The 912,697-nt window shown below is 37.4% G+C and overlaps 3 protein-coding genes across 3 annotated transcripts; 2 read left to right on the top strand and 1 right to left on the bottom strand.

Moving 5' to 3' along the window:
- The first annotated feature begins 141,433 nt into the window (after window positions 1-141,433).
- Window positions 141,434-676,939, top strand: SLC2A13 (solute carrier family 2 member 13). Its single transcript, XM_070370616.1, has 10 exons — window positions 141,434-142,156; window positions 236,889-237,048; window positions 266,426-266,634; window positions 379,659-379,767; window positions 499,551-499,714; window positions 508,093-508,213; window positions 560,705-560,830; window positions 657,570-657,691; window positions 657,818-657,970; window positions 667,076-676,939. The coding sequence occupies exons 1-10, from the start codon at window positions 141,601-141,603 to the stop codon at window positions 667,300-667,302; spliced, it is 1,947 nt and encodes a 648-aa protein (XP_070226717.1). The 5' UTR covers window positions 141,434-141,600; the 3' UTR covers window positions 667,303-676,939.
- A 58,239-nt stretch (window positions 676,940-735,178) lies between these two features.
- REDIC1 (regulator of DNA class I crossover intermediates 1) lies at window positions 735,179-822,940 on the bottom strand. The gene is given in 15 exon segments (XM_005887732.2): window positions 735,179-735,634; window positions 742,609-742,694; window positions 751,401-751,461; window positions 761,658-761,718; window positions 763,404-763,473; window positions 763,678-764,201; window positions 783,395-783,510; window positions 786,234-786,422; window positions 791,397-791,445; window positions 791,920-791,998; window positions 792,001-792,051; window positions 797,277-797,415; window positions 800,128-800,167; window positions 818,256-818,510; window positions 822,834-822,940. Coding segments are annotated over 15 exon segments (2,283 nt in total).
- Window positions 822,941-822,961: 21 nt separating this feature from the next.
- On the top strand, window positions 822,962-908,669 carry ABCD2 (ATP binding cassette subfamily D member 2). Its single transcript, XM_005887731.2, has 10 exons — window positions 822,962-824,041; window positions 825,497-825,677; window positions 835,391-835,506; window positions 838,261-838,429; window positions 839,143-839,237; window positions 846,902-847,047; window positions 876,082-876,227; window positions 888,431-888,515; window positions 897,522-897,647; window positions 908,063-908,669. The coding sequence occupies exons 1-10, from the start codon at window positions 823,106-823,108 to the stop codon at window positions 908,280-908,282; spliced, it is 2,220 nt and encodes a 739-aa protein (XP_005887793.1). The 5' UTR covers window positions 822,962-823,105; the 3' UTR covers window positions 908,283-908,669.
- Window positions 908,670-912,697: the final 4,028 nt, after the last annotated feature.

Here is a 912,697-nt window from a genome sequence, read left to right as displayed (position 1 = left end):
TGCCCTTCTCCAGGAGATCTTCCTGACCCAGGATCAAACCTGCATCTCTTTTTTCCCTGCATTGGCAGGCGTGTTCTTCACCACTAGTGCCACCTGGGAAGCCCGGATCAACAGAACTTAACAGCAAAATATATATTTATATATATAACTGGGCTTTTTAAAAGTTGCAGTAGGACATATATCCTACTGGGATATCAATACTCTAATACTAAACATGCAAAGTTGCATAGTAAAAGTATAAAAATTATGCATGGGACTAATAAATTCTAGCCAGTGGTTACCTCTGGGGAGAGGAAAGTAGAAACGCATCCAGGGAGAATACATTGAAGGCTAGAATTGTATCTGTAACTTTTTTTCTTAAGCTTACTTTTGGATACATGAATGTTCATTATATTGTTATCTATGCTCTGTATTCCTAACTTATTTCATAATAAAAAAATTAAACGTATTTCAATTTCACTGGTGCTCAAAGTAATAAATTAAAAAATAGATTAATTCCTTTATTCACCAAATTGGCAAAGAAGTCCTTGAAATTTGTTTGGTAGTTTGTGTATGAGGAAATAATAAATTATTCATAATATATAAAAGTAAAACATAAAATAGCAGGATTTTGATCCAAATTTTGCAAAAATAACCAAAAAAGGTACATGTCTAATGAACTACTGAAAGTAGATAAGATAAACACATGTGTAACAAAAATTCTCATGAGGTCATAGAAGTAAAAGCTGTTTTTATGTGGTATGTATTTTTCTATATTTTTCCAATTTTTCACAGCAAATAATGTATTATAATAAAAAATGGCTTCCCAGGTGGAACAGTGATAAAGAATCTGCCTACTAATGCAGGTGACACAGGAGACATAGTTTTGATCCCTACGTGGGGAAGCTCCTTTGAGTAGAAAATGACAACCCACTCCAGTATTCTTGCCAGTAAAATCCCATGGACAGAGGAGCCTGGTGGGCTACAGTCCATAGAATCACAAAGAGTTGGACATGACTGAACGACTGAGCACACATCCACATTTATAAAATACAAACTTTATAAGTACAAAACTTATTTGGAGAATATAACTTACTACACTAATAAATATAAAATATTTTATATGGCACAAGCAAAATAGGAAAATTCAAATTGAATTCTAGGAGATTCACTGAATATATGCAATAATTAAGACTACATAGCCTACAAACAATAATCCAGTACTGTAAGCTTGTTTTCAGAAATATTTCACTGATGGCCATAAATTCCTTAAGAGCCTCTGGAGCCTTATTCTGTACCCACACGCCAAAATGGTGCCTGGCACAGAGTAGCCATTCCATGAATATCTGTCACTTGGATGAATGAGGAGTGTAAACGGAAGACCACAGGAGTAAAACAATCTTTCCAAGTCATCACTAAAAGGCAAAACTGAACTGTGTGACAGGGAGTTCTCAAACTCTCAGCCCAAACTTTTCCCAACATTTTGTTGTTCTTATGTGAGTTTCATTAAACTAGATTAGGGCTGTCTAATTACTGAAACTGTACTCCCTTTTACCATCTACGCCTTATATATACAGATTCTGCAAGTATTGTTTTTTCTGGTTTCTGAACTAGAGATAAAAATTTCAACTATGCTTGTGATGTAATATTATCCCTTATCAGTTGAAATAATCTCTCATCAAAATCAAATGCAAGTTACTCTGAGATTAGAATGACAGAGTATCCACAGTCTTCAAGCTTGGTTTGCTCAGGAAATTAGTCTCCAAATTTATATGCTAATATTATATTTTAGTTTAGAATTTTTAGACGTGCATACGTATATAAGAGTATTATGCAAAAATAAAAGCAATATCATAGAAAACCAATTCAACATCTATCCCACCCAAAATAGATCATTGCTTTTGTGTTATGGACATATTATAGGTGATCAAAAATATTTCTTGAATTGAAAAGAATAAATTACTATTCACAGTACCTCTGTTGATAAAATAATATTAAGAACAAGAAAATTAAATGATGCATCTTTTTATTACATTTCTTCATTAGAAAAAAGTAACTTGAAATTTCTTTTTAGGAAAAACATTATTTTTACAACTCAATAATTAAATGATATGTTTAAAACATAGTTTCATATCCCTTCAAAGGGTAGTTATAAAATAACGATACATACACACTTAAGTGCCAAATGAAAGGATATATATCAATGATATCTTTCACCACTAGTACCAGAGTTTCTAGAAAATTTAGATGACTATCGTAGGTGAATGATTTTACTTAAGTCTTTCATAAGCATACATCTTTCTAGACTATTTAAAATTTTAATTGTTTAATTAGTTTAGAGTGCTTTTTTGAGATTAATAAGAAGATAAATTTGAACTATAAAAATAAAAATATTCTAGGATATTCAATTATTAAGTCAATAGCTATTGTGTATCTACTGTGTTTGAACTCTGCTTTGTATGTTAGGGACCCAGAAGATAAAGTCTCTACCTAAAGTAGTTCACAGTCTAGTGAGACAGATATTCAAACAGTTAGGAAACAAAACAGCACAGTGAAAGTGGAAGAAGCCCAGGAGGTACAGGAAGCGGGTAAGAAGGAGGAAAGGGAAGAATGGAGGCAAGTGTGTAAAAGAGGAAGTGTTTACCAGTGAGGTAAGAGCAGGAAGCACTGAGAAGTGTGCTCTGGTTTGGGGCACTGAGAGACCCTACTGACCAGGGTTCTGAGCAGGACAAGCCCTGAGGCCTGAGTGCTCTATAAATGGAAATGAGTGCTTTACAAGCACAATTAGTCTTCAGGTATTTTTCAGATCTTAATGAGGTGTTATTTTTCCCATTTCGAGCATTGTGAATCTACTTCTTGTTCCTTACGTCAGTTTTCTGCAGCAAACAGTTGGAAAATGTTGTTTGTTTTATTGCAAACCAGAAAAAGCCAAGAGAGAAAAATCTTAATACAATCCTTGTTGTTATTGGCAGCCAAATCATGGGAATTATAGGAGTGAGTTACCAACCTCCACAAGAACTTGGGGGAAAAATGAAGCATAAAATCAACAAAAGCAGATGAGGCCAAAAATAATATATTAAAATCACTTCAAAGAGACACAACTGCACCCATGCTGGCAACACTATGTTTAACTAATTAAATACATTAACATGTCTAAAGAATAAATATATTTATGTGAAGGGGATTGGTAGACAACCAAAAAGACAGAAAAAGAACAAAAGAGGCAAACGAGTAATGCAAACCCAGGAGAGGTTCCTATTAAGATGAACTTTAGTAGAGTGGACCAAAAGCAGACTGCACTGTCGGAGAATGTGTCTTGGCCATTGGATTTTGGACCTTCTGATGAAGCTACCCTATTATGAATGAATGAATTTAACATTTGTTTGTTGAACCTCTGCCAAGCACTGGGGATATGAAAGTAAACATAAAGTTTATAGTCTGGGGATGTTATAGTGCTGAATGTTAAGTGCTATACTGAGGAATATGTAGGTTACTATGAGAATACATTGAAAAGGGAACTTTGGGGGATAAGGAAATAATGAGAGAAGCCTTTCTTCTACTCTGGAAAGCACCAGCCTGGAGGTAACAGGGAGCCAGACAAACATTTTAGAAATTAAACAATATTCAGTATAAACAGAGCCAGGAGTACAAAACAGAGTTGATGCACATTGGATTCCTCAGAAAGCAGATTCTGAGACTGAGATTAGTGTGGGGGAGGGCTATTAGAGAGCATTCTTTGCTAGGGAGTATGGAAGGTTAGGAAGGAAACAGGACTGAGCAGAGAGAAAAGTTGGGCTGTGATGCAGTGTCAGCAGAGGTCTCAGCTAAAGCCACAAGGGCTCTGAAGCTGAGATGGCCCTCAGAGAGTTCCAAGTTGAGATAATGGGACCAGGTCTTCATTTCTCCATGTGGACCAGTCATTGAATGAAAGTATTTTGGGGAATGGAGAATGACATGACTTTGTGTGAGAGAATTCTCTTTAGCTAAGGCAGTTCTGAAAAGGGATGACAGCTGAGGGCTATCTGCCAACAATAGTCCCAGGAGCTAGCAAAATAAAGCTACAGTCTTCAAGGTAGATCTGATAGCTGACTTACAGTACAATTACATGACAGGTGGAAGATAAAACAAGGAAGGTGAGCCAAGATCACATCATGAAGGGCATTGTAAGTCATTTTAGGGACTTTGGATTTTACATAAGGAAAACAAGGTGGCCAGTGTGGAGTTTTGCTTAAAATAGTGACATATGAAGATTTGTGCTTTCACCATGGCAGGAGTATTGTTCAGGGTAGGAAAAGAAATTGAAAGGACAAAATTGGAGGAAAATAAGATTGCATTTGGCAACTCTTGAAAGAATCCAGAAGAGAGATGGCAGTGACTTGATTGAGGAGGCTATGGCAGTAAAGATGGAGAACAGCAATGGATTTGAAATAAAGTTCAATCACAGAATAAAATGAACTAGCTTACTGATTTGATTGAAGGTGCAAAGGAAGAAGTACAAAACTTACCAATTAAGTGATGGTGGTGTCATTCATCAAGCCAAGAACCACCAGAGATGTTACATATCTGCGGTACATACAAGTGGTAAGTGGTTACATCTATAGGTCAGGAGGAAAGGGTAAATGTGGGCCTCCACATTTTTATTTTTGCCTCCAACTTAAAAATAATAAATCATCCAGAAGGAAAAGTGAAATCTCCTATAGGACAAAAAATACTTGAGACTATAAAGGAGGAGTCCAAAAAAAGGTGCCAAAGGAAGAGCAGCCAAAGATTCAGGAGAAAAACTGATGGAGAATGATGAGTAATACATAAGGGAGACAATGAGCTCAAGGGGAAAATTTGCCACCGTGTCTAAACATTCCTGGTGCAGAGAATGGGGGTTCCCTTGCCAAGAGCTATACCAGGAGAGTAACGTGGATTGAAGCCAGACCACAGGGGACAGGAGTCAGTGAGTTGAACTCAAAGTTCAACTCTAGTGAAGAAAGCATATACCCTGGAGGTGGTATTGAAGTGGCATCAAGAATGGGGTATTCTGTATTGTTTAATGACAGAAACAGAAAAGGCCAGGAGGAGATAATTTATTGAAGGAGCTCCAAGTGGAAACCTTGTGCTCATAGGATCTGGAGTATAAATAACAGGATTGGAATTAACCTCAGGGAGGTTTTGGAGTAACCTAAAGGAAGGAGGAAGAGTCATTATGGAGGCAGGTAAGTTTGTAGGTAGAATAACGAAATAAGAAGAGTTCCCATTGTAATGGTAGGACACCTGTGAGATTGTCTGTGAGGGTGAAGGATGGGAACATGTTGGGGTTGGGGAATAGAAGAAAGAAAGTTTTGAATTTGTATTGAATGGGAAAAGACCTTAATTGAGTAGCTTGTTGCTTCTAAACATTTAAATAATCTAGTCACCTGATTTCATGCTCAGCAAACCACTAGTGTTTATAAGATGATTTCCCTGTAGTTTTCTCAAAAAGTTTTAGTTATTAATGTGATTGTTGTGATGATTACTGAGAAGAACTGTACTATGCAGGATGGTACATGAATTCTGGTCCTCATGGCAGTTATATTTCTTATTGAAATCAGTACATTAACATTTTGCATTGTACTACTTGGAAGGATAAGTTTGGTTTGTGTGAATGCCCTTGAATAAGTTCAGTGTGAATGTGTTGTCCATATAGGCCAAGTATCTGTACCATCAAATTCAGGAGCACAGGGCAACATGCCAGCTTTGCCATGCACTCTGGGAGAAGGCCCCTTTGGAGGAGAGCCAACCAGATGCTTCTGTCTTCCACTGTCTTGAATTTCATATATTCTTTTAAGCTCTCCAGTATCAATTATGGGACACATCCAAAAGCAGAGCTAAACTAGGAGAAGTAAATTTGAAAGCATTGCAAAAAGATATAGAAAACAGTTTAAGTCAATTACAAAATAATAGAGTCAGGAAGGGAAAATTTTGACAAAAAGTAGAATAAAACTTCTAGTTTGTTGACAAAGTGACCATCTTCTTCTCTAAAGGCATACTAATTCATTCCTTCATTGACTCATTTAGTTTATAAGTATTGATTACCCATTGCCTTCTGGGAAGATGGTTATAAGCAACTGAGATTAGCTCCTTTCCCTACAGTATCGACTGCCAAATACTGCCAAGATGAACAGTGTGCAGAGGGAATAACAGGATGGAATAGAATAGAAAGTATACTTAGCTATGTGAATCTCTCGTGATAAATTTCTTTGTGATTCAATCCAATTATTCAAAATTGACAAAGATTAACCAAAAAAGCTTGGTTAATTTCATATTTCATAGAAAATAATATTAAGGTACTAAAACATCTTTTAAAAAGGAAAGAGTGTTGCTTGAAAAGAAAATCAGATAAGACATTAAGGGATCATCACCTTTATTTTTCTAATTTGAAGAATAAACAGAAGAGAATGATAGACAGCATTTCTATTCAAGTTAGTACAAATGTTTCAACTGAACGGTAAGTCTCAATAATAATAAATAATAAGTTAATATAAACATCCAGAGTAGATTTTGTCATTAAAATATATTACGTCCTTTAGGAATATAGCAAAGTCTTTAGCACAAGGTCTTTAGAATACTTAAAAAGCAAATCACAGGGGTTCCATACAATATAAAATACATACTTCACCATATTCTGTAACATAGACCTGACAAGGATAAGAGAAATAGAGAAGGTAGAATATTATTCAACCATAAAAAAGAATGAAATAATGCCATTTGCAGTAACATGGGTGGACCTAGAGATTATCATACTTTACTAAGTAAAGGAAGACAGAAAAAGACATATGCTGTGGTATGGTCCATAAAAAAAATATGATATAAAATAGAAATACACCCACAGACATAGAAAACAAAATTAGAGTTACCATAGGGGAAAGTTTGGGAGGGGGATCAATTAGGAGTTTGGAATTAATATATACATACTACTATACATTAAAAAAAAAAAAAAAAAACAGAATGGGAAAGACTAGAGATCTCTTCAAGAAAATTAGAGATACCAAGGGAACATTTCATGCAAAGATGGGCTCAATAAAGGACAGGAATGGTATGGACCTAACAGAAGCAGAAGAGATTAAGAAGAGGTGGCAAGTATACACAGAAGAACTGTACAAAAAAGAGCTTCACGACCCAGATAATCACGATGGTGTGATCACTCACCTAGAGCCAGACATCCTGGAATGTGAAGTCAAGTGGGCCTTAGAAAGCATTACTATGAACAAAACTAGTGGAGGTGATGGAATTCCAGTTGAGCTATTCCAAATCCTGAAACATGATGCTGTGAAATGCTGCACTCAATATGCCAGCAAATTTGGAAAACTCAGCAGTGGCCACAGGACTGGAAAATGTCAGTTTTCATTCCAATCCCAAAGAAAGGCAATGCCAAAGAATGCTCAAACTACCGCACAGTTGCACTCATCTCACATGCTAGTAAAGTAATGCTCAAAATTCTCCAAGCCAGGCTTCAGCAATACGTGAACCGTGAACTTCCAGATGTTCAAGCTGGTTTTAGAAAAGGCAGAGGAACCAGAGATCAAATTGCCAACATCTGCTGGATCATGGAAGAAGCAAGAGAGTTCCAGAAAAACATCTATTTCTTCTTTATTGACTATGCCAAAGCCTTTGACTGTGTGGATCACAATAAACTGTGGAAAATTCTGAAAGAGAAGGGAGTACCAGACCACCCGACCTGCCTCTTGAGAAACCAATATTCAGGTCAGGAAACAACAGTTAGAACTGGACATGGAACAACAGACTGGTTCCAAATAGGAAAAGGAGTACGTCAAGGCTATATATTGTCACCCTGCTTAGTTAACTTATATGCAGAATACATCATGAGAAATGCCGGGCTGGAAGAAGCACAAGCTGGAATCAAGATTGCTAGGAGAAATATCAGTAACCTTAGATATGCAGATGACACCACCCTTATGGCAGAAAGTGAAGAGGAATTAAAACGCTTCTTGATGAAAGTGAAAGTGGACAGTGAAAACATTGGCTTAAAGCTCAACATTCAGAAAACAAAGACCATGGCATCTGGTCCCATCACTTCATGGGAAATAGATGGGGAAACAGTGGAAACGGTGCCAGACTTTATTTTTCTGGGCTCCAAAATCACTGCAGATGGTGACTGCAGCCATGAAATTAAAAGGCACTTACTCCTTGGAAGGAAAGTTATGACCAACCTAAATAGCATATTCAAAAGCAGAGACATTACTTTGCCAACAAAGTTCTGTCTAGTCAACGCTATGGTTTTCCAGTGATCATGTATGGATGTGAGAGTTGGACAGTGAAGAAGCCGAGTGCCAAAGAATTGAAGCTTTTGAACTGTGGTGTTGGAGAAGACTCTTGAGAGTCCCATGGACTGCAAGGAGATCCAACCAGACCATCCTAAAGGAGATCAGTCCTGGGTGTTCATTGGAAGGACTGATGCTAAAGCTGAAACTCCAATACTTTGGCCACCTGATGTGAAGAGTTGACTCATTGGAAAAGACCCTGATGCTGGGAGGGATTGGGGGCAGGAGGAGAAGGGGATGACAGAGGATGAGATGGCTGGATGGCATCACGGACTCGATGGACATGAGTTTGAGTGAACTCCGGGAGTTGGTGATGGACAAGGAGGCCTGTCGTGCTGTGATTCATGGGGTTGCAAAGAGTCGGACACACCTGAGTAACTGAACTGAACTGATACATAAAACAGATAAACAGCAAGGACCTACTGTATACATAGGGAACTATACTCAATGTTTTTTAATAATCTATAAGAAATAATCTGAAAAAAACATAGATATATATGTGTATATATAACTGAATCAATTTGCTGTATATCTGAAAGTAACACATTTCAAATCAACTGTATTTTATACTTGGAGAAGGCAATGGCACCCAACTCCAGTACTCTTGCCTGGAAAATCCCATGGACAGAGGCGCCTGGTGGGCTGCCATCTATGGGGTCACACAGAGTCGGACACAGAAAAGGAACCTATAAGCAAGGTGAAAAGACAATCCTCAGAATGGGAGAAAATAATAACAAATGAGACAACGGACAAAGGATTAATTTCAAAATATACAAGCAGCTCATACAACTCAGTACCAGAAAAACAAACAACCCAATCAAAAAGTGGGGAAAATACCTAAACAGACTTTACTCCAAAGACGACATACAGATGGCTAACAAACCATACACAAAGATGTAAAGATGCTCAACATTGCTCATTATTAGAGAAATGCAAATCAAAACTACAATGAGATATCACCTCACACCAGTCAGAATTGCCATCATCAAAAAGTCTACAAATGATAAATGCTGGAGAGAATATGGAGAAAAAGGAACGCTCTTGCACTGTTGGTGGGAATGTAAATTGATACAGCCACTATGGAATACAGTAGGGAGATCCCTTTAAAAAACTAGGAATAAAACCATAATATGACCCAGCAATTCCACGCCTAGGCATATACCCTGGGGAAACCAAAACTGAAAAAGACAGATGTATCCCATTGTTCATTGCAGCACTATTTTCAATAGCTAGAACATGGAAGCAAGAATATAGATGTCCATTGATAGATGAATGGATAAATTGTGGTACACATCCACAATTTTCCAGTAAGTAATGGAATATTACTCAGCCATAAAAAGGAACACATTTGAGTTATTCCAAATGAGGTGGATGAACCTAGAACCTATTATACAGAGTGAAGTAAGTCAGAAATAGAAATATAAATGTCATATTCTAATACATATATTCAGAATCTAGAAAAGATGGTACTGAAGAATTTATTTACAGGGCAGCAATGGAGAAACAGACATAGAGGATAGACTTACAGTCATGGGGAGAGGAGAGGAGAGGGTAAGATGTATGGAAAGAGTAACATGGAAAATTACATTACCATATGTAAAATAGATAGCCAATGGGAATTTGCTATACGGCTCAGGAAACTCAAACAGGGGCTCTGTATCAATCTAGAGGGGTGGGATGTAGAGGGAGATGCGAGGGAGTTTCAAAAGGGAGGGGCTCTATGTATACCTATGGCTGATTCATGTTGAGTTTTGACAGAAAACAACAAAATTCTGTAAAGCAATTATCCTTCAATAAAATATAAACAAATTTAAAAAATAGTGTTAGAGAAGTTATAAATTCCTTAAGTAAGACATGGAGCTGGGGTTCAAATATATAACTGTGCAAAATGCTGGACTCAATGAAGCACAAGCTGGAATCAAAATTGAGGGTACAAATATCAATAACATCAGATATGCAGATGACACGACCTTTATGGCAGAACTTGAAGAAGACGTAAAGAGCCTCTTGATGAAGGTGGAAGAAGAGAGTGAAAAAGCTGGCTTAAAACTCAAACCATTCAAAAAACTAAGGACATGGCATTCAGTCTCATTAGTTCAATTCAGTTCAGTAATTCAGTCTTGTCCAACTCTTTGCGACCCCATGGACTGCAGCACATCAGGCTTCCCTGTCCATCACCAACTCCCAGAGCTTGGCCAAACTCATGTGCATTGAGTCTGTGATGCCATCCAATCATCTCATCCTCTGTTGTCCCCTTCTCCTCCCACCTTCAATCTTTCCCAGCATCAGGGTCTTTTCTAATGAGTCATTTCTTCACATCTGGTGGCCAAAGGATTGGAGCTTCAGCTTCAGATTCAGTCTTTCCAATTAATGTTCAGGATTGATTTCCTTTACGATTGATTGATTTGATCTCCTTGCAATCCAAGGGACTTTCAAGAGTCTTCTCCAATACCACAGTTCTAGAGCATCAGTTCTTTGGCACTCAGCTTTCTTTATGGTCCAACTCTCACATCCATACATGACTACTGGAAAAACCATAGCTTTAACTATATGGACCTTCAACAACAAACTGAGGTCTCTGTTTTTTAATATACTATCTAGGTTTGTCATAGCTTTTCTTCCAAGGGGAAAGTGTCTTTTAATTTTATGGCTGCAGTCACCATCTGCAGTGATTTTGGAGTCCAAGAAAATAAAGTCTGTCACTGTTTCCATTGTTCCCATCACTTCATGGCAAATAGATGGGGGGGGGAGGGAAATGGAAACAATGACAGTCTTTATTTTCTTGGGCTCCAAACCACAGTGGATGGGGACTGCAGCCATGAAATTAAGAGACGCTTGCTCCTTGGAAGAAATGACAAGGACCTATGACAAACCTAGACAACATATATAAAGCAGAAACATCACTTTGCCAACAACGGTTCGTCTAGCCAAACCAATGGTTTTTCCAGTAATCATATACAGATGTGAGAGTTGGACTATAAAGAAAGCTGAGCACTGAAGAACTGATGCTTTTGAAATGTGGTGTTGGAGAAGACTCTTATGAGTCCATTGGACTTCAAGGAGGTCAAACCAGTCAATCCTAAAGGAAATCAGTCCTGAATATTCATTGGAGGGACTGATGCTGAAGCTGAAGCTCCAGTCCTTTGGCCATCTGATGGGAAGAGCTGACTCATTAGAAAAGACAATGATGCTGGGAAAGATTGAGGGAAAAGGGTAAGGGGACAACATAGGATGAGGTGATTGGATGGCATCACTGATTCAATGGACATGAGTTTGGTCAAACTCTGGGAGATAGTGGAGGACAGGGAATCCTGGCATGCTGCAGTCCATGAGGTTCCAAAGAGTCAAACATGACTGAGTGACTGAACAACAGCAACAACTGGAAGCAATTTTCAGCAGGAAGGACTGGGCTGTATACAGTCATCACTCTGTATGGTCAAAAAGGGAGAAACCCTCAGTGATATGACAGATCTGGGGCCCAGATCATCATTGCTATCATTGTTAGCATTTGCTTTGGCTGAAAGCATATCAGAGTCTAAGAGTCTCTGTGACTTTGACTTCTGATTTAGAGTCCACAAAAGGAGAAGATTAGTTTCAAAAATTGAGAGATAAATTTGGGTTTCTACACAGTTAATTTACACATCATAAAATATAACCTGTATTTTATTGGCCACACCAGACTAGGGATCAACAGAGTCAAGCATCAGTTCTCTGGAGCTGTCATCCCCTGATTTGGGCCAATGTCAGTTCCTTCATTCTCTTCCAAATATGCCTGGAGCACCCAGGATGTATATCACATGTGTTCCCCAAAGTATTCTTTTGACTACCAAGTAGAAACTAACTTAATTTTTTTCTTTTCTTCCTTGGTTAGATTATATACTCCATGATACTCCATGAGTTGTTTTCACCCCTGTGCCCACAGAGTTTAGTCTTTTTTTTCCACAAGGGAAATTGTTTTCTTTATGGAAAAGCATTTTATTTTATATTTTATTTTATTTTTCAGCATTTTATTTTAAATTTAGTGGTGTGCACATGTCAATTCCAAACTCCCAATCTAACCCTTTTAATGGCTGAGTAATATTCCATTGTATATACGTACCACATCTTCTCTATCAATTCATATTTATATTTATATTTAGGTTGTTTCCATGACTTGGTTATTGTAAACAGTGCTGCAATGAACACTGGGATTCATGTCCTTTCAGACCAGGTTTTTCTCTGGATAAATGCCCAAGAGTGGGACTGCAGGATCATATGATAGCTCTATATTTAGTTTTTTAAGAAACATTCATGGGATTTCCTCCTAGGCGTCTCAGGTAAAGAATTTGCCTGCGATGGGCTATGCTTCCTGGGTCAGGAAGATTCCTGGAGAAGGAAATGGTAACCCACTTCAGTATTCTTGCTTGGGAAATCCCATGGACAGAGGAGCTTGGCAGGCTACAGTCCATGGGGTTGCAAAGAGATGGACATGACTGAGCAACTGAGCACAGAAGGAACCTCCATACTGTTCCCCACAGTGGGTGTACCAAGCTACACTGGCACCAGTAGAGTGTGTGTGGGGTGGGAGGAGGGTTCTCTTCTCCCCACACCCTCTCCAGCATTTATCATTTGCAGATTTTTCTGTGATGACCTTTCTGACCAGTGTGATGTGAGGTCGTTTTGATTTACAGTGTCACCTGGCCAATTCTACGTCTTCTTTAGAGAAATGTCTCATTAGATCTTCTGCCTATTTTTTGACTGGGTTGTTTTGTTTTTTTTATATTGAGCTGCATGGGCTGTTTATAAATTTTGGTGACTAATCTTTGTCCATTTCATTGTTTGCAAATATTTCCTTCCAGTCTATGGGTTGTCTTTTCCTTTATTTTTATTATATTTATTTATTTATCAAATAAATAATTATTTTTTAATTGAAGGATAATTGCTTTACAGAATTGTGTTGGTTTCTGCCAAAGATCAACATGAATCAGCCATAGGTATACATATGTCCCTTCTCTCTTGAACCTCCCGCCTACCTCCCTCCCTATCCCACCTCCTAGGATGTTACAGAGCCTATGGGTTGTCTTTTCATTTTGTTTATAGTTTCCCTTGCTGTGAAAAAGCTTTTAAGTTTTAATTAGGTCCCATTTGTTTATTTTTTGTTTTTATTTCAATTGCTCTGGGAGAGAGATCAAAAAAGATTTTGCTGTGATTTGTGTCAAAGGGTGTTCTGTCTATGTTTTCCAATGCTGTCTTGAGAAGGAGAGCTGGAAGAATCAGGCTCCCTGACTTCAGACTATAATTATGAAGCTACAGTCATCAAAAGAGCACGGTACTAGTGCAAAAATGAAACATAAATCAGTGGAACAGGATAAAAAGCCCAGAAATAAACGCATTTATGGCCAATTAATCCACAATAAAGGAGGCAAGCCTTTTGCAGGCTTGGACTAGGAGCAGGACCAGAAAACTGGAGCCCATTCAACCATTTCCTAGATCACATATAAAACTCTGTGAAAGTCGCTCAGTTGTGTCTGACTCTTTGCGATCCCATAGAGTATACAGCCCATGGAATTTTCTAGGCCAGAATACTGGAGTGGATAGCTGTTCCCTTCTCCAAGGGATCTTCCCAACCCAGGGATCAAACCCAAGTCTCCCGCATTGCTGGCGGATTCTTTACCAACTGAGCTACCAGGGAAGCCCTATAAAACTCTGATTCTGTGCAAAAAAAAAAACTGCAAAGAAGGATCCAGACCCTAAATGACAGAAATTTAATGCCCTGCCATCCAGTGGAACAAACCACTTATAGTTAGAATTCAGCTATGTTAAAAAAAATAAATAAAGATAGTGAAAATATTTATATGATTAAGTGTGCCATCTGAGATTTGATCCTGCTATTACAACTTCTAAAATTTTAAATGTAAAAATTCTTTAATGCTTCTGCAATGAACTCATTCATTTAGCATATACTTACTGAAGGACTCCTAAGTAAGTGCCAGGCATTTGGGATAAAATGATGAAGAGGAGTTATATACCAAATCTTTCAGCCTAGCAGCAGGATAATCTAATAAGTGAAATTAAATACAGTATGCTAAGAATAATGATAAAGTAAGAGAAACAGAAAACATAGAGGAGACCACCTGACTCAGAGATTCACACAAGAGAATGTTCCCCCAGGAACAGCCCTGAGAGAAAGAATACACTGAATACTGGAGAAAGTGAGATAAACATGGTGTTTAAGGTGGGGAGTGGTGAGAACGAATGAGCCCATAGAGGCCACCCAAGTCCAAGTCACTGAAGGTCTTGAAAACAAAATTAAAGAATTTGGGCATTTAATTTGTTGCTCCAGCTTTTCATATCTACAAATTTTTATCAAGTTTCTAAAGAAGTTTTCTTTCTCTAGTTGCCTTTCCATATATACCAGTTACAGCTATTTATTCAGAAGGAATAGCCTCTCCAATGTGTAAATTTTCTGGTTAGTATTTCCATTTGTGGAAGAGCTGTGCCATGCAGCAGGCAGTAAGAGAAATCTTGAGTCACAAATGTTTTTAACCAGAAAAGGGCCATTTCCAATCTGGCTATTACCTGAAGATGAGCCCTTGTTGCACAGGACTCATTTATCTCTGTTTCACTTCCTTTGTTGCAATATCAAACAGCCCCATGATTGCAGCAGCTCAGGTCCACTTCTGTTTAAAATAAGGAAGCGGAAATATACTTCTACTTTCATTTAGGTTTGTATCATCATCTTTTAATATTTCACTTCTGAAAATGAGGCTACCTTCCAAAACTAACCAGATTAACTGATTTACCAGGTTAGGCAGAAGTCTCACAAACCACCCAGAACTACACAGGGTCAGGCAATATGGAAATAGGCACTGGTGGGTGGTTTACTCAAGGGTAGGTACACTGAGCCTTCCTAAAGTGAAAATTTTATATGATCATATTTTTAAAAAATATTTCAACTATGTCGTTAATATTTGGAAAATTTAAAACAGTTTAAACATTAACTTTGTAGTTACTGGTTCAAATACAAGAGGCATTAGCTTAATAATAACTAAAAATTTCCATTTTCCAAAGGCTGGAAAGATTCCAATGGATATCCTACCTGTTCAGGGCAGTTGAATGAACAAATCATTGTTATTTAGCTGAATTTATATGCACAGTTTATAATGGAGATGTAGGTTACAATGTAATGAAAGTTACAAACATTATTAGACAAACAATGGATCCAAAAACATCTCAAACCTTTTTGTATACTCCTGAATGGTATAAAGCAAATTGAACAAAAGTCACCTCCACAATAACCTCATAGCCAACCAGAGACTGGGAGAGTAATAGGCAGAAAGGCTAGGGGCCCCCAAATGGAGGAAATAGGCTGTGTGTCAGATGTTTTTTATCTCTCTCTTAAGTGGCAGGAGGAAACAAACTACAAGTGTCAGATTTTTTTCCCCTTCTCTATACAAAATTTAAAGGAGGTTTCTTTTAAAATTCTGTGTTGCCGTGATGACACCTGGTTCCACCTGAACTTAACTTTTCTCAAAACTTGAGCTAACCAATGCGTTTTTCTTATGGAAATGTTTTTCTTAAGCTACGTTAATGAACTATGTATTTACCCTAGACTCTATCTTTCTTTGAGTTGGTTCTGCCTAAGACTCAGAACCAATAATGGATCAACAAACTAGCATGTTTTACTCATACAAATGTTCTCTTAAGCTATGTCAAGGAGACTATGTATTTGCTCGGAAATCCGCCTTTCTTCAAGATTCATGCCAATCATTTTATGGCCTGGGATGACTCACCTGGTGCCAATGTTATCTCAAAATGCATGTTGTGGGTGAGAGGCCTGGTGCCACTCTTTGAGTTTTGAGACATTTCCTTTCTCTAATTAGCAGCCTGCTAGGAGGTATATAACTTCCTGCTAAAGACTAGCAGGGGGGCAGTCTTTCTGCCCCCTTCCGATGTCTATGTCAGAAGCTTTCTCTATGTCTTTTATACTTTCATAAAACTTTATTACACAAAAGCTCTGAGGAATCAAGCCCCGGATCAAATTCCTCTCCTCCAGAGGCCAAGAATCCCGTTGTCGTTCATGGCTCAGCGACAACCTTTCAAGACTAAAATTAGTTTATAAAGTGATATGCTTTTGAGCTCACTTAGCTTGACAATTTACTACTTTGTTATATTGAACTTAGCTTGTGTGAATTCTACTTGGGATCCATGATATGGGATACTACAGAGTTTATGTAAATGCCATATTTTCCCTGCTCTGTAATGTACAATAGTGCTGTCCACCAGGTTCCCGTGACATAAGCTGATATTACACAGTGGTATCTAAAACTTAACCATGTAGTCTGGTCTTCTGTGAGTAAAATAGACAGCCTTTGTCAAGGGGCCTGCATGGCCATAGATGTTTTTATAAGTTTTAGTCCCTAGTCCTTGAAAGCCAGTAAATATGCAGTTTGGTTGGAGTCACTGACATAATTTACCAACTCTTTAATTTCAATTGTGTCTGTGAAGTGGGAGCCATCATACACTCTGGTCATCTTCCAGGGTAAGAGATGAGACCAAACATTTAATGATTCAGCATTGCTGTGTGACACAGGAGAAGCAGAGCTTTAATCCACAGTTACTCGGGATTTTATTGTGATTTTTTTAATGTCAGACACATTTAAAGCCAGAGTTTGAGCAAGTTGTGTCTTTGTGACCTCTTACATTAAATAAGCAAAGGGAAAAAAAAAATCTTTCATTCCAACAAGCTTGTAAGCTTTAGAACCTCTAGGCAAAATAACTGGAAGTTAGGGGTTATAGAAAAGTAAGCAAGGGAATTCCCTGGTGGTTGCACTTCCGCGTGTGCAGGTTCGATCTTTGATTGGGAAACTAACATCCCTCAAGCCCTGAAGTGGAGCCAAAACAAAAGAAAACAGCAAGTATAGCACCAGGAACTCTACTCAATATTATTGGTAACCTATATGGGAAAAGCATGAATTATACATATATGTGTATATTCACTTTGCTATGGACCCGAAACTAACACAACATCATACGTTAACTATGTGCTGTGTGTTGTGCTTAGTCGCTCAGTGGTGTCTGACTCTTTGCAATCCCATGGACCGTAGCCTGCCAGGCTCCTCTGTCCATGGGGGTTCTCCAGGCAAGAATACTGGAGTGGGTTCCCATGGCCTCCTCCAGGGAGTCTTCCCCTCCCAGGAATCGAACCCAGGTCTCCTGCATTGCAGATGATTCTTTACACTCTGAGCCACCTATATGCCAATAAAAACTAAATAAAAATTAATTAATTATTTTAAAGTAATCAATTAAATTGCTAGACTTATAGTAGAGATTAATGCTATAAGAAAACAAATTATAGTGTTGGAATATTATATTCATTTGAGTTTTATTGGAAAGGAGCATTCTTTCTAAAGTTAAAATATAAAGCTTTTGATTAAACCAAGCTCAACAAATGTCCTGAAATAAGATTGTAACAAGGGAGATCAATATAATATACTAGTCACAATGGTCTCTACCACAGCTGTCTAAAATATATACATTATTTTAGACTGAATACATCATAGCAAAGTATACTTGTGTGAATAAGCACCTAGTAGCTTTCTTTTTATTGGCATAAATTCCTACTGTAAAGTTTACCCTAAAAGGAACATGCAGATCATTCAAATTTTAGTGAAACTAATCCTATAGAAATATTTTACTATCATTGTTGACAATTTCTACTCTTGAAACTAGGGAAGATTTTAGTAAACATAACTTAAAAAATGAACATAAATTAATGAATAGAAAGATGCACTTTTAATGTGGTTTAGAATTAATGGGGAAAGCTTAGAGACATTCCAATTCACATAAATAAGTTTATTAATGAAATAAATATTTACAGTACACTTCTTTTATTCTAGGTATTGTGATAGGTGTTAAAGACTAAAATGAAAAAAAGCTTTTGGAAATTTTGGGTAGAGCATAAAATAAACAGAAACAACAAAAAAGTAACTATTTGAAAGAGATTCCTTATTTGCAAGTGATATATACATGAGTTTATAAAATCTGAGTGAGTGATTGCAAATCTTGTAAAATTAAACAGTTTACTACAATGACAAAACACAAGGCTTATGTTTAAAAAGTTCTTCTGTACATTCTTGTCACCTCTTCTTAATATCTTCTGCTTATGTTGGGTCCACACCATTTCTGTCCTTTATTGTACAAATCTTGGTGTGAAATGTTCCCTTGGTATCTCTGATTTTCTTGAAGAGATCTCTAGTCTTTCCCATTCTGTTGTTTTCCTCTATTTCTTTGCATTGATCCCTGAGGAAGGCTTTCTTATCTCTCCTTGTTTATCTTTGGAACTCTGCATTCAGATGGGTGTATCTTTCCTTTCTCCCTTGCTTTTGGCTTCTTTTCTTTCCTTAACTATTTATTAGGCCTCTTAGAACAACCATTTTGCCTTTTGGCATTTCTTTTTATTGGGGATGGTTTTGATCACCACCTCCTGTACAATGTTACAAACCTCGGTCCATACTTCTTCTGGCACTTTATCACATCTAATCTGTTGAATCTACTTGTCACTTCTACTATATAATCATAAGGGATTTGATTTAGGTCATACCTGAATGGTCTAGTGGTTTTCCCTCTTTCTGCAATATAAGTCTGAATTTGGCAATAAGAAGTTCATGATCTGAGCCACAGTCAACTCCAAGTCTGGTGTTTGCTGACTGTATAGAGCTTCTCTATCTTCAGGTTGCAAAGAATATAATAAATCTGATTTCGATGTTGACCATCTGGTGATGTTATGTGTATAGTCATCTCTTGTGTTGTTGGAAAAGGGACAATATTATATTCAATTGAATTTTTAAATGTTTAAATACTGTGCATACAAATACACTAAACTTTTACTTGGCAAAGAACAAACAGAGGGAATATATTTGCAAAATATATGGTGGATAAAAACTTAATATTCTTTCTTCTTTCCCATTCTTTCTTTCCTTCAACAAACATGTATTAAAATTCTGATTAGTCCTGTGTAAGAATTGAAGATGCAAAGGCAGAGAGCATAGATTCAGTCCCTGTGGCTGCTGCTACCCAAAAGTTACTGTGTATGGGAAGAACTGCAGAAAAATGTTCCCATGATTGTTGCAAACTGGGGAATGATCTCAGCTCCATGAATTCTCAGTTGATGCCTGTGGCAAGAAACATGTACAGCTCTGTTTGGGAACTCTCCAGTTCTCCTGCCAAAGCAGCAAAAATGTCAAGTGAACATTACTTGTAAGCAGACAAGGCAGAAGAGATTAGAGGGAACTTAAACCTGAGCTGAGGCTTTAGGGAAGATAGCTGGGAGATGTGGAAATTAAATTGTAGGAAAATGTGCATAATTTACACAGAGAAACACAACAGTGTAGGTGCAAAAATAAGATTCTCATTTTGTAAAGGGCTCTTCTAACCAATAAAGAAAAAAAAATGGCATCACAATATAAAATTAGGCAAAATACATTGTAATTCATAAAATATTACTCAAAGACCATGAAAAATTTCTTGTTCTCCCAAGTAATCAAGGATATGTAAGTTGAACCAGCAACTGAGATGTCAATTTTTCTATAAACTTGAGTTAAAAGCCCTGAAAGAACTTATACCCTTTATTAAAGTAATTCCACTTCTAAAATTCTTATATCAAATAAAACAAAAATGATAGAAACACAAAGACATGTGTAAGATTACTCATTGTTAAACTTTGTGTATGCTATTAAAATCAACTGATAAAAAGATAAACAAAAGGTAGTGTATCGAATCCGGTCAATTCCGACTCTTTGCAGAGTCATGTCAGACTGAACTGTAGCCGACCAGGCTCCTCTGTCCATGAAATTTTCCGGGCAAGAATACTGGATCAGGTTGCCACTCCCAACTCCAGAGGACCTTCAGGATTCAGGGATCAAACCTGCGTCTCTTGCATCTCCTGAATTTCCTGCATTGGCAGGCAGATTCTTTACCACTAGTGTCACCTGGGAAGCCCTGTGTATCCAATAGAATAAAGTTCTAACACATGCTGTACCATGGATGATCCTTGAAAACATATGCAAAATGAAAGACGCTAGTCACAAAAGACCAAGTAAAGGAGTGATGGGTGCTTAGAGTTAGGGGCTGGGGAAGAAATGGGATGGGTGGACATGGGAGTGGTAACTAAAAAGCGTATGGTTTCTTTCAAGATAATTAAAATGTTCTAAAATTGACAGTGGTGATAGTTACACACATTTGTAAATATATTAAAAATCATTGAATTGTATGCTTTATATGGATGAATTGTATGGCATGTGAATTATATCTCAATAAAGTTTTTTAAAATGGTATGTATGATAGCAAATAAGAAAAAAAGAAAGAAAAAAAATTCTAATGTCCAAAATATTTTAAAATAGTTAATCAGATCAGATCCTATCAGATCAGTCGCTCAGTCGTGTCCGACTCTTTGCGACCCCATGAATCGCAGCACGCCAGGCCTCCCTGTTCATCACCAACTCCCAGAGGTCACTCAGACTCACGTCCATCGAGTCGGTGATGCCATCCAGCCATCTCATCCTCTGTCGTCCCCTTCTCCTCCTGCCCCCAATCCCTCCCAGCATCAGAGTCTTTTCCAATGAGTCAACTCTTCGCATGAGGTGGCCAAAGTACTGGAGTTTCAGCTTTAGCATCATTCCTTCCAAAGAAATCCCAGGGCTGGTCTCCTTTAGAATGGACTGGTTGGATCTCCTTGCAGTCCAAGGGACTCTCAAGAGTCTTCTCCAACACCACAGTTCAAAAGCATCAAGTCTTCGGCACTCAGCCTTCTTCACAGTCCAACTCTCACATCCATATATGACCACAGGAAAAACCATAGCCTTGACTAGCCGAACCTTTGTTGGCAAAGTAATGTCTCTGCTTTTGAATATGCTATCTAGGTTGGTCATAACTTTCCTTCCCAGGAGTAAGCGTCTTTTAATTTCATGGCTGCAGTCACCATCTGCAGTGATTTTGGAGCCCAGAAAAATAGAGTCTGACACTGTTTCCACTGTTTCCCCATCTATTTCCCCTGAAGTGATGGGACCGGATGCCATGATCTTTGTTTTCTGAATGTTGAGCTTTAAGCCAACTTTTTCACTCTCCACTTTCACTTTCATCAAGAGGCTTTTTAGTTCCTCTTCACTTTCTGCCATAAGGGTGGTGTCATCTGCATATCTGAGGTTATTGATATTTCTCCCGGTTCTATCTAAATCTATCCATCTAATATTAACATTGGTCATTTAGCTTTTTCTGAATGTTGGTATTTTAGGGTGATTTTTATCTCTTTTTGTCTCACAAAAACTCTTCTGTAGATGAGAGTGAAAGTGAAAGTCATTCAGTCGTGTCCGACTCTTTGCAACCCCATGGACTGTAGCCTGCCAGGCTCCTCTGTCCATGGAATTCTCCAGGCAGGAATACTGAAGTTGGTAGCGGTTCCTTCTCCAGTAGGCATCTGACTATTTTTTACAATTGAAGGAAATGACACATTAAAGAAAAAAGATTAAAATGAACTTGTAAAATTTAAGAAAATGCTCAAAACAAAACTTCTGAAAGAAAAAAATAGGACCTAGAAGTTAGAAAATTAAAAGTAGTTCATTGGATTTCTTTTTCATTGGTTCTCTTTTTTTAAATTGTGGATAATATTTTACACAGTTAACTTTATGCCCTACACTTCCTGTGTGAGCCACAGCTATTTTAAACTTCATTTCTCTCATGTTAGTCATTCAGAAGAAAAAGCAAGCTGTTTGTAAACGATATACAGTTCTAAAAATTCTATGTTCTTCTTGAAATTTCAACATTTTAAAAGAGAATGATTCAGTAATAAGATTTCTAAGTTGATGATTGACTTAGAAATGAAAAAAACATAAATGACTACTAGCAAAATATTTAAAACTATAACATACATTCCTCTTGAAGTATACAGTTTAAACCACTTAGAAGCAATCTTTTCTAAAATCATCTTCACCATTTCAAAATGGAAAGAACATATTGTGGTTATGCAAGGAAATATATATAAATTTTAGAAATTTTTATGTTGGGGTGAAATAATACAATGTCTATCATTTGCTTTGAAATATTTCAGCAATACGAAAGAAAGGGGAAAAGTGATGGATTAAATATACGTGGCAAAACTTTGAGGATTCTTAATTTTGACATATTTATATATTTAAGCTTATTTTTTGTTTTGAAACTTTTCATAACAAAATATTTTTGAGTGGAAAGGACTTTTTAAAGTTCTTTAAAAGAATATAAATAGAATTTAAAAAAACAGAATAATAAAATATACTGCACATAGAGGAAGTTTATAAATCTTAGTTAATATAAATATGCTAAAGACACAGAAATTCATTTTCTGATTCCAAACATCATTTTTTCCAAATGGAAAAAAGTTTAATTCTCAGTTGAAATTAGAAGAGGTATGAGGCTTTCTGTATATTGTTTGTCCTAAGAGGTAAAATTCTGACCAAGGGATATAAACTAAAGGAGGAAAAATATTCCAGAGATGGACTAGATGGCCTTGGGAAGTTGTAATTTACTACCCCTGAAAATGCAACGAGGCTTTCCTTCTCTCAGAAAGTCAACTAGAGAAAGACTTGAACCATCAGATATGGGGTCGGACTAAAAGTTCTTTAACTTTGTTATTCAACCAGAGAGTCAGTGAGGCATAATAATAAGCTGGTTACAAGGTTTATAATTATCAGGCCAATCATGCTCAACCTCTGGGGACCTACGACAGAGTATCCATCTCAGGGTTGTTGTGAGGATTGAATGATAAAATATATGTAAATCTTTAGAACCCTGCCTGGTTTATGCACTATAAAATATTTTGCTTTTCTAACTCAAAAATATTAAACTTTATGACGATGATGATTAACATCATAAGCTTTGGAGTCAAATATCTGGTTTCTAACTACAGTTCCACCACTTACTATAATCTCCCTATCTCTCTTATTTAAACCTCAATTATTTTACTTTTCTTGGTTTACTATTTTCCTTTCTTTAAATCTTTCCATGCTAACCTCTAAATAACAAGTGTTAAAATTCAATACTAACTATTGAATTTTCCACTTTATTGTGATCCACACAGTCAAAGGTTTTGGCATAGTCAATAAAGCAGAAATAGATGTTTTTTCTTGACATCTCTTGCTTTTTCTATGATCCAGCAGATTTTGGCAATTTGATCTCTGGTTCCTCTGCCTTTTCTAAAACCAGCTTGAACATCTGGAAGTTCACGGTTCACATATTGCTGAAGCCTGGCTTGGAGAATTTTTTTTTTTTTTTAATTATTTATTTGGCTGTGCCAGGTCTCAGTTGTGGCATGCAGGACCTTCCATCTTCATTGCACCATGTGTGATCTAGTTGTGGCCTACGAACTCTTAGTTGTGGCACATGGTATCTAGTTCCCTATCCAGGGATGGGACCCCGGCACCCTGCATTGGGAGTACAAGAGTCCCAGCCACTGGACTACCCGGGAAGTCCCCAAACTTATTCTTTTGAAGTTCTGTGTTTTAGAAGTCCAAAATGGGTCTCACCGGGCTAAAATTAGTTGGTCAAGCCTGTATTCCTTTTGGGAAGTTTCTAGGAGAGAATCTGTTTCCTTGCCTCTCCCAACCACATTCCTTCGTTTGTGACCCTCTTCATCTTCAAAACCAGCCGTGTTGCATCATTCTGTTACGCAGTTGATCTGACCACAGCTGGGAAAGATTCTCCATTTTTAAGCATCTATGTGATTAGATCAGGTACATCTGGGTAATTCAGAGTAATTTCCCCCAACTCAAAGTCCTTAACTTAAGGATTCCTGCAAAGTCCCTTTTGCTATGTAAAACACCAGAAACACAGGTTCCAAAGATTAGGATGTGGACATCTTCGGGAATTGTTACTCTGCCTATCACAGTATGTTCGGGCATACTTTGTTAAGTGATTTTGTTTGCTGTTACAAATGCAGTGTATCATCTTTCACTTCGTAAGATAATGGGGTTAGTGGCTTGGAGAATTTTGAGCATTACTTCACTAGCGTGTGAGATGAGTGCAACTGTGTGGTAGTTTAAGAAATCTTTGGCATTGCCTTTCTTTGGGATTGGAATGGAACTTTCCAATCCTGTGGCCACTGCTGAGTTTTCCAAATTTGCTGGCATATTGAGTGCAGCATTTCACAGCATCATGTTTCAGGATTTGAAATAGCTCAACTGGAATTCCATCACCTCCACTAGCTTTGTTCACAGTGATGCTTCCTAAGGCCCACTTGACTTCACATTCCAGGATGTCTGGCTCTAGGTGCGTGATCACACCATTTTAATTAACTGGGTCATGAAGATCTTTTTTGTACAGTTCTTCTGTGTATTCTTGCCACCTCTTCTTAATGTCTTCTGCTTCTGTTAGGTCCATACCATTTCTGTCCTTTATTGAGCCCATCTTTGCACGAAATGTTTCCTTGGTATCTCTAATTTTCTTGAAGAGATCTCTAGTCCTTCCCATTCTATTGTTTTCCTCATTTCTTTGCATTGATCGCTGAGGAAGGCTTTCTTATCTCTCCTTGCTATTCTTTGGAATTCTGCATTCAAATGGATGTATCTTTCCTTTTCTTCTTTGCTTTTCACTTCTCATCTTTTCACAGCTATTTGTAAGGCCTCCTCAGACAGCCATTTTGCTTTTTCGCATTTCTTTTCCTTGGGGATGGTCTTGATCCCTTTCTCCTACACAATGTCACGAACCTCTGTCCATAGTTCATCAGGCACTCTGTCTATAAGATCTAGTCCCTTAAATCTATTTCTCACTTCCCCTGTATAATCATAAGGGATTTGACTTAGGTCATACCTGAATGGTCTAGTGGTTTTCCTTACTTTCTTCAACTTAAGTCTGAATTTGGCAATAAGGAGTTCATGATCTGAGCCATAGTCAGCTCCCAGTCTTGTTTTTGCTGACTGTATAGAGCATCTCCATCTCTGGCTGCAAAGAATATAATCAATCTGATTTCGGTGTTGACCATCTGGTGATGTCCATGTGTAGAGTCTTCTCTTGTGTTGTTGGAAGAGGGTGTTTGCCATGACCCGTGTGTTCTCTTGGCAAAACTCTATTAGCCTTTGCCCTGCTTAATTCTGTACTCCAAGGCCAAATTTGCCTGTTACTCCAGGTGTTTCTTGACTTCCTACTTTTGCATTCCAGTCCCCTATAATGAAAAGGACATCTTTTCTGGGTGTTAGTTCTAAAAGGTCTTGTAGGTCTTCTTAGAACCATTCAACTTCAGCTTCTTCAGCGTTACTGGTTGGGGCATAGACTTGGATTACCGTGATATTGAATGGTTTGCCTTGGAAACAAACAGAGATCATTCTGTCATTTTTGAGATTGCACCCAAATACTGCATTTTGGACTCTTGTTGACTATGATGGCTGTTCCGTTTCTTTTAAGGGATTTCTGCCCTCAGTAGATATAATGGTCACTGAGTTAATTTCACCCATTCCAGTCCATCTTAATTCACTGATCCCTAGAATGTCAACGTTCACTCTTGTCATTTCCTGTTTGGCCACTTCCAATTTGCCTTGGTTCATGGACCTAACATTCCAGGTTTCTATGCAATATTGCTCTTTACAGCATTGGACTTTACTTCCATCACCAGTTACATCCACAACTGGGTGTTGTTTTTGCTTTGGCTCCATCTCTTCATTCTTTCTGGAGTTATTTCTCCACTGATCTCCAGCAGCATATTGGGCACCTACCAACCTGGGGAGTTCATCTTTCAGTGTCTCATCTTTTTGTCTTTTTATACTTTTCATGGGGTTCTCAAGGCAAGAATACTGAAGTGGTTTGCCATTCCCTTCTCCAGTGGACCACATTCTGCAAGACCACTCCACCATGACCCATCTGTCTTGAGTGGCCCCACACAGCATGGCTTAGTTTCATTGAGTTAGACAAGGCTGTGGTCCATGTGATCAGATTGGCTAGTTGTCTGTGATTGTGGTTTCAGTCCTTCTGCCCTCTGATGCCCTCTCTCAGCACCTACCATCTTACTTCGGTTTCTCTTACCTTGGACGTAGGGTATCTCCTCACAGCCAAGGCTCCTGACTTTGAACATGGGGTATCTCCTCTCGCCTGCAGCTCCAGACCTTGTACATACGGTTGCTCCTCTTGGGCACCGCTCCTGACCTTGGACGTGTGGTAGCTCCTCTTGGCCGCCGCTCCTGACTTTCGACATAGGGTATCTCCTCTCCGCTTCTCTTGGGCCGTTCCCAAGAGATGGGGAGACCAAACCACCTGACCTGCCTCTTGAGAAACCTGTATGCAGGTCACGAAGCAACAGTTAGAACTGGACATGGGACAACAGACTGGTTCCAAATAAGAAAAGGCGTACGTCAAGGCTGTATATTGTCACCCTGCTTATTTAACTTATATGCAGAGTACATCTGAAGAAACGCTGGACTGGAAGAAGCAAGCTGGAGAGAAACAAGCTGGAAGAAAGATTGCCAGAAGAAATATCAATAACCTCAGATATGCAGATGACACCACACTTATGGCAGAAAGTGAAGAGGAACTAAAGAACCTCTTGATGAAAGTGAAAGAGGAGAGTGAAAAAGTTGGTTTAAAGCTCAACATTCAGAAAACGAAGATCATGGCATCCAGTCCCATCACTTCATGTCAAATTGACAGGGAAAGAGTGGAAACAGTGGCTGACTTTATTTTGGGGGGCTCCAAAATCACTGCAGATGGTGATTGCAGCCATGAAATTAAAAGACACTTACTCCTTGGAAGAAAAGTTATGACCAACCTAGACAGCATATTAAAAAGCAGAGACATTACTTTGTCAACAAAGGTCGTCTAGTCAAGGCTTTGATTTTTCCAGTAGTCATGTATGGATGTGAGAGTCAGACTATAAAGAAAGCTGAACGCAGAAGAGTTGATGCTTTTGAACTGTGGTGTTGAAGAAGACTCTTGAGAGTCCCTTGGACTGCAAGGAGATCCAACCAGTCCATCCTAAAGGAGATCAGTCCTGGGTGTTCATTGGAAGGACCGATGCTTAAGCTGAAACTTCAGTACTTTGGCCACCTGATGTGAAGAGCTGACTCATTTGAAAAGACCGTGATGCTGGGAAAGATTGAGGTCAGGAGAAGAAGGGGACGACAGAGGATGAGATGGTTGGATGGCATCACCAACTCAGTGAACATGAATTTGGGTAAACTCTGGGAGTTGGTGATGGACAGGGAGGCCTGGCATGCTGCAGTTCATGGATTTGCAGAGTCGGACACAACTGAGCGACTGAACTGAATTATTGAATGTATCCATGACACAGTATAGATACACAACAAATGATGCTCATCTTATTACAACAATGATGACATTCTTCCTCTCAAAAATTGTATAATCCCAAGATAAAGTAGATGATACTAATTATTTTAATATTTGATTTCCTATAATATATTTGTTAAAACTATTATATACTGTGCTTGAAATTTACTTTAAGAATACAAAACTTACTGCAGAGAAAATTTACTTAAAGACACATTGGTCATTAGCAAAGCTGAGGAACCCTTTGAATGTGCTGCCTCAAACTCCACCAGAGTTCATCCATTCACTGACTGGTACCAGTGTAATTACAGATAAATTATTCTCTCCAGAGTATCCATATCCTATCGGCGTATCCATATCCTATCGGCAGGAGACTCTTCCAAAAGTAAAATCTCTGTGGTGTTTATGACTTATTTCAAGATCTTTGGGATAAACGTTAAGAAACATAAAATATGAGCATTTAACATATTTAAATATGCTGTTACAATTTCATCAGTATCTAAGGGGAAAAAACTGTATTTATCATTCTGATTACTGACTGCCATTCAACAACAGTTTAAGATTTACTAATTTGTTGTTAAAGAGATATTTTTAAGTAAAATCTGTATAGTTCTCTCCATACCCCTGTAACTGAAGCAGAGTCCAAAACTGAGGGCACTTTGATTTAAAATAAGAAGCGTGCAATTGGGAATCAGCACCTAGCTTAATGTTCTTCCTATGGTTAGTGCAAAAAAAAAAAAGTGAAATATAACTGAAAAATGTCCAAAATATATGGCCTTTGCAATTTAGCAATATTAAAGATTTGTGTGTGTTAGTGCACAGGCAATTGTGTCTGACTCTTTGCGACCCTATGGACTGTAGCCCACCAGGCTCTCGTGTTCATGGAATTTTCCAGGTAAGAATACTGCAGCATGTTGCCGTTTCCATCTCCAGGGTATCTCCTGACCCAGAGATTGATCCCATGTCTCTTGCATCTCCTGTGTTGGCAGTCAAGTTCTTTACCAGCTGAGCCACCAAGAAAGCCCATATTAAAGATTTACTTTGGAAAAGTATGCATATAAGGCTGAACTCACTGTATCAAGTAGTTTTTTTTTTTTTTAACTCTGGTAGAATTTATATATATATATATATATAGAAAGAGAAAAAGAAGATTTTAAACATCTTACCCATTATAATATCAATACATATTAACTCAGCATTAAAGTAAAAGAGAATTATGACTTCCATATTTGAACTATATTATCCATCATGTTCTGTCTTTCTAGATTTTGTTCTTAGAGCAAACTATTTCAATTTTAGATGAACATTTTCTCTAAAAGTTTTTCTGACTGTAACAATTCTGGGTAAAAGAGATGAAAATTTATGGGCAATTTTCTTGAAGTAAAATAGAAAACCTACATCGAGATATTAAAATTAATTTTTTAGTGGGCACACTTTTAACTAATAGATTAAAATTTTCTGTTTAAACTGCAATCTATCATTACATATTGAAGTTTTAAGATTTAAATTCTCTGACACTCTGCAATATGTCAGCCTTTAGGTTACTAGTGAATGTCAAGAACCACTTAGAATTTGAATCCCATAATGGAAAGAGGCCAAATCCAAAAGTAATACCCAGTTAGGCCTTGGTGATGCCAAGAGCTGACCTCCTCTCACAACTAGGCTTTGCTGGTCTATGCAGCCTAAAATTGCATAGAACATTAACATCAGGCAAGGCCACTCTGTCACTGTGACAGATCAAGACAAAAACTAGGACACAATGCAATCATGTTTGAAAATACACAAAACCATGAACTTTGTCTATTCACAAAAATGACCAAATATTCCCTGTCCCAGCTGCTATAGACTGATTGAATTCATATATTGAAGCCAAATCCCCCATTGAATTAGAAGGTGTGGGCTTTGGAAGGTTTAGGTTATGAGGGTGGAGCCCTCATGAATGAGATTAATATCCTTACAAAAGAGACCCCAGAGATACCTCCCTTGCTCTCTCTGCCATGTGAAGATAAGCAAGAAGATCCTGTCTGAGAACCAGGTAACAGGCTTTCATTAGATACAGAATCTTGAACTTCCAAGCCTCCAGATCTCTAAGAAATAAATTTCTGTTGTTTAAGCCACTCAGAATAATGGTCTTCTACTAGAGTATCTTGAACAGACTGTTGGGGTCCAGCCCTGGTTGGATCCAGGGATTCCCTCGGGAGAACAGCGTCGGCGAAAGAATAGATAAAGAGATAAGGAAAGAATTTTGCAGTTAAGAAAATAGAGGAGAGAAAAGAGGCTGATATTCCTTGGTTTACGCAGAAAGCCAATAAAGCCCCAGCACGGGATTTGCTCTGTTCACGTAGGCCGCAGGCGCCCTCTCAAATAGCTGAAGGTGCCCCACCTTAGGCACCTTCTCGAGTGGGTCTTAGAAGCCCAGGCAGGAAAGTGAACGCAGAGGGCCCCTGCGCTCCAGGAAATCAGCCTGAAAGGGAAAAGGAAAGAGAAAGAACGACATGGGGAGACCAAGCCTGATGAGCAAGGCCCACACTTTATTTTCCAAAGTAGTTTTTATACCTTAAGTTGTGCATAGAGGATAATGGGGGAAGGGGTAGAGTCATGCAAGGTCAGCAGTTCTTGATCCTTATCGAAGCCAGGCTTTCTTTCTGCAAACTTATTATATGCAAAAGTTTTAGGTGATTTACATCATCTTCTGGCCAGGAGGCCTGTTAACATTTTATGACCCTTTCTTCAGAAAACTTATTTTTCTGTAAAGGTGATTATTCTAAAGTCAGGCGCCACCCTCTGGAAGCATTAGATAAAGTTGCATTCCTATAGGGCAAAAGTGTGGTGGGCTATAACAAGAAAAGAATTAACTCAAGGGTCCAAGGTTACAAACATTAAAGCTACTACTTACATTTCTCTACACCAACTATATTAATCAATACACTCCCAGGGACACAGTAGGTAAGGGATATGGAAACTTGGCAGCAAGCATTAGCTCAACAAAGAAATCCTCTACTAGTTCTATTTTAACAATTTTAACTCTCTGAGAAGCTCTGCATTGTTAGAATATCTTAAGCTTCCTGTGCCTCTCGTGGTTGGGAGGCTGTGAATCTGAACAAACCTGTCAGGCAAGCTAGAAAGTCATCAGAGGGGTTTGAATTGAAACACTCCTATTATGTCCAGGAGACTTTTTTTTTTTTTTAATTAATTTTATTTTATTTTTAAACTTTACATAATTGTATTAGTTTTGCCAAATATCAAAATGAATCCACCACGGGTATACATGTGTTCCCCATCCTGAACCCTCCTCCCTCCTCCCTCCCCATACCATCCCTCTGGGTCGTCCCAGTGCACCAGCCCCAAGCATCCAGTATCGTGCATTGAACCTGGACTGGCATCTTGTTTCATACATGATATTTTACATGTTTCTTATTAACTAGAGTTTTAAGTTGATTTTCTTACAGAGAAATGTGGTCGGGGATAGCACCCCATTAACGTCAGAAGAGTTGGTGAAAGTCGTAAAATAGTAAAACAGACAGATTTTGGTTTGGGGATAGATGCTCAGGCAGACCAGGGGGGTGCCCCTCGAGCTCTGACTCACCTTGCCCATCAGAGTTCTCCCGCATGACCTTGTCATGAGTGGGGACTCCCGTGCTGGCTCCCGGCAACAGACTAAGACACTGGTTAACAGGAGTGATTGCTAATTCTTTATCAATTCTATCTTTAGCTTGTGCTGTGCTAGGCTTAGTCACTCAGTCTTGTCTGACTCATTGCTACTCATTGCTACCATGGACTGTAGCCCGCCAAGCTCCTCTCTGTCCACGGGGATTCTCCAGGCAAGAATACTGGAATGGGTAGCCTATCCCTTCTCCAGGAGATCTTCTTGACCCAGAAATCGAACCAGGGTCTCATGCATTGCAAGCAGATTCCTTTACCAGTTGAGCTACCAGGGAAGCCCGTCTTTAGCTAAGATCTAGCCTTTTCTCCTAGAAGAAGCCAATGGCACCCCACTCCAGTACTCTTGCCTGGAAAATCCCATGGGCAGAGGAGCCTGGTAGGCTGCAGTCCATGGGGTCTTGCAGAGTCAGACGCGACTGAGCAACTTCACTTTCACTTTTCATTTTCATGCACTGGAGAAGGAAATGGCAACCCACTCCAGTGTTCTTGCTTGGAGAATCCCAGGGACGGGGGAGCCTGGCGGGCTGCCGTCTATGGGGTCGTGCAGAGTCAGACACGACTGAAGCGACTTAGCAACAGCAGCAGCGGCCTTTTCTCCTAGGGCTTCCCTGGTGGCTCAGGAGTGAAGAATTTGCCTGCAGTGAAGGAGACTCAGGTTTGATCCCTGGGTCAGGAAGATCTCCTGGAGGTGAGCAGGGCAACCCACTCCAGTATTCTTTACTGGAGGATCCCATAGATGGAGGAGCCTGTCAGGATTCATTTCAAAGGTCACAAAGTTGGACAGGACTGAAGTGATTGAGCATGCAACCTTTTCTCCTAGCTGAGATCTATTTCATACCATTCATGGGGTTCTCAAGGCAAGAATCCTGAAGTGGTTTGCCATTCCCTTCTCCAGTGGACTACATTCAGTCAGACCGCTCCACCATGACCCATCTGTCTTTGGTGGCCCTCCACAACATGGTTCATAGTTTCATTGAATTAAACAAGGCTCTGGTCCATGTGATTAGATTGGTTAGTTTTCTGTGATTGTGGTTTTCAGTCTGTCTGCCCTCTGATGGAGAAGGATAAGAGACTTATGGAAGCTTTCTGATGGGAGAGACTGACTGAGGGGAAAACTGGGTCTTCTGATGGGTGGGGCCATGCTCAATAAATCTTTAATCCAATTTTCTCTTGAAGGCAGGGCTGTGTTCCCTCCCTGTTATTTGACCTGAGGCCAAACTATGGTGGAGGTAATGAAGATAATGGCGACCTCCTTTAAAAGGTCCCATGCAGGCACTGCTATGCTCAGTGCCCCCAACCCTGCAGCAGACCACCATTGACCCACACCTCCACTGGAGATTCCTGGGCACTCATGGGCAAGTCTGAGTCAGTCTCTTCTGGGGTCACTGCTCCTTTCTCCTGGGCCCTGGTGCACACAAGGTTCTGTTTGTGCCCTCTAAGCTTCTGTTTCCCCAGTCTTGTGTAAGTTCTGGCGGCTCTATGGTAGAGTTAATAGTGACCTCCTCCAAGAGGGCTTATGCCATACCCAGGTCTGCTGCACCCAGAGCCCCTGCCCCTGCAGCAATCCACTGCTGACCAGTGCCTCCTCAGGAGACACTCAAACACAGTTCTGTCTCAGTCACTGCAGGCTCTCTGAGTCCTGGTGTGCACAAGATATGTTTAAGCCCTCTGGGCATCTCTGGTGGGTATAGGGTTTGATGCAAAACATGATGTCACCACTTCTACCATCTTTATGGGGCTTCTCCTTTGCCCTTGGAGGTGGGGTATCTCAAAGTAACTCCAGTGCCACACAGCCACTGCGCTAGCATTGTGCAGCCACTGCTCCATTCAATATCACAGTAATCAATATCACAGTAATACAAGTCCATGCCCCGACCAGTAACGCTAAAGAAGCTGAAGTTGAAAGGTTGTATAAAGACCTACAAGACCTTCTAGAACTCATACACACAAAAAATATGTCTTTTTCATTATGGGGACTAGAATGCAAAAGTAGGAAGTCAAGAATCACCTGGAGTAACAAGCAAATTTGGCCTTGGAGTACAGAATGAAGCATTGCAAAGGCTAATACAGTTTTGCCAAGAGAACACACGGGTCATAGCAAACACCCTCTTCCAACAACACAAGAGAAGACTCTTCACATGGACATCACCAGATGGTCAAAACTGAAATCAGATTGATTATATTCTTTGCAGCCAAAGATGGAGAAGCTCTATACCATCAACAAAAACAAGACCAGAAGCTGACTGTGGCTCAGATCATGGGCTCCTTATTGCCAAATTCAGACTTAAATTTGTTAGGTAGTTAGGTAGTTAAATTTGTTAGGTAGTTAGTTAGGCTCAGATCATGGGCTCCTTATTGCCAAATTCAGACTTAAATTTGTTAGGTAGAAATTTGTTAGGAAAAGGAGTCAAAAATGGCAGTGGCTAAAAGACAAGGAAGGGAAAAGACAGCGAAAATAGAACAAAGGAAGGTCAGAGAAAGGTCCGAGGACCAGAGTGAGGACTTCAGGTAGAACAGCACTCCTGCCTGAGCCCAATTTGCATACAGCAGGCCCAGGGGGAAGAAAACATAAAAGGAGGAGCCAAGCACTCTCTCTTTGTCTCTACCCCCTCCCCCTCCCCACCCACCCCACCCCCCCTGCCCCGGATGCACTAGCATGCTGCTCCACTCTCTTCTCTTCTTCGAGAATGGATTCTCCTGCTATCTTCTAAATAAAATAGAGTTGTAACACTGATTTGTCTAAGAGCTCTGACATGGTTTGTTCAAGACCTGAGAGTTGTGATGCACCAAGGGCTTTAATGTCCGTCACCCCAAATCATTATTGTGATGAGATAAGAATCGAGAAACATACACTCAACTGACAAATTGAAGAAAGTAGGGAAACCCACTAGACCATTCAGGTATGAACTAAATAAAATCCCTTTCAATTATACATTAGAAGTGACAAATAGATTCAAGGGATTACATCTGATAGAGTGCCTGAGAAACTATGGACAGAGGTTCGTGACACTGTACAAGGAGGCTGTGATCAAGACCATCCCCAAGAAAAAGAAATGGAAGAAGGCAAAATGGTTGTCTGAGTAGGCCTTACAAATAGCTGTGAAAAGAAGTGAAAGGCAAAGGAGAAAAGGAAAGATATACCCATTTGAATGCAGAGTAAGAAAGCCTTCCTCAGCGATCACTGCAAAGAAATAAAGGAAAACAATAGAATGGGAAAGACTAGAGATCTCTTCAAGAAAATTAGAGATAGCAAGGGAACATTTCATGCAAAGATGGGCACACTAAAGGACAGGAATTGTATGGGCCTAACAGAAGCAGAAGATATTAAGAAGAGGTGGCAAGAATACACAGAAGAACTGTACAAAAAAGATCTTCATGACCCAGATAATCATGATGGTGTGATCACTCACCTAGAGCCAGACATCCTGGAATGTGAAGTCAAGTGGGCCTTAAGCATCACTATGAACAAAGCTAGTGGAGGTGATGGAATTCCAGTTGAGCTATTTCACATCCTAAAAGATGATGCTGTGAAATGCTGCACTCAATAAGTCAGCAAATTTGGAAAACTCAGAAGTGGCCACAGGACTGGAAAAGGTCAGTTTTCATTCCAATCCCAAAGAAAGGCAATGCCAAAGAATGCTCAAACTACCACACAGTTGCACCCATCTCACACACTAGCAAAATAATGCTCAAAATTCTCCAAGCAAGGCTTCAGCAATATGTGAACCATGATCTTCCAGATGTTCAAGCTGGATTTACAAAAGGCAGAGGAACCAGGGATCAAATTGCCAATATCCGCTGGATCATCAAAAAAGCAAGAAAAACATCTACTTCCGTTTTATTGATAATGCCAAAGCCCTTGACTTGTGGATCACCACGAACTGTAGAAAATTCTTCAAGAGATGGGAATACCAGACCACCTGACCTGCCTCCTGAGAAATCTATATGCAGGTCAAGAAGCATATAGAATAGCAGACTGGTTCCAAATCAGGAAAGGAGCATGCCAAACCTGTATATTGTCACCCTGCTTATTTAACTTATGTGCAGAGTACATCATGAGAAATGCTGGACTGGATGAAGCACAAGCTGGAATGAAGATTGCCGGGAGAAATATCAATAACCTCAGATATGCAGATGACACCACACTTACAACAGAAAGCGAAGAACTAAAGAGCCTCTAGATGAAAGTGAAAGAGCAGAGTGAAAAAGTTGGCTTGAAACTCAACATTCAGAAAACTAAGATCATGGTATCTGGTCCGATCACTTCATGGCAAACAGATGGAGAAACAATAGAAACTGACAGATTTTATTTTCTTGGGCTCCAAGATCGCTGCAGATGATGACTTCAGCAATGAAATTAAAAGACACTCCTTGGAAGAAAAGTTATGACCAACTTAGACAGAATATTAGAAAGCAGAGATGTTACTTTGCCAACAAAGGTCCATCTGGTCAAAGTTATGGTTTTTCTTGCAGTCCTGTATGGATGTGAGAGTTGGACTATAAAGAAAGCTAAGCACTGAAGAATTGATGCTTTTGAACTGTGGTGTTGGAGAAGCTCTTGAGAGTCCTTTGGGCTGCAAGGAGATCCAACAAGTCAATCCTAAAGGAAATCAGTCCTGAATATTCATTGAAAGGGCTGATGCTGAAGTTGAAATTCCAATACTTTGGCCACCTGATGTGAAGAACTGACTCATATGAAAAGACCCTGATGCTGGGAAAGATTAAAGGCTGGAGGAGAAGGGGACGACAGAGGATGAGATGGTTGGATGACATCACTGACTCAAAGGACGGGAGTTTGAGTTAACTCAAGGAATTGATGATGGACAGGGAAGCCCGGCATGCTCAAGTCCATGGGGTCTCAAAGAGTCAGACACAACTGAGTGATGGAACTTAACTGAAGATCTATTTAGATATAGAATCACAGAATCTTTACCAATGCTATCCTCTTCATGTTCTCCTTTCTCTCAGCATATAAACTTTTGAAATAACACTTAGTAAGTACTTTCCACATATTAGCTTCCCTTTCGTCTTCACACATGTCGTCTGAGGTAAGCCCCCAGAGGCACTGTGAGATTGAGTAATACCTAGCTGATGAGCAGCCTAGAACTCCAATCACCCCAGTCTGGATGAAGAGCATGTGATCTTAATCACTACAGTAACTTGCATCTTATAAACAAAACAATGCATAAGCTGGACTCCATTTCTCCTTTCTGGTTCCATCTCTCATTCTTTGTCACAGTTGAGCTTTGGTGTCCTTGTTGCCTACCTTCTCTTATTCCCATAGGCAACATCATCAGAGTGCTGTCTCCCATGCCCCACATTTTATCAAAACCACCACCAACCTCAGAATGGCTTGAAGAGAGGACAGGCTTTGGAATCATACAGACTTGAATTTAAATCCAAGTAAATTATTTAATGCCTCTAGTTTTCATTTTTACTTCATGCAGTCCTTGAGAGATCAAAAAGGATAACACATACAAAATACCTGGTGCATTATTAGCAATAAAAATAATAATATATTAGTGTTTCTGACTAATCAGCAGCATTTGATGTTGTTAACTACTCCTTCTACCTTGAAACAATCTATGCTTTTGGCTTCTTGGAGTCCATCCTCTCTTGGAATTCTCCCAATTTTCTAGAAGATCCTTGGTCTATTTCAAAAGATTAATTTTATTTGCTTAAGTCACAAAAATATTGGTATGCTCTAGAGACTCATTGCATTCTTCCCTTCTTGCTTGGAATCTTGCTAAGTTCTCAATTTTTGTGTAGAGGGAGAGGGATGGAAGAGAACCTAAAGGACTTTTCAGAATTACTAGAGGAGTTTTCAAACTATACACCTTCCATCCTTGACCTAAGGGAGGTTCTGATATATTCCTTCAGGGGGATAATACACTGTGTTTTAGTTTTTTTGTGTGATAATTAGTCTACCTGGGTTTATGAATTTTTAGTATTTCTTCGTTTTGTGGCATACATAAAAGCACATCTAAAAATGTTAATGACATTGTAGAGGCAACTTGTCTCTTCTTTTCCTTACATTCCTTTCTTGGATTAGTCATAGAATAGGTACTATCACTAATAGTTCTAACCTTTCAGGGGGTGATAGAGATTTTCATTCCATACTTAACTGCCCTTGAGGATGTTCTGGGGAAGAAGCTGCCATCATTCTCTTACTCTTTTACTAGCTCCTTCCCAAGAGAAGAGGAGAGAGTTACTTGATTGAGAAAACTGATGAGACTGGAATACACTAGCTGATGTTTGTTTACTGGTCAAGTTAATGCATTAAAAGTTATTGCCCATAAGTCATCTTATTTCTTGGAGCTAATTTTTTTTCTGACTTTGTTCTTGAACCTTGCATACCTTGTGAGAAGTGTGTGTGTGTGTGTGTGTGTGTGTGTGTGTGTGTACCCTTGCAAGACTACAAGTGCTCTTTCCCACTTTGAGGTAGTTAATGCCACTTACAATACCCTACATGAGAAACCTGTAATTATCCCAATTCTCTTCCTGTATCTAGAAGGTTTGTTGTTGTTGTTTAGTCACTCAGTTGCACCCTCTTTTCTATCCTGTGAACTGTAGCCCACCAGGCTCCTCTGTCCTTGGGATTTTCCCAGTAAGAATACTGGAAGTGAAAGTCATTCAGCTGTGTCCATCTCTTTGTGATCCCACAGAGTATACAGTCCATGGAATTCTCCAGGCCAGAATACTGGAGTGGGTAGCTGTTTCCTTCTTCAGAGGACCTTCCCAACCCAGGAATTGAACACAGGTCTCCCACATTGCACGTGGATTCTTTACCAGCTAAGCCATGAGGGAAGCCCAAGAATACTGGATTGGTTACCATTTCCTCCTCCAGGGAATCCCCCTGACCCAGGGATCAAACCAGCATCTCCTGTGTCTCCTGCATTGTAGGTGAATTCTTTACCACTGAGCTACTGGGACAGCCTAGGAGGTTAAGTAAGTTCAAACCATGATGAGAGGTAGAGGACCCAGCAGCATTCACCCATGTAGGGACAGTGTCATGAGAAAACTGTTTGTTTTTTTCCAGGTATTTTTCCAGTAACTTGGCTCTTTATTCATTGTGCCTACTCTGTCAGGACACTAGAGGAGAGAACAGGTGAGCAATGGTCAGCAGAGCAAAAATAAAATTAATGCATCATATTCATTATTGCATGCATTTCTTTTCACTAAGGGAATGTGACTTCCTTCTTATGAGCTGTTTTTTAGGTAACTGAAGACTACAGAATCCCACAACTCTGAGCTAAGACCACTAATTGAGAAGATTTTCTACATTTGACCACAAAAGCTGCATGATGTACTGCTTTTCAAATGTGGCCCACAACTCATTAGTGTGTAAGAAAAAGTTTAACAAATTATTACCAGGATTTTTTGTTGTTACTGTTGTTAATGAAAAAGAAAATTTTAGAAATTATTGAGGTTTTCTTGGAGGGTGAGAGCAAAAGAGAGAAAGATAATTTCAGTGTAGTTAACAGTCTTAATATTACATAACTTGTAAGTAGCAAAGTAGAGATTTGAATTGAGACCCTCTGAATCCATGACATGTGCTTTTGGCTGCATGATGCATCTCAATTTTACTGATTTCCAACAACTTACCTAATTTACTCAGCTGATTGTCTTCTTAAACATGAACATGGTAATTAAATTCAGAGTTCTTGAGGTTCAAACCCCAGCAAGTTACTTTACTTCTCTGAGTCTCACTGTAGAGATAACACAGGGAGAAGGGTGTTAGGATTCCAACACAAGAATTTAGCCTGTAACAAAGTCTTTTCTAATGAGTCAGTTCTTCACATCAGGTGGCCAAAGTATTGGAGTGTCAGCTTCAGGATCAGTCCTTCCAATGAATATTCAGGACTCATTACCTTTAGGATTGACTGGTTGGATCTCCTTGCAGTCCAAGGGACTCTCAAGAGTCTCTCAAACGCAGTTCAAAAGCATCAATTCTTTAGCATTCGGCTTTCTTTATAGTCCAACTCTCACATCCATACATGACTTCTGGAAAAACCATAGCTTTGACTAGACAGATCTTTGTTGGCAAAGTAATGCCTCTGCTTTTTAACATGCTGTCTCATTAGGCCTTGAAAATACCAGTGTAGAGTACTCTTTGGTCAAAGGAATCCATAAAACACCAGTTACTTTTAGGAAGGAAGCAAATTGTGAAACAAGGAGCTTATCTTATTTAGTTACTTTAATATGTGTCTTGTCTCAAAGACATTGAAAAGAAGTTATGAGTCAAGAACCTTTAAAGATGACTTAACAAATCTGGAGAAGTTAGAGAAGTCTACATAATTAGAGTAATACAGGAAGTAAAGTGACTTCTGTATGAGAAAATACCTATGACGGTTTCTTCTGAAAAGATAAAATAAAGTGAATCAAAGTTCATAATATGATCATGGGTTTACACAGGGCACATGTAGATTCCCTCACCAATCACTGACTTTTAGAAAGGAAAGGACAGACTTGATAGAACATCAGGACTATATAGGAACTCAGAAGTCATTCTAATCCAACTCCCTTATTGAAAATCAGGAAACTGAGATCTTGAGAGTGCAGTGACACTCTGCTGGCAATAATAGAGCTAGAACTAGGCTTTTTTTCTCTCTCCAACCACCTCTCAACTCCATTCAGAGTCCTCTTACTGCACCCTGACTGGTAAATGATGCCTACAAAGGAATTCCTTTCAGGCCAGTTCAACTCATTCTTGCTTTGCAGTCCTGAAGTAGAAAACAGATAAATTTATTCTAAGATGAAAAGAACACAATCTGTATGCTCTACCTTCTCTATGGATTTATTTTTAACATATATATATATATAAATAGAAGTAAAGTGTATTTACAAGTTATCTTAGTTTCAGGTGTGTGTATAGATGTAAAAGTCTCTATATACACATATATATGTATATACATATAATATATACATAATGTATACATATGTATACATATATACATATATACATTTTTACATATATATTTTTTTTACATATATATATAAATTGAAGTAAAATTTATTTACAAGTTATCTTAGTTTCAGGTGTGTGTATATATGTAAAAGTCTATATATATGTATATATAATATATATACACACATGTATATATATATTATATATATATAATTTTCCAGATTCTTATAGGTTATTACAAAATATTGAGTATGTTTCCTGTGCTACAGCAGGTCCTTCTTGGTTATCTGTCTTATCTATAGTAGTGTGTGTATGGGACTGGACATCCCTGGTGGCTCAGCTGATAACGAATCAACCTGCAATGCAGGAGACACAGTTTGACTGCTGGGTCAGGAAGATTCGCTGGAGAAGGGATAGGCTACCCACTCCAGTATTCCTGGGCTTCTCTGGTGGCTCAGATGGTAAATAATTCACCTGCAATGTGGGAGGGCTGGGTTAAATCCCTGGGTTAGGAAGATCCCCTGGAGAAGGGAATGGCTACCCACTGCGGTATTTTGACCTGGAGAATTCCATGCACAGAGGAGCCTGGTAGGCTACAGTCCATGGGGTCACAAATCTCAGTATCCTAATTTATAATTCCCATAGCACTTTCCTCTTTGGTAAACCATCAATTTGTTTTCTATGTCTCAGGGTCTATTTCTGTTTAATAAATAAGTTCATTTGTATCATTTTTTTTTAGATTCCACATGTAAGCAATATCATATGATATTTGGCTTTCTCTGTTTGGCTTACTTCACTTAGTATAATAATCTCTAGGCCCATCAATGTTGTTTCAAATGTCATTATTTTATTCCTTTTATGGCTAAGTAATATTACATATGTATGTATACCACATCTTCTTCATCCATTCATCTACTGATGAACATTTAGGTTGCTTCCATGTCTTGGCTATTGCAGATAGTGCTGCAGTGAATACAGGGGTGCATGTGTCTTTTTGAATTATATTTTTGCCTGGATATATGTCCAGGAGTGGGATTGCAGAATCACATAGCAACCCTATTTTTAGATTTTTGAGGAACCTCATACTGTTTTACATAATGGCTGCATCAACTTACATTCCCACCAACAGTGTTGGTGGTGTTCCTTTTTCTCCACACCCTCTCACACATTTTTTATTTGTAGATTTTTTAAAAATTTATGGCCATTCTGACATCAGTGTATGGTGGCACTTCATTGTAGCTTTGATTTGCATTTCTGTAATAATAATTAGCAAGGTTGGGCATCTTTTCATGTGCCTATTGGTCATCTGTATGTTTTCTTCGGAAAAACATCTATTTTGGTCTTCTGCCCTTTTTTTTTTTTTTTAATTGGATTGTTTGTTTTTTTTGTTTGTTTGTTTGTTTAAGAGTTGTATGAGCTGTTTATATATTTTTGAAACTTATCCCTTTAGAAATTATTCAGTCACAACATTTGCAAATATTTTCTGTCAGTGCAGAAGTTGTCTTTTTATTTCATTTATGGTTTCCTTTGCTATGCAAACACTTAGAAATTTGATTAGGTTTCATTTGTTTATTTTTGATTTTATTTCTATTGCCTTAGTAGATTGACCTAAGAAAACATTTGTATGATTTATGTCAGAGAACGTTTTTGCCTGTGTTATCTTCTAGGAGTTTTACATCATCACTCTTTGATATATGAAATTACGTAACCTAGATACCAACCAGGTTCTGCTATAAACAAGACAGCAGGCTCAAAACAGAGTCAGATGGGAAAGCTCATGTCACCAAACTGAGACTGAACATAGTCACAGTTTTGGTTCTCCCAGAAACAGAATCTTAAGCTAATCAATCAGAACTCACCTAGTGAGTATTGGGTAAGTAATCTGCCAAATGCCAATGCCTATCAAAAGAGTAACCTTTGGATAACCAATCTTGCCTAGTAAAGCTTCCTTATTCCTGCTCCAAATCTCTTGGCTTATATAACTCATCATATTCCTTTCAGTCTGCTAGACTGGATGCTGCCTGATTAATGAATTACTGAATCTTCAAAAGCTATTCAGTTGAATTTTATTTTTTCAGTTTTGGTAGTAACAGCGGAATCCAAAGTTTCAGAGGCACTAAGAAATGCAGATGTTAGTACCCATTGAATACTTTGGGTTCTGTCTTTCTTGCTGTTTCAAACAGTCGTGGATAAGTTTCTCTCAGATTCTAATCCAGGCTCTCACTATTTTTGACTTTCCAGTCCCAGGTTAACAGATCAGTCTAGACTGACAGAAGGCTCTATCAGAACACCAGTCTTTAGAATTTGGTTAGTCTACAATTGCTGTCCAGGGATTAACAGGTTAGCTTGACCTGGCAGATCAGTCCACCTGGATCTAGCCCTTGGCCATTCCACAGTACTGTTTCTTTGGTTATTGCTGATGTCCATACTCCTGCTTCCTCAGTTACTGTTATTACTTTTAATGTGAACATGAGGTAAATGAATAATAGATCCACTGCTGACGGGAGTCTCAGAAGCCAAAGTTGCAAAATTGGTGGGTATAAATCAGGCATTTAGAAGCTATCAGAGCATTTGCCACTTAAACCTAAGACTCTGGTGCTAGGATAAATTGGTACCCTGGAAAACACCACAAAACTCTCAACCCAGGGACACATTCCTCTTAGGTATTAATTTAATTCTGACAGACCCAAGGCTTATCTAGAGAAATAGGATACTCAAGTCCCAAATAATTGAGTCCTTCACCTTCTAGAACACCTACTTATTTTTAAGAACTATGATCCTGGAAACTGTAGATATCTATAATGACAGAAAAATCTTACTAATGAGTACACTGGAAAGCAGTGGTTCCCAAATCAAATAAACAAAATGGGATATCTATTTTAATTGGCTATAGAAGCCTCCCAAAACTTTGAGATTCTAAAATAGCTTCATTGCAGTTTTCATTGCAAAAAGCTATTAAAAAATTAAAGACACACGAGGTACTCCCTCCAAAAGGCTATAAGATTAACATGACTCCTACTGCTTCACTCTGTGTTATCTGAGTCTACTAATCCTCTGTCTGAATTGCCTTTCTATTCTATTGTTGTTGTTTAGTCACTCTGTCATGTCCGACTCTTTGCAACCCCATGGGCTGCAGCATGCCAGGCTTTCCTGTCCTTCACCATTTCCCGCAACTTGCTCTAATTCATGTCCATTGAGTCAGTGATGCCACCCAACCATCTCATCTTCCGTCTCCTCCTGCCTCCAATCTTTCCCAGCATGGGGATTTTCTAATGAGTCAGCTCCTCACATCTGGCAGCAAAGTATTGGAGTTTCAGCTTCAGCATCAGTCCTTCCAATGAATATTCAGGATTGATTTCCTTTAGAATTGACTGGTTTGACCTCCTTTCAGTCCAAGGCACTCTCAAGAGTCTTCTCCAATACCACAGTTCAAAAGCATCAATTCTTAGGTGCTCCGTTTTCTTTATGGTCCAACTCTCACATCCATACATGACTACTGGAAAAACCATAACTTTGACTATACAGACCTATATTGACAAAATAATGTCTCTGCTTTTTAATATGCTATCTAGGTTTGTCATAGCTTTTCTTCCAAGAAGCAAACATCCTTTAATTTCATGACTACAGTCAAACCATCTGCAGTGATTTTGGAGCTCAAGAAAATAAAGTCTGTCACTGTTTTCCCATCTATTTGACATGAAGTGATGGGACTTAATGCCATGATCTTAGTTTTTTGAATGTTGAGCTTTAAGCCACTTTTCCACTCTCCTCGTTCACCTTCATCAAGAGGCTCTTTAGTTTCTCTTCACTCTTTGCCATAAGGGTGATGTCATCTGCATATCAGAGGTTATTGATATTTCTCCCAGCTATCTTGATTCAGTATCCAGGTTGTTCTTCATCCAGCCTGGCATTTCTCATGATGCACTCTGAATATAAGTTAAATAAGCAGGGTGACAATATACAGCCTTGATGTACTCCTTTCCCAGTTTTGAACCAGCCCATTGTTCCATGTCCAGTTCTAACTGTCGTTTCTTGACCTGCATACAGGTTTCTCAAGAGGCAGGTAGGTGGTCTGGTATTCCCATCTCTTTAAGAATTTTCTGCTCTATAGAAAGTGTTAAATAATTATGTTTTAAAATAAGACTATCTCTTGAATAACCACCTTCAAATATCTTTTACTTTTGGGTTAAAAACCAAGCTAAGGGCCTCAGTTAAAGAATTTCCTAAACCTAGAAAGGATTCCCAAAAGTTTTCTAAAGAATGTAATTTTCCTCAGGGCCTATGACTCCAGACTGGCAAATCTTAACTACCTTCTACACATGCTGGTAAGACCTGGTGAAGCCCCACAATAGGTGCAGGAAGCAGAATGGCATAACCCCAAGACTGATATTGAGATCAATATCCAACAGGGTCACCTTATGAACAAGAAAATATCATGAAATAGCAGCCAATATTTTATAAGCTATTCCTAGAGTTCCCTGCCCACACTGATTGGCCTATTATTCAAACCTGCAAACAAAAGAAAGATGAATCTGTGCCAGACTTTAAAGATAATCTGAAAAATTTTTTTCCTACAGCATGAAGGTAGGACAGGTATGCAGGGACATGCCCCAAGAAAAATATCCTATGTCCCAATTTTTGCTGAGTCTCTGGGATTCTCCTTATTCTCAGCAAAACCATTGGAACCTTGGAAACAAAAGCTGTCATTGCTCTGCCTTTTCCTAGAGTGAATGTTTGCTTTTAAATTTCCCTTCACAAGTTTACCTTCAAGAATGTTACTGTTTGAAATGCTCCCAGGGTGTATAGAAAAGAAAGGAATAAAGCCAGACTATCACCACTTAAAAGTAGTTTACAATTCATGCCCCAAAGAGGGGAAAAAATGGATTACTGCAAAGACAGAATGAGTCATATTCAGTCATTGAGACTAACTGTATGCTTAAAGGGGTAAGGATCTGTAGCAAAATGACCTCAACTTCTGAGCCTATTGTTAAAAAGAATCTTGGGAGCATCCATTCCATCAAACAGCGTTTGAGGAAATTAACTATTATAGACAATTTATTTACTTATTTTTTTTAATATGTATTTATTTGGCTGCACTGGGTCTTAGTTGTGGCACATGGGATCTTTGACCTTCATTGCATCATGTGAGATCTTAGTTGAAGCGTGTGGGATCTAGTTCCCTGAACAGGCATGGAACCCAGGCTCTCTGCATTGGGAATGTAGTCTTAGCTACTGGACAGCCAGGGAAGTTTCAAGTTTCTTTACTTAAATCATCATATACCTAAGCATTATTAGTAAAATTTCTAGCAAATACTCTTTTGTTCTTATACCCTTAAACAATTATCTTGTAGGGGAGCATAATTTGCCACCCCAAAATGTTTCTTTGGTATGTGAATCATTTTAAATTGAAACAATCAAGGGCCACAAAGGCTCAAGAAGAAGCTTGAACTTTCCTCTTTAATATCTAAAAGAATGTACAGGTAGAGGACCTTGTCCAGGAAGGGAGTTATTACTATGAATAACTATAGTATGAACCGAGTGCTTAGACAGGAAGGAACCAAGCAAAGTCTGTTTGTTGAAATTTCATGCTGTGTCTCATTGTCTCTGCACAACTAAGCACATAGCTGTTCACCAAACTTGTTTTTCCATAGTCATGTAAATTGCTTTCCTCTCCTTGAGTTCCAAATCAATTCCCCCAATATCCCTTTTTTTTTCTTTAGCTGAGAATTGTGGTTAAGTAAGGGTTTTGGTCCTTTTGGTGAGTTACTCAGTTTTTTTCTGGAACTGTCCAGTGTGTACTTGTTATTAAAAGTTAGTTTGATTTTCTACTTAAATCGTCTATTATTAACCTGTCTCCACATCAATTTAATTCTTAGGCCAGCCAGAAGAACCTAGAAGGGTAGAAGAAAAACACTTCTTCCTCCCTGACAATCTCTATACTCACTTTTATTCATCTAAGCATACATGTTAGAGATAATCCGAACAGATGATCTCATTTGTCCTCTCATATTGAAATCTTCCCAAAGTCAAGAAGAGTTCTTATTTTTAAATATTCAACTGGCTTTATCAAGAAGTTTGTGAATTTTCTTAAACTTTACACATAAACATTCTTACTTGCTTCATTTGGAGTTTATAAGTAAATTGTTATGTTAAAAATAGTTCACCAAAGAAAATCAAGATGATAGAGAAGGAAGATGTTGGGCTCATCTCCTCTCACAAACACATCAGAACTACAACCGCATAGATCAGGTCTCACTGAAATCAACCTGGGGACTAGTAGAAGAGCTTTTCTATAACCAAGCCTATAAAGAAAGATCCACACAGAGTCTGGTAGGAAGGAGAAAGAGGCCTGCATCTACTCAAGACCAACACCCCTTATAGAGTACACAGAAAAGGAGGGGGAAATCACAGGCTTGGGTATCTTCTCTGGAGATCAAGGAATTCAAGTTACTTATTAGGCACCCCAGCTCTGAGGTCTAACACCAGAATAATGAACACAATTGGCTAACTTAAAAACCAGTGGGGCCTACAGGAGGATTGTAGAAACGAGGACTCCGCTCTTAAGAAGCAAACACACAGACTTGCTTACTCCTAGTCACAATGTGTAGGCAGAAGATTGAAAACTACCTGAGGCTCTGGCCAGCTTGCCAGGATTACAACCCTTGTGCCCCCAGACCTACTCAGCCCATATGAAGATCCCACTCTAGATCTTCTTGCTTCAGTACTACTCCCTGCTAAGGCAGTGGCTACCATTGCCAATGAGAATGTGCATATGGAAGGAATAGAACCAGTTCTGACCTAAGTCCTGCTTCTGACCAAGGTAGAGGAAATCATTGCCAGCATGGAAGTTGAGGCACACACTCGGGGAGGGGGGAGGGGGGCAAGACTAACTCCAGGGAAGAGACTGCCAACAGGAGTGGCCATCAACATGCACCATCAAAAGGGAGCAAGACTAGCTCCAGGGTAGAGACTGCCATCGCCAGAGCACCTGTCGTTGCACACACTCAGAAGGAACAAGCCTAAGTGTAGGGTGAAGAATGCTTAGTACATGAAGAATGCATAATGATGCTGCACATAAGGAACCACTTTCAAGAACAAAATACTAACCATTTCACCCAATTTTACAAAGTTAAACAAATATGATTCAAATTAAAGAAAAAGGAAAAAAAAAAAAACCCATGAAAGACCATAATGATACAGAGAAAAGTAATTTACCTGATAAAATCTTTCAAATAAAAAACATAAAAAGCTAACTAACCAGGGAAAAGAATAGATGAACACTGAGAATTTTAACAAAGAATCAGAAAGTATAAAAAAGAACCAGTCAGAGCTGAGGCAAATAACTAAATTTTTAAAAAATGACACTAGAGAAAATTAAAAGCAGTCTAGATAATACAAAAGAACATATAAATGATCTGGAAGATAGAACAATGGAAATCACCCATTTAAAACAGCAAAAAGAAAAAAGTAATTTTTTAAAGATAGGAATAGCTTAAGGCATCTCAGAAACAATATCAAGCAATTAACATTTATATTATAGGAGTCTCAGAAGGAGAAGAGAGAGAGAAAGGGGTAGAAAATGTATATGATGAAATTATGGCTGAAAACTTCCTGAACCTGGAGAAGGACAGATATCCAGTTATAGGAAGCACAGAGACTCCCAAACAAAATGAATCCAATGAGTTCCAGACCATAACGTGATTAAAATAGTGAAAGTTAAATATAACAGGAAAATTGTAAAGACACCAAGAGAAAAACAAAGAGTCACATGCAAAATAACCTATATAAGGTTATCAGTTAATTTTTTAGCAGCAACTTTGCAGACCAGAAGGGAGTAGTATGATAACCTGATGCAAACAGTCAACTCATTGGAAAAGACCCTGATGCTGGGAAAGATTGAAGGCAGAAGGAAAAGAGGGTGACAGAGGATGGGATGGTTGGATGGTATCACTGAGCAATAGACATGAACTTGGAAAAACTCTGGGAGATGGTAAGGGACAGGGAAATCTGGCATCCTGTAGTCCATGGGGTCACAAAGAGTCAGACATGACTTGGTGACTGAACAACAATAATAATATCTCTCATGAGAACAATAATAATATCTCTCAAAGAGATATAAAAACTCTTCAAATATTAACAAGCAGAATCCCAAAATATATTAAAAGGATCATATATCATGATTAAGTGAGGTTTATTCCAAGGATGCAAGGATGGTTCACTGCTTATATATCAATGTTATACCACACTAAAAAATGAGGGATAAAAATTACATGATCACCACTGTAAGTTAGAAAAAGTGTTTGACCAAATTTGACCCTCATTCATGATGAAAACTCTCAACAAAGCTCATATAGTAGAAACATATCTCAACATAATAAAGGCCATTTGTGACAAACTCACATCTGATATTAGTCAGTGGTGAAAACTAAAAACTTTCCCTCTGAAATCAGAAGCAAGACAAGGATGCCTGCTCTCACCATTTCTACTTAACACAGTATTGGAAGTCCTATCCACAGCAATCAGACCAAAAAAAGAAAGAAAAGTCATCCAAATTGGAAGTGAAGAAATAAAACTCACTACTAACAGATAGCATAATACTATTGGGTTGGCCAAAAAGTTTGTTTGTTTTCTGTAAGATGGCTCTAGTAGTGCTTCAGATCAGATCAGATCAGATCAGTCACTCAGTTGTGTCCAACTTTTTGTGACCCCACGAATCGCAGCACACCGGACCTCCCTGTCCATCATCGTCTCCCGGAGTTCACTTAAACTCACGTCCATCGAGTTGGTGATGCCATGCAGCCATCTCATCCTCTGTCATCCGCTTTTCCTCCTGCCCCTAATCCCTCCCAGCATCAGAGTCTTTTCCAATGAGTCAACTCTTCGCATGAGGTGGCCAAAGTACTGGAGTTTCAGCTTTAGCATCATTCCTTCCAAAGAAATCCCAGGGCTGATCTCCTTCAGAATGGACTGGTTGGATCTCCTTGCAGGCCAAGGGACTCTCAAGAGTCTTCTCCAACACCACAGTTCAAAACCATCAAGTCTTCGGTGCTCAGCTTTCTTCACAGTCCAACTCTCACATCCATACATGACCACTGGAAAAACCATAGCCTTGACTAGATGGACCTTTGCTTAGTTCTCTTTAATTTCATTCAAAACAGTTTTGTTAGATTGTTTTGTGACAGCTGCCATATCAGCATGCAGTTTTAAAAAAGCTTATCAAAATTGTTGAATTTTTGTGTAGCCAATTTAATAATTAAGACGGAAGGGGGAAAGCAACATTTTTTGCATATTATGATTTATTATTTAAAGAAAGGTAAAAATGCCACTGAAAAACAAGAAGATTTGTTCTGTGTATGAAAAGGGTGTTGTGACTGATTAAATGAGTCAAAAAAGTGGTTTGAAAATGGGCTAAAGAACTAAACAGACATTTCTCCAAAGAAGACAAACAGATGGCTAACAAACACATGAAAAGATGTTCAACATCACTAATTATCAGAGAAATGCAAATTAAAACCACAATGAGGTATCATCTCACGCTGGTCAGAATGGCTGCTATCAAAAAGTCTACAAACAATAAACGTTGGAGAGGGTGCGGACAAAAGGGAACCCTCTTACACTGTTGGTGGGAATGCAAACTAGTACAGCCACTATGAAGAACAGTGTGGAGATTCCTTAAAAACTGGTAATAGAACTGCCTTATGACCCAGAAATACCACTCCTGAGCATATAATCTGAGGAAACCAGAACTGAAAGAGATACATGTACCCCAATGTTCATCACAGCACTGCTTACAATAGCTAGGACATGGAAGCAACCTAGATGTCTATTGGCAGAAAAATGGATAAGCAAGTTGTGGTACATATACACAATGGAATATTACTCAGCTATTAAAAAGAATGCATTTGAATCCATTCTAACGAGGTGGATAAAACTGGAGCCTATTATACAGAGTGAAGTAAGTCAGAAAGAAAAACAGCAATACAGTATATTAACATATACATATACATATATATATATATATATATATATATATATATATATAGAGAGAGAGAGAGAGAGAGAGAGAGAGATTTAGAAAGATGGTAACAAAGACCCTATATGCAAGACAGCAAAAGAGACACAGATGTAAAGAACAAACTTTTGGACTCAGTGGGAGAAGGCCAGGGTGGGATGATTTGAGAGAATAGCATTGAAACATGTATATTACCATACGTGAAATAGATCGCCAGTCCAGGTTTGATGCATGAGACAGGGCACTCAGGGTCAGTGCACTGAGATGACCCTGAGGAATGGGATGGGGAGGGAGGTAGGAGGGGGGTTCAGGATGGGGGACACGTGTACACCTGTGGCTGATTCATGTAAATCTATGGCAAAAACCACTACAGTATTGTGAAATAATTAGCCTCCAGTTAAAATAATTTTTTTTTAAAGCGGTTTGAGAAGTTTTGCACTGGAGATTTCTCACTGGACAGTGCTCTGTGGTCAGGTAGACCAGTTGAAGTTGATAGCAATCAAATCAAGGCATTAATAAAGAACAATCAACATTATGCCAAGTGGGAAATAGCTGACATACTCAAAATGATCAAATCAAGCATACAATGTCATTTGCACCACCTTGGTTATCTTAATCGCTTTGATGTTTGGGTTTCATAGACGTGAAAAAACCTTCTTGACCATATTTCTGCATGTGATTCTCTACTTAAGTGTAACAAAAAACATTCTAGATTTAAAACCAATTATGACAGTTATGAAAAGTGAACACTGCACAATAATGTGGAATGGAAGATACCATGGGGCAAGTGAAATGAACCACAACCAACCACACCAAGTCTGGTCTTTATCCAAAGAAGGGATTCTTGCCCACAGTTGTAGATATAATGGTCATTTGAATTAAATTCATCCATTCCTGTCCATTTTACCTCACAGAGTCCTAAAATGTTGATGTTCACTCTGGCCATCTCCTGTTTGACCACCTCCAATTTACCTGGATTCATGGACCTAACATTCCAGGTTCCTATGCAATATTATTCTTTACAGCATTAGCATTTACTTTCACCATCAGACACATTCACAACTAGGCATTTTTTCCATTTTTACTCAGCCTCTCCATTCCTTCTGGAGCTATTTCTCTGTTGTTCTACAGTAGCATATTAAGTAGCATGACATTACAGTAGCATGACACCACCCTTATGGCAGAAAGTGAAGAGGAACTAAAAAGCCTCTTGATGAAAGTGAAAGTGGAGAGTGAAAAAGTTGGCTTAAAGCTCAACATTCAGAAAACGAAGATCATGGCATCCGGTCCCACCACTTCATGGGAAATAGATGGGGAAACAGTGGAAACAGTGTCAGACTCTATTTTTCGGGGCTCCAAAATCACTGCAGATGGTGACTGCAGCCATGAAATTAAAAGACGCTTACTCCTGGGAAGGAAAGTTATGACCAACCTAGATAGCATATTCAAAAGCAGAGACATTACTTTGCCAACAAAGGTCCGTCTAGTCAAGGCTATGGTTTTTCCTGTGGTCATGTATGGATGTGAGAGTTGGACTGTGAAGAAGGCTGAGCACCGAAGACTTGATGCTTTTGAACTGTGGTGTTGGAGAAGACTCTTGAGAGTCCCTTGGACTGCAAGGAGATCCAACCAGTCCATTCTGAAGGAGACCAGCCCTGGGATTTCTTTGGAAGGAATGATGCTAAAGCTGAAACTCCAGTACTTTGGCCACCTCATGCGAAGAGTTGACTCATTGGAAAAGACTCTGATGCTGGGAGGGATTGGGGGCAGGAGGAGAAGGGGACGACAGAGGATGAGATGGCTGGATGGCATCACTGACTCAGTGGGTGTGAGTCTGAGTGAACTCCAGGTGTTGGTGATGGACAGGGAGGCCTGGCGTGCTGCGATTCATGGGATCCTAAAGAGTCAGACACAACTGAGCGACTGATCTGATCTGATCTGACCTCGGGGAGTTCATCTTTAAGTGTCATATCTTTTTGCCTTTCATTCGGGAATAACATGGAATATATTTTATAAAAATATTTAATCACTATGTTGTACATCTGAAACTAATATAATGTTATACATCAACTATAATTCAATTTTTGAAAGGAAAGATCTTTTCCATCAAATAACTATCCTATAATGTTTTTGATAATGTCAAAAGCTTTTAAATTAAGAGGCAAAAAGTCATGTACTGTTACTATCTTCAGCAGAAACAAAATGTGGTTACGTTTGCAATAGGATTTCCAGTAAAATGCATACATGATATGCTAAGCACTCATGAAGTGCTCAATAAATATTTGCTGATGACTGATGCTTTGCCTTACAGGCAGAAAGTGCCACTTGGTAATAAGAATATGAGTACTTTAAAATGGAAAATTTTAGGAACTTGAAGAGCCAAATGCCACTATTTGAAATAGCACTATCAAATATGTAGTTGATCCATTAACTCTTGCTTTAGTTCAGTTCAGTTCAGTTCAGTTGCTCAGTCGTGTCCGACTCTTCACGACCCCATGAATTGCAGCACGCCAGGCCTTCCTGTCCATCACCAACTCCTGGAGTTCACTCAGACTCATGTCCATCGAGTCAGTGATGCCAGCCATCTCATTCTCTGTGGTCCCCTTCTTCTCCTGCCCCCAATCCCGCCCAGCATCAGAGTCTTTTCCAATGAGTCAACTCTTCGCATGAGGTGGCCAAAGTACTGGAGTTTCAGCTTTAGCATCATTCCTTCCAAAGAAATCCCAGGGCTGGTCTCCTTCAGAATGGACTGATTGGATCTCCTTGCAGTCCAAGGGACTCTCAAGAGTCTTCTGCAACACCACAGTTCAAAAGCATCAAGTCTTCGGCGCTCAGCCTTTTTCACAGTCCAACTCTCACATCCATACATGACCACAGGAAAAACCATAGCCTTGACTAGACGGACCTTTGTTGGCAAAGTAATGTCTCTGCTTTTGAATATGCTATCTAGGCTGGTCATAACTTTCCTTCCCAGGAGTAAGCGTCTTTTAATTTCATGGCTGCAGTCACCATCTGCAGTGATTTTGGAGCCCCCCAAAAAATAGAGTCTGACACTGTTTCCACTGTTTCCCCATCTATTTGCCATGAAGTGATGGGACCGGATGCCATAATCTTTGTTTTCTGAATGTTGAGATTTAAGCCAACTTTTTCACTCTCCACTTTCACTTTCATCAAGAGGCTTTTTAGTTCCTCTTCACTTTCTGCCATAAGAGTGGTGTCATCTGCATATCTGAGGTTATTGACATTTCTCCAAGAAATCTTGATTACAGCTTGTGTTTCTTCCAGACCAGCGTTTCTCATGATGTACTCTGCATATAAGTTAACTAAGCAGGGTGACAATATACAGCCTTGACATACTCCTTTTCCTATTTGGAACCAGTCAGTTGTTCCATGTCCAGTTCTAACTGTTGCTTCCGGACCTGCATACAGATTTCTCAAGAGGCAGGTCAGGTACTCTGGTATTCCCATCTCTTTCAGAATTTTCCACAGTTTATTGTGATCCACACAGTCAAAGGCTTTGGCATAGTCAATAAAGCAGAAATAGATGTTTTTCTGGAACTCTCTTGCTTTTTCCATGATCCAGCAGACATCGGCAATTTGATCTCTGGTTCCTCTGCCTTTTCTAAAACCAGCTTGAACATCAGGAAGTTCATGGTTCACCTGTTGCTGAAGCCTCAGCTTGGAGAATTTTGAGCATTACTTTACTAGCATGTGAGATTAGTGCAATTGTGCAGTAGTTTGAGCATTCTTTGGCATTGCCTTTCATTGGGATTGGGGAAAAAACTGACCTTTTCCAGTCCTGTGGCCACTTCTGAGTTTTCCAAATTTGCTGGCATATTGAGTGCAGCATTTCACAGCATCATTTTCAGGATTTGAAACAGCTCAACTGGAATTCCATCACCTCCACTAGCTTTGTTTGTAGTGATGCTTTCTAAGGCCCACTTGACTTCACATTCCAGGATGTCTGGCTCTAGGTCAGTGATCACACCATCGTGATTATCTGGGTCGTGAAGATCTTTTTTGTACAGTTCTTCTGTGTATTCTTGCCACCTCTTCTTAATATCTTCTGCTTCAGTTAGGTCCATACAATTCCTGTCCTTTATCGAGCCCATCTTTGCAGGAAATGTTCCCTTGGTATCTCTAATTTTCTTGAAGAGATCTCTAGTCTTTCCCATTCTGTTGTTTTCCTCTATTTCTTTGCATTGATCACTGAGGAAGGCTTTCTTATCTCTCCTTGCTATTCTTTGGAACTCTGCATTCAGATGCTTATATCTTTCTTTTTCTCCTTTGCTTTTCACTTCTCTTCTTTTCACAGCTATTTGTAAGGCCTCCCCAGACAACCATTTTGCTTTTTTGCATTTCTTTTCCATGGGGATGGTCTTGATCCCTGTCTCCTGTACAGTGTCACGAACCTCATTCCATAGTTCATCATGCTCTGTATCTATCAGATCTAGTCCCTTAAATCTATTTCTCACTTCCACTGTATACGGGATTTGATTTAGGTCATACCTGAATGGTCTAGTGGTTTTCCCTACTTTCTTCAATTTCAGTCTGAATTTGGTGATAAGGAGTTCATGATCTGAGCCACAGTCAGCTCCTGGTCTTGTTTTTGTTGACTGTATAGAGCTTTCCATCTTTGGCTGCAAAGAATATAATCCATGTGATTTCGGTGTTGACCATCTGGTGATGTCCATGTGTAGAGTCTTCTCTTGTGTTTTTGGAAGAGAGTGTTTGCTATGACCAGTGCATTTTCTTGGCAAAACTCTGTTAGTTGTTGCCCTGCTTCATTCCGTATTTCAAGGCCAAAGTTGCCTATTACTCCAGGTGTTTCTTGACTTCCTACTTTTGCATTCCAGTCCCCTAAATGAAAAGGACATCTTTTTTGGGTGTTAGTTCTTATGATGAGTCAACTGAATAGGACAAAGAACCTGCATTTTGAAAGTTTTTGAAAAGGGGTTCATATTTTGTCAAGTTTGAGATTTAGATAAAGCAACAGAAGTCATGTTTCCCCTCATTTTGTGTAAGAATACCATTTTAATAGGTTTTGCTTTGTATAAATGGCTTTCCCCAGAGGAAAGTTGCTCAATCATCAACAAATGAATCTCTCCATTGGAAGCACGTGATAGAACAAAAGAGCATAGTTTGAATTATGGTACAATTGGGCAGAAATCACAGTACCAACATTTATAGTTGCATGTGACCAATGGCAAATAACATGTTTGAGCCTTTATTCTCCTTACGTGAAAAATGGAAAAAACAGCATTTATCTTTCAGGATTGTTATAGGGATAGTGATAATAAATGCATAATAAAATATGCATTACATTTTAAAATAACTATTACCAAAATTACAAAGAATATTCCAACTTGAGAAAATGCTTTAAAATAAGACAAAATTATGGAATAATCATTGATCTAAAAATAATAACATTCAAGACTACATTTCTGGATATAGAGCATAATACAGAACCTAAAGTAGAATTTCCTCTTCAATATGTAGTACTCTTGCCTGGAGAATCCCATGGACGGAGGAGCCTGTTGGGCTGCAGTCCATGGGGTCGTAAAGAGTCGGACACGAAGTGAGCACCTTCACTTTCACTTTTCACTTTCATGCATTGGAGAAGGAAATGGCAACCCACTCCAGTGTTCTTGCCTGGGGAATCCCAGGGATGGCAGAGCCTGGTGAGCTGCCGTCTATGGGGTTTCACAGAGTCGGACACGACTGAAGCGACTTAGCAGCAGCAGCAGCAACAGCAGCATACTGTTTTTTATTTTTCTATTTGTATAAAAAAAGTCAAGCTTACAGAAAAGTTGAAAAGTAACATACTGAATCCTGCATACCCTTTACTTAGTTTCAACTGTTGCAGGGCAAGAAATTTTCCTCTACTCTTCTAGGTTCTTCTAACTGGTCTAAGAGTTAAATTGACTTGAAACAGATTAACAGGAAAATATCTAACAAAAATTTAACAACATGTATACAGAGATGGCATCACCCACTCAATGGACATGAGTTTGAGCAAACTCTGGGAGATGGTGAAGGACAGGGATGACTGGTGTGCTGCAGTCCATGGGGTCACAAAGAGCCAGATACCACTGAGCGACTGAACAACAATAATAACACAGGGGACGGACACAGGAAAACTGAAGAACTTGCTAAAATGGCTGCAAACCTCACCTTAAATACCATCTTCAGCTCAACACAAAAGAGGATATTGGGAGTAGAGGTTTGGAACTTAAAGGGGAGAAAAACAATTTACAGAAAGATAGAAAAGCAAATGATTGGTAAACAAATATTTGCTGAGTCATCTAGAGACAATGGAACTCAGAGTGCATGCACTATGATCTCTAGTCCCTGTGAAGTTTCCCACCCACCATATTTAGCCCATATTAATCCCATATATCTCTGGTGATATTTCTATTCTGGCAACAGGACCTTACCTAAATTCTTTAGACAACTAAGGGAGAAGGAAAAAGACTTTTTTTTCTTTTTTAAATCTTCTCCTTTGCTCTGAGAGCTGTTCTGAAGAAGTAAGGGAGGAACCAGAATACACAGGAATTTTTGCAACAAGGATCGAGTAGTCAGAATATCAAAAAACTACTGTTAATTAAGGAAAACCAAGGATCTCAAGATGAAAAATTTAACACTTTTCAATATATGGGAAGGTGCAAGAGTCTGGGCTCCCTGGAACCATTCCTTTGATAAGAACCTCAGCTATCTGTGGCCAGTATCGTGTGTTTTCCCGTTCTGAGTCTCCTCAGGGTACATCTTTGGAGGTGGCTGCTGTGCCTGACCACTTGATGGTGGGCATCCTGTTTGCATCCTGTTTCCTCACCATGTTGGGGAGGGGAGGCTGTAATGTGATGGTTTGATGGCTACAACAACCTTTGTTTACTGATATGGCAAGCAACATTTTTTCATTGACGCTCGCTGCTGACTTTTGTCTAGTTTTTATTCTGCAATTTCTCCAGACAGTAACTCCACTGTGCCGGGTTAAGTTTGTTACACAATATCCATCAACCTCAGAGAACTGTCTAAGAGAAAGGCACTTTCGCAATATTGCTTTTTCCCCTCATCATTATTATTGACTGAAACCACTCACCCTGGTCGGGTACCATAGTAACCATTTGCACGAATTGTTTTACCACAGGAGCTCCTGGTAAGGAGCATGGAACTAACAAGCCACCACCAACTGGAAGAATTCAGAAAAGATCAAAAGGAGACACCACATGTCCTACCAACCTCCCAGAATCCTCCTCCCTGGTATCCATTTTGGCTGAGTAATGTATGCTCCACCAGGAGGGACCCAGAGTCAGACTGATTAGTCAAAGGCAATCGGAAAACTAACCCCATCACCATTAAACCCAAGACTGATGTCCTTTAGGATTGACTGGTTTGATCTCTTTGCAGTCCAAGGGACTCTCAAGGGACGTCTCCAACACCACAGTTCAAAATCATCAATTCTATGGCACTCAGCCTTCTTTATGGTCCAACTCTCACATCCGTACATGACTACTGGAAAAACCACTGCTTTGACTAAACAGACCTTTGTTAGCAAAGTAATGTCTCTGCTTTTTAATATGCTGTCTAGGTTTGCAAAGAGTCAGACACTATTGAATGACTAAGCACACACTAGGTTTATCATAGCTTTTCCTCCAAGGAGCAAGCATCTTTTAATTTCATGGCTGCAGTCATCATCCACAGTGATTTTGGAGCCCAAGAAAATAAGTCTTTCATTGTTTCCCTATCTACATGCCACAGTTATACAGTGGAAGTGACATAGAATGCTTACTATATGCTTAAATAAGTATAAGCATACTTATAAGTATAAGTATAAGCATTAGACCACTAAGATCTTTATAAATTTTATCACACTTAATCCTTTCAATAGTCATATGAGATCTTATGACTCCTGTTTCACAGATCAGAAAACTAAGGCACAGAAACAAAAAGTGAGAACAGCTGAGGTTCAAACTCTAGTATTGTGGCTCCAGAGGCCACAGTCTTAAACATTACACAATATTGCCTATACAAACCTTAGTTACTTTGGGGAGACCCAGTCATACTTTTTGATCTAGGCACAAATAACTTTACCTCCTCCTTTGAGTTTCATCCATTTAACAACCTGATATGTGCATCTCATTTTCTTTTTCTTTTCCTCCAGCTTGCCATCTAAACTATCAGTATTTCTCCTAAGGAATCTTGTATTTCTTTGAGCTCTGTCAGTAAGCCTTCATTCATTTTTGCTTCAAATTCTACTGTTTATAGAATGATGACTTGTCACTCATATGATCAACCTAGACAGCATATTAAAAAGCAGAGACATTGCTTTGCCAACAAAGGTCCATCTAGTGAAGGTTATGGTTTTTCCAGGAGTCATGTATGGATGTGAGAGTTGGGTTATAAAGAAAGCTGAGACCAAAGAATTGATGCTTTTGAACTGTGGTGTTGAGAAGATTCTTGAGAGTCCCTTGGACTGCAAGGAGATCTAACCAGTCCATCCTAAAGGAAATCAGTCCTGAATATTCATTGGGAGAACTGATGCCGAAGCTGAAGCTCCAATACTTTGGCCACCTGATGAAAAGAACTGACTCACTGGAAAAGACCCTGAACCTGGAAAAGATAGAAGACGGGAGGAGAAGGGGATGACAGAGGATGAGATGGTCGGATGGCATAACTAACTCAATGGACATGAGTTTGAGTAAGCTCCAGGAGTTGGTGATGGACAGGGAAGCCTGGCATGCTGCAGTCTGTGGGGTCAGAAAGAGTCAGATACGACTGGGCAACTGAACCGTCTTTCATATCTGACTTATCTTTGACATTGTGCCCATGAAATATACATATGCATATTTACATAAAACCATTTAAATTATCTAAAGGAATACGATAAAAATAAAATTTTCACAGTTATTAAGCAACATGGCTTTTTAAAAAAAATGTAGGTATTTCAACTAATTGTTCCTTTTATTTCATACTTTTCTTACAAGGGCTTTAACAATGTATCTAAAACCTCATCAAAAAATTCTTTTTTAATCTTTGTGGAAATCTTAAGTAAACAAGTATATTTGCTGTGCAGTCAGTCTGTTGAAAATATAACAATCACACACATAGATATGTACCATTTCTTAGATCAAAGAAATTCTTTCAGCCACTTTATTGTACAAATGTCACTTTAAAACAAAATTCTATATACTTTATTACAAAACTGAATCTGGTCTTTGTCCAAGTCCTTTAGAAAACCACCAAGTCCTGGCAATTGTCCATATTCTGATATTTCCTGTGCACTCATGTTGCAGTTTTTCTTAGTTGAGAAGAGGCGGGTTAGGAAGACTCTAATTTTGGAGTCAAACTTCTACTTCTACTTTTAAAGTTATTTGTAAGGAAACTTACACAAATTCTAATCATTCAAATAATTATATTTCATAGTTGGTGCATTGTACAAATGCAAATAAGGCTATCCACTGTGTAATAAATCAGAACTCTTTTATGGCAGTTGTTTTTTGAAGTACCTTTTAGTTAGCACCTTAATAAACATATAAGAGGGTAAATTAATGTAAACTAACAATGAAGTTGTGGGAAGGTGCTCAGAATAAATTATATAGTCCAGTTTTACCTAAAACCTATAAGAGAACCATGCTTTTCAAATGAAAATTGTATATCTTTTTCATTAACAGTTGAGTTTTTCCACAAGCAATATTGCACAAGAAAAAATAATGAAGGTATTAAGTTATGATGTAAAAAGTAACGAATATCACAAGCTTTTAGAATTTCCTGCCTGGGTACTAGAATTTGATTTTTATTTCTCTTTCAATTTCCGATTTCACAAACTTAATTTATATAAAGTTATTTATTGTATCACAGTAAAAGAGCTCCCAATCTAAGTAACTTAAAACAATAAATATTATTATCTTCACAGTTTCAGTGGGTGAGGAAATTTGGGAACAGATTAGCTGGGCAGTCGTGTCTGGGCTCTCTCACAAGGTTGCAATCAGAGTTGACAAGGGCCGCAGTCATCTGAAGGCTTGACTGGACTAGATGTTACACTTCCAGTCATAGGGTGCCAAGCTGTTGATGGTTTGGTGCAGGAGTCCTTGGTTTTTCTCCATGTGAGCCTCTCCACAGGCTGCCTGAGTGTCCCCAAGAAAGAGCAGGTGACTGGTTTCCTCTGGAACAAATTATATAAGAGAGAGAACAAAGTGATACTCCTTTCATAATCTAGACTCAGAAGTCACACACTGTCACTTCCACCACTTTCTAGCTGTTAGAAGTCAGTCAGAGTCTAGCTCACGTTCAGAAGGAGGGAAGTTAGGCTCCATCTTTTGAAGTGAGGTCTATCAAAATACAGTGTGGACATGTTTTTAAACCACAAAGAGTGTTTTCTACTTTCTTTTTTACTTATTATAAAGAAAGTTTAACAAAAACCTAAAATTATAGTAATAGAGAATTTATCTAATTCTCAAATATTTCCCCAAATTTTTTTCAACAAACTTACTTAACAGCCCTGTATATCCTGAAAACTTTTTCTCACAATTCTATTGCTGTTAAGCATATAAGCTTGTTCCTACGTTCACCATCAGTACAATGGTGGTTAAACATGAATACTTTGATGTACTAGACTGTGAGGTTCTTATCAGGCTTTGAGATTTGAAACTTTCTGTTGTTCATCTACCCTGAAGCCTCTGATTTTGCATTATGTATGTATCCTGGCTGGCATTCAAAAGTTTGGTAAATAAATAAATGAAGCATCTATATTCCTTAATTGTTGGTTTAGGATTCTTGGATCTAGCATTTCCCATCATATTCATAAAGTAAAATCAGAGATTTTATAAAAATATTGCATTTTGGACCCTGAAAATTTACGGCAAAATATGTGTCATGACTTATTTCATAAGAAAATGAAAAGTCATAGGGAGATAAAAGTATTGAGAAGAAACTGGTATATCCATCTGTTCCTCCCCCTACCCCACATGTGTGTGCACATATAACCTGAGAAGAAATGGAAGGGAAGTTTTCCAAAAAATAAAACCCAATTTTTAAAATACTAAAATCCATTAAAACCCTGAAAAATAGGAGGAAAGAGTCATCAGCATAGTCATCACCTGAAAGTGGGGCCAAAAATTTACAAAGGGAAACAAAGGAAAGAAAGAGTTATTTTGGAGAGTGGAAGTGTAGGGGGACATAACAGGGAAATTGTGGTTCAGATGGTAAAAAATATCTGCCTGAAATGCAGGAGGGCTGGGTTCCATCCCTGGGTTGGGAAAAACCCCTGGAGAAGGGAATGGCTCCCCATTTCAGTGTTCTTGGAGAATTCCATGGACAGAGGAGCCTGGTGGGCTACAATCCATGGGGTCACAAAGAGTCTGACAAGACTGACCCACTACCACTTTTCACTTTTGCAGGAGACGACAGTGCCACACAGAGGTCCTCTTAAAATTAGTAGTCATGAATTTAAAGTGATAATAATCAGAATGATGATGTGTTTTTTTCCAGCCACTTTCAGCAGCTTGGGTACAGGCAATGAACAGAAAGGGATTGCAGTTGACCTATAGTTGGAGTTTTGCCCTAACTGAAGGGAAAGCAAGACAAGAGATAAGTTATGGTACACCATGGAATCTAAAATGGGTAATAAGATGCAAGGACAAGACAGAAATGATGAACAGTAGAAAGATGGTAGAATCAACGGATTGGAGGTCCATTGGAATTTAGGAATTTGGGATACCGATTTTAGCTGCAAAGACAGGGAAAATGGGATATCTGAGATTACAGTGTCTAAGCCAAGACCTTGGAAGTGGGTGATTAGCATGATGTGAAGGACAGGATCACCAGAGAAGTAAAAGAATTAAGAAACCAGGAGATGTATACCTCAACAGAAAGGTTCTGAGAAAAACAACTGAAACTTAGAATGTTTCCAAAGTATCGATCCAATATGGGCAAAAATTGAAGAGTTTTTGCATGTAAAAACTTGTAGAAGATAACATCCGCATGCTATAAATGAAAACACTCTAGAGTGGAATACAGATAAAATCTATAACCCCCCCAAAAAACAAAGTGGTGCCTAAGAAATGCTAGCTCCTATATATAAAAGTGAAGAAAGCTGGAAAATACTAAAACAGGATCTGTTATATTCAGACACTTAGAGACTTTTCCTTCAAATGGAAAAATTTTAATGATATAAAATATATTAAATGACACAATATTATATTTTCTCTTTTCTTTTACTCTGATCACACCACATATCAGTGTTATAGCAAATTCATATCTCTCCAGTGTGCATATAGGTAAATTACATAAATAGAAATCTAATAGGCAATTCTTATAAAGTGAGTATATGAATAATAATTACAGTTATAATAAAATGTAATCACAATTTTTGACAGTGCAAAATAATAAAATGACTAAAAGATAATCAAAGAAGAGAACTGGAAGGAAAGGCAAGGTGGAGATTTAATTTCTTCATCTTTCATGTCAGAAAGTGGTAGATATTGCACAAATCAATATAAATAAGACATTCAAGTGTGTTATTTCAAGCAGAACTACTAGTGACACTATATATAACAATTTGGAGAGTGAAACTAAAATAAATTTCCCATACTTCCTAACAGAGAGATAAATGATTACAGTATATGGGTATAAATATAACCACAAAAGAACAAAAACAAAGTTTTGATTGCAGTTGTAAGGAAATGAAACAGCTTAGTATTTGGGAAGAGGAATTACTCATTTTCATTTTCTGCAATCTCAAGAATGACAGAATGATCTCTGTTCATTTCCAAGGCAAATCATTCAATATCACAGTAATCCAAGTGTATGCCCCAACCAGTAACACTGAAGAAGCTGAAGTTGAACGGTTCTATGAAGACCTACAAGACCTTTTAGAACTAACACCCAAGACAGATGTCCTTTTCATTATAGGGGACTGGAATGCAAAAGTAGGAAGTCAAGAAACACCTGGAATAACAGGCAAATTTGGCCTTGGAATACAGAATGAAGCAGGGCAAAGACTAATAGAGATTTGCCAAGAAAATGCACGGGTCATAGTAAACACCCTCTTTCAACAACACAAGATAAGACTCTACACATGGACATCACCAGATGGTCAACACCAAAATCAGATTGATTATATTCTTTGCAGCCAAAGATGGAGAAGCTCTATACAGTCAACAAAAGCAAGACCGGGAGCTGACTGTGGCTCAGATCATGAACTCCTTATTACCAAATTCAGACTTAAATTGAAGAAAGTAGGGGAAACCTCTAAACCATTCAGGTATGACCTAAATCAAATCCCTTATGATTATACAGTGGAAGTGAGAAATAGATTTAAGGGTCTAGATCTGATAGATAGAGTGCCTGATGAACTATGGAATGAGGTTCTTGACATTGTACAGGAGACAGGGATCAAGACCATCCCCAAGAAAAAGAAATGCAAAAAAGCAAAATGGCTGTCTGGGGAGGCCTTACAAATAGCTGTGAAAAGAAGAGAAGTGAAAAGCAAAGAAGAAAAGGAAAGATATAAGCATCTGAATGCAGAGTTCCAAAGAATAGCAAGAAGAGATAAGAAAGCCTTCCTCAGCAATCAATGTAAAGAAATAGAGGAAAACAACAGAATGGGAAAGACTAGAGATCTCTTCAAGAAAATTAGAGATACCAAGGGAACATTTCCTGCAAAGATGGGCTCGATAAAGGACAGAAATGGCATGGACCTAACAGAAGCAGAAGACATTAAGAAGAGGTGGCAAGAATACACAGAAGAACTGTACAAAAAAGATCTTCACGACCCAGATAATCACGATGGTGTGATCACTGACCTAGAGCCAGACATTCTGGAATGTGAAGTCAAATGGGCCTTAGAAAGCATCACTACAAACAAAGCTAGTGGAGGTGATGGAATTCCAGTTGAGCTATTTCAAATCCTGAAAGATGATGCTGTGAAAATGCACTCAATATGCCAGCAAATTTGGAAAACTCAGAAGTGGCCACAGGACTGGAAAAGGTCAGTTTTCATTCCACTCCCAAAGAAAGGCAGTGCCAAAGAATGCTCAAACTACAGTACAATTGCACTCATCTCACATGCTAGTAAAGTAATACTCAAAATTCTCCAAGCCAGGCTTCAGCAATACGTGAATCATGAACTTCCTGATGTTCAAGCTGGTTTTAGAAAAGGCAGAGGAACCAGAGATCAAATTGCCAACATCCGCTGGATCATTGAAAAAGCAAGAGAGTTCCAGAAAAACATCTATTTCTGCTTTATTGACTATGCCAAAGCCTTTGACTGTATGGATCACAGAAACTGTGGAAAATTCTGAAAGAGATGGGAATACCAGACCACCTGACCTGCCTCTTGAGAAATCTGTATGCAGGTCAGGAAGCAACAGTTAGAACTGGACATGGAACAACAGACTGGTTCCAAATAGGAAAAGGAGTACGTCAAGGCTGTATATTGTTACCCTGCTTAGTTAACTTATATGCAGAGTACATCATGAGAAACGCTGGACTGGAAGAAGCAGAAGCTGGAATCAAGATTGCTGGGAGAAATATCAATAACCTCAGATATGCCCATGACACCACCCTTATGGTAGAAAGTGTAGAGGAACTAAAAAGCCTCTTGATGAAAGTGAAAGTGGAGAGTGAAAAAGTTGACTTCAAGCTAAACATTCAGAAAACTAAGATCATGGCATCCGGTCCCATCAGTTCATGGGAAATAGATGGGGAAACAGTGGAAACAGTGTCAGACTTTATTTTTCTGGGCTCCAAAATCACTACAGATGGTGACTGCAGCCATGAAATTAAAAGATGCTTACTCTGGGAAGGAAAGTTATGACCAATCTAGATAGCACATTCGAAAGCAGAGACATTACTTTGCCAACAAAGGTCCATCTAGTCAAGGCTATGTTTTTTCCTGTGGTCATGTATGGATGTGAGAGTTGGACTGTGAAGAAGGCAGAGTGCCGAAGAATTGATGCTTTTGCACTGTGGTGTTGGAGAAGACTCTTGTGAGTCCCTTGGACTGCAAGGAGATCCAACCAGTCCATTCTGAAGGAGATCAGCCCTGGAATTTCTTTGGAAGAAATGATGCTAAAGCTGAAACTCCAGTTCTTTAGCCACCTCATGCGAAGAGTTGACTCATTGGAAATGACTCTGATGCTGGGAGGGATTGGGGGCAGGAAGAGAAGGAGATGATAGGATGAGATGGCTGGATGGCATCACTAACTCGATGGATGTGAGTCTGAGTGAACTCCGGGAGTTGGTGATGGACAGGGAGGCCTGGCGTCCTGGGATTCATGGGGTCACAAAGAGTTGGACTGAGCAACTGAAGTGAACTGAACTGAAGGCTCTATTAATAGATGAACAGATAAAAAAGATGTGGTGCATATATATATGTGTGTGCATATATATATGGGCTTCCCAGGTGGCTCAGTGGTAAAGAATCTGCCTGCAATGCAAGAGACACTGGTTCAATCCCTAGGTGGGGAAGAACCCCTGGAGAAGGAAATGGCCGCCCATTCCAGTCTTCTTGCTTGGGAAGTCCCATGGACAGAGAAGCCTGGCATGCTATAGTCCATGGGATCCCAAGACAGTTGGACATGACTGAGCAACTATATATATATATATATGCATATATATGTTTGTGTGCATGTGTGTATATATATATGTATATACACACAGTGTTACTCAGTCATAAAAGAAAGAATGAAATCTTGCCATTTGAGGTAGCATAAATGGACATAATGAAGTAAATCAGATAGCGATAGATAAATATCATATGATTTAATTTGTGTGTGGAATGTGAAAAATAAAACAAACATAAAAAGGAAACAGACTCATACATGGTGAGAATAAACTTGTGGTTGTCAGAGGAAAAGGGGCTGAAAGTTGAGTAAAATAGGTGAAGAATTATGAACCTCCCATTACAAATAATTAAGCCACAAGAATGTAATATACGGCATAAAGAATATATGCAATAATATTATAATAACTTTGTATTTTGTAACATATAAAAAGTTACACTATGTTGTAACCCTGAAACTAATATAATATTGCAAGTAATTATACTTCAATAAAAATGAATACACAAATAGAGAAAACCTCAGAAAGTTGAAGGATTGGGGATCTTATTTTATTTTACACTTATTTAAGTATATTATCGTGAATTTTTTGAAACCTCAATGGAACAATAGACAGAATAAAGGCTAAAAAGCAAAAAATAGAGTGTTCTTTTTTTCCCATAACTAATAAACCACTGACAATATTTTATTTATTTAATCTGCCACAGTACCTATTCTGTGATTTGCACACAAATTACCACTCAATATGTAGTAGTTTTTGAGCTCATTTGGACAATTGTAAGAATAACCATCAATACTTTGTAATTCCTCTCAGAAAATTCTTATCCAAAATTTTCTGAAAGGTGCATTAAAATATTTGAAATGGACTTAGAAGGCTATGTGTATTTTTATATTTTTCATTTAAAAAACATACCTACTTCACTTAATTTCAGGTAACTATAAATTTAATATCACTGGTCCAGGTTCTGAAAAGTAAAAAGAATTTCTGGGAGGGGTAAGTACGAGGCGAGGAATGAGAATGAAGATGGTTCTAACACCAGTGATTCTAACAGGAAAAGGACAGGGAGAAGTCAGAAGACAAAGCCAGTTATTGATTCATTCTCTTGAACCCATGGGACCTCAGGTAAGCCACCTAATGTCTATAAGCCTTATTCCTTTTGGTTGCTTGAATTTTCTGTAAAATGGGGGAACGTGGGAGACATGCTCCGCTTGCCTCATTGGATGATGATGAGAATGAACTCTGCTGGGGTGTGTGAAAGCCCTACAGACATCACACACTGTGATACACCATCATCCTCATTACCGTTGTGACACTAGGTAAGAGCACACTGTTCTGTGTACCCTTGTACTTATCTAGCTCTAACTCTGTGCAATTAAATAATCGCTTTCCTTCATTTTTTTCTAACTCCAGAGAACATAATACAACATATTCCAAAACAAATCTCACCTGCCCTCAGTCAGGCCATACACAGACACACCAAGAACTGCCTCAGTAGGGACCTTCAATCTTTGGGATCTTGGCCTTCAATCTTTGAGTCAGGAATTGAACTGGCTAAAGTGTAAAGACTTTAAGTAACTTGTAATTGCCTTTTTCCTTGACTATGCATGTGCGAGTGCTCAGTTATTTCAGTCATGTCTGACTCTTTGCAACTCTATGGACTGTAGCTCATCAGGCTCCTTTGTCCATGGGATTCTCCAGGCAAGAATACTGGAGTGGGATTCCAATCCAGGATCAAACCCACATCTCCTGCATTCTGGGCACATTCTTTACCCAATGAGCCACCTGAAAAGCCCCTGACTATGCACAATTTTCCTATTTAAACTAATGTGATACTTTGAGGATATTATTTATAAATGTGATATTCACAATCAAATCAGTATATACCCTGTTTTGGAATTTAGTAAGCTCATCAGAAAGGGTCAGAGTTAAATCCCTAATGTTTAGTAAAAAGTGCAAAGAAAATTCACAACAGAATAGTCTTCCCATGTGGAATTCATAAAAGAGAACACTATTAGTGTGCTATCTTTATATGAAAGAAACATAAATGTGAATGATCACTTGCCAAGCATACTATGAGAAAAATGCTAAAGCTACTAAACATCTCTTAAGTCTCTGTTTTCTTACTTATGCAATGAAATTAGTACCACCTGCCTTATCAAATTACTGTAAAAATTAAATTAGGAAAGGCTGATTAAATAAGAACATGGCTTCCCAGGTGGCACAGTGGTAAAGAATCCACCTGCCAATGCAGAAGATGCAAGAGATGCAGGTTCAATCCCTGGGTCAGGAAGTTTCCTGGAAGTAGGAAATGGCAACCTGCTCCAGTATTCTTGCCTGGAAAATTCCACGGACAGAGAAGCCTGGTGGGCTGTCCGTGAGGCTGCAGAGTTGGACATGACTGAGCACACATACAAAGTACATCATACTCTTAGTTTCCTTTTTTTTTCATCTTCGCTGAAATCTGGGTTAAAGCAAATCTTGCTTCAAAGGACCATGAGTGTGTTTCCCTCTCTTGAAGCTCATTTCTGGTGAGCTTCTGCTCATTCAACTGTGTAATTATACACCCCTATATTCTTGCTTTAAATAGAGGCCTCTGTAATTTGCAGCACTTCTTTCTTACCTATAGATTCTCTAATTCCAGATCTCAGACTCTGGCTCTTTCACATGAAAAGTATCTTCCATGTGCTCGCTGCTTATGTATACTTTATCACCCTCTACATATCACCTGTATAGGCAGAAACAGTAAGACTGCACAGTGACTTTATTATCAAGGATCCTCATTCTACCCCTTCTATCTTAAACCTCCAACCAAAGCATAGTGCATTTTCAACTAACAATAGAAAGAGAAGAGATATTATTTATCCAGAAAGAGAAATGTTATAATTTCAGGTTGCTGATACAGTTTTTTAAAATTTACTTTTGTTATTTACCTGGCTTATGCATAAAGCAAAAACTGAAATGCAAACAGATGAGACAGTGATCAGTATGTAAACATAACATATGCCATAGTAGAACTGTTGCTGCAGCTATCCAAAGTTATCTGGATTATCACTGACAAATATTAGTAGCTTCCCGCAGAACAGAAGAAATTGACAGCCACTTGCTCCTTCTTGCCTGGTGGAGTGAAACAAACTTTATCTTCTACTGACTCTGCTTAAACTGTGCATTACAGGTGATCCAAAGCCACTCTGCCAACTATTCAAAAAAAATGACTTCACTCAGCAGGAGGACTCTACCTTGCTAAAAGAAAGGAAAAGAGACCGGACAAAATGTTTAATCTAAGACCATCGTTGTATCGTTTGATCAGAATGCAGGTCAAATACTTTGCCAAAGTCATAAAAGTTAGTTAGTTGTAAATACAGAGTGAGTAAAAACCTTTCTGTTTAAATTAAAGATTCTTTAAGGAAGGCAGCATAACATACCATGGTTTTATATAAATATATATAAAATATACACATATGTAATATACATTAATATATATTATATACAATATTATATATAATATACATTAATATATATAATATGTATTTTAAAAGCACAGTACAGTACTGAGGGCTTCCCAGGTAGCGCTAGTGGTGAAGAACTGCCTGCCAATCCAGGAAAGGTAAGAGACACTGGTTCTGTCCTTGGGTCTGGAAGATCCCCGGGAGGATGGAATAGCAACTTATTCCAGTATTCTTGCCTGGAGAATCCCTTGGACAGAAGAGCCTGGCAGGCTACCGTCCATAGGGTCGCAAAGAGTCAGACACGACTAAAGTGACTTAGCACCCACACATGTACCAGTACTGAGGGAGACTGTTTTGGCTTGTATTATAATTCTTCAATTATATACAAGCTACCAAGTTAACCCGTAGGGACTTCGGTTTTCTTGAAATTGTCTTACAGGGTCATTGTGACGAGTACATGAGACAATCCACATAATACATAATTGTACAACATATAAATTAAACACATGATGGCAACTATTATTATTATTATTCAATGGGCCAGAAAATCTAAACCTGTTAGGGCCCAAAACAACTTAATATTTCAAAAGAAGGGATCATCTTACATTCAATAGAAATGTAAAGTCACATAAACTTCAAAATTTTAAAGTTATGTCTACATCACCAGTAATTCAGTCCCTTTAAAATTCTCTTTTATTTATATTTGGAATGACTATCCTACTAAGCTTTCAGTAAATTCATCTGGCCCAGAATCCACATACAATGTGGATTAAGAAATAAAGGTTTTTATTTTTGTCTAAAACTCATTTGAGCTCTTAAACCAGATTCTAGCTATTTTATATAATAAAAGATAAAGAAACAGAATTTTTAAATATATAAAGTATGAGGAACTCTGCCTAATTTGAGCCTTGGGCCACGGTTTAAATACTATTTTAAGGAAAAACCTCCTTACCCATTTATCTATTGATGGGCTTTACCTTGCTTCCATATCCTAGCTATTTTAAATAATACTGCAATAATATAGAGGTGCATATACTTTTTGAATTAATGTTTTTTTCTTTGAGTAAATAGCCAGGAATGGAATTGCTGGATTAGTTAGTTCTATTTTTAATTTTTTAAAAAAATGTCCATATTGTTTTCCATAGTTGTTTAGTCACTAAGTCACGTCCAACTCTTTTATGACCCCGTGGACTGTAGCCCACCAGGGTCCTCTGTCCATGGGATTTCCCAGGCAAGAATACTGAGAAGGGTGGCCATTTCCTTCTGCAGGGGAACTTTCCAACCCCGGGACTGAATCCACATCTCCTGCATTGCTAGTGGATTCTTTACCACTGAGCCACCTGGAGAGTCCCTTTTCCATAGTGGCTGCATCAATTTATACTCCCACCAATGGTGCACAAGCATTCTATCTCACAATTCTTGCAAATACTTGTTATTTGTTTTCTTTTTGATGCCAGCCATTCTGAAGCATGAGAAGTGCTACCTCATTGTGGTTTTGACTTGCATTTCCCTGACGATTAGTGACACCGAACATCTTTTCATGCGCCTGTTGGTCATCTGTATGTCTTCTTTGGAAAATTGTTTATTTGAGTTCTCTGCCTATTTTTCAATTTTGTTGCTTGTTTTTTGATGTTGAATTATACAAGTTCTCTGCATATTTCGGCTATTAACCTTTCTTTCTTTTTCTCTTTTTTTTGGGGGGTTATCACTCCACAGCTTGTGGGATCTTAGTTCCCCTACCAGAGATTGAATTTGGCCCTGGCTGTGAAAGCACCAAGTCCTAACCACTGGACCTCCAGGGAATTCCCTGGCCATTAATAGCTTATCAGGTATATCATTTGCAAGTATCTTCTCCCATTCAGTAGGCAGTCTTTTCATTCTGTTGACAGTTTTCATCACTGTGCAAAAGCTGTATAGTTTAATGTAATCCAATTTGTTTATTTTTAGTTTTGTTTCCCATGCCTAAGGAGACATATCCAAAAAATATTACTAAGAACAATGCCAAATTATATATTTCCAAGAAAAGGATCTAGATGAAAGAGTAGTGGTATGGGGGCTCACCTCTCATCATGAACATATCAGAACTACAACTGTATATACACTCTTGCTGAAATCAACCTGGGGACTAGCAGAATGCCTCTTCAACAACCAAGACTGTAGTCAAAGATCCACACAGAGTCTGGTAGGAAAGGATGAGAAGTGGGCTGGTTGGGATTGGTATCTGTTAGGGAACACAAAAGAGGATGGGGGTATATCACAGGCTCAGTGATCCTCCTTGGAGAGTGATGGGCTCAGTTCTCATAGCAGACACCCCAGCCCTGGGGTTTGGACACCAGGAAGACAAAATAGCTTTCTTGAAAACCAGTGGGGCTTACTGGAGGACTGTAAAGGAAACAAGACTGTGCGTTAAAGAGTGCAAGCACAGTTTTGCTTAATTCCAGTCACGGCACAGAGGTAGCAGATTGAAAACTTACCTGAGGTTCTGTCTGCCTTGCCAGAACTGACCTTGTATAAAAGTTGTCGCTATGTCCACCTGCAAATATAGGATGATAAGTCCTTTAGGTGAGAATTAAAGATCCAGGAAGGCATAGATTTCTATGAATTTAGTAAAGAAGGTTGTTCTGAATTTAACTCACCAAATAGTAAGTCCGTTGGGAAGTTGAGAGATACAGACCAATGAAGAAAAAAAAAAGATAACAGATTGATAAGATCTGGCACAAACACAGAAGTACCAATAACAAACCTCATTTAATGTAGTTTTTGGTAAAGCTTTGGGTACTTGGCAAAGTTGGAGAAAGAGCTTTTAAGAATCGTCAAAAAACATGTATGAATGTCAAAGAAATACGTGAGTCAGAAAGGGACAGATATTATTGTCCCCTTGTATGTGGGATACCTAGTGTGTGCATGCGTGTGTGCTAAGTCACTTCAGTCATGTCCGACTCGGTGCGACCCTATGGACTGCAGCTTTCCAGGTTCCTCTGTGCATAAGATTCTCCAGGCAAGAATCCTGGGGTGGGTTGCCATGCCCTCCTGCAGAGGATCTTCCCTACCCAGGAGTAGTCAAATATGTAAACAGAAAGTCTGGTAGTTACCAGGAGTAGGAGAGAAGGGGAAGTAGGCTTGTCTAATACGTACACAGTTTTAGTTTGAAAAGATGAAGAAGACATGGATATGGATGGTGATGATGGTTAAACAACAATGTAAATGTACTTAATGCTACTGAACTGTACACTTTAAAATGATTAAAATGGCAAATTTTAGTTATATGTATTTTACCACAGGTGAAAAAAAGAATCATCGGGAGAAAGATGGAGGAAACTGACTAGGATAATGCAATTGAAATGACCATGAGAAACTAAACGTGCATATCTACTTACTGATACCAAGTTTCCTTATCGTAAAATTTGTTTTTACCTTAAAATGTGTAGAAAATCTCAGCAAAAGAGTGCCCCCTTGTGGACCTCTGTGAGGAGGCAAAATGCGTAATGAATAAATTCTCTAAACACACATTTCTTCTCAATCATGCATTCCAGTTACTCCTACTGCTGCTGCTAAGTCACTTCAGTCGTGTCCGACTCTGTGTGACCCCATAGACGGAAGCCCACCAGGATCCACCATCCCTGGGATTCTCCAGGCAAGAACACTAGAGTGGGCTGCCATTTCCTTCTCCAATGCATGTAAGACTTATTCTTGCATTCCTTGATTTCAGAGAACTCAAACATCTCTCACAAGTTAATTCAGAGTTATAAACTAAAAAAATCATGCTGATATGTTTTGGAGAGATTCTTTTTCTTAATTTCTTAGTTAACAGTCAAAAGTATTCATTTCTTTTTTTTTTATTTTTTTAATATAAATTTCTTGAAAGTTTTAAAGGTTCAAGTTTAGTGGCTCTAATGCTAATTGTAACATAGGATATTTAAATTGGATTTTTGGAAGAAGTTTCTCTAATGGTAAAAAAAATATATTTTGTAGTGGATTTTTTGTAGGAAGAGAAATTAGAGATTAAGAGGCAGAAGAGATTAAGAAGAGGTGGCAAGAATACACAGAAGAACTATACAAAAAAGATCTTAATGTCCAAGATAACCACGATGGTGTGGTCACTCACCTAGAGACAGATATCCTGGAGTGTGAAGTCAAGTTGGCCCTAGGAAGCTTTACTGCAAAGCTAGTGGAGGTAATGGAATTCTAGATAAGCTATTTAAAATCCTAAAAGAGGATGCTCCTGAGGTGTTACACTCAATATGTCAGCAAATTTAGAAAACTCAGCAATAGTCACAGGACTGAAAAGGTCAATTTTTATTCCAATCCCAAAGAAGGGCAGTGCCAAAGAATGTTCAAACTATGAGATAATTGAGTTCATTTTGCATGCTAGTAAGGTTATGCTCAATATCCTTTAAGCTAAGCTTCAGCAGTACATGAACTGAGAAATTCCAGATGTGCAAGCTGAATTTAGAAGGGTTAGAAGAACCAGAGATCAAATTGCCAACATCCATTGGATCATAGAGAAAGCAAGGTAATTTCAGAAAAAACATTTACTTCTGCTTCAGTGACTACATGAACACCTTTGACTATGTGGATCACAACAAACTGTGGAAAATTCTCAAAAGATGGAAATACTAGACAACCTGTCTCCTGAGAAACTTGTATGCAGGTCAAGAAACAACAGTTAGAACCTTACATGGAACAAGTAACTGTTTCAAAATTGGGAAAAGAATACAACAAGGCTGTATACTATCACCCTGCTTATTTAACTTATATGCAAAGTACATCATGCAAAATGCTGGGCTGGATGAAGCACAACCTGAAATCAAGATTGCAGGGAGAAATATCAATAACTTCAGATATGTAGATGACACCACCCTTATGGCACAAAGTGAAGAGGAATTAAAGAGCCTTTTGATGAAGGTGAAAGAAGAGAGTGAAAAAACTGGGTTAAAACTCAACATTAAAAAACTAAGATCATGGCATCCACTCCCATCACTTTATGGCAAATAGATGGGGAAACAATGGAAACAGTGACAGACTATTTTCTTTGGTTCCTAAATCACTGTGGACGGTGACTGCAGCCATGAAATTAAAAGATGATTGCTCCTTGGAAGAAAGGCTATGACAAACCTAGAAAGCATATTACAAAGCAGCTACATCACTTTACTAACAAAGGTCCATACAGACAAAGCTATGGGTTTTCCAGTAGTCATGTATGAATGTAAGAGTTGGACCATAAAGAAAGCTGAACCCCGAAAAACTGATGCTTTCTGACTGTGGTGTGGGAGAAGATTCTGGAGAGTTTCTTGGACTGCAAGGAGATCAAACCAGTCAATCCTAAAGGAAATCAACCCTGAATATTCATTAAAAGGACTGATGCTGAAGCTGAAGTTCTAACACTTTGTCTACCTCATATGAAGAGCAGTCTCATTGGAAAAGACCCCGATGTTGAGAAAGATTGAAGGCAAAAGGAGAAGGGACGGCAGAGAATGAGATGGTTATATAGTATCACCCACTCAATGGACATGAATTTGGGCGAACTCTGGGAGATAGTGAAGGACAGTGAAGTCTGGCTTGCTGCAGTTCCTGGGGTTGCAGACTCAGACACGACTTAGAGACTGGATTAAAAAAAAAACAATTGGTACTTAACTAATAACTAAACTCCAAACCTTATTTCATTTATCCACTAATGTTTTTCTCTATCCCAGATTCTCATCCAGGATATCACGTTGCATGTAATAGTCATACCTTCTTAGTCTTCTCTCATCTATGACAGCTTCTCAGCCTTTGCCTGTTTTTCATGACCATGACCATTTTGAAAAATATGTACTTCGTAGATTGTCTTTAAATTTGATTTTGTCTGATGCTTTTCTCATGATTATAGTTAGGGTTTTTATGTGTGTGCTGCTGCTGCTGCTACGTTGCTCCAGTCGTGCCTGACTCTATGCGACCCCATAGACGGCAACCCACCAGGCTCCCCCGTCCCTGGGATTCTCCAGGAAAGAACACTGGAGTGGGTTGCCATTTCCCTATCCAATGCATGAAAGTGAAAACCGAAAGTGAAGTTGCTCAGTTGTGTCCGACTCCAGCAACCCCATGGACTGCAGCCTACCAGGCTCCTCCATCCATGGGATTTTCCAGGCAAAAGTACTGGGGTGGGATGCCATTGTGTATGTAGAACACTGAAAATGTGGCAGCGTCCTTCTCATAACATCAAGTCAGAGATGCTTGATATCAACATGACTTGTCATAAGATAACCTTGATGACTAGGTTAAGGTGCATGTGTGCTAAGTTGTGGAGAAGGCGATGGCACCCCACTCCAGTACTCTTGCCTGGAAACTCCCATGGACAGAGGAGCCTGGTGGGCTGCAGTCCATTGGGTCACGAAGAATCAGACACGACTGAGTGACTTCACATTCACTTTTCACTTTCATGCATTGGAGAAGGAAATGGCAACCCACTCCAGTGTTCTTGCCTGGAGAATCCCAGGGACGGCGGAGCCTGGTGGGCTGCCATCTATGGGGTTGCACAGTGTCTGACACAGCTGAAGCGACTTAGCAGCAGCAGCAGCAGCAGTGCTAAGTTGCTTCAGTCACATCCAACTATTTGAAATCCTATGGACTGTAGCCCACCAGGCTTCTTTGTCAATGGAATTCTCCAGGAAAGAATACTGAAGTGAATTGCTATGCCCTCCTCCAGGGGATCTTCCCAAGCCAGGGATCAAACCTGCATCTTCTGTGGCTCCTGTTTTGCAGGCAGATTCTGTACCACTGAGCCACCCTGGAAACCCTAGGTTAAAGTAGTGCTTGCCAAATGTTTCCATTATAACATTGCTGTATTCTCAATTTTTTCTTGTTGCTATTCTTTGGGAGGGATCACTATGTCCAACCCACGCTGAAGGGGAAGATAATTAAGCTCTACCTCCTCAAGGTGAGTGGGGTGGGGACAGTGTTTGCATATGTTATTTGGAATTTTCTTTGAGGAAGATTTGCCTCTTCTCTTTCATTTGTTTATTCAATTATTTCTTTATATCAATATGGATTCATGTGTCTTTTATACTTTGGGTTATTATCTAGTACTATTTATTTTCTTGCCCACATTTTCCAGCTTTGGCCATTGAGATCTCTTTCAGACATGTTCTGTGGCCTTTTGATATGCCCCCATTCTTTTGTTTTCTTAAGCACTTCTTTACTTTCCAACAATATAGATGCTCCAGGTTCATCTAGTATGTACTAATATTTTTATTGCCCCAGTCCTAGAGTCAGCTCTTTCCAAGGAGTTAAAATGCCTTTATGGCAAACAGTATTTGGAAACCAAGATCAGGGCATTCAGTGTGCTCATTGTTAAGTCATACCTTCTAGACCCTCTCAGCAAATATAACTAAGAAAGTATGTATGTATATTAACCTATGTATAAACACATGTATATAATTATTTCTGTATCTTTCCATTCATAGATAGATGATAGACGAATGGATACATAGATATAGAAATTCATATTAAGTCTCTGACATTAACCCAATACCACAGGGTTTATTCCTGCCTTTTGTGAGACTTGTTGAAAAATATTGAATCTTACTTCCTCTTACTAATCTAATCTTTTTTGGTAATACATCTTATATTACTAAATAATGTTTGCCTTTTAGGCTGCTGCCAGTGCACTTTGGTGACTAATGATATTGCAATATCATTTTCTATAAGTCAAGTAAAATTTTTGACCCATGCGGCAGACCCTGCTGTTATCTACCTAATCCACTCTTCTTTATTCCTCAAACTTTAGGGGTAGCAGAGTGTCCAGTTTAAAAATTTTCCTCCTCAGACTTTCTTTAAGCTAGGGTCACCTTCATGCAATCTAGTTTACCAGATGCACAAGGAAGCCTGCTGGGTACAGCTTATGCAAAGACTATTGTTTTCCCAATGAAACACATATTTTGTTCTTCATTCTGTTCTCATTCTTTCATCTTAGACACATGATATATGGAGGTGGAGCAGCTATCTTATGAACAAATAGATAATAGCCATATACTAAAGGTGCAGAGCAGGAAGAAACAAGGATCCTTGTTTAACGAGTCTCTAAGCAACTACATCTAAAGACTACCTACCTCCAGACTCCTTGTTACTTGGGGGAAGCTATGCAACTCATATTAAACTAAACTACTACAGCCTGTTATATGAAGTTGAACAGTCTTAACTGATACAACCCATTTGGAGTAAAGGAAGAATAACTTTTTTTTCTGTCTAACATGGATGATATGTTATTGCAATATGTGCCATGAAATACTAGCCAGAGCTGGTTTGTTGTATCACATTTATGTATTGAAAAGCATAGTCAAGTTTTAAGGGTTGATATGCAAAAAATTTAATGGTATTAGGCCAGCAAGTTTCAGGATAAGACAAAGGTTCCTCCATATATACTATGTAAGGGAAAAAAACTCTGAAAAAAAGGAAATTGTATAGGACCATGAGGTCATAAATTAGCTTCATAAGAGACTGATTTACAGGATGTGTGTCAATATCTTAAGAATACAATCCAAAGATTTTTGGTATGGCAGGAGGGGAATATGGTGAAGGAAGAAGGGGAAGCAGGGAAGTGTCAGAGTTCATGGGAGAGTGTGCAATTTGAAAATAATCATATTTGCATTATAATGACTTTGATCAATATATTTAATTTTCTTTGAAAATTAATAATAATACTATTAATCAGATCAGATCAGATCAGTCAGTTGTGTCCGACTCTTTGTGACCCCATGAATTGCAGCACGCCAGGCCTCCCTGTCCATCACCAACTCCCGGAGTTCACTGAGACTCACGTCCATCGAGTCAGTGATGCCATCCAGCCATCTCATCCTCTGTCGTCCCCTTCTCCTCCTGCCCCCAATCCCTCCCAGCATCAGAGTCTTTTCCAATGAGTCAACTCTTCGCATGAGGTGACCAAAGTACTGGAGTTTCAGCTTTAGCATCATTCTTTTGCCTCATAAAAGTATTATAACATTAACTTGTCACATTAATACTTCGCAGTTAGCTACTCTTAGTATAATTGCTTAAAAGATTAGGAAACAAGTGTAGAAGCGTAAACTCACATAACAAGTTCTGACATTTAAGACCAAATACGTCTGGTTCTAGGACCTATGTCCCTACTCACTCACTGAACTGTTTTCTTGTTTTTGTTATTGCTGTTTTTCAGTTGATCAGTCATGTCAGACTCTTTGTAATCTCATGGACTTCAGCATACCAGGTTTCCCTGTCCTTCACTATCTCTCAGAGTTTGCTCAAACTCATGTCCTTTGAGTTTATGGTGTTTCCTTGCTAAATAACATTAAAGGGAATTATAGGTCTCTTACTTTATCAAATAGTACTTTATAAAAAAGGTTTTTAAAAATTGAGTAATGCTGTTTTATTTCTAGTGAAAAATGAAAAGGTGTTTTTCCTAGAAGTACTGATAGGAGTAAATCACATTGCCAAATTAACATAAGTGACATATTCCTAGATGAATATAACAATTTAAACTGGTGGTTGATACACATGAATCTATGACCTTAGGTCATTACAGTGTCACTAAGAAATCTTTTCTCATTTAAAATATAAAAAATGAGGTATATGTGTTTCATATAAATTCGTTGTGAGAGGAATATGTATAGTTCTACTACATGCTCATAATTCAATTTTGTATAAGATATTTTAAATCATGCTAGAAATGACAGGCAGTTTTAATGTCATTCTGATTTAGGAAATGCTAGTTATTTGGGAGCTTAACTGAAATGCATAAATTATGACTTATGAAAGATTTTAGAAGGAATTTTTATCATTTTTTTCTATACATAGTAAATGTATGTGATTGAATTCTTAAAAATTATTGCTTAAGAAATTAGGAATTAGAAATTTTTACTGAAATAAGAAGAAATACGTCTTCCAACTTTCAAAGTATAGATTTTTAGTAGGCACACTGCTTTTTTGTAACACTACCTATAACAGATTTTCACACTACTTAGATTAGCTTGGCAACCACTGGATATTTCCTTATGAACATAAAAACATTTGTGAAGACCTTATGGCATTTTTTTTAAAATTTTTTATTGAAGGATAATTGCTTTACAGAATTTTGCTGTTTTCTGTCAAACCTCAACATGAATCAGCCATAGGCATACATATATCCCTTCCCTTTTGAAACTCTCTCCCATTTCCCTCCACATCCCATCCCTCTAGTTTGATACAGAGCCCCTGTTTGAGTTTTCTGAGCCATACAATAAATTCCTGTTGCTTATCATCTATTTTATGTATGGTGATGTAAGTTTCCATGTTACTCTTTCCATGCATCTCATCCCCTCCTCCTCTTTCCCCATGTCCATAAGTCTATTCTCTATGTCTGTTTCTCCATTGCTGCCTTGTAAATAAATTCTTCAGGACCATTTTTCTAGATTCTGTATATATGCATTAGACTATGATAATTACCTATCTCTTTCTGACTCACTTCACTCTGTATAACAGGTTCTAGGTTCATCCACCTCATTAGAACTGACTCAAAGGCGTCCCTTTTTATGGCTGAGTAATACTCTATTCTAGATATATACAACTTCTTCATCGATTCAATTGTCAGTGGACATCTAGGTTGTTTCCATGCCCTAGCTATTGCAAATAGTGCTGCAGTGAACAATGGGATACATGTGTCTCCTTCAGTTTTGGTTTGTTCAGGGTATATACCTAGGAGTGGGATTGCTGGGTCATGTGGTGGTTTTATTCCTAGTTTTTTAAGGAATCTCCATATCATCTTCCATAGTGACTGTATCAATTCAAATTCCCACCAACAGTGCAAGAGCATTCTCCTCTCTCTACACCCTCTCCAGCATTTATTGTTTGTGGAGCTTTTGATGAGGGCCATTCTGACTGGTGTAAGGTGATATCTCATTGTAGTTTTGATTTCCATTTCTCTAATAGTGAGGTAATAAGAACAATAAGAATTGATGCGTTTGAACTGCAATGTTGGAGAAAACTCCTGAGAGCCCCTTGGACTGCATGGAGATCCAACCAGTCCATCCTAAAGGAAATCAGTCGTGAATATTCATTGGAAGGACTGATATTGAAGCTGAAACTCCAATGCTTTGGCCACCTGATGCAAAGAACTGACTCATTGGAAAAGACCCTGATGCTGGGAAAGATTGAAGGCAGGAAGAGACAGGGATGACAGAGGATGAGATGGTTGGATGGCATCACCGACTCAATGGACATGAGTCTGAGTAAACTCTGGGAGTTGGTGATGCACAGGGAGGCCTGGCATGCTGCAGTCCATGGGGTCGCAAAGAGTCGAACACGACTGAGCAACTTAACTGAACTGAACTGAATAATGAGTGATATTGAGCATCTGTTCATGTGTTTGTTGGCCATCTGTATGTCATCTTTGGAGAAATGTCTGTTTAGATCTTTTTCCCACTCTTCGATTTGGTTGTTGGTTTTTCTGGTATTGAGTTGTATGAGCTGCTTGTATACTTTGGAAATTAATCCTTTGTTAGTTGTTTCATTTGCTATTATTTTTCTCCCATTGTGAGGGTTGTCTTTTCACCTTGCTTAGTGTTTCCTTTACTGTTCAAAAGCTTTTAAGTTTAATCAGGTCCCACTTGTTTACTTTTGTTTTTATTTCCTTTACTCTAGGTGGTGGGTCATAGAGGATCTTGCTTTGATTTATGTCATTAAGTGCTCTGCCTGTGTTTTCCTCTAAGAGTTTTATAGTTTCTGGTCTTACATTTAGGTCTTTAATCCATTTTGAGTTTATCTTTGGATATGGAATTAGGAGGTGTTCTAAGTTCATTCTTTTACATGTAGCTGTCTAGTTTTCCCAGCACCATTTATTGAAGAGGCTGTCTTTGTCCCATTGTATATCCTTGCCTCCTTTGTCAAAAATAAGGTACCCATAGGTGCATGGGTTTATTTCTGGGCTTCCTATCTTGCTCCATTGGTCTTTATTTCTGTTTTTGTGCCAGTACCATACAGTCTTGGTGACAGTAGCTTTATAGTACAATCTGAAGTCAGGAAGGTTGATTCCTCCAGTTTCATTCTTCTTTCTCAAGACTGCTTTGGCTATTCAGAGGCTTCTGTGTTTCCATATGAATTGTGAATTCTTTTGTTCTAGTTCTGTGAAAAATGCCATTGGTAATTTGATAGGGATAGCATTGAATCTGTAGATTGTGTTTGGTAGTATAGTCATTTTCACAATATTGATTCTTCCTACCCAAACACATGGAATATCTCTCCATCTGTTTATGTCATCTTTTATTTCTTTCATTAGTGTCTTATAGTTTTCTGTGTACAAGTCTTTTGTCTCCTTAGGTAAGTTTATTCCTAAATATGTGATTCTTTTTGTTGCAATGGTGTATGGGATTAATTCCTTAATTTCTCTTTCTGATTTTTCATTGTTAGTATACAGAAATGCAAGTGATTTGTGTGTATTGATTTTGTATCCTGCAACTTTGCTAAATTCACTAATTAGCTCTAGTAATTTTCTGATACTATCTTTAGGATTTTCTATGTACAGTATCATCATCTGAAAACAGTGAAAACTTTACTTCTTTTCTGATCTGGATTCCTTTTATTTCTTTTACTTCTCTGATTGCCGTAGGTAGGACTTTCAGAACTATGTTGAATAATAGTGGTGAAAGTGGATGCCATTGTCATGTTCCTTACCTTAGGGAAAATGTTTTCAGTTTTTCACCATTGAAAATAATGTTTGCTGTAGGCTTATAATATATGGCCTTTACTATATTGAGGCAGACTCCTCAACAATTATGATCCTGATTGGAAACTTTATACTTCTGCCAGCCATGTATAAGGATTTCCATAGCTCCATATCATCATAAGTTGATAAACTTATCATTTCTTAGTTTTTACAAATCAAATAGGCATGTTTTTACATGCCTATTTTTTTTTTACAAATAAAATTTTTTATAGTTTTTACAAATCAAATATCACTCTTTTCCTATAATTGTAGCTTCTTGATTACCAATGAAGCTGATTATATTCTTTTTCTGCAAGGAGTTTTTCAGATATTTTACTCATTTTGGGTTTTTTTTTTATCTTTTTAGTATTGGTTTGCAAGTTCTTTGTGTATTGTAAATATTAATATTTTAAATTAAATTTGTTTTAAATATCTTCTATTTTGATTTATTTTTTGCTTTTTTATGAATGTCTTAGTTTTAATGTAATTGCGTTTATCGACTTTTCCTTGATAACTTGTTTCTTGCTTGAGAATCTTTGTTCTGCAATATTAAAGATTCTCATAGATTGTCTTATAAAAGTATTATAAAATTTTCTAATTCACCTATAATGTATTTGTGTGTTTGTGGTTGCAGTTTTCCAAAATGGCCTCCAACAGTCCCTTCCTGTATTACTCTTACCCTTGTGTATTATCCCCTTACAATGAATAAAGCTAACCTGTGTAATAAATAGTATATGTGGAAATAATGATTTTTGATCTCTGAGTCTAGATAATAAAAGGCATTGCAGTTTTTGTTTTGCTCTCTCTTATATCACTAGCTATGGGAGAAAACAGCTGCCATGTTGTGAGGATGCTAAGCAGCCCTATGGAGTATTCCATGTAGATAGGGGCTGAACCCACTTAGCTAAGAGTCAGTAAGAAGCAGGTTAACAACAGCCATATAAGTCATCTTTGAAGTCGATTCTCCTGTCTCAGTCTTGCCTTCAAAAGACTGAAACATCTACTCCAAGACAGAATAGTCAAATAAGCTGCACTTGTACTTCTGATTTGCAGAAATTATATGAAATGCATATATACTGTTAGCCCTAAGTTTGGGGCCAATATATAGCACAGTATAGAAAATCAACACATTAGATACATAAGATAGCATTTAGATTTCATAATTTTTCACTTGCATAATCAGTTTTTCCAGCATAATTTATTTTAAATGTTCTTTTAACTACAGCTATCTGCAAGAGTAGCTCTGCCATAAATGAAGTTTCTATTTAAATGTGGATCTGACTCTGAATTTTACTGGTCAATTTGTTTATTCTTGAGTTAATTCTTCATTAGCTACTAAGCTACATAATTATTCATATTTTGATAGTGACTACAATCACCATTCACCAATACACATTAACTTTTTGTATATATTTAAAATTTTTTAATTGCAGGATAATTACTTTACAATGTTGTGTTCGTTTCTGCCATACAACAACATGAACCAGCAATAAATATATATATGTCCTCTCCCTCATGCCCTAATTTTTTATATTTGATAAAGTATGTTTCCAATATTCTATAAGAAAGTCTTACCTATTTTCAACTCTTTGATCTTTTATGTGTACAGTGAGAATCATCTTATCATTCCTATAAGAAAACCTATTGAGTCTTTTAGTATTTTGAATATTTTAGTCTGTATGTATCCTTTGGAGTTCTTTCAAGCAAGTATAATGTTCTTCACAAACAGCATATAATTTTTTAATTTGATTTATATCTAGGCATTTCAATTTTATAAACCAGCATGGAGTATTATAAAATGGAACATTAAAGATGATACCATTTAAAATAGCATAAAAAGCAACAAATTGCTCATACTATATGCCAGAAACTGGCATAGTATGCACTCCATAATATTTTAAAGAAGATTTATGAATGGATAAATGGTAAATATCTGAATGGACGACCATGTACCATTTATTTTTGAAGTGACAAGTGTGCCTACCTCTAGTTTATCTATTTCAAATACCATTTTACTTAGGTACTCAGTATTATTAGGGGATTTTCACCCACAATAAAAAAACTCTGATGCTTCTGGTTCTCACCTCAGTATGGCACCAATTCAGTGATACAGGATCTAAAGGAATAGCTTCATATGGGCATAAGACAGCATATAACATCAATTTGTCTTTTCTTTTTCCATGATTCCCTTTTCTTCTTTATAACTTTTGACTTGTGTTATTGAGCTCTTCTGCTCAGTATATTCAGTTCAACTTTTGTACTTTATTGAGGCCTTTACAGATTTTTTCATTTGTCAGGATAACAGTTATATATTTTTCTATACTTTACTTTGTTAAAGTAAATAAGTTAGTTTTTGTTGTTTTCTTTTGTTTACTATAAAAATTACTCTCTTATTCAATGAAACAGTTTTCAAAATTATATCATCATTATTATCTTTATTAGTTCCACTATATGTGAAATTTCTAAAAATTTCCAAATTTTCAACCCTGGACATCTTTCAGTGATATTTTTTAAGTCTCTTAGCTATTCAGCAATTTAATAACTCTTTTTTGTTATTTTTTTCAAAATCTGAAGAAAAAATTGCATATTGGACTTGAGCCAACAATATGTGTTTCTCTCTGTGGATAAGCAAAATTTCATAAGAACTAAGATGATTCGAGCAGATGTTCATGATGTAACTGCCAGAAAAAGCACTGGGAGTCACAAAGACAAATTTAAATTCAGTGCTTGGAAATTTCCCAACCGAATGCATTGAAACATGTATAATATCATGTATGAAATGAGTTGACAGTCCAGGTTCGATGCACAATACTGGATGCTTGGGGCTGGTGCACTGGGACGACCCAGAGGGATGGTATGGGGAGGGAGGAGGGAGGAGGGTTCAGGATGGGGAACACATGTATACCTGTGGCGGATTCATTTCAATATTTGGCAAAACTAATACAATATTGTAAAGTTTAAAAATAAAATAAAATTTTAAAAAATAGGTAAATAAAAATAGAAAACAAACAAACAAACAAAGAAACATCCTCTGACTTCCATTCATCTCTTACAGCAAATTAACCACTTTATCTTTTGTACTCTCTCTCTCTCCACTTTAGGCCTTTCTATCATGGTACCTATATTATTGTTTTGGCTTATTTGAACTTGTGGCTGTCCCTGGGCAACCATAAATTATTTGGAGGTGAACATTTTATTGTCCACTTTTGAATTACGGTGGCTCAGGCAATAAAGTATCGGCCTGCAATACAGGAGACCCGGGTTCAGCCCCTGGGTTGGGAAGATCCCCTAGAAGAGCGAATGGCAACCCACTCCAGTATTCTTGCCTGGAGAATCCCATGGACAGAGGAGCCTGGCTGACTACAACCCATGGGGTTGCAAAGAGTCAGACACAACTGGGCAGCTATGCACGCAGGAGTATCTGATTTGAAGTATGAATTCAATAAATTCACCTTAAAGAAATGAATGAATGAATGTCTCTACTTCCATCAGTGATTTAATACTTAACTAGTAAAGATTTTAAATTTTATTCTCCCACATTTAAAAATTCTGACTTGTATTTAATAAAATCACAGGCATTCATTAGACATTACTTTGTCCTTGTCATTTGTCCCTAGCACATAGTAGATAAATAATCTCCACAAATGTTGAGAGAACATATTGTAATGTGTTGTAGCATAGAAAAGGCATATATAAAACATCACAGTGCAGGCACTTTATTCCAATGTTTGACGGAATGCTGGACTAAAAAGAATCTTGAAAAGAAGGAATGCCTAAATAAGGATACCATTATAGTGTATATTTATATGCTTAGAACTGTAGCATATTCCTTTAATAAGTTGCTTCATTTAATGTGTACAACTAATCTATAAGATTTATGACTGCTTTCCTCATAGCAGATAAGGAAACTGAGTCTCAGAGATTAATTAAATCCCCCAAGGTCACACAAACTGACTTTGACTCTGGTATTTCTAAACTGAAAGCCCATGAATTTAGTTGTCTTTTTTTTTTTTTTCTTTTCTTTTTTATTGTGGTAAGAACACAACATGAGATCATCCCTCAATACATTTTTAAGTGTACAATACAGTATTATTACTAAAGACACAATGTTGTACAGCAAAACTTTGGAACTAAATCACCTTGAGTAACTGGAACTTTACACCAGTTGATTAGCAACTCTCCATTGCCACCTAGCCTCTCACAACACCTTCACACTCTCTACTTCTAATCATCTATTTTATTTATTTTTAATTGAAGTATAGCTGCTGTACAGGTGTACCCTATAGTGATTCACTATTTTTAAAAGTTATACTCCATTTTGGGCTTCCCAGGTAGCTCAGATGGTAAATAATCTTCCAACAGTGCAGGAGACCTAGGTTTGATCCCTGGGTCAGAAAGACCTCCTGGAGAAGGGAATGGCAACCCACTCCCATTCTTGCCTGGAGAATTCCATGGACAGAGGAGCCCGACTGGCTACAGTCCGTGGGTCACAAAGAGTCAGACACGACTGAGCGACTAACACACACATGTACTCCGTTTATAGTTATAATATTTGCTACATTCTCCATGTTGTACAATATATCTTTGTAAGTTATTTTATGCCTAATAGTCTGTATCTCTTAATCTTCTACCTCTATAGCCTCTCCCCATTTCCTCCCCCCACTGGTAATGTCTAGTTTCCTCTCTGTATCTATGAGTATGTTTATTTTTTTGTTATGTTCGCTGATTTGTTGTATTTTTCAAATTTCACATATAAGTGATATCATACAGTATTTGTCTTTCTCTGACTTATTTCACTTAGCATAATGCCTTCCATGTTCATCCATGTTGCTACAAATGGCAAAATTTTATTATTTCTTATGACTGAGTAGTATTCCATTCTGGAATGAAATATATATATTACATCTTCCTTATCCATTCATCTGTTGATGGATGCCAAGGTTGCTTCTATATCTGGCAATTATAATAATGTTGCTTTGAACAGAGGGGCGCATATATGTTTTAGTGAATTAGTGGTTTTGTTTTTTCTCTGAGGCATGTCTAGGAATGGAATTGCTGGGTCAAATAATAGTACTAATTTTAGGCTTTTGAGAAAACTATATGGTTTTCCACAGTGACTGTACCAACTTGCATTAATCCACCAACAGTGTACAAATGTTCCTTTTCCTCCATATACTCACCAATAATTTGTTGTTTGAGTTCTTTTAGTTGATAGCCATTCTGACAGGTGTGAGTTGATATTTCATTGTGGTTTTGACTTGCATTTCCCTGATGATTAGTGATATTGACCATCTTTTCATGTGCCTATTAGCCACCTGCATTTCATCTTTGGGAAAAAACTATACTGTTTCATGCCCATTTTTAAGTTAGGTTGTTTGTTTTCTTGATGTTCAGTTGTATGAGCTGTTTATATATGTTGCATGTTAAACTTTACCAGCCCTATCATTTGCAAATATCTTCTCTCTTTCAGTAGGTTGTCCTTTTGTTTTGTCCATGGTTTCCTTTGAGGTTAAACATCTTTTAATTTTAGTTATGTCCCATGTCTTTCTTTTGCTTTTGTTTCTTTTAATTAGAAGAGAGATCCAAAAAAATATTGCTGTGATTTATGTCAGCTTTCTGCCTATATTTTCCTCTATGAGTTATATAGTATCCAGGTCTTTAATCCATTTTGAATTTTTATATAGTGTTAGAGAATGTTCTAATTATTAGAGCTTATCAATGAATTCAGTAAATTTTCAGGATACAAAATTAATATACAGAAATCTGTTGCATTTATATACACTAAAAATGAAATATCAGGAAGAGAAATTAAGGAAACAACCCCATTTATCATTGCATCAAAAGGGACAAAATACCTGGAATAAATCTGCCTGAGGAGCGAAAAGACATGTACTCAGATATGTACTCAGAAAACTATAAAACAGTGAGGAAAGAAATGAAGATGACACAAACAGATGGAAAGAAACACTGAGTTCTTGGACTGAAAGAATTAATATTGTTAAAATAAACGTACTACTCAGGCCAATCTACATATTCAATGCAATCTCTATCAAAATACCAATTGCATTTTTTACAGAACTAAAACAAATAATTTTAAAATTTGTATACAAACAAAAAAGATCCCCAGTAGTTAAAATAATCATGAGAAAGAACAGAGCTTGAAGAATCATACTCCTTGACTTTAGATGATACAACAAAGCTACAGTAATTAAAAAAAAAAAAACTGGTATGATACTGGCACAAAAACAGACACATAGGTCAATGGAACAGTATAGAGAGCCCAGAAATAAACCTGCACAATTAGTCAATCAATTCAGAACAAGGGAAGCAAGAATATACAATGAGGAAAAGATAGTCTCTTCAAAAAGTGATTCTGGGAAAACAGGACAACTACATGTAAAGGAATAAAAGTATTTTTCTACTTTAGAGTCATCATATAAGTTAAATCATGCAGTATTTGTCTTTCTGAAAGTCTGTGTTTTAATTTATTAGTTATTGTATGTAACATGTTAACATTTATGAACAATGACTATATTTGTTATTGAAGTGTAACTGACTTATAATATTGTGTTAGTTTCTGGTGTAGAGAAAAGTGATTCCAATATCTATTTTTACATATTTTATATATTTTTCTGAATCTTTTCCATTATAGGAAAAAATATCACAAGATATTGAATCATGCAGTATTTGTCCTTCTGAAAGCCTATGTGCTATAAGTAGGACCTTGCTGTTAATTTTATATTTATTAGTGTGCCTCTGTTAATCCAAAGCTCCTAACTGATTCCCCCTCTCCCCTTTCCCCACTGGTAACTATAGGCTTCTTTTCTATGGGTATGAGTCTCTTTCTGTTTTGTAAATATTTAAGTATAGAGAAGGCTGAACAACAAAGAATTGTGGTATTGGAGAAGACTCTTGAGAGTCCCTTGGACTGCATGGATATAAAATCAGTTAACCCTAAAGGAAATCAACCCTGAATATTCATTGGAAGGACTGATGCTGAAGCTGAAGCTCCAATACTTTAGCCACCTGATGTGAAGAGCTGACTCATTGGAAAAGACCCTGATGCTGGGAAAAACTGAGGGCAAGAGAAGAAAGGAGGCAACAGAGGTTGAGATGGTTGGATGGCATTACTGACTCAATGGACATGAGTTTGAGCAGATTCAAGGAGATAGTGATGAACAGAGAAGCCTGGCATGCTGAAGTTCATGGGGTCGCAAAGAGTCAGACACAACTTAGTGACTGAACAACAAAAAAAGTTCATGTTTTTCATATTTTAAGTTCCATATGTAAGAGATATCATATGATATTTGTCTTTCTCTGATTTACTTTACTTCATATGATAATTTCTAAGACCATCCATGTTGCTTCAAATGACATTATTTTATTCTTTTTTATGGCTGAGTAAGATTCCATTTTACATATTAATGTAATACCACATCTTCTCTATCCAATTATCTGTTAATGGACGTTCATGCCATGTCTTGGCTATTGTAAATAGTGTTGCTATGAACATTAAAGTGAATATATCTTTTCAAATTACAATTTTTTCTGGATATATGTGCAGGTGTAGGATTGCTAGATCATAAGGTGATTCTATTTTCAGTCTTCTGAGGAACATATACACTGTTTTGCATAGTGGCTGCACCAACTTACATTTCCACCAACAGTGTAGGAAAGTTCCCTTTTCTCCACACCCTCTCCAGCATTTGTAGACTTCTAAATGATGGTCATTCTGACTCGTGTGAGGTGGTACCTCATCGTAGCTTTGGTTTGCATTTCTCTAATATTTACTGATGTTGAGCATCTTTTCATGTGCCTGCTAGCCAATTGTATGTGTTTTTGAAGAAATGTTTATTAAAGTCTTCTGTCCATTTTTATATTGAGTTGTTTGGTTTCTTGTTGCTGAGTTGTATTAGTTGTTTGTATATTTTGAAGGTTAAGTCCTTGTCTGTCCCATCATTTGAAAATATTTTCTTCCTTTTTTTTTTATGGTTTCCTTTCCTGTGCAAAAGTTTGTAAATTTGATTGGGTCCCATTTGTTTATTTTTGTTTTTATTTCTATTGCCTTCAGAGACTGACCTAAGAAAACACTTGTACAGTTTATGTCAGAGAATTCTTCACCTATGCTCTCTTCTGGGAGTTTTATGGTGTCATGTCTTATGTTTAAGACTTTAAGTCATTTTGAGTTTATTTTTGTGCATGGTGTGAGGATGTGTTCTAACTTCATTGATTCACATGCAAATGTCCAACTTTTCCAGCTCCATTTGCTGAAGAGACTGTCTTTTTCCCATTTTATATTCTTGCTTCTTTTGTCAAAGATTAATTGATCGTAGGTATATGGGTTTATTTCTGGGCTGTCTGCTCTGTTCCACTGATCCATATATCTGCTTTTATGCCAATACCACACTGTTTTGATTTCTATAGCTTTGTAGTCTTGTCTGAGGTCTGGGAGAGTTATAACTCCTGTTTTGTTTGTTTTCCCTCAGGATTGCTTTGACAATTATGAAGCTTTTATCATTCTATATAAATTTTAGGATAATTTATTCCACTTCTATGAAAAATATCTTGGGAATTTCAATAGGGATGACATTGAATCTATGGATTGCTTTGGGTAGTATTGCCACTTTAACAATATTAATTCTTCCAACCCAAGAGCATAGGATATCTTTCCATTTCTTTGAAACCTCTTTAATTTCCTTTATTAATGGTTTATAGTTTTCAGTGTAAAAATATATCATCTCCTTGGTCAGGACAATTCCCAAGAATTTTTTTGGTGTTATTTTAAAAGATATTGCTTTTTTATATTTACTTTCTCATATTTCATTGTTAGCATAAAGAAATGCAACCAATTTTTGAATGTTAATCTTCTTTCCCATTATTTGCTGAATTTATTAGATCTAGTTAGTTTCATTTGGAGTCCTTAGGGTTTTCTATATATAGTATTGTGCCATCTGCATATAATGGCAACTTTACCTTTTTCCCTGCCAAATCAAATTCTCTTTATTTCTTTTTTTTTTTTTTTTTTGATCTGATTGCTGTAACTAGGACTTCCAATATTATGTTGAGTAGAAGTGATGAGAGTGGGCATCCCTCTCTTGTTCAGATTTTAGCAAGAAGGCTTTTAGCTTTTTACCACAATTACATAGGCTGTGGATTTGTCACAAATGGCTTTTATTATGTTGAGATATGTCCCCTTTAATCCTACTTTGGCAAGACTTTTTATCATGAGTGAATGTTGAATTTTGTCAATGCCTTTTCTGTGTCTATTGAGATGATCATGTGGCTTTTGACTGTTCTTTCATTAAAGTGTTGTATTACACTGATTGATTTGCAAATGTTGAACCATCTTTGTGAACTTGGGATGAATCCCACTTGGTCATGGTATATAGGCTTTTATATGTATGTTATATTTGGTTTGCTATTAATAATATTTTGTTGAGAATTTTTGCATCTATATTTATCAGAGATATTGGCTTGTTATTTTCTTTCTTGGTGATGTCTTTGTCTAGTTTTGGTATCAGGGTGACTGTGGCTACATAGAATATCTTTGGAAGTGTTCTCTTCCATCTTTTGGAAGAGTTTGAGATGAATCAGTATAAGTTCTTTGTGTGTTTGGTAGAATTAATCTGTGAAGTCATCTGATCCTGGACTTTGTTTGCAGGGCGAGTTTTAAATTACAAATTTTATTCTACTTCTAGTGATTGGTCTGTTCAAATCATCTATTTCTTCTTGATTCAGTTTTGGTGGGCTGTGGAAATTTGTCCATTCCTTCTAGGTTGTCAAATTTGTTGGCATATAATTGCTCACAGTATTCTCTTATGATTTTTTGCATGTCTGTGGTATCAATTGAGATTTTCCCATTTTTATTTCTTATTTTGTTTATATGGGTTCTCTCTCTTTTCTCTTTGATGAGCCTGCCCAGATGCTTGTCAATTTTAGCCTTTCCAAAAAAAACTTATTGATATTTTATATTTGTTTTAATCTGTATTTTATTTATTTCCTCTCTGATCTTTATTATTTCCTTCCTTTTGTTGACTTTAGGTTTTGTTTGTTCTTATTCTAATTCTTTTAGATATTACACTAAATTGTTGGCTTGAAATTTTTCTTGTTTTTCGAGAAAGGCCTTTATGGTTATGAATTTCCCTCTAAGAACTGCTTTTGCTGCAATTCATGTATTTTTTTTTTCAACTGTTTCCTCATTGTCATTTATACCAAGGTACTTTTAATTTCCTTTTTGATTTCTTCATTGAGTTATTGATTTTTAGTAGCATGTTTTTTAGTCTCCACGTAGTCATGTTTTCCTCATTTCTTTCCCTGTGGTTCATTTCCAGTTTCATGCCACTGGAGTCAGAAAAGATACTTGAAATAATTTCTATCCTCTTAAATTTGTTAAAGTTTGTTTTGTGTCCTAGTGGGAAGAGTTGACTCATTGGAAAAGACTCTGATGCTGGGAGGGATTGAGGGCAGGAAGAGAAGGGGACGACAGAGGATGAGATGGCTGGATGGGATCACTGACTCAATGGATGTGAGTCTGAGTGAACTCCGGGAGTTGGTGATGGACAGGGAAGCCTGGCATGCTGCGATTCATAGGGTCGCAAAGAGTCGGACACGACTGAGTGACAACTGACTGAACTTACTGATGTGGTCTATTCTAGAAAATGCTCCCTATGACTTTGAAAAGAATCTGTATTCTGAATTTTTTTTGTCTGTAATGTCCTGAAAATATCAGTTAAATCAAACTGTTCTATTGTTTCATTTAGGATCTCTGCTGCTTTACTGATTTTCTGTCTGGAAGATCTGTCCATTGATGTAAGTGAGGGATTAATGTCTCCTACTATTATATTCTCATCAATTTGTACATTTATGTCTGTTAGTATTTGTTTTATGTATTTAAGTGCTCCTGTATTGGGTGCACATACGTTAATGAGTATAATATTCTCTTCTTGTATTGATCCTTATGTCATTATACCAGGGCTTTCCTGGTGGTTCAGACAGTAAAGAATCCACCTGCAATGCAGGAGACCTGGATTTGATCCCTAGGTTGGGAAGATACCTTGGAGGAGGGCATAGCAACCCACTCCAGTATTCTTACCTGAAAAATCCCCCTGGACAGAAGAACCTGGTGGGCTACAGTCTATGGGGTCACAAAGAATCAGACATGACTGAGCGACTAAGCACAGCACAGTGTCCTTCTACATCTTTCTTTATGGCCTTTATTTTAAAGTCTATTTCATCTCATATGAGCATTGCTACCATCATGTTCCTGCCATTTCTGTTTGTATGAAATATCTCCTGATTTGTAATCTGTGTGTCCCTCATTGTAAAGTGGACCTCTGGTAGGCAGCATGTTGTAGGCTGTTGTTTTATTATCCAATCTGCCATTATATGTCTTTTGACCAGAGTATTAAGTCCATTGATATTTAAGGTAATTTTTTATAAGTATGCATTTATTGCCATTTTAAACATTTTTTCCAGTTGCTTTTGTATTTCTTCTTTGTTCCTTTCTTTTTCTGCTTCTTTTCCCTTTTGTGGCTTATGGTTTTCTTTTAAGTCATGCTTGAGTTCTCTTCTTTTTGGTTTTTCTGAATCTGTTGCATGTATTTTATTTGTGGTCACCCTGATTTTTAACCATGTTAATCCATTACTCTATCTACTTGCTTTAAACAGAGAGTCAAAAAAACTCAAACACATTCCAAAAAAAAAAATTTCTACATTTTCTTCCTCCCTTCCCCAACATTTTATGATTTTGATGTCCTATTTTACATCTTTATAGTTATTCTTTGGCTATTTATTGTAGTTATAATTGCCTTCACAAATTTGGATTTTTTTTTCCTTATTCTGTGTACTGGCTTATTTAAGTGATCTACAATCCTTTCATATGTTTGCTTTTCCTATTGTGATTTTCTTTTCCCTATATATTCTTGCTTCTTTTCTATGTAAAGAAGACCTGTCAACATTTCTTTTATGATAGATTTAGTATTTCTATATTCTTTCAGTTTTTTCCTACCTGAAAATTTCTTTATTTCTCCTTCTATTCTAAATGATAATCTTTCTGGGTAGAGTATCCTAGTTGGCATTTTTTTTTTTTCCTTTCAGGATTTTGAATATATGTTGCAAAGTTTCTTTAGCAAAATCAGCTGATTGCCTTATGGGGGTTCCTTTATAACTAAGTCTTTGTTTTTCTCTTATTTCCTTTACAACCCTCTCTTTATTTTTAACAATTGCCACTGTAGTTATAATATGTCTTGGTATAAGTCAGTTTGCATTCTTCTTGTTTGGGACCTTCTGTGCTTCCTGTATCTAAATATAGATTTCCTTCTTTGGGTTTGGGCAGTTTTCAGCCATAATTTTTTCAAATACATATTTTATCCCCTTCTGTCTCTCTTCTCCTTATGGAACCCCTATTATGTGTAGATTGGCATTATTATATTATTTTATCCCACTGTTGTTAAGTCACCATCACATCCAACTCTTTGTGACCCTGTGGATTGCAGCACACCAGACTTCCCTATCCTTCATTATCTCCTTCATTTTTTTTTCATTTGTCTTTCTGCTTCTGTTCTGATCAAATAACTTCCGTTATCCTATCTTCTAGATCACTTGTTCTGCATTATTTAGTTTGTCATTTCCCACTTTTAGCTCAGTTTTCATCTCAACAATTGAGTTGTCTGATTTTGATTGGCTCTTCTTTATAGTTTCTAGTTCCTTGTTACAATGAATGATCTGCCTTTCTTAATTTCCCATCATTTTTATCATCCCCTTTTCGAACTAGGGGCCAAATAGACTGGAGAAGTTTGTTCTATTATTTGTTCTTTGAGGAGACTTTTCTTGTTCTTTCAACTTGGAGTGATTCCTCTGCTTCTTCATTTTACTTCTTTTTCTCTGTTTCTATGAATTTATGAGAAACAGTTATCCAGTGTGGCCTTAAAGAGCTGGTTTTATGTGGGAGCATCCCTGTGTAGCCTGTATGAGTCCATCAGTTTTGGTGTGAGGGTTGCTTTTAGTATGAATACCCTCCACATCTTTCCTCTGGATGTGCTGGACATTATCCCCTTTATTGAAGTTGTGATTGGTGTTGTGGTGGCCAGAGCCTATCTTGGATGTTGGTCAGCACCTCTTCTTTGCTCTGTGGCTGTTAGTCTTCTTAGGAGCAGAGTCTGCTCCCCAGTTGTTGCAGTAGAAACCCCTAGATCCAGTTATAAGCTGCAATGTGAAGTAGGCTGGACCAGACTGTTGTCTCAGGGAAAGAAGCCACCAAGTATTCTTCTGTAAGAACTGTCTGCTGGGAAGTGCACACTGTGATGTCACCTGTCACATGTTGTGTGAGCTCACAAAATACACTTGGTATTACCTTTGGCCCCATCTCATGGGAATGCTGGTAATTTTCTCAGATGTCCCTCAGGTACTGTGCTCACAGTGCTACTAGCAAAAATCTACTTAAGTCCAAGACTTGAACCTGCCATAGTTGTACCCCATACCCACTGTGTGGGTTCCAAGAATGAACCCAGAATCCAGCCCTACCTCCATGTGCCCACCCACAAAGCCCACCTCTGCTGATGCTGAACCCTCCCCCATGAGAGTGCCAGTAATCCTCCTAGATGTCTGGATGTTCTGTAGGTGCTGCACTCACAAAGCCATCAGGGGGGTAAACCTGCCATTATCACTCGACTGGCAGGAGTTGGCTCAGAATTTAGCTCCACCTCCACATGTTGGCAACCTGCCTGCTCTTATTTGCTCCCAGAGCTTGTAGCAGCAGATTCAGCTCACTGCAAGCACGCTGAGAATGAGAACCCAGGCTCCATTCTGAGGCCCCACTCTGAGTTGTGACCCAGAGCACACTGCGTGCCCTTTGGGCTGTCTCTGCACAGCCAAACTGAGTCCTCTCCTTGAGTCTGTCTCTGAAGCCTGAGTTTCAGCACCCAGCTGCTGCACACAAGAGTAGGTGTGCATCTGGAGCTGGGAGTGCAGCAAGGTAGCCAAGACCTTCTGTGCTGGTCTCTCTCTATTTTGCTGCTGCAAGTTGGCTGCTGCACTCTCCTTTGAGCCACTGAAGTGCCTTATCTGTCCTGGTTGATATCCCAGCTAGTAAAGGGAGTTCCCAGGGTGACGGAACCTTTATTCTTTCACGACTCCCTCTCAGGATTGCAGGTTTCATCCAAATTGCTTTTGTTGTTGTTGTTTGGTCCTACCTGGTTATGTGGTGATCTTTCTTGCAGCTTTGGTTGTATGATACCTGCCAGTGTTCAATAGGCACTTTGTGAAAATCTTTCCATGTATAGCTGTATTTTTAGTGTTTTTGTAGGAAGAGGTGGGTGCCATGTTTTTATGTTTCATCATCTTGATCTCCACTGAGTTGCTATATTTTTTTAAAAAAATTAGGAGAGCAACATAGTTTTACACATCACCACCAATCTCCTTAAAATGTTTGAACTATTGAGAAGCACTGACTTCATGTTGACAGCTACACATTTCCCAAAATTTAATACGTCCTTTAAAATTCAAAGTTTATCAGGCAACAAATACTGTCAGTTGTTCCCCTGAAGTAGCAAACTTGCTTTGTGCATTTTCAAAAAAAATTTTTTTTGCCCAATACTCAAGTCTGAATAGATATAGTTTGTCAGCATTCTTTTAATGATGTTCTGTTCAAATTTTTTTTAAAGCCTGTTTAACTTGCAACTCACTTGCACAAATGCTTTTCTTCAAGACAACTATTATACGTCACAAACAGCAGAAGAGCTTTATGTGTGCTTCTCATTTCATCACACAGATCTGTTTATTAACAAGACATGTTCTTAAAGGTTGAGATTTAATAACACTAATTTCTACTACTTCATCAGGGATACAAAACTTTTATTGATGGCAGAGTTGCAGTTGTAGAGAATACTATGACACTTAGTGGAGTTTGGTGCCACTATCTTGGTTCATGTTAAGGTGACAGCAGTGTTACTTATCATTACTTTTGCACCATCCGTGCATATGTCAACAAGTGAAAAAGGCAAATAACATCTTACTTATCATGAAAATAGGTTTGACTTCATGGATTTGTGAAAGGATCTCAGTATTTTCCTGGTGTTCCTTGGACCACACATTGAGAACTATGCAACAAGACAATTGTCACAGCTTCCTATTAGCCCTTCTTTATCTTTTCTCCCCCTAACATTTTAAACTAGATCATGTCACCCTTCTGTACAAAACTACATAAACTTCTCATTTCATGCAGAGTAATGTGGTGTGCTCCAATTTTTCCAATTTCATTTCTTACTACTCTCTCAGTAACTCACCTTCTCAAAAGTAGTGGCCTCCTTATTCTTGAACATTTACCTAAGCTCCTTCTCAGTAGGTCTTTACATTCTCTATTCTTTCTGCACAGAGCATTTTTTTTCTTAGAGACTTACATGAGTCATTTTCTCCTTTTATTCAGGTCTTTATTTCAATATCACCTGGTGGAAAGGATCTCCTTTGACCACAGTTTCAACTGTACCTCTGTCATTCTGTAGACCCTTGGCTTGCTTTACTTTCCTTTTTGCCACTTATGTCTTACTGTCTAACTTCCTCCATGATAGAATGTCAGCTCTATAAAATCAGAAATTTGATTCTGTTCACTGCAATGCAAAGTTTTCTTAATGAATTAATAAAAATCACATTCCAATAGGCTCATCAAAGTGAATTCACAGGAATATGTTTGCCTTATGGAAGCAGAACATAGTGTTTCTTAAGTGCAAGTTCACAAGTAGGCTGCACCAAATTAACTCAAGATATTTTTTAAAGTAAAGAATCTAGTCTCTTTCCCCCAAATTTTGATTCAGCCAGTAGAAAACAAAAAAGTCAATGTATATTAAAAAGTTCCCCAGGTATTTCTGAAGAACTGTCAGTTTGGGAAACTCTTTTCCTAATTCAACATGCTACTTTCCAATGTAAAGCGTTAGTAGATGTTGGATTTATATGAAAGTCAGTTGGGCAGCTTGCTAAATCATCATTCAGATTTCTAAGGATCATGATTATAAACATGATCATAAATCACTTAACTTTATAAAACGCCTCATAAAGTAAAGTAAATTTTCTATATTTTCTTAGTTACAGTATCAATAAACCAAAATCAATAGCATGTCTATAAGTTAGCAATAGTCAATCTGAAAATTAAATTAAGGAGGCAATTCCATTTGAAATGGTCTCAAAAAGAATAAAATGCTTAGAAATAAATTTAATGAAAGAAATGTAGGACTTGTACATACTCGAGACTGGAAAGCATAAATAAATGGGAGGACATCCCAAGTTCATGGTTCAGAAGACTTAATATTGCTAAGATGAAAGTAGTTTTCAAACTAATGTACAAATTCAACCCAATTCCTCTCAAAAATCCTATCTGGCTTTTTTGCAGAAATTGACAAGCTGATCCCAAAAATCATATAGAAATTTAAAGAACTCAGAAGAGACAAAATAATATTGAAAAGTAAGATCTATGCTTGAAAGAATAGTCTTTTCAATAAATGATACCAGGACAGTTGAGTATCTATATACAACAACAACTAAAAAAACACACACAAGAATAATTAAAAATAAAACATAGGCCTAGATTCATGAGCTAAAAGTATAAAACCCTTAGAAGAAAATATAAAAGCAAATTTTCACGACCTTGGGTTATGCAGAGTTTTCTGAAATGTGACAGAATTTATCTATCTATAAATAAAAAAATATTAAAATGCAATAATAAGACAACCCAGGGACTTACCTGGTTGTCCAGTGGTTAAGACTCCTTGCTTCCAATGTAGGGGGCCCAGATTTGACTCCTGGTCAGGAAACTAGATGGTGAAGGAGACGCTCTATACAGTCAGCAAAAACAAGACCTGGAGCTGACTGTGGCTCAGATCATGAAGTCCTCATTGCAAAATTCAAATTTAATTAAAAGAGGGAAAATCACTAGGCCATTCAGGTTAACTTAAACCAAATCCCTTATGATTATACAGTGTAAGTGACAAATAGATTCAAGAGATTAGATCTGATAGACAGAGTGCCTGAAGAACTATGGATGCAGGTTCATAACATTGCACAGGAGGCAGTGATCAAAAACCATCCCCAATGGAGAAAAAAAATGCAAAAAGGCAAAATGTTGTCTGAGGAGGCCTTAGAAATAGCTTAGGAAAAAAGAGAAGTGAAAGGCAAAGGAGAAAAGGAAAGATAAAAGCATCTGAATGCAGAGTTCCAAAGGATAGCAAGGAGAGATAAGAAAGCCTTCTTAAGTGAACAATGTGAAGAAATAGAGGAAAACAATAGAATAGGAAAGACCAGATCTCTCTTCAATAAAATTAGAGATACCAAGGGACATTTCATGCAAAGATGGGTGCATTCCAGAGTTCTTGCCTGGAGAATCCCAGGGACGGGGGAGCCTGGTGGGCTGCCATCTATGGGGTCGCACAGAGTCGGACACGACTGAAGTGACTTAGCAGTAGCAGCAGCAAGAAGTTCAAGACCTCACTCTACAACCTCAGTGATTTCTGGATGTCTGCCCACAGGGAAGAATGTTGGTAGTTTAGGTTGACTCTAATGATCTGTTACAAAATTTCTAATATCATGCAGCTCCTCTCATTCTGCTGTAAGTCTCCCTCAAAAACATGACATAAAGCACAAATAAAAGACACTTTTTGTGTCACTATCAAGGACCAGTCTCAGGTTCCTGGGACCTTTTTTTTTTTTTTCCCAAGGCTGGTTTTCTCCCCAGAATCTCTGGTAGCCAAGTGTTATAATACAGTAAATGTTTTATTAATTGTTCAACTGAGCAGGAATTAGCCTTAGCAAAATGAAGATATTATGTATTTCCCATGCTTAGTTTATTATGCTTAATTAATTTCCTTTGCTTGTTTATTTCTTTCCTTTGACTTCCAGTGATTTCTGACTTTGATACTTTGCATCTTAAATTTTGTTGGTTCACCTGGTAATTACAATATTTACACCTTTCTTCTTTTAATATTTTACAGCTTAACAATGTAACTTCTCATTCCATATTTGTCACTTTTAACCAGCAGCTGAATAAGCAGAAAATCATTAATTTGGATGATTTTATTTTTTAAAAGTATAAAAGCTTCAATTAAAAAAAAAACAGAAATATATGGACATAACAAAAGCGGAAGATATTAATAAGAGATGGCAAGATATACAGAACAGAAGAACTATACAAAAAAGATCTTAATGACCAAGATAACCACGATGGTGTAATCACTCACTGAGAGCCAGACATCCTGGAGTGCAAAGTCAAGTGGGCCTTAGGAAGCATCACTACAAACATAACTAGTTGAGGTGATAGAATTCAAGCTGAGCTATTTTGAATCCTAAAAGATGTTGCTGTGAAAGTGCTGCACTCAATATGCCAGCAAATTTGGAAAACTCAGCAGTGGCCACAGGACTGGAACATGTCAGTTTTCATTCCAATCCCAAAGAAGGGCAATGCCAAAGAATGTTCAAACTAGCATACAATTGCACTCATTTCACATGCTATCAAAGTAATGCTCAAAATTCTTTAAGCTAGGCTTCAACAGTGCATGAACCAAGAACTTCCAAATTTTCAAGCTGGATTTAGAAAAAACAGATGAACCAGAGATCAAGTTGCCAATATTTGGTGGATCATAAAAAAAGCAAGAGAATTCTAGAATTCTAGATGGGTTCAAAATTGGGAAAGGAGTATATTAAGGCTGTATATTGTCACCCTGTTTATTTAACTTATATGCAGAGTATATCATGAGAAATGGCAGGCTTGATGAAACACAAGCTGGAATCAAGATTGCTGGGAGAAATATCAATAATCTCACATATGCAGATGACACCACCCTTATGGCAGAAAGCAAAGAGGAACTAAAGAACCTCTTGATGAAGATGAAAGAGGAGAGTGAAAAAGTTGGCTTAAAACTCAACATTCAAAAAACGAAGATCATGGCTACCAGTCCCTCACTTCATGTTAAATAGATGGGGAAACAGTGACAGACTTTATTTTCTTGGGCTTAAGAATCACTGAAGATGGTGACAGCATCCATGAAATTAAAAGTTTCTTGCTCTTTGGAAGAAAAGATATGACAAACATAGATAGTGTATTAAAAATCAGAGACATTTACTTTACCAACAAAGGTCAAAACTATGGTTTTTCCAGTAGTCATATATAGACGTGAGACTTGGAATATGAAGAAGGCTGAGCAATGAAGAATTGATGCTTTTGAACTGTGGTGTTGGAGAAGATTCTTGAGAGTCCCTTGGACTGTAGGGAGATCAAACCAGTCAATCCTAAGGGAAATCAATCCTGAATATTCATTGGAAGGACTGATGCTGATGATGAAGCTCCAATACTTTCGCCACCCAATTCGAATAGCAGACTCATTAGAAAAGACCCTGATGCTGGGAAAGATTGAAGGCTGGAAGAGAATGGGATGACAGAGGGCGAGATGGTTGGATGGCATCACTGACTCAATGGACATGAGTTTGAGCAAGCTCCTGGAGATGGTGAAGGACCAGAAAGCCTGTAGTGCTGCAGTCCATTGGGTCACAAAGATCATACACCACTGATCAACAACTGATCACCTGAACAGCAACAAATTGAAGCAACCACTATATAGATGAAACTTGAAAACATTATACAAAGTGTAAGAAGCCAGTCTGAACATACATTATATGATAGCATTTGTAAAAAATGTCCAGAAGAGATCTATAAAAACAGAAAGTAAATCAATGATTATCCCTGCTGAGAGATGGAGCTTGTAGGAAATACAGTGAATGCTAATGAGTTTCTTAGGTTTGTTATATCAGCCATAATAAGACAAATCTCATAGCTCAAATATATGATTTTCAAATTCTAAGTATGTCAATGTGTATTCTTGCAACCCAGGTTACCTTCCAGGATGAACAAGGGCAGAAAATGTCCAAGAAAACTGATGGAGTGAGTCTCCTGTTAACTCCTGTGCTTCCTTTCATAACCTCCTTGATTAACTTATGAAAAACTACATTATTTTAAAGTTATAGTCCTTATTAGCTACAGGAGTTTTTAGCAAGATTTAAAAAATTATTTTCTTACAGTATGCCACCAGAGACTAATGGAAGTAGGTAGGGACATTTGGCTTCCCTGGTAGCGCAGAGGTTAAAGCGTCTGCCTGCAATGCAGGAGACCTGGGTTCGATCCCTGGGTCAGGAAGATCCCCCTGGAGAAGGAAATGGCAACCCACTCCAGTAGTCTTGATTGGAGAATCCCATGGACGGAGGAGCCTGGACCTTTCCTTTCTCTAATGCATTCAAATACTATTTAACGCTCAAATGCCCTTTCCTTTCAACATCAAAGTATCTAATTCACTGTTTATATTTTATTTTCACAATTAAAAAATTGTCCAACATAAAGAGTACTAAAATATATTTCACTTTTTTATTTACTGAAATATACATAGCATAAGTTTATCATTTTAACCAATTTTAAGTGTACCACACGGTGGGCAGTAAGTGTATTCACATCATTGTGAAACTATCGTGTGTGTGTGTGTGTGTGTGTGTCTGTGTCTGTGTCTTTGGGGGTGTGTGTGCGTGCATGTGTGCTCAGTCACTCAGTGGTGTCTGACTCTGCAACTCCATGGATTATAGCCTTCCAGGCTCCTCTGTCATGGAATTTCCCAGGCAAGAATACTGGACAGAGTTGCCATTTTCTCTGGGGAATCTTTCTGATGCAGGGATTGAATCCTCATTTCTTACATCTCCTGCATTAGCAGGGAGATTCTTTACAACTGTGCCACCTGGGAACACCCCCAACACCATCATAGCAAGTAACTTTTATATAAATAAATAACTCAATAGAAAATAAAATATATAATCAAACCTTCAAAGTACTATTTTGGAGTTGTTTTTATTAAAAAAATTTTTTTAATTTACAAATTGGAGGATAATTGCTTTACAATACTGCATTGGTTTCTGCTCTACATCAATGTACTAAATACTTTTCATTATTAAAAAGTAAAACCACAATTCTAATAAAGAATGCTATCATAAAACTTCAGATAAACAAGCAATTTTATTGATAAATTCATTATATTATTTATGGAATTATATTTAAAATACATTTACATTTGTAATCTTCTTTTTCAACCCAAAGATTTTCATCTAGATTTCATATTAAAAATAAACTCATTGATGTATCATGAGACAGATTGCATATTAAATATATTAAATGTCAAGCTTTTTATTCTAGCTTCACTTGAAAAATAAACTTCCATAAGGCATGGACAGATGTTGATAAGATAATAGCAGCTGTGGTGAGAATACATTTAAGGAAAGATGACAGGGTTTAATTGTTAAGATTATGAATAGCTCTTTCAAAGTATTAAACAGAACCTATTATAAGATATTTTAAAATAATCAATAACCCCTGCACTTGTTTTTCATTTTGGTACCAGCTGCTACTCTTTCTTCTCTCTTGACAAGACATCAAACTCCAAGGCCATGTCTCCCTTGCTGTATCAGACAGGCTCAAAGCATAGCTACCTACTTAACTAAGAGAATTATCCAATTAAGCTGAAATTTCCAGTTTTTCCTCTTTTTTCATGTTCTTCCTTCTTTATGCTTGAATCTTTTATCCATACCCTCTTCATTCTTAGGGACTTGCTATTATGCATTTTTTCTTCTTTGCCTTTATCTTCAAATTTTATAGGTTCTTTCCCCTATTCAGTTCAGTTCAGTTCAGTTCACTCAGTTGTGTCCGACTGTTTTCGACTTCATGAATCGCAGCACACCAGGCCTCCCTGTTCATCACCAACTCCCAAAGTTTACTCAAACTCATGTCCATTGAATCGGTGATGCCATCCAACCATCTCATCCTCTGTCGTCCCTTTCTCCTCTCACCCTCAATTTTTCCCAGCATCAGGGTCTTTTCAAATGAATCAATTCTTTGCATCAGGTGGCCAAAGTATTGGAGTTTCAGTTTCAACATCAGTCCTTCCAATGAACACCCAGGACTGATCTCCTTTAGGATGGACTGGTTTGATCTCCTTGCAGTCCAAGGGACTCTAAAGAGTCTTCTCCAACACCCAGTTCAAAAGCATCAATTCTTCTGCACTCAGCTTTCTTTATAGTCCAACTCTCACATCCATACATGACTACTGGTTCTTTCCCCTATAAGGAACTCCTATGGGTTATTTCTAGATTTCCCACACTTTGTAAAGAAAAAAATAAAAATCCTTTTTCTTATCCCTCTTATTCCCACTTACCTAGTATTTAAGATCTCCACTGCACTTTATAACCAAATTTCTTTATAAAGAAATTGACATCTCCTCTCTGATTTCTCACCATCATTCCCTCTTTAATCTACTGGAAACTTGCCTCTACTGAAATCGCCCATTCTAGGGCCACTAAGGCCATTGGATACATTTTTGTCTTCCTACTTGACCTCTCTGTGTATTTAACAGTTTCATGGATCTTTACTCTTGAAACTCTTTTGCATTGGCCTGTGTAACACTAACTCTCACAGTCAGACAGTTCAGTCACTCAGTCGTGTCCGACTCTGTGTGATCCCACGGACAGCAGCATGCCAGTGTCCATCACCAATTCCCAGAGCTTGCTCAAACTCATGTCCATCAAGTGGGTAATGCCATCAAACCATCTCATCTTCTGTCGTCCCCTTCTCCTCCTGCCTTCAATCTTTCCCAGCATCAAGGTCTTTTTCCAGTGAGTCAGTTCTTCACATCAGGTGGCCAAAGTGTTGGAGCTGAATTCAGCTGCAGCATCAGTTCTTCCAATGAATATTCAGGACATATTTCCTTTCACATGGACTGGTTGGATCTCCTTGCAGTCCAAGGGATTCTCAAGAGTCTTCTTCAATACCACAGTTCAAAAGCATCTATCCTTCAGCATTTAGCTTACTTTATGGTCCAATCTTACATCCATATATGACTACTGGAAAAACCATAGCTTTGACTAGATGAACCTTTGTTAGCAAAGTAATATCTCTGCTTTTTAATATGCTTTCTAGGTTTGTCATAACTTTCCTTCCAAGAAGCAAACATCTTTTAATTTCATGGCTATAGTCACCATCTACAGTAATTTTGGAGCCCAAGAAAATAAAGTCTGTCACTAGCTCTCACAGTTCTCCATATTTCTCACTCCTTCAAAGTTTCTTTTGTGGACTTTTCCTTCTCTGTCCTCTTAAATATTTATGTTTTCCACATATCTAACATGTAAACATTTATGATAGGACAGCACATTTCAAAGTCAATTACAAAATTCAGTTCTCAAAACAAGATGGCAGAGGAGTAGGTGGATGTGGAGTACACCTCTTTCCACAGATACATCAGGAATACACCTTCAGACACAGAAGTGCATGTAGAACACCAGCTGAGAATGGTCAGGAGTACCTGACCAGTGGAAAATAATATATAGAACCATGCAGAAGTTGGGATCAAGCCTTGAAAGTTTGGAGTGGGAGCACTGACCCCAAGACCCTAGACTACCAGAGAACTAACCCTAGGGAGTATCGAATACTGAGAACTCACACAAAGGAAACCACTTGAGTACAAGACCCTACATCACCCAACCACCAGTAGCACCCTGTGCAGAACATGTCATTTAAACACAAACAAACAAACAAACAAAAATACAAACCCAGTCATCAGCAGACAGGAATACCACCTCACTCAGCCTTGCCCATTAGAGGAAAAACAAAAAGTCAGCAGAAATCTCACCCTATATGAAGCTTACACAAACCACTGGACCAACCTTAGAAGGGCAGAAACCAAAAGGAAGAAAGAATTCAACCTTGAAGCCTGGGAAAAGGAGACCTCAAACACAATAACTAAAAAAAAAGAAAAGAAAAGAAAAGGCAGAGAACTACTACACAAATGAAGGAACAAGCTAGAAACACAGAAGTCTGGACAAATGAAGAGGAAATAGGCAAACTACTTGAAAAATAATTCAGAATAATGATAGTAAAGATGATCAAAAACCTTGAAATCAAAATGGAGAAAATGCAAGAATCAATTAACAAAGACCTAGAAAAATTAAAGAATAAACATGCAAACAAAACAATTACTGAAATTAAAAATATTCTGGAAGGAATCAACAGCAGAATATCTGAAGCAGAAGAACGAATTAGTGAGCTAGAAGATAAAATGATGCAAATAACTTCTGAAGAGCAGAATAAAGTAAAAAGAATGAAAAGATCTGAGGATAGTCTCAGAGACCTCTTGGACAGTATCAAATTCACCAAAATTCGAATTATAGGGGTTCTGTAAGCAGAAGAGAAAAAGAAAGGGCATGAGAAATTTTTGGAAGAGATTACAGCTGAAAATTTCCCTAACATGGAAAAGAAAATAGTCAATTAAGTCCAAGAGGAACAAGAGTCCCATATAGGATAAACCCAAGGAGAAACACACCAAGACACATACTAATCAAACTAACAAAGAATAAACACAAAGAATATTAAAAGCAGTGAAGGAAAAGCAACAAGTAACAAGTAAACCCCATATGTTTAACAGCTGATCTTTCAGCAGAAACTCTGCAGGCCAGAAGGGAATGGCAGGATATATTTAAAGTACTGAAAGGGGAAAATCTACAACCAAGATTACTGTATCCAGCAAGGATCTCATTCAAAATTGATGGAGAAATAAAAAGCTTTTCAGAAAAGCAAAAGTTAAGAGAATTCAGTACCACCAAGTCAGCTTTACAACAAATGTTAGACTTATACAGTCAAGAAATACAAGAGAAGGAAAAAGATCTATAAAATTAACCCCAAACAATTTAAAAAATGGCAATGGGAACATATATATCAATAATTACTTTAAATGTAAATGTATTAAATGCTCCAACCAAAAGACACAGACTGGCTGAATGGATACAAAAACAAGACCCATATATATGCTGTCTACAAGAAACCCACTTCAGACCTCAAGACACATATAGACTGAAAGTGAGAGGATGGAAAAATATATTCCATGCAAATGGGAAGCAAAAGAAAGCTGCACTAGCAATCCTCATATTAGACATAATAGACCTTAAAGTAAAAAAGATTACAAGAGATAAGGAAGGGCACTACGTAATGATCAAGGGATCAGTCCAAGAGGAAGAAATAACAATTGTAAATATCTATGTCCCCAACATAGGAGCACATCAATACATAAGACAAACACTAACAGACATAAAAGGAGAAATTGACAGTAACACAATAATAGTAGCAGACTTTAACATCCCACTCACATCAATGGACAGATCATCAAAACAAAAAATTAATGAGAAAACATTAGCTTTAAATGATACATTAGATGAGATGGATCTCATTGATATCTTCAGGACATTCCATCCAAAGCAGAAGAATACACCTTCTTCTCAAAGGCACATGGAATATACCATATCTTGGGTCACAAATCAAACCTCAGTAAATTTAAGAAAATTGAAATTGTAGCAGTTACCTTCTTCAGCCACAGTGCTATGAGACTAGATATCAATTACAAGAAAAAAAGTGTAAGAAACACAAACACATGGAGATTAAACAATACATTTCTAAATAACCAATAGGTTACTGAAGAAATCAAAAGGGAAATCAAAAAATTTCTAGAAACAAATGACAATGAAAACACGACAACTCAAAACCTATAGGATGCAGCAAAAGCAGTTCTAAGAGGGAAGTTTATAGCAATACAATCCGACCTCAAGAAACACGAAAAACATAAAATAGACTACCAAACTTTACACCTAAAACAACTGAAAAAAGAATAACAACAACAACAACAACAAATCCATAATTAGTAGAAGGAAAGAAATCATAAAGATCTGAGCAGAAATAAATGAAAAAGAAATGAAAGAAAAAATAGTAAAGATTAATAAAACTAAAAGCTGGTTTTTTGAGAAGATAAACAAAACTGACAAACCATTAGCCAGACTCATCATGAAAAAAAGAGAGAAGAATTAAATCAACAAAATTAGAAATGAAAAAGGAGAGGTTACAACAGACAGTGCAGAAATTCAAAGGATTGTAAGAGACTATTATGAACAAATGCATGGCAATAAAATGGATAACCTGGAAGAAATGGACAGATTCTTAGAAAAGTTCAATCTTCCAAGACTGGACCAAGAAGAAATAGAAATTATGAACAACCCAATTACAAGCACTGAAATTGAACCTTTGATAAAAAAAAAAATCTCCCAAAAAACAAAAGCTCAGGACCAGATGGCTTCACAAGAGAATTCTATCAAACATTTAGAGAAGAGCTAATGACTATCTTTCTAAAAACTGTCTCAAAAAATTGCAGAGGAACAAACATTCCAACTCATTCTACAGGCCACCATCACCCTGACACCAAAACCAAAGATAACACAAAAAGAGAAAATCACAGGCCAATATCACTGATGAACATAGATGCAAAAATCCTCAACAAAATTTTAGCAAACAGAATTCAGCAACACATAAAAAGACTCATGCACCATGATAAAGTTGGGTTTATGCCAGGGATACAAGGATTCTTCAATATATGCAAATCAATCATTGTGATACACCATATTAACAAATTGAAAGATAAAACCATATGATAATCTCAGTAGATGCAGAAAAAAAGGCTTTGACAAAATTCAGTACCCATTTATGAGTAAAACTCTTCAGAAAATGAGCATAGAAGGAACCTACTTCAACATAGTAAAGACCATATATTATAAACCAACAGCAAACATTATTCTCAATGATGAAAAACTGAAAGCATTTCCTCTAAGGTCAGGAACAAGACAAGGGTGTCTACTTTCACCACTATTATTCAACATAGTTCTGGAAGTCCTAGCTACAGCAAATGGGGGTGGGGTAGAAATAAAAGGAATTAGATTAGAAAAGAAGAACTAAGGCTCTCACTGCTTTCAGATGATGATACTGTACATAGAAAATCCTAAAGATAGTATCAGAAAATTACTAGAGCTAATCAGTGAATTTAGCAAAGTTGCAGGATACAAAATCAATACACACAAATCACTTGCATTTCTGTATACTAACAATGAAAAATCAGAAAGAGAAATTAAGGAATTAATCCCATACACCATTGCAACAAAAAGAATCACATATCTAGGAATAAACTTACCTAAGGAGATAAAAGACTTGTACACAGAAAACTATAAGACACTAATGAAAGAAATAAAAGATGACATAAACAGATGGAGAGATATTCCATGTTCCTGGGTAGGAAGAATCAATATTGTAAAAATGAATAACTACCAAACACAATCTACAGATTCAATGCTATCCCTATCAAATTACCAATGGCATTTTTTACAGAACTAGAACAAAACAATTTACAATTCATATGGAAACACAAAAGCCTCTGAATAGCCAAAGCAGTCTTGAGAAAGAAGAATGGAACTGGAGGAATCAACCTTCCTGACTTCAGATTGTACTATAAAGCTACTGTCACCAAGACTGTATGGTACTGGCACAAAAACAGAAATAAAGACCAATGGAGCAAGATAGGAAGCCCAGAAATAAACCCATGCACCTATGGGTACCTTATTTTTGACAACGGAGGCAAGGATATACAATGGGGCAAAGACAGCCTCTTCAATAAATGGTGCTGGGAAAACTGGACAGCTACATGTAAAAGAATGAAATTAGAACGCCTCCTAATTCCATATCCAAAGATAAACTCCAAATGGATTAAAGACCTAAATGTAAGATCAGAAACTATAAAACTCTTAGAGGAAAACATAGGCAGAGCACTTAATGACATAAATGAGAGCAAGATCCTGTATGACCCACCTCCTAAAGGAAATAAAAATAAAAGTAAACAAGTGGGACCTGATTAAACTTAAAGCTTTTGAACAGCAAAGGAAACACTAAGCAAGGTGAAAAGATGACCCTCAGAATGGAAGAAAAATAATAGCAAATGAAACTGACAAAGGATTAATTTCCAAAGTATACAGGCAGCTCATACAACTCAATACCAGAAAAACCAACAACCCAATCAAAAAGTGGGAAAAAGACCTAAACAGACATTTCTCCAAAATGACATACAGATGGCCAACAAACACATGAACAGATGTTCAACATCTCTCATTATTAAAGAAATGCATATCAAAACTACAATGAGATATCACCTCACACCAGTCAGATTGGCCATTATCAAAAATTCTACAAACAATAATGCTGGAGAGGGTGTGGAGAAAAGGGAACTCTCTTGCACTTTTGGTGAGAATTTGAACTGATACAGCCACTATGGAAGATGGTATGGAGATTCTTTAAAAAACTAGGAATAAAACCACCATATAACCCAGCAATTCCACTCCTAGGCATATACGCTGAGAAAACCAAAATTGTAAAAAACATATGTATCCCATTGTTCATTGCAGCACTATTTACAATAGCTAGAACACGGAAGCAACCTAGATGTCCATCAACAATTGAATGGATAAAGAAGTTGTGGTACATATCCACAATGGAATATTACTTAGCCTTAAAAAGGAATGCCTTTGAGTCAGTTCTAATGAGGTGGATGAACCTAGAACCTATTATACAGAGTGAAGCAAGTCAGAAAGAGAAAATAAGTATCATATTCTAATGCATATATATGAAATCTAGAAAAGTGGTACTGAAGAATTTACTTACAGGGCAGCAGTGGAGAAGTGGACATGGAGAGTAGACTTGGGGGACAGGGAAGAAGAGGGTGAGATGTATGAAAAGAGTAACATGGAAACTTATATTACCATGTGTAGAAAAGATGTCCAATGGTAATTTGCTGTATGGCTAAGGAAACTCATACAGGGGCTCTATGTCAACCTGGAGGGGTAGGATAGGGAGGGAGATGAAAGGGAAGTTCAGGAAGGAGGGGATGCATGTGTACTTATGGTTGATTCATGTTGAGGTTTGACAAAGAACAGCAAAATTCTGTAAAGAAATTATCTTTCAATAAAACATAAGTTTTTAAAAAATTCAGTTCTTTTTTTCCAATTTTTCCCTCTTTAGATGCTTTCTCTCTCAGTGAAGGGTGCCACCATTCACCCAGTTATTCAAGTCTAAGCATCACTCTTGGCTTCTTCTCCTTCCTCTTCCCCCATGGTCCCAGTTACCAGTTTCCGCCAAATTCTCTGCTACTCAGTTCATAACCATTCTCTCTCAGTATTCTGTACTTCACACTCAGATCTGGCTTCTGATCAGTTGCTTTATTATTCAGTTTGATTCTCCATGATGTTTCACAATTTGTTTCATGAAACAATACTCTTTCACATTTACAGTATTTAAATCTGATCATATCATTTCTTTACTTAAATATCCTTCAATGCTTCTACATGAGAAAATAAAGTTTAAACTTGCCTACAGTTTCTAACCACTACCTGCTTCCTCCCACTTTTCACTATATCCTCCCACTCCCATTGTTCCAAAGAATCAATCTTCACTTCAGCCAAAGGGAATTTATTAGATTTTTTTCCAATGTATAATGTAGTTTTCCTTTTCTTAAAATAATTTTCTCATTTTTCCCTTGGTCTTCCCAAGTGGCACTGTGGTAAAGAATCTGCCTGCCAATGCAGGAGACACAAGAGATGTGAATTCAATCCCTGAGTCAGGAAGATCCCCTGGAGATGGGAATGGCTCCCCACTCAAGTATTCTTGCCTGGAAAATTCCATGCACACAGGAGCCTGGAGGGCTACAGTCTGTGAGGTCACAAAGAGTCAGATATGACTGAGTGTGCGCACACACACACACACACACATGCACTTTTCCCTTATCCATTAAAGATCATCTAGAGTAGCACTATGTCCATGAGGTCCTCACCAACCTCCTCAGGCACAACCTCAGTTTAGTTCAGTTTAGTTGCTTGGTCGTGTCTGACTCTTTGTGACCCATGGACTGCAGCATGCCAGGCCTCCCTGTCCATCATTAACTCCTAGAGTTTACTCAAACTCATGTCCATTGAGTCACTGATGCCATCCAACCATCTCATCCTTTGTCATCCCCTTCTCCTCCTGCCTTCAATCTTTCCCAGCATCAGGGTTTTTTCAAATAAGTCAGTTCTTTGCATTAGGTGGCCAAAGTTTTGGAGTTTCAGCTTCAGCATCAGTCCTTCCAATAAATATTCAGGATTGATTTTCTTAAGAATGGACTGGTGGATCTCCTTGCAGTCCAAGCAACTCTCAAGAGTCTTCTCCAACACCACAGTTCAAAAGCATCAATTCTTTGGCATTCAGCTTTCTTTATAGTCCAACTCTCAAATCCATATGTGACTGCTGGAAAAATCATAGCTTTGACTAGACAGACCTTTGTTGGCAAAGTAATGTCTCTGCTTTTTAATATGCTATCTAGGTTAGTCATAATTTTTCTTCCAAGGAGCAAGCGTCTTTTAATTTCATGGCTGCAGTCACCATCTGCAGTGATTTTGGAGCCCAAAAAATAGTCTGTCACTGCTTCCACTGTTTCCCCATCTATTTGCCATGAATTGATGGGACTGGATGCCATGATCTTAGTTTTCTGAATGTTGAGTTTTAAGCCAACTTTTTCACTCTCCTCTTTCACTTTCATCAAGAGGCTTTTCAGTTCTTCTTCACTTTCTGCCATAAGGGTGGTGTCATCTGCATTTCTGAGGTTATTGATGTTTCTCCTGGCAATCTTGATTCCAGCTTGTGCTTCATCCAGCACAGCATTTCTCATGATGTACTCTGCATATAAGTTAAATAAGCAGAGTGACAATATACAGCCTTGACATACTCATTTCCCAGTTTAAAACCAGTCTGTTGTTCCATGTCCAGTTCTGTTACTTCCTGACCTGTATACATATTTCTTAAGAGGCAGGTCAGGTGGTCTGATATTCATATCTCTTGAAGAATTTTCCAGAGTTTGTTGTGATCCATGCAGTCAAAGGCTTTGGCATAGTCAATAAAGCAGAAGTAGATGTTTTTCTGGAACCCTCTTGCTTTTTTTGATGATCCAACAAATGCTGGCAATTTGATGTCTGGTTCCTCTGCCTTTTCTAAATCCAGCTTGAACATGTAGAAGTTCATGGTTCATGTACTGTTGAAGCCTAGCTTGGTGAATTTTGAGCATAACCTCAGGCTGACTGTAATACTACCACCACCACCACCACCACCACCAGCCTTGCTCACCTAAAGCTGCCTCTACAACTCTTTCTAACTTGGCTCATATTAGGAAAAATTGTAATCCTAGATTTCCTTTTATTTCCTCTACTAATCTGTTGTCTCTTGAGCAAAAGAATTTGCTTCACTTGCCTCTACAGTCCTAGAACTAAGTAAAGTGTTTGGCTATAGTAGTGAGCAATACAATTTTGTTGAATTAATAAATATCAGAATAAATTTAATCAACTAAACTGGTTTTGACTTAAATGTATGACCAATCATACTGTAACACAAGAACACAGAATTATTATCCTGCTAGTCAAAATGCTTTTAATTGAATCTACAAATAAATGGGTTTCAGTTTGGTTGATTCTTATATAAGAAGGCTTAGTATACTAAAGAAGTCATTTATTTAAATTTTATAGTTTATTTTTCTTCATTTTTGCAACTGTCACATATATATACTCTAGAGGATAAAATATTTGAGCTTGACTTAACTTTCAGTTGGTAGACATTTGTGTGGATGTGAATATAAAAAATCTCTGACTGCAGAATATTCTGATCCAAATAATGAAACAAAGGGACAGGAGACTTCCAAAAACATTGTTTACACTGTTATGATGACAGGAAGGTCCTGTCAGTGACTCTCAGGCAAGATCCGAAAGCTATGCTTCGTTTATCTGTTTGCTTATTTTTTCCTTGCCTGACAATGCTAAGGTGAAGGTGAAGTCGCTCAGTCGTGTCCGACTCTTTGTGACCCCATGGACTGTAGTCTACCAGGATCCTCTGTCCATGGGATTTTCCAGGCAAGAATACTGGAGTGGGTTGCCATTTCCTTCTCCAGGAGATCTTCCTGACCCAGGGATTGAATCCAGGTCTCCCGCATTGTAGGCAGACACTTTACCATCTGACAATGCTAAGTACACAGTAAAACTGAGTAATAATTTTAAATGGCACTTTACATTTTAAAGTAATTTCAAGTTAATTTTCTCCTGCCAAACATGTGTTGGGATGTCTATTTTATTCAATCCTCCTGAATTGTCAATGGTTCTAACAAGAAACAACTGTGTTTCTGCATTTTACTGTATCTAAAAATCAAAATCCTATTTTGTTTGAATATTTTAAAAATGTTTTAATTGTGTTTCAGTTTTGTTTTCAATTTTAAAAATGATCTGTCTTGGGCTTTATAATACATCCAAATGAGTTTTAAGTTAATGTTTTTTAAAATATATAGGTACTATTCAGGGAAATATATAGCTGTAATGTTTCAGATTAGAATATTAGATATGAAGCATTCCAATCACTTCTATGGATGATCTTCAGCTCTAAACTGCTTCTATGAAGTATTTTTCCTAATTGCTAAATGTCAAGTCACACTCTCTTTTGAAGTTACTCCTTATCCTTATACCATTGCAATGCTCTTAATCTTTTCTTTAATGGAAAAAAGCAGTAATTGTTATTTCTAGGCTTTAGAAATAACTGTCTATCCTGTCTGACCCTTGAATCTAAATCTTTGAAACCTACTGTACTTATTCTTACATGCTATCTACTTTCAATGTCCTCATATTTAATTCCCAGAAAGTATACCAAGAATTCATACAGAATTTATGTTTAGAATTGTCTATATGGCTTAAATAGCTTCAGGTGGTCACATATGGAGATTGTGTGATAAGCATAAATCATTAGATAGTTAGAAACTAGTTTTTTATTCGTCCTGTGGGTCAGGTACTGTTACGTGTGTTTATGTGTGCTCAGTCGTGTCCGACTCTCTGCAACCCCATGGATTCCTCTGGATTCCCACCAGGCTCCTCTGTCCATGGAAATTTTCCAGGCAAGAGTACTGGAGTGGGTTGCCGTTTCTTTCCCCACAGGTACTGTTATAAGCCTTGGTAAATAGGACTACCATCAATACATTACAATCATGCAGAATGACTAATTGTGTTTTACATGAAGCATCTTGGTTACCATCATTCTGTTCAGAGTGACACCTTAAATTTTATATATTTTCCTACCTTAGTATTCCTTTTACCCTAATTCTTTAATACATTATTTTTAAATTGTTGATCTCTATGTAGGTTTGTATAACACCTCAAATCATTATGGAATAAGGTATGATGTGAATAACCAAACACAACTCCATGTAGAAACATATTTTCAGCATAGACACAATAAAGAAGTCACTCCTCCAAGTGATTGGGAAATGAACTTTCTTTTGCCACAGCAGATTGGAGAATGCAAAGCACTCAAGTCAGAAATCAGAAAAGTCAGCACAAGGAAACAGAGATAGAAACCATTCCCAGATAATCAGTAACACATATTTTGCAGAGAAATTTTTTAGAAATGATACTTACGTTTTTAAATAAGGGGTGATAGTTAAAGTGAACCTTGAGGAAACAATCAGTCAAAACCAGAATGTGGGAAATTCTACAGAAGAAGTGACCCAATTTTTCCATAAATAAATAAATAGAAGAGATAAAAGAGAGAAAGAAAGGCAGGAAGGAAAGAAAGAAAAAGAACTGCTATAGATTGAGAGTTGTATGACCTTGTTATAATCCTGACTACAATAAACTGATTGTAAAAAGACATTTATTAGACAATTAAGGAAAAGTAAACACATACTAGGCATTAGATAATGTAAAGGAAATATTGTCAATTTTAGAAATGTGGTAATGGGATTCTAGCTACATTTTTAAAGACCTTATATATCAAAGATACGTGAAATATATTTATAGATGAAATAATGTCAGATATTTGATTTCAATAGTCTAAATTTATTCATTTTAATCTGCAATTTAAAAATTTATAGATTTAAAAGTAACAAAAATAAAGCATACCTGATTCATAGTAAATCTCTAATAGGGTTTAAGTAAATACAAATTATTGGGATGGCCAAAATATACAAACTTTTTGGCCATTCCAAAATATTCTTGTCTCAGTCCAGGTTTTTTCAAAAGTAGCAACTGAGATAAAGCATATTTAAGAGTATAGTCTGCCCTCCATATCCACAGTTTTTGCATCTGCAGATTTAGCCAACTGTGGATCAAAAATATTTTTTAGAATTCCAGGAAGTTCCAAAAAAGCAAAATTCGAACTTGCCATGCACTGGCAACTATTTACATAGCATTTACATTGTACTAAGCGTTAAAAGTAATCTAGAAATGGTTTAAAGTATAGGTGAGGATATAAGTAGATTGTATGTAAGTAGTACATCATTTTATATAAAGGACTTATCATTCATGGATCTTGTTATCCTCAAGAGTCCTTGAACCAATCCACAATGGATAACAAGGGACAACTGTAGTGTTTGGGGAATGTGATTCTAGGGAACAGCATTGAGAGTCAGAAAGAGTGAAAATGGAGAAGAGAAAGGCAACAGAGGAATGTACACTGAGCTGGCTATCACATGGATGACAAGGAGCTTAATCCTGGACAAGCCAAATGCATCTCAGAACCATTCACTGGGTAAAGTAAAGAGAAAACATTTTTCAGTTTCCCTGGTGGCTCAGTAAGTAAAGAATCTGCCTGCAATGTGAGAGACACAGGTTCAATCCTTGGGTCTGGAAGATCCCCTGGAGAAGGAAATGGCAACCCACTCCTGCATTCTTGCCTGGAGGATTTCATGGAGAGAGGAGCCTGGCGGGCTACAGTCATTGGGATCACAAAGTTGGACACAACTGAGCGACAAACACTTTCCCTTTCCCTTCTCCATTGATGAAGGCTAAGCCACAGGGTATTACCTCTAGATTTCTTAGTTACTCAAGCATGAATATTGAGAGAATTCTGTGATAGCTAATGACTTGCCCGATAGAAGCCTTCCAACAGAAAGTAAGAGGTGCTCAATGTTGGCCTGAGGCAATGTGCTTTCAGGTTACACTTGAAAGAATCTGGCTGAAGTCTTCAGGAGAACTAGTCTTCACAACTAAGATCAGAATAAAAGTATTAGAAGAGGCACACAACAGTTACAATAGTCTATTCTCTGTGCCCACAACTCCAGTTTCCTCCTATGAAGTCCAGTCAGTTACAGAATTCCTTTCAATATGGTGGCCAGCTGGCATCTCTGCCGAGACTGAATGTAAGAAAGTAGGTGAAACAAGCTGCCATCCCCAATGCTGCACCTGATTCCAAGGCCATAACAGACATTATTTATCTCCCCACCTCCATTACCAAATGTAACATTTTCTCAGCTTAGATATGCAACAGGGCTGATTTATATTGTTTTCCTTCTGGAGTGAGCCTGACTTCTACCAACAAAGAGTCTGTGCCCTTGATATCCTTATGCTTGGCAGTCTGGTTGCTATAATCTTCTATCCACAATTATCACTGGGCATGGTAGCACCAAGAGACATTCAGTGGGCATCTCCCAGACACTCTGAAGGTCCCTATTATGTATCTCCCTGACTTCATTTTGTAGCCAGAACCCTAGCTTCTCATAGTAAAAATCAGAATTAATTAACACTATCCACACAAATTGCCTTTCTTTGCCTTTTGTTATATTTCAGTACCACAAGTTTTCAAACATAACAATGTAAAAGTTACCAATGATACATTTGGAATATAACATTGAATATGGTAACAGAACATTTATCAAAGTGAAAAATAATATAATTAGCAGCAGTATGTGACATGATATACTTTGGTAAACCTGACGTCAAACCATCACCTTAAAATACAAAAAAACAAAACAGGTGGCTGAACAGGTCTCAAAATACAAGGTTATGCTGAATAAAAATTTCTGCCCATGAACCATTTTAGAAAACTCTAATTTCTGTGATTGCTTTTTATTCTATTTTAAATACTTTATATTTTTAAATTCAATACAAATTTGAAGGAAATACATAGGATTAATAATTTTTACCAAGTGTGGACAGAAATGTAAGAAGTCTTATTTAACAGAAAAGTGGAGTCTTGTCTATCGTGTCAGTTATGCCTATTCTGGATACATTTACTTATTCAATAATAACATAAAATGCCTCCATTTATTTTGTACATGTGTTGCAAACAGCTCTTATGTGAATTCACCTTAATCCCCACAATAATCCTGCAAGGTGGGAAACTGAAGGGTTATAGGAAGCATCTTACACAAAATCAGTTACTAAACATCTAAGCCAGAATTCCAGTGCTGTTACCTTCAAATCATCATCTGGAATAGCAAAAGAAATCATTCATTTTATAGATGTAAATATTGTTGGAAGTCTATTCAGATTTGAATCTATTGGATTGTCATTCTTTGATTCCAAGTCAAAAGCAGAGATGTTATGAAGAACTGAGAGATAATTCACAAACTGTTGTTTTCGAACAGCTAGTTTTTGTATTATTCCATCATAGGCAGAAGCAGAAATCCACTTTGTGAGCTGCAAATCAAGGTGCCCTGATTTATTATAGTCAAGGAGTCATCATTTGACTTGTCACATTTTCTCTCCTGAGATTTTGATAAGTGAGTGAAGTGACACAACATGAAAAAATAGATGAAGCATATTCACTCCAGGGACCACATTCTTACAACACAACCAAGCAATTCTGGCAGCTTAGTCTTTGGAATCTGTCATTTTGTGGGTAGTTCTTTAGTCTTTCTGTAGGTTTTATAATATCATGATATCTTTCCAATTTCCTTACATTAGGCAGTCAGTTTCTATAGCTAGCCATCAAAGAATGCTAAATTATATACAACTACAACCAAAAGTGATCATTTCTTTCTCTAAAAATCTATTGAGTTGACAGTTCACACCACACAATTCAGCATAAGTGTTCTCTAATTCCACCAGGAATGTTGCCTTCCTAGTTCAAGTGTGAACTACTTGGTCATTTCTATCATTATTATTTGGCTTCTGTCTTACAACCTAGCACAAAGCTATGTACTAATTGATGGATAGACTTCAAAAATATGCTTTAAAAACATGCTAAGATGGATACAGGCCTTCCAAGGTGGCTCAGTGGTAAAGAATCCACAGGCAATACAGGAGACGTGGGTTCAGTCTCTGGGTTGGGAAGATCCCCCAAAGAAGGAAATGGCAACCTACTCCAGGATTCTTGCCTGGGAAATCCTGACAGTGGAGCCTGGTGGGCTACAGTCCATGGGGTTGCAAAGGAGATAGACATGAGTTAGCAACTGAACAATAACAACAACAAGATGGATACAGTGGTAAGGGATAAGAAGTCAAATAAGTCAGGGGTGGGAAATGAACATAAAAATCAGTGAATGGGAAAACAGAAAGTCAAAGCCTTCTCCTTAGATCCTGGCTCAACCCACTCATCACTAGGACAAAACCACAGTTTTCTGCTAAGTCACTTCAGTCGTGTCCGACTCTGTGTGACCCCATAGACAGCAGCCCACCAGGCTCCCCAGTCCCTGGGATTCTCCAGGCAAGAACACTGGGGTGGGTTGCCATTTCCTTCTCCAATGCATGAAAGTGAAAAGTGAAAAAGAGGTCGTTCATCCGTGCCCGAGTCTTAGTGACCCCATGGACTGCAGCCTACCAGGCTCCTCCATCCATGGGATTTTCCAGGCAAGAGTACTGGACACAGTTATCTATCAGACAGCTATTCAGACTGATAACAAGTACATAAAAAACAATCATGCTGGTCATGTCAGCTTGTGTTAACTCAAATCCCCTCTTCTACATGAGGAAAAGATACAGGATTATTGGATTCCCATGACTCATGACTGAGTCATGAGCACAAATTTGCACAAATATTTTAAAAGTTACATACATTATTTTTACCAGCACTGATGATTATTGAAAATATTAAGAAAATTGACAGGAAGAAATTATAATCTCTTATTAGATACTGTAAATGTATTACTTTGAAGAGTTTAGTATAATGACCTATTTTCCTAGGTTTATGGAGTATAAACAATTTATTTAATACATACAAGGAAACATCAATGGGAAAAGGTGATTACTTTTAGTATATTGAATTGTTGAGGGAGTACTTATCAACCCACTAAGTTATTCTGAAATATGTATTAAGAGTATTTTTCGGTGGTTTACAAGGCATAGTTGTTATCAGCCTGAATGTTGAGAAAACAAAAAGGAAGAAAACCCTTTCAGGAAAAATGTTTAGATTTTTAGAAAATAGTTAACACTTCTGGTTGAATACTGTAAAGTCTAATATTTACTACTAGCTTTTAGTCATATAAATGCATGCCTTCTAACAATTGCAAAAGGTGATTTCACTTTAGATTGGTCTCATTTACCTTGAGGCAAATTAAATAAACATTACCTCTTTATGCCTACTGCTCACCTTCCTTCCCATAATTTTCTTTGAAATTCTTTTAAAAACATGTTATTATGATAAAGTATACACATGGAAAACTAAGTTAAATATGTCCTTGAAACTTTTGCATAAAGAGTATTTTCTGCAGCTAGTAATAGTCTGTGAAGTCATTCAATTTTGAAGGACATTCACAAACTCTATCCCCTACAAAACTAGATAAAAAATTATTTGAGGAGTTAATCCAGGCAGTGTGTAAACAAACACAAAAAAATGGGAAGCAGGAATATAAGAAACAGGTCAGCTAAGTCTTATCCAGAAGTTAAGAAAAAATTTGAAAAAAAAAGAATATCATAAGTCAAGATGCTTGGAAGATTTCCCTTAGAGTAGGAAATTTTAAAAATACAGGGTTTCATGTATTTCTGTAGGCATCCAAACATATTACTTGATTCAACACAAAATATAATTTATATAGTAATATTGTATTACTGTTGATTGGGTTTTGGAATAAATCTACAAAAGATTAGAGACATAATTTTAGTGACTGTCATAAACCTTACCTATCAGTAGGATAACAAAAAATACACTATAAAAACCAGAAGGTAAATGGGGGAAAGAAAAAGAAAAATTGATAGATAAGGTAAGTACACTAAATGTCCTTATGCTTCTGAGTAGGTAATTTAAACATACTGTATAATGCTCTTGGTAAATCTAAAAATGGCAACCAGGAACCTATTGGCCTTGAAACTAATGCAGCATGAGCTTAAGGAATGCTCACCTGCAAGGATTTTCTGAAACGCATTGAGGGAGCCCTAGCAATTTTGCAGTTTTGTATATGTATGTTCAGTCACTGAATCGTGTCAACTCTTTGCAACCCCATGGACTGCAGCATGCCAGGCTTCCCTGTCCTTCACAGTCTCCCGGAGTTTGCTCAAATTCATGTCCATTGACTTGGTGATGCCATCCAACCATCTCGTCCTCTGCCGACCCCTTCTCCTTCTGCCCTTTCAGTCTCTCCTGGCATCAGGATATCTTCCAGTGAGCCAGGCCTTCATTTCAGGTAGGCAAAGTATGGAGCTTCAGCTTCAGCATCAATCCTTCCAGCAAACATTCAGGGTTGATTGACTGGTTTGATCTCCTTGTCATTCAAGGGCCTCTCAAGTGTCTTCTCCAACATAGCAGTTTAAAAACATCAACTCTTAGATCTTCAGCCTTTTTATGGTCCAACTATCACATCTGTATACAACTACTGGAAAAACCATAGCTTTGACTACACAGATTTTTGTCAACAAAGTGATGTCTCAGCTTTTTAACACACTATCTATGCTTGTCATAGCTTTTCTTGCAAGGAGTAAGTGTCTTTGAATTTCATGACTGAAGCCACCATCCCAAGTGATTTTGGAATCCAAGAAAATAAAGTCTGTCACTGCTTCCATTTTTTCCCCATCTATTTGCCATGAAGTGATGGGACTCGATGCCATGATCTTAGTTTTTTGAATGCTGGGTTTAAGCCAGCATTTTCACTGTACTCTTTCACCTTCACCAAGAGGGTCTTTAGTTCCTCTCCGCTTTCTGCCATTAGGGTGGTGTCATCTGCATATCTGAGGTTATTGATATTTCTCCTTGGCAATCTTGATTCCAGCTTGAGCTTCATCTAGCCTGGCATTTTGCATGATGTACTCTGAATATAAGTTAAGTAAATAAACAGGGTGACAATAGAGAGGCTTGATGTATTCCTTTCCCAATTTTGAACCAGTCTATTGTTCCATGTCCACTAACTGTTGCTTCTTGACCTGCATACAGGTTTCTCAAGAGGCAGATAAGGTAGTCTGCTATCCAAATCTTTTAAAGAATTTCCACAGTTGTTAAGATCCAAACAGTCAAAGGCTTTAAAGTAGTCAATGAGGCAGACATATACGGCTTTCTCAGAATTCTCTTGCTTTTCCTATGATCCAACAGATGTTGGTAATTTGACCTCTGGTTCCTCTGCCTTTTCTAAATCCAGATTGTACATCTGGGAGTTCTTGGTTCATGTACTGTTGAAGCCTAGCTTGAAGGATTTTGAGTATGACCTTATTAGCATGTGAAATGAGTGCAACTGTATGGTAGTTTGAACATCTTTGGCATTGCCTTGCTTTGAGATTAGAATGAAAGCTGAAATTTTCCAGTCCTGTAGCCACTGCTGAGTTTTCCAAATTGGCATATTGAGTGCAGCACTTTTGCAGCATCATCTTTAGGATTTGAAATAGCTCAGCTGGAATTCCATCACTTTCATTAGCTTTGTTTATAGTAATTCTTCCTAAGGTCCACTTGACTTTACACTCCAGGATGTCTGGCTCTAGGTGACTGACCACACCACCATGATTATCCAGGTCATTCAAACCTTTTTTATATAGTTCTTTTGTGTATTCTTGGTATCTCTTCTTAATCTCTTTTGCTTCTGTTAGGTCTTTGCCATTTCTGTCCTTTATTGTGCTCATCTTTGCATGAAATGTTCCCTTGGTATCTCTAATTTTCTTGAAGAGATCTCTAATATTTCCCATTCTGTTGTTTTCCTCTATTTCTTTGCATTGTTCACTTAAGAAGGCTTTCTTATTTCTCCTTGCTATTCTTTGGAACTCTGCATTCAGATGGTTATATCTTTCCTTTATTCTTTGCCTTCCATTTCTCTTCTTTTCTCAGCTATTTGTAAGGCCTCCCCAGATAACCAGTTTGCCTTTTTGCATTTGTTTTCCTTGGGGATGGTTTTGAACACTGCCTTCTTACAATGTTACAAACCTCTGTCCATATTTCTTCTAACGCTATCAGATCTAATCCCTTGAATCTATTTGTCACTTCCACTGTATAATCATAAGGGATTTGATTTAGGATGTACCTGAATGGCCTAGTTCTTTTTCCTACTTATTTTCATTTAAATCTGAATGGAAGTACTTTGGTAATAAGGAGTTCATGATCTGAGCCACAGTTAGCTCTCTATCTTGTTTTTGCTGACTGTATAGATCTTCTCCATCCTTGGCTGCATAAATATAATCAATATGATTTTAGTATTGACCATTTGGTAATGTCCATGTGCAGAGTAATCTCTTGTGTTGTTGGGAAAGGGTGTTTGCTATGACCAGTGCATTCTCTTGGCAAAACTCTTTTAGTCTTTGTTGCTTCATTTTGTATTCCAAGACCAAACTTGCCTGTGGCTCCAGGTATCTCTTGACTACCTGCTTTTGCGTTCTAATCCCTTATGATGAAAAGAACATCTTTTTTGGTATTAGTTCTAGAAGGTCTTGTAGGTCCTCATAGAACTGTTCAACTTCAGCTTTCTTGGCATTAGTGGCTGGGGCATAAACCTGCATTAATGTGATATTGAATGGTTTGCCTTGGAAATGAACCGAGATCTTCCTGTCATTTTTGAGATTGCACCCAAGTACTTCATTTCTTCTGTTGACTCTTCTGTTGACTATAAGGGCCACTCCATTTCTTCTAAGGGATTCTTGCCCTCAGTAGTAGATACAATGGTCATAAATTCACCCATTCCAGTCCATTCTAGTTTGCTGCTGCTGCGAAGTCGCGTCATTCGTGTCCGACTCTGTGCGACCCCATAGACGGCAGCCCACCAGGCTCCCCCGTCCCTGGGATTCTCCAGACAAGAACACTGGAGTGGGTTGCCATTTCCTTCTCCAATCATTCTAGTTTGCTGATTCCTAAAATGTCAACGGTCACTCATGCCATCTCCTGTTTGACCACTTCCAATTTGCCTTGTTTCATGGACCTACCATTCCAGGTTCCTATGAAATATTGTTCTTTACAGCATCAGACTTCACTTTCACCACCAGATATATCCACAACTGGGGTTGTTTCCACTTTGGCTCATTCTCTTTGTTCTTTCTGGAGCTATTTCTTTGCTCTTCTCCAGTAGCATACTGGACTCCTACTGATCTTGGCATTCATCTTTCAGTGTCATATCTTTTTGCCTTTCATACTGTTCATCAGTTTCTCAAGCAAGAATGCTGAAGTGGTTTGCCATTCCCTCCTCCAGTAGATCATGTAATGTCAGGACTCTCTACCATGATCCTTCCATCTTGAGTGGCTCTACGTGGCTTGGCTCATAGTATGCATATGTAATTTTGTATGAACACCTTCTTAAAGATGTATCTTCCCAAATGTATGCATTTTAGGCTCCACATAATCTGGATCCACTTCTGGGCCACTCCCAGAATGCTGGGAGAGACATGCACCCAGAGGACCCTGAAAGTTAAAATTTCTTTAGCTGCAAAGTAAATTCAACCCTGACAGCAACCATACAAATAACTAAAAATAGAAATCATTGACACTCTTTCCATCTACAGGATGGCCTTGGTATAACTAGGAGTGGTGGGGGAGAAAGAAGAGAGACATTTATACTTCTTATTTTATAGCCACTGGTATGGTTTTATTTATTTACTTACCTGTAGATATATTTCTAAATAGTAATTTATTAATCAACATGCACTTTCCTCTTTCACATGTACAAAAACTGTATTGTAGCCACAATGTATATATGTATATTTTATCAACAATTATAGTAACAATCTTTATTTTCCCCTTACACACAGATTTAACTTGGGTTTGGTGCTATCTTTCAAGTTAATAAATTCCATTTGTGAAAGCAGCAGTGCCTAAGACAGTAAGAAATAAAAATATTTGGCATTAAGTTCTTGTTCTTAGGAAAAACAGCTGCAGAAAATATCAGAGAGGGTATTTTCTTACCAGATACATAGTGCTATTGACAGAACACTTAAAATACAGTATTTTATTCTTACAAAGAGTTTTCTCATGAATGAATGTTGTTCTTTCCCTAGATAGTTTAAAATAGAAACCATGATTTTCATCATAAAATCTTTGTAACATTACAACAAGAGTATTTTTCTCTTGTAAATAGTTTGTAATATTGTTTGAGGCAGAGAGATTTAGAACTTGTGGTAGAGTAAGAAAAACCTGATTTATGGAGATATTTCAAAGTCTAATGAACTACTTCGCCAAGAAAAAGTGTTGCTTTTTTCCAGATAATTAGGCTGTTCTTTAACTGCCATGAAGGAAGGCAGAAACTAACTCCATGGTAACATGCAGATCAGCATTTTCCTTTTTGATACCTGGGAAACTTCATTTCTCTGAACATCTGCTCAGACATTTCTTTTCCTTGGTAACAGATGAGACAACTTGTAGCAAAGAAAATGTTTAAACATTTTTAAACCTGAAAACATCATTTGGTCATTCAGCTACTTAAACAAATGAAAGGGAGCAAAAGAAAAAGATATATGTAGATTTCTTTCCAGCCTTGAGGTAAGGGAAATTTGCTTGGAGGATCCTCACTGCTTTCTTTTGCTTATCTCCTGGACAGCTTTGTGAAGAATGGCAGAGTATAAAACTAGAATCTAATTTAATTGTGCAGTGTAATTATTTGTCTTTTGATTTATTTTTCATATTGTTTACTTCCAGTTGAATGGTTAATTATATCTATAACATGTCTATTATTATATGAATATGAATGTAAAAACTGATATAAAAGACGTCCAAATGACAAATCTGTTTATCTGGGAATTTGGGGATAATTAATCCTGTGTGTTTAATGTTTTATAATGTGTGTTTAATATTTTGTTTTAACTTTTGCTAAGAAAGCCTACATGGACATTTCTGATACCAACTGACCTTTGTAAAGTATTGTGAAAAGTTAGGCTGTTTAAAACATAGAGATATTAAGGAATTAAAGATTTACATATGAAATTGTTAAGCATTGAATAATGAATGTTATACTTAAAAGAGATTATTGATAAAATAAAGATGGGAAACGAAAGAATCTCTGAAGTCTACTCAAGTCTGTATTTCTTTGAGTAACATGAAGAAAGTTAGAAGCAAAAATAAACCACTGAATTTTCAAAAATTCTTAAGTACTCTTGGGAAAAAACTTAACTGTGACGGAGTAGTTGGCTACTGTTGGCATGATAGATAATTGGTGAAAATAATGATCTGTTTGCAGGAGTGAGCAAAAAACATATGCCTTAGGGAAGTTGTGGAACAGAGAAAAAAATGTAAGAATGTGTAGGCAAAAATACCTATGTGTGAACTGTCATGAGAGGAATTATTTTAGAAGACATTTAAAAGCCCCAGAGAAGATGGTGACAGCAGAATTAACAATAAAAATTTAAGTTGCATGAGTTATTTTGGAGTAGAGAAAATGAATATTTGTAATTACTGTACAATAGCAAAGTACTATCAGGAGCAGAATACCATGCAAGAATATTAAGATTACATAAATGATCTGGAATCTTATTCTACAATTCAAAAAATCAGAGGGAGAGAGTAAAACACTAACAAAGAAGAGCAGAAAATTATTGAAAATTTATCAGTAGTGAATATTCATTCCACAAAACCCTATATTTCTTGTCCTTGTTATTTCTCCAAAATCATCTTATTCCCTATCACCTTCCCCCACCATTCCCTGTATTCTGGCTGTATGATCTTTATTTTATGTGAACATGACAAACTCTACTTAACCTCAGATCCCCTGTTCATGCTATTTCTTTTGCTATAAATGGTCTTCCTTCTGTCCTTCTTGACCAGTTCTTTCTCATCCTTTAGTCTTAGTTTGGCCCTTTATGATCCCTAGTAAATATCCTTATTAAATAAAGATCAAAGCAGCTTATGACCACTGATTGCTACTATCTCCCATGTCAGCTATCCTTACATTTGTTTTCTGCAAAGTGCATTTCAAAAATTACTAATATTTTATCTTAACACTAGAAATTCATTTCAAAAATAGAAATTAATCTAAATGAAGGAAAGGACTGTGTCTTTTCTTTTTACTGTTGTAGGCCTAAGACCTCGGATGGTACTTGGTATACAGTAGGCACAAAATAAAGTATGATTGAATGGATGATTTGTTTAATAAATTAATAAGCAACACATGCAAGTAATATGATTGGATAAATAATAATTAAAAATTGTAATTAATTACAATTATAAATAATACAATGGGATAGGTAAATAAATATCTGTTCTAAGGTTACCTTTGGCAAACATGCTGTGTTTTCCCAAACTGTTTGGAAATCCTATTTTAGCATAGACCACACAAGCCCATGGTATAGGTGTCAGCAGTCTGGCCTTTTTGGTTACTATAGTTAGACGCCTCCACCAAGACTAGTAGAGTAGCAGATTTTCCAAACATCAAAGGAAGAGTCAGATTCTAAGCAGCCAAAAGACTTTCAAGAAATGTTAACAGGAGTCAAGGGTCCTCATACTGGGATTGACTGAGTGAGTGAAAGTGGCTCAGTCATGTCTGACTGTAACTCTTTGTAACTCTTTGTAACTGTAGCCTGCCAGGCTCCTCTGTCCATGGTATTCTCAGGCAAGAATACTGGAGTGGGTTGCCATTTACTTCTCCAGGGTATTATCCCATCCCAGGAATCAAACCCAGGTATCCTGCATTATAGGCAGATTCTTTACCATCTGAGCCACCAGGAAAGCCCCATGCTGGGATTAATTGTGTACAAATACTGAGAAAGAGCTTTAGTAAAGAAAAACAAAAGAGTTTGTTCAACAGTTATTCGGTTCAGTTCAGTTGCTCAATGGTGTCCAAGTCTTTGTGACCCCAGGGACTGTAGTATGCCAGGCTTCCCTGTCCATCATCAACTCCTGGAGCTTGCTCAAACTCATGTCCATTGTGTCAGTGATGCCATCCAACCATCTCATCCTCTGTCATCCCCTTCTCCTGCCTTCAATCTTTCCCAGCATCAGGGTCTTTTCCAATGAGTCAGTGCTTTGCATCAGGAGGCCAAAGTATCAGAGCTTCAGCTTCAGCATCAGTCCTTCCAACAGTTATTACTGAACTCCTATTGAGTACCTATTAAGAATCAATTGAGTGCCAACCTTACTACTAATTCCACAGAAGACAAAGAATAAGAAGCAATTCTTGTTTTCACAAAATTCAGAATCTAGTAGAAGAAACAAATATATACATATAGGACGGTTTCCCACAATTTTGAGAATTATGTTCTTGAAAACTCTGCGACTAGATAATTTGTGAACTAAAAATCTAAGAATTTAAGAGGCAGTGGGAACATGGGACAAAATTTAGAAAAAAATACCAGGAATGTCTTATTAAGTACGAAGTTTGATACCTTTAAAAACAATTTTTTAGTGCAAAAGAGGTCATCTAAGAATTCCTTATGATATTAAAATTTGAAATTCAATTTAGCAACATTAGTCTTTAAAGTTTTATTAATAAGTTGAAAATACAAATGTACTTTTAAGTTTAGTTTAGCAGTTTCTGAATAAGGTTTGATCTGTCCCATTTAATATTTTAAAATATTTTAAACTACACTTATAAAGCAAAATATTCAATTCCCTCCTTAAGACCTTTATGACTTAAAATTTTCTGAAGTATAAAATTAATTCTTATAAAGATATTAAGCTTCTGCATAGTTTGTTCTTAAGTTCTTTTAAATGTTTCAATGTATGCATTTAATAGAGACTTAGTTTAAACCAAAAGTTTAAATCAATCAGTAAATTACTCATTTTAAGTTGAAATGAATAGTTGACACATGATGCTCTAAAAGTTCAACTCCTTTTTTTTCATTAGAAGGACATTCCCAATACTCTCAGATTCTGTAACATAAAGATGTTACTATGATGCTTTTGAGCATTACTTTACTAGCGTGTGAGATGAGTGCAATTTTGTGGTAGTTTGAGCATTCTTTGGCATTGCCTTTCTTTGGAATTGGAATGAAAACGGACCTTTTCCAGTCCTGTGGCCACTGCTGAGTTTTCCAAATTTGCTGGCATATTGAGTGCAGCACTTGCACAGCATCATCTTTCAGGATTTGAAATAGCTCTACTGGAATTCCATCACCTCCACTAGCTTTGTTCGTAGAGATGCTTTCTAACGCCCACTTGATTTCACATTCCAGGATGTCTGGCTCTAGGTGAGTGATCACATCATTGTGATTATCTGGGTCGTGAAGATCTTTTTTGTACAGTTCTTCTGTGTATTCTTGCCACCTCTTCTTAAGGTCTTCTGCTTCTGTTAGGTCCATACCATTTCTGTTCTTTATCAAGCCCATTTTGCATGAAATGTTCCCTTGGTATCTCTAATTTTCTTGAAGATCATGGCATCTGGTCCCATCACTTCATGGGAAATAGATGGGGAAACAGTGGAAACAGTGTCAGACTTTATCTTTTTGGGCTCCAAAATCACTGCAGATGGTGACTGCAACCATGAAATTAACAGATGGTTACTCCTTGGAAGAAAAGTTATGACCAATCTAGATAGCATATTCAAAAGCAGAGACATTACTTTGCCAACAAAGGTCCATTTAGTCAAGGCCATGGTTTTTCCAGTGGTCATGTATGGATGTGAGATTGTACTGTGAAGAAAGCTGAGCACCGAAGAATTGATGCCTTTGAACTGTGGTGCTGGAGAAGACTCTTAAGAGTCCCTTGGACTGCAAGGAGATCCAACCAGTCCATTCTAAAGAAGACCAGTCCTAGGTGTTCTTTGGAAGGAATGGTGCTAAGGCTGAAACTCCAGTACTTTGGCCACCTCATGTGAAATGTTGACTCATTGGAAAAGACTCTGATGCTGGGAGGGATTGGGGGCAGGAGGAGAAGGGGACGACAGAGGATGAGATGGCTTGATGGCATCACCGACTCGATGGATGTGAGTTTGAGTGAACTCCGGGAGTTGGTGATGGACAAGGAGGCCTGGTGTGCTGTGATTCATGGGGTCGCAAAAAGTCAGACACGACTGAGTGACTGAACTGAACTGATGATGCTTTTGATTCTTTTTAACTTTTCTATGCTTAGTTCTAAACATTTTAACATTTGAGAGATGCTTACTTGATAAGGAAATAATGATGCCATCCCAGTTCAATGTCTGCGTAACTTCTGCTTGGTTCCACAATCAGAGCTTTTGACTTTGGTGCTGACTGGATTGCTATTAGAGACTGATGGGACAGGTTTAGCACTACCTGTATCAATATGATTTATAGTAAATCATATCATTGGGTTCCATTTACAGATATCTGATTCTTTTGTCTACCGATTGAAGTGTCATAGCCCTACCTGGGTTATTTATATCACATGATTGGGCTTCATACTTTGTAAGCACTTAAAATCTACATGTGTTTTCTGGTGACCTTTGACCTGGAAGGAGTTCTACATTTAAAATATAGTCTTCTTAATTTTCAGGACGCACGACTCTAATTGATAATGATAAGGAATTCAATTTCTTAGAATTTGAATTAAACTGCCTATAACAATAAGAAAATTTTAAGATTGGTAGTTTTTAAAAATTTGTTGCTTTTAATTTTTTCATGTATGAGGAACACATGGCTAGAGAGAAAATAACTGATATGGCAGCTTTGTGATGGCATCTGACACCCAAGCCCTTTCCATCTTTCTCTTAATATATCCATTTTTAGATACAACATATTTAACATGCTTAAAAAATAATAATAAAGTTGGCATATAAAATAGAAAAATATTTTTAACAAGATATACATTTTAAAATATGTGTTTAAAAATAGATGTATTAAGATGTACAATAACTGCTCATATTTAAAGTGTAAAATTTGGTAAGTCTGACCTATGTATACACCTGAAAAACCATCACCACAGTCAAGGTAATGAACCATCCACTGCTTCTACCAGCTCCTGGGAAACCTCGACAGTTCTCCTATTCCCAATGCCATTCTCAGACAACCAATATTCACTTTCTTTTACTATGGATTAGTATGTATTTAATATAACTTTATACATATTTTACAGTGTATATTATTTTGTCTGGTGTGTTTCACTCAGCACAATTACTTTGAGATTCATCTATGCTGTTATATGTATCAATAGTTAATTACTTTTTATTTCTGATTACTTTTCCATGTATAGATATACCACAACTTGTCTAATCATCTGTGATGGAGATTATTGCTGGCGTGCTGCAGTCCATGGGGTCACAAAGAATTGGGCATGGCTGAGCAACTGAAGTGAACTAAAGAAGACAATTTTAAAAAGAAAAAAATTAAAAGATGTAAGTTTTTATTTGTTTATTGGCCATGCTGGGTCTTTGTTGCTGCATTCGGACTTTCTAGTTTCAGAGAGTGAGGGCTACTGTTCATTGGGATGTGTAGTCTTAGTGTGGTGGCTTCTCTTGTTTTGGGGCACAAGCTCTAGGCACCGGGCTTCAGTAGTTGTTGCACACAAGTTTAGTTGCTTTGTGGCATGTAGCATCTTCCTGGACTAGGGATTGAACCTATGTCCCCTGCTTTGGCAGGCAGATTCTTAACCACTGGACCACCAGGGGAGTTCACAAGTTTTTAGAAATAAGAGACACAAAGCAATTTTTATTTATACTAAGCAATAACAGATATCTGAAGCAGTTTTTAATGTCAACAAGGGCTTTAAAATTATGAGTATGTATAGTTGGCTGCTTTTTCCCCTTATTATTCACACTGTGAGTTTCTCATCCATTGGGGTGATAATTTAAAGCTGTCTTCACTTAGCTTGTAGGTCTATGAAAAATAGCTATGAATACCTCAGGGTTCCTGCATGAAAATTTCATGGCAATTTCACAAAACAAAGATCATATGGAAGAAATTGACTTTGCTTTTCTTGTCAGTGCACTATTGCATTCTTATTTTCTTACCAAATCACTCCCTGGTGAATATCTGTCATCATTAGCCAGTGGCAATAACAAATTTACTGAATATTTCTATACTCAACTAAACATTTCTTACAACAATTCAATGATTTAGAGAAAATAATGAAATTATCTTAGCTCCTCAGATGACAATTTTTCTTTTGTATTGCAAACTAAGGAATGCTTTTTCATACTTGGAAGGCTTATTTTTCTTTTTGATATTGGGAAGGGCTGCTAAAGTAGTTCCATCTCTTTCTTGTTCTCCACAGAGTTCAGAATAATTTTTCAAGATGATGATTGATAAGTATATTCACTTAGCTTTCAACTTGAAAATTGTCAAAATTTTCTTTTAAAAAATTTTCAAAGTATGTATTCCTGTTCTGTGTTTTGGAACTTATGCTATTTTTCTTCTATTTGACAAATTTTCATTTAAATAATATGCAAAACTACATAGTGATAAGCAGGGTGATCCTGTCTGGTTAGTTGCTAGATAAGATGTCTATTAATTAAGAAGTAGAACACAGAGATTGCGCTTTGCCACTTGTAACCTAGGGTTCCCCAAATTAATGATGAAACATACTATGATCACTCACAGGCCAGAAAAATGTAAAAACTGTGTAGATTGTAAAACCCAAGTAAATGGAGTTATTTACTCTGAAGTTTAATTCATCATTAAACTTTTCATCGACATTTCATCAACAATTTTGGTACCAATTAGGAATAAGAATTCCTAACAGTGAACTGAACTGTGGTGTTGGAGAAGACTCTTGAGAGTCTCTTGGACTGCAAGGAGATCAAACCAGTTGATCCTAAAGGAAATCAGTCCTGAATATTCACTGGAAGGACTGATGATGAAGCTGAAGCTCCAATATTTTGTCCACCTGATGCAAAGAATTGACTCATTGGAAAAGACCCTGATGCTGGGAAAGATTGAAGGAGGGAGGAGAAAGGGACGAAGAGGATTAAATGGTAGGATGGCATCACCAACTCGATGGACATGAGTTTGAGCAAGCTCCAGGAGTTGGTGATGGACAGAGAAGACTGGTGTGCTGCAGTCCATGCAGTTGCAAAGAGTTGGACATGACTGAGGGACTGAACTGACTGAGGAATAAGAATAATTTTATTGTAACAACTTTTTTGTTTTATGTTATGGCTTTGAACTGGAGAAAATAAATACCATTTTGTTTTTCAAAATTTTAATTTCAGTCCATTGATCTCTTTCCTCTTAACCTCTTCAGAAAGTTTTGACTCTTTCAATAATTTGGTACATAATAATTCATACAATCAGCTATTTTTGCATATGAGTCTGCAGTGTTTTCCTATTGGAAATGAGGGCAATTGAGAATGATGCAAAAAAAGTGCTTTTCATAAAGTTAAATGCCAAAGAAATAGTGCATTTATTTCTATTAACATCTATAGGCTATGTTATGTATTTCTTAAGAAAAAATATACTTGTTTGACCAGTTAAAATCTGACACTACTTGAGTTATATTTAGGATTGGGGTCAGGTGGCATCTTATACTTTGTATTATCTCAACTTGTTGTTATTTCACCACATTATGCACAGATATGGAAGGTGATGACTTATAGACCTGAGCCAAACAAATTCCATGTGCATTGATTTCCCTCATTAATTCATTCAATAAGTATTTATTGAGTCCCTATATGTGCCAACAATGTGTTAGACTCAGGGGATAGAGCGGTGAACAGAACAAATACAGGCCCTGCTCTCATTCACTAAGGACACTTTTCTTTAACTTTGGGCTTTTGTGCCTGTACGCTGAGTCATTTCAGTCATGTCTGACTCTGCGACCCTCTGAACTGTAGCCCTCTGGCCTCCTCTGTCCATGGGATTCTCCAGGCAAGAATAATGGAGTGGATAGCCATTTCCTTCTCCAGGGGATCTTCCTGACCCAAGGATCGAACTTGCATTTCTTATGTCTCCTGCACTGGTAGGCGGGTTCTTTACCACTACCACCACCCAGGAAGCTAGTAGTAAAGCACAGTCACCCTATTACCATGCTTACAACATCAGATAGAATCACTGTTGCAAATGAGTTTAGAAGTTTGTTTACAAACTGTAAACAAGCATATTGAATTTTTAAAAACAAAATGATTAGTGAGGAGCTCATCATGTTACAAGAAACATTTGAAAAGTATTTTCCATTACTAGTCAAACCACTGATACTGGCTGAAGACCCAGTGTCAGACCAAATTAATAATTTCTCAGTAGCAACTTCTTACTAGTTTCATTAGTGATTCCATTTTGAAACAAATACTTCCCACTGCTCTCATTTCAGATTTCTGCATCCTATTAATTAAGGGACTTCTTGCAACTTCAAGTCTTTAAAAAAAAATCTGTTTTTTAACTAGTTATTTGCAGCTACTTGTTTGTTTGAATAAAGACTATTTTGATACTCTTCTATCAAAGTTGAGCTCCACTAGGATTTTATTTCTAGCACCAATTTGGTACACTGTGTTTTGTATTATTGGGTGTATGCTCAGTTGCTCAGACATGTCTGACTTGTGGTGACCCTATGGACTGTAGCCTGTCAGGCTCCCCTGTCCATGGGATTTTCTAGGCAAGAATACTGGAGCAGGTTGCCGTTTCCCACTCGAGGGGATCTTTTCAATCTAGCAATCGAACCTGTGTCTCCAGTGTCCCCTGCATTGGCAGCAAATTCTTTGGCACTGAGCCACGTGGGAGGCTCTCTTTGTGTATGAAGTGTATGTAAACTGGTGGCTCAAATGGTAAAGAATCTGCCTGCAGTGCAGGAAACCCGGGTTTGATTCCTGGGTCGGGAAGATCCCCTGGAGGAAGGCAAGGCAACCTGTTTCAGTATTCTTGCCTGGAAAATTCCATGGATTTGAGGAGTCTGGTGGGCTACAATCCATAGGGTCACAAAGAGTCGGACACAACTAACAACTAACACTTTCACTTTCAAACACAGCCATGTTAGTCTTTTACTACTTGGGATATACTGCATTTGAGAATAGGAACTAGGTACTATACTTTTCTGTATCAATTAGAAAATTGATACCTGGAAATGTTAGAACTTCTTATACCACTTTGAAGAAGCCAGCAGAGGGCAAAACTAACACAATAAGAATAACAGAGTGGAGAATAGGATAGAATCTGGATCTCTGATACTGTTATTCCAAGACTAATCATACCATTTCTAATGCTGCCACCTCTGGACATTCAGACTTATGTAATAACACACTTCTGTAGTGTATAAGCAATTTGAGTACGGATTTCCTGTTACTCAGATTCAAGCCATCTAACTACCGATATACTATTATTATCCTCCTTTTACAGAAGAGAAATCTGAAGCTTAGAGAAAATAGGTAGGTGGTCACACAATCAAGTAAGAAGCAGATTGAAGATATGAACCCAGGTGATCCTGCTGGCAAAATCCAAGTTCACTCCACCTCCCCCCTCCCTATTATCCACTTCATGGAAAGCTTTTTTTTTTTTAATTTTTAAAATGTTTGTTAGCAATTATACCATTGCTTGTGTAATTAATAAGTAATTAATAATAACTAAATTAATTAATGAATGAATTAATAAAAGTCCTCAGGCCAACAACAGTGCCCAGAATTGAGTGCTATTAGTATAGACACTTGATATACTAATATCAAGAGAACTTGATAGTTCCTCAATAAAGAACCACAAAGGTTAATACTGTATTTTTGTTACTAATGCCATGTTCCTCTTTCCTGATACGTGTATACACACACACACATATATATCTATATCTCTCTCTATATATTTTTTGCTTGCCTTTTCTCTTAGAGGAAGACGTGTTCCTCCTCTTCCCTACGGCTAGGTTAGCCTCTCCTTTAGCCATCTTGCTCCTTCCCTCCCTGCCTTCTTTGAGACTGTTCTATCACTCACACAGGATCTTGAATTATTAATTTATTCTTTTCACATCAGTGTGTGTGTAGTCAGTCATGTCTGATTCTTTGTGACCCCCATGGACTGTAGCCCTCTAGGTTCCTCTGTCCATGGAATTTTCTAGGCAAGAGTACTGGAGTGGGTTGCCATTTCCTACTCCAAGGGATCTCCCTTACCCAGGGATGGAACCTGCATGCCCTGTGGCTCCTGCATTGGCAGGCAGATTCTTTATTACTAGTGCCACCTACTTCCGTATATGAATAAATTCAAATCATGCCTAGCCCCTCTACCCTTTCTCTTGGTCCTGATATCTCTTTATTCTCTCCTTCATCATGTTTACCAAGAGACTTCTAGAAAATGCAGCCAAGTTTGTTATTTCCACTAATTCCCTGTTAATTGAAATTTCTCTTCTAAATGTCTCTGAGGAGTAAGAGGTGTTATAACCCTCCCCACCCAAAAGAGGAGGAAGTGATAATATGTTGTGTTAAAAGTTCTATTCCTGTTTGGGCATGTTTACTGGTGAGTGAAGTCAACATGTATCAAAATATCATCCACGCTTCATGCTTTCTTGTATTTCCTGTTTCACATCTCCATGTAGTGAGCAAATCTAGATTGGGCATTTTTTGTTGGGCATGATGAGAATCCTTTTTTACCTTCCATTCCTGCCTCCCTTATTCCATCTCTTCTTTCTTAGAACAAGTCAAAGAATGCAAGACTTTGGGGAAAGTGCATCTATTATACCTCAAAATTAGCCTTGGGACCCACTTCTTTGTACCTATTAACAGTATATTTATTTTGATTAGATGTACAGGAAGAAAGAATGATCAGGATTCTAGGGCAGGATTCTGACATTACTACTGGGTTTCTGAACATATTACCAGCAAAATACTATCAAAACAATATTCTGATTCTCAGCAGTCACCATTGACTTTTTTCTCTCTTTCTCCCTACCCCCACAGCTTTGTTATAGTATAACTGACAAATAAAAAATGTGTATTGTTAGGGTACATTACACTATGTACATAGTGTAATGTTTTGATATATACATATACTGTGAAATGATTACCATAATCAAATCACATATTATTTTTTTCTGTGGTTAGAACATTTAAGATATATTCAACTAGCAAGTTTCAAGCATGTGTGTGGTAAGTTGCTTCAGTCGTGTCTGACTCTTTGTGATCCTAGGGACTATAGCCCACCAAGCTCCTCTTTCAATGGGATTCACCAGGCAAGAATACTGGAGTGGGTTGCCATGTCCTCCTCCAGGGGATCTTCCCAACCCAGGGGTTGAACCCATGTCTCTTAAATTTCCCTCATTGGCAGGCGAGTTCTTTACCACTAGTGCCACTAAGGAAACCCAAATTTCCAGTATACGATATATTACCTATAGTTATCATGGTGTATATTAGGTCTTCATCATTGACTTTCTAATAATTAACTTCAATGATTTCACAAGAGCTTTTATTCTTTTTGATCTCTGTGCAATACATTTGATACTATTAGCCAGACCCTCCTTCTTGAAACACTTTATTTGGCTTTTATGTCATGTTACTTTACTAGTTGCTTACCAGATGGCTCAGCAGTAAAGAATCTGCCTGCCAATACAGGAGCCACAGGAGCCACAGGAGATGTGGGTTTGATCCCTTGGTTGGGAAGATCCCTTGGTAAAGGAGATGGTACCCCACTTTACTGTTCTTGCCTAGAAAACTTCCATGGACAGAGGAGCCAGACAGGCCTACAGTCCATGGGGTCTCAAGAATCAGACACAACTGAGCGACTGAGCACTTTACTAGTTACTTTCACAACTCAAGTCTGTTGTTTTTATTGCCCAGGATTTGTCTGTCTTCTGGCAAAAAAAGACCCCAGATTTATTATGGGAGTATCATCCCCCCTCCAATCTAAGCCCATATGATTTATGATTTACTTCCATTAATAGCTCAAGCTGTGGGCACTAACTGGCCTTCAGATATGAGTAGAATAGGAGACAGATCTTGGAGCCTGCTGTAGCCACTTGGTTACCACATGAAATTTGAGAGTGGAGCCTACACAGAAGGAAGCAAAGTGATAAGATGGAGTTATTGGTGACATCGTGGTTTTTGAGTCCCATATTTAGTTATATTTGAAATCAGTCTATTATAAACTTTTCAGAGACAAGAGACTATAAATCCTCCCTCTCCATAATTTTGGCTTAAACCAGTTTGATGTGTGTTTTTCTTTGTGACATGAATAATATCAAAACTGTGTTTACCTTTGTATATAAAAATGCATACATATAAATGCATAGAGAATGTTCTGGAAAGATACATTTCAAACTGATAGGCATGGTTATCTCTGGGAAAAGGGGACTATTATGGTGGGAGAGATGAATGGAAAGGGATCTGTAGCAGTACAGCTAAAACCATTCTCTGACTTATTTCCCTTTTCTATCTGCTGCTGCTGCTGCTGCTAAGTCACTTAAGTCGTGTCCCACTCTGTGCGACCCCATAGACGGCAGCCCACCAGGCTCCCCCGTCCCTGGGATTCTCCAGGTAAGAACACTGGAGTGGGTTGCCATTTCCCTCTCCAATGCATGAAAGTGAAAAGTGAAAGTGAAGTCGCTCAGTTGTGTCCGACTCTAGTGACCCCATGGACTGCAGCCTACAAGGGTTCTCTGTCCATGGGATTTTCTAGGCAAAAGTACTGGAGTGGGGTGCCATTGCCTTCTCCCTTTTCTATCTGGTCCTTAGCATTTTTTGAAGTTGTAAAGCAAGTGTCCCTAAAATTTGGGTTTTTAAATTCACCTTGGAAACAATAATGATGCTTATAATTATTATTTACTCTGAAACAGAAATTAGGTATATTTTAAAATTCCTTTTCATTTCTAGTAAATAAGTCATTGCTGTACCATCATCTGTTCTGCAAATAAGAAAACAAGCACAGGCTAATTTAATTGCTTGTCAAAAGTGTACAGCAAAACAGTGATAGCGATGGGACCAATGTCTTTTGATTCTTGGCCAATGGGCTTTCCATTTCACCATAATCTGCAATTGTGGCAGGCTTCAGGAAACTATATTTTACTCATGCTGTGGTACTAAAATGAACTTGGCACTCTTCAAGGGCTGGGAAGAACTCTGTTTAAGTCTCTGATCCCTTTTTTCATGTCATATTTCATTTAGGATGTAACCTGTTTTTAGGTATTTAGGTGGCCTGATGATATTGAATGGAACCACTTTTAGTTTAGTGCTCTGTAACACAAAATGCATGGATGTGAGAGTTGGACTGTGAAGAAAGCTGAGCGCCGAAGAATTGATGCTTTTGAACTGTGGTGTTGGAGAAGACTCTTGAGAGTCCCTTGGACTGTAAGGAGATCCAACCAGTCCATTCTGAAGGAGATCAGCCCTGGGATTTCTTTGGAAGGAATGACGCTAAAGCTGAAACTCCAGTACTTTGGCCACCTCATGTGAAGAGTTGACTCATTGGAAAAGACTCTGATGTTGGGAGGGATTGGGGGCAGGAGAAGAGGACGACAGAGGATGAGATGGCTGGATGGCATCACCGACTCAATGGACATGAGTCTGAGTGAACTCTGGGAGTTGGTGATGGACAGGGAGGCCTGGAGTGCTGTGATTCATGGGGTTGCAAAGAGTCGGACACGACTGAGAGACTGAACTGAACTGAACTGAACACAAAATTTGAATTCCCAGCAAGGGATTGTCAGGAGACAAGGTGTCCCTGCTAGGAGTAAATGAAAGTTTGTTTCATCTCAGCAAGAGGGAACTGGCAACAGTATCAGTCGATTCTCCCCTGGTAGAGAAGCCCAGCTCTTCAAAAACGATGAAATGGCTCACCACCAGATGGCGCAGTTTTATACCAGCAGGCCTGGGAAAGGGCGTGCTGTTACCTGAATCTTTTACAGAAGCATGAGTATTATTAAAGAGTTATTGCTCTAGAGCTAAAAGCCCTCTCTGTTTAACCGATCCCTGGGAATTATGAGAGAACCTTACTTAAAAGTCACACAATAAGTTTAAGCCCTCTGAGTCCATTAAATCATTTTTCCTAGTTGCGGGAAAGGAAAGTGTTGTATTATGGAGATAATCATGGCTGATAATCCAAAGAAAAGCAACTTTGACAAATTCTAATGTAACTTTTTATTGAAACAAGACAACAAAATTCTTTTCTTTAAAAGGAAAAAGTTCTAGCCCGCAAGGAAAAACAGACCTCAAACTAAGAAGTCTTTTACTTAAATAAGGAAAATAAAGCTGGTGGCTCAGCAATAAAGATGGTAAAAGAAGCTGCTTACAATGCAGGAGGCCCAGGTTTGATCCCTTGGTTGGGAGGATCCCCTGGAGAAGGGAATGGGTACCCACTCTAGTATTCTTGCCTGGAGAATCCCATGGAGAGAGGAACCTGGCAGGCTACAGTCCATGGGGTCACAAAAGAGTCAGACACAACTTAGCAACTAACGCTAACACTGAAATCATAAAGAATAGAATTATATGATGCTTTCCCTCCTGCCCTGAGCCTGAAGAATGAAAGCAAATCAGAGGAACATAGTTTCTCTTCTAAAGTGAAGCTGTATAGAATGATTTACTAATGACAAGTCAAAGTGTGTGTGTGTGTGGGGGGGTACCCCCACAAACTAATAACTCGCAGTTAACAGTTTAAAAACACTGGTGGCAAGTAATATCATCTTTGCATTGTTTCAAGTTAATGAGGCAGGCTTACCCAGTGGCTCAGCAGTAAAGAATCCACCTGCAATGCAGGGGACACAGGAGACCAGAGTTGGATTCCTGGAGGAGGAAATGGCAACCCACTCCACTATTCTTGCCTGGAGAATCCCATGGACAAAGGAGTCTAGCGGGCTACATTCCATAGGGTTGCAAAGAGTCAGACACGACTGAAGGGACTGAGCACAACACATCACACAAACAAATGAGACAGTTAAAATTGCCCCCTGAGAATGGAGGACAACAGTGTAGATTTTTCCAGGGAGAAGACATCCTTCCTTTTAGTGAGTGGGTTGATGGAGGTTGTCTATTAAACCTCAAATCAGATGAAACCTTGGGTTTACTTTGTACCAGTGGGAGCTATTAATACTTGGTGACACGAGTGGAATGTATAAACGTGAATTTTCTTTTCAGGGATCCATGGAACAAGTTTTGTGATTCACCTGGGGAGATAGGTTAACTCTAACCTCAAAGAAATAAGATGTATCGTTCCTTTAAAAGAAGCATACATTGAGGAGGGACTGGCCATAAGAAGCTGAATTGCTCCGGAACAGATTCATTTATATCACAATATTATAAAAGGAAGGAGGGGTACTTGCGATATGCCATAACAGAATATTTTTTCCTAGGCCCTTCCAGCCTTGGCCATCCTCAGGCTTTTCTAAAGTGGTTCTCTCCTTGCCTTTCCAAACCGTGCGATCATCGTAAACCATTTCTCTGAGTCTCGAAGTCTAGTACCGGGCTGGCAAACACTGGCTTACTCCTCAACTGCAACCCTCAAACTATGGGACTTGGAGCAGTTAAGAAACAGAGAGCCACGTTAGAAGGACCCTAGGTCAGAGGTTGCGCTCGACCGGGAGGTGGGGTTTAGGGGTCCGGGGTGGGCTGAGGCTGGCACCGCCCGAGGAGGGGCGGGGCGTCTCGGGCCGGCCCCGCCGGCTGGGGCTGCACGTGACCTGCGGCCCCACCTCCCGCTTGCTCCGCAGCGCCAGCTCGGCAGGCGCGGGGCGTGAGTCTCGAGTGAGACCCGCCAGGCTCCAACTCCGCAGAGCCGGGGCCGGCGGGCAGCAACTTTCTCCCCGGAGTGGCTGCGGCGGCGGCTGCTACCGTGGCAGGCGGAGCAGGAGCCGGGAGGAGGAAGGCGGCGGTTCCTTGTGCCCGCTCGGGCTGTCCAGCCCTTCGAGACCGCCAGCCCGCGGAGCCTCGTTCCCCCGGGCAGCCCCGGGCCCCTGCCTTATGTCCCGCAAGGCGAGCGAGAATGTGGAGTACACGCTGCGGAGCTTGAGCAGCCTCATGGGCGAGCGCCGCAGGAAGCAGCAGGAGCCGGACGCGGCGAGCACGGCCGGGGAGCGCAGCCTTCTGGCGGCCGCGGAGTCGAGCGCCAGCCTGCAGGGCGCGGGCGCGGGCGGCGGCGGCGTCGGGGACCTGGAACGCGCGGCGCGGCGGCAGTTCCAGCAGGACGAGACCCCCGCCTTCGTGTACGTGGTGGCAGTCTTCTCCGCGCTGGGCGGCTTCCTGTTCGGCTATGACACCGGGGTGGTGTCGGGGGCCATGCTGCTGCTCAAGCGGCAGCTCAGCCTGGACGCGATGTGGCAGGAGCTGCTCGTGTCCAGCACGGTGGGGGCGGCCGCCGTCTCGGCGCTGGCCGGCGGGGCCCTCAACGGCGTCTTCGGCCGCCGCGCCGCCATCCTGCTGGCCAGTGCCCTCTTCACCGCCGGCTCCGCGGTGCTGGCCGCGGCGAACAACAAGGAGACGCTGCTCGCCGGCCGCCTGGTTGTGGGGCTCGGCATCGGTGAGTTCCGGCTTCGCGAAGAGCGCCTGCGGGGCCCCTGGCGACTCCGCCCTTGACCCTGGTCGCTGCGTTCTTTTCCCCCTTCAGGGTCCCCGTCGAGTGTGGCCAGCTCCCGAGGACACTTCGCATCTCTTGCTCCTGTTCTGAGAGCCCATCTGTTTGTTAGTCCGGCCTCTCAGTCTCCCTCCAGGGTGGGGGTGGGGGTGGGGGATCGCTGTTCTCTCCCCCGAGCCCACGTGGACTCTGTCGCCTACGGACAAGTGAATCCGCGTGATACTTGCCTCTCTAAGCCCTTCCTGGAACCCGGCTCCTCACCAGCGGTTTCCTTGATTCAGCCTTACCTGATGTCTAGCTAAGAGCTTAGGAGGGAAGATCTTTTTACTCTCCAACATTGTCTCACTTTTTCCTCCACTGCTAGACCTTTGCCTCTTCTAGGATTCCGAACTCCGAACCCAATAAGTCTTAAAAGATACAGTAAGAGAATTTTTAAAGTTCCTCAAGTCATCTGGACTCTACTCTTTGCTGCTCCTCATTTTCCTTCTCGAGTCATTTATCTTTAGGGTAGAGTAGTATTTTATTCTCTTCTTTTGAGTTTACTTTTTGTATTGCCTTTTGCTTTCCTTCCCCCCGCCCTCAAATAAATTCTTGACTTTTCTGTTTTCCTGACCTTTTCCTTTAAATCTGTATTCACCCATTCTCCTTTTTGTTTTGTCTCTCCTGTTTTCCCTTGGGTCTTGTTCACCTCCTAAATTCACTTTGAAACTATTCGCCCTGTGGGTAAATGCCCAGCAAGGTAGATGTTTGCAGTTTATTGCCACAATGAAGGGATGAAGGTTCCCTTGGGATTGGTTTTTCACCCTGGTTGCTGAGCAGGGGAGGTGCAGTTGGTAAGTTCTTGGCAGATGGAAGCTGTTTGGAATGTGCGCAGTATTATTAGAAAGCACTTTTGAGACAAAGTGGGGGGTGAGACTTAAATCTCACTAGTAATTTTTGTAAGGCATGCCGCTGATGCTTTTTTATTGTTTCCTTTCATGATTCAGTTTCTTGTTTCCTTTAGGGTGCTGTTGAAGTATTTCTTCCCTATGGCTGGGGATTGATGAAAGAGCCCTTTAAACTAGGGCTCCTGATGATCTGTCCATTCACCACTTGTTTGACGTTTATGCTTTTCACCTTTTCTCTGTAGACTCTACGGGGGAGAGAGCCCTATTTATACAACTCCACATGTAGGAACCATAACCTGAAACCCAGCTCACTGCACTTTATATCCAGAATTAGTTATTACTGATTTCCTTTTTGTTTGTTTATTGCACTGTTACTTAGTGAAGCAGGGCAAGGCTCTCAGTTACATGTTAAGTTGACTATTATTAAAGTCTAAAATGACCAAAAAGTACAACTGAAATGAAACCTCTCTGTAAGAAGTACCTAGTGCCTTCAGGATTCTCCTGTCAGCATTCTCTGCATGGGACAACAGATTACCTCTTTTGTTTCTTCTGACATTGAAATAGTGTAATTTTAGGTAGCAAGATTTGTTCAGTAAGACTGAGTCTTTTTTGTAATTTTGGAAATCAATACTGTTTTTCAGAGATCTCTCAGTGAAGTTTCCTAGTGTTTAGCTATGGCAAGTATTGGATATTTGGGTATTATATTTAGTCTTTTATCTGATAGGAAAAGCAAGCCCCTGTTGTGTGTTTAAGGGCCTTTTCCAGATGAGCAGAACAGTGAGGAACATTTATGCTTCAGTATGAGTGGCTGGGCAGGGTTAGAGCAAGGTAGAACTAGCAAAGCTCTGTAAGAAAGGCTCACAGACAGGGTTGTTAATTAAAAGAGGGTACAGTTACCCCAAGAGAGGAAAGCCTAGCTCTTGCAGATGGAAATGGTATGTTGATAAGTAGTATTTTGACAGTAGAGATAAGGAAAGGATTTTCTAGGCCAAACCTGGAAATGAGCAAAGAAAGGAAAGCATAGGCCATGCTTGAGGAACAAGGTGGATGCAGCAAAGAGGATGAAGCAAGAGGTAAGGTTGGAAAGGTTGGTGTGCAAGAGCAGCATTTGTGTCTCTGGCACCAGGGTTGCCTGCCTGATACTGCAGCTAGTTGATTTAGTCCTGGTATGGCCTGTCTTACTCATGGGGGAGTACCACTTAGACTGGAAGCCCTGATATAAAGTTGCATAAAAAGCTCTCCTCACTTACAAAATGAAGAATGTTTTAAGGTTTTAAACAGATTTTCAAAGAGGCCACATTACACATCACCACCTTTCAAATTAGGATCTATATGATGCGTATATTTGTAAAATTCTTAAAACTCAAAAGATTACTAACCATTCAAAAAAGAAATTACAAATACTTTTAGCTACAAGGAAATGAGTCATTAGGATGAGCATTTTTTTAGGGATACAAAATTAGTTTTGCTTGTTTACTACACTGACTCTGAATTTATATCATACTTTTTATAAAGTAGATTTTGTGTGTGGTCAGGAGGTTTTTGTTTTTTATTATCCTTTTGATATTTAGTAAATATTGAAGAATAACTTTGTGTCTTCTGGTATATTTTTCTGGCAAATTTGTAATGGCAATTTCTTTCTTCCACAAATTTACTTGTGGTAAATGTAAAGCCCATAAGGACAGGGGTTTTTGTTCATTTTGTTCACCAAGATACAGTACTCAGCCTGTAGGAGGCACTCGTACTTGATGAGTAAATGAGTGTACGGTAAGCACAAGCATTAAAAAGTTACATTGCTGATAGGGTATCAAAGTATGTAAGGACTTTTATTTTTTTAGAGTATTGTGAAATGCTTGAAAGACTATATAAGGGTTTTAGTTTGCTCAATTCAGTTCAGCCACTCAGTCGTTTCCTACTCTTTGCAACCCCATGGTCTGCAGCACATCAGGCTCCCCTGTCCATCACCAGCTCCTGGAGCTTACTTAAACTCATGTCCATCGAGTCAGTGATGCCATCCAACTGTCTCATCCTCTGTTATCCCCTTCTCCTCCCACCTTCAATCTTTTCCAGCATCAGGGTCTTTTCCAATGAGTCAGTTCTTTACATCAGGTGGCCAAAGTATTGGAGCTTCAGCTTCAGCATCAGTCCTTCCGATGAATATTCAGGACTGATTTCCTTTATGACTGACTAGTTGGATCTCCTTGCAGTCCAAGGGGCTCTCAAGAATCTTCTCCACCACCACAGTTCAAAAACATCAATTCTTCGACACTCAGCTTTCTTTATGGTCCAGCTCTCACATCCATACATGAATGACTATTGGAAAAACTATAGCTTTGACTAGACGGACCTTTGTTGGCAGAGCAATGTCTCTGGTTTTTAATATGCTGTCTATGTTGGTCATAGATTTTCTTCCAAGGAGCAAGCGTCCTTTAATTTCATGGCTGCAGTCACCATCTGCAGTGATTTTGGAGCCCAAGAAAATAACGTCTGTCATTGTTTCTCCATCTATTTGCCATGGAGTAATGACATATAGATGGAGAGCATCACTATGAACCAAGCTAGTGGAGGTGATGGAATTTAGTTTGTAATAGTGTAATTAAATCATTTACTTGTTTAATAAATGCTAATTAAGCTTCATTATTGATTCTTTAACTTTTGGAGTAGGCAGTAGTTAGATAAAAATCCCACCCTGAAGGTATTCATTCTCTAATGGAACACAAAGGCCATCAACAAGCATTTAAAGTACAGTAGAGGTTTCTGTAACTCCTATGGGAAACACAGAAGACTAAGCAATTGCATTTTTGGGGAGGAAGAAAATAGAACAAATAATTAAGGAGGTTTTATAGAAACAGATTTAAATCGGGGTTTGGAGGGTGAGTAGGAGTTCAACAGATTTACAGAGATCCATGAAAGAAGTTACTATTTTTTAGTGCTTTAGTATGGGATAGGTACCCTGCTGTTTTTACATATGTTATCTCATTTAATCCTTTTAGCTCTAGAAACAGGTTTCCTTTTTCTGGATGCCTACCTCATAGGTAGTGTGGGTTCTGGACCACTGAAATAAAGTGAATATTGCAATAAAATAAGTGACACAAGCTTCCAGTGCATATGAAGTTATTTTATACTATACTGTAGTCTATTGTATACAAATAGTATTATTTCTAAAAAAACTACGTATCTTAATTTAAAAAAACAAAAAACAAAAAACACCAGAAATAATGTGAGTCTTCAGCTAGTAATCTTTGCTGTTGGAGAGTCTTGCCTCCACATTGGAGGCTATTGATTGATCAAGGTGGTGGTTGCTGAAGGCTGGAGACTGGCAATTTCTTGAAATAAGATAACAGTGAAGTTTGCTGCATCAGTTGACTTCCTTTCACAAGTGATTTTTCTGTAACATTTGATGCTGTTAGATAGCATTTTACCCATAGTTATAACTTCTTTCAAAGTTGAAATCAGTCCCTCTCAAACACTGACACTGCTTTGTCAACTATATGTAATATTCTAAATCCATTGCTGCCATTTCAACAATGTTCATAGCATATTCACCAGCATATTCATTTCATCTTGAGAAACCACTTTCTTTGTTCACCCATAAGAAGCAACTCCTTATCTGTGAAAGTTTTACGTGAGAGTGTAGCAATTCAGTCACATTTTCAGGCTCCTCTTCTAACTCTGGTTCTCTTGCTGTTTCTACCACAGCTGGCAATTACTTCCTCCACTCAAGTTCCATCCCCTCAAAGTCATCATGGGGAGTTAGAATGAACTTCTGCCAAACTCTTATTAAAGTTGCTGTTTTGACTTCTTCCTATGAATCAGTTATGTTCTTAGCGGCATCTGGAATGGTGGATCGTTTTAGAAGGTTTTCAATTGACTTTGCCCAGATCCATCAGAGGAATCACTATGTATAGCAGCTATAAGCTTACACTGGTATTTCTTAAATAATAAGACTTGAAAGTCAAAATTGCTCCTTGGTCCATGGGCTGCAGAATGGATGTTATGTTCAGGTCAGTTCAGTTCAGTTCAGTCACTCAGTCATGTCCGACTCTTTGCGACCCCATGGACTGCAGTACACCAGGCTTTCCTGTCCATCACCAACTCCTGGAGTTCACTCAGACTCACATCCATCTAGTCAGTGATGCCATCCAGCCACCTCATCCTCTGTCATCCCCTTTTCCTCCTGCCCCCAATCCCTCCCAGCATCAGAGTCTTTTCCAATGAGTCAACTCTTCACATGAGGTGGCCAAAGTATGTAACAAAGGACATTATGTTAGCAGGCATTAAAGCAACATCAATCTTGTACATCTTCAGAACTCTTGGGTAACTAGGTGCATTGTCAGTGAGCAGTAATATTTTGCAGGGAATCTTTTCTGAGCAGTAGGTCTCGATAGAGGGCTTGAAATATTCAGGAAACCGTGTTGTAAACAGATGTGCTATCATCCAGGCTTTGTTGCATTTGTAGAGAATAGGCAGGGTAGATTTAGCCTAATTCTTAAGGGCCCTGGGAGTTTTAGAATAGTAAATGAGCATTGGCTTTGACTCAGAGTCACCAGCTGCATTAACCCCTGACAAGAGGGCCAGCCTGTCCTTTGAAACCCTGAAGCCAGGCATTGACTTCTCTTATAGAAGTCCTAGAAGGAATCTTCTTTTAATATAAGGCAGTTTCGTGTATGCTGAAAATCTGTTGTTTAGTGTAGCCACCTTCCTTACTTATCCTAACTGTGTCTTCTGGGTTACTTGCTGCAGCTTCTCTATCAGTTCTTGCTGCTTCACCCTGTGCTTTTATGTTATGGAGAGGGTTTCTTTCCTTAAGCTTAATGAATCAACCTCTGCTAGCTTCACACTTCTGCATCTTTCTCACTTCTCTTAACCTTCATATAATTGAAGAGAGGCCCTTCTTGGTCTTCCTTAGTGGCTCAAATGGTAAAGAATCTGCCTTCAATGTAGGAGTCCTAGGTCGATTCCTGCTTTGTGAAGATCCCCTGGACCCACTCCAGTATTCTTGCCTGGAGGGTTCCATGGACAAAGGAGCCTGGTGGGCTACAGCCCATGGGGTCACAAAGAGTTGGACATGACAGCGATTGAACACACACACAGGCCCTTCTCTGGATTAAGCTTTGGCTTAAGGAAATATTTTAGCTGGTTTGCTCATCTGTCAGACCACTACAGCTTTCTCTGAATTAGCAATAGAGCTGTTTTGCTTTCTTGTTCTTGTATTCACCAGAGTTCAGTTCAGTTCAGCTGTTCACTTGTGTCAGACTCTTTGTGACCCCATGGACTGCAGTACACCAGTCTTCCCTGTCTATCACCAGCTCCTGGAGTTTACTCAAACTCATGTCCATCAAGTCAGTGATGCCATCCAACTATCTCATCCTCTGTTATCCCCTTCTCCTCCCACCTTCAATCTTTCCCAGCATCAGTGTCTTTTCCATTGAGTCATTTCTTCACATCAGGTGGCCAAAGTATTGGAGCTTCAGCTTCAGCATCAGTCCTTACAGTGAATATTCAGGACTCATATCCTTTATGACTGACTGGTTGGATCTCCCTGTAGTCCAAGGGGCTCTCAAGAGTCTTTTCCACCACCACAGTTCAAAAACATCAATTCTTTGGCACTCAGCTTTCTTTATAGTCCAACTGTCACATCCATACATGACTACTGGCAAAACCATAGTTTTGACTAGATGGACCTATGTCAGCAGAGTAATGTCTCTGCTTTTTAAGATGCTGTTTAAGTTGGTCATAGCTTTTCTTCCAAGGAGCAAGCGTCTTTTAAAATTTCATGGCTGCAGTCACCATCTGCAGTGATTTTGGAGCCCAAGAAAATAAAGTCTGTCACTGTTTCCATTATTTCTCCATCTGTTTGCCATGGAGTGATGGGACCAGATGCCATGATCTTAGTTTTTGGAATGTTGAGTTTTAAACCAGCTTTTTCACTCACCTCTTTCACTTTCATCAAGAGGCTCTTTAGTTCCTTTTCACTTTCTCTGTAAAGGTGGTGTCATCTGCATATCTGAGGTTATTGATATGTCTCCTGGCAGTCTTGATTCCAGCTTGTGTTTCATACAGCCTGGCATTTTGCATGATGTACTCTGCATATAAGTTAAATAAGCAGGGTAATAATATACAGCCTTGATGTACTCCTTTCCCAATTTGGAACCAGTCTGTTTTTCCATGTCCAGTTCTAACTGTTGCTTCTTGACCTGTACAGATTTCTCAGGAGGCAGGTCAAGTGGTCTGGTATTCCCATCTCTAAGAATTTTCCACAGTTTGTTGTGATCTACACAGTCAAAGTCTTTGGCGTAATCAATAATTCAGTAGTAGATTTTTTTCTGGAATTCTTTTTGCTTTTTCTATGATCCAGTGCATGTTGGCAATGTGATCTCTGGTTCCTCCGCCTTTTCTAAATCCAGCTTGAACATCTGGAAGTTCATGGTTCATGTACTGTTGAAGCCTGGCTTGGAGAATTTTATTCACTGGAGTAGTACTTGTAATATCCTTCTGCTTTGCCTGTGCAGTTTGGCTAATGGGTGCAAGAGGCCTAGTTTGTGGCCTGTCTTGGCTTGAGTCATGCCTTCCTCACTGAGCTTAGTCAATTCTAGCTTTCATTTAAAATAAGAGACCTGTGATTCTTCTTTTCATTCTGACACTTAGAAACTGTTAAACACAAGGATGTTATTTTGACTAATTTAAATATTGTGTGTCTCTGGGAAACAGGGAGGCCTGGGAGATGGGGAGAGAGGCTGGGGAGCCAGTGGTTCCTGGAGCAATCAGAACAGACACAAAGTTCCCATCTTCTGTGGGTGTGATTTGTGGTGCCACAAAACAATTGCATTAATAACATCAAAGATAGCTGATTGTAGTGCATCATGACAATTATAATCATAATGAAAGAGTTGGAAATATTGTGAAAATTACCAGAATGTGACCCAGAGACTTGAAGTGAGCAAGTACTGCTGGAAAATGGTGCCAATAGACTTGTTCCATCAAGGGTTGCCACAGACCTTCATTTTGTAAAACATTTACTGTCTTTAAAGCCCAATAAACCAAGGTATGCAATAAAAAAGGTATAGCAGTTAAATGATGAGGACACTAATGCAAAATCAGAATTAAAAAACAGAACCTTGGAGTCTTTTGCTCTTTTCAACTAATGAGCGTTTAAGTTAGAGTTAACAGTGAGTGTAAAGGCACCAAAAAGTCAAAGCAGTATATGAAGCAAAAAGTGACTGAAGGGTGATGATGGGTCAGTCATGAAACTAGAATGATTTTTGTGGGAGGATTAGGCTAAATAGGGTTTAGTTGGTCTTGACTATGCAGGGACTGTCTTTGGGGATTTTCAGTTGTAAATAATGCCAGACTAATATCCATTGAATCTTTTTTAAATTTTAAACCATTATGCTTTTAAACTTTTACTTTCTTCTTCAAACTTCTGTCAAACCCCCCAAATGCAGGAGGCTGCAAATAAGAAGAAAAGTTTATTTAGGGTCTTAAGAACTGTGATTCAGTATATACAGAGTCCGGTAACCCTGAAAGAGTATTACAAGGAAGAGAAAGAGTTAAGTAAAGGCAAAAGATCATGAGGTTGCTAAAAGTTGCCTGGTAAGATTTGTGATTGTCCCCATTCAAGGTGGAAAATATCGATCCTTAAGGAATCAGAGTAGAATTAGAGTGCCTGCCTGATCAGTGGCTAATTTGTGCCTGATTCTTTCTGACCCCATGGACTGTAGTCCGTCAGGCTTCTCTGTCCATGGGATTTCTCAGACAGGGAATACTGGAGTGGGTTGCCATTCCTTCTCCAGGGCATCTTTCTGATCCAGGGATTGAACCCACATTTCCTGCATTGACAGGTGGGTTCTTTACCACTGAGGCACCAGGGAAGCCCTTAGAATTAGAGTAGAGGTCCATTAAGTATCTTGAGTTTCTGGCTGGTGTTCTTTGTGACTTTACCAGATCAAAGGTCAGATTCCGTCCAGGCTGAGAAATGCATTTTCTTAATGGCTACTAACTCTATTTAAGAGAGCTCTCTTAACAGTACTGACTCAATTTTGATTCTCCTTTGACACCTCTTGCTTCTTTGAATTTTGTAGTATTAGAAATCCTTTGCTGAGATAGTTACTACTGGGTGGCTAAAACATGTAGTCATGAATTACTGAAATAGGAAGAGTTGCAGGGCCCTTCAACAGAAATCTTTGAAAATCATAAAAGATACCAAGCTGTAGAGTATAATTGTTCGGTCTATAATTAGAATGTATAAATATATTGAGAATCAATGATTCATGTAAAAGAAGCATAAGAAATCAGAGGTTTCTGATTTATTTTATGGATTCATTTTCCTTGACTGGTTACACCAAAATTAGCTTATTGTGTACCCATTATGAAAATGGCATTATTTATGTTTTGGTTTCACCAGAGGTTCTTTTGGTTCCTCTGGTCTCATCCTTGACTTAAGTCCTGGGACCAGGCTTTTGTCAATGTTCCTGCTCTATTACTTCTGACACCAGACTTTTTAAACTTGAAGACTCAAATTTCAAATAGGACACAAATTTGAAAACTCAAGAGTTTATTGTATTTCTCCATTGTAATCTTATTTTTATATCCTTGTACAGTTATTGGTTTCTGTCCTTGGGTTAGGAAGATGCCATGGAGTAGGGAAAGGCTACCCACTCCAGTATTCTGGCCTGGAGAATTCCATGGACTGTATAGCCCGTGGGGTTGGGCTATACAGTTGGGCATGACTGAGTGATTTTCACTTTCATTTATACAGTTATATTTTTTATGAGTTTATTTAGCAAAGTTGTACCTATAATCAAAGTTTTCAGATGTGGATAGGTACAAAAGGATGGAAAGAGTGTGAGTTTGTGCATTTTGCTTCGTTTGATTGTTGTATGTGATCTTATATCTCTCATGCATAACACACAGGCAAGGTTGCTGTGAAGGAGCAGAGTATAAGAACATAGTACTCTTATCATTGTTAGCATGTCTATAGCCAAAAAGCACAGAATGTAATTTCGCCCTTTTCCCATTGGCATTGGCATTTACTGCTAATTATAGGTGATGATTTAATAATTGTGTGGGGCATATCAAAGAGTGTCTCAATTCAGACATTGATTGGTGTTCAAAACCTTTACTGAGAATGGACATGTTAATCTATACAGCACTGAGTTTGCTGAATTAATCTTAAATTTACACCAGTTGCTTATCTGTCACCCTCTGTTCCAGTACTCCCTCTACTGGACCACAGTTTGTAGCTGCTTTGCAGCTTTTAATTAGTATGTTATGGCCTATTGAGAAATACTTTTCAAAAATATCAATCTTTTTCAAAGAGTACTTTGAACTTTTGTCTTTTAATGCAAAGCAAATTTAAAATCTTGTTTGATTAAAAAGTCATGTAATGCTAATATCAATGAAAAATTTATTTAAGGTAAATAAAGTTAGAATCAGACAGATTTTTAGATTATCAGCTAATGCTATTTTTTTTTTTGCTAACCAACTTTGTTCCCTTCCCCAACTCTCACAATTTGTTTCAGTTTTATTTTCTTTTAAAGCAGAATTTCTGTGTTGGATTTATTCTCTCTACTGGTATGCAACTGACAGGTCAAGTAAAGCTTCATTTGACCTGTTTCCTTGTTGCATAAACATTAACAGTTTATGTGCAATGCCCCACCCCTCTTTAACTCCACACTTTTATATCTGCTGGAGTTGACATTATAGAGTTACAGTGAGAATTATGACCTAATTGTGTTTGCCTAGTAGTATTGCATGGCCCTCCTTGCATGAGCTGTCAGTGAGATGACCTGAGTGTTAATCTGAGTTCTGTAATGTTGTTCATGACTTCTGTCTTAAGCATTTTTCTTTTTCATCCATCCATACTTCTGTCTTCTGTATTTTAAGCTCAAAGTAAGAACATAGTCTGATTCACACTAATGTCTTTGGGTTTAACACCTTTGGTGATGTCGAATGCTGGTAGATCTCAAATAGCAAGCAGTCATGGCCATCATTACTCAAAAGCACATGATACTATTTTTCTTTTTTCTTCCTGATTGAACTTGGTTCCTTTATGCATCCTTCCTGTCTTCACCTCTTTTCATTTCCTTGCTTTTCTTTTTCTCTGACTTCATAGTGAAGATGAAGCAACACTTTTATAAAGGAAACTTTCATTGAAGGAAAACCCCAAAATAGTTTCCACATAGAAATTTAACTTCCCTGGATGTATAGAGAAACAAAATAGCCAAGTGTTACAGATAAGTCTAAACTCAAGTTGGGACTACAGCATGATTCACACTTAGGTCTTTTATTAAATATTGGCGCCATTGTTTAGAATGGTGTGTTCTGGAATATGTGTCTAAATCCACACAGCAGAAGGCTCGTTTCACAACAGGCTGAGCAGTGTGCTGGGGTCCCGAGCACCACAGTGCACACTGGCATCATGGTGGCACCAGCATCCTTCTCTACTGATTTTAGTATCTCCCTAGTCACTTCAAGCAGAACATGACTTGGAAATTGATTTAGCTGCCAATACCCTGGAAGTGATACCTAAACTTTCATTTAATGCTTACTCTGTGCCAAATATTCTTCTAAATATTTTACTTATATTCATATAATTTTCATAATAACTCAGTGAGATAATACTATTACAAGCACACTTCATGTGCTTTACAGATCATTGTGCTTTTTACAAAATGAAGTTTTGTGGCGATCCCACATTGGATTCATCAGTGCCATTTCACCAACATCGTTTGCTCACTTTGTGTCCCTGTGTCACATTTTGGTGATTGTTGCAATATTTCAAGCTTTTTCATTTTTACTATATTTGTTATAATGACTTGCAATCAGTGATATTTTGTTACCATTGGGAAAGATTAGAACTTGGTGGAGGCTCAGATAATGATTAATGTTTTTCAGCAGTAAAGTTTTGTTTTGTTTTTTTTTCTTTTAAATATATTGACTTACAGTGTTTCAGGTGCCCAGCAAGGTGATTCAGTTATACAAATACAAAAAACCATATGTTATTTTTGAAATTATTTTCCATTGGTTATAACAAGATGTTGACTATGGTTCCCTATGCTATACACTAAATCTTTGTTGCTTATTGCATATATATTTTTAAATCAGAAATCTAGCATTCTGTTCATACAGAAGTGGACAAACAAGTGGAATCAAAATGTCATTTTTTTAGGCAAAAAATCCTAAGTTTTCTAAAACATATGTATTATACATATTTATATTAATACACAAAAGCTTTTCTGCTACAGTTGATAAGGCTTGAGAAAGAACATCCAAAAAAAAAAAAAGGAGAAATTGGAGAACATAAACTAAATGAAATGGGAGCACGGAATATGAAAGAGAAAAAGTGGAACAAACTAGATAAAAGTAAAAATTATCATAGAGTCCAGTTGTTTTTAAATACGACTACTCATTAGAAACATCTGGAGCTCTGGAGAAGAAAATTAATACCTGAGCATTTGTAGTTTTCAAAAAATTTCAAGATAATCTTGGTATGCGTCAGGATTTTATTTATTTTAAATATAAATTTATTTATTTTAATTGGAGGTTAATTACTTTACAATATTGTATTGGTTTTGCCATACATCAACATAAATCTGGCACAGGTATACACGTGTTCCCCATCCTGAACCCCCCTCCCTCCACCCTTCCCGTATCATCCCTCTGGGTCGTTCCAGTGTACCAGCCCCAAGCATCCAGTATCATGCATCGAACCTGGACTGGCAATTCGTTTCATATATGATATTATACATGTTTCAATGCAATTCTCCCAAATGATCCCACCCTCTCCCTCTCCCACAGAGTCTGAAAGACTGTTCTATACATCTTGTTTCTTTTGCTGTCTCGCGTACAGGGTTATCATTACCATCTTTCTAAATTCCATATATATGTGTTAGTATACTGTATTGGTGATTTTCTTTCTGGCTTACTTCACTCTGTATAATAGGCTCCAGTTTCATCCACCTCATTAGAACTGATTCAAATGTATTCTTTTTAATGGCTGAGTAATACTCCATTGTGTATATGTACCACTGCTTTCTTATCCATTCATCTGCTGATGGACGTCTAGGTTGCTTCCATGTCCTGGCTATTATAAACAGTGCTGCAATGAACATCGGGGTACACGTGTCTCTTTCAATTCTGGTTTCCTCGGTGTGTATGCCCAGCAGTGGGATTGCTGGGTCCTAAGGCAATTCTATTTCCAGTTTTTTAAGGAATCTCCACACTGTTCTCCATAGTGGCTGTACTAGTTTGCATTCCCACCAACAGTGTAAGAGGGTTCTCTTTTCTCCACACCCTCTCCAGCATTTATTGCTTTGTAGACTTTTGGATCGCAGCCATTCTGACTGGCGTGAAATGGTACCTCATTGTGGTTTTGATTTGCATTTCTCTGATAATGAGTGATGTTGAGCATCTTTTCATTGATTTGTTAGCCATCTGTATGCCTTCTTTGGAGAAATGTCTATTTAGTTCTTTGGCCCATTTTTTGATTGGTTCATTTATTTTTCTGGAATTGAGCTGTAGGAGTTGCTTGTATATTTTTGAGATTAGTTGTTTATCAGTTGCTTCATTTGCTATTATTTTCTCCCATTCTGAAGGCTGTCTTTTCACCTTGTTTCCAGTTTCCTTTGTTGTGCAGAAGCTTTTAAGTTTAATTAGGTCCCATTTGTTTATTTTTGCTTTTATTTCCAATATTCTGGGAGGGGGTCATAGAGGATCCTGCTGTGATGTATGTCGGAGAGTGTTTTGCCAATGTTCTCCTCTAGGAGTTTTATAGTTTCTGGTCTTAACATTTAGATCTTTAATCCATTTTGAGTTTTTTTTTTTTTTCAGTTTATTTTTGTGTATGGTGTTAGAAAGTGTTCTAGTTTCATTCTTTTACAAGTGGTTGACCAGTTTTCCCAGCACTACTTGTTAAAGATATTGTCTTTAATCAATTGTATATTCTTGCCTCCTTTGTCAAAGATAAGGTGTCCATAGGTGCATGGATTTATCTCTGGACTTTGTATTTTGTTCCATTGATCTATATTTCTGTCTTTGTGCCAGTACCATACTGTCTTGATGACTGTGGCTTTGTAGTAGAGCCTAAAGTCAGGCAGGTTGATTCCTCCAGTTCCATTCTTCTTTCTCAAGATTGCTTTGGCTATTCAAGGTTTTTTGTATTTCCATACAAAAGGTGAAATTATTTGTTCTAGCTCTGTGAAAAATACAGTTGGTAGCTTGATAGGAATTGCATTGAATCTATAGATTGATTTGGGTAGTATACTCATTTTCACTATATTGATTCTTCTGACCCGTGAACACAGTATATTTCTCCATCTATTTGTGTCCTCTTTGATTTCTTTCACCGGTGCTTTATAGTTTTCTATATATAGGTCTTTAGTTTCTTTAGGTAGATATATTCTTAAGTATTTTATTCTTTTCGTTGCAATGCTGAATGGAATTGTTTCCTTAATTTCTCTTTCTATTTTCTTATTATTAGTGTATAGGAATGCAAGGGATTTCTGTGTGTTGATTTTATATGCTGCAAATTTAGTATATTCATTGATTAGCTCTAGTAATTTTCTGGTGGAGTCTTTAGGGTTTTCTATATAGAGGATCATGTCATCTGCAAACAGTGAGAGTTTTACTTCTTTTCCAATTTGGATTCCATTTATTTCTTTTTCTGCTCTGAGTGCTGTGGCCAAAACTTCCAAAACTATGTTGAATAGTAATGGTGAAAGTGGGCACCCTTGTCTTGTTCCTGACTTTAGGAGAAAGGCTTTCAATTTTTCACCATTGAGGATAATGTTTGCTGTGGGTTTGTCATATATAGCTTTTATTATGTTGAGGTATGTTCCTTCTATTCCTGCATTCTGGAGAGTTTTTATCATAAATGGCTGTTGAATTTTGTCAAAGGCTTTCTCTGCATCTATTGAGATAATCATATGTCTTTTATTTTCAATTTGTTAATGTGGTGTATTACATTGATTGATTTGTGGATACTGAAGAATCCTTGCATCCCTGGGATAAAGCCCACTTGGTCATGGGGTATGATCTTTTTCATGTGTTGTTGGATTCTGATTGCTAGAATTTTGTTAAGGATTTTTGCATCTATGTTCATTTGTGATATTGGCTTTTAGTTTTCTTTTTTTGTGGCATCTTTGTCAGGTTTTGGTATTAGGGTGATGGTGGCCTCATAGAATGAGTTTGGAAGTTTACCTTCCTCTGCAATTTTCTGGAAGAGTTTGAGTAGGATAGGTGTTAGCTCTTCTCTAAATTTTTGGTAGAATTCAGCATGAAGCCTGAATCTGGACCTGGGCTTTTGTTTGCTGGAAGATTTCTGGTTACAGTTTCAATTTCCGTGCTTGTGATGAGTCTGTTAAGATTTTCTAGTTCTTCCTGGTTCAGTTTTGGAAAGTTGTACTTTTCTAAGAACTTGTCCATTTCTTCCACGTTGTCCATTTTATTGGCATATAACTGCTGATAGTAGTCTCTTATGATCCTTTGTATTTGTGTGTTGTCTGTTGTGATCTGTCCATTTTCATTTCTAATTTTATTGATTTGATTTTTCTCCCTTTGTTTCTTGATGAGTCTGGCTAATGGTTTGTCAATTTTATTTATCTTTTCAAAGAACCAGCTTTTGGCTTTGTTGATTTTTGCTATGGTCTCTTTTGTTTCTTTTGCATTTATTTCTGCCCTAATTTTTAAGATTTCTTTCCTTCTACTAACCCTGGGGTTCTTCATTTCTTCCTTTTCTAGTTGCTTTAGGTGTACAGTTAGGTTATTTATTTGACTTTTTCCTTGTTTCTTGAGGTATGCCTGTATTGGTATGGACTTTCTCCTTAGCACTGCTTTTACAGTGTCCCACAGGTTTTGGGTTGTTGTGTTTTCATTTTCATTCATTTCTATGCATATTTTGATGTCTTTTTTGATTTCTTCTGTGATTTGTTGGTTATTCAGCACCGTGTTGTTCAGCCTCCATATGTTGGAATTTTAAATATTTTTTCTCCTGTAATTGAGATCTAATCTTACTGCATTGTGGTCAGAAAAGATGCTTGGAATGATTTCAGTTTTTTTTTGCATTTACCAAGGCTAGATTTATGGTCCAGGATGTGATCTATGTTGGAGAAGGTTCTGTGTGCGCTTGAGAAAAAGGTGAAATTCATTGTTTTGGGGTGAAATGTCCTATAGATATCAATTAGGTCTAACTGGTCTATTGTACCATTTAAAGTTTGTGTTTCCTTGTTAATTTTCTGTTTAGTTGATCTATCTATAGGTGTGAATGGGATATTAAAGTCTCCCACTATTATTGTGTTATTGTTAATTTTCCCTTTCATACTTGTTAGCATTTGTCTTACATATTGTGATGCTCCTATGTTGGGTGCATATATATTTATAATTGTTACATCTTCTTCTTGGATTGATCCTTTGATCATTATGTACTGTCCTTCTTTGTCTCTTTTCACAGCCTTTGTTTTAAAGTCTATTTTATCAGATGTGAGTATTGCTACTCCTGCTTTCTTTTAGTCTCTTTTTGCATGGAATATCTTTTTCCAGCCCTTCACTTTCAGTTTGTATGTGTCCCCTGTTTTGAGGTGGGTCTCTTGTAGACAACATATGTAGGGGTCTTGTTTTTGTATCCATTCAGCCAGTCTTTATCTTTTGGTTGGGGCATTCAACCCATTTACGTTTAAGGTAATTATTGATAAGTATGATTCCGTTGCCATTTACTTTATTGTTTTGGGTTCGAGTTTATACACCCTTTTTGTGTTTCCTGTCTAGAGAATATCCTTAGCATTTGTTGGAGAGCTGGTTTGGTGGTGCTGAATTCTCTCAGCTTTTGCTTGTCTGTAAAGCTTTTGATTTCTCCTTCATATCTGAATGAGATCCTTGCTGGGTACAGTAATCTGGGTTTTAGGTTATTTTCTTTCATCACTTTAAGTATGTCTTGCCATTCCGTCCTGACCTGAAGAGTTTCTGTTGAAAAATCAGCTGTTATCCTTATGGGAATTCCCTTGTGTGTTATTTGTTGTTTTTCCCTTGCTGCTTTTAATATTTGTTCTTTGTTAATTTGATTAATATGTGTCTTGGGGTGTTTCACCTTGGGTTTATCCTGTTTGGGACTCTCTGGATTTCTTGGACTTGGGTGATTATTTCCTTCCCCATTTTAGGGAAGTTTTCAACTATTATCTCCTCAAGTATTTTCTCATGGTCTTTCCTCTTGTCTTCTTCTTCTGGGACTCCTATGATTCAAATGTTGGGGCGTTTAACACTGTCCTGGAGGTCTCTGAGATTGTCCTCATTTCTTTTAATCCATTTTTCTTTTTTCCTCTCTGAATCATTTATTTCTACCATTGTATCTTCTACTTCACTAATCCTGTCTTCTGCCTCTGTTATTCTTCTATTTGTTGCCTCCAGAATATTTTTGATCTCTTTTTTTGCATTATTCATTATATTGATTCTGTTTTATTTCTTCTAGGTCCTTGTTAAACCTTTTTTGCATCTTTTCAATCCTTGTTTCCAGGCTGTTTATCTGTGATTCCATTTTGATTTTAAGATTTTGGATCATTTTCACTATCATTATTCAGAATTCTTTATCAGGTGGATTCCCTATGTTTTCCTCTTTTGTTTGGTTTGGTGGGCATTTATCCTGTTCCTTTACCTGCTAGGTATTCCTCTGTCTCTTCATCTTGTTTATATTGCTGAGTTTGGGGAGGCCTTTCTGTATTCTGGCAGTTTGTGGAGTTCTCTTTATTGTGGAGTTTCCTCGCTGTTGGTGGGGTTGTACAGGTGGCTTGTCAAGGTTTCTTGGTTAGGGCAGCTTGTGTCGGTGTTCTGGTGGGTGGAGCTGGATTTCTTCTCTCTGGAGTGCAATGAAGTGTCCAGTAATCAGTTATGTCAATGGTTTTGGAGTAACTTTGGGCAGCCTGTATGTTGGAGCTCAGGGCTGTGTTCCTGTGTTGCTGGAGAATTTGCATGATATGTCTTGCTCTGGAACTTGTTGGCCCTTGGGTGGTGCTTGGTTTCAGTGTAGTTATGGAGGCATTTTGTGAGCTCCTGTCAATTAATGTTCCCTGGAGTCAGGAGTTCTCTGGTGTTCTCAGGATTTGGACTTGAGCCTCCTGCTTCTGGTTTTCAGTCTTATTTTTACAGTAGTCTCAAGACTTCTCCTTCTATACAGCACCATTGATAAAACATCTAGGTTAAAAATGAAAAGTTTCTCCACAGTGAGGGACACCCAGAGAGGTTCACAGAGTTACATGGAGAAAAGAAGAGGGAGGAGGGAGTTAGAGGTGACCCGAATGAGATGAGGTGGAATCAGTAGAGGAGAGAGCAAGCTAGCCAGTAATCACTTCCTTATGTGCACTCCACAACTGGACTGCTCAAAGATGTTCATGGTGTTATACAGAGAAGAGGAGAGGGAGGAAGACAGAGGTGGCCAGGAGGATAAAAGGGGGAATCAAAAGGAGAGGGACAGATCCAGCCAGTAATCAGTTCCCTAAGTGTTCTCCACTGTCTGGAACACACAGAGATTCACAAAGTTGGGTAGAGAAGAGATGGGGTGGGGAGGAGACAGAGGTGACCTGGTGGAGAAAAAGGAGAGTCCAAAGAGGGAGAGAGCAGTCAAGCCAGTAATCTTGCTCCCAAGTAAAAATGGGTACTGAAAATTGGGTTCTTAAAGATACAAAATTGATAACAAATACCAAAAAGCAAACATTAAAAATCTAGAGTAGAGTTTGGAATTACAAAAATACAATATTAAAGAAAGGAAGAAAAAAAAAAAAGGAAAAAAAAACCAAAGTCACAAAAATTATTAAAAAAAAAAATATATATATATGAAGTTTGGTTTAAAAATAGGGTCTTTTTTTTTTTTTTTTTAAAAGTAATAGTAGGTTATAAAAGTGAAAATTAAAGGAGTAATAGAGACTTAAAAATTAAAAAAAAAGAAAAGAAAATATATCTTTTCTGGTGTTGTTTTGGGTATTGTGGGGTTAGTTCATTTTCGGATAATTCCTTGGTCCGGCTTAAATTTCTCAAGATCTATAGGCCCCTTCCTATGTAGTCGGTACTAATGACAGGGTTTTAATCTATTGTTCCTGTCACTTCCAAGGCGGTTCCCTCTGTTTTAGCTTCTATTTGCTGGTCTCTTCAATGTCTGATTTCTGCCCTGATACAAAGGGGGCGGTAGTGGACACTTTTTTAAGGCTCACTTGTTCAGTCGCACTGTGGGGAGGGAAGGACGCTGCAAACAAATAACACTGCCGTACTCACAGTGCCTCAGCCACACTGGGCCTGCCCCCGCTCACTGCGCGTGTAGCCTCCCTGCCCACACTGCTCAGGCTCTAGGTTGCTCCACGGGGACCATCCGAGGCCGCCCTTGGGCTGCTTGCACCTGCCAGGTCTAAGCCACTCAGGTTCAGGCACTCTGGTGGTCCTCAGAGGCGCACTCAGTTGGGCCTACGTTTTGTGCCCTTCCCAGGTCCGAGCAGCTCAGGTGATGAGGTGTTTGGCGAGCACGGTTGCTGCGACTTATCGCCTCCCCCTTCCCTGCCGCTTGGTTTTCTGGGTATACAACCGGCGCATCTTCTCAGGTTGATGTTGACTGTCCAGAACCCCAAGAAGTCTTAGTAAGCAAAGAAGCCTGCTTGCAGTTTGGTAGATAATGTCTCTCTGGGGCTGCGATTGCCCCCTTCTGGCTGTGGCTGCTGTCACCGGAGGGGGATGGTGTGCAGCAGGCTGGCTCTGTTCAGTCCTTTGTACTGTGAGCGGGCCTGGCAGTGTCTTAGGGCTTTTTGAGTGGTAGCTATCCCACAGTCTGGTTTGCTAACCCAAGTTAGTTCCCTCAGATTGCCCTCGGGGCATTCAGGCATTCCTTACTCTAAGCAATGCAGCCCTCACCTCCCTGCCCAGCCCCCGCTTGCTAGTGGCGGGTGCAGGCGTCTGCGCTGCTTCTCCGCTGGGGGAGTTACCGCTGGGCTCGTAATCTGTGGGGTTTAATTATTTATTTTTCCTCTCTGTTATGTTGCCCTCTGTGCTTCCAAGGCTCGCCACAGACTCGGCAGTGAGAGTGTTTCCTGGTGTTTGGAAACTTCTCTCTTTTTAAGACTCCCTCCCTGGGACGGAGCTCCGTTCCCTACCTCTTGTGTCTCGTTTTTTTGGTCTTTTATATTTTTTCCTATCTCCTTTCGAAGACAATGGGCTGCTTTTCTGGGTGCCTGATGTCCTCTGCCGGCATTCAGAAGTTGTTTTGTGGAATTTACTCAGCGTTTAAATGTTCTTTTGATGAATTTGTGGCGGAGAAAGTGGTCTTCCCGTCCTATTCCTCCGCCGTCTTCGAAAGTGACTGCATCTGGATTTTAAAAAGTCATTACAGGTTTTTCTATTAGTCCTAGTTCTGGTGATAGAGAGTTCTATTATTTTTCTGTTGCCCAATCATCATGCAGTGGTATTAAGTGAGTAATAGTTACATAATCACAGTAGTAAAGGATGTTCATCAGTTTTCAATAGCCAGACAAAAAATAAAAAATAATTATAATTGCAGGCCATAATGGGAACATGATTAACTTTAACAATATAAAATAAATACATACAATTTTTTGGGGGGGGTGGGTCAAGCAGAGTGATGTGGTAAATGGAAGTGCATACATGCACATGTTTTCATCAACCCAGCCAGAGTATGTCTTTTGATTGGTGCATTTAATCCATTTACATTTAGGATAATTATCAATATGTATGATCCTATTGTCGTTTTCTTAATTGTTTTGGGTTTATTTTCAGTAGGTCTTTTCCTTCTCTTGTGTTTGCTGCCTAGAGAAGTTCCTTTATCATTTGTTGTAAAGCTGGTTTGGTGGTAGTGAATTCTCTTTAACTTTTGCTTGTCTGTAAAGCTTTTGATTTCTCCATCAAATCTGAATAAAGTCTTGCTGAGTAGATTATTCTTGGTTGTAGGCCCTTTGTTTTCATCACTTTGAATATATCATGCCATTCCCTTCTGGCTTGTAGAGTTTCTGTTGTGAAATCAGCTGATAGGCTGATGGGAGTTCCCTTGTATGCTATTTGTCATTTTTCCCTTGTTGCTTTTAATAGTTTATCTCTGTCTTTAATTTTTGTCTGTATGATTATTGTGTGTCTTGATGTGTTCCTCCTTGGGTTTATCCTGCCTGGGACTCTCTGTGCTTCCTGGACTTGGTTGACTATTTCCTTTCCCATGTTAGAAAAGTTTTCAGCTATTATCTTTTCAAATATTTTCTCAGGTCCTTTCTCTCTCTCTTCTTCTGGACCCCTAAAATGAGAATGTTGGTGTGCTTAATGTCGTCCCAGGGATTTCTTAGGCTATCTTCATTTCTTTTCTTTTTTTCTTTATTCTGTTCTGTGGCAGTGATTTCCACCATTCTGTTCTCCAGGTTATTTATTTGTTCTTCTGCTTCCTTCTAGTGTATTATTCATTTCTGTTGTTTGTTCTTTAGTTTTTTTCTAGGTCTCTGGTAAACATTTCTTAAATCTTCTCAATCTTTGCCTCCATTCTTTTCCCAATATCCTAGATCATCTTCACTATCATTATTCTATATTCTTTTTTTCTGGAAGATTGCCTCTGTCCACTTCATTTAGTTGTTTCTCTGAGGCTTTATCTTGTTCCTTCATCTGGGACAAAACTTTATGCGTTTTCATTGTGATTAAGTTTTGTACTATGGTTTTTGTTTTAGGTGCTGTGACTGCTGCTTCTAGTTTCTTCTGTCTGCCCTCTGATGGATGAGGCTAAGAGGCTTGTGTAAGCTTCCTGATGGGAGGGACTGGCATGAGATAAACAGGGTCTTGCTCTGCTGGGCAGGGCTTTGCTCAGTTCAGTTCAGTTCAGTTGCTCAGTAGTGTTGACTTTACGACCCCATGACTGCAGCACACCAGGGCTTCCTGTCGATCAACAACAACCAGAGTTTACTCAAACTTATGTCCATTGAGTCGGTGATGCCATCAAGCCATCTCATCCTTTGTGGTCCCCTTCTCCTCCCGCCTTCAATCTTTCCCAGCATCCGGGTCTTTTCAAATGAGTCAGTTTTTTGCATCAGGTAGTCAAAGTATTGGAGCTTCAGCTTCAACATGAGTCCTTCCAATGAATATTCAGGACTTATTTCCTTTATGACTGACTGGTTTGATCTCCTTGCAGTCCAAGGGACTCTCAAGAGTCTACTCCAACACCACAGTTCAAAAGCATCAATTCTTCGGTGCTCAGCTTTCTTTATAGTCCAACTCTCACATCCATACATGACTACTGGAAAAACCATAGCTTTGACTAGATGGACCTTTGTTGGCAGAGTAATGTCTCTGCTTTTTAATATCCTGTCTATGTTGGCCATAGCTTTTCTTCTAAGGAGCAAGCGTCTTTTAAACTTTCGTGGCTGCAGTCACCATCTGCAGTGATTTTGGAGCACAGAAAAATGAAGTCTGTCATTGTTTCCACTGTTTCCCCATCTATTTGCCATGAAGCGATGGGACCAGATGATGTGATCTTAGTTTTCTGAAGGTTGAGCTTTAAGCCAACATTTCACTCTCCCCTTTCACTTTCATCAAGAGGCTCTTTAGTTCTTTGTTGTCTGCCATAAGGGTGGTGTCATCTGCATATCTGAGGCTATTGATGTTTCTCCTGGCAGTCTTGATTCCAGCTTGTGCTTTATCCAGCCCAGCATTTCTCATGATGTACTCTGCATATAAGTTAAATAAGCAGGGTGACAATATATAGCTTTGATGTACTCATTTCCTGATTTGGAATCAGTGTGTTGTTCCATGTCCAGTTCTAACTGTTGCTTCCTGACATACAGATTTCTCAAGAGGCAGGTCAGGTGGTCTGGTATTCCCATCTCTTTCAGAATTTTCCACAGTTTGTTGTGATCCACACCGTCAAAGGCTTTGGCATATTCAATAAAGCAGAAATGTTTTTCTGGAACTCTCTTGCCTTTCCAGTGATCCAACAGATGTTGGCAATGTGATCTCTGGTTCCTCTACCTTTTCTAAATCCAGCTTGAACATCTGGAAGTTCACAGTTCACATACTGTTGAAGCCTAGCCTGCAGAATTTTGAGTATTACTTTACTAGCATGTGAGATGAGTGCAATTGTGTGGTAGTTTGTGCATTCTTTGGCATTGCCTTTCTTTGGGATTGGAATGAAAACTGACCTTTTCCAGTCCTGTGGCCACTGCTGAGTTTTCCAAATTTGCTGGCATATTGAGTGCAGCACTTTCACAGCATCATCTTTCAGGATTTGAAATAGTTCAACTAGAATTCCATCACCTCCACTAGCTTTGTTCGTAGTGATGCTTTCTAAGGCCCACTTGACTCGGCATTCCAGGATGTCTGGCTCTAGGTGAATGATCACACCACTGAGATTATCTGTGTTGTGAAAATCTCTTTTGTGTAGTTTTTCTGTGTATTCTTGCTACCTCTTCTTAATATCTTCTGTTTGTGTTAGGTCCATACCATTTCTGTCCCTTATTGTGCCCATCTTTGCATGAAATCCTCCCTTGGTATCTCTAATTTTCTTGAAGAGATCTCTCGTCTTTTCCATTCTGTTGTTTTCCTCTATTTCTTTACACTGATCACTGAGGAAGGCTTTTGTTTCTCTCCTTTCTATTCTTTGGAACTCTGCATTCAGATTGGGTATGTCTTTCCTTTTCTTCTGTGCTTTCACTTCTCTTTTTTTCACAGCTATTTGTAAGGCCTCCTCAGACAACCATTTTGCTTTTTTTTGCATTTCTTTTTCTTGGGGATGATCTTGATCCCTGTCTCCTGTACAATGTCATGAACCTCTGTCCACAGTTCATCAGGCACTCGGTCTATCAGATCTAGTCCCTTAAATCTGTTTCTCACTTTCAGTGTATAATCATAAAATCATGGACAGCTACATGTCAAAGAATGAAATTAGAGCATTTTTTCACACAGTGTATGAAAATAAACTCAAAATGGATTAAAATCCTAAATATAAGACCAGAAACCATAAATCTAGAATAAAAATTAACTACTCTTTGACATAAATTGTACTAGTATTTTTTTAGATCTGTCTCCAAAGACAAAAGAAATAAAGCAAAAATAAATGTATTGGACCTAATTAAACTTAAAATATTTTGAACAGCAAAGGAAACCATCAACAAAGTCAAAAAAAAAAAAAAAAAAACAACAACTGTGGAATGGGAGAAATTATTTGCAGTTGATATGACTGATACAAGGTTAATGTTTCAAAATATATAAATAGCTCCTACAAGTCAATATTGGAAAAAAAAAATAGCCTAAAGACCTGAATAGACCTTTTCCAAAGAAGACAAAGATGAGCAACAGGAAGATGGAAAGATCTTCAGCACTGCTAATCATCAAGGAAATGCAAATCAAAACCACAATGAGATATCGCCCACATCTGTCAGAATAGCTATTGTTGAAAAGACCACAAATTACAAAATTTGATGAGAATATAGAAAAAAGGGAACCCTTGTATACTGTTGGTGTGAATATAAATCCATGCAGTCACTATGGAAAACAGTATGGAGATTCATTTGAAAATTAAAAATAGAACTTGCGTATGATCCAGCAGTTTCACTCATGGGTGGTTACCCCTTGGGGGAGAGAGGGAGGAGGGGCAAAATGGGATTAAGAGAGGTTCAAATTACTATGTGTATAAACTACAAGGATATATTGTACATTACAGGGAATGTAGCCAGTATTTCATAATAACTTTAAATGGAGTATAACGTATAATAACTTTGAATCACTAAATTGTACCCCTGAAAATAATAAATCTCAACTAAACCTCAGTAAAAATATAGTGTTAAATGTCATCAAAATAAAAAAAAAAGAAATGAAATGGAGTGATTTCTTTGCATTATAATTTTTAAAATCTTCATTCGATTTTAAAAGCAAAGACAGATTGGAGGAATATTGTGATGCATTTATTTACCTAAAGCTAAATATATTTATGCTCAAAGCACATGAAATAGATTGGTCACAGCAGGAGAGCATGCAATTAGTGAATAAACTCTTGGGAAAGTGTTAAACCTTGTTAAAAATTAGAAGTGAAAATTAAGGTAACTTTGTACTAAGTAAATTAGCAAATTAGAGAAAACTCGGGGTTATACTTTAGGAAGAGGTTTTTTGATTTGGGATATATTATATCCCAAATATATTGGGATACCAGCAGTTCAGGATTGTAGAGTAGAAGGACATGTGCTCATCTCCTCCTGCAAAAGCACCAAAATTGCAACTAGCTGTTGGACAACCATTGTCAGGAGGACATTAGAACCCACCAAAAAGAGATAGATACCCCATGTCCAAAGACAAGAAGCTTGCAATGAGATGGTAGGAGGGGTGCAAGCATGATAAAATCAAATCCAATACCCACCCAGTAGGTGACCCACAAACTGGAGAACAATAATACCAAAGAAATTCTCCCACTGTTGTGAAGGTTTTGAGACGCACATCAGGCTTCACAGCCTGTGTATCCAACAAAGGGACTAGGAATTCCCAGGGAATCTGACTTCAAAGACCAGCAGGATCTGATTACAAGACTTCCACAGGACTGGGGGAAACAGACGCCACTCTTGGAGGGCACAAACAAAATCTTGCACGCACCAGGACCCAGGGGAAAGGAGCAGTGACCAGACTTACCTGCTGTTGGTGGAGGGTCTCCTCTGTATATGTCAGTCAGCAATGGCTTGCCACAGGGATGGGGGCACTGGCAGCAGCAGTCTTGAAAGGGGCCCCTTGGCTTAAGTCTTCTTGCCGCTTAAGTTGCCACTAACTCTACCATTGAGCCCACAGACCCCAGGGCTGTGTTGCCTCAGGCTAAACAACTAACAGGGAGGGAGCACAACCCCAGCCATCAGCAAGCTTACACAAGCCTTAGCCTCCTCCATCAGAGCACAGACAGAAGAAGCAAGAAGAACCACAACCCGACAGTAGCTAGAAGAAAAACCATATTACAGAAAGTTAATCCGGATGAAAATGCAGTTATGTCCTGCATGAAGGAACAAGATAAATCCCTAGAAAAACAACTAAATGAAGTGGAGAGAGGCAATTTCCAGAAAAAGAATAAACAGAATAATGATAGTGAAGATAAACTATGATCTTGGGAAAACAATGGAGAAGATGCAAAATGTTTACCAAAGACCTAGATGAACTGAAGAACAAATAAACAGAGATGAACACTACACCAGAAGGAATTAATGGCAGAATAACTGAGGCAGAAAAATGGGTAAATGGCCTGGAGGATAGAATGGTGGAAATCACTGCTGAACAAAATATAGAAAAAGGAATGAAAAAAAAAAATGAAGAAAGCGTAAGAGACCTCTGGACAACATTAAACACACCAACGTTTGCATCATAGGGGTCCCAGAGGGAGGAGAGAGAGAGAAAGGACCTGAGAAAATATTTGAAAAGATAATAGCTGAAAACTTCTCTAACATGGGGAAAGGAAATAATCAACCAAGTCCAGGAAGCACAGAGAGTCCCAGGCAGGATAAACCCAAGGAGGAACACACTGAGACAGATGCACAGTAATAAACGTGACAAAAATTAAAGACAGAGATAAAATATTAAAAACAACAAGGGGAAAATGACAAATAGCATACAAGGGATAAGATTATCAGCTGATTTCTCAACAGAAACTCTACAAGCCAGAAGAGAATGGCATGATATATTCAAAGTGATAAAAGAGAAGAATCTACAACAAGAATTCTCTACTCAGCAAGATTCCCCTTCGGATTTGATGGAGAAATCAAGAGCTTTACATACAAGCAAAACTTAAGAAAATTTAGCACCACCAAACTGGCTTTACAGCAAATGCTAAAGGAACTTCTCTAGGTAGGAAACACAAGACAAGGCAAAGATCTACACAGAATAAACCCAATCAGGAAAATAGTAATAGGATCATACATATTGATAAATAAATGTAAATGGGTTAAATGCACCAACCAAAAAACAGACTGGCTGGGCAGATGAAAACATGTGCAAGTATGCACTTCCACTTTCCACATTCCTCTACTTAACCCCCTAAATAGTAAGTAATTACTTTATATTGTTAGATTAATCATATTCCCATTGTGGCTTGCAATTATAATGATGTTTTATTTTTTGTCTGGCTATTGATTGTGAATACTGATAAACATCTACTGTTGTGATTTTTGCTTAATACAATAATGGTATCATGATTGGTCAACAGAGAATAATAGACTTCTATATCACTAAAACTGCTATTTAATATAAAAACCAGTATCACATTTTAAAATCCTGATGCATATTAGGATTATCTCAGAATTTTTTGCAAAATGCAAATACCCAGGTGTTACTTTTTTTTTCTTCTACCAAACTTGGATATGTTTCTAATGAACAGCCATGTTTAAAAATAACTGGACTATATGAGATGATCTTTTACTTCTATCTAGTTTGTTTCACTTTTTCTATTTCATATTCAGTACTCCTATTTCATTTAGTTTGTTCTCCAATTTCTCTCTCTCTCTTTTTTTTTTGATGTTCTTTCTCAAGCCTTTACCAAGCATAGTGGAAAAGCTTTTGTATATGTATATATGTATAAATAGTGTGTATGATATATATCGGAGAAGGCAGTGGTACCCCACTCCAGTACTCTTGCCTGGAAAATCCTGTGGACCAAGGAGCCTGGTTGGCTGCAGTCCATGGGGTCGCTAAGAGTCAGACACGACTGAGTGACTTCACTTTCACTTTTCACTTCCATGCATTGGAGAAGGAAATGGCAACCCACTCCAGTGTTCTTGCCTGGAAAATCCCAGGATGGGAGAGCCTGGTGGGCTTCCGTCTATGGGGTCGCACAGAGTCAGACACAACTGAAATGACTTAGCAGCAGCAGCAGCAGCAGCATGATATATATATTTTAGAAAACATGAATTTTTACCCAGCTAAAAATTTTGTGACATTTTGATTCCACTTATTTGACTTAGTATGAATAGAATGCTAGATTTCTAATTTATATTCACTCAGAATTTTGATACAATTCCATGTGTTTTGGCATCTAGTATTACTGCTAAAAGTCTAGAAAATTTATTATCTTAGTGATTAAATAAAATTGTGAGACTTGAAACTTCGAATCCAATTCTGAGACTATAAAGAAATATTATGTTGTAAAAAAGAAATAGGAAATTAACATGATATGTGTTATTAACTAAAAGTACAGATTTTGTTCAAATCTCACAAAATTTTATGCTAGTGTTCATTATTTGTTTTCTTACCTTATTCAAGACTCCACATAGTATTTAATTGTATGGAGCAGCTCCAACTGCATGCCACAAATTCTGATAAATTCTTTTGTCATTTTTAGTCTAAATCTTTTCTAATTTTCTGTATTATGGTTTCTTATGTATACTCCTCAATTAAAAGTGGACACTTAATTTCCAAATACATGGGATTTTTAAAGTATCTTTGATGTTAATTTTCTTATCTGCAGTCACCCTCTGTTTTTTCAGTCTTCTATTCAGGCTTTCAATGGCTAAGTCAAAGATCTCTCTTGGTAAATGTCACACAGCACTTGAAAATATGTGGGTTATTTTCAAGTATCTTTTGATATTTATCTCAAACATAATTCCACAGTAATTAGAGAATAGACTGTGTATGATTTCAATACCTTTAGACCATGACATTTCTGCACCTGGTCTTATGTCTCTGGATATGTTTCAGTATCTCTTTGTAGTCTGTGGGAATTTGAATAAAATTTGAATCCTACTGTTTTGTGAAAGTTGTATAAATCTTAATTATGTCAATTTGGTTCATAATGCTTTTCAGGTGTACTATATTACTCTTCTCTGTACATTCATTCTATTAATTTCTGAGAGTTTGATATTGAAACTCCAACTAAAAATCTTAATTTATCTACTTAAATAATTGTAATAGATCATTTAACTATATGTACCTTTGTTCTGTATTTTCTAAGTCACCTGTAGATGTTTTATCATAGATTCATAGTTTTAAAAATAAAAATATATTGGAATAATTTTCTTTACAGAATATTCTAGACAATAGCCAGGCATATTTAACATGTTTCATGTATTAGTCCTTTGTTCATGAATTCAACAAACCTAGTTTGAATTACTCATATATTAGATACCAAAGTGAAGACTTGGAATGTGGAAGCTAATACAGTAAGGTCTATGTTCTTGGAGTTCACTTTGATCTGAAATTCTTTGATCTAGAAATTTTGCTTGAGGGATTTTAAAATTGATATAAAGAAAATAAAAACTCATTTTGCAAAAATGTATTGATAGATACTGTGTAATTTTTTAGAAATCTTGGAAGAAACCTCCAAGTGCCTAGCAATTGAGAATTGATTATATGGAGGAACATTATATTGGTGTTACAATGAATACATGGACCTGAGATACATATAAATCCACAAATAATAAATCCAAAGAATAGAACCTAGGTGTATGGATACACTGATTATAGTTATCTAAAAAGTTATGGCTGGACATAGAATTTGGAAGAAGGCATAAAGTTGTACATATATTTCAGTTCAGTTCAGTCACTCAGTCGTGTCCGACTCTTTGCGACCCCATGAATCGCAGCACACCAGGCCTCCCTGTCCATCACCAACTCCCGGAGTTCACTCAGACTCACGCCCACTGAGTCAGCGATGCCATCCAGCCATCTCATCCTCCGTCGTCCCCTTCTCCTCCTGCCCCAAATCCCTCCCAGCATCAGAGTCTTTTCCAGTAAGTCAACTCTTCGCATGAGGTGGCCAAAGTACTGGAGTTTCAGCTTTAGTATCATTCCTTCCAAAGAAATCCCAGGGCTGATCTCCTTCAGAATGGACTGGTTGGATCTCCTTGCAGTCCAAGGGACTCTCAAGAGTCTTCTCCAACATCACAGTTCAAAAGCATCAATTCTTCAGCGCTCAGCTTTCTTCACAGTCCAACTCTGACATCCATACATGACCACTGGAAAAACCATAGCCTTGACTAGACAGACCTTTGTTGGCAAAGTAATGTCTCTGCTTTTGAATATGATATCTAGGTTGGTCATAACTTTCCTTCCAAGGAGTAAGCGTCTTTTACTTTCATGGCTGCAGTCATCATCTGCAGTGATTTCGGAGCCCCAAAATATAAAATCTGACACTGTTCCCACTCTTTCCCCATCTATTTCCCATGAATTGATGGGACCAGATGCCATGATCTTCATTTTCTGAGTGTTGAGTTTTAAGCCAACTTTCTTCTTTCACCTTCCTCAAGAGGCTTTTTAGTTCCTCTTCACTTTGTGCCATAAGGGTGGTGTCATCTGCATATCTGAGGTTATTGATATTTCTCCCGGCAATCTGGATTCCAGCTTGTGCTTCTTCCAGTCTAGCGTTTCTCATGATGTACTCTGCATAGAAGTTAAATAAGCAGGGTGACAATATACAGCCTTGATGTACTCCTTTTCCTATTTGGAACCAGTCTGTTGTTCCATGTCCAGTTCTAACTGTTGCTTCCTGACCTGCATACAGATTTCTCAAGAGGCAGGTCAGGTGGTCGGGTATTCCCATGTCTTTCAGGATTTTCCACAGTTTATTGTGATCCACACAGTCAAAGGCTGTACATATATTTACACATCACAAAATGGACTTTATATTTCATTTTTTACTATTTCTTTTATATTCATCATTTTAACTTTACCTGGATTTCTGATTTTTGTTTTCAAATACACAGAGATGAACCAGCAGAATTGTTTCACAAATAAAATTTTCCCTCATATTTTGTGGAATGACCTTTTTAAGAAGTGATGACCAAAAAAAAAAAAAAAAAAAATGATGACCAAAACGTTATAAAGACTCTAATCATATGAGAGTTACATGGTTGTATTTCTTTCTCCCAAATTTTAAGTCATTGAATGTGTAGCAGCCCTTCATGATGTATCGTAAACATTTTTTTGATCTTTTTTTTTTTTTTTTAATGAATCCCAGGCAAGAATCTTGCTTGCTTAATCATGGAGAAAGATAGAAATAATCAGACTGATGGTGTCCATCTGCAAATTCCCTTATCTCCTTCGTGTTTCCTCAGATGTTGCTTCCTGCTCTGCCCAGAAGTGTGTCTTCCACTATATGTGCTCCTGGACAAGGCCAGCCCCTTCTCTTGTGTCTGAGAGCTCATCCCTTCTCTCCTATTTAGAGCTGTAGTTCCCCCATTTCCCCCATTCTTTTATAAATTTCTCTTTCTTCTGGATCATTCCCATAAGCATGTACACATCCTGTGATTTTTGCCATAAGGAAAAATCGAAAAAAATTTTGACTTCACTTTATCTTTCAGTTATTACCCCAGTTATCTTCTTCTTCTTTTTTTATTAACAACACAGTTGCCAATAGCATTCCTTCTCTTCAGTTTCTCTGTTTTCATTTTTTTCTGAGCCTCCCCTTCCAGATGGATTTTGCCTTTACCATTCCACCGCATTGCTCTTGTCAAGATTTTATATCCTCTGTCTTGCTTCATCCAAGGACAGTTTTCAGATTTCATCCAGTTTGACCTGTCAAAGGCATTTGATACAGGAAATCATGACTTTTTGAAGTACTTTCCCTAGCTTCTCTGACACCACACTGTGCTAGGTTTTCCTTAGTCTCTTCTTTCTCAATGGCCTTTGCAGATTTTTCTCTTCTCTAACACCTCTCTAACTTTGGCAGGCCCCAGGGATCACTCCTTGGAGCTCTCCTCCTCTGTGTTTTGAATTCATATTGTGTGTATGATTTCAGTGCTTCTTACTCTGTTGCCTTTTGTGTGCTGACAGCTCCCAGATCTAGACCTCTCTCCAGGCCTCCAGGCTTCTGTCCATGGATTCTCACGTAGCTTCCTGCTTTGCCTGCCATCTTCCACATACCAGGTAAGGGCATCCTTCCTGGTGTTTGGGGCCAAATATTTGGAGTCGCCTTTGACTTTTTCTTATGCCACACATTCAATCTGCCAGGAAATCCTCTGAATCTATATTCCTATAGATTCAGTTCGGTTCAGTTCAGTCGCTCAGTCATGTCCGACCCTATAGATTATATAATGCTAATTAGCTTCTATTACATCTATTTTTCATCACTTCGACTGTTATTCACTAACATTTCTGCTAATAGTTCACTTTGTCTTTTTCTTGATACTTTTGCTGCCTTTTCTCCACATTACAGCCAGAATGCTTCTTATGTAAATTAGATTATGCCAGTTACTACTATTCATAGTAGTGCCCTCATTGTAGAAGCCAGTTACTTGCACTGCTGTAGAAGTTTTGCCCTTCCCCTCCTCTCTTGTGATATTACTTCCTTCCACTTCTCCCTACTCCTGCTCCTGACCTCTAGGGACAAACAAGTCATCATTGCAGGTTTTTGCAAGGGCTGTTTCCTCTACTAAGAAACCACTCCTCAGAAATCCACTTCAGTGTTGGTGGTGGTTTAGTCTCTAAGTCGTACCGACTCTTGTGACCCCATGGACTCTAACCTGCCAGGCTCCTTTGTCCATGGGATTCTTCAGGCAAGAATACTGGAGTGGGTTGCCATTTACTTCTCTAAAGGATCTTCCTGACCCAGGAATCGAACCCAGGTCTCCTGCATTGCAGGCAGATTCTTTATCAATTGAACTACCAGGACCCCCTAAGACTTCGGTCTTAATCTTTACATTTCCTCACATGTGTCTTAGTGATTTCTTCCTTAATCTCTGTTTAATGGTAACACTGGCATTCTCTGTTCTCATTTTAAAAATTTTATTTTATACTCTTATTTTTTCTCCCTGTTTTACTTTTCTCTTTGATACTTTTCACTGTCTGATATTTATACTTTTTCCCTCCAAAATCTCCATGGTTTTTATTTTTCTGTTTTGTTTACTCCTGTTCCACGAGTGGGTAGGATAGTGTCTGGCTAACAGCAGACATTCAGTGAATACTTAATGAGTAGATAAAAACTAGAACTGTGTAGCCCTGGTGAGTAATATTTTAGCTGAGATCGGATTATCTATGCATCAGGGATATTGTAGGAAGAGTTTGCAGTGGGTGGATGTAATGTTCTCTAGGGTTGCTACTGACTCCAGTCTCTGTTTTCAGACTTTTTAAAGTAGTTGGGGAAAAAAACAGATTAAGTTCAACTAGAGATTTAAAAATTTCACATTGTTCTCAGTTCCTGGGACAAAAGCGGATCTCTTCCTCAGTCTTGCAAGTCCAAGAAAATAGAAATTGATATGTGTGTGAGAAGTTACATACTCTCTGGGATCTCTGGGATGAATTGGGCTTCCCAGGTGGTGATAGTGGTAAAGAACCCTCCTGCCAATGCAGAGACTTGGGTTTAATCCCTCAGTCAGGAAGATCCCCTGAAGGAGGAAATGGCAACCCACTCCAGTATTCTTGCCTGGAGAATCCCATGGGCAGAGGAGCCTGGAAGGCTACAGTCCATAGGGTTGCAAAGGGTCAGACCTGACTGAAGTCACTTAGCACCTAGCAAGGATGAATTTACAGGAACTGCTTTGACATACTGGCTTCTCCCTGTGCTGCAGGAAATGAGAGTTAGATCCCTGGGTTAGGAAGATCCCCTGGAGAAGGTAATGGCAACCCACTTAAGTATTCTTGCCTGGAGAATCCCATGGTGGGCTACAGTGCATAGTCACAAGGAGTTGAACACAGCTGAAGCAACTTAGCATGCACACTTTGACATACAGTGATGGAATCAATAAGCGTGCAAACTTACTACATGGTGCATGTCCTTTTCAGATGCTATTGATGCTCTATTGGCTCTGCTCTTTCCTCGCAGGGAGATTTGTGTGAAGAAGGATTATGATTCAAATAGCTGCATCTTTGTAGTTGAACCTGAAGTAAAATAAGATGGGAGAGGGTGTTGGAGAGTAATATTTCATTAAGACTATAAAAGAGACTTATTTTATATCTTCAGTCATCTTTGTGATGAGGTTCTACTTTTTAACCTTGTAAACCACTTAAACCCTTAATAACTGTGAAAATATCCTTGCATCCCAGACATACTTTCTTATGTCTTTCTCTATACCTCTTCTTTTAACATATTTGACACTCATATCTCATTGACCTCTATGGCCATAGTAGTGTAGTACACAGATAAAATCTACCTGGAGCAAACAAGTCAGGTTCACAAAGAATTTATTCCAGAAAGTTTCTGTGTTGGCCAGTTGATAAAGTACTTTCTGTTAAAAGCTTAGCATAGTTGCTAGCACTCAGTAAATTCTCAATAAAATTTAACTGATAATCTTGTTGTAATTGTGTTTTTACAAACCAATTTTTTTTCACCACATTTTAAATTTGAAAAGTGCAGAGACCATGTCTTTTGCTCACCTCCAAGCCATTTTTAAATCCCTGTGATCTAGCTGAGTGCTGGCATCTGTGCATAATTGATTGATCTGAATTTTTCCTGCCATTTTTTTTTTGTTGCAGACAGGCATCAATAACTATTGGATCAGTGAGCAGAACTAGATTATGCTGATTAAGTTTTCCTGGCATGTTACTAATGAAAACCTTTTGTAGAACTATAGTTTTCATATTAGTATGAGTACAAGTAGGCCATTTACCTAGTTTCACATCCATAATGTGTAGCAAAATGGGGAGAGAAAATTTGAAATTTTATTTGAATCAAACATTAGGACTGGATGAAAAGAAATGGGATGTACTGTATTAATATATGAAATGTCATTACTCTTTGTTGTGAGTAGTTGGCTTTTGTTGAAGTGTAGGCTATTATGGTATACAAAAACAAAACAAAAGATTCTAATAATGTGGGGCTTTTTTTAGATCCAGTTTTCTTCTTATCCTGTGAAATAAATGGGAATATATAAATGACACTTTAGTAACAGATGAATGAATTTATTGTCAATATTTAACTCACGGTGCAAAGTATGATACATAAAGTAGAATTTATAGACCTTATTTTATATAACAAAGTGTCTACATGTGTACATCTTTATCAAGAATCTCTTACTAAAGATTCTGTGGCAGTAACTTCATTTTCTTTTTCATAAGACAATACATCAATAAAGTAGCCACAAATAAAAAGGACATTATTGACTGTGAATGAGCAGATATTGAGATCTAGGAAGTAATAACTCGTTTTTAAAAAATGAGTTTCTTGATTAAAAAAATATGAAAACATGGATGTTGGAAAAGATGCACATGATTTTGTGATACTCAATCATTTATTTAATCTTCATCTGTGCAAGAGATTTTGTTTCAGAGCATTTTCAAAATTCAGTTCAGTTCAGTTCAGGCACTCAGTTGTGTCTGGCTCTTTGTGACCCCATGGACTGCAGCACACCAGGCTTCCCTGCCCATCACCAACTCCTGGAGCTTACTCAAACTCATGTTCATCGAGTCAGTGATGCCATCCAACCATCTCATCCTCTGTCATCTCCTTCTCCTTCTGCCTTCAGTCTTTCCCAGCATCAGGAAAGACTTTTCCATTGAGTCAGTTCTTCACATCAGGTGGCCAAAGTATTGGAGTTTCAGTTTCAGTGTCAGCATCAGTCCTTCCAATGAATATTCAAGACTGATTTCCTTTAGGATTGACTGGTTGGATCTCCTTGCAGTTCAGGCGACTCTAAGTATCTTCTCCAACACCACAGTTCAAAAGCATATTTTGAAAATTATATGTTTTTAAAATTTAACACCATTTTCAAATATAATTTATATTTATTAAGTTCAGAATTCTAGTTATTGATACACATTAAAGATTTGGATATAGATAGCCACTATTGTGGTTAATAGTTTATCTTTTATTTGGTCTAGGTGAACAACTACTGGACTTAATCCAACTTGGATTAAAAGAATTTGTAGATGTGAACTCCAAGCCACTGACAGTAAATTTTTGTTTGTTTTTATTTCCAAGCAGTCATGAAGATGAGGTATCCAGAGATAAGACATAGAGAGAGGCACATATAGTGCCTTACTGGTTCAAAAGGGAATGAGTTCTAGGAATTATAGATCAATAAACATGACATTAATTTCTAGAAAAATTATAAAATATTACAGTGAAGATTAGGAAGCATTTAGAAAACAGTCTGATGTATTGTTAAGCTAACGTTTTTTTCTTTGAAAGCATTGCTGGGTTGGTAGATTAGGGAAATTCTGTAGGTAAAGAATTTGACTTATTCCTCATTTAACAATTTTGTAGAACATTTACTTTGTACTGGGTCGTGAACAAAATAAACTTTATTAAACCTGTGGATGATAATGATAGCAAGTAATCTCTGAAATTTAGTAGTTAAAAAAGATGAGGCTTAGTTGGATCCTCTGTTAGAGTTGAAGAGAAGGCTCAGATTGAGGTCACTAACAGGGTACCCTAGTGGCTCAGACGGTAAAAGTGTCTATTTACAATGTGGAGACCTGGGTTCGAGCCTTGGGTTGGGAAGATCCCCTGGAGAAGGAAATGGCAATCCACTCCAGTACTATTGCCTGGAAAATCCCATGGACAGAAGACCCTGGTAGGTTACAATTTGTGGGATCACAAAGATCACGACTGAGCGACTACACTTCACTTTACTTTAACGGGGTACCACCCAAAGCTCCGTCCTTCATGCTTCATGCGGATAAAATCTAAGAAGCCCAGAGCAAGCTAAATCAATGTCATGGTGGTTTAGTTGCTAAGTTGTATGTGACTCTTGAGACCCCATGGACTATAGCCTGCCAGGCTCCTTTGTCCGTGAGATATCCTAGGCAAGAATACTGGAGTGGTTTGCCATTTCCTTCTTCAGGGGATCTTCCCAATCCAGGGATCTTCTGCATTGCAAGTAGTTTCTTTAACAATAACAGAGTTAATATTCAAAATATTTTTAAGACAATGGATGCTCTGAAAAATTAAGAAAAATTAAAAGTCACAGGTAATATATTTCTAATATCTTTATACTACCTTTTACATTTCAAATAGCAGTCCTTTTGACCGACACTTAGACGTGGTCATCAGTGAGACACACTCCTCCAGTGTATGTCCAGTAGGGAATTTATAGGAGCCCATACAAGTAGGCAGCCAGCTTTTGGGACAGAGAGACCTCTTTAAAAGGTGAAGGAGAAATCTACATTGTATTCATAGCCTGACTGGAGGACCTTTGTATTCCAACCTGATGATACAATTCTAAGGACTTCTTTGATGATTACAGTGGAGAAGCATGTGTGCTTAGTTGCTCAGTCGTGTCCACCTCTTTGTGACCCTATAGACTTAGCCTGCCAGGCTTCTCTGTTCATGGGGATTCTCCAGACAAGAATACTGGAGTGAGTTGCCGTGCCCTCCTCCACGGGATCTTCCCAACCCAGGGCTCAAATCTCGCATTGCAGGTGGATTCCTTACAGTCTGAACCACCGGAAGTGGTTTTTGTCAAATCTCCAAGGGAACTTGTTCTCTGAAATGGAATAAATCAGCTAAGTTTGCATGCTGCCTACAAAAGGAAACACTATCCCTTTTTTGTAACTTCCTATTGAGTTCAGTTCAGTCACTCAGTCGTGTCTGACTCTTTGCAACCCCATGGACTGTAGCTAGCCAGACTTCTCTGTCCACGGGGCTCTCCAGGCAAGAATACTGGAGTGTGTTGCCATCTCCGATCGTCCCAACCCAGGGACTGAACCTAGGTCTCCTGCATTGCAGGCATATTCTTTACCTTTTGAGCCACCAAGGAACCCCTTTGTTAGTGTTGATTTAGGCTAAAGGAAAAGAAGAAGAGGGCAGCAGAGGATGAGATTGTTGGATGACATCACTGACTTAATGGACATGAACTTGAACAAACTCTGGGAGGTAGTAGAGGACAGAGAAGCCTGGCATGCTGCAGTCCATGGGATATTAAAGAGTCAGACACAACTTAGCGACTGAATAACAACAACAATTAGTGCTTAGTACAATAAATGTGGTTTGACTCATTAACAACACCTGAGTCATTTAATTTCATCACTTTTGACTCTTGTCTTTTGACTTACCAAATTCCCTTTTCTTAAATATTGTTTGAGTCTGTTTTTATGAAACCAGGAACATTATTTCCTATTGTTCTTTTTATAAAGAGAGTTGGTAAAATATGAAGATGGCAACTCTGAAAGCCATATGTATGCCCTCTGTGGAACTCTCTTATTCTCTCTTGATTCTAAATGATTCATTCTACCACTTGATGATACCTGTCAAGAAAATCAATTATTTAGTGTTTTGGAGGTGATTGGCTTGCAGATAATCTTGTGATTTTAAGTGCGTTTTTGGTAAATTTACCAGTTTCTGAAAACTGTAAATTATTTCAACACTTGCTGGAGTTGTAATTGAGTTACTTAGAATAGATATTCAAAGATCAATAGACTATCAAAATTAGTAGATGTGGGCTCCGTACTACACATTCATCTTCAGTTTTGTTGTTAAAAAATATTTCACCAAAGAAATTCTTATCTTGTAAAAATGAAAGCCAATTGTTTTCTTATATGCCTTTCCTGGAGCTGAGGTCCCCACTGTTCCCTATCTCCTTATTTTCTTCTTGCCTCCCCCATAAACATTATACTTTGGTGATTTAACTCTTTGATGAAAAGTTGGGTGTTTCCTAGTCTTAGGTAGAATGTGAATAAAAGCATGTAAAGAATTGCTTTGTTTATTGATCTGTAATATGCCACATACATAGTATACTTGCAATATTTCAAGACAAGGCCCCTGGCTCTTTACCCTGATTAACATCCCCGCAAATCCCATCCATATAGAACTTAAAGATCTGTGATAGCTGTTCAGGTAATATTTGCCCGTCATTAAAAGGCAGCTACTGTTGATTACTGGGTTCAAAAGTATTTTGAAGAATCTATGATTTTACTCTATAAACAGTTTAATGGCTAGTCAGATACAGTTTCGTGTAACTTATAATTCCTTGTAATGTATGTTTGAGATCAGTTTGAAAGATAGCAGTTTTAAAATAAAGTGGTATAGTAAGTAAAATCAATGTTTAAATGTCCTCTTTTCCACTTTAGATATTGGTAAAATATTCAAGTTCTACCAAGAAGTTTTTTTTTTTTTTTTTAAGAACTGCCTGTACTATAGTACTTATTATCCTTAACTCTTCCTCTTTTGAGCTTCATGTCCTAAAAGAAATTTTATGCCACTGATTCCTTTTACTTAATTCCTAATACTTAATTACTTTTACTTTAAACACATTTTCATGCCATTAAAAAAATGAGGATCTCTCTTCCTCCCTCTCAACCTTCCTTCATAGAAAAATTTAGTAAAGTACAGTGGAAAGAAAAACATGGAAGATTCGGAAACTGTCTGTAGTTTTTAATTTTATTTTAAAAGATTTTATTCTGATAAAAGCAGTTAAGATATCTACTCTTAAATCTTTAAGTGTATGGTAAAAGTATTGATAACTATGGTACAATGTTGTACAGCCAAACTATAGAACTTATTCATTGTGCTTAACTGAAGCTTTATGCGCACTGGTTAGCAGCTCGTCATTTCCCCCTCCCCACAGCCCCTGGAAAACACTGTTTTGCTCTGTACCTCTATGTGTTCGACTGTTTTAGCTATCTGATTTTAAGTGGAATCATGTAGTTTTCCAGTTCATTCAGCCTGAGCTGTTTCCTCTTCCTGAAATTTATTTTTTTCCCCCTAGGCATTGTTCAAAGTATTCTAATGTATTAACTCATTTACTATTTACCCACACAATAATGTTATTTCTCATTTTATACAAATAGGACCTCAAGAATGTGAGAATGAATAACTTTATGAAGTACATGCATTTAGTAAGTTGTGGAGGTGATACTTGAACCCAGTAGTTTTGACCCAAAATTTGATCTCTTAACCACTGCACCATGCTTCTTTAAGCCAATGATAAGAATACCTGTCTACAGAGTTGGCATGAGAAGGAAATGGGACAACTGTACAAAGGTCTTAGGACAGTGCCTGGCATATAGTTAAATATATAGTAAGTGTTAGCTATTAGTATTACATTTTGATTTTAATAAGTCTAGCATATATCTTTCTCAGTGGCATAGTACAATATTTATAGATTGTAATGTAAGTTGTTCCACGAACTTGTATATTTTATCAACCCTTTCTGAGTCCTAGGTTTCTTAGCTTTAGTTATACTGTACCTATAGTATATGTACTTTAGCTATAGTATGCACTTCATAGTGGTTTTGTGAGTATTAAATTAGGTAGCATTATATAAGAGTAACTTGGTACATATAAATGCCTAGTAGTGTTGGCATTTACTCTGCTATGTGAATTCCTTAAAGACAAGATCAGTGTTTTATTATTTTTGCATTCAACTAAGGGTATATCACAGCTCCTGGTGCATAGTAGGTATTTTGTAAATGCTTGTAGAATAAATGAATGAATTCTTTGAAAGAAGAAAGAACAGAAGGAAGGATATATGTATGGACATTTTTCTCCTGGAGGTAATTTTCTTCTAGAGAAAAAAGATCATTTAAAGGCCACTTGGATTTGAAAACTTGGTTTTTTATTTTAAAATTAAAGGTTAAACTGTTCTGATATTTAATTCTGAAGTACTAGGCAGCCAAACTTGGCCACTTAAGGACTGAAGAATGGAAGAGAAAGTGGAGAGGCAAAGAAAGAATAAGAAACTTAGTAAGTACTATAGCTTCTTACTGAAAAGTTCAGGCTTAAACTAAAGAAAGCAGGAAAATCCACTAGGCCAGCCAGATGTGACTTAAACCAAATCCCCTATGGATATGCAGTGGAGGTAATGAATAGATTCAAGGGATATTGAATCTGGTAAACACTGTGCCTGAAGAATTATGGATGGAGGTCCATAATATTTTACTGTACAGGAACCAGTGAAGAAAACCATCCCACAGAAAAAGAAAAGCAGGAAGGCAAAGTGGTTATCTGAGGAGGCTTTACAGATAGCTGAAGAAAGAAGAGAAGCAAAAAGCAAGGGAGAAAAGGAAAGGTATATCCAACTAAATGCAGAGTTCCAAAGAATAGCAAGGAGAGGCAAGAAGGCCTTCTTCAATGAACAATGCATAAAACTAGAAGAAAACAACAGAAGGGGAAATACTAGAAATCTCTTCTGGAAAATTGGAAATAATCAAGGGATTATTTTGCACAAAGATGGGCACAATAAAGGACAGAAATGGTAGAGACCTAGTAGATGCTGAAGAGATCAAGAAAAAGTACATGGAAGAACTGTACAGAAAAGATCTTAATAAACTGGGTAACTAAAGTGGTGTGGTGAGCCACCCAGAGCCAGACATTCTAGAGTGTGAAGTCAAGTGGGCCTTAAGAAGCACTCCTTTTAATATAGCTAGTGGATGCGATGGAATTCCTACAAAGCTATTCAAAACCCTAAAGGATGATGCCGTCAAGGTGTTGCATTCAATATGTCAGCAGATCCGGAAGACCCAGCAGTGGCCACAGGGCTAGAAAATGTTGATCCTTATCCCAATTCCCAAGAAGGGTAGTACTAATGAATGTCCTAACCATTGGACAATTGCACTCCTCTCCCATGCTAGTAAGGTCATGCTTAAAATCTTGCATGCTAGGCTTTAGCATTATGTGAACCAAGAACTTCCAGATGTCCAAGCTGGGTATAGAAAAGGCAGTGGAACCAGAGATCAAATTGCCAGCATTTGCTGGATCATAGGGGAAGCAAGGGAATTCCAGAAAAAACATCTACTTCTATTTCAACTATGCCGAAGCCTTTGACCATGTGGATCTTAACAAACTGTGGAAAGCTCTTAAAGAGATGGGATTACCAGACTATCTTACCTTCTCATAAGAAACCTGAATGTGAGTGGAACAACTGATTGGTTCAGGATGGAGAAAGAAGTATGACAGGGCTGTCTGCTGTCACTGTTTGTTTAACCTCTACTCTGAGCACATCATGAGAAATACTGGGCTTGGTTGAGTTACAAGCTGGAATCAAGATAGGCAGGAGAAGCATCAACAACCTCAGGTATGTGGATGATACCACTCTAATGGCAGAAAGTGAAGAGGAACTAAGGAGCCTCTTGATGAGTGTGAAGGAGGTGAGTGAAAGTGAATTATTAAAAAACTAAGATTATGGCATCTGGCCCCATTACTTCATGGCAAATAGAGGGTGGGGGAAAGGTGGAAATAGTGACAGATTTCGTCTTCTTGGCCTCTAAAGTCTCTGTGGATGGTGACTGCAGCCATGAAATCAGAAGATGATTGCTTCTTGGCAGGAAAGCCATGACAAACCTAGACAGTGTGTTGAAAAGCGAGACATTACTGTGCCGACAAAGGTCCGTATATGGTGTTCCCAGTGGTCATGTATAGTTTTGAGAGCTGGACCATAAATAAAACAGACTACCAAAGAATTTATGCCTTCAAACTGCAGTGCTGGAGAAGACTCCTGCGAGTCCCTTAGACAGCAAGATCAAACTAGTCAATCTTAAGGGAAATCAACCCCGAATACTCATTGGGAGGATTGATGCTGAAACTGAAGCTCCAATATTCATCTGTTCATCTGATGTGAACAGTCTTCTCATTGAAAAAGACCCTGATGCTAGGAAAGATTGAGGGCAGAAGGAGGAGAGGGCATCTGAGGATGAGAGGTTTGGATGGCATCACTGATGTAATGGGCAGGAACTTGGGCAAACTTTGGGAGATGATGAGGGACAGGGGGGCTGGCGTGCTGCAGTCCATGGGATCGCAAAGAGTAGGACATGACTGGGTGACTGTACAAAGTACTATAGGCATGTTACACTCTAAAATCCTAGATAACAGTCTTTAGTGGTAGCTTCAGAGACAGTACCAGTGATCAGGGGCTTTTGGAAATAGAATTAGATGATTAGCCTTTATTTTCAAAAAAATTACTTGCACTTTGTGTGTGTGTCTGTGATAAATCCTTTTTGAATGGAACTGTAGCCCAAGGTGGTAGCGAGGGGTGTGGAACGTTGTTGATGGTGTGTGTGTGTGTGTGTGTGTGTGTGTGTGTGTGTGGTTGTATCACCAGTTGAGCAAACAACCTGGTATCTGATGAAATTAAACTGAGGACATATTCTCTGCATCCACCATCAGAGCTAAGGCAGCAGTTCGGAGGGAAGATAATGCATTTTTAGGGTTGTTGTGATGGTCTATCTCAAGGCCTCACAATATTTCCTGGGATGAGGTAGTGAAACTTATTTCCTGAGACTGACCTTTAGTAACTACATAAGAGAAGCCTAGCTTGACAGGCCAGTCCCTTAACTTGGAGATTTCTCCAGAAACATGGTGCAGTGTTAGGTCTACGGAACAAACGAGGATCTGTCCATGGCTTTAGAGGCACACCTAATCACACTGCCCATCACTTGTGTCTTGGCAGTTATGTGTTCCTTGATCTCCCTGCTTGTGGACAAAAGGCAGAAGTGCCTCCATTGTTTTTTTCCCCTTAGTTTCTGACTGTTTGGCTTTTGAGACTGAATTGTCTGGGATACCTTCTGCTGTTGGAGTAAGGAAAAGCGAGTGGTATTTTTCACCAGTGGGAAAAATGAAGTATTTCTTACCCATAGGAATGACACATGAGACTAGACATGTAACTTATTTGTGAGCCTCTCTTATTTCTCAGTTCAGGTTGTTTCCATCACGTTATTGATGAGCACAGGTTAAGAAAATATGTGGTATCAAAGGAGACCACACTTTCTTTTATCATGGAAACGTTACTTTTATTTATTTTTATGAATAGATAAAATCAGAAGTCTTCAAATTAAGCTGTTTTTCAGAAAGATGTTAGCAGTTAGGAACAGGGAGATTAAGGAAAATATCACCCTTCTAAGCCACTTGCCATCCCACTCCTGTGTTCTTGCCTGGAGAATCCCAGGGACGGGGGAGCCTGGTGGGCTGTCGTCCGTGGGGTCGCACAGAGTCGGACATGACTGAAGTGACTTAGCAGCAGCAGCAGCAGCAGCAGCAGCAGGCCACTTGCATTTTGACTGTCAATGTATCTGCTATTGGTGCCCGGATTAGCATCTTCTAGGTGCCATCAGTTCAGAAGTTTTCCAGTTTTTTGCCCTTGCTTGGAAGGCAGCAAAGGCAGTAAGGAGTGGTGGAGTGGAGGGAACTTGGCATGTGGAATTGGAAATCTTGTGCTATGGTCTTGCTTTTGTCTTTTGTTCAAATGTGGGATTTTAACCACTTTGGGCTTTCTTTCTCCTTTGTAAAGTAAGAGTTTCATCAGGTTCTGGGTGGTTTCTTTGAACATAGGCACTTCATTGACGAGATGAGAGGAAGGAAAAAGGAGTACTGAGATGATCTGCCACCTATTCAGGCCCCTTTCTCAGTGTGAAATGGACACAAAAACAGAGTGGTCAGGCCTTAGCAGGAGAGAGAGCTCAATCCTACTCGCATAAACTTACAAGCTGCCACATAGATAAATTCATTATGAAAATGAGGCTTTAAGTCCAACCCTGTCCTATGATACCTTTTTTTTTATGCATTCATCCTAAATCATTTTAATTTTTAACAAACTGCTGTTTCCCTTCACTGAGAATTGGTACTTGGTTCTGGATAGCTCTTCAATTGAATGAGCTCATTTATCTTGAGTTTTGCTATTTGAGTGAGCATTGTGAGAAACTTGCTTTGCTGGCTATTTGTGTATTTCTTATTAAGGCATCTTGTTGAAGCTGAAGAGTATGCTCTTTGAAAGTGTTTTTTCATGATTAACTGTTGCATTGAAAAGTGGCTTTGTGTTTTCATAGACCATACAAATCTAAGTCAACAGACATGGTTTCAAAGTAGTTATTGGTGGATAGAATGCACAGGTAAGTACTTGAGAGCCCAGTGCTTGTAGTTTGAAGTATTTTTAAGGATTAAAGATGGAGAAGAAAGCATGACCCAGGTCTGGAGTTTCCCATTTGATTATTTTGTACAGTATCAGTATAAACTGAAGTTTTGCCATTATCTTGCCAGATGTGAGCTTCTTCCTTAATTAGATACATTTATATATATCAGTTAAAAGCACTCGGTCTAATGTTCACTATTCTTTATACTTGTTACTGATATTGTTGGAATGCTTTTTACTGCCTTCCAAATCCATATTTGTATATACTTTAAAAGAAAACAGCTGCATTTTAAAATATGATGAGTGATATCTAGTGCTGGTTAAAATGGAACAGTAAATCCTCTACATCCTGTCACTCCACTGATTATAGCTAAAAAGTCTGGAAATGATGCAAAACACAGTTGAGGACTGAAAAGTAAATGATAGCAGGCAAATGGAGGGGCCGAGGGTACGGTCAAAATTTGAAGCCTAGCTGGCATGGCAGTGAATTTACTGTTTGTTTTTATCCTCCTTAATCTTGTGGCTTTAATCTGTGGGTGGGCTTTTTTTCCCCCTTTTCCTCTCCTGACCCTGCCTTCAGGCCAGCCAGTCACAAAGCTGTGTTGCTGCTGTGGTAGTGGCGATGGTGCAGGCACCAGATGCTGAGACAGAGCCCATGTTCTGCCTGGAGGAATCGGGAAAGGGGTCTTTGGACTCCAGAGTCTGTGAGGAAATTGCTGTTATGTTTCTCTCTAGTTTCTTTTGCTACTTTGCCCAAGGGCTGTTCTAAATACATGAAATGTTATGTTAGTATAAAAGATTAAACTTCTGAGAGAAATCTTGAACTTCTAGACTACAGATTGTGAAAAAGGGACCCTGGGAGCTAGAGAGTGTTAGGTAAATTTTGGAGAAGACAGAGCTGAAAAGGGGAGCTCGTACTTTGTGTGTAAATCAATATAAGTCCCAAGTTCACCTCTAAACTGCATATGCATGGATCAGTTATGCCTAAAGGGGCATGACAGAGGTTACTGAACTTTGGTGTAAACTACCATTCAAATCCCAGACTATTCACTAAATAATCCCAATAACATCAGCTGTTGAAAACTGATTTGACATTGAACCATTTCCTACAGAAGGCAGGGCAGAATTTGTATTGACTTCTCAAACAAACAAAGAAAGTAATCAGCATTTGCAAAAGGATTTTATCAGTATCCAGACTCACAACATACTATTCAGTATATCTGGAATATAATCCAAAATTACTGTCAAAGAACCTGGGAGCTCTGACCAATTCTCAAAGGAAAAATTAACAGATGCTGATTGCAAGATGATCCAGAAAATGGCTTTGATCAGGCAAAGAAATTAAAACAGCATTTATAACCATAATCCAAGAGATAAACATGAATACTCTTAAATGGAAAGATAGACATTCTCAGCAAAAACAAATGAAAACCCTAAAATGAGTATTTTATAACTGAAAGTTAACAATATCTGAAATTTAAAAAAGCAGAAAAAAAAAACAAAACCCTTTGCATAGGTGTTTTAGCAGAAGAGATAAAATAGATCAGTAGAAAGTATTCAAACAATAGAAATTATCCAAAAAAGAAAAAAAGTGGTTTAATTAACTAAATCCTAAGAGACATATGGGACAATATTAGAGGTTCTAAAATTTATGACATTAAAATCCCAGAAGGAGAGGAGAAAAAGTTGGGCTCAATAAAAAAAAGGAAGAGGTAATAGCTGAAAGCTTCTCAGATTTGATGAAAGGTATAAACTTCTAGCTCTTCATGGATCATTACCTTGTCATGGCAAAGGAGCTTGCATAACTCAGTGAAGCAGGGCCACCCAAGACAGACAGGGCATAGTGGAAAGTTCTGACAAAATGTGGTCTGATGGAAGAGAGAATGGCAAACTGCTCCAGTATTCTGGCTGTGATAACCCCATGAACTGTATGAAAAGCAAAAAGATATGACACCAAAGATGAGCCCCCCCCGCCCCACCCCCCCCCCCCCCCCCGCCCCAGGCTCCCCCTCCCTGGGATTCTCCAGGCAAGAACACTGGATGGGTTGCCATTTCCTTCTCCAATGCAGGAAAGTGAAAAGTGAAAGTGAAGTGGCTCAGTCGTGTCCGACCCTTAGCGACCCCATGGACTGCAGCCTACCAGGCTCCTTCGTCCATGGGACTTTTCAGGCAAGAGTACTGGAGTGGGGTGCCATTACCTTCTCCGCCAGGTCAGAAAGTGTCCAATATACTACTGGGGAAGAGCAGAAGACAGTTACTAATAGCTCCAGAAAGAATGAGGTGGCTGAGCCAAAGCTGAAAGAATGTTCAGTTGTGGATATGTCTGCTGATGAAAGTAAAATCTGATGCTGTGAAGAACAGTATTGCATAGGAACCTGGAATGTTAGGTCCATGAATCAAGGTAAATTAGATGTGGTCAAGCAGGAGATGGCAAGAGTAAACATCGACATCTTAGGAATCAATGAACTAAAATGGACGGGAATGGGCAAATTCAATTCAGATGACCATTATATCTACTACTGTGGACAAGAATCCCTTAGAAGAAATGGAGTACCCTTCATAATCAATAAAAGAGTCTGAAATGCAGTACTTGGGTACAATCTCAAAAATGACAGAATGATCTCTGTTCATTTCCAAGGCAAACCATTCAGTATCACAGTAATCCAAGTCCATGCCCCGAACACTAATGCCTAAGAAACTGAAGTTGAATGGTTCTGTGAAGACCTACAAGACCTTCTAGAACTAACACCAAAAAAAGATGTCCTATTCATCATAGGGGATTGGGATGCAAAAGTAGGAAGTCAAGAGATACCTGGAGTAACAGGCAAGTTTGGCCTTGGAGTACAAAATGAAGCAGGGCAAAGAGCACAGAATTCTGCCAAGAAAATGCAGTGGTCATAGCAAACACCCTTTTCTAACAACACGAGGGATGACTTTACACATGGATATTGACCATTTCACCAAATGGTCAATATTGAAATCAGATTGAAGTACTCAAATATGCATGACCATAACATGTTTGAATCTCAAGTCTATTAAGGGGATAAATCAGACTCAAAGACTATATATTGGATAATAACATTTATATGACATTGTGGAGAAGGTAAAATTATAGGGATGTCAAACCCTAAGTCACTAGGTGTGCGGCTGCTGTTCAACTGCAAATAGACAGCACAAAGGAAAGCTTTATGATGGTGGAAATCCTCATCTTAATTGTGGTAGTGGTTACATTACTATATATTTATCAAAATTCAAAGAACTGTATACTAAATGGGGCAAATGTTATATAAATTTAAAAGCAGTTTTTATTCTATTTTATACAAATGAGGGAATTGAAACTTGGAGATGTTAAAGAAAGTTTTAAACTAATAATAAGTGGTAGAGAGTGCCCTTATTTCTTTTCTCCTAACTGTGGGTTTTTTAGTCTTGGCAGTATGATTTATTAGACCGGATAGTTCTTTGTTGTAGGGAGCTATCTTGGGCATTGTTTGATATTTATCACTATCTGTGACTTATATCTATATGTAACTCGGAGGTGGTCTGTATTATAGTGAAAGTGAAGTGAAGTCGCTCAGTCGTGTCCGACTCTTAGCGACCCCATGGACTGCAGCCTACCAGGCTCCTCCCTCCATGGGATTCTCCAAGTAAGAGTACTGGAGTGGGTTGCCATTTCCTTCTCCAGGGGATCTTCCCAACCCAAGGATCAAACCTGGGTTTCCCACATTCCAGGCAGATGCTTTAACCTCTGAGCCACCAAGGAAACCACTAGTCTGTATTATAGTTGATGATATTTAAATATTCATTTTCCATTTATTTCCAGTCTGGAGGAAATCTACCAAGTCAAGTACTCTTTCACTTGGATACTTGATTGAGAAGATTAACATTTAAGGATACAGAATGGCTGTTCAAATAGGACCTCATTGGATGGTTTAACTTTACTGGGGTGACTAATATCCAGGTAAATGGCTCTCAATTTTCAAGTCTATAAGTTTGATTTTTGTCCCGGTTCTTATTGGGAGTTTGAAAGCATCAATTCTTCATTGCTTGGCCTTCTTTATGGTCCAACCCTCATGTCTCTACATAACCACTGGAAAAACCATGGCTTGAAAGTGATGTCTTTGCTTTTTAACGTGCTATCTAGGTTTCTTATAGCTTTCCCTCCAAGGAGCAAGCATCTTAATTTCATGGCTGCAATCACTGTCTGCAGAGATTTCAGAGCCCAAGAAAATAAAATATGTTACTGCTTCCACTTTTCCCCCTACTATTTGCCATGAATTGATGGGACCAGATGCCATGATCTTAGTTTTTTGGATGTTGAATTTTAAGCCAACTTTTTCACTCTCCTTTCATCCTCATCAAGAGGCTTTTTAGTTCCTCCTCACTTTCTGCCATTAGAGTGGGATCATCTGCATATCTGAGGTTGTTGATATTTCTCCTGCAGTCTTGATTCCAACTTGTGATTGATCCAGACTGGCATTTTGCATGATGTACTCTGAATATAAGTTAAATAAGCAGGGTGACAGTATACAGCCTTGATGGACTCCTTTTCCAATTTGGAACCAGTCTGTTGTTCCATGTCCAGTTCTAAGTGTTGCTTCTTGACCTGCATACAGGTTTTTTAGGCGAGAGGTAAGGTGGTCTGGTACTATAGTAGGTGATATTTAAATATTCATTTTCTGTTTACTTCCAATCTGGAGGGAGATCTACCAAATCAAGTACTCTTCCACTGCTCCCCCCCCCAGGGCATTCTTTAACCTTTCAATACCAGAAACATATGGACAAGTCTTCCACTTTGGCATCTTTTTCTCATCCTGTATTTCATGCAGACCAATTTGCATTCTGTTAACATTGTTGTTCAAACTAATAATAATATGACTGATTAGTTTACATCAGATTCCATTCATGCCTTTCTGAAGGCACCTTATCACCTTGATTTATAATAACTTTGGTGTTAGAGAACCTTCACTAAAGAATGTATTTATAAGCCTTGTCTTAGAGAAGGAAGCCATAATAATCATAACTCTTATATAATGATTACAAATGGCTCTCTTAAACTGATTACACTTAAGTAATAATGAGCTTTATAAAATTAGTGGTACACAATAATGATTTAACATGAAACTGTTGATGAAATTAAAAATTTAAAAAGTTATAGCAAGAACATGTGAGTGATGCCTTCTTTGAAAAAAAAAGTTTAAATGGAAAATGATTAGGAGATTTGAAAACATGAGCTGTTTGCTAAATGGTTAAGAAACTATTGAAAGAAACTACTTTCTGTGGAAGATGGGCACCATTCTTTCCTCTTCTCACCACAGTTCATATATAATTCATATATTCTACATTTCCATTGTAGCAAGATAGCATCTCTAGACACTGTTTTTTTTTAGAAAATTGAAGTATTGTTGATATGCAAGTGTTGTGTTTTAGGTGTATAGCAAAGTGATTCAGTTATTCATATATATATGTATGTATGTGTATATATTTATATATGTACATATATTCTTTTCCAGATTCTTTTCCCTTGTAGATTATTACAAATATTGAGTATAGTTCTCTGTGCTGTATAGTAGCTCCTTGTTGGTTATTTATTTCATATATAGTAGTGTGTATATGTTAATCTCTAAGTCCTAATTTATTCCTCCTCACCCCCTAACTTTCACCTTGGGTAAGCATAAGTTTGTGTTCTCTGTCTGTGGCTCTATTTCTGTTTTGTAAAGAAGCTCAATTGTATCATTTTTTAAAAAGATTCCACATATAAGTGCTATCATATGATATTTGTCTTTACCTGTCTGGCTTACTTCACTTAGTATGATAATCTCTAGATTAATCTGTATTGTGACAAATGGAATCATTTCATTGTTTTTATGGCCAAACAATATTCCATTGTTTATATATACACCATATCTTCTTTATCCATTCATCTGTAGATGACAATTTAGATTGCCTCCATGGCTTGGCTATTGAAAATAGTGCTACAGTGAACACTGGGGTGAATGTATCTTTTCAAATTGTAATTTTTTCCAGATGTATGCCCAGGAGTGGGATCCACAGATCATATGGTAACTCTATTTTTAGTTTTTTAAGGAGCCTCCATACTGTTCTCTAAAGTGGCTTTACCAATTTACATTTCTACCAATAGTGTAGGAGGGTTCCTTTTTCTCCATACCCTCGCCAACATTCACTGTTTGTAGATTGTTTGGTGATAGCCATTCTGATCATATGAGATGATATCTTGTAGTTTTGGCCTTTCTCTAATGATCAGAAATGTTGAGAATTTTTTGTGTGTGCTTGTTGGCCATCTGTATATCATTTTTGAATAAATTTCTATTTAGATCTTCTTTCCATTTTTTGTTTTAGTTTTTAAATATATTGAGCTGTATGACCTGTTTATATTTTAGAAATTAATTCATTGTTGATAGCATTTTTTGCAAATATTTTCTCCAAGTTTCTGGGTTGTCTTTTCGTTTTTTCTTTTTCTTTTTTTTCTTTTTAATGGTTTCCTTTGCTGTGCAAAAGCTTTTGAATTTAATTTGGTCCCATTTGTTTATTTTTCTTTTTATCTTCATTACTCTGGGAGGTGGTGCCCAAAAGGTAGTGCTGCTGTATAGGTCAGAGAATGTTCTTTAATCCATATTGAGTTTATTTTTGTATATGGTGTTAGAGAATATTCTACTTTCATTTTTTTATATGTAGCTCTCCTGTTTCCCCAGCATCACTTATTGAAGAGACTATCTTTTTTTCCCGTTATTTACTCTTGCCTCTTTTGTCATAGATTAATCGGCCATAGGTTTGTGGGTTTATTTCTGGGCTTTCTATCCTGTTCCATTGAACTGTATTTCTGTTTTTATGCCAGGGCCATGATATTTTGATTTCTGTAGCTTTGTAGTGTAGCCTGAAGTCAGGAAGCATGATTCCTCCAGCTTTATTTTTCTTCCTCGAGATTGCTTTTGCTATTTGGAGTCTTTTGTGTTTCCATACAGATTTTAAAATTATTTGTTCTAGTTCTGTGAAAAATGCTGTTGATAATTTAATAGAAATGGACATTGACTCTGTAGATTACCTTGGATAGTATAGTCACTTTAACAGTATCGATTCTTAAAGCTCAAGACCATAATATATCTTTACATCTGTTTGTGTCTTCTTCAGTTCCCGTGATCAGTATCTTAAAGTTTTTGGAGTATAGGTTTTTTGCCTTCTTCCGTTCAGTTCAGTCACTCAGTCGTGTCTGACTCTTTGCGACCCCATGAACTGTAGCACGCCAGGCCTCCCTGTCCATCACCAACTCCCAGAGTTTACCCTAACTCATGTACATTGAGTCGGTAATGCCATCCAACCATCTTATCCTCTGTCATCTCCTTCTCCTCCTGCCCTCAATCTTTCCCAGCATCAGGGTCTTTTCAATTGAGTCAGTACTTCACATCAGGTGGCCAAAGTATTGGAATTTCAGCTTCAGCATCAGTCCTTTCAGTGAACACCCAGGACTGATCTCCTTTAGGATGGACTGGCTGGATCTCCTTGCAGTTCAAGGGACTCTCAAGAGTCTTCTCCAACACCACAGTTCAAAAGCATCAATTCTTCGGCACTCAGCTTTCTTTATAGTCCAACTTTGACATCCATACATGACTACTGGAAAAACCATAGCCTTGACTAGACAGTCCTTTGTTGACAAAATAATGTCTCTGCTTTTTAATATGTTGTTTAGGTTTGTCATAACTTTCCTTCCAAGGAGTAAGTGTCTTTTAATTTCATGGCTGCAATCACCATCTGCAGTGATTTTGGATCCCCAGAAATAAAGCAGCCACTGTTTCCACTGTTTCTCCATCTATTTGCCATGAAGTGATGAGACTGTATGCCATGATCTTAGTTTTCTGAATGTTGAGCTTTAAGCCAACTTTTTCACTCTCCTCTTTCACTTTCATCAAGAGGCTCTTTAATTCTCCTTTGCCTCTTTAGGTAGGCTTTATTTGTAGGGATTAAAAAAATTTTTTTTGATACAGTGGTCAGTGGGATTGTTTCCTTAATTTTTCTTTCTGATCTTTTCTTATTAATGTATAGAAAAATTTCTGCATACTAATTTTGTATCCTGCAACTTTACTGAATTCCCTAATGAGTTCACTTTCTGGTAGCATCTTTAGGATTTTTTATGAATAGTATCATGTCACCTGCACACAGAATTTTGCATCTTCTTTTGCAATTTTGATTTCTTTTTTTTTGACTTGTTTCTTCATCTTGCTTGACATATATATATATATATATATATATATATGAAAAAATCTATATCATTGACAAAATTAATAGTTCATCTTATTGCAGGTTTATAAAAGAATTAACTTTATTACTAAATATCATAAAAGTTATTCAGAAACATTAATGAATAATATGTAATTTCTTTTATTAATTTGTATACACTTTTCTGAGTATAATATTTCTGTTAGTGGATACCATAAAGACGTTGAGATCATAGATAAATCTATTTTTCTCCGTTTCCTCTCTCTTTCTTCCTTTCAGCAGATGTGCTGTGCTGTGCTGTGCTCAGTCCTTCAGTCTTTTCTGACTCTTTGCGACCCCATGGACAGTAGCCTGCCAGGTTCCTCTGTCCATGGGAATTCTCCAGGCCACAATACTGGAGTGGGGTGCTATTTCCTACTCCAGGGGATCTTCCCAACCCAATGATCAAACCCGCATCTTTTGCATCTCCTGTATTGGCAAGTGAATTCTTTACCATTGTGCCACCTGGGAAGCCAGTGGTCACATGTGGATGAAGTTACCTCTTTTTTACTTCAAGCCTAGAACTTTGATGAAAGTGCCTGGCAAATCCAGTAATCTTCCCCTCCTATGAATTTAAGAGTGCTTCTTATTGTTAGTATTCATTTCACACATACTATTATGCATTATTATTAATTATATGTTTTGTGTCTCAAGCTATATTACAGATCCCTTTATTTAGGCATCTTATAATATGTATTTGATATTTTCTGAATGAGTGATTATTATTGCTCACTAATATCTTAGTTTTGTTTTGAAAACATGTTGGGTCATCTTCTCACAGCGAATGTTCATTAGGTAGAATTTGAAGGAGCTGAAAGCCTTTGCTATTTTGTCATTTCCTCAAAGAGTGCACATTATTTCCTTGACTAGATCTCATATAATATTCACTTTTCCATTACAGTAGTTATATTGTAGTTAAGCAAGATTGGAAGAAATGTCAGTGGGTTTGTTTTATGGCTGACTTTGGAGCCATTTCCTGAATATTATACTCAGTACAGCTTGTTTTTCCAGTCACTGCTTTAAATATTATGAGATACAGGCCTAAAACTCTCTGGCCAGACCTCTTTACCTGGAGGCTTATTCAAAGGACTGAAAGTTATTTAATAAATAATCTTAAATATCTGCATTTAGTTACATCCATTAGATGGATCCTTTTAATTTGTGTGTATGTGTATGTGTGTACATGTGTGTGCTATCTTAAATTGTTTTCCATGTGTAAATTTCTTAAAACTTTTTGAAAAGTATAAATATTTTTAGAGAGACTGTTGGGCTACATGAGCATGAATATTCAGATCAGATGGTCTTGCCATTTACTGGCTGTGTGACCGTGGGTATTTTTACTTCATTCAGGCTTCTGATTCTTTAGTCAGTTCTATTATAGGGCTAACAATGCTTATTCCAGAGTACAGCTGCAAGAATTAAAATGAAACATGTATATAAAACCAGGCTTGTAGTAGATGTTCAAGAAATCATTATTAATCATCTCCTTATTTATGTCACCTTCACTGTGGTTAAATTTTGTAATATACTATCACAATTAAATATTCCTATCCTCTTAAAATAATTTGGCTGTTTAGGTCATTTCAGATTGCAATGGAAAAGTTAGAAGGTGTCTATGCCATATAGAATTTTTATAGAATCCTAGTAGATAGTTAGCAGTATTTTTTAAATAATCAGATTTTGAGTGGTAGCAGAGAGATCTAACCGTGTTGATAAAATAGGCAGAAGAACCTATGATTACTGTATAACCTCAGCACTTTATTTTCATGATGATAATCCTGTTTATGTAGCCTACTATGGGCTGGAGTTTGTTTCATTTTTTCTTTCTGGTCTTACTTAAATATTACTCGTTTTTTTGGAGCTAGATTTTATACTTTTTAAGATTGAGTGTTATGACATCATGTTATCATCAGTGATGGTATACACAAAATAAACTGCTGAGGTTATACAATAATTATAGATTCTTCTGGGTATTTTATCAACATGGTTAGGTCTCTCAGCTGCTACTCAAAACCTGACTATTTAAAAAATGCTGTTAGATATCTACTAGGATTCTATAAAAATTCTATATGGCATAGACATCTTCTAACTTCGCCATTGCAACCTGAAGTGGCCTAAACAGCCAAACTATTTTAAAAGGATAGGAATTATACTATAAATAAAATGGGCTTCCCTTATAGCTCAGTTGGTAAAGAATCCACCTGCAATGCAGGAGACCTGGGTTCGATTCCTGGGTCAGGAAGTTCCCCTGGAGAAGAGAAAGGTTATCTACTCCAGTATTCTGGCCTGGAGTCACAAAGAGTCAGACATGACTGCGCGACTTTCACTCATAAATAAAATAATACTACATTGCACATAAAAAAGAGGGGATTGTTTTGTCATTTAATTGTAAACCTATCAGTGTTAAAGTTTTTAGGGAAAAAGTATTTTTCCTTGAAATAATTTTTACATTCAAGTTTCATGAATTTTGATTTACTAAATTAACCATCAAAGTACAGAGTTTTGAAGGGTTTCTAATAATATGATAATGATTCATCATGATTTCTCCTATTGCTTCTCACTACTAACACTTTAGTATTTTACAGTAGCATCAAATAGCATCTTAATAGAATATTAATAGTCTCGATTAAATATTCTTTTGTATTTGTTGTGATGCTTTTTGTGATTGTTGTGATGCTCAGTATACTGAGATGCTTTTATGAGATACAACAAACTTGTAATGGATTGCATTTTGGTAGTTTTAGTAAGCAGAAAGCTGTAGGACACTTAATTGGATTGAGATTCTCTTGATCATGAAAAGAAATTCTTTGTGCTGTGGGAGTCTGTTAGCTTTTTTAGAACCATTGTCATATTTATTCTTTCCTTCCTTCTTTCATCAATAAACAATTACTTCACCTTAGATATTTTCATTTAAGTTGAAATGGAAGAAAATAACATTTATTATTTGTTTTTGAAACTTGTTAAAAATTTAAGACCACTCAATTGTAAGAAATAGACTTGATGCTGAAGTATATTTATAACTGATACTGAGGATTTTTTTTTTTAAACAAAGACTACAAGAGTAAAATAACCCAGTGTTTGACATGGGTTGCATAAATACTCAACGCTTGGTTTTATCAAAAGGAATAAAAATAGTTCATGAAATTAGAGTCATTATTTTTATGAAGTAAATTGAATAAAACAAGATGAAGTTAAATCAATAACATTTTTGGAGTTGCACACCTTATTTAATCTATCCTCTTTTACTTTCTGATTGGAATCATTCTCCAGTTATAAATAGCCCAGGCTTAGTAGTCCAAATGAATGTGTGTGGCTATTGTCATTTCCTGGCTTTGGCATTTCTACAATTAGTGTGGAAGTTTCTGGCAAGCTCCTGGGTGAGTGTTTTGATGTACTGACTTAGAAGTGGAAGAATAAAACCCTTTTCACAGCTGGTGTGTGATTCTGAACAGAGACACAGAAGCTGGTTTTTTTTTTCAGTTTTATACTAATTTAGGTATATAGACATCATGCTTCAAATGAATTGTTGGCTGGGATAGCTCCTTTTTCTATTGTTTATCTAAGGGAGAACAAATTTGGATTTCAAGTAAATATTGGGACGGTTTGTTTGTGAAAGTTCCAGAGAGTAGTCCTGGAACTGAATTTTCTCTCTGTCTTTTGGCTTTCAAATTGAGATGTTACAACTTGTGGAACAATCTGCAATCTACAAAATTAACTGAGATTTTTTTTTTTTTTTTAGTGATTGAAGTGTATAGATTTATCTCATTCATTGGGATAAAATAAAAAGTAATCTAGAGAGATTGATGAAAGGAGGTCTATATAAAAATTGTTAGATACTGGAAAATGGTAATTTTATCTGCATTTTACTAGCTGGCTATTGACTTTTTCAGTAAATATCATTTTAAAAATGAGAAACAGTGAGTTATTACTCTTGCGTCAGTCACCAAGTTCTCATAAAGATAGGTAAAGCAAGATATGTATATAATTCAGGTTTTCAAAAGGAAGATTTTTGTCTAAATTTAGTGTCTAATTAGTGTAGTGTTGCACACAAAGATTTTAGAAAACTTTTCTTACTCAAAATGAATTTGAATGTTTATCTTAAACTCTTTAAATTTTTTTTCCTAAGCTTACTACTTTTTCAAAACATGGAACCCAAAGAAGATGTACAGATGGCTAACAAATACATGAAAAGATGCTCAACATCACTCATTATCAGAGAAATGCAAATCAAAACCACAATGAGGTACCATTTCACGCCAGTCAGAATGGCTGCGATCCAAAAGACTACAAACAATAAATGCTGGAGAGGGTGTGGAGAAAAGGGAACCCTCTTACACTGTTGGTGGGAATGAAAACTAATACAGCCACTATGGAGAACAGGATGGAGATTCCTTAAAAAACTGGAAATAGAACTGCCATATGACCCAGAAATCCCACTGCTGGGCATACACACCAAGGAAACCAGAATTGAAAGAGACACGTGTACCCCAATGTTCATCACAGCACTGTTTATAATAGCCAGGACATGGAAGCAACCTAGATGTCCATCAGCAGATGAATGGATAAGAAAGCTGGGGTACATATACACAATGGAGTATTACTCAGCCATTAAAAAGAATACATTTGAATCAGTTCTAATGAGGTGGATGAAACTGGAGCCTATTATACAGAGTGAAGTAAGCCAGAAAGAAAAACACCAATACAGTATACTAACACATATATATGGAATTAAAAAGATAGTAATGATAACCCTATATGTGAGACAGAAAGAGAGACACATATATAGAACAGTCTTTTGGACTCTGTGGGAGAAGAAGAGGGTGGAATGATTTGAGAGAATAGCATTGAAACATGTATATTATCATATGTGAAACAGATCGCCAGTCCAGGTTTGATGCATGAGACAGGGTGCTCAGGGCTGGTGCACTGGGATGACCCAGAGGGATGAGATGGGGAGGGACCTGGAGGAGGGGGCTTAGGATGGGGAACACATGTACACCCGTGGCTGATTCATGTCAGTGTATGGTAACCAATACAATATTGTAAAGTAGTTAGCCTCCAAATAAAATAAAATATATATATATATATAAAGCATGGACACCCAGTGTAATTTTTTCCTAGGAATATGAAAGATTACAGTGAACTTTAGGTTCAGTTTAGCCATTAGATTTTATTCTGAACTTACTCGCAAAGTAGTTTAGAGTTAACTTTTCAATTTTGTTTTTATTTACAAATACGTTTTTCTCATTTTTCCTGAAAATCTTCACATATGTAAAATAAAGTATGCTTTTTCCTTTCTACTTTTGTTACCAATATTCAGTATATTCTTCTTTATATCATCACTGTATTTATAAGCTGTGGATCTTTTGCTTTCTCTTTATGATGCTACAAAAGTAAGAAACCAAATTTAGTGTTTTGTTTGTGGATCTGGTGGATTTTTCATTTCATTTCAGTTCAGTTCAGTTGCTCAGTCGTGTCCGACTCTTTGCGACCCCATGAATCGCAGCATGCCAGGGCATCCTGTCCATCACCAACTCCTGGAGTTCACTCAAACTCATGTCCATCGAGTCGGTGATGCCATCCAGCCGTCTCATCCTCTGTTGTCCCCTTCTCCGCCTGCCCCCAATCCCTCCCAGCATCAGAGTATTTTCCAATGAGTCAACCCTTCGCATAAGGTGGCCAAAGTATTGGAGTTTCAGCTTCAGCATCAGTCCTTCCATGAACACCCAGGACTGATCTCCTTTAGGATGGACTGGCTGGATCTCCTTGCAGTCCAAGGGACTCTCAAGAGTCTTCTCCAACACCACAGTTCAAAAGCATCAATTCTTTGGTGCTCAGCCTTCTTCACAGTCCATTTCTCATATATGAGAAATATATATTCACAGTCCATATATGGCCACTGGAAAAACCATAGCCCTGACTAGATGGACCTTTGTTGGCAAAGTAATATCTCTGCTTTTTAGTATGCTATCTAGGTTGGTCATAACTTTCCTTCCAAGGAGTAAGCGTCTTTTAATTTCATGGCTGCAATCAACATCTGCAGTGATTCTGGAACCCAGAAAAACAAAGTCTGACACTGTTTCCACTGTGTCCCCATCTATTTCCCATGAAGTGATAGGACCAGATACCATGATCTTAGTTTTCTGAATGTTGAGCTTTAAGCCAACTTTTTCACTCTCCTCTTTCACTTTCATCAAGAGGCTTTTTAGTTCCTCTTCACTTTCTGCCATAAGGGTGGTGTCATCTACATATCTGAGGTTATTGATATTTCTCCCGGCAATCTTGATTCCAGTTTGTGTTTCTTCCAGTCCAGCATTTCTCATGATGTACTCTGCATATAAGTTAAATAAACAGGGTGACAATATACAGCCTTGACGAACTCCTTTTCCTATTTGGAACCAGTTTATTGTCCCATGTCCAGTTCTAACTGTTGCTTTCTGACCTGCATACAGGTTTCTCAAGAGGCAGGTCAGGTGGTCTGGTATTCCCATCTCTTTCAGAATTTTCCACAGTTTATTATGATCCACACAGTCAAAGGCTTTGGCACAGTCAATAAAGCAGAAATAGATGTTTTTCTGAAACTCTCTTCCTTTTTCCATGATCCAGCGGATGTTGGCAATTTGATCTCTGGTTCCTCTGCCTTTTCTAAAACCAGCTTAAACATCTGGAAGTTCACGGTTCACATATTGCTGAAGCCTGGCTTGGAGAATTTTGAGCATTACTTTACTAGCGTGTGAGATGAGTGCAATTGTGCAGTAGTTTGATTTGCAATTGTGCAGTTCTTTGGCATTGCCTTTCTTTGGGATTGTAATGAAAACTGACCTTTGCCAGTCCTGTGGCCACTGCTGAGTTTTCCAAATTTGCTGAAATATTGAATGCAGCACTTTCACAGCATCATCTTTCAGGATTTGAAATAGCTCAACTGGAATTCCATCACCTCCACTAGCTTTGTTTGTAGTGATGCTTTCTAAGTTCCACTTGACTTCACATTCCAGGATGTCTGGCTGTAGGTGAGTGATCACAGCATCGTAATTATGTGGGTCATGAAGCTCTTTTTTGTACAGTTCTTCTGTGTATTTTTGCCACCTTGTCTTAATATTCTCTGCTTGTGTTAGGTCGATATCATTTCTGTCCTTTATCGAGCTCATCTTTGCATGAAATGTTCCCTTGGCATCTCTAATTTTCTTGACAAAGTCTCTAGCCTTTCCCATTCTGTTGTTTTCCTCTATTTCTTTGCGTTGATCACTGAGGAAGACTTTCTTATCTCTCCTTGCTATTCTTTGGAACTCTGCATTCAGATGCTTATATCTTTCCTTTTCTCCTTTGCTTTTCACTTCTCTTCTTTTCACAGTTATTTGTAAGGCCTTCTCAGGCAGCCATTTTGCTTTTTTTGCATTTCGTTTCCATGGGGATCGTCTTGATCCGTGTCTCCTGTATAATGTCATGAACCTCTGTCCATAGTTCATCAGGCACTCTGTCTATCAGATCTAGTCCCTTAAATCTATTTCTCACTTCCACTGTATAATCATAAGGAATTTGCTTTAGGTCGTATCTGAATGGTCTAGTGGTTTTCTCCACTTGCTTCAATTTAAGTCTGAATTTGGCAATAAGGAGTTCATGATCTGAGCCACAGTCAGCTCCTGGTCTTGTTTTTGTTGACTGTATAGAGCTTCTCCATCTTTGGCTGCAAAGAATATAATGAATCTGATTTCGGTGTTGACCATTTAGTGATGTCCATGTGTAGAGTCTTCTCTTTTGTTGTTGGAAGAGGGTGTTTGCTATGACCAGTGTGTTCTCTAGGCAAAACTCTATTAGCTTTTGCCCTGCTTCATTCCGTATTCCAAGGCCAAATTTTCCTGTTACTCCAGGTGTTTCTTGACTTCCTACTTTTGCATTCCAGTCCCCTATAATGAAAAGGACATCTTTTTGGGGTATTAGTCTAAAAAGTCTTGTACATCTTCATAGAACCGTTCAACTTCAGCTTCCTCAGGGTTATTGGTTGGGACATAGGCTTGGACCTTTGTTGACACTGTGATGTCTCTGCTTTTTAATACTCTGTCTAGGTTTGCCATATCCTTTCAAGGGGCAAGTGTCTTTTAATTTCATGGCTGCAATCACCTTCTGTAGTGATATTGAAGCCCAAGAAAATAAAATCTGTCACTGTTTCCATTTTTTTCTGTTCTGTTTGCCATGAAGTGATGGGACCTGTTGCCATGATCTTCATTTCTTGAATGTTGAATTTTAAGCCAGCTTTTTCACTCTCCTCTTTTATCTTCATCGACAGGATATTTAGTTCGTCTTTGCTTTCTGCTGTTAGGGTGGTGTCACCTGCATATCTGAGGTTATTACTATTTCTGTCAGCAATCTTAGTTCCAGCTTGAGTTTCATCCAGTCCAGCATTTCGCATGATGTACTCTGCATATACGTTGAATAAACAGGATGATAGTATACAACCTTGACGTACTCCTTTCCCAGTTTTGAACATGTTTGTTGTTCTGTGTTCAGTTCTAACTGTTGGTTCTTGAGCTGCATACAATTTTCTTAGGAGGCAAGTAAGCCGATTGGGTGTTCTGATCTTTTTAATAATTTCCCACAGTTTGTTGTGGTCCACACAGTCAAAGGATTTAGTGTAGTCAGTGAAGCAGAAGTAGATGTTTTTCTGGAATCCCCCTTTTTTTTTCCACGATCCAAATCTATGACTGTAGATTTGTCAGTTCTCTATATATTTCTATCATCTTTTGTTGTCTGTATTTTGAAATCATATAAGATTATATACAGTTTAACAGGTGAAGCCTTTATCATTAGCAAGTGAGTGACCTGTTTGATCTTTAGTAATACTTTTTGCTTTAATGTTTTTTTGTCTGGATGAATATGGCTACTTCAGCTTTGTTTTGTTTTGTTTAGACTTTTCCTTGTTTATCTTCTGCTCTCAATCTTAATCTTAATCCTTTTAACGTTTTTTTAGCATAAAAATGAAGTATAAATTTTAAAATCAGACAGATTACTTTAAATCCAGGCTAATTGCTTTTCTTACCTGGTGCATTTGATAATTTTACACATATTATAATTATTGATATAATTGTATTTATATCTATGTTTGCACCCCCAACTTATTTGTGCTGTTTTCTCTCCTGTTTGAATTGCCCTGTATTTGTATTTTTTACTCATGCAACTATTTCTCAACTAGTTTGGAGGTCATATTTTATTTGCATATATTTTTAGTACTTGCCACTGAAATCCATATTTAACGTAATAAAGTCTGAAGTTGCACAATGTCTTTATCTTCCTCTTGCATAATATAAATAACTTAACCAGGTGGCACTAGTGGTAAACAACCTGCCTCCAATTTAGGAGACATAAGAGACCTGGGTTCCCTCCCTGGGTTGGGAAGAGGGCATGACAACCTACTCCAGTATTCTTGTCTGGAGAATCCCACCAACAGAGGAACTTGGCAGGCTACAGTCCATAGAGTCGCAAAGAGTCAGACATGACTGAAGTGACCTAGCATGCAACAGCACATTAACTCCCTTTAACCTCCTCCTAACTTTAATTCTATGTTTTCATGTATTTTGATTTTCATCCTGAGATTGAATTTATACACTGCAAAATACTGTTAATGGGTTTTTGTTTGTTTGTTTAATTCTTTAGATGTTCATGTGTATTTACCACTTTCTTTGCTCTTCATTCATAATTTTTCTTGAATCATCTATTTGAGATCACTTTCTGTCTGAATACTGTGATATTATAATTCATAGGAAATATATATTTGGTTATTCAGGTGACCAAGATATATTTCTCATATATATTTGGTCTTCATCCACAGTTCTTAGATCACAACTTGAAAACTGTTGGAATTTCCTAAGTATTAAGGGTAATAAGTGTGTCATTTTTTATGTTAAGGAGGTGACTTTTGGAAAGCACTTAAGGATGGGGCTGGTTGTCAATGGACCCAACCTTGTGATTAGAAGGTTGGAACTTTCAGTTCTACACCCTGACCTTTGAGGAGGGGATAATTCAGTCACCAATCAGCCATGCCTGTAGAATGAATCTTCCATTAAAACCCCAAAAGGGTAAGGTTCAGAGAGCTTCCAGGTTAGAGAATATGTGGAGGTTCTGGGAGAGTGGCTCCTGGAGACCATGGAAGCTTTGCATCCTTACCCCATTACTTGACCTGTGTATCTCCTTGATCTGGCTCTTCCTGTGTTATAACCTTTTATAATAAACTGGTTATATAATGACTAAAATTTTTCTCTGAGTTCTGTGTGCTTCTCCAGCAAATGAATCAAACCCAAGGAGAAAATCGTAGGAATCTCTGATTTATAGCTAGTTAGTCAGAGGTACAGTTGGCATTCTGAGTTGAAGGGAGTCACTGGAAATTCCAGTTTGTAGCCAGTTGATCAGAAACACAGCCTGGACTTACAACTGACATTTGAAACTGGGGGTGTGTGCAGGGGGCAGTCTTATAGGACTGAGCCCTCAACCTGTAGAAGCTGATGCTTGCTGTCTCTGAGCAGGTGGTTTTAGAATTGAGTTGAATTCTGAGACAACCTACTGATATACTGTTCAAGAATTGCTTTTTGTTGTGGAGAGCCCCCTCACTGAATTGGGTCCCCAAAGAAATACATTTCTAGAATTTTCTTACTTTGGATTTTTGCTTTTATTCTTTTAAAAGTTAACATAATAAACTTTTATTCTCAGTCAACATGTGTCAGACTGTTTCTCACAGACTGTCATGGATCCAGGCTGATGGAGGCTACACTGTCAGTGGTCCTATCTGAGATGCATGGGCTTCCTAGTAGGTGTTGTAGGGGAAGAGAATGCTGGAGGGTCTGTACTGGTAGTTAAATGAATGCATATTCCTTCAGCTCACAGCTTTCCAGTCTGTCATGCACAGGGTAGGGGAATCTTCCCTCATTCTTGGTTGGAGAGAAGTAGATACGAGTAATCACTATGAGACTCTCCTTAGGTAGTTTTTTGTTGTTGTTGTTGCTATAAAGTCATTATCACTTTTTCTTCTTCTAGTTTTCTTGAGCTATAATTGACACACATCTCTGTATAAGTTTAAGGTGTACAGCATAATGATTTGACATACATCATGAAATGATTACCACAATAAGTTTAATGAACATCTTGTATAGATACAGAATTAAATAAATAGAAAAAATAATTTCCTTGTAATGAAAAATCTTAGGATTTATTTTCTTAACAACTTTCATTTATAACTGTTAATTATATTTATTGTGTTGAATGCTCCATCCCTGGTACTTATAACTGGAAGTTTGAACCTTTTGACTACCTTCATCTAAGCCCCTCTCCCCTTTGTTTTTGAAAGTTAATTTTTGTCTGTTGGGGTAGAAACATAGATTAATTGTTGTATTCTCTCAGCACTCTGAAAATACCATTTTACTGTCTTTTAGCTTTCATTGTTGCTGGCAAGAAGTCAGCTGTCATTTAACAAAGAAGTTCTGATGTTAATTAGAAGATTGGAGATGGCCAAATACTGTCATATTTTTTCTTTCAACTTTGCATTTCCAAAGAAACTAGTTATACATGAGAATTTCCCTTCTCATGTGTCTGATCCCCTCCCATAAGTATGAAGAAAAACACAGGCTTAAAGTTGAGACCTAACTGAAGAAAAGAAACTTCAGGACTTGGGGGATCTTTTCCAACTTTTCCAAGACAAATGTTAATAAAAGGAAGTTTTTAATTCTTTTGCATTTAAAGTTACTTATATAAAAGTTTTCATCAAATAGAAATTAGTCATTTGAAACTGGATTTAAATGATATTTAGCTATATGTCTCTTTTTTGGTCATCTGCTCAGTCATCCTTCTACATCTGTCCCCTGTATCTGTCTATCATATGTCTTTCTACCTACTCTGCCTTCTCTTGAAGGGGGTTGACTTTAAATAAATATTAACCCATTGAAATATGGTATTGACATAGATTGACATACTATAGATAGGGATTTTGCAAAATGCAGTTCAAAAAGGCTAAGAATGAGCTAGGTATTTTTACTATTAAATTATTAAAGTAAAATGTGAGTAGCAGCAGGGGTAAAAGTCATCTTACCTTATCTTTTGATCTTTTGTCAAGGAATTGGAAATCACCACTTCTTTTCTGGCTGTGTCAGTGTCACACAGCTGCTGGAATAGAAATAAGACAATTTCAGAGTTAATGCCACATAACTTGTATCAAACTGTGTTTGCCTACTGAGTCAGGGCTGCCATTAGTTGTACAAGTAGAGTGAAAAGATGTTTATAAGCCATGGAAAGTAATACGGGGTTAATTTAAATGAACCTCTTTCTAAAGCTAGCTCTTTTCATAGTCTTATAGCTTGTCATTATTTGTCATATCACTTGGAGTCTAACAGTGTAAGTCTGGTGTCTTGCTTATTGCCTTTTATAAATGTTAAGGATTCATCTACTCTCTTTAGACTCTACAAGAAAAAAAAGCATTGCAAAACATTGATATATGTTTCACTGTGACTGGCTCCTACAATTTCAAAGAACCAGCCAAATGATACTAAAGTTATGTGTATATTCCTGATATACTAAAGAACAAAACATGAAGTTGGTTATATTTATTAAAATAATCTTGACTCTATGCCAGACAGAACATAAGGATCTTCCCTCTCCTTCACTCCATTTTCATTTATTGTTAGTGAGATTTAGCTTCCTTATAAAATGATACAGAACTTGAGCTCCCAAAAGTAGACTCTTTGTTTAATGTTGCTGCTAAGTTGCTGAATCACTTCAGTCGTGTCCGACTCTGTTTGACACCATAGACAGCAGCCACCAGGCTCCCCCATTCCTGGGATTCTCCAGGCAAGAACACTGGAGTGGGTTGCCATTTCCTTCTCCGATGCATGAAAGTGAAAAGTGAAAGTGAAGTCACTCAGTCATGTCCGACTCTTAGCGACCCCATGGACTGCCGCCTACCAGGCTCCTCCATCCATGGGGTTTTCCAGGCAAAGTACTGGAGTGGGATGCCATTGCCTTCTCCTAGTGTGGCTCTAATTCTTACCATTGCTCTTTTACAAACTTCCATTTTATATTTCTTGGACAGTAACTGCAAAAAATGTACATGTAGTAGATAATTCCCTATTTTATAGTACTGAAATAACAGGGGGTGAAAGCAAAGTTCGCTATGCTACCCATCAAAATTTAGAAATTTATAATAGAAACTCCCAGGATTACCATGGATTATCAATGAAGAGTCTGGGGAAGTAAGTGTATGTCATTGGAGAGCTTAAAAAAATGTGCTCCTTTCCTCTGCACTTTTATTTGGTTAAGATTTTACCACTTACATTAATTTTTGAGTATAAACAGCATAGGGATATACGTATGATCTAGATAGATAATATTAGAAGAGGTTGGGAAAGATAATATCTCTTGGTGGGTGGCTTATGTGATTTTTACTACTTTAAAAAACTCAAAAGTCAGGGTCATTCAGGCTACTTTTTGGAGACACAGGAAATCATTAATAGAGATCTTGGGTAATAAAGATGGACATTATGTTGCTCTATGAACCTATGCCTGGTCGAACATTTTTTTTTAAAGCAGAAATTTTAGTTTAATAATTATTCAAGCTTAGTGTTCTAACCAGATGAAATGTTTAGCAATTGTTACCATGTGTTAGCACAGGGAAAGGGCAGTTAATGCTTTGAAGTGGTTATCAGACAAACTCCATAATTCTTTCTATGTAGCTGAATAAATGTGTTGCTTAGAACTGGTGACAGGATGAGCCATAGAAAGAATGGTTAAGTGGGCACTCAGTGGCATACTTATTCAGGCATATTTCTGTGGTCCAAACTTAGTGAGGGTCAGATCTCCTGATCTGCCATTATTGTTGTTGTTCAGTTGCTAAGTTATGTCCGACTCTTTATGACCCCATGGACTGTAGCATGCCAGGCTTCCCTGTCCTTCACTGTCTGCCAGGGTTTGCTCAAATTCATGTCCATTGAGTTGGTGATGCTATCTAACCATCTCATCCTCTGCCTCCCTCTTCTCGTTTAGCCTTCAGTCTTCCCAGCATAAGAGTCTTTCCCAATGAGTTGGCACTTTGCATCAGGTGGCCAAAGGATTGGAGCTTCAGCTTCAGTCCTTCCAAGAAAATTAAAGTTGATTTCCTTTATAATTGACTAGTTTGATCTCCTTTGCAGTCCAAGGGACTCTCAAGGGACTTCTCCAGTACCACAATTCAAAAGCATCAGTTCTTTGGTGCTCAGCCTTATTTATGGTCCAACTCTCACATCCGTTCATGACTACTGGAAAAACTGTAGCTTTGACTATATGGGCCTTTGTTGGAAAAGTTTTATCTCTGCTTTTTAATATGCTGTTTAGGTTTGTCATAGGTTTCCTTTCAGGGAGCAAGCATCTTTGAATTTCTTGGTTTCAGTCACCATCAGCAGTGCTTTGGAAACTCAAGAAAATAAAATATGTCACTGTTTCCACTTTTCCCCCTGCTATTTGCCATAAAGTGATGGGACCAGATCTTAGTTTTCTGAATGTTGAGTTTTAAGCCAGCTTTTTCACTCTCCTCTTTCACCCTCATTGACGCTCTTATAGTACCTCTTCATTTTCTACCGTTAGAGTGATATCATCTTCATTTCTGAGGTTGTTGATATTTCTCCCCACAGTCTTGATTCCAGCCTATGATTCATTCAGCCCAGCATTTTGCATAATGTACTCTGCATATGTTAAATGAACAGAGTGACAATATACAGCCTTGTCTTACTCCTTTCCCAATTTTGAACCAGTCAGTTGTTCCATATAAGGTTCCAGTTGTCACTCCTTGACCTGCATACAAGTGTCTCAGGAGACAGGTAAAGTGGTCTGGTATTTGCACCTCTAAAGGTTTTGTTGTTGTTAATTTTGGAGTTAGTTTAGAAATTGTTTCAAAATTAGTAAATTGGTGATTTATTTTCTGAAATATTTCTTGTTTGACAATGTCTTTCACATGCTTACTCCTGAAAGACTAGCCAAAATATAGTTGGATCACAACATTTTCTCCTTAAATTTTGCAGTTGTTTCCATATGGTATTTTATATTTTATCATTTTGTCTGTAAGCTTTTTTTTTCTTTCTGCTTCTCCATAAGAAAGGACTTCCCTGGTGGCTCAACGGTAAAAGAATCCACATGCACTGTGGGAGACACAGGTTCAACCTTTGGGTTGGGAAGATAGCCTGGTGAAAGCAATGTCAACCTACTCCATTATTCTTGCCTGGGAAATCCCATGGATGGAGGAATCTGGCTGGCTACAGTCTGTGGGGTCATGAAAGAGTCAGGCGAGACTTAGTGACTATACACCAACAATAGATCCATAAGAAAAGTCATCAATTTTTGTAAATCTTGCAAATCAGAACATAGGTAGCTGTTACTACCTACCCCTGGGCCGATTTAGTTTTTTTATAATTGTTTCTTTTCCAGAAATATATTTTATCATTTTAATTTCCTTTTAAATGGAGTTATATAATTGACTGTATAACTCAGGTACAATTAATATCAAGAGTACAACATAATTATTTTATGTTTATAGGTACTGTGACATGATCACCACAATAAATTTAATTAACATCCATTACCATACATAGACACAAAATTATTTTCCCTTGTGATAAGAACTTTTAATATTTAGTATGTAAGCAACTTTCAATTATGTGATAAAATATTGTCTAGTCACCATGCTGTACATTATATTCCCCTGACTTATTTATTTTCTGTAAGTTCTAAAAGTTTCTACCTTTTGATTCCTTTTACCATTTCTCCCACTCCCAACAATTGACCCTGGTGATCACGAATCTATTCTCTGTATCTATGAGCTTGATTCTTTTTTTTAATTCCACATATAAGTGAGATTATATGGTATTTGTTTTAATCTGTTTTAGTATAATGCCATCAAAGTCCATTCATCTTGTCCATTTCATTTTTTTTATAGTTGAATAATATTTCATTGTATAAACATACCACATTTTCTTTTTCCAACTGTCCTTGAATACTTAACGTTGTTTCTGTTTCTTGCCTACTGTAAATAATCCTGCAGTAAACATGTGAAAATGAAAATTGCTCAGTTGTATCTGACTCTTTGCAACCCCATGGACTGTTGCCCACCAGGCTCCTTTCTTGGTGGAATTCTTCAGGACAGAATACTGGAGTGGGTAGCCATTCCCTTCTCCAGAGGATCTTCTCAACCCAGGGATCTAACCCAAGTCCCTGGCATTGCAGGCAGATTCTTTATCTTCTGAGTCGCTAGTGAACATGGGGATGCATGTGTCTTTTCCAGTTAGTGTTTTTGGATAAATACCCAGAAGTGGAATTGCCAGATTATACCGTAGTTTTATTTCAGTATTTTGAAGAACATTCATACTGTATTCCATAGTAACTGCACCAATTTACATTCTTACCAACAGTGCACAAGGGTTCCCTTTTGTCTATGTACTCACCTCCAGTTGTTTTCTCTTGTCTTTTTTATATTAATAATTTCACCATGCTAACTAGTTTGAGGTGATAGCTCACTGTAGTTTTGATTTGCATTTCCCTGATTCCTTTTCATATTCCTGTTGGCCTTTTGTATGTCTTATTTGGAAAATATTGCTATTCACGTCCTCTGCCCAGTTTTTAATTGGATTGTTTGCTTTTTTGCTATTGAGCTGTGTGAGTTCTTTATATATTTTGGATATTAAGCCGTCATATATATGATTTGCAAATTCCTTCTCCCATTCAGTAGGTTGCCTTTTCATTTTTGTGGATGGTTTCCTTTGCTATGCAAAGCTTTTTAGTTTGAAGAAGCTCCATTTATTAATTTTTGCTCTTGTTAATAATCTTTGCTTTTGGTGTCAAAATAAAAAAATTATTGCCAAGACCAGTGGCAAGGTGCATACCACCTATGATTTCTTCTAGTAGGTTTTTGGTTTCAGATCTTTCATTCAGGTGTCTAATCTGTTTTAAGTTTTGTGTATTGTAAGCTAGTGGTCTAGTTTCATTTTTTTTGCATGTTCCTGTCCAGTTTTCCAAACACCATTTATTGAGTGAATTTGTCTTTCCCCTATTGGATATTCTTGACTCCATTCTCATACATTAATTGACCATACATGAGTAGGTTTATTTCTGCATTTTATTCTAGTCAGTTGGTTTCCATGTGTTTCTTTTTTATGCCAATACCCTCTTTGATTATTGTAGCTCTGTAATAGAGTTTGAAATCAGGGAGCATGATTCTTCCAGCTTTGTTCTCCTTTCTTAAGATTTCTTTTGGTATTTGGAGTCTTTAGTGTTTTTATAGAAATATAAAGAGTTATTTGTTTTAATTCTGTGAAAAATGGAGGAGCTGGGCGGGCTACAGTCCATGGCGTCACCAAGTGTCAGACAGGACTGAGTGACTAACACACACACAAACCTAATTTAAAAGAAATATTTGAAAGGTCATCTTTAAATATAAAAAATGATTCTATAGGAAAGGGAAAATCACAATTGGAAAGGAAAATATATAAAAGGATTGAAGATCACTTAAATAAGCCAGTACATAGTTTGTATAGTACAAAAAACAAACTAAAAATTTTATAAAAGTGATTATAAATAAAATAAACAGCAAAAGGATAAACATGAAGATGTAAATAGGACATTGAAATCACAAAATGTGGGAGAGAGGAGTAAAAAATGTAAATTTTTTAGAATGTGTTTGAACTGTATGACTATAAGCCTAAAGCAAATAGATATAGTTTGGGTTAACAATTGAAAATCATGGTAACCACAAATCAGAAACAGAATAGTTATACAAAAAACAGAAAGGAACTCAACCATAATATAAAAGAAGACCTTCTAACCACAAAAGGAAAAACATAAAGAAGAAATTAATAAATAACTACAAAATCAACTGAAAACAAGGCTTAAGATGACAATAAATACATATCTGTCAATAATTACTTTCAGTGTTAATATACTAAATGTTCCTATCAAATGTCATAGAGTTGCAGGTTGAATAAGAAAACAAGAATCTATAATGCAAGATACAAGAGACTCAAGGGGTAATGACACAACGTGACTGAAAGTGAGGGGATGGAAAAACATGCAAATAGAAACGATAAGAAAATGAGGGGAGCAATACTCATATCACAGAAAATAGTCTTTCAAACCAAGTCTATAACAGAAGACAAGGGAATTATATAATGACAAAAGGATCAGTATTGAAAGAGGATATGATACTTGTTAAGATATATGCACCTAAATATATAAAACAAATAACTAAGAGACGCTAAGATAGGAATTGACTATTATTATAGATTAATAGTAGGAAACTTTTTACACCTCTCATTGATGGAAAGATCTTGCATACAGAAAATCAGAAAGGCAACCGCCATCCTAGATGACACAGTGGACCATTTGAACTTAATTGATATCTATAGGACAAATGAATAAAACAGAATACATTTTTCTTTCAAGCTCACATGGAAATTTTTCTAGGTTAGACTATATACTAGGTCACAAAAGAAGTCTCAACATATTTAAGAGGGTAGAACTTACATCAAGTATCTTTTCTAACCACAATATTATGAAACTAGAAATCAACCACAGAAAGAAAAATGAGAAATAAAGCTATCACATAGAAACTAAACAATCTGCTACTAAAAAAATACACAAAAGCCCAGTAGGTCAATGATGAAATCAAAGTGAAAATCAGAAAATGCCTTGAGACAAAAGGCAATAAAAGCATAACCTTACAAAAATCTGTGGGATGTAGCAAAAGTTAATCTAAAAGAGGGAAGTTTATAGCAATACAGGCCTTCCTTCAGAAAAAAAGAAAATTCTCAAATAAAAAACCTAACCTACCATCTAAAAGAATAGAAAAGAACAAAACCCCCAAAGTCAGTAGAAGGAAGGAAGAATAAAGATTAGAGAGGAAATAAGTAAAATAGAGATTAAAATAAATAGAAAAAGATCAATAAAACTGAGAACTGATTTTGAAAGGATAAACAAAACAGACAAACCTTTGGCCAGGCTCACCAAGAAGAAAAGAGAGAACACCAAAATAAGCAAAATAAGAAATGAAAGAGGAGAGATAACAACCAATACTGCAGAAATATAAGATACAAGAAGAAAATATTATGAACAGTTATGTCGACAAAATGGAAAACTTAGATGAAATGGGCAAGTTGTGGAAACATCTAGCCTGCCATAACTGAGTCAACAAGGAACAGATAATTTGAATAGGCCAATCACTAGAAGTGAAAGAGAGTCTGTAACAAAATCTCCCTGCCAACAAAATTCCAGGACTGGAAAACTTCAGTGGGAAATCCTATAAAAGATACAAGGAACTTATTTGTATCCTATTCAAACAATTCAAAAAGATTGAAGAGGAGAGAACACTCTCAAATTCACCTGGTGAAGCCATTAACCTGATACATTACAAAAAAGAAAAGACTGATATCTTTGATGTATATATATGCAAAAATCCTGAACAAAATATTGGAAAACCAAATCTAACAATTATACAAAGCCTTAGGTACCACAATCAAGTTGGGTTCATTCCTGTGCCAAAAGGATGGTTCAACAGATGGAAATAAATCCATGTGATACAGCACATGGATTGATTATATAATCATCTCAGTAGACACATAAAGAGCATTTGATGAAATTCAACATCCATTCCTGATAATTTTCACCAAAGTAGGTATAGCATGAATGTATCTCAACATAAAAAAAGCTATTTATGACAATCCCATAGGCAACATTAATACTTAGTGGTGAAAAGCTGAAAGCCTCCTGATAAATTTAGGAAAAGACAAAGATGCATACTTTCGACTTCTATTTATAGTAGAATTGGAAGTCCTAGCCACAGCAATCAGGCAAAAAAAAAAAAAAAGAAAAGAAATATAAGATATTCAGTTTGGATAGGAAGAGGTGAAACTCTGACCATTTCCAGATGATATGATGGTCTGCATGTAGAGAACCATAAAGACTCCATACAAAAACTGTTTGAAGTAACAAATTAATTAAGCAAGGTAGCAGGATACGATTCATACATAGAATTGTGTGCATTCTTTTATACTAGCAATACAATATCAGAATGACTGAGTAAATTAATCCTGTTTAAAATCCCAACAAAAAATATCTAGGAATATGCTTAACCAAGGAGCTGAAGATCTATATATGCTGAAAATTATAAAACATTCTTAAGGGAAATTGAAAATGATTCAAAGAAATAAAAAGATATTTTTGATTGGAAGAATTAATATTGTTAAAATGGCCATGCTGTCCAAAGCAATCTACAGTTTTAATGTGATCCCTCTGAAAATACACATAACATTTTTCTCAGAACTAAACAAATAATCCTAAAGTTTACATGTAACCACAAATATCCAGAATTGCCAAAACAGTCCTCAGGAAAAGCACAAAGCAGGAGGCACAACCAAAGCTACAGTAATCAAAACAGCATGGTATTGGCACAAAAACAGACATATAGATCAATGAAACAGTACAGATCACAGAAATAAACCCACACACATACGGTCAATCTACAACAAAGAAGGCAAGAATATACAATGGAGAGAAAACAGTGTCTTTAGCAAGTGGTATTGGGAAAGCTGGACAGCTGAGTGAATTAATGAAATTAGAATACTCACACTATATTCAAAAGTAAACTCAAAATTGTTCAAAAACCTAAGTATAAGACATGCACTTATGCTAAATCTTTTCAATTGTATCTGACTCATTGTGACCACATGGACTATAGCCTGCCAGGCTCCTCTGTCCATGGGATTCCCCAGGCAAGAATACTAGAGTGGGCCATGCCCGCCTCCAGGGGATCTTCCTGACCCAGGGATTGAACTGTGTCTCTTAACATCTCCTGTATTGGCGGGTGGGTTCTTTGCCACTAGCACCACCAGAGAAGCCTGTAAATATCATAGATGGCACCATAGAACTCCGAGAAGAAAACAGAGACAAAATGTTCTGGCACATAAATCGTAACAGTATTTTCTTGGGCCAATCTCTGAAAGCAAGAGAAATAAAAGCAAAATAAATGGCAACTAATTAAATGAAATGCTTTTTTTTTTTTTGCACAGTGAAGGAAATTGGAGAAAATATTTGCAAATGATGTGACTGACAAGTGGTTAATATCCAAAATAAACAGCTTCTACAACTCTATCAAAAAAGAAACAATCCAATGAAAAAATGCACAGAGGATCTCAATAATTTTTTCCAAAGAAGACGTACAAATGGCCAACAGGCACATGAAAAGATTGTCAGCATTGCTAATTATTAGAGAAAATAAAATCAAAACCACAGTGAGATATCACCTCACACTGGTCAGAAAGGCTACCATCAAAATGTCTACAAATAATAAATGCTGGAGATGATGCTGAAAAAAAAAAAAAGGAACCTTTCTACACAGTTGTTGGAATGTAATTTGATATAGCCATTATGGAGAGCAGTATGAAGTTTCCTTAAAAAAGTAAAAATAGAGTTACTATATTATCCTGTAATCCCCCTCCAGGGCATATATTTAAAGAAATCTATAGTTCAAAAAGATAGATGCACCCCAGTGTTCAAAGCAACATTATTTATAATAGTCGGTACAAGGAAACAACCCAAGTGGCAATCAACAGATGATTGATTTAAGGAGAAGTGATAAATGTCATTGTGTATATACCTGCACATACACACGTACACATATATGTAATGGAATACTACTCAGCCATGAAGAGTGTGATATTGCCATTTGCAGCAAGATGGATGGACCTAATGAATTTCATACTAATGAAGTAGTTAGAGAAAACAAACAGTATTATGATTATCACTTATGTGTACAATATGAACAAATATACAAATGAATTTATATAGAAAGCAAAAACTGTTATAGTTCAGTTGCTCAGTCATGTCTGATTCTTTGTGACCACATGGACTGCAGCAACCAGGCTTCCCTTTCCTTCCCCATCTCCTGGAGTTTGCTCAAACTCATGTCTATTGAGTCAATGATGCCATCCAACCATCTCATCCTCTGTCGCCCCCTTCTCCTCCTGCCCTCAGTCTTTCCCACTATCAGGGTCTTTTCCAGTGAGTCGGCTTTTCTTATAAGGTGGCCAAAATTTTGGAGCTTCAGCTTCAGCATCAATCCTTCCAATGAATATTCAGGACTGATTTCCTTTATGATTGACTAGTTTGATCTCCTTGCTGTCCAAGGGACACTCAAGAGTCTTCTACAGCACCACAATTTGAAAGCATCAATTTTTCAGTGCTCAGCCTTCTTTATGGTCCAGCTTTTACATCTGTACATAACTACCCGAAAAACTGTAGCTTTGATTATATGGACCTTTGTTGGCAAAGTGATGTTTCTGCTTTTAAATATGCTGTCTATATTTGTCATAGCTTTTCTCCAAGGAGCAAGCTTCTTTTAATTTCATGGCTGCAGTCACTGTCCACAGTGACTTTTGGAGACCAAGAAAATGAAGTCTGTCACTGTTTCCATTTTTTTCCCATCTATTTGCCATGAAGTGATGGGATTGGATGTCATGATCTTAGTTTTCTGAATGTTGAGTTTTAAACCAGCTTTTTCACTCTCCTTTTTCACCTTCATCAAGGGGCTCTTTATTTCCTCTTTGCTTTCTGCCATTAGGGTGGTGTCATCTGCGTATCTGAGGTAATTGATATTTCTCCTGGCAGTCTTGGTTCCAGAGGACTGGGGAAACAAAACTTCCACAGAACTGGGGAAACAAACTCTTGGAGGACACAAACAAAACATTGTGCACATCAGGACCCAGGAGAACGGAGCATTGACCCTACAAGAGACTGAGTCAGACTTGCCTGTGAGTGTCCAAGAGTCTCCAGCAGAGGCCTGGGTTGACAGTGGCCTGCCATGGGGTCAGGGCCGTTGGATACAACAGTCCTAGGAGCCGGGACATGTTGGCATAAGTCCTTTTGAAGGAGGTCACCATTACCAGCATTATCATTTGGCCTGAGGCAAACTACAGGGAGGGAACACAACCCCACTCATCAACAGAAAATTGGATTAAAGATTTACTGAGTATGGTCCTGTCTGTCAGAGCAAGACCCAGATTCCCCCACAGTCAGTCCCTCCCATTAGGAAGCTTTCACAAGACTCTTATCCTTATTCATCGGCAGGCAGACAGTATGAAAATCAAAATCACAGAAAACTAAGAAACCGATCACATGGATCACAGTCTTGTCTAATTCAAGGAAGCATGCTGTATAGGTTACCCAAGATGGACGGGTTATAGTGAAGCATTCTGACAAAATGTGGTCCAGTGGATAAGGGAATGGCAAACCACTTCAGTTTTCTTGCTTTGAGAACCCCATTAACAGTATGAAAAGGCAAAAAGATGACACTGAAAGATGACTCCATGTCGATAGGTGCCCAATATGCTACTGGAGAACAGTGGAGAAATAGCTCTAGAAAGAATGAAGAGGCTGAGCCAAGTGAAAACAAAGCCCAGTTGAGGATGTGACTGGTGATGGAAGTAATGTCCAATTCTGTAAAGAACATTATTGCATAGGAACCTGGAATGTTAGGTCCATGATTCAGGGTAAATTTGAAGTGGTCAAGCAGGAGATGGCAAGAGTGAATACTGATATCTTAGAAATCAGTGAACTAAAATGGACTGGAATGGGTGAATTCAGATGACCATTATATCTACTATTGTGAGAAAGAATCCCTTAGAAGAAATGGAGTAGCTCTCATAGTCAACAAAAGAGTCTGAAATACAGTACTTGGGTGCAGTCTCAAAAGTGACAGAATAATCTCTGTTCATTTCCAAGGCAAACCATCCAATATCACAGCAATCCAAGTCTGTGCCCCAACCACCAATGCCAAAGAAGCTGAAGTTGAATGGATCTATAAAGACCTACTTGACCTTCTAGAACTAAGAAGAACAACAACAACAAAATGCCCTTTTCATCATAGGGACTGGAATGCAAATGTATGAAGTCAAGAGAAACCTGGAGTAATAGGCAAGTTTGGCTTGGAGTACAAAATGAAGTAGGGCAAAGGCTAACAGAGTTTTGCCAAGAGAATGCACTGGTCATAGCAAACACCCTCTTCCAACAACACAAGAGACGACTCTACACGTGGACATTATGAGATGGTCAATACCAAAATCAGATTTATTATATTCTTTGCAGCTGAAGTTGGAGAATTTCTGTACAGTTAGCAAGAACAAGACCTGGATCTGACTGTGGCTCAGATCATGAGCTCCTTATTGCAAAATTCAGACTTAGATAGAAGTAGGGGAAACTAGACCATTCAGGTATGACCTAAATCAAATCCCTTATGATTATACAATGGAAATGACAAATAGTTTCAAGAGATTAGATCAGATAGAGTGCCCAAAGAACTTTGAATGGAGGTTGTAACATTGTACAGGAGGCGATGATCAAAACCATTCTCAAGAAAAATAAAAAGGTAACATGGTTGCCTGAGGAAGCCTCACAAATAGCTGAGAAAAGAAGAGAAGCAAAAGGCAAAAGAGAAAAAGAAAGGTATATTCGTGTGAATGCAGAGTTCCAAAGAATAGCAAGAAGAGATAAGAAAGCCTTCCTAGGTGATCAGTGCAAAGAAATAGAGGAAAATAATAGACTGAGAAAGACTAAAGATCTATTCAAGAAAATTACAGATACCAAGGGAACATTTCATGCAAAGATGGGCACAGTTAAAGACAGAAATGGTATGGAACTAACAGAAGCAGAAGATATTAAGAAGACGTTGCAAGAACACAGAGAAGAACTATACAAAAAAGATCTTAATGACCCAGATAACCACAGTGTTGTGATCACTCACCTAGAGCCAGACATCCTGGAGTGCACAGTCAAATGGGCCTTAGGAAGCACCACTACAAACAAGGCTAGTGGAGGTGATGGAATTCCAGCTGAGCTATTTCAAATCCTAAAAGGTGATGCTTTGAAAGTGCTATACTCAATATGACAGCAAATTTGGAAAACTCAGTAGTGGCCAGAGAACTGGTTCCTTTTTGGGAAAGGAATATGTAAAGGCTGTATATTGTCACCCTATTTAACTTATATGTAGAATAAATCATGCAAATAAATCATCCATCAGGCTGGATGAAGCACAGGCTGGAATTAAGATTGCCGGAATTAATATCAATAGCCTCAGATATGAAGATGACACCATCCTTATGGCAGAAAGTGAAGAAGAACTAAAGAGTCTCTTGATGAAAGTGAAAAATGAGAGTGAAAAGGCTGGCTTAAAGCTCAACATTCAGAAACCTAAGATCATGGCAACTGATCCCATCATTTCATGGCAAATAGATGGAGAAACAATGGAAACAGTGACAGATTTTATTTTCTTGGGCTTCAAATTCATGGCAGATGGTGACTCTAGTCATGAAATTAAAAGATACTTGCTCCTTGGAAGAAAAACTATGACCAACCTAGACAACATATTAAAAACCAGAGACATTACTTTGCCAACAAAGGTCCTTCTGGTCAAAACTATGGTTTTTCCAGTAGTCATGTATGGATGTGAAAGTTAGACCATAAAGAAGGCTGAGTGCTGAAGAATTGATGCTTTTGAACTGTGGTGTTGGAGAAGACTCTTGAGAGTCCCTTGGACTACAAGGAGATCCAAGCTGTCAATCCTAAAGGAAATCAGTCCTGAATATTCATTGGAAAGACTGATGCTGAAGCTGAAGCTCCAATACTTTGGCCAGCTGATGCAAAGACCTGAGTCATTAAAAAGACCCTGATGCTGGGAAAGACTGATGGCAGGAGGAGAAGGGGACGACTGAGGATGAGATGGTTGGATGGCATCACGGACTTGATCGACATGAGTTTGAACAAGCTCTGACAGTTGTTGATGGACAGGGAAACCTGGTGTGCTGCCATCCATGGGGTCTCAAAGAGTTGGGACCCCAACTCTAATAGTTGACTGAGGTACTGAACTGAGCTGAACTGAATCTTAGATCCAGCTGGTACTTCATCCAGAGTACAGTATGTACCTGCGCCTATGTTAAATAAGCAGGCTGACAATTTATTGCCTTGACATACTCTTTTCCCAGTTTTAAAACGGTCCCTTGTTTCATATCTATTTCTAACTGTTGCTTCTTGCCCTGTGTAGAGGTTCTCAGGGGGCAAGTATGGTGGGCTTGTATTCCTGTCTCTCAGAATTTTCCGCAGTTTTTTGTGATGTTGTGATACACACAGTCAAAGGCTTTTGTGCCCAAAATGAAGCAAAAATAGATGTTTTTCTGGAATACCCTTGCTTTTTCTGTGATTCAAGGGATATTGGCAATTTGATATCTGGTTCCTCTAACTTTTCTAAATCCAGCATGTACATCTGAAAGTTCTCGGTTCATGTGCTGTTGAAGTCTAGATTGAAGGATTTTGAGCATTGCCTTGCTAGCATGTGAAATAAGCGCAGTTGTGTGGTAGTTTGAGCATTGTTTGACATTGCCCTTCTTTGGGATTGAAGTAAAAACTGACCTTTTCCAGTCCTGTGGCCACTGCTGCTGAGGTTTCCTAATTTGCTGGCCTATTGAGTGCATCACTTTAACAGCATCATCTTTTAGGATTTTAAATAGCTCAGCTGGAATTGTGTCACCTCTACTAGCTTTTTTCCTAGTAATGTTTAATTTATGGTTACACAAGAACAAAGGGAGGTAGGCAGACAAATTAACAGCAAATTATCAGAGATAAACTAATTTATGTAAAATCGATGAGCAGCACGTATTTAGTGCATAGCATAGGGAACTATGTTCAGTTTTTTGTAATAATGTATAATTGTAAGTAATTGAAAAAATACATATATATCTGAATCACTCTGTTGTACACCTGAAACTTACACATATTATAACACAACTATACTTCACTAAAAACATATTCATTCTTCACTAAAAAGATATTCATGAGCATAGAGTATCTTTCCATTTATGTCTTCTTCATTTATTTCATCAGTATTTTATTTTTTATCACTGTAGAGCTTTTCATCTCCCTTATTCTTAAATGTTCTTTTTGATTTAATTTTAAATGAGATTGTTTTCTGATTCTCTTTGTAATAGTTTATTACTATGTGTAGAATTATTCTTAGATATTCTTTTTGATGCAATTTTAAATGAGATTGTTTTCTAAATTCTCTAATAGTTGATTACTATGTGTAGAAATGCAGCAGTTTTCTATATATTGATTTTGTATCCTCTAGTTTTACTGAATTCATTTATTAGTTCACAGTTTTTCTTTTTGGAGATTTTAAGGATTTTCTACGTGTAGCACTGTCATTTACAAATAGTGCCTGTTTTCCTTGTCTGTTTGCAATTTAAATGCTTTCTGTTTTTATTGTTTATTTATTTATTATGCCTGCCTAATTGCTGTGACTAGAAATCCCAATAATATTTTGAATGAAATTGGAGAGAGGAATCATGCTTGTGTTATTTGTGATCTTAGATTCCTTTACATTCAACAAGTTTTCTTTCTCTTGCTGCTTCTAAGATTTTCTCTGTCTTTAACTTTCAACATTTAAGTTATATTAGTAATATGCACTGTTTTGTGCTTGTTTGGATTTATCTTATTTGGTAGTCCCTGAGCTTTCTGAATCTGGCTTTTTTTTTTTTTTTTCCCACTGAAGTTAAGAAAGTTTTCAAGCATTATTTGCTCAAATAAGTTTTCTGCTTCTTTTTCTCTGTTTGGGACTTCTATAATGTGAATGTTAGTTCACTTGATGTTGTCTTTTACGTCCTTCAATTTCATTTAAAATTTTCTTCTCATTTCTTGCTCTGTCTGGGTGAGTCCCATTGCTTTATTTTCCGACTCACTGATCCATTCTTTTAACCTGTGCTGTTGAACCACTCTTATGTTTGTTACTTTTTTATGTTCTCTATCTTTGTTGAAGTTCTCACTGTGTTTATCCATTGTTCTCCCAAGTTAGGTGAGCAATTTTGTGATTATTGCGTTTTAAATTATTTTGTTGCTGTTGTTCAGTCACTCAGTCCTGTCCAACTCTTTGTGACCTCATGGACTGCAGTGCACAAGGCTTCCTTCACTATCTCCCAGAGTTTTTAACTATTTATCAGGTCAGTTACTTTTCTCTATTTCATTAAGTGGTTATCTGAGGAGGCCTTACAAATAGTAAAGAAAGAAGAGAAACAGAAAGCAAGGGAGAAAGGGAAAGGCATATCCAACTAAACACAGATTTCTAAAGAACATCACAGAGAGACAAGAAGGCCTTCTTCAGTGAACAGTGTATAATACTAGAAGAAAACAACAGAAGGGGAAAGACTAAGAGATATCTTCAGGAAAATTGGAGATACCAAGGGAACATTTTGCCCAAAGATGGGCACAATAAAGGACAAACAGTAGAGATGTATTTAGACACTGAGGAGATCAAAAAGAGATGGAAAGAATACATGGAAGAACTGTACAGAAAAGATCCAGATGAACCAGATTACTCTGATAGTGTGGTCAACCACCCAGAGCCAGACTTTCTGGAGAGCGAAGTTAAGTGGGCCTTAGGAAACACTGATATTAATAAAGCTAGTGGACATGATGGAATTCCAGAAGAACTATTCAAAACCCTAAAGGATGATGCAATCAATATGTTGCATTCAATATGTCAGCAAATCTGGAAGACCCAGCAGTGGCCATAGGTCTAGAAAAGGTCAGTCCTCATCCCACTTCCCAGAAAGGGTAGTACTAAAGAATACGCTAACCATCGGACAATTGCACGTAAGGTTATGCTTAAAATCTTGCATACTAGGCTTCAGCATTATGCGAACGAAGAACTTGCAGATGTCCAAGATGGGTTTAGAAAAGGAAGAGGAACTAGAGATCAAATTACCAACATTTGCTGGATCATAGAGAAAGCTAGGGAATTTCAGAAAAAAATCTACCTCTGTTTCATTGACTACACCATTGACTAAAAGCCTTTGACTTTGCAGATCATAATAAACTGTGGAAAGCTCTTAAAGAGGTGGGAATACCAGACTGTCTTACCTGTCTCCTGAGAAACCTGTATGCAGGTCAGGAAGCAATATTTAGAGCCCTGTTCGGAACCACTGATTGGCTCAAGATTGAGAAAGGAATATGACAGGGCTGTCTGTTGTCACCCTGTTCATTTAATCTATGTGCTGCATGCATCATGAGAAATGCTGGGTTGGATGAATTACAAACTGGAATCAAGATAGGTGGGAGAAGCATCAACAACCTCAGATATGTGGATGATACCACTCTCATGGGAGAAAGCAAAGAGGAACTAAAGAGTCTCTGGAAGAGTGTGAATGAGGAGAGTGAAAGAGCTGGCTTAAAACTAAACATTAAAAAAAATGAAGATCATGGCATCTGGCCCCATTACTTCATGGAAAACAGAGAGGGGAAAAGTAGAAGTAGTGACAGATTTCCTTCTTGGGCTCTAAAATCACTGCAGATGGTGACTACAGCCATGAAATCAGAAGATGTTTGCTCCTTCGCAGGAAAGCTATGACAAACCTAGACAGTGTGTTGAAAAGCAGAGACATTACTCTGTCAACAAAGGTCAGTGTAGTCAAGGCTGTGGTGTTCCCAGTGGTCACATGTGGTTGTGAGAACTGAACCATAAAGAGCACCTAAGAATTGATGCCTTTGAACTGTGGTGCTGGAGAAGACTCCTGAGAGTCCCTTGAACAGGACAGAGATCAAACCAGTCAATCTTTAGGGAAATCAACCCTGAATACTCATTGGAAGGACTGATGCTGAAGCTGTTGGTTCCTGCCATTCATCAACATAAATGCACCATATGTTTGTTCCTTCCCTCTTGAACCTCCCTTCCACTTCCCATGCCACCCATCCCTCTAGGTTGTCACAAAGCACCTGGTTTGAGCCCCCTGTATCATACAGCAAATTCCCACTGGCTCTCTATTCTTCACATGGTAATGTATGTTTTCATGCTATTTCCTCAATTCATCCCACCTTCTCCTACCACCCCCGCATCGCCTGTTCTCTATGTGTTACCAGTATCATGTTTCTAGATTCCATATATATGCATTAATATATGACATTTATTTTTCTCTTTCTGACTTCACTCTGTATATGCATGCATACTAAGTCACTTCAGTCATGTCTGACTCTTTGCAACCCCATGAACCATAGCCCACCAGGCTCCTCTGTCCATGAGATTCTCCAGGCAAGAATACTTCTGTGGGTTGCCATGCCCTCCTCCAGGGTATCTTCCTGAACCAGGGATCAAAGTGGCATTTCTTATATCTTTTGCATTGGCAGGCAGGTTTTTTACGAATAGCACCACCTGGGAAACACTCACTCTATGTAATAGGTTCTGAGTTCATTCACCTCATTAGAACTGACTCAAATGCATTCCTTTTTTATTGCTGAGTAATATTCCATTGTATATATGTACCACAACTTCTTTATCTATTTATGTGTTGAAGGACATCTAGGTTGCTTCCATATAGTAGCTATTGTAAATAGTGCTGCAGTGAATATTGGGGTACATGTGTCTTTTTCAATTATGATTTCCTCAGGGTGCATGCCCAGTAGTGGGATTGTTGGGGCATATGGTTGTTTTATTCCTGGTTTTTTAAGGAGTCTCCATATTGTTCTCCTTAGTGGCTATATCACTTTACCTTCCCACCAACAGGGCAAGAGGGTTTCTTTTCTTTTTTTTGATTCAATCACTGTTGTTTTCTGTGTATTAAGTGAAACAACCACGTCTCTCAGTCTTGCACACTGTCCTTGTGTAGGAGATGAACCTTACTAATCAACTCTGCCCTAGCTCTTGATTGGTTTTCAAACCATTGTGATTGTCCAGGCAGCATGTTTTATTTTAAGTAGTGCCTGGTAATTGAGGGATGTGAAGACCAGTTCTTGTTCCAAAGGGGAAGATATTAATCAGCATCTGGATTCAGGTTGGTTGGGAGGCAAATGCTCAGGCAATGGATTTTAAAGAATGCAAATATATAGTCACATGGGTGACTGAGGACTCTCTGAGATAGGAGTCTGACAGTGTCACCCAGGTAGCAGTCACAAAAATCAGGGCTTCCGACAAGTGTACTAGCTCCTTTCTGGGAGATACTGATGAGCTTAGTGAGACAGAGATGGGATGCAAAACTTTTGTTCCCCATTCTAGTAATCCTGAGCACACCTCCATAGCCTCTAGTTGTGTGCCAAGGCTGAAGCCTGCCCCTATGGCTGAACCTCCAGAACTAGGAAGGAGTCTTCTTTCACAGAAAGACTTGGAGTGTATTTCAATCTGCTATCTCTGTTGTGCTCTGGAAGTGGTAACATGCTAAGCACTGTCTTTTTTGATTGTTTCAGTCCTGTTGGACCTAAGAATATAAGCTTCCTGGCCACTAGAGCCAGGTGCTCAAGGGATATCTCAGGCAACAGTCATAGAAACTAGGGCACCAGTCATAAAAACAGGGCAGATTCTGGTGCTCTAGAGTGCTGTAGAGGGAGAATGTGAAGTTAATAACCTTCCTCCAAGGTCTCAGGATAGGTTTATCATCGGACCTTAGATGTGTGTTTTTATTATCCTGCCTCTCGTGTTGCTGCTATGATGGCACAGTAATAGGCCTTTTTCACAGACAGATTGAACTCCTGAGTCTATTGCTCTTCCTGTGCCCTGGGGGTGGTAGCTGTCTAAGGATTCTTTCTCTGCTGATCACAGTCCTATGGGACCTGTGATCAAAACCACACTGGCCATCAGAGCCAGGTGTCAATAAATGTGTTTGTTCCATGGCTGAAGCCACAAATATCAAGGTATTGGGCAAGGGCATGAGCTCCTTTCTGTAAGGTACCAGTTAGCTAGAGTGAGAGAGAGGGAGATTGAAAAGATTGCATCCACCTGCTTTTATTCACTGATAGCCCCTCTATAGGCCTTCCAAGTGCACCAAACCAGAATCCAGCCCCTCAGGCCAAAGCTCCTGGACAGGCAGATAGGCTAATTTCTAAGAAAGACTAGGATTTATTTTAGCCTGCTTTCTCTGCAGGGATCTGGGAGTGGTAGTCTGCCAAGAGCTGTCTTTCCAATTGTTCTCATAACAAGGGCACTCAAGGACCAAGCCTACTGGCCTCCAGAGTCAGGGACTTCAGGAAATCAAATGCATCCCTTGGGTGGTAGCTGCAAAAATCAAATCATGGGTAAAAGCCAGACTCCGGGTATGTGTAGAAGATACCTAGAAGGTATGTGTAGAAGATACCTAGAAGGTATGTGTAGAAGTATCTCTGGAAGATATTGGAGCTCTGAAGCATGGCAGAGGGGTTGTACAAAGATGCTGAGAAAGGGTAAAAAGAAAATAAAAACAACTAACAAAAAAAAGAAAAATAGGTGAAGAAAAAGAGATGGTACCCACTGGCTTTTGCAAGGCAGATGAGAGTGTGCAAAATGGCACCCATTAGTTGGAGCATAAAGATGACACTAGTGGGAAAGGGAAAATAAAAGAGTTGTGGTTGGGAGATGGTGCAGGTTTAGCAAGGCAGAGAGAGAGCAGGACAATGGCACCCACCAGCCTGCCTACCCACAGAATATCCCAGAAGGCTCCTGCCCCGAAGACCAATATTTTACATAAAAGTAGAAAGCGAGTCTGTTTCATATAAAGTCTGGTCACTTTTCAAAGTGCTGTTTCTCCACTGGGCCCTGGGGCAGATGAGTCTGTGCACTGGCCCTTTAAGAGCCATTCCTCAGTTCATTCCAGCCCCATTGGTCTACATGGATATGAGTCCTATAGGTCTTCAAAGCTAGATGTTTTGGGGGCTCATCTCTCAGATACCCTTCTTAAATGTTGAGGTGCCTGATGTTGTTTGCCTCTCATTTGCCTGATATGAAGGGGTTGCTCTCTCAGTTTTTAGTCTTTTTCCAGAGGAAATTATTCCATATATAGCTGTAGATTTGGTGTGTCTTTGGGAAAAAGTGAGTTCAGAATCTTCTTAGGTCACCATCTTGAACTGAACTTTTCATTCTTGTAGATCATCTCAAATTGATGTTTCACACTATTAAAAATTTCATACATATTCATCTTTGTTATATACTGTCTCCAATATGGTATTTGCTTCTGTAATTACTTATATATCTTGCTATTAAATTTTTGGTATTCTTGTGATCCTTCTGTACCCTACCCATTTCCCTGTTTAATTCTGTTCTATTGTATTTTAATTTAAACCAATTCCCTCCTCCTGGCTTTCTGTTCCTGATTTTTAGGTAAGGTCCAACCGTATATTGATGAACAACCTAAACAGTTTTTGGAGGCTGTTCATTTGTTATTATGCTATTTTAATATTTTCTTTAATAGTTCTTTCTATTTTATTCTTCAAACCTTTTTATTGATTGCATGACTATTTCTATAGCAACTTCTACCCCTGAGCTTATCTTTTTCTGTATGTATTTCTTAAGTATTTTATCTATACCTGTTAAATTAAAATCTATATTCAGGTGATTCACAGACTTTTAGCTCATGTTTAGGTCCATATTGTTGTCCTTAAAAAATTTACCTCTAGATGTCACATAGAGCTAAGGCAAAGCACTACTTTTGCTTCTGTCTGCTAAATTCACTGCCTTGAGGAAAATGTATTGATTTCTTATTAACCTTTGTGCATTCCATTTGTCAGATGTAAAAGCATACTGCTTCTGCTTTTGTAGCATTTGACACAGCTGTCTTTCTCTTATAAACTTGAAACTCTATTGTAAAAGTATTGGGCTGCTGCTACTGCTAAGTCGCTTCAGTCGTGTCCGACTCTGTGCGACCCCATAGATGGTAGCCCACCGGGCTACCCCATCCCTGGGATTCTCCAGGCAAGAATACTGGAGTGGGTTGGCATTTCCTTCTCCAAGTATCCAAAATACTCCAAAAATATCTTACACATCTAATAATTTCTATATTTGCTGTCTCTCCCCATAAAGAATTTTTTTCATTCTCTGTTCTTTTCCTACCTTACTATATCTGTGTGTTCCAGCAACACTTCTTTTTTCTCCATATCTGAATGCTGAAATGTTATACTGTTACTTAAAATGATTTTTTGCTATAAGGGTGCTAAACTAGTATCAAGATTATTGTCTATGGCTACATAGCAGTGTATTTTGTTTGACTGTTTTCTTTGATGTAAAGAATTTTTTGTACCTTAGTTGAGTAAGCAGCTTTATACATTATGTCTTATGCTCAGTCAGCTTCTATATTTATGGTACCTGCCTAACTTATGTAAGAAGTGTGAGACCCCTTCATGAACAATAATAATATTTGCAATATAATGAGGTAAAGCTGCTTTTAAAGACTTATGGAAAAAATACTGCAAGTTATAGCCAAATTTTAATAGTGGTTATCTATGGGTGGTATGATTAGAGAGGATTTTTAATTACCTTACTTCTTATATGTAGTTTTCAAAATTTCCCTCATGAATAGCATCTATTAACACAAGGTTAAAAGGATATGGTTTTGTGTATTCATCCCATAGTACTAAGGAACGATCATAAGCCCAGGTCTGTGCTTAACACATGGACAATGACAACATGAGATATGAACATTTCATTAAAGGGCTTGTAGTCCTGCTTTGAGAAGTAAAAATGTGATACAGGCTCTACTGAACTGTTACCAGTTTAAAAGGACATGAGCAGATCAATAGAATATTCTCAAGTAGTGTTAAGGAAGAGGCCATTTAGGCTGTGAGAGACTTAACTGAGTTGAAATAATGGTGATATGTTTGTAATGCTTTCTTAGGAGCTTTTTAATGCTGTAGAACGTAAACTCTGCTAGTTATCCTTATAGATAGAATCTTTCTCATTACCTGACTCTTCCATTTTAAGCACAATGTGTTGTATATATTTTCATCACTTTGGGGCTTATTGCTTTTTGAAGCTGCTCAGCAGGTTTTTTTTTTTTTTTTTTACTTAATAGGAATTTATTATCTCACTGCTCTGGAGGTCAGAAGTCCAAAATCAAGGTATCACATGTCTTATTATTCAGGAAAGAAACAAAAACTAAATTCTAAGGTGTTAATAACCTGGTACATGTAGATACTTGATATTTAGAAGAATACAGACATACCAGTTCTGGGCAGGACAGCAAAACTGAGACAGTTACAATGAGAGATACCGTTTGTTTGGACAAATTCTTGCTATTAAAATTTCTTTAGAGATCATAGAGCAATAATTTACAAAATGAAATTAGGATGCCATAATCATTCTTGTTCAAGAAGCATTATTATTAAAAGCTAGCTTCATGTGCTTCTAAGAAGCTAATTAGTTGCTGCTTGGCTTATTGTGCTGAGAGGCTGTTGTGATTCATGGGTATTTACCCATCACAACAGGATTTTCTGATGCTATTTGGTTATGAAATTATTTATACTTCTGACTCAAGGCTTTAAAAGGACTTCCAGCAGTGTTTGAAAGCCAACTTTTGAGCTCAAGAGCATTTTGTGCCATTTATGGTGAATCAGCTTGGCAGTATTAGAATGTGTGAATTGGGTTGTATTGCAGTGGCTGAGGTGCAGTTTTCTGGTGAGACTCCTCAAGCTAAACATGATAATGAGTTTTCTTTGATGTAGACCTTTTTATTTTGTAAGGGATAAAACTTTGAAAAAATATTCGAAGATAATACCAACACAGGTTTTTGTGGTTGTATTTACTCTGGTAAGCTATTAATAACACTTTGTACTACTATACTCTGTATGTTAATTTTAATTCATGAGTTTCTGTGCTCAGTCACTTCAGTTGTCTCCGACTCTTTGCAAATCTAAGGACCATAACCCACCAGGCTCCTCTGTCCATGAGATTCTCCAGGCAAAAATACTGGAGTGGGTTGCCATTTCCTCCTCCAGGGGATCCTCCTGACCCAGGGATCAAACCAGGGTTTATTATGTCTTCTGCATTGGCAGGCTGGTTCTTTACCACTAGCAGCACCTGGGAAGTCTGTTTAACGTGTATAATAAATAGTTTTTTCTTTATGAGATATTTATTTTGAAATAGGGAAGAAATCAAAAGCTCTTTCTAGAATACTCCTAAACTTTAAATATCATTAATTACATCCGTTTATGAAGCACTTTGGAGAAGGGAACGGCAGTCCACTCCAGTATTCTTGCCTGGAGAATCCCATGGACAGAGAAGCCTGGCGGGCTACAGTCTATGGGGTCGCAAAGAGTTGGACACAACTCAGCGACTAACGCACGCATGAAGCACTTAGACTGTCCTTCATAAGAATAGTGAACTTTATTGTTTCCTCAAAGTGGAAAGATTTTGAGGTGACATAGCCTTAATGTTAGAGGTTTTTCCAGAGTAGGTGTAATGTTTAAAAATCCACAAATATGGCTTCCCTGGGTGTGCTGCTGCTGCTGCTGCTAAGTCGCTTCAGTCATGTCCAACTCTGTGCGACCCCATAGACGGCAGCCCACCAGGCTCCCCCGTCCCTGGGATTCTCCAGGCAAGAACACTGGAGTGGGTTGCCATTTCCTTCTCCAATGCATGAAAGTGAAAAGTGAAAGTGAAGTCGCTCAGTCGTGTCCGACTCTTAGTGACCCCATGGACTGCAGCCCACCAGGCTCCTCCATCCATGGGATTTTCCAGGCAAAAGTACTGGAGTGGGGTGCCATTGCCTTCTCCCTGGGTGTGGCACAGTGGTAAAGAATCTGCCTGCCAATGCAGGAGACACAAGAGACGTGGGTTTGCTCCCTCAGTCGGGAAGATCCCCTGGAGAAGAAAATGGCAACCCACTCCGGTATTCTTGCCTGGGAAATTCTGTGGACAGAGGAACCTAATGGGCTACAGTTCTTGGGATCACAGAGTTGGACATGACTGAGCACGCCTCCATGTGTATTGTGTTATTAACAGCAAAGTGAATTAACAGGGCCCATGCTTAACATACGCATATTGGAGAGTTGTGAGTATAGTGAACCTGAAGTCTACTACTCTTCCTGATCATTGGCATTGTTTTATAGTTCTCCATTTTCATAAAGCATTTTATAAAAGGAGACTTTAAACTTGTCTAGCTTGAAATTATATAGTTAATCACATTCAGTTCTTATTTTTGTTACTTAACACGACACCTGCTGGCAGTAGGTCACATAGCAGGTAATAGGAGCAGAGAAGAGATCAGGCCCTCCTGTCCCTTGAAGTTCATGTGTGCCTGCTAAGGTCAGTTCAGTTCAGTCGCTGATTCGCGTCCGACTCTTTGTGACTCCATGGACCTCAGCACGCCAGGCCTCCCTGTCCATCACCAACTCCCAGAGTTTACCCAAAGTCACGTCCATTGAGTTGGTGATGCCATCCAACCATCTCATCCTGTGTTGTCCCCTTCTCCTCCTGCCTTCAATCTTTGCCAGCATCAGGGTCTTTTCAAATGAGTTAGCTCTTCGCATCAGGTGGCCAAAGTATTGGAGTTTCAGCTTCAACATCAGTCCTTCCAATGAATATTCAGGACTGATTTCTTTTAGGATGGACTGGTTGGATCTCCTTGCAGTTGAAGGGACTCTCAAGAGTTTTGTCCAACACCACAGTTCAAAAGCATCAATTCTTTGGCACTCAGCTTTCTTTATAGTCCAACTCTCACATCCATACATGACCACTGGAAAAACCATTGCCTTGACGAGACGGACCTTTGTTGGCAAAGTAATGCTAAAGTAGTAGGGCCAAAAATAAAATGTTCCTGACAAATTTCCAAAGGGCCGTATTTGAAACAGAGACACAGCAGTCAGTCTTCCAGTGACACATTATAAAGACTAGGGGACCTGAATCTGTTGGATCCACTTTAGCATTAACTTGGCTATGCAACTTTCTGAAAACCTCTTATTATCTCTGAGGCTGGGGTTCTTTATCTTTCCTGAGGGAGTAGTGAATGATACCTGTCCCACCTACTTTTTAAAGGATGACCTTACATGGAATGCAAAATGATAACATAAAAAGATTGTAGAAAGTAACATAGTATTCAGTTCAGTTCAGTTCAGTTGCTCAGTCCTGTCTGACTCTGCGACCCCATGAATCGCAGCATGCCAGGCCTCTCTGTCCATCACCAACTCCCAGAGTTCACTCAGACTCACGTCCATCGAGTCAGTGATGCCATCCAGCCATCTCATCCTCTGTCATCCCCTTCTCCTCCTGCCCCCAATCCCTCCCAGCATCAGAGTCTTTTCCAATGAGTCAACTCTTTGCATGAGGTGGCCAAAGTACTGGAGTTTCAGCTTTAGCATCATTCCTTTCAAAGCAGTCCCAGGGCTGATCTCCTTCAGAATGGACTGGTTGGATCTCCTTGCAGTCCAAGGGACTCTCAAGAGTCTTCTCCAACACCACAGTTCAAAAGCACATAGTATTCAAGGGTAGGGTAATTGCTTGCTGATCACTTTCTTTATTTCTTCTTTCTTAAATATTGGAATTTTTCAGGACTCAGTTCTAGGCATTCTTCTCGTGTTCCACTTTTAGGAAATCTCATACATTCCCATGGTTTCAGTTATATGTACCTTTCACACAGAACCATCTTTTGAGTTCCAAGTATTTGTATAGCTCCCAAACTCTACTGGGCCCAGTCTCAGTTTGACATTGCATTTAAAGAAATACTGTCCAGCAACTAAAAGTAATTAAATAGTAATACTATTTTTTACTCAAGTCTCCAAGAACATAATAGCTTGGAGGGTATAATTCAACAATATTTCAAAAAATCTTTTATCCACCGCCACCCCATCCCCAGTCAAACCTCAATTAGTCCCCGTGTTATGTGCTCCCAGTTTTCCAAACTGACCCTGAGACTCACAGCTCCCTGCAGACTTTTTCTCATTTGATCCTCTCAGAAACCATGTTTGGCCCATGTTTTCTTCTCTATCCCTTTTTGCCTGCCATGATAACAGCCCAAGAACTAGGCTGGCAAAGACCAAATTCTCCCTTGAAGATGAGAGAGAAAGGAAAGGAGTAGGCAAAAAGATGAGGCTGGGAACATTTACATGTAAATAACCTGTATTTCCAGCACACTTATAGAATGTTTTACTTGTTCTTTACTTGTTTATTTCACAGAACACCTCTGATTCGTCCTGTCTAAAACTTGACCTTACCATCCATACAAATTTGCTTCTCCTCTAATACCCTTATCTTCATATTAAGTGTCCATCATGCTCTTAGTTGCTTATTTTGAACATCTGAACATCATTCTCAAATTCTTCCTCTCCTCATCTTTCACAGTTCCATTCACATTCCCTTCATCCTAGATACTGAATATATCCTTCTAGAATCTCTCCATTTTACCCAGTCTCTACTTCTGCCACTGAACTCCTTGTTTCCCTGGAATCCGTCTTCCATCCGTCTTTCCAACCAGAAAGATCATGTTAAAACATGCATCTAGTTATGCCTTTTCCTCCTTTACACTGTTCAAAGGCTTTTGAGTACCAAGCCTTTAATATGGTCTCTGCTTCCTAGATGGCTCAGTGGTAAAGAAGCCACCTGTAATGCAGGAGACTCGGTTTGATTTCTGGGTTGGGAAGATCCCCTGGAGGAAGAGATGGCAGACCTCTCCAGTATTCTTGCCTGGGAACTCCCATTGACAGAGGAGCCTGGTGGACTACAGTCCATGGGGTTGCGAAAGACTTCACGACTAAACAACCTCTAAGGCCTCTAAGATCCTGTGTACTCTGGCTGGTTTCTGCTTATGTCTCTAAAAGTAGTCCGCTTCTTAACAGGATGCATCTCTGCCTCAAGGCCTTTGTCTAAGCTGGGTCTTGATGTCTAAAGTATCTTTCACCCTTCTCACCCTCTACCCCACCCACCAACCTCCTCATCCAAGATTTCTCTGACTCCTCAGGCAGGGCCCAATCCCTTTGCTATAGATTCTTGTTCCACTCAGGTTTGATCTCTGGATCTGGAAGAGCTTCTGGAATAGAAAATGGCAACCTATTCCAGTATTCTTGCCTGGAAAATTCCATGGACAGAGGAGCCCAGCTTGCTATAGTCCATGGTTGCAAAGGTTTGGACATGACTGAGCACACATACACACACTTGTTCCCCATATTTTTCCTGTGATGAGACCCATTGCACTTGAAATCTATTTACTTGTTCTAACACATTTGCCCAGTAAGCCTTAGCATGAAGTCAGAAGGCATGTCTCTCTCCTGTAGCACTTCTTCCACTGTGCTTACCACAGTACGCAGCTCAGATCGAGTATTCATTGTACACTTGTTGATTAAAGGATACTTCTTCCATGATTTGGGCTTTGTCTGCCTCTCATCTCTGTACATATTGTGTTTCACACTCTGTTTATCCCTGAGAAAACCTCATGTGGTTTCACATTTTTTAGGCTTATGCTCTTCTCTCTCGAATGTTTCCTCTAAGTCAGATGAAAGCCAATTTAGAGTAGTCTGTGCGATTAAATTGATTAGCAGTCAGATGGAAACTTTCAGCAGTTTAGGTGATGATTTAATTATAATAGCTATTCTTACTTTGTCTGCTAATATATACTTATTATTTTGTGGAACTCATAAAATCGTATGATTTTTTTTTTTTACTGTAGCTATATATTAACAAATACTCCAGAAGCAAATAACATTGGTTAAAACTACAGAGTATATAGTTCTGAGACTTAATGTTCTGACTTGTGTGCAAATTCAATAAATATTTACCAGTAGTTTTCAACAATACAGTGAATATATTCCAGAAGTAGATATATGTACTATTTAAGTCTTGTTAATATGTTTATTTATTCTACCTTTGAACAAAGCAAATAAATATATAGCAAAAAATATTTAAAATGGATAAGATTGGAGATGATTGTGGTGTCGGGAAGGGATTTAACTCACAAAATAAATAACCATGAAGTCCAAAACACTTGGTGAAGTGAGCCTCACTGACTTCCTACATGATAGGGGAGATAAAAGATGGCTATGTGATTTGTAATGCCCATAAGGAAACATAAATCACTTATTGAGAAGCATGACTGTTGCAACTACTGAAACTAGAGAGAAATTTCTCCTGTTGTCAGAATGTGGTAAACAGCACCTTTTCAGCCCTGGTACAGCAAGCATGTGCGTGTGTGCTCGGTCACTTAGTCGTGTCCAGCTCTTTACCACTCCATGGACTGTAGCCCAATAGTCTTCTTTGTCCCCAAAAAGCACAGCAACAGGCTTCTTAGTGCTGCTACTTTCAATTGCAGCAGGCTAGTTTTTGGCATTACAAAGATCAATTCATTAAAAACAATTCTACATGGATCTATTATGCAACCCATTGATATTATGGTGTCATCTGGTTATTGATTTATATTGTCTACAGTATAAAGAGATTAAATTATGTTAGATAATCCTGCTTAATTGTTTTCACTATGCTTTTGGTGAGTATTGATTAGATGTTAGATTTTGGTTAAATAACCAGGCATATCTGGAAATTGGAAGTGCCCCTGGGAAGCAAACTAGATATGGCCAGCAGGGCCATGTTTTTTAAAAACTACAGTTCTATGGCATACAACTTTAAACCAATCCCAAATTATTTCTTAAAATAAAATCTTGGGGATAATTTTTTATTCTCGCCATTGCCTGATTACATTTCCATATGGACTAACAATATTTCAATGATTATATTCTACCTAGAGAGCATTTTCCTATTTTTAGTCTTCATAAAGTTTTAAAGGATACTTAAACATGCTTTCTAAAGTTATCTGAGATCTCTAGGATTACTTTCATTTGTGGACTTTCAAGTGATAATATGAAAATGATTTTTATAGATTGGTATTTAACATGTCTTTACTTATATTCAGTAGTTACTAGTTATAAACAAAATCTTTAAATATGTGGTAAACCTTTGTTTAAAATAGAAAACTAAGCCCCCATACATGTGTGTGTGTATGTCTTAGTCTATCTTAACATCTACGACAGCAGAAATCTTGAATGATGTCTGATGTTTACTTTTCATTCTTGAATGATGTCTGATGTTTACTTTTCATTCTTTCTTTACAGGCATTGCTTCTATGACGGTGCCAGTGTACATTGCTGAGGTCTCACCCCCCAATTTAAGAGGTCGATTAGTCACCATTAATACCCTTTTCATCACAGGAGGGCAGTTCTTTGCAAGTGTTGTTGATGGAGCCTTCAGTTATCTTCAGAAAGATGGATGGAGGTCTGTAATCGTTCTTACATTTAATTTTCAAATAAATTATGACTTTAGGGGATAGAAGAAAAATTGAGAAATGATGGAAAAGAAAAAATATAACTAGGTATTTTGAATCATTACAGCTAATTCGTACATGATGATATTCAGCAAAATTAAGTGGACCAGAAGCTGATATTTATTTTAATAATAGACAAGGAACCTATCATTAAGAATTGATATTTACAGGATTTTTTAGCATTTAGGTGACATTTCTCACACTGTGTATGGTATTTTGCAATATTTGTTTAAAATGAATGTAACAATAAATATGCATGGAGTTTTTGAATTTTATCAGTGATTGACAAGCTATTTATGAACTGCAGATATAACTAATGTCCTTTTTGGATTTAGTAAGCTACATTCTGATCTGAAAGAGAATTCAGTCTTTTTTTGTAAAACAAACAATCTCATGTTAAAACTTAAGATATTATGGGCTTGAGATTTTGATATACTTCATGGTATTCAAAAAAACAGATTCATGTAACTCTTCCAGGGGTTTAATTTTTAATAAAATTTCCCTATACTCTGTATAGGTGCTGGAGATAGAATATTCCACAAAACAGAATCTGGTACATATTTTCATCATGCTTAAAGTATTGAAATTAATTCTTAACAGCTGAAGAAAAAGAGTTTACTGCTATGTGGATATAGGGAATTAAACTTACGTATATAAGTGGCACAATAAATTGGAGTCGTTAAAGACTTAGACTGATAAAGTTTTATTAAAAGTTATGTGAAGAAACTCACAGAAGTCAGTAAGGGCCTATGCTTGTCAGAAACAATTAAAGAGAGGACACATTTCTTTAAAGCATTAACTCTGTCTGCCAATGCTGAGAAACCACTTTCTACCTCTGAAGGAATGAATCTCTGACAAAGTGAAAGATTACTGAAAATTGAAGAAGCAAGAAATTCCTCTTTCTTTTCTTCCCTGTAGAAGAACAGAAAGAGGGAGATGATAAGTTGTTACCAGCATCAGTTCAATTCATTTCAGTTGCTCAGTCATGTCCAGCTCTTTGCGACCCCATGAACTACAGCACTCCAGGCTTCCCTGTCCTTCACCAATTCCCGGAGCTTGCTCAAACTTATGTCCATAGAATTGGTGATGCCATCCAATCATCTCATACTCTGTCATCCCCTTCTCCTCCTGCCTTCAATCTTTCCCAGTATCTGGGTCTTTTCTAATCAATGGACTTTTGCATCAGGTGGCCAAAGTATTGGAGCTTCAGCTTCAGCATTAGTCCTTCTGGTGAATATTCAGGACTGATTTCCTTTCGGATTGACTGGTTTGGTTTCCTTGCAGTCCAAGGGACTCTCAAGAATCTTCTCCAGCACCACAGTCTGAAAGCATCAATTCTTCAGCACTCAGCCTTCTTTATGGTCCAACTCGCACATCCATGTATGACTACTGGAAAAACCATAGCTATGACTACCTGGACTTTTCTTGGTAAAGTGATTTATCTGCATTTTAATACCTGTCTAGGTTTGTCATAACTTGCCTTCCAAGGAGCAAGTGACTTAATTTCTAGCTTGCAGTCAATGTCCTCTGTGGTTTTGGAGCCCAAGAAAAGAAAATCTGCCACTGCTTACACTTTTTTCTCTTTCTGTTTGTCACGAAGTGATGGTACTGGATGCCATGATGTGAAATTTTTTTAATGTTGATTTCAAGCCAGCATTTTCACTCTCCTTTTTCACCTTCATCAAGAGGCTCTTGAGTTCCTCTTCACTGTCTCCTATTAGAGTGGTATCATCTATATACCTGAGGCTGTTGATATTTCTCCCAGCAATCTTGATTCTAGCTCATATTTCATCCAGCCAAATCCAGTGAAATCCAGTGCATTGCACATGATGTGCTCTGCATAAAACTTAAATAAGCAGGGTGACTATACAGCCTTGTCATACTCCTTTTCCAATTTCAGACCAGTCTCTTGTTCCATGTCTGGTTCTGTTACTTCTTGATCTTCATCCAGGTTTCTCGGGAGACAGGTCAGGTGGTCTGGTACTTCTGTCTCTTTAAGAATTTTCCAGTTTGTTGTGATGCATACAGTGAAAGGTTTTAGTTTACTCAATGAAGCAGAAGTAGATGTTTTTCTGGAACTCCCTTGCATTCTCCATCATCCAACTAATGTTGCCAATTTCATGTCTGGTTCCTCTGCTTCTTGAAACCCAGCTTGTACATCTGGAAGTTCTCCTGTCACATACTGTTGAAGTCTAGCTTAAAGGATTTTGAGCATAACCTTGCTAGCATGTGAAATGAGCACGGTTTTTCAGTAGTTTGAACATTCTTTGGCATTGCCCTTCTTTGGGATTGGAATGAAAATTGACCTTTTTCAGTCCTGTGGCCATTGCTGAGTTTTCCCAAATTTGTTGGCCTGTTGAGTGCAGCCTTTTAAGAGCATCATCTTTTAGGATTTGAAATAGCTCAACTGAAATTCTATCACCTCCATTAGCTTTGTTTTTAATAATGCTTCCTAAGACCTGTTGAATTTATACTCCAAGATGTCTGACTCTAGATGAGTGACCACACCATTGTGGTTATCCAGCTCATTAAGACCTTTTTTTGTATAGTTCTTCTGTGAATTCTTGCTTCCTCTTCTTAATCTCTTCTGCTTCTGTTAGGTCGTTACCATTTCTGTCCTTTTTCATGCCCATCCTGCATGAAACGTTTCCTTGATAGCTTCAGTTTTCTTGAAAAAATCTCTAGTCTTACCAATTTTTTTGTTTTCCTGTTTTTTTTTTTTTGCATTGTTCAATTAAAAAGGCCTTCTTATGTCTCTTTGCTATTCTCTAGACCTCTAGCTTCAGTTGGGTGTATCTTTCCTTTCTCCCTTACCTTTTGCTTATATTCTTTCTTCAACTTATATGTATAACCTCCTTAGACATCCTCTTTGCCTTCTTGCATTTCTTTGTCTTTATTTGGGATGGTTCTGTTCACTGCCTCCTTGTGCAGTGTTTTGAACCTCTGCTCCTAGTTCTGCAAAATTTATCTCCCAGATCTAATCCCTTGAATCTATTTGTCACCTCTACTGTATAATCATAAGAAATTTGATTTAGGTCATGCCTGAATGGCCTAGTGGTTTTCCCTACTTTCTTTAACTTGAGCCTGAATTTTGCAGTAAGGAGCTGATGATTTGAAGCACAGTCAGCTCCAGGTCTTGTTTTTGCAGATTGCATAGAGCTTTTCCATCTTGGGCTTGCAAAGAACATAATCAATCTGATTTTGGTATTGACCATCCAAAATCAAAGTCCACGTGTAGAGTCCCATTTGGTGTTGACTCTACACATGGACATACATGGTGATGTCCATGTATAGAGTCATCTCTTGGTTTGTTGAAAAAGACTGTTTATTGTGACCAACGTGTTCTCTTGACAAAGCTCGCTTGTCCTTTTCACTGCTTCATTTTGTAGTCCATGGCAAAAATTGCGTGTTATTTTGGGTATCTCTTGACTTCATACTTTTGCATTCCAATCCCCTATGATGGAAAGGACGTCTTTTTCTTAGTTCTAGAAGGTGTTTTAGGTCATCATACAACTTGTCAGCTTCAGCTTCATCAGCATCAGTGCTTGGGGTATAGACTTGAATTACTGTAATGTTGCATGGTTTGCCTTGGAAATGACCCTTAATTATTCTGTCGTTTTCGAGATTGCAGTCTTTTAAAGGCCAAGAGGCTTGTGTAACTCAGTAAAATTGTGATCCATGCCATGCAAGGCCACCTAAGACAGATGGATCATAGGGAAGAGTTCTGACAAAACATGGTCCGCTGAAGAAGGAAATGGCAACTGATTTCAGTGTTTTTGCCTGAAGAACTCCATCGACAGTATGAAAAGCCAAAAAGATAAGATACTAGAAGATGAGCCCTCCAGGTTGGAAGGTGTCCAATGTGTAATTGGAGAAGGATCATTATTAATAGTAACAGCTCCATAAAAAATGAAGTGTTTGGGCCAACATGGAAACGATGCTCAGCTGTGGATGTTTCTGGTGGTGAAGGTAAAGTCTGATGCTGTAAAGAACAATATTCCATAGGAACCTGGAATGTTAAGTCTGTGGATCAAGGTAAATTGAACGTGTAAAGCAGGAGATGGTAGAAGTGGATACCAACATCTTATGAGTCAGTGAACTAAAATGGATGGGAATGAGCAAGTTTAATTCAGATGACCATTATATCTACTACTGTAGGCAGGTATCCCTTAGAAGAAATGGAGTAGCCCTCATAGTCAACAAAAGTGTCTGAAGTGCTGTACTTGGGTGTGGTCTTGAAAATGACAGAATGATCTCGGTTTGTTTCCAAGCAAACCATTCAACATGGTTATTAGATGTCATAAATTAAAGCCTGTTCTTTTCACTTGATATCTACCCACCTTTTCCCTCATTCAGCTTCTGAGAGTTTATTAGCTAAAATGTGATTACTGATCATTGTTACGATAACAATAGCATTAAGATATACAGAAGTTGAGACTGACTGAGAAGCTTCTCAGATGTTTTTGTTGAAAAGCTAAATCACCTTATTTTGCCTGATGGGTCGGTGCTTCTATTCTCTTATTGTTTAGATGTAAATTGTTTTCTGCTGAACTGCTGGAAGATGAACTTGTCTAGAATTGCCAGCAGAAGATTGACCAGTAGAAGACTGATATTTTTCTAGCCAGTAGAATATTTGGCAGTAGAAGACTGATATTTTTCTAACACTTTAGTGTTATCATACATTCTATACTGGGAAGAATATCATTGGGTCCCATGAGGAAAGGGGAAATAGGTTTTTGAAAGTATCAATCAAGATTCAGTCTTTTAAAATAGATTTATTGAAATATAATTGATAAACCATTCACTTCACCTGGAAAATCCCATGGACAGAGGAGTCTGGCGGGCTGCAGTCCATGGGTCTCAAAAGGTTGGACAGGACTTTGTGACTAAACAACAATAACAATGGGATAGATCACATATTAGGTAGCCATTCCTTTGTTGATGGATATTTGAGTGATTGCTACTTTTTGGCTATTAAAAATAATGCTGCTATGAATATCTGTGTACAGGTTTCATGATGGAGATATATTTTCAATTCTCTCAAGTGTATACCTAGGAGTAGACTTGCTAGGTCATATGGTAACTATGTTTACCTTTGGAGGAACTGTAAGACTATCCTCCACAGTGTCTACTCCATTTCACATTCCCATTTAGCAGTGTGTGAGAGTTCCAGTTTTTCCATATCCTAATAATTGTTTATTATCTCTCTCTTCCCATGGTACTCGTCTCAGTGTGTATGAGTGGCATCTTGTGATTTTGATTTGCATTTCCCTGAAGACTAGTAATTTTGTGAAAGATTTTTTATTTTTATCTGATATAGTACTTATAAAGATGACAGAGTTATTTTGGTAGTTAACGCCCATGATAGGAAGTTTTATCACTGTTTGCCCTTTCTGTGCTAATACTTTTAAATTGTGCTTATTGAGTATGGTGAGATTTAGTCACTACCCTCAGACAAAGAAAGGTTTTCTATTTTAATTGTTGAGTTAAAGTTTGGCACTCTATAAACATATAGTAAAGTGAACTTTGCCACCACCAAAATTGGTCTAAAATACTTATCTAGATGTGCCACTGCTTCAAAGATTCCCCATTTCCTACAGAAAGAAATCAGTCTGTTCATCACAGCTTGCAGTGTTTTTTGTTATCCAATCAATATCTGTTTTCCTAGATTTTTTAGGTGATTGTTATCTCCTTCCCTCCTTCTTTATACAATGTAGGTTTATGCCTATAAACTCTATACACCAGTCACATCTTGTTTTTCATGTTTGTTTTTTCCTTCTGCTTACTTTGCCTTGATTAGTCTTTCTACCCTGTCCTGCTTTACCGGTTCAATTCTTATTCCTCCTTTAAATCTTTGTTCGTATATCATGTGAATCTATTTTTGTCCCTTTGTCCTTTCATAATGCTTTGTATGTGGCTTTACTTTTATACCGATTGTACTATTTTGAACCATTTGCTTATTCTGTTTATTTCACTTTGAAGCTTTTTAATATCATTGACCTTGTACTCATTTTTAGGTCTAGAAAAGGGCCTGGAACATAGTAATTGCTCAGTAAGTGTTTATTGAACTAAGTTAAAATTGACTGGGCTCCAGGGAAGAGACTCTTAACCAAACTAAAGAGATATTGATTATAAAGCCAGTGCCAATTCATTAATTTCTGCTGGGGAATAGATACCCTTTGCAGATAGCTGGAAAGCAAGATTATTAATCATAAGCATTTCTTATTGAGCATAAAAATAAGAGAAAGAAAAGTGGTTTCTGAGCCTCTGAGACTTTACCTCCCTCAAAATAATATACCTGTCTGCATTCCAGAACATTGTTTGTTCTTCTCTCTTGGACAGAGCTGATTTTCAAATTAGTGTTCCTCTATTTACAAATACATAAATCATCATGTGATTTATATTAAAAATAATGGTATATCTAAAGAAGGGCTATATTCTTCTCCTTTATATTGGCTTTTACTAATTCTCCAGTTTATTTATTTTTATATTACAGTTATCTTATTTCATCTCAGTGGACCATATACAACTGTTTGCAAAGTATCCAGGTGTGCTGGGTATTTTTGTATGTTTCATCGTTCATATGATGTTCTTTTATTTTCCTTTTCTTTTTTCAGCCGTAGAAGGAAAATTTGAGTTAATAAAGGTGATGAATGAAAGCACAAGGTATTAGTGCTGCTGCTGCTGCTAAGTTGTTTCAGTCATGTCCGACTCTGTGTAACCCCATAGATGGCAGCCCACCAAGCTCCCGTCCCTGGGATTCTCCAGGCAAGAACACTGGAGTGGGTTGCCATTTCCTTCTCCAGTGCATCAAAGTGAAAAGTGAAAGTGAAGTCGCTCAGTCGTGTCTGACTCTTCGCGACCCCATGGACTGCAGCCTACCAGGCTCCTCTGTCCATGGGGCTAGTTACATCTATATTAGATTTTTTCCTGGAGAATGACAAGGCTGATTCATGGACAATGTGAGACTTATGCTGAGCTTTGAAGAACTGGTAGGATTCATGGGGACTGAAGAAAAGGAAATGGAGAAGGAAATGGCAACCCACTTCAGTACTCTTGCCTGGAAAATCCTGTGGATGAAGGAGCCTGGTAGGCTACAGTCCATGGGGTCACAAAGAGTCGGACACGACTGAGTGACTTCACTTTATGGGGACTGAGGTGAAAATGGTGGCAGAATTTAGGATGGATGAAGGTAGGATCAGGAGGCTTTAAATTGAAGTGATAATGTACACAGTAGATCGGTGCCAGATTGTAGAGGTCTGTGAATTCTGGGCTGGAGGTTTTGTGTTTGTGCGTGTGCTGTCATGTCTGACTCTTTGTGACCCCATGGACTGCTGCCCACCAGCTCCTCTGTCCATGGAATTTTCCAAGCAAGAATCCTGGAGGAAGTTGCCTCCCCTTACAAGCAAAGGGAAGCTAATACTTTTTAAGCAAATCATGACATAATGTGAGTCAATGACTAAGATAACAGTGATGTCCAGAATTTATGGAACTCTTGGCTCTTGGATGGGTTTAGGGAACCTGGTGAATACTGCCAGAATATTGATGTGAGGTATTGACATGATACTCTTGGAGACATTGGTTAGTATGGAAATCATTCAGTCTTTCAAAAAATTTTGGTTTTTTATATACCTATTATATACTTCTGTTGTACTTGGCACTAGAGATAGAAAGATCAATAAAAATGTACCTGTCCTAGTTAGGGAGTTTGGGATGGTCATGAACACAATCCTATATTTAAAATGAACAAGCAACAAGGACCTATTTTATAGCACATGGAATTCTGCTCAGTGTTATTTGGCAGCCTGGATGGGATGGAGTTTTGGGAGAGAATGAATATGTGTGTATGTATTTCTGAGTCCATTTGCTATTCCCCTGAAACTATCACAACATTGTTACCCAATACAAAATAAAAAGTTAAAAAAAAAACAAAACAAAACAGAAATGTACTTGCTCTTATTCAATCAAGCACCTCACATGCTAGTGAAGGAGAGACTTTTCATTGACATGTTAAGTAAATCATAGTGTTATGGGAACTCTCAAGGGGAAAGAATAACTTACCTTAACAGTAGAATGATATGTGAGCTGAGTCTTTTATGAATAGAAGAGTTCCAGACAGAATGAGGGAGAAGGAAACTCTGGGTAAAATCTAATTTCTAAAAGCCCTGTAGTATGAAAGAGCCAATCATGTTTGGGCATTTCAGAGTGGCTAGTGGGAGGGCCATGAGTATTATTTGGGTGTTTGAAAGTGAAGTGGGAAGGCTAGTTTTCCCACTTCTAAGTATGAATAGAACTTTGAATCCATTGTGTTCTCTTTAACAGTAGTGTTGTTTGAGTTCACTTTGATTATTGACAGTCTTAGAAAATAATTTTTTAAAAACCAACATTACTTTAGATGAAAAAAATTTATGAGGTTCTCTCCCTCATAATATTTTATAATTTAAAAACTATGTCCATAAGATGATTTTAAGAATCATATTTAAAAGAGGGTGATATTTTTCACCACATATATTTGGAGAGAGAACCCTTATAATTTATGGCATTGGCCATTTTAAGATAGATGAATTTGGTTAACAGCCTGTTTACAAGTGAATATCTTAATATTAAAGATATTTGTAATTATATTATTGACAGAATTCAGACCAAAGATGTATGACTGTTTATCATAAAAGTAGCGTAGTATAGACTTGAGACTTACTTTAACAGTAAATGGATTGCTTTATCTAAGCATTAACATCCTCATTTAGTAAATGCTTCAGCAATTGTTCAGTGTTATGAGAATCAAATGAGTTAATAGCTAAGAACATACTAACTCTTAAATGTTCTTAAGTTTTGTTTCCTGTTGTCTCCCCCAAAAATCTTAGACTGAGTCTTCTATCTTGCATAAAGCTAGCAGTAAAAATCACCTCACATTCAACTATCTGAAATTTCCAGGTAAAAAGTTAATATAGTTTGCTAATGAGACTAATTTGCATAACAAAGTTATGACCAACCTAGACAGCATATTAAAAAGCAGAGACATTACTTTGCCAATAAAGGTCCGTCTAGTCAAGGCTATGGTTTTTCCAGTGATCATGTATGGATGTGAGAGTTGGACTATAAAGAAAGGTGAGCACTGAAGAATTGATGCTTTTGAACTGTGGTGTTGGATAAGACTCTTGAAAGTCCTTTGGACTGCAAGGAGATCCAGCCAGTCCATCCTAGGGAGATCAGTCCTAGGTGTTCATTGGAAGGACTGATTTTGAAGCTGAAACTCCAATACTTTGGCCACCTGATGTGAAGAGCTGAATCATTTGAAAAGGCCCTGATGCCAGGAAAGATTGAGGGCAGGAGTAGAAGGGGACGACAGAAGATGAGATGGTTGGATGACATCACTGACTCAATGGACATGGGTTTGGGTGGACTTCGGGAGTTGGTGATGGACAGGGAGGCCTGGTGTGCTGTGGTTCACGGGGTCTTAAGGAGTTGGATACGACTGAGCGACTGACTGAACTAAACTGAACTGAACTTCCACTGAAGATAACCATTATAAGTCAGAGACAGAATTAAAAAAATATAGAAAACTATTTAAAACACTGGAGAGCTCTGAAGGGACATTTGATCCTTGTAGGGAACAGTTCATGGTGAGGCATACACCTGTGACTTTTTCTCTGAGTGAAAATGTTAGTTGCTAAGTCCTGTCTGACTGTTTGCAAGGCCATGGACTGTAGCCTACCAGGCTTCTCTGTCAATGGGATTCTCCAGGCAAGAATACTGGAGTTGGCTGCCATTTCTTTCTCCATGGGATCTTCCCAGCCCAGGGATGCAACCTGGGTCTTCCTCATTGCAGGTGGATTCTTTGCCGTTTGAGCTACCAACCCTCAATTCATGATACTGGGTAGTAAGAACTTAACTAGAAAGCAGCAGTTTTATTGTCCTGTCTTATCAGTGGCTAGAGTTGGGGGTGGCCAGAGCACGTGAAATTTGAGGGGAAAATCCAGGGAAAAATGACCCATATAGGAGGAAGCCTCTATATATGAATATTAATTTGCTACAAATATTTTATAGATCCCTGAACTATGAATATTACAAGGGAGATTCCATGGAGCCTGCAGAAAACAATAGTTAAAAGATGGTGAAAGATGAGAGAGATCTTATTTCCTGCACATAGGAGGGAAGACATATTTGGAATTTGAAACCTACCAGGTTAGAGGGGCCAACGCCTTGAGTTTTCCATTGAAATCCTAGAAGAACCATACCTTAGGCATAAAGCCTTGTTGTTTGCTTAAGGAATTCTCCTAAGAACAAGCCAAAACTAAAAGCAGATTTACACTAACCAAGTGTAAAACCAAGCTTCCACAGATACAAGGTGCCTGATAAAAAAAAGTCAGTATTCTTCAGAGAGAACAAGATCTAGAGTCTTCAGAGTTTATCCACAATTTTCAAAACACATTAAAAATTGTTAGGCATGCAGATAAACAGAAAGTGTGACCCATAATTGAAAAAAAAATTGGTCAGGGTAGACAAACACCAAGATTATGCTTATAAAACATTTTCAGATAATCTAAAATTAGGAAGGTCTTTTCACACTAGACCTCCTGCATTATAAGAAATGCTAAGGAAATTTTTCTGAGAAGGGAAATGACATTAGGTGAAACTCCCCTATAGGAGGGAGATAGAATAGTGGCTATCATAAGAGGCCAAAAACCTTGTTGTTTGCATCTCTCAAATTCTTTGAAAGATATGATTGTCTATATGTATTGTACATTTGTAATATATGTTAATTATAAAGTATATGGTGACAATAGCAAAATAATTGGGCCCAGTGAACAGAATTATGCACATTTGTGAAGAGTTACAATATTATCTCCAGGTAGAATGATAAGATGCATGTTTCATCCTGAAAAGAACCACTGGAATAGATTACAAAAAGTTACAGCTAAGGAGTCATTCTAAGCATTAAAATAAAATTATTTAAAATGTTTGTATAATCTGAACAAAGGCAAGAAAAGAATACATAGCTGATAGGACAAATAGAAAGCAGATAGCAAAATGGTGGACTTAAAATCCAGTTACAGCAACAGTTACATTAAGTGTAAAAAAATTATCATTTTGTATAAAAAGCATCACACAGGTTTATGTTGTCCAAAAGAGATACACTTTAAATAAAATGGCATAGAGAGGTTAAAAGTGAAAGGAGGACAAAAGACAGACTGTGCAAACTGTAAGTATAAGAAAGCTCGTGTGGCTATACTAATAAGCACACAAAGTAGACTTTGAGATGTGGTATTACCAGAGATGATTTAGATTTCATAATGCTAAAAGAGTCAATTCATCAGAATTAAAAATGATAAAGAATGTATAATTTGCTTCAAAATCCATAAACAAAAATTAGCAGATGATCGTACAACATTGTGAATGTACTCAATGCTGTAGATCTATATACTTAAATGTGATTAAAATGGGAAATTTTATTTTGTATATTGTATCACAGTTTAAGGGCTTCCCTAGTGACTCAGTGGTAAAGAATCTGCCTGCCAATGCAGGAGACACAGGTTTGATCCCTGGATCTGGAAGATCCCCTGGAGAAGGAAATGGCAACCCACTCCAGTGTTCTTGCCTGGGAAATCCCATGGACAAAGGAGTCTAGCGGGCTATGGCCCGTGGGGTCACAAAAGAGTCGGACACAACTGAGTGACAACAACAACAACAAACACAATTTTAAAATTATAGAACTAAAGGAAGAAGTAGACGAATTGAGGCTCATATTTGGAGAATTTTTAACTCTTTTAGCAACTGATAGGGCAACTAGACAAAAATTAAGTTTATAAAAACACTAGAAAACACTCTTAACTGCCTAACCATAGTTGACATTTGTAGGTAGCCATATCTGACAGCTGCAATGTACACATTCTTTTTCAAATTTATATCAGACATTCTCTGAAACTGACCATATGTTGAATCATAAACTAAAAGTTCAGTTCAATTCAGTCTCTCAGTCGTGTCCGATTCTTTGCGACCCCATGAATCGCAGCACGCCAGGCCTCCCTGTCCATCACCAACTCCCGGAGTTCACTCAGACTCATGTCCATCGAGTCAGTGATGCCATCCAGCCATCTCATCCTCCGTCGTCCCCTTCTCCTCCTGCCCCCAATCCCTCCCACCATCAGAGTCTTTTCCAGTGAGTCAACTCTTCACATGAGGTGGCCAAAGTACTGGAGTTTCAGCTTCAAAATCAGTCCTTCCAATGAACACCCAGGACTGATCTCCTTTAGAATGGACTGGGTGGACCTTCTTGCAGTCCAAGAGACTCTCAAGAATCTTCTCCAACACCACAGGTCAAAAGTATCAATTCTTCGGCGCTCAGCTTTCTTCACAGTCCAACTCTCACATCCATACATGACCACAGGAAGAACCATAGCCTTGACTAGACGAACCTTTGTTGGCAAAGTAATGTCTCTGGTTTTCAATATGCTATCTAGGTTGGTCATAACTTTCCTTCCAAGGAGTAAGCGTCTTTTAATTTCATGGTTGCAATCACCATCTGCAGTGATTTTGGAACCCCCAAAAATAAAGTCTGACACTGTTTCCCCATCTATTTCCCATGAAGTAATGGGGCCAGATGTCATGATCTTAGTTTGCTTAAAGCTCAACATTCAGAAAATAAAAGTTAATAAATTTTAAAAGTGACTCTTAGAGTGTGTTCTCTAACTGTAGTAGAATTAAATTAGACATCAATAAAATAGCCAGAAAAGCTTCAAATATTTGGAAATTAAAGCAACATTCTAAATAACTCAGAAACATAAGAAGAAAAATGAGAAAATAATTTTGAGTTCAAAGGAAATAAAATATATCAAAATTTGTTGAATACAGGTTCAACTGTGCTTACAGCATAATATATATAGCTAGAGTGATTTTATTAGAGAAGTGGAGAAGTCAAATGATCTAAGTTTCATATTAAGCTAGAAAAATATGAGCACATTAAAACTGAATAAAACAGAAAGGATTAAATAATAAATAATAGAAGCCAAGGTACAGAGCAGGTGAACAATAGAAAAAATAAATGGTGTTGGTTCTTTGAAATTATTAATAAAATTGGTAAACTGATTATGACTGATTTAAAAAGATAAAGTACAAGTTACCATTTTCAGGAGTAAAAGCACATCATTTCTACTGATATAAAGATAGTTGAGGGAACACTTTGAACAGTTTTGTGCCAGTAAGGATGGGATGGGCTTATTGCTTGAAAATCACAACTCTACTAAAAACCAACACAGGGTAAAATGGAAAATCTGAGTATTACTATGTTTATTAAGTTGAATCAGCAGTAGTAAGCTACCTGAAAAGCTAACTCCAGGCCCATATGGTTTCACTGGAGAATTCTATAAAACATTTAAGAAAGAAATATTCCAAGCTTAAACAAAAGTTTTAAGAAAACAGAAGTAGAAGGAATACTCTCCAGCTGGGTTTTGAGGCCAGCATGACTAATATTGTGGACTTTTTAAATGAAATTAGTCATGCCTCAGCTGTCCAGTTTTTTATTTTTAGTACATTCAACAGTGATTGGATACTCAATAGTTATACATACATGTTAAATATTAAAGTATATCATAGTAGGTGCCAATAAATTTTATGTTAAGAGATTATACATAAGGGCTGCCTATTACTGTAACATTGAACTTCTGGATGGGCTGCACTTTTGGTAGTAATGAAGATTCCAGTTCATTTGGAAAAACAGTGGTTCAAATTCATAACTTGTTAGTTCTGGAAGTGGCTTAAGTTACTACAAGGAGAGTAAATTCTAGTCACTGATTGAAAGTATACTTAAAATATTAGTAAAATAAAACATAATGATATATGAAAGAATAATAAATCCTTTATGTAAACTGACCGAGACGGTTTTCCCAGGAAAGTCAGGTTGTTTACCATATGAAAAGTAATTTGTAGAAGTCACCATGTTGAATTGTTTAAAGGAGGAAAACCTAAGTGATCCATCTCAGTATATGCAGTAAAACATTTGACAGAATAACATTTATTTATGATAAAACCTTTTCTGCAAACTATAAAGGAAGAGACTTCTTGAATTAAATAAAGGACATCTATGAAGAAATGTGTGGAGAAGGCAATGGCACACGACTCCAGTACTCTTGCTTGGAAAACCCCATGGACAGAGAAGCCTGGTAGGCTGCAGTCCATGGGGTCGCTAAGAGTCGGACACGACTGAGTGACTTCACTTTCACTTTTCACTTTCATGCATTGGAGAAGGAAATGGCAACCCACTCCGGTGTTCTTGCCTGGAGATTTCCAGGGATGGGGGAGCCTGGTGGGCTGCCGTCTATGGGGTCGCACAGAGTCGGACATGACTGAAGCAACTTAGCAGCAGCAGCAGCAGCAGCATGAAGAAATGTGCAGCCAACTTTATATTCAATGGGGAAAGCTTAAATGCTTTCCCTTATGATATAATTCAAGATTAAGATGTCTACCATCACCACTTACATTCATTTGAATTCATTGAAATGGATAATTGATTTTAAAATTTTTACAGAAAAGTAAAGGACCTAAAATTGCCAAAACTATCTTGAAGAACAAGGTGGAGAATTCAGTCTGATTTCAAGACTTAGTATAAAGTGAAAATAATCAATGAGAGACTGGTAAGAATTGATAAATCAGTAGATTAGAAAGGATGAATGTATCTCAAAAACATGATTGAAAGAAGCTAGACACAAAAGAGTATGGTTTCTATGATTCCATATAAATTTCATTAACATTCAAAATTAAATGTTGCCATACTCTCCTCCAGGGGATCTTCCCAACCTGGGATTGAACCCAGGTCTCCCACACTGCAGGCAGATTCTTTACTGACTGAACCACCAGCGAAGCCCCAAAATTAACTATGGGGACAGAAATTCGACCAGTGATGATCTAAGGCAATGGGGATTGACTGGAAGTGGGTAGGGTTTGAGGGAACCTACTTGGATGATGGAAATGTTGTGCTTCTTGACTAAGATGGTCAAGGAGACATGTATGGATATAGATACATTAACTCATAGAATGGTATATCTTGGATCATCTCATTATATTATATGCAAATTTTATCAAAAGTTAATTTGAATATTTTAATTTTACCTATTTATTTATTTATTTATTTTGGCTGCGCTGGGTCTTTGTTGTTTTGCAAGCTTTCCTTAGTTGTGGCGAGCTATGGATACTTTTGGTTGTGCTGAGTAGGCTTCTCCTTACAGTGGCCTCTCTTGTTACAGAGCATAGGCTCTAGGTACAGCGGCTTCAGTAGTTGCTGCAAGTGGGCTTGGTAGTTGTAGCTTGTAGGCTCTTAGAGCACAGGCTCAGTGGTTGTGGATTGTGGGCTTAGTTGCTCCGTGACATTTGGAATCTTCCTGGACCAGGGGTCGAACCCATATTCCTTGCTTTGTAGGCGGATTCTGATCCACTGGACTCTGCATTCAGATGTTTATATCTTTCCTTTTCTCCTTTGCTTTTCGCTTCTCTTCTTTTCACAGCTATTTGTAAGGCCTCCCCAGACAGCCATTTTGCTTTTTTGCCTTTCTTTTCCATGGGAATGGTCTTGATCCCTGTCTCCTGTACAATGTCATGAACCTCATTCCATAGTTCATCAGGCACTATCTATCAGATCTAGGCCCTTAAATCTATTTCTCACTTCCACTGTATAATCATAAAGGATTTGATTTAGGTCATACCTGAATGGTCTAGTGGTTTTCCCTACTTTCTTCAATTTAAGTCTGAATTTGGCAATAAGGAGTTCATGATCTGAGCCACAGTCAGCTCCTGGTCTTGTTTTTGCTGACTGTATAGAGCTTCTCCATCTTTGGCTGCAAAGAATATAATCAGTCTGATTTGGGTGTTGACCATCTGGTGATGTCCATGTGTAGAGTCTTCTCTTGTGTTGTTGGAAGAGGGTGTTTGCTATGACCAGTGTGTTCTCTTGGCAAAACTCTATTAGCCTTTGCCCTGCTTCATTCTGTATTCCAAGGCCAAATTTGCCTGTTACTCCAGGTGTTTCTTGACTTCCTACTTTTGCATTCCAGTCCCCTATAATGAAAAGGACATCTTTCTTGGGTGTTAGTTCTAAAAGGTCTTGTAGGTCTTCATAGAACTGTTCAACTTCAGCTTCTTCAGCATTACTCGTTGGGGCATAGACTTGGATTACTGTGATATTGAATGGTTTGCCTTGGAAATGAACAGAGATCATTCTGTCATTTTGAGATTGCATCCAAGTACTGCATTTCGGACTCTTTTGTTGATCATCATGGCCACTCCATTTCTTCTGAGGGATTCCTGCCCACAGTAGTAGATATAATGGTCATCTGAGTTAAATTCACCAATTCCAGTCCATTTCAGTTCACTGATTCCTAGAATGTTGACATTCACTCTTGCCATCTCTTGTTTGACCACTTCCAATTTGCCTTGATTCATGGACCTGACATTCCAGGTTCCTATGCAATATTGCTCTTTACAGCATTGGACTTTGCTTCTATCACCAGTCACATCCACAGCTGGGTATTGTTTTTGCTCTGGCTCCATTCCTTCATTCTTTCTGGAGTTATTTCTCCACTGATCTCCAGTAGCATATTGGGCACCTACTGACCTGGGGAGTTTCTCTTTCAGTATCCTATCATTTTGCCTTTTCATACTGTTCATGGGTTTCTCAAGGCAAGAATACTGAAGTGGTTTGCCATTCCCTTCTCCAGTGGACCACATTCTGTCAGATCTCTCCACCATGACCCGCCCGTCTTGGGTGGCCCCATGGGCATGGCTTAGTTTCACTGAGTTAGACAAGGCTGTGGTCCTAGTAGTGATTAGATTGACTAGTTTTCTGTGAGTATGGTTTCAGTGTGTCTGCCCTCTGATGCCCTCTTGCAACACCTACCATCTCACTTGGGTTTCTCTTACCTTGGGTGTGGGGTATCTCTTCACGGCTGCTCCAGCAAAGCGCAGCCATTGCTCCTTACCTTGGACGAGGGGTATCTCCTCACCGCCGCCCTTCCTGACCTTCAACGTGGGATAGCTCCTCTAGGCCCTCTTGCGCCAGCAGAACATCAGGACGTGAGGTTGGTCCTCCCGGCCACCGCCCCTGGCCTCAGGCATTGGGTAGCTCCTCCCGCCTTCTGCCCCTGGCCTCAGGGCTTAGGGGCGTGGAGTATCTCCTCCCAGCCGGAATAGGAGAAAAGGAAAAAAGGAGAAAAGGAAAGAAATAAACATTTGAATGCAGAGTTCCAAAGAATAGCAAGAAGAAATAAGAAAGCCTTCTTGGGTGATCAATGCAAAGAAATAGAGGAAAACAACAGAATGGGAAAGACTAGGGATCTCTTCAAGAAAATCAGAGATACCAAAGGAACATTTCATGCAAAGATGGGCTCGATAAAGGACATAAATGGTATGGACCTAACAGAAGCAGAAGATATTAAGAAGAGATGGCAAGAATACACAGAAGAACTGTACAAAAAAGATCTTCATGACCCAGATAATCACGATGGTGTGATCACTGACCTAGAACCAGACATCCTGGAGTGTGAAGTCAAGTGGGCCTTAGAAAGCATCACTACAAACAAAGCTAGTGGAGGTGATGGAATTCCAATTGAGCTATTCCAAATCCTGAAAGATGATGCTGTGAAAGTGCTGCACTCAATATGCCAGCAAGTTTGGAAAACTCAGCAGTGGCCACAGGACTGGAAAAGGTCAGTTTTCATTACAATCCCAAAGAAAGGCAATGCCAAAGAATGCTCAAACTACCACACAATTGCACTCATCTCACATGCTAGTAAAGTAATGCTCAAAATTCTCCAAGCCAGGCTTCAGCAATATGTGAACCATGAACTTCCTGATGTTCAAGTTGGTTTTAGAAAAGGCAGAGGAACCAGAGATCAAATTGCCAACATCAGCTGGATCATGGAAAAAGCAAGAGAGTTCCAGAAAAACATCTATTTCTGCTTTATTGACTATGCCAAAGCCTTTGACTGTGTGGATCACAATAAACTGTGGAAAATTCTGAAAGAGATGGGAATACCAGACCACCTGATCTGCCTCTTGAGAAATCTGTATGCAGGTCAGGAAGCAACAGTTAGAACTGGACATGGAACAACAGACTGGTTCCAAATAGGAAAAGGAGTACATCAAGGCTGTATATTGTCACCCTGCTTATTTAACTTATATGCGGAGTACATCATGAGAAACGCTGGACTGGAAGAAACACAAGCTGGAATCAAGATTGCCGAGAGAAATGTCAATAACCTCAGATATGCAGATGACACCACCTTTATGGCAGAAAGTGAAGAGGAACTCAAAAGCCTCTTGATGAAAGTGAAAGTGGAGAATAAAAAAGTTGGCTTAAAGCTCAACATTCAGAAAACGAAGATCATGGCATCCGGTCCCATCACTTCATGGGAAATAGATGGGGAAACAGTGGAAACAGTGTCAGACTTTCTTTTTTTGGGCTCCAAAATCACTGCAGATGTTGACTGCAGCCATGAAATTAAAAGACGCTTACTCCTTGGAAGGAAAGTTATGAACAACCTAGATAGAATATTCAAAAGCAGAGACATTACTTTGCCAACAAAGGTTCGTCTAATCAAGGCTATGGTTTTTCCAGTGGTCATGTATGGATGTGAGAGTTGGACTGTGAAGAAGGCTGAGCACTGAAGAATTGATGCTTTTGAACTGTGGTGTTGGAGAAGACTCTTGAGAGTCCCTTGGATTGCAAGGAGATCCAACCAGTCCATTCTGAAGGAGATCAGCCCTGGGATTTCTTTGGAAGGAATGATGCTAAAACTGAAACTCCAGTACTTTGGCCACCTCATGCGAAGAGTTGACTCATTGGAAAAGACTCTGATGCTGGGAAGGATTGGGGGCAAGAGGAGAAGGGGACGACAGAGGATGAGATGGCTGGATGGCATCACTGACTCGATGGACATGAGTCTCAGTGAACTCCGGGAGTTGGTGATGGACAGGGAGGCCTGGCATGCTGCGATTCATGGGGTCACAAAGAGTCGGACACGACTGAGCGACTGAACTGATCTGATCCACTGAGCCACCAGGGAAGTCTCAATTTGAATCTTATATTGGCTCCTTGCTTTATATTCCTTTTCTGCAATGGTCAGTCGTAATTTAAATGTTGTTTTTACCATGACACTTTTTCTAATATCCTCCGTTGAAATAATTTTTCTCCTTACTGTTACACTGTGACTAAATGTCAATCATAGCAATTATATAATACTATTCCATTCCACAATTACTAGGTATAAATTCCTTGAAGCAAGGACATGTCTCTTGATCATTTTTGTATCTCCATAATCTCAAATGTAGAGCTTTGCATATAGAAGATATTCAGAGTTTGAAAAAAGAGGGTATATATATATATAGGTATGGCTGTGTGCACATTATTTTCTGCACTGTTACTGTGAATTTTGTACAAGTCTTGATGCATATTGCCATGTTGTTTAAAACTATCTAATATCTCTGCCGAATACCACATTCATTTATTTAAATAGCATCTGATCTCATTCTATCAAAGCTAGTGTATCTTGCTGATCCTACTGTGACTACAACACTAAATATCCTCAGCCAAGCTAAGTGCCTTGAAAAATGCTGGGCTGGATGAAGGACAAGCTGGAATCAAGATTGCCAGGAGAAATGTCAGTAACCTCAGATATGCAGATGACACCACCCATATGGCAGAAAGTGAAGAGGAACTGAAGAGCCTCTTGATGAAAGTGAAAGAGGAGAGTAAAAAAGCTGGCTTAAAATTCAACATTCAAAGAACTAAGATCATGGCATCTGGTCCCATCACTTCATGCAAATAGATGGGGAAACAATGGAAACAGTGACAGAAAATAAAAGACTTTATTTTCTTGGGCTCCAAAATCACTGCAGATGGTGATTGCAGCCATGAAATTTTCTTCCTTGGAAGAAAAGCTATGACTGACCTAGACAGCATATTAAAAAGCAGAAATATTACTTTGCTGACAAAGGTCCATCTAGGTAAAGCTATGGTTTTTCCAGTAGTCATGTATGGATGTGAGAGTTGGACCATAAGGAAAGCTGAATGCTGAAGAATTGATGCTTTTGAACTGTGGTTTTGGAGAAGACTCTTGAGAGTCCCTTGGACAGCAAAGAGATCAAACCAGTCAATCCTAAAGGAAATCAGTCCTGAATATTCATTGGAAGGACTGATGCTGAAGCTCTAGTACTTTGGCCACCTAATGAGAAGAACTGACTCATTGGAAAAGACCCAGATGCTGGAAAAGATTGAAGGCAGGAGGAGAAGGGAACAACAGACCATGAGATGGTTGGGTGGTATCACTGACTCAATAGACATGAGTTTGAGAAAGCTCCAGGAGTTGGTGATGGACAGTGAGGCCTGGAGTGGTGCAGTCCATGGGGTCTCAAAGAGTTGTACACGACTGAGCAACTGCACTGAATTGAAGCCACTTGCCTTGTGTATTGACCTCAGATTTCTTTCAGAGTAGTTTTCCCTAAATTCTAGATAAAATTAATATTTGCTTTGGCTTATGTCTATGTTTATACCTATGGCTGATTTTTTTTAACATAGACTCATTTACTAAGTAACACAAAAATTGCTCATTTGCTGCTGATGTATCATTTTTTTTTTTTTTCTAGAGAGAATACAACTTGACCATTAATTTTTTGTATTATTTACCCCCAGCTGTGTGTCTCTTGTTGTTCTGTCTCCCATCAAATTTTCAAGTGTATTAGTCATTGATAATATGAATCATCATTGATGAATACAGAATATAGCCCTTAATGGCAGAAGAAAATTAACTTCTTAGCCTGAGGTCTTAATTAGGCAGTGTTTTATTTCTTTAAATAATTTTTTTATTGAGATATAGTAGATTTACAATGTTGTATTAGTTTCAGATAAACTTGAAAGTTAATCTTTTATACAAGTGCATGTATCTATTCTTTTTTAGATTCTTTTCCCATATAGACTGTTATAGAATATTGAATAGAGATCCCTGTCCTAGGTCCTTATTAGTTATCTATTTTATGTATGGTAGTGTATATGTGTAAATTTCAGTCTCCCAATTTATTCCTCCCCCCCTTACCTGCTGGAAGCCATAAATTTATTACCTATGTCTGTTACTCTATTTTAGTTTTGTAGATAAGTTCATTTGCAGCCTTTTTAAGGCAGTATAATTCTTATTTTAAGTTCTTCTGAGTGATGAACAAAACTTTAAAAATATATTATGAAGTAAGTTGTTATAACTGTAGCAGATAGTAAAATTCAGTACTGTGTTCTTGCATTTAAAACTTTTTCATTAAGTAAGACATATATAAATCATAACATGTTTGATGACTATTGAGTAAATATTTTATTATTAATATTTAAATGTGGCTGTTTCTTTTGTAAATCCAAGAATAGAGATTTTGGAGTAAATGTATTACTCATGTATTATTACTTAAAGAATATGAGAAATATATGAAAAAACTCAAAATCCATAGGACTCTTGAACATCAAGAGTAGCTCTAGATATAGGGCTGAAGGACTGTGTTTTTGGATGTGGTTTGAATGGATTGGCTTATGCCTTTTTAAGGGGAAATTCTTACCAGTCTGTATAGAGTATAACGATCAATATATTGGAAAGTTGCTGCTTGGGGAGATGTTTTTGGATTTACATAATACTGCCACTCTAATTATGGAGAAGGCAATGGCATCCCACTCCAGTACTCTTGCCTGGAAAATGCCATGGACAGAGGAGCCTGGTGGGCTGCAGTCCATGGGGTCACTAAGAGTTGGACACGACTGAGCGACTTCACTTTCACTTTTCACTTTCATGTATTGGAGAAAGAAATGGCAACCCACTCCAGTGTTCTTGCCTGGAGAATCCCAGGGACAGGGGAGCCTGGTGGGCTGCTGTCTCTGGGGTCGCACAGAGTTGGACACGACTGAAGTGACTTAGCAGCAGCAGCAGCAGCACTCTAATTAAGTTTGTTCATGATGCTCAACTTCTTAGAGTTTGGCACTTAACTTACATTCAAATGTTTGAAGTTCAGCCTTAGCATTCTAAGTAAGCATAAAGTAACATAAACCTTCATAAAGTAACATTTTCAAAGAATTTACTGATTCTAACTGCTGACTCGTTCTACGATATTCAGTGAAACGTTTCAGGAAAAAAAAAGATTTAAAGTTTAAATCATAATTACATGTGAAAGGATGCCAGTTTGAAATTGTAAAGTTTTAAAGAATAATGCACAGCATCTTAGTATTTATGATACAGTATTCCTCTAATATATTTGTGTTCTTAGAAATGGGTTAACATAATATTCTTATTTCTAAATGAATAGAAAATAGATATAAATGCAAACTAGAAGATAAAGAATGGAGATAAAACTGTTACAATAACAAATACATTTTTTCCCATTTATTATAAGACAGTATTCTATATTATTAGAGGATATTGCTAAAAACCCTCCCTGTACCCAAGACAGTTTCAGAGATTGTGTTTTGAAAAATATCAAGATTCTCTATGACTAGAAAAATATGTGATGATTTGGCTTAAAAAATGTAAATTTTTAACAACCTGAGGTCTAGAGACAGGTAAGGAAGTAATTATTGAGCTGCACCTTAATGCTCTCATGGCTCATTAGGAGGAGAATTGGTTAAATGACTGCAGTGTCCAAAAAAATCTTTACTGTGCTTTTCCACATGAAAATGTCTTCTGTTAGTAGAATCCAGCACCTCAAGAGCAAATAAAAATAATTTTATACAGTTTGTTTTATTTTTTTATTTTTTTTTTTTAATTTTATTTTTAAACTTAACAATATTGTATTAGTTTTGCCAAATATCGAAATGAATCTGCCACAGGTATACCTGTGTTCCCCATCCTGAACCCTCCTCCCTCCTCCCTCCCCATACCCTCCCTCTGGGTCATCCCATTTAAATGTAACACTTTATAATACAATTCCCCTAGCTGTGATAGTCTTTCTGTTATAGCTTGACTTACAATTAAAGCCATAAATCGTATGTCATATAAAGGGACTTCCCAGGTGGCGCTAGTGGTAAAGAACTTGTGTGCCCATTCAGGCAATGTAAGAGACGCAGGTTCGATTCCTGGGTCAGGAAGATCCCCTGGAGGAGAAAATGGCAATCCACTCCAGTATTCTTGCCTGGAAAATTCCATGAACATAGGAGCTTGGCAGGCTACAGTCCATGGGGTCAAAAAGAGTCAGACACAACTGAAACGACTTAGCACAGCCCAGCCCAGTTTGTCATATAAAACATTTTAAAAGGATCAACTCTCAAGTCAAAATTTTGTTGCTCCAATCATCTTTTAAATTATCTGTTGTCTTACTGTCTAGTTTTTCCTGTATGAAAAGTTTACCTGTATAGATTAAAGAAAAATGAAATCAAAATTCAGTTTGGCATAGTCAACAGTAGAAGTTTACCCTTACAAATTATATTTTAATAGTCAGCTGTTCTCATAGAAAGACTCTGGTGTTGAGAAGATAAAAGGATATTTGGTTTGCCACTAGTGGGTCAGTGTTGTTAAGTCCAGTTTGCAGATCCCTAGCCCACTGGGTGCCGAGCCCAATGCTGTGCTACGTTTGGCAAGACGGGGAGGACAGCACTCAGAGGCTCTTTCTGCATTTTGTTGCTGCAGGGCTTTACTGAGATGTGTTAACAACACTGAGAGATGTGTAAACAACAAACTTCTGAAGCGATCCTTCAAAGTATTTAAATATGAGACTAATATGAATGTATGCCCCCTTTTATGAATTTTATCAAGTAATTGTTAAACATTTATTGTAGCTTAACTTAAAAGAAACATTTATTATAGGGAGCCTAGGTTTTAATCCTAATTCTAGTGCATGCTAGTTCTATATCTTCTTTGTGCCTTGTTTCCGTGTCTTTAAAATGGTAATAATAATGATGCCTATGTCCTACGGTTGTTTTGAGATAAATAAGTTAAGATATGTTAATTCCTTTGAGCAGTGGTTGGCACACAGTAACTGGTGCTAGTGCTATGTGTCAGCTATTACTTTTGCTGTTACTGTGAAATGATCATATGTCCAAGCTGAGTTTATACCTTCAAGTAGATTTTCATGAATTTGGAACATAATTAACATCACTGTGGAACTACTAGAGATAAATAATAGGTTCATCTGTTAACTGTGTTATCAGATAACCATTTTGTCATCAGTTCAGAGAAGGGCAGTTATGAACTGCAAAATACTGTGTCTTAAATGTTCATCTGTTCGAGGATGCTTGTCTTTCATTTCATAGGTGAGAGCAATGTGATTCCTTTAAGACAAGATTGATTGTAAATGTTCAGTTCAGTGAAGGACTTGTTTGGTTCTGTGTGAGGAACAGGCCATCTGATAGCAGCAGCTTAGCAGGTCTGCTCAGCCTTAGTGTAGAAGGTTGACACCTAGGAATGAACGATGTTTGGTTTACAGTTTCAGTTCCTGACACTGGGAAGGCTTAATCTGAGATGAAACCAGGCTTGTCTCCCTTGTTGATAGTTGGTCCAAACACACAATTTGAAAGTATTGCTTAGTATTGGAGGTTCCTGTCTTAGTTGTCTATTGTGCAGGTCCTGGTACTGGTAGTTGTACCAGAAAATAGCTCATTTGTTAACTTAAGTTTAGAAAGTTTTAAAAGGTATCTTTCTATGAGTGATCTTGTTACTAAAGAGAATGCTAAAGATTTTAGGATTCATGAAGGCTTGGCACATTTTCTTGAGTCAACCTCCTTTCCCATTCTTTCAGCTTGATGTGCTGTCTGGCCTCTAGAATGTAAATGGCATTTGCTTAAAATGTGGACCTTGAGTGCTTATTGTTCACTTTCACCCTCTGGGTTTTTAAAACACTTAGATCAGTGGTTTTCGGCCATGAAGGCACATTAGTACCACCTTGGGAACTTTTAAGAAAATAGAATTCCCTGGTCTTAAAGCCCAGACCAATTAGTCTGAATCTCTGGGGTGGTTGGGACCTGGATGCTGGTATGTTTTAAAAGCCTCTTGGGTGATTCTAATGTGTAGCCAGGGTTTAGAACTCTTGATTTGACTTATAATAAGGAAATATCCCATGTCAGGGGGCTACTTGTTTGTTTGGGAATTGCCTGCCTGGTTTATCAGTGTACTCTTGTCATTCATCTGGTTTCCTTGGATTTAGAGGACTCTTGGTGAATCTATAGCAGTGCTTTAACTAGCCTAGATTGTATGCAGGTCAAGAAGCAACAGTTAGAACTGGGCATGGAACAATAGACTGGTTCCAAATTGGGAAAGGAATATGTCAAGGCTGTATATTGTCACCCTGTTTATTTAACTTATATGCAGAGTACATCGTGCGAAATGCTGGGCTGGATGAATCACAAGCTGGAATCAGATTGCTGGGAGAGATATCAATAACCTCAGATATGCAGATGATGCCGCTCTTAGGGTAGAACGTGAAGAACTAAAGAGCCTCTTGATGAAAGTGAAAGAAGAGAGTGAAAAAGCTGGCTTAAAACTCAACATTCAAAAAATGAAGATCATGGCATCTGGTCCCATCATGGATGCAAAGATGAGGAAATAGATGCAAATAGATGGGGAAACAATGGAAACAGTGACCGATTTTATGTTCTTGGGCTCCAAAATCACTGCAGATGGTGACTGCAGCCATGAAATTAAAAGACGCTTCCTCCTTGAAAGAAAAGCTATGACCAACCTGGACAGCATATTGAAAAGCAGAGACATTACTTTGCTGACAAAGGTCCAAAGTAATGGTTTTTCTAGTAGTCATGTATGGATGTGGGAGTTGGACCATAAAGAAAGCTGAGTGCTGAAGAATTAATGCTTTTGAAATGTGGTGTTGAAGAAGACTCTTGAGAGTTTCTTGGACTGCAAGGAGATAAAACCATTCAATGCTAAAGGAAATCAGTCCTGAATATTCATTGGAAAGACTGATGCTGAAGCTGAAGCTCCAATACTTTGGCCACCTGATGTGAAGAACTGAGTCATTGGGAAAGACCCTGAGGCTGCGAAAGAGTCAAGGCAGGAGGAGAAGGGGATGACAGAGGATGAGATGGGTTTTATGTCATCACCAACTTGATGGACATGAGTTTGAGCAAGCTCTGGGTGTTGGTGATGGACAGGGGAGCTCACTGTGCTGCATTCCATGGGATCACAAAGAGTTGGACATGACTGAGCAACTGAACTGAAAATAAGCTTTTTGTTTTACTTTTAAAAGAGAAATCTTAGGATGTAAATGTATAAAACGTGTTTATCTTGACCAGTCTCTGAAAATAGGCTTTAATTTCCTTAAAATTTGGCAGTAGAATGTGAGTTTCTTTTTCTTATCCTGGTATTAAGTCATTGAATTGTAAATGTCAGATCTAGACTCTTTGTATTTGGAAATTTCAGAAGACTGGAGGGCTAAAGTATTCTGTTTCCTACAGCTGGCTTAGAAAACAAGCTAATATGTATGTTTGTGTTTTTCTTTTCCCTTTTCTCCTCTTCTTTTTTCTTTTAATTTTTAAAAAAGTTTATGTTCTGGGATTAAATAGTGCATAATGAAGTGTACCAGGGAAGCCTACAATAGTGCAAAGTATTATGTGAGCATCTTTGGGTCTAAAAATGATTCAGTTTCTTTATTCATTTCAGTGCTTCTTTGAAGTATTTAGTGTATCCCTTTAATCTTCATTCATCACTAAAGGGGGTTTGGAGAACAGAATAAAAGATCGAGAAAGGTATAAAGAAAAGAACATAAAGGGTTTCATCTTTAGTACTTTTCTTATTTATTTCCTAATTCAATATATTTGGTTTCTACTTTATTTGTTGTTGTTCAGTTGCCAACTTGTGTCTGATTCTTTGTGACCCCATTAGCTGCAGCATGCCAGGCTTCCCTGTCCTTCACTCTCTCCTTGAGTTTGCTCAAACTCGTGTCCATTGAGTCAGTGATGCCGTCTGACCATCTCATCCTTTGTTGCCCTCTTCTCGTCTTGCCTTCAATCTTTCCCAGCATCAGGGTCTTCCAATCAGTAAGCTCTTGAAGTCATCTTTTTATTGCTTTTCTTTTAAGTAATTGGGAGTGTAGGATAATCTTTTCTCTTAAATTTTTAAAGAGAAAACACAACTGAATAGAAATTTCATTCATTTACAGTATTAAAACATACATTTAAGTAACAGATTGGGTTATACAAATTAACATCGTAAAGGAAAGAGGCCAGAAATATACATTTGTGTGAGCTAATCTTTTAAGTTCTCATCAAATGAGTCTTCTTCAGAAGAAAAGGTTTGGTTATATCTTGAATTACAAAAATGTAGTTTCTTGGAAAGAATTACTCTGTAAGTAACCTTGCAGACCTAAATGACCCAGTAGGGTTTTGCATAAAATGTTATTATAGAAATGTGAAACAGTTATTTTCTGTTTAGTTTTTATAGACTGTTTATATTGTATAGCTGCTTTGTATAATTTCACAAAACATTTACTAAATGCCCCCTGTGCAAGATAGTTTATAAGGTCCTTTGCTGAATACATGGTTAAATATGCAATCAAGTGAAATAGGTAAATGATTTATTATAATATAAGGTATAATGGCATAAATTGAGGTTAAAAATGTTTTGTAGGTGAGCTGAGGAAGGAATGATTCAGTATTGGTGTAATTTTCAAAATTAATGGATTAAAGTATGAAACATGTCTAATAAGATCTTTATTAAGTTATTTATTTAGTCAGTCTTTCACAAACACTTTACTTTCTATATCTTAGTTAATTTTTCTGAGTGTATTTGTTGCTACAATTTGTCATAAGAGATACTCTGAACACTCATGTAGCAGTTGTATTTTGCTTTTCTACTCTTTTTGGAATTAAAATGAAATTGCCTGGAAAATAATAGACTTGTGCACAAGATATGTGTTTGGAGTCTTCAGGATTGCTGTACTTTTGGTTTAGTATAGCTTAACACCCAGTGTGAAGAACTGACTCATTGGAAAAGACCCTGATGCTGGGAAAGACTGAAGGCAGGAGGAGAAGGGGATGACCAAGGTTGAGATGGTTGGATGGTATCACCAACTTGATGGACATGAGTTTGAGCAAGCTCCAGGAGTTGATGATGGACAGGGAAGCCTGGCACGCTGCAGTCCATGGGGTCACAAAGATTCAGACATGACTGAGCAATTGAACTGAACTGAAAAGTTAGAGTAGCTTTGAAAAGTGTATTGAGTCAGGTGGATTCTCATTAATTTATGGGTTATTATGTAATCAGGACTGGCCTTCTGAGCTCTGCCACCATATATCTACCATGGAAAATATTCTGGAAACCTGGATCAGTAGGAAACATCCAAGTGTCCTAGATTGTTTTTTTTTTTTTTTTTTTTTTGCTCAGTCGTGTCTAACTCTTCTAGATTCATAGAAGCCATCAGTTTAAAGAGGCCTTGAAGTTTATGTAGCATAACTCAGTTTAAAAGGATTGAGGCCTGGAGATGTTAGGACATTAGTCCAGTGGTCAGAACAATTTGAAGAGATCTTGATATTGATATATTCATATTTATATTTTTGTTATTTCTCTGGTGGATTTAAAGTGGTGTGCTTATTTGCTATTTAGAGTTTTGCCAGTCATTAAGAATAGACACTTATGTTGATGTATGGCAAAAACCACCACAATATTGTAATTATCCTACAATTAAAATAAGAACAGATGTCTGAAAAAAAGGACAAATGAAACAACATAAGTAGCTTTTTCACATTCCTAAACATTTTAATAATCATTATTTGCATCTGACTATATTTTTTCTGCTATCGGCTGCTATATGCTTTCCTAACTCTCTGTCCTTCCCCATCTCCTTGTCTTTTTGAAAAAACGAAGTGCTTTTTGCCTGAAAATATATGTTGCTTGATGGCAAAATGAAATCATAACTGGTTATTTACAGAAAAGAAATAACTGTAAAGAAATCTGAGCATATATTTTAATGAACAGTATATCTTTTAACCAGATATTAGAGAACTTTGTCTTAACCCCATGTTTATATTGTAAATTGCAAAATTATAGTAGTATTAGATAGGAATGGTGATTATGGTGTTTTGCATGTTGTGTTTGCTTCAGAATGCATAGCCTTAATGATATGACTTTTGTCCATTCCTTTTCATTGTAATTTGTGGGAGAGAGAAAGAATCAGATTTTCTCATTTTTCGATTTCCTGCTACAGTATAAGAATGTCATTATTTCTGATGACAGACATATATATATATGATGAAAAGAAAATCTTTCTAATTTTTACCATTATATGTTTTTCCAATGTGGTAAATGCAAACCTTTTATTCATACTCAGCATTTATAAGACCACATTTTACAGCAATATATTGATTTCTTATTGCAGGTACATGCTGGGACTTGCAGCAATTCCAGCAGTTATACAGTTTTTTGGCTTTCTCTTTTTACCTGAAAGCCCTCGATGGCTTATTCAGAAAGGACAGACTCAAAAGGCCCGTAGAATTTTATCTCAGATGCGTGGTAACCAAACCATTGATGAGGAGTATGATAGTATCAAAAACAACATTGAAGAAGAGGAAAAAGAGGTTGGCTCAGGTATGTGGATTATATATATATATTAATTTTAAGACTACATAATAATTTTACTTATAAATCATATTCTTTTAATTTTATTTATATATCTAAATGATGAAGTGGTTCTATATGTATAACTAAGCCAAAATAAATGTATTTGAATTTCAAAAGCAAATAATTGTGTTATAAAAGAATGAAAAAAATTCCCAGAATGCCACTGTCCTCACATAATTTTTATTTTTGTGATTTCTTTTAAATCAGATATACTTGATATAGGTGTCATTTTGTATGGGGGGACATTTTTTGAGTATATTTTACATGTAAATATATATAAAGATAAACCTGCATTATTGACGTGTCATAAATAAAAAGTCAGCATGAACTATTGTCAAAATAAAACACTTAAGTAAAATTAAATACCTTGTTTACATATGCTACATTAATTTCCATACTAATGTTTTCCATACTAATTAATTTCCACACTAAGACTAACCATATAGCTTCATATACTAGTTATGGAATAGTTTTGCATTTACCTGTTTTCATTAAAATGTTTGTGTAATCACAATTTCACTATGTCAGAAACCAAAAAAAAAAGCAAGTTTCTGGTTAATTTATGTTGATGAATATAATTTCAGAGAAGAAATCATATAGGGATTTAAAAATTCTCAGACAGGATCTATAATCTTGACAGCTTGATTTGGGTCAGCAATTTGCCAGAATTTTATGATGGGAATAAAACAGATATTTTACAATGCCTGTTGGATTCACATTCCCCAAAATTGTCTCATTTTCTCTCAACTTTCCTTCTGCCTCTACAGTAATTGGTTGTTCAATGGAGATGCTTAACTTATATTAAAATGGTTATTCATACATGAAAAAATACCAAACACAAACACACCCCTTTATTGATATGTCTTACACAAGTCTTGGGAGGTCTGCTCACTGACCTCTCTTACTATTCTTTGGATACTGAAGAAACAGTAGAATGAATGCTCTTCAGAAACTGGTCCCTCTGGTAGCCGTACATGTGTGCATGTGTGCTTAGTTGCTCATTCGTGTCCGACTCTTTGCGACCCCGTGGACTATAGCCTGTCAGGCTCCTCTGTTCGTGGGATTTCCCAGGCAAGAATACTGGAGTGGGTTGCCATGCCCTCCTCCAGGGGATCTTCCCAACCCAGAGACTGAACCCACATCTCTAATGACTCTTTATTGGCAAGCAGGTTCTTCACTCTAGTGCCAACCTGGGAAGCCCAAGTACTCTGCACATTAGTACATATATTAGAGAGAATTTTGCGTCAACAAAATAATTCATTTTTATGGGTTCAGGATTGTATTAGGTTTTAAAATATAATTTCAAATGTTAATTTAAATTACAAATAACTTATTTTATGCTTCTGACTAAATTCCTTTCATCAGTTACTTGAATTAAATATGAGGTTGCTTTTGTAGTAATCAGTACACTTGAAACCCATGTGCTAATAATGTGTGAGTGGAAATATTTGTTGAGTATTAGGTTATATTAAATACTACTTAGAACATAAGTTTTTATTAGTCTATGTGAGGGGTAGGACAACAATTCAATTAAAAAAAACAAACATGTTCTTGTTTTGGAGTGGGTATACCACAGAGTCTACTACACAGCTTTGAATATGCAGCTTCATTTTAACTACTTAAGAATTTGTCTGACTGGTCTAACCATGCAGTTGTTGACACTGCACATTGCCTCTCATGACTATTTGGAATGTATAGTCAAATGAGTTTTTATAGATACTTGAGGTACACAGGATTGCAATTATCTGCATCTGCTTTGGTGGTGGTTGTGGTGGTTTAGTTGCTAAGTCATATCCAGCTCTTGGGACCCCAAGAGTTGGGGCCTGCCAGACTCCTCTGTCCATGGGATTCTCCAGGCAAGAATACTGGAGTGGGTTGCCATTTCCTTCTCCAGAGATTGAACCCAGGTCTCCTGCATTGCAGGCAGATTCTTTACTAACTGAGCTATGAGAGAAGCCCCACTTTAATTTTTATCAGAAGTCTTTGGGAACTACTTACTGTGTTTAAGCTATTTAAATATTAGCTATTTAATCATTTCCATTTAGCTATTTAATCATTTCCTCATTAAACATTGCTTTATATGTACATTTGGCACAAATTTTCTTTTTAAATTATATACATAAATGTATTTGTTATACATTACACATTCATTGAAAATTTAAAGAAAAGGCAGCCATCATTTCAAAGACAAAGTTGCAGAAATCTTAATACTGTGTTATTCACTGAATCTCAATATGTCTTATGCTTGATTAAATATTATAAACTTTATAACTAATAGGATTAATAATTTATCCATTTCTGATTTGTATTTTTGAGTACTATCATCTTGCTTACTTTTAAAACTAATCCATTGTTCTTTTATAAAGGTAAAGAATTAATAGCATTATGGCATGAATGCACACAGTTTTGCCCATGTTACATGACACCAGAAACTTGGGGCTTTATTTTTGTTATTGAGGAATCTGACCACAATAAAACATGTTTTGCACAGTATCAATTTTATTGCATCATTTTCATGTCCATGAGCAAAACTGTGTCAGTTCAGTTGGAAAATAGAGAGCAGTGCTAGAATTTGCCTTAACAACCAGGATGTCTTGCCCTCAGTCACTTTACATTTGAAGATAGGCTACATGGACTATTACACATGAAGAAACAGCTAACTTTGAAATAAAAATGTTCTGGCTCAGAGAAGATTCAACCATTGTGTCGGAGGATTAGAGAGTGATGTATGTCAATCAGTCCATGGATTCTGTTGAGATGAATTTCAAGCCATGACTTGGAGCCCAGAAACTCTGGGTGGTGGAAGACAGTTGTTTGGAGGGAAGAACCTTGACCTAGGCACTGTGTATACCCTGATATTCCAGGAGGGTAGAAAGTAGTTGTTTAATAATAAATAATAAAACTTTTTCTTTTAGGCAGAAACATTTTATCATCAGACATGGTGGCTTAGTTTCCTGCTACCTGTGAGCGTGCTAAATCTGATTCCAGATCAGTAAACCACATCCTTCTCTCAGAGTTCCCGGTGGATTTGTGACTTGTGACTGTTGTACTACTTAGTGAAGTGAAAGTCACTCAGTCGTGTCCGACACTTTGTGACCCTGTGGAATTCTCCAGGCCAAAATACTGTAGTGGGTAGCCCTTCCCTTCTCTAGAGGATCTTCCCAACCCAGGGATTGAACCCAGGTCTCCCTCATTGCAGGTGTACCTTCTCTTTTTGTGAAATTTTTTTTTCCCTTGATCACTTGAATTTAAATTTGCCCTCTTTGAGGAAAATAGGGATAGTGGCTGAATTATGTATTAATTTTTTTTGATGTATGAAATGTCAGTGTATATGGGGCTTAATTACTACTGGGTTCAAAACACAGTTTATGACTTTAAGCAGTGAATATTGTGGCTTCTCTGACCAGGTCAGCAGCAGAGATGAGGCTCATAGGCCGTGCTTGGAATAGGATGGGGTTTATAAAATAAAATGGGGTTTCATCTCTTCTGCACGTGGCATGAAGGTTGACCTCAAATTAGGTCCTATTTGCCTTAGGCAACAGATACAAAAATATTGCTTTGATTTATGTCAAAGATTATTCTCTGTTTTCTTTTGGAAGTTTTATGGTTTCCAATTGTACATCTAGGTCTTTAATCCATTCTGAGTTTATTTTTAAATATGATGTGAGAAAACGTTCTAATTTTATTCTTTTATATGTAGTTATCCAGTTTTTCCAGCACCACTTACTAAAAAGACTGTATTTTCCTCATTGTGTATTCTTGCCTCCTTTTCATAGATTGACCAACCATAAATGTGTGAGTTTATTTCTGGGCTCTCTATTCTCTGTTCATTGTTCTGCCTGTCTATTTTGTGGTCAGTACCATACTGTTTTGATGATTTTGTAGGAAGTCAGGAAGAAAGATTCCTCCAACTGTTATTTTTTTCAATATTGTTTTGGCTTTTCAATGTCTTTTGTGTTTCCATAAAAATCTTAAAATTACTTATTTCTGTGAAGTGTACCACTGGTAGTTTGATAGGGATTGCATTGAATCTGTAGATTGTCTTGGGTAGTGTGGTCATTTTAACAATACTAATTCTTCCCATCCATCAACATGGTATATCTTTGCATCAGTTTGTATCATCTTCCATTTCTTTCACAGTGTTTTATAGTTTTCTGAGTACAGGTATTTTATCTCCATAGTTAAATTTATTCCCTAGGTATTTTTTTTAATGTGATGGCAAATGGGATTTAAAAAAAGTCTCATTTTTGATTTTATTGTTATGTGTTTCTATATATTAAATTTGTATCCTGTAACTTTATGAATTGATGAACTCTAGTGCTTTTTCCGGAGAAGGCAATGGCACCCCACTCCAGTACTCTTGCCTGGAAAATCTCACGGACAGAGGAGCCTGGTAGGCTGCAGTCCATGGGGTCACTAAGAGTCGGATAGACTGAGCATCTTCACTTTCACTTTTCACTTTCATGTATTGGAGAAGGAAATGGCAACCCACTCCAGTGTTCTTGCCTGGAGAATCCCAGGGACGGGGGAGCCTGGTGGGCTGCCGTCTATGGGGTCACACAGAGTCCGACACGACTGAAGCAACTTAGCAGCAGCAGCAGTGCTTTTTCAGGGGCATCTTTAGGATTTTCAGTGTATTCATCTGCAAACAGTGACCATTTTACTTCTTTCTTTCAGATTTGGATTCCTTTTATTTTTTCTTCTTCTTGACTGTGGCTGGGACATCTGAAAAAAGTGACGAGAGAAGGCTTTCTTACCTTCTTCCTGATCTTATAGAAAGTCCTTTCAATTTTCACTGTTGAGTATGCCATTAGCTGTGGGTTTGTCATAAATGGTTTTATTATGTTGAAGTATGTCCCCTGTATACCCACTTTGTGGAGAGTTTTTAATCACAAATGGATGCTGAATTATGTCAAAAGGTTTTTCTGCATCTGTTGAGATTATCATGATTTTTATTCTTCACTTTGTTAATGTGGTATATCACATTAATTGATTTGTGGATATTTAGCCATCTCTGGAATAAATTCCACTTGATCATGGTGTGTGATTCTTCTAATGTATTGTTATATTTGGTTTGCTATTATTTTGTTGAGGATTTTTGCATGTGTGTTCATCAGTGATAATGGCCTGTAATTTTTTTTTAATATATATATTTCTGTTTGGTTTTGGTATCAGAGTTATTCTTGTCTTGTAGAATGAGTTTGGAAGCATTCATTCCTCTGTAATTTTTGGCAATAGTTTGAGAATGACAGGTGCTAACTCTTTTATAAATGTTTGGTAGAATTCACCTGTGAAGCCAACTGGTCTAGATGTTTGTTAGTTGAGAGTTTTTGATTATTGATTCAATTTCATTTCTGGTAATCAGTCTGTTTCTATTTTCTATTTCATTCTGGTCAGTCTTGAGAGCTTGTACATTTCTAGGAACTTGTCCATTTGTTCTAGATTATTCATTTTATTGGCATATAATCATTCATACTGTCCTTTGTATTTCTGTGTTGTTGGTTGTAAGTATTCCTTTTTCATATCTGATATAATTTGATTGGGTCCTCTCTCCTTTTTTGTTGTTCAGTCTGACTTAAACTTATCAATTTTGTTTGTCTTTTTAAAGAGCTGGCTCTTCGTCTCATTGATCTCTTCTATTATTTTTTTAGTCTCTATTTTATTTATGTCTGTAATTCTCTGGTCTTTGATTTCTTTCCTTTGGCTAACTTTGGGTATTCTTTGTCTTTCTTTTTCCAGTTCCTTAGGTATAAGATTAGGTTGTTTATTTGAGATTTTTTTCATTTCCTGAGCTTTGTTTGTATCACCATAAATTTCCCTCATAGAACTGCTTTTGCTACATCCCATAGATTTTGAATCATTGTGTTTTGTTTTCACTTGTCTGAAGGTGTGTGTGTGTGTGTGTGTCTTTAGATCTGAAATTAGGCCATTCTAGATAGCATATATGGGCTTTCTTGGTAGCTCAGCTGGTAAAGAATCTGCCTGCAACTCAGGAGACCACATTTTGATTCCTGGGTCGGGAAGATACCCCTGGAGAAAGAATAGGCTGCCCACTCCAGTATTCTTGGGCTTCCCTGGTGGCTCAGGCAGTAAAGAATATGCCTGCAATTCAGAAGACCTGGGTTCGATCCCTGGGTTGGGAGAATCACCTGGAGGAGGGCATGGCAACCCTCTCTAGTATTTTTGCCTGGAGAATGTCCATGGACGGAAGAGCCTGGTGGGCTACAGTCCAAGGGGTCTCAAAGAGTCAGACAGGACTGAGCAAGTTAAGCACAGCACAGATAGCATATATATGGGTATGTTTTGTATCTGTGTCCTTTCATGGGAGCATGTAGTCTGTTTAAATTGAAAATAATTATTGGTAATTAGGTACCTACTGCCTTTTATTTTATTTTTTAACTTTACAATATTGTATTGGTTTTGCCATATATCAAAATGAATCCACCACAGGTACATGTGTTCCCCATCCTAAACCCTCCTCCCTCCTTCCTCCCCATACCATCCCTCTGGGTCATCCCAGTGTACCAGCCCCAAGCATCCAGTATCGTGCATCAAACCTGGACTGGTGACTCATTTCATATATGATATTATACATGTTTCAATGCCATTCTCCCAAATCATCCCACCCTCTCCCTCTCCCACAAGTCCAAAAGACTGTTCTATACATCAGTGTCTCTTTTGCTGTCTCGTATACAGGGTTATTGTTACCATCTTTCTAAATTTCACATATATGTGTTAGTATAGAGATACCAAAGGAATATTTCCTGCAAAGATGAACTCGATAAAGGACAGAAATGGAATGGACCTAACAGAAGCAGAAAATATTAAGAAGAGATGGCAAGAATACACAAAAGAACTGTACAAAAAAGATCTTCACGACCCAGATAATCACAATGGTGTGATCACTGACCTAGAGCCAGACATCCTGGAATGTGAAGTCAAGTGGGCCTTAGAAAGCATCACTACAAACAAAGCTAGTGGAGGTGATGGAATTCCAGTTGAGCTCTTTCAAATCCTGAAAGACGATGCTGTGAAAGTGCTGCACTCAATATGCCAGCAAGTTTGGAAAACTCAGCAGTGGCCACAGGACTGGAAAAGGTCAGTTTTCATTCCAATCCCAAAGAAAGTCAATGCCAAAGAATGCTCAAACTACCACACAATTGCACTCATCTCACACGCTAGTAAAGTAATGCTCAAAATTCTCCAAGCCAGACTTCAGCAATATGTGAACCGTGAACTTCCTGATGTTCAAGCTGGTTTTAGAAAAGGCAGAGGAACCAGAGATCAAATTGCTAACATCTGCTGGATCATGGAAAAAGCAAGAGAATTTCAGAAAGACATCTATTTCTTCTTTATTGACTATGCCAAAGCCTTTGACTGTGTGGATCACAATAAACTGTGGAAAATTCTAAAAGAGATGGGAATACCAGACCACCTGATCTGCCTCTTGAGAAATTTGTATGCAGGTCAGGAAGCAACAGTTAGAACTGGACATGGAACAACAGACTGGTTCCAAATAGGAAAAGGAGTACGTCAAGGCTGTATATTGTCACCCTGCTTATTTAACTTATATGCAGAGTACATCATGAGAAACACTAGACTGGAAGAAGCACAAGCTGGAATCCAGATTGCCAGGAGAAATATCAATAACCTCAGATATGCAGATGACACCACCCTTACGGCAGAAAGTGAAGAGGAACTCAAAAGCCTCTTGATGAAGGTGAAAGAAGAAAGTTGGCTTAAAACTCAACACTCAGAAAACAAAGATCATGGCATCTGGTCCCATCACTTCATGGGAAATAGATGGGGAAACAGTGGAAACAGTGTCAGACTTTATTTTTATGGGATCCAAAATCACTACAGATGGTGATTGCAGCCATGAAGTTAAAAGACGCTTACTCCTTGGAAGGAAAGTTATGACCAACCTAGATAGCATATTCAAAAGCAGAGACATTACTTTGCCAACAAAGGTTCGTCTAGTTAAGGCTATGGTTTTTCCTGTGGTCATGTATGGATGTGAGAGTTGGACTGTGAAGAAGGCTGAGCGCCGAAGAATTGATGCTTTTGAACTGTGGTGTTGGAGAAGACTCTTGAGAGTCCCTTAGACTGCAAGGAGATCCAACCAGTCCATTCTGAAGGAGATTAGCCCTGGGATTTCTTTGGAAGGAATGATGCTAAAGCTGAAACTCCAGTACTTTGACCACCTCATGGGAAAAGACTCTGATGCTGGGAGGGATTGAAGAGGAGAAGGGGATGACAGAGGATGAGATGGCTGGATGGCATCACTGACTCGATGGACGTGAGTCTGAGTGAACTCCGGGAGTTGGTGATGGACAGGGAGGCCTGGCGTGCTGCAGTTCATGGGGTCACAAAGAGTCGGACACGACTGAGCGACTGATCTGATCTGATCTGATCTGATACTGTATTGGTGTTTTTCTTTCTGGCTTACTTCACTCTGTATAATAGGCTCTAATTTCATCCACCTCATTAGAACTGATTCAAATGTATTCTTTTTAATGGCTGAGTAATACTCCATTGTGTATATGTACCATAGCTTTCTTATCCATTCATCTGCTGATGGACATCTAGGTTGCTTCCATGTCGAATAGCCAAAGCAATCTTGAGAAAGAAAAATGGAACTGGAGGAATCAACCTGCCTGACTTCAGGCTCTACTACAAAGCCACAGTCATCAAGACAGTGTGGTACTGGCACAAAGACAGAAATATTTGATCAGTGGAACAAATTAGAAAGCCCAGAGATAAATCCACACACATATGGACACCTTATCTTTGACAAAGGAGTCAAGAATGTACAATGGATTAAAGACAATCTTTATTTTATTTTTTTTAATATTTTATTTTATTTTTAAACTTTACACTATTGTATTGGTTTTGCCAAATATCAAAATGAATCTGCCACAGGTATACATGTGTTCCCCATCCTGAACCCTCCTCCCTCCTCCCTCCTTCCTCCCCATACCATCCCTCTGGGTTGTCCCAGTGCACAATCTCTTTAACAAGTGGTGCTGGGAAAACTGGTCAACCACTTGTAAAAGAATGAAACTAGAACACTTTCTAACACCATACACAAAAATAAACTCAAAATGGATTAAAGATCTCAACGTAAGACCAGAAACTATAAAACTCCTAGAAGAGAACATAGGCAAAACACTCTCTGACATACATCACAGCAGTATCCTCTATGATCCACCTGCCAGAATATTGGAAATAAAAACAAAAATAAACAAATGGGACCTAATTAAACTTAAAAGCTTCTGCACAACAAAGGAAACTATAAGCAAGGTGAAAAGACAGCCTTCAGAATGGGAGAAAATAATAGCAAATGATGCAACTGACAAACAACTAATCTCAAAAATATACAAGCAACTCCTACAGCTCAATTCCAGAAAAATAAATGACCCAATCAAAAAATGGGCCAAAGAACTAAATAGACATTTCTCCAAAGAAGACATACAGATGGCTAACAAACACATGATAAGATGCTCAACCTCACTCATTATCAGAGAAATGCAAATCAAAACCACTATGAGGTAGCATTTCACGCCAGTCAGAATGGCTGTGATCCAAAAGTCTACAAGCAATAAATGCTGGAGAGTGTGTGGAGAAAAGGGAACCCTCTTACACTGTTGGTGGGAATGCAAAGTAGTACAGCCACTATGGAGAACAGTGTGGAGATTCCTTAAAAAACTGGAAATAGAACTGCCTTATGATCCAGCAATCCCACTGCTGGGCCCACTGCCTTTTAAAAAAATGTTTTGGGGTAGTTTTGTAGTTAGTTTTTGCTCTTCTTTTGATTTATGCTCTTGTGATTTGATCTTTAGTGTTATGCTTTGATTCCTTTTTCTTTTTTGTACACATCTATTACAGGTTTCTGGTTTGTGGTTACCATGAGGTTTTTTTTTTAATAACTCTTACTCCTTGGAAGAAAAGTTATGACCAACCTAGACAACATATTAAAAAGCAGTGACATTACTTTGTCAACAAGGGTCCATCTAGTCAAGGCTATGGTTTTTCCAGTCATGTATCGATGTGAGAGTTGGACTATACAGAAAGCTGAGCACCGAAGAATTGATGCTTTTGAACTGTGGTGTTGGAAAAAACTCTTTAGAGTCCCTTGGACTTCAAGGAGATCCAACCAGTCCATCCTAAAGGAGATCAGTTCTGGATGTTCATTGAAAGGACTGATGTTGAAGCTGAAACTCCAATACTTTGGCCACCTGATGTGGAGAGCTAACTCTTTTGAAAAGACCCTGATGCTGGGAAAGATTGAAGGCAGGAGGAAAAGGGGACGACAGAGGATGAGATGTTGGATGGCATCATGGACTCAATGGACATGAGTGTGAGTAAACTCTGGGAGTTGGTGATGGACAGGGAGGCCTGGTGTGCTGTGGTTAATGGGGTCACAAAGAGTCAGACATGACTGAGCAACTGAATTGAACTGAGTGTGTGTATGTGTGTATGTGTGTGTATATATATATATATATATATCTATATATATCTTAAAATATATATATATGATTATTTTAAGTTGCTAATCTCTTCATTTCAAATGCAATTTAATAATCCTATATTTTCTTCAACCTTCCCCAGGATTACTTTTCTTGACATCATATTTTACATATCTTTTTTTTGTGTATTCCTCAACTACTTATAACAGATACAGATGACTTTATAGTGCTTTTGTCTTGTAACCTTTTACTAACTTTGTCCATGCTTGATTACTACCTTTACTATGTTTTTACCTTTATTGTATTTTTGCCTTAACCAGTGAGCTTTTTTCCTTTAGTACTTTTTATGTTTTTAGTTGTGGCTTCTTTTGTTGTTGTTGTTCACCTTTCACATTTATTGTAAAGGAGTTATTGTGGTGTTGAACTGAAAGAGTTCTTATCTATAAGCAAGAGTTCTTTTGCTTATCTATAAACTTTTTGATCTCATCATCAAATCTGAATGAATGCCTAGCTGGGTAGGTAATTTTTGATGTAGGTTTTTTGCTTTCACCACTTTAAGTATATCGTGACACTCTTCTGACCTCAGGGTTTGTGATGAAAAGTCAGCTGATAGACCTGGGAGTCCCAAGTCTAGTGCCTGTGCACTCGTGTGTGGTCCTGAGTCCTAGGCCCTCAGTGGATGTAGCCATCTCCAAGGATGGCTGTATGCTCAAGAGTTTTACAGCAGCCCTCCTACTTTTGGGGGGCTGTGTCCTCTCCAGGTTAGTTACTTGGCTTGAGACATCCCAGTACAGGTGCTTATAGCCTACTAGGCAAGGCCAGGTCCCTAGACTGATAAACTAGAGGGGGAGCTTGTTAGTACCACTGTCCACATGGTAGAACAAGTTCCCAAAATGGATAACGCCAGTATCTGTGTTTCCAGGGTAAGCTCCAATTGCTTCTGGCTTCTTCTGGAGATTCTTTAAGATTGGCCTGCATCTGACCCAGGATCCTTTAAAATTACTGCTTCTGCCCTGGGTCCCTGAGTGTGACATTTTGATTGCACTCTAAGAGTGGAGTCTCTATCTTCCACAGCTCTCCTGAATGTAAACACTACTGACCTTCAAAACCAGATATTCTAGGGGCTGGTCTTTCCAGTGCAGGACTCCCTGCATTTCTAATTTTCCTCTCACTGTGGGTCATCCACCTAGAGGCATGGGTCTTGACTACACCTTTGCTTCTCCTACCCATATCATTGTGGTTTCTTCTTTATGTCTTTAGTTATATAATACTTTTTTCTGGTAGATTCTGGTCTTTCTCATCAGTATTGCTCTGTAAATGGTTGTAATTGTTGTATGCCCATGAGAGGAGGGGAGCTGAGGGTCTTTCTACTCTACCATTATGGCCAAGCTTTCTTCATTTTCATATTTTTTAAATTAAGATATAATAATTGACATATAACTTTGTATTGGTTCCAGGTGTACAACATAATGATTTATGTTCATACTGTGAAGTGATTACCACACACAGTAAAAACATTTTTTTTCTTAACTTTTTCAATTTTTTGTCTTACACCAGAGAACAACAAACATATTCATCAGGTGGTGTCATAGGGAGAGTTGAAGGCTGTTACTGACATGCTTCTCAGAAGAAGCCTGTTAGACAGGACTCAAGGAAAGTGTGACATTAGGCACGCTTTCTGCCACTCCCTTCTAGGCTCTGCACTGAAGGATTAAAGCAGGATCATTGGAGGGAAAATGTGAACAAAGAAAGTTCTCTCTCCCTGGAGAAATAAACAGATGTTGATGCGTGAATCCTTATAAAAAGACCAGGGAAAGTCTTTTGGGATCATCAAGGCAACTTCGGTGTTCCAGCAGGTTGATAACGGGAGCCAGGCAAAGGGGAGACTGAATACAGACCTGAGGTGGCAGGGGCAGCCTCCTGCAAATATTTTCATCTGTTTATAGCACATGGGCAATCTGAGGAATTTGAAAATCTAAACAAACTTTTTTTTTTAACGAAGAACTTCTTTGTATGTCCTATCTTGTATATATATAAATATATATATATGAAAGTGAAGTCGCTCAGTCATGTACGACTCTTTGCAACCCCATGGACTGTAGCCTACCAGGCTTCTCTGTCCATGGGATTTTCCAGGCAAGAGTACTGGAATGGGTTGCCATTTCCTTCTCCAGAGGATCTTCCCAACTCAGGGATTGAACCTAGGTCTCCCTCATTGTAGGCAGATGCTTTGCCGTCTGAGCCACCAGGGAATATATGTAAATCTTTTTACAGTTAATATTGCCTCAGTACAGTTCATTTCAGTCGCTCAGTCATGTCCAACTCTTTGTGACCCCATGGACTGCAGCACTCCAAGCCTCCCTGTCCATCACCAGCTTCCGGAGTTTACTTAAACTCATGTCCATTGAGTCGGTGATGCCATCCAATCATTTCATCCTCGGTCGTCCCCTTCCCCTCCCGCCTTCAATCTTTCCCAGCATCAGGATCTTTTCAAATGAGTCAGCTCTTTGCATCAGGTGGCCAAACTACTGGAGTTTCAGCTTCAGCATCAGTCCTTCCAATGAATATTCAGGATTGATTTCCTTTAGGATGGACTGGCTGGATCTCCTTGCAGTCCAAGGGACTCTAAAGAGTTTTCTCCAACACCACAGTTTAAAAGCATCAATTCTTTGGTGCTCAGCTTTCTTTATAGTTCAACTCTCACATTCATACATGACTGCTGGAAAAACCATAGCCTTGATAGATGGACCTTTGTTGGCAAAGTAATGTCTCTTCTTTTTAATATTCTGTCAAGATTGGTCATAACTTCCTCCAAGGAGTAAGCATCTTTTAATTTCATGGCTGCAGTCACCATCTGCAGTGATTTTGTAGCCCCCAAAAGTAAAATCTGCTGCTGTTTCCACTTTTCCCCCATCTGTTTACCATGAAGTGATGGGACCAGATGCCATGATCTTCGTTTTCTGAATGTTGAGTTTTAAGCCAACTTTTTCACTCTCCTCTTTGACTTTTGTCAAGAGGTTCTTTAGTTTTTCTTCACTTTCTGCCATAAAGGTGGTATCATCTGCATATCTGAGGTTATTGATATTGCCTAGGTTTACCTAAAACACAGATACTTCCAAAATTGATTTATTTCATGTAAGAATGTCACCGAGAAATTGCCCTACCCTTTGGGCACAAAAATCTTAATATTGGACGTATGTGAGAATAGCAGCCCAGAGGTACTAGTTAATGCTTTAAACTGAAATTAGATCCAGGCCTACTGGTTGTTAGTCACTGTTGTGGTCAGGTTATCTATGCAGTGTATAATCTTTGCAGAAAGATTTATGTCAAGAAGATTTGCATTGTTTAATTGTATCAAGAAATCACCTCAGTAATCTGCAAGCATGTTGACTCTGTTTTGCCTTCATTGGGTAGTTTAATCTCCAGCCTGGAAAAAAAGAATGTTGTAGAATGGAACATTTATTCAAGACCTTCCTGTGAGTTCACTTTTTAAAGCCTGGTATGATTTACCTTAGCTGTTTGGAGGTCATACCTATGGTGTACAGGAAAGAATAGCTGCATCTCTCTCTCTTTTTTTTCTTCCAGTAATTTTACAGTTAGGTCATCAAGATTCATATCCTTGTAAGTCAGTTTCCTTTTTTATATGAGTTGATATTGTCTCTGGCCATTTCAACAAATCATATTCTGCAGAGAGGTCAAAAAGGGTAGATACATATCATCTGTTTTAATAGAAATCCTTCCAAAAGTTCTGTAGATATCTAATTCCAGCCTAATGACATTTCAGTGGAATGCTCGTTGCAGTTGACATCTATTGCCCTTAGCTCAAAGTGTCATTTTTCCAAATATTTCTGGTAGTTTTGCTTATATTTTCTTTGTGTGATAGTAGTGTTTCCTGACTGAAAGTAATGCATATGTGCTATTTACTGGATAATTTTGAAATAGATATTAACAAATTGTTTCTCAGCAAGATGGACAACCAATTTTCCATATGTAGGAAAAGAAAATGTTTCTATAGCTAATATTCTTGAAATTGTTGCAAAATTACCCAGATTTTCAACTGTGAGGCTGTTATATATCTATCTCCTATGGTAAACGGTAGATTAAAATAAAAGGTTAAGTGAAAAGCTACTTTAATTCTCTATCTTTGTGTTAACAAGCTGTAAGCTGAAGGATTGTTAAAAGAATATATAATTCTATTCAGTTTTTAGTTAAACTTATTTTCTTAGGCATCATGACTTATTCAAAAGAACTGCTATTTAGTTCAACATGTCTTTAAATAAAAGTTGCTTTGACCCCAGAGAACCTTTAAAATCATAAGCAAAATTGGAATAGTTCTTAGGTTTCACATTAAAATGTCACTGACTCTCCTCTTACAAAGAGATAAACAACAACATTGAGAATTTTTTCTACTCTGTAAATCACTGAAAAAGGAAGTACTTTTCAGATTACTTATAGCCTTTCAAGCCATTTTTACTGGTTAATATTGAAAATTCAGATTGTTTCAGAAAGTTGATAGTTGATGGTTCATCCTTCTGCTTTCTTGCTAGTTCAGTTTAGTTCAGTCGCTCAGTCGTGTCCAACTCTCTGCGACCCCATGAATTGCAGCACGCCAGGCCTCCCTGTCTATCACCACTCTCGCAGTTCACCCAGACTCTTGTCTATTGAGTCGGTGATGCCATCCAGCCATCTCATCCTCTGTCATCCCCTTCTCCTCCTGCCCCCAATCCTTCCCAGTATCAAAGTCTTTTCCAATGAGTCAACTCTTCGCATGAGGTGGCCAAAGTACTGGAGTTTCAGCTTTAGTACCATTCCTTCCAAAGAACACCCAGGACTGATCTCCTTTAGGATGGACTGGTTGGATCTCCTTGCAGTCCAAGGGACTCTCAAGAGTCTTCTTCAACACCGCAGTTCAAAAGCATCAATTCTTCGGCACTCAGCTTTCTTCACAGTTCAACTTTCACATCCATACATGACCACTGGAAAAACCATAGCCTTGACTAGATGAACCTTTGTTGGCAAAGTAATGTCTCTGCTTTTGAATATTGCCATCCAGGTTGGTCGTAACTTTCATTCCAAGGAGTAAGCGTCTTTTAATTTCATGGCTGCAGTCACCATCTGCAGTGATTTTGGAGCCCCCCAAAATAAAGTCTGACACTGTTTCCACTGTTTCCCCATCTATTTCCCATGAAGTGATGGGACCAGATGCCATGATCTTAGTTTTCTGAATCCATCTCATAGAAAAATCCAGGCTTAGGATGTTTTGCTTGTGTCAAAATTTTTTTTTTTATTCCAACACATTATAAAGTTTTTCTGTATTTAATACAGATAGGAGGAGAAAACCCAGCAAAGTACATTTCAAAAGGAATGTAGTTCTTGAGTTGCTGCTTCAGGGAAGTTCATTTCCAACTTAACACTAAATCCATCATTCAGCACAAATGATAGTCTGCTTTGTAAATAAAACCATGGTCTGGAGATTTCTTTCCTTGAGAAAAGACAAACTGTTGTGCCCTTTAAAGGTTACCTAGTGTTTGGAGAAGGTTAGAGGAATATCCTGAAGAAAATGCAGTTTTCTTCATCTGAAAAAGAAAGGCACTTGAGCTACTCTTGAATGTTGGGACTTTTTAGTGATAAAGGACAGTTCCACTGATGGGCTGTCAGATCCATCACAGTATTAATAACCATGTTGTGTACTATCTGAAGAAACTTGCCTATTTACAAATGTCAGAAGAGATCATCTCAAATGTTTCTCAAAGATCCAAGGAATTACTCTTAAATTTTTCTAATGTTTTAAATTTAGTTTGAAATGGCAGATAGAGTGGTCACACAACGTTAATTTTCTCCTTCTTTTACCACTTTACATCAAGCCTTATAAACACCCATGAGGGTGATTTTTAATCTGCTAAATTTAACTAATTTAAAATTTTTAATTTAACAAATTGTTTAATTTTTAGTCTTAGTGAACACTTACCATAGATACATACATTTCAGTTAACTTACCATCTGCATTTAAATTACTTGAAATGTATTCGATAAGGAGATATGTGTTTGGCAGGATAGACTGAGGAGAAAAATACTACATTTATGAAGCTATGCCAATAAAAAATTGTAGAATTGTCTTCACACTTTGAGTATAGTGTTTTCCTCCCCGATTTTTTTCAAGATAGTTCCTTGAAAATGATTCCACTGGATGTCTTAGAATAAAATAAATCTTCAAAATACCTTTTTAAAAAGGTAGAATCTAATAAATGCTCTTTCTAGGGGATGAAGGAGACCTAGAGACTTTTAAAACCAGGTTTATATAAAAGCAAAGATGATTTTTAGTGCTATCTTACTCATTATTCATATTTAAACAATAGTAATGTGAAAATGACAGTAGCGATAACTGTTTACTGAATGCTGGGTTCTGTAAATGTTTCATGCATGTGTGCGTGCACACACACACCATTCTCTGATTTTAAAACAGTCCTACAGTTTAGACATTATCATCCATATTGTATTGAGGAAATGGACCACTGTCACAGTCAAACAGCTGGGAAGTGAACGAGGCAGGATCTGAGCCCTACCTCACCACCTCTCAAGCCTCTCTTTAGTCCAGTGGGCTAATTGTTCATCTCATGCCGCCTCTGCACTATGCGGTTTGGATGTATATGCTGAAAAAAGAGATGAGGCCTTGTCCTTGCTCTTAAGAAGCTAAGTTTTATAACTTCCTTAAGTTTGTCTTCCTTTTCTGAAGGAAAAAAACAGAAACCAATCTCAAAAATATGAATGAGACAGCTCTCAGAATCAGTTGGCAAATAATTTACTTGAGTTGCTTTCACTTTGAGAGCATGTTTTTCTTCAGTTCCCTCATTTCCACTCTCGATGTCATTGCCTGAGTGGGTTTCTGCTGTTCATCTCTGGGTGTCAGGTACCAGTGGCTTCTGCTGGTCTTCTTGCTTCTGGCATTCACTTTCATTTACTTTCTCATTCACCCTCTTCATTCACTTTCTCAGAGGCCTCCAAGGGTTATCATCCCAACACATACACAACATCACATCCCTCTCCTCAGAAGCAAATTCCATGATATGTTAATAAACTTTCTTTAAAATCTGGGTTTAGTTTATCTTTCCAGCTTATTTCACTAGAGCCAAGACTTTGTCATCATTAAAAGGAAGATGGCACCTTGGAAGATGCCACCTTCATTGACTGAGTGGAGCCTCCTGACTCTCAGGGTGGAGAGTGATGACTAGAGGTGGGGAGACTGTCTGGGTGGAGTTCCTGAGCTTCACTATTTGATCCAACCAGTGCTTCCTGCAAAGAAATTGTAAATATTGCCCCACACTAAAAAGTATATTACATTTGAAAACTAGTAACATGGTGAAGATTTTCTATGCTAAGAAGGCCTTAACCTGATCCATCATCACTGACATTTGGAAAGTTGTTGAGAAAGACTGAAATAGAAGTACTTAGGTATTTCTTTCTGCGTAGTCTAGTAGATGCTGATATTGTTTTTATTGGGTTGTACAAGTGTAGGAAGTCTACAAATTTGATAAAATCATGTTTCATCTGAAAGAAATAAATTTTAAAAGGTAGTATAGGGATATCCCCTGGAGAAGGAAACGACAACCCACTCCAGTATTCTTGCCTGGAAAATCCCATGGACAGAGGAGCAGTCCATGAGGCTGCAAAGTTGGACATGACTGAGTGACTTCGCTTTCACTTATAGGGATATTTTAATGTGTTTAATATGATAGGTTTGGCACTGTTCTCATTGGTGGTAGAATAACTTTTATTTTGATGCCTTATTACAGAAGTCCTGAACTTTCTCTGTAAGGGCCAGATAGTAAATACTTGGCTTTGTGGCCACATCATTTCTGTCGAAACTACTCAACCTGCTATTGCAACATGAATGCAACCAGAGACAAACTGTGAAGGAATGAGTGTGGCTTGTGCAACAAAACACAAAAGTTTATTATTTTGTACCTCTTTTTTATTTTACTATTTATAAAAATAGGGAGCTGCCCAAATTTTGCCTATGGGTTATAGTTTATTGACACCTTCTTAATCAGTCATTAAAATTTTTTTATGATGATAAGAAAAGTGCTGTTTTCATGCTTTGAGATTTGCTTTTAAAAGTATTTGTTGTATTATAATTTTATATACAGAGTGTATTTGTTTTTAAAGAAACACAGGCTATTCAATTTCATTGAGTTTTTCTTGAACTGTAACATATTATCACACCATTTTAGTAGTTGGAACTGAACAAGATGAAACTCTTTTCTCTTAAAAGGAGTTCCCAAAGATAATTGTTCAAACTTTTTCTGATCATTTTTTTAAGGAAACAGTTGATTAACCTTTATTTATTGACTGTCAATTATAATAGAAGTGTTAGTTGCTCATTTCTATATGACTCTTTGCAATCCCATGGACTGTAGTCCACCAGGCTCTTCTGTCCATGAAATTCTCCAGGCAAGAATACTGGAGTGGGTTGTCATTTCCATCAGAAATAATAGAAGAGAGATAGTTAAAAAGTCGAGTTTGGGGCTTCCCTGGTGACTCAGTGGTTAAGAATCTGCCTTGCAGTGCAAGGGACACAGGTTTGATCCCTGGTCTGGGAACATCCCACCTGCCTCAGAGCACCTAAGCCCATGCACCACAACTACTGAGCCCACACTTTAGAGGCCTTAAGCCACAACTGCTGATGTTCTCACGTCTGAAGCCTGTGCTCCACAACCAGAGACGACACCACAGTGAGAAGCCCCGGAACTGCAATGAAGAGTGGACCCTGTTTGCCACAACTAGAGAAAGCTTGTGTGCAGTAGTGAAGGCCCACCACAACCAAAGAAAAAAGAAAGAAAAGAAGAACTGAGAGTTTTATAAGGCTAGAATAATTTGTTTATCCACAGGCATCCTTTGACTACTTATCATGTGTCAGGCTGTGCTAGGTGCCAGTTTACAGGCTTTTGTAATAATGATGGCTAATATTTCTTGAGCACTTTGTATGAGCCAATCATTATAAGTCCATTATGTATCTAACCAGTATAATTATCACAGCAACAGAGGTAAATGCCAGTGGGATCTGCATTTCACAGATGAAGAAACAGACTCAGTGGGGTTAAGTAATTTGCTGAAGATCACAGGAAAGCCAAGAATGTTCTAAGTAATTGTCTCTCTTAACAGCCATACTCTATAGCTTGTCATGCTGAATAAAATAGACTAGGTCCCTATTGTGATGGACCTTATTTAGAACTAAAAGAAACAGCCACTTACAAAATAAGTAAAGAAGAAACTGCCACCTATTGTCAATAATATTGAAATGTTCTGTAGAGGTAAGGGGGACTATTCCAAAGAGAGATCACAAAAATACTAATAGAGATGGGGGTGATGACTGTGGGATTGCTGTGAACACAGTAATACACAGGAGAATCAGGTAAAATTCTTTTAAATCATATAAAGCTTTCAGTAATCTCATCTGTTAATATTACACTTATGTAGCCCTTTGAAGAACACAAATGCATCGATTCAGAATGCAGTTTGCATGGTTTCAGTTATACCAGTGAGGGTAGTCTATTTTGTGATATATTTTTGTTTCTTTTAATGATCCTTTAAACAATGGAGAATGTTTAGTCAACAAATCAAAAGGCTTTAAGTAAGTAAGAAAGGATGGTTTCTTTATTACATTTCATTATCCCTTGAAAACTTGAGAGAGGGGAGTTTAGGACATACATTGATTTTCCAAAAGGAAGTAGTGGTCCACAAATAGACAACAATTATCTCACACAATCCAGTTTACTAAAATATATATGATGTTAAATTTCTGATGAATTTCTATAAAGAAGTGGTGAATCTTTCATACTTACTTTGCTTGTTGTTGTTATTTAGTCACTAAGCTGTGTCCAACTCTTGTGACCCCATGGACTTTGGCCCGCCAGGCTCATCTGTCCATGGGGATCTGACCATGCTCTTTCCTTCTCTAGGGGATCTTCCTAACCCAGGGATTGTACTGTGTCTCCTGCATTGGCAGGCAGATTATTTACTGTTGAGCCACCAGGGAAGCACACTTAACTTTGCTATTTCCTGTGTATTTTAAAGTTTGAAGATATGGTAAAATTAGAACAGGACCTATAGTAAGGGGCAAACTTGCATATCCATTGGCAGAAGAAGTTCATTACACTCATTAATGTGTACATTTAACAAGAATTGGGCACCTGCCAAATACCATACTCTGTTCTGACTGCTAAGATTATGGCAGTGACCACAGCACAGACTCTGCCTTCATGGATCAACATTCTGGTGAAGGAATGCAGACAATAAAGAAGTATATAGTACAGGGTTAGTAGAAGGAAAGAAATCTTAAAAATTAGGGCAGAAATAAATGCAAAAGAAACAAAAGAGACCATAGCGAAAATCAACAGAGCCAAAAGCTGGTTCTTTGAAAGGGTAAATAAAATTGACAAACCATTAGCCAGACTCATCAAGAAACAAAGGGAAAAAATCAAATCAATAAAATTAGAAATGAAAATGGAGAGATCACAACAGACAACACACAAATACAAACGATCAAAAGAGACTACTATCAACAATTATATGCCAATAAAATGGACAACGTGGAAGAAATGGACAAATTCTTAGAAAAGTACAACTTTCCAAAACTCGACCAGGAAGAAATAGAAAATCTTAACAGACCCATCACAAACACGGAAATTGAAACTGTAATCAAAAATCTTCCAGCAAGCAAAAGCCCAGATCCAGACGGCTTCACAGCTGAATTCTACCAAAAATTTAGAGAAGAGCTAACACCTATCCTGCTCAAACTCTTCCAGAACATTGCAGAGGAAGGTAAACTTCCAAACTCATTCTATGAGGCCACCATCACCCTAATACCAAAACCTGACAAAGATCCCACAAAAAAAGAAAACTACAGGCCAATATCACTGATGAACATAGATGCAAAAATCCTTAACAAAATTCTAGCAACCAGAATCCAACAAGACATTAAAAAGATCATACACCATGACCAAGTGGGCTTTATCCCAGGGATGCAAGGATTATTTAATATCCGCAAATCAATCAATGTTATACACCACATTAACAAATTGAAAAACAAAAACCATATGATTATCTCAATAGATGCAGAGAAAGCCTTTGACAAAATTCAACATCCATTTATGATAAGAACTCTCCAGAAAGCAGGAATAGAAGGAACATACCTCAACATAATAAAAGCTATATATGACAAACCCACAGCAAACATTATCCTCAATGGTGAAAAATTGAAAGCATTTCCTCTAAAGTCAGGAACAAGACAAGGGTGCCCACTTTCACCATTACTATTCAACATAGTTTTGGAAGTTTTGGCCACAGCAATCAGAGCAGAAAAAGAAATAAAAGGAATCCAAATTGGAAAAGAAGAAGTAAAACTCTCACTGTTTGCAGATGACATGATCCTATACATAGAAAACCCTAAAGACTCCACCAGAAAATTACCAGAACTAATCAATGATTATAGTAAAGTTTCAGGATATAAAATCAACACACAGAAATCCCTTGCATTCCTATACACTAATAATGAGAAAACAGAAAGAGAAATTAAGGAAACAATTCCATTCACCATTGCAATGGAAAGAATAAAATACTTAGGAATATATCTACCTAAATAAACTAAAGACCTATATATAGAAAACTATAAAACATTGGTGAAAGAAATCAAAGAGGACACTAATAGATGGAGAAATATACCATGTTCATGGATTGGAAGAGTCAATATAGTGAAAATGAGTATACTACCCAAAGCAGTTTATAGGTTCAATGCAATCCCTATCAAGTTACCAATGGTATTCTTTGCAGAGCTAGAACAAATAATTTCACAATTCGTATAGAAATACAAAAAACCTCGAATAGCCAAAGCAATCTTGAGAAAGAAGAATGGAACTGGAGGAATCAACCTACCTGACTTCAGGCTGTATTACAAAGCCACAGTTATCAAGACAATATGGTACTGGCACAAAGACAGAAATATTGATCAATGGAACAAAATAGAAAGCCCAGAGATAAATCCACACACATATGGACACCTTATCTTTGACAAAGGAGGCAAGAATATACAATGGATTAAAGACAATGTGTTTAACAAGTGGTGCTGGGAAAACTGGTCAACCACTTGTAAAAGAATGAAACTAGAACACTTTCTAACACCATACACAAAAATAAACTCAAAATGGATTAAAGATCTCAACGTAAGACCAGAAACTATAAAACTCCTAGAGGAGAACATTGGCAAAACACTCTCCGACATACATCACAGCAGGATCCTCTATGACCCAGCTCCCAGAATATTGGAAATAAAAGCAAAAATAAACAAATGGGACCTAATTAAACTTAAAAGCTTCTGCACAACAAAGGAAACTATTAGCAAGTGAAAAGGCAGCCTTCAGAATGGGAGAAAATGATAGCAAATGAAGCAGTGGACAAACAACTAATCTCAAAAATATACAAGCAACTCCTTACAGCTCAATTTCTGAAAAATAAATGACCCAATCAAAAAATGGGCCAAAGAACTAAATAGACATTTCTCCAAAGAAGACATACAGATGGCTAACAAACACATGGAAGATGCTCAACATCACTTATTATCAGAGAAATGCAAATCGAAACCACTATGAGGTACCATTTCACGCCAGTCAGAATGGCTGCAATCCATAAGTCTACAAGCAATAAATGCTGGACAGTGTGTGGAGAAAAGGGAAGCCTCTTACACTGTTGGTGGGAATGCAAACTAGTACAGCCACTATGGAGAACAGTGTGGAAATTCCTTAAAAAACTGAAAATAGAACTGCCTTATGATCCAGCAATCCCACTGCTGGGCATACACACTGAGGAACCAGAAGGGAAAGAGACACGTGTACCCCAATGTTCATCGCAGCACTGTTTATAATAGCCAGGACATGGAAGCAACCTAGATAGATGTCCATCAGCAGATGAATGGATAAGAAAGCTGTGGTACATATACACAATGGAGTATTACTCAGCCATTAAAAATAATACATTTGAATCAGTTCTAATGAGATGGATGAAACTGGAACCTATTATACAGAGTGAAGTAAGCCAGAAAGAAGAACACCAATACAGTATACTAACACATATATATGGAATTTAGAAAGATGCTAACAATAACCCTGTGTACGAGACAGCAAAAGAGAGACCAATGTATAGATCAGTGTTATGGACTCTGTGGGAGAGGGAGAGGGTGGGTTGAAACATGTATAATATCATGTATGAAACGAGTCGCCAGTCCAGGTTTGATGCACGGTACTGGATGCTTGGGGCTGGTGCACTGGGATGACCCAGAGGGAGGGTAGGGGAGGGAGGAGGGTGGAGGGTTCAGGATGGGGAACCCGGGTATACCTGTGGCGGATTCATTTCGATATTTGGCAAAACTAATACAATATTGTAAAGTTAAAAAAAAAAATATAGTATACTATGGAGGGGTGACTGTGTTATGGAAATGTAAATTCTATGGAGGAGACAGTGTTAGCAGCCTGTGGGTTAGAAAGGGGAAGAGTGGTCTTTTTGACAAGGTGACCTCTGAACAGTCCTGAAGGAGTGAGAGAGCCAGCCATACACTTGTCTCCAGGAAGAGTGGTCTGGGAGAGAGACCTACTGGTCATTGATCATTAAGAACATCCCTGGGGAGGGATCGAATTTGCTAAGTTTAAGGAAGTCAGTGCTTATGGTGTGGAGTGGGAGAATAGTAGGAAATGAGTTTTGAACGTGGTTGAGGGACAGATCATAGAAATGGTCTTAAATCATTATTCACCATATTATTTATAGAACTTAGGGAAAGTGCCTTCAGGTCAGTAATTATTTGAATGAGGCATTTAATTTTAGGAAGATACATTAATCAGGACACTTGGGTTATGTTTTGGAAACACAGCTCAAAGTAGCTTAAAGTTATAAAGGAGGAGTAATATAACTTAATGTAGCTTAGGTTTAAACTTCCCTCTTGTGTGTGTACATTAATAATACATTGGCTCTATTCCCAGCTGTGCTTTCCCCATATGCTGGCAAAAATGGCTATTACAGATTTTAGTTTTGACCTTAAATGTTACTACTTAGCAACACTAATGTTCTCCCCAGTGCCTCCCACAAAAATTTCAGAGATGGCTCTTATTGCCCTGTCCTCTTCACGTGTCCACCCCTGAACTAGTCACTGTGATTAGGATTTGTGGTGACTCATTAGACATACTCATTCCAAACAACATGGAATGAGAACCAGGGAGGAGTGATTCTCCAACTAGGCATTGAAAGGCAAAAATATGTGCCTGTAAAAGAATAAGAAATAGAATGCTAAATTATATGGAAACCAGAAATATGATTGCCATTAGTTTATTCTAAGGACAAAAGGTAATGAGCAGCTCTGCCTGTCAAGTGAAATAGTAAGCTGCCAAGGAACACTAGCCAGAGATCTCACTCATTATTAAGATCTTGGTGTTAATGACTTGCTCTGAGAAGGGACTCCATTAGATAGGAGCATCTATGCAATCTTAGCAGTGAAAATAGAGTTTGACATTTGGTAGGTACCCAATTTTGTTACATGAATGAGGATATAATTTTACAACAGAGCTAGAAACAACTTTTAGGAAGATGCAGTTTTAAACATCAGCATCACCTCTGTTACTGAGAAAAAAGAAAGCAAAGAATGTAAGCCACATGAGGACAGCTTTCTATCTTTCATTTTCTTCTAATAGCTTAGTGCTATAAACGAGGGTTCCAAGATTATTCAAGGGGGAAGGAACAGTCTTTTCAACAAATGGTACTGTTACAGTTGTGTATCTACAGACAGAAGAATGAAGTTGGACAGTTTACTTTATACCATGTACAAAAATGAGCTAAAAAAAAAGATCAAAGACCTTTACTTAGGAGCGAAATGTAATATTTTTAGAAGAAAACACAGAGGAAAATCTAATCTTCAAGATACGGTGTGGAGCAATGATGTCTTAAATATGATACCGCAAATACAGGTGGCAAAAAAAATAGATGAATTAAGCATCACCAAAATTTAAAACATTTATGTGTCAGAGGACACTATTTAAAAGATTAAAAAAGACAATCTACAGAATAGAGAAAACATTTGCAAATCATGTATCTGGTAAGGCTCTGGTATCTAGAATGCCTAATGAATTGTTATTCAGTTGCTAAGTCATGTCTGACTCTTTGCAACCACATACACTGTAGCATGCCAGGCCCCTCTTCCTCCAGTCATTCCCAGAGTTTGCTCAAATTCATGTCCATTGAGTCATTGATGGTATCTATCTATCTTATCCTCTGCCACCCCTTTCTCCTTTTGCCTTCAATCTTTTCCAGCATCAAGGCTTTTTCCAGTGAGTCGACTCTTTGCATCAAGGAGCTAAAGTACTGGAGCTTCAGCTTCAGCATCTGTAGTCCCAATGAATATTCAAGGTTGATTTCCTTTAGAATTGACTGGTTTGATCTCCTTGCAGTCCAAGGGACTCTCAAGAGTCTTCTCCAGCAGCACAATTTGAAAGGATCAGTTCTTCAGTGCTCAGCCTTCTTTATGGACCAACTCTTACATCTGTATGTGACTATTGGAAAAATTATAACTGACTATATGCACCTTTGTAGGCAAAGTGATACCTCTGCTTTTTAATAGGATGTCTAGGTTTGTCATAACTTTTTTTTTCTTTTTAAGGAGCAAGTGTCTTTTAATTTCATGGCTACAGTCATGGTCCACAGTAATTTTGGAGCCCAAGAAAATAAAATCTGTCACTCTTCCCACATTTCCACTTCTATTTGACATGAAGTGATGGGACTGGATGCCATGATCTTAGTTTTTTAATGTTGAGTTTCAAGCTAACTTTTTCACTCTCTTCTTTCACCCTAATCAAGAGATTCTTGAGTTGCTTTTCACTTTCTGCTATTAGAATGGTATCATCTGCATATCTGAGGTTGTAGATATTTCTCCTAGCAATCTTGATTCCAGCTTGTGATTGATCCAACCTGGCATTTCCCATGATGTACTCTGCATAGAAGTTAAATAAGGAGGGTGACACTATACAGCTTGTTGTACTCCTTTCCCAGTTTTCAACCAGTCAGTTGTTCCATGTCCAGTTCTAACTGTTGCTTCTTGACCCTTTATAGGTTTCTTAGGAGACAGATAAGATGATCTGGTACTCACATCTCTAAGAATTTCCCAGTTTGTTGTCATCCACACAGACAAAGGCTTTAGCATAGTCAATGAAACAGATGTTTTTCTGAAACTCCCTTGCTTTTTCCACGATCCAGCGAATGTTGGTAATTTGATCTCTGGTTCTTCTGCCTCTTTGAAACCCAGATTGTATATCTGGAAGTTCTTGGTTCGCATACTGCTGAAGCCTAGCTTGAAGGATTTTGAGCATAACCTTGCTGTCATGTAAAATGAACACAATTGTGCATAGTTTGAACATTCTTTGGCATTGCTTTTCTTTGGGATTGGAATGAAAACTTACTTTTTACAATCCTGTGGCCGCTGCTGAGTTTTCCAAATTTGCTGACATATTGAGTTCAGGACTTTAACAGTATCATCTTTTAGGGTATGAAATAGCTCAGCTGGAATTCCATTACCTCCACTAGCTTTGTTTGTAATAATGCTTCCTAAGGCTCACTTTACTTCACATTCCAGATGTCTGGCTTTAGGTGAATAACCATACCATCATGGTTATCTGGGTCATTAAGACCTTTTTTGTATAGTTCTTCTGTGTATTCTTGCCACCTCTTCTTAATCTCTTCTGCTTCGCTTAGGTCCTTACCTATTCTGTACTTTATTGTATGCATCCTTACATAAAATGTTCCCTTGATATCTCCAGTTTTCTTGAAGGGATCTGTAGTCTTTCCCATTCTATGATTTCCTTTACTTCTTTGCATTGTTTATTTAAGAAGGCTTTCTTATGTCTTCTTGCTATTCTCTGGAACTCTGCATTCAGTTGGGTATATCTTTCCCTTTGTCCCTTGGCTTTCACTTCTCTTCTTTCCTCAGCTATTTGTAAAGCCTCCTCAGACAACCACTTTGCCTTCTTGCATCTCTTTTTCTTGAGGATGGTTTTGTTCACCGCCTCCTGTACAATGTTATCCACCTCTGTCCATACTTCTTCAGACACTCTGCCTACCAGATCTAATCCCCTGAACCTCTGTCCATAGTTCTTCTACCATACCAGGCACTCTATCTACCGTATCTACAGCTCTACAATAAAATCAAAAGGGATTTGATTTAGGTCATACCTGAATGGCATAGTGGTTTTCCCTACTTTCTTCAGTTTAAGCCTGACTTTTGTAATAAGGAGCTGATAATCTGAGGTACAGTCAGCTCCATGTCTTGTTTTTGCTGATTATATAGAACTTTTCCATCTTTGACTGCAAAGAACATAATCAGTCTGATTTCAGTATTGACCATCTGGTGATGTCCATGTGTAGAATCACCTCTTGTGTTGTTGAAAAAGAATATTTACTATGGCCAGCGTGTTGTCTTGACAAAACTTGGCCCTGTGCTCTCCTTCTTTTTGAACTCCCAAGGCCAAACTTGCCCGTTTTCCCCTGTATCTCCAGTCCCCTGCGATGAAAAGGACATCTTTTTTGGTGTTAATTCTAGAAGGTGGTGTATGTCTTCATAGAACCAGTCAGTTTCAACTTCAGTCACTGGGACATAGAGTTGGATTACTGTGAAGTTGAATGATGTGCCTTGGAAATGAACCACAATCATTTTGGCATTTTTGAGACTCCACCTAAGTACTGCATTTCTAACTCTTTTGTTGACTATGGAAGCTACTCCATTTCTTCTAAGGGATTCTTGCCCACAGTAGTAGATACAGTGGTCATCCAAGTTAAATACACCCATTTCTGTCCATTTTAGTTTACTGATTCTTAAGATGTCAATATTCAATCAAAACCAGTGAGACATACTACTCTACACCACCAGGATAGCCATAATTTAAAAGATGAAGAATAGGAGTGTTGATGGGATGTGGGGAAAATGGAACCCCATACACTCCTGTGCTATGCTTAGTTGCTCAGTCATGTCCAACTCTTTGCAATCCCATGAACTGTAGCCTGCAAAACTCATCTGTCCATGGGGATTCTTCAGGCAAGAATACTGGAGTGGGTTGCCATGCCCTACTCCAGGGCATCTTCCCAACCCAGGGATCAAACCCAGGTCTCCCGCATTGCAGGCGGATTCTTTACCCTCCTTCCAAACTCCAGATATATACCCAAGAGAATTAAGAGCATGTGTTCATACAAAAACTTGTACACAAAATGTTCATAGCAGCATAGTACAAAAAATGAAAATAAGCCAAATGCCCATAAGCTGATGATTGGATAAATTAACTGTGGTATATCAATGCAGTCGACTATTTTTCAGTCCTGAAAAAGTTATGTGGTATGTGGTTCAACAGATCACATATGAACTGTGAAAAGGTTATATTTAGTGGAAAAAAGGCATATAACATCCGCATGTTGTATGATACCATTTAGATAAGAGTCCAGAATAAGTGAATCAGTAGATTTGTGATTGACCAGGGCTTTAATGGGGAGTGATAACTGTTGGGTATGGTATTTCTTTTATGGATAATGAAAATATTCTAGAATTAGTGCTGATTTTGCTGAATAGACTAAATCCACTGAACTGGATACTTTTTAATGGCAAAAATTATGATAATGTGAACTATATCTTAGTAATTTTACAAAGTACTCTAATTCACTTGGGTGGTCTAAGAGATAAAAAGATAAGCATATTGAGGTCTAAGAGACAAAATTTGACTAGGTCAATATAGCTTATGTTTTGTATAGGAAGGTGATAATTTAAGAATGTCTTTGTAAACTGAATGAGTGTAATTAACACTTTATCTCTGAGCCAGACATACATACTCATTCATTATTTGACACATGTTTATCGGTTTACTACCTGGAGCTTTTATAATCTACTAGATAAAATTAAACATCTAAACAAGGACACAGAAGTTATATAATATTTGAGTATAGATATCTTCTAGATATATATCAACATTTATGTCTCAATAGACTGTACTTCTTTATTTCTTCTGAAATTTTATGATTTTGTTTAAATATAAACTTGACCAATTGCTGTTTGTGTAAACATGTGCAAGATACTTAATTTCCTTTCTAAGTATTGAATCTCTTTGGGTTTAAAATCAGGTGACATCTGTACTACACCATTTTTGTGAGGCGTAACTAGACAGAGTATGTACAGTGCCTTCTGTTGCAGGGTTGCAGACAGAAGAGCTCGTTGGAAGCAGATTCCTCATTCTGTGTTTTATACATTAGTAAATGAATGTGAAAATCTCTCAGTAGTGTCCAACTCTTTGCAACCGCATGGACTATATAGTGCATGGAATTCTCCAGGCCAGAATACTGGAATGGGCAGCCTTTCCCTTCTCCAGAGGATCTTCCCAACCCAGGGATTGAACCCAGGTCTCTAGCATTGCAGGCGGATTCTTTACCAGCTGAGCCACAGGGAGCCCAGTACATTAGTGAAATAAACCCCAAAATAACATGCCCACAGTAAAATTATAATGTACTTATTCTCATCATACAAAATATATATGTAAAATGTATGAGTGGCTTATCTAGTATAATGAATTCTTATATAGTGGGATCAACTTTGTTAAAAGGCAGATTTGAGTACCTTCAAGGTCTAGATGTGATGTTTCTAACTTGGGTAGGTTACTTTACATCTCCAAACTTGATTTTCTTAACTTTAAAATGGAGATAATGCTACCAAAGGAGTAGCAAGATATAAAGATTTCAGACAGCTTTTTGAAATTATTCATTGTGGAATGAGCAGTTTTATCTATTGTAATCTTCTGGTCAGTCAGATCTGTACTTCGCCATAGTTTCATGAATCTATAAGTTTTCTAACATTGATATTTGTCATACATTCAGTGTTTTATGTATGGAGAGCTGCTTTCTTTGCAATCTCTGGAAATCAATAGTGGCTCTACAGGTAGCAGTTATAAAGAGATAAATGTGTGGAAGACATAGCTACTCACCGGTTTTCTTAATTTTATAAGGGTTAAGCATAAAAAATGAAGACATTTCCTTTAATCATATTCCCATATAGTATTCTCTTTTGTTCTGCATCCTGAACTTTTAAGCCTAGTTGGGCTGAGAGGGAGCACACACCAACTCGGAGGCCCTGCTGATCTCATCTGATGTACATCTTGGACAGTACCAGAGGCTTCTGGAGTTGCCTCAGTATTTGTTTAGTGGTTCCTTTCAGAGAGTAAACGGCAATTCACAAGGGCCTCTGGATTAGAACTGAGAATAAAATGTACATATTTGTGCTATACTTCATTTCGGAGAGTTTGGGAAAGTCTGTTTAAAAGATAGATTAAAAGAAGCAAAAGAAGTCATGCTGCTGCTGCTGCTAAGTCGCTTCAGTTGTGTCCGACTCTGTGCGACCCCATAGATGGCAGCTCATCAGGCTCCCCCATCCCTGGGATTCTCCAGGCAAGAATACTGGAGTGGGTTGCCATTTCCTTCTCCAATGCATGAAAGTGAAAAGTGAAAGTGAAGTCTCTCAGTCGTGTCCGACTCCCAGGGACCCCATGGACTGCAGCCCATCAGGCTCCTCCATCCATGGGATTTTCCAGGCAAGAGTACTGGAGTGGGGTGCCCATAGACCATAGTAAAAACAGAAACAAAAACAAAAACTTCAGCTCCACACCTACACTGAAAAAAAAAATTTGGCAACTTTTTATATTTGATTAGCAATATAAATGTTAATTTTCCCCTAACTTTGTAAAATAATGATATAGTTACTCTGAGTAAGATAGGAAAGTGATGCTTTTCATCAGACCGTTTTGTACTGTAGAATTCTCTATACTTCTGTAGTAAAAAGGTTAAGAATATGGACTCTAGAACACCTGGGTCTTAATTGCAACTATGCAACATTAGGCAATTTAGTTGACCTCTTTGTGCTTCAGTTTCTTGTTTTGTATTGTGTAGACAGTTATAATTATTTTGAATATTGATTGTTTAATATATAAGGCTATAATGATAGTGCTTGATATATTATAAATTCTGTAAAAGAATTATTATTATTGACGTTAGCATACCAACAAAGTAACCAGGGGTGTGCTAAAAAATAATTATGTTTGTACACCTCTTGCATTTCTAAAAGTAGGTTTCATATAGGGAATGAAAGTCAGAATCTAATCCAGTAAATGCCAATTTATTCTATTGTCTTTCTTGAAAAGCACCTGTCTTATTTCTGTCATCATTGGAGGGGACAACTGATTGATTTGGTAATTTTGTTTATTTTTTTGAGTGCCTACAGCATTCTAGGCATGGAGAAGAGGGTGATAAACAAGATTCTCTTCTCTTAACATTAATCTTTCCCTTTGCTACTCTGTTATTAATTTTAGAGCTCATTCAGCCTTTGTAGAAAATAGTTCATTTCTGCTCATTTTTTTCTCTCATCATTTAGAACTTAGTGATTTGTTCTACCCTCTGATGAAATAAAACTTCATATTTTGAGAAAAGACAAGAAAAACTTAAACATACATTTTTTTCTCTGTCCATTTTTGCCTCCTCCCTGCCTGTTAGAGTACATTGTGCATCTGCAGTATGCCTTAACCAGACATCCCCAACAGCAAAAATACTTGCTGAAACATAAAGGTCAGTATTTCTTCTTCTGGAGGCAGGTGTGTAACTCCCCAGAAGATAGCATTCCTTTCTCAATCATATAAAAGGTCATGATGACCCACCACTCACCTTGTACATGCAAAATCTTTGGTGAACTTTATGTCCAATGCCAATATGTAATTCCCTTAAAGATAGTGGTTAATGCAGAACAGATTGGTCAGATGGCTTGGAGAGATACTGTGCTGGACCTAATGGAAGTTCTTAGTTTTAATACTTGCTTATGACCTACTATTGTTCCTAGCTATATTATTTATATTCTGCTTATTTTGTAAGATTGTTGTTTCTTGTATTACTAAATGTATGACTGAGTCTCAGATAAAATTAGTGATGGTTGTGTATGCTAAGTCACTAAAGTTATGTCCAACTCTTTGTGACCCCATGGACTGTACCCTCCAGGCCCTCTGTTCATGGAATTTTCCAGGCAAGAATACTGAAATGGGTTGCCATGCCCTCCTCCAGGGGATCTTCCCAATCCAGGGATCAAACCTGTGTGTCTTACATCTCCTTCATTGATGGGCAGGTTCTTTATCACCAGCGCCACCTGGGAAGCTCTTAATGATGCTTAGGTGATTTGAAATGATTGATCAAATAAATAGTTCTATAAGATCAATAAATGTAATTGTGTAACTCTTGGAAAGGGAAGAAGAAATGAAAGGAAACCATTCCCTGGACCATAACAGATTAGTAAAGCAGGTGCTCCAGAGGCTTTTGGTTACAGTTAACAGAGGCTATTCCACTAATAGCATGGTGAGTGGCCTGTCAGTGTAACCCTGATCTAGGGATGAGAATTCCTAGCTGTGAGACAAGTTGGTCATAAAATGCCTCCCGAACCTTGGTCAAAATTAAGACCAAAAAAAAAAACATTAGGACAGTAAGGGAAGGGATTGTTGACTACCAACTGGATTGTTGACTGCCATCCAGTTCTACAAGAATCAAGTTATTCATCACTACGGTTGCTGACCTACAGTATAACCTGCAAGGAATTCCAGGCAAAGATCAGGATGAGGCAAAAGTGATAGAACTGCCCCTCAGATGTTTTCAGGAGCATTGTCATTCAGACTACGTCTGGTTTCGGAGGTGCACTGTCTCTGGCTGAAGTGTGACTTCCTATGTCACTTTCTGTTCCGGAATGGTAAAATTTGATTTCATTCACTTGTTTGAAAGACTATGATTTTTTGTTTTGAATGTTAGTGGACCAATGTACTAACGAGTTTCAGAAGCCACCTTATCTGTGGCAAAAGTACCTATGCCTTGTTTGCTTACATTAGGAAGAACATTTGACTGAACCCGATTCTTGTGTCACCCATAGCTATAAAAGCACCCAAACCATTAACTTAGATGTCTGTTCCTAGTGACTAGCAACGACCTTCTGCAGAGATGTGTGCTTGGTTGTAGCTCCTTCACCAAAATCACACGTACACTGCCCTCCCCCTTGCCTCTTCAAAACGGTTCTCAGAGTTCTTTGAGAGACTGTCTTTCAGGTTATAATTCTTAGTTTGGCTCAAATAAAAATTTCCATTTCTTGATTAGATTGTTGATTAATTTTTTCATTGACACATTTTTGAGAATAATTTCTTAATGTCATATGTATATGTATCTTTTGATTATACAAATTTTAAAAACTTTTTTTCTGTATCTACCACTAAATATATAATTTTAGTGTCTCCTTATGCCTGAAGGATCATAGAAATATCTTTAGAGAACATTTTTTTCCTAACATCCTTGAACTTAGAAACTGGAAAGCACAGATTTAGAAGTGATATGTTCTGTCAAACGTTCCCTAGCACTTGATTTTAACAGCATTGTCATTCAGTCCTGGTTTCAGAAGTGCACTATCTCTGGCAGCTGAAACGTGACTTTCTATGTCACTTTCTATTCAGGAATGGTAATATTTGATTTCATTCACATGTTCAAGAGATTATGATTTGTTGTTTTGAACATTAGGGAACCAATGTACTAACCTGTGTTTCAAAAGCCACCTTATCCGTGGCAGAAATACCTTTGCCTTGTTTGTTTACATTTGGAAGAATATTTAGAAAAAGACAAAGGAAAGAAAAAGGTAATGTCAAGTATGTCCTAAAGTAAGGCCAAACTGATGGTATTAAAGCTAGATTTTTAGGTTCATTGTGGTCATGCGTATGCAATAGAAAAACATAAGCATCACATCTTTCATTAACATGTATTCAGACATTTTATAGTAAGTGGTTATATCTCCCTTGATTATACTGGAAACAACCTTATTTCCACACTTGGAGTCAAAACACTAATCACTTAATTTAAAGAATGAATCTATTGCCAAAGATAAATTTTGAAGAAAGAGTGTCTGTTCCCAAATGGCAAAAGAACATCATTAATATTTTCTCTAGCTTTCAAAGACAGGAGACAGATGCTACTGATAAAATATTGTGAGCTCCTCATGGTTGTTTCCAATAAAACACAAATGGTTTCATGGTCCTATAATTTGAACTATCAATCTCATTTAGTATGTTTGTGTTAAAACATCTGATTCCTAAAAAAATTGAGACAAGAAGTGAATTTGCTATTATATTCAACGTATTTGTGAAATATGGGACATATTAATCACAAATGTGATAAAGGGAAATTAGAGACCTGCAATATCAAAACTCATTGAGATATAATAGATCTTAAAAGACTCTGATGCTGGGAGGGATTGGGGGCAGGAGGAGAAGGGGACGACAGAGGATGAGATGGCTGGATGGCATCACTGACTCGATGGATGTGAGTCTGAGTAAACTCTGGGAGTTGGTGATGGACAGGGAGGCCTGGCGTGCTGCGATTCATGGGGTCTCAAAGAGTCGGACACAACTGAGCGACTGAACTGAACTGAACTGAACATGACTCTGTTTAGTAAACAGAGCACCAGGAATCCCAGGTCATTATTCCTACCCTGCCTAGGACTAAGTGCCATCAGCAGGGCTAGCTTCCTGGATATGCTCCTTCTGCAGTTGCCTGGGGCCCTGCACTCAGATGGGCCCCGTGCTTCGATTAATGGTCTGCTTATTCATTCCTGCCTTGAAATTCTTAATCATTTTTGAATGAGGGACTCAGGTTTTCATTTTTCCTTTGACCTTACGAACGGCTGATCCTGGCCATTGACAAGTTACTTCTCTGAATTTCAGAAAAGGCAACAAAGATCCTCAGTGTGGAGTTCAGAGTCCCAACAAAGTTGACTAGAAACTGAAAGCTCCACATTCACCCTGACCTCAGTGATTCTCAACCAGGGCAAGTTTGCCCCCTAGTGGAGTTTAGCAATGTCTGAAGACAGTGTCATTTGTCTCAGCTGGGGAAGATGCTACTGGCATTACTCATAGTAGGATGTTTAGTCTTCCAAATGCATAGGACAGTCCCACAACAAAAAAATTGGGGACCCCAAAATGAGGTTGAAAAAGCCTGTGTAATTCATTATTTGTATCTCTAACAGTTGGTACTGCCCCAGGGAGGTTACTCAGTGGTTGCTGTCCAGTCACTAAGTTAGATCCGACTCTGCAACCCCTTGGACTGCAACACACCAGGCTTCCCAGTCTTTCACCATCTCCCAGAGTTTGTTCAAACTCATGTCATTTGAGCCAGTGATGCCATCCAACCATCTCATCCTCTGCTGCTCCCTTCTCCTTCTGCCCTCAATCTTTCTCAGCATCAGGTTCTTCTCTGAGTCTGTTGTTCATGTCAGGTGGCCAAAGTATTGGACCTTCAGCATCAGTCCTTCCAATAAATATTCAGGGTTGATTTCCTTTAGAATTGACTGGTTTGATCTCCTTGTAGTCCATGGGACTCTTAAGATTCTCCTCCAGCACTCTTGATCAAGTGAGAATAGCCTGGGTCATAGGGCTTCCCTAGTGACTCACATGGTAAAGAATCCATCTGCAATACAGAAGACACAGGTTCAGTCCCTGGGTTGAGAAGATCCCTTGGAGAAGGGAATGGTTACCCACTCCAGTATTCTTGTCTAGAGAATTCCTTGGACAGAAGAACCTGGCAGGCTAAATAGTCCACGGGGTCACAAAGAGATGGACATGACTGAGTGACTAACACACAACAGTAGGTTATTGTATTCCTTCCCATTACAGACTGAAGAGTGAATCTGGTGATTATTAAATGTAATCTAACATTTCCACAAGGTGTAGTAGGAGATTATCTCCTAAACCAGTTCTACTTCTCACACTTACCCAGTTAACTGGCAGGCTCCTGACCACTTTAGACCTCTGAATCACACTACACTGACAGTGAATGACTTTCTGGGATGCCTTTTATTTCTGCTGCCACCTGTTGGGCTGTCAGTTTACCAAGTCCTTGGGTTTGTTCCCAAACCGATTTATGCCATTGTGCTGATTGCTGTCATTATGCAATGTAATCAACTATTACATAAATTTCAGGAAAGAAAAATATTAAAAAAGGAGAGAGATTTCAGTGAGAATCTAAGTTGACGCTTTCCAACTGTGGTGCTGGATAAGCCTCTTGAGAGTTCCTTGGACTATATGGAAATCAAACTAGTCAATCCTAAAGGTAATCAACACTGAATATTCATTATAACTATTGATGTTGAAGCTGACACTGCAATACTTTGGCCACTTAATATGAAGAACCGACTTGTTGGAAAAGCACCTGATGCTGGGAAAGACTTAAGACAAAAGGAGAAGAGGGTAGCAAAGGATGAGATGGTTAGATAGCATCACCAGAGTTGCTATCTATGGATTGCAATGGACATGAATTGGAGCAAACTCTGGGAGACAGTAGAGGACAGAGGAGCCTGGCATGCTGCAGTCCATGGGATTGCAAAGAGTCAGACAAGACTTAGCCACTGAACAACAAGATGGATCTAAAAGATTTGGGAGAGAATCATTAAAATCAGATTCTATAACCAATTTAAGTTCCCACTGTTCTTTATGGAAACTGTAGACAACTACATCTGTGGTTTTGCAAGACTAGCTAACTGACACATGCTCAGAAAAAGGCTTGACCCACATCACAAGATTGCAGAATGACATTTATATGTTTTGTGATGATGTATTATTTAAGAATGTAATTTATGATGATTTTCCTAATAATCAGTGTATCAGACAGCATGGTTTCTACTATATTTCCTGGTAGAAATAAAGAATATAGTTAGGTACTCTACTTTTGTCACTTATAGTCACAAACTTCCCAGGTGACTCAGTGATAAAGAATCTGCCTGCAAAGTAGGAGACGCGGATTTGATCCCTGGGTCAGGAAGACCCCTGGAGAAGGAAATGGCAACCCACTCAGTATTCTTGCCTTGAGAAATTCCATGGACAGAGGAGCCGGGTGGGCTACATCCATGGAGTGTCAAAGAACTGGACATGACTTAGTGACTAAAAAGCAGCAGCAGCAGTAGACCCAAACAACTCTCAGCTCAGTGAAGTCTATGAATTATTTTCCTTACTTCTTGTTGTTCAGTCGCCCAGTCATGTGTGACCCCATGGACTGCAGCATGCCAGGCCTTGCTGTCCCTCACCATCTCCTGGAATTTGCCCAAGTTCATATTCATTGCATCGGTGATGCCATCCAGTCATCTCATCCTCTTATGCCTTCTTCCCCTTCTGCCCTCAATCTTTCCCAGCCTCATTTCCTTACTTTACCACCACCTTATATCTTAAGAAGATATTCCTTTAGTTTTTAATTCCATAAACACCAACGTAAGGTCTGTCTCTTGCCAGATTCAATATTGATGTGTTCAAGAACTTCTTCCTTCCTTTTTTAGTTCATGTATTCTATTTCTTGAACTTTCCACATGCCTGGATAGAGTGGAGGAAATGTATCACATTCTTTTAGTATTGAACAAGTATAAATAATATGAACAAAAGTGTAGTCAAATCAGTTAATTTCAAAATACTGTTTGAGGTAAGAGACCATTTATTTGTCAATGTGATTTTTTAGGATGCCTTTTAACTTGGTTTTATCTTGTTAGTACTCATGTCCCTAACTTGCAACAGAGTTCTGAGTTTCCTAATTCTAAACTTGTTGAAAGAAAATAGTGAACAACCTCTTAATAAGTCAATCCTTGGTACATTTTGTTATACCCCCTATGACACATTCTTGTTACACAACATAACATTTTATCTACCATCAGTTGTCACAATTTTGCAGATATTGTTCAACAGTTTAGTCATAAACATCTTATTTGGCTAGTGAAACAAAGGACTTAACAGTTATGCTCAAAGACACCACAAACTACTTTTTAAAAAAGGAGTTTAATTTAAGAAGTAATATACAAATATTGCCTCCTTTTAAAAGTTTAGAATTTTAGATACAAAGCTAAATTCCTCTTTGCCCATCTAATACATACTTGAAATGTATCCTTCCAGACAAGGACACAACTCCATGCTGTCATCTCCCCACACCCATACAGATTTTTTTTTTTTACAGTTGTGGTATCATACTGTATGTATTGATTAGTTACTTGACTGCTTTCTCGAGTCAAACTCAATTTGGTCAGATCTGATATAAATCTTGTTCATTCTTTTTGGGTGCTATATGATATCCCAAGTATGATTATACCTCATTTTATTTTTGTTTCTTTGTTACTGGACATTATATGTGTGATAATGAACCTCCTTTATATATTTTCTTTAGCACATGTATGTATATTTCCCTAAGGTAAATCCCAGAAAGTAGATCTGTGGACCATCTATATCAGAGCATATACAGTGTTGTCTTGATTCATTTGTTTCAGGGAAAGATTCTTTCTTAGCTTTATAGTATATAGGACTAAAGTCATAGAATGTAGTCTTTTAGAAATCGAACACATCTTGGGTATCACCATATGATGTAATGAATTAGTCAGTTATTTATCCCTACTCTTTATATTGTTTTTACCCTGGAGCTTCCTTCTATTCCCCCTGCTTTTGGTGCATTAGTAAAATCCTTTTGGCTCTTCTGTCCTTTCTACTTTTACTAACACAAGCTTCCATTGACAAAATACATCACTGTAAGGAATCATTTTAGCAGACGTTTGATTATATTCAGTCTAAAATTTTAAAAAACAGTGAAATACTTTCTTGAGATGTTTTGAGTGACTGATCCTTTCGGAATCATACCTACATTGGTTGAATGCTTGGGATCTTCAGATATTGTTGAGTCACCTCAGAAGTGGAAAATGCTTAGATTTAAAATCTAGTTTTTCCTTTAAAACACATTGTATGTTACAAATGTGCCATAAATAAGACACACAGGTATGATAACTTGGGGCTGCTTGCCTCCTATCTTATTTGAATAATGTTTCTTTACCTGAATGATTATACCACTACTCCGTGTTTCATGTCTTCTACATGTGAGGTGTTGTGCCTGTGTTTTTCCCTTTATTCTTACAGCAAGCCTAGAAACATGACATATTATTCTCATTTTATAGTTGTAAAAATTGAGAAAGAAGTTAAGTAACATTCCCAGATCAGATCAGATCAGTCGCTCAGTCGTGTCTGACTCTTTGCGACTCCATGAATCGCAGCACACCAGGCCTCCCTGTCCATCACCAACTCCTGGAGTTCACTGAGACTCACGTCCATCAAGTCAGTGATGCCATCCAGCCATCTCATCCTCTATCGTCCCCTTCTCCTCCTGCCCCCAATCCCTCCCAGCATCAGAGTCTTTTCCAATGAGTCAACTCTTTGCATGAGTTTCCCTATTAATAAATAGTGAACCTAAGAATTCAAAACAAAGCTCGTTTCACGAGAGCCATATTCACTTTTCGCTGTCTGTATGGGACTACTCCTTGTCCACCATCATTTAAAGTCATGAGAGTCTAGTTTTAGAGTTATGCTTAATTTTAAAATACTAATGATTAAAAATAAAAGCCTTTCAATGGCTTTCAAGGATCATTGTTGATAAAACAATCACAGTTAATTTTGTCTGCTTTTATTTTTTTTCAAGTTAAAAAAAAAAAAAACCAAGGTTTAGAACATTTATATTGTTACTTTCATTTATTTATAAACTATTTATTGACTTTCTGTTATAGATTAGGCCCTATGCTTAAATTTTTCATATGTTGAAAATAAGGCAGGCATATGGAAAATTTGAAAAAATTCTAAACCGTTAAAAAATTAAAATTATTGGCCATTCCATCAGCTCTAACAGCAAAAAGAACAAATGACTGTTACTTGCTGCAGCATGTGCCTGTGTGCTTACACATTAATTGCTTCTCAGGGACAGGGTGGGATGGGTGTGGTTCACTAATTTCAAGAAATTCTTATACTTGGTCAACTTTAGTGAATAAGAAAGAAAGTAAATGGATAATTGTACACATGTGTTTGCTGATTAGAATATCTGACCCATTTTTCTAATAAGGAAGAACTAATTAACGACTCACTTCTGCAAGCTGGAAAAATCAGCAGTAAATGTTCATTTACTGGCATTATAGATACTCAAATGGGATTTCCTTTTCATTATTAGTGGTTAACTTAATAAAGAAATTAAGGGTATCATCTTAGCATTCATGAGAATAAGAACTCGTTATCCACATTTGAACACTGTCTAGCACAACTGCAGGCATGCATTTTATAAGTCTTGTGAAGCGCTTTTATCCTAGAGAGATCTGAGTAAAGAGCTGGTTGATTCCATTGACAGGAGGTAAGGAAGTTGAGTAAAATGTCCACAGCTGTGCTTGCTGCCTCCACATAAGATAGGGAGAACTCCCCTATAGATTTAGTATTGTTGTTGTTCTAGTACATTTTTCTTAGCTTAGAATATCACAGAGGTGTTTTACCAGAGTCTTAGAATTTACTCGTTTTGTTGCTATAGTTTCACTTTAGTATGATTTTCTTCTTACTTGTAAGCCTGCACTTAGGGTAAATATGTGTATTATACTAAGTGCTTTATATGCTTTGTTTGTTCCTCACAACCTTGCTTTGATATATTGACTATTTTACAGTGGAAGAGAAATGGAATCATAGGAAAGAAAAATAAAATTAATCAAAATGTTACAAATGGATGACAGAGCCAAAAACTTTTGCCTGGCACTTAAAATAGTAGTCTTTAATGGTACCAAAACACAGTGTAGTTTAGAACAGTGGCTCTCAACTGTTGTACATCTGAATCACATGCAGATTGCCCAGCAATCGGAGTCAGTAGGTCTGCCCTGAGTTTTCGGGTGATGCTAATCACACCTTCTGGCTACATACCACACTGCCTTTGCAAGCTATCATTCAGAATTACGAGGTACTCCCATATGCCCTCTACCACCAGTAAAGTGCAATCATATAGCTACATGAGGGATTTAGTATCCACCTCAAATGGATTTAGTTTTTCCTTCCCCTTATTCTGTGACTTGTAAAGTTGTCAGGTTGCTTCAATTTAGAGATCTCTTCATACCATAGCTATAGCCTTTCTTTTTTTCTCTTTACTTCTTCAATGATTTTAAAAATCCCAAAAGGTGAACATTTTCCACCTTGATTTCCTTTTGCTAATTTGTTGAAAAATGCACATTTTTCCAGAAATGATGGTAAATGATTATGGATAAATTAGGGTGAATCAATATTTACCAAGGGCTTCTCAAGTGGTGCAGTGGTAAAGAATCTGCCTGCAATGTGGGAGATGCAGGAGACCACAGGTTTGATCCCTGGACTGGGAAGATGCCCTGGAGTAGGAAATGGAAACTCACTCCAGTATTCTTACCTGGAAAATTCTATGTATAGAGAAGCCTGGAAAATTTCAACCCATGGGGTCACAAAGAGTCAGACATGATTGATAATTAAGCACACACACACACACACACACACACATTATTAACTAAAGAATCATTTAACTTAGAAAGCTGGAATAAAATTTTTTTGTGGTTAAATGCACACAATATAGTATTTACCTTCTTATTAATTTTTAGGTTACATTTTAGTAGTTTTAGGTACATTCCTAGTACTGTGCTACTATCACCGTTGTTCATCTCCATAACTTTTCATGTTGTATGTCTGGGGGAAAAAGAGCAGTGACAGATTTTGCAAGGAAAGCTGTGACAAACCTAGACAAAATATTAAAAAGCAAAGACATCACTTTGCCAACAAAGGTCTGTATAGTCAAAGCTATTGTTCTCCAGTAGTCAGGTACTGATGTGAGAGCTGAACCATAAAGAAGGCTGAGCACCGGAGAATTGATGCTTTTGAATTGTGGTATTGAAGAAGACTTTTGAGAGTCCCTTGGACAGCAAGGAAATCAAATCAGTCAATTCTAAAGGAAATCAATCCTGAATATTCATTGGAAGGATTGATGCTGAAGCTGAAGCTCTAATACTTTGGCCACCTGATGCAAAGAGCCAACTCATTGAAAAAGACCCTGATGCTGGGAAAGATTGAAGGTCAAAGGAGAAGAGCCTGGCAGAGAATGAGATGGTTAGATAGCATTGCCAACTCAATGGACATGAATTTGAGCAAACTGGAAGAAAATAAAGGACAGGGAAGCCTGGTGTGCTGCAGCCCATGGGCTCACAAAGAGTTGGACACAACTTAGGAGCTAAACAACAAATGTCTTAAATCCTGTACCCATTAACTTCTCATTCCTTCCTTCCCACTCCTTGTCTCTGAATTTGACTACCTTGGGTACTTCATTTAAGTGGAATCAGGCAGTATTTATTGTTTTTGTATGGCTTATTTCACTTAGCAAATGTTCTTTAGGTTCATGCATGTGTAGCATGTGTTATGATTTACTTCCTTTTTAAGGTTGAATATTATTCCATTATATATATTTGGTAACATAATTATATATAATGTAACTAATGATATACTATTGTATATACATGTACACATAGACATACATAGACGCATACACTACATTTTGCTTATCCTTTCATCTGTTGATGGACACTTGGGTTGCTTCCACCTTTTGGCTATTGTGGATAATGCTACTTTGAACATGAGTGTACAAATATCTGTTTCAGTCCCTACTTTCAGTTCTATTGAATGTATACTCAGAAATGGAATTCTGGGTTATGTGATAAGTCTGTACTTAGTTTTTTGATGAATTGCTGGACTGTTTTCCATAGTAACTATCATTTTACATTGTGATGGACAGTGCATGACTGTTTCAAATTTTCCATTTTCTCACTAAACTCTGGGGTCTTTCTATCTTTATGATAATAGCCATCCTAATGGGTGTGACGTAGAAAAAAATGAGCATTTGCATAAAAATGGAGGAGAAAAGAAAAGATAAAACCTTGCTATTCATCTGTAAAGTTGCCAGTTATAAATTTGGGTGGAGAGAATTTACATTTGAAATTGAAATTATTAATTCCAAACTCAGTCTCTTGTTTAATAAAATTAGCTATTTAATATTTTCTTTGAGAGAAGGTAATTTAGAATACTCAAACTACTGCACAATTGCACTCATCTCACGCACTAGCAAAGTAATGCTCAAAATTCTCCAAGCCAGGCTTCAACAGTACATGAACCATGAACTTCCAGATGTTCAAGCTGGATTTAGAAAAGACAGAGGAACCAGAGATCAAATTGCAAACATCCGTGGATCATCAAAAAAGCAACAGAGTTCCAGAAAAACATCTACTTCTGCTTTATTGACTATGCCAAAGCCTTTGACTGTGTGGACCACAACAGACTCTGGAAAATTCTTAAAGAGATGGCTACCTTACCTGACTCTTGAGAAATCTGTATGGAGGTCAGGACTGGACACGGAACAATAGACAGGTTCCAAATCAGGAAAGGAGTACGTCAAAGCTGTATACTGTCACCCTGCTTATTTAACTTATATGCAGAGTACATCATGAGAAACACTGGGCTGGATGAAGCACAAGCTGGAAATCAAGATTGCCGGGAGAAGTATCAATAACCTCAGACATGCAGATGACACCACCCTTATCACAGAAAGTGAAGAACTAAAGAGCCTCTTGATGAAAGTGAAAGAGGAGAGTGAAAAAGTTGGCTTAAAGCTCAACAGTCAGAAAACGAACATCATGGCATCTGGTCCCATCCCTTCATGGCAGATAGATGGGGAAATAATGGAAACAGTGAGAGACTTTATTTTGGGGGCTCCAAAATCACTGCAAATGGTGATTGCAGTCATGAAATTAAAAGACATTTGCTCCTTGGAAGAAAAGTTATGACCAACCTAGACAGCATGTTAAAAAGCAAAGACATTACTTTACCGACAAAGGTCCATGTAGTCAAAGCTACAGTTTCTCCAGTAGTCATGTACTGATGTGAGAGTTGTACCATAAAGAAGGCTGAGCACTGGAGAATTGATGCTTTTGAACTGCGGTGTTGGAGAAGACTCTTGAGAGTCCCTTGGACTGCAAGGATATCCAACCAGTCCATCCTAAAGGAAATCAGTCCTGAATATTCATTGGAAGAACTGATGCTGAAGCTGAAACTGCAATACTTTGGTCACCAGATATGAAGAACCGACTCATTGGAAAAGACCCTGATGCTGGGAAAGATTGAACATGGAAGGAGAAGGGGACGAGAGAGGATGAGATGGTTGGATGGCATCACCAACTCAATGTACATGAGTTTGAGTACTCTCCAGGAGTTGGGTTTGGACAGGGAGGCCTGGTGTGCTGCAGTCCTTGGGGTCACAAATAGTCGGACACGACTGAGTGACTGAACTGAATTTAGAAACACACTATTTGATTACACATATTTCTGGAAGAATTGAAATGCATCTACAAAGGATGTCAAAAATATCACATTTGTGCCTTTTTGGATGGTCCTAGATATCAGTTTGGAGAAGGCAATGGCAACCCACTCCAGTACTCTTGTCTGGAAAATGCCATGGATGGAGGAGCCTGGTAGGCTGCAATCCACGGGGTTGCTGAGAGTCAGACATGACTGAGTGACTTCACTTTCACTTTTCACTTTCATGCATTGGAGAAAGAAATGGCAACCCACTCCAGTGTTCTTGCCTGGAGAATCCCAAGGATGGTGGAGCCTGGTGGGCTGCCGTCTATGGGGTCGCAGAGAGTTGGACACGACTGAAGTGACGCAGCAGCAGCAGCAGCAGCAGCAGCAGATATCAGTTACTTTATCAGTAAATTCTGTATGTTGAAGAAGGGAAAGTATGGGGGAAGTTTTGTTAAAAGTAACAGAGCTGTTTTGTAACAGATGTTTTCAGCAAGAAAATCTTTGATTTAAAAATTTTACAGTGGTATATAGTTAAACAGTACCTCTTTTCTATATCACAGTGATTCTATTCTATTTTAACCATATAGAAACATAAAGCATAAAGTGAAGCACATGGATTAAACTCATGCAGCCTAATTTCCAATTCTGATTCTCTACTTAAAAGCTAATAATTTGATCTCTTTGTATGGTATATCAATTATCTTAATCCATTATTTTAAAAGTTTATTCTTACTTTAAAAATATTGAAGCAATAGATACCCAAAGAGTTTTAGAAATCAAATTATCCTGAAGATTTATAATGCACAAAAAGCCCACAGTTTTCAGCCTGTGTTACCTCTCATCATCCTTCTCCACAGAATAAACTCTTTACTCTCTTAGAAGATGTTCACCTTCAAATGTAAATAAATATATTTATACTTTTATTTAACTCATCATTTGGGTAGTGTGGCCATTTTGACAGTGTCACTTCTTCCAGTCCAAGGATATCTTTTTATTTTTTGTATCATCTTCAGTTTTATTCATAAGTGTTTTAAAGTTTTCACAGTATAGGTGTTTTGCCTCCTTGGTTTAATTGATTCCTAGGTGTATTACTCTTTTAGGTGCAATTTTGAACGGGATTTTTTTTTAACTTTCTCTTTTTGCTTGTTCATTATTATTGTATAGAATGACAACTGATGTCTGAATATTAATCTTGTATCCTGTTGCCTTGATGAATTCATTTATTGGTTCTAATTTTTGAGTGGAGAATTCAGGGTTTTCTCTATATAAATGTCATCTGCAATAGTAACAGTCTTGTCTGTTTCCTTTCAATTTGATATCTTTTACATCTTTTTCTTGTCTGATTGCTGTGGCTAGGACTTCCAATACTGTGTTAAATAAAAGTGGAGAGAGTTGGTAATCTTGAGTTGTTCCTAAATTTAGCAGGAAGACTTTCAGCTTTTCACCATTGAGTATTATATTGACTGTGCATTTGTCATAAATTACCTAAATTATGTTGAGATATGTTTTCTCTGTACTCATTTTGATGAGTTTTTTTTTTAATATATCATGAGATGATGTTGAAATTTGTCAGATGCTTTTCCTGTGTCTGTTGAGGTGATCATGTGATTTTTTTATCCTTTGTTTTGTTAATTTGGTGTGTATCACATTGATTTGCATATGATGAACCATCCTTGTGACCCTTGATCACAACTAAATCCAACTTGATCATGGTATGTGATCCTTTTAATATATTGTTGAATTCAGTTTGCTAATATTTTGTTGAGGAATTTTGCATCTATATTCGTTAAAGATATTGGCCTATAATTTTGTTTTCTTGTAGTGTCTTTGGTTTTGATATCAGGTTAATCATGGCCTTGAAGAATGAATTTGGGAGTCTTATTTTCTTCAAGTTTTTGGAATAGTTTGAGAAGGATAAGTATTCGTTTGGTAGACTTCCCCTGTGAAGCTGTCTGGTCTTGGATTTCGTTTGCTGGGTGCTTTTATAGTTATTATTATTATGAATTAGTTTCACTTCTAGTGATCAGCCTGTTCAAATTATGTTTCTTCTTGACTCAGTCTTGGCAGGCTGTATGTTTCTAGAAATTTGTCCCTTCTGTGTTGTCCAATTTGTGTATAACAGTTCATAGTATTTTCTTAATGATTTTTTGTATATGTCTGGTATTTGTTGTTATTGCCCCTTTTTTATTTCTTATTTTGTTTATTAGGTCCTCTCTTTTTATACTTTCCATGTTTGGCTACCAGGTTTATCAATTTTCATTATCTTTTAAAAAATCAGATCTCGGTTTCATTGATCTTATTTTTTTTATCTCTTTTTTATTTATTCGTCTCTGATCTTTATTATTTTCTTCTTTCTGCTGACTTTTAGTTTGTTTTTCTTCTTTGTGATTCTTTTAGTTGGTAGATTAAATTGTTTATTTGAGATATTTCCTGTTTCTTGAGGAAGGCCTGTATCACTATGAACTTTCCTATTAGAACTGTTTTTGCTGAATCCCATAGATTTTGGAAAGTTATGTTTTCATTTTCATTTATATCAGAGTATTTTCTGATTTCCCCTGTAATTTCATCATCAGTAACATACTGTTTAGTGTACATGTGTTTTTTTCCTTTCCCTGTAGTTCTTTCTGTAATTGATTTATAGTTTCATACTGCTGTGGTAGGAAAAAAAATGAATGATGTAATTTCTCTCTGCATAAATATGTTGAGGCTTGTTTTATGGCCTCAATACAAGTACTTGATCTAATATAAGTATTGCTACCCCTGTTTTCTTGTTTCTACTTGCATGAAATGTCTTTTTCTGTCCCCTTCACTTTCACTCTGTTTGTCTTTACCCTGAAGTGAGTCTCCTGTAGGCAGCATTTTGAAGGGTTTTTTTTTTTTTTTCATTTTTAAATCAAATCAGCTGCCTTATGTCCTTTGATCAGACCATTTAGTCCATTGACAATTTAAAGTGATTGTTGATAGGTATGCGCTTTTTGCTGGGCTTTCCTGGTGGCTCAGATGGTAAAGAATCCTCCTGCATTTCAGGAGACCTGGGTTTGATCCCTGGGTTAAGAAGATCCCCTGGGGAAGGAATGGCTATGCACTCCAGTATTCTCACCTGGAGAATGCCATGAACAGAGGAGCCTGCTGCTGCTAAGTCGCTTCAGTCATGTCTGACTCTGTGCGACCCTACAGATGGCAGCCTACAGGCTCCTCTGTCCCTGGGATTCTACAGGCAAGAACACTGGAGTGGGTTGCCATTTCCTTCTCCAAAGCATGAGAGTGAAAAGTGAAAGTGAAGTCACTCAGTTCAGTTCAGTCAGTTCAGTCCCTCAGTCGTGTCTGACTCTTTGCGACCCCATGAATCGCAGGACACCAGGCTTCCCTGTTCATCACCAACTCCCGGAGTTCACTCAGACTCACGTCCATCGAGTCAGTGATGCCATCCAGCCATCTCATCCTCTATCGTCCCCTTCTCCTCCTGCCCCCAATCCCTCCCAGCATCAGAGTCTTTTCCAATGAGTCAACTCTTCGAATGAGGTGGTCAAAGTACTGGAGTTTCAGCTTTAGCATCATTCCTTCCAAAGAAATCCCAGGACTGATCCCCTTCAGAATGGACTGGTTGGATCTCTTTTCAGTCCAAGGGACTCTCAAGAGTCTTCTCCAACACCACAGTTCAAAGGCGTCAATTCTTCGGCACTCAGCCTTCTTCAGAGTCCAACTCTCACATCCATATATGACCACAGGAAAAACCATAGCCTTGACTAGATGAACCTTTGTTGGCAAAGTAATGTCTCTGCTTTTGAATATGCTATCTAGGTTGGTCATAACTTTCCTTCCAAGGAGTAAGCATCTTTTAATTTCATGGCTGCAGTCAACATCTGCAGTGATTTTGGAGCCCCAAAAAAGAAAGTCTGACACTGTTTCCACTGTTTCCCCATCTATTTCCCATGAAGTGATGTGACCAGATGCCATGATCTTCGTTTTCTGAATGTTGAGCTTTAAGCCAACTTTTTCACTCTCCTCTTTCACTTTCATCAAGAGGCTTTTGAGTTCCTCTTCACTTTCTGCCATAAGGGTGGTGTCATCTGCATATCTGAGGTTATTGCTATTTCTCCCAGCAATCTTGATTCCAGCTTGTGCTTTTTCCAGTCCAACGTTTCTCATGATGTACTCTGCATATAAGTTAAATAAGCAGGGTGACAATATACAGCCTTGACGTACTCCTTTTCCTATTTGGAACCAGTCTGTTGTTCCATGTCCAGTTCTAACTGTTGCTTCCTGACCTGCATACAAATTTCTCAAGAGGCAGATCGGGTGGTCTGGTATTCCCATCTCTTTCAGAATTTTCCGCAGTTTATTGTGATCCACACAGTCAAAGGCTTTGGCATAGTCAATAAAGCATAAATAGATGTTTTTCTGGAACTCTCTTGCTTTTTCCATGATCCAGCTGACGTTGGCAATTTGATCTCTGGTTCCTCTGCCTTTTCTAAAACCAGCTTGAACATCAGGACGTTCACGGTTCATGTATTGCTGAAGCCTGGCTTGGAGAATTTTGAGTATTACTAGTGTGTGAGATGAGTGCAATTGTGCGGTAGTTTGAGCATTCTTTGGAATTGCCTTACTTTGGGATTGGAATGAAAATGGACTTTTTCCAGTCCTGTGGCCACTGCTGAGCTTTCCAAATTTGCTGGTGTATTGAGTGCAGCACTTTCACAGCATCATCTTTCAGGATTTGAAAAGCTCAACCAGAATTCCATTACTTCCACTAGTGATGTTTTCTAAGGCCCACTTGACTTCACATTCCAGGATGTCTGGCTCTAGGTGAGTGATCATACCATCGTGATTATCTGGGTCGTGAAGATCTTTTTTGTACAGTTCTTCTGTGTATTCTTGCCACCTCTTCTTAATATTTTTTGCTTCTGTTAGGTCCATACCATTTCTGTCCTTTATGAAGCCCATCTTTGCATGAAATGTTCCCTTGGTATCTCTAATTTTCTTGAAGAGATCTCTAGTCTTTCCCATTCTGTTGTTTTCCTCTATTTCTTTGCATTGATCACTGAGGAAGGCTTTCTTATCTCTTCTTGCTATTCTCTGGAGCTCTGCATTCAGATGCTTATATCTTTCCTTTGCTCCTTTGCTTTTCACTTCTCTTCTTTTCACAGCTATTTGTAAGGCCTCCCCAGACAGCCATTTTGCTTTTTTGCATTTCTTTTCCACGGGGATCTTCTTGATACCTGTCTCCCGTACAATTCCACGAACCTCATTCCATAGTTCATCAGGCACTCTATCTATCAGATCTAGGCCCTTAAATCTATTTCTCACTTCCACTGTATAATCATAAAGGATTTGATTTAGGTCATACCTGAATGGTCTAGTGGTTTTCCCTACTTTCTTCAATTTAAGTCTGAATTTGGCAATAAGGAGTTCATGATCTGAGCCATAGTCAGCTCCTGGTCTTGTTTTTGCTGACTGTATGGAGCTTCTCCATCTTTGGCTGCCAAGAACATGATCAATCTGATTTCGGTGTTGACCATCTGGTGATGTCTATGTGTAGAGTCTTCTCTTGTGTTGTTGGAAGAGGGTGTTTGTTATGATCAGTGCATTTTTTGGCAAAACCCTATTAGTCTTTGCCCTGCTTCATTCCGTATTCCAAGGCCAAAGTTGCCTGTTACTCCAGGTGTTTCTTGACTTCCTACTTTTGCATTCCAGTCCCCTATACATGTCCAATTCTTTTCGACCCCATGGACTGCAGCCCACCAGGCTCCTCCATCCATGGGATTTTCCAGGCAAGAGTACTGGAGTGGCCTAGTGGACTACATACAGTCCATGGGGCCATAAAAAGTAGGACATGACTGAGTGACTGAGCAACTGAACAAAAATAACAATAATCCTTACTATATATTGACTTTCTTATTGCAATTACCCCTTTCCTATAGGTTCTTACCACTTTTCCATTTAGAGAAGACCCTTCAACATTTGTTTTATGGTTGTTTAGCTAAATGCTTTCAGTTTTTCATCATTGGATTGGCTCTTTATCTCCTTCTATTCTAAATGATAATCTTACTGTGTAGAATAGCCTAGGTTGCAGCTTTTTTCCTGTCATTACTTTGAATATATTATGCCACGCCCTTATGGTCTGAAAAGTATTTGCAGAGGAATCAGCTGATAACCTTTTGTGGATTCCATTATATATGACTCTTTGTTTTTTTCTTGCTTTCAGAGTTCTGTCTTTAACTTTCGACATTTTAATTATTATATGTCTTTGTGTGTGTTTGTTTGGGTTCACCTTGTTTTGGACCCTCTGTGTTTCCGTTACATGGGTAATTTTCGTCTTTAGGTTTGGAAAGTTTCCAGCCATAATTTCTTCAAATACATTCTTGATACCCTTCTTTCTTCTCCTTCTGGAACTCCTATCATGAGACAGTTCGCACAGTAGCTGTTATCCACCAGATCTCATACGTTGCACCTGTTTTTTTCCTTTGTCTTTCGGTCTGCTTTTCTGATTGGGTGATTTCCGTTATTCTGTCTTCCACATCAGTTGTGTATTCCTCTGTGTCATTTAGTCTGCTGTTGTTTGCTTTTTAGAGTTTTCCTATTTCAGATATTGAATTATCTATTTTTGATTGGATCTTTTTATATTTTTTAGTCATTTGTTGAAATGATCTGTGTTTAAAACAATTCAGTTCCCTAATTCATTTAGCATTTTTTATTACCAGTGTTTTTGAATTCTTCATGTGGTAACTTGTTTCTGTTTCATAACTTATGTTCTTAGGAATTTTCTCTTACCTTTTATTTGAGAGCAGTTTCTTTGTTAGTTTTTTTTTTTAATTTAAGTTTCTCTGTCTCTATGATTTTATTTGAAACAGTTACCTATTGTGGCCTTGAAGGGGTGTTCATTTGTGGGGGCATCCCTATCAGACTGTATGTACTCACTGACTTTGGTGAGGGACTGTATTTGATGTGGGCACAGTCATGCCTTTCCTCAGGGTATGCTGGCGGCTTTCACCTTGGTAGGTGGTGAGGCTGGAGATAGGGGAGCTAGATCTGATCAAGCATGAGGCAGGACTTCCTATCTGCTCAATGGCCATCACAGCCCTATCAGGGGTGAGATTTGTCCCTAAATTGCTGGAGCAGAAGCCCTGAATGTCAGACTCAAGCGGCTGTTTTCCCTGTAACTGTGTTTTTCTCCTTCTCCCTACCCTGGGACTTTTGCCTCAAAGAGAGGGAGTGCTGAAGCCAGTGGCACTTGTGTGCTTACAGAGGTCTGATTTCTGCCAGTGTAGAAGTCTGTGGTTTCATTCAGATGCAGCCCATGATTGTGTCTTTCCCCCCTGTTGTGGCTGCCCCAGATCTAGTGCTAGGCTACGGCCTGGAGTGGGTGGAGTTGCAGCATTCACTAGGCTCAGATGGGAGAGCATAGTGGGATGGCAGCAATTTGGACAGATGGGGGCTAGCCAGCACTCCTCACAAGTGGATTGTAGGCTTCCCCAGCTATCTGTAGACAGATAGCTTTTCTATCTGTCCTAGTAGTTTTCCAGGCTGTCAAGGGAGTTTTGAAAGCATGTCCCTAACTTCACCACTCTGGGAGCTGAGGAATTATAGGCTTGGTGAATTTCTTAATGTAAAATCCCAATATATATTGAAGATTTCTTCTCTTTTGGGAAGATTCACTTTTTTATATCAAGTGTTAAGGCATATCAAGGGTTTAGAATGTTGTTTAACCCCTTCAAAATTCATTTTAGTGGGAGTCTTAGAATTAGCTACCCTGCTGTGCAGTGTGCACAAGGCTTAGACTAATGATTCAATAACCCTTGTAAATATTTGCTTATAGGACAACTCTGACTTGCAAGTTTGGTTCTTGCTGCCAGCTCCCATTCATTATTTGGTTAAATGTTTTTATTTAAATTTTTTATCTCTTCCCTTCTTTGGTCCTAGAAGTTATCCATTACTTTCTTAGGAAGTTAGCACTGCACTGAAAATCATGTGTTAAAATTCATCTAATATTCTAGTTGTTAGAGTAATTCGTATACAAGTCTGCTTGAAGCAGAAATTAATTTATAAGCTCCCTCTTTAGTAGGTATTGCTTTTTAGAAACTCATTTTATTCCTAATTATATAACTTCTAATTTACAAATTTTTTATGATGAACTGTATGTAAGTTTCCATTTCTAGGTTAGTGGTTTTCACACATTTCTCTCTATTGCACACCCATTTTGAGTCCACCATTTTTTACTGGAGAAAAGGATGAAGGTGGGGCACGGAGCAGGGCACTGAGCCTGTGACTGATGTGCCTATTTAGCAAGTGTCCCTTTCTCACCTACAAATCTCAGATATAAATTATTGACCCATGGTTTGTATAATGAATAATCATATTTTACACTGAAGATTGGAATCTCATATGTTATATTTTTTGCTCTGCTGAATTCCAGTTCAGAGGAATGACTTTTTTCCTCTGTTAAATCTTTGTATGGGTTTATAAATGTTCAAATGGTATGTTACTGCAGTTCTAGTTGATCTGATTTATGTTGAGGCTTGCAGTTTCTGGAAAAAGAGTCTTTTTTTTTTTAAGGTTCTTTTTTATTTTATCCTTGATGACTACAGCCTTCAGAGTCTTAAGAATTGGGCAAATATTGATATGAGAAATTGAAGAATGAATGAAAATTGATTCTAACTTGTATCAAGTCAGTGACCATCCTTGAAGATCAATTTCCAAATGTCTGTAATATGAGATGTACAAGACAGAAATATCTATAACCACAATATCCACCTTACAGAAAGCCATTTCATCTGATGATGTAACAGTGATTTTTGTTTTGATAGCCTGAAATTGTTCATTATAAAGCAGTCTTCTGAGATGATTTTTAGGTACAGTTAATTGTGTTTTCACCAAGAGAAGAGTCTAAAAGATTGTCCTCTGGGAATTGTAATTCATTAGTAATGGCTCATTTTATGTTACTAATGGGTTGCTATTAGTAAATAATAACATAGCATTTTAATAAAATCTTATTAGAATTGTCTGTTAGACTGATAGAAAAAGGTATTATTAATAGTATTCAAAATTTAGAGTTCTTTGAACTAGTATCAGTGATTCACTCATTAAAAAAAGCAGTAGGATTACAGTTGACTTTTGAACAACATGAATTTAAACTAAGGAGGTGGACTTATATGAGGATATTTTTCAATGGTAAATATTATAGTACTGCATGATTCATGGTTCATCGAATCCATGTATACAAAGGAACTGAGGATACATTGAGTTTTCTATTAGTTTTATGCAGATTAACTCCAGTGTTGTTCAAGGATCAATTGTATTTATTCTTAAAATATAATGCCTCCTTTGGGCAATTTTCAGATAAAATACTCTGATATATAAAATGGTAAAAGAGCAAATACTTAATATTATTTGTAAGTCACAAATAAGTCCACTGAGTCAGTGATGCCATCCAAGCATTTCATCCTCTGTCTCTCCCTTCTTCTCTTGCCCTCAGTCTTTCCCAGCATCAGGGTCTTGTCCAGTGAATCAGCTGTGCACACCAGGTGGCTCAAGTATTGGAGCTTCAGCTTCAATAAGAGTCCTTCTGATGAATATTCAGGGTTGATTTCTTTTAGGATTGACTGGTTTGATCTCCTTGCTGTCCAAGGGACTCTCAAGAGTCTTCTCCAACACCACAGTTCAAAATCATCAGTTCTTCAGTGCTCAGTCTTCTTTATGGTCCAGCACTCACATGCATACATGACTACTGGAAAAACCATAGCTTTGACTATGTAGACCTTTGTTGGCAAAGGATGTCTCTGCTTTTTATTTGGCATAGTGAAATAAATTCTCAACAAAAATGCTGCTTCTAAAATCTAAGATGATTGATATCTTTAAAATGTTTTATTTGTTGAAGAAGTACTCAAAATTATTTTTATCTCAGACTGAATTCGTTTTGTGATTATGTGCAAAATCTCAGCAAATCTAATTTTATTTATAGACTTTTACAGCCTGGTGATGCTAAATAAAGTGAAATTTGCAAGACTGTAATTTCACTGCCCTGAATGTCATTAAGTCCCAAGAATAAAGGGTGCTAACTTAGAAGTCAGAAGACTAGCATTTTTCTTCTGATTCCTTTGGCTATTAGTTTGTGACCTTGGGCAAGTCATTTAATGTCACTCAGTTTCATTATCCTCATCTTTTCCTGTCTTCTTTCCTCACAGAGTCTTTATGAGAGTGAAATGATAAAACATTAGGGGATGGTAAAAACTATAGAAAGATGGGGTATTTATTGTATAAGGCCATCTTCTGTGATGTTAATTTTTAGACAAGATTAGTGCATAGGCTAAAACAGTGAAAATGTGTTTGTTATCTGACTTGTTATTCCAAAGAAATTTTCAAAATATTCATGAATTATTTTTAATGATTTTTTTTTATGGCTCCCTTTGAAAGAAAAGTTGCAGAGTCATCACATAATGGCTTGTCATTTGTGTTCCTTCCCCAGTGTTGACTGCCAGTTTGCATTTTAGCAGTGCTGTACTTTTGGATACTTTCAGTAGAAGGCCCAGCCTAAGTAAACGTGAAAGTCAGCAAATAGGGTTTAGGAAACTTTCTGCAAACAGTTGAACATACCAGTGTTTATCCATACAGTTTGTGAGCCTGAGAGACTTGTATTTCCTCAGCCTTGCTGACATTTATGTATGTTAACATACTTTCTCCTGAATGGCCATGCCCTCCTTGTTGTTTTCCTTCTTGATAAGGACCTGGAGCTTTGGGACAACAGGAAATGTTTTACAGCCTCTGTCTGGAGTTGGTCATCTGTTTAGTGTTTCTTAGTGCTTAGTGTTCCACTGAGATCAAGTAGAAAGTAGAAGTGGAATGTTACAGATTAAATTTGTGCCTCTCCAAAATTTATGACATCCTAACCCATAGTACCTTAGAAAGTGACTGTATTTTGGCAAAGGGCCTTTACAGAGATAAATAAGATTAAATGAGGTCACATTAATGGGTCTTAATTCATTGTGGTGTCCTTATAAGAAGAGAAAGAGACACATAAGGGAGGAAAGACCACATAAGGACACAGTGAAAAGGCAGCATCTACAGGCCAAGAAGAGAAGACTTCCAGAGAAACCAAACATGCTCAGGCCTTTATCTTGGATTTCCAGCCTCCAGAACTGTGAGGAAATACATTTCTCTTTTTAAAATTACTCAATCTCTGCTATTTTGTTGTGGCTGACTTGGCAAACTAATACAGAGTCTTGCAGATCCCAGGTGCTGAAATTCCCCATGTATCTCTTGACCATGGGATTATAAAAAACACCCTGAAAAGAGTACATAACCCACAAGTAAATTCAGTTTCAATTTGAATTTAGTAGAGGGTCACAAATTCTACAGCTTGTATGGTCATTGCCTTGAAGTTAGAAATGATGGCAAAGTTACTTTTAGCATGGAAAAGGCAAAGAGGATATTATTTTAGATAGTTAATTCATTTTAATGAAAATTTACTTTTATATCTTTCATAGTTTGATATACTTTTCTACTTTGAAATTATGGAGCAATTAATGCAAATGACGTAAAACCTTTTTAGAGACATGCATAAGGTAAATTCTTGTGTTTTATTTTATTTTGTTTTAAGTCATTGCTTTCCCATATTAGTGAAGTGAAGTGAAGTGAAGTCGCTCAGTCGTGTCCGACTCTATGCAGCCCCGTGGACCGTAGCCTCCCAGGCTTCTCTGTCCATGGGATTTTCCAGGGAAGAATACTGGAGTGGGTTGCCATTTCCTTGTAAATCACACCAATTGTTTTGATGTTAATATTCATGAAACAGTCTAATTTATGTGTGAAGTTTTGGAACATCAGCCATACTTCATCCATTCAGGTCAGGTCAGTTCAGTCACTCAGTTGTGTCCGACTCTTTGCAACCCCATGAACCACAGCACACCAGGCCTCCCTGTCCATCACCAACCCCCAGAGTCCACCCAAACTCATGGCCATTGATTCCGTGATGCCATCCAACCATCTCATCCTCTGTAGTCCGCTTCTCCTCCTGCCCTCAATCTTTCCCAGCATCAGAGTCCTTTCAAATGAGTCGGCTCTTCTCATCAGGTGGCCAAAATATTAGAGTTTCAGCTTCAACCTCAGTCCCTCCAATGAACACCCAGGACTGATCTCCTTAAGAATGGACTTGTTGGATCTCCTCACAGTCCAAGGGATCTCAAGAGTCTTCTCCAACACCACATAGTGATTTTTAATTGGCTTAATTTTGATTTTCAAATACTGAGTCCCATTCACATGCCTGTTTACTGAATTGGCTGTTTTATAAATAATAATACTGCCTTTTCATGTATGGTGCTGTACAATTTTAAAGTGCTTGCCAGTGCATCATTTCATCTCATCCTCCCTGAAACCTACTGAGACTGGCATTACTCTCTTAATTTTCTGGGAAATGATTCCCAGAGAAGTTAAGACACTTTTTCAGAGTTACATACTGAATTAATGGATCTCATTTCCCAACTCACCATTCAAAGCTCTTTTATTTTTCCTTAGACCCAGGTAAACCAAGGACTGAGAAATGCTTTTGATGTCTATATGTGAGCATGTATGTGAGGTATACACATGTGTTTTTCCTTTTAAGTTGTTTCTCCCTTTTCTCCTTGGGTATTTTGGACCAGGTATTTTATTGTGGGAGTGGTGATATATGTGCTTTTTTCCTTTTTCTTTTTCTTGTGTATTGTGTGTGCACACACAGTTGAATGTACATACACATATATACAGTGTATATATGTGTCAGTTTAACAGTACCAAAATACAGTGAAGCAGTGATTAGTTTTTATCATCTGTAAGTTTGGATAGCAGGATGGGGGCAACTTCTGGCTGAAGAAAGTATTTTAAGATATCTACAGCTGTTACTTCTTTTTTCAGTAGATACTAGAATCTGTTTAAAATAGTTAAAGGGTAGGCCTCAAAGTCTGTTTCTCTCTAAAAACATCACTTGTAATCTTTAGTTTCCTAAGGTTATGCCATAGTTAATGAAGGTTATATGTTAGTGTATGGATAACTGTTAAGCTAGGTCATTGTTCCCCAGACCTAATACTGAATCCCTCCTTGACGTTTCCTAGCAACTGACTCATGTGGAGGATGCAGAAGGAAAGACATCAGGGACTTGCTCTGCATTTCTCAAACAGCAACTGAGAAATGGTACCCAGATTATATTGTTTCTCTTCATTTCCTACTAAAAGCATGCCTTTCACACTGATTAGCTTCTAAAATGGATAGTCATAGAAGATGAGCATGAAAAATTAAGTAGTGATGATATTTGGCAAAACTAATACAATTATGTAAAGTTTAAAAATAAAAAAAAATAAATAAAAACATCAGAGTCAAGTCATTGAAAAGTTTCATCAGTAGTAATATGTTTTAATAGTCATTGCTATTTATATAATCATGAATTGATAGTTACTGGGATAAGGAGATAAAATCAATTCTGTTTTATACTTGAAAATTAGAATCTTTATTGTTATAAGGATATTCCTCTTAGATGCCTAATTAATTGTTTATATTTATAAAATAACATGTATTCATCAGTTTTTTTTCTTGAAAGAAAGAACGATGTACTGTAAATATACTTACATGTATATATATATATGTAACTGTTATATGCACATCTGTGGATTTTAAACCTTTAAGGTGGCAGTTTGAAAACTGCTTTTGTTTTCAAAAGCAGCTTGTTGTTATATCAGCTAAATGTTGTTGTATTACTCTTAAGCAAAGAAAAATAACACCTAGAAAATAGGCCCAGTTTCTATTTTTGAGAAACTGATAGAAATTTGATATTGTCAGCTTTCACACATGTTTAGAATAGAAACTATGAATTTGAACTTTTATATATTTTATTGTCTTTTAATCTTATTTAATTCCGGTGGTCTAAAATATGTTAATAATAAGACATCTCTATTAGAAAAGAATAGCTTTAAGATGAAAACAACTTGAATTAATGTGTCTTTTTAAACTGTCACTCTGCCGTTTGCTGTGGCTTCCCTGCTGGATCAGCAGTAAAGAATTCTTCAATGCAGGAGACACGGGTTTGATTCCTGGGTCGGCAAAATCCCTTGGATTAAGAAACAGCAACCTAAGTATTTTATTCTTTCCATTGTAATGGTGAATGGAATTGTTTCCTTAATGTCTCTTTCTGTTTTCTCATTATTAGTGTATAGGAACGCAAGGGATTTCTGTGTGTTGATTTTATATCCTGCAACTTTACTATAGTCATTGATTATTTCTAGTAATTTTCTGGTGGAGTCTTTAGGGTTTTCTATGTAGAGGATCATGTCATCTGCAAATAGTGAGAGTTTTACTTCTTCTTTTCCAATTTGGATTCCTTTTATTTCTTTTTCTGCTCTGATTGCTGTGGCCAAAACTTCCAAAACTATGTTGAATAGTAATGGTGAAAGTGGGCACCCTTGTCTTGTTCCTGACTTTAGAGGAAATGCTTTCAATTTTTCACCATTGAGGATAATGTTTGCTGTGGGTTTGTCATATATAGCTTTTATTATGTTGAAGTATGTTCCTTCTATTCCTGCTTTCTGGAGAGTTTTTATCATAAATGGGTGTTGAATTTTGTCAAAGGCTTTCTCTGCATCTATTGAGATAATCATATGGCTATTATTTTCAATTTGTTAATGTGGTGTATTACATTGATTGATTTGCGGATATTGAAGAATCCTTGCATCCCTGGGATAAAGCCCACTTGGTCATGGTGTATGATCTTTTTAATGTGTTGTTGGATTCTGGTTGCTAGAATTTTGTTAAGGATTTTTGCATCTATGTTCATCAGTGATATTGGCCTGTAGTTTTCTTTTTTTGTGGGATCTTTGTCAGGTTTTGGTATTAGGGTGATGGTGGCCTCATAGAATGAGTTTGGAAGTTTACCTTCCTCTGCAATGTTCTGGAAGAGTTTGAGCAGGATAGGTGTTAGCTCTTCTCTAAATTTTTGGTAGAATTCAGCTGTGAAGCCATCTGGACCTGGGCTTTTGTTTGCTGGAAGATTTTTGATTACAGTTTCAATTTCCGTGCTTGTGATGGGTCTGTTAAGATTTTCTATTTCTTCCTGGTCGAGTTTCGGAAAGTTGTACTTTTCTAAGAATTTGTCCATTTCTTCCACGTTGTCCATTTTATTGGCATATAATTGTTGATAGTAGTCTCTTATGATCCTTTGTATTTGTGTGTTGTCTGTTGTGATCTCTCCATTTTCATTTCTAATTTTATTGATTTGATTTTTCTTCCTTTGTTTCTTGATGAGTCTGGCTAATGGTTTGTCAATTTTATTTATCCTTTCAAAGAACCAGCTTTTGGTTTTGTTGATTTTTGCTATGGTCTCTTTTGTTTCTTTTGCATTTATTTCTGCTCTAATTTTTAAGGTTTCTTTCCTTCTACTAACCCTGGGGTTCTTCATTTCTTCCTTTCCTAGTTGCTTTAGGTGTAGAGTTAGGTTATTTATTTGACTTTTTTCTTGTTTCTTGAGGTGTGCCTGTATTGCTATGAACTTTCCTCTTAGGACTGCTTTTACCGTGTCCCACAGGTTTTGGGTTGTTGTGTTTTCATTTTCAATCTACCTAAAGAAACTAAAGACCTATATATAGAAAACTATAAAACACTGGTGAAAGAAATCAAAGAGGACACTAATAGATGGAGAAATATACCATGTTCATGGATTGGAAGAATCAATATAGTGAAAATGAGTATACTACCCAAAGCAATCTATAGATTCAATGCAATCCCTATCAAGCTACCAACAATATTCTTCACAGAGCTAGAACAAATAATTTCACAATTTGTATGGAAATACAAAAAACCTCGAATAGCCAAAGCGATCTTGAGAAAGAAGAATGGAACTGGAGGAATCAACCTACCTGACTTCAGGCTCTACTACAAAGCCACAGTTATCAAGACAGTATGGTACTGGCACAAAGACAGAAATATAGATAAATGGAACAAAATAGAAAGCCCAGAGATAAATCCATGCACATATGGACACCTTATCTTTGACAAAGGAGGCAAGAATATACAATGGATTAAAGACAATCTCTTTAACAAGTGGTGCTGGGAAAACTGGTCAACCACCTGTAAAAGAATGAAACTAGAACACTTTCTAACACCATACACAAAAATAAACTCAAAATGGATTAAAGATCTAAACATAAGACCAGAAACTATAAAACTCCTAGAGGAGAACATAGGCAAAACACTCTCTGACATACATCACAGCAGGATCCTCTATGACCCACCTCCCAGAATATCGGAAATAAAAACAAAAATAAACAAATGGGACCTAATTAACCTTAAAAGCTTCTGCACATCAAAGGAAACTATCAGCAAAGTGAAAAGACAGCCTTCAGAATGGGAGAAAATAATAGCAAATGAAGCAACTGACAAACAACTAATCTCAAAAATATACAAGCAACTCCTACAGCTCAACTCCAGAAAAATAAATGACCCAATCAAAAAATGGGCCAAAGAACTAAATAGACATTTCTCCAAAGAAGACATACAGATGGCTAACAAACACATGAAAAGATGCTCAACATCACTCATTATCAGAGAAATGCAAATCAAGACCACTATGAGGTACCATTTCACACCAGTCAGAATGGCTGCGATCCAAAAGTCTACAAATAATAAATGTTGGAGAGGATGTGGAGGAAAGGGAACCCTCTTACACTGTTGGTGGGAATGCAAACTAGTACAGCCACTATGGAGAACAGTGTGGAGATTCCTTAAAAAACTGGAAATAGAACTGCCTTATGATCCAGCAATCCCACTGCTGGGCATACACACTGACGAAACCAGAAGGGAAAGAGACACGTGTACCCCAATGTTCATCGCAGCACTGTTTATAATAGCCAGGACATGGAAGCAACCTAGATGTCCATCAGCAGATGAATGGATAAGAAAGCTGTGGTACATATACACAATGGAGTATTACTCAGCCATTAAAAAGAATACATTTGAATCAGTTCTAATGAGGTGGATGAAACTGGAGCCTATTATACAGAGTGAAGTAAGCCAGAAGGAAAAACACCAATACAGTATACTAACGCATATATATGGAATTTAGAAAGATGCTAACAATAACCCTGTGTACGAGACAGCAGAAGTGACGCTGATGTATGGAACAGTCTTATGGACTCTGTGGGAGAGGGAGAGGATGGGAAGATTTGGGAGAATGGCATTGAAACATGTAAAATATCATGTATGAAACGAGATGCCAGTCCAGGTTCAATGCACGATACTGGATGCTTGGGGCTAGTGCACTGGGACGACCCAGCGGTATGGTATGGGGAGGGAGGAGGGAGGAGGGTTCAGAATGGGGAGCACATGTATACCTGTGGTGGATTCATTTTGATATTTGGCAAAACTAATACAATTATGTAAAGTTTAAAAATAAAATAAAATTAAAAAAAATTCAGCATAAAAAAAAAAAAAAAAAAAAAAAAACAACCTACTCTAGTATTTCTGCCTGGGAAATCCCATGGACGGAGGAGCCTGATGGGCTACGGACCGTGGGCTTACAAAAGAGTCGGATGTGACTTAGTGACTAAACGGCAACTGCCGTTTGCTATAATTGACACTAACTAGAAAAGGAGATGAAAAGTGTGATGCTGAAGATGGGAAAAGACAGCAAGAGGAAAATGGAAGTAAAGCTAAAGCATGAGTAAAAAAAAAAAAAAAATGACTGCAGCCAACGAGAGATGATGAGGTGGAATTCACATCTTTTCCCCTACTGTCTGTAATAAAACAATATCCTATTATTATGGCACCCCACTCCAATACTCTCGCCTGGAAAATCCCATGGATGGAGGAGCCTGGTAGGCTGAAGTCCATGGGGTCACTAAGAGTCGGACACGACTGAGTGACTTCACTTTCACTTTCACTTTCATGCATTGGAGAAGGAAATGGCAACCCACTCCAGTGTTCTTGCCTGGAGAATCCCAGGGACGGGGGAGCCTGGTGGGCTGCCGTCTATGGGGTCGAACAGAGTTGGACACGACTGAAGCGACTTGGCGGCAGCAGCAGCATTCCCCTGCCCAGTGTTGAGTATGCTAAAACCAGCTAGCCCCTACCAGGAAGAACTGGTGTTATCCACAACATATTCAGAGTGAAGAAAGGTTAAATGTAGAAAGCATAGTCACCTGGGTCCTTAAATGTGAGCTGAGTGCCAGTTTTCCTCATTCTTAGATTAGAGCAAGTCTTGGTCAAACGTTACACTGTGGGTCTTGTTGATCCATAGATTTTCCTGCTTTGCGGCTAACTTAGAAAGCTAAGTATTTTGCATCAGGTTCATTATATAGTCTTAACTCCAGAGATTTCTAACATAAAAATATTTCATTTTTCTTTACTCACTGAGCCCAGCTGTGTTTTTCTAAAACTGCCTTTTCTCATAGGTAAGCAGAATTCTCAAATTCTTTTCACCATTTTTATGTCTATTTGATTTAAAAGTTCAATTTCATGTCTAAGTTAAAGCCTTGCCCTTTGTCTCAGATGGGCTCTAAATATCACTGTTGTTCTGTCAGATGATAGTTGCTCAGGCTGCTCCATTGTACTGCCCTCCTCCCTTTGCCCACTTACTACTCCTGTTGCCATTAATCTGCACATCTCCCTCCTTCTTTGCAAATAGACACAGGAGGCAGATCAGCAAAGATACCTCATAAACATATGTCCAGCTAGGCAGTGAGATACTCTCTCCCCCATCCATGCAGGTACTTCCTATCTTTATGGATGATTTTCTTGATCCCTTATCAGTTGGATTGGGAGACAAAGACAACCCATCTCTTCTCATATGGGAGTCCTTTTTAGAATATGGGTTACTTAATTGCTCTTGGTTTACCACAACTTTTGACACTATTCACACATCAGTTCAGGGCAATTAAAATATATCCCACTTACCATGCTATAATTTTTTCATGTGTCTTGGCATGGGGTTGCCTAAGGGTTCTTTCTTTGGAAGTATTTCAGTTCAGTTCAGTCACTCAGTCGTGTCCAATTCTTTGTGACCCCATGGACTGCAACACTCCAGGCTTCCCTGTCCATCACCAACTCCCAGAGCTTGCTCAAACACAGGTCCATCAAGTCGATGATACCATCCAACCATCTCATTCTCTGTTTTCCCATTCTCCTCCCACCTTCAATCTTTCTCAACATCAGAGTCTTTTCAAATGAGTCAGGAGGCCAAAGTATTGGAGTTTCAGCTTCAACATCAGTCCTTCCAATGAAATAGTCAGGACTTATCTCCTTTAGGATTGACTGGTTGGATCTCCTTGCAGTCCAAGGGAGTCTTCTCCAATACCACAGTTCAAAAGCATCAATTCTTTGGCGCTCAGTCCAACTGTCACATCCATACATGACTACTGGAAAAACCATATCTTTCAGTAGACAGACATTTGTTGGCAAACTCTTGTCTCTGCTTTTTAATATACTGTCTAGGTTGGTCATAGCTTTTCTTCCAAGGAACAAGTGTCTCTTAATTTCACCATCTGCAGTGATTTTGGAGCCCAGAAGAATAAAGTCTCTCACTGTTTCCATGGTTTCCCCATCTATCTGCCATGAAGTGATGAGACCAGATGCCATAATCTTAGTTTTCTGAATGTTGAGTTTTAAGCCAACTTTTTCACTCTCTTCTTTCACTGTCATCAAGAGGCTCTTTACTTCCTCTTTGCTTTCTGCCATAGGGTGGTATCATCTGCATATCTGAGATTACTGATATTTCTCCCAGCAATCTTGATTCCAGCTTGTGCTTCTTCCAGCCCAGCATTTCACATTATGTACACTGCATATAAGTTGAATAAGCAGGGTGAAAATATACAGCCTTGACATACTCCTTTCTTGATTTGGAACCAGTCTGTTGTTTCATGTCCAGTTCTAATTGTTGCTTCTTTACTTGCATACAGATTTCTCAGGAGGCAGGTCATGTGGTCTGGTATTCCCATCTCTTTAAGAAATTTCCACAGTTTTTTGTGATCTACACTGTCAAAGGCTTTGGCATATTCAATAAAGCAGAAGTAGATGTTTTTCTGGAACTCTCTTGCTTTTCAATGATCCAACAGATATTGGCAATTTGATCTCTGGTTTCTCTGCCTTTTCTAAATCCTTGTTGAACTTCTGGAAGTTTGGGGTTCACATATTATTGAATCCTGGCTTGGCGAATTTTCAGCAATCCTTTGCTAGTGTGTGAGATGAGTGCAATTGTGCAGTAGTTTGAGCATTCTTTGGCATTGCCTTTCTTAGGGATTGGAATGAAAACTGACCTTTTCCAGTCCTGTGGCCACTCTGAATTTTCCAAATTTGCAGGCATATTGAGTGCAGCACTTTCACAGCATCATCATTTAGGATTTGAAATAGCTCAACTTGAATACCATCACCTCCACTAGCTTTGTTCATAGTGATTGGAATGTATGCATAGCAATATATTGAAATGTCTCAAGCACAGCTTCCTCAAGAGGGCAACAGAAAACCTCAAGTGTCGCTTTTGTGAAACAGAGACACCTAGTTGCAACCCCGAAACCAGAGTTGCAAGAATCCCTTTTCCTTCTTTGGTCCTGTTTGTCTAAGCCGTGTATCATCAGAGCAAACATTTCCTAGACTACTCTTCTCTGATAGGTGCTGAGATAATATTCCCAGAGTTGGTTAAGCCAGAAATGCAAGTGTGGACACAATTCTACTTGTACTTTTGATAATGTCATTAGGGTTAGAACTCTTACTCAGGAGAAAATGTACTGCTAAAATACGTGGTGGCACTTTAAGTCTTAACTCCCTGTGTGAAATGTTGTTTATTTATTATTTGAATTTTATTTACTAATTCATTGGACATTTACTGATTGCTCTGTGTGCTCAGCTCTTATCAGACCCTAGGGTACTGGGGGAAAGATAAGACAAGTCCTTGCTCTGTTAGAAGGTGTTTACTTTCTAATGAGAAGGTAGGAAATAACTAAGAAAATAAATAAAAATGTGTAAGACAATTTCAGATAGTAAAGTGAGGTCATATTTGAGGTAATATTTGAGAAATATGATTCCAGAGGGCATGACCATAGGTGTCACTAGAATAGATTTTCCACAGAACCCTGAAGTTCTACATATTGGATATTTTTTTCTTCTCCTTTGGTTTCCTTTTTTAAAATCAAAGCTGTAGTACAATTATGTAGGGAAAATTCTCAGAGAATAAAATTGAAATTTTACAGCAAAAAAAAAAAAAAAGGGGGTGATTCAATAATAAACAGATTGCTGGGAGTATGTTTATATTATTCAGGAGCTTAATTTATTTTATAGTGATTTCTTATCTGTAAAATTTCATGAGAACTGTGGTAATTTTCTTATTGTTAATCTGTACCCTGATTCTTTTCTGGATCATGGGGATTAATTTCTTTCCTGGGAGTTTTCTTAGCTAGAAAGTCAATAGTCTTTCCTACAATATATTCTTAAGCTTCAAGATTTTGTAGAAAATGTTGTGCATATGATAATGATATTTTTAGCCCTCTCTGAATCAGGGAAGCTTGACTCTTTCAGGACTTAGTTTCAGGGTGATCTAGTTTGAATAAATGTGTCCCTGATATTTCCCATAAACAACTGGAGCAGGATATGCAACCTTGATGATTTAATGATTCAGAAAATATTTTTTGAATGACTGTTACATACCAGGTATAATCATGGACACTGAAGATTTAGCAATGAACAAAAGAAAGCTTTCTTAAAGTTTTCTTTCTAGTGGGGAGAGGTGACCAGTGAACATGTAGACATATGTATGACAGATGTTGAGCAATGGTGATAAAATTTAATGAGCAGATAAGGGCTGGTAAAGTGCTCAGTCATGTCCAACTCTTTTGTAACCTCATGGACTATACCCTGCCAGCATCCTCTGTCCATGGTATTTTCCAAGCAAGAATATTGGAGTGGGTTGTCATCCTTTCTCCAGGGGATCTTCCTGACCCAGGGATTGAACCTGGGTCTCCTGCATTGCAGGCAGACTCTACCATCTGAGCCACCAGGGAAGCCTAGTAAAGGCTGGTAGATATTGGGGCAGTGTGGTTGCACCTTTTTAACAGGTTGTTCCAGGAAGGTCGGAAAGGGCACATGTGTTCAAAAGACTAAAATAAGTGATCAGAGTGAGCCATTTAGATATCTGGGCCAGCATGGCTAAGGCAGAATGATCTGGAAAGTTTTAGGAGGTAAGGTCAGAAAGAAAAGCAGATTATGTAGGGAGTAAAGGGCTTTATGCTTTTTCCCCAATGAGAAGGGAACCCGCTGTAAGGTTATGAGCAGAGAATTAATGAAAATGACGGGTTTAGAAAGGTTCATCTGGCTCATGTGCTCAAAATAGACAGTGGTGAGACAATGGTTGAATCAGATGCCTTAAATTGGAGGCTACTGGAATAACCTGGATAAGCTGGACTCAAGATTGTGGGGAGAAATTAAAATAACTTCAGATATGCAGATGACACCACCCTTATGAAAGAAAGCAAAGAGAAACTAAAGAGCCTCTTTGAAGGTGAAAGAGGAGAGTGAAAAAGCTCAAAGTTAAAGCTCAACATTCAAAAAACAAAGATCATGATATCTGGTCCCATCACTTCATGGCAAATATATGGGGAAAGAATGGAAACAATGACAGATTTCATTTTTTGGGGCTCCAAAATCACCGCAGTTGGTGACTGCAGCCATGAAATTAAAAGATGCTTGCTCCTTGGAAGAAAAGCTATGGCCAACCTAGACAGCATATTAAAAAAGCAGACATTACTTTGCCAACAAAGGTCCATCTAGTCAACTATGGTTTTTCCAATAGTCATGGATGTGAGAGTTGGACCATAAAGAAGGCTGAGCACTGAAGAATTGATGCTTTTGAACTGTCATGTTGGAGAACATTCTTGAGAGTCCCTTGGGCTTCAGGAAGATCAAACCAATAAGTCCTGAATATTCATTGGAAGGACTGATGCTAAAGCTGAAGCTCCAATACTTTGGCCTCCTGATGCGAAGAGCCAACTCATTGGAAAAGACTCTGATGCTGGGAAAAATTGAAGGCAGGAGGAGAAGGGGATGACAGAGGATGACATGGTTGGGTGGCATCAGTGTCTCAATGGACGTTAGTTTGAGAAAGCTCTAGGAGATGGTGAAGGACAAGGAAGCCTGGCGTGCTGCAGTCCATGGGGTTGAAAAAAGTCGGACGGACTGAGTGAACGACAACAAAATTATCTAGAAACATGAGGCCTGGGTGATTGCTATGAGGGGTGAGAAGTGGTGGAGTGTAGAATTGACAGTATTTGCTGATGCACTGGAAATGGGTTATAAGAGAAACAGAAATTAAGATGACCTGAATTTTTTTGGCTTGAGCATTTTAAAAGATTGGGTACCCATTAATTAAGAGAGATGTGAAAGAAGCAGGTTATTATTATTATTATTATTTGGGAGAGGGGAATTAGGAATTTGTGTTGAACACACTTAGTTTGATATGCCTTTAGACATCCAAAGAAGAAATTTAGCAGACAGCTAGATGAGCAAATTTTTGGTTAAGGATATTGAGTAACTTTGGGGATATAAATTTGGGAATCATTGGTGTATAGCTAGTATTGAGACCATGATCTTTATAATGTCTCAGTTATAGCACTTATTTCATTATTTTGTCATTGTTTTTGACATATCTGTCTGTCTAGGTTAATATCCTTGTCTACGGAGGCTGCATACTTTTGACATTCAAGTATTTTTTTCATGGATGTCTGATGTGGTATGAAGCTGTAGGTTTCTGTAAGTGGCAGCTTTAACCAAGACCAGGGCCTTAGAAGCCCTGAAGGAAATAAACTTACTGTAAATCTAGCCCTGTAACATTTTGGCAAGCACCGTATATTTGCCTAAGGTTTATGCTCTTTGAAGTTGGTCAGATTGATGAGTGTAGCCTAAATTGAGCCCCATGAACTGTTGCCTGTCTTTAATTCCCCACCCTCTTTTTTAATCTATTATTGGTTACATATAGAAATTGAGAATAAGCATTTAGAAACTTTTATAGCATTAGAGTAATTTTATGTCTATTGAATCTAATAAAATTGTTTATATTTTGTGTGTCTTTTTAAAATTTCATTTTCCTAGTAATTCATTTTTTAATTTATTTAACAAATGTCAGTCTGCAGCAAATGGAAAAATTTTAAAAATTTGGTCCATCACAGATTGAGAAGGAATATTCATTATGTAGAAGGCACTTCATTAACTGAAGACTCAGCTAAATCAGTAGTTCTCACTGGAAAAAAGGTAGATGGAAATGTAACCAACAAGCATGGTCAGTATCTCTAGAGAATACATGTACATTGAAGAATTCTTTATATTTCATGCAGTGACACTGATGCGGGGAGATATGATACGGTAGCATGAAAAGTGGTAAAAGGACTACTCATCTGCAAGGAAACTAGAAGACTGAGGGATTTGTTTAATTTTTTTGTTAGTCAAGTTGCTTATAATCTTAAGTCTGACATTTTGGTGAGTGGATTATAGAACCACCGCTCGGTTTCTAAGCATTTCCTTTTAGCACCCAAACTTTGATATTTCTTCACATGTCAGTGGGTTGTTTTGTGGTTTCCTAACAGTAATCTTCTGGTCTACAACGCATTGTGCATCAACCTTGTTTCTTAGCTGCTGGAACATTTTAACCTTTTTCATTCATCTTTTTGACATTTTAAAGGGAAGTTATCAAAAGACACACGGTGAATTAATAATTTTGGTCAGATCTTTAATATCTTCCTTAATTAATATTCACCATTATTACTTCCCATTAATAATTTTATTTCATTTTTATTAATAAGCAATGTTAATATGCCTTGCAGAATGCAATTAACAACTAACTTGGTAATTTCAGAAAAAAGAAATAAGCAGATGTGATTTCAGGTGAGGCAGCAGTAAGCGGCAGCTTATGGCAAGCAGAAGTGAGCAGTAGCTGGAAGCAAGATCTTAGTTCCCAGACTGGGAGTCCTAGACACTGTACAACAGGGGCCAGCAGTTAGGGCTTGAGTCCCTAGTTCTTGCCTACCATTTCAAGAAAGAATTCAGGCAAGGAGGCAGAAGGTAAACAGAGTAAAAAATTCATTGCAAAATAAAAGAACATGTGGAAAGACACACAGGCAAACTCAGAGAGAGAATCACATCTTTGGGAAGTTTAAATCCTTTATAAGGGAACAGTCTTACAGGTGTTTGTCTTCTTTTTGGCCAGTTGTATTGTTTTGACCTCGTGGCTAATTTACACTCCACTGGGTGTGCACGCACCCCTCAATTAATATGGATCCCACTGCAAAGGCCTCTGGAAGGGGAGAGCCGGACTTACTGTTGTCTGCGATTTCTTGTCTTTTTGACCCCATGAAGGCTTTCATAGTGTGTCCCTTGCCCGAAGTATGGGAAGTGTGTGACTCTTGATCTTTTAACAGGGCTTAGTCCAACTCTGTCTCTATTGTTAAAATGCTAGTTCAGTTCAGTTCAGTTGCCCAGTCGTGTCCAACTCTTTGCAATCCCATGGACTGCAGCACGCCAGGCCTCCCTGTCCATCACCAACTCCCAGAGTTTACTGAAACACATGTTCATTGAGTCGGTGATGCCATCCAACCATCTCATCCTCTGTCATCCCCTTCTCTTCCTGCCTTCAATCTTTCCCAGCATCAGGGTCTTTTCAAATGAGTCAGCTCTTCGCATCAAGTGTCCAAAGTATTGCAGTTTTACCTTCAACATCAGTCCTTCCAATGAATATTCAGGACTGATCTCCTTTAGGATGGACTGGCTGGATCTCCTTGCTGTCCAAGGGATTCTCAAGAGTCTTCTCCAACACCACAGTTCAAAAGCATCAATTCTTCGGCACTCAGCTTTCCTTATAGTCCAGATTTCACATCCATACATGACTACTGGAAAAACCATAGCCTTAACTAGACAGATCTTTGTTGGCAAAGTAATGTCTCTGCTTTTTAATAAGCTGTCTAGGTTGGTCATAGCTTTTCTCACAAGGAGTAAGCGTCTTTTAATTTCATGGCTGCAGTCAACATCTGCAGTGATTTTGGAGCCCCCAAAATAAAGTCTATCACTGTTTCCACTGTCTCCCCATCTATTTGCACTGATTTTAGAGCCCAAAACAATAAAGTCTGCCACTGTTTCCACTCTAGTGATGGAACCAGATGACATGATCTTAGTTTTCTGAATGTTGAGCTTTAAACCAACTTTTTCACTCTCCTCTTTCACTTTCATCAAGAGGCTCTTTAGTTTTTCTTCACTTTCTGCTGTAAGTGTGGTGTCATCTACACATCTGAGGTTATTGATATTTCTCCTGGCAGTCTTGATTCCAGCTTGTGCTTCATCCAGCCCAGCATTTCTCATGATGTACTCTGCATACAAGTTAAATAAGCAGGGTGACAATATACAGCCTTGACGTACTCTTTTTCCTATTTGGAACCAGTCTGTTGTTCCATGTCCAGTTCTAACTGTTGCTTCCTGACCTGCATACAGATTTCTTGGGGCAGGTCAGGTGGTCTGGTATCCCTATCTCTTTCGGAATTTTCCAGAGTTTATTGTGATCTACACAGTCAAAGGCTTTGATATAGTCAATAAAGCAGAAATATATGTTTTTCTGGAACTCTCTTGCTTTTTCGATGATCCAACAGATGTTGGCAATTTGATCTCTGGTTCCTCTGCCTTTTCTGAACCCAGCTTGAACATATGGAAGTTCACAGTTCACGTATTCTTGAAGCTTGACTTGGAGAATTTTGAGCATTACATTACTAGCATGTGACAAAACAGTAGAAATGAGCACTATCCACAATACAGCAGAAGAGAAGCAAGACTATATAAGAGTGGTTTCTTCTAGATTATAATTCTAGAGATTGCCTCCCCAAATTTTGGGAATTTTCCATGTTATCGACCATAATTATATTATTATTATTATAAAATTATTTCCATACAGTCCTCTTCAAAACATATAAGTAACCTACCTTATATGTAGGTAGGTAACTTACATCTATATAGGTAGGTAGGTAAGTTACCTACACATGTAACCTACTTATATGTAGGTAGGCAACCTACCTTACCTGCCTCCTGAGAAACTCATATGCAGATCAAGAAGCAACAGAACCGACATGGAACAACAAACTGGTTCAAAATTGGGAAAGAAATACATCAAGGCTGTATCTTGTCACCCTGCTTATTTAACTTCTATGCAGAGTACATCATGAGAAATGCTGGGCTGGAAGAAGCACAAGCTGGAATCAAGATTGCCAGCAGAAATATCAGTAATCTCATATGTGCAGATGACATCACCCTTGTGGCAGAAAACAAAGAACTAAAGAGTCTCTTGATGAGGGTGAAAAAGGAGTGTGAAAAAGCTGGCTTAAAACTCAACATTCAAAAAACAAAGATCACGGCATCTGGTCCCATTACTTCATGACAAATTGATGGGGAAACAATGGAAACAGTGACAGGCTTTATTTTTGGGGGTTTCAAAAATCACTGCAGATGGTGATTGCAGCCATAAAATTAAAAGATGCTTGCTCCTTTGAAGAAAAGCTATGACACACCTAGACAGTGTATTAAAAAGCAGAGACATCATTTTGTCGACAAAGGTCCATATAGTCAAAGCTATGGTTTTTCCAGTAGTCATGTATGAATGTGAGGATTGGACCGTAAAGAAGGTGGATGATCGAAGAATTGATGCTTTTGAACTGTGTTGCTGGAGAAGACTCTTGAGAGTTCTTTGGACATCAAGGAGATCCAACCAGTTCATCCTAAAGGAAATAAGTCCTGAATATTCATTGGAAGAAGTTCCAATACTTTGGTCACCTGGTGTGAAGATCCAACTCACCGGAAAAGACCTGATGGTGGGAAAGATTGAGGGCAGGAGGAGAAGGGGATGAGAGAGGATGGCATGGTTGGATGGCATCAAGGACTCAATGACATGAGTTTGATCAATCTCCCTGAGATAGTGAAGGACAGGGAAGCCTGGCGTGCTGCAGTCCATGAGGTCTCAAATAGTCAGATGCAACTGAATGACTGAACAACAACTACTGTAAGCTGAAGAAGCAATTTGATGGATTTGGCATTCTTATTTTGATGTTCTTGTTTTGAAGATCTTAAAAATTATGTTACTATTTGTTATTTCCCGAGTTATTTTCTATAGATTACTTCTTCCATCTTTGTAAAGTTATATGACACCAAATTTCTGGCAGTTAATGAGCAGCTTGTGAAAAGCTATTTGTCTATGAGCTGTTTGTTTTGCAACTTTCAAAGCCATAAAGATGTTAAACATCATTAATCCATATAGAATACTCTTTAGTCAACAAGGACATTGTACACTTGAAAAATGATCTCAAAGAAACTATGGCTACCTTTTTCTTTTAATTTATTTTTGGAGGCTAATTACTGTACAATATTGTATTGGTTTGTCATACATTGACATGAGTCCACCATGGGTGTACATGTGTTCCCCATCCTGAATCCCACTCCCACCTCCCTCCCTATCCCATCCCTCTGGGTCATCCCAGTGCACCAGCCCTGAGCACCCTGTATCATGCATTGAACCTGGACTGGCGATCTGTTTCACATATGATAATACACATGTTTCAATGCCATTCTCCCAAACCATCCCACCCTCACCCTCTCCCACAGAGTCCAAAGGAGTGTTCTATACATCTGTGTCTCTTTTGCTGTCTTGCATACAGAGTTATCATTACCATCTTTCTAAATTCCATATATATGCATTAGTATACTGTATTGATGTTTTTCTTTCTGGTTTACTTCACTGTATAATAGGCTCCATTTGCACCCACCTCATTAGAACTGATTCAAATGTATTCTTTTTAATGACTGAGTAATATTCCATTGTGTATAGGTACCACAGCTTTCTTATCCATTCATCTGCTGATGGACATCTAGGTTGCTTCCATATACTGGCTATTATAAACAGTGCTGCAATGAACATTGGGGTACCCGTGTCTCTTTCAATTTTGGTTTCTTCAGTGTGTATGCCCAGCAGTGGGATTGTGGGGTCGTATGGCAGTTCTATTTCCAGTTTTTTAAGGAATCTCCAACTGTTCTCCATAGTGGCTGTACTAGTTTACATTCCCACCAACAGTGTAAGAGGGTTCCCTTTTCTCCACACCCTCTCCAGCATTTATTGTTTGTAGACTTTTGGACACCAGCCATTCTGACTGGCATGAGATGGTACCTCATTGTGGTTTTGATTTGCGTTTTTCTTAGAATGAGTGATTTTGAGCATCTTTTCATGTGTTTGTTAGCCATCTGTATGTCTTCCTTGGAGAAATGTCTGTTTAGTTCTTTAGCCCATTTTTTGATTGGGTCATTTATTTTTCTGGAATTGAGCTGCAGGAGTTGCTTGTATATTTTTGAGATTAATTCTTTGTCCGTTGATTCATTTGCTATTATTTTCTCCATTTTCTGAAGTCTGTCTTTTCACCTTGCATAGTTTCCTTCGTTGTGCAAAATCTTTTAAGTTTAATTGGGTCCCATTTGTTTATTTTTACTTTTATTTCCATTACTCTGGGAACTGGGTCATTGAGAATGTTGCTGTGATTTATGTCAGAGTGTTTTGCCTATGTTTTCCTCTAGGAGTTTTATAGTTTCTGGCCTTTCGTTTAGATCTTTAATCCATTTTGAGTTTATTTTTATGTATGGTGTTAGAAAGTGTTCTAGTTACATTTTTTTTTACAAGTCGTTGACCAGTTTTCCCAGCACCACTTGTTAAAAGATGGTCTTTTCTCCGTTATATATTCTTGCCTCCTTTGTCGAAGATAAGGTGTCCATAGGTGTGTGGATTTATCTCTGGGCTTTCTATTTTGTTCCATTGATCTATATTTCTTTGTACCATTACCATACTGTCTTGATGACTGTAGCTTTGTAGTATAGTCTGAAGTCAGGCATATTGATTCCTCTAGTTCCATTCTTCTTTCTCAAGATTGCTTTGGCTATTCGAGGTTTTCTGTATTTCCATACAAATTGTGAAATTATTTGTTCTAGTTCTGTGAAAAATACCGTTGGTAGCTTGATAGGGATTGCATTGAATCTATAGATTGCTTTGAGTAGTATACTCATTTTCACTATATTGATTCTTCCGATCCATGAACACTGTATATTTCTCCATCTGTTAGTGTCCTCTTTGATTTCTTTCACCAGTGTTTTATAGTTTTCTATATATAGGTCTTTAGTTTCTTTAGGTAGATATATTCCTATGTATTTTATTATTTTTGTTGCAATGGTGAGTGGAATTGTTTCCTTAATTTCTCTTTCTGTTTTCTCATTGTTAGGGTATAAGAATGCAAGGGATTTCTGTGTGTTGATTTTATATCCTGCAACTTTACTGTACTCATAATTAGCTCTAGTAATTTTCTGGTGGAGTCTTTAGGGTTTTCTATGTATAGGATCATGTCATCTGCAAACAGTGAGAGTTTTACTTCTTTTCCAATTTGGATTCCTTTTATTTCTTTTTCTGCTCTGATTACTGTGGCCAAAACTTCCAAAACGATGTTGAATAGTGGTGAGAGTGGGCACCCTTGTCTTGTTCCTGGCTTTAGGGGACATGCTTTCAATTTTTCACCATTGAGGATTTTTTTTGCTGTGGGTTTGTCATATATAGCTTTTATTATATTGAGGTATGTTCCTTCTATTCTTGCTTTCTGGAGGGTTTTTTTTTTTGTCATGAATGGATGTTGAATTTTGTCAAAGGCTTTCTCTTCATCTATTGAGATAATCATATGCTTTTTCTTTTTCAATTTTTTAATGTGGTGTATACATTGATTGATTTACGGATATTGAAGAATCCTTGCATCCCTGGAATAAAGCCCACTTGGTTATGATATATGATCTTTTTAATATGTTGTTAGATTCTGTTTGCTAGAATTTTCTTAAGTATTTTTGCATCTATGTTCATCAGTGATATTGGACTGTAGTTTTCTTTTTATGTAGCATCTTTGTCAGGTATTGGTATTACGATGATGGTGGCCTCATAGAATGAGTTTGGAAGTTTACCTTCCTCTGCAACTTTCTGGAAGAATTTAGGATAGGTGTTAGCTCTTCTCTAAATTTTTGGTAGAATTCAGCTGTGAAGCCATCTGGACCTGGGCTTTTGTTTGCTGGAAGATTTCTGATTACAGTTTCAATTTCCGTGCTTGTGATGGGTCTGTTAAGATTTTCCATTTCTTCCTGGTTCAGTTTTGGAAAGTTGTTCTTTTCTAAGATTTTGTCTGTTTCTTCCAAGTTGTCCATTTTATTGGCATATAGTTGCTGATAGTAGTCTCTTATGATCCTTTGTATTTCTGTGTTGTCTGTTGTGATCTCTCCATTTTCATTTCTAATTTTATTGATTTGATTTTTCTCCCTTTGTTTCTTGATGAGTCTGGCTAATGGTTTGTCAATTTTATTTTACTTCTCAAAGAACCAGCTTTTGGCTTTGTTGATTTTTGCTGTGGTCTCTTTTGTTTGTTTTGCATTTATTTCTGCCCTGAATTTTAAGATTTCTTTCCTTCTACTAACCCTGGGGTTCTTCATTTCTTCCTTTTCTAGTTGCTTTAGGTGTTCAGTTCAGTTCAGTCGCTCAGTCGTGTCCGACTCTTTGCATCCCCATGAATTGCAACACGCCAGACCCCCCTGTCCATCACCCACTCCAGGAGTTCACCCAGACTCATGTCCATCGAATCGGTGATTCCATCCGGCCATCTCATCCTCTGTCGTCCCCTTCTCCTCTTCGCCCCAATCCCTCCCAGCATCAGAGTCTTTTTGAATGAGTCAACTCTTCACATGAGGTGGCCAAAGTACTGGAGTTTCAGTTTTAGCATCAGTCCTTCCAAAGAATACCCAGGACTAATCTCCTTTAGAATGGACTGGTTGGATCTCCTTGCAGTCCAAGGGACTCTCAAATCTTCTCCAACACCACAGTTCAAAAGCATCAATTCTTTGGCGCTCAGCTTTCTTCACAGTCCAACTCACATCCATACATGCCTACTGGAAAAACCATAGCCTTGACTAGATGGACCTTTGTTGGCAAAGTAATGTCTCTGCTTTCGAATATGCTATCTAGGTTGGTCTTAACTTTCCTTCCAAGGAGTAAGCGTATTTTAATTTCATAGCTGCAGTCACCATCTGTAGTGATTTTGGAGCCCAAAAAAATAAAGTATGACACTGTTTCCACTATTTCCCCATCTAGAGTTAGGTTATTTATTTTACTTTTTTATTGTTTCTTGAGGTAAGCCTGTATTGCTGTGAACCTTCCCCTTAGCACTGCTTTTACAGTGTCCCATAGCTGTAGGCAGTGGCACCCCACTCCATTACTCTTGCCTGGAAAATCCCATGGACGGAGGAGCCTGGTGGGCTGCAGTCCATGGGGTCGTTGAGGGTCGGACACAACTCAGCGAATTCACTTTGACTTTTCACTTTCATGCATTGGAGAAGGAAATGGCAACCCACTCCAGTGTTCTTGCCTGGAGAATCCCAGGGATGGGGAGCCTGGTGGGCTGCCTTCTCTGGGGTTGCACAGAGTTGGACACGACTCAACTGACTTAGCAGCAGCATAGCTGTGGGGTTGTTGTGTTTTCATTTTCATTCATTTCTATGCATATTTTCATTTCTTCTTTTGATTTCTTCTGTGATATGTTCATTATTCAGCAGCGTGTTGTTCAGCCTCCATATGTTGGCATTTTTAATAGTTTTTCTCCTGTAATTGACATCTAATCTTACTGCATTGTAGTCAGAAAAGATGCTTAGAATGATTTCAGTTTTTTTGAATTTACCAAGGTTAGATTTATGGCACAGGATGTGATCTGTCCTGGAGAAGATTCCGTGTGCACTTGAGAAAAAGTTGAAATTCATTATTTTTGGGTGAAATGTCCTATAGTTATCAATTAGGTCTAACTGGTCTATTGTACCATTTAAAGTTTGTGTTTCCTTGTTATTTTTCTGTTTAGTTGATCTGTCCATAGGTGTGAGTGGGGTATTAAAGTCTCCCACTATTATTGTGTTATTGTTAATTTCCCCTTTCATACTTGTTAGCATTTGTCTTACATATTGCGGTGCTCCTATGTTGGGTGCATATATATTTATAATTGTTATATCTTCTTCTGGGATTTATCCTTTGATCATTATGTAGTGTCCTTCTTTGTCTGTTTTCACAGACTTTGTTTTAAAGTCTATTTTATCTGATATGAGTATTGCTACTCCTGCTTTCTTTTGGTCTCTATTGGCGTGGAATATCTTTTTCCAGCCCTTCACTTTCAGTCTGTATGTGTCGTTTGTTTTGGGGTGGGTCTCTTGTAGGCCACATATATAGGGGTTTTGTTTTTGTATTCATTCAGCCAGTCTTTGTCTTTTGGTTGGGGCATTCAACCCATTTACATTTAAGGTAATTATTAATAAGTATGATCCCATTGCCATTTACTTTATTGTTTTGGGTTCGAGTTTATACACCCTTTCTGTGTTTCCTGTCTAGAGAAGATCCTTTAGCATTTGCTGGAGAGCTTGTTTGGTGTGCTGAATTCTCTCAGCTTTTGCTTGTCTGTAAAGCTTTTGATTGGTCCTTCATATTTGAATGAGATTCTTGCTGGGTACAGTAATCTGGGCTGTAGGTTATTTTCTTTCATCACTTTAAGTATGTCTTGTCATTCCCTTCTGGCCTGAAGAGTTTCTACTGAAAGATCAGCTATTATCCTTATGGGAATCCCCTTGTGTGTTATTTGTTATTTTCCCCTTGCTGCTTTTAATATTTGTTCTTTGTGTTTGATCTTTGTTAATTTGATTAATATGTGTCTTGGGGTGTTTCTCCTTGGGTTTATCCTGTTTGGGACTCTCTGGGATTCTTGGACTCTGGTGACTATTTCCTTACCCATTATAGGGAAGTTTTCAACTATTATCTCCTCAAGTATTTTTTCATGGCCTTTCTTTTTGTCTTCTTCTTCTGGGACTCCTATGATTCAAGTGTTGGGGCTTTTAACATTGTCCCAGAGGTCTTTAAGGTTGTCCTCATTTCTTTTGATTCTTTTTTCTTTTTTTCTCTCTGTTTCATTTATTTCTGCCACTCTATCTTCTCCCTCACTAATCCTATCTTCTGCCTCCATTATTCTACTGTTGGTTGCCTTCAGAGTGTTTTTGATCTCATTTATTGCATTATTCATTATATATTGACTTTTTTTATTTCTTCTAGGTCATTGTTAAACATTTCTTGCATCTTCTCAATCCTTGTCTCCAGGCTATTTATCTGTAACTCCATTTTGTTTTCAAGATTTTGGATCATTTTCACTATCACTATTCTTTATCAGGTAGATTCCCTCTCTCCTCCTCTTTTGTTTGGTTTGGTGTGCATTTATCCTGTTCCTTTACCTGCTGGGTATTTCTCTGTCTTTTCATCTTGTTTATATTGCTGTGTTTGGGATGGCCTTTCTGTATTCTGGCAGTTTGTGGTTCCTCTTTATTGTGGAGGTTCCTGGCTGTGGGTGGGGTTGGACATGTGGCTTGTCAAGGTTTCCTGTTTAGGGAAGCTTGTGTTGGTGTTCTAGTGGGTGGAGCTGGATTTTTTCTCTCTGGAGTGTACTGAAGTGTCCAGTAATGAGTTTTGAAATGTCTATGGGTTTGGACCAACCTAGATAGCATATTCAAAAGCAGAGACATTACTTTGCCAACAAAGGTTCGTCTAGTCAAGGCTATGGTTTTTCCTGTGGTCATGTATGGATGTGAGAGTTGGACTGTGAAGAAGGCTGAGCACCGAAGAATTGATGATTTTGAACTGAGGTGTTGGAGAAGACTCTTGAGAGTCCCTCAGACTGCAAGGAGATCCAACCAGTCCATTCTGAAGGAGATCAGCCCTGGGATTTCTTTGGAAGGACTGATGCTAAAGCTGAAACTCCAGTACCTTGGCCACCTCATGCGAAGAGTTGACTCATTAGAAAAGACTCTGATGCTTGGAGGGATTGGGTGTAGGAGGAGAAGGGGACGACAGAGGATGAGATGGCTGGATGGCATCACTGACTCGATGGACGTGAGTCTGGGTGAACTCCGGGAGTTGGTGATGGACAGGGAGGCCTGGCGTGCTGCGATTCATGGGGTCACAAAGAGTCGGACATGACTGAGCGACTGAACTGAACTGAACTGAATGGGTTTGGTGTGACTTTTGGCAACCTGTGTATTGAAGCTCAGCTGTGTTCCTGTGTTGTTGGTGAATTTGCATGGTATGTCTTTCTCTGGAACTTGTTGGCCCTTGGCTGGTACTTGGTTTCAGTATAGATATGGAGGCGTTTGATGAGCTCTTATCGATTAATGTTCCTTGGAGTCAGGAGTTCTCTGATGTTCTCAGGATTTGGACTTGGCCTCCTGCCTCTGATTTTCAGTCTTATTCTTACAGTAGCCTCAAGACTTCTCCATCTATACAGCACCAATGATAAAACATCTAGGTTAAAGATGAAAAGTTTCTCCACACTGAGGGACACCCAGAGAGGTACACAGTGTTACATGGGGAAGAGAAGAGGGAGGAGGGAGATAGCATTGACCAGGAGGAGAGGAAGGGGAATCAAAAGGGGAGAGAGCAAGCTAGCCAGTAATCACTTCCCTATGTGCTCTCCAGAGTCTAGATCCCTTAGAGATGTTCACAGAGTTACACAGAGAAGAGAAGAGGGAGGAAGGAGACAGAGGTTGCCAAGAGGATAAAAGCGTGAATCAAAAGGAGAGAGACAGATACAGCCAGTAATCAGTTCCCTAGGTGTTCGTGGAACACACAAAGAGATTCACAGAGTTGGGTAGTGAAGAGAAGGGGGAGGGAGGAGATAAGGTGACCTGGTAGAGAAAAAGGAGAGTCCAAAGGGGGAGAGAGCAATCCAGCCAGTAATCTCGCTCCCAAGTAAAAATGGGTACTGAAGATTGGGTTCTTAAAGGTACAAAATTGATAACAAATACCAAAAAGCAAAGAGTAAAAATCTGGAGTAGAGGTTAGATTCTCAAAAGTACAATATTAAAGGAAAAAACAAAGTCACAATATATATGAAGTTTGTTTTTAAAATTGGGTCTTTTTTTTTTTTGCAATGTAATAGTAGGTTATAAAAATGAAAATCAAAGGAGTAATAGAGGACTTAAAAATAAAAAAAATTTTTTAATTAAAAAAGTAATAGTAAAAATATATCTAGGACTTTCTCTTGTGTTGTTGTGGACAGTGTGGGGTCAGTTCATTTTCAGATAGTACCTTGATCCGGCTTACACTTCTCAAGATCTATAGGCCCCTTCTTATGTAGTCGATGCTAACTTCAGGGTTTTAATCTATTGTACCTGTCACTTCCAAAGCCGTTCCCTCTGTTTATTTTAGCTTCTTCTGTTTGCTGGCCTCTTCAGTGTCTAATTTCCACCCTGACACAAGGGGACAGTGGTGGTCACTTTTCAAAAACAGAGACATTACTTTGCCAACAAAGGTCCGTCTAGTCAAGGCTATGGTTTTTCCAGTGGTCATGTATGGATGTTAGAGTTCGACTGTGAAGAAGGCTGAGCACGGAAGAATTGATGATTTTGAACTGTGGTGTTGGAGAAGACTCTTGAGAGTCTCTTGGACTCCAAGAAGGTCCAACCAGTCCATTCTAAAGGAGATCAGTCCTGGGTGTTCTTTGGAAGGACTGATGCTAAAGCTGAAACTCCAGTACTTTGGCCACCTCATGTGAAGAGTTGACTCATTGGAAAAGATTCTGATGCTGGGAGGGATTGGGGGCAGGAGAAGAGGATGACAGAGGATGAGATGGCTGGATGGCATCACCGACTCGATGGACATAAGTTTGAGTAAACTCCAGGAGTTGGTGATGGACAGGGAGGCCTGGCGTGCTGCAATTCATGGGGTCGCAAAGAGTCGGACACAACTGAGCAACTGAACTGAACTGAACTGTTCAGACATGCTGTGGGGAGGGAGGAACACTGCAGCCAGTAATCAGTTCCCTAGGTGTTCTCTACAACCTGGAACACGCAAAGAGATTCACAGAGTTGGGTAGTGAAGAGAAGGGGGAGGGAGGAGATAGAGGCGACCTGGTAGAGAAAAAGGAGAGTCAAAGGGAGAGAGAGCCAAATATCACTGGCGTCTGTGGGGAGTGCTCCCAGTGTCTCGGCCACACTGGGTTTGCCCTGGCTCACGATGTGTGTGCTTTCACAGTCTACACTGCTCAGGCTCTAGGTTGCTCTGCCAGGAACTGTTTGAGGCGGGCCCTGGGTTGAGTGCACTTCGCAGATCTAAGCCATTCAGGTTCAGGTTCTTGGGTATTCCACAAAGGCACAGACTTGAATGGGCCTGTGATTTGTGCCCTTCCCCATTCCGAGCAGCTTAGGTGACCAGGTGCTTGGCAAGCGGGGTCAGTGCGACTCATCGCCTTCCCCGTCCCTGCAGCTTGGTTTTCTGGGTGTACAAGCGGCACACGTTTTCAGGTGTGCTGTGTGTCTCTTCTGGGGAGCTGATCTCTGGCTGCGACCCCCAAGCGGATGTTGACTGTCCAGAATCCCAAGGAATCTTGGTTAGCAAGGAAGTCTGCTTGCAGTTTGGTATATGATGCCTCTCTGTGGCGCGATTGCCCCCTTCTGGCTCTGGCTGCCTTTGCCTGCTTGTCTCCGGCGGGGATGGGCTGGTCTGCAGCTGGCTAGCTCTGCTCAGTCCTTTGTTCTGTGAGTGGGCCTGGAGGTGTCTTAGGTTAAGGCTTTTCGGGGGATTGTTATCCCACAGTCTGGATTGCTATCTCAAGTTAGATCCCTCAGATTGCCCTCAGGGCATTCGGGCCCAGTCCTTACCCTAAGCAATGCAACCCACGCCTCCCTGTCCAGTCCCTGCTTGCTAGTGGCTGATGCAAGCGTCTGCACTGCTTCTCCACTGAGAGTTGTCTTTAGGCACATAATGTGTGGGTTTTAATTATTTATTTATTTTTCCTTCAGGTTATGTTGCCCTCTGAGGTTCCAAGGCTTGCCACAGACCCACCAGAGAGAGTGTTTCCTGGTGTTTGGAAATTTCTCTCTTTTTAAAGACTCCCTTCCCAGGACACATCTCCATCCCTACCTCTTTTGTCTTTCTTTTTATCTTTCATATTTTTTCCTACCTCCTTTTGAAGACAGTGGGCTGCTTATCTGGGTGCCTGGTGTCCTCTGCCAGCATTCAGAAGTTGTTTTGTGAAATTTGCTCAGCATTCAAATGTTCTTTTGATGAACTTGTGGGGGAGAAAGTGACTCCCTGTCCTCTTCCTCTGCCATCTTAGGACCTATCTATGGCTACTTTTTATTAAACATTATTAAAGAAATAAATAAACCAAACCAGCTCTCCAACAAATACTAAAGGATATTCTCTAGACAGGAAACACAAAAATGGTGTATAAACTCGAACCCAAAACAATAAAGTAAATGGCAACGGGATCATACTTATTAGTAATTACCTTAAACGTAAAAGGGTTGAATGCCCCAACCAAAAGACAAAGACTGGCTGAATGGATACAAAAACAAGACCCCTACATATGTTGTCTACAAGAGACCCACCTCAAAACAGGGGACACATACAGACTGAAAGTGAAGGGCTGGAAAAAGATTTTCCATGCAAATTGGGACCAAAAGAAAGCAGGAATCACAATACTGTGTATCAGATAAATTAGACTTTAAAACAAAGGCTGTGAAAAGAGACAAAGAAGGTCACTACATAATGATCAAAGGATCAATCCAAGAAGAAGATATAACAATTATAAATATATATCCACCCAACATGGGAGCACCGCAGTATGTAAGACAAATGCTAACAAGTATGAAAGGAGAAATTAACAATAACACAATAATAGTGGGAGACTTTAATACCCCACTCACACTTATGGATAGATCAACTAAACAGAAAATTAACAAGGAAAAAAAAAAAAACATGTATCTATAAAGTTCACTAAAGCAAAGCACAGTAAAATGAGGTATGGCAATAAAAGGCATTAAATTTATCAAATAAAAAAATAAATAAAGTGCTGAAAAATTAAAAAAAAAGAAATAAATGGTTTTGATTTTAAAATAAACACTTTAAAAATAGTAAGTGGGATTATTTACTGGATGTTAATTATCTAGAATTTCTGCCTTAAACCTTTATAATCAGTGGTAATAATGACTTTCTAATAATTTACTTTATGCATACATATATATAACATATTGATTCACATTTTCTGTACCAGAAATTTATATTTATATTGAATATAAACAAAAATTAATAAAAAAAACTATTCCTGTATCCTTTTTCTTCATTGAACCCCTTGTTTATCAAATATTACATTTATTATTGCTTTATTATGCAACTTTGTGAAGTTTATTCAAGACAGCCTGTGACTCTATTTCTTAATCAAGAAGAATTTACCTGCTCTCTCATTTTGAGGGAGAACTGTATTTTAGTGATACTTCCATTTGTTGCTCAGAAGACTTCTACTTTTATTAGAATTGTCTTGAAAGCCAGTTCTTGAATCACAAAACAGCATGTTCCATTCACTCACTCATCAAACATTTACTGTATTCTTACTTTATCAGTTCTCTTTAGGTTCCAGATATGGTGACAAAATCACATGGTTACTGAGCTCAAAAGCTTATAAGAGAGTAGGGGAGACAGCATTAATAAAAAATACACACATTAAATGCTTTTAAAAGTAGTACTGAGAACTATTAATATAAAGAAAAGAAACATGCCCATAAAGATAATTTAGATAGAAGGGACGTGGGTATTTAAAGCAGGCAAAGATTATGGAATAACTTGGCATAGCTCGTTAATTTATTGGCACTTCTTTTCCATCTCAAATGCTTTTTACTCAACTAAACAAGCCATCTTATCAATAAGGCCTGCCTTTGGATGACTCCACTCAAAAGCAAAATCCTTTTGCAAAGGATGAAACCTTGTGACCCTGAAGATATCCAAAGTGTACCACTGGTGCTGAAGATGATTCTAAAAGATTTTCAGAAATACTTTGAGCTGTGTCATCATCAGTGAAATAACTGTGTATCTTCCTTCCCAAGGTGACTTTGAAGGAAAAAAATTTGAAGTTCTAATATGTTTCTTGAAAAATCATGCACATTACTTCATAATCATTTTTAATGTAATACAAATAGAAAAAGGCTGTACTTCTTTTTGAGAGCCTAGTCCACTGCTTTTTCTTTTAGGGAAAATGAAGATTGAGGGGAAAAAAATCTCTCTAATCATAAATGGAAAATAAATATCTGTAATAATAAATGTTCTGTTTGGCTCAGTTGCTTCTTCAATGTCTGAAAGAAATTAGAGAAACAGTTTGACATGGAAAGATTATGGATTTTTTTTTGGACTGAAGTCAGATAGGCATTTGCTTTTGCATTTACTAGCTGTTTAATATTGAAAAAATTGTTTTGTCTCTCTAAGCCTTTATTTTCTAATCTGCCAAATGAGGTAATATCACAACTATCTTAGGTAGCAGTGCAAATTAATTTGCATGGAGCTTGAATCTAGTAGAAATCGAATAAATATTAGCTCACACCAACCTTCATCTCTCTTATCCCTTCAGCCCCCTCTTTTACTGTAGATATCAGAACTAACAAAATCAAGTCATTAGCTTAAAATACAGGTGTTCCTTCTGTGTTTTCCTTTCTGTTTTTTTTTTTTTTTTATTTAATTTTTTAGTAAAACATGTTAGTGTATTACGTAGATACCAATGATAGGATTAGGGAAAGAGAAAGACAACAGACTTCAGTTTTTCTAGAAGTAGATTTTATTCTTCATCTAATGATAACCCCAAAAAGCTTCAACAGATGTTAAGTGTCTAGAAACATGGGAGTTTGGGCTTTGGTAGATGAAAAATATATAATGAAAAGTTCTTATCTATAGTATTTGATAAGGTAAGTCAGTTTGGTCCTCTATACTCAAATGGTGTATTTCTGACTTAAAACACTGCTGTAAGTTGGAAACACCATAAATAACATTTATGAAAGTTACTGATTGTAACTTGAACCATGAAACTAATAAATAATCACTAGAAAATAATCAATGGGTTATACACATGTTCATTTATAGTCAACTTCAGTTAGAATAGCTCTCTTCTGTTCTCAACTCTCAGGTCATTCATTCACCTTCTGTGGCTCTTATCGCATCCCACTGTAATCAGTGCCACCTCAAGTGTAAGTTTCTTGAGGGCAAGGAACATATTTAATTTATCTTTGAGCCTAGCAGTTATTACAGTCCTGATGATGGTGATAAATTGCATTTGATGGTGACTAGAAAGAACTTACTTTGGTGTGGTTGTAATAGGTACCTGAAACTGTATTTTCAAGGGAGTGATTATTTCAATATCTGTTTTCTGTCCTGTTAGAAGACAGGAAGATGAACTCCTGAGCAAGTGACACCTGTGACAATTGTGTCTCCTGTGTGATTCACATTTCTGAATGGTGTCATTGTTCCAATGATGCGTGAGTTGTTATATTTGGACACTTAACCTAGAAGGGAGGATTCCTAGTCTGCTGTTAGTACATATAATTATTTAGAATGTTCAAATTTAAGAACATGGTTTGGTGTTTGCCTGGAAAATCCCATGGACGGAGGAGCCTGGTGGGCTGCAGTCCATGGGGTCGCTGAGGGTTGGACACGACTTCACTTTCACTTTCACTTTTCACTTTCATGCATTGGAGAAGGAAATGGCAACCCACTCCAGTGTTCTTGCCTGGAGAATCCCAGGGACGGGGGAGCCTGGTGGGCTGCCGTCTATGGGGTGGCACAGAGTTAGACACGACTGAAGCGACTTAGCAGCAGCAGCAGCAGCAGGATTTCTAAGAAATATACATTGTTGAAAATTTGTATACTTTGCCTCTTTTGTGTTGCTATATCCATTTGTGATGCTTGTTCATAGAAAATGAAATAAAAACAGTTGTGCTTAAACAGTTACATCTGTTCTGTGCATAGGTTGTTTGAAGTTTGGAAAGCTTCTCTGATCATATAAGTAAATCTTGAGACATATGGCTTACTTGAATACTTATAACTTATTTTCACATTCCTCCTGGGAAATCTTACATTTTGCTACAATCTCCAAACTGTTTTATCTGCCAAGGATAAGCAGGGAATGGGAAGCTTCAATTAAAATTAATGGAATCTTAAATGGAGAAATTTAGAAAAGATTTCACTACCTTTTAGTGGCACAGATACAGTAAAAATATAGGCACTCTCCAAGTAGTTACTTAAAGCTTATAACATGGACTTATTTTAGCATGGTAATTCAAAATGCAGACAGGATGTGTGTAGTTAAAATTAGTCTGTTGGTTTAATACTGTTGTGTTAAGTCATGTCCGCCTCTTTGCAACCCCATGGACTGTAGCCCACCAGGCTTCTCTGTCCATGGAATTTTCCAGGCAGGAATACTGGAGTAGGTTGCCATTTCCTTCTCAAGGGTATCTTCCTGACCCAGGAATCAAACCCAGGTCTCCTATATCACAGGCAGATTCTTTATCATCTGAGCCACCAAGGAAGGGAGTACAAAGATTTTTGGTCTGCTCCTTGGGGCATTATTTTCTTCCTATTCCATAGCAAATTAACAAAGTGTAAGCCAGGGCTTTCCCAGTGGCTCAGCAGTAAAGAATCCATCTGCAGTGCAGGGACTGCAGGAGATATGGGTTTGATCCCTGTGTCAGGAATATCCCCTGAAGTAGGGCGTGGCAGCCCACTCCAGTATTCTCACCTAGAGAATCCCATGGACAGAGGAGCCTGGTGGGCTACAATCTGTAGGGTCAGAAAGAGTCAGGCACGACTGAAGCAACTTAGTGCACACACACACACAAGCCAGGTGGAGGGAGTAATTGTATTTCTCCTCTAACTTAATTTTTAAACATTACTATTTAACAGAAAGTAAACAGTGTGCCTGGGGCTTTTCTGGTGGCTCAGATGGTAAAGAATCTGCCTGCAAAACAGGAGACCTGGGTTCGATCTCTGGGTCAGGAAGATCCCCTGGAGAGGGAGAATCCCCTAGAGAATTCTATGGACAGAGGAGCCTGGCCAGCTACACTCCATGGGTCACAAACAGTCAGACATGACTGAGCAACAAATACACACACATGCAGTGTGCCTAAGTGAAATTTACTCTCCAAATCTGTCTGTTAAATGTGTGCCTAAACTGGAGATAATTGTAAAAAGGATCACCATGGTGAGTGGCAATATAGCCCTTTTCAGGCATAGCAAAAGTATTTGGTCATGTGATATAGGAGAAAAATCTTGGAGAGAAAGGATGCATGCTTTTTGATGTTACTATGAACTTTATAATTAATAAATTTGTTTTCCAAACTTTTTATTTTGTATTGGGATATAGCTGATAAACAATGTTGTGATAGTTTCAGGTGAACAGCAAAGGAACTCAGCCATACATATACACATATCCATTCTCCCCCAAAGCCCCTGCCCATCCAAGTTGCCACATAACATTGAGCAGAGTTCCACTTGCTCTACAGTAAGGCCTTGTTGGTTATCCATTTTAAATGTAGCAGTATGTGCATGACCTCCCTTAAGTCCTTAACTATCCCTTCACTCAGGCAACCATGTTTGTTTTCTAAGTCTGTGAGTCTCTGAACTTTACAATTTTTTAATATCAGAATAAAATTGAGCTATAATTTGGTTATAACACATAAAACACTTGATCACTATAACATTTGAACACAAAACATTTGATTAATTTGAGATTTAGGAAACGTCAGCAACAGTAATGAATTTTGCCTTTAGGTTTTCTTTGAAAAATTATTTTAAAGTTCACAAATTTTCTAGTATAATTTATCAAAATTCATAATATGAAACTTCTCAGATGGTTTAAAGGAAATGATTTTCAGTGATAATTCATCCTTGTTCCATGCCATTTTTCTAAAATTGTACAAATTGCTTTATAAATATGGTGCTTTAATAAATTTGAACATATCTCATAAAATAATTCTGTAGCATTAACATTTAGATTCTCATTGAAGAAGTGTTTCAAAAATAATGGAAGTTTATACAGGGACTAAAGAAAACTTTTGAAAAATAATGTGAAGCTTTTGAAAATGCAGTCTGGAACTGCAGAACTCAGGACAGATGGCTAGTGACTGTTTAGTGCTTACTTTGTCCAGGCAATGTGAGTACATCATCTTGGTTTGTGTCATCATCACTCTGGTCTATAGATGAGGACACTGATTATAGCAGCATGGTTAGTGTTCAGGTCAGATATGGCCTGAGTCCTCTCCGTGTCATTCATAACTGTGTGGGAAGCCTTGGGCAATTTGTTAAACTGGGGTTGTAGGAGAATATATTGATTAAGAGAAGGAGCTTTGGAATCAGATCCTCAACTACATTCTGGGTATACCAGTTAGGATTTCTGTGATTCGGGAAGCAGAAATGAAAACACTTAACTCATATATTTGTTGTTAGAATTAAATGATGTGTATAAAGAAGTTAACATAGTTTGTGGAATATAGTAAGTGTTGAGTAAATGATGCCAGTAACAAAGGATAGTGATCCTAGTGGGGGTGGGGTAGTAGAGCAGAGCTCATAGAAACTCAGGCATATCTATAATTCCAGAACACATTCTTTTTTCTCACTGACTCTGATACTAGAAAGATCAGGCAGGATGGTACAGAAATGTGCCTTGAATAAAAAACAGTTTCAGTTTTTGAAGCAAAAGAATTCTCTCAACAAATATGCAAGGCATGAACTGTTTGGGGGATAGGCATTAGAGTTGAGGGCTCTACCCATGTAGAAACTTGTCTGGTGAGAGAGATAAACAGTGCACTAGAAAACAAATATGCTGTGATATGGAGCACACTGCCAGCTGTGAGAGATAGATGCCTCTAATTGTTTAAGAGGTTTTCTTTTGTGGAAAGGGGGATGCTGAAGAAGTGAATTGCTGGGAAATGAAGAGTACTATTTTGGCTAGTATCATTTGAGGTTATGATTATATATTCCAATGCAGATATGGAGTAAAAAGTTGTATGTGTGAGTCTGAAACAATGAAGTGAGGTTGGCGTGGCACTGTTAATTTGAGAGTTATCAGAGTGGAGGAGATCCATGGAGAATGCATACCCAGAGAGAAAATAAGGGATCTGGGCCAAAGTGTGGATCTAGTGATGGGGACTGAGTAGAGGCATCCAGGTGATGGAGGAATAAATTCAGAAGAAAGTGGTTTCTGGAAATTAGTGATGAAAGTGTTTCAGGAAGGAAGGAAAAACAACTGTTTTCTGTGTTCATAGTTTTAGGTTTGATCACTGAATTTACAAAGTGGAGGTAATAGGAGACCTTTATGAGAACAATTTCAGTGGATTGGTGAGCATGAAAGCCTATTGATAATGGGGTTGAGAAGAGAACAGGAGGTAAGGAAGTAGAAATATGACTCTTGAGATTTGCTGTAAGCTTGGACAGAAAAATTAGGTATGAAGTGAAGGATGATGTGGATTTTCTGAAAGTTGAATTTTCAGTTTTGTTTCACTATGGATGTTACTATATCAAGGTTATATTTCAGTGGAAAGGATCCAGTAGACAAGGAAAATTGATGTTTGGATAGAGGGAAGATAATTATTAAAGGAACAGCATTCTCTGTGGGCTCAGAGAGATAGGATTCAGATCTAAAGTAGTGAGGTTAGCCTTGTACTGAGGAGATGGCCCAATATACATATGGGTAAAGATACAGGAAGATTGCCTTTGTGGTGGTGAGAAGATGAATTAGTTCTCCTTTAATTGTTCCTCTTTTCTCAGTAAAATAACAGTCAAGGTCATTAGCAAGTGCAATAATTATAATGGATGAATCATGTTCATTAACCAATATCTGCGTAAACTGCATTCTTGGGTAGCAGGATCCTGGGAGACATGTTTCCCAACAGAAGGGATTTGGGCTTTATGGACTGTGTTCTCTGTCCTACTTTATCCATAAATGCTGTTTCTGTGTTTCTACCATGTGATTCTTACAGCTTTCAGTTGACCAGTGAAGTGTGAATGAAAGGTCATAATGAACAATATATTTTATACCTTAAGTTTTTCACTGTGTTTTTATGAGATGATTTCCTAAGAAGTACGGCATCACAAGAGAAGTCTCTATACATGGACATCACCGGATGGTCAACACCAAAATCAGATTAGTTATATTATTTGCAGCCAAAGATGGAGAAGCTCTATACAGTCAACAAAAACAAGACTGGGTGCTGACTGTGGCTCAGATCTTTATTGCCAAATTCAGACGTAAATTGAAGAAAGTAAGGAAGACCACTGGGCCATTCAGGTATGACCTAAATCAAATCCCTTATGAATCTACAGTGGAAGTGGCAAATAGATTCAAGGGATTAGATCTGATAGAGTGCCTGAAGAACTATGGACAGAGGTTCGTAACATTGTACAAGAGGCAGAGAGCAAGACCATCCCCAAGAAAAAGAAATGCAAAAAATCAAAATGGTTGTCTGAGGAGGCCCCACAAATAGCTGAGAAAAGAAGAGAAGCTAAAGGCAAAGGAGAAAAGGAAAGATTTAACCATGTGAACGCAGAGTTCCAAAGAATAGCAAGGAGAGATAAGAACACCTTCCTCAGTGATCAATGCAAGGAAATAGAGGGAAATAATAGAATAGGAAAGATTATAGATCTCTTCAAGAAAATTAGAGATACCAAGGGAACATTTCATGCAAAGATTGGCACAATAAAGGACAGAACTAGTATTGACCTAACAGAAGCAGAAGATATTGAGACGAGGTGGCATTAATTTGCAGAAGAACTATACAAAAACGATATTCATGACCCAGATAACCACAATGGTGTGATCACTCACATAGAGCCAGACATTCTGGAATGCAAAGTTAAGTGGGCCTTAGGAAGCATCACAATGAACAAAGCTAATGGAGGTGGTGGAATTCCAGTTGAGCTCTTTCAAATCCTAAAAGATGGTACTGTGAAAGTGCTGCAACTCAATATGCCAGCAAATTTGGAAAACTCAGCGGTGGCCACAAGACTGGAAAAGGTCAGTTTTCATTCCAATCCCAAGGAAAGGCAAAACCAAAGAATGCTCAAACTACCGCACAGTTGCACTCATCTCACATGTTAGCAAAGTAATGCTCAAAATTCTCCAAGCCAGGCTTCAACAGTACGTGAACTGTGAACTTCCAAATCTTCAAGCTGGATTTAGAAAAGGCAGAGGAACCAGAGATCAAATTGCTAACATCCATTGGTTCATTGAAAAAGCAAGAGAGTTCCAGAGAAAACATCTATCTCTGCTTTATTGACTATGCCAACGTATTTGACTGTGTGGATCACAACAAACTGGAAAATTCTAAAAGAGATGGGAATACCAGACCACCTGATCTGCCTCCTGAGAAATCTGTATACAGGTCAAGAAGCAACAGTTAGATCTGGACATGGAACAACAGACTGGTTCCAAATAGGAAAAGGAGTACGTCAAGGCTATATATTGTCACCCTGTTTATTTAACTTATATGCAGAGTACATCATGAGAAATGCTGGGCTGGATGAAGCACAAGCTGGAATCAAGATTGCAGGGGAAAATATCAGTAATATCAGATATGCAGATGACACCACCCTATGGCAGAAAGCGAGGAAGAACTAAAGTACCTCTTGATGAAAATGGAAGTTGCTGCTGCTGTTCCTAAGTCACTTCAGTCGTGTCCGACTCTGTGTGACCCCATAGACGGCAGCCCACCAGGCTCCCCTCTCCCTGGGATTCTCCAGGCAAGAACACTGGAGTGGGCTGCCATTTCCTTCTCTGAAAACATGGAGAACTTGGAATAAGGCATAGAGACAATTAGAATATCATTAATGACCTTTTGAGAGAGTTGTTTCACTAGAATGGTGGAGGATGGGTTTGGGGGAGTTACAGTGGCAAGAATTGAGAAATTATGTGTAGATATTCTTTCAGAAATGATAAGATCATAGTTTGGCATAACTGGGATAGAGGAATTGATAGTACAGGAAGAAAGGGGAATAATGAATGTCCAAGATCCAGAGAAGGAAGGAGACAGGACCATATGCATGGAGGCTCGGGGAGGAGAGGATTACTTTCACTGAGCTGGAAGGGGAAGAGAAACAGGTAATGATATTGAGGAACTTTGTTTTGAAAGGGAGCTAAGTAAGTTACAGGAATTTCCATCACAGGGCTCCTGTATTGCTTGAAGATTTGAGGTAATTTGCAACGTGAGTTGAAAGTATGTGTGGCTGGGTATTCTATTTAAGTCATGACTCGCTTAAGTCAAAATATCATTTTAGAAGATATTTTTGAGGTTATGAAAATGCCATTTCCTCATTAAATATGTCATTAAAAAAATCAGGAATAATTTAGTTTGCTTTGTCCCTTTACAACCATTCAATTCCCACACAGATGTATTACTTTTTCCTTAAAAGACCAAATGGCTTTATAACAGTAAAGTGAAAGCTTTATAATAATAGGCTAAATAGAATATTTATGAGGAGTACTTTTTAGGAAAGTGCTGGAAAAATGATTTTCACTGTTTCCCTAAAACATTTATAGTAACTTGATGAATAATGAATGGGAATAATTTATAATAGCTACAGACCTCACTCAAATGCAACATTTGTTTATACTCCTACACAACAATTACATCATGGCTATGTTTCACGTAAGAAGTCATGTATTTTTAACATTAATGTTGGCTAAAATAGTTTCATTTAACAGTCTTAGAATCTTTTTGTTTTAAGGGACCTGGGAGGACAGGATGTTCTAGAACATCCCTGAAAAGCATTCAACCACACATTGCTTCACTTCTATTTAAATTTTGTATTCAAAGGATCATGAGCCATATCAGGACGTGGTCTAAGTAAGCCATGAACAAGTTGAGTAGCAAGATTAGAAACATTTCCACATAGCTGACAATGAAATAATGTTATGCTTTTTATATATGCATAGCTGAGAAATATATAGAAACTAGTTTTATTTTGTAATTGAGTTTTGTGGTACAGTGAGCAGGTTGCATTTTTAAAACACTAAGTTTCAACATTCAGAAGAAGAAAGATCAAAGCATTCTAAGTAGAAAATCAAATTTCAGTCAGCATTTTAAATAGACACATCCTGACTCCCTTTACAGACTTCTATTGACCATATGGTAACTACAGACATGCCTCAAAATAAAATGGCCATATGTAGACTTTCAAATACTGACCTCATCCCTCGAGGGCCGTATTTATTTAGAAGAGCATCTTAAACCATATCAAGAAAAATTATGGTGTGTCATGTTAAAAGATTAGAAGAATCTGTCTAATGAAAAATAATCACAAGTTAAAAATACCAAGGAAATAAGGATAGAGACCCACAGACATCTAAAAGCAAGGGCACATGAAGAAATGTCTTTTGAATTCTCTTTGCCCAATCGTTATACACAGTAGCTTAACTATAAAAGCAGAATTAAAAGCTGTCTTATGCTATGGTCATCAAAATGGATTTAGTGAAAATGCTGAAGGGTTGATCAGCAGAAATGTCCAGCATATGTGTCTGTTCTCTGGTTAGCGGGCACTAACTCAGGTTAGCAGGTAGTTCTCGGCTAGCTATGCTAATTAGACACACACACACACACACACACACACACACACACACACATATCTTTTGTCTGATTCTTACCATACCATTTCTAGAGTAGGATATGTGGAACTCATTTCTCCCATTTCCTGCTGCAAATTGTTCTCTGTAGAAATGCTGCTGTAGTTTTTCAGAACTTGTAGTCTTATGGGCATTTGCCTATGAATTAAACAAAAGCATGGAAGAAGGAACAGAATTGTAGCAATTTGAAAAAAAAATTATTTCTATCTTTAATGAAATTTCATTTTCCTCATCTAAGTTTAAGAGTGAAGAAGTGGTCAGAAAGGGGGATGAGGAACTAAATTTCTGCAAAGATTCTGTAATGGTGATCATTGTAACTATAAAACCTCTCTCTCTGTGCATGTGTGTGTTTGTATGTGTGTGTAAATAAATAATACACACACATATATATATACATACACACATATATTTATTTATATACAAATGTACATATGTGTGTATGTGTATGTATGAGGAAAAAAAGAAGAGTTGAACTATTTTAACACCCTTGGTAGTGTACGGGAAAGCCCTATTTCCCATAGGTGCTGTATTGTCCAGCATACCTCTCATGTCCAAGATGTGATTTAAACAAACTCCTGGTGATCATCCCTTCAGCATTTTCACTAAATCCATTTTGATAACCATAGCACAGGATAGCTTTTCATCTTGTTTTTATGCATTATACTGCTGTGTATAACAACTGGGCGAAGAAAATTTTAAAGACATTTTTCCAGATGCCTAAGCAGCCCTTAGTACTCAGGGATTTGCTATGTGCCTAAAGTTAATAAACTAAATTTTATTTGAGAGCTTTAGTTTTCCTTTGCTTTCCTTTGGATGTATAACTATTTTATTGGATTTCATTGAGTGGTGAGCTGTATTTCGGCTAGTATATATCATAGATTTACCTTAAAATTATGATCTTGAAGGAAATCACCCTTATAGACCATGAATTCTGAAAATTTCATGCTGCTAAAAAGGTGACTGAGATTTCTGAATCTAATACGTGAAGAAGCCTAAACCATGCCTTTACAAAGCTGAGCCCCTTCATTTAGATAGATAGACGAATGGATGGATAGGTAGGGATATATATCACTATATTTATAAATAGAAGTTTGTGAAAATTTATTTTTGAATTTTTTTTGTTTTTTGTTCATTTATATTACTTCATTCTAACCCAGATTTATAAGTGGTTTTTAAAAGTATTTTGAACTCACTCAGATTTATTAATCTTTCCCACCTTTTGTAGTTATCTCAATTTGTTCTTTCAGCTTTGTTTAAAGTAGCAAGATGAGTCATTAGCACAGAAGCAATAAACAGATATGCAATTTAAAGAACAATTCCTCACACAAATCCAATAGGTTTTTAAAAGTAAAACTAAAATACCAGCTTGTTAATGTGCATAAACTTCCTTTTCAATATTCATTTGCCTTAAGTATTGATCGCATGAACAGGGGATGTTTAGTCAATTGCTCTAAGTCACAAAATATTTTGTGGAAAAGAAAGTTAAAGTGATTATTGTACTGTATTGTTCTTAGAGTATCTTTCTGGAATAAATGAAGCTGTATTTATGCCAGTTAGCTGGTTTTATTGTTGTTTAAGTTGTGTCAGACCTGGGAAATACAATTTGTTCATTTGTATGGAACATTTTATTGGTGATTGTTTTCTTCTGAAATTTTGTAAACTGAGATGACTAAATATATCCTCTGCCCCTTTCTCTCACTTTCTCCTTCTGAGACCCCTGTAATGTGAATATTAGTACACTTGATGCTATCTCTGAGGTCTGTTAAACCGTCTTCATTTTCTGTTTTTTGCTTTTTTCTTTTATCTTTTTTTCTGTTTAGCTTCAGTAGATTTCCACAGCTCTGTCTTCTAGCTCACTGGTCTTTTCCTCTGTATCATTTAATCCACTGTTAATTCCTTCTATTATATTCTTAATTTCAGTTATTGTAGTCTCCATCAGTTTTTAGTTCTTAGTATTTTCTAAATCTGTTAAAAACTTCTAACCTCTTACTCTGTTCATCTATTTTTCTCCTAAGTTCTTGGAACATCTTTATCATCATGACTGTAAACTCTTTATTGTGTAAAATTTCGTATTTTCACTTGGTTTTTCTTTTGGGTTTTATTTTGTTCGTTAGTTTGGAACATATTTTGCTGTCACTTCATTTTGCCTAATTTCCTATTTTTATTTCTATGTATTTAGTGAGTTGATTATGTTTCACAGCCTTGGAGAAATGCCCTTTTGTAGGAGACATCCTCTGTGTCCCAGCAGCCTACTCCACTCTGATTGCTAGAACTACGTACTCTGTGGGTGCCCCCTTGTGGGCTGTGTGGGTTGTTCTGTTATGACAAGCTTACTACTGTAGGTATTCTGTTAAGTATTTATTGCCAGGGTCTTGCCCCGGCTGATCCAGGGTATTCGAAGGAGAGACGGCATAGGCGAGGATCAGGATACAATAGCTTCAATTAGATATTAATTAAAGATATAAAGAGTAATAGAATAAGGATAGCTCAGTAGGAAAATTCAGTGGAGAAAAGAGGCTGAGTAGCTTGGTTTACGCGGGAGACCAATAAAACTTCAAGACAAGAAGTTTGCACCACTTACGTAGGCCACAGGCGTCCTTCCGTTCTCCCGAAGGAGAGGAGACACTGAGGCCTCCCCGGTCGGATCTTAGAAGCCCAGGCATAATTAGTAAGCATGGTGGGTTCCGCGCTCCAGATGGAGACTCAGCCAGAGTGAGAGAGAGAGCGACATGGGGAGACCAGTATTTCGAGAAACTGATCCCAATTCTTTATTTTCCAGAGTCTGTTTTTATACACTGAGATGTTATACAAAAGTCACGTGGGGACAGCAGTCCTGACTTTTATTAAAGTCAGGTGCTTCACACAAATGTATACAGAGGTCTTAGGGGTGTTACATCATCTTCTGGCCAGGGGGGCCTGCTGACAATTTACGACCCTCTCCTTGTGACAGCGGTCAGTCAATCAGGACACTTATTTCTCCAGGGCTGATTATTCTCAAAACAGACGCCACCCAAATAAAGTTACATTCCTACAGGGTGAGGGTGTAGTGGGTTTTAGTTAAGGAAAGAATTTACTTAGCCTAAGGTCTAACGTGATTAATATCAAAGGTTAATACTTATTTCTTCTATATATTCATTAATGTGTGTAAGGGCAGGGGATGTGGAGACTTAGCAACAAACATTGGCTCAACAAATGAAAAACCCTTCACCAGTACAATTTCTAATCAGCCCATTATACTTATACTAATAGTTTTCTAACTTTTCTAAGGAACCTGTTTTTAGAAGGTTTAAAGCATCTCGTGCCTCTCACGGTTGGGAGGCTGTGAGCAATCACATGTGGCCGGACAAGCCTGTCAGGCAGGCTAGAGAACCTTCAGAGGAGTTTGTAGGTTAAAACAGTCTTATCACGCCCAGGAATTATTATTAACTGGAGCTCTAGGTTAACTCCTTCTCCGAAAGAGGTGGTGGGGGACAGCCCCCCGTAAAGTCAGAGGTGTAGGTGAGAGCACAAAGTAGTAAAGTAGGCAGGCTCTGGTTATGGGGGTAGATGCTCGAGGATTTCAGGGGGACTCCTGAGGCTCGATCCCGCCTTTGCGTATGTCGAGCCTCCTTCCTCATGACCTTTGCCATGGGTGGAGTACCTCACTCTGGTCCCCAACGATTTATGGCTTCTGGCTTGGTTAGTTGCCATGCCCAGCCTTGTGTGGAAACTGGCCCAAGGGGTCTCAAAGTTGTTGTTGGCATGTGGTGGGTGGGGTAGGGCTTGAGTTCCCTGCACTAGTGCCAGCCTGCTGGTTTGTGGGTTGGGTACTGACACAGCCTGTGGGCCTCTGGTGGTCCTGAGGCTCTTGTTCATCCCCTGGTGAGTGGGATCAGAGCACAGGGGATTCTACAGCTGGTGCATACCCATTGGTTGGTGAGACCTTGGCCTGGAACTTGTGCCAAAGCTCAAAGCTCATCCTGGGGTCTCTGGTGCTAGGGCCATGGAGGGGGTCCCAGAATTTATGGGACTGGTGGTGGGTGGGTCCTAGGTCTCTAGTATCCTGGGGCTAGTGCCTGCCTACCAGTGGGTAAAGCTGATCCTATGTCTGGTACAGGCCCACGGGCTGAACTGCATTCTGGGATCTCTGACCACAGGACCCTGTGGTTCCCAGGCCTAGTGTGTTGCCTGTTGTGTAGGGGTGTGTCCTGGACCCTGTGGTGGACAAGGCCGTGTCCCAGGAAATCTGTGGGCTCAAGGGGTCTTAAGGCAGCAGGCCCGTTGGTGGTTGGGGCTGTGTCCTTGTCTGGGTAGATGCTTTGCCTGGATCCCAGTTCAGGTAATAACAGACTGGTAGGCAGCACCAGGTCCTGGATCTAATACTGAGGGAGGATTCCTTTTGTCTGCAATAGCATCCTCATGTTAGAACAAGCTCCAGAAATGGCTGCTACCAGGGTCTGTGTCCCCAGAGTGAGCTCCAGTAGCCTCCTGCCTCTCTGGAATGCTCTCCAGCATTAGCAAATGGGTCTGGCTCAGGCTTCTATCAAATTATTGTTTCCTTCCTGGGTACCCAGAGCATGTGAGATTTTATATGTGCCCTTCAAGATTGGAGTCTCAATTTCCCACAACCCTCTGGCTCTCCCCAAATTAAACCCTGCTGGCCTTCAAAGTCAAATGTTTTAGAGCTTCATCTTCTGAGTGTAGGACCCCCTGGCTGCAGAGCCCAATGAGGACCTCAGACCCCATCACTCCTTGGGGAGAACCTCTGTAATTGTAGTGATTCTACCATTCGTGGGACATTCACCTTGGGGTATGGATCTTAACTACACCATGTCTCTGCCCCTCTTACCATCTTACTATGGTTTCTTCTTCATATCTTTAATTGTAAATGTACTTTCTTTTTTTTTTTTTTCTTCTGTTTTTCCAGACTTTCTCATCAGTAGTTGCTCTGTATGTAGTTGTAATTTTGGTGTTCCCAGGGGAGGAGGGATTTCAGGGTTTACTTTCTTTGCAATCTTGGCCACACCTCAGATATCTTTATTTCTTACTCTATCACATATTTTTTAACTCTCACATATTTTTTAACACAGGAAGTATACAATTATTTTTCTTTATCTTTTTTCTTTTATAAGAGGTAATTGAAAGTAGGAAAAGAGAGTTGTGGCAGGAAAACTGCTTTGGAATTAGAAAATAAGTACATTTACAACCTTATAAATATGGCTCTTTTTTGTTTCTTGTTACTGGATATTTTTGGAATAAATATGATTTTCTGAAACTCATACTGACAGAAAACAGTCTCTTTACTTTAAAATGTTGTATTTCGAGGTACCACATATGTTTGCAGCAGTCATGCTTCCAGAATCTGGTGGAACAGTCATGATTTTAGATATTCTGCACTACTGTAAGATCATGGGCCCTTTAATTTGGCCTGATTTTTATTTTTTTTGGTATCTTTATTCATGGTAACTCTCACATGTAAGGCTAAATATAGCAAGAAAGAACAGTATGAAATTATGTGAATCATGTTTTAGATTTTCATCTTTCTTCTCAATAGTACTTATTTGTTGAATGCTTGAATCTAAAAAAAGATGTTAATAGAAATCTTTAAATATATAGAGAATTCAAATATCCATATGAACACATACTTTTTTAATCAAGCAAGTAATTAATGTTTAGAACCATAGTTCATCTATCTTAAAATGTTTAATAGTAATGTAGAAATACGTAGATTCTAGAAAGGCTACCTGTGATTTAAAATGAAAGCAGGGAAATAGGATCATTCCACTTTATCTGTGTTTGAACAGATAAATTCAGTAGTTTGGCAGTATATATAATTGAGAAAAATGTCATTTATTACAGGAGCCTGTGATATAATTTCTATTGATTTATCACTTTGTGTTTATCAGTAATCTGTGTAGATGTGTACTGTTAATTATAGAAGATATAGAAATTATAAGTATAGAATTCACGTATTTTTTATGTTAATGAAACTCTTTGAATTATTTTACGGAATCTTAAAAATGAAATCTCTTTGTGCAATTTACTCACAATATTTTATTTAAAACGTTCTAATTGTATTCAACTACAGATAAATTCTATAGAGCTGATGGATGAAATCATAGCATCATTATTTGAGTTTTGGTGCAATATACTCCACATGTATTATCACTTTTAATTATCGGAGCACTGTTGTGAAGTAGATGTTATCTCATATGAGGAATGTGAGACTCAGAAAGGGTAAAGAACCTGCCCAAGGTCACACAGTTTCTATAGAGCTGAGCTGGATTTGAATCTGGGTTTCTCTATATTTGGAGACTTACTCTTGATACTGTTTGAGAATTGCTTGTTTAGGGAATCTATTTTTTGATCACCTTTGTTTATATAGATACCTCTGATGAAGGAAATACTTTTAGAACTTAAAAAAAAAATTCTTGGTAGTAACAAGAATAGATTTTTGAAAAACAGTATTTTAGAACCATTAAGTCCTATCATAGAAAACAGCGTTTACTTTAGCAACTCAGAATAATAATAACTAGATTATTCAGTCTATGCATACAGGCCATAATGTATCATGATCAGCTCATGAACATATATCTAAAGACAATTAGCATAACACAGCATATTGGCAAATTGATTCTTTGGAAGAATTTCAGGATGCATTGGCATAATTGCCAGACTGTGAAGCAATGATTGAACCACATGGGATTGAATTTATTGATAGCAGCAATCCATTCTTCCAAATAGAATATATGCCAAGCACCACCTTGTAATCACAAACATCATCTGCTGCATATAGAAGGAAAAAACAGCATGGCTGTACTTAGGATCTTAGTTGGTGGTGTTCAGTCGCTTAGTTGTGTCCAACTCTTTGCGACCCAATGGACTGCAGCACACCAGGCTTCCCTGTCCTTCACCATCTCCTGGAGCTTGTTCAGACTCATGTCCATTGAGTCAGTGATGCCATGCAACCATCTCATCCTCTGTCGTCCCCTTCTCCTGCCTTCAATCTTTCCCAGCATCAGGGTCTTTTCTAATCAGTTGGCTCTTTGCATCAGGTGGCCAAAGTATTGGAGTTTCAGCTTTCAATTAGATTCTTGCCTGGAGAATCCCATGCACAGAGTAGCCTGGTGGGCTGCAGTTCATGGGGTCACAAAGAGTTGGACATGACTGAAGTGACTTAGCATGCATGCACGTACCCATATTGAAGAGGGCAATCTGCTTTACCCAGTCTACCAATTCAAATGTTAATCCTATCTAGACACACCTTCATAGGCATATCCAGAAATAACATTGAATCAAATATCTGGGTACCCTGTAACCCAGTCAAGGTGACATGTAAATTAACCATAACACATAGTGTATGCCATGAAGCTAACTATCTCTGTCTTCATAATTGTAAGCTCTACTTCTATGTCCACTTAACTAAGGAGGAGATAAAGGCTTAGCAAAATTGAATAACATGTGAAAGACCTCTCCAGAGGCTGAGCAGTGGAGCTGGAATGTCCATGGTGACCTGTGCAAGTACTGTCCACTGCCATGCGGTCTCACAAAGGACACAGATAAGCGCCAAGCAGGACAGTAGAGAGCTGGGGAGGCAAAGAGGGCACAGAAGCAAAAGCAAGAATTTTCCTGATATTTTGTGGAAATGAGTCAGGTGTATATTCATTAATTTTCATTAGAATTTGGCAGCTCACTGGGTATGGGAAGTAGGAAGAGGGAATGATAGCCAAATGACACTTTTTTTTTTTTTTTGTCCTGTATTAAAATGAAATTAGGTAACATAGGGTCTGGGGAGAGAAATGACGACTTCTCTTTACATGCCCTTGAGCTTGCACACTCTTTCTGGGTTCTTCCCTATTTCTGTTTCATAATACTTTACATGAACCTCTGTTAGAGCCCTTAAACTGGTGTGCAGTAGCTTGTTTCATTTCTGTGCATGACTTCCTCCCCACCCCAATATTATGAAGTCTTCCAAGGCAGAGCCTGTTTCTGTTTCTGTACCTAGCAAAGAGTAAACTCATGGTTGGTGCTTCAGGTGTGATAAGTGGACTAGAGAATATTTGGTCTGAGAGGCTGCAGAGAATGACAGAATTCCAAGGAGATGGAGTGTTGAGATAGATGTTATGGGAATCTAATTGAAAGCCAACTCGAGATGAATGGAGATCCTCTGGCCAGCATGGAGGGCCTGGCTCATAGAAATGCTTAATTTGGCATGAAACCAGAATGGCCTGTTTTCCTATTTGTAAATGATGCTCAACTCCTTAGATATAGGAATGGAGAAAGGAACAGATTGAAATCAATGATTTGCAATAGATAACTTGGGAATTAAGGCTGGGGATAATGGCAGTTCAGTTCAGTACAGTTCAGTCGCTCAGTCGTGTCCAGCTCTTTGCGACCCCATGAGATGCAGCAACGCCAGGCCTCCCTGTCCATCACCAATTCCTGGAGCCTACCCAAACTCATTTCGATTGAGTCGGTGATGCCATCCAACCATCTCATCCTCTGTCATCCCCTTTTCCTCCTGCCCTCAATCTTTCCCAGCATCAGGGTCTTTTCACATCAGTCAGCTCTTCGCATCAGGTAGGCAAAGTATTGGAGTTTCAACATCAGTCCTTCCAGTGAACACCCAGGACTGATCTCCTTTAGGATGGACTGGTTGGATCTCCTTGCAGCCCAAGGGACTCTCAAGAGTCTTCTCCAGCACCATAGTTCAAAAGCATCAATTCTTTGGTGCTCAGCTTTCTTCACAGTCCAACTCTCACATCCATACATGACCACTGGAAAAACCATAGCCTTGACTAGACGGACCTTTGTTGGCAAAGTAATATCTCTGCTTTTTTAATATGCTATCTAGGTTGGTCATAACTTTCCTTCCAAAGAGTAAGCCTCTTTTAATTTCATGGCTGCATTCATCATCTGCAGTGATTTTGGATCCCCAAAAAATAAAGTCTGACACTGTTTCCTCTGTTTCCCCATCCATTTCCCATGAAGTGATGGGACCAGATGCCATGATCTTCGTTTTCTGAATGTTGAGCTTTAAGCCAACTTTTTCACTGTCCTCTTTCACTTTCATCAAGAGGCTTTTTAGTTCCTCTTCACTTTCTGCCATAAGGGTGGTGTCATCTGCATATCTGAGGTTATTGATATTTTTCCTGGCAATCTTGATTCCAGCTTGTGCTTCTTCCAGCCCAGCATTTCTCATGATATCTGTAGATATCTATATTGATTTTAGTTCCTTCATTTATGATGTTGGTGATTTGTGTCTTCTCTCTTTTTTTCCCTTGTCTTTCCCTATGGCTGTCGTAACAAATTACCACAAAGTTGGTAATGTAAAACAATAGAAATTTATTCTCACAGTCTGGTTCAAAATAAGTTTTACTAGGTTGAAATAAAAGTGTCTGCAGGGCCATGCACCCACTAGACTCCAGAGGGAAATCTGTTTCTTGCTTTAAAAAAAAAATATTAACCAGCATTCCTTGGCTTATGGCTACATCAACTCAACATATGCACTCATGGTCACATTGCCTTCTCCTATTCTGTCTGAATCTCTTTTTGCCTCCCTCTTATTGGGTTACATGTGATAGCTTTTAGGCCCAACTGGAATAATCCAGGATAATCTTCCCATATGACAAATCCTTACTCACATCCACAAACACTATATTTTGACATCTGAGGTAACATTAACAAGCTCTAGGGATTAGGAGATATATATCTTTGAGGGGCCATTATTCAGCCTTCCACAATCTGGCTCAAAGTTTATCAATTTTATTGATATTTTCAATAAGCCAGATTTTGGTTTCATTTGATTGATTTTTTTTCTCAGTTGTCTCCTTATCTATTTGATGGATTTCCATTCTGATCTTTATTATTATTTTATCTTGTGTTTTGAGGGGTTTCTTTTGTCTCTCTTCTGATTTTGTAAGGTGGAAGCCAAGGTTGTTGCTATAAATTTTCCTCTATTCTACTTTAGCTCCATTCCACAAGTTTTTGTATGATGCATTTTCATATTATTTTAGTTCAGAATACTTTCTAATTTCCCATTATTTCTTTGATCCATGGAAATTTGTTATTCAGGTTCTGATCTGGGGGGTATTTTCCAATTATCTTTCCATTTATTGATTTGTATGTTAATGTTATTATAATCAGAGAACACTCTCTGTATGACTTGAATCCTATTAAATTAATTGAGACCAGTTTTAGAGCTCAGAATATAATCTATCTCAATAAATGTTCTAAGACATTTAACATGCATTTACTGTTGAAAAGAACATTTGGTCTATAGGATGTTGTCTGAATACTAGGTCAAGTTTGTTTATCGTGTTGTTGATGTCTTCTGTATCTTTGCTGATTATCTTTGCTTAGCCTATTTTGACTATTACTCAGAAAGAGGCAATGAAATATCCAAGCCTAACTTTGGGTTTTTCTGTTTTCCCTTGCAGTTGTGTTTTATGCTTCATATAATTTGAAGCTTTTTTTAGGTGCAAAGACGTTTAGGGTTGTTATGTCCTCTTGCTAAATTAAACTCTTTATCATTACAAGTTGTACTTTCCCACCTTTTTGCATGCCTGGTAATTTTTTATGGTATGCCAGAACTATTAAATTTTATCTTACTGTTGAACTTGGTTCTGGGATGCTACTCACTTTCTTGGAAGCATTTGAGTCTTTAATTTAACTGTTTTAGATGGTGTCCAAGCAATGTTTAACCTTGGACTAAATATATATATTACTGAGGTAAAACTCTTCTGAGTATTCTTCTTTATGCTAGTCCTGTGTAAATTCCTGGAGTTCATTACTTTAGTTCTTTCCTGCAACTCTTTCTCTTACCTGGGGTAGTTTCTTCACAAAACGTTTACTGATCAGTCCTCAACTGAAAATTCAAAGAGTCCTGCGTATCTCCAGTGTCCTCTCTGTGACGTTCTCTTCTCTCCAGCACTCTGCACTGTGAACTCTAGTCACCTGGGTCCTGAGCTGCACTGTTTCAACTTAAGGTGGCCATCAGTTTGCCTGGTTTCCCCTCCCCATACTACAGCTTTCTGTACTACTGCCTGAATACTTTATTCCAGATTTTAGCTGGGGCATTTGTAGGGTTCATCTCATTTACTTCCTGAATCTCAGGAGTCGTATTCTTTGTCTCCTTATCATGTGAAGTATTGTTTCATGCATTGTTGCCTGACTTTTTAATTGTTGCATATTGGAGGGAAATCTGATAACTGTTACTTCATCTTGTCTGAAAGTGGAAGTCAGGACCTGGAATTTTAGAAAAGTGTGGTCTAGTGCATATTTTAATCATACCTGGAGAAAATTATGTGGGCTCAGCTTCTTCACAGTCAGCCTGTCCACAGGAATGGCTGCACTTGTCAGACTGTCCTTTACACCAGAGCCCCTGCCACAACTGGATGATCATTGTGAAAGTTGTTGATACTTAGTATGAAGTGTTCAGAATGATGGAAAAGATAAACCCATTTGGAATTTTTGCCTGTATTGTTTTATTATGTATTATATTTTGTATTCTGCATTTCCATTTTGCTTTAATTATCTAGAGGCTTTAGTTTTTATTGTGTGGGAATTTCTGTTTTTCAAAGACAAATATTTTGTTAACAATAAACTGAAATGTTTGTGTACTTAAAATGTTTTTAATTATAAAACTCAAAAGACATTTTATAAGTAGAGCATGACATTTAAAATTTTCACACTCTACCTATTAATATATTTGAATATTTCTTGCCTCATAGCTTGCATAAAATGAAGATTAATGGTTTGCATTCATGAAGTTAGTTTTACTGCCTAATAAAGCTTAGTTTATGATTTTAATGAAAGAAAACTATTTAAATCTGTTTATGCATAATCAGATGTACAGCTGCTATGACCAAAATTTATCTTTAAAAAACATTTCAGTACAATAAAGGAACTACCATTGTTTATAATTATCAGGAATTCCAAACCAAAAGAAAGTCTAAAACCCAGATGTAACCATATTTTTTATCTGTAACATTGTTTTTCATTTTTATTGTAGTATAGTTGATTTAAAGTATTGTGTTAGTTTCAGCTCTTCAGCAAAGTGAATCGAGTATACATATACATATGTCTACTCTTTATTAGATTCTTTTCCCATATAGGTCATTACAGAGTTTTGAGAACCTATATACAGTAGGTCCTTATTAGTTATCTGTCTTATATATGGTAGTGTACATATGTTAATCCCAATCTCCCAATTTATCCCTCCCCCTGTTTCCCCCTGGCAACCATAAGTTTGTTTTCTACATCTGTGACTCTGTTTTGTAAATAAGTTCATTTTGTAACATTTTTTTAAGGTTCTACATGTAAACAAAGTGATATGATTTTTTTATTTCTCTGTCTGACTTAGTTCATTGTGACACTCTCTAGGCCCATCCGTGTTGCTGCAGATGACATTATTTCATTCTGCTTCATGGCTTAGTAATATTCCATTGTACATATATACACCAGATCTTTTCTATGCATTCCTCTGTTGATGAACATTTAGGTTGCTTCCATGTCCTGGCTACTGTAAATAGTGCTGTAATAAACATTGGATGCATGTATCTTTTCAAATTATTATTTTCTCCAGATGACAGGATCACATGGTAGCTCTACCTCTAGTTTTTTAAGGATCCTTCATATTTTTCTCCATGTGTACCAATCTACATTCCCACCAACAGTGTAGGAGGGTTCACTTTTCTCCACATCCTCTCCAGCATTGATTGTTCATAGATTTTTTTGATGGTGGCCATTCTGACCTGTGTGAGGTTGATACCTCATGTAGTTTTTATTTGCATTTCTCTAATAATTAGTGATCTTTTCACATGTCCTTTGGCCATCTATATGTCTTCTTTGGAGAAATATGATCTTTCATCCATTTCTTGATTGGATTGTTTGTTGTTTTTAACTTTTTTTATATTGAGCTGCATGAGCTATTTGTATATTAGAGAGATTAATCCCTTGTCAGCCTTTTTGTTTGCAAATATTTTCTCCCATTATGTGGTTGTCTATTCATTTTATTTACAGTTTCTTTGCTGTGCAAAAGCTTTTAAGTTTAATTAGGCCCCATTTATCTTTTTTTATTTTCAAAATAAAATAAAGGGGATATATCAAAAAAGATCATGATGCAATTTATGTCAGAAAGTGTTCTGCCTATGTTTTATTCTAGGATTTCTGTAGTATCTAGCCTTCACTTAGGTCTTTAATCAATTTTGAGTTTATTTTTGTGTGCAGTACTAGGAAGTGTTCTAACTTTATTATTTTGCATGTAGCTATCTAATTCTCCTAGCACCTCTTAGTGAAGAAAGTGTCTTTCAGTTCAGTTCAGTTCAGTCACTCAGCCATGTCTGACTCTTTGTGACCCCATTCACTGCAGCCCGCCAGGCTTCCCTGTCCATCACCAACTCCTGGAGATTGCTCAAACTCATGTCCATCAAATTGATGATGCCGTCCAACCATCTCACTCTCTGTCATCCCCTTCTCCTGCCTTCATTCTTTCCTAGTATCAGGGTCTTCTCCAGTGAGTCAGTTCTTCACATCAGGTGGCCAAAGTATTGGAGTTTCAGCTTCAGCATCAGTCCTTCTAATGAATATACAGGACTGATTTCCTTTAGGACTAATTGGTTTGATCATGCAGTCCAAAAAGTCTCTGCTTTTTAATAAGCTGTCTAGGTTGGTCCTAGCTTTTCTTCCAAGGACCAAATGTCTTTTTTTTTCATGGCTGCAGTCACCATCTGCAGTGATTTTGGAGCCCGAGAAAATAAAGCCTGTCACTGTTTGCATTGTTTCCCATTTATTTGCCATGAAGTAATGGAACCAGATGGAATGGGAAAGACTAGAGATCACTTTAAGAAAATTAGAGATATCAAGGGAACTCTTCATGCAAAAATGGGCATAATAAAGGAAAGAAAATATATGGACCTAACAGAAGCAGAAGATATTAAGAAGAGGTGGCAAAAATACACAGAATAACTATACAAAAAAGATCTTCATGACCCAGATATTCAAGATGGTGTGATCAGTCACCTAGAACCAGACATCATGGATGGGAATTCAAGTGGGCCTTAGGAAGCATCACTACGAACAAAGCTAGTGGAGGTGATGGAATTCCAGTTGAGCTATTTCAAATCCTAAAAGACGATACTGTGAAAGCGCTGCACTCAATATGCCAGCAAATTTGGAAAACTCAGCAGTGGCCACAGGACTGGAAAAGGTCTGTTTTCATTCCAGTCCCAAAGAAAGGTAATGTCAAAGAATGCTCAAACTACTGTACAATTGCACTCCTCTCACATGCTAGCAAAGTAATGCTCAAAATTCTCCAGGCCAGGCTTCAACAATACATGAACCATGAACTTCCAGATGTTCAAGTTGGATTTAGAAAAGGCAGAGGAACCAGAGACCAAATTGCCAACATCTGCTGGATCATCAAAAACCAAGAGAGTTCCAGAAAAACATCTATCTCTGCTCTATTGACTATGCCAAAGCCTTTGACTGTGTGGATCACAATAAAATCTGGAAAATTCTTAAAGAGATGGGGATACCAGACCACCTGACCTTTCTCTTGAGAAATCTCTATGCAGGTCAGGAAGCAACAGTTAGAACTGTACATGGAACAACAGACTGGTTCCAAATAGGAAAAGGAGTACGTCAAGGCTATATATTGTCACTCTTCTTATTTAACTTATATACAGAGTACATCGTGAGAAACCCTGGGCTGGATGAAGCCCAAGCTGGAATCAAGGTTGTAGGGAGAAAGATCAATAACCTCAGATGTGCAGATGACACCACCCTTATCGCAGAAAGCAAAGAAGAACTAAAGAGCCTCTTGATTAAAGTGAAAGTGGAGAGTGAAAAAGTTGGCTTAAAACTCAAGATTCAGAAAACGAAGATCATGGCATTTGGTCCCATCACTTCATGGGAAATAGGTGGGGAAGTAGTAGAAACAGTGTCAGACATTTTTTTTTTTTGAGCTCCAAAATCACTGCAGTTGGTGACTGCAGCCATGAAATTAAAAGGCGTTTGCTCCTTGGAAGAAAAGTTATGACCAACCTTGACAGCTTATTAAAAAGGAGAGACATTACTTTGCCAACAAAAGACTGTCTATTCAAAGCTATTGTTTTTCCAGTAGTCGTGTATGGATGTGAGAGTTGGACTATAAAGAAAGCTGAGTGCTAAAGAATTAATGTCTTTAAACTGTGGTGTTGGAGAAGACTGTTGAGAGTCCCTTGGACTGCAAGGAGATCCAGTTAGCTTATCCTAAAGGAGTTCAGTCCTGGTTGTTCATTGGAAGGACTGAAACTAGAGGTTGAAGCTGAAACTCCAATACTTTGGCCACCTAATGCAAGGAGCTGACTCATTTGAAAAGACCATGATGTTGGGAAAGATTGAAGGCGGGGGGAGAAGGGGACAACAGAGGATGAGATGGTTGGATGGCATCACCGACTCAATGGACATGAGTTTGAGTACTCATGATTACTCTGAGTTTGAGAACTTTAAAGTTTGTTTTTAAAGTTCTGGGAATTGGTGATGGACGGGGAGGCCTGACGTGCTGCAGTCCTTTGGGTCGCAAAGAGTTGGAGACGAATAAGTGCCTGAAATGAAATAATTAATGAATGAATGATGGAACCGGATACTGTGATCTTTGTTTTTTGAATGTTGAATTTTAAGCCAGCATTTCATTGTCCTCTTTCACTTTCATCAAGAGGCTCTTCAGTTCCTCTTCATTTTTCTGCTATAAGGGTGGTATCATCTGCATATCTGAGGTTATTGATATTTTTCCCAGCAATCTTCATTCCAACTTGTGTTTCATCCAGCCCAGCATTTGCAATGATGTACTCTGCATATAAGTTAGATAAGCAGGGTGACAATATACAACCTTGACATACTCCTTTCCCAATTTGGAACCAGTCTGTTGTTCCATGTCTAGTTCTTGCCTCCTTTATCATAGGTCAATGGCCATAGGTGCTTGTGTTTATCTCTGGACTTTCTATTATGTTCCATTGATCTATATTTTTGATTTTGTGCCAGTACATGCTGTTTTGATTCCTGCAGCCTTCGAGTATAGTTAAAAGTCACAGAACCTGATTACTCTAGCTCTGTTTTTCAAAACCCAGATTAAAAAAAAAAAAAAAAACTGGATATAAATATGTGATGTTGTGTGATAATTTATCTCTTGTTATTTTGGCTAATAAAACTTTAATCCTAATTTGTCATCATTTTCTCTTTATTTTTCTGCCGTCCTATATCAGTATTGCTTAAACTATCAAGTCATGAAACAGGTTAATAGAGCAAATAGATACATCTATCCAAAGATTATGATAGATTTCTTGCAGAAGACTAGTTTCTCATCTATGGAGTTTCCTAAAAGCTGAAAAATGTATTTGGGTGTTGTTTGTTTTGTTCTGTTTTGTCACAACATCATAATTGTTGTCTTTAAATTTTTTTCATGGTATATAAAGTAAATTATAATATATTCCCCTTCATGGATCACTTTCTTGTCGTGGTGAAAGGGCTTGCATAACTCAGTGAAGCTTTGAGCCATGCTGTACAAGGCCACCCAAGACAGATGTGTCATAATGAAGCATTCTGACAAAACATGGTCCACTGGAGGAGGAAATGGCAACCCACTCTGTTATTCTTGCTGCAAGAAACCCTATTAACAGTACGAAAAGTCACAAATATATGACACTGGAAGATGACACTGGTGGGAAGGTGTCCAGTATGCTACTGGGGAAGGATGGAAGGCAATCACTAAATACTCCCGAAAGAATTAAGTAATGGGCCAAAGTGTAAACAGTGCTCTACTGTGGATGTGTCTGGTGGTGAAAGTAAAGTCTGATTCTGTAAAGACATCGGAGCCTGAGTGCTACAGTCCATGGGATAACAAACAATCAGCTACAACTTAGCCACTGAATAATCTTTTATATGAATTTTTTGATTTATGGAAATAGGTAGATATTTATGTGATGGTGTGCACAGTCCTTATTTTGTGGCTCATTCATAGATTTCTAAGTTTGCAGATGAGTCTGCTTTTCAGAGAACTGATCCAGATATATTTCTATATTGTCATAAAAGCTACCTATTTGAAACAACCTTCTTAAAACTTTACTTAAATATAAAACAACTTGACATTTATAATACTCTTAGCATGCTTTCTAAATGAGTATGTCCAGTCTTACCATCTAGAAACAAAATTGTTGGAAGTCAATCAAGTCTTCATGTGATTATAATTGTTCCTTTGTAGAGATGAATATCTTCACCCAGTAATGTTCAATACTAATTAATGTGCTGTCTTGACATCCTGTATGAACTTTTATTGCTGAGACAATAGCACATTCTATTCCATTTCTGTGAACTGGAATATTAGATTTCCAGAAGATTCCAAAATAGTGAAATTTTCTCAGATTTCTACCAGACTTGGTTTCAGTATCAGTATCAGTTCAGTCGCTCAGTCATGTCTGACTCTTTGTGACCCCATGAACTGCAGCACGCCAGGCCTCCCTGTCCATCACAAATTGCCGGAGTCTACCCAACCCATGTCCATTGAGTCGGTGATGCCATCCAACCATCTCATCCTCTGTCGTCCCCTTCTCCTGCCCTTAATCTTTCCCAGAATCAGGGCCTTTTCAAATGAGTCAGCTCCTCGCATTAGGTGGCAAAAGTATTGGAGTTTCAGCTTCAACATCAGTCCTTCCAATGACTTGGTTTAGGGTTTACTTAAAAAAAAAAAAAATAGCCTCCAGGAAAAATTCCTCTAATGAAGCAATTAACATCCTAGTGATCGCAGGCTATTTCTTATACAGCAGGAATACCAAAGATCCTTTTAGTCAACTCTGGCACCACAGTGACACTATACAGCATGCCTCTGTGATGTTGTAACAAGCACTTCTGGGAATAGAAGGGGCACTTTTGGTAGTTATGTCCAAATGATAGGCCTCAATTGGTTAGTTACCTTACTTAAGGCCTGGGGGTTCAGATCTAGAGCTTTTCAGAATTGGTCTAGATTCTGATATAGAGACACCATTTTGAAAGCCCATTGATATTTTTAAAGTATCATTTAAAACCACTAGGAAACTATTAAAAAATCTATAAATATCATACATATACCTATATAAAATAGATTTAAAATTTTATCTCTTTATTATCTTTTGGGTATTTTTATTAATAATAAAATTTCAGTCATTTCAGTCATAACTGAGTCTGATATCACAGTCAGATTCCTTAACTTTAGTTAAATACATTGGAATGAATTTTGTTACTTTAGTCAAATAAATTGTAATTAATTCTGTTCCTTGTTTAATTGTTTTTTAATGAATGCCATTCTTTCAGTTGATTAAAGCAATTTTTCCAGTGACTTTGTAAGTTGTCCCACATTGAGTGGATTTTAAATAGTAATTAATTGCCTGGGAAGCAGAAGAACAGAGTGGTTATTACAGCTCATAGGAATTTAAGGAAAAAGAATTTCTAACCATTACAGTTATGTAGATCTTCCCCCTAGTATCCATAAAATGTTTTAACTTGAATTCTCTGTAGTTGATTTTATAGTTTCAACTCATATATTTAGTGTTTTCAAAAATATATTATGCCCCTATTTCTGTAAAGTACACATGTTCTACTCTTAAATGCCAAGTTGTGTTGATTCCATAGAGATTTGGGGAAATTTATCCTAATGGGAATAATTACTGTGGAAGCTAAAAATAATAGATGTGTCCTTCTTTTTCCTTCTTTTTTTTAAAAAGCTGGACCTGTGATCTGCAGAATGCTGAGTTATCCCCCAACTCGCCGAGCGTTAATTGTGGGTTGTGGTCTACAAATGTTCCAACAGCTCTCAGGCATTAACACCATCATGTATGTATTTCTTTCTAACTTTTTACTGAAAAGATTGTGAGGAATTATTTTATATGAAAAAAATAGTAGGAACCTTGATGATTTGTTTTTATTAAATGTGTAGAAGTCTCCTTTGGGGAGATACTTAACTGTACAGTATTAAAAAAAAAAAACTGTATAATTTAAAAATCTTACCAAATTTTAACTAGAAGGAAGTGACTTATTTTGTTCATTGTAATTCTTGGCTTTATTTGATTTCTTACAATTTCTTTTTTATGCCATCAATTAGTTTATTTTATTCTGAGCTACTAAATGTTTCATTTTTCATAAGCTATTTCTTGATTCTCATTAAAAAGTAAACCAAAGGGTATCCCTGGCATTTATTAGAGATCAGTGGACACACAACTAGTTCATTTCCTTTTAGGGCAGTCAGTTACAATGCAGTGTGATAAGAACATTCATAGAAGTATGTTTTTTACAACTAGAGTACAGTGGACCAGGGATGGACTGGGAGCAAAGTGGGGAATATACAAAAGTTCTGCGTTTTCTAATTTTCAAAGTAACTCTCAAAGTTGTCTGTGTGTTGTGGGTGAAGCAGAGTGAATAGTGGGGGTTCTGCCATATTTCATTCATTCGATGTTAAACCCATTTTTGATGGTTGATTTTGTGCTAGATACATAGCAGTGAATACAGGAGACACGGTCCTTGGCCTTATAGAATATACAGGCTGGTGCAGGAAACAACACATTAAATAAATTCACAATTTAATACAGAATTTCAAATTGTCATAAAGAGAGCTGTGTAAGATTGCTCCAAGAGAAGACTTTTAAGATCCTAGGTGATAGAATATGGGTTATAGAAAAGCTGATTTTTGCTGAGAATCTGGTTATTGATGAAAAGCTATGTTCTCAGAAGCTTTCCCCTATACATACTGGTTAAAATTATTCATTAGAAAAACACAAATTATGTAAAATTAGATTTTACCTAGTAAACATTTGTTTTGGGGACTTTTGATTATTTTTTTAATTACTTGGGTTATAATGAATTATTCTGTGGTAGTTTCAGAAGAGTGAATTAGTTAAAATAACTAGGGCCCAAGGACCCATTAGATTAAGTTGGAATTTACTAAGAAACTCCAACTTGAATATATCTATACCCTTTGTGAATTTGACTTTAATGGTAATCCTTGTTAGATTTCTGAACTACATTTTAATATTGGTTCTCTCCTCCCCTCTAACATTTACTTTCATTTTTTCCTCACCATTATCATATCTATTAAGCTTATCTGTCAGTATAGCACCTAACATTTTTGTGTCTGGATGTGGCATACCATGACTTTTCTGAGGCACATCCACTGTCCTTAGTGTGGTAATGGTATGGAATTGTAACAAGGCTAGCATCAATCTTTCAAACAACGCAATTCAGTAATAATCCTATGTACAAATCTAGTTCATCAACGTAATTTAACATATGTCCTATTTCTGAAAAACTTTTGTTTGTTCTACCCTTTTCTAGGCATTTAAATTTGACAAGTTTAAAGCATAGAAAGTGAATTTTTGTTGTGCTTTTTTGTATTCCTATAAAACAAGGATCACAGACAGGGCCAATCTAATTGGTGGGTGAGGTGAAGCCAGTGTGTTCCTAGTTGAAATGATTGTTATATAGTCCACTTGTGATATCTAATGTAAAGTGTGCTGATTCAGGTTTTCAAATTTTAATAAACTGTTTATTTCTCCAAATTATCAGTCTTTTCACAGTAAGATCAATTGATATGACTATAAGGATCTTGATATTCCTTAAGATGTATGATAGTCATTAATGTACTATGCTTATCACAAACTCAGAGAAGGCAATGGCACCTCACTCCAGTATTCTTGCCTGGAAAATCCCATGGATGGAGGGGTCGCTGAGGGTCGGACACGACTGAGCAACTAATCTGATCTGATCTGATCTGATGCTAAGTAACTGTTGGTTTTTCATAGTATATAACTTTGGACATTCATATTTTAAGCCCATAAAACTGTAAATCAATTTCTTTAAAATAGACCGTGCTATTTTTATTATTTGGATAGAAAATGACTAATTTAGGATCCTCATATAATGTGTTTTCTTCTACTTTATCTAGTCTGTATTCATGTGTGTGCATGTATATGTTTTTCTTTTGTCATTTTTTCCCCCACTATCCTTCAGTTCAGTTCAGTTCAGTTTGGTCGCTCTGTTGTGTCCAACTCTTTGCAACCCCATGAATCGCAGCACACCAGGCCTCCCTGTCCATCACCAACTCCCGGAGTTCACTCAGACTCACGTCCATTGAGTCAGTGATGCCATCCAGCCATCTCATCCTCTGTCATCCCCTTCTCCTCCTGCCCCCAATCCCTCCCAGCATCAGAGTCTTTTCCAATGAATCAGCTCTTCATATGAGGTGGCCAAAGTACTGGACTTTCAGCTTCAGCATCATTCCTTCCAAAGAAATCCCAGGGCTGATCTTTCAGAATGGACTGGTTGGATCTCCTTGAAGTCCAAGGGACTCTCAAGAGACTTCTCCAACACCATTATCCTTAAGATACAGTAAATGCTATCAAAATTTTTGTTTCTTATAGTTTAAAATAGTCTTTAAATGCAGCTTAATAGCTTTTTATTGCCTTTACTAGAAAATATCTATTACATTTTTTCATTTTAAAATGTTATTTAATTCAGAATTCTATTTTTATGAATATTTTTATGTATATTGCTCTTTATTCTTTTTCACTTCTTCTCTTTCAAGTGGAAAATGAAGTAGGCAGTGCTCCTTTATATTTCCAACCCAAACTTAATAATCTGTAGAAGTTGAAATATTTTTTATAAAATCCATTTTCTACCCCAAGTTTGAATTCTGACTTTTACCAAGAACAGTTCATAAAAGATCATATGAAAAAATATTGAAACATAAGTCATCCTTACAATTGTATTATATAATCTTACCATGTTTAGTTTTCTCTGGTCTCCCTCATTAGGATCTTTATTTCTATATCCATGAATTAGTGTTCTATATCAGATAAAGAAATAGATTTATTTCTTAAAATATTTATTCTCTGCTATGAAAAAAAATATATATATATGTTGTGAGTGTATTCAGGTATCTTATATTTGTATAAGTCGTGTTTATATCCTAACCCATACCTTATGGTCCTCCTGTCATATAGAGCATAGGACTCCTAAGGTCTTAAAACTGTTACATACTTCAGACACTACATTTAACTTTTAGAAGAGGCAATTTTCTATTTTGACTCTAATCAATAATTTCAAACATGCTGCTGAATAGGTTATTCTCTATTCACAAGAGAGAAGAACAGAGCAAATAGTGTTCTGTTTTCCTGATATACTCCTGCTATATTATTGCACTACCTCACAGACCAATAAAATAATTTCCCATGTCAAAATAAATGGAAGAGTAGTGATCTATGAAGATTATGATGATTAATGTGAAAACAACTCAAGTAATTCTCATGTGATCTATTCTAAACTCCAGTTATAGTGTCAATAATTTTCCAATTTCTAGCTAAAAGTTTTTAATTTATTAATAAAAGGGTCATTCCCACATTATTATTACCACAACCAAAATGTGGATGAGTGAGTAATTAGGTGGTAGGAAGGGAGAAAGAGGAAAAAAAGAAAAAGAGAGAAAATAAAAGAAAGGAAACACTTGGCTACATTTGAGTTTGTTAGCATCTTGCTTCTTTTGAGGAACTTAAAATAAGCTATATTTTGATATGTCTTGATAATCATAAAATTAGTCCATCTTGGACAGGTGGAAGGTAGCAGAGTTTTACCTGGGAAAAGCAAGTGTTTAAATGGATCATTTTAAGGTTACACAGAAAATCTGCAGTAAAGAGGAGAAGGAAATCCAGAATTTTAAGCTTTTATGTCAGCTTCAGGTAAAAGGGATTATGGGTGTATAAATTTCTTTTGGACACTCTAAATAGTCTGCTATTTTTAAGCTGTTCTTCTTTTAGATTAATGCTTCCAGATTTATCTCTTCTTTCTCTTTTCTACTAACAAAGTAGGGGTGGGAAATAGGCAATTACATAGGATGGGCAGATCATTCCCACTTGCATGACTGCTTTGCTTTAATCCCGGTGGATCACTACTTCTTTGTGTTTACTAGAGATAATAGACGGCTTTGGAAAAAATGGCCTTGCAATACTAATCTTAATAGTATCATTTACTAAGCATTAATATTGGGTTGGTGCAAAACTAATTGCAGTTTTGCATTGTTGAACTTTGTTATTTTATATTGAAATATATTTGTAAATAAATGTGGTTATGTTATACACCATTTTCATGTGCATTTCTCGCTTCTTTTTTTTGGTAATGCCTTATTACTTGCTGTTTATTTTATATTTATTTTAGACTAGGGAAATGCTGTTAGGCAAAAAAGCATGTTTGAGCAATTTTCTTATTTGAGTTCAAAATGGGCCGTAAAGCAGCAGAGATAACGCACAACATCAGCAACACATTTGGCTCAGGGACTGCTTACAACTTTACAGTGCAGTGGTGGTTAACAAACAGCTAACAAATTCACAGTACAGAGGATCATTGAAGCTGATCCTCTTACAACTGCACGAGAAGTTGCTGAAGAACTCAACATCAACCATTCTATGGTCATTTGGCATTTGAAGCAAATTGGAAAGGTGAAAAAGCTCCATAAGTCAGTGGCTCATGAGCTGACCACATATCAAAAGCATCATCATTAGAGTGTTGTCTTCTCTTATTCTTCGCAATAACAATGAACCATTTCTCAATTGGATTGTGATGAGTGATTAAAAGTGAGTTTTATATGACAACTAGCAACAACTAGCTCAGTGATTGGACTGAGAAGAAGCTCCAAAGCACTTCCCAAAGCCAAACTTGCACAAAAAGGTCATAGTCACTGTTTGATGGTCTGCTACAAGTATGATCCACTACAGCTTTCTGAATCCTAACGAAACCATTACATCTGAGAAAGTATGCTGAGCAAATTGATGAGATGCCCCGAAAACTGCAACATCTGGAGCCGGCGTTGGTCAACAGAACGGGCCCAGTTCTTCTCCATGACAATGCCTGACTGCATATCATACAACCAATGCTTCAAAAATTGAGTGAATTAGGCCACAAAGTTTTGCCTCATCTGCCATATTCTCCTGACCTCTTGCCAACTGACTATGACTTCTTCAAGCATCTTGACAATTTTTGCAGGGAAATCACTTCCACATCCAGCAATAGGCAGAAAATGCTTTCCAAGAGTTTGTCAAATCCCAAAGCATGAGTTTTTATGCTACAGAAGTAGACAGATTTATTTCTCATTTGCAAAAATGCGTTGATTGTAATGGTTAATACTTTGTTTAATAAAAATGTTTTTGAGTCTAGTTATAATGATTTAAAGTTCACTGTCCAAAACCAGAATTATGTTTACACCAACCTAATACCTGGTACTACTAGCATGTAAAATAAGTATTATCAGAAAAGGAAAAATAGGACAACACTTTTAGCCTCTTCAGTAATATAATTATTTATTGTCATGGTAAAAACAAACATGTTTACTATTTTTTATATATAACACTATAAAAATTTTCATAGACGTGACCTCTCTTGTTCTTTATAAATATCCTAGTGAGTCATCAAGGCAGTTCTTCTGTTTATTCTCAAACTAAGGAAGCAAAAGCTTAATGAGTTAAAGTGACTTGTCCACTGTAACACAAGTTTTAGAGCTGAGGGTTGTTGTTGTTCAATTGCTAAGTTGTGTCTGACTCTTTCTGACCCCATGGACTGCAGCAAGCCAGGCCACCCTATTCCTCACTATCTCTCAGAGTATGCCAAAGTTCATGTTCATTGAATTGGTGATGCTATCCAACCATCTAATCCTCTGCAACCCTCTTCTCCTTTTGCCTTCAATCTTTCCCAGCATCAGGGTCTTTTCCAGTGAGTCAGCTGTTCACATCAGGTGGCCAAAGTACTGAAGCTTCAGCATCACTCCTTCCAGTGAGTATTCAGAGTTGATTTTCTTTAGAATTGACTGGTTTGATCTCCTTGCTGACCAAGGGACTCTCAAGACTCTCCAGCACCACCATTTGAAAACATCAATTCTTTGGTGCTCAGCTTTCTTTATGATCCAAATCTCACATCTCTACATGACTACTGGAAAAACCATGGATTTTAACAATACAGACCTTTGTGATGTCTCTGCTTTTTAAAATGCTGTCTAGGTTTGTCATAGCCTTCCTTCCAGGGAGGAAGCGTCTTCTAATTTCATGGTTGCAGTCACCATCTGCAGTGATTTTGGGGACCAAGAAGAGAAAATCTGTCACTACTTCCACTTTTTCCCCTTGATGTGAAGTGATGGGATAGCATGCCATGATCTTCACTTTTTGAATGTTGAGTTTTAAGCCAGCTTTTTCACTCTTCTCTTTCACCCTCATCAAAGGGCTATTCAGTTCCTATTCACTTTTTGCCATTATGGTGGTATCATCTGCATATCTGACATTGATATTTCTACTGGCAGTCTTGATTCCAGCTTGTAACTCATCCAGCCCAGCATTTTGCATGATGAACTCTGTTGCTGCTGCTGCTGCTACTGCTAAGTCGCTTCAGTCGTGTCCGACTCTGTGCGATCCCATAAACGGCAGCCCACCAGGCTTCCCCATCCCTGGGATTCTCCAGGCAAGAACACTGGAGTGGCTTGCCATTTCCTTCTCCAGTGCATGAAAATGAAAAGTGGAAGTGAAGTTGCTCAGTCGTGTCCGAGTCTAGCGACCCCATGGACTGCAGCCTACCAGGCTCCTTCATTCATGGGATTTTCCAGGCAAAAGTACTGGAGTGGGGTGCCATTGCCTTCTCCAGATGAACTCTGCATATAAGTTAAATAAACAGAGTGACAGTATACAACCTCATCGTACTCCTTTCCCAATTTTGAACCAGTCAGTTGTTCCATGTAAGGTCCTAACTGTTGCTTCTTGACCCACATACATCTTTCTCAGGAGACAGATAAAATAGTCTGATATTACCATCTCTAAGAATTTTCCACAGTCGGTTGTGATCTACATAGTCAAAGACTTTAGCATAGTCAATGAAGCAGAAGTAAACGTATTCCTGAAATTCCCTTGCTTTCTCTGTGATCAAGTGAACGTCAGCAATTTGATCCCTGGTTTCTCTGCCTTTTCTAAACTCAGCTTGTACATCTGAAAGTTCTCAATTCAAGACGCTGAATTGAGCTTCTACTGAATAGGCTTCTACTGCTGAAGCCTAGCTGGAAGGGTGTTGAACATAACCTTACTAGCATGGGGAATGAGCACAGTTGTGTGGTAGTTTGAACATTCTTGAACACTGCCCTTCTTTGGGATTGGGGTGAAAACTGACTGACGGTAGAACCTGATTTTCTGACTCTGGGTCATCTGGGCTACCCTTTACTGATAGAACACCTTAAGTGCCTGGGGCTGTCATTTTAAAACTTGTCTGGGAGTGATATGTAAACAAACCAAAGTTAGTGAAATTCAGTATCACCCAAGGATAAAAGTCCAAAATGACTATGAGCTAATAAAGTTGCATCCATCTCAAGAGTTATAAAATGCATCAGACTAAACTGCTAGTACCCAGTTGAGGCCTTTGCTTTATATGCTGATCTAGAGTTCCTGGACAGGCCAGCCTAATGGTATTATACTTCTTAATCATATTTAATAATTTAATTCTATAAGTGCAATAGTTTTGAATTTGTTCCATTATCATATTTTATCCCCAACAAAGTCTCCTAGTGTGAAAAATGACCATGCAATCAGGAAACATAGTACAAAAAGCAAGCCAGCTGGTGGTAAATATAGAGAAAAATAAAGTTGACAGGAAATAAGAAAAGAATAAGGATTTGCTCTCTCACATTGTAAGTCTGAACCAAATGGGATGTTTTACTCTCTCTGAAGTTCTCAGCAGGTAGTATGAATGGAACAAAATGCTAACATTAATGTGAGCCTTCTCTTCTCTTGCCTCCTCAGTAGGGCTCATAATATAATCCAAAAAGCCTTTGAAATGTAATATGCATGTCTCATTGGAATGTCTCAAGATGAGTATATTGTAGTCATTTGTGTTCATTGGATGAAAGCTATTGAATGGTTGAGAAAAAAGTTTCATGTTTCACTCTTGATTAATGACTTTAGTGTTCTGGGAAGAATATTGATCCAGGAATCAGGATAATTTGCTTCAAGATCTATCTCTACCAAATTTGGGCGTGCCTGTTAATTCCCTTCCTTCTGATTACCAATAAAGTGAAGTGCCATGCTGTGCTAAATCTCTTCAGTCTTGTGTGACTCTTTGCCACCTTATAGACTATAGCCCACCAGGCTCCTCTGTCCATGGGATTCTCCAAGCAAGAATAGTGAAGTCTCCTGCATTGGCAGGCAGGTTCTTTACCACTACCTAGGAAGTCCATAAAGTGAAGTAGATGGACTTTAATGTACATTTGAATGAGGAAAAATGGAGTTTCAAGTGAAAGTGGAAGGTCAAAATTTGTGTTTGAAATACTTTAAACCTTTCTTGGATGAAAAGTTGTCAGGAGATTTTAGTCTCAAAAATGTAAGCAATAAAATGTGAGCTTCATAAGAAATTTTATGAGAATATATTTTCTTGAATATGATAATCTTTTGTTTGCTTTGTGTATTCACAGATAATTTTGTCCTGTAACAAGAATCTTAAAACTATATCTGCTCAAGTATTCATTCATTTATTTTTCAACCATCATTTACTGTATTGTTAATAGAGTTTCAGATACAAGTCTATATTCTTCCTAAGCAGATAGACCAAATAATTATAATGCATTATTATAAAAGGACAAATTAATATGCTATATGACCAATGAAAAATGAGTGACTTAATTCTATCTGGGAAATGAGGGCACATATAAACAGTTCTTGTTATTTAAATGTTTTTCCTTATCTGGAGTCATTTTAGGGGCAGAAACATGGTACTTCAAATATTAACACCACCTACTGTGTTAGATCTGAATTTAAATTGAAACTCACTACTCGGATGTAAACTCTACAAGCTTCTTAACTTCTCAGAGCCTCAGTGACCTGAAAATCAAGAATAATACCTCCTGTGGTTCTTGTGGTGTTTAAATGAGATATCCTATATGGCTCAGGCCCAAGGGAGGGACTGAGATCATGTTAATTTCCCTTCTGCTCCCTGTGTATAGCAGCTTAGAAATGCAAGATCATTTGTGAAAAGCAGAGGCATTGCATAGTTAACTTGTCCTCTTTGGCCCAAACCCATCCATCAGTCCAACATTTGAAGCATCCTCTGTAAATACAAAATTGTTATCATACCCCCCCCTTTTTTTGATAATTGTTTCTAATTTTCAAAATATAGGAAAAGTGAAAAATAGTATTTTTTTTTCTAACTAATAAATGTGACAGGATTGTTATCTGCTTCAGTGTTAGATACATTCTTTTCCTCTTATGGTTTAGTCAGGGAGAAAAGACCTCAGTGATGTTTTTAAAGTTAACTTTTATTGGAGTATAGTTGCTTTACAATGTTGTGTTAGTTTCTACCATACAGCAAAATAAATCAGCTATATGTATACATATATCCACTCGTTTTTGGATTCCCGTCCGATTTAGGTCACCACAGAGCACTGAGTAGAGTTTCCAGTGCTATACAGTAGATCTAGTTTTCTTCTTTATACATAGTAGTGTATATATGTCAATCCCAATTCATCCAACCTCCCCCTTACGTCTTTGGTAACCATAAGTTTGTTCTCTACATCTGTTATTCTATTTCTGCTTTGCAAATAAGTTCATTTCAATCATTTTTCTAGATTCCACGTATAAGCGAACCAGAAAAGACCTCAGTTAAGTTCAGTCGCTCAATCATGTCCGACTCTTTGCGACCCCATGAATCACAGCACGCCAGGCCTCCCTGTCCATCACCAACTCCCGGAGTTCACTCAGAGTCACATCCATCGAGTCAGTGATGCCATCCAGCCATCTCATCCTCTGTCGTCCCCTTCTCCTCCTGCCCCCAATCCCTCCCAGCATCAGGGTCTTTTCCAATGAGTCAACTCTTCCTCAGTGACCTTTAAACAATAAGAACAAACAATGCCTCCTTAGGAAGTGTAGGAGCTGTGACTAAGTATACCCTGAGTGGCACGATTTGTGGTTTACATCAAAAGACAGTCAAATCCTTTCTGCATGTTTCCTAAGTCAGGTATGAATTTAAAATTTTGTAATAATTAATGGAAATTTATTACCCCCCCGCGACCAGTTTGTAAAATACCCTAAGATTTGGGTTCCCTAGGACGTCTTTGGTGATATGATGATATAGTTTCCTTGACTGACCTTTCTGTCACTCATATGTCTTGCTGAAAGGTAAGCAGAAGAAATAGAGATGCTGTCAATGAATTGAAATACTAGCACGAAATCCAGGGGTATGCTCTAGGAAATAGGCCTGCTCTGTCCCTAAAGTAGAACCTTGCTCCCCAAATCATATGTGAGTTTGAGAGTAACCAGTCCAGTTAGTTCCAGGTGCGTGTGTGCTAAGTCACTTCAGCTGTATCCGACTCTGTAAGACCCTGTGGACTGCAGCCTGGCATTCTCCTCTGTCCATGGATTCTCCAGGCAAGAATACTGGAGTGGGTTGCCATGTCCTCCTCCAGGGATCCTCCCGAACCAGGGAGCAAACCTGTGCCTTTTACATCTACCTGCATTGTCAGGCAGGTTCTCTACCATGAGCACCACCTACAAAATTGTAGAAATGTTCATTCTTTAAACAAATAAGGGGAAGGCACTCCTCCAGGGACTAGACATGCAGAACATAATGTAGCCCACCCCCAGGGAACCTTAGTCTTTTCCTCTCATCTTTAAAAAGATGTAGTGCCACCTGTCTTGAAAGGTTGTTTTGAGGATGAAATGAGGTAAGGAAATGTCTGCCTCACAGAAGGTCCTCAGATGTTGGGGAGTTTGGTTCTCCTCTTCCCATACTCGCATTTGTTATCCTCTCAATAATTCAGCTATCTGGGCTGTCCTCACTTGGTCAGCATTCTTCTTAAGAAATTTCCCTTATTGGCATAGCACAGCATTTCACCTTGAGTCTCCTTCATGACTTTTTCTACTCAGTTTACACTTTAATGCTAGTGCTCCCCAGGCCTTGGCTTATAACTCTGCTGGGAGATTTTGTTACCTTCCATAGTTTCAGTGACCATCTACCTGTTAGAGATGGCCTAGCATACATTTCCAGATCAGAACTGCTCTGAGATGCATAGTCATATCCAACTGCTGGGCATTTCTATTTAGATATCCTATTCTCACCAACCTCTACATGCACAAGACTGACTCCCAATTGTTTCTCACCAATTCTACCCTTCTTCCTCTTGTGAAGGATTTGACCAGTGGGAACCCAGGACTGTGGCTGGGGAACCAAGACGTCCAAATTCAACTAGTTGCAATTCCCTTCACTTTTACTCCCTTATCATCTGTTACTGAGCTTCCCAGGTGGCTCAGTGGTAAAGAATCTGCCTGCCAAAGGAGGAGCCACAGGAGATGCAGTTTTGATATTTGGGTCAGGAAGATCCCCTGGAGGAGGAAATGGCAACCCACTCCAGTGTTTCCACCTAGAGAATCCCATGGACAAAAGAGCCTGGAGGGCTACAGTCCATGGAATTGCAAAGAGTCACATACGGCTGAGTGAACACAAACACAACATCTCTTATATTCTTCCTATTATCTTCATTTTCATTATCTGTCCAAGTTTAGGCCATGCTTTAGTTAGAGTTCATTGTATTTGCAAGTAACAATTTACTCAAACCTAACTTTACAAAAACAAGAGTGATTTGCAATAAGGGCACAGGGTTGAAGTCTAGAAATAAAGCTGAACCTGCCAAGGGGCTTGTGAAAAAAATTAATCAATGTCAATCTAAGAAAGAAGTGGAAAATTTTATTTGAGCAAACCTGAAAATAACCTAAAGACAGTCTCAGAATGTTGAGAAGTGTTTTTAAGAGGCAAAGAGGGAGGGCAGTGTACATATGATTTTCCCTTAAAGAAAATATGAAGAGGGTCACACATATGAAGAGGGTATGTGTGACCAAGCACACATCTCTTGTAGAAGGTTGTTGTTAGTCACTAGAAATAGACATCTAAGGTAATGGTTTTAGTGTTTTCATAGGTATGGGAAGACAAAAGAATCAGGTTCATAAAAATTTCTCTTGAAAATATCTGTCTATCTGAGGAACAGTGCTGTCAGTTTTGCCTTATCTTGATCTTTACCCGGAATTCCTTTCAGGCTATATCGTTGATCAGCAACTGCAGTGATTCATGACTTGGTTCTTATAGAACTGGATGGTTGGTAGCGTTCTTTATTGTACAATCCCGTCCCTTTCTATCTTAATTTTTTTTTTTTTTTGGTCTTAATTTTGTCCAGGGTGTGGGAGACATTTCATGACCAACTTGTTTCATAGCATTAGGTATGCTCATGCCCAGATCAGGCAGGGATTTCCTTCATAGGCCACTCAATGTGCTATTACTGGACTAGGCTCTGTTAACAGTAACCAGAAGCCTCTGGACCACCATAACACCTAATCTGTTATGGTCCAGGAAATGGTTCCCTCTCATTGCTTCTTCCCATACCTACAGTTACACTATTATAGCCATTGATCTTATAGAACTATTTATTTGATCAGTGGTTTCAAATCACCTAATCATGAATAATTTTATCTGAGGTTCCATCATACATTTGGTAATAAAGGAACCAACAACCTTATAAAATAGAAAGAATATAAGTAATATAGGTGGTAGGTTATAAGTAGGTAGTTAATCTAAGAACTTCTATTAGGTTTGACTCAGTATATTCCCAGGTTGTTTGATCAGTCTATTTTGCATCAATTACTATCTTTAAGGGAAATGATAAATAAGCATTGGATATACATAAAGTTCACCAAAGATGTCTACACCTACAAGGCAAATAGTGGGTCATTAAGACCACTTACAGGGTTGAGAAAGCAATATTATCTTCTAAGGAGCTACACTGCTGATGCCAGAAGGAGAAAAATTGATGTATATGGTTCAGTAGGTATTTTTCCTGTTGGGGAGATCTGGTTAAGGCATAATGCAGTTGCACACTAGAAGGAACAATGGAGGCCAAAATGGGCAGAGGAAAATATTACATTTTTTTATGTCTTGCCTTAAAATATGAGTTTTTATTTCATCAGAGCTAAGAGCAGAAACTGGAGAGTCATGTGCTCAGCCTCTGTGATCATGTGACATTGTGGTTTTGTTTTTTCTGGCTGTATGCATTCTTTTCCTTCTTTCTCTTTGAGATCTTTCTGTGGTTTTTCTCATCTGTGATCACACTCTGCCCCCATAACCTTGGATGTACTTCTAAATTCAAGCATCTACAAAAGATTAACTAGAATTGTACCAATTCCTAATTTCTTCTTACAGCCTTTGTTTTAAAGTCTGTTTTGTCTGATATGAGTATTGTTAGCTTCCCTGGTGGCTCAGAGAGTAAAGCATCTGCCTGCAATGTGGGAGACCTGGGTTTGATCCCTGAGTCAGGAAGATCCCCTGGAGAAGGAAATGGCAACCCACTCCAGTACTCTTGCCTGGAAAATCCCATGGACGGAGAAACCTGGTGTAGGCTAAGGTCCATGGGGTCGCAAAGAGTCGAACATGACTCCACTTTCACTTTCATTCCATCTTTCTCATGATTTACATTTGTGTGAAGTATGTGCTCCGGTCCTCTTACTTTCAGTCTGTAAATGTCCATAGGTCTGTGGTGGGTCTCTTGTAGACAGCATATATATATATATATATATATATATATATATATATATATATATATATATATCTTGTACCCATCCAGCCAGTCTACATCTTTTGGTTGGTGCATTTAATCCATTTACATTTAAGGTAATTATTGATATGTATGATCCTATTACCATTTTGTTAATTGTTTAGGGTTTATTTTTTGTAGATCTTTTTCCTTCTCTTGTGTTTCCTGCCCAGACAAGTTCCTTTAGCATTTGTTGTAAAGCTGGTTTAGTGATGCTAAATTCTCTGAATTTTGCATATGTGGAAAGCTTTTGATTTCTCCATTAAAATCTGAATGAGAGTTTTGTTGGGTAGAGTATTCTTGGTTGTAGTTTCTTGCCTTTTATCACTTGGAATATATCATGACATTCCCTTCTGGCTTATAGAGTTTCTGTTGAGAAATCAACAGATAATCTTCCAGGATTTCCCTTGTATGTTATTTTTCTTTTTTCCCTTGTTGCTTTTAATATTTTATGGTTGTCTTTAATTTTTCTCATTTTGGTTACTATGTGTCTTGGTGTGTTCCTCCTTGGGTTTATCCTGCCTGGGACTCTTTATGCTTTCTGGACTTTGCTGACTTTCTCCTTTCCCATGATGGGGAAGTTTTCAGCTTTTGTCTCTCCAAATATTTTCTCAGGTCCTTTCTCTCTTCTCCTTCTGGCACCCCTTTAATGCAAATGTCAGAGTTTTGATGTTGTCCCAGAGGTCTCTTAGGCAGTCTTCATTTCCTTTCATTCTTTTTTCTGTTTTCTGTTCTGCAACAATGATTTCTACCGTTCTGTCTTTCAGATCACTCATCTATTCTTCTGCCTCAGTTATTCTGTTATTGATTCCTTGTAATGTATTGTTCATCTCTGTTTGTTTGTTCTTTAGTTCTTCTAGATCTTTGGTAAGCATTTCTTTCATCTTCTCCATTCTTTTTCCAAGATCCTGGATCATCTTCACTACCATTATTCTGAATTCTTTTTCTGGAAGATTGCCTATCTCTTCTTCATTTAGTTGTTTTTCTGGGGATTTGTCTTGTTCATTCATCTGAGACATAACTCTATTTCTTTTCATTTTGATTATTTTTCTGTAGTTGTTTTATTAGTTCTGGAGGCTGCTTGGATTGTAATTCTAGTTTCTTCTGTCTACCCTTTGGTGGATGAGGAGAAGAGGCTTGTGCAGGCTTCCTGATGGGAGGAACTGGCTGTGGGGAAAACTGGGTCTTGCTCTGGTGGGCAGGGCTGTGCTCAGTAAAACTTTAATCCAGTTGTCTACTGATGGGTTTGCCTGTGCTCCCTTCTGTTTAGTTGTTTGGCCTGAGATGACTCAGTCCTGAAGTCTGTAGTCTCTATGCTAGGGCTAATGGCAAACTCCAAGAGGACTTAGGCCAAGATGCGTCTCCCAAGACTGCTGCTGCCAGGGCCCCATCCCTGCAGTGGGCCACTGCCAACCCATGCCTCTGCAAGAGACCCTCAGACTCTCATGCGTAGGTCTGGCTCGTTCTCCTGTGGGGTCACTGTTCCTTTCCCCTGGGTTTTGGTATGCACATAGTTTTGTTTGTGCCCTTCAATAGTGGAATCTCTGTTTCTCCCAGTCCTGTGGAAGTCCTGTAATCAAGCCCTACTAACCTTCAATGTCAAATTCCCTGGAGATTCCCAGTCTCTTTGCCAGATCCCCAGGCTACAGAGCCTGATGTGGAGTCTAGAACCTTCACAACAGTGGGAGAACTTCTTTGATATTATTGTTCTTCAGTTTGTGGGTCCCCCACCCAGTAGGTATAGGATTTGATTTTATCATTATTCAGTCCCTCCTACTGTCTTGTTGCACCTTCTCCTTTGTCCTTGGATGAGGGATATCTTTTTTATGGTGGGTTCCAGTGTTCTCCTGTTGGTGGTTGTATAACAACTAGTTGCAAATTTTGGTGCTCTCACAGGGGAAGATAAGCACAGGTCCTTCTATTCCACTATCTTGAACCAGTCCCCTGAAAAATTTTAGTCCTTTAATCACATAGGTGGCTCCCAAATTCCTAATTCCTAAGAGAGAAAATCAAAGTGAACCTCCTTTTGTGAGGGAGGGTGTGAGGCCAAGATGACAGGGCAACACCAGGAGATGTGCAGAGAATTTTTCAGCCTTAAATTTCACCTCCAACAGTTTATCCTTCTTATCTCTGTGAAGTTTCTGAAATAAAGTCAAGTCTTATCCATCTTGACTTAAAATTATTTAATGACAACCACAGCATTCAGCAGATCGGAAAGTCTAGAACCATTTGTGGCATTACTTTTGTCCATCTCTTTCCTGCCCTGTTTCAGACCAATTCTCCCATGCTCTGCCTCCTGCTCTGTGCAACATTCTCTGCTTCTGATGAGTAACCAAAGCCTCAGGGCTTTTAGGTCTTTTTATACAGTTCATGAGGTTTGTGGCAAATATACTGGGTTAGTTTGCCATTCCATCCTCCAGTGGATCACATTTTGTCATACCTCTTCACTATGACCTGTCCGTCTTGGGTGGCCCTACACGGCATGATTCATAACTTCATCGAGTTACTCAGCCCCTTCACCACAACAAGGCAGTGATCCATGAAGGGGATCAGAAGGGATGAGGCGTCAGAGGATGAGATGGCTGGATGGCATCACCGATGGAGTAGTTATGAACTTGGGCAAACTCTGGGAGATGGTGAAGGATGGGGGACCTGGCATGCTGCAGTCCATGGGGTCACGAAAAGTTGGACACAACGGGGCAATTGAACAACAGCAGGGCCTATGCATATCATTCTCCCACTCTGACTAGGTATCTGTCATAATAGTATTGTGCTTTGTTTGTGCTTCATTTAACATTTCTGCTTTTTAAAACTTCAGACTTATTTTTTTCCCTAGAAAGATTATACAAATAATAAAATTACCCCCCTCAAAGTACTTACCCAGAGTAAGCCAGCTATATTTTCGTTTCTACTGACTTTTGTTTTCTGTTCATCACCAGGGTCATAGTACGGTGTTATACTGGATTTGGCTTTGTCTGTGTGAGTGTCTTCCTTAACTAGTTTGCAGTTATGACCTCAGGAAAACAAAAACCATGGCATTCAAGATTTGAAAATAGGATTTTTCGAAACCACTGCCAAGTGAATTCTTTTCTTTAGAATTAGTGACAAGCTACAATGACATTTTTAATAACTTTTAATATTAGCTGTATACTCAGTTTGGGTTTAGTTTAGTTTAGTTTGGGTTTAGTTTAGTTTAGTTTGGGTTTCAACATTGAAGGTCCATGACAAAAATTCTAAAGACAGATCTCTTGGTTCCTTCTTTCTCAGGCAACTGGAGAGCTAAGGTAGTGACTTCTGTCCACGTTTGTGATAGTACTTCCTGTGACTGATAGAATTGCAGAATTTCAAATGTTATTAAGCTGCTAGATGCAGAGACAAATAGTCTAATGACATGTTATTCTTGGCAGGAAGAAAAATGAACAGTGTTCCCTGCTGGAACATCTTCATTTATTTTGATAAGATTATTTTTATTGGGTAGATTAAAATATACAAAACTAAATATAAGGTGCTCCTGTTTCCATTTCAATAAAAACACATAGTACCAGAAAATAGAAAATGTATAAAGTATATGATTTTAACTTTAGTTTACTGCATTGAATTAACAGTCTTCTCTTCAATTCTTCTGATGATCTTCAGCTTCCTTAAGGTTCTCCCCTCAGTCTCTTATCATAATTTTGTTTGAGAAATTTAATCTGTATTTTAGCTTATTTGCAAGGACTAAGTTTAGCCCTGAGACATATTTTCTTTGAAAAATGCAAAATTTTTGCCATTGTCAAATTTCACACTGAAGTCTTGATTTCAAGGGATTGCATTGTCTCTTGGAGCCTTTGCATTGCATCTGGTCTCCCATAATCCCTGCTACTTTCCTTGGCTGGGCACAGTCAAGATGGTTGAGGTTGTGTCACCTGCCCTAAGGAATCCACATTCAATTAAAATTCTGCTTAGAACTTTCCCCATGTATGTCCTGTATGACATACAGATTGCAGATAATCAGATATCTCATATTTTAGGAATAGAGATAGAGTCAAATCATTACAGAAAAGCTGTGGACATTTTTAAGATGTTCAGTTTCATATTTTACTTTTAAGACTTTTATTCACTTAAAAAAATATTTTTTTGAGGCTAAGTGGATGAGATTACCATTTGTCAACACTTTGAAAGTGAAAGTCACAGTCGTGTCCAACTCTTTGTGATCCCATGGACTATAGCCTGCCAGGCTCCTGTGTCCATGGAATTCTCCAGGCAAAAGTACTGGAGTGGGTTGCCATGTCCTTACAATCACTTTTATCAACTGAAAGAGAGGGTGTGCTGTAACTGACTTTGGAATCAGACAGATCTGTCTAATAATGTTGTTAGAATTAAATGAGGTGGCATATTAAATGTACTCTAACTAACATAGTCACTCATTATGTACTGCACTATTATTTTATTTGGCATCAGACAGACTTGGAGTCAAATTTTACTATGTTTCCTAATCAGTTATACTACTTTGAATGACTTACATAGCCACTCTAAGTCTCAGCTTTCTTACTTGCAAATGAGATATAATCTGCCTCCCAGGGTGGTTGTGTTTTCTCTCATCCTAACCCATCTCAGTGACTGGTGCTCCCACATATCTGGTTGCTCAGGCCCCAAACCCAGGAGTCATTGTTGATATGATTTTCTTTTCCTTTTACTCCCCAATCCAGTTCTCCAGTAAGTCTTAGCCCCAAAACCATGATTTTCAAGCTGTGCAGAGGACATAAGAAACTCTTTACGAGGGAGCTGAGGGATATTTAAGTATGTGAGGGAAACACAACATGCTCAGACTACCCCTATTAAGTAGTTTAACTTTAATAAACAGAGCTATTAGGTATTTGTTTTGGCTTCGAGGTGCTGAAAAAAATTACTCATATACAAAGGGCTCCTTGAAGCCAAGAAGTTAGGGACATTTAGCTCTGTGGTGTAGTGCATATCCTTTTCCTGTCTTCATCTCCGTTACTACCAGCCACACTAGCCTCTATCATCTGGTTTGTTGTAATCATCAGTCTCCTCACTGGTCTTCCTGTTTCCAGGTTTACCTTCCATAAACCATTCTTTTTTCTTTTTTTCCTCAAACTCTCTTAAGTTTGTTCCCACCATAGAGACTTTGCAGTTGCTTTTCTTTCTGCCTAGGAAGATCTTCCTCTAGATCTTCACTGTGGCTGATTCCTTGTCACTTGGGTCTAAATTTAAATGTCAACACCTCAGATAGGCCTTGACCCTGTTCCATTTCCTCCTTTCACTCTTACATCTCTCCATTTATTTTCTTCATGGTATTTATCACTGAATAAGTTATCCTCTTTGGTTGAATGAGTGCTAAGTGACTTCAGTTGTGTCCGACTCTTTGCAACCCTATGGACTGTAGCCCACCAGGCTCCCCTGTCCATGAGATTCTCCAGGCAAGAATACTGAAGTAGGTTGTCATGCCCTCCCACAGATCTAACCTATGTCTCTTAGGTCTCCTGCATTGGTAGGCAAGTTCTTTACAAAGGCACCCCCTGGGAGGCCCATCCTCTTTGTTTACTTGTTTGTTAATAAGCTCATGAGAGTAGAGCCCTCATCTATATTGTTTACCTTTAAATTTTGCTCAGCATACAGTAGACACTCGGAGAATATTGGTGGCATTGGAAATGTGGACAAATGCTTGCTCTATTTCCTTTCTTCAGAACTCAATGATGTCATTGATGATCATGTGCCCTTTGCTGTTTCTTTATAGTAAAGTCATGCTGAAATTATGAAAGATGGGAAAGTAAGTGTCTTGGGGAGGGGGATGTCAGACATTAGATTTTTTATTTATTCTGTTTTAATAGCACTCTACCTTTATTTGAAGTGCCTGATTTTTCCAAATCTTTAGTAAATTAATTAAACAATTAATTAAACAACTGAGAAATGATTCCTTTTTCTATTTTTCTCATTACCCAAATATCCCTGAATTGGCAAATCTCAGTTGGAGAAGTACTGGAGTAATATATTGTAAAATCAAAAACACTCTTGTATATTCCTTATTTCATTGAAACATAGAACCATAAACAGCATGAAGGAAAGGTATCCATGTAGCCTTTGAGTTTATCCCAAAGGAATGAAATGGATTGCCAGATTGTATTGCACAGCGTCAGTTTGCAGTTCAATGAGATGAATATTTGCAATGATCATTAAAGAATAACTTCATGAGTAACAAAATGAAGATTCCATGATTGACCTCAATAAAGCTATAATACAGAATTATATATAATAAATTAAATTTATAATAATATTTTTATCATTAGTGCAAAATGTAAACAAGTAAATTTGGATAAGTACATATAGTTATAGGTATTTATATTCTGGCTATTTGTTTTCTTTACAGAGTGTACCTCGAACTTGCTTTTCAGTCACTAAGTCGTGTCCAGCACTTTGAGACACCATGGACTGTAGCCTGCCAAGGTCTTTTGTCCATAAAATTCTCTAGGCAAGAATACTGGAGTAGGTTGCCATTTCCTCCTCCAGGGGATCTTCCTGACCCAAGGATCGAACCCATTTCTCCTCCACTGAGAGAGGTGATTCTTTACCACTGAGCCACTAGGGAAACTTATGAATTTTTTCTAAGGATTTAAAATTCAGTTGGAAATTCCTGATGGTAACAATTTGGCTATGTTTAACTGGTACACAAAATCTCCTGTGCCTTCTCATATCTAAAGTACTGAAACAATCAAGTCAGTGCTGTTTAGGATAGCTTATAATTTACAGCTCAAGATTCCAAGTGTATTTTTCTTCAGCCCTAGAATTCCTATAGTACCATTTGCAGATGGAAGTAGAATGAGAGAAAACAGATGTTCAGGAGGCCCAGGTATAGGTGTGGGTATAAGTAGGTGGCAGACTCTGTCAGCAGGAGAATGGGTGTGCAGGAAAGGGAGTGGCAATAGCAAAGGCACTGGTAGGATCAGCTTGTTGTAATAATTACTCCGGTTAGCGCAGGGTGTTTGTCTTGCCCCTGGTAGGGGAGGAAGGAAGTACATGATGCTTATAGTTGTTCTGACAGTGTTAAAAGTGAAAAGGGCACAAGATCATTCCTATATATCAATTGTTTTGGTAAGTTTTATGTTTGTACATAAATGGTTATCTCTAATATGGTTATGTTCGTTGATAATTCAAATGACTTCTAAAACCAAAAAAGCAGAAATGACTATGGCTTCCCAGCATGAATTGTATAGTCATATAATGTTTGCTTCTACATGTTCATTAGAAAGCCAGTTCATGAATTAATTTTGTTGTTAAAATTATACTAGTAACTTAGGTTGCATGCATACAATGCATTTTTCATCAACTAGGTGAAAAATATTGGTTAGCTAGTTATTTTGATAGTGGAATATGAATCAGATAATGATCTATTAAAGTACATTAAAACAAGTTTTCCTGTTTTGCTGATTTTAAAGTTTTTTCAGTAAACAGTATCATTGGGTCATTTATGTAGTGGATTTAAAAAGTCACAGACTTGTTTTACCATTATTGATATTTTACATTTTCAGTTTAATTTTTATTATAGTATTACATATATGTCAAAGTAGTGTGAGATTTGCTATGAAAAGTGATTTTCCCTGTCCTTCATCCTCCACCTCAAGTTCTACTCTTCCAGGACAATTACTTTCACTTCTTTTAAATATTTTTTCCATATTAACACCCTATATATTTCTAAGTAAATAATATTTATATAATTTTTATTGATTTCAGTGTTTGAAATTCTGTATTTATTTTGTATTACATAAGATACTTCTTCCAAACCATCACCACTCACATTCACACAATTCCTCCCACCCTTATAATTGTATCTCAAGTTTTGGGGTTAACTAATGTTCACTGTTTTCATCCTTGTGACTACAAAAACATTGTTTCCAACTGAGCAACTCAGTGCACCATGATTATGTGGACTTCTCTTGTGCTGTACATCTTCTGTTTGCTACTAGGGTGACACCTCTGTCCTTCTCTGCCTTACTCTGTGTGAAGCCTGGCCGGATGAACTGACCAATACATGTGTACCAGCATTTTTTCCTCCCCTATTGTAAATAACTGCCTCCTCCTTTAATTTGGGCTTCTCTTGTGGCTCAGCTGATAAAGAATCAGCCTGCAATGCAGGAGACCTGGGTTCCATCCTTGGGTTGGGAAGATGCCTTGGAGAAGGGAAAGGCTACCCACCCAGTACTCTGGCCTGGATAATTCCATAGACTGTATAGTCCATGGGGTCACAGAATCAGACAGGACTGAGTGTCTTTCACTTTCACTTCCTTTAATTTGCTCAGTGTTCCTTGTAACTCTTATTAATCCTTTCTGCATACTCCTCAGTAACCTAATGACAAACATCAGGAAACCCATCCTTGTATTTCTGCTTCCCCACCTCTTGCCTTCCTTGCTCACCCTCCTCCTACAGCCTCCATCATTCTGCTCACTCCCTCCCCTCATCAGGATGCTGTCCAGGTACAGCTGTAGAAATTTTCTTTAGTTCTCTTCTGGTTGGCTTCCCTGCTTCCTGGATCCCATTTCCTCTCTTTAGGCTTATGCCTTCCTTTTGGTGGTTCTTATTCTGCAGTAGCTGCCTGTGAAAAGCTCGGTGGAAGATTTAAAAAAAAAAAGAGAGAGAGACCATGAAAATCTTTATTCTGCCCCCAGACTTAATTATTGTTCTGCCTCAGAATCTTGAAGTGATAGACTTTCATTTTCAGACCATGCCTTCCAGCTGCACTTCATTGTGCTTGCTTTTCTCCAGTCTGAAAGTTTGGTTGCTCACTGTCTCTACCAGGAAACCTCTTTCTCCTTCAGAGTATGGGTAGGGTGAGAGATCTGGCAGGGAGACCAGGGGCAAAAACTGATAGTTATAATTGTTATAACTGATGTTATAAAGATTCTCAATTAGTCCTCTTGTTTTCAATCTGAAATATCTGGCACCTCCAATCCTTGGACTTTTCCCGACTTCTGTTATGTAACACATCCCTTGCTCCCCCACCCTTATATATTCTGATATTTTAAGCAAGTCACCACATATATAATCTCTTATCAGTCTGATGTTCTTTATCATCACATATTTTTTAAAAACTTAACTTCTTTTATAGTAATTTTAGTAGAGAAGGTGAGAAAATAAAGGTGCTGAGTTTTACTGAACAAAAGTATTTTACAATACTAAGGCAAATTACAATCAAATTCATAAGTGAAATGCTTCTGTGAAGTAAGATACATGTTATTTTAAAATATTACTTCTCTCATAGATTAGGTGACCATAGTTACATAGATTTATCTCTGAACTTTCTATCCTGTCCATTGATCTATATTTTTGCTTTTGTGCCAGTACCATACTATTTTGATTACTGTAGCTTTGTAGTATAGTCTGAAGTCAAGGCGTCTGATTCCCCAAGCTCTGTTTTTCTTTCTCAGGATTGCTTTGCCTATTTGAGGTCTTTTATGTTTCTAAACAAATTTTTTAAATTTTCATTCTAGTTCTGTGAAAAATGCCATTGGTAATTTGATAGGAATTATATTGGATGATATGGTCATTTTGACAGTCTTGATTCTTTGAATCCAAGAACATGCTATATCTTTTCATCTGTTTGTCAGGTTCTATTTCATTCATCAACATTTTACAGTTTTTAGAGTACAGATCTTTTGCCTGCTTAGGTAGGTTTATTCCTACATTTTTAAAATTCCTTTTTATGCAATGGTAAATGAGATTGTTCCCAAATTTCTCCTTCTGATCTTTCATTGTTAGTGTACAGCAATGCAACAAATTTTGGTGTATTAATTTTGTATCCTGCAACTTTACCAGACTTATTAATGAGCTCTGATAGTTTTCTGGTGGCATCTTTAGGATTTTCTGTGTATAGTATTGTGTCACCTACAAACAGTGAGATTTTTGCTTCTTCTTTTTCAATATATATCCCTTTTATTTCCTTTTGTCTCTAATTATCACTCCGATTATCACTTCCAAAATTATGTTGAATAAAAGTGGCAATAGTAGACATCCTTGTCTTGTTCCTAATCTCAATTAATATGTGCCAAAAGAGGCAAAAATACACAATGGAGAAAAGACAGTCTCTTCAAGAAATAGTGGTAGAAAAACTGGACAGCTACATGTGAAAGAATGAAATTAGAATATTCTCTAACACCATACACAAAAATAAACTCAGGATGGATTAAAGACCTAAATATAATACCAGAGACTATAAAACTCCTGGAAGAAAATATACACAGGATACTCTTTCATATAAACTGCAGCAATATCTTTTTGGATCCATCTCCTGAAGTAATGGAAATTAAATAAGTAAGCAAATCAGACCTAATTAAACTTAAAACCTTTTGGTGCAAAGCAAAGGAAACAATGAAAATACACAAAATGGGAGAAAATATTTGCAAACAGTGCAACCAACAAGGGATTAATCTCCAAAATATAGCAACAGCTTATATGGCTCAAGTCAAAAAACAAACAACCCAATCAAAAAAATGGAAGGAAGATCTAAATAGATGTTTCTCCAAAGAAGACATACAGATGGCTAAAAGGCACTTAAAAATATGATCAGCATTGCTAATTATCAAAGAAATGTAAATCAAAACTACAATAAGGTATGTCTTCACACTGGTCAGAATAGCTACCATCAAAATATTTACAGACAATAAATGCTGGAGAAAGTGTGGGAAAAAAGAGAGCCATCCTACATTGTTGATGGGGATGTAAATTGATACAGCCACTATGGGGAACAGTAGGGAAGTTCCTTAAAAGACTGAAAATAGAGCTACCATATACTGTAATCATACTCCTTGGCATTTATCTGGAGAAAACCATAATTCAAAAACATGTGCACACCAGTGTTCAATTCAGTTCAGTTGCTCGGTTGTGTCCGACTCTTTGCGACCCCATGAACCCCAGTGTTCACTGTGTCACTATTTACATTAGCCAAGACATGGAGGTAAGCTACTAATAAATGTCCATTTATAAAATGAATTGATAAAGAAGATGTGCTGTATATACACAGTGGAATACTACTCAGCCATAAAAAAGAGTGAAGTAATGACATTTGCAGCATCATGGATGGATCTAGAGATTATCATACTAAGTGAAGTAACTTAAATAATTTATATTGTACAGTTTGGAATTAAAAAGAGAGGACTTTCACATAGGTCCAGTGGTTGAGAATCTGCCTTCCAGTGAAGGGAATATAGGTTTGATCCATGGTCAGGGATGTAAAGTCCCACATACTATGGAGCAACTAAGGCTGCATGCTACAACTAGAGAGGCTCATGCATCACAACTACTGAGTCCACATGCTCTATAGCCCGTGCTCCACAACAGGGGAAGCCTGCATGTGGCACACCAAAGAACTATCATAGCCAAAATAAAAGTAAAAATAAAAATTAAAACATTAAAAAGATACAAAGAAACTTATTTCCAAAACAGAAAGAGACTCACCAAGGTAAAGCAGATTTATGATTACCAAAGCGGGAAGGAGGATAGGAGAAGGAATAATTGGGAGGTTAGGATTAAAATATAGACACTCCTATTTATAACATAGACCTACTGTATAACACAGGAAACTACACTTAAAATTTTGTAATAACTTGGAAGAGAATATGAAGAAAAAATATATATGGCTTCCCAAATGGCTCAGTGGTAAAGAATCTGCCTGCCAAGGCAGGAAACACAGGTTTGATCCCTAAGTCAGGAAGATCCACAGGAGAAAGAAATGGCAACCCACTCCAGTTTTCTTGCCTGGGAAATCCCATGGACAAAGGATCCTGGCAGGCTATAGTTCATGGGGTTGAAAAAGGGTCAGGCACAATTTAGTGACTAAACAACAACAAATATAAGTATGCAGATATGAGTATGTATGTACTTATATACATATATACGTATGTATGTATAACTGAATCACTGTGCTGTATGTCTGAAACTAAGGCAGTATTGTAAATCAACTATACTTCAATTTAAAAAGGAAAGTTCTGTAAAACAAAAAAGTAGTGACTACTTCACTGTAAAAATTAGTTCTGTACATAATCTTCAAAATTTTTAAGATTTAAAACTTTTAATTCTCATTTTCTGTATAGTAGAAAATCTAGCATTTTAGCTCTATTTTATGTATTGCTCATTTATTAGAAGAAGTAATCTTGTTGCCACCACTCACACAGAAAGTGCAGTCAGAGCCTTAATGATGAGTTGGCAGGCTCTAAAATTAAATCAGTAAACTTACGTATTAGAAACAGTAGGCATTGTCAATCAGCTATACTTCAATATAAAAGAAAGAAATAGCATAGATTTATGTTATAGGCCTTTTCAGTCTGAGTAAGATTTTTCACTAGAATTAGTAAGCAAAAACTGAGCAAAAGCATATAAAAAATTAGTGCTCTTTGAAATTCATTTCTAATCTATAAAATATGATCTTTGAAATAAATGTTATTGTGATACAATATTTTTTACCTTTTAGAAATAATATTTCTATAGGTAAATATTAAAATGATATAGAAATAAATTCTTAAATATATACTAGTCTCTTGCTACTGGAAAATTAATTCATTTTCCACCAATTTATGCATTTGATACTAAGGTTACAATTATGCATGTTTTAAATTTATACTTTAATGTTTTTGTGTCCAATTAACTTAAGTTACTTATTTATTTATTTCAGTGACTTCAAGGGCATATATTTTGTATCCCACACTTCCATAGAAACTCAAATGTTGAAACAAAACAGTCATGTTTTGTGTCAGCAAGGAAATGGCTACCCATTCCTATTCTGGAGATTTCCACAGACAGAGGAGCCTGGCAGGCTGCAGTCCATGGGGTCACAAAGAGTCGGACATGACTGAGCGAGTAACACACACACACACACACACAGCTTAGAACATACTGAAGCTGAATAAATTACTCAAAGCATAACCTTTAGCTTTCCTGAATACTTCTTAAAATAGAAGTTTCTGAATATGAAACAAAATTTAGCCAACTTTTTATAGCATTGCATAGGGATTTTGAAAAGCAGCTTTGAGGTTAACAATAGAAAATACAATATTCTTTTCTTTTTGATGTTTTATTCTTTTAGAAAAGACACATTCTAAGTAGATGTGCCCACATGTAATGGATATGCTTCTTTGAAATGTAAAATATTGATTAATAGACCCTGGGATCTTGAACTAGCTTGTTATATTTTTCAGGTTTTATGTTTTAAATGACATTTATGGGAGAAAAAGACAAAGATATGCTTTGACTAGTATGTTTATGGTCTTTCCAGGAAGCATTATAATTCATATGACTCACCAATTTTTAGTTGGTTTACTGTGTACATTGATCATTATTCTATACCTAGTAGAAAATATTAAACTCTCCAAGTGTTTTGGTATCAGGTATAAACTTGTGAAGTTCAAGATTGTTAAAAATTGTATAAAATGCACAAAATATAATGGAGTTTTCATAAAGAGAAAGAGAGAGAAACCTTATTTCTGGACTCAGAAGGACCAGGGCATTTGATTTTGGTACATGAACTATAGGTTTTTGGCTGACAAGAATCTTATTTTTTAAAATGCTTAGTGCACAATCTACTACTGTTTCATTTGTAAGTGAATAAACAATGTGTTGGTTCTAAGTTACCATTAATTATGTATTGACACCTTGATAGATTGCTCTATCCATTCTGCAGCTTTTCCCAATAAAATGGCATCAGGAAAAGATTGTTCTCTATCAATGAAACTTATAAAAATCTTCACATTTAAAGTTAGAACTATATTCAGTTTATAAAATTATAAACGTTCATTATCTATTGAAATGATGATATGACTGTTAAAATACCAGAAAAAGATATGTCAGAATACTAAAAAGCAGTTTACAAAACACTGTTACATGTTTCACCCATTTCAGAATACTGCCTATGCAATTCATCTCTCTGCGCCTACTCATAAATATCAGAACCATATAAATATGAAATTTTTGAAATTCCTCATAAGAAAAGTATAATGTTTCAGTGAGAGCATTCATTATAACATATGTATTTGAAACTTCCCAGGCCTCTAAACCTAAGATTTACATATTCTTGATATTCTTGAAAACTGGGATATTCTTGAAAACTGACTAAAGGGATATTGTTTCCTCAAAATGATTATCAGTCACTATTTAATAAAATATTCCTTGTCTTTGAGTGTAAGAATTACTTACACCAAAAGGACTGCTACTCTTCACATATTTTAATGATTGAGGATGAATGTATTATGTTTTGAGGGACATTTTCTTTCTCACTGCCTTAATGTTCTGAACTTTATTTGAATTTTTTTCAATAAGTTCCAAACAACCTTTATTTCAGTATTATAATTATTTATCCAACCAAATAAAGAAGTGCATCAGATCCATGCACAGAGGAAGCAATAGGCTTTGTATTTTGGAATCTATCCCTTTCTGGAAGGATTATATAGGATATTGTAACAACTAGGTGAGAAAAAGAAATTAGTATGGTTAGCTTAGATAAATTAGGAAAATTATTTTTTAATAGAATTATACTGCTGTGAAAGGTTGGTAAATATTGATAAGTGACTTAAATGTGCTGTCATTTGACTTGATTTTAAATAGTTTAGACATCTTTCACATTCTGTTTGGTTTATCATGCGTCCTCCCACATAAAACTAAAGCATCTGATGAAGGAAAGGAATATGCATTTTATTTTATTAAATTATTGAATCCTCTATGATAAGGATATAATTAAAATTCAGCCTTTCTAAAGCAATGGTTGTTTTAGTTTTATTCTCATTCATTAACATTTCATAGGCAACCCTAGAATTACCCAGATGCTGGAGTCATTAGATAACAATTTTAAAGCGTTTTTATAGCTGTGGTCAAAGAGATGTAAAATGAGATGTCTGTAATGAAAGAAAAGATAGGAGATCTCAGGAACTATGAAGAATAACCAAATGCAAATTTTACAGCTGAAAAATAAAGTATCAAAAGTAAAAAGTTTACTTTGTGTGCATGTGCTCAGTCACTCTGTTGTGTCTGACTCTTCACAACCTCCTGAACTACATGTAGCCTGCCAGGCTCCTCTGTCCATGGCATTTTCCAGGCAAGAATACTAGAGTGGGTTACCTTCCTACTCTAGAGGATGTTCCCGACCTGTATCTTCTTCACTGGCAGGTGAATTCTTTACCACTGCTCTACCTGGGAAGCTGAGTTTACTAGATGACCTTAATATCAGAATGAAGATGATAAAAATCTGAAGAGAGAAAGAAAACATTTTTTTTGATAGCCTCAGATTATATGAGGCAATTTCAGAAGATAAATGGGGTCTTGGAAGGAGAAGAGTGAGGTAATGGTGAAGGAAAAAAAAACTGAAAAATACTGGGGACTTCCTAGTGGTCCAGAGGTTAAAAATCCGCCTGCCAGTGCAGGGGACATGGGTTCAGTCTTTGGTCTGTGAAGCTTCCACATGCCTTGGAGCAACTAAGCCACAACTACTGAGCTCATGCTCTAGAGCCCACAAACCACAGTACTGTGCTACTTAACAAGAGAAGCCGCCACCATAAGAAGCCCGTGCGCCACAATGAAGAGTAGCCCCTGCTCACCAAAACTGGAGAAAACCCCCACACAATGAAGACCCAGTGCAGCCAAAAATTAAGTAAATAAATAAATAAAAGTTTAAAAAATAATACTTGCAGAAATCCTCTGGAATTTGGTAGGAGATATAAATTTACATATTTATGGACTCAGCAATCTGTTTTTCACTTTTTAGTTTTAAGAGTATTCTATATATTGTGGATATTTTCATAGCCTCAGATTATGTGAGGCAATTTCAGGAGTAAATGGGGTCTTAGAAGGAAAGAGTGAGATAATCGAACAGAAAAAAATTCAGAAATACTGGGGACTCTCTTATAGGATATGTTCTCAGATGATCAGTCATGTCCAACTCTTTGCAAATCTCATGGACTATAGTCTGCTAGGCTCTTTTGTCCATTGGATTCTCCCAGCAAGATACTGGAGTGGGGTGCCATTTTCTCCTTCAGGGGATCTTCCTGACCCAGGGATTGAACCAGCATCTCTTATGTCTCCTGCTTTGGCACATGAGCTCTTTACCACTAGTACCACCTGGGAAGCCCTTGTGTGGTATATGATTTGCAAATTTTTCTTCCATTATGTGGGCTACAGTTTTACTCTATTGATACTGTCTTTCAGTGCATATAAATATTGTCTTCTAAGAGTTTTATTATAATTTTAGGACTTACATTTAGGTATTTGATTATATTAAGTTAATTTTTTAATGTGCGGTAAGGATCCAATTCCATTCTTTTGCATTTAGATACCCAGTTTTCCCAGCACCATTTGTTAAAAAGACTCTCAAGATTCCATGTGAATTTTCTATATCTATTTCTGAAAAAAAAATCACTGAGACTTTTGTAGAAACTGCATTGAATCTGTAGGTCACTTTGGATAGTATTGACATCTTAACAATATCGTCTTCCAATCCAAGAACATGGGATGTATTTCCATGTAGTTGTCTTTCTTAATTTCTTTTAGAGAAAATTGTACTTTTCATTGTACAAGTCAATCATACCCTTGTGTAAGTTAATTTCCAAGTATTTTCTTATTTTTGATGCTATTGTTCATGAAATTATTTTCTTAATTTCCTTTATAAATTGCTCATTGTCATTGTATAGAATTGCAACTGATTTTTGTGTGTTGGCTTTATATCCTGCTATTTTGCTGAATTTGTTTATCACTTCTGGCAGAATTTTTTAGGAAAGTTTGGGGGGGTTTGGCATAAAAGATGATATCATCTGCAAACAGAGATAATTTTACTTCTCCTTTTCCAATTTGGATATCTTTTATTTATTTTTCTTGCCTAATTGCTCTGGCTAGAACTTCAGGAACTATGCTGAATCAAAATGGAAAGTGAGTATCCTTGTTTTGTTCCTGATCTTATAGGAAAAGCTTTCAGTCTTTCACCACTGAGTATAATGTTTACGGATTTTTCTTCTATTGCTTTTATTATATTGAGATAGTTTTCTTCTGTTCATGGTTTGTTAAGTGTCATCATTACAAAAGGGTGTTGAATTTTGTCTCGTGCTTTTTGTGCATCAATTAAGACATGATTATGTGTTTATCTTGTTGATATAATATATTGCATTAATTAATCTTATATATTGAACCATCCTTACATTCCCATAGTAAATCCCACTTGTTTATGCTATATAAGCCTTTTAATATACTCCTAAATTCAGTTTGCTAGTTTGTTCATAAAGAATGTTGGTCTTTAATTTTATAGTGTCTGTCTGGTTTTGGTATCTGGGTAATACTGGCCTCACTGAATAAGTTAGAGTATATGTCTGTTAGGTCTAGTTGTGTTAAGTTCTTATTTTCCTTACTTATCTTCTATCTGGCTGTTCAGTTATTAAAAGGAAGCTATTGAAGTCTTCTGATTGGAATGTAGCATAGTTTCTGAAGGTTCTTCTTGAGGAAGATGAAAATCAGTATCATGTTGATTGTTGAGGTATTGCAGTGCTTGCATTCATGCAACACTTATTTTGCTTGATAAAAGCTCCATGACACAAGAGAAGTGATGCCAGCAATTTGGGTAGACCAAAAAATAATCACAAATCACTTCTTTTAAATGGAAAGGTGAAAGTCCTTGACTTAATAAGAAAGGAAAGGAATCATTTGCTGAGGTTGCTAAGATTTATGGTAACAATGTATCTTCTATCAATGAAATCATGAGGAGAGAAAAGTAAATTTATGCTACTTTTGCTTTCACACCTTGTTGGTTTTTGGTTGCTAAGTAGTGTCTGACTCTTTGTGACCCCATGGATTGCAGCATGCCACGCCTCCCTGTCCTTCACTGGCTCCCAGAGTTTGCTCAAATTCATGTCCACTAAGTCAATGATGCTATCTAAACTGCAGAAATTATGGCTGCTATGTGTTGTGATTTAAGATGAAATGGTATTAAATTTGTACAGTGAGATATTCTGACAGAAAGAGACTACATTCACATAACTTTTATTATAGTATATATTATAATTGTGAAAGTGTTGGTCATTCAGTAATGTCCAACTCTTTGCCACCCCATGTACTGTGGCCCACCAGGCTTATCTGTCCACGGAATTCTCCAGGCAAGAATTCTCTAGTGGGTGGCATTCCCTTCTCCAGGGGATCTTCCTGACCCAGGGATTGAACCTGGATCTCTTATAGTGCAGGCAGATGCTTTACCGTTTGAGCATCAGGCTACTTTATTAGTAGTTACTGTTGCTAATCTCTTACTGTGACAACTTGAAAATTAAACTTTACCATAGGTATGTTTGTATAGGAAAAAAACATAGTGTACGTAGCAGCTGGTACCATCTGTGGTTTCAGGCATCTAGTGAGGATCTTGGAGCATATTCCCCCATAGATAAGGGGGAACTATTCTAACAGTATTGGGAGAATAGGAGTCTGAGCACAGTATTTGTGTGGCTGGTAATAGGAACAGTAACTGGCACTAAGTCCTGCGACAGGGGATAAGTAATAGATAGGAACTGAGAAAACTGTTCATGAAAAAATACCAACTTACAGACTAATACAGAAGTAAATACCAACTGAAAGTAATGTGGCAATGCCCTCAGAAATGAGTTAGGAGTAATGTAAGGAACTAGTAATTAGATACCTGTGTGACTTTTTAGTAAAAATCAGAATAATTTATCTAACAGTAAATACGTTGTGAAAAATTTTTAAATTTATGAGCTATAACTTGTAGCCTTTTGACTATTTCATTACCCTCAATTCAAAAATGCTTCTCTTCTTTAATTTTCTTAAAATATGCATATATTAAGTATTAATATACTGTCATTCTATTTGCTTAGCTGGTATAAGGAAATGCAGTCATTGCCATGTGTTTCTATGGCTAGTTTTTCTTTAAAGATTGACATCCAATAGTAAAAGATAAATGACAGGAGTTGATAGCTTGATTTAAAATACATTTATTCAGCTCATCTTTTTTCTGACTTGTTTTAGGTTGATACTGCAAATGCAAATCATATATCTGTATATATGGGAAAGCTGACATTTTCATTCATGGGGTATATTACATATCATATTTCCTAATATGGATAATGATATTAATAAATGTTGAAGAGTGGTTTTAAAGGAACAGTTCTTGGCAGTTTATCTGCAGTGTATTAACATAGGTGAACAAAGAAACTTGTTCTTCATAATTAGTATCTGTGTGGAGTCAGTGAAAGGTGAAGGCCTTCAACTTGCTAAATGACTAATTCAGTTTCCCGCATAACTTACTGAAATCAAAATGAAAACCTGCATATCTCTTATGCTTGAATATTTGGTAAAGGTCTTCGTTTTAACAAGTTTAAAAATTGTGTTTTAAAGAATGTTTTAGGTTTTCAGATAGTCAATAACTGTAGGATGTTTTATGAAACACCAATTATTATTTGCTTAAGAGTTTCCATTATTAATGTGTTTAGAAGAGAAAGTCATTTTAACATAATACTCTTTCATTCTATTTTGTTTTTGTTATTTACCTTTTATACACTATATTCAATACATGTAATTTTGGAGGCTTAAGTATAAAAATACTTCACAAAAAATAGAATCATTATAATGTTAGTGAGGAAATGAAAATAATAGCATGTTTTTGGTTTTAATTATTTTCACAGTTTGTATACTTTACATACACTTACTTCTAAGGATTCGCTCAGTCGTATCCAACTCTCTGCCCACTAGGCAGAGACTATAGCCCACCAGGCTCCTCCGTCAATGGGATTCTCCAGGCAAGAGTACTGGAGTGGGTTGCCATTTCCTTCTCATGTCTTTACAAAAAAGATGTGGATATGATCATTTTGCCTCATAAACATGTAAAATTTGCTTTGAGGGAAACAATAGATATTGAGGTGCTAAGAGATTTGTATTTTTGAAGTGTTTCTATTTTTGCTTCTGTCTTTAGTATATCTTTATTATGGTAAAATATAACAAAATTTGCCATTTTTATCCTTTTAAAATATACAATTCAGTGGCATTAATTACATTCACAAGTTGTACAACCACTATTACCACTATCTACTACCAGAAGTTTTCATAACCCCAAACAGAAAATATATACTTGTTAAGCAGTAATTCCCCATTCCTGTTTTCCCTCAGCCTTTGATAATGTCTAATTTATTTATTCATTTATTTTTAAAAAATGGTATAAATATATTTATAAAGAATACAATATTTTGTAAATAATGTTTATTGTTATGTATAGGTTAAGTCACTTTAACTTATTGAAAAGTTGATTTTAATAATACTTTATCTGTTATTTGAATTAGTCTATGGCACATCAAATGCATTCTAATTATGATGCAATAATTTAATTTTCCTTTCCCTTAGCTAGAATATTTAAGACCATACAAGGATTATTATTATATTCAATGTGCTCAGTCTGGGTTTCTTCAGTGCAGGGTTTTTTCTTCTTAAATGTTGCCTCATGGCCAAATCAGAATTATGAATTGCCAAATTAAAATAGAATACAAAAATATAATACTATGCTCTTCACTGATCCCTTTGCAGAATGATTGTTAATCATCAATCATGGACTCCTAAGCAGTGATGTGTATCATGTGAAAACTCTTGACTCAGTATAAGCAAGTAGAGGTGCTAGAAGCTCCCATGACTTTTCTGTGCAGGGATAGCTGGGATATATTCCTGCATGCTTAAACACACTGATATGTGACAGCAGGGCAGGAGAGAGCTCTCTTCCTTTGCCAGTGGCTTCTTTCAAATTACAAAAACCTCCCAGTTCAGAAAGACTCGCCAAAATGTTATTAATATCTGAAGGTCATAATTTTCCAGGAACAGAAAAGAAAGAGGGAAATTCATGTACCTGAAAACAAGCTAATCTTCCAAAGCAAAACAGCAGAGATTGTACATACAACATACAACTCAATTCTTCGACTTGAAAACTACCGCTTTTGCAGTTCTTGTATAGGCAATCCTGTTATCACTCATCACTGCCCTATATACAGTGAAGCCAAACAAAAGGAAACTTTGAAATTTAGAGCAGAGAAAAGTTTAATGTAAGATCATGCAAGGTGTCCGGTTACGTATGCCTCCTAAACCCCGAACTCCCCAATGGTTTTCTGGGAAAAATTTTTATAGGCAAAATTTGGGATGAGAGCTACAGGGTTTGTGACTTCCTTTGATTGTGATGATTTAACAGGACAGAGTTCTAGGAATCTTGTGCTGGCTTGTAGTTACCATCCTTCACCTGGGTGGGGCCCTTAGTTTCTGCAGAACTCAAAGGTTAAATATTTTCCAGCAGGGCGATCTAGGACCCTATCCTGTGGCTGTAGTGGTGTTTCTTGCCCACCTCTCCTTGTTTTCTTGCATTACCTCCCACCTTCCTTAATTAGCAGCTGTTTGAATCTTGCACTTTGGAATTCAGGGAGGTTCAAGGAGTCTGAGCATACTCTCAGTTCGGTTCAGTAGCTCATCCTGTCTGACCCCATGGACTGCAGCACACCAGGCCTCCCTGTCCATCACCAACTCTGGAGTTTACTCAAACTCACGTCCATTGAATCAGTGATGCCATCCAACCATCTCATCCTCTGTCGTCCCCTTCTCCTCCTGCCCTCAATCTTTCTCAGCATCAGGGGCTTTTCAAATGAGTCAGCTCTTCACATCAGGTAGCCAAAGTATTGGAGTTTCAGCTTCAACATCAGTCCTTCCAATGAATATTCAGGACTAATCTCCTTTAGGATGGACTGGTTGGATCTCCTTGCTGTCCCAGGGACTCTCAAGAGTCTTCTCCAACACCACAGTTCAGAAGCATGAGTTCTTTGGCACTCACCTTTCTTTATAGTCCAACTCTCACATCCATACGTGACTACTGGGCAAACCAAAACTTTAACTAGATGGACCTTTGTCAGCAAAGTAATGTATCTGCTTTTAATAAGCTGTCTAGGTTTGTCATAGCTTTTCTTCCAAAGAGCAAGCATCTTTTAATTTCATGGCTGCAATCACCATCTGCAGTGATTTTGGAGCCCAAGAAAGTAAAGTCTCTCACTGTTTCAATTGTTTCCCCATCTATTTGCCGTGAAGTGATTGGACAAGATGCCATGATCTTCGTTTTCTGAATGTTGAGCTTTAAGCCAACTTTTTCACTCTCCTCTTTCACTTTCATCAAGAGGCTCTTTAGTTCTTCTTTGCTTTCCACCATAAATGTGGTGTCATCTGCATATAGCTATTGTAAATAGTGCTGCAAGAAACATCGGGATACATGTGTCTTTTTCAATTATGATTTTCTCAGAACATGAGCCCAGTAGTGGGATTGCTGTGTCATATGGTGACCATGTTTCTTAATCCTAAGGGCTTTGCATAATAGGTGCTCAATGAGTATTTAATTAATATTTTTATGCACATTTTTTATTGTCAGTTAAGGGATTTTTTGTGCTTAAGCTACTTTTTTCAACTTCAAAATAATTGAAATGGGAAACTGAGAGTAGGGAAGAAAGAGAATTAAGATAAGCTGAATAACAGAAAAGAAGGGAAAGGAAGAGGAAAAGCCTGCTTTGCTTTCTAGCCTTATGGGCATTTGTGTTGTCAGAACCTTCGTCCATGCTGTGTCTTCTGAATAAATAGTCTTCCTTTACCTTTTTTTTTTTTTATTATGAGCTCACTCTTAATAACTACTTAATCATCCCTTCATCAGAAAAGGCTTTTGACCACTTGGTTTAGGTCATATTCTCAAAGGTCCATATGCTTCTCTGGAGTCATTACTGCATTCTAGCTTTAGATTTATTTGTACAAATTTGATTGATATGTGTATCCTACCCTAAGCTGGAACCTCTGGGAAGAGAGGGAACATGTTTAGTTTTTGCTACCAGCATAGTGGATGACCTTTAGCAGATGTTTGATAATTATTTGTTGATGAGTATGTGAAATGTGACATACTTTGATTGTGTAATTAAGAAAGAGGATTCTTGAAATCTCATGAGATCATCGAGGGTGGAGAATGAATAAAGCTGTGTTTTCTCTGTCCTGTATGTTAGGGAAGAAGATGGAATTACTAGTACCTGTGTACGGAGAAGGCAATGGCACCCCACTCCAGTACTGTTGCCTGGAAAATCCCATGGATGGAGGAGCCTGGTAGGCTGTAGTCCATGGGGTCGCTAAAAGTCGGATATGACTGAGGGACTTCACTTTCACTTTTCACTTTCATGCATTGGAGAAGGAAATGGCAACCCACTCCAGTGTTCTTGCCTGGAGAATCCCAGGGACGGGGGAGCCTGGTGGGCTGCGGTTTATGGGGTCGCACAGAGTCGGACACGACTGAAGCGATGCAGCAGCAGCACACTCCCTGAAAAGGACTGTCTCTGTTTTCCACCTTGATTGTTTAAATCATACTCCTTCCCCAGAACATGTTTACAGAATTAGGAGACAAGAGATACTACTTTCATTAGTAATGATACTGTTGCTACTGCTGCTGCTAAGTCGCATCAGTTGTGTCCAACTCTGTGCAACCCCATAGACAGCAGCCCACTGGGCTCCTCTGTCCCTGGGATTCTCCAGGCAAGAACACTGCAGTGGGTTGCCATTTCCTTCTCCAATACATGAAAGTGAAAAGTGAAAGTGAAGTCGCTCAGTCGTGTCCGACTCTTTGCGACCCCGTAGACTGCAGCCTACCAGGCTCCTACATCCATGGGATTTCCCAGGCCAGAGTACTGGAGTGGAGTGCCATTGCCTTCTTCGAATAATGATACTACATTCATTAATTATGTAAACACATGAACTTAAAATTCTTGCAGAAGTCAAGTTAATGCTGTGCTCTTGATAAATGGTTTTAATATATAATGAATGTAACGATGGTGTGAGCCAAAGCTGACCCAACTGCCTCATGAGGTCTGTGTTCCAAGGGAAGATTTGTGGAAAACATGATTAATTTTAAAAGTGTTTTTCTCCTCACATGAAAAGAAAATAATTAACCTTTGTGGTTATTACCATTTAGTTTTAGAATGTCAATGTGTGTGATATTGGGATACAAATAGTATATACAATTAAACTAGCAGCCGAGATTTCCATTTTTTGAATTAAGATTTTAGCAGTAGCAGGAAGAAATTAGTTTTGACACTTTCACTTTCCTTAGCAGCAAACAGGGAGATCTGTGTTTTGTTTTGTGTTTTTTAATTTTTGTAAAGGGAAACACTGCTGGCCTGAATTTCTCAGAAAATTTCCTCCCGACAACTGACAGCATAAGAAAACTTCTGTATATTTTGACACCTGAGTATGTACAGTTATGTTCCCTATTAGGTACTGCCCTATCTTAGATGCATCTGTGCCATGTGCTCTGTGTGCTAAACATCACTCAGTCATGTTTGACTCTTTGCGACCCTTTGGACTGTAACCCACCAGGCTCCTCTGTCCATGGGGATTCTCCAGGCAAGAATACTGGAGTGGGTTGCCATGCCCTCCTCCAGGGGATCTTCCAACCCCAGGATTAAACTCAAGTCTACCGAATTGCAGGCAGATTCTTTACTGTCTGAGCCACCAGGGAAGCCCATCTGTGCCATAATGGAATTTAAAAATCATACATAATTTATACTTCTTACATTAATTCTCAGTGACAGTAGATCTTGTCCTTTGAGGATGGTTAGATTGTTGGAAATAGGCAATAATAAAAAGGCATTTAGAAGATATTGTATGTCTTTTGAATTAAGATATGTGATTGAGCCTTCTTGATTATTTTTTTTAAGTTTTCTTTAGAAAATGTTCTGTGAATCACAGTTGTCATGATGGATTCAATCTTTGAGCTCTTTATGTCACATATACTCTTAAGCTTCAAAATTTCTTCATGATGACTGTGATTAATGTTTGGACATTTTGCATTCTGCAGTTATTTTTAAGTGTGCAATGTCCTCGGTTGTCAGGTTGTCATTTTGATGAACCAACTTGATCTTGATAATTTTAACCCTAGAATTTTGTGCTTTCTTTATACGTGTTACTCAAAAGCTCTGTTTCATCCCTGGCTATTTTTAAGTTCCCTGTGAAAAATGACAATAAATGTTAAATCTTTTACTCACTGAAAATTGATGGGCTGTTTTTTTTTCAAAACTTCTTCTATGTTCAACTTTTCTTTCAGAAGGGATCCATATGCTTTTGACTCCTCAGCCATAATTTGTCTTTCTGACTGAATCAGATATATGACCTTCCCCTATGAGTATTTTACTTCCTCTTGGGAGTGTTTGTACAACCACCTTATGCATCACTGTTGTTGTCCGCCAGTTACAACGTTGCTCTTGACTTTTCTTTGGTCATTGTTAATTCATTTGTCAATATGATTATCTTTACTGAAAGCTTTATATTATATCTTACTGGCTTTTATGCCAATATAAAACATAACCAAGGCCCTGTCGTAGGTTCCTTTTTGTTTTTTTAATAATTATTCATTTGTATTTGGCTGAGCGGGCTCTTCGTTGCTGCTCACACATTTTCTCTAGTTGCAGCAAGTGAGGGACACTGTTATTGGGGTGCACAGGCTTCTCTTTGTGTTGGTTCTCTTGTTTCTGAACACAGGCTCTTCATGTGCAGGCTTCAGTGGTTGTTGCGTACGGGCTCAGTGGTTGTGCCTCATGGGTTCTAGAGCGCAGCCTCAGTAGTTATGGTGCACGGACTCAGATGCTTCACAGCGTCTGGAATCCACCCTGACCAGAGACTGAACCTGTGTCCCCTGCACTGGCAGGTGGATTCTTAAACACTAGGCCACCAGGGTAGTTTGCTGACCTACTTTGTTAGTTTTTGTAGGTTATCATTGCCATTCTTCTTTTTTTATTATTATTTCCTCCCCATCTTTCCTTCTCCATAGGAATTCAATGTACATATTTAATACTCAGTGAATTTATATATATATATTGCTAGAAATCTTGTTCTCCTAATTTCCTCCCATATTGTTAGGTTGCTATATGCAGGTTTAATACTTCAACTTCTATATTTTATCCTAACCAAGAAAACTTGTGTTTTCTATTTCTTTTTCTTTTCTTTTTTTTTTTTTAGTGTTTCAGAATAGATCTATTTCATTTAGATATTCAAGTCATTGGCTTATAGTTGTTCATAATATTCTTCATCTATTTTGTGCTTAATCTATTTAACAGTTCATGATAGTAGTTAGCTATATTTCATTTTATGGTTAATTTATATTTTCTCTCTAGTCTTTTTGATCTCACTCTAGTGAGATGTGTTTCATGTAAAAAAAATTATCATTTTAAGTGAATAAGTATATGAGTTTTGACAAATGTATACCATCATAATAAAGAATAGTTATGTTCCCCCAAAAGCTGTCTCATGATACTTTCAAGTCCATTTGTCCCCCTGTCCCTGACCATTGACAGTTACTCCATTGATTTTATAACTGTAGGCTTGCCTTTTCTAAAGTTTCATATAAATAGAATCATACAATATGGGGTCTTTTGTGTCTGGTTCATTCAGTTAGTGTAAGACTTTGAGACTGACTTATGTTGTATATACTGGTCATTCTTTCTTTATTATTACTAGATAATATTCCATCATAGATTAGCTTATAAGATTATTCTTTTGTTAATGAATATCTGAATTGATTCTAGTTTATGCCATTACAAATAAGATTATTAGTGTATATATACAAATCATTGAGTAGACATGTATTTTTACTTTTCTTGGGTAAATAGTTAGAAATGCAACTGTTGGGCCATACATGTAATTTTAACATTTTAAGAAATTGCCAAATTGTTTTCCAAAGTGACTGCAAAATTTTACATTTCCATGAGAATTCTAGTTCTTCCATATCCTGCCAATATTTGATATAGTCAGTCTTGATAATTTTAGCCATACTAGTGGAGGTGAACTGAAATCTCACTGTGGTTTTCATTTGCATTTTCATAATGGCTAAATGTTGGGTACTCCTTTTTTTGTTTATTTGCTATCCATATATCTTTTTTCAACTTTATACAAGTATAATTGGGAAATTTGTAATATATTTCAAGTATCTGACTTTAGGATTTGATATATGTATGCACTGTGAAAGAGCTTTTCCCCCATCAAGTAACACATCGATCTCATCACATATTTATTCTTTTCTAAGAACACTTAAGTTCTGCTCTTTTAGTAAATTTCAATTATACAATACAATATTATCATCTGTAGTCACCATATCCTCAGGCCCTCTTTATCTTAAACCTGAATATTTGTGTGCTTTCACCAACCTTTATTTCTCACACCTGCAACTCCTGGTAACCACATCTTACTCTATTTCTATGACTGACTTTTTTTTTAATTCTGCATGTAAACTATACTGTGTAGTATTTGTCTTTCTCTAACTAATTTCACTTAGCCTAATGCCTTCCAGGTTTCAGGTGGCAAGGTTTTCTGCCTTTTTAAGGCTGGATAATATTATATTTTCTTTATCTTTATATCCATAACTAGATACTCAAATTGTTTTCATGTATTGGCTATTCCAAATAATTCTTCAGTGAACTTGGGAATACAGATATCTCTTTGAGATAGAGATTTGTTTCCTTCATTTGTATATCCAGAAGTAGAATCACTTTATCACATGGTAGTTCTGTTTTTTATTCTTGATACATGGCCTCAATACCCAGATAGGAATACTGTTTTCCATAGTGTCTGTACAAGTTTACATTCCTAAAACTGTACAGGGATCCTCCCTGAATTTGTTCTTATATTTTTGATAATAGCCATCCTAACAGGTGTAAAGTAACATCTCATTGTGATTTTGATCTGCATTTCCCTGAGAATTACTGATGTTGAGCATTTTTCATGTCCTGGTTGGTCAATTGTAAGTCTTAGAAAAACTTTCTATTCAGTTCCTTTGTCCATTTTTTAATTGGGTTGCTTTTTGCTACAGCATTTTATCTTGCATATTTAGGAAATTACAAGTAGGATGTGTGGTTTTCAAAGATCTCTTCCTGTTCCATAGGTTGCCATTTCATATTGTTGATTCTTTCTTCTGCTGTGAAGAAACTTTTTAGTTTATTGTAGTTCCACTTGTCTATTTTCGCTTTTGTTGCCTTGGTTTTAGTTTCAAATCCAAAAAATCACTGCCAAGATCAAGGTCAGGAAGCTTCTTCCCTATATTTTCTTCTAGGAGTATAGCATTTAACAATATTTTATCCATTTTGAGTTGATTTTTGTGTGTATTATGAGATAGAGATCTAATTTTATCACTTTGTGTGGATATCTAGTTTCCCCAATGTTATTTATCCTTTCCTCATTGCATAATTTCGGTGCCTTTGTTAAAAAATAATTGACCATATATTCATTGATTTATTTCTGGACTCTGTTCTGTTCCATTGACCTATGTATTTGTTTTTAATGCCAATGCCCTATTTTTTTGATTATTGCAACTTTGTAATATGGTTTGTAATTTGATAGCATGATGCCTCCGCTTTTGTTTTTGTTTTTCAAGGTTGATTTGACTATTTGAGGTCTTTGTTGTTCCATATAAACATTTTAGAATTTTTTGTGTTTACTTCAGTGAAAAATATCATTGGAATTTTGATTGGCATTGCATTCAATCTCTAGGTTGTTTTTGGTATATGGACATTTTAGCAATATTAGTTCTTCCAGTCCATGAGAATGGAACATCTTTCCATTTATTTGTGTCTTATCTTAATTAATCCATTATAATAATAGGTGTACAGACCTTTCACCTTTTTGGCTGAATTTATTGCTAAGCATTTTCTTTCTTTTTGCTTCTATTTTAAATGTAATTGTTTTCTTAATTTTCCTTTCCAATAGTTCAGTGCTAGTAAATAGAAACTCAACTGATTCTTGTGTACCAATTTTATATCCCACAACTTTACTAAATTTCTTCATTAGTTCCAGCATTTTTTAACCGGAACCTTAGTTATTTTTTAAATATGTTCTGAAAATAGAAACAGTTTTATTTCTTTCCAATTTGGATGCCTTGAAAAATATATATTTTTTCTTGTTTGGTATTCTGTCTATGATCTTCAGTGCTGTTTTCAATAAATTGGCTAGAATGGGCATTCTTGTCTTTCTCCTGATCTTAGAGGACAACCTTTCAGCTTTCCACTCTTTAGTGTGATGTTAGCTGTGGGTTTGTCATACATAGTATTGTTCTGTTGTGGTACAGTCTGTAAAATTTTTCAAGAATCTTTATTGCGAAAAAATATTGAATCTTGTCAATGATTTTCTTCATTTTTTGAGATTTTCTGTTACTTTTATCCTTCATTTTATGAATGTGATGTTTAAATTGATTTGGGTACATTTCTGAAATAAATCTCCTTGATTAATTTCAAATGATCCTTATAATGTGCTCTTCAACTAGATTTGCTAATATTTTGTTAAACATTTCTGCATCACACTCATCTAGGATATTGGGCTGTAACTTTCTTTACTTGTAATGCTTTTATTTTTGGTGTCAGAGTAACACTGGCATCAAAAGTAGTCTCCTTTTTATTTTTTGGAAGAGTATGTGAAAGATTGGCATTAATTCTTTAAGTGTTTGGTACAATCTGCCATTCAACTGGACTTTTCTTTGTTGAGAGATTTTTGATTACTGATTTAATCTCCTTACTAGTAATTGGTCTGCTAGTATTTTCTGTTTCTTCATTATCCAGTAGGTGTTGTTTCTGGGGTTTGTCCATTCTCCCAAGTTATCTAATTTCTTGGTCTATAATTGTTTATAGTAGTCGTTATATGTAATTGATTATAGTAGTCTATTATAATCCTTAGCATGCCTGTGTTATCATTGTAGTGTCTCCTCTTTTATTTCTGATTTTATCTGTCTTTTTTTTCTTAGTGAATCTAACTAAAAATTTGTCAATTACCTTATCTTTTCAAAGGACAGGCTCTTAATTTTATTGACCTTTTCTACTTTTTTTGTTTGTTTGTTTCTCTTCCATTTTTTTGTTTCTGTCTCTATTTCTACTTTGATCTTTATTTTCTGCCTTCTTCCTGACAGTAGTGTTCATTTGTTGGTTGTTCATAAACAAGTTGTTTAATCTCTATATATTTGTGATTTTTTAGTTTTCCTCTTATAATTGATTTCAAGTTTCATACAGTTCTGGTCAGAAAAGATGCTTGATATGCTTTCAGTTCAGTTCAGTCTCTCAGTCGTGTCCAACTCTTTGCGACTCCATGGACTGCCAGGCTTCCCTGTCCATCACCAATTCCCAGAGTTTACTCAAACTCATGTCCGTCAAGTTGGTGATGCCATCCAACCATCTTGTACTCTACTGTCCCCTTCTCCTCCCACCTTCAGTCTTTCCCAGGGTCAGGGTCTTTTCAAATGAGTCAGTTATTCACATCAGGTGGCCAAAGTATTGGAGTTTCAGCTTCAGCAGCAATTCCAATGAATAGTCAATACTGATTTCCTTTAGGATGGACTGGTTGGATCTCCTTGATATGCATTCACTCTTCCTAAATTATTGACTTGTTTTCTGGCCTAACATATAATCTATCGTGTGAAATGTGCACTTGAGAAGAATGTGTATTCTGCAGCTGTTGGATGGAACATTCCATGTATATCTGTTCAGTCAGTGTGATATAACATGTAGTGTATATCTGTTGCAGGAAGGGGACCCCTTCTAGGGCCCAAAACTGGGCTCTTGTCTAACACTCAGAAATGAATTGTCTGAGGAGACACATGTGCTGACAGAGCAAGAGATTTTATTGGGAAAGGGCACCCGGGTGGAGAGTAATAGGGTGAGGGAACCCAGGAGAACAGCTCTGTCACATGGCTTGCAGTCTCAGGTTTTATGGTGATGGGATTAGTTTCTGGGTTGTCTTTAGCCAATCATTCTTACTCAGAGTCCTTCCTGGTGGTACACGCCTTGTTCAGCCAAGATGGATGCCAGAGAGAAGGATTCTGGGAGATTTTTAGTCATGTGGTGTCTCCTTTTGACCTTTCCTGAAATCTTCCAGTTGGTGGAGGCTTATTAGTTCAGTGTTCCTTAGCAGGACCTTCTGTCATAAAACTATTCATACAAATGGTTACTATGGTGCCTGGCCAGGGTGGGTGGTTTCAATCAATGTGCTTCCCCTAACATATCAAGTGTTTCTATATTGATTTTCTGTCTGGATTATCTATCCATTTTTGAAAATGAGGTTCTCTACTATTATTGTATTGCTGTCTATTTTTTTCTTCAGATGCTTGCTTTATGTGTTTGGTGCTCCTATGTTGGATATATAGATATTTGCAAAAGTTATATCCTCTTGATGAACTGACTCCTTTATGATTATATAATAACCTTTGTCCCTTGTTACAATTTTGGCTTAAAATCTCTTTTGTCTGATATAGGGGTAGTCTACCCAGTTTACTTTTGGCTTCCATTTTCATAGAAAATCTTTTTTTCAATCCCTTCACCTTCAGTCTATGTGGGTCTTTAAGCTGAAGTAAGTCTTTTATAGGTAAAATTATAGTCACTTTTTTATTCATTCAGTCATATTCTGTCTTTTAACTTGAAAACTTAGTTCGTTTACATTTAAAGTAATAATTAGGAGTTAATGAGTTACTGTTGCCATTTTGTTCATTTTTATATGGCTTTTTTGTAGTTTGTTTCTTCATTCTTACTCTGTTTCTTTGTTTTAATGATTTTCTGCAGTGATTCCTTTCTCTTGATCTTACTGTATCTACTGTGGTTTTTTGTTTTGTGGTTACCAAGAGGCTTACATAAAGCATCTTATAAAAGTGTATTCTAAGGTGGTAACAACTTAACTTCAAATGCATAATAAAGCTCTACATTTTTACCTTTCTTCCTGCCAAATTTTATGTTTTTGATGTCACACTTTACATTTTTATATAGTGTATCTATCAACAAATTGTTATAGTTATATTTAATACTTTTGTCTTTTATTCTTTTATACTAGGTATAAGTGATGTCCTCACCACCGTTAAAAATCTCATTATATGAAATTTGACTATATGTTTAGTTTTAACATTGAGTTTTATACTTTAACATGTTATCTTATTACTAATTAGTATCCTTTCATTTCAGCTTGAAGAACTTCCTTTAACATTTCCTGTAAGACTGGTCTAGTGCAGTGAAGTCTTTTATCTTTTGTTTGTATGAAAATTCTTTATTTCTCTTTTATTTCTGAAGGACATCTTCGCTGGGTAGGGTATTCTTGGTTAGAGGTTTTTTGTTTTGGGTTTTTTTTTTTTTTTTTTTTAGTGTTTTGATTGTATCATTCCGTTCCTTTCTGTCCTGCAAAGTGTCTGCTGGAAAGTTCACTGAAACTCTTGTGGGATTTCCCTTGTATGTAACAAATTGCTTTTCTCTTGCCACTTTTGAGATTTGCTGGTTGTCTCTAACTTTTGAGAAAATAATTATAGTGTGTTTGTTTCCGAATGTGTGATTCATATAACTTAGAACCCGCGGGGCTTCCTGAAGCTTTGTGTCTGTTTCTTTTCCAAGTTCGGGATGTTTTCAACAAACATATTTTACTTCTTTTCATAATATTTCTGCTTCTTTCTCTCTCCTTTCTCTTCTGGGATCTCTATCATGTATGTGTTGGTATACATGATGATCTATAAATCTCTTAACCTCTCTTCACTCTTTTTTATTCATTTTTTCTTTTTCCTCCTCTGATTGAATAAAATCCACTGCCCAGGCCTCAAGTTCTCTTGTTCTTTTTTTGCTTGCCTTAGTTTGTTGTTGAAACCCTGTACTGACTTTTTCGGTTTAGGTATTGTGTTCTTACAAAGTGGGGTTCCCTCATAGTTCACTGGATAAAGAATCTACCTACAATGCAGGAGACCCGGGTTTCATCCCTGGGTTGGGAAGATCCCCTGGAGAAGAAAATGGCAACCCACTCCAGTATTCTTGCCTGGAGAATTCCATGGACAGAGGAGGCTGGAGGGCCATAGTCCATGGTGGCACAAGAGTTGGACACGACTTAGCTACTAAACTACTACTACTGATACTATTGTGTTCTTAGGCTCTTTGATTCCTGTTTGGTATTTATATTTTCTGTTACTTAGTTTACATTCTGACTTTGTTTATGCATTTTTCCTCTGACCTCAGTTAGCATCTTTATTACTATTATTTTTAATTCTCTATTCAACAATTCAAGGATTCCCAACCCCCAGTCCATGTACCAGCCTTTGCTTGCTAGGAACTGTGCTGCATAGCAGGTGGTGAGCAATGGGCAAGCAAGTGAAGCTTCATCTGTATTTACAGCTGCTCCTCAACACTCATATTATCACCTGAGCTCCACCTCCTATCAGATTAGTGGCTGTGTTAGATTTTTATAGGAGTGCAAAACCTACTGTGAACTGAAAACTATGCATGAGAAGGAATGAGATTGCATGTCCAAGCCACTGTCATTGTTCTTAGTGTCTCCCAGTACTAGAGGGTGTGCCAAGACCCATCAGTGGCCCAAAGTGAACCTAGATGCAGGCTCCTTGGGAAGCAGCTAGTAAAGTATATAGTCAAACCTCTTCCAGGGAAAGTCTTCTCAGTTTAGTTCAGTCGCTCAATCGTGTCCGACTCTTTGCGACCCCATGAATCACAGCACGCCAGGCCTCCCTGTCCATCACCAACTCCTGGAGTTCACTCAAACTCATGTCCATCGAGTTGGTGATGCCATCCAGCCATCTCATCCTTTATCATCCCCTTCTCCTCCTGCCCACAATCCCTCCCAGCATCAGGGTCTTTTCCAATGAGTCAACTCTTCACATGAGGTGGCCAAAGTATTGGAGTTTCAGCTTCAGCATCAGTCCTTCCAATGAACACCCAGGGCTGATCTCCTTTAGAATGGACAGGTTGGATCTCCTTGCAATCCAAGGGACTCTGAAGAGTCTTCTCCAACACCACAGTTCAAAAGCATCAATTCTTTGGTGCTCAGCTTTCTTCACAGTCCAACTTTCACATCCATACATGACCACTGGAAACACCATAGCCTTGACAAGACAGACCTTTGTTGGCAAAGTAATATCTTGGCTTTGCAATATGCTATCTAGGTTGGTCATAACTTTCCTTCCAAGGAGTAAGCGTCTTTTAATTTCATGGCTGCAGTCACCATCTGCAGTGATTTTGGAGCCCCCAAAAATAAAGTCTGACACTGTTTCCACTGTTTCCCCATCTACTACCCATGAAGTGATGGGACCAGATGCCATGATCTTAGTTATCTGAATGTTCAGCTTTAAGCCAACTTTTTCACTCTCCACTTTCACTTTCATCAAGAGGCTTTTTAGTTCCTCTTCACTTTCTGCCATAAGGGTGGTGTCATCTCCATATCTGAGGTGATTGATATTTCTCCCGGCAATCTTGATTCCAGCTTGTGCTTCTTCCAGCCCAGCGTTTCTCATGATGATGTATTCTGCATATAAGTTAAATAAGCAGAGTGACAATATACAGCCTTGACGTACTCCTTTTCCTATTTGGAACCAGTCTGTTGTTCCATGTCCAGGTCTAACTGTTGCTTCCTGGCCTGCATATAGATTTCTCAGGAGGCAAGTCAGGTGGTCTGGTATTCCCATCTCTTTCAGAATTTTCCACAGTTTCTTGTGATCCACACAGTTAAAGGCTTTGTCATAGTCAATAAAACAAAAATAGATGTTTTTCTGGAACTCTCGCTTTTTCAATGATCCAGTGGATGTTGGCAATTTGATCTCTGGTTCCTCTGCCTTTTCTAAAACCAGCTTGAATATCTGGAAGTTCATGGTTCATGTATTGCTGATGCCTGGCTTGGAGAATTTTGAACATTACTTTACTACCATGTGAGATGAGTGCAATTATGCGGTAGTTTGAGCATTCTTTGGCATTGTCTTTCTTTGGGATTGGAATGAAAATGGACCTTTTCCTGTCCTGTGGCCACTGCTGAGTTTTCCAAACTTGCTGGCGTATTGAGTGCAGCACTTTCACAGCATCATCTTTCAGGATTTGAAAGAGCTCAACTGGAATTCCATCATTTCCACTAGCTTTGTTCGTAGTGGTGCTTTCTAAGGCCCACTTGACTTCACATTCCAGGATGTCTGGCTCTAGGTCAGTGATCTTTCTGTCTTTTATCAAGCCCATCTTTGCGTGAAAGTCTTCTCAGTTGGGATTTTTTGGCTGTTCCCTCTTTGCTAAGCTCCAAGGGGATAGCCACAGTGGTGTTCATGCACCCAGTAACAACTGATTCTTTGTTTGCTATAGTCCTGTGGGACTTGTGATTGCACACCCCATTAACTTTCAGAGCTTCTTCATTTGGGGGTCAGTCCCTTTGGTGATAACCTTAAAAGTTCAGGCACTGGATATGTAGTCTATACCCTTCACTTACCAGGGAGAAGCTGGGATTTCAGGGTTCCATCTTGATTATGGTGTGATGCCAAGGGTGGGTTGTATCTCAGCCTTTCCTATCAATTTTGATATGGGTATTTTCTGTCACCTGATGTTTAGGGGTCACTCAGTTAGTTTCTGGATTTCTCTTGGAGGGAGTAGCTCCATTTGTTAGCTGTACATTTGATGTTTTCGTGGGAGGAGGAGAATTCCGAAGACTCTTGTCTCACTATCTTGGTCTAGTTCCTGGACTATGATATTCTTTCCCCAGGGTGTTGGTTCTGCCATCTATATATCTTTTTAGTTGAAACATTTGGTCAAATTGCATACCCTTATTTTACTGAGTTGTTCGTCTTGTTATAAATGAGTTCTAAGAGTTTTTATGTATTCTTTATCAGCTGTAAGGCCATTTCTCTGGGTGGCATTTGCAGTAAACAGTCTAGCGAAAAAGATATCTCTCATCAGAGAAACACCAAACTTACTCTCACTTGCTTTAAAAATGGCACGTTTCCCCAAGGTCTGTGATTATGGCCTATAATTTAAGCTATATATGTTGTGTTTGCTACCAAGGGACTTCCCAGGCAAGGAAGAACCACTGAAAGTATATGATACTCATGCTGCTTACTCTTCCGTGTGTGATGAAATCCTTTGCCTTTGATCTAATAGTCTGTGTCTTCTAGCATCTGTGAAACAAGCACATTTACTTTTAGCTTACAAATAGGGTAAAATAGACCCTTTACTGTTTCCGACAGGATATAGTTCAGTTACTTGTAAATCACATGGTCCTTTCAAATCTTGCTTTTAAGCGTTATTGGGAAATTTCCAGAATTAATTTCAGTGTGCACACTGCTGATAAATGCCATGGTAAAGACTTTACTCAAAGCCCTGTATGAGTATTGGGCTAGTATCCATTCTGGCTGGTGTGTACACAAATTATTCCTGACTCACGTGAGCTCTGGAGGACTTTTCTCCCAACTGTTCAGTTGGTAGTTCTCTGCATGTTGTTTCTCCACACACATGCACCGAGCATTGCTTACCAGAGGCTTTGGAGAGCTGATGGCAGACCTCTGGAGTACTCTTTTTCTCTATGTAACCCTCCTGGCCGCTACTGAGTTCCTGTGTGCTACAAGCTGGAAGCTAGCTGTGCCATTTGTAGAGTTCACCTCATCTTCCCTTCTCTCAGTGTTCTCTGTCCTGTGCTGACTACTTTTCAAAGACTCAAAACTCTAGTTTCTTATATTTCACTTGATTTTCCGATTGCTTTGTGTAGTATGGTAAATTCAGGACCTGTTATTCCACCATTGTTGTAAGCAGACATTCCATTTCTTAAGTTCTCAATTTCTCAAATAGAATGCATAGCTTCAGTGTTTCCACTCTTTTACTTTATGTGAAAAACTATTTAATTTCATCCTAGTGCTTCAGATGCATCTCACACAGCCTTTGACATGGTGAACTTCCTCACTCATTTAGCTCTTATGGGTTGTGTAATTTGTCATGTTACTTGCACGTCATTTAACTATGAGTTGATTTAACTATTTGGTTTCTTAACCTTTTTATATTAGCTTCCTTTTATTATTTAAAGTTTAGTTGAATTTTATTTAGAAATCAAGGTGCTGAGAGATCCTTTTGGTCTCAGTGAAACATCAGGGGAGTCCATTTTGAAGTGACCAGAATCTCTGCGTCACCATTACTTTTTCTGGGAAGCCGCTGTATCCTTTAGAAAACAAAAACACAGAAGAAGTAGGTTACAATTGGTAGTAACTTTGATCCTGGTTTGTATAGAGTCAACACTTGGGTTGCCCTGTTTATAAAAATGGAACAAACCTAATTAGAAGTTGTTGAAAGAGTGACAGTACATAAAACATTCATATATTCTTTAAAAAAAAAGCATTTAGCTTGTTGGGTAAAGTTTATATCTATATTTTAAGATCAGGCTTGTTAATGATGTAATTCACATGAACTCTGCATTTGCTTCTTTTTTTTCTACATAATCTATGCATTTCTAAGAAAGTTGTATTAAAATGTCCAGTGAAAAATTATACCTCTTCCATCTTAGTGGTTAAATTTCAATTGGATATATACACATATATATATATATTTATATTATGTTTTATTAATATACTACATTTATGAGTTTTATGTCTTATTAATACACTATATTTATGACCAAAGTATGTTTCTTTTCTTCTTAAATTGTTTGCTCTAATATTTAATTTGCTATTTAATCTTTCATTTGGTTAATATTTACCTTATATATTTCTTTCCTTCTTTAATTTGGTTAATATTTATCCTATGTATTTCTTTCCTTCTTCTTCATCAATGCTTTTTTGTCTTTTGTGGACAGTTTATTACTAGATTTTTTATAAATCTGATCTGAGTCTTTTGATCACTGAATTTGAAGAACGTGGTCTTGTCTTTTTATTGTATGGAGATTTTATTTCTTTCATCTAATTTTGTGTTTTTATTGTGTTTTCTTTTTCCTCCTTTTCTACCTTCTATTATGTTGACAGCTCAGACTTAATTTTTTTGTTTAAAAGTTAAAAATTATATATATTTTGTTATCTTTCATTATTATTATTCATCATACATTTTTTCCCTCCTAATGTGTAAAATTTGTATCTCTGTCTTCTACCTCAACAAGAATCCTAGCAATCTTCCAACAGACTTCACTACTATGACCTTCCTTCTTTTCATGTTGGAACAATTTGGAGTTTTTGTTCTATATTTTTTATATTTATTCTGTTAGCAATAAATCTACTGTTATTCCTTGCCATTGATTCCCTTATCTCTTTGCTTTGTCTGAAATTCATTTTTCTTCTTGTTATAGCACATCCTCTAAGATACTTCTCAGAGGATCTGTAACTATGTGTTACATTTTATGAGGTTAGTACCTCTTCCTAGACTATGTATCTGTGATCACATCTCAGACCACTCTTGTTTTTTCCCCTACTCATTCAGCAGCTATTTAATGGTTATTTGTTTTGTAACACGTATTATCCTAGGTCTGAGGAAGGAAACAAAGCTATTAAAAATATCTGCCCTGTGGAGTTTATACAAGGTACAGAAGAGAAGGAGAGAGAACACTAGGGGCCTGGTCAGCAGTCAGTCCCAGGTTAAAGCTCTTACTTCAGCAGAGCTCCAGAGCTGCCTTGATGTTAACCTGCTGTTTCTGGGTGATACTGAGCTGGAGGTGCCCCTTCCTTGTCACATCGACATGACTGGGCATGTGATACTTTAACCAGGGTATTCCAGCAAGTGAAAAGGGGCCAGTTAGAGAGCTGTTCCCAGTCCAAGTCTATGGCTTTTGACTCTTCATCTTTAGATTATATCTTTCCCTACCTGGGTTGGGAAGATCTGGTGGAAGGCATGACAACCCATTCCAGTATTTTTGCCTGAAGAATCCCCATGGATAGAGGAGCCTAGTGGGTCCATGAGGTCACAAAGAGTCAGACATGATTGAGCGACTGAGCACAGCAGAGCACCATGTTAGAACAACTTCTTGTTTCCTAGGGTTTCTTGTTTGTAGTTTTTTATTGTTATAGTTGGTGTTTTATTTTCTAAGTAAGGTTCTGGAAACCACAAAGACTCGGTATTATCTGTGATAGCTCTGGGATTTGGTTGGGAAAGAAATTCATCAGCCTGATCGCTTATGGTGAACAATGTTGGATTTGTGATCTCCGAAGACAAAGATGTAGTTCTGGGGCCAGGGACCAGGCTTGATCACTCAGAGCGTTTGTGTGGCAGAAGTTTTATTACAGTGAAAAAGTACAGAGAAAGCTTCTGACATAGACAACAGAAGTGGGGGTGGAAAGTGCCTAGTCTTATCAAGGCCTTATATACTTTTTCCAGACCCACTTCCACAATATACATCTTAAAATAACAAGATTAGAACTAACAATAGAAAGATCTTACCAGACCCACTCCCACAACATTAAATTAGTCAGAAGGTTCTTGTTAAGAAGGAGAAACATGTCTTTAAGCAGGATACATTGTTGTTATATAATTATTAATACAGAGCTTAAGAAAAAACACACCCTTGAGCAAGATGAGGTGTTTTTATTGTGTAATCCATTAGCTCTGGGCTTAAAGAAAGTTAGTCTTAAAGATTGTTGTCATAACAACTCAGAGTTAAAAAAAAAAAATCTTATTCGACTGAAACAAAGGAATGTAGAAAAAAAAGCTTGTCCTTTTCTTGTCCTTGAGGGTCCTAGACCCCTTTCTCCTCCTTGGGGGCCCTGGACACCTTATCAACCTATCTAAGAATTAACTCTCTCAAGCCTATGGTAGTTCATCTTGTCCAGAATTGGTAGTCCTGGTAGAATTTCTTATCACTTTTTCTTAGTATTACTATTTCAGATCCAAAAAGATGATGCTATTAAAGGGCTGCACTCAATATGCCAGCAAATTTGGATACTCAACAGTGGCCAAAGGACTGGAAAAGTTTTCATTCCAATTGCAAAGAAAGGCAATGTCAAAGAATGTTCAAACTGTCATACACTTGGATTCATTTCACATGCTAACAAAGTAATGCTCAAAATTGTCCAAGCTAGGCTTCAACAGTATGTGAACTGAGAAATTCCAGATACAGAAGCTGGATTTTAAAAAGGTAAAGGAACCAGAGGTCAAATTGCCAACATCTGTTGGATCACAGAAAAAGCAAGAGAATTCCAGAAACACATCTGCTTCTTCATTGATTACACTAAAGCCTTTGACTGTGTGGATCACAACAAATTGTGGAAAATTCTTAAAGAGATGGGAATACCAGACCACCTTACCTGCCTCCTGAGAACCCTGTATGCAGGAAGCGCTCTTAAAGAGCAGCAATATTGCCAATCTTCCATTATCCTGCCTGGCAGTGTGTCTTGCATACCTTTGATGCTACATCATTCCCTACTCCTGTCTATATAGTCCTGATTTTTGGATACATCCCCACTGTCCTTGACTCTTTTAAATTTCCAGGTAAAGGACTTTGATATTAGATTTTGTCTTAGTTTACAACTCAGTAATTTCCTTGGTACTCAGAAGCTTCTCAGACCCTATCTCAAGGAAGGGAGCCAACACTGCAGAAGGCAGTGGAAATGAAATTTATCTAGTAGTAACAGGGGGGGAAAAAGGGAAGGGGGAGACTGTGAATTTGGGGTGCTGTTCTTACATTGAAACATAATATAAATTGGAGGCTGAAAAAAATGCCAAGAAAGAGTAAGGGCTGTATTAAATGCCCTATTTAATAAGTCCTCTTGTTCTTTTTTCCTTTTATTCCCTAATTTCTATTAAACCTAATTATCACAAGGGAAGCAACAGATGTTGAGGTAACAAGATCTTAAAACAACAACAAAACAGGTTATATATCTAAAGAGATATTTATATTAAATGACCAAGCAGCAAAATAGGTATCTTTAAAATAGTGTCAGTAAATGAAAGAATCAGTACAACAGTGATGTTCTTAAGACAGGTCAGTAAATAAAAAGCAGACTAATAAAAATCCAAATTCTATTGTTGTTTTATGCTAAATTTAATCATATTTTTTCCAAGGCCAAAGTTTGAACATATTCAGCCTGCCATGTGCTCTGAGTATCTAGTAAGAACACATGATAGAGAATATTGTTCCCTTAAATACGTGAAAGATCAATGAAATACAGATTTGTATTAAAATGAATAAGATTGGACATGTGGTTTTTCTTTAGCCAAACCTGCTAATCAAACCACTCATACCCAACCATGCTCATACACCCACAGCCCCACCAGGCTGTAGTACTATTTTTTAGGTCAGGAAGTCTTAGAGAATGACAATTTGTTAAACAAAAGTTTTGAGCCCTGCAGCTGCTAGACGTGTTCTTTGGGTTCCCAAGGTTATTGATTTCCTCCGCTGTAACAGATGGAGTGCAAAAGAACAAAAGAGAGTATCCATCTTACAGGAGGCAAGCTGTTAGTATTAATATTCCAAATGTATTTTTGTATTAATGTCAGTCAGTAATTATATCTGAAAGGAGTATCTCAGACTTAAAAAAATATCACCTATAACACATTGGTGTCTTGACAATGGTTATATCCTTTTAAAAAAATCACTTGACATTTCTTCAGGTATTAACTATGCTATATGGGTGGTTAGAGCATAAATACATACTTTCTATTCACCTCAAAGAAATGGTTAAATTTTTAAAATATAGATGCAACTGCTGCTTAGTCGCTCAGCCGTGTCCAACTCTGTGCGACCCCATGGACTGTAGCCCACCAGGCGCCTCTGCCCATGGGATTCGCCAGACAAGAATACTTGAGGGGATTGCCATTTCCTTCTCCAGGGGATCTTCCCAACCCAGGGATTGAACCTGAGTCTCCTGCATTGCAGGCAGATTCTTTACACTGAGCCACCAGGGAAGACCCTGAATATAGATATATTTATTTAAATATAGCAATTATTAAAATTGAATTACCCATGTAATAAATATCAGTTTCCAGAATTGCTAATGTGTTTGTGCATTAATTATTCAAGAAGGAAATGTATTTTTATGTGACACAGTAGACAGTACCACACAGGGAGGCGGGTCTAGTTTTTCCTTTTTCTAAGAGCTCTTGAGAAAGCCATTTAACTTTCGTGGATCTAAGGACCATTCTTAGAAGAGGGGAAATTGTTGTCTCCTAATCACCCCAGACAGAATAGTAGGCCAGAGCTCTTCCCCTACTCTCTCATTTTGTGTATGTGTAGTAAAATGCCAGAGCTCCTTTTAATTTGCTTTTTATTACAAATATCCATGGGCTTCCCTCATAGCTTAGTTGGTAGAGAATCCACCTGCAATGCAGGAGACCCAGGTTTGATTCCTTGGTTGGGAAAATCTGCTGGAGAAGGGATAGGCTACCCACTCCAGTGATTTATTTTTTACTGTAACTTGGAGTTGTGGCAATGAATGATGGAGACAGCTAAAGATTTATGGATTCCCTATGTGTCTAGGGAGACATTCTCTATGTTAATTAACATAAAAAAATATCTGAAATAAATGAGAACTGGTCTTCATTGATTACCCACACCATACAAATTACCTACATTTTCTTATTTAAATTTAAATGAAATTTGATAAAGATTTTTATTAGCACCATTTGAACAACCTGAATTCAGAAAGAAAAAAACATGAAATAAATTTATTCATAGTCAACATTAATTTTTTTTGTGTGTAGCTTTGGACATATTATATCAGGCTTGTATATATGTAATGAGTATTCAGCAATATTATAGCAATAAATTGAAAGTTAAACATTCTTTTGAAATATTCATGGTAGGCAAAACAAAGAGCACCAAATGGAAAAAAATTGTTTGGCAAATTTTTCTTTGCCACATTATTGACAGATACAAGCTGTTTGTATTTTGTTATTGGGTAAATTTGTCAGTCCTATTGTAAATGCCATTCCTCTCATTCTGTAAAGCTAATTTCAGAAAAGAAAAGCATATTTAAAGTAGAATTTAGAAATAAGAAGAAATGACTTATAAAGATTGAGAAATATTATACATTTAGACCTCACAGCAATGTTTGATAGAAAAATCTTATTATAATCCTTTTATCTTTATTTGAAAATTGGGTAGTCAAAATATTAATTTTCTTCCTGTTATTAATCTCTATCCTAGAGGTTTCCAAACATGGAAAATGTATGTATGTCAGTAGATGTAATCATTACTTGTCCTACCCTCATGAATTACTCCCTTTTCAATATAATAATTTTAAGAAAACCTCTTAATACTTATTAATTTTCATGTCTTATTTTAATATAATCCATCTCTGACTTGTCTGTATTCTTTACTTATAAATAACTGTTCAGGCCCTGTTATCAGCTACATACCTGTTCTGAATTGCCCCATACAATTTCATTCCATCTTCTTCATACATACAAAGTCTGTTTTTCTGGTCCTCCCCAATAGCAAACCCTGTTTGCTTTTTGCCTTACCCCTGCAGTCAAGGCCTCTCAGCAGTTGTGGTCCAAGGAGACGTACTTATCTAGATATTAGGATGAAAGTGAAGTCAAAGAAGGTGGCGCTTTCCAGGTGGCACTAGTGGTAAAGAACCCATCTGCCAGACAGAAAAGATGTGGCTTCCTTCCCTGTGTGGAGAAGATCCCTTGGAGAAGGAAATAGCAACCCTCTCCAGTATTCTTGCCTGGAGAATCACATGGACAGAGCAGCCTGGCGAGTTTCAGTCCTTGGAGTTGCAAAGAGTCGAACACGACTGAAGTGACTTAACACGCATGTATGAAGTCAAGGAAACACCTCTTCACTCTCCTAAAACTCACCCCTAGCACCACCATCCCAATATGTTTACATCCCTAGCATCTCCCCCTTAACCTTCATCCTGTTCTCCTCAGCAACACCCTGGTTTTCTTTCTCTTCCCTCCCTCTTTTCTTCTTTCTCCATTTCTCTGTTTTCCTCCATAAACACAGTCCGTTATGTCAAATCTACGTTTCTCTTCCTCTTTGAGTTTTGAGGAAAGGAATGTAGCCACATGGTTCTCCCTTTACCTATAATCCCAAAGCAAGGACGTAAGTCTTTGGTTGTCTGTGGGAGATGAGGGCAGAAGGGAGATTTACTATTAGGGCATCCAACAATGGGTAGGAATAACAAGAGAACATTTCATGTTTCACTATTAGAATCTATTTCACCTTCACCTTCATGCAACTTTATTCTGTTTTCCTTAATGTTGTTGAAATAAACTGAGAAAAGAAATGTAAGAAAAAAGATACCCCTCAGTCTCCTTCTTCAGAGAAGGCAAGGGCAACCCACTCTGGTACTCTTGCCTGGAAAATCCCATGGACGAAGGAGCCTGGTAGGCTGCAGTCCATGGGGTTGCTAAGAGTCAGACAGGACTAAACGACTTCACCTTCACTTTTCACTTTCATGCATTGGAGAAGGAAATGGCAACCCACTCCAGTGTTCTTGCCTGGAGAATCCCAGGGATGGGGAGTCTCATGGGCTTCCATCTATGGGGTCACACAGAGTCGGACACGACTGAAGTGACTTAGCAGCAACAGTCTCCTTCTTACGATTCATAAATTTTGAAGTTCCCCCTTGCTTCTTTTGTGGTTCTCATGTAGCTCTCACCATGGTTCCAAAACACCAGAACTTTTGAAGGTGTGGTTGTAAAGGCAGAATGATCAGGGAAAGAGAATGGGTAGATTAGGAGTATAGAGTCTAAAGTTGCATTTTCTATTACTTAGGAAGGAGAGAGAGCACTTGAGTTAAAGTAGAGTTAGAATCAGTGGATAAATAATCAAGTAGGCAAATACATGTAAAAGAGAAAGTACTCCCAGAATAAGAATCTAGTGGACCTTTAGAACTTTCTGTTTCATAAGCAGAGAGTTTTCTACACAAGAGTAGTAAGATTATATTTCCAAGATAACATGTAGGAGATAGGTAATTTTAGCACTCAAAACTAGATCATGAAACACACCTTCCTCCTAAAATATCACTCCTATATTATGGATTCGTCCTATATTCTATCAGTATTATATATCAGGTACATAATGGATTTAATAGGGTTTTGTGAGAGGGCCTCTAACTTCCTTTTATGAGAAAACTCATCCTAAGAGCCACACAAATAGATTTTTGAAATCTTGTAAGCTAGGGATTGGCTTGTAAACTCATTGAACAAATGACTTGTTTCTTAATTTAGAAAATTAAATAAGGAATCAGCATAGTCAATTTAAATTTTTTCACTAGGTTTATAAGTAATACAAATATGTTCTTTCATTTTATATCTTGATGAATTTTTATGAATATGTAGACATTTTAATGACTAAATACATACCCCTACTTGTTACAGCCAATAAAATAGAATGACTTTCCTGTTTATATGGTTCATACATTATGTTAATTATGAAGAAAATTGTAAAGGGTTACTAAAATGGAATAACAACAACTATATTAAGCATCAGTACGATAGCATATAAATATTGTAAGACTTCTATTTATTTACTTTGACTTGTGTGTTATTAATAATTTACTTAGTTTCTGCTTATACATAGTTCAATATATACAATGGAAGAAATCAAAGAGACAAAAAGCAAACCACTTGATTTTTTTATTTATAAAAATAACCAAGTAAATATACATTTTCTTTTCCTAACAGACACTGCAAAACGAATTTTATCTTACCTACTTTGTCTTCCCTCACAATGATTTTACCTACCTTCATGCTTCAAGGAAAGAGGGGAAAGAAACATTAATGCAATCATCTCTATTTTATCAACTTTTAATTCAACATAGTCATAGAAGACATATGAGCCCTCTGTATTTAAGTAGCTCTCACTTTAATGTAAATTTTAGTAATTGATTTAATGTTTATTTGGCCTGAATAATGCAACTGACATCTTCTCTTCTACCACTTCATCCTCATCCTCTCGGTTGCCCAGCAACATAGAACAGAGCAGAGACCAAGTAGAACAAAAACAGGTTTAACAATCATAGAAATTGATGGAATTAACTGTTTCTTCCAGATTAGATAAAACACTGGGGAAAGTTATCTAACGATTTATATATCTAATATGTATGAATATGCATGTGTGCACATATAAATTTAATCCTCATAAATAGTAGGATTTAACAGTTACCCCTGTAGAAATTTAGTTAACAAGCTTGCTTTTGTTATTTAAATAGAGTTTCAGGTAATAATTTACCCACAGCCTCAATTTCTTTCCTTAAGATAAAAAAGGAGAATTGGAGTTATTGCCTTCAGAGACTGAGAGCTAGGGGTATAAAAGCCGATAAGAAGCTGTGCCTTCTAAAATGGTCTCCATTGAAAGCAAACCACAGTTCTTTATATGCAAGAATTAGAGCTTATCTAACTAACATGAGTTTTTATCACAAACAGGTTGGTCTATAGCAGAAAAGTTGAGGTGTTTTTAGGATTTTGGATATTTTTCTGGTTATAAAAATCTTTTAAATCAGCTGTTTTATTTTACTTGAGAAGTAAAATTATAAATATGTTAAAGTCAAGTCAAATATAATTTACCTAACAACAATTATTATTCACCACCACACCCAGAGACATTTTGATAAAAAATTTCAGTGAAGATCTCATCTGTGAGAGATAATAGAATGGGTTAACCATGGAGGTGCAGAAATTTTAGGGGGAGTATTTTCGTATAATAGAAGACTTGTCCCATATCAGCATTTGTTTGAATTTGGAACAGGACTTTCCTCTTTAGGTTAGATCTGTAATTCTGCAGTATACTTTAGAATGTTAATATTTACAGACATTAGCTGTCTTAAAGATATCATTCTAAACTAAAATCAGCAACATTTGTAACACTTAAACTGGGGAAAATTCACTCTTATGTGTTTACTGTACTTTGATTCAAAATGCCTTATTTATCTAGAGATAGTATTCTAAGTAAGAAAGGGGTAGAAATGCCACAAATTGAAGCAACTCTTCCATAAGCTTAATTAAAATCATGATGATACATTCAGCCTGGAATTTAGTTTATTTTCAGCTAGTCATCTGCAGCCATGATTCCCACAGAGGGAGGCTGCCAGTCTCACAGCACACTGTGCAGCTTGGATGAACAGTATTACAGGCTGCTTATGAGCATATTACATCTGGGATCTGTGGAGAGCAGCCAGAGCAGCAAGACAGCAATACTGAATGCAGGGCATTTATTTTCTAGGTAGATTTCCTAGCCACCAAATGCTCACCACTTTTCTTCAGTACACTGTTCAGAATATTGTAGAAAAATAAAATATATTTCCAATTCAGTTGTTGTGCCTGATGAGACCAGCAAGTTATTCTGATTTTAAAATTGTCATTTTAAAATTGTTCATATGAACATAAGTCCTTTTCTATAGGCATATTTGTGTTCTTCAAGTTAATTTAATGACTTCTTAGCTGAAGTGGTAAACTAGTTTTAGCTCCAGCAACTGAAGCAGCCATTCTATTGCTGACACTTGGTTAATTTGCCTATACCCAAGTCTATGTCAGAAGGTGCATGCCTTTTATATGTATGAACATGTGTACATACATTTAAAGGACAACTTCACAACAAAAAGGCAGTATGCAGGGTTCTTTAGGTCAGGGGCTTGGCAGGTTTACATCTTGGGATATAGATATTCATCTAAAAATGTGTATTAAAGAAGTATGAGGGATTAAGAAGTCTGGATACAAAAATAAAGAGCATTGCCCTGAACCCCAGTGGTTTGTAGTCTGGTTTACTTGGCTGCCATAGAGCAGGTCTTATAAAGAAAGGAGCTTGAAATGAGGTCATTCCTTCTATCAGAAGAGGGCAAATGGTAGGACTTTGAATTCTTCTGCAATACCTATAATGTCCAGTCTGGCAAACAAGAATAAGTCTCCACAGCAGTAATTAAAGGAGAGATTTTCCAACTTAAAGTCTTGAGGAATCCCAAAAGAAAGATAGCATGGGACTTTCCTGATGGTCCAGTGGTTAAGAGTCCACCTGCCCGTTGCAGGAGACACAGCTTCCATCCCTGATTCAGGAAGACTCAACATGCCATGGAGCAACTAACCCCTGTGCTCTAGAACCCTCAAGTTCCAGCTGCTGAGCCCATGTGCCACAACTGCTGAAGCCCGCATTCCCTAGAGCCTGTGCTCATGATAAAAGAAACCACCGCAGTGAGAAGCCCTTGCACCACAACTAGAGAGAAGGCCCCACTTGCTGCAACTAGAGAAAGCACTTGCAGCAACAAAGACTCAGCACAGCCAAAGAAATAAATAACTTTTAAAAAGAAGTGTTCAGGAAAGAGTTAACATAGCAGGTCTAAGACTACTATCCTTAGGAACACTGGATTTTGTGGTTGGCCTCTGGCTGGTGTTTGGGAACGTGAATGATAAACGATTTCCTATAGTGATTTAAAACTTTCTCAAAATGGCAAGATTGGCTCACTGTGTATATGCCTAAAACATTTTTATAAACAGTGTGTATTATACTGAATATCTGTTTTGCTTCAGACAGGCTACAAAAACATTTTTAAGCAAATAACTATTTCTATCATTCATTTTTAAAGAACCAAGGAAATACAGAAAATATAAAAGCACAAATAGCTGCAATTCAGGGAGTAAATGAAGAACTGACACAGCCCTTAAATCCAGAGCTATATTTACTCCATCAGTGAGAGGACTCTCTTACTGGATCTTCTAGGATCCTCTGGCCTATAAGACTAGCCCCCATTATATACCATAGGCACTGATTTCATTAATGAAATTCCTGGGGTAGACATTTCACAGGTGCTGTGACAATTCCTTACTGAAGAAATTAAGCATGTCATGTGTAACTAAGCTGGTAGACTCTTGGAAGCTTGCACCTGTTTCCTAAAGGCTTCACTGTAATAGGCTTTTTCCCTTGTTGATTTTTACTTTGAATCTTTTTGCTGTAATACATCATAATCATCATCAAGACTGAGAATGGTTGTAGGGACCCTCAACAAAGGCAGAATCTGAATTTCAAACTAATATCTAGCAGCAGGAGATCTGGTGGACAGCAGTATTTTATTTATTGTTTGTAAATCCAAATACGAAACTTCAAAAGATACTGGTCCAGTTTGAAATGCTTTTCTTCACTTCTTCTGACAATATAAGAGGCATTGGGTTTAACCTGTTTTTCCTACCTCCATAGTTTTGAGTGATGGAAAACTTAGATTGGAATTTATTGATTCTCATAACTGAACAATCTGAGATAGAACTTGTTTCAGTTTGATAGTCAAATTTCAATGAAGGCTCCATTTCTGGGTTCTGCTGTGTCCTTTCTCCAACAAGGTCTTCCCTTATTGTCACAAGGTGGTTGTTGTAGCCCCAAGATTCATCCCTCCATCAATGAAAAGCCAAAATTGAATATTAGAGCTCATGAGTTTGGTTTTTCATATGCCCACATGAACCACATTGTGAATACCTTTCCCCTGTCCCTAGGAAAAGTATGAGCCTACCATTCCCCTAAAAACATCAAGACTAAGAATGGTATTTTCCAAAAGTGTAGTGAAGAAATATTAGGAGGCTAAAATCACACCCAGTTTTTACTATCCTCACTAACCCCACCACTTAAGAATCACTGATACCTCAATAGATGCAAAAAAAATCTTGACAAAACTCAACATTGATGATAAAAAAAAAAAAAAAAACTTGCAAGAAGAAGATGTACAAGGAATGTACTCCAAAATAATATAGGCCATATATGACAAGCCCACAGCTAACAAAATATTCAGTGGTAAGAGGATGAAAGCTTTCCTCTAAGATCAAGGACAAGACAAATATGTCCATTTTCATCACTCTTATTTGACATTACTGGAAATCTTAGCCAGCACAATCAGGCAAGAAAAAGAAATAAAAGCTATTCAAATTGAAAAGGAAAAACGAAAACTATTTCTGTTTGCAGATGACATAACATTAAATGTATTGTAAAAAACTCAAAAAGTCCAACAGAAGTGCTAGAACTATAGATAAATTCAATAAAATTGCAGAACACAGAGTAAACATACAAAAATCAGTTGTATTTCTATACACTAGCAATTTATTCTCTGAAAAATAAAGTAGGAAAGAAAGAAAACATTTCTATTTACAATAGCATCAAAAAGAATTAAATATTTAGAAATAAATTTAATCAGCGAGGTGAAAGAAATACTGAATTCTCTGAGTATACTGAAAACTCTTTAAGATACAGGTGAAAGATATTGAAAAGACATAAATAGAAAGAGCCTGTGTTCATGAATTGGAAGAATTAATATTATTAAAATATTCATCCTACTCATAGGCCTTTAAGGACTCAATTTATTCCCTATCAAAATTCCAGTGGCAATTTTTTGCATAATTAGATAACCATAAAATTTGTATGGAACAACAAATAACCCTGAATAGTCAAAGCAAACTTGAGAAAAAACAACAAAGCTGAAGGCATCACACTTCCTGATCTCAAATTATATTGCAAGCTGTAGTAATCAAAACAGTGTGGTACTGGCAGAAAAACAAAATGCCTAGCACAATGGAGCAGTGTAGAGATTCCAGGAAAAAACCCATACAAATACAATAAACTAATTCTCCACAAGGGAACCAGGAATACTTACTGAAGAAGAGATAATCTCTTCAATACACACTGCTGGAAAAACTTGGTATTTATATGCCAAATAATGAAAGGATGCCTAACTTACACCACTCAAATTAGCTCAAAGTGTGTTAAAAACTTAAATGTAAGACCTGAAACCATAAAAATCCTAGACTAAAACATGAGAAAAAGTCTCTTGACATTGGTGTTGGCAATAATTTTATGGATGTGACCTAAAAGCACAAGCAACAAAAGCAAAATAAACAAGAGTGATTACATAAAATTGAAAGCCTTCTGCAAAGTAAAAAAAAATGACCCTCAAAATGAAAAGGCAATCTGTGGAATAGGAGAAGAAAATATTTGCAAATTCTGCATCTGATAAGGCATGAATATCCAAAATGTGTAAGGAACTCATACAACTCAATAGCAAAAATACAGTAATAATAATCTAATTAAAAAGTAGACAGAGGAGTTGGATAGACATTTTCCAAAGGAGATATGCAAATGGCCTACAGGTACATGAAAAGACACTCAATATCACTTGTCATCAAGGGAATCCAAATCAAAACCACCATGAGATATCACATTACATTGTTAGGATGGCTATTATTAAAAACACAAGAGGTAACAATAGTTGGCAAGGATGTGGAAAAAAAGGGAACCCTTGTACAATGTTGATGGGAATGTAAGTTTGTACAGCCACTGTGGAAAACAGTATGGCATTACCTCAAGAAATTAAAAATAGAGCCAGCATATAATCTAGCGATTTCACTTTGAACTGTATTTCCAAGGGAAATGAAATATCAACAAGAGACACACTCTCATATTCATTCCAGCATTATTTGCAATAGCCAAGACATGGAACAACCTACATGTTAGTAAACAGATGAGATGGTTCAAGAAAATTACATATATATGTGTGTATGTGTGTATATATACATGTATTTACACACACATATACAGTAGGATGTTGTTCAGCCTTAAAATAGAAGTCCTGTCATTTGCAACAGTGTGGCTGAACTTTGAAGGCATTATGCTAAGTGAAATAAATCAGACAGAGAAAGACAAATACTACATGATCTCACATATATATGGAATCTAAAAGAAAATCTCATAGAAACAGAGAGCAGATTGATGGTTACCAGAGGTGAAAGGTGTGGGAATGGTGAAAGTGGTTAAAGATGGCAAACTTCCAGTTTTATGTATGTTCTGGGGATGTAATGTACAACAGGTGACCATAGTTAACCATACTGAAAATTGCTAAGAGAATAGGTCTTGAAATTTCTCACCACACACACACAAAACTGTAACCATTTAAGGTGATGGATATGTTAAATAACCTTATTTAACTATATATTCATATATTAAATTTTAAAAATTACTGATATACATGATAAATTTTACTGGTGTGTCTTCAGTATTTTTGTGACTTTTGGAAAAAATTTGCCCAAAATAGCTAATGTATCTAATAGAGTATTTTGATTAAAGGACTGATCACATAGATTAGTGCCTACTTCTGAAACACTTTTTGTATTCCAATTAAGTCCTATACCTAAATTAATGGGATGAATGTCATATTTAAGTTCAGAATATTATTCAGACTTTCTGTAATTGAGCCTAGACCTATCACATCAATTTAGATTTTTAGCCTTATTTTTCCATCTATATTGGCTAATTGGATTCAAATTAAGTTAATTACTGGATTCCTATGGCCTTTTAATTTTGTCTCTTCCCCTTATTACTTGTCTCCTAAGCACAGTAATTTAACTTTCCATCGCCTTGAAGAAAGGAAATGAGCTTTTTATGAATAAATGTTTCCCAGAATGTGGTCAGTGCAGCTCAATAGGGGAAAACATGCAGAATAAAACATTGAATTCTTAAAGGAATTCATTGTCCAATTGCTTATTTCCTTTAAGTTTGAACATGGAATTGCTGTGCCAGTCATCTCATTCACAGGAGATAACTAAAATTATATCAATTATGTAATTGTAAAATTATACAAACCCCACTATATCCTATTCTTTCTATTACCCTATAAAAGACTAGGTCTTGAAATTTCTCTTATAAATTAGCCTATAAGGTAAATGAAGATGACTCTATGGGATACATGAATTACAAGGCAAAGCAAGAAAATGCTAACATCTGCCTCTGAAATGCTAAGACTTCTTTAGTCACATCTTCTTCTAAGGTTCATTTTGATAAGAAAAAAAAATTGCTCTTATTTGTGATTTTAATTTAAGTACATCCTGGAAAATCCCATGGGTGGAGGAGCCTGGTAGGCTGCAGTGCATGGGGTCGCTAAGAGTCAAACATGACTGAGCGACTTCACTTTCACTTTTCACTTTCATGCATTGGAGAAGGAAATGGCAACCCACTCCAGTGTTCTTGCCTGGAGAATCCCAGGGACAAGGGAGCCTGGTGGGCTGCCGTCTATGGGGTTGCACAGAGTCGGACATGACTGAAGCGACTTAGCAGCAGCAGCAGATCTTAAAAACAACATGAGATCGTCTGTGGTGTGTAGCAGGGATGTACCACTGTTTAATTCATTACAAGCAAGATGAACAGAGCATTGAAATAATACTGCCCATCTGAAGGAGAAAAGACACATTTCAAGTTTTAAAATAGTTCTCTCTCATGTGTATACACACTTTTTTCCCCACTCATTTCTTTTATCTTCCTTATCATCTTCCTTTTCCTGCCATCTTTCACTTTATATACAAAGATGAATAATGTGTTAACTCGCCTATGCAGCAAAGTTACATCATTTATAAATTTAACTTATTCATGCTAGAAGAGAATACTCCAGGAGATATAAATTGTGTGGGTGACTGGGGTACCAGTCCATAAACATATGCTCCAGATTTACCAGTAAAATGGGGAAGTACAATTTACTATTTTATCATGATGTCTCAATTCCCAGTATGTTTTGTAACATGAATATGCTGAGTTGAGTATAAATTCTTAAAGATAGGTATGCTTCATATAAAATATACCTAAAGATAAATCTGCTACTTTGCTGGGGGCCTAGTTAAGGACACAGTAGTCTGTTCAGTGATAGAGAGAAAAAACTTGAATACAACATGGAATTCTTGAATGGAAGAATATGGTCTGTCAATCTTCAAAAAGACATACAAATACTGTTTACTGTAATTTAAGGGTAAAGTAAAGGATTTTCAAAGACAATTATGAGAACTTAAGAGCCTCATCATCTCCACTGTATTGTTTTCACTGTCACCTCTTGATCCTAATGATACAGGTATAGGGGTTTGTAAGCCTTATCTAAGGTATTCAAAAGATTTTTGTCTTTTCATTGGATCTTTTCTGTGAAATAAGTTAATAATAGTTATCACAGTCTGAAAAAGACATTTGACCAATCAAATTCAGTTCTAGAACTTTTTCCTAAGGAAAGATCTATTAATTTCCTAAGGGAAATCTATTAATATCCTAAGGGAAAATCTATTAATTTCCTAAGGGAAAAATCTATTAATAGAAATCCCTAAGGGAAAATCTATTAATACAAATAGAAAAAATACAAATACAAATATGCTCATTACAGGACTTTTTATAAGAACAAAAGTAGGAAAAAAACATAAACTTTCAATAATGATGGACTATTTAATAATTCCACCTCAATATAATGATGCACTTTTAGTCAATAATAATGGATGATGTCTAGAAATTGTTTACTGTGTGCCAGGCACATAATAAAATTGCATATGTTAATGTAGTCTAATTCTTAACAGCCATTGGATTTCATCTAAAATATTATATTTATATATATTTAGTTTAACTATACATGGATATATTTTGTGATTTATGACTATATCCAGTAGAAGAAAATTTTAGAAGACTATAACAAAAATGTATATAACAATATAAGTGAAATGTTATAATGATTTATTTTAAATTTTTAATTTAGAAAATTATATTAATTTTAGGTATACACCATGGTGACTCAGTATTTTTACAGATTATACTCCGTTAAAAGTTATTACAGGATAATGTATATAATCCCTGTGTTATACAATATATCCATGTTGCTTATCTGTATATAAAATTCCATACACACCACACACACACACACACACACACACTGCTTACTGAAGGGACTGTCTATTCTTCATTGTATATTCTTGCCTTTGTCATACATTAATTGGCAATAAGTATGTCGGTTTATTTCTGGGCTCTCTATTCTGTTCCATTGGTTCATGTATCTGTTTCTGTGCCAGTATATTTTGATTACCAAGCTTTGCAGTATAGTCTGAAGTCTGGAAGGATGATACCTCCAGCTTTATTCTTTCAAGATTCTTTTGACAGTTCAGGATCTTTTGTGGTTTTATATCAATATTAGAATTACTTTTTCTAGTTCTGTGAAAAATGTCATGGGTGTTTTGATAAGAATCCTTTAAACCTGCATAATGTTTTAAGTAGTATGGCCATTTTAAAATGTTAATTCTTACAGTCCAATAGCACAGGATATCTTCCCATTTCTTTGCATCATCTTCATCTCCTTTATCAGTGTCTTATAGTTTTCAGTGTATTAAGTATTTCACCTCCTAGCCTAAGTTTATTCTTTGGTATTGATAAACTTTTAAACTGGATGTTTTTTTGGTTGTTTTTTTCACTCTCATATTTCATTATTAGAGTCTCGAAAAGTAACATATTTGGGGGTGTATCCCTTTAAGTTCAGTTCAGTTCAGTCATATCCGACTCTTTATGACCCCATGGACTGCAGCACACCAGGCTTGCCTGTCCATCACCAACTCCCAGGGCTTGCCCTAACTCATGTCCAGTGAGTTAGTGATGCCATCCAACCATCTCATGCTCCATCGTCCCTTTTTCCTCCCACCTTCAACCTTTCCCAGAATCAGGGTTTTTTCCAATGAATGAGTCAGTTCTTTGTATCAGGTGGCTAAGGTATTGGAGTTTCAGCTTCAGCATCAGTCCTTCCAATGAATATTCAGGACTGATTTCCTTTAGGATTGACTGGTTAGATCTCCTTGCAGTCCAAGAGACCCTCAGGAGTCTTCTCCAATACCAAAGTTCAGAAGCATCAATTCTTTGGCTCTCAGCTTTCTTTAGGGTCCAACTCTCACATCCGTACCTCGCTACTGGAAAAACCATAGCTTTGACTAGATGTACCTTTGTTGGCAAAGTGATGTCTCTGGTTTTTAGTATGCTGTCTAGGTTTGTCATAGCTTTTTTCCCAAGGAGCAAATATCTTTTAATTTCATGGCTGTAGTCACCATCTGCATCTGATTTTGGAGCCCAAGAAAATAAATTCTGTCACTGTTTCTATTGTTTCTCCATCTGTGCCTTGAAGTGATGGGACTGGATGCCATGATCTTGGTTTTTTGAATGTTGGATTTTAGGTGTATTCCTCTAGCATCATTAAACTTTGCTGAATTCATTCATTAATTCTAATAGTTTTGCGATCAAGACTTTATATTTTCTTTATAAAATCATCCCATCATCAAATATTGATTGTTTTACTTCTCTTCCAATTTGGATGCCTTTTATTTCTTTTTCTTGTCTGATTTCTGTGGCTAAGACTTCCAATACTATCTTAAAGTGATTAGCCTGGGCATTCTTATCTTATTCCTGAATTTAAAGGAAAGACTTTCAGCTTCTCAACAGTTGAGCATGATGTTAGCTGTAACTTTGACATAAATGGCCTTAATTATGTTGTAGTATGTCCCCTCTGTACTCACTTTGATGAGAATTTTTGCCATGAATGAATGCTGAATTTGGTTAAATACTTTTTGTCCATGTATTGAGATGGTCATGTCAATATTATTCTTCCTGTTGTAAATATGGTATATTACACGTTGATTTACTTAAAAATATTGAACCATCTTCATGACCCTGGAATAAACTGACTTGGGCATAGCATATGATTCTTTTTATGTGTTGTCTGTTCATTCTGCTTATATTTTGTTGAGTATTTTTACATCTATATTCATTAAAGATATTGACCTGTAGTTTTCTTTTTCTTTTTTCCTATTTTTTCTTGTTGTTGTCTTTGTCTGGTTTTGTTATCAGGGTAATGGTGGCCTCATGGGATGAACTTGAAAGTGTTCCCTATTCTTCCGGTTTTTGGAAAAGATTGAGAAGGATTGGTATTAGTTCTTTATATGTTTGATAGAATTTCCCTGTAAAGCCACTTGGTCCTGGACTTCTGTTTGCTGGGAGGTTTTCTCACTTTTTTTTTTTTCTTCTTCTTTTTAATCAAAGTACAGTATTATTACAGTGTTACATTAGTTTCAGGTGTACAACAAAATGATTCAGTTTTCAGATATGTTCAATATATTTTCAGATTATTTTCCAGTATAAGTTATGACAAGATGTTGAATATAGTTACCTATGCTATATAGTAGGTCCTTGTTATTTATTTCTTATAAAGTAGTGTATATCTGTTGATCCCGAACTCCTAATTTATGCTTCCTCCACCACTTGCTTTCCTCTTTGGCAAATGTTCATTTTTTTCTTTCCTACTTCTATGAGTCTATTTCTGTTTTGTAAATAAGTTTATTTCTCTCATTTTTTGGATTACGCATATAAGTAATTATATGATTTTTCTCTTTCTGACAATTCACTTTGTATGATAATCTCTAGGTCCATCCATGTTGCTGCAAATGGCATTACTTTATTCTTTTTTATGACATACCCCATTTTTTGAATAATATATATATACATACATATACTGGGAGGTTTTTTTATTACAAACATAATTTTACTGCTAGTGATGTTTTTAATCATATTATGTATTTCTCTTGATTCAGTCTTGACCGGTTGTATTTTTCTAGATATTCATCCATTTCTTCTAGGTTGTCCAACTTGTAAGCATTTATTCATATATTCTTAGGATTTTTAAATCTCTGTGGTATTGATTTTTATTCCTCCTTTTTCATTACTTATTTAGTTTGTTTGGGTCCTCTCTATTTTCTTCTTTGTGAATCCAGGTAAGTGTTTATCAAAAACCAACTCTTGGTTTCATTGATCTTTTTCTATTTTTTAAATCTCTATCCTATTCTGATTGTTCTTGTTTCCTTTGTTGTGCAGACTTTGGACTTTATTTCTTCTTCATTTTCTGATTCCTTTAGATGCTCATTTACGTAGTTTGAGATTTTTCTTATTTCTTGAGGAAGGACTGTGTTGCTATAAACTTCCTTCTTAGAACTGCTTTTGCTGCATACGGCAGATTTCAAAGTATGTGTTTCATTTTATTGAGGTATTTTCTGATTTCCTCTTCGATTATGTCATTGGCCTGTTGGTTTTTTAATAGTGTATTTTCCAATTTCCTCATGTGTTTTCTTCTCCCACTTTGTTTTTTTAATTGACTTTTAGCTTCACACTGGGTGTTAGTTACTCAGTTGTGTCCAGCTCTTTGCAAGCCCACAGACGATAGTCCACCAGTCTCCTCCGTCCATGGAATTTTCTAGGGAAGAATATTGGAGTTTGTTGCCATTTCCTTCTCCTGGATATCTTCCAAAGCCAGAGATTGAACCCAGGTCTCCCACATTGCAGGCAGACGCATTACTGCCTGAGTCACTAGGGAAGCTAGTTTCATGCTATTTTGGATAGAAAAAATATTTAATATAATTTCTATTCCCTTATATTTGTTGAAAGCTTTTTGTGGCCTAGCATGTGATCTATCCTGGAGAATGATGCATGTGCACTTGAAAAGAATGTGTATTTTGCTGTTTGTAAGTTTAAGCCCAACTGGTCTCTTGTGTTATTTATAAACACTGTTGCATTATTTATTTTTGTCGGGATGATTTGTCCATTGATGTCAGTCTGCTTTTTAAGTCCCCTACTATTATAGTGTTAGTATTATTGTTAGCTTCTTCTCTTCTATCAGTTAGTATTGTTTATAATATTTAGGTGCTCTTGTAGGGGTAAAAATATATTAACAAATGTAATATTCTCTTCTTGTCTTGATCCCTTTATCATTATATAAAGCCCTTCTTTGTCTTATGCCTTTGTCTTAGCCTTTGTATTAGTTTATTTTTACTTAAATGAGTTTTTCTACCCCTGCTCTTTCTTCCTTCAATTTGCATGAATTGTCATTTTTCCATCCTCTCACTTTCAGTCTGAATGTATTTTTAGTCCTGAATTGAGTCTTTTATAGGCAGCATATTGGGGTCTTGTTATTTTATCCAATCAGCCATCCAGTGTCTTTTGATCAGAGTATTTAGTCCATTGACATATAGAGTAATTATTGGTAGGTATATACTTATCATTATCAATGGCTTCCCAAGTTGCTCAGTGGAAAAGAGTCCACCTGCCAAGCAGATACAGGTTTAATCCCTGGATTGGGAAGGAAATGGCAACCCACTCTAGTACCCTTACCTGAGAAATTCCATGGACAGAGGAGCCTGGTAAGCTACAGTCCATGGTGTCACAAAGAGTCAGACCCAACTTAGTGACTACAACAACAACAATGATGTATTCATCATCATTAGTTTATTTTCCAGTTGCTTTTATTGTTCTCTGTTCATTTCTGTTTCTTTTTCCTTCTTCCCTTGTGATTTGAATGATGATTTTCTCTAGTGATATGCTTCTGTTAATTTGTTTTTGTGTTTGGTGTATCTATTTCAGATTTTTTAACTTGGGTTACCATGGGATTCATATACATTGACCTATAATTATATCTACTCGTTTTAAACTCAGCCATTTATCAAAGACGTTCTAAAACATCTACATTTTTTACTTCCTTCCCCACCTTTAGTGTTTTTTATGTCATATTTTACATCTTCATGCTTATCCCTTAACTATTTATTCTAGTTATTTTTTGTATTTCAACCTATGCCTTGGATTGTTTAATTGGTTGACCTTGAATTCTTACTACATACTTGCCTTTCTCTGGAATTTTCCTTTTCTGACAGATTCTTACAATTTTTCTATTTAGATAAGACTCTTCTGCATTTATTTTAGGGTAAGTTTAATACTGATGTATTCCTTTAGATTTTCCTTGTCTGAGAAGTTCTTTATTTCCCTCTTGTTCTAAATGATAACCTTGCTTTGTAGTGTATCCTAGGTTGCAGAATTTTTGGTTTTCAGCATGTTGAAAAGTTTGGCTTAAAAACTCAGCATTCAAAAAACAAAGATCATGGGATCCAGTCCCATCACTTAGATGGGGAAATAGTGTAAACAGTGGTAGACTTTATTTTTTGGGCTCCCAAATCACTGCAGATGATGACTGCAGCCATGAAATTAAAAGACGCTTACTCCTTGGAAGAAAAGCTGTGACAAACCTAGACAGCATATTAAAAAGTAGAGACATTACTTTGCCAACAAAGGTCCATCTAGTAAAAGCTATGGATTTTCCAGTAGTCATGTATGGATGTGAGAGTTGAACTATAAAGAAAGCTGAGCACCGAAGAACTGATGCTTTTGAACTGTGGTGTTGGAGACACCTCTTGGGAGTCCTTTGGATGGCATGGAGCTCCAACCAGTCCATCCTAAAGAAAATCAGTCCTGAATATTCATTGGACGAACTGATACTGAATCTGAAACTCCATTACTTTGACCACCTGATGTGAAGAACTGACTCATTTGAAAAGACCCTGATGCTAGGAGATTGAAAGCAGGAGGAGAAGGGGTCAACAGAGATGAGATGATTGGGTGGCATCACCGACTCGATGGAGGTGAGTTTGAGCAAGCTCTGGGAGTTGGTGATGGACAAGGAAACCTGGCATGCTGCAGTCCATGGAGTTGCAAGAGTTGGACACAACTAAGTGACTAAACTGAGCTGAACTGAGCTTTGAATATACTATGCCATTACTTTATTGCCTTAAAAGTTTCTGCAAATAAATTAACTGATGGCCTCATAGGGATCCCTGTGTATGAGTCTTTTTTTTTTCCTCCTGCTACCTTTAGAATTCTCTCTTTATATTTAACTTTTGCTATTTTAATTCTGATATGTCTTGGAGTGAGTCTGAGTGCATTAGTTTGGTACACTCTGTGCTTCCTCTACCTGGACATCTGTTTCCTTCTTCAGGGTTAGGAAGTTACCAGGCATGATTTCCTCAAATGCATTTTCTATCCCCTACTCTTTCTCCTCTCCTTCTGGAACTCCTAAAATATGAATATTGGAATGCTTAATGTTATTTGAGTGATCTGTTAAATTTCTTTTATTTTTATAAGTTTCTTTTTCTTTCTGCTTTCTGATTGGGAGATTTCCATTGTTCTATCTTCTAGGTCATTATTCATTCTTCTATATTGTTTAGTCTGCTATTCATTCCTTTTACTGTGTTCTTTAGCTATTGAATTACCCATTTCTGATTTTTTTTTTTAATTTACTGATTCCTTATTAACATAATCAGTGTTTAGATCAATTCTTTTCCTTAATTCAGTTAACATTTATATTACCAATTTTTTACTTTTTCATCTGGTAAATTGTTTATTTCTGTTTTTTTTTTTAATTATTTTTCTCTTGCTCTTTCAGTGGAGAGTAGTTTCTCTACCTGTTCATGTTACTTTGACTTTATCTGTCTCTATGAATTTAGGTGAAACAGTTACCTATTACAACCTTTAAGGGTATTTTTGTGTGGTAGTGTTCCTATACAGACTGCATGTGCCCCGTGCCTTTGATGGGAGGGCTGGGTTTAACATGGATGCACTCACATCTCATGGTGTGAGTGATGGATGCACTAGAGCAGGCTGCAAATATGAGGTGAGACTTCTCTGTTCATCACTCAGTCAGGAGTGGGGTCTGATTCCAAGTTGCTGGAACAGAAGTCCTCAGGTTCAGGCTTTAGTTAGTTCTGTTCCCTTTAAGTGTATGTTTTCAGTCTCTCTATGCTGAGATCTTTCGCCCCAGAGAAGGGAATGCTGAAATAAGTGGGGCCTGTTTACCAACAGAGATCCATTGAGCTGCCAGTGTAGGCAACTGTGCTCTGCTTAAATGCAACCTTGCATGTCTCTCACAGTTCATCACTGACCCCAGCCCTCACTGCTTACTCCCTGTTGTGGAACCATTCTTCAAGTAGAGACCAATGTGGATTCTCAACGTGTGTCTGGAATTCTTAATGGTGGTAAAGCAGCTGCTATCAGAAATCTGGGCTGCTTCTGAGGCTATGCCTAAGTAGGAACCAACAATGGCCACCATTGTGCCCCCTCCAGGCTCTGCCCTGGGATCAGGTTCAGTCTTTTTCCTGGTCCTGACAGCCCCAAATCCAGTGTACTCTGTGGTGTGGAGTGAGCAGGGCTGGAGTGTTCGCTCAGGCTGGAGTGCACAGTGAATCTGTCGTGAGAAAGCTGGCATCTTCTAGGGCAGACCTCTCTGCATCCTGCCTTGGGCTCATCAGTGCGCTGCTCATGAGCACAGTCCAAGCTTCTCCAGCCTTTCCGTCTGACTCAGTAGTCCTCCAACCAGCCAAGGGGTCTTATCTCCTCCTTGTAGGACTCCAGGACTGGAACACACAGTCTGGATCTCAACCTGCTCACTCCCATGGCAGGTGTCTACTCCTGTGTTCTCCCTTTTCCTCTCAGTCCCCTCCCAGGAACAGAGTTCCTAACCTAATCACTGTTCTTCACTTCTTACCCAAGTACATGTATATTTTTCTTATAGCCTTGGTTGCATAGGAGTCCTTCTGCCAGTTTCCAGTTAGTTTTCAGTGAGGATTGTTTCATATGTAGTTGTATTTTTCTTGTGTTTGTGGGGATGATGAGTTCCATATCCTCTTACTTGCCGTCTTGATTGCCCTTTGTGGAATGATTTTTTTTTTTAATTTTCTAATTTTTATAAATTGGAGGTATTCCTTCATTTGGGCCTTTAGTTAATAGATTCTCTAACTGTGTGCTGTCATTAGAATGGCCACTGGCCACGTGCATTTTACTTAAAATTAATTGAAATTAATAGCACTTAATAGCACTTAATAGCACTTGTCACATTTCCAGTAGTCAATAATCACAGATTGTTGGTGTCTCTTTCATATTGGACTGAACAAATATGGAACATCTTCATCATCACACAGTGTTCTGTTGGACCATTGCTGTCTAACTCTTGTATTAAAGGTTGTGGTCCAATAGCAGTTCCCTGTAGAAATAGTAAAACATCTCCATTCTGCTAGTCATAGCAGTGGAATTGTTATATCTCTTCCTGCATACTTGTGGTAGGCAGTTAAGATTCTGAAATGGGGACCCTTCTAGGCATAGCACAGTCTGTCTGTGAAGACTGACTGAAGTTTAACCATGTTCTTTCCAAGTACTTGATTACCTTACACCTGTCAGAATGGCTATTGTCAAAAAGACCACAAATAGCAAATGTTTACAAGGATGCAAAGAGAAGGGAACCCTTGTATACTGTTGGTAGGGATGTCAACTGGAGACAGTATGGAGGTTCCTCAAAAAACTAAAAATACAACTACCATATGAACCATATGAATCAGCAGTTCTACTCCTGGATGTATATCCAGAAAAACCCAAAAACACTAATTTGAAAATATACATGCACCCCAATGTTCATAGCAACACTATTTACAATAGCCAACATATGGGAGCAACCTAAATGTCCATCAACAGAAAATTATATTAAGAAGATGTGGTATATATATACAGTGAAATACTCAGTTCAGTTGCTCAGTTGTGTCCGACTCTTTGCGACCCCATGGACTGCGGCATGCTAGGCCTCCTTGTCCATCACTAACTCCCGGAGTTTACTCAAACTCAAGTCCATTGAGTTGGTGATGCCATCCAACCATCTCATCCTCTGTCATCCCCTTCTCCTCCCACCTTCAATCATTCCCAGCATCAGGGTCTTTTCAAATGAGTCAGTTCTTCGCATCAGGTGACCAAAGTATGAACAGTATGAAAAGTGAAACATTACTCAGCCTTTAAACAAGAATGAAATGCTGCCGTTTGCTGCAACATGGATGGACCTAGAGGATATTATCCTTTAGTGAAATTACTTAGAGAAAAACAAATCCTATATAATATCACTTATATATGGAATCTGAGAAATAATTTTTAAAATTGAATGTGTATTCCAAACAGACAAACTCATAGGTATAGACAACAATATTGTGGTTAGCAAAGGAAAGCGGGAAGGGTAGGGGTCGGACAGTTAAGAATATGGTATTAATAGATACAAACTACTATATTTAAAATAGATAGGCAACAAGAATAGATTGTATCACATGGAATTATGTTCAGTATCTTATATTAACCTGACCTGCCTCTTGAGACACCTGTATGCAGATCAGGAAGCAACAGCTAGAATTGGACATGGAACAACAGACTGGTTCCAAATAGGAAAAGGAATACGTCAAGGCTGTATATTGGCACCCTGCTTATTTAACTTATATGCAGAGTACATCATGAGAAACACTGGGCTGGATGAAGCACAAGCTAGAATCAAGATTGCCTTGAGAAATATCAATAAACTCAGATACGTAGATGACACCACCCTTATGGCAGAAAGTGAAGAACTAAAAGGCCTCTTGATGAAAGTGAAAAAAGAGAGTGAGAAAGTTGGCTTAAAGCTCAACATTCAGAAAACTAAGATCATGGCATCCAGTCCCATCACTTTGTGGCAAATAGGTGGGGAAACAGTGGAAACAATGGCTGACTATTTTTGGGGGCTCCAAAATCACTGCAGATGGTGATTGCAGCCATGAAATTAAAAGATGCTTACTCCTTGGAAGGAAAGTTATGACCAAATTAGACAAGATATTAAAAAGCAAAGGTATTACTTTGCCAACAAAGGTCTGTCTAGTCAAGGCTATGGTTTTTCCAGTTGTCATGTATGGATGTGAGAGTTGGACTGTGAAGAAAGCTGAACACCGAAAAATTGATGCTTTTGAACTGTGGTGTTGGAGAAGACTCTTGAGAGTCCCTTGGACTGCAAGGAGATCCAACCAATCCATCCTAAAGGACATTAGTCCTGGGTGTTCATTGGAAGGACTGATGTTGAAGCTGAAACTCAATACTTTGGCCACTTGATGGGAAGAACTGACTCATTGAAAAAGTCCCTGATGCTGGGAAAGATTGAGGCAGGAGGAGAAGAGGGCAACAGAGGATGCGGTGGTTGGAATGGCATCACCAACTCAGTGGACATGAGTTTAGGTGAACTCCAGGAGTTGGTGATGGACAGGGAGGCCTGGTGTGCTGTGGTTCATGGGGTCACAAAGAGCTGGACACGACTGAGCGACTGAACTGAACTGAATTAACCTGTGGAATTTAATCTGCATGAGAGTACTGAGTCACTATGCTGTACACCTGAAACTAACACAGTTTTACACATCAACTCTTCTTCTGTTCTATTAAAATAAAAATAATAACGTATTTGAGATAGTCTCTTTGTTTTAAAAATTTGTGTAGTTCGTGGTGTCATAAAGAGTCATATACAACTTAGGGACTGAACAACAACAACATTATACAGATACAACTGTCACCATCCTCTTTTTTTAATGGATGGAAAGATTGGGTTGCAGAAAGACTACCCAAAAGGCATGGTGTCTTATTCCAGAGGGCTTTTTATTCCCAGGAATATTGGTACAGAAATAGCAGTATCAATTGCTTGCTCTCATGAAAAAAAGCATTGAACTAAGGGTTGGAAATTGTTGTATCTTCTTCAGTTTTTTTTTTTTTTTTTACTACCCCACTTTTTTGATTAAGACAAATGAAGACGTACATTACATATCCACTTCACCATATAGCAAGCTGAAATTCCAGTAAAAAAAAAAAAAAAAATATAAGTATTTTTCCTGCATATGACTTGATTATAACAATTATAAAAGCTGTAAATATTTTTAACTCACTATTGGCAAGATAATTTTTTCTCAATAAAAGTATATGTAACTTTACAAGCTTTTGATTATGTGAAAATCTAGTAAATATGAAGTGCAAGCTGTTTCCCTGGGATATACTGAGTAATAACTGGAATCTTTTCTCCAGTTTTCTAAGAAAACTTTGAACATACTTAAATCTGCTGAGCACTATTATTTTCTTCTGGAAGTCACATTGTCTTTGAAAAATACATGTAATTTTAGCAGTTTAGTCACATCCTGAGGTATATCCAAGAGGGGCATATCCACCACTACCTATTACTTAGTGTTCTGCTGATGATGATTGTGGCTCCCTCTGTTTCCTGCAGGATTTAGTGGTTTTTAAGCACAGGTATAGTAGGGTTTGCTCACCCATTTTCCTTGTAGCAGTAGTTTGGATAATTCTTATTAGAAGTCTATGGTTTCATCTCTTTTTTTTTTTTTTTCATGCTTCCCTTTCCCTCTCTTTCCCTTTTGCTTGCTTTTGTCTATCTTTATCTTTCTTATATATCCCTGCCTTCTTCCCTAATCTTTACATATATTTTACTTGTATTTTTTTTTTTTTTATTGCCAGCTAAGGCCAGTATTTTCCCATAAGCCTAGCTAGTCCTTTGAACTGACCTTGAACTTGATGATCATTGATGTCTGCTTTAGTTGTTTGCCCTGACTCTAAAATTATACCTTTAAAGTATAAAAAGAAAAAAAAAAAGTCTATTTAATTTTATTTTGTTATTAGTGCTAGAATTTTTAATCTGTCTCAAATATGGTCTTGCTTTATGGTTCCAATATCTGAGCTAAATCAGTTCAGCAGGACAAATTATTTTTGTAGACCTGAAAGCTAATTTTATCTCTTCTGATATTCTTTTCTTATATCAAGCAAATCTTTTCCTTAAGTTTTAGTAGCTTATGTGTCTGGATGTTGATTATGGCTTGGATAATCTTGAATATTCTACAAAAAATATTTTTGTTACCTACTTTTATTCATCATGTTCTGAATGTTCTATTAATCAAAGTGAAAATGTGTATAACTAGTATTCAGTAAATTAGAATAAACAAAGTAAAGCAAAATAAAATTTTAACTCAAAAGCTGTGATGGTCATGTTTTTACTGATAACAAATTGAAGGCATTTCAAGTCTTTCAGAGTCCTTCATTTTCAGATTAGTTAATATTGCTGCTACTGTGTGCAAAGACTTAGTGAAATGGTAGTGCAGCTTATACAATGCTGTTATGATCATGCTTACTGAATGTTTACAAAAGCATTTATTAAAATGTCCTACACATTTACCATAATGTACCAAGTGCTTGCTAAGTTATGTTCTTGTTATTGTTGTTCAGTCGCTCAGTAATGTCTGAATCTTTGCAACCCCAGGGAATGCAGAACACCAGGCTTTTTTGTCCTTCACCATCTCCCAGAGCTTGTTCAAACTCATGTCTATTGAGTCAGTTATGCCATTCAACCATCTCGTCCTCTGTCATTCACTTCTCCTTCTGCCTTCAATCTTTCCCAGAATCAGAGTCTTTTCTAATGAGTTGGCTCTTTCCATCAAGTGGCCAAAGTACTGGAGCTTCAGTTTAAGCATCAGACATTCTAATGAAAATTTAGGATTGATTTCCTTTAGGATTGACTGGTTTGACCTCCCAGCTGTCAAAGGGACTCTCAAGAGTCTTCTCTATCACCACGGTTCAAAAGTATCAATTCTTCGGTGCTCAGTTTTCTTTATGGTCCAGCTCTCATATGCATACGTGACTACTGGAAAAACCGTAGCTTTGACTATACAGACCTTTGTTGGCAAAGTGATGTCTCTTGCATTTTAATATGCTCTCTAGCTTTGTGGTAGCTTTTCTTCCAAGGAATAAGCGTCTTTTAATTTCATGGCTGCAGTCACCATCTGCAGTGATTTTGGAGCCCATGAAAATAAAGTCTGTCACTGTTTCCATTGTTTCCCCATCTATTTGCCATAAAGTGATAGAACCAGATGCCATGATCTCTGTTTTATGAGTGTTGAGTTTTAAGCCCACTTTTTCACTCTCCTCACTTTCATTGAGAGGCTCTTTAGTTCCTCTTCACTTTCTGCTATAAGAGTGGTGTCATCTACGTATCTGAGATTATTGATATTTCTCCCAGAAGACTTGATTCCGGCTTGTGCTTCATCCAGCCCAGCATTTTGCATGATGTACTCTGCATAATGAAAGTGATAGTCACTCAGTCATGTCTGACTCTTAGCAACCCCATGGACTAAATGTAGTCCATGGAATTCTCCAGGCTGGAATACTGGACTGGGGAATTGTTCCCTTCTCCAGGGGATCTTCCCAACCCAAGGATTGAACCTAGGTCTCCCACATTGCAGGCGGAGTCTTTACCAGCTGAGCTAGAAGTAAATTCAGCCGGGTGACAATATACAGTCTTGACATACTCCTTTCTGGATTTGGATTCATTGTTCCATGTCCATTCCATTGTCCACGTGTTCCATATCCAGTTCTAACAGTTGCTTCTTGACCTGCATACAGGTTTCTCAGGAGGCAGGTAAAGTGGGCCAGTGTTCCCATCTCTTTAAGAATTTTCTACAGTTTGTTGTGATTGTTTTCCCTACTTTCTTCAATTTAAGTATGAGTTTTATGATAGGAGTATCAACATTTTTTCAATACTTATGTTATTCCCTATAATATTAGCATCTGTATGTGTCAGTTGTAAAAATTAACTTGCCTTTTTCCAAAAAGAATGGGTTGACTCTGTTTTCAGTTATTAGCATTCTGAAGATATTATTTTGTGGGCTTAAAGTAAATTGCAGAAAATATGTTTCCTTTAAATTTAGTTAAATAACATGAAGACTTTAAAACCAGGCCCAGCACTCCTTCCTAAATAAAATCTTTCACCATCCCCCCAAAAGCACATATTATTTATTATTCAAAAGGATAGTTTTTCTAATTAGAGTATGACTTCTTACTTTTATTTTTTTTTTTTTTATTTTTTGTAATTTTTATTTTATTTTATTTTTTTAATTTTTAATTTAATTTTTTAACTTTACAATATTGTATTGGTTTTGCCATATATCAAAATGAATCTGCCACAGGTATACTTAAATTTTATTTTTATTAGAAAAGAACTCTATATTTTCAAATAAATAATTTATTTTTATAAAATAGATATAGATAAAATATATTACTAGAAAAAAATTCTACTTAAAATGCCATGAAGCATTTTCTTAGAAAAATGGCCAGCCTAACTTAAATGACTTAATATGGTTTTGCTTTCTTACCCTATTTAACTCTCATTGGTTTCTCTTATTTAATATCATGGACTGTCTTTCTCAGTAGAGAATATGCAAAGTGTACATTAATGTGGTTTTAATTTCGATGATATGGAAATTGAATTCAATTAATTAAATTTAGAGTAACTTAGCTCAGATTGTAATATCAAAACTAGAATCTAGTAAAAAATTTTAATTGTATTTTTTAATTATAAAGTTTGGCAAAGAATCAGTATAATGTCAGAATTTGCATTCTTTTTCTTTGTAAACTAGATGATGCCCTACATCTTTCAATTCAGTTCAGTCCCTCAGTCATGTCTGACTCTTTGTAACCCCATGGATTGCAGCTCAGCAGGCTTCCCTGTCCATCACCAACTCCCAGAGCTTGGTTAAACTCATGTGCACCAAGTCGGAGATGCCATCCAACCACCTCATCCTATGTCGTCCCCGTCTCCTCCTGCTCTGTCTTTCCCAGCATCAGAGTCTTTTCCAGTGAGTCAGTTCTTTGCATCAGGTGGCCAAAGTATTGGAGTTTCAGCATCAGCATCAGTCCTTCCAATGAATGTTCAGCACTGATTTCCTTTAGGATTAACTGGTTTAATTTCCTTGCAGTCCAAGGGACTCTCAAGAGTCTTCTCCAACATCACAGTTCAAAAGGATCAGTTCGACAGTGCTCAGCTTTCTTTATGGTCCAACACTCACATTCATACATCCATATATGACCACTGGAAAAACCATTGCTTTGACTAGATGAACCTTCCTCAGAAAAGTAATGTCTAATCTTTATTATGCTGTCTAGGCTGGTCATAACTTTTCTTCCAAGGAGCAAGTATCTTTTAATTTCATGGCTGCACTCACCATCTGCAGTGATTTTGGAACCCAAAAAAATAAAGTCTGTCCCTGTTTTCATTGTTTCCCCATCTATTTGCCATGAATTGATGGGACCAGGGCCATGGTCTTCATTTTCTGACTGTTGAGCTTTAAGCCAACTTTTTCACTCTCCTCTTTCACTTTCATCAAGAGGCTCTTTAGTTCTTCTTCGATTTCTGCCATAAGGGTGGTATCATCTGTGTATCTGACATTATTGATATTTCTCCTGGCAACCTGGATTCCAACTTATGGTTCCTCCAGCCCAGCATTTCACATGATGTACTCTGCGTATGCGTTAAATAAGCACGGTGACAACGTACAGCCTTGACATACTCCTTCCCCAATTTCCAACCAGTCTGTTGCTCCATGTCAGGTTCTAACTGTTTCTTCTTGACCTGCAGACAGATTTATCAGGAAGCTGATAAGGTGGGCTGGTATTCCCATCTCTTGAAAAATTTTACACAGTTTGTAGTGATCCACACAGTCAAAGGCTTTGGCATAGTCAATAAAGCAAAAGTAAATGTTTTTATGGAACTCTCCTGCTTTTTCGATGATCCAACGGATGTTGGCAGTTGGATCTTCTGTTCCTCTGCCTGTCTAAATCCACTTTGAACATCTGAAAGTTCACAGTTCACATACTGTTGAAGCCTGGCTTGGAGAATTTTGAGCATATCTTTGCTAGCATGTGAGACAGGTGCAATTGTGCAGTAATTTGAACATTCTTTGGCATTGACTTTCTTTGGGATTGGATTGAAAACTGACCTTTTGCAGTCCTGTGGCGCTGCTGAATTTTCCAAATTTGCTGGCATATTGAGTGCAGCACTTTCACAGAATCATCTTTTAGGATTTGAAATAATTGAGCTGGAATTCCATCACCTCCACAACTTTGTTCATGATGATGCTTCCTAAGGTCCACATGACTTCTCATTCCAGGATTTCTGGCTCTAGGTGAGTGATCACACCATCATGGTTATCAGGGTTATTAAGGTCTGTTTTGTATAGTTTTTCTGTGTATTCTTGCCACCTCTTCTTAATATCTTCTGCCTCTGTTAGGTCTGTACCATTTCTGTCCTTTATTGTGCCCATGTTTGCATGAAAAGATGCATGCCCATACTTGTATCTTTCTCTTGGTATCTCTCATTTTCTTGAAGAGATGTCTAGTCTTTCCCATTCTATTTTCCTCTATTTCTTTGCATTGGTCAATGAGTAAAACTTTCTTATCTGTCCGTGCTATTCTTTGGATCTCTATGTACAAATGGGTATATCTTTCCTTCTCTACTTTGTCTTTAGCTTCTCTTACTTTCTCAGCTGTTTGTAAGGCCTCCTCAGACAGCCATTTTGCCTTTATGCATTTGTTTTTATTGAGGATGGTCTTGATCACTGCTTCCTGTACAATTTCACAAACTTCCTTCCATAGGTCTTTAGCCACTCTATCAGATCTAATCCCTTGAATCTATTTGTCACTTCTACTGTATAATCATAAGGGATTTGATTTATGTAATAACTTAATTGCCTAGTAGTTTTTGCTACTTTCTTCAGTTTATGAAATTGGTAATAAGTATTGCATGATCTGAGTCACAGTCAGCTCCCAGTCTTGTTTCTGCTAACTGTATAGAGCTTCTCCATCTTTAGCTACAAAGAATATAATCAATCTGATTTCAGTATTGACCATCTGGTGATGTTCATGTGTAGAGTCTTCTCTTCTGTTGATGGAAAAGGATGTTTGCTATGACCAGTGTGTTCTCTTGGCAAAACTCTGTTAGCCTTTGCCCTGCTTTATTTTGTACTCCAAGGCCAAATTTACCTGTTACTCCAGATATTTCTTGACTTTCTACTTTTGCATTCCAGTCCCCTATGATGAAAAGGACATCTTTTTGGTTGTTAGTTCTAGAAGGTCTTGTAGGTCTTCATATAACTGTTCAACTTCAGCTTCTTCAGAATTACTGGTCAGGGCATAGACTTGGATTACTGTGATATTGAATGGTTTGCCTTGGAAATGAACAGAGATCATTCTGTCTTTTTTGAGATTGTACCCAACTACTGCATTTGGACTCTTGTTGACTATGAGGGTTATTCCATTTCTTCTAAGGGATTCTTGCCCACAATAGTCGATACAATGCTCATCTGAACTAAATTCACCCATTCCAGTACATTTTATTTCACTGATTCCTAAAATGTCAGTGTTCACTCTTGCCATCTCCTGTTTGACCACTTCCAATTTGCTATGATTCATGGACCTAACATTCCAGGTTCCTATACAATATTATTCTTTGCAGCATCGAACTTTACTTCCATCACCAGTCACATCCACAACTGGATTTCTACACTTCCACAACCAGTCACTTCCACTTCAGTCACTTCCACAACCAGTCACATCTACAACTTTAGTTTATATAAAAGGCAGAAAATCTAGTACACCTCTGGCTGATTTGGCCTCTCTGCTTTTAATCTTACGTTTGTACTCATTTTAGGGACAAATTTTTATCCCATCTGTTACAAAGAGCTTTTCTATCACCAGTTTGGAACAAATGTGATACTTCTTGTTTGTTTTTACAGAAAATCTAAATTTATTGGCCAGGCTACCATTGATTTTCTTTAATCACTGTCTTCTATGATTGAGATGAAAGCCAGATTCATGAGAATCTGTTGAAAGAAATAGGTTTATTATTTAATGCACTCAGTTTATCAGTAAAGAAGAAAACAATGAAAACTAACATGAGAATAGCAATATTCTTTTTAAGTGTGTTCCTCTTGACTAAAGTTTAAGCCTCAAGACGGTTCCACAGACCAAGGCACAATGATAGAATCATAAGCAATCTAGAGCTCATCTAGTGAAATCTGTTATAGTATAGCACCAGTAGTAGGTCCTGTGGCTGGGCCAAACAGTATCATGAATCTCCTCAGGGAGATGTAAAGACAGGCACTAGGCAGCATATCTGTCCTTGTGACCTAGTCAGTGAGAGGGCAAGAAATTGTGCCCCTACCAACCTGTTCCTTCCAAACTATTCTTGGACTTCCCTTGTGGCTCAGCTGGTAAAGAATCTGCCTGCAATGTAGGAGACCTGGGTTTGATCCCTGGTTTGAGAAGATCCCCTGAAGAAGGGAAAGGCTACCCAAGTAAGTATTCTGGCCTAGAGAATTCCAGGGACTGAATAGTCCGTGGAGTCGCAAAGAATCATACGCGACTGAGTGACTTTCCCTGACTCACCAACCTGTAGCTATGTTTAAAATGGATAATGAACAAGGACCTACCCTATAGCACTGGGAACTCTTCTCAATATTATGTGGCAGCCTGGATGGGAGAGGAATTTGGGCTACAATGGATACTTATATATGTATGACAGAGTTCCTTTTCTGTCCACCTTAAACCATCATAACATTGTTAATCAGCTATACTCCAATATAAAATTTTAAAAGTTAAACAAAAAGGAATAGGATCAGAATATAGGGAGAATCAACAAAGTAGGAAAAAAAGACATGCAGATTAATGAAATAGATGGAAGGAGAAACAGCCTTGATAATTACAGAAATATAATGGCTTTCTCTCAGCTCAGGCTCCTTTTATTACTTACAGTATAAATAGTATACTATGTGGAGCAGAAGTAGAAATGTAAAGTACTAGAAATGCCTGCTTTTTGGTGGTTTACAAACTTTTGAAAACAGAAGTTAGGTTGCCTCTTCTCCACAGTAGACAATTAATTGAGGCTTGATTAAACCTACTAACAAAACCATATCCATATTGAGATAAACATATTTCCCAAGATAAGGATTATTTATGCCTATGATATCTTTACAAACCTATTAAAAAAAAAAAGCAGAATTATAGACACCTAATTATGATGATCAGACCACTTATAAAAATAGTGGTTTCACAGTGAAGGAGACAGATTGTCTCAGCTGAGTGTCTAGGAAAGGCTGTAGATAAATGTTGAGCCCATATAGATTTAAGTAGTAGTGTGATTTAGGGGAATGAGTCCTTATCTGAGCCCATCCCTGCCACAGACCAGGCAAGTTCTTAACCTCTCTAAGCTTCCAGGTTTCTAATATGCAGAATTGCAAACTTTAAGGGATGTTGGCAGTAAAATAGGCCTGCAGGAAATGATATCCATTATTTTCAAATTCCTTTCTTAGTCTTCACTATAGAACTCATGATAAACATACTTTCATTGCTCCTCTAATTCATTAATTGAAGAAGCAGTAGGGTTGTATAAATATATAAGAGACTTTCTTAAATAAGTTATAAACCTCCTGTCTTCTCTGGCCTCAACGGTTAATGATGTTACTCACGAGCCAAGCTCTGTTAATGGATAGGAATATGTAGTCATGAGCAAAATAGAGTGCCTTCCTTAAGATTTCTGAGAGTTTAGTGGAGGAGTCACAAAAATAAAGAAGCAGTTATCTTACAATGCAGAGATGATATGTTAATAGCACATAGGTGGGAGCTCACTGCTCAATAGAAAGGGTGAAAGGGATTGGGGATGGTTGGCAGTGGTTTCCCAGAGGAGAAACTTCTTATGTGCTGTGCTGTGCTTAGTCATTCACGCAAGTCCGAGTCTTTGTGACCCTGTAGACTGTAGCTCACCACTCTCCTCTGGTCATGGGGATTCTCTAGGCAAGAATACTGGAGTGGGTTGCCATACCTTCCTCTAGGGGGTCTTCACAACCCAGGGAGCAAACCCAGGTGTCCTGCATTGCAAGTGGATTCTTTACTATCTGAGCCACAAGGGAAGTCCAAGAATACTGCAGTGGGTAGACTATCCCTTCTCCACAGGAACTTCCCAACCCAGGAATCAAACAAGAGTTTTCTTCATTGCAGGTGGATTCTTTGCCAGATGAGCTACCCAGGAAGCCCCAAAGCTTCTTATTTATTGCTGTTAGTTGCTCAGTCGTATCCGGACATGACTGCAGTATGCCAGGCTTCTCTGTCTTTCAACATCTCCTGGAGGTTGCTCAAACTCATGTCCATTGAATCGGTGGTGCCATCCAACCATTTCATCCTCTGTCGTCCCCTTATCCTCCTGCCTTCAGTCTTTTCCAGCTTCAGTGTCTTTTCTAATGAGTCAGCTCTTCCCATCAGGTGGCCAAAGTATTGGAGCTTCAGCTTCAACATCAGTCCTTCTAATGAATATTCAGGATTAATTTCCGTAAGGATTGACTGGTTTGATCTCCGTGCTGTCTGAGACTCTCAAGAGTCATCTCTAACACCACAGTCCAAAAGTATCAATCTTTGGTGCTCAGCCTTCTTTATGGTCCAACTCTCACGTCCATACATGGCTACTGGAAAAACCATAGCTTTGATTAGATGAAACTTTATTGGCAAAATAATATCTCTTTTTAATACACTGTCTAAGTTTGTCATAGCTTTTCTTCCATGGAGCAGGTATCTTTTAATTTCATGGCTGCAATCACCATCTGAAGTGATTTTGGAGCCCAAGAAAATAGTCTGTCACTGTTTCCATTGTTTCCCCATCTATTTGCCATGAAGTGATGGGACTAGTACTTGGACAGTACTTGGATGCAAGCTCAAAAAAGACAGAATGATCTCTGTTCGTTTCCAAGGCAAACCATTCAACATCACAGTAATCCAAGTCTATGCCCCAACCAGTAACGCTGAAGAACCTGAAGTTGAACGGTTCTATGAAGACCTACAAGACCTTTTAGAACACCCCAAAAAAATATCCTTTTCATTATAGGGGACGGGAATGCAAAAGTAGGAAGTCAAGAAACACCTGGAGCAACAGGCAAATTTGGCCTTGGAATATGGAATGAAACAGGGCAAAGACTAATAGAGTTTTGCCAAGAAAATGCACTGGTCATAGCAAACACCCTCTTCCAACAACACAAGAGAAGACTGTACACATGGACATCACCAGATGGTCAACACCGAAATCAGATTAATTCTGTTCTTTGCAGCCAAAGATGGAGAAGCTCTATACAGTCAGCAAAAACAAGACCGGGAGCTGACTGTGGCTCAGATCATGAACTCCTTATTACCAAATTCAGATTTAAATTGAAGAAAGTAGGGAAAACCACTAGACCATTTAGGTATGACCTAAATCAAATCCCTTATGATTATACAGTGGAAGTGAGAAATAGATTTAAGGGCCTATATCTGATAGAGAGAGTACCTGATGAACTATGGAATGAGGTTCGTGACATTGTACAGGAGACAGGGTTCAAGACCATCCCCGTGGAAAAGAAATACAAAAAGCAAAATGGCTGTCTGAGGAGGCCTTACAAATAGCTGTGAAAAGAAGAGAAGTCAAAAGCAAAGGAGAAAAGGAAAGATATAAACATCTGAATGCAGAGTTCCAAAGAATAGCAAGAAGAGATAAGAAAGCCTTCCTCAGTGATCAATGCAAAGAAATAGAAGAAAACAACAGAATGGGAAAGACTAGAGATCTCTTCAAGAAAATTAGAGATACCAAGGGAAAATTTCATGCAAAGATGGGCTTGATAAAGGACAGAAACGGTATGGAACTAACAGAAGCAGAAGATGTTAAGAAGAGGTGGCAAGAATACACAGAAGAACTGTACAAAAAAGATCTTCATGACCCAGATAATCACGATGGTGTGATCACTGACCTAGAGCCAGACATCCTGGAATGTGAAGTCAAGTGGGCCTTAGAAAGCATCACTACAAACAAAGCTAGTGGAGGTGATGGAATTCCAGTTGAGCTATTCCAAATCCTGAAAGATGATGCTGTAAAACTGCTGCACTCAATATGCCAGCAAATTTGGAAAACTCAGCAGTGGCCACAGGACTGGAAAAGGTCAGTTTTCATTCCAATCCCAAAGAAAGGCAATGCCAAAGAATGCTCAAAATACCACACAATTGCACTCATCTCCCATGCTAGTAAAGTAATGCTCAAAACTCTCCAAGCCAGGCTTCAGCCATACATGAACCATGAACTTCCTGATGTTCAACCTGGTTTTAAAAAAGGCAGAGGAACCAGAGATCGAATTGCCAACATCTGCTGAATCATGGAAAAAGCAAGAGAGTTCCAGAAAAACATCTATTTATGCTTTATTGACTAGGCCAAAGCCTTTGACTGTGTGGATCACAATAAACTGTGGAAAATTCTGAAAGAGATGGGGTACCAAGACTTCCTGACCTGCCTCTTGAGAAATCTATATGCAGGTCAGAAAGAAACAGTTAGAACTGGACACGGAACAACAGACTGGTTCCAAATAGGAAAAGGAGTACATCAGGGCTGTATATTGTCACCCTGCTTATTTAACTTCTATGCAGAGTACATCATGAGAAATGCTGGACTGGAAGAAAAACAAGCTGGAATCAAGATTGCCGGGAGAAATATCAATAACCTCAGATATGCAGATGACACCACCCTTATGGCAGAAAGTGAAGAGGAACTCAAAAGCCTCTTGATGAAAGTGAAAGTAGAGAGTGAAAAAGTAGGCTTAAAGCTCAACATTCAGAAAATGAAGATCATGGCATCTCGTCCCATCACTTCATGGGAAATAGACGGGGAAACAGTGGAAAGAGTGTCAGACTTTATTTTTGGGGGCTCCAAAATCACTGCAGATGGTGACTGCAGCCATGAAATTAAAAGACACTTACTCCTTGGAAGGAAAGTTATGACCAACCTAGATAGCATATTCAAAAGCAGAGACATTACTTTGCCAACAAAGGTCCGTCTAGTCAAGGCTATCATTTTTCCTGTGGTCATGTATGGATGTGAGAGTTGGACTGTCAAGAAGGCTGAGCACTGAAGAATTGATGCTTTTGAACTGTGGTGTTGGAGAAGACTCTTGAGAGTCCCTTGGACTGCAAGGAGATCCAACCAGTCCATTCTGAAGGAGATCAGCCCTGGGATTTCTTTGGAAGGAATGATGCTAAAGCTGAAACTCCAGTACTTTGGCCACCTCATGCGAAGAGTTGACTCATTGGAAAAGACTCTGATGCTGAGAGGTATTGGGGGCAGGAGGAGAAGGGGACAACAGATGATGAGATGGCTGGATGGCATCACTGACTCGATGGAGTCTGTGTGAACTCCGGGAGTTGGTGATGGACAGGGAGGCCTGGCGTGCTGTGATTCATGGGGTCGCAAAGAGTCGGACACGACTGAGCGACTGAACTGAACTGAACTGATGGGACTAGAGACCATGATCTTTGTTTTTTGAATGTTGAGCTTTCAGCCAACTTTTTCACTCTCCTCTTCCACCTTCATCAAGAGGCTCTTTAGTTCTTCACTTTCTGCCATAAGGGTGATATCATGTGCATATCTGAGGTTGTTGATATTTCTTCTGCCAGTCTTGATTCAAGCTTGTTCTTTATCAAGCCCAGCATTTCTCATGATGTCCTCTGCACGTAAATTAAATAAGCAGAAAGACAATATATAGCCTTGATGTACTTTCCCACTTTGTAACCAGTTCTTTGTTCCATGTCTGGTTCTGACTCTTGCTTCTTGACTTGTATACAGATTTCTCAGAAGGGAGGTAAGGTGGACTGGTATTCCTATCTCTTTAAGAATTTTCTACAGTTTGTTGTGATCCACACAGTAAAAGGCTTTAGCATAGTCATTGAAGCAGAAGTAGATGTTTTTCTGGAATTCTCTTGCTTTTCCTATGATCCAAGAGATCTTGCCAATTTGATCTCTGGTTCCTCTGCCTTCCTAAAATCAATTTGAACATCTCGAAGTTCTCAGTTTACGCTGTTGAAGCCTAGCTTGAGAATTTTCAGCATTATTTTGCTCGCGTGTGAGATAAGTGCAATTGTGTGGTAGTTTGAACATCCTTTGACATTCTCTTCTTTGGGATTGGATTGAACACTGACATTTTCCAGTCCTGTGACCCCTGCTGAGTTTTCCGAATTTGCTGGCATGTTGAGTGCAGCACTTTCGCAACATCATCTTTTAGGATTTGAAATAGCTTAACTGGAATTCCACCACCTCCACTAGCTTTGTTTGTAGTGATGTTTCCTAAGGCCCACTTGACTTCTCACTCCAAGATGTCTGGCTCTAGGTCAGTGATCACACCATTGTGGTTATCTGGGTCATTATGATCTTTTTTGTATAGTTTTTCTGTATTTATGTTACCTCTTCTTAATATCTGCTTCTGTTAGGTCCATACCATTTCTGTCCTTAATTGTGCCCATCTTTGCATGAAATATTCCCTTGGTTTCTCTAATTTTCTTGAAGAGGTGTCTAGTTTCTTGCATTCTCTTGTTTACCTTTATTTCTTTGCATTCACTTAGGAAGGCTTTCCTTAAGATATCTCTCCTTGCTATTCTTTGGAACTTTGCATTCAGGTGGGTATATCTTTGCTTTTCTCCTTTGCCTTTCACTTTTCTTCTTTTCTCAGCTATTTGTAAGGCTTACTCAGATAGCCATTTTGCCTTTTTGCATTTCTTTTTCTTGCAGATGGTTTTGATCACCACCTCATATACATTGTAATGAACCTTGGTCCTTAGTTCTTCAGGCACTCAGTCTATCAGTTCTAATCCTTTGGTTATTTGTCACTTCCACTGTATAATTGTAAGGGATTTAAGTCATAACTTAATGGCTTGGTAGTTTTCCCTACTTTCTTCAGTTTATGATGAAAGCATAAGGATTTGGCAATAAGTAGTTCATGATCTGAGTCACAGTCAGCTACTGGTCTTGTTTTTGCTCACTCCATCTTTGACTGCAAAGAATATAATCAGTCTGATTTCGGTATTGACCAAAACTAGTCATGTGTAGTCACCTCTTCTATTGTTGGAGTCATCCCTTGTTTTGTTGAAGTTTGTTTTATGCATCTTCAAAATTAGATCTGAAAAAGTACTTTTGAAATTTTGAGACTCTCAGTAATTTGGTTGACCAATATTTTTCTGTTACCATTTGTTTTTAAGAACATGTATGTAAGAAAATATATCATTTACATGAAAAAAAATTTTTAAATTAATTTAGATTATTAATAATCCCATTTTTCAGAGATGACATTTCACTTTTTATGTTTTGTGTATATACTTTAACTTATAGACTTAACATCATGCCATATATATGCATTTGTAAGTTTTTTACTTAGTAGTAGAAGTGTTACTATTTTCCATTTTATTACTTATCATTTTAATGTTTTTAATAGTTTTATAGAATTATTTTATGTGACTAGGCTATAGTTTGTTTAACCAGTCTCATAATGTAAAGTATCAATGTTACAGTCTTCTGGTGCTGCTGTAGAAACACCATAGATTTACTAACAGGAAAATACCACAAATGTATTATCTTAAATCCTCTGTGTCAGAAATCTGACAGAGGTCTCATTGGGCTGAGATCAAGATGTCAACAACTCTGCATTCCATTCTTGAATGTGTAGGGAAGAATTCATTTAATTGCCTGTTCAGCTTCAGAAGGCAATCCTTGATTCACGCACCCTCCCATCTAACACCCAGAAATCCATCTTCAAAGCCAACAGTGGAGAGTTGGGTCCTCACATGGCATCACTTGACCTCCTTTTTAGTCACAACTCTCTCTGACGCTTTTCTGCCTCCCTGTTTCACTTTAAAATGCTTGTAATTATGTTGGACCCACCTGAATAATCCACTAGCATTTCCTGGCCTCAAGGTCAACTGATTAGTAACCTTAATTACATCTGCAACCTTAATATTCCTTTACTATGTAAAGTAACATTTTCACAGATTCTGGTCATTAGGAGGTAGACATCTTTGAAAGGCCATTACTCTGCTAGCTACAATGTGGTTTTAATTTTTTTTCAGTTTTATAAATAAGGTATTATATTTATTGTTTTTTAGTCGCTAAGTTATAATACTTCGTTGTTGTTTAGTAACCAATTCACGTCTGACTCTTTTGCAACCCCATGGACTATAGCCTGCCAAGTTCCTCTGTCCATAGGATTTTCCAGGCAAGAAGACTGGAGTGGGTTGCCGTTTCCTTCTCCCAGAGATCTTCTCTACCCAGGGATCGAACCCATGCCTCCTACACTGGCAGGCAGATTCTTTAATGACTGAGCCACTTAGAAATAATAATGATGCTTTAATGAACTTCATGAATTTTCAATTATATCTTTTTTTTTTAAGTAAACAGACGGCCAACATATTCCTATAAATTGAATCAGATTCTCCTTACTTGACTCAATATTTTATATACTGTTAATTGCTTTATTTAGTACTAAAAAAATGATACAGACATATATTACTTAATACTGGTTTCTGGGATTATTTTATAGAGTGTAGAGTTTCTATTCACATGTAGCAATTTTAATTAACTTAATAATGAAGTATAAAATATTATTGGCCAGAGACAAGTTGGAAGTGTAAATAAAGATATGAATAATTATTTATTTTTAATTGAAATAATTATATGGGATAATAAAAACAATAATGGCTTAGAACTTAAAGTAATATATATTTACCACTAAAGCATAAACTCTGCCTAAACTCACTTCAAGTGTATAATTCACACTAATAATTATAGAATCACCTGTTAGAGAGGAAGCATATAATTCTATTAATGCATGTTAAAATATCTCATTTGATATAAAAATGTATAAAAATTATCAGTACTTTAAATCTTTAGAGAAATATATAGCAATCTGAGAAAATATGATAATTTAGAAATACATAATGAAAATTTAGCAAGAAAATGAGACTGAAGGTAAATTTGGGGATTTGAATTGGTGATAAATAAGCAGTCAGATGTGTATGATCTGCAAAATTATAGCCTAATAAACTTTAAAATGAATAGGATGATATGACAACATAAACCAACTCTAGTTTGCTTATATCAATTTTAAAAATGAGAGCAATCCCTTCATCTAATTTGAATTATTTCTAAAATCACAGTATGACAGGTAACATTTTAAGTTACATTGTTCAATATTGGGAAAGTTTTCATTTGTGCTTTTGAAAAGTAAACACTTTGAACTATTCAGAGAGAAATAGTTAAGTGTTTATGGTTATTTGAAATCCTGAAATAATTTTAGTTGTTTTTATTATTTTATATAAGCAGGTCATAACTGAATGAATCAGATTAGAGCTATATGAGTCAGAATATAAAGCCAAGTCCCACCACTAGTAGTATAAAACTTTGATTACTTTTTAAGTATTCCATATAGAAGAAATACTGTCTATATTCAAGTGTCCTCTATATTGAATTTCTTTGTCTGTTATGCCACTGTGGACATCACATTAAAAAAGTGATCATGAAAAGTTAGTTCAGTGCTAAGTCACTTCAGTCGTGTCCGACTCTGTGTGACTCCTTAGACGGCAGCCCACCAGGCTCCCCCGTCCCTGGGATTCTCCAGGCAAGAACACTGGAGTGGGTTGCCATTTCCTTCTCCAATGCATGAAAGTGAAAAGAGAAAGTGAAGTCACTCAGTTGTGTCTGACTCTTAGCGACCCCATGGATTGCAGCCTACCAGGCTCCTCCGTCCATGGGATTTTCCAGGCAAGAGTACTGGAGTGGGGGTGCCATTGCCTTCTCTGAGCTAGTTCAGTACCCTCTTGCAATTCTGTTTTGTGTGATAAAGGAAAAGCGAAAGTGAACTTGCTTAGTCGTGTCCCACTCTTTTTGTGAGCCCATGGACTGTAGCCTACCAAGTTCCTCCGTCCATGGGAGTTTCAGGCAAGAATACTGGAGTGGGTTGCCATTTCCTTCTCCAGGAGATCTTCCCAAACCAGGGATTGAACCCAGGTCTCTGGGGCAATCGCAGCCCCAGAGAGACATTATCTATAAAACTGTAAGCAGGCTTCTTTGCTAACTAAAACTTCTTGGGGTCTGGACGGTTAACATCTGCCTAAGAAGGTGCGCCGGTTTTGCGCCAGATAACCGAGTGGCGGGAGGCGATAAGTCGCAGCATTGGCGCTCGCCAAACACCTCATCACTTGAGCTGCTCGGACCTGGGAAGAGCACAATACTCAGGCCCAACTGAGTCTGCGCCTCTGAGGACTATCCGAGTGCCTGAACCTGAGCGGCTTGGACCTGGGAGGTACATGCAACCCAGGGCCAGCCTCGGATTGTTCCCAGCGGAACAACCTAGAGCCCGAGAAGTGTGGGCAGGGAGGCTACACGCGCAGTGAGCGGGGGCAGACCCAGTGTGGCTGAGGCACTGCGAGCGCACGCCAGTGTTATTTGCTTGCAGCATCCCTCCCTCCCCACAGCGCGACTGAACAAAGAGAAGAAATACAGTTCCACCCATCAGAACACTGACACAAGCTTCCCTAACCAGGAAACCTTGACAAGCCACCTGTACAAACCCACACACAGTGAGGAATAGCCACAATAAAGAGAACTCCACAAACTGCCAGAATACAGAAAGGACACCCCATACTCAGCAATTTAAACAAGATGAAGAGACAGAGGAATAGCCAGCAGATAAAGGAACAGGATAAATGCCCACCAAACCAAACAAAAGAGGAAGAGATAGGGAATCTACCTGATAAAGAATTCCGAATAATGATAGTGAAATTGATCCAAAATCTAGAAATTAAAATGGAATCACAGATAAATAGCTTGGAGACAAGGATTGAGAAGATGCAAGAAAGGTTTAACAAGGACCTAGAAGAAATAAAAAGAGTCAATATACAATGAATAATGCAATAAATGAAATTAAAAACACTCTGGAGGCAACAAATAGTAAAATAACAGAGGCAGAAGATAGGATTAGTGAATTAGAAGATAGAATGGTAGAAATAAATGAATCAGAGAGAATAAAAGAAAAACGAATTAAAAGAAATGAGGACAATCTCAGAGACCTCCAGGATAATATTAAACGCTACAACATTCAATCATAGGGGTTCCAGAAGAAGAAGACAAAAAGAAAGACCATGAGAAAATACTTGAGGAGATAATAGTTGAAAACTTCCTAAACTGGGGAAGGAAATAATCACCCAAGTCCAAGAAACCCAGAGAATCCCAAACAGGATAAACCCAAGGCGAAACACCCCAAGACACATATTACTCAAATTAACAAAGATCAAACACAAAGAACAAATATTAAAAGCAGCAAGGAAAAACAACAAATAACACACAAGGAATTCCCATAAGGATAACAGCTGATCTTTCAATAGAAACTCTTCAAGCCAGGAGGGAATGGCAAGACATACTTAAAATGATGAAAGAAAATAACCTACAGCCCAGATTATTGTACCCAGCAAGGATTTCATTCAAGTATGAAGGAGAAATCAAAAGCTTCTCAGATAAGCAAAAGCTGAGAGAATTCTGCACCACCAAACCAGCTCTACAACAAATACTAAAGGATATTCTCTAGACAGGAAACACAAAAATGGTGTATAAATTCGAACCCCAAACAATAAAGTAAATGGCAACGGGATCATACTTATCAGTAATTACCTTAAACGTAAATGGGTTGAATGCCCCAACCAAAAGACAAAGACTGGCTGAATGGATACAAAAACAAGACCCCTACATATGTTGTCTACAGGAGACCCACCTCAAAACAGGGGACACATACAGACTGAAAGTGAAGGGCTGGAAAAAGATTTTCCATGCAAATAGGGACCAAAAGAAAGCAGGAGTAGCAATACTCATATCAGATAAAATAGACTTTAAAACAAAGGCTGTGAAAAGAGACAAAGAAGGTCACTACATAATGATCAAAGGATCAATCCAAGAAGAAGATATAACAATTATAAATATATATGCACCCAACACGGGAGCACCGCAGTATGTAAGACAAATGCTAACAAGTATGAAAGGAGAAATTAACAATAACACAATAATAGTGGGAGACTTTAATACCCCACTCACACCTATGGATAGATCAACTAAACAGAAAATTAATAAGGAAACACAAACTTTAAACGATACAATAGACCAGTTAGACCTAATTGATATCTATAGGACATTTCATCCCAAAACAATGAATTTCACCTTTTTCTCAAGCGCACATGGAACCTTCTCCAGGATAGATCACATCCTGGGCCATAAAGCTAGCCTTGGTAAATTCAAAAAAAATAGAAATCATTCCAAGCATCTTTTCTGACCACAATGCAGTAAGATTAGATCTCAATTACAGGAGAAAAACTATTAAAAATTCCAACATATGGAGGCTGAACAACACGCTGCTGAATAACAAACAAATCACAGAAGAAATCAAAAAGAAATCAAAATTTGCATAGAAACGAATGAAAATGAAAACACAACAACCCAAAACCTGTGGGACACAGTAAAAGCAGTCCTAAGGGGAAAGTTCATAGCAATACAGGCACACCTCAGGAAACAAGAAAAAGTCAAATAAATAACCTAACTCTACACCTCAAACAACTAGAAAAGGAAGAAATGAAGAACCCCAGGGTTAGTAGAAGGAAAGAAATCTTAAAAATTAGAGCAGAAATAAATGCAAAAGAAACAAAAGAGACCATAGCAAAAATCAACAAAGCCAAAAGCTGGTTCTTTGAAAGGATAAATAAAATTGACAAACCATTAGCCAGACTCATCAAGAAACAAAGGGAGAAAAATCAAATCAATAAAATTAGAAATGACAGTGGAGAGATCACAACAGACAACATAGAAATACAAAGGATCATAAGAGACTATTATCAACAATTATATGCCAATAAAATGGACAACGAGGAAGAAATGGACAAATTCTTAGAAAAGTACAACTTTCCAAAACTCGACCAGGAAGAAATAGAAAACCTTAACAGACCCATCACAAGCATGGAAATTGAAACTGTAATCAAAAATCTTCCAGCAAACAAAAGCCCAGGTCCAGACGGCTTCACAGCTGAATTCTACCAAAAATTTAGAGAAGAGCTAACACCTATCCTGCTCAAACTCTTCCAGAAAATTGCAGAGGAAGGTAAACTTCCAAACTCATTCTATGAGGCCACCATCACCCTAATACCAAAACCTGACAAAGATGCCACAAAAAAAAAAAACTACAGGCCAATATCACTGATGAACATAGATGCAAAAATCCTAAACAAAATTCTAGCAATCAGAATCCAACAACACATTAAAAAGATCATACACCATGACCAAGTGGGCTTTATCCCAGGGATGCAAGATTTAAAAAAAAAAAAAAAAAAAAAAGTATTCCATATAGAAGAAATACTGTCTATATTCAAGTGTCCTCTATATTGAATTTCTTTGTCTGTTATGCCACTGTGGACATCACATTAAAAAGTGATCATGAAAAGTTAGTTCAGTGCTAAGTCACTTCAGTCGTGTCCGACTCTGTGCGACTCCTTAGACGGCAGCCCCCCAGGCTCCCCCATCCCTGGGATTCTCCAGGCAAGAACACTGGAGTGGGTTGCCATTTCCTTCTCCAATGCATGAAAGTGAAAAGAGAAAGTGAAGTCACTCAGTTGTGTCTGACTCTTAGCGACCCCATGGATTGCAGCCTACCAGGCTCCTCCGTCCATGGGATTTTCCAGGCAAGAGTACTGGAGTGGGGGTGCCATTGCCTTCTCTGAGCTAGTTCAGTACCCTCTTGCAATTCTGTTTTGTGTGATAAAGGAAAAGTGAAAGTGAACTTGCTTAGTCGTGTCCCACTCTTTGTGAGCCCATGGACTGTAGCCTACCAAGTTCCTCCGTCCATGGGAGTTTCCAGGCAAGAATACTGGAGTGGGTTGCCATTTCCTTCTCCAGGAGATCTTCCCAAACCAGGGATTGAACCCAGGTCTCCCGCATTGTAGGTAAGCGCTTTACCGTCTGAGCCACCAGGGAAGTCTGTGTGATAAAGGGGAAATATTAAAAAATGTGGTAAATTTTACTAACTTACTGTCAATAATTGTAAGGCTGTCACAAAGTTGTATGTTTTAAGTGAAAAACCTATTATATAATTCTTCAATACATTAGCCTTTTCCCCATAAACTAGATAAGCCACAGAACTTGGGAGATTTGAGGTAGCCAACTACTTTTCCAGCATCACATGAATTCTCCAGGAGTTGCCCAATTCAGTCCAAATCAATTCATTATTTGATGTCTGCCAGATCATTTGCATAGAATTTCTGAACAATCCGTTTTGTAAACAAAGCTGAGAATGCACCTGTGATTTTGGGTACACAGTAAGGGCAAAATCATTTGCTGGAGTGTGCTGAAATTAGAAGGAAGAGAGATCACTGCTCTGTTCACACCACGCCTTTCTGGCTATTGCCGTATTTTAATCTATAAGGGGAAGGAGAAACAGAGAGGGGCCTCTTGGAGTGACAAGAATAAGCACATATTTCTTGGCTCCAGGTTCATGCAGTTCATACTGTCACTTTTGTCCTTCCTTGCCAAGAAGAAAAAACTTATAGAGATTAAAAGAAAAAAAAATGCGGGCGGTCCTAATATGGTGGAGGAATAGGACGGGGAGATCACTTTCTCCCCCACAAATTCATCAAAAGAACAATTGAACGCTGAGGAAATTCTACAAAACAACTTCTGAACACTGGCAGAGGACACCAGGCACCCAGAAAGGCAGCTCATTCTCTTTGAAAAGAATGCTGTATGAATGGGGAAGTCTTGAGGCTATTGTAAAAATAAGACTGAAACCAGAGGCTGGAGGCTTAAATCCAAAACTTGAGAACATCAGAAAACTGTCTCCAGGGAATATTAATCAACAAAAGCTCATCCAAAAGCCTCCATACCTACACTGAAACCAAGCTCCACCCAAGAGCAAACAAGTTTCAGAGCAAGACATACCAAGCTAATTCTCTAAAAACAGAGGAACATAACCGTGAGCATTAAAATATAGACAGCCAAAAGTCACACCAAGCCCTTCAGTTCAGTTCAGTTGCTCAGTCGTGTCCGACTCTTTGCGACCCCATGAATTGCAGCACACCAGGCCTCCCTGTCCATCACCAACTCCCGGAGTTCACTCAGACTCACATCCATCGAATCAGTGATGCCATCCAGCCATCTCATCCTCTATCGTCCCCTTCTCCTCCTTCCCCCAATCCCTCCCAGCATCAGAGTCTTTTCCAATGAGTCAACTCTTCACATGAGGTGGCCAAAGTACTGGAGTTTCAGCTTCAGCATCATTCCCCTCCAAAGAAACCCCAGGGCTGCTCTCCTTCAGAATGGACGGGTTGGATCTCTTTGCAGTCCAAGGGACTCTCAAGAGTCTTCTCCAACACCACAGTTCAAAATCATCAATTCTTCGGCACTCAGACACCTCAAAACTCACTACTGGACACTTCATTGCACTCCAGAGAGAAGAGATCTAGCTTCACCCACCAGAACACTGACGCAAACTTCCCTAACAAGGAAACCTTGACAAAGCACTCGTCCAAGCCGACCCACATGGAAGAACTTCCACAATAAAGAGGAACCCAAACCTTCCAAAATACAGAAAGGCCACCCAAAACACAGCAATCTAAACAAAATGAAAAGGCAGAGAAATATTCAGCAGGTAAAGGAACAATATAAATGCCCACCAAACAAAGAGGAGGAGATAGAGAGTCTACCTGAAAAAGAATTCAGAATAATGACAGTAAAAATGATCCAAAATCTTGAAAACAAAATGGAGTTACAGATAAATAGCCTGGAGACAAGGACTGAGAAGATGCAAGAAATGTTTAACAAGGACCTGCTGCCACTGTCGCTTCAGTCGTGTCCAACTCTGTGTGACCCCATAGATGGCAGCCCACCAGGCTCCTTCATCTCTGGAATTCTCCAGGCAAGAACACAGGAGTGGGTTGCCATTTCCATCTCCAATGCATGAAAGTGAAAAGTGAAAGTGAAGTCACTCAATCATGTCCGACTCTTCCTGACCCCATGGACTGCAGCCTACCAGGCTCCTCCATACATGGGATTTTCCAGTCAAGAATACCGGAGTGGGTTGCCATTGCCTTCTCCATAACAAGGACCTAGAAGAAATAAAAAAGTCAATCAATAATGAATAATGCAATAACTGAGATCAAAAACACTCTGGAGGGAACCAACAGTAGAATACCTGAGGTAGAAGATAGGATAAGTGAAGTGGAAGATAGAATGGTGTAAATAAATGAAACAGAGAGGAAAAAAAAATTAAAAGAAATGAGGACAACATCAGAGACCTCTGGGACAATGTCAAACTCCCCAACATTCGAATCATAGGAGCCCCAGAAGAAGAAGACAAAAAGAAAGGCCATGAGAAAATACTTGAGGAGATGATGGTTGAAAACTTCCCCAAAATGGGGAAGGAAATAGCCACCCAAGTCCAAGAAACCCAGAGAGTCCCAAACAGGATAAACCCAAGACAAAACACCCCAAGACCCATATTAATCAAATTAATGAAGATCAAAGACAAAGAACAAATATTAAAAGCAGCAAGGGAAAAACAGCAAATAACACACGGGATTCCCATAAGGATAACAGCTGATCTTTCAATAGAAACTCTTCAGACTAGGAGGGAATGGCAAGAGAGGTGATGAAAGAGAAAAACCTACAATCCAGATTATTCTACCCAGCAAGGATCTCATTCAAATATGAAGGACAAATCAAAAGCTTTACAGACAAGCAAATGCTGAGATAACTTAGCACCACCAAACCAGCTCCCCAACAAAAGCTAAAGGATCTTCTCTAGACAGGAAACATGAAAAGGGTGTATAAACTTGAACCCAAAACAACAAAGCAAATGGCAGTGGGATCATACTTATCAATAATTACCTTAAATGTAAATGGATTGAATGCCCCAACCAAAAGACAAAGACTGGCTGAATGGATACAAAAACAAGACGCCTATGTATACTGTCTACAAGAGACCCACCTCAAAACAAGGGACACATACAGACTGAAAGTGAAGGGCTGGAAAAAGATATTTCACGCAAACAGAGACCAAAAGAAAGCAGGAGTAGCAATACTCAGATAAAATAGACTTTGAAATAAAGGCCATGAAAAGAGACAAAGAAGGACACTACATAATGAACAAAGGGTCAATCCAAGAAGATGATATAACAATTATAAATATATATGCACCCAACATAGGAGTACTGCAATATATAAGGCAAATGCTAACAAATATGAAAGGGGAAATTAACAGTAACATAATAATAGTGGGAGACTTTTAATACCCCACTCACACCTATGGATAGATCAACTAAACAGAAAATTAGCAAGGAAACACAAACTTTAAATGATACAATGGACCAGTTAGACCTAATTGATATCTATAGGACATTTCATCCCAAAACAATGAATTTCACCTTTTCCTCAAGTGCACATGGAACCTTCTCCAGGATAGATCACATCCTGGGCCATAAATCTAGCCTTGGTAAATTCAAAAAAATTGAACTCATTCCAAGTATCTTTTCTGATTAGAATGCAGTAAGATTAGATGTCAACTACAGAAAAAAAAAAATTAAAAATTTCAACATATGGAGGCTGTACAACATGCTTCCAAATAACCAACAAATCACAGAAGAAATAAAAAAAGAAATCAAAATATACATAAAAATGAATGAAAATGAAAACACAACCCGAAACCTATGGGACTCAGTAAAAGCAGTGCTAAGGGGAAGGTTCATAGCAATACAAGCTTACCTCAAGAAACAAGAGAAAAGTCAAATAAATAACCTAACTCTACACCTAAAGCAATGAGCAAAGGAAGAAATGAAGAACCCCAAGGTTAGTAGAAGGAAAGAAATCATAAAAATTAGGGCAGAAATAAATGAAAAAGAAACAAAGGATACCATAGCAAAAATCAACAAAGCGGAAAGCTGGTTCTTTGAGAAGATAAATAGACAAACCATTAGCCAGACTCATCAAGAAAAAAAGGGAGAAGAATCAAATCAACAAAATTAGAAATGAAAATGGAGAAATCACAGCAGACAGCACAGAAATACAAAGGATCATGAGACTGCTGCTGCTGCTAATGCTGCTGCTAAGTCGCTTCAGTCGTGCCCAACTCAGTGCGACCCCATAGACAGCAGCCCACCAGTCTCCACCACCCCTGGGATTCTCCAGGCAAGAACACTGGAGTGGGTTGCCATTTCCTTCTCTAATTCATGAAAGTGAAAAGTGAAAGTGAAGTCGTGTCCAACTCTTCATGACCCCATAGACTGCAGCCTACCAGGCTCCTCCGTCCATGGGATTTTCCAGGCAAGAGTACTGGAGTGGGTTGCCATTGCCTTCTCCGAACTATCAGCAACTACATACCAATAAAATGGACAACTTGGAAGAAATGCACCAATTCTTAGAAAAGTATAACTTTGCAAAAGTGAACCAGGAAGAAATAGAAAATCTTAAGACCCAGCACAAGCATGGAAATCAAAACTGTAATCAGAAATCTTCCAGCAAACAAAGGCCCAGAACCAGATGGCTTCACAGCTGAATTCTACCAAAAATTTAGAGAAGAGCTAACACCTATCCTACTCAAATGCTTCCAGAAAGTTGCAGAGGAAGGTAAACTTCCTAACTTATTCTATGAGGCCACCATCACCCTAATACCAAAACCTGACAAAGATGCCACAAAAAAAGAAAACTACAGGCCAATATCACTGATGAACATAGATGCAAAAATCCTTAACAATATTCTAGCAAACAGAATCCAACAGCATATTAAAAAGATCATATACCATGACCAAGTGGGCTTTATCCAAGGGATGCAAGGATTCTTTAATATCTGCAAATCAATCAATGTGATACACCACATTAACAAATTACAAGATAAAATCCATGTGATTATCTCAATAGATGCAGAGAAAGCCTTTGACAAAATTCAACATCCATTTATGATAAAAAACCCTCCAGAAAGCAGGCATAGAAGGAACATACCTCAAAATAATAAAAGCCATATATGATAAACCCACAGCAAACATTATCCTTAATGGTGAAAAATTGAAAGCATTTCCCCTAAAGTCAGGAACAAGACAAGGGTGCCCACTCTCACCACTACTATTCAACATAGTTTTGGAAATTTTAGCTGCAGCAATCAGAGAAGGAAAAAAAAAAAAGAAAGAAAGAATCCAAATTGGAAAAGAAGAAGTAAAACTCTCACTGTTTGCAGATGACATGATCCTCTATATAGAAAACCCAAAGACTCCACCAGATAATTGCTAGAGCTAATCAATGAATATAGTAAAGATGCAGGATATAAAATTAACATGCAGAAATCCCTTGCATTCCTATACACTAACAATGAGAAAACATTCTCACTGAAAGAGAAATTAAGGAAACAATTCCATTCACCATTGCAACAAAAAATAATAAAATACTTAGGAATAAATCTACCTAAAGAAACAAAAGACCTATATATAGAAAACTATAAAACACTGATGAATGAAATCAAAGATGACACAGATAGATGGAGAAATATACCATGTTCATGGACTGGAAGAATTTTCACTATATTGATAGTGAAAATGAGAATGCCATGGCTCTCATTTAGGAGCCCTACATGGACATAGATAGACAGGGACTTCACAGAGGAGTGATCTTAGGCCTTGGGAGGCTGCTGGGCCAGTGCGGGTGAGTGGGGTGTGCATGCCTTACGCTCTGCCTGCTCCCACCCTTCCCCTGCCTCCCTGCTGCTCCACCTGCCCTGGGTCTTCAGGTACAGGCTAGGTGGGAGGAGAATCTAGAAGCTCTTGGCCCCTGAGTTCTGAGGCCCCAGATCATTGGGGTGCCTCAGTTCTCTCAAGATCACCATGATGAGGATAGGGGTGCTGTGTCCAGCCTTAGTTCAGAACCCTGGGGCCCTGGCCCACCTAGAGCTAAAGGGACTTTTAAAAACATCTCTGTCTGAGCTCCCACCTGGTCTCTTGACTGTCAATCGTGGCATGGGGAGGGAGATGTGGGCCCCCTCCCCCAATCTGTGAGCCGAGCTTGCCCTGGCCTTTGGACCCAGGCAAAGGCTTCTGAGCCCCTGGGCAGGGGTGGGGGATACCACAGAATGCTTCTTTCCCCCAGGCCTGCCCATCTGTCACTCCCTTCCTCCCTCCCTTGTTTTCCTTTAGCTCCTCTGGTTCTGTTTGCTCATTGGCTGCTGTGTTCATTCCAGGGGTTTCCCCCAGAAGTGGTGGTGGTGGTGGTGGGGGGGGCTCTGTCCTTCAACCCCTGGAGCACAGGGTGAAAATGAGTATACTACCCAAAGCAATCCAATCTATAGACTCAATGCAATCCCCATCAAGCTACCAACGGTATTTTCAGAGAACTAGAACAAATAATTTCACAATTTGTATGGAAATACAAAAAACCTTAAATAGCCAAAGCAATCTTGAGAAAGAAGAATGGAACTGGAGGAATCAATCTGCCTGACTTCAGACTATACTACAAAGCTACAGTCACCAAGACAGTATGGTACAGGCACAAAGACAGAAATATAGATCAATGGAACAAAATAGAAAGCCCAGAGATAAATCCATGCACCTATGGATACCTTATCTTTGACAAAGTGAAAAGTGAAGTCGCTCAGTCGTGTCTGACTCATTGCGACCCCATGGACTGTAGCCCACCAGGCTCTTCTGTCCATGGGATTCTCCAGGCAAGATTACTGGAGTGGGTTGCCATTTCCTTCTCCAGGGTATCTTCCCGACCCAGGGATTGAACCCAGGTCTCCTGCATTGCAGGCAGATCCTTTAACCTCTGAGCCATCAGGGAAGCCACAATCTCTTTAACAAGTGATGCTGGGAAATCTGGCCATCCACGTGTAAAAGAATGAAATTAGAACACTTCCTAACACCATACACAAGAATAAACTCAAAATGGATTAAAGATCTAAACGTAAGATCAGAAACTATAAAACTCCTAGAGGAACACATAGGCAAAACACTCTGACATAAATCACAGCAACATGCTCTATGACCCACCTCCCAGAGTAATGGAAATAAAAGCAAAAATAAACAAATGGGACCTAATTAAACTTAAAAGATTTTGTACAACGAAGGAAACTATAAGCAAGGTGAAAAGACAGCCTTCAGAATGGGAGAAAATAATAGCAAATGAAGCAACTGACAAACAACTAATCTCAAAAATATACAAACAGCTCCTGCAACTCAATTCCAGAAAAATTAAAAACTCAATCAAAAAATGGGCCAAAGAACTAAACAGACATTTCTCCAAAGAAAACATATAGATGACTAACAAACACATGAAAAGATGCTCAACATCACTCATTACCAGAGAAATGCAAATCAAAACCACAATGAGGTACCATCTCACACCAGTCAGAATGGCTGTTATCCAAAAGACTACAAACAATAAATGCTGGAGAGGGTGCAGAGAAAAGGGAACCCTCTTACACTGTTAGTGGGAATGCAAACTGGTACAGCCACTATGGAGAACAGTTTGGAGCTTCCTTAAAAAACTGGAAATTTGCCATCAGACCCAGAAATCCCATTGCTGGGCATACACACCGAGGAAACCAGAATTGAAAGAGACACATGTACCCCAATGTTCATCGCAGCACTGTTTACAATAGCCAGGACATGGAAACAACATAGATGTCTATCGTCAGATGAATGGGTAAGAAAGATGTGGTACATATACACAATGGAATATTACTCAGCTATTTAAAAGAATGCATTTGAATCAGTTCTAATGAGGTGGATGGAACTGGAGCCTATTATACAGAGTGAAGTAAATCAGAAAGAAAAACACCAATACAGTATATTAACACATATATATTAACATTCAACAAAGGTCATGGCATCTGGTCCCATCACTTCCTGGAAGTGATTTAGAGTCCACGAATATAAAATCTGTCATTCTTGGACTCCAAATCACTGCAGATGGTGACTGCAGCCATGAAATTAAAAGACGCTTGCTCCTTGGAAGAAAAGCTATGACCAACCTAGACAGCGTGTTAAAAAGCAGAGACATCACTTTGCCCACAAAGGTCCATGTAGTCAAGGCTATGGTTTTTCTAGTAGTCATGTATGAAAGTGAGACTTGGACCATAAAAAAAAGCTGAGCACCATAGAGAGGACTCTTGAGAGTCCCTTGGACTGCAAGAAGATCAAATGAGTCACTCCTAAAGGAAATCAATCTTGAATATTCATTGGAAAGACTGATGCTGAAGCTGAAGCTCCAATACTTTGGCCACCTGATGTGAAGAGCCCACTCACTGGAAAAGACCCTGATGCTGGGAACGATTGAAGGCAGGAGGAGAAGGGGAGGACAGAGAATGAGATGGTTAGATGGCATCAGTAACTCAATAGACGTGAATTTGAGCAAGCTCTGGGAGATGGTAAAGGATAGGGAAGCCTGGTGTGCTGCAATCCATGGGGTCGTAAAGAGTCAGACACAACTTAGCAACTGAACCATAACAACAAAGAAAAAATTGATTATAATAATGGTTTGGGGAGTAAGTTTTCAAAGCAGTGTCAGTATCACCTGGAAACTTCTTAGAAATTCAAATTCTTGGTCTTAGACCTACTGCATCAGAAATTCAGAGTAGGATCCAGCAATTTGTGTTTTAATGGGTTTTCCAGGTCATTCTGTAGTACACCAATAAATAAGAATTAATCATTTAGGAAATATACACTACTTAAAACTGTAAGTACAGTTATAAGAAAGGAGGAAAAATGGGTGATGATGGATAACTTAAAAGAGATAGAGTATATGATTTAAAGTCTCCACTGCTGCTGCTGCTGCTAAGTCGCTTCAGTCGTGTCCGACTCTGTGCCACCCCAGAGACAGCAGCCCATCAGGCTCTGCCGTCCCTGGGATTCTCCAGGCAAGAACACTGGAGTGGGTTGCCATTTCCTTCTCTAATTCATGAAAGTGAAAAGTGAAAGTGAAGTCGTGTCCGACTCTTAACGACCCCATGGACTGCAGCCCACCAGACTTCTCCATCCATGGGATTTTCCAGGCAAGAGTACTGGAGTGGGGTGCCATTGCCTTCTCCGAAAGTCTCCACAAGAGTGAATAATTTTGTGAGCGGAGGAATTAAAGTAATCGAGTTGTGACCAGGCAGTGCACATCAGCAACTAGGATAACTGAAGGATTTTGGAAGTGAATCAGCAGAGACCAGGTATTTTATGGGTGGACCATGTTGATGCCGAAAATGGGGAAGATCTATACAGTCAGGAAAAATAAGACCTGGAGCTGAATGTGGCTCAGATCATCAGCCCCTTATTGCAGAATTCATGTTTCAGTTGAAAAAAGTAGGGAAAATCACTAGGCCATTGACTGAGACCTAAATCAAATCCCTTATGATTATACAGTGGAGGTGACTAATAGATTCAAGGAATTAGATCTGATAGACAGAGTGCCTGAAGAACTAGGGACAGAGGTTTGTAACATTGTACAGGAGGCCATGATCTAAACCATCTCCAAGAAAAAGAAATGCAAGGATGCAAAATGGGTGTCTGAGGAGGCTTTACAAATAGCTGAGGAAAGAAGAGATGCAAAAGGCAAGGTTGAAAGGGAGAGTGGTCACAAACTGAATGCAGAGTGTCAGAGAATGGCAGGGAGAGAAAAGAAGGCCTTCTTAAATGAAAAATGCAATAAAGTAGAAGAAAACAATAGAATGGGAAAGACTAGAGATCTCTTCAAGAAAATTGGAAATATCAAAGGAACATTTCATGCAAGGATGGGCACAATAAAGGACAGAAACAGTATGGAACTAACAGAAGAATAAGAAATGAAGAAGAGGTAGCAATAATGCACAGAAGAACTATACAAACAATATCTTAATGACCGGATAACCACAATGGTGTGGTCACTCACCTAGAGCCAGACATCCTGGAGTGTGAAGTCAAGTGGCCTTCACAGGTCTTAGGAGGCATTACTGCAAACAAACCTATTGCAGGTAATGGAATTCCAGCTGAGCTATTTCAAATTCTACAAGATGATGCTGTTAAAGTGCTGCACTCAATATGTCAGCAAATTCAGAAAACTCAGCAGTGGCCACAGGACTGGAAGAAATCAGTTTTCTTTCCAATCCCAAAGAAGGGCAGTGCCACAGAATGTTCAAACTGCCATACAGTTGCCCTCATTTCACGTGCTAGTGAGATTATGCTCAAAAATCCTTCAAGCTAGGCTTCAGCAGTATGAGAACTCTGGATATACAGGCTGGTTTTAAAAGTGTCAGAGGACTAGAGATCAAATTGGCTATGTTTATTGGATCATAGAGAAAGCAATGGGGTTCCAGAAAAACACCTGCTTCATTGACTATGACTGTCAAGACTAAGCCTTTGACTATGTAGATCACAACACTGGAAAATTCTTAAAAGAGATGGGAATTCCAAACCACCTTACCTGTCTCCTGAGGTAAGGTGTATGTCGGTCAAGAAGCAACAGTTAGCAACAGACATGAAACAACAGACTGGTTCAAAATTGGGAAAGGAGTATATGCAGAGTATATCATGCAAAATGCCAGGATGGATGAATCACAAGCTGGAGTCAAGATAGTTGGGAGAAATAGCAACAATCTCAAATATGCAGATTATACCACTTTAATGGGAGAAACTGAAGAGAAACTAAAGAGCCTCTTGATGAAGATGAAAGAGGAGAGTGAAAAAGCTGGCTTAAAACTTAACTGTCATAAAACTAAGATCATGGCAATTGACCCCATCCCTTCATGGCAAATAGAAGGAGAAAAATTGGAAGCAAGGACAGATTTTATTTTCTTGGTCTCTAAAATCACTGCGGACAGTGACTGCAGCCATGAAATTAAAAGACACTTGCTCCTTAGAAGGAAAGCTATGACAAACCTAGACAGTGTATTAAAAAGCCAAGACATCACTTTTCTGACAATGGTCCATTAAGTCAAAGCTATGATTTTTCCAGTAGTCATGTCAGATGTGAGAGCTGGACCATAGAGCAGGCTAAATGCCAAGGAATTGAGGCTTTTAAATTGTAGTGTTGGAGAAGACTCATGACAGTCCCTTAGACAGCAAGGATATCAAACCAGTCAATCCTAAAAGAAATCAATCCTGAATATTCATTGGAAAGTCTGATACTGAAGCTGAGGCTTCTATACTATGGCCAGGAGATGCGAAGAGCCAACTCATTGGAAAAGACCCTGATGCTGGGAATGACTGAAGGCAAAAAGAGAAGAGGGCAGCAGAGGATGAGATTGTTGAATAGCATCACCATCTGAAAGGACATGAATTTGATGAATATGAGCAAGCTCTGAGAGATAATGAAGGACAGAGAAGTCAGGTGTGCTGTAGTCTTTGGAGTAACTAAAGTTGGAGATGACTTAGTGACCAAAGGACAACAGCATGTTGACAATTCTCTTACCAAGAATCATGACACAGATGTAAGAGTAGAGAAGATATTTTGAGGAAAACACTAAAACTGCCATTGAAAGAGAAGTGAGCAGAAAGTAGACCAAGAATTTAAAAAGGAGAGTTAAGGATGCTTTAGTTCATTTATTTCCCTCACCATCCTCTGCCCATCCTCAGGTCTGAGGAAAAGACAGCCTAGACTCTAGATCCAAGGTATTAGAAGGTGGTACTCTTGTGACTGAAACTCCAATACTTTGGCCACCTCATGCAAAGAGTTGACTTATTGGAAAAGACCCTGATGCTGGGAGGGATTGGGGGCAGGAGAAGAAAGGGATAACAGAGGATGAGATGGCTGGATGGCATCACTGACTCGATGCACATGAGTTTGAGTGAACGCCAGGAGTTGGTGATGGACAGGGAGGCCTGGCGTGCTGTGATTCATGGCATCTCAAAGACTCAGACACGACTGAGCTACTGAACTGAACTGAACTGAACTCTTTTAAGTAGATTAGTTAACAAGGCACAGGGAAAGAGTGTGAGAGGGCTGGGATGACAGGAAAATTGAGGCAAATTATTAATCTACAGTTTAATATGAAAGTAAATAAGCAAGTATATAGGTGACCTAGAAGTCTTGGATTCCTGCTTGTTATGAAATAAGTAAGGTTGTGAGATATGGTGAGGAAAGGTGGAAGCCGTCTTAACTGACATGATGAAGATTGGCTCTATTTCAGTTCAGTTCAGTTCAGTCCCTCAGTCGTGTCCGACTCTTTGCGACCTCATGAATTGCAGCACACCAGGCCTCCCTGTCCATCACCAACTCCCGGAGTTCACTCAAACTCACGTCCATCGAGTCGGTGATGCCATCCAGCCATCTCATCCTCTGTCATCCCTTTCTCCTCCTGCCCCCAATCCCTCCCAGCATCAGAATCTTTTCCAATGAGTCAACTCTTCACATGAGGTGGCCAAAGTACTGGAGTTTCAGCTTTAGCATCAGTCCTTCCAATGAACACCCAGGACTGATCTCCTTTAGGATGGACTTGTTGGATCTCCTTGCTGTCCAAGGGACTCTCAAGAATCTTCTCCAGCACCACGGTTCAAAAGCATCAATTCTTCGGTGCTCAGCTTTCTTCATAGTCCAACTCTCACATCGATACATGACCACGGGAAAAACATAGCCTTGACTAGACGGACCTTTGTTGGCAAGTAATGTCTCTGCTTTTGAATATGGCTCTTGTTTCGTTAACTGAAAAAGACAGTTATGAGGAAATATGTATATATATCTTCAACATTTTTTAGTTGTACATTAATTCATCACATCTACTGCTTGTACTTCCACATTGTTTTTCTTGCATAAACCACTCAATATTGTCATCTCTGAATTCTAGACTTAGTTTCTCAAATAGAACAAGAACTGAAAGACACTTGAGAAGAGCCCTAAGGGCAGAATCTTTTTAAAATTTTACACTGTATCCCCCAGTTTTTTAATGGTAGTGTTGCCCACAATTTTTTTAAAGTACTTTGCCTTTATTGACTTTTTAAAAGTATAAATGTTAATATAATGCATCTTCTATTTTGTTGATTTAGGTATTATTTCATTAAATTGGATAAACAGGTTGGAACAAACACATCTGATTTGATTCAACAGTTGAATTGTATGGGCTTACCTGGTAGCTCAGATGGTAAAGAATCCACCTGCAATGCAGGAGACCTGGGCTTGATCCCTGGGTCGTGAAGATCCCCTGGAGAAGAAAATAGCAACCCACTCCAGTATTCTTGCCTGAAGAATCCCATGAACAGACCATGGGGTCATCTAGAGTTGAACACAACTGAGCAAATAACACTTATTTACAATTCAACAAATGGGAAATATGAGCCTGCATGAAGTCCTGAATGTTCAGTCTCGTGTGGGCATATATTATGTAGAGAGAATTTATAGGTTAATCTGGTAAATTGAGAACCTACTTCTTGCTGTTAAATTAACTATACTAGCAATAGTGAAAGTGACAGGTTATGGCTTTCAGAAGCTGAAAAAAAAATAACTTTTCCAGAAATTCCTAGGAAAGGCTTTGTTCAATAAAATCATAATATGCATGTTTTTTTCAGCATATGAGGTGCTCATGTTTATACTTTTAGTGCTAGTTAAAAGTCATTATTAGGCTGGATTGCCGTTACCAAAGCCTACATGTTTTCTAGAGCTATTTTTTTTTTTCAAATTTAAAATTCAAGACTGAAAGCTACCTTTCACATAATCTCTAAGATAATGATATACATATAATCTGGCTGTTACTGTTCTTTGACATCTAAGAGATTTGTGAAACTCATTTGTGTTCTCTGTGAGAACACACTGTTTTCAATCCTTTCATTTTCACCCTAAGGAAGAGATGGTGCATGTGAGAAAACCAAAGGTTAACCAGGAAATCTTTGAAGAAGGTGATAATTTGTTGGGTAGATATTATAAAATGATTTTGAAAAGAGAAGGCATCCCTTCTTTGAATCTAAAAAGGAAATAAAACCTTTTTCAGCTCATATTCTCTTATAAAGAAAACTGTTATGCTTTGTGCAAATTTAAACTGCTACATAAAGGCTCAGAGTAAGTTATCAGTTCAGCTCAGTTGCTCAGTCGTGTCTGACTGTAACCCCATGGACTACACCATGCCAGGCTTCCCTGTCCATCAGCAACTCCCAGAGCCTACTCAAACTCATATCCATCACATCGGTGGTGCCATCCAACCATCTCATCCTCTGTTGTCCCCTTATCCTCCTGCCTTTGATCTTTCCCAGCATCAGGGTCTTTTCCAATGAGTCACTTCTTTGCATCAGGTGGCCAAAGTATTGGAGTTTCTGCTTCAGCATCAGTCCTTCCAATGAATATTCAGGACTGATTTCCTTTGGTTCTGAATGACAGGTTGGGTCTCCTTGCAGTCCAAGGGACTCTCAAGAGTCTTCTCCAACACCACAGTTCAAAAGCATCCATTCTTCAGCATTCAGCTTTCTTTATAGTCCAGCTCTCACACCCATACTTAGTGGTAGGCTATTACATAAATGGTTGGCTGATAGCATCATTTATAAAACATTGGAATTCACACATTTTAAAATGTAAATTAAGTGTGTCATTTCATCAATACATGATCTGACTTTTGAAAACTAGGTTCCTGAATTGTTCTGACCTAGGTATGTCATCTCCTGCCCTTGAAAGGGTCCTGTAAAAAGAAATATAGCTATTGTATGAATTCTTCTGAAACTGATTATCCTTTAAGTAAATATTCTTACCTTCATTCCTCACCTTCTCATTCCAAGTGTTGGCCTTTTCCTTGTTTTACTGTTGATTAGCTCCTTTATGTAATAGAGTGAAAGTGAAAGTGAAGTCACTCAGTTGTGTCTGACTCTTTGCGACCCCATGGACTGTAGCCTACCAGGCTCCTCTGTCCATGGAATTTTCCAGGCAATAGTACTGGAGTGGATTGCCATTTCCCTCTCCAGGGGATCTTCCCAACCCAGGGATCAAACCCAGGTCTCCCGCATTGTAGACAGACGCTTTACTGTCTGAGCCACCAAGAAGTCCACTCCCAACATGTACATGTCATAAACAACCTGTGAATATTTCTCATTAATTGGCAAAGGGAAATTAAGGTTGTAGATCAAATTAAATCTGTTAATCGATTTCTCTTAAGATAAGGAGATTACCCTATTTATCTGGGTTGACCTAGTGTAATCACAGAGGTCTTTATATGCAGGGGAAGCAGAAAGGAGTCTCAGAGTAAAGGGACCTGAAAGGCACTGCATGCACCCACCTTTATGGGCTTTGAATCATGAGGAAGTGGAGTCCTCAAGCCACAGCATGTGGAAGATGTTAAACCAGCAAAGAAGTCTATTTCCCCTGGAGATTCTAGAAAGGATTACCCAGCTGACACCTTTGATTCTTTACACCCAATAAAATCTGTGTCAGATTTCTGACCTATAAACCTGTTAGGCAATAAATTTATGTTGATTTAAGCCAGTGTGATTGTAGTAATTTTTTATGGCAGCAATAAAATCTAATACATCTACCAGTGTTTGAGAATGGAAAATGAGGATGAAAACTCAAGACAGTCCATCCAAAGAAAGATTTAGTGTGGGTTAAAGTTGCAAGGCTTGCTGACAGGAAGATAAAAGACCCTCACGGAATTTCAGCCTTTGCTCTCAGTGTTTCACATTAATATAGAAAGTCTACAGGGTACTATATCTAATAAAAGGACCTGAAAAATACTTCAAACAATTTGCCCTTGTTCAGGTCCGCGTCTAGTCTGTACACTTGACTGTAGTTAGAGTGATCTTTTCATAAAACAAACTTAATTGTTTGTTGTTTCTCCTCACAGTCCATGTCATGGTTCTCCATTCCCTACAACCTGTGGCGGATTCATCTTGATATTTGGCAAAACTAATACAATTATGTAAAGTTTAAAAATAAAATAAAATTAAAAAAAAAAAAAAGGAATAAAGGCCAAACATGGAGTGTAGCTCTCAAGGCCCCTCTATAACAAAAGGTTCTATTGAAGCCTTCTATCATACTTCTCTTTCCTTTGAACCTTATTATGTTCAGCCACGGTAACGTACTTTTGGTGTATGAATCCAGCATAGTATTTTGTACATTTTTCCTTCTTACATGTCATTTCTTTTACCACCAATGTCCTTCTAGATCATTGTATGTGCTGGCAAACCCCTGTGAATTCTTCAAAACTTAACTCAAACATTAAATTTTCTGGAAAATCAAGGAACTTTATAAAGGGAAATTATTTGGTCCATCCTTTAATGCCACATTATGATTTATATACCTTGCAATATCAAAATTATTTCTTTCCATGTCATTCTTTTATGGCAGCTTCTTTAGGGCAGCAACTGGATCTAATAATACATCTGTGAGAATTCAGTAACTCACATACATTAATAGTATGTCTTCAATATGTAATACTAGCTGAACAGTATGTTATCTGATCTGGCCAGCACACCACAGGGATGTCTTTTTTTTTAATGTGTTTATTTGAAGATAATTGCTTTACAGTATTGTGTTGGTTTCTACCAAACATCAACATGAATCAGCCATACAGAGATGTCTTTAAAAATGATGGTTTCTGATACCCAAGCCAGGTTTAAGTAACAGAAAAAAATCATTTAACACACCTAGGACACATTTTGCATTTTAAATAAAATACTGATACTCACTAACTTACTTTGTTTGATACAACTCCTATTTCTAGCCATTAATTTAATGCATGCAATTTCATGATTTTATTGTGTCAAAAATGAAAACAATGAAATACAGTTGTCCCTCTCTCAGTTATCCACAGGAGATTGGTTCAAGGACCCCCACAGATACTCAAATCAGCTGATCTTCATGTCCCTCACGTCCCATGAGTATACATATCAATAATTACCTTAAATGTACGTGGATTAAATGCACCAAACAAAAGACATAGATTGGCTGAATGAATACAAAATCAAGACCCATATATACACTATCTATAAGAGAACCACTTCAGATCCAGGGACACATAAAGACTGAAAGTTCAGTTCAGTTCAATTCAGTCGCTCAGTTGTGTCCAACTCTTTGCGACCCCATGAATCACAGCATGCCAGGCCTCCCTGTCCATCACCAACTCCCGGAGTTCACTCAGACTCACGTCCATCGAGTCAGTGATGCCATCCAGCCACCTCATCCTCTGTCGTCCCTGTCTCCTCCTGCCCCAATCCCTCCCAGCATTAGAGTCTTTTCCAATGAGTCAACTCTTTGCATGAGGTGGCCAAAGTTCTGGAGTTTCAGCTTTAGCATCATTCCTTCCAAAGAAATCCCAGGGCTGATCTCCTTCAGAATGGACTGGTTGGATCTCCTTGCAGTCCAAGGGACTCTCAAGAGTCTTTTCCAACACCACAGTTCAAAAGCATCAATTCTTCAGCACTCAGCCTTCTTCACAGTCCAACTCTCACACCCATATATGACCACAGGAAAAACCATAGCCTTGACTAGACAGACCTTTGTTGGCAAAGTAATGTCTCTGCTTTTGAATATGCTATCTAGGTTGGTCATAACTTTCCTTCCAAGGAGTGAGTGCCTTTTAATTTCATGGCTGCAGTCACCATCTGCAGTGATTTTGGAGCCCAAAAAAATAAAAAGTCTGACACTATTTCCACTGTTTCCCCGACTATTTCCCATGAAGTGGTGGGACCAGATGCCATGATCTTCGTTTTCTGAATGTTGAGCTTTAAGCCAACTTTTTCACTCTCTACTTCCACTTTCATCAAGAGGCTTTAGGGGAGTGTAAAAAAGTATTCCATGCAAATGGAAGCCAAAAGAAAACTGGAATGGTACTACTCATATCAGACAAAATAGACTTTAAAATACAGACTATTCTAAGAGATAAGAAGGGATAATGCATAACAACCAAAGGATGGATCCAAAAAGGACATATAACAATTGTAAATATATTGTTTCTTGATGTTCAGTCATTAAGCCATGTCCCATTCTTGGCTATCCCACGGAGTGCAGCTTGCCAGGCTCCCCTGTCCTCCACTATCAAAATTTGCTCAAATCCATGTCCATTGAGTCGATGATACCGTCTAACCAGCTCATCCTCTGCCACCTGCTTCTCCTTTTAGCCTTCAATTGCTCCTAGCATCAGGATCTTTTCCAAGAGTCAGCTCTTCGCATCAGATGACCAGAGGATTGGAGCTTCAGCTTTAGCAACAGTCCTTCTGATGAATATTCAGGATTGATTGCTTTGATCTCCTTGCAGTCCACAGGACTCTCAAGAGTCTTCACTATCACCACTATTTGAAAGCATCAGTTCTTCAGTGCTCAACCTTCTTTATAGTCCAACTCTCACATCCATTCATGACTACTGGAAAAACCATACCTTTGACTATATGAACCTTTGTTGGTAAAGTGATATCTGCTTTTTAATACTCTGTCTAGGTTTGTCATAGCTTTCCTTCCAAGGAGCAAAGTGTCTTTTGATTTCTTGGTTCATTCACCATCTACAGTGATTTTTGGAGCCCAGGAAAAGAAAGTTTGTCAGTGCTTCCAATTTTTCCCTTCTATTTAGGGACCAGATGCCATAGTCTTCATTTTTTGAATTTTGAGTTTCAAACTAGCTCTTTGACTCACCTCTTTCACTTTCATCAAGAGGCTCTTTAGTTCCTCTTCACTTTCTGCCATTAGAGTGATATCATGTGCATGTCTCAGGTTGTTGCTATTTTCCCCAGCTATCTTGATTCCAGCTTGTGATTCTTCCAGCCTAAAGTCCATAAGATTGCAAAGAGTCAGACACAATCGAGCGACTAAGCACAGCACAGCACATGAAAACATTGACTACCATCCAGAAACTTTAGACTGTAACTATGGAAATATTTCCATTTATTGAATACATTGCTTAGATGCCCACTGTTGGATTTGGGTAAAGCTAACTTGTTTTGGAATGGCTTGAAAGCCAGTAAAAGGTGTATTTCAGAATGTATCTTCAGAATTTGAATTCTGTCACATTTCATAGATTATTTGCCAGGAATATTTTTGCTTCTTTTGTTTTAAGAGCCAATTCAAAGTAATCTGATATAGCTACTGATATTTTCGCCAGAAAAGAAATGTCCTGTGAGAAATCGATCATCTTAAACATACCAGATATATCTCCCATTGTGCATCAACAAGTTGGCATTATGATTTTTAGAGCCAATCTCCAGTGTATGGGCTTCCTTGGTGGCTCAGATGGTAAAGCATCTGCCTGCAGTGCAGAAGACCTGGGTTCGATCCCTGGGTCAGGAAGATCCCCTGGAGAAGGAAATGGCAACCCACTCCAGTCCTCTTGCCTGGAAAATTCCATGGACAGAGCAGCCTGGTAAGCTACAGTCCATGGGGTTGCAAAGAGTCAGACACAACTGAGCAACTTCACTTTCTTTCTGTTTCTTCAGTGTATTCATTTAGAACAAAATGAGTCTATGGGACCTAATCATGCAGATTGTGCTAGAGACTTACCAAAGAGCATCCCTTTTTAGGAACCACAAAGGCATTCTTTTCGTATATATCATGTAAGTTTCCCATCTCCTTAGTATACCAATCAGCCCATGTGCTCAATCATGTCTCACTCTTGGCAAACCCATGGACTGCAGCCTGCTGAGCTCCTCCGTCCATGGGACTTCCCAGGCAAGAATAGTGGAGTGCGTTGCCATTTCCTACATCAGGGGCTCTTCCCAACCCAGGGATCAAGCCTGCATGTCTCCTGTCTCCTGCCTTGCAGGCAGATTCTTTACCACTTACTGGATGCCAGATAACTTGATATATTCTTTCTTCTTGTGTCTTTCAAGAAATTCTAGTACTAGATTTTTACTTTCTTTAAGATTAAGATATGTAGCAGTTCTCTTTGTTCTTTTAAGTACATACATTTACAGTGTACAGTAACTTCTGATTGATTCCATGTATTTGGAGCTTCTCCTTGATAGTTTTAGTGAAACTACAGCTGTCACTGTCTCTAGGTGTGGAGTGCATGTAACTTTTAAAGGTTTTAGCCCTCTATTCACTTGCTTGAGTATCTCTTCTTAATGATACAAAGTTATAAATTTCATCTGGACATAGTCACTGAGTCACTGTATTGTGATCCTTTAAATGGTTTGCATGATTTCCATGTTAACTTGATATTATTTTTCAGTTCTTCCAGGTATGATTTAGTCAGATACTTTTCTATATGAATAACTGTGTTTCTTTGAATGACTAACAGCAACAACTGTTTTATTCTTGCCTCACAGGTACTACAGTGCAACCATTCTGCAGATGTCTGGTGTCGAAGATGATAGACTTGCAATATGGCTGGCTTCCATTACAGCCTTCACAAATTTCATTTTCACACTTGTGGGTGTCTGGCTTGTTGAGAAAGTGGGCCGCAGGAAACTTACATTTGGTAGTTTAGCAGGTAAGTGTTGAAGAATTCAGTTATAAACTTCTCTAATGATGACAAAATACAATACCATTACCACTTCTGATATAATTTTTGTAGCCATATAATAGAGTTTTTCTGTTCATATAATAGAGTTATAATAGAGGTCAAGAACAATAGTTAGAACTGGACATGGAACAACAGACTGGTTCCACATCAGGAAAGGAGTATGTCAAGGCTGTATATGGTCACCCTGCTTATTTAACTTCTATGCAGAGTACATCATGTGAAATGCTAGGCTGGATAAAGCACAAGCTGGAATCAAGATTGCCAGGAGAAATACCAATAACCTCAGATATGCAGATGACACGACACTTACTGCAGAAAGCGAAGAAGAACTTAAAGAGCCTCTTGGTGAGAGTGAAAGAGGAGAGTAAAAAAGTTGGCTTAAAACTCAGTGTTCAGAAAACTAAGATCATGGCCTCTGGTCCCATCACTTCGTGGCAAATAGATGGGGAAACAATGGAAACAATGACAGACTTTATTTTGGGGGGCTCCAAAATCACTGCAGATAGTGACTGCAGCCATGATTTTAAAAGATGCTTGCTCCTTGGAAGAAAATTTACAACCAACCTAGACAGCATATTAAAAAGCAGAGACATTACTTTGCCAACAAAGGTCCTTCTAGTCAAAGATAGATGTGTGGTAGTAGTCACATGTGGATGTGAGAGTTCGACTTTAAAGAAAGCTGAGCACCAAAGAATTGATGCTTTTGAACTGTGGTGTTAGAGAAGACTCTTGAGAGTCCCTTGGACAGCAAGGAGATCCTGTCCATCCTAAAGGAAATCAGTCCTGAATATTCATTGAAAGGACTGATGCTGAAGCTGAAATTCAATACTTTGGCCACCTGATGCAAAGAACTAACTCATTTGAAAAGAGTCTGATGCTGGAAAAGATTGAGGGTGGGAGAAGGGGACGACAGAAGATGAGATGGTTGTATGGCATCACTGACTCAATGGACGTAAGTTTGAGTAGGCTGCAGGAGTTGGTGATAGACAGGAAAGCCTGGCATGCTGCAGTCCACGCAGTCACAAAGAGTCGGACACAACTGAGCGACTGAACTGAACTGAATATAGAGTTTTTCTGACAAAAATTTTTAAATAAAAACTTATTATGATATGTAACTAGAAATTAGAATTGTAGTCACAATTAGAGCCTACTGTGGGTAGCATTTTGCTGTTATTTTAAGTTTTACTCAAAGGTACAAAATGAAAAGCAAAGTTCTAACATATATTTTATTTTTAAGTTTGGGGTAATATGGAAATAAATTTGGAGCATTTTTTTTTCAAAGTTCTTTCAACAGTGAAACATTGGAATCATATAATTTCTTCACAAAGTTGGGACAGACTCTTTTAGTGTTTGAACAAGGCCTAAATCCTAGGGTAAATTCTGATTGATTTGGTATGTATTCTGTGATAACTTAATAAGGAAAACACTTCTCACTTTAAAGTATCTTTTGTCTTTAAATCTTGCCCATTTTATTTATTATTTCTCTAATCAAGGGCTTTTTCACTTGCCAAAATGATACCCTTCTCTGACACTGTCTTCACATGTTTGTATCAAAGAATTTTCTAATCTTTTTCAAATATACAAGCAGATTTCTACTTATCAATTAGCTATCTTCTAATTATTTCTTTGTAAGTTTATTTAGAGTAAGAATACATTTTTCAGTTAAAATATAAAGTTTCCAGGCCAGCATTAATTAAATTTTATTTTAACTAAATATAAGTAAAGCATTCATCCAATAGAACTGCTTCAAGTCACTTGTCCCAAATTTTGATGAGAAAATGCATTTAGGGTTTCATACTCAGTTATCAAGAATACATACTCCCTCTCACCCTTAACTCCAGAAGGAAGAGTAGAATACATCCACCCTCTGTTTTTGCCTTGAGTGAAAGCTTTGAGCTGAATAATGTAAGTTGAACTACAGTATCAGAACTGAGAGGAAGGCAGGGGGAAGATTGATTAAAAGGCAGGGGGAAGAAAGGTAATTGCAACAGCCAATGTATACAGGGAAGCAGGAGGGTAAGTGAGGAAAGATGAGGGACAAGGGAAGGTTAAAAGCCATACATTTACAACCTAGTCAAGGAACCAGAATTGTTCAGGCCTGGAGAAAAAGACTACAGAGACACCAAATAGATCTTATTCTTGTAGATGGTAGATGTTATGAGGACATAGATTTTTTACTTAATATAAGAAAAATTTCATAATAATCAGACCTATGCAACAATAAATTGGGCTGCCTCCTTAGGGTAGTAAGCTCTCAACAAAAGGGTAGATGGCCATCAGGCAGTGATGTGCTAAAGACATTCCTGCAGTGGGTTGAAAACTGGATTTGCTGACTCCTGAGGTTCAGATAAACTCTAAGTGGTAATAGCTGCTTTGAAAATTTTTTAGTGGGCACACTTCCTTTTGACAGGGCCTTAGTATACTGCTGCCTCAAGAGGTCTATTTTTTAAATAGAATTGTGGGTCTTAAATTTGGGATTTGGCTTTTGAGATTTTGAGAAAAATGCTGGTTTTGAGATGGGGAAAGTAGTTTTTCTAGCTGCCTCTGTCCCTTCATTTGTTGTATTCCAGGATTTTGAGTCATTATAGATACAAAGCCAGACTGGGTTTGAATTTTGTGACATTGAACAAGGCTCTATTTTCTCATCTATGGACAGGGATTAATTATAGTCCTTCATAGGTTTATAGTAAAGACTGAACACATTAACACATGTATAGCATTTCAAACAGAACCTGACACAGACAGTAAAATGTTCAAAGAATTTTGCTATCACAGTATTGTTGCTGCCAAAGAGTGATTATTTATTGTTTTAACCATAATCCAGGAGCATTCCTGAACTCTTCTTCTGGATGTCATGTTTCACACCTCCGTGTAAGTCCTCTTCCCCAGGGATTTTCAGAACCTATTGTTGACTAGTCAGAGAAAGTGAACTGAAGTGAAAGTCGCTCAGTCATGTCCAACTCTTTGCGATCCCAGGGACGATACAGTCTATTGAATTCTCCAGGCCAGAATATTGGAGTGGGTAGCTTTTCCCTTCTCCAGGGGATCTTCCCAACCCAGGAATCGAACTGCAGTCTCCTGCATTGCAGGCAGATTCTTTACCAATTGAGCTATCAGGAAATTTGAAAAAAAAAAGACTTGGGGGAAAAGACTAAGTTTCCAGGCACTCCCTTTATGAGTCAAAGGCAGTGGCACCCCACTCCAGTACTCTTGCCTGGAAAATCCCATGGACGGAGAAGCCTGGTAGGCTGCAGTCCATGGGGTCGCTAGGAGTTGGACAAGACTGAACGACTTCACTTTCACTTTTCATTTTCATGCATTGGAGAAGGAAATGGCAACCCACTCCACTGTTCTTGCCTGGAGAATCCCAGGGACGGGGGAGCCTGGTGGGCTGCCGTCTACGGGGTCGCACAGAGTCGGACACGACTGAATCGACTTAACAGCAGCAGCAGCAGCCTTTATGAGCAACCTGGACGCAGTTTTCTTTCCTGCTGAATGAAGGGATTGTCATTAAATTTGTAGTATTACAAGAAAGATCAGTTCTCTTAGCAAGCTTTGAAAATATTAAAAGTCAGGATACCACAGAATGTGCTACCTTTAAATTATTCATAGGTTATATATTTTGGATTTCTTTGTATAAAGAGTTTCTTTGGGCCTAAATACAGTTTATTTGTAGTACTTTTTAAAGACTGAGGACCTAAAATATTTTTAAGCATTTATTTAATTAGTTTTTTGTTTGTTTGTTTGTTTTTTAATGTAGCACAGGGAATTCCACTCAGCACTCTGTGGTTACCTAAATGGGAAGGAAATCCAAAACAGAGGGGACATATGTATACATATGGCTGATTCACTTTGTTATACAGCAGAAACTAATGTTACAGTATTTTAAAGCAACTATTGTTGTTGTTGTTTAGTTACTAAGTTGTGTCCAACTCTTTGTGACCCTATGGATTGTAGCCCACCAGGTCCCTCTGTGCATGGGATTTCCCAGTCAAGAATACTGGAATTGTTTGCCATTTCCTTCTCCAGGGGATCTTGCCAACCCAGAGATGGAACCCATGTCTCCTGCATCAGCAGGCAGATTCTTTCCATCTGAGCCACCAGGGAAGCTGCAAAGCAACTACACTCCAATCAAAATTTATGAGTAAATAAAGAAATAATAACATTTTTAAAGAAATTATTTTTACTTTTTTCACCATTTTTCACCTCATAAAATAAATCATAATATATTTAATATTCTACCAGTGCTAGTATTAGAACAGTGTTCTATTTAAAATTTCTTAAATTAGCCTTGAATTTTTAAATCATTCCCTATTTTGTATTTTATTGATTTTTTTATATTGGGTGAAATTTAGTAAAAAAAAAAAAATCAAAATAACTTTTGAATAGGTACTTGTTCTTTAAAAATTACTATAAACAAACTGTATTTAGCTAGACCAGGACAAAGAAACTCTTTATACAAAGAAATATAAAATATATAGTCCATGAATAATGTTAAATTTAGGACATTTTGTGGTATTCTGACTTAATATTTTCAAAGCTTGCTAAGAGAACTGGTCTTTCTGGTAAGTATTACCAACTTAATGACAGCCTCTTGATCCTTTTAATAGAGGGAGGCTTATATCTATGTAATTTTGTTGCTTATAAATCAGAAAGCCAGAAACACTGTGTTATTTTCTGCCAGATATTTTGGTAGTGGAGTATTCCCTAAAATATCACTCACAGGTTGTCTTTATCAGAATTACCAAGAATACTTTAAATTGTGAATTCTTGGGGGCCCAACCCCCAATCTGCTAAATTGAAATCTGTGAAGATGAAGTCTGGGGCATGTGTAAATGATACTTAAGCACAAAAAGTGTGTTCTGTTTGAGTCTTGGGTAAGGAAATTTTTTAAAAAAATATCTACTAATAATACAGGCCCTTGTATCAGATCGTTAAGGTAACTTACTTCATCCGGTATTTTTGAGGATTCTATTTATCCAGCACACTACCTCCTATGGAGATCATTCTTATTAGGAAAATGATATCAGAATTCCAAAATGCAACAGTATAGTTGGCTAGGGAGGGACTCCTTTCTTATAATATAAAGAATGTGCCCAAACTTGCCATTACACTGGAAGAGATCCTTTCATACAAGGCCTTCCTGCACTGGACTCAATGAACCATTGAGTCCATTGACAACCATAGAACTGTTGAAAACTATAACAACTTTAAATGCCATTGAGTCACTGATAAAGCAGCTGTGATTTGTTAAGGGAGAGGAAATAGGTAGTTCAGGTAGTTTTAAGCCTTAAAGAGACATGTGCATATGATAGGACAAGGTGACCATTTTAAAATTTACTCCATAAATTAGGTCATTTAAGACACCATTCCCTTCCCTTAAGAAATTTATCATCTCATAAGATAAGAGTTTTTACTCTGTCGCAGCTATCACAATCACCTATGAAATCATATTATCTGATCTCCATTTTATAGAAACTGATTCAGAGGTTGAGGCACATTCTAAACAGTTGCACTTTCAATAGGAAGCCAGGATTGAGAAATAAGACTATAATAAAAGTATGATACTGACTTTTAAAATATTTCCATCCATAGTAGGTCAAAATAGATTTGTGTTTAGGAAACGTAAACCTTCAACTAGGAACTTTATATATCCAAATGGTCTTTTCCCCAAATTTTGCAAGTTGGTTGGACTTTTTTGAGATGAATCCAAGAGATATAATATCTATACTGCAGAACTCTCATCTGGGATATTTCTCCCATACTAACTCACAACCTCAATTGAATAGTCTTAACGTGTTTTGTTATTTTCTTAGAAAATAGCCAACATTGCAAAAATCTGTAGTACTGTGAGATCTGCTCTATGCCAGGCACTAGAATTGAATATATGTTAATATGTGTTAGGTATACTATCTTAGTGGAGAAGGAAATGGCAACCCACTCCAGTGTTCTTGCCTGGAGAATCCCATGGACAGAGAAGCCTGGTAGGCTGCAGTCCATGGGGTTGCACAGAGTCGGACATAACTGAAGCGACTTGGCAGCAGAATACTATCTTAGAGTTTACAGTTTATCACAGAGACCAGTTATTTTAAGTAGTGCTATGAAAGAAGAGTTTCCTTTGCATCCTAAAATATCAATGTTTCCTGATTGAAGCAAATCTTACCTGTCCCATGACAATATTCTGTGCGGGTAATTTTGGAAAATACTTAGGACCCAGCTTCTTTGATAGACAGATTAACAGTAAAACTATTGGTTTATTTTGCTTTATTTGAGGAGAGAGGGATGACTTTTATTTACATGCCCAATAAATATTTTCTCTTTCTGAGAGATAGACTTGTTTTTTGTTTCCCAATTCAGGAATTGGTAGTTTTTTGAGAATATAATACCTCAAACTAGTTCTAGTTCTAGTTTGAATTTTAAGCCAACAAGGGGAAAATGACCTGTGATTGTATATTCATGACTTTTCAGCCTGGTGTGGTAAAATAGGCTTCTGATCTTTTCTTCAAGCCATCTCCCTCCTTTTCAGCTTTCTTCTAGATTTTGAAAGTATACTGCTGCTGCTGTATTTAATAATTGTAGTACAATAATTAACATTTTTAGCTTTATAAAAATCTTTCAGATGTATTGTGATATTTAAAATTCACTGCAATTCTGCAGGATGAATATCACTAAGCCCCATTTTACAGCAGAAAAAATTGAATGTTGGAAAGGTTATGTGCATTGTCCAAGATCATGGAGTCAAGAAACAGCAGGATGAGAACTTAACCACCATATCTAACTTGACATATCACCTCTGTATTAAACACAAACACTTCAACAATTATGTAATCTAGTTTCACTTTAACAGTGCTTCCCAAAGTTGTTCTTTTATCCATTTGAAAAATACCTTTCATCATTCTTAAATAACTTCTTCATTTATCTAATAGAAACTTTACTGCTACATAAATGACCACCCTGAGTTCCATATTTTAAACATATTGCCTCATTCAAGTAAATTATACAAACAAATGCATCCATATTTTCTTCTTTCTTCCCATGACCTTTTTTTTATCCTCACAATGGCTGGAACAATAGTCAGAAATTTGAAAACTTTCTTGTTTCCTGTCAGTTTTCTATAAAGGACTCAAAAATGAGCTTTTTAAGTGATATATATGTGTGTGTGTGTGTGTATTTTTAAATGATTTTATATATATATAATGTTATATCTTTTAAGTGATTTTATATATATATATAATGTTATATCTTTTTAAGAGATTTTATATAAAATCACATTCTGTACCCTAAAATCAAAGACAAATATTCCACTTCCAAATGCCAACAGGAAAAAGAATTGAATGTATGTGTTATGTCATTTCTGGGATTTTTAAGTCTTTACAAAATGTTGCTCCTTTTTATGAAAAATTCTCTTTCACCTGTTTTTGAAATATTTAGTTACTTTTTAGTTTATTTTTGGATTGTACTTTGCCGACATTACTTTGCCAACAAAATTCTGTCTAGTCAAAGATATGATTTTTCCAGTTGTTATGTATGGATGTAAGAGTTAGACCACAAAGAAAGCGAAGCACCAAAGAACTGACGCTTTTTAACTGTGGTGTTGGAGTAGACTCTTAAGAGAGATCCAAAGAGATCCAACCAATCAATCCTAAAGGAAATCATCCCTGAATATTCATTGGAAGGACTGATGCTGAAGCTCCAATACTTTGGCCACCTGATGCAAAGAACTGACTCGCTGGAAAAGACCCTGATGCTGAGAAAGATTGAAGGCAGGAGGAGAAGTGGACGACAGAGGATGAGATGGTTGAATGGCATCCCTGAGACGATGGACATGAGTTTGAGCAAGCTCAGGGAATTGGTGATGGACAGGGAGGCCTGGCTTGTTGCAGTCCATGGGGTCTTAGAGTCGGACACGACAGAATGACTGAACTATTACTACCATTTGGATTCTAGATGATCAAATAACATTAGAACAATTTTGTTGGTAATGAAAGGAGCACTTGATATAAATCTGTTGCCTTTTGTACTTCCTGGCATGTTAGGCACTCAATAATGTCAGTTATATTAATTCTTTTTGAGACTGTCAGCAGTCCAAAATTGTGTTTATTTAGAAAGTTATTACCAGTGCTTGGCTAACAGATGTATTTGATTTGAATTTCACTCTTCTCATTTCTCACAGTGAACATGCTAGAGAGTTTTTATGGCAATACTTGTGTATGAGGATCTTTTTTTTAATCCAATAAAGATATATCAAGCTATTTTTTTCAGAGAGATATCTTGCTAAACCCAGTCTGCTTTGAAAGAATGTTGTCAGCTCTTCTCTGATATAAAACTTCTTTTTTTTTTTTTAGGTACCACTGTAGCCCTCATTATTCTTGCTTTGGGATTTCTGCTGTCAGCCCAAGTTTCTCCACCCATCACTTTTAAGCCAATACCTCCTTTAGGTCAGAACACTACTTGCACAAGATACAGGTGAGATTTTATAATGGTCCCCTTCCTTAACCTAATTTTGATAACTTCTTTGTTTACTTATAACTTTCCTAAAATATGAGAGATGAGTAGGAGCTTCCTAGGCATCCAGACTTAATGGTGGAAACACATGCTTCAGGAAAAGTGGGTTATTAGACACAATCTTGGTGATATTTCTCTGGAAATTGGAAGCATATATTGATACAGAATCTAAGCAGGAATACTGAAAAGCTATTTTATATCATATATGACTCAGTGACATCTACATTCTAAGTGAAATAAACTTTCATCAGAATTAAGCTTTTCCATGATGTACATATCTGATACACTTATCTGGATATTCTATCAGTTTCCATGATGTACATGTCTGATACAGTTTATTATCATTTGGATATTCTATCAGTTAATCTTTACCGTGTTCCACAAGTATCCCTTCATTCATTTAAGCAGAAAAGAATTTTTCCTCTCATTAGTAGGGATCTTGAAGAGCAATAGAAAGTGGGAAAAGGTGCTGGAAGAGTGTTTTAATCATCAGTTTCAGGTTTAATAACTTGTTAAGCAGTATACACCCCATGTGATAGATTAATAGATAGAGAAATGAATGAATGGATACATCGGCTGACAGATGGACTGAAGAATGCACAACTGAATTAATTAAAAATTGAATGACTGAACAGGTCAATTAATAAATTTATCAGTAGAGTTCCACATTCCTTCGTGGTTGTGATTCCCTTTTAGGGCTTCTCAGGTAGCTCAGTAAAAATATGCCAGCTAATGCAGGAGACGTGGGTTCAATCCCTGGGTTGGAAAGATCCCCTGAAGAAGGAAATAGCAACCATATCCAGTATTCTTGTCTGGGATATCCCATGTGTAGGGGACCCTGGCGTGCTATAGGCCGTGGGGTCACAAAAGAGTCGGGCATGACTTAGTGACTAAACAACAACAAACAACAAAGAGTTTCAACGTTTTTTACTTCATTTTAGTGGCTGGAAAGGCTAGCAACCCCTTTAAAATGTATGGATCGAATAGCTTTAAAAACAAAAAATGATATTTCTTCAGCCTCAACTAAACAGATGTAAGTCTTAAATCAAAGGGTAAATCATTTATTAAGTCAGGTACTCCTATATGAAATTAAAACATTACATTGATACACTAAATTCCACTTGGGATCACTTGGAGCTTCTCATTTAACAGAATTTATGGTGCCTTCTTATTACAACAGTGAGGAAGACATATGTAATTATGTCTTTCTGGTTGCAAATTGTGATATCCACTTGCCTTTGGAAATGAATGTTGTATATGTTTATCACTTTACTATTTTTTGACAGTCTTTATGTTCTAAGGAAGATTTAAAGGTGTTTTAAAAGAAGTTAACCTTAATATAGACTATTTCTGTATATAGAGATTTTTATTCTTTGGATATCTGACCTCAACTGCTAGAAAGATGATAGACCATTGCTAGAATTCTGCATGCTCTACTTTTGTTTTTCTTGAAAGATATTTTTTTAAGTACAGTGTTTTTAGCTCAGTTACCTCTAACAAATTATTAAAAAACTACTATTGTTTGAGAAACATAGAATACTTTTTAGATTTGATGTCTGATTTAGATGCAGCAATTTAGATTGAGAAGATTGATACACTGTCAGGTCAACTAAAGGCAGAAATTCAGCCAGAGAATATAAATTAAAAAATTTTATGAAGTTTGATACAGAAAAGAAATAACTAAGTTTTTAATGATTTACATAATGAAATAGCTTTCCTGATATCAACTTTTAAAATTTCAATAAAAATATTTATTGCTGTAGTATAGTTCATTGCATGGCAATTTGTGATCATCAATCTATTAATCCCACCAATCCATCTAAATTGTTATCATCTACCTATAAATATAGGTAGGTGACAATAAAATATTTTCTTTCACCTACCAATTTAAGATAAAATTGTAGTGGAGTGAGAGAAGTGTACAATCTAATATTGTTCATATCACAAACTGATAAGTTTTTAAAAACAGAACCAAATTTTATATGTCTTCTAGGAGTCACTGAATATACAAAGCAATTATTTCTCATATAGTTTCTTTAAGAGAAACATAGGTTTTGTGAGCAGTTGACAGTACTTATAGTATGTATGTGTAGTCTGAATGATTTTATAAAATACATCTTCAGTCCCCTTACTGATTTTGTTATTGTTAAAAGTATCTATATACATTTCCCATTTCTTTACAATAAATATGAAAAATACAGTATACAACATACATGAAAGTTATTAAGAGAGTAAATCCTGAGTTCTCATCACAAAAATGATTTGTTTCTTTAATTTTATGTGTATAAGAGATGATGGATGTTCACTAAACATTGTGGTAATCATTTCATGATGTATATAAGTCAAATAATACTGTAAACCTTAAACTATGCAAATCTTTATGCCAATTGCCTCTCAATAAGACTGGAAAAAAATTAAAATTAAAAAGAAGATAAAAATGAAACAGTCATGTTTGCATGACTTTAGGATGAGTAATTCTCATGCAGTAAATAAATATAGGTGGTATACTTTCCTCTTGGAATGATCTGTATAGGAAAACTGAGCAAAGAAAAAAGATTTAAAGGGAGAGATGGTTTAATCTTAAGAACACTGTATTATTGGTGGGAATGTAAATTTTTCTTCACTTTGGAAATTGATATACTTTTGCCTTGTAAAGGTTAAATGCATAGACCGCTCAACTCAGCACTTCCACTTGAAGAAATCTATTGAGATGGGTATGTAATGCCCTCTGACTCTACTCTACTAGACTAGAGAAGATTTATGGAATTGAATGGTTTAAGAACAATGGGTGTTCTTTATTTTAATTCAAAAAGTGTTGATTGCATGGCATCACTAGGTAGGTTAGAACCACAAACATTGTAGATTGGGATGCACTAATGACTTTAGACCCAAGACATTGACTGCCTTAAATAATTTCTAATAAGAATTTTGCCTTAAATAATTTCTAATAAGAATTTACGCTTTTTAGAATTTTTAATTGATGATATTCTTTCCAAATCCTGGTTAGATTTTCTGAACCAAATGTATTAAACAACATCCTTCAGATCTACTTTCTACAGTTAAAATTGTGTGCAGTCACAGAGTGCCAACTAAGGCTTAGGAGAAATAACTCCAGTTGGTGTTATCATCTTAATAATTTATCTGTATAAGAATACAGATGCATACACCAAATATGTTTTAGTTCCATGCTCTCAAATTACTAATAAACATATTTTCTTACAAGAGCTATCCAAATTTGAGAATTCAAACCTTTCCTGAATAACATTTCCCTGAAATCTTTGACTTTTTATTATTTATAAGTATGATCTCAGTAGTGACTTCCCCAGTGGCTCAGAGATAAAGAACCTGGCTGCCAATCCAGGAACCCGGTTTTGATCCCAGGATCGGGAAGATCCCCTGCAGGAGGGCATGGCAACCCTCCAGTATTCTTGCCTGGGGAATCCCATGGACAGAGGAACCTGGCAGGCTACAGTCCATCTGGTCGCAAAGTTAGACACAACTGAAGCAACTGAGCACAGCACACAGCACGTGATCTCAGTATATTCAAAGCACTGTCAAAAACCCTCAAAGTAAACAGATATTTCTTAAAGTATACAGCTATAGAATTGCAGATACTCTCACCCTAGGGCTTTCATTCACATTGCCACTCATTCATTCATGCATGCATGCATCCATTTAAAAATATTCTGGAACACATACTCATAGGATTATATAAGGATGAGTTAATATATAGAAAGCACCTAAAGCAGTTCTTAGCACATAATAAGCACCCAATAAATATAACCATTGTTATCATTAATAAAACCTATAATAAAATATGACATTATGATAATGAGTAGAAGTCTTTCCCATCTTTTGAAGAAGAAGAGTTTTAAGCAGGGTAGTGACTTGACCAAATTTTCTATTCTCAACTTTCTCTCTGGGGCACAGAGGGCACATGTTGATATGAGGAGACTAATTATTAAAATTACCTATGAGAGAGATTAGTAGTTGCCTGGACTATGGTGGTGATGCTCAAGATAAGCAGGTAAACAGATTCTAGATAAATCTAAGAGAAAAATCAACAGGAATCAAAAATAGGAAATTGATTAACTATCAGCAACCAGATAGAACAGATCATAGAAGTCAGTTGGGGTAATTAAAGGAGAAAGTTACAAGAAGGACTGTGCTTCTAATTTATGGCTCGTTTTCCTATTAGTATTTTTCAACTGAGAATCTTACCTAGAACCATCTGATGTTGTTGTTCAGTCACTCAGTCGTGACCAACTCTTTGTGACTCCATGGACTGCAGCGTACCATGCTTCCTTGTCCTTCATCATCTCCCAGAGCATGCTCAAATTCATATCCATTGTGTCAGTGATGCCATCTAACCGTCTCATCCTCTGTCCTCCCCTCTCCTCCTGCCTTCAATCTTTCCTAGCGTCGGGGTCTTTTTTTAATGAGTCAGCTTTTATCAGATTGCCAAAGTGTTGGAGCTTCAGCTTCAGCATTAGTTCTTCCAATGAATATTCAGGATTGATTTCCTTTAGGATTGACTGGTTTGATCTCCTTGCAATCCAAGGAGCTCACAAGAGTCTTCTCCAACACAATAGCCTAAAAGCATCAATTATTCGGTACTCAGCCTTCTTTATAGTCCAGCTCTCACATCTATATGTGACTACTGGAAAAACCATAGCTTTGATTAGATGGACCTTTGTAGGCAAAGTAATGTCTCTGTTTTTTAATATGCTATCTAGGTTGGTCATAGCTTTTATTCCAAGGAGCAAGTGCCTTTTAATTACATGGCTAAGGTCACCATCTGCAGTGATTTGGGAGCCCCCAAAAATAAAGTCTCTCACTGTTTCCATCGTTTCCCCATCTATTTGCCATGAAGTGATGGGATTGGATTCCATCATCTTTGTCTTTTGAATGTTGAGTTTTAAGACAGCTTTTTCACTCTCCTCTTTCACCTTCATCAAGAAGCTCTTTGCCATAAGGGTGGTGTCATCTGCATATCTGAGGTTATTGATATTTCTCCTGGCAATCTTGATTCCAGCTTGTGCTTCATCCAGCCCAGCATTTCACATGATGTACTCTGTATATAGGTTAAATAAGCAGGGTAACAATATACTGCCTTGACATACTCCTTTCCCAATTTTGAACCAGTCCGTTGTTTCATGTCCGGTTCTATCTGAGAAAGTACATTCCTCACCCCCATAGATCTGCCTCACCAGGACAGTGGAGAGTAAGTGCTTCAAGTACATCTTCCATTAAGAACCACTTCAGTTTCTTTTTTTTTTTTTTTTTAACTGCTTAACTGCCAGCTTTCTTTCATCCCGTTTTTTTCATTCATGAACATTATTAAATGAAGAGTACAAAAATAATGTGGCTGTTTTTCTGTAGAGTAACATTTTCATGTTTCTGTCTCTAAATGAGGTTTCCAGACATCCAAGTTGACATAGTATTCCTTCATTTATAGACCTCCCTATGTTTGTGACACTAGTTTTCATAAACTGTATTATGCCTAACTAACTATAATTAGTTTGGCATAATAATTACTAATTATAATTAATGTCTTCAAAGTTCACTTACAATAAAAATAATTTTGCATTCATTTCATTTTTTTTCTCCATTAGCCAACCTTGAGTGATTGAGCACATGTTATTGGCATTAGCACTGAGGCTGTTAGATTCAATCATAAAACTTTCATATGACCTAGAAATGTATAGCAACCTTATTAGCCCCTATTTTTTTTTAGCATTTGGCATATTCCTGAGTGATAATGTGTTTGTTTCCAGTAATTTTTAGCAACTTGACAATGAATATAGTGTTATACTGTGAGTGAGACTTATTGTTTGTTGACTTTTATTTTCTAAAACTTACTGATTTCCTTTAAAATTTGCATATTTTATTTTTTTGGTCTGATGATACAGCTTAATAGGCCTTGAGGTTAATATTAAGTAAAACTACAGTAGAAAATATGCTATATCTGTTGAATAATATCCACACTTATTTCAGATAATGATAATTGTAATTAAATTGGTAGAAAAGAAAAATGAGATTTGAAACAAAAAGCCTGTATAACCTTATCATATATCTGTATCTCCAAGTAATCGCATATGTCTTATGCTAGCACTTAAATAACCCAATACGAAATTTGACATCTGGATAGAAGGATGATAGAATAGATTCTTGGAGGAAGTTAACCACTTATGGGACATAATTATTGAGTTCTTCATGACCTTTTTACCTTGAAGCCTGTATTTTCAGTCAAGGACCTGCAAAGCCACCACAATGGCAATATCCCCTACTTAAATCCTATTTGTTTTCCACAATCATGAAGTGCTTCTTGGGAAGCCTTAAAGACAAAAACAAGGCTATTTTATTTTAGGATTGCAAAGACTGGGAGAAGAGCATTCCAGGAAGAGGGAACATATGTGTACAGGCCCTAAGCATGGAGTATGGATTCTTCAAGGAACTTACCCATGAGCAAGAGAACAGTACAAAAATAGACTGGATGGCAGGTCATCACAGACCATACTGGGACCCTCAAAAGCCATGAGAATTTTAGACATCATTTTAGAATACTGAGAAGCCTTTAAAGATTGATAAGAATGACTTAATCAGACTTGTGTTTCTAAAAGATCACTCTTGCTGCTTAGGAGAATTGATTAGGGAAGGACAAAGGGTGATGAGTGGAGATCAGATGAAAGAAATTGGAAGCCTAGGCAAGAAATAATGCAGCCTTGACAGTGGTAGTGGAGACTCAAGAGATTTGGGGGCTATGGGCCCCAAACAGTGTAACAGTGTAACAGGCTGGATAATCAGATGGATGATATACAAGAACAAAGACTCTGCACATGGTTAAGATAGTAACCAGGGAACAGGAGTCTGGAGCTGTAAAATCTCCCTGTAGCTCACTTCTTAGAATACAGTTTCAAGGATGCAAATCAGAAGAGCCTTTCCCTTGCTTTCCAGTTAAGTTCAGCAGTCCTGTAAAAAGAACAGTATTTGCTGTCACTTACACTTTTATTTGAAATGTCATTTTTCCTCCCTCTTGAACTCAAAAGACTTTTGAGAAAAGCTCTTTTGCATTTATCCATTTAGGTCTGAAGTAAAGGGGGAAGAAGTAAAGGGAAAGAAGTAAAGGGGAAAAGTTGTGTGTCTCTGAAATTTAGAAGGATTTTTATTCTTATTCTAGAGCTCTGATCATTACAATGAATAAATAAAATCAACCTGGAATTCTGTTCACATTTCAAGTCAGTCCACATCCCGATTTTGTCCTATATTTCAAAAGGGAATACATTATCCAGTACTGTGACAGTAATAGACCATAGTCATAACCTCTGGCATATTTCCTTATAATAAAAACCAAGAAAACTACAAATAAAATAAGTACTAGATAAGATTTATAAAAAACTTAACTGTTCTCTAAATAAATAAGCTCAAGATCACCTTCTTGTAAATCATGATACTGAACAAATGATGAAAACCGTTTAGGTATTAACTTTAAATATTAAATGTTATATTTAATATTTGTTGAATGGAGGTATTTTTCCATCATGCTGTGAAAGCATGTTACATAGCTCCTAATGTTTTCCCTGAGGTTGAAAAATGCCTATTGGCATTTTTCTGGACCAACCTTTTAATTTAATTTAATTTTTTTAAACCAAGTATAGCAACCTGATTAAAAGAATATCATCAGTGAGTGTAACTTTGGAAACTATTATTGTAGGTGGCTGGGTGGCTAGGTGAGTGAATGGGTGGATAGATGGTTTCAAAAGAAGGTAGATGATGCTGACTAAAGGAAGATTTTTAGTATAATTTTTATTATAGAATTTAGATACATGTGCTAGAAATTTTGGCTACATTTTGTTGCTACTAGAGCATTGATAGTTTAGGAAATTTTCTTCCAAATGCATCACCTTTACTTCTGCAGTGTGATCAGTAGTACCTCTTGCAGCTATGCTAGCAGACACAGCAGCATAGACATGGAGATCTCTGGGCATACAGCAAGACTTTGTTTAGGTAATGTGTCCATGAAGTTTTTAGATTGTTACATGGTTGTAGTACCAAGAGAAGGTTTTCCTAATATAAGTAACTCAGTTACAAAATAAGATAGTATGACACATGCCTCTAGGACTATTAACATCTGCGTTATATGGTGAATAGGGCTACCCACTCCAGTATTCTTGCCTGGAAAATTCCATGGACAGAGAGAAGCCAAGTGGGCTATAGTCCAGGGAGTCACAAAGAGTCGGACCCGGGTGGGGTCACAAAGAGCAGCTAACACTATATGGTGAATAAATTAGAAGACTAGAAAAAATGATATCATGTGTTCGAAACAATCTGGTTTTAGAAGCAGAGAAGCAGAAATTTATTCTTGTATAATTCTATACAGTTTAGCAAATCAAAGAATACAGCACTTTAGGACAATATGTGTACACATTTGTAATAAGTTTATTCATTTAAGAAACATTTTTGAGATCAGTAGGTCAGGGAATATTAAGATTAAAGGAGAAAAAAGAACCCTTTCTCCACATAGAGCTTACAGCTAGGAGGGAGAAAGATACCAATAAATAATGGCAAAGCAGTATGATAAAAGTTGATATATGTATCAGCATGCCTGATTGTGACATCACCTCTCCCAGGGCTATCACACAAGGCTTCACACATGAGAGCTCTTAACCACACATTATTCTGGATCCCTTCTTAGAGTCATGCTTTTAAACTGCATAAAATAAATTACATAGCAGTTCAAAGAAAATCAATAATATTGAAATATGGGTGCCAAATTATTTTCCAAATAAGCTTATTACATAATAATCCATGTCCTTCTTTATTAATATATTAAATAACAGATCTAATGCAGAGCTAATGCCATTGTTTCAAAACCATGGAGAATGTATGAATTTTGGAGAATTTGAAAATGGCATTTTGAAATTTCTGCAACTACTATAGTAGGATATAAAAATGCATGTGATTTCTATTGTTCTCAGTGGTTTACTGCCTAATTTCATAATTGAAGGAAATGCTAAATTTCAGTTAAAGGTTAATGAATTACAGATATAGTTTTTTGTTTTTTTTTTCCCCTCATCTGCACTTAAAAGCTCTATGTTAAGAACCCCTCATGTAGGAGTGAGCTTGATTTAATTTTTCAAGCATGAGTAGGACTGAGTAGGATTGTCTCAGACCAATAAAAGTGGAAAAGCCTCCAAGGGCATGAGAGCAACCTGTGCAAAGACATAGATGTGAAACATTTGCTTTTCAGGAATTCTTATAAAGTTTGCTACCACTGGGGAAAGGAGTACCAGTCACAAGATGAGGCAGAAGTAAAGGCAGGGTGCCTTATATACTAGGTGAAAACAGGTGGTAGAGGGAAACCATTCAGCAGCACCAGATAGGGGAGTAACATCATCAAATTCAAGTTTACGAAGAGTTTTCTGCACGGATTTTAAAGCACAGTAAATATGAACGAGTTCCATTCGAAAAACACATTCACAAGTCTAATTTGTATGTGTAAGTCCTACAAAGTTAGCCTAGGTACCAAACTACACAATCAGCTATATAGTATTGTACTATAATATGTTTATAGACTTTTCACACAAATGATACATAAAAACAAACACACAAAAAGCATTTTTAATCTTACAGACAGTACCTTGAAAAGTACAGTAGTACAGTTCAGTACAGTAGCTGGTATACAGGAACTGGCATAAAGTAAAGAGGCAAGAAGAGTTACTGACTGTAGGAGGGAAAGGATGTGGGAGATGGTGGAGCTGAAGGATCATCAGCAACAGCAGAAGGAGAGCAAGCTGCAGTTTCACTCATGCCTGATGTTGATGGGAATGGATGTTTGTGTCTTTGAAATTTCCCAACTCGAAGGTTTGTATATAGGGGACTTGCTGAATGTATTGGAAGGAGGAGACTCTGGCAGCCCCAGAGAGAGATAACAGAGTCTGAAGTTACTGCATGATGGTTATCTTGAAGACAAAACTATCTGTGGAGATAGGATTAGGAGTAGACTGGTTTAATATTAAAGAGAAAGGATTGCAAAAAGGTGTTTGGACAGTTCAGCTTTATAGATATCAGTGTAGCTTAAGTGACCCCAGGTGATATACCAAGGGAGATAGATGGAGCATAATTCCAACAATAATAGCTATTATTATTTTAAAATTATAATAGTTTCCATTAATTCTTTACTATATATATAGACATCTTTGCACATCCTTTTTGAATATTATCCCATGTTATCATCAAACTTCCCTAAGAGAAAGATACTAGTGTCTAATTTTGCAGAAAAGAAAATAAGGCTCAGAGAGTTTACATAACTGGCCTTGAGTGATGTAACTAGTAGACTGCAGAGCCACCTTGTTCCCTACATACTCTCTCTGCTTAGTCCACTCATGGCCTCATGGCATTTTTCTCCATGTGCATCTGAATTGCATAGTTAACAGTGAGTATGTTTGTGAAAACCTGTTACTCCTTGACAGTTAGCATTGATCATTATGTGAATTCTATGGTAATTTCATCGTGGAATAAAATCTTTGGAAATGATGTACATTACGACCAACTTACAGGTAGATAATAAACAGAGGTTAAAAATGCACTGCTCATTTTTATCATTATCAGTAAATCATAAAGACATTGCCAGTAGCCCAGATGAGAGTTAGAATTTAATTTTTTAAGTTTCTTTTTCTTTCTTTTGTTTGATTTTGAGTTTTATATGGTAAGGCTATGCTGATGAGTCTTATTAAATCAGGAATAAAAATTATTTCATGACAGAACCTATTAACATTTCTAGTTCATTTTGAAAGCAAAGGAAACCTTTATCTAAATTAATTAGTATTTATATAAATGTTAAATTTTGTGGAACCTAAATGTTTATTTCTTTCTGATTTTTTGTTTTTATCATTGTGAGATTGATTTGTGACTGTGTTGGTTAAGTATCTTCACAGAAGTTTAGTTAAATAATAAACGTATGAAATTTAAGGTAGTAGTTTATCCCTCAAAACAGCAGATCCTTTAATTCTTGGCCTGTGTAATCAAATTCAGCAAGAATGTATATTATTCTTATTCATATATATATACAATTATGTATTGTATTTTTATAAAAACCACAATTAAATGAACATATAAATTCTTGGCAAGTAGCATGTATTATTTACACAGATACAATCCTTTACCTTTATTTTCATCTTTCATATCACATAAGTGTGTGTGTGCTTATGTGATGGCTTGCTATAAATTATAAAAATAAACAAGAAATCTAAACAGGCTAAATTAATATTGCTGCTTTTTGTCTTGCAAATATGTGTACCCAAATGGTCTTCCATTTTTATGCAAACAGAGAGTGCCATTTTCAGTTCAGCTACAGAAGAATTTCAAGAGGGGTTAAGAGTGTTGTACTTTTTAAAATATCTATTCTACTAATATCTATAGGCCACCTTATTTTACTTAATACCTAGATTGTTGAAAAATATGTCCTTGCAGTAGAAGAACTCAGAATTTTAAAGAGCCATTTATATAACTCCTTATTATAGAAGGTAATAAGTAATAACTCCTTATTATAGAAGGCTTCCCAAAGCTGGGCAGTAAGGAACTGGTTGGAATTAGATGGGATAAGGGGAAGAAGATAGCATCCAGGACAGAGAGAATAATATGTGTGCAGAAACAGGAGGAAGCTTACTGTTGTCTACCAACTACAAGGATAGTTATCTTCTAGTTTCAGATACTCAGTTTCACAGAATTCATGTTTTCCGCTTTGATGAACTATGTGCCTCATATAACTAGTGTTTTGGAGATGCTCTGAGGAATGATAGTGTTAATTTCTGGTGTGAGGGTTCTAGCAATAAGAGAAATGGCTTAACCCAGGAAGGGGGGTGTTTCCTGAGGGTTCTTAAAAGTGTTTATGTTAGGCTTAGCAGAGCTGCATCAGTTCTCCAATTCAGACAGTATACAACTCTCTTCTGTCCCTTTCCCTTTCTTTTCAAAGCAGAGGGACTCACTTGCCCATCAAGATCAGCATCACCAGTGAGTGTCAGTTCCCAGGGCCTGGCCCAATCCCCCTCCCATCCCCTGCTGTTATTAGGTAGGCATGTGGAGAGCTTTACCAGGACTCACCTGAGTTTGCAGAAAAGAACAGCCAAGACCCTGCCCATGGTAATCTCTGTTGTGGAGGCTGAGGAGCATAGAGACTCCCCAGCCCCCACCAGCCTTGACAGTGCCTGCTCCAGGTGTCTGTCAAAGACTAATCCAGAAGTTCAAAGAACTGGGACTTTCCAACCATCTGTGGCAGAGGGCATTCCCTAGGGAAGGCTCTGTCACAGATACCTCTCATGCTTTCAGCTATTGAATTTCAGAGAAATTTTCAGAAATGGGGTGCTGCCTATAATTTCTCTCAGAATTTAAATTATAAGAAGTCATATGTAGAGGTAAAAAGGATATTGGATTCTCTCATTAAAAAAAAAAATGTGATGATATTAAGAATATTATTATCAGATTTGGATGCTACAGAGATCACCCTGGGCAGTAAGGTGGAGATGTACAAGAGCAAACTTTGGGGTCTAAATTAAGACCTGAAATGAAGGGAAAGGCTCTTGTCAGGTACTAGTGACTGGAACAACTTGTGATGTTATTTACAAGTTAGTGTTGCTTAACTGCCCAGCTTCTGTGGCTTGTATTCCCAAATGGAAATTTGTAACTTGAAAGGAGGAATTATATTTTATGTTTTTTTTTTTTTTTTCAGTTTTTTTGCTTTGCTCTGTTTTTTTTAAATTTCCTCTCTACTTTCTTCCCTATATATCTAGCAACCATCATGTCTTATACAATGTATTTGTTTAGTGATTTAACAAAACCCTGAAACAGATGTTTGCATGACTGTAGTGTTAATTTACATTTTTCCTATGTAACTGCAATAATTACATAAACTGATTTGAAATTCAGTAAGAAATTTCTCTGTCAATGTTATGCCTAACTCAGTTAATTCAAGGTTTTCAAAAAAATCCCTTGTAGTACTCTGTAAACCTCTCTTCAGGCCTGGTGACTTCAGTCAGTCCAGTTCGGTTCTGTCACGTCCGACTCTTTGTGACCCTATGGACTGCAGCACTCCAGGCCTCCCTGTCCATCGCTAACTCCCGGAGTTTACTCAAACTCATTTCTATTGAGTCGGTGATGCCATCCAGTCATCTCATTCTCTGTCCCCTTCTCCTGCTGCCTTCAATCTTTCCCAGCATCAGGGTCTTTTCCAAGGAGTCAGTTCTTCCCATCAGGTGGCCAAAGTATTGGAGTTTCACCATCAGCCCTTCCAATGAATACTCAGGACTGATTTCCTTTAGAATGGACCAGTTGGATCTCCTTGCAGTCCAAGGGACACTCAAGAGTCTTCTTCAACACCAAAGTTCAAAAGCATCTATTTTTCAGCACTCAGCTTTCTTTATAGTCCAACTCTCACATCCATACATGACTACTGGAAAAACCATAGCTGTGACTAGACGGACTTTTGTTGGCAAATAAATGTCTCTGCTTTTTGATATGCTTTCTAGGTTGGTCATAACTTTTCTTCCAAGGAGCAAGTGTCTTTTAATTTTATTGCTGCAGTCACCATCTGCAGTGATTTTGGAGCCCCCAAAATAAAGTCTATCACTGTTTCCACTGTCTCCCCATCTATTTGCCTTGAAGTGATGGGACCAGATGCCATGATCTTAGTTTTCTGAATGTTGAGCTTTAAGCCAACGTTGTCACTCTCCTGTTTCACTTTCATCAAGAGGCTCTTTAGTTCTTCTTAGTTTTCTGTCATAAGTGTGGTGTCATCTGCATATCTGAGGTTATTGATATTTTCCCGGAAATCTTGATTCCAGCTTGTGCTTCTTCCATCCCAGCGTTTCTCATGATGTACTCTGCACATAAGTTAAATAAGCAGGGTGACAATATACAGCCTTGACGTACTCCTTTCCCTATTTGGAATCAGTCTGTTGTTCTATGTCCAGTTCTAACTGTTGCTTCCTGACCTGCATACAGATTTCTCAAGAGGCAGGTAAGGTGGTCTGGTATTCTCATTTCTTTAAGAAGTTTCCACAGTTTGTTGTGATCCACACAGTCAAAGGCTTTGGCCTTTAGTCAAAGGCTTTAGTCAATAAAGCAGAAATAGATGTCTTTCTGGAATTCTCTTGCTTTTTCAATGACCCAATGGGTGTTGGCAGTTTGATCTCTGGTTCCTCTGCCTTTTCTAAATCCAGCTGAACATCTGGAAATTCATGGTTCACGTACTGTTGAAGCCTGGCTTGGAGAATACTGAGCATTACTTTACTAGTGTGTGAGATGAGTGCAATTGTGTGGTAGTTTGAGCATTCTTTGGGATTGCCTTTCTTTGGGGTTGGAATGAAAACTGACCTTTTTCCGTCCTGTGGCCACTGCTGAGTTTTCCAAATTTGCTGAAATATTGAGTGCAGCGCCTTCACAGCATCATCTTTTAAGATTTGCAATAGCTCACCTGAAATTCCATCACCTCCACTAGCTTTTTTTGTAGTGATGCTTCCTAAGGCCCACTTGACTTCGCATTCCAGGATGTCTGGCTCTAGGTTGGTGATCACACCATCATGATTACCTGAGTCATGAAGATCTTTTTTGTATAGTTCTTCTATGTATTCTTCCCACCTCTTCTTAATATCTTCTGCTTCTGTTAGGTCACACCGTTTCTGTCCTTTATTGTGCCCATCTTTGCATGAAATGTTCCCTTGGTATGTCTAATTTTCTTGAAGAGATCTGTAGACTTTCCCATTCTATGGTTTTCCTCTATTTCTTTGCATTGATCTCCAAGGAAGGCTTTCTTATCTCTCCTTGCTATTCTTTGGAACTCTGCATTCAAATGGGTAACACAGATATTCAGATATAACACAGATATTCCAATGGATAACACAGATAATGCTTCATTTCCATTTGATTAGATTCTTCCACTGAGATTTTAGCACTTATTTGTTTAGTCAGGATAAAATCAGTTTGAACTGAGTTATTAAGGAAAATGAAAAGACAGGAATCTAATCAGTTTAAATGAAAGAGACTAAAGTGAATTTATATATCAACTATCATATTTGAATGAATTATATATATGAATAACAAAACAGGAGAAAAATGCCCTTCTGAGAGAATATTTTTTAAAGTAATTAGAACTTTGAAATCTAACCAGGAAAGAGAAAAGTGTCATAGCCATATAATTCTGGAAGTAATTTAGGATCTGCAAGATCTTTGAAGACTAAAGTAGTAAAAGATAAAGACAACAAATTGAACATACCCTGGAAAAAAGTAAGAAATTTACCTGTAAGTGAAACTCAAATAAATGAATCTTTGAGACTTCAAGAGAGACACACATGGTAATTATTCTGTCAGAGAAACTGGAGCAACAGAAATTTTAACACTAAAAAAAGAAGCTTAATTGCTCTATTACCCTATAAGGAAGAGTCATAGAAGAACAATTAGCCATGTCTATCAGAGAAGTGCTGAGGTAAAATATATGTGCTCATGAACACCTCAAAAAATGGGATCACAAAGCAAAATAACCAGGATAACCTGGAGCCCTCAAAGTCATCGAACCCTAGTCTTACAGATAAGAGGCCAGCCATGGAGGCTTAGTCATTCTGGGGTGAATGTTATTAACTGGGTGAAGCACTAACTCTTTGAGAGTTTTAGGTCACCTCTCATGTTATTTTCAAGTTACTTTCAAGTTATTTAAATGACTTGAGGGAACCAGCAGGCTTGGTAAATGCCCCATTCACCACTGGACATTGACTGCATCGCCAAGGAGATCCAGAATTACAAATTTGCAATCACAGGTACACAGAGACACTACGAGGGATTCCCCCCCCCCCACTTTTTATTGTTCCATCTGGTCTCTATTACTGCCATGTACCAAGTGTTATGCCAGCTGTTAAGGGGGAAAAAAAGCACAAGATATAGGCCCTTGTCAGGAATTGGCAGTATCTTGAAATGACTTTTATTTTATTTACATTTTGAATCCATTTTACAGTTTCATATCTTCAGAGAGACTTGGGTAGAAACTGATATTTCAGAATATGTATGGAACTTAGCAAATATATGTTTTAAGCATTTGAATAAATTTCTATCAGTTAAGAACTGTGTTTGGCTGTGGATAACAGAAGAACCCGAAATAACTGTCTTAAACAAGAAAAGAGTTTTTCTCTTGCTCAAGTAAGATAAATTCAAAAGTAGGGAGTTGTCATCAGGGATCCAGGCCCTGTAAGTATTTTTCACAAGTTTGTGAGCAAGGTCCACTGCAGTCATGTCTGTGACACAGGCCAGAAGAAGAAAATGTAGCAGCAGCAATGCTTCATGGCTGAATCAGCTTGCTTTGAATTGAAGTCTTCCTGGAATTCATGCAGTACTTCTCACAGATCAGAATCAGTCCCATGAAACTATTATAGCTAGTTTTAGTAAAGATTGGGAAATTCCATTCAGTCGTTTGGGAGAAGAAGGAGTAGGAGGCACGGTGTTCCAGTTAAAAATCAGAATTCTCTTACAAAGGAGAAAGCAAACAAGGAATCTAGGGGTAGAACACTAGCAATCTTTGACACAACAGTACTAGAGTTAACTTTATGGGACATGTATAAGTGGTGTTGCTTGACAACAGGGAGGATGAATTAATTGATTACATAGGACTCTACCTACTTACTTTTCTTTATTTAGTTCTCTTTATACTGACTAGAAGTGTAAGGTCAGCTTTGAAGGTAGCAAGAAATATGGCCATCTTAGATAATGTTTTTGCAAGGGAGAAAGAATCAGTACAGTTTCTTCGTTAATTATCATTCTTTTGGCCTTGTAAACCAGTAAAATAGCTTCTCTTTGTTATGTTTATTGAAAGTAAGTGATTTGAATAAATGAGTAGTTTGCTTATTTATTAAAAGGAATATCATGGCAGCTACCATTTATCATATAGTCACTATGCCAGCTGCTGTGCCAAAAGGCTTACATGGATTCTCTTTTATCCTTCAGCAAAACTGGGGTAGATGTTGTTGGCAGCGTCAAAAGTACACGATGTGAGAGTCGTGAGTCAAGATTTATTTGGGGCAAAATGAGGACTATAGGCCAGGAGGTAGCATTTCAGATAGCTCTGAGAAACTGCTCCAGAGAAGTAGGTATACATATGATTTGATGAAGGTGGAGTACATGTACATCACACACATATGTTTTTGCAGAGGTTTCTGCTAGTCACGAGGAGCAGTCGTCACCATGAAGGATTTTGGTGCCTTTCTAAATATGAGAAGGTACAAGAATTGGGCTCATAAAATTGACTCCTGAAAATGTCTAACTATCTGAAGACCTATTCTGCCAGTTTTTCCTCTGAGCACAGAGTGCCCTATTTCTGCTCTCAACCCTGAGCTCCTTTCAGGGGACTGTTGAAAGTCAGCAGCTGTAGCAGCACATGACTTCATCCTTGTAGAAGAAGATGCCAGTGGCATGGGAAATGCCAATTTATAGTTGACATTATTATTTCCCCCATTATACCAGTGACACTGAGGATTAAATAAGTTAAGTGAAGAAGTTTTTGGCTTAGCAGACAGTAAAACTAGCTTTAACTAAGAACTCAGCTCTTAATCACTGCACTCTTCATTCTGAAGTTCACTAGTTAAATAGCGGTATGGTCCTACTACCCAGACAGGTGTTACACACTCTGGAAAGTGGACAATAATTCCTGATGATCAAAAGCCAGTAAGTCTAAAAATACCTATGTTGGTGTATTTTCACTCATATAGTGTAATTAAGATACTTACTGTAAGAAACCAGTTATGTGAGTGGTAGTCTATTTGGGACTTAACAGAAGATTTATTTTTCTCTTGTTCATCTATTTTCATTTACATGTATTTGCCCAACTCAGAGAATTCTTTTTCTGCTTTTTTGAAGGATCATTATAGATTATCTTTGATATAAAAGCAAGTGCTTAAGATAAAGCAAAATCATTCTAAAGTGTTTTAAATGATTCACCACCTTTGATTTCCTTACAGCAGAGTGGTTTTAACCACATAGTTTTTAGTGTGAGTATCTGATGCAAGTTTAATTGTACTTTTTACTTTGTTTTGTTGGTTTGGGGTACAAGTTGTTTTTTTAGACCTCTGTTACACAGATAAATGAATGAAAAAAAAAAAAGTGAAGGGATGAGATGCACTCAAAGCGAAATGCCAAATTGGGCAAATTGGACTATACCTGTACACTTAGATGAGAGGGGAAAAAAAGGACCATGAGAGCTATTCTCTTTTTATTTTCCTTCTTTAGTCACAGAAATGTATGATATGTGTGAATCTGGATATTTTCCTTAGAGAAGAAGAATCACTGTGTGTTGATATTAGTATTTTGACTCACCCCTGACATCACTTTACTGGTTCCTATTGGTTTTATCCACTTTGAATTCTTTGTATTTTGTAAAATGCTGTCAGTGAGGCATGGTCTAGTTTGGAGAGCATATGATCACAGAAGAGTTGCAGGCTTCAAAAGACATAATGATGCCCAGGGAGGTGACTTCCAGGCCACCTCATTTCATCTTCATCAAGCAGTGCAGCTTCCAAATCAAGCATTATTCGGGGGCTCCAGGGCTGATTGTTTCTCTCACTCTCCAAGTAAAACTCACTTTGTCCCTCACTTTCAAACATACCTATTTCCTATGAAAATCAAGAAGTCTTCCAAACCACCATAACAGAGCTAGTGATAGTTCAGTTGCTCAGTCGTGTCCGACTTGTGACCCCATGGAATGCAGCACGCCAGGCTTCCCTGTCCATCACCAACTCCTGGAGCTTACTCAAACTCATGTCCATCGGGTCGGTGATGCCATCCAACCATCTCATCCTCTGTCGTCCCTTTCTCCCGCCTTCAATCTTTTTCAGCATCAGGGTCTTTTCCAAGGAGTCAGTTCTTCGTATCAGGGGACCAAAGTATAAGCAAAGCCATATAAGCCAAAATGTATTTGGCCTCTTAGTTTTATTTTTTCTGTGTGAGGCACTTCCAGTGTGATAAGCTTAGTGCCAGGTGTTGTAGGGTTTGATGAAAAATGTAACACAGACTTGGTCACCAAGTTTTTTTCTTGCTTCTTAAGGAAACACTTGGGTAATATGTAAAATAGAACTGTCAATTATCAAAGCAAATGAACAGACAAAAATGAGTCCCCCAAACAGAAGTTTTAAGAAGTGTTTGCACAGATGGATAAAAAAAAATATGATCATTTTAAAACAACGTATTTTGTTGTGTTAACCTAAGGAAAATGTGCGGCTTCCCTGGTGGCCCAGCAGTAAAGAATCTGCCTGCAATCCAGGAGACGTGGGTTTGATCCCTGGGTTGGGAACATCCCCTGGAGAAGGAAATGACAACCAAATCCAGTTTTCTTGCCTGGGAAATCCCATGGACAGAGGAGCCTGGAGTCACAAGAGCTGGGGTTATAAGAGTTTGACACGACTTAGAGACTAAACCACCACCACCAAAGAAAATATATGAAAATCAATAAAATTGTTCATTCACAAAGAATTCAGGTACTATATACTCAAATTTCAAATTTTATACTGCAAATAATAAAAGTTAATTAGCTCAGAAAAAGAATTGATTCCCATTTCCAAATTTTTAATCTAGAAATTATTCATAACCATTTTTAGGTGTGTTGATTTAATTTTTATTTTTGTTTTTAAAAATTATGAATTTATGTAAGTGTATACTAATACCCAACATATTCTTTTCAATTCAGTTATTCTGAAGAGGAGTATTTCTAAAATATATTTTGTGGAGATAGACTTACAGCAATTCAAGAAAGAATTAACTAATTTATAAAATAAGTAAAAATTTCCCTGTTATTTTCTTACCTTCATTTTATCCTGTAAAATGAGGAAAGGATGTAATTTCCCAAGTCCATGAAAGACTCAGACCCAGAACTGACTTTACACTTTACTTGCCTCTCTCAGTACACTTGACAAGTATTGAAAGCTGGGTGTATGACTGAGAGTCCAGATGTGTTTACAAGTGCTTGGTCTTCACATAGACTGAATGCAAGGTGCTTCAGTAACAGATACCTTGCTTTTTTGATTACTTAATTATATGATTACTTAATTATGTACATTTTATATGTTAAACAGATGAATGTTATCTCTTCTAAACAGGATATGCTGTACTGCTTTTCAGCTTTTATTTTCTAATTCTGAAAATCTTCAGAATGGGATGTTTGTGGCTATGGTTTCTATATCTTGAAATATACTTATGAGCTGCTCACTATGAAGAATTTTACTGTTACATTTAAAAATAGTACAACACTAATCAAACAAATTGTCCTTCAGTGAACTGCTTAAACTCTGATTCTGTAGTTATCACCATGATCCCAACTGTGACGTTAACAAGGGACTCTACCTACCCTCAACTATAGAACATTGGAAGCTTCTCAATAAGTAGAAGAGCTAGTGTTAGGAACTCTATGCAGAAATCAGCAACTTATATGTGGTGGTGTGATCAGTTAAATGCATACTGCATACACACATGCTAAGTCCCCTCAGTCATGTCCGACTCGTTTTGACCCTATGAACTTTAACCTGCCAGGTTCCTCTGTCCATGGGATTCGCAAGGCAAGAATACTGGAATGTTTTGACATATTCTCCTCCAGAGGATCTTCTTGATACAAGGATTGAACCCACGTCTCTTATGTCTCCTACATGGCAGGCGGGTTCTTTACCACTAGCACCAGGGGCGTGTATACAGCTTTTTAGGGACGTGTTTATACAAACACAATCATAATAACATAAAATAAGACTTATGCAAAAGAGTCTTCAAATGGTGATGATGAAACTCAAACAAAACTTGTTCTTATATTTTTATTTATTATTATTTTGGTAAAACTTTGTGACCTACATATAAAGTTTGTGACCTACATATAAAGTATCTGTCAACGAGATAGTGATCAATTTGTAATTCTTCAATAAAAACGTGTCAGTAATCTGTAGCTAGTAACCAGAATGATACATAAATAAGTTAAGTTGGTATGTAAGTCAGACTAGGAAAGACATTACTAATATGACAAGAACACACACACAAAAACAAAAAACACCAGCAAATATAAGTGCTTTAAAGCAACAAAGACTTTGCTTAGGTCTCAGAAACCTAGACAGGAAATTCCAACATCTTTGAGGCCACCTCTTACCTCAAGGCTTCAAGATTCATCACAGAGGTGAATAGTGACCTACACTATTACTTCCACTCATATTGTATGACCACAGCTACTCACTTGGCTGCTCCTAACTTCAACAGGGTATGGAATTATCAGATCAGATCAGTTGCTCGGTCGTGTCCGACTCTTTGCGACCCCATGAATAGCAGCACGCCAGGCCTCCTTGTCCATCACCAACTCCCGGAGTTCACTGAGACTCACGTCCATTGAGTCAGTGATACCATCCAGCCATCTCATCCTCTGTCGTCCCCTTCTCCTGGTGCCCCCAATCCCTCCCAGCATCAGAGTCTTTTCCAATGAGTCAACTCTTCGCATGAGTTGGCCAAAGTACTGGAGCTTCAGCTTTAGCATTATTCCTTCCAAAAAAATCCCAGGGCTGATCTCCTTCAGAATGGACTGGTTGGATCTCCTTGCAGTCCAAGGGACTCTCAAGAGTCTTCTCCAACACCACAGTTCAAAAGCATCAATTCTTCTGCACTCAGCCTTCTTCACAGTCCAACTCTCACATCCATACATGACTACTGGAAAAACCATAGCCTTGACTAGATGGACCTTTGTTGGCAAAGTAATGTCTCTGCTTTAGAATATGCTATCTAGGTTGGTCATAACTTTCCTTCCAAAGAGCAAGCGTCTTTTAATTTCATGGCTGCAGTCACCATCTGCAGTAATTTTGGAGCCCAGAAAAATGAAGTCTGACACTGTTTCCACTGTTTCCCCATCTATTTCCCATGAAGTGATGAGACCGGATGCCATGATCTTCGTTTTCTGAATGTTGAGCTTTAAGCCAACTTTTTCAGTCTCCACTTTCACTTTCATCAAGAGGCTTTTGAGTTCCTCTTCACTTTCTGCCATAAGGGTGGTGTCATCTGCATATCTGAGGTGATTGATATTTCTCCCGGCAATCTTGATTCCAGCTTGTGTTTCTTCCAGTCCAGCGTTTCTCATAATGTACTCTGCATATAAGTTAAATAAACAGGGTGACAATATATAATCCTCCATAAACCTTGAAATGGAGGGCAACTAGACATTAGTGATCACTACCTTCCTACTGACTCAGTGGACATGGATTTGAGCAAATTCCAGAAGACAGTGGAGGACAAAGGAGCCTAGCATGCTGCAGTCTGTGGGGTCACAAAGAGTCAGACACAACTTGCAAAGAACCAACAACAATTTATTTGCTGTTTTTTATTGGACCAAGTTTTCCTTCTGCAAAAGGAAATACAGAATTTTCATTCTGTGGCATCCTAGCATTGTTGTCCTGAAAACATATTCTTTTTTAGTGATACCCATTAAAAGTGATGAAATTCTTCAGTTCACCACTGTTTTAGAAAAATTGAAAACTATACCTGTACCAATACAGTTAGTTGAAGATCAAATGTGAAAACATGAAACATATTTGACATGCATGAAATGGTTTGTCACTTCTTTTTTAATATAAACTTATTTATTTTAATTGGAGACTCATTACTTTACAATATTGTATTGATTTTGCCATACGTCAGCATGAATCCGCCACGGCTGTACACGTGTTCCCCATCCTGAACCCCCCTCCCACCTCCCTCTCCGTACCATCCCTCTGGGTCATCCCAGTGCACCAACCCCAAGCACCCTGTATCCTGCATCGAACCTGGACTGGCAATTTGTTTCATATATGATATTATACAGGTTTCAATGCCATTCTCCCAAATCATCCCACCCTCTCCCTCTCCCACAGATTCAAAAAGACAGCTCTATACATCTGTGTCTCTTTTTTGCTGCCTTGCATACAGGGTTATCGTTACCATCTTTCTAAATTTTATATATATATATATGTTAGTATATTGTATTGGTGTTTTTCTTTCTGGCTTACTTCACTCTGAATAATAGACTCCAGTTTCATCTACCTCATTAGAACTGAATCAAATATATTCTTTTTAATGACTGAGTCATACTCCATTGTGTATATGTACCACAGCTTTCTTATCCATTCACCTGCTGATGGACATAGAGGTTGCTTCCATGTCCTGGCTATTATAAACAATGCTGTGATGAACATTGGGGTACACGTGTCTCTTTCAGTTCTGGTTTCCTCAGGTGTGTATGCCCAGCAGTGGGATTGCTGGGTCATAAGGCAGTTCTATTTCCAGTTTTTTAGGGAATCTCCACACTGTTCTCCATAGTGGCTGTACTAGTTTGCATTCCCATCAACAGTGTAAGAGGGTTCCTATTTCTCCACACCCTCTCCAGCATTTATTGCTTGTAGACTTCTGGATATCAGCCATTCTGACTGGCGTGAAATGGTACCTCATTGTGGTTTTGATTTGCGTTTGTCTGATAATGACTGATGTTGAGCATGTTTTCATGTGTTTGTTAGCCATCTGTATGTGTTCTTTGGAGAAATGTCTGTTTAGTTCTTTGGCCCATTTTTTCATTTGGTCTTTTATTTTTCTGGAATTGAGCTGCAGGGCTTGCTTGTGTATTTTTGAGATTAGTTCTTTGTCAGTTGCATCATTTGCTATTATTTTCTCCCATTCTGAAGACTGTCTTTTCACCTTGCTTATAGTTTCCTTTGTTGTGCAGAAGCTTTCAATTTTAATTAGGTCCCATCTGTTTATTTTTGCTTTTATTTCCAATATTCTGGGAGGTGCGTCATAGAGGATCCTGCTGTGATTTATGTCAGAGAGTGTTTTGCCTATGTTCTCCTCTAGGAATTTTATAGTTTCTGATCTTACGTTTAGATCTTTAATCCATTTTGAGTTTATTTTTGTGTATGGTGTTAGAAAGTGTTATAGCTTCATTCCTTTACAAGTGGTTGACCAGTTTTCCCAGCACCACTTGTTAAAGAGATTGTCTTTAATCCATTGTATATTCTTGCCTCCTTTGTCAAAGATAAGGTGTTCATAGGTGCATGAATTTATCTCTGGGCATTCTATTTTGTTCCATTGATCTATATTTCTGTCTTTGTGCCAGTACCATACTGTCTTGATGACTATGGCTTTGTAGTAGAGCCTGAAGTCAGGCAGGTTGATTCCTCCAGTTCCATTCTTCTTTGTCAAGATTGCTTTGGCTATTCGGTTTTTTGTATTTCCATACAAATTGTGAAATTATTTGTTCTAGCTCTGTGAAGAATTCCGTTGGTAGCTTGATAGGGATTGCATTGAATCTATAGATTGCTTTGGGTAGTATACTCATTTTCACTATATTGATTCTTCCGACCCATGAACATGATATATTTCTCCATCTATTAGTGTCCTCTTTGATTTCTTTCACCAGTGTTTTATAGTTTTCTATATGTAGGTCTTTAGTTTCTTTAGGTAGATATATTCCTAAGTATTTTATTCTTTCCATTGCAATGGTGAATGGAATTGTTTCCTTAATTTCTCTTTCTGTTTTCTCATTATTAGTGTATAGGAATGCAAGGGATTTCTGTGTGTTTATTTTATATCCTGCAACTTTATGATATTCATCGATTAGCTCTAGTAATTTTCTGGTGGAGTCTTTAGGGTTTTCTATGTAGAGGATCATGTCATCTGCAAACAGTGAGAGTTTTACTTCTTCTTTTCCAATTTGGATTCCTTTCGTTTCGTTTTTTGCTCTGATTGCTGGGGCTAAAACTTCCAAAACTATGTTGAATAGTAGGGGTGAAAGTGGGCACCCTTGTCTTGTTCCTGACTTTAGGGGAAATGCTTTCAATTTTTCACCATTGAGGATAATGTTTGCTGTGGGTTTGTCATATATAGCTTTATTATGTTGAGGTATGTTCCTTCTATTCCTGCTTTCTGGAGAGTTTTTATCATAAACGGATGTTGGATTTTGTCAAAGGCTTTCTCTGCATCTATTGATATGATCATATGTCTTTTATTTTTCAATTTGTTAATGTGGTGTATTATGTTGATTGATTTGCAGATACTGAAGAATCCTTGCATCCTTGGGATAAAGCCCACTTGGTCATGGTGTATGATCTTTTTAATGTGTTGTTGGATTCTGATTGCTAGAATTTTGTTAAGGATTTTTGCATCTATGTTCATCAGTGATATTGGCCTGTAGTTTTCTTTTTTTGTGGCATCTTTGTCAGGTTTTGGTATTAGGGTGATGGTGGCCTCATAGAATGAGTAGGGAAGTTTACCTTCCTCTGCAATTTTCTGGAAGAGTTTGAGTAGGGTAGGTGTTAGCTATTCTCTAAATTTTTGGTAGAATTCAGCTGTGAAGCCGTCTGGACTTGGGCTTTTGTTTGCTGGAAGATTTCTGATTACAGTTTCAATTTCCGTGCTTGTGATGGATCTGTTAAGATTTTCTATTTCTTCCTGGTCGAGTTTTGGAAAGTTGTACTTTTCTAAGAATTTGTCCATTTCTTCCAAGTTGTCAATTTTATTGGCATATAATTGCTGATAGTAATCTCTTATGATCCTTTGTACTTCTGTGTTATCTGTTGTGATCTGTCCATTTTCATTTCTAATTTTATTGATTTGATTTTTCTCCCTTTGTTTCTTCATGAGTCTGGCTAATGGATTGTCAATTTTATTTATCCTTTCAAAGAACCAGGTTTTGTTTTGTTGATTTTTGCTATGGTCTCTTTTGTTTCTTTTGCATTTATTTCTGCCCTAATTTTTAAGATTTCTTTCCTTCTACTAACCCTGGGGTTCTTCATTTCTTCCTTTTCTAGTTGCTTTAGGTGTAGAGTTAGGTTATTTATTTGACTTTTTTCTTGTTTCTTGAAGTATGCCTGTATTGCTATGAACTTTTCCCTTAGCACTGCTTTTACAGTGCCCCACAGGTTTTGGGTTGTTGTGTTTTCATTTTCATCTGTTTCTATGCATATTTTTATTTCTTTTTTGATTCCTTCTGTAATTTGCTGGTTATTCAGCAGCGTGTTGTTCAGCCTCCTTTTGTTGGAATTTTTAATCGTTTTTCTCCTGTAATTGAGATCTAATCTTACTGCATTGTGGTCAGAAAAGATGCTTGGAGTGATTTCAATTTTTTTGAATTTACCAAAGCTAGATTTATGGCCCAGGATGTGATCTGTCCTGGAGAGGGTTCCATGTGCACTTTAGAAAAAGGTGACATTCATTGTTTTAGGGTGAAATGTCCTATAGATATTGATTAGGTCTAACTGATCTATTGTATCACTTAAAGTTTGTGTTTCCTTGTTAATTTTCTGTTTAATTGATCTATCCATAGGTGTGAGTGGGGTATTAAAGTCTCCCACTATTATTGTGTTATTGTTAATTTCCCCTTTCATACTTGTTAGCATTTGTCTTATATATTGTGGTGCTCCTATGTTGGGTGCATATATATTTATGATTGTTATATCTTCTTCTTGGATTGATCATTAGATCATTATGTAGTGTCCTTCTTTGTCTCTTTTCACAGCCTTTGTTTTAAAGTCTATTTTATCTGATATGAGTATTGCTACTCCTGCTTTCTTTTGGTCTCTATTTGCATGGAATATCTATTTCCAGCCCTTCACTTTCAGTCTGTATGTGTCCCCTGTTTTGAGGTGGGTCTCTTGTAGACAACATATATAGGGGTCTTGTTTTTGTATCCATTCAGCCAGTCTTTGTCCTTTGGTTGGGGCATTGAACCCATTTACGTTTAAGGTAATTATTGATAAGTATGATCCTGTTGTCATTTACTTTATTGTTTTGGGTTCAAGTTTATACACCTTTTTTTGTGTTTCCTGTCTAGAGAAGATCCTTTAGCATTTTTTGGAGAGCTGGTTTGGTGGTGCTGAATTCTCTCAGCTTTTGCTTGTATGTAAAGCTTTTGATTAGTCCATCATATTTGAATGAGATCCTTGCTGGGTACAGTAATCTGGGCTGTAGGTTATTTTCTTTCATCACTTAAATATGTCCTGCCATTCCCTCCTGGCCTGAAGAGTTTCAATTGAAAGATCAGCTGTTATCCTTATGGGAATCCCCTTGTGTGTTATTTGTTGTTTTTCCCTTGATGCTTTTAATATTTTTTCTTTGTGTTTGATCTTTGTTAATTTGATTAATATGTGTCTTGGGGTGTTTCACCTTGGGTTTATCCTGTTTGGGACTCTCTGGGTTTCTTGGACTTGGGTGATTATTTCCTTCCCCATTTTAGGGAAGTTTTCAACTATTATCTCCTCAAGTATTTTCTCATGGTCTTTCTTTTTGTCTTTTTCTTCTGGGACTCCTATGATTCGAATGTTGTGGCATTTAAGATTGTCCTGGAGGTCTCTGAGATTGTCCTCATTTCTTTTAATTGTTTTTTTTTTTTTTTTCCTCTCTGATTCATTTATTTATACCATTCTATCTTCTACTTCACTAATCCTATCTTCTGCCTCTGTTATTCTACTACTTGTTCCCTCCAGAGTGTTTTTGATCTCATTTATTGCATTCATTATATATTGACTCTTTTTTATTTCTTCTAGGTCCTTGTTAAACCTTTCTTGCATCTTCTCAATCCTTGTTTCCAGGATATTTATCTGTGATTCCATTTTGATTTCAAGATTTTTGATCATTTTCAGTATCATTATTTGGAATTCTTTATCAGGTAGATTCCCTATCTCTTCCTCTTTTGTTTGGTTTGGTGGGCATTTATCCTGTTCCTTTACCTGCTGGGTATTCCTCTGTCTCTTCATCCTGTTTATATTGCTGTGTTTGGGGTGTCCTTTCTGTATTCTGGCAGTCTGTGGAGTTCTCTTTATTGTGGAGTTTCCTCGCTGTGGGTGGGGTTGTACGAGTCGCTTGTCAAGGTTTTCTGGTTAGGGAAGCTTGTGTCAGTGTTCTAGTGGGTGGAGCTGGATTTCTTCTCTCTGAAATGCAATGAAGTGTCCAGTAATGAGTTGTGAGATGTCAGTGGGTTTGGAGTGACTTTGGGCAGCCTGTATATTGAAGCTCAGGGCTGGTGTCCCTGTTTTGTTGGAGAATTTACTTGGTATGTCTTGCTCTGGAACTTGTTGGCCCTTGGGTGGTGCTTGGTTTTAGTGTAAAAATGGAGGCGTTTGATGAGCTTCTATCGATTAATGTTCCCTGGAGTCAGGAGTTCTCTGGTGTTCTCAAGATTTGGACTTAAGTCTCCTGTTTCTGGTTTTCAGTCTTATTTTTACAGTAGCCTCAAGACTTCTGCATCTATACAGCACTGATGATAAAACATCTAGGTTAAAGATGAAGAGCTTCTCCACAGTGAGGGACACCCAGAGAGGTTCAGAATTACAAGAAGAGAAGAGGGAGGAGGGAGTTAGAGGTGACCTGAATGAGATGAGGTGGAATCAAAAAGGAGAGAGCAAGGTAGCCAGTAATCACTTCCTTATGTGCGCTCCACAGTCTGGACCACTCAGAGATGTTCATGGAGTTATACAGAGAAGAGAAGAGGGAGGAAGGAGACAGAGGTGGCCAGGAGGATAAAGGGGGGAATCAAAAAGAGAGAGACAGATCCAGCCAGTAATCAGTTCCCTAAGTGTTCTCCACCATCTGGAACACACAAAGAAATTCATAGAGTTGGGTAGAGAAGAGAAGGGGGAGGGAGGAGATAGAGGCAACCTGGTGGAGAAAAAGGAGAGTCCCAAGGGGGAGAGAGCAGTCAAGCCAGTAGTCTTGCTACCAAGTAAAAATGGGTACTGACGATTGGGTTCTTAAAGGTACAAAATTGATAACAAATACCAAAAAGCAAAGATTACAAATCTAGAGTAGAGGTTGGATTTTCAAAAATACAATATTAAAGAAAAGAAAGAAAAAAAAAAAAAGGTCACAAAAATTATAAAATATATATATATATGAAGTTTGCTTTAAAAAATAGGGTCTCTCTCTCTCTCTCTCTCTCTTTTTTTTTTTTTTTTTGCAAAGTAATAGTAGGGCAACCCACTCCAGTACTCTTGCCTGGAAAATCCCATGGATGGAGGAAAATCCCATGCCTGGTAGGCTGCAGTCCATGGGGTCGCTAAGAGTCAGATACAACTGAGCAACTTCACTTTCACTTTTCACTTTCATGCATTGGATAAGGAAATGGCAAGCCACTCCAGTATTCTTGCCTGGAGAATCCCAGGGACGGGGGAGCCTGGTGGGCTGCCGTCTATGGGGTCGAACAGAGTCGGACACGACTGAAGCGACTTAGCAGCAGCAGCAGTAGGTTATAAAAGTGAAAATTAAAGGAGTAATAGAGGACCTAAAAATTAAGGCAAAAAAAAAAAAGAATAATCGTAAAAATACATCTAGGACTTTCTCAGGTGTTGTTGTGGGCAGTGTGGGGTCAATTCATTTTCAGATAGGTCCTTGGCCTGGCTTATATTTCTCAAGATCTATAGGCTCCTTCCTTTGTAGTCAGTACTAACTACAGGGTTTTAATCTATTGCACCTGTCACTTCCACGGCAGTTCCCTCTGTTTTAGCTTCTGTTTGCTGGTCTCTTCAGTGTCTGATTCCCGCCCTGACACAAAGGGGCGGTGGTGGACATTTTTTTAGGCTCACTTGTTCAGTCGCTCTGTGGGGAGGGAGGGACGCTGCAAACAAATAACACTGGCATGTGTTTGCAGTGTCTCAGCCACACTGGGCCTGTCCCTGCTCATGGCGCGTGTGCCCTCCCTGCCCACACTGCTCAGGTTCTAGGTTGCTCCAGGAACCATCTGAGGCCAGCCCTGGGCTGCATGCACCTCCCAGGTCTAAGCCGCTCAGGTTCTGGCACTCAGGTAGTCCTCAGAGGCGCAGACTCAGTAGGGCCTGCATTTTGTGCCCTTCCCAAGTGTAAGCAGCTCAGGTGATGAGGTGTTTGGCGAGCACGGTCGCTGTGACTTATCGCCTCCCCCATCCCTGCAACTCGGTTTTCTGGGTGTACAACCGACACACCTTCTCAGGCGGATGTTGACCATCCAGGACCCCAAGAAGTCTTGGTTAGCAAAGAAGCCTGCTTGCAGTTTGGTAGATAATGTCTCTCTGGGGCTGCGATTGCCCTCTTCCGGCTCTGGCTGCCTGTCACTGGAAGGGGATGGTCTGCAGCCGGCTAGTTCTGTTCAGTCCTTTGTTCTGTGCACTAGCCTCGTGGTGTTTTAGGTTAGGGCTTTTCGCGTGGTAGCTATCCCACAGTCTGGTTTACTAGCCCAAGTTAGTTCGCTCAGATTGCCCTAGGGACATTCAGGCCCGGTCCTTACTCTAAGCAATGCAGCCTGCGCCTCCCTGCCCAGCCCACGCTTGCTAGTAGCAGATGCAGGTGTCTGCGCTGTTTCTCTGCTGGGGGAGTTACCATTTGGCATGTAATTTGTGAGTTTTCGTTATTTATTTATTTTTCCTCCCCATTATTTTGCCCTCTGTGGTTCCAAGGCTCGCCACAGGTTCAGCAGTGTGAGTGTTTCCTGGTGTTTGGAAACTTCTCTCTTTTTAAGACTCCCTTCCCAGGACGGAGCTCCATCCCTACCTCTTTTGTCTCTCTTTTTGTCTTTTATATTTTTTTCCTACCTCCTTTTGAAGACAATGGGCTGCATTTCTGTGTGCCTGATGTCTTCTGCCGGCATTCAGAAGTTGTTTTGTGGAATTTACTCAGCGTTGAAATGTTCTTTTGATGAATTTGTGGCAGAGAAAGTGGTCTCCCCATCCTATTCCTCTGCCATCTTAGGACCGCCTCCCACTTCTAAAATAGTTACCTACTCTAGGATCCCGGAGAAGGCAATGGCACCCCACTCCAGTACTTTTGCCTAGAAAATCCCATGGACGGAGGAGCCCGGTAGGCTGCAGTCCCTGGGGTCGCTAGAGTCAGACACGACTGAGCGACTTCACTTTCACTTTTCACTTTCCTGCATTGGAGAAGGAAATGGCAATCCACTCCAGTGTTCTTGCCTGGAGAATCCCAGGGACTGGGGAGCCTGGGGGGCTGCCGTCTATGGGGTCCCACAGAGTTGGACACGACTGAAGCGACTTAGCAGCAGCAGCAGCACTGTAGGACCCAACAATTCCACTCCGAGGCATAAACTAAAAAGAATTTTTTTTAATTTTCACCCAAAATATTGTACACAAGTGTTCTTACCAGCATTATCCATAATAGACAAAAAGTAGAAATAATCCAATTGTTCCATAAACTAATAAATGAATAAATAAAATATTAATATGATGTATACACATAAAGGAATATCACACACTTATAGAAAAGAATGAAGTACTAAAACTTGAATGAACATTGAAAAAATCAAATGAAAGAAGGCAGAAAGAGAAAACCACATATTATATGATTCCATTTATATACAGAAACCTGTTGAGACAAGCAGTAGATTAGTACTTGCCAAGAGATGGTGAGAGGTGAAATTGGGAGATATGGGGTTTATTTGGGGGTGTTGGAAATTTTCTATAATTGGATAGTGGTGATGGTTGCACAACTCTGAATATATTAAAAATTACTTATAAGCTCTGAAATGATTAAAATAGTAAATTTTATAGTATGTGATTTTATTGAGATATAGTTATCTCAAAAAAAATTTTAATTAAAAGTTTGTGCTATAATGATCACCACTTTCCCAACTTTTGTTGACCTCTTTGCCTTCATTTTCCTGGGAGTATAGCCACCACTTCATATGCTGTCTACACAAGAAAACAGAAGATTCCAAATCACTTGTGCTCAATAAATATTTATTTTATCTATCAGAATGTCAGTATCTTCAATATGCTAATTAATTTTCCACAAGCATAACTTTAAATTTCAACAAACCAAAGGCTAAGGAGAATAAAAATTGTGCTTGGAGTCAGAAAACTTGCAATAAAGACATGAGCAAGTCTTGTTTATCTGAGCTTTGGTTTTCTCATCTCTAAAACAGGAATTCTAATGCATGCTGCACCAACTTGTTGAAAAACCCAGATGGCACAGTGTATATGAAAGTGCTTTGTAAATTTTACATGGCTATAGAAGCTGTAGTTATTCTTTTCTTTCCAATTTTAATTTTAACATATTTCCTTTAAAACTTTTTAGGCTATCTGCCTTTAAATAAACTGAAAATCTGGGCATTTGGAGTGAATACGTTTAGGTCTGAATGCCAGCTCTGCCACATTTTAGCTATGTGACCTAGATAGTTCTATCTCTCTAACTCAAGTTTCTCATCTAGAAAAAGGAAAGTAAAGCCTCTCTCATAAAGCCACTGTAGGATTAAATAAGCAAATGTAATTGTCTAGTACAGCTCTCTGCATGTGGTGAGCTCTCTGAAGTGTCACAGAATAAAAAAGTAAAACGTTCACCTGCCACAGTTCTCTTCAAATCTGCAAATGCTAATCGACTTTGTTGCTTGGCAAACCTAAAATACCAATCTCTTAATGTTTCTTCTAATATATTTCTGTCCATTCAAAAATGAATAATGTATAATGTCAACAGAGAAGTTTAATGAAATGTTTTTTCCCTTTGAAGGTGGCATGTTGGACACTAATTAGATTGTATTTGGATGCCTATACATTCATTACCAAATTATTTTGTAAAACCTAATTTTACTCTCAATTTTTAAACTGAAAAGTTTTGTATTTAAATGTGTGTTCATATATGTACATGCATATTTACTTACATAAATACACATATGTACATATATAAGTTCAGTTCAATCTCTCAGTCATGTCCAACTCTTTGCGACCCCACACACTGCAGCATGCCAGGCTTCCCTGTCCATCATAAACTCCCAGAGCTTACTCAAACGATGCCCATAGATCAGTGATGCCATCTAAGCATCTCATCCTCTGTCATCCCCAGATCCTTCTGCCTTCAATCTTTACCTGCATCAAGCTATGTCCAATGAGTCAGTGCTTTGCCTCAGGTGGCCAAAGTATATTGGAGCTTCAGCTTCAGCATCAGTACTTCGAATGAATATTCAGGACTAATTTCCTTATAGAATTGACTGGTTTGATCTCCTTGCTGTCCAAGGGGCTCTCAGGAGTCTTCTCCAGCACCGCAGTTCAAAAGCATCAGTTCTTCAGCACTCAGCTTTCTTTATGGTCCAACTCTCACGACCATACTTGACTACTGGAAAAACCATACCTTTACCTAGACGAATCTTTGTTGGCAAAGTAATGTCTCTTCTTTTTTCATATGCTGTCTAGTTTGGTCATAACTTTTCTTCCAAGGAGCAAACATCTTTTAATTTCATGGCTTCAGTCGCCATCTGCAGTGATTCTGGAGCCCAAGAAAATAAAGTCTGTCACTGTTTCCATTGTTTCCCCATCTGTTTGCCATGAAGTGCTGGGACAGGATGCCATGCTCTTTGTTTTTTGTATATTGAGTTTTAAGTCAGCTTTTTCATCCTCCTCTTTCACTTTCATTGAGAGGGTCTTTACTTTCTCTTCCCTTTCTGCCATTACAGTGGTATCATCTGCATATCTGAGGTTGTTGATATTTTTCCTGGCAATCTTGATTCCAGCTTGTGAGTCACCCAGTCTGGCATTTCTCATGATGTACTCTGAATATGAGTTAAATAAGCAGGGTGATAATATACAGCCTTGATGTACTCCTTTCCAAGTTTTGAACCAGTCTCTTGTTCCTGGTCCACTTCTAACTGTTGCTTCTTGACCTGCATACAGATTTGTCAGGAGGAAGTTAAAGTGATCTGGTATTCCCATCTCTTTAAGAATTTTCCACAGTTTGTTGCAGTCCACACAAAGGCTTTAGCATAGTCAATGAAGTAGAAATAGATGTTTTTCTGTAATTCTCTTGCTTTTTCTATGATCCTACAGGTGTTGGGAATTTGATTCCTGGTTCCTATGCCTTTTAGAAATACAGCATGAACGTCTGGAAGTTCTAAGTTCATGTACTGTTGAATCCTAGCTTGGAGAATTTTGATCATTACTTTGCTAGTGTTTCAGATGAGTGAAATTGTGCAGTAGTTTGAACATTCTTTGGCATTGCCTTTCTTTGGGATTGGATTGAAAACGACCTTTTCCAGTCCTGTGGCCACTGCTGAATTTTCCAAATTTGCTGGCATATTGAGTGCAGCACTTTAACAGCATAATCTTATTGGATTTGAAATAGCTCAGCTGGAATTCCATCACTTCCTCTAGCTTTGTTCATAGTGATGCTTCCTAAGGACTACTTGACTTCACACTCCAGGATGTCTGGCTTTAAGTGAGTGACACACCATTGTGGTTATCTAGCTCATTAAGATCTTTTTTGTATAGTTCTGTGTATTCAACAATTCTTTTGTATAGTTCTGTGCAAAAATACACAAAACTATACAATAAAGAACTAACCCCTCTTTTTAATATTTCCTCCTCCTGTAGGTCCATGTTTCTGTCCTTTATTGTGCCCATCTTTGCATGAAATATTCCTTTGGGATCTCTAATTTTCTTGAAGAGATGTCTAGTCTTTCCCATTCTGCTATTTTCATCTATTCATTTTCATTGATCATTTAGGAAGGCTATCATACCTCTCCTTGCTATTCTTTGGAACTCTGCATTCAGATGGGTATATCTTTCCTTTTCTTTTCCTTTCACGTCTCTTCTTTTCTTTACTATTTGTAAGGGCTCCTCAGACAATCATTTTGCCTTTTTGCATTTATTTTTCTTGGGGATGGTTTTGAAACCATCTCCTGTACAATGTTACGAACCTCCATCCATAGTTCTTCGTGCACTCTGACAAAACATGCTCCACAGGAGAAAGGAATGGCAAACTACTTCAGTATTCTTGGCTTGTGAACCCCATGAACAGTGTGAAAAGGCAAAAAGATAAGACACTGAAAGAGGAACTCCCCAGGTCAGTAGATTCCCAATGTGGTACTGGAGAAGCATGGAGAAATAGCTTCAGAAAGAATGAAGAGGCTGAGCCAAAGCAAAAACAATGCCCAGTTGTGGATGTGACTGGTGATGGGAGTAAAGGCTCATGCTATAAAGAACAATATTACATAGGAACCTGGAATGTTAGGGTCATGCTGCTGCTGCTGCTGCTAAGTTGCTTCAGTCGTGTCCGACTCTGTGCAACCCGAAAGATGGCAGCCCACCAGGCTCCCTCGTCCCTGGGATCCTCCAGACAAGAACACTGGAGTGGGTTGCCATTTCCTTCTCCAATGAGTGAAAGTGAAAAGTGAAAGTCAAGTCGCTCAGTCGTGTCCAACTCTTCACGATCCCATGGACTGCAGCCTACCAGGCTCTTCTGTCCATGGGATTTTCCAGGCAAGAGTACTGGAGTGGGTTGCCAGTGCCTTCTCCGGTTAGAGTCATGAATCAAGGTAAATTTTCAGTGATTAAATAGGTGATGGCAAGAATGAATATCAACATTTTAGGAATCAGTGAACTAAAATGGACTAGAAGGGGTGAATTTAATTCAGATGACCATTATATCTACTACTGTGGGAAAGAATCCCTTGGAAGAAGTGGAATATCCCTCATAGTCAATGAAAGAGTCCAAAATCAGTACTTGGGTACAATTTCAAAAACAACAGAATGATCTCTGTTCATTTCCAAGGCAAACCATTCAATAGCGCAGTAATCCAAGTCTATGCCCCAACCACTAATGCTTAAGAAGCTGAAGTTTAACAGTTCTGTGATCACCTGCAAGACCTTCTAGAACTAACACCAAAAAAAAAATGTCCTTTTCATCATAGGGAACTGGAAGTCAACAGTAGGAAGTCAAGAGATACCTGGAGTAACAGGCAGGTTTGGCCTTGGAGTACAAAATGAAGCAGGGCAAAGGCTAACAGTTTTGCCAAGAGAATGCACAGGTCATAACAAGCAACCTCTTCCAACAACACAAAAGACGACTCTACACATGGACATCACCAGATGGTCCATACTGAAATCAGACTGATTATATTTTGCAGCTGAAATAGAGAGATTCTATACAGTTAGCAATGGAGAAGGCAGTGGCACCCAACTCCAGTACTCTTGCCTGAAAAATCCCATGGACAGAGGAGCCTGGTAGGCTGCAGTCCATGGGGTCGCTAAGAGTCAGGCACGACTGAGAGACTTCACTTCCACTTTTCAGTTTCATGAATTGGAGAAGGAAATGGCAACCCATTCCAGTGTTCTTGCCTGGAGAATCCCAGGGACGGTGGAGCCTGGTGGGCTGCCGTCTATGGGGTCGCACAGAGTCGGACACGACTGAAGCGACTTAGCAGCAGCAGCAGCAGCAGCAGCAGCAGCATACAGTTAGCAAAAGCAAGACCTTTAGCTGACTGTGGCTCCGATCATGAACTCCTTATTGCCAAAATTCAAACTTAAATTGAAGAAAGTAGGGAAAACTATTATACCATTCAGGTATGACCTAAATCAAATCCCTTACAGTTATACAGTGAAAGTGATAGATAGATCCAAGGGATTAGATCTGATGTACGTATATAAATATGTAATATATGTACATATATTAGATCTGATGTACATATACATGTCATTTTATATTTGCAAAGTTGGAATTGAGGTTTTTGTTTTTAGGAACACAGACCAAAGGTTCATATAGTATTAATAGGAAAACACTTAGCCCTATTGAAGGTGATGAGCTTGGCAGATAGAACTCTCTTCTTCTACTTCCTTCCCCTTTAAAGAGTTTCTTAGTGTATCTTTCTGAGATAAAATGGGAGAACCATTCCAAAAATTCATAAGAGGTTAGACAATCAGTGACTCAGAATTAAAACCTAAAGTATTAGTAAATGTTTAAACACACACACACACACACACACGCACTGACAAATAAATTAAAATTTCTTTATTTAATAGCACCAAAGAACAAGAACCTGTACTTGCTTTTCATCAGCAAGCCTCACTGCTGTGAATAATTTTTTGCCTGTAGTTCTGGAATCCAGTACATTCTCAGCCTCAGTTTCTAAAGGGAAGCGATGAGAAATGTGTTCCAGAAGGTTGCCACCAATTACTTGTGGATTTAATCTGAGCGCCATGAATTTTAAGGAACAATTCACTGGTTGATTTCAGGCTTCAGTCATGATCTCATGGACCAAGTGTGATGAATGAGATGTAACTTCTCTGATGCAACTGCAGGGAGAACTATCAAATCTGCTGTCAATATAAATGGCATTCATTTATCTATTTATACAACAGGTTTTTATTGAACAGGCTTCCCTGGTGACTCAGTGATAAAGAATCCTCCTGCAGTGCAAGAGACACAGGTTTGATCCCTGGGTCAGGAAGATTCCCTGGAGAAGGAAATGGCAACCCACTCAAGTATTGTTGCCTGAGAAATCCCATGGGACAGAGGAGCCTGGTGGGCTTCAGTTCACGGGGTCACAAAAGAGTTAGCTACTACTAGGCAACTAAACAACAACAATTTATTGAACACTTATCTGTCAGGTAACATGGAAATCACTAGGAATAAAAGGTGTACAAGACAATAATCTCTACCTTGAGAAGGTCCCAGTGCAGTAAGGGAAGGCAAACATATCACATACCCTTAGAGAAATGGTGGGATGGGCAGTAATAATAGTAGATGTTTTTGATCTACTGATAGCATAGTGATACATCTAGTTTTGCTGGCAACTGAGTTTCAAAAGGAGATGATGCCAAATTTGAGTTTTTAGGCAACTGTGTAGGAAAGTAAAGGTGGAAAGTAATAGTCCAGACAGGAAAAAAAATGCGGAAAATCATAAGAACATATTATATTCTGAATCCTGCAGTTTGTATGGACAACCATGGCATCTGTGGAGAAATAGCACAAATGATTGACAAGAAGAAGCTAAATCATGCCATAATAGAATGATATTCATCCTGTAGGCAATAGAAAGCTTTTATAGGATTTAAACAGGAGAGAGTTCTGATCAGGTTAGATTTATGACAGTGTAGGAAATGGAGTGGAAAGAGTCTAGAAGCAGAAAGGCTCAATGTAAGACTATTAGAAGGGTTCAGGTAAGAGGTGGCAAATTAAAATCGAAGTCCAAATGAGGGGTTGTAAGAATGGAGAGCAGAGGAATTACATTTGCCTTGGAGATAGATATGATGGATGTAGCTATTGAAACGTGTGTGATCTCAAATCATGCTCAGGTTATTAAATTGTGAGACACAAAAACAAGAGAAACAGGTCGTGGAGTCTCTGTGTATCACTGATAATAATGGTTGTGTACTGCCGATGTTTCCCATCAAAATTTATGCAGAGTAATGAAAGAAGATTGCCAAGAACAGAACCAGTGAGACAGAAAAGATGCATCAGTGTGAGAGGTGGAAGAAACAAACAGCATAGTGTCAAGAAATGAGAAAATTTTAGGAAAGAGGGAAGTTATTTCGGAAATTTTACCATAACGTGATAAGTTTAGAAAGAAAAGCATACCAAGTTAGCAATAAGAAGATCATCAGCGATCTCAGAGCAGAAGGAAAGTTTTGACCAACCTAGATAGCATATTAAAAAGCAGAGACATTACTTTGCCAACAAAGGTCCTTCTAGTCAAGGCTATGGTTTTTCCACTGGATATGTATGGATGTGAGAGTTGGACTGTGAAGAAAGGTGAGTGACGAAGAATTGATGCTTTTGAACTGTGGTGTTGGAGAAGACTCCTGAGAGTCCCATAGACTACAAGGAGATCCAACCAGTCCATTCTAAAGGAGATCAGTCCTGGGTGTTCTTTGGAAGGACTAATGCTAAAGCTGAAACTCCACTACTTTGGCCACTTCATGTAAAGAGTTGACTCATTGGAAAAGACTCTGATGCTGGGAGGGATTGGGGGCAGGAGGAAAAGGGGACGACAGAGGATGAGATGGCTGGATGGCATCACGGACTTGATGGACATGAGTTTCAGTGAACTTCAGGAGTTGGTGATGGACAGGGAGGTCTGGCGTGCTGCGGTTCATGGGGTCGCAAAGAGTCAGACACAACTGAGCGACTGAACTGAACTGAACTGAGGCATGACTTGCTCTATAAAATAAGCACCAGTAGGCCCTATCCATTTAATTAAATTTCCAAGCATTTAAAGTCCCCCATAATTTTTTATTTTTTGAAAAAATTCTCACAAGTTCCCTACTTTCACAGTCAAAATTGAGAGAGGGAGTTCCCTGACATCCACACTTAGGCTGAGGAAGAAGGCAGATGTCCTGGAGTTCTTTTCACAATACTCATGTAGAAATCTGGTCCTACAGAGGACTACAAACAAGGCAAGCTGTTGGGTTCCAAGTTGCCTACCTGAAGGCAGTAGGACCAGTTTGGAATGAGGAGGGCATAGTAAAGAGTAGAGAAAGTTTAGAATAGCTGTTTGGGAAAGAGTGATATAATTATACAAAATGAAGTAATAAATTCATGCATGAGGAGTGAATGACTAAGCAGTTACCCACAGAGAATGAAAGTTGACCTGTGATAAACAGACTATCCTAGCATTTGCATTTACCAAAACTGATTTTTTTTTTTAATGTAAGCCGTGCCAAGACAGGCATTTTAAGACCACTGTTCTAAATGTTTTATCTCATTGGATTTAATGAGATACTCAGCTCAGTTGCTCAGTCGTGTCCTACTCTTTGTGACCCCATGGACTGTAGCATTCCAGGCCTCCGTGTCCATCACCAACTCCTGGAGTTTACCCAAACTCATGTCCATTGAGTCGGTAATGCCATCCAATCATCTCATCTGTCATCCCTTTCTCCTCTTGCACTCAATCTTTCACACCATCAGGGTCTTTTCAAATGACTCAGCTCTTCATATCAGGTGGCCAAAGTATTGGAGTTTCAGCTTCAACATCAGTCCTTCCAAGGAACACCCAGGACTGATCTCCTTTAGGATGGACTGGCTGGATCTCCTAACAGTCCGAGAGACTCTCATGAGTCTTCTCCAACCCCACAGTTCAAAAGCATCAATTCTTCAGTGCTCAGCTTTCTTTATAGTCCAACTCTCACATCCATACATGACTACTGGAAAAACCATAGCCTTGATTAGATGGACCTTTGTTGACAAAGTAATGTCTCTACTTCTTAATATGCTATCTAGGTTGGTTATAACTTTCCTTCCAAAGAGTAAGTGTCTTTTAATTTCATGGCTTCAGTCACCATCTGCAGTGATTTTGGAGCCCCCCAAATTAAAGTCAGCCACTGTTTCCACTGTTTCTCCATCTATTTGCCATGAAATGATGGGACAAGATGCCATGATCTTAGTTTTCTGAATGTTGAGCTTTAAGCCAACTTTTTCACTCTCCTCTTTCACTTTCATCAAGAGGCTCTTTAGTTCTTCTTCACTTTCTACCATAAGGGTCGTGTAATCTGCATATCTGAGGTTATTGATATTTCTCCCGGCAATCTTGATTCCAGCTTGTACTTCTTCCAGCCCAGCGTTTCTCATGATATACTCTGCAAATGTGTTAAATAAGCAGGGTGACTATATCAGCCTTAACATACTCCTTTTCATATTTGGAACCAGTCTGTTGTTCCATGTCCAGTTCTAACTGTTGCTTCCTGACCTGCATACAGGTTTCTCAAGAGGCAGGTCAGGCGGTCTGGGATTCCTATCTCTTGAAGAGTTTTCCACAGTTTATTGTGATCCACACAGTCAAAGGCTTTGGCATAGTCAATAAAGCAGAAGTAGATGTTTTTCTGGAACTCTCTTGCTTTTTCCATGATCCAGCAGATGTTGGCAATTTGATCCCTGGTTCCTCTGCCTTTTCTAAAAGCAGCTTGAACATCTGGAAGTTAATGGTTCATGTATTGCTAAAGCCTGGCTTGGAGAATTTTGAGCATTACTTTGCTAGCATGTGAGATAAGTGCAAGTGTGTGGTAGTTTGAGCATTCTTTGGCATTGCCTTTCTTTGGGATTGGAGTGAAAACTGACCTTTTCCAGTCCTGTGGCCACTGCTGAGTTTTCCAAATTTGCTGACATATTGAGTGCAGCACTTTCACAGCATCATCTTTTAGGATCTGCAATAGCTGAACTGGAATTCCATCACCTCCACTAGCTTTGTTCGTAGTGATGCTTTCTAAGGCCCACTTAACTTCACATTCCAGGATGTCTGGCTCTAGGTGAGTGATCACACCATCATGATTATCTGGGTCATGAATATCTTTTTTGTACAGTTCTTCTGTGTATTCTTGCCACCTCTTCTTAGTATCTTCTGCTTCTGTTAGGTCCATACCATCTGTCCTTTATTGAGCCCATCTTTGCCTGAAATCTTCCCTGGTATCTCCAATTTTCTTGAAGAGATCTCTAGTCTTTCCCATTCTATTGTTTTCCCCTATTTCTTTTCATTGATAGCTGAGGAAGGCTTTCTTATCTCTCCTTGCTATTCTTTGGAACTCTGCATTCAAATGGGTATTATCTTTCCTTTTCTCCTTTGCTTTTCGCTTCTCCTGTTTTCACAGCTATTTGTAAGACCTTCTCAGACAGCCATTTTGCTTTTTTGCATTTCTTTTTCTTGGGGAGATCTTGCTCCCTGTCTTCTGTACAATGTCACGAACCTCTGTCAATAGTTCATCAGGACTCTGTCTATCAGATATAGTCCCGTAAATATATTTCTCACTTCCACTATATAATCATAAGGGATTTAATTTAGGTCATACCTGAATGGTCTAGTGGTTTCCGCACTTTATTCAATTAAAGTCTGAACTTGGCAATAAGGAGTTCATGATCTGAACCACAGTCAGCTCCTGGTCTTAAAAACAAATGAACTGTTTTCTCTAGAGCCAGGTTCATACTTGACTTCACAGAGTATAAACTTAAAATAATCTAAATTAACCCGAATCAATCATTAAAAGATTGTCTCGGTTAAGAGAAAAAGGCACATTTGGTTAAGAGCCTGAGTGCCATGTGAAACATGTAAACGACTGGTTAAATCAAAATAGGACATCATTTCTCTTGCTTAGACACTAAGCTGCCTTTTATTCTGCCGTTTTTTTTTACTTTAGTTGAAAGTATTTAAAATTTTTAGAACCAGTTTTTTTTTTTTTCTAAATATGTGCATACTTATTTTTCTCCCTTCAAAAAAAAAAAAAAAAAAAAGGTCAGATTAACAAGTTAAACCCTTCCTTGAAACTAACAAGACAAGAACTTTTTGGTTCTAATTGTAGTTATTGCCTGGATTATATATTTACCAATCTCCTAGTAGAGTTTCTAGTACACTGTGCTAGGTTCCTCGGCAGTTTCATCCTGTAGTATAACACTGTCTATTGTATAATTTCCCCAACTGAAATTGTCCACAGTCAAAAACAATAGCATGCATTCTGAGCACAATTATCTACTACTATTTCTCTTTAAATATCATTTACGATGTCCTTTTACTATGAAATTTTGCAGGCTATGATGTAAAAGAGAGCTCTCTTTTTGTATGGCTCTCTTCTTGGAACTTCAAGGCAATTGGCCCTTGTAGCTTCTATTTCTGCAAGTGAATTATCAAAATTGCTAACCAGTTCCATTTGAGTTGTGGGTTAAATGTTTGCAAATGGCAGCCTTATCCTCTGGCAATTTGAAAGCAGGGCTTAGCTTGAAGTACCGTTTGACAATTGGTTTACAGTTCAGTTCAGTTGCTCAGTCGTGTCCGACTCTTTGCGACCCCATGAATCGCAGCACACCAGGCCTCCCTGTCCATCACCAGCTCCCGGAGTTCACTCAGACTCACGTCCATCAAGTCAGTGATGCCATCCAGCCATCTCATCCTCTGTCATCCCCTTCTCCTCCTGCCCCCAATCCCTCCCAGCATCAGAGTCTTTTCCAATGAGTCAACTCTTCGATGAGGTGGCCAAAGTACTGGAGTTTCAGCTTCAGCATCATTCCTTCCAAAGAAATCCCAGGGCTGATCTCCTTCAGAATGGACTGGTTGGATTTTCTTGCAGTCCAAGAGACTCTCAAGAGTCTTCTCCAACACCACAGTTTGAAAGCATCAATTCTTCGGTGCACAGCTTTCTTCACAGTCCAACTCTCACATCCATACATGACCACTGGAAAAACCATAGCCTTGACTAGACGAACCTTTGTTGGCAAAGTGATGTCTCTGCTTTTCAGTATGCTATCTAGGTTGGTCATAACTTTCCTTCCAAGGAGTAAGTTTCTTTTAATTTCATGGCTGCAGTCACCATCTGTAAGGATTTTGGAACCCAGAAAAATAAAGTCTGACACTGTTTCCACTGTTTCCCCATCTATTTCCCATGAAGTGATGGGACCAGATGCCATGATCTTCGTTTTTTGAATGTTGAGTTTTAAGCCAGTTTTTTCACTCTCCTCTTTCACCTTCATCAAGAAGCTTTTTAGTTCCTCTTCACTTTCTGCCATAAGGGTGGTGTCATCTGCATATCTGAGGTTATTGATTTTTTTGGTTATTGATTTATTGATTATTTATTGGTTATTGATTTATTGACAATTGGTTTTACTTTGTTTTAATTTCTTTACCAAAATATCTCAGATATTCATTCCTAATTACCCACCCTCAAAAAATTTTTCATTAATGAGAAGAAACAGATTAATGAAACTACAGTGTGCCTTAATTTAAAGAGCTATCATCATTTGATTCTTTCTATAAACATGCATTGGGTATCTAGGCTACAATGAGATTCTGCAGTTGCAGAGTTGGTAAGCATGACTTTTTCCCTTGGGTCCTTGCAAACCAGTCAGTAAAGAACTTTGTAAATTCTATAGTAGAGGTATGCACAGAGAAAAAATGAAAGTCATCACCATCATCTGTACTACATATTTACTTGGAGGAGATTTAAAATATTTTGTATTAAAAGAGAGGAATCTCTATTTTATGTAATTTACCAATTCTTTTTAAAAAACACTTTCTTAAAGTAAGGCACACTTACAATCTCTGCCCTTGAAATAAATATGTAAGAGTAAATATTTGTGAGATGGCATCCTAATATGTTTTACACTGTTAAAGTTTGTGTGAGTTTAGAATGAGAGTATATACATTTCTGTCTTTTCCTTTCATGTAGAGTCATGCAGCCAGGTGGGTTCTTAGAGATCATGTGCTCTTGGGATGGAAAACTTGAAGTCCAGAATTTAGGACTCACTCCAGGTCATACTGTGAAAGGGGACAAATAGGGCCTAAGATATAAGTCTGTTTTTTACCAAAAAAAAAAAAATTAATCTATTATTGGAATATTTTTATGAGCACTGATTTTGTAACAATATATTTAAATTCTAAGCTTTTATATTTAGGAAATTTCATGTAAATTTATCAGGTCATATTCAAGAAAGCATTAAAGAGCAAATCATGAATAAAAAATAGCCACTTCTAGAAATTGTCCCTTTTTTTCAATCCTATTTGTTAAACTCACAGTTATGATATATGCTTTCTGTAAAAGGTCAATTAGCAGATTCCCCAGGATATTTAAAGTTTTGAGTTATCTTCCAAATGTCAAATCCAAGTTAAAAATGTTACATTTGGGAGAATTTTGCCATAAGATAGTCCATATGATGAAAAATATGTATTCCAGGTCAAGGATACGGGAATGGTAGGAAATCATACTCTGCCTCCAGGAGTCTGAGAGACTCTACAGTCCAGATGAGTCAGCAAACCTCAGTTCCCAAACAGTGGCCCACACCCTGAGATGGCGATGAAATTGAACACTGATTGATGAAATTGACTGACCTCTATGAACTGATGTGAAGCAGTACAAAAAGATAATTTCCATGCTTTTTTTTAATATAGAAAAGCCTCATATTAACTATAGGATAAGTTCTAGGAGAGGGCTGAATGTATAAAGGGAAGAAAATATCCAATGGGATAAAGTGTTGGTCCAGTAAAGGCCAAGGGGAGTAAGATTAAAAGTTCTAATAGAATGCTGACCTTCGAACGAACAATTCTTTTTCAGAGCCTGGGGGAAAAGAGGTGAGGATAGCTGTGACTATAGATATCTTGGTTCAGTCTGAATTTAAAGTTGAAAATGTTCATTCCTAATCCCTTCAGTTTTTACTGGAAGCAAGAAAGACCTAAATCTAAAAGATTTGTAAGAGGGAATAAGGATTAGGATTGGAGGAAAGTGGTGGGCATTTGGGATATCAGTTGTGAGATTGAGAGCAGGTGGCACCCCACTCCATTACTCTTGCCTGGAAAATCCCATGGACGGAGGAGCCTGGTAGGCTGCAGTCCATGGGGTCGCTAAAAGTCGGACACGACTGAGCGACTTCACTTTCTCTTTTCCCTTTCATGCGTTGGAGAAGGAAATGACAACCCACTCCAGTGTTCTGCCTGGAGAATCCCAGGGACGGGGGAGCCTGGTGGGCTGCCGTCTATGGAGTCGCACAGAGTCGGACACGACTGAAGTGACTTAGCATAGCATAGCATAGACGTTTCCCTGCAGCAGTGAAGATCCAGCTTCAGCTGTACACTGTGCATGTATAGCGTTACCAGTATTCCTGGTTATGTTAATTCTCCACCAGTGCAGAGCAATTTAGATATAGAAAGTAAGAACAAAGATGGTTAGAAATAACCAGACATAAAAGTTTATAGGCAATAGAATCTAAATACAAAAACGTTCAGGGTCTGGTGGTTAACGTGGTTTAACATGAAAGTCTGACAGAGAGGGACTCAAACCTGTGAAGTCAGTGAAGTGTCAGGAAGAAAGGAATGTGGGAGATCTCTGGGGAAAAGAACAGTTATTGTAGAAATAAGAAAGAAATCTTGAGGAAAGGAATGAAAAATCTATATGTGTGGTTTAGGTCAGGGATCAGCAAACTTCCTGTAAAGGGTAAGATAGTAAATACCTGTGGCTTTGCAGGCCATATAGATTCTGTTATACTTCTCAGCTCTGCCCTTTAAGTTGTAGGCATTCATAGATAAGTAAACAAATGGGCATTGCTATGTTTCAGTAAAACTTTATTTTTAAAATGGGCTGATTTATATTTGTCTCAAGGGCCATAGTTTACTGATTCCTGTTCCAGATTACTATTTCCAGGATGTGGGCAAAGTTAAGTGGTTAGAAACCAACAGGTTATGATGTTATAAGATTAGTATATTAGGCGGGGCCAGGGCGGGCCCCGGGAGGGCCGCCCGGCTTCCTGCTTTCGCCCAAGTTTCCTCGTAGAGGGCGCAGCGCCGGCTGGGGCCCGCGTTTAAAAAAAAAAAAAAAAGATTAGTATATTAACTATAAACCATCTAAATCTAACAAACACTGAGCGAATACTTCACCCAAGAACAGAATAACACATTCTTCATAAGTGTACAAGAAGCATTCTCTAAGATAGGTCATATGCTAGGCTGCAAAATGAGCCTAGGTAAATTTTAAAAGGATTAAAATCATACAGAATATGTTCTCTGATCACAATTGGGAGAAATTAGAGATCACAAATAAAGAAATCTAGGAAATTCACAAGCATGTGAAAATTAAATAACACACTCTTCAATTGCCAGTGGATCAAAGAAGAAATTACAAGGAAAATTACTAAATAATTTGAGATGGGTGAAAATGAAGATATACTCCACCAAATATGGGATGCAGCTAAAGCAGTGCTTAGGGAGAAATTTATAGCTATAAATGCCTACATTTAAAAGGAGAAAGATATCAAAATCAAAAATCTAATGCTCTATCGTAAGAGAAAGAAGGGACAATAATCAGGTCTGAGATGCCCTGAGGAGATTGAATGGATGAAAGCCCAGATGACCTTAGCTGAGAAGAACGGCTTCTCCTTGTAACTGGAGTGTGTGCGTGCCTTCTAAGTTGCTTCAGTTGTGTCTGACTCTTTGGACAGACAACCCTATGGACTATAACCCACCAGGCTCCTCTGTCCTGGGGGTTCTCTAGACAGGAATACTGGGGTGGGTTGCCATGCTCTCCTCCAGGGGATCTTCTGACCCAGCAATCAAACCTGAGTCTCTTGCTCCTCCTGCATTGGCAGACGGGTTCTTTACAAATAGGAAAGTATTAATAGAATGGTTTGCTATAAAGTTATAAATTTCTCATTTTTGCCACTTTCATCTGTTTTCTCTGTTAAACTTGAGGTGAGTTCCTTTGCAGAGAGTAAAGAGAAATGAAGCTTTGGAGATCTGAGGAATAGTTTTTGTGCCAAATGGTTGAAACAGTCCTCCAATGGAGTTGACTAGGGAAAACTATTAAGAATTTTAGGCTATTGAGGATCCTGTTGAGGCTGGTAGTAGTATGGTATAGAGGAACTACTGATCTGCCCTGCTGTGTAATTCCTTCAGTTGCGTTGGGTATGTGTGTAAAGGCACAGAAAAGGCAAATGATGACATTCATATAATAGTTAGATGGGTGAGATAAGAAGATAAATAGGCAGGGAATTTTAGGATATTGAAATGATGAGTCATGGGCAATAAGCTAGTTAATGACAGAACTAAAGGGAAAAAAGCTTGCTTCCAGTTCAAGATGGTGGAGTAGAAAGATGTAGATTTATCTCCTCCTGTGAGGGTACCAAAATTGCAACTAGCTATTGAATAACCATTGATGGGAAGACTCTGGAACCCACCAAAAAAAGATACCTCATATCCAAAGACAAAGAAGAAGCCGCAGCAGGATGGTAGGAAGGGCACAATCACGATAAAATCAAATCTCATATCTGCAGTGTGGGTAACCCACAAACTGGAGAACAATAACACCAAAGAAGTTCTCCCACTCTTAGAAGTTCTGAACCCCACATCAGGGTTCCCAGCCTAGGGATCTAACAATGGGACTGGGAGTCCCCAGCAAATCTGACCTTGAAGACCAGTGGGATTTGACTATAGGACTTCCACAGAACTGGGGGAAACAGACTCCTGTCTTGGAGGGTACAAACAAAATCTTGTGTGCACCAAGACCCAGAGGAAAGGAGCAGTGATCCCACAGGTGACTGAACCAAAACTACCTGCAAGTGTTGGAGGGTCTCCTGCGGAGGCATGGATTGGCAAGGCCTCACCACAAGGACAGGGCCACTGGCAGCAACAGGCCAGGAATGTCTCCCTTGGTGTAAACCCTCTTGGAGTTCACTGTTAACCCTACCATAGAACCCATAGACTCCAGAACTGGGTCCCCTCAAGCCAAACAAGTACCAGAAGGGAATGAAACACCAGCCATCAACATATTATTGGATTAAAGTTTTACTGAGTAATGCCCCACTTGCTAGAGCAAGACCTAGTTTTTCCCTTTGCCAGTCCATCCCATCAGGAAGCTTACACAAGCCTCTCAGCCTCCTCCACCAGAGAACAGACAGAAGAAACAAGAAGAACCACAGTCCCACAGCAGCTGGAACAAAAAAGACATTACAGAAAGTAAATCAGGATGAAAAAGCAGAAAATTATGTCCCAGATGAAGGGAAAAGATAAAACCCTAGAAAAACAGCTAAATGAAATGGAGATAGGCAACCTTCTAGATAAAGAATTCAGAATAATGATAGTGAAGATGATCCGGGATCTTGGGAAACAATGGAGAAGGTGCAAGAAATGTTTACCAAAGACCTACAAGAACTAAAGAACAAACAAAGAGAAGTGAATAATACATGAGATGAAATTGATAGCAGAGTAACTGAGGCAGAAGTACAGATAAATGACCTGGAGGTCAGAATGGTGGAAATCACTGCCACAGAACAGAATATAGATAAAGGACACAAAGTAATCAAAGACAAAAATTAAAGACAAGGATAAAATATTAAAAGTAACAAGGGAAAAATGACAAATAACATAAAAGGTAATTTTCATCAGGCTACCAGCTGATTTCTCAACAAAAACTGTATAAGCCAGAAGGGAATTGGCACAAAATATTTAAAGTAATGAAAGGGAGGAACCTACAATCAAGAATACTCTACCCAGCAAGACTCTTATTCAGATTTGATGGAGCAATCAAAAGCTTTCCAAACAAGCAAAAGTTAAGAGAATTCAGCACCACCAAACCAGCTTTACAACAAATGCTAAAGGAATTTCTCTAGGCAGGAAACACAAGAGAAGGAAAATACCAACAGAAAATAAACCCAAAACAATTAGGAAAATGGTAATAAGATCATAACTATTGATAATTTCCTGAAATTTAAATGGATTAAATGTACCAACCAAAGACATAGACTGCCTGGGCAGATGAAAACATGTGTGTATGTATTTCCACTCACCACATCACTCTGCTTGACCCCCCAAACGGTATGTAATTATTTTATATTGTTAGGTTAATCATGTTCCCATATGGCTTTCAATTATAATTATCTTTTATTTTTAGTCTAGCGATTGATTGTGAAAACTGATGAACATATTTTACTATTTAAAAAAATGGTGTACATGTGAAAAAAAATTTTAATAAAATAAAAATCACCCCTCTCATAAGGGGAAAAGGGAAAAATTGGGAGATTCGGGTTGACATATGCATACTACTGTATATAAAATAGATAATTAATAAAGGCCTACTTACAGCACAACAAACTCTATTCAATACTCTGTAATGGCCTATAGAATATATGTGTATGTATAACTGAGTCACTTTGCTGTACACCAGAAACCCACACAAATTATAAATGAACTATACACCAATAAAGTTTTTTAAAAAATCAGAAAGAGAAAAAAAGGAAAGAGCTAATGAATAGGGAGCAAATCAATTAACTGGAGGTTGTCACAAGGTCTAGTATACAAGTCAACATCATTTTTATTCACTAACAAGTCCCAGCTCGTAGAATAGTGCCTGGCACAGAGTAAGTGTAATATATTGTATTTGTTAAATAAATGATCATGGCAGAGCAGATGATCTGCTAGTAAGGAAGATAGAATAATTGGAGGTCGTGGTCAGAGTTGATGTTTGAAAAGGTGATGGAGGAGGTGAAGCATTATGGATAATGCCTCGTATGTCTGACATGCACATGCAATAGGAAACTGGTTTGGGGCCTTTTATGGGAAATAAGTATTTTTCAAAAAATTTAAATAGTCATTTCTCTACAAATGGGTGAATTGACATTCCCCAAATAATTATCATTTAAAGCCACTGAAACCATCAGGGGTTTTAATTCTACTTCATATGGGCAGAATAAACGAACAAAATACTAGTAGGAATGATCTTCCCTTCCAAATTAGCCTAGTCTAGTTCTTAAAGCCAGAAGCTCAGAGTACCTCTCATGATTTCTATTTTATTCTGTTTATCATAGGTGTGGACAATTTTAGGTTTACAATACTGTATCACCTTTCTAAAGTATATTGATCTTTTGGTAGGCTTTGAAAGACCTCTTTTTTTTTTTTTTTTTTCTTTTAGTATACAACTGAAACAGTGTCAGACTTTATTTTCTGGGGGGGGCTCCAAAATCACTGCAGATGGTGATTGCAGCCATGAAATTAAAAGACGCTTACTCCTTGGAAGGAAAGTTATGACCAACCTAGATAGCATATTAAAAAGCAGAGATATTACTTTGCCAACAAAGGTCCGTCCAGTCAAGGCTATGGTTTTTCCAATGGTCATGTGTGGATGTGAGAGTTGGACTGTGAAGAAAGCTGAACACCGAAGAATTGATGCTTTTGAACATGGAGAAGACTCTTGAAAGTCCCTTGGACTGGAGGAGATCCAACCAGTCCATCCTAAAGGAGATCAGTCCTGGGTATTCATTGGAAGGACTGATGCTGAAGCTGAAACTCCAGTACTTTGGCCACCTCATGAGAAGAGTTGACTCATTGGAAAAGACCCTGATGATGGGAGGGATTGGGGGCAGGAGGAAAAGGGGACGACAGAGGATGAGATGGCTGGATGGCATCACTGACTCGATGGACATGAGTTTGAGTGAACTCCGGGAGTTGGTGATGGACAGGGAGGCCTGGCATGCTGTGATTCATGGGGTTGCAAAGAGTCGGACACCTGAGCGACTGAACTCAACTGAACTGAAAGTCTCATTAAAAATAGACTATTTGTAAAGATTTACAGACAGAATGTCAGTGGTCTAAGTTTTAAACAATGCCAGTCTTTTCCATTTAGCTAAATGCATCAAAGAAGTATTTTGATTTTGATGATTCCTGTCTTTTTCAGATAGCTTGCATTAGTTCTTACCCTATTTCTCTCCCACATCCCACTGTGTAATTACTTGTACAAAGTAGATATTTAATAAATCTGTACTGACTTATCTTTAATTATGTAATAAGTTGTTCCCTGAAATACTCTTCTCTCTACTTCTTTCCCTGGTAAATTTCTCTTATGATCCAGTTCAAATATCATCTCTGAAATTATCCCCCATTCTTACAGGCAAATAATCAGGTCTCTGCCTTTAGAGTATTTCTTTTTTCTATCATATCATCATTATTAGAAGGTATAGCTATTTCTAATCCTTGCCTTTTATCTACCAAGGAGCAGAGCAGGAACTTTAATTTATTCATCTTAGGGTCTCCATACCTTATAGGTGCCTACTGTGTATAAAGTGTTCCAGGTTTGTCTGGCAAATAGTATGACAGTGAGGAGACTTATTCTACAAGCACACTGTTGGCTTATGTTGGAAAATCCTGCCCTCTAAAGGGTTTTGCCTCTTTAAAATTTTCCTGAAGTTAGGATATTGCTGTTAGGTGAGTGATAATTAGTTGGTAATGGCTCTGTAATCCAACCAATGGATGGGAAAAGTTAGCCTTTTCGCCTATACCAACCTTTTTTCTTTTCTCTTTTTCAGAAAAATTTATGCAGTTTTTAAAAGTTAGAACTTCTTTTAATTAAGCATACAACATAGTTGATTTTCAATATATATTTATTAAAAGTACAAGTATCCCCCAGGATGTTAACTCTGACCATTCTTAAGGTGGTGGCATTTTTATTTTTTAACTTTTTGCTCTAGATGTAATTTTTTTTCATTCTTTGAATTTTCTATTTCATGATCTATTTTAGGAAAAAATTCCATTTTTTAAAAGATATGGTACATGATGGAAACATTTAAGAGAAGTAAATGCTTTGGTACAGTTTGGAACCAGGTAGCTGGTTCAAACGGAGAAGGCAATGGCACCCCACTCCAGTACTCTTGCCTGGAAAAGATGGATGGAGGAGTCTGGTGGGCTGCAGTCCATGGGGTCGCTAATAAGAGTCGGACACGACTGAGCGACTTCACTTTCTCTTTTCACTTTCATGCATTGGAGAAGGAAATAGCAACCCACTCCAGTGTTCTTGCCTGGAGAATCCCAGGGACGGGGGAGCCTGGTGGGCTGCCATCTATGGGGTCGCACAGAGTCGGACACGACTGAAGTGACTTAGCAGCAGCAGCAGCAGCTGGTTCAAAATGGACCAGTCCGTACTCTGGTAACAAATCTCAGTGGCTTAGGAAAGCAAAAGTATATTTGCTGCTGGCAGACTGGAGTTCTTCTACATACAATATTGCACATCCAGTCCACCTACATTTCAAAGTGGTTTCCAAAGTTGCTGCATCCAGAGTAGGGGGAGATGGAAGAAATCAGCCAGTTCTCACCTGCCTTATCACAAGTTGTTTGCCAGAGCCAAACAGAGTCACATGGCCCCAAGCTTACTGCAGAGTAGAGTGGAAAATGCAGGGGAGGGCATAGAATACAGTGTGTGCTGAGCATCAGTTGTCTCTGTTAACATGACTACAACTCGTTTCATTTTACAGTTACTGTAATGAATGTATGTTGGATCCAGACTGCGGTTTCTGTTATCAGATGAATAAATCAACCGTCATCGACTCTTCCTGTGTTCCAGTTAATAAAGCATCCACAAATGAGGCAGCCTGGGGCAGGTATGTTGCTCACTACATACCATAAGAATATACAATAAAATTTCAGCTTGAGACTTATTTTTAAACTTACAGAATGACTGCACTTACACACTCTACTTCTTTTAAATTGGTCTTCTTTTAAAGAATCTTTGTTCTTTACAATACTTTGCAACATATTCTGATGAGAGTGGGTAGAAATATTCCAACTGTATGCTTCACAAACTTAGCAAATAAACTCAAGCCTAGACTTCAGGAAATCCAAATTCCAGACCCAACTCTGTTCTAATAAGTTACAGGAGTCTGGACCTTGAGGCAAGTATCGCTAAATATTGCCACGGTAGTTTCTCCCACTGGGTATTTTTTAATTATACCAATAATTTCCAAACTCTAAAACTTAAGTGAAAGACATAAAATTGTGAAGTCACAGTGAATTACTATCATTTTAAATTCTTTAATTCATATTGTACGTTTCTGGAAGTCAGAGAAATTAAACAAAATAAGGATAAAGCTGGTAATTATGGACATGTATGAGAAACTGTGAATCTTTCTCTTTATGACAGATCCCATTGGTTTAGAGTAGGCACATAAATGAAACATTTGTGTAGAACAAATATCCCATATTTATGAGCTAACATTCATATTCATGGATACAGAAACATGTAAATATTATTTGACATGGCTTTTGCATTTTAAATTCTCAAAAAAAGATTACCATGCTCTCATGCTGTCTGCCTCCTAATACTGGGGAAGGCAATGAAATCTGTAATAAAGTGCTTATATCTTCCAGGAGCCAGAAAGCATAATGTATCATTATTAATAATTATGCTGTTCTCATTAATCATTTTATTATGGAATTATTCCAAAGTAATAGTAGTAAATTATATGATATTGAGTGAAAATCCAGATCATATTTTAAATACACTGATTAAAAAGAAATATGTAAAAGAAATACAATTATTACTTAAAATGAAAAACTTGAAAGAGCTTCTTTTAAAAACATCTAGTGTATGCCTTTCATTAGTCAAGATTTATTAGGAAGTTAATTGATTAATTATTTCTGAATGTAATACTTTATAGTTTTAATCCTTTTGATTTTTTTCAATAGAAGAAGCCTAAAAGTTTCTAGTCAAGAATTATGAACAGTTTGAATTATGAACAGTTTCAAACTGTTTGTAGTTTCCTGTACTTCATAGAATTCATTTAAAAACTTATGGGGACACTAAAATTATGTTTATCTCTTTCTCACAAGAAGGTCTATAGGTCGGTGGTCTCAAAATAAGAGTTTTATTCTTTTTGCAACTAACAAACTTTACAACTTTTTAATAGACATATGTATTATTTCTTTTATTTACACGTATCTTAGATTTTATTTATATTTTTGTACCATTATTCCTGGGCTACACCCACTACTAGAGAAAAGTGAAAATAGATAATACCCAAGTAGGAAAAATACAAAGAACTAAACAAAATATACAGGAAACTTTTATGCTTGTGGAATATTATTAATAGAATAATAACCTAAAAATCTTTACCTCCCACCTTAGAAAGAAAACAGATTTTCTCACTCTTCTCTTTGCTGAGTAGCAATCTTCCTCTTAGCTTGGTCACCATGCTGGGTTACCTCAATCTATCCTACAAAGAAAACAAAAAATGCAGGATGTGTTTATCATGAAAAATTCCTACAACAGATTCTCCAATTGTAGATAAAATAGCATTCATTATAATTTTGTTTATTTTGTTGATAGGTTTTATGCAACTACCTAGAATGGAATTTTCAGGGGAAAATCTACCTTTACCTTGGATTCCTATTCAAGATATACTATTTCTAGATGTTTTGGGAACAAGTTTTGAGGCAATGCGATGACATAATCACGGATCTCTGTTGTTGGAGTTGCCAAGTCATGTCTGATGCTTTGCGATCCCATGGACTGCAGCACGCCAGGCTTCCCTGTCCTTCACTATCTTTCAGAGTTTGCTCAGACTCATGTCCATTGTGTCAATGATGCCATCAAACCATCTTATCCTCTGCTTCCCCCTTCTCCTGTTGTCTTCAATCTTTCCCAGCATCAGGGTCTTTTCCAGTGAGTCAGCTCTTCACATCAGGTGGCCAAAGTATTGGAATTCTCAGTTCACGTACTTCAAGACTTCACATACTTCAAGACTAGCTTGAAGGATTTTGAGCATTACCTTGCTAGCATGTGAAATGAGCACAACTTTACAGTAATTTGAACATTCTTTGGCATTACCCTTCTTTGGGGATGGAATGAAAACGCTTTTTCCAGTCCTATGGCCACTGCTGAGTTTTCCAAATTTGCTGGCATACTGAGTGCAGCACTTTAATAGCAACATCTTTTAGGATTTGAAATAGCTCAGTTGGAATCCCATCACCTCCACTAGCTTTGTTGTGGTAATCCTTATAAGGCCCATTTGATTTCACACTCCAGGTTGTCTGGCTAAGTGAGTAACCAAACCATCATGGTTATCCGAGTCATTAAGACCTTTTTTGAATAGTTCTTTTGTGTATTCTTGCCACCTCTTCTTAATCCTTTCTGCTGCTGTTAGATCCTTGCCTTTTCTGTCCTTTATTGTACCCATCCTTGCAAGAAATATTCCCTTGTTATCTTCAATTTTCTTGAAGGGATCTCTTTTCTTTCCCATTCTGTTGTTTTCCTCTGTTTCTTTGCATTATTCACATAAGAAGGCTTCTTGCATATTTTTTTCTTGGGGATGGTTTTGGTCACTGCCTTCTGTACAATGTTACAAACCTCCATCCATAGTTGTTCTGTTTTTTCATAGTTTTTCTGGTAGGCATTCTGTCTACCAGATCTAATCCCTGGAATCTATTCATCATCTCCACTGTATAATCATAAGGGATTTGATTTAGGTCATACCTGAATTGCCTAATGGTTTTCCCTACTTTCTTCAGTTTAAGCCTGAATTTTGCAATAAGGAGCTCATCATCTGAGCCACAGTCAGCTCCAGGTCTTGTTTTTGCTGACTGTATAGAGCTTCTCCATCTTCAGCTGCAAAGAATCTCTAGCTGTAGCTGTTTCCTGAAAAACACCAGATAGAAGGGTAATACCATTCGTGATAAAGAGTATGCTGATTTTTATCTCAACATAATGAAAAGCATTTGTCCTTATAATTAACTACAATTAATTTGAAATGAAACTTTGTCAATCAGTATGCTTTTCCATGTGAGTGTATGTGCTCAGTTGCTTCAGTCTTGTCCAAGTCTTTGCCACCCTATGAACTGTATGTAGCCTGACAGGTTCCTCTTTGCATGAGATTCTCTAAGAAAGAATACTGGCGTGAGTTGCCAGGCCCTCCTCTAGGGGATCTTCCCAACTCAGGGATTGAACCCACATCTCCTGCATCTCCTCATTGCAGATGGATTCTTTACCGCTGAGCCACCGGGAAAGCCTGTTATATTTTAATCAAAAAGTTTTTTGTTTATCCCTGTTCTGCAAAAAAGATATACAAATGACAAAGCTCATGAAAAACTGTTCAGCAGCACTAATTATTAGGGAAATGCAAGTCAAAACTACAATGAAGTATTATCTCAGATGCCTTAGGATAAAAAAAAATAACAAAGAAAAATAAAATAATAATTATTGCGGAAGATGTGGAAAAATTGGAAACTGTATGCACTGTAGATAGGAATATAACATGGTGCAGCCACTACGGAAAACAGTGTGGCGGTTTTTACATAATTTTAAGATAGAATTATGTCATCTAATAATTCCATTTTGGGTATGCATCCAAAAGCATTGAAAATAAGGTCTTGAAGTTTTATTTGAATAACATAAAAAACAGCAGCATTGTTCACAATAGCCAGAAGTTGGAAGCGACTCAAATGCTACTTGACAGACAAATGGATAAGCAAACTGTATATACATACAATTATACATATTTAAAGAAAAGAAATTCTGGCTACTACAACATGAATGAGCCTTGAATACAAGATGATGAGTGCAATGAGCAAATATCGTATGATTCCATTAACATGAGGTACCTAGAGTACTCAGGTTTATAGAGGAAGAATGAAGAGTAGTAGTTGCCACAAGCAGAGGGAAGAAGGAAATAGGGAGTTGTTGTTTAATGGTTATGGGGTTTCAGTTTTGGAAAATGGAATGAGTTTTGGAGATTGCTTACACAATAAGGTGAATATACTTACTGCTGAACTATGCAGTTTAAAATGATTAAAAATTTAAATGGTTAATTAAGATAGTAAATTTTGTGTATTGTGTATTTTATAATTAAACTTTTAAAAAGGAAAACCCATGTTAAAATCATTTAACATACTCCTAGAAAATTCAGTACACTGAACTAATAGAAAATCTTTCCTCCTGCCCGTTATCCTCTGCATCTCCCACATGCATCCCACACAGAGGCAAATATAGGTTTAATTCACAGCTGAACTTGAGAGAAATGCCCAAATGCTACCAGTGAGAGTGAGAGCAGCAAAAGCCCGTGTGGAAACCCAACAGCATACAAGAATATCAGAACAGAAGGCAGTCTAAAAGGTGAGAGGCTAGTGTTTTAGGTGCTAAGAAGGCAAAACTCCAAGTCTTACCTCTAGAACTATGATGGGCCACCTAGGCTCTGAAACAGAGACAAGAAAATTTGTTGGACTGTGCTGGGCAAAACTCTCCATGACCCACTTGGGACCCTGAGTTGAAACAGTGTCACACATGAGAAAGCAAACCAGAAGCCTTTACCATAGGGAAATGTGGCTTCTAATTTCATACTGCCCTTGTGAAGGGGAGCCATCAGTTGAGAAACATGAATAGTAAAAAATCAAAATGTGGGTCCCAAACTGGAGACATCCATAAAGCTATCTTAGCAAACATGCAGTTATCAGAACCCAGGACATATGAGACTTCCATTGAAAAAGCAAATATGAGATAGCAGTAAAACATTTTAAACTATATCAATTTATGAAAAAAAGCTACCACGTGTGACAGACAGAAGAATGAACACAAAAAGAACCTTATGTTAGCAAAAAAATTTAAGAGACTTTAAAATAATGTTTAAAAGAAAAAAAAACAGGATATAGTATAATTTTTTCAATTATACTGAAAGTTGCACACTTATAATTTACACCACATATATGTATTTGTGTATGTATGTGTCTGTAGGAGAGGGGAATGGAAACCCACTCCAGTACTCTTGCCTGGAAAATCCCATGGATGGAGGAGCCTGGTAGGCTGCAGTCCATGGGGTTGCTCAGAGTCAGACATGACTGAGCGACTTCAGTTTCCCTTTTCACTTTAATGCATTGGAGAAGGAAATGGCAACCCACTCCAGTATTCTTGCCTGGAGAATCTCATGGACAGAGGAGCCTGACAGGTTACAGTCCATGGGATCACAAGAATCGGACACGACTTAGCGACTAAACCACCTAAACCACCTAAACCACCACCAACAGATAAGTACATTAGAATACTTTCTATTTATTTGTCTATGTCTATTCATCCACCTCCTTTTCTCCTGGCTTTCTATACACAAAAATATAAATAATCTATTCTGGAACTTCAAACATCCTGATTCTTTAAAAGTATTGCTAATTAGGGGTACTTTCTTAATGTGCTGATTCAGTGTTTGTTTCCTATAATATAACGTGTTTGCTCTGTAATTAGATACATCAAAATAGCTAGCTAGATCCTTATTTGGCAATTCATTGTTCTAACTTGCGCTGATTCCTGGTTTATTGTATCCATTCAGCAGATATTTTCTCAAAGCTGCACTCTGATACAACACCCAGCCTGTTTTTCCCAGCCACCCACCTCTCTTCCATATAGAATTCTAGCCAGTCAAAACCCCCTGCTATCACCCTAATATCCATTATGATTTCCCATCTCTTTGCCTTTCCTCATTCTGTGTGTTCTGCCTAGGATTTATCCTCCTCTCTCTTTTGAATCTCTGCCTCTGACTTCTACGGATTATTTTTTGCCCAGATCAGATATCACCTTTTTTCTTTGCAGTCTCTTTGATTAGCCCCTGAGAACAATGCTTATTATATCCCCTGTTTTCCTCTAGCACTTAACTGTCTAACATATGATAATTATATTGTGTTATATGATAGTGATTTGAGTTTGGATGTATCTTTTCTCTTAGATGATAAATTCCAGTGTTCATATCCTGCACTATTTTAAATCCCTCAGTGCCTTACCAGACAATTCAGTCAATAATTATTTTTTAAAAAATGGAAAAAGCTGCCATCACCAGAAATTATATAAGGGTTTGAAAGTTCCAAATGAGAGGATACAATGTTCCCATCATTTTCCCATCATTAGTGATAATGATATCACTAATATCATTAGTGATATTGTCTACATTCTTACTTATTTCCAAGAAAGGAAACCTCTAAAGGAAAATGGGAATGATATGGTTTTAATAAACAATGTTAAATGTTTACATGGTACTCATGAAAACACTCAGAAAGTTGTAAAAAATAAAAATCATGTACTCCTGATATGCATACTATGCATTACTTGTAGTCATACTACATGAAAAAATACCTTTTTTTGAATTGGAGGGTAATTGCTTTACAATGTTGTATTTGTTTCTGCCATGCAGCAGCACAAATCAGCTGTACATAATCAGCTATACATAAATCCCCTCCATCTTCTGCCTTCCTCCCACCCACACAACTCACCCTCTAAGTCATCACAGAGCACCAGGCTGAACTCCCTGCATTATATAGCAACTTCCCATAAGCTATTTTACACATGGTAAAGTATGCATTTGATAATTATTGGAAGAAATATTTAGCACATTTCCTTGAAACATTCATTGGTATACTGCTGCTGCTAAGTCACGTCAGTCATGTCCGACTCTGTGCGACCCCATAGACGGCAGCCCACCAGGCTCCTCTGTCCCTGGGATTCTCCAGGCAAGAACACTGGAGTAGGTTGCCATTTCCTTCTCCAATGCCTCATTGGTATACTAGGGAAGCAATATTTCTACGGTGACAATATATAATATTGACAGTATGGAAGTAGACCAAATAGCAAAAGGAAGTTTCCTCTTTATCACCTTTGTGTTTTAATCTGTAAAGACATTTATAAGTTTTACCTTTAGAAACAGGAATTTATTTTATCATTAACAAAATATGTTGTTTTTGTTTAGTCACTAAGTCATGACCAACTCTTTGTGACCCCATGGACACACTAGGCTCTCCTGTCCTCCACTATCTCCTGGAGTTCACCCAAATTCATGTCCATGAAGTCAGTGATGTTATCTGACCAACTGCTGCCCCCTTCTCATTTTGCATCCAGTCTTTCCTAGCCTCAGGGTCTCTTCCAATGAGTTGGCTCTTCGCATCAGTTGGCCAAAGGTTTGGAACTTCACCTTCAGCATCAGTCCTTCCATTGAATATTCAGGGTTGATTTCCTTCGTATTCACTGGTTTGATCTCCTTGCTGTCCAAGGGACTCTCAAGAGTCTTCTCCAGCACCACAGTTCAAAGGCATCAATTCTTTTTCACTCAGCCTTCTTTACGGTCCAGCTCTCACAATCATACATGACTACTAGAAAAATCATAGCTTTGGCTATTCATACCTTTGCGAGCAAAGTGATATCTGTGCTTTTTAATATGGTGTCTAGGTTTATCATAGTTTTCCTTCCAAGGAGCAAGTATCTTTTAATTTCACGGCTGCAGGCACTGTCTGCAGTGTTTTTGGAACCCAAGAAAAGAAAATCTGTCACTGCTTCTGCTTTTTTCCCTTCTGTTTGCCATAAAGTGATGGGACTGGATACCTTGATCTTAGTTTTTTAATGTTGAGTTTCAAGCCATTCTTTTCACTCTTCTCTTTTACTCTCATCAAGAGGCTCTTCAGTTGCTCTTCACTTTCTGCCATTAGAGTGATATCACCTGCATTTCTGACATTGTTGATATTTCTAGATTCCAGCTTGTGATTCATCCAACCTGGCATTTCAGATGATGTCCTCTGCAAAGAAGTTAAACAAGTAGGGTGGCAATATGCAGGTTTGATGTACTCCCTTCCCAATTTGGAACCAGTCCATTGTTCCATGTCCAGTACTAACTGTTGCTTCTTGACCCACATACAGGTTTCTCAGGAAACTAGTAAGGTGGTCTGGTACTCCCATCTCTTAAAGAGTTTTCCACAATTTGTTGTGATCCACACAGTCAAAGACTTCTGTGTAGTCAATGAAGCAGAAGTAGATGTTTTTCCTGGAACTCGCTTTATGTATCTGATCCAACAGATGGTGGCAGTTTGATCTCTCTCTCTCTGTCTTTTCTAAACTCAACTATACATCTGGAAGTTCTCGGTTCACATACTGCTAAAGCCTAGCTTGAAGGATTTTGAGTTTTACCAAACTGGCATATGAAATGAGTGCAATTGTGTGGTAGTTCGAACATTCTTTGTCATTGCCCTTTTTTGGGATTGGAATGAAAACTGACTTTTCTAGTCCTATGGCCACTACTGAATTTTCCAAATATGCTGGCATATTGAGTGCAGCACTTTTAACAGCTTCATATTTTAGGATTTTAAATAGCTCAGCTGGAATGCCACCACTTCCAATACCTTTGTTCACAGCAATGCTTCTCACCGCCCACTTTACTTCACACTTCAGAATGTCCAGTCTGTGGTAAGTGACCACATCATCGTGGTTATCTGGGTCATTAAAACCTTTTGGAATAGTCTTCTATATCTTCTTACCACTTTTAATTTCTTCTGCTTCTGTTAGATCCTTACTCTTTTTGTCCTTTATAGGGAAAAACAATAGATTGGGAAGGACTAGAGATCTCTTCAAGAAAATTGGAGATATCAGGGGAATATTTCATGCAAGGATGGGCCCAATAAAGGATAGAAACAAGCTATATCAGTATCTTATGTACAAGATTGGTATTTGTATTAGTTATTTATATTTAAAAGGATTTAAAATATTCACACTGTGCTCCTAAACTAATAACAATATAGTTCGATATTAATCTTTCCTAGCATTTATTTTGCATCAAGAGAAGTAACAAAAAATCTAATATAGAATTCTTTAGTCAATTTTGGTTTTTATAATTTTTAATTTTTTATTGATTTATAATCTTTAAGGTGTATAGCAAAGTGATTCAATTATATATATATATACACACATACATATATTATTTTTCAGATTCTTTTCTATTTTAAGTTATTGCAAGATACGTAATATGTTCCCTGTGCTGTACAATAGATCTTATTGTTTATAGAAGTCTGTATCTGTTAATCTCAGATTCCATAGTTATCCCTCCACCTCCTTTCCCTTTTGGTACCCATAGTTTGTTTTCTACATATGCATGTCTCTTTCTGTTTTTTATTTAAACTTTTTATTCTGTATTGAGGTATAGCTGATTAACAAAGTGATATTTTCAGGTGAACAACAAAGGGACTCAGCCATATATGTACATGTATCCATTCTCCCCCAAACTCTCCTATACAACTCTGCCACATTGAGCCACTATCTCTTTTCCCCATCCTTCTCGCAGCAACTATAAGTTCATTCTCTAAGTCTGTGAGTCTGTTTCTGTTTTGAAAATAAGTTCATTTGTATCACTCTTTTTTAGATTTCACATAAAAGTGATATTGTATGATATTTGTCTTTGTCTGACATAGCTCACTTAGTATGGTAGTCTCTGTGGCTACCCATATTGCTGCAAATGGAATTATTTCATTCTTTTTTCATGGCTGAGTAACATTCCATTGTGTATATACACCATATCTTCTTTATCCATTCATCTGTTAGTGGCCATTTAGGTTGCTTCCAGTATTGGCTATTGTGACTAGTGCTGCTATGAACATTGAGGTGCACTTATCTTCTTGAATTTGCATTTCTGCAGATGTATGCCCAGGAGTGGGAGTATTATATTATATGGTAACTCTATTTTTAATTTTTTAAACAACTTCCATACTGTTCTTCATAATGTTTGCACCAATTTGTATTCCCACCAACAGTGTAGGAAGGTTACCTTTTCTCCACACCCTCACCAACATTTATTATTTGTAGATTTTTAATGATGGCTATTTTGACTATTGTGAAGTGATACGTCATTGTGGTTTGGTTTGCATTTCTCAAATAATTAGAAATGTTGAGCATATTTTCATGTGCCTGTTACCCATCTGTATGTTTTCTTTGCAGAAATGTCTGTTTAAGTCTTCTGCTCATTTTTTGTTTGGGTTGCTTGTTTTTGTGTTATAGAGCTATGTGAGCTGTTTGTGTATTTTTAAATTAATCCTTCATCAGTTGCATCATTTGCAAATATTTTCTCCCAGTACATAGATTATCTTTTAGTTTTATTTGTGGTTTCCTTTACTGTGCAAAAGCTTTTAGGTTTAATTAGATCCCATTTGTTTATTTTTGTTTATTGTTTTTCCTTTACTCTAGGAGACAGAGCCAAAGAAAATATTCCTGCAATTTATGCCAAACAGTGTCCTGCCTTTGTTTTCCTCTAGGAGTTTAAAAGTATCTGGTCTTACATTTAGGTCTTTAATCTATTTTGAGTTTATTTTGGTATACAGTGTTAGAGAATGTTCTAATTTCATTCTTTAAATGTAGCTGTGCATTTTTCCCAGCACCACTTATTGAAGAGACTTTGTTTTCTCCAGTGTGTATTCTTGCTTCATTTGTTGGACATTAATTGACCTTAAGTGCATGGATTTATATCTGTGCTTTCTATACTGTTCCATTGATCTTTGTGTCTGTTTTTGTGCCAGTGCCATGCTATTTTGAGGACTGTAGCTTTGTAGTATAGTCTGAAGTCAGAGAGCTTGATTCATCCAGCCCCATTCTTCTTTCTGAAGATTGCTTTAACTTTGATATCTTTTGTGTTTCCATACAAACTAAAAATTTTTTTCTCCTTTTCAGTGAATAATGCCATTGAAAATTTAGTTTGGATTGCAGTAGATCTCTAGATTGCCTTAGGCAGTACGGCTATTTTAACAATATTCATTCATCCAATCCAAGAATAGAAATGTGCCTACTCAGTTGCTCCAGTTATGTCTGACTCTTTACAACCCTGTGGACTACAGCCCACCAGGCTCCTCTGTGCACAGGATTCTTCAGGCAAGAATACTGAAAGAGCTTGCCATGCTATCCTCCAGGGGTTCTTCCCAACCCAGGGATTGAATACAAATCTCCTGTATCTCCTGCATTGGCAGAAGCATTCTTTACCTACTGGGCCACCTGGGAAGCCCCAGAAATATGTATAGAAATATACATATAGAAATATATAGAATATAGAAATGTGCCATATTGTATATTAATTTTGTACCCTAAAACTTTATCTAATTTATTGATGAGCTCTGGTTGTTTTCTGCTGCCACCTTTAGAATTTTCTATGTATAATATGTATAATATCATGTATAATCTATCTATAATATCATGCCATCTGCAGATAGTGACAGTTTTACATCTCCCTTTTCAACTTGAATTCCTTTTATTTACTTTTTTCTTCTCTGATTGCTGTGCCTAAGAGTTCTAAAACTATGTGAGAGTTGACATCTTTGTCTTGTTCCTGTCCTTAGAGTGAATGTTTTCACCTCTTCACCACTGACTGTGATGTTAACTGTGGGTTTATCGTACATGGCCTTTTTTCATGTTGAGATATATTCCCTATATTTTATGCCCAATTCCTAGAGAGTTTTTGCCATCAAGGGATGTTGAATTTTATGAAAATCTTTTTCTGCATATAGTAAAATGATCATATGGTTTTTATTCATTTTATTACTGTGGTGTATCACATTGACTGATTTGTGGATATTGCAAAGTACTTTAATCCCTGGGATAAATCCCACTTGATCATGGTATATGATCCTTTTAATATGTTGCTATCTTAGGGCTTCCTTGGTAGCTCAGCTGGTAAAGAATCTGCTTACAATGCAGGAGACCTAAGTTCAATTCCTGGGTCAGGGAGATCTACTAGAGAAGGGATAGGTTACCCACTCCAGTATTCTTGAGCTTCCCTTGTGGCTCAGCTGGTAAAGAATCCTCCTGCAAGGAGGGGGACCTGGGTTCGATTCCTGGGTTGGGAAGATCCCCTGGAGAAGGGAATAGCTACCCACACCAGCATTCTGGCCTGAAGAATTCCATGTACTATATAGTCTATGGGGTTGCAAAGAGTCGGATACAACTGAGTGACTTTCACTTTCATGTTAGGTTTGTTAGCATTTTGTTGAGGATTTTTGCATCTAGGTTCATATGTGATATTGGCCTATAATTTTTTTTGTGTGTGTGATATCTTTGTCTGGCTTTGTTATCAGAGTAATGACAGCCTCACAGTTTTCCTCTTTAAGCTACATTTTTTTTAATGCTTTTGCTTGAATAATAGTTGTTATCTAGATTAATCCCTTTAAGATCTGTAGCTCTGTACTGTATGTTCTAAGTTTTATCTATCCATAAATAATTTCAGAGATTGTATGCCTCTTGGTTCTTCTCATGTCCAGAAGCTAAGACTCTCCTGGTCTTAGTGCCTATCTATATTACAGATTCTGATGCTATTTATGTTGCAAAGTGTGCAAATCAGAAAAGAACAAACATTTGTGAATAACTTATCTCCCTCCTCAAGAGGCAGGTCAGGTGGTCTGGTATTCCCATCTCTTTCAGAATTTCCCACAGTTTATTGTGATCCACACAGTCAAAGGCTTTGGCATAGTCAATAAAGCAGTCCATTCTGAAGGAGATCAGCCCTGGGATTTCTTTGGAAGGAATGATGCTAAAGCTGAACTTTGCCCACCTCATGCGAAGAGTTGACTCATTGGAAAAGACTCTGATGCTGGGAGGGATTGGGGGCAAGAGGAGAAGGGGACGTCAGAGGATGAGATGGCTGGATGGCATCACTGACTTGATGGACATGAGTCTCAATGAACTCCGGGAGTTGGTGTTGGACAGGGAGGCCTGGCGTGCTACGATTCATGGGGTTGCAAAGAGTCGGACACGACTGAGTGACTGATCTGATCTGATCTGATCTATCTCCCTCCTCAGTGTTAGTCTGTCTGATTTCTTGGTTGACATTTAATTATAATAAACACAATTTAACACTTTTATATAAGAAAGTAGTAATGTTCATAATGTTTTGACTATCCTTCATCTGAGGCCAAAACCTTCCATTTCTAGTCACTTCCTTTACCTTCTTCATTTTTAGAAATTATTCTTCAGTTTGTATCATCTGAAAAGTAGTCTGTGAGTTTTTTTCTCACTGTAGAAAACTGTAGGACTTTTTATATGAGGAATTGCATGTGCTTTGGTCACAGTTTCAGAGAGCCTTATTTAGATTTGACTTTTGTAGATGTATTTTCATAGATGTGTTAATCATATTGGTAATCACACTGATGCTGGGACAGATTAAAGGCAGGAAGAGAAGGGGACAACAAAGGATGATTGGTTGGATGGCATCCAGGAGATGGTGAAGGACAGGGAAGCCTGGCATGCTGCAGTCCAGGGGATCACAAAAAATCAGACACAACTGAGCGACTAAACAGAATGATTTTAGGCAAATGATTTTATTTAATACTTAGATAGGGCATGATATTATACTGTATATAGAGATATAATTCTCCTTAAAATATATTAAGAAGAAAATCAGTTAGCATTATTTTTTAATATTTATCTATTTATTTGGCTGTAGCAGTTTTAGTCATGTCACAGAATCTTCGCTCTTCATTGCAGCATGCAAAATCTTTAGTTGCAGCATGCAAACACTTAGTTGTGACAGGGATCTAGTTCTCTGATCAGGGGTCAAACCCAGGCCCCTGCATTGGGAGCACAGACTCTGGGCCACGAGGGAAGTTCCAGTTGACATAACTTACCATGCCATGATTTTAACACTTGGAAGGAAACCTTATCTAACTGGAAATTAATACCATTGTGTTTTTTCATGATAAGTGTGTTTGAATGTATTATTGTTAAAAATATCTGCTGTACTGTCTCAGTAAGGATTAGATGTCCATGGCGCATTCAGTCTTATCCACATGACTTGCTCTGGCCAAGGAAATGGAAGTAGAACCAATCTGTGTCACTTCTAAACTAAAACTTTAAGAGAAAGGATTGGCCATATCCTCTTTTCCCTCTGCAGTAAAGTTGGCAGTGTCCCAGAATAGAAGGTGTTCCATTAGCTTTGGTCCCAGAGTAGAGACAAGGTGGAGCAGAATCGCAACGGACCTCAGATGGACCAGTAGCATGAGCAGCAAATTAGCCTAGTTTATGGCACTTGATTTTGGGGTTCTTCTGTTATCTCCATATAACCTACTCACTTCTGACTGATAAAGCAAGATGAACTGTTCTTCCCTGTGCATGTGGCATGAAATTTACTTACATTACAAAAGGAAGCTCATTTTTTAAAACTATTAAATAATAGTACAGGGAAAAGTTGGCTTAAAATTCAACATTTGAGAAACTAAGTTCATGGCATCCGGTCCCATCACTTCATGGCAAATAGATGGGGAAACAATGGAAACAGTGACAGACTTTATTTTCTTGGGCTCCAGAATCACTGCAGATGGTGACTGCAGTGATGAAATTAAAAGACTCTTGCTCCTTGGAAGAAAAGCTATGACCAACCTAGACAGCATATTAAAAAGCAGAGACATTACTTTGCCAACAAAAGGTCCATCTAGTCAAAGCAATGAGTGTGAGAATTGGACTATAAAGAAAGCTGAACACCAAAGAATTGGTGCTTTTGAACTGTGGTGTTGGAGAAGACTCTTGAGAGTCCCTTGGACTGCAAGGAGATCAAACCAGTCAACCTTAAAGGAAATCAGTCCTGCATATTCATTGGAAGAAATGATGCTGAAGCTGAAACTCCAATACTTTGGCCACCCGATGGGAAGAACTGACTCATTAGAAAAGACCCTGATGCTGGGAAAGATTGAAGGCAGGAGGAGAAGGGGATGACAGAGGATAAGATGGTTGGATGGCATCACCACCTCAATGGACAAGAGTTTGAGCAGACTCTCGGAGTTGGTGATGAACAGGGAAGCCTGGCATGCTGCAGTCCATGGGATCACAAAGAATCGGACAGGATTGAGTGACAGAACTGAATAGGAAAAAGAAAGATGTGGTGGTTAACAAATACCTTAACTTTGAAGAATATTGCCATATGTGGTAGGAACTGCTAGGTTTACAAAATGTGAACGGCTTTCACTTTAGAAGGCAAAATTCTGATAGAAAAAGGAGGGAATTTTTTTTTAATGAACAGGTAGAAGATAAGGCAAGGCATTTGGAAATTTATTAGTATAAGGGATACATGGAAGGATGGCATCTGTGCTTTAAAATGTTGTTATATATTTTAATAAAGACATTTAAAGGGAAGACTACATACCTTACTATGATATAGAAAGAATAATAGCATTAGAAGTCCAAATACTCTCAGGAAGTTTCTTGCTAGACAGCAGGTGTGAACTGAAATCCAGATATTGAAATTAAAGAGCTGCTGCCTCTATACAAATCATTTAGTATTCAAGTTCTGCCTACTTTCATGATTTCAGTGTTAGCTTCAGAAAAACAAAAGCAAAAACAAAATTGCTTTTCCATTAGATATTTTCTGCATTTGCAACTTCTACAGTTGTACAGTAACAACTGCATGTTTTATCCCTTGGACTTTGCACAGACATTCATGAATTAGTACCAATCAGAATTCTGTTTCAAAATAAGCCCACCATGGCAACCTGGAAACTGAGAGCAAAATGCTCTGTCCCTGTGGTTTCTGGGAAGAATTACTTATAACCCTGTCCACTGTATCATCACTTGTCATTTCTTATGATAAGTGCTGCCCTATTTCATTTAATAATTTAGTTTTAAAATAAATAGTTGCAAAGTATTAACCAGCTTTATTTTCCTTTCAAAGGCAAAATGTGCCCTAGAACCCTCTAAGAAATAATTTTTTCCTTTTTGTTGTTATTTATTTATTTGATATATGAGTTATGCTGGAACGATTGGAAAGTTATGAATGTGAAAACTCATATATGTTAGCATTTTTATGTCTAATTATTGGTAGGTTGGATTTTCATAACAATTTAAATTCTATTCATGTTCATATGGCATTTGTAGCTGGAAATACAAAGTAGTTTATTTTTTCTGAAGGTATTTTATAACATTGGAAATTGATATTGTGCTATATGATTTTAAAAATGTACTTCAAAAGACACAGACATTACCTCAAGATTTATAATCTAGAACAGCAACATTTATGCAAGCAGATTTCAAAGATGCTGTAAATAAATGAATGTTTATTTACAAAGATATGAAAAAAAAATTTTTTATCATGTACACTCCTTAGGATCAAAACCATTTGGGAGAGAAAGTGTGTGAATATATGTTGTAGAATGCACAAATATAGAATGAGTTTAATAAAAAAAATAATAACTCTGGCTTTCAAAAATTCAAATAATGGAAGGCTTGATGTTTATGGTGAACTATGAGGTAGATACAAAATACTGACTGTAAAATTTATAAAATTCTGTGTTCCTACCTTAAAATGTTTTAAAATAATGTTGAATTCCCCCATCATGGTGACTTACTTGAACTTTCTGTGACTCTTGTTGTTCAGACACTAAGTCACGTCTTGACTTTTCACAACTCCATGGACTGCAGCACGCCAGGTGTCCCTGTCCTTCACTGTCTACTGGAGTTTGCTCAAACTCATGTCCATTGACTTGGTGATGCCATCTAACCATCCCATCCTCTGTTAACCGCTTCTCCACCTGCCTTCAATATTTTCCAGCATCATGGTCTTTTCTAGTGTGTGGGCTCTTCGCTCAGGTGGCCAGAGTATTGGAGTTTCAGCTTCAGCATCAGTCCTTCCAATGAATATGCAGGGTTGATTTACTTTAGGATTGACTATTTTTTTTTTTTTTCAAGGAGCAAGTATTTTTTAATTTCATGGCTGCAGTAAACATCTGCAGTGATTTTGGAGCTGAAGAAAAGAAAATCTGCCACTGTTCCCATTTTTTTCCCCATCTGTTTGCCATGAAGTGATGGGACTGGATGCCATGATCTAATTAAGATCATGTTTTTCTATGACATAGTTGAGGAAAATGTCTCTGAGCTATAAACCCAGTAATCATTAATTTGTTCTATGAGTTTTAAGCCTCATGAAAATATGCCGTATATTATTCTCTTTCCCAACTTTATTGAGGTATGATTGACAAATGAAATTTTTTTTATATTTAGGTTGTATTATGCAATATAATTTTCTTAAGGTATATAACATAGTGATGTATATATTGTGAAATGCCTACCAGCATCAAGTTAATTTTGACATCCAGCACTTCACATAATTACCATTTATATTTTTGTATGTGGTGAGAACATTTAAGATTTACTCTCTAAGCAAATTTCAAATATAAAATTCAGTATTATTACTGTAATTGCCATGGTATACATTAGATCCTCAGAACTTACTACTTGTTTAATTGAAAGTTTATGCCCTTTGACCAACATCTGCCTATTTCTTCCATCCTCCAGACTCTGACAACAACTAGTCTACTCTGGTTCTATGAGCTTGACTTTTTTAGATTCTACATACAAGTGAGATCATACAGTATTTGTCTTTCTGTGTCTGATTTATGTTACTCAGCATAAAACTCTCCTCATTCATCCATATAGTCACAAATAACAGGATAATTCTCTTTTATACTTGAATAATATTCCAGTGTGTCGTGTGTTTGTGTATACATATACATATATAAGACCATGTTTTCTTTGTCTGTACATCCATGGTGGGACAGTTAAGTTGTTTCCATATCTTGGCTCTTGTGATAAACACTGCAATGAATGCTCTTTTGATGAACAATCTTATTAAAGAATATTTCATTGAAAACTTAAAAATATGATGTGCGATATGCAGAAACCTATTTGTTAAAACACTTGAATATCCAAACTTTTGAAGCATCAGGGCAGAAAACTATAGTTCAGATAACTATACTGATTTTGGTTTTGTGGGTGCATGCTGATTCACTGAAAACTGCTGAGTACTTGAAAAATCATCTCATTTGTTTTAGCATTGAGCTCTTAGGAAGTAGTTGAATATACAGAACTATTGTTTGTTTTTCAGTCACCAAATCACGTCTGACTCTTTGAGATTCCATGAATTGGACCATGCCAGGCTTCCCAGTCCCTCAACATCTCCTAGAGTATGCTCTGACCCATGTCCATTGAGTGGGTGATGCCATCCAGCCATCCCATCCTTTATACCCTCTTCTCCTTATGCCTTCAGTCTTTCCCAGCATCAGGGTCTTTTCCAGTGAGTCAGTTCTTTGCATCAGGTGGCCAAACTATAGGAACTTCAGCTTCAGCATCAATCTTTTCAATGAATATTAAGAACTGATTTCCTTTAGGTTTGACTGGTTTGATCTCCTTGCAGTCCAAGGGACTCTCAAGAGTTTTTCCAGCACCACGTTTCAAAAGCATCAATTCTTCAGCATGCAGATTTCTTTATGGTTCAACGCTCACATTCGTACATGATTACTAGAAAAATCATAGCTTTGAATATACAGACCTTTGTCAGCAAAGTCATGTCTCTGCTTTTTAATATGCTATGTTTGCCATTGCTTTTCTTCCAAGGACCAAGCATCTTTTAATTTCATGACTGAACTCACCATCTGCAGTGATTTTGGAGCCCAAGAGTAAACTATTCGCTGTTTCTAAGTTTCTCCATCTATTTGCAATGAAGTGATGAGACCAGATACCATAATTTTCGTTTTATAATGTTAAGTTTTAACCAAGCTTTTTCACTCTCCTCTCTCAATTTCACCAAGAGTTTCTTTAGTTTCTCTTTGCTTTCTTCCATAAAGGTGGTGTCATCTGCATATCTGAGGTTTTCATATTGATATTTCTCCTGGCAGTCTTGGTTCCAGCTTGTACTTCATCCAGCCCAGCATTTTGCATGATGTACTTTACATATAAGTTAAATAAGCAGGGTGACAATGTACAGCCTTGACATACTCCATTCCCAAGTTGGAACCAGTCCATTATTACATGTCCAGTTCTAATTGTTGTTTCTTGACCTGCATACAGATTTCTCAGGAGGCATGTAAGGTGCCTCTTGGTATTCCCATCACTTTAAGAATTTTCCAGTTTGTTGTGATCCACAGAGTCAAAGGCTTTGGCAGAATCAATAAAGCAGAAGTAGATGTTTTTCTGCATTTCTCTTACTTTTTCTGTGATCCAGCACCACGTTGGCAATCTGATCTCTGGTTCCTCTGCCTTTTCTAAATCCAGATTGAACATCTAGAAGTTTACGGTTCATGTACTGTTGAAGTCTCATTTGGAAAATTTTATTAGTGTATGTTCAGTTAAGTTCAGTACAGTTGCTCAGTCGTGTCTGACTCTTTGCGACCCCATGGACTGCAGCACACCAGGCCTTCCTGTCCATCACCAACTCCCAGAGTTTACTCAAACTTAAGTCCATTGAGTCAGTGATGCCATCCAACCATCTCATCCCCTGTCGTCCCCTTCTCCTGCCTCAATCTTTCCCAGCATCGGGATCTTTTCAAATGAGTCACTTGTTCGTATCAAGTGGCCAAAGTATTGGAGTTTCAGCTTCAGCATCATTCCTTCCAATGAATATTCAGGACTGATTTGCTTTAGAATGGACTGGTTGGATCTCCTTGCAGTCCAAGGGACTCTCAAGAGTCTTCTCCAACACCACAGTTCAAAAGCATCAATTCTTCTGCATTCAGCTTTCTTTATAGTTCAACTCTCACATCCGTACATGACTACTGGAAAAACCATAGCTTTGACTAGACATACATTTGTTGGCAAAGTAATGTCTCTGCTTTTTAATATGCTGTCTGGGTTGGTCATAACTTTTCTTCCAAGGACCAAGCATCTTTTAATTTCATGGCTGCAGTCACCATCTGCAGTGATTTTGGAGCCCCCCAAAATAAAGTCTTTCACTGTTTCAATTGTTTCTCCATCTATTTGCCATGATCTTAATTTTCTGAATGTTGAGTTTTAAGCTAACTTTTTCACTTTCCTCTTTCAACTTCATCAAGAGGCTTTATGATGTTCTTCTTCACTTAGTTCTTCTTCACTTTCTGCCATAAGGGTGATGTCATCTACATATTTGAGGTAATTGATATTTCTCCCAGCAGTATTGATTCCAGCTGGTGATTCATCCAGCCCAGCATTTCACATGATGTACTCTGCATATAAGTTAAATAAGCAGGGTGACAATATACAGCCTTGACATACTCTTTCCCTATTTAGAACCAGTCTGTTGTTCTATATCCAGTTCTAACTATTGCTTCCTGACCTGCATACAGATTTCCTAGGAGGCAGGTCAGGTGGTCTCGTATTCCCATCTCAGAATTTTCCAGTTTGTTGTGATCACTGTATATTGAACATTCTTTGGGATTAGAATGAAACTGAACTTTTCCAGTCTTGTGGCCACTGCTGAGTTTTCCCAATGAGCTGCCATGTTGACTGCAGCTGTTTAACAGCATCATATTTTAGGATTTAAAATAGCTCATCTGGAATTCCATCACCTCCCCTAGCTTTTTCATAGTGATGCTTCCTAAGTCCCACTTTACTTCTCATTCCAGGATGTCTGGCTCTAGGTGACTGATTACTCCTTCGTGGTTATCTGGTTCATTACACCTTTTTGTATAGTTCTGTGTATTCTTGCCACCTCTTCCTAATATCTTCTGCTTCTGTTAGGTCCATACCATTTCTGTCCTTTATTGTGCCCATCTTTGCATGAAATGTTCTCTTGGTATCTCTCATTTTCTTAAAGAGATGTGTAGTCATTCCCCATTCTATTGTTTCCTTTATTTTTTTTGCACAGATTACTTTGGAGGGCTTTCTTATCTCTCCTTGCTATTCTTTAGAAATATGCATTCAGATGGATATATCTTTCCTATTCTTCTTTGCCTATTGCTTCTCTTCTTTTCTCAGCTATTTATAAGGCCTCCTCAGACAACCATTTCTTTTTCTTGGGATTGATTTTGATCACCACCTACTGTACAATGTCATGAACCTCCATCCATAGTTCTTCAGGCACTCTTGTCTATCAAATCTAATCCCTTGAATCTATCAGATCTAATCCCTATTTGTCACTTCCACTCTATAATTGTTAGGGTTTGTTTTAGGTCATACCTGAAATGGTCTAGTGGTTTTCCTTACTTTCTTAATTTAAGTCTGAACTTGGCCATAAGGAGTGCATGGTCTGAGCCACAGTAAGCTCCTGGTCTTATCTTGGCTGACTGTATAGAACTCAATCTTCGGCTGCAAAGAATATAATCAATCTGATATGGGTATTGACCATCTGGTGATGCCCATGTGTAGAGCCATCTCTTGTGTTTTTGGAAGAGGTTACTTGCTATGACCCATGTGTTCTCTTGGCAAAACTCTGTTAGCCTTTGCCTTGCTTCATTTTGTACTCCAAGGCCAAACTTGCCTGTTACTCCAGGTATCTCTTGACTTCCTACTTTTGTATTCCAGTCCACTATGATGAAAAAGACATCTTTCTTTGGTGTTAGTTCTAGAAGTTCTGTAGGTCTTCATAGAACCTTCCAGCTTCAGCTTCTTCAGCATTAGTGGTTGGGGCACAGACTTGGACTACTGTGGTATCAAATGATTTCCTTGAAAATGAACATAGACCATTCTGTCATTTTTGAGATTGCACCCAAGGACTGAATTTTGGACTCTTCCATTGACTATGAAGGCTACTCCATTTTTTCTAAAGAATTCTTGCCCACAGTAGTAGATATCATGGTTATCTGAATTAAATTCACTGATTCTGATCCATTTTAGTTCACTGATCTCTAAAATTTCAATGTTCACTCTTGCCATCTCCTGTTTGACCATTTCCAATCTACGTGATTCAATTACCTAACATTCCAGGTTTGTATGCTATGTTGTTCTTTGCAGCATCGGACTTTACTTCCATCACTAGTCATATCCACAACTGGGCGTTGTTTTCACTTTGTCTCCATCACTTCATTCTTTCTGGAGTTATTTCTCTACTCTTCTCCAGTAGCATATTGGTCACCTACCGACCTGGGAAGTTCATCTTTCATTGTCATATCTTTTTGCCTTGCATACTGTTCATGGGTTTCTCAAGCCAAGAATACTGAAGTGGTTTGCCATTGCCTTCTCCAGTGGACCACATTTTGTCAGAACTCTCCACCATGACCCGTCCGTCTTGGTTGGCCCTACACAGCATGGCTCATAGTTGCATTGACTTAGACAAGGCTGAGATCCATGTGATCAGTTTGGTTAGTTTTCTGTGATTGTGGTTTTCATTCTTTCTGCCCTCTAAGGATAAGGATAAGAGGCTTGTGGAAGCCTCCTGATGGGAAGAACTGGCTTTGGGGGAATCTGGGTCTTGTTCTGATGGACAGGGCCATACTCAGCATAGTTTTCTGTTGATGGGTGGGTCTGTGTTCACTACCTGTTGTTTGGCCTAAGGCCAAGCAATGGGAGGGGTATGGTAATGGCAACCTCCTTCAAAAGGGCTTATGCCAGCACTGTTATATTCAGTGCCCCTACCATGTGGCAGGCCACTGTCACCCAGGCCTCCACTGAAGATTCTTGGACACTCAAAGGCAAGTCTTGCTCAGTCTCATGTGGGGTCACTGCTTCTTTCTCCCGGGTCCTGGTGCCCACAGGTTTGTTTGTGCCCTCCAAGAGTCTATTTCCCCAGTCCTGTGGAAGTTCTATAATCAAATCCCATTGGCCTCCAAAATCAAATTCCCAGGGGGTTCTTAGTCCCTTTACTGGATCCCCAGGTTAGGAAATCTGGTGTGGGTCCTAGAACTTTCATAACAGTGTGAGAACTTTTTTGTTATAATTATTCTTGAGTTTGTGGGTCATTTACCTGGTTCACTGTACGGTGGGACTAGTAGCAACCTCCTCCAAGAGAACTTATGTCACACTCCCTGCCTCCCGGGTCTGCTGCAGCCAGAACCCCTGTCCCCACAGAAAGCCACCGCTGACCCGTCTGTCTGCAAGAGACACTCAGACACTCAAAGGCAGATTTGGCTCAGTCTCTGTGTGGTACCTGGTGACTAAGATGGTAACGAATCTGCCTAGGTTCCACCCCTAGGTTGGGAAGATCTCCTGGAGAAGGAAATGGCTATCCACTCCAGTATTCTTGCCTGAAGAATTCCATGGACAGAGATGTCTGATATCTTGGAAGCAGTGAACATTTAGCAAATAATTCTTGATAATAGTGTTACAATTTTGCTCCTTTAGATAAAAATTAAGAAGGAAATAGTCTATGTCTTTTACAGTTAAACCAAGAAACATATTTAGTGCTGCTGCTTATTTAAGCTTGAGAATTTCTAAGTTTATTTCTGGAACTCAGGGAACAGTCTGTGTCTGTTACCGAGACAGTCTGTTAAGGCAGCTCAGGAAACAGTCTATCTGTTACAGAGCTTACCCAAGAATCTAAAATGTGTAGAGAAAACAAACAGAAGTTTATCAACATCTGTATATAGATAGATAGATAGATGTTAATGTAAGAAGCTCAGGAATGAGTAGCTCAAAGAGGTGGCTTAGAATTCAGGCTTATGTAGCATTTTCAACAAAGGACAATAAATTTTAGAAAAGTCACAAGACAAAAGCAAATACCTTGAGTCTCTAGAGGTGGCAAACTATAGGAAGGCAAATAAATGGGAAGCAAATGGGAGATCAAGGCTTGTTGGTAAAGTTTGTCACATAGGTTCCTCTAGTGCCAACTCCAGGCTGATAAGGGTCTACTGTTGTCCACATAATTAATGTTTGTCCTTCTTGGTAGAGAGAGAAGGAGGGATATATTTCTAAATTTATGTCCTGTTTTTAGGAAAATAAGGGAAAGGCAGAATGCTTTTCCTGGAGAAGGAAAATGGCAACCCACTTCAGTATTTTTGCCTGGGAAATCCCATGGACAGAGGAGCCTGGAAGGCTCCCTGACTGCAGTCCATGAAGTCACAAGAGTCTAACACGACTTAGTGACTAAACCACCACCACAGCTTTTGCTGTTTCTTAATTGCCTTTAGACCAAAACAATTTTTATATTAAAAAGGCTATTTTGGCATGACATATTTTTGTTTCCTTGATTTGGTATAATAAAGGGAGATCACACACCTTAGGGATATCATTTGGGTCAGAGGAGCAGCCCAGGGAAGCTCAGTGGCAGAATACGAATGCAGGAAGTAAATTAGAAAGCATGAGGTGAAGATAAAGAGCTGGAAAATGTTGTCATAAAGATATCCAAATTGGAAGGGCAAAGTAGATAAGTATCTGGAGAAATAGAATGAAGATAAAACAGTGCAAACATAGACAAGTTCCAGGAAGGCATCTCAGGAAACACAATGAACATACTCAGCCTTTCCTGTGGTTAAGTTTTTTCTCATCTGCAAATCTCTCTTATCTGGGCAAGGAACTGCCTTTGAAGTAAGCAGAATTGCTCTGGTGTTGGAAAAGTCTCATAAAATTAACAGCTTTGAATTTTTCTTACAGGTTTAATGTTTTGCAGCTATATATTAGGGCTTACTTGGTGGCTCAGTCTGTAAACAATCTGCCTGCAATGAAAGAGACCCGGTTTGATTCCTGAGTCAGAAATATTACCTTGAGGAGGGCATGGCAACCCACTCCAGTATTTTTGCCTGGAGAAACTCCATGGACAGAGGAACCTGGCGGGCTACAGTCCATAGGGTCACAAAGAGTTGGACACGACTGAGCCAGTAAGCACCGCACAGCACAGCACAGTAGTATATATTAATATATTGTGTGTGTTGTGTGTGTTAGTTGCTCAGTCATGTCCAACTCTGAAACCCCGTGGATTGTAGCCCACCGGGCTCCTGTGCCCATGGGATTTTCCAGGCAAGAATACTAGAGTGGGTTGCCATTTCCTTCTCCAGGGGATTTTCCCAACCCAGGTATTGAACCTAGGTTCTCCTGCATTGCAGGCAGATTCTTTACTGTCTGAGCCACCAGGGAAGTCATTAATACATTGGGTATAGATATTTCTTAAATATATATTTAACATATAAAAAAACTAAAGATAAAATACTGTGTATAAAATCAGATATTATTATCTATTTTGTACAAATAACTTTATGAATGTAGATGAAGAGTAGTATACCTTTGTTTCATTGAACTGCTTTGCAATCATCAGTTTCTTTTCTCAACTGGTTTCTATCAATTCTTCATGTCTTATAGTGCAACCATTTCATTTCAGGCAAGGAACTGTTTTCTGCTTTAGATGAGGAGGTGATATAAATTACTGAGAGCCTAAATTTGTAGAATATGTAATCCACAACTGGGAGCTGTCAGAGCCCTTCTAAAATTGAAATAGGAGTGGAGCTTATCACACTGTGAATTTACTTGTGATTTGTAACAGCAGTGTTACCTTGACTGATGATCTTCTTCATCCCACCCCACATATACACACCACTCCTAAAATGAGTGACATAAAACTGGTTGTGAATTAATCTGAATCTTTGGAAAGACACTTTCTAGCCCTTGTGAATTGGAGTACTCCTGAGTGAGATGTTCAAAGAAGTTAGTATTTTCCCAGTACCATTCATTCTTCTTTATCTCTCAGCTCAAAGAATTGAATGAGGTATTCTGTGAGTGCTGTTTTATAAAGAAAAGTCACTCACTACCTACATATTCTTTTCCCCTCATTCAAGAAGTCTGTAACTTTTGGTATTCTAAAATTGTGAATGACCCAAACCACAGTGGAATAATAATATACTTGCCCAAGAGAAATGATCAGGCACACCTCATGTATTTGATATAAAACAAGTTCAGACCATCTGATCCTCTATACCTTATTTTTTTATTAAATTCTTTCAAACTCTTAAAAGTAATAATATTCAGAGTTCTGAATTCAATAAAGCATTGCTTATCACCAACTTACCCCTAAGAGTTAAGTAGAATAAAAATGAATGGATAGAGGTTCTGACAGCATAGCCCATAGAGATGTAGGGAAGGACAGGTTTGTTTGTATTTGTTTGTTTGCTTTTTAACCTAGTGTTTTTTTTTAATTTATATGAATTTTCCTTTATATTCTAAAATATAGCATGTTCAGCTTAGTATTATAACTGTTATTACTTATCCATTAATTTTTCTAAACAACCCGGCCTACCATCTCATACTTTATCCCATCATTTAAAAAAGGAAAATCTTTGTTCTTTGGAAATATGCTTTTATTCTGTAGAACATGTGGTAATTTCAGAAGCATACAATAAAAAACATAGACCCATCCTGGAAACAAACACTCAGTTCACTAAAATTTTAAGAGGAATAGGCAAACTCTAGTGAAACTATTTCAGGCTTTTTCATTAGAATACCTGTGCCTCATTGATTTAAATGCTATAGTTAGAATTTTGTCAACACTGGATCTACAGTATAGCTAACTGAATAATACTTGAACATCTAATTGAATTTCTTGAACAAAAATATTGCTCTGAACAAAAAAGAAAATATTTTGTAAGCCTCTGGATTTACAATATTACCAATTGATTTGAAATGTAAACACTGAAAGTTTATTTTACGTCTCCAGTTTTTTTTGGCTACATTTATTTTATATGTGGCTGTCTTACAGAGTGATATAATTTATCAACTAGTTCATTATTTTTTCCAGACTGGAAATATGGGAAGTTATTTCATTATAGCTAGCATATAATAAGATACTTTCCCCCTATTATTTCAAAGCACCCTATTCTCAGCCACTTAAATATTACTGCTCTCCAATACTTTATCTATAACCTACAATTATTTGTTTATGTTGCATTATGGTTATTTATATACCTGTTTTCCTCTAACTATCATCAAACTGGAAATTTCTCAAGGGCAGAGTTGAGATAATATTGTTCTATCTGCCAGACATTTTGCGTGGCACATAAGAATCTCTCAGTATGTGTGACTATTGTTGAAAGTATAGTAATAAAATGAGAGTGCTCCAGCCACCAGTCCTCTAGGTGTTTTGACAAAGAATCTGCCAATTTCATTCTTCTGGATGATTTTGTGTCATATGGACAAGGCCAGACTTTTTTGAGAAACTTAGAGTAGAAACGTCAGTGGTTAGCAATAAAGGTCATGATATCATCATATCCACTATAGCTCACAGGATTCTAAGCCTTATTCTATTTCCTCTTTTTCTATTTCTGACTCATAGTTGAGTATATGGGATTTTGGATTTTTTTTCAAAGATCTAAAATCAGTTTCTCTCTGGTATAACAGAAAGAAAGAACAATATGGAGTCAGAAGACTGATTTTTGTCTGTACTCAGTAACTAACCACAGTATGCCCTTGGGTCATTTTACTGTCTTTCATCAATTTGCTTATTGTTAAAAGGAAAGGAATGATTTTACTCACCATGCAGAATCATTGAAAAATCAAATGAAAATATGTGTAAAAAGAATATATACACTTGATTAAAAAGACCTAATTATAAATCTCATTTCCACAATCTATAGATAACTTCTATAATCTGAGCTAACTTCCTGATTTTACTGTGTAAACTGGAATTGCATACCTATTTGGCAAATATAAAATTTTAAATTTTCTTTCTTAAGCATGAAAGTATTTTGAGGTAAAAAGAGTTATTTTCCCTATAAATGCATTTTTAAGTTTATGAGAACTTTTGTCAATTCATTTTCACTAAATCTTACACAATTATGCTTAGTATTATCAGAATTTTTATTAAATTCCTTTGGTGAGTATGTTATTTGATGACATAATAATATCAGTTCAAGCCTTCTTGCATTTTTCTCAAAGTAATAGATGTTCCACTTTACCCTCTATTTGTAAAACGTTTAAGCTGGTAAAAAAAAAAAAAGTACACTGAAGAAATTATAAATAATTCATTAAATGCTATTGATAAGTGTATTCCTCATAAACAGTCAACTGCTCTCTCTACGTGTAGCTCATTTTCTTGAGTGGTAAAGTAATGACACTCAAACTCCAGTAGTACAATCTACCCCAGAATGACTGGTTAATTTTTTGAAGTCTTGTCCCTACTCTTCACATTTTACATTAATTTAGCCCCTACTTGTCATAAAGAAATAAACAATATTGTGCGGGCAAAATTTAAGAGAATATTCATGAGCAGTTTTCCTCCTCTTGAAAGAAGTGATTATGTCCTTACACCATTTGGCAATATAATATTGGTGAAGCAATAGGAAATCACTCATACTGGAATTTGTCCAAAGTTGAAATTTTAAAATATGGAGTTACCTAAGATTTGTCAGGGTAGGTATAAGAGAATTTCCAAGATTGACATTCTTCAGTATAAAATGGAAACCCCAGTTCAAAAATGTATACAGTGTAAGAGCTCTGTTTAATTAAAATTTCAAATTAAATCTTTTAAATTATCATTTTTAATTTTAAATCAAATGGAAGTAGTGGTGGAATTCAGAGATGGTGGTAGTAGCAGCAATGTTTTTAAATCTCCCTGAACTCTTTCATTCCTACTATCTGAATAAAAGCAAACAATTGAAAGGAATGAATGACCTTATTTGAATCTTGATTCAAACAAACTGAAAAAAAAAAAAAATCTTTTAACAATTCAACCAGAGAAATCTGAACAGTGATTGGCTATTTAATGATATTAAGAAATTCTTAATTTTTTAGATGCAATAATTAAGATACATATTGAAATAGTTACAGTTGAAATATAGATACTGCAGATTTGGTTCCAGATCATTGCAGTAAAGCAAATATCACAATAAAGAGAGTCGCACAATTTTTTTTTCTCAGTGCATATATACATTATGTTTGCACTATACTGCAGTCTATTAAATATGCAGTAGCATTATGTCTAGAAAACAATGTAATTATCTTAATTTTAAAAGCACTTTATTGCTGGAAAATGTTAACCATCATTTGATAAGACAGAGTTGCTACAATCCTTCAATTTCTAAAAAATTAAGTATCTGTGAAGCACAATAAAAGGAGATGTGCCAGTAATATTATCTGGAATTTGCCTATAAATAATCTGAGAGAGACGAGAATTAATGAGTGTGTAGATTTGGGGGGATTTAGGAGGAGAGGCTGCACCACACTGCTTATGGGATCTTAGTTCCCCACATAGGGATTGAACCTTGGCCTTTGGCAATAAGGCTATGGAGTCCTAACCACTGGACCTCCAGGGTAATTTCCCAATGGGTGTTTAGATGAAACAGAATTGTCTTTGCATTTATAGTTGTTGAAGATCTTTATTATGGATATATCAGGTTAATAATACTCGTCTTTTGAGTACATATGAGCATATTTGTAGTAAAAGAAAAAGTTAATGTTATATCAAAATAACTTGATTTTAGTTTAGATCAATGACTAAAAATTAAAATACAAAATGATAGTTAAGCAAATAGAAGTGATGAAGTGGAATATGAAAATATATGTAGTTAAGGCAACAGAAATCATTAAAAAAGAAGAGAAAAATAACAAAGTTCAGATAAGAGAAACACAAGACAAACAGATGGTAGATTTAAACCAATTGTATTAATAAACTACTTTAACTGTAAATGATCTAGAAACTCCAAATGAAAATGAGAAACTGTCCAAGTAGATTTGGCTAACAAACACATGAAAAGATGCTCAACAACACTCATTATCAGAGAAATGCAAATCAAAACCACAATGAGGTACCATCTCATGCCTGTCAGAACAGCTGCCATCAAAAAGTCTACAAACAATAAATACTGGAGAGGGTGTGGAGAAAAGGGAACTTTCTTACACTGTTGGTGGGAATGCAAACTAGTACAACCGCTATAGAGAACAGTGTGGAGATTCCTTAAAAAACTGGAAATAGAACTGCCTTATGATCCAGCAATACATACCAAGAAAACCGGACATACACACCAAGAAAACTGAAATTGAAAGAGACATGTATACCCCAGTGTTCATTGCAGCATTGTTTACAATAGCTAGGACATGGAAGCAACCTAGATGTCCATCAGCAGATGAATGGATAAGAAAGTTGTAGTACATATACACAATGGAGCTATAAAAAAAAAAAAAAAAAACACGCATATGAGTCAGTTCTAATGAGGTCAATGAAACTGTAGCCTATTTCACAGAATGAAGTAAGGCAGAAAGAAAAGCACCAGTACAGTATATTAATGCATATATATAGAATTTAGAAAGATGGTAATGACGAACATATATGCAAGACAGCAAAAGAGACACAGATGTAAATGATATCATTGGACTTTGTGGGAGAAGGCAAGGGTGGGGTAATTTGAGAGAATAGCATTGAAACATGTATATTACCATATGTGAAATAGATGACCAGTCCAAATTCGATGCATGAAACAGGGTACTGAAAGCCGATGCACTGGGACAACCCAGAGGGATGGGATGGGGAGGGAAATAGAAGGAGTTTCAGGATGAGGAGATACATGTACACCCATGGCTGATTCATCTCAATGTATGTCAAAAACCACCACAATATTGTAAAGTAACTAACTAGCCTCCAGTTAAAATAAATAATTTTTTTAAAGCAGTATTTAACTATTTTCTGTCTAGGGGAGAAAAAGCAATTTAAATATAGAGACATTTATGAACTTAAAAGGGAAGGGATGGGAATAGCATTAGATACAAAGAGACACTTCATAATAATAAAAGGACCAATTCATCAAGAAGACATAAAAATCTTAAATGTATATTTCTCTAATAGCAGAGTTCAAAACTGCATAAAGCAAAAACTAGATCCACAATTATAATTGGAGTTTTTCACCACTCTCTCAGTAGTTTAGAATACAGACAAAAATAATAAAGTTGTGGAAGACTTGAACAGTACTGTCCGCCAATGGGACCTAGCCAACTTTATATATAGCACAATACATACTCTTTTCAATGGAACATTACTAAGGCATAGTATTCTGAGTTATAAAACAAGTTTCAACAAGTGTTAAATAATTAAGTTCATATAAAGTCCATTCTCAGACCACAAGAAATTTAACTTCAAAATCAATTTTAAAAAAAGTTTTCACAAAAATTTTCTGCATATAGGAAATTAAACAACACACTGCCAAGTAGCCCATGGTGTAAAGAAGTCATAGGGTAAATTAGAAAATATTTTCAACCCACTAAAAATGGAAAGACATCAAAAATCTTGGGATGCAGCTTAACTCAATGCTTGGGACAAAAGTATGGTTTGAAGTAATTATATTAGAAATTAAGAAAGATCTAAGATCAATGATCTAAAAATTTCCAATTATGAAGCTAGAAAATGAAGAGCAGATAAAATCCATAGTAAGTAGAAGAAAAGAAAGGATACATAAAAATCAATAAAATAGAAAACAGGAACAATAGATAATATAAATATAATCAAAAGCTATTTTTAAAGAGAGCAATACATTTGATTAAGTTATACCTCAACTCATCAAGGAGTAAAAAAAAGAGTGAACATATACCTCATTAGAATTAAAAGAGAAGACTTAGATGAAGTGGACAAAATCTTAGAAGACACAAATTACCAAAACTGACACACACAAAAATTGAAAACTTAAATCACCTTTTATCTATTTTATTGATTTATCCTCTGAAATCAATCAATATAATTCATCTTACAATAGACTAAAGGTAAAAGTACTTATAATCATCTCAGCATATACAGAAAAAGTTTTTGATAAAATTCAATACCCATTTGTGATTAAAAATATTCTCAAAGGATAGTATTAGAAGAAAGCCTCCTAAAACTGAAAAGATATTTGTGGGAAAACCGTACCACTAACATAATACTTTATGGTGAAAACAGTATTTTTCCTCTAACATTGAGAACAAGGTAAGAATATCTATTCCTACTACTTCTATGAAGAATTTTATTGGAAATCTTAGCTGGTATAATAAGGAAAGAAAAAGCATACAAGCTGGAAAAGGTGTATTCTATTTTCAGATTATACTATTTTTACACAAGAGCTATTAAAACAAATAAATGAAGTCCAGGTCGGTTCAGTTCAGTCACTCAGTCATGTCCCTTGGAGTGGGAAATGGCAAACCTCTCCAGTATTCTTGCCTGGAAAATTCCGTGGGTTTGCAAAGAGTCAAACATGACTGAGCCACTGAGCATACACACACGTCAGCATCATACAGTGTGAGATGGTTCCTTTGTCTCTCCCCTTCAGTCTACATAACAAAGGATCACAAAACACCAAGATGCTGGAGAGACCTGTGCATCTGAACATGGGTAGATTGGAATACATAGAGGAGGCAGAACCAGGGAAACAGTGGTGCCCCAATCCTGGTCCTTGGCTGCAGTGGAGACACCCATGATCCCAACTCTCCCCACCACTTTCTCCCTCCCATAGTGGTGGTGCCCATGACCCAGGTGACCCCAGACATGGCAGAGGAGCCCCCCATCACCATGCCCTCAGGGGTGACAACAATACCATTAATAGCAGCAGCAGCACCCAAGGTACCAGGAACCCTGGAGGAACTAGCAACAAAGACAAGGGCACAAGGGACACCTCTGGCAGAAGCAGTAGAGGGTGGAAAGTGCTGGTTCTCCAGTGCATCCAGAAGCAGCCCAGATGAGGGATACCAAAAACGTGTGTTAATGCCACCTACTGAAAAACAAAGGCCTCTAATTATCAGTCTGTTCAATTGTTAAAACCAAAACTTTACAATTCCATTTACCATTGTATCAAAAAGAATAAACTACCTAGGGATAAGCCTGCCTAAGGAGACACATGACCTGTACTTTGAAAACCATAAGATGCTGATGAAAGAAGTTGAAAAAGACACAAACAGATGGAAAGATATATCATGTTTGTGGATTGGAATAATCAATATTGTCAAAATGACTATACTACCCAAGGCAATCTACAGATTCAATGCAATCCCTATCAAAAGAATTTTAGAATTTGCATAGAGACACAAAAGGCCCCAAATAGCCAAAGCAATCTTGAGAAAGAAACATGGAGCTGGAAAAATCAGGCTCCCTGACTTCAGACTATACGACAAAGTTACAATCATCAGAACAGTACAGTACTGGACCAAAAATATAAATATAGATCAATGGAACAGGATAGAAAACCTGGAAATAAACCCATGCACCTATCGTCAGTTAATCGATGACAAAGGAGGAAAGACTACACAACATTGGAAAGACATTCTCTTCAACAAATAGTTCTGGAAAAACTGCACAGCTACATGTAAAAAAAAAAAAATGAAGTTAGATTATTCTTTAGCATCATAAACAAAAATAAGCTCAAAATTGGTTGAAGACCTAAATGTGAGACCAGACACTGTAAAACTCCTAGAGGAAAACGTAGGCAGAACACTTTCTGACATAAACCACAGCAATATCTTTTTCAACCCATCTCCCAGAATAATGGAAATAAAAACAAAAATAAACAAATGGGGCCTACCTAAACTCAAAAGCATTTGCATAGCAAAGGAAACAACAAACAAAACAAAGACAACCCACAGACTGGGGAAAAATATTTGCTCAAATGATGTGACCAACAAGGGACTAGTTCTCAAATTTACAAACAGCTCATGATGCTTAACAGCATTAGAACAACCCAGTCAATAAATGGGCTGAAGACCTAAACAGATATTTCTCCAAAGAAGAAATATAGATGGCCAATAGGCACATGAAAAGATGTTCAACACTGCTCATTATTAGAGAAATACAAGTCAGAACTACAATGATATATCACATCACACCAGTCAGAATGACTATCATCAAAAAATCCACAAACAAGAAATGCTGGAGAGGGTGTGGAAAGAAGGGAACCCTCCTACACTATTGGTGGCGATGTAAATTGGCATAGTCATTATGGAGAACAGTATGGAGGTTCCTTAAAAACCTAAAAATAGAGCTACCATCTGGTCAGATCAGTCGCTCAGTCATGTCCGACTCTTTGCGACCCCATGAATCGCAGCACGCCAGGCCTCCCTGTCCATCATCAGCTCCCGGAGTTCACTCAGACTCATGTCCATCGAGTCAGTGATGCCATCCAGCTATCTCATCCTCTGCCGTCCCCTTCTCCTCTTGCCCCCAATCCCTCCCAGCATCAGAATCTTTTCCAATGAGTCAACTCTTCGCATGAGGTGGCCAAAGTACTGGAGTTTCAGCTTTAGCATCATTCCTTCCAAAGAAATCCCAGGGCTGATCTCCTTCAGAATGGACTGGTTGGATCTCCTTGCAGTCCAAGGGACTCTCAAGAGTCTTCTCCAACACCACATTCAAAAGCATCAATTCTTTGGCGCTCAGCCTTCTTCACAGTCCAACTCTCACATCCATACATGACCACAGGAAAAATCATAGCCTTGACTAGATGAACCTTTGTTGGCAAAGCAATGTCTCTGCTTTTGAATATACTATCTAGGTTGGTCATAACTTTCCTTCCAAGGGGTAAGCGTCTTTTAATTTCATGGCTGCAGTCACCATCTGCAGTGCTTTTGGAGCCCAGAAAAATAAAGTCTGACACTGTTTCCACTGTTTCCCCATCTATTTCCCATGAAGTGATGGGACCAGATGCCATGATCTTCGTTTTCTGAATGTTGAGATTTAAGCCAACTTTTTCACTCTCGACTTTGACCTTCATCAAGAGGCTTTTGAGTTCCTCTTCACTTTCTGCCATAAAGGTGTGTCATCTGCATATCTAGGTTATTGATATTTCTCCCGGCAACCTTGATTCCAGTTGTGTTTCTTCCCATCCAGCGTTTCTCATGAGGTACTCTGCATATAAGTTAAATAAACAGGGTGACAATATACAGCCTTGACGTACTCCTTTTCCTATTTGGAACCAATCTGTTGTTCCATGTCCAGTTCTAACTGTTGCTTTCTGACCTGCATACAAATTTCTCAAGAGGCAGATCAGGTGGTCTGGTATTCCCATCTTTTTTAGAATTTTCCACAGTTGATTGTGATCCACACAGTCAAAGGCTTTGGCATAGTCAATAAAGCAGAAATAGATGTTTTTCTGGAACTCTCTTGCTTTTTCCATGATTCAGCGGATGTTGGCAATTTGATCTCTGGTTCCTCTGCCTTTTCTAAAACCAGCCTGAACATCAGGAAGTTCATGGTTCACATATTGCTGAAGCCTGGCTTGGAGAATTTTAAGCATTACTTTACTGGCGTGTGAGATGAGTGCAATTGTGCGGTAGCTACCATATGACCCTGCAATCCCACTCCTGGGCATATATCCAGAGAAAAACATGATCTGAAAGGATATATGCACCCCATTGTTCATTACAGCACTGTTTACTATAGCTAAGACATGAAAGCAACCTAAATGTCCATTGATAGAGGAATGGATATAGAAGATGTAGTATATATACAATGGACTATTATTAAGCCATTAAAAAGAATGAAATAATGCCATTTGTAGCAACATGGATGGGCCTAGAGATTGTTAGACTGAGTGATGTAAGTCAGACAGAGAAGGAGAAATTTCATATGACATCCCTTGTATGTGGAATTGAAAAAGAAATTATGCAAATGAACTTACTTACAAAACAGAAAGAGACTCACAGACTTAGAAAACAAACTTATGGGTTCCAGGGGGAAGAATGAGGAGAAAGGATAGTTAGAGCGTTTGGGATGGACATAGACACAGTGCTATATTTAAAGTGAATAACCAACAAGGACTTACTGTACAGTGCATGGAACTCTGCTCCATGTTATTGTGGCAACCTGGAAGGGAGGAGAGTTTGGAGAAGAATGGATATGTGTATATGTATGGCTGAGTCCCTTCACTGTTCACCTGAAATTATCATGATATTGTTAATAAGCTATACCCCAATAGAAAATAAAAAGTTTAAAATAAAAAAATCAAGTTCAATTCAGTTCAGTAGCTCAGTCATGTCCGACTCTTTGCAACCCCATGAACCACAGCATGCCAGGCCTCCCTGTCCATCACCAACTCCCGGAGTTTACTCAAACTCATGTCCATTGAGTTGGTGATGCCATCCAACCATCTTATCCTCTGTCATCCCCTTCTCCTCCTGCCCAAAGCTTTGCCTAAAAAGAAAGTTGCTTGCTATTCAATTTGCTATTCAAATATAGCAACAGAAGAATGATTCATCTAGCACCATGAAAAACCACAATAACACAGTATCACACACACACACACAGAGAAATAATAATAATAATAAACTTCTGAAACCAAGCTTAAAGACTGGTAAGGTTGGTATCTTAACTAATAAAGAACTCAAAATAGCTATCATGAAGAAACTCAACAAGCTAAAAGAAAACTCATAAAGGCAATTCAGAGTGTTCAGGAATAAAATTAATTATCAAAAGGGATATTTTGCTAGAGATTGAAACTATAATAAAGAACCAAATAGAAATTGTAGAGCTGAAAATTTCACTAACTGAGCTGAAAAATTCTTGCAAAGCATTGGAAATAGTACTGACCATATTGAAGAGAGAATTAGCAACCTTGAAGATAAAAATCTAGAAGTGATTTAAATAGAGAGAGAACTGACTTAAAAAAAAAAAAAAAAGACACCCTATAATAACTATTGGACACCATTAGAAAAGACAACATAAGGATAATGAGTATCCCAGAAGAAGAAAAAGAAGGTAACAGAATTTATTTGAAAAAGTAATAACTGAGAACTTTCCAAACCCAAGGATAGAACTATGTATTCAAATCAACAAAGCTAACATAACACCTAATTATCTAAATACAAAGAGATGTTCTCCAAAATACATTGTCAGTCATAAGGAAAGAATTTTAAAGGCAGCTTTGGCAAAAATGGGCACCAGTTAGGCTGATGTCCCAGTAGAGTATCAGTGCATTTCTCAGAAGAAACTCTATAGGCCAAGAGAGAATGAAATGAAGAATGAAAACTGAAAATATTGAAAGATTTAAAAACTTATCAGCCAAGAATATTCCAGTGAGGTTATCATTCAGATATAAAAGAGAAATAAAGGCTTCCCCAAGACAGGCAAAAGCTGAGGGAGCTCATCACTATTAGACCTTCCTTATAAGAAGTGTTGAAATGAACCTTTCTACCTGAAATGAAATTGCAAAGATACATAAAACTTGAGTAAGTTGATAAATAGAGTCAGAAAATTACATTTCTATGTCAGAATAGGTTATTAAGCAATTATAGCATAAATGTTGAAAGAAAGCTTTAAAAATGACCTCAATTTGGCAACAAATTTGCAACATAAAAGGGGGTAATTTGTGACAATAAAAGGGGAAGAAGAAAAGGATGAAACCTGAAGATAAAATTCTATCTTAAGGGAAAAAAAAAAAAGACTATTTATATAAACCTCCTGGTAACCACAAAGCAAAAATGTAGAACAGACATAAAAACATTTAAAAATTTAAAAACATAAAAAATTATGGAGAACCACCAAAGTAAAAGAGCAAACAGAAATTCAAGGAAAAATAATCAATGGAGATATTGAGCAACCAGTAAACAAAAGATAAAATGGCAGTTATAAGTCTGTATCTGTTGGTAATCACCCTAAATGTAAACAGACTGAATTCACCAATCACAGTACACATTATGGCTGGATGGATTAAAAGCAATATCCAACTATACACTTCCCCCAGGAGACTCAGCTCAGCTCTAAGGACAAACATAGGTTAGAAATGAAGTGATACTTCGAGCAGCCAAAAGAAAGCAGGTGTAACCATACTCATATCAGAAAGGAACGACTTTATGCTAAAGAAGGTATTAAGAGACAAGGATGGATATTAAGTCACGATATTTATTAACATATATGTACTTAATATAGGAATGTCAAAATAAATAAAACAGTTATTAACACATCTAGGGTAAAAGCTGGCAGCAGTACAATAATCATGGGGACATTTAACACCCCATTACATCAGTGGAAGAGATTCCTTGGTGGCTCAGATGGTAAAGAGTCTGCCTGTAATGTGGAAGACCTGGGTTCTATCCCTGGGATGGGACGATCTCCTGAAGAAGGAAATGGCAACCCGCTCCAGTATTCTTGCCTGGAAAATCTCATGGACAGAGGAACCTGGCAGGCTACAGTCCATGAGGTTACAAAGAGTCAGACATGACTGAACAACTTCACTTTCACTTTCTTTTCACTTACATCAATGGATAGATAATCCAGAGAGAAAGTCAGCAAAGAATATCAGCCTTAAACATTATTAGGTCAGGTGGACTTAATACATGTATACAGTACATTCCATCCAAGAGCAGCAGAATATACATTCACAAGTACACATGGAACAGTCTCCAAAATAGATCACATGTTAGGGCACAAAACAAGTCTAAGTAAATTTAAGAAGTTTGAAATGATATTAAATGTCTTTTCTGACCACAACAGTAAAAATCTAGAAATCAGCAATAAGAAGAAATGATTTCTCAACACAAATGAAAATATAACATACCAAAATCTGTGGAAGGCAGCAAAAGTGCTGCTTAAAAAAAACTTTTATAGCAATATAGGCCTACCACAATCAATGAGCTAAATATCAAATACGCAATCTTAGCTTACGCCTAATGGAACTAGAAAAAGAAGGAATGAATCCCAAAATCAGTAGAAAAGAAAAAATAATAAAAATCAAAGTGGAAATAAATGAGATGAAGACTGAAAAACCAAAAGATCACTGAACCTAAGAGTTTTAAAATGATAAAATTGACATGCATTAGCTATACTCACAGAGAAGCCTCAAATAAAATTAGAAATGAAAGAAGCTACAATGGATTCCACAGGGCAAAAAAAAAAAAAAAAAAGGAGGGGTTATAAGAGACTACTATGAACATATTGGACAATCTGGAAGAAATGGGTTCATTCTTAGAATCATACAACTTTCCAAGATAGAATTATGGAGAAAGAGAAAATCTGAAGAGAAAAAATCATTAGTAAGAAGTTTGAAACAGTAATCAAAAAGCTTCTGGCACTTCCTCGGTGGTGCACTGGCTGAGACTCCATCCTCCCAATGCAGGGGGCCCAGGTTTGATCTCTGGTCAGAGATCTAAGGGGCTTACCTTGTGGCTCAGCTGGTAAAGAATCCACTGGCAATGCAGGAGATCTGGTTCGATCCCTGGGTTGGGAAGATCCCCTGGAGAAGGGAAAGGCTACCCACTCCAATATTCTGGCTTGGAGAATTCCATGGACTGTGCAGTTGGATATTGTCTTTTAATTCCATGGGGCTGCAAGGAGTCAAAAGTAACTGAGTGACTTTCACTTTCAGGAGCCTAAGATTCCCCATGTTGTAGTAACAAAGAGCCAACATTCTGCAACTAAGACCCAGTACATCCTACATAAATAATATTGTTTAGAATAATTATGAAAAACATTAATTTTTTAAAACTCCCAAAACATAAAAGTCCAGGTCCAGAAGCATGCACTGATGAATTTTACCAGACAAATTCAAAAAATTTTTAATACCTGTCCTTCTCAAACTCTTCCAAAAATTGAAGGGGAAGCATACTTCTAAATCATTCTATGAGGCGATATTACCCTAATACAAAAACAAAACTAGAAAACCCCCAAAAAGAAATTAGAAGATAATATATCTTGAACATAGAAGCAAAAACACTCAACAAAATATTGGTAATCAAATAAACATACATTAAGAGGATCATACATGATGATCAAGTGGTATTTATTCCATAGATGCAAGGATGGTTTAACATCTACCAATTAATCGATGTGCTCAACCATATTAACAAACTGAAGGATAAAACTTATATGATGTGATGCAGAAAAAAATATTAAATAAAATTCAATTTTCATTTATAATAAAACTTCCAATAAAATGGGTATCAAAGGAATACACCTCAAAATAATAAAGGCCATACATGACAGACCCACAGCTAACATATTCAATGATGAAGAACTAGAAACTGTCCCTCTCAGATCAGGAACAAGAATACCCACTCTTTGACTTTTATTCAACATAATGTTGGAAGTTCTAGCCAAAGCATTTAGTCATGGAAAAAACAAACAAACAATACATGGCATCCAAATTTGGAAGGAATAAGTAAAATCATTACTAGATGATTTCAAATGTAGAAAATCCTAGACAACCATAAAAAAATTAGAAATAATAAATGAAGTAAAGTTTCAGAGTACAAAATTAATATACAAAAATATTTATTGTGTTTCTATACAACAGTAATAAACTAGCAGAAAGGAAAATTAAGGAAATAATCTCATTTTCATTCACAGCAAAAGAAATAAAATTAAATACCTAGTAATAAATAAAATCAAATAGATGAAAGACCTACTATATACTGAAAGCTGTAGCCCATTGTTGAAAGAAGTTGAAGACACAAAGAAATGGAAAGATACTTCATGCTTATGGATTGCAAGAATTAACATTGTTAAAATGTCCATATTACTTAATACAAGCTACATATTCAAAGCAATGTCTATCAAAACCCCAATTACTTTTCACAAATAATAGAATTAAAAATTCAAAATTTGCAACCACAAAAGACCCTGAATAGCCAAACAATCCTGAGAACAAATCTGGAGGTATCATGCTCCCTGATTTTAAGGTATACTACATAGCTGTAGTTTTCAGAACAGCATGATAATGTCAGAAAAACAGACATACAGATCAATGGAAGAAAAGTCAGAGCCCAGAAATAAACCCACAAATATACAGACAACTAATTTACAATTTAATTTTTTTGGGCTGTCTGAGGAGGCCTTACAAATAGCTATGAAAAGAAGGGAAGTGAAAAGCAAAGGAGAAAAGGAAAGATATACCCATTTGAATGCAGAGTTCCAAAGAATAGCAAGGAGAGATAATAAAGCCTTCCTCAGAAATCAATGCTAAGAAATAGAGGAAAACAATAGAATGGGAAAGACTAGAGATCTCTTCAAGAAAATTAGAGATACAAAGGGAATTTTCATGCAAAGATGGGCTCGATAAAGGACAGAAATGGTATGGACCTAACAGAAGCAGAAGATATTAAGAAGAGGTGGCAAGAACACACAGAAGAACTGTACAAAAAGGTCTTCACGACCCAGATAATCACGATGGTGTGATCACTGACCTAGAGCCAGACATCCTGGAATGTGAAGTCAAGTGGGCCTTAGAAAGTATCACTATGAACAAAGCTAGTGGAGGTGATGGAATTCCAGTTGAGCTATTCCAAATCCTGAAAGATGATGCTGTGAAAGTGCTGCACTCAGTATGCCAGCAAATTTGGAAAACTCAGCAGTGGCCACAAGACTGGAAAAGGTCCGTTTTCATTCCAATCCCAAAGAAAGGCAATGCCAAAGAATGCTCAAACTACCGCACAATTGCACTCATCTCACACGCTAGTAAAATAATGTTTGAAATTCTCCAAGCCAGGCTTCAGCAATACGTGAACCATGAACTTCCAGATGTTCAAGCTGGTTTTAGAAAAGGCAGAAGAACCAGAGATCAAATTGCTAACATCTGCTGGATCATGGAAAAAACAAGAGAGTTCCAGAAAAACATCTATTTCTGCTTTATTGACTATGCCTAAGCCTTTGACTGTGTGGATCACAATCAACTGTGGAAAATTCTGAAAGAGATGGGAATCCCAGACCACCTGACCTGCCTCTTGAGAAACCTGTATGCAGGTCAGGAAGCAACAGTTACAACTGGACATGAAACAACAGACTGGTTCCAAATAGGAAAAGGAGTACGTCAAGGCTGTATATTGCCACCCTGCTTATTTAACTTCTGTGCAGAGTACATCATGAAAAACGCTGGGCTGGAAGAAGCACAAGCTGGAATCAAGATTGCCAGGAGAAATATCAATAACCTCAGATATGCAGATGTACCACCCTTATGGCAGAAAGTGAAGAGGAACTCAAGAGCCTCTTGATCAAAGTGAAAGAGGAGAGTGAAAAAGTTGGCTTAAAGCCCAACATTCAGAAAACGAAGATCATGGCATCTGGTCCCATTACTTAATGGCAAATAGATGGGGAAACAGTGAAAACAGTGATTGACCTTATTTTTCTGGGCTCCAAAATCACTGCAGATAGTGACTGCAGCCATGAAATTAAAAGACGCTTACTCCTTGGAAGGAAAGTTATGACCAACCTAGACGGCATATTAAAAAGCAGAGACATTACTTTGTCAGCAAAGGTCCATCTAGTCAAGGCTATGGTTTTTCCAGTGGTCATGTATGGATGTGAGAGTTGGACTATAAAGAAAGCTGAGGGCCAAAGAATTGATGCTTTTGAACTGTGGTGTTGGAGAAGACTCTTGAGAGTCCCTTGGACTGCAAGGAGATCCAACCAGTCCATCCTAAAGGAGATCAGTCCTGGGTGTTCATTGGTAGGACTAATGCTAAAGCTGAAACTCCAATACTTTGGCCATCTGATGCGAAGAGCTGACTAATTTGAAAAGACCCTCATGCTGGAAATGATTGAGGGCAGGAGAAGAAGGGGACGACAGAGGATGAGATGGCTGGATGGCATCACCGACTCAATGGACATGCGTTGGGTGGACTCCGGGAGTTGGTGATGGACAGGGAGGCCTGGCATGCTGTGGTTCATGGGGTCGCAAAGAGTCGGACATGACTGAGTGACTGAACTTAACTGAACTGAATTTACAAAAGTAATGACCCATACCATACACTGGAGACAGAAAAGTCTCTTTAATAAATGATGTCAGGGAAGCTGGACAGTCACAAATAATAATGAAAGTAGATGCTGTCATACATGAATGGATAAAACTGGATCAAATGGATTGAATGCATGCATGCTATTTTGCTTCAGTCATGTCTGATTCTTTGTGACCCTATGGACTGTAGCCCACCAGGGTCCTCTGTCCATGGGGATTCTCCAGGCAAGAATACTGGAGTGGGCTACGATGCTCTTCTCCAGGGGATCTTCCCGACCCAGGGATTGAATCCATGTCTCCTATAGCTCCTGCACTGCAGGTGGATCCTTTATCACTGAGCCACCACAGAATGGATTGAATTCTTGAATGTATGACCTGAAACCATAAAACTCCTAAAAGAAAACATAAGTAGTACACTTTACATTGATCTTAATAGTATCTTTTTGGATACTGGCAAGAGAAAAATTGGAAAAAGTGAAAATAAATTAATGGGACTGCCATCAAACTAAAAAGCTTCTGTACAGCAAAGGACACCATCTCCACAATTAGTGGAATGGGATATAATCATCAGCCCTTTAGTACTGAGCACACTGCAGTGTATACAGAATTCAATTATAATGTTCATATAAATATTAGATAATGTTGTAAGCCAATTTTACCTTAATTAAGAAAAAAAATCAAAAAGGATCCCATGTCTTCCTTACCCAGTTTCTCTCTGTAATAACATTTTGCATACCTGTACTGCAATATCACTGTCAATAGCTTGCCTATTGACATTATTGCAATCCACCAGTCTTATTCAAGTTTCCCCAGTTTTATTGTATATGTCTGTGTCTTTTATGTCACAGTTGTACACCTGTGTATCCACTAGCACAGATAAGATACAGTTCCATCACAAGGATCCCTGACATTGCTGTTGTAATCACAACCACTTTCCTCCACTCTCCCCCACTCAGACCTCTCCATCCCTTCCATTAACTGCTGACAAACATTATGTTTTCCATTTCAATAATTTTATCATTTAAGAATGTGACCTTTTTTACAACCTATTTTAAAGGTTACATACTTAAAGGTCTTAAATAACCTTTAAGTATGTAACCTTCAAAGACAAGCTTTTTTAATCAGCATAATTCTCTGGAGATTTGTATTGATATATCAATAGTTTGCTCCTTTTTATTGCTGGCTAGTATTGCATAATACTGGCTGTTACACTTTTTAACCATTCACCGATTGAAGGATGTCTACGCTATTTCCAGTTTTAAATTCTGAAAAGTTATTTTGAAATATTTTAATTTAATTATTACATGACAAAACTTAAAACAACTAAATTGTTTTCCGTATGTAATTAAACACAAGAGAATTTTCAAATATTACAATGTTAACCATTTGTATACTGTCTAAAGTACCTTTAAGATCTTTTTCCTGAGTTGAACTATAAGGAAATTTACTTGAATTTTATAATATGCAGATAAATGATAAATGTAGTAATCATCCTGTGTCACTTCTAATTGGAGCCTAGGAGAAATATATCTAGTAGTATTTAGGGAAAAGGGATTTTGTTCTAGAAAAAGGTAATTAAATCCGACATCTAGGGTCAGTTAGATATTTCCCTTAAGATTAACTTACAATCTGTTGGGCAATGAAATGGTTCTGACATATCCTTCATTTCATTTTCAAAATGACTGAGAACTTTTGGCCTGATATTTCAACTTCAGAGGTTTCAGGAAAGATCAGGGAAATCAACTCTAAAATACAAATTTCTCAACAATTTTAAATTTGTTTTTGTTTTGAAATTACATTCTTCAGAGTCCTTGTAAAATTGATTTGCATATTCAAATACAAATGGTCTTGTGGTTTTAAATAATCTGTTCTGCTTTAGCTAAGAGTTTGTTATTTTAAGCTTTCTCAGACAGCAGTCAGTATCAGAAAAAAGGCTGTAAAAATTTCAGGGAACTTGCTGTAGCTAAGAAAGTGTTTAATGAATAACTAGCCGTTAATTGTCTCTTGCTGGTTTATTTAATTACCCATCAGTCCCCAACCTTTTTGACACCAGTGACTGGTTTCATGGAAGACAATTTTTTCACAGACAGAGGGGTGGAGTGGTTCAGGTGATAATTGAGCAATGAGGGAGATAAATGCAGGCCATAATGAAATTGATAGGGAGCAGCATATGAAGCTTCACTCACATGCCTGCCACTTACCTCCTGCTGTGCAGCCCAATTCCTAGCAGGGGTTCGGGGACCCCTACAATTACCCATGAAACTAGATGAATTCTCCCCACAGCTTTCTGCTCTCTGCCTGTGTTTCTAAAATGTCCATTCAGCTATCTTTTCTTTTTTCCATTCAACACACAAAAGTGAAGAAAAGGCCAGGTAACTCTCCTTTCTCTGTCATGTGTCAAAGATCTTGACTGAACTTCCCACTCAGATCCAGTTTCCAAGGTACCTGACTTACTGAGGAAGTGTCACCCCCAACTCCTTTCACATCCCTTTGCCTTTTAATGAACAGGTTGTTTATACAGAATAGATTTTTATTCAGGTATAGGTGATTTACAATATTATATAATTTTTAGGTGTGCAACATAGTGATTCACAATTTTTAAAAATTGTACTCCATTTATAGTCATTATAAAATATTGGCTGTATTCCCTATGCTGTACAGTATATCATTTAGTTCATTTATTTTATATACAGTTGTTTGCACCTCTTAATTCCCTACTTCATTTTGCCTCTCCCCCTTCTCTCTTCCTACTTGTAATGACTAGTTTCTTCTCTATTATATTTGTCAGTATGTTTCTTTTTTGTTGTGTTCACTGGCTTGTATTATTTTTCAGATTTCACACATAAGTCATGTCATACAGTATTTGACTTTCTCTACCTGACTTATTTCTATGCATAAAGCCATCCCTATTCATCCATGTTATAGCAAACAGCAAATTTTCATTCTTTTTTATGGCTGAGTAGTATCCAGTTGTGCATGTATATACCACATCTTCTTTATCCATTTATCTATTGATGGACACTCAGATTGCTTCCATATGTTGGCTATTGTAAATAATGCTGCTAATAACATTGGGGTTCAGGTATCTTTTCAAGTTAGTGTTTCTGTTTTCTTCAGATTAAGTACCCAGGAGTAGAATTGCTGGATCAAATAGTAGTTCTATTTTTAGGTTTTTGAGGAACTTCCACAGTGCCAAGTTACATTCACACCAGCTGTGTAGAAGGGTTCCCTTTTCTCCACATCATTCCCAACATTTGTTGTTTGTGGTCTTTTTGATGATAGCATTCTGACCGGTATGCGGTGATATCTCACTGGGTTTTTTATTGTGTTTCCCTGATTATTAGTGATGTATATGTATCCCCTCCCTCTAGAGCCTCTCCCCACCCCCAACCCACCGCTCTAGGCCGTCACAGAGCACCAGGCTGGGCTCCCTATGTTATATGGCAGCTTCCTGCTAGCTACCTATTTTACACATAGTAGTGTATATTTGTCAATGCTACTTTCTCAGTTTGTCCTAACCTCTCTTTCTCCCACTGTGTCCTCAAATGCAAAAGCTTTTAAGTTTAACTAGGTCTCATTTGGGCTTCTCTGGTAGCTCAGTGGTAAAGAATCTGCCTGCCAATGTGGGATATGCAGGCTCAATCCCTAGGTCAGGAAGATCCCCTGAAGAAGGAAGTGGCAATCCATTCCAGGGCTCTTGCCTGGGAAGGCCCATGGATAGAGGAGCCTGGAGGGCTAAAATCCATGGGGTCACAAGAGTCGGACACGACTGCAACTAAACAACGGCAAAGTCTCATTTGTCTATTTTTGCTTTTGCTTCCTTTGCCTTAGGAGACAAATAAAAAAAAATACTACTGTGATTTATGTCAAGGTGTTTTACTTTTGTCTTCTTCTCCAAGTTTTATGGTTTCTGGTCTTACATTTATTTAGGTTTTTAACTCATTTTGAGTTTGCTTTTGTATGTGGTGTGAGGAAGTGTTCTAATCTCATTCTTTTGTGTGTAGCTTTCCTGTTTTCCCAGCATCACTTATTGAAGAGACTGTCTTTTGTCCATTGTATTTTCTTGCCTCTTTGTCATAGATTAACTGGTCATAAAAGTGGGATTTTTTCTTGGCTCTCTGTTGTGTTCCATTGATCCGTGTGTCTGTTTTTCTGCCAGTATCATACTATTTAAATTACTATATCTCTAGTATAGATTGAAGTCAGGGAGGGTGATGCCTCTAGTCCTACTCTTTTTTTCTCAAGGTGTTTTTGCTATTCAGAGTGTTTTGTGTTTCCATACCAATGGATTACTACAAACAACTGTATGCCAATAAAATGGATAATCTATAAGAAACAAATTCCTAGAAATGTACAATCTTCCAGGACTGAACCAAACAGAAACAGAAAATATGAATAGACCCATTACAGTGCTAAAATTGAACCAGTAATAAAAATTCCAAACTTTGCTTCACAGGTGAATTCTACCAAATATTTAGAGAATTAACACCTATCCTCAAACTATTAGGAAAAAATAGCAGAGGAAGGAATACTTCTGAATGAATTCTAAGGGGCCAGAACCTCTCTGCTACCAAAACCAGAGAAAGATACCACACAAAAAAATTATAGGTCAATATCACTGATGAACATAGATATAGAAATCTTCAATAAAATATTAGCAAACTGAATCCAACAATACAGTAAAAATACCATACACCATGATCAAGTGAGATTTATCTCATGGATGCAAGGATGGTTCAGTATCCACAAATCAGTCAATGTGATATATCACATTAACAATTTAAAGCCTAAAAGCCATGTGATCGTGCCAGTGGATCCAAAAAAAGCTTTTGACAAAATTCAATACCCCTCACTGACTCAATGGACATGAGTTACAGCAAACTCCGAGAGATGGTGAACAGGGAAGCCTGGCATGCTGCATCCATGGGGTCGCAGAGTCAGACAAAACTTAGCAACTGAACAATAATAATAACATCCATTTATGATAAAAACTCTTCAGAAGGTGGGTATATAGGAAGCATGTGTGCATACTCAGTCACTTAGTCATGTCCAAGTCTTTGCGACCCTGTGAACTGTAGCCTGCCAGGTTCCTTTGTCCATGGGATTGTCCTGGCAAGTATACTGGAATAGGTTGCCATTCCTCCTCCAGGGAATGTTCCCGACTCAGGGATCAAACCAGTGCTCCTGCATTAAAGGCAGATTCTTTACCACTAGGCCACCAGGAAAGCCGTAGAGGGAACATAATTCAGTATAATAAAGGCCATATATGATAAACCTATGGCTAACATGACACTCAGTGGTGAAAAGTTAAAACATTTTCTCTAAAAAAGACAAGCATGCCCACTCTTATTCATTGTGTGTGTGTGTGTGTGTGTGTGTATGTGTATGTGTGCTCAGTCACTCAATTGTGTCCAGATCTTTGTGACCCCCAAGGATTATATAGCCTGCCAGATTTCTGTCCATGGAATTTCCCAAGCAAGAATACTCGAGTGGCTTGCCATTTCCTTCTCCAGGGGATCTTCCCTATCCAGGGATCGAACCCAGTCTTCTGCATTGGCAGGCAGATTCTTTACCACTGAGCCACCTGGGAAGCCCTTTATACAACATGATATTAGCCATTTTAGGTAATCAGACAAGAACAATAAAAGGAATCCAGGTTGCAAAAGGAGAAGTAAAACTGTCACTGTTTGCAGGTTGCATGATTATACTATATACAGAAAATTCTAAAGATGATACCAAAAAACTACTAGAGCTCATCAGTGGATTTGGTAAAGTTTCAAGATACAAGAGCAATATACAGAAATTTGTTGCATTGCTATATAGTAATAATGAGTTATCAGAAAGGGAATTTGAGGGAATACCATTGCATCAAAAAGAATAAACTATCTAGGAATAGACTTACCTAAGGAGGTAAAAGACCTGTACTCAGAAAACTACAAGTACACTGATGAAATAAATTGAAGACAACAGAAATGGGGAGATTAGAAGAATTAATATTGTTAAAAAGACCATACTACCAGAGGCAATATCAGAGTCACTACAATCCCTATCAAAATACCAGAAGCATTTTTTAAAGAATAGATCTTTCAGTGAGAGCTGTCAGCAGTATTTACAACTTCTTCAAAGCTTTTTTTTTTTTTTTTAATACATGTTTCAATAGATCAGTTTTAAGTATGGTTTTTACATGCCAATAGCCTATGGGAGTAAGGACTGTGAAAAGAAAAAAAAAAAATCAGAGGCACTAAGAACCTGAAAGAAAGAGTATAATGTGGGTGGCTGCTGCTGCCTGGAAAAACTCATCATTTATCCTGTGGCCCTCTTCACAACAGATGCAGAATCCTTCTTCCCTCCCCTTCTACTACCCTTGTTTTCAGCTACTGGCCTCTCTTCCCTGGATTACTTCAGAAACCTTTTAAACTCATCTCCCTGCTTTAGCCCTGGCCCCTCCACAACCACTCTATTGTGTTCTCCACAAAACTCCCACAGTAACCCTTTACAACTGGAAGCCAGATCACACTGCTATTGTGGACTCTCATGGCTTCCCATGAATAAAAACCCATAAATAGAAACCACCCCTACAAAGTCCTATACACTCTGCTCATGTGAAACACACTTCTCTGACCTCACCTTCCAATACTGTCTTCCTTGCTGCAGCTTCTGTTCTTTCAGATACTGAGCAGGCTTCCATCTTGGGCTTTCACACTTGCCTGGAAAGCTTTCTCCTCAGATACCTACTGGGAGTGCTCCCTTCCATCTCTGCTCAATCATCGCTTTACATTAGAGTCCTTACCTGAGATCCCTATTAAAAAAAAAAAAAAAAAAAACTATCCCTGCTGGACTCTGTACTTTTTACTCTTTTGTTTCTCTTTTTAGTAATAATGATACTATGTTAATATTTATAAATATAAACATATTTGTATTTTTATGTTTTTTCCTGTGCGGCCACTTAAAATGTAAGCTCCATGAGAGCAGAGATCTTTTCTGTTTAGTGCTGTGACACCACAGACTGGAAAAATACCTTGAGCCTAGGAATCATGTGGTAAATATTGTTGCATAAAGTAACCGATCTGTGTCCCCTTTGTGGTATACTGCAGTTAGCAAAAGGGGCAGAACAACCTAAGAGCAGAGGAACCAGGGAATACTAAAGGAAGCATAAGTATATAGCATGAGAATAGTATGAATTGGTTTTGACACGTAATAATAATTATTAACTTAGCAGTTTTGAGAATGAATGTTAAATTCTATCCTCATGATTGTGAAGTTGTCAGTTTTATTTGAAAACTGTGTTGCTCTACATAGTGTTGCTCTAGTGTTGCTCTGCATATCTTGATGTATATTTAATCAGATGTTTACAAGATTAGAACTATAATATTTTTCCAATGAAATGAACCTTTTATTATTATGAATCATTTATGCTTGATGACTAATTTTGCCTTAAAATCCGTTATGTCTTTTATTGTGTGGTTTCACCAGTTTTCTTTTCATTAATTTTGTCTGTCACATCTTTTCATTATTATTGCAGCTATCTGCATTCATATACTTAGGCATGTCTTCTGAATAGCATGTGTAGTAATTTCCCCTCCATTCTAACCAGTGCCTGTTCATCAAATTACATCTTGTTTACATTTATCCACATGCAAAACAGTTTTCTGTTCATAATTTCTTTCTCTTTTCTTGAAAAATAGTTGATATACATTTTTATGTTAGTTTCAGGTGTGCTACATGATCTGACATTTGCATACACTATGAAAGGATCACCGTAGTCATGTGCACCATACACATTTATTAATAGTATCTGCCATATTCTTTATGCTATATATTACATCCTCATGGCTTATTTATTTTATAACTGGAGGTTTGTACCTCTTAGTTCCCTTCATCTGCTTCTCCCAACAATTCCTACCTGTCTTTCTTCCGACAACCACCTGTTTGTTTTCTGTACCCGAGTCTGTTTTGTTGTTTTCTTTGTTTTAGATCTCACATATAAATGAGTTCACATCGTATTTGTCTTTGTCTGACTCATTTCAATTAGCATAGTACCTACCCTCCAAGTCCATCTGTGTTGTGGCAGAAAGCAAGATTTCAACTTTTTATGGATGAGTAACATTCCAGTGTGTGTGTGTCTGTGTGTGTGTGTGTGTGTGTAACATGTTTTATCCATTCATCTATCTATGGGCATTCATCTATCCAAGGTTGTTTCCGTATCTAGGCTGTTGTACATAACATTACAGTGGGCATAGAGTACATTTATCTTTTTGAATTAATGTTTTTTTTCTTTGGGTAAATACCCAGAAGTGGAATTGATGGATAATATGGTAGGTCTATTCTATTATGAATTTTTTGAAGAATCTCCATACAGTTTTCCACAGTGGCAGCAACAGGTTGTATTCCCACCAACAGTGCACAGGTTTCCTATTTCTTTACATCCTTGCCAATACTTGTTATTTATGGTCTTTTTAATAATAGTCTTTCTGACAGGTGTGAAGTGATATCTCATTGCAGCTTTGCATTTCCTTGATGGTTAGTGATGCCAAACATCTTTTGTGTGCCTACTGCCCATCTCTTCTTTGGGAAAATATCTGTGAGGATCATCTGGTCATATTTAGTTGTGTGGGTTTTTTATGTTGGGTTGTAAAAATTCTTTATATGTTTTTGGTATTAATCCATTATTGGTTATATCATTTGCATAAATCTCCTCCCTTTCTGTATATGACTTCTTCATTTGGTTGATAGTTTTCTTCACTGTGCAAAAGCCTTTTAGTAGGATATAATCCCAACTATGTATTTTTGCTTTTGTTTCCATGCCTTGAGGAGACAGGTCCAAAAAAATATTCCTAAGACAGGTCAAAGAACCTACTGCCTATGTTTTCTTCTAGGAGTTTAATGGTTTCAGTTCCTAATTTCAATTATTTTATCTATTTTGAGTTTATTTTTGTACATTGTCTGATAAAGTAATTTAGTTTGATTCTTTTTTTTAATTTAAATTTATTTATTTTAATTAGAGGCTAATTACTTTACAATATTGTATTGGTTTTGCCAAACATTAACATGAATCTGCCACAGGTGTACACATGTTCCCAATCCTGAACCCCTCTCCCACCTCCCTCTCTGTACCATCCCTCTGGGTCATCCCAGTGCACCAGCCCCAAGCATCCTGTATCATGCATCGAACCTGGACTGGCGATTCATTTCTTATATGGTATTATACATGTTTCAATCCCATTCTCCCAAGTCATCCCCCCCCCACCCTCCCACAGAGTCCAAAAGACTGTTCTATACATCTGTGTCTCTTTTGCTATCTCACATACACAGTTATCATTACCATCTTTCTAAACTCCATATATATGCATTAGTATACTATATTGGTGTTTTTCTTTCTGGCTTACTTCACTCTGTATAATAGGCTCCAGTTTCATCCACCTCATTAGAACTGATTCAAATGTATTCTTTTTAATGGCTGAGTAATACTCCGTTGTGTATATGTACCACAGCTTTCTTATCCATTCATCTGCTGATGGACATCTAGGTTGCTTCCATGTCCTGGCTATTATAAACAGTGCTGTGATGAACACTGGGGTACACATGTCTCTTTCAATTCTGGTTTCCTCGGTGTATGTAGATGTCCAGTTTTCTCAACACTGTTTATTGAAGAGTGTCTTTTCCCCTTGTATATAATCTTATATTCTTTGTTGTTGATTAATTGACCATACACATGTGAATTTATTTCTGTGCTCTCCGTTCTGTTCTTTTGATGTATATGTTTATCCCTGTGCTAGTATCACAGTGTATTGATTATTATAGCTTTTTAGTATAATTGGAAATCAGGGAGCATGATACCTCTAACTCTGTTCTTTCTCAAGATTTGTTTGGATATTGAGTCTTTGAGTTTCCATAAAAACTTTGTAATTATTTGTTCTAGGTCTGTGAAAAAAAATGTACTTGGTATTTTAGTCAGCACTGCAATGAATCTGTAGATTTACAAAGATAGTATGGACATTTTAACAATTTTATTCTTCTAGTTCATAAGCATGATTTATATATAGCCATTTGTATCTTTTAATTTCTTTCATTAATGTAATATAGTTTTCAGAGTACAAGAATTTAATATTGTATTCTGTAACATTACTAAATTTACTTATTAGTTCTAATAGTTTTTGATAGTATCTTTTGAATTCTCTATGTAGTGTATCATGTCACTAGCAAACAACAACAGTTTTTTTTTTTTTCCCTTTCTGATTTGGATTCCTTTTATTTTGTTTTTGTATTCTTTTCTGATTGCTGTGGCTAGGAATCCCAATACTATGATGAATAACAGTGGCCAGAATGGACATGCTTATCATCACTTTGACCTTAGAGGAAATGCTTTCAGCTTTTCACTGTTGAATATGAAGTTGACTGTGGGTTTGTCATATATATCCTTTATTATATTTTGAGGTATGTTCCCTCTATACCGCCTTTATTAAGAGTTTGTATTATAAACAAATTTTGAATTTTTCAAAAAACCTTTTTTGCATCTATTGAAATGATCATATTTTTTTTGCTAAGGTGGGGTTTCATATTGATATATTTGCAGCTATTGAACCATCCTTGCTTCCCTAGGATTAATCCCACTTAATCATGGTGCATAATCCTTTCAACATATTGTTGAATCAAGTTTCTTAATATTTTGTTGAGAATTTTGACATCTATTTTCATCAGTGATGTTGGCCTATAATTTTATTTTTTTGTAGTGCCTTGGTCTGGTATTATCAAGATGATGCTGGTCTTGTATAATGAGTTCAGAACTGTTCCATCCTCTCATTGTTTTGGAATAGTTTAAGAAGGATGGATGTTAGCTCTCTAAGTTTTTGTAGAATTCACCTCTGAAGTCATGTGGCTTGGACTTTTGTTTGTTGTGCGTAGTTTTGATTACTGATTCAATGTCTTTGCTGCTAATTAGTCTGTTCATATTTTTTATTTCTTCCTAAATCAGTCTTGGGGGATTATAGATTTCTAGACATTTAGCCATTTCCTCTGGATTGTCCATTACATTGGCATATAATTGTTCATATTAACTTTTTATGATCCTTTGTAATTTTGTTCTGTTTGGCTATAACTTCTCTTCTTTCATTCATGATTTTATTGATTTGAGCCCTTTTTTTCCTTGATGTATCTAGCTGAAGTTTTATCAATCTTGTTTATCTTTCCCAAAGACCAGCTCTTAGTTTCATTGGTCTCTTCTATTACATTTTTTAGTCTCTATTTTATTTCTGCTCTGATCTTTCTTATTTCTTTCTTTCCATTAATATTAATATTGGATTTTTTTGTTTTTCTTTTTCTTCTAGTCCTTTTGGACTAGAAAGATTAGATCATTTATTTATGATTTTTCTCATTTCCTATGGTAGGCTTTTATCACTATAAACTTACAACTGCTTTTGCTGCATATTATATATTTCAGTGTGTTTTTATCCACTTTTACTTGTTTCTAATCTTTTTTTTTAATTTTTTCTTTGATTTTGTCAGTGACCCATTGGTTGTTTAGTATTGTTTACAGTCCACATTTGTGCATTTCATAGGGTTTTTTTTTCTTTTAGTTGATTCATAATCTAATACATTTGTGGTCAGAAAACATAATTAATGTAATTTTAATATTCTTAAATTTTGACTGTTTTCTATCCGGGAAAGTTCCTTATGCTTTCTTTTTTTTTTTTTTTTGTGTGTTTTGCCTGTTTTTCATGGAATGTTTTCTGTATATCTACTAAACCATCTGATCTAATGTGCTGTTTATTGCCAGTGTTTCTTTACTGATTTTCTGTCTGTATTGTCTTTCCATTGATTTATGTGGTATGTTAGTCCCCCCACTAGTATTGTCTTACTGTCAATTTTTTTCCCTTTATGTTTGTTTCTATTCAATTTATGCATTTAGGTGTTCCAGCATTGAGGGAATATATATTTGTAATTGTTGTATCTTACTCTCGATTAATACTTTTGTCATCATGCAATGTTCTTCTTTGTCTCTTGTTACAGTCTTTGTTTTAAAGTCTATTTTGTCTAATAGAAATGTTTATACTTCAGCTTTCTTTGATTTACATTTCATGCAGTATCTTTTTCCATCTTTTCAATTTCAGTCTGTGTGTATCTTTAGATCTGAAGTCATCTTGTAAGCAGCATATATGCAGATTTTGTTTTCGTATCTGTTCAACCAGTCTATACATTTACATTAGAGCATATTTTTGATTTAAAGTTAATTATTAATTGGCATGTATTTATTGCCCTTTTGTTCATTTTTTTTCTGGTTATTTTGTAGTTTGGGATTTTTTGTTTGTTTTGGGGGGCTCCTTTTGCTTGGTCTCTCTTCCTTTGTAATTTGACTAGTTTTGTGTTATGCTTGAACTCCATTCTTTTTTGTGTGTTTATCTGTTATAAGTTTTTGGTTTGTTATTACTGTGAAGTTCATATTTAACTATATATATATATGTAATACATATATATAAATATATGATCATTTTAAATAATCATATAATCTCTTAAATATATCTCTTAAATTCAAACACATTCTAACCACCTTAAATTTTAATACTCCAATGTTTAATGGTTTTTACATCATATTTTACATCTTTTTGTTTTGTGTATCTCTTAAACTTTTATTGTGAATATAGATGATATTGATACTTTTGTCTTTTAACATTCCTTCTAGCTTAATGAGGTTTTGTTTTGCTACCTTTAGTGTATATTTTCTTTTACCAATGAGATTGTCCCTTTTATGATTTTTATATTTGTAGTTATGCCCTTCTTTTCCACTTAGAGAAGTCTCTTCAACATTTCTTGTAAAGCTGGTTTAGTGGTACTGAATTCTTTGAGCTTTTGCTAGTCTGCAAAACTCTTTATCTCTTCTTCAAATCTAGTGATAACCTAGCCAGATAAAATATTGTTTTTGGAGTTTTTTCCTTTAATTTCTTTGAATATAGCATGCCACTGTCCTCTAGTTTCTGCTGTAAAGTCAGATAGTAGTCTTTTTAGAGTTTCCTTCTATATAGTTGCTTTTCTCTGGCTGTTTTCTTAATATTCTCTCTTTATCTTTAATTTTTTCCTTTTTATTTATTGTGTCTTTGTATAGACCTCTTTAGATTAAGTTTGTTTGGGACTATCTTTGCTTCCAGGACCTAGATGTCTGTTTCCTTGCCAGGTTAGGGAAAATTTAAATACTTCTTTCTTCAAATAATTTCTCTACTTCTTTTTCCCACTGTTCTCCTGTGGGATCCTTATAATATAAGTTTAGGTATAACACTTATTGTCTCTGAGTCTCTTTAACTTACCTTCATTTTTTGATTTTTTTTTTCTTCTGTTCGGCTTAGATGATTTCCATTAATCTGTCTTCTCTAGATCATATATGTGTTTCTCTGTAATATCTAATCTACAATGATTCTTTATAGTGCACTTTTTAATTTCAGGTATTGTATTTTTTAGCTATTTGGTTCTTCATATCTTGTAACTGTTGAAATTCTCACTGTGGTCATCCATTCTTCTCCTTAGTTCACTGAGCATCTTTATGATGATTTCCTTGAATACTTTATCAGATAGATCACTTATCTCCATTTTGTGTAGTTCATTGTCTGAGTTTATTTCTTGCTCCTTCATTTGCGATATATTTCTTGGTCTGCTCATTTTGCTCAGTTCTCTGTGTTTATTTCTTTGTTAGGCAGTTCATTACATTGCCCAGTCTTGAAGAACTGACCTTATATAGAAGATCTCCTATGTGTCTGGGCAACACAGTCCCCCCTGTTCACTAGAACTATGCTCTAGAGGTACTTTTAAATGAGATGTATATGCTCTTCTGATGTGGGGAGACTGACTGCTTTGGGCATGTGGTAGGCTGGACTGGTTCCCAGCCCAGGTGGCTCATGTGGTGACTGCAGGTCTGCTGTTTTATGGGGCCAAGTCCCTCCTAGACTTTCTGCACTAGCACCTCAGCGTTGGTGCTAACACTGGGGCAGGTTCCCAGCACTACTAGGCTATAGGAAAGATTCCAAAATAGTACTTGCCAGAGCCAGTGTTCAGTTCAGTTCTGCCGCTCAGTCATGTCCAACTCTTTGCGACCCCATGGACTGTAGCACACCAGGCCTCTCTGTCCATCACCAAGTCCCCAAGTTTACTCAGACTTGTGTCCATTGGGTCAGTGATGCCATCCAATCATCTCATCCTCTCTCGTCCCCTTCTTCTCCTGCCTTCATTCTTTCCCAGCATCAGAGTCTTTACAAACGAGTCAGCTCTTCACATCAGGTGGCCAAAGTATTGGAGCCAGTGTTATCACAGTATAATTAGCTCTCCAAACTTGCTGTTGCCAGTATCTCCTTCCCATAGGAAGTCCCAATTGCCTCCTACCTCTCCAGGTAGCTCTCCAAGATCAGCAAGTGGGCCTGACACAAACCCCTCTGTGCTGGGAAGTCAGAGCATGTAAGATTTTGCTTATGCCCTTAATAATGGAGTCTCTGTCTTGAAGTCCTTCAAGCTCTTCTGAATGTAAGCCTCACTGGTTTTTAGAGCCAGAACTTCTGGGAGTTCATCTTCCTGGTACAGAATCCCCAGGCTGGGGAGCCCAATGTGGGACTCAGACCTATCACTCTCTGAGGAGGATCTCTATGATTGTGATATTTCTCCCACTTGTGGGTCACCAACCTGGTAGTCCTGATTATAGCCCATCTTTGGCTCTACTACCCATCTCATTGTGGTACCTTATTTATGTTTTTAGTTATGTAAAATCTTCCCTGGTAGTCTTCAGGTTGTTCTTATAGATAATTGCTCTATAAGTAGTTATAATTTTGGTGTGTCCATGAGAGGAGATCCAACCAGTCCATCCTAAAGGAAGTCAGTACTGAATATTCATTGGAAGGACTGATGGATGAAGCTGAAACTCCAATACTTTGGCCATCTGATGTGAAGAACTGACTCAGTAGAAAAGACCTTGATGCTGGGAATGATTGAAGGTGGGAGAAGACGAGGATAACAAAGGATGAAATGATTGGAGAGCATCACCTACTCAATGGACATGAGTTTAGTAAGCTCTGGGAGTTGGTGATGGACAGGGAAGCCTGGTATGCTGCAGTGCATGGAGTCGCAAGGAATCGGACACAACTGAGCAACTGAACTGAACTCATGGGAGGAGATTATTTCAGGGTTTTCCTCCTCTACTATTTTGGCCATCCCATCATAATTTCTTGTTCCATATTTTTCCTTCTGTTTTTTTCTAAACTTACATTCATAAATATATGACTATATATAAGAAGAAATATGTGTGTGCTTAGTTGCTCAGTCATGTCCGACTCTTTGTGACCTGATGGACTGTAGCCCACCAGGCTCCTCTGTCCATGGGGATTCTCCAGGCAAGAATACTGGAGTGGGCTGCCATGCCCTCCTCCAGGGGATCTTCCTGACCCAGGAATAGAACTGGGGTCTTCTGCATTGCAGGAGGATTCTTTACTAGCTGAGCTACCAGGAAAGTCCAAGAATAAATATATATGTTTATATTTATTTATATATTAAGAATATATACATATATAAATAAATTTATATTTATTTATATATTAAGAATATATACATATATAAATAAATATAAATATATATGTATATATTTCTTCTTAATACTGTATCCTTCAGAAGCCTTTTTTACAAGAGTATTGATATACAGCTCTCCCAAGAGTTGTCTGAAATTTTGCTTATTTTTGCATCACTGTTCATTGATAATAATCTGTTCACAAAAATCTAGATTTACAGTTTTTTTTCATAATACTTTGAAAATGTCATTTCATAGTCTTCTGAATAGGCAGATGCCAGGCTAGTTATCATTTATTTTAAAGTATTCTTTGCTTTCTTTAGATGCTTTAATCCCTGTTCTTTGTCTTCAGTATTCTGTAGTTCCCGTAATGTACATCGATATGAATTTAATTTTACTTATCCTGCTAGTGATCATTGTTCTTCATAAATATGAAGTCTTGTTTCTTATCAATCACCAAAAATTCTCAGTATCCTGTATCTCAAAATATTGTCCCTCTTCCCAAATTCTCTCCTCTGTCCTTCTGGAATTTCAGTGAGATGCATGTTGGCCATCACATTCTGCCCTCTCTGTCTTTATTTCGTGTCTTTTTTAGTGCCATGTTCTGGGAACATGTCAGATCGTTCTCCAGTCTTTGATTTTCTTCACTGGGGTCTAATCTGATGGTTAGCACATCTATTGAAGGGTTTCTTTCCTATGGCTATTTAAGTCATATTTGATTCTTTTTCAAATCTGATTATTTTATAGTCTTTTATTCATATCTTCAGTTCAGTTCAGTTCAGTCTCTCAGTCATGTCCAACTCTTTGCAACCCCATGAGCTGCAGCACGCCAGGCCTCCCTGTCCATCACCAATTCCTGGAGTTTACCCAAACTCATGTCCATCGAGTCGGTGATGCCATCCAGCCATCTCATCCTCTGTCGTCCCCTTTGCCTCCTGCCCCCAATCCCTCCCAGCATCACTTAGCTATCTTCTTTAAATCATTTAACTATTATTATTTTTTTTTTTTTTTGCTTCTAGGTTTTGTTGCTATTCCTTTTCATAGAATGTCCTTCTACTATTGTCACAAGATCTAGCTCCTACTTGCCATTCAGATCTCACTTCTCTGCAAGACCAGGGACATTAAAAACTTCAAGACAGTGACAACAGAGCATTAAACCAGCTCTTCTAAGCATGGGCCTGTGCAATAGCACATGCCACACATTCATGAAGCTGGCCTCATTTTTCCTGACTAGTCAACTGAATGCCCATGTCCACTTAGTTTTTCTCTATGTTTTTCACTCTGGTATTTCTTTCTTCATGACAGTTACCATTATCTGAAGTTATTTATTTGCTAGCCGATCTCCAGCAGCTAGAATATAAAATCTGTGCAAAAAGAAACTTCTCTATTGTTCACTGCTGTAGCACCTGGAATGGTGCATGGCTCAATAAATATTTTGTTTTATGAGTGGATAACTTAGTTCATTATTTTTAGGGTTACAAAAGCAATTTACTTTAAGGTCAAAGATATTCTAGAATGACTTACCCTATCTCTAAAGCCAGAAAATCTCAAATATCATATGTATGCATTTAATAGATATAAAAGTAAACCCACAATCAGAATTTTAAAGGATTAGCTTAGAAGCAAGAAAAATATTCTTCCCATTCAGATGCTCAAAGATGGCTTCTGGGACCAAAAGCCCTTAAATGACTTATGTTTTTGTTTAAATAATACAAAATGATGTTTGATCATGTTTATTATAGAAAAAAAAGATTGATATTGTCAAGGCTGCCAAGAACATATGAAGGCAGATTTTACCTATTTTTTTTAGTAACAATTTTATTTTATTCTTTTCAGAGTTCCAGTAAAGTTCAAAACTATCACATGGACTAACTAGGTTTTATTATCTGGAAAATTTCAGTGATATTGAAATTTATTATTAGTATATTATCTTGCTGCTAGATTTTACTGTAACCTTGATCCAAGAACAGTTAATCCACTATGGTCAGATAACTGAGTACCAAGCATCACAAGAGGAAATGAATTTGAATTTGTTAACTTCTGTAATTTCCCTATACTTATATGATTTTACAACTTTATCAGAATGCACTTTAAAATATTTTTATGAATGTATAAATTATTCTAGTCTAAAAATCACTCTAAAAAATTTCTAGTTGGTTGTTTAATTAATGTACATTTTAACTAAGTTTTTGTTAATGCACAATAATTGAGAAATAGGTTATTGATCTCCCCAATAACAGCAGCAAAACCATGGATTAAAAATGTGACAGTCAATTGCCAGAGCTCTTTCTTACTGCACTTTCTTATAATTTAGGTGGTAAAGCCTACAGTGGTTTTTTAAATGGTGCTTTAGCTATTTAGAATTTTACAATGGTATGACAGGTAAGGTAAAAGGCATTTTAATGAAGTGCTGGACATTATACCTGATAGGCATAATATTGCCTGAGGTCTAAGAAATGAATGACCATGTTCTGATCATGATCTTAGGTTTTTATCTATGCAACCTAGTCCCTACCATTGAGTTTACTTTTCATTTTTAACGATTGCTTTAAAATAATCATGATCTCTTCAAATAAGTCTTTAACAATAAAGAATGTTCCATCTGTTCATTACTTAGCTCTTTATAGTTCCTAAATGTGTATTTTTGTTGTAATGATCTATACGGGGCTTTCTGATTAGTTATATTCAATGAATAGTGATAGAATCTTATAGTTGTAAGTGCTCTTAAAAATGATTGAATCTGAGGGTAGTGATGTGCCCTTCTCCAGCCATTTCTTCATCATGTCTTACCCTGGCACACATTACTATTTGGTTACAGTCTGCTTTCCTAATGAGGTCCAAGCAGCCTGGGAATCTTCCTCAACACAATATTGACTGTCCTCCAACTAATAATTCCTAGATCCTAGTTCTTCATTTTATAGATGAGGAAACTGAATTTCAGTCATTTTAAATAATTTGTTAAGACTGACAAAGCCAACTAATTAATGGCCAAGCTAGAACAAGAAGGTAAGTCAGCTGACTCCCAATTAGATCCTGTTTCTCTCAACACTAGTACCTTTAGTGAATATTCCTACTCTAATAATCTTTTTATTCAACTACCGGGCTTGGAAAAAAAAATACAGAAATATAATAATATGTATACCCACTTGCTACATAGAAGACACCCAGGAAAACTGAGTAACTCCTTAAAATGGTCCAACCCCTCACTTAAATAACATCTTCAGCTTCAGCTAAAGACAAAAGAAGATATTGGGTAGGGAGGGGAGTCAATTATGGAATCAACTATCTGACTTTTAAAATAATCTCATAGTGGAATACTACCAATTTTAAATCTTATCTTTGTGCCAAAGAAAATTAGGCTATGCCAAAAGATCAGCCTCTCAAGTAGATTGTCATCATCTCTAAGACAATTTCTCTGTTTATGACTCTGCTACCCATACAGCCTCCTTTGGGAATGGGCCTGCCAAATCTTACTGAGAATAAGTTGCTTTTCTGTTTTTATTATTTTCAGACAAGACTTTACCCACAAATTTTTCTTAGTTTACAATTCTCATTCAGAACATGTCAGTATCAATTACCTCTCTGCACAAATGCCAAGGATCTGCAGTTGTATAGCTGGTGTGGGAAGCTCAGAGGCAGTTTTAGAATTTCCCTGATTTCTCTGTGTACTAAGAAGATTGGAATACTTCCAACTAAATATCTTGATAAGTATTGTGTATAAGTTTTCTTCACAACGATCTGTTTTTTATGGAATTGAAGAAAAAACTGGCATCTATCTTCATTATATATTTTGTATATAACAGCTTCTTTAGTTCAGATCAGGAACAAATTCTTACTCTAATGATTCAGAAAGGTTGCAAATTATGCTGTTATAAATTTGATTCTCTCTGGACCAGTGAACTGAAAGGTCTGCCAATTTTCTTTCTGGGTAATGTGAACTCATGGCTCAACAAATGCTCCTCAATAGTCAGACTTTAGTTGTGGGAAGATATTATATTCCTCTTTGTACTTTATTTTTATGATAGGCCTTTAAATGCGCTTAGTTACTGCATGTCACTGACATCCATCTCCATCTTTCAATTTGCCATTAGTTGTACAGACCAATTTGTATCCTTGATTTGTTCAATCTTTTTGACCCACGAACTCGCTGTATCTCAAGATTTTTTTTTTTTTTTTTTGAGTTATCATACTTGTTTCCTTTATTTGCCTTGCTCAGCCAGTGGCAGTGAAAATGAAACTTATTTTTACTCTAATCTTGGAAGTTACTCTGCATAGTTCCCTGAAAAAGTATACATTGGGGGTGCTAATGTTCAAAATTAAGATAATTCTCCAGATGGTTGTACATTTCCTGAGGTGGGAATGGGGGGTAAGGGTGATGGGGTTGCATATAGTTTAAAGACAGTTTCATAACCTCAATTTATTTTGGGGGCCATTTATAGAGTATTTGAACTTCATTTACTATAAAGGAGTGTGAGAGATTTTTATGTTTGTACAAAGGTACCATGGGAAATGTTCTAAAAGCTTAGGAAAACCTTGAGTAGAGGTGATGTGTCCCATAAGTCTATGGGACACATAGCTAGTGCTACCTTAGCACTAGCCTGGGGTATTCCTTGGAAGTACATGCAGGTACCTTGTAAAGAGGCTGAACTCAGAAGGCAAGGCTAGAGGACCTACGTAGGAGTGAAGTACTGGCTCTACAGTGTGAAAAAATTAACAGGCTCTTATACATAAGAGTATGTTGTAAATTTTTTATGAATTAAAAGTTACATGGGAATATAGATTTTAATGGCACCCCACTCCAGTACTTTGCCTGGAAAATCCCATGGATGGAGGAGCCTGATGGGCTGCAGTCCATGGGGTCGCAAAGAGTCAGACATGACTGAGCGACTTCGCTTTCACTTTTCACTTTCATGCATTGGAGAAGGAAATGGCAACCCACTCCAGTGTTCTTGCCTGGAGAATCCCAGGGACGGGGGAGCCTGGTGGCTGCCGTCTATGGGGTCACACAGAGTCGGACACGACTGAAGTGACTTAGCAGCGGCAGCAAAGGTTTCTTTTGCCTTTCAATTTCTTATTCAGATTAATTGATCTTCATTTCATATTCAAAAGCCCCTTGGAAATATAGATTTTAATTTACTGTAAAAGTTTCTTCTTTTGCCTTTCAATTTCTTATTAAGATTAATTGATCTTCATTTTATATTCAAAAGCCCCTATATTAGTAATCTATTCCTATATTATAAAACCCCCAAATTTAGCAGCTTCACACAATAAACATTTAATGGTGCCATATAGTTTATATGCGTCAGAATCCAGAAATAGCTTGAGAGATTCTAGCTCAGTGTTGTTCATAGACTGCTGTCATTTGAAGTCCTAACTGGAGCTGAAGAATTCACTTCCAAGGTGATTCACTCATATGCCTGGCAAGTTAATGCTGGTTGTTGTCAGTGATGCCTGAGTTTCTCTTTGTGTATAGCTCCCCTTCAGGCTGCTTGAGTGTTCCCATGACATGGCATCTGGCTTCCCCAGAACAAGTGATCTAAAAGACAGACAGGCAGGAGTCAGAATATCTTTCATGAACTAGCTTCAGAAGTCATACTCTATTATTCCACAATATTGTGAGTGAAAGTCACTCAGTTGTGTCCTCTCTGCAACTCCATGGACTATAGCCTGCCAGGCTCCTCTGTCCATGGAATTCTCCAGGCAAGAAACTGGAGTGGGTAGCCTATCCCTTCTAGAGGGAATCTTCCCAACCCAGGAATCGAACCAGGGTCTCCTGCATTGCAGGTGGATTCTTTACCATCTGAGCTACCAGGGAAGCCCATTAGTTACCCATGTTAACCTTATTCAGTGGAAACTACACTGGGGCATGAGTACCAGGAAGTGGAATCACTGGGGGACATCTTGCAGGCTGCTTCCCACAACTCCAGATAAAAATCATGTGTGAAGTAGATTTTAATCAAAAACAATAGCTTTCATATTTGTTCAGACAGAGTGTATACTTTTGAGTATGTGTCTATCATAGACACATACTCAAAAGTATACACTCTGTCTGTATATCTACATAGACACATACTCAAAAGTATACACCATGGGTGGAGGAGCCTGATAGGCTGCAGTCCATGGGGTCATGAAGAGTCGGACATGACTGAGTGACTTCACTTTCACTTTTCACTTTCATGCACTGGAGGAGGAAATGGCAACCCCCTCCAGTGTTCTTGCCTGGAGAATCCCAGGGACGGAGAAGCCTAGTGGGCTGCTGTCTATGGGGTCGCACAGAGTCGGACATGACTGAAGCGACTTAGCAGCAGCCTATATCTACCATAATTAGCACATAACATATATCCATTAACTGTTTTATTTTAGAGCACACTTGTATTGGGAATATGATTAAATTATCTTTTTTGTGTTTATCATTCTCACAGAATAAAAGCTACCAATATGAGACAACAAAAAATTAGGCAATTGTCCTCATCATCTATGTAAAACAAACTGAAGTATTTAGCTATAAGAGGAGCTGGGTTATTAGACTAGCTCCTCATTTGTGTCAAATCACCGCTTATATATATTTTACGTATTACTGTTGTTTATGAAAACAGAAAATCATTTTCTGCTACAGAACCATAATATAAATGAGAAAATATTGAGCTGAAATGGGAAAATAACATTATAATTATAGCTCAGGAAATGCAAGTCAGAAATCCAAAATAAGTTCAGTGTATGCTGAAAATGTTGTCATTTTTTAATGTACTTAAAAATAATTATATTGCAAACATAATACAATTTTACCATTGTTTCCCAGTTGAAAGGCTTAGGGATGCTTGCATGCCTACTTTAAATTCCTTGAAGAGATATATGTTGTTTTCTTAGCACCAGAACTTATACAAATAATAAAAATGAATAGTTTTCACTATTCATTAGTTAGTTATATTTACCCTAAGCAATGTATCAAATAAAATTTTTAGGTAATTTTTTAAGTTTTAAAGAATGATCAAAAAGCAATCTACTGCTGCAAGCAATCTTGCACTGTCAAGAGTAAAACAAACCATCTTTCTAAATGGAAATTTGTCAATACTTATCAAGAGATTTAATAATGTTCTCAACCTATGACTAGCAACCCCACTTCTAGAAATGTGTAATAAGGAAATAATTGGCGAGGAAGTCAAGATCCACGGCAGCATTATTATTATTTAAAATATTGTAATAATATCCAGTAAACAAATGATAAAAGATGCCACATACTAATTATGGTATTTAGTGTACAGATTACATGTTGTAACCAAATGATTTATCTAAATAAAGTTTATTTCAGTCAATTTCAATGTTCCAGAGGTACTAAGTCTTGTAACTCTGCACCACAGCATGGTCAAGGGACAGAGGTCTCTACTCTCTTTCTCTGTTAATTTGAAGAATAATACCTTCTACATAGTTTCAGCCAACTCACCATTACCATCACTTTGTGCCAGCCCATGGGAATGGGGAAAAAGGAACGGAGAGCAAGCAGCTGTCTTTTAAGAAAATAACCTGGAAGTCATATACCTTATTTCTGCTCACATTCCAATGGCTAAAACTTAACAACTTTGTCACATTCAGATAAAGTTAGAATGTTAAGGTCTAAACCCTGCATTGTGAGAGTGGATGAAATGTGAGAGCTACCATGCATAACCTTGAAAACATTATTTTAACTGAAAGAAGCCAGTTATAAAAGGTCACATACTATACGATTCCATGCAGTGCCCATAATGGGCAAATCTCTAGAGACAGAAAGTAGATTTATGGTTGTCAGTGGCTAGAAGGAGGCAGGATTGAGGAGACTGCTAACGAGAGTGGGTGATAAAAATTCTTCTGGAGGTATTCCAAACTTAGCGATGATAGTGGCACAACTCTGAATATACTTTAAAAACAAACAAACAAACAAAAAACACTGAATTATATACTTGAAAATGATGAATTTTATGGCATGTGAATTATATTTCAATAAGGCTGTTGTAAAAGAAAATACTGCTCCTGTGCAGAAAAATACAAGGCAACTTTCTTTTCTCAACTCTTAGGTGGATAAAAGAGAAACCACTCCACCCCAAAAAGCAGAAGTCAGCCCTTCATGTGCCTTCAGCCTGAATTCATGCTCCCTATGTCTGTAAAGCCTCCAGCTAAGGTCTTAATCTAAAGTGGGTCCCGGTTTTACAGCAGCCCCCTTGGGTCTAGCAGAAGCAAGTGTGAATTCTCTTTGGAAATATCAACCTCAATCAAAACTTCAAATCATTCACATAGGTAAAATTCCAAGGAAAAAAAACTGTTCACAGACCAAATCATTAAACATCTAAGGATACTAGCCACCTGAATGGGAATCAAATAAAAACAGGACAGCAGCAATTACCTGCAGAGGTTTCAGGTATTAGGTTTGTTATTTTTTTCTAGATATATATATACATATATATAATCACAATTAATATGTTTTAAAATTAAAAGAAAATTGAAAATATGAGCAAGGAATAGACAGATTTTTAAAATAATTATATCATTCTAGAAATATGATACATTAAGTTAAAATTTTGGTTATAAATTTATTAACAGATTTGACTTAGTAGAATTGGTGAACTGGAAGACAGATATTAAAATGTATCCTTAACAAAGTCTAAAGAAACAAAAAGATGAAAAAATATGAGAAAGAGATCAGAATATAAAATGGATTAGGATAAGAAGTCTAATAAATTTCAAAGTGGAGTTCTAGAAGGAGAAAATAGAGGGAATGGGGAAGAGACAGTATTTGAAAATATAACTGAGAATATTCCAGAATATTTGAATCCACAGATTTAAGAAAGTATCCCTAACAGTATAAGTAAGATGCTATCCACAATAAAACGTCTTAGTGTGAAACTGCTAAACAACAGAGGGAAAAAAATCTTAAAAACAGCTAATGAAAGTAGAAAAAGAAATCATTTTTCAAGGCAAGAACAATTAGATTAACAGCTTATTTTTCAACAGAATCCAGAAGAGAATTGAATTATATTGTCAATAAGCTGAGAGGAAATAGACATCAACTTATAATTCTTTGTTCATTGAAAATATCTTTCAAGAGTCATATTAAAGGGCTGTCAGTTTCTCAGAAATTCTTTGAATCTCAAAACGTGACATAAAAGGTACTTTATTCAAGCAGTTGCTGCAGGGAGAGTAGCCAATGGAAGTTTCTCTCTGAAAATGAAGGTGAAGATTTTATACAGGAAAGAGATAAAAGCAGCCATGTGCCAGCTGCAAGGTTGATGGGTGTTGGTCAGGCAGGTGTCTTATAGAAAGGAGATGTCTTCCTTGCAATTTGACCATCAAAGGCCATTATGTCCTCTTCTAGGAATTGTTGGCTCAAAAGAGGGATTTAGAGGGAGAGGGTTAGTTTCTCAGTACCAGAGAACAAGGAGGTGGTGTAAATCAGAGCAGAAAATGTTGACAGTTTCCCAAAGCCTGTCCCCTTAAATACAAGGAGGACAGAGTCTAGCATCTGCCAGCCTTAATGGGGCCTGTCGAGATAAAAGTAATTAGAATGGGAGTCAATTTAAGGGTTAAAGTTTCCTTTTGCTTCTGTTCTGAGATAATGTTCTAGGATCATTTGTTTTGAAAGGATGTTGCTGCTTAGCTAAATGACCCTAGAAATTATACATTTAATGAGAAGAGCAGATGAATGAACAGCATTTGGAGGAATGTTCAAAGCTGAATTTCTGACAGAAATGTCTGAGATGCCCAGGCCCATTTACTCAAGGCAGAGTCCATCCCAGAAGTCAGAACAAAGTTGCTTATACAGAGAACACTTTGTGTGGCTTCATATCAAAAAGGTTCTGAGGGATGTACAAATACACATCATCTCCAAAGATTGTACCAGAACCCCACTCTGGAGACTAAGATAGAGGCAAAGATGACTTGGCAATTCCATATGAATGTTAGAATCAGCTTATTTATTACAAGAAGACTGCTAAGATTGTAATTGGGTTTTGTGTTGACTCTTACAGATCAATTTGGGGAAAACTGCTATCTTTAATAATGGACAGAGTATATCTCTGAATTTATTTAGTCTTTAATTTTTCTGCAGTGTTTTGTAGTTGTTAGTATATACACCTTGCACATTTCTGTCAAATTTATTCCTAAATATTTCATATTTTGGATGCGGTCGTTAATGGAATTGCTCTTAATTTCCAATGGTTTGCTTTTGTATATAGAAATATAATAGAATTGTATATGTTAATCTTAAAAAGATAACCTTGCTAAATACACATATTCTAGTAACTTTTTTTTTTTTTAATTCCATTGGATCTTCTATATATATAGCCGGGTTCTTTGCAAACTTTACAACTTTCAATAGCAAATATAGTTACATATCTTTATGACACAGGAAACATGAAGGAATTTTTTAAACCAGTTCTAGAAAATACAGACCATAATGGAGATTATAGATGTATTGCTGAACTTTGATTCATGAAAGAATACCTTAAAGAAAGTGAAAAAAGAAGCCCTACGGTGATTGAAAATATGTACAATATATATACTTAGCAAAGTCTTAGTATTTAGAGTTGTGCTACCTAATAGGGTAGCCACAAGCCATTGTGGCTTTGGCACTTGAAATGTGTCTCGTCTTAACTGAGATGTGCTATAAATGTAAAATGCAAACCAAATTTCAAAGACTTAGTCAAAAAAAAAGAAGTATAATATCTTCTTAAAAATTTTATATTGAATACACGTTGAAGTGAAAATATTTTCAGTTCAGTTCAGTCATTCAGTCATGTCCAAATCTTTGCGACCCCATGGACACGCCAGGCTTCCCTATCCATCACCAACTCCCAGAGCTTGCTCAAACTCATGTCCATGGAGTCAGTGATGCTATCCAACTATCTAATCCTCTGATAAGATGAAAATATTTTAGATATATTCAGTTAAGTAAAATATATTACTAAAATTTATTTCATGTGTTTTCTTTTGCTTTTTAAATGTGGCTACTAGAAAATTTTTGATTATATATGTGGCTCACATTATATTTCCATTGAGTAGCCCTAATCTACAATATACCTAGATGTTTCTGTGAACCAATTGGAAAGATAAAAATAAGAAAAATGGGGAAGAACAGACACTTTAAAAAGTAGATACTTGAATGGCCAATAAAAGTTTGGGAAAAGTGCTCTAGATTTTAAATAAATGCAAATTAAAACTATAACAGATTACCACTTTCGTCTACCACAGAAGCAGATAATTAAAAAAAAAAAAAAACCTGATTAGGTTCAGTGCAGAGCTATCCCTTGTCTGCAGCTGGGGAGAATCTAAATTTGGTGCAACTCCTTAGGAGTTATCCATGAAGTTGACTGTGCATGTATCTATCATCCAACAGTTTTACTTCCTCTAGTAGAGAAATTCTTAGACACATGCACCAGGGAACATGTTAAAAATATGTCCATAGAAGCATTATATGCAGTTTTTTAAAACTGGGGGTGGGGAAATGGTTGAATGGATACATCAGTATATTCATACAAGTATATACTATTGACCACTGAAAATGAACTATAAGCAAAGAATCAACATGGATGACTCTCAAAAACTTAATATTAAAGAATGAAGCAAGTCATAAAAGAAAACATGTGGTATCCCATTATATAAAATTCAAAATCAGGTACAACCAAGCTATTTATTTTTTAAGAATATAGATACTATTATTATACAGAGAGACATCATGATTATCACAGAATTAATGATAGTCACTATCTGTGGGCCAAGGGAGGGGATACAATCAGAAAGTAGTCAAGAGACATCTTCTAAAATCTACTACTGAAGTAGTTCTTAACCTGGTTGATGAGTATATCAGTTATTATCTTATTATTGTTTTTTAAAGCATACATACATATTTTATAAGTTCTTTGTATGTATGATAGATTTTAATAAATTACGACAGGCTTTAAAACAGTTATAGCACTGAAACGCACTTTCTTTGTATGCATGCACACACACACAGAAACTAGATTTTTAAATATGTATGGGCAAAGAAGGGCTTCCCAGGTGGTGCTAGTGGTAAAGAATCTGCCTGCCATTGTAAGAGACCTAAGAGATGTGAGTTCAGTCCCTGAAACTGGAAGACCCCCTGGAGAAGGAAATGGCAACCACTCCAGTATTCTTGCCTGGAGAATCCTGTGGACAGAGGAATCTTGGAGGGCTATAGCCCATGGGGTCACATGGGGTCATGCACAATAACATGGGGTCATGCACAATAACATATGGTCATGCACAATGGGAAAAGAACTCTAAGGAAGTAAACCAAAATATTTATTTAATGATGAGGATGCATGTAGATGAGTAATTCAAGGAAAAGTTTGAATATTTAGTCTGTAGGGCAGCTTTGATTGTTGAGCTGCTTTCTGATAGATGTCAGCATTCCACTGATTGTGCTTATTAAAAACATAATCAGCATTATATCACTACAGACCCTAAACAGGCAAGCTTGAGTATTTTTAGGAAAGTTCTAGATGCTTCCTAATTCTTTTGCACATATAGAAATTTATGACTAGTTCATTTGAATGTACATAAGTCTCCAAAAAAGTGGAATACTTTTTATATGTTCCAGCAAGAATGTGTAATAGAATATTATTTTGATTACTATGTAATTGTTCTTACTATATATACTCATATTTTGGTCAAATGTTTATGATGAATGAACCCTATTACATGTAACAGTATCACATATTATCTTACCAGTAAAACTTGTATTTAGTAAATAGTAATACTTCTCACTTGGTGGACTCATGGCTAGCAAATGTCAGTTTTGCATCAATAGACTTAATGAATTTGTCCTTTTTTATTTTTAGATGAAGGAACTATGAGCTAAGTTTCTCAACTATTTCCATTTACTCTGCAGCATAATTCATTTATTTATTCACAGGCCACCTTCTCTTATCTCTTACCCTTGCTATTTTTTCATTTTCATCCTAAAACTTATGATAATGGTCTCAAAGACAATGCTTACATTACTGTACAGAAATACCAATAAGTTCATTCATGATTGCATGAAGGGGAAGCTTGTTTCAATAAAGACTAAAGAGAAAGCTAAGGAAGTTTAACAATTTACTAACAGATTAACAAAAAGATTGTGACTGGGATAAATAAATAAAATGAGCTGAAGGAAAAAATAATGCCCTAGGACTCCAGATAATGTTACTTCCTTCTCCTTTAGAAAGCCTATCATATTCACAAGGAAATATTGCAATTTATAGCATTTTCTAGAAGAAAAAAATATTCTTTTTTGTCTTTGGACTGCAGCCTGCCAAATACATGCATTTTGTTGTAGCAAGAATGATTACTGTTATTTTTATAAAAATAATTTTATTGCCTGATTTTAAAGGAAGGTAGTCTAGTCAAGGCTATGGTTTTTCCTCTGAGAGTATCCATACATACTCTCACATGTATGGATGTGAGAGTTGGACTGTGAAGAAGGCTGAGCACTGAAGAATTGATGCTTTTGAACTGTGGTTTTGGAGAAGACTCTTGAAAGTCCTTTGGACTGCAAGGAGATCCAACCAGTCCATTCTGAAGATCAGCCCTGGGATTTCTTTGGAAGGAATGATGCTAAAGCTGAAACTCCAGTACTTTGGCCACCTCATGCGAAGAGTTGACTCATTGGAAAAGACTCTGATGCTGGTAGGGATTGGGGGCAGGAGGAGAAGGGGACGACAGAGGATGAGATGGCTGGATGGCATCACTGACTCAATGGACGTGAGTCTGAGTGAACTCCGGGAGTTGGTGATGGACAGGGAGGCCTGGCGTGCTACGATTCATGGGGTCGCAAAGAGTCGGACACAACTGAGCGAGTGAACTGAACTGAACTGAGCAAGCCCCAGGTTAAAGAACTTGCTAAATGTCATTGGTAATGGCAACCCACTCCAGTACTCTTGCCTGGAAAATCCCATGGACGGAGGAGCCTGGTAGGCTGCAGTCCATGGGGTCTCTAAGAGTCAGACACGACTGAGCAACTTCACTTTCACTTTTCACTTTCATGCATTGGAGAAGGAAATGGCAACCCACTCCAGTGTTCTTGCCTGGAGAATCCCAGGGACAGTGGAGCCTGGTGGGCTGCCGTCTATGGGGTCCCACAGAGTCGGACACGACTGAAGTGACTTAGCAGAAGCCAGTAAGTAGTTAAGCTGGAATTCAAGCTTAGGTCTGTCCTGTTGCACAGTTTGTTCTGTCAGCCTCTGTACAAAACAGGCCATACTCCCAAATCCATCTTCATTTCCTTTGTAGCTTTTAATCAGATCAAGTCATTCCTGATATATAGATCAGAGATTTATCTTAACATCTAGGTTGATAATACTGTTTTAGTACAAGACCCTAATTTTAACTTTTTTAGAAGAAAAAATTTACAGAATAATTGTGACTGATCTGACTCCTATAAAAATTCCTGCTATTAGAAGTACTAAGGCAAGAGCAAAGCCAGATGGGGCCAAAAAGAAGCCCAGAGTAGCCTATTTACTTCAATCTCAAATTTAAGGAACACTCAGCTTTCCAAAGAGAATAATCTTTTACCTTTTATAGGAGAGAAGGGATTTAGATACTATGTTTAACCTCTTCAGCTACCTCCCACACTCCACATAGGGTATGTGAGGATAGTACAAAATGATTCACTCAACAAAGCTGAGCCTATATTCTCTGTCTGAAGTTTCTCCAACTGCTAAAACTTTGTGACATTTGGTTTTCTATGTTATTATCAGGCAGCCACACTAATCTAACCATCCCTGAGGACACACCTCTGAATTTTGTGTTCTCTCTGTATATACCAATGTATGCTTAGAATGTATTTCAGATGGTTTCGGACCTCCTTTATTTTAAGGGATAGAATTTTGAGACCTATTATCAACCACAAGGGTCCTTTTGGAAAAACTTCTACCTAAGGTAAACTCAAGCTTTTCTCAATAGGAGACTACCTTTTACTTTTTAATAAAAGCATAGCAAGACTTCCTTTTTTAAGTATGTGCTTCTCACCCTAAAATTTGTCTTTATCTAATAGACAAGAGTTTGAGTAAACTCTGGGAGTTGGTAATGGACAGGAAGGCCTGGCGTGCTGCAGTCCATGGGGTCACAAAGAGTCGGACACAACTGAGTGACTGAACTGAACGAAGACTTTGGCCTTATTTCTAGGCATACTTCCATGACCATGGTTATCCTAACTCCACAGAGTACAAGTTTACCTAGGATCCAAGCTAGAACCCAGACATTGAGGAATTCCCAGGTCACATGTTCATGCGACACCCATAATCTCAGACTGTCCATTGCTTCTTCATTTGCCCAGAATAGTCCCCATCACCTGGAGAAGGCAATGGCACCCTACTCCAGTACTCTTGCCTGGAAAATCCCATGGACGGAGGAGCCTGGTGGGCTGCAATCCATGGGGTCACTAAGAGTCGGGCACAACTGAGCAACTTCACTTTCACTTTTCACTTTCATGCATTGGAGAAGGAAATGGCAACCCACTGCAGTGTTCTTGCCTGGAGAATCTCAGGGATGGGGGAGCCTGGTGGGTTGCCGTCTATGGGGTTGCACAGAGTCGGACACGACTGAAGTCGACTTAGCAGCAGCAGCAGCAGCAGTCCCCATCACCGGGCACTAGAGATGACCTCCTAAACAACTCTGCTAATACAGGCAGATGTGCCAAGTCCCCTCCTTCAGAATATGTCAAAGTCCTACTCAAACCCACCCTCCACTTTTGTCCATTGCTGCCAGACCCTTTGCTCTTTGTAAAAAAAAATACCACAGATTTCCACAAATATCTCTTCTGTGGTGGCGGCGGGTGGGGGGTAGGGGGGTGGGTGTGGGCAGGGAGCAATGTAAAATCTCCCATCTCACTTCACCTGCCAATTTTTTTTTTTTGGCTCTGTTTCTAATGATTTCAGTTGGCACCTACCTTGTAGTAAATGTTTGTTGAATGAGGAAATGATTTAACATTTAATTTTATCTATTCTAATGCTTATTCTTATGCCTAGAACCCACGAGCATTTATTTGTTGAAATATTAATCACATGAGTAATTACTTGGAGTTAAAATATATGTGGCTTTAAATATATGAAAATTCATATGAAGATTAAAAGGTATATTACATTGCTAATTCATTCTATCCTTAACATAAAATTGCTTTGGACATAAAATAATTTCAAAAGTATAAGATGGTTTTATTGTTAAATTGTCAAATGGTGAAAGTAATTTATTCATTTGAAGATATTTTGTGAGCCCTAACTGTGTGCATGCCTCTAGAGTGGGCCTGGAGGCACAAGGGTGATGGGAGTGAGTACAGTGGAGGAGGTGCCAGGTCAGGCTGTACAGGGGCCTCCCCCTGGTGTGAAGCCACATCGTATTTTTAGGAAGATGAATGTGATGGTGAGTATGACACAGTTTTCTTTGCTCCAGTGCCAACAACAGATCAGAAGGAAGAATTTGGTGGATTTCAGTGGATCTCTTTAGCTTAATATTCACCCATATGGTAGAAAAACCATCTTTTACTAAGAGGAATTAAGATACATCTTTTCTGTTTTATAACTCTGTCTCATCACTAATAAAAAGGTGTTTCAGAAGTTTCTGTACAAATCAGGATGTGAGAAAACAGGAAATTGTGGTTATAATGCTTAATTTGTGAAGCTATTACATTTTCACTTTAGCAGTAATATGAGGTAAAGTAATGTGAAACTGCCTTACAGTTTATAATTTTATGATAATGATTTCCATCTCATTGTTTATAAAATTTTTATATCAATAACAAATGGCACTATTTCCTTTTAAGTAATTGCTGAGATATTACATGTGTATTTTCATCATACTCCAAGCAACTTCTAGGAATACTTTTAATTCCTTATAACTTCATCAGATAAAGTTGTTAGGTAATTTCATGTTTTAGAATATGTATTATTTAAAGATTGCTACACTGCCATCTTGGGGCTTCCCAGATGGCTCTAGTGGTAAAGAACACGCCTGCCATTGCCAGAGACATAAGAGATATGGGTTCGATCCCGGGTTGGGATGATCCCCTGGAAAAGGAAATGGCAACCCACTCCAGTATTCTTGCATAGAGAATCCCATGGACAGAGGACCCTGGTGGGCTACAATCCATAGAGTGGCAGAGTCGGACACAACTAAAGCAACAGCACCGCACGGCACAGTTCCATCTATTATATTAAAACAACTGTTCTCCTTGTCATACATTTGTACTGTTAACATCACTGTCCTCAAATAAATCAGTTATTGAGATTTTTATGTGATATTTTAGTGTCCAGTACATATAAGCATTCTTTTTGTTCTACTTATTGTTTTGTGGTTTGGAGAAAAATGGATACTGAATCAAAAAAGAATGTTCAAGACACAGAGGCCCAGGTCAGCCACGATGCTGCTTATTTTAATTCCTAATGCTCTTTAGGAAGCATTTTGTTCTACTCACTTTAGAAAGAGATTTAAATGACTGGCTTTACTACCAGCATTAAGGAAGAACACTGACTTAGGAAACATTTCAAGCACTTTTTAATCTCAATTCATTTTCCATTTAAATTCCATAAAAAGTAAGTACCCCAAGAAAGAGGTTTTCGTATATATGTTAACTGGTGGGATGATTATGTTGAATGTGAAAGAAACAGAGAACACTGAATTTTAAGTGTAATTTCAATTACACAGCAGAGGAAATCTTGGGAAAATCTCTTAAAAGACTTATAGGCAAAATGGGAAGAATGATGCTATTGCTTTGGATTATTAGGAGAATTAAATGAGTTAATGAGATCCAACCAGTCCATCCTAAAGGAGATCAGTCCTGGGTGTTCATTGGAAGGACTGATGTTGAAGCTGAAGCTCCAATACTTTGGCCACCTGATGCGAAGAGCTGACTCATTGGAAAAGATCCTGATGCTGGGAAGGATTGAGGGCAGAAGGAGAAGGGGACAAAAGAGGATGAGATGGTTGGATGGCATCACCGACTCAGTGGACATGGGTTTGGGTGGACTCCAGGAGTTGGTGATGGACAGGGAGGCCTGATGTGCTGCGGTTCAAGGTGTCGCAAAGAGTCGAACACGACTGAGCCACTGAACTGAATGTATTAAGGTGTTTTGTATATTGTGAAACTTTATACAATATTAGCTAATTTCATTAAATGATGATTTACAGTTATTCAAAGATATTTCTGTTGGGAGCACAATTTTCATAATGAAGCTATAGAACTCACATTTGATGGAAGGCAGCTGTAGAATGGATTGAAAAGAACTCAGGAACAAATTATGCCATTGTTTGTATTAAGATAGCCTACAGCAGTAAATCAGCTACATTCATTCCCATGCACCTGCAAATAAAAACAAGAGAGGGATCCTGGGAGGCACTCTTGCAGTGGAAAGAAAATCAGATCAGTCTTGGTGTGGTTTGAAATGACACAGATGGATTTTGCAATGCCTGTGGTATGGAAACGTACTACGACAGGCAATAACTTTTAAAATTAAATAGAGATAATCTTCTTAGAATTAAAATATTTTTAATGATAAATATATCTGTCTTCTGTAATGTTTACAATATAATGGAGAAATTGGTGTCAGATGACCAATGACCAGTTTAATGGAAACTGATTGAAGTATTTTGTTTTTTTGTTTAACAAACATTTATTGAGCATTGCTTATGTGTAAAGTGTTGTGCTAAGTACTAGCCTATGAAGCCCAGGAAAGGAAGAAGGAAGATAGAAGTACTGTGTGCTCACTGGAGAATTGTCCCCAAGTGAAACAGAGGCTGTAAAAGAAATCAAGTAGGTTGGAGTAGGAAATAGCAATCTACTGCAGTATTCCTGCCCAGAAAATTCCATGGCCAGAGGAGCCTGGTGGGCTACAGTCCATAGGATTGTAAAGAGTTGGACACAACTGAGCACATACACACAGGGAACTAAGATCCTATACACCTTGGAGCAACTAAGCCCACACACCGCAACTGCTGAACACACACACCACAATTCAGCGCAGTGAAGGACACCACACGACACAAAGAAAAAATCCTGCACGCTGCAACTGAGACCTGACACAGGAAAATAAATGAATGAATAGATATTTTTTTAAAAAGTCAGGTAGGAGAAAGAATCTTTCAGTGTGGAAAAACCTCAAGTCTCTGGATTGAAACTTGAGAGGGACGGTATAACTCCCCATCATGGAATCCTTGTCACAGCGTAGTCACATGAAGGCCAATCCTAACCCTTTATATAATTGTATTACCGATTTTTGACTCATTGGAAAAGACTCTGATGCTAGGAGGGATTGGGGGCAAGAGGAGAAGGGGACGACAGAGGATGAGATGGCTGGATGGCATCGCTGACTCGATGGACGTGAGTCTCAGTGAACTCCGGGAGTTGGTGATGGACAGGGAGGCCTGGCGTGCTGTGGTTCATGGGGTCGCAAAGAGTCGGACACGACTGAGCGACTGATCTGATCTGATTACCGATTTTACTTGATTTAGTATTTTTTTTGAAAATTTGTTTTTCATTATTATAATATTAAATTATTAAGTAGTAACTAGCAGAATAACTCTACTGAATACATTAAGCCTTTTCATTCATTCATTTTACAAATAAATGTCTACATTGTGCCACATACCAGACATAATTTAAGATAGCACAACAAGTGGCTATCAGCTTATATCCCAGTGGTTGGAGCAGTGTGCCTGCAGCAAACCCCATTTAGTGTCATCCCTCTCATTTCTTGTCTTCCCCAATGGCTCAGTGGTAAAAACCTGCCTGCCAATGCAGGAGACGTGGCTTCAATCCCTGGATCAGGAAGATCCCTTGGAGAAGGAAATGGCAACCTATTCCAGTATTCTTGCCTGGGAAATGCCATGAACAGAGGAGCCTGGCAGGCTACAATCCATAGGGTCACAAAAGAGTCAGAAATGACTTAGCCATGAAACAACAACCTCATTACTCACTGTCCTAGAGCCCATAACACACAAATGAGCTTTTTCTCTGTGTTTGCTGCTACTGTTTCCATTACACTGTTTCCCTGACTCCATTCCATTTGATTCAGTCTCTCCTTTCCACCCAGTACTTCAGAATTCCTCATATGACTGCCTCATAATGGCAAAAAATGAAAGAAGAAAGGGAAGGAAAGGAAGAAAGCCTGAAATCAAAATTAAAAAAATAATAATAACATTGATTTCCTTGACAAAGAAAGTGTTAGTCACTCAGTCATGTCCAACTCTTTGCAACCCCATGGACTGTAGCTGCTCAGGCTGCTCTGTCCAGAGAATTCTCTGGACAAGAATACTGGAGTGGGTTGTCATTCCCTTCTCCAGGGGGTCGTCCCAACCCAGAGATAGAACCCAGGTCTCCCACATTGTAGGCAGATTCTTTACACCTGAGCCACCAGGGAAGCGGGAAATTCTTAATATGATTCCTAAAGGAATCCTAGAAAATATTTAGTAGAGAATAATTGGAATAAGTATGGCATTTCCCACAATGACTACATAGGGAATATTTATCTTTTTATACCATATTTCAAATTTGAAAAAACTTTTTTTCAGGAATGGATCTGTGTGTCTATTCTGATACACTCTGTGCAACTCTTCTGTGGACCTGTAAAATTTGAATTAGAATCACAGTCAGTACTCTATCATAGAATTTAGCCTTTATCTTGTTAGAACTTCTCATGTTGAGAAGAACAGAGACACACTTTGTTTCCTCAGTTACTGGGAGCTTTATGGTAAAGGTGCGTAGAAAAGTAAATGGGGAAATGAGAAAAAGACTCACTTCTATGTAGCCCTGCTTCATGGAGATCTAGAATACTAATCATCAGACTGGTAGCTGACTGCTCTTGGTCCCTCTCTTCTGCACTTCCCCCATCACTATCAACTACATCACTCTTCTTCTGACCTCTCTGAGTCTTTCCACTTATGTATTGATCTATCCTCTTCAGATATTTCATATTCTGCTTTCCTGAGAGAGGAAGACTATAGATTGTTTCTCAACATTCTCTGGTATAAAGCATCCACCCTATACCAAAGCTGTTGATGCATTGGTGTCAAACATAGTTATATCCAGGCAGGCAGTTTATGGGACACAGTATTACTATTTGCATATGGGAGACCTCTCCCCCACTCCCCCAAGCTGTGTGTAGAGATGGGCCTTGTGAGATTCCTGAGAAGGGAAACAGTGTTAGCGATGACTATGGTATACAAATATGCCAACCAAAGCTTTTGAAGCATTTTGCACAATATGAAGGAACAGCATGATGGAGAACATATGTAATTCAAAGGCAAGATTTCCCTTCCTTTCAGTGCCAGTCAAAGCAGAATGGCTAATAACTTTAATGTCTGCCTTTAGTATGGGAAAAATTTTAGAGTGAAAAAAAAAAAATGGAAAAAGAATCCCAAGATTAGTTGTCCTCAGTTCAATTCAGTTCAGTTTCTCAGTCGTGTCCAACTATTTGCGACCCCATGAATTGCAGCAGGCCAGGCCTCCCTATCCATCACCAACTTCCAGAGTCTACCCAAACTCATGTCCATTGAGTCAGTGATGCCATCCAGTTATCTCATCCTCTGTCGTCCCCTTCTCCTCCTGCTCTCAACTTTCCCTGCATCAGGGTCTTTTCCAATGAGTCAGCTCTTTGCATCAGGTGAAGTATTGGAACTTCAGCTTCAACATCAGTCCTTCCAATGAACACCCAAGACTGATTTCCTTTAGGGTGGACTGGTTGGATCTCCTTGCAGTCCAAGGGACCATCAAGAGTCTTCTCCAACACAACAGTTCAAAAGCATCAATTCTTCAGCACTCAGCTTTCTTTATAGTCCAACTCTCACATCCATACACAACAATTGGAAAAACCATAGCCTTGGCTAGAGGGACCTTTATTCGCAAAGTAATGTCTCTGGTTTTCAATATGCTGTTTAGGTTGGTCATAACTTTCCTTCCAAGGAGTAAGCGTGTTTTTTTTTTTTAAACTTCATGGCTGCAATCACCATCTGCAGTGACTTTGGAGCCCAAAAGAGTAAAGTCAGCTACTGTTTCCACTGTTAACCCATCTATTTCCCATGAAGTGATGGGACCAGATGCCATGATCTTAGTTTTCTGAATGTTGAGCTTTAAGCCAACATTTTTACTCTCCTCTTTCACTTTCATCAAGAGGCTCTTTAGTTCTTCTTCACTTTCATCTGCATGGTTTCATGCATATATGGTGGTTTCATCTGCATATATGAGGTTGTTGATATTTCTCCCAGCAATCATGATTCCAGCTTGTGCTTCCTCCTGCCCAGCGTTTCTCATGATGTACTCTGCATATAAGTTAAATAAGCAGGGTGACAATATACAGCCTTGACGTACTCCTTTTCCTATTTGGAACCAGTCTGTTGTTGTTCCATGTCCAGTTCTAACTGTTACTTCCTGACCTGCATACAGGTTTCTTAAGAGGCAGGTCAGGTGGTCTGGTATCCCCATCTCCTTCAGAATTTTCCAGTTTATTGTGATCCACACAGTCAAAGACTTTGGCATATTCAATAAAGCAGAAATATATGTTTTTCTTAAACTCTCTTGCTATTTTGATGATCCAGCAGATGTTGGCAATTTGATCTCTGGTTCCTCTGCCTTTTCTAAAACCAGCTTGAACATCCGGAAGTTCACGGTTCACATGTTGCTGAAGCCTGGCTTGGAGAATTTTGAGCATTACTTTACTAGCGTGTGAGTTGAGTGCAATTGTGTGGTAGTTAATATCTTCTGCTTCTGTTAGGTCCATACCACTTCTGTCCTTTATTGAGCCCATCTTTGCATGAAATGTTCCCTTGGTATCTCTAATTTTCTTGAAGAGATCTCTAGTCTTTTCCATTCTATTGTTTTCCCCTATTTCTTTGCATTGGTTGCTGAGGAAGGTTTTATTATCTCTCTTTGCTCTTCTTTGGAACTCTGCATTCAAATGGGTATATCTTTCCTTTTCTCCTTTGCTTTTTGCTTCTCTTCTTTTCACAGCTATTCTCTTGGCAGAACTGTATTAGCCTTTGCCCTGCTTCATTCTGTACTCCAAGGCAAAATTTGCCTATTACTCCAGGTGTTTCTTGACTTCCTACTTTTGCATTACAGTCCCCTATAATGAAAAGGACATCTTTCTGGGGTGTTAGTTCTAGAAGGTCTTGTAGGTCTTCGTAGAACCGTTCAACTTCAGCTTCAGTCTGACCAGCATTACTGGTCAGGGCATAGACTTGGATTACTGTGATATTGAATGGTTTGCCTTGGAAACAAATGAGGTCATTCTGTCATTTTTGAGATCACATCCAAGTACTGCATTTCTGACTCTCTTATTGACCATGATGGCTATTCCATTTCTTCTAAGGGATTCCTGCCCACAGTAGTAGATATAATGGTTATCTGAGTTAAATTCTCCCATTCCAGTCCATCTTAGTTTGCTGATTACTAGAATGTTGATGTTCACTCTTGACATCTCCTGTTTGACCACTTCCAATTTGCCTTGATTCATGAACCCAACATTCCAGGTTCCTGTGCAATATTGCTCTTTACAGCTTTGGACCTTGCTTCTATCCCCAGTCCCATCCACAGCTCGGTGTTGTTTTTGTTTGGCTCCATCCCTTCATTCTTTCTGGAGTTACTTCTCCACTGATCTCCAGTAGCATATTGGGCACCTACCGACCTGGGGAGTTCATCTTTCAGTGTCCTATCTTTTTGCCTTTTCATGCTGTTCATAGGGTTTTCAAGGCAAGAATACTGAAGTGGTTTGCCATTCACTTCTCCAATTTACCACAGTCTGTCGTTCCTCTCCACCATGACCCATCCATCTTGAGTGGCCCTATATGGCGTGGCTTAGTTTCCTTGAGTTAGACAAAGCTGTGGTCTGTGTGATCAGATTGGCTAGTTGTCTGTGGTTGTGGTTTCAGTCTGTGTGCCCTCTGACACCCTCTCTCAGCGCCTACCGTCTTACTTGGGTTTCTCTTACTTTGGACGTGCAAAGCATAGCCGCTGCTTCTTACCTTGGAAGCAGAGTAGCTCCTCTCGGCCGCTGCCCCCGACCCCTGATGTGGGGTAGCTCCTCTCAGCTGCTCCTGTGCCTGTTGCAGCCTCTGATCTTTTGTCCTATGAGTCACTAAAGTTTTGAACTATGAATTCAAAAGTGAAAACAATCATCATCTTAGTAGATGTACTTTCCCCTCAATTATCCATTCTTCCATTTAGTCCTACCCACATAACCTTATATTCTAGATAATATTTTGAGTTTGATGTCCCCACACTGCCAATTTCATGGCATTTCCCATGTTTCCACATGTAAAGATTCCAGGTAATCTTTACAAAGTAGACCACAACAGGGCTGGCTGTAGGTGTGATGATGCAGTAAGAAAAGGAATGGTGAAGTATTTTCTTATTAAGTAGTACAGTGAAGAAATTTTCTTACATGAAATGGGGTTGAACCTTGAAGCTGATGAGAACTCTCTCCAAGGCAGAGTTGAGGGCTCCTCTGACTTGGTGATTCTTTACAGTCACTGCAGAACGTCAGAGACATGGCTGGGAGGAACAGAGAGGCAACCAGGGACCATGTCCTCTTATTTGTGTCCATAATTGTACTATCCATTGTACTGTTTGCCAATTTGATACCAAAATGAAAGTAACTGAAGTCAAATCTAAGACATTTTGACCAGTCTTCAAACCCAGACCATTCTCTGTGTCTTGCCCTAACTTATAACTATTATTTTAATGGCTCCTTTATTCTATTCAGCTGTGGTACCCTAATTGACTTAACTATCCTCCATTGTAGTGAAAAAATATGAAGAAAGAATGAAGAATAATGAATGTAGTGAAGAATAATGAAGAAATATCTTCATTATTTCTAATTATTTAACTATTTTATGCCTGTGATAAATAAAAGCACAGTGACAGTGTATCTTCCAGCATACAATATTTTTCCATTTAGATGATTTCCTAAGGATACATTTCAGGAATGACACTTTGGGTCAGGAATAATTGGGTATGAATTCAGATCAGATCAGTTGCTCAGTCGTGTCCGACTCTTTGCGACCCCATGAACCATAGCACGCCAGGCCTCCCTGTCCATCACCGACTCCCAGAGTTCACTCAGACTCACGTCCATCGAGTCAGTGATGCCATCCAGCCATCTCATTCTCTGTCGTCCCCTTCTCCTCTTGCCCCCAATCCCTCCCAGCATCAGAATCTTTTCCAATGAGTCAACTCTTCACATGAGGTGGCCAAAGTACTGGAGTTTCAGCTTTAGCATCATTCCTTCCAAAGAAATCCCAGGGCTGATCTCCTTCAGAATGGACTGGTTGGATCTCCTTGCAGTCCAAGGGACTCTCAAGAGTCTTCTCCAACACCACAGTTCAAAAGCATCAGTTCTTCGGCACTCAGCCTTCTTCACAGTCCAACTCTCACATCCATACATGACCACAGGAAAAACCATAGCCTTGACTAGATGAACCTTTGTTGGCAAAGTAATGTCTCTGCTTTTGAATATGCTATCTAGGTTGGTCATAACTTTCCTTCCAAGGAGTAAGCATCTTTTAATTTCATGGCTGCAGTCACCATCTGCAGTGATTTTGGAGCCCCAAAAAATAAAGTCTGACACTGTTTCCACTGTTTCCCCATCTATTTCCCATGAAGTGATGGGACCGGATGCCATGATCTTCGTTTTCTGAATGTTGAGCTTTAAGCCAACTTTTTCACTCTCCACTTTCACTTTCATCAAGAGGCTTTTGAGTTCCTCTTCACTTTCTGCCATAAGGGTGGTGTCATCTGCATATCTGAGGTGATTGATATTTCTCCCGGCAATCTTGATTCTAGCTTGTGTTTCTTCCAGTCCAGCGTTTCTCATGATGTACTCTGCATATAAGTTAAATAAACAGGGTGACAATTTACAGCCTTGAATATTCTTATGTAAAACTGCCAGATTCATTCCAAGAGGAAGTTGAAGTGAAGTGAAGTCGCTCTGTTGTGTCAAACTCTTTGTGACCCCATGGACAGTAGCCTACCAGGCTCCTCCGTCCATGGGATTTTCCAGGCAAGAACACTGGAGTGGGGTGCCATTTCCTTCTCCAGGAGATCTTCCTGACCCAGGGATTGAACCCAGGTCTCCCACATTGTAGGCAGATGCTTTACCATCTGAGCCACCAGGGAAACCAAAAGGAAGTTACACCAAGTTAAACTCTTACCAGAATTAAAGACTATACCAATATCACTGAATCTTCATCAGCTTTAAGTATTGCTATTATTTTCATTTGTTTGCCCACTCATATTCTGTCCATCTTTTCCCCATATTAGGGCATATAAGGTAGCCAACATACTGGTATATGGCTTAGATTCAGTGTTGTTGTTGTTATTCAGCCACATAGTCATGTCCAACTCCCTGCAACCCCATGGGCTGCAGCACACAGGCCTCCCTGTCCTTCAGCATCTCCCAGAGTTTGCCCAAGTTCATGTTCATTCCATCGGTGATGCTGTCCATCCATCTCATCTCATCCTCTGACACCCTCTTCTCCTTCTGCCCTCAGTCTTTCCTAGCATTAGGGACTTTTCCAGTGAGTTGTCTGTTTGCATCAGATGATCTAAATACTGGAGCTTCAGCTTTAGCTTCAGTCCTTCCAGTGAATATTCAGGGTTGATCTCCCTTAAGATCGCCTGCTTTGATCTCCTAGCAGTCCAAGGGAATTTCAGGAGTCTTCTCCAGCACCACAGTTCAAAGGCATCAATTTTTTGATGTTCTTCATTCTTTATAGTCCAGCTCTCACAACTGTACAGTGATTTATATATAAATAAAACTTTATTGATTCATTTTTAGAAATGGCTTTAGCTCTAAATTTCTAGTGCTTTTGAAATTTACCCATGTCTGTGTTTAATCATCTCAATAATTCTAAAGGTTTTATTTTTAAAAGAAAACAACAGTAATTAACAAAAGATAATAGATGATTTTTTTTTCAACTTACCTTTATGTAAGAAAAATATGAAACATGAAAATAGGGGGAAAGGCTTGACTATAGAGAATAATCCAAGACCAAGATGTTCACCATGGTCTGCATACTACATGCCAGGAGCTATACTTTTCTTTAAAATTGTTGAACTCGACACATTTTACAGTTTAAATGCTGTATTGCCAGACTTGGCAAAAGTTTGTTTCATGTTAGTCTATTATGTAGGAATTACACTAGTAAACAGAAGTTACACTGTCTGAGGAGTAATGATTCAAGTTTGTTAAAGTAATTTTTTCTGATTGGATGCTCCAAAATCAAAATTTCTCATGGCTAAGGGTACTTGTAGATTTATATCATCCTAGTCCTCTGATTGATTGACACTGTGTTTATTTCTTCCCAGACAAAAGTGAAAATGCCCTTTCCTGGGGAGGTACTCTGTCCTTTTCTAGGTACCTCTCTACCACCACCATTAGACTATTACCATGTGTAATCAGACCATAAATTCCTATAAAGAACTATGAGATTTAACCCTTAGCAGTATCCATTTGGTTTTGAGGTGATAGCTTAATGATCTTCTTTAAAGAAATCACAGTTCTGCGTCAGGAATTGGAGATGAAATCTTGCTTCCTAACACTTCACAGTAATGAATTGACAAGTGAAGCCTGTGCAGTAAGCCAGTAGAAGAATGGTAGCTGTGTCACAAAATTGTAGTAAACTATTCCTTCCTTTCTCCAAAACCCCATCTTTTAAAAAAAATTTATTTCCTTTTAATTAAAGGATAATTGCTTTCCAGAATTTTGTTACTCTCTGTCAAACCTCAACATGAATCAGCCATAGGTATACAAATATCCCCTCCCTTTTGAACCTCCCTCCCATCTCCCTCTTCATCCCACTCCTCTAGGTTGATACAGAGCCCCTGTTTGAATTTCCTGAGCCATACAGAAAATCCAAAACCCTAAGTCTTTCATAAACTCTTCTGGGAAGGTGGCAAAATTCTGTAGATTTCTCAGTGATTAAGATTGGAAAGATAAAATTTGAAGTTTTGTGCTATAAAAACAAGTCATATTTTCTTCCATCCCCCATGCATGAACATGAAGCACATAAATAATTTCATCATACTGAATAAAGGAACAATACAAAAAGCATGTACTGTGTAGGAAGCAAGGAATAAGTTATGTACGGCTAATTGTGGCAAGAGCAAATTGCACCACTTAGTTCCTTTGGTTATTTCTTTGGTTTAAAACTGTTTAGAGATGTGATGGAGAAATAACACCAAAAAATAGGCAGAAATAGCTCTACGTATGAACTGATTTTGGAGTAGGTGTTGAGTAGGCAAGCGAGAATTGTTCTACCTTCAAAGAAAGCTGTTAATTTCTAGATGCATTATTAAGGGAAGCACTGTGGACGTCACTGCTGGAACAGGAAACTAATCTTTTTTGTTCTTATCTACATATCAAGTCTTAGTCTAGTCTGCTAGCAAAGAGTAGTTCTCTCACTCCACCAAAATGAGACCATTTTGCTTGCTTGCATATGATTCTTCTTTGTTCACTGCAGCACTCTCTTCTCAGCTACTATTATTGCAATTATTTTCTGGTTTTGCTCTAGGATGTGATGAGAAGGTGCCTCATCAGAGAGCATGACTCTTTCTAATCCCAACCCACACACTTATGGCAAAGTACTTTTGTTCTTTCCCCAGAGCATTGTGTTCTTCCACCAGCAGTCACTAAGCCAGGAAAGCGTGAGGGTATTTTGCAATAACACTTGGAATATACACTTTTATTTTTTAGTTGGAATTTCTAGTGTTTATATTTTGAAGGTCATGTATGATGTCACATTCTTAGTCATTAGCTGTCTGCGTATTGCTGGGTAAGTAACTCTGCCAGGTCCATGCTGCAGCGCAGCGCTTTCCTAAAATCAGCATGAGAATGAAGAGGAGTTAGCCTTTTATGTGTATAAATGTGTGTGTCCAGATGGTTGAAAGCCACATCACAGCAAGCAAGAGTCTACCTGAAAAGATCCTGCTTTCCATTGTTCAGCAAGCAATCATACAAGGAACTTTGATAATAATGAGTTGTAAATAGTGAATAGAGTTTTTCAGTGAATTTTAGTGATCTGATTATTTGTATTTCTGTCCTCAGCAATCTGTCTTTTCCCTTTCCTTCTCCTCCTTCCCTTTCTCCCATCATTCCCCTCCCCCTCCCACTTTCTATCCTATTCTCTCATTTTAAGATCTTCATAAGCCAAAATATTATTTGACTGGTGGTAAGTGAAAGTGGAGGATTACTGAACAGGGGATTGCTAATGCTGTTTACTACTCATCATTAAACAAATGTGAAGGCTTCATCATTCAATGACCATTGTTCTCTATACAGAGTTCCAGTATAGACTAGTGGTTGAGATTTTTTAAAGGGAGGGGAATACAAAAATGACTGTTCTTTGGCAAACAGATAAATTGCTTTGTCAATTAATTTGAGCAATCAATCTTTGTAACAAGTCTATTGTTAAGGACTCTTACTTTACAAATGGGCTTCCCAGATGATGCTAGTTGTAAAGAACCTGCTTGCCAATGCAGGAGACATAAGACTCAGATTAGATCCCTGGGTTGGGAAGATCCCCTGGAGGAGGGCATGTCAACCCTCTCCAGTATTTTTTGCCTGGAGAATCCCATGGACAGAAGAGCCTGGTGGGCTGTAGCCCATAGAGTCACAAAGAGTCAGACATGACTGAGTGACTTAGCACACACAGATACATTTTACAGATTATAAAACCAAGGTAACTTTCCCAAAGGTAAACAGTGGGTAAGTGGCAGAACTGAGATACTGAACTGTGCAGCCGGATGCTAGACCCTGTGTACTTAACTTTTGTGCTGTGCTGCCTGGGATGAGAGCTCAGGACGGTAGAAGAGGGAGTACATTCAGATAGCATAATACAAAGCACTGTGTGATAACAGTGTGCTGCTGCTAAGTCGCTTCAGTCATGTCCGACTCTGTGCGACCCCATAGACGGCAGCCCACCAGGCTCCCCCACCCCTGGGATTCTCCAGGCAAGAACACTGCAGTGGGTATAGATGAGGAAAATGAAAAGGCACTGAGAGGAGGAAGAATATTTCAGACAGGTTGAATGGGTGGCATCTGTACTAGCCTTGAGGGCTAGGTAGATTCTGATAGTAGAAATCAGGAGTGAGAATTTGCCTTTCGTTAGAAGAAATGGCATGAGTACAAGATGCTGAGTCTGGAAGGTAGGTTCGGAAAATAAGTAGTCTAGTTTAGCTGGAGAAAAGGATTGTGTACACAGTACAGAATACATGAAGGGAAGGGAGTCACCAGCTTCCCTGAGGTCATACTCTCCTCTTCTAATCATTCATCCCTCAAGGTTTGGTGGTGGTGGTGGTGGTGGTTTAGTTGCTAGGTCATGTCTGACTCTTGCTACCCAAGGGACTGTAGCCTACCAGACTCCTCTGCCCATGGGATTTCCCAGGCAAGAATACTAGAGTAGGTAGCCATTCCCTTCTTCAGAGAATCTTCCTGATCCAGCAATCAATCCCTAGTCTGCATCACAGGCAGATTCTTTACCAATGAGCCACCAAGGAAGCCCTCACAAGATAAGGTAAGCTACAGCCAAATTTTGCAGGCTGCATTTCATGGGCATTTGGAATAAGGAGGATGATGTGTTTTAAGCTGTGAGGTGGCATGAACAATACTCTAAAGAGCTCAGCTTGGTGGATTAGTACTTTGAAGAAAGTAATGTGAGAAGCGGGGAAAAATAATTGAGACTCTATTTGTTTTCTATTGCTGAAAAACAGTCTTACCACAATATTAGGTTAGCAGCTTTAAGCAACCCACATGTATGATAATCAGTTTCTATGGATCAGGAGTCTAGGCATAGCTTAGCTAGGTCTTCTGCTTAGGGTCTCACAAGGTTACAGTCAATGTTGGCTGGGTCTGTAGTTTCATCTGCAGCTCAGTTAGGAAAGGATTAGCTCTTGCTAGCAGAATTCTGTAGCTTTTGTACTAATGACTCTTGTTTCTTGCCAGCTGTTAACCAAAGGCTATCCTCAGCTCCTAAAGATTTCTCTCAGCTCCTGCCATGAGCATTTCAATACTGGCATTGAAATGTTGCTTTTTCAGAGCCAACAAGGAAATGAGAGACTTCAGCTAAATAGCACTATAATCTTAATCACATATGTCCTGTCACTTTTACCACATTCTGTTGGTTTTTAGCCAACAAATCAAAGGTCACCCCCACACTTAAGGAGAGAGGATGACCCACAAGCATGAACATCAGGAAATACACAGGTAGAGACTCATAAAGGCCCTATACTAAGGTCTGCCACAGCCAGATACAGTTGGTGAAACAAACACTCCAGAGTCTGAATTAAGTTGATATGAATGAAAATAGAAAGGAAGAGTCAAATTCAAAAAATTATGTCTAGGAAAGATAATTATGATTTCTTGCAAAATTCATTGCATATATTAACTCACACATGCCTCAAAATATCTCTGACACAGCTACCAGGAAAATCCTTATTTCACGGGTGAGGATGCAGACTTTTAGAAGTTAAGTGCCTAGATCACATACATATGAGCTTCAAATCTGAGTGTCCTCATATAGATTTTGAAAGTAGGATGTCAGTCCCAGAGTTCATTCTCTTAGCCACCCTTCTTTACTTTTGCTTCCCTGGTGGCTCAGCTAGTAAAAAAAATCTGCCTGCAATGCGGGAGACCTGGGTTTGATCCCTCAGTTGGGAAGATACTCTGGAGAAAGGAAAGGCTACCACTCCAGTATCTGGCCTGGAGAAGTCCGTGGACTATATAGTCCATTGGGTTGCAAAGAGTCAGACACAACTGAGCAACTTTCACTTTCAAAAGTATAGAGAATTTAAAGAGAGATGAATAAGAAAAACATGATTTTAACTAATTTCAACTCTGTTTCAACTCAGAGAAATGTCATGAGAGGCACTATTAAAATAATATGTATTGTGCATTTACTACATGCCAGGTAGTGTGGTTGGCACTCAATATGCATCACCACATTTAATGTTGCCAACAGCCTATGATAATAGTCTTTTCTCCTGTTTTAAAGATCAGAAAACATGACTGTGCCTGTACTCACTAAACTCTAGTTTCCACAAATACAAAGGGTTTTTATTTTGTTTATAACTATATCTCTAATCGGAGAAGGCAATGGCACCCCACTCCAGTACTCTTGCTTGGAAAATCCCATGGATGGAGGAGCCTGTTGGCTGCAATCCATGGGGTCGCTAAGAGTCGGACATGACTGTGCGACTTCACTTTCACTTTTCACTTTCATGCATTGGAGAAGGAAATGGCAACCCACTCCAGTGTTCTTGCCTGGAGAATCCCAGGGACGGGGGAGCCTGGTGGGCTGCCGTCTATGGGGTCGCACAGAGTCGGACATGACTGAAGTGACTTAGCATAGCATAGCATAGCATATCTCCAATATCTGACACATAAAAAAGTGTTCACTATATAAATGTTTGAATGAATGAGCTTGGCTTATAAGTGGTAGAGTTATGATATGAACTCATAATAGCTTCACTCTACCTCCTATAGAAGATAATGCATTCCACTGTAGTCTTGGCAGGAAATCTAGACATGGATGTTCAGCACATATGTAAATTCAATTAATGGAGCTTGAGGAAAAGGTCAAGGCTAGGTTCCCTGTAAGTGAGCATTTATGTGGATATCAAAATCCCTAAAATTAGATGAAATGATTAAGGGAGAAGGTATAAACCCCAAACCAGAACCTGCGAGAACATCTGTATTTAGAGGCTGAGGGGAGGAAGAGGCATTTTAAAAGGCAATGAAGACAAATACATCAGAGAGTTGAGATGGATATATTGATATAAAAGTAAAGGGGAAAGAGAAGGCAGGAGGGTTTTCAGCAATATCAACTACCACAGGGTAATCAAAGAGCCTCAGAATTAAGGCAAGGTAATTATAGTTGAGGATTAAGAGGCCATCAGTTTGGGGTGAACAATTCAGAGAAAATAGGGCGTGAGTAAAAATCAGGGGAGTGTCTGTGGATGAGGACCTCACTACTGTAAACTACTTTGTAATTTCAGATGAGCTAGTAGTAGTAATATGAAAGGGATGAAAGATTTTAATAGGAGTAATTTTTGTGTGTTGTAAATAGAGGGTAGGCTCAAGTAGGAAGAAACTAAAGATGGCATAAAGAGAACTGACTACTGACGGAACATACTGTAGAGGAAACAGAAGCAAATGTAGAACCACTAATAGGAAGGTCTGTCCTTAGAACAGGCAAGAGACATGTTACCATTCAAAGTAGGAGAAGAACCTGAAATAAGATAAATGTAAAGGTCCAACAGAGAAAAATTGAGGGAATTTACGTGGAAAGTCTTCAATTTTTATGAAAATGGAGGCAAGTTCTTCAAACCCAGGAAAGGTGGGAAAGATTTCAAGACTAGAGGATAGTAAGAAGTATTTTAATTAATTGAGGCAACAGTTGACCAAAAGTTTATTCAATGTTTAAAATAAGCAGAAAATTCAACAGAGAAGACAGTAAATAATCATCATCATCATTATTAGGAACCCATCTGAGGAGAAATAGCATGAACTTTTAATAGATGTCAGCAGGATGGTTTCATAATTTTATGCAACTTCTGAAAAGTGGTTATTAAAGGAAGTTAATGGTCCTGCACAGAGTTTGGAACTGAAACTATGAGAATGACAGGCAAGCATGGAAGAATGAAAGATGGATTCTAGACGTCAGTAAAGATGATATTGGCATGGTCTGAGTTGAACAATGATGTAACTGAATACTGAGAGGAATCGAGAGTCTAAAGATGTGATTTGGGTACTAGAAATAAATAACATGCTTATCATCAAAAGGAATGAGGTACGTTTGAGACCCTGAAGTAAAATAGTCAAGCTACTTATAATGCCCTTTCCACAGTTTCAAAGGTTAAGTAAGGAACTATGAAGCTAAGGTATCAGATGGGCCAGAAATAAACGTAAATGAATATGGCAGAGGATGAGAGGGGTGGAGAAGATAACTGACCAGGCATCAAGACAGGGTGTTATGATGGAGATCATAAACACAGCAATAAGGACAGAGCTTAGATGTCAAGGTTCAAAGATAGAGGTTGATGGAGATAGAACAATAGCATAAGAAATAACAGTAGAAGAATGTTTTTCAGGTTGCTCAGGTCTTCAGATGCAAAGTCAGCAGAGAGTGCCTGCTAGAGAAGCAAGTACGTGTAGCAGGAAGGTAAAGAGTTATTTTAAATAAGATATAAGCATTGCTCCCTGCCCATACTACCTTATCACCCCTTTACAGGTGATCCTTCTAATCCTTAAAATTACCAGTAAGGCATTTTCCCCCATTTTACAAATGAAATATTCTGGTTCTAGAATTTGAATTTTTGCCCTTACTTCAAAATCTAAAGCTTTACAACATACTGACTTTCAATGCTTTTTAAAATGTTACTGCAGCCCTCAAAGACTAACTAGAAATTATGTCTGATATTTGAAATGGATATGAAACACAATGGTCTTTTTTAAGGTATAATTTACATATATAACATTATATTAGTTTCAGGAGTACAATATAATGATTCAACATTAAGGTATACTGGGAAGTGATCACCACAATAAGTCTAGATAACATCCATCTCTACCCATATTCATAATTTTTTTCTTAAGAACTTTTAAGATCTACTCTATGCAATACAGTATTATTAACTATGGCTACCATGCCGCACTTTGGCCACTTGATACAAAGAACCAAATCATTGGAAAAGACCTTAATGCTGGGAAAGATTGAGGGCAAGAGGAGAAGGGGACAACAGAGGATGAGATGGTTGGATGGCATCGCTGACTGAATAGACATGAGTTTGAGGAAACTCAGGGAGATAGTGAAGGATGGGGAAGCCTGGCATGCTGCCATCCATGGAGTTACAGAGTCAGACACGACTTAATGACTGAACAACAACTACAGCCATGCCACACACTACCTCCTCATGACTTTTTATTTTATAACCAGAAGTCTGTGTCTTTTGGCCTATTTCACTCCACACTATTTCCCACTCCTGATGACCACCGATCTGTTCTCTGTATCCATGAGCTCCTTATTTTTTTTTTTAAGATTACATATACAAATGAGATCATATGGTATTTGTCTTTTTCTGGGTTATTTCACTAAGCGTAATGTTCTCAAGGTCCATCCATGTTGTCTTGAGTGGAATGGAAAGACTGAGCATCACTTCATGGCAGATAATGGAAACAATAACAGACTTTATTTTCTTGGGGTCCAAAATCGCTGCAGATGGTGACTGCAGCCATGAAATTAAAAGATGCTCCCTCTTTGGAAGAAAAGCTATGACCAACCTAGACAGCATATTAAAAAGCAGAGACATTACTTTGCTCACAAAGGTCCATATAGTCAAAGCTATGATTTTTCCAGTAGTCATGTATGGATGTGTGAGTTAGACAATAAAGAAAGATTCTCCAAAAAATTCTTTGGAGGACCAAAGAATTGATGCTTTTGAACTGTGGTGTTGGAGAAAACTCTTGAGAGTCCCTTGGACAGCAAGGAGATCAAATTAGTCAATCCTAAAGGAAATCAACACTGAATATTCACTGGAAGGACTGATGCTGAAGCTGAAACTCCAATACTTTGGTCACCTGATACGAAGAACTGATTCATTAAAAAGCCCCTGATGCTGGGAAAGATTGAAGGCAGGAGAATAAGGGGAAGACAGAGGATGAGATGGATGGATGGCATCACCGACTTGATGGACATGAGTTTGAACAAGCTCTTGGAGTTGGTGATGGACAGCAAAGCCTGGCATACTGCAGCCCACGGGAATGCAAAGAGTTGGACATAACTGAGCAACTGAACTGACTATATATATGTATATACTATATGTATGTGTGTGTGTCTATGTGCATGTGTGTGTACACACACACCACATTTTTCTTTATCCATTCATCTATTGACAAACACTTAGGTTGTTTCCACAATCTTGGCTATTGAAGAAAATACTGAGGTGAACAGGATGGAGCAGATATTTTTTTTTTCAAGTTGGCATTTTTGTTTACTCTGGATAAATACCCAGAAGTAGAATTGCTGGATTGTATGGTAGTTTCATTTTTAAGTTTTTAAAGAATCTCGATACTGTTACCATACTGCTGCACCAATTTATATACACACCAACAATGCACAAGCGTTCTCTCTTGCCAGCACTTTTTATTTCTTGTCTTATTGATGATAGTTATTCTGCCAAATATGAGGCAGTATCTCGTTGTGGTTTTGATTCACATATCTCAGATAAATAGTGATGCTGGGCATCTTTTCATGAACTTGTTGCCCATGTGTACCATCCATACTGAAATCAGATTGATTATATTCTTTGTAACCAAAGATGGAGAAGTTCTATACAGTCAGCAAAAACAAGACCAGGAGCTGATTGTTGCTCAGATCATAAACACCTTATTGCAAAATTTAGATTTAAATTGAAGAAAGTAGGGGAAACCACTAGAATATTCAGGTATGACCTAAATCAAATCCCTTAGGATTATACAGTGGGAGTAACAAATAGATTCAAGGGATTATATCTGATACAGTACCTGAAGAACTATGGATGGAGGTTCATATCACTGTACAGGAGGTGATAATCAAAATTATCCCCAAGAAGAAGAAATTCAAAAAGGGAAAATGGTTGTCTGAGGAGGCCTTACAAATAGCTGAGAAAAGAAGAGAAGTGAAGACAAAGGAAAAAGGAAAGATATACCCATCTGAATACAGAGTTCCAAAGAATAGCAAGGAGAGATAAGAAAGCCTTCCTCAAAGATCAATCAAAGAAATAGAGGAAAACAATAGAATGGGAAAGACTAGAGATCTCTTCAAGAAGATTAGAGATACCAAGGGAACATTTCATGCAAAGATGGGCACATAAAGGACAGAAACAGTAGACATAATAGAAACAGAAGATATTAAGAAGAGGTGACAAGAATGCACAGAAGAACTATACAAAAATGATTTTATTGATCCAGATAACCATGGTGGTGTGATCACATAGAGTCAGACATCCTGGAATGTGAAGTCAAGTGGGCCTTAGGAAGCATCACTATGAACAAAGCTAGTAGATGTGATGGAATTCCAGCTGAGCTATTTCAAATCCTGAGAGATGATGCTGTGAATGTGCTGCACTCAGTATGCCAGCAAATTTGAAAAACTCATCAGTGGCCACAGGACTGGAAAAGGTCAGTTTTCATTCTAATCCCAAAGAAAGGCAATGCCAAAGACTATTCAAACTACTGCACAATTGTGCTCAACTCACACGCTAGTAAAGTAATGCTCAAAATTCTCCAAGCCAGGCTTCAGCAACATGTGAACTGTGAACTTCCAGATGTTCAAGCTGAATTTAGGAAAGGCAGAAGAACCAGAGATCAGATTGCCAACATCTGTTGAATCATAGGAAAAGCGAGAGAATTCCAGAAAAAACATTGACTTCACTAAAGTCTTTGTGTGAATCACAACAAACTGTGGAAAATTGGTAAAGAGATGGGAATACTAGACCACCTGACTTGCCTCCTGAGAAATCTGTATGCAGGTCAAGAAGCAACAGTTGAACCAGACATGGAACAATGGGCTGGTTCCAAATTGGGAAAGGAGTACGTCAAGGCTGCATAGTGTCACCTTGCTTATTTAACTTATATTCAGAGTACATCATGTGAAATTCTGGGCTGGATGAAGCACAAGCTGGAATCCATATTGCAGAGAGAAATGTCAATAATCTCAGATATGCAGATGACACCACCCTTATGGCTGAAAGTGAAGAGGAACTGAAGAGCCTCTTGATGAAGGTGAAAGAGGAGAGTGAAAAAGCTGGCTTAAAACTCAAATATTCAAAAAACAAAGATCATGGCATTCAGTCCCATCACTTCATGTCAAATAGATGGAGAAACAATGGAAACAGTGACAGAATTTATTTTCTTGGGCTCCAAAATCACTGCAGATTGTGACTGCAGCCATGAAATTAAAAGACATGTACTCCTTTGAAGAAAAGTTATGACCAACCTAGACAGTGTATTAAAAAGCAGAGACATTACTTTGCTGACAAAGGTCCATATAGTCAAAGCTATGATTTTTCCAGTAGTCATGTATGGATGTGTGAGTTGGACAATAAAGAAAGCTGAGGACCAAAGAATTGATGCTTTTGAACTGTGGTGTTGGAGAAGACTCTTGAGAGTCCCTTGGACAGCAAGGAGATCCAACCAGTCCATCCTAAAGGTAACCAGTCCTGAATATTCATTGGAAGGACTGATGCTGAAGCTTAAACTCCAATACTTTGGCCACCTGATGCAAAGAACGGACTCATTAAAAAGACCCTGATACTGGGAAAGATTGAAGGCAGGAGGAGAAGGGGAAGACAGGATGAGATGGATGAATGGCATCACCGACTCAGACATGAGTTTGAACAAGCTCCGGGAGTTGGTGATGGACAGGGAAGCCTGGCATGCTGCAGGCCATGGGATTGCAAAAAGTCGGACACACCTGAGCGGCTAAACTAACAAACTGACTGACCATCTGTTTGTCTTCTTTTGAAAAATGTCTCTTATGATCCTCTGCCCATTTTTCATTCAGATTATTTTTTTGTTACTGAGTTGTATGTACAATGTGTTGTTCTTGAATTATATTCAGCTCTAAAAAGTTTCATGTCAGCTTACATATATAATCCTCCTTTAAAAAAATTTTTTAGAGAAACATCTTGGTTTCTTTTCCTTAATGAAATTAAGGAACTATAAATGCATTCTAGATAATACATTGAATTTCTGCAACTATAACCTAAAACCCTAAGTTAATATTTATCTTGCCTTACTTTTCAGGTGTGAAAATGAAACCAAATTCAAAACAGAAGAAGTATTTTGGGCTTACAATTTCTGCCCTACTCCATACTCCTGGACTGCACTTCTGGGCCTTATTTTATATCTTATTTTCTTCGCACCGGGTAAACAAAGACTCTATTGTTGTAATTATTATTTTAATTAAATTGTCTCTATTTAGAGAAGACAAGCTACTCTTTTAAATTCCTTACATGCTACTTTACTGAAATTCTTCATTTTATACTTCTCAGGAATGGGACCAATGCCTTGGACTGTGAATTCTGAAATATATCCCCTTTGGGCAAGAAGCACAGGAAATGCATGTTCATCTGGAATAAATTGGATTTTCAATGTTCTGGTGTCATTGACATTTTTACACACAGCAGAGTATCTTACATACTATGGTAAGAGAATATAGTTTCATTTTTATTTTCTACTCTTGTTTTTAGATTTGCTGTCATTCATGATTGAAAAACTAAATGGTTATATTTTTGCTATTATAAATATCTCTGCAAGGCTGTCTTATTCCCCAGAAGCCTTAGAAATGTTTCTGGGAAAAGATAAGAGGAACTGTCCTTTCCTAAGCAGTATTGCTGCTTGTCCCTCAGTGCTTTATAGCTTTCACCCACCTACACTTCAGACCCAAACATCTCCCAGCTATCCTCAGTGGGAAGTCCTCACAACAAGGCCTTTAGTTTAATGGAAAAAACATAAACAACAGAGAATTATAGAAAGATCCTGGAGTCTAGGGGTCATGCTTGAAAATGTCTCTTAACATGGATGGGTTGTATCCAAGAGTAGAATCAAAGTAGGGTCAAAGTTGCTCCCCAAATGTTGTGCTCGCACTGTGCCTTCCACTCTATCATATCTGCTGTTCAGACCAAAGTATTTCAGGATCCACTGAGACCAGCACTTATGACTGCTGAAACTATAAATGTGGCAGAGGTGTTCATGTAAAATGTAGAGAGACCATAACTCGAAGAAAACAATCTTGAGAAGTGACTGAGTTAGGAAAAAACTTTGGGAAGCTACTTCAGGTTTATCTTTACTAAAATGAAAAGGTGTCTTTTTAGCAAGAGAATTTCTTTATTGTCTGTATGAGTTTATAGGTTATGATTGGATTCTAAGTGATGAAATAGGGGTTTTCATGCTAATCTGGGCCTCCGTGATTATATACTGAAAGTCTATTGTTTAGAACCCACCCCCACCCCCGTTCACCCACCCTTCCCTTCATGGATCACATATCCTGGGGAAGGGACTTGCATGATTCAGTGAAGGTATGAGCCATAATGTACAGGGCCACCCAAGTTGGATGGTTCATGGTGAACAGTTCTTAGAAAATGTGGTCCACTAGAGGAGGAGATGGCAAACCACTCCAGTAGCCTTGCCTGGAGTACCCCATGTACAGTAAGAAAAGGCAAAAAGATATGACACCAGAAGATGAGCCCACCAGGTCAGAAGGTGTCCAATATTCTACTGGGAAGAGCAGAGGACAATTACAACTAGCTCCAGAAAGAATGAAGAGGATGGGCCAAAGTGGAAACACTCAGTTGTAAATGTGTCTAGGGTGAAAGTAAAGTTTGATGCTATAAAGAACAATACTGCATAGGAACTTGGAATGTTAGGTCCATGAATCAAGGTGAATTGGACATGGTCCAGAAGGAGATGGCAAGATTGAACATCAAAATCTTAGGAATCAGGGAACTAAAAGGGAAGAGAATGGGTGAATTTAACTCAGATGAGCATTATATCTATTACTGTGGGCAAGAATCCTGTAGAAGAAATGGAGTCGCCCTCGTAGTCAACAAAAGAGTCTGAAATGCAGTACTTGGGTGCAGGCTTAAAAAACAACAGAATGATCGTGGTTTCTTTCCAAGGCAAACCATTGAACCTCAGAGTAATCCAAGTCTGTGTCCCAACCACTGATGCCAAAGAAGCTGAAGTTGATGCTAGTGGTAAAAAACCTGCCTGCCAATGCAAGAGACATAAGAGACTTGGATTTGATCCCTGGATCAAAAAGATCCCTGGAGGAGAAAATGGCAACCCACTCCAGTATTCTTGCCTGGAAAATCCCATGGACAGTGGAGCCTGGCAGGCTATAGTCCATGAGGTTGTAAAGAGTTGGACATGACTGAAGTAACATAGCATGCACACATGCTTGTCCCAACCACTGTTGCCGAAGAAGCTGATGTTGATGGGTTCTATTAAGACCTACAAGACCTTCTAGAACTAACACCAAAAATATATGTCCTTTTCATCTTAGGGGATTGTAATTTAAAAGTAGGAAATCAAGAGATACCTGGAATAACAGGCAAATTTTGCCTTGGAGTACAAAATGAAGCAGGACAAAGACTAATAGAGATTTGTTAAGAGAACACACTGATTATATATAGTGAACACCCTTTTCCAACACAAGAGACAACTCTACAAATGGACATCACCACATGGCCAGTAAATAAATCAGACTGATTGTGGTCTTTGCAGCCAAAAATGGAGAGAAGCTCTATACAGTCAGCAAAAACAAGGCTGGGAGCTGACTGTGGCTCAGATCATGAACTCCTTGTTGCCAAATTCATACTCAAATTGAAGAAAGTAGGGAAAAACAATAGGCCATTCTGGTTTGACCTAAATCAAATCCCTTATGATTTATACACTGGAAGTGATGAATATTTTTAGCGGATTAGATCTGGTAGAAGAACTATGGACAGAGGTCCGTAACATTGTATAGGAGGTGTTGACCAAAACCATCTGAAAGGTAAAGGAATACAAGAAGGCAAAGTGGCTAAGGAGGCTTTACAAATAGATAAGTAAAGAAGAGAAGTGAAAGGCAAAGGAGAAAAGGAAAGATATATTCAACTGAATGCAGAGTTCCAGAGAATAGCAAGGAGAGATAAGAAGGCCTTAAATGAACAATGCAAGGAGATAGAGCAAAACAAAAGAATGGGAAAGACTAGAGATTCTCATCAAGAAAATTGGAGATATCAATGGAACATTTCATGAAAGAATGGGCATGATAAAGGACAGGAACATTAAGGACTTAAAAGAAGCAGAGGATATTAAGAAGAGGTGGCAGAAGTACAAAGAACTATACAAAAATGTCTTAATGACCAAGATAAACTCTATGACTGGTCACTCACCTAGAGTGAGACAAACTGGAGTGTGAAGGCAAGAGGGCCTTAGGAAACATTACTAGGAACAAAGCTAGTGGAGGTGATGGAATTCCATCAGAGCAATTTAAAATCATAAAGATGATGCTGTTAAAGTGCTGCACTCAGTATGTCAGCAAATTTGGAAAACTTAACAGTAGCCACAGGACCAGAAAATGTCAGTTTTCACTCCAGTCCCAAAGAAGGGCAGTGGAAAAGAATGTTCAAACTACCATACAATTGTGCTCCTTTTACGTGCTAATAAGGCGATGCTCAAAATCCTTTGAGCTAGGCTTCAGCAAATCATTAATTGAGAACTTCCAGATGTACAAGCTGGGTTTCAGAGAGGCAGAGGAACCAGACATCAAATTGCCAGCATTTGTTGGATCATGGAGAAAGCAAAGAAGTTCCAGAAAAACATCTACTTCTGCTTCATTGACTATGCTAAAGTCTTTGACTATGTGGATGACAACAAACTGCAGAAAATTCCTAGAGATGGGAATACCAGACCACTTTACCTGTCTCTGAGAAAGAGATCAAGAAGCAACAATTAGAATTGGGCATAGAACAACAAACTGGTTCAAATTTTTTGAAAAGAGTATTACAAGGCTGAATACTGTCACCCTGCTTATTTAACTTCTATGCAGAGTACACCATGCAAAATGCACATGAATGAACATTGGGCTGGATGAAGCACAAGTTGGGGTCAAGATTGCTGGGAGAAATATCAACAACCTCAGATACACAGATGCCACCACCCTTATGGCAGAAAGCAAAGAGGAACTAAAGAGCCTCTTGATGAAGGTGAAAGAGGAGAGTGAAAAGACTGACTTGAAACTCAACATTCAAAAATCTAAGATCATAGCATCCAGTCCCATCACTTCATGGCAAATAGAAGGGGGAAAAGTGGAAGCAGTGACAGATTTTATTTTCTTGGGCTCCAAAATCACTGGGGACGGTGACTGCAGCCATGAAATTCAAAGACACTTGACCCTGGAAGGAAAGCTATGATGAACCTAGACAGCATATTTAAGAAGAGAGACCTCACTTTGCCAACAAAGGTCCATATAGTCAAAGCCATGATTTTTCCAGTAGTCATGTATGGATATGAGAGTTGGACCATAAAGAAGACTGAGTGCTGAAAAATTGATGCTTTCCAGTTGTGATGGTGGAGAAGAGTCTTGAGAGTCCCTTGGACTTCAAGAGATCAAACCAGTCAATGCTAAAGGAAATCAACCCTGAATATTCATTGGAAGAACTGATGCTAAAGCTGAAGCTCCAGTACGTTGGCCACCTGATGCAAAGAGCCAACTCATTGAAGAAGATGGTGATGTGGGGAAAGATTGAAGGCAAATGAAGAAGGGCACAGCAGGGCATGAGATGGTTAGATAGCATCACTGACTCAGTGGACATGAATTCACACAAACTGTGGGGGATATTGGAAAACCGAGGAGCCTGATGTGTTACAGTCCCTGAGGTCCCTAGTCGGACAGGAGTTAGCAACTGGAAAACCGAGGAGCCTGATGTGTTACAGTCCCTGAGGTCCCTAGTCGGACAGGAGTTAGCAACTGAAAAACAAGTGCTTCCACCATTCTCAGATCCTCTCCTCCATTCCTCAGTGCACCTCACCTCATCTCACCTCATCCCATATTCTGGCTACTTATAATTTCTTTTAGTAAGAACAAATCTATTTGTCAGTTCCTCTATCTACCCTCTCACTTCTGGACCTTGAGCTTAGGCCAGGATTATACTTTGTTCACCAATATATTCCCCACGCCTTCCTGGGCATCCCCTATTAAGCACTCAGAAGTGTTTGTCAAATGAATAAATACATAGCTGAACTTTTAAATGAATGATGAATATGTGGAAACATCATATGTCTCTTCCTCCTCTCTTATGAACATTATGATTTGGTGTTTAGTTTTATTTAGAACTATTTATCTAATGCTTTTTTTTCTAATCTTTATGAAACTCCTCTCTCTCCCAAACATGATTTGAAACATTTAGAAATATTTATTTTCTTGGAAAGGAAAGGCACTGGCATTTTAAACTGGATGTATATTTAGTATGTTCAGCTTTATCCCATTTGGCAATTAGAATGTTTACATAAATTTGCAAGCTTATCTTCCTAATAGCATAAATATAAACACAATAAATATTTACCCATATTTTCTGATCCTTGAGAATACTTAAATATTTAAATATGGACTTATTTCTTGAGAAAGCATTTTTTAATGGAAAGTCATAGACAAAATAATAAATGTCTACATGGTAAGACTTTTGATAGCAAAGCTCCTCTTCTTGAATCAGTTCTGTCAGGAAGACATGAGGCCACAGAAGTAAAATTTAAATAGGGCATAGCCAGGCTTCTTTCAAAAATATCACAGTAGAAGCAGCTTTTTGTTTCGCATTAAGCCAGACTTCTTCCTTGTCAGCACACTGTCCATTAGGTTTTCACTAGTGGAACAATATCTCAGCTCAGGTTAGAGTTTTTCTGTTTATTTCTCTATATTTTAACCTACAGGTTACTGATTGATGTAAGCTATATGTTTATATTCCTGACAACAGATAGGTGCCCTAATGATGTATTTCTCTGGAAATATTCATGTCTTCTTTTAGTTCCTTTTTTATTGTTTCATAAGCCCTCAAGTCTTGATTACTTCCTAAACTATACTGCCCAGAAGAGTCTGGGTCCCATTCAATAATATTTATTACTAAAAATTATCATAAAATGTCACCAGTATATCACTTTATTTATAGCACATGTGACTAAATAGATCCCTTGTTGAGCATTATTAAAGTGTCTGTGTTGAATCTTTAATTTTTCATTTTGTATAATTAAATTAAATATGTTTTAATCTGAAACTTAATATAAGGACTCTAATAAGATTTATTTCCTTTAGAATAAAATGCTACAGACTTTTTTTTCATTTTCATCCTAAAGGGGCATAATTAAGAAAATGAGTTACATAACTGACTTGCCCGGTACATGAAGCAGGTCACAGCCTCCCAGGCCTGCCTGCACTTCTGTTGGCTTAACCACAGGTCGCACCAGTGAAGCCTATATACACAGTTGTAGCATTTGCTGTCTTTAGGTTATTCAGATTTTTATAGAAGTATCTTGCTTTTTAATAGAATTTTCTTTATGTTCTTTGGTTTTGGGAATCTTGTTCACACACAAGAAATTATATGGCCTTTAAGAATGTCAGTAACCCATCTAATTGCTTTTAACTATAAGAGTTTAGTATGAAAAGATTTTATTTGTTACTTCCAATCATGCCATTGTACTTAAATTGTGAAAGACGATGAATATTTTCTAAATATTATATTTTATAATGGCAGACCGTATTTACTCCATTAGATATTTTAGAGTTTAGCATCCCAGTTTAATCTAAAATGTTTTATCATCTGCACCTATTGTTTTCTTACCTCCACAATCTTGCTTATCTGTATTCAGAATGCAAGACTTCACCTCTGTCATTTTTTTCCCCTCAAAATTCCATATCCTCCAAGAACCAGCTTGTCATAGCACCCCTTAGATGAAAACATTCTTGATTTATTAGTCATGCTGATCTTACTAGTCACTATTCTTCCCTAATCATTTAGTGTAATTTGATAATGTCTATCACTTTTTTGGGCAACTAACATCCAAAATTCTTTCTATTCTTTGCAGTTTATAGCAAAGAAGGATTTATTTTCCCTGTCAGATCAGGAAACTAAAATCAAGACAATTCAAGAAACTGCACAAGGATTCAGCCTGTGTAACTTTTTTACTTTCAGACCCACAGTGTCTACAGAGCCTTCCTCTCACTGTAACACTGATATGAATGCCAGATGATGTATTATTAATTTTTTTATTTTTTATCAAGTATGATGTAAAAATATATAACTTGTAGTATAATGTAGACCAAACTTAAATGAAGTAAAGGAGCCTTGTATTTGTAAATGGAATTTTATTTTTATTAAAGAAAAAATTTGATTTATAAGGGTCCAGCTCCTTATCAGAAGAATTATATAGCTTCTGATGATTTAAGCTAACAAACTATGTCTTGATTTAGTCAATCCTTTTATATATATGTTTTAATATCTCATAGTTTACCTCTGTTTCCTTTTATTTTCTCATGGCTGCTCATTCAGTGGAGCAGATTCTTTGGGGTAGCCAGTTCAGCAGCATTTTCCTCTGTAGTTTTACTTGAGTCTTCCCAAGAAGTGTTTCTATGGATAGTACTGAAATGGTTACTTCTAGGCCTGTCTAGAAGTAACTACTTAAAGAAAGTAGTTTTAATAATGTCTTTCCACATTCTGTAGTGACAACAAACTGAGAAATATTTTTCAGTTCTTTAACTGCTGTACTTTTCAGCTTCAAGCTTGAGTTTCAAATATATAGTCATGTTGTCTGGTTTAGGCCTTTATTTCAAATCTCCTACCAAATGTATTCCATCTGGCAGTCAACAAGAGAATATTCATTCTCTAAACTCTCCAATGAATCAGCACTGTACTGGGAACCCAGAGACAAGCCATAGACTCTGGGCTTGAAGAGACCACTTTTGCTGGTCTCCTCCTCAAGTATACCTCTCCTATACCTGGTCCTACTGGGCTGTAAAACTTACAGAATTACAATGTAAATCATAAATTTAAATAGGAACTGATAAATCATCTTAATGAGGAAACTGAGGTCCAAGGAGGAGGTTAAATGACTGTCCAGAAGTCACATATTGTTTTTGTTGCTCAGTTGCTCAGTCATGTCTGACTCTTTGTGACCTCATGGACTGCAGCATGCCAGGCTTCCTTGTCCTTCACCATCTCCCAGAACATGCTCAAACTCACGTCCATTGAGTAGGTGATGCCATCCAACCATCTCATCCTCTGTCATCCCCTTCTCCTCCTGCCTTCAATCTTTCCCAACATGAAGGTCTTTTCTAATGAGTCATCTCTTTGCATCAAGTGGTCAAACCATTGGAGTTACAGCTTCAGCATTAGTCCTTCCAATAAATATTTAATCCTTTAGGATTGACTAATTTGATCTCAAGAGTCTTATCCAACACCACAGTTCAAAAGCATCATTTCTTTGGCACTCAGCCTTCTTTATGGTCCAACTCTCTTTTATTTCTTCTGGAGCTATCTCTCAACTTTCTCCAGTCGCATACTGGACACCTACTGAGCTGGGAGGTTCATCTTTCATTGTCATACCTTTGGCCTTTTCATACTGTTCATGGGGTTCTCTAAGGCAAGAATGCTGAAGTGGTTTGCGATTCCCTTCTCCAGTGGACCATGTTTTGTCAGAACTCTCCACCATGACCCATTCATCTTGGGTGGCCCTATACAGCATGGCACATAGTTTCATTGAGTTAGAATGTAGCCCACCAGGTTCCTCTGTCCATGGAGTTTTCCTGACAAGAATACTGGAGCAAAGTGCCGTTTCCTCCTCCAGAGGATCTTCCTGACCCAGGGATTGAACCCACGTCTTGCTTCTCCTCCATTGGCAGGAGGATTCTTTACCGCTGAGAAGCCCCAAGTGCTATGGACACACACACAAAAATGGACTGTAGGAGCCTCAGAGAAGGAATGGGGCACTAGTTAGGAGACTCTTACAGTACTGCAGGCAAAGAGGAAGGCTTTTAAATCAGAGATGTCCAGAAATGGTAAAAAGTGGTCATCTTTGGATTGTATGTGAAGGTAAATCCAACAGGATTTTCTAAGAGTGGATATTGGGTGGGAGAATAAGAGAAAACTCTGTTGACTCTTAAACTTTGAGCTTTGATTCAAGAAATCAGCAGTGTCATCACTGAATGCGGTTCTGGAAACACTACACTCAAGATAAATGAGAAGAAAATTTCTTCCTGAAAGTGCCTCCAGTCTAGTGGCTAACACAAATATATTCACATAATTATAATGCTACTTTGTTGTTATATACCACTTTGCCTCAGCAAAGTGTTGTCAAAGCACAACCCTAACCAGGAAAGTGAGGAAAGATTTCAAAGCAGAAGTTATTCTGAGCCTGGGCTATCATTCTTTTTGAGTTTGGTATTACATGAGAAGGAAATGGCAACCCACTCCAGTATTCTTGCTTGGAGAATCCCAGGGACAGAGGAGCCTGGTGGGCTGCCATCTATGGGGTCGCACAGAGTTGGACACGACTGAAGCGACTTAGCAGCAGCAGCAGCAGCAACTTGAGTTTAGAAAGACAAACTGTATTATATTCACAGAATTAAAATAATTAGAGTAAACCAAATAAACCAAGCTGTAAGCAAATTTTTGGTTCCATTTCAGACCACAGCCATGCATTATTGACCAGAAACAGAGGTTAAAATCAAGTCCCCTTTCCAATGTAAGCCTTTACATATATGGTATTTTCCATTGCAGGAGCCTTCTTCCTTTATGCTGGATTCGCTTCGATGGGTCTCCTTTTCATCTATGGCTGTCTTCCTGAGACCAAAGGGAAAAAATTAGAGGAAATTGAATCACTCTTTGACAACAGGCTATGTACATGTGGTGCTTCAGATTCTGATGAAGGGAGATACATTGAATATATTCGGGTAAAGGGAAGTAACTACCATCTTTCTGACAACGATGCTTCTGATGTGGAATAATTATCAGCTGCTTAATATTTAGTCATTTAAACAAACTTGGGAGAGAAGAACAGCAATTGGTGACCTCACTGCCCTGCTTTTAATCTGGTCCTTTCCACAGTCTGGTTTTGAACGACTTCATATCCTAGAATATTTGATTCCAAGGAAGATACCATCACAATGACATTTTTTTTCACACACAGAGATGTAAAACATTTACAGAGATTTTAAACTAATAATTATTGAACAAATATGTGTAATTCCTTCCTGAGATAGTTTAAAATGAATATTGTACCCAGTGACTTCAGTGATATCCTTTTTTCCTAAGACTATATATAATTATTAGTGGCAATTGAGTCAGTGCTAATCCCGCCAAATCATATATGTATGATATACTTACAACAAAGGATGCTAAAATATGGTCCAAAGGTATTTTCTGTCAAAGCATAGTCTGTTGGCCCTAATTTTTCCTAAGGATGAGGCGCTTATCTGTGATCAGCTATTAGAAAAAAATTCCATTTAAGCTTTTATCAACAAATTCAAGAGTGTCCCCTACAAGGCCACAGCTGTCCTTATATCCTTTGTATTCTACATTTTCATTTCTCTCTCCAATTCAAATATTGAAAATTCTTCAGCAGCTGACTCTGTACAGAATCTTTTGAACATTATAAAAAGCAGGTCTTTTTAGGTTTATTTTCCTACATATTTTTTGCATCAGTTAAGAAGTATACATTTGCACAGATTAGCTAGCAAGTTTTGATAAGTATATTTTATTGCTAGAAAGAAAGAAAAGATTTTTATGGACCTTAAAGATTTTTAACCCTGAGTTAGTCACTTAAGTGTGCAGCTGTAAACACAAAATAGCACTAGATCTTCAACTGTATTTCAGGGTCAGTTTTTGTTCAAGCCAAAATCCCCTGTATTCACAACTTCACTCATCAAGTCTGGATTCCTACTATTTGTGCCTTCATTTGTGTTACATAAATAGCTTCTAGCAGACTATTTTTCCCCTCTTTTAATCAAATAATTTCTGAAACAAGAAAGGAAGGAAGAAAATCAGCAACAGAAATAACCTTGCTGTTATTTATGTTTGTTTAATTAAGTAATGAGACTTCTATTTTTCTTTTTATTAACTTTCCTAAGGGAATTGTCACATTTTATTACATAATGGTACTTGTCTTTTTTTCCTTTTTAATTCTAAGAGTATAAACTGGTTTTTATGTTGTACACTTTCTCATTTTCTCTGACATTCTCTTAAAAATAGATACATAGATTTGTCTGCGGGTGTATCCTTTTTCTCATGCTTGACTTGGATTTTTTTTCTTCTTGTCTAAAAACTGGGATTTTCCATTGGAACAGATTAATGGTTCTCATATGTGTCTTTAAGAAATGTTGACTTACTATATTTCTGCAGTATTTTTTCAAAGTATTCATTAGTTTCTATGCTCATTCATCAGTGAATTCCAATTTTTGCTCATATATTAAGAACTACATAGTATGTACAAAGTCACTCACAAAATTACTTAGTTCCAGTGAAAATATGAATGAGTCTTCTGAGGTCAGTTAAGAGTGCAAACATTTGATGCATTTTAACGTGTCTCTAAACATCTAATAATGTATTCTTGGAGTGAAAGAGTGACTCTAAATTCAGTATATTTCTGCCAGTCTCCAAGATGGTTTGGTCTCTCTCAAAGTCTAGCTTTAAGAATGTCATAAGAACATTATGACAATTATGACAGCTGAGAATGTAGCCAAGGAGGTTCATTCTCTAAAGTTAAAAATCCTTCCACCAACAAAGAGTTTTCTCCCTTTGATCATTTCACGTAATTAAACAAATATATATTTTTGAGAGCTTTTTTCCTTGACTTAGGTGCTCTGACAATTGATTTCTAAGGGGATATTAATTTTGATTTTCCCCAGAAAAGCAGATGTGCTTTAACAGAGAAAGTTATTATTCTATTGATATTTCTTATCCCATAAGAAATTTCTTGTTTGTATAATATTTCACACAGGTAAAATGAAATGGAAAATGAACTACTGTATGATAAAATCAGAATATAATGTGGAGAAAAAGTATTTAAACCCATAAAGTGATCTCTTTAGAAATTTGTTTTTCTGATTTATCTAAATAATTCCCACAATTATTCTGTTTATTGAATACATGGCCTTAACTATATGCTTATACTCAGCTGAGCTGAATGCACAGTAACTTTATCAAAGGAGCAACTGAGCTCATTATTTCCTATAGCAGAACATGGCCTGTTCTCCCTGACATAAGTAGTGTTTTCAACTTTATATCCATAAATGCACATAATAGGGAAAAATAGCCACAGTTCTTGTCTTCTATTCTCAATTCCTTCTATAAAGGACTACTAGTTATTTATATAATGATAAAGATAATATTCCATATCTTTGAAGTACAAGACAGAGAGGCACAGTATAAGAATTATTTATAATTTTTTAATGACAACTACTTGAAAAGGAACCTTATAAAATTAGGGTATTATTTTTAGATTCAGTGAACATTTATAGTATATTAAAAATTAAGTATTTGAATTTTGCAGGTTTTTTAATAATATGCACCTTCTAAGTTATCAGCATCTTTGGCTACCACTGTCAACTTGAAAACATTCCATTTGAAATATCATCAAATATATATTTTATAGGAAAATTTATATATGGTATGATTTGATCTATCTAAGCATCACACTTTTAGCTGAAATATGTTTCCTTCTAAACATGTTACAAATTTAATAGAAGTATATTGTGATTTAGGAAAATATAGGGAAGATGGTCATAACCTCTATTGAGGCCTAGCTGGATGGCTGGTAAGATATGCACTAGACTTAAGAGAGTATAACATTTCATTGCATCTGAACACATAGGGCCGAATGTTAAAATCAGATAGGTTTTAAAGATTAGGTATTAATATTTTTCTTAAATATAAAATTCCTAATAATTTTGATTGTTGCACCTTAGTCAATAATTATCCAAAACATGATTTTAATGTATATATAAAAGATAGAAACTAAAATTAGATTTAAAAGGTATTATTTCCATTTGAAATTTTATCACCAGTAATATACAGTAGTTAGTTCCCAGATGGAAAATGCTGAGAGTAATGTTATCAAGTAGTTTTCATATTTGTATTTTACCACTGAACCATTTTAGTGTGTAAGAGTCTTAATATTATTTTTTAAGTTATTCACTCTAAAATGGGAAATCTGTTAAATTAGAGAATTTAGAAACTGTTTACTATAATTTCAAAATCAGTTATCCAGAGGAAGAATTAACAGGGAAAAATATAAGTTGACAACTTATCCTTTTGCCTTTATATCAGAAAGTAGAATTGAAATGCATTATAATACTCCATAGATCTTGGGGGAAGGGTATTCTATAAAATACTCTTCATGGCATCTAAGAAAATCTCACTAGTTTCATTAACTTAATGACACTAATATATTTTATAAATGCTATAATACAGTAAGAGGGGTGGGAAGATTCTTTTGACTTTCTTTCATCAGTAATTAAGAACAATAAAATTAATAAGGTGTTTTGTTATAATTAATTTATTTTACTGTTCTCCTAGTTATGAAATCACATATTACACTAAGCACCTAACAACTAACATTTATATAGTTGTTGTGTCAGTTTTAAACTGCCACATTCAGACATTTTCAGTAACTACAAATAAAAGAATGACATACCATGCCAGAAGCAGAGAATTCATAATATGTACATTATACCAAAATGTATTGAGTTTTGGATAAATTTTACAACTTATGTGTAGCTTCTGCCTATTAAGAGACTCAGAATTGTTCTCTGGATTAATTTTAGCATCCTGTTTTCTGTCGCTTTCTGTTTTCTTAGCCTTATGTACAATAATGTAAACCTAATTTGATGAAGTGATCCAGGTTGTAGCAGCATATCAATTTCAGTATCTTCAGTCCTTCTGGGTGAGCAATATTGCTGCTATTTTCTAGAAATAGAAATCATTTAAAAATTCCAACAGCTAACTGCTCCCAACTCTCTTAAAGATCATCTCTTAGAGAAGGAGATTTTTGTGTGCCAGTAATCATCAGAGAGAGATTTTGTAAGTGTTAATGATGTTCAGAAATACATGAAAGAATTTTATCTCATAATTTGCTTGTGAGTGTAAAACAATACAATTCTCATAAGTCTTTACTTTATATGTATAAAACAGAGTCTGTTACACTTAAGTGATTTGGTCTGTGGAATGTTAAATATCTATTTTCATTTAGCAGCAATATTCAGCTTTTGATTTTAGACAGTTAAGCCCATGCATTTGATTTTATCCTATCAATATAATAAGAAAAAGAAACATAGCTTACAAGTACTAAAAATTAAAAACCACAAATATTTTGTAAAATTTTAGCAAATTTACCATTATTCCATCTCATTTGAAGGTTAAAAAATGAGACTCAACTCTCGCCAAAGTAGAAATTTATGTTCTACATGTCCAAACTGGTTCCTAACAGCTTTTGGGTTATATTTCACTTGATGTTATAGTATCTTTTATTTGTATTAACTGTTCAAATTTCTATTTAAAAGCTCTGATATACATCTAGATTAAATGGAAACACAGTTTTGTGCTTTTAAAATATGTTTTCAAAATGTATATTTTAATTTCCAAGAGTGCATGTCATATAGTGTTTAATTCATGTCTTAACAAGTCCAATATAAATATTTATTCCTACATGTGACATGAGATATCTCTTAAAAATTTGAATATGTATCATTTCCTTCAAAGTCATTCTAGCTATAGTTGTATCAAAGTATTGTATATTTTATGGAGATTTAATGATGTATATGTAAATGTTTTTTAAGTTATTTTATTGAAGTTCAATCTTTACATAAAATTAAATCTTTTTTTTAAAGTGTCAGTGCCAGAACTGTAAATGAAAATAATCAAATAAAAGTTAAGACAATTCACTACTCATTTATCTTCCTTGTAGGTTTATATTTTAACCAATTATCTTCTTTGGATTTTAGAATCTAGGTTACATAGTAAAGGCATCTACAAAGATTACCTATATCTGTATATTTATGCAATGCTATTCATTTTAATATTGTAACTTTAAAAAATATTTTAATACCTAAAAAATATTGCAAGGAATTATTCTGAATAGTAAATATAAAGCTCTGAAATGCTCAGAAATCCTTGAAGAAATTTCTTACTGTTGTCAGAACCAGACGTTGACATGAACCATTGTATCAGACTGACAAAAATTATTTGATGTTGTTGCTTTGTAAATGAAAAAATACCTACTGGATGACCAGTTGACAGTTCTTTTTGGAATTATGTATGGCATTCTCCATTACCATTCTCCCCCTCTGTAGCTTTTATTGGTAAGCATTATATTATTGTTTGATCTGTGTAGCCATTAGACTCACCTCTCCGTAGTTAGGGTGTGCCATCTTGAGTCCAACTGTAGAACAGGTTTGAGGAGATCCTCTGAAGACCCTAGATCCACTGTCACTCAATGGCTTACAGTGGAGTTGCATCTTAAGCAAGGATTCTGATGTCAACAGGTAAGAAAAAATCCCTACAGTTAAAATGACCCTCGAAAAGCCCCTAAGTTATGCATAAAGTGTCCACATATCTTAACACCTGAATAGTGCATTTCATATCTGTATCAGTGATCATCAAAGTCTTCATTTAATTACCCAGTCTTATTGGAATGCTGTCATCCTTTTCTGGGTACTAAAACAAGTTCAGACCATTTTGGTGACTTGTCCAAGATCACACGCTAGGAAGTATGTACAAAATTTTTCTGTGCAGTGATTACTCTACAGTCTTTCTCTCTTGGTCCTCATTTGGAATGTCTCCTTGTCAGATCAAGGCAGAAAGACTGAAAAATAGACATTGTGTTTTTCCTGTATTAGAATTGAAAGGATGTGAAGGAAAAGAATCAGATACCTCATTTTAACCTGGACTATAGACACAAATCTTAAAAACTTTTGATCTCAAGATTCTTTTCCAAATATGAAGCAGTATACAAATGGTCCCCAAGTTAAAGAGGTTCAAGTTAATCTTTCAACTATAAAAAGATGTGAAAATGATTCATATTAAGTAAAAATTGTACTTTGAATTTTTAATTTTGATATTTTCCTGGGCTAGCCAGATCTGGTACGATAGTCTCTCCTGTGATGCTAGACAGGACAGCAGCCAGAGCTCCCAATCAGCCATGAAATCACCAGGCTAGAAAACTGATACACTTATAACCATCACATAACCACAGAGCCATTCTGTTTCACTTTCAAAATAGTATTCAATAAATTACATGAGATAATACTTTATTATAATATAGGCTTTGTGTTAAATGATTGTGCCCAACTATAGGCTAATGAGCCTAATTCTGAACACATTTCAGGTAGGCTGGGCTAAGCTACAATTTCACTAGGTTAGTATTAAGTACATTTTCAACTTAGAATTGGTTTGTCAGGGTGTAACCCCATCAGAAGTTGAGGAATATCTATATAGTACATTGTTTAAGAGATCAGGCTGATGCAAATTGCCTAGGTTTGGATCCCAGCTTTTCCAGTTACTGCCTGGTATCCTAAATTACTGAGTTACTCTATGTTTCACTTTCCTATACATATATAAGTGAAGATGTTACTAACTCCCTCATATATGTGGCAGGGAGGGGTCACATCAGTTAATCATGTAAAGCACTTAGAGGACTGGGACATTCCTTAGGGATTGGCTGTTCTTAGTATCATCATCCATATGCTATCCCTAATTCTGCTAAGACCATGATATGCATATAAATTCCCTTCCTTGGGAACAACTATTAGGGGCAGGAGCACATGGGCTTCTTTGACATGTATCATGCAGGTTGTGTGAGTGCAGCAACCAGAATTCTGCTGACCAGAATGGTTGAAGCTGACTTTGCTGACTAGCCTGATACCCCTCTTCCTTTCTCTATCTCTTCCATGAGCATCCATGTGAATGGCACAGTGGATGAGTACAGCCTTCTCATATTCTCCAGATTAACAGGATGTAACATGCAATTGCTATTTATGTGATCTCCCAGCCATGAAAAAAATTTTAAATCTCTCGGTTAACTATCATTTAAATTCCTTTCAGCTTTTAAAATATAATTTTGAAATCTTCTCCAGTTGACAACAGACACTAACCCTTCACCAATAGGCTATATTGAAATTAAGCTCATATTATTACTGATGCTATTAATTTAATATGGAACATTGAAGGTATTTTTACCCCTAATATTTTATGTACTTTTTCACTAAAGTTACAAAAATTAATTCCAGATGGTCACCATGCAGAGGAAGTAATTTTTTTACATGAAAGAAAATATAGGCATTTAAATGTTAAACTCAAAAGATAGATTTTATAGAGCAGCATCTCTCAAAGTGTTGTCCCCGGGCTAGTAGTGCTGGCATCACCAGTGAATTCATTAAAAATGCAAATCTGTGGGCCTCACCCAACCTACTGAACCAGAATCTCTGGAGATGTAGCCCAGGAAACTTTTTAAAAATATAATTGACATATATAACACTGTGTAAGCTTAAGGTATACAAGGTATTGATTTGATACATTTATACATTGCAATAGAATTACCACCATAGCCTTATCTAGTACATCCATTATATCACATAACTATCATTTCTTTTTTTGTTGTGAAACAAGATCCAGTCTCTTAGCAACTTTGAATTTATAATACAACACTGTTGTCTGGAAAGCTCACCCAGACTTATTTGTTTGTACCAAACTTGTACCCTTAATCATCTCCCCAGTTCCTCCAACCCCCAGCCTGCTAGCCGCTATCCTACTCTCTATTTTTACAAGTTCAGCTCTTTTAGACAAGGAAACTATATTTTAACAAACTCTCCAGGCAGTTCTTAATAATGTGATGTGGAACCATTGAATTAGAATTTTGAAATTGTCACTTTAAAAAGGAGTCAATAGTATGTTCTTTCAAATAGTAAGCTCATCTACTGAAAAGTGAACTTATTGAGTGGATTTATCTTCAAGTTACTTAGGAATTCATAAAGCTAAGTCACTTCCACCTCAGGGGTGTTGCACACGGTGTTACCTTTTCCTAGTCACCCTATTTGTGCACCTCTTTCTTTTTTATTTTTCAAATATCAGCTCAAAGTCATCTCTGTGGCCCACCTTGATTATGCAACTTAATTACTCCCTTCCTCCCCCAGTATATTACCAGGTAACCTTGTTTTATTTTCTTTCTTGTACTATCACTACTTGAAAATTATTTTTATTTCTTGTCTGTTTCTCCCACTAGAATATATACAACATGAGAGCAGAGAATTTTTATTATTTACCACTGACTCTCCAGCACCTCATATAATGCCAACCATATAGTATGTGCTCAGTAAATATTTGAAAATTAAATGGATGCATGCATCACAGGTGCTTCTGTGGTCCATGAAGGAAGAGAAGAAACTTTGTATAGGCTAAAAAATGATTAAAATGACACCATGACACCAGACCAATATCAAAAAGCATGCTTTGAAGACAAAACTTGTATAAGAAAGTTATTTTAACCAAACAGCAAATTCCATGTGGTATATGAATGTATGTGTGTTCACATAAACACATTTGGATGATAAATTTTGTTATAATTCCTATTAAAAAGGGATAAATATTAGGATTGTAAGCTTAGAGTGGAATTTTCATGATTTGTAATAAATTAATCTACTTATACATTTTGTTTATAGATAACAACTCACTATATGCCAGATACTTTATAAATACATTATTTTATTCTATCTTCACAGAAGTCCTATACAAAAAGGACTGTTATTACCACTACTTTGTAGATGAGGAAATAGTTGAGTTACAGGAAGTATAGTAACATATTCAGTAGCATAACTTGTAGAGTCTGAACTTAGACCCAGGTCAATTTCTGTCACTATTGTGTTTTGTTTTGTTTTTTACAATGAGCTTTATCATGGAAAAATTGAAACCTGCCACTAAATGAAAATTTTTGTACTATTTTCTTCCTACAGAGTCACTAGTTATGGATTTAGAAACTAAAACATAACCAAAGGATAAAGCATAACAGTATAATTTAGAGTCAGATGTGAAAGGATTCCCCAGTGGTACAGTGGTAAAGAATCCACCTGCAACACAGGGAAAGGCTACCCACTCCAGTATCCTTGCCTGGATAATTCCATGGACAGAGGAGCCTGGCAGGCTAAGTCCATGGGGTCGCAAAGAGTTGGAAATGACTGAGCAACTTGCACTTTCACTTAAGTAAAAAAATAGTCAGTAATTTCTGAAAACATGCCTGAATTTACATTTATGAATTAACCCTGAGAAACCTAGTAAGTTTCCTTGCTCTAAAGTCTTCTCTGTCTGAACTGAATATAGCTACTCCAGCCTTTTAAGAGATCAAATTGCCAACATCTGCTGGATCATGAAAAAAGCAAGAGAGTTCCAGAAAAACATCTATTTCTGCTTTACTGACTATGCCTAAGCCTTTGACTGTGTGGATCACAATAAACTGTGGAAAATTCTGAAAGACATAGGAATACCAGATCACCTGATCTGCCTCTTGAGAAACCTGTATGCAGGTCAGGAAGCAACAGTTAGAACTGGAAATGGAACAACAGACTGGTTCCAAATAGGAAAAGGAGTACGTCAAGGCTGTATATTGTCACCCTGCTTATTTAACTTATATGCAGAGTACATTATGAGAAACGCTGGGCTGGAAGAAGCACAAGCTGGAATCAAGATTGCCAGGAGAAATATCAATAACCTAAGATATGCAGATGATACCACCCTTATGGCAGAAAGTGAAGAGGAACTAAAAAGCCTCTTGATGAAATTGAAAGTGGAGAGTGAAAAAGTTGGCTTAAAGCTCAACATTCAGAAAACGAAGATCATGGCATCCGGTCCCATCACTTCATGGGAAACAGATGGGGAAACAGTGGAAACAGTGTCAGACTTTCTTTTTCTGGGCTCCAAAATCACTGCAGATGGTGATTGCAGCCATGAAATTAAAAGATGCTTACTCCTTGAAAGTTATGACCAACCTAGATATCATATTCAAAAGAGACATTCCTTTGCCAACAAAAGTTTGTCTAGTCAAGGCTATGGTTTTCCAGTGGTCATGTATGGATGTGAGAGTTGGACTGTGAAGAAGGCTGAATTGATGCTTTTGAACTGTGGTGTTGGAGAAGACTCTTGAAAGTCCCTTGGACTGCAAGGAGATCCAACCAGTCCATTCTGAAGGAGATCAGCCCTGGGATTTCTTTGGAAGGAATGATGCTAAAGCTGAAGCTCTAGTACTTTGGCCACCTCATGCGAAGAGTTGACTCATTGGAAAAGACTCTGATGCTGGGAGGGATTGGGGGCAGGAGGAGAAGGGGATGACAGAGGATGAGATGGCTGGATGGCATCACTGACTCAATGTACGTGAGTCTGAGTGAACTCTGGGAGTTGGTGATGGACAGGGAGCCCTGGCATGCTGCGATTCATGGGGTCGCAAAGAGTTGGACACGACTGAGTGACTGATCTGATCTGATCTGATCTGATCTTAGCTTATTATATCTTGCTCTTTACTTCTAATGTATATGTTTTATATTTAAAGCAGGTTTCTTGAAGGTAATGCATAGTTGGATATTGTTTTATGATCCACTGTGACAATCCATTTTTTAAATTGGTGTATTTAGACCATTGACATTTAAAGTGATGTAGTATCTATCATATTTGTTACTATTTTCTATTTGTTGCCTTTGTTCTGTATTCCTATGTTTTCCACTTTTTTTGCCCTTTGTGATTTTAATTGAACATATTACATATACGATTCCATTCCTCTTTATATAAGCATATCAATTATAATTTTTTTCTAATTCTTTAAAGTGATTTCCCTAGAGTTTCCAATATGTATATGCAACTAATACAAGTCCACTTCAAATAACACTATACTCCTTCATAAGTAATACAAGTACCATATAGTAACAAAATATTCCTAATTTCTCATTTCTGTTCCTTGTGTCTCTGCTTTCATTCATTTCATTTCTACATAAGCTATTCATTGGATGCAATGTTTCTATTACTATTTTGAATAAACTGTTTAAACAATTATGGATAAGAAAAATAAAAAGTTTTTAATTTACCTCACTTGTTCCTTTTCTGTTGTTGTTGTCCTCGTACAGACCCAAGATTCTGACATAACATAATATTTTTTCTCTCTGAAGAACTTCTTTTAACATTTCTTGCAAGTTAGGTCATATAGCAAAAAATTCCCTTAATTTTCATCTGAGAAAGTCTTTCTTTTTCACTTTTGAAGGCTAATTTTACAAGACCTAGAATTCAAGGTTGGTATTTTTTCTTTTTTCTCTCAATACCTTAAACATTACCACTCCACTGTCTTCCTGCTTACCTGGTTTCTAAGATATCAGATGTAATTCTAACATTTGCTCCTCTATAAATAAGGTGTTTGTTTTTTTTTTTTTTTCTTCTGGCTTTCTTCAAGATTTTTTTCTTATTTTTTATTTTCTGCAGTTTGAATTTACCTGCCTAAGTGTAGGATTTTCTGGCATTTATCTGAGCTTCCTAGATCATTGATCTGTTATCCAATGTAAATTTAAGGAAGTTTCAATCATTATTGCTTCAAATATTTCTTTTGTTTCTTTCTTCTACTTCTGATATTTCCATTATATGAATGTTACACCTTTGGGAATTGTTCCACCATTCTTGGAATTGCCAGGTAGCTCAGTGATAAAAAATCCACCAATGCAGAAGATGCACAATTCTTGGATATTCTGTTCATTTTTTAAGCACCTTTCCCTCTTTGATTTAGTTTTGAAAGTTTCCATTGACATAATCTGAAGTTCAAGGATTTTTTCCTGAGCAGTGTCCAGTTCATTAGTGAACCCATCAAAGTCAGTCTTCATTTCTGTTAAAATGTTTCTGGTCTTTAGTGTTTCTTTTAGATTCTTTCTTAGAACTCTCTGCTCTCTGCTTAACATTACTCCTCTGCTCTTACATGTTGTCTGCTTTTTCCATTAGAGCCTTTAGCATATTAATTATAGTCAAAACAAAGTCTCACTTTGATAATTTCAACATCCTCGGCATATCTTAATCTAAGTCAGATGTTTGTTCTGTCTCTTCAAACTGTGGTTTCTGCCTTGTAATACGTCTTGTAATTTTTTTGTTGAAAGCTGGGCATGATGTACTAGATAAAAGGAACTCGAGTAAATAAGCCTTTAGTGATACAGTAATAGGGTGTCAGTAGAAAGAAAGTGTTCTATAGTCCTATGGTCAGGTCTCACTATTTAGTGAACCTGTGCCCCTGGGCTATGAATTCTTCTTCACAATTCTTCTCAATTTTTTTCTTCCCTTAGGTGAAACAAAATGTCTATAGGGAACTGCTGCTACTGCTGCTAAGTCGCTTCGTGTCCGACTCTGTGCGACCACATCATACTCCCCTGTCCCTGGGATTCTCCAGGCAAGAATACTGGAGTGGGTTGCCATTTCCTTCTCCAATCCGTGAAAGTGAAGGTGCTCAGTCATATCCAACTCTTAGCAACCCCATGGACTGCATGCAGCCTACCAGGCTCCTCCGTCCATGGGATGTTCCAGGCAAGAGTACTAGAGTGGGTTGCCATTGCCTTCTCCCTATAGGGAACTAGTGAGGGGTATTTCCCTTCTTCCAGATCAGTTAGAATCCAATAAAGTCCTGCTGCTGTGTCACTTCAGTCGTTTCCGACTCTGTGTGACCTCAGAGACGGCAGCCCACCAGGCTCCCCTGTCCCTGGGATTCTCCAGGCAAGAACACCGGAGTGGGTTGCCATTTCCTTCTCCAATGCATGCACATATGCTAAGTTGCTTCAGTCATGTCCGACTCTGTGTGACCCTATGGACAGCAGCCCACCAGGCTCCTCCATCCACAGGATTCTCTAGGCAAGAATATTGGAGTGGGTTGCCAATTCCTTCTCCAGGAGATCTTCCTGACCCAAGGATTGAACCCAGGTCTCCTGCATTGTAGACAGACACTTTACCGTCCGAGCCACCAGGGAAGTCCTTACATGCCAGACTATAAGCCTAATAAGGCTTCTCAGCTCTATAAAGTCCTAGCAGGTAGTAATTTTCTATTGACCTTGTTAAGAACAGAATGCTCTGGCCTATTTCAAAATGATTCCTTTTTCTTCCTCCTATCAGAAGCCTGAGAGAATGTTTCCCAATCTCCACTGTCAGAACTTGGTAGAACTCTTAGAAATAAAGCACAAAAAATTGTATAGGAGCCTCAGTATGACTGTGACCTCCTGTAATTTTTAATTCTTGAACTTTTCCACACTGAGCTTCCATAAATTACAATTTAGTTTTGTCACCCTGGCACCTGTTTCCATAGAGGTTTATGTCTTGACTTTCTGCTTAGTAAGTTGTGATTCTCTGTGTCCTCCCGTCTCCAGTTTTGTTGTTGTTCAGTTGCCCAGTCATGTCCAACTCTCTGTGACCCCATGGACTGCAGCATACCAGGCCTCCCTGTCCCTCACCTGTCTCCAGTTCAGGGAGCAGCAATTTGTCCTGTGGCTTCCTGATGGCTCAGTGGGTAAAGAACCCACCTACAATGCAGGAGCCACAGGAGACACAGGTTTGATCCCTGGGTCAGGAAGATCCCCTGAGGTAGGAAATGGCAACCCACTCCATTATTCTTGCCTGAAAAATCCCATGGACAGAGGAGGCTGGTGGGCTACAGTCCATGGGGTCATAAAGAGCTGGACATGACTGAGTGCTCATGCTGTTGCTGCTGCTGCTAAGTCACTTCAGTTGTGTCCAACTCTGGGAAGCCCCATAGATGGCAGCCCACCAGGCTCCCCCATCCCTGGGATTCTCCAGGCAAGAACACTGGAGTGGGTTGCCATTTCCTTCTCCAATGCATGCATACATGCTAAGTTGCTTCAGTCATGTCCGACTCTGTGTGACCCTATGGACAGCAGCCCACCAGGCTCCTCCATCCACAGGATTCTCTAGGCAAGAATATTGGAGTGGGTTGCCAATTCCTTCTCCAGGAGATCTTCCCGACCCAAGGATTGAACCCAGGTCTCCCACATTGTAGGCAGACACTTTACCATCCGAGCCACCAGGGAAGTCCTTACATGCCAGACTATAAGCCTAATAAGCTTTCTCAGCTCTATAATATACGATTAGGAAAACTCCAGCTGACTTAGACAATACCTTTTTATGCACTTTAAGAGACCTGTTTTATACAAGGAGGAACCACTGGACAAGTGACCAGAAGATACTGAAGCCTCCTCAGGGGTGGTCACAGGCAGGGAACTTCCTGAACTCCCAGACAACTATAATTTTAGAAACCAAAAATAAATATATTAACTCTATTTTTGAGGTTTAATCAGAAATCTCAGGTAACCTGAAGGTGTCAACAGAGAAGACCTCAAATTACTAGATGATGGAACTCACTTATGAATGCACTTGATAAACATAGTATAGATATAACTTCCAGTTACATGACCTCTTTATCTGTATCAAAAAAAAAAAAAAAGATGTTTAATTGTGGGAAGAAATCCGAGAAAGTGGCCTATTATGAAAAGGCATCCAGCTAAACACAAAAAAGGAAACAACAGTCACTGTACTATATAGCATCTCTCCATAACCCAAGAGCTACAAAAGGAATCGTGACAAAATTTCTCTATACTCAGTGATACTGATTCTCCTCAGTAACATGAAGATATAACATTCTAATCATATTCCCCATAAGATGGTGATTAAGCTGATTGAATTCTATTCAAATGATTATATGTCCCCAGGATTATCGTAGGTCCTGTGTAAGCTGTTATTATAAAGGAGAGGATGTGACCCATGAGAAGCTTAAAGTCCAGTTGGAATGACAGAAAAGGAGACATGCAAATCCAATGAAAATTCTAAAGGCATAAGAAAAATAATTTTCCAGGGAGAACTACAGAAATTAATTCTAATTAAGAAAACTTGAAGAGTTTTCTATAAATTAAAGATGTTTAAAAATGTAAAGGAGCATGCTAACAACTATTAAAGGGGAAATAGATGGTAACACAGTGATAGTGGGGGACTTTAATACCCCACTCACACCAACAGACAGATCATCCAGAAAGAAAATTAACAAGGAAACAAGCTTTATTTGATACATTGGACTAATTAGACCTAATTGATATCTACAGGGCACTTCACTCAAAAATGATGGATTTCACCTTTTTTTCAAGTGCATATGGAACGTTCTCCAGGATAGATCACATCCTAGGCCACAAATCAAGCCTTGGTAAATTGTAAAAAATTGAAATCATTTCAAGCAACTTTTCTAATCACAATGGAGTAAGATTAGATATCAACTACAGGAAAAAATTCTAAAAAACACAAACATATGGAGGCTAAACAACATGAATGCCTCTGAATGACCAACAGATCACTGAAGAAATCAAAAAGGAAATCAAAATATGCATAGAAATGAATGATAATGAAAACATGACAATCCAAGACCTATGGGATTGAGCAAAAGTAGTGCTAAGAGGGAAGTTCATAGCAATATAAGCCTACCTCAAGAAACAAGAAAAACATCAAAACCTAACCTTACACCTAAAGCAACTAGGAAAACAAGAACAAAAAAACAAAAAGTTAGTAGAAGGAAATGAATCATAAAAATAGAAGCAGAAATAAGTGAAAAACAAACAAAGGGGATGATAGCAAAAATCCATAAAACTAAAAGCTGGTTCTTTGAGAAAGTAAATAAAACAGAAAAACTCTTAGCCTAACTCACCAAGAAAAAAAAGGGAGAAGATTCAAATCAATAAAATTAGAAATGAAAATGGAGAAATTACAACAGACAACACAGAAATACAAACAATCATAAGAGACTACTATGAGCAACAATATGCCAATAAAATGGACAACTTGGAAGAAATGGACAAATTCTTAGAAAAGTATAACCTTCTGAAACTGAACCAGAAAGAAATAGAAAATTTGAACAGACCAATCACAAGTATGTAAATCAAAACTGTAATCAAAAATCTTCCAACAAACAAAATCCCAGGAGATGGCTTCACAGGTGAATTCTACCAAAAATTTAGAGAAGAGCTAATACCTATCCTACTTAACTCTTTCAGAAAACTTCAGAGGAAACAAAACTTCCAAACTCATTCTATGAAGCCACCATCACCCTGATACCAAAACCAGACAAAGATGCCACACAAAAAAAGAGAAACTACAGGCCAATATCACTGATGAACATAGATGCAAAAATTCTAAACAAAATTCTAGCAAAAAGAATCCAACAACATATTAAAAAGATCAAACATCATGATCAAGTGGGCTTTATTCCAGAGATGGAAGGATCCTTCAATATTCACAAATCAATCAATGTGATCAAACCTGAGCCTACTGCATTGCAGGCAGATTCTTTACCAACTGAGCTACTAGGGAAGCCAGCTTAATCAATGTTAACAATGTTAACAAATTGAAAGATACAAACCATATGATTATTTCAATAGATGCAGAGAAAGCCTTTGACAAAATTCAACTCCAAATTTATGGTAAAAATTCTCCAGAAAGTAGCCATAAAAGGAACATACCTCAACATAATAAAAGCCATATACAACAAACCCAAAGCAAACATTATCCTCAATGAAGAAAAATTGAAAGCATTTCCTCTAAAATTAGGAAGTGTTAATTTTGAAGGTGCCCACTCTCACCACTACTACTGAGCATAGTTTTGGAAGTCCTAGCCACAGCAATAAGAGTAGAAAAAAAAAAAGAAATCCAGATTGGAAAAGAAGTAAAACTCTCACTGATTACAGATGTCTGATCCTCTACCTAGAAAACCCTAAAGATGCCACCAGAAAATTACTAATCAATTAGTGTAGTAAAGTCACAGGATATAAAATTAATAAACAGAAATCCCTTGCATTCCAATATGCTAACAATGAAAAATCAGAAAGACAAATTAAGGAAACAATCCCATTCACTATTGCAATGAAAAAAATAAAATACTTAGAAATAAATTTACCTAAAGAAACAAAAGACCTGTATAGAGAAAACTATAAAACACCAATGAAAGAAATCAAAGATGACACAGATAGATGGAGAAATATACCACGTTCTTGGATTGGAAGAATCAATGTAGTGAAAATGAGCATATTACCAAAGCAATCTATATATTCAATGCAATTCCTATCAAACTACCAATGGTATTTTTCACAGAAGGAGAACAAATAATTTCACAATTTGTATGGAAACACAAAAGACCCTGAATAGCCAAAGAATCTTGAGAAAGAAGAATAGAACTGGAGGAATCAACCTTCCCCACTTCAGACTATACCACAAGAGTATAGTCATCAAGACAGGATGATACTGGCACAAGGAAATATAGATCAATGGAACAAAATAGAAAGCCCAGAGATAAATCCATACATCTATGGATATCATAACTTTTACAAAGGAGGCAAAAACATACTATGGAGAAAAGAAAGTCTCTTAAACAAGTGGTGCTGGAAAATTGGTCAACTACATGCCAAAGAATGAAACTAGAACATTTTATAACACCATACACAAAAATAAACTCAAAGTGGAATAAAGACCTAATTGTAAGACCAGAAAATATAAAACTCTTAGAGGAAGACATAGGCAGAACACTCTCCAACATAAAGCACAGCAAGATCCTCTATGACCCACATCCCAGAGTAGTGGAAATAAAAACAAAAATAAACAAATGGGACTTAATTAAACTTATAAGCTTTTGCACAACAAAGGAAACTATAAACAAGGTGAAAAGACAGCCCTCCAAATGGGAGAAAATAATAGCAAATAAAACAACCAACAAATAATTAATCTCCAAAATATACAAACAGCTCATGCACCTCAATACCAGAAAAATGAGCAAACCAAGTGGGCAAAAGACCTAAACAGACCTAAATTTCTCTAAAGAAGACATACAGATGGCTAACAAACACATGAAAAGATGCTCAGCATCACTCATTATTAGAGAAATGCAAATCAAAACCACAATGAGGTATCAGCTCACACCAGAAGTCTACAAAGAATAAATGCTGGAGAGTGTGTGGAGAAAAAGGAACCCTCTTACACTGTTGGTGGGAATGCAAACTGGTACAGACACTATGGAAAAAAGCGTGGAAATTCCTTAAAAACTGGCAATAGAACTGTCATACGACCCAGAAATACCACTGCTGAGCATATAATCCGAGGAAACCAGAACTGAAAGAGATACAGGAACCAATGCTCATTGTAGAACTATTTACAATAATTTGAACATGGAAACAACCTATATGTCCATCAGCATATGAATGAATAAGGAAGTTTGGGTACATATACACAACGGAACATTACTCAGCTATAAAAAGGAATGCAATTTGAGTCATTTCTAATGAGGTGGATGAACCTGGAACCTATTATACAGAGTGAGGTAAGTCAGAAAGAGAAAGAAAAATGTTGTATATCAATGCATATATATGGAATTTAGAAACATAGTAGAGGCTATCCTACATGCAGGGTAGCAACAAAGACACAGACTGAAGAACAGACTTTTGGACTCAGTGGGAGAAGGTGAGGGTGGGATGATCTGAGAGAATAGCATTGAAACATATACATTACTGTATGTGAAATAGATGACTGGTGTGAGTTCGATGCATGAAGCAGGGCACCCAAAGACAATGCTCTGGGACAACCAAGAGGGACAGGGTGGGGAGGGAGGTGGGAGGGGGGATTTTAAAAAAAATGTAAAGGGACCCTTTTGTTCATGAAATAACTACTCATGTTACATTAATATTTTAGTTCATTCAGACAACACAAATCAGATTTTTTTTTAACATGGCTTTAATTTTATTATAAAAGAATCAGTGAATAGTGACTTTTAACCATTATCACTTAGCTTGAAGGAAGAAAAAAAATTTTTTAAGAACAGAAAATACAACCTTTAAAAAAACCAAGAAAATTGGGGGGTGGGGGGGAGACAGTCATCAGATGGCAGAGGAATAGGATGGGGAGACCACTTTCTCCGCCCACAAATCCATTGAAAGATCATATGAAGGCTGAGAAAATTCCACAAAACAACTTCTGAATGCTGGTGGAAGACACCAGGCACCCAGAAAGGCAGCCCATTGTCTTCAAAAGGAGGTAGGACAACATATAAAAGATAAAAAGAGAGACAAACGAGTTAAGGACGAAGACCCATCCTGGGGAGGGAATTGTGAAGTAGGAGAAGTTTCCAAACACCAGGAAATCTTCTCATCAATGGGTCTGTGGGGAGTTTTGGAATCTCAGAGGGCAACATAACTGGGAGGGGAAACAAACAAACAAACAAAAAAACACAGATTATGCACCTAACCATAACTCCCAGCAGAGAAGTAGCCCAGACGCTCACGTCCGTGACCAGCAAGCAGGGGCTGAACAGGGAGGTGCAGGCTGCATTGCTTAGGGTAATGAATGGGCCTGAATGCCCTGAGTACAATCTGAGGGAGCTAACGTGACATAGCAACCCAAACTGTGGGATAGCCAGAGAGAGAAAAAAAGAGAGAAAGAGAGAGAACTTTCCCACAAAAAGCTCTAATCTAAGGCACTGCCGGGCCGCTCACAGAACAAAGGACAGAGAATACTAGAGGAGAGCTAGCCGGCTGCCGCAGCGAAGGCAATGGCACCCCACTCCAGTACTCTTGCCTGGAAAATCCCATGGACGGAGGAGCCTGGTGGGCTGCAGTCCATGGGGTCGCTGGGAGTCAGATACGACTGAGCAACTTCACTTTCACTTTTCACTTTCATGCATTGGAAAAGGAAATGGAAACCCACTCCAGTGTTCTTGCCTGAAGAATCCAAGGGACGGGGGAGCCTGATGGGCTGCGGTCTATGGGGTCGCACACGACAGCCGGCTGCGGACTGGCCCATCCCCCTGCAGAGGCAGAAAAGCAGGCAGGGGAGAGCCAGAGCCGGAGGGTGAGAGGCAATCTCCGCCCCAGAGAGGGCATCCTCTATCAAACTGCACGCAGGCTCCCAGTTGCTAACCAAGTCTGCCTGGGATCCTGGATGGTTGAAATCTGCCAGGAGGACTGCAGCCAGAGATCAGCTCCCCAGAGGAGACACAGGGCACACCTGAGACGGCACTCCCACTGCGCACCAGGAAACCAAGCAGCTGGGACCGGGGAGGTGATAAGATGCACCGCCCACCTGAGGAGAGTGTGCTCGCCAAGCACCTGGTCTCCTGAGCTGCTTGGACCTGGGAAGGGCATAAAACTCAGGCCCAACCGAGTCTGTGTCTTTGTGGAGTACCCGAGAACCTGAGCGGCTTAGACCTGGGAAGTACACACAACCCAGGGCCTGCTTTAGACAGTTCCCCTGCAGAGCAACCTGGAGCCTGAGCAGTGTGGACCAGGAGAGCACACACACCATGAGCGGGGACAAACCCAGTGTGGCCCAGACACTGCGAGCACTCTCCACAGACACCAGTGATATTGGTTTGCAGTGTTCCTCCCTCCCCACAGCACAACCATACCAGTGAGCCTAAATAAGTGACCACCTTCGCCCGCTTGTGTCAGGGTGAAAATTAGACATGGAAGAGACTTGCAAACAGAGGAAGCCAAAATAAACAAAGAAGAGGGAACTGCTTTGGAAGTGACAGGTGCTATAGATTAAAACCCTATAGTTAGCACTGACTACATTGGAAGGGGCCTATAGATATTGAGAAGTATAAGCTGGAACAAGGAAGTATCTGAAATGGAACTGACTCCACACTGCCCTCAATAGCTCAAGAGAAATTCCTAGATATATTTTACTATTATCATTTTTAAAATATTTTTAATTGTTTTATTTTTAAGTTCTTTATTACTCCTTTAATTTTCATTTTTATAACCTATTACTTGAACAAAAAGACTCTATGTTTAAAGCAAATTTCATATATATTTTTAATATTTTTTGTGATTTTGTTTTTTTTAATATTATATTTTTGAGGGTCTAACCTCTACTCCATATTTTTAATCTTTGCTTTTTGTATTTGTTATCAATTTTGTGCCTTTCAGAATCCAATCTTCAGTACCCATTTTTACTTTTACTGGAGTATGATTACTGGCTTGATTACCCTCTCCCACTTTTGACTCTCCTTTTCCTCCCCCAGGTCACCTCTATCTCCTACCTCCTGCTTCTCTTCTCTACCCAACTCTGTGAATCTCCTTGGGTGTTCCAGGCTGTGGAGAACACTTAGGGAACTGACTACTCACTAGATCTGTCTCTCTCCTTTTGATACCTCTCTTCTCCTCCTGGACACCTCTATCACCCTCCTCCCTCTTCTTTTCTCCATGTATCTCTGTGAACCTCTCTGGATGTTCCAGTCTGGTGAGAGCACATAGGGAATTGATTACTGGCTAGATTGCTTTCTCCCCTTTTGATTCCCCCTCTTCTCCTCCTGGTCACCTCTATCTCCCTCCTCCCTCCCTAAGAACAAGACTTAAAACCAGAGCAGGAGGCTTAAATCCAAAACTTGAGAACTCCAGAAAACTCCTGACTCCAGGGAATATTAATTGACAAGAGCTCATCCAAAAGCCTCCATACCTAAACTGAAACCAAGCACCACCCAAGAGCCAACAAGTTTCAGAGCAAGATATACCAAGCTAATTCTCCAACAACAGAGGAACATAACCCTAAGCATTAAAATACAGGTGGCCAAAAGTCACACCAAACCTATAGACACCTCAAAATTCACTTCTGGATACTTCATTGCACTCCAGAGAGAAGAGATCAAGCTCCACCCAGCAGAACACTGACACAAGCTTCCCTAACCAGGAAACCTTGACAAGCTTCTCATCCAATCCCACCCACAGGGAGGAACCTCCATAATAAAGGGGAACCACAAACTTCCAGCATACAGAAAGGCCACCCCAAACACAGCAACCTAAACAAGATGAAAAGACAGAGAAATATTTAGCAGGTAAAAGAGTATGATAAATGCCCACCGAACCAAACAAAAGAGGAGATAGAGAGTCTACCTGAAAAAAAATTCAGAATACTGATAGTAAAAATTATCCAAAATCTTGAAAACAAAATGGAGTTACAGATAAATAGTCTGGAGACAAGGATTGAGAAGATGCAAGAAATGTTTAACAAAGACCTAGAAGAAATAAAGAGTCAATCAATAATGAATAATGTAATAACTGAGATCAAAAACACTCTGGAGGAAACCAACAGTAGAATAAATGAGGCAGAAGACAGGATAAGTGAGGTGGAAGATAGAATGGTAGAAATAAATGAAGCAGAGAGGAAAAAAGACATAAGAATTAAAAGAAATGAGGGTAACCTCAGAGACCTCTGGGACAATGTCAAATGCACCAACATTTGAATCATAGGAGTCTCAGAAGAAGAAGACAAAAAGAAAGACCATGAGTAAATACTTGAGGAGATAATAGTTGAAAACTTCCCTAAATGGGGAAGGAAATAACCACCCAAGTCCAAGAAACCCAAAGACTCCCAAACAGGATAAACCCAAGGTAAAACACCCCAAGACACATATTAATCAAATTAATGAATATCAAAGACAAAGAACAAATATTAAAAGCAGCAAGGGAAAAAACAACAAATAACACACAAGGGGATTCCCATACGGATAACAGCTGATCTTACAATAGAAACTCTTCAGGCCAGAAGGGAATGGCAGGACATACTTAAAGTGATGAAAGAGAAAAACCTAGAACCCAGATTACTGTACCCAGCAAGGATTTCATTCAAATATGAAGGAGAAATCAAAAGCTTTACAGACAAGCAAAAGCTGAGAGAATTCAGCGCCACCAAACCAGCTCTTCATTAAATGCTAAAGGATCTTTTCTAGACAGGAAACACAGAAAAGGTGTATAAACTCGAACCCAAAATGACAAAGTAAATAGCAATGGGATCATCCTTATCAATAATTACATTAAATGTAAATGGGTTGAATGCCCCAACCAAAAGACAAAGACTGGCTGAATGGAAACAAGATGCCTATATATGCTGTCTACAACAGACACACCTCAAAACAAGGGACACATACAGACTGAAACTGAAGGGCTGGAAAAAGATATTTCATGCAAACTGAGACCAAAAGAAAGCAGGAGTATCATTACTCATATCAGATAAAATAGACTTTGAAATAAAAGCTGTAAAAAGAGACAAAGAAGGACACTATATAATGATCAAATGATCATTCCAAGAAGATATAGCAATGATAAATATATATACACCCAGCATATATAATACTGCAGCCTTCCAGGCTCCTCTGTCCATGGGATTTGCCAGGCAAGAGTACTGGAGTGGGTTGCCATTGCTTTCTCCAATAATATATATATAATATTCCAAAGAATAGCAAGGAGAGATAAGAAAGCCTTCCTCAGCAATAAATGCAAAGAAATAGAGGAAAACAACAGAATAGGAAAGACTAGAGATCTCTTCAAGAAAATTAGAGATACCAAGGGAACATTTCATGCAAAGATGGGCTCGATAAAGGACAGAAATGGTATGGACCTAACAGAAGCAGAAGATATTAAGAAGAGGTGGCAAAAATACACAGAAAAACTGTACAAAAAAAGATCTTCATGACTAAGATAATCATGATGGTGTGATCATTCACCTAGAGCCAGACATTCTGGAATGTGAAGTCAAGTGAGCCTTAGAAAGCATCACTACGAACAAAGCTAGTGGAAGTGATGGAATTCCAGTTGAGCTATTTCAAATCCTGAAAGATGATGCTGTGAAAGTGCTGCACTCAATATGCCAGCAAATTGGAAAACTCAGCAGAGGCCACAGGACTGGAAAAGGTCAGTTTTTATTGCAATCCCAAAGAAAGGCAATGCCAAAGAATGCTTAAACTACCACACAATTATATTCATCTCACACGCTAGTAAAGTAATGCTCAAAATTCTCCAAGCCAGGCTTCAGCAATACGTGAACCGTGAACTTCCAGATGTTCAAGCTGGTTTTAGAAAAGGCAGAGGAACCAGAGATCAAATTGCCAACATCTGCTGGATCCTCAAAAAAGCAAGAGAGTTCCAGAAAAGCATCTATTTCTGCTTTATTGACTATGCCAAAGCCTTTGACTGTGTGTATCACAATAAACTGTGGAAAATTCTGAAAGAGATGGGAATACCAGACCACTTGACCTGCCTCTTGAGAAACCTATATGCAGGCCAGGAAGCAAGTTAGAATTGGACATGGAACAACACACTGGTTCCAAATAGGAAAAGGAGTACATCAAGGCCGTATATTGTCACCCTGTTTGTTTAACTTATATGCAGAGTACATCATGAGAAACGCTGGGCTGGAAGAAACACAAGCTGGAATCAAGATTGCCAGGCAAAATATCAATAACCTCGGATATGCAGATGACGCCACCCTTATGGCAGAAAGTGAAGAGGAACTAAAAAGCCTCTTGATAAAATTGAAAGAGGAGAGTGAAAAAGTAGGCTTAAGCTCAACATTGAGAAAATGAAGATCATGGCATCCGGTCCCATCACTTCATGGGAAATAGATGGGGAAACAGTGGAAACAGTGTCAGACTTTATTTTTGGGGGGCTCCAAAATCACTGCAGATGGTGATTGCAGCCATGAAATTAAAAGACACTTACTCCTTTGAAGGAAAGTTATGACAAACATAGATAGCATATTGAAAAGCACAGACATTACTTTGCCAACAAAGGTCCATCTAGTCAAGGTTATGGTTTTTCCAGTGGTCATGTATGGATGTGAAAGCTGGACTGTGAAGAAAGCTGAGCACCAAAGAATTGACGCTTTTGAACTGTTGTGTCAGAGAAGACTCATGAGAGTCCCTTGGTCTGCAAGGAGATCCAACCACTACATTCTAAAGGAGATCAGTCCTGGGTGTTCTTTGGAAGGACTGATGCTAAAGCTGAAACTCCAATACTTTGGCCACCTCATGTGAAGAGTTGACTCATTGGAAAAGACTCTGATGCTGGGAGGGATTGGGGGCAGGAGGCAAAGGGAACGACAGAGGATGAGATGGCTGGATGGCATCACTGACTCGATGGACATGAGTTTGGGTAAACTCTGGGAACTGGTGATTGCAGAACTGGTGTGCTGCAATTCATGGGGTCGCAAAGAGTTGGACATGACTGAGCAACTGAACTGAACTGAACTGATGCACCCAACATAGGAGCATGACAATATGTAAGGCAAATGCTAACAAGTATAAAAAGCAAAATTTACAGTAACACAATAATAGTGGGAGACTTTAATACCCCATTCACACGTATGGCTAGATCAACTAAACAGAAAATTAGCAAGGAAACACAAACCTTACATGATACAGAGGACCAGGTAGACCTAATTGTTATCTATAGGACATCTCACGCCGAAAACAATGAATTTCAACTTTTTCTCAAGTGCACACGGAACCTTCTCCAAGACAGATCACATACTGGGCCACAAATCTAGCCTTGGTAAATTCAAAAAAGTTGAAATCTTTCCAAGCATCTTTTTTGATCACAATGCGGTAAGATTAGATGTTAACTACAAGAAGAAAACTATTAAAAATACAAACATATGGAGGCTAAACAACACACTTCTGAATAACCAACAAGTCACAGAAGAAATCAAAATATGCATAGAAACGAAACAAAATGAAAACACATCAACCCAAATCCTATGGGATTCAGTAAAAGCAGTGCTAAGGAGAAGGTTCATAGCGATACAAGCCTACCTCAAGAAACAAGAGGAAAATCAAATAAATAACCTAACTCTACACCTAACGCAACTAGAAAAAGAAGAAATGAAGAAACCCAGGGTTAGTAGAAGGAAAGAAATCATAAAAATTAGGGCAGAAATAAATGAAAAAGAAACAAAGGCGACCATAGCAAAAATCAACAAAGTGAAAAGCTGGTTCTTTGAAAACATAAATAAAACAGACAAACCATTAGCCAGACTCATCAAGAAAAAAAAGAAGAATCAAATCAACAAAATTAGAAATGAAAATGGAGAGATCACAACAGACAACACAGAAATACAAAGGATCATAAGAGACTACTGTCAGCAACTGTATGCCAATAAAATGGACAAACTGGAAGAAATAGACAAATTCTTAGAAAAAGACAACTTTCCAAAACTGAACCAGGAAGAAATAGAAAATCTTAACAGACTCATCACAAACATGGAAATCGAAACTGTAATCAGAAATCTTCCAGCAAACAAAAGCCCAGGACCAGACGGCTTCACAGCTGAATTCTACCAAAAATTTAGAAAAGAGCTAACACCCATCCTACTCAAACTCTTCCAGAAAATTGCAGAGGAAGGTAAACTTCCTAATTCATTCTATGAGGCTGCCATCACCCTAACAGAAAAACCAAAGATGCCACAAAAAAAGAAAACTACAGACCAATATCACTGATGAACATAGATGCAAAAATCCTTAACAAAATTCTAACAAACAGAATCCAACAGCATATTAAAAAAGATCTTACATAATGACCATGTGGGCTTTATCACAGGGATGCAAGGATTCTTCAATTTTCGCAGATCAATCAATGTAACACACCACATTAACAAATTGAAAAATTAAAACCATATGATTATCTCAATAGATGCAGAGAAAGTCTTTGACAAAATTCAATATCCATTTATGATAAAAACCCTCCAGAAAGCAGGCATAGAAGGAATATACCTCAACATAATAAAAGCCATATATGACAAACCCACAGCAAACATTATCCTGAATGGTGAAAAATTGAAAGCATTTCCCCTTAAATCAGGAACAAGACAAGTGTGTGCACTCTCACCACTACTATGCAACATAGTTTTGGAAGTTTTAGCCACAGCAATCAGAGAAAAAAGGAAATACAAGGAATCCAGATTGGAAAAGAAGAAAAACTGGCAGTGTTTGCAGATGACATGATCTGCTACATACAAAACCCTAAAGACTCTACCAGATAATTACTAGAGCTAATCAATGAATATAGTAAAGTTTCAGGATATAAAATCAACACACAGAAATCCCTTGCATTCCTATACACTAGCAATGAGAAAACAGAAAGAGAAATTAAGGAAACAATTCCATTCACTGTTTCAAGGAAAAGAATAAAATACTTAGGAATATATCTACTTAAAGAAACTATAGTTTATATATCTAAATATTTATATATATTTATATAGGATATTTATATAGAAAACTATAAAACGCTGGTGAAAGAAATCAAAGAGGACACTAATAGATGGAGAAATATATCATGTTCATGGATCAGAAGAATCAATATACTGAAAATGAGTATACTACCCAAAGCAATTTATAGATTAAATGCAATCCCTATCAAGCTACCAACAGTATTTTTCACAGAGCTAGAACAAATAATTTCACAATTTGTATGGAAACACAAAAAACCTCGAATAGCCAAAACAATCTTGAGAAAGAAGAATGGAACTGGAGGAATCAACCTGCCTGATTTCAGGCTCTACTACAAAGCCACAGTCATCAAGACAGTATGGTACCGGCACAAAGACAGAAATATAGATCAATGGAACAAAATAGAAAGCCCAGAGATAAATCCACGCACCTATGGACACCTTATCTTTGACAAAGGAGGCAAGAATATTCAATGGAGAAAAGACAATCTCTTTAACAAGTGGTGCTGGGAAAACTGGTCAACCACTTGTAAAAGAATTAAACTAGAACACTTTCTAACCCCATACATAAAAATAAACTCAAAATGGATTAAAGATCTAAACGTAAGACCAAAACCTATAAAACTCCTAGAGGAGAACATAGGAAAAACACTCTCTGACATAAATCACAGCAGGATCCTCTATGATTCACCTCCCAGAGTAATGGAAATAAAAGCAAAAATAAACAAATGGGACCTAATTAAACTTAAAAGCTTTTGCACAACCAAGGAAGCAAGGTGAAAAGACAGCCTTCAGAATGGAGAAAATAATAGCAAACAAAGCAACTGACAAATAATCTCAAAAATATAGAAGCAGCTCATGCAGCTCAATTCCAGAAAAATAAAAGACCCAATTAAAAAATGGACCAAAGAACTAAACAGACATTTCTCCAAAGAAGACTTATAGATGGCTAACAAACACATGAAAAGATGCTCAGCATCACTCATTATCAGAGAAATGCAAATCAAAACCAGAGTGAGGTACCATCTCACACCAGTCAGAATGGCTGCTATCAAAAAGTCTACAAGCATAAATACTGGAGAGCATGCAGAGAAAAGGGAACCTTCTTACACTGTGGGAATGCAAACTAGTACAACCACTATGGAGAACGGTGTGGAGATTCCTTAAAAAACTGGAAATAGAACTGCCATACGACCCAGAAATCCCACTGCTGGGCATACACAGAGGAAACCAGAATTGAAAGAGACACGTGCACCCCAATGTTCATCGCAGCACTGTTTACAATAGCCAGGACATGGAAGCAACCTAGATGTTCATCAGCAGATGATGGATATGAAAGTTGTGGTACATATACACAATGGAATATTACTCAGCCATTAAAAAGAATGCATTTGAATCAGTTCTAATAAGGTGGAGGAAACTGGAGCCTATTATACAATGAAGTAAGTAAGAAAGAAAAACACCAATACAGTTATACTAATGCATATATATGAAATTTAGGAAGATGGTAATGATGACCCTATATGCGAAACAGCGAAAGAGACACAGGTGTACAGAACAGAATTTTGGACTGTGGGAGAAGGCGAGGGTGTGATGATTTGAGAGAATAGCATTGAAACATGTATAGTATCATATGTGAAACAGATTGCCAGCCCAAGTTAGATGCATGAGACAGGGTGCTCAGGGCTGGTGCACTGGGATGACCCAGAGGGATGGGATAGGGAGGGAGGTGGGAGGGGTGTTCAGGATGGGGAACACATGTACACTCATGGCTGATTCATGTCAATGTATGGCAAAAACCACTACAATACTGTAAAGTAATTAGCCTCCAATTAAAATAAATAAATTAATTTAAAAAAAAAAACAAGAAAATTGTATTTTCTTAGCAATTAGCTATTTCCACTCCAAATCTCACTTTTTCTTTTTTACTATAGCATTTCTACAGGAAAACAAGAGCCTCAATGATTCTATCTGACAGTTTTTATTGCTGACCAAAAGTTATCTTTGCAAGTGAACCCATTATGCAAACTTAAGAAAACCTTAATATTTTCACTTTTGCTTGACAAAGTGCCCCTCCTCAAAATAAAAATAAAGCTAACAGCCCAGAAATGCCATTAAAAATTACAACACATTGTTTTAGTGAAAGATGGATACCTATCTCCTATTAATTTGATACATTTTGAAAAGCTATAGTTCACCTATATTGTCATTCCAAATTCAATTTCACCATAGGAAATCTACCATAGGAAATCACTGTAGGAAATAAAATTGGCAGATAAATTATTTAAAGCAATTTTGGCTAAAAATGCTCCTAATCTGTGAAAGTAAAAAGATATCTAGGTCCAGGAAGCAAACAAAATTTCAAACAAGATGAAACAAATGAGATCCACACCTAAAAACATAGTTAAAATGTTGAAAATTAAAGCTAAAGGAAAAATCTAAGCACAGTAAGACAAAAAAACAACCAGTTGTGTACAAGGGAACCACCATAAGACTATTAGCTGAGTTTTTTTCAGCAGGAACTTCACAGGAAAAAAGACAGAAAGGAAAAACTTCAACCAAGAGTACTCTATACACCTAGGTTATCACACAGAGTTGAAAGACAAGAGTTTCCCAGACAAGCAAAACCTAAAGGAGTTCATTACCACTAAACCAGACTTAAAAGAAATGTTAAAGGGACTTCTGTAACCTGCAACAAAAGGCTATAACTAGTAATAAGAAATTATATGGACAAAAAAACAGTAAACAGTAAGTGCAAATATACTAAATGTAGTGAATTAATATGTCAAAAATTATTTCACATATTGCAGTGAAATTCAATAAAACCTTCTCAGTTCAGTTCAGTCGCTTACTCATGTCTGACTCTTTGTGGCTACATGGACTGCAGCCCACCAGGCTTCCCTGTCCATCACCAACACCCAGAGCTTGCTCAATCATGTCCATCAAGTCCGTGATGCCATCCAACCATCTCATCTTCTGTCATCCCCTTCTCCTCCTACTGTCGATCTGTCCCAGCATTAGGGTCGTTCCAATTGAGTCAGCTTGCATCAGGTGGCCAAAGTATTGGAGTTTCAGCTTTAGCATCAGTCCTTTCAATGAATATTCAGGACTGATTTACCTTAGGATTGACTGGTTTGATGTTGCAGTCCAGGCGACTCTCAAGAGTCTTCTCCAATATCACCATTTAAAAGCATCAATTCTTTGGTGCTCAGCTTTTTTAATGATCCAACTCTCACATCCATACATGACTACTGGAAAAACCATGCTGCTGCTGCTGCTAAGTCGCTGCAGTCGTGTCCGACTCTGTGCGACCCCATAGATGGCAGCCCACCAGGCTCCCCAGTCCCTGGGTTCTCCAGGCAAGAACACTGGAGTGGGTTGCCATTTCCTTCTCCAACGCATGAAAGTGCAAAGTGAAAATGAAGTCGTTCAGTCGTGTCTGACTCAGTGACCCCATGGACTGCAGCCCATCAGGCTCCTCCGTCCATGGGATTTTCCAGGCAAGAGTACTGGAGTGGGGTGCCATCGCCTTCTCCGACTGGAAAAACCATAGCTTTGACTATATGGAAGTTTGTCAGCAAAATAATGTCTCTGCTTTTTAATATGCTATCTAGGCTTATCATAGCTTTTCTTGCAAGGAGCAAGCATCTTTTAATTTCATGGCTACAGTCACCACCTGCAGTGAGTTTGGAGCCCAAGAAAATAGTCTCTCACTGTTTCCCCATCTATTTACCATGAAGTGATGGGACCGCATGCATGATCTTTGTTTTTTTAATGTTAAGTTTTAAGCCAGCTTTTCACTATCCTCTTTCATTTTCATCCTGAGGCTCTTTAGTTCCTCTTCACCTTCTGCCAAAGGGTGGTGTCATCTGCATATCTTAGGTTATTGATATTTCTCCTGGAAATCTTGATTCCAGCTTGTGTGTCATCCAGCCTGGCATTTTGCATGATGTACTCAGCATATAAGTTAAATAAACAAGGTGATGATATACAGCCTTGACATACTCCATTCCCAATTGGGAACCAGTCTGTTGCTCCATGTCCAGTTCTAACTGTTGCTTGTTGACCTGCATACAGATTTCTCAGGAGGTGGGTAAGGTCATCTGGTATTCCCATCTCTTTAAGAATTTTCTACAGTTCGTTGTGATCCACACAGTCAAAATTTTTAGCAAAGTCAATGAAGCAGAAATAGATATTTTTCTGGAATTCTCTTGCTTTTTCTATGAACCAACAGATGTTGGCAATTTGATCTCTGGTTCCTCTACCATTTCTAAATCCAGCTTAAACTTCCGGAAGTTCTCACTTCATGGACTGTTGAAGCCTCACTTGGAGAATTTTGAGTATTACTTTGCTAGTGTGTGAGATGAGTGCAATTGTGCAATAGTTTGAACATTCTTTGGCATTGCCTTTTTTTGGGATTGGAATGAAAAAGCTGGAAAAGTTCAGCTTACTCATGTCTGACTCTTTGTGGCCACATGGACTGCAGTCCACTGGAAAAGCTGAACTTTTCCAGACTATGGCCACTGCTGAGTTTTCCAAACTTGCTGGCATATTGAGTGCAGCACTTTCACAGCATCATCTTTTAGGATTTGAAAGAGCTCCGCTGGAATTCCATCATCTACAATAGCTTTTCCTTAGGCCCACTTGATTTCACATTCCAGATGTCTGGCTCTAGGTGAGTGAACACACCATCATGGTTATCTGGGTCGTCAGACCTTTTTGTATAGTTCTTCTGTGTATGCTTGCCACCTGTTCTCAATAACTTCTGCTTCTGTTAGGTCCATACTATTTATGTCCTTTATTGTGCCCATCTTTGCATGAAATGTTCCCTTGGTATGTCTAATTTTCTTGAAGAGATCTCCAGTCTTTCCCATTCTATTGTTTTCCTATATTTCTTTGCCTTGATCATTTAAGAAGGTTTTCTTATCTCTCCTTGCTATTCTTTGGGACTCTGCATTCAGATGGGTATATCTTTCCTTTTCTCCTTTGCCTTTAGCTTCAATTCTTTTCTCTCCTATTTATAAGGCCTCCTCAGATAACCATTTTGCCTTTTTGCATTTCTTCTTCTTGGGGATGGTTTTGACCACTGCCTCCTACATAATATTACAAAACTCTGTCCATGGTTCTTCAGGCACTCTATTAGATCTAATCCCTTGATTCTATTTATAACTTCCACTGTATAATTGTAAGGGATTTGATTTAGGTCATACCCGAATAGTCTAATGGTTTTCCCTACTTTCTTCAATTTAAGTCTGAATTCGGCAATAAGGAGTTCACGATCTAAGCCACAGTCAGCTCCTGGTCTTGTTTTTACTGACTGTATAGAGCTTCTCCATCTTCAGCAGCAAAGAATATAATCAATCTGATTTTGGTATTGGCCATCTGGTAATGTCCTTCTCTAGAGTCTTATCTTGTGTTGTTGGAAGACGGTGTTTGCTATGACCTGTATGTTCTTTTGGCAAAACTCTGTTAGACTTTGCCCTGCTTCATTTTGTACTTATGGCCAAACTTGCCTGTTACTCTAGGTATCTCTTGACTTCAAACTTTTGCATACCAGTCCCCTATGATGAAAAAGATATCTTTTTTAGTTGTTGATGTTGTTAGATCTAGAAGGTCTTGTAGGTATTGAACAAATAAATCAGTACTCAGAGATCTTATTAAATAATTTAGGAAATATCACTTAATTTTTTGTGGGTGTCACTTTCTGTGAAGTCAGATGAATTAATTTCAAGAAAAAGCAGCTCAGGAAAATAATAATGCTTGGATCTGATCTTACCTAAAATGAAGTAGTTCCCTACTATCAATTATTAAAGATAGATTAGAATTGACTAATATGGAACATAATGAAGTTTCAGTATAATTAGGTTATGATAAGAAAGGAACATTTTTTTGTGTGTGTACTTCTTTTCTGGTCTACATTCTTACCTCCTCTCAATTTTTAAACACTTGCTTTCTCTCTAACTCATAAATAACGTATCATTAAAAGTCCTTAATACAACAGATGAGTCAAAAATATTGTTCACACTGAACATGTTAAGTGAAACCAGAAGTATTACTGAGAACCAAATGACCAATAGCAACTCAAAGAATTAGCTATTATGGTGACATCTAACAACAACAACAAAAATAGTCTTTTAATGTGAGCATGATTGCACCTTAATTGAAAAAAATAGCATTTACTGGCATATTAATAAGACTTAAAATGTCTAAAACTGTGAAATATAATATCAGAAAGAATTTCTGCAATTTTCTCCATTCTCTTTTTTAAATTAATTTTTATTGTATATAGTTGATTTACTGTGTTGTGTTAGTTTCTGTTGTATAGCAAAGCATAGCAGTGATACATAAATATGTATTTACTCTTTTTAAGATTCTTTTTCCATATAGGTCATTACAGAGTATTTCGAGATCCCTGTTCTATACTCTAAGCCCTTACTTATCAGTTTTATATATAGAAGTGTGTATATGTCAATCCAAATCTGCCAATTTATCCCTCTTCCTCCTTTCCACCTCGATAATGATGTTTGTTTTTCTACATCTGTGACTCTGTTTCTGTTTTGTAAATAAATTCATTTGTACCTTTTTTTTTTTTAGATTTCACATATAAATGATACCTTATATCTTTCTCTGTCTGACTTACTTCACTCTGTATGACGATCTCTAGGTCCATCTATGTCTCTGCAGGTGGCATTATTTTTAGGGATGATGGAACCTGGACCAGAATGATGTCCTTGGGCATAAGGCAGGATGTGGTGAATGTCGGATGACATTGAGGGAGGAAGGAGGACTCCATATGAAACTATACCCAGCATAGAAGTTAATCTTGGAAGTATATAAATTGGATTACGTACTGACTTTATTTTGGGGGCTCCAAAATCACTGCAGATGGTGATTGGAGACATGAAATTAAAAGATGCTTACTCCTTGGAATGAAAGTTACAATCAACCTAGACAGCATATTAAAAAGCAGAGACATTACTTTGTCAACAAAGGTCCATCTAGTCAAAGCTATGGTTTTTCCAGTGGTCATGTATGGATGTGAGAGTTAGACTATAAAGAAATCTGAGTGCCAAAGACTTGATGGTTTTGAACTGTGGTGTTGGAGAAAACTCTTGAGAGTCCCTTGGACTGCAAGGAGATCCAACCAGTGCATCCTAAAGGAGATCAGTCCTGGGTGTTCATTGGAAGGACTGATGTTGAAGCTGAAACTCCAATACTTTGGCCACCTGATGCAAAGAGATGACTCATTTGAAAAGACCCTGATTCTGGGAATATTGAGTTCAGGAGGTGAAGGGAACTACAGAGGATGAGATGGTTGGATGGGATCACTGACTCAATGGACATGGGTTTGGGTAGAGTCCGAGAGTTGGTGATGGACAGGGAGGCCTGATGTGCTGCGGTTCATGGGGTCGCAAAGAGTTGGACACAACTGAGTGACTGAACTGGAACTGAACACCTAGAGGCTTCAGTGGTTTCCTTCTGAAGGTAGAAGGAACCCCTCCCTGCCCATCTGGCCTTGGGGCTGTCACTCCTGCTTTGGAGTCTCCCACCCTCAAATTCAAAGCTATGGTTTTTTCAGTAGTCATGTATGGATGTGAGAGTTGGGACTACAAAGAATGTTGGACTCTAAAGAAAGCTGAGTGCTGAAGAATTGATGCTTTTGAACTGTGACTCTTGAGAGTCCCTTGAACTCTTGAGAGTCCCTTGAGAATCCCAGAGACAGAGGAGCCTGGTTGGCTGCCATCTATGGAGTCGCACAGAGTCAGACACAACTGAAGTGACTTAGCAGCAGCAGCAGCAGCAGCTGCTTAAGGGCTAAACAGAGTCATAAAAAGCCTGAAGGTTTGACATTGAGGACTGTGCACTGTATATCTTTATCCCCAATCTGAGATTGTAAAAAAACAGTTATCTCTAGAGCACATACAAGGAACTAGATCCAACCAGTCTGTCCTAAGGGAAATGAGTCCTGAATATTCATTGGAAGGACTGATGCTGAAGCTGAAACTCCAATACTTTGGCCACCTGATGCAAAGAACTGACTCATTTGAAAATACCCTGATGCTGGGAAAGATTGAAGGTGGGAGGAGAAGGGGACAACAGGAGGAGAAGAAGATGAGTTGGTTGGATGGCATCATGGACTCGATAGACATGAGTTTGAGCAAGCTCTGGGTGTTGGTGATGGACACGGAAGCCTGGTGTGCTGCAGTCCATGTGGTTGCAAAGAGTCGGACACAACTGAGCAACTGAACTGAACTGAACTGAAAGTAGAGTCATAAAGGACATTGGCTTTCAAGTTAGACCCTTGATTTGAATTCTGTCTCCACTGTTGATTATACTACCTTAGAGAAGTCACTTCACCAATTTAAATTTAAATTTCCTTATTTATAAATTAAGGACAATAATCCTCATAATGTTGTTGCAAGGATTAAAACAGGTGGTATATATAAGTTACTCTTCTGTGTGTTTCACATAGTTAAGGTCAATCGACACATGATTACTGATTTGTACTATGTACTATGCACTCTTCCATGGATACAGCGGCTCTTCACTTGTAAGACTTGTAGGAAATATGCTATGCACAGGCCTGTACAATAATTAACAGGACTTTTTTGAAAAATAACAATGACTTTCTCATCACCCACAGGCAAAGGGAGCAGTAAAAGTACATAGTAGAAAAATATCTTGAAAACAAGATGTTGAAGTACTGATGTGACAGATGGAAAACCATTAGTGACTGTTCTCGTAACCAGAGCCCTGAGGGAGTTGCTGAGAAAGGTCATCACTAGCTGAAGGGCTTGGAGAAGGAAATGGCAACCCACTCCAGTGTTCTTGCCTGGAGAATCCCAGGGACAGAGGAGCCTGGTTGGCTGCCATCTATGGGGTCGCACAGAGTCGGACACTACTGAAGTGACTTAGCAGCAACAGCAGCAGCTTAAGGGCTAAACAGAGTCATAAAAGGCCTGAAGGTTTGACATTGAGGACTGTGCACTGTATATCTTTATCCCCAATCTGAGATTGTAAAAAACAGTTATCTCTAGAGAACATACAAGGAAGTAGATGTTAGCAATAAAAAGCATGCAAGGATTAGGATCTGGGCTTTTGCCTGAGAACAGCATCAGCCCCCTGATCCCCACCTTATTTCTGAGTCTTATTTTTCTTTATTCTTCTGCGGCACCACTCCCTCAGGTCAGTTCATTGTTGAGCTGGTCCCAGCAAAACTTACATATAACTCAATGTGTTCTAAGAGTTATCATCAACATCAGGCCATGAAGGAGTCAGAGATGAAGTAAAAGAGATATCAGAGTTATGAACTGGAGTCAAAGTCAGAAAGGAACTAAGGTAAACAAATAAACAAGATGAAAGGTTCAAAAGAGAAATGTGAAGTAATAAAACTATATTGTTAAATGAAGCTGCTTTAAAAGAGCCAAGTGCATGTAGTCTGTGTTATGCTTCAATCCATTTAAGAATATCAAGTAGATTTACTGAGCACCTACTGTGCGAAGAGAACTATTTTGGGTTATACACATTAAAAAATAGTGCAAAACAGTGTTATAACTCTCAATATTAAATGTAACAGTGAGAAGAATAAGACATGTAAACATAAACTGTTATAGTAATCTAATGTGTAACAAATCAAAACCTCAAAACCTAACACATTTTGATCATATTCAGTCTAAGCAGAGCTAGCAGGAACAGCTTATTTCTACACATCTTTGTCTGGGGTTTCTTGAAAACAGGGGTATAGTGTCTGGATTGAGAAACCTGAAAGCTGGGAGTAAGAAAACGGGGGCTCCTCATGCATCTTACTTATCTCTACATGGTCATTCAATGTAGTGTCTCCAGCATGGAGGCATGGTAGCCAGACTTCTTAAATGGCAGCTCAGGGCAGCAAAGACATGTGTTCTGAAAAATGCAAAGACAGACCACTAGCTGGAAATATCAGTTTATATGACATACTCTTGGAAGTCTAGCAACATCACTTCTGCCACATTATATTTGCTAGAAGGAAGTCACTAAGGCTCACGCATATCAAGGGAAGGGCAATTAGACTCCACTTTTTATGGAAGGAGAGTCAAAGGAATTACAAGCATATCTTTGCCTCAAACTATATATTTCTGCATGCGAAATATACTCTCCAGTTTCTAAGGCACAGAAGTATCATCTATTATGGCATCATGCATAGGTTCAAAGTCTAGAATCTCATCTAAGTGTGTATTAAACTTTTCAGATGTTACATTTCAAGTGCAGCTCCTCAGGTTTAGCTCTTTTCAATCTGTAGATCTGGTGAACTAAACGGACAAGTTGTGGGTCTTACACATGCCAACATATCATAGTGAAAGAGGCATAAAAATATCACTGTAGACTTTTGCATTAAAAGCTAGGGGTGGGGAATAAAAAATGGCAAACAGCAGTCATTAGTCCATACATAATTTTGAATACCAGCCAGGAACATATTGATGGTTCCTTGACTCAGGCCTGATGCCTGGGTATACAGAACAATAAGTCTATAGGTCTTAGCTCTATTTGCCAGGCTTATGGTTCTACTCCCTTATTCATCCTTTTCCATAAAAATATTCTGATGTTTACAGATTAGTTTTATCAGCTTGTTTCCTGCCAGTGGAAACGTCAAAACTCCAAAGGTCTATTTTCATGTTGTACTGTCTCTGTTCCTTGGTAGTTTCCTTGCAACAATACTTCTCTTAAAACTTTGGTCTTTTGAATAAATTAAAAGACGCTTACTCCTTGGAAGGAAAGTTATGACCAACCTAGACAGTATATCAAAATCAGAGACATTACTTGGCCAACAAAGGTCCGTCTAGTCAAGTCTATGGTTTTTCCAGTGGTCATGTATGAATGTGAGAGTTGGACTGTGAAGAAAGCTGAGCGCCAAAGAATTGATGCTTTTGAACTGTGGTATTGGAGAAGACTCTTAAGAGTCCCTTGGACTGCAAGGAGATCCAACCAGTCCATTCTAAAGGAGATCAGTCCTGGGTGTTCTTTGGAAAGACTGATGCTAAAGCTGAAACTCCAGTACTTTGGCCACCTCATGCGAAGAGCTGACTCGTTGGAAAAGACTCTGATGCTTGGAGGGATTGGGGCAGGAGGAGAAGGGGACGACAGAGATGGCTGGATGGCATCACTGACTCGATGGACCTGAGTCTGAGTGAACTCCGGGAGTTGGTGATGGACAGGGAGGCCTGGCGTTCTGCGATTCATGGGGTCGCAAAGAGTTGGATATGACTGAGCGACTGAACTTAACTGAGGGTTCACCCTAATAGTCAAGAGCTAAACACACAAATTTCACCATAATAATACTTTTGCTATCCTTGGCTGCTTTAAGGAAAATCTTTAGTATTCTTAAAAGCCCTATTGTTGAACAGAAACAATTTGCAATACATGCTTTTTAAATTCCTTAGAGATATTCATCTGTTTGAGATACCACCTTAAATTTTTCTTAAGTATTTGCAAGGAGGTGTAGTGTAACACTTTTGATATCATCTTCATTATCTATTCTCCTGAGAGTGTCCTGGAATGATTTTTGTCCAAAAGCCTTTTCATAATTTCTGCATCATTTGCCATCTGAAAAACTGAGATGAAAAACAGCTTTACTTTTTATTTCAGTAAGTCCTGGATCCATTATATATAAAGACATTTCTTTCACTTAATATTCTCATCACATTTTACTACCAGTAGCTAGAAGAAGCCAGGTGGCATCTTCAACACTCTCCTTTGAAATCTCAGTTAATTTTCTACTTCTCAGATCAGATCAGATCAGTCGCTCAGTCGTGTCCGACTCTTCGCGACCCCATGAATCACAGCAGGCCAGGCCTCCCTGTCCATCACCAACTCCCGGAGTTCACTTAGACTCATGTTCATCGAGTCAGTGATGCCATCCAGCCATCTCATCCTCTGTCGTCCCCTTCTCCTCCTGCCCCCAAGCCCTCCCAGCATCACAGTCTTTTCCAATGAGTCAGCTCTTCGCATGAGGTGGCCAAAGTACTGGAGTTTCAGCTTTAGCATCATTCCTTCCAAAGAAATCCCAGGGCTGATTTCCTTCAGAATGGCCTGGTTGGATCTCCTTGCAGTCCAAGGGACTCTCAAGAGTCTTGTCCAACACCACAGTTCAAAAGCATCAATTCTTCAGTGCTCAGCCTTCTTCACAGTCCAACTCTCACATCCATACATGACCACAAGAAAAACCATAGCCTTGACTAGACGAACCTTTGTTGGCAAAGTAATGTCTCTGCTTTTGAATATACTATCTAGGTTGGTCATAACTTTCCTTCCAAGGAGTAAGCGTCTTTTAATTGCATGGCTGCAGTCACCATCTGTACTACTTTGTTCTATTTTCCACATTACTTCAGTTCATAGTGTTGCTTAATTTTCTGCCACCACATAATTAATGTACCTGTCCTTCCAACTTTCAGTAACACTATCCTCAATTTCTTTTCAACTCACCAATAAACCACCAAAAGTTTCTTCAAGGGCCATTAGACTTTAATAATATTCTCAAGATCCTTCCAGCTTCAGCCTGCCACTCAATCTCAGAGCCACATTTTCAGTTTCTGTTATGGCAGTACCTCACTTCCAGGTAGTAAAGTGTGTTTCAATGATCAATTACTAGAAACAAACCTCACAAATGTACTGGCCAAAAACATTTATTTTGTTCATGAAGCTGCAGTCTAGGCAAAACCTTGGTATAAGAAATTAAGAAAACCTAATTAAGTGGACAGATATATTCATTGATTATAAAACTCACTATTATGAAGACATCAGTTCCCCCAAATTACTATTGAGATTCAGCACAATGCGTATCAAAATTGAATTAAATTTTTTCTCATAGAAATTGACAAGCTGAGGCCAAAATTCAAATGGAAATATACACAAAATCATTGTTTAAAAACAAGTAGTAACACTACATGAATTTTTCAAAACTTGCTATCACACTGCATTAATCAAGACAGTGTGTTATTTCTATAAAAAGATATGAATATATAGATCAATAGAATGTAATAAAGAATTCAAATCCACACTTCATGATCAACTAATTTTTGACAGGGGTACAAAGTTAATTCAACAAGGGAAATCTGTCTTTCAAAAAAGGCTACTGGATCAATTGAATATCTATCTACATAAAAACAACAACAAACTCTTACAACATTTTTGTTGTTGTTCAGTCGCTCGGTCATGTCTGACTCTTTGTGACCCCATGGACTGTAGCATGCTAGGCTTCTCTGTCCACCATCTCCCGGAGTTTGCTCAAACTCATGCCCATTGAGTCAGTGATGCCATCCAACCATCTCATCCTCTGTCACCCCCTTCTCCTCCTGCCTTCAATCTTTCCTAGAATCAGAGTCTTTTCCAATGAGTTGCATCAGGTTGCCAAAGTATTGGAGCTCCAGTTTCAACATCAGCCCTGCCAATGATGGTAAAGAATCTGCCTGTAATGCTGGATACCTGGGTCGAAAAGATCCCCTGGAGAAGGGAATGGCAACCTACTCCAGTATTCTTGCCTGGAGAATTCCATGGACAGAGAAGCCTGGCAGGCTACAGTTTGTCGGGTGGCAAAGAGTCAGACACAACAGAGACTTAAACTTTAAATTATACCAAAAAGTTTAGCTGGAAATGAATTATAAATCTAAATGTATAAAGAACTTAAAATATAAAAGTTCTAGAAAGAAACAGAAAATTTTAGTGACCATGATTTTTCAAAAAGGGTAAATTAGATTTTATTAAAATTTAAAAGTTTTGCTCTCCAAAAGACAGCATCAAGAAAATAAAAGACAATATGGTCTGGGGAAAATAGAGTCAGTTTTGCTAAAACAATTATTTTGAGAAGGTTGCCACATGATATATTAAGGAACATTTTGAGAATGACATACATTTCTTTTTTTTTTTTCATTCCAGTTTTATTGAGATGTAACTGACATGAAAGTGAAAGTGTAAGTGAAGTTGCTCAGTCCTGTCCAACTCTTTGTGACCCCACGGACGGTAGCTTACCAGGCTCCACAGTCCATGGGATTTTCCAGGCAAGAATACTGGAGTGGGCTGCCATTTCCTTCTCCAGGGGATCTTCCCAACCCAGGGATCCAACCTGGGTGTCCTGCATTGCAGACAGACGCTTTACAGTCTGAGCCACTAGAGCACTGCATATGATATGACTTACAGGCTTCATGAAACAATTATCACAATAAGTTTGGTGAACATCCATCATCTTATATAGATACAAAATTATAGAAAGAAAAAATTTTCCTTGTGATGAAACCTCTTAGAATTTACTCTGTTAACTTTCATATATAACATACAGCAGTGATAACTATGTTTATCATGTTGTATATTAGATCCCTAGTAGTTTTTAATCTTATAATAGCAAGTTTGTACCATTAAACTGTCTTCATCCAAGTCCTCCTCACCCAACCCCAGCCTCTGATAACCATTAAGCTAATCTCTTTTTTATGAACTTGTTTTTGACACTATGTTAGTTCTTATTATACAACATGCTGCTGCCGCTGCTGCTAAGTCCCTTCAGTCATGTCCGACTCTGTGCGACCCCATAGACGGAAGCCCACCAGGCTCCCCCATCCCTGGGATTCTCCAGGAAAGAACACTGGAGTGATTTAATATTTCTATATATTTCAAGATGATCATAATGAATCAAATTACATTAGGTCATCATATAAAGATACTACATACTTATTGACTATATTCTCCATCTTCACATTTTATACATATGACTCATATTTTGCACCTGGAAATTTGTATCTCTTGATCTCCAACACCTGTTTCTCTCCTCTTTGCACCCACTGCCCCTCTGACAGTCACAAGTTCTTTGCTGTTTTGTCACACTTGTTCATTTGTTTTTAGATGCCACACATAAGTGAAATAATACAGCATTTGTCTTTCTCTATTTTCATTTAGCATAATACTGTCTAGGTCCATTTATGCTGTTGCAAAGGGTGAGATTACATTATTTTCTATGGCTGGTAATATTCCATAGTACATACTATGTCTTCTATGTTGATCCATCTATTGATGCATACCAAGTTTGCTTGTATATCCTGACTAGTGTAAGTAATATCATAAAGGAAAAAGGCCTACATACATCTTTTATAATTATTATTCTCATTTTCTTCAGCTAAATACCCAGGAGTGGAGTGGTTGGATTACATGATAGTTCTATTTTTAATTTTTTAAAGAATCCTCATACCATTTTCCAAAGTGGCTGCACAATTTACATTCCCTTTAACAATGCACTAGTGTTCCCTTTTTGACACATTTTTGCCAACTCTTGCTATTTTTCTTTAATAATCATTTTGACATAATTGAGGTGATAACTCATTGTGGTTTTGATTTGCACTTCCAGGATGATTAGTGATATCAAGCATCTTTTAAAAAAATTATTTTGTTGAAGTATATGTGTTAATTTCGACTGAACATCAAAGGGATTGGGTTATACATACATATATATATATATTTTTTTTGTATTCTTTCCTATTACAGTTTATCATAGAATATTGAACTAGTTCCCTGTGATATATAGTAGGACTTTGTTTTTTATCCATAATCTACATGATAGTTTACATCTGCTAAACCCAAATTCCCAGTCCACCCATTCTGTACCCCACCATCCACTTAGCAACCACAAATCTGTTCTCTATGTCTGCAAATCTGTTTCTGCTTCATAAGGAAGTTAATTTGTGTCATAATTTAGATGCATGTAGCATCTAAGTGATATTACCTGGTAGCTGTCTTCCTTTTTTTGACTTACTTCACTTAGTATGATCATCTCTAGGCCCATTCATGTCACAGCAAATGGCATTATTTCATTCTTTTTATGGCTGAGTAATATCCCATTATACATATGTATATATATACATATATATAATTTCTTCTTTATCCATTCATCTGTCTATGGATACTTAGATGGTTTTAATATTTTGGCTATTGTAAATAGTGTTGCAATGAGCATTGGGGGTGCATGAATATTTTTAAACTATAATTTTCTTGAGATATATGCCCAGGAATGGGATTGCTGGGTCATATGGGAACTCTATTTTTACTTTTTTGAAGAATCTCCGTACTGTTTTCTATAGTAGCTGCACCAATTTACATTCCCACCAATTTACATTCCTTCCAGTGTAGAAGGGTTCCCTTTTCTCCACATCCTCTCCAATATTTGCATTTGTGAACTTTTTAATGATGGCCATTCTGGTTGTCAAGTATCTTTTAATGTGCATGTTGGCCATCCTTATGTCTTCCTTGAAAAAAATTTCTAACAGACCCTTTGTCCAATTTTAAATTATTTTTTCAAATAACTGGTAGGCAAATGCCAGTTTAAATTTTATTTTCTTATTGAGGTATAAATGATTTACAGTATTATATTAGTTTCAAGTGTACAACATAGCTTATACTGCACTCGTAGTTATTACAAAGTATTGGCTATATTCCATGTTCTATACAATATATCCTCCCTTGTAGCTATTTTATACATGATAGTTTGTACCTCTCAATCCCCTATCTCTTCTTGCCTCTCCCTTCTTTCCTCTCCTACTAGCAACCACTAATTTGTTCTCCATATCTAAGAGCCTGTTTCTTTTTTGTTATATTCACTAGTTTTACTTTTTATATTTTACATATAAAATATGTATAGTAATTGTCTTTTTTCTGACTTATTTCACTAAACATAATACCCTCCAGGCCCATCCATGTTGCAAATGGCAAATTTTCATTCTTTCTTACGGCTGAATAGTATTCCATTGTATTAGGATATATATATATATACACACACACATACACACACATACAGGATGTCAAACACACACACACACACACACACACACACACGTGTATGTTCAGTTGCTAAGTTGTGTCTGACTCTTTGCAACCCCATGAACAGCAGCACTCCAGGCTTCCCTGTCCTTCACTACCTCCTGGAGTTTGCTCAGATTCATGTCTATTGAGTCAGTGATGCTGTCTACTCATCTCATCTTCTGCCACCCCCTTCTCCTTTTGCCTTCAATCTTTCCCACCATCAGAGTCTTTTCTAATGAGCTGGCTGTTCACGACACGTGGCCAAAGTATTGGAACTTCAGCTTCAGCATCAGTCCTTCCAATGAATATTCAGGACTGATTTCCTTTAGGATTGACTGGTTTGATTTCCTACCTGTCCAAGGGACTCTCAAGAGTCTTCTCCAGCACCAGAGTTCAAAAGCATCAATTCTTCAGCACTCAGACTTCTTTGTGGTCCAACTCTCACATCCATACACGACTACTGGAAAAACCATAGCTTTGAGTATATGGACCTCTGTTGGCAAAGTGATGCTTTTTAACACACTGTCTAGGTTTGCCATAGCTTTCCTTTCAAGAAGCGAGTGTCTTTTAATTTTGTAGCTGCAATCACCGTCTGCACCGCTTGGAACATGAGAAAATAAAATCTGTCACTTCTTCCACTTTTTCTACTTCTATTTGCCATGAAAGTGATGGGACCAGATGCCATGATCTTAAGTTTTTGAATGCTGAGATATGTATGTATCTCACATCCTCTGTATCCAGTCATCTGTTAATGGATACTTAATTTGCTTTCCTATCTTTGTTGGTATAAATAATGATTCTATGAACATTGTGGTGCGTGTACTTTTTCAAATTAGTGTTTTCGTTTTCTTCACATATATACCCAGGAATGATCGTATAGATCACATGGTAGTTCTGTTTTTAGTTTTTGAGGAACCTCCCTACTATTTTTCCACAGTGACTGCACCAAATTTACTGTCCCACCTATAGTATATAAGGGTTCCCTTTTTTCTGCATTCTCTCCAACATTTGTTATTTGTAGACTCTATGATGATAGCCTTTCTGACAGATGTGAGGTGATACTTAATTGTGGCTTTGGTTTGCATTTCTCAGATGATCAGCAATGTTAAGCATGTTTTCACGTGCCTATTGAGTATCTGTATGTCTTCTTTGCAAAAATGTCTGTTTAGGTCTTCTTCCCATTTTTTTGATATTGTTGTTTTTTGATATTGAATTGTATAAACTATTTTTATCTTTTGGATATTAATGACTTGTCATCACATCATCTGCAAATATTACTCTCCATTCCATAGACTGTCCTTTTGTTTTGTTGATGGTCTCCTTTGCTGTTTAAAAACATTTATGTTTGATTAGGTGTCATTTATGTATGTTTGCTTTTATTTCTTTTGCCATGGAAGACTGATATAAGAAAATATTGTTTCAATTTATGTCAGAGAATATTTTGCCTGTGTTCTCTTCTAGAAGTTTTATGATGTCATGTCTCAGCTTTAGGTCTTTAAGCCACATTGAGCTTACTTATACATAATGGTATGAGGGAGTTTTCTAATTTCATTGATTGACATGTAGCTTTCCAACTTTATGAGCACCACTTGCTAAAGAAACTGTTTTTTCCCATTTTATATTCTTGCCTAGTTGATCTAGATTAATTGACTATAGGTGTATGGATTTATTTCTTATGCTCTCTATTCTGCTCCATTGATCCATACATCTGTTTTCATGCCAATACCATGCTACAGTGATTATGGTAGCTTTGTAGTGTTGTCTGAAGACTGTGAGGGTTATGCCTCCAGCTTTGATCTTTTTCTCAGGATTGCTTTGGCAATTCTGGGTCTTTTGTGATTCCATATAAATTTTATTTATCCTAGTTCTTTGAAAAATGTCATGGGTACTTTCAAAGGGAGAACATCAAATGTGTAGATTGTTTGGGTAGTATGTTCATTTTAACAGTATTAATGCTTCCAATTAAAAAAAAATAGGATATCTTTCCATTTATTTGAATCACCTTCAGTTTTCTTTATCAGTGTTAAATAGTGTTCAGTGTAGAGGTCTTTCACCTCTTTGGTTAAGTTACTCCTAGTTTTTTTTTTTTTTTTTTGAGTGGGATTTTAAATTGAATTATTTTTTACTTTTGTTTGATATTTCATTGTTAGTGAAAAGAAATGGAAGAGATTTCTTTATGTTAATATCTTGAATTGATCTATCACTTTTTATGTGGAGACTTTAAGGTTCTCTATATAGAGAATACAGAGAAGGAAATGGCAACCCACTCCAGTGTTCTTGCCTGGAGAATCCCAGGGACAGAGGAGCCTGGTGGGCTGTCATCTATGGGGTCACATAGAGTCGGACACGACTGAAGCAACTTAGCAGCAGCAGCAGCAGTATCATATAGAGAATAATGCCAGCTGCAAATAGTGACAGACTTACCTCTTCTCTTCCAATTTGGATACATTTATTTATCTTAAATGGTAGAAGTGGGCATTCTAATCTTATTCCTGAATTTAGCAATAAGGCTACCATCTTTCCACCACTGAGTATAAATTGACTGTGGTTTGCTGTAAATAGCTTTTCTTAAGTTGAACTACGTCATCTCCATACTTTTTTACTGAGAGTTTTTATCATAAATGGATGTTGAATTTTATCAAATGTGTTTTCTGCGTCCATTGAGATGAGCGTGTTTTTGTTAATGTAGTATGTATCACATTGATTGATTTGTTTATGTGAAACCATTCTTGTGACCCTGGAATGAATTCAACTTGGTGACGGTATATGATCTTTTTCCAAGTATTGCTAGATCTGGCTTGCTAATATTTTGTTGAGGACTTTTGCATCTATATTCATCAAAGATATTGGGATGTAATTTTTTTGTAGGGTCTTTTTCTGGTTTTGTTATCAGGGTGATGGTGGCTTCATAAAATGAGTTTGAGACTGTTTTCTCCTCTTCATTTTTTTTTTTGGAACTGTTTGAGCAAAACAGGTATAAACTATTTGCACGCTTGGTATAACTCCCTAGCTTCATTCATTTCTATTAGCTTCATTGATCTTTTCCAATTTTAGTCTGTATTTTGTTTATTTCTGCTCTGATATTTATGATTTCTTTCCCTCTACTAATTTTAGGTTCCCTTTGTTCTTTTTCTAGTCCCTCTGGGTATATGGTTAGGTTTTCTATTTGAGATTTTTCTGTTTCTTGAGGTAGTCTTATATTGTTTATAAACTTCCCTCTTAAAACCATTTTGCTCGTGTCCCATAGATTTTGGACCACTGTGTTTTCATTTCCATATGTCTCCAATACTCTTTTATTTCTTCTTTCATTTCTTCAGTGATCCATTGGTATAGCATAGCTTTCATGTGTTTATGTTTTTGCAGACTTTTTCTTGTAGTTGATTTCTAGTCTTACAGTTTTGTGGGTAGAAAAGTTGCTTGATATTGTCTCAATTTTTTTAAATTTAGTAAGACTTGTTCTGTGGCCTATCATGTAATATATCCCGGAGAATTCTCAATGGCCACATGAAAAGAATGTGTAATCTGCTGATTTTGGATGAAATGTTCTGTATATAAATATACGAAATTCACCTGGTCTTAATGTGCCATTTAAGGCCAATGTTTCCTTGTTGATTTTCTTTCTGATGATCTGTCCATTGATGTAAGTGAGGCTTAAAGCCCCCTATTATTATCAAGAAACACCTGGAGTAACAAGCAAATTTGGCCTTGGAGTAGAGAATGTGGCTAGGGAAAAGCTAATAGAGTTTTGCCAAGAGAATGCACTGGTCATAGCAAACACCCTCTTCTAACAACACAAGAGATGACTCCACACATGGATATCACCAGATGGCCAACACCAAAATCAGACTGATTATATTATTTGCAGCCAAAGATGGAGAAGCTCTATACAGTCAGCAAAAACAAGACCAGGAGCTGACTGTTGCTCAGTTCATGAATTCCTTATTGCCAAATTCAGACTTAAATTGAAGAAAGTGGGAAAACCACTAAACCATACAAATATGACCTAAATCAAATTCCTTATGATTGTACAGTGGAAGTGAGAAATAGATTTAAGGGACTAGGTCTGATAGAAAGCCTGATGAACTATGGATGGAGGTTTGTGACATTGTACAGGAGACAGGGTAAAGACCATCCCCAAGAAAAAGAAACGCAAAAAAGCAAAATGGCTGTCTGAGGAGGCCTAACAAATAGCTGTGAAAAGAGGAGAAGTGAAAAGCAAAGGAAAAAAGGAAAGATATACCCATTTGAATGCAGAGTTCCAAAGAATAGCAAGGAGAGATAAGAAAGCCTTCCTCCGTGATCAACGGGAAAAAAATAGAGGAAAACAATAAAATGGAAAAACTAGAGATCTCTTCAAGAAAATTAGAGATACTAAAGGAACATTTCATGCAAAGATGGGCACAATAAAGGACAAAAATGGTATGGACCTAACAGAAGCAGAAAATATTAAGAAAAGGTGCCAAGAATACACAGAAGAACTGTACAAAAAAGATCTTCAAGATGCAGATAATCATGATGGTGTGATCACTCACCTACAACCAGACATCCTGGAATTTGAAGTCAAGTGGGCCTTAGGAAGCATGACTATGAACAAAGCTAGTGGACATGATGGAATTCCAGTGGAGCTATTTCAAATCTTAAAAGATGATGCTGTGAAAGTGCAGCACTCAATATGTTAGCAAAGTTGGAAAACTAAGCAGTGGCCATAGGATTGGAAAAGGTCAGTTTTCATTCCAATCCCAAAGAAAGGCAATGCCAAAGAATGCTCAAACTACCACACAATTGCACTCATCTCACATGTTAGAAAAGTAATGCTCAAAATGCTCCAAGCCAGGCTTCAGCAATATGTGAACTGTGAACTTCCAGATGTTCAAGCTGGTTTTAGAAAAGGCAGAGGAACCAGAGACCAAATTGCCAACATCTGTTGGATCATCGAAAAAGCAAGACAGTCCCAGAGAAACGTCTGTTTCTGCTTTACTGACTATGCCAAGTCCTTTGACTGTGTGTATCACAATAAACCATGGAAAATTCTGAAAGAGATGGGAATACCAGACTACCTGACCTGCCTCTTGCTCCTGACCTCTATGCAGGTCCGGAAGCAACAGTTAGAACTGGACATGGAACAACAGACTGGTTCCAAATAGGAAATGGAGTGCATCAAGACTGTATATTGTCACCCTGCTTATTTAACTTCTATGCAGAGTACATCATGAGAAACGATGGGCTGGAAGAAGCACAAGCTGGAATCAAGATTGCCAAGAGAAATATCAATAACCTCAGATATGCAGATGACACCACCCTTATGGCAGAAAGTGAAGAAGAACTAAAGAGCCTCTTTATGAAAGAGGAGAGTGAAAAAGTTGGCTTAAAGCTCAACTTTCAGAAAACTAAGATCATAGCATCTGGTCCCTCACTTCATGGCAAATAGATGGGGAAACAGTGGCTGACTTTATTTTGGGGGGCTCCAAAATCAGTGCAGTTGGTGGCTGCAGCCCTGATATTAAAAGACGCTTACTCCTTGGAAGGAAAATTATGGCCAACCTGCTGCTGCTAAGTCACTTCAGTAGTGTCCGACTCTGTGTGACTCCCTGGACAGCAGCCCATCAGGCTCCCCCGTCCCTGGGATTCTCCAGGCAAGAACACTGGAGTGGGTTGCCATTTCCTTCTCCAATGCATGAAAGTGAAAGTGAAGTCGCTCAGTCGTGTCCCATTCTCCGCGACCACATGGACTGCAGCCAACTAGGCTCCTCCATCTATGGGGTTTTCCAGGCAAGAGTACTGGAGTGGGGTGCCATTGCCTTCTCCGATGACCAACCCAGACAACATATTAAAAAGCAGAGACATTACTTTGTCAACAAAGGTCCGTCTACTCAAGGCTATGGTTTTGCCAGTAGTCATGTATGGATGTGAGAGTTGGACTATAAAAACAGCTGAATGCCAAGAATTGATGCTTTTAACTGTGGTGTTGGAGAAGTGTCTTGAGAGTCCCTTGGACTGCAAGGAGATCCAGTCCATCCTAAAGGAGATCAGTCCTGGGTGTTCATTGGAAGGACTGATGAAGCTGAAACTCAATACTTTGGCCACCTGATGAGAAAAGCTGACTCATTGGAAAAGACCCTGATTTTATTAAAGATTGAGGGCAGGAAGAGCAGGGACGAGAGAGGATTAGATGGTTGAATGGCATCACTGACTCAATGGACATGAGTTTGGGTGAGTTTGGGTGAACTCTGGAAGTTGGTGAAGGACAGGAGGCCTGGCATGCTGCAGTTCATGGGGTCATAAAGAGTCAGACACGACTGAGCGACTGAACTGAAGTGTTTGTCTTATATATTGAGGTGGTCCTATGTTGGGTACATATATATTTGCTATAGTTATATCTTCTTATTGGATTGATTCCGTTATCATTATGCAATGTCCTTCTTTGTTTGCTTTCTATAGTCTTTGTTTCAAAGTCTATTTTATCTGATATAAGTATTGATACACCAGCTTTCTTTTTGAATTCCATTTACATGAAATATCTTTTCCATTCTTTCAACTTCAGTCTGTGTGTAGCTTTAGATCTAAAGTCAGTCTCTTATAAGCAGATACATATGAGTATTATTTTTGTATCCAGTCAGTCTATATCTTTGGATTATAGCATGCTGTCCATGTAAATTTATAATAATTATTGATATGTATGTACATATGGCCATCTTATTAATTGTTTTGGGGATGTTTTTGTAGTTCTTTTTTGTTCTTTTGCCACTTCTTTAATGATTAGATTATTATCTTAGTGTTGTAACTGGATTCCTTTATTCTTTGTGTGTGTTTATATATTACATTTTTTTTGTGATGTCACATATAATTAAATTGATTATCTCTCAAGTTCAAATGTTTAACAAACTTGTATTCTATCCTCCCACAAAGTTTATTGTTTTTAACATCAAATTTAACATCTTTTTTATGTATGTGTGTTAGTCACTCAGTCGTGTCTGACTCTTTGTGACCCCACAGACTGTATCCATGAGGCTTCTCTGTCCATAGAATTCACTAGGCAATAATACTGGAGTGGATTGCCATTTCCTTCTCCAGAGGAACTTCCCAACCCAGGGATTGAACCCTGGTCTCCTGCCTCACAGGCAGATTCTTTACCATTTGAGCTACAGGGATGTCTTTTTTATGTATACCTTAACTAAATATTGTGGATATATATTTGATTGACTGCTTTCATCTTTTAACCTTATTACTAACTTATATGGGCTTCCCCAGTGGCTCAATGGTAAAGAATCCACCTGTAATGCTGGAGCCACAGGATACGTGGATTTGTTCCTTGGGTTGGGAAGATGATACACTGGAGGAGGGCATGGGAACCCACTTCCAGTATTCTTGCCTGGAGAATCCCATGGACAGAGGAGCCTCGTGAGCTAAAGTCCATATAGTTGGACACGATTGAAGCAACTTAGCACACATGCACACACTAGCTAATATGTGGTTGATTTATACCTTTTATACCTATTACCTTTACCAATGAGATTTTGTTCTTTTGTAATTTTATTTCAGGTTCACAGCAGGTGATTCAGTTATACATATACACATATATTATTTTTCAGACTATTTTCCATTATAGGTTATTACAAAATATTGACTTTAGTTCCGTGTGTTAAACAGTAAATCTTTGATGCTTGTTGTCTATTTTTTTTAATTATAAATCTAGCATTCTTTTCATACTAATACAAAGAAGTGAAATAAAAATTTCATATATTTTTAGTTTTGCAAAAATTCATAAGCTTTCTAAAATATATATAGTATGCATATTTATATATATGTATATAAAAGCTTTCAAAATGATTGATAAAGGCTTGAGAAAGAACATAAAAAAAAGAAGAGATGGAGAAATTGGAAAACATAAACTGAATGAAATGAAAGAACTGAGTATGAAATAGAAAAAGTGAAACAAACTAGATAAAAGATCATCATAGAGTCCATATTTAAAAACAAATATGACTGCTCACTAGAAACCTATCAGGGCTCTGGAGGAAAAAAAAAAAGCAATACCTGAGCATTTTTATTTTTAAAAGCTTCAAATATAATTCTGATATGCATCTGGATTTTAGAAAACGATTACAGGATTTTCTCTTAAACCTAGTTTGGTGATACAGAGTTGTTTTATTTTTCTGTTAACCAATCATTATACAATGGTATTAAGTGAGTAATAGCTACATAATCAGGGCTTCCCTGGTGGCTCAGAGGGTAAAGCATCTGCCTGCAATGCAGGAGACCAAGGTTCGATGCCTGGGTCGGGAAGATCCCCTGGAGAAGTAAATGGCAACCCACTCCAGTATTCTTGCCTGGAGAATCCCATGGGCAGTGGAGCCTGATGGGCTACAGTCCACGGGGTCGCAGAGTCAGACACGACTGAGCGACTTCACTTTCTTTCTTTCACTAGCTACATAATCACAAGAGTAAAAGATGTTCATCAGTTTTACCTCTTCTCTTCCAATTTGGATACATTTATTTATCTTAAATGGTAGAAGTGGGCATTCTAATCTTATTCCTGAATTTAGCAATAAGGCTACCATCTTTCCACCACTGAGTATAAATTGACTGTGGTTTGCTGTAAATAGCTTTTCTTAAGTTGAACTACGTCATCTCCATACTTTTTTACTGAGAGTTTTATCATAAATGGATGTTGAATTTTATCAAATGTGTTTTCTGCATCCATTGAGATGAGCGTGTTTTTTGTTAATGTAGTATGTATCACATTGATTGATTTGTTTATGTGAAACCATTCTTGTGACCCTGGAATGAATTCAACTTGGTGACGGTATATGATCTTTTTCCAAGTATTGCTAGATCTGGCTTGCTAATATTTTGTTGAGGACTTTTGCATCTATATTCATCAAAGATATTGGGATGTAATTTTTTTTGTAGGGTCTTTTTCTGGTTTTGTTATCAGGTGATGGTGGCTTCATAAAATGAGTTTGAGACTGTTTTCTCCTCTTCATTTTTTTTTTTTTTTTTTGGAACTGTTTGAGCAAAACAGGTATAAACTATTTGCACGCTTGGTATAACTCCCTAGCTTCATTCATTTCTATTAGCTTCATTGATCTTTTCCAATTTTAGTCTGTATTTTGTTTATTTCTGCTCTGATATTTATGATTTCTTTCCCTCTACTAATTTTAGGTTCCCTTTGTTCTTTTTCTAGTCCCTCTGGGTATATGGTTAGGTTTTCTATTTGAGATTTTTTGTTTCTTGAGGTAGTCTTATATTGTTTATAAACTTCCTCTTAAAACCATTTTGCTCGTGTCCCATAGATTTTGGACCACTGTGTTTTCATTTCCATATGTCTTCAATACTCTTTTATTTCTTCTTTCATTTCTTCAGTGATCCATTGGTATAGCATAGCTTTCATGTGTTTATGTTTTTGCAGACTTTTTCTTATAGTTGATTTCTAGTCTTACAGTTTTGTGGGTAGAAAAGTTGCTTGATATTGTCTCAATTTTTTTAAATTTAGTAAGACTTGTTCTGTGGCCTATCATGTAATATATCCCGAGAATTCTCAATGGCCACATGAAAAGAATGTGTAATCTGCTGATTTTGGATGAAATGTTCTGTATATAAATATACAAAATTCACCTGGTCTTAATGTGCCATTTAAGGCCAATGTTTCATTGTTGATTTTCTTTCTGATGATCTGTCCATTGATGTAAGTGAGGCTTAAAGCCCCCTATTATTATCAAGAAACACCTGGAGTAACAAGCAAATTTGGCCTTGGAGTAGAGAATGTGGCTAGGGAAAAGCTAATAGAGTTTTGCCAAGAGAATGCACTGGTCATAGCAAACACCCTCTTCTAACAACACAAGAGATGACTCCACACATGGATATCACCAGATGGCCAACACCAAAATCAGACTGATTATATTATTTGCAGCCAAAGATGGAGAAGCTCTATACAGTCAGCAAAAACAAGACCAGGAGCTGACTGTTGCTCAGTTCATGAATTCCTTATTGCCAAATTCAGACTTAAATTGAAGAAAGTGGGGAAAACCACTAAACCATACAAATATGACCTAAATCAAATTCCTTATGATTGTACAGTGGAAGTGAGAAATAGATTTAAGGGACTAGGTCTGATAGAAAGCCTGATGAACTATGGATGGAGGTTTGTGACATTGTACAGGAGACAGGGTAAAGACCATCCCAAAAAAAAAGAAACATAAAAAAAGCAAAATGGCTGTCTGAGGAGGCCTAACAAATAGCTGTGAAAAGAGGAGAAGTGAAAAGCAAAGGAAAAAAGGAAAGATATACCCATTTGAATGCAGAGTTCCAAAGAATAGCAAGGAGAGATAAGAAAGCCTTCCTCCGTGATCAACGGGAAAAAAATAGAGGAAAACAATAAAATGGAAAAACTAGAGATCTCTTCAAGAAAATTAGAGATACTAAAGGAACATTTCATGCAAAGATGGGCACAATAAAGGACAAAAATGGTATGGACCTAACAGAAGCAGAAAATATTAAGAAAAGGTGCCAAGAATACACAGAAGAACTGTACAAAAAAGATCTTCAAGATGCAGATAATCATGATGGTGTGATCACTCACCTACAACCAGACATCCTGGAATTTGAAGTCAAGTGGGCCTTAGGAAGCATGACTATGAACAAAGCTAGTGGACATGATGGAATTCCAGTGGAGCTATTTCAAATCTTAAAAGATGATGCTGTGAAAGTGCAGCACTCAATATGTTAGCAAAGTTGGAAAACTAAGCAGTGGCCATAGGATTGGAAAAGGTCAGTTTTCATTCCAATCCCAAAGAAAGGCAATGCCAAAGAATGCTCAAACTACCACACAATTGCACTCATCTCACATGTTAGAAAAGTAATGCTCAAAATGCTCCAAGCCAGGCTTCAGCAATATGTGAACTGTGAACTTCCAGATGTTCAAGCTGGTTTTAGAAAAGGCAGAGGAACCAGAGACAAATTGCCCAACATCTGTTGGATCATCGAAAAAGCAAGACAGTCCCAGAGAAACGTCTGTTTCTGCTTTACTGACTATGCCAAGTCCTTTGACTGTGTGTATCACAATAAACCATGGAAAATTCTGAAAGAGATGGGAATACCAGACTACCTGACCTGCCTCTTGCTCCTGACCTCTATGCAGGTCCGGAAGCAACAGTTAGAACTGGACATGGAACAACAGACTGGTTCCAAATAGGAAATGGAGTGCATCAAGACTGTATATTGTCACCCTGCTTATTTAACTTCTATGCAGAGTACATCATGAGAAACGATGGGCTGGAAGAAGCACAAGCTGGAATCAAGATTGCCAAGAGAAATATCAATAACCTCAGATATGCAGATAACACCACCCTTATGGCAGAAAGTGAAGAAGAACTAAAGAGCCTCTTTATGAAAGAGGAGAGTGAAAAAGTTGGCTTAAAGCTCAACTTTCAGAAAACTAAGATCATAGCATCTGGTCCCTCACTTCATGGCAAATAGATGGGGAAACAGTGGCTGACTTTATTTTGGGGGGCTCCAAAATCAGTGCAGTTGGTGGCTGCAGCCCTGATATTAAAAGACGCTTACTCCTTGGAAGGAAAATTATGGCCAACCTGCTGCTGCTAAGTCACTTCAGTAGTGTCCGACTCTGTGTGACTTCCTGGACAGCAGCCCATCAGGCTCCCCCGTCCCTGGGATTCTCCAGGCAAGAACACTGGAGTGGGTTGCCATTTCCTTCTCCAATGCATGAAAGTGAAAGTGAAGTCGCTCAGTCGTGTCCCATTCTCCGCGACCACATGGACTGCAGCCAACTAGGCTCCTCCATCTATGGGGTTTTCCAGGCAAGAGTACTGGAGTGGGGTGCCATTGCCTTCTCCGATGACCAACCTAGACAACATATTAAAAAGCAGAGACATTACTTTGTCAACAAAGGTCCGTCTAGTCAAGGCTATGGTTTTGCCAGTAGTCATGTATGGATGTGAGAGTTGGACTATAAAAACAGCTGAATGCCGAAGAATTGATGCTTTTGAACTGTGGTGTTGGAGAAGTGTCTTGAGAGTCCCTTGGACTGCAAGGAGATCCAGTCCATCCTAAAGGAGATCAGTCCTGGGTGTTCATTGGAAGGACTGATGAAGCTGAAACTCCAATACTTTGGCCACCTGATGAGAAAAGCTGACTCATTGGAAAAGACCCTGATTTTATTAAAGATTGAGGGCAGGAAGAGAATGGGACGAGAGAGGATGAGATGGTTGAATGGCATCACTGACTCAATGGACATGAGTTTGGGTGAGTTTGGGTGAACTCTGGAAGTTGGTGAAGGACAGGGAGGCCTGGCATGCTGCAGTTCATGGGGTCGCAAAGAGTCAGACACGACTGAGCGACTGAACTGAAGTGTTTGTCTTATATATTGAGGTGGTCCTATGTTGGGTACATATATATTTGCTATAGTTATATCTTCTTATTGGATTGATTCCGTTATCATTATGCAATGTCCTTCTTTGTTGCTTTCTATAGTCTTTGTTTCAAAGTCTATTTTATCTGATATAAGTATTGATACACCAGCTTTCTTTTGAATTCCATTTACATGAAATATCTTTTTCCATTCTTTCAACTTCAGTCTGTGTGTAGCTTTAGATCTAAAGTCAGTCTCTTATAAGCAGATATATATGAGTATTATTTTTGTATCCAGTCAGTCTATATCTTTGGATTATAGCATGCTGTCCATGTAAATTTATAATAATTATTGATATGTATGTACATATGGCCATCTTATTAATTGTTTTGGGGATGTTTTTGTAGTTCTTTTTTGTTCTTTTGCCACTTCTTTAATGATTAGATTATTATCTTAGTGTTGTAACTGGATTCCTTTATTCTTTGTGTGTGTTTATATATTACATTTTTTTTGTGATGTCACATATAATTAAATTGATTATCTCTCAAGTTCAAATGTTTAACAAACTTGTATTCTATCCTCCCACAAAGTTTATTGTTTTTAACATCAAATTTAACATCTTTTTTATGTATGTGTGTTAGTCACTCAGTCGTGTCTGACTCTTTGTGACCCCACAGACTGTATCCCGCCAGGCTTCTCTGTCCATAGAATTCACTAGGCAATAATACTGGAGTGGATTGCCATTTCCTTCTCCAGAGGAACTTCCCAACCCAGGGATTGAACCCTGGTCTCCTGCCTCACAGGCAGATTCTTTACCATTTGAGCTACAGGGATGTCTTTTTTATGTATACCTTAACTAAATATTGTGGATATATATTTGATTGACTGCTTTCATCTTTTAACCTTATTACTAACTTATATGGGCTTCCCCAGTGGCTCAATGGTAAAGAATCCACCTGTAATGCTGGAGCCACAGGATACGTGGATTTGTTCCTTGGGTTGGGAAGATGATACACTGGAGGAGGGCATGGGAACCCACTTCCAGTATTCTTGCCTGGAGAATCCCATGGACAGAGGAGCCTCGTGAGCTAAAGTCCATATAGTTGGACACGATTGAAGCAACTTAGCACACATGCACACACTAGCTAATATGTGGTTGATTTATACCTTTTATACCTTACCAATGAGATTTTGTTCTTTACCAATGAGATTTTGTTCTTTTGTAATTTTATTTTCAGGTTCACAGCAGGTGATTCAGTTATACATATACACATATATTATTTTTTCAGACTATTTTCCATTATAGGTTATTACAAAATATTGACTTTAGTTCCGTGTGTTAAACAGTAAATCTTTGATGCTTGTTGTCTATTTTTTTAATTATAAATCTAGCATTCTTTTCATACTAATACAAAGAAGTGAAATAAAATTTCATATATTTTTTAGTTTTGCAAAAATTCATAAGCTTTCTAAAATATATATAGTATGCATATTTATATATATGTATATAAAAGCTTTCAAATGATTGATAAAGGCTTGAGAAAGAACATAAAAAAAAAGAAGAGATGGAGAAATTGGAAAACATAAACTGAATGAAATGAAAGAACTGAGTATGAAATAGAAAAAGTGAAACAAACTAGATAAAAGATCATCATAGAGTCCATATTTAAAAACAAATATGACTGCTCACTAGAAACCTATCAGGGGCTCTGGAGGGAAAAAAAGCAATACCTGAGCATTTTTATTTTTTAAAAGCTTCAAATATAATTCTGATATGCATCTGGATTTTAGAAAACGATTACAGGATTTTCTCTTAAACCCTAGTTTCGGTGATACAGAGTTGTTTTATTTTTCTGTTAACCAATCATTATACAATGGTATTAAGTGAGTAATAGCTACATAATCAGGGCTTCCCTGGTGGCTCAGAGGGTAAAGCATCTGCCTGCAATGCAGGAGACCAAGGTTCGATGCCTGGGTCGGGAAGATCCCCTGGAGAAGTAAATGGCAACCCACTCCAGTATTCTTGCCTGGAGAATCCCATGGGCAGTGGAGCCTGATGGGCTACAGTCCACGGGGTCGCAGAGTCAGACACGACTGAGCGACTTCACTTTCTTTCTTTCACTAGCTACATAATCACAAGAGTAAAAGATGTTCATCAGTTTTCACAATCAATATCCAGACAAAAAGTAAAAGATAATTACAATTAAAGCCATAATGGGAGCATGATTAATAATATAAAATAATTACATACAATTTAGGGGGTCAAGTACCCACTCCAGTGTTCTTGCCTGGAGAATCCCAGGGTCGGCGGTGCCTGGTGGGTGGCCGTCTATGGGGTCTCACAGAGTCAGACACGACTGAAGTGACTTAGCAGCAGCAGCAGCAGAGGGTCAAGTAGAGTGATGTGGGAAGTGGGTTCTCATCCACCCAGCCAGTTTATGTCTTTTGGTTGGTGCAGTTAATCCTTTTACATTTAAGGTAATTATTATGTATGATCCTATTACCGTTTTCTTAATTGTTCTGGGTTTATTTTCTGTAGGTCTTTTTTTCTCTTGTGTTTCCTGCCTAGAGGAATTCCTTTAGCATTCATTGGTGGTGCTGCATTGTCTTAGCTTAGCTTGTCTGGCAAGTTTTTGATTTCTCCATCAAATCTGAATGAGAGTCTTGCTGAGTAATGTACTCTTGGTAGTAGGCTCTTCCCTTTCATCACTTTAAATATATCACTTTTGATACAGCCATTTATAAAGCCATTCTCTTCTGGCTTGTAGAGTTTCTGTTGAGAAATCAGCTGATACCCTGATGGGACTTCCCTTTTATGTTATTTGTCATTTTTCCCTTGTCACTTTCAATATTTTTGTCTTTTAGCTTTGTCAGTTTGACAGCATTCATTGTAAAGCTGTTCTTCCTAGACTTTGTTGATTATTGCCTTCCCCATGTTAAGGAAGTTTTCAGCTATTGTCTCTTCAAATATTTTCTCAGATCCTTTCTCTCTCTCTTCTTGTTCTGGGAACCCTATAATGCAAATGTTGGTGCATTTAACGTTGTCCCAGAGAATCCCAGGGAAGGGGAGCCTGGTGGGCTGCCGTCTATGGGGTCGCACAGAGTCAGACATGACTGAAGCGACTTAGCAGCAGCAGCAGCAGCAGCAGCAGCAGCAGAGGTCTCATAGGCTGTCTTCATTTCTTTTCATTCTTTTTTCTATATTCTGTTCTTAGGCAGTGATTTCAATGATTCTGTCCTCCAGATCATTTATCTTTCTTCTGCCTCAGTTATTCTGCTATTGACTCCTTCTATTCAGGCTTCCCTGGTAGCTCAGCTGGTAAAGAATCTACCTCCAATGCAGGAGACCCTGGTTCAATTCCTGAGTTGGGAAGATCCCCTGGAGAAGGGATCAGCTACACATTCCAGTATTCTTGGGCTTCCCTAGTGGCTCAAATGGTGAAGAATCTGCCTGCAATGTGGGCAGACCTGGGTTCAATCCCTGGGTTGGGAAGATAAGATCTCCTGGAGGAGGACATGGCAACCCATTCCAGTATTTTGCCTGGAGATCCCAGTAACAGAAAAGCCTGCCTGGCTACAGTCCCTGGGGTCACAAAGAGTCCAACATGACTGAGCAACTAAGCACAGCTCAGCACAGTGTATTATTCATCTTTGTTTGTTCTTTTTTCTTCTAGGTCTTTAGTAGGAATATCTTATATCTTCTCCAATGCTTTTCTGAGATCCTAGATTATCTTTACTATCATTACTCTGAATTCTTTTTTCTGGAAGGTTGCCAATCTCCACTTCATTTAGTTATTTTTCTGAGATTTTATCTTGTACCTTCATCTGAGACATAACTTTCTGCTTTTTCATTCTGATTAACTTTCTGTAATGTGGTTTTTGTTTTAGCTGCTGTGGGACTGTTGGTCTTCTTGCTTCTTCTGTCTGCTCTCTGGTGAATAAGGCTAAGAGGCTGTGTAAGCTTCCTGATGGGAGGGCCTGGCAGTGGGAAAAACTGGTTCTTGTTCTGGTGGTCAGGGCCTTGCTCAGTAAAGCTTTAATCCAATTCTCTACTGATGGGAGGAGTTGGGCTCTCTCCCTGGTAGTTGTTTGGCCTGAGGCATCCCAGCCCTGGGGTCTACAGTCTCTCTGGTAGGGTTAATGGCAACCTCCAAGAGGGCCAAGGGGTACCTTCCCAGATGTGCTGCCAGGGCCCTTATCCCTGGTGAACCCCTGCCAACCCACACCTCCACAAGAAACCCTCCAACACTAACAGGTAGTTTTGGTTCAGTCCCCTGTGGAGTTACTACTCCTTTCCTCTGGGTGTTGGTGTGCAAAGATTTTGTGTGTGCCCTCTAAGACTGGAGTCTATGTTTCCCCTACTCATTTGAAAGTGCTATAATCAAATCCATTGGACTTCATTGTCAGATTCCCTGGGGATTCCAAGTCTCTTTGTCGGATCCCCAGGCTAGGAAGCCTGACTTGGGGTTCAGAACCTTCACAGCAGTTGGAGAACTTCTTTGGTATTATTTTTCTACAGTTTGTGGGTTGCCCACCTGGTGGGTATGCAATTTTATTTTATCATGATTGCAGCCCCTACCATCTCACTGTGGCTTCTTCTTTGTCTTTGGACATAGGATTTTTTTTTTGGTGGGTTCTACTGTTCTCCTGTTAATGGTTGTTCAACAGCTAGTTGAGATTTTAACACTCTCGCAGGAGGAGATGAGTGCACATCCTTCTACTCTGCCATCTCAAACCAGAAGCTATGGCTTTTTCTTTTTCACTTAGAGAAGTCCCTTTAACATTTGTTGTTAAACTGGTTTGGTGGTGCTGAACTCTTTTAGCTTTTACATGTCTATAAAACTTATTTTGGTGGACAATGAGTTTGAATGAAATCTGAATGAAAGCCTTGGTGAGTGTGTGTTGTAGGTTGGTTGTAGCTTTCTGCCTTTCACGTCATTAAATATATAGTGACACTCCCTTCTCACCTGCACAACCTCTGCTTAAAAGCCAGCAAAAAACCTTATGGGAATTTCCTTTCATGCAACTTATTGCTTTTCCCTTGCTGTTTTTTAGTACTCCCTCTTTTGTGTAATATTTATTTGGCTGAGTCAAGTCCCAGTTGTGGCACTCTGGATCTTCATTGCATCATGTGGGGTCTCTAGTTGTGGCATGTGGGTGGATTTAGTTGCCCTGTGGCATATGGGATCCTAGCTCCCCAATCAGGGATCAAACCCATATCCTCTGAACTGCAAAGCAGACTCTCAACCATTTGACCACCAGGGAAGTCCCACTCCCTCTTTAATTTTTGACATTTTAACTACAATGTGTCTTGGTCTGTTACTCTTTTGGTTGATCTTTTTTGGGACACAGTTCTTCCTTATTCTGGATGTTTGCTTCCTTTTCCATTTTAGAGACATTTCCTTCTTTTATGTCTTCAAATATATTCTCTGCCTCTATTTTGTGTCTTCTTCTGGGACCCTTCCCCTATAATGTGAATGATAGTAAACTATCCTCATTTCTTTTTATTCATTCTTTTTTTGGGTCAGCTTCAGTCATTTCTACTATTCTGTCTTCCAGCTCACTGATCTGTTTCTCTGTATCATTTAATCCAATATTGATTCCTTCTAGTGTATTTTAAAATTGCAGTTATTGTTTTCTTCATCTCTAGTTCTTCTCTGCATTTTCTCTTGTTGAAGACTTCCAACTATTCTTCCAATATTCTCCTGAGTTTTTGTACATCTTTACAGTCATTACTTTGAACTGTTTATTGGGTAGATTGCTTATCTCCAATATACTTAGTTTCTCCTCTGGGGTTTCATCTTGTTACTTTTTTTGGTGGTTGGTGGGGTGCGGGGGAGGCTGGGGACTTATTCCTCTGTCACCTTATTTGTTTGTTTTTCAATGTATTTGGTAGGTTGGTTGCATTTGCCAATGTTGAAGTGACATTTTGTAGGAGATATCCTATGCTTCCCAGCAGTGCACTCCCATCTGGTATCCAGAGCTATATGCTCTAGGGGTGTCCCCTATGTGGGCTGTATGTGTCCTATTGTTGTGGGCTGACTACTATCAACCATCTATTTGCTGGTAGGCAGGCCAGGGCCCAGGAGGTCCTAAAGGTTGTACCGGCCTATTGGCAGGTGGACCCAAGACCCAGATCCAGGGGAGCATCATGTGACTTTCTCACTGACTGATGTTCAATTGCATCAAGAAACAATAGGTGAGTGTACAAAACTACCCATTTCAACTGAGTGACATATGTATACACAAAATGAACATACATCCATCAAAAACCCAGCAGTTGCCTCAATTCACTGTATTATATTTTAAGTTGTCACATTTGTGGATATCTATATAGATATATAGATATCAACATTCAAAACCTAAGTATCTTGATTCAAAAAAGTCAAGCAGTACATGTCAAAGCTGTCATTGTTCAGTCGCTCAGTCACATCTGACTCTTTGCGACCCCAAGGACTGTAGCATGCCAGACTTTCCTGTCTTTCACCATCTTCCAGAGCTTGCTCAAACTCATATCCATTGAGTCGGTGATGCCATCCAACCATCTCATCCTCTTTAGTCCCCTTCTCCTCCTGCCTTCAATCTTTCCCAGCATTGGGGTTTTCTAATAAGTCAGTTCTTTGCATCAGGTGCCAAAGTACTGGAGCTTCAGCATCAGTCCTTCCAATGAATACTCAGGATTGATTTCCTTTAGGACTGACTGGTTTGATCTCCATGCAGTTCAAGGGACTCTCAAGAGTCTTCTCCAACACCACAGTTCAAAAGCATCAGTTCTTTGGCACTCGGCCTTCTTTACAGTTCAACTTTCACATCCATATGACTACTGGAAAAACCACAGCTTTGACAATATGGACCTTTGTCGGCAAAGTGATGTCTCTGCTTTTTAATATGCTGTCTAGTAGGATGGTCATAGCTTTTCTTCCAAGGAGCAAGTGTCTTTTAATTTCATGGCTGCAGTCACTGCAGTGATTTTGAAAATGAAAAGCCCAAGAATATGAAGTCTCTCACTGTTTCCATTTTTCCCATCTATTTGGCACGAAGTGATGGGAATGGATGCTATGAACTTAGTTTTTTGAATGTTAAATTTTAGGCCAGCTTTTTTCACTCTCCTTTCACCTTCATCAAGAAGCTCTTTAGTTCTTCTTCACTTTCTGCCATAATGGTGATGTTATCTGCATATCTGAGGTTATTGTTATCTCTCCCGGCAATCTTGATTCCAGCTGTGCTTCAGATAGCCCCGCAGGCATTTCACATGATGTATTCTGCATATAGGTTAGATTTATATTAAAGAGAATTTTAATACTACTAATAAGGTAATTTTAAAGAAATGAGAGAAAGTGATATCTCCTTAGCAACAAGCATAAGGGAATATACATCATAGACCATCAGAGACAGCACTGAAAAAAAAAATAAAGTGCTTCACTGGGACAACTTCAAGTGCTACAAAGTTAATAAAAAGAGGGCCTAAAAGAATAGAAGCAGTGGGAAAACTGAGCATATATGTTAAAGACCACACGGTGAAAAAAATTAGAAACTTTCCCCACCAAAAGAAAGCACTACTCTTTATATTCAAAAAGCTTAAATAAAAATTGCCACAGCCTGTAAGTTTGGGTCCTTCATGCTAGTATTGGCTAGTTTGCTGTTGTTTTGTCACTATGATGTGTCAAAGTCTTTTGTGACCCAATGGTCTGTAAGCCACCAGGTTCTCTGTCCATGGGATTTCCCAGGCAAGAGTATTGGAGTGGGGTTGCCATTTCCTTCTCCAGGGGATCTTCCCGACAAGTGATTCAACCCATGTCTCCTGCATTTCAGGCAAATTTTTTACCACTGAGCCCTGGTATCAAATAGTGCTAGTTCTGTAGGGCTAGAAACACAATTCTAGAGTGACTGTTTTTTTCCTATCAGGATTTGGATGGTATTTTTACACTGTCTTTTGGCATTCATTATTGCTTTTAAAAATAACAGTATTGTCTTCCTTCTAAGAAGCCCCTCTTTTTCTCTCCAATTGCTTTCAAGATCATCTGTGTCTTTGAGACTTCACCATTTCACTATGTTGAGTCTAGGCATGGGTTTCATATTATTTATACTACTTGGAAATTGTTGGCATTCTTAAATTTGTGGATTAGTATCATTGATGAATTTTGAAAAATTCTCAGTCATTATCTCTTCAGATTGTGCCTCTATCCCATTTCTCTCCTCTACTACTGATACTTCAATTAAACAGATGTTGGAGTGTCTCATTATATCCTTGTTATTGTTTAACTTTCTTTCACGTTTTCTATTTTTCTCTTCTGCATTTGGATAACTTATGAATATTTCATTTCACTAATTCTCTCTTCACTTGTCTATATGTTTCTAGTCCCATTTACTGAGTTTTCAGTAGGTGGCAGAAATTAAAAACTAGTACAAGAAAACTGTAAAACCAGAACACTAGCAATGTTAACATTTGAGTGACACCAACAAAGACAATTCATTTAGTCATTTGTTACGGTCCCTTTATATAACTTGTCAGTGTGGATTATCTCCTCTTCCCTGGTGGCTCAAACAGTAAAGAATCCTCCGGCAAAGCAGGGGATCTGGGTTTGACCCCTGGGTTGGGAAGATCCCCTGCAGAAGGGAACAGCTACTCACTCCAGTATTCTGGCATGGAGAATTCCATGAACAGAGGAGCCTGGCATGCTACAGTCAGTCCATGGGGTTGCAAAAGTTGGACATGACTGAGTGCCTTTCACTTTTCTTTTTCACAGATTACCTCAGAAGCAAAGCATAAGCCAAGAATTTAAGTGTATGTAGTATGCTTGGGGTGTGATCTCAAAAAACACTGTTATGGAATTGAAGATGTGAGAAAGGAAAGGAAGCATGCTAATAAAGGGCTTACTATTAATACCAAGTAAGTTACAATTAAAAGCAACTGAAGCTTAATACTTCTGAGGAGCTCTGGAAGAACAGTATTTCTACAACTTCAGAATGTATAAACATCACCTATTTTTTTCATTAAATTATTTCACCCAGAGAAAATCTAAACTAGTATTGTCTTTTGAGAAGTATGTTAAAATGTATTGTTATATATGTCTTTTTAATTATATAAATCTGTACTTACTTTCCTATCCAAATATATTTATCTCCCTAAAGAGTTAGTAACTGCAATGTTAGGGAACAGATCATAAAACTTCAGGGGTTCCAAGAGCACCCTCATATTTGCTAGTTTGCTGGTAGGACTCAGAACTCACTGAAAGCTGTTATATTCACAGTTACAGTTTATTATAGGGAAAGGAGATATTAAAACCAGCCCAGGTAAAAAGCACATAGGACAGAGTCTAAGAAAGTAATACAGAGCTTCCAGTCTTCTACAAGTCATGCTGCTGCTGCTAAGTCACTTCAGTGTTAATTTCCTGGTATCAATATGTGACAATACAAAGTACTGCCAACTGCGGATGCTCACATGCCTTGGTGTCCAGAGTCTTTCTCTGGCTCCATCACAGCAGCATGATTGATTGCCCACAGGGCTGACTTCAGCGTGATCTTAAATCATACTATCTGGCTTGGCTCAAGGTCCCCAGGCAAACAAAGTTACTTCTGTCAGGCATAACACTCCATGAGCTTAGAGATTACCTTACAAACCCAAAGGTAAAAAATCCAGATCTCTTATGAGGCAAGTTTAAATCCTTTACTATACTGCATCTTACTTCCCTTTTACTGTGTGTAGTCATTACCCTATATTCTTATTTACTTCACTAAGCTTAACTGCCACATTATGATACTGATTAAAATGTAACTAAGCATGGACTTTTGTAATGAATCTGCTTTTAATAACTGGTAGACTTTCAATTGTATTGGAAAAAATCAATTTGTTTGATATTTGAAACCAATCTGATTCAAAGCTCAATCTTACTCAAATATCACAAGCATAGTCTTCTTTTCCATATATAGGTCTTCTTTACTATAATGTATCATATTTTGCAAAATAATGCTCAGGATAATCAATCCACTATGGAATACCTTTTATTGAATATCAGGATAATCAATATCCTGACCTTTTGAAAACTATCAATGTACATCAGATAATTATATTCTCCTTGCATGAGAGGATTACTATCCTTAAAATTACTTAGGAGTTTATTGTGTTCTCTGAGGCCAGAAAGAGAACTTCCTAAAACTAGCTAAAACCCTGAAGACTGCTACTCTTTAAATATTGGTGTTTCTAAATTATTATGTTTCAGATCACCTCTGCAAAACAAACTGTGGAGTGATATGTATAGGTATACATGTATACCTATTCACTTTAACAGAATTCACTTTAACAGAAATCCCTATTTTATTTTTGCTAGTTAGATATCAGAATGCCCCTTGTTGGTCACTTTGTAACTTACAGATATCCATTTTCTAAAGTGACTAGTGTCAACATTTAAAACCTTGACAACAAAAATAAGTGTTATGTTGGAAACAAAGCCAATAGTTTACAAATGAGAGATTCTAATGTAGTATTTATGAAAATCTTATGTAATATTAAAATTAGTAAACATAAATAACTTTCCAATGTTGAATAAATCTTTTACAAAAGCGTTAAAACATTTTTTTTTACTATTGAAGAGAAAAAACATTCCTTTGAATTAATATAAGCACCAACAAAAAATTTTTCTCCAAATTAGAAAAATATTTTATCTAAAAATTAATGCCAGAATTTTTAACAAGAGTATAATGTTTAAGATAAGTAGCTAAGGAAATCTTATAATTAGGCTATAAAACATATTTAGTATTACTTAGTATTATTTTCTGTCTTAAATTCTTGGAAGAGAATATTTTTGCAAAAGATACAACTGCACTAAATTTTAAAATAAATGTAACAAAGTATTGTCAACTAAAAAAATACAGTCACAACCTGAAAGTAGACACTTATTTTATTTGGTGGGAATGTTTAAGACTCTGGCCTTGGAGACAGCATCTCAGTAGCTCTGAGAAAAGTGGTCCAAGAGGGCAAGAGGGGAAGTCAGGCTATATACAAGTGCAACAGAGGGAGCAGGCAGTTTGAACATCAAAGATCAGTACCAAGTTAAAGAACTTAGCATTCTATGTATGGGAAGATGCAAGTCTCTGGAATCACTGAATTCACTCCTTTCATATGCACCTCAGCTACCTGGGGCCAATCCTGTTTCCTTGTTCATTTTGCTTCTTGCATTCCCCCAGCTCCTCAGCAATCACCATAGGGAGTGGCAGCATCCACTGGATCCCAGTTTTGGGAGCCTTCATTCACATTTGGAGGTCAGAAAATGCTGATGACTGTGACATTTCTTGTTTATTAACATGGCAGGAGATATTTTCATTTCACAGAAGTAATAGTTAAACATTTTTAATCCATAAACAGCAGCATTTCATAATAAATAATCAGCTTAAGAATAATAGTAAATTTACATATATATTATTTTCTAAAAATTTTAAGACATACTAAACTATTAAAAATACCTATGGGAAACTAAAGCATAAATTAGTAATACTAAAAAATAAATACATCTTCTGAATACTTTCATCTAGTTGCTTAGCTACAAAAATATTCTCATTCTTTTTTATGTTAGTGAAATTCTAAACATTAAAACAAATGCAAAATCTCAGGTTAAGGTTTTAGAATATTAGTTGTTTCTAAGTATTTCCTGCCCTCCAGTGGTATCTGCCTTAACATTTTCATTGTACCTTTCAACATTACAAAAAGAAGACACATCATTTCTACATTTACATTTTGAAATTATATCACATTGTATGGCAGCATCTAATTTTTCCTCCATTATAAGTTCACTCTCCGTTTGTACCCATGCATCACACTTTGCAACCTGTAGAATGCAATTATTACTGGTTTTGCTTTGCAATATGTGTGCTGAACTACACTGAGACTCTGGAAACTGATGTATATTATTATTCACTGAGAAGTGGTTAAAATTCTCATTTTGTTTATGAAATTTGGCATTGTTATTAATAACCTTATCACATGGAAATTTTTCCATGTTTTCTAAATAAAAATTATTAGCTGTTTCTTTGGTTTTGATGGATCTCCTATTTGAATCTTCAGTTTGATCTTCATCTTCAGATAGCTAAAATAAATTAGTAATTTTGCTGTAAATGATGCTTACATTAAAAAAAAAAATTATTCAATCACTTCAAAGCAGACATTCTTAAAATTCACATTATAGAAACTTTTAAAAAAAGAAAAGACTTTGATAGGTGGCAAATCAACCTAGATTTTTTTTTAATCAAGGATATAGATTTCAAAAATAGCATGACATAATATTAAGAATCCTTATATTAAAGGGCTTCCCTGGTAGCTCAGCTGGTAAAGAATCTGACTGCAATGTAGGAGACCTGGGTTCGATTCTTGGGTTGGGAAGATCCCCTGGAGAAGGGATAGGCTACCCACTCTAGTATTCTTGGGCTTCCCTGGAGTCTCAGATGGTAAAGAATCTGCCTGCAATGTGGGAGACCTGGGTTCAGTCAGGTGGGAAAATCAGGTGGCAGAATCAAGACCTGGGTTCAATCAATGTGGGAAAAGGGATAGACTACCCACTCTAGTATTCTTGGGCTTCTGTGATAGCTCAGCTGGTAAAGAATCCACCTGCAATGTGGGAGACCTGGGTTCAATCCCTGGCTTGGGAAGATTCCCTGGAGAAGGGAACACTATCCACTCAAGTATACTAGCCTGGAGTCCATGGGGTTGCAAAGAGTCGGGCACAACTGAACAACTTTCACTTTTTCACTTATATTAAAGGTGCAAAGGATTAAAAAGAGAAGACTTTTTTTTGTCTCTTATTAGTCCCCATAATCATAGGTGACATTATCCTACCTTTTCACAGAGATGAAATGATATAGAACATATACTCTTCAACTACTTTAAGAGTAGAGTAGAAGTATAACTTTGAATTAAAAAGCTAACATATACAATTTAGTATTCACTCCTTGACTTTTTAAGTAAAAAAATATCTATATTGTATCTTTCATGGACTCAGTCTCAAGAAGACATAAAGAATAGCATCAGCTAACAGAAAATCAAATATACAAAAGAAAAGTTAAATAGTAATAAATATAACAATCACTATATAAAAAGTCAAATGTTAAGAATTTTTAATAGGCCTAGATTTCAATTTAGTAACTTTAATTTTTCAACTTCAAGAAAAATTTATCTTAATTACTAAATAAAATACTCTTTTTAATAAAAAAATCCTATATAAAATATTATTTTAGCTAAAAATAAAAAGCAAAGTTAACATTAAAAAACCTAAAATGAAATATAAGCCCTAGCTGATTGGCACTAAAATAGGAAAAGTAAGCACAATAAATAGTATTAAAACTGACAGGGCACAAATTAGAGAAAATAAAGATCAATACACTTATTCAAGAAATAAATACTGAGTTAGCATCTGCAATGTGAGTGAAGCAGACATGATTGCTGCCCTCTACATCACACACATCAACAGAAGAATGTTGGATCCCATCAAAAAAAGATACCCCACATCAGGGGCAAAGGAGAAGTCACAGCAAGATGGTAGGAGGGGCAAAATCACATTTAGAATCACACCCCATACCCACCAGAGATGTCAGAGGGCTCAAACAAACTGTGCACACCAGGACCCAGAGACACCACAGAGACTGAGCCAAAACTGTGTTTGAGTGTCTCCTGCAGAGGTCAGCAGTAGACTGTTGGAGGTGCAGGGGCTCTGGGTGCAGCAGACCTGGGTATGGCATAAGCCCTCTTGGAGGAGGTCGCCATTAACCCCACCATAGATCCACCAGAACTTACAGAGGACTGGGAAACACAGTCTTGGAGGGCACAAACAAAAGTTTGTGCACACCAGGACCCAGGAGAAAGGAACAGTGACCCCACAAGAGACTGACCCAGACTTGGCCGTGAGTGTCCAAGAGCCTCCAGCGGAGGCAGGGGTCAGCAGTGGCCTAGCTGCAGGGTTGGAGGCACTGAGTGCAGCAGTCCCTGCATGGGACCTTTTGAAGGAGGTCTCCATTATCTTCATTACCTCCACCATAGTTTGGCCTCAGGTCAAGCAATAGGGAACACAGCCCCACCCATCAACAGAAAATTGGATTAAAGATTTACTGAGCATAGTCCAACCCTTCAGAACAAGAAAGAGTTTCCCTCTCAGTCAGTCTCTCCCATCAGGAAGCTTCCATAAGCCTCTTATCTTTCTCCATCAGAGGCAGGCAGACTGAAAACCACAATCACAGAAAACTAATCAATTTGATCACATGGACTGCAGCCTTGTCTAGCTCAGTGAAACTATGAGCCATGCCCTGTAGGGTCACCCAAGACAGACAGGGCATGGTGGAGAGTTCTGACATAACTTGGTCCACTGGAGAACGGAATGCCAAACCACTTCAGTATTCTTGCCTTGAGAACCCCATGAATAGTATGAAAAGTCAAAAAGATAGGGAACTGAAAGATGACCTCCACAGGTCAACAGGTGCTGAGTATGTTACTGGAGATCAGTGGACAAATAACTTTAGAAAGAATGAAGAGATGAAGCCAAAACAAAACCACCACCAGTTGTGGATGTGACTGGTGATGGAAATAAGTCTGATGCTGTAAAGAGCAATACGGCATAGGAACCTGGAGTGTTAGGTCAATGAATCAGGCAAATTGGGAGTGGTCGAACAAGAGACTGCAAGAGTGAACATCAAGATTTTAGTAATCAGCGATCTAAAATGGACTGGAATGGGTGAATCTAACTCAGATGACCATTATATCTACTACTGTGGGCAAGAATCTTTTAGAAGAAATCAATTAGCAATCACAGTCAACAAAAAGTCCAAAATGCAGTACTTGAATGTAGTCTCAAAAACAACAGAATGATTTCTGTTCATTTTCAAGGCAAAACATTCAAAATCACATTAATCCAAGTCTATGCCCTTGAAATTAAAACACGTTTACGCCTTGGAAGGAAAGTTATGACCCTTAGAGAGCATATTAAAAAGCAGAGATATTACTTTGCCAACAAGGTCCATCTAGTCAAGGCTATGGTTTTTCCAGTGGTCATGTATGGATGTGAGAGTTGGACTGTGAAGAAAGCTGAGCACCGAAGAATTGATGCTTTTGAACTGTAGTGTTGGAGAAGATTCTTGAGAGTCCCTTGGAATGCAGGGAGATCCTACCAGTCCATTCTAAAGGAGACCAGTCCTGGGTGTTCACTGGAAGGACTGATGCTGAGGCTGAAACTCCAATACTTTGGCAACCTCATGTGAAGAGTTGACTCACTAGAAAAGACCCTGATGCTGGGAGGGATTGGGGGCAGGAGAAGGGGACAACAGAGGATGAGATGGCTGGATGGCATCACTGACTCGATGGACATGAGTTTGGGTGAACTCCGGGAGTTGGTGATGCACAGGGAGGCCTGGCATGCTGCAATTCATGGGGTCACAAAGACTCGGACATGACTGAGCTACTGAACTGAACTGAACTGAACTGATGCCCTAACAAGTAATGCTGAAGAAGTTGAAGTGGAACAGTTCTATGAAGACCTACAAGAATTTCTAGAACTAACACCCAAAAGGATGTCCTTTTCATTATATGGGACTGGAATGCAAAAGTATGAAGGCAAGAGATACCTGGAGTACAAGGCACTAGAATGGGAAAAATTAGAGATCTCTTCAAGAAAATTAGAGATATCAAGGGAACATTTCATGCAAAGATGGGCACAATAAAGGACAGAAATGGTATGGACCTAACATAAACAGAAGCTGTTAAGAAGAGGTGGCAAGAATACACAGAAGAACTATACAAAAATGATCTGAATGACCCAGCTAACCATGATGGTTTGATCACTCACCTAGAGCTCCACACCCTGGAATGTGAAGTCAAGTGGGCCTTAGGAAGCATCACTATGAACAAAGCTAGTGGACGTGATGGAATTCCATTTGAGCTATTTAAAATCCTAACAGATGATGGTGTAAAAGTGCTGCACTCAATATGTCAGCAAATTTGGAAAACTCAGCAGTGGCCATAGGACTGGAAAAGGTCAGTTTTCATTCCAATGCTAAAGAAAGGCAATGCCAAAGAATGCTCAAACTAGCACACAACTGCACTCATACCACATGCTAGAAAAGTAATGCTCAAAATTCTCCAAGCCAGGCTTCAGCAATACATGAACCGTGAACTTCCAGATGTTCAAGCTGGTTTTAGAAAAGTCAGAGGAACCAGAGACCAAATTGCCAACATCCGCTGGATCATCGAAAAAGCAAGAGAGTTCCAGAAAAACATCTACTTCTGCTTTATTGACTATGCCAAGTCCTTTGACTGTGTGGATCACAATAAACTGTGGAAAATTCTTCAAGAAATGGCAATACCAGACCACCTTACCTGCCTCCTGAGAAATCTGTATGCAGGTCAAGAGGCAACAGTTAGAACTGGACATGGAACAACAGACTGGCTCCAAATCAGGAAAGGAGTATGTCAAGGCTGTATACTGTCACACTGCTTATTTAACTTATATGCAGAGAACATCATGTGAAATGCTGGGCTGGATGAAGCACAAGCTGGAATCAAGACTGTTGGGAGAAATATCAATAACCTCAGATATGCAGATGACACCACCCATACGGCAGAAAGCTAAGAAAAGCTAAAGAGCCTCTTGATGAAAGTGAAAGAGGTGAGTGGAAAAAGTTGGCTTAAAACTCAACATTCAGAGAACTAAGATCATGCATCCAGTTCCATCACTTCATGGCAAATAGTTGGGGAAACAATGGAAACACTGAGAGACTTTTCTTGGGCTCCATAATCACTGCAGATGGTGACCGCCGCCATGAAATTAAAAGATGTTTGCTCCTTTGAAGAAAAGCTATGACCAACCTAGATAGCATATTAAAAAGCAGAGACATTATTTTGCCAGCAGAAGTCCATCTAGTCAAAGCTAAGGTTTTTCCACTAGTCTTGTATGGATGTGAGAGTTGGACTATAAAGAAAGCTGAACACTGAAGAACTGATGCATTTGAACTGTGGTGTTGGAGAAGACTCTTGAGAGTCCCTTGGACTGCAAAGAGATCTAACCAATCCATCGTAAAGGAAATCAGTCTTTAATCCCACTGGAAGGATTGATGCTGAAGCTAAAACTCCAATCCTTTGGCTACTTAAAGAACTGACTTACTGGAAAAGACCCTGATGCTTGGAAAGAATGAAGGCAGGAGGAGAATGGGATGACAGAAGATAAAATGGTTGGTTGGCATCACCAAACTGATGGACATGAGTCTGAGTAAGCTCTGGGAGTTGGTGATGGACAGGGAACCTGGTATGCTATAGTCCATGGGGTTACAAAGTGTTGGACACTACTGAGCGACTGAACTGATGGATAGCACACACTCTTATATGTGGAAAGGATGTTCATCACATAATTACAAGTTGAAAAAAGCATTATGAAGAGCATGTATGAAGTATTATAAGAGCATATCTAAGGGGCCTGATTTAGATTGAAAAGTCAAGGAGGGGCTTCAAAAGCACTGACATGTTTAAGCTGACGACTAACAGAATATATTAATATAAATGTCCTGAAGCAGAAAAGAGACCAGTCAGCTAAGGAAGTCGCATGTCAATGTTTGGTGAGAGAGGAACACTAGAAGTTGGAAATGTAGTCAGAAGCTATATCACACAGGGCCTGAGGCCACTATAAGTAGTTTAGATTCTAAAGCAAAAGAGGAATCCACTGAATAATCAAACACAGGAATAACATCATTCAATTTAAGCTTTCAAAAGATCATCATTATTGCTAACTGGAAAAAAAGTGGGGCAAAGTGGAAGTAGATCTCCTGGGCAACAACCATAATAATTTAAGAACAAGATGATGATACCTTAGACTAGTGTACTGACACTTAGTAGGTGAGAGAAGTAGATAAATATGGAATTTATTTTGGAGGTAGAATTGATTGGATGAAGTGATGAAATGAATATGGTTAGGAAGGCAGGCGAGACTGAAATGCCAAACTAGTTTCTGGCAACAACTGCATGGGTAGAAAACTACCCACTCAGTTTAGTTCAGTTGCTCAGTCATGTCCCACTACTAATCTACTAATATGAGAACTATCAGGAAAACTGATATAAGGAGATTAGGGGGTGTTCAGCTTTTTGTGAAATACCTAAGAAGATATCCAAGAAGAAATTGGATATTTAATTAAGGATCTCAGCTGAATTCATAAAGTTGAGAATTATCATCAACCAGGCAATAGTATAAAAAGTCACTGGAATATATAACATCATCTAGAGTTTGGAGTATAGGTTAAGAGAAGGGTCCTGAAGCAAACCCTACATTACAATTTATATACAGGGAAAGGTGGAAGAGAAGTGGGCAAAGGCATAATGTAGCACACAAAGAGGTATGAAGGAAACTAAGATAGCATGCATCACAAAAGCAAAGAGAAGAAAATGTTTCAAGAAAAGAAAATAATTATTTCTATTAATATGGCTAGAAATTCTTGTAAAAACCCCTGAAAACTGCCCAATGAATTTGGCACCATTAGAGGTCACTAGTGTCCTTCCTTGGCAAGAGCAGCTTGGATAGCAAGCTAGAGACAAAAGGTAGATGAAAAGAAGAACGAAAAATTAATGGAGAACTCCATTTAAACATGTGATTTGTGAGAAATCCACTCAGAATATGAAGCAACTCCAATTATTCAATTATAGTTCCCACTCAGCACTAAACATGTCACTCCCATGTATGTATTATTGGTTGTTTGAGGTTTTCAATTATTGTGAGTGGGTTATTCTAAAAACTCTTTTAAAATAAACACATATTTACTATACACACACACACACACACACACACATATCTTAATATGAGTGTGTTTTGTAAATAACAATGAACACGTTACAAACATGAATGAATGATGCTTCATAAATATGAATGAATGATGCTCACATTTTAATTTACATTCTTAATATTTTCACATTTTTATTTACATTTATTTTCACTATTATCTCAACTTTTTTTTTCAAAATGAAAAGGTAAACTATGAGAAATATAACTTATTCTAAATTAGTACAGCATATATTAAAAAGCAAAAAAAGAACATAACTTACCATCTCTGAACTAGAATTGAAACAACTACTATCTGTTGGCCTTGGAGAGTAACTGGAAGACTGACTACTCCGTGAAGAATGAAGATCTGAAAATAAAGATTTAATTTGCCAAGTTTATTAAGGTACCATATATTTGCTAATTTCTAAAGACTAGTATGTATTAATATATACACAGGCAAAAAATAGCTGCTGGTAAATAAGTTCAGTTAACATGCTATGGAACATTTTAAAAGTTAAAATTTTGGATATGTGGCACTTTTGACAGGGTATTTTGGATTTATTCTCCATGTATCTGCCTTCCAATGCAAGACATGTGGGTTCTATCATTGAGTCAGGAAGATACTCTAGAGAAGGAAATGACAACCTATTCCAGTATTCTTGTTTGGGACATCCTATGGATAAAGGAACCTGGCGGGCTATAGTCCATGGGGTCACAAGAGAGTTGGACACGACTTAGTGACTAAAACAACAACAATAACAACAAAACGTGTATTTACAAGTAAAACAAGGGGAGGAAACATACGGGAAGAAACGAGAACAGAGAAATTGAACTAATTTTTTCCAATATAATGAATCTTTATGAACAAACAAAATGTCTGTTCACAGGAAGAAGGATAAGCCAAGGTACCAGACATTTGCTAATTTAGTAAATGAAGCTTCATCATACAATTGAAATGATACTTAACCTATGATTTCATAACTGCAGAATTTAAAAGCTATTTGTGAATTCAAAATTAATATAAAAATATATCTTTTCACATTTGATGACTGTAACACTGTTAGATTTAATTTTTTTAACTGTATTTCACGCCAGTCAGAATGGCTGCAATCCAAAAGTCTACAAGCAATAAATGCTGGAGAGGGTGTGGAGAAAAGGGAACCCTCTTACACTGCTGGTGGGAATGCAAACTAGTACAGCCACTCTGGGGAACAGTGTGGAGATTCCTTAAAAAACTGGAAATAAAACTACCTTATGATCCAGCAATCCCACTGCTGGGCATACACACTGAAGAAACCAGAAGGGAAAGAGACACGTGTACCCCAATGTTCATCGCAGCACTGTTTATAATAGCCAGGACATGGAAGCAACCTAGATGTCCATCAGCAGATGAGATAAGAAAGCTGTGGTACATATACACAATGGAGTATTACTCAGCCATTAAAGAGAATACATTTGAATCAGTTCTAATGAGGTGGATGAAACTGGAGCCTACTATACAGAGTGAAGTAAGCCAGAAGGAAAAACACTAGTACAGTATATTAACGCATATATATAGAATTTAGAAAGATGGTAACAATAACCCTGTGTACGAGACAGCAAAAGAGACACTGATGTATAGAACAGTCTTATGGACTCTGTGGGAGAGGGAGAGGGTGGGAAGATTTGGGAGAATGGCATTGAAGCATGTATAATATCATGTATGAAACAAGTCACCAGTCCAGGTTCGATGCACGATACTGGATGCTTGGGGCTGGTGCACTGGGACGACCCAGAGGAATGGTATGGGGAGGGAGGAGAGGACAGTTCAGGATGGGGAACACATGTATACCTGTGGCAGATTCATTTCGATATCTGGCAAAACTAACACAATATTGTAAAGTTTAAAAATAAAATAAAATTAAAAAAAAATTAACTCAAAGCACCTGGTATGTTATTCATTATCTGCTTAATATGTTCTCTCATGATTCCAAGAAAAGTTTAAAAGTGGCCCTGATAAGTAGGTCACGACTCCCTAGAACGCATAAATACAATACTATACATAGATGAGCAGTAGGTTCAACCATTCCTCTTCTTGCTTGTAAAAGTGATTTTGCTATTAAAAAAAAGCAAAAGGTAATGGAATGTGGTGCAACAACATAAATAAATCACATGCCCTCCTATATACAGCAGACCATGACTACTATTCATACCTCAGATTGGATTTGGCGCCTTCTGTAACAGAACCTGTCAGTCAGCTGAGAGGTAGAGAGAACTTAGGTAAATTCAGTTACCCTCAGTTCATCATTTTAGAAGGAATGTATATCCTCACAAAGGTTCTTCTTAACAGTGGAAAGCAGAGAGCAGAATGAAGAGCAGGATTTTACTAACAACATGAACTAAGGGTATTCTCATAAGTACAGTAAACTCACAGTTATTAGTAGAGAAGATAAATGTGTATTAAATGAATGTAGATTAAAATGTAAATTCAAGACTTGAGTTATTACCTTACTTAAGGCACTGTAATCGTTTTTAGGAATACATGGCCATAATGCTCAAAGGACTCAGCATTTTGAGATGAGGAAAAACACAGTTTTTAAAACTAGTCACAAAGTTAGGTGCAACAATAAAAGTGATAGAAGATACAAAAGCAGTAGAGACCTAAGTGTGATGAGTTCTAGGGAAAGAGATTTGGTGAATAGTAATAAAGAAAGCACATGATAAAGAACAGGTTTTATAAGATGAATAAGCAAGTGCCCAAAAGACAAGATGAAAAACAGTGTATGTGATGGGGGAAAAGAAAGTGTGGAGGTGCACTTTAATACTAAGGAAATTTTAGACTGTCTACCAAGGCATCTAATTGGGGATTAATTAAACAAGGGTAAATTGTATGAAAACATATATCATTGGGAGATCAACAAAACAACCAAGTTATGAGGTGATGAAGATCTGCAATAAAACAGTGAGATTTGGATGAAGAGGCAAGTGATTCAAATTTCAAGACAGTTTTTAAATACCCTCAATTTTTATTATAAACTTAAAAAAATTCTGGCAATCTGATAGAAAATTAATTCCAAAATGTGAGAAAAATTACACATGCACACACACACACATATATTATATAAGCCAATCTCACCAACAGCATCAATGCAAAAATTGTATGTGAGTTAAAATTTTAACATATAAAATTAAAAATAATAAGAGTAAACAATCATAAATCATCATGATTCGGTGGGATTTATTTTAGGAATGCTAGAATGGTCCATATCACAAAATCCTTTGGCAAAATTCACTATCTTAAAAGACCTACACCACAATTATATATCACCTCACACCCATTAAAATGGCCACTTATTGAAAAAAATGAAAATAATAAGTGTTGGTACAGATTTCAAAAAATTGGAACCCTGGTGCATTATTGCTGGGAATGCACAATGGTATAGCTGATATAGAAAACAGTATGAACATTCTTCAAAAATTTTAAAATAGGGACTTTCGTGGTGGCCTAGTGGTGAAGAATCCATCTGCCAATCTAGGATTGAACTCCTGTCTGGGAAGATTCCACATGCTGTGGAGCGACTAAGCCTGTGTACACATGCTGTGGAGCAACTAAGCCTGTGTACACAAGAACTTAAGCTCCCATGCCTAGAGACTGTACTCTACAGCAAGAGAAGCCGTCATAATGAGAAGCCCGCACACTGCAACTAGAGAAGCTCCCGCTGGCCACAACTAGAGAAAGCCCACACACAGCAGTGAAGACCAAGTGCAGCCAAATAAATAAATAAAATTTTAAAGCAGAATTTCCATCTGATCCAGCAATTCCATTTCTTGGGATACATTCAAAAGAATTGAAAATGGAATCTTGAAGAGATATTTGCACACCTATGTTCATTGCAATATTATAATAACCAAGAGGTCAAAGCAACCTATATGTCTATTAACAAATGAATGGATACACAAAATGTGGTTTATACATACAATGGAATATTTTTCAGCATTATAAAAGAAGGAAATCCTGTTGTATGCTACAACATGGATGAACCTTTAAAGACATTATACTAAGTGAAATAAATCACAAAAAGATAAATATTATATGATCACACTTATATATCAGAGAAGGCAGTGGCACCCCACTCCAGTATGCTTGCCTGGAAAATCCCATGGACAGAGGAGCCTGGTAGGCTGCAGTCCATGGGGTCACTAAGAGTCGGACACGACTGAGCGACTTCACTTTCACTTTTCACTTTCATGCACTGGAGAAGGAAATGGCAACCCACTCCAGTGTTCTTGCCTGGAGAATCCCAGGGATGGCGGGGCCTGGTGGACTGCTGTCTATGGGGTCACACAGAGTCGGACACGACTTTTTAGATAGTACTACTCAACATCATTAGGATGACAATTCACCCTTAATTAATGTATACACTTAGCTGTCAGCAAATTTGGAAAACCCAGCAGGGCCCATAGGACTGGAAAAGGTCAATCCTCATTTCAATCCCAAAGTAGCAGCAGCACACTTATATGATATATAAAATATTAAAACTCACAGAAACAGAATTGTAGCTACCAAAGGCTGAAGGGAAGAGAAGTATACCTTACTCTTAGAAACTGTTGAAAGGGTGAATTTTATGGTATGTGTTTTGGGGTATTAAAAAAGAGATAGGAGGGAAAAATAATAATCATTTTCATAGATGCCAATACTCTTTCCCAAGTTACTGACTCAAAATCACCTCCTAAAAAGACCTTTCAGTAAAATAACATATATGTGCTTGTGTCCAAAATCCAGATTCAATGCAGACACATGGGGTGTGCATTCACACTAAAGTAGCAACAAAAAGAACAAAAGTACCTACAGCTGAATCTAAGAGACATTCAGAATCTACTTGAGAAAAACCTTAAAGTGCATAAAGGAATTTTAAACAGCTATTATAGATACAAAATTAGACTGAATTAATAAAAAAGTCCTTTTTAGATAGTACTACTCAACATCATTAGGATGACAATTCACCCTTAATTAATGTATACGCTTAGCTGTCAGCAAATTTGGAAAACCCAGCAGGGCCCATAGGACTGGAAAAGGTCAATCCTCATCTCAATCCCAAAGAACAGCAGTACTAAAGAATGTTCAAACTACTGGACAATTGTACTCATCTCCCATGCTGGGAAGGTTATGCTCAAAATCCTCCAAGCTAGGCTGTGTGGGTCATAACAAACTATGGAAAACTCTTAAAGAGATGGGGAGACCAGACCACCTTACCTGTCTCCTGAGAAAACTGAATGTGGGTCAAGAAGCAACAGTTACAAGCCTGTATGGAAAAACAGACTGGTTCAGGATTGAGAAAGGAGCACGACAAGGCTCTTTATTGTCATCCTGTTTAACTTATATAAATTAAACATATCAAAGCATATCATGCAAAATGCTGGGCTGGATGAGTTATAAGCTGGAATCAAGATTGCTGGGAGAAATACCAACAACCTCAGATATGCAGATGATACCACTCTAATGGCAGAAAATTAGAGGAACTAAAGAGCCTCTTGATGAGGGTGAAGGAGAAGAGTGAAAAAGCTGGCGTAACACTCAATATTAAAAAAACAAAAAACAAAACAACTAAGATCACGGCATATGGAAAAGGTAGAAGCAGTGACAGAGTTCCTCTTCTTGGGCTCTAAAATCACTGCAGATGGTGACAGCAGCCATGAAATTAGAAGACAATTGCTTGTTGGCAGGAAAGTTATGACAAACCTAGACAAGTATGTTAAGCAAAGACATCACTTTGCCAACAAAGGTCCGTATATTCAAAGCTATGGTTTTTCCGGTAGTCATGTATGAATGTGAGAGTTGAATCATAAAGAAAGCTGAGCGATGAAGAATTGATGCTTTTGAAGTGTGGTGCTGGAGAAGGCTCTTGAAAGTCCTTTGGAAAACAAAGAGATCAAACCAGTCAATCTTAAAGGAGATCAAGCCTGAATACTTTTTGGAAGCACTGATATTGAAGCTGAAGCTCCAACACTTTGGCCAGCTCACTCACTGGAAAAGACTCTGAGGCTGGGAAAGATTGAAGGCAGAAAGAGAAGAGGGTGACAGAGATGAGATGGTTGGATGGCATCACCAATTCAACAGACATGAACTTGGGCAAACTCCAGGAGTTGATGAGGGACAAGGGAAGTTTGGTGTGCTGTAGTCCATGGGGTCACAGAGAGTCAGACACAGTGACTGAACAAATAAAAATGAATATATTTCCTTGGCAGGATTTCCTTGGTGGTCCACCAGATAAGACTCTGTGCTTCCACTATAGAGGGTGCAGGTTCAGTCCCTGTTTGGGGAATTAAGATCCCACTTGCCATGTGGTCTCTTTTCCCCCAAGAAAACCCTTTTCCTTGGAGTTACACAGTTGATTTTAAAGTTATATATAAAAATAATAAAAAAACTAACCAGAAAAATCTTTAAAAAGCACAAAGGAGGTGTAACTCTTGGAAATTAAACATTGTTGTGGCTGTTTAATTGCTAAGTTGTGTCTGATTCTTTTGCAACCCCATGGACTGTAGCCCCCTAGGCTCTTCTGTCCATGGGATTTCCCAGCAAGAATACTGGAGTGGGTTGCCATTTCCTTCATAGTATAAAGTAATTATAATAAAAATAATGTGATATCAGCACATGTGAAATAGGAAAGCTCAATGGAATCGTAAAGAAAGCCCTAGAACAGACTAAAGTATATATGGAAAATTGACACAAGAAGGTAGTATTATAAGTACCTAGGGGAAAGATGCATTTTTAAAAACTTGAATCAGGATAAACTCCTAAATCAGGATAAATTCTCAATGTAAAAAAATACAATATCATACCAATACTAGAAGAAAACATAAGTGAATTCATTTGTAACCAGGTAGTGTGATGAGTCTTTCTAATTAAATCCAAATGTATAAAAGATAAAATTGCTAATACTAACTACATAAAAAATGTTCAGCCTTTTGCAAAGCAGGAGATACCATAAACAAAGTAAAAACAAACAAATCAAAAAATTAATAATAAACTAGGTGAAAATATTTGCGACACATCACAAAGACCTAAATCTCTTTAATATATAAAGAATGCTTAAATATCAAGAAAAACATGTAAAAACTCAATGCTCCTAAGGACACAAATGATGTTCACAGAAAAAAATCACAAATAACCATTACACATTTTTAAAAGATGCTCAACTTCACTCAAGAAAAGGAAGTACAAACTGAAACTTCCATCTCTCTATTTTTATAAGATTCACAAAAATTCCTAAGTTGGACTACAATCACTATTAGTGAGGCTGTGGAATAAAAATCATATTTATGATAGGACTGCAAAATGATGCAATGGGGAATTCAGCAATCTCTATCAAAAACAGATTTTGGCAATAACTATCAAAAAAAAAAAAAAAGCCACAAAAACTCCACAATGTATCTCCTCTTTCATTCAGCAATCCCATTTCTAGAAATTATCCTGAAAATGCCCTTCTACAATTAAGAAATATGTGCTCAAAGTTGTTCACTGAACATTGTAAAAATGAGATACCAAAATCAATTCAAATGCCCACCAACAGGGCACTGTCTGAGTAAACTATAGATCATCCACATAATGGATTACTGAATGGGCATAAATAAAGGATTAATAAATACCTAATACTAATATAAGGAAATCTACAGAAAATTTATTAAACAAATCCATTTAATTTATGTATAAAACACACTGTATTAAGATATTCTACATTACATTTAGAGTGAGAAGGGCAGGGAAACAAGACACATATTTATGCGCATTTATACACTTTAAGGCTTTATTTTGGGCTTTCCTGGTAGCTTAGCTGGTAAAGAATCCACCTGCAAAGCAGGAGACCCTGGTTCAATTCCTGGGTCGGAAGATCCCATTGAGAAGGGATAGGTTACCCACTCCAGTATTCCTGGGCTTCCCTGGTGGCTCAGACAGTAAAGAATCCCCCTGCAATGTGGGAGACCTGGGTTCAATCGCTGGGTTGGGAAGATCCCCAGGAGGAGGCATGACAACCCACTCCAGTATTCTTGCCTGGAGAATCCCCATGGACATAAGAGCCTGACAGGCTACAGTCCATAGGATTGCAGACAGCTGGACATGACTGAGTGACTAAGCACAGCAGAGTGCATATTATATGAAGTAGCCAATTCTACTTCTAGAAATAAATCCTAGAAGAATTTTTTATATATGTGTGCCAGAAGAAGTGTCAAGATTTGCTAAAGTAGCATTGTTTATCATAGCAAAATATTCAAAACAACTTAAATAATCATTGCCAAAAGATGTATAAATTGTGTTACATTCATACAATAGAAGGCTGCATAGCAGAAAATAAATGATGAAATGTATTAAAGTCACAAGTCAGTGTGATTGAATCTCAAAACATATTTCTAGGTGAACACACAAGTGTCATTGTGATTGAATCTCAAAACATATTTCAAGGTGAACACACACACACAAAAGTAAGTTACAGAAAAATATAGAGATCTTGTCTCAATTTGTCATAGAAAGCTCCAAACCAAGCAATCGGAAAAGTCTACATGTGCTATCACAAAAACCAAATGCAGGGTAATAGTTACCTCTAGAGGGCAGGATAGGAAATACAACGGAGAAGGTATTCAAAAGTATTATGTATTACTTCTTAAACAACAAACAAGGGAATAAAAAGGTATCTTTTTTTAAAATCATTCACTAAGCAGTACATATATATTATACATACTCATCTTGTATAACATTTTATAAAAGATGAAGTTAATTTTAAGGGGCCAATTATGCAATATATTCCAAGATACTTATAAAATACATTTGCTGGCAAAACTCTAAGAAAAAAATAAAACTTAAAGTTTAACTGATTTATGGGGATTTCTCCTTGGTGGTCCAGTGACTGAGTCCAAACTCAGTGCAGGGGTTCTGGGTTTGGTCAGGGAACTAGATACCACATGCCACACTAAAAGAGCCTGTGTGCTACAACTAATTCTGGAACATCCAAATTAAAAAAAAAAAAAGATTCAAAATTTAACTGATTTCTGTTAAAATGTTATTTTTAAAAGAATAAAATTCACTTATAGTTATACTGACAGGTTTTCTTAGTAGATGTTGTCCCGTCTTTCAAAGAACACATTCCTCCTTCTATCAGAATCTAGAAGAAAAACAAAATTTTAACAGCTCCCAAGTATATACCATAATATCTACTTATAGCTACCTTTTAACCACGCCAATTCAACTTATAGCACTCGTCTTTCATACTACTTTAATTGAACAAAGATGATTATAAAACTGCAAAGAAAAATTTACCTGTGATGAACAGTAATTGAAACAAAATTTAAATTGGTTTAGAAACAGAAAGCAACAGAACAGACATTTGCCAGGAAATAAATTACTGACAAAAAGGAGAGACTTTGGCTAATCTTAGTAAATGCAGTTGAAAAAAGACAAAGATGTTAAAGCAATTTGGATATCTATTCCATTACTCTCTTTTTAATTTCTTAAGTTGGATATCAGTTCATTTAATTTCAGATTTTTTTTTTTAAATAATAAAAGCTCTTAAAGGTATAAATTTTCTGTAGAATATACCACTGGTTTTGATTTTCATCAGTTTCTATGTAATTTGCATTTGCATTTTTTTTTTCTTTTTCTTTGTTAAACCCCCAGTATTTCTTAATTTCCAACAAGGTAAGTGAATTTAGGGCTTCCCTGATGGCTCAGTGGTAAAAAAAATCACCTTCAAGGCAAGAGACAAGGGTTCAATCCCTGGGTCAGGAAGATCCTCTGGAGAAGAAAATGGCAACCGACTTCAGTATTCTTGCCTAGGAAATCCCATGGACAGAGGAGCCAGGCAGGCTACAGTCCATGGGGTCGCTAAAGAGTTGGACATGACTTAGTAACTGAATAGCAACAACAAGAGGGGAAGTTAAGCACCTTTTGTTGTTGCTATTCATCTCTACTTAAATGAATTTTTATTAGAGAATGTGGCTATGAATCTTTTCAAAGATGAGGATCTTACAGTTTTTTATGGCTTACTATATGAATTATGTTTGTAAATGTACCATGGACTTATAGAAAATAAACATTCTCTGTTGGCAGGATATAGTTTTTTAGATGGATAGGTAGTATAAAAGAGAAACTGTCTAGCTGCTCACTGAACCTGTTTGTCTTAGGCATACAGCTAAACTTCATTTCTTAGCCTTCCTGGAGTTGATTAGAATGAGCTATTTAAGTTCTGGTCATGGGCAAAAGTGATGCACACCACTACCAGTCTCGGCTATAACATTTTTCTTCATAATCCTCCATTTTCTTTCCCCTCTGATATCAACATACAGTGCAAACATGGACGCTTACTAGTTAAAGACAGCAGACTCCCTACCAGCTCAGGGTCCTGAATAACTTTAGCACAGCCTCTTCTCTAACCCTATTATTCAACCATTTTAAAAAGTCTTGTATATTCAGTTCTTAACACATTCAAGCTGCAAATGTGCACCAGAAACCTACAAGCTGAAAAAGCTAGAGACCCAAGAGTAGGCATATACTCCTATACAAACTTCAGATATTTTGATAGAGAATAACAGAAAAAGAAGATCAGACCAAATAGAAAAACAAAACAAAACACTTAATTATTCAAGGAATTTCCCCCATCCTCCAGTTTAGCAAGTGTTCACAATGTCTGCCCAGAAGGATTTCATAATTGGTACAGATCAATAAGTTTCTGTCTCCTCTTCTCTTTTCCAAATGGGCATTTTAGTGCATTTATACTGTCCTTGCCTTACTACAATTTCCTTCATATATATATATATATCTTTTCCTGTCTTTTTATTTTTAACTTGTATTATGTTCTACATGTTTCCTAAAAATATGTAGATTTTTTTCTTTTCAATTTGATATTCCTTGAATCTTGGTAAGAAAAATCAGCCTTTTAATAAAATTTAATATATTAATTGCTAAGCAGGATTCATTCCTTAAATTTTATGTTTACTGTTTATGTAGAAGTGTTATTTCACTTTTTTCCCACCTTGTTCTACTGTGACATTCCCACTCTTTTACATTCTGACATTCTTCCATCTGTCTCCATTTCTCTAGTGATTAACTTCCCATTTTAAACAAACATATTTAAACTGTATTCCTCCACTATTTCAAAATTTCATAGGCTGCAGTTAAAATGGCAATGCAGGAGGATCCTGAACTTCCTTCCATGGACACACTGAATCTAAGCTACATACAGAACAATTTCTTCCAGCCCCACCCCCTCATTCCCCTACCCCCGCCAAAGAAACAACTACTTCAGTTCAGTTGCTTAGTTGTATTTGACTCTCTGCGACCCCATGGACTGCAGCACGCCTGTCTTCCCTGTCCATCACCTACTCCCAGAGCTTACTCAAATTCATGTCCATCAAGTTGGTGATGCCATCCAACCATCTCATCTTCTGTTATCCCCTTCCCCTCCTGCCTTCAATCTTTCCCAGCATCAGGGTCTTTTCCAGTGAGTCAGTTCTTCACATAAGGTGGCCATGGTATTGGAGTTTCCGCTTCAGCATCCGTCATTCCAATGAATATTCAGGACTGATTTCCTTTAGGATTGATTGGTTTGATCTCCATATAGTCCAAGGGACTCTCAAGAGTCTTCTCCAACATGACAGTTCAAAAGCATAAATTCTTTGGCGCTCAGCTTTCTTTATAGTCCAACTCTCACATACATACATGATTACTGGAAAATCCATAGCTTTGAATATACGGACCTTTGTCGGCAAAGTGAGTGAATGTGTGAAAATCGTTCAGTCATGTCTGACTCTTTGCAGCCCCATGGACTATACAGTCCATGGAATTCTCCAGGCCAGATCACTGGAGTGGGTAGCCTTTCCCTTCTCCAGGGGATCTTTCTAATCTAGGGATTGAACCCAGGTATCCCACATTGCAGGAAGATTCTTTACTAGCTGAGCCACAAGAGGAGCCCAAGAATACTAGAGTGGGTAGCCTATCCCTTCTCCAGTGGATCTTCCCAACCCAGGAATCGAATCAGGGTCTCCTGCATTGCAGGCGGATTCTTTACCAACTGAGCTATCAGGCATGCCCTGGCAAAGTGATGCCTCTGAATTTTATTTTCTTGGGCTCCAAAATCACTGCAGATGGTGACTGTAGCCATGAAATTAAAAGATGCTTGCTCCTTGGATGTATAGCTATGACCAATCTAGACAGCATATTTTCATCCAAAGAGCAAGCATCTTTTAATTTCATGGCTGCAGTCATCATCTGCAGTGATTTTGGAGCCCAAGAAAATAAAATCTCACACTATTTCCATTGTTACCCCATCTTTTGGCTATGAAGTGATGGGACTGGATGCAATGATCTTTGTTTTTTGAATGTTGTGTTTTAACCAACATTTTCATTTTCCTCTTTCACTTTCATCAAGAGGCTCTTTAGCTTTTCTTTGCTGTCTGCCGTAAGAGTGGTGTCATCTGTGTACCTGAGGTTACTGATATTCCTCCCAGAAACCTTGATTTCATCTGGTGCTTTATTCAGCCCAGCATTTCACATGATGTTCTCTGCATGTAAGTTAAATAATCAAGAGTGACAATATACAACCTGATGTACTCCTTTCCCAATTTGGAAACAGTTGGTTGTTCCATGTCTGGTTCTAATTTTTGCCTCTTGACCTGCATACAGATTTCTCAGGAAGCAGGTGAGGCGGTCTGGTATTCCCATCTCTTTCAGAATTTTCCACAGTTTGTTGTGATCCACACAGTCAAAGGCTTTGGCATAGTCAATAAAGCAGAAGTAGATGTTTTTCTGGAACTCTCTTGCTTTTTCGATGATCCAACGGATGTTGGCAATTTGATCTCTGGTTCCTCTGCCTTCTCTAAAACCAGCTTGAACATCTGGAAGTTCCCAGTTCACATACTGTTGAAACCTGGCTTGGAAAAATTTGAGCATTACTTTGCTAGTGTGTGAGAAGAGTGCAGCTGTGTGGTAGTTTGAGCATTCTTTGGCATTGCCTTTCTTTGGGACTGGAATGAAAACTGACCTTTTCCAGTCTTATGGCCGCTGCTGAGTTTTCCAAATTTGTTGGCTTGTTGAGTGCTGCACTTTCACAGCATCATCTTTTAGGATTTGAAATAGCTCAAGTGGAATTCCATCACCTTCACTAGCTTTGTTCATAGTGATGCTTCCTAAGGCCCACTCGACTTCGCATTCCAGGATGTGGAGCTCTAGGTGAGTGATCAAACCATCGTGGTTATCTGGGTCATTCAGATCATTTTTGTATAGTTCTTCTGTGTATTCTTGCCACCTCTTCTTAACAGCTTCTGTTTATGTTAGGTCCATACCATTTCTGTCCTTTATTGTGCCTATCTTTGCATGAAATGTTCCCTTGATATCTCTAATTTTCTTGACGAGATCTCTAATTTTTCCCATTCTACTGTTTTCCTCTATTTCTTTGCACTGATCACTTAGGAAGGTTTTCTTCTCTCTCCTTACTCTTCTTCTAGAACTAACACCAAAAGAAAGACGTCCTTTTCATCATAGGGACTAGAACAAAAAAGTAGTAAGTCAAGAGCTACCTGGAGGTACAGGCAAGTTTGGCCTTGGTGTACCAAATGAAGCACGTCAAAGGCTAACAGAGTTTTGCCAAAACAACGTACGGGTCATAGCAAACACCCTCTTTCAACAACACAAGAGATGACCCTACACATGGACTTCACCAGATGGTGAAAACCAAAATCCAATTGATTATATTCTTTGCTGCTAAAGATGGAGAAGCTCTATAGAGTCAGCAAAAACAAGACCAAGAGCTGACTGTGGCTCAGATCAGGACTCCTTTATTGCAAAATTCAGACTTAAATGAAGGAAGTAGGGAAAACCACTATATCACCTTATGATTATACATTGGAAGTGACAGATTCAAGAGATTAGATCTGGTAGACCGAGTGCCTGAAGAAACATGGATGGAGGTTCATGACTTTGTACAGGAGGCAGTGATCAAGTCTGTCCCCAAGAAAAAGAAGTGCAAAAATGCAAAATGGTTGTCTGAGTATGCCTTACAAGTAGCTGAGGAAGGAAGAGAAGCAAAAAGCAAAGGAGAAAAGGAAAGATATACCCATCTGAAAGAAACAACTAGCTAAGAGCCAAATTGAGGAAATGTAAACGTATTGGCTAGATGAGAAAAAAAAAAAAAAAAAAACCCTCACATTGAGGCAGGTAGAACAGGCTGAGATCAATCTTAGATTACTCTGAGATACCATAAACCTCACCCCAGGTGCAGCAACCCACAATCAGGAAGAAACCTACAACTGAAAGTGTCTTCATTAAGAGCTAATGGTTTGAACCTTATATTTGATTACTGAGAGATGACCCTCCTAAATATCAAGCTTTGGAAGCCAGTAAAGTCTGTGTCCATGAGATCCAGTTCTCAAAGGGTTTACACAAGCTCCATGTGACTACTCTCTAGGGCTTAGAGTATAGGCAGCCCACTGACACACTCAATCTTTCTGTGAAAGAAGCCTATTAGTTTATCTTCATAGATGTGGCCTTAACGGAAGGCTTCTGATTAAACACATCTAAGGGCAGGCTGTAATTCTTTCCAGGGACCTGAGAGTCTAGGCATTATCTTCATGCTCCTTCTGCTTTGATCTAGGTCACCAGTATCTCCCAGAGATGAGATTATACACATAGCTGGTACCCTAGCTTTTGTGGTTTCCATCCTTTGTCTGCCTGGATCTGGTAGCCAATGAATCTTATACTCAGAGGTCCTGTAGCACTGTAACAAATGGAGAAATAGGTCTCAGATAGTCATTCCCCTCAGAGCACAGCACAGAGGCAGCAGACTGAAACATACCCTCAAATCTTTCTGTGAAAGAGGCCTACCTGTTTATCTTAAATCTTCTGCCTCAGGGACAGGATTCTTATTTGACACACTTTTAAAGGCATACTGAAATACTTTTCAAAGACTACAGAACTCAGCAGGTGCCACCTTTGCCCTTTCCTTCTGCCAGATTCTAAGCTGTCACAATGAATGTTACTGCCATATCACTAAACAAAGGATGTTGCAGCCATCAAGACATCAGCTAGTACAGCCTCCTCTGCCCCCTCCACCTATGGGTGCACCCTGATGGGATTCAGGATGAGAAAACAGGATACTGGACTTAGATAGTTAAGGTATATATCAAAGAAATTATTTTAAGAAGCCCAGCACTTGCTTCTTCTCACACATAGAAAAGTACTATATTCAATAACTTGAGATATCTGGTTTTTCTTTAATGATCCTTTAGTGCTGGCTGTTTGCTGCTTTTGTAAAAACACCTGTATATTCTGGCTCCTCCCTTAGCCTGAAGGAACAGTTCCTTGGAGCTATCTGAGAGACTGTCCCCTGGGCAAAAGACCCTAGTATGCCTGCTCAAAAAAAAAAAAAAAAAAACACAAAAACATAATTCAACTTTCAGGATGTGATTTTTTTTTTTCAGTTGACACTGGTAGCACACATCTGGTACCCTGACTTTTGAGGCTGCTGCCCAAAGGACACGTCTCTTGATATCTGGCTCCAGTGGCCTGTGTGGCTTAGTGTTCACAGGTTTAACAGGTTGTTAGTTGTTGGTGTAGTCACTAAGTCATGTCCAACTCTTGCGAACCCATGGACTATAGCCTGCTAGCCTCCTCTGTCCATGAGATTTTCCAGGCAAGAATACTGCAGTGGGTTGCCATTTCCTCCCCAGGGTTCGACAGGGTGTTTGAGAATTGTTTCTTTGTTCGATAGGGTGGTAGCAAACAAATAAAAACTCTCAACTGGTTATCACACCAGGTCTCAGTATAGATGGGACAGACAGAAATCCACATCTCAAAGTCTTCTCATGAAAGAAGTATATTTACATACCTTATAAGCTATTGGCTGAGGGTCCAGCTTCAAATCAGACTAAACCTATATTTTGACTGGCAGGTTCTGGCATACCCACAACTAGGAGCCACTTAAAGTAAACTAAGATGCTTGGACAATCACAAAGATTTGACAGACAACCAAGACCTAGGGCAAGGTTGAAACACAGTGATCATCACTTACATTAAGCCACTCTTTCCAGACTATGAGAGGCGACCTTCTTATCTAATGCATGAAAACCAACAGAGTGTTAGGAAAATGAAGAAACAGAAGAATATTTTCCAGATGAAAGAAAAAGATAAAACCTTAGAAAAACACCTTATTGAAATGGAGGTAACTGATTTACCTTATACCTTACAAAATAACAGTCAAAATAATTGATCACTGAGGTCAGGACATCAACACGTGAACAAAGTGAGAATTTCAACAAAGAAACATAAAATAAAGGAAAATACCAAACAGAAATCAGAGCCTAAGAATACAATAACTGGGCCTAAAAATACAATAGAAAGCTTCAACAGAAGACCAGATTAAGATGAAGAAATGATCAGAAGACTGAAAATAGGGAAAGGAACCTATCCAATCAGAGTATCAAAAAAAGATAAAGGAATGAAAAAGAGTGAAAATACAAAAATGCAGTAAAGGACTTATGGGACACTATCAAGTGGACCAATATTCACATTACAGGAGTCCAAAAAAGAACAGAAGAATTAAAAACAGCAGAAAAATGATTTGAAAAAAAATAGCCAATACCTTCCCTAACATGGGAAAGGAAACATCCTTCCAAATACTAGAAGACAATACAGTTCCAATAAAGATGAATCCAAAGAGACTCATAAAGACATTAACTTATCAAAAGTTAAAAACAAGGAGAGAATCTTAAAAGCAGCAAGAGAAAAACAACTTGTTATGTACAAGGGAAGCCTCATAAGACCAGCACCAGGTTTTTCACCACAAACTTTTCAGTCCAGTTCAGTGCCATGATCTTAAGTTTTCTGAATGCTGAGTTTTAAGCCAACTTTTTCACTCTCCTCTTTCACTTTCATCAAGAGGCTCTTTAGTTCTTCACTTTCTGCCATAAGGGTGGTGTCATCTGCATATCTGAGGTTATTGGTATTTCCCCGGTAATTTTCATTCCAGCTTGTGCTTCATCCAGCCCGGCATTTCGCGTGATGTACTCTGCATATAGTTAAATAAGCAGGGTGACAATATACAGCCTTGATGTACTCCTTTCCAATTTGGAACCAGTCCGTTGTTCCATGTCTGGCTCTAATTGTTGCTTCTTGACCTGCATACAGGTTTCCCAGGAGGCAGATTAAATGGTCTGATATTCCCATCCCTTTAAGAATTTTCCACAGTTGATTGTGAACTACAGTCAAAGGCTTTAGTGTACTCACTGAAGCAGATGTTTTTCTGGAATTCCCTTGCCTTCTCTGTGATCTAGCGAATGCTGGCAATTTGATCCCTGGTTCCTTTGCCTTTTCTAAATGCAGCTTATACAACTGGAAGTTCTAAGTTCACCTACTGCTGAAGCCTAGCTTGAAGGATTTTGAGCATTACTTTGCTAGTATGTGACATGAATGCAACTGTATGGTAGTTTGAACATTGTTTTAGGTGGTAGGTTTTGGTTTCTTTTTGAAATTTTTCTTGCTTCTTGATGAAGTCCTGTATTGCTGTAAATTTCCCTCTTAGAACTGACATTTTAATTATATGTCTTACTATGGGTCTGTTTGAGTTCATCTTATTTGGAACCCTCTTTGCTTCCTGTCCCTGAACATCTATTTCCTTCTTTAGTTTTGGGGATTTTTCAGCCATAGTATCTTCATATACATTTTTATTAACCTACTCTCTCTCCTCTCCTGGCAGCCCTATGATGTGAATGTTGACACCCTTAACGTTATACTAGAGATCTCATAGATTACATTCATTTTTCTTCATTTGTCTTTCTGTTGTTCTGATTTAGTGATTTCCATTATACTAAATTCCAGATCATTTATGCATTCTCCATCATTTAGTCTGCTATTCATTCCTTCTAGTCTGTTTTTTCTAATCTCAGATACTGAATTATCTTTTTGTATTGCATTTTTTAATATTTTCTAGATCCTTGTTAAAGTGACCAATGTTTAGGTAGATTATTTTCCCTAATTCAGTTAACAGTTTTATTACTGGTGTTTTGAATTATTTATCTGGTAAATTGTTTGTTTCATTAGTTTTTCAGAGGCTTTCTCTTGCTCTTCCAATTGAGAATAGTTTCTCTGCCTTTGTATTTAACTTTCTATGCCTCTATGAATTTAGGTGAAATATTTGCCTAGTGTGGTCTTGAAGGGGTATTTCTTATGTGGGAGCATCCGTATGCAGACTGCATGTGCCCAATGTCTTTGGTGGGATGACTGGATTGATGTGGATTCTAGGCATGTCTTTCTTCAGGTTGTGCTGGTAGTGATCACCTTGGAAGGGGGTGATGCTAAAGACAGAAACACTAGAGCCTGCTCAGGGTTCTAGTGCCTGGACTTCCTCTCTGAAGCAGGACTTCCTCTCAGCTCAGTGGCCATCACTGCCATGTCAGGGGCAGGGTCTGGTCCCAAGCTGCTACAGTAGAAGCTCTGGAGGTTATTTTTTCATTGTCATTTATGTCAAGCTAATTTCTTATTTTCTTTTTGATTTCACCATCAGCTCATTGGTTCTTTAGTAGCACATTTAAAAAAAATTTTAATTGAAGGATAGTTGCTTTACAATTTTATGTTAATTTCTTTAGTGCAACCATGTAAATCAGCCATGCCACCCACCCCTCACAAGAGTTTTCCTCCCACTCCCTCATCCCACCCCTCTAGGTCATCACAGAGCACCAGGCTGGACTCCCTGTATTATATTAAGCACATGTTTCAGTCTAAATATAATCATGTTTTCTCATCATTCTTTCTGTGATTTCTCAATTTGTAATGTTGTGTCATGAAAAGATGTTTGGAATATTAATAATTACTATCCTGTTACATTTATTGAGGCTGGTTTCATGTCTTAGTATATGGTCTATCCTAGAGAATGTTCCATGCACTCTTGAATAGAACGTGTATTCTTTCGTGAATGAATGATTCATACACCCTTTTAATGAGCAGGTATTATGACTTAAGTAACCAATGTTTATATAAGTTTCAGTATTCTTAAATATATAACTATATTCACCTGTAGCACATTTAAACCTGTAAAGAAATTTCATCCTGGAATAAATTTTACAGGACTTACAGAAAGAACTTTAAATTCATCTATATTGGTTTGAAATAAGGCACATTACAGTTTCTAAAATGTTGTTAATTTTATTTCTAGATCCAAGCAATAATTTTCCCAAAGTAAAAAAAAAATGCATAAAGGTTACCCTAAACAGAAATTTTTCAGAAAGAGCTAACCAAAATTAATTTCAAATACTAAGATATGACATGATAATACAACTCACTTAACTGGAAAGAAAATGTAAGACTGTACTTTACCTCACCAACTCCAAAGTCCCATGATTGCTCAGAATGCAATTCTTCCAAAGGGATATTATCTCTAAGGGTTATAAATAAGACAGTATTAGAATGTGCTTTAATCCCTCTGAAATTACTGTTCTAAATTATGACACCCAAAGTTGATTAAAGGTCAGAATTATAAGGGAAAGTGAAGTCACTCAGTCGTGTCCAACTCTTTGCGACCCCATGGACTGTAGCCTGCTAGGCTGTTCTGTCAATGGGATTCTCCAGGCAAGGATAGTGGAGTGGGTTGCCATTTCCTTCTCTAGATTATAGGGAAGTTTTTAAAAATAAGGATTCACAAGCTCTATCTTAAGGAGTCTATATGTAGGCCAAACTTGATATTTTCTATTTTAAAAACACCCTCAAGTGATAAGTATCTGCATATAGGGTTGGGAGCCATATTCTAAATCATCTTCATAAAGTATATTTTAAAATTCAAGTTTTAACATTCTATTTCTCATTCATGGGACTGAATATTTGGAAGTTTTTACAATGAAGAACCTAAGCTGATTTTGTTAAATAAATGGTGAATCTCTTTTTTAATTAATTTAGTGCCAGTCCCATAAAAATGGCATCTAATATTCTTTGTACTAATAGATATTTTACATATTTCTTAAGAAAGTATTCTCAAAATAAAAATCTATTCTAATTCATGATTTTCAATTACCAAGACTGAAAATAAATAATAAATAAATAAATCATAACTATTTCCAAGAAAGTTGTTTATTCTGAACCGTTTTAATTATCTATAATATCAGTCCTATAAATTGTTGATATGCTTGTTTATGCTATTAACCTTTGACTTCTATTACTCCCTCAATTCTGAGTCTACATTAACCAAGCAAATTTCCCATGGAGAGCTGCCAAAATGTAGAAAATATGCTTCTCATGCCAGTCAGCATTCCTATATATGTCATCCTTCTATTTCTTATTATAAATTAATAAATTGACATTATGGAGGGTAAATAAACTTGCTGAACACATCAATCAGTTTTTTCAAATCAACTAACGCTACGAGGAGTTAACCAACACAACTAACACCAGGAGGAGATCCAACCAGTCTATCCTAAAGGAAAGCAGTCCTGAATATTCATTGGTAGGACTGATGCTGAAACTCCAATTCTTTGGCCACATGATGTGAAGAACTGACTCACTAGACAAGACCCTGATGCTGGTAAAGATTGAAGGCAGGAGGAGAAGGGGATGACAGAGGATGAGATGGTTGGATGGCACCACTGACTCGATGGACAGGAGTCTAAGTAAGCTCTGGGAGTTGGTGACGGACAGGGAAGCCTGGAGGGCTGCAGTCCATGGGGTCACAAAGAGTTGAGACACGAATGAGCGACTGAACACTACAACTTAGATATTTTTGCACTGGTTAATATGAGGACCAAATTATCAACTAGGGTGATATTATCAAGGTTCTGACAACTGATTTTTTTAAAAATATTTATTTGGCTGCACCAGGTCTTTAGATGCAGCAAGCAAACTCTTAGTTGTTGTATGTGGGATCTAGTTCCCTGAGGAGGAATTGAATCTGGACCTCCTGCATTGAGAGCATTGAATCTTAGCCACTGGACCACCAGGGAAGTCCCTGACAATTGATTTCTGAGTCCAGTCTGCCCACCCTAAGACAGCAATATGTCTACTTCACTTTGTATCCTTCAAAGTGCGTTATTTTAGACAACAACTGGCATTCTTCAGATTCTTCTAAAAACTTACATATGATTCACTTGGTATTTCTGTATTTTTTCCTGGTGTATCTTCTCTTGGTAATCATTTTCAAATTTTCCTTTAAAATAAAAGTATGCATTGAAATAAAACCTTAGTATGACACATATGAAGGGATGGCACTGGTTCACAATGTCATATAATGTCATCCTATTTTTAATTTCAGATTCCTCAAAACACACACACATACACACACATATATTCATTAAAACTAAAAACAAAAAAAAATCCAACAGATAATTACATTTTCATATATAACACCAACCTTTTTCATTAGAGCTGGCTGAATAAAAATCTTTCTCAAAAGATGTACTAAAATTATTTCTTTCATTATTCTTGTACTCTTTCTGGCAAATCTTGTTTGGCTGACACTTTTCTGAATGACTTGATATTTTAAAAGTAGAATTACTAAAACCCAACTCTAGATCTGTAAAAATACTTTTAATGTGGCTATCCGTGAAATGGTTTTTATCAGAATCAATGACTGCATACGTATCTCGTGTATTATCATAACTATACTTGTCAAAGGTTTCCTTTATCTTCTGTTGGTCTATGTTTAATAAATTGATCATATTTTTACTAATAAAAGAGTCACAGTTATCTGATAGAAGGCTGGAGGTTTGCTGGTTCATATCTTCATTTGAAAACTTTTTTCTATTTTCTTTCCAAATATGTTGTAATGAGTTATTTTCAGTAATGAAGTGTGACTGTCTTCTCTCATCCATGCTTCCACCATCTTCACCTACAACTACAGTAGGTGTCCTTGTAAGGAAGTTTCTATTTCCTGGACTTTAGGATAAATAAAAACATATTTAGCAAGAAAAGAGCAGGGCATTCTCATTCAGAAACACCTGAAGCTAAATTCTAACGGAACATACTGAGTAGCTATTAACATTTAAGCAGGCCATGTTTACATTTTTTTAATTTAAATAAATGATATTGCCTTGAGTGGAAATTTGTTTAATATGCTATCCTAGTATCTTAGTGAGTATAAAAATAATCTATACTTAATTTTGTACTTCAACATGAAATACTAGTATTTAGTTCAACTTGCATTATATTAACAAAAGATGACTAATCCCATAATAATGTCTATGGAATAACCTAGACAAACTCTGAACATAAATGCTGCTTCATTTAAATAAAGATATTTTGAAGACTATGCAAGGAAGAAAATTATCCCTAGTTGTTGGGGGCCAGAGTGAGGTACTCCGCCCGTGACAAAGGTCATGAGGAAGGAGGCTCGACATACGCAAAGGCGGGATCGAGCCTCAGGAGTTCCCCTGGAACTCCTCGAGCATCTACCCCCATTACCAGAGCCTGCCTACTTTACTACTTTGTGCTCTCACCTACATCTCTGACTTTACGGGGGGCTGTCCCCCACCACCTCTTTTGGAGAAGGAGTTAACCTACAGCTCCAGTTAATAATAATTCCTGGACGTGATAAGAGTGTTTTAACCTACAAACTCCTCTGAAGGTTCTCTAGCCTGCCTGACAGGCTTGTCCGGCCACATGTGATTGCTCACAGCCTCCCAACCGTGAGAGGCACGAGATGCTTTAAACCTTCTAAAAACAGGTTCCTTAGAAAAGTTAGAAAACTATTAGTATAATGGGCTGATTAGAAATTGTATTGGTGAAGGGTTTTTCATTTGTTGAGCCAATGTTTGTTGCTAAGTCTCCACATCCCCTGCCCTTACACACATTAATGAATATATAGAAGAAATAAGTATTAACCTTTGATATTAATCACGTTAGACCTTAGGCTAAGTAAATTCTTTCCTTAACTAAAACCCACTACACCGTCACCCTATAGGAATGTAACTTTATTTGGGTGGCATCTGTTTTAAGAATAATCACCCCTGGAGAAATAAGTGTCCTGGTTGACTGACCGCTGTCACAAGGAGAGGGTCATAAATTGTCAGTAGGCCCCTCTGGCCAGAAGATGATGTAACACCCCTAAGACCTCTGTATACATTTGTATGAAGCACCTGACTTTGATAAAAGTCAGGACTGCTGGCCCCGCGTGACTTTTGCATGACATCTCAGTGTATAAAAGTAGACCACGGAAAATAAAGAATTGGGATCAGTTTCTCAAAATACTGGTCTCCCCATGTCGCTCTCTCTCTCACTCTGGTTGAGTCTCCATCTGGAGCGCGGAACCCACCATGCTTACTAATTATGCCTGGGCTTCTAAGATCCGACCGGGGAGGCCTCAGTGTCTTCTCTCCTTCGGGAGAACGGAAGGATGCCTGCGGCCTACGTAAGTGGTGCAAGCTTCTTGTCTTGAAGTTTTATTGGTCTCCCGTGTAAACCAAGCTACTCTGCCTCTTTTCTCCACTGAATTTTCCTACTGAACTATCCTCATCCTATTACTCTTTATATCTTTGATAAAATATTTAAATAAATAGGTTGCAGACGCCATCCCCACTTCGAATACCCTGGATCAGCCGGGGCAGGACCCCGGCACCTAGTGTTAAAATGTCAAATAAAATTGTTATTAGGACATTCTATAAGATATTTCTCAGTCTAACAAAGACCTCAACCTATCAAAATCTCTCTCAAGTTTCCAAGGAAGAGCAATATACATACAAATGTATACATAAGTATTGATAATAAATCCAAGAGAAAAGATGAATTAGAAAAAAAGGTCTAAGTACCTTGCAAATTCCCTTCTAATGCAGAAATCATAATTCTAAACTATGTCCAATTTATATAAAAGTATCAAAACTATCATGGAAAGTAACTGGAAATCAAGATATTCTGAATTTTGTTGCCTTTAGTAGCTACAAATTTACATAGTATTGGTTTTTTTCCCAGAGATTAGAGATACCAACTAAAACTATGATTGAGTTCCAATTTTATTTTTAATTAATGCACTACTCTGTTCTAGGCAGTGAGTATGTCATGTATTGTGGACAGAGAGAGAAAATATTTCAGTATTAAGGTACTAAGGAGAGAGAGATGTTTTGTCCATGAATGCTCACAGGTCATGATCCTGCATTATTTCTCAATACGGGTCTTACTGGTATTTGGGGTAGAATAATGAAATCACTGCAGCCATGAAATTAAAAGACGCTTACTCCTTGGAAGGAAAGTTATGACCAATCTAGATAGCATACTGACAAGCCGAGACATTACTTTGCCAACAAAGGGCCGTCTAGTCAAGGCTATGGTTTTTATAGTGGTCATGCATGGATGTGAGAGTTGGACTGTGATGAAAGCTGAGCGCCGAAGAATTGATGCTTTTGAACTGTGGTATTGGAGAAGACTCTTGAGAGTCCCTTGGACTGCAAGGAGATCCAACCAGTCCATTCTGAAGGAGATCAGCCCTGGGATTTCTTTGGAAGGAATGATGCTAAAGCTGAAACTCCAGTACTTTGGCCACCTCATGCGAAGAGTTGACTCATTGGAAAAGACGTGATGCTGGGAGGGATTGGGGGCAGGAGGAGAAGGGGATGACAGAGGATGAGATGGTTGGATGGCATCACTGACTCGATGGACGTGAGTCTGAGTGAACTCTGGGAATTGGTGATGGACAGGGAGGCCTGGCGTGCTGCGATTCATGGGGTTGCAAAGAGTCGGACACGACTGAGCAACTGAACTGAACTGAACTGAATGTTATTCTGTTATACCAAAAGACATAACCTACAGTATGCAATAATATACACTATCAACACCAAAGAAAATTCTGTTACTCTAAATGAGAAAATAAATTTAAAAGCACTGCATAAGTTAGAAAGCATACTACAAATGTAAATAATCATTCTAAACATTTGCAAAAATGTGCCAGAATTGAAAGAGACACGTGTAGCCAATGTTCATCGCAACACTGTTTATAATAGCCAGGACACGGGAGCAACCTAAATGTGCATCAGCAGACGAATGGATAAGAAAGTTGTGGTACATATACACAATGGAATATTACTCAGCCATTAAAAAGAACACATTTGAATCAGTTCTAATGAGGTGGATGAAACTGGAGCCTATTATACAGAGTGAAGTAAGTCAGAAAGAAAAACACTGATACAGTAACATATACAGTAACATATACAATATACTAATACATATATATGAAATTTAGAAAGATGGTACTGATAACCTTATATGCGAGACAGCAAAAGAGACACAGATGTATGGAACAGTCTTTTGGATTCTGTGGGAGAAGGCGAAAGTGGGATGATCTGAGAGAATAGCATTAAAACATGTATATTAGCATATGTGAAACAGATCGCCAGTCCAGGTTCAATGCATGAGACAGGGTGCTCAGGGCTGGTGCACTGGGATGACCCAGAGGGATGGGATGGGGAGGGAGCAGAGAGGGGGGTTCAGCATGGGGAACACATGTAAATCCATGGCTGATTCATGTCAATGTATGGCAAAACCCACTACAATATTGTAAAGTAATTAGACTCCAATTAAAATAAATTAAAAAAATAAGGTATTTACAGTAGTAATCTATAGGGAGTGAAATTGTGATTTTTTTAAAAATTTATTTTTGGTTGTCTGAATTTATTTTTCTTAAAAGGTACATGTACTGTTTCTATGATAATATAATAATATTTTAAATCAACTAAATAAAAAATTAAACACAAAAAAAATTTGCAAAAATGCAGGCAATAGAAAAGTGTATAGTAAACAGTTGTTGTTCACATGAAATAGACTAGAAGATGCAAAAAAAAAAATTTAGAAAGTGAAAAGGGCTATCCTATAGCCAATTATTACCACAGTACATAGAGAGGAGAAATTATTTTGATGGAGATAAATCAGGCAGGTGGCATGTGAATTGGGGACCGAATGTTGGGAAGAATTGTTACTTATGCAAATGGAAGAGAGAAATGATGGTAAACATATAAAAGACATATTAAGACAAATAAACACAGTTTCCTTAACAATTTATTTTTCCTAGAGATAAATATAAAATTTATCAAAATTATATACCAAAATAGGGATAAAGTTATTATCTGAATAAACAGTATTCAACAGGTATTTAATATAAGCCTGCTGTTTCTAAGTTGCTTCAGTTGTGTCCAACTCTTTGTGACCTGATGGACCATAGCCCACCAGACTTTTCCATCCCTGGGATTCTTCAGGGTTGCCATGCCCTCTTCCAGGGGATCTTCCTGACTCAGGGATCAAAATCACATCTCTTGTCTCCTGCATTGGCAGGGACTTCTTTACCACTAGTGCCCAATGTATGCCTACTATGTAGTAAGGAGACAGTAGAGTTTACATTCTAGTGAAAAAATATATTAAACAAACAAATAATTAACAATTATTAAGTACAATGAATGGAAAAAATTAAACAAATAAAAAGATACTAACAGCTCCTTTAGACATGCTACAGGATCACATGATGGAATAACATGTTGGAGGTCCTATTTCAGATAGTTTTATCAGCAAAGTCCCTAATAAGGAAATGATAAGTAAGCTAAAGGTACAGAATGGTTACACATGTGAAGAAAGGAGTAAATACACCTCTGGGGGATGGACTAATAAGCACAAATGCAAAATCCACAGCATGTTTGAGAAATGAAAAGAGGAGGAATAAGACCAGATTATAATCAGTAAAAGAAAACTTATGAGTTAAGGTTTAAACACAAAAGGGCCAAAAATCATGCAGAGCTTTATTTCTGAAAAGAGTAATAAGAAATACTTTAAGATTCTAAGTACAAAAACAAAATCAACTACTTTCTGCCTTGGAAAATATCAGTCTGATTGCTGGGTAAATATGAATTTCAGGACTTTTGACTGACCACATGAAGTAAAAGAGACCAGATTAACCCTCCCAACTGACACAATTCAAAAACTAGACAAAATACATGAGACAATGATTTTCAGACATTGGCCATTAGGTATAACAGGATAATGATTCCTGAGAGAGAGAAAGCAAATTAAATGAACCCCATAACTGCCCCTAGTTTACTGCCTTGAGACTGTCTGTATCCATGCCACAGAATACTTGGAGAAACCTAGTCAGAGTCCTAAGAATTCCCTTCTTGAGGAAACAGAGCTGAGGGTTCAGGGAGACCACAGAAAACAGAATTCACAAGGCAGAGTACCATGAAGAAGGATGTTTCAAAAAAGCAAACTCTGGAGATTTACAGAGAGTTTTCAAATTTTTAACCAAGTACTCACCAGCAAATGCATATGAAGCAATTACTCAAGACTGGGAAAAGAAATCCAACATGAGAAGATGGGACAATTTCAGGAACTCAAAGATGGGAACATTTTGTGCTTCCATCAACCAGAGTGGAAAATTTTGTAATCCAAAGAAAACTAGAGAAGACTCAGAAGAGTATTGCCTCAGCAGAGGGCAAAGTAGCCACAGACTGAATGAAGGTGTACCTGGTGCTGCTTAACAAATTCTAATGCAAGTTTCAAAATAATCACGTTACTTCCAAGTAACTAAACTGTATCCCAGAACAAAGCTTAGGATGATCTATAGGAATATGAGACTTCCAGAAACCAAAAAGATGATTTACAAGGTGTAGAATCTAAACAAAATTATCAGGACTGCAAAGAAGCAGAAAGTTGCTGTCTCTAATAAGGAGGAAAATCAGTTGTTAGAAACAGACTAAGAAATGACACAAAATGATATACTTTAACTTTATACACAAGGACACTAAAAGATTTATTCTAACTATATTCCTTATTTCAAGAAGCTAGACAAAAGATTAAGCATGTTGAATAGACATCTGGAAAATAAACAGAGCAGTTAAATCAAACTTCTAGAGATGAAAAATGCACTGAATAGATTTACCGGTATTGGATACCAAAGAAGATACAATTAGTAAATTTGAAGTTCTAATAAAATCTATATAAAATGAAAGGAAAGGAAAAAATGTTTAAATAAATAGAGCATCAGTAAACTGTTTAACAACTTCAGTTGGACAACTTTATATATTATTTAGATTCCCAAAGAAGAGGGGAGAAGTATCAGAAAAAATATTTGAAAAATTAATGACTGAATTTTTTTCAAATTTGGTAAAAACAGTAAGTCCACAAATCCAAGAAACTCAACACATCCCAAACACAAGAAATAGAAAACAAACATTCTAATCCTAATGGAGAGAAATCTATAGTAGAAAATTTGTAGTAGAGAATCCGTAATAAAAAAAAAAAAAAACTAAAAACAGAGAAAATACATATTATTTTTATATATACATATACATATATACATATATGTATATATATATACATATACATATATACATATATGTATATGTACATATACATATGTACACATGTACATATGTACATTATATACATATACATATATACACAGATATTTAGATATTTAGCAAACTTCTAGTTGGAAACAATGCCACTCAAATGTCTTTGAAAAATGGCACTCATCCCTGACCAAACGTGAGGTCTTATACTCAAGGTGTTTAAAAACAACCTCCAACTCATCATTGACTGACCTCTGAGCATGGCTTTTCAGCTGTAAATATCTATGTTCAAAGAAAGATACCAAATTACTAAGTTAAACGTACATCTTAAGAAAATAGAAAAAAAGAAGAGCAAACTAAATCCAAAGTAAGTAGAAAAAGGAAATCATAAACATCGTTGGAAGCATGGCGTCTTTAACACTGGACTACAAAGGTAAGTCCCCCTTTATATTTTAAACATGTAAGTTGTTTCATTTTCTTGAAGTGATATTCTTGCTTTTTAAAATCTATCTGTGAATAATTTTGGAAGCCTTCCATAAAAATTTTAAATAATTATTAGCAGCTGATTTAGTGCATTTATGGAACATGGGCGATTTCAATATATCATCACATTGATTTTTCCATATAACCCTGAAGGAAAGATGCTATCACTAGTCTAGATGAGGTAGACGAAATGACAAAAGATATAAATAAGTCAGCTACAGTCTCATGACTAATAAATAAGAGATCTACTTTTCAAAATAAGTTTGACACAAGGTATAATATCTGTATTTTTAAAAATTTCTTTTAAAATCTATATTTGCAAACAAAATACATCCCTGCTAAACTGTCTCTAGTTGAGTAAGCCAGATGAAGGGGAGTCATCACCTTGTCAGTTCTGTCTCCTTTGATTTTCACAATTTCTCTTAAATATTGACCAGGAATGTACTTTTTAACATTTCTCTAATTTCTGCAGAGTTATCTATAGAAGAACCCTGGACAAAATTGATCTTATGCCTCTTTTGCATCCAGTATTTGGAGATGATTTAGACTAAGCTTCAGTCATTATCATTTAGACTCAAATTTAAAATACACAGTTCTGGATAATTTCTTCTTCCATGAGAAGGTTTCTAGGCCCTTTCAGTTCTCTAGCCACTGTCAGTTCAGTTCAGTCGTTCAGTTGCGTCCAACTCTTTGCGACCCCATGGACTGCAGGACACCAGGCTTCCCTGTCCATCGCCAAATCCCAGAGCTTATTCAAACTCATGTCCATCGAGTCGGTGATGCCATCCAACAATTTCATCCTCTGTGATCCTCTTCTCCTCCTGCCTTTAATCTTTACCAGCATCAGGGTCTTTTCAAATGAGTCCATTCTTCACATCAGGTGGCCAAAGTATTGGGAGTTTCAGCTTCAGCATCAGCCCTTCCAATGAATATTCAGGATTGATTTCCTTTAGGATTGACTGGTTTCATCTCCTTGCAGTCCAAGGGACTCTCAAGAGTCTTCTCCAACACCACAGTTCAAAAGCATCAATTCTTTGGCGCTCAGCTTTCTTCACAGTCCAACTCTCATATCCATACATGACTACTAGAAAAACCACAGCTTTAACTAGATGGGCCTTTGCTGGCAAAGTAATGCCTCTGCTTTTTAGGTCCATGAATCAAGGTAAACTGAAAGTGATCAAACAGGAAATGGAAAGAGTGAACATCAACATTTTAGGAATCAGTGAACTAAAGTGGACTGGAATGGGCGAATTTAACTCGGATGACCATTATATCTACTACTGTAAGCAAGAAGAAATGGAGTAGCCCTCATAGCCAACAAAAGAGTCCAAAATGCAATACTTAGGTGCAATCTCAAAAATGACAGAATGATCTTTGTTTCCAAGGCAAACCATTCAATATTATAGTAATCCAAGTCTATGCCCCAACCAGTAATGCTGAAGAAGCTGAAGTTGAACGGTTCTATGAAGACTTATAAGACCTTCTGGAACTTACACCCAAAAGATGTCCTTTTCATTATAGGGGACTGGAATGCAAAAGTAGGAAGGCAAGAGATACCTGGAACAATAGGCAAATTTGGCCTTGAAGTACAAAATGAAGCAGGGCAAAGGCTAACAGTTTTGCCAAGAAAACGCACTGTTTGCCAACAAAGAGCAAGCACTCTTTTCCAACAACACAAGATGACTCCACACATGGACATCACGAGATGGTCAACACCAAAATCATATTGATTATATTCTTTGCAGCCAAAGATGGAGAAACTCTATAAACAGTCAGCAAAAACAAGACCGGGAGCTGACTGTGGCTCAGATCATGAACTCCTTATTGTAAAATTTAGACTGAAATGGAAGAAACTATGGAAAACCACTAGACCATTCAGATATGACCTAAATCAAATCCCTTATGATTATACAGTGGAAGTGACAAATAGATTAAGGGAACAGATCTGATAGAGTGCCTGAAGAACTATGGATAGAAGTTTATGACAGTGTACAGTAGGCAGTGATCAAAACCAACCCCAAGAAAAAGAAATACAAAAAGGCAAAATGGTTGTCTGAGGAGGCCTTACAAATAGCTGAAAAAAGCAGAGAACCAAAAGGCAAAAAGAAAAAAGGAAAGATATACCCATGTGAATGCAGAGTTCCAAACAATAGCAAGGAGAGATAAGAAAGCCTTCCTCAGTGATCAATGCAAAGAAATAGAGGAAAACAATAGAATGGGAAAGGTTAGGGATCTCTTCAAGAAAATTAGAGACACCTAGGGAACATTTCTGGAGAAGGCAATGGCACCCCACTCCAGTACTCTTGCCTGGAAAATCCCATGGACCGAGGAGCCTGGTTGGCTGCAGTCCATGGGGTCGCTAAGAGTCAGACACGACTGAACGACTTCATTTTCACTTTTCACTTTCATGCACTGGAGAAGGAAATGGCAACACACTCCACAGTTCTTGCCTGGAGAATCCCAGGGATGGGGGAGCCTGGTGGGCTGCCATCTACGGGGTCGCACAGAGTCGGACATGACTGAAGCGACTTAGAAGCAGCAGCAGCAGGGAACATTTCATGCAAAGATGGGCACAATAAAGGACAGAAATGGTATGGACCTAATAGAAGCAGAGGATATTAAGAAGAGGTGGCAAGAATACAAAGAAAGTAAAGTGAAGTCGCTCAGTCGTGTCCGACTCTTTCCGACCCCATGGACTGTAGACTATCAGGCTCCTTCGTCCGTGGGATTTTTCCAGGCAAGAGTGCTGGAGTGGATTGCTATTTCCTTCTCCAGGGGATCTTCCCGACCCAGGAATCGAGCCCAGGTCTCCCGCATTGCAGGCAGACACTTTACCGTCTGAGCCACCAGGGAAGCCCACATAGAAGAACCATACAAAAAAGATGTTCATGACCCAGATAATCATGATGGTGTGAGATCACTCACCTACAACCAGACATTCTAGAATGCAAAGTCAAGTGGACCTTAGGAAGAAGCATCACTACGAACAAAGCTAGTGGAGGTGATGGAATTCCAGTTGATCAATTTCAAATCCTAAAAGGTGATGGTGTGAAAGTGCTGCACTCAATATGCCAGCAAATTTGGAAAACTCAGCAGTGGCCATAGGACTGGAAAAGGTCAGTTTTCATTCCAATCCCAAAGAAAGACCTTGCCAAAGAATGCTCAAACTAGTCACTGTAACGCAACAATAATAGAAGCTCTATTTACACATTTTTGAGGCTTCCCAGGTGGCACTGGAAAAAAAAGGATCTGCTTCACTGACTGCAGTAAAGCCTTTGACTGTGTGGATCACAAAAAAATGTGGAAAATTAATAAAGTGATAGGGATACCAGACACCACCTTACCTGACTCCTGAGAAACCTGTATGCAGGACAGAAAGCAACAATGGACATGGAAAACTGCACATGGAAAAACGAACTGGTTCAAAATTGGGAAGGAGTATGTCAAGGCTGTATATTATCATCCTGCTTATTTAACTTATATGCATAGTAGTACATCACATGACATGCTGGGCTGGGGGACTCATAGGCTGGAATCAAGATTACCTGGAGAAGTATCAACAATCTCAGATATGCAGATTAAACCACTTTAATGGCAGATAATGAAGAGGAACTAAAGAGCCTCTTGATGAAGGTGAAAGTGGAAATGCTGGCTCAAAAGTCAACATTCAAACATGAAGATCATGGCATCCAGTCCTATCACTTCATGGCAAATAGATACAGAAAAAGTAGAAACAGTGTCAGATTTCATTTTCCTGGTCTCCAAAATCAACGCAGATAGTGACTGCAACCACAGAATTAAAATATGCTTGCTCCTTGGAAAAAAATCTATGACAATTCTAGACAGTATATTAAAAGCCAGAGACATCACTTTGCCAAGAAAAGTCAGTTTAGTGAAAGTTATGGTTTTTCCAGTAGTCATGTATGAATGTGAGAATTGGACCATAAAGAAAGCTGAGTGCCAAAGAATTGATGCTTTCGAACTGTGGTGCTAGAGAGGACTCTTGAGAGTCCTTTGGTCTGTAAGGAGATTAAACCAGTCAGTTCTAAAGAAAATCAACCCTGAATATTTATTGGAAAGACTGATATCCTTTAGGATGGACTGGTTGGATCTCCTTGCAGTCCAAGGGACTCTCAAGAGTCTTCTCCAGCACCACAGTTCAAAAGCATCAATTCTTCAGTGCTCAGCTTTATAGTCCAACTCTCACATCCATACATGACAACTGGATAAACCATAGTTTCAATAGATGGACCTTTGTTGGCAAAATAGTATCTCTGCTTTTTAATATGTATCTAGCTTGGTCATAGCTTTTCTTCCAAGGAGCAAGTATCTTTTAATTTCAAGGCTGCAGTCACCATCTGCAGTGATTTTGGAGCCCAAGAAAATAAAGTCTGTCACTGTTTCCACTGTTTCCCCATCCATTTGCCATGAAGTGACAGGACCAGATGCCATGATCTTTGTTTTCAGAATGTTGAGTTTTAAGCCAGTTTTTTCACTCTTCTGTTTCACTTTCATCAAGAGGCTCTTTAGTTCTTCTTCGCTTTCTGCCATATGGGTGGTGTCATCTGCATATCTGAGGTTATTGATATTTCTCCTGGCAATCTTGACTCCAGCTTGTGCTTCATTCAGTCTGACATTTCGCATGATGTACTCTGAATAGAATAATAAGCAGGGTGACAACATATAGCCTTGACATACTCCTTTCCAGATTTGGAACCAGTCTCTTGCTCCAAGTTCAGTTCTAACTGTTGCCTCTTGATCTGCATATAGATTTCTCAGGAGGAAGGTCAGGTGGTCTGGTATTCCCAACTCTTTAAGAGTTTTCTGCAGTTTGTTGTGATCCACACAGTCAAAGGGTTTGGCATAGTCAATAAAGCAGAAGTAGATGTTTTTCAGGAATTCTCTTGCTTTTTTGATGATCCAATGGATGTTGGCAGTTTGATCTCTGGTTCCTCTGTCTTTCCTAAATCCAGCTTGAACATCTGGAAGTTCCCAGTTCACATACTGTTGAAGCCTGGCGTGGAGAATTTTGAGCATTACTTTGATAGTGTGTAATGTGCTATTAGTGTAATGAGTGCAATTGTGCGGTAGTTTGAGCATTATTTGGCATTGCCTTTCTTTGGGATTGGAATGAAAACTGACCTTTTCCAGTCTCTTAAGATTTGTAAAGAAACAGTTCAGATTTTATTTTTTTCATAAACATGTCTCAATCAGGATCCTTTTCAATAAAACAAAACAATTTTAAGAAAATAAAATAATTGCAAGGATGTTAGCCTGTAATTTTCTTTCTTGGTGGTATCTTTGTCTGATTTTAGTATCAGACTGATGGTGGCTTCATAGAATGTCTTTGGGAGTATTCCTTCTTCTTCAATTTTTTGGAAGAGTTTGAAAAGAATTGGTATAATTTTTTCTTTGTATGTTTGGTAGAATTCACCTGTGGAGCCATCTGGTTCTAGACTTATGTTTGTAGGGGCGTTTATTATTATTATTACAGACTCTATTTTATTTCTAGCAATTGACCAGTTAAATTTATCTATTTCTTCTTTACTCAGTTTTGGCAAGCTGTATGTTTCTAGAAAATTGTCCATTTCTTTTAGGTTATCAAATTTGTTGGCAAATAATTATTCACAGTAATTTCTTAACTTTTTTTGTACTTCTGCAGTATCAATTATGATTTATCCTTTCATTTCTTACTTTCCTTTTTTGGGTCTTCTCTCTTTTCTTGTGAGCCTGGCCAAAGGTTTGTTAACTTTGTTTACCTTTTCAATGAAGTAACTCGGTTATATTGTTTTTCTACTGTTTTTAATCTCTATTTTATTTCCTCTGATCTTCATTATCTGCTTCCCTTGGCTGACTTTAGGTTTTGTTTGTTCTTTGTCTAATTCTTTATAGGTGGTGGGTTGTGTTGTTTAAGATTTTTCTTGTTTCTTAAAGAAGGCCTGTATTGCTATGAACTGCCCTCTAAGAACACCTTTTGCTGTATTCCATAAATTTTGTAAGGTTGTGTTTTGTCATTTGCCTCAAGGTATTTTTTAATTAATTAATTAATGTTTGGCTGTGCTGGGTCTTCATTGCTGAGCAGGCTTTTCCCTAGTTGCAGCGAGCCAGAGCTACTCTTCATTGTGGGCATGGGCTTCTCATTGTGGTGGCTTCTCTTGTTGTGGAGCACAGGCTCTAGGGCATGCAGGCTTCAGTACTGAGTCCATATTGAAGCATACAGGCTCAGTAGTTGCAGTTCCTGGCCTCTAGACCACTGGTTCAGTAGTTGTGGCACATGGGCTTAGCTGCTCCATGACATGTGGGATCTTCCTGGACCAGGGATCAAACCTGTGTCTCCTGCATTAACAAGCAGACTCTTTAACACTGAGCCACCAGAGAACCCAACCTCAAGGTATTTTCTAAGTTTCTTCTTTGATTTCACTACTGACCCACTGTTTTTTCAGTAAGAAGAAAATTACAGGCCAGTATCTTTGATGAACATAGATGTAGAAATTCTCAACAAAACCTTAGGAAATCAAATCCAACAACACATAAAAAAGACCATACACGATTACCAAGTTGGAGTCATCCCACAATTACAAGAATGGTTCAACATACACAAATCAATGTGATATATCAACAAAAGAAAAGATAAAAACCACATGATACAGAAAAAAAAATTGATAAAATTCAACATCAATTCATGACAGAAACCCTTATGAAAGGGTAGAGAGGGAATATATTTCAACATAATACAAAATATTTATGTCTGACTCATATAATACTCAATGGTGAAAGGCTAAAATCCTTTATGCTAAAATCTGGAACCAAAAAAGGATACCCACTCTCATCACTTCACTTCAACATAGTATTGGGAGTCCCAGCCACAGCAATCAGACAAGAAAAAGAAATAAAAGGTATTTGAACTGGTAGGGAAGTAGCAAAATTGTCAATTTACCACTTGATGGTAAGATGACACGAGATTATATATAGAAATCACTAAAGACTCCATACAAAAATTATTATAACTAATAAATTCAGCAAAGTAGCAGGATACAAGATTAATATACAGAAATTGGTTCCATTTCTTTACATTAACAATAAAATAAGAGAAAGGGAACATGAAAAAAATCATTATCTTGCAAAACTGCATCAAAAAATGCTTGGGAATAAACCTCACTAAGGAGGTGAAAGACACATCTGAAAACTACAAAACATTAACAGTAGAAATTGAAGATAATTCAAAGAAATGGAAAGATATCCCATGTTCTTGGGTTGGAAGAATCCATACTGTGACAATGGCCATACTATCCAAAGCAATCTACAGATTTAATGCGATCCTTATTAAATTACCCATGATATTTTTTCACAGAACTAGAATGAATAATCCTAAAACTTATATGGAACTATAGAAGACCCAGAATTGCCAAAGTATCCTGAGGAAAAGAACAGAGCAGGAGTCGTAACTCTCCTAGACTTCAGATACTACTACCCAGCTGTAGAAATCAAAGCAGCATGTGACTGTCACAAAAACAGACATGTGGATCAATACAACAGAGTAGACAGCCCAGAAATAATCCCATGCAACTACAGACAGTTAATCTTTGACAAAGGAGGTAAGAATACACAATGGGGAAAGGGCAGTTTCTTCAGCAAGTAGTACTGGGAAAGTTAGCTACACAGAAATCAATGAAGTTAAGATTAAGAGCACACCCTTCCAAATTACACAAAAATAAACTCAAAAGGGCCTAAAGACTTAAATACAAGACAAGGCACTGTAAAATGTCTAGTAGAGAACACAGGCAAAACATTCTTTGACATAAATTACCCAGTATTTTCTTAGGTCAGTCTCCCAAGGCAACAGAAATAAAAGCAAAGATAAACAAATGGGATCTAATCAAACTTGCAAGCTTTTGCACAGCAAAAGAAACCATAAGCAAAATGAAAAGACAACCTATAGACTGGGAGGAAATATTTGCAAATGATACAACTGACAAGGGATTAATTTCCCAAATAGAGAAACAGCTCTTATAATTCAATAACAAAGAAATAAATAACCCAATTCAAAAATGGGCAGAAGACCTAAATAGACAATTCTCCAAAGAAGACATATGTATGGCCAATAGGTGCATGAAAAGTTTCTCTAACTATTCGAGAAATGCAAATCAAAACTTCTGACCTCACACCAGTCAGAATGGCCACCATTAAAATGTCTACAAATAAATGCTAGAGAGGGTATGGAGTAAAAGGAACCCTCCTTTGCTACTGGAAGGAATTTAATTTGGTACAGCACTGTGGAAAACAGTATGGAGGGGCTCCTTAAAAAGCTAAAAATAGAATTACCATATTATCCAACAATATCATTTCTGGGCATATACCCAGATAAAACTATAATTCAAAAGATACATGCACCTCTATATTTGTACCAGTACTATTTACAGTATCCAAGACATGGACATAACCTAAATGTCCACTGACAGAGGAATGGATAAAAAGATATATATTAAATCTATATGATGGAATATTACTCAGCCATAAAAAAGAATGAAATAACGCTATCTGCAGCAACATGGATGGACATAGATGTTATCACACTAAGCAAAGTCAGTCAGAACGAGGAAGACAAATACCATATGATATCATTTATACGTAGAATCTAAAATAGGACACAAACATACCTATCTATGAAACAGACTCGTGGACTTAGAGAACAGACTTGTGGTTGCCAAGTGGGGTTTGGGGGAGAGGAGGATTAGGAGTTTTGGATTAGTAGATGCAAGCTATTACATATAGGATGGATAAACAACAAGGTCCTACTGTATAGCACAGGAAACTATATTCAATAACCTGTAATAAACTATAGCAGAAAAGAATATGAAAAAGAAATATATATGTTTAACTGTGTCATTTTGCTATACAGCAGAAATTAACAAGTGTAAATCAACTATACCTCAAAAAAATTTTTTTAATGAAAATAATTCCATTCATAACAGCATAAAAAGAATAAAATACTTAACAATATAAACATGAGGCTTATCGAAAGCTACTGTAATTAATTTCATTACATAGAAAACTATTGTAATTACTGAGAAAAAAAAGGATGTTAAGTAAGATGGAATATTATTCATCCCTAAAAATAAAAATTCTCCTATTTATGACAACATGAATGAACAGGGAGAATATTACGCTAAGTGAAATAACCAGACACAGAAAAATACTGTAAGATCTCACTTAAATGTAGAATCCCAAATTAAAAAAGGCAGAGGGTACTATCATGGTTGCTAGGGGCTGAGGAAGCGGGGGAAATAGAGAGATATTGGTCCAAGTGTACAAATTTCCAGTCACAAGATGAATAAGCTCTGGGGATCTGTACAACATGGTGACTATAGTCTTAATGCTACATTTACTCTTGAAATTTGTTAACAGAATAGATCTTAAATGCTCTCACCATACATATAATAATGATAACTATGTGAGGTGATCGATGTGTCAATTAGCTTGATCGTGGTAATCATTTGAATATGTGTATGCCTATTAAATCATCAGAGCAGACAACTTAAATACATACAATTTTTATTCACCAGATTATAGGTCAATAAAGCTGAGGAGAAAGAAAAGCTCACTTCAAGTACACTGGAAAGTTCTCTCGTGCCCTCTAAGTTCAAAGTAACCACTATTCTGCTTGCTGTCTGAATGTCATATAAATTAAATTATACAATGATTCTCTTTTTGTGTTGAGATTTATGCATATTCTTGCTTGCTATGACATATATTAGTAGCTCACTTTTTTCATTTCTGTGTACTATTCCATTATATGAATATCATATAATATTCTATTCTTAATGGACATCTAGGTTAGTTCAAGTTTGGGGCTATTAAGAATAAAGCTCTTATGACATACATATGACAAAAATTGACTAGAAACATTTAATGTTCATGGATTAGAAGAGCCACTATTGTTAAAATGTTAAAATTTTCCCAAAATTGGTCTAAAGATTCAAAACAATCCCTATAAAAATCAAATTAAACTTCCTTTTCCCCAGAAATGGACAGGCTGATCCCAAAATTCATATGAAAATGCAAAGGACTAAGACAAGCTAAAACATTTTTGAAAAAGAAGAATAAATTGGAGGACTAATACAATTCCCAATTTCAAAACTTATGGTAAAGCTTTAGTAGTTGAGACAGTGTGACAAACATAAAAACAGACATGATTTTTCAATAGAATGGAACTGAGATTACGGGGGAAAATAATTTATACTTTTGTCAATTAATTTTTAACAAACGTCTCAAAGCACTCAATGGGGTAAAGATATTCTTTTCTTTCCATAAATGCAAATGATGAAATCAGTTCCTTATTTCATCACACCATATCCTAATGTTCCTCACACCATACATAAAAAATTAACTCAAAGTGGAAAATGTTATATTGAAAACCACAAGACAGAAGTAAACAGAACAGAAAATCTTCATAACCTTGCCTCAGGCAAAGATTCATTAGCTTTGACACCATATGCATGATTCATAAATAAAAAATTAACCAATTGCATTTCATCAAAATTAAAACCTTTGTTAAAAAAAAAAAAGGTTGGTGTCAAGAAGACACCATTAAGAAAATGAAAAGGCTAAGCATTTCACCAAAGATACATAAATGATTAGTAAGCACATGAAAAGATGCCAACATCATTAAAATCTCAATAAGATACCAGTACATGTTGACTAAAGTAGCATAAATTTTAAAAGACTAACCATACCAAGTGTTGTCAAGAATGTACTGCAAATGGAGCTCTCATTCTTTGCTGATGGGAATGTAGAAATGAAACAAATCACTTGGGAAACAAGTCTGCCAGTTTCTTAAAATGTTAAACATACACTAGCCATTCCATATGTAGATATCTGGTGGTGGTTTAGTCGCCAAGTCGTGTTTGACTCTTGGGCGACCCCATGGACTGTAGCCTGCCAGGCTCTTTGGTCCATGGGATTCTCCATGCAAGAATATGGAGTTGGTTGTCATTTCCTTCTCCATGGAATCTTCCCAACCCAGGACTCAAACCTGGGTCTCCTGCATTGCAGGCAGATTCTTCACCAACTGAGCTATGAGGGAAGCCCTGTAGATATTTACCCAACAGAAATGAAAACATATATTCAAATAAGATTTCAACATCAATGTTCATAGTAGCTTCATTTTGGAATAGCCAAAACTGGAAGGAAAAAAAACAACTGTCTATCAACAGATGAATAAATTTTGCTATATTCATACAATGGAAAACTACTCAGCAATAAAAAATGGATTTACTGAACACACAATAAACAACAAAGATGAATCTCAAAGTAATTATGCTGTGAAAAAAAAAAAAAACCAAAAATGGGAAAACATACTGTATAATGCCACTTACAGACTAATCGATAGTAACAGATATCACATCAACGGTTGCCTTGGGATGGGAGTAAGTGATGTGAAATGACCAGAAGAATGGATTTACAAAGGTGCCCAAGAAACTACAGGAGACGATGAGTAAGTTCATTATTTTTAAAATACACCAAAACTTACCAAAGTGCACATTTTAGGTAAGTTCAGTTTGTTATATGTTGATTATACATTAATAAAGTTGTTTTTGAAAAATCTCAGAACAAAGAGAAAAAAGTAGTGTTTTGTGGCTTTTACAATTCTCCAGGCAAGAAGCAGTGTTTGCTTAGACTGGGATGGAACCATTAGAGATGAAAACATAAGTAAATAATATTAAGGTTTCTTAGAATGCAGAAATGACAATACTTTGTTGGTGCAATGTATATTGAGAGATAAAGAAAAGGAAGAAATCAAGGACAACTTTTATTTTGGCTTAAGCAACTGAGTGAATAGTGGTGCTATCTATTAATATGAAGACTTGGATAGGACTGCAGAGTCAAGGTTTCTCATCACAATTAACAAGAAATAATTCAAACTGGTTTGACAATTTCAATGGATTAAAAAAAAAAGAACTAGGGTTTATATACAGACATCTAGAAAATAAAAATAGGGCACTGATCAACTACCAGATATGAAAAAGAAGTTAATACGATATGACACAGTAAAGGAAACTAGTAATTCATGGAAATTATAAAACAGGTGCAAAACACCTTGGCCCCAAATATTTTTTTAAATAAATTAGTTAAAGGTCAATTCGACAATAATTATTTAAAAGTGATTTAATGAAATACTATATTTTATTGATAGTGTTTTTATTCTAGCAGTAATATTTAGGTATGTTTACATCTCTAACTAAAAATAGTTGTGTCTGTTAAAAGCAAATTAATAATTTAAGAAACAAATGCTACAGGTTCTTTATTACCTTCAACATCTTTGCTTACCTGTTTAATCTTTTAAATAATGGTCCAGATTGTGCTGTATCATATGATGGATTGAAAGTATCTTGATTTTCATTTAATTTAGAAACCAAGGAATGAGAATAATTAACATTACTGAGCTGAAAAAGAAAGGAAGAGCTGCCAAAATGGTAATGTACAGATACACAATTTATTTATTATAAAATGCCATTTAAGTGAATATACATATATTCAAAAAATGTATTATTTTAATCTAAAAGAAAATAATTGCACCCTAATTGAAAATAAAATAGTTTCTAACAATGAAAGCATATCAGTATTTGAGTGATTATTAAAATAATACGGTTGATACTATGGAGAGCTACATATTTTACACTGGTTAAAAAATACCCAGAACACCAGGATCTGAGTAAATAAAAGTTAAATTTCTCTCATAGAAATCACGTAATCTTTTCAAGAAAACAGCTGTACCTAACTCAGTTTTTCCATCTACTGAGTAAAATTTTAGACTGCTACTTTAATATTTCTGAATATCAATATCATTGAGTGCAAAATGCAGAAAGGATTGGAAGACTATTGAGAAAAGTAATTGAAATAATCCATTTATTAATGTGGAAAGATATTTTATTGGCTCAACATTAATCTATCCAGCAATAATAATTTACATCTGCAGTATATATTTATCTGTAAGCCATGAAACATAGAGATAAGTCCAAAGAAAATCAATGACAGAAATAGAAAAAAAGAGAGAGGGAGACAAAAAGAGATACTGAAAGGCTTCAAAAAAATATAAAGGTTTAAAGTAAGGGAAAGTTGAAAATAAAGTCTTATAATACATCTCAGTGTCAAAGAAACAGTGGCAGAAGCACAGAGACAAATTCATTCCTCAGAGTGAGTAACACACAAACAAATCAAAAGAGAGGGGAATATTATATATTGGCTCAAATATTAACTTCTCCAGGGCAGTGAGAAGTGAGTCCCAGACCAAATTTTTTTCTTTTTTTTTTCAATTAATTTTCCTTTGTATCTTATAATTTCATTTCAGTTCTTCTCACTTTTCTTCAAATCCCTCCAAATAAACTATTAAATACTTCACTAAAACTTCACAACGTGACAATATGCCTTCAGTTCAGTTCAGTTCAGTCACTCAGTCGTGTCCAACTCTTTGCGACCCCATGAATCACAGCACGCGAGGCCTTCCTGTCCATCACCAACTCCCGGAGTTCACTCAAACTCACGTCCATCGAGTCGGTGATGCCATCCAGCCATTTCATCCTCTGCCGTCCCCTTCTCCTCCTGCCCTCAATCCCTCCCAGCATCAGAGTCTTTTCCAATGAGTCAACTCTTAGCCTAAGGGGGCCAAAGTACTGAAGTTTCAGCTTTAGCATCATTCTTTCCAAAGAACACCCAGGACTGATCAATATGCCTTGGACAGGTATAAAAGACTCTTGTTGCTGTCTTCTGCTCTATTAAGTATTGCATTATTTACCCTTCTGCAGATAATCACTAATCTATAATCTATTAGTAGGAGATTATTTAAATAGATTATAGAGCATTTCATTCTCTAGCCTATAAATTATTTAAAAGAATAAGCATGAGTTTTAAGCAGATCTAGGATGCAAGTTTTAGTCTTATAAATACAAAATGAAAGATAATGGAATATTTTTCACTGCATCCTTCAAAAATTATTGGGTTCTTAGATTAATAAGGCTAACACATATCACTGAAACATAATATCAGTACTTCAATTTTTCTTTTCTGAAAAACAGAAAACATACTTTAATAAAAGTGAATCATGGTGTATATTATATAGCTATAAAATACCATAACTATAACTACTAAATTTATAATTGCAAATTAATTTATAAATAATAAATATGGCATAAACCACTGCATGCTAAAATTGAGAGGAATTCAAAATAAATATTCCTGCTAATAAGACACAGCATTTATATAACCATTTTCCTCACTATCATTATATATTATTACAATAATCCCTGATGGCTCAGCAGGTAAAGAATCTGCCAGGAATGCAGGAGACACAAGAGACACAGGTTCAGTCTCTGGTCAGGAAGATCCCCTAGAGGATGAAATGGCAACCCACTCCAGTATTCTTGCCTGGAAAATATTATGGGCAGAGAAGGCTGGTGGGCTACAGTCCATGGGGTCACAAAAAGTCAGACACAAATGAGTGACTAAGCACAAGCACACACACATCTTTAATAATTTCATTTTTTAAATATATGTAAATTTAATAAAAAATCACTTCTTGGCATTTTCTATGAAAGATACATTTCAGAACTTTAAATTGTGAATTTTTAGTATTAACCTTAGTGCATAAATAATTAAACATTTTAGCATTACACATCTCTACATATTTGTGTAATTATAATTGAAATGCATATACCCAGTTGGCATCTGTCAAATCATGAAAAGAATCAAGTCATCATAATTCATACTTAATATAGGCTACTATGATATCACTGAAGTTATATATTGCTATTCACAGGACCCTTTCTATAACACATCTATTGGGCCACCATGACATCACCAACTATTCATTTACTGTGATTACAGTCATCATACTATTATGTAACACACTAAATGATTTTCAGTTTCACTATCAATTTTATTAAAAAATGATTTTTTCAAATATTTTTAAACAACATTTCAGTTTTTGAATTCATAATTTCCTACAGTGCAGAAAATTAATGTTTTTGCCCTAAGAGGAACTTTATACCTAATTTATATCCTATTGTGACTATATCTACAGCAAGTTACAACTAATATTTTAAAATCTATAAATAACATATCATAAAACATAATGGTATCAAAATGCTAAGAACCTTCGATTCAAAGACACTTATTCATCCTGCCTTTTTTTATACGCAACTTTCTGAAGACTAAGTACTATTCTGGGAATGAAATTTTGTTTTGTAGTATTTCCAATGGAAGATACTTCTGCTGAAAAAGATAGTGGAGTGAAAATGCAGTTTTCTGTTCTGTTGAACTGAGGTTAAAACATTCTATGTGAACCCATGACTTGTGATAACTACAGGAAAGACACAATCATTTCATTTGCCAAAATGTATAAACGAGAGATGAGAAAAGTGAAAAATAAAAGCAAAAAAGGTCATGAGCTGCAGAAAAAGTTCCAAGGAAAGAAAGGCAAGTCAATCAGCAATTGACAAGACTTATTAGGACCAGAGAGTTTATCAGCTAAGATTATACTGAAGAGCTCTTTTTCACTGGACTTTATCATTCTTGGTCCTCTACACCCTCAGGTCCCATTCTACTACATGACATCTCCTAAAAATGGAAAACCTCAGTTTCATTAATACACAGGACAGCTGATGAGATTTTCAAGAGATTTTAGTATCACTGTTTTTATCTTTCTGTAGTTTAACGTTCAGGATGGGGAACACAGGTATACCTGTGGCGGATTCATTTCGGTATTTGGCAAAACTAATACAATATTGTAAAGTTTAAAAATAAAATAAAATTTAAAAAAAAAAAAAAAAAACTAGCAATTTAAAGACAAGAAAGGATAAACATTACCATAGCCTTAGATCTTAATATTTCAAACTTCAATCACAATCTGTTCATTTTCTAATTGAATAGAATTTTATTTGCTAAAAGTAGCTCTAAGAGGGAAGTTTACAGTGATATAAGTTTATATCATGAAACAAGGAAAATCTCAAATGAACAATCTAATCTTATACCTAAAGCAACTAGAGAGAGAAGAATAAACAAAACCCAAAATTAGTAGAAGGAAAGAATTCATAAGTCTCATGAAGTAGACACTAAAAAACAACAGAAAATCAAAAAATTAAAAGTTAGTTCTTTGAAAAGATAAACAAAATTGATAAACTTTTACTCAGAATCAACAAGGAAAAAAGGGAAAGGGTCCAAATCAATAAAGTGAAAGTGTTAGTCACTCAGCTGTGTTTGACTCTTTGTGACCTCATGGACTGTAGCTCATCAGACTACTCTGCCCATAGAATTCTCCAGGCAAGTATACTGGAGTGGGTAGCCACTCCCTTCTCCAGGGGATCTTCCTGATCCAGGAATCAAACCAGGCTCTGCAGGCAGATTCTTTACTGTTTGAGCCACCAGGGAAGCCCCAAATCAATAAAATTAGCAATGAAAAAGAAGTTACAACCAACACTGCAGAAATACAAAGGACCACAAGAGACTGCTGGGTTTTCCTGGTGGCTCAGACGGTAAAGAATTTGCCTACAAAGCAGGAGACCCAGGTCCCAGGTTTATAAATCCTTAAAAAGGCACAATCTCTCAAGAATGAACAAGGAAGAAATAGAAAATATGACAGACCAATTGTAAGTACTGAAATTAAACCTGTAACTTTAAAACTTTCAATAAACCAAAGTCCAGGACCAGAAGACTTAACACATGAATTTTACCAAACATTTGGAGAAAAGTTAACAACTATCCTTCTGAAACTATTTCAAAAACTGCAGAGAAAGGTACACTTCCAAACTCATGGTATGAAGCCACCATCACCCTAATACAGAAAACAGACAAAGGTACTCCCCAAAAGAAAATCACAGGCCAATATCACTGATGAAAAATCCTCAACAGAATATTAGCAAACTGAATCCAAGAATTCATTAAAAGGATTATATACCAGTAGTCATGTATGGATGTGAGAGCTGGACCATAAAGAAGGTTTAGTGTTGAAGAACTGCTGCTTTTGAATTGTGGTCCTGGAGAAGACTCTTGAGAGTCCCTTGGACTGCAAGATCAAACCAGGAAATGAACCCTAACTATTCATTGGAAGGACTGATGCTAAAGCCAAAAATTCAATACTTCAGCCACCTGATACAAAGAACTGACTGAAAGCCCCTGATGCTGGGGAAGATTGAAGGCAGGAGAAGAAGGGGGCGACAGAGGATGCGATGGTTGGATGGCATCACAGTCTCAGTGGACATGAGTTTGAGCAAACTCTGGGAGATAGTGAAGGACAGGGAAGCGTGGCATGCTACAATTCATGGGATGCAGAGTAAAATCGACTTAGTGACTGAAAAACAAATGCCATGATCAAGTGGTATTTATCCCAGGGATACAAAGATTTTTCAATATCTACAAATCAGTGTAATATATACCACATTCACAAACTGAAGAATAAAAGTCATATGACCATATCAATAAATGCAGAAAAGCTTTTGATAAAATTTAACATCCATTTATGATAAAAACTCTCCAAAAAGTGGGAAAAGAGGGAACATATCTCAACATAATACAGGCCATTTATGACAAACTCACAGTAAACATCATACTCAACACATTTCCTCCAAGATCAGGTACAAGACAGGGATGTCCACACTTGCCACTTTTACTTAGTGCAGTTTTGGAAGTCCTGGCCATGGCAGTCAAAAAAGAAAGAGAAATTTAAAAAAAAAAATTCAAATTGGAAAAGAGGTAAAACTGTCACTATTTGCAGATGACATAACACTATATTTGCTTCCCTGGTGGCTCAGCTGGTAAAAAACTTGCCCACAATGTGGGAGACCTGGGTTTGATCCCTGGGTTGGGAAAATCCCCTGGAGAAAGGAACAGCTACCCACTCCAGTATTCTGCCAGGAGAATTCCATGGACTGTATAGTCTATGGGGTCACAAAGAGTCAGACATGACTGAGAGACTTTCATACATAGAAAACCCTAAAGATGCTACCAGAAAACTTCTAGAGCACATCAGTGAATGTGGTAAAGTTGCAGGATACAAAATTAACATACAGAAATCTATTGCATTTCCATACATTCACAATGGAAGATCAGAAAGAGAAATTAAGGAAACAATTTCACTTACCATCACATCACAAAGATGAAAATATCTAGAAAGAGATCTGTCTAAGGAGGCAAAAGACCTATACTCTGAAAATGGTAAGACACTGATGAAAGAAACTGAAGATGACACAAACAGGTAGAAAGATATACCATGTTCCTGAACTGGAAGAATTAATGTTGTTAAAATGACTCCCTACCCAAGGCAATTTACAGATTCACTTTGGAGTATGGTATGAAGGTTCCTTAAAAACTAAAAATAGAGCTATCATATGCTCCTGCAATCCCACTCCTGGGGATATATCTGAAAAAAACCATAATTTGAAAAGATACAACCGAAATGTCCACGAACAGATGAATGGATAAAGAATATGTGGTATATATATATTTACTCAGTTATAAAAAAGAACAAAATAATGCCATTTGCAGCAACACGGATAGACCTAGAGATAACCATATTAAGAAAAGTAACACAGACAGAGAAAGACAAATATCATAGGATATCACTTATAAGTGGAATCTAAAAAAATAGATACAAATGAACTTATCTACAAAACAGAAATAGACCTACAGACATAGAAAACAAACTTACAGTTACCAACGTTGAAAGTGGGGAGAGATAAACTAGGAAGTTGGGATTAACATATACACATATGCTTCCCAAGTGGCTCAGTGGTAAAGAATCTAGCTGCTAATGCAGGAGCCACAGGAAACGTGGGTTCAATCCCTGGGTCGGAAAGATCTCCTGGAGGAGGAAATGGCAACTCACTCCAGTATTCTTGCCTGGAAAATTCCATGGACAGAGGAGCCTGGTGGGCTACAGTCCATGTGGGTCACAAAGAATCAGATGGACATGACTGCATGACTGAGCACCCATGCATTACTATACACAAAGTGAATAACCAATAAGAACCTACTGGATAGCCCAGAGGACTATACTCAATACTTTGTAATAACTTGAACTTCCTTGGTGGTCCAGGGGTTAAGAATCCACCTTGCAATGCAGAAGATATGGGTCTGATCCCTGGTCTGGGAACTAAGGTCACATAAGCTGTAGAGCAACTAACCCTGCATGCTGCTACTACTGAATGCATGTGCTCCAGAGCCCATAGGAAGAACACACATGCCACAACTAGAGAGTCCATGGCCTCAGCAAAAGTTCCCACATGACTTGTGTGCTGCAAGTTAAGAGCTGATGCTTCCAAATAAATATATAAACAAATACTTTAAAATATATATTTTGTAACAACCTATAAAAACATTGGAGAAGGCAATGGCAACCCACTCCAGTGTTCTTGCCTGGAGAATCCCAGGGACAGGAGCCTGGTCAGGGTTGCCATCTATGGGGTCGCACAGAGTCGGACATGACTGACCCGACTCAGCAGAAGCAGCAGCAGCATAAAGAAAAACATTAAAAAAACTAATGCCATCACTTCATGCCAAATAGATGGGAAAAAATAGGAAACAGTGACGGACTTCCTTTTCTTGAGCTCTAAAATCACCGTAGACAGTGACTGCAGCCATGAAATTAAAAGATGCTTGGTTGGATGGCACTACTGACACAAGGGACAAGAGTCTGAGCAAACTCTGGGAGACAGTGAAGGACAGGGAAGCCTGGTGTGCTGCGGTCCCGGGATCACCAAGAGTTGGAGACGACTGAGCTACTGAACAACAATAATAAAGGAAACAAATTTAAATATATATATAATTAAGCCACTATGCTGTATACCTGAAACTAACACAACATTGTAAATCAACTATACTTCAATTTAAAAATAAGTAAATAAAATTTTTAAAAATTAAAATTTGCTAAAAAAATAATCATTTGCAATACTTTGAAAAATAATCCTAGGATCAACAAGACTATCAAAAATCACAGTTTCATATGAAATCAAATAATCTGATCACTGTGTGAAGAGATTAATTACTCAATGATCACATGAACCAAAAACAGGAATCTCCGAATGAACTATCCTTTACAGCTTGTCAGTAACAAGCAGAAGCAAATATTATGTACACATAGGCCTCATCTACATTATCAGAACTCCAAAATGTTTCTCATAAGCAATTGGTTAAAATATTCTTAAGGTGTAGGTTCCTTATATTAAAAACTTTTAAAAGAATAATTATAAATACGAAGTTTTTCCAGTATTTGAAAAATTTATATCATTTGTTGGCATATCACAACTATCAAAATAATAAAATTTAATTTAAAAAACCTCACCTGAACTGGATCAAGTTCTTCCTTGGTGTCTAGTCTTTGATAGTATACACTAACAAAAATAAAATTTTAAGGTTAAAAATATAGATGGCAATAAAATTGACCATCTTTATATATCTATTTAAAATTCATACTGTTATATACGAATACGAAAACATATGGAAACATATGGAACTCTAAGTAACTCTATTCATTCCAGATCATATTATTGAGTTTTCTAAAAATTATATTGTTATAAGAGAGATATTTTACAATAAAGTCAAACTATGTGTACAAAATCTTAGTAGGGACATTTGGTGATTTGATAAATGTCTTAATAGTCTAATGATATTATAGTAGCTAAACAAACAAAAACTGGAGCTATTATAGAAGAATAATTCCTCTGTATATCTTCCAGTGAGTAAAACGTAAAAACAATAATGACCATTTAAATACTATATAATAATATATGATGTTATAATATATATCATATATTAATGTAATATACATCAGATAGCTACATTAATATAACCTAGCTAAAACCTACTTGTTTTCTGTATCATCAATGCAGAGTTTAGATGGTACACAGTTAGGTGACATTGGAAGTTCTATATCATGCTTTCTTAGGGCATTTTTATGTCTTTATTCATATTCACATGCATTGGTTTTCTCACAGTTTCTAGAATGAAAAAAATATAATTTATAAAAAATTATAAGAAAAATAAAATCTTTTTAAAGCATCATTTGATATACTATGTTCATTAAATAAACGCACATTTTAGAAATTTACTGAAACCATCTGTATTCTATATATGCTAGAAGTCATTACAATACTATCTCAGATATTTTGAATCATTCTTTTTACTTTATCATCTTATATACTCCTCTTGAAAGGGGTTCTATTAAATCCCTTCTACTTTTTTCTTCCTCTAATACTTCCTTGAAACCCAGACCATATCAGATATTGTCTTACACATTCTCATAGCACTATATAGGTTCTCGGTTATAACACTTACCATCCTTTCTTGTTTGTGATTAACTCTATTTCCCTCACTAGATTTTTTTAATTTATAAAAGCAGAATCTTTGTGTCTCTATAGAAAAAGTCTCTGTTTCGTCTGTTCAGTACTTGTAACAACTTTTCTTTTCTGGGAAATGTTTTTTACACATGCATCAACTATACAGTTCTTTTTTTTTTTTTTTTTTAATTTTATTTTATTTTTTTAAACTTTACATAATTGTATTAGTTTTGCCAAATATCAAAATGAATCTGCCACAGGCATACATGTGTTCCCCATCCTGAACCCTCCTCCCTCCTCCCTCCCCACACCATCCCTGTGGGTCGTCCCAGTGCACCAGCCCCAAGCATCCAGTATCGCGCATCGAACCTGGACTGGCAACTCGTTTCTTACATGATATTCTACATGTTTCAGTGTCACTCTCCCAAATCTTCCCACCCTCTCCCTCTCCCACAGAGTCCATAAGACTGTTCTATACATCAGTGTCTCTTTTGCTGTCTTGTACACCAGGTTATTGTTACCATCTTTCTAAATTCCATATATATGCGTTAGTATACTGTATTTCTGTTTTTCCTTCTGGCTTACTTCACTCTGTATAATAGGCTCCAGTTTCATCCACCTCATTAGAACTGATTCAAATGTGTTCTTTTTAATGGCTGAGTAATACTCCATTGTGTATATGTACTTTCTTATCCATTCATCTGCTGATGGACATCTAGGTTGCTTCCATGTCCTGGCTATTATAAACAGTGCTGCGATGAACATTGGGGTACACGTGTCTCTTTCCCTTCTGGTTTCCTCAGTGTGTATGCCCAGCAGTGCGATTGCTGGATCATAAGGCAGTTCTATTTCCAGTTTTTTAAGGAATCTCCACACTGTTCTCCATAGTGGCTGTACTAGTTTGCATTCCCACCAACAGTGTAAGAGGGTTCCCTTTTCTCCACACCCTCTCCAGCACTTATTATTTGTAGATTTTTGGATCGCAGCCATTCTGACTGGTGTGAAATGGTATCTCATAGTGGTTTTGATTTGCATTTCTCTGATAATGAGTGATGTTGAGCATCTTTTCATGTGTTTGTTAGCCATCTGTATACAGTTCTAATGGAGACTTTCCACCATCTTATAAAACCCTGCCTTTCGGTAAAAATAATTGGTGAAGGGGTAGACATCTAACCCAAGAAGAATTAAGAACTGCTCCCTCTGTTTAGGAGTAACTGTTCCAGTGCTAAGACCTGGGGTAAGGCAACGCTCCTTCAGTGGAATTTTCAAAAGTTCAGGACCAGGTGAAACCTCTCTCAGTATTTCTCTAATGGCAAAACTAGGAGAGATGAGCAATGCTGGTTTTTTAAGGTAATGTTTTAAACCCCAATGATGAAGACAGTCTGAGAGAATGAAGCTAATATCTGAAGTGAGAAAGAATCTTGATTGAATTCAAAGCCTCTGATTCAAGCAGTTTCTGAAGCCCAGCTGCACCACTGCCCTTCCTTTTAGTTAAGTACCTTGGTCCTTTCAAGGCTGCTGTAACTGGATGCAATAGACTGGGTGGATTATGAACAACAGAAATATATTTCTCAGTCTGGAGGCTGGGATGTCCAAGATCAAGGTGCTGGCAAATTTGGTGTCTGGTGAGGGCCTGCTTCCTGTTTCTCAGACAACCATCTTCTCTCCCTGTGCTCTCAGATGGTAGAAAGGGAGAAAGAGCTCTCTGGGGTTTCGTTGTTGTTGTTGTTCAGTCACTAAGTTGTGTTCAACTCTGCAACCCCATGGATTGCAGCATGCCAAGCTTCTCTGTCCTTCACTATCTCAGACTTTGCTCAGATTCATATCCATTGAGTCCTTGATGCTATCTAACCATCTCATCCTCTGCTGCCTTTTTCTCCTTTTGCCCTCAATCTTTCCCAGCATCAGTGTCTTTTCCAATGACCTGGTTCTTCACAAAGTATTGGAGCTTCAGCTTCAACATCAGTCCTTCCAATGAATATTCAGGGTTGATTTCCTTTAGGGCTGACTTATTTGAACGTATCAGTTCTCTCGCACGCCGCACTCTTTACATCCAGCTCTCACATCAGCACATGACTACTGAAAAAACCATAGCTTTGACCATATACATACCTTTGTCAGTAAAGTGACACCTCTGCTTTTTAATATGCTGTCTAGGCTTCTCATAGTTTTCCTTCCAAGGAGCAAGTGTCTTTTAATTTCATGGCTGCAGTCACTGTCCACAATGATTTCGGAGCCCAAGAAAAGAAAATCTGTCGCTGCGTCTACTTTCTGCCCTTCTATTTGCCATGAAGTGACGGAACTGGATGCCATGATTTTCATTTTTTGAATGTTGAGGTTTAAGCCAGCTTTTACACTCTCCTCTTTCACCCTCATCAAAAGAATCTTCAGTTCCTCTTCACTTTCTACCATTAGAGTGGTATCATCTGCATATCTGAGGTTGTTGATATTTCTTTAATAAGGGTACAATTGTATTCATGAGAGTTCCACCCTTATGACCTAATTGCCTCCTAAAAGTCCCTCCTGAACCATTACAAGTTGGAATTTCAATACATCAATTTGGATGGGGGAACACAAACATTCAGTTCATAACATTATCTGAATGTCAGTTGAGCCTTACTTATAAAGTCTTGTTTTAAAGGACAGTAAAAATACCTCTATCTTCTACCCTTCTAAACTCCCACCTGAGGCTCCTGTGACAAAAGATGGATTAACAAGAGGAAAGTATACAAACTTATTTAATATAAGTTTTACATAGAAAACTTCATAAGAAAATGAAGACCCAAAGAAGTGTTTAAACCTGAGTATTTTTACTTTAGGTTTGACGAAGAATGGAAAAGTTATGGAGAATGTGATAGGACAAAAAAGGAGTATGAGCAGAGTGTGTAGTAAATTGGGGAAAACAGCAGTCCTGTTCATTTAGATTCCTCTCAGTGTCCCTCTGTTTGAGAGGAAGATGTTCCCAAGTTGAGGAACTAAGATCCTGTATGCTGCACATGGTCCAATTAAAGAAAAAAGTAAAAACTGTTTGACTCAAAATTATAGAACTCTTAAAAGAAAATACAGCAAACATAAAGGGTAAGCTCTTTGTTCTCCATTTTGGTAATTTTTTGCATTTGACATCAAAACAAAGGCAACTGAAGCAAAAATAAACAACTGAGACTACATTAAACTAAAAAGCTACTGCATAACAGAAGAAACCATTAACAAAATGAAAAGACAACCTAAGGAACGGGAGAAAGTATTTGTAAATCACATATTTGATTAAGGGGTTAATATCCACAATATATAAAGAATTCACATAACTCATTAGCAAAAAAAAAAAAAAATTTTAAGTATGGGCAGAGGACTTGAATAGATATTTTTCTAAAAACGACATACAAATGGCAAGGGGTACTCAATATTAGTAATCATCAGGAAAATGCAAAGCAAAACTACAATAACACATCTTCTCAAACCTGTAAGAAGGAATTATCAAAAAGACAAGAGATAACAAGTGCCGACAAGAATGTGGAGAAAAGGAAACACTTGTGCACTGCTGGTGGAAATGTAAATTGGTTCAGCCACTATGGAGAACAGAATGGAGGTTACTCAAAAAATTAGAAGACTAACACAAGATTCAGCAATACCCCTTCTGGGTATATATCCAAAAGAAATGAAAAAGGATCCTGAAGACAAATCTGCACTCTCATGTTCACTGAAGTATTATTCACAATAACCAAGATATGTAAACAACCTAAGTGTCTGTCAACGGATGAACGGATGTGGTGTATACATAAAATAGCCTTCAGCTTTGAGAAAGAAGAAAATCCTGCCAATTATGACAACATGGATGGACCCTGAAAATATTAAGCCAGACAGAAAAAGACAAATATGGCATGGTATCACTTACATGTGGAACCTTGGAAAAACAAAAAAGTCGAACTCATAGAAACACAGAGTAGAAGGTGGTTTCCAGGGGCTGAGGATGAGAGAGAAGGGGAAATAGGCAGAGGCTGGCAAAAGGGCACAAACTTTGAGCTGTATGATGATTAAGATCTGAAGATCTAATGTAAAATGTGAGTATAGTTGATAACAATATTATATAAGTAAAGAAAGTAAAATCAGATTTACAACAAAAAATTTTATTCCTAAAGTCCATGAATTATGTATTTACTTTTACTACAGTAAAAGTTTTTACTTTTGTAAACTGCTCTGTGGAGGGAGAAACAAAAAATGACAGAGAAAAGAAAAGAGGGGATACTAAGAATACTATAATCAATTTCTATCTATCATTTATGAACTCTTTTAAGCTCTCATTTTAGCACTTGTTTTAAAAATTAAGTATCAGACAAAGGTCCCTTGAGATAGAAAAAAAAGTAGTCTGATTAAACTTTTTTATTTACTTAAAAGAATCAAAGTGCAAGCCAAAATGAACTTTATGTTGAAGTATTAAGACTACTACAATTAACATCTCAAGAATGCCTGAGAAATTATTTATGTTGTGAGATCATTGAGACAAAAATCTTTTCAGCTCTTCCTTTTTAAATAGATTTTCTAAATAGTATAAGATAATAAACACATTTATTTCCTGCTCTTTAGCTGAACTTTGGTAACTAACTGCCAAGACAGAATAATGTAATAACTGAAACAGCTGCACTGTAGTAAGTCTAACCATGCCTTATAAAATTAATTTTATATAACATTTATATAAACTAAAAATAAAAATAAATGGATTAAGGAATAAGAGATTTTAAGCAAAAATTAACAAATCTTATTTAAGCAGGCAACTAAGTTTTAAAAGTTTCCTTTCCACATCCTTTGAGTTCTAAAATTACACTTATTAGAAAATTAAATCTTATAATCACATTAAAATTTAAAAAATGGTATTAGAAAAATTTACTTACCAGATATTTTCTTCTGGCAAGATATCTGATTTACCATATACAGGTTAAGGAGGTCTAAACTGACAGTAGAATTTTTGACAGGGGATAAAACTCCCAGTAATTTCATTTTTGATTTTAACCTTTTCTTTTCAAAATATTCCTAAAATAATTAGAAATAGAAAGTTATTGCAGCAACTATATGGTTTCAGGCAGAATCATAAATAATAAAAAGCAATAATGCAATCAAATAAATGACAATATTTTTATATTCTTGTGGCACACTATATGTTTACAAATGAATTAAAGTCAACCATGAAACTAGCAGTTTGCCTAAAGAGTCTAAATTTCACAGCCTCCTATACTACTGGTGGTAGAAATGTGAAATAATTCTCATCTGATAGCTTCTATTTCCATTGAAATATGAGACAAGGTCATCTAATTAGTATCAAGGAAAAAAGAACAGGGTTGGGGAAGAGAGGCTTGAGGAGACAAAGGACGGTATGAAATTTTCAAAGAGTAAGAAAGTGACATGACTAGAGGTCAATCCTTTAGGAAAGTGCCATGAGTCTTTTCTTATAAAGGTTCAAAAGAATGATCCAATACTTTTAAGATTATTTTTTTAAAAAATAGTCTGGGGACAGACTACATTCATAGATTATTTAGTATCAAGTGCTTATGTTACACACAATTCTAGGCATAGGAGATACAGAATGATTAAAAGTGGTAAGATCCCTTTTTTACGAATATATATTAATGGAGTGGGAGAAGAGAACAGAATCAATAAATTTATAAGAAAATGCCAGACTTTGAAAACAGTGATAAATAGAAGGGAATACTGAAGAAAGAGTAACTGGAGGGTGGGAAGCTATTTAGATGTAGTTATCAGAGAAAGTCAATCTAACAGATACTTTAGCTGAGACCCAAATATTGACAAGCCAGACACAAAATATCTCAAGGGAGACTATTCCAGAGACAGGGAAGAAGAATGGCAGAAAGAAGGTCATTATGGTTGAAATACAATGAAAAAAAGGGTGAGCAGTAAAACATAAGGTCAGAGAAGCAGGCAGGATGCAGATCCTTTAGGTCCTTTTAGGCTATGGTTGCATGTGTGCTGCTCAGCCATGTCTGACTCTTGTGACCCCATGTATGGCCCACCTGGCTCCTCTGTCCATGGAAGGACAAGAAAAGATTTCTCAGGTAAGAATAATGGAGTGAGTTGCCATTTCCTACTCCAGGGGATCTTCCCATCCCAGAGATTGAATCCACATCTTCTGCATTGGCAGGTGGATTCTTTACCACTACACCACCTGGGATTGTCAAGCTATGGTTAAATCAGATTTATTCTAAAAGCAATGAAAAGCAATTGAGGTTTTTAAGGAAATGATAAATTTTGGCTTGTGTTTTTCTAAAAAAAAGAATCATGCTAGCAATTGTGTGAAGAACAGAATAAAAAAGAATAAAAGAAAGAGCAAAAAAATTTTTGATAAATTCAACGGCATTAAAAGTGAGAACTTTCCTTCAAAGATATCATTAAGAAAGTAAAAATAAAAGCTACTGAGTACACATATAACTGAAAAAGAATTCCTAGATATATAAAAACACAGTAAGAGAAAGACAAAGAACCCAAATAAAAAATGAAAGAAATACTTGGAAATGTATCTCATGAAGCAGAAAATCTGAATGAAAAGACAGTCAGCCTCAGTAGTAATCAAGAAAAAAAAAAAACAGGTTAAATTTACAATAAGGCATCATTTCACTGAGGTAACAAATACCCTACTTTCATCACAATCACTCCCTTAACTTTTAAGTTTTACTACCTCTGAGGCTTCCCTGGTAGCTCAGTTGGTAAAGAATCCACCTGCAATGCAGGAGACCCCAGTTCAATTCCTGGGTCAGGAAGATCCACTGGAGAAGGGATAGGCTTCCCACTCCAGTATTCTTGGGTTTACCTGGTGGCTCAGCTGGTAAAGAATCCATCTGCAATGCCGGAGACCTAGGTTCAATCCCTGGGTTGGGAGGATCCCCTGGAGAAGGGAAAGGCTACCCACTCCAGCATCCTGGCCTGGAGAATTCCATGGACTATATAGCCATGGGCTTGCAAAGAATCGGACACTACTGAGCGACTTTCACTTTCACCTCTGAACATATTTTTACTGTTTTAGGACATTTTGTAAATGAAATCTCACTGCTTGTATTTTTCTGTGAGTTTCTTCATTTGCTCAACATTCTGTTTTTGAGATTTATCTACAATAATTGCATGCAGATGATACATTTTCACTGCTATACCTTGGGTATACCACAAGTTGCTTAACCATTCTACTGCTCCTGGACATTTATTTGGTGCTCCCTTTTCTCTCCCCTGTACCCTGTCCTTCTTCTTCCTCTCTTTCTTCTTCTCTCTATTTTGTTTCTATTTAACAACAACAAAGAACCAAAGAAGCATGTATGTATCTCAAGCTGTACATATGGAAGTTTCCTTGGGATATATATCACTTTTTTGCAAGATACACGCCCAACTTTAGTATGTAATACAATCAATGTAATTATTTTTAAAAAACACTAAAAAAAAAGTAGGAGATAGGTTATAAGGTTATAGTACCCTGGGCAACCAATGATAATCATGTGGATACGGGGGCTAATAGTACTAACTGTGAGAAGTGATCAGACTTGGGATATATTGGAACTGGATGACAAGAATCAACAATGCTCCATAATTCTGTGCCTGAGAAAAATGGGTAGCTAATTAAGCTATGAAGAAACTAAGATGGTCTTCCAGTTTCACTCAGGTGAATTTATTAACCTTGGAAAAATGCTCCAAAATATCACTGTTCTTGTAACACTATGAGACACAATAAAAATATATTTTCTTTACCTTCTGCTTTCTCCTTTCCTGCTTGATCAGAACCCTGGTCCTGAAAAGGGAAGCAGGATTATTTTACAATGATTAAATAAATGGTCTCTAAAACAACTGCCATTTTATCTGAATTGAAGTCTTGGAATTAGAATCTAAAAGTAGCAATAATTATTTTCTGAGAAGAAACTATAAAAATGCTCTCAAATTATTTATAAAATATATACTGTTTCACAAAATTTTCCTGGATAAAAAACCCAAGAACTAATAAAACAGACTCTAGACCTATGGTGAATAATTAAGCATAAAATAAATCAGTTATAAAAATCAAGATAAGCAGAGAAATCAGTGCATTGGAAAGAATATATCACTGAAACACTCTTATCTGATAGCAATATTCTAGGTCAACACTGCTATTTTCTTTGCCTTTCCTTGTAATTCAATATTCTACTAAAATTAGCACAGAATAGAGAGAAGATAAAAATCTATATAGGATCTAACAAAATGTTAAATTTATTATTAGAGCAACTTCAGTTACATTAGCTACGTGTATCTGAAACCTCAGAACTTCTTTAAAACACTGCTAGTCATTATGGATGTGCTTCAGACCACATAACCTTCATGCCAAAAACTGCACTGAATCCCAATGATAATGCAGCATTTAAGAGTTATAAAATATTTGCTCTATTAATAATAGTGAAATGCTATAAAACATTTATTGATAATATAAGCAAATACAATGTATCTTTTGGACATACATGAATTATGGTCTCAAATTCAATATTTAAGAATTATAAATAAAATAACATAATATATTCTAGTTATATGATATTATACAATAACATGACAATAAAATTGTTAATAATGAGTACCATATATCTTGCATCATTCTAGATACTCCAGAGTCTTTATATGTAAAAACTCATTTAATCTTCATAGCAACTCTATAAGGTAAGTTCTATTTTTACTCCCACTTTACTGGTGAAGAAACTAGACACAGAGAGGTTAATTAATTTGTCCAAGGTCACACTGCTAATAAGTGATAGAGCCAGAATTCAAATTCAAGAATTCTAGCTTGGAAATTTTAAATCAGTGCCTTCTACTTCCTTCTAAGCATGCTAACTGTGAATAAACAGAGCTGTTCATTTTTCCAAATGATTTTCATAAACTACATGAAGGACAGTTCTGAATATCCCTAGACTCTGCTGCTTACTGAACTTATTATTTACATATTTCCCAACAGATGTCTTAAATTGATCACTTTGAGGTCACTGAAAAATAAATCCAATCTATCATGCTCCATGCTGCATCATAAGTATACTGCTGGCATTCAAACTTTAGGAATAAAAGGAAATAAATTACATTTCATTAACTCATCAAATGCTAAGGCTAGAATGGACCTTTCAGATTAGTTTATTCTCCATCACTTCAAAACTTAAAACACTATGGCACAGAAAATGAAGTGACTTTTCAAAGTTCAGAAATATAAGAAGATGCTGTAATAAAACTTAACAATCCAGATTATAAAGAGAAAATATAAACATCAATTTTATAAGTAGTTCCACATTGTAAAGATCAATATAATTAGGGATAAGTTAAAAACTAAATATAGTCTTCTTATGTACAAAACAATTGAACTTATTCCAGCCTGATTTTCCATTATCCAGGACATTATCTTATGGCTTTTACTAAATTCTATGTACTAGATAATCCCCATTTCTATTTGCCTAAGAAAAAATTAATTAGGAATTCAAGACCAATTGCTAGATCAGCCTACTATCACTAAACTACAATGAAAGTAAAAATGGATCCTGATGTATAAGTCAAAGGTAATTTTTTAAACATTTTAGACTATTATTAAGGCAACAATGTTACTCTAAGCAGTACTCTATGTCTAAATGTTTTACTGAATACAGTCACTTTCAACTACCTACATTAAAAAAAGAATATCAGTTAGGATTCATAGTTACAAGAAAGGAAAGCATCTTTGGTTAATTTAAATAGAAAATAAATTAAAAGGAAGTTGGATAACCAGTAGATCTGCCAAAGGGCTGAGGAAGCATGTTTGGCAATTGGCAGGAACAAGGAAGACTAAGCAGCTGTGGTGTCACAGTCAATATTACACCATGATTAGTCTCAAAAGGATACCACTGCTAGCACTTGTGAACACTGGACACCACTGACTGCAGCATTTCTACTCCTAAACAATGAGCAACCACCTCTTCTGGCATCTTCTAGCGTTACTAACCCTGAAAATTCAATCCTGTTGCAGCTCCTGCAGCTGCCTACTAGAATAGGCACCCTGCAGGCCTTATTTCTTTGGGCTACTAACTTGATTCATCTTTGCATGAAATGTTCCTTTGGTATCTCTGATTTCATGCAAAGATGAGCTCGATAAAGGACAGAAATGGTATGGACCTAACAGAAGCAGAAGATATTAAGAAGAGATGGCAAGAATACACAGAAGAACTGTACAAAAAAGATCTTCACGACCCAGATAATCACGATGGTGTGATCACTGACCTAGAGCCAGACATCCTGGAACGTGAAGTCAAGTGGGCCTTAGAAAGCATCACTACGAACAAAGCTAGTGGAGGTGATGGAATTCCAGTTGAGCTATTCCAAATCCTGAAAGATGATGCTGTGAAAGCGCTGCACTCAATATGCCAGCAAATTTGGAAAACTCAGCAGTGGCCACAGGACTGGAAAAGGTCCGTTTTCATTCCAATCCCAAAGAAAGGTATTGCCAAAGAATGCTCAAACTGCCGCACAATTGCACTCATCTCACACACTAGTAAAGTAATGCTCAAAATTCTCCAAGCCAGGCTTCAGCAATATGTGAATCATGAACTTCCTGATGTTCAAGCTGGTTTTAGAAAAGGCAGAGGAACCAGAGATCAAATTGCCAACATCTGCTGGATCATATAAAAAGCAAGAGAGTTCCAGAAAAACATCTATTTCTGCTTTATTGACTATGCCAAAGCCTTTGACTGTGTGGATCACAATAAACTGTGGAAAATTCTGAAAGAGATGGGAATACCAGACCACCTGATCTGCCTCTTGAGAAATTTGTATGCAGGTCAGGAAGCAACAGTTAGAACTGGACATGGAACAACAGACTGGTTCCAAATAGGAAAAGGAGTACGTCAAGGCTGTATATTGTCACCCTGTTTATTCAACTTATATGCAGAGTACATCATGAGAAATGCTGGAGTGGAAGAGACACAAACTGGAATCAAGATTGCCGGGAGAAATATCAATAACCTCAGATATGCAGGATGATACCACCCTTATGGCAGAAAGTGAAGAGGAACTAAAAAGCCTCTTGATGAAAGTGAAAGTGGAGAGTGAAAAAGTTGGCTTAAAGCTCAATATTCAGAAAACGAAGATCATGGCATCCAGTCCCACCACTTCATGGGAAATAGATGGGGAAACAGTGGAAACAGTGTCAGACTTTATTTTTCTGGGCTCCAAAAGCACTGCAGATGGTGACTGCAGCCATGAAATTAAAAGACGCTTACTCCTTGGAAGAAAAGTTATGACCAACCTAGATGGCATATTCAAAAGCAGAGGCATTATTTTGCCAACAAAGGTCCGTCTAGTCAAGGCTATGGTTTTTCCTGTGGTCATGTATGTATGTGAGAGTTGGACCATGAAGAAGGCTGAGCACCGAAGAATTGATGCTTTTGAACTGTGGTGTTGGAGAAGACTCTTCAAAGTCCCTTGGACTGCAAAAAGATCCAACCAGTCCATTCTGAAGGAGATCAGCCCTGGGATTTCTTTGGAAGGAATGACGCTAAAGCTGAACTCCAGTACTTTGGCCACCTCATGCAATGAGTTGACTCATTGGAAAAGACTCTGATGCTGGGAGGGATTGGGGGCAGGAGAAGGGGACGACAGAGGATGAGATGGCTGGATGGCATCACTGACTCGATGGACGTGAGTCTCGGTGAACTCCGGGAGTTGGTGATGGACAGGGAGGCCTGGCGTGCTGCGATTCATGGGGTCGCAAAGAGTCGGACATGTCTGAGCGACTGATCTGATCTGATCTGAACTTGATTCAAGGTAAAAGATAAGTGCATTAGTCTGAGCTTAGATCATATGCCAATTCACTAGTAGCAAAACAGGCTGAAAGAGGTATGATTTTTTTTTTTTCTCTTCTAGATTGTACAGAGGTAAGTAGGCTGTGCTGTGTGTGCATGCTAAGTCACTTCAGTTGTGTCTGACTCTTTGCGACCCTATGGACCGTAGCCTGTCAGACTACTCTGTTCTTGGGATTCCCCAGGCAAGAATACTGAGGTAGGCTGTGCCTATTATCAAATTCATAAGGTGAGAAACACCTCAGAAGTAGACAAGCTCAGATACTGGGCTGTCAAAGATTGTGAACAAACATTTGTTCACCAAAGAGGAAAAAAAAGTGAAAGAGAGTGGCTCAGTTGTGTTCGACTCTTTGTGACCCCATGGACTATGCAGTCCATGGAATTCTCCAGGCCAAAATACTGGAGTGGGTGGAGCCATCTTTCTCCAGGGGATCTTCCCAACCCAGGGGTTGAACCCAGGTCTTCCGCATTGCAGGTGGATTCTTTACCAGCTGAGCCACCAAGGAAGCCCAAGAATATTGGAGTGGGAAGCCTATCCCTTTTCCAGCGGATCTTCTCGATCCAGGAATTGAACCAGGGTCTCCTGCATTGCAGGCAGACTCTTTACCAGCTGAGCTACCAGAGAAGCCCCATTAAAGAGATGTACAGTTAAAATAGTTAACAATCCAAAAGTGATTTTTTAATTTGGCTACATCAGGTATGTATTTGTATGTATGTCCTTATATGTGTGCATGTTGGGAAGGTTCTCCTTCTCTCTCTCTATATATATACATATTCCTAACAGTTGCTTCTAATGGTTTCACTTAGATTAACATTAAAATAAGACAACAAAGTTGTTTCTATCTCCCAAGGGTTAACCAAGATTGCCTCAGACAGAAAAAAAAATTTCATCTGCCCTTCTAGGTTCTTCTGACTGGTCTAAGAATTAAGTTGACATGAGACACATTAACAGGAGAAAGCCAAACAAAAGTTTAATAACATGTATGCATGAAAGTGGTGGTTTAGTCACTCAGTCATGTCTGACGCTTTGCAACCCTGTGGACTGTAGCCTGCCAGGCTACTCTGTCCATGGGGATTTTCCAGGCAAGAATACGGGAGTGGGTTGCCATTTCCTTCTCCAGGTGAATTTCCAGACCTAGAGATCGAACCCTGGTCTCCCATACTGCAGGCATTCTCCTGCATTGCAGGCAGATTCCTTACTGACTAAGCCACCAGGGACCCAGAGAAGTCCCTCCAAGTTAGTTAGTCATGTCTGACTCTTTGCAACCCCATGGACTATAACCCACCAGGCTCTTCTGTCCATGGAATTTTTCTGGCCAAGAATACTGGAGTGGGTTGCCATTTCCTTCTCCATACATGAAAGAGACCAAGGAAAACTGAGTAATTAACCAAAATGGCTAAGGTCTTCACCTTAAATACCATCTTCACCTAAAGACAAAAAAGGATATTGGGAATAGTGGTTTGGGACTTCACAGGGGAGAAAGGCAATTCATATGGAAATGGAAAAGCAAATGTTTGGTACATAAATGTTTGATGGGCCACACAGACAATGGGACACAGATTGGAATCTGATCTGCAGGCCCTGCCAGGTTTCCCACACCACACCCAGTCCATATTTGCAGATACCTCTGATGACAGCTCTGTTCTGAGAACAGACCTCTTATATGAAATATTTGCCTATCTTATATCTGACAAGGAATCAATATCTAAAATATGTAAGGAGCTAGGAATTCATATTACTCCATAACAAAAATGCAAATTACCAAATTTAAAAATTGGCAAGGACCTAAATAGACATTTTTCCAAAAAAAGACATACAAATGGCCAACAGGTACATGAAAATGTGCTCAACGTAACTATCAGGAAAATGCAGATTAAAACCACAATGATTTATCATCACATACCAGTTAGGATTACTTTTATCAGAAAGAAAAAAGATAAATGCTAGGAGTACTTCCCTGGTGGTCTGCTGGCTAAGACTCCTATTCCCAATGCAGGGACCCTGGGTTCAATCTCTGGTCAGGTAAACAGATCCCACATGCATCAACTAAGAGTTTGCATGCTGCAACTCAAGATGCTGAATGCTGCAGTGAAGATCAAAGATCCTGAGGCAGGGTACAGCCAAATAAATAAATATATAAATAAATGTCTTTTTAAAGAGAAAGAAATGCTTGGAAGTGGAAAAGAGGGAACCCCTGTATACTGTTGCTAGCAATGTAAATGGAAAACTGGAGAAGGCAACGGCAACCCACTCCAGTACTCTTGCCTGGAAAATCCCATGGACAGAGGCGCCTGGTAGGCTGCAGTCCATGCGGTTGCAAAGAGTCGGACACAACTGAGCAACTTCACTTTCACTTTTCACTTTCATACATTGGAGAAGGAAATGGCAACCCACTCCAGTGTTCTTGCCTGGAGAATCCCAGGGTCGGGGGAGCCTGGTAGGCTGCCGTCTATGGGGTCTCACAGAGTCGGACACGACTGAAGCAACTGGCAGCAGCAGCAGCTATGGAACACAGAATGGAATTTCCTCAAGAAATTAAAAACACAGCTACCACATACATGATTCAGCAATCCCACTTCTGGGTATGTATGCAAGAGAAATCAATATCTCAAAGACACAGTTCTAGTCACATGTTCATAGCAGCATTATTCCATAGCCAAGATATAAAAACAATCTAAGCATTCATCAACCATAGTTAGAGATGACTAGATCAAGAAAATGCAGTACATTTCCATATACACAATGGAATGTCAATGAGGTTTTAAAATGAATGAAATCAGGGACTTTCTTGGCAGTCCAGTGGTTAAGATTATGTGCTTCCAATGTAAATGGTGGAGAACTAAGATCCCACATGTGGTATGATATGGCCAAAAAACTTTGAAAAAAAAAGGTGTTTAACAAAATGAAATTATGTCATTTGCAATAATATGGATGAACTTGGAGGGCATTATCATAAGCAAAATAATCCAGGCAGAGAACAACAAATATCATATGGTAACAGTCATATACAGAATCTAAAAAGAAAAAAAAAATCAAACTCAGATTCGGAGAATAGAAAAATGTTTCCTGAACTGTGGGGAAATAGGGAGGGAAAGCTCTGTAAAAAAGGATACAAATTTTCAGTTACAAGATGACTGAGGTCTGAGGATCAAATGTATAATATGGTAACTGCAGTAGATTATGTTGTATTGTATAACTGATATTTGCTAGGAGAGGAGAACTTAAATGTTCTCACCAAAAAATAAATCTGTGAGGTGATGACATAGTAATTAATTTGATGAGAGGAATACTTTCACAATATACACATATATCAAATCATCATGTTGTACACTTTAAATGCCTTGTATTTTTACTTGTTAATTATACCTCAATAAAGCTTGAGAGAAATAAAGTAAGATAGCAATCTTACTGTGTTTTCCAATATCCCTAAATAATAGCGGAAATGATGGATTTCATATCTGACAAAGAAGAAAGATGTCCACATAATTAAAACAGCTTGCCATTTTAAAAATATGAATCCTCAGAAGTCATCTGCTTAGTTTTGCTGTTGTCCAGTCAATAAACCATGTCTGACTCTGCGACCCCATGGATGTCAGTGCACCAGGCTTCTCTGTCCTTCACTATCTCCTGGAGTTCGTGCAAATGCATGTCAATTGAGCTGATGATGCCATCCAACCATTTCATTCTCTGTTGCCCTCTTCTCCTGCTGCCCTCAATCTTTCCCAGCATCAGCATCATTTCCAGTAAGTTGGCTCTTTGCATCAGGTGGCCAAAGTATTGGAGCTTCAGCTTCAGGATCAATCCTTCCAGTGAATATTCAGGGTTGATTTCCTTTAGGATTGGCTGGTTTGATCTCCTTGCAGTCCAAGGGACTCTCAAGAGTCTTCTCCAGTACCACATATCGAAAGCATAGATTCTTCAGCACTCAACCTTCTTTATGGTCCAACTCTGACATCTGCATGACTTCTGGAAAGACCATAGTTTTGCCTATATGGACCTTTGCTGGCAAAGTGATAGAACTGCTTTTTAATATGCCATCTACGATTGTCATAGTTTTCCTTCCAAGGAGCAAGTGTCTGCTAATTTCATGGCTGCAGTCACCATCCACAATGATTTTGGAGCCCAAAGGAATAAAAATGTGTCATTGTTTCCACTTTTTTCATTACTATTTGCCATGAAGTGATGGGACCAGATGCCATGATATTAATTTTTTGAATGTTGAGTTTTAAGTGAGTTTTTACACTCTCCTCTTTCACCCTAACCAAGAGGCTCCTTAGTTCCTCTTTGCTTTCTGCCATTAGGGTGGTATCATTTGCATATCCAAGATTGTGGATACTGCTCCCAGAAATCTTGATTCCAGCTTGAAATTCATCCAGCCCAGCATGTGGCATGATGTACTCTGTATAGAAGTTAAATAAGTAGGGTGACAATATACAGCCTTGACTTACTCCTTTCCAAATTTTGAACCAGTCCATTAATCCACGTCTGGTTCTAACTGTTGTTTCTTGACCTGCATACTAGTTTCACAGGAAACAGGTAAGGGAATTCTGGTATTCCCATCTCTTTTATTGTAAAGTAATCAGCCTCCAATTAAAATAAATAAATTTAAATTAAAAAAAAAAAGAATTTTTCATAGTTTGCTGTGATCCATACAAAGGTTTTTTCATAGTCAATGAAGCAAAAGTAGATGTTGTCCTGGAACTTCTTTGCTATCGCTATAATTCAACAAATGTTGGCAATTTGATCTCTGGCTCCTCAGTGTTTTCTAAACCCAGCTTGTACATCTGAAATTTCTCAGTTCACATACTGCCTAGTTTGACTACAGTGATATTAAATATGTAACTAAAAACCGTGATTATATTTTAAAGTCTCATCAAGTTTATGTAAATATTCTCCAGTATATTTTACTACAAAGTACACTAAAACACAGCACTGATTCTTAGGAATACTTAGGAGCATGACTTCCATAGCCTGTCCATCATTCAGATTTCCACCTTGTTTTCCATCCCTTCACTTCATATATTCTAACACCCAACTAAATTAAAATATACGTTTCTCTTTTTCACATATAGATACTTCTCTCACCATATTTTTGTATTCAAAACTTTTAATACTTTATGGCTTCATTCAAATGACAGTTTTGTCATGAAATTTATATGTACTTTACATAAAATAACTTTAAGAGTATTTCTAATATTGTCTTGAAATTTTAACTGCCAGAGAACTGGGAGTGGTAAAGTGGAAATGAGGCTCATTCTTTTAACAATTATTATGCTATTTAGGAAAATGGATTTTTAAAAACACATACTGCAACTATATCTTTCAATAAAAGTTTTAATGAACACTATTAGTTGCCATTATAGCACATAATAAAAAGAAAATCAGTAGGTCATAACGTCTTCATAAAACACTACAAGTTATTAATTCTAAGAAGCAGGAAGATAGATATGTTACATTATTTTTGTTAATAAAAAAACTAGAACAGGTGTAAAGAGGTTAATGGAGGGAAAGTGGGGAAGGAAGGGAATAAAAGTAAAGGAGCAAGTGAGGGAGGGGCAGAGAGAGACAGAAAGAACTATGCTGAGTACAGAAATATATCAGGGCATTCTGTCCCTTGCTAGTCTTTCTAATAAGAAAATATTTAAAGCAAAATGTTAAAGAAATATTTTCTTTGGGGAAAAAAGATACAAAGGCAATAAAGTTGTCAAAGAAATATAAAACACAATACTAATGTACATTTTACATAGATATGTAGGAGATACTGAAACAATTGGTTTGGCCAAAATGTTCCTTCTTTGTTAACCCACTTGAACTTTTTGGCCAACCCAATACATTAGGGGTTTAAAATTATAGGTGTCATATGCCTTAATTATCAGTTAGTCTTGAATTATTCTTTTTTGTTTCTTTTGTTTGTTAATTTGCTTATTTTTTTAGTGCCATGTGCCAAGCAAAAAAAATTGTTTCCAGTTTGTTAAAATCATATAATAATACCTTTAAGTGTGATTAAAAGTGAAAAATATCAATAAAATTAATAGAGTAATAACTAACAAATGAAAGATAATATTTTATGGCTCATGTTATACTTAAATTAAAATTAACTTAAAACATCAAAATCTAGCACTGTTAGCTAGCAGACTTATTAAGATTCAGGACAGTAACTAGCCTAGAAAAAGTACTTACATTGGCTTTCCTTAAAACTAAAGCCAGTCTACCTGATGTGTTAGGAATACTAATGATATATTTTAGAATATTATAATTTTAAATAAATTCTTCTCTTATAATACCAGAAAAAGAGTTTTTAGATGTGTAAATGCTACAAAAGGCAAAGATTTATAAAAAATTTGGCAAATCAATATGGCAGAAACATTTCTATTAATAATGTTCAGAATACAAAGCCTCATTAAAATAAGTTCTTAAATACTTAATTCTTAAGAGTAGTTTCACACAGAAAACAATTTTTATAGTTACAGGCTGTAATGATAAACATGAGCAGCCATCTCTTGAATCACACAGTGGAAGAGATTTTAGAATGTGAATGATACCCCAACATAGGTGTATATGTCAGGATATTCACAACAAATTTTTAAAAACATTATTTTCAAAAATTTTAATTCACTAAAACATTCAACAGCTGACATTATTTCATTCCATTCAGGGAATATTTTGAGTAAAGATTTCCAACTGTTTTTGAACAAAATGTCATCAAAATTTAGAGGACATGCTTAGAAAAATGTTCAATAACAATGCAGGACAAACAGACTGATTTATAAAGCAATTCTTTTTGGCTGTTCAGTCACTCACATGTGTCTGACTCTTTGCGACCCCATGGACTGCAGCATGCCTGGCTTCCCTGTCCCTCACCATCTCCTGGAGCTTGCTCAGACTCATGTCCACTGAGTCAGTGATGCCATCCAACCACACCATAAGGACTTAAATGCTTGTAAAATTCAATTAATGAAAGGCAGCAAAGACAGAAAGCTTATAATGACATGCGGAAGTATTTCTTTGTATTCAACATTAGTATTGTCTCAAGAACTTTGTAATTCAGATACATTAACTGTGCATCTATAAAATTATTTGAAATTTTGATAACTTCAGTTTTTCTGTTTGATAAAATATCAAGCCTCTTTGGATGACCTATGAAATATCTGTAAACTACAACCAATTCCATGTATATTTTGGTTATATACGATACATAATTTAGTAAGAATCCTGTTTTACCCATAATACCATGATCCACCAAATCTGTGTTCATATTATCTTTGTAGATATAATTTTATCTTTAATGTTCTGCAGTTCCATGTATCAAATTACTGTCTGAAACTATAATCTCCTTATAATAACTAACTACTAAATCTGAAAGTAAATCCTAAGTTTTTTCAGTAGACTTGTGTCTTCAGATTGTTCTGTGGTCAATGATAAAGCCATGAGAAGTGATAAATGCTGGCACACACCATGTACACAAGTTACAGATTCATATCAACTTTAATGAAAAACAAAATGTTAGAACTTAATTTATCATTAAGCATTAGTTTTTCCTTATTTAAGCTCCATGCTGCCAAAAAGTTCACAAAAGTTTTACCAAAAAATATAACAAAAGAAAGTAATTATTGACAGAAGCACTATAGCAACGACATTTCAACTACCCTTTGTATGTTCTCTGACAGGTCTGACGAGCCTCTGTTCCTTGTAGATATTTCATTGATACCTAATCTAAAATCTTCCACATTTCTTATTGGTCCCAACCCCAGGCATGGTGGCTGTACAAATCTCTCCAACCTTAGCATCAATGGTACAACTAGCTATTAAAACAGCGGCCAGCTGGGATTGTTGTTGTATTAGTCACTAAGTTGTGTCCAACTCCTTTGCAACCCATGGACTGTAGCCCACCAAGTTCCTCTATTCATGGGATTTCCCAGGTAAGAATACTGAAGTGGGTTGCCATTTCCTTCTCCAACGGAACTTCCTGAGCCGGGAATAAAACCCATGTCTCCTGCATTGGCAAGTAGATTCTTTGCCACTGAGCCACCTTGCCCGCCAGCACGCATAGCAGCACTTAATACTTCGCCTACTCCAACAAGTTAGGTGTTGTGAGCCACTCATATCCCAGCACACTTTATTTAACAGCACATGCTGATAAATATCAACAAAGTCCTACTGTACAGCACAGGGAATTATATTCAATATTCTTGTAATAAACCACAAAGAATATTAAAAATAGTATGTGTATATATATGTGTAACTGAATCACTTTGCTCATACCAGAATCTAATACAACATTGTAAAGCATCTATACTTCATTTGAAAGTAAAAATAAAGGACTTCCCTGGTGGTCCAGTGGTTAAGTATCCACCTGCAGGGGACATGGGTTCGATCCCTGATCCTAGAAGATTCCACTTGCCATGGGGCAACTAAGCCTGTGTGCCACCACTATTGAGACTGCCCCTTAGAGCCTGTGAGCCACAACTATTGAAGCCTTCATGCCTAGAGCCCATGCTCCACAAGAGAAGCCACTGCAATGAGAAACCTATGCACCACTAGAGAACAGCTTCTGCTTTCTACAACTAGAGATTGAAAACTCAGTGCAACCAAAAATAAAATAAATAAAATTTAAAAATTTTACAAAAAGAATAAAAATAACCCCCCCACACACCCCCAAACCCCTCCAAGACAAAAGCTGAACTGGACATGCTACTAGGGCTACAAGCATAAACCATGACTGTCCCAAGCAACTGAGATGACCTTCACTGCATGGTGGTGGTGTAGTCGCTAAGTCATGTCTGACTCTTATGACCCCATGGACTGCAGCCCACCAGGAACCTCTGTCCATGGGATTTTTCAGGCAAGAATACTGAAGTGGGTTGCCATTTCCTTCTCCAGAGGATCTTTCTGATCCAAGGATCAAACCCTGGTCTCCTGAATTGCAAGTGGATTCTTTACCAACTGAGATACCAGGGAAGCCCTGTTCACTGTATATTTAAGTATTATCCCATTTAACAGATGAATAAAGAGATGTAGAGACACGGAGAAGGCAATGGCAACCCACTCCAGTACTCTTGCCTGGAAAATCCCATGGACAGAGGAACCTGGTAGGCTACAGTCCATGGGGTCGCTAAGAGTCGGGCATAACTGAGCAACTTCACTTTCACTTTTTAGTTTCATGTATTGGAGAAGGAAATGGCACCCACTCCAGTATTCTTGCCTGGAGAATCCCAGGGACAGAGGAGCCTAGTGGGCTGCCGTCTATGGGGTCGCACAGAGTCGGACACGGCTGAAGCGACTTAGCAGCAGCAGCAGCAGCAGAGACACAGAGGCTAATTTCCTGTAAAGAGAATTTACCATAAAGCTTAAGTTTCAGGGCACTTCACTTGAATATCCACGCACCTTTCAAGTCCTATATATAATTTTGTAATCACAATTTTGAATTTTTTTACATAAAGTGGGCTCCTTACAACCTAGATCTGCCCTTGTACAGACAGGTTTAATAAAGAGCCCAAATTCACATAGCCTGCAATACCCAAAAGGAGTTAGCACTAGTACCAATTTCATTTAGAGAATATATAGTCATATCAGAAAATGAAAAAATAGTATTCGTTGTTTTTAGTTCCCCAAGCACAATTCTAACTGGTATATCTTGGGAGTCTTGCTGTATTCCAACCGACACACTACTAACACCACAAGTCATCATAAAATGCCACTTTCATTATATTACTTCTGAATTTGAATGAGTCGTCAATAACTAACAGATCAAATTTCAACTTTTCACTCTGTCTTTCATCAAGCAGACACCACACACATTTTTAAATATTTAAATGTATAATCTTATCTCAAATTACTTATGTAGTATTTATTTTCTTGTTGTCTTTTTCCATATGAAGTTTCACTTTTGTTTCTAATTTGCCAAATCCTATCTAAAACTATCCTATGTTTTACTATTATTCACAGTATCTATTTTTTAAATTACTTATTTTAGCCTCTGATCTTAAACATTTTCAAGCTTAATGGCATGTCATATTTCCCCCTCCCAATAAACTATCAACTATAGTATAAACTATTAAATCTATCATTGACTAAATTTCAATTATTTTGTATGCCCACCTGGCACAACACCTGATGCATAGTATTAAGCAAATGTTTTGCACAATTGAACGTTTTAGGCCTACATTTAGAACAGCAAACCTCTCCATCATCTAAATATAAATAAGATTTTATACGTGTCTTTCTTATAACACTGGTTACATTCTTTAATCTAAGTTATAAAAAGTTGATCTCATTCTGAATTGCATATTGTGGCCCAAACTGGTTACATCTTTATATTCTACCTCCTTCTCTTCTGTCCTACCACCTTGATTTCTGAGGCAGCTATGAATTTGGTGAAAGAAGTCACCGGTCAATAAACAAGGAAAATAAAAGAATATTTTCTAAATTTAAAGAATGAGCACTTATACCTGACTTATCTCAAATTTACACATTAACCTGAGTAGAAAAATACAGGGTCTCAGTGGTGACTTATAAAAAAATACAAAACAAAAATTAGAGTTCTAGGTCAAAAATTCCCAAATAAGTAAAAAAAATTTCAATTGGTAACAGTGACAAATTACTAATATTTTTATTTCCTCTGGAGAAGACTGGAAAGGGCACTTTATAATAAAAAAAAGTAAGAGAAATATAATTTTAGGACAGTCTATTAAATTGAAAAATCTGACATTATCACTGATTACCAAGTTTCAGGGACAGTAGATTGGGAACTGCTATCAGAGATGTATAAATTAGTTTCAACTTAGATAAAATATCTTCACCCTAAATGAGACTTTGCTTGAAATGAAATGTTATGACATTTTACAAAGATGTCCAAGCCATAACACTAAAGAAAACACAATTAGTTTAAAAAGGAATATAAGGGAACCTTACTTCTTTCACAGCCCTTTCCCTAACAACAAAAGACATGTTATGTATAACTAACTGGTAGAGCACTAAAGTGAAAAGCAGCAAAAAGTCAAATGCCAAGTTTATTTTATGCCAAGGAAAACTGTAAAGACCTTTGCAACTGTAAAGATCCTCCTATTTAGATGATTCTGCAATTAAACTTAATATATATCAGGTTCCTATAATATACAAGATACTCTGCTTCAATTTAATGCATGCAATCAAGTTGCTATGACCAAAACAAACTTGCTATAGCCTGCTTCATTCACTCCCTTGACAAAAAGGTATAGGTCCCTTAAGTGTTTTTCTGTCTTTATACAGACCCCCTTACTATCTGTTAAATAATTCTTCCAAGTTCTTTAATACCTCCCTCCTCAACCCAACTCTTCCAGGAACTACTACTAAAGATTAGGTCTCCAATTTGATTATTTATCTTACATTCTTTTCAACTTTTAAGAACCTGTATCTCATTGCTTCTTCGTGGTGTTTGTTCTGTGCAGTACTGCTGTCCGTCAAGGCTTAATATAATTTCCTGCTTCTCAGTTCTCTAAATATCCACAGCCCTTTATTTATCCACAGGCCACTTTTACAAGACTCATCTTTAAAACCTGCCTGCCAATGCAGGAGACCTAAGAAATTCTGGTTTGATCCCTGGGTTGGGAAGATTCCCTGGAGGAGGAAATGGCAACCCACTTCAGTAGTCTTGCATGGAGAATCCCATGGAGAGAGGAGCCTGGTGGGCTACAGTTCACAGGGTCACAAAGAGTTAGACATGACTGAAGAAACTTAGCACACACAGTGGTTAAGCACAGTGTTCTCAAGACCTAACTCTGCCACTGACTAGCTAGGTGATCTTGGGCAAGTCACTTAACATTAGTGGTTTCCCCATCATTAAAATGAGGATACATTTGCTCATAGGGTTCTTGTTAAGAAAAAAATGAGCTAATATACAAAAAGAACAGTGCTTGTTAGATATTAAGTGCTATTTATCCACTATTATAGTCATTTACCTAATTCTAATCTCACCATTTTACTACATATTCTTTTTGTGGGCCAAAATTATATCCTTTTATATCTGAATCCCCCTATAAAGACTAACAGTGCCTTAAATAGGACATATTTGTTGAATACTTATGTTGAATATTATGACAAAGCAGTTGTTCTGAGGGAACATGGTAAATGTTCTCCAGTTAATTCCTTTGTCTATATTTTAAGTTCCTAATAGTTCTCAAAATTTTCAACTGCAGAACAATCCTAACATCAGAGGAGAATAAATAAGTAGTCCAGGATGGTCTAGTAAAATAATTAAAATTTGTATTCTATAGTAGCACCAATAAGCTGTTAGTGATTACTAAGCCTTTTCTGGGACTCCGAGGCCCTTTAGGGTCTCAAGATCAGACACCATGATCAACTAATCTTGTCGACAGTATTAATAGAAAGTGGAAATACTCATTGTTTCATTATCAATCTGGGTTTGACCCTAAGGAGTCCATTCACCCCTTCCACACTCACCATGCATGAGAAAATTTATTTTTAAATTGCATATTTTATCTTAAAATTTCACAAGAGTTTTGCAATTTACTCTATAATGTATCCAAGATAGTTTAAATTTTAAAATATTATTTTCCTCTTATCTCTGAGTAAAACTGATGCTCCAAAGAGATGTGTCTGTCATGTTTTTTCTGTGGTTTCTTAAGTGCCCTGGTAACTAACAATTCTAGGTACAGTACTATCTCACTTTAAGAAACACAGTCTTTGACTACAAATTTCTTGTGGTATGCTCTAGTTAAATCCTCCCAATAGCAACTCCCCAAATACTGCTGCTGCTGCTGCTGCTAAGTTGCTTCAGTCGTGTCCGACTCTGTGTGACCCCATAGATGGCAGCCCACCAGGCTCCCCCGTCCCTGGGATTCCCCAGGCAAGAACACCGGAGTGGGTTGCCATTTCCTTCTCCCCCAAATACTACTCCCTGAATAATCAGAAATTTGAGATATATGACAGAGTAAGAATAGCACCAACATTTTCAGGCTTAAAATGTTATACATTTTAAAATGCTTCAGCATTTGTGAAACAACTTATTTAACAGTCACATTTTAAAGAATATTATAATCAAGTTGTATGAAATTATAATCATATATCAAGTAAATCTTGCAAAGCCTGTATGAGAATTTTCACTTTTCTCAAAGTGTAAGTTTGATGTTACAACTTACTTTCTAGCCAGAAATAATGATGATAAATTTCTAAAACAAAATGCTAACATATTCTTCAAAAGGATAAATGCATCTGCTAAAATTATTGGGCACAGTTACAATATTTGGTGAATGCAAAAGATGTCTCTCCTCTTATAAAATTCATTAGAATGTAAATGTGTTATATTACATCCATATACTACTGTCCTGGGTCTACTTGTTTAAAAAAATGTATTTAATGGCTCACTTTCAATCACAACAAATTTTTTTTCATCAAGGAATTTGATCAAATTAAATTCTGGGGCTACATAATTTCCATCCTGTGGACTTCAAGGTCAACAGCAATGAATAGGTTATATAAAACTAAATTTACAACCTATTGTTTTACTTCTAAATACAAAATACATTGTAAATTCTCTGTAAATTAGTAAAGTAAAAATTGTTTATTCTACCTTCCTTGGAAACAAACTAGACTGGATTTTTATGGTTGATGCTGATCCCGCCTCCCATTAAAGGATTTAAGGGCAGCAACTTCCTCCATAATACTTAGCAAGTTCATGCAAAGATTACATATTGACCCCAAGAAACCCCTCCCAAGAAGGGCAGGACAGAATGAAGGCAGAAAAAGGATCAGGTGCTGAGAGGCCTCATTAGAGCAGGACGCAGGACAGAGCAGGTACACCTCATGGAAAGTGGCTCCACGTGTGAAGCCTTGGGAAACACAGCGGGAAGAAACTGGATTGCTTCTGGTTTAGGAATAGAGACTTCGCGCTATGCCGTCCCATGTTGGATAACCATTAAAAAACCCACTCCTGGCAAGTTCTTTCCAGTTAAGGCTGTGCACTGCCCTCCAGGGCCTAGGAAAGAGGCGCCATTATGGGAATGAATATCCAGGGACTCAAGGGCTAAAATCAAGCGCCGGCAACAACCTACCGGGAACCCCCGACCCAATTCATCTCCTCAAAACTTCGGAGCGAGGAGACACTGGGGTCCTGACTGCCGGCGCTCCGGCGTCTTCGTTTTGCGCTAAGCGACAAGTTCCTTGGCCTTCGATGGCTCCTTCTCGCCTCCGGGCAGTATGGCCCAGACTCCCGAAAGCCTCTGCGGCCTTGGGTAGGCGGCTTCCAGCCTCCAGGCAGCCTCTGTTGTTTCGACGGGGAACCTATCCTGACAGAGCCGGAAGCGAAGCTGTGGGAAAGCAATTAGTCCACGTCAAGGAGGAAGAACACAACAGTTTTAACCGCTCAGACAGGGGAAACCTAAGTAAATGAAATACTGGACTGTGGCCACAGGGTTAGTGTTTCAAACCACCTACACTGTAATTTTATTTAGTTCTCTATTGGTCTCACTCAGCCTTTCTTCAGGTCAAAGACCAGCCTTGATGAAGAAAAAGAAAGCGAGGACAAAGTTATAGATCCAACCATTCCCACATACCGATTCTCCAAGTCTTTTAAAATCTTTCATTTTTAGTTTTAATATTCAGTAAACAGTTATTAGAAATATTGCACTATAGTAATTGAAAAGTCTGTATATTTTGTAATTTTTTGAGAACACCACATCAAAACTTGATTTAGCTATAAAAGCCCAAAGACTTTAAACTCTTTACTGGAAAAAACTCAAAACAAAATTGAGTTTTACTGTTCATTTATGTGTTATACTTGAATATATTAACCTGGAGAATATCTCATAATTTCAAATATAATACATTTTCTGTTCAGTCATTAGGAAATAGTACCTAAAATAGGATTATGTCCCAGGGCAGGCATCTTGTATAATCATGGGCTAAGTTGCTTTAGTTATGTCCAACTCTGTGCAGCCCCATGGACTGTAGCCTACCAGGCTCACCTGTTCATGGGATTCTCCAGGCAAGAACAATGGAGTGGGTTGCCATTCCATTCTTCATATATAATCATATAAGTACTGATTTTTATAACAAAAATTCAGTGAAGTACGTCTATCATTGGTTTGAATTAGACTAGATATTAAGTATTATTTGTAACAACTGAAACGTTGACCTAAGGTTTCATTGGCAATGTTATGCCTCACATGAAAAAGGTTAGCACAACTGATAGATAATGAGTCAAATACTGAGTTATTTTGGGCCAGAGGGCAATTAAGTAATTCTTGGGTCAGGAAACAGTTCAAGAAAGAAACAGAGCACGGCTAAAATATTATTTAGCATTTGTTGAAAAAATCCATCCAAAATTCTTAAATCTTAATTTATCATTATTATTAAAAATCATTTACTTTCTGGTGACTTACTATCTAAAAACATAAACATGCATTATCTGCATGATATATTTTTATTTATATACTAGTACATGTATATCAGTTATTATAAAAATTATTTCTGATGTTTTACAGTTTGTAAGTCATACTTTTTCTAATATATGTATATATTCTGTATCATTTATAAAGTGTATTTAATTCTGCTTAAATGAACATTGGTAGTGTCCACTTTGACATGGACATTGAGAGTATCACACTTGAGAACAGACTAATTTAATCTTATTGCTTATTTTTAATTTCTACTTACTTTCAATATCTTTTTCTAAGATTATTCCTCCCCTGTTAAGAAAAATTTTCTTTTCCACATAAAAACATGTAAACTCGACAAGCTATGTTTGCTATAGTAAAAAGTGATTTTTTTTCCACCTCCCTTTTCTCTAGTTTCAAACACAAACTAAATTAAAATTATTGTTGCTTAAATTGCACTATGAAAGAAGGACCTTGACATTCTTAGTTTCTTATTTAAATAGCATATGTTTCCAACTGGAATTACCTATCTGGTTTTCTACCATCTCTGCCTTTCCTGAAGGCTTGAGTCTAGTCTCAGGAGCTCCAATCAATCCTAGCCTTTGGGAGCAGAGTGGGGTTATAGGGGGGTTGTGGAATTTAAGTGGTGATAGTTAGGTCTGTACTTTAGTGGTTTATAATAGGTTAAATCTTATATTAACCTTTTCCCAGTTCTAGTAACTGAACTTCAACTTTCCTTGTACCACATTTATGGTAACCAAATTTCTATCTTGATTATTTTCTTTATACCCATTTCCTCATTCTAATAAGTCTTTCACTCTAGGCTTTAAAAGCTTTTCCTGTACCTGAGTTTCACTTTCAGTTGGTAAACTGACCTGCCTGTGTATTTAGGTCTCTAATTTTCTTAGCTTGTAGATTTCCCACTGCCCTGCTTCTTCCCTGATCTTGCCCTACACCAGTGATGCAAGCCACTTCCCTTGACTGCCAACTGCTTTCTGATCCATGCATCCCTCTGTATATCATGTTTTGCCAACTGAACATCCTCCTATACCCCAAGTTCCATTTATCCTGACCCTAACATGTCCTGTTACGGTCAGGAGATGTGACATAAAGAATTCAATTTTATAAATGTAAGGCAGCCTTATTGTGACACTGGAAAAGCATGGGATTAGGAACAAAAATTTTTTTGAAAATAAAAATGGCACTATGATCTCTATGTACAGACTTAGAAAGTCTTAATGGAATGATAGATTCTGCTGCTAATATGGCCAGCTATCAGAGTCTTGCATGAATTTGCCACTTGTATATTAGTAAATCTGCTGAATTGAATGGAAACAAATGCAGAGACCTATGATGATTCTTGGAAGTCATATAAGTATTTGGAAAAGGAGGAATGTTTATGGTTACTTATAAAAGTGACAATAGTTCTTTAGTCACAGTCAACTGAATAGTGAAGATCATTCGACAATGAGACAGGTTTAATATTCTAGCACAGGGACTGACAAACTTCCTTAGAGGATCAGGTAATAATTATTTTGAGCTCTATTTCATCTACCTAATTAAGTGACTTAGCACCAGCAGCAGCAATTCTGTCTCTGAGCTTTATTTCATCTACCTAATTGTCTCTATTGCCACAGACAATAAATAAATATATGGGTGTGGCTATGTTCCAATAAATCTTTATTTATGGACACAAAAATTTCATATAATTTTCACGTCACAAAATATTATTCTTCTTTTGGTGTATTTTCAGCCAGAGTTTACATGTAAAAACTATTCCCAGGTGGCGCTAGTGATAAAGAACCTGCCTGCTAGTGCAGGAGACGCGGATTCAATCCCTGGGTCGGGAATATCCCCTGGAGGAGGGCATGGCAACCCACTCCAGTATTCTTGCTTGGAGAATCCCAAGGACAGAGGAGCCTGGCCGGCTGCAGTCCATAGGGTCACACAGAGCTGGACACAACTGAAGCTACTAAGCATTCATTCTTAGCTCATAGGCTACATAAAAATTGGTGGGACAAATGTGGCCCACTGGTTGGTTTGTAATTTGCCAACTTCTGTTCTCATTCAGTGGACATCTTCCCAGGATTCCAGTTGACTAGAAATGTGTGTGTGTGTTGTGTGTGGGGCAGGGAGGTCAATGAGGGGTGGAGAAGAAAAAATGTTTTTGCATTTTTGAGAATAATTCATCTTTGCCTAAAAAATATGTCTGTTACATTTTTTAAAATATGCACAATTTTGCTTGATTGTTTACAGTTTAGTCCTCCATTAGAGATGCTGAGAATATTTTTGAACACTTGATTTTTATCAAATAATCAAAATGGAGATGGGAAGTAGATTACCTCTAAACCTAAACAAAACAAACAAAACAAGCTTACAAAAGACAAGGAACTCTTGCAAAATGAAGCAAGATGGTAGAGAAGCTATTTCTATCATCTAATTCCCCTTTGACTCCCAAATGGTTAACTTTTGAATATAAAGGCACATACCTCCAAGTACTAACTCTAAAAACACAGGGGTGGTAGAAGTGAAACACTGCTCTCATTTATTTAATAGTCACTTTGTAAATAATCACCAGTGTATCAGATCTCCATTGTTAAGAATAGCAGTTATGGGGCTTGAAGATTTTTATTATAAGGACAAGTAAACTTTGGAATGAAGTCATAGCAAAGAATTATTTTGTATTAGAGTGAAGACTTATCTCCCATTTATTTACAAAACAATAGCCTCATACAACTTGTTTGATAGGTTCTGGGATTTCATGTGAAATCACAGACACTAAAAAAAAAAAAAAATGGGCGAGGGGAGAGTGCTGAAAAACAGATCCGAATATTTGATACTTTGTTTTTTTCCAGTGCCCCTCCCATATGCTACTTTCTTCTCCCTTTCAGATTCATTCCATACCCTTTATCTGTTGATCCTCTCCTCTGTCATCTCCCCGGTTCCTTCTCCGTCATTGGAAATCTCCCTTTTTAGCTCTTGGAAATCTCCCTTTCTTTTTGCTCTTCCTCTGTGGTATCTACTAAAACCTTAGCGAAGTGATGTATTTTCTGAAACTTCTATGGGTTTCTAAGTGACGCTGAGCATGCTCAGTCGCCTAGGCAGGTTTTGTCGCCAGCAGCTGCCCTGATTCGACCTCTCCAAAAATAGACATTTAACTCTGAACTGTTTAAGGATATAATTCGTTTTGCTCTCTCTTCATTTTCAAGGTTCAAAGGAAAGCAGCGAGGATTCCAAGGGTCCCTTCGTCCTTACAGCCAATGAGGGGCCTGAGAGGGAGGAGCTTGGGGCTGCTCCGTGCAGCTTGAGCTTCTGAGGGAATCATCCCCAGTAGACGCGGTGGAGCCTGAGCTCTGAAGCATCTGTCACAGAACAAAATTTTTAAAAATAAAAACAATAACAGAAGAGGAGAAACGCTGCAAACTATGGAACGCTGTAAAACTTTCTGAAACATTTGCTGGGGATTCCTGTGGAGTATGATATTTTAAAACCAATTCTTTTTGAAGCTGGTTTGGGTAACTGGGAAAATGATACATATGCTAAATGCAGCAGCTGATCGAGTGAAATGGACCAGATCAAGGGCTGCTAAAAGGGCTGCCTGTGTGGTAGCTGCAGCATATGCTCTGAAAACCCTCTATCCCATCATTGGCAAGCATTTAAAGCAATCTGGCCACAGGAAGAAAAAAGGCGCTTACCCGGCTGCGGAGAACAGAGAAATACTGCATTGCACCGAGGCCACTTGTAAAAAACCTTCACCTGGAGTGAATGCAGATTTTTTCAAACAGCTACTAGAACTTCGGAAAATTCTCTTTCCAAAACTTGTGACCACTGAAACAGGATGGCTCTGCCTCCACTCGGTAGCTCTAATTTCAAGAACCTTTCTGTCTATTTATGTAGCAGGTTTGGATGGAAAAATTGTGAAAAGCATTGTGGAAAAGAAGCCTCGGACTTTCATCATCAAGTTAATCAAGTGGCTTATGATTGCCATCCCTGCCACCTTTGTCAACAGTGCAATAAGGTACTTGGAGGGCAAATTGGCCTTGGCCTTCAGAACTCGCCTAGTAGACCATGCCTATGAGACCTATTTTGCGAATCAGACTTATTATAAGGTGATCAATATGGATGGGAGGCTGGCAAACCCTGACCAGTCTCTCACTGAGGATATTATGATGTTTGCTCAGTCGGTGGCTCACTTGTACTCCAATCTGACCAAACCTATTTTAGATGTAATTCTAACCTCCTATACACTTATCCAAACTGCTACATCCAGAGGAGCAAGCCCAATTGGGCCCACTGTTTTAGCAGGGCTTGTGGTATATGCCACTGCTAAAGTGTTAAAAGCCTGCTCTCCCAAATTTGGTAAATTGGTGGCTGAAGAAGCTCATAGAAAAGGCTATTTGCGGTACGTGCACTCCAGAATCATAGCCAATGTTGAAGAAATTGCCTTTTACAGAGGACATAAGGTAAGAAAGAAATTAATATGATGGGTGAAATGTGAGATTGTTCAAACTGCCACTGCAGTGCCAGATACCATCTGTTGTATTGTTTTTGTGCTCATTTCTTTAGCATTTTGGATTCTTATGATGTTTAAAGCTGTATTAAAATATATGCTTTGTTACCCTTTTTAATCATAAGCTGTTAAAGAATTATATGTTAAGTGAAAACTTATCTAAAGTTTCATGAGAATAACATTTTCACCACTCTAAAAAGCTCTACTTATCCAAACATGCTCAGAATTATCTCCAAAGAATTTTCTTAAAACTAAATCCTAACTAAGTAGATGGTCCTAGAACACTGAAGAAAAATATATGTTTAAAAGCTAAGTAAACATGCTTCCATTGAGATGGGAAATTTAGGATGCTATTGTTTGTTTATTTTTCAAGAGAAAAAAAAAGTGCTTTCATATCAGAATACAAGTGTGACAATTTTGCATGACTGGTCAATGATGGAGTTCCTTAGTTCTAATAAGTATAGGAGAGTGACTTACAAATGGCATTTTCATTACTTATCATATTTTGAGACAAATAAAAAAAGATAGTGAAATGAAATTTTGCCTAGTTTTGAGGGAAAAGTAAAGATTAGAGACAAAGAAGGAAAAAGGAGTTCCAGAATATTTTTATATATTAAAGATTTTCAACATTTAGCAGGTCCCTAGAATAACCTAATTACATAAACTTGCAGTCCATTTAAGAATATTAAATATGACAGGAATCTTTAAATCTTAATACAAATGACCTGGCAAATTAAACAATAAATTATTCTAAAGTTGAAATGGCATTATGATTATGAAGCAGAATTAATTTTCAAAACCATCAATTATTTTTAAAAATTTAGTAGTACCATTCTGAAGAAGAAAATTTAAAGCAGATTTAGGACTTATATTCCCACTTGAAAATTGGCCTCATACATTGTATAAATCATATTTATTTTGAATCATTGAACTCAGTGATATAAATTATAACATGCTGTAGGCTTCTTGCATTTAGACATAACATAGTAAATTGAGTGCTCAAAAGTAGGGTTGATTACACGTATACATGTCATGTGTTTATTTTCACTTATTTTTTTGTGATCAAGGACAAGGTTCTAGCTGTTTATTCATGTTTTATGGATTATCATTTAGTGTTAACATCTTATACAGATAAGTTTGAAACCATAAGTATAAATCACTTGTCTGTATTTATATTTAAAATTATATATACTGAATATCAGATATTTAAAAAATAATTTAGATGTGATTACAACTGAAATAATGGCTAATTCTGACATAATCTGTATTTATTGGTTGTTAGAATCACAGATAAGAGTATACTAAGAAAGAGAAATATGAAATTATCTTTAAAGAAAGTCCTCAAACATACATTATTTATTTTTATAGTTCATACTAGGTTAATTCTTATCTCTTTTTCTCTCCATAGGTAGAAATGAACCAACTCCAGAAAAGTTACAAAGCTTTAGCAAATCAGATGAACCTCATTTTATCCAAACGTTTATGGTACATCATGATAGAGCAGTTCTTGATGAAGTATGTTTGGAGCAGCAGTGGACTAATTATGGTGGCTGTACCTATTATCACTGCAACTGGCTTTGCAGATGGTGGTAATGACATTTACACTCAATATTAAATATATGCTTCAGATTAATTCTTTTTAAAGTGTCACTGCTGGAGTTGTGTGAGTAAATTGTGTAGCCATCATTCTATAGTCCTTAATGGTCAGAAACAATGGGAAACTTTGAAACATCCAATAATAACATCAACTGTTTACAAGAAGTGACTCAAAAGATCTTTCCAGCTCTGCAGTATTTCAGAAACCTCTGATGTAGTGTTTTGGGGGGTTAATCTTGAGCAATTTCAGTTATACTGCCTAGTAAAGAATATTTCTCTAGTTTACATTTAAACTCTACACAAATTAATACCTTCAAAAAGAGTATAATAGTTCTCACCATATATTATAAATTTCAGTTCTGCACATAACATGCTTTTAGTCTATAAGTATTCTATAACTGGATCTGCCTTGATTGTAATTTGAAGAGTCGGTTGACTACCTTAAACAATCAATAATACTGTTTCAGGGAGTGCTTCATTCCATGGAACAGGGCTTCCTCTACTTGTAGGCAGTATATTACATAACTTCCTATTTGGTGATATTGAGGGGATAAGGGTTGTAAAGTTGCATGTGTCTAATTTTATCTTATCACTGTTTCAGTGGGGTTTTTTTTTCTTCAACATTTTTCATCCTTTGGGACAACTAAGAAATGTAAGGACAAGGAGGACAATATTAAAATGTTATGTAATATTTGAGATGGGAGTTTGGGTCTTAATTGGCAGGACAGATGTTATGAATTAAAAAAGAAGAATTTTCCTCTGTCTCTCCAAAGTAAAACATTCACCTTCCTCTTTAAAAATCATTTGACCAAACTTGGTGTTAGTATTGAAGGAACTAGAGAAAAACATTGGCTTTGTGGTGAGACAGAGCTTTGCTCAACTCTGCTTTTCCTCTTTTTGCCTGTGTCCTGTTAGTCAAGTTAATTAAACTGTCTAAACCTCAGTTTCCTCATCTGTATCAGATGTATTCCTTTCTGTATCAGAAAGACTACTTCAGAGTGCTGTTGTGAGAATTTAGGAGAAAAAAGTATCAAGAACATCAGTGTTCTTAATACATGGTGATAATTATTGCCTAGAAAACAAATGGCAACACTAAGAAAAATGTAACAGAATTCACACTATTTACAGTTATTTTTGGTACAGAATTAAGTATTAACAGTTTGTTTGAAGTCATCCAATAAAAAACAAAAAAATTACCATGTGCTTTAATATTTTAAAACAGTGCTTTAATGCTTTACCAATTCTTATAAAAACACTTGTCAAATTTGAGTCATTCTCAACTAAACTTATTCATCTTGGTAAAGTAGAATTTGTCAGTCGCTTGTGATAAGTGATATATATACCAAATGTACTCTACAGCTCAACTGTCTAATAGACAATGTATTTAGACCATGAGGAAAACTGAATTCTACCTGTTCATTTAATGCTTTCAAAATTTGTTTTAATCATTTAAAAAGTTTATATTGAAAAGGGCATTGTTAGTATTTTAAATTTAATCTTTTCATAATGAAATAAAATAAATTGCTTTTTCAAAAGAGTATTAGAGAAAAAAAGACACAAACCTATATGGTCTTAAGATTAGTTCTACTAAGAAATTTAGCAAAATTGTCAAATATTTATAGTGAATATGTACAAGTTTATGGACATTTTAAAGGTTTGTGTATAATGTATATTAGAAACTACCCTAATAACAAAATTATGATGTTGTTCTTAGCCTTTAGAAGAACTGATCTTATTAGAAAACCTTGGAGTATTCAACATAGAGCAGAGAAAATGTAGCTATTAATGGTGACAAATTAACACCACAGAGACCAGTAAGAAGTAAACAATGTATGCAAAAATCTAATAGTCTTACTTCTGTAGATGATGTAATAAGATGTTTAAAAATAAATACTATGAATCTAGAAAGTACCATAGTAACTTAAAAAACAGCATTAAAATTTTAGATTGAAAATGTGATAATAGTCCGTTTGATGCAAGTGAAACAAAATAATTCTTAAAACTTCTTTTCAAAAGAAAGCTTTATGAAAAGAAAAGCAATATAATAATTTCATAGAAGAATAAAATGAATTCATATGATGATATTTTTATGAAACTATGCTTCAATATTATAATTTCTAAGATTACTGTATATATCCTTATAATATTTGTGTGTATATAATTACTAAATATATTTGACTTATAATGATATAATACATGAAAATATTAAGTTATCATTTTACTCTGACAAAATAATTAATTTTTTAAGATAATGACATTATTTTTGAGGCTTTGGGTCTTGGAATTAAATACTATCTATTCTAATCTTGGAGAAGGAAATGGCAGCCCACTTCAGTATTCTTGCCTGGAAAATCCCATGGACGGAGGAGCCTGGTAGGCTACTGTCCGTGGGGTCGCAAAGAGTTGGACATGACTAAGCGACTTCACTTTCACTTTCACTTTCATTCTAATCTAGTCTTCAATCTTAATTTATGCTTAGGCCCTGAGTTGTCTCTTACATTAGAGATAAATGAAGTGCATGATACTATATATTTTAATGCAAAATAGATCGGGAAAATGGGTGAATAAGAGAACAATAGCAAAGAGAAAAAGGATAAAAGGTAGAAAAGAGGAAAGAAAGAGAATAAAGGAAGAAACAGGCTACTGTTCAAATCTTGATTGCTATTTTATTCATCCTTGAGAAAGTTGCAGAAACTGTATATGCGTAAATTTTCCTTTCTTAACTGTAGGAATAATAATGTATTTTAAGAATTGTTAAGAAATTATATATAATATATTTAATGTGCCTTGAAACAGTCCATGGCAAATAGTAAGAATTTAGGTGGAAGCAATGGTTAATGTTTATTATATTCTTATGCTGTGGGCTCTGGTATCAGATTGTCTGGGTTCAAATCTGGCTTTTTCATTTATTAGGTTGTGACATAGGACAATTCATTAAACCTTTTTGTACTTGAGTTTCCCCATTCTAAACTGGGAGAAATTATAGCAGAGTTGTTATGAAGATTAAAGAAGATCACATGTGTAAAATTTAGAACAATGCCTGCATCATAAGAATTGTTCAATAGATGTTTGCTGGTCTGATTATTACTGTTAAAGGGGCAAGACATTTGAAAGTGATTAGAAAGTTGGTGGTAAAGATGAAGATAGGAGGAATAGCCTCCTATCTTATCCTATCATATCCTATCTTATCCTATCATTAGGATAATCCTAAATTATCCTATCATAATTTTGGCAAGAGGAGAAAAGAAAAATAGTTGTATAGTAGATTTATTATACTATATAGCTACAACTTTTAAAATCTTGTGATAAGAACAAGATTACACTTATTAATATACTGAGGTTCACATTGCAAAATTGCATATGTTGTCATGTCATTTTCACATCAAAAGAGGAATTTAGAGGAGTGATCTAGTCAGGAGCCCCAAATCTGCCTAAGGTCACACAAATGGTTAGTGAAAGCACTAAGGATAGAAGACTTTATATAATTCCTTGTGTAATGCCTTTTTCTCCTTCACTGTGCTGTCTTTATATTAACTATATTGGAACTTACTCTATAAGGGACTTACTTGAGACCAAGTAATCATGGGAGCAAATCATTGAAAAAGAGGGATTGATTATTAATTATATATAATCTGTTATTTTTACAGAAGACAGTACTCCTTTATTTGCTTCTCATTAAGATAAAGACTGAAATTATGTGAAGGAAATAGTTACCTGGGGGCTATAATCTCAATTGTTTTAATTTTATTGACCACTTCTATTCATATCAAGAGCAATTCTGAAAAAGGTTAGGAAAAGCTACTTATAAGTCTCTCCTGCCAGACCTTATTACGGGCACCTAACAAGCAAGGAAGAGAGCAGCTAAGTCACTGGTGCTGCCAATATTGGTAATCTGATAGTGTAAGGTGCACATCAGAAGTAGCAACTGAGAGGTACTGCTCTTAGGAATAGAACTAAATTTTCCCCAACACCCTAGTAACATGGGTAATGTTTTTATTCTCAAAAGTGTACCTGCAACAAGACTATATCTAGGCTCCTGCTACATTAGTATGTCTCATATTCTAATGTAAAATTATTGAAATAAAATGTTATATTGTAGGTCAATTTAGATATGATAGGTGGCAAGAATACAAAGAGGAGCTATACAAAAAAGATCTTCATGACACAGGTAACCACGATGGAGTGATCACTTAGCTAGAGCCAGACATCCTCGAATGCGAAGTCAAGTGGGCCTTAGGAAGCATCACTACAAACAAACCCAGCTGAGCTATTTAAATCCTGAAAGATGATGCTGTGAAAGTGCTGTACTCAATGTGCCAGTGCATTTGGAAAACTCAGCAGTAGCCACAGGACTGGAAAAGGTCAGTTTTCATCCCAATCCCAAAGAAAGACAATGCCAAAGAATGCTCAAACTACCACATAATTGCACTCATCTCACATGCTAACAAAGTAATGCTCAAAATTCCCCAAGTGAGGCTTCAATAGTATGTGAACCAAGAACTTCCAGATGTTCAAGCTGGATTTAGAAAAGGCAGAGGAACCAGAGATCAAATTGCCAACATCCGTTGGATCATAGAAAAAGCAAGAGAGTTTCAGAAAAAGCATCTACTTCTGCTTTATTGACTATGCCAAAGCCTTAAACTCTGTGGATACAAACAAGCTATGGAAAATGCTTCAAGAGATGGGAACACCAGACCTCCTTCCCTGCCTCCTGAGAAATCTGTATGCAGGTCAAGAAGCAACAGTTAGAACGGAGGTGGAACAACAGACTGGTTCCAAATTGGAAAAGGATTACATCAAGGCTGTGTACTGTCACCCTGCTTATTTAACTTATACGCAGAGTACATCATGCAAAATGCCAGGCTGGATGAAGTATAAGCTGGAATCAAGATTGCCAGGAGAAATATCAGTAACCTCAGATATGCAGATGACACTACCTGTATGGCAGAAAGTGAAAAGGAACTGAAGAGCCTCATGATGAAAGTGAAAGAGGAGAGTGAAAAGGCTGGCTTAAAACTGAACATTCAAAACTAAGAACATAGTATCTGGTCCCATCACTTCATGGCAAATAGATAGGGAAACATGGAAACAGTGACAGATTTTATTTTCTTGGGCTCCAAATTCACTGCAGATAGTGATTGCAGCCGTGAAATTAAGATGCTTGCTCCTTGGAAGAAAAGCTATGACCAACCTAGACAGCATATAAAAAGCAGAGACATTACTTTGCCAACAAAGGTCCGTCTAGTCAAAGCTATGGTTTTTCCAGTAGTCATGTATGGATGTGAGAGTTGGACCATAAAGCAAGTTGAGTGCCAAAGAACTGATGCTTTTGAACTGTGGTGTTGGAGAAGACTCTTGAGAATCCCTTGCACTGCCAGGAGATCAAACCAGTCAATCTTAAAGGAAATCAGTTCTGAATATTCATTGGAAGAACTGATGCTGAAGGTGAAACTCCAAGACTTTGGCCACCTGGTGTAAAGAACCACCTCATTGGAAAAGACCCTGAAGCTGGGAAAGCTTAAATATGGGAGGAGAAGGGGATGACAGAGGATGAGATTGATGGATGGCATCACCAACTCGATGCACATGAGTTTGAGCAAGCTCCAAGAGTTGGTGATAGACAAGAAAGCCTGGCATGCTGCAGCCCATGGGCTCACAAAGAGTCAAACACGACTTAATGACTGAACTGAACTGAATTGTCCTGTTGACCAATTATCATAACAGCGATTATCAATATATATCAGACATACTTTTAGCTGTAAGTAGCTATGCATCTAAGTAGTTACATTTGTAAAGTATAATACATATATCAACAGGACATAGTCATTAGTGTACCACTCAATGACTTGTCATAAAGTTAACACATATACGTAATCACCACTCAGAAGAAATAGAAGCTTACCTTCATCCCAGAAGTCCTCATACCCTTTCCCAGTCCTATCCTCATCCTAAGGCTACCACCCCCATCCCTACTTACTCCTACCCCTGCCACGCCTCATCAAAGGTAATTATTTTACTGACCATTTATTAGTAGTAGACCATTTATTTGCTGGTTTTGGAATCTTCCATAAGTAACCTTGTATAGTATGTCTAAGCATTCTAGTTGTTCCATTCTTTGCCAGTGTTTGATGTCAGTCTTTTTCACTCAGGTATTTTTCATTTTAGGTATATGGTAAGTTTTTAGTGATACCTCATTGTAGTCTTACCATTTCTTTGTTGACAAATGAGATTAAGCACTTTTTTTCATTTGTTGGCCATTTGGATAGCCATTCTTATGAAATACTGATAATTTTTTGATTAATTTTAGATTGTTTTTAAATATGTTTTTTCTTACTGATTTGTAAAAGCTGTTATGTATTCTGTAGTAAGTCTTTTGTCAGACACATGCACAAAATGTCCAATATTTTTCCCAGTTGATTCTTCCTTTTTCAATCTCTTAACAGCTTGTCTAAGTGAAGCAATCATTTTAATATAATTCAGTCTGTCAATTAATTCTTTGTGGTTAATGGCTTTGTGTCCTGTTTAAGAAATAGTTGTGTAACCCAAGGTCATAAGATATTGTCCAATTTTATCTCTTAGAAATTAATTATTTTTCATTTCACGTCAGTCTACTCAAAGTTGATATGTGGTATGAGGTTGGATAAGGCTGTAAGTTTTTGCTGAGATTTTTCAAGATGTCAAAGGTAAAATATAAATAAAAAGAAAGAAATTCAAATATAAATCAAAGGGTAAAAGTACAAAAGAAGAACCTACTTTTTCAACTTTTATGAAATTAACAGACAATTTTCTTAGAACAGTGTTAGGTTTATGGGAGAATTTATCAGAAAGTACAGTGTACCTACCAGAGTTTCCCCTCTTATTTACATCTTGTGTTAGTGTTGTACGTTCATTACAACTAATAAACCATAATTTATACATTGTTAACTGAAGTCCATAGTTTACATTAGGGTTCACTCTTTGCATCATATGGTTCTACAGGATTTGAGAAATTATGACATAATTTTAAAATCCTTCATTTTAAAATCCTTTTTCATCTTTTCAGTGAAATAGTAACTGATATGACCATGTTTCAATATATACCTATTATTATCAGGCCTGGAAAGTACTAATAAGATGAGAATATAATGCTAACTATTAAATCCTTAAATGCAGAACGTTTGAAAAAATATTGAAAATATTTGGTAAGGAAAATGAAATGTGTCTACCTAGCATACAAAATAGGTGAGGGCTTTAGGTTGTGAGTTTATATGTCTAACAGACACTAAGAAATCTGACCTTATCATAGAAGTCACATAGTTCCCTACTGTGTGTATGATAAAATACTCCTGCACTGCTCTTAAACCACTTGCTAAAGAACAATTAGTAGAATAAAAATATCAAATGAAATCTTTCCGGAGCTATTTGTGATTTTGTTACAAATTTGCAAGTTTAAAAGCTTGGAGAAAACCCAGTAGGTGTTAGTCTGCCAAAGTAGTAGAGAAAGTAGCATCCTATACCAGACAGCAGTCTGTCTGTGCTAGTGTTCTCTTTTTAATACAGACTGTCAGTGAAAGCTGTTATTCAAACCCCTAACTGATAAAATCCCATAATTAGTTTAGCCAGATTCTCTGCGTCAAAACTATTTTAGCACTTTAACTGATATAGCAATCACTATTTTGGTAGCTTGCTGAGAGTCCTTTGTTAATTTTTTGTGGCTGTCTAAATTTTGCCACACATTTAAATGTTCTTTAGTATATGAAGATTCTGTTCCCAGTTTATCCAATCACATCTTTCTTTTCTTACTTACACTAACTCTTATAGCCTTTCTTTGTACAACTAACTTCCAGGGAAACAAAAATAATTCTCTAAAGCAGTGCTCAATAGCCAAACCAGGAGGTTCCCATGAACTCATGGTTGTTCTGATTCTCAAAATCAGTGCTTGCCACCAACCAATACTGTAACTTGACCAAGTTATTTATTCAATTGGCATTGCCTGAAATTTCTCTTCCCCGAGGTATTGCTTATGCTGTACTTGTGATCTTTTAAAATTTTATGCTGTCTTCAAGCCCTCACTCACAGTCTGTTTCTCCATGAAGCATTTTCTGTCTCTTTCATCAAGAAATTATTTTCGTCTCTTTCAAATTCATCACACTAACTCTCCTCATAGGTTGCCCTGCATTGTTATTTGGAAACTTGTCTTCTCTCCTACCAAACTGTAAGCTCCCTAAGGAGAGTTTGAAAAGCACATTTAATCCTTCCATGTCCTATAGCACCTTGCCTAATTTCTTGTAAATCTTGCTGTTCAGTGAATATCTGCTGAATGAATTTACCTTCTATTATGCATGGATCCCTTTCAGACTCAGCTGAGCTGTCTATGAGCAAGTAAAGGTGAAAGTATCTGATAATTATATCTGGGCACATGTTAAATACTTGCATTGTCAGGGAGAAAAAAAAAGCCCTTTTTTGCTGAGATAAATCCAGATGAAATAAATATCACAGTGGCTATGATATATGGCTCTATTATTCTAATTTCCTTCATTAATTTATAGCTTTCAATTTTGAACTTTGGTGATAGTCTGTAGAAAGACTGGATGGAGAATCAAATTGATGGCAAGATAAAAGTAATGACCTCGAGAGAATAATTTTGAAGAGCAAGACTAAACTTGCTAAATATAAAATAACAACACTTACAAAAAGTAATAATGCCTAACATTTAAGACGGAGAAGGTAATGGCAACCCACTCCAGTACTCTTGCCTGGAAAATCCATGGACGGAGGAGCCTGATAGGCTGCAGTCCATGGGGTCGCTAAGAGTCGGACACGACTGAGCGACTTCACTTTCACTTTTCATTTTCATGCATTGGAGAAGGAAATGGCAACCCACTCCAGTGTTCTTGCCTGGAGAATCCCAGGGACAGGGGCGCCTGATGAGCTGCCGTCTATGGGGTCGCAGAGTTGGAAATAACTGAAGCGACTTAGCAGCAGCAGCAGCAACATTTAAGAGCGATTATTATAAGCTACGGATTAGGCTAGCATCGAATAGTAGGTTCTAAACACTCTGGTGAGTTAAGAAGAGTGAATAAAATACAGTTTTGCCCCTTAAATAACTTATAGTCCACTGGCAAAGCCAGACGAGGATTTCCAGGGAAACCTGTATTAAATAGTTAACTGTTTAAGAAAGAGCTCGGCACAAAGGAAAGTATATTAAAATCAGAAGAAATTGTATATGCAAATACTAGACAGTAAACAGAATTTTACCTGTTTGGGTGTTGCTGAACTATAGGGTGAAAGTTGAAATGAGTAGACAGAGGTAGATTATGATGGTCAGCTACTTTGCATTTCTTTTAAAAGAAATCACACTAGAAATGTTTGCTTAGATTCCAGTTAGTGGTTTTTTTATTGACTGAATCAGTAGCATTTTTTTACCTGGCTGTAATAGAGCAGGGAGTTGAATTTGGTAAGGGTTAAAAGAATGCTTAATGAAAATTGTCTTAATATCTATAGATTTAATTCTTCTAACTCTCCTAGAAAAATAAGACAAAGGAAGATTTGAATAAAATCTGGTACAAATACTATATTTGTAATAATTCATTAATTTCTAGGAAATCCTGATACTAATGAAAAGTTCACATATGATTGAGTCACAGCTTGAATCAAAACTCAGTATAAAATAAAACATTTAGTTACTTAAAAAATTCAATAGTTTTTAATTTGCTTTTAGATCTAGAGGATGGTCAGAAACAAGCTATGGTTAGTGAACGGACAGAAGCCTTTACCACTGCTCGAAATTTATTGGCTTCTGGAGCTGATGCTATTGAAAGGATTATGTCTTCATACAAAGAGGTACTTGTATTTCTTGTCAGTTTGATTTAAATAAGATGTATGAAAATCAAGCAAAAATGTAAATTACTACATATATTTATTGTTTTGGAAACACCTATTCTCTAGCAAAAACTGCTAAGAGTAAAATCAAGATAAAGGACAAGTCCCAAGTGTATTTATTATCTTTCAGTTTTTATACTCTCAATTGTCAACTCCTCTTTTTCTGTCTGTAGTATAACATATTTGTTTTTTAAATTTTACTAAGAGGCCTTTTGGTATGCATTCTGGAGTGAGAATGTCTCAATTTAAATTCCTGCTCCAGTGTTTGCAAATTATTTGAACTCAACCTGTTTGTGTCTATTTCTTCATCTGTAAAATAGGGATAATGAAGGTGATGACTTTGTAGAGTTATGATAGTAAGCACTTTTATAAATGTTAGCCAATAATATTACTTATACACCTTACAAACTTTTACTTATCCCTCAAGTCGACCACATATAAGAAACCCTTTTGTGATTCCACTTTCTTTTTGAAGCCTGGGTCTTCCTTCTTTGTGCTCATAGTACACCTGGTGCTTTACCACATTGTAATTGTTTATTTCCTGCTTGAGACCCTGAGTGGAAAGCAGGAATTATCTTATTCATCTTTACATTTTTAACATCTATTTTAATGTTTAGATTGTATATGGTCAGTAAATGTTTCCTGAAAGAATGGAAACAGACCTACAGATATCACAGGGTTAAGATTAAAAGTTGCTCTTTTCAATTCAGATATTAAATAATATTCCCATGGATAGTCATTCTTGCTATTAATGACTCCTGTGGCTTTTGTATCTATATAGATTGCCAGAGCATCATTATAAATTTATCTGCCTATTAAATTATCCTTGAATAAATTATATAAGATAGTTGCAAAGTTTGTGATTTGCTGACAGAACTTTTCAGTTTCTTTCAACAACTGATTTATTGAATTTTTTTTTAAAAGATAAAACCAGTTGTTTAGGGCCATAAAGCAAAACAGCTCAAAAATTTTTTTTCAAATAGTAATTTTGATAATCTGGAGACATAGCTTTGAGGGTAGGTTTTTTGATCTAATAAATTTCTTATTAAAATTAAATGACAAATCAAAATTTTATACAATTCACATTCAAATACTTTGCTAAGTCACAGAGAGAATATCAATTTGTTTTTCTAGAGTGTCTCCAACATAAGAAATGATTGCATTTTGTTTTATTTTGACTGTATGTGCATTGAATCATAGAATTTTCACTTCTAAAGAATCTTATTATTGCTGTGAAAGCACATGAAAGCATCATGGTTTTCCACTAGCTCTGAAGGGAACCAGATTTCTTTTTAGAGAAACCCCCTTTTCATATATCTTGAAGTAATTTGTCGGCAATCGCATTCTCATTTTTTTTTTTTTTTTTTACACTCTTGGCCCATTCACCTCTGCATCCTGTTATACTAACTCAGTGCCTTCTGCCTTTTTCAATTGACCTCCAAATATGTTTAGATTTGTTTTACACAAATATATTTTCCTGTATTTCTTTTGGATCCATATTTTGTTAATCCTTAGCGCTGTTTACCTCTACTTGGAAACTCAAAAAATTCTTCTAGGAAATGTTTTAGAAACTATCCTATATAATAAGTATAACATTAATATACAGAAATGAAATACTCATCTGATTATAGACCTCTCACATGGTAGAAACAAGTGGCAGAAGGCTTTTAATGATAATACCTGTTCATTCCCTGCTTTAGTTTTGTACTCACAAAAATCTTACACAAATATTGGTATTATATTAGTCCACAGTTTACTGTTTACATGATATTTATTAGTGACATGCCTTTCTTATTGATACCAATATCCTACTAAACAATTCTATAAGGGAATGTTTTTTATTGCGCCCTTTATGTTGAGAAAGATGGTCTTAACAGGACATGAATCACCTTTCACATGAGTCACCTTGATAACGAAGTGTTCTTTTAATAGAAAAGTAGCAGAGATTCAACCTAAATTGGACAACTGGCAGAATAGGAGCAAGACACCATTTTATTGAGTCTTTTAACTAAAACAAAGATTTACCTCATAATCTCATCTAGAAAAAAGTCATATTTAATATTTCTCTTTGGGCATATACATCATGTTTGGCTTGAAAAGAAACTGAATCTTGGGATTAGGCCTGAAAAGAATTTAAAGTTTTTCACTGAGCTGACTCCATGTTGGTATCTTCTAGCAGGGGTAAATTTAGGAATTTTGCGCCTAATTTAGGAATTTTGATAACCACTTTGACTTAGATTATTTCTTAACAAGAAAAAAATGCATTTTTCTTCTTAAAATCTTCTATTTTAAATTGAAAAAACATATCAAAATAATTTCATTGAATGAATTTAAGCTTTACACAAAACTTCTAATTTCTGGAAATCAAGTGTTCATGTAAATGGAGCCAAATCAAAAAATCGATTGAAAGACTTTGGAAGATTTTTAAGTCTCATTAATATTCTGAAATCTTTACATGTCACTCTGAATCCTGACTTGAATAAATAATTTTGATGAGTTTTATAATTCCAGTCAAGCTTAAACTGTCAACTTGCTATGCTTTTTCTTGGTAAGCTTTTTAGTGCTGCTAGTTTTAGTTATCAGATATGCTTACCTATTTTTCACATAATAAAATAAGACCTTTAACATTAAATCAAGAATCCTATGTGATTGCATATTTGTTTAAAAGTCTGTCTTGAGTATATTAACTATTTTATATCACTGCGTTGGTTTTAGATAACTGAATTAGCAGGCTATACTGCTCGAGTATACAACATGTTTTGGGTTTTTGATGAAGTAAAAAGAGGCATTTATAAGAGAACTGCTGTCTTGCAAGAGTGTGAAAACCATAGCAAGGGTGGAGCTAACATAGAAATACCCCTCAGTGAGACACTGGAAATCAAAGGTATTAAACTCAAATGTTTTTGTACATCTATATTTTAGGTGTTTATCAACAGAACCAAGGTATTTTAGAAGATAGCTAAGGAACCAACATTTAGTTATTTAAACAATTATTCCTAAAGTTAGTGCTGTATATTGAGGAGTAGTGACTAAAATTATCATAAAAAATACTATACTACTTTTATTTAAGATAAAATGTCTAGAATAATTCCTGGAAACTGTACATATGGCAGAATGATTTTTTTTTTTTGCTTTTAAAATTCAAATAATAGAATTAATGTTATATTATTCTCTTTTATTCTATCATTTGATTTTGTTATTATAGTTTTAAAGATTGTTTTCTATGTCTTTGTTTCCTTTCTGCAGCATTGTTTTTTTTTTCTGTAGGAAAGTTTAATTTAGAGAAATAAGTAGTTATAAACAATGTAGCTAATACCAGATAGAGTTTATCTTTGCTCTCATTTTGATGTTAACATCATATTATTGTAGAATAATATTTCTGGGAAAGATAGTCCAAATAGATACATCAAAATGTGCAAGTTTACATTAGACTTTGTTTTAGATATAGATATCCATATTTGCATTCATTTCTATAACTTATTACTGTGAATTATCTTTATAGTAAATTTATCTGTTATGCTGCATTATACTTTAAGTTATTTAATTAGCAATAACACATGATACCTTTTGAAATGTAAACTGTTCCTTAACTTATAGGAAAAGTTATTGATGTGGAGCATGGAATTATTTGTGAAAATGTTCCCATAATTACACCAACGGGAGAAGTGGTGGCTTCCAGACTAAACTTCAAAGTAAGATGATATTCAAGAATCTTCTGATTTTTGCCAACACACTAATATAAAAGAACTCAGAATTCTTGTACCTTATATTAAATACTTGGAGGAAGCATATGGAAAGGAGGGGAAATCAAGAAAGGTAGGCATAGTGACTCAATTACAGAATCAGTTACTTCCTCAGAAAGCAGAAAGAAAGAGAAATTTAATTTCTACTGCTTTATTGCCTGGTTGAAAATCAAAATTACAGTACCCTGAGAGCCTAAACAAGGTAACTTTGGGGAGCAATAGGAAATTTCCTCAGAAATTAATATCCAGAAATAAATTCTAATTTTTTTTCCTTATAGGAATTACTCAAGTAATATAAGCCTATATTGTTACATATTTACTAAAATATGAGAGAAGAGGTAATCAGCAAGTTTACATTAAATTTATAAGTTTAACTTATATTTTCAACAACTACATCTTCTATTAGGAAAAAATAATCAGAAGATTCACAAATTTGAATTTAGTTCTTAATTCTGTTGATAATAGTTATTTATTGTTTAATACTCTGTCTTGATTATAAAAACTAAGGTGTAAAAATAGCTAATAAATCTGAGACCCTGATTTAAAGCATTATAAAATTCAAATGTGCATTTTGGAATTCAAATGCAAAATAATTGGCTGATAAGTAGAATGAAGTTATCTGCGCTTAGTTCAATGACATGATTAGACCTAATAACAGAATTAGAAATATGACCATATATGTACATTTAATGATTTTAATGTGAACCTTAGTCTAGGTTTAATTATTTAAAGATGTATTTGCAAATTCATTAGGCTGCTGGAAGAGCATGAGAAGTACTAAACAGAGGGAAATTTTATGTTAATAAAAGTGAGAGAAATTGTGTTTTAACTACAATTTGATTGGGCTCTGTTTTTCAATTTATAGACCTTTAGAGCAGCAATAAGGGGCCTCCCTGTGCCTCAGTGGTAAAGAAACCTCCTGCATTGCAGGAGATGCAGGAGATGGGGGTTCAATCCCTGGGTTGGGAAGATCCCCTGCAGTAAGGCAGGGCAACCTACTGCAGTATTCTTGCCTGGAGAATCCTATGGACAAGAGGAGCCTGGTGGGCTACAGTCCATAGGGTTGCAAAGAGTCGGACATGACCGAAGCGACTGAGTCACAGAGCAGTGATGAGTGCTAATGATACAGCATAGTCTTAAATAGACTTAAAATAAAGCCTTTAAAGAGTCCTACACTGCATATTTATCAATACTTTAGCAATTTATATTTTATGAGTTTTGCATGAGGTTTTCATCAGGTTGGGTTTCATAATATCAATTCTGGTTGCTCCCTTTATTAAATAAAGGAAGAGTCTTGAATTCTGCCACCTACTAACTACATTATTGTGGACACATCACACTCTTTCTGTGAAAAAATTCAAAACTCAGTATATTTTTATATAAAATGAAGTTTTAAATAATCTAGTATAAGTGTCATGAATTTGGAGGCCGTGCAAAGGTATATATTAATATAGTATACTTTTATGATAATTGTTTATTTCGAAGTCAGGCAGTTTTATTTAAAGTCTCAGGTTGCTAAAGTATAATAGAAAATTCTGTTCCCTCTACATGGATTAATAAGTAAACAGGTTTCTAGAGGAAAATGTACTCTTTCTTAAGTTTGCCTTTTGGAATTGAAAAACCATTTGGAGAAGAAAATTTTGGTAAATGTAGGAATTCTTTTGCCTAACATTCACTGTTTACTAAACATCAAAAAACTTATGCTAAAAATAATATGAATGTAGAAAAGTCTTCTATTAAACTCAAAATGTGTTAAATTTATGAGAATTCCCAGTAGAGAATGATTCTATTAAATATTTTGCTTACATACCTTTTGTCATGGCACATACCTTTAAAAATCATTTAAAAAGTATATATGCTTCTACAAAGTTAAACTTTCTTAATCCTCTTTCTATTGAAAGAGCAGTGCAAATTACAAAAATAATTTTTTCTGGGTTCTTTCCCAAATATTTTTTAAACTTTATTCTATCAAAATAGCATTTCAGTTTGGCTAAAATTCAGTTCAGTTAAGTTCAGTCATTCAGTCGTGTCCGACTCTTTGTGACCCCATGAATCGCAAAATGCCAGGCTTCCTTGTCCATCACCAACTCCCAGAGTTTACCCAAACTCATGTCCATCGAGTCGGTGATGCCATCCAGCCATCTCATCCTCTGTCGTCCCCTTCTCCTCCTGGCCCCAATCCCTCCCAGCATCAGGGTATTTTCCAGTGAGTCAACTCTTTGCATGAGGTGGCCAAAGTATTGGAGTTTCAGCTTCAGCATCAGTCCTTCCAGTGAACACCCAGGACTGGTCTCCTTTAGGATGGACTGGTTGGATCTCCTTGCAGTCCAAGGGACTCTCAAGAGTCTTCTCCAGCACCACAGTTCAAAAGCATCAATTCTTCTGCACTCAGCTTTCTTCATAGTTCTACTCTCACATCCATACATGATCACTGATAAAACCATAGCCTTGACTAGCCATTACTTTGTTGGCAAAGTAATGTCTCTACTTTTGAATATGCTATCTAGGTTGGTCAGAACTTTGCTTCCAAGGCTACAATTAAGGAGAAAAAATATCTGCAGTCAGATTTTATAGACTCAACCTTGCTCCTGTCGTATGTCCTTGTGTTGCTGCTGCTGCTGCTGCTAAGTCGCTTCAGTTATGTCCGACTCTGTGCAACCCCCATAGACGGCAGCACACCAGGCTCCCCCGTCCCTGGGATTCTCAAGGCAAGAACACTGGAGTGGGTTGCCATTTCCTTCTCCAATGCATGAAAATGAAAAGTGAAAGTGAAGTCACTCAGTTGTGTCTGACTCTTTGCAACCCCATGGACTGCAGCCTACCAGGCTACTCCATCCATGGGATTTTCCAGGCAAGAGTACTGGAGTGGGTTGCCATTGCTTGGCTATCTTTATTGCCTGGAATGCTCTTCTGCCAGATCTGACTTGTTGCTTGTTGTCACAGGCTAAACCAAAATGTTGCCTCCTCAAAGAGGACTTCCCTGAAGCACCTAATCAAAAGAAGCCCCACCCCACCCCACCCCACCAGCTTCACAATGCCACTATGTTTCCGTAATACATCATCCTTTTTTGCTATCACAATAGCATTTATAACTAGTTAATTTTTTGTTCTTGTGTATATTGTAATCTTTGCCATTGAAATACAAGCTACACAAGAACAGAAACTTTGTCTTGGGCAGCACTATATCCTCTGTGCCTAGAAGAGTGTCAAACACATGTCAATATCTGCTAGGGAAATTTCTAATTACTTAGAATATGAATTTGAACCATTTTTGCTTTACATGTACTTATTACATACATTCTTAGTTATTTTATCTAATCTAACCTTCATATCAGCCCTTTTTCCTTCCCATCTTCCCTTTCTCTCCCCACTACCTTCTTTCAACAAAAAGATTTTAGCTTATGTTATACACAGCAAATATTTAATGGATATATATGGAACTGGTTCCTTACACTGACATTATACAAGTAATATGATGCTCTTTTATCTTTGAGTATTAAACATGATATATTCTATATCATGGACACTTAGATATTTGTATCTATACTGTGTGAAGCCACATCTACAGACATACTGTAAATTGCTGCCTCTTGTATATTCATTTTTAATTTATTTTTCTTAAAATGTATATTTTATTGAAGTATAATTGACTTTCAATGTTTCAGGCGCACAGCAAAGTGATTCAGTTATACATATACACATATATTAATTTTGAAATTATTTTCTATTATAGGTTATTACAAGATATTAACTATAGTTCCCTCTGAAAAGAAAGTGAAAGTTGCTCAGTTTCATCTGACTCTTTGTGACCCCATGCACTATACAGTCCATGGAATTCTCCAGGCCAGAATACTGGAGTGGGTAGCCTTTCCCTTCTCCAGGGGATCTTCCCAACCTAGGGATTGAATCCAGGTCTCCTGCATTGCAGTTGGATTCTTTACCAACTGAGCTATGAGGGTAGCCCATACTATATAGCATAGTTCCCTCTGCTATATGGTAAACCTTTGTTGCTTATTACATATCTATTTTTTTAATTAGAAATCTAGCATTCTACTAGATTCTAACATTCTATCCATACTAAGTCAAAGAAGTGGAATCAAAATGTTATAAATTTTTTAGTTAGGCAAAAATTTGTAAGTTTTTAAAAATATATATATATATATGTATTTTATATATATATATACATACACATACACACAAAAGCTTTTCTACTATGCTTAATAAAGGCTTGAGAAAAAACATTAAGAACAAAAGTAGACATAGAAAAGTGATAAACATAAGCTAAATGAAATGGGAGCACTGAATATGAAATAGAAAAAAACGAAACAAACTAGATAAAAGTAAAATATCATCATATAGTCCAGTTGGTTTTAAACATGACTGCTTATTAGAAACATATCTGGAGATCTGGATTAAAAAAGCAGTGCAATACCTGGGCATTTGTAATTTTCAAAAGATTTTAAGATAATTCTGATATGCATCTGGATTTTAAAAAGTGATTTCAGGTTTTTCTATTAAATCCTAACTTTGGAGATATAGAATTCCATTATTTTTCTGTTGACCAATCATGATACAATGGTATTAAGTGAGTAATGGTTACATAGTCACAATAATAAAAGATAATTATCAGTTTTCATGATCAATATCCAGACAAAAAATAAAAGATAATTACAATTGCAAGTCATAATGGAAACGTGAATAACTTAACAATATAAAAAAATTTTTGTTCAAATTGGGGGAGGGGTGGTCAAGCAGAGTGAGTGATAACTGGAAGTCCATACATGCACATGTTTTCATCTGCCCAACCAGTCTATGTCTTTTGGTTGGTGCATTTAATCCATTTACAGAAGTAATTATTGATATGTATGATCCTATTACCATTTTCTTAATTGTTTTGGTATTTTTTTTCCTATAGGTCTTTTCCTTCTCTTGTTTCCTGCCTAGAGAAGTTCCTTTAGCATTCATTTTAAAGCTGGTTTCGTGGTGCTGAATTCTCTTAAATTTGCTTGTCTGGAAAGCTTTTGATTTCTCCCTCACATCTGAATGAGAGTCTTGCTGGGTAGAGTATTGTGGTCTGTAGGCTCTTCCCTTTCATCACTTTAAATATATCATGCCATTCCCTTCTGGCTTATAGGGTTTTCATTGAGAAATCAGCTGATAGTGTGATGGGAGTTCCCTTGTATGTTATTTGTCATTTTTCCCTTGCTGATTTGAATATTTTTTCTTTGTCTTTAATAAGTTTTTGACAGCTTGATTACTGTATGCCTCAGTGTGTTCCTCCTTGGATTTATTCTACCTGGGATTTTCTGTGCTTCCTAGACTTGGTTGACTATTTCCTTTCCCATATTAAGGAAATTTTCAGCTATTATCTCTTCAAATATTTTCTCAGATCCTATTTCTCTCTCTTCTTCTGGGACCCCTATAATGTGAATCTTGGTTTGTTTAATGTTGTCCCAGAGTCTCTTAGGCTGCCTTCATTTCTTTTCATTCTTTTATCTATATTCTGTTCTGCGGCAGTGATTTCTACAATTCTGTCCTCCAGGTTGTTTATCTGTTCTTCTGCCTATAATTCTGCTATTAATTCCTTCTAGTATATTATTAATCTCTGTTTGTTTATCCTTTAGTTCTTGTAGGTCTTTGGTAAATATTTCTTGCATCTTCGCCATTGTTTTTCTGAGATCTTGCATCATCTTCTCTATCATTATTCTGAATTATTTTTCTGAAAGTTTGCCTATCCCAACATAATTTAGTTGGTTTTCTGGGGCTTTTATCTTGTCCCTTCATCTGGGACATAACTTTCTGCTTTTTCATCCTGATTAACTTTCTGTAAGATGGTTTTTGTTTAGCTGCTGTGGGACTGCTGCTTCTTGCTTCTTCTGTCTGCCCTCTGATAGATGAGGCTTCCTGATGGGAGGGATTGGCAGTGGGAAAAACTGGGTCTTGCTCTGGTGGACAGGGCCTTGCTCAGTAAAGTTTTAATCTAATTATCTGCTGATAGGAGGGGTTGGTTCCCCTCCCTGATAGTTGTTTGGCTGTAAGTGATCTAGCCCTGGGGTCTGTGGTCTCTCTGATAGGGTTAAACCCCAAGAGGGCTTACACCAAGGGAGACCTTCCTAGCCTGCTGCTGCCAGTGCCCTTGTTCTTATAGTGAGTCCCTGCTGACCCAGGCCTCCACAGGAGGCCCTCCAACTCTAGCAAGTAGTTTTGGTTCAGTCTCCTGTGGGGTCACTACTCCTTTTCTCTGGGTATTGGTGTGCACAAGACTTTGTTTATGCCCTCCATTACTGGAGTCTTTGTTTCCCTCAGTCATGTAGAAGTCCTATAATCAAATTCTACTGGCCTTCAAGGCCGATTCCCTGGGGATTCCCAGTCCCTTTGTCAGATTCCCCAGGCTGGGAAGCCTGATGTAGTATTCAGAACCTTCTTAACAGTTGGAGAACTTCCTTGGTATTATTGTTCTCCAGTTTCTGGGTCACCCACTTGGCAGGTATGGGATTTGATTTTATCACGATTGAGCCCCCCTCTCCTACTGTCTTGCTGTGGCTTCTTCTTTGTCTTTGGAAGTGGGGTATCTTTTTTTGGTGAGTTCCAGCATCCTCCTCTCGATGGTTGTTCAACAGCTAGTTGCAATTTTGGTGCTCTCATAGAAGGAAATGAGCACATGCCTTCTACTCTGCCATTTTGAACCAGAAGCCTATAATCATTTTTTAATCACTGATGATAAAATATCATTTATTCTAAAAAGTAAATCAAATTTTTGAATGATGTTTCTTTTTCTTGATCTTCACAATACCTTTTAAATACCAGATTGATAATTTCTTGATTCTATTGGGTGGAATGGGAGCTCATGAAATTCAGCTGTTTAAATTTAAATGATAAATAAGATGAAAGATTCTAAGAAAAGTATCCAATCAACATGGATATGTTGTTTTTTTATGTGTGTGTGTGTGTATATATATATGTGTATATATATATATTTTTTTGTTTGTTTGTTTGTTTTAATTCATCCATAGGCATTAGACTATATTACAGTCCTCATGCTTATTTCTGTCTTAATTTGGTAAACCTATTTTCTCTCTCTGTGAATAAAGGAAAATTAGGTTCATTTTATATCTCTCATTATGTTCTTTTATAATTTCTATAACATTTCAGACTACTGAATTAAACAACCTAGCTAGCTCTTAGAAAAACTAGTTTGTAGCTAGTTAACTTCAACTTACAAATACAGCAAAGTTGTATTTTAATTAAGTTTCATCAAATATTAATATTAAATAAATTTAATCTATTCTAATTTAAATTAAATTTTTACAGTTTCTTATTCCCACATGATAATGTTCCTTAATATCTGTGTAGTATGTGATGACAAAACCACAATGAAAATTTGGGGAAGTGAGTGCTCATTTCAAGGAGATCCATTATCTTTGGAACTGGACTGTTTTGTGATGCTTTTAGCTTCAGAGCCAAATTTGATATTCTCAATCCTGGATATATTTATCTTTTATTTCTTTTCCTAGGTTATCATGTGTTTAAAAGTTTTTAAAAATCACTTTTAAATGCTGACAGATGAAATAATTTTTAAATATTGTAATTCCTAATTTTATCTCTTATTGTAGGTAGAAGAAGGAATGCATCTTTTGATAACTGGTCCCAATGGTTGTGGGAAAAGTTCTCTCTTCAGAATTTTAAGTGGGCTCTGGCCTGTCTATGAAGGAGTCCTATATAAACCACCTCCACAACATATGTTCTATATTCCACAAAGGTGGGTAAAGTTTTTTATATCACAAGGAAAAATTTTCTTTTGCTTTTGAATTAATTATCTTGATTCTTTAAGCTCTTCTGCAAGTAATCTTTCAAGCATTTTTTTGAGATAAACTATTAAGGAAATAAATATTATCCTAAAAATTTTTGTTACTGCTTTGACTACAGTAGTGTCCAGGAAAATACCAATTCTTTTCATTTTCACTTCTTATTGTAATGAACACTCAAAGACTATAGACGTTAGCCTCAAGAAATAATAGGCTAGTCCAAAGAATAATTATATTGCTTTAGACATAATCTCTATTATCTCTTCTCACAAAAATAAATAGTACTTGAATAATATGCTAGTCTTTTCATAAAGCTGCATATACTTATATGTTCTGAAATTATTCACTTATGTTTTCAGAGCCTCTGTATAGTAATCTTTATCACAGTTCTATGTAATCAATTAATGATTTAGAACTACCTTAATTAAAAATATTTTACTTTAAGAGTGAATGTAAAAGTAAGCATAGAAATATTTAAAAGTAAAATTTTTCATCTGAAATTTTTAGCTATCTTCCTTCATAACAATGTACAGATGTCTAAACAGAAACTTATACCTGAAAATTTAGAATATTCATTGTGGATGAGACAGTTAAATTTAAAGAAGAAACAGATCTCATGTTCATCTAACCCAGTAATTTTTCCCACCTTAGGTTAGGCTGACATCATAAAAGTACTTCTACTGTGCTAGAGGACTATTCTGTGGGGCCTAATCAAGCACCTATGCTGGAATTGTAGTATAAGAGCAAACATAAAAGTTCCAGTAAATGTGTGCTATCACGTCTCTTTTGTTCCTTTTCCTTTGTCAGAAAGTGTTCGCACCATCCTGCCCACTGGACTAATTTTTAGATCTTATATTACAGCTATGCAGATGAGTTTTTGTGGCACTTTTTCCCTAAAGTAAAACCTATCATAGTAGTATTAAGCTATCTGAAGTGTAGAATGATGAACTGTATTAGCAATAAGAAAATATTGAATGTGAGCAGTGCTGTGAATACTTGTCTTTAACACAAAGTAGATAACATCTGTGATTCCAGAATTATTGAATCTTTCTGTATTTCTTTTGGGAAACCTTCTGGATCTGAAAACTAAATAGTAGTGCCAAAGTTTAAGTTTCAGGTATTAATACATTAAGTAGACGGATTTTGATTTTCTATTTATGTTATGAAGCATAAAATTGTGAGGAAAATATTCTGTTATAGCATAGAATCAACTCCTTTAATGCAAATAGAATTATATACATAAATTTTATATTTTGAGCTATTTAAGATTTCATTTGTAAAATAAAAACAGTTCTCAAATATAGCTATAACCTGAGCAATAAAAGACATTTCCAAGACTTAAAAAGTGCCTAATTAGCAAAGTCATCCTTCAGAAATGAAGGAAAAAGACTTTCCCAGACAAACAAAAGAGGAGGGAATTCATCTCCATTAGATCTGCCTTACAGGAAATGATAACAACAGTTTTTCAAATTGAAATGAAATGATGCTAATTAGTAGCATGAAAACACATAAAAATATACAATATTAGTAAATGTAAATATATACTCAAATTCATAATACTCTAATACTGCATTATGGTGGTGTGTTAACTATCTCTTAGTATGAATGTTAAAAGATAAGAGTATTAAAATTACTATAGCTAGTATAATTTATTAATGAACACACAATATAAAAACAGGCAAATTGTGATGTTATAAACATAAAGGGGGGAGAGTAAAAGGGTAGAGGTTTTATATGCAATTGAAGTAGTTAATATAAAACTTGTAAGATGTTTTAGATATGCTTCATAGGAACCACCAGGGTTTCCCCAGTGGCTCAGCAGGTAAAGAAACATTCTGCAGTGTAGGAGACACAGGGACTGAGTTCAGTCCCTGGGTCGGAAAGATCCTCTTCAGGAAGAAATGGCAACCCGCTCCAATATTCTTACCTGGAGAATCCCATGGACAGAGGAGCCTGGCAGGCTGCAATCCATGGGGTCACAGAGTCGGACACGAATGAGCATGCACAAATTCATAGGAGCCACAAAGTAAAAACCTAAAGTAGATTTACAATAGATAAAGATAAGGGAATTAGAGCATAACACTATAGAAATCACCAATTCACAAGGAAAGGCTACATGAGAGGAAGAAAGGAACAAGGGACAAAGCAACCAGAAAGCAATAACATGGCATTAGTAAGTCCTTATCTGTCAATGATTAGTTTAAATGTAAATATACTGACTTATACTGACAAAAATGGCTAAAAGATATACTTTACACTGGTTACAAGACAACCACCTCGGCTTTAAAGACACACATAGACTGAAAATGAAGGGATGGAAACAAGGTATTCCATCTAAATGGAAACCAAAGGAGAACAAGGGTGGCTACACTTATATTAGAAAAATCAGATTTTAAGCCAAAAATGCTAAAAAGAGACAAAGAAGGTCATTATATAATGACAGTGGGATTAATTCATCAAGAAGATATAACAGTTGTAATATATATGCACTCTATATCAGAACACCTTAACATATTAAGCAAATACCGACAGATCTGAAAGGAGATAGACAAAAATACATTAATAGTTGGGAACATCAGTACCCCACTTTGGATGGTGGGTAAATCATCCAGACAGAAAATCAACAGGGAAATATTAGACTTGAACCATATTTTAGACCAAATGTACTTAGCAGACAAATACAGACATTCTATTCAACAGCAGTAGATTGAGTAGAACTTCTCAATCACATATGGGACATTCTCTAGCATATTTTATGATATGGTACAAAATAAATCTTAGCCAATTTAAGACTGTTGAAGTCATACCAAGTATTTTTCCCTTCATAATGCTATGAAACAAAGCCTATAAGAGGAGGAGGGCTGAAATTTTTACAAATATGTGGAAATTAAAACACTCCTGAGCAACCAGTGAGTCAAAGAAGGAATCAAAAAAGAAATTAAGAAATATATTGAAAAAAACGAAAATGGAAACACAATATATGAAAATCTATGGAATGTGGCAATAGCAGTTCTAAGAAGGATGCTTATAGAAATAAATGTCTAAGTTAAGAAAACAAGAGATCTCAAGTAAACCTAACTTAACAGTTCAAGGATCTAGAAAAAGGGTAACAAAGTCCAAAGTTTGAAAGAGGAAGGAAATAACAAAAAGGGAAGAAATAAATGAAATAGAGACCAGAAAACAAAAGGAAAAGATCAACTAAAAAAATCAATAAATAAATGAAATAGAGACCAGAAAAGCAACAGAAAAGATCAATAAAAACTAAGAAATAATTATTTGTAAAAATAATATGAGTGAACCTTTAGCTGGACTAACAAAGAGGCAAAAAGAATAAATAAAATCAGAAAGAAGAGAGTATTACCACAGAAATACACAGGATCATTAGACTACTATAATAATAAGAACAATAATATGCCACAAACTAGAAACCTAGAAGAAATGGTTAAATGTTTACAAACATAAAATTTACCAAAACTGAATCATGAAGAAGTAAAAAAACATCAGTAACAAGTATGGAAATTGAATCAGTAATCTAAAATCCCCCTGAAACAAAAACCAGTTGGTTTCTAACAGTTGTTGTTCAGTTGTTAAGTCGTGTCCGACTCTTTGTGACCCCATTGACTGTAGCATGCCAGGCTTCCCTGCCCTTCACTATCTCCCAGAGTTTGCTCAGACTCATGTCCATTCAGTCAGTGGTGCCATCCAACCATCTCATTCTCTGTCGCCCCCTTCTCCTCTTGCCCTCAATCATTCCCAGTGTGAGGGTCTCTTCCAGTGAGTGAGCTCTTGGCATTAGGTGGCTAAAATATTGAAGCTTCAGCTTCAGCATCATTTCTTCAATAAATATTCAGAGTTGATTTCCTTTAGGATTGACTGGTTTGATCTCCTTGCAGTCCAAGGGACTCTCAAGAGTCATCTCCAGCACCACAGATAAAAAACCTCAATATTTCTGCACTCATCATTCTTTATGTTCCAACTCCCACATTGGTACACGACTACTGGAAAAACCATGGTTTTGACTGTATGGATCTTTGTCAGCAAAGTGATGCCTCTGCTTTTTGATATGCCATCTAGGTTTGTCATAGCTTTTCTTCCAAGGAGCAAGCATCTTTTAATTTCATGGCTGCAGTCACCATCAGCAGTGATTTTGGAGCCCAAGAAAATGAAATCTGCCACTGTTTCTATTTTTTCTCCATTTATTTGCCATGAAGTATGGGAATAGATGCTGTATTCTTAGTTTTTTGAATGTTGAGTTTTAAGTCAGCTTTTTCACTCTCCTCTTTGATCTCTATCAAGAGACTTTGGTTCCTCTTCACTTTCTGCCATTAGGATGGTATCATCTGCATATCTCAGGTTGTTATTTCTCCCAGCAATCTTGATTCCAGCTTGTGCTTCATCTATCCTGGCATTTTGCATGATGTATTCTGCATATAAGTTAAATAAACAGGGTGACAATATACAGTCTTGACTTACTCCTCTCCAAATTTTGAACCAGTCCTTTGTTCCATGTCTGGTTCTAACTGTTGCTTCTTGGCCTATATGACATGCTACAGTCAATGGGGTCGCAAAGAGTCGGACACAACTTAACAACTGAACAAGTATGGTGGTCTGGTATTTCCATCTCTTTATGATTTTTTCCACAGTTTGTTGTGATCCACACAGTGAAAGGCTTTAGCAAGGTCAGTTAGGTAGCAATATATATTTTTCTGGAATTCTCTTGCTTTTGCTATGATACAGTGGGCATTGGCAATTTGAGATCTGATTTATCTGCCTTTCCTAAATCCAGCTTGTACATCTGGAAGTTCTTGGTTCAAATACTGTTGAAGTCTAGTTTGTAGGATTTTGAGTATTACCTTACTAGCATGTGAAATGAGTGCAATTGGATGGTAGTTTGAACTCTGGCTTTGTCCTTTGGGATTGGAATGAAAACTGATTCTTTTCCAGTCCTGAAGCCACTGATGAGTTTTCCAAATTTGCTGGCATATTGAGTGCAGCACTTTCACAGCATCATCTTTTTGGATTTGAAATAGCTCCACTGGAATTCCATCACCTCAACTAGTTTTGTTCATAGTAATGCTTCCTAAGGCCCACTTGACTTCATACTCCAGAATGTCTGGCTCTAGGTGAATGACCACACATGGTTATCTGGGTCATTAAGACCTTCTTTGTATAGTTCTGTGTATTCTTGCCACCTCTTCTCAATCTCTTCTGCTTCTGTTATGTCCTTGCTTTTTCTCTCCTTTATTGTATCCATATATGCAGGAAATGTTCCCTGGGTATCTCTAATTTTCTTGCAGAGCTCTCTTGTCTTTCCCATTTTATTTTTTTCCTCTGTTTCTTTAAATTGTTCATTTAAGAAGGCTGTCTTATGTTTCCTTGCTATTCTTTGGAACGCTGCATTCAGTTGTGTATATCTTTCCTCTTCTCCTTTGCGTTTCACTTCTTTTTTTTTCTCAGCTATTTGTAAGGCCTCCTCAGACAACCATTTTGCCTTCTTGCATTTCTTCTTTGGGATAGTTGTGGTCGCTGCCTCCTGTACAATGTTATGAACATCATCCATAGTTCTTCAGGCACTCTATCAAATCTAATCCCTTGAATCTATTTGTCACTTCCACTGTGCAATTATAAGGGATTTGATTTAGATCATACTTGAATGGCTTAGTGGTTTTCCCTTCTTTCTTCAATTTAAGCCTGAATTTTGCAATAAGGAGGTATGTTCTGAACCACTGTTAGCTCCCAGTCTTGTTTTTGCTGACTGTATATAGCTTCTCCATCTTCGGCTGCAAAGAATATAATCGATCTGATTTTGATATTGAGTATCTGGTGATGTTCATGTGTAGAGTCATCTCTTTTGTCATTGGAAGAGGATGGTTACTATGACCAGTGTGTTCTATTGGCAAAACTCTGGTAGCCTTTGCCCTACTTCATGTTGTACTCCACGTCCAAACTTGCCTATTACTTCAGGTATTTCTTGACTTCCTACTTTTCATTCTAATCCTCTATGATGGTTTCACTGGTGAATTCTAACAAACATTTAAAGAGGAATTAATAATAATCTCCTCAAATTCTTCAAAATATTGAAGAGGGAATATTCCCAAACCCATTTTGTGAGGCCAGCATTACCTTGTTACCAAAGCCAGTTAAGGACATTGCAAGAAAAGAAAGCCACAGATCAATATCCATGATGAATACAGATGCAAAACTTCTCAGCAAAATATTAGAAAACTGAATTTAACAACGATTAAAAGGGACATACCCTGTTCAACTGGGATTTATCCCTGGGGTGCACAGGTAGTTTAACATTGCAAATAAAGAAATATGATACTAGAATGAAAGACAAATATCATATGTGGCAGAAAAAGCATTTGACAAAATGTACATTCTTTCATAATAAAAATTCTCAACAAGCTGCATATAGAAGGAACATACTTCAACATAATAAAGGCCGCATATGACAGACTCAGAGATTATATCACATTCAATGGTGAAAGATTGAAAGCTTTCCCTCTAAGATGAGGAACAACACTAGGGTGCCTACTCTGACCATTCTCATTCAATAAAGTACTGGAAGCTTATAGTAATCAGGCAAGACAAAGAAAAGGCATTCAAATTAGAAAGCAAAGGTGAAATTATCTGTGTTTTCAAATAATATGATCTTACATAGAGAAAGTCCTAAAGATTTCACCAGAAACATTTAGTACAAGTCAATGAATTCAGTAAAAATTGAAGGATACAAAATCAGCATACAGAAATCGATTGTCCATGTCCCATGTTCATGAATTGAAATAATGTTATTAAAATATCCATACTGCACTAGATCATCTATAGATTCAACACAATTCCTATGGAAATTCCAATGGCATTTTCCACAGAAATAGGAAAAACTATCCTAAAATTTTTGTGGGTACATAAAAGACCCCAAATAGCCAAAGCAATCATAAGAAAGAAAAAAATGGCTGGAAACCTAACACTTCCTGTTTTCAAATGCTGTTAGAAAGCTATAGTCATGAAAACAGTGTGGTGAGTGAAGTCGCTTAGTCGTGTCCAACTCTTTGCGACCCCATGGACTGTAGCCTATCAGTCAGGCTCCTATGTCCATGGGATTTTCCAGGCAAGAGTGCTGGAGTAGATTGCCATTTCCTTCTCCAGGGGATCTTCCTGACCCAGGCATTGAACCCGGGTCTCCTGCATTGCAGGCAGATGCTTTACCATCTGAGCCACCAGGGAAGCTAGTCATGAAAACAGTATGGTACTAGTATAAAAATAGACATAGACCAATGAAACAGAATGAAGGACCCAGAGATAAATGCCTACATATGGTCAATTATTACTTGCCAAGAGAGTAAAGACTATTCAAGGATAGTCTCTTCAATAAATGGTATTGGCAAAACTGGATAACTATATGCAGAAAATGAAATTGTACTTCTTCCTTACACCGCTAACAAAAATGAACTTGAAATGGATTAAATACCTAAAATTAAGGCCAGAATTCATAAAACTCTTAGAGGAAAACATTGAAAAAACTCTTTGACATTGATCTGGCAATGATTTTTGAATATGACACCAAAAGTACAAGCAATAAAAGCATAAGTCAATAGGTAGAACTACATCAAATTAAAAGTCTACACAGTGAAGGAAACCATCAACAAAATTAAACCCAACCTATGGAATAGGAGGAAATATTTGCAAATCATGTCTGGTAAGCTGTCAATATCCACAATATATAAGGAGCTCATACAACACAAAAGGGAAAAAACTTGTAGTTTAAAAATGGACAGAGGTTTTGAATAGACATTTTCCCAAAGATGTACAGTTTATCCAACAGATACATGAAAATGTACTCAGTCTTACTAATCATCAGAGAAATGCAAGTCAAAACCACAATGAGATATAACCTCACACCTGTCAGAATGGCTCATCTCAAAAGATAAGAAATAACAAGTGTTGGCAAGGATGTGGAGAAAAGAAAACCTCTATCAACTCCTAGTAAGAATGTAAGTTGGTGGAACCACTATGGAGAACAGTATGGAGATTCTTCAGAAAATTAAAAATAGAGCTACTATGTAATTTGCAATCCCATGTTCACTGAGGCATTATTCACAATAGCCAAAACATGAAAACAAAGTAAGTGTCTATTAACAGATGAATGGAAAGATGTGGTATGTATTTATATACAATGGAATATCCTTAGGCCATGAAAAAGGAAATCCTGCCATTTGTGACAATGTAATGGCATAAGTCTGACAGAGAAAGATAAATACTATATTGATATCATCTATATATGGAATCTAAAACAGCTAAACTTGTATAAACAGAGTAGAATTGTGGTTACCAGGGGATAGAGAGTTTGAGGGATGGGGAGATATTGGTTCAAAACACAGACTTACAGTTAGAAGTTGAATAAGTTCCAGAAATTTGACTCACATCATTGTGATTAGAGTTAATAGTAACAAATTACATACTGGAAGTTGTTAAACAGTAGGCCTTTCATATTCTCACCACAAAAAGAAGTGGCAATTATGTGAGTAATAGATGTGTCAGGTATTGCTACAGTGATAATTATTTTGCTATATGTAAGTGTATGAAATCAACAGGTTTATAACTTGAACTTAACATAAAGTTGTATGTCACTTTTGTCTCAGTAAACATGGAAAAAATGCCACTGAGCTGTATAATTAAAAATGGTTAATATGGTAAATTTTATTTTATGTGTATTTTATTGCAGTTTTTAGAAGTGGAAAAAAAAAGAGAAAATAGTACTTAAATTCCAGTCTTTGCTCTCAGGATAACTAACTATGTTATTCTGCAACAAACATAAATCACTAGGAAACTTTTTCTTAGTTATGAAATTTACTGTTCCCTAGGCAAAAGCAATGGCAACCCATTCCAGTACTCTTGCCTGGGAAATCCCATGGATGGAGGAGCCTGGTAGGCTATAGGCCATGGGGTGGGAAGGAGTTGGACATGACTAAGCGATCACTTTCACTTTTCACTTTCATGCATTGGAGAAGGAAATGGCAACCCACTCCAGTGTTCTTGCCTGGAGAATCCCAGGGATGGGGGAGCCTGGTGGGCTGCCGTCTATGAGGTTGCACAGAGTCAGACACGACTGACGTGACTTAGCAGCAGCAGCAGCAGGCAAAAAATCAACTACAACTTAGTTAAGAACAAATGAGAATGAAAGTCTATTTCTTAAGGTTAAAATTTTCAAATGATTAATGTTAAAATTAATTTTATCTTGATTACAGAGTTTCTAGAAACTTGAGAATTTGTATTTATATTTAGAATTCTATAGGACCAATATCTTGCAAAAGAGCATAGAATTTATTTAAATGTATATGTAAACTAAGAGGTCCTAAACGTAGTATTTACGTCTAATATTCTAAAAGCTACTGATTTTTCAAAAAGGTTTCGAAATAATCTTATGAGTCTTTATGATTTAAAAGAAAGCTGCTACAACCTATTTCAAAATAATTGTCAATAGATAATCTTTTCTTGTTAGGATATTCTCATTAATGAATATTATCTAGTATCTTATTGCATAGATGCTATATAATTTATAGCAATAGAATGTAGCTTAAGTACTAATTTGGCAGAAAAAAAAACTGTAAATTAAACATAAAATTAAGTCTTATGTACCTACAGAACAAATTTCATAAGTCACAAACAGACCTTTGTAATCCCCTGTTTTCACTTTTTGTGATTTAGACTTCTTGGTAGAGGATCAGTCTCCTTATACAACGATCAAACATAAATTCATTGTTATTTTCATGCAGAAAAAGAGTGGGTTTAGTTAAAGTGGATTTCTAATAATGCCATGTAATGTACAGAAAAAAAAAGTAAACAGGGTAAAAATGTTCTGAGTAAGTATATTAGGACTACTTATTTTTGTAATGAAAATTTCAGAGAATTTGAAGAGCTTCTGTGGGTCAGTTTACAAGTTGGGAGACCTGAATTCCTAAGAAACTGTGAAATCAGCTCAAATATTTTCCCAATTAATGTCTTCTGATACTTCAGCAATGTTAATAATGAAAGCCAGATAAAAGAAAATCAGGGCTTTGGGTTCAAGAAAAAAAAAAAATTATACTAGATAAATTCGTTTCAAAGCAGTTTCCTCTCATCCCATAATCATCAATGATTGGATATGAAAACCGTTTGAGCATTTGACACATTTTAGCAAAGAACATTTCCTCTATAATGTAGATTTAGCCACTTTAAATCTGTGGAATGGTGGATAATAAAATGCTTAGTTTTGCTCAGATAGTACTTAAACTGTTTTGGCAATTTTAGGCTCTTTGAGGGGCTTTCTGGGTAGCTCAGCTGATAAAGAATCCACCTGCAATGCAGGAGACCCTAGTTCGACTCCTGGGTTGGGAAATTCCCCTGAAGAAGGGATAGTCTACCCACTCCAGTATTATTGGGCTTCCTGGTGTCTCAGATGGTAAAATCTGCCTGCAATTCAGGAGACTGGGGTTTCATCCCTGGGTTGGGAAGATTACCTGAAGGAAGGCATGGCAACCCACTCTAGTATTCTTGCCTGGAGAATCCCCATGGACAGAGGAGCCTGGCAGGCTATAGTCCATTGGTTGCAAAGAGTTGTACATGACTGAGCCACTAAGCACAGCACAGGCTGTTGAGATTGAATTTCCTGAGCAGTGTGGTTGTCCTCTTTAAATTGTTAATTGAAACTCATTGTTCCCCTCTGTGTTAGCCATCTGACCCTCAGGAAAATTCTTACACTTGAATACAGATCCTGAATTTCTTTTGTCAATTCTTGAGGCACTTTTACTGTCTTCTCACCACTTAAAGGCTGATTTATCATCTCTTTACCAGCTGAGTTATCAGAGAAATTATCAGGGCTTCCCTAGTGGCTCAGTTGGTAAAGAATCTGGCTGCAATGAGGAGATCCAATTTCGATCCCTGGGTCGGGAAGATCCCTTGGAGAAGGAAATGGCAACCCACTCCGGTGCTCTTGCCTCGAGAATTCCATGGACAGAGGAGCGGGACAGGCTGCAGTCCATGGAATCCCCAAAAGTTGGACACAACTGTGCAACTAACTTTCACTTTTATGATCTCTTGCTTTCACTAATCTACGATTTTATGGCTTATTAGTTACTTAGTAATTCCCTAGTGTATCTCTGTCTTCAGCCATTAAAGACTCTGAAGCCCAACCTTCATTTGTTTAGTTCACTTGCTAACAAAATACTATTATATGCTAACACTTACCAAAATGGAAAATTGAAACATTTGATGGGGGTTAGGGAAACACTGGGTGAAGGAGGGAAGAAGGAAAGTAGGAAGACAGAGATGGAGGATGGAAGGAAGTGCAGGAAGCAAGACAAAAAATAATTGGTGTTTACTAACGAAAAGCAGGAAAGCCTTGGGTTCCTTTGTAGTACTTTGTTTTTTCCCCCCATTTCCCAGAGTATCAGTTGTATACATCACATATTTCTCCCCAGCAACAGTCTCCAGTTTGGCAACAACCCACCATGTAATTCTGTTCCCAAAGCTCCTGCTGTCACTACCCTCTCTTGTTAGAAGTATCCAGGGAGAGAAATGTTGACCATGATCTTCCTACTATTGTAAACTTTATGCCGAAATACACACTAAGGCCAACAGATTTAAAATAGATTCAGACTTCCCACAATTTTGCATGAAATTTGTGAAAATTTGTACAAAGTTCTGCCCATACTTCACTTTGGAGTCTAAAAAGTAACAGGTTAAGAAAATGAAAGGATTATAAGGATTGAATTAAATTTGACTAAACATTTTTTAAAAGAAAAGAGAAAAAGAAAAAATGAGGGTGGAATAGTAGGAATATCGTACTTCATATCTTGGGAAAATTATTGTGCTATATTCTTTGTCAATGCTATATACATTTTTTTTAATCAGCATTTATTAAAGCCTTGCTTTAGATGTTAGTGTTAACTAACTTTAGATGATAGTAAGATGCTTTAGAGGTTAGTGAATAAAGAAAGACACAGTCATTCTCAACATATGCTTGTGCCTAATTTGGTTATAAGGTAAAACATGCAACTAATTCCTATCAAAGCCAGAATAAATGCCTCAAGAAAGGCAAGAAATGCTATAGCAATATTCAAAATGAGAAAAAAATATTGTAGAACAGTGTGTATTTTTACCTGGGTCTTCAAAGTTAGAATTTTATCAATTGTCATAAATTGGATGTTTTGCAAATGTCTAAGTAGATCAGGAATGCCACAGATCCAAATAAGCATGAGTTTTTTTGTTTCTTTAGTTTTTGGATATTTTCTAAGCAGAGCTGTCCTATCCACTGTCCTAATACATGAATCTGAAGAAAGTAAATGTTTATTAGACTCATCTCTATTAATATTATGTTATTGGTACATACTGAAAATAATAGCATTCATCCCCTAGGTCCTTAACTATTGCTAAGATGTTCTTTTCATTAAAGTTCTTTGAATTACTTTTTAAAATTCTCTAGTGCTTTGGGTCTGCCATTTCCTTAATTTCCACCTAAGAAGATCATCTCCTCTTTTTGAATAAATACATAGTACTAACATTAGGTTAAATTTCAGTCTTTTAGTGCTTCCTGAAAACAGAAAAAGAAGTACCTTGTTTCTATACAACTCTCATTTCTTTTTGTCAGAGATATTCTGAAATTATAAATAATATTATATATCCACTCAGTGTTTGTTTACTACTTCAATCACAATATAGTCTATTCAAGTATCATGTTACTTAATCCTTTAAATGTAAATGTGGCTTAATAAAGTAGTTATGAATCATAGTTTTAAATGAAATATACATTAAAATCCTAAATTTGGTTGTTCACAGGAACAATAGCATGACTAATTAGATTAATTAGATTGTGCAGAGAATTAAATATAGATACTGTTGCATCTGTCTTTTAAGTATGAACAGTACCTATTGATCATGCTTTGCATAAATCATATTAAATAGAATATTTTAAATGATTAAAGTTCAAAGGGATTATAAACTTTAGTACTTACAGCTGCACAGCAGTTTAAAGCCAGGGTCAGAATTCACCAAATCTTTGGATACAAATCCTCTGTATTCACTGCCTCTTATTTAGGATTAGTAAAATAGTCACATTAAAAACGTCTACCTCTGATTGAAAAATAAAAAAGCTACTATTTTATCTTAAATATTTTCTCAGAGAAAATGAATATATTTTTCTCTTAATAAAATAAAAAGCTTCTCTAGCACAGTCCCAAATTTATAGGGAATAACAAACTATTATTCTTTTATAGTTTGCATTCACTTTAAAAAATTTCTGTATTCTTCAACTGTTTTTCTTAGAAGAGATTGAGACACGAAATCTCATCTTTTAGAAGTGCCAACATTTAATTCATGTTTTCTTTGATGGTATTTCCATTAATCCCTTTAATGATATAGTTTTTGTATTTTAAAAATAATATTGATTTTGGATCATCTAATGATCTCCTGAGATAATTGGTGGATTCCAAGGCATTTTGAGCAAGGGCTGATCATCTCTAGGCTATTACTATTAACACAATGTAATGCCATGTATTAGTCACTGTTCTACACATATTACATGTTTCTAATTTTTGTATATGACAACCCATAAAGTTGTTGTTAGTATCCCTATTTTATAGATGATAAAACTCGAAGAGGTTGCAATCATTCCATTGATAAATTTTGGAGCCAGCATTTGAACTTAGTCATGTCTGACTCTAAAGTCACTTTGTCCTGCTTATTACCAGCAGCAGGAGACATGTTTCTGAAAAATTACTACTCTCCTGCCTGCCCTTGAAAGTGAGTATTGCCAGTTAAGGTTGTTTGCTCGGTATGCTGAAACTGTACTAATATCAAGCTACTGTTTGGAAGCAGAAGTCCTTATAATGCTTGGAATACAGGGCAATCCAAGTCAATTTTAGCATAAAGGTTAGCACAGATACTTGGCTATCATTTATGTTAATGTGAAAGAAGTTATATTCTTGTATAAAAGTGAAATTCATTTAAACTGTGTTCATATCACTTTCAAAATAGAATATGTTCTCTATTCTTTCCTATTCTTCTAAAATCCATTTCTTTATAAAATATAAATTAATCTCTCAAAAATATGCTGTTAGTTTTAAATTGGACTTCTTGAAAAAGTATAAAATAAACAAATCTTAATTTTCATGATGCATTATGGTATAAAAATTATTATTTACCCTTTAGGTTGTCAAAAGAGGAGATTATCTTATGCATCAGAGCAGACTGTGTTATGTTTTAGGTAGCTCAGCAGAATGGACAAAATACTTAAATAATACCAGTAATCTAATATAATGATAAATAAAACAAAGTTGACTTTTAAGAAGTTTGCATTCTTCTTAGTTTGGGAGTACTTTGATTATTACACTAACAGTATTCTTATTACTGCTTGGAAATAAACACTATCCCTCCTCTTAAAGGGTGTGCACATGTCTCCTGTAGTACCTAGAAGCATCTTTTCTTAGAAACGTAATTTCAGTTAAGTATATATTTTCAGTTGAATATTTCTTCTTTTTTGCTGCATATTTATTTTAAGAATATTGTGAAAGACATGTATTGAGGACTCAAACCTGGTTCTTGCTGTTCAAGAAAAAAGTCTGATGATATGATTGGTCCTCAAATGTACATTTATATGAATTATTAATAGCTAGATTTTATGGCTTTCAGATTGCTAACTTATTACTATGGCAACACAGCAGTATTTAGCTGTACCTTATTCTTAAACTTATCATACTTTAAATACATGAGTATTGCTATAAAATTTTGATCAGTATTGTTCACTATTAAATTCTAGATGGCTATTCCTGGTGGCTGACATGGTAAAGAATCTACCTCCAATGCAGGAGACCCAGGTTCGATCCCTGGGTCAGGAAGATTCCTTGGTGAAGGGAATGATAACCCACTCCAGTAATCTTACCTGGAGAATTCCATGGACAGAGGAGCCTGGAGGGCTACATTCCATGGGGTTGCAAAGAGTAGGATATTGACTGAGCAACTAACACATGTGAAATATTTAACATTTTTGGTGATCATTCTAGAGACTTCAAGCTCAGACCTAACATTTCTCAATGTTTCTTTTTTCATTCTACTTTGTCTTCTTTAAAGAGAAAAATAAGGAATGATATAAAAATGAGTATAAACCTTAATAAATGTCAATCAGTTCAGTTCAGTCATTCAGTCGTGTCCGACTCTTTGTGACTCCATGGACTATGGCATGCCAAGCTTCCCTGTCCATCACCAACTCCCAGAGCTTGCTCAAACTCACGTCCATTGAGTCGGTGATGCCTACCAACTATCTCATCCTCTGTCATCCCCTTCTCTTTCTGCCTTCAGTCTTTCCCACATCAGGGTCTTTTCCAATGAGTCAGTGTCCAAACAACTACAGCTTCAGAATCAGTCCTTCCAATGACTATTCAGGACTGATTTCTTCAGTGCAAGGGATACTCAAGAGTCTTCTCCAACACCACAGTTCAAAAGCATCACTTCTTCAGCCCTCAGCTTTCTTTATGGTCCAACTCTCACGTCCATTCATGACTACTGGAAAAACCATAGCTTTGACTAGATGGATCCTTGTCGGCAAAGTAATGTCTCTGCCTTTTAATATGCTGTCTAGGTTGGTCATAGCTTTTCTTCCAAGGAGCAAATATCTTTTAATTTCATGGCTGCAGTCACCATCTGCAGTGATTTTGGAGCCCAAGAAAATAAAGTCTCTTACTGTTTCCATTGTTTCCCTATCTGCCATGAAGTGATGGGATCAGATGTCATAATCTTAATTTTTTGAATGTTGAGTTTTAAGTTAGCTTTTTCACTCTCCTCTTTGACTTTCATCAAGAGGCTCTTTAGTTCCTCTTCACTTTATGCCGTAAGGGTGATGTCATCTGCATATATGAAGTTTTTGGTATTTCTCCCAGCAATCTTGATTCCAGCTTGTGCTTTACCCAGCCCAGCATTTTGCGTGATATACTCTGCATATAAGTTAAATAAGCAGGGTGACAATATACAGCCTTGATGTACTCCTTTCCCAATTTGGAATCAGTCTGTTTTTCCATGTCCAGTTCTAACTGTTGCTTCTTGACCTGCATACAGATTTCTCAGGAGGCAGGTGAGGTGGTCTGGTATTCCCATCTCTTGAAGAATTTCCCACAGTTTGTTGTGATCCACACAGTCAAAGGCTTTGGCCAGTCAATAAAGCAGAAGTAGATGCTTTTCTGGAATTCTCTTGCTTTTTCTATGATCCAACTGATGTTGGCAATTTGATCTCTGATTCCTCTACCATTTCTAAATCCAACTTGAACATCTGGAAGTTCATGGTTCAGGTACTGTTGAAGCCTGGCTAGGAGAATTTTGAGCATTACTTTGCTAGCGTGTGAATAAATGTCAATACATTTCCCCAAAAGTCATGTATTGTCAAATATTTAATATAGGAAAGTAGAGAGTATAATACAAATTTTAAAAGTACCCTGAAACATTTGTAATGTAACTATAAAAAGCCATAATCCCTGGATGTGGATTTTATCTCTAATAATTCTACTTTTAATTTACTATTATAATTAGCAGTTTTAAATATAGATGTATTCCAAGTAATTTCATATAACAAAGGAAATTTTGATAATTGCTTAATTCATGATAATAATTTAAATTATATTGGTAGTAGCACTCCTACATGGTGCTAGTGGTAAAGAACCCGCCTGCCAATGCAGGAGAGATAAGAGACTCGAGTTCAATTCCTTGGTTGGGAAGATCCCCTGGAAGAGGACATGGCAATCCACTCCAGTGTTCTTGCCTGGAGAATCCCATGCACAAAGCAGCCTAGCAGGCTATAGTCCATGGGGTCGCACAAAGTGGAACACGACTGTAGCAACTTAGCACAGCACAGAACATGATACCTATAGATTTATTCCAAAATCTTTCCCACAAGAAGTAGAGTTAATTCTTGATTTTACTTAGGGAAAGTAAATTGAAACTAGATAGTATTTCCTTTTTGATATCTACTAATTATATCTATTTCTTTTGTTGTTTGTACAAGGTATATTGCCTGATATACTTTTGTTGGCCCAGAGCATGCAAGCTAATAACTTTCTGATATGGTAATTGACCTACCTGAAATATTTAGAAGTTAGTCTGAATAAGTCTATATATCTAGAAAAAAAAGTTTAGTAAAGAGGATTTTAAGTGCTTATCAATTATGTATAATTGTCATAGAACTAGAGAAACTTGAGCTAGATTTAAAATCTTAAATTCCAAGCCTTTGAAAAGGAAAAAGGATCATATACAAACTAATCATATAGATAGTTGGATATACACTCAACATCATCCCAAATGTCCTTGATATGCCTTTCCAGAGAATTCAGTTGTAACTTTATCTTTATAACAGTATTTTCAAATAATTATATTTATATAATCTATTAGAGTATTCTTAGGTGCTGGGTACCTCAATAAAAGCATATAGAATATGTTATTTTTATCATTTCATATGAGTATAAAACAATTGAGAGAAAATGGAACTTTAATATTTGTCGGGTCCTTAATGAATATATCAGAGAAGGCAATGGCACCCCACTCCAGTACTCTTGCCTGGAAAATCCCATGGACAGAAGAGCCTGGTAGGCTGCAGTCCATGGGGTTGTGAAGGGTCGGACACTACTGAGCGACTTCACTTTCACTTTTCACTTTCATGCATTGGAGAAGGAAATGGCAATCCACTCCAGTGTTCTTGCCTGGAGAATCCCAGGGACAGGGGAGCCTGGTGGGCTGCCGTCTATGGGGTTGCACAGAGTCGGACACGACTGAAGTGACTTAGTAGTAGTAGTAATGAATATATACTTTTATGAAATATTTCGTATAATTTCATCAATATTTCCTTCATATAAACGTGCAAAATAGAAATTTTGATATTTTAGTAAAAATAAATCAAATAACAAATTATTTATTTAAATTTCATCCTGATTGAATTTTTTAAATTTAGTAAAAGAATGTTTTCTTTCTTGTTTTGTTTTTACTTTTTAAAAATTTTGAGAATGCATGTTCATCATATTGTTAGGCTTATAAATGCAATAAGAAATTAAACATTGCAAAAATAGAACTTAATTCTAATTAGAAGTTCTTATGAGATATATTTCCATATCTGTACATCAAAGAGAACTGACAGATTTCTGAAGTCATAAAGAAATCACAAATAATATTAAATTAACCTTTTAAAGAAGTTAAAAAGTTTTACTTCTCCAAATTTCTCCTACAAAGAAAATATTTGACAGCCTTATGAAACCTTTGTGTGTTTAGTCTCTCAATTATGTCTGGCTGTTTTGCAACCTCATAGACTGTTGCCCACCAGGCCCCTTTGTCCATGGGATTTCCCAGGCAAGAATATGGGAGTGGGTTTCCTTCTCCATACACAACCTTTGAGGTTCCATCTATTGCTACAATGAACTAAGTGGTTCTCCAGTTACTAAAAGAAATATTTCTAGGTAAATTTGAGATACTTTCTTATATGTTTAACAAGATATACTCTCTAAAAATCTAGAGGATTAGATATTTATTATTTTTTAATGATGTTGAAAATTTTAAAAATTACCTTTGGAATAACCATATAACTTTTAACTGGCTATATAGAAATTCTTTTGTATCTGTTTTCTTCTTTTTTAAATTGAAGTATAGTTGATTTACAGTGTTATGTTAGTTTCTGATTCAGTTACACATATGTATATTTGACACATATATATATTTGATTCAGTTACATTTGTATAAAGTGATTCAGTTACATATATATTTTCATATTCTTTTATAAGTTGACATATAGCTAATTTACAATGTTTTGTTAATACTGCTGAACAATGAAGTATTTCAGATATGTATATATATATTCTTTTTAGTATTCTTTTCCATTATGGTTTAGCATAGAATATTGAATATAGTTCCCTGTGCTATACAGTCTTGTTTGTTCAGTCACTAAGTCATGTCTGACGCTTTGTGACCCAATGAACTGCATCACTCTAAGCTTCACTGTCCTTTGCTATCTCTTGGAGTTTGCTCAAACTCATGTCCATTGAATCAGTGATGCAATCCAACCATCTCATTTTCTGTCGTCCCTTTCTCCTCCTGTCCTCAGTCTTTCCCAGCATCAGGGTCTTTTCCAATGAGTTGGCTCTTCATATCAGGTGGCCACAGTGTTGGAGCTTCAGCTTCAATGTCAGTCCTTCCAACAAATGTTCAGGATTGATTTCCTTTAGGATTGACTGGTCTGACCTCCTTGCAGACCAAGTGAATCTCAAGAGTTTTCTCCAGCACCACAATTCAAAAGCATCAGTTCTTTGGTGCTCAGCCTTCTTTATGGTCCAACTCTCACATCTATACATTATTACTGGAAAAAACATAGCTTTGACTAGATGGACTTTTGTTGGCAAAGTGGTGTCTCTGCTTTTTAATATGCTGTCTATACTTGTCATGACTTCTTTTCCAAGAGCAAGCATCTTTTAATTTCATGGCTGCTGTCACCGTCTGCAGTAATTTTGGAGCCCAAGAAAATAAAATCTGTCACTGTTTTCACTTTTTCCCTATCTATTTGCCATGAAATGATAGGACTATATGCCATGATTTTCATTTTTTGAATGTTGAGTTTTAAGCCAGTTCTTTTCACACTCTTCTTTCCCTCTCAGCAAGAGGCTCTTTAGTTCCTCTCACTTTCAGCCATTAGAGTGGTGTCATCTGCATATCTGAGGCTGTTCTCCTAGCAATCTTGATTCCAGCTGTGAGTCATCCAGCCCAGCATTTCACATGATGTACTATGCATGTAAATTAAATAAGCAGGGTGACAATATACAGGTTTGATGTACTCCTTTCCCAATATTGACTCAGTTCATTATTCCAACAGTCCAGTTCTCACTGTTGCTTCTTGGCCTGCATACAGGTTTCTCAGGAGACCAGGTAAGTTGATTTGGTATTTCCATATCTTTAAGAATTTTCCATAGTTTGTTATGATTCACACAGTCAAAGGCTATTTATCCATTCTGTATATAAAAGCTTACATCTGCTAGCCCCAGCCTCGCAATCAATCCCTCCCCAAAACTCCTCTCTTGGCAACCTTAAATCTCTTCTCCATTTCCCTGAATCTGTTTCTGTTTCATAGAGGGGTTCATTTGTGTCATATTTTAGATTCCACATATAAATGACATCATATGGTATCTGTCTTTCTATTTCTGCTTTACTTCACTTAGTGTGATAATCTCTAGTTACATCTATGTTGCTGCAATAGGCATTATTTCATTCTTTTTTATGGTTGAGTAGTACTCCATTGTATTGATATATATGTACCATATCTTCATTATCCATTCATTGGTAGATGGACATTTATGTTGTCTCCATGTCTCGGCTATTGTAAATAGTGCTACTATGAACATAGGGTGTATGTTTCTTTTGTAATTGTAGTTTTGTCCAGATATATGCCCAGGAATGGGATTGCTGGATCATATGGTAATTCTATTTTTAGTTTTCTGAGGAACCTCCATACTGTTTTCCACAGTGACCATACCAATTTACATTCCTACAATCAGTGTAAGAGCGTTCCCTTTTCTCCATATCCTTTCCAGTATTTGTTATTTGTAGACTTTTTAATGACTGGTATAAGGTGGTACCTCATCATAATTTTGATTGTGCCCTTCTAATAATTACTGATTTTGAGCATCTTTTCATGTGCCTATTGGCCATCTATATATCTTCATTGGAGAAATGTCTGTTTAGGTCCTCTGGCCATTTTTGGATGGATTTTATTTTGTTTTGTTTTTGAGTTGAATGAGCACTAGGCCATTTGTGTATGACCTAAATCAAATTCCTTATGATTATACAGTGGAAGTGACAAGCAGATTCAAGTGATTAGATCTGATAGACAGAGTGCCTGAAGAACTATGGATTGAGGTTCATGACATTGTACAAAGGACAGTGATCAAGACCATCCCCAAGAAAAAGAAATGCAAAAAGGCAAAATGGTTGTCAGAGGAGGCCTTACAAATAGCTATGAAAAGAAGAGAAGCTAAAGGCAGAGGAGAAAAGGAAAGATACACCCATTTGAATTCAGAGTATCAAGGAGAGATAAGAAAGTCTTCCTCAGTGATCAGTGCAAAGAAATAGAGGAAAATAATAGAATGGGAGAGACTAGAGGTCTCTTTAAGAAAATTAGAGATACCAAGGGAACATTTCATGAAAGATCTTCATGACCAAGATAACCATGATGGTGTGATCACTCAAGTAGAACCAGACATCCTGGAATGTGAAGTCAAGTGGGCCTTAGGAAGCATCACTACAAACAAATCTGGTGAGGTGTTGGAATTCCAGCTGAGCTATTTCAAACCCTAAAAGATGATGCCATGAAAGTGCTGCACTCAATATGCCAGCAAATTTGGAAAACTCAGCAGTGGCCACAGGACTGGAAAAGGTCAGTTTTCATTCCAATCCCAAAAAAAGGCAATGCCAAAGAATGTTCAAACTACCACACAATTGTACTCATCTCACATGCTAGCAAAGTAATGCTCAAAATTCTCCAAGCCATGCTTCAACAGTACCTGAACCGTGAACTTCCAGATGTTCAAGCTGGATTTAGAAAAGGCAGAGGGACCAGAGATCAAATTTCCAACACCCATTGGGTCATCAAAAAAGCAAGAGTTCCAAAAAAATCTGCTTTATTGACTACACCAAAGACTTTGACTTTGTGGATCACAACAAAATGTGGAAAATTCTTTGAAAGATGGGAATACCAGACCACCTGACCTGGCTTCTGAGAAATCTGTATGCTTGTCAAGGAGCAACAGTTAGAACCAGATATGGAACAACAGACTGGCTCCAAACTGAAAAAAAAGTACATCAAGATTGTATATTGTCACCCTGCTTATTTAACTTATATGCAGAGTACATCATGCGAAGTGCTGGGCTGGATAAATCACAAGCTGGAATGAAGATTGCCGGGGGAAATATCAATAACCTAAGATATGCAGATGACACCACCCTTATTGCAGAAAGTGAAGAAGAACTAAGAGCCTCTTAATAAAAGTGAAAGAGGAGAGTGAAAAAGTTGGCTTACAACTCGACATTCAGAAAACTAAGATAATGGCATCTGGTCCCATCACTTCACAGCAAATAGATAGGGAAACAATGGAAGCAATGAGAGACTATTTTTGTAGGCTCCAAAGTCACTACAGATAGTGACTGCAGCCATGAAATTAAAAGATACTTGCTCCTTGGAAGAAAAGCCATGATCAAACTAGACAGAATATTAAAAAGCAGCTTTACTTTGCCAACAAAAGCCTTTCTAGTCAAAGCTGTGGCCTTTCCTGTAGTCATATATGTATGTGAGTGTTGGACTATAAAGAAAGCTGCGTGCTGAAGAATTGGTGCTTTGAATTGTGGTGTTGGAGAAGACTCTTAAGAGTCCCTTGAACTGCAAGGAGATCCAACCAGTCAATCCTAAAGAAAATCAGTCCTGAATAGTCATTAAAGGACAGATGTTGAAGCTGAAACTCTAATACTTTGGCCACCTGATGTGAAAAACTTACTTGTTGGAAAAGACCATGATGCTGGGAAAGTTTGAAGGCAGGAAGAGAAGGGGATGACAGAGGATGAGGTGGTTGGATGGCATCACTGACTCTATGGACATGAGTTTGAGTAAACTCCAGGTGTTGATGATGGACAGGGACGCCTGGTGTGCTGCAGTCTATGGGGTCACAAAGTATTGGACATGACTGAGGTACTGAACTGTTTTATTTTGTTTTTGAGTTGAATGAGCAGTTTGTATATTTTGGAAATTAAGCCCTTGTCAGTTGCATCATTTGGAAATATTTTCTCCCATTTCTTTTGCTGTGCAAAAGCTTATAAGTTTGACTAAGTGCAGTTTGTTTATTTTTGTTTTTATTTCTATTACCTCGGGAAATTGACCTAAGAAAACATTAGTACAATTTATGTCAAAGGGTGTTTTTACCTATGTTATCTTTTAGGAGTTTTATGGTGTAATGTCTTATATTTAAGCCTTTAAGCCTTTTTGAGAGTTTTTTTCATGTGTATAGTGAGAAGTTATATCTTCATTGATTTACCTGTGACTGTCCAATTTTCACAACACTGCTTGCTAAAAAGATAGTCTCTTTTTCAGTATTTGTTCTTGCCTCCTTTGTTGAAGATAAATTGACCATAAGTGTGTGGTGTATTCTTTTCCAGTAAAGGTTGTGACAAGATATTTAATATAGTTCCCTGTGCTATCCTGCTTAATAGTTAAATAGTATATAACCTTACTGTTTTTCAATTTTATATACATTAGATTTTATGTTCTAATTTCAAACTCCTAATGCATCCCTCCCCTTCCTCTTCCACCTTTGGTAACCATCAGTTTGTTTTCAAATGAACTTTCAACTTTCAATTGAACTTTTCTGTCACAAACCAGAAACAGACTCAGACACAGAAAACAAACTTAAGTTCTTTTTAAAAATATTGCCTTTTTAATGAACTTTTTTGTCTCCATAATGGTTTATTGAATGCCTACTATGTGTCTGTCATACTGTACTAAGTTGCTTCATGTGAGAGTGTTAATCACCCAATCCTGTCCAACTCTTTGTAGCATTGACCCAATATACTGTAGCCTGCTAGGTTCCTCTGTCCATAGAATTCTCCAGATAAAAATACTGGAGTAAGTAGCCATTCCTTTCTCCAGGGGGTCTTCTTGACCTAAGGATAAAACCCGGGTCTCCTGCATTGCAGGCAGATTCTTCACTGTCTGTCCTCTGGCTATATTGCTTTATAAAAACCCACTCCTTCATTTTATCCTCATAACAAATTCAATAAGTAAGTTACTTTACAAATGATGTAAGTGTAGCTCAGGATTTGGGTCACATTGCTAGTAAATGGCCAAATCGGGATTCTAGTCTAGAACTCTCTCTCCAAAACCCATTATCACATCCATGTCTCTATACTGTATTCCCTGAAATGTAGATAGAAAATGGTACTTCATCAAATATTGCTGGTTAATCAGATCTTATAGTGGAATCCCGTAGAAAAACCTTTGAAATGAATGTTCAGATGTATTTTAATCATTGTAGTCTCAGTTATGTATGGTCATGGCTGTTCTGTGGATTGAATTTATTTGGGTTTTATACTGAGGATATCTGTGCCTCTGATTTACATTAAATTGGAACAGACATTGCTTTGTAAGTTAGCAAAAGTACCGACTCTTAATATTTCCTTGTATTTCTTCTTAGACTCAGGGTACCAACTGAAAAATTGTTCCTTGGCCCTGAGGGCCACTGTATATTTTATGCTACTGTTGTTATTATGAAAAAATATCACATTATATAAATGCTTAAAATGATGGAAATAAGTAACATTGTGTTCTAATTCTGTTTTTTTTTTTTTAATATGGCTAAACTGGAGAGGGAAGATAAAGCAGAGACCAGAAAGAGAAGACATAGGGAATACAAGAAGTGAAAATGTTAGTCACTCAGTTGTGTCTAAATCTTTGCAACCCCATGGACTGTAGCCTGCCAGTCTCCGCTGTCCATGGAATCCCCCAGACCAGAATACTGGAGTGGTTAACCCAAGGTAGAAGAAAAGTGACTAGAAATGATGCAGCCCTTGGGAAAAACATTTGATCAGTTCCTCAAAAAATTAAACACAGTTAACATATGCACCACTCCAAGATGTATGCCCACTGTTCATAATAGCCAAAGAGTGAAAACAACACTCTTTACAACACTCTTTAACAACCTGAGTGTTGTTAACACTCAGATTAACAACATGTGGCGTATCTATACAGTGGAATTTAATTCAGACATAGAAAAGAATGAAATACAGCAACCTTCTACAACAAGGAATAACCTGAAGACTTTAGGCTGAGAGAGAGAAGACTACGTATTGTGTGATTCCATGCATGTGAAATCTCTAGAATACACAAATCCACAGAGACAGAAAGTAGATTATTGATTGCCAGGGAGGAAGGAAGAACCAGGAGTATCTGCTGAGTTTCTTTTTGGGATAAAGGAAATGTTTTAGAATTAGATAGTGGTAATATTTACATGAGCTTGTAAATATACTAAAAATCATTGAATTTTACACTTTAACAGTACAAATTTTATAATGTGAATATATCTCAATTTAAAAGATATTACTAGAGATTCCTTATCAGAGAAGGTAATGGCAACCCACTCCAGTACTCTTGCCTGGAAAATCCCATACGGAGGAGCCTGGTAGGCTGCAGTCCATGGGGTCGCTAAGAGTCGGACATGACTAAGCGACTACACTTTCACTTTTCACTTTCATGCATTGGAGAAGAAAATGGCAACCCACTCCAGGACTCTTGCCTGGAGAATCCTAGGGACAGAGGAACCTAGTGGGCTGCCGTCTATGGGGTCACACAGAGTTGAACATGACTGAAGCGACTTAGCAGCAGCAGCAGCAGCAGCAGAGATTCCTTATATTGCAAAGACTCCATTGAGAATCTTATTATATAAATGCATACATGTATAATTGAAATATAAATTCTTTTTATTTTCAAGTATTAGTTAAATCTTTTATAACCTCATGGTATCTATCCTTAAACTCAATCATTTTAATGGTATAGGAATGTGGGTAGATAATTGGTCTACAAAACACATTTTGTATTTCAAACCTTTTATTCTGTCTCTTTGTACACTAAAATCTTTGATTCTTTCTCTCTTTCTTTGTACACGTACACACCTTATTATTAAGTAAGTTGCAGTAAATAAATCTTCATGCATAACTTCTTTAGTGTATGCAGTTGACCCTTGAGCAATACAGAAGTTAGAGGAGCTGACCCCCCGAGCATTTGAAAATCCATGTATAATTTATAACTAGTTAACAAGGCAATGGCAAGCCACTCCAGTACTCTTGCCTAGAAAATCCCGTGGATGGAGAAGCCTGGTGGGCTGCATTCCATGGGGTCGCTAGGAGTCAGTCATGACCGAGCGACTTCACTTTCACTTTTCACTTTCACGCAATGGAGAAGGAAATGGCAACCCACTCTAGTGTTCTTGCCTGGAGAATCCCAGGGATGGCAGAGCCTGGTGGGCTGCTGTCTATGGGGTCACACAGAGTCAGACACAACTGAAGCGACTTAGCAGCAGCAGCACAGATAATGAAGTACTGTAATATTTCCTATAAAAAATTTATGTATTTTTAAAAGCTGATATAATATTATCTGGACATACTTTTATTGGTTTTTGTACTGTCCCTCATACATAGAGGGCAAGAAGAGACCAGGAAAAGGCAGACCACTCTAGACTGGTGGGTGGCAGATTTAATAAGCAAGGGAAGTTACATCTGAGGCTTGTGATGGGCAGCTTCAAGATGAGTAGATCTCTAATTCCATTTATCAGAATCATAAAAATTTGTATGGACTTTAATGTAGTTCAGTCATGTATACCATCCAGATGTTCTCAACACCACATTGCTCTCTCAGGCGGTCCCTTTTAAAATTCTTGGTGGCTGTGGGAACTGTGGGTTGAACATAGGCCAGGGGAGAGGGTCAGGAGCATCAGATTGCCTGAGTCCGACTCACTGGACAACTGACAGTGAAGTCCTCTTGATAATGTCCAACAACTTTCTACACTGAAATGTTACCAATTGATACAATATTATTCTTTATGATAACTTATTTTTCTCAGTCCAGCATCATACATTGCATTTTAGTTGCTATGTTGCCCTAGTTTCTTTAAACCTGAATAAATTCCTCAGCATTTTTTTTATGACATTGATATTTGTAATGAGTGCAGAACTATTGTTGGTTATTCTTAAAGTCCCTCAGTTTGGGTTAATCAGATAGTTTCTTCATGATGTTTTTGTTTGAAAAAATATGAATTCATGGTGATACTCTAAATCAAATTAAACACTATAGTGTTTTGGTTTTTTTTTTTTTTTGCTTTTCCTCCCTCATTTCATATTTATATTTTCCTTCTTCCACAATGAGAACCCTACCTTGTGACATTATTAAAATTTACTTACTTGGTCTTTCCTACAACATAGTTTCAGAATTTCTACACCTGCAGCAATAAGAAATATGAACAGTTAGTTTCAAAGTTGCTTTGTGGTTCTTTTGGTTTTCAACTGAAATTATGTAGCCAAATTTGAAAGTTACTTGGATCAGTCTCTCTTCCCCTTTCAATGTGGTTATGTTGTTCATTTGATATACTTACAGTTTATTTGTTTCTGTTTCTATTCAATTTTAGGGTTTCTTCCTTCATCTTTATTAATTAAAATAATAACATTTAGCATGAGTCTAAGAGTTAAAATACATAGGGAAGATATTTAGAGAGGTCTCTCCCTTCCTTATCTATTCTGCTTTGTTCCTCCCATCTTCTATAGATAAGCGATTTCATTAGTTTCTGGTTTACTGTATTTCCTTTTGTAAATATCAGCAGATAAACTTACGTTTTCTTACTTTGCTTTCATTTTACATGAAAGTAGTACATTGCACATTGGTGGGTCTATCAAATGGAGATGGTTTTGTCCCCTGGAGGATATTTGAAAACTTTTTTTTTTGTCTCTGCCACAGTGGATGCTACTAACATCTAGTCATGTAGTGGGTAGAGACCAAATGTGCTGTTAAACATCCTATAATACACAAGACCTCAGTAACAAAGAATTATCTGGTTTAACATAGCCATGATACCACTGTTGAGAAATTCTGCTATACATCTAATTTGTACTTTGCTTTTCAACTTAATATATTATGGAAATCACTCTATATCAATTAATAGAGACCTTCCACATCCAGTTTTATAGCTGCATGGTACAGGTACCATTGTTTATTTAATCAGTCTCCTTTGTATGTGCATTTAGGTTTTCTCAATATTTTGCAATTTCAAATAATGCTGTAATGGATAACTTTATATACTTTTTTGTTCTTGGTGGTACACTTTTGAAAGTATATTTTTAGAATAAAGTCCTAGAAGTGGATCAAACACCAGATGATATATTGGTTTGCCAAATCCTCTCCAAAGGGTTGTACCATTTTGTATTTTCATGATTGTAAGAAAGTACCTGTCTCTCCATAGACTTGCCGATTGAGTGAATTGTCAAGTTTTTGAACTTCTACCAATCTGATAAATAAGAAACTAAGTATATTGTTAATTTGCATTTCTCTTATTTTGAATATCTTTTAAAAGTTTTGTTTGTTCATATTGTCAAAGCCTCAAATTTTATAATTTTTAACTCAAATAGTTTTAGATGAAATACAGAAGCAACATTTATAAAATATAACAGAACACATGGAAACTTACAATACCGTGTGTAAAATAGATAGCCAATGGGAATTTGCTGTATGACCCAGGGAGCTCAAACAGGGGCTCTGTGACAATCTAGAAGGCTGGGATGGGAGGGAGATGGGAGGGAGGTTAGAGAGGGAGGAGATATGGGTGTACCTATGGATGATTCTTGTTGATGTTTGACAGAAAATAACAAAACTCTGTAAAGCAATTATCCTTCAATTAAAAAGTAAATAAAGTGGCAAATAATAATAATATATCTTATAGTACTATCCTACAGGTATGTCTTTATATGATATAGACATAAATCTTTTTTGGATGGAATAATCAAAATGTTCTGGGCAACTGTTACCCACGTTTTTCACTAATTGAATCAGATCCCCTAAACAGAATCCTTGTCCTCTTGGAAAGGACTTGCCTTTTCAAAGTATTTTGAAAAATTAAATTCAGAGTATAAAACTTAAAAAAATATATGTATAACAGAACAAGTATGTATTTCTGTGCTGAAAATATCCAAGTATTTCTTATAGAAACTTTTCTTGTGGCATGTCTCAATATGTTTTTTTACATGAATAAAACAACATATTGTCCTGACACATCTGAGAGAGAATACTTATCACCAGATAATAAATATAATCCTAGAAATAGAGTATTTAAAGACTCCTCTAGAGTTTTCAGGCTACTAGGATATCACAATAAGTAAGCTAAACTGATTTTGTCTCGGATTCTTGTGTTTTACAGGCCATACATGTCTCTTGGAAGTCTTCGAGATCAAGTAATTTATCCAGATTCAGTGGATGACATGCATGACAAAGGCTATACAGACCATGATCTAGATTGTATTCTACACAGTGTTCATCTCTATCATATAGTTCAAAGAGAAGGAGGTAAAGTCTATAATTCATGGCTTTTTTTCATGTATTTAACATAACTTTAAAAAAATTAAGTTGGGTTTAATTTTGATGTATGCTGTTGTTGGAACATAAGCACATAAGCAAAGATGGAATTTATAGCTTTTGTTGCTTTTCCATTGTTAACTTGCTCTTTTCTGTTTGTGCTATATTTCGTTCAGCAAACTAAGCTTTTTCCTAAGTCCACAGCTAGCATTTGAAGATTTTTTTCATATTTGGATGAACATGTGTTCCTGAAGCCATAGTCAATCTAAATGTATGTAAGGTTCATGACAGAAATATTCTCCTGTTAATCCCTCGGCTTACATTAAATATAATAATTTGAGAAGTAGGTATCACAGAACCTTTTTATTTTCAGACCAACAGTCTTACCAATACATTATTTTTTTCTCTACAGCAACACATAGAGAATTAGATAAAACACAGAAACTTCTGTTTGGTAGTTTTTCAGCATAAAACATACTTTGAAAAAGTAAGAATAAGAGTTATACATATCAGCTCAAGAAAGAATCACTTTCAGAACACAGAAATAACTTGATAACATATAATTTGATAGCCTAGAAAAACTACTGAAATAGCAAGCTAGAATTCTATGTTTAATTTTGCATGTGTTTTATTTTTCTAGCCCGCTTACATGATCAAAAGAAGCAGAGTAGTACCGTAATTAAGAATGTAGGCTTTGAAATCAGAATTCTGGAATCAAATCTTTAACTCTGTTCTCTGTACCTTTGTATCTTCACCTGTAAAATGGAGATAAATACCTTATAAAGATGCTGTTAAGATTTAATAAGACTTTATTTAAAGTATTTAGAACAGTGATACATAGTAAATTCACAATAGTTGCTAAAGGTAATAGAGCTAGATGTAATATTGATACAAAGATATTTTGTCTTTGTGTGATGGTGCTCAATATTTTACATATTTCACATCTATTATTTCATGTGATACATTAAGAAACCAATGTAGGCAAAAAGAGATAATATTATATTATTGTATTTATATATGATATCTATAGATATCATTTTAGAATATAATACATATTCATAAATATCATGTATAATATTTATACATATCATCTTATAATATCATAGTTCATAAGTGCTATAAATATGGAAAGCAGGTTGTCTTTTTGTGTCATATGGTCAACTTCTTCCCAGTTTTAAAACAGTGTGGCAAAATAGCAACTACCTATTAATTGGGGGTAAGTTATTTGGATAAGTTTGAAATCTAATAATCTGAATAGAAATTTATAATAATTTGTCACATATTCTATTCTTTTAAAAGTTATCAAGAAATTCTAGAACTAGTTTTAAGAATTTTTCAACCTTAAAAATACATGATAGTAATTGTTATGGTTTATCGAGTGCTCACTCTGCAGAATATAACATGTTACTCAGTTTACACTGTCATCTTATTTAATATTTGTAGCTGCCCAATGATGTGGATTTTACTAACCCCCCTTTAACAGATGAAATTCAGAAGTTTAGCAGTTTCCCCAGGGGCCCTCAGCAAGAGGTGGAACAGGGATTCCAACACAGATGAGACTTGAATGTCAATGTTCTATATAAGATATGCCACTGTGTTATGCTATCTCAACATCTTAGATACTAATAAGGCTTGTTATATCCTTATACATAAAAAATGATAAGGAAATCCACTGTACTTGCCTAGTCCTTAAAACATGAAACATATTTTTAAGCAAAGCAAGAAAACAAATTTGCAAGGACATCACTTACTCTGGAAGAAGCCTGCTGAAGTTCTAGTAAGACTATTAATGATTTGAAGCAACACTAGTTCCAACACTTAAAGAAATTTGCTTAGAGAAATTCTTTACTTTAGTATAAGATAGATTTAAAAACTATGTTTTATTCCATCAAACAAATTACAAAATAGAAAGGTGTAGAATTGTTAACAAATAGATGTGAGCGAAAACAGTTTGTACATCTTCAGGAAGCAAGAAAACTTCACTTCTTAGCTGACTTAGTATCACTGTTTCAGCATCAGAAGAAGTATCGTGACTCAGAGTTTTGATTTGTATGTTCTGTGTTCAAGAAAGATTGCCTGTTAAAGCTTTTGGGTTTAGTGAAACAATGAACATAATTTATTTAAATACATAAAATTTAAGGATGCTTTGACCCAAATACTTTCGTCTTTGTGCATTCTTATTTCAAGGGGGGAGCTATTTTTTTAAGCCCAGAATATTTCTCCACTGTGTAGCAATCTAAACCTATTTTTTCAAATCCTCACTTATGTTTCATAAATGCTATAAAAGTCATAGAGGAAATTTTATTTCAACAGTTTTCACTAGAAGCAAGAACTTTGAATCACATGGCATTTAGAGTTTTTCCCTAATATAAAATTATGTTTTTAAATAGATGGAAAATTCCTGGAAGTTTGCCCAGGAATGAACACTGGTCCCTTTTGGGGAGTATCATTGGGAAATAGGGAAAGTCTTTTCAATCCAGTGCACAAGAAACAATGAAACTCTAGTTCTCATTTCCTTTCCCTTTGACCGAGTTTATTTAGAAATTTTAGTAAAGATGAAAATTCAGTTGAGAAATAATAAAGAAAGCAGAGGGCCTGGATTTTTTCCAAATGGGAAAATTAAACCTAGACTACTTGGGATTTGGTAATGTCCTAAGTTTGCATGTGTGTGTTTGTGCATGTGTATATTTGTGTTTGTGAGTATGTGTGTGAGAGTTTTGATAGTCATTTTCCTCTTTGAAAATCAGGATTTGCTTAGTCCACTCTGTTTTATGATATTCTCACTTCAGAAAAATATCTGATATGACTGCCTTCCTAAGAGACCCAATGATTTTGTTTCTAAGTGACTTTTTTTTCTTATTACAAAATTAAGACAGGCCATAAAAATAATATAAAGATAGTAATTTTAATTTTTCAAATATTGTAAAAATGTACATCTTAGAAAGTAAAAGCCTCATAATTCCATTCCCAGAGATGATGCAATTATAATTTATAGGGCTTCCCAGGTGGCGCTAGTGGTAAAGAATCCACCTACCAATCCTGGAGACATAAGAGACACAAGTTTGATCCCTGGGTTGGGAAGATCCCCTGGAGTAGAAAATGGCAACCACTACAGTGCTCTTGCCTGGAAAATTCCATGGACCGAGGAGCCTGGTGGGCTACAGTCCAGGGGGTCACAAAGAATCAGACACAACTGACAACTGAGTACAATTATAATTTATATACCTTATGTGTTTCTTACTTCTAATAAAAACTGTTGCAAAAAATTTTTCTCTGTAACTTAATTTTATAATATTTGTGAAACATAAATGATGTTTTGAAAAATAGATTCAGATTGCTACACAGTGGAAAAATGTTCTGGACTTAAAAAAATTTCCCCTTACTAACTGAGAAGGCAAAAGAGAAAAGTATTCGGGTCAAAGGCAGCTTTAATTTTACATATTTAAATAAACCATGTCCTTTTGTTCCACGGAACTCAAAGGTTTTAGCAAGCAATTGAAAATCTGCATATAACTTACAGAAGGCCCTCATATCCATGGTTCTTTCATATCTGCTGTTCTGCTGTTGTGGGTTAAACCAACCACAAACTATATAGTACCACAGTATTTACTATTGAAAAAGCAGGTGTGTAAGTATTTCTCAGTTCAAATTTATGTTGTTTAAGGGTGATCTGTATACAAACACAATTTTGCAATTTGGTTTTTCATATAAAAAATATTCTAGGTACATTTTTATATCAGTATGTATTTTTTAAAAAAAACTTTTATTGAAGTATAGTTGTTTTGGACATCCCAAGTCGTGTGAATTGTAAAGAACCTTCCTGCCAATTCAGGAGACATAAGAGACACGGGTTCACTCCCTGGGTTGGGAAGATCCCCTGGAGGAGGGCATGGCAATCCACTCCAGTATTCTTGCCTAGAGAATCCCCTGGGCAGAGGAGCCTGGTGGGCTACAGTCCATAGGGTTGCAAAGAGTTGGATACAACTGAAGTAACTTAGCATGCATGCAGGCATAGTTGCTTTACAATATTGTGTTTCTACAAAGTGAATCATCTATGCTATGCTATGCTAAGTCACTTAAGTCGTGTCCGACTCTGTGTGACCCCATAGACGGCAGCCCACCAGGCTCCCCCGTCCCTGGGATTCTTCAGGCAAGAACACTGGAGTGGGCTGCCATTTCCTTCTCCAATGCATGAAAGTGAAAAGTGAAAGTGAAGTCGCTCAGTCATGTCCGACTCTTAGTGACCCCATGGACTGCAGCCTAACAGGCTCCTCCATCCATGGGATTTTCCAAGCAAGAGTACTGGAGTGGGGTGCCATTGCCTTATGTATACATATATCCCCCGCTTTTTTAGATTTCCTTCCCATACAGATCATCACAGAACATTGACTTCCCTGTGCAACACAGTAGGTTCTCATTTTATACATAATAATGTGCATATGTCAATCCCAACCCCAATCTCCCAATTCATCCTCCTTTCCCCCACTGATATCCATAAGGTTGTTCTCTACATCTGTGTCCCCATTTCTGCTTTGCAAATAAGTTCTTCTGTACCATTTTTCTAGATTCCACATATAAGTGATATTACATGATATGTATTTTTCTCTTTCCAACTTACTTCATTCTATATGACAGTCTCTAGCTCTCTTCACATCTTTGCAAATGGCACTGCTTTGTTCCTTTTTATGACTAATATCCCACTGTAAGTATGTACCAGGTCTTTATCCATTCCTCTGTTGATGGACATTTAGGTTCCTTCCATGTCTTGGCTATTGTAAATAGTGCTGCAATAAATACTGGGGTGCGTGTATCTATTTGAATTTTGGTTTTCTCCACATAGATGACTGGAGTGAGATTTCTTGGTCATATGGTAGTTCTATTTTTAATTTTTTGAAAAACTTCCATATTGTTCTCCATAGTAGTTGTACCAATTTACTTGCCCACCAACAGTGTTGGAGGGTTTCTCTTTTCTTCACACCCTCTCCAGCATTTATTGTTTATAAATGTTTTCATGATGGTCTTTCTGACAAGTAATTTTAATTTTCATTTCTCTAATAATTAGTGATGTTGAGCATCTTTTTTATGTGCTTTTTGGCCATCTGTATGTCTTCTTTGAAAAAAAGTCTATTAGGTCTTCCACCCATTTTTTCATTGGATTGTTTCTTTTATTATTGAGCTATATAAGCTGTTTGTATATTTTGGAGATGAATCCCTTGTTGGTTGTTTTGTTTGCAAATATTTTCTCCTATTCTGAAGGTTGTATTTTTGTTTTATTTATTGTTTCATTTACTGTGCAAAAGGTTATAAGTTTAATTAGATCTCATTTTGCTTATTTTTGTTTTTAGTTTCACTATTCTGGGAGATGGATCCAAAAAGATCTTTCTATAATTTATGTTAGAGGGTGTTCTGCTTATGATTTTCTCTAAGAGTTGTAAGTGCCCAGCCTTACATCTAGGTCTTTAATCTATTTTGAGTTTGTTTTTGTGTATGGTATTAGGAAGTGTTCTAATTTTATTCTTTTACAGATAGCTGCCCAGTTTTCCCAGCACCACTTATTGAAGAGACTGTCTTTTTTCCGTTGTATATTCTTGCCTCCTTTGTCATAAAGTAGGTGAACAGAGGTGTCTAGATTTATCTTTGGGCTTTCTATCTTGTTCCATTGATCCATATGTCTTTTTTTGCCCCAGTACCATACTGTCTTGATTACTGTAGCTTTAGTCTGTAGTATAGTCTGAAGTCAGAGAGCCTGATTCCTCCAGCTCTGTTTTTATTTTTCAAGATTGCTTTGGCTATTTGGGGTATTTTGTGTTTCCATACAAATTAAAAAATATTTTAATCTGATTCTGTGGAATAATGTCATTGGTAATTTGATGGGGATTCCATTGAATCTGTGGATTGCTTTGGGTAGTACAATTATTTTTACAGTATTGATTCTTCAAATCCAAGAACATGGTATATCTCTCCATCCATTCGTATCATCTTTGTTTTCTTTCATCAGTATCCTATAGTTTTCTGAATCAAGGTATTTTTCCTTCTTAGATAGTTTTATCCCTAGATAGTTTCATCTTCATGATGAAATCATAAATCGAATTGTTTTCTTAATTTCTCTTTCTGATCTTCTGTTAGTGCATTGGAATGAAAGAGATTCCTGTGTATTAATTTTGTCTGGTTTTGGTATCAGGGTGATAGTGGCCTTATAAAATTAGCTTGGGAGTGTCCCTCCCTCTGCAATTTTTGGAAGAATTTGAGAAGGACATGTTAGCTGGTCTCTAAAATAGAATTCACCTGTGACACCATCTAGTCCTGTACTTTTGTTTCTTGGAAGATTTTAATCACAGTTTTATTTCAATTTCATTATTCATGACTGGCCTGTTCATAATTTTGTTCAGTTAAATTTTTTTAAATATATTTATTTACTTATAAGGCTGCATTGAGTTTTAGCTGTGGCATGTAGGTTCTTTGCTGTGGCACATGGGCTTCTCTCTAGTTGTAGCATGTGGGTTTAGTTCCTCTCTGGCTTGTGGGATCATAGTTCTCCAAGGATCAATCCTGTATCCTGTGCTCTGGGAGACAGATTTTTAACCACTGGACCACCAGGGAAATCCCTGTTCATATTTTCTATTTCTTCCTAGTTCAGTCTTAGAAAGTTATACCTTTCTAAGAATTTGTCCATTTCTTCCAGGTTGTCCATTTTATTGGCATACACTGAGTTGGTCAAAAAGTTCACACAAATTTTTTCAGAAGATGTTACAGAAAAACCCAAACATTTTGGTTAACCTAGTAATTGCTTGTAGTAGTCTCTTATGATCTTTTGTGTTTCTGTGGTGTCAGCTGTAATGTCTCCTTTTCCATTTCTAATTTTATTGATTTGAGTCCTCTCCCTTTTTTTTTCTTAAGGAGTCTGGCTAATGGTTTTATCAATTTTGCTTATCTTCTCAAAGAACCAATTTTTAGTTTCATTGGCTTTTGCTATTCTCTGTTTTATAATATTTCATTTATTTTTGCTCTGTTTTTTATTATTTCTTTCCTTCTTCTAACTTTTGGTTTTGTTTGTTCTTATTTCTCTAGTTGCATTTGGTACAAGGTTGTGTTGTTTATTTGATATTTTTCTTGAGATGGATTGTATTGTTATAAACTTCCCTCTTAGAACTGTGCTGCTTTCCATAGGCTTTGGGTCACCTGTTTTAGTTTTCAATTGTTTCTAGATATTTTTTATTTCCTTTTTGATTTCTCCAGTTATCCATAGGTTGTTTAATAGCACATTGTTTAGCCTCCACATGTTTGTGTTTTTAATAGTTTTTTTTTCCCCCTTATTTGCTTTCTAATCTCATAGCATTGTTTCAGAAAAGATACCTGATACAATATCAGTTTTCTTAACTTTACTGAAGCTTGATTTGTGACCCAAGATGTAATCTATCCTGGAGAATGTTTCATGTGCTCTTGAAAAGAAAATATATTCTCCTGTTTTCTGATGGAATGTCCTGTATATATCAATTAAGTCTATCTGGTCTAATGTTTCATTTAAGACTTGTGTTTTCTTGTTAATTTTTTCTCCTAGGTTGAGTGCATAAATATTTACAATTGCTTTATCTTCTTCTTGGATTGATCCCTTGATTATTAGGTAGCATCTTTCCTTATCTTGTTAACAGTCTTTATTTTAAAGTCTATTTTGTCTGATGTGAGTATTGCTACTCCAGCTTTTCTTTGCTTTCCATTTTTATGGATTATCTTTTTCCATCTCCTCAATTTCAGTCTGTGTGTATCCCTAGGTCTGAAGTGGGTCTCTTGTAGACAGCCTATATATAGGTCTTGTTTTATCCATTCAGCCAGTCTGTTTCTTCTGGTTGGAACATTATTCCATTTACATTTCAGATAATTATCAATAGATATGTTCCTATTGCCATTTTCTTAATTGTTTGGGGTGTGGTTTTCTTTGTATGTCTTTTTCCTCTTTCCCTTCCTTTTTTGTTCTCCTTTCTAGTGTTTTTTTGCCTATAGAAGTTCCTTTAGCAGTTGTAAAGCTGGTTTGGAGGTGCTGAATGCTCTTAGCTTTTGTTTATCTGTAAAATTTTTGATGCTCTGTCAAATCGGAATGAGAGCCTCGCTGGTTAGAGTATTTTTGGTTATAGGCTTTTCCTTTTCATCATTTTAAATATATCCTCCCACTCCCTCTGACCTGCAGAGTTTCTGCTGAAAAATCAGCTGATAACTTTTTGGGGTTTCCTTGTCTGTTATTTGTTGCTTTCCCCTTGTTGCTTTTAATATTGTTTGTACTTAATTTTTGTTAGTTTAATAATATGTGTCTCAGTGTGTTCCTCCTTGGGTTTATCCTTTATGCAACTCTCTTTGCTTTCTAGGCTTGGGTGACTATCTCATTTCCCATGTTAGAAAAGTTTTTTACTGTGATTTCTGGAAATATTTTCTCAGACCCTTTTTGTTCTTCTTCTGGGACCTCTATAATTCAAATGTTCATGCATTTAATGTTGTTCCAGATGTCTCTGAGTTTATTCACATTTCTTTTCATTTTATTATTATTATTATTCTGTTCTACAGCAGAGATTTATACCACTCTGTCTTCCAGGTCACTTATGCATTCTTCTGCCTCAGTTATTCTGTTATTGATTTCTTCTAATGTGTTTTTCATTTTCAGTTCCTGTCTTGTTCATTTTTGTTTATTTGTGTTTTAGTTCTTCTAGGTCTTTGCTAAACTTTTATTATATCTTTTCAATCCATGCCTCCAGTCTGTTTCTAAGATCTTGGATCATCTTTACTATCATACTCTGAATTCTCTTTCAGACAGATTGCTTATCTCCTCTTTATTTAATTGTTCTTGTAGGTTTTAATATTGCTCCTTCGTCTGCAACATATCTCTTTGTTACCTTTTTTTTTTCCTCAAAGTTTTGTGTTTGTGATCTGCTTTCCAGGCTGCAGGGTTGCAGTTCCTCTTGCTTCTGTTATCTGTCCCCTGGTAGGTGAGGTTGATCCAGAGACTTGTGCTGTTATCCTCTTAATGAGGGTTAGACTATTGTTGTGGTGACCAGAGCCTGCCTTGGATATTGAGTGAGGGCTCCCCTTTGCTCTTTGGTTGTCACTGCCCTGTCATGGGTGGAGTCGGCTTCCAAGTTGTTGTAGTAGAAGCCCCCAGATTTGCTTCTTAGCTGTGTTTCTGATCTGTGGTGCAAAGTAGGCACGGTTGGAGCACTGCTGCTGGGAGGGAAGCTACTAAGTATCCCTTCTTTGGAGCTACTCTCCTGTGATGTACTCTGTTGTATGATCTTTCACCCATTGTGCAGACCCTCAGACTACACTGATATTAGCATTGCCATGCTAACATTTGACTCTGGTGTCTCCTAGAGATTTCTTTCACCAGGTCATCAGAGTAGATCCACTGAAGTCCAGCCCCAGGATTGCAGTAATCATGGATCTGGACCAGTTGTGGGTATTAGGTGCTGAGTCATGCTCAGTTGCTCAGTCATGTCTGTCTCTTTGTGACCCCATGGACTGTAGCCCACCAGGTTCTGCTGTCCATGGAATTTTTATGCAAGAATATGGGAGTAGGTTGCTATTTCCCACTCCAGGGATCTTCCTGAGCAAGGGACTGAACCCTCGTCTCTTGCATCTCCTGCACTGGTAGGTAGTTTCTTTACCAATGCACCATCTAGGAAGCTACCAGGTGTTATAGGGGTAGCTCAGATTTTAGCCTGGCACAAGCCACCAAGTGTACATGCATGTTAAGTCACTTCAGTTGTGCCTGAATCTTGCAACCCTATGGACTATAGCCTGCTAGGCTCCTTTGTCCATGGGATTCTGCAGACAACACTACTGGAGTGGATTGCCCTGCTTCCAGGGGATCTTCTCAACCCAGGGATTGAACCCATATCTTTTATATCTCCTGTATTGGCAGGTGGGTTCTTTACCCCTAGTGCTACACCTACTAAAACTAGGTCTGTCTTGGCTGTGGGAGCACTTATCTGTTCAGATGTTTTGTAGGTGCTGAGTTTTTACCAAGCTGTTTGTGAGGGTTTCAATTTGTGCATCTGCAAGGAAAAATTTCAGCTTTTCTTCTTAAATTCAGTGGCCCCTGGGACTTAGCAGTGGTTTTAGCTCCACCTCTGAATATAAGTCGCACACAGGGATCTACTCCCAAGGCTGCCCTGGAGCACTTTGGTCTGCCCCAGTGAGGACAGGGCCCAGAGGTGGCACAGCTGCCAGCGTCATGGGAGGCAACAGGTGCACAAAGGGGTTGGAAGTTGTAAGAGATCTGGCCCAGTCACAGGTTCACGGGGAAACCGATGGCCATGATGTGGGAGATCCAGCCCTGGTGGGAGCATTTCCTATCACCTGGTGGCAGGCACATGAGGTTAGCCCTGGGTGATCTTTCCAAGCAATCAGAGCCAGCCCTGTCGGGGGCCTTTCCTAGTTCCTAGCAGCAGGTGAGCTGGGGCCAGCCCTGGGAGGGGCTTTTCCTAGTGTTTGGCCACAGCTCCAAAAGGATTAGCCCCAGCAGGAGCCTTTTCTAGTGCCTAGTGGCAGGCATGAGACAGCTCACCCTGGCGGAAACCATTTTTACCACCTGGCGAGGTGTAAGTAGGGGCTGACAGTGTAGGGAGAGAGGCTGCAAAGACAGCTCCACCCACTACATGCCACTCAATAATGGCTCCTTGCTTCTATGGTAGTCCAGGTTTCCTCCACAAGTATTCCCAGTTGTGGATTTTCTCATTCCCATCCCTTCAGTCTGTCCTGTCTACTTGCATCCAGCAGCAGTCCTCTCCTCAGCTTTTCTGTCATTGCCTATATTCCAGCACCCAGTGCCAATGCACACTGACAGACACAAGTCTCAGGCTCGGAGGCACAGGGCTGTGGCACAGATCATCTATGCAGGTCTCACTTTGTCCTGCCTGCCATAGACCGGCTGTTTCATTCCCCTCCAACAGGCCCAGATGATTTCCTTCTGTCCCATCCAATCTGCCCCTCCACAAGGGGGTTTCCCTGGATGCAGGAACTTCTGAGCTTCTTCAGAACCCCCACCTAGAAGCAGATACTATTCCACTTCCTGTCCTCTTCTTTTTCCCTTCTTTCTTTTGTCTTACATGGTTCCGCATGGATCTTTCTTGCCCTTTCCAGTGTCTAAGGTCTTCTCCTAGTGTTCAGCCAGTGCTCTGTGAGCCCTGTTCCATATCTAGATATATTCTTGATGCATCTGTGGGGAGATGAACTCCTAGTCCTCCTACTTCTCTGCCATCTTGCTTTTCCCTATACTAGTATGTATTGATCTAACTTTTTTTTTAATCTAACCTATTTTTTAGAAAATAGAAGACTTGCTTTTGAATAAATAACCAACAGAAAGTATTTACGATGTTGTGAGAGATGGAATAGGTAAATTGTAAAACATGAAGATACACTTACATATAAATCCTAGCTCTAATACATAGCTGTATAAATTTTGATATATCAATTTCTTCATGAATTTCAGCTTATCTACTTATAAAATAACACTAATAATAGACACCTCATAAGGTTGTGAAATATACAATGAAAATTGTGAAAAATACAACTCATATAAAGTGCCAGGCAGATGGAAGCCATTTAAATAAGCTCCTTTCATATCTTTTGTAGACTTTGTAATGTGCGTGTGTGCTCAGTCACTTCAGTTATATCCTACTCTTTGCGACCCTGTGGACTGTATCCTGCTAAGCTCTTCTGTCCATGGGATTCTCAGGCAAGAACACTGGAATAGGTTGCCATCCCCTCCAGACCCAGGGATCAAACCTTTGTCTCTTGCACTGCAGGCAGATTCTTTACCCACTGAGCCACCTGGGAAGCCCAGACTTTGTAATAGGCCTGTGCAAATTTGTTGGTCTTTTCTCCTACCCCCCTGCAAAATAAGTCTAAGTATACCAACTCTTTGGAGACATTAAAAAATAAACACCTTTTCAAGGTATCAGTATTTAGAATTCTTAGAATATGTTCTGTCAATATAAGTAATTATTACCATTAAAAAATATCAAATCTAAGACCAAGTGCTTAAACGTAAGGCACTCTGGTCTATCCAGGCATATGTTTTGTGAAATATCAGGTTCTTTGTGTAATAGCTTAAACTTGCTAGGAATCACTTGTCTAGGTAAAAACTGTAAAAGATGCTCTCTTGGATTAAAAGATGCTTTATACAATATGTATTTTTATATATTTTAAAGGATGGGATGCTATTATGGACTGGAAAGATGTCTTATCAGGAGGGGAAAAGCAAAGAATGGGCATGGCTCGCATGTTTTATCATAGGTAAGTGTATTATATTCAAGTTACTATTGATACTATTCTATTGTTGTAATAAAAAATGTTCGGATAGGATCCCTTGTCCTCATTCGGTTTGAAAATATATTTCTGAAAAGCTAGTGCTTAGAATTTATAGTATTTAAATTTCTTAGGTTGTTTTTTAATGTGACAGAAATCTCCAAGTGTTTGTTCTATTTATTTTATGTTGAGTAATGTTAGATGACAAAATTTAATTTTTGTGTCCTAAGTTTGAAAGTGGGATAATTACTAATTTTAAAATGTGAAGACTAGATAACCACTATTATGCTATTGTGAACACAGTAGGTGGACATTCAGTGAAAGTCAAAGTTGCTCAGTTGTGTCTAACTCTTTGCAACCCCATAGCGTGTAGCCTTCCAGGCTCCTTGGTCCGTGGAATTCTCCAGCCCATAATACTGAGGTAGGTAACTGTTCCCTTCTCCAGGGGATCTTCCCAACCCAGGGATCGGACCCAGATCTTCTGCATTGCAGGCAGATTCTTTACCATTTGAGCCACCAGGGAAGCCCAGATATTCAGTAATACTTCTCAATTACATGATTAAATTAAAACTAAATTAAATTTCTAGTCAGTCAGTGGCCTATAAAGTTAGTAGTGTTCTCCTTGAGAGGAGGCATATCTAATGGTAAAAGGAACCAACCAGCCTAAGTCTTAATGGACTCAGAAATAAAGAGATGCAGGAAATAATTTATCTTGATAAAACTTTTCTATTTCTAACCAGCTTAATAGCCTTTTGGTTCAGAGTATCAAGCACAAGACACTAGAAATAAATATTGAAGCTATTATGATTTGTTCCTTTTTTTTAATCCTATTTTCTGTGAAAAATAAATTCCCATTTTAATGTTAGGCCTCTGGCAATGAGAACCTAAGTTGTTACTTTCAGTACTTACATCTTGGGCATTAAAGTTATGTACATGGATGGCTGAGTGGACCATAAGCTGGGGCACATGCAATACTCTTGACGAAGTTGCAGTGGAAGCAATAAAACTTCTGTAGGGAACTTTTAAAAGCTGATAGAAAAATGCAAAAAAAAAATCAAGTAAGCTTCATTAAACACTTAGCAACAAGTTGACTATCAATTTTTTAGAAATCTTTTATTATGGAAAATCCATTAAAAGTTCATCAAAAAAGAGAATATTGTAAGATGAACCCTATATTCCCATCACACTGATTCAACAAGTCTAATATTTTACAGCACTTGATTTATTTATTTTTTTATATAAAGCATTGTGAAGCAAATCCAAAGTCATGGAATTTTTCATGAAATATTTTGACATCAATCTCTGAAATATTAGGATATTTTTCTTATATTATATACCATAATCATCATTAATACAATTGACAATAATCATTTAAAATTATTTCATACCTGGTTCATATCCAATTTCCCTGATAGTCTCAAAAATATCTTTTTATACTCGGTTTGTTCAAACCAAGATCCAAACAAATTTTATGTATTGAATTTTGTTGTTATATATCTCTTAATTATTTTTAATTCAAAGAGTTGTTTCTTCTCCTGCCTCTGTGCCCCTCCCATCTTTTATACTATTGACTTGTTGAAGAAGCTAGGTCAGTTGTCCTTTAAGAATGTTGTCCTTTCAAGATTGATCTGATTGCTTCCTCTTGAGATCCCTTTACCTCTTTCCTCAATCTACTATTTTTCTTATAAACTGGAAATTAGAGCTAAAAACTTGATTATATTTAGGTTCAGCCTTTCTGGTAAGAATATAACATGTAATATTTATCACTGAAAAAATAATGTATAGTTTAAATGACTTTATTAAATATAATTATGTGTTTATATTATAGAAGTGGAAAATTTAGATGAGTAAAAAGAAGAAAAAATTCTGTTTTACTACTTGTAGCACATAAAATTTTAGTATAGTATTTTCTCTATTTTAGTATACAAAAGTTGGTTGTTATTTTTAACTTTTTAATATGTAACTATTTTCATAAAGTATTTACAGTTTATATTCCTCTTTTTTTGGGGGGGGGCATACCACATGGCTTGTGGAATCTTAGTTCCCTGACCAGAGATTGAAATCAGGCCCCAGCAGTGAAAGCACTGAGTCCTAACAACTGCACCACAAGGGAACTCCTTGTATCCCTCTTTTTATTTTGTATCCTATTATGTGTATTACTATGTAATAGCTAGCCAAGGTTTATTATTATTATAACATTTATGTACCAAATACATAAATGTATTTCAGTATTCAATTCAATGAATTCTGATAAATGTATATACAATATATAATCAATATCCCAATTAAGATAAAGAATGATTCTATCACTTAGAAAGTCCCTCATGCCCCTTTCCAGTCAAATCTTTCCATAGACAATTTCTGTTTCCATTTCTAATGCATAAATTAGTTCTCCTGTTCTACAACTTCATATAAATTAATCATGTTGTGTGTGTGTTTGTCGCTCAGTTATGTCCAACTCTTTGCGACCCCATGGACTGTAGCTCACTAGGCTCCTCTCTCCATGGAATTCTCCAGGCAAGAATACTGGAGTGGGTTGCCATTCCATCCTTCAGGGGATCTTCCCGACCCAGGGATCAAACCCAGGTCTCCCACATTGTGGGCAGATTCTTTACTGTCTGAGCCACCAGAGAAGCCCCAAAATTAAATCATACAATATGTATTATTTTGTGTTATAGCTGGAGTTTATACATGAGAAAAATGTTGTGTAATAACATGGTATTTTAATAACATACATGGTTAGTTCAAGGGTAAGGCAAACTAAAAAATATAAACTAAAATATGCAAACTCTGAATTTTTAGTGAAGTATATTTTACAATGACTTTTTTGAGATAATGTGGTGAGATTCGAGAGTAAACTTTGTAGTATGAAATTTATGACTATCTGTTAACCACTATTACCTTGAATCTGTCTGTGCCTTGTCCATAAATATTCAGTAATATGATCCCCCATATAGTTGGTGAAATGTGACATGCTGGTGGTTTTCTTGCTCAGTCATGTCCGACTCTTGCAATCCCATGGACTGTAACCTGCCAGGCTCCTCTGTCCATGGGATTCTCCAGGCAAGAATACTGGAGTGGGTTGCCATTTGCTTCTCCAGTTAAATCTTCCCAACCCAAGAATCAAACCCAGGGCTCCTGCATTGCAGGCAGTTTCTTTACCAACTGAACTACAACTGAAGCCTGAAATGTAAAATGATGGAACGTAATATGTGGCTGTAAATTTCTCATTATCTCAGTGTGTTAATAAGATAAAAAGCAAGTGGCATTAATAAAAGATGCTAACCTAAAGAGATTTTTAAGTGCCTATCACTTAAATACTTGATACTCATGTATCTAAAATATTTTTGGTATAAAATGATACTGAATAAAAAATACTAAAGCTAGTGAAGGACCTCACTGTTTGTGGAAATGTAAGTTGGTGAAGCTACTGTGGAAACCAGTGTGCAGGTTCCTTAGAAAACTAAAACTAAAATTACCATATGACCCAGCAATCCCACTCCTGGGCATATATCTGTACAAAACTATAATTCATAAAGATACATGCACCCCAGTATTCATAGCAGCACTATTCACAATAGCCCAGACATGGAAACCACCTAAATGTCCATCTACAGATGAAGGATAAACATGTGGTACATCTATATAATGGAATACTTCATAGCTTAAAAAAAAAAAAGAAAGAATGCCATTTGCAGCAACACAGATGCAACTAGAGGTTATCATACTAAATGAAGTAAGTCAGAAAGAGAAAGCAAATACCATATGAGGTCATTCATATGTGGAATCTAAAATATGACACAAATAAACCTATCTATGAAGCAGAAACATATTCATTAACAGAGAGAACAGATTAGTGCTTGCTAGGAGAGAGGATTTGTGGGGACGGACTGAGTAGGTGGGGGTTAGCAAATGTGAGCTTTTATATGTATAATGGATAAACAACAGGGTCCTGCTGTATAGCAAAAGGAACTATGTTTGCTATCCTATGATAAGCCATAATGGAGAAGAATATAAAAAAGAATATATGTATTATATTTTATTATAGTTGATTTACAATATTATATTAATTACTCCTGTACAACAAAGTGATTCAGACATATATGTATATACATATATATACAACAAAGTGATTCAGATATATATGTATATATACATGTATACATATATATCTGAATATATATAGGAAATGGCAACCCACTCCAGTATTCTTGCCTGGGAAATCCCATGGACAGAGGACCCTTGTGGGCTACAGTCCATGGGGTCACAAAGAGTCAGATATGACTAAGCAACTAAACACACACACATACATGTATATATATATATCTTAATCACCTTGCTGTATAGGAGTAATTAATGTAACATTATAAATCAACTTAAAAAAATTTTAAAAACCCAGTGAAGGAAAAGTATAATAATGAAAAATTGCCTCCCTTCTTTCTCAAAGAATTATTAAGAAGATTTGAATTATAATGAGAAAGACTTGAGCTAACAACTAAAGTGGAGTACTTTAGCAAGGAGAATTATGTGTCAAAATCTTAGTCTTTTTGAGAGGATTTTAATTTTAATGTTTAAAAATGATTAGAAAAGTCCCACCTTATAGGAAATAGATTAGATCCTTCTTAAGCCTCACTCTTCTGATGATGCACCAAAAGAAAAATCTGAGAAACAGTGTTATCTAATGTTTAACTTAGTTATATCAGTTTCAGCTTACAGTCCCTGCTTAATATATTTGCATGCGTGTACGCATGCGTATACACACACACACACACACACACACACACACACACACACACACCCCACAAAACCAGTTCTACCAAGGAAACAAAATATCTTACATCTGCTAGGCTAGGAGTTGCTATGACAACAGAGTGTAAGAAATATACATTTTTTCTAATTCTAAAATGGCATCTCTTCTGTTTACCTCAAAGCACTCTAAAAAATAAGACAATACAGTACCATTACTAAAAATAGTTATACAAAAAAATAAAATTTTACCCCAAGCCTCTCTGTTTTATACTTCCTTTTCTCCTCTCTCATTTTTACTTAAGAAAATCATCCACAAACAGAAATAAACTCTGAGACAAATAATTCTTGATACTTTAACCTGAACAATAACCAAAAGCTAACCAGTTAAACCACTTCTGTTGTCAAGGGGAAACTGCAGTGATCTTTATTTCTTTGTGTGGAGAGCTGGTATTAAAATCAAGTGTAGTGTTAAAGTTGGGTTTGTCTCCTGTATCTATTATACTTACATTTAGTTATTTTTGGCTATGCTAAGTCATTGGTGCTGCATGAGGGCTTTCCCTAGTTGTGGTGAGCAGAAGCTACCCTTTGTTGCGGGGCATGGACTTCTCATTGTGATGGCTTCTCTTGTTGCAGAGCACAGGCTCTAGGCACATGGGCTTCTTGAGTGCAGGCTCAGCAGTTGTGGCTTATGGGCTTGCTGCTCCATGGCATGTGGGAGCCTCCTGGACCATGGATCAAACCAGTGTCCCTTGCATTGCAAGGTGGACTATTAACCACTGGACCACCAGGGAAGCTATCTATTATCCTTGACAGGGTACCCCCCAATATTAAACAGGATCCTATTAATAAACAATCCATCAAATTACTAGGAAAAGAGTTTGAAGTGCCAAATATTTTTGCTGAATGAGACATTACTACTGGTTTCAATTTTTATCTTTTGTCATTTTATTTTATTCTTTTACAGTGTATTTTTTCCTGAAGCATAGTTGATTTACAGTGTTGTATTAATTACTCCTGTACAGCAAAATGATTCAGTTATATATATATGTGTGTGTGTGTATATGTATATATTCTATTTAAAAAATTAATCTCCATTTTATGGTTTGTCATATGATACTGAATATAGTTCTCTTACTATACAGTAGAATCTTCTGTTTACCCTTTCCATGTATAACAGCTTACATCTGCTTACCCCAACCTCTCACGCCTTCCTCCCCCATCCCTCCCCCTTGGCAACCATAAACAAGTTCTCTATGTCCATGAGTCTGTATTTCACAGATAGGTTCATGTTCATATAAAATATAATAGCATATGATATTTGTCTTTCTCTGGCTGTCTTTACTTAGTATGATAATCTCTGGTTGCATCCATGTTGCTGAAAATAGCATTATTTCATTATTTTTTTATGGCTAAGTACTATTTCATTTTGTGGAACACACCAAATCTTCTTTATGCATTCATCTGTCCATATTCATTTAGGTTGCTTCCATGTCTTCAGTTCAGTTCAGTCGCTCAGTCATGTCCAACTCTTTACGACCCCATGAATCACAGCATGCCAGGCCTCCCTGTCTATCACCAACTCCCAGAGTTCACTCAAACTCATGTCTATCGAGGCGGTGATGCCATCCAGCCATCTCATCCTCTGTCGTCCCCTTCTCCTCCTGGTCCCAATCCCTCCCAGCATCAGGGTCTTTTCCAGTGAGTCAACTCTTCGCATGAGGTGGCCAAAGTATTGGAGTTTTAGCCTCAGCATCAGTCCTTCTGATGAACACCCAGGACTGATCTCCTTTAGGATGGACTGGTTGGATCTCCTTGCAGTCCAAGGGACTCTCAAGAGTCTTCTCCAGCACCACAGTTCAAAAGCATCAGTTCCTCGGTGCTCAGTTTTCTTCACAGTCCAACTCTCACATCCATACATGACCACTGGAAAAACTATAGCCTTGACTAGACGGACCTTTTTTGGCAAAGTAATGTCTCTGTTTTTCAATATGGTATCTAGGTTGCTCATAACTTTCCTTCCAAGGGAGTAAGTGTCTTTTAATTTCATGGCTACAATCACCATCTGCAGTGATTTGGAGCCCAAAAAACTAAAGTCTGACACTGTTTCCACTGTTTCCCCATCTATCTGCCATGAAGTGATGGAACAAGATGCCATGATCTTAGTTTTCTGAATGTTGAGCTTTAAGCCAGCTTTTTCACTCTCCTCTTTCACTTTCATCAAGAGGCTTTTTAGTTCCTCTTCACTTTCTGCCATAAGGGTGGTATCATCTGCATGTCTGAGGTTATTGATATTTCTCCCGGCAATCTTGATTCCAGCTTGTGCTTCTTCCAGCCCAGCGTTTCTCATGATATACTCTGCATATAAGTTGGCTATTTTAAATAGTGCTGCTTTGATCATAGGAGTGCATGTATCTTTTCAAATTATAGCTTTATCTAGGTATATGCCCAGGAATGGGATTGCTGGATCATATGCACTTCCCTGGTTGCTCAGACCGTAAAAAATCTGCCTGCAGTACAGGAGACCTGAATTTGATCCCTGGGTCAGGAATATCCCCTGGAGAAGGGAATGGCAACCCACACCAGTATTCTTGCCTGGAGAATTCCATGGACAGAAGAGCCTGGCAGACTGCAGTCCATGAAATCGCAAATAATCAAAAATGACTGAGTGACTAACACACAGACACAGAAACTTAATTTTAGCTTTTTGAGTAATCTTAATACTGTTTTCCATAGTCACTGTACCAATTTACATTCCTACCAACAGTATAAATAAGATGTTTGCATTTTTCTTCAAACCCTCTCCAGCATTTATTATTTGAAGATTTTTTTCATGATAGCTGTTCTGACTGATGTGAGTTGGTACCTCATTGGAGTTTTGACTTGCATTTCTCTAATAATTAGAGATAATGAGTCTCTTTCCATGTACCTGTTGGCCATGGATATGTCTTCTTTGGAGAATTATCTATTTATGTCTTCTGCCCATTTTTTGGTTGGGTTAATTTTTGTTGTTGTTATTGAATCATAGAAGTTGTTTGTGTGTTTTAGAAATTAAACCCTTGTCAGTTGTATCATTTAAAAAGACTTTTCTCCCAGTCCATAGATTGTCTTTTAATTATGTTTATGTTTTCCTTTGCCGTGCAAAAGCTTACAAGTTTGATTAGGTCTCATTTGTTTATTTTTGCTTTTATTTCTATTGTTTTGGGAGACTGACTTAAGAAAACATTGATTTATGTCAGAGAATGTTTTGTCTGTGTTCTCTACTAGAAGTTTCATGGTGTCTTGTCTTGTATTTAACTCTTTAAGCCATTTTGAGTCTGTTTTTGCATGTGGTATGAGGGTGTGTTCCAATTTCATTAATTTACATATTGCTGTCCAACTCTCCCAATACCACTTGCTGAAGAGACTATATTTTCCCCATTGTGTATTCTTGCCTCCTTTGCCAAAGATTATCCATAGATATGTGAGTTTATTTCTGGGCTCTATTCTGTTCCATTGACAGAAAGAAAACAGAGAAAGGAAAAAATTATAAAGAGCTAGAGGGTGAAAATGAAAGGAAGAGAGTAAACAGAAGTATATGGTGGCAAATGTCAGGTGCCTCTGATAGTAGTAGATTGTCATTTCCAGAGAAAAAAACTGAGCTAGTGAAAAAAAAGTGTTGAGTGCAATCAGAAAAATATATATAGATTTTTTTCTCAAAGAAAATAGTCGCAATGTTACCAGGTTAAATGCCGGCTCTAAATTTGTCAGATTAGCCATACTTACTTTTGTAGAGTCTTAGATCAACAAAATTCTATCAATAGTGATTAGGTATTTACATTATTGATAAAATTATATCTTAATAAATGTTTGCAAACAGAATTGTGACATGATCGATAATTCACTACTAAAATGTATTTTTAGTGTACTTAGAACCTTGTCACCAAGAATGAACTGTCTTTTGCAGCAAGGTTCTTTCAGTGACCTGTCATCTTTCTTCTGCCTCACAGTCATGATTCACCAATCTGCAATAAAGCTTATTGTATTATGAGCAGATATTTAAAAAATCTATTTAAAATCTAAGAAGAATATGAAATTCTATTCCAAAGAAGGGGGAATGACTGATTTTTTTGCTTTATCATTTGTCACCTTAAACATGTCATTATTCTCTTTTCTCCTTTAAAATTGTTAACATTGCAGTTCATATTGCCAAATAAAGGTTTATAATTCAAAATGAAAATTATTAATTTATTTGTGCTTATGTTTAAGACCAAAATATGCATTGCTAGATGAATGCACCAGTGCTGTCAGCATTGATGTTGAAGGAAAGATATTTCAGGCTGCAAAAGGAGCTGGAATTTCCTTACTTTCTATAACACACAGGCCTTCACTTTGGTAAGTGTTTCCAATGCTCATTTATGATAAATGATTTTTCTTTTTGTTTCTTAAAGAATGACTTTGCTAAACTTTTTACCATAGAGCATAAGACATTTCAGTTATTTTCCACCTGCATTTCAGTTAAGGTTAAACTATGCCTAAGAGAGTGACATCACTCTTAAGCTAAAAGTTGAAGTTCCTGTACTTGATAACATATGACAGAAATTAGTGATCTTTTCCATACGCTTTTCAAAATTGCATTTATTTATTTTATTTCTGTCTGCACAGGGTCTTTGTTGTCGCACACAGGCTTTCCTCAGTTGCGGCAGGAAGTAAGCAGGGGCTGCTCTCTAGTTTTGGCGTGTGGACTTCTCATTACAGTGGCTTCTGTTATTGCAGAGCATAGGCTCCAGAGTGTGCGGCCTTCAGTAGCTGCTGCTCCCAAACTCAGTAATTGTGTGCGTGGGCTGTAGAGTACAGCCTTAGTAGTTTTGGCACACAGGTTTAATTGTTCCACAGCCTGTGAAATCTCTCTGGATCAGGAATTGAACCAGTGTGCCCTGCATTAGCAGGTGGATTCTTAACCACTAGACAACCAAACAAGTCCTTTCATATACTTTTGAGTAACTCTCTTTAGGTTTTAAGTTTTCCAAAACTTTGACTTCCCAATGGGTGTGGGACCTTACCAACATTAAATTGAAAACTATGTCAAGGGAAAAATTAGAGTGTTTAAACAGAGCTTTTTTTTTTTTTCCTTTGTTTTAACAAAAAAATGAGCAGACATTTTTTTGTAAATAATATTTCATAAAACCTAATGGAATTTTCTCTTTTTTAAAAAAAGATCACCATTTTTATCATCGCCTTATGTTTTCATTGATTCATCATCATCGTAAGAGTCACTAATGCAGATTCAACACCTATTCTATTCCAAGCTTATTTTATTTAAGCCTAATAGCAACCTTATAGAGTATGCTGCTGCTACTGCTGCTAAGTCGCTTCAGTCGTGTCCGACTCTGTGCGACCCCATAGATGGCAGCCCACCAGGCTCCCCCACCCCTGGGATTCTCTAAGCAAGAATACTGGAGTGGGTTGCCATTTCCTCCTCCAATGCATGAAAGTGAAAAGTCAAAGTGAACTTGCTCAGTCGTGTCCGACTCCCAGCGACCCCATGGACTGCAGCCTACTAGGCTCCTCCGTCTGTGGGATTTTCCAGGCAAGAGTACTGGAGTGGGGTGCCATTATAGGTATCCTAATTTTTCCTATTATACAGATGAAGAAACTGAGAGCTAGAAAATGAGGAACATAATTTTTTATGATCATATTCTCTATACCCTCCTCTATTGCACTATTTATTATAAGGAACTCAAAAGGTATCTCATGCATGATTCATAAAAAAATTTTAATTCTCACTACATTCTACTGTCTACATTTGCATTTCTGTTTCATCAATCAAAATCTTTTCCTTTGACTTGTTAGTAGGTATATAGTGGACTCTACGTGCTATGGCTTCCTATTTCCCAGGGATAGGCAGGATTCCTCCTCTGTCTCTGACTGGAGCATTCTGTAGCATGTAGCTGATCACATTTGTGCCAAAGCTGTCATTATGTACATGACTTCAAACCTAGACTAAATAGCAAGCTTTAAGTTAATGCTTAAAGCATTTCTATCCCTTTACCTTATAGAGAATGCTTACTTTAAGACTGTGAGTAAGTTGAGTATTCAGTTCAGATAAGATTTTATTTGTTCAAAGTTCTTTGACTCTGAATTCTACTTTTGAGAGGATAATCTATTTCACACTTCATTTAAACATTTGGATTTTTTTATATTTTTCTTTCCCAAAGTTTACCTGAAAATAGAGAATTTCATGAAGTGGTCTTTTCTATAGAATTTTGTAGTTTGTCTCTCTGTTGTTAATCAGCATCTGGAGTGATAGGACCCTGATTTGCCAATCTCCCCAGAGGCAGTCTGTATCTGGTCCAGGATGAGTTACAGTCCATGTCGATGAGTGATATCTATGACCTTCTCTTGGAGAGAACCAACAGGAACTGGTTTAATACAATTATGACATATGCCTGTGGAGCCGGACTTGTAGAACTTTTGAGTCCTTTATAACACAGTCCTGGTGTTTTTATAACCTCTATCAATGAGTTTATTATGCATTCTTGTCATTTAGTTCCTATTCAAGTAGCCTAAAGTGGTGTTGGAAGCAACAGAACAGTTGGCGTTGTTTTTGTTTTTGTTTTTTTTCATTTTAGAACAAAGAGGTTTTTATTGTTGTTGTTTTTAAGACTTTTCTTTTAAAAAAAAGTTTTAGGTTCATAGCAAAATTGAACATACAGAAATATGCCCATACTCTCTGTCCCTATACATGTATAGCCTCCTCCATGATCAACATCCCCCTCCAGAGTGGTATAATTGTTATAATTGATGAACCTATATTGACACATTCTTAGCATCCAAAGTCTATAATTTTCCTTAGGATTCACTTACTGTTGTACATTGTATAGGTTTGGACAGATTTATAATTACATGTGTCTACCATTATAGTCATACACAACTGGGCCTGCACACTTTCAGGCTCAGTTCAGTTCAGTTCAGTCGCTCAGTCATGTCTGACTCTTCGCAACCCCATGGATGCAGCTGCATGCCAGAATTCCCTGTCCATCACCAACTTCCAGAACTTACTCAAACTCATGTCCATTAGGTCAGTGGTGTGATCCAACCATCTCATCCTCTGTCATCCCCTTTTCCTCCTTCCTTCATTCTTTTCCAGCATCAGGGTCTTTTCCAATGAGTCAGTTGTTTGCTTCAGGTAGTCAAAGTATTGGAGTTTCAGCTTCAGCATCAGTTCAGTTCAGTTCAGTTCAGTTTAACCACTCAGTCGTGTCTGACTCTGCGACTCCATAGACTACAGCACACCAGGCCTCCCTGTCCATCACCAACTCCCAGAGTTTACTCAAACTTGTGTCCAATGAGTTGGTGATGCCATCCAACCATCTCATCCTCTGTCATCACGTTCTCCCACCTTCAATCTTTCCCAGCATCAGGGTCTTATCAAATGTGTCAGTTCTTTGCATCAGGTGGCCAAAGTATTGGAGTTTAAGCTTCAACATCAGTCCTTCCAATGAATATTCACGACTGATTTCCTTTAGAATGGACTGGTTGGATCTCCTTGCAGTCCAAGGGACTCGCAAGAGTCTTCTTCAACCCCACAGTGCAAAAGCATCAATTTTTCAGTGTTCACCTTTCTTTATAACCCAACTCACATCCATACATGACTACTGGAAAAACCATAGCTTTGACCAGATGGACCTTTGTTGGCAAAGTAATGTCTCTGCTTTTTAATACTCTCTCTGGGTTGGTCATAGCTTTTCTTCCAGGAAGCAAGCATCTTTTAATTTCATGACTACAGTCACCATCTGCAGTGATTTTGGAGCCTAAAAAATAGTCTCTCATTGTTTTCATTGTTTCCCCATCAATTTGCCATGAATGGATGGCACCAGATGCCATGATATCTGTTTTCTGAATGTTGAATTTTAAGCCAGCTTTTTCACTCTCCTCGTTTACTTTCATCAAGAGGCTTTTTAGTTCTTCTTTGCTTTCTGCCATAAGGGTGGTATCATCTGCATATCTGAGGCTATTGATAATTCTCCTGGCAATCTTTATTCCAGCTTGTGCTTCCTCCAGCCCAGCATTTTGCTTGATCATTCTGCATATAAGTTAAATAAGCAGGATGACAATATATAGTCTTGATGTACTCCTTTCCCAATTTGTAACCAGTCTGTTGTTCGATGTCCAGTTCTATCTGTTGCTTCTTGACCTGCATACAGATTTCTCAGGAGGCAGGTCAGGTGGTATGGTATTCCCATCTCTCGAAGAATTTTCCACAATTTGTTGTGATCCACACAGTCAAAGACTTTGGCATAGTCAATAAAGAGAAGTAGAGTTTTTCTGGAATTCTCTTGCTTTTTCTATGATCCAACTAATGTTGGCAATTTGAACTCTGGTTCCTCTGCCTTTTCTAAACCCAGCTTGAACATCTAGAAGTCACAGTTCATGTACTGTTGAAGCCTGGCTTGGAGAATTTTGAACATTATTTTGCTAGCATGTGAAATGAATTCAATTGTGCAGTAGTTTGAGCATTCTTTGGCATTGTCTTTCTTTGGGATTGGGATGAAAACTGACCTTTTCCTATCCTGCGGCAATTGCTGAGTTTTCCGAATTTGCTATCATATTGAGTGCAGCACTTTCACAGCATCATCTTTTAGGATTTGAAATAGCTCATAGGGGACTGACTGAAATGAAAAAGTAGGAAGTCAAGAGATACTTGAGGTAGCAGTCCATTTTGGTCTTGGTGTACAAAATGAAGCAGGGCAAAGGCTAACATACCAAGAGAATGCACTGGTCATAGCAAACACCCTCTTCCAACAACACAAGAGAAGACTCTACACATGGACATCACCAGATGGTCAACACCGAAGTCAGATTGATTATATTCTTTGCAGCCAAAGATAGAGAAGCTCTATACAGTCAGCAAAAACAAGACCAGGAGCTGACTGTGGCTCAGATCATGAACTCCTTATTGCCAAATTCAGACTTAAATTGAAGAAAGTAGGGAAAACCACTAGACCATAGATGTATGACCTAAATCAAATCCCTTATGATTATACAGTGGAAGTGAGAAATAGATTTAAGGGACTAGATCTGATACAGTGCCTGATGAACTATGGATGGAGGTTCGTGACATTGTACAAGAGACAAGGATCAAGACAATCCCCAAGAAAAAGTAATGCAAAAAGGCAAAATGGTTGTCAGAGGGGACCTTACAAATAGCAGAGAAAATAAGAGAAGCTAAAGGCAAAAGAGAAAAGGAAAGATATACCCATTTCATTGCAGAGTTCCAAAGAATAGAAAGGAGAGATAAGAAAGCCATCTTACGTGATCAATGCAAAGAAAGAGAGGATGCAAAGAAACAATAGAATGGGAAAGACTAGAGGTCTCCAGGAAAATTAGAGATACCAAGGGAACATTTCATGCAAAGAAGGGCACAATAAAGGACAGAAATGGTATGGACCTAACAGAAACAGAAGATATTAAGAAGACATGGCAAGAATACACAGAATAACTATACAGAAAAGATCTTAATGACCCAGGTAATCATGATGGTGTGACCACTCACCTAGATCCAGACATCCTGGAATGTGAAGTCAAGTGGGCCTTAGGAAGCATTACAAAGAACAAAGCTAGTGGAGCTGATGGCATTCCAGTTGACTGTTTTAAGTCCTAAAAGATGATGCTGTGAAAGTGCTGCACTCAATATGTCCTCAAATTTGAAAAATGCATCCTTATAGTGTTATACAGAGTATTTTGATTGCTCTAAAAATCCTCTGTGCTCTGCCATTTTATCTCTTCTCAACCCATGGATCATAAGTTCCAATCCCAGAACTTCATGACAAATAGAAAAGGAAAAAGTGGAAGCAAAACAGATTTTATTTTCTTGGGCTCCAAATCACTGCAGACAGTGACTGCAATCATGAAATTAAAAGACCTCTGTTCCTTGGAAGCAAAGCTATTACAAACCTAGACAGTGTATTAAAAAGTAGAGACATCATTTTGCCAACAAAGGCCCATCTAATCAAAGCTCTGGTTTTTCCAGTAGTCATGTATGGATGTGAGAGTTTGACTATAAAGAAGCCTGAGCACTGAAGAACTGATGCTTTGAATTGTGGTGCTGGAGAATATTCTTGAGATTCTCTTAGGCTGCAAAGTGATCAAACCAGTCAATCCTGAAGGAAATCAACCCTGAATATTCATTGGAAGGACTGAGGCTGAAACTGAAATTCTAATATTTTGTTCACCTGATGCAAAGAACCAACTCATTAGAAAAGACCCTGATGCTGGGAAAGATTGAGGGCAGGAAGAGAAGGGGACCACAAAGGATGAGATGGTTGGATAGCATCACTGGCTCAATGGTCATGGGTTTGAGCAAACTCTGGAGATAGTGAAGGACAGTGAAGCCTGGTGCACTGCAGTCCATGGGGTTGCAAAGAGTTGGACACAACTTAGAGACTAAACAACAACGTCAACCCCAGAAACCACTCATCTTTAATGTGTCCACAGTTTTTCCTTTCCTGGAATATCATGTACCTGGAACCATTCAGTATGTAGCCTTTTCAGACTGTTTTCTTTAACTTAGTGATAATCATTTGTTTCCTCCATGTCTTTTCACAGCTTGATACATCATTTCTTTTTAGCGTTAAATAATATTTCATTGTTTCAATGTACACAGTGTGTTTATCCATTCACCTACTGAAGATAGGCTTGGTTGCCTCCAAGTGCTAGCCATTATGAATAAAGGTGTTATAAACATTCATATGCAGGTTTTTGTGTTGACATGCATTTTCTCAAGTCCCTTTAAGTAAATATCAAGAAGTGAAGTTACTGGATCGTACTGGTAAGAGTGTGTTTAGTTGTGTTAGAAACTACAAAACTGTATTCCAAAATAGCTATTCCACTTTTCATTTCCACTAGCAGTGAAAGCCCCTGGAGAAGGAAATGGCAACCCACTCCAGTATTCCTGCCTGGAGAATCCCATGGACGAAGGAGCCTAGCAGGCTACAGTCCATAGGTTTGCAAGAGTGGGACACAACTTCGTGACTAAACCACCAAAAAACAATGAAAGAGAGTTCCTGTTGGTCTACAGCTTTATCAGCTTTTGAAGATGTCAGTGTTCTGGGTTCTGGCCATTTCAAACAGGTGTGTAGTAGACAAATTTTTAAATAAATAATAAAATATAATTTCATACTTTTGAACCAAAAACCAAACGAACAAACATGTTTTTAATTGTAGCTACCCATGGTGTATTTCCCTGTAAACTAATAATCATGTTAATTCTGATTTATGAACTAGTTTAGTCATTTTAGGTTATAGAAATCTATCATTTCTGATTATCCTCTCTTCCTACATGAAATTCTTATTTTCCCTGAAAAGATTTCAGAAGAGGAAAAATATGTATTATATTTTCCTCCATACAACAAATGGGTAATTGTTGATCATAAAGAGTAAAATCAATACTATATCTGAAGACATCAAAAATTATAGAAGCTTATTAAATTATGTGATTCCTGAATAGAATTGCAATTTTATAATTACCACATCCAATGCTTTATCTTACTTGTACAGAAAGTCTGCAGATTATTTCCAATAAGCCTCTGTTAAAATAGTTTTCTTTTAAATTCCTCTGACTAAAATAAACCCTTAGATAGTATTTTAGCACATAATATAGAACATAGGTCATGAAACACTGATATGGTTTCTTCTCCTGTGTAGAAACCAAATAATGTTGTAGAACTGGAATGATGAGCCAAACCTTCAATATACACTGAAAATGGAAGTTGCTCAAGATCTGAACTACTGCATTCTAAAATTGCTCCTGGTTGAAGATTCACGATTAGGAAAGTCCAAGAGAAGTTGACAATGAAATAAACAAAATGATATTTTTTCCCTATTACTTCACTTTCCTGTATCACTATCCTTCTTTTGTTTTTTCATTACTTTTGTTTTAGCTCTCATATTTTAATAGCAATGTTGTCATTAAAAAAAAAATTTCCCTTAATGTAAGAACACATTGTTTTAAATTTAATTTTAGCAAGGTCCCACCTGTTGGGAGGTCAAATTTATGGAAAAGTTGAAACCCTAAAGATAGTTACTCAAAAGTATATGGAAAAGATTAATATCTGTCATATGATATCAAACATATGAACATCAGCCTTCAGCTTAAGAGTGATATTTACCCTTTTAGGCATAGTTTAATTTAATTAGTTTAATTTCCCCATCTTAATGGTAAAACCATCCAATCAAAATGTAATGAAACCCAAATTTCTATCAATTGATAAATAGACAAAATGTATAATACCATAAATGTAATATTATTCAGCCATAAAAATGAAGTACTAATACTACAACTTTTAGATCATTTGTTGGGTGGAAGATCAGATCAGATCACATCAGTCGCTCAGTCATGTCCAACTCTTTGCAACCCCATGAATCGCAGCACGCCAGGCCTCCCTGTCCATCACCAACTCCCGGAGTTCACTGAGACTCACGTCCATCGAGTCAGTGATGCCATCCAGCCATCTCATCCTCTGTCATCCCCTTCTCCTCCTGCTCCCAATCCCTCCCAGCATCAGAGTCTTTTCCAATGAGTCAACTCCACATGAGGTGGCCAAAGTACTGGAGTTTCAGCTTTAGCATCATTCCTTCCAAAGAAATCCCAGGGCTGATTTTCAGAATGGACTGGCTGGATCTCCTTGCAGTCCAAGGGACTCTCAAGAGTCTTCTCCAACACCACAGTTCAAAAGCATCATTTCTTCGGCACTCAGCCTTCTTCACAGTCCAACTCTCACATCCATACATGACCACAGGAAAAACCATAGCCTTGACTAGACGGACCTTTGTTGGCAAAGTAATGTCTCTGCTTTTGAATATGCTATCTAGGTTGGTCATAACTTTCCTTCCAAGGAGTGGAAGAAGTCAGTAACAAAAAGCTGTTTTGTATGAGTCTGTATGTATGAAATATCCAGAATAGACAAATCTGCAGAGAGGAGCTTGGTAGTAGGCAGGGACTGAGCAGCAGAAGAAATGGAGATGGACTGCTAATGGGTATGAGGATTCTTTGGGGAATGAAGAAATATTCTGGAATTGGATAGTGCTGATGGTTGCATGAGGGTGTGACTATACCAAAAATCACTGAATTTTACATTCTAAAAGAATAAATTTATAATATATAAATCATATTTCAATTTTAGAAAGGAGGGTAAAGTGACCTGATATATCCACACTGAACATAGTAACTAATAACAATGAGAACTTAAAAGAAATCAAGAAGTGAGAAAACCTGTAAGGTAAAAGCATAAAAACTGAAGACACATAAGAACACGTGCCACTTCAGCATAGTGTCAAGATGCAGTAGCTCAGCCATATGAGGCCAGATCTGCCAGGACTACCTACTTTAAACATACACCCTACAATTCCCAAAGATTGGTAACCTTAACTTTCACTTAGGAAAAGGTTGTTTACCTCCTGTCTCATCAGTAAAAATCATCTCTATACCTCTCTGAAATTCCTAGTTATGAACTTGAACCATGAGAAAAAGAGAGCAAATTATATGAAAGCATGAAACTGGCTTTAGAGGATTTCTATGTTTATTTTTAAAAAAACATTTTAAAACTTTGATTTTTGAGAAATTTTTATGTTGACTAACTCATTCCCAAAGGATAGTGTATTTCCTTTATTCTTCTTAGTTATTTTCTTAATAACCTTTAAAATTTTTATTTTCTTGCCTCTGCTTCCTGTTCTTGTTCCCATTCTAGTTCAGTTCAGTCACTCAGTCATGTCCGACTCTTTGTGACCCCATGGACTGCAGCATGTCAGGCTTCCCTGTCCATCACCAAGTCCCAGAGTTTACTCAAACTCATGTCCATCAAGTTGGTGATGCCATCCAATCATCTCATCCTCTGTTGTTCCCTCCTCCTCCCACTTCAATCTTTCCCAGCATCAGGGTCTTTTCCAATGAGTCCATTCTCATCAGGTGGCCAAAAGATTGGAGTTTCAGCTTCAGTATCAGTCCTTCCAATGAATATTCAGGACTGATTTCCTTTAGGATGGACTGATTGGATCTCCTTGCAGTCCAAGGGACTCTCAAGAGTCTTCTCCAACACCATAGTTCAAAAGCATCAATTCTTCGGCGCTCAGCTTTCTTTATAGTCCAACTCTCTTTGTAGTCCAACTCTCATATCCATACATGACTACTGGAAAAACCATAGCTTTGCCTTTGTTGGCAAAGTAGTGTCTCTGCTTTTTAATACACTGTCTAGATTGGTGGTAACTTTTCTTCCAAGGGGCAAGCATCTTTTAATATCATGGCTGCAGTCACCATCTGCAGTGATTTTGGAGCCCAGAAAAATAAAGTCTCACTGTTTCCACTGTTTCCCCATCTATTTGCCATGAAGTGGTGGGACTGGATGCCATGATCTTAGTTTTCTGAATGTTGAGTTTTTAAGCCAACTTTTTCACTCTCCTCTTCCACTTTCATCTTTAGTTCTTCTTCACTTTTTAAGTGTTTTATATTTATTCAGGAGCTATACTAGGTTATGAATATAAATAAATGTAATAGTATGTCTTCCTTTGCAATTCACATATATTCAGAATATAAAATAAATTTAACACAAACAATAGAATTTTCTAGAGATTAATGATTTTGGGAGTGAAAACAATCACAATATTTTACCTCTTGAGGGATTCTTGAAAATCAAATGTAAAATAGACAGCTTACTTAAAATTTGCCTTTGAATATCAGTTAGAATGATAAATCTGTAAGTAAAATGGCCTTGTGTAATTATTGCTAATAATATGATTTCATTTTGATTATGCAGGAAATACCACACTCATTTGTTACAGTTTGATGGTGAAGGAGGTTGGCGCTTTGAACAACTGGATAGTGCTATTCGTTTAACACTAAGTGAAGAAAAACAAAAGCTAGAATCTCAGCTAGCCGGAATTCCCAAAATGCAGCAGAGACTCAATGAACTATGTAAAATTTTGGGAGAAGACTCAGTGCTGAAAACAATAAAAAATGAAGATGAAACATCCTAATTTATTCTGATATGTTTTAAATGTTAATTTTTAATTAAAGGCTCAGAGACATGGTTATAGTTCATGCATTGTGTTAAGCTAAGGACAGAGGGAAAAAAGGTAGCAAGAAATGTTTTATAAGATTTTAGCATCAAGGAAATGTATGAGCTGACTTTTCAGAAGAAAATAAACAAATGCATTATATAAGATTAGTCATTATGGCTTATACTAATTCCTAATGAAAGACGAATTCACATGTAAAGCAGGATTTTCTAGGTGAGTTAGCAAATTTGCTATGTGTATGTGATGTGTCTGAAAGTCTTGACAAACATGAGACCTATCTTGAGGATAGACAAGAACGATGTTTGCGTTGAAACCATGTGCATAAAAATAAAAGTTTGAGTGACATTTTTGTCCATTTATGATTGTTAGATTTAACAGCTAGAATCTATGTTCCTTTATTGATAGTGGTCAGCTAAACCTGTGTACACAATAGTTTGATTGATAATTTCAACATGAAAAAACTCTTTTAATGACAGTGGTTGAAAGAAAGAAGCATGGCTATGCTTCTTTTATATGTAAAAAATATCCTATTTTTAATATTAAATTTTGAACATCTCAATGTGGGCACATAACAAGTTCATTTTAATGAGAATCTTACATATTTGTTAGTAAACTTTTTCATTCTAAAAAGAGAATTGCCAATATAGAAAAGGAGTATCCAAACAATGTTTGTCTCAGCCTGTTACTTTACTTGAAAGGATTATTTATTGCAAATTCTGTCCAGAAATACTTAGCTTGTTTTTATGTTCAAAGGAGTCCACCACATTTTAAAAATAGCAGTGCTATAAGAATAGAGATTTTTTCAAAATCAGAGTTATAATATACATTGAAATAGTACCTTATAATTTGCAATTTATAGTAATATAATTTACAATTCTCATTTACATCACTTCATTTTAATCCTTATGGCAAACTTTTGAGGCAGATATTATTTTTCCTAGTTTGCTTTTGAGAAAATTGACACTCATATTTGCCTTAATCAGGCAAATTTATTTAAGGGAAAATCCCAGGCTCCAATAAAGTTTTCCTGTTTCCCTGGTTCAGTGCTATTTTCACTATTATCCTTGAAATTCAACTGGGCTGTAGTAGCAATAAAAGATGAGATGTTGTAAAGAGAATTTGTAATGCTAGTATTGTAATTATTTGATTATTGTCTATAAGATATGGAAATTAAGTATAAAATGGAAAAGTCATTGGTTTGTGGCTTAAAATGGGGCAGGAATGTTAGAAAAATCTTTCAACAATATGCACTCTTACTCAATATTAATGTACCCCTACACCCAGCAATCAAAAGGGGAACTGTTATGTCACTTTAATATTTATTTAACATAATGAGAAATAATCTATATGGAATAGTCTTATGAGATAAATCTTACATATTCGATTGCTCTGGAGTTAGTATGAAAGCCAGGACTACCATTTTAATTTCCTACTGCCTGTGTGGCCATTGATAGGCCAGAAAAAGTGGAAATACTCAGTTATTAGTGGTTTAGGATTTTATTTGTGTACTTAGACACAGCCATAATAGATGCTAAGTCAGTGACTCTCAGACTTTTTCAATTGGTAGAAGACCTGGATGTCATTCATGGTGCCTATAATAGAACACCATAACATTTCACATTTTCAATTCTTTGATGCTGACATTTTTAATTATCAATAAATATAACCACCTTACTTGAAAGAATATAATATAAAAATCAAAACCAGTACGTCTAAGTTTTTCTGTTAGTATCATTAACTGCTCATTTATTCATTTGTCAGTTACTACTACTTACTATTAGGTGAGGCAGGCATCAAAGGTTTTATAAAAAATGCATAGAACTAAAACTTGAGAAATATTATTCATTTATCTAAATTATGTATTAATAGTTATCCAGTTTATACCACTGTAGGGAAAAGTCTGGGGTGGTTATCTGAAGTTAATTTTTAAAGGTAGAAGAAGAAAATTAAAAGTTCTCATTTGAAACATGTGCATAATTTTTATGCCTTAGTTTTCTTAATTTGAAAATAAAGCATTTAGGAAAAAATACATTGTGTTTGAAACTTTGAAAAGAATGCCAAAGCAAATATTAGATTTTTAATTAGCCTTTATTTAATATATCCTACCAACTGGCTGAAGTAAAGAACTCATAATTTATAATGAGGATTCAAGGATTTTTAAAATTCTGTATTAAAAGCTGTACACATTGCAGTTTAAATGTTAAGAGTTCTAAAAGAAACATATTTTGCATGCACATTTTGTGTCCATTTATTTTCTGAATTTTCTTCCAGGACCAATATCCCCTAACTTGGAGGGGAAAAAACTGTAATTTGAATTTGTATTTATGTTTCATTTAAGTTTTTACAAAATGATCCAATGAGTATACCATGTTTTACTATTCTTATAGTTAAATTTTGAGAAAAATGTAAGATTGATAAATAAAATAGCCATCTTTGAATATAGCATCCTTGTATATAGCCATCTTTGAATTATAGGTGAGGAATGGAAAAAGAAGGATATTTCAATTTTCAAATGAATCTATTTGCCCAAATTATTTTGACATCTGTTTTATTTTGTTTTGGTAAAAAAAAAAAAAAAAAAACCTATGAATTTATAGATACGATTTTTGAATGTGTTGTTTTTGGTTAACTTATAAACTTGGAAAGTAAGTTGCATTTTATGAAAATGTTGCATTATATTTCTACAGCATGTAATGTTATGCCAAGCATGAGTCTAAAATAGTGTGTGTTCTTGTAAACAAGATCATGTGTGAAAATCTCTCTCCATTAATCTCAAGGAGAATAATATATCTTGAAATTCAACTGGAGTTTACATTTGTTTCTGATAGGAATGGTTTTCCCCTGATAATAGTTTAGTTTTTGTGTCAAATTTTGTTCTTCCAGTAAAGGTATAAATGACCATGTTAATTTTGAGACTTTGATTCCAAGTATAATTTCATGTTTGGCAATAGTCTTAGCCTATTTTAATAGCTTTTAATCTGTTTGGAATAGTTTTTTTGACTCAATAAGCCTAGAAAAGTTTGTTACATATTGGAACCCATATCCAGAGAATGTTACATATTTCTGAGATATGCATAAAGTGGTAATCACTTTTATTAAAAGAGATGTCTTTGATATAACTACTTTATGCCAAATTATATTCATTTAGAAATGTAAAATACTTTCACATAGCTCAGAGTATTTACCAGTCTGATGATGTAGGTATGATTGAGAGATAGGATTTAGATATAATTAAGAGTTATACTTGCAGCATTTGCCACATGAGAGCTTTCAGATGGATGTAGAGAATATTTTCGTTAAAAGCAAATTCCTTCTTCAGAATTGCTGATGCCTTTCCTGATTACCAAGTACAAAAGGCTTTACAGTTTTTGTTGTGAAATTTTCAAAACCAATTATCTACACTTATAAGCAAGCATTGTATAGTAGGGGTTGTACTAATGAAAGCAAATGAGAAAAATTCCTTAATGGTAAAAATCACCGTGTGGTTACTTAAAGCTACAATATGGCTATGATGTGAATACACTGTAATATAGTCTCCATCTGATATACAGTTATTTGAGCTCAACATTACTTGTGAGTTCCTAAATTATCATAGAAAATCTTGACTAATCAAAGGAATTACAGATCATTCCAGTAATAGAAAACATTCCTATTTCTATATTGTAAATGACTCTGTTGAGTGTTTTCATATACTTCAGTTACAAGTTATATGATGTGCCATGCACAATAGTCACCAAATAGTTGTTTAAATATTTATATTCCTTATTAATTCAACACATATTTATTTATTAAGTACCAACCTATGCCAGATGCTGTGCTAGGCTCTAGGAATAAATAAAATATGGTCCCTGTCCCAAGAAGCTTGCAGTCCACTGAAAATTAGGAAAATGAGTACCATCATTTGGAGAAAAATTCAATAGATATTATTTATTATTTATCAGGTAGACACAAGGGCTTCCCAGATGGCTCAGTGGTGAAGAATCTGTCTGCCAATGCACAAGATGCAGGAGATGAAGCTTCGACTCTTGGTCAGGAAGATCCCATGGAGAAGGAAATAGCAACCCACTCCAGTTTTCTTGCCTGGGATAATCCCATGGACAGAAGAGCCTGGTGGGCTACAGTCTATGGGGTCGCAGAGAGTCAGACACGACTGGGAACAAAGGCACTACATGTAGGCACAAAACACTGTGTATACATTGACTCATTAAATCTCTACAAAACTCTTAATTTAATAAAAGAAGAAAGTGAGAACAGAAGTTAAGCAATTCATCCAACCAGATGCAGCTGTTAAACTGTAGAGCTGAAATTTGAGCCTAGCAATATTTGATTACCAAGCCTTTGCAACTCAGCGTTACCTTCCTTTTAATTAGTTC

Source organism: Bos mutus, chromosome 5 (genome assembly GCF_027580195.1).
Source record: "Bos mutus isolate GX-2022 chromosome 5, NWIPB_WYAK_1.1, whole genome shotgun sequence".
Classification (NCBI taxonomy): Eukaryota; Metazoa; Chordata; class Mammalia; order Artiodactyla; family Bovidae; genus Bos; species Bos mutus.
This window is presented reverse-complemented; position numbering and strand designations above follow the sequence as displayed.

Bases quoted from the DNA above. Each gene is read 5' to 3' on its own strand.
- SLC2A13 (XM_070370616.1), top strand. From the start codon at position 141,601: ATGTCCCGCAAGGCGAGCGAGAATGTGGAGTACACGCTGCGGAGCTTG. The intron at 142,157-236,888 runs GTGAGTTCCGGC...CTTTCTTTACAG, and splicing joins GGTTGTGGGGCTCGGCATCG to GCATTGCTTCTATGACGGTG. The intron at 499,715-508,092 runs GTAAGTGTTGAA...TTTTTTTTTTAG, and splicing joins TACATTTGGTAGTTTAGCAG to GTACCACTGTAGCCCTCATT.
- ABCD2 (XM_005887731.2), top strand. From the start codon at position 823,106: ATGATACATATGCTAAATGCAGCAGCTGATCGAGTGAAATGGACCAGA. The intron at 838,430-839,142 runs GTATTAAACTCA...CTTAACTTATAG, and splicing joins TGAGACACTGGAAATCAAAG to GAAAAGTTATTGATGTGGAG. The intron at 839,238-846,901 runs GTAAGATGATAT...CTCTTATTGTAG, and splicing joins CTTCCAGACTAAACTTCAAA to GTAGAAGAAGGAATGCATCT.